We start from the raw sequence: 1034192 nt of genomic DNA on the forward strand, positions 1-1034192 counted from the left end.
TACTGCTAGGATGGTAAAGAAAAGTTAATCCCACGAATGGTCATCTAGACAGGAACATTCCTGACAACCACCCCCTGAGAAACCATGACCAGGTGTTCCTTGGCCAGATGTATAGGGGAAGGGTATGTGAGAAACCTGAGGGTACTCTCACTCCTATTCCCCCTGAATCTTCTTCTCAAGTGGCCAGGGGACGGCCATCACTGTTGGATCCAGAACCTGGGGGATTGGGAGTGAGGTATCTACGGGTGAGATGCAGTATCCCCCTTTTCCTACTGATTGCCAATCTACCCTTTCCCCTCCCCCGACCTCTTTAGGTTGCGGTAAAACATCTTCCCTCATTTCCCCAAAAGTAACATCTACGGGTACACAGTATTGCCCCCTTGCCAGTTATACATCATCACACTCTTCCATCAGCCTTTATTGGGTATTTTCATTCTCATCCCGTTCCCCCCTCTCCATTTCCAGTAAATACTGGGACAAGGAAGAGGCAACTGAGAGCAATGACGATTACCCATAGGAACAAAATGGAGAGGCAAAAGATGCCTACTACATACCACCATTAGGCTGTCGCATTAATAGAGTCAGGCAAGGTCAGGCACTTGACTACAACTGTGAACACCTGACTCTACTTGACTCTCCGTACAGATTAGCAGAAAAAGAGCAGGAAGGAAAAAGGTACCCTGCAGGTTTAAGAACTCATTTACTCAGGACTGAAGGACAGGCATTTCCTATTAATTGGAGTATCGGGCAAACCCAGCCCTGCAGCCCATTGTTGCAACACAGATGTATAAAAGGAGACAGCTGAGAGAGCAGAGGCAGCAGTAGTTGGGAGAGCATAGAGGAGGCTGTGTGACTGAGTCCAGCAGGGGATCCTTTTTCAGTCCCAGTCCAATTTTTGTCAGAAGCAGAGAGCGAGCTGGGGATGCTGTCTGGACCAGAGAAGCCAAGGAGCTGAAGGCTGGAGGAGAATGGTGTGGCCCTGGTGTATGTGAGGGGCTGCAGCATGGTGAGGGAGCCATGTCTCCAAGGAGCAAGAGTGAGGCTGCCTGCATCCTGCTGGCGGCGTTCAGTGGAATGCTCGTTCCCTTGGGACCTGTGCCAGCCCAAGGGTGTCTGAGGAGCAGGTGGTGAGACCCTGACCTCAACCTTGTTTATCCTGAAGGGACCGCCTGTTGACGTGACCCTGCCCGGTGAGTTTCTTGAAAGTCAATGAGAGAGAAACTTGGGAGCTTTTGTCTGATTGCAGCGGAGCAGGAGAAGGGCACAAACTGTAAAGCAGTACGGAATGAAAGCAAGTGACAGATTGCAAACAGACATGAAACAGAAAGCAAATGAAAAGAGTGTAAAGCGACATGAAACAGGAAATTTAAAGTCCATTATTGTTCATAGGAAGAGGGGCATTGTGGGACATGTAGTGAAGAACCAAGTTAGATGAAAAAGACATAGGGCCTCATTACAAATCAGGCAGTCCGTAAATAACGGTGGCGGTAAACCCGCTGCCACCGTTGTTTCCGGACTGCCTGATCCCGACTCCTGCAGGCGGGAGGTGATGTTCCCGCCAGGTTTGACCTGGCGGGTTTAACACCGCCCGCCTGCAGGTGGACGAGGAAACACCGGCAGCATTACGAGATGCTGCCGGTGTTTCCATGATCCCCATTCCCATTGAGTCCCATAGGACTCAATGGGAATGGGGATTAACACCATTCCGCCTCCGTGATTCCCGGAAAACCGGGGTTGTAATGCCCCGGTAATTCCGGGAATCACAGAGGCGGAATGGTAATACGAGTCCGGCGGTAACCAGGCCCATGAACTAAAGAAGAAGAAATACTTTAAACACAAGCATTGCTTCAGCCAAAATGAAGCCAGTAATGTTTCAATGAAAGGCAGAAGGGTGCAAGTGACCCCAAAATAAAGGAAAGGCGCAAGAGCGAAATAAGTGTACAAGAAACACGATAAGGAAAAGGACTGGTGCAAGGATGCACGAAAATAAAGTGAATCAAAGGAAGGTACCAGGGGCACAACAATGTGATAGGAGAGAAGAGAAAGACAAAAAAGGTGCCCGTGGGCACAGTGAAGTGAAGGATAACAAAGGGGTGCAGGAAGCGTGCGTATGAGGAGCAAAGGAACCTGGCATTTTCAAAAGTCTTTTGATTCTACCACATGAGAAGGTTATTGGAGAAAGGAACTGTATATAGAGGAAAAGGTAAATCCAAGTTGAATTTTGGGTTTGAAACTGAAGAGGCCTTAGCTTGGGGAAGGGAATCCTGAGAGGCCTAACCATTTTGATATTGAAGGATTTGAAGCTTGGGTAAGGAAACCCCAAGAAGGTGAAAGAGGAACTGTCTTATATTTGAACTTGGACACATTTAAGCTTGGGGAAGGGAATCCCAAGGAACCAAAGACATTGAAAGTATTTAAGAATATTGTAAGGGGCCTGTGGAGGACGTCTTACTAACTGCCCTTTTTGATCTCATTTTTGTGACATTGACCAAAATTACACCTGGTGAGAAGACCACCTGAAACCAACCTTGGTTTTCTATTTTCTGTTGAACCACTATAATTCCTTTTAAAGACTGCCGAACACATTTTTGTAATGAGTTAGGGCAAGCATAGGTTTAGACACCAACGGATTAGTGTTTTGGACTTTCAGACATCGATGGCCTTTAGAAACATCAGTTAAGGGAACCATCCCTTTAGAGTTAGGGCCAGTTAGGCATTACACCAATACACCAACACAGTAACCTTAGTAAATAAAGGTTTTGAAACTAACATCTTTGAGTCTATGTCTCTCTTGATACCATGCCTGTCTCACACCAGTTTCACGGTAACCGTGTCTGTTTGTGTGGTTTGTCCCACCTCGTTCATGGGGCTGCATTTGAGGGAGGGGTGTATGTATTAGCCTTTGTGTTTGTGTTTCTGGTGTGGGTGGGTGTTGGGGGAATTGTTTGGAGTTGGTTAAGCACAGTATGTTTGATGAGCCACAAAGTGTCTTTGCGTTGGACCCTCCTGATTGGTGCTGATGGTGTTAATCCTGGACCTGGGCATATGTGGGAGATGATGGAGGAGGTAACGATCCACGATGTATGGCGCACACACTGTCAGGTGAACAGATAACTGTAATGACATGTAATATCCAAGGATTCACCAATAATAAGAAAATATGGTTAAAAAAGAACCAGGCTAAGAGACGCCAGGTAAAGCTACTTTTTCTTCAGGGTACTCATTTTGAATTTCGTTGGGAAACTGCCTGGAGCTCAATGGTGGGGGGTCCACAGATAGGCCTCCTCCTTCTTGACACACTCTAGGGGAGTCGTTACGTATATACATAGGTCATTGGACTTTATATTTCACTAAAAGATTAGGGATGATGAAGGGTGCTTTTGTATCCTGGCAGGGGAATGCCTTGGGTTGCGACTCCTCTTGATCAATGTGTACACCCCGAACACTAACTTCGGGATTTTTTCAGCAATGTGTGAACTATATACACATATGTGCTACATACAAGGTGATCTGGGCGGATGATTTTAATATTTCATTGTCATCAGACCTGACTAGGTCGCTTACTGCACAGCACAAGTTGCCCAGGGCTGCTGTCACGTTGGGTGCAATTGCAGACTGTCATGGACTGGTGAATGTCTGACGGGTCAGGAACCCCAGGGCGAGGGAATATCCCTTTTACTCTGGGGTACATCACAGTGCATCTCGTATTGACTACGTAATGGTGACAATGGAATTAGCTTCACTGACTAAAGCACAGAACTCACCTGCATGTTATCTGATCACTCGCCAGTGGTCGTCTCATTCTCGACACCGGAGCAGGCACCCAGGCTACTGATGGCAATACAGGGGACGGCCATTAGAGGATGCCGTCTTTTGAGATGATATTGAGTGAGACCAATGTGGGGTCCGTTCCGGATTCTAGGACAGTAGGGGAAACATTCAAAGTCTATGTAAGGGGGATGCTGTATATCCAAGTAAGGAGGTGTTCTAAAGGCAATCTGTAGATCCCTGGCAAGGTTGGAGTGTGACATTAAAGCCTGCAACAACAACAGGTGTTACATGACAATCTCAGGTTAGGAGGGGCATAGCTACGCGACAAGAGGGGGTGTTTGCCTCTATAGCCGGCAGGGAGGAGAGGTTATTGGGTGACCCTATAGCTGCAGCAGCATATGGTGAGGGTGATGGACCGAGCCACACCCTGGCTTGAGCCATTAAGAAGGAAAAGCAACAACAGAGTATCTTGGAGGTTGTTGACTCAGCTGGGATACCCATTAGATACCTTCAGGGGATTAATTCAGTCCTTCGAGATTAATTACACTCACCTATATTCCCCTCAAACTCTCGGTGAGCATGGTGAGATCACACAGTACCTGGATAGAGTGGTTTGGCTCGACACAGCAGGCTGAAGTGTTAAAATGGTTATAATTCAAATGGTGGCCTAGCTCTACTGGTCTAAGAACTGGGATTCGAAACATAAACCGAGAAGAAAAGGTGTTCTGTTTACTTAGGTACGTTGTTCATAATATCAATACATGATATACATACATGAAATTGTTGAAATTGTTTTTCAATTCTATAAATGTTCTCCGATTTATAAATCTTGAGGCAAAGAACACAAAACAGTGCATTGTACATAGTGAAAAAGAATACATTGCTTATAACCTCTCATACAGAACCAGATCCATGTATTACTACACAGTAAGCCCAAATGCACTCCTTAGAGAACCAATGTCCCAATTACTAATTACTAATATGCATATACACTTTTCGCCAAGAGGGCGAGTATGTGAATTCTGAAGGTAACTTTACCTTTTGTGAAGTTGAATCAGTGTACAGTTAGATACGTAACATTCAAGGAATTGAATCCTACTTCAATGTAGAACATGTACATAAACCAGACTTGATTATAAAAATAAACCTTGAATTTTAATTATCAAAATAAAACACAATTACCAATGTAATTCATCTTCACAAACCGATCATTTTTTGTCAATGTTATGTGAAACAAAAAATATAAACAACGAAAATGCCTAAATGTCAGGCAATGTGTAAACAAACTTTGGTATTTACAGACATTCGTATCATCAGCCTATTGAATTAACATATGTCTCCAAGGAAGCCCCTTTTGGGTTTTAAAAGTAGCCAACGCGTTTCGGATCATAGATCCATCTTCAGGGTTAGGGCTTCAGTGTTCCTATTCAGGATTGCTTTCTTAATGTAGACCCTATAGGGTAATGAAAATGAACATCTATTTAGTGATTGCCGTAAATTAAATAAAGTCTGAATGGATAGGTGATTAGAAAGAGCTACTGACCTCTCCAAAATTGTAGAAGGGGTCCAGTGATAGACCTAACAATAATACAAGGAAATAATGAGTGTCAGAACCTTCAAATATATATTCATACAATCCAGTCGATATGGCAATAACAGAATTAGACCGATCTACTCACCCAGTCTTCTGGTGGAAATCCTAAGAGACTGGGCATCGGCAGAATGCGGTCGGGTAAAGCTCTAAAGGAGGCAAAATGACTCAATTGTAGTGCGTGTTAAAGCTACGCATCACTAATTTCACCCCTAAGTGGACTCATTACCTGAAATTATTTCGTTATTTAGTACTCACTGGGAGCAAAATAAACATAAACTGTCTAGAAATCGGGTCAACCACCCAAATACATTCATGTGACATAATGGATGGTCACGAGTAAAACTACTGCAGCAGGACAGTGGGAAAGTCCTGATTTAAATAGAGATGGTCTTTCGCGTACAAAGACGCCTTTCATTGAAGTGAGTATAACCCCTGGTTCGGCTATGGTACCTCTGATCAGTGAGTACTGCTAAAAGCAGTGCATTAAACTTACCAGGTTACGCGAGCTCTCCGCTCAATCTGACCGCAGCAAGACGCGCGGTGCGAATGAGCATAGCGTTATGCGTTGTCCTGACAACCCCGCGCGTGCAGCGTCAGTACGGTGGTCATGTTGGTGTGGGCACAGCGCAAAGCGTTGTTGTCAGGACAACCATGTAGGGGTCATGGGCAAAAAGATGTGCGCCGCCTGTGATAATCAACAGACAGCTAATGCGCATATACCAGTGAGTTAAATATCTTTGGTGCGGCATATGGATGGGTCACTTGGAATCATGAAAGCCAAAGATGGCTAGTGAACCTCCTGTGCTCTCACTATTGTTGACAAATAATTGCAGATGGAGTGAGTATAACTGGTCAGGTCAAAGCAATACGGCTGTGGAAAGACAGCCGCGGACGTGCATCGGGGCACTATCGCGGTTCATTCGAATCCGCGGTGTGCCCCCAAGACTCGTCTCATTTTCAGGATAAGTAGTCACAGGGGTGAATTAAAATAACACGTACAATCTCAATTGCCTTAATACGTTTTTTTTTTAAGTCATGTTGGAGATAACCCACAATTTAGTGTAGTGAATTACATTCTGGGTCACTAGACATTCTAATTGCTAATACCATAGATTGACAGGTACCACTCCGACTCCACAGCGGTACCAGTTTCAAAATCCACTGCTGAGTGGTAAATTTAAGCACTAATTAATGCCCCGCGGAGCATCACAAGATCTTCTGGGGTTTAAGTTGGATAAACTCTAGTGCATTAAACTCTAGTTTAATGCACTGCCTTTAGCAGTACTCACTGATCAGGGGTACCATAGCCGAATCAGAGGTTATACTCACTTCAATGAGAGGCGTCTTTGTACGTGAAAGACCATCTCTATTTAAATCAGGACTTGCCCACTGTCCTGCTGCAGCAGTTTTACTTGTGACTGTCCATTTTGTCACATGAATGTATTTGGGTGGTTGACCCGATTTCTAGACAGTTTTCAGGTAATGAGTTCACTTGGGGGTGAAATTAGGATGCATAGTTTTAACACGCACTACAATTGAGTCATTTCGCCTCCTTTAGAGCTTTACCCGACCGCATTCTGCCGATGACCAGTCTCTTAGGATTTAAACCAGAAGACTGGGTGAGTAGATCGGTCTAATTCTGTTATTGCCATATCAACTGGATTGTATGAATATATTTGAAGGTTCACTACGGAAACACTACGCGGCATGTAAACACAACCGCGTTGTGTTTCTGCCTGCTGTGGCTTTCACTTTGGGTCTCCGGTGCTCCCCACCGGAGACCCAAAGTGATAGCCACAGCAGGCAGAAACACAACGCGGTTGTGTTGGAAAACGCTGCGGTTTTTCTTTCCGGGTTTCTCAGGCTCCTCCGGCCCGGAGGAGCCTGAGAAACTTGGAAAGAAAAACCGCAGCGTTTTCCAACACAATGACGACGTATTTATGTTTGCGGTCGCTTTTGAAGCGACCGCAAACATAAATACAACGTTTTTAAAGCTGCGGTTTTATTTCTAAGTTTTCCGGGCTCCTCCAGCCCGGAAAACTTAGAAAAAAAAAACGCAGCTAGTGCTTATTTTAAAAAAAAAATAAATAGCACTTACCGAGATTCAGCTGCAGCTTTCCTGCTCTGGTCTCCTGTCCCCGTCCTCCGCGTACATCACTAATGAAGGGAAAGCCACCCAGCGGTAGCTTTTGTTTACTACAGCTGGCTGGCTTTTCCTTCGTTAGTGCCGCAAAAGCCAGCACAGGGGGCATCCATTTCACAAAATGGATGCGCCCATGTGCTTGCTTTTGCGAATTCTGAGCTTGAATAGCTCAAAATTTTACATAGGAAGTTTTAAAAAAGAGAATGCTAGTATTTTTTTTTATGTTGCCTATCTATTTTTTAAATAAAATGTTTTACTAGACCATGCCTTTAAATAACTATTACACACCCATTGAATCTACTAGGGATTTACGTCCAAAAGAAAAGAATTTGTATAAATTGTGAATGACCCATAAGACTGATCTGTGCACCCCTACACCCTACCTTTTATAACCTCTCATGCCATCCTTTGAACCAATTGGCATGGAACATTTCTGCTACTTTTAAAGTACTCAGATAGATGCACTTTTTTTATGCAGGGCCAACGCCCACCTTTAGCTTGTTTGGCTATTTAGCTGTGTTGAAAGGAGAATATGAACGTTTCAGTGAGGGTTTGAGTAAAAAATGCCTTTGTCAGTACCGGGGCATCACTGGTAGACTCTGTCCACAAAAATACAGGTAGTGTTTAAGTAAGGATGACTTAAAAAGAGCACTTGGTTTTCTATCGGGTATTGCATTTAAAAAAAAAAGAAATGTATTTATTGAAATGTACAATATAATACAATCAACAAGTCCAAACAAGTAAACAGTAGAACATCAAGAACAAAACATATTATCAACTGTAAACCATTACCTATATAGAGAGGGGGTGAGAGGAGAGAAAGAGAAAAGAAAAGAAAGGTTGGGGGGAGTGATACCTTAAGTGTAAAAATCATTAAAACATCCCAAATGTCAGAGTACTTATATGCCTTTTTCTTGACCTGGTAAGTTGCTCTCTCTCTCTCTACATGAAACAATCGACAAATCATGCAGCCAGTCTTCCACAGAGGGCCTAAGGTCACTCTTCCAGCATTTTAAAACTGTTCTGACCACCATTAGAGCTCTGTAGGTCGACTGACAGACGAAGCCCAATCGGAAACAACCCCAAAACACACAGCAAAGATTTACAGGGAAGAACAAGACCCAACACGAGGTGCACACTCTGGAAGACATCCTCACCCAAAAGACTTGATTTTAGAGCATGAATAAAACACATGTAACAAAGTCCCCACATCCGATTTACAATTCTAACAGGTGTCATCCTGAACAGGTTTATCCTGCTTCGTTTTCCAGCGGGACCAATAAATACAGTGCAACATTCGTTATTGAGTATACCTGTAAAGACTAGAAGGGGTTATCTAAACTTCTGCCCTATATATGGTAGGGTAAAGGCAAAGAACACCCCAGCCAGGGCTCTCAATTTGGTAGCAATGGACAAGCAACCAAGCTTAAGCTTTCAGGAGGTGATGCAGGCTGGTTCTTAAGTACAGTGAATCCCCAAAACCCCCACAAAGGAATGTCCACACACTATGTTAGATAATAGCTTCTGTATATAAAATAAGATTCCCGGAATGAGTATAGATATATATATATATATATTTAAATAATTACACTTTGTACTTGGAAATACTTATTCAAGGAATGGCAAATGTATACACTCTATGTGGTACACCACATTACTTGCATTCAGAAAGGAGACAGTTATAAATAGTCATGTGAATTCTTAAGTGAGGTGTATCGGCAAATAATAGGAAAGAAAGGCAGGTTAGTAGAATGCTTTCTTTAGACTAGACAGACAATTCTGTGTGAAGATGCCACCCCCATCCCTCACCTGGGCAACCTGTAATGGAAAAGTTACGGTGTAACTTATCATGTCTTTTAAAGCCCAGTCCAATAATGTTGAATAACCTTCTGCTTTCTTTTAAAAGGTTCTACTAGCCCAAATTACCTGAGAGGCCACAGGAGAGCAGGATCCATGACAAATCTGGGACCCCTGGACAGCTCCTGAGGCTAGAAGTCACAGTACCTTTGGTGCTGCGTCAGGCGAAGTGGCAGAGTTTCTCGGTTTCACTTGACGATTCCCTCCGAGGATGGACCCTCCTTGGAAGAAGGAGCCACTGGGATGCTGAGTCCACGAGAAAAATTGAACCAAAGTCTTTCTGAAGTGCAGCAGTTTTACTCTTCACGGTTCTCTCTTTTGGTCGACGATTTCTCTGACTGTAGAAGTCCTGTGAAGATGAAACTTGCTGTGGGCTCCTTAAAGGCTTGACAGATGAGAGTAAGACCCCTGGGATCCTTCAATGACTTCTGGCGGCTACAGTTGCATAGGTCACTTTTAGTGTCAGGTTTCGGAATATCGTGGTTTTTAGACTTTCGGTTCTTTGGTGCTGCAGCATGGACCTCTGGAAGGCTTCTGGTGACCTGGACTCGACGACTGGAGTGGACCATGGACCCTCACCAAGTCTAGACCCTTAGGATGTCTTCGTTAGCTTCTGGTGGTAGGAAACCCACCGACAGACCTTACTCTGCACTCAGCGACTCTGGACTCTCTGCCGGTGGGAAAACGTGATCAGTGATGAGAGCAAGGATGTCCCTTGAAATGTTCTTAGGCAGTTTGGAACTTTCGCTGCTCCGTGTGTCCAGCAGCACTATGCCAGGGTACCCATCTTCTGGGTGGTAGACTGCAACGGCTTCCAGCGGTCACAAAACACACCTCTGGACCCTGGGTGGCACGGTATCCAGTCATAATTTCGAATACAATATATTCGAAAGTAAAAATGTCGAAAATATTTAGTCGAAAAACAAAAATGTCGACTTTTTTTCGACTTTTTTCGATTTTATGTGTTAATAATAAATATTTTATTAAACTTTTTTTAAAAAATAAAGGTATTTCCATGGGGGGTGGGGGTGATGGGGAGGATGGGGGGGTTGGGGATAGGGGTTTGGGATGGTTTTTTAAATAATTAATTAATTATTTAATATTATATTAAAGATTTTTTTAAAATAATTAAAGGTATATCTATGGGGGGTGGGGGGGATGGGGAGGAGGGAGGGTTGGGGTAGGGGTTTGGGATGGGGGGGTTGGGGGGGACCCCCCCCCATAATAAATGTTACTATCTGGGTAAAAAAAAAAAAAGTGTTTTGGGTTTTCGATTTTTTTTTTCCGACATTTTTTTTTCGAAATTAAGACTTTTCCTATTATATGTATGTTTTTTCGACTTTTTTACATTCGACATTTTTTTTCGACATTTTTGCTATTCGACATTATGTTTTCGACTTTTTGACTATAAACCGGGTGACACCAATAAACTTCTTTGACTCGAGATGCAGGCACTCCTCTTCAGGTCTAATGAAGACCCCTTCTCCGGACGGCAGGCACACAGGACTGGCTTCCAGGATACTTCTTATGAAGAGTGGCAGTTTGTACGATGGTCCCTCGTAGGTCGGGGAGAGGTCTCCTTCGCAGGACCTCTCGGGATCAGTCATTGGAAGAACACTGCAGCTTCTGGATTACACAAAGAAATACAGCGACAGACTTCTCCTCCAACTGGGCTTCAAGGAACAGCTTCTTCTTGCTTCAGCTTTGACTACAACTTCTGAACAAATTAGTGAGAGGTCCCCAGATATACACATCGGTTCCCCATTACCTCTGGCTGAGCCAGGATCAGTCAGCCAATCACAGAGAAGGGAATTCATGCAGGCAGACAGCCATTCAGGCTCACAGGCATTGAGGCCATTCACTCCACCCAGACACCCATAACAAAGAATGTGGATTGGGGTAAGTGCCCAGCCTTTCAGCACACTACACAGCATTCATGTCAGTTTCAGTCAGGGCTGTCTCATTCATTGTGTCACACACACAGAAGCCAGACACCCACACCACATAATTTGAGTTGACTCCCACCTCCATTCACACAACTTCCACCCCTAGGGTGTACCCACAACACACTGCCCCTGGGAAGCCTCCAGTCAGTCTGACAGGAGGCAGCCCCAGAGCCATGTACGGGATTCATACATTCCCACTCAGTGTTGAGTGTGTCATTAGTTATTTCATAATACATTATATCAGCAATAAGGCTGGACTGTGGCTATGACAATAGAAACTCACCTTTTACGAGATCTAATATCATATTCCATTATTGCTGGTGTATTGTATTATGAAATAACTAACGGCACACTCACACTGAGTGCGCATGTATGAATCACCCCAGAGGGACATTTAAATACTTTCAAAAAACAAAAAATCCTTTGGTGAGCGCAGACAGTTGGTTTAACCAAACTGGACATCACCAGCAGATTGCTATGAAGACAATTGCCAAGAAGGTACGATTATCAAACCGTATAGCCACATTTTTCCACAGAGAAGACTCCAACTCAAAAATCCTGCAACGTTTTTTCCATTCCTTCTGAACAATTTTAACAAACGTCGGGTCTGATCAACAACCAACTTTTTATCCATGCTAAGTAGACAATCCAGGGGTGTTTTAACAAAAGGGCCGGCTGCCTTTACCTGTTCATTCCAGGTATTGATACTATATAATCATATAATTGAATAGGGCAACGCCAGATCTAAAATACACCCATTACACTCCTCTATTCGTAGCTTATAATCTATTTATTACATGCATATACTGGTAGAAGAGTATATTACATACATTACACTAGTGGAGAAAGCCATATTCATGTGTTCATAATGATAAAATCAACATAACAAAATAAAGATTGTAACACAGGTATGAAAAGTGGGGTACATGTTATGTGTGCTGATTATTGGTTAAAAAACAGAGTATCCAAATCTCTATCCTCTATCACTAAATCGAGACTAGCTCAAACATATGCCAGACTCACTAGGCTATTGATGTAGTGCATATCTGACACTAATGATATTGTTGGTTTGTCGTTGACACATCTGTGTTTCGGCCTCTGCGGCTGTTGGCAATTGCTCTAGTTGAGACGGAAAGTGATTGACTACCCTTGGAGAGGGTTCCTGTGTTCATTTTCTGTAGTCGTGCGGGTACTCTAGATCTAGTGCATGTCTGATTGTGCAGCAGCGCATCCGAGTCTGTGTTCCGTAGACTAATTTCTGTTATGGCTCCTGTTCCTGGGTGTTTCTTTTCACATATAGAAGTCTGCTTGTATAGACAAGCGGGCTATATCATGCATAATCGGGGCAAGCAGTGACCTGCCGGGCCCAACGGTCCCAGTAGGCAGACTTGTCATGGAAGCACCAACTCTGTTCGCAATGGTGCTGGTGCTTCCATCTCCCCACTCTAATGGAGTCCTATGGGACTCCACGGGATGGGGAACAACATTTTCCAGCGCCTGACTTCCCAATCTGCCGGGACTTGTAATGTCCCATTGGCACCGGGATATCGGGTGCCGGAAAAGTGTTATGAGCCCGGCAGCAACCCGCCAGACTCGTAACGAGGCACACATGTGTTACATTTCTCCTCAAAAGAATGAGAAAAATGAAAAACATATAATAAAACGCAAGCAGTAATGACCAAAAACAAACACAAACAAACCTTTGTAGTGATAGTGATACAAAAGGCGTAAAAAATATAAAGTTAAGAAGACTGACTCACCATGAATTTTTCTAAATGTAAAAAGAAATCACATAAAATTGGAAAAAGCTGGATATTGGAAAGCAAGTTGGCTGTTGAGCTTAATTGTTTGTGATGCCTAATAGCTTCTTCTCCAGTTCCTACACACGGGGTTCTGCAATAAGTATAGGGATATTAGGGCACTATTATTAATGAGCTGGTGACAAAAGAAGCCTATGTTTGGATGTTATGTGCTCACATCACCACAAGGTGAGGCATGATGAGAGTGACAGGTTAAAACTACCTCCCATGTGGCAGTATTTCGTGCCTCGGAATGATGGTGATATCGCTGTCCCTGCAAAGAGAACAGAGGTAAAAAAAAATAACAAAATCCTTGCCTGCTTTCACAGTGCTCCTTACTGTGCTGTACACAACACAGCAAAGAGCACTGCGATCACTGTGGTCCAGTGATGAAGGGCTAGCCCGTTCAGCCACAGAGCCTGGGATGGAGTCCCTGACAGACTTTTTTCTGGTGCTTCAAATAAAATGTGGGGCATCCAGAAAAAAGACAGGCTGGACATCGAATCCGGGTGCATGGTGGAAAGGGCTAACCCTTCACTACTGGATCACAGGAGTCTGTTTCCACGAGGAAGGCAAACATGCCCGGTTAAATAAACAGAACGTGTTTGCCACGTTCACAGAACAGGTAGTCCGTTGAATGGCATCCTAATACAGTAAAAGAAACCTTTTCAGATTTTGCCGAAAAGTCTTGTTTTAGGATTGGCATTCATAGGACTGCCTGTGTTTTAATTCTCTTCTGTGGCAGTAACAAGCTCAAGCTCTCAGTTGGGGGCTCCTGCTTGATTACTGCCACAAGATCATTGAATTAAAGACACTGATTATACTGTTTCTGCATACAAAATGGATGCCTCCAAGTCCTTTAAAAGCAGAGCTTGGAGGCAAATGTGCAGTTTATTTTTCATAGGATCTTTAAGCAAAAGTCAATAGTATATATTTTTAATTATGGCCAATATATTTAAATACTAACATTTTTGAGAGAACTTTCCATGTAAGATGGGTGTGAATGTGATTAAGTAACAACCCAAACAGCAATACTATAACAGTCCAAAATTAAAGGAATGTCCAATTCTATAAAAATATATGTACTTTAAACACACCATCTGCCAAAATAGCTAAATAGAAAAACTACACACCTTAGGAAAGAACTCGGTATAATCAAAGAAAGCAAGGTACAGCACTCTGGTGGAAGACAATCATAAACAATTATGTTCTTTAAAATGATATGTCCTGTTGTGCAAAAAGTTATTAAATGTGACCTAACCAGACTTTGTCTAACTAGTCTGTTTAGACTAACCAGAATAACTAACGACGTTGAACCCAGCTTCTTGGTGCTGTTCAACACAGAGTTCAGTCATATTGGTCTAGACAGGAATCAGTGTCAATCAGGGGTTCTACATGTGCTTGTGCATTTTGAAGAATGCTTGATGTGCAGATCGTGAGGGCCACCAGGGTTGGTTCAAAAGCAGACTGCAAAGTTTCTGGTGACTAGATGCTGTGAGACAGGCATGGTATCAAGAGATGACAGACAACAGGTTGTGACTTCAACATTAGAATCTTTATTTAGTATCAGGATGGGTGTAATGCCTAACTTGCCCTATAGCTATGGTGGGGATTTCCGTACCTAAAGAAACTAAGGAAAGTCTTGCGTTTATAAGTCCAAATCAAGAGACTGTCCTGTGTCAAAAAGTATGCTTGCCCTTACATCTATGTAGTGTAGGGTTATTCCATCTAAAATACTGTTCAAAATAAAGTCTGGAGCAGTCTCTAGTTCCCTTCCCCAAGTGCAGGATACAGTTCAAACATCTATACGTTTCAAATGTTCCTTAAGGACTTGGGTTTCTCTTTCGCAAGTTTGAAGAACACTTGGTTTCAGGATACAAAGTTCAGTTCAGGATACAAAGTTCAGAAGGAGCTCAGGGTTCTCTTCCCCAAGCTTCAAAAAACAACCTCACAAGTTCAGATTTGTGTCACGGTTGCTTTCACAATTCTCCTAGATTTGTTGGGGTTACCTGGTCTAGGCGCAGTGAACAGGCTGCACGGCCCACCCATTTCAGGTCACCCAACAAGTTACCCATGCCCCAGCTTTCAGCCAAATTAACTTAGATGGGTTTGGCAGTTCACAAAAACTAATAAGTTCATAGATCAACATTTTATCTTTCTTGGCACTTCATTGGCTCCCCTTTCCATATTAAACTTTGTTGGCTTTTATGTACAGCTTTGACATCTACTTATTCAGCTACGTTTTATTTGTTTGGTATTTTGCTCACACTTTACTGGCTCCCCTCGGCTGCTCATACACAGATTTTATTCTCTTCAGCATTCCTATTTTGTTTTACTTTCTCAGTTTAATCAGAGACTTTTGAACACGTACCGCTTCTTCAAACGTGACCACTCTGATTTTATTTTTATTAAGTAAATTTGGTTAATTAACCTTTCACACTGAATCTAAAAACATACATAGACACAGTAAAAGAGAATTCATCAAAAATGTCATACATATCAGGGCAATTGAAGTGTATAATATACAAGGTCATCTCGTATAAAACGACATCAGACTCACTCATGCCAGTCATCTAGTTTTCACAATATTCCAGATGTGGAGGATCCTTGAGGTTACAACAAGCGATTCCGCCCCATAGAGCAAACTCCAGAATTGGTCATGTTCAACCTTTCTGAACTTAGAATATCCCTTATCATACAAACAGAGAAGGCTAGGACATTGCATTAAAATATGCTGAGCTGTCTCTACTGCTTCCCCACACAACCTACAAAGTCCCATCTCCCGAGATATTCGTACCCAAACACCGGTATAAACCAATCCAGGGGTGCGTAGCTTAGTAAGATGATTCCGGGGTGTCTCCCCAAACTGACCTTGATGAGAATATTGTACATAACTGGGTCATTGATTTATTTTAAAACTTTTTTTATTGCCATTTCTTAAATGAAGTTACAGTGGATTACAATGTCATCATAGTGCAATTCAACAATGAAGAAGGAGAAAAGAAACAAACCAAACAAAAATTAACAGTAACTGTCTTCGTACATGATATAATGCACTGTTTCAGGATATGCGTAGTTAGGGGGGGTGGCAAATGAGCTGTGTCACATTTGGGGTTTGCCAGGTGTCCCATCTCATTGCGTATTATCAGCAACTCTTATTGTCCTCGGGACTGCTTATTCAAGGGGGTTTATCATATGATGGGTGAAAAATTTCCCATTCCAATGATTTCCATGCTTCAAACGTCACACTTGCCCCATTATTTGATCTACAGACACCATTTCCCCAGATTCTGATCTTCGCCTCCACCCAGCGCTCCAGCTCCCTCTACCAGGCTGCATATTGTGGGCCTTTTGCCTGTTTCCATGCCATTGCTATGGTTCTCTTGGTTAGCATACACGCTAAATCCCATACATTTCACAATATGTTTCACCTTAGTTATCATGGGGTAAGTGCCTAAGAGACATTCTTTGGGAGTCCAGTTATACCGTGTTATGCCAATCCTTCTACAGGATTGTTCCACCTTAGCCCAGAGACTCCGCACTTTAGAGCACTCCCAAAACACATGCATTAATCCTGCCTCCTCCGCTCCGCACCATGCACACTGGGGTCTCATTTGCTTGTTAAACATGGCTAACCTGTTCGGGGTCATGTACGTGCAATATAATACATTCAGTTGTATTAATCGAAATCTGGCGTTTCTAGACACTTCCCTAGGAAACGCTAATACTCTTGCCCATTCTTTTTCTGCAATATCCGACCCCAAATCCTTCTCCCACCTTGTTTTAAGCGTAGCGCTCCGGGGATTAGGTCTATCAATCAGCTGACTATATATTCTGGACACAGGTCTTCAGCCGTCACCCAAGTTATTCAATAATGTCACCAGGGGGTTCGTGGACGGTTCCTCTAGCCACACTTCCCACTTTGCTCTTGCCACGTGTCTAACCCTTTGGTACCACAGGAACTGTCCTCCTGACATTCCCTCTTTGGATTGGAGCGAGTCAAAATCTCTGAAAGCACCATCATCATATAGGTCCCCCCATGTGTACACTCCCGTCCTTTCCCAGAGTCTAACGTTTGATAGATCTGTACTGACTTTGCACACATCTGCAATCATTGGAATCTCTGGTGAGTAGGAGCGTTCTAGGTATAGGAGTATTCTAGTTCTGTGCCATATCTGTCTCTCCAGGGTCACTATCATGGGAGCAGTGTCTAACCAGTTCAAGGAGGCCATATGAGTTCTTTAAGGTGCAACAGGGCCTCTAGGTGCCTCATCAATTCGGTTTCTGACGTAATGTCATCTGACAGCCAACGTGCCACAAAGCTGAGGTGTGCCGCCAGGTAGTATTTTTCTAGGTCTGGGAGTTGTATACCCCCTTCCCTGTGGGGTAAGGTTAGTGTGGTTCATGCTAGCTTATGTCTTCCTGTTCCCCATAAGAATTACTGGATTATTGTTTCAAGTAGATGAAAAAAGGAGGCCTTGATATAGAAAAATACATTTTGGAAGTGGTATAGGAATCTCAGGAGGATAATCGTTTTAACAATTGAAGGCTTTCCCATCGCCGATATTGGTAACTTTGACCAAAACCTTATAGACGTGCGTAGCCCTTTGAGCACGGCTCCAGTGTTGTGTTCATGCATTAATTCTAGTGTATGCCTTATATTGACTCCCAAATACCTAAACGAGTGCATTTGGTTGCCATTGGATTCCCACATTCGGTAGGTCCTCAAAGTTCCTGTGCTTCATGCCTGCCAGTGGGAACAAACGGGACTTCTGTCTGCTGAAATGTACGCCTGAGACCCTTGCATAGCTTTCCAGCACCTCCAACATAGTTGGCACATTTAGGTGCGGATACTTCACATATAGGAGAACATCACCTGCGTAGAGCGAGATGATATGATCCGTCCCGCCTACTCGTATCCCTGCATCAAAGAATTGTTTCCTAAAGTAGATGGCAATCGGCTCAAGGCCCAGTATATACAGCATGGGGGATATCGGGCAACCTTGCCTAGTGGCTCTACCAATATCCCAGGCCGAGGACACTACCCTCCGCGACTTCACTCTCGCAATTGGTTTAGTGTATAGGATCATCACCCGTCTGATGAATCTATCTCCGAACCCAAACTCCTTCAGGACCGCTAACAGCCACTCACAGTATATGGAATCAAATGCTTTGATTACATCCAAGGATAGTAACTCTAAGGGTCCCTCCTTTAGCTCCATTTGGGCCATGTTGTCTTGAAGTCTGCACAGCTTTGCCGTTGTGCTGCAACCTGGCACAAAGCCGTTCTGGTCGCTGTGCACCAACCCACCTATCAAGCTAGAGAGCCTTTTAGCCAGTATAGTAGTCAATATCTTAACATCATAGTTAAGCATTGTGAGAGGGCGGTACGAATCGCACTCATCTGCCGGTTTCTTAGGTTTAAGGTTAGGAACCACTAGTGTTTCCCTCATGCGGTAATATTCCCAGGTCGTACGCTTCCTTAAACACCTCGTTGAGCATTGGCCCGAGGGATGGCTCATATGTTTTGTAGAATTCAGGGGGTAGCTGCCCAGAGATTTTATTGCCTTGCTAATGTCTTCAACGTGATGTCTGCATCTAGTGTATCGCGTTGTGAGGAGGTCAGTCTTGGTAGACCAATCTCTTCGAGAGTATTCTGAATATCCTCTTGGGCCACCAATGTATCATGTGCATATAGGTGGGTGTAAAATGACTTCAAAGTGTCATTTATCTCTCGTTGAGTCTGTTGGAGCGTACCCCCAGCATCCCTGAGTGCAGTCGTTAGATGCTTGGGATGTTCCATACCGCAAAGCCACGCCAATCGTCGGCTAGGTTTACCCCCTTCCCTGTGAGCCCTAATGGATCGTGTTGTATAATCAAACTTGGTGAGTCTCTCCCATGCTGCTTTGCATTTACTCCTACTTTGACTCAGTGTTTCTTCATCCTCCTTCGACCCCTGGGCAGCGGTCTCTATCGACTTAATTTCTTCCTCCCATTGTTCCAGTTCTGTCCGCAAGACTTTCCTAACACTACCCGCTTTGGCTACAACCTCCCCCCGTACCACTACTTTTATGGCTTCCCATTCCGTGCTCCAGTGTTCCACACTACCCCGTTCTCCTTTGTATTTCTCTAGGCAGTCTCGAAGATCTTCCCTAAAGGCCAGATCTGTTAATGCTTCAGTTGGCATTTGCCACATTGGGATAGGGGGTCTGGGACCTGCTATTCTCCATTCCATTACCAGGGGCAAGTGGTCCGAGATTGATCTGGCCAGATATTGTGTGGCATCTATTTACGGGAGTTGATCTCTGCCTATAAATATATAATCAATCCTAGTGTATAGGGCATGTGGAGAGGAGTAATAAGAGTATCCCCTCTCCTCCGGATGCAGCTCCCGCCAAACATCCACTAGATCCAATCGGTCCAGTGCTGAATTCAGTGCTGTGGAGGCTATTGCTTTTCGATTGAATGGCAGGGTGGATCTGTCCATGTCTAAGTCTCTCACACAGTTGAAATCCCCACCCCAGATGAAAAAGCTACCCCTATGTTGGGCTATATTGGTGCTTAGTGTGTCTAGGTGTGCTGGTATATTACAATCAGGAAAGTAAGAATTAACTATGCATGTCTCAGTCTGTTCAATATAGCCCCACAGTATCAAGTATCTGCCTCCCGTATCTGCCTCCGCTCTTGCCAATTTCAACGGTATCTGGGGGCTTATCCACATGAACACTTCCCTTGCATATTTAGAATACGTGGCTCCATACCCTTCCCCGCCCCAGCGCTCTTTCAACTTGGACATGGATTCGCCCGTCAGGTGGGCTTCCTGTAGTAGGGCTATGGAGACCCTTTTTCTATTTAAGTAAGATTTGACCCGGTTCCTGCAGAGATACGTGCCCATTCCCCTTACATTCCACATCAACACTTTAATTTGTGTAGCCATGATCTTTCGGTATCAATTCTCAGGACTCCCCCCCCCCCCCCTTTCTGCATCTGACCCTCCACATTGGTGGCCACGTCCCAGGGGTGTCCCCCTTCCCCGGACACCCAGCCATACCCAACCTGCTATCATTGTTTGCGACCTGCATCGTTGCCTCGCCTTCTCATCTGGAGACTTCACAACTAACTTTACAACAACCGTAATAAGCAAGTTAACAAATATTAACAAGTAACTGTAACCAGCTGCCTCCGCAGTGCTCAGGTGCCCCCACGCCTTCTAGGCCCTTCCAGGTCATGTGGCATGGGTATTGTGCTAGCAACAGGCCTGCACTAATCATTTTGTGGGGGGGCGGGTTTTAGTGCACAGTTCATGTGTCCCAGCAGTCTCTCCGTCCAAATGAACATACATAGCAACACTACAGCGGTCACATAAATCATGATTGCTTTACCACAGTTCTTGATGTAGTCCCTCAGTTAAAGTGCCCCCCCACTCCCCCCGTTCAGTACTACTCACGTGATCGGTTCTTCTACTCCAGCCAGGTTGTTGTGCTCTAGTCACATGTTGGCCACCGGAGGTGTTCCAGGAACACTGCTCTCCCCTTGTAGAGCACTTTCAGGCGGGACAGGTACAACAACATGTATTTCAGATTCAGTTGCCGGAGTCTCGCTTTTATCGGTATGAAGGAGTTCCTTGCTCGCTGTACTGCAGGTGTATTATCCGGGTACATGACAATCTTGGAGTCATCCCTTTTAATTTCACCACCTTCCCTTAAATATTTGAGTATTATTTCCCTATCCTGAAAGTTCAAGATTTTCGCGATCATCATGCGGGGGTATGAGCCCGGCGGTGGCCTCTTCTGTAAGGATCTGTGGGCCCACTCCACCGCAAAACCTTGGGATAGCCAGCCAGCGCCAATTTCTTGTTGTAGCAAAGTCCCCACGAACCCCGTTGGGTTCGAGCCCTCCATACCCTCCGGTATACCCAGAACGTGGATGTTATTGTGGCGGGCTCGCCCTTCCGCATCCTCCGATCTCGCCTCCAGTATTTCCACCTTTTTCTCAAGCTCCTGTACTCTTGTCTTAAGGTCAGCCATGGTCTCTACTGATTCTTGGAGTCCCACCTCCGCCGTAGTTACTCTTTCTGTCAGGTTGCGTGCGTCTTGTCGCATGAGCTGCATGTCTGACTTGACCTCGTCAATCTTCGTGTCTATAAATGTTCTGAGTGCAGCTACAGCCTGTAGCATCTGCCCATCTTTGGAATTGTCTTCTGAGGCCTGTGATTCCCTGTGTGCATTCGTGTCTAACTGCATCGGGGTTTTCAGTTTAGCCGCTGTAAAGGAGTCCATGATTGTTGACTTTGTTTTTCCCTTGCTAGGGGACATGGTTGTATGGTAGTGGCCAGAGTTAGTCGCTAGTGCTGTGTCCGTTTTCTGGTGCGTGACACGAGGATCCGCTCTATGCTGAGCCTATGTATTGGCCCCAACCGTTTAGTGAATGGTGGTATGGACGGTATGTGGTGAATCCACAGCAGTGGGGGAACCTACATCGATTGGTGGTAGGGTATTCTGTTGGGTACAGGCAGGTTCACTTGACTTAATGATCAGTGTATAGCTCCTGGGTTAGGTTCAGCGACCTTGTTGGATTCCCCGCCATCTGCGGTGCCCTCTCCCCTAGCTCACTCTCCAGCTCCCACTCTCACAGCCTCCAGATATTTCCCTGCAACCTGGTCCGTGGATCGCTGCAATTCTCTCTGGTCTAATGGCAGTGGCTTGGTGACTTGTCTGCACTGGTGTAGGTTGATGCAGGGACTCCTTTGTGCTACGTAGCTGTCCATAGCCAACGGGCCAGGTGTATGTTGGGCCGGTGGGCTGTTATCGCTGTCAGTTTTGGGGCCTAATTGATGCACAGGTGCTCTTCAGGTGAACCGATCAGAAGGTACAGGCCATTGGTCTGTGCAAAGTGGCTCTACGGTCACGGGTGATTAGACCACTATGCTATGCATTACTAGCTGGCTCTTCCGGGTTGAATCATTCCAGTGGCTGCAGTCCTTTCTCATCAGAGAAAGGACATTTTAGATCTCTGCAATGCTTGATGGAGTTTGTGTTTATAAGTCAGCGACTAGTGCGCAGTGGGGGTACTTACGCTTCCCTTTAGCAGCCTCAGTTTATTTGTTGTGTGGGGGCAGCCCCCCTGGTCTTCACCCCAAGGTTCCAACTTCAGTCTTGCGAGTGGGTGCATACGTCAGTGCTTTGGTCCGGGTCTCTGCTTCCACAGAAAATTGTTCGGTTGGTAGGACGTAATGTGGTTGGAGGGGCTAGGTGTTTCACCCCGCAGCTTGCAGCACCGTAGGAGTAGAAGTGCACTCAAGATGGACTTACAGTGTTTGCACACCCGGGGTTCAGCGTCTTGCAATGGCGCTTCGTTCACCAGCTGGCGCAGTTCCCAGGTGTTGCAGCGTCTATGACGGCATACAGTGATGTGGCTCAAACCCCTCTGGGCAGGCAGTGCCTACGTTCCGGGGTGGGTGTTCAAGTCGTTCCGATCTGGTCTATTTCCAGCCCAGAGCTGCAGTGGAACATAGATAACCCATAGCATGCCTTCTCCCCATGTCTCACCATGTTAAATGGCGTGCCGTCCTCAGATCTCGGGTGGAGCCATCGACCAGCACTGGCTTTGATGGTGTCTTGACTCGGGTCCCGGGCTGAACAGGCTTTATAAGTGAAACCTGGAACACCAGATGAATTTGGATGCTTGGTGGTAAGGCCAATTTGACGGCCACTGGATTAATCACTGATTTGATGGTGTAGGGTCCTAGATACCTTGGACGAAAGGTCAGGGTTCCTTTTATGGGCACATGTTTTGATGCTAACCAGACTTCGTCCACAACTTGGTAATCGGGAGCTTTCCTTCGATGTTGGTCAGAAGATGTCTTTTGGCTTTTTTTGGCTTGCTGTAATTGTTCGGTTGCCTTTCTGAAGGTCTGAGTTATACTTGTGTGCAAGGTCTTGACCGCTAGCATTTCCAAGGCCCTGGGGGAATCTAGTTCAGAAGTGCGTGGGTGTCTCCCGTATATTGTGTAGAAAGGGCTTTGTCCAGTGCTGGTATGTATGGAGTTGTTGTATGCATATTGCGCTATCCATAATAAGTTCTTCCAACTCTCTTCCACTTGATGCAGCATGCAACTTAAATATTGTTCTAATGTCTGGTTTGTTCTTTCAGTTTGTCCATCTGTTTTATGATGATGGCTAGTAGATAATCGAATGTCGATTTGTGCCATTGTACAACATTTCTTCCAGAAATTAGACACAAATTGACTTCCTCGATCTGAGATCAGGATTGATGGGAAACCAATTTTATAATCTGTTCAAGAAATACCTTAGCCAAACCCGTAGCGTTAGGAAGTCCTTTGAACGGAATGAAATGTGCCATTTTGCAGAACAGGTCTACCACCACTAGGATGGTGTCAAATCCTTGACTGGGAGGTAGATCTGTAATAAAATCAAGGGTGAGCGTATGCCAGGGAGCCGGTGGAATATCCAGTGGTTGTAGAAGGCCAGCTGATTTCTGCTTTTGAGATTTGTTCTGTGCACATACCCCACAAGATGGAATGAATTGAGCAATGTGAGATTTGTTCTGTGCACATACCCCACAAGATGGAATGAATTGAGCAATGTCTTTACGCCAGGTTGGCCACCAATAATTTCGCTAAATCTCGGCTAGAGTCTTAGCAATTCTGGGATGGCCCTCAATCAGGGAATCATGATAATCAGATATGACCAACTCTTGCAGTTCTTTATTTGGTAGATATAGTCGCCCTCTGAAGTAGGGTAATCCATCCAGCACTGTATGATGTTCACTTCAGGTGTTCCTTTTTTGTAAGGCCTCGGGGTTCATTAAAAGTTGAATCTTATCTTGAAGTTCGTTTAGAGTCAATGTGGTAGTAAGTCCCAATAATTTGTCACTTGGAATGATGGCAATAGGGTTTGAGGTAATGTTTGTTTTTTCTTCAACCCCCATGCGAGATGAGGCATCAGCCTTACCATTTCGAACTCCCGGTTGGTCTGTGATTACGTAATCATATTCTGCAAAGAATAAAGCCCATCATAGTTGTTGTGATGATTGAGCTTTTGCTGACTTTAGGTATTCAAGGTTCCATTGATCTGTGATTACCGTGATGGTGTCTCTGGCACCTAATAGATACTGCCGCCAAGCTTTGAAGGCTGATTTTATTGCTAACAGTTTGTCTGTGATGGCATAGTTAAGTTCTGGTGGTGAGAATTCACGTGACCAAAAGGCCACCGGGTGCAATTGGCCCGTTTCTGGATCTCTTTGAGAGAGAACGGCCCCCATAGCCACACTGGAGGCATCTGTTTCTACTACACAGGTGAGTTCTGGGCGAGGATGTCCTAATATCGGCACAGAGGTGAATCTTCTCTTGAGTTCCTGAAAGGCCTGTTCCGCTTCTTCGCTCCATTGGAATTTCTTGTTGTTTTTCATAGTAACGAAGTAATTGGGTGCACTATCTGTGAGAAACCTGGGATGAATCGGCGATAAAAATTTGCAAAGCCGAGCATGCTTTGGATTCCTTTGAGCGATGAAGGTGACGGCCAATTAAGGATGGCATCTACTTTGTGCATATCCATCCTGACTCCTTTTGGCTTGAGGACAAAACCGAGGAACTCAACCTCCGTGACATGGAAGGAACATTTTTTGAGTTTCGCATACAGTTTGTGCTGGTGAAGTTTTGCAAGGACTGAGCGAACATGTTTGATGTGATCTTGTTCAGAGGAAGAGTACACCAGATTTCGTCATTATAGACCAGGGCACAGACATCGATTAGTTCTCGTAATACGTCATTCATAAAATACTGAAATGCCACAGGAGCGTTGCAAAGCCTGAAAGGCATTACCTGATATTCATACAGGCCATACTTGGTGCGAAATGCGGTTTTCCATTCGTCCCCTTTTTTCACATCTTCGAGGTGATATGCTCTCCTAAGGTCTAATTTGGTGTAGATTTTGGCATCCTTGACTTGGTCCAGAAGTTCTGGGATAAGAGGCAGAGGATATTGTTTTTTTACCGTGATTTCATTCAGTGCGTGGTAGTTGATACACGTTCTCAAATCTCCTTCTTTCTTAAGTACGAAGAATAAGGGGGAGGCTGCGGGTGACTTAGACGGGCAGATAAACCCATTTGCCAGGTACTGGTCCAGATACGACTTCAAGTGAAGATTTTCGGTTTCAGTGAGTGCATAAATTCGACCACACAGAATTTGTGCGCAAGGTATAAGGTCGATCTGACAGTCATAGGGTTTATGTGGGGGTAAAGTGTTAGCCTGGTCCTTCTGAAAAACATCCTGAACATCTTGATATTCTCATGGTAAGGTACCGTTACTCCCACAACCACCAGCGCTATTCCTTGAACAGATACTTTTGGATTTGGCTGTGTTATAGGTTTTGGGTAGCAAGTGCTAGCACATTCATCAGAAAAGGTGCATTTCTTTTCACGCCAATCTATGTAAGGATTATGAGTTACTAACCACGGCATCCCTAAAATCAACTGGAATTGAGGTGCTTTAATGAGGTCAAACGCGATAGCTTCTTGATGTCCATCCTGACAGAGAAGGGTTAATTCTGTTGTGCATTGGGTTACTGGAGCAGAGGCTATTTCTGTACCATCAACAGTAGTTACCTTTTCGGTTGTTGATTTTGTGCATAGGGGAAGCCCCATTTCAACTGACAGATCTTGATCTATGTAATTTCCAACTGCTACGCTGTCTATATATGCTTCTATGGCATGCATCCGCGACGGCCGTTGATGATTAATCAAAATTACTGGTAGAGCAAAATGTGAGGTCTGTGACTCATCCTTCTCGCTCGACAAACGGACCTCTACGCTTGCCGGGCCTGGTAGTTTTCCGGCTCCTTCCCATCATCTTCTTTCTCTGTAGCGCCTACTACCCTCCTTGGAGGTTTCACTGGATATTCTTTGAGGAACTGACCTGATTTACCGCAATACAGGCATAACTGTAGCTGCCTTCTTATGTCTCTTTCAATCTTGGTTAAAGGGGATTGCACTCCCCTGATCTGCATGGGTTCGATCCTGCAATCTATGGTCCAACTGTACCACAAGATTAATAGACTGCACAGTCTTTAGGTGTGTCTACCACTTGAGCAAGGACATCCTTCAGGTCTCCTTGCAGACCCTGGTGAAACAATGTGGTTCTTCCCTCTTCAGGCCATCCTGCTTCAACGACGAGTCTATTAAAAGCGGCAAAATAAGTCAGCAAATCTTGATTTCCTTGACGGAGGGACAGGAGTTTGTTATCTAAAGCTTGCCCATGCAAGTGTCGAGCAAATAGTTTTTCCATCTCCTGTTGAAAACCCCTGAAGTCTTGCAGCAATGGGTCAGGACTGGCAGCACTGCCATTCAAATACGATCAAATGAAAGCCACCCTTGACTGCTCGTTTGGGAAGGCCCCTGGTCTACAAAGAAAATGAAGACGGCACTGGTTCATGAATGTTAAGTATTTTTTGGGGTCTCCATTAAATCTCTCCGGTGGTGCCAGAGGTACTGCTCCCGGCAACGTTATCTGTACTGGGTTGACTGATGATGGTGTTGCAACGGTTGGGGCAAATCCGGGCAATGGAGCCTGCCCAGCCTGTGATTGTAGTAATTGTTTGCTTAGCTCCTCAGTACAGTCTTTCGTGACTTTCAATTCCCTTCTCAACGCATTGGTTTCTTGCCAGGCTGAATGTACCTCGGCGTGTAATTGTCCCAAAAGCTGAGCTAACTGGTCGGTTTCAGATGTCTCCATGACGCCCAGATGGATAAGGTGTAAGGCTTTGCGTTCTGTTACGCTCACCTGATATCCCCGGGGGAGTCTGGAAGGCTCTGAGTTCTGGAACCCTGGATAAGTAGTTGCTCAACGTGGAAATAATGAATCTGCAATACAGGAGGGAGGATTTGTGACAGCTGTCTTTAGTGGGTGATCCTTCCACCGAGTCTTTCTCACCTTATTTTCGAGTATGGTGAGCTATCCGTCCTGCGTTTCTTGTGCAGGGATGCTTAGCGGTTGCTGACGCTCCGACCGAGTTACTTCACAGGTGTACTGCGTCTTCCTCCGGGTCCAGGCCTGCTTTGACCCCAAGTCTGCTGAAGACAGGTAGGTTTGATGTTTTATCAGTCTTTGTCTACTCTTATATGGTGGTTTGCAGAAGTTTCACTAATGTCTTTATTTCCTTCTTTACAGGTGTGAAAGTCTTTGGGTGCTGGCGTGCCGGGTGGAGATGCACGCTTTAGGTGAGAGAAAGCGCGAAGCGCTGCATTCTTTTATTGTCTATTTAAAGCTAACCTGTGTTGTTCTTCTCCTCACAGGCCACTGCAGAGGTACGAGTGGACGAGAGAACGGTGAAACCTGGGCCCAGGAGTCCGTTAAGGTAAGTAATGCATAGAGCACAGCGCTTTTGTTCAGTGTTGAAAGCAAACCTGAATATTTCTCCCTTTCCCTTGCAGGATGCTGCTGCGGTGTTCTGGATGGAAGCGCAACGTAGCGCAACGAATTCAGGTAAGAACAATGGAATTTTATATTCTGAAACCGCTTGCTTTTTAATATTATTCCCTTTCTTGTTATTTCAGGTTGCGATGTTCGAGCGGAGGCTGCGACAGCGGATTGCAGGAATTCCTCAAGCTCGTACTCACAGGTGAGTGATGTTGATACCTTCTTCTCTCTTTATTTCCACAGGTTGCGGTTTTCCAGCAAGGGATGAACACGGTGAGCGTCACGCTGCTAGATGCAGAATAAGGCGAAGCGTGTTCTGCTGTTGGGGTGTGGTTTAAATAGCCCAGGTAAAGTAGTTCCAGCCACACAAAGCACTAGACCGCATGGCTTGGTTCTAAAGAACTAAGCTATGCAGTGACCTCCATGTTGGATTGAAAGTTCCCATGTTTATAATTGAAAGCAAACCTGCTATATGTCTTCCTTACAGCATATGATCCTGGCTCCAGGAGCCCTTTTGCGGAAGTTTTAAGGCCCTTAGGGCTATTGTGGGTGCTTGCTTGTGGCACAACCTGTGGCCCTTAATAGTGGTCATGACAGTAAGGCCCCACGGCATACTGTAACAATGCGAGTAAAAGGAATCACTGATGACGATCATACGAGACCCATGCAATTTCTAAACCCCAACTCATACTCTCCGATTATGGACCCTCATATCAGAAATGTATGGAGATACATGATCAGTACAACCTGAAGTGTTGTGTGCAGCACACATCTCACCGTTGCCGGATTCAATCCAGTCCTTAATATGTAAACATACATTGTAACAAGTGTAAAGTGGTTATTCAATACACACCACACCAATGCCCACTCTGGGAGAGCCGAATCAATATGGGGCCGGCGTGCCTCACACATGCACGGTACCCAGGATAGAGCTCGAATACTAAGGACCGATTTCCTAAAGGTGACAGATTGGGCAGTAAGCTGCATTCATTTATAAGATTATATCTATATTCTAGAGGCAATATGGTATGATTGGTTATTTATAACACGCTTAATACCCAGAGGTTTCTAAGGGCGGACCCGGGGATCGAACCTGTGTTGCTCCGTGCCGTCTTGCTTCAAAGGCGAGCGTGTTGCCCCTGAGCTATCCTCCCGAGACACGATAGGCAAAAAGATAAGCACCTCTGGGGTTATGGGACCAAATACAGTAACACTGAAAGTGACATCTCCTATGTGGGAGGGGGCAACGGCTGCTCGACATTCATATACCATTTCAAGAAAAATTGCTCAGACTCAGAGGTGCATATACAGCACCTTCGTTAAGCCTCAATGACCGAGACAAAAGCCAATGTCAATTACATGGCTTAGATAAACATACCAATTTTTAAAAACATTCTTTGCTTCTCATAGGGCTAATCTAATGGGAACAAGGCCATACTATACATAACACAGAACATTAGAAGAACCAAAAGGTTAAAGGCACCAAGAAGGTAATCCATGTGAAAAACCCTATGCATAATATATACTAGACGCCACAGTAGTCTTGCTGACAACCAGTTCAACATATAACATTTACTTTTAGCACTCTAAGGCGGTTTACTAATTGGAAGAGAATCTGGACTATAAAGAAAAGATAGCACACATCAAACGAGTAAGAGTGTAAAATAGTGAATGTGCTATGTAGAGATAAGTATAGTAACGGATGGAACCCAGGGAGATAACCTTATCAATCCTATTCTTATTCTTAAGGGTCAGTTCATCAATCTTTGGTGACTTATATTTAAACTTCAATATGCTATCCGCATGAGACATGACAACGGGTCAATGCAGAGTCTAATAATCAGGTGGCCCCTTCACCTACACCAATGCTCTTCATGGAGCTCACAGTCTCTTGAATGTAAACAAGGGCACACATATGTGATTTTGACTACTACGAGCACTTAACAATCAGCATGGAGCCCCACACAACCCTTATACCAACATAGGAATGAATGAATGAAGTGAATTGTATCAATAAGACCAAATAAGAATGATATTTGTTCCTGTTTGTTTTTCCTCATGACACACCTTCCTGCCCACTTACTATTAATTGGGTATGCAATTTTGTTTTGGATTTTAAACAGCTTTTTCATTTTTTTCTCATTTTTTTGTAAATGTATGAATATGTATGATTTTGATATGTTTCATGTATAATTCATCAGCCTTGAAAACGACCTAGTGTTGAAACAAGTGTCGGCTGGGATATGAGAATACATTTGGAACAGAATGAATAATGAAGAATGAATTTAGAATTTTTTTACATTTACCAAATTGTGCTTTTTGTATAGATAATTACTGTCATATAACTCATTGATTAGCGTATACTACATATAGGCTCAGCGCGACTCCCACAACCACTTGGTGAAAATGGATGTGTTTGGTAATGGTCTACATATAGGTTGGAGAGGAGTGGGGACAGATTGGATCAGTGGTGAGTGTGAAAAACCTGAGGGTTTTTACCTTCCCACTCCCTGGGGATCCTCTAAACAGGTGGCCAGGGAAGGGCCATTACTTTTGGATCCCGACCCTGGGGGTGTACTAGCAAGGGAGAATCACCTGGGTAGAGGGTCCTATGGGATTGGGCAGGAATTACCCAAAGGTAAGACATGGTATCCCCCCTTTTCGAACACTCTCCTACCCTACATTCCCTCAACCTGTATGCCTTTATGTTCCCCAGACACCCACTTTCTCCATTCCTTTGATGAAAGGACTGAGATGGGGAAGAGAAGCATTTCACCAGTATACTCTTCCTTTCCAAAACACCACAGTGCCATTAAAATGAAGGAACTACACTCAGAGGCACTCTACTATTTTAATGAATGTCCCACTAACAAGGTCAGACGAAGTCAAGCACTGGGCGAAGATTGTATCCTCCTGAAGCATGTTAATTTATTTATTTATTTATTTATTCACATTTGTATAGCGCACTTGCAGCCCATGGACATCGAGGCGCTGTTACAAGTAAGTGTTGGATTCTTAATCCAGCGGATATGCATGAGACCAGAGGTTTTATGGATACACAAATACAGGCATAGTTGCAGGTGAAGCATGAAATTCGTCAAACAGTAACAGAATGCAGTCAGGTATGTTTCATACAAATAGCTTGGTTTTAACAGCTTTGCGGAAGGCTTGGCGGGATTCAATCATTCTTATGTGCGGTGGCAGTGCGTTCCAGTGGGTAGCGGCCCGTGTGGGAAAGCTGGCACCACCGGCGCGCACCTTGTGTGTTTTGGGCGTGACAATCGTGTTGGAGTAGCACATTCTTAATGGTCTGGTGGCACAGTGCTTGGTTATTCTTTGGGTCAGGTAGGGTGGAGCAAGTTCATGGAGGCATTTGTGGGTGAGGGCGAGTGTTTTGAAAACAATCCTCTCTTTCACCGGAAGCCAGTGTGCCTGTTTTCTGACTTCGGAGATGTGGTCTTTTCTCGCGGTACCTGTGGCCGCCCTCAGTGCATTATTTTGAACTATCTGAAGTTTGGCCAGGTTTTCATTGGAGGTCCCAACAAGTAAGGCATTACAGCAGTCTAGCCTAGATACAATTATTGCCCTAGCAATGGTGAGGCAATTCTGGCGTGACAGGAAAGATCTGGCAGTGTTGAGGATTTTAGAGTAGTAGGCTGAGGAGGAGGCGATGGTATTGACCTGTCTATCCACTGACTCCACAAGTGTATAAAAGGACAAGATGCAAGAAACAGAACGAGTTGGGGCCCGAGAAGGGAGCTGAGTCTGAGAACGAGCTGACAGGCAACTGGGAAAGCCTGAGCACGCCGAGATCTGCTGTCAGAGAATGGAGCGGCAAGACGCTGAAAGACTGTGGTTTGAGAAGGCTAGAGAAAGTGCGGCGAGGGAGCAGTGTTTCCAAGGAGCCAGAAGGGGATGGCGTGGTATGCTGATCTCCAAAGGGAAGTCCTTGAAGAAGGGCTCATTCCTCTTGCCCAGCGAGGCAGCCGAGAGTGTCTGAGCAGCAGACGAGGAGCCGATGAGTTCAAAGTGAAAGAAGTAAACCGTGAGAGATAATTTATTGCAAGTGAAGGACAAGCATAGGATGAAAGACGCGCTGAGTAGAAAGATTCAATTGTTCATTGTGTCTTATTGTGTACTGTAATGTGAAAGCGATAATTGTAAAAGCAAAGGAAACAAAGTAATGGAGTGGTTGTGTGTGCGTTTACACATTGTCGAAAGACTGGTTGAAATTGAATCACTCTCTGAAAGTGCAGGGGAGCCGTTCAAAGCTCGAAGTAGGAGTAAATTAGAAAGCATGAGAGGGGAGCTGCACGAGATAGGAAGAGCGAACCCAAACCCCAAAAGAAGCTAAAGAGTGCATGGGGCACAACCCTGTTTGTGAAAAAGTAAAGAAGCTAGAGTGCCTGGGGCATGACTTTGTTTGTGAAAAAGTAAAGAATCTGAAGAGTGCCTCAGGCACAAGCCCATTCATGAAAAAGTGAAAAAGCTGAAGAGTGCTTGGGGCACGACCCTGTTTGTGACCTGTGATAAAAGCGATAAGAGTGGCAGGGTACGATCCCATGAAGCAAAGGTATCAGAGTGGTCCCGCACAGGGCGGAGTAAAACTGTGTGCTCTCGAAAGTCTCTGATATGAAGAGTTGTTGAGAACTGTTGGGGAAGGGAACTCTGTTTTTGATGTGAAGGGAAATCATTGAACTGTCAAGTTGTTGGAGTTGTAGCGGAAGAAAACCTCTGATGAAACCAGAGCAAGAGAGTCTTGTGAAAGCAAAATATTGCGAAATGTGAAATTCCTGAGCGAAAGTGACGTGAAGGGCTTCTAAGTCTGTGGAGAAAGAAAGCCCTTAGTTCCCACAAAGTTCCTCCAGGTTTCTATTTGAACCCAAGAAGCTTTGTTGAATCCCAAGTAACTCAAGCTTGGAGAAGGGAGCTGTGGGACAGCGCCAGTGCCATTCTGATATTATTTTGACTCAATATTTCTTTGTGATCCAGTCCCGTACACATTGTTCTGGAAGAAAGTGAGGGCAAGCATAGGTTTGACACAGGCATCTTTATTATTTCAACTGACAGACATTTGACTACCTTTTGACTTAGTTTAATGGTTGAGACTACTCCCATTAAGAAATGGGGCCAGTTAGGAAATAGTTTTAATAACACCCTTAAAACCTGATGACGCAGGATTACCCTGCTGCTATACATCACAGTAATCACGCTTATACATTAAGGGCCTTGACATACACATTAGGCCTGGACATATAAATTAGGCATTGACATATATATTAGGCCATGCCAGATACATTAGGCCTTACTCTCTCCACTTTGTCTCAGCCTAAAGCCTCCTGCTGCACCGGCTCTTCTGCCTTGCCCACACCCCACCTTAGCCCTGCGAGGCTCACACTTGGTGTCACCTTGCAAGACAGATCAGTGATCATCCCCCAGAGCTTCTCTCTAGCTGTGCACAATATCAGCTTATAAGGAGTATATGCCAAAGCAGCTTACTGTTATTTCAACATAATGTACTCTGCATGGAACCGAAAGGCTTTAGTACAACAAGCTGCTTTCTGCTATTACAAAATGTCTACAAATGTCATGGAATCATTAGGAAACTGTAACAATATACTAGTGCTGATGCTTAGGCCATTTAATCACTACTTGACCAAGGTATTTTGTACTGCAACACCAACCCATGCAATACCCCCATACTCCGTCTGGCCAAAAAGGGGACAGACAAGTACCGTTTCACACATGACTTAAGAGCACTTAATAAGGCTGTTGTCCCTTCTCACCCAGATGTGCCAGATCCTATCACTATCCTCTCATGCCTCCCTCCCAATGCCACCTTCTTTAAGTGAATTGATCTGGCATCCGCATTCTTTTCTGTCCCAATCCACGAAGACTCAAAATACCTCTTTGCCTTCACATACAAACAGTGCCAGCTCACCTACAGATCCCTCCCCATGGGCTTTATTGACACCCCCTCCCTCTTCTCCTAAATATTGCAGGAAGACCTCCAAGATATCTCCTTCTCACAAGGCTCCACCATGCTATAATATGTAGATGATCTCCTGGTAGCGTCTCTCTCATTTGAGGCTTGCTGAACTGACTCTCACACTTTCCTCACTGCCTTGGCTGCCAAAGGGCACAAGGTTAATAAGTCCAAACTCCAGCTGTGCCTCCCCACTGTCCGTTACCTAGGGCATGACATCTCCCATGGCGCTAGGCGCCTTGTGCCCTCCCACGTTGCATGCATCCTGCAATGTCCCATCCCTGACACCAAGAGGCATCTGCTCTCTTTCTTAGGTATAAGCAATTCTTGCCGGCCCTGGATCCTTGATTATGCTCCCATTGTATCACCCATGGAGAAGATGCTATTGGATTCTGCACCTGATAAACTCACATGGTCTCCAGAGTCTACCACAGCCTTCACCAAAATTAAAACTGCCCTCTCTGTTGCACCTGCCCTCTCCCTCCCAGATAACATCAGAATCTTTACCCTGTTCTGTGATGAGTACTCGCACAGAAGCATGGGGACTTACAATGCCATATAGCCTATTTCCGTTCACAGTTAGACCCTGTATCCTCCGCCTTCCCCAAATATCTAAGGGCAGTGGTTGCCGCCACACTCTTGCTCTCCAAAGCTGACAACATTGTACTGGCATACCAAATAAACGTGGTGGTGCCACACTCTGTATTAGTATTAGTACTCAGCGGTAAAACACAACAACTATCAGCTGCACGCCTCACCAAGTATGAGAAGCTTCTCCTCTGCAGCACCAACATCAACCTCATCAGATGTGCTCCTCTAAATCCTGCCTCCCTTTTACCCACTCCTTAAGATAGTCAACCGCACAATTGCCTTGCCGCAGTTGACATAGTATCCTCTCCTCGACCTGACCTCAAAGATGTCCCCCTCCCCAATGCTGACGGGTCATGTCTTAGGGACTCCACAGGAAATGTTCAGGCAGGCTTTGCAGTTTGCATCACCTTTGAGGCATTAGAAGCCTTTCAGCTCCCATCAGTAAAATCTGCACATGTTGCAGTGCTGATAGCCCTCACCTGGTCCTGCATGATCGCCACACAATGCACAGCCACTATATACATGGATTCCCGCTATGTCTTTGGTATCTCTCATGACTATGGAATGCTCTGGAAACAGAGAGGTTATCTCACTGCACAAGGTACCCCATCCTCAATGCACCCTATGTTGAAGCACTGCTTAACGCTATTTCACTACGCACCGAGTTGGCCATTGTTAAATGTAAGGCCCATACCCATTGTTCAGACAGCATCTCCCAGGGAAATGCTTTGGCAGACCAATATGCCAAAAACGCAGCCCTCCATGGTCCTCAGGCTCCTGACTATGTGCCGCTGTTCCCCTTCTCGTATAAGGACCCCCTGGCATCACTTTCAGTTCTGGTGGACCTCCAAGAGGCGGCCCCTCAGGTCGAGAAAAAAAGCTGGGAAGGTAAAGGATGTACATGTTGCTCTGATGGCCTATGGTGCAACAGCATGGGCTGGTTAGTGCTCCCCACCCTCTCTGCTACCTTATTTACCACGTGTTGCTTACTTTGTGTCACCCTCCAGCAAAGGGAAGATGACAGCTGAGGTCCAAAGATACTGGTTCGCTCCCAAGTTCCCCTCCATTGCACAGAAGTACTGTGCTCACTGAAACGCATGCATGACATTCAATCCAGGGAAACCTGTCAAAACAACTCCCGGGGCACATGACCCGCCCCATGGGCCCTTCGTGAATGTACAAATTGATTTCATATCATTGCAGAAGTGTGCCTCATTTGAGTATGTCTTGGTCATTATTGAAAAATGTTCTGGATGGACTGAAGCCTACCCTTGTAAATATGCAGATTCAATCACTGTAGCAAAAAGACTATTAAGAGTGTATCCCTCGCTTTGGTGTTCCAGTTTCCATGAACTCTGACAGAGGCGAACATGTCATTGGCCAAATTGTACAGAACATTTGCAGGGCCTTAGGTATCCTTCAACACTTTCGCAGATCTTGTTGATTGTGGATGATGAGAGATGTGTAATGTCAGAAATTCGACCTGAACTCTCTGGTTCTGATGGAGATAAGAATTACTATGAATAGGACACATTGACTGTCGCCACATAAGATTCTAATGGGCAGACCCATGGGGATGCCTGTGGCTCCCCCACTGTCCTCAGAACTGTGTAACTTGCAAATGAATGATGATCTTGTGGTGTCCTAAACAAATGCTCGTTGTCAGTTCTCACTTCCAGCAGATCCAAGAAGCTCTTCCTCGACCACCTGAAGCACTGTGCCACAGCATCCTGACTGGGGATTGGGTGGTCTTGAAGGTCCATTAGTGGAAATCTTTGCTACACCCTAGTTGGAAGGGCCCCTACCAGATTCTTCTGACAACCGACACAACTGTTCGTTGCAGGGTACACAAGGCCTGGGTCCATGCTAAAAAGTGTGTTAAGACAGCAACACCGGCCGGCGAAGAGTCACAGCCAAAAGACAAGGATGATTCCACCTCACCACCAGCGACTCCGGAAACACCATCTCAGCTGCCACCTCCCGGGGTCTAGGACAAAGACACCCGCTGCAGCTGCCCACCGGGGCCACAGAGGCCATGCGCTTTGTATCACCCCATCCTGCACATCTAAACAACGACACTGCGATACCGGTACAGAGGTATAACTTGCAGAATTCTGCCACCAGCACCAACAGATAAAACACACTGGGCCTCATTACGAGAATGGAGGTAATGGAAAAATGAAGGCGGAATGGTAATAGCGGCATTGTTAACGGGTCCGGGGCATTCCGACCCGACAACCCGCCAATACCGGCACCGCCCATACCGTGTCCCCTCATACCAGCATGGGCACGTACACGCGCCCCTTAGGGGAGCAAATACCGGCATGCCGGTAACAGGAGGACATCACAACCCACGCGGACATGCAAATACTGGCATCCCGAAGGCGGTAATTAGGGGCTGCACGATGCCAGCTATACAGGCATCGTGGACCACCCACAAACAGCAATCAAGCCAACTGCCACAGGTGCACACAATCACCAGAGGTGGAGTCAATGGAGGCTGGGTCAGTATAAAATGAGTACACCCACACACCACACCCCTTCCTACACCAAAATGCTACCACTAGCCGTTGCAATCATGATATGATATGATATGGCATTTATAACGCGCCTATACACAAGTGTTTCGCTGGCAAAGGAGTACATGCCTATACTGTTACAACTACAGCAACAACAGCAACTCCAACAACAACTACAGCAGCAACAACAGGCAGCACAGAGGAGACGCAGGAGGAGAAGGAGGGTGAGACAGGGCCAGCAATTACCACCAGCACAGCCAGCAGTGCCTCGTGGGCAGCCATCAAAACCTCGCATCAGACCCAGGCCATTCAACCTAACCCCTGAGCATATCCACACCCTGTACCGGTTGGACCAGGACACCATCACCACCATAGTGGACATGATGCACAACGACATTGCCAGCCTCATAGAAATACACACTGCCATCCCCCCACTACTAAAGGTGGTGTCTGTGCTCCACTTCCTGGCCACAGGCACCTATCAACACACAGTGGGGCAGCTGCATGGCATTTCATAACCACTATTTTTCATGAATGCTGAACCAAGTGCTGGATGCCCTCCTGAAGCACGCAAGCACCCACATATCCCTACCACAGACTGCGCAGGAGATAGCCGACACCAAAGTAGGCTTCCATGCACTGGCAGGCATGCCCAATTGTGTTGGTGCCCTGGACTGCACCCATGTGGAATTGGTAGTCTCCCATGCCATAGAGGTGGTGTACCGCAATCGCAAGCAATACCATTCCATCAATGTGCAAATGATATGTGACTCCAGCAAGATCATCACACATTGCTTCGCCCGATTTCCTGGATCAACACATGATGCCATGGTGCTGCGTAACTCCACGCTACCCCGTCAAATGGGCGACATGCAGGACCATGTGCCTGGCTGCTTGGTGAGTTGCTGGGCCATGGCAGTGCTTTGGGCTACTGATGTGTAGGGATGCATACTCCACCTGGGTGGGAAAGGGGGGGGATGCATATTCCACCTGGGTGGGAAAGGGGGGATGCATACTCCACCTGGGTGGGAAAGGGGGGGTGCATACGCCACCTGGGTGGCAATTGACAGTGATTGGAGAATGCATGCAGAGCTAGACACTCCTGACCTGAATCTCCCAAACCCAAAATGACATCACTGGCAAACATTTCACCAATTATGCATATCGATCACAACAAGTAAGAGGCACAACTAGGCCACCATGGGTATGTCAAGCAATGCATGACTGAACAGGATTGTAACTGTGCCAATGTGGCTAGTGTGACCATGCACAGTGTATAATACACAGCATAAATGGGAGGCTAAACATTGTCGTACAACCACAGTACATCCGCCTCAGCATGCATCATTTCACCCTTCATCATCTATTGAACGCCATCCAGACTACCACACCTCATAGCAGTATAGTATGCATCTAGGTAACATTTTTGCATGCGTACAGGGACATGTGTATGTCCACACCAAATAGCTGCGGCCATGACTGCTTCCTGAAGGTGACAGCTCAGAGTGACACACACCTTTTTGTATTCACTTGCAGGTGATGGAGGATAGCCCTTGAGGCCGTGGCTACTTACCCCTGTGCGGAACCCGCAGAACAGCCATGAAGAGGAGTACAATCGTGTTCACACCCGTACCCGTGTTGTGATTGAGCAGACTTTGGCCCGTTGAAGGCATGTTTCCGCTGCCTAAGCAGGTCTGGTGGGGCACTCCTTTATAGGCCTGAGAAGGTGGCAAAGATCACCATGGCCTGTGTCATGCTGCACAACATGTGCGTCCGGAGAAATGTACCACTGCCACCTGACATTGACATGCATGCACCGGGTGAGGATGATGAGGATGGAGACGGAGGTGAAGTAGCCCCCCCTGCCAGTACGTGATGGCCATGCAGTACGCCAAGCACTGATTCACAAATACCTCTGAACCACAGGGACTATGATAGACATGTGTCAGTGACACACTGGGTCCATGTGGACATGCACACAGGGATTGTTGGGAGTTGGGCACTGAACATCGTCAGACATTAAATGGATACACACAAAATGAACAATGTCCAGCCATTGAATGTTTTTTCTTACAATGGGTGTATTAGTTCAAACAGCAAAAATGTGACCACTCACCCCCCCCAAAACCCTAGTGAACTCCCAAACCCACCGAACAGACTCCAAAAACCCCCAGTGAACTCCCAAACCCACCCGACAGACTCCAAAAACCCCCAGTGAACTCCCAAACCCACCCAACAAACTCCCAAACCCCCCCAATAAACTCCACAAAATGCTCCCCTTAACCCCCAACCATGTGTCCCACTCCCATTGTCCGCCCACACTACTTGCGGGACTTTTTGCTGTCCGGGGGCGGCATTTCCGTGTGCCTTGCACTCATTCGGGTCTGGCGCACAGGGCTGGTGGGGACTGAGGAAGCAGGTGTGGTGGCTGATGATGAGTCAGTGGCAGGTTCCACGCCTGCTGCAAGGCGTGGCCGCTGCATGTGGAGCAGGATTGAAGTAAGTACTTGTGTTACTGTCCCCAGACAGTCCCTCATCAGCACAGCCGACGCATTCACAGCGGCTGTGTTTGCTGCAATGGCCGCTGTGGTCCCCGCAATGGCTGTGGCGATTCCCCGCCTGGTGTCCTCTCCATCCGCAATGTATTGCCGCAGGAGCTCCAACATGGCCTCCTGTCGGGCCTCCACCCTCGACAGACGTGACTCGAGGGTGTTGGTGGGAGCTCGAGTGGTGGGTGGTGCACTGACAGGGCCTGCATTTTGGGTGCTGTCCTCCTTGAAGGGGCTCAGGTCTGAGTCATGGAGGCAGGGATCAGCACTGCTGTATCTGGGTGAGTGCTCGATATGGGGCGGGGGGTGGACACGGGCCTTGGGCTGGGTGGATATGTCACTTCTGTGACTCCCTCCTGGTCCACATTGCCATCCATGTCATCCTCAGTGGTGGCCGGTGCTTGTTGAGACTTCCCTTCAACTTGTGTGGGTATGGGCTGCTGGGTCTCAAGTGTGTCAGGCACACTGGCAGCAGGTGTTGTTGGCTGTGTCTTGGCTCGGTCAGGCACACTGGCTGTGGGTGTGGCCTGCTTGGCTGCCACGTAGGTGGTGGTGGCGGTAGCCCTTTTCTTTGGGTGGGACGTGGATGCCCTCGCTGTGTCTTGCCTGGCTTCTTCCTCATCGTTGCCTGGGGGGGGTAGAAGAGATGCAAGGCATCAGTGATGGTGTTACATGCCAGAAGCATACAATGGTGCTGTTCATTATTCATTTAATCATGCATTCATGTCTTACAGGTGTGTCACACAGGGTATTCTGAGGGGGCATTTTGGCATTCAATGCATGGCAGGTGGCATGCCGTTGATTTGGGGTTTGTGTGATGTGTTACATGGGCACGGTCCAAGTGTGTTGGCTGTGTGTTGGTTATGGGATTGGCACTCAGCATGCATTTCTGTTTGGCAGGGTTTGGGCCACCATCTGGACTTGGATATGTTAATGTGGGTGTTGGGACATGCATTGCCTTGCCTAGACTCTCTTCCACATCACTTGTGCTACGTCATGGTTTCCCCTACAGGGATCTGCCGGGTCACTCACCTCCTTCTGGGAATGATTCCGCACCCGTCTCCATCTCCCTAATCCCTCGATGGACTCTGGCTCTATGAAGCTGCTTGCAGTCTCCTCCCAGGGCATCATTTTGGCAGGAGAGTGGGGACCCCCGCCTGTGGCCATGGCCTGCCTCCTGTTGCTTGCCATGATGTTGCAGACCCTCAAGCGGAGGTCATTGTCACAACCTTGCCCAAAACCCCCTCTGGCCGACCCATTGGGCAGCTGGAGTGAGGACTCGGGCCTCTAGAGCCTGGCATCCTTTTCAAAAGCCCTCATGGGGCCAGTCCTGGTGCGTATGGCGCCAGGCTCATACACCATGAAAAACAATGTGCTTGGGAACTAGTTTATTTTATTGTCAGCCAACATGGAGGCATCCACATAGCTTGGTTCCTCTGAACCAAGCTATGCGGTCTAGTGTTTTGGGTGTTGTAGCCTAGGGACTACTTTACCTGGACTATTTTGTTGGGGCTATTTAAACCATACCCGAGCAAGACAACACACTTTGTGTTACTTTGCAGCTTGCAACGTGACGCTCACCGTATCCAGCTATTCCCTCGAACCTCGGAGAAGCAGAACCTGCAAGGAGACAAAAGGAACATCATTAGCAGCACCATCTTACCTGCAGTCTTCATCTTTAAACACTCGCAGCTACTGAGAACAGCTTCCTCGAATCTGCACACCTCCCGGACAGAACGACCTGAAAGAGGAAGATAGAGGCAACATTAAAGAAAGCAGTAGAGACATTTACAAATTACAAACTGCTCAAAAGGCTTACCTGGCTGGTCACTTCTCGGCTGGCACCACTCCGGACATTCCACTCGCGCTGAAGAACACTGCGACCTACAAGGAAGGAAAACATAGGTTAGCAAAGGCAAGACTTTGCAGCGCTGCGCATAGCGCTTACTTACCGCATCATAGCGCTCTTAATGTGGCATCATTTACCAGCGGGGCACAACCAAGCCAGTTCGCCGCACTGAAGCTCTGCATACCTAAGGGAGAAAAAAAGAGACATTTTAAACAAAGAAAGGCATGCAGGATAGCAACAAAACTAAAGAACAGCAATAAGACCTACCTGAACAATATCAAACGAGCCGGTGTCAGTGAAGTAACTGGACCGCACTCGCCCATGAAAGACAACGCGCCCCTGCAAAGAAGGCAGGACGGAGAGCACGCCTAATTCTACCACAAGGTGAGGAGAGGGCCCCAGAGGGACTGAAATCATACGGGGGTGGAGGGAGGATACTTACCCCAGTTGATCGGTCTTGAACACAGTCCTCCTGTATTTTCAGGCAGAACCGTCCCCGCAGACCACATCAGGGCAAAGCTGAGAAGCATACCAGCGAGTAACCCGGCTGGGTGGCGTCCCTGTGGATACCAGGTGAGCGTAACAGTCATCCCACCTCTTGCTGCAGTCCTTGACACTACGTGGTGTTCCTACAGCCGACACCTTGCGGGCTACCTCCTTCCAGATGTCCTCCTTCCTCTGCTGCACCACATGCTTCTTGTCATGGGATTTCATGAGGTCTGCATGTACAGCAAGGGTGTCCCCGAACATATTTAATTCAGCATCTGAGAAATGCTGTTTCCGCAGCCGGGGCGTGGTCTTCTGAGTAGCCCTAGACATTCTCAGAGTATTGGCACAGAGCTCTCCAGGAATCAACTGGTGGTTTGGGAGGATTGCAATGGATTGTGTTTTTAAAGATGGCCGCCTGGCTTTTTCCTGTTCTGACGCGATGACTTTATTTCCGGGTCCGGTTTTACGAGCCCGGTATTAGCATCTTGATATTACCGGGTCGGTGTTTAGGGGTTCCTCCTAGGTGGTGGCGGTATCGGCAGGTCCCGTGATGGCGCTATTGGGGGGGTTGGAGGGCCTTTTGCGGCATGCCGGTATGGCCATTACCGGCATGGGGGTTCGCGCGTGCTCGCGCACTCGTAATCACCCGCTATTAGCGGCGTCATGCGAGCACGCACCCGCTCGTTCCACCATGCCGGTAATGACCCCGTTTTTACCGCGCTACTCGTAATGAGGCCCACTGACTTTCTGCTACACCTGTTTTCTGCAGATAGCCCAACGCTCTCAAAACCTTTCCTGCTACACCGGCCTTCTGCGGGTGGCCCAACGCTCCCAAAACCTTTCCTGCTACACCGGCCTTCTGCGGGTGGCCCAACGCTCTCAAAAACTGTTTTTCTTCTTCATGCAGCCATAATAAAGATGCTCACCTGGAATACAGGCTCCCAGTGCCCACCAGTACAAGAGGTCTGGGGGGGCCAGCTGAGTGAGCCTAGCGCCCCAGCAATTGCCTTTGCTCCTTCGTTGTCTCCTGCATCACAGACCATCTCCACCGGATCCAAGTGATGTGCCAGGTTCGTTCCTTCGTAGCTGGTCTGTATACTTGCTATTTGCATTCTCTGCCTTATTTCTTGGGCAGGGACCGCCTGGTACAGCCACCTATGCCCCTGCAGAGCTGCCAGCCTGGAAACATTTTCAGAACGCCAACCCGTTATCTTCCTGTTCCACGCCTGACCAAGCACCTACCCTGCTGGCTTCCTAAACTTTGCCAACTGCTATCTCCAGCTTCCCAGGTCCAGGAATCACTGAAATTGCTTGGAACCTTTGGGCACAAGGCCCCAATCTGCTTAGGGCTGGACTGCTCAAGCTAGAAATACAACTGCCAGATATTTACAGGTGCTTGAATAATGACTGTCTGATTATATGCCTATCTTGCCTAAAATGTCCTACTAATGATGACTGTTCACTATACACAGTCGCGGGCTGCACAGGCAAACATCCCGTGGGCCAGATACTGCCCTGACTGATGGGCCAGGTTTCTTATTATAATAAGAGTGCTTGATCTGCTTACCACTGGTGCAGTGCCATTTATCTTAAAATCTTGTACCCTGTCCTTTCTCTCACTACTAACTTCTTTCCACGCCTGTATTTCTATATACATTGTTGTAATATATGCCCACCAAGCTGGGGAATTCCTGAACTAAGCTACCACAGGTACTGCCATTACGGCTCTCAATAAATAACAAACATGTTGCCAATCCTTGTTTTGGTAGTGGAACTGCTGCCTCTCACTTCAGCAATCCTACACCCACACACCAACACATTCCTCAATTTCTCATGGGCCTGTGCTGATTTAATGAATGCATCTGAATGTTACATCACAGTGGCGGAATTCCTTTTATTCCTTTCCCCTTTGAACTGGCTGAATGTTGTTACTACCTGAATTTGACTGACGTCCATTGTCCCACAATACAGTACTCACTGCCCCGGTACACGTCTACGCATCCTTCAGCAATACCATCCCAGCCAAAATTCCAACAGCTTATTTTCCTACTGCACTTATCTCTTTCACTGATAATGGAACTAAACCAATGGGATGCACTCCATATGGCTACTTATTCTCCCGTGGCGCAAGTATCTCCCTCCACCGCCGCTACAATATTACGCTCCCTCCCGGTCACACTAACACGTTTATGTCTGACAACGCCCATGGCGCACTCTATACATACAGAGGAACGTATTCCCTTTGTGGTTCTACCGCCTACCAGTAGCTGCCAGCTAAATGGTCTGGTACTTGCACTGTCCGGTACATACGTCCTGCAATGAGACATATACCTCATTTCCCCAAACATCAGCAGACACCACAATGTATCAAAAGAAATGCTTGGGAATGGTTCTAGGCCCTCTTAGGTTTCCTGGTTCCTAGCATAGGCACCACCATGAATAGAGCTGACCTACACGCCCTTTCTTTACTGATTGAACAAGTTGCAAATGACACTGCCAAAGGATTCACTATTATGAAAACCGAACAGGTAGCACTCAGAACGATGGTTCTCCAGAATAGAATGGCCCTAGATTACCTGCGAGCTGCTCGATGAGGGACATGCACCATTATTGGACAAGAATGCTGCACCTGGGTACCTGCTAACTCATACCAGGTAGATGAAGTGATGAAGCACCACCTTGCTCAAGATTAATGAAGGTTATGATGCATTCCTTTTCACTTGGTCCACTGGGATCATAGATTTTACATGAGGTATTAACAATTGTTGTCATAATTGTTGCCTTTGCTATGATTATTCTCATTATTCGCTGCCTGCTTTCATGCTGTGCCAAACAGACATCTCACCTACCTGCTGCAGCTTAGCTGCTACCGCTAGAGGTTGATACAACCCGGAAGCAAGGGGACAAAGTAAATAGGGAAATTATAGACGTTCCAAGTCATCTGTCTGATGCAGAGATAGATTAATTATTGTGGAAGGACCAGATGTGCCCATACTGCTCTCATCTGGGACCACATCCCTTCTTTGATTCCCCGCATAGATATCCACCAATGCCTCCCCATCCCAACCCACACCCATATGCTCCCAATGGCTATTAATAGGTTAAGGCAAACCTATTGAACATTATCGACCGTGGACAAGCAGCCCTGTTGATGCTTTTGGATCAGTCCTCTGTGTTCGATCTCGTGGATCATGCTTTACTAGAGGACAGACTCTGTACTGTTGTAGGTTGTTCCCCCCAGGCATCCCAAAGGGTTGCCTCTTTTCATGGCCCGCACAATGCCAGAGTGACCATTGGTGAGGAGTCCTCAAGGCTAACTCCTATCACTTGTGGTGTCCTGCAGGGATCTTGTCTTTCCCCTTCCCTGATCAACATTTACATTATTCCCTTTTTAAGACTCTTGGACGACCTGGGTGTCCAGTATACTAACTACGCGGAAGATACCCAGGTTGTCATGAAGCTCTCAGGTTCCTACTCTCAGGATCTGGCTACCTTAAATTCCATCTACTCTGCAATCCATGCCTGGATGGCTACTAACTCCTTGGCTTTAAACACCAAGAAGACCGAACTCCTGATTGTGGCTTCCAGCTCTAAACTCAAAATTTTACCACAGGAATATAAGAGCTTCTCTATCTCGGGCACCATCATTCCAGTGGCCAAAAAGGTAGAAACCCTAGGTGTTACCCTGGATGCTGAGTTAACTATGAACCAGCATGTTGCTCAGACTCGTTCATCATGTGGTCTGGTCATTCGTGACACATGAAAACGCGGCCATCTTTGCCACCGCTCTCGTCAACTCCCGCCTGGATTACTGCAATAGTCTCCTGAGTGCCTGTTCTCAGCGTAAATTGTCATCTCTCCAGATCTACTAGAATGGAGCAGTATGTGACATCTCAGGCCTTTCTAGACGGGCCCATATAATCACCTCCAGGTGGGATCTTCACTGGTTGCCTGTAAAACATAAAGTCACCCACAAACTCCTTACGCAGACTCACAAGTGTATACTCAAACTGGCTACGAAATTTCTTGTGGATCGCCTTTTGCAGTATGTCCCCTCGCATTCTCTCAGGTCTAAGAACCAACTCAGAATTGTACAGTCAAGGTTTAAACTGGCCAAAGCTGGCAGATGTAGCTTTGATGTCCAGAGTCTGATTGCCTGGAATACACTTCCACATAGCCTCAGAGCTACTCCTACTAACATGGAGTTCAAAATATGGTTGAAGACTTATCTCTTCAACCTACCTTCTAATTAATTTGAATTGTTTCTAATTCTTCTTTGCCCTTATTGTTCATTTGTTCTTTTTGTTTTGTGTGCGTGCCCCGAGGCCTCCGGGCATGTGGTGTGGTTTACAATTTTTTTAATACATAAATAATATTGCCGTCCCTGGTGCCAGAAGTGGAATGCACCTCATCCATCATTCCCTAACAATGTCCAATTGGAAATGAGCGTGATGTAATTCAAGAGGCCCCAAGAATAGATTCCATACAAGGCGATCTGTGGTATTACCCTGTTTCAGGGATGACCAAACGGGGGGGGGTTGATGTGGCAGGATTGCCTTGACGCTATACATCACATTAAACATACTTATACATTAAGGGCCTTGACATGCACATTAGGCCTGGGCATATAAATTAGGCCTTGCCAGATACATGAGGCCTTACTCGCCCCACTTTATCTCAGCCTAAAGCCTCCTGCTGCACCCGGCCCTTTGGCCTTGCCCACACCCCTCCTTAGCCCTGCGAGGCTCACACCCAGTGTCACCTTGCAAGAAAACATCAGTGATCATCCCTGCAGAGATTCTCTCTAGCTGTGTACAATATCACCTTATGAGGAGTATAAGAGCGATGATGCCAAAGCTGCTTACTGTTATTTCAACATAATGCACTTGCATGGAACCGCAAGGCTTTAGAGCAACAAGCTGCTTTCTGCTATTGCAAAATGTCTACAAACGTCATGGAATCTGTAGGAAACTGTAACAATATACTAGTGCTGATGCTTAGGCCACGCTATATAACATAGGCTCTAACCCATTGAGGGCAGATCGCTCCGTTTGGCAACTGATGTACGCACTTGTCATTCTCTCTCTCTATTGCCATTGCTGTACTGTACTTTCCAATAAGAAACCTTTGATTCATCTATCAGTCTCTGGAGTATTACTTCTTGCTGCGGGGTCCTGAGGGTGGACCTGCCCCCACTTGAGGGGCAAGCTGGACCAATTCTCCATCAGAATGGTGCCGTTGGGACTCTTCCTTGCTGTTTGCCACCAAATTCCTGCAGACCACCAGAGAGGTTGCCAAGCCAAGACACACCACAGTGGTCGTGCAACCAGAGCAAGAGAGTCTTGTGAAAGCAAAATATTGTGAAATTCCTGAGAGAAGGTGACAAGAAGGGCTTCTAAGTCTGTGGTGAAAGAAAGCAATTAGAAACCTGAAGGAACTTTGTGTGAACTATTTGAACCCAAGGAGCTTTGTTTAATCCCAAGTAACTCAAGCTTGGGGAAGGGAGCTGTGGGACAGCGCCAGTGCCATTCTGATATTATTTTGACTCACTATTTATTTTTGATCCAGTCCCGTACACATTATTGTTCTCTAAGAAAGTGAGGGCAAGCATAGGTTTGATATGATATGGCATTTATAACGCGCTTATACACACGTGTTTCAAGGCGCAGACGTCTTTATTATTTCAACTGACAGACATTTAACTACCTTTTGACTTAGTTTAATGGTTGAGACTACTCCCATTTAGAAATGGGGCCAGTTAGGAAGTATCCAACCCCTTTTCAAGATAATAAAGGTTTTACAAACTTGCTTCCTTGTGTCTGTGTCTACCTTCTGATACCATGCCTACCTCATATATGCATATATGGTGTCAGCAATGGGATGCAGCTCAACCGAAACAGGTTGGGGGACCCTGAAATATGAAAAATTGAGTAAGAGAGCCTCAAGTCCAACTGTGGCCACAAAAGGGTCCATTGGATTAGGCATATGTAGTAGTAGAAAAGTTACCATACCTGCAGGGGAAAGAGGTTTAATAATCAGGGCTTGCTTGAAAATGTGGACTCAGTGATCTGGCTGGGGTTATTGATCCAGACTTTAGAGGAGATATCAAAGTCCAATTACAGAATCCCATGGAGAGAACATATAATATTCGACGTGGAGACACAAGACAAAATAGCTCAAGGGATACTCGAAAGAGCAATGTTTCCCATCTTAAAGGAAGAGGCTGATAAAGGGAAGACATAAATAGGTGATTTAGGTTTTGGAGAAAGACCCAATCCACTTATACCTCCCAAGACTAGTGAAGAAACACCTGGCATCCTTCCTGACCTAGCCTTTGCACACAGGAACAATCCTTTACTAGCCAAGGCCTTTTGTCAAGTAATATCTGATCAAGAAGGGAATGAAAGAGGAAGTCCTTTCTTTTTTCTAAAACAAGGGCTATTGTACAGGAGAGAAATCACAGGAGAAGGGAAGATACAAACACAACTAGTACCCCAGAAGCCACAAGTCAATCGTTCTGGAAATTGCCCATTCCCACCTTACTGGAGGCCATCTAGGGCAAACCAAAACACAACCCCACGTAAGTAGTACATTCTACTGGCCAGGGCTCTACACAGATATTAAAGCCTTAGTATAAGCCTGTGATATTTGTCAACGAACTAGCACAGATAGACCAACACCAGCACCATTAAATCCATTGCCTATAATTGAGATCCTTTTTTCCAGGATTGGAATGGCTATTATTGGTCCGCTTGAAATTTCTAAACTAAACTAGGCAATAAGTATGTGTTAGTGATTGTGGACTACGCCACAAGATACCCCAAGGCCTTCCCTTTGAGAAATAACACAACACAGCACATATTAATAACACCTACTTCCTTTCTTCTCACGGGTAGGATTCCCCAGAGACATTTTGACCGACCAAGGCACCAATTTCATGAGTAAATGTATGGGAAAGGTAAAGACCTGCTGCATATTTCCACATTAAGGACCTCTGTGTACCACCCCCCAGACAGATGGTCTGGTGGAATGTTTTATTAAGACCCTTAAAACCATATTAAGAAAGCTGGTTGATGAGGACGGAAAAAACTGCAATCAAATTATCCCCTGGGCTCTTTTCACAGTCAGAAAAACCCCATCAAGCCTCCACTGGGTTTTCCCCTTTTGAGTTGTTATATGGGAGGGAACCCTGGGATGTCTTAGACATGCTCAGGGAGACCTGTGAGGAAAGAGGAGAGGCCCCAATACAATTATCTCAAAGTGAACTTAAACTTAAAGAACATATGGCAACTGTTAGAACTCTGGTACAGACTCACATGGAGAAAGCCCAACATCAACAGAAACTAGCTTATGATAAAAAGGTGTCCCTTAGAACATTCTTTAATCGGACAGAAAGTGTTGGTGCTTTTACCCACTTCAGATAAAAAACTAGTTTCAAAATGGTATGCACCTCACACAGTAGTAGAACAGATGGGTCCCTGTAATTATAAAATATCCCAACCGGACCGTCATCAAAAGAGACATATTTATCACATAAATATGTTGAAAGACTGGTGGGAAAATCTCTCAGAATCCAATGCCACTATTCTATCTTGTTTAGTACCAGAAGAAGCAGACAACCAACTATTAATTTCCCATGAACTCACAAATAATCGGAAACAAGATCTTGATGACCTTATAGATCAGTTCCCCGATGTATTCTGTGATAAACCTAGAAGAGTGAAGGTCACATACCATCATATTCGTACACCAGCTGGCAAAGTAGTACATCTAAGAGCATATCGCCTGCCTGAAAGCCTGTAAGACAATTGTCATCAAAGAGGTGGAGCAGATGCTGAAAGCTGACATCATTGAGCCCTCCTCTAGTCCCTGGTCCTCTCCCATCATATTAGTGGCCAAACCTCACCAAAGCTGGAGATTTTGTTTAGATTTTAGGAATGTGAATTCCATCTCAGCTTTTGACGCCAACCCAATGCCAAGTATTGATGATCTAATAGACAAATTGGGTAGTGCTGTCTATTTGTCAACTCTAGATCTTACAAAAGGATATTGGCAACCCCATTACATGGACCTGATAAGTATAAAACTGCTTTTTCTACCCCTAGAGGATTGTCCCACTTTAAGGTCTTGCCATTCGGTTTACGTGGTGCTCCTGCAACTTTCCAAAGATTAATGGACCGAATTGTACAGCCCTATTCGGAATTTTGCAGAGCATACATCAACGATATAGTAATACACAGCAAGACCTGGGAGGATCACCTATGTCATTTATATACCATCATGAGGGCCTGACGACAAGCTGGACTAAATGCCAATCCCAAAAAGTGCGAATGAGCACAATCGGCTGTAAAATATCTGTGGTTTTTCGTAGGAAATGGCAGCGTCCAACCCCAGCAGGAAGAAGTATGTGCAGTCCTTGAAACACCAAAACACAAGACAAAAAAAAGATTTGAGGGTGTTTATAGGGTTGATAGGCTACTATCGTCGCTTAATTCCCAACTTCTCAGGTAAGACTGCCAGACTAACAGATAACTTGAGGAATGCAGAACCACAAACATTCAAATGGAGCGATGAAGATTAATTTTGTTGTAACATTATAAAACAAGCCCTATGTCAAAGCATGATTTTAAAAGTGGCCGATTTCTCTAAAGGTTGTATTCATCAAATCAATGTCTCCCTGGCAGGACTAGGTGCCGTCTTGGCCAAGATGGGTTGCAACATCTCTTATTAAACGCCAGTCGTAAATTGTTCCCTAGGGAGAAGAATTATTCTGTCTTAGAATTCAAGGCATTAGCCATCCTCCACTTGAAGTACTATCTATTAGGCAGATGATTTAGATTAATCACAGATCATTCCAAAGAAAAGAGTCCAACCCAAGAGTCATGCAATGGTTTCTGGACTTACAACCCTAATGCTTCTCAGTCAAACATCGAAAAAGGGCCGGGAATAAGGTAATGTAGATTTCCTTTTGAGGTTCCTGTGTGAAACAGGCCCGTCCGGGTTTTTCCCTTCCCACTCCCAGAGGATCCTCTAAACAGATGGCCAGGGGAGGACCATCGCTTTTGGATTCTGGCCCTGGGGGCGGACTGGCGAAGGAGAATCACCTGGGTAGAGGGTCCTCTGGGATTGGGAAGGGATTATGCAAAGGTGAGACATGGTATCCCCCCTTTTCAAACACCTGCCTACACGACATTCCCTCAGCCTATATGGCTTATTGTTCCTCAGAGACCCACTTTCACCATTCCTTTGATGAAAGGACTGAGACAAGGAAGAGGAGCATTTCACCAGTACACTCTTCCTTTCCAAAACACCACAGTGGCATTAAAATGAAGAAACTACATTCAGAGGCACTCTTCCATTTTCATGAATGTCCCACTAACAAGGCCAGGCGAAGTCAGCCACTGGGCAAAGACTATATCCACCTGAAGCCTGTTAATACTCCACAGGTGTATAAAAGGAATAGCTGCAAGAAACAGAAAGAATCAGTTGGAGCCCGGGAAGGAACCTGAGTCAGAGTATGAGCTGACAGGCAACTGGGAAAGCCTGAGGACCCAGAGATCTGCTGTCAGAGAAGGGAGCACCGAGATGCTGAAAGCCAGTGGTTTGGGAAGGCTAGAGAAAGCGTGGTGAGGGAGATGTGTCGCCAAGGAGCCAGAAGGGGATTGTGTGGTATGCTGATCTCTGAAGGGAAGTCCTTCAAGAGGCGCTTGTTGCCCTGGGTCAGCGAGGCAGCCCAGGAGTGTCTGAGGGGCAGGCGAGGAGCTCCTGACCTCGACACGATATAACTGTAAAGGCTGTGCTGAAGTAATCACAACCGGTGAGTTCAAAGTCAGATGGGAGACCGGTTGGTGAAAGACGCGAAGGGCAAAAAATAATTTGTTGCAGGTGAAGGACAAGCGTAAGATGAAAGAAACACTTTATGAAACCAGAGCAAGAGAGTCTTGTGAAAGCAAAATATTGTGAACTGTGAAATTTCTGAGAGAAGGTGACGAGAAGGGCTTCTAAGTTTGTGGAGAACGAAAGCCGTTAGACACCTGAAGGAACTTTGTGTGAACTATTTGAACCCAAAGAACTTTGTTGAATCCCAAGTAAATCGAGCTGGGGAAGGGAGCTGTGGGACAGCTCCAGTGCCATCTTGATATTATTTGGACTCACTATTTTATTTTGATCCAATCCCGTACATATTATTGCTCTAGAAGAAAGTGAGGGCAAGCATAGGTTTGACAAAGACATCTTTATTATTTCGACTGACAGACATTTGACTACCTTTTCACTTAGTTTAATGGTTGAGAATACTCACATTTAGAAATAGGGCCAGTAAGGAAGTCTCCAACTCCTTTTCAAGTTAAAAAAAGGTTTATCAAACTTGCTCGCTTGTGTCTACCTTTTGATACCATGCCTACCTCACACAAATCAGAAATAGGACACAGACTCTGTGAGGACATGCTTCATGAATCTTTAACGCCTAACTTTTCCTATCTCTATGGGTGGTCCCTGTCTATATTTCGAATGGATGTACTCATCAGTCATTCATGCATGCACAAATAGGATATAGTCTGCCGTCCAAAAACGATCCTAACTGGCCCTACCACTTTAATAACTAACCGATATCCAGAGAATGACACCCTTTTCCTTGCGGGTATTGAATTCCAATCTGTAGACTTGTTTATTGATATGAAATTCTCAGATAGTCTCTTGTGACTCTTTTGTTAGTCTCTTCGATTACCTTCTGTATTTTTCCCTTCTCTGTGGGATCCCTTTTGGGCTTCTTTTCCAAGATATATTGTCATGATTCGCCGGCCTTGGAAGCTTTGGGCAAGATGGAGATAGGACTACACAGTTGAACAACGTGAGCGTTCTAGTCCGTTCTCCTTTAAATACCCGGAAGTCACAAACGCGCATGCATTGCAACTTCCAGTGCCTTGGAACAACTTACGCTTAGGAGTATCTTCTCTCCTGTAATATTGTTCTCTCCGCTCTCAGGCGGAGCCCTAACCGCTGCCGCGGTGTCTTTGCTCTCTCCGCTCTCAGGCAGAGCCCTAACCGCTGCTGCAGTGTCTTTTCTCTCTCTGCTCTCAGGCGGAGCCCTAACCGCTGCCGCAGTATCTTTTTCCCCTTGTCTCCTATTCCCTTCCCACGTACCTCATTGTTTCCCTTTCCTACGCTGCTGCTCCCTTTCAATTACTTCCATCCGTGTCCAATTGCGGCACAGAACCTTCCTTCCTGCAGCCTTCCCGTGTCCTTTCTTGGTGCCTACTCACGTGTGTTCAGCCCTTCGGTGTTCTACACGTAACACCCACGGAGATCATCACGTACTTGGTCTTGCTACGGCTGTTCACTCTTCAGCACAACCCGCCGGATCTGCAGCCTTCTACAATCTTCTCCACAACACTGCATGCTGGGAATTGCAGTCCACACACATCTAATCAATCTGTACTACGGCTACTGAAACCTACAGCTCTACAACCCAGACCACGAAGTTACCCATGGTTTTTCGGCAAGGCTTTTCCCTGGTGTGGGGTGGACTCCCCAGAGTCCCTGCTGCCAGGCAAATAGCCTTATAGGCAAAGTGGCCTCTGCAGGAGCCCGTTCTTATCTCTGCAAACCAAAAGAGAAGAAAACAAAGAAGAAGCCCAACAGCTCCTGGAGAGAAAGAAGGCCGGAGCTTTCATCAAACGAATCATCAGACGTCCAAACAGACTCAGGTGAGGAGGGGGCTAGTGATACGGGTACGGTTGATCAGAGTATTCTAACCGAATCTGAGAGGTTGCAATGCCAAAAGAATATGTCCAGCCTAGAACAGTACCAAGAAATGGTCAATGCCATACAGGCCTTAACAGTAGAAGTCCAGTCGTTGAGAGCAGATAACACTGCTTTAAGACAGCAGGTCCAACAAAGAGAAGACTACAGGGGAGAGTTACCACCCATTGCTCTGCCATGTGGAAAGCATGACAGAAGCCCAAGAAGATTGAAGGAGTTTCTAGACGCCTGCACGATACACTACACTTTCCGGTCCAAGGTGAGCTTCCTGGTATCTAATCTAACAGGAAACGCTCTTGCCTGGGCTACTCTGTTGGTAACTAATACTGACCCAGTTCTTACTGACTATACCACCTTCATTCGTAACTTCCGGGAAAGGTTTGAACGACCAGAAGTACTGTATTCCACCTTTGAAAACCTACTGGATATCCGACAAGGTTCTTCAGATGTACAAACATACATCACTGCATTTCAAAAGATTGCTACAGAAGCAGGATGGCCTGAGACAGCTCAACAACCTATATACCGACGAGGTCTTCACGAAGACATTAAGGACGAGTTGGCAAGAGTAGCAAGACCTGCTTCCTATCAGGAATTGGTATCGCTGGTTTTGCAGATTGAGTTCCGCATGTCTGAGAGGAGAGCCGAGAAGAAGAAACCCCGAACCTTCCTACCCAGTCCTAGCCTCCCCTCAGTAACTGAAAAGGGACTAGTGGATGAACCAATGCAGATAGGCACCACAAGGGGTCCACTTACAGCTATCGAATGCAAGAGACGTAAGGACTTAGGTCTTTGCATGTATTGTGGCTCGAATACACATTTGTTTGCGTAATTGCCCTGAAGTCCCTACCCGAAGGCAGGGAAACGACAAGCCCCAACCTTAAGCAAGGAGAAGGAGGGGGTGTGCACTGTAAATCCCTGTTGCATAAAACAGCCTTCAGTATTCCATAGCTGCAGTTTGATGGTGATCAAGATCCTGGTGGACAGGAGTCAAGAGAAACCTGTGGAATGTCTGGCTATGGTAGACTGGAGCAGCGGGCAATTTCGTGGACGACAAATGGGCTACCGAACAGCACATTCCCAGACGCCCTAAGATCCGTCCCATACCTGTGGAAGGGGTAGACAGAACCCCTTTGACTTCTGGTCCTATTAGTCACGAAACGCAGGAAGTGAGAATAAAGATGGCAGACCATCAGGAATACATCACGTTTGACCTTATACGAGAGGCCCATTTTCCGGTAATACTTGGGATACCATGGCTGAGATTGGAGTTTGAATACGGTGGATTTTCGATCCCAGTACTGTAGCCAACATTGCTTGGTGTCGGATACTTCACCCTGTATCCACGCAACCCATCCAGGGCAATCCTTCAGTGTCAACATGATTCCAGTTCATTATCAAGAATTCACTGATGTGTTCCTTGACACACAACCCAATTTGCCACCTCACCGAAAGGAGGACTGCAAGATTGAATTAATTCCCGATGCAGCAGTCCCCCCTTTGGAAGAATGTTTCCATTATCATTACCAGAAAAAGAAGCCTTAAGGGAGTATCTCACCATGAATCTCAAAAATGGTCTCATTAGGGAATCATCTTCATCAGCAGGTGCCTCTCTTTTCTTTATATCCAAGAAAGGAACAACGGAACTGAGACCTTGCATAGATTACCGGGGGCTTAATAGTTGAACAGTGCGTGACAGGTATCCTATGCCATTGATGAAGGATATCATTGAAGCCATTCAAGGCGCCCAAATATTCACCAAACTGGACCTTAGAGGGGCCTGTCATCTGCTAAGGATACACGAAGGGGATAAGTGGAAGACGACCTTTAGGACACCCTTGGGGCATTATGAATGCAGAGTAATGCCATTTGGCCTAGCCAATGCACCTGCACAGTTCCAAAGGTTCATGGATAAGGTATTTGCCGATATGCTGTTTTCATCAGTAGTCGTTTATTTGGACGATATCCTTATCTATTCCACTACCCTGTCTGAACACCGCACACATGTCAAGGAAGTACTACACCGCTTGAGACAGACCAGTCTTCTAGCCAAACCAGAAAAGTGTGTTTTTAAAGCCTCCACAGTTATGTATTTAGGTTTTATCCTCTCTGCGGACAAGATACAAATGGATCCAGCCAAGACCAATGCCATTACAAATTGGCCTACGCCTTCTTCAGTGAAAGACATTCAGAGATTCTTGGGACTCTCAAACTTCTATCGAAAATTCATCCCCAACTTTTCCAACATCATATTACCCATCACCAATCTCCTCAAGTTACGTCTGGGACGACAACACAGAACACCCTTCCAGAGACTGAAGAAGGCATTTGTAACCGCACCTGTCCTTAGAGAACCTGATCAATCTCAGCCCTTCATAGTTGAGACAGATGCCTCCAGTGGAGCTATTGAGCGGCCTTACTACAGAAACAGGAAGACAGACTTGAACATCCTGTATCTTATTATTCCCGAACACTGAGCCCAAGTGAACGAAATTACTCCGTACTAGAGAAAGAACTCTTGGCTATCCGACAAGCTTGCGAGGAGTGGAGACATCTTCTCCAAGGTACGGTTGTTCCTTTCCAGGTCTGTACTGACCATCAAAACCTAAAGGTACTGAAAAAGATGGAGTGTCGTAACTCGAGACATGCCCGATGGGCTTATTACTTTTCACAGTTTGACTTTGAAATCACATACTTACCAGGAAAGGATAAAGCATTGGCCGATGCCCTATCAGAAAGTTTAGGGGATAACTCGGGGGAATACCAAGAACAAGAAACCATATTGGCAGGCAAAAGGTTCATCAATGTCGTCAATACTTTCGTCCAACAAGTACAAACAGCTCAACAAAATAGAAAGAGTCACGAAACCGATCTAAGATTGAAGGGAGGCCTTCTTTTCAAGAATGAGACTTTGTTTCTACCTACCCGCACACTACAGGATCAAGCTATGTCCTGGTGCCACGATGTTCCTTTGGCTGGACATAAAGGGCAGAATGCCACTCTAGAATTAACTACATGCCATTTTTGGTGGCCTACTATGACAAAAGACGTAAAGGAATACGTTGCTACCTGTCCGGTTTGCGCATAAAGCAAATACACCTATCGCAAACCGTTAGGACTTCTACAACAGGAACCTCCTCCTGGAGGTCATGGCAGCACATATTCACTGATTTTATCGTGGATTTGCCGGTATCACAGGAACTCATGGCCATAATGGTAACAGTGGATTCTTTTAGCAAATTGGCTCATTTTTCTCCTCTGAAAGGACTTCCCACAGCCAGCGCTACTGCAGAAATCTTCTTCAGAGACGTGGTGAAGCTGCATGGACTTCCCATTACCATCGTCTCGGACAGAGGGACACAGTTTACGTCAAAATTCTGGACAGTCCTTTGTCAATCGCTGGGTATCAAGAGATCTTTGTCATCCAGTTTTCACCCAGAAAGCAACGGACAAACAGAACGACTGAACGCCACTTTGGAGCTGTACATACAATGCTTCTGCAATCAAGAGCAAGGCGACTGGTTTGATCTCCTACCCATGGCCGAGTTTTCGTATAACAATACAAGCCATACGTCCATAGGAAATCCTTTTAGGTGCACCTATGGGTATGCTCCAAGACACATCCCACTCTTGGGTACAACAATAACCAATACACCTTCTGTCGATCACCTGCTGGATACACTGAAAAAACTGCATCACGAAACAAGGATCAATCTCGAAAAAGCCTGACATGATTGTAAGAAATGGGCAGACCGAAAACGGAGACCTAATCCTCCATGGGAAGTAGGGACTCAGGTGTGGCTTTCCACAAAGTATTTACCCAGATGGGTACACCCTGGTAAATTTGCACCCCGGTTCATTGGGCCTTATCGTATCTCTGCCAAGGTGAATCTGGTTGCCTTCCGACTTAATCTCCCACCTAGTGTCACGCACTCCACTCCCTCTGGGGGTCCCATTCCTCATCCCCGTGCCCCGAACACCCCTCGCCCTCTTGCCCGGTTCCGGGACTCACAGGTTGTCTCTTCGCCCCAGTTGCCATGGCGCCGACTGCCACAAAGCTTCGGTCGGCATGCTCTTTGCACGTGGAGACGTCTACCTCCCTGGCGTCTTCCGTGGCGGCTGCTAAACCGACTTCTTCCGCGTCACATGACCGCCGCCTTCCGCTCACGTGTTTCTGGACTACACTCACGTGATGCGCTCGCGGGTCATGTGAACTGAGAGGAATTAGCAGCGCCAGTATTTAAACGGCTCTGTTGCGGGGCTTCGGTGCTTCACAGCTGTTTCTTCGGATTCCTGTATAGCGCTACATACCTCTTGTTTCACACCTTTTGGATCTTGACCTCGGATTTGTTTCACGGACTGGCAACGGATAACCCTTGGCTTTGGTACTTGCTTTTGGATCATTATTACGACCTTGGTCTGCTTCACGGACTCCTTCTACGTTCCGCCCTTCTTGTGCGGATTCTGGCATCAGGTGGGCCCGGCACTTGCAACCTTGCTGGGAAACTTACATTCTGGAAGAACAGCTTTGCTGGGTCTCGGAACCTCCCCATAGGTTAAACCGCCACTCCACAGACACCTTTTGTAAGAACGTTCCACTTACTTGTTGATTGGTTGTTGAAACTGTTTTGGCTTGGCACTTAACCGGTGTTTCCTTTTCAGTGGTTCGGGGTTCCACGAGTACCGCAGTTCTGGAAAGAACATCTCCCACCTGTGGCCTCAAAGGCGGCACAGAGAGTGACTTTGATTCTCTCTGTGCGGCACTTGTGGACAGAGGACTCTTCGGCTACACGACAGTCAAGACACAACAGACTGTGAAGCCATCCTGTCGTGTAGCTATGGAGGGAGCTGCGGATGACTCCTTGACCACTATGGTTCAGGCCATAACCGTGTTACGTGCGGACATGGCCGCAGCTAATACAGCCATTCACCAACGCTTGGATACCATCCAGAGTGCTAGACAGCCTCTACCCTCAGATGCTGAGTTTGGGGATACCCCATCAGGCCCCTCGCCCGTCCAACCTCCCGTTCCACCCCTTCCTAACCCCATCCCCATAGTACTGCCCTCTCCTTTTCCTTTGGCTGCCCCTGAGAGGTATCCTGGGGATCCCGGCAAGTTTGAACCTTTTTGAATCAATGCAAATTGCATTTTTTGTGTAGACCCATGGCTTTTCCAGACTCCACCTCTAAGGCAGCTTTTACTCTTTCTCATTTAGCAGGCACTGCTGCTGCCTGGGCCAATCCACTTCTGGAAAACAACAACCCAGCCCTTTACGACTTTGATTTGTTGGTCACTGAGATGTCACGAGTGTTCGATACGCGCCATAAAGTCCAGTCCCTAGACCTGGAACTCCTGGATCTGGGGCAGTGTAGGGGGTCTTTGATCGAATACATTACTAAGTTCAATCAGCTTGCAGCCGAGACTTCCTGGCCTGAATCCAAAAAAGCCGTTGTGTATTATCGCGGCTTAAACAACGCCATGAAGGATGCCCTTGCAGTTGTTCCCTCATTGCCGACCTCTTACCATGATCTAGTCGATTTAACTCTGCAATTGGACGCTAGACGTTCTGAACGCAGGGCTGAGGCCAGTCTCCTGCACACCACTGTCCCATCTCCTTCCACCTCGGCCCCCTCAAACACCAGTTCCGAAACCATGCAAATCGGGGGCATCAGGAGTCCGATCACACCCATAGAAAGGGAACGTAGGAGGGTGGACAATGCTTGCTATTATTGTGGTCTACCTGGCCATTACGTGAAGGAGTGTCCTCGTCGCCCCAAGCTAAAACCATTGGGTTTTCGGAGTGCTCGACCCTAGACTCGGGGACCGGGTTGAGCGCTCCCTCTCATACCCCGAACCCTGTGTTTGCTCTCGGCCGCATCAGACCCATATATGTGCAGGCCATTTTACAACCCACACCTGACATCTCACACCCAGTTACGATTATTATAGATTCTGGGGCTACAGGTAATTATATGGACATCACACTGGCCCAAACCCTGAACCTACCTCTGCTAGCCAAAACCCGGCCGGTACCAGTACAGGCAGTGGATGGGACTGCCCTGGTTTCCGGACCAATCAGACAGCAGACCGCCCCGATGCTCTTGATCATACAGGCTGTACACAGGGAGACCCTGAGTTTCGACCTCATCTCAATGCCCCAGTTCGGTGTAATTTTGGGAATACCTTGGCTACGGGAGCACAACCTCTTAATTGACTGGAAAGAGGGTGCGGTGCATTTCGAATCCGATCTCTGTCAACATTTATGTCTAACCGCAGCCACCACTATTGAGACACCCGCTCAAGCATTGGGGGTCATGGCTCAATTATCTCTAGAGGATTCCCTTGCCCCTCCCACAGAACACCACACGGTTGGACTGGTCTCCACACTCATTCCGGCCCAATATCATGACTTTCTTGAAGTGTTCGACCATGGTTCATCAGAGGTTTTACCGCCACATCGCCTGTACGACTGCCCAATAGATCTGGTTCCGGACAGCACTATCCCCACAGGTCGTATCTACTCCTTGTCTCCTACTGAAGATCTAGTCCTCAAAGAGTACATTCAAAAGTCCCTCCGTCTGGGCCAGATACGTCCTTCTACATCCCCGGCGGCGAGTCCCATTTTCTTTGTCCCCAAGAAGGAGGGTGACTTATGGCCTTGTGTGGACTACCGCAGACTCAATGCCATCACCAAGAAAGACCGCTACCCCATTCCACTAATCACGCCCCTATTGGACCATCTCACACATGCCACTGTCTTTACCAAATTAGACCTCTGCGGTGCCTACAATTTGGTCCGTGTACGTTCCGGGGATGAATGGAAGACCGCTTTTTGTACTCGCTATGGCTTGTATGAGTATACGGTCATGCCGTTCGGTTTGTGCAACGCTCCGGCCACGTTCCAGAGGTTCATGAACGATATCTTTTCTGACATCCTGGACGTTTTTGTGGTGGTCTACTTGGATGACATCCTGATATTCTCCCAGACCATGAAGGACCACGTACAGCACGTCAGGGAAGTATTGTCTCGCCTACGGACGCACTCCTTGTTTGCCAAACCTGAGAAGTGCCAGTTCCATGCCGATTCCGTAGAGTTTCTTGGTTTTCACATCTCGTCGGGAGGGCTAGCCATGAACAATTCCAAGGTTCGCGCAGTGCTGGATTGGCCAGTTCCCGATTCGTTGAAGGCACTCCAGTCTTTCCTTGGTTTCGCTAACTTTTACAGGTGATTTATCTCCGGGTTTTCTTCTTTGGTGGCTCCCCTCACTTCTCTGACTAGCCCTTGCACACCTTTTCTATGGACGGACACACATCAACAGGCCTTCGAGGCTTTAAAGACAGCATTCACTACTGCCCCCATTTTACAGCACCCAGACCCAGAACTGCCATTCATAGTGGAAGCTGATGCTTCATCCTTTGCCTTAGGTGCTGTATTGTCACAGACTTGCCCTATCTCAGGTCGCCTTCACCCTGTGGCCTTGCATTCCCGTAAATCCACAGATGCCGAATCCCACTATACCGTGACCGAAAAGTAACTACCTCTTGGGTGCTAAGCACCGTGTCACGGTTTATTCTGATCACCAGAATTTACAAGACCTGGCTTCTCTGAAGTGTATCAACAGCAGGCAGGTCAGGTGGCATCTCTTCTTTGCTACCTTCGACTTTGTGATCAAACATCGCCCGGGTAATACCCATGGTAAAGCCGATGCCTTATCGCGTTCCCCTGGAGGGGTGGCCTTGCCGACGTTTCCAGACACCCTTCTGGACGTCGGCAAAGTGGTTTGTTTGTGTACTCCAACTCTGCCCTTACTTGACGTGATACGGGGTTGGGTTACTTCACACCCAGGCCAGTTGTCCGATCGTCTATTCATGCCTACGGTAGACACCCGCAACATGGCCTTGGAATGGTCTCACGACGCCCCGGTTCATGGTCATCCTGGGCAGAAACGCACTTTGGCGTTGCTGAGAAGGTGGTGCTAGTGGCCGTCTATGAGAAAGGACGTTGAATCTTACGTCAACGCATGTGCAGTTTGCGCACAGTGTAAGCACCGTAGGGGTCGCCCTGTGGGTCTCTTGCTTCCTTTACCTGTTCCTCCCAAACCGTGGCACACCTTGACCATGGATTTCGTCACTGACCTACCCCGGATCCGGGGCTTCGATACCTTGTGGGTGGTCATTGATTCCTTTTCCAAGATGGCTCGTTTTATCCCTTGTAAAGGCATTCCCTCGGCGCCTACACTGGCCCGGTTGTTCTTTGAGAATGTCTTTTGTCTTTTCGGGCTTCCCTCGGTTCTCATCTCGGACAGGGGTTCACAATTCACTTCACGTTTCTGGCGGGCCCTGACTAGGTTGATCGGGATGGACGTTCGTTTCTCCTCAGCATATCACCCTGAGACGGACGGTCAGACCGAGTGACTGAACCAGACGCTGGAGCAGTACTTACGTTGTCTGACCCTACAGCTGCAGTCTTCCTGGTTGAGCGTACTGCATCTTGCGGAATTCGCGTACAACAATGCTGTCCATTCTTCCACTGGTTTCTCCCCGTTCTACGTACTTTATGGTCAGCACCCTCGTGTTTTGCCCTTCACGGATTTGCCTACTTCTGCCAATCCAGCTGCCCTTGCATGTGTTAGGGACCTGGCCTCCGTCCACGCTTGGGTGTCGACTCATCTTGTCGAAGCCCAGGCGTCAATGAAGGCGCAGGCGGACAGGAAACGGGTGATGGCCCTGTTGTATACTGTGGGATCCCGCGTTTGGTTATCCACCCGACATCTGCACTTGGTGGGTTGTCGCAAGCTTCTACCTCGCTTTGTGGGTCCCTATACGATTACTCGTGTTATCAACCCTGTGTCTTATCGACTTGCTCTCCCGGGTTCCTGGCGGCTTCACCCGGTTTTCCGTGTTTCTCTGCTCAAGCCCTGTCCCGCTCCCACACGGCTTCGCTCTCCTGGGGCCGCGGTGTCTCTATCCACTCCGGATGTTTTTGAGGTCTCTGCCATTCTGGGTTCCCGTATCTCTAGGGGGCGTCTCCAGTACCTTGTTGATTGGTCCGGGTATGGCCCCGAGGAGCGGTCCTGGGTCCCGGCTACTGATGTCCAGGCTCCCCGTTTGGTGGCGCGTTTTCATAAGGACCATCCCTCGTGCCCACGGGCCGTGGGTCTTTGGGGGGGGGCTCTGTCACACACTCCACTCCCTCTGGGGGTCCCATTCCTCGACCCCGTGCCCCGAACACCCCTCGCCCTCTTGCCCGGTTCCGGGACTCACAGGTTGTCTCTTCGCCCCAGTTGCCACGGCGCCGACTGCCACAAAGCTTGAGTCGGCATGCTCTTTGCACGTGGAGACATCTACCTCCCTGGCGTCTTCCGTGGCGGCTGCTAGAACGACTTCTTCCGCGTCACATGACTGCCGCCTTCCGCTCACGTGTTTCTGGACTACACTCACGTGATGCGCTCGCGGGTCATGTGAACTGAGAGGAATTAGCAGCGCCAGTATTTAAATGGCTCTTTTGCGGGGCTTCGGTGCTTCACAGCTGTTTCTTCGGATTCCTGTACGGCGCCACATACCTCTTGTTTCACACCTTTTGGATCTTGACATCGGATTTGTTTCACGGACTGGCAACGGATAACCCTTGGCTTTGGTACTTGCTTTTGGATCATTATTACGACCACGGACTGCTTCACGGACTCCTTCTACGTTCCGCCCTTCTTGTGCGGATTCTGGCATCAGGTGGGCCCGGCACTTGCAACCTTGCTGGGAAACTTACATTCTGGAAGAACAGCTTTGTTGGGTCTCGGAACCTCCCCATAGGTTAAACCACCACTCCACAGACACCTTTTGGTAAGACTGTTCCACTTACTTGTTGATTGGTTGTTGAAACTGTTTTGGCTTGGCACTTAACCGGTGTTTCCTTTTCAGTGGTTCGGGGTTCCACGAGTACCGCAGTTCCGGAAAGAACATCTCCCACCTGTGGCCTCAAAGGCGGCACAGAGAGTGACTTTGATTCTCTCTGTGCGGCACTTGTGGACAGAGGACTCTTCGGCTACACGACAGTCAAGACACAACACCTAGTCTGAAGAGGGTCCACCCAGTATTTCACGCTTCCTTACTGAAAACCTACATCCCAGATCCTCATTCCAGGAAAAGACGAAAACCACCATTAAGAACAACTGATACGTCGGAATAATTTGAAGTTTCCAAGATATTAGATTCACGGTACAAGAAGGGAGTCCTGCAATACTTGGTATTATGGAAGGGCTATCCAATCTCAGAGTGTACCTGGGAACCGGTCAGAAACATCAAAGAACCACGTTTGGTACAGAAATGTCATCGCCTACATCCCAGAAAACCAGGAGGAGGATCCCTGGGAAGGGGTCATACTGTCATGATTCGCCGGCCTTGGAAGCTTTGGACGAGATGGAGATAGGACTACACAGTTAAACGACGTGAGCGTTCTAGTCCGTTCTCCTTTAAATACCCGGAAGTCACAAACGCGCATGCGTTGCAACTTCCAGTGACTTGGAACGACTTACGCTTAGGCGTATTTTCTCTCCTGTAATATTGCTCTCTCAGGCGGAGCCCTAACCGCTGCCGCGGTATCTTTTTCCCCTTGTCTCCTATTCCCTTCCCACTTACCTCATTGTTTCCCTTTCCTACGCTGCTGCTCCCCTTCAGTTACTTCCGTCCGTGTCCAATTGCGGTACAGAACCTTCCTTCCTGCAGCCTTCCCGTGTCCTTTCTTGGTGCCTACTCACATGTGTTCAGCCCTTTGGTGTTCTACACGTAACACCCAAGGAGATCATCACGGACTTGGTCTTGCTACGGCTGTGCACTCTTCAGCACAACCCGCCGGATCTGCAGCCTTCTACAATCTTCTCCACAACACTGCATGCTGGGAATTGCAGTCCACACACATCCAATCAATCAGTACTACGGCTACTGGAACCTACAGCTCTACAACCTAGACCACGAAGTTACCCAGGGTATTTCGGCAATGCTTTTCCCTGGTGTTAGGTGGGCTCCCCGGAGTCCCCGCTGCCAGTCAAATAGCCATATAGGCTTAGTGGCCTTCGGAGGAGCCCGTCCTTATCTCTGCAAACCAAAGGAGAAGAAAACAAAGAAGAAGCCCAACAGCTCCTGGAGAGAAAGAAGGCCGGAGCTTTCATCAAACGAATCATCAGACGTCCACAGAGACTCAGGCGAGGAGGCTAGTGATACGGGTACGGTTGATCAGAGTATTCTAACTGAATCTGAGATATATATTCTTTGTTGCTACCTCCGGCATATCCTAGAAGGTTACTATTATTCAGTTGGCTTTTCTCTTTGGGTGAATTAGAACTCCACGTGCTTTGTCCTATTTGCTTACTTAGCTGTCTCTCTCATATTTTTTCTAATTCACAATGTCCATTCCTTTTGACATCCTCTTCTTCTGATATGAAATTTCTTACAGATTTTCCCTTCTCCCAGGTTAATGTTATTCCTTCTTTTAACACTTTAACATTTAGATTCTCAGTGTCTCTTTTTCTGTTTTCCTGATAAATTTAAGTTCAGGGATTTCCGAGTTGGTTTTGTCTCTTTCTCTCTTTTCCAATAATGTAGGTTTGGCTAGTTCAAGGATAAGTCTCTCTCACAATTTCTAATGCGACGAGTGATTTGCAAGATATGATCTCTCTTTGGCCTCCCGTTCTCCCTGCTACCTTCTCTTATGCAGGGGAAGGTCTTTGGGAGCCTTGTTCTTTGGTGACCATGTTCTCGGAACATGTTCTCGTTGCCTTCTCTCGCGTTACTGCGGTTGCATGTCAGATCTGGTGCCCCAGTTTCTTGTCTCGTGCTCCTGCCCTGTAGCTTTCTTGTGTCAGGGCTTCGCCGGGACTTTGGCATCTCAGCCTCTTGTATCAGGCTCCTGCCCTATTGTTCACTCGTGTCTGGGCTGTGCTATGACTTTGGCATCTCAGCCTCTCGTATCAGGCTTGTGCCCTGATGCTCTCTCGTGTCAGGAATGCGTCATGACTTTGGCATTTCAGCCTCTTGTAACACACTCCTGCCTGGTGGCTTTCTCAGGTCGAGGCTGTGCCGTGACTGTGGCTTCTCAGTCTCTCAAACAGGGCTCCTGCCCTGTCACACTCTAGTGCCGCAGTTGTGCCATAAATTTGGGATTTCAGCTTCTCGTCTGGAACGAGTTTCAAACTGGTGGTTCTCCTCTCTGGTGCGTACTCTGCCTCCTCCTAATCTTACGCAGCACAGAGCCCTCTCTAGACCACGTATGCGGTCCTCTCACTCCCCGCTCTCCATGCAGGGTCATGTGACGAATCTGGGGAATTTGTCCCTTATCTGCAAGGGGGAGCCCCTTCCTGTGAGGCTAGGTAGGTGAGCCCACAATATCAGTAGAGGCAAGTGGGACCTCACCGGGGAGAGACTCCCCCTAACGGGACAGGGCCTCCCTACCGGGACACAATACTTCTGCAGGGTGCCATCATCTCACAGACAGCTGTGTTGCTGCAGTGGTAAAAATGCCTAGACCTACCACTATCGCTCAAATGTGATTGTTCCAGGGCACGGCTGGCTATTGTCTAAAATTAATATTGGGTTATGCTGCTCTTGTTAAATCGCTACAGAATTGTACCTTTCTAGAATCTCCTGAACACTTGCCATGGTCTCCCTAAGCAGAATAGGCATTCACAGTCATTAAACATGCACTCTCCACCGTGTTTATGTTTGGCCACTCTTTTGTCATGAACAGGATGGATTTTCTCTAGCTATATTAATACAAAAACACAGGGATAAACAACCACCCCATTAAGTCTACTATCGTATTGCACTAGGTCCCATTGCCACTGGATTTCCCCCAGGTCTATAACAGCCACTGTCATTGAGAGTACGGTCAGAGTGTTTCATTTTAGGTTCCACACTTGCTGTTGCAGTATCTGATATGGTCACAGCCTTGCTGTTTAAACAAAAGCACAGCACCTCCCCATTTTCTGCCTTACAAAGTATGACCTGATTCTGTTCAATTATTTGCACATTACTCCAGAATTGCAGCTTTGTTCTTAATCCTTCTTGTTTATTGCCCAGCAGACAGAGAAGCATATTATTATAGTTCTGCCACATCCACCCTTACACATCCCAGGGACAGGTTTCTTGAGGTACCTTTACAAAACCCTGATTTTATTTACCACTATAACACGTATGTCTACCCGCAGGATAGATTTAAGCACACCAGAGTAACTCGTGGACACCCTGCTCTGCACCAGGAAGTTTAACCTCAAAACTCTACATTTTAGTTTTGGACAATACGAGTCTGATTACTGCAACATGGGCTCTTGAACATCGACTCGATCTAATCAAGAATCATCAAAACTTACCAATTTCTATCTTAGAATACACTAAATTAAGAAGGCAATGCTATCAAGCAGCCCTTAAAATCCATGTAATGTCATATGGTCTTCATTGTGCAACAATACAAAAGGTCCAAAACCTGTGTGGCATGTGTCTAATGATGGCTACTTGAGAAACCAAGCCACACAGTAAGGAAATGTCAACTCAGACATTATTGAGGTAGTGTGAAGAGCATACACATCACGTAAATTAAATTTACAAATAAACCTGGAACTTAGTTATGACAGAATGCCATCTCTGAGGCAGGGAGGAATAGACCGAGCTTTTTTGAATTGTTAATGTCAAATGATGTGGGTAGCTGGGTCTCTGAAAGGGAGGTCTGCTGACTCCCCTACCATCATGCACCAGGCTGAGAAGCAAAGTGCAAATCTGTAACTATGACTAGACTAGCTTGTCTAGTGACACTTCCCAGCTGCTGCAGGTTCAGCAGTGAGGTTCTGCCTTTAATAGTGATTACACCCAATTCTAATTTCTACAATTGTTTGCCCCCAGAGGCATTTTGATTTTGATGCATTTATAACGCGCAAACTTACCAGAATTAACCACATCTAGGCGCAGGTGGCATAGGATGAAAGAAGGAATGCTCGAATAGAACCGCACACAAACAGGCAACTTAGTAACACCATGTGAAAATCATTTAAAAAGAAAGGTTTTTAGTGCTTTAGGAACTGAATGAGAGAATATGTTATTTGTATCTCTAGAGGAAGACTGTTCAAGAGCTTGGGACTGTATACTGAGAACTGTCTAGGTGAAGGCAGAAACATTAGTGGGAGTTTGTCGGCATACTCTTTGCAGAGCTGAGCGGGTGTGAGCAGTCGTCACTAGCCCAGATTGCAGTTTGAGCCCAGCACGGTACCCGGGCCTCCAGTGAGTGATTGTGTGTTTTATTTAATTATATTGTCATACCCCGCGCTCTGTGCGCGTTGTTTCTCCCCCTCCCTCCTCCCCCTGCAGCCACTTCCTGGTCCTCCTCTCCCTCGCACCTACCTGCCCGCCCCCCCCCTCTGATTGGTGGCTCCTGGTGTCCCTCCTGGACTAGTCAGGGCTGCTCTCTCCGCTTGCTTCTTTGCAGAGCTGAGCGGGTGTGAGCAGTCGCTGCTAGCCCAGATTGCAGTTTGAGCCCAGCAAGGTACCCGGGCCTCCAGTGAGTGATTGTGTGTTTTATTTAATTATGTTTTCATACCCCGCGCTCTGTGCGCGTTGTTTCTCCCCCTCCCCCTTCCCCTGCAGCCACTTCCTGGTCCTCCTCTCCCTTGCGCTTACCTGCCCGTCCCCCCCCCCTCTGATTGGTGGCTCCTGGTGTCCCTCCTGGACTAGTCAGGGCTGCTCTCCCCGCTTGCTTCTTTGCAGAGCTGAGCGGGTGTGAGCAGTCGCCGCTAGCCCAGATTGCAGTTTGAGCCCAGCACGGTACCCGGACCTCCAGTGAGTGATTGTGTGTTTTATTTAATTATATTTTCATACCCCGCGCTCTGTGTGCGTTGTTTCTCCCCCTCCCCGCTCCCCCTGCAGCCACTTCCTGGTCCTCCTCTCCCTCCCGCCTGCCTGCCCGCCCCCCCACCCCTCTGATTGGTGGCTCCTGGTGTCCCTCCTGACTAGTCGACGGCTGCTCTCACCGCTCACTTCTTTGCAGAGCTGAGCGGGTGTGAGCAGTCGCCGCTAGCCCAGATTGCAGTTTCAGCCCAGCACGGTACCCAGGCCTCCAGTGAGTGATTGTGTGTTTTATTTAATTATATTTTCACACCCCGTGCTCTGTGCGTGCTGTTTTCCCCCCCTCCCCTGCAGCCACTTCCTGGTCCTCCTCTCCCTCCCGCCTACCTGCCCGCCCATCCCACCTCCCCATCATCCACGACCTCCCCTCCTATTGGGTGTTTTTTCTTGTTTAACTGACCCTCCTGGGCAGCCCCCCTGCCAGGTAGCCCCCTCGGCTAAGGGCCCCTAGGCAAAGGGCGGCCCCCTGACAGGCAGCTCCTGGTGGTGTCCGCAGGGGATGCCTGTTTCCAGTTGCCACCCTGTTCAATTGTCTGGGCCCCCTGTCCACTGTTGCCACCTCGTTTGACCCACTAACTCAGCTGTGATCACACTTGTTCAACTATGCACTGCCACCGTATTTAAAGTTGCTCTGTGAAACCTAGGCCTTTTCTCCCTCTTTAGGATTCTCAAATTTAGATTGGTCTTCTTTCCTGTCTTAGAATGTCCTGTGCCTTTCTTGCGCTCGCCTCCTAAGTGCCGTCGTCTTGTGCCACTCTCCTGCGCACTTGCCTCTCACTGTCTTGTCTGTCTACCCCTTGCACCCTCTCCTCTCCCACCTACTCTATGGTGCTCTCTGTCTCCCCTATCTTTTCAAACTGTTTCACTATTGACTATTCTGCTCTCCTCACTAAGTCTGGTAGGAAAAAGTTTAAAAAGGACATCCTGGTCTCCAACCCAGGCATACCTATTGCTGACACCTACATCAGTGCCTCCTCAAAGGAAACTCTCACCGACATCCTTTTTGTCGTTCCTTCTCCAGATCTATGGACCCCGCATATAGTCTCTGTTCTCTCTCCTTTCTCCTCTTCTCCCTGTAATGGTGGTACTCGTTGGGATGCCCTCCTGGCCTCCTTCCTATCCCCTAAAATCATCATTAATGTCTACTCTAATGGGACCGTCTTGGTCCAAGGCCCTCAAGCCAACCTTCATCTCTTTGATAGATGCTCTCCGCTCCTCATCAACTTCATTTCTTCTCCTGCTGTCCCTTCCCCCCTTTCCTTGGCTACCTTGCCTTCCCCTTCCCTCTCTGCCCCCTCTCGGGTGCTTTCTACACTTCCGCAGGGCGTACCTCTGATCTGTACCCCTCCCCGGAATTCTTTCAAGGAGGGCAACCTTCTCCACATTGCCACTCTTAACTCCCGCTCCGCTGTCAAACACACTTCTGATATCTGCCGCCTTCTTGAAGAACTTGACCTCGATGTCCTCGATCTCACTGAGACATGGTTTACGGCCAGCTCTGTCACCAGCTTTGACACGCTCTTACCTGATGGCTACAAGATCCTCTCCACGCCCAGGCCCAACCGATCTGGTGGGGGTGTAGCCCTTATCTTCCCTGAGTGGATTCCTGCCTCTGTCATTCCTACGCAGGCCTACTCCTCTTTTGAATGCCTTGTCTGCAGGCTCTCTCTCTCGCCTAGCCATTCCCTTACTGTGGCTACTATCTATCAGCCACCTGGTCAGGTTTCTTCCTTCCTCTCTGAGTGGGCGGACCTCTCCTCCTCACTCCTGGCCTTTACCACTCAACTCCTCCTTCATCATCCCCCTGGATGCCTTCTGTCCCCCCTCTGAACTCTTTCACGACCTCTGCGACTCTCTATCACTCATCATTCTCCCCTCTGGCCCGACTAACTCTGCAGGGCACACTCTCGATGTTCTGATCTCTTCAGACCTTCCCCTCTCTGTCCCTCTCTCCACTCCTCTCTCCTGGAGTGACCACTTTCTCCTATCCTCCCACCTCAGCCTCCCTACCCCGCAGGCCAAGCCACCTCCGTCACTGCCACCCACCCTCTCAGTCACCCGACCCATGAAGCACATGTCAGTTGAGGCTTTCGCCGCCACCTTCTCACCCCCTCCTCCTCCCCTGGCTAACTCTCACCCTGACACAGCCCTCTCCACGCTCAACTCTGCTATATCTGATACTCTTGATATCCTTGCCCCTGTCATGAGAATCCGCTGAAGCCCCTCCTGGTATGACTCAGACCTCGTCACCCTAAATCGCTCCTCTCTGTCCCAACTTTCAGTGCTATGCGGATGATACCCAACTCATTTTCAGGCTACCCTCGGCCTCCTCCTCCTCCTCTCCTTCGCTCATCTCTGACTGTCTGCCATCCAAGAATGGTGTGCCGCCAACAACCTCTGCCTTAATGCCAATAAGACTGAGATTCTACTCATCGGCACACCCACTCCCTCCTTCCCTGCAGCTCTATGGCCTGCCTCTCTTGGCTCTCCTCCCACTCCCACCTGCAAGGCAAAAAACCTCAGGGTCATCTTCGACTGCACTCTCCTTCTCCCCTCACATCTCTGACGTCTCTAAGAAGTCACACTACCAGCTGCACCTCCTTAGAGGTATTCTTCCTTTCCTCTCCTTCCCCCAGAAGCTCACTGTCTCCAGAGCCCTGGTCCTCTCCAAGCTGGACTACTATAACAGCCTCTATCTAAATCTCCCTGCCTCCACTCTCCGCCCTCTGCAACTTATCCAGAACAGAACTGCGAGACTTGTCCTTGGCCTCAAGCCCAGATGGTATCTCTCCAGGACTGAAATCTCTGCACTGGCTCCCAGTGGCTGCGAGGATTAAATTCAAAACCCTCTGCATTGTACACAAGGCCTTCTGGGGTCTGGGGTTGAAATACCTTCAACTCTCTCTTCCTAAATATCTTCCTTCTCGAGCTCTTCGCTCCTCTGCCTCCAACTCCCTCAGGGTCAGTCGCTTCTCCAAGCAACGAGATGGTGGCAGATCACTCTCTTCGGCAGGGGCCTCTCTCTGGAACAGCCATCCTGCCTCCCTGAAACTCGAGGAGAACCATCTACGGTTTCGGAAACACCTCAAAACCTCCCTCTTTGCTTCTGCTTTCTCTCCTCCCCTCCCTTGCTGAATTCCTAACTGAAATTGCACTGGTTACCTGGCCACCCTTTTCTGAACTCTGGCCCAGGCCCCGTCAACTGTCCACCTGCACTGCCTCCCTGGCAACCCCTGCACTTGGGGACCATTTATTCTGTATCCCTTCAGTCCCCCTTCCAGCACTTGTGTCTGCTCTTCCTTGCACTTGCCACCAGCTGGCTGTTTTATGTGCTTTATTTATCTTATTTATTCCACTTCCCATGTACTGCACTTTCCCCTCTCCCTTCCCACTGCACACTTTTCCTTTCCCCCCTTCCCATGCCCTTGCGCGATCTGAATGGCACCTGGCCTAGTAGGATCGTTGTCTGTCTTCCCCTTGTCCCCCCCCTTGCCTCGTCGCGCCTTGAAACACTGTTGTATAGGCGCGTTATAAATGCCATATCATATGCAAAGGCTGATAGCTCATCACTTTTTCAGCCAGACATGGAATTGCCAGATTGTTAAGACATTTATAAATCAAACACAGGATTTTTGAATTGATTCTGTCCTCAACCAGCAACCAAGGTAAAGATCGGCATAGGTCAGAATAATGGGCGACTTGGGTGCTTTATAGACAGCCTCGTACCCTGGCACCTGGGTTTACACAAGGCTGGTAATCAATGTTGGAAAGTGGGTTTGTTCTTCACTGTCAGCGTCCATGCCTCAAGCATGGACATTTACTCTGTGTGTTTTCCCTACATGAAGGCAGATTCATGCTGGGGCTTGGGAACTCGGTGTGCATTGTATGTCGAATCCCCCATCACACAACAGGAGCAGAGCAGGTTGTCGAAGCTCTCACTTGGATTGCTGACATGTTATACCATGCTTGGGGCTGATTTTCACATGGTTTCTTTCTTCATAGAAAAGTACTGACCCCTAAACTTATTGATGGAATCTCTCCTTCACGGATCATCACACACATTTCTCTTGAAATAATCAGAGGGGTTTTCTCTAACCTGGAAAATAGCTGTACTCTATGGCAGATAAGGTAGGACAGTGGGAGCACTGGAGGATCCACTATGTACCTCCTCTAGGGGAGGAATAACTTAGCTGCTGGGTTCGCCAGCCTCCTACTCCCATAATGTTCCCCAGTGGGGAATACAGATGGCTGTCACATCTTAAAACATTTGCAACTGGCCATATACTGCCCGAACACAGCACAAAGCCTATTCCTCCGCAACCTGCTTCCCATAATTTCAACCTTTACTGAAGGTCAGCTGCTCATAGGGGGCGACTTCAACCTGACCCCAGACCACTTTCTCCTATCCTCCCACCTCAGCCTCCCTACCCCGCAGGCCAAGCCACCTCCGTCACTGCCACCCACCCTCTCAGTCACTCAGTCTGTGTGTTTTCCCTACATGAAGGCAGATTCATGCTGGGGCTTGGGAACGCGGTGTGCATTGTATGTCGAATCCCCCATCACACAATAGGAGCAGAGCAGGTTGTCGAAGCTCTCACTTGGATTGCTGACATGTTATACCATGCTAACCTAACCTGGATAAAACACTCTCTCCATCAAGGAAGACTTCGGCAAAGCTCTCGCTATGGCAGAGTTCCTGAGGGAAACCGACTCCATAGATGTTTGGAGGTGGGCCAACAGGGGAACCAGGGATTACAAATTCTTCTCCCATGCCCATCTGGGACACTCCAGAATCGACCTCCTGCTTCTCTTAAGTTCTCTCATTCCCTGCGTGGAAACTATCCAAATAAGACCCAGAGCCCTTTCGGACCACGCTCCAGTCATAATGAAATTGAGGGTTCAGAGCTTTCCTGAACCGACCTAGCGTCAATGGAAACTGCAAGATCAGATCTTGACAGACATAGCGACCAGAACGGAAATAGCGGAAGCACTTAAGAACTACTTCAAGGAAAACACCATCAAAGACACAGCGATTTCCACGATCTGGTACGCCATGAAACCGGTGATCAGGGGTACGGCTAATGATTGCACGGCCAGGCTACGACGGCTACGCAAATTACAGCAGGACAAACTCGAAGCGGAGGTAGATGAGGCGGAACGCATTCTGAAATAAGGTCAGAACAGGAAAGCGAGTCGCGTCCTCCAGAAAGCAAAATGCTCCCTAGAAATGCACCTCGCAGACAAGGCGGCCAGGTCACTTACGTACACCAAGCAATTCTACTATGTGCACAGCAACAAAGCAAACCGCCTCCTGGTCCACAAATTGAAAAAGCTGCACTCGAGGAACTCCATCCAATGCCTCCAAGACGCACAAGGAACACCGCACTACGCCAACTCAGAGAAGATGAACATCATGACGGCACACTACAGAGCAATCATGTCGGGTTCCCCCACGGCAGCAGAGCACATTCAAGATATCTAGATGGGGTACAGTCGGGCGTCCCTCACCCACAAATGACAACCCTTGAAGCCCCGATCTCTTCAGAGGAAGTGAGTGAGGTTATAGCAAAATTGAAAAACTCAACGCCGGGTCCGGATGGGCTCACAGCCCCATTTTACAAGAAGTTATCATTCATACTCGCACCCCAACTGGCTCTCCTTTTCAACTCCTTCCTCTCGTCAGGGACGACCACCCCCTCGATGGAAGAGTCGCTAACGGTGCTGCTCTTAAAACCTGGCAGGGATCGGAGCCTTTGTGCCTCGTACAGACCCATTACACTCCTGAATTATGACGCTAAAATCTTTGCCAAAATTCTAGCTAACAGACTGGCTCCCCTACTCCCGGACATCATACACCCGGACCAAACGGGATTCATCCCCGGCCGCCGCACTCACGACAACATAAGAAGAACTATTAACGTTATTGAATCAGCCATCAGGAAGTGCCAGGAGTTGATGGTGCTCTCGCTAGACGCTCATAAAGCTTTTGACGTACTTGATTGGGGCTATATACAAAAATCATTAAAGCACTATGGATTTGGCCCTAACTTCATAAAATGGACACTAGCTAACTACCAGCATCCATCCACCAGACTGAGAATCAACAGAACCAAATCCGACACAATTCATATCGCAAGAGGCACAAGGCAAGGAAGTCCCCTCTCCCCGTTGATCTTCGCCCTCTCCATGGAGCCGTTCGCAAGCAGGGTTCGGCAAAACGAAGCAATCCAAGGCCTGACAATCAAATCCCAAATATACAAAGCCGCCTTATATGCCGATGATGTCCTCTTATCGCTAACCAATCCCAGGGAATCTATGAAAGCTCTGTGGACCGAACTGGAAGAATTCGGGGAAGCATCGGGGTTCAAGGTCAACAGGTCTAAGTCATCAGCGCTGGGCATCAACCTCCCCCGGCCTCTGACCACAGACCTGGAAAACGAATATCGCATACCCTGGGCGGAAAAGCACCTATCATGCCTAGGGGTCCAGCTGCCAAACACACCGCACAGACTATACAAAGCTAACTTCCCGCCGCTGTTTAAAGAACTCAAGAGCGATTTACTACGCTGGTAGAAACAGGAGATCTCCTGGTTCGGAAGAATCATGACTCTGAAAATGAACCTCATTCCAAGATTTCTATACCACTGCACAGCCCTACCAACTGCTATGCCGAAGCAGGCGACACAGAAACTACAAAGGAGCATCATGAGATACATCTGGGAAGGAAAACAGCCACGCATCCCAAGGAAACTCAGGCTGCGGGGCCGGGCGGTGGGGAGACTGGGAGCGCCGGACGTTAGCAGATATATCCTAGCTGCCCAGCTCTCGCATGCATTCGCGTGGCCTCCTGCCTTGCCTACGCCCCGTTGGCTGGAGCTGGAGGAGGCCTGGAGTCCAGGCGTGATAAGCGCACTACCTCACATGAAAGCATCCATGGCCCGGGCAGACAGGGGGCCGCTCTCGGCAACTGAAAGCACGGTGGCGAGCTGGAAGAAGGCAGCGCGGCTATGGAAAATCCGCAGCACAACAGGCCCGCTCACCCCGATCTGGGCGAACCCAGAATTTTCACCGGGTATCATCCCCAAGCACTTCTCAAAGTGGAGGGAGGGAGGACTGGAGAGAGTGCAGGACTTTTTCGAGGAGGGAAATCCCCTGGACTTCGAGGCCTGCAAGGCGAAATTCAAGGTTGCTGAAAGTGAGAGGTTCAGATATACCCAGCTTCGACACTGGCTCTCCAGCAGGAGCATGAAAATCCTCGGAAGCAGAGACCTGACAGCCCTGGAGCAAGCCCTCACATCGCCTCCCCCTAAAGGCAAGATTTCTACCCTCTACAAGATTCTAGATAGAACCGACCCGCAAGGAACCGTACATGCTCAAATGGGAGAGGGACATCGGGAGACCCTTCGAGCCAGAAGAATGGGACCAGATCTGGACAAGAGCAAATAGAAGCTCGAAATGTGTGTCCAACAAGGAGGGAGCATTCAGGATATGCTACAGGTGGTACCGAACCCCAGAATTGCTCAACAAATGCAACCTGGCGATCCCACCGTCGTGCTGGAGAGGGTGCCCAGACAAAGGCACACTATACCACCTGCTCTGGACATGCCCCAAGGCGACTCAATTTTGGAAAACTGTGCTAGCACAAATCAACATGATCACGGGCCTGTCAATCCCGTGGGACCCAGGTATCGTACTGTTGGGTGCAAGCGGTGAAGGCCAATTCCCTCACTCAGGCCATAGAGCAGAACTTTGCTCCCATTTGCTGACGGCCACCAAGATCTCAGTGGCAAGGCTCTGGAAAAACTCGGAGGGCCCATCGGTCCAAATGTGGTTGACTAAATGCTGGGACATAATTGCGGGCGAAAAAAATCACTGCACTTAGGTTCGGGAACAGAGACAAATTTTTTCTTACGTGGTTTCCTTTCCTGGACTACACACAGACATACCCAGGCCTGGCCCGACAACCCCCCCTCTCTGCGGTGGTTGGACAAATATGATTGAAAGAAAAGATGGAAGAGCTGTCGGGAAGACCCTCCTGGGGAGTTAAACTCCCGCAAACAAAAGCAGAGCCAAAACAGCAAAGCCCCGGAACCGGACGGGGCCCTCTCCCCTCACCCAACAGGATCTCGGAGCAGCATCATCTGCCAGGAGCCCTTAACCCGAAGAGAATCCTCGAGGAGGGCACGCCCACTGAACTAAGACCTCCCCACGCATTTACACCTTACCCACTGACCTACAGTTATTGTTTATGTTTCAGGTTTATTTTTTCTATTATGCATCTTCAAGCTAGACAGTGCTGACTGAAGCACCCACATTGCACATGCCATAATGTATAACATGCTTGTTGAAAAACCAATAAAAACATGTTTGGAAAAAAAAAAACATTTGCAACTGACAATAACTGAGCCCTGAGAAAGTGCAGTATGAAACGTGTCAGCAATCTGCGATTACAAATGGTAGCTGTGGACATATTTTTCCGAATAAATCAAATACTATACTCTCACAAGTACACCTTAGTGATACAGTGACCATCAATGCGAGAGCATGAAACACATACGGCAGATCGGACTCGCTTATGGAAGGGGTGAACTAACCAGTCCTTATAGGACACACGCTGTGCATTACTCTGGTATCTGAGAGGGGTGATCGACACAGCTACTTTGGTGGAACATACAGTGCAGGTCGCCGGTATTACTAACTAGTCAAGAAAGGCACAGCACAGCCCTCCTCTCCCCTCTGAAATTGCTGTGAAAGGAGGTTTGGACTTGATTCTCTGTTGCAATCGCCAATTGGGCCTTTTCTGGCCTGTGGAGCTGTGAGTGATTCTTTTTGGGGCCGGGTTCCTCTGTACTGCCCTGTATTGGACAGGTAGATTGAGTCTTATTGAACATTGGGTCACCCACAGAAGGATGCTCCCTTAGCCCAGCCTGGAAATGACGAGAACTCCAAGAAGAGGAAGATTTTTCAGTGCCTGTAGAGGTAATGGGTCGTTCCCCTAGGTTTCATTTATTTGTGAGCCAAGTGAGTGCTCTGATTCTAGGATCATTCCTTGGCTTTTGTCCACCACCGCTGCTGGTAAAGGGGAGGGGGGAAAAGGACAATTGTCAGGTCCTTGATTATGTTTGGGCCGCAGACAAGGATCTGTGTTTTGTTCCTTTGAAGGCAAGGGAAACTATGAGTCATCCACCCTTGGATATGGTGTTGCAAGCCAGTCATGTTGTGACGACCAGGTTTTGTCATTTCACAGGTAGATTGAAAATTGTGACTCATCCATGTACAGCACAATGAGATCTTGAAGTACTCCAGTATGTGCTTCTACAGCTCTCCTGTAGGTGTCAAATAGCCAAAGGGAAATGATGGAGCCATGGGAGAGCCTGTATGGTTAGAGTCGAGATTTTAAGATGTTTTGGGCCATCAGCACATGGACCCATTGGGTTATGGGGAATGAGGCCAGTCAAGACAAATCCATTCAGGAAATCCCCAAGCATTGTCGCAGCCACTGAATGGGGATTTGGTGGTCCAGTGTCGTAGGCCATTGAGATCTGCTGGACAGTTATGCTCTAGGGTTTTCAGGAGTTCTTCTCTGATGTAGAGGATGGTGGTTTCTGTGCCCCAGCCGGGTCTGAAACCGTACTGCTATTCAGGGAACAGAGAGGGGGCCTTGCTATAATTCTGTAATTGGTCAGCTACCACTTTTTCCAGAATGTTGGACTCAAAAGGACAGGGTGGGAGTCGGGCAGAAATTCAGAGGATCTTAGAGGTCCACATTGGGTTCCTTGAGGAGAGGATAGGAGAGGAGAGGGTGCTAGGGCTTTTTGGGTCTGCCCAGATACAATAGATGAATTGCATAGCGTGATCATTATAGAGGCCAGCCTCCCCAGATGTTTATTTGGGAAGGCTGCCTAACAAAGGTTGGTGCCCATGGAAGAAGCTTTAATCTTAGAAGGCAGTATCACCAGTGTTTCTTTGGTGAGAGGGGAGGAGGAGGTAAAAGTAGATGTTACCACTTGTAATGGGAATTTCCTGGTGGACTAGGATGGTCTTGCACCTTCTTGGTGAGAAAGCATGAAATATCCTGCACAAGTCTGGGGAGACCAGCATCAGTTGCCCTTTATGAGGGTTTGTGAGTGCATTGAAGATTTTTTAAAACCTCTGAAGGCTTGTTGTTGGCCTAAGTAATCTTGTTCTGTAGCTACTTCTTGTTTTTGCCCCAGATTGTTTTCAAGTATTGTTTGACGTGTATCCTGCATGCAGCTTTGTCACTGGTCTTCTTGGATAGGCAAAAGATATTTGTTTCCTGCTGTGTCCATTCAAGTCTGGCAACTCTTTATCAAACCACTTGTTCACTGCTTTTAAGGCAATCACCCAAGCCAAGGGCAAATCCTTTGAATCAAGAATCTCGGAAGCCCAATCTAGCACTAAAGAAATATTCGCCATTTTCAGAGAGCTCGAGACACCCACCCCCGCCCCCCAGAATTTCGCCAAAGACAAAGACTGGTGTGATGAAATACAAAACGCCATGCAATCCAAACTAAGTCTCCTCAAAATTAAAATACTAGCCACTAAACAAGCCCTACCAAACAAACACATCCCAGTCCCACCACCCGCCCCTGATCCCCCCCCCTACCCTTCTCCTTCAAACCCATTCAGGAAAAAGACATCATCAACATAATGAGGAACATCAAACCCCCTAACTGCAAAGGTGATGCATGCCCAGCCTCCATTATCAAAGACTGCACGGAAACGGTAGCTCCCTTCCTAACGGCCTTTGTAAATGCCTCCTTCACCAAAGGAAAAGTCCCTGCCTCCCTCAAGGAAGCTTAGGTCCGCCCTCTTCTAAAAAAGCCATCGCTCGATCCCACCTCCCCCAACAACTACAGACCCATCACCACTGTCCCCTTCCTCCTTAAAATACTGGACAAAGCAGCCTACCTGCAGGTCCAACACTTCATTGAAGAGAACAAACTCCTTGGACTCCGCCAATCTGGCTTCCGCCCCAGACACGGAGCCGAAACAGCCCTACTTGACTTGAAAAACCAGGTGGACGATGCGAGAGACTTGGGTAAACCAGCACTTCTCCTACTCCTTGACCTCTCAGCGGCCTTTGATCTCGTGGATCATGGCGTCCTATGCCACCACCTCTCCACCACCGCCAAATTCTCCCCAGAAGCCACAGCGTGGATCACCTCCTTCCTACAAGACAGAACCATGCAAGTATTCTCGGACCTATCCGCCGCCTCACCAACCATTATACTCTGTGGGGTGCCCCAAGGCTCCTGCCTCTGCCCCACGCTATACAACATCTTTACACGCCTCCTCTTCCTCATCCTTGATGCCATGGGCATCTCCTACACCAATTATGCCGACGACACACAGATCCTCCTCACTCTCACAGGCAACTACAACACTGACTCCCTGACCCTCAACAACCTCTACAACACCATCCAAGCCTGGATGGCAGACAACGGCCTATGCCTCAACTCTGACAAGGCGGAACTCCTCCTGGTAGGTTCTCCCGACACCCTAAAAAATCTAGATGCCTAATTCAGCCACTTCACCATTGACTCCATCAAAATTCCAGTTTCTGACTCTGTCAAAACTCTCGGAGTTTACCTAGATTCCGGCCTATCCATGGACAGACAAATCAATGCAATAGCCTCTGCAGCTGCATATCATGCCAAACTTATCAATGCAGTCAGACCCTTTCTCTCTAAAGAGAACTGCACCAACATAGCCAGAGCCATCACCGGCTCTAGGCTAGACTACTGTAACGTACTCTTTCAAGGAACCTCCAACAAAAACTTAGAGAGATTACAAGTAATACAGAACAATGCGCTCCGGGCAGCCCAAGGCATTGCAAAAAGAGAACACATCTCTGAGGCCAGAAAAATAGCTCACTGGCTCCCAATAAAATAAAGGATCTTATTCAAAGCCCTGTCACTGACCCACAAGTGCATTCACCTCACTGCTCCTGCATACCTCTCACAAAGGATACATCCCGTCTCTTCCACCAGGCCAACAAGATCACCGTACACCAACATGCTTTCGGTGCCACTAGTAAAAAAAAGCAAGAGCGGGCGGATCCAGCTTCCCTTACCTCGCGCCCTCTCACTGGAATGCCCTACCACCCACTATGCGTGGCGAGGCCTCCATCACCACCTTCCGCAAAACGCTGAAGACTGCCCTCTTCACATAAGACCTGACACACCAGCACGTTCACCTTCGTGTATACTGTACTATATGACCAAAAGCAATATCTGTAAAAACATTATGCTTCCCTGTAACATTCACAATATGTCAACAATCCTGCCTGTACCATGTAACTGTCATGATCTCTGCTTCCAAAAGGTCAGGGTTTTCCCAACTCCCTTGGAAGCAGATCCATAAGCCAGGTTCCGAGTGCCAACCAGTCCCAATTGGGACCTTTTGGACCCAGTCCTGGCGCCAGTGGCACCAGGCTCATAAATATGTCCAGTCCCAGCGCTGGAAGCGCCGGGCTCATAATGCTTGGGTGGACTTACCTGCAGCAGACCATGCTGCTTACTTGCCTGCCAGTTGAGCCTCTTCTGTTTGGAACTACTTTTCCTGTTGGGTGGGGCAGGAGCCACTCCCTAGGTTCAGAACACTGGAACTCTTCTGGAAAGCAGGAACTCTTTTCTCACCTAGGCGTGGCTGTGGAAGGAGACACCTAAGTACTACAGGAGGCTATTTAAACCACACCCGATGGATGAATCTTGCTTTGCGTTATTCTGCATCCTCTGCAGCAGAACGCTCACCGTGTCTTCTGCATCTGATCCTGGGCCTAAGGAAAAAGGCTTACCATCCTGAATCCAGTCTTCAGCAACACCTATAAAGACAAGAAAGAACAGGTTAGCATTACGGTCTTCAGTGACAGCGCTTCACTTACCTGGTCCATCGGCTGTCACCAACGCCTCGCGCTGCATTCCGGCATCTGAAAGACAAAGGCTTACCTGCTCTTTGCACGCTCCGGAGGCCATCGGCGCTGCATCCCGCATCTGAAAGACAAAACAAGGTGCGTTTAAAGACATTGGGGAACTTTAATACTCACATGCCATTACTCCATTCCACATCTAACCCAGTGGGTATTCCGGCACCCTGCAGCCGCTCCGAACTCGTACCTGCAAAATAAAAAGACAGTTAGAGCGCATCGTGAAGCAGGCAACAAGCGCTTACTTACGTGCTTCCAGGCGCTTCTATTCATCACACGGGCTCCATCTTCAACTCACTTCAGCCCGTCATCCGCCATCGCCGGAACCCTGCAAAACAAGAGACATCATTACTAAAGACTTTTAAAGACATTAGAATTACTTGAAACTTACCCTTCGTGCAGTAAACGACGGACAGCAGTCCTCTGAAGTCAAGAGGCCTGCTCCCCTATCCAGTGAAGAAACTGGTTACAGCACCCTGCCCCGAGGCAGATGGAGAGCACGGCGTTCACTTACCTAAGACATCTTACCCTTCGAGTCAGACATACAGTGCACAGAGGTCCAGCCCAAAGAGCCAGCCGTGTGTTACACATCACCTTTGAAGATACGGTATACGCCCAGTCAAGACCGGCGCCTCTACGGGAATCAGGGGAGCGTTACAGTAACTAAGTTTAGTGCAAGTAACAGCGCCTCAATGCCCCTGGGCTGCTTGCGCGCTATATAAATGTAAATAAATAAATGATTTGCTGATTTTTGCAGTCACGGGTGCCAAGGCATCCAAGGGCTTTTTGATCTCTTGGTGGATGTAGTTTAACCATTGAGCAGGATGAACAGGGCCAATGTTTTGGTTTCTAGGGTGAGGGTGAAATTTTCATTGGAGATTTGATCAAAATATGGTTGGAGCATCTATACATGACATTTGAGCTTCGCAAGCAGTGTCTTAAAGTTTCTTCTGCGATTAATGACGTCATCACCGACATTGCGACGTAGCCACACTTATACAAGAAGTACATATTCATCCGTTCCGTTACATCTGTTACATGAACATTGGCTGCCTGCCGGAGGCCAATGGGGCAAGCGGTAGGGCCGGCAGCTGATTGGCTGCCGGGCCTACCTCTTGCCCCATTGGCCGCCGGCAAGCGAATCCGGCCCCCTCCCTCCAAGGCCCACGAGAGGCAAGGCCAGAACCTGTTTTGTGCCTGTTCGGTGCCGTGACTGCCGTCTGCCAGACCCCCTGGCCCTTTTCATATAAGGTACTCTTGCATCCCTCGGCAGCCACCAAACTGCCACATTAGTCCAAATCTGCCTCAATGTACTTATGTGTGACCACGTTTTCTCCACATGAACTAATGGTCCTGCCTATGCCTATGCAGCCTGACCGCTATGACCATGCCCCTACACTGAACACGTGCACTGCCAGAACTGCATTTGGCCTATCTATGATTGCATTTAGCCTATCTATGATTGCATTGACTAGCCTAGAGGTGCCCTGCGCCCAGAATTGCATTTAGCCTATCTATGATTGCATTTAGCCTATTTATGATTGCATTGACTAGCCTAGAGGTGCCCTGCGCCCAGAATTGCATTTAGTCCATCTGTGGTGTACTACTACCCCTGTACTCATACCACTGCTCTCTCATACCCAGGTGCTTCATGATTGCATACTAACTGCCAACAACCACCTTAAAACTTTCCTATCCCTCCTACGCACACAATGTATCTCCATACGCTCTATACTGTGCTACTTAGATCACTTCTTTATCTTATGAATATCCAATACCCGACCATGATACCAAACTTACTCTCACACGAGTCCCTACCGAATTCTCACAAACCAACTGATATGATCTCTGTACCCTGCACTGTCCTCCAGAGTAACCTCAAACTATGTGCCAGGCTCCCAAGGCTTTATGACCCTTTAACCAAATCAGCCCATAGCAAGGCTACATCCAGCCCCTCCCAGCACCCTCTTCAACTAAACAGTAGACTCTATCGTGAACCGATCCACGCCCAGAAAGACACGCATAAACCCTCACTAACACTTCTAAAACCATTACAATCTGAGACCAAGGGAGCACTGATAAACGCCCGCTCCATGGTAGCCCACGCTACAGACATTGCCGACCTACTCCACAATGAAGACTTGGACTTCTTAGCCGTCACTGAATCCTGGCTACATCCAAAAGCAGGCCCCGCAATTATGTTAGCCTTACCAGATGACTACACGCTACTAAGACTAGATCGTACCACCTCTCGAGGCGGAGGTCTTGCCATTATAGCTAAAACTAAATTCCCTCTGACCATTGAGTCACCAGCCAACATAGGATCGTGTGAATCCTTAGCTGCAAAGCTATCCTTATCTAATACACAATCCATCTCCATTCACCTCATTTACTGACCACCTGACCCCTTAGAATCCTTTGAAGAAGACCTCACAAACATCCTATCAAATAAACTCAAGAACTCCTCACAAAGTATAGTATTAGGTGACTTTAACCTTGGTTTTAGCGACCCCACCGATGCTAACGCCACAATAATTAATAATACTTTAGAGGAACTAGGCTTTACCCAAAAGATCACAGAGCCCACTCATACCAAAGGTAGAACCCTGGACTGGCTAGCTGTGCACAATTGCCCAGTCTTGATCTCTTCTATACTCCCACAGCCCTGGACAGACCACTACTTGATCTCGTTCACCCTAGAGGCGACACCAGCGCAAATTGACAGCATAGCTCCAGCTGTCCAGACTAGAAATAAAAAGAACATCACCCCTGAAAATTTGATCCCATTAATGGCACCGACTTGTGCCTCAAGGACCAAAATTGGTGCACGGGTATACAAAATGCCTTAGCTAACAAAATCTCCTCTCTCAAGACTAAGATAAACATTAAAAAAGACTCCCTTCTCTCTTCTCTCTTCTACCAAACCCAGTATCCCCACCCCTAAAAAGAGACACCCTACTCAGACACACCCCCCTGTGCACATTCCCCACTTTAACTTCCACAGAGTATCTACTAAAGAGGTAGAAAAGGTCATCCTCACCCTCAAACCTTCGAATTGCCATGGGGACCTATGCCCCGCACAATTGATAAAGGATGCGGCTTGTGATCTCGCACCATTTATTTACCAAACTAATAAATGCATCATTCACATCAGGAAGCGTACCTAACAATCTCAAACAATCATGGGTCCTCCCCCTGCTTAAAAAAACGAATCTAGATCCCTCTACTCCCACTAATTACCGTCCCATCACTACAGTACCATTCCTTCTTAACATCCTCGACAAAATAGCATACCAACAAATCCAACATTACCTTGAGCACTTCCATCTCTTAGGAGTCAGACAATCGGGCTTCAGGCCTCAACACGGCACCGAAACCGCACTCATAGATCTCAAGGCACAGATAGATGAGCTGAGAGATCAGGGTAAAGTGGCAATACTGCTTCTTCTTGATCTCTCGGCTGCATTCGACCTGGTCGACCACGAGATCCTATGCGACCACCTTCAAAAAGCCGCCCACTTTTCTCAAGAGGCAACTGACTGGATCCAATCCTTTCTAAATAACCGCACAATGAGAGTCTTTTCCCTACTAGCAGCAGCTGACCCAACACCCATCACCTGTGGCGTACCTCAGGGATCTTGCGTCTCCCCGACCTTATACAACATCTTCATGAAGCCCCTTTTCGATGAAGCCCCTTTTCGATGATCTAGATGGTCTGGGTATCACCTACACTAATTATGCCGATGATACACAGATCCTCATCCCGTTGACGGGGGATTATGACAAGGATTTGGCCTTCGTCAATAAAGTGTACCTCATCATCCAGACTTGGATGGCCTCACACGGTCTATGCCTGAATGATGATAAAACAGAACTCCTCATTCTAGGGTCCTCACATAACCTGAACAAACTAGACCAAAACTACTACTCCTTCGTAATTGACAACAATAAGATCACGATAGCCAAGGAGGTCAAAACCCTTGGCTTCTACCTAGACTCCACTCTCACCTTTAAAAAACAAGTTAATGCTATGGCATCCGCCACATTTTACACATGCAAACTCATCAGAGCAGCCAAACCTTTTCTCTCCCCGTCTAACTGTCTCACCCTAGCCAGGGCTCTGATCTTGTCCAAGTTGGACTATTGCAACGCACTTTATGTAGGATGCAACAAATATATCACAAACAAAATTAAGATCCTTCAAAATAATGCCCTAAGAGTGGCCCTCAGTATCCCAAAGAAAACCCACATCTCTGATACTAGAAGGTCTGTTAACTGGCTTTCTACCAAAGACAAAATATTCCTCAAATCGGTTTCCCTGACCCACAAATGCCTCCACCAAGCAGCCCCTCAATACCTTATCTCTAGATTCACTAGACCCGCCTCCGCTCGCCCCTCTAGAATGACCAATTCCAATCTCCTCCTGGTGCCCAGGTTTAAGCGTTCTATGTCGGGTGGGAACAGCTTAAAGCAGCACAATATTGGAACTCCCTTCCACCTCCTTGCAGGGAGGACCTCCCCTACCACCTATTCAGAACTAAGACCATCCACTGGCTCAAGATTCATGACACTTAACAACCTCATGCTCTCTCGCTGCCCTGACGCTCCACCACTATGATTGTAAATATGTATATTTAGGTTGCCAACTGATCAGTGCAGTTACCTTGTCACTAGACAACCGATGTATTGTATATAGTATCGCCTATGTTGTATATTTCTGTAACCCATGCCTCTTCGGCGCGCATTGTTTCTTTTTGGCGTGTCCAGCATTGTAACCATGGCTGGACTTCATTACCCTGTATGTAACCAAGCTTTGCAATCCTCTTGTTGCCTCTGCACCTTGCTACCCCTTTGGGGTTAGGTGCGCAATATAAATAAATAAATACAAATACAAATACTAGTTTCATGCATATAGACACGAAGCACATGTGTCTTACCCACTTAAGCAGAGGACTGACACACATACATATTTCTATATACTGTGAGACAGGCATGGTATCAAGAGAGACACAGACATTATAGTTTCAAAACCTTTATTTACTACAATGTTGGGTTGGCGTAATACCTAAATGGCCCTAACTCTAAAGGGGTTGGTCCCTCAACCGACGTTTCTAAGCGTGTCGATGTTTGAAAGTCCAAAGCCAAAATCCGTCTGTGTCTAAACCTATGCTTGCCCTCACTCTGTTAAAATGTGTAGGAAATCTTCTCAAAGCAAAATAGTGGTTTAAATAAAAAGAAACAGAAATTTTACCAAGAGCTGGTTTCAGCTGGTCTTACCAATAGTTGCAGTTAGTTCTGCCAGTACAAAGTAGTTCAACCCCAACAAAAAGCTATCTCTGTGAACCTTCCACGTAGGGCTATTGTACCTAAATAATAAGGTTCATATTATCTCTAAGTCTCTTGGGGGTCCCTTCCCCAACCTTCAATCCTTTCAGTTCCAAACACAAAGACACAGTTCTTGTCAGGCCTCCAATTCCTCAAGATGAAGCCTCTCTTCATACAGTTCAACAATGTTTCTTGTAGGCCTCTCGGGGTTCTCTTCGCCAAGCGTAGGCTCGTCTTCTCCAAGTTCAAAAATGTCTTTTGTGAGCCTCTCAGGGTTCTTTTCTCCCCCCCCTCCCAAGCCTAGGTCCTTCTTCTCCAAGCTCAACAAACAAAGCTCCTCTTGCGAGCCTCTTAGGGTTCCCTTCCCCAAGCTTCACTTTTCAAAGTTTCAAACAAAAACAAAAGATATCACAATTCCTTTTTAGGCTTCTCAGGGTTCCCATCCCCAAGCTTATGCCTCTCTGTTCTCAGGGTTCCCATCCCCAAGCTTGTGCCTCTCTGTTTCCAAAATAAGTATTCCACTTTGTTAGGCCTCTCTGTGTTCCCTTCCCCAAGCTTAGACCCCTCTAGTTTCAGGCACAAGTTCAGCTCGTCGGGATGTACTTTTTCCATCAGCAGAATCAGAGGCTTTCGAAAACGCCAGGCTCTTTGCTCTTCATAAGCACTTCGACTCTGATTCTTTGCCCCTCTCTTTATTTCGTACACTTGCTTTCCTTTGTACTTTTGTGAGCCATCTGCTGAAAATCAGGCTAAAATCCTCATAATTACGAGCAAGACATCTTCATTTGGTGGTCTCCTCACACGTGATCCAGCCGAGTGGGACAGACGGAGAGGACTGTTTCCATCGAACCAGAGGAGAAAAGCTTCAAGTGTTGCCAACGAGCTGCCAACTGAATGCACTCTCCCAGGCTTAGGTGATCAGAAATGGCAACATTAGAGAACACTTTGCACCTCCATGTTCATTCCCATTGCCTTAAAAAGGTACACTCTCTGTCTGGTAACCGTCCAGGGTGCCAGGGATGGGAGGACACATTCTGCCCAATCCAGATTCACCTTTTACGTGGGACTATCATTTGGTGAAACGGCCAATTGTCTCTCTGCGACCCTGCAACATTGTGGATTGATACTAGTAGAGGTGGTTCTAGGGATATGGCTATACAATAGCAAAACTAACCCTTAAAGCTCCCATATGTAGCTTGTCCAAACTGATCAATGTAAATGTGTGATAGCTTTCGTGATTGGAACCTGAATTTGTGACGTCTCAACAGGATAAAACCGGGCAACACATGCTTAGAGGGCGAGAGCTCCGGAAGATATTTGTTTTTCTGGTATGATTCCTGTCATTTTTGTTTGCTAATAAAAGACAGTGGGCCTCACTACGACCCTGGCGGTACGGGGGTAAACGGCACCATAAAAGGTGCCGGCGCCGTTTACCCCGTACCGCCTCATTAGGAGGTCCCCTCGCGGGACCCAGGAAGCAAGGCCTGGTCAAACCAGTCGTGCTTACCGGGTCCGTCCTGTGAGGGGAAGAGGGAGCAAACAACGGGCCAACTCGTAATGGCCCGTTGTTTGCTCCCTGTCCCATTCCCATTCAGCCCTATAGGGGCTGAAATGGGAATGGGGAAGGACCGGGTCCGGGTCCTTTGAGGGAGGAATTACCGGGCCTTCCGAACTCAGAATGGCCCGGTTATTCCTCATTCTGAGGACCCGGACGCGATTTCGGCGGCAGCGTTGCTGCCAAAAGCGGCATGGCTACCGCCGAACTCGTAATGAGGGCCAGTATCTTTGCGCCATGGCCGAGGCTTCCTTTCTTGTGGTGGGGAGTCTCGACAGCCCAAGTGTTTTCTTTTGATAATTGGGGTGACTACTAGAGGGGACCAGACACCTCTATACAAAGTGGTAGCAGAGGATAGTCGCTAGGATTGGGGAACTCGGTGTGCATTGTATGTCAGAATCGCCTTGTCCCGCCGCATGCCTGAGGGGCTGTATGGCGACCTGTGGAAACCGGTACATAAAGATATGCATGTATGAATAAGAGGTTGACAGGAGCTGTCTTTGGAGGAAAATTCCTGCCTGCTTCCCGTGGGACGCCTATCAGACCAGACGTCAGAGTGGAAGGCTGCGGGAGAGTCGGTGTCCGAAAGACCTCAGCAGATCACAGAGTGTAAGTATAGACTCAGCTATATGGCAAATGGGGGGAAGGTTTGCTTGGTGTCTTCTGTTGAGGTTTTTGTTTGATGTAAGGATACCTGTTTGTTAGTAGGTCAGTTTGGGCAGTCAGCTTAGAAAGCCAGTTTAGCTTGCGGATGAAAACAAATTTACTTTGACAAAAAAATGTATTGGTATATTGGTTAGCGGAAGAAGCTACCTTATATCGCGGAAGGGGGTTTCTGTGCATTTCTATAAGCCGACGCTATAGAAAAGGGTCCACAAGATTTATTGGTTTTCCCTGTTAGGAGACAAGAAGTCGGCCGTATATATGTTATGCTGTGTTTGGCACAGTTTATAAGCAGACATATCTATGGAAAGATAAAATATTGAAATCTCTTCTTCTATAGTAGTGGTGACATCACCAGTGAGGTTGTTTAATAGGACTTGAGATGTACAAGAACGCGGTAGAATTTTTGGGTAGTTTGCCGATTGTGATTGAAAACCAGTGTTGTGCCATTTGGGCGGAGCTTGAGAAGCTTATGAGTGGAGTTGTGATTTCAGCCTTCAGGGCGGAGAGCCGCAGAGGGACGGTGCGACTGTGCGCAGAGCACACCTGTGTTTTGATTGTGAGCCGGAGAGGCTTAAAAAGATCTGTTATATTGTATTGATTAAAATTGGAAAGAATTTGGATAACACTACAAAAATAATTTCATTTTACAGCGCAACTCAATCTTGACAATCTAACTGTCGGATCACATGATTACTCTGATTTAACTAAAATGTCCTCGCCCAGGTTATTTCACCTACTTGTCTACATTGGTTTTCTTCTAATATCTTCTAACTGGAAATGTTTTGATCGCTTATCCTATGCTATTTGGTGAAATTATACATGCTACATTCACAGAATAGAAAAGGGTTGTGCCACTTCTCTAATTGACATACATAAACATAATCAAAATTGGAGTCAACCGATCGAATATCTTTATGCCTCCTCAGCAGATTCTTTTTAATTTGCTGCTTCAGTTTTAGTTTTGTTTGTTCTTCCTTCTCCTCTTGTGTCTTGTCTTGTATTGTCCTGTCTGTTTTGTTCTTCTTTTGTGCTCCTGTAGTCCTTTTGGGTTTCCATTTCTCATAGATTGCTTCCATGAATTTGATTTTAGAGTTTTGCAAGGAACTTTTAGTGAATGTCTGCATTCATTGTAACCTTGATACACTAGGTTGTGCCTTTTAATTGTTAACTCAACTTCCATTTTTATCTTGGATTATAGGTTAACAAGTCTTATAATGGTTAACTTTATTATATTCTGTATTTATCCATTGCAGAGCTTAATTAAAATTGCTTTACAATAATCACGATTTAAGGTCAAGTAAGTATTAATAAAGTGTTATATAAAGGTCATGAAATGAGGGCTACACCTCTACTACATTTGTGCAAGTCCCTCCCCCGGTATCAAGACAAAATACGCAAGTATAGCGCGGGATGGACTTGTGACACATGGGGCAAATTGGCAAAGCCATGGCCCAAAGACAGAAGTTTTTCCAAATGTGTGCAGCAAAAAATGACCACTCATTTGCAGACAGTTTATAAGGGTATAAACTAAGCAAATGATTGGCCATATTAGAATTATGGAAGATGTTTCCGGACGAGGAAGGGGACTTGGTTCGGCGGCATTGGATGCTGAGCCAACAGGATATGGGGGTGAACAGCCCTCAGCCCCCTTCCTCCTCCTCAAACAGCAGACTTAGACACAGCAACAGAAAGCAAGGGATTTTACCCAATGAAGGAAATCAAAGCTGCAGCAGGAGATCCCAATCCCACTTTCGCAGCTCCAGCATATAGTGGTGAAGGCGCAAATGATGGCACAAAACAAGCAAGTAAAGCAGTGTGAGACATCAGCAGCGAATGTAAGGAGCGCAGCGAGATGCAAGCAAAGCTAAAAGAGAATTACTTCTGGAAAACAGGGCTTAGTGAAGGCAATGAATTGCTAGAACTGAATGAATGAATGGATAGACGTATCGATATTTCTTAAGCTGGATGGGAAAAGAGCAAGTGAGACAGGGCACGTGGGGAAGGAATTTCTGAGTAGCAAAGATGCAGAGGAGCAAGCTAAAGAATATGCAGAGATAATGGAGGAAGTGCAGAGGAGAGAAAGTGAAGAAAAGGATGAAAGTTCAAGACTGCATAAAGAAAGGGAGCAAACAGAAGCACGAGACAGAGAGGAAAGAGAGAAAAGAAAACAAAGACAGCTAGAAGACATAGCCAGGAGGAAAGCAGAAGAAGAGCAGGAAAGGCAATTGCAAATAAAGAAAGGGGGAAAAAAGGTTAGTCGAGCAGCTTGCTGAAGCGCTGATGCAGGGAATGAGAGGAGCGCAGAAGCAAACGAGATAGAAACGAGAGCAGAGTAAGACGCTCTTTAAAAGCAGTAGGAATTAAGATGGAATTGCCACGTTTAAATGATGAGGATGGGGACGGTATACAGAGAAGGATAGGGGAACTCTATAGGAACAGGAGAATCAGCACGGCTGCCCCACGGGCAGATAGGAGTGTTGAACCCTCAGTGATGGGGGAACAGAGAGTTACAGACCAAACAAAGGAAAAGCAGTGGGAAGACACAACATTAAGGATACTTAGCTTTGATGAAGACAAAGAAGGGGACAGTGACAGTAGAATTGGGACCATGGGGTCAGATGAGGATTCACAGGGGAGTGAGGACTATGAGGATTGAAGACACTCTCGATGCTCCAGGGAAGCAAGCCCAGAAAGAGACACCATATGGGAAGGTGAAGACAATATGGCTAGAGGAGAGAAGGACATTGAAGGGCGACTACTGCATCCAGAGGGGGGGTCATGGAGAGCAGACATTATCACTGCATATGCGCAGAGGTTCAGGGCCCAGCCAGGTCAGAGAAGGACATAGATGACAAGGGCATTCACCACTACTACAGACATGGGGCGACAGGACAGAGGGATGACACTAACACAGTACCCGTTATTAGAGAAGGGTGTTGGGTGACCTCAATGTATTCCATGGCAGCAAATAGACAAAGATAATTTAAGATGTAAGCTGCCTTTGTTAACTGCTGGGGCTGGCAAGTGGATTTATGAGATCAACACTCTGACAGCAGGACGACATTAGCGGTAAGGGACATGAATAGTCGACTCCATTCTTGGGGAGGTATCTGACGATGTATGGAAGAGAGCAGGGTATCCAGGAGTGACAGCACAAAACACAGCACACAATGGCGTGCCATTCAATAACTGATGAGCGGCCGTATGGCAAGCTCTAAGGGTGCAATACCCAGACACTTCAGACATGAGCACAATCATGGCACGCAAAATGGGTGAGGACAAAGACCCACTTCAATATTTTCAACAAATCCAAGAGAAATGGCACCTCGAAATGAGAGAATTGTGGGACAACAGAGTGCCATTATTTTTCCATATATTATGTCAACGGTTACCCGAGCAAGTACAAAGGCAGCTTAAGAAGCCAGTGGGAATGGAGGCTAAGCCGTGGTCAGAAGTTCAGCTAACCATAGTACACTATTGCAGGCTAATGCTGTCATGATGCCTGCCCCCAAAAGACCAGACCAGGCCCAGCAGCCCCGGAAGCAGGCATCATGCCACTTGGAGCATGCCCAAAAGCCCCAGTTAGGGGCTGTTTGGGTACAGTCCTGGTGCCTATGGCGCCAGGCTCAAAGATAAAGTCAGTCCTGGCGCCATGGGCGCCAGGCTCATTATTGATAACTTACCTGAAGCAGACCATGCTGCATACTCACCTGAGGCAGACCATGCTGCATGAAGACTCAAGCCAAATGAGGCTTAGGAGGGACTATTTTACTGAAGGGACTATTTTGTTACTTAGATGGGGCTGTGGAAGAATACTTACCTGGATCTTCTTCCAAGGCTATTTAAACGACGCCCGGACAGCCACACGTGCTTCGCGTTATTCTGCTTGCTGCAGCGTAACGCTCACCATGTTTTCAGCAGCTCCAGTTTTCAGCCACGCCCGCTTCAGTCCTGGGACTCCTGAAACAAGAAGAAAAGAAGGATAAAGGTTAGAACAGGAGTTTTAACTTTAATCCTTACCTGAATCCTGATCCATTTCGCCACGGAACTGAAAGACAGAGGTTTTGAAGCATCACTTCGCATTCCTACGGTGCCGTGCTGAACTCACCTGCTTGGCGGTACTTCAGCATTCCATCACGCTCTCTCCATCTCGCCGCCGCCCTCCGACACCTAAGGAGACAAAGACAGCAAGGTGAGCAAGGGGACTCTCTCTAAGGCTATACAAGCTACCCCCAAGGACTTACCTGATTTACCACGGGGGTCTCACCTCATCTCGGGTCGGCGCAGTCAACTCTGCTTCATCGCCGTACCCCGGCCCCTAAGGGGAAAACCACAATAGACTTACCTGAATCTTACCGAGTGCCATTTGGAAATCTTCAAGTGGATTAATCGGCAACCTGCAAGGAATCGGACAGAGTGAAGAGCAGATATTTGAACTCTTATGAACAATTGGACTTTAAAGTCAATACTGGAACTCACCAATTCCTCTGCGCCAGTGAAGTAACTGGTCATCAACGCGCCCCTGCGGTCGACGCAGGATGGCGAGCTCATCCTTTCAGACCATCAGGTGAGACTAAGGAGGGGACATCAAGAGTGATCTGTGGGAAGACGACGGGAGTGGGGAAGGTGGGTTGACACTCAATTCCACGGGTGGTTAATTCCTCTTCTCCTTTGCAGAAGAATATTCTTGCGAGCCAGACAAACTAGGCTGAGCAGGCCAGTCCAGTCAGTCATCTCGGCGCTACACGTCACGCTGGTGGAAATAACAGAGGCCCAGTTCCGGTCGACGCCCCCATGGGAACCAGGTGAGCGTAACAAATGCAAGAGAATGCGAAAAAGTAGTGCGAGGAGAGGAAGCAAGAAGAAGCGAAGTTAGTGCAGAAGAAATGATCTAAGTATACAATGGAAGGGGCGATGTTAATGAGGGGAGAAGGAGTAGTTGCTCAGCTTTTGCAGAACCGACCACAGATGACAGGCGGAGGTTTCGCCGGATGAGGGGATATGAATCAGTGGCCAAAGGGACGAGGAGGGATTCCTCAGGGAAGAGGGTTCTAACACCCAATGCAGCAGAATGCAGGAGGGTTTCACGGGGTCAGCAGAGACTGATGGGGGTCCTGCACAATGTTGGGTGTGCAGACAAATTGGCCACATATCGCGAGTGTGCAGATACAGGGGCGGGATGCCTCAGAACTGGGGAACGCAGCACCAGACAAAGCAGACTGACTATTATGCTCAAGATCACACACAAGCGCAGATGTACGCACCACAGCAGGGGCATACCAGGGCATGCAAATGCAGCAGTAACAGCCCATGAGACATTCATTACAGATGCAGGGGCACATGCAGCCATCACAATCAGCACAGTAGGCACCGGACCAACAGAACATCGTAACCACGACACATGCAGGCTCCACGTTGCCGGCTCCCGTGAGAAAGCTGGGAGCGGTGACTGTTGTGGAGGGCAATCCATTCACCGGGATGGGAATGTCATTATATCCACAATAGGACAGCCCACAGACAGACCTAATGTGTTCAATCCTATCTGTAATACCCAATCCGGCTGAGGAACCACGTATAGGGATAACGATAGGTGACAAGACGTTTTCCTTTCTCGTGGATACAGAGGAGACTAGGTCCTGTATTAGGGATGGGAGATACCCAATGTCAGGCATTGCCATGAATGCGCAGGTATTCTCTGGTGCCATGGATTTGGTTCTTTTTACTGACAAATTACCACTTTCTGTGGGAGAACATGACTTGACCATGCCACTGTTATGTTCCTGACAGACACCAGTGAATATAATGGGTAGAGACATGATGAGCCGACTTAACATGACCATTTCATTCACAGACCGAAGGGATAGTGTTCCCAATGCCAGGGATTCATTGCATTAAGGTGAGGGAACTAATTCAAGCTTATTGTGGCCAGACGGTACAGAGGGGGGGTCAGTAGACATTGAACTGTTTTTATATGGGGTAGAAGTGTTATTCGCATGGCTTCCATGGATACGTGGTAGACTGTAACACATAACCAATGAGTTCCTATTTAGAGCAGAAATTCCCTCAGATGAGAAAAAAAGAAGTGATTCCCATAGAACTTGAGGCAGTTATAGTGAGATACGAGAGAATAGTATTGCATGGAACTGATACAGGCTGATCATGGAGGACTGTAGTTGCAGTGGGGGAAGGATACAGATTGACTGACGTGACAGATGAGGAGTTATTCCAAGACTATCGATCAGATATCGAGGTCGTGTTTGACATAAGGATCACACACTGGGTTGAAATACATTACAGGGAAGTACCACAGAGAATGGCTATGTTGCGAAAACCGCCACCACAATTTCTCGAGGAAGACTCGGGGCGGGTACCCAGTGTCTTATGGATCAATAGTCCCTATGACGTGGGTCTGTTAAAAGGGATAGGAGCGTTCAAGATAAAGCTTAAACCAGGGGCTATTTTACCAAGGGCAAGACAGCATATCCTATTGAGGGAAGCAGACAAGGGCATTTATGAGACGATTGCCGCACTAGTGAAGCAAGGCATTTGGGTACCCTCAGAATCACAGTGTAACACTGCAGTGTATCCGGTGAAAAAGGTGACATGGGGATCATGACGTTTCATTCAGGATTTGTACCCTTTGAACCAAATTGTTGAAGCAGAATTCCTGTTTGTTCCGAATCCAGCAACAATTCTGTGCAGAATCCCAACAGAAGCTACACACTTCACAGTAATAGACTTGAAGAACGCCTTCTTTTCTATACCACTTCATGAAGAGTCACAGGACATAACCCCGTTTCTATATTGAAACCGGAAGTGGCAACACACAAGACTCCCACAAGGTTAGTGTGAGTCACCTTCCATCTTCAATAGGGTCCTTCAGATGCAGAATTAGTGGCTCTCACAATGGCATTAAAAGCATGCAGGGACCAGGAAATTACAGTGTATTCAGATTTGACCTGTGTGACGTCTACAGTACACTCTGAACTGTCACAATGGCAGAGAAGGGGCTTCTGACGTGCTGACGGCACACCAGTGCAGCACACGCCCCTACTGGGTAGGCTCAGATGCGATTCAACTCGCAGCAGCAATAGCAGCCGTGAAATGGCAGGGCCGGACAAGGGGGAGGACGCAGTGTTCTGGGGCAATGAATCAGCAGCGGCAGAAGCAAAGCGCGCAGTATATTTTTCAGGAATAATAGACTTCAATACCCCATCAAACACGCGTATCCGTGTGTGCAATATGATTCTAAAGGAAGGCTATAATACGCTACCAGCCACACAGATAATGGAGTTTCGGGAAGGGCTCTGACAGAGGAGAAATAATTTTGGGTGCAAAGGTGATGTTCAATATCTCCTACGGATGCTTTGTGGCAACAGGAAAGCACAGGCACGCTAGTACTCCCAACAACATTATTGAAGATTGCACTCGTGCAACTGCATTATCCTACTCATATGGGTAAAGAGGTACTTGCTGCTCACATTGGGGAAGATTGGATATAGCCGCATTTATGGAGAACTGTTACCTGTAAAAGGTTCACTGCAGGACATACTGTACGTGTAGTGAGAGGAGCCATTCCCCGCCCAATCAGTGCTTTCCAACATCGCCACATCGACTGTGTCGCTATGATGCAGGTATGCCAGGGCTACCGCTACATGATAATGCTTGAATGTCCGTTCTGTCGATGGATGAAAGGTGGTCCCTGTTCACACCCCGACACCCTCAACGCAGCACAATTCCTCATTAGAGTGGTATTCCCACAATGGGGGGTGTGTGAAGTCCTGTGTGAAGTCCTACCATCAGACAAGGGGCCTCATTTCATGAATTAGACTTTTGAGCACATCACAACCCTACTGGGGATACAGCACAAATTATCCTGTGCCTATCACATACAAGCGAACAGGATATGTGAGCGCTGCAACGGCCTGCTCAATGAAAAGATAGCAAATGTAAAAGCCACTTTAAAAAAGGGATGGAATTACTGTTTCCCCTTAGAACTATTTGCATTGCGCAATCAGCCCGGGTCTGACCACCACTTAACGCCCCATGAGGTGGTAACAGGATGACACATGCGACTACCCCTGGCTTCTCCCGCTGCGGCACTGACAGATGCAAATGCAACCTCTGATGTCCTCGGAAATGAAATGTATGTATATGTGGCTTCTTTTATGGCTAGTTCATCTTTTATTTCTCGACAACTGCAGGCTCAAGAGTTCGAAGAACAGTGAGGAAGAAATCAACCCAGCCACAAGTGAAAGACTCCTCAAGCAACCATTACTTTATCCGGGGGACACTATCCTACTCTGGAGTTTTGCAAGGCCTTGGTTCAAACCAAGATTTGAGGGCCCCTAAACAGTGGAGCAAGCAGCGGACAATGCATTAAAATTGAATGGGAAGAAAGTATGGAATTACATTGGAGACATTAAGCCCTGTCAAGGTGAGGCCTCTTCCTGTCTAAAAGAAGACCATTTGATGCAAGAAGAAGATAAAGACAAAGAAAAACAACAGCAGCCACGGATAACACATTCCATAGCCAGAGAGTTAGGGAAGGACAATACGCACACCTAGACTAGGAACACTACTTTTTCCTTACAATAGGTATTCATCAAGAACGTAAAGACTGTCCAAGCTATTTGGTTTTCAATAGACATAACTCATTTCAGGAATGCTTTCTCTGCTTTGTGATACGGAAGGAGACTGAATGAACGATTCTTCCAAGAATATTTTTTCATGCCTTTCTGTTATGTTGCCCACATTTACCCACAATTAACCGGTGGAAATATGTTTATTATGTCTCTGCTTGGTGATTCGAGAATCCATATAATGTGGGAGTGATTGCTGTTTGCTCGCCCAATACTATAGGCGCAGAGCTTAATCTAACAAACACTAACACAATAATAACACATTTCTCATGCTTTTCAGGTGAGTTGCACAAACCTGTTGGACCAACACAGAAACATCCAAGGCTAAAAACATGGGAAATTTAATTCGTAATATTGTGATAATGTTTTGTGCCTTCTGCTCTCTCTACCTCTTCACATTTCTTGCTCTACGAAGATCGTTGTTTTCCCAAGCACAAGCTCTGACCCCTTCTAAAGTAACCCTGATCCTTGCTGTTAGGGAAGCCATATCTGGGCAGGCAATAAGCACTGCTAAAGAAGTAAAAAGAGTAAGGCGCAGTGCAGAGGTAGATTTTAACCAGGTAAATTCTTACAAACTTATCAAACTTATCTTACAAACTTATCAAATAACATGTTATATAGCCACATGGCCAAAGTGGGGAAACAAACAACAAAAGAGAGTTGTTATGACTGCTCTCTTATCCCCTATGCCATGAGTGCATCCAGAACATTTGTGGTTACTGAATTTCCAGCGGCAAGAGCACAATGCCTCATGCATTTATCGCTCTGCACCATAAGGGGACGATTTCAAGGGAAGCATGCCACACTAAGGTGGATGTCCAAGAAGACATTCCCATATGAAGATAACTACATTAAGACTCAGGAAATGTTGGACTATTATTGGAATACAGACAAAGGTATAGAGAATATCACAGAGGGGCCCCTTAAGGGGGAAGTGCAGACAGTGACACAGAAGGTGTTACAATGTCCCAAGACAGGACCCATAGAAATAGGAGGAATGGCAGGATGCTGGGAAATACCGCATATGCTGGTGTATGGACAAGTATACACAACAGACAGGGAAAGAAGGAGAGGTTGGGAGAAAAGCACATGCTCTTCTAATAGTTCCAGTGGAAGTAGTACAGCGAGAAAATGACAAGTGCCTCAAGGAATGGGAAGCAAGTGCCAAACTGCTCACATGGGCAGAAAACAAAGCAGGGCCCATGCCCATCGTATCGCTCAAGGGAGCAGCTTTATTTTTCAAGAATGATGGCGAAGTAGAGGTTGGGGAAAATCAAGGATGTAAGCAGATTATACAGATACCAGGTATGAAGGTCGGAACAGCAGTGCCCATGGACCACTGCTGGGCCTGTGGGTTGAAGGCATACTTGCAACTGCCACCCAACTAGGGAGGAATATCTTCACTTGTGCATCTGAAAACCCCAGCATTAGTAGTGCCTCGGAAGAACATACAAATAGAAGGGTTCCCTAAAATGTATACGAGCACAAGAAAGAGGAGATCTGTAGGGTTGACCAGAGTGAAAAGAGGGAACAGTGCCTTGTCAGATATGGAAAAGGCATTGGATACAATACCGCCAGAGCACAGGCTGTTAGCAGAACTGAGATGTTCTTTGCATCTATCTTTCTAGCAGTCCCAGCAAGTACAAATGCTTAATGGCTCCAGATTACACAATGGGAGCTGATGCAGACAATAAACGGAACCGTCAAGGGGATCAACAACTTCAAGGATGAGCTGACAGAAGTTAGGCTAATGGCCCTCCAAAATAGATACGTTCTAGATTTCCTCACAGTCATGGAGGGAGGGGTTTGCACCAAGATCGGGTCACTGGCACTCTGAACTACACACGAAGATGGAGTCAGAAACGGAAAAAACATAGGAAAAGACAAAGGTTTGTTTGTTTTATTTACTTATAATGCACACCAAACCCAAAAGTAGCTGGGCGCAGCAATGCAGAAAATGCGAGGATTAAGTTACAGGGTAGGGTCATAGGTTACATACAAAATAAAAAGTACAAAATACAGTATATTACAGTTAAAACAGCAATTGCAGTTTACAAACAGGCATAGTGAGTACAGAGTACAATGAGGACAGTATATGTACAGGCACTAAATGGACATTAGCTCATCGGCCAGATGGGCAGATTGAAAAAGTCCACAAGAGCAGAAATAGGCAGGTCAGTAATGTGTCTATACTGGGGTCTCATGAGGATGTGTAGGCGCTGGTAGGCTAATCATTGGCAGACCTCAGCAGATTAATATAGTTTGATCTGAATTTCGGAAAGGGCTGCTCCTCACACAAAGGGTGAGGCAGTGAGTTCCATAATTGAGCCACTCGAACCTGGAAGCTGCCTCCCCCCGACTTGGTTAGCCTAAATCTTGGTATGATGAGGCTATTGGCACTTGAGGTTCTAGCTGGGCGTGTATGGTTTCTTTTTGTGAATTTGTTTGTGAGATAGCTCGGTGCGGCATTGTTCAGGGCTTTGTGAACAAGGGAGGCCAATTTTAAGTGGATATTATTTTGGGTAGACAGCCAGTTGTTTTGGCGCCTGATCTTTGAAATATGCGATCTTTTGGACACACCAAGGGAAGCATGCAGAGCATTATTTTGTAAAATTTGAATTCGATGGGTGATGGATTTATTGTCTCCAATGTAGAGGGCATTACAATAGTCGAGCCTAGAGAGGATTAATGCTCTCGCTAAGATAAGGCAGTTGTTGTCAGAGAGGAAGTGTTTGCCTGCTCTAATGAGTTTACATGTGTAAGCGGTGGCCGAAGCCAGAGACTTCACCTGTTTGTCGAAAGAGAGGGTGGCATCCAGATAGAAGCCCAGTGTCTTCACCTCTTTAGACACCTCGATGATATTACCATCAATCTCAAATGATGCGTAGTCCTGGCTAAGTTTTTTGAGGTTCGAATGAGCCCCTAGGATGATGAGCTCTGTTTTATCATCATTCAGGCATAGACCGTGGGTTGACATCCATGCCTGGATGATGATATACACCCTATTTACCAAGGCCAAATCCTTATTATAATCCCCAGAAAGTGGGAGGAGAATCTGGGTATCATCTGCATAGTTAGTGTAGGTGATACCAAGAAGGTCCAGATCAGCAAAAAGGGGCTTAGTAAATATGGTGTATAGAGTAGGGGAGACACAAGAACCCTGAGGAACTCCACACAGGATGGGGATCAGGTCAGCTGCTGCCGATGGGGAGGACACCCTCATGGTCCTGTCGCTAAGGAAGGATTCAATCCTAGTTATGGCCTCTCTGGAGAAATGTGCGGCAGAGTCTAGATGGCTGCAAAGTACCCCATGGTCCACAAGGTCAAATGCCGCCGAGAGGTCCAACAGCAAGAGGAGAGCCATTTTTCCTTTATCTCTTAGATCATCTATTTGTGAGTTTGTGTTGTTCCAGAAAACTTTGGATTTGATTATAAGCATTCTTATCCAGGATTTTAAGCAGAAAAGGAACTGTCGTGATGGGACGGTAGTTTGTGGGTATAAGTGGGTCTAGCGTTTTCATTTTGAGCAGTGGGAACAAGATTGTTTTAGATTGGTGGGCACAGTGAATGAGGAGTTGACAAGTTTTGCAATGAATGGGGAGAGATCCCTTGCGGCAGGGCAGGTATCGCCCTGACAGTTTGAAGTCTTGAGGGAGAAGATGACTTTCTCCACCTCAAGGATAGATGTTTTAGAGAACATAAATCGTGCAGCTGCAGCCTGTTCCTTTGGGGCACGGTCTATAATTGGGTTGTAAGTCTTGGGTGGTTTTGTGAGGGAGGCTTTTTTTTGTCTATTTTCGTTTGAAGTAAGGAGATTTTATTTGATAGTGCTTGTTGAATATCAGAGCACCAAGTTTTATCTTTGGAGCATATATCCGGAGTGGGGGTGGGTGACTCTAGTTCCTTGAGGATGGTGAACAGTTCCCTCATACTTCAATTAGCATTGGATATATGCTTGTTGAAAGAGTTCTGCATGGCCAAGTGGATTTCTTTTTTATATTAGGAGGAGATTTCTGTTATGATATGATAATGATATGATATGGCATTTGTAACGCGCCTATACACAAGTGTTTCAAGGCGCGACGAGGCAGGGGGGGGAACAAGGGGAAGACAGACAACGATCCTACTAGGCCAGGTGTCATTCAGATCGCGCAAGTGCAGGGCTGGGGGGAAGGGAAAAGTGCAAGGGGAAGGGGAGGGGGGGAAGTGCAGTACAAGGTAAGTAGCGTAAAAAATAATAAATAAGGCCAGCTGGTGGCAAGTGCAAGGTAGATGCAGAACAAGTGCTGGGAAGGGGGGGCTGTAAGGATACAGTGACAGTCCCGCAGTGCAGGGGGGTGCCAGGGAGGCAGTGCAAGTGGAGAGTCGCTGGGCCCTGGACCGAGGTCACTGAGAGTGGCCCAGTTGCAGATTCAGAGCAGATTCAGTGAAGAATTAAAGCTGTTCAGCAGGTGAGAGGGAGAGAGAAAGCAGAAGCAAAGAGAAAGGTTTTGAGGGGCTTCCGGAACCGGAGGTGGTTCTCCTCAAGTTTCAATTATGATCTTCTGAGGGGATAAGCCTCCAAGCTGTTTCGCAACTCCTCTTAAGTAGCCTCAGATCCTTTAGTTCAGGGGTAAGCCATTTATTTAAGTGAGATTTAGGTTTACTTGGTCTAAGCTTCAGAGGGGCGATGTTGTCAAGGGTGGTTAACATTATTTTGTTATACTCGTTGACTGAAGTTTCTGGGTCTAAATGATCCTCTAGTTGGTTAAGGATGGGTAGAATCGACGGGATTACTTTGTCTCTGGTGATGCTCTTTTTATTTCTTGTTAGGCATGGCAGGGCCATGATGGATACTGGCGAAGGTGGTCTGGAGGTAGATAATTCAAATGACAAGAAGAAGTGGTCTGTCCAGGGTTGAGGGACAATGGGTTTGATATTGGCGGTGCAGTTGTAGTCTGCTATCCAATCAAGGATTCTCCCTTTATTGTGAGTGGGTTCTAGAGTTTTTTGCGTTATACCCAGGTTGGAAAGAGAGTTGGCAATTGTGGTGGCATTTTTATCTAGAGGGTCATTGAAACCCAGGTTGAAGTCCCCTAGGACAAGTAATTGGGAAGAAGTTTTAAGGTTGTTAGAAAGTAGGTTGTGGATGTCCTCCTCAAATGTCCCTATGGGTCGGGATGGTCTATAGATGAGATGGATAGTCAGTGTTTGGGAGCTAGCTAGAGGAAGTTTGATGGTGAGTGTTTCGCATGAATCGGATGCTATGGTAGCTGTAATTCTCATACCCAAGCTGGTCTTTGCGATGATAGCAATGCCGCCACCGCGCATATTGGTTCTGTCTTGCCTGAATATCGTATGATATGATATGATAGTTTATTTATATAGCGCCTATACACAATGTGTTTCAAAGCGCTTCAAGGCAAGGGAGGGAACAAGGGAAAATACAACAACATTCTTACAGGCCATGAACAGTAAGGATGTGAAATTAACTATCGTTCTCGGCCTGACGACATTTCAGATAGTGCAAGTGCTAAGACATAGATAAGGAAGGGAGCGGGAGAGTGGGAAGGAAATGGAAACAGACAGGTGACTACCGTACTAGGCCTGACGACATTTCTGGTAGAGCCGGAGGAAAAAAAAAGGTGAGGGAGAGGGGTGCAGAAAGGGAGGAGAGGAACAAAACAAGCAATTATCGTACTAGGCCTGACAACGTTTCAGATAGTGCTGGAGGGAGAGGGGGACAGTAAGGGGATGGGGGAGCGACAGACAAGGTTGCTATCATACTAGGTCCAGGGACAATTCTGATAGAGTAAGTGCATAGAAGAAAGTAAGGGGAGGAGGGGAGGAGATAGGAAAAGGGAGAGGGGGGGACAGAACAGAGAGTAAGCAGTCAAAAAAAGTGGAGAAGCAAGAGGGGAGAGCGAATACAATAGCAGAAGTCAGTAGTAACACATAATGTTGCAAGTCTGGATACAAGATGAAGATGGGAACAGCATGATTCAGGGTCACCCTGAGTACAAGATGCAAAGGAAGTCCAGCATGAGAGTTGAGAAAGGGCGACGCACTGTGAATCAATGAAGTCCATAAAAGTAAAATATAGCATTGGCCACAAGACAGTGATGGTGCAACCAGAATGTATCAGGACCGACTCCTGTGTGCAGGAAGGGGGGGCACAAGGGAACAACACGGGGGGACCAAGGAGGGTGGGGATGGCCTGTGGGGACAGAGGGTGTAAACACAGGTTGGTGCATGCTTACCTGCTGTCTTAGCAGGGGGTCGGACCGTGGATCCTCCTGCTCCAAACAGGACTTCACTTTGGACGCCCGGGCGTGAGACGCCCTTGATCTAAGAGTTAAGAGCAGGAAGGAAGAGGCAGTGCTAAGAAGGTGGGGGATGCTTAGGCCAGGTGACCTAGATCCACTTACACCTGCTCCCCAGCTGCAAAGGAAAAGAGGCTGGAGGGCTCCTTAAGTAGGGAAAAGAGCGGCAAGCAGGAAGGCACCAGCTGGGCGGGGCTTGCTAAGTGGTGAAAAAGAGCGGCAACCAGGAAGGCACCAGGTGGACGGGGCTTAGGCCAGGTGACCTAGATCCAATTATACCTGCTCCCCAGCTGCAAAGGAAAAGAGGCTGGAGGGCTCCTTAAGTAGGGAAAAGAGCGGCAAGCAGGAAGGCACCAGCTGGGCGGGGCTTGCTAAGTGGTGAAAAAGAGTGGCAACCAGGAAGGCACCAAGTGGCCGGGGCTTAGGCCAGGTGACCTAGATCCACTTACACCTGCTCCCCAGCTGCCTTCCGGGATTGCTATGGAGAGTAGGGGTCCTGCTGTGTCATGCAGCCATGACTCTGTGATAGCGAGGAAATCCAAGTTATTGAGCACTATCAAATCGCAGATGTCTATCGTGCGGTCAAGGATCTGGCATTTATTAGTCCTCCTTTGAGGGGGGAGGCATTCAAATGGGACGGTTCTGTTTTGCTGGGTGGAGAGAGGCCTCAGGCTGTTAAGGTGGGAGATATTTGCCTTCTGGATGTTAGATCTTTTGTTGATGGGAGGTAGGGTTCTAGTGAGGGGCTCATGAAGTCTCGTGAGTCTAGCTCGGAGCCTGGAATTTCTGAGGAGTAGCCTACATGGGTTACTTGGATACTCAATTGAAGGACTCAGATCTGGGTGTTCCATAGTGGCACCGGTAGCTAGGGAGGTCATGGAAGATTTGTTTAGGGCTCTGGTGAGCGGTGTGGGGGGAAGCTACAGTCCTCTCTCTGGTGGGTGATGATTAGGAGGAGTAAATATATTAGCAGGCTACAGGGTGTGCCACTCATGATGTGGAATCTAAGGAACTTTAAGCTGAAAAAGGCTACCTCAAATGGGCACAATGGGCAGAATTCAGAATAGGCACAGTAGGCTGCAATGACTAAGGTTGAAGTAGCATAGGCACAGTGGGCTACAATGACTAAGTTTCACACAGGCACAGTGGGCAAAGTTCGGCATAGGCACAGTGGGCTGAAATGGCTAAGGTTCAAGTAGCATAGGCACAGTGGGCTACAATGACTAAGTTTCACAAAGGCACAGTGGACAAAGTTCAGCATAGGCACAATGGGCTGCAATGACTAAGGTTCAAGTAGCATAGGCACAGTGGGCTATAATGGCTACATTTCAGATAACATAGGCACAGTGCAGGCAACAAAGGCAACAGCAAGGGCATAAGCATAAGCAGAAGAAATGCAGTTAGGCGTCTACAGGATCATAGGATCATAGGATATCAAACATATAAGATAACTAGTACTATTAGTGAATTTGACAGTGAATACATGGTGACATAGGATGTGCAAGGTGAAGCGTGTTGTTGGGCATAGTAGGTGTCGAAGTTCAGTTGTGAGGTTTGTAGGCAATGGGTAACTGAAATGCAGCAATCAAATAAGTGTTTTCAAATCACTGTGGTGTTTCCCTTTGTATATGCAGATCCCCGCTGGTATTATATGCCAGGACTGTGTTCTTTTTGTGCTTGTCCCACTGGTATGCTGTTTTCCCTAGCAGCTCTCTTTCTTTCTTGTTTGCCGTGTGGCTTTGTGCTGCCTGTTTTATTCTTGGGCACAGGGGGGTTTCCGTTACTTGCGCTCCTGTTCGGGCTCCCTCCTACCACTCGAAATATGGGGAATGGAAGGGTTTCTTTCACTGGGCTTTTTCAGGTGCCGTTTGTTCTCGTGTTGGAAATTTCTGTTGTTTCATTGGAATCAGGAGGGTGGTGATGGTGGTGACTGGGAGACACCGGTTCTGGAGAGGCATTCCCCAGCGATAGACCACTAAACCTGTCTAACACAGTCTGAGGCAACCTGACGCTCATGATGCCTGAAGAGCGCCCACCGATGTCAAATCCAGTTTAACAGTTGATGGTCTCAAATACTGCAGAAGAGAAAAAATACTTTGTGCAAATTCAGTTGGCTTTCAGGGTCAAATGAGGGCTCATGAACCTAGCAGCTGCAAGTTCATTCTCGTTTTGAGGGTCAACATGGTGCCTGCGTTCCGTCTTCCGTCATAAAACGTGAGTCAAAATGTTTAAAAATTGTTCCTCGTATTAAAAAAAAAACGCGGATGGTATTTCAAAGGTCGTCCCCCATATTAAAATAAAACGTAGGTCGTATTGGTCATTAGTCCTAAATATGTCTAACTGCTGAACTAAGCACAAGGCAAAATGTTATCTTCCCAGATTTGGTTTTTGATGGTGACGAAAGGCAAACTTAAAAGCAGACATTTCTAATCTGAGAAAAAGCTTAATGCCTATGCACACGTACTACTAGTGTGTATTTTTTATTCTCCACTGTTTAAGACTTCGGCTGATTTACAATGAATACATTAGAAAATAATACATATGTACAAACCCACACTATTTAACACAGACTTGTAGCTAAACGTTTTACTTACGCATTATCAGAATACAGCACCGAGTAGCAAAAGCAATTTTTAAAAGTCGAAACATAAAATACACAAGTTAGAGAAAACAACGACTTAAAACCCTGCACCATTTCCAAAACTCTCATAGGCTATCATAAGAAACTGTGAACGTGAGCAGATAATCTAACTTTTTCGTATTTGGCACGTTCGAATACATTTCGTCCTCAATGGAATCGCCTTTCCCTTATTTTATTTCTCTCTTCTCCTGTGCAGAGGAAAAACAACAGAAAGCCCCGGCCGCTACCGCCCAGTCTAGATCTGATATTTGTTTTAAATTGTATTTTTAAAGGGGTTGTATGCAACCCCTCCCCGCCACCCCTCCCCCTGTAACCTCTCCCAACTACCACTACCCCCAGAGATCCGAGAAGGCCTGCAAAATCCCCAGCCTTTCATAGTCCTGCCTGCCTGCCCTATAGCTCTCTCCCTGGCTCTCTCCCTCTCCCCCCGTTTAAACACACAACATGTAGCTTCTCATGGATACCAACATGGATGGCCAACAGACTGAAGGTACTGGCAGCAACTTTGATGTTAGTGTTGCTGACATTTTGTATCATCAGAATAATCATCACACAGTGTAGAAAGACAACTAAGAAGACTTTAGGGATGAAAGTACTGATAGACATAGGGCCTCATTATGAGTGTGTCGGTCCGGTAACAACGGTGCCGGTAAGCGTACCGGCACCCTTGTTACCGTACCAGCACACTCCGAGTTCTGTGGGCGGCTGCCGTCCCACCCGCCATGTGATACCTGGCGGGTGGGACGGCAGCCGCCCACAGACTTTGAGGGAAGCACCGGCACTATTGCACACGGGGCCAGTGCTTCCATCCTCCCCATTCCCATTGAGTCCTATGGGACTCAATGGGAATGGGGAGTAACTTTTTCCGGCGCCTGGCTTCACGGACCGCTGGGGCTGTAATCCCTCAGTGATTCCAAAAAGCCAGGCACCAGAAAAAAACACAACTCCGGCGGCAGCCTGCCGTTTTTACCAGCACAGCTACCGCCGGGGTTGTAATGAGGCCCATAGAGACTGAAGATGATGAGGAAAGAAAAACACAGAATGCACTGACACAATTGACGCAGTATCCGCTGTTCCTGACAGAAACAGTGTTCCAGTATCCATACAACACCTGTGATCAATGGGGAAAATGGGTTTGGTGTAACCCTGATGGGGACTGCAGATGAGCCTCACTCTTAGGCCCTTCACAGTGATCATAGATGTATCGCAGGTGTGTGAAGCTTTACTCGCTCAGACAGCCATTCAGACCATACCCAATCAATGGTTTGTACGACGTGGAAATGACATTGATCGAGCAAGTCGACTAACTGCAGAACCAGAGCTGACATCACGACGTAGCCACACTTATACATAAAGTACATATGTGCCAGAAAGCGTGAGCAAAGAAGGGTTACTTGGATGGGGGGAGCCACTTTATGAAGCAGATGTCATGTTTGCCCCCATTGTAGGTGTAATTGGTGCTGCACATGGAAAGGGGAGCCAGGGAAAGGCAAAAGCAGAAAGAGACTACACCTCCCAGCATGATCAGCCCCCAGGACTACAGCCCGGCAGCCCAGGAACCTGTGCTTCAAGAATCAGGCACACGGGACCTGCAAAGAGTGGAGCCAACGCCCAGGCTTACGCTCATGCGCGCAGGAACTTCTGCGCAGGCGCGAATGCCTCGAACTCATTTGCGCTCCTACTTTTCTCCAAGCGGACGCTTTTATGATGATCTCCGGTTTATACATCTTACGCAGGGCCAGACCTCGCCTGCACTCTCCAGTTGTGGCCCCGCGAGACAAAAGCTAAGTAATCCTACTCCTAGTCACAGCGATCGGAACCCGCAGTGAATTAATCAGTGTGGGAGGGACCCCGGTTACCCTGCATGACACTTGGGGAGATCAAAGGGAGTTCTCGCATGAGGGATACCCGGCGCCAAGGATACTAACCGCATGTGGCGCAGCACGCAAGGCATGCATTTGTACTAATGTGAACATCGTGTGCTTAAGAAGGTGCACGGTAAAAGGGCCATACTAATTGTTTCCTTCTTGGCAGGCACTAATGCTGCTTCTGGCACCCTGAGGCTGCAAGGCCCCGACCTCCGAACATTGCCACTAACCATATGGATATGGACATCCAGAGCTAAGTGCTACCTTTTGTTTATGTGTTTCAGGTTTTCTCTGAGAATCGTTTGAACAGTTTAACTCTGTGCGCAACGCTGTCATGCAGTCATGTTAATGCAGGTGGTTTAAACTATGGTATAGTTGGTGTGAATACTAGAAGGAGTCAAAATGGACGTACATAAGGTCCCAGCCATCCTGGATTGGCCAGCCCCCAGAAATATCAAAGAAGTACAAACTGTATTAGGATTCGCAAACTTCTATAGAAGATTTATTCAAGGATTTGCCCAAAAGGTGTTAGCCATAACACGACTCCTCAGAAAAGGAACGCCCTTCGTGTAGAGTGCGGAAGCTGAGAAAAGTTTCAGGCAGTTAAAGGAGGCCTTCACCTCAGCACCAGTCCACCTGCACCCGGACCCAACGCAACCATTCCTGGTGGAGACAGACGCTTCCAGATATGCACTGGGAGCTGTTCTCTCCCAACAAGATTGATCTGGTCAGTTACATCCTGTGGCATACTATTCCAGGAAACTAAATCCAGCAGAACAAAATTACACCATCTCAGATCGCGAGTTGTTAGCCATCAGGGCTGCCTTTGCCGAGTGCAGGCATTATCTCTTAGGAGCACAACATACGGTAACAGTACTAACTGATCACCGAAATCTGCAGTTTCTAAAGTCAGCACGCGCACTCACCCCGCGCCAGTTACGGTGGGCTATGTACTTTGCGGATTTTGATTTCGTGGTCACATACCGGCCAGGTCAAGAGAACAGGAAGGCCGATATACTATCCAGGTATCCAGATCCACCAGCCCTCGTCAACACAGAAAATACTCCTATTGTATCACCAGAACAAATCATAGGCAGTGTGACTAACAACCTGTTTGAACAAATCAGGAACGGCATGACATCTCAAGACTTGCTACATTGGGAGGATCCAAAAAAGGAGCGTCAGATACTTGATGGTTTGCCATACCAAGGAACTACAGTGTACATACCCACTCGCGACCTGCGTAATAAGGTACTCGAATGGTGTCATGATTCCCCATTGGCCAGGCATCCTGGAGTGAATAAAACTCAAGACTTGATCCAGCGACACTACTGGTGGCCAAATCTCCACAAGGAAGTCCAGGGGTATATTAGAAATTGTGAAGTGTGCTCCCGTAGCAAAATAGACCACCAAAAAAAAAATGGGGCCACTTAAACCTTTACCCACTCCAACACAACCCTGGCATACAATCTCATTGGATTTTGTTGTTGAGTTACCTCCAGATCAAGGATACACTACAATCCTAATAGTCATTGACTCTTTTTCCAAGTTAGCTAATTTCGTTCCAAGTAAAGGGATACCGACCGCTAGTGAGTTTGCGGACCTCTTTCTGTAACACATAGTCCCTCTGCATGGTATACCGCAGCACATTGTTTCTGACCGAGGCTCCCAATTTACATCCAGGTTTTGGCGTCTATTCTGTAAAAAGATAGGCATCGGTTTACAAATGTCCAGTAGCTATCATCCCGAAACTGACGGGCAAACGGAACGATTGAATCAAACTCTTGAACAGTACCTACGTTGTTTTACTCATATTACTGAAGGAACTTGGGTTGAGACTCTTTGGTTGGCAGAACTAGCATATAACAATTCTAAGCATGCCTCCACTGGCTACTCCCCGTTTTACATAACATACGGTTACAATCCACACATTCAGCCCACAGTCGCTCACATCCCTGATGTCTTACCATTCGTCCAAGCTAGAGTGGAACTGTTAGCGCAAACTTGAAAACAAGCACATCAGAATTTACGAACGGCAAAAGACTCCAGCAAAAGATACGCAGATAAGAAACGCAGACCCAGCCCAAACTATAAAACGGGTGATAAAGTGTGGCTGTCAACCCAACCCTTGCAAATACCGGCGTCACAGAAGCTAAAACCACGGTTCATAGGACCAATTCGTATTATACAAATTGTAAATCCTGTGGCAATGAAACTGCAGTTACCACCGCATATGAAAGTCCATCCAGTATTTCACGTAGCTCTTTTAAAACCAGCTGCTCCCCACACACGAATGGAAAGACCACCACCTGTTATAGTGAAGGGGTACCCTGAGTATGAAGTTCGGGCCATATTGAATTCACGAATAAGGGGGAGCCTGCTTCATTATTTGATTGATTGGGTGGGTTTTGGTCCGGAAGATCGATCTTGGGAACCTGCTAGCAATATACATGCTCCTCGGCTCTTGCACCAGTTCCACCAGAATTATCCCACTAAACCCGGCCCTTCAGGGAGGGGATGTACTGTCAGAAAACGTGGGCAAAGAAGGGTTACTGGAATGGTGGGAGCCACTTTATGCAGCAGATGTCATGTTTGCCCCCATTGTAGGTGTAATTGGTGCTGCACATGGAAATGGGAGCCAGGGAAAGGCAAAAGCAGGAAGAGACTACACTTCCCAGCATGCTCAGCCCCCAGGACTACAGCCCCGGCAGTCCAGGAACCTCTGCTTCAAGAATCAGGCACACAGGACCTTCAAAGACTGGAGCCAAACGCCCAGGCTTACGCGCATGCACGCAGGAACTTCTGCGCATGCGTGAACGCCTCAAACTCGTTCGTGCTCGTACTTTCCTCCAAGCGGACGCGTTTCTGATGATCTCTGGTTTATACATCTTACGCGGGGCCAGACCTCGCCTGCACTCTCCAGTTGCGGCCCTGCGAGACAAAAGATAAGTAATCCTACTCCTAGTCACAGCAATCGGAGTCTGCAGTGCATGAAGTGTGGGAGGGACCCCGGTTACCCCGCATGACACTTGGGGAGATCAAAGGGAGTTCTTGCATGTGGGATACCCCGCCAAGTATACTAACCACATGTGGCACAGCTTGCTCGGCATGCATTTTGTACTAATGTGAAAATTGTGTGCTTAAGAAGGTGCACAGTAAAAGGGCCATACTAATTGTTTCCTTCTTGGCAGGCACCAACGCCACTTCTGGCACCCTGAGGCTGCAAGGCCCCGACCTCTGAACATTGCCACTAACCATATGGACATGGACATCCAGAGCTAAGTGCTAGCTTTTGTTTATGTGTTTCAAGTTTTCTTTGAGAATCGTTTGGACAGTTTAACTCTGTGCGCAACGCTGTCATGCAGTCATGTTAATGCAGATGTTTTAAACTATGGTATAGTTGGTGTGAATACTAGTGTTACGTTTATATGTGCAAACTGTGAAGGGGCAACTCAGTGCTGATTTACAACTGGGTGCAGTGCCTCAGAGATATTACAGGTGTGAACATTGCATTAAGTATAAAGCCAATAATCAAGTGCCAAACTCAGTGCTGATGCCCAACTGAGTGCCGAGCCTCAACCAATTAAGAGTGGTATGTAACTGTAAGGGTGTGTAGAAAGGCTCTCAGGACAAGAGCCCTGGAGCATGTTTCCCTAAAATCCCCTTACCTGTCCCTCATCAATCCCCAAACCCTCTACCCGGTGATCCTCTCTCCCCAAAACCCATCCAATCCAAGGACCCTAACCCTCTTTCCCCTGGGGGGTCACCGTGGCCTGTGCTTTGTACAAACCAGGCGCCAAGACCGCCTTGGGGAGGTAGGTGTTCGTGCTGCTTCTGCGCTGAAGGCCAACAACAGAACCTGACAATATGCATCCATTCAAGAAGTTACACGAATATGCACTAGTTTATTGCATATAGGCACGAAGCACATGCTTGTGACCCATGTAGGTAGAGGACGGACACACATACATATTTCTATATACTTATATCCTTCACAAAAGCTGAAACCGCAAGATGCAAAGTATTAATATATTTAGCTTGCAGATTCTTGACTGCTACTAACATAGAGAAACCATAAGGAATGGTATGGAGGCTATAGGTCTCTGAAATGGAGGACAAAGGAAAGACAGGCTTTGGGTAGATGGCGAGGCTGACGTGATCGCTGCAACCAGAGGCGAGCAGAAACAAAGCACCCAGCCAAGGACAAGTGGAGACCGGAAAGTTCCAGTTACCAAGACAATGCAGAAAATCAGGCTAAAATCCTCATTACGAGCAAGACAGCTTCATTTTGTGGTCTCCACACACGTGACCCAGCCGAACGTGACAGACGGAGAGGACTGTTCCCATCGAAACAGGGGGAAAAGATAAAAGTGTTGCCCATGAGCTGCCAACTGAATGCACTCTCCCAGGCTTAGGTGATCAGAGATGGCAGCATTAGGGAACACTTTGCACCTCCATGTTCATTCCCATTGCCTTGAAAAGGTACACTCAGTCTGGTCACTGTCCAGGGTCCTGCAACATTGTAGATTGATACTAGTTGAGGTGGTCCTGGGAGGAGCCACTAGATATGGCTATTCAACAGCGAAACTAACCCTTATAGCTCCCATATGTAGCTTGTCCAGACTGACCAATGTAAATGTGTGATAGGTTTCTGGGATGGAACCTGAATTTGTGACATCACAATGGCATAAAACTGGGTGACACATGTTTAGAGGACGAGAGCTCCGGAGGATACTTGTTTTTCTGGTGTGATCCCTGTCATTTTTGTTTGCCAATAAAAGACTGTAACCTTGCCCTATGGCTGAGTCATCCGTTCTTGTGGCGGGGAGTCTGGATGGCCCAAGCGTTCTCTGCTGATAATTGGGGTGACATCTAGAGGGCCCAGCCACATCTATGCACTTATGCATGAGTAGGACTTTGGGAAAGTTACTCTTCGTACTGTTTTAGAGATCACGTTCAAATGATTGATCTTGTAGTCTGGTGGGATCCAGAAGAGGAAGAGTGTGTGTGTGTGTGTGGGGGGGGGGGGGGTTAGGACAGGGGGGTGCAGAGGATCAGAGGATGGAGGTGGGCAGTCATCCAACTATGCCTTGGTAATAGCCAGGATCACGGCATTTTTTACATCAATTATGTTCTTCAGATTTGAGGCTTTTTATTGGCTGTGTGAGCACTCATTAGAACAAAATTGCAGAACGTGTTACAGTGTGGGAAGGTAGCTTGAGACAGGAGATGTAGATGCTAGTGTATTTTGAGGGATCTTGGAATGGAATGAGACATTCGGGCATTGGGCGCAAGGTGCTGCTAATAGTTAGGGGAGCAGTCAGAAGGTTATTGGTGTCAAGTGAGGGTAGCAAGGCTGTTTTCTGTTTGACAACCCTCATGAACTGAATGTGGATGAGGTTAGTAGGTGTCGACTGTGGACACTTGTGACTTCTTTTTGTGGTTCAGGTGTTGTGATTGCTGACTTCCCAGAGTACATTTGGGGTCCCATCAACTATTACAGTGATGGGTTGGGGGGAGGTGAGGAGATGTCAAAGGACTTGATTGGTTAGTCTTTTGGGTGAGGAGAAAAGGAAGACCAAAGGTTGATAGCCTGTTGGTTGGCATGGTCGATGAATGTCCCATTCTTGATATTTAGAGTAACCTTACCTATACTGGACTGCCTCTGTGTAATAATATGGCGCTGCTCTGGATGGAGCAGAAGTAGGTGTCCCTGATAGTGATTTGAGGGGTAGGAGTCAACATTGAGGGTGGCGAGAGTAGATGAGAGGTCTGTCACTTTCTTCTGTGATTTGACGCAGAACTAGAAGTGCTGACTTCTTTCTACTATTTTCAAAAGTTAACTGTGGGGGAAGACAAGTTTATGTTCTGTATGCAGTTTCTAACAAAAATGAAGACATCTTAAATAACTAACTCAATCTGTTAGGATCATTGGAGAAGGCTAAATGAAATTACCATAATGGGAAGCTAGAGCTGTAGAGATCTTGTGTGGGGCTCCCCAAGGAATAAGGAAGCACCTCAAACAAGTGGAGTAGACACCAGGAGGAACAGGGAATGGTGGAAGGTGTGGCAGACACATGGTATACCAAAGGGAGGAGGAGGAAACTGGCCAATCATGGAGGGGATGATACTTAGCAGAGGCGGGAGTAGATGCAGATGGGATAATGGTAGGTAAAGTTGCTAAGGTGAAAATGGGGTAGCGGGCAGTGGATGCTATTGAGACTCCAGATGGGTGCGTGGACACAGAGGTAATTGAGAACAGAGGATAACATAGAGGAGGGAAATGACAAAGAGGGAAAATTAGCAGAACATGGGGAGTGCGTGCCAGGGGTAAAACAGAAGAGAAGCGGGGATAAGGATGGCAACAGGCGGTGAAGCAGACACAATGGACACCACAGGGATCTGGAGACAACAAAATGGGGTCAGCAGAGGCTGGAACATGTGGAGATTGGTTAAGAGAGTGGCGTGGATACCAGTGGTGAGGCAGAGGAGGATCAGGCAAAATGGGTACAGCAGAGAGAGGCACAAACTCAATAGAAACACTAGAAAGGGAGTGGAAACACAGGAACAACAAAGGCATGAATGGATGGAGATGGGATCACAATGGGGGAGTGGGCACCAGGGGGGAAATGAAATGGGCGCTAAAACAAAGGGGGTTGTGGAGGAGTCAGGGAGCACAAGAGGGAGTCAAAGGAGCAATCAACCACAAGAGAAACAACAGAGGAGGGAGTGGACAACAGAGGCCAAACGAGCACAGAAAGGATTGTTAGAGTAGATCGATTTTATCCAAATAGAAGAGAGATATTCACATTAGGCTCACCATATTAACATTAAGAATGGATGTAATATTGTTACAATGTTGCAGTTTTGCGTGCATCTAGGATAGTTAATTGAGGTTTTATAAAGGTTATTTTTAGTGTCATTTTTGTGTCTAGTGTGATACATTTTAGATTTGCATACATGTAGCAACATAAAATGTGTGAATATAATATGGGAGCATATTGTACAATTTAGCACCATGAGATTTAAAAACATAAAAGTTTGCATATGCAGTATACTTGAACACACGTACCTAAAAATAGACAAAGCACAGGATCTTGTTCAGAGAACTGGATGGCCCCAAGATTGGCAGGGTGACAGCTGAAATCAATGTGATAAACCAGAAGGCACTCTCACAACCACTCCCCACAGGTCTTCTGCTCAGGTGGCCAGGGAAGTGCCATCGCTTTTGGATACTGACCCTGGGGGCGGACAAGCGAGGGAGGATCCCCTGGGTGGAGGGTCCTTGGGGATTGGGAAGAGGGGGTCAGACGGCGAGACATGGTATCCCCCTTCCCTAACACTGACTTACCCTCCCTTCCCTCAGCCTTCATGGGCTACTTCCGCTCATGCCCTATTTTTCCCTGTCAAAGCCCACCAATTACTGAGAAGAGGAAGAAGCGATTAGGAGTAGTGCACACTTCCTATTACAAACACCACTCTAGGACTGGGATGAAGAAGAGGGGTCTGAAGGTATCCAGTACTGAAGGTCATGCATGTCTCATTAATTGGGTTAATTATGGTCAGGAAAGACAAGCCAACGACTCACACCTGAAGCCCATTAATAGGGCTCAGGTGCATAAAGGGAGACAACCCGAGCAAGAGAGAGGAGAACCACTGTGGTGGAACAAGACCAGAAGGTCCGAACGCTGACAATGATCCTGAAGGCTCTGCAGGACCCGAAGTGAGTGGGTTGCATGGTGGATGCAGGCTGGGAGCCTTCGAACTGGAAGGTGGGCAGCTGGAACTGCCAGACAGTGGAGGAGCAGAAAGGACGCCATCCGTGCCGACACAGAAGCCCAGGTGCAGCTGGAGCTGCTGAGAGAGCCAAGTACAGAGGGGATGCAGTCCGCGTCCAATGGAATGCAACAAGGAGACCAGCGCATACAGAGACGTGTCAGGCGAGTGAGCAGAGCATAGGCAGTCTGCTTCCCGCTTACGGAGAAGGTGAGCAAGAGCAGCTGGAACAGCTGTTGGAAATACACAACCATAACAGGATGAGTGGGCACTAGGGAGAAAGCAGGGGACGTGGATGCAATTTGGACAAAAGGGGTGAGAACAAGGCAGATGGGCCATTGGGGACTAGGAGCAGCAAATTATATGGGGGTAAAAATACAGGGGACTGGGAACATAGGTAGGAATGGGTAGAGAGGGGATCAAAGACAGGAGTGAGTACCAGAGGAAAGCTGGAACTGGAGATAACATTATGGGGAAAACAAATGTAGCAATAGTCACAAAGTAGATCATAGAGAGGAGAGTGGGCACAAGAGGAGACAACAAAGATGGATTCGATTGCATGAGACAGTACAGACAGACACTGGCGCAGAAGGGCTCAAAATGGGGGAGTAGCCACACAGAGAGAGCAGAGGAGGAGCGAACACAATGGAGACCAGCACAACATTAAAGCAATAGTTCACTCTAAAATGTTATTGTCCAAAAAGATGGGCAATAATCAAAAATATATGTAAAACATATTTTTAAAGAAAGTTCCTATGTAAAGTTTTGATCAAATGAGGCTCAACGTGTTTACATGGGGGCATCCATTTTGTGATTTCAAGCAGCCTCCTCTGTGCATGTTAAGCTCTGCTCTGGCGGCACTAACCAAGAAGCAAAAGCCCCTTACTGGGAGCTTTTGCCTACTGCAGCCAGAGCAGAGCTTAACATGGAGAGGAGGCTGCCTTCACTTTCATTTTACGTTTTCTGTGCTCCCCAAGCCCAGGGAAGCACAGAAAATGTAAAATGAAAGGCAGAGCAATTATAAATACTTTGTCAGCTGCCGGCTGAGTTTTCAGAATTGCTGCTACCTTCTTTTCTAGTTTCCCGTGTGCAAGAAACTAGAAAAGATTGTCGCAGCATTTATGAATACTCTGCCGGAGGCTGGTGAAGTATTCATAATTGCCTGGATTTGCCTACAAGAAAAGGCGTGGCAATTTTGAATACAATGTTGTTGTATGTATGATGGCTGTGGTTAGAAAACCACAGCAATCATAAATACAACTATGTTGTATTTATGATTGCGGTGGCTTCAGCTTTAAATGCTGGTACTTTGACTTTGAGTCTTTTGGGCTCCCCTGGCCCGGGGGAGCCCGGGAGACTCAAAGCGAAAGCCGCAGCAGTCATAAATAGAACGCGGTTGTATTTATAAATGCTGTGGTTTTCTTTTTCAGTTTCCCGGGCTCCTCTGTCCCGGAGGAGCCCGGGAAACTTAGAAAGAAAACCACGGCAATCATAAATACAACACAGTTGTATTTATAATTGCCATGAATATAAAAGGAAATAAAACAAATTAAAAAGCACTTACCGGCATTCTCTACTCTCCAGCACTAATGAAGCAAAAACCACCTACTGGTAGCTTTTGTTGATTACAGCTGGCTGGCTTTTGCTTGATTAGTGCCGCAAGGGCAGAGCTTAACACAAGCACAGGAGGCTCATCCATTTCACAAAATGGATGCCTCCTAGTGCTTGAAATGTTTGTGTCTGAGCCTCATTTGGTCAAAACTTTACATAGGAACTTTGTTTAAACATATCTTTTATGTATATTTTTGATTATGGGCCATCTTTTTAGCCAATAAAATTTTAGAGTAAACTATTCCTTTAAGGGAGTGTGCACATGGGAACAACAGAGGGAGAGATGTAAGGGATCACATAGGGGGGTAGAACAGCGTATTATTTATTATATCAACCCCAAGAACGATTATCTGTGAATAGTGGATGGGAAGCCAAGGGACACCAGGGAACGTGGCCCCGTCCCCAAAGGGAATGTGAAGGGTTGGGGGTCAGGAGTTCTGTATGCGTGGGGGCTTTAGCATTGCACAACACAAACATAATTTTCTCTATGTTATTAAGTAATTATAAGGTATATCCCCATTACTGGTTTTGGGCCCAGGCACCCAGGCTGAAATACTCTCAACCTCCAGGTTGCGAGGCCGGATGCTGACTGTTAACTCTTATTTCTTTTTAAAGTGCCAGGTGGCCATTCAGAGATGGCAACAAGCAAATGTCAATTGGCGGTGGTGATTCAACAGTCTCTTTACGCTTTCAATGGTGCACCTAGAGAGTTGGCATTGAGAAAACACATCGGACAAGGGTGGAAGAAGGGGCCAGTGAGGGTACGAGGAAGATGATACATGTAAGTGCAGGGATGGGTAAGGAACAGGAGGCACAAAGAATGGCTGCTAAGATCCAGACACCTAACAGGATTTACAGAATGTTGGGCAATACCTGCGATTACTGCATGTAAGCCGGGCTGCTGATTGGCTGTAGAAAACCGAAGGGTTCCATTCCAGGTGCCAATAGGTGTTTGTAGCCCACATTTAAATACTCACTTTATCAAGAATGGAGGGATGAATGGCTGCTTGACTCAGGATTCAAAACGTACAGGCACGCCTACGCCAATCTTACTACGATTTTACTACTTAAGATGTTAACTGCTTATTTGCTTCTGCCGACCAAGTGTATTATATGATTTGGATATGCTCATGTACTACTGTGTTTTTAAATGGGGTGATAATGTACTCACCTGCCTTAGGGCTGTTTTTGCAGGGTTGCCCTGCATACTACTATGTGAGTCACGCATATTATGGGATGGGTTGTGATGGCTCGGTCCATCATCGAATGCAGTGGTGTTAGGAACATCGATTCAAGTCTGGGGAACTTACAGTTTCTACTTGCTTGGGAGATTGATCCCAGTCCAGACCCGACAGTTTCAGCTAGCGCCACGGTCATCAACACCAGTCGAGATGCCCCCTCGTCTGTGTAAAGCCACACTGCAGCACCTGCCACCACCAGGTCCATTCACTGGTGTCCGGTTGCTGCTCGTCGCCGATCCTGGGTTTTGCTGCCTTATTGCTATCATGCAATGCTGAGACAGAGGGCTGCAGGTAAATCCACAATGACATTTATTCTTAAAAACCAGTGCAGCCTCCACAGACACCACACCTCCCCTCTCGCTAACACCAACCGTCACTCTAACAAACTTGAGCATAATTGCACCGAGCATTCCAGTTCCATTTTCCCAAAAATACACATGACTCTGCACTCATCCAGCAGTTACTCCACATCCACATACAAATCCGCCTCATATACCCACATACACTCCGACTCACAACCAGTTCGGCGCAATATTGTGTTGCCAATCCCTACATTCTCTAAGGATAGGACTTAAAGTTACACATTTATGTACATAGCTTTGATGTCCTGCCAGGGACTGTAGTGTGCATGGTCTGCGTGCGGATTACCCCACATGGCTCCCCAGCCCAACGTGGGCCTAACAGAGGAGCGGAGACACAGAGTGCAAAACACAAGGTCTTTATTGTACAACGTTACTCCCCAAACTTCCTTTCCCTTCATCCCCCACCCTTCCTGGTCGTCACTTCCCCAGAACACATGACTCAGCCGCGGCCAACAATGTCACAACCCCCCCCATAACAAGCGTTATTCTAGTATTGTAGTCCATCTCTTCTATGAGTCTCTGTGTTCGCAGTCGTGCCCTTTGAGTTCTTCTAGTCTCGCTCACCTGAGTGTGCCTTGGACTTCTGGGTGAAGGCGCCATCTCTTGGTCTTGCACTGGAATCCTCTCCCTCTCCTTCGTATGGGGCAACTCACTCCCTGAGATCAGAGTCCTCTTGTGCGTGTGTCATGATGACTCATGGCATCCTCTTGAAGTGTGATGAGTTGCAAACTATTTTCCTCCATCCGCCTTCTGCCGTGATGAGGGATCCCTTCACCTGGGTAACCATCAACGGCTCACTGTCGAAGGCGGATGTGTGTTTGTGAGTCTGGGGTTGTCGCACTATTAGCACATCCCCTACTTCTAAGTCATTTCCCCGGGCCTTCCTAGCATGGTCAGCTCGTTCCTTCATGTTTTCTTTGGCCTCCCGGTCATGCCTCCGTGCCTCAGAGTCCTTCTCGTATTCGTCCTCTGGGCCTGCGACATGAGGTATTCGTGTGCAAATGCTCCTCCCAAACAGCACTGACGGTGCCTTTCCAGTGGTGCTGTGAGGCGTATTTCTGTAATCTCGTAAGCGTTGGTGTAGTATCTTTTCCACCGGTTCCCCCGTCAGGCGTGCATCCTGAATGTTCCATTTAGTATTGCTCATAAATCTTTCTACAGTCCCATTGGCCTGAGGCTGGAGCAGGGTGATCCGTCAGTGGGTGAATCACATGTATTCTGTGAAGGCTTTGAAATCTTGCCCAGTGAATGGGGGCCCATATATCCTGTAAGCAGCAAACATTCGGTCAATTACTTGTATGGTGTGGTATGCGGCTGTGGACGGTACTAACTGCACATTCGGGAATCTGGAGTACTCATCCATTGCCACCAGGATGCATTCCCCCTCTTCAATAGGTCCGAAGAACACAATTTCTATCCCATGCCTTTTCAGGTAAGTCTGTCATGTGCAACAGTTCTGAACGTGTCCTGGGCCCAATGACTGCACATGTGGCACTTTGTTTGAGAAGCATTTCCACTTGTGTGTCCAGCTGAGGGAACCAGACCTTCTGCCTTAGCATCCCCTTTGTGGACACAATTCCCCAATGTCCTTCGTGTGCAAGTTCGAGCACCTTCCTTTATAGCGCCCTGGGCATGACGTGCTTGGTACTTTTGAGTAGAAGCCCGTCTTCTGATCGGGCCAGCTCCTCCCTTACTGCCATCAGGCTCCCGATGTCCTGTTGTGTGTCCATGCTCACGCTCTCCCCCATTTGTCTGGCTTGCTTCCATCAGCCCGATTCACTGCATCTAAGGATGGTCTTGATAGCCTGATCATTTTCAGTTTCTTGTACCATGCGGGTCATGTCTACTTCTGTTGGTGCTGCGGCTTGTATGACATAATGTATGTATTGGTCCTCTATCGCAGGTGGTGTGGTGGAGTTCTTGCGTGGGTGTCGAGATAAGAAGTCTGCAGGATTATCCTCCTTTCCTGCGCGGTGAATGATGTTAAAGCGGTAGTATGGAAGTCTTAGACCCCACCTTGCAATTCTGGGTGGCAATTTTGCCTGAGTACCACCATATAGGAACAGTAGGGCCTGAGGGTCTGTGACTACTGTGAATGGTTTCCCATAGAGAAATAAATGGAAGCGCTTGCACGCCCACACACCACTACGAGTCCCTCTTTTTGCGCTTGGGAGTAGGCTTGTTCTGTCCTTGGGAGGCTCATACCGGCATATGAGACAACGTGGTGCTTGCTGTCATCATTTGGGTCAATTATGAGTATTGCGCCCAGACCAATGGGGCTGGAATCCACGACCAACTCAATGTCTCTCGCCGTGTTGAAATAGGCCATGCTTTTGGTGTTAGCTATCCTTTAACAGATGATTTCAGATGCCTGTTGACACGTATCGGTCCATTCAAATGTTGCATGTTGCTTCGCAAGGGCTCTACAAGGTTCGTTCACTGATGCAAAGTCTTTTATATATCACACTCTTGTCAAGGTGTTATAATGGTGCTGCTGATCTTTCGCGAAACACCAGGATGTCATTGCTGTAGTTCAAGCAGTTGGAGATATGTTTAATGATGTTATGTATTTCAGACTGGAAAATTTCAGCAGCTGAGGAGACTCTGAAACTGAGTCGCTTGTAATGGTAAAGTTCTAGATGCGTGATGAATGTTGTTATATATCTGGACTCCTCACTCAGTTCCAACTGGTGGTAGCCTTTATTTAGGTTGAGTTTTGAAAATACGGTGGCACCATTTAGTAGGTGGACCATGGCTGTTATTCGCGGTTCGTGGTGGCGTTCTCTCAGAATGGCTTCATTTGGCTGTCACATTTCCACGCATAGTCTGATGTCTTGAGCATCTCTTTTGGGGATGGGGACGATTGGGTAGACCCATAGAGTGCGCTCCTTCGCCGGTTCGATTTCGTCTGCGGCCAACAATTTGTGCAGTTCTTCCTCCACTTGCTTCTGGATGTTGACTGGGATGCTCCGATAGTGTTGGGCTACGGAAGGTATCTGTGTGTCTATGTGTAGTTTGATTTGTCGATTTTTGAGTTTGAAGAGTCCTTTGAATAGGGTGGGGAACCATTGTTCAGTTTTGGCTGACGGGTCTATGTATTTGTGGGCCATGACCCGGTAAAGTATGTGTATTAGACCCATGTCTATTGCCGCCTTGAAGCTCATTAGGTATCTGCTGTCGGACGCGGCTTCCAGCACGTGCATGGGTATTCTTTTTTCCTGAGTTTTGTGTTTGCACTGTGCCATGAAATACCCTTTACACAGTAACAGAGTTTTCGATCTATAAGGGTAAATGTTCATTTCTGTGGGTCAGAGCCGTGCGGCCTGTGGGAGGCTGTTGTATACTTCCTCGCTGATGACGTTCACTGTGGCTCCTGTGTCCATTAGGAATTAATCGGCCTTGTCATTTACCTGGAGGAGCAGGAGTGGGCTTTGTTCAGTTGCGGTGAGGTTCCCCAGTGCATATAGGTATCCCTTACATTTGGATTCCTCCCAACAGGGTTCTCTCCTTCTCATGTTGTCTTCCGATGATGCACTGGGCTGGCTGTCTGTGATTGTTCTACCAGATAACGGACGTACCGTCTGGGTCGCCCTTTGGGCCTGGAGCTTGTCGTCTTGCTCGAGCGCCATTCTGCTGGGATTCTTTCTGGTGCTTGGCTTTCTTCCTCCCTCTGTGTCTCCTATGAGGTGGCTTGTAGTATTGGCTTGCAGCCCTCTGAGGACTTTATGGTGGTCTCTCTCTGCTTGGCGTCGGCTTGCCACTGCCCCCTTCGCCACGTGCTTGACTGCGGTACATGCAGCATACGGCATTGAATGGGTTTCCCCTCCACAGGCTGAGCATTGCTGGCCAATGGCAGGGCAGGTGCCTTCATGGGGAAATTTGTAATCACAGCGGTAGCAGTATGGCTCCCCATTGTCCTTGAGCGTTAGCATCGCATCCATTTTGTGGACAGTTTCTGATTTGCCTTGAGTGATTTTGATATCATTTAGGCCGTCCACTTGCAGTGCTAAAGCTGCACCTGATCTTTCCAGGTGAAGGATCTCTTCCAGTGATCGTGGTTTCTGGAGTCGTCGTCTTCTAACTCACATCCTGCGATGATCTGAGAGCACAAGGCTTCAATGTTAGAATAATTGTTGAAGTCACCGAGTTTTAACCTGATGCGCAGGCGCATCACATACGTGTCCATGGATTCGCCCTTGATCTGCTTTGTCGTGTGGAATATGTGGCGTTCATAATCCACATGTATGTGGGGCGTGAAGAAGTCTGTGAGCGCTATCTTTAGGTTGTTGTAGGTGTCGGTGGACACACTAGGCAGTTTGTCCACAATGTCTCTGACATTGGGGCAATGGAGAGGGCGAGCAGGCTGTGCTTTTTTTATTTTCCCAGGGGTCATATGGCCCTTATGGATACTTCAGAATCCCTCACACACCGGTCCACCTCGTGCTCAGGCTACTGGTTTCAGAGAGATAAAGTGCGTGGGCAGTTGGGTTACCAGGCTGTCCTGTAGCCTAGCCAGTAGAACTGCAGGTGGTGTGATGGGTACGGTGAGGTTTTCCTCATCTCCCAACATGTTGGGCTTGTACGATGTTCTTCACTGCAAATGTGGCACCTGCTGCCTGGGGATGTTCACCCACAAGGTCCTTGACAGCCTGGCAGTGTGGGCTCAGCGTGGTCTAGTACTGGATGTGTTTTAGGATCCTGAACTTTGTTTTCCACACGGTCCTGGACACGTGGTGGAGCTGCGAGCGCTGTGTCTTGAACAGAATGTGCGGGGAGGTATGGGCAGTGCACACACCCTCTGATTTCATCTCATGTGGAGCAGACCATTCTCCTGGTCTTGCGGCGTGTCCTCCCAGCCGACGCCGGTATTCTGAAATAAATGGCCTGCAGAACCGTGGGCTGCCCTTTTCACTGGGCAGTGATGCAGCGCCATGTGCCCCTGCCCGCCAGATACCTGAATCGGGATCGCGAACGAGCTTGTGAGGCCGCCCCGCATCGTCGCCAGTTTGATGTCCTGTCAGGGACTGAAGTGTGCGTGGTTTGCGTGCAGATTGCCACACATGGCTCCCCAGCCCGACACAGGTCTAACAGAGGAGCAGAGACACGGAGTGCAAAACACAAGGTCTTTATTGAACAACGTTACTCCCCAAACTGCCTTCCCCATTATACCCCACCCCTTACGCCCCCACCCTTCCTTGTCGTCACTTCACCAGAACACGGAACTCAGCCGAGGCCAACAATGTCACAATAGCCAAGGTCTTTCTTCCAGAGAACATTCCCTTTTTCTAGCTTTAACTATGCACTTAATTTCTGCTCAGGTTCCATCAAATAGCTCTGAAATTTGGAAATTAGAAGTTGCAACTCGATTAGCCAATAGATCATCATTGTGTATTGAACCTAAGAGCAGCCCTCCACATAAGGTGCGTACTGGCTCATTTTACGCAATTAAATCATGTACATACGCCACATTTATTTTTTTCTTTTTCGGATCATTTACGCAGGCAGCACACAGCAGTTTCTTGTGATGTTCCCAGTTTCACCCAGTAGGTGGGCCTGTGCCATTGCAGCTTAACAAGAATCAGTTGGAATCCTATGTGCAGACACGGATAGCACTGCACACAAGTTGACTGGTCTGGGGAGTAGGGGGTTGCAGAGAAGGTGGCAGTATGCGCACTGCAGCAGTGGTCAGTGTCAGGTATTGTCCCACGTTTGAGTCATTAAGCTGCAACATTTGGTGCGTGGGCTTAGAAAATCCAAGATGGCCAAAAAGCCCACATGTGCGCCAGAATCCAGAAGAACTGCGCAGTTTGTGCGCACACCAAAATGGTCGCCTAACCTTCCACCCACCAGTGTGAGCGTGATGGGCCAGGGGTGCCATGAGTGGAATGTGTGCCAAAGGAAAAACAGCAGTGCCTGTTAGCTTAAAAAGCCCTTTGAAATCACCTTGGTTTCTCTGAATGCAAGCTAAAAATGCCTATGTCAAAGATTGCAGGATATTCAAAATCTCACTGAACATCAGCAGACATTTGGCAGAATGAAGTTTTGTGTGCATACAAAATCTGGAAAGAAAAAGAGCCCAAAACAATGTTCATAACAAAACTGGCTGAGCTGTTGAGGTCAGCAGCTTAAGTTAAACTGAACTGAAAACCACTAAAATCGAAATGTTTAAATTAAATGAGGGACCTACTTTTGAGTATCAGATAGTTTGTAACTGTTGAAATGTCATAGTTTTGAACTTAGAATCAGCACTCTAGCTGCATGTGTAAAAATTGTCAGTTTGATTTGAATGTAGAAAACTGGGAACAAAAAGTGACATTTAGCTGAATCCTGTCTTAATGAAACTGGATTCTGCCTGACAACTACCCCCGACAGGAGTTGAAACTGGATCAACAGCTGTGTTCCCAGGCCTGGCTGCATTCTGATGCCCCCACAAAAAGGAGGTGACACCTCTCTGATTGAATTAGCTGGGGACTGCAGGAAATTGAACAATGGGCCTTCAATGGACTCAGGCAAATGTTATATTGCGGGGGGGGCGTAAAGTGGCTTCCTCTTGGGAAACTGGGAGGGGCAGTGCCTCTGCTAGCAGCTGAGCTTGGGGGAAGTGGATAAACCAGTTATTCCACCCTGTGATGTGGGAAGCCACACCCCTTTTTGACCAGAGCATAATTTAAAAAAGATAGATAACGCATAGTGCGGACTGGTCAAAATTATATAATTAATATCATTGTTCTTGTGATTTTTCTGTGCACGTTTTAAGAGGCGTTAGGACCCTGCGGTGTATTCTGGGGGGTTGCTAGCGGAAAATAGGGTCTCACCCCAAATGTATGCATGTTACAAATCTGACACTTTATCATCTGAAACCCATCTCCCTGGTGCACCTTTGTGTAAAATCGGAAAGGTTTAGAGGTCGTTATCTGGATGAAAAGGGGAGAATTCTGTCATCAGTGGACACGACATCGTACAAAGACAGGGATCAGATGGTTTGTTGCTACAGAAAATATGTAAACTGGACCTATAATATGAGAAAAATGGTACATAGATAAATATGTATTTGGATCAGAAATAGATTTGTGTGCAATTTGACAAGGGGAGGTTCCTTGGACCATAAAATCTACAGCATCACTCTGACACTCCATTTTTTGCCCCCAATCAAGGGAGAGAGGAATGCTTGGCCAATGATAAGTGAGAGGGGCAGGCTTAGCTAGGCCCAGGCACACACCCATTTTCAAAACACATAAAAAGAGACTGCTGGGACAGGTAGAGACATTCAATTCCATTTGCTGCGGAGCATGCTGACCGATGACTTCACATCCAGAGATCCAGACTTCAAATCCATCAATCTCCAGAACCTGTAGCAGAAATTAACTCCAGAATTTGTAGCAGAGAGGCCTGAATCCACCAGCTGAATCCTCTTCAGCAGGCCTCAAAACCAACCAAACTATTCAACAGCCGGGCGAGCTGTTTGAATTTTTGCCAAGAATTTTTGCAAGAACCTGTAGCAGTATCCAGAAAGCAGTGCTGTATCCGGAACCCGAGAGAACCACAAACCAGAGAAGATCCGGTGCTTGACAGACCCAGAGAGCAGAGCTGACCCAGATAGCCGGGACTTCAGAACCACCCGCCAGAAGTCCCGTCCAACCTGACCAGACCGCGACGAGGCCTATTTCAAATTGATATTGTGAGTACCTAGCAGAACTGTGCAGAACCAATCTCTTAGTTAAAATAATCTAATCCAAACTATTTTAACCTAAGTAGAACAGCCTCCTAGAAATCGTGTCATCTGTCATTTTTAAAGCTGCACAACTTTCACCTGTCAATTCTGCAGCTGCAAGCTGTCACCTGTCATTTTGAGTTTTACTTTAAATCCGAAAATCTACCTTTATTCAATCGTCCGTATCTCTAGAACCGTTTGGGCTAGGAACGTGGTTTAACTTTCATTTTAAAGCTGTGATTCTAGGCTTTCCAACTAACCTAGAACTGACTTCCTTATACTTTTTACGCAATCACGATTTACGCACTCGCAAAATTTACCGCGATTTGCGATTTTGGCTCAATTTCTCCACTTGTCGAAATAGCAGCTCCATTCTTTCTTTTGTTAAAATCCGTTTGTAACTTGGTAATAACTCATAGAGCATTGCTAAAGTGAGCCTGAACTAATACCAACACGCATCTCCCACTCACCCTGAGTCTCTAGAGGGAATTAAAATCAGTTGGCACATTTTCCCATCCATTGCCATTGAAGGCAAGCGTCCCCAACCAGCACGATCCTCCCCGCAATGAGAGACAATGAAGGACTCTCCCAGAATGGGAATAAGGCCAAGACAGAGTGCGGGTGAGCGTAAATGGGAGTTTATCAATCAGAATAGGGCATGCAAAGAACTCTGCAAACTCCGAGAGCGCTCTGTCTGACAATAGCAAAGACAGGCGTATATATTTACAAAACACGTCATCAGAACCTACATACTATAAGGGGCACAAGTTCAATGGGATTGGGTGGCGATGACTAGCTATAGGCGCTGCTGCGATGTGGTTGGCCTTGGCTGGAGGACGTCACTGGTCAGCCTTGTGGGTTGGGCTGGGCCTGGCAGGTCAGCTGAGTTCATCCGGGCGGTGTTGGTGTGCCATTGTGGCCAGTGTCAGAGATGAATGTCTTTTCCTGACTTATTTGCCCTAGGCCATGCACACCGCAGTCATTCAGTTATTGCAATATTATCTTCTTCAGTAAGTCTTTCAATAGGTTATTCTACAGGTTAATGCAACACAGGAGGAATGCACCTTGAGAGGGGTTTGATGGTGATTCATCAGTGCATGGTTACCAGTGTCCTGTTGACCGGTACCATAGGTCGAGGGGCTAGGTCTCAGGGCATGGGACAGGCGGTACATGTTTTTCTGTCTTGTTAGAAGTCGTTATGAATGAGCTGCTGTATGTTGCCACAGTATTGGGTGTCTTAATTGTACAGGGGCCAAAAGTCTAAGGTGATCCGGTGGGTTGTGGGGTTTAAGAGGGGGCGCCTTTGGACTTGTGTATTCAGGCGGAGGTTTATTGCTGTGCTGTAAATAATGCAGGTGGCAGGCCGTGGCCTTGGGTGCTGCAGAGGGGACTACAAATCTTTGAAGCAGCTCCAGCCTAGTTGGGGGAGGTGGAGCAGCGCGGCGCGGGCCTCTGCTCTCTTGTTTGGCAGTCTTCGCAGGGTGGGAGGGAGAATGGCCTTGCACATATTCACAAAGGTATCTTCCTCGTGTGTTGCCGACTTTAGGTGAAACATCACAAACATTTGAACACTCTATAATACTCAGTTGGATCACTCGAAAACATACATTTTAACTTTGCTAAATGTTTCTCAAATATAGCCAGTCTGAGCGCATTATTTGTACACTATGTTTTAACAACTGCAACATTTAGTTATATGCATATACATTTGCAGTAAGTGAGGTAGTAGTGAGGTTGGTGGAGCACATAGAAAATGACTCGCCACCGTACGTGACGGTAGTGGCACATAAGGGGCTTAGACAAACACGCATGACAGGTGCATTCTCGCGCGTCCTTCACATGAGCCCTCTGTATGGTTACATTCGTCTTCCCTTGCACTCTAGCAGCATTAATTCGGTTGTGGCGCGGGACCATGGGGTATACGTTTTTCAAGGATACACATAACGAATAGTCCCCTGGAGCGCTCTTTTATTGTTGGCACACAACTGCAGTGGTGTGGGTTCTTCATTGCTAATGTCATGTGAGCATGCATTCTACCATGTTTATACATTCTACAGGTTTCCTTAATAGAAGAAGTTTTGTGAAGACACGCACGCTTTGCAAGTAGTCTTGGCATTAATATTTAATAACTATTGCTTTTATCCGAGGACCGTTTTACAGTTCCCTTTTTCACCCAGGCCTCGCTAGTCGGGTCATGCTGGGAGCAGTGATACACTGCGGAAGGTGAAATGTTAGTGTTAGTATCTTACACTAGCTCATGTCCGTCTTGTTCGTGGGAACAGGCTCACAGCGGATCTGCCAGGGAGCTGCGGCCACAGGGATAATTGAAACTCTCCGAGGGTGGGGGCCGCGCTACAGTGCGCTGAGCTCACACCATCTTTATTAGACAAAATGGTTTCTGAGGCCTAGCTAAATTCAATACGTGTGGGCAATGTCTTGAGCAGGTGAGCCCTCCACCACCTGGGCCCTGGTGGTGTGAGGGGACGCCCGATGAGCCATGGCCCTCACCTGGGGAAGGGATGTAGGCAAGGGGGGTCTTTTGTACCAATCCTCCCCTACATTTCCCCCCTTTCGTTACTTAAGTAACGAATTCTTTAACTCAACCAATCTCCTACACTCTTCTTCGTCAATGATTGCGTCATCCCATGCTGGTGTGCCTTTTATGGGCATCCACGCTCTGCACACCCCCCTTAAGCTCTCACCCCTCCTAGCATATTCATCTGGGGTACAGGTCAGATATATATACATCCGCTCTCTCCTTCCAAGTCTACCCACACCTCCTGGTACCATTCTAGTATACAGGGCTCTCTGATGGTGGAATGCCACAATTTATCTACGATATCCTTGTCATGATACCTGGCACTAGCTGATACCTGGGTGTGTCATCAGTTCCTGTTTGTACCTGCACTTCCTGCATAGTTTGTATTGTACCATGGGTGTTGCCCATTGTCACCATCATCATTGCACCATTAGGTACTGCGTTAGCACAACATCGAAGACCCACCTGGCACAGGCAAAAAATAAAGAGGAGGAACACCACAGCTGGCATCAAAAATTTCACAGTCATCCCCAGCCATGAGGGAACCCAGGAGAAGATGTTGTCGAACCATGTGCTTTCTTCTGCTCCACCTTCCATTTTCATCCTTTCTCCTAGGTTGTGTACTGCTTCGATCACATGGGACAGGGAGCCGTTTTCTGCGTCTTCAGAAGGTACGAAAGTGCAGCAGGCACTTCCGATTTTTCGGCAAACACCTCCATCCATCGCCGTCAACAGGTCCAAGACATACCTGTTTTGCATGGTCATCAGGCGTAAAGCTCTTAGTTCCACTTTTATTACGTTGAACCCTTCTTCAGTGTCATTTGCCAGCTGAATCAGCTCCCAACGTGTTATCTGGAGCCATTTTGCGTTTGCTCTGGCCTGGATACTTGGGATGAGTGAGGCAAAGAATGTTTCTGCCGAGCTGAATAATCAATATCTATCTGGATCTGTGTCAGCAACTCCGACGATGCCTTTGATATGTAGTTTGATGCTCTTCTGTTTCGGGACAGCACCTCTTCCTTGTTCCCGGATGACAGGACATAGATTTGTGACTCTGCAGTCGGCTGGGCCGCACTCTGTTGGGTGTTTTCTCGTGTCCTTTTGCTCCCATCAATGTGGCTTTCTGGGATTACCATTAGGGCTGAGTGCAGAGTGGCCATTGAGCAGCTGCCACTCCATGATTGGGGGAGGTGCAGGTTGGCCTGGTTGCCGCATACCCAATCCGTGTCCATCAGGGCCGCTGTCCCTTTTCTCAGATCTGGGATGGTAAGGGTCTTGTTACAGTTCTTGTTTGTCCCCATGGACGTTTTCCCCTCTCCTTTAAAACATAGTTCATAGTCTATTTCGTTTTGCAGCTTGAAGGGTTTTTCAATGGCTGTTACCCAAGTTAGTTTTGAAATGTGTTCCTTCCATACTGGTGTGCACGTTTCTTCTATCCATTGCAATTTCTCTGGTGCCACACCTCTCAGCGCTTCAGCTTTACACATTACTTCTTCATCCTTCCACTTGTTGTCTGAAAAAAGTGTCCCTTGTATCACAAAAAATGGTTCTTCCAGACATACTACTCCTATCGTCTTTGGGTAGCAAGTCTTCTCGTTCTGCAGCATTCTAAAAGTAACTTCATGTGCCTGGGAGGTGTTCTTAATCCTGCATAACGTGAGATGAAGGAGACATTGGGCATCTACAATAGGCAACTCTTTGGGTAACAATACCTTGGGTGTGCCTGAAGCATGGGGAATGAGAGAGCAGACATAGCAGCTCTCATTTGTTGTTTGTTTAGCTGTAGCACTCATATCCGCATACCATTTATTCGTCTGGTGGGGGTGTCGTGGGTCTTCATTTTATCTAGTCCTAACCCATAATACTCATCATACTTCCTCCTCCCTGCTTCCCTTTTTCACCTGTTATTTTTGTTCCTCATGTACTTCCCAGCCTCATGGGCGATGGACAAAATGGGCCCCCCTTTCTCATTCCCGCCCCCCTTTGCCCAGTAATCATATAATATTTCGTGTGTTGCTCTCATCCTTTCCTTTTCTTCCTTGACGTTATCTGTCAGTGTGTTTTTTGCTATGGAGGCAGGCTGGCTGGTGGGGGTGTTATACAACCAGGATATAGCGGATGGGTTTCTGTCATTTAAACTGCGAGCATTGTAATTAGATATCTTTGGCGGGGACACTGTGTTATTTTGCATTTCACCCTGTAGCCCTTCATTTTGTGAGATGACAGCATTGGATGATGTGGTATAATAACCACATACAAGTTTAGTTCCATCCCATACCAAAATGTCACCCTCCTTAGTATTTACACTCGTGGTTGCATTGATCACAGTAGTGCTGTTAATCCCTCACCCCTCGTTCATCTCGATAGAGATGAACGCTATGAACCAATATGTAACCAGGCCAAACATTATTGTAAAAAACAATGTAATACACACAGATAATCCACACTCATACGAATATCTGCATCTCTCAGTTAACCACTCTCTAAGTCTAGTAAATCTATCCGTTGCAGGCTGCCCGTTAGATGCCATGGTAGCTCCTGTTTGAGATATAAAAGTGCATTAAGTGCATGAATGTAAACATTTTGTTGGCACTACCAGTGCCAGTATATATTGAAAGGGAATGGAAGCAGGTAGGGTTATAGGGATGGGGATGCACAGACAAGGGAGTAAACACTTCATAATTTTATCACACCATTAATTACATATAAGTTCATAAGAGAAAAAATGTTTTTTTTTTGTTTTTGTTTTTTGTGTAATATCCTTAAAATACAAGTATACTTGTCAGCCACTTTTTCATTCAGGTGCATTACTGTCACACACACAAGTTCATATTCAGACATTCTGCTCAGTTGCATTGTTTGCTGTTGTCTGTGCCTCCTCATCCACCTCTTCCTGCACATTATTATATGCTCTTCGTACGTCAGTCAAATGCACCCAATACTTCAGGCCCTTTACTTTAACTGCCGTGGGTGTGCAAAACACTACTTCGTATGGGCCATGGAACCGTGGTGCATTCCATCGACGCACAAAACTCCTGACATAAATGAATTCACCCGGCATCAGCTGTAGCTGTGGTTCAGGTTCCGTAACAGACCCTATTGTGTTTCCTTCCTCTCCCGTGAAAGGTGGAGAGAGCTGCTTTGCTATTGCGCGCGCTGCCCTTGTCAATTTCTTCAAATAGTCTGTGAACTCGTCTCCCAATATCGCAGCGCTTCTGTGTGCATCTGAGTGTTCGCACAGTGGGGAGTGTGCTGTGTGCATTCGTCTCCCAGTCACGATCTCGTGCGGGGACAAATGGTGGTCCTTGCTTGGCTGATTTCTCAGCTCAAACAGCGCAAGGGGCAAACAGTAAATCCAATTCTTTTTTAATGAAAAGCATAGTTTCGATAACCTTCCTTTTAACAGTCCGTTCATCTTTTCCACTACGCCATTACTTTGAGGATGATAAATCGAGCATAATTTATGCTTTATTCCCAACAATGTAGTTACTTCCTTCAAGAGCTCGTTTACAAAGTGAGTGCCGTTGTCCGAGCGAATCACGTCACAAATTCCCCAGCGCGGAAACACTTCCCTCACTAGGAATTTAGCTGCGCTTTTAGCATCAGGTCGTGCACATGGGCCTGCTTCTACCCACCTTGAAAATGGGCATACAACCACAATCATGTAGCGTGCCCCATTACACCTTTCTCCCATGTCCGCGTAGTCGATGTGTAGCTCTCTGAATGGCCCAATTGGTTTTGGTATTGTTCCCCGGAGCGTGCGTAATGTCATTCCTGAATTGTATATCTGACATGTTGTGCATTCCAGTGTTAATCGGGATAGGTGCTCCTGGAGACAGGGCACGAACCACTCTTCCTGTATCTCTGCTGCAATGTGTTGTTTCGTATTGTGTGCTGGGAAGTGTAGTTGTTGGAACGCAATTTCCAATAACTTTATTGGCATTACCACTTTTCCTGAGTTATTTTGTCACCACAGTAAGTCTGTCCGCGATTTGCTGCACCCTCGTTTCGCCCACATCAATTTTTCATCTGCACTTGCTCCTTCCTGTAATTCTAGTATTTGTGATATAGGCATCATATTGTAACCTTCTGGGAGCTCTTTGTTTATCTTGTGCTGCAGCATGTACTCACCTGCTTCATATTTCTGAAAGTAGGAAGCTTCCTTGGCGGCAGCGTCTGCTGCCGCGTTTCCCAAAGACACAACATCTGTGTTGGATGTATGTGCTTGGCACTTCACTATTGCTACCGCTGTGGGATCTTGTAGGGCCTCAATCAACTCCTTGAGCAATTGTGCATGCTGCACTGGAGTTCCATCTGCTCGTCGAAACCCCCTCCGCCCCCATCTTGCTAGGCCCCCATGTACTGTTGTCGTCATGTAAGCTGAGTCTGTGTATATTGTCACTGCACAACCTTTAGCTGCATGTAGTGCTTCTATCAGTGCAATCAGTTCTGCTGCTTGTGCGGAGTAATGTGATGGGAGGCGGTACTGCACTAGTGTCTCATACTCACCGTCTTCTAATCTCACCACTGCCATACCCACATGTTTCTCTCCCGTGTCCACGTCGATTGATGCTGACCCGTCTACAAAGTACACTTCCCCCTCGCTCAGAGCATTCTCACACACCACTGTGTCCTCCCCTCTTTCTCCTGTGTAAGTTGCACAATCGTGTTCCTGCATGTCCTCTAGTGTGCATGCTTCTGTAATGAATGTTGCTGGATTCACTGTCTTGCATCCCACCACATGGATGTTGGCGCTGGACAATATTATCTCATAGGCGGTTGCCCGTTGTGTTGTCAGTGTGCTTTTTGACCTCTCAAGTATTGCAAATAATGAATGTTCCACAAACAATGTCACAGGGCATCCCATTACTATAGTGGCACTTTTCTCAATTGCGAACGCGGCTGCAGCGAGTGATTGCTCGCACGCGAAATGTCCTTGCATCACAGCATCTAAAGTGCCACTATAGTAAGCCAAAGGTTTGTGTCCTAGGGACGTCTTCTGTGTCAGTACAGCAGTCATGAGTGTTCCCTTGCAGTGTGAGAACAGGTAAAACTCGCGTCCATAGTCAGGATTTGCGAGTACTGGAGCGCTTGAAATCAACTCTTTTAATGATTTAAAGGAGGCGCTCATTTTTTCTGACCATTCTATTTTTTTGTTCTCCTGTTGTGCCTCCTTGAGAGCTTGTAATAAGGGTCTGGTGTATGCTGCATAATCTAATATCCATGCTCGGCAATAGTTGCACATTCCTAGGAATTTCTGCATGTCTTTCACTGTTGTGGGTTCTCCTACTGATCTTATTGCTTCTACCCTGTCGGGTATTATTTTTTTTCCATCTTTTGATATTAGCTGTCCCAGGTATAGGACCTCTGTCAGACAGTACTGTAGCTTTCCCTTGTCTACTTTGTACCCCTTATTGGCCAATAGAGTCAGGAGTGTTATTGAATCTTTTCTGCATGTTTCTTCGTCTTGTGCACAGACGAGTAAATCGTCTACGTACTGAATTACTGTGCTCTCAACTGATAGGTTTCCTAAGTCTTCATGTAATATGCGGTTGAATATGCTCGGGCTCTCACAGTATCCCTGCGGTAATCTACAATGTTCATATCTCTTTCCCCCCAGTGTAAATGCTATCAGGTATCTACTCTCTTCAGCCAGGGGGATGGAGAAAAATGCGTTTTTCAAGTCGAACACCGTGAAATGTGATGCCGTTTTTGGGATGCTACATAATATTGATGCAGGGTTCGGGACCAAAGGGAACTCTTTCTGAATTACATCATTTAGGGGGCGTAAATCCTGTATCATCCTCCAAGACCCTCCCTTTGCTTTTTTGATTGGGTAAATGCATGTGTTACATGGGGAGTTTGAGGGCACTATTATCCCTTGTGCTAGTAGTGCATTTATTGTCTCTTTTATCCCTTCTTCAGCTTCACGGGACAATGGATACTGTTTCACTCGGGGTAGAATTGCTCCTTGTTTTAGTTTTATTATCACTGGTTGTACTCCATGCAATAACCCTACATCATGGGGGCCTGTTGTCCACAAATTATTTGGTACGAGCCTCATGTCATCATCGAAGAATGACGGTGGTGCTCCTACCACTGCCATCAGCTGAACGGGGATTTCCCTAGCTTGAATCAAAATGTCACAGGGCATCGCTATTTCCATTACTATTTCACCATCCCCCTCTGAATCTGAGAAGAGATCCTCATCAGTTAAGTCTCTTAGGGCGATATTGGCATTCGTACACAGTACTGTACGCCACTCACATCCTTCTATATCTATTCCAATCACAGAAATCCTTTTCGCAGATACCTGTACAGCGTGCAAATCTAACGATACCACTGATCCAGGTGCTGTGTCAGGGCACACTATTGGGCGGAAGAGGAACTCCGCAGGAATCCTCCAATCCATTCTTCTTAGCTCAGGAATTATTAGGGCCAGTGTCTTTAGTCCTTCAATAAACATTTCCTCGTTTACTGGCAAACCTCGTATTTCTTGTGTGGTTGTGTGAGCCTTTACTACCAACATTACACGTAATGGGCATATTCCGGGTGTTGAACACACTATACCTCTCTCAGTGAAGGATATCGTCATGTTTAGTTTGCTAAGAAGATCCCTCCCTAGTAAATTTATTGGCGAGTGTTCATAATACAGTAAGGGTGTTTTTACAGTTTTGCCCCCCACTGTTACATCCAATGCTTCTGTGTAAGGAACTTCAATTACAGCCCCAGAGAACTCCTCCGTCTCTAACTTCCTGTTAGATAACGGGAATCGGCCCTCCCTAATACATGATTTCTCCGCTCCCGAAACCACCATGAATATGAACTGCTTGTCTCCTATCTGCGCCCCTACCAATGGTTCCTCTGCTGCATCGTAGGTGGTAGATAGAACTGGACACGCAAGTGTTCTCTGTGGGCTGTCCTATGCGGGGTGTCTCATTGCCCCCCCTTGGTTGAACACGCTCCCTGAAACCACTGACACGCCACTATAGGGGGCTGGTGCGGGGGCTCCGTTTGCTGTTGTCGCAAAAGGGTTGCCTGGCGTGTAGTGCATAGTATCATTGTTTTGTGGGTGATTCTGTGTTCTGTACTGATGCCCCTGTTGTTGTTCATTGTACCCCTGGCCTGGGTTTCTTTGTTGTTGTCCCATTGGAAGACCATATGGGCTCCCCGGATGGGGATGGCCATAATGTTCTGCCTCTTGAAACCTGTTGTTGGGTCTGCTTCTGCACTCCCTAGAGTAATGTCCCCATCTTCCGCAGTTCCAACAACTCCCTTGCGCTCCTCTAGGACCTTGCCATCCATTTCCTCCCATTCCCCCGTACCCCGGTCCACCTCCTCTTCGGCCCCTGTACCCACCTCGTCCCCCTCGAGGGGCCCACTCTTGCCACTGCGGACCTCTGCCTTGCTCCTGCTCGTTCCACTGCCGCTGTCCTGCTCCCGCCCAATTAGTTGCCATCCTTCCTTGTATTGCTACCAGCCCCTCCTCTTCCTCATCTCCCTCCCTGCTGTGTGGGAGCGCGGCTACTGCTGCTGCGACCTTCACCAACTTTGTCTGCACTAGTTTCGCTTCATCTGCCAATCTTTTCTGCGCCACCTCCTTCTCCCTTTCTTTTATTCGCTTACAGTGGTGCACTATTATGCTCTGAATTTCAGGCCATCCTTTCGCTTCAATACCTGCTATCTTGTCGAGCGCCTTTTGCACCTCCTTTGGCAACCCCCTCTTTATAATGGAGTAAAATAAAGATGTCGATTGATACCAGGGCGTACCCGTTTCTGCTCTCCACATCTCTTGGACCCGAAAAATGTAATCCATAGCATCTTCCCCGTCATTCATTGTACACTGCATTACTGACTAAGTCTGGGGTGTCTGGAAACGTTTCCCGCAAAGCATCCCACACCCTTGCACGCACTGTGTTAAAGGAGGCCCCATCATGGCGGTCGCAGTCTAATGTCACTCCTGGGAAACCAGCCTTTACCCATACTCTATCAGCTTGATCCCCTACTGCTGATACAAGCAAGCTCTTCACATCACCTATTGCTAGGGGTACCCCGGCAGTGTGTTTCTCAAAGGCGTATATCCACTTGCTCGCCCCTCCCGATAACGGGGGCAATAACTTTAGTAAATTGGCCTTGTCCATCTGAGCCCAGGGTATATAATTCGGCCTCCCTCCTCCCCTATGTATTAGCGGGAGCTGCAACTTCCCTTTCATTGTGGCATCTATATCCGTCTTCACTCCGGATGTTCCCACTGATGCCATTTTCCCCACCCTGTTCCTTAATCGCCCCGTCCACTCATCATCCAGTGTTCTCATTGAACATGCACAATGCAACCCTTCACTTCCCCCTCCCATTGCCATGCTCAACCTGTCGCTTTCCTCCAAATCGTCTCTTATATCACATAGTAACTCCTCCCTGTCCCCTGTAGGCCTTTCTTCATTGTCAGTACATCCCTCTCTTGCCCCTAGTTCAATTATTCGCGTTGGTTCTTCTTGAATTCTGAACAGTATCTCGCCTTTCTTCCACCCTTCTTCAAGTGTTCTACTCTCGCTCTGCACTCTAGACGCGTGCTCTGATCTTGCTGCGTTAAGTGCTGTTCGTTCACATATACTTTTTATCCTCGAGAGCTCATCTTTGGCTATCGAGAGTCTTGATTCTAGATCGTCTGTTAGCTTTTCTATGTCCACCCTGGGCGTGCTCACCTGGGCTCGCTCCCTAGTACTCTCGTATGGCGGGGGTGCCGTTGGCCTTTGGGGTGTAGTAGTTGTCAGGGGAGGCACATAAGTGGGGTCACTGTACCCCTCTGCGGGCACAGGTTTGTTTAGTATCGGGTATAAACTTATTACCTCTATTGGTGGCTCTGCATCTGGCAATTCTTTAGCATCTTTCTGTATCATTAGTGGATTATCAGTGGTAGATGGTAGGTCAGGATTTAATTCTGGTGCTTTAGGCGGCGGTATCTCTTCAAACAACCTCCAGAGATCTAATATTTCTCTCCTATTATGCAACTGCTTCCCCTTGTATTTCAAACAAATGCATGTGGCTACCATATCTAGGACACTTTTGTCAAATGACCCCCCTTCGGGCCATATCTGGGGCAACCCCTCTCCCTTCAACTCTGTGATCCATTGGTCATGATATTTCTTGATTCGCTCCGCGTACCCCGGTAGGTTCTTACAAATATGTGATAAGGGTGTTTCTGCCCCCATACATTGTGCCTTCCTGGTACTTGTGTGTCTCTATGTATCTCAAAATTACAATCTAAACGTATCGCCGTGTGAGTCCTCGTATTCTATGTCTTATTCAATAGTGGGTGCCTTTGTGTTCCTCCCGCTGCCTGCACACCATAAGAATGGCTGTACACAGCCTCTATTCTATTCTCTTTGGGAGGCACGTACAAGAGCAAACCATCAGTAATCTCGACAATGTTAACCCAGAAATCAAGAAAGGTACACACTCACTTCACCTTATTACTTGTCTCTTTATAAAGCTTTGTCTGGCCACACTTACCATGACCACTCAATGGCTATACATTTATGACCATTTTTACACACCCATCACACCAAATTATCTCCTGACGCATACGATGTGCACACACCTCTCTGTAACACTCTATTCACAGTTCAATTTGCCCTCCCTTTCCTCCCTGGCCGGCTGTCCCTGTCCGTTTTATTCAGATATATGTATGCACACATATATATATATATATATATATATGTATGTATATATAGGTTTGATCTTCACTCTTACAGTAGAACTCTCTGTCTCTTACTTTACCTCTATGGATTTGTACTAATCTCACTTTTATTTTTCCCCCAACCCTAAAGAAAAGAATAGAAAGAATAGCAGTCACTAATATATTCTCCGTGTCCCCCTTTGCCAGACACTTTTATCTTATTATCCACTTCTTCATATATTCCCAGTACTAGTCAAGATAGCACTATGCGGCGCCGCCTTCCACCCCCTCTCGGAGCTAGGTTCCCGTCACTTTTATCTCTTATTCATCTCTTGATCCCAATGGCCATATGCAAAGAAAAAGCAAAGAAAGTTTAAGATGGTCCTTAGTAGACCTACGTGCCCCCTTTTCTACCCCTCCTCGTTCCCTGTCCTAAATTCCCTCCTCTACTCCCTTTATGGTCGCTCGCACTCAATACTCACGTGCCCGTCTTGAACCGATAGTCTCCGAAACTGGGTCCGTCCAGGCAGTGCTGTCGTCCGCTCAACAGTCAGCCCCGGCTCCGGCGAGCGGTACTCAAAGGGGATTTTTCAACCGGGATCCCGTACCCTCTCTCTGTTGAGTGCGCACTTCTGAGCGTACCGGTCGCCGTTGGCGGGCAGCCTCCCGGAGCCGGCGCACCGTGCGTATCCCTTTTTTCGACCAGAGATTTTCGTGCCAAAACGGGACGGTAGTGATAGGTTGGGAAAAAATAATAATAATAATCACGCTTTCGGGGTCACCACTGAAGGCAAGCGTCCCCAACCAGCACGATCCTCCCCGCAATGAGAGACAATGAAGGACTCTCCCAGAATGGGAATAAGGCCAAGACAGAGTGCGGGTGAGCGTAAATGGGAGTTTATCAATCAGAATAGGGCATGCAAAGAACTCTGCAAACTCTGAGAGCGCTCTGTCTGACAATAGCAAAGACAGGCATATATATTTACAAAGCACGTCATCAGAACCTACATATTATAAGGGGCACAAGTTCAATGGGATTGGGTGGCGATAACTAGCTATAGGCGCTGCTGCGATGTGGTTGGCCTTGGCTGGAGGACGTCACTGGTCAGCCTCGTGGGTTGGGCTGGGCCTGGCATGTCAGCTGAGTTCATCCGGGCGGTGTTGGTGTGCCATTGTGGCCAGTGTCAGAGATGAATGTCTTTTCCTGACTTATTTGCCCTAGGCCATGCACACCGCAGTCATTCAGTTATTGCAATATTATCTTCTTCAGTAAATCTTTCAATAGGTTATTCTACAGGTTAATGCAACACAGGAGGAATGCACCTTGAGAGGGGTTTGATGGTGATTCATCAGTGCATGGTTACCAGTGTCCTGTTGACCGGTACCATAGGTCGAGGGGCTAGGTCTCAGGGCATGGGACAGGCGGTACATGTTTTTCTGTCTTGTTAGAAGTCGTTATGAATGAGCTGCTGTATGTTGCCACAGTATTGGGTGTCTTAATTGTACAGGGGCCATAAGTCTAAGGTGATCCGGTGGGTTGTGGGGTTTAAGAGGGGGCGCCTTTGGACTTGTGTATTCAGTCGGAGGTTTATTGCTGTGCTGTAAATAATGCAGGTGGCAGGCCGTGGCCTTGGGTGCTGCAGAGGGGACTACAAATCCTTGAAGCGGCTCCAGCCTAGTTGAGGGAGGTGGAGCAGCGCGGCGCGGGCCTCTGCTCTCTTGTTTGGCAGTCTTCGCAGGGTGGGAGGGGGAATGGCCTTCCACATATTCACAAAGGTATCATCCTCGTGTGTTGCCGACTTTAGATGAAACATCACAAACATTTGAACACTCTATAATACTCAGTTGGATCACTCGAAAACATACATTTTAACTTTGCTAAATGTTTCTCGAATATAGCCAGTCTGAGCGCATTATTTGTACACTATGTTTTAACAACTGCAACATTTAGTTATATGCATATACATTTGCAGTAAGTGAGGTAGTAGTGAGGTTGGTGGAGCACATAGAAAATGACTCGCCACCGTACGTGACGGTAGTGGCACATAAGGGGCTTAGACATACACGCATGTCCGGTGTATTCTCGCGCGTCCTTCACATGAGCCCTCTCTCTAGTTACATTCGTCTTCCCTTGCACTCTAGCAGCATAAATTCGGTTATGGCGCGGGACCATGGGGTATATGTTTTTCAAGGATACACATAACGAATAGTCCCCTGGAGCGCTCTTTTATTGTTAGCACACAACTGCAGTGGTGTGGGTTCTTCATTGCTAATGTCATGTGAGCATGCATTCTACCATGTTTATACATTCTACAGGTTTCCTTAAAAGAAGAAGTTTTGTGGAGACACGCACGCTTTGCAAGTAGTCTTGGCATTAATATTTAGGAACTATTGCTTTTATCCGAGGACCGTTTTACAGTTCCCTTTTTCACCCAGGCCTCGCTAGCCGGGTCATGCTGGGAGCAGTGATACGCTGCAGAAGGTGAAATGTTACAGTGTTAGTATCTTACAGTAGCTCATGTCCGTCTTGTTCGTGGGAACGGGCTCGCAGCGGATCTGCCAGGGAGCTGCGGCCACAGGGATAATTGAAACTCTCCGAGGGTGGGGGCCGCGCTACAGTGCGCTAAGCTCACACCATCTTTATTAGACAAAATGGTTTCTGAGGCCTAGCTAAATTCAATACGTGTGGGCAATGTCTTTAGCAGGTGAGCCCTCCACCACCTGGGCCCTGGTGGTGTGAGGGGACGCCCGATGAGCCATGGCCCTCACATGGGGAAGGGATGTAGGCAAGGGGGGTCTTTTGGACCAATCCTCCCCTACACCATCACATTTAAAAAGCATTTTGGGCCTGTGTTTCAAACTCCTACCTGTTTCCTCTAAGCTTGCTGGGGGGGAACTGAATTTCGTATTGTATTTGATTGCATTCCTGAGAACTGTGTGCTCCTCTTTCCATCTCCTTCCATTTCTTACATTGCATAGGGGAGGGGTGTGAATTGCCAGAGAAAACGTGATTATCTTATCTTTTGCTAAAATCATATCAAGTATTTCAGTACTGCATTTTATTCCTCATTGCTTTTCCCTTGAAACCATAAAAGTATTTTTGCTACTTTATCCATCCTATACTAACTCCTCATTGATTGTAAAGAAGTGTGCTAGTGCCAGATTACCCATTGTTGATCAACATCATATGTCTAAGTGTACTATCAGATATTAATTTATTATAAAGTGTGATATATATATATATATTGTTTAAATTTTCAAATAAACCTTTTAATTTGCAAAACAAACCTACTTCTTGGCTCAGTGGGGTCAGGGGGATTCTAAGAGAGGGGTGTTATACAAGGGTTGTCATCCAGAGTACTGAACTGGACATAAAAATACATCAATAAGGGTTTTCCTCAGCATCCCAGACTAGGCATTGACTTAGCTGTAGTGTTGATTGAATATCGCTTACAAAAGGCTACAAAAGGTAAGCAGCTGCATCGAGTTCTTGTGCAGCTTTCTCTTTCCCAACCCCCTTCAGTTGCACCTAGCATTACACATATGTCTGATTGTAGCATGGTTTTGTTAGTGTCCCCCAGGCACATGAGCACCATTTTTCAATTGGCAGAAGAGGATGGCCGATGGAAAGGACAACAATTTTCTGCAGCTCCAGTTAACAGGAGAAGCTGTGCATGTGGTTTCAGGGTGAAAACGGTGGTGTTCAGAGTTGGGCAGAGAACACCTACATTTTCCCAGTTCAGCTGCAGGACCAATTCAAAGAGCTTTCCTTGAAAGGTCCCCTCATGCTGCAGGGACCATCAGGAAAAGCAGAGAAAACTTTGTATTTCTTGCAGTTGATACAAGAGCCATGACACCCTTCTTATTGTTCCCAAATGAACCCAGGGGCTGTCATTCCAGCGTGAGAAGACTTTATAGTCTACCCTTTGATGTTTCTTTTACTGCAGGGTCGTGGTGCGTTCCTGCAAGAAGCTGCTGCTCCGATAGGCTGAGACGCTGCTGCCAGACAAACTGAAGAATTGGTGCGTCAAAAGCCCACAGTGACCACGATTTCCATGAATGGGACCCACTTTTACTGTGAACCAGAAAATACTTAGTTGAACTACCCAAAGTGCTAAATCAACTGATGGTATAGACATTACACTTTCTTTGTCAACACTCTCCTGATCACCCATGTCTGTGACAAGAGTACAGACATGCTCAAAAGTGTGTGTGTGTGTGTGTGTGTGTGTGTGTGTGCGTGCGTGTGTGTGTGTGTAAGAGAGTGATTGGAATCACTGCCTTAATGTCCTGATCCAAGTGGAGGATTAGCTTAAGCAATTCCTTTGCTTAAACTAGTCCATTGTATTCCTGTTTTAAAAATCTAATCTAAGTGGGTGGGCTTTCATATCTTGCATCCATTTTGTACTGCACTGCATTGTATTCCTGTTTTAAAAATCGAATCTAGGTGGGTGGGTGTGGTGGCCCAATGAACACAGGACTCCAGGATAAAGGTAAGGTGGTTTATTAAGCACCTTGCATAATGCAGAGAATTAGCTGTTCTCACAGTTAAGTCATTGAAGGATCAGTGCGGTTGGATTCACTGCACTGAAGTATTAGTCTCTGCCTCAATGTCTTTACTATTTACACGAGCTCCCACGATGCTTCATCTGTCAGCCATGGAATTACGCTCTGCATAGTAGATGAGCAGCACCAGGGTGTCTGTTTTCTCAATAGAGGCTTCAGGCCTCACCTCAGGAGAAGCGCTGGGCCACGACTGTCGACCTCCGTGTCCGCTCTGCATCTGGCACTTTGCTTATCATTTGCGCGCTTCACGCGCATGTTCTTGTGAGATCTCGGAGACCCGAGACCTTGCGCGACAAATCTTTACAGTGCACTTTCACATCTTGCATCCATTTTGTGCTGCACTGCATTGTGTTCCTGTTTTAAAAATTGAATTTAGGTGGGTGTACGTTCAAATCTTGCATCCCTGTGTATGCTGCATTGTATTCCTTTTTTAAAAAAAAGAAATTTCTGCACCCCACCTATTGCTTTGCCTTTGTATTGTGCCCTCCTTAACTACTGGGCCGCTTGTGAGTTAGGGCCAGGACTGTGCATTGCAGCCCCCCCTTTCTTTTGCTTCCCTTCTCGCATCCATCCTCTGGCACTGAGATGGCACTCTCCATCTCTCCAATCTTTTCTAACTGCTACACCATCACCTATCCTCCCTCTCTCACAAAATCTGGATGTAAAAAGCACAGAAAATACACGCTGAGAGCAAAGTCTGGCATTCCCATTGCAGACACCTATGTCAGTGCATCCTCCAGAGACATCTTCACCGATATCCTCTTCTCTGTCCCCTCTCCAGACCTATGACCTTCTCATCTCATCTCTACTCTCTCACCTTTCTTATCATCTCCCATTAATGGTGGTACCAAGTGGCAAGTCCTCTTGGCAGGGTTCTTCTCATCACACTGCATCATTAATGTCTACCACACTGGCCCTATCCTGATTCAGGGTCCTCAGGCCAACCTCCTTCACTTTGACCGGATGCTGCCATCCCTCATTAAGTTTCTTCATTCTCCTGCCTCTCCCCATACATCCCACTCTGTCCCTCCACCTCTGACTGAAGTACCACGCACCTGTACATCACCTCAGAAAACCTTCAAAGGCAGAGATCGTCTCTACCTGGCGACTCTTAGCACCTGCTCAGCCAACAAACACTCTGCCGACATCTGCTTCCTTCTTGAAGACACTGACCTTGACATTCTTGCTCTTACTGAGACATGGTCCAATTCTAGCTCAGTCACCTCTTTTGACTCCTCCTACCTGACGGCTTTCATATCATTTCAGGGCCTTGACCTCACTTTTCTGGCGGTGGGGTTGCCTTAATCTGAGTGGGTTCCTTCTTCCATCTTACCCACTCCGCTCTACTCTTCCTTTGAGAGCCTGGTATGCAAATTGGTTATCTCTCCCTCCTCCACCCTGACCATTGCTACCATTTACCGGCCTGCAGGCACTACCTCCCTGCTCCTCTCTGAATGGGCTGATCTCTGTTCCTCCTTACTCACAATCACCTCCAACCTGCTGCTCCTGGGTGACTTTAACATCCAATTGGACTCCCCAGGCACAACAGCCACTCTTTTCATTGACCCATGCACCTCTCTAGCCCTCTCCATTCTCTTTTCTGGTCCATCCCACTCTGTTGCACACACTCTGGACGCCATCATCCACTCCGAACTCCCTCTCTCATCTCGCCTGGTCACCCCTCTTTCTTGGTCTGACCACTCTCTTCTCTCCTCCCACCTGGGTCCCTATGGCCTTGTGACCACTCCTCCAAAAGCACTGCCAACCTCGTTCACGAACATCTGTCCAATGAAACGAGTCTCAGCTGCTGCCTTCACTTCCACCTTTATCCCCCCTTGCCCTCCCAACTCAGAGTCTACCACGGACACTGCTCTCAGCAACTTCCACCTGTCCATCATTAACACTCTTGACATGCTTTCCCCAGTCATGAGGATCTACTTGAAACCCGCCTCTAAGCACAACACTTGGTACGACTCTTAACTCGCAGACCTGAAACGAAGGTGCAGGGCTGCAGAACGGAAGTGGAAACCTCAGGCTCATCCTCTGACAAACTGGCCTGCCGCCTGCTCCAAAGGCAATACAGACTCTCTATCTGTGCCAAGAAAAGGGCCCACATTCAGGCACGGGTATCTGGCGCATCCAACAACACGGCTGAACTGTTTAAAATCTGCAGGGAACTAGCCAACCATTCCACTGTATCCTCCTCCCCTATTCCTTCTTAGGCCCTCTCCTATGCACTCACCACTCACTTCACCACCAAAACTCAGGACATTCGGAACAGCCTTGTCACTCAATCTCCCAAGCCATCCCTCACCCCCTTGACCGCTCACCCTCCTCCTTCACCTTTGTCTCACCAGAAGAAGTCACCAGAGTTGTCTGCTCCATGAAGGTCTCTTCCAAACAGGTTTCCCCTTTCTCATCCAGAAACTTCAAAGACAACATTGGCTGTCTTGCCCCTGCACTCATTGATCTCTGTAACCACTCCTTTGCTACTGGTTCTTTCCTCTCCTCCCTCAAGCACTCCCTTGTGTCCCCCCTCCTTAGAAAACAGTCAGCAGACCCTACCTGTCCAGCCAACTACTGCCCTATCATCATCACCCCCCTTCCTGTGAAAATGGATGCAGAAATTGGCCCTGTCACAACTCAACTTTCACACTGAACTTGTTGGTGGTCTGCATGACCATCAATCTGGATTTCAAGCATCCAGAGGTACATAAACTGCTCTTCTGGACACCTGTGAAGAACTGCTTGCATCCCTGGAGTCTGACTCCCCTACTGTCCTCATCCTCTTGATCTCTCCTCTGCATTTGACACGGTCAACCACTCCATCCTCATACAAAGGCTCCTCGACACCCTTGGCATCTCAGAGCGGGCACTGGACTGGCTTACCTTCTTAACTGATCACTCCTCCCAGGTCATCTGGGCCCCTAGTCCATTCCGACTTCCTTCTCCACCTGTGGTGTCCCCCAGGACTCTATACTCTCCCTGTGGCTCTTTAACATATACCTTACTCAGCTGGCACTCCTCATCTCCTCCTTCTCCCCCAATTTCCAGTGTTATGCTGACAACACACAACTCTTCTTCAAACTTCCTGCTGACCCTCTTGCACCTTTCATCATCCCTGACTGCCTTTCTGCCATCCCAGCCTGGTGCACTTCCAGTGATCTCTGCCTCAATGCCAGCATCGGGACCCCTGCTCCTGCCTTCTTCCCCTCATTCTGACCTTCTTCCATGGGGTCTTCCCTGGCTCCCTCTTCTGATGCCAGAAACCTCTGAGTCATCTTTGACTCCTCTCTCTCCTTCCTCCCTCACACTCAGGACATTACCAAGAAGTCCCACTTGTAGCTCTTCCTTCTCAAAGGAATTCTACCTTTTTTAACCTCCCCCAGAAGCTCAATGTTACCCGAGCCTCGGTTCTCTCTAGGCTTGACCATTGCAACAACCTCCTCCTGAATCTACCTTCTATTCTGCGACCCCTCCAGCTAATTCAGAATAGGGCAGCAAGACTTATCCTGTCTTGTACTGACACATTTAACTCCACTTCGCCTTCCTTCAATGGCCTCAAGTCAAGCACCTGTTTCACTGTGTCTTTTGCCGAATCAAATGCTCTTTGCTGCTCCCCTCCCCACTGAAATTCATATTTCGGTTGTGTCACTTTATATGGGGCGGACAATATCTGCCCTAGATGGGGTGTGTGCTGTCTCCAGAACCCAAACAGTCCTATGAACTGCTGAGCTTGTTTTTTGTTCATCGGAGTGGTGAAGTATTTTCTGTCGGGCCTTCAGCACCATCCATCGATGCCCATTATGCCACTGAATTTCTAAGAATACCACTGTCTCAGCTGGCACTTGAATTAATCTCCCACCCTTCCTTCTTTAATCCTTCAATGATTACTTCTAACTGTGCGTTCACACTTTGCTCACTCTTTCCCCAAAATATCATCAATGTAATGAGACATTTGTATGTCAGGTTTGCATGGTATCTTGTCTAAGTGTTCTGCCACCAGCCGGTGACAGATGGTTGGGCTATATATGTACCCCATCGGTAATATCGTAAAGGGTGTACTGACGCCTGTTCCAGGAAAATGCTAACTGCTCTTAGCACTCCTCAGCAATTGGCACAGAGAAGAATGCATTGGATAAATCTACCACTGCATACCAGGTTCCCTAAAACCTTTGGACATTCTCAATCAAAGTAATGGCATCTGGTACAGCCGGCACTAAAGGAGGAGTGTGTTTATTCAATTCTCTATAATCCACAATCATCCTTCAGCCTCCATCCCCCTTTTTGAGAGGCCAAAGGGAAGCTGTAGTCACAGGGTGTAACACTCCTGCCTCTACATATCCTTTGATGGTGTCTGAAATGTCCTTATGCCCCTCCGGGAATGCGGTATTGCTTCATCGATACACGCTTGGTTGTCAAAGGCACATGCACTTGGGGCATTTTCAATTTGCCTGCTGTCACTGGTATGCAAGTCAATGTACTCACTCCAAACTGATAGGTTTTACCGCCAAGTCCAAGAGTCAACCCTTCCAAAATGTCAAATCCAATTGTATACTCGGGTATCGGGACAATCAACACTTGGTATTTCTGCCTTGTCAAATTGCCTATTTTCATCTCCACTCCTGTTTGTACTGCTGGGGTTAATTTACCCCCTAGTCCAGTAATGGTAAAGTGTCTACCTATAAATCCTGTCGGATTTCCATGAATCAAAGAGGCCTCTGCCCCAGTATCTATCAATGCTTGTGTACAGGAGGGCGGAGCGACCTCTGACGGGCCCATGGGATCAGAGTTCACCCTCAAGTTCTTTAAGACGAGATAGCTGCACCTTGAGGAGGATGGGGTGCAGGATCCTCTTACTCCAACACCAATCAATAAGGACAAGTCAATGGTTTGGCAAAGGGAAGTCCGTTTAATGACAAGTACAAAAAACGGGCCAACAAATAGAAATCAGCAGTGATGCGATCGCCCGTCTCGCTTCAACTCCCAAATTCTTCAATCAGACAGCAACAGTTATAGCAGTTTTTCATCATCGTTGACGTGTTACACTCATACGTTTGTCATGCAATTCTATTGGTTGGAAAAGGTAACTTAGGCATAGGTACTATATCTGTATATGGTAACAGAGTGTGGGGATTGGATAACTTTATCGGGTGGGCGTCTATGCCCATCCCTCCACATCACTTGTGATAGACGTCACTAAAAGTATGACGTCTCATTGGTTCTACTAGCTATGGGACCCTAGATTATTTGGTCCATTGTGATTGGGTGAGTTACTCCCCTAGGCATAAATCTCCACTTTAATTAGCAGCATGCAGAATGGTGGCCCAGGTGCAGGATGGCCCAAGATTCACCCTGCCTCCCTTCCATCAAATCAATAACCTTAGGCCTATATGTAAATTAGTTGGCTGAGAGTGGCCTCGAACTGTAGCTTCTTATCCGGAAAAGTTATGGCATCCTCTGGGTTTGGATGACATCAGATGTGGGTACCTGTCACGCTCACCTGATTCCCACGGGGGCGCTGGCCTGGTTTCGAGTGCTGATGCCTCTTCAATGGTGAAGCGCAGGGCTCTGAAGATGGATAGGACGGGCCCCTCTACTCTGGCTAAACTGGCTTGCAGGAATATCCTCCTTAGGGTCTGAAAGGACGAGCTCTCCATCCTGCTTCTGACGCAGGGGCGCGTTGAACCCAGTTACTTCACTGGATTGAGGTTGGATGGGAGTTCAGGTAAGCTTGATTATACTGGTAAGGCGCTGTAAAAGTTCTGTTGCAAGTTCAAAAGTTCAAGCTTTAAATAATAATGTTCATTGTCTTTTTCAGGTGATGAATGAAGATTCCTTTGGAGACTTCTTGCAACAAAGCGCTAATGTTGATGTCTTTTCCCCATAGGGGCCAGGGTTCGGAATGCCGGAGATATGGCGCCGACCCGAAGTGAAAAGTACAGTTCCAGTAAAGATCAGGTAAATCCTAGATGAGCGCTCAGGTAATGCTTTTGCATTTGCTCATCTAATGTCTTTGTCTTTTTTCCCCATAGGGGCCGGGGTCCGGAAAATGCCTGGAAGCAGCAAGACCCGAAATGAAATGGGAATGACCCAACAGGTAAGTCTTAGAAGGAAACTGAGCTTTTCCTATTCCCTTCCTTCTCTCACCTTGTGTTCTTGTCTTTTTCTCTCTAGGCTCTGGGAAGTGGCTGCGGATCCGGTTGATCACTGCTGAAGATGGAGGCGCCCAAGAAAGGTGAGTGAAATGCAGCGCTGCAGCGATCAGAGCGAAATGCTTTTAAAAATGATGTCTTCCTTTTCAGGATCGTCGGTGAAATGTCTCTGTGATGCAGGTTTAGCAGGTAAGGCCTTCTTCCTCTCGAATTCTCTTCTTATCACCCTTGCAGGTGTCCCAGGATGCTGACAGGCGTGGCTGAAGTCCAGAAGCAGGAGCAGACACGGTTCTCGTCCAGCTGCTAGGTGCAGAACAACGCGAAGCACGTGTGGCTGTTTGGGTGGGGTTTAAATAGCTTTGGAAGAAGTTCCAGGTATGTATCCTTCCACCGATCAGGTATGTATCCTTCCCCGACCACACCCAGGTGGAAAGTAGTCCCACAGGTAAAGTAGTCCCATTCAGACATCAAGAGGTCCTGGATGTATCAGCATGGTCTGCATCAGGTAAGTGCACATAAAAACACTTGAACACATGTCCAGCTTTATGAGCCTGGCGCCTAAGGCGCCAAGACTGGGGTCCAACATGAGCCTGGCGCCTAAGGCGCCAGGACTGCGTCCAAAGGGCCCCAGCTTGGGCCCGCTGGAACTTCCCTGGGGGGAATGATGCCTGCCTCTGGGGTTGCTGGGTCGGAACTGGCTCCTTGGAGGTAGGCATCATGACAGTACCCCCCCTCAAGGCCCCTCCCAAGGTTGTTCCCTCCGGGGGTTTTGGCTTGTTCGGAAATCTCCGGTGGAACCTTTGTATTAATCGAGGTGCGTGAACATGGTTACTAGGCTCCCACGATCTCTCCTGAGGTCCATATCCCTTCCAGTCAACAAGATAGAAGAGTTTCGACTTTAACACCTTGGAGTCTAAAATGTCTTTAACTTCGAATTCTAATTCCCCTTCAATTTGAACTGGGTCTGGAGGCTTGGACAGTCGGGTTCCTTGTTGTACTGGCTTCAAAAGTGATGCATGAAAAACTGGATGAATACGCATGTTGGACGGTAAATCCAGTTTAAAGGCCACTGGGTTGATTATAGCTTTGATGGGATAAGGTCCTATGAATCTGGGATTGAAGGTTCACGGGCCCTTGAGGGGTAAATTTTTAGTTGCTAGCCATACCTGGTCTCCTACTTGGTAAAGAGGAGTTTTACTTCGGTGCAAATCAGCGTTTTCTTTATACTTTTTCTTGGCTTGCTGTAAATGAGTTGCAGCGTCTTTGAAGGCTCGGGTTATTGTGGAATGCAGATGATTTACTGCGGGCATTTCCAGGGTCAGAGGTGGATCTAGGTCAGAGGTCCGAGGATGGTGACCATACAAAGTATAAAAAGGAGTTTGTCCGGTTCCAGAATGCACTGAATTGTTGTATGCATATTCTGCGATCCAAAGGATGTCTTTCCAATTCAACTCGGATTGGTGTAACATGCACCGAAGATATTGCTTGAGAGTCTGATTGGTTCTCTCGGTTTGTCCGTCAGTCTGGGGGTGGTGGCTGGTGGATAACCGCACATCTATTTGTTCTAGTTGACAACACTTCTTCCAAAAATGGGAGATAAATTGACTTCCACGATCCGAGACTAATATGCGAACTATATTCTCCAGAAATTCCTTGGCCAAGGTGGAAGCTGAAGGCAACCCTTTTAAAGGGATAAAGTGGGCCATTTTGGAGAATAGATCCACAATTACAAGGATAGTGTTGTAACCACCACAAGGAGGCAGGTCAGTTATAAAGTCCATTGACAAGGTGTGCCATGGTGCCGGTGGAATATCCAAGGGTTGATGTAGGCCGGCAGGCCTTTTCTTTTGACCCTTGTTTTGGGCGCAAATTCCGCAAGACAACACAAAAGACTTTGTCTTTTCTCCAAGAAGGCCACCAGAAGTGGCGTTTGATTTTTTCCTCCGTTTTAGCGATACCAGGGTGTCCTTCCATTAATGATTCATGATGGGCAATAACAAGTTCCTGCAATTCTTTACTTGGCAGAAACAACCGCTCCTGGAAGTAGGGTAAATCATCCTTAACGGTGTAATGAGGACCCTTTTGACTCCATTCCAGTAAGGATGAAGAGTCTAGAAGTTGTTTTACTTGCGTTTGGATATCCTCAATAGTTTGCAATGAAGTTAAGCCTAAGATTCTTTGTTCAGGTATGATTGGCACCGGTTCTAAACTCGAATTGGGTTCTTCCATGCCAATCCGGGATAAGGCGTCTGCTTTACCATTCTTGCAGCCAGGGCGATAGGTAATTACAAAATTAAATTCCGCAAAGAATAGAGCCCATCGGGGTTGTCGTGAAGATTGAGCTCTGGCCGTCTTTAAATACTGCAAATTTCTGTGGTCCGTAATTACGGTGATGGTGTGTCTTGCCCCGAGAAGGTAGTGACGCCAAGCCTTGAAAGCAGATTTAATAGCCAGTAACTCTTTGTCGGTAATTGCGTAGTTGATTTCAGGAGGGGAGAATTTTCTGGACCAAAAGGCCAAAGGGTGTAGTTGGTTAGTTTCTGGGTCTCTTTGCGACAGGACAGCGCCCATGGCCGAACTGGATGCGTCGGTTTCCACAATGTAAGAGAGATCTGGGTGCGGGTGCCTCAATACAGGTGCAGAGGTGAATTTGGTTTTCAGGTCCTGAAAGGCTTGTTCGGCCTCAAGAGTCCATTCGAAGCGTTTATTTTTCTTTAGGAGAGCTGTTATGGGTTGGACTGTTCGGGAAAATTCCGGGATGAATCTTCGATAGAAATTGGCAAAGCCAAGCATGCTCTGAACTCCCTTCACCGAGCTAGGAGATGGCCATTTGAGGATGGCGTCCACCTTTTGCGAGTCCATTCGGACTCCTTGAGGTGTCAGGATGAATCCGAGAAACTCAACTTCTGTGGTATGAAAAACGCATTTTTCGAGCTTGGCAAATAGTTTGTGCTGGCGCAATTTCTCAAGAACTGCCCTAACATGTTTTCTGTGATCGGCTTCAGAAGAAGAGTACACCAGGATGTCGTCAATATAAACGATGACACAGACATCAATAAGTTCCCGAAAAACATCATTCATAAAGTACTGAAAGGCGGCAGGTGCATTGCACAAACCGAAGGGCATCACCTGATATTCGAAGAGCCCAAATTTGGTGCGGAATGCAGTCTTCCATTCGTCGCCTTCTTTTATACGCACCAGGTGATAAGCTCCTCGGAGATCTAACTTGGTGTACACATTAGCGTCTTTCACCTGGTCGATAAGCTCAGGGATCAGGGGCAGAGGATAACGATTCTTAATCGTTATTTGGTTTAGGGCGCGATAGTCTATACATGTTCTAAGGTCGCCCTCTTTTTTCGGCACGAAAAACAAAGCTGAAGAGACAGGAGACTTGGACGGGCGAATAAAACCATTGGCTAGGTACTGATCTAAATACTGACGCAAATGCAGGTTCTCAGGTTCCGTAAGAGCATAAATCCTACTACAAGGTAGATGAGCATTGGGTACCAGATCGATTTGGCAATCATAAGATCGATGGGGAGGTAACGTGTTAGCCTGTTCTTTCTGAAAAACGTCTTGGAATTCTTGGTATTCTGACGGTAGCTTTATAGAGGTGGAAGTTGCTGAGGCTAACCCCATAGCTGGATTTCTTGGATAACAAGTTAGTTCACAATCAGGAAAACTTATCTTCTTTGCTCGCCAGTCTATTCTTGGATTATGTGTTTCTAACCAAGGAATTCCAAGAATTACTTCCAATTGTGGGGCCTTGATCACATCAAACACGATTGCTTCCCGATGTCCATCCTGACCCACCAGTGTCAATTCAACAGTGGAATGCGTTACAGGCCCTGAGGCTATTTCGGTTCCATCTACTGTAGTAATGACATCTTGGGTTACTTTCGGGTGGAGAGGGAGCTTAATCCTGGAAGCCAATTCACGGTCTACGTAATTTCCAATAGCTCCACTGTCGATGTATGCTTTTATAGCATGCAACTGCTGAGGCTGTTTTGGGTCCACGAGCACCATTGGCATGACAAAATGCAAGGTCAAAGAGTTTGTTTTTAAGCTCGGCAAGCGGACCCCTACGCTTGTCGGGCTAGGTCGTTTCCCGAATCAGGTGTCAATAAATCGTTATCAGTGGCTCCAACCACCTTCTTAGGTGGTTTAACCGGACAATTTCGAAGAAAGTGACCGGAAGCCCCGCAGTACAGACAAAGTTGCATTTGCCGCCTTCTCTCTCGTTCCTTCTGCGTTAATGGTCCTTTAACACCGCCGATTTGCATAGGTTCGGATACATCGGCGCTCTTGGAGTTTGCGTGGGTTCTGATCGGTACTCGAGTTTCGTACTTGAACCGATCTGCTTTTCTATTTTGAAGTCTGTGATCAAGTTGAACCACAAAGTCTATGTAATCTGCGCAGACCTGGGGTGGATTTACTATCTGAGCTAGAACGTCTTTAAGCTCTCCGCGCAGGCCTCGATGAAACAATGTGATCCTTTTATTTTCTGGCCATCCAGTTTCCACAACCAGTCTATTAAAGGTGGCAATGTAGGACAGGAGATCCTGATTACCTTGTCGTAAGGATAGCAGTTCGTTATCAAGGGCCTGTCCTTGAGAGTGTCGAGCAAACAATCTTTTCATGCTGGCCTGGAAGCTCTGAAAATCCTGGAGAATGGGATCATCCTGATTTACCAATGGAATAGACCAATGGGCAGCACTGCCACTGAGGTAAGATAGTATAAAGGCTACCTTCGTCTGGTCGTTAGGGAAGGCCCCGGGTCTGCATAGAAAGTGTAAACGACATTGGTTCATAAAGACGGCATATTTCTTGGGATCCCCCGCAAAACGTTCAGGCGGGGCCAAAGGCATGTGTCCAGGTAGATTGATTTGTACCGGGTTATTCAAACCCATTGATGTGGAAGTACCACCGGAATTCGGTAAAGGAGTGTGCCCTGCCTGGGCCTGCAATAACCTTTTGGCCAGGTCATCTGTTCTTTCCTTGGATAGGATCAGTTCTCTTTTGAGAGCGTTAGTCTCCTGCCGCCCGGGTGGGAAATTGTGGGTAGGCTTCGCGTTCCTTCACGCTCACCTGATTCCCACGGGGGCGCTGGCCTGGTTTCGAGTGCTGATGCCTCTTCAATGGTGAAGCGCAGGGCTCTGAAGATGGATAGGACGGGCCCCTCTACTCTGGCTAAATTGGCTCGCAGGAATATCCTCCTTAGGGTCTGAAAGGACGAGCTCTCCATCCTGCTTCTGACGCAGGGGCGCGTTGAACCCAGTTACTTCACTGGATTGAGGTTGGATGGGAGTTCAGGTAAGCTTGATTTATACTGGTAAGGCGCTGTAAAAGTTCTGTTGCAAGTTCAAAAGTTCAAGCTTTAAATAATAATTTCATTGTCTTTTTCAGGTGATGAATGAAGATTCCTTTGGAGACTTCTTGCAACAAAGCGCTAATGTTGATGTCTTTTCCCCATAGGGGCCGGGGTTCGGAATGCCGGAGATATGGCGCCGACCCGAAGTGAAAAGTGCAGTTCCAGTAAAGATCAGGTAAGTCCTAGATGAGCGCTCAGGTAATGTTTTTGCATTCGCTCATCTAATGTCTTTGTCTTTTTTCCCCATAGGGGCCGGGGTCCGGAAAATGCCTGGAAGCAGCAAGACCCGAAATGAAATGGGAATGACCCAACAGGTAAGTCTTAGAAGGAAACTGAGCTTTTCCTATTCCCTTCCTTCTCTCACCTTGTGTTCTTGTCTTTTTCTCTCTAGGCTCTGGGAAGTGGCTGCGGATCCGGTTGATCACTGCTGAAGATGGAGGCGCCCAAGAAAGGTGAGTGAAATGCAGCGCTGCAGCGATCAGAGCGAAATGCTTTTAAAAATGATGTCTTCCTTTTCAGGATCGTCGGTGAAATGTCTCTGTGATGCAGGTTTAGCAGGTAAGGCCTTCTTCCTCTCGAATTCTCTTCTTATCACCCTTGCAGGTGTCCCAGGATGCTGACAGGTGTGGCTGAAGTCCAGAAGCAAGAGCAGACACGGTGAGCGTCCAGCTGCTAGGTGCAGAACAACGCGAAGCACGTGTGGCTGTTCGGGTGGGGTTCAAATAGCTTTGAAAGAAGTTCCAGGTATGTATCCTTCCACCGATCAGGTATGTATCCTTCCCCGACCACACCCAGGTGGAACGTAGTCCCACAGGTAAAGTAGTCCCATTCAGACATCAAGAGGTCCTGGATGTAGCAGCATGGTCTGCATCAGGTAAGTGCACATAAAAACACTTGAACACATGTCCAGCTTTATGAGCCTGGCGCCTAAGGCGCCAGGACTGGGGTCCAACATGAGCCTGGCGCCTAAGGCGCCAGGACTGCGTCCAAAGGGCCCCAGCTTGGGCCCGCTGGAACTTCCCTGGGGGGAATGATGCCTGCCTCTGGGGTTGCTGGGTCAGAACTGGCTCCTTGGAGGTAGGCATCATGACAGTACCTCTCTGTGCCAGGCTGGTTTCGTGTCAGTACACCGTGAATCGGCTTAATTTTCCCTCTATTTGTGTATTTGATTCTTTGTTCGGCCTCGCCAACTGCCTGGGCCTCCTTATCTCGACCTTCACGAGGAAGGCTTCTATGCTCTTAAGTTTTGTTTCTTCGGAGTTCCTCCCTTTCTGGAGTTGATCTCTATTTCCCAGGCATGAGCTGCTTCTTACTGAGTTTCGATTCTGCTATTTCACCTGGCTTCGAGCTAGTATGTGAATCTTGGCCTGTTTGCCCTTCACCATCCAGGGCTAAATTCTGCTTTTATAAAATGGAGTTGCACTACTATAATGTGCTTCTTGAGGTAGATATATAGTTGGCGCTTCCCGCTCTATCCTCTACTAAGCCTTGCAAGCAGTACCGTTTCCTTAGCTTCTTGCGTTTCAAGCCTATTTACAGGCATTTAGGCAGTTACATATTTCCATCTTGCTTTCAATAGTTACGTTTCTTTATATTTCAATATCGTCTCTTCTTCGATGTCCATTGCATCCTTATTCATCTCATTTCATCGCAAAGTGTCATCTTTTGATCATCATTTCGTTCATCTGAACGTCTGTCCGGGCCAATGTGTCGTCACCAATCGCCTTTAATAAGGGCCCTTTGGGTCTCTTCAGGGACAGTTTGTAAGTAGCCTTCATTTTGCGTCAGCTGCTGATATGATTGTCTCAATGGGTACCGTGCATCCCATGGTTGTATGGTTATTGGCGCTTCATTAGGTATACACATCCTTCTGATGGGTACTGGACAGAGCCCCACTGTGGCTCTCTGTTGGTTTAATTGCTCCTTACATGTTACATATCTTAGGTGAGTATGCTTCTAGTATCTCAAAATGGGTGGCTGGAGTGCAGCCCATATTTGGGACCTCCTCTACACTCCCCCCTCTGGTCGGTTCATCGACCACTTCTGCTTTCTCCTTTGGATTAGTCTTCTGTATCCACTTCTTCGTGTTCTGGGTTTGTACATGATGTTGTGAACGTGTGTTTCTTTGGAGTCCATATTTTTACCACTCCTTTCAAACTTCCTGCTGTTTTCACATGTTCGTCTTTGTTCTAGGTCATAAGCTGACACTGTCCATTTGGGCTGCAATAGATCCATTTTCCTTCATATCTTCTCCGGTTCCTGGGGTACACAAACTTTGTTCCTTCTGGCTCAAATTTGCTGGCCTTCACAAAGTCTCTTATTTCTTGATCTGTCAGGTCGCTCGGCTTCCATCCTGGTTTGACATCAATCATGATCTTCATCCCAATGGCTTTCTTCGCTGTTTTCTGGCATTGTGTGATGATTATCTTGATAACACAAAACCCTAGTAGTATCATCAATAGTAGGGCTCCCAGAAACTTGAATATATCTGCCATCCATTGTGGGACCCATGAGAATACAGTTCCAAACCAGCTGTCATCATCTACTTCGTCAGTTTCATCTATCATCTTGTTCTGTAGGTTTGTCAGCATACTTATGGCTTCTGTTAAGGTTCCATTTTCTTCATCATGCAAAGGTATAAATGTGCAGCACGATTCTCCGATTTTTGCGCAAACACCTCCATCCATCGCTGTGATAATGTCAAGTACATATCTGTTCTGGAGAGTCATTAATCAAATTGCTCTTAGTTCTTCTTTAATCGTGTTGAATCCTTTTATGGTGGTTGATGGTCTGAAACAATTTCCATCTGGTTATCTGCAACCATTTAGTATTTGCTCCAACTTGGAATCTTGGCATGAAGATTGTTGTGAACACTGATGAGGTGAGGCTGAAAAGCCTGTGTTCGTACGGAATTGCATGGAATGCTTCTTCTGATTAGGCAGAAAAGTAATTTCTCATTCGGGATACCAGCTCCACAGATCTCCTCTTCCTCAGATGGGCATCTGCCTTCGGGAAGCAGTCGATGTTCAGGTCACTTTTCGGGCATTACTAGTGTTGGGACGTGGATGTTCACTATTGTGCATATGCCTCCCCAATTCCTTGGCAGTCTTATGTATGCCTTGTACCCACACGCCCAGTAATGGTCCATAATTACTGCAGTTCTGTGAGTCATTCCTGGAGCTTCGAAGATTTGCCCGCAGTTTTGATTCTTTCCCATCATCCTTGTGACATTGTTCCTGAAGCACAATTTTGGGCTTTCCAGTGGCACTATCTGCAAGGGTCCTCCTCTGTCTTCGACCCATGTTAGTAACTTTACCAACTTTGGCCATAGAGCTTTGCACAGTTTTTGTGAGTTTTCTACTGCTTCCTTGCAGGCTCCAAGGGCCATCCAGGCTCGGCATATCACTACTCCTTCTTCCCATCCGTCTGGTGAAAGCACTGTTCCCCAAATCTGCATTTGGCCTCTGTTCTTCCAAATTTGGGCTTCTTCTGGAGTTTTTCTTTGGACGTTCAGTCTCGGGTTAATTTCCCATCTTGTTCCTGCTCCTTTCAGTTCTGGCTTTTCATACCTGATCATGTGATTCCTAGTATGAGCTCTGTTTCTTGTCTTAATGTCCTGGACATAATCAACTTCATCGGGGTATGCTGTTTCAGTTGCCCATATCAGGGAGGCATCTTTTCCCATAAACTGTCCTCTGGTGTTGCACATTGCTACGTGTGACAAACAGTGTGCTGTCGGGACATCGATTTCAACAGCCACGAAGATCTTGGATTTTCCCATGCGGTACGGAAGGAGTGCGCACACAAAGCATTCTCCTTCTGAATTTCGTCTTCCAACTTCTTTCATGTGCTGGTACCAAATGTTGTTCCCCAGATGCGCTGTGCTGTCCAGGTAATCGTTCAGTTCATTGTTATCTTCATGTAGGCTTCTTTTGATTCTTAGTATCTTCCTGTAGTTCGCTATGACTACATCCCAAAAGGCATCTGTATGGCTTTTTCTTGCCAGAAGACTCTTAGGCATTTCAGTCCATGGTGCAGACTTTTTCATCTGTGCCATTCGAGTGGTCACGATTCTGTCTGCTCTTTCCTGGTCCTCATGCATCTTTTCTTTTCTGCGTGCAAGTGCCCATGCTATCCAGCCTGACACGACACTGATCCCGTATATGGCTGTATGATAGGTCTGGTGCTTGTCACTTGGGTTGGAACTTGTGTGTTTGTCACTTTAGTCTCTGTGGTTTTGGTTCTCAGCTCCTCATGTCGCTTCTTCGCTCTAGCTATGAACAGGAGTAAATGTTATATTATCATTTGTGTCTTTGCAATGAATTCTCCAGTAGCTGCTTCCGTTTTCTCGAGGGCTGTTGCTATGTCCACTTTAGTTGGCCTTTCACTCAATTTCTTTCGATCCTTCTCATTACTTACTGGGACTGATTGTCCGGTAGGCAGTCTTGTGCTCTCTGCTGCCTTTGCTTGAGGTTCTGCAGCCATTGACACTTGCCCAGGTTTGTGTGCATTTAGTGTGTGGGTGCGTGTAGTGGTCAGTGCTATGTTTTCATTTGTTCCGTGCTGACCCTGTCTCCAGCTTTTTTCTTCATTCGTTACCTCAGGTGTGTCTGTATTACTGCTAATTACATTCAATTTTAATTCGTTTACCATACCATCATAATTCCTTGGGACTGAAGTGACTATATAGGGTCTGGGTACCTTTGTAGGACTGATGTGTACATCATCAGGTGGATGCGCTGCAATTGGACCGTTTCGTGCACCAGTAGAGAATACAGTCCTGATTATTAATGACAGAAAGACAATGATAATCACTACGCATATATATATAATCATGCGGTACGACAGGTGGCAGCATTTTCTTCCAGGAAAGCGGGGGCGCTCCTCTGCTCGTGGGAGGACCAGGTAACTATTCTGGGCCCCCATTTCAATCATAACAAATGTTAATATTTTATTCTTTTCACTTACTCCATTATTGTTTCTCAGAAAGTCTGTACCATAAAGTGTCTGGTGCTTTGCAACAGTCCCCCCTCTTGCGGGTGACGCTTGTCCCTGGATACGGGATACAGTTCCCTTGCTAGACTATGGATCTTGGATGAAGTCTGTGACACTGGTGATTCTTCCTACAAGTGACGGATATGTCTCTAGTACTAATTGGAAATAGGTCAGCACATCCCTTGTGATATTTCTGCTGGGAGACACGATAATGCTGCAAAGCAACGTCTTGCTCTTCACCGAGTCAGGATGCTGTGTTAAGCTCCTTAGGCAAAAGTCTTTGTTCTCAATGTATTTGAGTCTTGTTCTCACCAACGCTTCAGTGTGATTGATTTACAAGTTCGTGTCAACAAACGTGTTGTGGCTTAGATGCGCAATTGTCTTCTTTACCCTACAACTGAGATACATAGAGTGTCTGTTATGTCCTCATCCCCTTTTTTTTGCTTAGAGGAACTGTCCAGTTTAAGCCACAACTTGTAAACGGGTTCTTTGTCTTGGCTTTGCTGCTCATGCGTCGTCCTTCCTCGTCATGGATCTCGTCTGCACGTGCTGAGGTTATTCCCCGTTGTCTGTAATTTCTTCTCGGTGGGGTACAGCTTGTGGACTTTCTCCGATATAGGGCTTAATGTCATTGAGAAAAATCCATGCTCTCCTGCCCTGCAATTTTACTGCTGATGGAGTGTAGTCTTCTACGATGAAAGGACCATTGAATCTTGGCTCGTCCCACCTTTTCCTCATGTGGTTTTTGATTAGGACTGCGTCTCCAGAGAAAACGAGTGGAACACAAAGACCTTGAGCTGGGTCTGTTGCAGAGTCTTCTGCAATGCTTTGTGTTGTGCTGCACCCTTTTCGTCACCGCTGCAGCTGGTCTGAAATTACAGTACGGCTGGATGTCATACAGTTCAGGTATTTTGACAATTCGGTTCCCAGGACCTCTCGGGTTGGGTGGGCATCACATCTAGCTCTATCTAGTGGTAAGGGGAGTATTCATTCTTCTTCCTGCGACTATCTCGTGTGGCATAAGATGATGGTCGGAGCCTGGTTGGTTCCCAAGAGCATACAATGCCAATGGAAGGCAGTGCAGCCATCCCCTCTTTAGAGTAAGCTTCAACTTGGCTAGCCTTTCCTTTAACAAGCAGTTGAGCCTCTCGCATATGCCATTACCCTCCGGATGATACGCCTACGAGAACGTGTGCTTTATACCAAGCAACAAGCTGATCTGCTTAAAGACTGAGTTAACAAAAGGAGCCCCGTTGTCTGACCTCATCACCTCACACACCCCCCATCTAGGGAACCCTTCCCTCACCAGGAATTTGGCCGCACAGGTTGAGTTTGGGTGTGTACAAGTACCTGCTTCTATCCATCTAGAGAATGGACACACCACTACAATTAAGTACCTGTACCTGTTACACACTTGGATCATGTCGACGTAGTCGATATATAAGTGCTGGAAAGGCCCATTTGGCCGGGGGATGATTCCTCTCACTACTTTTAATGTGTGCCCAGCGGTGAATTGCTGGCAGATTATGCAGTTCACCATAAAGAATGCAACATGCTCTGCTAAATTCAGTATAAACCAGTCTTCCGCAAACGTTGCCGCCAGATTCTCTTTTCACATATGTAATGGTTAATGCAATTGCTCCAATGCTATTCTTCGTAGGGCTACAGGCATGACTGGTTTACCAGTGCTGTCTAGCCGCCACAATCCGTCAGAGGGGTTTAAAGAACACCCTCGACGTTTCCAAAGGTTCTTTTCATCTTGAGGTGCCTCCCCTTGAAGCTCCATTAGTTGTGTCTACCCCATATTACTATAGGCTTCTTGTGTGGTTCATACTACCATCCTCCTTTCCTGAGTGCACGCCACTTCCACTTCCATGATCGTCTCACACTTGGATGCCATATGCTTGGCTTCCGTGTCTGCTGCATGATTTCCACGCGACAATATCTGTCCCATGAGTATGGGCAGCGCATTTCACGACCGCTATGCCCACTGGGAGCTGTAGTGCCTTAATCAGTCTGTCCAATAAGACTACGTGCTGCACTGGCGTGCCGTCCGCTCAGAGGTAGCCCCTCCTTTTCCAGCGTGCTAGGCCTGCCTGCACAGTGGATGTCACATAGGCGGAGTCACTGTACACCGTTACTTCCTGATCTGTGTGATTCTCAATGGCAAGTATCAACGCTGATAACTCTGCAGCCTGTGCTGAGTAATGAGATGGTATTCGCGCACTGACGAGTACTCGAAATTCTCCGTTTGCTATGTGTTTCATCACAGCAAAGACTGTGTATCTGTGTCCCATCTTCTTGGTTGATTCTCGAAGAACCATCAATGAAAACGATCTCTCCTCCTGCTAGGGCATTTTCTTTTACCCTGGGGATTTCATCATAGAATTCTTCGTAGTTTGTACAGTCATGTATCAGTTCTCCTTCATAGAGTGGCTCGGCTATGAACGTAGCTGGGTTTACTGTTTTACATCGAACTATTTTGATTGATGGATTAGATATGATCACCTCATGGGCAGAAGCTCTTTGAGATGTCAACGTACCCTTTGGTTTCTCTGAGATGGCAAATGATGAGTGCTCGACGTATAATGTCATAGAGCATCCCATTACACTGGTTGTCACTTTCTCTATGGCGAACGCTGCAGCAGCTAAGCTTTGTTCGCATGGGAACTGGCCTCTCATTACTGGGTCCAGATTCCCACTGAAGTACGCCAGGGGCTTGTACCCCAACGAGGTTCTTTGAGCGAGCACTGCGGTCATAACGCTGCCATTCGTGTGTGCGAACAGGTGGAATTCCTCAGCATAATTAGGAATTCCAAGAACTGGAGCCGTACAAATTGCTCTCTTGAGTTCTGTAAACCCCTTTTCCATTGTCTCAGTCCATTCAATCTTTTCCTTTGTCACCTGTGCCTTCTTTAGGGCCTGGAGCAAGGGCTTGGTATATGAGCTGTAATCAAAGACCCATGCTCTAACATAATTACACAGGCCTAAAACGCTCTGCATTTGCTTTACCGTGAGTGGCTTTGCCGTGTCATGATAGCTTCAGCCCTTTCTGGGGTTACCTTTTTCCCCTCATGCGAAATTAGCTGGCCTATGTACAGCACCTCTTGTTGACAATATTGCAGTTTTTCCTTGTCAAACTTATAGCCTTTCTCAGCCAGTATGGTCAGTAGCTGAACAGAATCGCGCCTGCATTGTTCTTCTGTTGTGCTACAGATCAGAATGTCATCCACATACTGCAAGACGACACTTTCCACTGCAATATTGCTCAGGTCCATCTGAAGGACTCTGTTAAAGATGGACGGGGAATCGCAGTACCCCTGTGGCAACCTCGTGCTTTTCAGACGCATTGTCTGAATGTGAACGACGTCAGATCTTGTGAATCACGGTGCAGTGGGATTGAGAAAAAGGCCTTTTTCAAGTCAATCACCGTGAAATATTTTGCTTCAACGGGTATGTTACATAGGATTGCAGATGGATTAGGGACTAGAGGGAACTCGGCTTCAAAAATATCGTTTAATGCTCTTAAATCTTGGATTAAACGCCAAGACCCTCCCTTTGATTTCTTGACAGGATAAATCACTGTATTACATGGAGACTTTCACGTCATTAAGGTGCCCTGGTCCATCATGGCGGAAATTGTCTTTGCGATTCCTTCATTCGCCTCCCTGGACATGGGATATTGTCGCGCTTTCTGTAACATTGCTCCTGGTTTCAGCTTAATTTGAACTTCTCCCACCCCCTTCAGGAGCCCTACGTCATATGGTCCTGTGGTCCATAATGAGACAGGCACCTTGGCCATGTTGTCATCAAAGTATTCCGGACGTATCGGTGCCAACATCATTCTCTGGGGCACTTCTCTTTTGATTATTTTTACCCAAAATATGAGACTCACTTCTACCCTCGTCTCTTCTGAGTCAGGCTGTTCTTTAAACAGATCGTCATCGGTTACGTCAGTCACTTGATACCCTTTGTCAATGGTGATAATCGCCCACCATTGTCTGCCTTCATCGTCGTATCCTTCGATCAATGCTACTTTCCCTCGTACTGCTGCAGCATGTATCAAGGGAAATACTTTTCCCTCCTCTTCATGCATAGGTATTTTTGGTCTGAATAGAAACTCATCAGGGTTTCTCATAGTTCTATATGCGAGGCCTTGCAATCCTGCCATAAAGCACACGCATGCCATATGCGAAGACCTCTGGCTCTAGAGGCGCGGCACTCATGGCTGTGTGTCCTGAGTATGCCCTGATTAATTCACGCACATTTGAATAATGCATTCCTGGAGTGGAGCATACTATGCCCTCCTCCGTAAACGAGATCGTCATGTTCAATTTTGTCATTAAATTACAACCCAAAATGTTTACTGGGGTCTGACGCGAATACAGCAAAGGTACATTAATTTTGCACTCTCCTACAGAGACTGGGAGTGCATCTATAAAGGGAACTCGACTGTGAGACTCTGAGTATCTTTGGCCTCACCAACTCTGAGTATCTTTAGCCTCACCGGACAAGGAAAACGTACCTTCTCGTATGCACGAGCGTGTTGCACCTGTGTCAACTAAGAAGGAATATTCTTTACCCCCTATGACGACATTCACCCTAGGTTGCCTATTGGGGTCTGGTGTCACTGATAGGATGGAGCACATCAGGGTTCCCAGTGAGCTGTCCTAGTTTATATATAAGTTTGGTCCACTGTACACTTGTGGGTTCTCTCCGTTCCCAGGGTTGCCTCCCCTTCCGGAGTTTGTGCCCTGAGAAGTTTGCGGTGGTGCCTGTTGGAATTACCCTTGCAGCAAGTTCCCCACATTAGGGGGTTGAACCCCTTGTTGCGCACCTTGCTGCATGCCTGGTTCTTGCTGCTGCACTGTGTGATTCTGTGCACCGCCTTGTTGGGAGATTGCAGCCGGATTCACTGTGCCTTCTCCCATTCCTTGGCCGTTTTGCCACGCGCATTGGCTTCTGCACGAGCGTGCCCAATGCCCTGTCAATCCACACAGCCAACACACTGGCGGTGGTCGAAGTATTTGTCTATTTGACATATCTGGACCTCCCATTTGCATGTTTTGAAAGCCTCCTTGATTACTTTGGAAACCTCCCTGATTACTCTGCCATCCTCTTCCTCTAAATCCCCTTCCCCTTGGGTATTGTCCTACGATACCCTGGTTATTCTGCTGTGGGATAGCAACATGTTGTGTGTTCTGTTCAGCTGGGCTAGTTAGCATGGCTCCTTCAAGAGCTTACTTGGATAACTTCTTCTGCACTAGCTTTGCTTTCTCACCTTTTCGAGTTGCCTCCTTTTTCCGATTCTCTTCTTGCAACAATCTACAGTAGTGTGCGATAGTTAGCTGTATTCTCAGCCCAAGGCTAAGCCTCAACTCCTACCAATTTCTTGAGTTGTTTCTGCACTGGTTCTGGCAACCCCTAGCATAAAATGTGGTAAAACCCAGGCATGGATTTTGTCCAAGATTCATGCGTTTCGAGCACCCATGCGTCTTGGAAATTCTGGATATAAATTAATGGATCTTCTGACTCCTTCATTTTGCGAGTCATTATAGCTCCCATATCGGAAGTGTCTGGGTAAACTCGTAGCGCTTTCCATACTGCTGCTCTGCAATTGTTGAATGGTGCTCCATCATGGACAGTGTTAATTATGGTAACACCAGGGTACCCAGCCTGTGCCCATAAATCGTCTGCTCTCTCACCGAGTATGGCAATCAGGAGACTTTTAATGTCCCCTATAGCTAACGTGACACCCCCTGTCATCTTTTCTAACTCGTGTATCCACTTCCCAGCTTCCGATGTCAGCATTGGAAGCTTGTTTTTCAAGTTCTCTCAATCCATGTGTGGCCATGGAATATATTGCGGTATTGCTCCCACCTTTTCTAGAAGCGGAAATTGGAATGCGCAGACTCCCTTCTGTTTCCCCATAGTTCTCCTGTCTACCGCTGGGATAATATTCCCACACCGCCGTCTACCTGCCAATGTCTTCAACCTGTCCACATAGTCGGGCGCTGGCACCCCCCCTCTGACCATCGGGTGTTCTTTTGTGTCGGTCAGACTATGATGTAGATTCTGATGCCCTTGGTGCGGACTCGCTAGCGTCTGACCATCTCACCCCTGTGTCCCTTGGGAGCCGGTTTTCGCACCGTCTCCCTTCTTCATTTGTCTCGCACTCTGTATCCTCTCCGGAGTCGGACATCGATCGTTCCCAATTCACGCAACGTCTTGCGTCATCATCAGTTTTACTGATTTCTAGTCTGTCCAAGGACAGTCTCCTGCTCCCACTGCTTTGGGTGACATCCTCCGCGTCATACAGTTGAGTGCTTTTCAATCACTCATCTTCCCCCTCTCCTTGAGATATTCGTTCTAACCCCATCTCATCATATATCTTATCGATCGTTTCTCCGATGCTTCTGGTGTCGAAGTCATCTTCAATATTTGCCTCATTCATGCCTGGTAATGAATCGTACGCAGGGAAGAATTCTTCAATGTCTTCCCATTCTACAACAGAATTGGGTTTTTGAACTCCCCGCTCCAGATATTCTAGATTGCATGCTCTCCGTCTATGCTTACGTTCAACATCATCAAATTCTTTGCACTTCCTCGCCTCTTCTCTGACCTTAACTTCTTCCCTTTTCCTTTCATTTCTATGTTCATTTGCCCTTTGAACTTCCTCATCTTCTTGTCTCTTTATCCTTTTTCACGTACTCTTTGCTTTTCTTCTAGTTTTTCCAGGTTCTGTCTCTACTGGTCATAGGCTGCGCTCTGTTTGCGACTGAGCTGCTTTCCTTGCTCTTCGCGATATAGCTGTTCTCGCCTTAGCCTATCTTTCCTTTTTATCCTTTCGTCCCTTATTTCCCTTTCCTTCTCCTTCTCCCTTCTCTATGTCTCATCAGACCTCTCCCTTGGTCTCACATCATCACTTCCTTTTCCATCGAGTTTCAACAATATCCGTCCTCCCATCCATTCGTCTTTCGCGAATGCTATCGCATCAGTTCTGTCTTCACTTCCTTTCCATTTCGTTCCCTCTCTCTCCTTATCGAGAGGTGCACTTGCCTGTGCCTGATCCTTTCTCTCGAGGCGTTTCTCAAATTTTTTGCCTGTATATGTGGCATGCAAATAAGTCATCATATGTTGTAAAATGGCTTTAGATAAGGACCCGTTCTGTGGCCACGGCATAAGCATCTTGTGGGCGGTACCCTTAACCCACTCTGTACTGTATTTCTTAAGCTTGGGTGCATGTTTAGGCAATTGTTTACATAAGTGTGCTAGCAGAGTAATATCTTCCATGCTTAAATCTGTTCTAGCAATATTTTCATGTAACTTCACTACTCCTTGTAACATGAGCGAGCACCAATACCGCAAGCTCCAATCCAATCTTTTCCTGCCAAAATTTTATATCTCCAATTTATTCAATAACATCAATTCATGCGCGATTCCCTCTTAACTATAGAACCGCATAAAATCCCTTAATCAATTTCAAATAACAAGGAGACAAATTTTTCTTACGTGTGACACATCAACAGAACATGTATGACAAACATTAAACAGACTAGAGAGACACCAGCTGGACACAGATATCTCTGCCTTCTAATCAATACCCCAAAATGGAGTTTAAACAAACTCCTTTTACGTCGTCTTTAATCATCGTAGTAGCCTAGTCTTTCCCTATTATGAGGGACTATGAGTTCACGTTTCTTCTGACTGCTATATTAAAGCGCAGGAACAAGGTGTATCCTCTCTTTCGGGTGTCTACCCCGGTATCCTTTCTCTTTATCTCAGGAGTCCTCCCCGTTATCCTCTCTCTTTTATCTCAGGTATCCACCCCGGTATTCACTTATTTATTCAGTTATTCTCGAGTCATTATCCCCCTATATATTTACAATCTTCTCTACTTCTGACTATTTTGTCTTCTCCACCTCCCTTCGTTACCTTTCCCCTTATTTGTTCTATTGCCTAAGGACATTTGCCAAAGCATCAATTTTCATTTCACTCACCGTTCGCATCGTTCCTCTCTGGACCCTCGGGATCACTGCCTCCGTTGCCGCCTTTTTTTGTCTTTCGTCTGATCCGCTGCTCGTAGGAATGGAAGGGTTTATGTTTGTAAAACGGGTGCCTTCAACCCACTGCAGTTTTTTGGGCAGTATTAATCTATCATTGTCCACAGGAAGCTTCACAGTCTACTCGGCCAAAATGGCAAAGGACTTGTGATATTGCCAAAGACCTAGAGTTACTTCGCGTCGATGGTCAATAGGTGTCTTATCAATAATCGAAATTCAATAGTTGATGGTCAAACCCATCCTCACCGCTAACAAGTGTACAGGAGGGCGGAGCGACCTCTAACGGGCCCATGGGATCAGAGCTCACCCTCAAGCACTTTAAGACGAGATACCTGCATCCTCCTTGAGGAGGATGGGGTGCAGTATCCTCTTAGTCCAACACCAATCAATAAGGACAAGTCAATGGTTTGGCAAAGGGAAGTCCGTTTAATGACGAGTACAAAAAACGGGGCAATAAATGGAAATCAGCAGTGATGCGATCGCCCGTCTCGCTTCAACTCCCAAATTCTTCAATAAGACAGCGACAGTTATAGCAGTTTTTCATCATTGTTGACGCGTTACACTCATAAGTTTGTCATGCAATTCTATTGGTCGGAAAAGGTAACTTAAGAATAGGTACTATATCTGTATATGGTAACAGAGTGTGGGGATTGGATAACTTTATTGGGTTGGCATCTATGCCCATCCCTCTACATCACTTGTGATAGACGTCACTAAAAGTATGACGTCTCATTGGTTCTACTAGCTATAGGACCCTAGATTATTTGGTCCATTGTGATTGGGTGGGTTACTCCCCTAGGCATAAATCTCCACTTTAATTAGCAGCATGCATAATGGTCGCCCAGGTGCGGGATGGCCCAAGATTCACCCTGCCTCCCTTCCATCAATCAATACCCTTAGGCCTATTTGTCAATTAGTTGGCTGAGAGTGGCCTCGAACTGTAGCTTCTTATCCGGAAGAGTTATGGCATCCTCTGGGTTTGGATGACATCAGATGTGGGTACCTCTCCATGCCAGGCTGGTTAGGTGTCAGTAAACCGTGAATTGGCTTCATTTTCCCTCTATTTGGGTATTTTATTCTTTGTTCGACCTCGCCACCTACCTGGGCCTCCTTATCTCGACCTTCACGGGGCAGGCTTCTATGCTCTTAAGTTTCGTTTCTTCAAAGTTGCTGCTCTCCTCCCTTCCTGGAGTTGACCTCGATTTCCCAGGCATGAGCTGCTTCTTACTGAGTTTCGATTCTGATTTTCGCCTGGCTTCGAGCTAGTATGTGAATCTTGGCCTGTTTGCCCTTCACCATCCAGGGCTAAATTCTGCTTTTATAAAATGGAGTCGCACTACTATAATGTGCTTCTTCAGGTAGATATATAGTTGGCGCTTGCCGCTCTATCCTTCCACTAAGCCTTGCAAGCAGTACCATTTCCTTAGCTTCTTGCGTTTCAAGCCTATTTACAGGCATTTAGGCAGTTACATATTTCCATCTTGCTTTTAATAGTTACGTTTCTTTATATTCAAATATTGTCTCTTCTTCTATGTCCATTGCATCCTTATTCATCTCATTTCATCGCAAAGTGTCATCTTTTGATCATCATTTCGTTCATCTGAACGTCTGTCCGGGCCAATGTGTCGTCACCATTCGCCTTCAATAAGCGCCCTTTGGGTCTCTTCAGGGACAGTTTGTAAGTAGTCTTCATTTTGCGGCAGCCGCTTGTATGGTTGTCTCAATGGATACTGTGCAGCCCATGGTTGTATGGTTATTGCCGCTTCAGTAGATATACACGTCCTTCTGATGGGTACTGGACAGTGCCCCACTGTGGCTCTCTGTTGGTTTATTTGCTCCTAACACGTCATATATCTTGGCGAGTATGCTTCTGGTATCTCAAAATGGGTGGCTGGAGTGCAGGCCATATTTGGGACCTCCTCTGCACTTGCACCTTTTGTTTATATCCAGGCCCCCAAAAAATCTTTACATTGACATGAGGTCGCCTATCAACTTTTATGCGAGCAGATGCTGCCGGAGCTTGGCCATAATCCTAGTCAAATTTCAAATGAGTATATGTTGACTCTAACATGGCACTCACCACCTTCCTTAAATCAGCATATGTTGGCTGGTATTGGGAAGGGATCGCCATAGAACTTTCGTCCTGTTCCTCCTCCTCCAGAGCTGAAGGTGAGGCGTCCCTTTGTGGCTTCATCACCACCTGTCTCTTAACCTTTTTATAGAGCTCTTTTCCTGCAAGCCCACTCTTTTTGTATAGCTCATACATTCTCCTCGTTTCAATCCCATCTGTTTCTTTTTGTGTCACCCCATCTTTCAGCAAGGCCAAAAACATGTCCTTTCTTGACACTTGAGAGTCTGTATTATCTTGCCTACTACCTTTGATTCTTCACTCACTACGCTGCTCTCTCTACCGTGGCTTCTCTTCACTTTTGTCCCATTCCCCCCAAGTCTGCCAGTTGCAGGGTGGCATCCACTACTTCATCAGTGGGTTTGCCCGTCATACCTAAAAGCAGAGTCATAATGACACTATTATTTGCGGGTGGGGCAGTTCTTATCACCGTATTTCTCGTTTAAACTGAAAGCGGCACTACACCCATGTGTCCTGGCTGACCTGTGTGAATTGCCTCCTTCATGGCTTGCTCTCTGATCTTTTGAATCGCTTCTTTCAAAGTATACAACCTCTTTTCCTCACTAGACCAGTCCGTGGTAATGGGATATTTGTGGTTATACCCTTGGGCTGCTAGGTGCAACAAAGACACCTGCAAAGCTTGACCATTAGCTTCAAGCGGCGGCCCTGTCCTTAATACCTCCTGTACATCGGTGTCACTAGACAAAGCCAGGAAGCATGAGGAATCAGTGGCATCTACCAATAAGTCTGCTGCCCCTCTGTCATACAGCCTCACCATCCATGCTAGCAAAGGTTCCCCTGACTTTTGCCTCAGACGAGTAACGATTTCCCCAACCTCCTGTTGAGTATAATCTTCCAGCATAGTTAAATCTACAACTCCTCCCCCCGGATTATGTGGATGGGGCCCAGCTCTGCATCTTGTAACAGGCTTGCCTGCCACTGTCTATTGATTAGGTTCTGACTTAGATTCTGCCTCCTCCTCTTCCGAGGTGCTTTTGGAGCCAGTGGAGTCAGAAATGTCTCCATTCCAAGTGTCAGGGTCCCAGTCTACACCTGCTGTGGCAGTTACAGTTGCTACTTTCCTTTGGTTTATGCCCCCTTGTTTCTTTCTATATTTATATCGGGCGACTCTTCACTGCTGCCCTCTCAGCTACGGTGTGATATTCGTCAGAATTTTCCTTTAAAAAGCTTCATTTACAATTGCTGCATTAACACAACCTGTCTCTCTGCACCTAACTCTTTTTCCAGCCATAAAATGTCCTCTTTCAACTCCACATTCCTCAGATGTATATTTCTATAAGCATGCAGCATGAGGACCCACCCCTGTCTGCCTAAAGCTGCACATTTCTTTCCCTTCTCGACTGAAACCTGCTGTAAACAAAACCCAACCTCTGCAGGACTGGCGTCCTCTAAACTCTCAACCCATTGCATGGCACTCAAGCCTGCACCGCATGCCCAGGCCTGTGCCAATTGATCATATGGACTCTTGGCCCACCCTGGGATCATGACTTCGGGACATTCTCCGACAGCGGAAGCCCCTTTTCTCTTAAACTATTCATAGTTACAATAATTTACAAGCCTCTTTTGACAGTAACTGTACTTCACTTGCGCAATGTGCACACAAAAAGCACTAATCAATGCAGCCTGACTCCCACTGCCAAATGCAAACAAACTTTGCTTAACAGCGTTCAAGAACAGATTCTTGGATTCCTGTAATTCTGCCTCACAAAGAACCATGCTCACATTGCCATTATGTCTTGCTTGCCAAAAAGTACATGGACAAACATATATCTTTTTAGCACCAGTACAATGAATGACAAACCTTTAACGCAGGCAAGCAAATTCACGCATACACCTCAGTTAGATGATAAATTAGCGCTTATACAGCTACATAAAAGGCATACATAAATGAATAAACCGCAACAGAAAACAAATCACAGAAAAGACAGTAATCTAAAGAGAATACATCACCGTTGGTGCAATTTTAGCAAAAACCCTCATCTTGCCAAAAGCGACTGGAAAGCCTCGAAACAGCCAGGCACAGAGCACAGCAACCAACAGGCCCGGAGCGCAGCATCCCCCTCTGACTGAGGCTTTGTGCCTGAATGTTCCAGAGTACCACATTTTAAGGCCTATGCAAAGGCAGGTGGTATTTTCTCGAACCTTCTGGCTTGAGTCTCTGTGCATTGGTGGTTTACTGCTTGCCCCCGGCCGGAGTGACCTACGGTAACCTCAAGGAGCAGAGCTCTTCCCTTTCTCAAAACAGCAAAGAAAACAACTCTGTAACTCATCCTCAACATTGACAGTGTCCATGGCAACCTTATCAGGTACCAGCCTGCACCTGAGAATCTCTGTCTTTGCGTGCACAATGTCCTTGGATGAGCAATTCCAACCAACATAAGCAACGAATAACGTTGAAAACATGTTTTCCAGCAAAATACTGCTAACCATGCTGAAAATCTGTGTACAGTTCACGGCAAATGCAGCTTTCACTGAGGCATGGAGCAAATGTCCATTATGGCTCCGAGCGCACCAGAATGCACTGCGCACCATTGCCATATTTTAGCTCAAAGCATTACACTTTACCAGGCTTAAATCTGGTTCTTTCTGAAAGTAGCAACCTACTGCCTTTATCCCTCCCTCCATGAAACAATTGTGGTTCATTTAAAACTATGGATCAGAAACATTTTGGTCTTGAATGCCCAACCGATTAACACATCCATGTCCTGTTTACATGACTTCCTAGATGTAGGTCCAAATTGGTGTGCTATACAAGATCGTCCCAGAACTTGTTGCCTATTCAACCCTCTGGCCAGTGTTTCTCACACGTATTTCCATCTTTTAAGCAAAATATATTTTTTTAAATATTGGACCAACGTATTCAGTGGACTGTAAACAGTTTACATTTTTAGTATGGACTATTAAGTGACGCAGAAAGTGCTACCTTTAAGCCGAAATTATTGTCATTAAAATAAGAGCTTTAAATATGCTACTACCCACTTTTTTCAGCTTCTTAGCCTTGCAGATTGCTGCCTTTCTTCACTAGTTTCCCTGAGTAGTATTAATACAAGCATTGGCAAAGCCAACAGTTATGGCTTGCGTATAAGGATTAGACATTTTCCAGGCATTGCTATTAGATGCCTGGGTACTTGCACTATTTTGCATCTACTTCCATGAATGGCCAGTTCATACTACTACATTAGTAGTGTTGTGCCTGGAAGCCCCAGGGCACCAGGGCCCAGACCCATCATTGCTTGGGGCACCCAGACGACAATCTTGGATGCAGGGATCCCCCTGCTAGACCGTGGGCACACGGGCATATCACAGCCTGGGGGCACCCAGGCAGACATGGCACAACACAGCCGGAGAGCAGGGGCTTCGAGATACAGCTGCGGAGTTGCCCGGCAGAGGCTCTGCTAATCTTTGTTCTGGAGGGACAGTGTTGCCTCACAGTGGCACTGTGCTGCGCCAGCACAGCGCTGGAAATAACGAGACATCAGGCTGGGGTCTGGTGGTGCTAACTGATTATTGTGAAGTTCTTGCTTGTGAATGAGAGACCCTGTGATGTCATGTAGAATGTTGATGTGTGAATGCTGTTTGAGTGTTCTACCCGAGGTCAGTTAAGCCTGGGTGATGGGACCCAGTGGTTATGCTTATATGTAGCTTAATGTAACATTATTACACTGATGAGTGGGAAACCACTCATCCATTTTTATTAACATAGTCACATGGTCACTGACATGTGACATGAGCACGAGGCTTGCTTGGCAGGGTCTCACAATATAGCACGTTTCCATTCCAATGCCAACACAAACCCAAACCGTTGGCATTGCCAATGCTTGTTAAAGAAGCTGTGATATCATGTTATCACGAGAACAGTGCAGATTGTAACAGTGAACACACACACACAGGATCTTCAGTGAGAACACCTTGCATAAACCTGAGAGGAGAATTTTACTCCGAGTTGTAAATGGCTCGCCTTCACACTTCTGACGCCCCTGATTTGTCTACAACTTGCCAAAATTAATCACTGCACCAGAGTAAACTAAGAAAATGTTGAGGGGTATTCCCATCTACTTAAACCCTGTCTGTTATATAATTCATGGATATAAGGTTGCCTCGCTGGGTTAGGTTTGTACCCGCGTTTAAATAGGCAGTTCTCGAAATAGGGTACGGCAAGTCAAGGGCGTTGGAGATGTACCACGGCATTCCCCTCTTGAAATGCAGACAAACAACTCTAGATAGGTGCCGACTGTTTGTATGGTTGTTTTCACTACGTCGCCGGCGTCACTATAGTTACATAGTGAGCGCAGATGACGGTGCATCAAAATGAACAGTATTCCAATTGCCGGATTTCGGCCTTCACGCACTGGAAGGTGTTCAACATTAACCCTTAATTGGGGGACAGTTCGTTAGAAAGTGAGATCAGCAGGACCAGCATATGAGACGGGGAAGAGGTGTACAGGGTTAAGGCGTGGCGTTCTGGGTGGCGCTAAGCCAGCACACGTACAAAAACAAATCTCAATAACACGAGAATCGAAACTCGTTCAATTGTGTGGAACTGGGGGTGTTCCGTGTGCAACATGTATAGCGTCACAACAGGAGGCGTGCCCGGGGACTCCTTGGGTACATAGTGCTGTGCTGCTACTGCCATTATCCTTAATGCGCTTTTGTACAGTGCAAGTGGACCCAGTCAACTCCTAGCGTCTCGGGAGCTTTTGAACACAAACACCCTGAGGCGGGTGGCGAGCTTCGGTCGCTGTATCGCGGGCTAGTATTGACTGATTCCGCGGAGCGACGTACACCCGCCGGATCCGAGAAAAGCCAGCCAAATGTCTATTTCCTCGGTAACCACCCGCGGTAGGGGTGGCCAGACGGTGAGGGGTCCGGGGGCTAGGACAGACCCAGAGTGTCCAGCCTCCGTTCCCCGCAATACAATTCACGACCAGCAGCAGACGCCCACTGCTCCCCAGCAACACCCGCCGTCCGAGGGGTAAGTACCAAGCTACACCTGGCAACGACTACCACCGTTTCAGGTGAACTTGTCCGTAAACTATGATGCATGTCTTTTTTGGTGTTCTTCGGTTGACTAGATAGTGTCCCTTCGTTCCAGCTATGCGGAATGCGCCCCGTGGCTTTAGGTTTCGTTTACTCCCTAGCTCTCCGCGTACACATAACTTCCGTTTCCTAAAGCTTTATTCCACATAAGCCTAAAACACAAACAAATACATTCTTAAAAAGTGCAAAATACCCACAATTAAAACACAAAACAAACATATCACAGATGTACCACAACAAGCATTTGATAAGAGAGAAAAGATATCTGCAATCCATTAAGTTAAAAATCAATATGTAATTAGTTAATCAATAGGTAACTTCATTAAATGCGCCATATTAACAATGCACATTTGGCACCTATAGCTTATATCTCCCTAGCTACCTGCAGCATGTTCTTTGCATCCTCTCATAGGACTCCAATTGAGTTCGATATTCCATTAGGGCACTGTAGCTGCATTGGTGTTAGGGGCTGAGTGGTGAACCTGCCGTCTTATTTTAAACCATGGTGAATGAACGTGGCCACGAAGTTTACAACGTTCAGATAAGTGGTAGTTGTACACAATATTGCGTCCTCTGCACTGCAGATATTTGCACTTCTAAAAAGTGGTAGAGGGTATATCACTTCCACTTCTTGTTTTGCAGGAATGCGTGCCTTTGTCAAGGTACAGGCTTCCCTTTTATTTGCAGACGCCGTGACGTAGCACGTCAATGGTCACCTTAAAGCCATAGACCCACCAGAGTCCTCCTTTTCCATTTTAAAAGAACAAACCTATAACTTCAAACTGGAACCACAAAACATGTGGGGACAACATTTTTCCAAAACTGTTCTTAAATTGACGGCATGTCCACTTCAAAATCCTGGAGTGAGTTGGGACGACGTCAGGAGTCTCACATGGGGTACCGTCATTCCACACTCTCCTCAGGAAGGGCCTCGCTCCAGCTGCTGCCTCCTCCTTGGTCAGCCGGATCATTTCCATCTTCCCGTGAGTTTTACTGGTCCAAGTCATCATCTTCGTTTCCTTCCCACAATGGTTGCGTTTCCACCCATCTTCCTGGTGAGCCTCCCACCTGACTTGGCGGTTCTATCAATTTTCATAAGAAACTGGAGTTCCTAGGGACCGTGTCTATTCCATGGGACACTGAAACAATCGACCCGTGCACATCCACAACGCTGAACGGGTGAGGCTCGTGTGGCAGAAACATTTTCCCTCTGGGTTGCGTGTAGCACAGTAGTACTGAATAGTCCTGTAATCCTCTTTGATCACTCTCTCATTCGCCCACCTCCCTCTCTGAACACCGCCTGGTCATCAATGACTCAGGGTTGCGAGGGGCGTACTCTGGGATCATCCCTCTTGGGATCCTTCGAAACAGCACTTCAGCTGGCGGTAGCCCGGTAGAGCAATGGGGGGGTTGTACGATGTTCGGATAGGAATTGGTACAGCGCCCTTCTTTCACATTCGCCTTGCCCATGTGGCATCCGAAATACCTTGTTGAGGGTGTGCATGAATCTCTCCACCTCCCTGTTCGCCTGTGGCCAGACGGGGGTCACTTTTCGATGACAAACTCCTTGTGTTTACAGAAACTCAGAGAAACCCCAGCTCTGGAACAGGGGCCCATTGTTTGTACATACTTCTATAGACAGTTCATGAGTAGCGACCAGGGACGAAAACTCTACCTCAGGATACCTTGACCACTGGTCCACTAACACCAGGAAATGTGTATCTCGACAAATAGAACCAAAGTCCAAATGCACAATGTCCCACAGCAGGCAGCTTCTGTCCATGGTCTCAATCGATTGGGGGGGGGGGGGCAGCTGCCTAGCACCAGATGCAACTCTTAATGAACGTGCCCACTTTATCTTCTAGCCCTGGGAACCAGACTTTCATGCAGAGATGCGCCTTGGTCTTGGCTGCTACCTGGTGGCCTTTGTGCTCTAGCTACATCACCCTTGGGAACAGCTTCTCCAGTATCACCATTTTGTACCCTCTCAAGACAAGCCCATTCGTGGTGTATGTGAGCTTGTTCTGTATCTGCCACAGATTTTCCAGCGCCTGGCGGGCCTCGCAAATGCGCTTGTACAGCTTTGCAAGTACCTTCTTCCACTCCCCGCTCCTCCAAGCCACCTGCATGATCTGGAAACGCTCATCTTCTAACAACGCTGCTTTTATGTCATCCAACAACATGGAATTAAGGGTCGCAGATGCCGCAAGCAACTGTATATACTCTTCAGTCTCTTCTTCATCACGACTGCCCCCGGCCTGATCTGACTGGAGGGGGTGTCCAGACAAATAATCCGGTGCATGGCACTCCCTGGACACACACTAGCTCCACATTGTACCCCCGGAGGGCGAGCATCCATTTCTCTATACGGGTCGGTGGTTTGGACGACAAACCGGCAATGCTCGGTATCAAAGGCTTATGGGCTGTGGTAACTTTGAGGCGCTTGCCAAAGATATACAGTTGAAAGTGTTTGCAGCCTAAGAGCACTGCCAGGGCCTCCCTTTCAATCTGGGAGTACCTCTCCTCAATCGCCAACAATAACTTGCTGGCAAACGCCACCTCCCCATTTGGGTCGGGCTGCACCAGCATCGCTCCCAGGCCAAACAGACTTTTGTCCACTATGATCTCTGCCTTCTTCCCTGGGTCGAAGAACGCCATTGTGTCGTTGGCCGTGAAGGTGCCATTTATGCTCTCAAACGCAGACTGCTCCAGGGATGTCCGTCTCCATGCACACTCGTTTTTCGTTATGTTCTAGGGGGTTTGACATTGTGGCCCGATCTTTGATTAACCTTCTGCAGTATGTCGGGGGGAAATTCTGCCGGGGTCGGCCGGGCCGTCCGCAGACCTCCGGGCAGGGAGGCCCCAACTCCTCCCGTATATCCCAGACGAGATTGAGTATGAGACACACACAAGGAGCAAGGTGACTCTGCTGTTTATTTAGACAAAACGGCAGGGATGGGTCAAGGAGCGTACGCGTTCGTCCTGACACACACACAATCGTGGGGCTCGCAGGCCCTTTTTACTGCATTATGACGCGCTACTTGCGTCACTTCAGAAAGTTAACAAAAAACCTATCGCCACTCTTAATTGGTTGCTCGAGTGGTAGGGTTAGTATAGTACACATATAGAGAATGATATTAGTGGACAAGGTGTAGTCAGGTGGTATATCTTGGTTGTCCCTACAATTAGATACATAAGAATTGTTACATGAAGACTCCTGAGGATTGGCTAGTATTACTGACGTCTGAGATAAGAGCCCCATGTTCTGATTGGTGCATCCGTGAGCTTCCCAGCCTGGGACCACCGTTGTTCCCAGCTCTCGGTGTACCTGTGTTTGCAACAATGTTTCAATATGGGTACGTGCAGACAATATGAGGATTTATTCATAGGTGGAAGGCTGACCGCTCCCACTGTAGCAGATGTCGATTGAGCCTTTCAAGTGTATCGGCCTGTGTCTCGTAGTGAGGGACCCAGACGCCTTTTCTCTCCTGGGTTTTGGCATCTCGTCAGGTTCGGCTTGGTCACGTGGGGAGGGACCGTGAAAGAGGCAGAATTCTGCACAATTAATATTGTTTTTTCTACTGCGCGTCTGGTTTAATTTGTCGGCGTGCCTTTATCGTTGAGGCGCGGTGCGAGGTTGCAACATCGTGCCTTTGATGATTTGTTCTTGGATGTGGGTTTGCAACATTGCGACCTTGGCTGGTTGCTCCACCGGGTTCTTTCTGCAGGATCAGCAACCTGACTCTTGCTTTGTTAATGTCCACGGGAGCTCTTGTTTGAGGCCTACTCGGGCCTGGTGCTTAAGTAGTCTGTTTGGTGCATAGGTGCTTTTAGGTTATAATAGCATATATTTCCATGACCAGTATCGTGTTTCCATTATACCTCTCATGGTGGTAACGGGTTTCAAGAGAAGCGTGAGCAAGCGTTATAGATGAGTTCATGATGCGTCTTGCGTTTCTGCGTTCTGAAAGCCTATGTAAAAATAATAAAGATGCACGTCCGTGAATATGCCTGTCGCCTACGTCAGAGCACTGAGTATGTTCTTCGTGTAGATTGGTGTGGAAATGTTAAGTGTGTATATTTGTACAGATGTGCTTCCCGTTGTCTAGGTCGTCATGGCATCTCTAACGACGTGTGGTTTTTAGTCTAGCTGATCCGAGCCGCAGGTGTCGGCATGGCCAGTGCGGGCTGCTGGGCAGGCAGGTGGACACATCCGTATGTTCCTGTACCAGGGTACCTGGTCGTCTGGTAAATGGACAAACTCTTCTCGCGGCGGGTGTCTGGGCCGTGACCCTCTAGGCCAAGCGCGAGAGGTGAAGGACGGGAGCCTGGTCTTCCATTCTCCCACTTCAGTCCCCCCTCTGGTCGACTTGTCGACCACAAACATATCCTTCTCGTTATCTCCTCTTACCCTCCATATCTTAGTTATCCCTCCGAGATGTCCATAATGGTTTACATGATCTTCAAATGACCAATACATGTATTCACATGTTCCTCCAGGAGTACAGTATACCCATCTTCCTATGTAGCTCCTGGGGTTCCTTGGGTTCTCGATCTTCACTGATGGTGGGTCTAGATGATTGGTGATGATTTGGGTGCGCAACTTCTCCCTTTCTTGTATTATCACACCTGTATGCTGGCCGTCATCTGCTGGCATTAAGGGGTGCATTCCCACCATTTCCAGCAACTCGTCTGTCGTGCGTGCCTTCCGGGCCTTCCAAAATCTAATTATGATCAGGGTAGCTCCAGCCAAAATAGTACACCCCACTATTATTTTCAGTCCATCTGACAGCCAAGATGGCATCCATGACCATAATAGTGAAAACCAGCTCTTATCCTTGTCTACACCGTTACTTTCGTCCATCATTTTGGAGTGCATCTGGGCCAATTGTGAAACTGCTTCTGTCAGTGTACCATTGTCAGCATCGTTGGCAGGTATGAACGTGCAGCAAGATTGTCCTATCTTTGCACAAACTCCTCCTTCCATTGCTGTGAGAAGGTCCAATACATATCTGTTCTGGAGTGCTACCATCCTTACAGCTCGCAGCTCCTCTTTAATTGCGTTGAACCCATTTACTGTTGAATTGATGGTCATCATTAGTTCCCATCTGGTTATTTGGAGCCATTTTGCGTTTGCGTATGCCTGCAGTCCCGGATGTATTATTGAGGAGAAGAACATTGCTGCTCTGCTGAATAGTCTGTGTTCTGGCGGTATTGATGTTAGTTCCGTTTCCGACCTTCCCCACAGGTAATTTCCTGTCAGTGGCTCTCCTTGTCTTTTTCTCCTATTTAGGACAGTATCATTGCTGTTGGTCCTGTTCTCTTGCTCCTTCTGAAGTGGTGCAGATCTCTTTCTTCTCCTATCCCCTTCATCCATTTTAGGAAATTTCGCCACATCGACATGCTTCTTAGGTACCACTAGTGATGGTACATTGACGTGTACCATTGTGCACACACCATTCCACAGGGGAGGCAGTGTATGATATGCCTTTTCTCCGCAGGCCCAATAATGGTCCATTATTACTGCTGTTCCCGCTCCCCCCTCAGGTAACTCCATCACGCTTGCACAATTGGTGTTATATCCTACGTCCACCTCTCCTTTATGCTGGTAGCATACTTTGGGCGCAGTCAATGGTAGTATAGTTATTGGGTCTTCATCTTCTTCTACCCACGTGAGCATTGGTACATACTTGATCCACGTCGTCCAACATCGATGATTGTGTGTCTCGATAGTTGAGATAGTTTCTTTTGTTACCATGTTGCTGCCAATCACTCCTATCTCCCAGCTGTTGCCCAGATACACCTTTCCTGTTATCGTCAGTAGCGGCCTCTCCCAGCATCCTTGTTTACCCGGAACTTCAGTGGCGTACCAATCACATGGTAGATACTGCAGTGTTACCTTCTTTGTTTCTCCTTTTGCAGGGCCACTTGTTATGTACCTGAATGCTTCAGCATGTAAACTGGTCTTGTGATAACTCAGATAGGTCTTGAGGAAGTTGTTTTCATATGGGTATGAGTCTCGTGTTTTCCATGTCATGTGCACTACTGTTCCTTGAAATCTTCCTTTCGTTTGGAACAGGGCCAAATATATTATGCACTGTGCTGTTTTTTCATCTATTTCTGTGGCAACAAATGTTCGTGAAGCGCTCATGGCGTATGGTATTAATGAGCAAACGTAACAGCTATCCTCGGTTGTCTGCTTACCAATGCGGGTCATGTGCTGGTACCATATGTTGTTTGCGACGTGTGCTGAATCTTGTACATAATTATCAATACCTTTATTGTCTGAGTATGTGCTGCGTTTAACTCTATTTTGCTTGGGTGCAAAATTACTATTACCACCTGACGTAACACCTGTTGCAGCAGGGAACGGGGGTATATTAGGTTTGGGTGCAGCAATAAAATCGATAGCATAGCTGTACTGCCAGACAGAGGCAGCCAAGAACCCGCTGATCATAAAAATCCCTATTATTTTTATTACATATGCTAATCTCACCGGCATTTTGCTCTTACCTTGCTGCAGTCCTGGCAGCGTATTCTTGCGACGTTAAAGTTGCCCGCCTAAAAATTCTCAAAAGTGCTCGTTATTAAATGTTAGTTTTGTTTCCTTTAAGCTCTCCCTATCAAGTAGTCATTCAGTGCCCAGGCGAAGAGCTGCTCCCACGCTACTCTAAGTGATCGGTCTCTTAGGACCGGCAAGTATGGGCGGAGGTGGGGCATGTAATATTCTATGGCCAGGAGGAAGGCTGTGTAGTAGACACGTACCCTTCTCCTTTTTAGGTATGTTGGCCTTTTTATTTCGTATACAAATTGGTGTGACAATTCTTCTGGGTAGTTATCGTCTGGCAGCACCATCTACGCCTGTACACTGAACTTGTTAATTAGCTTTTTCTTAACAATACAATATTACGCAGTTCCTGTATGTGCGAGAGAAAAAAGAGAACATTCACGTGTTTACATGTGTATTGGTGCAAGCAATGTCCTTCAGTTTTAGTTACAACTGTACTTAGCAGTCAATGGGGGGGGGGTTTGCGCTCAGATGGCGGAAGTATTTTTACTCTTTGAGCGTGTGACCATGGGGTGGGCAGTATGGGGATCACCCCCTTCTTCGTCAGTTATTGTCTCCGAGGGAACAATTGGGTCGTTGTCTGTGGTGGAACTTTCTTCCGCTGTCGGGGATGTTGTTGCTGTTCTTCCAATGGACCTGTAGTTGGCGCTGGGGCGGGTCTGCAGTTTGTAGATCTTTACGTCATGTAGGTGGTTCCAGGCACGCTTATCCTTTAGTTTTACTGCTCTTGTTGATACGTCCTCTACCAGATGGGGGCCAGTGAACCTCTTCTCGTTCCACTTTCTATTGAAATTGCGAAGTAGCACGTGGTCACCTTTGGCAAGTTTGCACAAGTTCTCCTTTCCCAATTCTGTACTTGCGCCTTTTTCTTGATTGCTGGTAGACCCGCCCCGTGTGCGCTCGAGCTGTTGAGACACAAACACGACACTAGTAATCAAAGAAGACACATATTGATACATTTCATCACCTAACACACTCGCTGAACTTTCGTGGTCGGTGAATACCCTTGACGTTGGGGTTAGGGGAAGGCGCATTTGACGTCCAGTAACCACTTCGTGAGGGGTGAGGTGGTGGTCGGACCCTGGCCTATTTCTAAGTTCAAATAAAGCTAACGGAAGGCAATACAACCAACTTTTCTTTGTTGTTTGTTGTATTTTTGCAATTGCCTCCTTCAATAAGCCATTCAGGCGTTCACATACGCCATTAGCCTGTGGGTGGTATGCACATGCAAATTTGTGTTTAATGTTCAGCAGGGATGTGATATGTTGGAACATTTCGTTTGCGAAATGTGGGCCGTTGTCTGATCTTAACACCTCGCACACTCCCCACCTGGGGAAGACCTCCCTTACTATGAATTTGGCTGCTCTAAACGCATCAGGGTGTGAACAGGGCCCTGCTTCAATCCACCTAGAAAATGGGCATACTACTACAATCCTATACCTATTACCTTGACATATGTTGATCATATCAACATAGTCAATGTGAAGGTGCCGAAAAGGTCCTTCTGGCCGGGGTATGGTACCTCTTATCACTTTTAGAGTATGACCGGCCGTAAACTGTTGACATGTGAGGCAATTGCTGATAAAATTTGACACATGAGAGTTTAACTCAGGACAAAACCAATCTTCTCTAATTCGTGCTGCGATTATTTCCTTGCCTGTATGGGCAGGGTGATGTAATTGGCTCAGGGCGGTATTTAACAGTGCCAACGGTATTACAACTTTCCCCGTGCCACCCTGGCGCCATAGTGCGTCGGTTGGGGACATTGTACATCCTCTTTTTACCCATACTTCTTTTTCGGCCATTGGTGCAGCCGCTTGTAGTTCCATAATCTGTGTGGCTGGGAGATGGGTGTACCCCTCTTTTATTAACATCTCCCTAGCTATTCCCCTCCCTCTCCCTCTCTGTGAGTCTGTGGGGTTCCATATCTCACCAAAGTATGCAGCATATTTCGCATGTGCGTCTGCTGCTGCATTCCCTTTTGATACGTAGTCTTCACCATTGGTGTGTGCGGTGCATTTGACTAGGGCTAGTTCTTGGGGGTCGTTTATTACTTCAATTAGTTCAGCCAACAAGAGGGCATGTTGTACTGGAGTGCCATCAGCTCTCCTAAACCCTCTTCTTCTCCATTTTGATAAGCCTGAGTGGACAGTGGATGTAACATATGCACTGTCGGAATATATGGTTACTCTTTTATTAAAACTTTCCTTTAATGCCAATATTAGTGCAACCAGTTCCGCGGCTTGAGCAGAGTAGTGCTGTGGTAATCGTACACACTTCATAGCCACACACACCGGAGCCTCCATCATTTTTACCACTGCTGCCCCAGTCCTTCGTATCCCATCTCCTTGATCAATAGTTGATGACCCATCAATAAACAAAAGCTCACCTCCCTCTAGTGCGTTTTCTTCAACTTTTCTAGTACATGAGTACATTTTAGTTATTTGGGTGCAGTCGTGGGCGTAATCTCCCTCTTCAATTACTTCTGCTAGGAACCTTGCAGGGTTAACAGTGCTACATCTAACAATCGCTAGTTCAGCCCTAGACAAAATGATCTCATATCCTGATGCCCTTTGTGTCGTTAGTGTGGACTTGGGTTTATTCAATATTGCAAATAATGCATGTTCCACAAACAGTGTAGTTGGACACCCCATAGTTATTGCTGATGCTTTTTCTACTGCAAAGGCAGCTGCAGCGAGACCTTGTTCACAAGGGAAGCACAAGGGAAGTGGCCTAACATCACAGGGTCTAAGTGTCCGCTGTAAAATGCTACTGGTTTATATCCCATGCTCGTTTTTTGTGCCAATACTGCCTTCATCACTGCTGAGTCGCAATGTGAAAATATAAAAAAGCGTCGCTCATAGTCTGGGGATGCCAGTACTGGAGCAGTTGATATCGCGTCTTTCAATTCGTCAAATGCCTCCCTCATTTCCATAGTCCATCCCAACTTTTTCTCCCCTTTATTTGCTTCCTTCAAACCCTCAAGCAGGGGTCCTATGTATGAGCTGTAATCAAATACCCATGCTCTACAGTAGTTGCACAGCCCCAGAAATTGCTGCAGTTCTCTCAGTCTGTGGCACGGGAGTGCTTGAGATGGCCTGTGCTCTTTGTGGTGCAATCCTTCTTCCATGTTGGGATATCAGTTGGCCAATGTAAAGTACCTGTTCCTGACAGTATTGTATCTTTTCCATGTCTACCTTGTACCCCTTTTCAGCCAATATTGTCAACATCTTTAAGGAGTCCTCTCTACATTTACTTTCGTTTGTACTGCAAATTATTATGTCATCCACATACTGTAACACTGTGCTTTCCACCTCAACGTTACCCAAATCCATCTGTATTACTCTATTGAAAATTGAGGGTGATTCACAATACCCCTGTGGTAATCTGGTATGTTTCCACTTTGTATTTCGGTAAGTGAAGCTTGTCAAATCTTGTGAGTCTGGGTGTAATGGTATTGAGAAAAAAGCATTTTTAAGGTCAATCACTGTAAATCGTGATGCTTCTGCTGGAATGCCACACAATATTGTGGCCGGGTTTGCTGTTACTGGATACTCTGCTTCTACTATGTTGTTCAAGGGTCTGAGGTCCTGTATGAAGCGCCAAGACCCCCCTTTAGCCTTGCGCACCGGGTACACAGCTGTGTTACATGGTGATTCTGAGGGGACCAATATGCCATTGTTTATAAGGGCCGTTATGGTTTCATATATGCCTTCATCTGCCTCTTTTGACAATGGGTACTGTTTCACTCTTGGTAGTATGGCACCTTTTTTCAATTTTATCCTTACACCCCCTATGCTTTTTATGCATCCTACGTCATAAGGGCTAATAGTCCATAATGATTTGGGCACTTTTGACATATCCTCCTTAAAAAATGGGACTGGGGTGCCTGCGGGTGCCTCAAGTGCCATTGCAATTTTCTGTGCTACTTGTTTGTGAGCCACTCTTAGCCATATTTCTACACTCATCATGAACACCATTTCATCTTCTTCCTTTTCTTCTGAGAACAGCTCTTCATCTGACACCTGGGTCAGCCTACATCCTTCTGCTAGTGCTATCACCGCCCTCCATGCTCTCCCTTCTTTATCTTGGGCGTGCACAGCAACATAATCAGCTGTTGCAATAATGCTCTCAATGTCCATTACAAACACCTTCCCTTCCAGTTCATTAACTGGTGTTTCTGGTCGGAACAGATAGGCTGCTGGCCTCCTCCATATTTTCCCTTCTATCCCTGGCATCCATGCAAATGCCATGTCTGTGCCATACTGGAATAGCTCGCCATCTACTGGCTCCGCCCTAATCGCTGTCTGTCCACAGTATGCTTGCAAAATCTGTCGTGCTGCGAGCATGTTAATCCCTGGAGTAGAGCAAATTATGCCATCCTCTGTAAAGGAGATCGTCATATTCAACCTGTTCATTATGTCTCTCCCCAGTATATTTACTGGTGAGGCACTATAATACAAAAGTGGGACTGACAGATCATAATCTCCAATAGATAATGGAACGTTATCAGTAAATGGAACCAACCCCTTAGCCCCAGAAAATCCTTGGGTGTTCATGGCTTCACCTGACATTTTAAATTTACCTTCCCTTATGCAAGACCGGGTTGCCCCGGTGTCAACAAGAAATGATAATTTTTTGTCACCTATCGTTACCTCTATGCGTGGTTCCTCCGCACTATTAGGTGTTACTGACAGGATGGGACACACCAAGGCCGTCTGTGGGCTGGCCTATTGGGGGTACAATGATTGGCCATTCCCTGTGTAAGGGTTGTGTCCCAACACCGTCACCCTACCCAATTGCGTTTGTTGAGTTTGGGGTGGTGGTTGTATTAACGCTACTTGTTGTTGTGGCGGTGGCAGTTGCTGTGTTATTTGTTGTTGTGGCAGTGAATAGGTTTGTGGCTGTTGTGTTGTTTGTTGTTGTGGGTCACTCCCTTTTTGTGACATCTGCTGTTGTTGTATGCCCTGCTGTTCTTGTGAGGTCCTAGGTTGTGCTTGTTCATTCCATGCTGGTGTTCCTGGCCTGACCCTACATGTACGTGACATGTGTCCTAATAGTCCGCAGCTCCAACACACGGGTGGTTCCCTGCTTTGCCATGGGAAGCTCCCTGTGTTGTCCTGGTATACGGGTTGCCCTGTGGGGTAGTAATTTCTAAGTCCCCCCGCCTGTTGTTGGGTATTATATCCGTATCCTCTCCCCCTCATAAACCCTCCTCTCCCTCGGTTATAACTATAATACCCAGTTCCTTGCATGGGGTACCCTCCTCCCATGTTTGGTGCGTGTAATTGCAGAGGCGGCACTTGCTGTATTACACCTTGTGGAGGCGCTATTTGGGCGGGATCTTGTGCAGCCACTACTTGCGTTGGGCTTTGGGCCATTGGTGTGGGCGTAGTTATTAGTGCCCCTTCCATTGTGTATTTAGTAAGTTTTTTCTGTACTAGTTTGGCCTCTTCTGTTTTCCTATCCTCTTCCTTTTGTTTCATTTTTCCTTGCCATGTCCTGCAGTGATGTACTATAGTCAGTTGTATTTCTGGCCATGGTTTTGCTTCCATCCCCACTACTTTCTTTAGTTGTTTCTGAACCCCTTCTGGGAGCCCTTGTACTAGTATATGATAAAATATGGCTGGTGTTTTGTCCCATTGTTCTCTAGTTTCCATGCGCCACTTCTCTTGAATATCCTGGATATAATCAACAGGGTCCTCATTTTCACCCATCTTACGGGAAGTGATGGCTCCTATGTCTGATGTGTCTGGGTACTGCACTCTCAGTGCCTGCCATAGCGCATGTCTACAGTTTGCAAATGGTGCCCCATCATGCGATGTGTTCGTTATTGTTACCCCATGGAATCCCGCTCTTTTCCAAATGTCATCCGCTCTATCCCCTAATATTGATATTAACAGGCCCTTCACATCTCCTACTGCTAGTTTCTGTCCTGCGGTGTGTTTTTCCATTTCATATATCCACTTACCCGCACCTCCGCTTAGTGATGGGAGCCTACATTTTATATTTTCTTTATCCGTATGTTTCCAAGGTACATACTGTGGTCTAACCCCTCCTCTCTCCAACAGTGGCATTAAATTCTGTCTTGTGTCACCCTTTACGCTCCATAATATTGAGTCTTCGCACCCCTCCTCTTCCCCCGTTTCCTTTACTACTTCAAATTCTTCCTTACTACCTCTGCTCCTACCTCCCTCTTCTTCCTTTCCCCTTTTTTCGTCATTTCCTGTGTTCAATATGGATATGTCTATTTGTCTGTATTGCCTGCGACTAGGGAGGTCCCTAAGCCGACATGCATAAGGTGTAAGTTCGTTCATGAAGGGCGCGAGCTTTATTCTGTGCAGTGAGCGTGCGGTGGTTGAACATGTATGGTGTGACGTGGGAGGGCGTGATGGAGATGTTGGTGGCGTGGTTTCATGGGTTTGTGTTTCCCCTATTCTTTTCACTCCCTCCTTACTTCTCTCCAGCTCCTCCCATCTTCTACTCATCCAGGGCGAATCTATGTTTGTTCTAGTGAGGTATAGCTTATCTAAGCTTTCCCTTTCACTCTTTCTTCCATCCTTCTCCACTCCTTCTTCCTCCTCACTGCAAAAGTCATTCATAAATGGCACCCCCCACTCTGCCTTTTTTCCTTTTATTGTTACTGTTTTTAAGTCTATTAAGTCTCTTTCTCCCCTTTCGTTGTTACCAACTGTTCCCCCTAGTACTGATGTTGTTGCTACCTCTCTACTTTTATATACATCTCCCCATCTTTCACTCTCCCTACTCCTCCCTTCTCTTCCCCCTTCACTTCTCTCCTCCATTTCCCTACTATTTTCCTCCCTTTTTCTTTTCAATTCCTCCATTACTTCGTTGCTCATCTGTTCCAATATTCTTTCATCCTCTTTCTTCCTTTCCCATTTCACCCTTTCTCTTTCTACTATACTCTCTATTACCTTCCCCTCTTCATATTTCTTAGCTGTCTCTGATAGTACCCTCCTCCTCCATATTTCCATTTCCTTTTCCTTTTCTTCTTCTTCCTTCTTCTTCTCCCTCAGCACTACTCTTGATACCCTGTCTGCTGCTGCTTTTACCCTTTCAGCTTCTCTCTTTTGCTCCTCATTTCGTTCCCTTAATTTTTCCAATTCGTTCTTACCTTCTTTCCTTTTCCTCACTCTCTCTCTTTCCTCCCTCTCGAGTTGTTTGATCAATTCATTCTGCTCGTCCCTTAGTTTTGCTAATTTTTCCTCCAAAATCTCTTCCTTCTGCCATAGTAGCTCCTCTCCCCTCATTTCACTCTCTCTGGCACTATCCTCGTCTGTTCTCCTTACCGCCTCCCTTTCTTCTCCAGTTAGTGAGCCTCGTAATTTCAATAATATCTGTGCAGCTACCCACTCATCGTTTCCTATCTCTACAGTCTGCTCTTCTCCAATCCTTTCTTCCCCCATTGGTATCTTCCTATGAGCCACATATGGTGGAGGGCTGTATGCCGGGTTCGAGTATCCTTCAGCCGCCCTGAACTGTCCTTCTATTTCTCCTAATTCTCTTAAAGGGTACAACCCTCCTCCCTCTGTTTTCACTCCCGGTGTTATGGGTGTCTCATTGTTCCGTTCCTTTTTTATGTCGTTTGATTTATCAATCTTTTCTCCTCCCTGTCCTCCGTTCCCCGTATTCTTTGTGCTTTCGCACCCCTTTTCCCCATCCGTTCCTTCTTTCTTAATCTCCTTTTCTTCCGGTGTTTCCCCCATAGTGAACATTCCATTTGGTCCTGGTCGGGACCCCTGGAACATCCTCCACAAGTTAAACACCTCCACATGGTTTGCCAACTTCTTCCCCTTGTATGTATTGTGCAGATGGTTTAGTAGTGAATGTTGGGCATATGGATCGAAACTACCATTAGGCGGCCATGGTGTTAACATTTTGTTATCCGTCCCCTGGGTCCACTCTATGCTGTACTTAATTTCTCCCTATGTGGTGGCAGTGTGGTGCATATGTGTTGTAATGGGGTAGTGAGGGTGTTCCCCCACCCTCCCGACCCTCTCCCGTATGACATAGTGGCCCTCCCCTTGTTACCCTTCTCTTTACCAGCAGTTTACAATATACAACCTCGTATTGCTTACCTTGCCCCGCAAGTGTGGGGACTTACGACAATCCCTTGACAGATTATGTAATAATAATAAATATGATGTTATATTATATTCCTTCCCCTACGGCCCCCTGCGGCCGAAGCGCACGCAGCCCCCTGCGGCTGCGTACCCCTTACGACGATCTTATACAGTCGTCCTGTTTCTCCGTTCTCCTCCCCCTTTTACACTTGCCGTGGCCGGCGTTCTCTGTGCGCAGCCACGCCCCTTTCCCCTTCTCCTCTTTCAATCCACTCGTTTATCGTTTATCTCCGTATCCGCTCCTTTATCATTTTTCTCTTCCCCACCACTCTCAACCCAAAGTTTCTTGCGCTCGCGATATCTTATTAAATCCCTACTGGTGACGTCACCGATTTCTTCGAGCTACTGGTATATTCTTGTTATGTTCTTTAAGTTCAAAATACACTTGCAATCTACCCCGCTAACCCTACAGCTGTCTTCCTGTCTCTCCTGGAACAATGTAATCTCATCAATAATATAACCGGACTGCGCACGCTGCGTCGCCTCGCGTGTGATACGCCCCTCAACAGGAGGGCTTAACCAGCCAATTATCTTCCGTTTTGGGCAACTATGTAACTAGCTACCGCCCACAGGGAAACGTCATCTACCTATCGAGTTTCTTGCTCGAACAATAGGAAACCTCATCTACTCATTGATCAATAAATGTCAAGTCGTAGGAAACCACACACACCCACCCTCACACGTAGTCGCAATTTAGGCCATCAGTGTCTTACGAGCGGCTGCACGTGATGTTTTCGTGCCCCGCCCCCCTCTTTCGCGTAACGTTAGCCGACTGTTCTCGCACTTGTTTCGCTACCATTCATTCCATTGGCAACACTCAGTTAAACCTTCGCCGCACATCTGTACAATACCTCCCTCCTCCCTTATTTACTTCCTCCCCCTCCCTCACAATTTCGCATTGCTTGTTGTGCGTGTCATGCTCACCAAGTTCTCTCGATGCAGGGCCGCTCGACTGCGTGCACCCCTCCAAGCGGCTCGCCACCTCCCCTCGTCTGGACCACGTCTGGACACTCGCCGACCGCGGGCGGGATACTTCTCAACCGGCTCCCGAGGGCCAATATCCGGATTGCGCTGTCCGGTCTTCTCGCAGCTCCGCGATGGTCCTGTAGTCCTCAGAAGGGGGCAACGGCAGAGGGGGCCGCGCCGCCGGGCCTCCTCGCAACGGGAGTGCCTGGAAAAACTAAAAATAAAAGTTGATCTTAAACAGATCTCAGCAGTGCCTCCAACTTGTCGGGGGGAAATTCTGCCGGGGTCGGCCGGGCCGTCCGCAGACCTCCGGGCAGGGAGGCCCCAACTCCTCCCGTATATCCCAGACGAGATTGAGTATGAGACACACACAAGGAGCAAGGTGACTCTGCTGTTTATTTAGACAAAACGGCAGGGATGGGTCAAGGAGCGTACGCGTTCGTCCTGACACACACACAATCGTGGGGCTCGCAGGCCCTTTTTACTGCATTATGACGCGCTACTTGCGTCACTTCAGAAAGTTAACAAAAAACCTATCGCCACTCTTAATTGGTTGCTCGAGTGGTAGGGTTAGTATAGTACACATATAGAGAATGATATTAGTGGACAAGGTGTAGTCAGGTGGTATATCTTTGTTGTCCCTACAATTAGATACATAAGAATTGTTACATGAAGACTCCTGAGGATTGGCTAGTATTACTGACGTCTGAGATAAGAGCCCCATGTTCTGATTGGTGCATCCGTGAGCTTCCCAGCCTGGGACCACCGTTGTTCCCAGCTCTCGGTGTACCTGTGTTTGCAACAATGTTTCAATATGGGTACGTGCAGACAATATGAGGATTTATTCATAGGTGGAAGGCTGACCGCTCCCACTGTAGCAGATGTCCATTGAGCCTTTCAAGTGTATCGGCCTGTGTCTCGTAGTGAGGGACCCAGACGCCTTTTCTCTCCTGGGTTTTGGCATCTCGTCAGGTTCGGCTTGGTCACGTGGGGAGGGACCGTGAAAGAGGCAGAATTCTGCACAATTAATATTGTTTTTTCTACTGCGCGTCTGGTTTAATTTGTCGGCGTGCCTTTATCGTTGAGGCGCGGAGTGCGAGGTTGCAACATCGTGCCTTTGATGATTTGTTCTTGGATGTGGGTTTGCAACATTGCGACCTTGGCTGGTTGCTCCACCGGGTTCTTTCTGCAGGATCAGCAACCTGACTCTTGCTTTGTTAATGTCCACGGGAGCTCTTGTTTGAGGCCTACTCGGGCCTGGTGCTTAAGTAGTCTGTTTGGTGCATAGGTGCTTTTAGGTTATAATAGCATATATTTCCATGACCAGTATCGTGTTTCCATTATACCTCTCATGGTGGTAACGGGTTTCAAGAGAAGCGTGAGCAAGCGTTATAGATGAGTTCATGATGCGTCTTGCGTTTCTGCGTTCTGAAAGCCTATGTAAAAATAATAAAGATGCACGTCCGTGAATATGCCTGTCGCCTACGTCAGAGCACTGAGTATGTTCTTCGTGTAGATTGGTGTGGAAATGTTAAGTGTGTATATTTGTACAGATGTGCTTCCCGTTGTCTAGGTCGTCATGGCATCTCTAACGACGTGTGGTTTTTAGTCTAGCTGATCCGAGCCGCAGGTGTCGGCATGGCCAGTGCGGGCTGCTGGGCAGGCAGGTGGACACATCCGTATGTTCCTGTACCAGGGTACCTGGTCGTCTGGTAAATGGACAAACTCTTCTCGCGGCGGGTGTCTGGGCCGTGACCCTCTAGGCCAAGCGCGAGAGGTGAAGGACGGGAGCCTGGTCTTCCATTCTCCCACTTCAAGTATGTGGGCATTCCCAGGAAGCTGCGCACCTCAGACGCGTTGCTAGGGGGCTTGCCTCCTGAATGCCTTGCACCTTTGCTCGGTCAGCCGATATGCCTCCCTCCTGGAACACAAATGTGAACAACTCAGTCTTTTTCTTCAAGAACTCGCATTTGTCCTTGTGCAGGGTCAACCCCAGTTGTTGTATCCTTTTGTGGACCATCTCTAGTCTATCTAGGTGTTCAGACTCAGACTTGGCGAACACCAAAATGTAATTACTAATGTCAATAGCGCCGCTGATGCCCACAAGAGCTCCTCTAATGGTGTTTTGAAATACTTCTGTGGCTGAAGAAATCCCGAAATGTAGCTGTATGCATCTGAATAGGCACTTGTGCGTGGTGAATGTTATATATCGGAATGCCCGATCAAGTGCCAACTGGTGGTACCCAGCTCTTAGATCAAATTTGGAAAAATACACCGTCCCTTGCATGTCTGCAACCCTGTCATCCAATGTCGGGGTAACATGCATCTCTCTCTTCAAAGTCCTGTTCGGGAGCTGCATGTCCACACATATGCGGACAGAGTCCGGTTGTTTAGGCTTCCTTGCTATCACAATGGGAGAGACCCATGGGGTTGCCCCCTCTACTTATTCAATGATGTCTAAGTTCACCAAGTTGTCCAGCTCCCGCTCGACATTTTCACGCATATGAAACGGGACTCATCTTGTTTCAGCGCCACAGGCTGCACAGTGGTGTCAATATGGAGACATATGGGATCACCCTTTAGCCTGCTGATCGAGAGAACACTTCCTGAAACCTATCTAGCAAGGACTGGATGTCCTCCAGGTACACACCAAATGTGAAGTTCATTATGCAGAGGGCCACCGCTCAGCCCAGCAGGGTCACATCACTCACTTTGGTGACAAAGAACCTAACTTGACTCTCACTTCCTCATGCCGGGGCAATGAACGCTCCTGTGTAGGGGAGATTTCCGCCCCCCAAAATGTGAATATGCAGACTTATGTGTCTTTCAGTTGCTGTGCTCCTTGCAACTGTTGGTAATGATCATCTGCCATCACACTCACTGATGCACAAGCGTCAATAAGCAAAGGGACTGTTGAATCACATATTTGGACCAAACACTTGGGCTGATGTTGTTTGGCCTGCATCAGTACGCGCATGCTAGAGATGAAGGAAACGTCTTCTTCATCCTCCTCCTCTTCAGTAGGTACCCCCCCCCCCCCAACTGCTGGTTGCTCCTTCTGTGACAGTCTCTGGAATTGCTGCTGAGGCGTGACCTTGCCCTTGAAGTAGTTTTGGAGGACCCCCTTGGCAGCCGCATACGTTTTGTCGACGGGCCGTAGGGTCTTCAAGATTTTGTGCACAGCGAGGCCAGCTGAGTACAGCAGGAAAGACTTTATCGAGTTGTCGCTAGTCTCCCCAACAGCATCAAGGAACATCTATAGACGTTCAATCCATGTGGGCCACTGTTGTCCCAAGGATGCAGGGTCCCCTGGTACATCAAACTCTTGGAACAAGGCAATCGGAAGGGAACTCTGATGTCACAGATCTCTACCGCCCACTGGCAAAGCTGCAGCATCATCCACCAGCTCTCCTTAGGCATCCAATGGCACCACACATGCTCACTGCCGCCACACTTGGCTGGAAGACCGTAGGGCGGTGGGGCTACGGGGCAGTAATCAGCCCTGGAATTGAGCAACCCTTAGCTGCAATTTCTCCTCCATTTCTGGGCCCCCCAAACCTTTTGCTTTTGTTTGGCTTACCTAACCTGACTTTTTCCTTTGGAGCACAGCCTACAGCTGCACTCCTGGGCTTTTGCTCATCTGTTATGGGGAAACTGACACATCCTTCAGGCTGTAAGTACTGGGAAACTATGTTTCCCTTAGTCTTTGACTATGTTGCCATTTCTTGGTAACTTTTTATCTATGTGCCAAGTACCTTACAGTACCGCGCATAGGGGTTCTTTGGTTTTAGGGCCCTAGCCACCCTCTAAGAATTTGTTAGTGATTGTACAAGTGTACCTAGGATGAACTGGTGGCAGCAGTTTACTTTTAAAGTATTTTTACTTCTTGGAGGGGGCGCTGTTGCGCGCAACTAAGATGGCCGCCTGATCGGAACGCTCCGATCCCACGAACATCCTATATATAAATAAATCCTTTTTGGAGCCGCGGAGAGAAGAAACTACTACACCGTCTGTTTCCCGTACTCCCGCTGCACATTGTGTGCACATCCTGTTCGAAACCGCAGAAGCGCGAGCGAGTTCGCAGCCCCCTTCAGATTAATGGCTTCTCCAGTGGACCGTGGTCCGCCCCAGCGCTCCGGAAGAATCCTACACCAGACCGAGGCGCCGTCATCGGCACAAGGCCGCGTGGGGGAGGAGCACCGATCACCACGGTTCAGCCCCATGGAACGAGCCTGGGGGCGGACCGTGTGGGCAGACATCAGGACCCTGGGTGGACACGAGGTGGTCTGTGGCTCCAGCCCACCTCCCGGATAACGACTGGGTCGGCACGCCATCTTTCATGCAGGGCCCTTGCCGACTCGTGCCTCGGGCCTGCCGCCGAGCGAGCCCTCGTCCGACGTTGCGAGAGCAGGAGATGTAGAAGCGTGCGGACCCAGAGGCAGTGGCTGTGTCACAAAGTTTTATAAAATCCTTTTTACACTGGCTGCCACCCAGAGACAGTGCTAAAGCGGGAGGTCGCAGAACAACCGAGGACCCGTGTGGCAACGTCATATACGTTACATAAGATTCGGTGCACTGGTACCCAACAGGTTGCACAATATAGGTATTGACGTTGTTCGGTACAGGCTATACTAATCCTGTGTAGACGGCTGGCCTGACCCTCGTCATCGACCCTTGCTCTGCACGGGTGACCCATGGGCCGCAACGAGAAAAAAAGCACGGCCGTGAAAAAAACTCGCCCAATGGACTCCTATGCCAGCTCCCAACCTCAGGGGACGGCGGGCGCCATAAACATGGGTGATGACAATCCTGCTGCGATTGAACATGACGACAGAGAAGACCGCCTAATGACCATGGTACAGAACGGCTTCCTGGCAGTGAACGTCAAGATGGACGATATTGTTTCAACTATCAGCTCCCTTAAGGCTAGCATGGACAAGGAGAGCACTCGCGTTACAGAAGCTGAGAACAGAATCAGCACAAATGAAGATTTGCTAATACAACATGGTCGAGACATAGCACAGCTGAAAGGGGAACTGCGTAAGACTCAAGCAAAATGCGATGACCTGGAATCTCGATCTAGAAGAAACAATATCCGTATTGTCGGCATTCCAGAATCCTCCTGTAAGGGTCCGATGGAGCGACAAGTTGAGGCCCTTTTGAAAACTCTTCTGGGCACGGAATCTTTTTCTAACCACTTTCTTGTCGAATCGCACCCTAGCGCCGACACCCAAACCTGGGGCGCCACCACGCACGATTATTGTGCGCCTCCTGAACTATAGCGACAGGGACGCGATCCTAAAACTTTCAAGGGAAAAAGGCTCCCTGCAATATGAGGGGAAACAAAGTCCACATTTATCCGGATTTTTCGACCAGTGTCCAAATGCAACGCAGATCCTATGAACAAGCCAAAAAGCTTCTGAGATTGCGTCATGTCCCATACACCCTCATCTTCCCGGCGAAACTACGGATTCAACATGGAGGCAGGTCGCATTTCTTTGAGATCCCTGCGGAAGCCATAGCGTACATTGAGGCGTCCATCCCCATTCCTTCCAAAGAACATCCACGAGATCGGAACAGGCCACCACGACCGGGAGACGAAGTCCCGGACTCAGCCGACTGAAATGGAGTTACGGAAACATACTTACTTAAACTGTGAAGACGTCTCTCCCAAGAGCAACGGCTCCAATTGATATTGTTTGAAGAGGGTGGGATCGTGAGCCTCTACTGATGGAAGCCCTGCGACTGCAACTAGCGATCCTCAGAAAAGTTCCACAGGTCATGGGGAAAGGGTTACATCATCGGGTTGGGGTTGATGGTGCGGGTGGGGGTGGGGTAGGGTGCAAAGTTTTGCCACGGTTGGCAAGAGTTCTAAAATGCAGAGACTGGTCACATCGGGTTCAGCTGTTAAGGTTGGTGGCATAAGCAAATCACTTCACACATTGATAGTAATAGAATACCATGATACTGGGTGACAGGGGGGTAACTGTTAAACTTCTTTCATGGAATATCCGGGGCCTAAACAACCCGATTAAGGCCAGGAAAATCGCAGCATACATAACCCCTCAGATCGTGTTACTGCAAGAAACTCGCGCACTGGGGCAGGTCTGTTCCAATTTTCTCCCTAGATGGGGCGCATTGCGATATTCTACTGAACATTCCTCCCAATCCAGAGGGGTTCTGACCCTAATACATCCGAATCTGGGTTTCCGTATCCAGGACGCAAAATCTGACACACAAGGGAGATATGTTGTAATTTGGGGCGAGGTGGCGGGACGGAAGATGGTTATAGTTAACACGTATGGCCCCAACATAGAAGACGCTGAATTCTACAATGCTGTATATAACTTGTTGGTTGAAGCTGAGGATGCGGCAGTGATCTGGGGAGGTGATTTTAATACGGTACTTGACACGACCCTCGACAGGTCTACAACTTCCCATAGAACCTTGACCAGAACCGCATTAGCTATACGACAAATAATGTAACAGATGGCCATGGTAGACATCTGGCTAGAACTACATCCCCCAAGAACAGCGCTTTACTTTTTATTCATTAGTGCATGATTCTGAATCTCGAATTGATTACTGGCTTATCAGCTCAACACTCACGAATATGGTCCAGCACTGCGATATGTACCCCCGTACCCTCTCAGATCACTCCCCTGTGTCAATTACTTTGTGTGTTGGCGAGGCTGCCCCGAGGGCCAGACGCTGGAAAATGCCCCCTGTGCTACTAAGAGACCCTAACGGTTGTGAATCACTGCGCACTGAAATAGAGGAATATTTTCTACTAAATGAAGGGTCAGTAGACCGGTGCGCTACACTGTGGGAAACATTTAAAGTATGGGTACAGGGCGCAATTATGGCCAAAACTACGGGTCTACTGAAGGCAGTTAGGCAAGAGTTGGACACAATGAAGGCCAAACTTGAGCTCCTGGAGTTCGCATACACCTGTAGACATAGTAAAGAGGCCCTACTGGATATTCACACCACACTGGCAGAATTTAATAAACTTGCTGCGAGGGAGGTACAATACATGGCTGCCCCGGTCCGAGCTCGTAGATACGGGGAAAGTAATAAAGCAGGGAGATTCCTAGCCCGGATGCTTAAGGCCAAACACGGCCACCCCCCTATAGCGACAAACAAGCCACCTAGTGGTGACATAGTCAATGGGGACCAAGAAATGAATTATATGTTTACCGCATTCTATAAATCACTATATTCCAATAGGGACACCAAAACTAAAGAAGAAATAGTGGAGTATCTGGACGTGATTGATCTCCCAACCCTGACTCCGGAGACACGCATGATATTAGACACCCCCATATCACTTGAGGAAATTACAGAGGCAATAAAAGCATTAACATCAGGTAAAGCCCCCGGCCCAGACGGTCTAGGTGCCGAATTATATAAAGAATTACATGACATACTAGCCCCTGTCCTACTGAGTATCGGAAGAGGCGATGGAGTGCGGCATACTGCTAGACACTATGCGAGAGGCAGTGATAACCCGCTCAGGACATGGGGTCATATAGACCCCTCTCACTCATTAATACCGATGCGAAGATTTTCGCAAAGGTTCTAGCTACCAGGCTCCTGCCCTAAATGCCTATATTGGTGCATCCCGACCAGGCTGGCTTTATACCAACAAGGTCCACAGCTCTTAATCTGCGCAGACTCTTTGGAGTGATGACACAGATAGACCCAGCGGCAGATGCAGTGGCGGTGTCCCTTGATGCCGAGAAAGCTTTTGACTCTGTCTCCTGGGTCTATCTGTTTCAGGTCCTTGAGAGATTTGGGTTGTGAAGATACTTCGTTAGCTGTGTCAGGTTACTGTATACTTGCCCGGGAGCGAAGGTACTAACAAATCAAACCATGTCATCCCTGTTTCGCCTGGGTAGAGGCACCAGACAGGGCTGCCCCTTCTCCCCAATCCTTGTCGCACTGTAGAGGTCTTCGTATGACAGGGAGACCACAAATCATTTCTTTATATGCGGATGACACCCTACTATATATTAGGAACCCGGAGGTAAATCTAGCGCCAATTATGGCTGAGGTTAAGAGGTCCTCTGAATACTCGGGGTACAGGGTTAATGTTTCTAAGTCAGAATTGTTTCCGCTTACACCTAAAACTAGAGATATGTCAGACACACAGGGATTCAAATGGTCACCAACACACATCCGCTACTTGGGTATCCAGAGACGGGAGTACATTGCTCGCAGAAAATCATGGTGAACTCCTACAATCCCTTACAAGTCTGGAACAAGCTCCCTCTATCCCTATATGGGCGTATATCGTTACTTAAGATGGTTGTGCTACCCAAACTCCTATACCTTTTTTGCAACATACCGATTTGGCCGGGCAGAAAATTCTTCACCAAACTCAATACGCTCGCCACTACATTTGTATGGGGAGGGAAAACGCCCAGGTTGAAGTGGTCCAAAATGACAGAACCCTTTGCAAAAGGTGGGATTGCAGCAGCAGACTTTGAACTTTATTACCTAACATCACAAGAACACTTCGCGAGACACTGGTTCGACCCAGAGGACACGGCACCACACATTACCCTGGAAAGATTTGCGGCATCCCCCTCAGACCAGCGAGTTGTTATGTTTGACTTCAATCGGAAGGACACGTGCAAATATGATCCTGTAAGGGCCACTGCGCGTGCATGGGCCAGGATATATGAGACTTGCCATTACAACCCCGTATGATCCGGAGGTAATATTGTGGAACTTCCCAGGCATAAGCCCCACATTTGATAAGGCACTCCAGGGTACCTGGGACCCACAGAAGCAATTTAGAATGCAAGACATGTTCCCGGAAGGGAGATATTGTGCATTAGACGATTTTGTCGGGGCAGTGGGTGGAGATCACCTTAAGCGATTTCAGTTTCACAGGATGAAATCTGCCTTCTCCGCCAAATGGCCCTCCTTCCCAGAAGAGCCACCCACACACGAATGTATTGCAGCCATGACAGAACCAGGGGGACACAGGAAAGGTCTGTCTGCACGATACAGCCTTGTTCAGATCCATTCCAAGCCATGCAATAACATTAAAGAGACCTGGGAACGAGATCTGGGTGTGGAGCTGTGTGAAACCACATGGTCGAGACATTACCAGTTGACTAATTGTGTATCCATGAACTCAGGGCTACGTCTTATTCAGTTTAAAGTTCTGAACCAGTTGCACTACACCCCAGCCAAGTTAGCTAAGTTTGTGCAGGGCCACACGGATCCAAAACACAGCAGCCAGACTACTCCTCAAACTATCCAGAAGAGACCACATCACCCCGGCCCTAAAAACACTACACTGGCTCCCAGTAAAACACAGTATCACCTTCAAAACAATGTGCATAACGCACAGGGCAATCTGCGAACAAGGAGCAGAATTCCTACAAAAGAAAATAACAATCTACAAGCCAACAAGACCGCTCAGGTCAACCAACGAAATCCGACTGGAACTAAAACCTTACATCAAGAAAAAACTCGGAGGCACCGCCTTCTACCACTTAGCCACGAAAACCTGGAACAACATCCCAAAAGTAATAAGGAACACCAAAGATAACCTTAAATTCAGAAAATTACTAAAAACCTGGCTCTTCAACACCAGAGACTAAAACCGAAACAACAGTAAGACAAATGACTCAACAGGAAAGGACATTTACAAGCCCCTGGAACCGACAGAAGTACTCTGAGCACCAGTAGGGCTGACGCTCGACACAGGGGTCCAACTGCGAGACCCAGGGAGACGGAGGCAACAACCCCAGCCAATCCTTACCATCCCCCACCACCCGTACAGCTACAACTAGGTACCACGGGGTTGTGGATCGGACGAGATACCACCAATCACCACACAATCTGAAGTATTGACACTAGCAGGTGCGCTGGTCATGTGGATGGGGGTGAGGAGCATGCAAAGTTATTGAGGGAGCGGACGGAGGGGGACAGCTAAATGCTCAAGGGGCCTCGAATGCAAAATGGGCACCTTCTGAGGCACAGGGTGCGCAAGCACCCCGTCGTGTATGATTACACGAGCCCAACTGGTCAATCCAGGGTAGAGATACCAACTAACCAATACCACTAACAATTTCCTTCTCTGCATACACCTCTCAAACTCCAAACCAAACACAACCACAAACCTCCAACACAACAAATCGCACAAACTTCACTACACTGCAACAACAAAACAAAAACAAACATAGACTAGCACATGAGCACACGATGACTACCGGCCGCTTGCACCCCAGGCCCAGCCGACGGAACCACCGGGCTGAGGCTGTCAACAGCACATCACTGCAGTCTTGCACTTTTCCAGCCTTCACCCACTAACCCACCTCTCCCTCCCTCTTTCAGAGCCGCCAGAGCGCCAGGGGACCACTCCGGTGGTGATCGTGCACGGTACAAATGTCCTTTAACATTTACACGGGAAAATGCCCTAAATGTGACGCCCCTGACGCAGACTCCTATCACATGTATTGGGCCTGCCCACCGATAACTAAATTCTGGGGGGAGGTGGCGGAGATTCTGGAAGACATTACGGCAATACCTGCTTCACCCTCCCCACGGAAATACCTTTTTGGGGATATTGGTAAGGCTGCAACTACCACTAGACGATTGTTCAATTTAGCATGTGTGGTTGTGAAACGAAATATATTGAAATGTTGGAAGTCCATAGATCCTCCCAGGCGACTGAACTTCTTGAAAGACCTGTCGATGGTTAATGAACTTGAAGAACAATTTGTTATTACATTGCCATCTAGATGCCTCACCAAAGACATATGGAATCTGTTCAGACTCTATCTATGTAATATGTTATCTGATGAAGAGGACAATCCATCGCCACCGCTCTAGTACTGTCAAACAAAGTGCAAATGTGTAGTGTATACTGTAAATGTTCATCTATGTTGTTATATCATGTTGTGATTCGTTAGCCACTGGCCAGTTTGGCCTTGTTGTACCTCTTTCTGAACAAAAATAAAAATGTTAAATAAAAAAAAGTATTTTTACTTCTTTTTAATGGACCAAAATGCGTTTACTGCGTTTGGCTCAAGACTGTGGCCAGTGTCGAAAATGACCATGCCACAAAGTATTTTGTTTTGTCCCTTGGCCATTCTGTCCCTTTGCCTTCCCCCAGGTCGTGTGACCCGGGTATTGCTACTTTGGGCATGCAGCCTCCCGCGAAAACCACATGTCACGTGTGCTAGGTCCCAGTAAGAGGGTTGGGACTGTCTGGTCCCAATCCACACTACTGGTGCCAGTATGTCAGGTATACCTGAATGACTGGAACCACTGTGGGCCATGATTGGCCCACGCATGGCGTGAATGCAAGAGAGCAGATCTTCGATTGGCTTTCCCCCGCATTTGTATATATGGTAAATAGTGAAAGGCGTGTATGGTTACTGTTTATTATTACTGTGGTTTATGCATGTTTAGTTATAAGGTCTAGTACAAATGTATTTTTGATATACACTTTCCTAAGAGTATTCTGTGGAGTTTTACTGTGTGTGCTCATTGTGGTCTTCCAATCACTCTCACCCCTACTGAGACTTAGGGCCTCATTATGACTCTGAATACTGGCACGGCTGCCACCTGAGTCATGAATTTTCCAGCACCCGGCAATGGGTAATTACTGGGGCATTACAGCCCCGGCGGACCTGGTAACTTCCCATTGCCGTGCGCCGGAAATAATTACTCCCCATTAGACTCAATGGGGAGGACGGATGCACCGCCACCATTCATGAATGGTGCCGGTGTATCCGTCGAGGTCTGCGAGCGGGTGTCATTTCCCCCGCCAGGTCAGACCTGGCGGGCTGAAAAGGCACACGCTTGCAGAGCTCGTGTTTGCCGGTCCGGAAACAACAGTACTGGCAAGCTTACCAGTACCGTTGTTTCCAGACTGGGAGAATTGTAATGAGGCCCTTCGTCTTGACCGCCTGCCAAGCTACAGTAGATTGGTCTGATTTGACCAGAAGTTTCCCCTGTTCCACTAAGCTAAGGTGGCCTCCTAAACCTCCGCCCACCAGTTCAGAGTTTAGAAATCCATCTTAACAATCGGTGGGGTAATGGTGCAGGCATCAGCCCTTTGAGATGAGTGGGAGAAGGCCAGTGCACAGCCTTAATTGGAATGGAAGAGGTGGGGAGGTGGGGTCATTGCCTCCTGGTGGCATATAGACCTTGGGAGGTGCTCATGCACTCCAAATAGGAGCCGCAACCTCCCAGGCACGTGTAGACGTACCTGCAGTTACCCCAAGGCCCTGAAGAGGGCTGGCCGTCCATGCCGCAGCTCCCCGCTCAAGTGGGAGAGTGCCGGCGAGCTATGAGCATCGGGCAACGGTCTGCGTGTGTGTGCAGACAGTGCGCCGCAGCAATGTCACCAGGAGACAAGGGGTCCGGTCGGTCGGCGGGTGAATCTGCCTGGCGACCGCCTCTTCGCCAATGTTGTGCAGAGGTGTGGCCTGTGTCAAGGTATACGCCGCCCTCCGCCGAATACAATAATACACTACACAGTGTTGCCGGTCTGGATCCCGCGCCGCAATAATGGCTTGCGGCACAGCCTTTCCTTTTATTTGTAGGTGTCATGACGTATCTCATCACGGTTACCTTAAAGCCTTATACACACACCAATCACACTCATCGACCGTAATTGGGAAGCAGTAGCTGCATGTTGCCACAATGACTTCGACTGTTGCTCTACTTCTATGCTTTTCACAGTTTCTACTGAATCCAATGAGGGGATATGACATTGAGAAGAGTGTCGCCGTACTATTCTCATCTCAATCTTTCTTTAGACCCAGAGAAAAGTAGTATACATGCTCTGTTCCATATGAGAAATGCTAATCCAGTCCTGGTTTTAACTTTGCATCCTGGGAATTTTAGTCATAGCACGAAAAACACTGACTACAAGTCCCAGGATTCAGAGTTAAAACCAGGACTGGACTAGCATCTTTTGACTGGAATGGGCCATGTTGGCATGTATGGGCGAGGCATTATCCAGTCATTGTCATAACGATAGTTCCAGGCCATAGAATGGCAAAAGCTGGCAATTATGTGGGGAGATGATGGTACTACCCCAAGAAATGCCTATTTAATGCATGCCAACATGCCCCATTCCATTTGGGAGATAGGCCAGCCCTGGTTTTAATTTGGTAATCCGGGTCTAGTGGTCGCAGGTTTCCCCATTATAAACCCAGGACTACGAGTCACAGAATGCAAAGTTAAAACTAGGACTGAATTAACATCTCCCGACTATCTATTAATTATACAGTGTTGTCTTTGTCAGTACTAGGTTTTTAGCAGGAATTTAGTGCAAATAACTGATGTGAGGTTCCACATATTGCTTGTAAATTAAGTGACTGAAGGCATATTGGTTATGGCATTTTGAGTACGCTTGAGCAAATTTGATAAAAAATGTTTTTTAATTGTGTATCTGCTTTCATATCAGCCTTTACGCAGTCAGCACTTTAGCACATTTACAGTTGTGGCTAAGCCATTAACTCTCATAAGACTGCTTAGAAATAGCAATGGAGATCCTGTGCATCAGACATTTTGATGTTGCTGCTTGATAGACCTACCTCAAAGAGATCCAAGGAGGGTGTGTTTTGGGCGGGTAGTGGGTGGGAATGACAGTCAATGGGTGGATAAAAATCCCAAACAATCACAATCTGGGTGTGCCTCATATACCGTCTCTCTCCTATGTCAATAGTTTCAGCTTATAGCTGGTGCTGAAGGGCTACTTAATAGCCAACTTAAAATGTTTATCTTTTTTTTTTTAACATGAAACGTATTGGTTTGAGGGGACCGTTTTTATATAGAAGACAGAAGAAGCCAACAGGCCAACAGTCTCTTTAAAGTTGGACTGTCCTAATGACAAGGTCATTCTGTAAAATCTGGTACATTTTAATCATTTTCAAAGATAAAGGTCATTTCTCAGCTACCTCCAACTCTCATTGGGTCAGACGCTCCTCCAAGCAGAGAGTGGGGGGTAGATCTCTCTCCTCTGCAGGTGCCTCCCTCTGGAATGGCCTCCCTGCCCCTCTCAAACTTGAGCCGGACCAACTGAAATTCCAGAAGCAGCGCGAGACCTTCCTTTTCTTTTTCTCAGCTTTCTCTCTCTCCCCTGCTGACCCTCCTGTCTGCTGCACTGACTGGTTGCCTGGCTACCCCCAGAGCCTCCCTGGGTACCAGGCTCCTCCATGACCAGTCTCACCTGCACTACCTCCGGGCCTACCATGCACTTAGGGGCTGTAACTGTAACCCTACAGTACCATGCCTCCTTGCACTTACCCAGAGCCACATTTGCCTGGCCGCTCGTCCTCAGAGCAATGCTGCCCTGCTGGCACGTCCCCCTTCCCTCTCCCTAGCACTTCTCCCTCCCCCTGCACTTTGCGTTGTTTGCACTTGCACGATCTATCTGAATGGCACAAGGCCCAGTAAGATTGTTTGTTTTTGTCCTCCCTCTGTCTCCCCCCCACCCCCCCAGATCCCCTTGTCTTGTCATACCTGGAAACACTTGTGTACAGGTGCATTATAAATTACTTATCCTATCATATATCTCTTCTTGTTCTCCAGTTGAGCATCGCTCTGGTTTTCATAAGCCTGCATACCAAACCGAAACAAAAGCGAGCACTTTCTCCTGTCATTGGCCTCTCCATTGATACTTTTAAGAGAAGGTCTCATGCAGACATAGTGCTGATGAATTCCACCACCAGGTAGCAGTAGATGCGAAGTGGACCAACTCTGTCTGCTGCTCCACTTTACAAATGCAAGTTTGCTTATATAGTTGCCTAAGAAATTAGTGGGGTGGGATTGGATGGACATCTTGGTGGCTTTGGATGGGGGGGGGGGGGGGAATGCTAAAAGAGGGATGTGAGTATGAGGACCAAATAATAATCGTATACACAAATTCCACTGAACAGCTTCCCCCCCCTTCACATCCAAAGGGTGTGGCAGGCCACACACAACACAGACAATGGGAGAATAGTCTTAACAAATTAACACCAAGCGACATAAATGATGAAAATACATATTTTAATCATTATCTTATACAAAACACCAGTTTTCTAAAAAACATGAAAAACACACAAAGTAATGCGTACCAACAATGAACAAAATTTCACAAATCATACTTCATCAAAACCTTTCATATTATTTCAAATGAGGGTGAGGTTAGTATGGGAAGGTGCGGGGAGATTGTAATAATCGACCCTTTAAACAATTCTTCCCAAACTTGGGATTTATTGCTTTGTGTCGACACTTAGTCGTGTTTCTGGGTTCACCAAAAAGACGTATCTGGATTAATCTCAATAACGTAGTTTAATGGACCCGTCCTCAGGACTTTTCTTGTTTGGGGGGGTGTCAATGTTCTATTGAATGGTAGGGCGTTGGTGGTTAGGGATTGGCAGTGGTGACAATTGTGCACTATTAGGGAGGAGGAATAAGAGGGTCGTCTGTAGTAAACCTTTCTATCTCGGCAATTACTTTTATTTGCCTAATTTCTACTTTTGGGTAAATAAACAATGGCGACTGGTCCATAATGGGCAACAAGGCACTAACCTGCTGCCCATTATGGAGGTGCCTCCACTGAGGCAGCGCAAATGGAGAAACGTGGTTTCCTTTTACAATTTGCAGTTCCTCAGCACAACTGCCCACTGGGCCATGGCACTTTTTTCCCAGGCTTGCATGGCCCATTTTTGTGTGTGTGCGCATGGGAGAATGTTTTGTTTGTGTGCGTTCCTGCATCTCAGAGGAACATGCCTGCATGTAAGGGGCGTGTGTAAGTGCAGTGTGAATGTTGTGTACGGATGAGAATGTGTGGACATGGGAATGAGAATGCAGTTTAAATGTTCTGCATCCGTGCGCATGTGAATGAACGAGAATGTGATTGTGTGCACATGCGGACCGGAGAACAAGGGGGCATTGGAGCAGCCAGGATGGCCGGTTCTTTACAGTGGCATGGCAGGTTTTACAGGCATTGTATGTTCAAAGCCATAAGAGTGATCTTATGCTCCTGTGCAGTGACTTGGCATCTATTTGATTTTTTTCATGGGCTATCCTACATAACCAACTGTAAAATGTGGCATTTTTCAGATTTATCAATTCACCATTTTAAGCCATAATTTAAATAATTGTCTCGAGGGGAGAACCCCTCCTTCCGAAGCCCTCACTACCTTTGGTAGCTCCTGCATATTCATGTGAAATGACTACGCTCCTCCAGTCTTCAAAAAATTCACCAGCTGCCACTGTACGTAAAGCTCCTCCAGTCTTCAAAAAATTCACCAGCTGCCACTGTATGTAAAGGTCAGACTTCCTGGAGAATATCTCTCTTATTCACCCCAAAGCTAGAATATGTCTCATGTGACCTTTGAGAAGTTCAGGTGCAGTCTAGCTCCTCCAGGGTACCGGTAGCCCCAGCATGGGTTTGGTCGACCATCTTCTTAATCTCAGCAGGGTTCAAAATTAAGTGTCAATCAGGAGGCGCTAAAACCAGCTGCTGGGTGTCGGCATCACCCTCTATGCAGTGCAAGAAACCTGAGCCGTTTCTCCCATTCTATTCCCGGGGAGCCCTGACTCGGGTGGCCTCGGGAGGGCCATTGCTCTTGTATCCCAACCATGGGGGTGCACAAGAGAGGGAGGATCATTTGCCAAGGAAACTTTGGGAGACTGTGGGAGGAACGCCCTCGGACGAGGTATTCCCCATTCCAGTACATCCCTATCCAACATCCCCTCAGTCGCTATAGGATATTATCACGCAAAACCCATTCACCAGCAACAATGCTTCTACCCCTTTCATCATGACAATAACTACAGCTCCCACAATCCCTACATCCATCGTGCAGAACCAAAGGCCAACAATGGGAGGAGCATCTCTGGTGATATGCAATGGTCCTATCCCATTGAGAAGACTAGGTAGGGTCAGGTTTCCAATCCCCAACATGCCCACTCCGCTTTTAGAAATTATGTACAGTGCAATTCCATGTCATACCCCCCGCCTTCTCTAACAATACCAAGAAGAAGAAGAAGCGGCAACCTAGAGGGATGAAGAGTACAAGCAAGAAACACACTAAGGCACAAGGGACAGACTCTCCCCTTCTGATAGCAGGCTGTCCTGTTAATGAGGACAAGCAAGGTCAGGCCGGCCCAACCCTTACCACACACCTGCAGCACATTAACATCTTTACAGGTGCTTACAAGGAGCCTGCAGGCGAAGGAAAGGAAGTTGCTCTTGGGAAATCAAGAGTGAGGCTGCAAGGCTGAGTCTGGCAGAGGAGCAGAGGATCCCTTCTGAAAGCCCAAGAATTCAGTGAGCAAGGTGGTGCACGAGAGGGAGCAAGACTTCCAGAGCAGTGGCGAAGCAGGCAGAAGAGGGCGAGTAATCAAGGGGCTGAGACAAAATGGCAAGCAACCCGAGGGCTCCCTATCGAAAGAACGATATCTTCAAGAGGCCGTAAGACTTGTACCAGAGAGCCTAGTAGGCGGAAGGAAAAATTACCCAAGTACAAGAAAGTCAGCCACCCTCCCGGGTAAATGACAGAGTTGGGGAGACACAGAGGTGGCAGTGGTAGCAGCCTTGACTTCAAACATCGAAGACGCGAGAGAACCAAGTATCTTAACACGATCAGTGAGTAATGAAAGCTGTGAAAGGCTGATTTGTCATGAAGTGAAATGCTTGCAACTGTATCCAAGGAATGAGGGTTACGCGTGTGCCGATAAAACGTGAGAAAGAAATGCATAGTAAAAACTGTGAACTCATGATGTAAAGTAACAGAATGGTCCGGCAGGAAGAGATTGCCCAATCGAAAGGCTCTGTAAGGTATCTTAAAGCTGTAGATGCAGCAGGAAGTAAAAGAAGCAAAAGTAACAAGATATTGAATGGAAGATTAGAACGGAAGAATGACAGTTGTGCAAACAAGTGAAAGAAACTGTTGCTCAAGAGACATTGGCATAACGCGAATGGAAGGAGGGTCGAAGTGGTCAGGACGAGGGATCAATCAAAACCCCTTGCCGTTTCGAAAGCCTTCGACAAGTAAAGGAGAGAAAGAGAGAGATGCTGGAGCCCGACGGAGGGAAGCCAAAATGTCACATGCATAAAAGCTTGGGGAAGGGAGCCCTAGCCAAGAAGAAAAGGTTTGAGCCCGACAAAGGGGTACTAGGACGGAAAGAAAATGAAAGTAAAAAGGAACTTTTTTGTTAGACAAGGAAATTGAAAGGTTTGAGCCTATATCCAGGAACCTTTTTTTTGAGAAACTAAAGAGGTACCAATTCGTTAAGGGTGACCTGGACTGGGGTTACGGGAACCATAGAAGTTGACCCAAAGAACTTGAAAATAAAAAGGTCAAGAAGGCCCTGGAAGGCCGAGCTTCTCGCCCAGCAGTGTACGTATGCCAAGGTGTGCCCAGTGATCGGAGTGTTGCACCCAAACCTGTGGTATACAACGTGGGACCAGGGTCATCCCTTGCACACATTGCCATTTTGACATTTATCTCGAATAGTGGTTTCATTTGCTTTATATTACATTTCCCTTTACCACGTTCTTCTATTATAGTAAGGGCAGACATTATGTTTATTAACTTAACTGTTATACTTTGGACAAAGACTGACTAGGAATGTTTTCTTATTATTTGATGTTCTAGATCGCTCCCATCTTAGTTATAGGGCCAGATAGGAGTTTTTTCAACCCCAATCAAGTTACAATACAGGTTTTGAAAACATGTATCTTTGTGTGTACTCTTACTTGTCGGTAACATGAGTTCTTCATGGCAGGAACAACTACAGGGGAACCAGGAACTATTACGAGTTGCTACTTTATTATCCATTGCCTTTAAACATGCATTAGATGTGTCCTCATTCTTCGTTATTAACATTTTAAAATACTCATTATGCATGTTTGCAAGGCACAGGTTGGCCTGAGGAGCCAAAAGTAGGTCCTGGTTTCAAGCTAACCAGGCTCTCCTAGATTAGAAGCAGGAGCTAAATATTCCAAGCTCCCACCAATTTCGAACCTTGCTCTGAACATCCATCTATTCATCTAGATCTTCCTTGGCATTATTTCCTATATCCACATAAAAGACTGTTTCTCACCTCCCATTCCTAGTTGATCTTTAATGCTTGGTTCCTGAGCTATTCGATAAGAACATAATGTATCTTACGTCTGCCATTGACAGCGGCACAGGGATCAAATTGAATTCTCATAAGCTTCATCTTTCTACTTTTGAAATGTGCGCTAAGATATCTATTCTTTAAAGTAGTCAAATATCACTTTTATAGTTTTTATCTTCATTGCATGAATCTATGATGTCCTGCGATTTCAACATCCTGTCATCGATTACCACATTTGTTTACCACTCATGCTCAGAGTTGGTAAACATCAGATTTTGTCTGCTAAAAGCCCATTACACTTAATTTTGTTCTTTTTTATTAATACATATTGTTGGTAATATTATTATTGGATCAGTTTACAATACATATGGCAGATCATATACCGGCTCCCAACCAGTGAAATAAGATGCCACTGTATTAAAGCAAACTAATTTCAAAACATTTGTATTAAGCATTTAATCAAACCTTTTGCCGTTCGTAAAAATGTACATAAAAAAATACATAAACATGTTAGAAAAATGTGCCCATGCAATAATACATCTGTATTTATAATAGTGAACATTTGTGGGTTTGTAGCTCGGTTTGGCTTAGGGAAGCGTTGTTCCTTATACAGGTCCACACTGTTTCACCAATCTGCATATAGTTACTGGTTAGGACATTACTGGCTAGATAGCATTTGGACACCCCACCCCTTCCCCTGGATTTCAGCACCTTCACAAATGAGACGGTTGCCTTAAATCAGCAAAACATCAATGTAATCGTAGAAGGACCGATCCTCAACCCTAGAATGCACGGTTTCTGGGACATTTGCACTGCAATGCACTGCATTGAACTGCACCACACCAGGGCGAGGCAACATGTGGGGAGAGAGCACAGTAGGCCCCAGTATGCAGCAGCACACCAACTCTTGCCCCCCAAACGTCTGCTCCAGAGTATGTCAGCCAGCGCCACATGCCCATTCTCAGTGCAGTTTACTTCAGATTGCAAAGCACATGCAACGATAAGCGAATCGGAACAGCGACCTACAGGATCATTGATTTTCAACAATTGAAGAGAGTGTCATGTCTGTCCAACCAACCTATCCGGAGAACTGGTACTTTTTGCTAGTCTATAAGTGAAAAAATGTTTGTGGCGGGATTTGTGGCGAAACTTTGTTCCTTATAAAATTCCACATCGTTTCACCATTTGCGCAACATTTTGCATAGTTGTCTGTTAGGACCTTGCAGACATTACTGGCTACATGACATTTGGACACCCCACCCTGTTCCCCGGATGTTAGCACAAGTCAAAATGTGTTTGCGGCTTTGTGCCTTGGCGAAGCATTTGTGTATGGGAGGCGAATGAACCTGAGAGGTAACCGTGAAGGCAGGTAGCATTCCAGAAGTTTCCAAATTGTTGCGGAATCAGGTGAAATTACTTTTTCAGAGGATTTTTGCGAGATGGTGCCATCGGTTACAGAACTGATACATCGACAAATTACAAAACTCAGGAGCGGCTGTGTGACTGAACCATCCTTGCTGCTAAAATGTATTCTGTCAATAAAATTAATAATCCGATTCAGGAAATGCTTCTGGGCACAGTCACTGAGTACAGCTCATTCGATACAGTGGTGGATGCTGACAAAGCTGAAAAACTATCCCAATAGAATACCTCAACTCACTCGACCCTCCGTCCCCATGAAATACCACCACATCGCCTTCAACTGAAAGTTGGGTCACCCATCATGCTGCTTCGCAATCTCAACCCACCTAGGCTGTTTAATGGCACAAGGCTATGAGTTACAAAATTGCTGCCCAACGTAATTGAAGCATCAGTGTTCACCGGGAAGGGAAACAAATGTTTTTATAAACAAGCCTTACAATTAACATGTACTTTAGTGATATTGAACTTTAGGTCCATATTTGTTGGCACCGTCTGCATCAAGTCCCCTCATCATGCTGCTCAGTACTCGCAATGTTAATCTCACGTACAGTTATACGTTTCAGAATTCGTTTTTAAGAAGAAAATTGTCTTGTGTAGTTTTTATAAGAAAACATTTCTAAAATAATAATTGAAAAATGTAGTGAATTTGTTTTCCCACCTTTCTTATGGAGCCTTTCCGAAAGTGCAAAGCTACATTAAGGTATTTTTAACAAATAGTATCTATAAGAAAATAAAATCCCGGGTATATCAACTAGTTATATATGAAAATCAAACAAATAATCAGCCTGTTGGCACAGACTATAGACTGTGTGGCCTCACCTATCGAGTAATTTGGTGAGCATTAGAGCCTTTATAAAATTAATAACTTGATCCCTACAGCTACAGGTATATTAACATATCACCCACTGTATAGAATAGACCACCATTGTTCCTGCGATAAAAGTCTACATTGACTAATACATTTACTAAAATACATGATACTGAGCTCTCTTAAGGTTACACAATCAAGCAGCAAATGTCTTAAGGTTTCGGATTCAGTTAAAATGTAACAATCCACACCGTTCTTATCAGATTTCGCTTGAAACCCATGTACTTCCTTTGTGGGTAATAAATTAAATCATATTCTTAGAAATATATTTCTAAAATGTCACACTTGGAAATTTCCCTAAATATTTAGGGAGGGCATTACAAGGGTTTGCTTCATCATTAACATTTCTAACATCTTATATTTCTTACACGAGGATTGCATTAAAAAACAATTGCTATAGTACTGTTTCTCCTTAACAGGATTGCTCAGTAATCGATATCAGCTTTCTCCATAATTCACAAACATTCATTCTCCCAGCCTGCGCAAGTACACCATCAGATCTAGATTCTAATGTCTTCTTATTCCGGTAAAGCAATGAGTTAGCACGTACCAGTGAACACTTCCTGAATAAGGTGAGTTTTTTTCCAATGCACCATACAGGGTCGGACTGGGACAAGAAATAGGCCCGGACACCCACAAAAATGTGGCTTACCCCTCGCCTCAAAAAAGTTGCTCACCCCTTGCCTCATGACCCTTGACCTCTGATGGCATCACCAGAAGTGTTGTCATTGGACCCCACCCAAAAGTGACATCCCGGGAAGCGATGAAACGCGACCTTTCACCCCTTGATAAAACAGGAAGTGGCATCAAATAGCATTGTTCCTAAGTACACTACGAAAAATATGGTTATGATTTCACTAATGTGATATACATTTCATACAAGAATGGATGGATCACAATATGTATCATTAATATCTGTGTGTATAGATCCATATTGTCAAATTACTGTGAGACCCACAATGCATACAAATCAAATGCACATTGGAAACTGAAATAAGGAAGAAAGAAACAACATCACCAGAAAAGGCCAATAACATTAAAGTTCATTTTATCCATAAAAATGAATTGTGTGTTTGAAGCTTGCTTATTTGTTTAGCAATTATTTAAATGAGCTACTAAGCAATCTGAATTGCCTGCTCCACTGGTAAGACACATTTGCGGAGACTTCCAAGCACACCTGTAGTACCCTAGATCCGCCATTAATCGATGGGTAGCTACTACATGATGCACTTGGCTACACAATGAAATATTTATTAGAGGTTCCCAGCAGAATGCTCCCTGCCTCTTGAGTCATGTCCGCTGCTATTTAGGGAAGTGGCACGCATTTCCTCCAGACCAAGAAGCTCTTTGTAGCAAGATACTCTAAATACAAAATCTTTTCATTGCACACTACAAGGCGTGATTGCTTTAGGTTCAGTCAGAACGCATGACTGTGCAGAGCTAGGATGTCGTCAATGATGAAAGTAAGTGACGGCTGAAACTTCGCTTTACTGAGGCTCCCTTTAAATCTTCCCATGGCGGGAGTGGTAGGAAAAGCAAGGACGTAGGATCAGGGCAGGGGCGATTTTATGGGCTGTACCATCATTAGCCCTTTTGACAAAGATGTCGAGTGAAGACCCTCTGATCAGGCTTGAAGGCTTGCATGCTTGCATGGAGACCAGAGCTGCCATGACTGGGGTCATTTAAAGCTTCATGGTGTGCTCTTAGTGTGAATGCAAGCAGATGTCCAAGGCCAAATGATATGTTATTGTATAGCACTTACTCTTAAGATCTTTTTTATAGAACAAATATGCATACAATATCACCCAACCTGTGTTGGTACTCATGTTTTGACCTCAGAAGGATGAAAGGCTGAGATGGCCTTGCTGGGATTCAAACCTGCAACCTGCAGATCACACACACATCTCAGCAGCGAGCGCTCAACCCACTGAGCTATCATATCGGTTATAGTTAAATTAGCAATTATTCTGTAGTGGATACCACTGGTAACTGAGATTTAACAGCAGACCAGTTAAGTTAATCTGCAGGTCTCGTGCAAAGTTGGCCGCATGTCAAGCCTGAGTGCATCTACTTTCAGGCTTCAGAGGATGGCAAAATAGGGAAAGCAGCACACTCACAGGACATCCCCTACTCTGAGCACTCGTTACCTCATACATGTAAACAAACATCCTGAACAACATGCCAGGGAGATGAGGAAAGATAACACACTACAACAAAGCATTAATTGTGGCACAGTGAAGTCAATGGCCACTTCATGTGCTATGGTCAAATATTTCTACACTGTATAGAAGCTTTTAGGCACAAGGATCTTGTCAAGTGACCGATGACACCGAGATGGAATGTCCCCCGTGGCTAGGCCTTCAAGAAATGTCTTGTCTATTCCCCATCCCCATCAGACAACCTATGCCCACAAATCACTTTCAGGCAACTGCTTCCCATTGCCCACCTAATTCGCCAAACACTCTGTGCACACCTTTGTCTTTAGACATTGCCTCTCCATTCCCCATCTCCTTCAGTCCGCAGGCATCCACGTATGGTTTTCAGGCACCTTCTCATCATTCTCCATCTCGTCCAGACACCCCAAGCCTGCTCCCTGTTCAGGCACCCGCATTCCGTTGCCCATCTCTTTCAGACACTCACCCCAATTGCAAACGTACTACTTTGAAACATGTCCCTCCTTTCAAAGACGGTTTGCTCCCCTGCTGGTGCCCCTCCCCATCAAGGCACGCAGACTTCCACTTCCAGCATTGCCCAACGCAGAACCCATGCGGCCCTGCTGATTTCCTTAAGTCACAACCTTATCCCTATCTCTTTCAGGCCCCTTTGCCTTGACTTTCCTCCCCCACGTGCACCAGAGACTCACTGCTCCTCAGTTTCCTATCTCTTAAGAAACTGCATGCTCCACTTTCGCTGACAAAGAGTACCCCCCACCTCCAGCCACTGTGTCTGCTTTATCCAGGCACCCCCCCCAATTTCCTCAGGTTCTGTGCCCTTTCAGATGTAACCCTCCCACTCAAATATCTCCTGAACCCCCCCTTTGAGGTCCTCCACTGCCCTTGTTTCTCCATTATTGGCCTTCCACAGAGGTCTCTTTTCCAACACCCTTGCCCTTATGAGCAACCACCACTCTTCCTATTAGCACTTAATGCCATTATAGAGATGGAGGGCTCAGGACCGGCAATGATGAGAGAGGGGTAGGACAGCCAGCAGCACTACTCTCTTATCCAGCTGCCCTTCAATAGTTGCAGGGGACTCTGGGTGATAATCCCAAAATGTCCACAACAGGTAGTCGATGTGGCTGCGGGGCAGCTTTTCCAGCCACGAAGGGATCCCAGTAGGAAGTCAGTACCTGTAGAGGTCGGTGGCCCGGCCATCTCCCTCCCACCACACCTTGCAAGTCGTAGTATGCTGTAGGGGCGAATGTACCAGACGTTTTCTCCCTAACGCCCTCCATTCTCCCAGTACTGGAAGTCCCTGCAGTGGTTTATAACCTTGTCCCATGCACCCCCAACCCCCTGCCCAACTACCACCGCAAGCAGCTTCACTGTAGGGGTAAATGGTCTAGACATTGCTGTCATTACATGCCCACCTCGCCTGCCCAGTTACCAGAAATCGCTGTAGGGGTGGATGATCCAGGCCCCCTCCCACCGCACCTGCTTCTTCGCCTTCTCACTCACGAAGCTCCCTTCGCCGTGTGTGTGTCTGTGCGTGAGCCACAGATCTGCAGCCCATGGCCAAAATCATGTCCCGGTAGCAGGGTCAGAGGCCCAAATAGCCTCAGTCAGTAACATGGTGTGACGTCACGTGAGTCATGGCGGCACAGAGTCTGTGTCCGCGGCTGCTGCCGCCGCATTTTCATTGGCCTGCCTGTTGTTCTGGCGGCCCCCAGGCACAACAACAAGTTGCTTTCAACTTTGCAAAGTGCAACAAATGTGTTGCTTCCTGCAAAGTTGAATGTGCGCGCTGACGCCACTGTGCCGTTGTCCCAGCCAGGCCCCGTTGTCCCAGCCAGGCCCAGCCCAGCCTTGCAGCCTCCAGGCTCTTGCTGCCACACGTGTTACTAATTATGCCGTTGTGCGCTGCAGGTGCTTTTTGCTTTTTTTTTCTCACCGGCCCAGGCGTGGGCAGAAACCGGCACCCATGAAACATGTTGTTGAAGAGAGGAGGGAGGCAGTATTATCTGCTTTCTCCGTGTAGAAGAGCCTGTTGAAAGAGAAGGAGGAATGTTGCGGAGACATTTGCAAAGCTCTTCTCAATTCTATTGGTAATAAAGGTGCATAAGTCCTGGAGTCTCATAGGGACAGGAACTTGAGAGGGTCGAAACCAAATCCTGTGTAATATTTTTGAGTGAACCTTGTCACTCTCATTTCTCGTCATTATATGAGGAAACCCAGAATTTTTGTGGAAGTAAGCTGCTCTAGTTTGGACACTAACATAGGAGATCCCCTTATTCTATACCGACCCAATAACATTGTTGGATGCGGGGGGTGGGGAGGGAGATATTTGCCAAGGCATTGTTGGTTCACCTGGTGGACTGGATGGAAGAAGAAAACATCTTGTACAGGCCGGCTTCCTGGAAAATACCAGCACAATTGACCAATGCCTTAGGTTGAGCCTTATATGTAACGTTAAAACAGATGAGACTATATATCACATTGGTGAACTTAAAAAACGCTTTTGATGATGTACCCAGGATGTTATGGTGGAATACTTTGAGAGTTATGGGGATCCCGCTAGCCCTTCTTTGGGCAATACAAAGCCTCCACAGAGGCAACAAGGCTCTGGTAAGATGGAGTGCTGATGGGAGGGTTACAAAATCAATCGCTATTCAAATGGGAGTGCGCCAAGGATGCGTACTAGCTCCCATATTTATTCTGCCTTTTCATCGATGGTATAATTCCAAAATGGATTGGCATTCCCTGTGACGCACCAACTTTGGCTGAGAAATTGTCTTTTTTTAACGTTTGCAGATCATGCTGTTTTATTATCCTTGACGCTAAGTTGCCTAGAAAATCAGCTAATGGCATTTGAAGAGTTCTGTGATTTCTACGGGCTCTCCATAAATGTGGAAAAAAACTAAAACGATGATTTTTAGGAAACATAGAACAAGTTACTTAACCGAATTAGTTTAAAATAGAAGGGGGAGCCTATTGAACAGGTAAAAGAGTATGATTACTTGGGTGTTTTTTTTACAGAAAAATGTAACAGGATTTCTCACGTTTCTACAGCAGACATTACACTTTTTTTGTTGTTAAATCTCTTTATTGATTTTTTTTCTGACAAACACATAACATTAACCCTCTCCCGATCCTCCCACCTACCTCGTAGCCCAGCCCAGCTCTGCCAATTGTCCTCTTGTTCGCTAAACAATCACCATAGGCACTCCATTCCAATCCTCCTCATCCTCCCCTCGCCCCACATTCCCATCCAGCTCATCCCCTGCCAGATGTCAGTTAAGTCTCTCCTGGCTCGTGCCCCTCCATTGTCTTCCCGATTGCCCCCCCTTGCCGGGTAGCGACTTGCACGGTTTGCCCTGTCCCTCCATAGTGTATTGATTCGACCGTGTTTCAAGGGGACAGATCGTCGGGCGAGGTGTGTAATTCATTCAGAAGCAAGTCCCTTGTCCTCACTCCCATCTCTCCTCCCCATGTCTTGAACTATCCGCTGCTCTGCATCTAACCATTGCTGCATGTCAGCCAGTCATTGTGCCAATATGGGCCACGCGCATTCTTCCAGGCTATTGTCGGCCTACGTTTCGCCAATGGCAGTAAAAAGGTTTTCATCTTTTTTTATGGGTTCCCTGTTCCCCGGATACCACCGCCAGTAGGCACATCTTGGTACATTCTTGCTGCTCTCCCGCTAGGGTGTTAATTCTCGCCACCACCTCCTTCCAATAGACCTGTATAACCGAGTATGCCCATACCATGTGCTAGTAGCTAGCTGAGTCTTGTTTGCATCTGGGACAATGGTGTGGGTGGTCTGGACAGATCTGCGTGAATTTTCCATAGTGGAAAAGTCAGCGACGGAAAAGTTTGCATGAGAAATGTACGAACCACAAAAGGTTCATACATTTCCCATGTGAACATACATTAAAAACCCCTACAAACCCACACCCACACCCGCAGCCCTACTTACCTTTGAAGATGCGCTGAGTCCCTGCAGCGCCAGTTCCCTTTCACTTCTGTGATCAGGAACCAGCGCCACAGGGTCCTTTTCTTTTTTCTTCTTATTTTTTTTCCGGGCAGCTGCAGGGGTTTCGTATAGCATAGTGAGCAGGGTATTGCGGGGGACACCCCCGCAGCCCACAGCTTTTTCTTTTCTTTTTTTTTCATTTGGCGAGGGGCTGGGGGTTTCAACTGGTCTGCAGAGGCAGAAGAAGCCTTCCAGATATTGAAACAAGCATTCACTACAGCGCCGATTCTGTGACACCCCGACCAGAACTACCATACGTGGTCAAAACCGATGCCTCCAACATAGCGATGGGAGCAGTTCTGTCACAACGGGATCCTGACACCGGGCAACTGCACCCTGTGGCATTCTGGTCACGCAAGTTCTCCGCCCTGAGTTAAACTACGCGATCAATGACAAAGAGTTACTAGCGATCAAGGCGGCATTCAAGGCCTGGAGGCATTACCTTTTAGGAGCAAGACACACAGTCGCCGTAATCACAGATCACCGCAATCTACAATACCTAAAAACTGCCAAGGTGCAGTCCTCATGCCAACTCCGCTGGGCTCTCTTTTTGCCAAATATGACTTCATTATCACCTACAGACACGGACTACGCAATGGGAAAGCAGACACCCTATCCCGAATGAGTGAGGATGAAAATGCGTTCACCGCACCAGACCCAGTGGCCATCATCCCAGAAGGACGGATCTTCGGTACAATTGCCGCAACCTCCACTCTAGACAACTTGAAGTCTGACCTGCAACACCTTATGGATCAATCGACACAACAAAAATGGGTGGCAAAAGGGACTAATAAATACACCATCGTGGACAATCTGCCATACTATCAAGGTCGACTGTACATCCCAGATAAGGAACAACAGAATCAGATCATTGCAAGCTATCACGAAACGTTAGTGGAAGGGCATCCGGGAATAGCCAAGACCTTGGCCAAAATAAAGAAAAACTACTGGTGGCCAACCTAGCGGAAGGATGTCGCCCAGTTTATCACAACCTGTGGTGTCTGCTCACAAAACAAATCCTGCTGGTCTTCTACGTCCTCTAGTGGTACCACCCACACCATGGCACACTCTGTCAATGGACTTTATCACATATCTTCCTTCCTGCGACGGGTACAACACCATCTTAGTTATCGTAGATCTATTCTCAAAAATGGCCCATTTCATTCCTCTGTAAGACCTTCCCACTGCATCCACTCTGGCTACTGTGTTTCTGGAACAGATCGTCCAGTTACACGGGTTCCCATCAGTGTTGATATCAGACCGAGGAACTCAGTTTTTCTCTGCATTTTGGAAGAGGTATTGTAAAATCGCTAAGATCGACTTTCATTTATCCACGAGCGATCATCCCCAGACCGATGGCCAGACGGAACAGACAAACCAGACACTGGAGCAATACGTGAGATGTATGCTACAACAAACTGAGGACGCCTGGAAGGACATACTTTGGATAGCGGAGTATGCATACAACAACTCAACTCACACCAGTACTGGTCAAAGCCTGTTCTATAATATGTACGGACGACAACCACAGGCATCCGATTTCAACCCACTCGTGTCATTGGAAATGCCTGCAGTAACAACATTACACAAGACCATCACCCGGGTCCTCAAAGAAGTGACAAAGAAGTCGGGGACAAGGTCTGGTTGGCATCCAAATACATTTCTCTGAAAGGGCCACAAGCATTCCGCCCCACATACTTGGGACCCTACACCATCAAGACTGTGATCAACCCCGTCGTCATGAAGCTAGAGTTACCACCCCACATGCGGGTCCACCCTGTATTCCATGTTTCTCTCCTAAAGCCAGTGCAACCAGGTACACAGATCAATACTCCACCAGATCCTGTAATAGTAGATGGAGAACCAGAATTCGAAGTCAAGAATATCTTAGACTCCAAAGTGGGTAGATCCAAGCTGTTCTATCTCATAGACTGGAAGGGTTACGGACCCAAAGATTGGACCTGGGAACCTAGTGAGTGTGTCCACGCCCCATGGCTAATCAGACGTTTTTATCTCAATAATTCAACCAAACCGGGTCCAGAGAGAGAACCACCCTTGAGGGGGGGCCTTGAGGGGAAGTGCTGTCACAACCACTGGCCGAAGGACACAGGAGCAACACCCCCAAGTAGTGGGTGCCATGAGTCACTGCCAAAGAATGACCCATTTAAGTCCCTTCGGGACACACAAACACAGGGGCCCGGCTGGACTCTGTCCTGGCGCCTCTGGCACCAGGCTCATGTGACAAATTAACATGGGACTACTTTTATTCTATTCAGGCCACTTTATTCCAGGCCTTTTTCACGTGCGTGCTGCTGGGTGTGACTTTCCAGGCCCAGTTTCACATGTAAGCTGGTGGTTGTGGCAGGCAGGCCAGGTAATGGGCGTGGCCCAGAAGCCCAGCTATATAAACTGCTTCGTCCTTGAGGCGAGTGCTTCACGTTACCTTGCACTCCGATGCAACGCAGATACTCACCTCCTGCTGGAATCCGACGATCCTGATCCTGACATCGCTCCACAGCATTCTTCCACGAACTCGCTCCCTGCAAACGAAGACAAAAAAAGACAAGGTTAGAACATTTCACCATCAGAGAACTGTGCCGCATTCCAGACACGCACGCATCCCTACGAGTCGGCCTACCTGTTACCGGCAGCCGCTGGTCCCGTTCCTCATCACTTCGGCTGCCACAATCGAACTCGGCAGCTACAGGGCCGTACCGCCACCTACACGGGAAGAGAACAAAAGAACAAGGTTAAGGAAGGAACGGACAATAACACGCAGAACGAACAACATACCGAGGAAACGAACGGTAAGAGGAAAATGAATAATACAGATTGCAAACAAGCAAGGGTTGAAAACGAACGCGCAAGAGCAGACAAACAAAAACACTACTTACCCAAAGGGAAGTGGTTAGTCGTATCTGGACTGGACTACCACCCACATTGGACCAGTGAAGAAACTCGGGCCTCTATAAACAAGTGCCCCTGCCAGAAGTAGCAGGACGGAGAGCCCACAGACATTAATGACCAGGTGAGCCCTCCAAGGCAGCGCATCTACGGAGAATCATGCCTCGGGAAGGGACGGGAAGTTGGGGCAAGGGCCATAGACTAGCATACTCATGGCCATTATATCCACACAGGAGCCGCCCTGAGAAGCACCTTCCCTCCTTTGCAGCCATCAGTACAGAAGGGGAACGCAGTTCCAGGACAAACCTCACCCCTGGGAGGGCTGCAACCGTGCACCAACGCCCCCACAGAGACCAGGTCAGCGTAACAGCAAGAGAACGTAGAAGGATTTCTATCGAGAGAAACTGGAGGAAGGCTAGATGACATAATAGACGAGCACAGACCGTTGTCTTTAAGGAGATTAGATTTTGATGACGCAGAAAAGGATACTAAAGCTGGGGCATAATAATGTCAGATGAAGAAAGGGAAGAAAATGAGAGAGCGTGAAGGGAGGCCACGTGCAGATTTTCATAAGAATTGTGTGTAGAAAAAGGGATGAAATTGTCAGATTTGAAAGGAACCCCAAAGAAAACAAAACACAGAATCGACACCATATACTGAGCGACCACAAGCACGAACACGCACTACAGGGGATGTATATTTCTGCCTTATGTAAGCAGATTGAGGACACTACCAGAACACGGGCGAGACCAGCCCCGCCTGGAGAACGAGAAATGTAGGCAGGTACAATTACAGAGCAGGATTTTCACAATTTCCATTATTAGAGAAAGGGGGAGGACAACCACAATATATTCCATGGCCACAAATGGATAAATACAATTTAAAATGTAAATGACAGAGTTAAACTTCCGGTGCGGGGAAATGAATTTCTGAATTAGAGGGAATGACATCAGGAATGACGTTCGCCATAGCTGACACAAGACTTGCTAGCAGCCATTATAGGAGAGAGAGCTGATGACATTGGGAAGCGAGCAGGATACGCAGGTGTGATGGCAAAGACACATGATGGGGCACCATTTAATAATTGTAGAACAGATCTACGGTGGGCGCTCAGAGTACAATATCCCAATAAATCAGATATGGGTGCGATTAGGAAAATGGGGGATGATGATGATGACCCTTTTGTCTATATTCAAGACATTCAAGACATTCACGAGAGAAAGCGCCTTGAGATGCGTGAACCGTGGGATAAAACAGTGGCATTCATTTACCACATTTTATGTCGGGGGCTACCCGAGCCAGTGCAATGGCAGATTAAGAAACAAGTGGCATTGTAAGTGAAACCATGTCCAGAACTACAATTGACGATCGTGCATCACTGCTGATTGATGCAGGCGAAACACAAGAAGAAAGCAAAGAGCAGGGAGCCGGAGAGAGCGAAGTTAGTCCAGAAAAGGTTGTCAAAAATAGCCATAGAGGGAGCAGTAGTGTGACACAGATGCAGTCAGTACAGTAAAACAACGTAGTGTATCCCACAGATCAGAGTGGGTACAATTTTGGCCATGGGGAAGAGGGAATGGGCCTAGAGGAGGAGGACGAGGTGGATTTCAAAACCCTCACGGATGAAGAGTTGAATGGTGGACAACCGAAATAATTGGAAAGCTCCAAGAAGGGGGATGGGATATGTTCCACAATATAATACAGAATCGCAGGAGTAGTATGCCCAAGATCACATGCAGGCTCAGACATATGTGCTGCAACCATAGCAAATGCAGCAAGTGCCATTACAAATGCAATCGCCACAAGGACAATCGCAGCAAGTACCCATGCAAACACACCAGGTACAAACTCAGCAAGCACAGATGCAACAGGCCATGGTACCATAATGGAATATGACTAAAGGAGTCCAGCAAGCACCCCCACTCAAATTGGGGAGTATGCACATTGTAGGAGAAAATCCTTTCACAGGTACAGGGAAGAATGTATATCTGAAATAGGACAGCCCACAGAGTGACCTGATTTGTTCAGTACTATCTGTGACACCAGACCCCCCAAGAGGAACCAAGGGCCAAGGTGACGATAGGAGGCAAGACATTTTCATTTCTTGTAGACACTGGAGCAACTCATTCCTGTGTCTGTGAGGGAACACATCCAATGTCGGGTATTTCCATGAATGAGCAGGGATTCTATGGGGCGATGAGTTAGTTCCTTTTACAGACAAATTCCCTATCTCTATAGGAGAACATGACATGTCAATTCCGTTATTATATTCTAGGCAGATGCCAGTCAACATATTAGGGCGTAACTTAATGATGAAAAACTTAACATGATGATATCTTTTACTGACAAATTAATGGTGTGTTCTACCCCAGGAATACATTCTATGAATGTGAGAGAGTTTATATTAGCCTTTACAGGCCAGAAGGCATTATGAGGAGTTCCCTTAGATACAAAAGTATTCTTGTATGCAGTGACTGTTTTATTATCGTGGTTGCCCCGATTGATAGTTAAACTATTAAGAATACCTGATAGGTTTTTGTTCAGGCCAGAAATCCCTATGGATGATGAAGAAGGGCAGATTATCCCCTTGGAGTTAGAAACAACAGTGGTCAGAAAGGAAAGGGAAGTTCTTCATGGGGCAGATGATGAGTAAAGAGGATGGAGAACAGTGATGGCCCTCAGTGAAGGACAGAGGCTGACAGGTTTGACAGACGAGGAGCTGTTTAAGAATGAGTACTCTGATGATTTAGTATTTTTCATAAGTCTCACTAATTGGATTAGAGTAGAGAATAGCGAAATACCACAGAGAATGGCGTTCATAAAAAGCAAAACATTATTTTTTCAGGAAGATTTAGAGAAAGTTCCAAATATTCTATGGACTAGAAGTCCATTTGACGTGCTTCTATTGAAAGGAGTAGGAGCAGTTAAAATCAAACTTAAACCAGAAGCCCTTTTGCCACGTGCAAAGCAATATCCCATGTCCAGAGAGGCAGATGAGGGTATATTTGAGATCATCTCTGCTTTAACGAAGCAAGGAATATTGGTACCATCCTATTCTCCATGTAACACAGCTGTGTACCCAGTGATAAAATCAATGGGGAGGGGGGCGGTTCGTAGAGATTCATAAAGGACCTTTGCCCCCTAAACAATATAGTCGAAGCAGAGTTTCCTTTAGTTCCAAATCCTGCTGCAATATTGTGCTACATCCCATCTAAGGACAAGTATTTCACAGTTATAGACTTAAAAAACATTTTCTTTTCAATTCCCCCTTCACGTAGGCTCACAGGATTGGACTTCCTTTTCATATAAAAATATTCGCTTGGAACATACTCTTTTGCCCCAGGGGTACTGTGAGTCCCCTTTAATCCTTTAACAGAGTCCTTCAGATGGACCTAGGCAATGTTCAGCTCGAAAGTGCAATAGTCCAATACGTGGATTTCATTTTGGTGTGTAGTGAGACGGAAGAAAGATACAGAGAAGATTTAGTTAAACTCATGATTATACTCTCAGAGAAAGGATATGAAGTGGACAAAGAAAAGCTCCAATACGGTCAGGAAGAATTCTTGTATATAGGAAAGTTGATTTCACACAAGGGGAGGAAAGTTACACCAGAGAGAGCAGAAGCAATTATGAAGACTTCAGAACCTAAAACAGTGGGAGAAATGCAACAATTTGTAGGCCTATGTAACTATTGTAGGGTCTGGGTTTTTGATTACACTACCTTTATTCAACCACTTTTAAAAGGGCTTAAAGAAGCACAGGTGGGAAAGAAGATAATATTATGGACAGCTGAGATGACTGAAGGAATTTTACTTATTTTTTCATTCAAATGGAGAAGTCATGACAGTAGTCCTTGCACAGAAAAACGACATTGGGGCATGGACACAAACCATTGGCTTACTATAGTTTGGTTTTAGATCCATTTACGAAAGGGCATTATCCCTGTTAGCAGTCTTTAGCTATATACATATATACATTCTTCCCTGTACCTGTGAAAGGATTTTCTCCTACAATGTGCATACTCCCCAATTTCACGAATGAAAAAACTTCAAGCATAACAAGGGAGTGTTCAGTAACAGTATGAGGGGCAACATCATCATAGATGACATCACATATAGGGTCTAAACCCACACAATTAATTGGGTGGACGGTATATATGATCCTGCTCCATATGGCATGCCAGGCTACAATTGGTTGGTTCTTTCGCCATCGGTCATGCTCCACGTGGGTCAGCTGGGCTCCTCTCGTGGTGTGGTGAAGGTCGGGTCGCTCATGAGATACAGTGTTTAATATAAGCTAGTATACTAAACCTACTACTACATCACTGTGGCTTGCACCTGGGCATCTCGGGATTCTGTGCCAGGGGGAAGGGAGGATGAAATACAGTCACACTGACCCACACATTCTGGTCCTTGTTGATGCAGCTCCTTCCGCACCCAAGGTCTCCACCCTGGCTTTGATCTATAATGTATCCTTCCCTGTTCCTCGTGTTACAAAGGATGTATTTTATTCTGAGGGGTGAAACAGTTGCACATGCTTAGATATTTTATGGTCACTTGATTTGTGCCATGACAGGGGGGTCGCTTGCTTATCGTGGAATGCAGGGATGTGGGGGTAGGGTCAGTGATATGGGCTTTGGCTCTGGGCTGGCTGGGTGGGGGTTAGAGGCCTGCTGGCAGCTTAGTTGTGATGAATGGGCACAGTGTGGAGCCTGGTGTTGTCTCACGCTCTTGAAGGGCGCATTCCTCTATAAGATACTAAATGTTTGCAACAGTGAAGGGACATGGGGGAAGTGAACTTCCGTGAGAACTGGAGGTGCAGATTCATTCTGCCTTAACGATGTTGGGCCTAGTCAAATCTTTCCATGGAGCTCGGTTGGTGCAGCGTGGTCATGCAAGCCTGTGCTTTTGTCCTAACTATAAAATGGCGTTTCTATGTGTCTCTTCATGCCATACATCTGCTGTTCGTGCTATATTACCTCTGCACTGAGTTTCATAGCGCGGTTCTCTCCCCCCTTATACACTACAGTATTTCATAGGGGATTGGATTCGCCTCACCTGAAAGAGTCTAGGGGGGTGGAATATACTAATTCCCATCCCAACAAAAAACCTTTTAAAACTTATTTATATTTGCATTTCTCAAAAGAACAAGACATAAAGTCCAATGAAACACCACATTACAATCAACAATCTTGTTCCCGCACCCAAAGTACATTGACTACACAAGAGCATCAGGATACTGGGTAATTGTATCAAATGCAGTGATTAAAATTGTACGATGCAAGATGGTGAACCCAGCATCATTCATAGTAGAACCAGTAGGAGAGGAGGATTATGTGTATGGTTGCACAACGTATACAGAACACTATGATGATATTACACAAGTTAGAGAGAGAGAGAGAGCTATCGGCAGTGGGGAAGTTCTCTTTATTGATGGTTCTTCAAAAATTGCCCGAACGACTGCCGAAAGGCATATTGGATCAGCGTTAGTGAAGCTGAACCGAGAGGGTGAATTAAAACTAGTGACAATCGTGAGATTGCCTTTGCATTACTCGGCACAGGCTGTAGAATTAGTGGCGCTTCTCGCCGCTCTTCAGAGATTCGGAGATTAGGAAGTGATGGTGTACTCTGACTCCGCCTATGTGATGTCAACCATACACACAGGTTTGTCACGCTGGAAAAGGAGGGGCTTCCTCCACACAGAGTGCACTCCAGTGAAACATGCAGCCCTACTGGATAAACCTGTTGAAGTACTAGCACTCCCATTGACTCTAGCAGTCGTGAAATGTGCAGCGCATACTGAAAGGCAAGACGTAATTTCCAGCAGAAACCAAGCAGCAGACTTAGAAGCCAAAAAGGCAGCCTATTTTTCCGAAGCATTTCTAATTTTGAAATTAACAGTGTTAAACAGATGACAGGATGATGCATGTTAGTAAAGTAGGGCTTTACCATGTTGCCTATTGTGTAGTTAATAGAGATACAAGGTCGAGGACGACAAGAAGAAAAGGATTTAACCATGATAATGAGTTTTGGCTAATTATGTATTTTCTTCTAAGGAGGAGTGCATTTCTAAATGGCGCCGAGTGGTCACACATACTTTAGCAGCTGTAGATTCCACTTTGCTTGATTTTATACAAAATCATTTGAGAGCTAATACAAAACTCTTTCAGTGGGGCTGGATAAGAACTATTGCCAAATGTCAGACCTATTGTGACTTTAATGAAAATCCATTTCAAGGTAAAAGATACAGCAATCCTGAGTCATACATATTGAAACATCCTTCAATCACACACAGAGTGGAATTCATGCAATTACGATTTAATTTATGGCCTACTAATGACGTTCTGGCAAAACGTAAAATAATTACTCAAATAGAGAACATCTGTCGATTTTGTAAGTTGTCGCCACAGAAAGAAACATTAAGACATTTATTAGTTGATTGTGCTGCCTTGACTGACATGTGAATAAGATATCTGAAGCACATTATGGAAGGATATCGAGAGGTGTCGCCTGAACCTTTATGGCAAATGATTCATTGTGGTTTTCTTATGCAAATGAAAATCCGAGCTATAGGGTTTCTTTCAAGCATTGAAGTTAAAAGAGACTTGAACGTACATCAGTAACTTATTTCAATTGAAGTCTGTTTTTTCTTTGCATTGTATAGTATACATAGATTATACTATGTTATTACGATGTTTAGGTTTGATTTCAGTACTAATTAGGTTTGTATTTTTATTTGTGAATTTTAATATTTTTTGTACGTCATGTTTTACTTTTGTTTTATCCAGTTTTTGTTGTTTTATTATGTAACATGTTTTAAGTTGTAAAATATTGTAAAGTTGATTTATGTCAGCTAAATCAATAAAAAAAGAGAAAGAAAAGGATTTATGGAAAAAGCGGGGGTGTTCTTTATCTCCCACTGAGGCAATTTGGCGACAGAATAGCACTGGAAAGCCAGTTATGCCTCTAGCATTATTGAGGGTAGTGCTGGAGCAGCTGAATAACCCCACGCACGTGACTCGCATTGAGTCTACCTGCTACAATTGCATAAAAGGGGTTCTTGACAAATCTGTTAGAGCATGTGGCACAGTTTATTGTAAATTGCATCGCATGCCAGAAAAGTACTACAGGGCACACTTTGCAAACAGTGAGATGAGCAATTCCTAGACCCAAATGGTGCATTTCAGCATCTGTATACAGAATATGTGGATATGCTGCAGACCTGCAACGGCTACAGATATATGCTGGTCGTGTTATGTCCTTTTTCTAGATGGATCGAGGCAGGTCCATGCACACACCCCAATGCCACGTACGCTGTTAAGTTCCTTGTGCCTGAGGTGTTTCCAAGATGGGGTGTTTGCGAGATTTTGCAGTCTGACAATGGATTTCATTTTGTAAATGAATTGTTCGAGCAAATGGTTCTCCTATTAGGCATGAAGCATACATTTTCCTCAGCTTTTCACCAACAGGAGAATGGCGTCTGTGAAAGATTAAATGGATTATTTAAGGAAATGATTGCAAAAATAAAGAATGACCCTAATGAAGGGAGGGCTACATTGCCTACCCCTTGCCTTATATGTAATAAGAAACCAGCCTGACTCAGATCACCATCTAACTCCTCATGAGTTGGTGACTGGATGCTGCATAAGAACCCCCCCCTTACTCCTCCAACTAGGTTAAAAACTGATGCCCATAGTGTAGCGAAGACCTAGGTGATGAGATGCACGATTACCTAACAACAATGACTGCAAGTGTTTTCTTTCATGTCTCAGGTCATGAAATGTAGGGAGGGGTCAAAGAGAAGCAACAAAGACGATCGATCCATTGAAGCAGAAGATTTGTTAAAACAACCCAGCCTATACCCAGGGGACCAGGTGCTGGTCCGAAAGCTTGTTCGCACTTGGAGTACGCCCCGCTTTGAAGCACCATATCAGGTGGAAGAAGTTACTCCTACAGCTGGCAAGTTAAAAGGAAGAAGAGCCTGGCTGCATTTGCACGACATCAAACCATATAAAGGAGAAACCGTGAGCCCCTCCTGCATCTACCAACGGTGAAGCAAGAGAAGAAGTTCAGCGCATGCAGACTCGTTCAATGGCCAAGAGCAAAGACAAGAAAAATGAAGAGCACAGCAGCACTTTGAATTAGAGACTAATATCTTTCAACATTTGTTAAGGAATAAATAGGCCTGCAGTTATACTGGAACTTTTTAGATGGGCTCAAGGAGCAATGTTTAAACATACTAGAGCTGAAAGAGGAGAAGCACAGTTCATCTTTGTTACCCATTGTAATAACGATACACACATTCTTGTATGCCGTTTTTACTTGCATATTACAGTCTTATCCTGCTTTAGTTAGAAGACACATGAATACAGTGAAGTTTTTTGGTAATCCAAAGAACAATCATATTATTTTCAGAATAATTATAGCAATCATTTTGCAATTCTTGATCTAAAAGTGTGACCCATAAAGAATGAGTGTGTATGTGTGTGTGTGTATATGTATATTTCTGAGGCTTGTGGAATCTGCTTAGATCACATGCTGTGCATAGGCCGACATCTAGTGGAAGCTGCAGAGTATTACAGTTTGTTTTTCGAAACTCGAAAATGGGCGCCGACCTAGGGCGTGCCAGTAATACTATCCCTAGTGTGACATCCACTGTACCCATGATCCCTCACACGTGTAGGACCCTCAGATTGTTTTTTTCCGCCATACTTGTCGGAAGCATAGTTGCAGAGTTCCCTGGCTTTCAGCGTTTTGTCATTAATTATTAACAAATTCCCCGTTCCTCTTATCCCACGTCGAGATTCCGAAGATCGACGCCAGTACTGAAGAACAACAGCTGTCGAGACTGCACGCTGGACTTTGGGCCTCGGAAGGACTCTGGCCTCGGCCCTGCAAGTAGGGAGATTGGGGGGTGGACATACTCACACTTGTTTATTTCCTACATACACTCGCCCGCTGCCATATAATAACATATGGAGAGTATTCCATTTAAATTCTGCCCCAAGTGCAACCGTAAGTTCCCTTGCATAGATAAGCATAACACCTGTAATCTCGGTTTGCCTAGGGACCACCCCGAAGCCAATTGTAGAGCGTGTAAGCTCTTTAAAGCTAAAACACTTAAGGACCGCTCCACCAAACGTTGGGCCCATTACGCCAGGCAACTCGAGGCCATGGATGCTGTGGGTTCCTTCATTGATCGCAGCAACCCCGCCGGTTCGGACAGCGAGGGCACTGGAGTGTCGTTAGACACCCAAGCGCGAGCCCCTGACCTCAGAGGACTGTCCGTTGGTGCAGTTATGGGGACCACACCCGGCGGCATGAGCGCTACCCATACATCTCCATCTAAACACACTAACCCCTCCCGAGACTCAACACGAATGTCGAGCGATCGGAAGAAAAAGGCACAAAGAGTGCGGTCCGCAGAATCTGTGTCCTCTGGGCGTTCCAGGTCTCGATCGCCTCATGATACACAGCAACCATCTACGATTGCTAAGGGTGCCACGCTTCCTAAAGTCCTGGAGGTATGGTCGTCAGAAGACTAATCCGACCTCCACCACCAAGCAGCACATTCTAAGTCGACTCCGGCAGTTCGTTCCACGTCTGCCTCGGAGTCTCGACGCCCCCCCCTCTAAATCTCTAGACCCTACGGAACCCACCTCCGAATCTTGACGCCAGGCGTCGAAAGATTCAGGGAAGACCAAGGAGTCAGGGAAACATGCCTCCACACATGGTAAAGGGGACAAACAACAGAAAAAACCATCTGAACACCAGGTTCAGAAGGACAAACATAGATCTTCTGAAAAGACCAAGAGCCTTGTCCCTGTCACTAGTCCTAAGGTTGTCCCTCCCACTCCAGAGGATATGGGAATGGAAGATGAACCTCAACAAGAGGTGGTCATTCCCAGTTCCTAGGAATGGCCCGCTGAAGACATTGACAGAGTGATGAGGCAAATGTCTTTTATGGCAAATTTTTACAAGAAAAATCCTGATTACTTTCTGAATGATCAAAATACCCCTGCTACCTCTACTCCTTCCGGATCCAAAGACCCTCCGCCTCCTAATAAGAGACCACGCACTGAGACTCCAGCTCAGGGCCTGATTTCAGACCCACTCTCTATTCAACCTTATCTTCGGTACAATGAAGATCCAGACATACAGATACTGGACGACCTGGCAGGGGTCGAATATTATGGGGACGATGAGGACCAGGATGAGGAGGAGGAAGACGAGGCAGAGGCCTATAGTCTCGACTCCCCTATTCCCAAGGACCCACCGGTGAATGACTCACCTGTGGATAATCTGCCATTATTGAATGAGGTCTTAGCTAAAGCTGCAGAGCACTATCCGATAAACACTCAAGGGGCTCAAGAAGAGAGGGACTTTGCAGAGCAAATTATGGGCGAGAGGAAATCCGTTGCCCAAGCCATACCAATTCTGAAATCCATTCATTGCTGAATTGACCCCTCCCTCCTCACCCCTAACCTTACCTGGGCAGTCAACCCAAGAATAGAGAAAATATTCCGGGCCGCCCCCTCCGACCCACTTTATATAAGGGGCCAGCTTAAACCCGACTCTTCGGTGGTCACAACCACCAGGAAGAGAGCAGGTACACCCCTAGGATCCTCTGAAGCTCCCCCAGACAAGGAGAGCAAAAAGATATATGGGCTAGGAAGGAAAGTGGCTTCTACCTCCGCTTACCAGGCAAGAATTGCTAATATCACCACTCTGCTGGCAAGTTACAATTGTCACCAATGGGAGAAGGTAGCTGACCTCATTGCCTCCGCACCTGAACCTCTAAAGGGCCTGTTGGCCCAGATTGCGTCAGAAGTGAGATCGGTGTCCGGATGCATTCTCAAAGCGACCTTTGACGCAGCAGACAATGCAGGCCGGCTCATCGCAGAGAGCACAGTCATCAAGAGACTCACTTGGCTAAGGCAGTCAGGGTTTAAACCTGAGACCAAGCCACTCTAATCGACATGCCGGTGGAACCAAATGTCTTGTTTGGAAAAGTGATGGAAGAGGCACTCCAAACAGCCAAAGACGAATATGAGACCCTTCAGTCCCTTGGACAACTAACCAATAAACCCACGAACCAACGAGGGAATGGTAATTTTCGTCGCTCTCGTGGCCAAAATTCCCAGAGAGGGTCCAATTACTCTCAAGGGCAAGGAACATTGTGAGGAGGTAACCAACAGGCTACCCAAAATTTTGTCAGAGGTCAGAAAAGGGGCCGCGGTAGAGGTAGAGGCAGCCAAAGACGAATATGAGACCCTTCAGTCCCTTGGACAACTAACCAATAAACCCATGAACCAACGAAGGAATAGTAATTTTCGTCGCTCTCGTGGCCAAAATTCCCAGAGAGGGTCCAATTACTCTCAAGGGCAAGGAACATTGTGAGGAGGTAACCAACAGGCTACCCAAAATTTTGTCAGAGGTCAGAAAAGGGGCCGCGGTAGAGGTAGAGGCAGCCCAGGTAGAGGCGGTACGCCTCCCAACAAACAGTGACGCTCCGCTCAAGGTCCCTTCCCATGCATCCCCAGTAGGGGGGCGCATTTCCAGCTTCACCCAGGCATGGGAAGTGATTACTTCGGACAGATGGGTGCTGTCCACGGTGTCCGCGGGATACTGTATTTAACTGTTGGAGCGCCCCCCCCCCCATCCTCCAAGACAGAAAATACACTCACTGGAGCACCAAAGAATCCTCCTCGAGGAGATCGTCATTCTTCTTGCAAAGGACACAATAGAATTCGTCCCGGGCAACCAGGTAAACAAGGGTATTTATTCAAGTTACTTCCTTGTGCCAAAAAAGTTCTAACAATGCACCCAGTATTAAACTTACGCCCTGCAAACAAATATGTCAAGCCACAAAAATGTTGCATGACTACACTCCAAGAAGTAATCCCCCTACTAAGAAAAGGAGATTACATGGCAACATTGGACATGAAAGATGCCTATTTTCATATTTCCATGTTCAGAAGATTCTTGCGCTTCAAGGTGGACAGTCAGCACTACCAGTTCAAGGTGCTGCCCTTCGTTATAGCCTCGGCTCCAAGGGTATTCACCAAGGTACTGGCGGTGGACGACTGGCTCATTATGGGGGAGACCCCAGTAATTTGCAGATCCACCATCCAAAGAACGATCAACCTCCATTGGGCTTCTCAATCAACGAGAAGAAATCAAGCCTGGTGTCAAGCACCTCCAAACAGTTCCTAAAAGCTGTCCTAAACACTCTAGAGGGATTGGCCTTTCCATCAGAGGAAAGAAATCAGAACCTACTAATGCAAATTCCTCAATATCAGTCCGGTTGTCAGATAAGGGTTCGCAAAGCAATGTGTTTTGCCTGGCATGATGGCGTCATGTATTTACCTGGTTCCCCACGCGTCCCTGCTCATGCGTCCCATGCAGGAATGGTTGGCAAAACAGTGGTCCCAGGCAAGTGGTCAGTGGGACGATCTAGTGGTCGTTTCACCAACACGAGTACAGAGTCTTCGCTGGTGGACAAGAGAGAATCTTTCAAAGGGGAAACCCTTTTAAGATCCAGAAATACAGGACGTAATCACTACAGACGCGTCCCTGTCAGGGTGGGGAGCACACCTCCTTCACCACACAGCTCAGGGCCTCTGGTCTCACACAGTGGCCCAGAATCACATCAACCTGCTAGAGCTTCTGGCAGTCTTCAGAGCGCTTCGAGCATTCGAACCCCACCTATCCAACCTGTCAGTGCAGATCCTAACGGACAGCACGACCACAATGTTTTACATTAACAAACAAGGGGGGCACTTGTTCACCAAATCTGTCCAAGCTTGCCCAGAAAATCTGGATATGGGCACTCAGACGGAACATTTACCTGTCATCTCAACATGTTCCAGGGGATCTCAATTCACTAGCAGACGCTTTGAGCAGAGACCCCCTCCCGGAAGAACATGAATGGTGTCTACATGAAGAAGTCGTTAGAGACCTCTTTTCACAGTGGGGTTTCCCCACTATAGACCTATTCGCCACAAGCGAAAACAGACAATGCCCAGGATTCGCATCCAGGTTTCCCCAGCCAGGCTCCATGGGGAACGCTCTATGGATGAACTGGTCGAGGATGTTTGCCTATGCTTTTCCACCAACCCCTCTGATGAGGAAGATGGTCAACAAGATGCACAGGGAATCGATGACGCTCATCCTAGTTGCTCCCATGTGGGCGAGACATCCGTGGTTCCCGCACCTGCGCAAACTGGCAGTGTGCGAACCAATCAGACTCCCGTGCTGGCACAACATACTATCCCAGCACCAAGGACAAACGGTGCATCCTCAACCCAGCTCCATGAACTTGGCAGCATGGCTCCTGAGGTCATAGAGTTTGGCCATCTCAATCTACCACAGAGATGCATGGATATCCTAAAAGAATCAAGGAAGCCAAACACAATACACTGTCACTTTGATAAGTGGAAAATATTTGTTATTTGGTGTCAGAATAAACAAATCAACCCAGTTGATTACACTCCTTCCAATATTGTTACCTACATGCTCCACTTGCTGGATGCCAGATTGGTATTTAATTCACTCAAAGTACACCTGGCTGCACTGTCAGCATACACAACCTCCCATAGCAAGGTGTCATGGTGGAAGGTGCCAGTTGTCAAAGCCTTTATGGAAGAGGTGAAGAGACTCCACCCTCTAATTTCCAACCCACCACCAGGGTGGGACATTAATGTGGTACTTGCTAAACTCGTGGGCCCCCCTTTTCAACCCATGCATAAATCTAGTCTCAAACACCTGACCTATAAAATTGCCTTCTTAGTAGCCATTACATCCATAAGAAGGGTCAGTGAAATTCAAGCTCTGTCAGTGCAGGATCCTTTCTTTACTGTTCATAAGGAAAAACTGGTTTACGAACTCACCCTAGGTTCTCACCTACGTTTATTTCAAAATTCCATGTTAACCAGTCCATTGAGCTACCGGCCTTCTTCCAAGAACCCAAAAGCTCTGCTGAGGTGAAACTACACACACTAGATGTGCGAAGAGCGGTCCTCTACTACGTAGACGAGACCAGACCGCTAAGAAAGACGGATCAACTGTTCGTCTCCGTAGCTACAGGCAGAGAAGGGGATCACGTCTCTAAAGTCTCCATCTCTAAATGGATAGTCAAATGTATCCAGCTGTGTTACTCCCTTTCAGAAAAAACTCTGCCTTTTACGCCAAGGGCCCACTCTACAAGAGGCACTGGGGCCACTCTGGCTTTCATTGCAAATGTACCCCTTGACGCCATTTGCAAAGCAGCTACATGGAGCTCTATTCACACCTTTACTCAGCACTACTGCATTGACACTCATTCCAAGACAGATACTCAAGTGGGACAAGCGATTCTAAGACATTTATTTGCTCATGACCCTTCTCACATCCCACCTCCTTCTTCTAACACTGCTCGCTAATCTATGCACAGAATGTGATCTAAGCAGATTCCACAAGCTTCAGAAGGGATACATTACTCACCATAATCGTATTTCTGATGCTTGTATCTGCTTAGAGTCACATGCGCCTGCCCTTCCTCCCCTCTGAGAGAAGGCGCATGGTTGCTTGTAGTCTTATCTTTATATCTGCTTGGATACTCTGTTCTCACGCTACTCCTCATGCTACCTCATGTCAGAAAAAATACAATCTGAGGATCCTACACGCGTGAGGGATCATGGGTACAGTGGACGTCACACTAGGAATAGTATTACTGGCATGCCCTAGGTTGACGCCCATTTTTGAGTTTCAATCCGGCCAACATGTTCCAGGGGTACTGAACACTCCAGCAGACTCTCTGAGCAGAGATCCCCTACCAGAGGAACACAAGTGGCAACTGAACCCAAGTGTCGTAGACCACATCTTCTCACAATGGGGTTACCCCACACTAGACTTGTTCGCTACAGGATAAAACAAGCAATGCCCAGACTTCACGTCCAGGTTCCCCCAACCAGACTCCAACAGGAACGCCCTATGGATGAACTGGTCAGAGAAATTTGCTTACGCTTTTCGCCCGACTCCCTTAATGGGCAGGATAGTGAACAAGATTAACAGAGAACAGATGACACTCATCCTAGTTGCTCCTATGTGGGCAAGACAGCCATGGTATCCACATGTGCGCAAACTGACGATGTGCCATCCCATAAAACATCTGTGTCAGACGAACCTTTTGAGCCAACACAGCGGAATAACAGTACATCTTCAACCACACTCAATGAACCTGGCAGCTTGGCTCCCGAGGTCATAGAGTTCGGCCACCCTAATCTGCCTCAACAGTGTATGGATATCTTCAAGGAGGCCTGTAAGCCAAACACCAGACACTGTTATTTTGACAAGTTGAGAAGATGTGTAATCTGGTGCCAATCTAAACAAATAAACCCCATGGAATGTACTCCATCCAACATTCTACATTATATGCTCCACTTGTTCGACTCGGGGTTAGTATTCAACTCCATAAAGGTCCACCTGGCGGCTTTATCAGCTTACACCACCTCTCAAAATAAAGAATTGTGGTAGAAAATCCCATTAGTTAAGGCATTCATGGAGGGGGTAAAGAGACTCCACCCACCAATTTCTAATCCACCGCCAGGATGGGCTCTCAATGTTTTACTAGATAAGCTCATGGGGCCCCCGGTTGAGCCTATGCATAAGTCAAGAATTAAACACCTGACATACAAGACTGCCTTCTTAGTGGCTACTACTTCCATAAGAAGAGTTAGTGAACTGCAAGCATTGTCAGTGTAGGACCCTTTCTTTATAATTCATGAAGATAAATTGGTTTTACGTACACATCCTAGGTTCTATCCTAAATTAATTTCCAAATTCCACGTGAACCAATCCATTGACTGCTTTCTTTCAGAATCCAACTAGCTCAGCTGAGGTAAAACTGCACACACTGGATGTGAGGAGGGCGGTCCTTTACTACGTAAATAATTCCAGACCGCTAAGGAAAACAGACCAGCTGTTTGTCTCCGTAGCACCAGACAGAGGGGGAGACCGCATTTCCAAGAGTGCCATCTCCAAATGGATAGTCAGATGCATACAACTATGCTATTCATTATCAAACAAGACACTGCCTTTCACACCAAGAGCTCACTCCACAAGGAGCACAGGAGCTACGTTGGCTTTTATCGCAAATGTCCCCATAGCATTTGCAAAGCAGCTACATGGAGCTCAGTACACACTTTCACTCAGCACTACTGCATTGGCATCCATTCCAAAGCAGATACACAGATGGGACAAGCGGTTCTAAAACATCTGTTTGCCGCATCTCCTGCTCACAACCCACCACCTTCTCCTAACACTGCTCGCTAATCTATGCATTGCATGTGATCTAAACAGATTCCACAAGCCTCAGAAGGGATACATTACTCACCGTAATCATATTTCTGATGCTTGTATCTGCTTAGATTCACACGTGCCCACCCTTCCTCCCCTGCGAGAAGGTGCCTAGATGTTTTATGAGCTTTTACTGAGATCTAACTGCTTGGATACACCTGTACTCACGCACACTTCATGCTACCTCATGTCAGAAACAAACAATCTGAGTGACCTCGAAGCGTGAAGCACCATGGGTACAGTGGACGTCACACTAGAGATAGTATTATTACTGGCACACCCTTTCGACATCCCTTTTCGAGTTTCGAAAACAACTGTAATATTCTGCAGCTTCCACTAGATGTCGGCCTATGCATAGCATGTGATTCTAAGCAGATACAAGCATCAGAAATACGATTACAGTGAGTAATATATCATATATTCAGAATTAAAACAAGATGAGGAGACTACAGAATATAAGAGGCTCATTGTAATCAAGAAAATCGATGAGCTTTCATAGAATAATAATTGTGATATCATTCTGTGTTACGATTTGAGTTTTCCTCCTGATTATTATGGCATTTCGACATGTTACAAGAAATGCTGCAGACATGATGAGGCAACAATGAAACATCTACCATTGTCCCCGATGAAAGCACAAACACTATTCTTTACAATCTTACAAGGCACCTATTTTGATTTAAAAGGTATGTTGGTGAAGACCATGAAGTTGTAAATACATATTTGGATAATTCGGCTCATTTAAAAAAATAATGTATGGTATCGGCACATGAATGAGGTGAGAGAGAGAGCGTCGGATGAAAGCTGCTATGTCTGTTCCTTAATACCATATGCCATGAACACAGAAAGGACATTTAGTGCCAAAGAGATGCCTGCACATGATGAAATATGTCTGTCATCTAGCAGCATGTACGACCAGAGGGCAATTCGAAGGAAAATTGGCAACTTTACAATGGCAATCAAAAGCAACATTTCCATATGAAGATACTTATGTAAAGACAAAAAGGATGGAAAGTGGAATGGGATGGACAAGCAAAAAACGTATGTATCCGTCCCAGATTGGAGAATGAATAAAAATTGTCGAGATGAAGAAGATGGATTCCTCAGATATGACTGAGAGATCAGGAGAGCCTGGATTCTGGGAGAGACCTCAGGTATTGGTATATGGGCGTGTTGCCACCAGTACCGGATAGGAAGAAGGACTATTATCTTGTCCTGCACACTTATTGAAGAAAGAACCAGTAGGCATAGTGCAAATAGTGAATGACAGATGCCTAGAATCATGGGCCAAGTATTCTAAGTTACTAACATGAGTCGACAATTAAGCAGGACCAATATCCATAATACCATTAAACAATGCAACAACATTGTTCAAGAATGGAGGTTCAGTTCTGGTTGGAGAGAACAAAGGATGTTTACAGACAGCCGAGGTCCCTGAGATGAACGGAGGAACTGCAGTACTGATGGACCGATATTGGGCCTGTGAATCCAGAGCTTACATGCAGTTGCCTAAAAATCGGGGAGGAGTATGTTCCATTGTATTAATGAATGTTCCAGCATTAGTGATTTCTCAAAGTGATCTCAAAATCGATGAATTTCCAAAAATGAACGAACCTCGCAGAAGAATGAGGTTGCTTATTCTTCGCCGGCTGAAAAGGGAGAACTACTTCTCGTCAAAATCAAGAAAGGCCAATGAAGACATTCCAGATGAACATAAACTACTCAGCAAGACTGCAATGATTATGATATCTATATTTATGCCAGAACTCCAGACTGTAGTGAACGTCAAGTGGCTGCAGATTACCAGATGGGAGCTGTTACATGCAATCAATGCAACAATGAAAGGATACAATGCAATCGATGAAGAATTGAGAGTCATCAGGCTGATGACTCTCCAGAACATGTATGTCCTGAACTTAATTACAGCAATGGAAGGGGGCCTGTGCGCCAAGGTCCGGCCTTGCTGTACATTCATACCATCCGGTGATGGAGAAAATGGAACCCTGAAAGAAGCAATAACTATGCTGACGACTATGCATAAAAAGATGGAAGATGAAGCTGATGAGACAGCAGGAGATTACTGGTTCTCATTTCTGTTATCGTGGATTCCAACCTGGCTGGCAAATGCTTTCAAAATAACTGGAGCAATAGACTATTGGGATGAATTTAATGATTGATATAGATGCTGGAGGTGGGTGAATGAATGCATAATAGGGAAACTACCCATGCGAATATAAAGCAAAGCACCCTTACACCTCCAGGAACGAAGTTCTACTATCCCAAGGATCATAAAGAATATGTAGGACGTTGGATACCATCAGAAGAATGCTGTCACATGACCTGGAGTGTTGATGAACATATAAAGAACGTTGGAGAATTGTGTGCCAAAACATAGAGGAGTCTGTGTTGGCTATTTCAAGGAATAAATGCAAAGCACAAAGGGAGGCAGATGGAGAAGCCATGGATGTGAGACACATTTCTCTTACATTAAAGAAGAAGAAAACATGTGCAAGAGCCAAGTATTGGACAATTAACAATAGATAAGGCTCCTACAAGATGGAGTGAGCAATTTTCTAGAGGCCAAGAGGAGCAATGACGCCCAGCATAACTGAATCAAATAGCAGTAAATAAGCGGTCGAAATGGACAAATTTGCAATCTCCCCTCACGTGATTCATAAGCCAAAAACAAGGGCTATTCATTAAGCTGTGGATGAAGATAGTAAATACACTCCCTTGAATGTCCGAGAACAGAGGGCAAACTACAAGGTCAACTACAAACGTAGTCCCCTTGTCCTGGTCTACCTTTGTGCTCCCATTTGCCCCTGTGCTCGGCGTCTCGTGGTGTCTATCTGTTTTGCCTGGATTTCCTCGTCAAAGGATGGCTCTCGCTCTGCTATTTTAAATTGCCATTGATCAATCAAGTGCCGTGATAGACTAGACTGTTAACTCCGGTTCAATGGAGTGATCCTCATATTCCTGGTCATCTTCTTCACAGTACTTGCATTGGAACAGTATGACACGCACATTGTGTTCTCTGGTGCTTTAGTCAGGTCTAACAACAAATTAGGTGTGCTGACTTTAAAGAAAAAGATATTGTCACTAGTTTGAAAAAGGTAAGGAGGATTTGGCTTTGGCAAAGAGGGAGGGTGTACTAAAGCAGAGGTATACCACATTCACAGGGGATGGTCGCACCTAATTCCATAAGGGGCTTCCTCTCCCATGTGATTTTCCCCCTGTGCACCACCCCCGAGGGGACTATTCTACTGTGGTTGCATTTTGCATTTCCCTGGCCCCATGGGAAAGGTCTCACCCTACGGGAGAATGGAGCGCCTCCACAGATTTGTCACAGACACCCTATTGAAGAGGAAAAACAGATGATGCTTGATCAGCCCAAAGGAACGTGTGATTTGAGATAAGAACAGAACCAATTCAAAACAGGATCCTTCAAGCCAAGAAGAGAAAGAGAGCAGAGCTACGGTGTCAAAAACTGATGACAAGTCAAGGAGAACCAGAAGGGAAGATTGCTTAGCCTAGTGGGCAAAAAAAAGCCACCAAGAGAAAGAAGAGCTGTTTCCATAAGGTGAATAGGTCGAAAGTCAGATCGATATAATAAAAGAAAAGAGGCAGTGTTGAGACGAGTGGAGACTTGGGAGTAAACCATACACTGCTTGAAAGCAGTTGCACGTTTTGTCGATTTACTGTCATTTTACCAAAGCCTTTTTTACAGAGGGACATTTTACCGAAATTATTTTTTCTTTTCTTTTCAATTGGGGAGGTTCTCCCCCAAGCCTCCAGTTTACTTAGGTTTTAAGCCCACCCCAAACCCTTCCCCACCACTTTTAGTCCCTTACCTCTCCCTATATATAAAACCTTTTTTTTGGTGAAGTGACTGGGTACTATTTTGTCATGCATTGTCAAGTAGACCTTGATGGCAGATGAGAAGAATCGCCAAACCCAGGTGGTCTGGCTATTTCCCCCCAGAACACTTTACTCCAACTTGCTCTTTATTGTTAATTTCTGTATGCTGCAACTATCTTTCAAAACAACCACTAAAAGGACACTTACTCTTAATACTGGTTGAATCGGTATTCTGCGTGCATTGTGTGAATCGCCATAAGTTGACCCATGAGCTTGGTGGGAACACAGTAGTAAAATGATTAGATCTTGGCAATAGCCACAGCCAATCTAATGAATCATCATGCACGCCTTTCTTAACTTTACATTGAATGGAGGAAGATAGCTCGAGATAAGTGATCGCCTCGCACACAGGCCAGGCTACTTTGCTCAACTTCGAGTCTGTGGCTCGGCCAACACAGCCTTTCACCCTTCAATGGTCGAAAGATTGCAAACCATTAAAAATAGGTAATAGCTCCTGCTATTAAAGCGCTTGTAAGCTGAATCAAGGAATGAAGCGCTATAGAAGAACAGACATTATTGCCATTAATATCATTAGGCAGTTCCAGAGGGATCACATTTAGAAATGAATGGATTTCATCCCAAAATGTTTGTATGGGGGCTGACCTTTATGGCAAATAATGATATATGGGGACCTCTTTGGGTGAATAGTTAGAAGGCTTTAGGCACAGAATTTATGGAGTCGCTGAATGTTTACCGGCAATCAACATAGGCCATGTTTTGGCTGAAGAAATTTGACCCCTTAGTCTGAGGCTTATGAAGACATGAGCCCTTTGCAGTTTGTGTGCTGTGTAGGGAAGGCATGGTATCACAGGAATGACACTGACACAATGGGTACAGTTTGTAAAACCTTTATTGAAAAAGTTGGGATCAGAGAAACTCCTAATTTGCCATGTAACTAAGATGGGAGTAGTCTCGAACATCATACGAAAAAACAGTCATAGTGATGTCAGTCAAATTAAAATGGCATATGCTAACAAAACCTAATGTCTGCCCTATCTCTTATACAAAACGTGTAAAAGGGGAAATGCATGCAAAAGGAAAAATCGGTGTTCAAAAGAATACAGGTAGTTGAACCAGCTCTCCCCCTCAAGTTACACCTCACGGAGTAAGGCTGTCCCTGTAGGCAGGATGAACCACTCTGGCTCGGTTTCTAACACTCTTAGCAGTTCCAAACCGTGGATTGACACACGCCCGGCCTTCCACCTTAGTCTTTTTCTCGCCTTTCCAAAATTGTATTTCCAACGTAAAGTTCACAAAGGTCCCCCTCCTCCGGGCACAGACCTTACAGCACACAGTTCACGAAGGTCGCCCTCTGCTGGGCTCAGACCTCTCACGTCACAGTTCAGCACAAACTTGCAATGGTCTCCCTTCCCCAAGTTTATTCTAATTCTGCTCTCCCTCAATTGGGCTCAGACCCCTGTCAAAAACATTTGAATGTGTGTGGTGCTTTCCAGACTACCGCAGGACCACTTCGACTCAAGGTTCACGGTTACTTTAATTTAATTTGCTTTATAACTTCAAACAATGTACCTTTCACAGAGACGTTCGAATGGGCTACTTCCTTTTGCCGGACCACTCCATTACTTAGTATCACTGATCTCACAGCTCCTTTTTACTTCAAAGTTCATTCACAGGTCTGCCTTTCTTCGCCTCTCATCAACGCACGTGCAGCCTTCACTGGCGATATAATGTTGCTACTTCATTCGGTTTAACACACACCGGTCTCTCAGGTTACTTGCCAACTCAACGGCTGTGTGCTCTTCTTTCTTGTTTTGATATTTTCAATTCACGGGTCAAGGTTAGTACCACAGGCTTTGCCTCGCCTCCCCAACTCTGCTGTTCAGCCGGGAGGGTCACTGGCGTCCTTGGAACACAATGGCATCTTCACTTATGAGATCTGACCTTCTCCACGTGTCTTTCGCAGTCTGTTGGAGGCAACGACCTCCAGTAGGGAAGCCTTGGGTTTTCGGACCGCTGTTCTCGTTCCCTTGATCTGTTGCTCTGCTCCAGTAGGTGTGCCTTCGTCCCAGAAGTTTTGCTCATACTCATGTTCCCCCTTGCTCAGAGTGAGTCTTTAGTTGTTGCCTTTTATTCATGTGAGGAGAGCTAACTGGTATCAGGTGTATGCACTTAGTGTAAAGTGCCTGACTTTGCCGGACCCGTTTAACGGGACATGTCCAGTACGATGTGAGAAAGTTGGTCTGTGGTTGTAGTCAGTCATCCTTTTCCTCGGCCCAGTGTTTGTGAAAAAAAAGGGAGCGGGGGGAGTTGGGACTTTGAAAAATCCCATAAAATAGGATTGGGTAGAAGAATTAAAAAGGGGGGAATACCGCGTATTACCATTTGCTATCCCATCCCCACTCTCCAAAGACCCCTCACCAAGGTGATCCTCCCGTGCTGGTGCACCCACAGGGTCTGGATCCAAAGGCAATAGCTGTTCCCTGGCCACCTGATAGAAAGATCCCAGGGACTAGCGGGTGAGACACCCTCTGGTGTCTCACTACTGGAAGCACTTTTTGGTCATCTTGAAATGGTCCAGGCAAGAAATTACAAATGCAAGGATTCAAACCAATTCAAGGCAGTGCCTCTTATTACCGTAGCCTGATTTTTTAATTTTATTGTTTGCTTTTTATGTGCTTATACAATATAAAATACTGTTTCAAAGCGCCCACAGGGCAGGGAGGGAGCAGGATTGGGAAATACATTAAAATACATTAAAAACTGTCAAAGATCTGAAGAGTAGAATCCTGCAGGAGTGAAGCTGGCCCACCTAGCCCGCAAAGCCTGCCTGCTCAACAATCCTATAACGTAAAACTATTGGCCAGGCAAAGCCAAGGGGAAAGGGGAATGGATAAACAAACAAACACAGGAACTCTTGCTTCTGGCACTTCAGTTTGTCTTCACAGGAATGTCTCTGGTATTAAGCAATTGAGAACCTAAAAATAAAAGGCAATCTTTTAAATACTATGCTAATCTCAATTTCTATTCTAAACAATTTATAACTCTGTTCTCATACCTGAAGCCTATGCTTATATAGCTGTTTTCTTCTGTCTTTTTCTCTTAAACAGGAGACTTCTGAAATTGTCTTTTCTTGACCAAACTTAAAATGTATTTTCAAGGAAGAACTTCTTATAACTTCGCTTCTTCACTGAATTCTTATTTCTTGCTTACTAATATTGTCCTGGAAATAATTCCCAAAATTATTACTAGCTTGTCTTTCCTGTTAACAATTCCTCATAAAGAAAATGTTTAATATAAAATACCTGGAGTGGGTTTTGCTGATGATTAATTTCACCATGAAGTCTTTAAGAATTTAATTAGTGGAAAATTCTTTCAATAAAAAAATTCTGTAAAGTCTACAATTCACGTGCGTGAAGCGTAACGAAGATTCACAAAGTTCAGCAATCCAAAAGATAACCGCGACACATGTACGAAGACAATCCCAAAATGGCCGCGACGTACGACGCACTTCCAAAATGGCCACGACGCTACGACGCACTTCCAAAATGTCCACGACGCACGAGCGACGCAATAGGGTCCTTTTCTCAAAGCGCGCGGTCAAAAAATAAACAATACGCGCGCAATAATTACAGTCTCGCGCTCGTAAGAAAAAGGTTAGTATTGTTACAATAAATGTTTACTAAAAACAAGCGAAAACGAAAACGCTCACATTAATTTAACAATCCACATTTTCACGAGTAAAAGAGTTAAGCTAGAATTTTAAAAATAAATATATATACTATAAACTGACCCAAATGTTCAAATATAGTTCTCATGACAAAAATAATAAGTTCTTTGGATTTTTAAGAAACAACTCTGAAAACTTAGCTTCGACTTGACTTGAAAAATCTGCCACTCAGCCAACCAAAGTTTCTTGCAATCTTCTTTCTTCTGTAGATCTTCACTCACTATAACTGGAACTACTACTTAAATCCTGATAGATATATTTATACTAAAAGATAAGTACTCTACTATAGTTTAGTGGAAACTATAACTTTAATCACTGGAGAGAACTAAAACATGACCTATTCTGGTGAAAACTTTAATGAAAGGCAGTTGGTAGTTATTGGAAACATTCTAAATGACATCACAATGCTGTCTTCTAATAAATACACCAATCACTGCTGGGAAAGTGTTCCACCATCTTGGCTTGGGGCATTTTCAACTTTCTAAATGAAAGTTAGTTAAGGGAAAAAAAAAATAACAATTAAATAGAACAACTAATTACAGAAATTGTTCTACTCTCTAAATAGAATCTATTTACTATTTAAACCACCTTCCCCTTCCAACTTTCCTGAAATAGTATTTGCAACACTCTATTCTCCTAGGAATTTTGGCAATGTGAGATACAGAATGTGAGAACCTGATTTTATTGTTTGCTTTTTATGTGCTTATACAATATAAAATACTGTTTCAAAGCGCCCACAGGGCAGGGAGGGAGCATGATTGGGAAATACATTAAAATACATTAAAAACACAAAATATATGAGCATTGGAGGAAGAGGAAAACAGGACAAACCTACTATGCCTTTTGCGTATTCAGAATGTGCAAGTGCAGCAAGGAAGAAGGACACCAATCGCAGCAACTGTGGGCATTAGCAGGGGAGAGAAGGGATTGAGGTGCTGCAAGAGGGTTTCATGATTTACAGTGTTGTAGGCGTTGGGATGCCAACAACATTTAAAAATACTGTTTGTGTAACTATACTGACTTCGCACAATCATGATCTGAATGCTCAGCACATAGCACATACCATAAACCTTTTTTTACCCACAACTAAACCTATTTGACTTTGTCGGTACATTATTTATCTTTCGTCTTCAGCCACTGTCCATGTTCTGTTTCTATCTTCAGATGCCTTTGTTGATTTCTAAAGTTCTCAAACATTGTCTCAAGTCATCCTTTTGTGATCTAGAAGCACAGTACAATCCCTAATCCACCTCCTCCATATAACTGTTGTCACTGCTGATAGTGTTTACCTGTTTTGATAGTGGTGGGGAATCCGCTTCAATACCCCCCTCAAAATTTATTTTCCCTCTGCTTCCGCTGCCAAAAGTGGATTTTTTAACAACACCCCAATTTGCATTTCTTTTGTTGTGAAGAACATCAGGCTATGAGAAGATAACCAAAACCACGTATTCAACCTTTGTTTCTGCTTTTTAGGTTGAGTGGTTGTCACATCATACCTCCCAATGAGGTCAGACGGAATAAATTGCTGTCAAGTAAGTACAATATTGAGGTTGTTTTGTTGGCTTTATTCCCAAAAATATGTTTTCTTCCTTTGATATTTGCAAATGACAGCAGATCTTGATGGGTCCTTTTTCATAAAAAGGAGAAGGCAACATGCAGGCATACCCAGTCATACTGCACCTAAAATGGTTTCTTGCATTGTTTATTTACTATTTGGAATCATGATTGTGCACTACTCTTATGATTTAGTATTTATAGGTGCAGTGTTTTGCATTCCGAAAGACATTCTTACTTACCAATTAGTCCCCAGACTGAAGTCACGATCAGCAGGTGGATCATGAATGAAGAGCACACGCCTTTTTTGCTTCAATACCTTTGAGCACAAATTTGGTGAACGTAGTAAGGTATGCATTGCAACCTTTTGCTTAGTAGATTATTAGCTTGCTGTCATAATTGTACTTCCTGTTTATAATGCCAAGATTTCTTTTTATTTTTGGCAATACCTTCATGTTCATCCTTTTACAATTCTGTATCCCATTTCCGGATCCTTGAAGCAGGTTAGGGTCAGGGGCACTGTGACGCTTCACCATCTGTGAGGGTTTGAAAGCCCCGACTTTTTTTATTTTTATGAAAATAAAATGATGCAGGTAATTCTGTTTCTGAAAGGGAGGCCTGCTAATCAGACCCTCTTTCAAAATGCTCCATGCCAAAATTCTAGTACACACTAGTGCTTTGCTATAACCGTTTTACTGGCGGCACTATCCCCGCTGTGGCACAAAGTAGGTTGAATGGTCACCTGTGCATCCCTGACAGCTGCTGGACCACCAGGTCACTGCAGGCAAAGGTAGCCATTATACATTCTGGACCTCTGATCTATAATAATTGTCTGCCTTAAAGAGTTTGTTGGCAAGTAAATCTCTAAAAATGAACTACCCTGTTGTAGCACTGTCAATGATAAGGGCACACAATTATGAAGCCACATTTATTTGACATCAACCAGCCAACTCTGTTCATAGTCATCTAGGCTGAGGATCTACACAGCTCCTTTGTGGATCAGTTGCCATAATTTGCCTTCTTTGAGTCCCAGGAAGAAAGGGCACCCCCGCCACAGGGCAGATACACTTCCTGCAGTAGGACCCCTAGGAATGGTGCTTCAGAGGCAGCACTGACATCCCAAAGCCAACAGGTGCTGATCACTGGAATGTCTTTGAAGCCAGCGTGCATGGGAAGAGGGCAGGGTTAGAGTAATAGTGCTAGTTTGGGGAAGGTGCCTTCTTTTGCCCCAGTGTCACTCTCTCTGCTTCCACACATGTTCTTACCTGACCCTTTTCTCCACTTGTCTCAACAGGTGTTCTCCTTTCACTGTACTGTTGTCCCTCTGATTTCTCTCTGCCTTTCCTCCTGCACCCTTTGATCTTACTACTCTTGCTCCTGTTCTTATTATCTATCTTAACTCAAACTACCCCCTACGTCTACTTCTGCTGTGATTGTCTCTCCCCTCCTTCCCTCCACTCTACTTCCTTGCTTCTTGTTATTCTCTCTGTCTCACTCTACTCTTACCACTAGCTACTCCTATTCTCCTACTATCTGTCATTCTTCCTACTTTCCCTCTACTACTGTTCTTACTATTATTATTATTATTATTATTACTGGGGTATTTATTGAGCATGGACCTAACGTCGGGAAGCAACAGGACACTTTACAATCATAGAATAAGTTAGGGAGCATAGAAGCAAGGGAGTGAGGATATAATAACAGGGGAGGACCAAAGTCAGCAATGCATCTAAAAAGAACCAGGGGAACAAACAGTTGAGATCAGATTACCCAGTCTCAGGTTAGGTGGGGAGTGTATGATGTATGGACCTAGGTATTCCTCCCTTTACTACTCTCCCTTGCTTCTATTAGTACTGTCAGTTTACTGATGCTTCTGGTCACTAACACTCACCATAGCCCCTGTGACCATCCCTCAGATGGCGTCACTTCTCCCCAGCGTGGAACCCCTTTCCATGCCGCTAGGGAGGTGAGGCCGCTAACCGATAGTCCACCCTACGGGTGGTAACATGCGGGAGTGTTAGGCAGAATCCTGTGCAGTTCCCTTGGGGAACACTGCAAAAAGATTAAGACTACAGGAGTAAGCAGTAAACCCAATTGGTAGCAGTCTGCACCACCCAGATTTACCTCGTAGCTGTGGCTGAGCAGTCAGACTTCTCTAGAGTAGGGCAGTATGCAGAGTATACACAATAGGGCCAAAACACAGTAGAGCAAACAAACACTGACCAGAGCTTTGTATAAAAAGTATATAATTATTTATTTAAAACACACTTTATTGCATATACTAGCACTCTCAATCAAAAGCAAGTTAAAACACAGTCAGGTAAAGTATACACACCTCCTTTAATAGTTTTCAGACCAGTCAGGGTTAAAACACTACTATTTGTTAGAACAGATGTGAGCGCTTAACCAAGATGGCACTCTGATAATGTAGTTAAAGGGAGAGAAAAAGGCAGAGCAGAAGAATAAAACAGTTCCCAACACTTTCAGAGCAAGGGGAGAAAGGCAGGTTATACTGTTGAGCCAAAGTTCATAGGCCAGGCCCACTTTAAATGGAGCAAAGCGAAATGTGCCCAGGATCACACGGTTTAAAGTGCACTGAAAGTCTTTGCAGAGTGTTCAAAAGAGGTTGGGGTGATTCAAAAGATATAGATGGAAGTCCTGAAGCCAACCCAGTTTAGAAGCCAAGGATTTAAGGGTCACCTTTAGCAATCTGTAGAAAGGGAGGCCAGGCAGGACAAAGTACCTTAAAGAGAAAGGAAGCTCCAGCGGGGGCAGTTGTTCCTGGCAGTGGTTGAAGTTTGTGGTTCCGACCAGGGGAAGAGAAGATCTCGTCGAGGAGGGGATGTGGAGTCGTTGCACTGCACAGGGATGAAACCAGCAGCGGAGTTCCCGATTAAAAGGTGCAGTCCTTTTATTCGTGGTCAATAGTGGTGAGCTTGGCTATCCGGCTGCCGGGTTGCTTGGCACGGGCGATTCGACCAAGAGACGTTTTTGGAAGGTGAAAAGGGCGAATTGGTTGATCCCACCAGCTCAGGGGAAGAAGACTCATCCAGCAGAAGATCTTCTCTTGTCGTCGGGAAAGTGGGGAGGTAGTTGCAGCAAGGCTTGGTGGTGTCGTCGTTGCAGATTGCTCAGCTTCTTCCCTCTTCGGATTCTTAGGTCCTGTGGCGACTTCTGACGTTCCAGTCCCAAAGGCCCTGCTTTTATGCAGAAAAACCCCCATTCATCAGCCTAGCTGTCAATCACACATGCTAAGTGGTGAGCCGGTCGGCTCACCACTGAGCCAATCAGAGTAGAGTGCGACTTGGGTTACTAAGGCAACGCAGTCCAGGGTGCCAATTCCCCCCTCCACCCTTCCTGTGGAACCCAGACAGAGTGGCACCATTTGGAGTGCTTCTATGGAAAATCCCGCCAAAATAGTAGAACAAAGGGCTCGACCTTGGTCAGAGTTACAGAGACGGACACAAACACCATTTTAGAATCGAGTTCTGGCAAAAAGACTCAACCGGTGATTTACTATTAAATAAATAAACCGGCGGTATCTTTAACATTGCACCAAAAAGTGGTGCATTTAAAATCAATGGGAAAATCCCATAGAGAATATTCTGGTGGAATATTTCATGTGGTAACCAATGCCACCAGCCAGAAACTCGACGAGGTTCCCCCTCGAAAACAGACCCAGGGGCAATCGAATTACCCCTTACCAGTACTTCCACAATAGGATGGTTTGTACTGGTTCTGTTCACAATTTTGGACTAGTAAAGCCAATGGTGACTTTACATGCCCTGGGAGACAGTAGTCAGTCCCAGGGTAGGGAGTCTATGTTTGGGGGTCACTGTGACACTCCTGTGGTACTGCACTGAGGGTGCTGTGTACCAAACATACAGAAAAACAGATGATACCCTATGGAGTGAAAAGAAACCCCATAGCCCATAAGCACATAACAAGTCAAAGACATACCTCAAATCATGTCTAAGAGTGGGAATAAGAGTCTCACTCTTAGCAGGAGAAAAAAACAAACACCAAAAATCCAGCAAAGCTGCTGGGGGACTCACTAAGTTTGGGAAATTAGCCTTCTAGGAGGTTTTCATGGGGAAGGACTTCCTCCCTGGGGACAAGGCAGTACAATCTGGGACACGGCCCCTTTGTCTCCCTACCCCACAAGGTAAAAACATCACTAAACCCTTCCTGTCCTATGGTAAAGTCTGAGATGATTTGTTATTCTAATGTGGCAGACAGCCTCACTATGATAGCTGGGGCGAAGAAGAACCAAAGAAAGTTGTTGTCCAGCAAGAAGAATGTTCGACCTGCTGTTGTCATTCAAACTGCCATTACGCTGGATCAGTCGCAGCTACTTAAGCTAAACAGTAAAGAAGGACGAGTAGAGCAACCTCCTAAATGTTCATGTCCTCCGTCCTTCACTCCTAAGCTAACCCTAGCACTGAGTGTAATATGTAACAGGAAATTGGTTCTTACTTGGAGGATGACACCCTCCTCCTAGTGAACAAAAAGGGTTGAAAAACAAGCTTGATTTCAAGAGTTCACGATTCACTCGTGAGCTGGAAAGTTCTTGAATTTTCCTTCATTCTCTTTCGGTTACTCTTCACATGTGGAGACGTTCACTGGGGTGTGGCTGGACTGTTCCCTTTTATAAGTCTTGCTTTGCCTCCTTCCAGTGTATTTCAATAGAGAAGCAAAGCCTAATCGGCTCCGACCCTCAGCTTGTCAGGGCTGCTGTTCAGCTACTAGGGGTTGCATAATGTTTACCAACATTTGGTGGACATTTGATGGACGGCACTCTATGTACTCTATGTAGGACCTTCAAGGTCGATGCATTAGTCAGTAAGTTGCTCGCTGGCTAAGCAGGACCCATACAAAGTTGCCAGCCGTTCTGTGTTCCTCTCACAAGCTTATCCCTTTGTTTAAGGATAGAATTGTAGAATTGGGAGGAGGATTCCCTCCTCCTAGCTTGAGCATGAAAAGTGTTCCACCATTCAGTGGTCTTATGACTGCCACTGACTAAAGGGGCACCCCCTCAAAAATGCAGTTTCCTCCTGGAGCTTTCTTGCTAGGAGGATGACTCCCTCCTCCCAGCTTGGGTATGTAACTGTTCCAGAACTCAGTGGTCGCATGGGGCTCCCCCTCCAAACAATACGTTTCTCCACCCAATGCTTCTCCGAGTTCCCTCCTTGCACTTGGTCTGAGGTCTACTGTTAGAATGCCCTTGGCTTTGGGCCTCACCTCCTACACCTTTGCCCAGATTGGACTGCTGTACTCCCCGTTCCCTCTAGGGACCCCCGTACTGCGGTGTCCTCGACTCCGTGGGTCGGTGTGGTTGGCATCCTGTTTCCTCTTCCTCTCTTCTCTTAGCTCTTAATCTTCCTGATGTGTCTGCGTCTCCAGGCTCCTTACAGTCTCAACACAGTTTTTGGGCTGAACGTCCACCCCCTTTCGAAGGTCACGCCTAAGGCTCCTTGCAGCACGGGTACAGGGCCATTCAGTCCACCTGCAGCTCAGAGGGAGTACCACTGCCTCGCCAAAGTTCAGATTCCTGGCTTCTTGCAGTATTGACACTGGACTGCTTGGCCCACCTCCAGCTTGAGGTTGTATCACTGCCTCACTGCCTCGCCAGAGTTCCTTTTCAAGGTTCCCTGCTGTCTGGGCACCGGGTCATTTGGCCAACCTCTGGCTCGAGGTTGTGTCACTGCCTCGCATTATGTTTTCTTGCCTCGACTCAGTAGATGCAGAGTCAACTCTACAGTCCTATTGATTGAGGTCAGGGTCGTCCACCCTCTGGTCATGTCATCCTTCCTTTTTCCAATCGGGACCTGCAGCTTGCCTGCTGCCTTCCAACTCCTGGCTCGGCCAGTTCGACAGCCATCTTAGTTTGCTTCATCTTTTGTAGGGCTCACTGTTTGAAAGTCAGACTCACAGTCTCTTGTCGGTTTCCAGGCTGAGATCTTCATACCTCCTTGGCTGTTACTTGTCTCAGTAACAGGGACAACCTTACAGTCACAGTATAGTATGTGTGAAGTCACGGGTATGTTGTGGATAGGGGAAATGGTGTGGGTAATGTTATAAGGGAGTGGGATGCTAGAAAGGGTGTTGTTATCCCCAAGGGAAATGTACATCCCTGCCAGATCCTTCTGCGTTTCATTGCCCCATGGAGAATATTGGGTAGCGGTCACACCGCCCTGGCCTGACAGGAGTGGTGTGCTCCCCGGGGAGAAGTGACACTTTTCGAAGAATCGTCACACCGTCAAAAGGCCTGTGAGTTGGAAGCAGGGAGTTTAAAGGTTGTGTCGAAGCAACAGCGTGCAGTATCCAGAGCAAACTGAAGGGGTTCCATGTAATAATGTCGCCACACAAAATCTCGCCATGCAAAAATATCGCCGAAAAATGGCCATTTTTGTGGCGACATTATTTGTTTTTGCCCCTGTCCCCATATATATGGTCACCCATATAATATCGCTGCAACCTTTTCCCGGCGATATTATTTACGGTGACCATATATATGGGGATAATATTACCTGATACCACTGAAGGATGCTAGGTATGTGCCTCGTCAGTCAGCTGGAAGCCAGCTACCCTGAAATCGAGAGTCAGTGTGGTGGTGGCATGACCTATAGTGGGTGGACTGTGCAGTCCAAGAACTACGCTGAAACCGCCAGCACTAGCCTACCATGGAGCTGCGGTACCAACAACTGTGGTGGTTGTGTGACCTGTAACGGGTGGATCGTTTGGTCTGAAACTTGCACCCAGATCACCAGCAGTAACGGACTGTGAAGTGTAGCAGGCTGAAGAAGAGTAGAAGATGAAAAACGGAGACTGATCCTGCGACCCCTGGCGAAACCAGTGAAGAGTTCCCGGAGAGAAGGTAATTGGAACGGCAATAAGTCCAGGAGGGGGCCGGGAAAACTTGAGAAGATGAAACAAGAAGACAAGAGATAAGTAGATCCCTTTGTGAGGCAACTCCCTGGTCAGTTCCATGTGGTATTGAAGAGTAACGAAGGACTCTGGAATTCTCTTACTCGTCCTAGTGGGGGCAGTTTGAAGAATATTAATAAAATCTCAAAGAGTCCAGCAGTGCTTGGGGAGTCTCTCCCCTGTCCCAGTGGGGGCAAGTTGAAGGAAAGTGGACAAGTTAAGATAACACTAAACCCGTGGAGAGAACTTAAAGAATTGATGAAGAATCTAAATTTAAAGTAACTCTGGGCAAACCTGTTGAAAACTGAGTGGAACACTGGGAGAAGGAAGCCATTCTCCTAGTCCAGTGAGTGTGGAAACACAAACTGTAAGCAACTTTTACCCAGGAGATGGGAGTCATTTTCCTGGGTTAGAAGATAAGAGCTCTCTTCCTAATTTTAGTAATTTGGGGATACAAGAATGAAAGAAACCTGATAAGTAGCTAACAGCATCCTTTGGAAATTGTCTCTGCCAGCACGGAGGCACCTCTTCGCCACACGGGAAAGGTTTTAAAAACACCAACGTTCCCACACTGGGAATTTCAGAACGTGGAAGATAACTCACGTTTATGGGTCGATATTGGTTTGTTCTTGTGGATCTTCCCCTTTGGCTGTTATTGTGTCAGCACCGGATCACCCCAAGAGTCATCTCTTCTTTCCCCCTCCCTTTTCAACAAAAGGGACGAAATCCTGAAAGCCTGTTAAGAAGGGACTTTGCACAAAGCCTTATCGGGAGAGAGAAAGCTGCAGAAGAAAACAGACTTTCAAGTTAAGGTCCCAGTTTACAAGCTAGGAGAAGAGAGGCATTCTCCTAGCCATAGACATTTCGACCCCTGAAAAGGGAGGCATTCTCCTGGGGTATGGGTTTTGTTGTTTATGACTTTTGTGTTTCAGTGGTAGGGATAGTTTAGAAGTTTGGACCCGGATCACAGATTTCCTGACTGGCCCACGTTGTAGTTTTGTTGAGGTAGCAAAACCACCTCTAGAAATAGGGAAAGATGGGTTTATAGAGAAACAAATAAAAGTTTATAACCAAAACTTTAAAAGCCTGGTCAGACTTCTCATTCAATGTCACCACACCCTCTACTACCAACTACCGCTCGACTGCCTATTTCACTTACTAGTTACTCTGCTTCTTCTTCCTCTAAGTATTGGCTCCCCCAACAACTACTATCACCTCCGCCACTACCACCACTACCACCATATTACTCCTTCTCTACATCTAATGCTCAAACTCTCCACGCTCACAAAAATTCCACAGAATCCCTCTTTATAATGGCCTCTGCACTCCTGTCGCCTCCTGTGGTCTCTTGGATGTCCTCCATCTATCTATCTTAGCCCAACTAACCCACACTGCACACTCACACACACCTCCTTAAATACCCCATCCTTTCCCAGGATTGGTTCGCTTACTTTACAGAATCACTTGCTGGCTTCATTGCCTCATTTCAGACAAAAGTGTGGTGGTTAAGAAATTCTTCTCACCTTCCCTGCTGAAACATTCTCCACTTCTTTCCAACGTGGTCCTCCTCAACTTGTGCCTTAACTACCACAACTACTTCTCGAGTGCAGAAATCAGCAAGGTGCCTCATATGTGGGCTAGAAACCCACACCCTCACATCTAAGGAGCACCGACAGGCTCCAAGTGAAGGTTAGAAGCACTCCAAGGTCTACAAATGCAAAGCTGCATACTGCCCCCTAAAGGTAATGCCATATGCAGAGGCCATAGTAGTTTTCGGTGATTTGTTTTCAACAATGGCACCGACTTTCCACGAGAAGTCCAATTGCTCATGCAGTTCCTGGCTCTGTTAAAAAGCCATCTTTTCTGGAGCCTGCTCTATCCTGGCTCTTCATTCAAGATTCAGGATTTCCTTCAAGGCTCCGGCATTGTGGAACATTGCCATGTTGTAGTGCACTCTGGAGTCGGTCCTCTCACCCAGCATGCACTAGTCTGTTTTTTAATGGGCCACATGTGCCCTAAATGCAGGAAATGCAGTCTGGTCGAAGCATTTCCCATGGAATTGTCCCACTGTTAGGAGTGAATGTGCTGGAAAAAGAGTGATATTGTCCGATCGTGAGATGCCACACATGCACTGTCCTCTCTTCTAATGCCAATAGGAAATATTTCATTCAGGAAAATGTGGCAAGAGTATCCAAAACACAACACGCATGCACCAGTAATGGCGTCATCCATAGGTGAATTGAAGAATTAGATGCGTATGTCCTCTTCAGTTGTACTCTGACTTAAAAAATAAAAACATGAATATTCAGGAGAGCGGACCCATGGGTAGTCCAGACTGATGAAACATGCAATGGACCCAAAGAAGGGGCCCTAGAATGCATGGTTACAGCCATCAAGGCCAGAGCCTTAGGAGCCAGGCCTGCAGTCTCTGCTTGGAGAACTAGGGCTGTGTAGCTGATCAACGAGCTCACAGGAAACATTTCCTCACTGGAGACTTAATGAATGTCTCAAATGTTTCATAAGGCCAGGTCCTCTTATTGTAATGGCACATTGGGGCTGGGTTTGAAACGTAGGCCAATAATGTGAAAGTCACATAAGGATTAAACACTAGTGTTTTCTCATCAGGTAGTCACTATGCAAACTCTGTCTCATATGGGTATGAAGGGTATTGCAGCTTTGAAATCTAACTTCCAGTTATGGGAGGCTGGGTGCAGAAGAAATTGGCATGGCCCATAAAACGTGATCCCTGGTTGCCTGATGCAACGTCATTAATGTTGCCCCTGATGATGCTTCGGGTATAGGACAGAGTGATACTGTGTCCTATTTCTGCTGTGCTTTTTATAACATGCTTCTAAGTAATAACTATGGGCCTGAGTTGGAGAGGGCGCTAGAGAGCCAGCCAAAATGGCCACAGGCCTGTGAGCTCCCAAGCAGCCTAGCAATCTGGACAGAATCCTGGCGGATTCTGACTTGCTGCATTTACAACGGACAACCAGCGTGCTACATGAATGGGTGGAGGACACCCATACAAAACTTGGGGGACAAATGTGCCTTGATAACAAAGAACGAAGCACAAAACATAGCGGCACAGTGAAGCTCCAATCCGGCCCACCACAGCTGGCGCAGGGAACATGCAGCGCACCATCGTAATGAGGAATGGAAGAGAAAGACCCACAACGCCTGTCAGAAGCCCAAAGGTGGAGTAAGGGACATAACCCCGAGGCGTACGGAGAGAGTCCTGACTCCCCTCCCCCTCCTGAAGCAGACTAAACACAGGGAGAGCAGGAGGCAAATCCTTGAAAGGCGGGTTGTGACATGGGTCACAATCTGTGAGTGGGGCCTGGACTAGAGACATGTTAGGGAGAATTCTAATTTCAGTGTTAATTCCCTTCAAATTTAGAGACCCCCAGCTCTTTTGCTGGACTCTTTAATATTTAATCCTGGAGAGAGTGAGCCCTTTTTCTCTCTCGTGTGTTTTTGATTTGAACTCTGTGTTTCTATGACTTTGGAGTCTGACAAGCTCCATAGGCATCACCTTTTTGTATTGTGACACAGCAACTTTAGAGCAGTGTCACAGAGAAGTCCTGTGGGTTTCTCTTACGGTTTAATACCTTCTCTTGGATAAACTACTATATCCAAGAGTATTAAAGTGAAATTGACTTTACTTACCTTCTTCTCTTTGTAGACCCAGCACACACCATCTTATGTAGAGTGCTGGAGGGGTTACTTAGTATCCCCTTTTGTCTACTTTCTCATGTAACATTTTTATGTTACCCTCACTACAGTTAATGGCTGGTGGCAGCGATTTAATTTTCCTACCATTGTGCATTTTTACTGCAGGCTGAATCCTCAGCTACAGCATTGCACCCATGGGTGTCCATTTTGTCAAAATGGCCCGGTCTTATTTTTTCACCATTTCTTGCTTGTTGGGGTCCTTCTTGAGTTTGGTCCCTTTGTTTGCTTTGTTTTTCGCGAGGTTCACTGCTGAAGCCTGCCTCTGGCTCCAGCGTGTCTGGCAGGGCAGGAAGTCAGGGAGGTTCCCGAAACTCCCTGTGCTTAGTCTCCAAGCTGTCCAAGAACCGCGGTGGTGCTATTGACAAGAAGCTTAAACCACAAAGTGCTGCTTATCTGAAGTAAGCACATTGCTGCTGCTGACCTTCGAACCGCAGTGCAGGAGTCCCCAGACGTCCTCCCTCTTGTCCCCGCAACTGAGGCCCAGGAATACCGGATCTGCAGGGCTGCAACAGGAACAGAAGCCAGCTCGATCCTTTTTCTTCAGACTTAAGGTGCTGTCTAACTAGGAGTACTTACCTCTAGTTGGTAGCTTGCTAGTTCTCAGTGGAGACCGGCAGTAGCTGCCTTTTGCAGAGTTGCATGCATCTTTGCTTTTCACAAGTCTTTCAGCTTGTGGCCCAACAGTGATTCTTTTCTACAAACTCTCTTTATAACACTGTGCAAGACTTTTGTGCCATCTTCCAGAAGTGCCTCAGCCTCCAGATACTTTGCTCAATTGACATTGGCTGTCCTAGCTCCCTGAAGAGTCTTCTGACCCTTTGACTTTGTGTTTATCTGTCCCTACAAAAAGCCATACATAAGTTACTTGTATTGCTGGGAAAGGTATATTTCATTGGGCGATTGTAAAAGTGCTTACCTGTTCAGAGAAACTTGTTAACCTTTGTTTCCTTCCCCAAACGTATCCTTTTTCCATAACTCCAGTATCAAAGTGATACATCAATGTCCACGGTGTCCTAACTATTGAAGTCACCTGAGGGTGTGTCTCTGTCATCCCGGAAGGGTATCAACTTACTTAACGGAAACTGAAGGAGTGTATTTTTTAAGTGTATTTTATTGTTGCATCTTGACCCTTTCTAAAGAAAGCTTACTTAAAAACTGACTGTTAAATTAATACATTACTTTTGAATAAACCGTGAGTATAAGTGTTATTTGAATACTTGTCACAGTGAATCTCTATGTTGCATCTCTACAGCTCACATTGACCCCTCTTGAGATAAGCCTGGCTGCTCAGTCACTCTACCAACTTGTGTAGTACAGGCCTATACCAAAGGTTGTTGTACATATACTCATTAAAGACAGACGCCAAAGTTTGTTTCACCATTTAATTATCCAATAGGTGTGCCCTTCTGATTACACATGTTTCGGCTAAGTGCCTTTTTCAAATCTGGGCATAATTGGTTCCCTTAATCAGTGGGAAAGTAAATCACCAATAAGCATATAATTAAGATATTGTGAAAACAAATCACCAAAAGTATACATTTAAAACATTTTGACAGAGATAACGGGTTGGGAAAGGGGAGGAAGTTAAGGGTTTCAAAGAAAAGAAATATAAAAGTACTGGTAAATACAATAAGCAAGAGCACCACGGCGCAGAGGAAACCACGATCACAGAGGTAACCCCCCCAATAATACATGAAACACTGGAAGTCGACGACTAACGGCAGAATGACTACTTGGCTGCAAGGCAGTCGTCGGTTAAATTGGGCTGTGAGGGGAACATATGCCCTGGTGTAGCCTCGTGCGGGTATCTTCATGCAGGAGCACAAGTTTGTTAATAGAGGGATGTGGGGGGAGGGGAACAGGCAGATTGGGGTTGCTGGCGGGTGTTGAGGGGGGGCTGTTAAAGGGGTTAATGTTCAAGACACACAGGGAAATCGAGAGTCACTCTCCTTAATTGGACATGGGAGTGTCATAACGCCACAAACTATGCTAAAGAAAAATATGTGGTTACAAGAAGGTTAAGGGTACAAAATGGCCTGGTCACTTAGGAGCATTACATGGAATGTAAGAGGCCTGAATTGCCTGGCCAAGTGCCGCAAGTTATTATTGTATATGCAGAGACATCATGTAGAAATGGCATTTTTACAAGAGATGCATCTAATGCTAGGTGGGAAATCTAGATTTTGGCGAAACTGGGGATGTCATGGTTACTTTTCTTCCTACTCCTCATGCTCCAGATATTCTAATGCACAACTCCGTCGGGTTTGCCTGACTACTATGGTTAAAGATCAAGAGGCAAGAGACCTGGTTGTGCAAGGAACCATACAGGACCGGTTGTATACATTGGTCAATTATTACGGCCCAAATCAAGATTCGGTAGAGACCCTGGAATGGATTGGCTGCCAACTAAAAGGATTACCACCTGTGGAAATAATCTGGGCTGGCGATTTCAATGCGGTCATGGAGCTCAACCGTGACTGCACTGGGGGGGGGGACTACACTGGGGGGGAAATACTGGGTGGGGGAAGGGGAGGTTCAAAATCTGGCACCAAAAGTGACACGTAAATTGAGAGACATGTGCTGGGCTTGGGAGGTCAATGTTGTTTGGAGATCACAGAATTTAGAGAAATCTGAATACACGTTTCACTCCTCTATCCAGAACAGAGCGTTGTTAGGCAGAGTTTGCATGCAGTACCCTCTGGGACGACTACACACAACTATGACTACAGGTGTAAGCAAAGCCAACCTTTGGTATAAGACTGTTCCACACAGTGTTTTGGTAGCGAGCTGAGCAGCCAGGCTTATCTCAAGAGGGAATGTTAGCTTGTAAGGGTGTTACACAAAGGTCTACAATGACAAGTATTCAGTTAGACACTTAGACTCAAGGTTTCTTATTAAAAACACTTCTTAATTTATTACACAATCATGTATAAAGCATTCACTAAATGAGGCAACCAATATCACACAAAAGTTATACTACAATACTGAATACTAAGCGTATGTCGGGTCACAAGCTGACTAGGCCTGCAAGTTGCCAAAGCTGTACGCACTTTTGCAGTGAGAGGTAAGTTCTCTCGGTCAGGTTTTCACTGTACCTTATATTGAAGAAAAAGATGCAGCTGAAGACTTCTGTTCCTGGCAGTTCCTGCAGATCTCGCTGTTCCTGAGCCTCAATCGTGGTGACAAGAGGGAGGACATCGGGGGACTCCTGCACTGCACGGGGACTGGTCACAAAGCTGGCAAATTGGCAATTCTTCGATTCTGGTTGCTGTTCCTTCAAGCACACAAGCTAGTGTCCTTCCCCCTGGTTAATACTAACCAGCTCTGAGAATGGTTTCCAGGTGGCTTACGAGTTGATTGGTCCCACCAACTCAAAGGAAGAAGTCGACCTTGAAGGGGCTTCTCTGTTGAGATGAACTTGGCGATTCAGACCTGCAGCACCGGGCAAACCAACGGTCCAGTGGTTGCACAGCCATCCTCTTCCAGCTCATCTTTGGTTCTTTCGTTCCAGTGGTCGACTCTGCCTTTCAGGCCAAGAGACTCACCCTTTAAACAGTTTTCTCCCAATCATTCCAGCCTAGCTGCTACTCATGCAGCAGGGTGGCTGTCCTTGCCGGACAGTCAGCCAGCCAGCCAATCACGCCAGAGTGCATTTGGGTCTCCTAGTAGACTAAGCACGGGGAGTTTTTGGCACCTCCCTCACTTCCTGCCCACCCCAGACACTCAAGCACCAGAGGCGATCTTCAGTCCTGAAGCCTGCCAAATGCGTAGGAACAAAGGGACGAAACCTGGTTTGGCACGCAGAGACAAACTCTAGAAGGACCTTTCCACAAAGAAACAGCAAAAAAAGAAGACCGGACCTGTTTAAACAAAGGGGCTTTAGGCGCCATCTTGAAAAATATGGCTCCCGCGATTTTTTGCTACTGGTGTTCGCAGTTGGGATAAATCATGGTAGTTTGTTGTAAAACCACTGCCACCAGCCATTCCGATAGGAAAGAGTAGCATTTGACTGCTACATGAGTTTCTAGACACAGGGGATAGGGGATACTAGGTAACCCCTCCAGCACTCTATAGGAAGATAGTGTGTACTGGGTCTAGGAATTTAAAAAGACTAGTAAAGTCAATTTAACCTTACATTCTCTGGGAAACAGTAGTTGATCCCAGAGAAGGTATTTAAACCTTAGGACAGCCTAAAAAACGTCCCTGTCTTACTGCACTGAGGGTGCTGTGTAACACACATGAAAAGATGATGCCTATGGGGTTATCTAAAACTCAATAATCAAAGAACATAAGAGTGAAACACACATCAAAATACATGAAAGAATGGGAAAAAAGGCTTACACTCTTTCCAGGTAAAAAAAATCAAGTCCTCAAAATCCAGCAAAGTTGCTGGGGGTCTCTAAGGTGAAGGGAATTAGCACATTTATGAGAATTCTCCCCAACACCCGTCCCCGCCAGACTAAGGATGAATCTCCTTACTCCAGTCAGTCATACATTATGACCTTTGTTCAATGGTAAAATCAAACCCCGGTAGGCTGATTGACCATCTTAACAATTTAGGATTTCCCCCTTTCATCTGCATTAACCATCTCAAGGGTTGGTGGTCTGTCTGAATCATAAACGTAGATCCATGCAAGTATGGTCTAAACTTCTTCAGAAACCACACAATGGCAAAACACTCACATTCTATGGTTGCCCACCTTGTCTCTGGTTCCTTCAGCTTCCTGCTGATGAAGCAGAATGGGTGTTCGATACCTTTCTCATCCAGCTGACTCAGAACTGCACCTATGCCTGTATTGGAAGCATCTGTTTGCACAATGAAGGTTTGGCTGCAGTCAGGAGCTCTTAAGACTGGATCTTGACAAAGGGCTTTCTTAAGTCCTTCAAATGCCTTAGTGCACTCCTCATTCTACCTGACGTTTTTAGGGAATTTGGGCGAGGAGACCACATTCAAGGTAGAAGCTATGGACCCATAGTTCTCTATGAAGTTCCTATAATAGCCAGTGAGACTTAAGGAGGCTCTCACTTGGGCTTGAGTAGTGGGGTGGCCCATTCTTGTACAACTTGTACTTTGCTAGGCATTGGCCTTATTTCAGCTCATCCTACCTCATGTTCAAGGTAGACTTTTTTGCTCTGACCAATTTGACTTTTACTTGCCTTTATGGTCAGATGTGCCTGCTCACGAGCCTGCAAAACATATCCTAAGTGGTCAACATGTTCTTTCTAAGTAGGGCTGGACACTGCAATGCCATCCATGTATGCCATGCAGAAGTCCTCCATCCCATTCAGAACTTGATTAACCATCCTTTGGAATGTTGCAGGTGCATTCTTTAATCCAAAAGGCACTACTTTAAACTGGTAGAGACCTGCTGGGGTTGAAAATGCAATTTTCTCCTTGGCATGGTCTGTCGGAGCTATTTGCCAATAGCCTGCCGTTAGGTCAAATGTACTGAGGTACTTGTCTGAACCAGGTTTGTCCACCAACTCATCTGTCCTAGTTAAAGGATGGGTATCAGTCTTAGTGACTGCATTTAGAGCTCTATAGTCCACACAGAATCTCAACTCCTTGGATCCTGCCTTTGGCCCTAGTACAACTGGACTAGACCATGGACTGGTAGAGGGTTCTATTACCCCAAGATCAAGCGTCTTGTTTACCTCTTCCTTTATGTGGGTTCTTACATTATCTGACATCATGTAACCTCTGCTTTTAACAGGTAAATAGTCACCAGTGAGAATATCATGCCAGCCCCAAGGGGTCAAGCCTGATGATAGTGAAAAAAGGGAGGCAAACTGATTTAACAGAAACTTCCACTCCTCCTGTTGTTCCAGTGTCTGATTAGAAGAGAGATTAACTCCTTCTATCTTCCCATCTAAAGGTTGCCCCCTGAGGAGATCAGGTAGAGATTCACTCTCCTCCTCCTCCTGAGCTGAAGCTAGAAGCAAAGCTCCCACTTCTGGTCTTGAGACATAGGCTGTTAGACAGTTGGTGTGAAAGACCCAGGCGGCCACCTTAGGATTGCCTAAGTCCACCAGATAATTGACCTCCAAGTTTTCCCACAATCTTGAAGGGTCCAATCCATTTGTCCTGTAAGGCCCCCTGCCTTGTAGGTTACATAACTAAAACTTGCTGGTCTTGAGTAAACTGAACCATGTTGGCCTTCTGGTCATGCCAATGCTTCACCAGAGCCTGACCTGCTTTGAAGTTATCAGATGCTTCTGTCATCATGTGTGTCATTCTCCTCTGGAGACTAAGCACATAGTCAGTGGCCCTCACTGGCTTGGGGGAAGGAGCACTCTCCAAACCCTCCTTAATTAGAGCCAAAGGGCCTCTAACTGGATGACCATAGAGGAGCTCAAAGGGACTAAATCCAACTCCCTCCTGAGGGACTTCTCTATAAGCAAATAGAAGGCATGGCAGTAGAAGGTCCCACTTTCTTCTAAGGGGTACCTCTAAAGTACCTATCATGCTCTTCATAGTTCTATAAAACCTCTCTGCCAACCCATTTGTCTGGGGATGGTAGGCAGTTGAGAACTTGTAAGTCACTCCAAAGTTTTTCCACATGGCCTGCATGTATTGGGACATATCATTTAATCCCCTGTCAGAGATTACTTCCTTAGGAAAACCTACACTGGTAAAAATACCAAGTAGGGCCTGAGCTGTAACAGTCCTCAAAGGTATGGCTTCAGGATACCTAGTAGCATGGTCTACTACAACCAATATAAATTGGTTGCCTGAAGAGGTTGGAAGGTCTAAGGGACCAAAAATGTCGATTCCTACCCTCTCAAAAGGGACACCCCACCATTGGGAGAGGCACCAAAGGTGCCACATTCTTGGCTCCACTCTGGCCAGATGTCTGACAGTGTGGCAGCTCCTACAGAACTTATCTACATCAGACCCCAACTTAGGCCAGTAGAAATATAGAGAAAGTCTTTCCTTGGTCTTCTTGAAACTCAAGTGACCAGCCAAAGGAATCTCGTGGACTAACTGTAGAAACTGTTGGCTGATCTCTAGAGGCACTACAAGTCTTCTGTAGTCCCTTGGTATAGACTCAGTTGGTTCACTGTAGAAGAGGCCATCTTCCCTCTACAGCCTGTGCTTCCCTGGCTCTTGCCCGTCCAGCTGGGAAGCTGCCTGTTGGCGAAGTCCTTCAAGAGTAGGACACTCTCTTTGACCTCTGCTGAAGTCTGCCCTAGAGGGGCCACCTTCTGCCAGTAAAGACTGCAGCTCAGTATGGTCTTTAGGATCCAGATCTCTAACAGGGTGAAGGTCTTCTTCCAGCTCTGAATCTTCAGCAGCTGATTTAACCTTTCCTGGTTGTTCCTCACACTCAGCCTCAGCTGGTGGAGCAGTCACAGGTGTGACTTTGAACGGTCCTCTCGGGGATGTCCTTATTGGAAGTACAGGGGTGTTTTCTGGCTTTTTCTTTGAGACCTTGGGTTTCCCTTTTGGCTCTTTCATCTTAGAAATAGCAGTTGTTAGTTTCTGTGGGCTGGGTGTTATAGATTCTTCTGTAACATCCACTGGAGAGTCAGTTAAGGTCCTCTCTCTGGCCTACCTTGTTTGTTCTGGTTACCTTTTTTTGCTGGGAGGGCTGGGGGTGCTTGATACATCTCCAAGAGTTTTTAAGTCTTTCCCCAACAGGACTCTCCCAGGCATCTCACTCTGCACACTAACAGGTATCTTGATAGTCATGTTGTTGCACTGGATGAGAGCTGGTAATCTTGGAAGCATTTGAACAGGGCCTCCAGCAAGTTTAGTAAGGTCTTTGGGTGCCTTAGCAACCGCCTCAGGTTTGAAAAAAGATTCATCCACCCCTGTAATGCTGGCCTCAGGGTCTCTAGTGGCAGGGGTCTCCTGACCATTTACAAGTACACCATCCTTGTAATATTCTTTTTTGTTATCTGGAATTGAACTATAGACATCTCAATTCTGCTGTTCACACAGACCCAGGGACACTAAAGAAAAACTGGCATAGACTCCAATGGGGTCTTCAGCCAGCAATTCAAAGTTTCCACTTGCAATTTGTACTTCTCCCTCTGGGGAAAAGGCTAAGGAGACCGTGTGGATCCCTGAAGGTTTACCCTTGCATCTGGGATCCCCTTTCACATGGTCGGTAGACCCACACGCATAACATTTTCCAAATGTTTTGACAAATGGGGGCTTCTGCTGACCTCCCTCTGGTTTAGCACCAGAGGTTTCACTAGCCTGATTCGGTTTCCCTTGTGGCTTACCCTTTTTCTGTTTGGGGCCCTCTTTTGGATTGGAGCCAATGGAGGGATCGTCTGGCCTCTGTCACATGGCTTCTTCTATTGAGCTTTTTTATGATCTGGACTGCGTTATTCTCCATTATCTGGCATTTGTTTATGCACTTCTTGGATGCTCCCAGGAGCAATGAGTTGCCGTAGTCAAGATGAGCCGGTATAATGGCCCTGGCATTTGTGGCCGTGTTTTCTTCTGTTAGTAAAGGGCGTATGGCTCTCGGTAGCCTGATATAATATGCGTTATTTTTATGGAGATAATTGGTTTGGGATTCAGATCCCAGGGACGCCTCCAGCATCATCCCAAGTGTTTTCACATGGGCGACCGCCTTGATACTTGAGTCTTTGATAGTGAATTCTTCAAACTCTTTACCAAGTTTTCCCCTTGCTTGACTGGACCCGAAAATCATAAGTTCGTTTTTTTTACTATTCAAACACATCCAGTTGTCTTCCATCCATCTGTCTATCAGGCTGTATATGGTTGTAATCTTTTCCTTGTCTATTTGATAGTCTCCTTCTGATTCTATCACCAGCTGTGTATCATCGGCGTAGTTGGTAAAGTGAACACTGATGGATTCTAACAATACACATAGATAGTTCATGAAAAGATTGAAGAGGAGAGGAGAGATGCTGGCTCCCTGCGGTACACCTGCACTTATAGGAGAGGAAGTGGAGAACTTCTCTTCCCAATGAATTCTGCCTACACGGTCTGAGAGAAAAGATGTAAGCCATGCCAAGGCTGCCTTAGAGCACCCCGCTGTTTTCTCCAAGACTTGCTGTAAAAGTGTGTGGTAGTCTCAAACTATGCAGATGACCTGGTACTCTTTGTCACCGACCCAAAACAAAATCTCGATCCAATTATGCGTGACATGCTGTAATTTGGGGACTTCTCCAGGGTTAGAATTGACGCCACGAAATATGTTCTTTTTCCATTAACAGACAGTGGCGAACATTATGTAGATAGATGGGTCTTCCAGTGACATGGGGTCTATACCCGGCATCTGGGGCTAATATTGCTCGAACCCCAAATGTCTTTATATAAGTGCAACTACCAAAGAGTAATGGAACAAGCAAAAACAGTGGTGGAAAGGTGAAAGGATTTACCTCTTAATCTATACGGGAGAATCCCCTTAGATAAAATGGTGCTTCTACCCTGCTTTCTGTATGTGTTCCTCAATGTTCCACTGGCACTACCCGGAGAATATTTTCGGGATATGAGGTCTATGATACTGAGATTCATTTGTCGAGGAAGCAGGCCAGAACATTGTGGGAAAAATCAATTGCACCATTGAATGAGGGGGCTCTGGCACTGCCTGATTTTGAAACCTACTATGACGTGGCTCAAGCAGGGTTCCTCCTCTATTGGTTTGGGGACAAGGTAGACAGAAGACATGCAGAGGTGGAGAGAGCACTGGCAATGCCATTACTTTTGCAGTCAATTATTCTGATGGCACCCGATAGGACCTCCAAGGCAAAAAATATGGTGGAATTGACCTGCAGAGTGTGGACCCGAATTGAGCACAAATCTAAAGGAGACTTCAACTATTCTCCAGACCTGCCGGTCATTTACATACTGGGAATCCCGCTAACCAGTAAAAAAAACGATGTTGCTTTTATGAAGAGAGTGAAAGTAACTTGCTTTCATGATTTCTTCCCGAATGGTCAATTCATAACTGTCAAGGAGTTTCCCCCTTCTCACCTGGGTCCGGTGCTTGCCGGTGTCTTCGAACGCTGCCTTCTTGCGAATGCTCCTGGTCTTAAACAGTGCTGCTCGAGTCTCGTCTGGTTCCAGGTTGCGTTTAGTTCCGGGAACGCGGAGTCTAGGAATCCGCGAGTCTTGGAAAAGGTAGTAATGCTCGGAATCAGGAAGGGGGAAGGGTCAGGAGCGGGTAATAGTACTGGGACAAAGGAAACAATACCGTGAGCTACGAACACACGTCTGAGGCTACTCTGCAATAGCATTGAGACGCGCGGAAGCGCGTAAGACGTTGTCTATAAATAGATCACGCTGCGTTCAGCGCATGGAGCGAGCAAGGGCTTCAGCTCTGGAAGGCCATATTGGAAGTAGTACGGAATGCAAGCCCCGTTGAGACAAGGACCAGGAGGTTCAAAAGGGGCGTGATCTGAAGTTCATGACAGCATGCCTCCTCCGAAGGCCTTTTCCTCCAGGTTTGCCCGGGTGTATTAGGTGAAATCTTCTGAGCAACCGAGGAGCCTTGATATTTGAAACAGGTTCCCAGGTCCTTTCGCTAGGAGGATATCCTTTCCACTCCACTAGGTATTGAAGATGGCCCCGCTTATACCTGGAGTCACAAATCCGGGACACCTCATATTCCAGTTGGTTGTCAACCAGTAGAGGAGGAGGTCTACTGGATTTTCGAGATGATTGGATGTAGGGCTTCAATAGGGATGTGTGAAAAACTGGATGAATTATTTTCCAGGAGTCGGGTAGCTTGATTCGATATGAGACAGGATTGATAATCTCCTTGATGGGAAATGGACCATAGTAGCGGGGAGCCAGCTTGTTTGGTCGCAAGTGTCGGGGAAGTAGTTTTGATGAAAACCACACTCGGTCACCGACCGTATAGAAAGGACCTGGTTTTCTCTTGGAGTCTGCATACCTCTTGGTCTGTAATCTGGCTTTTTCCAAGTGTTCTTTAGCCTCCCGGTGAATGTTGATAAGAGTTTCGATCCAGGAGTCAACAGTAGGTAATGTTGTAGGGTAAGGAAGAACCCAGGGTAAAACCGATGGATGGAACCCCTGACTACAATAAAAGGGGCTGGTCTGTAGCGCTGAGTGTTCGGAGTTGTTGTAAAGGAATTCCGCAACGGGTATCAGGAGAGACCAGTCATCCTGGACCTTGGTTTCAAAACATCGGAGATATTGTTCCAGGGTCTGGTTTGCACGTTCTGTGGCTCCGTTGGTTTGGGGGTGATATCCTGAAGAGAGGGCACGTTGGATTCCTAGAACTCGACAGAGGTGTTTCCAGAATTGTGAAATGTATTGGGGACCCCGGTCAGATATGATCTTGAAAGGACGCCCATGTAGTCGGAATATGTGTTCCAGAAATATTCCAGCTAGCTCTGAAGAGGAGGGTAGTTTCATCAGTGGCGTAAAATGGGCCATAAGGGTAAATAAATCTATGGTGGCCATGATGGTAGTATATCCTCGGGAAGGTGGTAACTCCACAATGAAGTCTGTAGCGATGATTTCCCATGGTTTAGAGGGTAGAGTGGGCTGCAGAAGAAGACCCGCCGGTCTTTTGTTATCATGTTTATTTTGGGCACAGGTCATACAAGCCTGGATGTATTGCTGTACGTCAGACTTCATTTTAGGCCACCAGAACTGTCTCTGTATAAGACGGAGGGTGTTGGTGATACCTGGGTGCCCGGAATGGAGTGTGTCATGACAAAGGTTTATTATTTTCTGCTGGAACTTCCGTGTAGGAATGAGTAGTACATTGTCCTTGAATAAGTAGACTTCCTTGGCTCTTAATTTCCAGTGGTTTCTTGTTGAGATGTCCTTTCACATTTCCGAGGATTGGGTTTGCGATCGGACTTCTTCCAGGAGATCAACTGCTTGGGCTACGAAGATCGTCGGAGAAAACATTTTAGGAAATGCCTTATCTTCAGTGGTCACGTAGTCAGGACGGCGAGACAAGGCGTCAGCGATCAGGTTCTGTGATCCAGGGACATGAGTAATGTGGAACTGATACTGGGCAAAAAAGTAGGCCCAATGTGCCTGACGACTGTCCCTGCAGTCCAGTGACTGTAGAATCTGAAGGTTTCGATGATCAGTACGGACTTGTACAGGATGTCTGGCTCCCAGAAGTAGGTGTCGCCATTCAGTGAAGGCTTGGCGAATGGCTAACAGTTCCTTTTCCAGGACGGGGTAGTGTATTTCACTCGGAGTTAAGGTTCTTGAAAGATAAGCAACGGGGTGTTCCAAATCGTCCTCCATTTTCTGCTTCAACACTGCTCCTATAGCGTAATTAGAGGCATCCGTTTCCACTAAAAAGGGTCGATTTGTATCGGGTTGAGCCAAAATGGGAGCTTGTGTAATCTCGGTCTTCAAACGCTGGAATGCAGTTTCTTGTAATGTTGACCAGACAAATGGGGTATCCTTCATTAGCAGAGCCACTATAGGTTGTACAATCTCGGAAAAGGTGGCTATGAACTTTCGGTAGAAATTGGCTAGTCCTAGGAATGATTGGATTTGTTTCACGGACGTGGGAGTAGGCCATACGAGAATGGCCTTTACTTTTGAAGGGTCCATGCCAATCCCCTCTGGACTAAGGATAAATCTCAGATAGTGCACAGAGGTAACGTGAAACAAACATTTTTCAGGCTTGGCTAAGAGGTGATGTTACCGGAGTCTTTGTAGAACTACCTTAACATGTCCTTCATGCTTCAGAGGGTCCTTGGAAAAAATCAATATGTCGTCCTGATAGACAATGACGAAGAGAAACAACATCTCAGAGAACACCCTATCCATAAAACGTTGGAATACTGCTGGGGCATTGGCTAGTCCAAAGGGCATGACCAGGTACTCGTAGTGTCCATGGGTGTTCTAAAGGCGGTCTTCCACTCATCTCCTTCCCGGATACGGATCAAATGGTAGGCACCCCTGAGATCCAATTTGGTGAATATTACTGCATCTCTCACTGCTTTCAGGATATCCGATATCAAGGGTAGTGGGTATCGGTCCTTAAGAGTGCATTGATTTAGGCCACAATAATCGAGGCAAGGTCTAAGTTCCTGGGTGTCTTTCTTAGGAACAAAGAACAATGATGCGCTTGCTGGTGACTTTGAAGGTCTTATGGTACCGTTTTCAAGGTTTGTATCCAGATATTCTTTGAGGGCCTTTTTCTCAGGTTCGAAAAGGATGAACATCCTACCGAAAGGGATCACTGCCGAGGTTTCCGTTTCAATTGCGCAGTCTTCGGGTCTGTGTGGAGGTAAAGCCTGGACTATGGCAGTGGAAAAGACATCGGCGAATCCTTGGTAGGCCTCCGGAACCTGTATTATATTGGAAACCATGAGTGGAGTTTCTTGCTCCTTAGGTGGTTCCTGAGGGGGTGTTAAAGGAAGTTCCAGGGATAGACAATGAGACATACAAAACTCTGAGCCTAGGAATAGTGATCCTGCTGTCCAGTTTATATACGGGTTGTGTTTTTGTAACCAGGGCATACCCAATACCATGGGGTAGTGTGCGGACTTAATGATATCGAATCTGATTAGCTCTTGATGGTGGTTTATTGAGAGCTGGATTTCCTTGGTCTGTAGGCTTATGGGCCCTGAACTGAGGGGTCTTCCATCGATGGCTTCCACAGGCTGCATGGTGCTTCGTGCCTTATATGGGATTTGATGACTGACAACCCATTCCTGATCTATGAAGGTTCCCATAGCTCCACAGTCAACCAAGGCCAGAATGGGGCAGATATTACTCTTCGAGGGTGAAAGAAATGCCTGGAGAACGACCAGTCTGCTTTGTCCAGGAGAGTTCAAAGATGGAATTGATGTGGAGCAAACATCTCTCTCCCGAATCTCTGCTCCATTTAAGATCGGGAGCTGGTGTTTCCCGAACGCCGAGGAGGTGCCAGAGGACATTCCCTGACCAAATGTTTGTCTGAAGCACAATACATACACAAACCCGTATGGATCCTTCTCAATCTTTCTTGAGGTGATATGGGTCCACGAAAGGCTCCAATTTGCATGGGTTCAGGTTCTGGAGCTGGGCTTGGGTTTGCGTCCATTCTGGCTGTGCTCTCAAAGGACGTCTTGGGTGGGTTTCCCTTGGATATCTTCTTTTCAGCCTTCCTTTCCTGGATGCGAAAGTCTATTTGCAAGGCCAGGTCCATTAGTGCTTGGAATGAATTTGGTCGAGCCACCGTGGCCAGTTCATCCTTGATCTCATCGTTCAGGCCTCTCCTGAACAGGGTAAAACTAGCCTCAGAGGACCAGTCTGCTTCCTTAACCAATTGTTTAAATCTGGTCACATAACTGAGCATATCTTGGGAGCCCTGTTGAAAGTTCAGCAAGCGTTCTTGGGCAGTATAGACCTGCTCTGGATGGTCAAACATGCCTTTAAGTGCCTGTATGAACCCATCGTAGTCATCTAGGAGAAATCCAAGTGATTTGACCGAATGTCAAATTATCGAAAATGAAATGACCGAAAACAAAGTGTTCGAATGACCAAAGGTTCGAACACTTTGTTTTCACACACACACACACACACACCCACCCAACATAGACAAACCCCACTTACCTTGTCTCCACGCTGGGTTCCTGCACCGCCAGTTTCCGTTCACTTCTGTGAAAGGGAATCAGCGCTGCAGGGTCCTTTTTTTTTTTTATTAACACGGAAGGCTGCGGGGGTGTCCCCCGCAGTCCCTGCTCACTATACCATACAGTATAGTGACCGGGGCAAAGCGGGGGACACCCCCGCAGATCCCGTTTCATTTTCTTTTTTTTTTTTTACCACGGACGGCTGCAGGGGTGTCACCCACAGCCCCCGCTCACTATACCATAAAGTATACTGAGCGGGGCAAAGCGGGGGACACCCCCGCAGATCCCGTTTCATTTTCTTTTTTTTTTTTACCACGGACGGCTGCAGGGGTGTCCCCCGCAGCCCCCGCTCACTATACTTTATGGTATATTTGACCATAATCGACCTAAACCATCTAGGAGGGCATCGCCGGAGTTAACAAGGGGTGTTGCCCAAGTTAAGGCGTTGCCGGAAAGGTGGGATATGATGAAACCCACCTTAGCCCTAGGAGTCGAGAAATAATAGGGCTTAAAGGTAAAGTGGACCAGGCATGAATCCAGGAATCCGCGAAGTGTTTTTGCCGAACCATCATACTTGTCAACAATACCGCCCAACAGGGCACTCTCCTTTGTAGCAGAATCCTGGGATAAGACCAATTGTTTGAGCGTGGCGTTTTCCGCCTTAAGATTTTAGACCTCGGTTGATAATTCTTGCATGTGTCGCATTAAGTCCTGCACGGCGGCTTCCATCTAGTTTTTAGGTTCGATCGGGTCGCGTCTCAAACTGTCAAGGAGTTCCCCCTTCTCACCTGGGTCCAGTGCTTGCCGGTGTCTTCGATCGCTGCCTTCTTGCGAACGCTCCTGGTCTTGAACAGTGCTGCTCGAGTCTCGTCTGGTTCCAGGAAGGCGGAGTCCAGGAATCCGGGAGTCTTGGAAAAGCTAGTAATGCTCGGAATCAGGAAGGGGGAAGGGTCAGGAGCGGGTAATAGCACTGGGACAAAGGAAACAATACCGCGAGCTACGAACAGACGTCTGAGGCTACTCTGCAATAGCATTGAGACGCGAGGAGCCGCAGAAGGCGTGGTCTATAAATAAATCACGCCGCGTTCAGTGCATGGAGCGAGCAAGGGCTTCAGCTCTGGACGGCCATGTTGGAAGTAGACCGGAATGTAAGCCCTGTTGAGACAAGGACCAGGAGGTCCAAAAGGGGCGTGATCTGAAGTTCATGACAATAACGCTAGGAGAAATGCAGAGTAAAGGGGAACTTGCATCCTTGGATATGTTTTTATACTTCAGGTTGAGGAACTCTGAGACAGATTTTTTTGACTTTCCCTGGAGAACCTGACATGGCTCCAATAGTTGACAAAATGCTTCATGGAGGCCACAATAACAGGGTGGTCTCCGTCATGCACGGTATGTGCCTTAAAACTAAATTGAAAGCAAGCAACTCCTCCTGAGAAAAATGGGAAACCTCACTTGGATGTGAAATACTGGAGGCGACAACGAGTTACTGTTGTGCAGAAACGAGGAAAGTGGCACTCCTTGCCAGATTTAAATTGATGCACTTTAAATACTTACACCAATTCTATTACACACCAGCCTTACTACACAGGTTCTTCCCAGAAACCCAGCAGAGTTGTGTAAAATGCAGCAGTACAACAGCTGATTCGTTGCACTCTGCATTGGGATACCCAGTGATTTTATTATTATTATAATTTTTTTTTCTCCTTCTGGGAGGGGGTCTTTGTGGCACTTAGTGAAATAGTAGGAGAAAGATTGGACCCGAACCCGATAACTGTGCTTTTGGGCTACACCAAACCTATCCCCAGAGGTATGAGGAAACTAATCGGGTTGCTTCTGGTCTTGGCCAAAAGGCGGGTTGCGATGGTGTGGGGTGGAACCCAATCTAGGAGAGTAGATCAGTGGCGTGCTGACGCCTTGTATTGCAATGACATGGAGATAGAATATGGACTACTATACAACCACACTAACCCTAGAGACATATGGGGACCATATATCCATTACACGATTGCCCAATCCCAAATGCTGCAGAAAGTCCCGACCTGCCACCCAGGGAGTCCAGAAGTTGATAGAAGTATGCAGCAAGGTGGCAACTGATGTGTAAGTGGCAATTAAAGGCAGGAATGACAATCTGATTCTCGGGCACTGTATTAATTTGAGATTAATCACAATGAGGTATCAAATATGACTGTGGTGCTCGAACAAACTGAACTTTTTTTCCCTCTTTCCTGTAATACTAGCACACAGGTGCCAGAGTTGAACTTGTTCCAATTTCCACACCACACACGTATAAGGCCCCCTTCCATAATTGATGAGGTCTTGATCCACTCACACTTGCCTATGTACGTGTTTTTCGTTTGTTTGTCATGCACATTTTGTGGTCATGATCCAAAAGAGGCACGATGTCACTTGTAAAGCACTCATTCAGACTCCCTTCCCTAACCTAACATCAGTTCAGAAGTCAATTGGCCAGTGGTTTGGTGTGACGAGGTCTGATAATCTCCCTGTATCTTACCTATGCCCCTGAACCTCATTGGGCTTTGTTATTTGTACTCTTTCTGTGCATGCCAAAGAAATGAGCAGCCTTCCTATTGCCGTGATACGTTGGCAAGACATTCTAATGGATAAATCTGATGTATCCTGTCAAATCAATTTCGGGGAATCGTGGACCCTTATCGGTTTTCAGTCTAGGTCCTCACCCATGTTATGAAAATATCTTTGAAGGTAGGGATGACAGTTTGAGCTTCCATCAGTGATGCACAAGCCCGTAATGAAAACAGTGAGTCATGAGTAATAGTGCAACCATTACAACCAAGAGGTCTCCCCAGTAGCCCAAATAATCCCTCTGACATGTAGTGTTATACCATGCTTAGCAGTTTGACATATGGCACATGCTTGTTGGCTCAGTTGTGCATTGGCATATGTATCTCAAGTGTGTGTTAATATATTTCATCGAAGTACTACTTCCTTCTAATTCAATAATTATAAAAACCTGACAGCTTCAACCATTCCTCCATCAACATTCAAATTTTACCCCTGCTTTTCATTAGCCAAATTATGAATCCTAAATCTAATGGGCCACAACTGTGTTGACAGTAGACCACTTTGATAAGTAATCTTCCCACTGGAAGCATTCCTCCATAATTGCTATTCTTAAATTACATGGCACCTGGCGTGTTGACTTATGGTCAACTAGGTAATTTGCATGAACATATTGCTATCCACATGGTAGCCTCAAGCTGGGTTATGCAGGGTAACATATAGCCACTTGAAGAGGGCATTCACCCTTTTTCATTCTTCCTAGATGAGTATTTGTAGTTTGCCTTCATCAGGAATAAATTAATAGGTGCCCTTTTGATTTGCAGTTAAAAAAATCACAGGTCCTAACTCCTTAATGGGATTGAGTTTATGGTCCATGCCTGCTCCCTTTGGGTTTTATTAGCATTAAGGCCTCTCAAATTACATATTTTTTATGCAGGGCACAGTTCATCTAATCCCCCATGAATATACTTCATTGTTCACTGCAAGTGTTTAGAAGTAAGCAACGAGGATCGGTCACTGAATGCGTTACCATGACTTTTGATCCTCCCTTGATCAGCCTACATGTTAAATTGTCGGCCCACTTGGAGGTTACTAGTGTATTTGTGCACCTTTCTACAACCCCCTTTTTTAATCTTTTGTTGGAAATCTGCCCCAATTGTTTCAAATAGAATAACACACAATCGTTTTAGGATAAATGTACTTTTATGGTGAGCTTTCCAGTACCCCCACCCCCACCAGTAGCTCTGCCTTCATCAGAAACATTTAACATACATTGGTGACAAAATGTGGGAACTAGTGAGGCTGAGCTATAATATAATCAAATAGGTATGTGTACACACATGTGTCTCAAGCATGATGAAAGCTTGTGGCAAGACAGAAAAGCAGTTTCCTGTCTGTTGATGCCAGGATATCCCAATGGTTTAGCTTAAGAAAGGTTGAATTGACACACCAGACACTCCATTCAATTAACTTTATCGAGTTTCTTCATGCTTTCCTGCAATAATGTTTACACATTTACATAATTGGCACTTCCTCTGTTACCTTACATGTTTAAGTCGTTCCCCCATTTATTACTCATTATGATTACTTTTAAATCCTCATCTTTCAACTACTTTCTGAGCTATTATTCAGTTCCTATTGAACATATTCCTTTCTTGTTGTTTTCAGTTGCCAGAAAAGAGTTGGAGGACCTTGAGCGATATAAGGAAACCCACAAACCAAGCCCCATTAAAATGGATCCAACAAAGCTGGGTAATTGCTAAATAAGATGTTTCTTTAATTTCAAAGTCATTTTAACGTAATTGTGTACTACCTTCAGACTGTTTAACCGTGATTCTAGTGCCTGTTAAGGTTTCTGAATGTATCATCTAGTGTGGGATTTCAGATGTGCCCAAGTCATACTGGCGGCTAGTTGATACTATCCTATATATTTAAATTGTGAAGTCAATGCTGGGCGTGCCATCAACATCAATACATAAGCTTTTAAATATGGACTTTGAAATATGGACTATGTCTGACATGACCCTGTCAAGAAGGAATGGAGAACCCTCAGTCTGGTGTGGGAGCCTACCAGAGCCAGTCCAACCCAGAAGGGGGAATGTAGCAGAGGGGAGTGCCTCAGACTTGGACTCACATAAACTGTAACTTTCATTGTAGTGCCCGTCCCCATTGGCGATCCGCAGTGGTCTGCATGAAAGAAAGGGGTGGGGCTTAGTCCCCCTTCTGTTCTTTGATGTCTGTAACACCTCCTGTGGGGAAGGCAAGGGATGATTGGCTCAGGAACCAAAATGGGAGAACCAATGGAAGCTGGAGGGGGAGGATATAAGGGACAGCAGGAAACAGGAAGGTGTAGGTCAGAGTATCAGGAGAGAACAGACCAAGAGACCCAAAGGGGGATGAATGGATGGTGTAAAGGTGCTTGGAGGCAGTTTATAGCAATGGGGAGGTATTGGCTCTGTGAGAGAAAGTGGTACTGTGTTGTGAGTGTACGTGTAAGGTGTGTGAGGAGAGTAGGGAGTGAATGAAAGAGGGGTAGTATCTGTGTGGAGAGGCAGAAGCAGTAGTAGTATGGGAAGAAGGAAAAATAGGCAATACATCAGAGGGTGGCGGAAGATCATATCGAGTGGAACAATGGCGGGATAGAGAGTAGGAGGTAGGCGAGAGAGGGAGAAAGGTATCAAGGGTCAGATAAAAGATAAGAGAGGGATGGTGGAAGAAGAGAGGGCAGAAAAGAAGGTAGGGGAGCATTGAAGCAGGATCAAGAGAATAGAACAGTGGGTAAAGGAGTTGAAGGACCTGGTAGATACAGTGAGTCCCCCAGAGTGTTTGGAAGGCACTATCTAAATGGGATCCTGGCTAGGGCTCACCTAGATTGTTCCCTGGGGAATTCTAGATCAATAAGTTTTATGCCTTTAGGTCACCCCTTTTAGCTGGATAGCTTTCAGGTAGTATGGGTTACTGATCACTAGTACCAGTCTGGGGTCAAAGGAAGCCTGGGTGAGAGACTGTCCATCCCTAGGTTAACGAGAGGAATAGCCTCTAGTCCCATTGACGTTCTTTTTTTAATCCTTGTACTTCATCTGTGAGTTGGTGTGTTTTTGAGGCCATCTCCGACTGGTTATATACAGAGTTACCAAAGTAGGCAAAACCATTCTTGAATTGAGAGAATGGAAGAATGTATTCACTATTACTCTGAGATTAATTTATTCTTCAGAGTTTTAAAAATATTGAAGTCGATTCAAAATGAGACCATATCTCTCCAGCTGCTTGAAAACGTATGAGCTTCTTGGCACCTGCCCATCATTGCTAGTCGGTGTTCAGTCGGTGTTCAACCATAAAAGTAACAAGGATGCTAATGGATCTCTGTTTCATTACAAGGATGGGATCTTTGTTTATTTGCAGAATGTCTTAAGTTGTTCTGTTGTTTTAGTTGACAGTGCACATTTCCATTGTCAGTTTTAATATGTCCTGTTTTGTATCAAAATTCAGGTGGCCCTACACAAACAGAAATCCTGAGGTTGTTTGATTCAATTGGTTGATCATTTTAAATTAAATGTTTGTGGTTCTTTCAGGGTATGTTAAATCTACAGAATTACATAGCAAATTGCTTAGCAACACTGCTTATTTTATGCCTTGTCAGTGCTTTCTATATGGGTGCATTTCTTCTACAGCATTTTATGGGAGCTAACAATCACGAAGGATGCCAACCCAATTGGTGGGCTTGCCATTTGTGCTTATGTTATGCACACCTTGCGCAATCAGCTCCCCCTGCACCACCGCTTTCATGGTGTCCCAGGTGTTCGCTGTGCAGGTTTCTTCATTTAAGTTTTCTTTGAAAAATTTCTGGATTGTTTTGGCGATTGCGTCTCCCAGTGGCATCTCATTGAGCTTGGGGTCATACAGATTCCATCAGCGTTGTGGATTTCGGACTGGGTCATGTGCCCGGAGGGCCAGAGTTATAGAAGCGTGGTCAGATAGGATTCTAGATCCGATGGATGCCTCATAGACATAGTCCAAGATCTGTAGAGGTGCCAGTAAGAGGTCGATCCTCTAGAAAGTCCTGTGTACATAGGAATAAAAAGAAAAATCTGTCTTGGTAGGGTGGAGCACCTGCCATGAGTCCACCACGTCTAAGGTTCTGAAGAGGTGGAGGAGGCTGATAGCGAGTTTGAAATCTTTGGGGGCGGGAGGGTGCGATGTATCTATAGCCGGGTCAGGAACCCTGTTAAAGTCCCCTCTGATGATGGTTTGGCCCTCCACAAAGGGCTGGGGGGGAGAGCATTGCCAGAGCCTCATAAAAGGTAGTTTGTCCTTCGTTGGGGGCGTACACCGAGATGAACAAGTACAATTGTCCCAGCAGCAGGCATTTAACCGCAATTTAGCGACCCTCGGGGCATTGTTTTGTTTCCAGGATTTGTAGGTTCAATCCCCTTGCAAAAATGATCGCTGTTCCCCCTTTTTTGGTGCTGCCACAGGCCAAGAATCGGAGCGGAAAGTGTCTGTTGTGAAGCTGTACGAAGTCCACTAGAAGAAGATGGGTCTCTTGCAGAAAAGACACTGCGGCTTCTTCGTCCTGCATTCTCTGCAAGATAGATTTGCGCTTGGCGGGGGAATTCAGCCCCCTGACATGAAGTGAGACAAACTTCAATATTCGATGAGTCGGGGTGGAATCCGAAGTCTCTGTGGGGTCTGGGTGGAGGGATTGAGATGGGTATGAGTCAGCCATCAGTCGGTGGTCTTATTAGCTTGGTGTCACCTTGTGATTGGGATTTTATCCTCGGCCTCCAATGGAAGGCCAAACCTTTAACCGTTTGGGGGGGCCGACATTTCTGGTCCGGCTTGTCCTCTGGCCAACTGGGACAAACTTGTACCCCCAGCCAACTGGGCTGGAATAGATCGCCAGATCTGAGTTCCACTCCAAGGAAACTTCGGTGGCATAAACCCTGGAGTTGGACCTGGGCCGTGGGAAGCCTGCAGCATGTACCTGCAGTTTCGTGTTTCAGTGCTAGCATGTGATCTTCTGAGGAGAGATGGGGGTGAGCACCTCAAGGTCGGGGTCAAGCCGCTTAAACGTTGGCAAGTTACCTTCGCTGCCTTGGGTTCCAGTGCCCCTCAGAGTCCGCCAACCCTGCAGCGGATCACCTCACGTTCCGGCTCCTTTGTACTTTCGACCAGGATGCCCTCCTTGGTTTCGGCAGGGGGTCGGCCGTCCCGCTTCCCGCATCTTCCGGAGACAGATTCTTTGGATCCCTGAGTGAGTCAGGGTGCAGGATCATTTCTGCATCTTCGAGGTGACTGATCCTTCGGCAGGTACCCTTGTAGGAGAATTAAAGGGCTGTTGGGAACAGCCATCGGTATCAGACTTGGTGTTCCTGGAGGAAGAGTGGAGGAAGAGTGTCAGCGGTCGGAGCGCTCTTCTCCTTTGCAGCGTTAGGAGGGAGAGGTCTTGAAATATTTGGAGGGGGAGCCTTGAAAGGTTAGTTTGTTTCGGGACCGGCCTATTGCTGAAATGACTTCTTTAGTGGTGTAGAAGTGCACCCTTGTTATCACGTCAAGGGGGGGGTCTTGTCGGGGGTGCAGCCTGTGGGTGCGGTCCAGCATCAGCTGTGGTTTGTCTAGTTGTGGTAGTAGTGACTGGAAGAAGTCACCCACATACTCCGCCAGGTCTTTGTCTGGAACTGAGGATGGAATTCCGCGTGTCCGCACGTTGTTGCGTTGGGCCCTATTTTCGAGATCTTCTTGCTTGAATTTGAGGACCTCCACTAGGGCCATAGAGTGTTCTTGATATCGGTCCTCCACTTCCCCCAGTCTCTGCTCAGCCTCCATTAACCCTCTGGTCAGTCTGTTCCAATTTTGAGGTGAGCTCTGACATGCACAAACTGAATTCTGCCTTAATGTCCAACATGAAGGCTTGGATATCCTCTTTGGTAGCTGAAGATCATCTGTCCCCAGAGACTTTTTGGGGCGTGAGTTTAGGAGGTTTGAGCTTTTACCCTTTGTCCTCCTAAAGCACCATGGTGGTGATGTCAGGATTCTTGGTGGGGTTTGACTGCCTAGACATTGCTTCCACAATTCGATGGAGGGGGGGGGGGGGCTTATGTATTCGGAAGCAGAGGGGCTCAGCTGGAGGAGAGAATTTAGTAATGTCCGCTGGTACGGTCGGTGCGAGGAGGATTGTCCAAAATGTATTCAATGCTGCTTGCAGTATCTTCTCAGTCAAGGCTTATGTTTGTGAGTTGAATGGGGGGCGGGGAGGGGGTGTACCAGTTAGGGTCCTGTGCGGGTGGCTGGGCCCTCCAACAGAGCTGCGGGCGAGCTACACCCCCTGCAAGTGCGGGAAATGAGTTGCAATGAGGGGGAGTGAGGGTTCTTAGGCCGCACCGGGGTGGCCCAAATGGAGGCTGATGCTGTAGATGGCGGCGTACAGCTTATGCTTCGTATTGCCCTGGAGGTCCTGTAGGACCAGACTTCTAGTTGCAGGTGTCCTTGCTAGAGGGAACAGGCCAGCCTGAGTTCTGCGAGGGTTCTTAGGCCGCACCGGGGTGGCCCAGGTGAAGGCCACTGCTGTAGATGGCGGCGATAGGTTTATGCTCCAACTTACCCTGTGGGTCCTCTGGGACAAGGAATTTAGTTGTAGGCGTCCTTGCCAGAGGGAGCAGGTCAGCCTAAATCTTGCACAGGCGGATGGTTGTACATATCGGGGTGGGGGGAGTGATTTTGATGTGGGCCGGGGAACTCCAGGAAGTGGATGCAGGCTTAAGCGTGGTCCGGAGTGGGGGGGAGGTGGAACAAGAAATCTGGGTCCACACTCACCAGGAAGCTCCCGCCACTTCAGGCAGTTCTTAGGAGTGCGGGCACCCCAGAGTTCTTTGTTGGATTAGTTTCATGGCCTGCTAATCGCTGTTCCCCTTGCGAAGCACCCAGGGCTCCAGAAGATTGACGTGCCCCGGATTAGTGATCGGCTGCTGAGGAGGACCTGCCACCAGGAGTTGGCCCCCCTCCTCCAAGCGGAGGGGGGGAGGCGAGGCAAACCGCTGCATCTCCCGGGGGGGCGGCCGGCACCCCCACTGCGGTGCCTCCTGTCAGGCTGGACCGCCAGGTCCCGCTGCGGAACTCTGGCGGGGATCAGCGAGATTCACTGTGTCTCCCAGGACCTTGCGAGGGCACGCCTCCCATCTTCGAGCCGAAGCAGCAGGAGCTTTACACATTCCGGGAGAGTAGCCGGGTAGATGACCCGAAGCACTCCTCAGGAGTCAGTTCAGGAGGGCTGGAAGGCGGCCAGGGGGTTAGGGCCCCTCATCTCTGTTGTTCGAAGCTGATGCCTCTCGCCACCAGTCCCCACCCGATGCTGTGGCTTCCTCTATCAGGTCCGTCTGCCATTTTGTGCCATTCTGGCGGTAGCCTCGCCAATTTATCTGGTCCCGTTATGGATTTTGGGCAGGCGGTGGTGGCTCTTTGTCTCCCCATATGCTGCCTGAGTATTCCGAATGCCGCGACAGGCATTCTTTCCTCGTCTGGTTCCCTGAAACATCTCCTTAAATCAATAAGGCTGCGGGCATCCCACAGAGGCCATCAGTGGAGCAGCCACATCGCTGGCGCTCCAGGCCACGCCCCCAACACACCCCTTCTTGTTTCCTGTCTCCCAGCTTCTTCCGTTGGTCTTCTTCCCCTAGCCAATCTTACCTTGTTTTACCCACTTGGGAGGGGTTGCAAGTGACAGAATACATAAAAAGGGACTAAGCCCCACCTCTTTTTTCCATGCAGATCGGCTGTGCCTGTAAGATGGTGGTCCACGTTGGAAGTGTTCCAGTCCATGTCAGCAGCCACAACATGGCTAAGTCCATGTTAAGTACTGAGGTGTCAGTACTCAGCGGGGTGTGGGGGAACGGCTGGCAGGTGGATTCCTCCAATCACACCATAAAAACCTGTACTCAAAAAGGTGCACACACCGGGCAAGAAGCTACACTGTTTATTACAGCTGGGTAAGCACAAATCAAATGCAAGAGTGGATCGATCTGATCGATGAGAGCGGACATCTGAATACACTGTGAACATTAGCTTTATACTATGGAATACAATAGTTGGAACTCATTATAACATTTGTAATTATGGCATGTTTGCATTCTCAATGTTTCCCAGACATCTTACTGGTTAGAATACCTCATAAACTTAGTGCTATATATAAGTTAGTAAAATTTGATTGGTGCAAACGGTTTAACATCATCCCGATGCATCATCTCCTGGGTGTTTCGAGTACTCTGATGATTGAGAATAATTCTTTGCTATTAGAAGCAGCATTGGTAATGTGTAGGTTCAGGGAGTTTGCTTTGTGGGGGATCACTGCGGGTTTGTACGTTTTGGTCATTAACTGGAGTTCTTTTTTAGATTCACTAAAGGGGGATTTTCTGGTTAAGTGTTCCAGAGCTCTTTTTTTTCTTCTTAGTTCAATAAGTTCGTCATTGAACCAGGGGTTGCTACGTTTGTAAGTTGAGACCTGCAAGGGGCTACTTCATCGATGGCAGTTTTCAGGCAAGTATGGTAGAGCAGCGAGATGTCGGGATTAGAATCAACTGTGGACTGTGCATTAAGTAATTTGTTCAGGATTGGGGTCAGGTTTTCTTGAGTGAGTTTGCATGTGTTTCTCACCAAAATGAGGACAGGGGTGTTGAGGGAGAGGGAGAGTCTTGGGCGTTAGTCATAGTTATATTAAATCGAATTAGAAAGTGATCAGTCCAAGCTATCTCTATGATGTCTTCTAGGGTGACTGTAGTATTCAATGTTAGGATCCAATCTAACATTCTGCCTTTTATATGGGTTGGAGCTTTGACAATTTGAGTGAATTGCATTTCTGGAAACGCATTATGGAACTCAGTGGCTTTGTGATCACATACATCATTGAAGCCCAGATTAATGTCTCCTAGGAGAATGAGTTTCGTTTTGGGTTTGAGGAGAGGGGTGATGAGTAATGGGATTTCTATGTCTGGGTTGTTGGAGGAGCTGGGTGGTCTGTATACTATTAGGAAATTGATGGTGGTTTTGTGGTCAGTGGTTAGTTTGAGGGCTAAGAGTTCATAGCCTGTTAAGGTCGCCATTTTACATTCTCTGAACTAGAAGGCGGTTTTAGCAATGATGGCAACACCTCCTCCGGTGGCATTGTGGCGGTCAGATCTGAAAATGGCGTATTCAGGTGGGATGGCAAGTGTGAGTAGTGGACCTGAGGCTGGGTGGAGCCAGGTTTCGGTCATTACTAGCAAGTCTAGTTGGAATTCTAGGATAAGGTCATGCACAGCAATGGCATGTGCACCTACAGATCTCACATTCAGTAGAGCGTCTTTTAGGGGTGATTTAGGTGTGGAGGTATGGGGAGTATGGGATGGAGGACACAGAGGGTGGACTGTAGTGTTGCGCTCTGCATGGGTGAGGTGAGTTGAGATTTGTAGGTGTTATTGTTTGATGTAGGTGGGAAGGCTGCTGTATTGGGAAGAAAAGGTGTGGGCCATGGGAGTGGGTGGTGTCTAGGGCAGTGTATGCGTGCTAGGCCTGTGCCTAGATAAATGAAGGCACCATTGGAGCATGATCTGCTACTATCCTGTTGAGTGGACATGGCTGACTGGAGGGGCTGAGTAGGTTTGGCGCTAGGGCTGGTGTGCAGGACTAAGAATTGGAGTGAGTATGTTAGGATGACAGAGGCTAGCATAGCAGTTGACGCTAGGCAGGATGATTTGATGACTCTGGTATACATTTTCTGTGGGCTACATATGATGGCAAGGACGGTAAATGGTAACGGTGAGGTGGCACCAACGTTAACAATCAAGTACATACGAGCAATGACTAATGCAGTCGTCTGCGTTGTCAGAGAAGGCTGATTTTGTGACTCCAGTCGATAGTTAGGACAATCGTGAATCAACAAAGTGCAGAGCAGTGGGAAGACTGCGTTGCAGTTATTGGTCTAGTAAGGATTATGTTTTTAAGCATTCTACTATGCAAGTATCCTAAGCCTTTAACATATCAATGTCGTAACAATCCTAATAGGCTATACATTCGCTAATTCAAGTAGTATTACAGTGTAAATATTACATGACAATCATAATGAACAGTACATTCAGTAGGTGCAAATGGTATTTCGATTTAAGGATGGCATATGGTCAAGCCGGGACACTATACAGACACTAGTAACGTTCTACAGGCATATCACTTAGGAAGACCCGCTAGTACCCTGCTGCGGGGGGAATAACAAGGGATAGTCACTAGCAAAGTTTTTGCGAGTATGGTTTGCGTGGCGAAGCTTACCGGTGAGGTGCGGGAATCAACTACAGTAATGCGCCACTGATTTGATAGATGGCACAGGAGTTCTTTTAGGGAGCAGGATTGGCAGTAGTAGTGCTATGGCAAGAGAGAGTGGGACAGCGTTGGGCAGGGATTCCTGGCATTGGCGTCTGGCGTCTCTGGACAGGCTCAGGACAGGTGCCTTATTTGGGTGCCTTTTTGTTGGGGGCCGGCTAACGCCTACAGATGCCCCATGATTTATTAAAAAAGGTATCTGTCCAATTGAATGGCAGAGAGCATTTACTGCTCCTGAGGTGCCGAATTCAAATGACGTCGGCCATCTTTGGAAGTGCAAACCTTGCGGTTTGCTTGTGCGCGGCTGCAATAAAAAATGCCCAACTTGTGGAGAACCGCCTCATTGTGCTAACTCGTAGTTATTTTCAAATAGCTGGTAGAATAGGAGAGTGGCGGGAAGGTGGAATGTAGCACGTAGCGACTCCGCTCCACCTGCTGCAGATTAAGGCCACAGGCTTACCTTGGAGGATTCGATGGACGGGTGGAGTGGGTGAGCTGCTCCTGCAGCCCACGGAGATCAGGAGCTCCTACACCGGCTTCCAACAGTGACATTCTGTCACCAAATAAGGTTGGTAGGAGACAGTGAGCACCCTCTCCTTATCCAAAGATAATTTTCCTCTTTTGGTAACTCTCCTTGTAGTTCTATTATCCTCTTTCTTCACCCCCACCCGTTTTTCTTTCTGCTGCCATAAGAGGTACTTTTTCGTCTTTCCCGGAATTTCTTTTGATGGCCCCTTCAGGTAAATATGCTGCTTCTTTTACGGCCCTATCAGCCATTTAATTCCCAAGTGAAATTCTGTCTTGTTTACCTGTGTGGGTGGCACATTTTATTGCCACTTCTGCTGGTACTTTTAGAGGTTCAATTAATTGCTTGAGCAGTTCTGCATGTTGCACAGGGGAGCCGTTGCTTCTTTTGAACCCTCTCCCATTGTGCCAACCCTGAATGTATGGTTGATGTAACATAGGCAGAATCGGAAATTATGTTAGCTGCATGTCCTTGCATCATATTCAATGCTCTTATCATTGCCGCTACCACTGCTGCCTGTGCTGAATAGTGTGGGGGTAGTTGCTTTTGGGATGCTATTACATATTATTTATGCAGCACACCACTGCCGCACCAGTATGTTTCGTTCCAGTCTCTGGGTCTATGCTTGACGATCCGTCAATATAGAGCATGTCCGCCCCTGCTATTTCTTCTTTTTACCTGTATGTCCCTGTCCATGTGTGCTGAACAATCGTGTATGTAGTCCCCTTCTTGTACAGGTTTTGCTAGGTAGGTAGCTGGATTTACCACTCAACATCTTACCATCTCAATGGCTGTGTTTGTTAGGATCACCTCATACCTTGATGCCCTCTGTGTTAATGTTCTTTTGGATTTTTCAAGGATATCAACCGGCAAGTGGTCAACGTACAGAACTATGGGACACCCCATGGTGATGTTGCTGCCTTTTCTATTGCAAACGCTGCAGCCGCAAGGGCTTGTTCACAAGTCAAGTGTCCCTGCATCACTGGTGTCCCTGTGGTTTCTTTTGAGTGAGGACCGCAGTCATCACTGAGCCATCTGAGTGTGAAAACGGATAGAATTTCTCTCTGTAGTTTGGAGTAGCCAGCCCTGGTGCATGGGCCAGTGCCTCTATGAAACTCTCCTTAATTTTGGATGTCCATTTGAGTTCCCTCTTTTCTTTTTGTGCTTCTTTAAGACCCTGCAATAGGAGTGTGGTGAATGTGGAGTAAACAAACACCCATGCCCTACAGTAATTACATAGTCCAAGAAATCTCGGCATATCCTTCACTGTACGTGGATGGGCTGTTGAGTGAATGACCTGCACCCTTTCTGGTGTTATCCTACTCCCACCTATGGATATTATTTGTCCCATGAACACAACTTCTTCCTGGCAATACTGCAATTTTACTTTGTCCACCCTGTATCCTTTTTCTTGTAGTAGTTTCAAGACGTGTACCGAATTTGCCCTACACTCATCTTCTGTTTCACTGCATATCAACAAGTCATCGACATATTAGATCACTGTGCTTGATGTTTGCACTTTGCACAAGCCCATCTGTATCACCCTGTTGAAAATGCTGGATGACTCACATTAACCTGTGGTTAACGAATGTGATCAAATCTGGTTCTGCGATACGCAAACGCGGTCAGATACCTTGAGTCTGGGTGCAAGGGTATGGAACATGCTTCAATTCAATTACTGTGAAGTATTTCACCTTCGTCTGGATTTTGCACAATATTGTGGCGGGGTTCCGCACTAGAGAAAATTCTGCCCCGGCCACATCATTTGGGGCGCACATCCTGGACAAAATGCCATGATCCATCCTTGGATTTCTTTATTGGGTATATTGCTGTGCTACATTGAGATATAGATGTCTTAATAATGCCATACTGCCATAATGTGTGTAAAGTGGAATGTATCCCTTCATCTGCTTCGCTGGACAAGGGGTATTGCTCTGCTTGGGGCAACAGTGCCCTCTCCTTCAGTTTTATTTTCACTGCCCCCACACCCCTTTCAGTTACCCCTATATCATGGTGCCCCTTGTTCCCGAATTTCTCTGGTACTTTTTTGAGATCCTCTTCTGTATGTCTGTTTTCTCTTTTCATTATCTGTTACAATTATGTCTGTTGTCTCTTTTCATGATCTATGTTAGAATTGACACCAGTTTCTCGATTATTTGAACTGGACAAGGGATCTGTATCTGAAAAACCATTTCTCCTTCCTCCTCATCAGAGAACACACTGTTCATCTGACACTCCTGTAAATTGTCAGTGTAGGAGCGATGCATAGCACCATACGCCACTCCATAGTCTCTCTGTCCGTCCCATACAAGATCACCATGTCTTTGCATTTCACTACGTCTTCCAAGTGTAACACTGCTGTGGTTCTCTTCTGGCATTGTGGCCTGAAGACTTCTGAAGCCAATCAGAACACCTTCCGCTGTATTTTCGGGGCCCAACTCAGCAGGACTTTGACCCCATACAGGAATATGCTTGGGTACGGATGTTGTGCTTGCAGGGTGCTTTGAGCATGTGCTGCCAAGAGGGCGGCTATACATGCCAGGCATTATGCACACCATTCCTTTCTCTCTGAATGATATCATGGCGTTCAGTTTGCTGAGCAAGTCTCTTCCTAGAATGATGATGGGAGTGTATTTTGAAAATAGTAATGGTGCTACTAGGTGTTGTTACTAAAACACCCTAGGATCATACCTCGAAGTAGTAGATGACTGTGCACACCTCTCTGGGATAGCCATCAGTAAAGCTAAGTCCTGCCTGTTCCCCCTAGCAGGCTGGGCTGGGAATACAGTGAAGCAACTTCCCTGCTTGGAACTGAAATGGAACACCCGCACTTTCCGCTACCTAGGTATAAACATACACCATTCCATAGAAGATACACACAAGGCTAATACAAAATCGAGCCAAGCACAACATTGACTCCTCTATCAAATTCTGGGAGAAGCTCCCCTTTTCGGTGATGGGCCAAATATCTCTAGTGAAGATGATTGTATTACCTAGGTTATTGTACTACTTCATTAATGTGCCCTACCTCATCCCAAAAAAGTTTTTCACAGACCTTAATACCACGCTGAGTAGCTTCATGTGGGGCAAAGGGAGGAAAAGAGTAGCCATGGAAACACTCTGCAAATGATATGCAGAGGGAGGACTGAGACTTCCACACTTCGAATTATATTATATGGCAGGGCAGCTGCAGCATGTAGCCAGCTGGCTTGCAGATAGGGAAACAGTAGAGCACACCCTCTTAAGCAAGGCAGGGTCCCCATATCTCCCAAAAGAAATATAATGGATAGAGGACACAAACCCCATGTTCTTGAGCTTAGGGAAGCAAATATGGAAGAGGACACAGAAGCTAATGAAACTCAAGGAGCCATACTCCCCCATATAGCACTCAATGGGACTACGAGAGAACAACTTCAACAGAGCAGAAACCACTGGGAACCCAGAGGAATTATCACAATCGAAGACCTAGTGCCAGAAGGGGAGAAAAAGGAATTTCAAGAACTAGTAGAGTCTCAAGGCCTGCATAAAGGCCAATATATAAACTATGTAAGGCTCGTTAACCAGCTAGACACCAGATGGCCGACCCATGCAGAGCCACAAACAGAAAATCCAATAGTGGGACTCCTTTACGATGTCACGGAAGGGGGACACATGGTATCCAGAATATATCAGATAATTGCGGAGGAGCTCCCCAAAGATAAAAACAAAGGGAGACAAGATTGGGGACAGATACTAGAGAGAGAAATAACAGACAACGAATGGGAAAAGGCAAAGCTCTACTCAAAAAACATCAAGGAATGCCAGATTAAAGCAACTGCAATTTTACATATTTCGGCGAGCATATCTCACCCCGGAGATGAGAAAATATCTCACTTCCCGGGTGCCACCACTCAAAGATGCCCAAAATGTGGAGAAGAAAACGCAAATCTAGGACACATGTTTTGGCACTGTCCAAAGATCCGATCATATTGGAGAAGAATCGAACAACGCCGAAGGGACAGGGGAATAAAAGGGAAGGCATGGACCATGGAAGCCTGTCTATTAGGCATTTATAATTTTCCAAATAAAAACAAAGCAATGGGCAGTTGGAGGCCACCAGGGGGCGCACAGGTGATGGCTGTCTGAGCGTCGTGCTCCCGCTGAGGCTGGGCCATTGACGGGGACTGAGCCCCCCCCCCCAGACCCCCCAGGCGGATTCACTCGCTCGACCTGAGCTGGCGAGCCCCCCGTGACGCCCCCGCCAAAAAGAACGCCACTCGAGCTCCCCCGAGAGCCTGAGAACGGCCCGTGTCGGAGGAGCGGCGAAGAGCACATCGGCGCCAGGGAAGGAGGTGCGGCCCGCGGTACAGCCTTTTGCCGGCGAGCCCGTCCCCCAGCACCCATCAGCCCTCCCACAAGATTTCGGGACAGCGGCCCCAGCGGGGGATTCGGGCTTTCACCGCCCCCACCCCCTCCCCCCGGGCTGCGACGAGCCCCCGGCGGGGCGGGCCCCAGCGAGCACATTGTGCAAGCCGTCTCGGACACAGCAACCAGGGCCTGATTTGGGAGGTTCCGGGCCCCGACCCCCCCCCCTCGGAGCGGGATAGCGGGGTCAGGGCGCGTGGGGGCCGCACAACACCACACCCCCCCAAATAATAAAAAAAAAAAAAAACTCACCCTCAGAGCACAATAACCACCGGAGCAGAAACGCAACCCCCCCCTCTCGAGGGGTCCCAGAATCGCTGCAGCCTGCTCTCGCATTGAGGACACGCAGAGGGGCCTAGCTCGCCCGCACCGGACTTCTACAGGTGGTGGCCCCTGGGCCCATTCGCAGGGCGTGTGCCTGCCTGACACCCCCCTGGAAGGGGAACGCGACCTCAGACGGCGACAGTGGAACGGCACGGACGGCCACCCCCCCGAAGAGGAACGCCAACATCTCGGAGGAACCCAGGTGTGAGGTCCCCATCCGGCGCTGGTGGGGCGTGTGCCTGCCTGGGAGCTGCCCCCCACACGGAAAGACACCAGCCTCCCGTGGGCTTCCCCGGGACAACACAGCCTGGGGACCTCAAGCTGGGTCCTCGAGGAGACTCCCTAAAGCCACCGGACCGCAGTGGTCCCCGCAGTGGGCACAGTGGAAGACCGCATGATCTGGCAGGTGGCACTGCAGGCATATCGCTTTAAGGGAACAGAGAGTGTGGTCAGCGGCCCCACTGACGCTGGGGACATGGCACAGCCAGAGGCCTCAATGCAGTCCACGACAGCGATGGAGAGGGGCTTCGCCTCTATCCTACAGGAAATCAGGGACATGCGTTCGGATATCGCCCAGAAATTCGAAAAGATCGACCAAAGGGTGGACAAGGTGGAGGACAGACTCCTGCAAGTGGAAACCAACCAGTCATCAACAGCAGCCCAGGAGGTGCAAACTGAGTTGAGGCTCGCAGCCCCGGAGAAGGACGAGGAAAGGGCTAGACAGATGGATGACTATGAAAACAGGGAAAGGAGAAATAACCTTAGATTTTTTGGGATCCCTGAAACGGAGGGCGAAACGGAGAGAGACTTGATCTGAGTATTGAGAGACATTATCACACTCTTGTTTTCAGAGGAGATGACCACAGAGCTCACGTTTGACCAAGTGCATAGGGCAGGGGGCAGGGCGGGGGGCCCCCGGTCGGTCCTGGCCCGGTTCCACTACTACTCGGCAAAGACTAAGGTGCTCGAGGAAGCAAGGAAGGCAGGGGTGGTGACCTATAACAGCGCTCAGATCACCATTTATCAGGACCTTTCCGCATGCACCCTGGCCAAGCGCAGGATGTGCCGTCCCCTAACGCAGTTACTAAAGGAAAAGGGGGTGCGATACAGGTGGGGGGTACCCCTTCTCCCTGGCCTTCGAATACATGGGCCAACGGACAATGCTGATTACAGAAGACGACATAAGGGGAGCCATCCGGGATTACATGGCACAGTCCACCCCCCGGAGGGGCCCTGTGGGTCTGGAGGCCCTTGGAAGCGGCGGCCCTAGCCAGCCCGGTGCCAGAAGAAAGAAAACCAGTTCGAGAAAATTCAAGAAATTGAACACCCTACCACCCGCATTGGAAAGCGAACACGTCGACTCGGAGGGCTGACGGTGGTGATGCCCCGACCCGCAGCGGGTCGGAAAAAGGAAGTTCCTGAGGTTTCTCAGAATACAGAGTCCCCTTGAAAAGCAAGTATAACGGGGTCAACTGAAGGGACGAAGCAGTGGGGGGGAAGGGGGCTCATAGACACGAGCACTGTACTGATTGCCTAGCCGAGGAGGGTAGGCTGGTGGTCCGGCCAAATTCCAGCAATGGCGGAACTATCTGGCTGGATGCCGGGGTGAGGGGAGGTGGAGTACGAACTAGTTGGGGTTTGTTTGTTGGGGGAAGGGTTTGGGGGGCAGTTGGGGGAACTTTCCAAAAGTGTCCAAAAGGTGAAACAAGGGGAGCAAGGAGGGAGTGATGATGCGATATCATTGGCTAATAGAGAGGAAAACATAGATCATGGCTGATGCCCGTCCGGCCCTGGGTGTGGATACCCTTAACGTGCGGGGGCTGAACACCCCCACAAAGAGGTCCCTGGTTCATAGGGAGTTTAGGAGGGCGAAACTGGACTTGCTCTTTCTGCAGGAGACACATTGGGCAAAGGGGAAAGAGCCTAGAATGCGAGGGGGAGGAATTGGGGAGGTCTTTCACGCCTCCCACAAGGCCAAAAAAAGAGGGGTGGCAAGGGACATGGACTTCGAGAAGGAGGCCATCCAGAGGGACCCCGAGGGTCGGTACCTGATGGTGCGGGGTTCCCTGCAGGCCTCCCCCTTGACTCTAGCAGTAGTGTATAGTCCTAACGAAGGTCAGGCCCAATTCTGGGAGGAGGTAGTGGACAAGCTGAAGTTGTTCGTGCAGGGCCCACTGGTTGTGGGGGGGATTTTAACATGGTCCTAGACCCAACTATAGACAGAAGACAGGTTGGCCCCCAGAACCTCAGACCCACGGATGAAGTCATGGCGCAGAACTTTCAGAAGGTTAATGGGGACCTGGGACTGTCGGATACGACCTCAACCCCCAGATCAGGGACCCCCTCCTTTACCTACTACTCAGCCATTCACAACTCGTTTTCGAGAATAGACCACATTTTGGTGGACGAGGTCCTCACTCCATATGTAGCGGGCTATAGGATAGACCCAGTCCCCTGGTCGGACCACGACATGGTCCGAGTCACCTTAACGATGGGTTGGTGTGAAGAACGTAGAGGGCGCTGGGAATGCAATGATGCCCTACTGAGAGATGAGGCACTCGCCCAGGAGATCCTGGACTCCATAGCGGAGTTCTTTGAGTTTAATGATAACGGAGAGGTGGCCATGCGCACACTTTGGGACGCCTTTAAGGCAACCCTACGAGGAGTCCTCATAAAAATAGGCCCCATTAAGAAGAGGGAGAGGGAGGCCCAGGAGAAAGCCCAGCGGGGTAAAATAGCCTGTCTCCAGCCGGGGGGATCCCCGGACCAGGCTTTAGAGCATGACCGTGTGGCTGCACTGGAGGACTACAGGCTCCAACTGAAAGATCTGCTCCTACATAAAACTGAGAGGAGCCTCCTAATGGTAAAACAAAAATACTATGAGAAGGGGGACAAAGCGGATAAGATCCTAGCCTGGAAGCTAAGGGAGGTCCAGAGAAGCAGAAGGGTGAAGGAGGTGAGGGATACCCAGGGGCATCTCGGCCGCGACTCCTCCCATATTGGAGAGGCCTTTCGCCAGTACTACAAAACCCCCTACTCCTCGGAGTATGACGGGGATGACACCCAGATAGAGGATTTCCTGATCTCCATACAGATCCCATCCCTTTCGCGTGAGATGGCTGAGGGTTTGAAGGGTCCGGTGACCGAGGATGAGATTGACAAGGTGATAGGTGGGATGAAGGTGGGAACCTCCCCCGGAGATGACGGCTTCTCTGTCTACTTCTATAAAAGATTCCGCTCCACCCTGGCCCCGTTCTTAGCGAGAGTCTTCAACGCTGTGCTGGAGGATGGCATCCTCCCAGAGTCCATGATGGGGGCCATAATAGCAGTTCTGCCCAAGGAAGGGAGGAACCCCGTGGAATGCTCCTCCTATCGTCCCATATCTCTGTTAAATATCGACGTCAAGATCCAGGCCAAGGTGGTGGGTAGGCGGATGGAGGGAATCATGCCAAAGCTAATCCATGGCGACCAAGTGGGCTTTATTACGGGAAGGCAAGGGTCGGACAATATGCGCAAAACAATAGACCTGCTCCACTTTGCCCAAACGTCGGGGTTAAACGCATGTGTCCTCTCCCTAGACTCGGAGAAGGCCTTCGACAAGGTCGAGTGGCGATACATGGGTCTCCTCCTCCAGAGGATGGGCTTCGGGCCTCACATCGTGAGCTGGGTGACTGCCCTCTACAGGGCCCCCACGGCAAGGGTTCAGGTGTACGGGAGGCTGTCCGAACCATTCCCCCTCTCCCGAGGGACAAGGCAGGGATGCCCTCTATCCCCCCTGATATACGTCCTCACGATGGAGGCATTGGCAATAGCGATTAGAGCTCACCCGGACATCAGGGGGATCAGAAGGGGTGATGTTGAATTCAAACTTTCCCTGTTTGCGGATGACATCTTGGCCTATCTGGTGGACCCTGTAGTATCACTTCCCCCCTTCCTGGCGCTGCTGGCCTCGTTCGGTCGCTTCTCAGGTCTGAAGATCAACGCGCAAAATCTGTTTTGCTCCCTATGAGGACATTAGACCTGGGGCTCGACCCTCTGGACTGGTTTCACAGGATTAAAGTGGAGAAGGCCGCTGTACGGTATCTGGGGGTACTCCTCACAAGAGATATATCGAAATTGAGCGTCGCTAACTATGACCCCATGATGGCAGAGATCAAATCAGATTTGAAGAAATGGGACAAGATGATCCTGTCGTGGTATGGCCGAATGACTGCAGTAAAAATGAATATACTACCACGGCTTCTCTACCTTTTCACGGCGCTCCCAACCAACATCACAGCGCAGACTTTTAGAGAGCTACAAAAGGGGTTCGAGAGTTTGTGTGGCAGGGTAAAACCCCGAGGATAGGAAGGACCACTTTGACTCTGCCTAGGGAGGAGGGGGGCCAGAATCTTCAAGATAGCATTTCACAGAAATTTGTTTACCTCGGACATGGAGCATAACTTTAAGGTGTTACAGGGGTGGCACAGGGATCCTTTTTTTTGGTTCCTTCACTGTGTTTGTTGTATCTAAAAATGCCAATAAAAACTAAAGTTTAAATAAAAAAAACAAAGCAATGGCAAAAATGATACGTTTGGCATGGACACTCGCCAAGCGGCGGATAGCAATGGAGTGGAAGGCTACAGAGGAATTGAGCATCGAGACATGGTGGAAAGATCTACAGAGATGGACCATCGCAGAGACCGCTGTCTGGCAGGAGGCATTAAGAACTGGAAGAAGGGAAAGTTCCATAGACATAACGACAAGACCTATTCACCTCTGCAGACGATAGACCCCCTTGAAGCCAGATTCCCCAATGAACACTTGAGAAGCACCAGATATGTGGAATCCTAGGAGAAAACAACACCAGACATGTCCATGTGCCCAGATGTATGCCCATTGACAGCGCTTGTCGTGCCTTTGTGGTCCGCTACTGTTTGTTTTCTTGTCACTCAATTTGCAGATTTACATTGTGCACACTCTACCTAACAACTGTTCTAGGAGCCTTTCATAACCAGCAACAGAGACGTACATCAGCGCGGTTCAAAGTTATAGTACTTGTATTGTTTTTGAGAGTTACACTCTTTTCTATTGGTTTTTAAAGTTGTGTAAATGATGTGAATCTCTGAACCAATGGAAATAAGTGTAACTCTCCACACCAATAGAAGAAAATAGGTAGATTTCTCTCTAGCTGCTTTTTGAGCACAAAGTCGGTAGGGGGCCATGATTTTTGGTAAATATAGCAAAAGAATTGACAAGGTGTCAAGACGGCTTAGAGTACATTTCGTTAGAGAGGGAAGACCCCAAGCTCTATGAGGGTTTGTCTCGGCTCCTGTTGCAAGTAACATAGCTAGGGACGGAGCCAGAATAGCGCATATGGGGCTAATGTGCTGTGTGCGGCTGCGCTCCCCACTTCCTACCGTAGCGTACAAAGCGCTTTCCTTTTGTTTGTGTTTTATCTTTTCAAAGGTGTTTTTCTTAAGGGCTATTTGGTGCTAATGCTGGTCGAATCCCGAGATGCGGCTACATATCTAGGGCCGGATCCAGCGAAAGGTGGTGCATTGCGTTGCACAGGGTATTGTTCGCAATGGGATGTAGAAGTATATGCAGAAAACAAGGAGACAAATATGAACGTTTGAGGTTGTAGTGCAGACAGATGTTATTATAAATTAACTGAGAACATTAGTGATGGAAAATCGTACCCCGTGACCACGGACAATGTTTACACACTGCCCAGTCCCCCGGAAATGGGACTTTATTAGTTTGTAGGATGAAATGTTATGTTCCATGGGGCAAAGCGGTTCACATATTAGTGCTATGTATACCGGTGGTGTTTGTGGAATGTAGATGATTTATAGTTGCAATGTGCTATAGCTAATAACAGAGAACAAGGCCAGTTTGTATGTTGTTTAATTAGTTATTATGCATAGAGCATTCTGCTCGTTTTTAATTCCAATAATAATATTATCTAAACGTCAACTTAAGTTTTGGGAAATTCCACTGTACCGTTCTGTCAATGAAGAAGCGTTCTAAACGAGCATCGCAGAAGTATAAGCTACGTTTTGAAATGTCCACTCTCAATATAGTAAACGTTATCATTTTGTGTGGCTATTCAACAAGTTGTGTCCTTTGAACTGTTGCTGGCTTGCACTGAAGGCCACATTACAAAGGGAACTTGTTCTCAGTCAAGATGGTAGATTTCATTTTCGTAAAAACATGTCAGTCAAAAAAGTACAATGGAAGTCTTCAATAACATTTCAAAATCGGTTACGTGCTGTGAACGTGTGACTATTCCAGATTGGTGTGTGTTGTTGCAACGGTCGAGGATATATCATCATTGCAAGAAAATTGCATAGAAAGCGCAGCTTACTCTGGTCTAGCACTGTTGAATGCACGAAGAGCAAATGGGGTTGGTTGTTGTGACTATGTTTATTGCACTGTTTAACCATTGCGGTATCTCACGAACATTGCTGGTGCGTTCCGTAGTGATGAAATAGTCGATTAGCATATTATCGTACTTTACACAATGTAATTTTTTAGAGTGACAGACTTAAAATCGAAAACCCCCAGAAATTCACCAGTTATGGTTAACTAAGCAACCATAACTCACACCACCACAGTGCACTGCTAAGACGAACACCCAGGACATCAAAGATGACATCACAAATGTCATTGATGGCATCACATATGACATTAATTGTGATGAAAAGTCCCTCCAAAGGGTTGTGTTTATGATGTTTGTAACAAGATGTCAGAGGTGATTGGCAGACCTGTCATGAACTACTAAATGTATTAAAGAATGTACTCATCTAAACAAAACATTATTTTGGAGTATTGGTGTTCATACAGGCACCTAATCATACATACACATAGGCAATGGCTGCAGCATGCACCATATAAGTACAATCATTTTAATCTGCTAATTTTGTATAGTAAAATGATAAATGCTACCTAATTACAGTTTTGAGGAATGTTAAACATGTAATAAATAGCTAACAATTCAAGACTTAAGGCACACTTGTGTTAGTACAAACAATTCATATGAAAACCCACAACACATACAAATCAGAGGCACATACAGGGAAACTAAAATAAGGAAGAAAGAAACAACATCACCAGAACATGTCAATAACATTAAAGTTCATCTTCATGTATACAAATGAATTGTGTGTTGAGGCCTGCTTATTGCCCAATGTATGTGCACCATGAGCTGAGATCAAACCCTAAGGAAAGTACTTCAAGAACATACCACAAGGTTTAAGTCTAGATAGCACCTTTTGAATTGTATTATTATGACTGTCAGTGAACAAAAACACCTGGCCTAGATATGTCGGTGAACAAACACAAGTGGCCTAGATATGTGATGTCATCAGTGATGTCATCAATGACATTTGTGATGTCATCTTTGACGTGTTGGCTGTTAGTCTTATCAGTGCACTGAGGTGGCGCGAGTTAGGTTGCTTAGCTTACCATAACAGGTGAATTTCTGGGGTTTTTCGATTTTACCTGTAACCATAACATCCTTTCAACACACTTTGTCCACTAGTATTGATAGGTTTGTATTAGTGTAAAGTAACCATAACGTCCCCTTAACAAAGTTTTTTCAATGAATCACATATTATATCACGTAAAGTATGTATACTTTGCTGTCCTTGCACACTCCTTCAAACCCTTGTTAGGTTGCTTGTTCAGTTAGCACTATGGCCGTCACCCAGTTGTAGGAGGTATTGTCCAGAGGTGGTATGTCCGCTCTTCGCCTAACACGCCTGTTGTGTTTTCTAGAAGTGTGGATACCTGTGAGATATATATCCAATATCTAGTTTCTATCCAATCGCCAATTGTTCATAGCACTCCCTTAAGGGTGACTGCAGGAGCATACCTTGGAAATGGTTGGCTTATGGCAATTATATGAATTTGTGTGGTGTTGTGTGAATTCCTAACTCTGTAGGGGCCTGTGCTGGTGCCTGACTGCCACATCAGGCATTAATTTGCCTGGGTCCCATAGTACAGGATTGCTTGATGCTTATATGATGGACATTTTTTTACATCCCTTTAGAATGCATAGAACATCCGCTCTCCTTAGCTTTTCATTCTGAAAATAGGGCACATCCCATGACCAAAGTTGGTTTTGAAGTGTGTGTAATTTATTAAATACATAAGGTGTGGAAAACTGCATGCCAGATCTAATGGGTGACCAACTTTAAGTTGCCATTTGTGTTTACCCCAAGTAGGTTTCGATGGGAATGATTCCTGCGTGGTATCTGCACTTATGGTTGCTAGAAACACTGTCATAGATGCATGAATGGGCCCAATGGAGAACGTGGAGGAATCTCTGGCTTTGGCAGAAGTGTATATTGATTTTCAAACCTATTGTCTCCCTTTTTGCATGGGACTAGTGAAATATAGCGAAATAAGGTCTGAAATTCAGGAGAGAAATGTGCAAATGTCACAGCACAAATCTCCCAATGCATGTGATTAATCCATTCATTGGGCATGAGTCGAGAAAATGAGAATGAATTAGCTCCTGTATCAAACTGCACATGCATCCCTTCATCACAAAGTTCTTCCATGTCATCAGACGGGTCAAAGAGTGTCTTTTGTGCAAATGGTAGGTGCCTTGCCCTCAACAATTTTGTGTTCTGCATATGGGAGTACTAGGTTTAAAAAGCAGGAACTTCTCTAATGCAGTAAGTGTGTGTGCACTTGAATTTGTGTAGCATGCCCACTATATGCTTTAAATCGTTTCCCCAGATATGACCCCGGTGTAGAGGATGTATGTGAATAAAGGCTGGAATACCCTCATCCCGTAATTTTTAAGGTGTGTTGCAAACTCTATGGCTTCAGAACATTGCCACTGCTGACTTGGAGTGCTGGAGATGGGGGTTAAAAAATATCCTAAATTCAAATGTTAAATTAAAATAATGTAACTTAAATATATATATATATATATGGTTCTCCCACTATGGTGTACATTATTTTCAATCTCTTGGTCCCAAGCAATTTCTTTGTGGTATTAAACACTGCTGTACCATCTTTTCTTCTAAAGGGATAAGGTCTCTGTGCTTTCCTGCTTGGTTTTATTCGACTCTTTGAGGCATAGTCTAAATCTTTATCGATAATTGACATCAACTGGCGGATTGCCAGTTCCTGCACACCGATTACTCAGTACTGTGACCACCTGCAAAGGGCCTGAAGTGATCCAATGACACCTGTCTTGTCTCCTCCTTTGGTGATAATCTGGGCAAGATGGCTGTTCTGGAATCCACTAGCCAGATTGGACTGCCGATCTGTAGAAAGAACCAAGTCTTCTCATCTTCTCCCCCACTCTGTCGCCTTCCCTCAAAGTTAGCTAATCATTCAGGTCTGCATTGTCCACCTGGGTCGAGACTATCAGCAGCATTGTTATCAGTAATTGACCCGGTCAGAAGAGGGAGTCTGGGAGTTACGGGGATGTGCAGGTTATGCAGGTTATGCATGTACATGGGCGTTCAGAAGAATAATTGAAATGACTATGCCCGTTGCAAATTGTCTGGCGTAAGTTATTCATATCAGGTGCGTGAGCAGTGGCATAACACAAAATTTGGGGGCCCCCCCTGCGAGCCATGCTGAGGGCCACCTCCAAACTCTGCAACAAATCACGGGTCGTGCCACACTCTGGCCCGGCCTAGATTAGCATGCTTGCACAATACGTACAAATGTGCTGCTGCAGGAGTACGCCCCAGAGAAAAATTGGCTAAATGGCCACAGCCTTTGAAACACCATTCCAAAAATCCAATACATGAAAGTCACCAACAGTGCACAGGAACATTAATGCTTTAATTTAATGCTTTGCTATTAAAATGACATGCCACAATGAAAACATGTACAAGTGGCTGCACAATGTAGACCAGTCTAGACACTTAATAACATATTACAGTAAAGCATGCCTGTTACATTTGGACATACCTAGACTGGTTGCCCCAAAATGCCAGTCGAAGCAATAATACTTATCATGGTTATTTTATCACAGATGCCCAGAAAAATATACAATGCTGCAGTAAGACCCGGCTAGACTGGCAGCACCAAAATGCCAGTCTAGCCAGGTAGTTAATATTAGCAGGACTGCTTTATCAAAGATGCCCAGTTAATGAAAAGTTCAGCCAAACTAAGAAATGCCTCTCTAGCCACTAATACCACATATCATGGCTGCTTAGCCTGTACATGGATGACCATTATGATTTATCGCACAATCCCCATCCCACCCCACACATTCCCCCCTCTCCCTCCCACCCCCTGCCCCAAATCCAAAAATCAGCTTCTCAGCCCAGAATTACCTCCACCCCTTTTCTTTGTCCCAGTTCCTGGGTATGAGGCTCCTTGTCTCATAGGTAAGTACTGGGATGAGGAAGAGTGGGACTAGGAGTAGTGAAGATTACAGGTAACTAAGCCAGGCAGTATCTCCATGTCCCTCTACCTCATCCCAGTACTTGTGTATGAGTCAAAGTGCCTGATACAAAAGTACTGGGACAAGGAAGAATATGGCTATGAGTAATGAAGATTACCAATAAGTAACCTAGGGATTAAACACAAGTAGTGGCGCAACATCAATGAGCTGACTGGGCTTCAGCCCTCCCTCTGACCCCCATGACATTTTGCACTATGTTGGCTCGACCTGGCTGACCTATAGAGCCGTTGCCAGACAGAACAGGACACATATGTTAAACGGCACCTGGGTTTCACTGTTAAGAAAGGCCCAGCAATTACTAACGTAAAGCATTTAACTTTTAGTACCTGCATTCAAATGCATAATTCTTTAGGCAATTGAAATCTTGATGTGGGTTAGGATTTGGATGTCCGGCAAGTGATTGAAAGGGTAGAAAGGGGACAGGAGACCCCTTATTCTCACAGCAGTCCATACGTGGGTGATTTCTGACTTAAAGGAGAGAGTTAACTGCTTGTAACATTGAAGCTGCACTCTCATTTGAATGCATAAAGAAGTTAGATGCCCCACACAAAATAAGTTTGCCCCTTCTCCACCGCCTGTGAAGTTAGCACCTCTCCCAACATTTGAAGGGTTAGCACCCCCCGTCCTGAAATGTAGGTTTCGTTTTGTTGCGCCCCTGAACACAAGCACACACACCATTCACCATACACACACATGCACACCCAGCCACCCAACATTTAAGTGTGTACCCTTTCACCATACAGGCACACACGCACACGTCATGGGGTTGTGGGGAGCCCTATTCAAAAAGAAATGGTTTCTTTTTTAAATCACTCCGACTTCATAAAGAAATTATTTCCGTTAAGGACCGAACCATAATGGAAATAATTTCTTTATGAAGGCAGAGTGACTTCAAAAAGAAACTATTTATTTTGGAAGTCATAGAGACTTCCATGCCATGGGGTGGGGGAGCCCTCGGTCTTCAAAACGAAATATTTTTTTGTAGTCACTCTGCCGGTATAACAAAATATTTCTGTTACGCTGTAACAGAAATCATTTCTTTATGAAGGCATACTGACTGTTACGCTGTAACAGAAATCATTTCTTTATGAAGGCATACTGACTGTTACGCTGTAACAGAAATCATTTATTTATGAAGGCATACTGACTGTTACGCTGTAACAGAAATAATTTCTTTATGAAGGCATACTGACTGTTATACTGTAACAGAACTCATTTCTTTATGAAGGCAGTGACAAAAAACTAAAATATATATTTTCTTTTGTCCAAAGGCCTCCCCACCCCCACCTAAGACATGTTGAGGCAGGCCACCCACGCGGGAGTGTAGTGGGTGCCACAGTGGGTGTGATTTCAACCCAGTTATCCCCATTGAAATGATGCATTGTTTTCAAGGTTCCATGTCATTTCATCGCGTGATGAAACAATGATGGGTTTTTCTCCATTGATACGCAAAAACTCATCGTTTTTATTTTTATTTTTTTGGGGGGGGTTCCCCCCAACCCCTTTAATTATTTAACTATCCCCGAACACCCACACCCCATCTATATATATTTTTTAACCCCCCCTACAAACAACAATGAGTTTTCGTGTTGAAATATCAACGGAGAAAAACCCATCGTTGTTTCATCCCACGATGAAAGGACGGTGTACTGCTTTCAAGCTTTGCTTTATAGTCCTGTTTGCCCTTTCAACTGAACCATTTAATTGAGGTTATAAGGGGTTTGAAAATAAATTGTAAAGTGTACCATCAGCTGGACATGGCCTGTCTCAGAGCTTCACCTGAAAATGTTGCCCCATTGTCCGTGTGGCAGTCATGGAAATTGGAGGCTGCAAAGCTTTTATCACAAATGTGCATCTGCTTTTTGTGCTGTGAACTAACACCAGGCAACACCTATGCATGCATCCTCTATATCAGAAAGCACTTAAATGAATTTTGCTTTGTAATTTGTAACTATGTAATTTCCATGTACTATATTTAAGGCAACCATGTAACCTTAAAATATCCTTGTCCTCGCGCTCTGATGTCTCTGGGTCTGGTGCGCATCACAAATAAACAAAGAAATGTACTATTGTCAGCTAGAGAGCATATGTGCTCTAAGACTGGCGTTGAAAAGATGCATTTGCCCTTGGTGGTGGAATTTCCCTTTTTTTTTTTTACAGTGCTCTACAGTGGTCTGAAGTCATACATCACATTTTGCAGAATAGAGCTTCACACAAGTAACTGAATAGTTTCAGTTACTTCAAAGCGAATAGATGCTAACAAAACATGTGCAGCAGCTATACATCTTTCCCCGCAGAGGGCAGCGTGGCAAAGGGAACCTAAGTTCCATCCCAGGAGAGACCCACGCACTGTGAAGGCTAGGGCAAGAAATAATTGGGATTCCACATATGTAAGTGGTCAACTTGTCTAATCATGAGTTGACCTATAAATAGGCTTGTAATTAGGACTGGATTTTGATCGATACATGAGAAATGTTAAACTAAAAGAATGTTGCTATGAATCCAAAAAAGGCCACTAGACATACACCACAGGATGGTAGAAACAATTTGATATCTGATCTACCAACCTTGTCCGATTTGGCACATCTATCAGATAATACCACTGACACGGATGAAATCAACTTGATGGATTTTGACATTGATCCTGAATTGCCAACCACAAGTAAATTAAAGTTTAAATCCTAAGTTTCATCTTTCCCTTTTAATTGGGGGCTGTCTGGAGGCCTTTCAAAATTTAGTGATAGCAGATTTGCAGAAGCTGAGGCTTAATTACCATGGTATACATCAAGATAATTTGTCCAAAACACAGTTACGTACCTTATCCGAATTACAACAGTTTTCTGAGTCTGTCATTAAACCTTTGGATAAATGCTGTAACATTGTCCTTCTGGAACTGTTTGTCTGAGGCAAACCATTGAGAGATCGCAGCTGTTATACTAAGCTCAGAGAGAATCAATTTTCAGTTCTTAAAGATGATCTTAACGCATTGCTAACTAAATGGTTAAATATCACGCTTTTGGATGATACCTGTACTTTTCTGTCACCTGCCTATCCTGTAATTCCCACCATCTATTTCTTGCCAAAGATCCACAAATCTATGCAAAGGTCTCCAAGCAGACCCATTGTGACTCTGTCGGGTTCTTTACTTGAAAATATGTCTAACTATATATACAAAGCTCTCATTTTGTTTGTCTCAACATTACTTTTGTATCTTAAAAATACTAAAGATTTTCTCAAACACATGAATGAGATTCCATGGGAGGAGGGTCTTTTGCTTGCAACCTTGGATGTTGTTCTTTATACACTTCCAGTGATTGAACAGTAGGCATAACCGGTTGTAAACATTTTTTAGATGCAAGGTCGTTGAATTCCCTGAAACACACATGATCATGGAAATAATAGCTCTCTGGATAGCAATGTGTTTCTTTTTAATTATGAATATTACAGAAAAGTTAGGTGGGCACAGCTATGGGTACCATGCTTTGCTATGTTAATCTCATCATGGGTTGGTGAAAGAATTCTATTGTTTGGTCAGGTGAGCATGTCTTCTACACTGAGCGAGTGGTGACGTGACTACGCTATATCAATGATTTGGTCATGAATCCTATTGCCTGAATTTTGTCAGTATTTTGAACAATAATCTCAATTTGAGAACTACAGAGACACACAAGTAAGGAAGAAATTGTGTTTCTGGATGGGCATGTTCGACTGGAAAATGACAGATTAGTTACTGGCCTATATATAACGCCACCAACTCCATTCTACCTTAACATGCCAATAGTAACCATCTGGTTAGCTGTAAATTCAGCATCCCATACGGAGCATTTCAGACTCTGTTGGAATTGCTCAGAGATTCAATCTTTTCATCATGCATGTTCAAATACATCTAAAAGTTTCCACAATCGTGGATATCCTGAACGAGTCATTGAAAAAGCATTCTTGCGAGCAAGGACCTTTTTAATATCATATCATTAATTGGGATCGGCTTCACTCAGAGACACTGATTCCAAATACAATGAGAAAATCAGATTGATTCCCACTTTTTTGTGTGGAATCATCTTCCATACATAAAACTGTACAAAAGCCTTGGCATGTAGTAAAAGCTGATAAGAATATATTATCAGTGTTGCCTATGTAAAACTGTACAAAAGCCTTGGCATGTAGTAAAAGCTGATAAGAATTTATTATCAGTGTTGCCTTGTCATCAATGCCTCACCTATCGCAAAGAACCATCTCTGAAAGACAAACTTGTTTCCAGTTTTTTTCCTTCTAGAAAAACAGCCTACGGCATTCACCTGGCTTACCAAGTTAGGACTTGGTTTTTTCAAAGTCCCGAAATGTGGTTTACATACTCTCTTGCCCATGCAAGGTGCGTATCTTCCAGTAATCTGCGCAATATAAAATGGTGATTACACATATCACATGGTAAAACATTTGTATGAACAGCATGGTAAACTTGAAGGTTTTAACTTTGGAATCATTCATATTTCGCACAGTCCTTGTGGCGAACACAGGACACTTAAATTACGCCAGTTGGAGACAAAAATTATCTTAGATTTCGAAACTAAATCTCCAAAGGGACATAACATTGATGAAGAACTCTACACATTTTTGGGCACTTGAATTTGTGAAAGTGGTGGATTTGATATTGTAGTCTGCATATATAGTTTTTTCTGTATTTGTATGTGCATGTGTTTGATGCACTGTTTACCATGTTCTTGTCTTACTTTTTGATAATTCCCTTTTTAGGTTTCATTTTTGTATTTATCAACTTAACACAGTGATTGGGTCTGGTTTGGAGTTTTATAGACATTTTTTATTTCCAAACTTGCTCACCTCTTTCAAAGGCAAGTGATGGGATATAGTGGAAAGCTGGTTCCTTAATGTCCTTTGTTCTATGGTGAATCTATCCTATTATAATGAAAAGGCCACATACTTGGGCAAGTTGCTATTGTGTATATTAATATCTGATTCGGTATTCCCCCTTTGAGGAGTTTATATGCACCTTCTTGGGCCATTGTTTTAAAACCATTCCACATTAATGATACTTCTAGTAATTTAGTTGAGGTTTTTGATATTTCATCTACCATGCTGGGACATCATCCTCAATATTCATGCAGTTTGCATATTTTATAGCGTGAAAATGTGTATGGATCCAACCACTCTTGGAAAATGTGTATGGGTCCGGCCTCTCTTGGCCCTCTTCCTGCTCCCACCTGCAAGGCTAAAAACCTCGGGGTCATCTTCGACTCCACACTCTCCTTCTCTCCTCACATCTCCGACGTCTCTAAGAAGTCACATTCCCAGCTGCACCGCCTCAGAGGTATTCTTCCTCTCCTCTCCTTCCCCCAGAAGCTCACCGTCTCCAGAGCCCTGGTTCTCTCTAAGCTGGAATACTGCAACAGCCTCTATCTAAATCTGCCTGCCTCTACTCTCCGCCCTCTGCAACTTATCCAAAACAGGACTGCGAGACTTGTCCTTGGCCTCAAGCCCAGGGATCGTATCTCTCCAGGACTGAAATCCCTGCACTGGCTCCCAGTGGCTGCAAGGATTAAGTTCAAAACCCTGTGCATTATCCACTTGGCCTTCTGGGGCCTGGGACCTCGCTACCTTCAACTCTCTCTTCCTAAATACCTTCCTTCCCGAGCTCTTCGCTCATCTGCCTCCAACTCCCTCAGGGTTAGCCGCTTCTCCTAGCAACGAGTTGGTGGTTGATCTCTCTCCTCGGCAGGGGCCTCCCTCTGGAACAGCCTTCCTGCCTCCCTGAAACTCGAGGAGAACCATCTCCGGTTCTGGAAACACCTCAAAACCTTCCTCTTTGCTTCCGCTTTTTCTGCCTCTCTCCCCTGCTGAAATTCCCTGCCGATTCTACACTGGTTACCTGGCCACCCTTTCTGATCCTGGGGCCAGGTCCCGCCTTTTGCTCACCTGCCCTGCCTCCTTGGCAATCCCCTGCACTTGGGGACTGGTTCTGAAATCCCGTCAGTCCCCTTACCTGCACTTATGTCTGCTCTTACCTTGCACTTGCCACCATCAGGCTGTTTTTATTTATTTGTATTTGTTCTTCCTACATGTATTGCACTGCACTTTCCCCTGTCCCTTCCCCTTGCACTCTTCCCTTTCTCCCTACCCTCGCACTTGCGCGATCTGAATGACACCTGGTCTAGTAGGATCGTTGTCTGTCTTCCACTGTTCTCCCCTCCCTTGCCTCTTCGTGCCTTGAAACACTTGTGTATAGGCGCTTTATAAATGCCATATCATATCACTTGAGAGTGTGCTATGTCCACTCAAAATCAGTGAAGCGGCAATTTGCGTAACCAATTCCACAAGGTCTGCCCATAAAGACATCAGACAAGTAAAACAAAGGGATAAGTTGACAAGTAAAACAAAGGGATATGTTTTGACAAATCTTCATCTGTCAATGATTTATTCCAAAAGATCAGGTCTACAATTCATTGGTCTGATGAAAGCGAAGAGGGGAAGGAGAGGCAGAGATGTTAAATCAAAACTGACGCAAATGGAATCTAAATGAATTTGTTATTTGCGATGTACAAGAGATGGTCTAAATACAGACCATGAAATGAATGTTTTTGAACCCACCGCTAGCAGTCCAATATGGTGTGATGAACGTCTGTGTGCTTAGTCCAATGTGCAAACTGATCTGTCTAATATGGTTTATTATACTGCCAATGATGATCACATATACTAGGACTGTCAATGCAAGACATCATGAATGTGCCGGTTTTTCTGGTTGCCAAGATATGCTGAATTGTTCAGGGCGTGCACAATCTCACTCTCCCTAATATATCTTCTTGTGCTATGAATATGTACTTAGTGATGGGGACTTATGCATCATCCTTCTTTGCATGGCCATATCACTTAGAGTTAATATCTATAGTGCATACCGTGATTGGGCACACATTGAACAACAAGATCACCACAATTCGGCACCAGCTATTATGCCCTCACTCTCTAATTATAACAGACTTGGTTTGGAATGAATTCCCATACCGAAGCAGTCAATTGTAAACTAATGCAATAGGCAAATAGAATTTTCTGGAACGGACACATAATGGCATATCCATATTGCCCAAATGGCTTTATTTCTTAGGGTTGTGACCATGCAATGCCAATGTAATAGACAAATTGAATTTTCAGGAATGAACACACAATGGCATATCCTCAATGCCCACAGGGTTATATTTCTTTAGGTCACCATGCAATGCCAATACTTGATCTACTATTAAAATCTATGCTGTTCTTTTTTTTTAGACTGGAATCTTCTAAAACAATAGCAGACCTGCTGTCAAGGGTGGCCGCGGTCATTGTGCATGTGGCGTCGTGTGCGTGGCGCATGTGATGTCACACGCATGGCCCCATACAAGTAAATACAAATATGGCGGCAGCGTGTAATGACACGCGTGCGGTACACAGGTACCAGGGCGATCCAGACGTGGACCCCTTGCTCACTGTCCTTAGAGAGGCGCAGCTTCACCTCACTGATGATGCCCAACAAGGGTGAAACACGTGTATGGGGTTGCTGTGGTACTCTTGTTCAGAGGAGAATTGCCTAGCATTTCGGTGCTGCACTGCCCCTGGGCAGGACAAAGACTGATATGCGGGGAAATTCCTTCTGTGTGAAAAAAACAGTGAGCTAAAGACTTGGTTGAGACTCTCCCAGGGGCCATACACCCAAGAACAAGTCAACGGGCTGTGTTCGTGCTGGTAGAGTTTCCCAGACCCCCCCTTGTTTTGCATGAATTAACTTTGGGTTAATTCATGCAAAACAAGGGGCCATACACCCAAGAACAAGTCAATGGGCTGTGTTCGTGCTGGTAGAGAGTTTCCCAGACCCCCCCCCCGTTTTGCATTATAACATTAACTCTGCAAAATCAGTATTTTAGAGGCAAAGCGCAAATCGCCAGTACCAATTCACGCTTTTGCATATTTTATAGTGTTGTGCAACTTGTTAGAATTCATACATTTTTCACTTTATTACATTCTTGTATATTTGCCTGGTTTGTGAGGCAGGATTGCGCTTCATGGTGATTTTACCTATATGCAGATCATGGCGACAAGCATTATGAACTATTGTAAATCTTTGGCGGAGCATTGTAAATTTAATATTGTTAAACTAATGGCAGCACCATTAGCAAAATGTTTACAAAATTGTATTGTTTACATGCACTTTTCACTTTATTAGTATTGTGACTTTTTGAGAACTGTTATGAGCTGAATATTGTTCATGTATCAGCAGAACTTTCAGCAAACTCTGAATTTGCACTTTAGTTATACTGTGTGGGTATTAAAACACATTTGGCCTCATTATAAGGTTGCCGGTCCGGGAACTATGGTACCCGTAAGCTTGCCGGTACCGTAGTTCCCGGACCGGCAAACTACGAGTTGTGCTTGCATGTGCCTTTCTGCCCGGCGGGCAGAAAGTCACCCGCGAGCACAGCATGTCAGATGCGCCGGCAGAGTTCATAATGGTGCTGGTGCATCCGACCTCCCCATTTCCATTGAGCTCTATGGGGCGCAAATGGGAATGGGGAGCATTCCATTCCGGCGCCCGCGAATGGCCAATATCGGGTCCGGCAGGGCCGTAATGACCCAGTAACTGCCCATTCGCAGGGGCCGGAAATATTTTTAAGTTTGGCATTAGTGAGAGAACATTAGATCACACTAATGGGACACGAAATATAGAAAAAATAACAAATTTATTCTGATAAAGAACTACTGACTTAAAAACAGAACAGACACATGAACCGTTGACACAGTCTGGTGTACATAGAGTTGCACATGAGGGCATGACATGAAAGCAATAAATGTAATTTTTGACGTTTCACAGTGCAGAATGCATTTTTAGGATATTACACAGGTCACGACTGAGTGCATGACTCGTAGCAAGACTTGTCTTTTTTCTATATATCGTGTCCCACTAGTGTGCTCTAATGTTCTCTCACTAGACTCTAGATAGATGGTAACATCCGCTTAGCGCTTGAAAGGAGAGGTAGCTCTGACTCATTTTCTCTATTCCAATATTCCAGCATGTGCTAGCACGTATGTTACACCTTTGACATGAGAAGGGGCGGGTGTAACGCACACTCTTCGAGTTGCTCAAACATACTTTGGGCTGGATGTTGATGCAGTCATTTCTTATACTGACTAAATGCTACATTTAGAACAATCCCTAATAATACAGATTTTGTTATGGAACTCTTTCATTGGAAAATAAACAGTTAAACGCATTTTAGAATACTGTTCATTGATTCAGTTGCTGCTATAGCACTTATCACCAATGCTTGAGTTCTCATACACTTAAATACGTGTATACTGTGTAAAGCGTCTCCTGTGTTTCAAGTGCACTGCAGTTGGGCCGCCGACAAACTCCTGTTGCCTACGATATCCGTGCTTTTCTCTGGAAGGAGCTTTCACCTTGAGCAGTGCCGATTGCTTTGCCCTTTGGATTTGGGCATTGACTGATTGCATCTGGGAGCCTCCGCTCATCGTCTCGCACCTGCTTACAGGTGAACTAATTGAAAGCCCATTTCAGCGCAAATGCGTCCGCGGCAAGTGCGTTTCAAATGCACTGCAGTTTGGGCAGTTTGGCCAGTAGGCCACAGTCTCTTGAAAGATTGGATAACTTTCCCGTACTCGTTGAGTAGCTTACTTATATTTCTTTGACCAACCATTTAAGAACTTGGATTGTTTTAAAATGCCTGGACGTCCACATATGCGCTGCGCACGTTATTGGAAACGAGGTAAGTAACAGCAGATACGGGGAAAGCACTTCAATGAACCCGCCTGCATCCGAGTGGATCTCGGCTTTACGAAAGAGGACTTGTTTTTATTTATTTATTTATAGAGCGCCGAAGCCCACAGCCATCAGGGCGCTAGAACATGAACACGAGGATACAAACTTAGTAACAAGACAGATGTGAGGTCTCGGAAATCAATTTAGCTGGGGGCAATTTTAGCAGAAGAGCAATGTTTTTAGTGTTTTCTTGAAACTGTTCCAGTCAGAGATCCCTGTGATGGATGAAGGTAGAGAGTTCCAGAACATTGGTGCTTTATTCCGAAAAGATATTCCTATTCCTCTAGTTCATTTAGATCTTATTCCTTATAACAGATTTAGATCGGATGAATGGAGGGCTCTCGCGGGAAGGTATTGTATAATAGTATTTCTAAATACTTAGGGGCTTTTCCGTATAGAGAACATTGTATTATGGAGCCTATTTTAAAATGGATACGTTGTTGTATTGGTAGCAAATGTAGGTCTTTCCTAATGTTCATGAGATCTCCTAGAGCTATTCATGGCGATGCAAACCACATCATTTTGAATAACTTGACATGTTTTTTTTTTTAACTTTATTTTTCTCGCACACAGGTAACATCAATGCTTACATATATTGCACATTGCTTCATTACATTTTACAAATTCAATTAGCTTCCGATCCTAAGTCATCTCGCTCTGCCTTATCAAACAGGTATTGTTTATATCTGTCCCATGTGTTCCTTGGTCTGGATTGGGGTAGCACCGAGTCTATGTAGAGTTCCTCTGTATCATTAGTCCACACCATGTCCTTGTCCCAATCAGCTTTAGTTGGGGGGTATGCGCTTTTCCATTTCATCAAAATTGCCCTTTTGGCTATTAGTAGGCTCAAATTCAACAGTCTACGCCAAGTCGGTTTCATTTTCCCCACTGCTCCCAGCAAACATATCCTGGGTGACCATTCCAATGGTTGGTCAGCCATCTCATCTAAGGCAGCACAGATTTCTTCCCAGTAGCCCCTTAGCTTTATACATGACCATAGCATATGATAAATATTTGCATCCTCTGTCTGACATCTAGGGCAGGTCCCCGACATGTTGGGATATAGTCGTTTAGGTTTTGCTGGGGTATAATGTGTTCCCTGCACTATTTTGTAGTGAATTACCTTATATCTGGAATTACACGATATTTGCTTGGTGAGCGAGCAAATCTGTGCCCATTCCTGGTCATCAAAGTGCTGTCCCAGGTCTTGTTCCCATTGACTCTTAGCTGCGGTATTCTTTACAGGGCGCGTTTGAAGTAGTAGCTTATACAATGCCGCCGCCGAGACTTTTTGTGTCCCCCATATGAATATGTAGCCCAGACCTATATTTATCGCTGGTTCGCTGGGGAATGTGGGGCATGCTTCTTGTATGGCCATTCGCACTTGGGTATACTGCTGTTTATGTCTATTCGTGTTTCCCACAACCTCTCTGATGTCTATCCACTGGACAAAGCTCTGGTCAGGGAAGAGTTGTCCCCACTGGGTGATCCCTTTGGATGTCCAATGCATCGCGATTTGACTATCTGCACTGAAGGGTGTTTGTGGGTCTCCCCAGAGTGGCATCCTCGGATGGTATAGCCTGTTGGTTTCGAACATATCGGCTATTTTGGTCCATGCGGTGGTCGTCACCTTCGCTGGTTCTATCCTGTTGTAGTGCTTGGGGGTTGATCTGCTCAATTTGTGGAGTGCCGTTATCGCTTCGCGCTCTTTATAACCGGGCATCGGGGTCACAGGGTTGAGGAATTGTGTAGCCCATTGGGAGGCGTAGTGTGCCTGTGCAGCCAGATAATACAACTCCAAGTCAGGTGCCATCATCCCTCCTCTAGAGTATGTATCAGTCAGCTTTTTCCAGCTCACTCTGGGATGCCCTCCCCACACAAATGAGGTGCACGCGCCAGTCAGTGTGGTAAATAAAGAGCGGCCCGGCCAGACAGGTATAGTGCTGAATAAATAAAAAAGCTTTGGTAATATGATCATTTTAATTAGTGCTATCCTGCCCATCAATGATATGGGGAGGGCGCCCCAGCGTTTTATTTTCACGCACAGGGCATCAGTGAGAACGCGATAGTTCAAGGTGCGGGAGAGCTGTGCTGTTCTGGCAATGTGTGCACCCAAATAAAGTATATGAGTAGGGCTCCAGACGAGACCAGCTAGGTCATGTGGTTGTGGTGTATTTTCTGTGATTAGGAATATCTCTGATTTGCTAGAATTAAGACGTAGACCCGAATGTTCTCCAAACCGTTTAACCTCAGCCAGTACCTTGCCCAAGGTTCGATCCGGATTTTTTAGATATAACAGAATGTCGTCTGCATATAAAGTTATAATGTGTAATTCACCGTCTAGCCTGAGTCCTGCTGAGCTGTACCGTGCCCTAAGGATGTCTGCTAAAGGTTCAATTATTAATGCAAATAATAATGGCGATAATGGGCATCCTTGTTGCGTTCCCCCCTTCAGTTCGTTTGTTTGTTAAAACCCCATTGATTCTTATTTTTGCATGTGGGCATGTGCACAGTATTTTTATCCATTTCAGAAAATTGGGGCCGAACCCATAGTTGCGCAGAACCCCGAAGAGAAAGGGCCACGAAACCGTGTCGAAGGCCTTATGCATATCTAAGGAAACAGCCACGGCCTGGACCTCAGGGGGTGTTGTGGCTAAAATTTTATGGCACCTTCTAACATTGGTTGCAGTGGACCTTACCTTAATGAACCCTGCCTGGTCTTCATGGACCATATACGGCATCAAAGGTGTTAGTCTAGTTGCCAGTATTTTTGCCAGGATCTTTGCATCGGTGTTTATTAATGACAATGGTCTATATGACCCACACTCCTCAGGGGGTTTCCCCGGCTTGGGTAACAGCGTAATCACTGCTTCCCTAGTGGTTTCGGGGAGTTCTCCTTTATGTGGGAACTCAGTCCATACTGCCATTAATCTGGGGACCAGTAGGGGACCAAACTCCTTATAAAACTCAGCCCCCAGACCGTCAGCGCCCGGTGCTTTCCCGTTGGGTAATGCCTTTATCGCCTCTAACATTTCCGCCTCTGTAATTGCCATCTATAACAATTCCCTAGTGTCATCGGCCAGCAATGTTGTCGGTATTTGTGACAGGTATCGATCAATTTCCTCGTCTGTGGAATCAGATTGCGGGGAATAGAGATTTTTATAGAATGTATGGAACGTTTCTTCAATCTTGTCTCGGTCAGTGGTAACCGAACCATCTGGGCTTTGCACGCACGGTATGATCGTTGGTCCCCTCTCTCCCTTCACTGTCCTGGCCAGTAACCTCCCGGGGCGCTCACCCTCCCCATATCGGCGTGCTGCAACTGGTTTATCAAAAAATCGGATTTCTTGATCTGCTGCCTCATTGTATTCATCTAGTTTGGCTTTCATTTCGGAACTGAGGTGAGCTGATGGGGTTTGTGCATATTGAGATTGCAGTGATGCTATTTGCGATTCCAATCTGTTCAGTCTACCCCTGATGTCTTTAAGAATTCCATTTTCTGTGGATATGGAGCTTCCCCTTATATAGGCCTTAAATGCTTGCCATACTATTGCTTGACTGGGCACCGAGTTTTCATTGATTTCGAAATATTCCTGTATTTGTTGTTCCATAGCGTTCCTGTAGACCAAGTCACGCAATGCTGCAGGTTTAAATCTCCACATTGGTCGCGTTACTACAGTGCCTGGAATTCGTAATGTTAACTGGATTGGGGAGTGATCTGAATATGTTCTGGGATAATGCTGTGCTGCTAGGACCCAGGAAAGGACTACATTAGCTACCAGCCACAAATCTATTCTGGAGTGCATATCATGCACCGTCGAGTAATATGTATATTCCCTCTTAGTAGGATTTAATGTTTTCCAGGCGTCTTTCAGACCTAGGTCTACCATATGTGTAGTTATAGTCTGCGCTGCTTTGGTCAGTGCCCTGGTCTGTGTCGATGTGCGGAAAAATTCTGGATCGTCCACATTTGGTCCATATATGTTTAGGAGAACTATCTCCTTATTGCAAAGTGTGCCATGGAGTAGGACAAACCTCCCTTCAGGATCACATTTCACTTCTATACATTTAAACTGGAGGGTTTTATGTACTAGAATCGCGGTCCCCTTTGCCCGTTTAGAGTATGTTGTGAAGTACTGGTGCGTTACCCAATTCGGAATTTGTTGTTCCCCCTGTTGAGGTCCCACATGAGTTTCCTGTAGAAAAATTATCTTAGTGCCCAGTCTATTGATATATGCCAGAATGTTCCTCTTCTTGACTCTGGACCCCAGGCCTCGGACATTTCAACTTAGTACTTTGATATTTTCATCGTTATTTCCAGCCATAACCTATGAAGCAGTTATCAATGTGTTCAAAGAAGCATGTTTCTATTAGGAGCTTGTTGGTCATCATGTTCATTACCTGTGTGCGTTTTATTTTACTACCATCCTTAACATAACCATAACCCAACATTCCCAACCTGTCCCCTCCCCCCACCCTCACAGTTCCCCCAACTTTAACTGTGCTCATAGCATCCCAACCCTCCCTTCCCATCACTGGTTGTGCACCTGCTGCAGGGGGGGGGACCTGCGGCGTGTTCCAGTGCCCATGCCATCTTGAGGCTAGTAAAAGGTAGACCGGTTCAACTTGGTTGCTCACACATATATCGAAACCTGTGGGGGCATCACAATTTAACAAATCCTGTGAATTCGGTCATATATACCCCCTATAAAGGCCGTCCCCGGGGGGGGGCGGCTATTGCTTCGGGAATTGTACATTACATAGCAGAAACATGCCCATTTTCACATAATCACAAATTTCGTTAACTTTCCCCTATCCTGGGATGATCAGTCAAAGCAGGAATATGTGTTCCCACAAAATTTGCAGCTTCCTCTGGGAACGTAAAGAAGTGGATCTTGTTCTGGAAATGGATTTTGAGTCTCGCTGGATACAACATAGCATACTGAATCTGTCTTTCCCGTAGCAGTTTTTTGACCCCTCTAAAGAGCTTCCTCTCCTGCTGCACCGCAAGGGTAAAGTCTGGAAAAATGCATATAGTATTTGCTTCCCAACGCAATTCTTTCTTTTCTCTTGCAGCCTTCAGAATTAAATCTCTATCCCTGTAGTTCATCACTCGGGCAATTATAGGCCTAGGGTAGGCTCCTGGCTTCGGCTTCGGGGCAAGGGATCTGTGGGCCCGCTCAGTAATGAACATCGGTGACCATCCCGGGTCACCCAGAAGGGCACGCAAGAGCTCCTCCACTGTCTTTTCCATGGGTGCTTTTATCGCTTCCTCTGGAACACCAATTATTCGAATATTATTGCGTCTTGATCTTCTAAATCCTCGCATTTGGTCTTCACAGTCCCCAGGTCGATTGCCATCTTCGAGACCGTGGTCTTCAGGGTTTCAAGTGTGTCTTACGTGGCCGAGATTCTCGTTTCGGCCTCGGTCATGCGTGAAGTAGTTTTGTCCAGTTGCGTTTTGATGGCCGCCACGTTCGCCGTTATCCCATCTAGTTTGTCATTGAGGGCCGAAAAGCCCTGTTGCATGGTGATGAAGACTGCTTGGGGTTCCATCATTGTTGCCGGGGGGGTCTGTTGTTCGTGTGGGAGCGTGCTCTCCGCCATCATCACACCAGGTTCTTTCTGCAGTGGTGTTGTGAACTTATCAATAGAACCCTTACTCTTCTTGGGGCCGAAGCCCTTTGGCATTGTTCCCTCGGGGCCAGTTAGTCTGTCATATGAACTGCAATGTGCCCTTTTCTACGCTTCGGTTCTGTGGCGTGATACACTGATTTACTTCTGGCGGAGCGCGCCGGGTGGAGGAGTGCCGCCCGCCCCCCTATAAAGTGATCCCATGGCCCCGCACCAACAAGGCCAGCCCACGCCTCGCCGTCGTGTTACGTGGTTATAGGGAGTTGTGTCTGTTATTTACAGTTGTCCACGGGAAGTCTGTGTTGGCCTGAATGTGATCCGTGCGTATCACAGAGGTATTATTGGAGGAGGGTAAGAGAGGAGGATCACCGGCGTTCTGGGGGTACGCATAAACCCACACAGGGGGTTATACTGCTCGCTGTGCCTCCCTCCCGTTATGGCCGCCCCACTTATCTGCTCGAGTTTGTCTGGTCTTCTGCAGTTCACTCCCCGGGGGCTCCGCAGTACGCACGGGACGGACACCACAGCTCCCGCGTGCGCTCCACGTGCGACACCCTCCCGGGCCGCAGCCGCAGGAGCCCGGTGATCGCCGAGTGTCTGCGGCAGAATGGGGTTGAGGGGGGGGCCACTCGCGGGCGCTCAACTAGGAGCGGAGCGCCCACGGCCTTCCAAGCTGATTGTTACGCCGTCCGTTGCCAGCGAGTATCCGCGTTGCCGCTCGCCAGGCCCCTCCTCTCGCTCCTCGGCTGTCCTCAGGCGCTGCTTCCCTCCGCACGTGGGATACGGATACAGGTTTTCCTCTGAGATTTTGCAATTGCCAGACACCAAACTTTCCCAGTTTGTTCCGCCGATGTTGCCGGACATTCTATACAGTTTCTGTCAGGAACCGGTCATCGCAAACGCATATGTCGGCATTACGGCCTTGGTCCACGCCAGAGCTCACACGAGAGCGACCATTTTCTCTTGCGCGCAACAGCGCCCCCGCATAACTTGACATGTTTGAATATTAGACTTGGTCGTACCACAAAGTAGGATATTACAATAGTCTAAGCGAGACAATATCATGGCCCTAGCAACAGTGTTATAGGAGCTTTTTTTTTGGTGCCTGTTATCAATTTTCTGTATGTTATTTCTGCTTTCTTCCATTCTTTTCGGGTAGTATTTGACGGGTTTTTATTCCAACTTTGTTTTAATTATCTTTTTCCTTTTTTCAACTTTTCTAGTTCTGGTTTAAAACCAGTCCGTCTGCCCAATTTTCTCCTGCACAGGCTTCCACTGGATGCAGTTTAGTGGTTAAAGCTTGGTTGGAGATTTGCGGGGCATAAAATTACTAATTACTTACCAAAATCTGGTACTAGTACAGCTCTATGGTCAGTAAAAGTATTATCAGCGACTGCCCTTGGATCTCTCAAACATTAATGATTTAAGAATGATTTAAACTGTAGACTTTCTAGCTAAAGATGCAATGGTGGCTAGGAAAATCTTTGACTTGATAGTGGCTCTGATGCCTCCAATTTCAAATGATTCCTGCCCAGGTACTGTGACAGCACTTACAGAGCTTATTTAATCAAATCCGTTGCAGGCTGAGGATGTTGATAAGCAATGTGGAAGGGTTCCTTTACATCATACATTGAGAGACATTGATAAGCGAATCCGGCTTCCTCACCAACCATATCGGCACTTAAAACAGAATTGAGCTCTTTCGTCGACTTATATGACAACATGCGTGATGAGGTAAGAGCTCATACTTTGATTGTGAGCAAAATCAGTATCACGTTAGAAACACCCACCTCATTTCCTCATTTGGAATGTTATTTCTTTCCACTGGCACAAGCCTCTGTTTCGACTCAAACAATGGCAACGCAAGGATCAGAAAAGACCTTGCGAGCGGTCCAATATGAAAGTCCTACAGTAAGGGTGTGCTTAATCATCTACTATGGCATCTAATGTAACCCAGTCTCATTCTCTTGGGTCCCAACATATTGATAGGAGGGCCATTGTGTGTGAGCCTGAGACCACAAGTAACCGGTATCCAGTTAACAATCCAGTACAGGTCCCAATTTTGGATGATATGGGGGAAGGGACCTCAGGTGTTCTAGTTCCTAGACAGCCTAATCCATTGGTAGTAAACAGCAGTACAAAATCTAAAAACATTAAGAAAGGTAAACCTAGAGGAAACGCATCTCGTAAATTCTTGAGAAATCTTACAATTATGGATTCTCTAAAATGGCAAATTGAGCCCGTCCAGGTCCCTGAAGCCATTGAGATGGAGAAAGAGCCTATGTTATCATCCAAGGCTTCGGTCATAATGGTGTTCAGCAAAAGATCCAGTATTTCTGTCCAAACTGACCTTACCCCCGCCTCCCAATCCTATTCCACCAGTGATAGAGGTTTTGGGGAGCAACATCTTTCAGCAACCGGCCAGCTCCTCCATGACTTTTTCCTCTGTACCCCAGCATCGTCAAGATTGCGGTCTGAATGGGCCTGGGAAACTGCATTCTCTGCCCGATGGAGGAATAATGTGCAGGACAATTGCAAGCTCAATTGGGAATGGAATGGCGAAGCTTCATTCGGGCCTGTTAGACAAATTGTACAGGCCCCAGACTGTCTATTGTCTTTTCGATGTGGGTTCTCTTGTTCGTCCCCAAATGAACTCGAGGCCCAGCGAACCTAGAGTCCCTATAAGGCATCCTCTGTTTGGTAATAACGGGAGATGCACCACTAATTTGAGTGCCCCATTTACTGGTACACAGAAGTAAATGTATAGTATCTTGAGGGGTGCTAGGTGTTCGGATCCAGACAATTACAGAGTAGGAGTGAAAATGGTAAATCCAGTATGTCTTTACAGGATTGTTATGCAACCTATAGGTTCTCTGTGGTCAGCTGCCTCAGTGCAGAATTCGAGCCATGTCTAAATAGATATAATATTCTATTGATTTTTTTCTGAAATACCAAGTTTGAGGGCTTTGTTTACTAAATATATTGGGCCTCATTACACGGATGGCGGTAAGGATTTACCGGTACCGGTAAAATACCGGTACCGGTAAATCCTTACCGCCTTACTAAGAGGTCCCTTTGCGGGTTGGGGGATTTAACGCCTGCTTTTTGCAGGCGTTAAAAACCAACCCGCAAAGGGACCTAGGGAGCTAATTACGGTACCACAATTTGCGGTACCGTAATTAGCGCCTTCCCCATTCCCATTAAGCCCTATGGGGCAAAAATGGGAATGGGGAAGGGCAATGGGGGAATTACCGCCCCGCCAACCTTGGAATGGGGCGGTAATTCCCCTTTCCGCCAAGGCGGTGCCGGTATTTTACCAGCATGAACCATGGCGCTAATAGCGCCATGGTTCTCCGCCATCCGTGTAATGAGGCCCATTGACTGTGTTGAATTTATTGATGGTAAGAACCGATAGGCTATTTCTTCATATTGCCTCGAATTGTAAGTGACTTGATGTTAAAAGAAAAATGTGCTCTTAGATATGGATTTTTGTGGTGACAGAGGTGATCAAGGGGTTAAGTGAGTTGGGATTGCCAATAATAAGGGTGTATGGAAATGTGGTGGTCTCATTTGAGTCTGAAGAGGGATTCAACTCTAGAACAATATAAATTAGCAATAACAGAGCTGTCTTAAATACTTTCCCTGACGATTGGCATTTTTATTGAAGCCAGACCACCCTCCTGACCAAACAGGCCCATTGCACTAAAAGTGTTGTCTTGGAACTCTAGAAGAAACGCACATCTTTTGTGAAATGATGGAGCGATGAGACAATTTAGGCTACATGGTATAGTTTTTATACACGAAACTTGGTTGATCACAAGTCCTATGTTTGGTGGTTACGTGATATTTGAGCAAAAAGCGCATCTTAGTAATGGTGGACGACATGCAGGAGGGTTGTTAACGGCAAATCGCTCCATTCAGGGTTGGATGGCTTCCATATTGTTTGATTTACCATATGAGATGTCTGGAGTTGACTTAAAGGTGGAAAATATTGTTGCACCCAATGCCATTTTGTTCGTGGCATGAGGGAGTAGGGGATTTATGGGCCTTTTTGGATACGCTCTCTGTCAATATTATGCAGCGGAAATGTGCTAATGAAAACGGTCTAGTTTACTTTGCAGGCTACCTTAACTCCCCCTTTATTATGGAGGAAGAATTTGATGAGGAATAGAATGTAGCCACCCACTTGGTGGTATTGCAGGAAGGGGCTCTAATGTTAGTAAATGGAAAATCTGCCTCCTTTCCGTGGGATTGATGTTCCAAATGGTTCAGTTCAGGGGGGCTGCCCTAGCAAACTTACATGGCAACGTGGGATTTCTGTTTCCACAATCCATTCTTATGTATGTCGATTATTTATTTATTTATTTATTTTTTCGATGCACTAGTTTAAGTATAGTTGAGAACAGTTGGAGTGATCACAGTATGCTATTGGCAGATTTTGACCTTGATCCTATTAAGATAGAATCTGGTGCCTCAACAAATGTTTATATAAACCAGGGTAAAAATAGAGTTACTTGGAGGGATTCAACCATAGTCACCCTCAATAAACATCTGGCGTGGGTACTAAGTAACACAATGGGCCTCATTACGAATCAGGCGTTAAGGGGTTAACGGCGCCGTAAACGGCGCCGACCCTTAACGCCTGATTACAAGGTCCCTTAGCGCCATGGTGATATTAACGCCTGCTTTTTGCAGGCGTTAAAATCCATGGCGCTAAGGGACCATGGTGCTAATTACGCCACCGTAATTTACGGTGGCGTAATTAGCGCCTTCCCCACTCCCATTATGCCCTATGGGGCAAAAATGGGAATGGGGAAGGGTAAAATGGGAAATGGGGATTTACCGCCCCACTCACCTTGGAATGGGGCGGTAAATCCTAAGTTTACACCATGGTGGTAAGGGTACGACCCAGGCGGTAACTTACCGCCTGGGTCGTAATGAGGCCAAATGTATTGTAGGGCAGACCACCAGACAAATAACAATCCTCTGAGGAAAAAGGGTTATTTTGTATACAAAAGAAATACGTGCCAGAGGGTAGTGTAGAACCCAACTGCCACAGAGATCTCTGGGTTAGTTCAAAGCAAACACAGCATTTTAAGAGACAATGGGCCTCATTACACGGACGGCGGTGGACCAAGGTGCTATGAGCACCTTGGTCCATGCCGGTAAAATACCGGCACCGCCTTGGAGGAAAGGGGAATTACCGCCCTATTCCAAGGTTGATGGGGCGGTAATTCCCCCTTCCCCCATTGCCCTTCCCCATTCCCATTTTTGCCCCATAGGGCATAATGGGAATGGGGAAGGTGCTAATTACGGCACCGTAAATTGCGGTACCGTAATTAGCTCCCTGGTCCCTTTGCGGGTTGGTTTTTAACGCCTGCAAAAAGCAGGCGTTAAAGTCTCCAACCCGCAAAGGGACCTCGTAGTAAGGCGGTAAGGGTTAATGTCACCGGTACCATTAACGGTGACCGTTAACCCTTACCGCCGTCCGTGTAATGAGGCCCAATGTCTTCACTTGTGACGCAAACAGTATACTGTGTTCCTTCCCCACCCTCATTGGTTATCCCCTATGTACATACTACCAGTCCCCTACAGTACCTCGATGAATTGGCCATGCCAGATCTATTCCCACCCCACATCACGTCGTCCATTGCCCTGCCACCTTGAGTTCGTTTCCGGGTACATGATTGGTGGGCATTTGAGAATGTTACCCTTCCCGTGGGCAGAACCATGTGATGTGCACCTGGTCGTTGACATGAGCTCAGTGGATACTTTTGAGGCCAAAGGAGGCCTCTGTAATTAAGAAGCACTTTTCTTGATCCCGGACACGACCGCCATGCCTCCCCGTCGCAGGGCCCCCCTTGGCAGCTGCCCCTCCCCAGGGCTTTACCTGGGCCACTCCAAGACCACACTAATCAGTCAAGTTATGAGGGATATAGGATCTCTGTTTGAAGGTATCTGGCAGTTCAAATAGGATGACCATTGTCATGGGGAGCGCAAATTTTGTATGGATTGTTTTGGCAGCTCAGGACCTCTGTCCCGACTCCCACAGGTTCGTCCTTCAGGGCGAATGCAGCCCTACCAGTTGCCTAGCCATTCACATTCCTTTCTGATTTTGCTGGCCTGCATTATGATCCAATGAATGGTTTATCAAACAGTGGCCGTGGTTTGCATTGTGGATCTTTGTTGTTTTTGGCACACTTTGCCTCGTCTCTGTCGCACTCCGTGGCCCTGGAACAAGCTGCAAACTGAACACAGTGCTAGGTGAGCTAAACACTGGGCATCTAGGGATGGCATTTCTTGGGGCACTAATATTTTGGGTGCTTGCAATACATGTGGGGATCAATGAGCAGAAATAGCAGCTCCCATTTGCCCTCTAATATTCGCTCGGCACATGTGGCTGTACCACACATTGCTAAATTCTGGACGTGCACATCAGGCATTGTATCCAATATAACCCCTTTATATTGGCTGTATCCGCTTAATTCATCCACCTCCCTTTTCCCTCTGTTTCCAAGGCCATGTAATTGTGTCATTTACCTGTGTCCATAGTACATCTACAAGGTTATCCAAAAGAACATCAGTTCTAACTGTACCATCCCCAAAATGATCAGTTTGTGTTTATACACCCCACACCCCATTATATGCCCCCATCACACCCCCCTTTTTTTAGGCCTCAACCATATAACCTGGCCAAGTGTGTAAATGCTGAACCCTAAAATAAAGCCAAAACATGAATACAAGAACATTATTAATTACTCGATTTAGATGAGAAGCCTGGTAAACCCTAGAAGCATTAGTCAACCTTGCATCTAAAAAAGTACTTATCGTTTTTACAAGTACAGCAATAATCGTATGCAGACATTCAGTAAACATTGAAGCATACGTAATCCAGAGATGCAAATTATATTGTTTTTACTGCTGGGTGAGATGAAGTAGCCGTGCTGTGTTGAGGTAATATGGTTGGCAGGAATACAATGTAAAAAGCAATATCCAATTGGATAAAAGTGTGTAACCACTCCAACAAAGGTAATCAAGGGGAACGCAGAAACATTTGTAACATTAATGGAATAGTTTGTTGTAGATGCATAGGAACAAAGGCATTCATGGCGTCAATCAATATTGTACTCAGGGTTTGAAATTGAGTGGAGCTGGGAGGTAATTAGCTCCTGCTTCTAGCATAGTAGAGCCTGGTTAGCTTGAAAGCAACAGCTACCAAAAGATCCCTTTGGCTCCTAGTGCCAACTGGTGCCTTCCAAACATGTAAATGTGACATTAACTTTGAATATTTGAGAATGTTAATAAAGAAGAATTAGAGCACATCTAAAATACATTTAACACAATGGTTCATACAAAATGGACAAAAAATTAAAGGAGCATCTCTGGTAACTCCTGCCCCCCCCGCGGTAGCTCCTGACTACAAGGTGATGCCCGACACCCTGGAGCTGGTTTTAGCTCTTGCTCATTGAATCTCAATTTCGAACCCTGTTGTACTGCAGATTCAGATGCAGGAAGTGTTGTATGGGGGACCGTTGGACATCCGACAGGTGCACCCAATACCGCAGCTCCTTCAATTTGACCGCAAATGGAGTGGCGTAGACAACAGTGAATGGGCCGTTGTACCTTGGTTCAGTCCACCTGTGGTTAAAAATTCCTAATATACACTGTTGCCGGGAGTCAGCTGAATGGGTGGCGAGCTTGCAGCTTCCGGTGTAATGCTCTTTTCTTGTTCTGATCACTGTGGTGCTGTCTTTCAAGAGATTTGTTTTGTTGACTTCATAGGCTCTGACAAATGCATTTTAAGTTCATACCCCATAATGGACAGAACACTGTGAGCATCAGAGGCGCTGCGCACGGGCAAACATGGTGTATGCATGCACCGCCCTGTCATTATTTTGTGAGGGGAGAGATGATGGTCCTCGCAGGGCTGTGTCCGCATACGGGAAATGGTCAGGGGCAAACATTTGACCCAATACTTTTTGAGGGTGACACAAACAACTTAGATAGCTTAGCCTCTAGGAGTCCATTGCTTCGCTCGACAACTCATTTGGCTTGAGGGTGATAAATGGGGTACAATTGGTGCCTGATGCCTAAGAGAGCTATTATCTCTTTAAATCGCTAATTAAAGAAGTGGGTGCCATTGTCGGACTTTAGTACTTTGCACACTCCCCAGCGGGGAAACACTTCTCTCACTAGACATTCGGATGCTGACTTGGCATCTGGGTGTGCACACGAACCAGCCTCAACCCAACGGGAGAAGGGGAAAACCACCACAATCGAATAACAAAAGGTGTGGCATCATTCTCCCATGTTGGCAAAATCAATGTGTAATTCACGGAACTGCCTGCTGGGTCGGGGCAATGTGCCTCGCAACGGCTGCAATGTTTGCCCTGTATTGGAAGTGTGACAGATCACACAATTAGAAATAAACCTATTCAATAGCTCTTGCAGATTGAGCACGTACCAATCCTCTTGTATGTCCGCAGCGATGTGCTGCTGTGACATGTGGGAGGGGTGGTGCAGCTGTTCAAACGCTAGCATCACCAATTCTTGGGACATCACCAACTTACCTGTGGTGAGCTGCCACCAGATGATATCTGTGGGAGATTGTACACATCCTATTTTCTGCCATAACAGTTTTTCAACCTGTGGTGCCTGACCCTGTAGTTCAATTATTTTAGTAACTGGTAGCGTGGCGTATGGAACTTGCAATCGTAACTGCATTTTCACTATCGCTGGGTAAACAGTAATGTCGGGAACTGAGAGATAAGCCGCTATCTTTGCTGCGTAGTCATTCCCAAGAGAAATTGTGTCAGTGTTGTTTGCATGAGCGGCGCATTTCACCACTGCTACTAGAGTGGGCCGCGATAAGGCATAGACCTGTCCGACAGGGCAGCATGCTGTACTGTGGACCTGTCTGCTCTTTTGAAGCCCCTACTCTTCAATCGGGACAACCCTGAGTGTATGGTTGTCGTGACGTAGGCCAAGTCGGATTAGATGGTCACTCTGCAGCCCTGGGACACCTCTAGTGCTTCGATCAAGGCAATAAGTTCAGCAGTTTGGGCCGAGTAGTGCATGAGTAGTCTCTTTGGCACTAGTACTTCATATTCCCCATCTAATAAGCGGACCACTGCTCCTCTGTGTGTCTTTTGCCCATCTCCTGTCACCAGTTGCTGACCCGTCAATGAAGAACACTTATCCATCATCAAGGGCGTAGTCTTGTGCTTTTGGGATGTCATTGTCAGTTCCTTCGTATGTGGCACAGTTGTGTACTTCATCAGTGTCATTGATTGTTTCCCTCAAAAAAGGGGCTGGGTTCATTGTTTTGCATTGTACCATGTGAATGTTAGCTTATACTCTCTGCATGGTCCAGATGGATTTGAACCTTTCTAAAATGGCAAATACTGCATGCTCTACATAAAGTGTTACTGAGCACACCATCATAATAGTGGCTGGCTTTTCTATGGCAGAAGCTGCTTTAGCTAGAGCTTGTTCACATGGGAATTGTCCCTGCATTACTGAGTCCAACATGCCGCTGTAGTACGCTAAAAGCTTGTTGCCTATTGTGCTTTCTTTGTCAGTACTGCCGAAATCATATTCCAGTCTGAGTGCGAAAAGAGATAGAAGTCTTGGGTATAATCCGGTGTCTCTAGGACAGGAGCCATGGCAATTACCTCTTTCAACTCCTGAAAACTAGTGAGCCTCTCTTCCATCCAATTGATTGTACTTTTTGTCTTTTAAGCAGCCTTAAGTGCCTACAGAAATGGTCATGTGTATGTTGTGTAGTCATAAAATCATGCCTTGCAAAAATTACACAACCCCAGGAACTTCTTAATGTCCTTCACTGTCACTGGTTGAGGTGTGCTATGTACTGCTGTGGCATGTCCTAGTGTTATTTTCTTACCATTGACAGAAATTAGTTGGTCAAGGTATCGCACTTTCTGTTGACAGTACTGCAGATTTTCCCTGTCCACCTTGTACCCCTTGTTGGCCAGTAATTGTAATAAGGTAATCAAATCATTCATGCACTGCTGTTCATTGGTACTGCACACTAACAATTCATCCACATACTAATGATAATGCTCGCCCAAGTGTATGTTCCACAGGTATGCATGACGCACTCTGTTAAAGATACTTCAGGATACACAGTACCCTTAGGGAAGCCTTGTGTTGGAATTGCCCCCCGCCATGTGTAAATGCTGTGAGGTATTGGGAGTCAGGATGCAATGGAACAGAGAAAAATGCGTTTTTCAAATCAATGACAGTAAAGTGGGTCAATGCGGTGGGTATATTGCATAGTATTGTCGCAGAGTTTGGCACAACAGGAAACTCAACTTGTACTATATCGCTTAGAGTTTTGCAAATCCTGAATCATCCTCTAACTAGATCCCTTTGACTTTTTTATATGGTATGTAGCCACGTTGGAGGGAGAGTTGGAGTGTACAATAATGCCTTGGTGTAGTAGTGATGCGATGGTGTCGTTTATTCCCTCTTCTGCTACTTTGGACAGGGGGTACTGCTTTACTCAGGCCAGTACTGCTCCTGGGTAAAGGGTAATCTGTATTGGTGTGATGCTCTGTAGGAGTCCTACATCATGGGGGTTTGTTGGCAACGTATCGGGTTCCTGTGCTAACGCTCCCTGGGCAAAGAATGGGATGCTTTCTGCCCCAAACATGGGACCTGCTATATTGTATAATTATCTTGCATGGAACACAGACTGCCAGGATAATCTCCCCCTCATCGTTCTCATCTCCAAACAAATCACTTGTCTGTCACTTCTTTTAAAGGCTGGGCTGGCTCTATGCACAACACCGTGCACCACTCTCCTCCATCTGAATCTGTCCCTATCAGCACCACCTTCTCCTTTGCCACTAGCCCCCCTTCCAAATCATACTCTTGGGGCTGCGCCGGTCTGAATAGGAAGTCGGATGGTATCTGCCAACACTTATTAGCCACTTGGGGCAATGGACTCAACAAGACTGTCACCCCATAGATAAACATATCGGGTATCCCTCTAGCTGCTGTCTTACTCCCCAGTGTGTGTGTAACCACCAGGGCCCTTATGTGGCAGATTCCTGGGGTTGACCATCCTGCTTCCCTCTCGTTGAACGAGATGGTCCTGTTCAGCTTGCTGAGCTTGTCTCAGCCTAACAGATTGACAGGGGATGTTGTTAAAAACAACAGGGCTGCTACCACCCTGCCCCCAACCTTGATGGACAATTATTCTGTGAATGGAACTGATTTTACTGCCCCAGAGAAGCCCTGCTTGTTTATTTGTTTGTTTATTTATTTGATGGGGCGCACCGAACCCGGAGGTAGCTGGGCGCAAAAGAAATGACAAGTATACTTAAGCTTAGTTACAGAGCAGTTAAGGTACATAGGTACAGGAAATATCCAACAAAATTACTGTCACGTTGAGGTTACATAGTGACTAGCGCATCTGGGTATGGCATGAATAGAGTTAGGTAATTCAATTGGTAGCATACACATTGAGAAAGGTAGGGTTTAGCTGACAATCAGTTACAGGTGTGGTCAAAGTACAGGTTCGAAGCAATTAGAGGTCATTGGTTCTTATCCAGGTCAGGGTTTTCTGTCTAAATCTAGAGTAGGGTTGGTCCGTTCTCAGGTCAAGGGGGAGTGCATTCCATAACCTCACCTGACAAAGGGAAATGACCTTCGCTGATATAAGATTTTGTTGCACCTGTGTCCACCATGGTTGTCTCCTATCTCCACACCCACCCAGGGTACCTCTTCTGGGTTGGCAGTGATTGACAGGCCTGGGCATGCTAAGTTTCACAGTGGGCTGTCGTAATCTGGGTATTTGTTTGCTCCTGGGAAGGTGAAAGGGTTTGCCCCTAGCCTACGGCAATGGCCCCTTGATAGTGGGTTACTCTGCTGTGAGGCACTGCATTGCTGTTAGGCACTTGCTGCTGCACGGGATGTACTGCATATGTTGGTGGGCCGTTGGGTACTGGTGCCTTCAACTGAGGAAACTGTGGCAGGGAGCAGGCAGGGCCGTGGGTGGTGGTGGTGTCCCATACAGGCCAAGTGGCGGGACGGGGGCATAAGGCTGCTGTGGGTATGGAGCTTGTCCTCCTTGTGCATATGGGGTCATTGGCAGTTATATGCATCCTCCCACATGTCCAACACTGCCCCATATACCCTCTCTTTTGGCCCATTGCTTCGATGCCTCCCCTTCCTCCTCGGGACCCTGCAAACCCACCTCTCCCCCGCGGATAACCTCCCTGGGGACATCCCTGATATTGCTGTTGAAATCCACCGTTCCACTTGTAGGCCCCTCCCCATGCAGGTGCCGTCCGCACCTCGGCCTGGACTGCCCAGTGTGAGTGTCCTGCAGCACCACCATTATCGCCCCTTCTACAGAAATCTTTTCTAACTTCTTTTGTACTTGTTTCGATTCCTCTCTTTGTGCTCTCTGTGCCTGTTCCTTTTCCTTTAGCCGTTTGCAAAGATATATAATTATGGACTGTATCTCCGCCCACCCTTTTGCTTCGATGCCCACTATCCTATCAATTGACTTCTGCACCTCCTTGGGGTGCCCTTTTTTGACCATGAATGAAAGAATTGGATCGCTCGACTTGCCTGTTTCTGCCCCCCACATCTCTTGCATCTGTAAAATATACTGGCCGGGATCCTCATCATCCAGCATTGTGCACTGCATTATTCACTGTAGGTCTGGCAAATCCAGGTAGGCGGGCTGCAGCGCTGCCCACACCTGAGCCCTGATGTCATTAAAGTGGGCCCTATCATGAATGTCGTCCCTCAACCCCACTCAGAGGTACCCTGCTTTCACCCAAATGTCATCTGCCTGGTATCCTAGTATTGCGACAAATAAACATTTCAAATCACCCACGGCCAGAGTGATGCCGGCCGTCTGTTTTTCAAATGCATAAATCCATTTCCCCACCCCCGCTGTAAGTGACGGCAGTGCCTTGATCAAATAGTTCTTGTCCATGTGTGGCCATGGTACATTTTGTGCCTTCCTTTTCTCTGTATGTTTACCTTTGGCTCCCACCATGCACCCATACCGGTTCCTCAACCTGGGCCCCCACAGGCTCTCCACCTTGGTGAGATGGCAGGTGGATTCTCTTCCACCTCATCCACTGTATCCGACTCCTCCTCCCCAGGTCCTCCTTCTCCCCCTTCCTCTGACCGCACTGTCCCATAGTCTAAACTTCCTGTCTGCTGTCTTCCCTGTTCCCTCTCCTCCTTTTCGTTATGCACATCTTTGATGGCAGTACTATTGAGTCAGAAACAATATATCCCCCGCCATCTCTTCGTCCATTGCAACAGGTGCCTTCTACCTGTCCCTCCTTTCTACCCTGAACTGTGCTAATTCTTCCTGTGTCCTCCTCAGTGCATCTTCCAACTCTTTTTGGGGTTTATGATCCAGGCCTCCCTGCTCTTGCTCGCGGCTGTAGATACTATGGGGTTCAGTAGATTCAGATACTGAGCCTGTGAGGACAGAGAGGGCAGAGCTGTGGTGGGCAAAGGGATGTAGGTTGGGTTTGTGCAGCTCAAAGCTGCATGCGTGTGGTAGCATCCTATGAGGGGCTGTTGTGGTTCCTGTGACTGCTGTACTGCTGGTGCCATTGCTGGTGGAGTAGGGGTCTGAATGGACCTGAATGGAGGGGGCGGTGGGCAGGGTCTGTGTCGGGGGGCACACGACAAAGGTGGACACAGCTCCTGTCGTCACACAGCCAGGTGGAAGATCTTCTAAATCCTTTACATCTTCCACAATGCCAACACTTTCTTTCTATTTTTCAACTTCTTCCCCTTGTACTTTGCTGCTAAAACAAGTACATGTGACCTATAACCTCTTTGTTATTCATCCCTTATTCTGGCCAGGGTTTGACCATTCCCCCTTCCTCCCCCCCACAACTCGTCTCAGCCACCCATTCACTGTGATACTTCATTATCTTCTCCTTGTACAATGGCAAAGCTGCACACATATACTCTAGCGGGGTTGCCGGCTGCATTTTAGCCGCCCATGCCACTACGTTAACTATATAATTCTTACTTGTTCAGGTTCCGATCCAGCGGTATCTTATCGTCCCGCTGCCCCACCCCTTCCCGTTCCGATACCCCCACGCGTTCCCCTTGTCACACAACACCACCCATTCCCCCCTTCACTCTGGTCTCCACACCAATAGGCCTCCTGCTCTCTCGCACACACTCTACTCCACGCCACTCTACTCCAAATATTCTGCACAACACATCCTGCACTCCTCCTTGTTCCATGCCAATACAATAACAAAATCAATAAAACACCAAAATACTATGTGTCATTCCCACACCACCTTTATAACAGATGGGGAGGTCCCAGGCCCACTCAATATACAGAGCCTCTACCCTTATTCCACTTTTCCTCTTAGTACTACAGTACTGTCTTCTTCGCCCAATCGGGAAGGATCTGGTTACTCTGTTATCCGCTTTACTACAAACAATAATGAAAACTAAATAATGGAAAAAATGCCACATGGTCTTTCCACTCAACACCCACACGTCAGATACTGAGTCACCACTTTCCTCCACATTCGCCAACAGTCCCGCAAAAGGTGCACTTACATTTACGTGCTCACGTCAATTTCTCTGTCACGGGGCCCCATCAACAGCCTGCACAACACAGGAGCAGCGCCCTGCTCCAAAGAACAGGCAGGAATTCTGGTAACATAGTTCCTGTAAACCTCTCCAGTTTGTGCACAAGGGGAATGGTTACTGCAGGTGGGTGCAGCGCCTCCGGTTGTGCGGCCAGGAATCCTCTGTCCATGTGGAGGGTCTGGGATCACGTCAGGGTCAAAAATCTTCTGAGCAAAAAGGCTTGGTGCACCTCTTGCAAGGATAACAAGGTTTATTTTGTACACAAAAGAAAAAGTGCCAGAGGGTAGTGTAGAACTCAACTGCCATGGAGATCTCTGTGTTAGTTCAAAGCAAACACAGCATTTTTAAGAGACCATTTTGTCACTTGTGACGCAAACAGTATACAGTGTTTGTTACCCACCCTCATCGGTTACCCCCCTGTACATACAACCAGTCCTGATAGTACTTCGAACAATTGGCCATGCCCGATCTAGCCCCCACCCCCCACAGCACATGGTCTGTTTCCCCGCCACCTTGAGTTCTGGTCTGAGTCCATGATTGGTAGGCATTTTAGAATGTTACCCTCCCTGTAGGCATAATCACGTGATGTGCACCTGGTCGTTGACATGAGCTTAGTGGATACTTTCAAGGTCAAAGTAGCCTTCTGGAATTAAGAATAGCTTTTCATGATCCAAGACACGCAGGCGCCCCCCTATGCCTCTCGTCGCAGTGCTGGATTTGTTGGCATCACCCCTTGCACTTTGTAGTACAAATCACAGGACATTGTGCTGTGTTCTCTCCCCCATACCCTCTTGGCAGCTATCCCTCCCCAGGACCTCACCTGGGCCACTCCAAGACCACACTAATCAGTCAAGTTGTGAGGGATTTAGGATCTCTCTTTGTGGGCATCTGGCAGTTCAAATAGGACAATCATTATCATGGTGGGCACTAGTGCCCTAAATCTGGGATGGGTTGTTTTGGCAGCTCAGAACCTCTGGCCCGACTCCCATGGGTTTGTCCTTCAGGAATAACATAGCCCTACCCGTTGCCTGGCCATTTGCATTCCATTTTGATTTAGCAGACCTACAACATGATACAATTAATGGTTTATCTCCTAGGCCTGAATGCTTCCTTGTCTAACCCTTTTGCTGGGAAAGGGCATGGGAAAGTGCTTTGGGACTCGGCGCCATGATGCATTGCTGCTTTTACCACAGCCATTGGCAAACTAGGCCTCACTCTTAATGTGGCAATGCTTTACTATTTCTTCCCACGGGACTGCGGGCTGACCGTTATGTGGGTCATTCTTGACACTTCATAACTATATTGTATTAACACACACCTACACACACCCTACATCTAGCCCTACTAAAATTCATAATCCACTACCCCTTTATGCCACACGTTACCCCTATTTTGTATGTTTGCGCCCTCACCCTACAGCTGCGCACCTTCATTCCTTCATCCACTTAATATATTTCCCACAACCTGAATCGCTTGGGGGGTGTGGGAAGGGAACAGGGGAGCTGGACCTGCATACCAACATTATGCTTGGAAATTGGATACATTTACCTGTATAATTTTGAGCATTCGATGGAGGTTTCAATTAAAGAGGCCCTCGCTGTGAATAAATTGAAGACTAACATAATGCAAACAAAGCCCCATCTCCATGCATTTGACCAAACAGTTGCAGAGACAAAGAGGTTATATCGTGCACATATAAGATCAATTAATAAGCAGTCAATAATATGGCATGAGAAATGTTGGTTTATTAGAAAAAGTTAAACAATGGTGCAAAAACCCATGTAAACAATATCTATCCACTTGTGCAGAATTGATGATAGAATTGTTGAGAAAAAGAAAGGTAGCAGCATTTTTGGAGGTAGTAAATTCCGGGCCAAATTGACCAATCCATGATTCAAGCCAATGCGTTCTTCATCACATGATTGGATTTGCTATTTTGAAGAAGTGTACTCATCGAACCACATTGAAGAGACTGGGCCCGTTCAATACTCCAAAGGCAACCTAAGCTAGTGGGAATTAGCTTTCAATGAGACCGATGTCTTAGGCCTTGTTATGCGTCGTAGTAATTCAAGGGCTCCAAGACCAAATTTGTTGTCTAACAAACTATTTAAAGCCGATCCAGGAACCTGGTCCTGTATCTTAACAATTCTGTTTAAAAACATTTGTTTCCCCCTCTCCTGGAGGATGTCATATGTGATATCGATATACAAAAGGGGCGCAAAGAATAATCATAAAAACGACCGCCCGTATCAATTAACAAGCTGCAGACAGGGTTTCGCAAGGCCCACAACACAAACCTCAATGGGTTCCAGGTCAGATTCTTGCAGGACTCTACTTGGAACAAGAAGGAGACCTCTGTATACAGGGCCTCAATAGACCTATCGGGCGCATTTGATAGTGTTCACTGTAGTGTTGACCGTTTGGAAAGAATAAGAAATTCTGTTTACACTCTTGCAATTTAGAGAATATGGCCCTAACTAGGTCGGAAAATATATTTTATTTGGATTTTCCGATCACTGGCACTCCCAATAAATCCTTTCTGTGCAATATACAGAAGGAAAAGATATTGCTATTGGTGAACCAAATGATTAAAATCGACAAAGTTTGGGCGATTTTCGCTTAAGCCAGTTATCCTTATTTATGAAGGGAAAGTGGTGCCAACTTCTATATGGTGCATAGTTATTGGCTTTATGGACCCCAGAGGTTTTAGAAAACATTGAGGCTTTCATATGGTGTAGTACTGGCAGTGCCAAATGTTATTCCAACCAGTGTTATCAGGTTTGAACTTGGATTTGTTTCCCTTCAAGCTAGGATGGGATGGAGACTTATCTTTTTATCGAAGTGTTTATTTTTCCAACAAAATACTTCATATGACACCATCAAAAACTGGTTGAGCTTAATGAGTGGGTACTGTGAGTCGTTGCTCTGTGATATAGGATATTATATGATAGGTTATTTATAGCGCGCTTCATACCCAGAGGTTTCTAAGCACAGACCCGGGGAAAAAACCTGTGTCACTCCGTGTAGTCTTGCTTCCAAGGCGAGCGCATTGCCCCTGTGCTATCCTCCCGAGACAATGCACAGTGCAAGACATGGGAGATCCGGGCAAGGTTAAGTCTGTGTTATTTGAGACTGACTGGTGTGCTACTACAGATTATTTTGATAAAAGCCTTCATTAAGTAATTTGTCTATAGAGCACAAGAAGCAGGGTCTAGCATCCCCTTTTCTGAAAATGTTTTTGAACCACCATTACCAGGAAATCCTACTCCGGTTCAAATGGAACCTTCTTCAAACGAGGGAAATTCATTTGAGACAGACAATTGTTGACTCTGACTGTTCATATTGTCGTTTCTGTGAAGTTCAAACCGCATTAGAAACGTTAAGACATCTATTAATAGAATGTCCTGCTTTACTGTACCTTCATGTTGCATATTTTGTTAAGTTTGTTTGTGATTTATTTAAAGTGAATGGGGAAATATTGCAGTTACGCTGCCTGCGGGTGTGGGGAGGGATCTCCAACTTCATTGGGCATTGCTGTATTTAGTTTCCTAAAAAATGTATAATTGGGACCAGAAAGATTAATGTTGTCGGAGGTTTTGAGTCAAGATTTCAGTTTTATGTGAAATATGTGTATTTGTTCATTTTTTTAAGATGCAAGTGATATTTAATTGATTATACTTAAGAGGGATTCCAATGATTATGCGCTTATGTGATTTTGGCAATTATGTTTATGTGGAATTTTACTGGTTATATACTTTGTTTTTTGTAAAGTTTTCTAGTAAACTGTAAACAATAAATAAAAAAACAAATAAAAAACAGGTCTTGGTTCTCAATGCAAAATCCATTCAGTATTTCCTTAGCGAGTAGCTTACTTTTTTCTCCGATTTCTACACTCCTTTGTGACTGCATATTCCAGCCTGGGCCAGGACTTATGTAACAGCTTTGTCATGAGAAAGCAGGAGGTTGTGACATACACTCTTCGAGTTGCCCAAAAATACTTTGGGCTGGATGTTAATGCAGTAATTTCTTAAATTGACTAAATGCTACATTTAGAGCAATCCCTAATAATACAGATTTACATTGGAAAAAGAAATACTCCCAACAACAACATGGGAAACAAACACATTACCTTGTGCCCCTGCTTTCACTCGCACACCTCCGTGGATTTGTTTGGACCAGCAGTGCACGTAGTAAAATAGAAAGAAATTGCCATTATTGCTGCCTGATCAGAAGAAGTAAACCTGTATTAATTTTATGTGTATGAATAATTATTACAAAAACAGATCAGTTTCCTAGTAAAAACATTTTTACTTGTTTATAAAATACTCCAATTGGGAATTGGATTTACATTTTTACTCCCAAAAAAATCATTTTACTCCCAACTTTAAAAAATAGGGAGTAAAACACTCCCTCTTCAAAATCTTATCTGGAGCACTGGAAACGGTTAAATGCTGTTGAGAATACTGTTAATTGATTCAGTTGCTGCTATAGCATTTGCCACCAATGCTTGAGTTCTCATACAGTTAAATACATTTATACCGTGCAAAGCTTCTCCTGTGTTACATGCGATGCGCACTGCATTAATTAATGTATTACGAGTACACTTGTTTGAGAATTCACATCTCCTTTTTTGAGGCTGTTTGTACATATCTTGTAGCCATTAATGTGAAAATAACCATAGCAAGTAATGAAACCTGAATGAACACCAAATACCGCTTACCAGAAATAGACTCCTGCATACAACATAGTATACTGTCAAAAATATTACTACACCACTCAAACATGTACAGCCAGACCATGGATATTGCATGCAGCATCAGTGAATGTTAAGTACAATTTATTGACAGCCTCTGTTCATAAACTAAATACATAGATTTTATTTTTTATAATCAGTTCAGTGTTAATGTGTAGTAGATTGCATAAAATGATCACTGGAGAAACAACCAAGTAAGCAGTCTTCATGCTGGCTGATTATGTTTTGCAGGTAGAAAGCAGTTCCATTGACATGGTGGTGGTGTACTATAGGGTTTACATGGTGACCAAACAGAGAGTTTTTGGTTTTATATGCCTTAGCTTTTACAGTAGTGAACCCTGGTGGTCCCAGTCACTTGGGGCAGAGGATGTATAGGGTGGACTGCTTAGATGCAATTTGGGATGATGCGATCTGTGGCTTTAGAAATTATGTAGATGGCTTAAGTGTCGGATGTGTTGTGAGTGTTGAATGATTGAGTGAATGAGTGATAGTTTTACGGACGATCAGAAAGATTAAGGACTATTGTGTGCTTCCAGCAGTATAGATGGTTGTCGACAATAGATCCCTAATGAAAACTTGTTCTATGTATAAATTGTTTAATAACTGATGTACTAGACAATAGATTGTGTATGGGACGATTCTGTCTGAGTTAAAAGATATTTTAGAATCTTGTTTAAAAATATGAAATGTGTATTTTATTGAGTGTTTTATACAATGAAAATAAATTGATATTTTTTGATAAAAATTGGAAATAGTATGTTATAATCTAATGGTTATTAACACAAACGACTGGGCTGACACAAGGTGATGTGGAAGCAAGGGATCCTGTAAACAAAGTTATTGTATCGTTGCTATTAAAAGAGGGCTGTTTCAAAGTGGTCCACATAAACATTTCTTCAAGCCTCTCTGAGGTTTGCGAGATGGCTTAAGTGAACATGAACACTGTCGCAGTAGCATATGTGACAGGTCAGAAATGTGAGGCGGACAACTTTGTAAAGAGTTTTTAACTTCTGCCATTTTATTAAGCAAAACAGTTTGAAGAAACGCCTCACTATCCCTACCCTAATGTGGATTTCCCTGTCTATAGTAAACTAAAAGGGAACACTCGAACCAAGGGATCTCTAACCCTCATACTAATACAACAATCAAACAAAAAGGTATAATATGGCAACTTAATCCTACAAATATATACAACATATAACCTGGTTCTCACTATTACCAATGTCTCTTGTCATGGACCGGCTGAACTCCTCTTCCCCAAATCCGAACAAGGGGTTTCTTCGAGGTTTAAAGGAAATCCAACTTTAACACAGAGTTCTGTTGTTTCAATTAAGTAACTTGTCAAAGTCCAAAAGCTCTCACTCCTCCTGGAATAAGAACTCTCCCAAGGTATCTTGATAGGAAAAGTCAAAAGCTCTCACACCTTCTGGAATGAGAACTGCTTCACATCTTTGGCAACAACAAATGGTTTTGGTCAGAATGGTCTGCTTCAAGAATGACTGTAGGAAGAATGGTAACTTTTCCTCCATCAGCTGTTCACAATCCCCCCCCAAAGACAATAACAGATATATTATTTTCCAAAAGTACCACTCTTCATCACTTGCTCCTTCTACTTCCTGTCGTAACCTTTCACCAGGTTTCTTTGGGACAATGACCTCTTGACCTACGGGTCTACTCGCCGGCATGTCTACAAAAACAGATAAGTGCTTCAATTCTAACTTTCAAAATAGAATAGCAGCAACTTCAATGGTATATCTTCGGCATACTTCAATGGCCTTCTTTATCCTAAACAGTTTAACAGCTCACAGGGAACAGAACAGTTATATTGATCCTTATCAGGACCTCTCTACAAACAATGCTCATCTCCCTCTGGGTAACCACCTCCAGAAGGGCAACCTGTTTGCCACCTTTCTTTCCCTTTTGCATCAATTCCGAAAATAGTCTTCAGGATCAAGTATTTCCATGCTACATATTTGACTATAGCAATGTGAATCTACATCAATCACAATAATGGGTATCCCAGAACCTGAATAGCAACCTTTACAACCTTGGGGCTTATCACTATTCCCCTCTTGTGTTTGGCAACCTTTATGGGACTGATATTGACAGTTTCTCAAGGTTTCTTGGCTTGGGTATTGGTGGTATATTTGGGTTTCTAATACGACCTCCCCACCAGATTGTTGGTATTGACCCAAACTCACACTTTAATTCCTGGACTTAGTTTGTTAGTTTGGTTTACTATCACCTGCTTTTGCAAATCTGTAACAGTTCAATATTTGTTAGATTTATTAGCTTGATTTGGTGTCGCTCTGAATCCTGAGAGTCTCTGGTGCAACCCTGCCACCGGAGACCTCTCGACTGCTCACGCTATGCCTGCTTCCTGCTGCGAGTGCTCTGTATGACATAGTCTTCCTGGGTAAGCGGTCCTTCCACATGCTTCCCGATGTGCGAGCGCTTCAGTTTAGGATGATGGAGGCACGGACCCCCTCAGAACTCGCAATGGTTCCGGGTCTTCCAGCTCCTCTAGTCCCATCTCCCGCAGCATATACGCCCCATGCTTCTTCTACTTCTCAGCATGCTTCTGTTTCTTCTCCTGCTTCTTCTTTACTCCGTGCACCTGAGGGGGCCTGTTATGCCTCAGTCTACCTCGGGGTAGGTTATTTTTGTTAATTAGCTGGCCACTTCCACATCTTTGTTTCTCTGTGTCCCTCTTTCTCGTCCAAGTACGGAGGGATTTTTGTTACTTGAAGTCATGAATGAAAGAGTTTGTTTTCTTTACTCTTTCTACATTGTGAATTGGATTTCCATTTGCTATATCCTGTAACAAAGTGATGTTAAAAGAGCCAGTCATAAGGCTAGTTTGAGAAGAGGAATATGGTTCCTTAATTTAAAGACTTCCATTATTATACAACTTCCTCTTATTAGGTTTTTGGGAACTAGGGGAAATCTATAACTGCATGCATGTCTTGGGTTATAACAGGATGTTTGTTGCGTTTACCACCACGAGGTTCATGGCCGATTTCGTTCCCTTTCAGAGGTCCACTTGGGGGACAATGGAATTATGATGGCAACAAGCCATTACATACTGTGGTATTTGTTGGATGTCCTCTTCGGATGTCCTCTGTAAAAGAGGTTAAATACTGTATCTCATCCCATGGGTACCTTTCACTGTCCTGACCCTTTTCTCCTTCTGGGCGATCCTCCCGCAGTACACCATCCCCAAGGTCAGGATCAGGAAGCATCTGCCTTTCCCTGTCCACCGAGGAGGATACTTTAGTTAAGTTTTCAGTGAAGGGTCTAAATGGATTCATCACACATACCACAGAATACATGCAACATGTGGAGATGTTTCCAAAGTTTTATTTTCAAATATCAGGTTGTAGGGTTGGAAGGAAGCCTATTGGGTGGGGAACCAAAACAAAAGTAGGGGGTTCTAAGATAACAATGAGGGGAATGAGAGCTAAAGGAGGTCTGTGATGGACTTACTCTAATGAGACCTATTATTGTAAAGTCCAATTGCCTAGATAAATCCTAGATACATCCCAAATTCCTGTGCTGGCTGCTCCAAGGGCATTTCCTTTCAAATGCCATTGACAGGCTTTTTCTTGCACTTTTCAGATGAATCCAGTGTTACTTCACCCACTGGGAAGTGATGCCTTTTAGACTGCTACTGGGGCAAGCCCTTTATCATACCCCTCTTTTCATAAGGGGTTTTCCATTGCATTACCGGGGAAAGAACTGCAGCAGGAGTAAATATCTCAAGTTGTAAGGTACTGGGTAGGTAGTAGAGCATTCCCTCTGCCGTGAATGCTAATTTTCCACACGCACACAGGGCCCTGTGGTAGTGATTCTGCAAAGGAGGTCAGTCTCAGAAGTCCAGTTTCTTTAACTAAAATCTTAGTGTCTCTACAGTTAGAGCAAACTTTGTTTGGACTTCTTTCTTGAGGCTACTAAAACAGCTGGTTCACCTAAAATGGCAGGAGAAGGTTCCTTATGAGTTGCAACACATTTCTCAAGAGTGGGAGATCACTAAGTCTCATTTAGGTTCATTGAAGAAGAACCTTTGCATTCATTGAGATTTCAAGTGCTCCTTGTTTTATTTAAGGATAAGAAGAGTTCAAGAGCATTGAGATGGTGGTCGTCATGTCTTTTTTTTTCTTTGTACCTCTTGATAGGTTGGTGAGGTCTATCAAGGACAACTTCACCTTGGTCTTTATATCCTCTTCATCTCTGGCCTACACTTAGGAGCTGCATCAGATGCGCCCATCAGTCGCAGTATTTTAGGATGTCTTATCCTGGCATTGCAATTCCATAGATGGCATTTCTGAATTTGCAGACTTGTCTCCTGAATGATTACTGATCAGAGAATTGCATCTTGCAGATTATTTGAGGTTTTCTTGCCAGAGCCCCTATTCTGTGAACATATTGCTGTACGGTTTTACAGTTCTTTATAAGGGACACCTATTTTAAATCAAAACGCTTGCATGGTTTAGGCAGTACAGTTTGTATTTGACAAGGTTAGGGCTTCCAACCACCACACAGACCTGCAGGACCTGCCCAGAGGCCCATTTTTCCACTGCAGACTGCTTGCACTTTGGCCATTAAAGTGAATCACAACTGCTGCATTGGGAATTGACGTCCGTAGAACACCTCCTTTGTTCTCCCTCTCTACCTGGGTAGCTCTACCATGTTCATCTGATAGAAGTGGCAGACACTGTCACCCAAGAAGTGGCAGACACTGTCACCCATCTCACATTCCTTCTCTTTCTGGTCCTGTCATTTCACATCTTGCTGATTTCAAGGGGAGAAGTCCTCCTCACTATCTCTGACTCCAGTTATCCCTTCCCTTCTAGTGGTTCCATTTCCTTTTGCTGATACCAGTTTTTTGTAGTAATATCCACCGAAGAAATTAATTCGAAGAACTCTACACTCCCCACCCATTTTAACTCCCCACCCCGATATATTTCAATTTGTTTTATCAAAGTAATTTCTTTAGAGAAAATCACTTGAAAAAAACGGAGTTGTCAAAAGAACGCAATACCCTTCTAGCATCTTATTCCATCCTATCATCAGCCCACAGCATCCGAAGTCTGCAAACATTTATTTGGGTGTCTGTAGTGAAAAACAGTTACCTATTAACTTCCTGAAGTCAGAGTTCTGTACAGCTATGAAAGTAGGCACTTCATATTCAAATACATTTCTGTTTAATCTCTTTAATTATTTGTCTCAATTGTTTCATTGTAGTTATTCCCTAACGAACATGGTTATTTTTCTTTCAGGTGGAAACGTTTCAGAGTATGAAGCGAGGAAGCAACAACAATTAAGTCTCCAACAATCTAAATATCAGCAACAGGTTAGTGTCTATTCTGAGATTGACTTAAATATGAAAATACGACTGGAGTAGAGCTACTATAGAAATGGCAAGATGTGCATTTTACAACCTAAGAAGAAAGGTATTATTTTATATTCCACATGGTTAAATGGGTATGGATTCCGATAGCTGGCCTTTTGATAACCAGGCAAACCGTTGGTATTGGCTGTCATTTCACACTTTTAAAAAAAATTATTTAGTATTTGTTTATTCATTTTCTGCATAGTCATAAACCTAGTGCATCTTTTCCCGAATACTGTTCTACAACTGTTCATCATTTTCATTTGCAGTGAAAATTGCATTCTAGAAAAGGAAGGTGACATTGATTGTTTTACTGAATAAAGTAAACAAAAGCGAATGACCTGACCCACAACCACTGTATAAACAAGAGAATGGCATATCTCTCATGACATTATGGGAAAGGCGGGCATTCTGATTTCACACAAAATATTTGAATTGTGCAAGATTTTTTCACTTTTATATACTTATATTTCTCCTATTTTTATTAACACTTTGCAAATGTATCTTTATTTTCAAATTCGTTATGTAGTTCTAGAATGTGCATTATTAATTGGTGGAACTATTTCCACTTCTTCAACATGTTCCACTATTTTACAGGCTATCATTCAAAGAATAGCACCAGCTAGACAATTACATGTTCTCACCTACCAAGCCTGCACTGTTAGCCCAGACCTCAGGTATAAAACCTACCAAATGCCTGCCTCCCCTTATGCTAGCCACTCTCATACCCACGCTACCACCACAATCAGAATATATAAGACCTACCTCATTCCTACTACCCCTAAACCTAGCCACCAACAGCCGCACATCACCTATAGGCCCTCCAGGCCTCTAACAGGCCCTGAACTTGACATTGGCTCCACATGTTCCTTATCCTCACTACAGTGGATCCAACTTTATGCGTCTCGGCCCACCCCGAGTCAACCATGCCTGACACACCCCAGAAAGCTCAGACTAGGAACAAGATTGTTAAAAATGATTCAACCACCAACCAATGTCAAAGTTAGTCAACCTAATACACCAACCCTACCTAAAAAGAGACAGACCCAAAAATTACACAATTATAGTCCTACCAACAAAATGGCTCCCCAAGCTATTACTAGCCCTCCCCTTACCCCCCTCCACACTGGCTCAGTTCACATTAAAGGTGCCCTTATAAATGCTAGATCTCTGGTAGCCCACCCAAAAGACATCGCAGATATTATCACGTCAAACCAACTTGATTTCTTAGCCATAACAGAAACTTGGTTGCACTTGTCTGCAGGACCGTCACTTTTATTAGCCATCCCTGAAAACTATAATCTACTAAAACGAGACTGAGAAATTGCCCGAGGAGGAGACATTGGCTTCATTGAGAAAGCTAACCTGGGACTAAGGGCCCTCCTCCACCTCACATCTGGAGAGTTGTTATCAATCAAATTGCCACTTAGACCATCTCAGACCATAACTATGCATTTGATCTATAGACCTCCTGGACCCGTCTTAACCTTTGAAGAGGATATTACCTCATTACTTACCTCAAATACCAAACCTACTGCCCAAATTATAGTGTTTGGTGACTTCAATATAGGCCTTCATGAATGCAAAGATGATAATGCTATCTCTCTAGCCAATACCATCGCTGAACTAGGCCTTACCCACTAAATCAACTTGCCTACACACTTGAAAGGCAGAATGCTAGACTGGCTAGCTGACCTAAATTGTGATATAAAGATCACGTCAAATGAGGCTTGTGCCTGGACTGATCACAACCTTATTTCTTCCTCCATACAAGATTGTCCCCAACATACTCAGGCCAACACCATAGCTCCTTCAGTTCCTACTAGAAATAAACTAAATAAAACTATTGAAAATCTTCTACCATTACTTTACCCCATCATTAACTGTACTAACATCAATTCAGACCCCACAGCTCTTGTAGACCTCTACAACGACACCATCAACTAAGCTATTGACAAAATAGCCACTCTAAAACTGTGCAAAAGTAAACCTCTTGCGCACCTAAACTCATGGTTCACCCCCAATCTGAAAACATTACGGAACCAAAAGAGAACCGCAACATCTTTCTGGAAAAATAACCCAAAACTTGAGAATAAGGAAAATCTCCCCAAAATATCCTCCAGATACAAAACGGAAATCATTCAAACTAAAAGAAACACATACAACAACATAACCCTTAATGCTAACTCTAATACAAAATAACTCTTTGTCATTCTAAGAGGATTAGAATTCCCCTGTCCCCTCCAGTAGACACCTGCAACAAAGACAAGTCCTGGTACACCAACATTACAAGCAGCCCTCTCCAATAAAATTGATATTTTACAAAAGGAAATCGAAAAAAAAAAAAGTAACCTCGCTGCGAACTCATCCATACTGAAATCACAAGTGACCTAGACAAAACCAGAGCATTGCTTCAAATTCACCCCACTCATCAGTCTTGAAGTGGAACACATAATAGCTTCCCTCAAACCTTCCAGTTGTCAGGGGGACACATGTCCCACACCCATAATCAAAGAAGCAGCTAGGGAGGTAGCCCCTTTTATCACCCCATTAATAAATTCCTCTTTCAACACCTGTACTGTCCCAACGAACCAAAAAGATGCCTCGGTCCTCCCTTTACTAAAAAAAAACAACCTCGACCCATCCACCCCAACGAACTACAGACATATTACAAATGTACCGTTTCTGTTGAAGATTCTTGACAAAGTGGTGTACCTACAAATTCAGGCATACCTCAAAGCTAACAACCTTCTAGGTTTACGTCAGTCAGGCTTTAGACCTAAACACGGAACAGAAACAGCACTTATAGACCTAAAAAATCGAATGGACGATATTAGGGACAAAGGAAAACTTGCCCTCCTCCTTCTTTTAGACCTCTCGCAGTATTTGACTTAGTAGACCACAAAGTCTTATGTAGACACTTAAAATCAGCAGCCTTGTTCTCTGATGAAGCTACTGCTTGGATCCAATCCTTCCTGGATAACCGTACAACAAGAGTCTTCTCCCCCACTGCATCTGCAGAACCCATACCAATCACTTTCAGAGTACCACAGGGGTCATGTGTCTCTCCCACGATGTACAACATATTTACTAAGCCGTTATTCGACGACCTTGACAATCTGGATGTCACACACACTAATTATGCTGATGACACCCAGATTCTCATCCCTATCACTGGTGACCACAAGATGGACACAATTATGCTCAATAAAATCTACCTCACCATCCAGGCCTGGATGGCCACTCATGGCCTTTGTCTCAATGATGAGAAGACGGAGCTTTTGCTCTTTGGCTCATCTCCACGGCTAAACTGAGTAACCTTTTCAAATCATTTAACATTGACTGCAATATCATTGCAGTTTTCAAGGAGGTAAAAACCTTAGGTTTTTATCTTGACTCAGCCCCCAACCTAAAAAGACAAGTTAACTCCATAGCCTCGGCTACCACCTACACCTGCAAACTTATTAATGCATCTAAGCCATTTCTATACACACTAAGTTGCATCACCTTAGCTAGGGCATTAATCCTCTGCAAAATTGATTATTGTAACGCTCTTTACTTCGGGTCCAGCAAACATAATATTAACAAATTGCAAACCTTGCAAAACAATGCTGTAAGAACTGTTCTAAACATTCTCAGAATGCAGCACATCTGTGAAGCTAGATGTAACATTAAATGGCTGGCGGTGAAAGACAGAATCAACCTTAAGACACTAACCCTCACTCATAAATGTCTCACAAACTCTGACCCGAAATATTTAGTGGACAAATTTGCTAAAAACATTTCGGCTCGACCAACCAGAACCTCACACTCTCATTGCCTCAAGATTCCCAGATACAAACTCAAGAGAACAGGTGGTACCAGTTTTCCTGTGCTAGCCACCAACCTATGGAACTCTGTGCCTTTTATATTTAAGAGCATAGCCGTCCTTCCACTGTTTCAGAAAAACTGCTAAAAACTGTCTTTCCTCTCTTGATGTTTAACTTGACACTTACTCCTGGGCAGTACACGACTTCTGCATTGTAACATATAGTTATAGTATCTGCATTGTAACATATAGTATGTGCTACCTATTTCAACGCATGTATTGTAAATAACTTAGTCTAAATTAAGTTCTGTAACCTACTTTCATTATCTTTTCTTTGGATGATTTGTATATAACATGCCTTACTATTTTCTGTACCACTTTCCTTTGTCTTATCCTGTAACCTTGTAACATTGCCCAGATACCAACGGGTCAGGCGCGCTATATAAATTAATAAGCAAACAGGTTTCTAGAGCTAGTAACAAAAGATATCCAAGCAAGCTTGAGCTGCAACAGTGTGTTAAAATTAAAGCAACATGAACAGATTCTATTCTATTATTATAATATAATATTTCCAGTCTTATGCATTGTTTGCAGTTTTGTCCATTTGGTTCCAAAGGTAGAATATATACCATTAACTTTTCCCTGTTTCCTTATACACCACTATGCGCCATTTCTCCAAACCACCTCTTGATTTGGTAAGTGTGTTGTGGTCACTTACATACGATAACAGATCATCTCCTGTCTTATCAGCTTTGATATTCAACATCAATGTTTATTCCATAAAACATACTGTGATGGATCCTGGCGAGTCTTCACTTATTCCCCCGACAATGACCTCCTCCTACATGGTCAGGAGACAGCATCTGCTACCTGATCCTGAACCTGGGGTTGGTAAAATGAGGGAGGATTATTTGGGAGGAGATGACTGTGGGAGGAGAATGTCAGGGGTTTTGGGGGGGCAGGTGGGTTGGTGACTCCACAGGAAGAGACACAGTATTCCTCCCCTTCTGCTGATGAAACCCCTATAACACCCAAACGTCTGATGGCATAGTGTCATGCTAGTCAAAATCCTAGTCATACCTCCAGCATACACAGCACTAACATAACATGCCTTGTTTCTGATATTTTTCTAAGTAAGTGTCAGGGTCCTGAGGGCAGAGTCAGGCAACAAAGGCATTGAACAGAAAGGGTCAGGGAGTAAAAGTAAGAGAAACACTTTAAGTTCCCACTCGATGTGTACACAGAATGGGGGTAGAGTTTCCCACAGGTTCTGGTGAAACTCTATCCTTCTGATCTGGTTACTGTTACAGAGCCACACCCTGAATGCTCATGGAAAGGAGCAGCAGGAGTGGGTGTATGTGTCTAGACCCTAAGGCACAAACAAGGACACCATACTCAAAAGACTGAAGCCTTTACAGGTCCAACAAGAACTGAACAATGACTGCCTCCTTAAGCAAGCACCAGAACACTGTTAACAATATAGCACAAGGTACAATACTGAAATGCGACAAAGGAAAAGGGCACACCTTGCCTGCTGGGAAACCCAGCTGCCAAACTCTGAACAAAGGAATACCACAAGCACAAGTGAGGACAAGAACAGTAACTATCCAGGGAAGAATAGGAAGTCAAAGTAAGCAAGGTTCAGGACAGGGAACTGGAAGAATGAGGAAAAGCAAGACAAGAATCTAAGGGCAATGGTACAGGCGCTTGGAACTGCAGACTAGAAGCTAAGGACCGGAATAAAGGAACAGCGGACTGAACTATAGACCAAGAGCAAGAAAACGCAGGACTGAAACTCTGGACTAGGGAAACAAGGACTGAACTGCAGACTGGTAACAAGGAATTCAAGGTACTGTAAATCTGTACTGGAAAAACAAGGGCAGGACTGCAGACCGATAACAAGGACACTCCGGACTGGACACTTGGAAGCTAACGCCAGGCAACCCGGACTATGGACACAGAGCAGGGAACTGCAGGCAGGGAACAAGATAATTGGGGTGGGAAAGCAAGGGGCTGCAGACCGGGAAGAGAAGACTGCAAGCAGTGCTGCAGTGCAGGAAGCACAGGACACTGGAACAGGAGCAGGATCTGGATGCAACAGGAAATAGCAGAAATCCAAGAATCAAAGCACAAAGGCCTGTGCGCGAACTCGATGCAAGAGCCCTGTGCTCCTGCAGGCATCTGCTCAAATACTGACCTGTGCTATGCTGAAGCATGCTCTTTAGCAGCACCTTGAGCAGCACACCTGAAGGTAATCTGCCTCCTCCCTCTCTGGTCCTGGGAAAGTGAAAGCAACCCTGATCTCCAAGGTTTATGGGGATTATAGTTCCAAGATTGCTGCACAGGACTAGCCAGGGAATGAGATCTGCCACAAGGTGCATTATGGGATATGTAGTTTGTGACATTGGGCCTCATTACACGGAATGCGGTAAGGGTTTACTGTTAAGGAACGGGCCCGCAAAGGTAACTTGGAGGCAATTACAGTACCGCAATTTGTGGTACCGTAATTGCCGCCTTCCCCATTCCCATTGAGCTCTATGGGGGCTCAAATGGGAATGGGGAAGTGCCATGGTGAATGGGGAATTACCGCCCCCACACACCTTGGAATGTGGCAGTAATTCCGCCATTCACCATGGCGGACTCGGTACGGTACCGGCGGCAACCATGGCGCTAATAGCGCCATGGTTACCGCCTACCGTGTAATGAGGCCCATTGAGTAAGGAAGTTCCAAAGTCTTAAAAACGGAAAGTAAAGACAAAAATATGACTAGGTATTGTCCGGGGAGGCTTATGGTAATGAATAAGTCCCAAATAGTCCAAAATGTGTGCCAATTGGTGCTCCACTGGCACAGTCATGACAGTAAGACTCTTAAACAACATTATTTTAAAAATCCCATCATCTTTATGGACTACAAATCCCATAAAGCCTCAAGTACTGAGACGAGGAAGAGAAACAAGGAGTTGATGCAGCTTGAAAGAAACGCAAAACTGAATGTGCAGACTAGTTGGTTGAATCGCAAATGTGCAGGATATTTAAAAATGGCATCCGCAGTCGAAATGAAAGCAGAACGGGAGAAGACTGTGCTGGAGGAAGTCAAGAGAACAGGCACGTCCGTGTAGCAGCTCGCAAACTCGAGTGTCGCATACCGGTGTGGCGAGAAGGAAGGAGAGGAGCATTGGCCACCTTTGGAGGACCGTCTGAGTAGAGGGAGCAGCAGAGGAGCACCGGGAGATACGCCTGTGCCGGAAAGCAGCATTCTCCAGTTCAGGCCACTGCGAGAAGCCAGAGGGTGAGCACAGAGCTGAAAGGAACGCTATAAGAAGCTCTGCAGTGCGCAGAAGGCCATCCCAGAGAGGAAGCTTCAACGCAGAAATACGCCATGGGTCGGGAACGCTGCAAAGTACTAATGTGTCTGCCCAGAGCCATTGGGGACCCTGGGGCATATGGACAGGCATGTAGACAAGTGGATGAATTAAGAACATTTGAATAATGACCAGATAAAGTACAAAGACAAAACTTGAACAAATCCCTATATCTGCGGTGTCAATGTGGGGAAAGTTGGAACAAGTATTAACTTAAGCAAGTAAATAGAAACACAGAAAAGTAATACAACTGTGCCATACTTGAAGGGCAGTGAAATTGTTAAGTCCTGGTGAAAAGAGTACACCAGGCAGTTGACTTTGGGGGAAGATACCTGGCAGAGAAGTACGCAAGGGTATCTATAGGACCCTAGAGAAGGATTCCTGGCAGGGGAGTATACCGGGGGATTTGAAGAACCCGCAAGAGGATTTCTGGCAGGAGATCGACCAAAGCTGTAAAAAGGAAGCCTATTGTGAAATGTATCATACACTTAAGAACTTGTATAAATCCATTATAGAGAAACCAAAGAGTAGAATGTTATGGAAGGCATTGTTTACACAAGAACTTTCTGAAGCTAACGACACAAGGAGATTGTTGTTTGAAAGAGACACTTTTGTCATTCTGCATACAAATCCAGGGGAAGGGGATCCCGCTCTGGATCCAAAGGTTTCTCTTTGGAAAATACTTTTCTGTTGGATTTACTTATGTACTTTTGATAATTAACACGTTTTGCCAACCATAAATTAGAGACATTTCCTTGCACCCTTAGTTGTTCATTTCTAGTATGAGGTGCAGATTGCATGTTTTGGACACAAGGACAGTTTATAGGTTTCATGATTTGACTCTGACTGCTCTTTAGTTTTAGTTTGCTAGGCAGGGAAACTCCCTTTAGAATAGTCATAGATTTTCCCAACCTATTTTTGTTTAATAAACAGGTCTTATAATGAGAAAAGTACAACTTTGTGTCAGCCTCTCATTCCTAACCCCTCACAATACACAGCAATAGTAAACAGTGACGCAGAGTGAATACACACAGTAAAATGCATAACATTTAATAGGTATTAGAATAGAACATTCTTGTCTAATAAACATGGCTTGAATTAGATACCTTACAAGCAAACGACAAGCCATAGGATCATGTGTCGCCATCAAATAGAAAAAAGCTGTCCGACATTGCTCGATATCCCATTTCCTTCTATTCACATACAGTGGTAGCTGTGAAAATCTCAGTTTTATAATAGAAATCCTAGCCTTAGAAGTCTCAGCATTCAGAAGAGCAACATTAGCAAGTGAAATGTAATATCCAAAAGACACCTTTTTCATACCTTACATAAATAAAATGCCTATTGTAAACTTCTAGAGCCTTTCGGAACATCATTCCTTTCGTATCGGCTTTTATCAAAGAAACATCCTTCAAGAACTCTTCAAAACCTAATTTCTTTGGCTGTGGAATTGTTCACCCCTAGCAGAGACTTCGAAAATGTAACTTCCATCATATCTATAGCTTTTAAGCATGCCGACCTCAGACACCAAGCGCATAGCGGACAGTGTCACCTAATTTTACTTTGAACACTTAGTGCTGGCACTATTGATCGACCACCGTTGTTTGATTGGAAAGTGCAGTGGTCTTACAACATGACTATTCCATCTACAACTATCTGGCTACCATGGCCAATTTGGTATTAACACTGAACAATCTATATTTAGAAGCCTTATTTCCGGAATAATGGCCATCTTAGATTTAGACTGGTTGATAAGCAGGCCACGTTCCTTCGTAAAACTACTATAGCCATCTATCGGGGATTAAATTGCAGGAGATGTTTCAACAACGAAAACAGTGTTGTCCGCCTACATCAAAACCTCCTTCATACATGGCCCATCAACTGTACGTAAATCTAGAACTTTATTAAGGCCATTGATGTACAGGTTAAGGAGTAAAGGTGCCATCACACACCCATATTTAACCCCTTTTGATATATTGAAGTGCTTGGTCTCTGCCCCCCACCACACGTATAAGGGCCAACTAATACGGTATTATCTGTGTCAAGTTGCTTCCATAGTTGGACTTAGTAGAGCTGGTTAAATACCAATAAATTAGGAGATAACAAAGTCGTGTGCGGCATACCCTGTTGAAGGCCATAGAAAGATCCCCTCAGTGACGCACACCACCTGTTCATTATCAGATCCATGGCCTTGGCCGCCTCCTTCTGATGAGATGTGCTAGTCACCTCCCTGCTTAATTTCCTTGTTCATAGACTTCTGTCATATAAACCAGATGTTCCTGTTGATTGTCAACGAAGAGCTCATTGACCCGTCACTTAATTTCCCCAATTGTCCATGTAGGTCTGTTGCTTTGTGTATGTTTTCTAGGTCCCTAAAATTCCAGAGATGGGTATCCTTTTATCGATTTAGACCAGTTTGTTGTACGTGGTGTGTGAGATAGTCGCCTAAGGACCACTTTTAGTGTGTTCTAAAAGAGAGCAGGTGGGGTGCTACCATCATTGTCTAGGATCAAGTTTTTGTAGTAATTTCCTATCAGTTGTAGGTAGTAGTTAACTCCCAAGAAGTTTCTCTTCATGTGGTGTCTTTAGTCGTCTGGCCCCAACTAAAGGAGGCCAACCCCAGTGCATATTCAGAAAGGGTATATGGTTATTATTATTATCATTGTATTTATTGAGTGCGGACCTAGCTACGAGAAGCAATGAAGTGCTTTACAGAGGTATACACCAATACAGATACATAAAGGAACACTTTACAGAGGTGTACAACATTACATATGCATAGCGGAGTGCTTTTCAGTGGTATCAATAGAACACATATACAGTAGGGGGTAGGATACACAGGGGGACAGGAGGGGTACAGCTGTACTGGGTGGCGGGGAGCAGAAGGGCAGGTGGCATTTAGCGAGTCAGGGGGCACAAGGGGCGATGTGATGGCCTAGGTGTTGAGGAGGAGAGACTCCTTGAAGAGGTGGGTCTTTAGTTCTTTTCTGAATTGTAGGAGCATGGGGGCAAGTCTGATGCTGACTGGGAGGAGTTTCCATAGTCTTTGGGCGTAGGCAAAGAAGGCTTGTTGTATTTTGTGTATATCGAGTGAATACCTGAAAATGTATGCTCTAGAAAAGTCTCACAAGTCTATAACCTAGAGTATCCAAGTGTTGTGTTCCACTCTAAGTGAAATGTAAAGAAAGGTATGGTGTCCAGTCATTATCTCGAAAACAAAATGTCGAATTACAATAATGTCGAAGCAATAATCTCGAAAACAAAAATGTCGAATTTTTTTTTTTTTAATTTACATGTTGTTTTGGGGTTCCGGTGGTAAAAAAAGGGGTAAAACATTAAAAAAAAATTAAAAAAGGGGGGTTGGGGGGGAACCCCCCCATTTCGAATAAAAATCAACAAAAAAAAAGAAATTCGACATTTTTGTTTTCGACTTTATTTTTTCGACATTATGACTTTCGACATATTTGTATTCGAGATTATGACTATAAACCGAAAGGTATGCTTTCAGAAAAGTTTCTCAAGCCAAACTATTGAGTATCAAAGAGTTGTTTTCTGTTTTTAATGAAAGTAATGAAAACGTATGAACATTTTTTAATTTTATTTTAATTTAAATGAATTTTAGATTTTTATACTTTATATAACTTGAACTAATATGACATTTTTGGAAAGGTTCTGTGATGAACTAAACACAATAAAATAAAAAAATAAAAATAAAAAAAGAAGGCTTGTTTTTTGGTCCTTTCCTTTTTGCAGTGGCAGATTTCAAGTCTGCACGTGTTCTGACTTCTGGTAGTGTGCTGTCTGGAGATGCAGAGTTTCTCCGTGAGGAAGCTGAGTGACTTGAGGGTGACTGCCTTCTAGATGATGCAGACTTGAAGGTGATTTGTGCATGCAGTGGGAGCCAGTGAAGGTCGGTGGGGGCCGGGGTGATTTGGTTGTATCTGCGTAGACCCTTGATGAGGCGTGTCGTCACGTGTAGAACACTTCTCAAGTGCACAAGGGAGGATGACGACAGTCCTTCGAGGAGTGCATTGACCCAATCCAAGTGGGATAGGACCAGTGCTAGAATGGCGGATCTAAAACTGTTCGGAGGGAGGAAGGGCTTGACCTTTCGCAGGAGGCAGAGCTGATGCCAGGCTGTCTTGTGTTTTCTTAGCTATGTGTGTCTGAAGGAGAGGTGTTTGTCAATGTGGAACCCAAGGGACTTGGTTCAGGAGATGAGCTCAGGTGTGAAGCCCTCAGAGTTCATGGTTAAAAGCCAGGTCTGTATGAGGAATAGGAATTTAGTCTTGGAGGGGTTGAGCTTCAAGTATACACTGAACATCCAAGACTGGATCAGCAAGGGCAGCTTTTGAGCCTGTAGATGTCCTTGATGGAGTCGATCTTGAGGTATAGCTGTGTATTGTCGGCGTATTGGAGGATGTGGATGTTGTGTGGGGCTGTAAAGACTGGTAGGGGGTGTCTGTACTTCCGCTCTCTATATGGTAGAGGAGAGGCACAGAGGACCCCAGCCAAGATTCTCTATTATTGGTACGTGGTCGAGCAATCGAGGCCTAGCTTCTCAGGAGGTGATGCAGGCTGGTTCTTAAGTACAGTGTAGTCCCCGAACCCGCACAAAGGAATGTCCATACACTGTATCACTGAAAACACAGTCTTTATATAATTAATATTCAAGGGTATGTACACGATCACAATAACGCACTTTGTACTCGGAAGTCAATAATGATAAATATATACAATTCTAGAGTGGTACCACCAATGTTATCAAATCTCATTAAAGTGCATCAACTGTACGGTTAAAATGTCACACAGATTAATAACTAGGAAACCAGCAATAGGGATAGGCAGGAACGTAAGATGGTTGAAACCATAGGCAGAATGCACAGTTCTGTGTGGAGATCCCCCCACCTGGGCAACCTGTAAATAAAAGATATATAGCACAAGCCCAGTCCATGTAATGTTCAGTAGTCTTATTTCCTCCTATTAAGGTTTTACCCCCCCAATGTACCTGGTGGAGTAGAGTTCTCCGATGATGTATCGACCAATCCTTCTTGAGTGACCCCCTTTCAGGCAGGAGCCACAGATCGTCGAGTGGTGTCGAGGACCTCGGCGTTCGGTGTCGGGGAATCGACGGCCCTTCTTGAGTGCCCTCCCTTTAAGGCAGGAGTCACGGGTCATCGAACGTCCGACGGGAAACAGGGTGAACTACGGCAGGGAAGTGACAGCTTCATTCTTAGCGGTGCTCGTCGACGACAGAGCGTTGGCGTCCTGCAAGGAAGAGGCGTGCGGGGCACCTCGGTGACGATAGTTCTGGACCGCAAAGAGATGATGAAGAACTGTGGCCCAGTAAGGGCGTCGAGTCGTCGGCGTCTCTGTGGTCTTTAGGTGGCGGGAAACCCACCGGTGGATGCTCCTCGGCGTGTCGACGGTCGGGCCTTCTCCAGCGGGAGACAAGCGGGTGACGATGCAGAAGAGAGCGTCCGATGATCAATGGAAGTTCTTAGGCAAACGGGAGCACGGCAGCTCCGGTCGGTGACGGCGGTCGTCGACAGTGGCGGACAACAGTCCGAGTGCTTCTCTTTGAGATTCCGCAGCAGTCCCCGTCTCGGGTCGGCAGCCTGTCGAAGGTCTGTCTACCAGGGAGCAAAGATCAGCTGTGCACGATGGTCCCCCATAGCTCGGGAAGAGGGCGCCTTACCAGGTCCTCTCTGGGTCAGTCCTTGGAAACACAGCAGCCTACAGATTGAGAAGGAGAGCAACAGCACTCCTTCTCGTCCAGCGGGGCTTCAAGGTCAAGCGTCAATTACTCCAGTTACTCGTCGTAGTGGACTTCAGCTTCTGAGCACCATTCCTAGCAGTGAGAGGTCCCCAGATATACTGTTGATCTCCCATTCATTCCGCTGGGTCACACTCAAGCATCCAATCACGACTACGAGCATTCATGCAGGGAGGCAGCCAATCAGGCACACGAGGTATTCAGGCCATTCACTTCTCTCCAGACACTCACAACAAGTTATGTGTATTGGGACAAGTACCGAGCCATTCAACACTCCAAGCTGCATTCATACCGGTTTCGGGCAGGGTTGTCTCAGTCATTGTCTCAACCACCAGATACTAGACACCCACAACACAGAATGCATATTCGTCACACACTCTATTCACCCAGGTCTCACCCACAGGAGGTACCCACAACATACATCACCGGGAAGGCACCAGCTAATCTGGCCGGGCCTTCACAACAACACCATATATGGCATTTCCACCCAACAGTCAGTCAGGGGGAAGGGACAGAGTCAGGGCTTCCCAGGACTTTGGGAAAACAAGGTAATAGGTAATAGAAAGCAAGAGGCCACAGGGGCCATCTTGTTTTCCATCCGGAATCAACTGATCCCAATGGCAGGGCCGGGGTATCCCAAAATGGAGGATACTCCGCGCACCTGTCAACTTCAGCATGGAGCTGCCACCAGCCCATACCCTGCTCTGCGGGCCACCCACAGGTGCCCAAAAACATACACTAGGGGCTCAGGGTTGTATCCCGACCCATGGGTGCCATAAGGGTATCCCACGGGTCCGTTCACCAAACCAAAAGAGAGAGAGCTGCACCGCCAGGAGTCTCACCTGAACTCCTGTGAGTAAAACACGACAGAACACACGATAAAAAGCAGTAAAGGACAAGGATACGGAGGCCCTGTCCCTCCGATGCATTTCCAGCATCACAGGGGCTAGGAGGGCTCCCAGCGTCTCCATGTATAGATTGAGATCACTGGGGAGAGGATAGAACCCTGCGAGACTCCACGGGTGACGGGTAGCATTGGCGATCTAGAGGAGTACATCTGAAAAAAGTGCTGGTGGTTGGCGGGGTAGAACTTGAACCAGCGTAGTACATGGTTGCTGGTCCCCATGCGCCGATATAGGGTGTCCGAGAGGTCGAGTAGAACCAGAAGTCAGGGGTGGCCATCGTCAAGGATGTTGAGGGTGTCCTCCGCCACCTGTTTGGTTGCTGTCTCGGTGCTGCATCTGGGTCTAAATCCGGATTGGTAGGTTCGGAGGAGATTGTTGGTGTCGATGTGTTGCTGCAGTTGTGTGGCTACCTCTTTCTCAATTATCTTCCGTAGGAAGAGAAGATGGGCGATGGGGCGATAGTTACCTAGGTTGTTGGGAACCATGGTGGGTTTCTTTAGCAGAAGGAAAATTTGCACTGTTTTTAGGGTCAATGGGAAGGTGCCTTGAGTTAGGGAGCTGTTGATGATCTCCAGGTAGGGAAGGAGAGCTTCTGCAGGGAGGGTCTTGAGGATGCATGCTGGGAGGATGTCCTCTGTATACGATGTGTCTTTGAGGGCAGTCAGGGCTTCAACCAGGGCCTATGTTGAGAGTATCTTGAATGTTGTTCAAGGTGTGGAGATTTTGCGAGGAGGGACGCGAGGTGGGTCTGTGGATGCAGCGCTTGCATCTATGTTCAGGCGAATCTTGCTGATTTTGTCGATAAAGAAGGTGTGGATGGTGGTGGATTTCCCGATGGAGTGTGGTATGGCAGGGTTGGGTAGTGGGTTGATGCACTGCTTGTCAGCTTTGAAGAGGGCTCTGCTTTTGTTGTCAGCTTCTGCTATGGTATTCTGATAGTAGGAGGCCTTGGCTGTGTTGATAAGTTATCAGCAGGTTGCTCTGAGTGAGCGCCAGGTCGGATGCAGTCCAGAAACGGTGCCAGGTTTTCCTCTTTTTTTTCTGATACTCTTTTGCAGAGGTTGAATTATTGTGTGTAATAGTCTGTTGACGGTTTCGGTTTGCTGGTGCGTTGTTACAGAGGCACGTGTTGGTTGATGGAGGCTGAGAGGGCGGCGTTGAGTGCTTCCAGTAGAGATTGTGGGGTGTTCGATCCATGTAATGTGTAAGTTGGCGAGATCTTCTGTGAGGGCTTCCACTAGGAAGTTATTGAAGGATCTGAAGGTTTATCTGCTGGTTTTCCGCTTGGAGTGCTTGACTGAGGTGGTGTGCAGGATGTTGAAAGGCACGGCTAGGTCGTCGGACCAGTTAAGCGGGAGAGGAGAGCTGTAGTGAAGGGAAGACTGTGCAGTGATGATTAGTTTGAGGATGTTGGCTTTCTCGTGTGTTGGGCCTTTCGTGTGTTGTGTGAGGCTGAGGGTGTCGAGAAGGCTGAGGAGAACTTTCTTAATCGGTTTGGTGGCCTTGTTGCATGGGAGGTTGAAGTCTCCTAGGAAGATGTTTGTGTGCGTGAGGGACTTGGTGGTGACCAGGTTGGTGAAGTCTCCTAAGAAGGTTGTGTTGGGTTTGGGTGGTCTAAGAGGATAGAGGTGGCAGATGAGAGGGAAGGTGACTGTGTCCGTCGGGTAGAGCAGGAAGTGGCAGGAGAGGACTTTGAAGGAGACAATGTTGTCGACGTCAAGTCTGTTGCAGGGCCACAAAGTCTTATGTATGACTGCAAGGCCTCTGCTTGTCTTGTTTGGCGGGTCTCTGTGTTGGATGCTGTAGCCGCATGAGACATGGATCTCTAGGATGTGGATGGAAGTGGGTGTCAGCCAGATCCCGGTGATGAAGATGGCATCAAGGTTGTGTGTAGTGATGAGGTCAGCGATGTCTGCTGCATGGGTGATAGCTGAGCGGACGTTGGCGAGCATCAACCTGCGTGTTGTGGACGGTGAAGGGGTGTTGATGGGCTTGAGGCTCATATGGGTGAAGTTGCTGCATTACAGAGTCCATGCCTTTATAGGAGGGGTGATGTCGTTAACTTTGTTGTTGCCTGGTGATGGTGGTGATGGCCTGTAGGGATGGAGGAAGAAAGTACATGTCGGCACATGATTACCTGTTGTCTGAGCAGGGGTTCGGGACCTTCACTTCAGACGACAGGGTGAGAGACACCCCTGATTTAAGAGTTAAGAGCAGAAAGGAAGAGGCAGCGCTAAGAAGATGCCTGGGGCTTGGGCCAGGTGACCTAGATCCATTTGCACCTGCTCACCAACGGTGTATGGTGTCACCGATGGCACAGAAAAACCTTTGAGTCTCAAGGAAAGTTCAAGGGTTTTTATTGTTTCATTTGTTGGGCCTGGGGCCGTTCCTCTCTCTCGTTTCCTCTCGGTTTCCTACCGTAGCCCAGGTGGCCGTAATTCCTGTTTAGTGTTAATGAACTGTAAGCCCTACTCTCATTATAAGTACATTTTTCTATAGGAATTGTCTGTACCAGCCACACCCAATCTCTCCTATGCCTTCTACTCTACCATTTTCCCTTAGCTCCTCCCACCGGTCTTCTTTCCCTCTGATGTTTCAATCCTCCGGTCTCCTACCTCCACCCTTTGATGTTACCTCTCTCCTTACTCCTTTTCCTTATGCTTTATAATATCACTACTCCAAATCTACCACTACTCTTCTCACTACTACTTCTCTCTTCCAACCACCACTACTCCCCTCCAACCCCTGCTTCTCCCCTCCAACTACTGCTCTCCACCACTACTCTCCTCCCTTCACTACTAATCATATAACCTCTGTTAACCAAGACCCAGTCTTCTCACAGTAACTCTTTGCTCTATTCTCGCTACACACTTGCCTCACACACACTCATGCTGCCGAAACACTAACAAACCTGAAATAACTTGTTACCTTTTCCAACGATCTCTTCCATGATCTGCCTCTCCTTCCCCCCTCCTGCTGGTCACTTGCTCTTCCTCCAATGTCACTGCTGATCTCACCCGGTGCACCCACAACTTCCAGCTTCCCGTCTTCCCTTAAATCTCTCTCCCCGTCTCTGGCTTGGTGTTCTGTCCCTATCCAATCTCTCTTTCCCTGTCCTAGGAAGTGTGTGTGCGTTAAAGCTGTCAAAAGGTGCTTAAGCCCTTCCTTTTGGCTCTGCAGCGGTTTGCTGCATAATTACGGAATACAGAATTCAGTGATATTGTTTGGATTTTCGGGATCCGTCTCTGTTATGGCATGTTAAGTGTTGTAATTGTCCCTCTTGGTTTAGAGGTTTGGTTTCCTCAAGCAGTCCTCAATTGGGGCTTCCCAGTGGAACTGCCTAGCTTTCGGGAATGCCGTGCATACCTGCGGGCAGTCCGGTCTGCTCTGACTCTCTTGTGCTAAGTGGCTCTTGTGAAACGGTCATGGTATCAAAAGATCACACAGACAACTGAATTCAAGTCTCAAAGAACTTTATTAAAATGCCAGGATGGCATAAGGCTTAACTTGCCCTATAACTAAGGTAGGTATTTTCCTTGCTTAAAGAATACTAAAAGAGGTCTGTGGTTATAAATCCAAATCAACGTTCTTTCTGTGTCCAAAAACCTGTGTCCAAAAACCTATGCTTCTCCTCACATTTAGAAATAAACAAATTGTGGGATTCTTTTAAACAAAATAGTGTTAAAAAATAGTCTTAGCTGCTTTCCCCAAGTTCAATATGATACAGTTCTTACAAGAAAGACGATCTTGAGGTTTCCCTTCACCATGATGAAGCTTATTAGTTCTTTCAGTTACAGGGTTCCCTTCCCCAAGATTACAATGGGGTACTTATTCTAAAGTCCATTGTTCAGTGTTCAATGTATGAAAACAGGTTAACTTGATCTGCCTTCTGGCTCGTCTTATCAAGTAGTTGACAGTTTTCAGCGGCTTACTTCCAATGTTCTTTTTTGGTCATCATTTAGGGTTCCTCCCTGGTCTAGGCGCAGTTATCACCATTACAGGTGTCACAACCAGGAACCCTATGCTTCTGCTTGGCTTGCTTCAGATGACTGTGCTCTTTAGAGAGCTCCCAGGTCTAGGTGCAGTTGTCAGACCGCACTGTCTACCCATTACAGGTCACGCAACCATGAGTCTCTCTGTCGATTTGTTTTGGCCCCTTATTGGCTAGTCTACCTTGGGCTTTGAGTTGTCCACACTTGTCTTTCTTTTTGGCTAGTGCAACCCTTTTCTGCGCCAGTCTTTACTTTGCCACAAGATCACAAATCTTCCTCACGTTTGTAATTCGAATACTTAGGTATTTGTTCAGTTTGCCACTTGCAGTTACTCTGTTCAAAAAGCTGTTGCTTCACATTTGTAGTTCGAATACTTAATTATTTGTTCACTTGTTGATAAACAATTTGATATTCACAGTTTGTCAATTTAACTTAGTTTGATACTCAATATCATTTGCTCTTAATCAAATAGGAGTTCTCATTTAGTTCGGTATTCAATGTGATGGGCTTTCATTAAAAAGCCATTTTCATTTAGTTCGGCATTCCAATAGCATTCCCTCCCACTTCTGCTTATCGACCGTTACTTGCCAGCAGACCCACGGGAGCACTCCGGTCTTCTGTGTCTTTTGACACTCACTGGCTCTTTGCGTTTCCCCTGCAGCGGTGCCAGCTGCTCCCGCTCATCTCTTCAGTAGTCTGGCAGCAGACCACATTAATTCTGCTTTCCCGCCGGGCACGTCCTTGCATATGCTTCTTGATTCTTCACAATGAATGCGGACGTGTTCTTTCTGCTTCGCTCTCCTTCTTGCAGCAGGTTAGTTATTTGACAGCTATGCCTGCCCGTCTTCGCTACTGGAGGCTCCCGGTCCTGCAAACTCCACACAACCCATCCTTCTCGGTTCCTGCATGTCTTCCAGAATTGTGGCTAGTCTTCAGGCTGTCTTATCACACGGCAACACTGCGGTTCTCCTTCTTCTCCTTCTCTTCTCACATATCTGCATCTCCTTCCTTTATTCACCTAAGCCCTATTAAGGGGTCTCAGGCATGTGTTGTTTATTGGAATTGCCTGGTTATAATGAGACCAATTAATGTGGCATGCCTGACCTTCAGTACTGCATAGTTTTGCACCTCTTCTTCGTCTCAGTGCTAGAGTGGTGTTGGTCATAAGAAGTGTGTATTGTTCTTAGTTGCCTCTTCCTCTTTTCAGTACTTGGTAGGCATTTTTAAGGAGAGATAGGGCATGAACGAGCATAGCCCATCAATGCTGAGGGAAGGGGGGGTGATTCTATATGAGGGAAGGGGGGGATAGCATGTCTCGCCATCCGGTAGTAATCCCCAAGGACCCTCCACCCAGGTAATCCTCCCTTGCTTGCCCACCCCCAGGGCCGGGATCCAAGAGTGATGGCCTTTCCCTGGCCACCTGCGCAGATGACTCACAGGGAATTGGAGGGAGCTTACCTCATCCCCTTAGACACCTGATGTTCAGATGTTGGAGGACTTTGTGTTTGGTGGTGAGGCGTTCTATTCTAATTACATAAAAACTTGGAGGACCAGTAAGCTTTAGAGCTGGTGGAAGGTTGTTATATGACATTCGTATAGAGCCTGGCCTCAAAGCGGTGTGGGGTGAATGCCCTTGAAAGGCCGATGTCCGAGTTGTGAGGAGAATTCTAGAATGCGTGTGTGCATTTTTAACTAGTACAAAGGTAGGTAGTGGTGGTTAAGTCCCTGATAGCGACCCATGGCAATGTGGATAGTGGCTGGGTGCTGTGATAGACTGTCAGGAGAGTAGGCGAGTCAAGGTGACTGATTATGTGCACAGCTGGACCACATATTTTTGTGGGTCTCAGCTGCATTCTATTGGCAGTGGAGATGTTTGTTTTGAAGTAGAGTTGTGAGTATTGTAGATGTATGTGGGTGGGTAGCTGTGCCACGCCACTGGAGGAATATAGCTATGTTCCATTGTGGTGGAGTACTATACGTAACAGTGAATCATGGCAGATGTCTATTTACCAGGAGGTTATGCAGATCGTATAATAAGATTTGGCTGGAATCCTCTCTGTGCGGCCAGGTACCACCTTGTTGTCTCCTCAGGTGACTCATTGGGTGTCCCCGCCTTCTTGTATGGGAATGCTAGTTCCCCCAGCAGGTCTACTAGGCCAGCCAGGCTGCAGAGGGGAAGAGCCAGGTCAGGAAAGTTTTTTGTGACTGGGTTGAGAAGGAGAGATGTACTGGATCTCAAGTGGGAGTTTGTAGGGTGTGAGTAGTTGTTGCAGATCTTCTGGTCCTGCATTGTATAATGCTCAGTGGGTGATGCTTATTGCCTTGAAGGTGGATCAGCGCCCGATGGGCAGCCAGTGAAGGACACAGGGTGATTCTATATTAGGAAAGGGGGGATATCATGTCTCGCCATCCGGTACTAATCCCCAAGGACCCTCCACCCAGGTATTCCTCCCTTGTTTGTCCACCCCCAGGGTCGGGATCCAAGAGCGATGGCCTTTCCTTGGCCACCTGCGCAAAGGACTCACAAGGAATTGGAGGGAGAATACCCTCAGATATCTCACTCTCCAATGACTCTTCTGTAGTCTGCAGTTGCTTGAGTGATGCATTTGCTGGTTCTTTGGGTCGCTATGACACAGGTCACACAGCGCGGCTCTTCTCTTCGGGTCTCTGTAATAAGAAAAGTAAGGAAGGCAGGTATCAAAAGTACGACAGAAACAATAAAGTATAGTTCAAGGTGTTTATTGAACTTTGCATGGGTTGGAAAAAACACCTAAGTCTAACGATGAGGGCACGCTACAACCATCAAACAAAAGAAAACGCTGTCCTAGTCAAGTCCAGTCAAATAAAAAATGGCCTATACTAAGAAACCTATTGCCAAACCCTACTAACGAACAAAAGGGGTGTGGGATGTTGCAATGTGTAAAAATAGTGTGTAATAAACAGAAAGGTCCAGTTAACGTTGTAACTCCCCTTTCCCCACATTTCAGCACAGGACACGGCAGAACAATATAGCACCTGGAGCACACTCTACTTCTCTAGCACAAGGAGGCAGTCTCTAAGGCACAACAGGATCTTTCAGCATAGCATCCTTTTTGTATCGTATCAAGTCTCTCTGTGTTGAAATGCCTTAGTTCATATACAACAATTTAAAGGAATGGTTTGGTAAAAATTTTGTATTGTCCCTACGGGTCGGCCATGTGTTTTTAAGCCTAAGTCGCACGATTTTAGAAAAATTTCCTATGGACCTTACCCGAGTTTTCATCCATTAAACGCACGCGAAAACAGGCACCAGGGCGCTGCCATTTTGTGATAATCCTATCACTTGCCCCATCGCCCTGGCTTACCTGCTTTTGCGGCACTAAATCATATCCCCAGCCCCTGAGCCTGTCATCAGCAGACACGTACCGCCCATTTCACAACGCCAAATCACGTCTCGTGTCAACAATCGCTGCGCTTCAGCTAATGACGTGTCGCCATGGAAACGGCAGGAAGCCTCTTTACTCAATAAGTATAAACAGACCGTTTCACAACACACAGCAGCAGATTTTCGATTCCATTCCTCTCTCTGTGTTACTTTGAGTATTCTGTGACGCGTTTCTGTGCTCTGGTCAGCTAACTTCGTTGCTTGTAGCCCGTGTGAACAGATACCAGTGCCACCGCTATAAATTATTTTCGTTTGTTTACCACACAATGGCTACAATAATGCCCTACATGTGCGAGCCCGAGTATACCGAGGAGGAACTGCTGAAAAGGGAAACATGCGAAAACGATGGGGCTTCGGACGGCAGTTGTCAGGACGAATCAAGGATGAAGGATGAAGGCACTGGACCTAGTCGCATGGACGGTGTTTCCACCTGGTGCACATGCAATCGGTGCAAGCTAATGCCAACCGACGACGAGAACTGCTGCTGCTGTGAATACTTTGGATGCGTGGCCTACATTTCGGAAGTCGAGCCACGGCCGCAATGCATCACCGAGCTGCCAGACTTCAGGGCAGCCTGCCTCACACGGTCCGTGTTGAGGATAATGATGGTGCTTATGCATGAACTTTGCGCAACTGTTCGTCCTCGTAATCCGAGTAACAAGTAAGTATACTCTGCTTGTGATGCCACTCCTATTTCATGGTCTTCTACTATATCCAAAATTACATATACATATCATGTTAACGCATGAAAGTCATTCAATAGTGTGCAGTCTCTAGATAGCATTTGTCCAAGCAGAATGCCATTAGTTACAAGAATTTTCATTGATAACAAACGTTTAATAAACTTATCTTGTTCATTTAAAAACAGTTTGTATCATTCTTTTTCACAGGTGGTACCGGCTGGTGGCCTATCGTTCCTTTACATGGTGGCTTCACGGGAGGCTTTGACACCGCATTCGAAGAGTAATACCCACCTGTGCCATTCGTGCCATAAGAGAAACTTTCCCGAGTGACAGCGGTCAGTACAGGGGATTTTCCCTCGCTGTGCTGCAACCTGACCTGTACAATGTGTAAAGTCTTGTATTTTTGTGCCATCAAAATAAGATGCAAAATAAAACACCACATATATTTCAACAACGGTTGTTTCGATTTTTTAAATGAATGAAGTGTGTCTCCATTCAAGGATGGACGTCAGACATCTGTGCTCCGAATGGGTGAAGGTCAGGTCGCTGTGAAGTGGGTGGTCACTATCTAAGATAACATAATACATTCTCAATAATGCATGCACTAAATAACACTTGTTCAAAGTCTTTCAGTAGGTTATGTCTCTATAAAAGCCACACATATATCTATACCATCCATTAACATTGGATTATACAGGCCTTAGGTTGAGGGTCTTGACCACTATAATACACTGGTTGAAGTGTGGGTCTGTGCTCACAAGAATCTCCGGTATGTGTCATTTGTTATTGATAGGCAATAATATATTGTGGTAGGGGTCTAATGTTAGTTGGGGATCTGCTAGGTGGGCATCATGGCGTGGTCAGTGGTCTGGCACATGAAGAGAATACCTTGCAGGGACACAGGGTCAGAATGGCAGTAAGTTTCCACTGGTGAGGGTGCGTGGGCAAGGACACGTTTGTGGAGATGAACGAGCTATGTGCTTAGTTCAGGCTGGTTCACATGCAGGACCGTGATCTCAGAGGAAGAGTGATGTGTTACATTTATTAGCTGTTGTAAATACCTCCGGAGTTTTCCAGTCAGAGTGGGAACGAGGGTGGGGGCCATGTGCTCTGCGTGCTGTACTATCGCAGTGAGGCCTGGTCACCAAGATGGAGTTGAAAGGGGGTACAAAATTGATGCCCCGTGTCCTGCTCAGTGGTCCCATCTGCACGAATATCAACCAAAGTTAACATCACATAAGGGCAAGGGGCGAACCCACTACTGGAGGCACTTGGTCCGAGTTTCTACTGAGAAGTAAAGAATGAGAGGCCTCACTCCCACACACTTGCCTGCACGCCCACCGGCCCCCCCCCCCCATCAAAGGCATTTCGCACCCGTGGATGAGCGCTGCCATGGTGTGCTGTCAGGGGCGATAACGGCCAAGTTGTACACTTCAAAAGGTATCCCACGCCCAGGGGCAATCGCTCACATGGCCTCCTCAGACCCCGTGTCTCCAGGCAGGCCTCCCCTGAGGCAGGCCACCACCCTGCAATCCACATAAGTGTGTCTCCATTGAGCAGTCTACCTGTGCCTTGTCTGCATGCCCACTGGCCCATCCATCCACCCCCCAGCCCCTATCAAAGGCATTTCGCACCCGTGGATGAGCGCTGCCATGGTGTGCTGTCAGGGGCGATAACGGCCAAGGTGCCAAACACCATGTACACTTCAAAAGGTATCCCACGCCCAGGGGCAATCGCTCACATGGCCTCCTCAGACCCTGTGTCTCCAGGCAGGCCTCCCCTGAGGCAGGCCGCCCCCCTGCAATCCACATAAGTGTGTCTCCAGTCAGCAGTCTTCCTGTGCCTTGTCTGCACGCCCACCGGCCCATCCATCCACCCCCCCCACCTATCAAAGGCATTTCGCACACGTGGATGAGCGCTGCCATGGTGTGCTGTCATGGGCGATAACGGCCAAGGTGCCAAACACCATGTACACTTCAAAAGGTATCCCACGCCCAGGGGCAATCGCTCACATGGCCTCCTCAGACCCTGTGTCTCCAGGCAGGCCTCCCCTGAGGCAGTCCGCCCCCCTGCAATCCACATAAGTGTGTCTCCATTCAGCAGTCTTCCTGTGCCTTGTCTGCACGCCCACCGGCCCATCCATCCACCCCCCCACCTATCAAAGGCATTTTGCACACGTGGATGAGCGCTGCCATGGTGTGCTGTCAGGGGCGATAACGGCCAAGTTGCCAAACACCATGTACACTTCAAAAGGTATCCCATGCTCAGGGGCAATCGCTCACATGGCCTCCTCAGACCCTGTGTCTCCTGGCAGGCCAAGCCTGACGCTGGCCTCCCCCCTGCAAACCACATAATACCACGACATACACACGTCATTCATTCACAAACACACCCCTGTTTCTAATACTTTATAAACCACTTGATATGTCTCATGAGAACATCTTTGTGCTTTGCAAGTCAACTCCTGAACGTTCTACCTGAGAAGCACTGAGATCTATGCTAATCTGCTCGTCGTCGTGCCATCTGTGACCACTTCGAGCAAACTCGTCAGTGTGCTACCTGTGGCCATCTACCTGTTCTCCTGCAACATACTGCTCGGCCTGCTGAATCCAACTGTTTGTTGGTCAAAGTAAGGCCATGTATCCTAGTCATATTTCGGTCATTTTTAAATTTCTATCTATTTGCGATTAGAGTACCCAATAGTGCTATGTTCATTTGGCTCATTGCTATTGACTTGAGTTTCAATTGTTATGCTATTGATGGATCTATTTATTTTCATCTGTGTCAATTGTCATCGAATTGCTTCCTTCGGGGGTCCAGTCTATAATGTAAGCATGTTTCCATCTTGTGCAAGACAGAACATCCAAGGGACGAGTCACATTTTCAGAGTTTAGTCACATCATTTACAAATTTCTGCAACTTATGCAAACACTAAGCCGCACATGATGAACTGGTATAGTTCCGGCGAGTAAAACAAACTTTGCATTGAACATTGTATGGTTCATTTACTTTTGTATCACATTTTTATTCATCAAGATTGTTTAATAATGTCGATATTTACTTTTCAGAATTTTCAACAATGCCTGCCCGTTCGATTAGCGGTTGCCCTTCGAAGACCCATGCTAAATCTGAAGGCACTACAATGCATGTATTCCCGAAAACTGTTGATCGAATAAGAGAATGGGTCAGACATTGCGGATATCCACTAGATGAGCTAGAAAGTAGAGTCCAATAAGTCTTACAGGACAAGAGGGGTGATCGATACCGCATCTGCAGCCGGCACTTTTCCTCGAACATGTTCGCCACATCTTGGGTAACAACGAAGAATAAACGGCGAACGACACGAAAATTGCTTGCAAACGCTATTCCCACTCTATTCATCCACATTCCGCCACTGGTGAGTCAAGTGTCCGTTTTTAGCTTTAGGCTTTGCGGTAGTGTGTAGGTAGCCGAATGGATTAATTGATATTTTAGGTGTTGTTTCCAATTTGTAATACTTTAGACATTGATATGAGTGTATAGCTTTTTGAATAATGACATTTATCAATATATTATTTTTAGATTTCATAACCCACAAACGAAATCTATATATGGGCACAGGGAACTGTGCTATATTGCGCATTTTCAATAACATTACTCAAGTATTCTGTCTCCTTACATGGCAATTTTAAATATTGGCATTTCATTATCAAACAATAATTTACCTTTACAACTGCTTGACTATCCCTTGAATCTGAAGCAAGAACATTCTACTTCCGTGACGTGCTCGCAGTTATCAACCACTTCTAGCACGTATCAGGTAATCTTACTTGGCTATTCCGCTACAGACTTGTTTTATGCATGTCAAGTAATAGTTTTTATGTATCGTGTGATTATTTTACCAATTGTTTGTTTAGTGCTTTTCAATTGATATACACCTTAGTTGTTTGTCCCCTGGTGTTTGTTTTCAGTTATAATTAGTGTTATCCATACTAATGCAAGTACTGTCTTTCAGGGAGATGCTGAAGCGTCCACCACATTGACAACAGCCATAGATGTTCTTCAGCAGCACTAGGTATGGATACTGACAGCTCCATCGACCGTGATCATCAGGACTGGAACACTTGTCGTTTGTTCTACACCATGTTTCATTCGTGGTTAGCCATTGATATGTACCTGTGCGGTCGACCCCAAGTGTGTGTTATGTTTTCAATATTGTAATCCTTACTAATGCAAATACTATGTTTCAGGCAGTTGTTGAAGCGTCAACCCCCGCACTTGATGCGGAGCCTGACATTCAAGTAATTCCAGGGGCAGTGGAAGAGGGACCATGCGGATACGAATTGGCGCAACAGCTTTCGGAAGTGCGCACTACATTTACAACATCCCTAGATATTCTTCAGCAGCACGAGTTATGGATACTGACAGCTCCATCGAGCGTGATCATATAACGTGATTCCATTTGCTATACTTTCTTCCCTATTAACGCAAGTACCGTGTTTCAGGGAGACGATGGAGCTTGCACTACAATCACAACATCCCATTTAGATGATGCAGATGTAAAGAAATCGGAGAAATAAGTCAATTAAATCTGATCATATTTAAATATTACTTGATTCTTTTAGACAAAGCATCATTTGTGGTTATCTCTTTATATGTACCTGTGCCGTCGACCCCAAGTGTGTGTATGTTTACAATATTGAAAACCATACTAACGCAAGTACTGTGTTTCAGGGAGTTGCTGATGCATCCTCTCCAATACAATCATTCATGGCAGTCCATGCAGAGCCAGAGGTATGGATACTGACAGTTCCATCGAACTAGGTCATCAGAGGTCGAATACTTGTCGTTTGATTGTTCTACACAATGTTTAAATCGTGTTTAGCTATTGAGATGTACCTGTGTGTTCGTCCTCACATGTGTTTTATGCTAACAATATTGTGATACATAGCAATGAAAGTACTGTGTTTCGGGGAGTCAATGGAGCCTCATTCCGTGCTATCTATGCGGATACAGAAAATATAGTCGTTGCAGCGCAACAGGAAGGGAAGAGATGCGGAAAATAATTGGCGCTACAGCGTGCAGATGTTGAAGGTCGAGTCAAAAAAGTTGCAAAGAAAAGAAACAAAAATAAGGTTAGTTACAAACAGTTCATAACTTTAGAAATTCTTTTGTGCTGGGGACTATTTTATGTTTTTTTCCAGTCAATTGTACTATACTTTATCTAGTGTTCAAACTGAACATCCCTTTTCCAATCTGTCCTCTAGTTGCCCGTGGGTGTACGAACTATACATACAGACAGTGAAGCGAATGAGAGATGTTGCTTGCCAGACCATTTACACTATGGAGGAACTATTAATTCAGACGCCGCGTGTTGAGACTAGAGATGCTCATGTCCAATGGCCAGAACATGAAATGAATGTGTCCGGAGAATCCAGTAAAGTTGTAATGGACCATTGCTACAGTGCGACTGCAACACCACAAGAAGATGATACTGAATGTATTGAAGATAGCTCTGAAGTAGTCGCAGATCAATTCACACAATCTACACCCGCCAAATAATTGCCACCAAAAAAGCTGTCGACATTGTTGTGTTCTCCCATCAATGTTGAAGTAACAAATGTTGAAATGACAGAGAATGAACCAGCAGCAGCATTCACCGACGCATCAGAACCTGATATCAGCGATATTTCTTTCAATTCTGCTGATATGTCCGCAACGATGCAGTCCGAAACAAGTGTGATGCCGGATGACAGTCTAATGAAAGAGGGCAAATACATAGTATTCAACAGTTGTTTGATGGATATTATAAGTATGCTGAAATGTGGGCATTCCGTCAGAGAGAAAGTATGTGGGAAGCCATTGATTCATGTGACTCGGCAAAAACAAGGGAGTAACGTCACACTACATGCCGCCTGTAGATTAAATCATAGGTTCTCATGGTCTGCACAACCTATGCTGGGGAAAGTGCCAGCAGGCAATCTACTGTGTGCAGCTGCATCACTTTTTAATGGCTCCAGTTTTATAAAGTTAGATCTTTCTTTCAGTTTGTGGGACTCCATTTCATTTCTAAAACGCAGTACTACAAATTCCAACATGATTATCTATTTCCGGCCATTAGTGATGCTTGGAAAATTGAACAATTGTCTCTAGCAAGTGCATTCGAAGGCAAACGATTCAGGCTAGCCGGCTATGGACAGTGCGACAGCCCTGGATTTTTTCCCAAGTACTGCACCTACCACTTTCAGGACATGGATAGTAAGAAAATTGTGAGTTCGGTGGTCGTGCAGGTGTCCCAATGTAAATCCTCAGTGGCCATGGAGAAACTAGGATTTATAAAATCAGTGGAATATCTACAATCGAGGGGAATGCACATCGACCTCATAGCCACGGACAGACACGTTTCAATTGCCAAGACAATGAGAGAGCAGTTCCCACATATTAAACATCAATTTGATGTATGGCATCTTGCTAAATCAATCAATAAGAAAATCTCGGCTGCAGGGAAAAAAAAGGTTTGGAAAGTATTTCACAGTGGTCCCAGTCAGCAACCATCTTTGGTGGAGCTCCAAAACTTGTGAAGGGTCAGTGGAAATCCTACTTGAAAAATGGCGGTCACTGATGCACCACTGTACCAACGTTCACCGCTGGACAGAAAACCTACATTTCCACCAATGTGAACATGGCCCTTTGTCCCCAGAGGAGGCACGGAAGAAGAAATGGTTGGTTCCATCTTAACCCACACACAAAGCCATTGAGAAGATTGTTTTCGATAAAACTCTATCAAGAGATTTGAGGGGGCTGACAGAATTCTGTCACACAGGAGGTTTGGAAGTGGTCCACAATATGTGCCTAAAGTACAGGCCAAAGCGCTTGCATTCAGCATGCAGGGCATGAAACATAGGACTCTACTTGCGGTCTTGGCCCATAACGAGAATGTGTGCCGTGAACAATCTAGAACTACAGGTAATGTAGGGCTGCTTTGCTACACTACAGCCTTTGCAAAAAGAAGTAAGCAATGGGTGATCAAACCAGTCTATGAGGAAATGGAGTTCGACTTTGTTAAAGGCCTTATTGTTGCTGTACTCGAGAAGAACAGATATGGAATTTTGAGCGTTTCTGTGCAGAGCACTGATGCATTGCCACCAAACATTGCCACTGTGCCATGTCCACCCAAAGAAGAACTCGTTGAGAAGTACAAATCCCGGTTTAAATCATTATAATCTGATTGTCTTTTTGTAAACAATTTTTATTGTACAGTGTACATACAAAGTATGCAAACCCTAACCCCTACCTTCACCATCCTGGGTGGCGAACAACCTGGGTGTCATCTTTGACTTCTCTCTCTATTCACCTCATATCGCTGACCTTGTCAATATGTGTATGTATATATTTTTGTTGATGTAACTAAATTTCTCAATCTCATGTAAATGCTGCGCACTGATAACCGAGGGGAGGCTTGCGTATTGCAAATAATAAAACAAACAAACAATAAATCTCACTTTCAAGTCAACTCCTCGGTTACTTTATACTTTCCCTGACCTTCCCCCAAAAAGTCAATATGCCCATAGTTATGGTTCTCTAGGGCTGCAAAGCTCGCGGTCAACGAGGACAAAATTGGGGGCCTTAGAACGCGCCAAGCAAGCCGTTGCAGATGGGAGAGAAGCCAGTTTGCATTTGCACATTGAGGCCCAGTACATAGATGGATTCGAAAATTCAAGTTCTCACAGATGGCTTTACTACGGGATGTTGCAAAGTAAGAATGTATGCTCATTTCGAGTGAAGGTCAGCGGATTTGATTTTCAGCTTGCGGCCTGAAGAGGCCCACAACTCGCACTGGCAGTATAAGGTTCTATTGTTTTTTGACCTTGAGAGACAGGGACCATGCCGAAAGGACTTCATTTGAAGGAGGGGTGCAATAACGTAAAAGACGATAAGGCAGAAAATTCGGAAACTAGACTGAGTTTCATGTTAGTTCAGTATACGAAAAATCATTGTCACGAGCATAGTGGGCTTTACGGACTGCATTACGCAGAGACACAATGGAAATTGCAAATATAATGTAAGTAACTCTTTAGAAGCTATTATACCGGAATGAAGAATTAATTAATGGATGAATGAATGAATGAAGAGCAAGTAAAACGTTTGTGGGATTGTCTTTGTACCGGGCAGATGGGCATGCAGGTCCACATTCCACACACATCTAGACAAACAGTCTTTTCTCGTTGTGTGTTAACCTTGATTTATTTTGTTAGTTTTCGCATTGATTTTAGAGCCGAACATACTCCATTTCACTATCCTTGCAAGCAAATAGTTTCTGATCGGCCGTAATAAATAAAATGAATAATAGTAATAAATATCGGCTGGCGAGACTATTTATAATTTATTGACAAGAAAATGTGTGGAGTCACAAACAGAATACTTGTGCGCTATTTATCACTACTATATTCAGAAAAGGCGTCTCTAGCAGCAATTCCGTACCCACCAACCCATCCACAAAGGCTGGCAACAATTAACAATAGTATAATGAAAACGGGGGTAGGAATGCGCTTGACACTGTTAAACTAAAGTAAATCAACAGTCTTGCTGAATACAATGTTTTTAATAATAAAGCTTTCTTTGAAGAACAGCCGACACGTGTTTCGACACTTAGGTCGTTTTCAAGGCTGGTTAACACACATCGTAAATAAGAATAATATAGATGTTCAAAAAGATAACAAAGAAATAATCATTGAATACATAGCAGTAGAAAGATAATCGTTAAAATAAAGTACACATCGATATTCCAAAACGATAACGGAAATGCAAAAATAAAATAAAATGAATAAACATACCAGGAAAACATGCAGAGGGCGAGGTACAGCAGTTGTGGATCAGTAAAAACACAGTGAAATCAAAGATAACAAGAAAAGAAACGATTTAGAAAAAGATATAGACAATGTTCAGATGAGAAATCATCCATACGTATTACAGTTGGTACTCAAATATCATCTTAAAACTAACTGTAGCCAGCACCCCGTGGCACAACCACATGCGAGCCCAGACACCAGGAAAAAAAAAAAAAAAACACAAAAAAACAAAGTGCTAATCACAGTCCAGAATAACCCAAAATTAAATGGAGGGATATTGTAAATACAGCATCAGCTAATATTACGTGATACTAAATAATTAAAAGATACCAATTATATAGAGTAGCATAAGGATAATGCAAAATTCCTTTCGATGATAATATGATACAGAAAAGTCACTTACCACACAAAACTAAAGATCATCAATTAGCTGGTTATATCCTATTCAGAGTAAAAATATATAAAACAAAAATAGAACTCAGTACAGGAGCTATGAAATCAATTGAACAAAATGATGAGGACTAAAATAAATCACTCACCGGATCAAAATATTGAAAAAGTTCCCATCACTTGGGAAATATGGCGAAATGCAAAAGAACAAGGTACTAGTTGCCGTATTGGCCGACTGAATTATATAGCCTGAAAGGAAACCGGATCTAATAAGAAAGCTGTCGATTTCAATCAGTTAAAGATTCAATATTCACCAAGAGGAAATTACTTACTCGATATATCGAGTGAGAAACATATATACCAGGATAAATTCAACCGTCAATGATCGAAAGCTTCCAAGATAAAGTGTGTCGCTAAAGACGTCACAGAAGTGACGGCGACGTAAGTGGAGGCGCGTTACGTCGCTCTGGTGACGTATTGTATCAACAAGGTGACGGTAGCCGTACGCAGTGCGCCCCGGTCGCAGGCTATGACGTCAGATATCAACATAGTTTCGAAAAGGTGACTTACAGTGCCCGATAATTGCCGGAAAATCCTCACAACCATTTAACGTGAACTCCATGAATATGGTATACAAACAGATTCCAAATTAGACTAAAGAGTAATATAAAAATTACTGGTGGTCGGACACGCATGAGAGGTGAGCCACGGTGATAACTGGCCCCAATCAGATAGATGTTCAAAACAGTGATGCACATGCATGAAAAAAACAACCTTTCTGCTCACAAAATTCAATATTGATAAGGTAAGCCTTATTTAGAGAAAAACATGCATCTCATGATCTGAGTTCAACCCACGTGTTGTGCATCTCAAAAGACAAATTAATTTGGCTTCCATCTGTCGCAGTTTAAGCTGGAGATTGCCGCCTCTTTTCCCTTTATGTGCTTTCTGCAGACCAATAAAGCGCAAATCAGTGATTGAGTCCAATTGATGCTCTACTTGCCAATGAATTGCTAATGGTGATTTGGGTTCACACATCCTGAGGCTGGCCAAGTGTTCCCTGATGCGTATTCGAAGCTGACGGATGGTACTGCCCACATAGAGTTTGCCACATACACATACAATGGCATATACCACATGGGTAGATCTGCAATTAATGTAGTCCTTAATGGACACTCTAGTTCCAAATTTATCAGTGAAAATTTCACACTTGGGAAACGCCCAGGCACATTGATTGCAATTTCCACATTTACGAAAGCCCGTCAGTTGTTGTAACCAGGAAGTTTCTGTGGTTTTGTTATCAAAGAATGATGGACTCACCCGTGATTTAATAGTTGGTGATCTTAAATAAGTAAATTTCGGTTTAGGAGTCAGGTATGGCTCTAGATCCTTGTCAAGTCTCAGGATGTGCCAATGTTTGGCAACCAATTTGTACATCATGGAAGAATCAGACGTAAATGGGGTAACCAAAGAAATATGGGGTAAAGAGTCTTTAGATTTGGCTGCCTTGTTCAAGAGGTCTGGTTGAGTGACACCAATGAATTTAGCATGTGCTTCATTGATTACAGAGGCTTTGTATCCTCTGTTCAAAAAACGTTGACTAATAATATTAGATTCTTTGTCAAAGTCGATAGGGCGTGTACAGTTCCGTCTGGCCCTGTGAAACTCACCCGTAGGGATATTATTAATAGTAGTTCGTCGATGGTTGCTCTGTGCTGCTAATACGGAATTCACCTCAGTAGGTTTCCTGTAAGTGCACGTGTAAATTTGTTGATTCTCGACAAATATATGTAAGTCCAAGAAGTCAATTTGTTTACAATCAGATTTGCCAGTGAAATTGATCCCAAAGGTATTAGTATTGGCATAAGTAAGGAAGTCATTGAAGGTATCCTCAGTGCCTTTCCAAATCAAAAAGATATCATCAATAAAACGTCGCCATGTAACAATGTTGGCATGATATTGATTTTGATTCAAAATATGGGTCTCCTCAAAGTATGCCATAAAGAGATTAGCCAGGGAGGGTGCAAACTTGGCTCCCATGGCTACTCCCTTCAGTTGAAGATAGAATTGGTCATTGAAAAGAAAAATATTATTGGCTAGAACAAATTTGAGAAATTGTTTAAGCATAGAGACATGTTCAATATAAGATGCCGAACAATCTTTAAAAACATAATCTAATGTAAGTGATGCCAGATGGTGATCAATATTGGTGTACAAAGCAACAACATCAATGGTAGCTAGCAAAAAGTCTGATTGCCAAGTAGTGGCAAAGAGGTCCTTAAGAATATGGGTACTATCTCTGATGTAAGAATTCATTCGTATTACATATGGTTTCAGCACTTCATCCAAATATTTAGACAAGCTCTCTGTAGCCCAATGAATACCGCTCATAATAGGTCTGACCTCAGGTAGAATCTCATAAGGTTTGTGAATTTTAGGTAAAAAATACATAGTTGGTATGGTAGGATCAGTAATTAACAAAAAATCTTTTTCATCATCAGTTAAGAATCCTTTAGAATGCCAATGAGAAATCAGATCAATTAAATTTGACACAACACGTTTAGTGGGATCAGATTTAAGAGTGAGATAGCAGCCAGGGGTTGAAAGATGTTTGAGACCCATGGAAATGTAATCAGAAGTATTCAGAATGACAATGTTGCCTCCCTTATCTGCCTCTTTAATTACAATACTACAATACTACTGTCATCGGCTAATTCTTGAAGAGCAGTTTTTTGATTTTTGGTAAGATTGGATTTAAAATGGGGTTTGGAGTGCTTGTCCATATATTGTGTATTTCATGATCAGAAGTTACGATTGGAAAGATTAGTAACTAAGTCAACATCAACTATTGTCCCAAACGTTTTCTGGAGCGAGTCATCCAATCGTAACTTGACTGATCATGAAATATCTGCCCTGAATAAAGGTCTATCATTTTCACCCAGTGTGTGTACCAATTTCATCAATTTTCAGATTGACCTTTACAAATTTCTGAGAAAACTTAAGCTCAAAAAATATTTTGCAACACAGGTTACTATGTACAAACCTAAACCCAAACCTGATCCCCCGAGTACTTTCAGCATTTCAGACCTTAAAACCATTGAAACTTTGGTTTCCTTGGATCAGGAAGCCGGTCGTGACACCTCTAATGTTATCCATGATTTGAATATCAATCCATTGCACTTGGATATCATGGAATTTAAACCGAAATCTAAGTTTACACCTCAATTTATTGGAGACAATGTCATTGAGACATTTAATCAAGCTTTGACTCGAGATATCCATCAATATATGGACAAGCACTCCAAACCCCATTTTAAATCCAATCTTACCAAAAATCAAAAAACTGCTCTTCAAGAATTAGCCGATGACAGTAGTATTGTAATTAAAGAGGCAGATAAGGGAGGCAACATTGTCATTCTGAATACTTCTGATTACATTTCCATGGGTCTCAAACATCTTTCAACCCCTGGCTGCTATCTCACTCTTAAATCTGATCCCACTAAACGTGTTGTGTCAAATTTAATTGATCTGATTTCTCATTGGCATTCTAAAGGATTCTTAACTGATGATGAAAAAGATTTTTTGTTAATTACTGATCCTACCATACCAACTATGTATTTTTTACCTAAAATTCACAAACCTTATGAGATTCTACCTGAGGTCAGACCTATTATGAGCGGTATTCATTGGGCTACAGAGAGCTTGTCTAAATATTTGGATGAAGTGCTGAAACCATATGTAATACGAATGAATTCTTACATCAGAGATAGTACCCATATTCTTAAGGACCTCTTTGCCACTACTTGGCAATCAGACTTTTTGCTAGCTACCATTGATGTTGTTGCTTTGTACACCAATATTGATCACCATCTGGCATCACTTACATTAGATTATGTTTTTAAAGATTGTTCGGCATCTTATATTGAACATGTCTCTATGCTTAAACAATTTCTCAAATTTGTTCTAGCCAATAATATTTTTCTTTTCAATGACCAATTCTATCTTCAACTGAAGGGAGTAGCCATGGGAGCCAAGTTTGCACCCTCCCTGGCTAATCTCTTTATGGCATACTTTGAGGAGACCCATATTTTGAATCAAAATCAATATCATGCCAACATTGTTACATGGCGACGTTTTATTGATGATATCTTTTTGATTTGGAAAGGCACTGAGGATACCTTCAATGACTTCCTTACTTATGCCAATACTAATACCTTTGGGATCAATTTCACTGGCAAATCTGATTGTAAACAAATTGACTTCTTGGACTTACATATATTTGTCGAGAATCAACAAATTTACACGTGCACTTACAGGAAACCTACTGAGGTGAATTCCGTATTAGCAGCACAGAGCAACCATCGACGAACTACTATTAATAATATCCCTACGGGTGAGTTTCACAGGGCCAGACGGAACTGTACACGCCCTATCGACTTTGACAAAGAATCTAATATTATTAGTCAACGTTTTTTGAACAGAGGATACAAAGCCTCTGTAATCAATGAAGCACATGCTAAATTCATTGGTGTCACTCAACCAGACCTCTTGAACAAGGCAGCCAAATCTAAAGACTCTTTACCCCATATTTCTTTGGTTACCCCATTTACGTCTGATTCTTCCATGATGTACAAATTGGTTGCCAAACATTGGCACATCCTGAGACTTGACAAGGATCTAGAGCCATACCTGACTCCTAAACCGAAATTTACTTATTTAAGATCACCAACTATTAAATCACGGGTGAGTCCATCATTCTTTGATAACAAAACCACAGAAACTTCCTGGTTACAACAACTGACGGGCTTTCGTAAATGTGGAAATTGCAATCAATGTGCCTGGGCGTTTCCCAAGTGTGAAATTTTCACTGATAAATTTGGAACTAGAGTGTCCATTAAGGACTACATTAATTGCAGATCTACCCATGTGGTATATGCCATTGTATGTGTATGTGGCAAACTCTATGTGGGCAGTACCATCCGTCAGCTTCGAATACGCATCAGGGAACACTTGGCCAGCCTCAGGATGTGTGAACCCAAATCACCATTAGCAATTCATTGGCAAGTAGAGCATCAATTGGACTCAATCACTGATTTGCGCTTTATTGGTCTGCAGAAAGCACATAAAGGGAAAAGAGGCGGCAATCTCCAGCTTAAACTGCGACAGATGGAAGCCAAATTAATTTGTCTTTTGAGATGCACAACACGTGGGTTGAACTCAGATCATGAGATGCATGTTTTTCTCTAAATAAGGCTTACCTTATCAATATTGAATTTTGTGAGCAGAAAGGTTGTTTTTTTCATGCATGTGCATCACTGTTTTGAACATCTATCTGATTGGGGCCAGTTATCACCGTGGCTCACCTCTCATGCGTGTCCGACCACCAGTAATTTTTATATTACTCTTTAGTCTAATTTGGAATCTGTTTGTATACCATATTCATGGAGTTCACGTTAAATGGTTGTGAGGATTTTCCGGCAATTATCGGGCACTGTAAGTCACCTTTTCGAAACTATGTTGATATCTGACGTCATAGCCTGCGACCGGGGCGCACTGCGTACGGCTACCGTCACCTTGTTGATACAATACGTCACCAGAGCGACGTAACGCGCCTCCACTTACGTCGCCGTCACTTCTGTGACGTCTTTAGCGACACACTTTATCTTGGAAGCTTTCGATCATTGACGGTTGAATTTATCCTGGTATATATGTTTCTCACTCGATATATCGAGTAAGTAATTTCCTCTTGGTGAATATTGAATCTTTAACTGATTGAAATCGACAGCTTTCTTATTAGATCCGGTTTCCTTTCAGGCTATATAATTCAGTCGGCCAATACGGCAACTAGTACCTTGTTCTTTTGCATTTCGCCATATTTCCCAAGTGATGGGAACTTTTTCAATATTTTGATCCGGTGAGTGATTTATTTTAGTCCTCATCATTTTGTTCAATTGATTTCATAGCTCCTGTACTGAGTTCTATTTTTGTTTTATATATTTTTACTCTGAATAGGATATAACCAGCTAATTGATGATCTTTAGTTTTGTGTGGTAAGTGACTTTTCTGTATCATATTATCATCGAAAGGAATTTTGCATTATCCTTATGCTACTCTATATAATTGGTATCTTTTAATTATTTAGTATCACGTAATATTAGCTGATGCTGTATTTACAATATCCCTCCATTTAATTTTGGGTTATTCTGGACTGTGATTAGCACTTTGTTTTTTTGTGTTTTTTTTTTTTTTTTTTTTTCCTGGTGTCTGGGCTCGCATGTGGTTGTGCCACGGGGTGCTGGCTACAGTTAGTTTTAAGATGATATTTGAGTACCAACTGTAATACGTATGGATGATTTCTCATCTGAACATTGTCTATATCTTTTTCTAAATCGTTTCTTTTCTTGTTATCTTTGATTTCACTGTGTTTTTACTGATCCACAACTGCTGTACCTCGCCCTCTGCATGTTTTCCTGGTATGTTTATTCATTTTATTTTATTTTTGCATTTCCGTTATCGTTTTGGAATATCGATGTGTACTTTATTTTAACGATTATCTTTCTACTGCTATGTATTCAATGATTATTTCTTTGTTATCTTTTTGAACATCTATATTATTCTTATTTACGATGTGTGTTAACCAGCCTTGAAAACGACCTAAGTGTCGAAACACGTGTCGGCTGTTCTTCAAAGAAAGCTTTATTATTAAAAACATTGTATTCAGCAAGACTGTTGATTTACTTTAGTTTAACAGTGTCAAGCGCATTCCTACCCCCGTTTTCATTATACTATTTATAATTTATGTTTTCAAAACAGGTATATCCTACCCTACTGCTACTGCCACCAGTTTCAGACCCTGGCAGATGGTTTTTTCAACCGCCAGCTGCAGCTTCTCGTAAACAACTGCACCACTTTGACGATCTTATGGGACGATCGCCAAATGCCCATATGCCCTTACGCAGTACCAGCGGCTAGAAGCAACATATCAACCTTTACGCTGGCCTAGTGCCTAGTTGATGGAACAGCCTTGCGGTTCACCGTGCGACCAAAGTGCTTCTTTTAACGAAAACCGACACCCTGTGTACCATAAAGGAACAGCGCGTGACTCACGATATAATGGAACAGCATTTGCGGATAGAGAGAAAAGAAAAAAAATCACATTCCGATTTAATATGCCAATTGCTGAATATTCTATAAACATTTAATGTCAAATAAATGTACTTTACCAAATGTACCGTGTTGCTGTTTGATTTTAAAGTACAGTTTCATATTCTGAATTGTGGCGCGCTGTGTTGTGAGTTGATCTGTGTTGGTTTCCGGGTTCTGTGTGAAGTCGCGTAGAAGACGACTGGGTGCGTTTGCCTACACAGCACAGTAACGTCATGGAGAGAGGCGGGGAATATGAATCTTTTGATAATGTCAGGCTCAGGGGCGGGGGAGATATGATTTAGTGCCGCAAAAGCAGGTCAGCCAGGGCGATGCGGCAAGTGATAGGATTATCACAAAATGGCAGCGCCCTGGTGCCTGTATTCGCATGTGTTTAATGGACGAAAACTCAGGTAAGGTCCATTGGAAATTTTTCTAAAATCGAGCGACTTAGGCTTAAAAACACATGGCCGACCCGTAGGGACAATAACATTTTTTGACCAAACCATTCCTTTAAATCATTTTACGTTCTCTTCTCTCGGTCTCCCTTAGCCAGGCTCAGACCTCTTTTTCTTCTAATGGAATCTCCCTCAGCTGTTCTCAGATTCCCCCTTTTCTCAGAATACACAATAGACCCCCCTCTGCTGGGCTCAGACCTTGTGTTTCAAAGAATTCTTCACACAATTTATTTTCTTTTAATAGGACAGGTTGCCCTCGATTGAGCGCAAGCCTGTGTTCATTCTTGCCAAGGTTATAAATGGTAAGACTTTCGATTGTGCACTAACCGGTGCAGGACCATTTCGACACTTTCACATCTCACTGCTTTAACATTTTTCCGAGATACTCCTTCCAGAGACCTTCGAATGGGCACAGACGGGTTCCGGTACCACTTTGCCACAATGTATCTCTTCAATTTTAGTTTGAAAGGATCACTTCCTTTCGCCTCAGGCTTTCATCTGCATTCTCTATTCATACACTTCTAGCACAGTGCAGTTTATCAGGTTTTCACTGCTCACAGCCTTTGTTAAAAATGCCAACTGGTATCGCAATGTTGACTCCAACTCACCGGCTGCACTGAGCTGCTTGGTCCCCATCTGTTTCTTTTGAGCCAAGGACTATACTTCAGCGGCCGCAGCTCCTCCCTGCTTCGTCTCACCACGCAGGACGGCCTTCACAAGTCTGCACATGTAGGACAGCAATTCTTTGCCACTCTAGCTATTAACTGACTGTTCAGCTTCGACTGATCGCAGGGGGACACAGTCAAGGGCTTCTCCCTGCTTGTTGCCCTGCCTTTATCTGTTCGTCTTCTGACTTTGTCCAGTTACAGTGTGACAATCCTGTTCCGTTATGCTTTTCGCCTCCCTCTCCTCGCTCATAGTGTGCTCTCATGCGTTACGGGTAATTGCCCGACTCTGCCTGACCCTGAGATTGGGACATGTTGCATGGAATTGTCGGGTGTGAGTCTGTCTTCCCCCAGAGCGCTCAGCCCGTGTAGTAGTGTTCGTTGTAGGAAAGGGGGCTGGGGGGTGTAAGGTTCCCAGTTAGCATATGGGATGGCGAGGGGTAATCCGAAAATAGGGAAGGGTTACCGCGTCTCTTCATTGGATGCCCCACTCCCCTGGGACCTCTAATCCAGGTGATCCTCCCACACTCGTCCACCCCGAGGTCTGCATCCAATAGCGATGGTCCCTGGCCACCTGGACGACAGATCCCAAGGGACTAGTCTGTGAGACACCCTCTGGTTTCTCACGGGCGGGAAATGCTGTTGGGCAGCTGATTCTAGAAGCATGGCAGAAGATGAGGTTCTGCACACTAGCATTCAGGCACAGGAAGGAGGAACGGAAATTGGTGCTCTCTCTGCTGCCACATCCTTATCTGGGGGAAGGACTGGCACTGCATGTCCCCCTGGTGGGTCTACCACCCCAGGTAGAGAATGGGTTCCAGTCCTCTTGTGACAAGGCAAGGGGACTAGCCTTGTCACAAAGGAGGTGGTTGTGGGTGAATTCTAATGTAATTTCTGTGTTAAGATCATATGGACCCTATGGCTCATGCTGTAGGATTAATGCTATCCCAAATAGAATGTCTAGTCTTTCTCCCTTTTGTCTCTGTCTCCAATGATCAACCTGGTCTAGTTCATCCAGCACCTGGTGTAACACACTGGAGGCCCTGTAACAAGCCTGGTCTGCTTCTATTTTGGGTGGCAGCACTGTGTTGAAATCTGCTAAGGCCCCAAATTAACCTGCCTTGGCGTTTTCAGTAATTTTTTGCTAGTCTGTGATGGAAGTCGGAACCCTGTCACACACTTACCTTGAGCTTATCTCAAAATATTGATGTGGCAAAGGGTGCAGCTGTGTTGGACTGTCCCTTGTGTGTTTGCCGTTCAGAGATTGACTCTGCCTTCCGACCAGCCCGGAAGAGGAGCAGGGTTAAAATTCTCACCACAGCGCCCTCGCTGCAAAACCACGATGGCAAGGGGCGCTGCTGTTTTAGGGTGTACTTTGTGTGTTTGCCGTTCATTGCTTGAATCTGCCCCTTGACCAGCCCGTAAGAGGTGCTGGATTAAAACCCTTGCCAGTGTGCCCCGTTTTGAGCTGTTGCAGGCTTTGGGGGCAAAGCAAAGCAGATTCACGTATTGTCTCATCCCCTTAAACACCTGATGTTGAGATGTTGGAGGACTTTGTATTTGGTGGTGAAGTGTTCTATTTTAATTACTTAAAAAACCTGGAGGACCGGTAAGCTATAGAGCTGTTGGAAGATTGTTCTATGACATATTTGTATAGAGCCTGGCCTCAAAGCGCTGTGGGGTGAAAGCCCTTGGAGTGCTGACATCTGAGTTGTGAGGAGAATTCTAGAATGCGTGTGTGCATTTTTAGCCAGCACAAAGGTAGGTAGGGGTAGTCCCTGATAGCGACCCATGGCGATGTGGATAGTGGCTGGGTGCTGTAATAGACTGCCAGGAGAGTAGGCAAGTAAAGGTGACTGATTATGTGCACAGCTGGACCACATATTTTTGTAGGACTCTGCTGCATTCTATTGGCAGTGGAGATGTTTGTTGTGAAGTAGAGTTGTGAGTATTGCAGATGTATGTGGGTGGGTAGTTGTGCCCCTGGAGGAATACAGCTATGTTCCATTGTGGTGGAGTACTATACGTAACAGTGAATCAAGACGCTGTCTATATACCAGGAGGTTATGCAGATCATATAATAAAATTCAGGGTGGGAGATAGGAGAGCAGGAAGAGAAGAGCGAGCCGGTTGAGGGTGGATCTGAAAACCCAGTCGTGGATTCTGCGGAGTGGGGTATGAGCAATGCTATTTTAGTGGCAATGGGAAGGTTTCTTTCAAGGGCTATGTTGTGGAAGTGCGCTTGTGGAGGTCCATGCAGGTGTTTTGGACATAGGTGATTCAGTTCCAGTAATAGGATTTCTTGGGACTCCGTATTTCTGCCCTGTAGGCTGAGCTGCTGGGCTTAGGCTATTCTATTCTGCAGCGACGGATCTGCCCACCATATGCATTCTAGGATGTGATCGTGGTGTTTGAGAGATGCAGTGAACCATCTGGGGCAGAGGCCCTGTCTGTTAGAGTAGGTTATGATTGGGGTGAGTTGGCTAAGAGCTTCCGAGAGCCATTGATCAAAGTGGAGAATGGAGATCTGACCCGACTTGAGTGGTAGGGAGGTCGGGGAGGCAAGTAGGGAGTATGTCGGTTCTGGGGGTACTTTGACTCTCTTCCATGGTGGTGAGTGGGTAGCAGGCCCAGGGCTATTCGGGAACGATGATGGGACTACAGTTGAGAGAGTGAAGAAGATCGCTGTATGGTCCGCCCAGACTAGTGGGCGAGGTCGAGGAGCGAAGAAGGTTGAGGAATTCAGGAGAGCTGAAGGTTTCGTCTAGGTTATGAACTGCAGAGTTGATAGCTCATGATACTAGTTGTAAGATGTAGAGTTTCCAGGTTGTCCAGAAGGGATTGTGTCATGGGGTTATGTGGGACGTCGAACCAGATGTCGGAAGTCCCCTAGCATTGTGGGGAAGGAGTGAGAGATCAAGATGGATAGTAGAGTCGCTAAGATTTTCTGAAAAGCATCCGTTAGCCTGGAGGGAATGCCTTGTGTGCAATGGGCCGGAGGTCCTGAGAGAGCCAGGTTTCGGTGATCAAGAGGATATCAGGACCTTCAGATGAAATTAGGTCATAAATGTGTCGTTTTTTTCCAACAAATCTTGCATTGATCAGGATGCACTTCACTCTGTTGCCAGGTTGAGAGTTTGATGCAAAGGGTTGAAGATTCAGGGGGGAGTTCGGAAGATGGGAGCGGGAACTACCACATGGAAGGCGAAAGGGTGGAATAGAAGTAAGGGTGGAAGAAGGCTGGTGCTGTTAGTTGCAGAGGAGGCGGCAGGGCACTGCTGGGTGAGGACCCCCATGAGACTGGGTTGTGATGTGTAGTAGGCTCTGCCGGACTGGGTGGGTATCGTGGCCGAGATTTGTAAGAAGTTGTGGAGTTTCTTGGAGGTGGGATGTCGGCCTCCGGTCTCTGTTCAGGGTAGAGGGGGGAGGTGTGTGTGTGTGTGTGTGTGTGTGTGTGTAGTTGAGATCCTATACTGAGGTGTGGGGGGGTGGATACTGAGGTGAGAGTGGGGTGCGGCGGTATGCAGGGCGGCGATTAAGGAATACTGTCTGGTTTCCTGTTGTGAAAGAGATGTCTGTAGACCATCTTCTTGAGTTGGTGAAGGACTCTGGGATCTGACTTCTAGAGGAGCAAGGGGGATGTTGTCTGTTGTCATTGCAAGGTGTGTTATCTAGCAGATTAAAGAGAGATTTCACTGGGTTGAGTGACTTTGGGGAGGCTGTGGAGGGGTATGTGGTGGAATGTCATGGGTCTGGAAGAGAGATTGGGTGCCGTGTGTATTATGGAGTGCACCTGAATAGTGTGGTGTCTATTTTTTAGGGGGATCCGGGGCAGAGAGTGTGTTTGAGGGTTGGAGGGGGGCTGAGTGGGGGTGGTTAGGGATGCAAAGCGCGGGTCATGGTTGCGTGGATGAGAGCATGGATTACGTGAGGGGGTGGTGGTAGAAAAGTCCAGAGTGGGATGGGTCTGGTTGAGGGATGGGGGATGGGAAGGTGGCCTGAGTAGGTCCGGTGGGAGGCATGAGTCAGTGATGCGCAAGGGTGAGTTCTGGGATGGCCGTGGGTGGGGTGGGGGTGGTGTTGTGTCCTCCCGAGGCGGCTAGGATGAAGAGGGCAAGGCGGCATGTAGGGGTGGGGGTCTGCATGTGGAAACAGAGGAGTTTCTGGTGTGCCAAAGTACACCTCTAACTTTGGAGCTGCTAGGCATGGTGGGGAAACTGCAACCTGGGCACTATGGGGGGGAGGGTGTAAGAATGCAGGAGCATTGCAGCAGCCACAGTCAAGTGTGAGGTCCACCCTTGTAGGAATGTAAGTGTACAGACCTCTTATAGGAATTACTGTGTAGACAAAATGCAGTGAGGTGGAATAGAGCAGGAATATGGTATGCAGCACCAACACATAAATCCCTTTGGAAAACAAACCCAGAGTGGTAGAATGGAGCGATACAAAAATACAAACCAAAACTAAGTTCCCTGTGGGAATAATGCAAGGTGGTGGCACAAAACAGCAACGGAATTCAGGTAGATGCAATCAGAAATCAGTGGTGAAGTAGTCTCCTACCTGAATTGTAGCAGCAGACCGAGGCAGGGCTTGGCTGGCTGGGGTGCCAGGGTGAACAGGTGAACATGTATGGAACATGCCCAAGAGAGGTGCCTTTAGCCAGCTGCCCGGGCAAGCTGCCCAAGAGCTTCTGCTAAAGGATTTGCTAAAGGATTTGCTTTCCGGGTCCCATGACCCGGTCACTTAGCTAATCAAAGGTCAGGAGGGAGTAGAGCAGGCTGGTGGGAGGGAGAAGGGAGAGCATGGAGAGCGCTTTAGAAGCACAGAATAGTTTTTTTTTTAAAGTAAAAATGGTGAATGGCGATTCTGCAGGAGCAGAGCCTTACTTCTTTTGCTAGTGGATTCAGTGTCTCTCAGATTAAGATTGAGGCCAGGAAGGGTGGACGAACCATGTTTGAGCAACACATTTAGGTCACGTTTGGGATCCTCGACTCTAATAAAGTCGAGCCCATGACACAGCAAGGAAGGTCAACCCATAGTAGCAACAAACACGACACCCATGTGCACGAACCACACCACAATGCAGAAGCACAAGCACTCACAAAGAAGGTGAGACGAAAACATAGGAAATAGGACAGCTCAGGATATCAGGAATGTACAGCCAGCAAGAAAGGGGCGCACAACAGAAAATTGCTTGAGGCTACCTAGGACATCCCAAAACAGCAGTAGCAGGCAGCTGTAAGCCACTCCATTTCCAGGTTAAGCGCCCCTGCCCTAGAAGTCATATGGGTAGCTAAGGGCAACACACCAAAAAAAAAAAGGCAGGATTGCAGTGGTAGGGATGGGCTTCAATACAAGTCCACCTGACTCCAAAAGAAAAGTTGAAAATAACCAAGGAAGCCAAAAGAAAAGTAGGAGACCCAGAATGTTAGGAGCAAGAACCTCAAAGATGAAATTCTGCCAGTCCAGCTGCAGTGTTTTGTAAGACCTGCAGCCGATAGAATAAATAAGAAGGCTGAGCTAGGTACAAGGCAGAGCCAGGTACAAGGCATTTCAATAGTCGAGAGAGCCTGCCACCATACCATGGCAGATACCACTATTGCATGAAGGTGCTCTGGGAGGAAAGGAAGAACTTTGCGTAAGGCCTTAAAATTAACAGACTGGCAAACCGCGCCAACCTGAGGCTCAAGTGACGGAGAAGAAGTTAATTTGATGCCTAGGTTCTTAACAACCTGCACATGTTGGACAGTGGGCCAAGAAAAGAAGGCCAGAAATCAGTGGTTCACAGAACAGAACTCGAAGGTGGCCCCACCACCAACTCCTCGGTCTTATTACCTTTGAAAAGGAGCCAGTTGTCGCACATCCAGGGGTTGATCGCAAGAAGACCAGCCACACAACCCTCATTTGATCAGGCCACCACTCTCAACATACAAGACTTGATAATGACAAACAACAAAGCTTGTCTAAGTGACAACCGGCAAGCCACCCAGAAAGCAGGGAAAAAGAGGAGTCATTGTTTGGGGAGAACTTTCTGAATGTGCAGGGTATATGAATTAGGAGTGAGGTGGGGGTAGTTCAGGTATGCATTCAGAAACGTAGAAAGGAGTGTTTAGGGCAGATGTCTGTGGCGCTAAACAAGAGCGGTTGGCAGGAAATAGTTTGTGTTTAATACACAATTTTCAAAGAAGGCAAGAAAAATACCAAGTAGCCGATGTTTTGAAAATTAGGTAGGTACCAAAAATAATATTTGAGGAGAAGGTACCAAAGAGCTACACACTCTAAAGTCAGTATGCTGCTCATTTAGGCTAACATGCTATTTGCAGGATCTGCCACATCACCTCTGTGCTTCCACTGGTCACCACACCAAAGCTCATCTGGTCTCCAAGAACTGCTTGGAGGAAGCTCAGCAGCCCCTTGTAGGTCTTGCAGGTTTCCTTGGTTGTTGGTTTGTAGGCGATTCCCACCATTTTGTCAATACCTTCTGACAAGAGGGTTAAGACTTTAATCTTGTTCATGTCATGCTGGTCTTTGTCTCTCCAACGCCTCTTGGCACGTCTTTCATCAGGTTGTTAGTAAGGGTGGGGGGGAAGACGATCGGATGCCTCTTTAGCCAATCGGGTGTGCCTTACTGGAACCCACATCATTCAAAGATGGACAAAATATGTTGCTGTTTTGATCAATATTAATTTGAATATCATTCATTGTATTGACTATTGTAAAATTGATTGATTTTTTTTGGTTTAATTAAGTCTTTTATTGGTATTTTATACATAGGTAAACAAATGCGTTACAAATGCTGTTTTTCCCAGTAATACAGTTCCACAATTGCTTATGATGAGCGCATTTCACTAATAACTTTTGAACAAAACAACAAACATAACTTGTCTTCACTCGGTGGGTATATTAGATTACATATCACCCATACAGGCAGTGCAGATGTTTAGAGATGCTTTTGGTAGGGCCCAGTTCCCTCCATGAGGGCGGTACATATGCCTCTGTGTCTGTGTCAAACAGCAATTAGCATAACATTAGCTTTTCACCATTCCGCATATAACATGTAAATGTTCACAGGGGTTTGTCATCCGAGGGGTGAAACATGTCCCAGACCCGTGTTTTCCAGGATTCATAAATGACACTGGCATTCCCCTCTGAGCTAGCTGTCGCACCATGCCACACTCTCATCTCCACTTCTGCCCAATGCTCAAGTTCCCTGTGCCTGCGTAAATATTATGGGCCCTTCGTCTTTTTCCACGCCATTGCGATACATCTTTTAGCCAGTATACACGCCATATCCATGAATTTCACCACATGTTTGAATTTACTATCTCTGGGATATGTTCCCAGTAAGCATTCCTGTGGTTTCCAGGCATACCGTGTTATTCCCGTATATGAACATATGTATTAGGTCTGCTTTCACATTCCCACAACAGGGGCATGTAGGTTGTGCACTACTTTTGAACTTAGCTACCATGTGTGGCGTCATATATGTGCGGTGTTGGACATTTAGCTGAATTAGTCTAAAGCGGGAGTTCCTGCACACTTCCCAGGGGTGTAGCCGCGCACGTTCCCATTCCTTATCACTTAAGGTGTCCCCAGACCCGCCTCCCAATGTTCTTTCAGGGACGCACTCTTGGGATTAGCTCTATCCACCAGCTGGCCATATATCCTGGATGTTGACCTGCAGCCATCTCCCAGAAAGTGCATCATGGCCAACAAGGGATTAACTACTGGTTCCTCTGCCCAATTCACCCTTTTCCCCTTTGCAACTCTCCTCACTCTCAGGTAGCACAAAATATTGCCCCTTGGGCAGCCCTTCCTGCTCAGTCAGAGATTCAAACTCCCTGAACACGCCTCCTGCATACAGGCCACCCCGGGTATAAACACTCCCTACTTTCCCAATGTCTCATCCTAACCAAATCCTCTCGATCTCTTCAGAGGTCCGCTGCTATCTGGGTCTCGGGCGAATATGGGCGCTCAAGTTTCAGCACCTTTAAAGTCCTATGCCATACTTGCCGACCTAGTGTCACAATAATGGATGTGCTACCTAAACAGCTTGGTGGTAACCATAAGATCTTTTTGAGATGTGCTGGGGCAATCAATTTCTGTAGCAACACTGGCTCCGAAGTAGGTTCATCCGAGAGCCACTTGGCTATGTGGTTGAGTTGTGCTCCCAAGTAGTACCTCTTTAAATCTGGTATCTGCGTCCCCCCTCCTTTGTGATGCAGGTACAAGGTTGCAAGCGCAAGTCTATGGTGGGCTTCTAATATCCGAAAGAGGTAATAATGGACATTATTGAAGAAATATAAAAATCTCGGCAATATTATCATTTTAGTTACAGCAATCCTGCCCATTAATAACGGTAGTTTGGGCCAAAAACTTTATGGATTTTCTTAAACCTTTTACCACGCTTGCCGTGTTACTCGTGTGCATGTCTTCAAGCCTGTGTTTAATGTTCACCCCCAGGTACCGGAAAGATTCTAATTGCCATGGGAGCCCGACGTATGGTAGGTCAACGATATCCAGCCCCTTTAGGCCCACTAGCGGGAATATGCAGGACTTTACCATAGTAAAGCAAATTCCAGACACCTTTGCATAGTTGTCCAGCACCTCCAGAATTACTGGTGCATTGTACTGCGGGTCCTTCAGGTATAATAGTGCATCATCCGCATAAAGCGAAATTAGATGCCCAACTCCCCCAACCCATATGCCCGTTTCGGGGAATTGCTTGTGGAGATAAATCGCTATTGGATCTAATGCCAACACATATGGGTGACAATAGGCATCCCTGCCTGGTGCCCCTCTGTATATCCCAGATTTCAACCTTGCCACCGGTGCAGCATATAGAATCCGTACCCATTTAATTTGATTGATTTATAGTCTGCATAACCGCCAAGGGTACTGGGCAATATGCACTGCATCTGGGCACAGATGATTATTAAAAAGTGTGCTATTGACCAGGAATAGAATTGAAAAAATGGAAAGGAGATAGAATTAAGAAAAGGGGAATGTTTCAGATTACGCCAAAATTCCATCAGCGATGTCATGGTGCAAATATTAATTCAAAGCTTATTCAAGAGGTGAGGTCCTATTACAGAAAAATGCTGGTCTCCTCTGGACATAAAGCGTGAAGAGAGAACGATTAGAGAGTGTGATTGTACTGATCTAAGAGAGCCTCAAGGTTGATATAGCTGAATTTTATACATAAGATATTGCGGTGATAGGCCATGTAAGCATCTGATTACTAAACAAAGTATCTTAAAAGGGATACACTAGGCAACAGGTAGCCAATGCAGAGAACGTGTGGTAATGGATAAATTTGCATGCTTAAGAAGGTAAAAATAAATTAAGCAAACCGCCGCATTTTGAGCTACTTGCAGGTAGAACAAGAGATGGTTAGGAATGCCCATATAAAGGACATTGGCATAGTCCAGACAAGAATTGACCAATACACCAACCACCGTAGTATGATCCGAATGAGTAGGATAAGAGCGAATGTTTCGTAGTAGTTAAAGACTGAAGAAGATGGGTTTTACTACCTTCTTTATTTGTAAGGTCAATCTTAATTTTGGGTTCCAAGCTCACTCAAAGATTTTTTATCTCGTTAAAAATGGAGGTTGAGAGATCAAACAGGGTAGGGGGCAGAGGAGGACACGTGGGGTCATTTAATAGATGCTTGGGACCCAAGTGTATAAGTGCTGCCTTAGTTTGATTTAATTGAAGATTAATATTATTGAGCCAAAGTTTGACTTCTGCCAGGCAGAGCTGATGTTTTTTAAGTGTGTTGTTGGGGCAGGATACCTGTCTGTAAGAAAATCTGGATATCGTCAGCATATGAATGATACTGAATGCCATAATCCTGATTAAGGGACATTGGAGGCAGGCTATAAATATTAAGCACAAGAGGTGACAAAGATGAATCCTGTGGAACCCGACAAGTAATTGAAGATTAGGAAGAGGTCTATCTTCACAGTTTGCGTTCTCCCTACCGATAAGCAATACCAAAGCTTTGTTGATAATTCAGTGATGAGCAAGATGAAGGTTTTCCTTCCGAGAGGCAATCCTCATTGAGAATAAAAACCAGTAAGGGATGTTAAAATCAGAGGTGACAATTGAAAATTATCCACATTCTAGGTACTAAAAAGGAGCTGGGTGTATTTGGTTAGTGGAGGAAGCACACATGCCAATACACACACACGTCCTTGTTACAAGGGTAGAGATGAAAGAATGCTGGTAGCCTAGCCGCCTACAGGGTGAACCTACAGGACTGGAAGCGGGCAGGAGTACCCAGAAAAGAATCATGAAGACCCACCTCTCAAACCCTTGGGGGGAACTGGTATGCTCAAGCCACAACTTTCCACCCACAGCCTCTAGGGCTAGTAAGTAAAGGAACCTGGCTGATAGCAGAGGAGTATTATAATATTGACTGCCTGAAAAATGACCCCAATAAGATGGAAACTAATAACTACTAATCCTTTTTAAATCAAGGTCTGGATGGGGCCTCCTGTTGTTCCCGAAAAAACAAATTTCCAGGCGCCATCTGTTCTGAACCGTAAGAAAGCCAAGGTCCAGGAGGCATCTGCAGGAATAACTTTGTGTGGGCCAAATCTTAATACATTGGTTTACAGTTTAAGGTAGCATGCAGGCTAAGGACTTCTACATACTAACAATAGAAACGTTGTGTTGGCCACTTTTTAGGATATTGGTTTGTAGAATCGAGGGTCTCGGGAAAGAGAAAAGGTCTTCCAAGAGTTGGTTTTCTTCTCCCCAACCTCTGGGGCAATTTTTTCCCCAGTAACCTGGATCGTTCCCTTCTGCTACTACAGCCTGCTATTTCTTCCTTAACACAGCCCTCCTGGGTCTCTCCTTGGCTTTCTGACTCTGAATTCAGTTTCTATAACCAACAAAGTGATGGACTGAAGGTTTTGAATAAATCTGAACCACTGGCACTGCTCTGGGCAACGTTCCACATCCGTTTTTTTTAAGCCTGTCTGCACCATTGCAGAAGGTGTCCAGCCATATGCAAATCAGTCTGGTACCACCAATGGGAGCAGCCCAACCCGAACTGCTAGGCCAGGTCCTCTCTGCACGGAAACAAAAGCAATCTGGATTCAGTTCCTTCGGTGGTGGTGGGGGGGATGAGGTGTCCGGAGCGAGAAGAAAGGGGAAGAGGGGGGGGTGGGAGAGGGATATTGCTTGGCCTATACAAAGCTATATCATCTCTGCCTGGCTCTGTAATGTCATACTACGCCATGTCATGTTTTAAACTCTTTTCCCAAAGGTAAAGGCACGTTAACTAGAATCTACCCGAGTGCTACTGTATTTACTCATTCACTCCTTTTCAGGAAGGGCTGGAGAATGTGAGTTTCCTTTTATGCTATCTGCTTAGGTCATGTTTTATTATGTTGGGGTTCCATTATAATGTTGTGCTTTAAATGCCTAATTTTCAAGCACTTTTGAAGCATCCATGGGACACCCGGTATCAACCCCCTACGCCAACAAAAAACCCTGAATGTAGACCTGAAAATGTAATCTGTTAACAAAACCATACACCCCTATTTTGGCATAACATATGCATGATGCCCTCTGTTAACAGCACACAGTACCTGCAGTCCAGGGTGCGAAGGCAAGTCGAAGGCTGGATTATGTGCATTTATTTATTTATTATTTATTTATTGGACATTTGGAATGCGCCTAGTGTTTCCAGGCACAGCAACACAGGAGGGGGGTGGGGGAGAGAACCGGCCTGAGAAAAAGTAGCGATCCTAATAGGCCTTGCGACATTCAGATCGTGCAAGTGCAGTAACGATAAGTGCTGGCCTAGGGGAGGTGGGGAAGGGCAGGAACTGGACGGAAGGTCCCGTGAGAAGTAGAGTGCCAGGGGAGGCCAGGTGGACAAGGCCCGAGGGAAGCAGAGAGTGAAGTGGGGTCCACACCTAAGTGCAAGGTAAGGGGCTGGAATGGCTCCAAGTCGTGCAGGCCAGCCAGACAAGTGCAGGCGGGGGTGGCCAGTGAGGGCAAGTGCAGGAAGGGGGTTGGGAGTGGGACATCTCGGGAGATCAGGGGAGAGCAAGTGCAGGGGTAGAATGGGTAAGGGGGCCTCGTGCCCTGTGTGACTCTGAAGGAACCAGGCCGCCAGTGTAAGGCAGAGGGGGACATTTGCAAGGCAGGGTGAGGGGGAAGGAAGAAGAGAAAAGGAATGTCTTGAAGAGCTTCCGGACTTAAGGATATATCCGGCCAAGGTCTGAGAGGGGAATGAAGGTCATTCCAGAGGGAGGCACCTGCGGAGGAGAGGGATCTACCCACCCCTCTCGACTTGGAAAAAAAAACTTAACTAAATTAACTCCCATAAGTGTCCAGCCTCAGCCTAAGAAGATTCCTGCCTCCTAAACCAATATAACCATTACCTTAAAGGCCCTACTAAGACCCATGAACCTTCAGGAAGGCCGGACTGGACATCTCCAAAGAAAACCATGGTCAAAATCCCACCCATCCTCTTGAACTGTGGTTCAATTGTGCCCATATTCTCCTTCCAGATTTCTCATACATATAATCTGGCCATTCGTGCCCTAGCTGAGTAGGTAAAGGGGATTTGCACACTGTACTTTCTTGGGCATGGTTTCTGCATGCCTTGGCTCACCATGATGCTGTTAAAGGATCAAAGTCAGGCTATAAGCACTTTGGGCACAAGCCTACGGTTTTGGTAACCATGACATAAATGAGGAAAACAAAAAATATGAGTTTGTTTGGCTTGTTTTTCATGGAGCTGTTGCAAACTTAGCAAATTCGAATTTCTGACATACAAACCCTCCCAAATGTTCTTGGGGGTGCCTAAGGAAGTAAGCATGAGGGCTTTGCCATATGTGTTTTCTTCTGCATGGCTTCAACATGCCCAGGCTCGCCATGCATTCATTTCCAAACATAGCCCCCTTTTGCAGAGAACACCTCCTCTACAACTATCTCTCCTCTTAGCGCTGCCCCCCATAGAATACAGTTGAGTCTCACGATAAATCTGGTCCAGTTGTACAAATAGCTCTCCTACCTTTTCCTTCTCCAACCTTCCTGTGCATGTTATCTATCCCTTGCTCTCATCCCAACTATCTACCCGACTTTGCTTCTCCCTACTAATACTGAATGTTCTATCATACTCCTACTTTCCTCTATGACCGGCAAAGTGCTTTGAAGCCATAAACTATGGCTGGAGGAGCTATACAAATACAAGATAACATAGATGTTTGGGTTATGAAGAAGTTTGCTCGTAGGGTCAGATCTTTCTCTACATCCGTGGCCAGGAGCTTCTAAGTTGGTAATGTGACAAGCCCCCTTGCCTCCAAAATGTGGTCTTGGGCAATCCATCTGCCTCAGCTACCCTACAATGCACCAATAATTTCAGGCAGTGCACTTTTCCACACTAGACAAGTGCCCCTCCCTACAATCGCCATTTTATCGAAAGCTTCGAAGTGCATTAGATGTTTTGTCTGTTTAGAACATGTCTGTGAAGCCACGCCTGTCTCGATCTAGTGCTTTGCTTGAAATACCCACCTCTCCTGGTTCTCCTCATGCAGGGGAGTTTAGGACAATACAGGAACCCATGATTTCTTTACTGCTCATACACACTACGCAAGTTCCCTTTTTGCCCCCCCACCGCTTAAACCTACCCCACAAAGTGAACCTGGACATTTATAATTGAGTGTATACAACATCTGCTGTTGTCACAATGCGTTCCCCTCATGCAATCGTATCGTATTTGGTTTCCCTATCATAAAAATTATCCAATGACAGAAAGAAAATTACCTACTGCACATTATTGAACCTATACACTACTGTCCAACATTTTGTAAGATGGAGAATTTTGAGCATTTGGCCTCTGAAGAGACCAAATTAAGAGGACGTTTCCTAACAAAGGGCAGTAAACGCTGACCTGCTGTACGTTATCCCTGTGTCACTTACAACCCAGAGCTTCATGTCACAGTACATTACTCTGTTTCTGACTTACCTCCTGGGAATTGAGGCCAGTGGTTATTTCAGCTGTGATACAGTGCTCTTCTTAAGACGTCCAGGAACTCCCAAAGGTGCCAGAAGGTGTACAGTAAAGCAGACAAAGTAAATGTAATTCAGAACCAAGACATTTGATTTCTCATATACATTGCTGTACACTCCCCATTGCTGTACTGTTCTAATCGTATACAAAGTGGCAGAGAAAACACCCATAGCTTGGCACTCATCTCAGAACTGCTTATGCTAGAAATTCTGCAGTGCCAGAATACATCTGGATTAAGTAGTTCACAAGTGGCAGTGCAAGAAGTGGTCTTCAAAGGGTCTTTTAATGGTACGTTTGGCCTGAGGCTTGTATGACAATGTGCTCTAAAGTCTGGAGTGTAAGAGCTTCCTTGAGCACAGTGTTGAGTACTGCAGTCAAAGCATGGTACCTTAATAGCTAAGGCTGCTTTACCATTGCCTCATAGGTAGACTGAAATTGCTTTCTGAAAAATGCAAATCTGCACCTTGAAAGAGACCAGAAGCCACACAATCTTGTTGCACTAGTGTGCCGTGTTTCAGGAGGTTAATACATGACTCGTTATCAGTTGGGTGCAGGCCAGTTAGAATTGCAGTAAGAAAAAGGCCTCACTGCAAGGTTACATGCCCCTGTGAAAAATTATGGAATCCGCTGATCCTTCACAACATGAGGCATGGCCTGCTGGAGTGGCTTGAACCCAGCTCCCAGGGATGCCCAATTTATTGTTTCCCTTTAATTGACTTCTTATTTTGCATACTTTGTTTTAATTGTATGGTGTTTCAGCTCATAAGTTTACATTAAAAAAATGTGCCTTTTAGCGCTTCCGTGCAATGGACCTCTCAATATACATCCGTAGTTATTTTTAGGTAATAGGCCAATGCCCTTTGGAAACCATAGCGCACATTTCATTCAAATAGTCTTTTTTAACTATACGTCCACAGACTTGCTAGAAAGTTTCCTATATTGGTTATAAAGTAAAACTAGTCATATTTTCTTTATGGCAGGCCACTTTAGGTTGCAACATTTTGCACACAAAAAATGATTGAACCCGATAAAAATCTTTTAAAAAGCAAAGCAAAGCAAAGGAACAATGGCAAGTTTTCAACCCAACTCTCAAAACCGTTTCCTTTATTCAAAGTTCATTATCCTGTCTTCTACACGACCAATGCTTTGAATGGGAAGCACATGCAAGCGCATGTAAGCATACGCATAGGACATCACTATTCCATGGTGGACCAACAGAAAATATGACACAGAATTTTTTTTTTTCAACCTTTATCTGGCCTGCAATACATGTTCTAGAGATTTCTCTACAGCTAAATCTACACAAATGGTGGTACTGGCATGTTCGCCTGCATGGTTCTGCTCCCTAAGCCCCTCCCCCCCTTTACTTTTCTTTTCTTGCCGGTGATGTTATGTCCTTTGTCACAGTCCCATTCTGAAGAGAACATTATAAAGAACAGAGTGGCCGTATTTGCCCTGTGGGATTTTCTCATCCTTTGTTCATTGTTTTTCTCCCATGTGCTTACTTGTATAGGAATGTGTCCCCTGTGCTGGAAATTCAATACATTTTTGTTAAATCAAGAAACACTCTACGTATGTGTACATACCACATTGCTTAAGTTGGCAATGCATCTTTCAGAATTCCATGCAACCATTGGAAGTTGTTTTCTCGAATCCACTACTCTGAACACGGGCATAAACCAGACATTGTCATTGCCCATGGTTCCTTCCTGTAGAAGGTTTACATGTAAAACACGGAAGTCTCCTAATTAGTTTTAGCTTTCTTATTTTATAATGCACTGATGTTAACATTGTTACCCCTTTGTCACCCAATAATACAAGCCCACCTGTCCAGTGGGCGAAGTGGGCGGGAGTGGTGCTACTCTACTTTTTAAAATTAAGTTTTACTGTTCCTATACTTTTATTTTAAACAGAAACCGTTCGGAATGGTTTTGTTTTCAAATAAATGTGTAGGAAGAAGTTGAAACTCACCTTAAACAGCACGAGCATGTGCTTAGGGTTTGTATGGTGCGTGGCGATGGGGTTTGTGGGGAGCGGGGGCAGGCCAGCAGGGAACATAGTTCCACTACTTCTTTTCGTACACTTCGACCGCTATACCTCTCTCCTCTGTTTGTCAAGAAATGTGACAAAAGCCCTTTTACCTGCCTTTGAAATCCAATCGGCAGGTGCTACAATACAACGCTGTTATCAGCATAGATAAGAACAGGTATTTGGGATGGTCTTCATTTTGGGAGGGATCATTTTATTTCTTGTTGTCTCTTGTGGGAAACCTGAGGGTGTCTCACCCACTAGTCCACGGGGATTTGTCATCCAGGTGACAAGAACATGGCCATCGCTTTTGGATCCAGTTCCTGGGGGTGGACCAGTGTGGGAGGATCACCTGGGGGAGGGGGTCTTCTGGGAGTGGGACACCGAATGGTGAGACGCGGTATCCCCTTCCATGTAACACCTTTACTGCATCTTACTAGATAGGATACTTAGGAACACAACCCCCCCTTCACAACACAGACACTTTCTCACAGACAGCTCGCTATGAGAGCAAACGGACTAAAACCCGAGCCGTATAACTGACATGTGCCAGTACAATGGTCAGGCAGGGTCCGGGAATTCCTGACCATCACACACACCTGACTTCCATTACACTTCCCCACACTGATAAAAAGCGGACCATGAGAGCACGCTTGGAGCGAGGCAAAGCACAGGAGGAAGCAGCAGTTCCAAGATGGGCGTTTAACAAGAGGCGAAAGACGGCAAAACAGAAGGGGATCGCAAGGAGGGAAGTGCCCTTGACCTTTTCGACGAGGAACCCTTACTTTCACAAAGCCTCGAGAATAGAAAGCGTAAGACCAGGAAACCAGGCTGAAGAACCCTGCATTGTGTGTCGGAGGTACCCGGGGCTCGCCCACGTCCATAATCAAGGCAGGGAGAATTGCATACTGCAGTGGTAATGTCCTTGGCTCCTACAACAAAGCAGCCCCAGTGAAATCAACACAGCCAGTGAGTTGGGGAGGCCGATACCAGACCGGTCTGTGCTGAAGCCAAGGTTTCTAGTGGCAACATTGTACGGCGAGCGCTGAAACAAACATTGTTTGAAACGCGTGTGATAACCAACGCGAGTGAAGTGAACGGCAGAGGAGTGATTGAACTTTGAAACCAAGATACAATACCTTAGACAGAGTGGTCCGGCACCGTGTGCGTGCTCATTCGAAGGTCTCTGTAAGGTACCCACCTGAGAGGTGGCAAAAGAAGAACAAAGGATTGTGAATCGAAGTTGTCCTGCAACAGGTCAAGCAAAATCCTGTGCACGATCGAAAGTCTTTGATGTTAACAGGGTAAAGGAAGTTGATGACAAAGTAGATAAAGTTGGTTCAACCCCGAATGATGGAGAACAGGTGAGAGCTATTGGTTAAAGCAAGTTTGTATTAAAGTAAATTAAAATTGGTCCGAGCCCGGCGGATGGAGACTAATTGAACATTGTGTAAAAACACATCTGAACCCGGCTGAGCGGGATCCGGGGTGAACTGTGAATCACCCAAGAAATTGGATACATGAAAATCCTACGAGCATTGTGTTAGAGGATCTGAACCCGGCTGAGGGGGATTGGAGGTGAATAGGGAATCACCTGAGAAATTGAGTGCGTGTGAAATCCTGAGAGGAAAATTATTTATTGTTTGTTGCATCAAGCCCTCTGAAAGAAGAAACTTAGAAACACAGAGACTTGGGCACGGAAGGCCCTGATGCTATTGTTTGAACTGCACCCTGGTGCCAGAGAAGCCAGAGACTGTGCTAAGCTTGAGTGCGTCACCTTGTCCCGTGCTGAAAACGTGGGGAAGGGAGGCCAACATCCTGAATATCCTGACATCTCATTTCTTGAACACTTTTCTTTTGTATAACATTGTTTCCCACACTATTTGTATTTAGAAGTAAGGATTGGCAATAGGTTTGTTAGCATAGGCCCTTTTATCTTGACAAGATACCCCTAGGACTGTTATTATTATTTGATGGTTATAGCTTGCTCCCATCTTTAGATTTAGGAATAGATGGCGTGTTTAAACCCTTTTTGAAATTCAATAAACGCCCTTCAACTGTGGTCACTTGTGTCTGTCTTACTGTTGATACCATACCTTCCTTACTCTCTGCTGAGAGGTTTCAAGGGAGAGTGGACAAGTGTCTGGCTGTGCTTATGAAGGCCTACATTACTGTGTACTCCCTGGGCTGATAGCGGACATTTGTGGATCTCTGAACAGAACCGTAAGGGAAATAACTAGCTAGAAAGTGACTAGAGGGCTTCCTATTTTGTGTGCAGTAATTGTGTGCCTCTAGTTTGTATCATTTATGATGATATACAATATGTCATGTTTTCTCCCATAGTTGAAAAGGGAAGAATACAAAAGAAGGCAAAAGGAGGAGGAAGAAGCTGAACTGCAAAAAATGAAAACAATCCAAAGAGAAAAGGTATGATTACATGTAGTGTTAAGTATCTTTTGTTATCCCTGGAATTCACAGCAATCTATTTTGGGTACAAAATGAACCTTGGTTTGTATTTTGGGATGGGAGCATTTGTTAACTTCTAAAGCTATAGGATAATGAACGGAGCACCCAGTTAGTACCGGAGTATGTGTTAGAGTAGATAAACATGGTTTCTAAAGTCTTATTTTTATAAAACAGCATATCTTCTTCGATGGACTCCATTGTCATTTTGTACTATGGAACAACGTACTATTTATGAAGGGAAACGTGTAAAGTTGCATGTTGTGGTATGTGAAGGGTGCCAAAAATGGTAAACTTGCTAGAAAAAGAATAGAAATTGGAGTAAATAAGCTTTGCTTTCAGCAGCGGGCAAATCGTACACCTATCTGCCCTGTTCACTTGAGACTTTGTGTGCGAAGTTGCACACCCTCTGCTTTTTGACTACTGCTGTTTTTATTGTATGTGACTTTGTTTACCCAGCTCACGGCTGCTTCCTGCATAAGAGATGCAAAATGTGTTTGGTTAGTTTTTTTTTTATCTGGTGAGCACTTTTATTAATGAAAAGCTACTTTCATGACAATAACCAACATATAAATGGGGTAATTCATAGAATTCAGCGCACAAGTGTCGCACGCGGCTGGCGCACAGGGTGCGCGTGCAACTTTCTGCGCCAGCCGCGTGCGCTAAAATCCATTTCCGCGCACAGCGTATTCATGGATTTTAACATCCAAAACCAGCCGTGGTGCAGAGTGGCGCATCGAACCTGCAGCAGCGCCAGTTACGCCCCGAACCCCACCCCGTGCGCCATGTACAGCGCAGAAATCCCGTACATGGCGCACAGGCTCACAACCTCAAACGCCTGTAAAACTCCCCGGGCACCCCTCCGAATACACGTACCCCGCTGCGTGGGTAGTCTCACACGCGATTGTCCCCGTGCGAGCGGGGTACGTGTATTACTGGGGTTCGTGGGAAGTTTCACACGCGATTGGCCCTGTGCGAGCGGGGTACGTGTATTACTGGGGTTGCGGGAAGTTTCACACATGATTGTCCCTGTGCGAGCGGGGTACGTGTATTACTGGGGTTCGCGGGAAGTTTCACACGCGATTGGCCCTGTGCGAGCGGGGTACATGTATTAATGGGGTTCGCGGGAAGTTTCACACGCGATTGTCCCTGTGCGAGCGGGGTACGTGTATTACTGGGGTTTGCGGGAAGTTTCACACGCGATTGTCCCTGTGCGAGCGGGGTACGTGTATTACTGAGGTTCGCGGGAAGTTTCACACGCGATTGGCCCTGTGCGAGCGGGGTATGTGTATTACTGGGGTTTGCGGGAAGTTTCAGACGCGATTGGCCCTGTGCGAGCAGGGTATGTGTATTACTGGGGTTCGTGGGAAGTTTCACACGCGATTGGCCCGGTGCAAGCGGGGTATGTGTATTACTGGGGTTCGTGGGAAGTTTCACACGCGATTGGCCCTGTGCGAGCGGGGTACGTGTATTACTGGGGTTCACGTGAATTTTCACATGCGTTTTTGCTGTCGGAGCGGGCTACGTGTATCCAGTGTGGTGCGCGGGGAGTCCTACACGTGAATTGGCAGTGTGGGTCCTCCCAGGTGTCCCTTCTACCCCCTCCACGGCCCCTGTAGGCAGCCCACACCACAGGGGACTACCCGGCATCCCTGGTCATGTCCCGCTGGCAGCCCATCCACCATGGGCATGCCCCCCAGCCAAGCCACATGTCACCTTGCAATATGATCACCAACTCTTGTCCCCCTGCACCCCCACCCCCAGCAGTGAGGGGCACCTGCCAGCAGGCCCCCACTCATGTCCCCCAGCACCCCCACGCCCTAGCAGTGAGGGGCACCTGCCAGCAGGCCCACACTCATGTCCTCAGCAACTCCACCCCCCAGCAGTGAGGGGCACCTGCCAGCAGGCCCCCACACATGTCCCCCTGCACCTCCACCCCCCAGCAGTGAGGGGCACCTGCCAGCAGGCCCCCACTCATGTCCCATTTATGTCCCCCAGCACCCCCACCCCCCAGCAGTGAAGGGCACCTGCCAGCAGGCCCCCACTCATGTCCCCCTGCACCCCCACCCCCCAGCAGTGAGGGGCACCTGCCTGCAGGCCCCCACTCATGTCCCCCTGCACCCCCACCCCCAGCAGTGAGGGGCACCTGCCAGCAGGCCCCCACTCATGTCCCCCTGCACCCCCACCCCCAGCAGTGAGGGGCACCTGCCAGCAGGCCCCCACTCATGTCCCCCAGCACCCCCAGCCTCCAGCAGTGAGGGGCACCTTCCAGCAGGCCCCCACTCATGTCCCCCCACCCACTCAGCCACCCAGCAGTGACATGCCCATCTCATGACACAAACCAAAAGTCAACTATGTACATCAACACATGTCCGTCTCACACACACACACACACACACACACACACACAGGTTGCCATTGATTGAGTAAACCCACATTTCAACATGCATGAACCCAATGAGTGAATCCCACACATTGAAGTAAAAGATCAAAATGTATTAACATGAAAACCAATTGAAAGTACTTAAAGCATAAAATAATGACAAACATGAAATGAAATGCATGTCCAAATAAAAAAATAAAATTCCTCAAAAAAACCCAATTAATCCAAAAGAAAAACGGCCAAAACTCTCTGTCCACCAAACCAAATCCAAATGAAACGCAAAAAGGTAAATCCATTGATCCATGGTGAAATGAAATAAAAATGTCCACATAAATCCCACGTCCAACTATGTACGATACAATTTTCAAGGGTCCATGAGCCCAACAAAACAAATGAAACCTATCTAATAACCTACCTAACAAAAAAACTATTTACAAAAGTGTGGGGCATAGTCCAAAAGCCCCAAAATAAAAAATAAAATGAAACCTAACACTATAACAATGGCGACAGGCAAGTCCTGTGGGTCACTCAGTGATGTTTTCGGCCAGGGCATCATCGAATTCCATGTCTATTTGCTGGAGGCGGGTCTCTGTCCTGGCCCTGAGGTCTTGCAGGGAGGCACTCATGGCCTGTTCCAACTCCCTTCGAGTCCCTCGAGGCACTCTGCCCGCCTCAACGCCTGACGCATGGAGAACTCCGCCCTGACCATGGTGAGCCGCGCCTCCTCCGCCCGCCGCCGCTCCGCACCTATACGCTGGCCCAAACGCAGCCACACGGAAGACACATCCATTCCAGGGTCCTCCTGCCCTCTGGCCAATGCCTGCCCCCCTGATGTCGATGGCCCCGAGCCATCATTGCTCCCACCTAGAGCCTGCTCCTGCTGCTGCTGCTGTCCATGTGGCCTGTCTGATGATGCCTGCACATCCTCCATCAGTTGGTCTCCAGTTGTGGTGTCCACCCCTGCTGGACCGCCGACTCCCGACTGTGGCAGGGATGGGATCTCCACCAAGCTGGCTGTGTTGGTCAGGCCAGGTCCACAGGGGGCCCTGGTAGAATCTGGGCCGGAAGACGGCAGGGAGAACGACTGGCGCATAGTCTCCACAGAGGAGGAGAGGTCCGCCAGAGTGCGCGTCACATGTAGGAACCCACCAACCAGGGCCCCTCCCAACAGTGCCACGTCACGACGCTGCTGTTTGTGATGGCGTGCGTTCTCCACCCAGGAAGAATGCACGTCATCACGAATGTCACGCGTGCGCAACGCGACACGTGACACCAATCAGGACGGAGCCCATACGTTCATGGGACCCCTCGTCCGCAGGTAGTGGAGAGGCAGATGACATGGCACTCTCCCCTACCTGCACAGGGTCAAGGACAGGGACATGCACAGGCCCCTCTGCGGTGACCTGTGCTGCCTCCTGACCCTGGCCCTGGACTGCACCACTTGCACCAGTGGTACTACCCCCACCAGGCCCCATGTGCGGCTCAGTAGCGGGCTCCTCCTCCTCTGTGGAGACCACCAACCTGGATGTCTCCGTACAGTCTTCCGCCATTGCACGCCCATGTGGGGGCACACCCGGCCCTTCCGCCACAGCCGTAGTGGCAGGCGCAGCACCAGCCCCCTCGCTTCCGGATGATGGCAAGACCTGGGAGGGTGATTGGGCCTTGCGTCGCCGCCCAGTGGAGGCATCCCCGCCGCTTCGCTCCACAGCGCCGTCTCCGCCCTCTTCTTCACTTGACGCTGCGTAGACGGAGACATAGAACACAAGCTTCAGGGTACAGTACAATATTCCCCTAGACAGGAAGCAATAACACATGAGTGGCAGTGGCTAACGTCACTTCCATCCTGTCCCTCCACAACACATGGGTGAATACACGCAACACACATGCATAAACAGGCATGGCGCCTCCAATCAAAATGTTGCCTTCAAACTCACATGCATCACGGCTCACACTGATCCCATGCACACACAACGGAGGGTCATGCATCATGCCTTGTACATCAGACACAGTGGATAGACACAGTGCATACAACGGTGACCGCAATGCATGAGTGAATGTACACATCATCACGGACATGTGTCATGAATCCATGGCGTATCGAAGTCACAGACACACTTCTCAGACACACACACACATGTGCACCATACATGTACATGACAGCAGCACCTCTCCCTCACACCCCCACCATGTGCAAGAACAGACACTGGCATGCTTTCATGTGTGCATTTGCCATACAGCTCCCCATGTTGCATTGGAACTCATGCACCAACCATGTGTTTCGAACATTACGGGTCTCACATGCATGACCATGATGTCCCTGCACACACACATCCATACATGGCCCATGTCACACATACAGGCAAGTATCAGACTACCAGCACACTGCAACATGCCCTGTCTCACACACCAATGCTTGGCCACTTACCGCTCAACTCCAGACGGGTCTTCCTCCGAAGGATCTGGGCGTGCAGCGCTGGGCATACGTGTTACAGGACCCTCATCTGGATGTCACTCATGCTGACCCGGCCCCCCTCCGCGAGGTGCCGGGCCTTGTGGAGGGTCCTCCCAGCGCTTCTTGATGTCGCAGGTTGCCACCCCCTCCACATTGATGGCAACCACTACGTCGTCCCAGATCCTCTCCCGTCCTTCCTTATTGGCACGTGATGTTCCGAAGAGGGCATCATAATGCCACCAGGACACCAACTTCCTTCACACTGAAGCTGGTGGACCTCTGCCTCTCTGGCTGGGGGTCGTCAGTGGTCTCAGATGGTGTTTGCCCCGACATGGCGACCCCCGAGGCAGGCGAGGGTGGGCAACTGGGTCCTGGGGCTGGGCTGTGGAGCGATGGTATCCCATTCGGGAGTCTTCTGTTCCAGCAGGGGTGGACACAGCAACTGGAACCCTGGCTGACATGCAGGCACCAAATAGCAGGGCACGTGGGCAGCAAGCAGGCAGGCAGCAGCAGATGGCAGGTGGGAGCGTGCTCAGGGCTCTGGGGGGCAGTAATTCGGCCTTCTGGGCAGGAGTGTGGTCTTCCGTGTGTTGTTGCGTGGCCAGCTTGATACGGAGTGATTTGGCACGTGAAAATCTTGCACGTCTGCGTGTAATTCGAGGAAAGGCCCTTAGCCCGTAAGCACGTCTGTGATGTTACGCGCGCGGAGGCGTTTCCCTCGTGACTTGGGCATAGTGGCTCATGGCACGTGAAAAAACTGCACTTCTGCGTGTGACTGCATGTAATCCGAGGAAAGGGCCTACGCGTATGTGACGTGACACGCGCGGGCGTTTCCCTCAACACGGGTGCATGTTCATCGTACATGTCCAAAAACTGCACGTCCGAGTGTCAGCTCGTGTAATTCGAGGAAAGGGCCTTAGCGCGTAGACGCTTAAGTGACGTTGTACGTGTGGGCCACTTTAAAAGGTACGTGTAGGACCCCATTTCCTTGTACGTGCTTTTCGTGGAGAGCGAGTGGGTGAATTCTGTACTTCTTGTCGGTTCAAACGCGATTACTTCACAGCGTTTCAAGTTCCTACTCCCTGTTATCTCTGACAGCGTTCATTTTTTTTTTTGGGCCTGTTTCCTCAAACAGTGTTCACTTCTTCTTTTGTCCTGTCTCCTCAGACAGCGTACAATTCTTCTTTTGGCGGGGGTGTTGCCAACGCGCACATGCGCGTCTTTTTCATGTTCTTTTTCCAGGCAGACGGTGAGTCGCGCACGTATTTACCAACTGTGTTTGCCCTGTGTGTCGCGTACTCCTTCAGAGGTCATTGTAGGCTGCGTGTAACACGCGTACGCTTATTTTTGTGTTCCTGGGTGCCACAGCGTAGTGCAGGTTCATTTTTCCACGCACGTGGTCTATGAGGGGTTGTGTGCACGTTATTTTTTGTTTTCAGGTTGCCTGTGCGTTGCGTGACCCATCATCTTCCCCCAGGGGTCACAGACAGCCTTGCTAGAGCACTAGGGTACAAATTCCATCTAGTACCCTACCCCTTTCACCCCAAATCCCCAGGACAATTGTTTACTGCTACTCCCATATGCACAACAACATCAGTGCCATGGCTGGGAGGCGACCAAGCGGTAAGGGAGGCAAAGGTGGCCGACCTCCAAAAGGTGGGCATGGTGGGCGCGGTCGGGGACGTGGCCAGGATTTGCAGGGTGCCCCTAGACCCCCATGTGTGGAGGACCAATCAGGGACACCCATGCCCCCCCCATGGTTGTGGGAAATGTAGCTGACACCATCCCAGCTCAGCCCTTGTTGGACCAGCCCATTGTGGCACCTGACCCGGCACAGGATGACTCCCAGGCTGACCTCCAAGTCTAAGCCACGTGTGGTGGTGCAAGTTGGTGTCACCAGGCCACGTGCATCTGGGGCAGCGATGTCATCGGCTGCCCCAAGTAGGCAGGGTGGGGAGGCTGCAGGGGCAGCTGCAGCTCTATCCACCCCAGCTCTGAGTCTCCCAGCCGGGACAGTGTCAGTACAGGTCCATCAAACCGACTTTTCCCCTGCCAACATCACAGTTGTGCACCAAGACCTATGGTGATTGTGCCTTCGCACACTCCGAGTACCCGTCCCCCGGCGCTTCTGCCCCTACTGACCAGAGTGGCGTAAGCCACTCAGGCTCCGCTCCACCTTTGAAAAAGAAGAAGGGTGCTCTGGCACTACAGGCTGAGACCCCAGACATGGCTACACACGCCGGCATGTCAAGGAAGCCTAGCTTTAATGACGCTGAACTTGATGCACTTGTGGCCTATGTGTCGGCACATAGTCGCAAAATGGTGGTGACTGCAGGGTGCAAGACCACACCTGGTCAACGTAGGGCACACTGGCAGACCATCGCGGACTGCATAAGTGCCCTTGGATTTGTGAGGCGCACAGCTGATGATTGCTACAAGCGGTGGAATGACCTGAAACGCAGAGCAAAGAACAAGCTGGCCTCAAATCATGCCGCTACTCTGGTGACTGGCGCTGGGTCTCCACCAGAGGACAATGAACTCACTGAACATGAGTCTGTTGCTGGGACCTTCGTCACAGAGGAACAGATCCAAGGCATGGGAGACCTACCTGATTACAATGCATTGTCCGGTGAGTGCCCATGCATGTGTGTGTAATTCATGTGTATGTTGTTTGGGTGACGGGTTCTGATTGAGTAGTGCCAGGTGAGGAGTGTTATGGGTCACCCATGTGCTTCCTCCAATACATTCACGTGCCTTTGATTTGGGTATGACAGTATCCCTTCTGCCCACAGTAGCCAATTAGCCACACATTACTGCTGTTGCCCTTGAACTATCATCTTGCAACAACATTGTTCTGATTTTTTCTATGTTCATTCAGGCTGATTGTTTAAATCATCCCATTTTTCATATGCTTTTTTCATCCCTAATGCCACATATGTGACATGCTTCTGTCATTGATTACACCCCACATTGTGCCACATTAGTTACCTGGTTATGTGAATGATTAGACCATTCAGGGTGAGAGAGTATTGGCCTGCTGAAATTTATTTTAGGGCCTGTTTGCATGTGGAACATGATAGTTGTTTCCTGTCATGTTGAAGTGACCAACCATTGATGTGTATATCTGCCTACAATCACTGTATTATTGTACACTGGATGTGTTGCAGTGTGTGGCACATGCATATTTTGCAACACTATTCTGCATTAATCTTCTCATCATGTCCATGTGACATGGATGTGTGACAGTGCTCATTCACTGACCTATCGCTGTAGTTGTCTAATTTACCATGGCTATGCTACATGACATCTGTGTGCTGGCATGTGTCATGTATGTGTATTGGACATGCCACTCACAGGCTGATGTGTGATGCCAGTACTACACAACATGCTGCGAATGTGTTGCTTTTCCATCTTGGTGTCCTCATTGTCTGCCTTTTTGACTCCCCTTCAAACTCATTGACAGTGCATGCATGCCAGGGTTATAGTCATGTGGGACATGTGTAAACCATGTACAGGATCTCTGTCTTGTCAGGCCTATGTGTGTTCTATGGTGCTCATGCCTGTTTCCATTTCTTGTATTTCATGTTTTTGCAGGTGACGACGCACTTGATGCTGGTGAGGTTCAGAAGATGGTGCAGACCCAGGAGGATTCTCAGCCACGACCAAGCACCAGTGGGGGACGTGGTGGGGTGGTGGGTGAAAACACTTTGGTACTGCAGACCATACTGTTGAGGGTTGTCTCTGGGTGCAGCTCCCAGACCTCTATTCAGGTGCTGAGTCGGATGATGAGACTTATGTGCTGTCGCAGGTCAGTGCTTCTGGTAGGGATTCTGTTCTGTCCAACCCATCTGCACCAGGGGTAGAACCCTCTATGGAGATGTCAGTGTTGGTAGGTCTGCCTTTGGCGGTTACGGATGCAGGGTCACACTCCACAGCATCTGATCCTGTTCCTGGGCCAGCAGATCAGAGGGGGAATGCAGTCCTGCAGCCTCAGGCAGTGCCAGCACAGCAAGGTGCAGATCGCCTTGCCCCAAACAGGTGTGGTGTCCGCCAACGCGGTGGCCATGCGCCACCAGGCAATACTGTATGGGAAAACTCCATGTACGGTATGGCAACCCAACAGGCAGCATCAGTAGAAATGATGGCTCAGGCAATGGAGAGGGTGGCCACTTCCATTATCCCCCCGGAAAGGCAGATGGAGCAACAACAGCAGGCAACATACTCCATTTGCCAATCACACGGGGAAGACATGTTGGCGTCCAACAGGGACCGACGGGCGGCACTGGAGACTCTGTGCGAATCCATATCAATAGAGTCACAGGGCCACAGGGAAGACCTGAGGGTAGAACTCCATAACCTCAGGCAGAGTCTGCTTGAACTTGAGGCTTCCTGAAATGTTAGGGCAGAACAGCAGTTGGAGCAGCTCACACATTTCCTCTCAGCTGAGCTGCAGGCAACACGTGAGGAGATCTGGGCATCACGCGAGGCCATGCATGCAGAAGTGCAGGCAACCCGTGAGGTGCTGCATGGGGATCTCCGCACTTTAATCCTCCAGAATCAGACCTTCCAGACCCGCATGCTTGCTGCCATGGAGGACCATACCAGGGCTTTGCGTGGGCTGCCTCCCATAGTGCCACCACCTCCTGATGCAGCAGCAGAGGGTGAAGAGAGCGACAGCAGTTCTCCCACAATGGCATAGCCGTGCAGGCCATGAGCCCATGGAGGTATTTGTTTTTGCAACATCCACGCAGGTGGGTGTTGGTGTGCACCCTGTCCTCGAACCTCCTGGGTGCCCCCCCCATGGCCCCAACATAGCCATTTTTGATATTTGTTTTTTTTTACAGTGTGTTGCCTTGTGTGGCTCCTGTGGGCATCCACTGTATTCTGGCTGGGCACATGCAGGCTTGTCCTGAGTTTGGGTTAGATGCTTGGGTTTGTGACACACACACACCCCTCCTGCTTCCCGTTTCCATGGGCTTGCAAAAGGTATGACCAAGTGACAGTGACTTACACAGTGACATTGGGCTCCCATGAGCTGTGTGGGCAGTCTGTAGTCAATACTGTGTGGACATACCTAGTGGGTATTGTTGTTGTATTGTACACTGCATGGTTTATTGATATGTGCTTGTGCATCCATGCCTTCCTCCTAATTTGCAGGTTCCTTCCTCATGTCTTCACAAGGCTGTCTCCTTTGCAGATGGAGTTCATGTTGTATGCAGTACACTGACACATTTGCGTGGCAGCAACACTCTACAGTTGGAAGGGGTCGATGTGCTGGCTTATTCAGGTTGTAAGACTACCACTAATTTGACTTAGTACTGTCATGTTTTTGCAATGTTTCATGGTGTGTTGCTGTATTGTGTTGGTGGTAAGTATTTGTTCACGTGTGCTGTTTGTTATTGATTACTGGGAGCATATTGTCTGTGGGCAGTTTCCATTTGGGACAGTGCACTTTGTGACACTTGTGTCAGGTCTTGTGCTTTGCTTTGTTTGCTTTCACATTGCATGACATGCCATGGTGTGTTGGGTGGCGGAGCTGGGGAGGGGTTGGGTGACATAGCGCTGTTTTCATGTTGTATTTTGCAAGGGGGTAATCAATTTAGCAGCATAGATGTATGTCTTAAAATGACACAGCATTGGTGGTGTTTCAGTAGGTAGGGATGCACACAATCTAACACTTCCAGGTGACCAATCTCAGGCTTGTATGGTTGTGACAGTTGACTGTCCCTTATGTCATCATCATTGATTGTCAGCTGGTATGCGCCAGGGCTGTGTGCACTCCACAGGGGTGTGATTTTAGGTGAAGTAATTATCCACCAGCTGCGTACGGGCTGCCTCACCACGTGCCCTTTCCCCTCCCATGCGCAGCGGCAGTGCATGTGGTTGGGGATGTGGGGGCACCACCATGTCCACCGGCAGGCCCCGGCGTGTTGCAACGTTGTGCAGGACACATGCTGCCACTATGATCCTGCACACTACTGGGGGTGCATATAGCAGCTGCCCACGAGAGCGGTCAAGGAAGCGAAAGCGTGACTTGAGCACTCCGAATGTGCGCTCCACTATGCCCCGGGCTGCAATATGGGCTGTGTTGTATCTTACCTCGGGTGGTGTGGTGGGCATCAGCATGTGAATTGGCATCAGCATGTGGGTGCTCAGAGGGTAGGCACTGACCCATGGGGAGGTGGTTATGGGTATCATTAGTGGGTTTGTGACATTACTCAGTATCTGACATGCATGCATGTGCAGTGGCATTTATACTCACCAAGCAGCCATGTATCACCATGCCGCCCAGCTTCTAGGACCCGGTTTAGGGTTGACATTCTGCAAATGAAACTGTCATGGGTGGACCCTGGATAGTTGGCATATACTGAGGTGATGATTCCCTTGGCATCACATACTACCTGCACATTAATGGAATGCCAGTGCTTGCGGTTTCTATAGTTGTGCTCCGTGGCCCTGGGGGGACGTAGAGCCACATGGGTGCAATCAATGGCACCTAGCACTTTGGGGAATTTTGCCACCCCGTAGAAATCCTGGACGGCAGCCTGCCTTTCTGCAGGTGTTCTGGGCAGGTATATGTGCCTGCGGACTGATGGGCGTGCAGTCATGATGGCCAACACCTGGTGTAGGCAGCGTGACTGCGTGGCCTGTGACACCCCCCCCCACTATAGCACTTGTCTGCTGAAATGATCCAGTGGCCAAGAAGTGCAGTACATTAAGCACCTTTTCCAGGGGGCTCAGTGCTTGGGAGCACAGGGTGGGTGATGTGAGGTCATCCTCCCACTCACTCACCAGGTCGAGTATTATGTGAGGTGGAAACCTGTACCTCCCATACACCTGGTCATCAGGCATCCCAAAAAGGTTGGTTCTAGGTGTAAAAATTCTGGGCCTGACTACCCTCCTCCTCCTCCTGCGGTATCCCACGACCACTGCTGCAAGGAACGGAATATTCACCTTAGCGTCTGAGCTTGTTTGTTGTTTGCGTGCACTTTTATGCTGCGCGGGTGCACGTATGCCTGCTTCCTGCTGGCGTACGTGTTTCCGGATTAGCGCATCTTTTTTGGCACACGCATTAGCCCCGTTCGATTCCATGAATACGTGTTGTAGGCGCGCGTGTGGGCATTCCGCGCATTTGCCTCCTGTACTTCCCCCGTGACACCCCCATTTTCACACGTTGTTCCCCATTCCGCGTGTTACGCCCCGAGTTACGCCTACTTTTGTTGTATGCACTGCGCTATGTGCGCTTTCGCTGTGCGCGTAGCGCATGCTGTTTGAAGACGTGTGCGCCAGCGTGCGCCACACAGGATTTTGGCGCACATCCATGGATTTACACGCGCACAGACTTCCATGAATCGCTGTGCACGGGCTTTGCTGCAAATTTCGCACTTGCACTGCGATTCGCCCGCTTTCGCACGCTTGCGCGGAAATTTTCAGCGCACATTAATTCCATGAATCGGCCTGAAAATGTGTTGTACTCGGTGGCATGGGGTGGGGGGGGGGGTGAAAGGTGCGGGGATGGAGATGCTCCCATCAGATGGTCTGTAAGTGAAATGGAACTATTTCTTTGGAAATGGTCTGGAAAAGACTGCTTGAGGGTTTGGTACCAGGAACTAGATAGGTGATGATTACCTTATTACTATAAGGAAAGAAACACTTTCATCATGTATAACATGTTCATCAGTGATGATCAGCAGAGAAAGCAAAACATGTGCCAATGGCAAGTTGGAAACAACCATGCCAAAGGTGAGGTTCTTGAATCATGAGTGGATCGGTTTCTAAAACCCTAAACCTCTAATCAGTGAATGTATCATACATTCTGTATTTCATAGTTATGATGTTTAACTGCTAAAAAATACATAGTTCAGTGGAATAACCTGTCATTTTCAAACATTAGAGACTGCACTATTCCTGTATGAAAAGTTCATCAAATATAATAATTCGCTTTATCATTGTTATTGTGTCATCACAGCTGATGGAAAACATCAAATGAGTACTTAAAACATAACCCTATCCTTAAGGTTGATCCTATTTAACCTAGACAGCATGTCATCATAGGGTATAGTTGCACCAAAAATGAAAGCATTAAAAGAAACACAATTAACAAAAAAAGCTTCCACTACTTCAGAGCCGAAAAAGATGGTATGATAGCGGACCTGAAGAAAAACGCACTGCCTGGATATTGGATGCTCGAAAAGCCCAAAGCAGCCTAGTATAGACTCAAACTATTTTGATCCCGATTTAGTAATTTCTTCACATTTGGAAGCTGAAAATGTTGACATCTAAAAGGGGAAACAATCCCTAATGTCTGTGAATAAAAGGATGAAGGCATGATTTATGGATACAGGGGCAAGGCCCATTATAAGTCAGTTATTGGACAAATAAGAGGGATTAGCGAAGTGGCCCCCAGAATGGAAGATATGGATTCTCTACCACTCGCGTGACCTGGCACCTCCACTCAAGACAAGTGGAAACTGAGGACTATTCGCCTGACTATGAGGAGCACATCTAAATTATCATTAATTATGTTGACCAAGGCTCATACAACAAAGTTATTAAGAGCTACATTCATATGAAATGTAAAGTTACCTGAGGAGATGGTAGATCATGACTAAGGCCCCCGGTTTTATCATTCTTTTTTTGACATTGCTGTATTCATTTGGTTGTTTTTAAACTATATTCTTTAAATTGTAACTAATACTTTCCCCTGCTTTTTCAAATGAAATGTTTGCACCAAGGGCTTCAAAGTTAACTTTATTATAGGAGCACTTTCATATTAAAACCTTAATTTGCATAGCACTTTAAACTAGATTCCTTCTGCTTCTTAGTACTAGCTTAGGTGCTACGATCACCAAATATGACTTGAAATGGCCAGTGTACCTCATTCAAAACCACTGGGTTGATGCTAACATGTGGGCACACAGAGCTGCCACACTTCTTTTTTAATGCCTGTATATCAAGTGGTTCGCTCATCCAGGGACCTCTAGGATAGACTACTAGTTTTTTTAAAGTCAAAGTAGGATATTGTTTAATGGAGTTTTGGGTTTGAGGGTAGAGAGTGGTCACGACCCTTTGCACAATACACTATCCCTGTTAACAGCAAGAGTTCTTGAAGCTGAGACTAGGGATGATATGCTGGTTGCTTCAAGTGGCCGTAGTGTGAAATGGTCAAAGTTTGATATGTCTGGTTTTACATCTGCCATGTATACTCGTTATGCAGCAATAAGTTTATTCTAGCTATTGAGGAAGCTCTGTGGCCTAAGGTTAACGCAATGACAAACATTTTCAAGGGTATGCACTATCTCCTCAATCCTCATCCCAACCCACACCATTGTGAGGGACCCTAGATGCCCTTGTGTTTTGAAAACGAATGTCTCAAGAAGAGAGAATGAAAAAAGAGTGAAGGGAAGTTTTCTATCTAGTAGCACATGTGATTTATAGACAGTGTGTGCTAAGAAATTACGTAGTAGTGACAGAGCCTGGTAGGCCTTGGCCCAAGCAAACCTTATAAAGGACAGTATGGATTTCTGAACTCTGAGACCATGGTGAAAGAAAGGCCTCGCCTCTCAACTTTCGGGTACTATCTCTGGAAAAGCACTTTCTCCCCCCTTATGGCCATAGGAGTGACTGGGACAGATGAGGGATTCAACCAGGAGGTGCTACCCCCAGATGGCACACCACTTCTAATGTTGTATTTCACATCCCCCTTTTCACTGTAGAGGAGCTCAGCGAGACGCTAAATTCTCATGCTTCAGGGAAGGTCCATGGCACAGATTGAGTTCCGGTGGATCTCTTTTAATCTGATACTGTAGCCTCATCCCCAACCTTTTGCTCCTGGGTAAATTCAGTTTTACTTACAAGAGCAATCTCGAACCCCTGGAAGCTATCTGAAATCGTTTCCATCTACAAAACAGGCGACTGGGGCTATTTTCTTTTCTGGATTCTTCAGAAAGGTTTTTCTCTAAAAGCTTTTTTCATATGGTCCAGGACTGGGAGAATGAGGGTAAAATCCTCAACCCACTACAAGGGGGAAAGGAGAGAGGGGGTTTGCCCAGGGGCTGGCACTATAGGGTCTTTGTTAAATGCTCCTAATTATTAAATATGTAAATTTACTGAAAAATGGATCTGAAATAAATCGGTTCTTCCGATCGGTACTCATCAGTAATTGAGGATTTACATCTTTCCTCTCACTATCTTGTCTTCCCACGTCCCTTACAGGACCCAGTATCAACAGGCCATCCAAATGGCAAAGATTGAAGTGTCCAAGACCACTTTTCCACACATTGCACACTCATGGCATACAAAGCGTATCTTCATAGTATAGGAAAACATATTTTAAAACCGATCCACCTCAGAAGGAAAGTCGCATTGTCAGGCCTCAAATATATACTTGCAGGTTGCATACATATCTCCACACATCTAGATCTGCACAGTGTTTACCTAATCCAGTGGGATACGTCCAATTGACTGCTATTAGTGTATGTAACTCTACTGCCACGCATAGTAATCCACATGTAAAGTAATTGCAGACTAAATAAAATGCTGATGCCCACTTAAGCTAATAATATTGACAAACATATACCCACTCACCTAACCCCACTTCTTCATTTTAAAACAAAGATATTCAGAAACAAAGATTTCAAGTGTAACTTGTGGCATTTTGAATGTCTGTTCAGTAAACCCCCCAGGCCCTATCATAAATTCAGGACTGTGGGTAGTAGAATGCAAAGGTATGAGCCTAAGAACCAGTGGTGGATACCTGACATAGAGCAAATGGACATCTCCGTAAGATCACTTTTGGATTTTAATTCTGCGCTCTCAAGACACAAATAAAGCACAATTAGTTGCATGATAAGTTCCATGTTTTAATTGTCTGATATAGCATGCAGTTTGTTGTTATGCATTTCCACGCTAACATAGCATATTTTCTATTGGTGTGCCAAACCCATCATGGAGATACGAGTGCTAAAAAGCTTACTTTGCGGTTGAACTTTTCTGCGGTCATGGAAGAAGGCACAGATTAGCCAGCTAAGGTATGTGGGCTGCTGGCTTCCAAATGTTAATATAGTGCTACCACTTCTAAACACCCAACCACTTACTGCCAGTGTAGAGGCCAATGGTCACCTCAGTGATCCATTCCCCGGTCGCTGCTGTGCCTTCTGATGGAGGGGCTGCACATTACAAATACACTGCAGGAAACCCAGATGAGTGAAGTGAAAGTAGTTTCAAGGCCATCAGGAGACCCTGCTGTAGTTGAAAGCTCTGCCTTCAAGGAAAAATCACCTGCTTTTAAATATAGTTTCCATGTTGTCACTCTGCATATCCTCGGTCAACATGGCATTACTGATAGCATGGGAATACATGCTTCTCCATTTAAACACAAATGTCTTTTCATCATAAAAGGAGCTCAGAAACAAATTCATTTCTGTGTGTATTCGTGTAGAAATTCATAAAAATGGCAAACCAGGAGCCTAATAATAATTTTATATTTGAATCACTACACCAACCACACAATCTAGATTTTGATCTTTCCAAAAAGTAAGCAAATAATGAGACTCAAAAAAACCATCAGCGATGCTTGTCAATCTAAGAATTGAAAAGCAATGTAAATCTACAGATGTTGTAAAAGAGTCACCCACTGTAATGCCATCTTGGGGGCAGCTGAAAAGCAATGTTTTAATCAGGGTGACCTAGAATATCTACCTTTTCAAGTTTACCTTTTGATAAGGAGCATGAAATATTGGAAGCTGTAGGTGAAAGGGTGGCTTCATAAGAATTTTATAATTTGAGGAGGGCAAATTAGACTGCAAGAATAGCTGGAAATGATAGAAGCCAATGGGCTGTATTTGGGAAAACAGTCAAACACCTTGTAGTCTAGCTTAGATGAAGCATAAGTGCACCATGACAGGGCTTGTCATTAAGAAACCCCCCAGACCCTATCATAAATTCAGGACTGTGGGTAGTAGAATGCAAAGGTATGAGCCTAAGAACCAGTGGTGGGTACCTGACATAGAGCAAATGGACATCTCCGTAAGATCACTTTTGGATTTTAATTCTGAGCTCTCAAGACACAAATAAAGCACAATTAGTTGCATGATAGGTTCCATGTTTTAATTGTCTGATATAGCATGCAGTTTGTTGTTATGCATTTCCACGCTAACATAGCACATTTTCTATTGGTGTGCCAAACCCATCATGGAGATACGAGTGCTAAAAAGCTTACTTTGCGGTTGAGCTTTTCTGTGGTCATGGAAGAAGGCACAGATTAGCCAGCTAAGGTATGTGGGCTGCTGGCTTCCAAATGCTAATATAGTGCTACCACTTCTAAACACCCAACCACTTACTGCCAGTGTAGAGGCCAATGGTCACCTCAGTGATCCATTCCCCGGTCGCTGCTGTGCCTTCTGATGGAGGGGCTGCACATTACAGATACACTGCAGGAAACCCAGATGAGTGAAGTGAAAGTAGTTTCAAGGCCATCAGGAGACCCTGCTGTAGTTGAAAACTCTGCCTTCAAGGAAAAATCACCTGCTTTTAAATATAGTTTCCATGTTGTCACTCTGCATATCCTCGGTCAACATGGCATTACTGATAGCATGGGAATACATGCTTCTCCATTTAAACACAAATGTCTTTTCATCATAAAAGGAGCTCAGAAACAAATTCATTTCTGTGTGTATTCGTGTAGAAATTCATAAAAATGGCAAACCAGGAGCCTAATAATAATTTTATATTTGAATCACTACACCAACTACACAATCTAGATTATGATCTTTCCAAGAAGTAAGCAAATAATGAGACTCAAAAAAACCATCAGCGAGGCTTGTCAATCTGAGAATTGAAAAGCAATGTAAATCTACAGATGTTGTAAAAGAGTCACCCACTGTAATGCCATCTTGGGGGCAGCTGAAAAGCAATGTTTTAATCAGGGTGACCTAGAATATCTACCTTTTCAAGTTTACCTTTTGATAAGGAGCATGAAATATTGGAAGCTGTAGGTGAAAGGGTGGCTTCATAAGAATTTTATAATTTGAGGAGGGCAAATTAGACCGCAAGAATAGCTGGAAATGATAGAAGCCAATGGGCTGTATTTGGGAAAACAGTCAAACACCTTGTAGTCTAGCTTAGATAAAGATAAGTGCACCATGACAGGGCTTGTCATTAAGAGGCATGGGTGGCTGCCCATATTCAGTTTCAGACAGAAGTCGTCAACATTCCATTTGATAGCAATACGCGTTTTGTTAAACGGGTTGATTAGGCTCTAGAAAGGTAATACAAGAAACTAAGTTGGGTGAGGCAATCAGCCGCTTGCAGACGGAATATCTTCTTGACAAAGCCTTTGATTTCAAGCATAGTCGTAATTTCAGTCACAAACCGAAGCGCTGCTGAACCAGACACAGGAAACAAACGGGATCTTACATGCCAGCCTGTTTCAGAGGTAGAGACAAAGAATGTCCGGTAAAGCACCACCCAACCAAAGACTCACTACCACACTCTACCTTCTGCGATCATGATAATTCAATTGAGGGCAGACACAGCGCATGTATTGCCAAATGACCAGAAGAGAATTCATGTCAGAACTGGGTGGTCAAGAAAGAACATCTACCTCATGTACTCAAGAAGAATACTGCACTAATAAAAATGGGGTTAGTATAAGAATTAATTGTAAATGATGGAGGGAAATGAATATATTCTGCCTGGGTTCTCATTCCATGGAAATATGGCTCTCTCTGTATACAAACATTTAAACTAACCACAGTACAAGCAGTTATCCCAATCTTAGGTGAAGTCTTAATGAGGGCCTGTCTTCGCAGCCAACAATGAGGGCCCTGATTCCCTAGTCCTCCAGAGATGTGAGGGGTATTGGTGCACCCCAGGCCCCCTAATAGAATTCCTGCACCCCAAGAACGGTCCGTGATGTGCTTACAAGCCTCCTGCAAATGGATCGGTGGTGCTGAAGCTGCCATTCAGAGTATACAAAGGCCTGGCAGAATGAACAGGTTATTTGAAGCATATTCTCAGTAGAGGGGCTCCCACACTCTTGTTGAATTCGTAAAACTTGGGGTTTCACCCCGAGTAACCCGGGGTAATCCAGACGTGTAGCCCTTACTCACGGTGCTTTGGAGAGGCTCAGCTTAACCAAATTGAGGAGGACCAACAAGGCCAAAACACGTGCTTGGGAATGCTGATTGCTTGTTCAGAGGAGAATTCTAGCATTTCGGTCGTGCACTGCCCTTGTGGGTGGGACCAGAGTGATATGCAAATGGATATTTCTGCCATTTGAAAGGTCAGTGAGCTAAAACGTGATTGTACACCCTCTTGAGTGGAAGAAATTCAATGAAATAGGTTAGTTGAACCATGTTCATTCTCATTAGAGGAGCTCGCACACTCTTGTTGAATTTGCCATTTTAGAGTAGCATGGATTGCAGATCTGTGCCTGCGCGGGGATCTCGAGCCTGGGTGCCCTGCAGCTGCAAGGATGTGGGCAGGAGAAGATTAACATCTGCATTGGCTGTAGAGTGCTGCTTGTGCACATACATACTGTACAAGGCTCGGTGTTCAGACTTCCTGAGCTGCTGGAGGTCCCTGTGCTCCTTGCTTTTTTGCGAGACAGCAATGGTTGGTGACTCCCTAAAAGAGAGGGCTGCTCCCCACGAGAACACAAGCTGGGCGCTGATATGTCTTCTCGGTGGCCATATCAACAAAGAGCAGCCCTCAATGAATTCCTGTGGGTTTTCCAGTGTGAAGCCAGCATGTTGGCAGCCATGATTGTATAGGGCATTGGGGTTCTGTCTCTTCACAGTGTAGGAGACCTTGACATATGAATAGTTTAAAGGCATGATAGTTTGTCTGTCCATCCCTAGTTAGAATGCCACCTGGGAGATACCAGTGGATAGCAGCGCATTCAAAACATATAGAACTGAACTCTGGTAGCAACCCTCTTTTTTTTCTCTTCAGTGCAGTCAACAACAATAATGATGACATTTGTTTGTGGAGGCATTGCATTGAGAAATGCATTCAGTAAAAAACATGTGCTGAGATGTGACATTTCCCAGACTTCTGAGTCTTCTTCATCTTCAGGCCCCCAGTCAGTAGTCCTAAAATAGTACAGAGAAATTTGGGACTTGCTTCACTTTTATTGTGTTTCTTCTTTTTACAACCGCTCATCATGTCCTAGTCATGCCTGAATCTTGTTCAGCATTGTCAATAGACTGATGCAGGCAATAGCACCCCACTCTTTGACCAGTCCATTCAATTGAAAACAATTATTCAAGAAATGAAGGCAATGAAACATGAACGAGATGCATCCGACCATGCAGGATGATATGCCCAAGATCAAAGACCTCAATGTCCACATGAGTCAGAAAAATAAGCACTTTGAAGACGGTGAGTGCCAAATAAACACTTCCAAAGACAATCATGAATGACTGGCTTCTGACTCCTGGACTGACATTTTGAAGGGAAGTAAATCCTTTTGCTTTACCTCCCTTGCTTTGTGCTCATTCCTATGGAGAGACTGATCAGTTCATGAGACTATCAGTGCCTTGAGACTGTCTCTCTTTAGGGATTTCTTGTATTTTTTACAACTGCACAAATCACCCTAAAGTGAAGTGCGGTTAGGATTCTTTGTATGCTAATTTTGGGTTACAAATACAGCATGTCCAGGGTGGGCTGGTGGAAGTGGATATTTTCCTACCTTGTTTTGAACTTTTTACTTGTGCACTTTTACAATTAACGGCTACTAAAGGTAACTAGCGCCCTAAGATGGCCTTGCCATCAGATGTTCACCTCCCCTTTGGCCATATTATTCTTTGGTCTTTTTTCCTGCCGTAATTGCCTTTTATGGAATGCCCTTTCCCGTTGAAAGCTGCTGCTTTCATAGGCTAAGGGCTGGTCTTGCATTGAGAAGTGCATTTAGTAAAAAGCGTTTGCACATATGTGACCACTACTTACCTGAAAGTTCCCTAACTTCTGAAACTCTGAGTCATGACCACTGGCATTGTCCAATCATACAGTAAACATACATGAAAAGTAGAACTTTGGAACTTGCGACTTTATAGCAGAAGGCCCCAAACCATCTTGGGTCTGGACTTACTAATTGCTAAGGAATTGTTTTATGGTTGCTCTAAAATGTTTCTACTTAACTTTATGCATCCGAGTACTTATCTGTGTTTCACTAGTTATTGAATCAAGTGCTTTCTATCTTCTCCTAAGAGTGATGGTATACACATGTTTTATAGTAAGTGTGTGACAATATTTGCCTCTAGGTTTCATTGCTTACTTTGTATTTTTGTACTTGTCTGTCTAACTGAATTTATTGGTGGTGTTCTGTGTGGATTAATTGTAGCCCAAGACCACTCTCACACCCCCTCCTAAGTCAAAGGGACTCATTAGGAGTTCCCAGGGTATCCCGCTGGTAATTCCGGCAGGATACTGGTGAAATACTGTACTTTCTCCAGCATGGGGTCTGGCATGGATTCACATGCTCATGAATATTCCCCGTCGTCAGACTGGGAATCCTCGGTAAAGAAAAAATCAGTATCAGTTTCGTTTCTGATCTGTCTTTCGTAGTAATAACCAATCACTGGTCTCTGCGTCATACTGACCACAGCCAATGACTGCCCTCTACCTAAGCACCGCCTCTGATAGCCATCTTCAGATTTTTACCGCACGTTCATGTGTTGGGATCCTCGTGCTATTGCTCTTGAGCGTTAGTGCTATTTTTTCACGTTTTTTCTCAAAAACTTTGTTTTTTCGGTCAAAAGAGCCTCAAGCTCCACCGACTCTCCATCCGATCAACGGGGACCCGTGTCGGATTCGTCTGCGCCCCTCAAGGGTGAAGATTTCGTCGAGCTACGCTTTTGGAGGACTCCAGAAGTTTCTCAGGCCCGGACATGGCCCAGGTGAAGGGAAGCTCGACGCCCGGAAAGCTGTTCAGGATCTGCCCTGGATGCCAGCTCCAGAACGTCTTTAAGGAGGACGAACACTCCTTTTGTCTCTACTGCTTACATGAGGACAAGACGCACGTGGAGAAGGACTGTGCGTTTTGCGGCAACATGTCGGAGCGGACCATGAAGGACCGCCATCAACGTCTCGCCAACTGGCTGGAAGGGAAGAGCCCGTCAGGCGAGAGGAAGAAATCCGAGCGGGCTTCTAAGACCTTTGAGGACGCCCCGGCGACGGGGGTCCAACACAAGGCCAAGCACCGCGAGTCCGCTGGCACCGGGAGCGCCGAACGGTCGGGCTCTACGGGCGCCAGGCAGGGCGCACCCTCCCCGGCACCTTCAGCCACCAGCCAACGCTCTGGGTCGGGTAAGAGGAAGGGCGAGCACCCGGCGAAGCTCCTGGAGAGGCCCCGGTCGAGCTCGAAGGCCCCATCGGAGGGGGAGCGAGGCAGTGTCCCCCCCCCTCAAGGATAAGGCGGTGAGCGCACCTAAGGTGGTGAAGGCCTTAATCCATCCGGCCAAGCCCTCTATCGATACTGTCGCGGCGGCCCTGGCTCAGCCTGTGGAGGCTACACCAGTGGTGGCGACCTCGGGGCTCCGAGTCTCCCTGCCACCTCGGAGGGAGTCCTCTTTTGTGCCCATCGATAGGACCCCCGTGAAATCCCCGGCGGGGAAGAAAAAGGGGGGGCAGGGCGTCGTCGTAGATTCGGCCTCAACCTCGGAGGAAGAGCTGATCGAGGTCTTAAGCCACGGCCTTGGCGTGGAAGAAGACCGGCCCGTCGGGATGGATCCCGACGCAGGTGACGACGACATCGTCGAGGGTGCCGACGGGGCCCCTGATCGCCCGTCGGATTCCCCTCTGCCAGCGCCGCAAGACAACTCGGCGGCCATTTTTGTTGGCTATACAGTCCTTATGCTCAGAGATAAGGACGAGACTACCGTTGCCGACGGAGGAACCTCTCCCGTCGGGGGATCCTGAACCGGGACCTTCTGGTGTTCCCCCACCCAAGAAAAGAAGGATTCACCCTCCACCTCCTTTTCAACCGTCACGCCCCGTCCAGCCCTCCTCCCCGTCCACCCGAGGGGATGATACGGGGACTGACACGGCAGCGACGGGTACGGACGACGAGGTATACGACGAGGATCTACCGTCGTCACCTCCCACCAGGGCTTCTCCGCCCGACGAGATTGGATCGTTCCACTCCATGATCGCCAGGGCATCCGAGCTTTTCCAACTCTGCCCTGAGGAGAAGAAAAAGGAAGGATTCCTTTATCAACGGCGCGAGGCCAAGAGGAAGACGGTCCTCGCGGTGCCTCTACTGGACGACATTTGGGATGAGGGCCTCGCCCTCCTCAAGAACCCTTCCACGACGCCAGCTAGAAGAGACCGGTACGAGAAGAAGTACCGGGTCCCGGACGCGGCCCCCCTGTGCCTCCGGGCGCAGCCTACCCCGGACTCCGTCGTCTCCGCGGCGGCCAGGAAGAAAGCGGGGGGGGGTGCGGCCTCCACATCGACTTCCCCACCGGACGGCGAGGGAAAGAAATTGGACGCTATGGGACGCAGGGTCATCTCGTCTGCAGCGACGACGATTAAAGCGGCCAACGCCTTGGCTATCGTGGCCCGCTACGACAGGGAGCTATGGTACAAACTGGCTCCCCTGCTGGACTTCCTACCGGACGACAAGAGGGCAGATGCCCTGGAGATCCTACAGGAAGGTGAGGTGGCGTCGGACCACGCCATCACTATTGCGACGGACATCGCCGACACTGGGTTCCGCCAGTTGGGCAACGGCGTGTGCCTTAGGCGGCGTGGATGGCTCAAGGCTACGGACTTCCGTCAAGACGTACAGACCAGAGTCCTGGACATGCCGTTCGATGGGAACAACCTGTTTGGGAAAACAGTGGACGATTCCCTTCAGGCCATTAAAGCGGACACTGAGACGGCCCGGGCCCTTGGGGTTCTGCAGCAACGACGGACGCCCTTTCGGAGCAGCGGAGGCAAGGGCGCCTCCAAAGGTTCCGGCGGCGGTTTCTCCACCTACCGTCAAGCGGCCCGCTCGTCGTCTCAGGAGGCCTACAGAGGACGAGGCAAGTCTGGCGGACCCCGCCGTCGTCGCCAAGGAGGTCAAGGCGGCAAAGCCTCGTCGAAACAGGATTGAACCGGCCGTGGGGTCGGGCCCCCACCGAAGCACCCCGGTGGGAGGCCGGCTGGCGAGCTTCGTCAGCGTGTGGGAGTCCATCTCCACCGACCGTTGGGTGCTGGACGCCTTAGCCCGGGGCCACGCGCTCGAGTTTCAAAGAAGGTGCCCGCGCGTCCCCCCCGTGGCCAGGAAAGAGCTTCACGTCCCTCAGCTTCTCCTGGAGGTAAAGGCGATGCTCAGGAAGGGCGCCATCGAACTCGTCCCAAAGAGGCTTCGGGGCTCCGGAGTTTACTCGAGATACTTCCTCGTGAAGAAGAAGACGGGAGGATTGCGCCCCATCCTAGACCTGCGACGTCTGAACAAGTTCATCAAGGCGCAGAAGTTCCGGATGGTCACCCTCCAGCACGTCCTGGGGCAGCTGGAGGAAGGAGACTTCCTGTCGTCGTTGGATTTGGAGGATGCCTACTTCCATATTCCCATCCTAAAGGGGCACCGAAAATCCTCAGGTTTGTGGTCCAAGGGCGTCACTACCAGTTCAAAGCCCTCCCCTTCGGACTACGGTCGGCACCCAGGGTATTCACCAAGTGCCTTGCACCGGTGGCGGCGCAGCTGCGCCGCGAGGGGATCCACGTCTACCCCTACCTGGACGACTGGCTCATCCGAGCCAAGACGAGGGAGCTCGCCGTGGAGCACACGGCAAGGACCGTCCAACTTCTCACGGACCTGGGATTCTCCGTGAACTACGCCAAGTCCCACCTGGTACCCGCGCAAAACGCACTGTTTCTGGGAGCGAAGCTCGACAGTGTGTCCCTTCTGGCCTCCCCGTCGGAGGAGAGGACCAGGTCCATCCTGGGCAAGGTACAGCGGATGTTGGTTTCCGACGCGGCCAAGGTGAGGTCCATCAAGTCCCTCCTCGGAATGATGTCTTCTTGCATCTACCTCATTCCCATGTGCAGGCTCCGGATGCGCCCGTTGCAGGAGTTCCTGGACGCGCGCTGGATCCAAACGACGGGCGGCTTCGAGGAGAGGATCACACTCGACGAGAGTTTCCGCCGAGCGGTCCGGTGGTGGGGCAACCGCGCGCATCTGACGGCGGGCATGGACTTCCAGACCCCAGACCACCAGGAGACAGTGACCACGTATGCCTCCCTGGAAGGGTGGGGAGCGCACACCGAAAACCTGCACGCGAGAGGCCTTTGGCTCCCGATGGAGAAGTCCCTCCATATCAACGTCCTGGAGCTCCGTGCAGTGTTCTGGGCCCTCAGGTCCTTCCTTCCGTCCCTCAAGGGCAAGGTGGTGAGGATCTTCACCGACAACACCACCACCATGTTTTACATCAGGAAACAGGGCGGAACCAGGTCCCCAGCGCTGTCCAAGGAGGCGCAGGACCTGTGGCATTGGGCCGTCGCCCAAAGGATGTTTCTGGTGCCGTTTCATCTGGCAGGGATAAAAAACACCATCGCCGACTCACTCAGCAGGGAGCTGCGCTCGTGCCACGAGTGGGAACTACGGCAGGATCTAGTGGATCGCCTCTTCCGACGGTGGGGCACACCCCAGATCGACCTGTTCGCGACGGCGACGAACTCCAAGTGCCGGAGGTTCGCCAGCAGGTTTCCCCGGGCGAGGAGCATGGACGATGCTTTCTCGTTCCCCTGGGAGGGCCTGTTCCTCTACGCGTTCCCTCCTTTGCCACTGCTAATCCGGCTCGTCAACCAGCTCAAGAGGTCACGGTGCAGGATGATCCTCGTCGCACCTGCGTGGCCGAGGCAGATATGGTTCCCGGACCTTCTGGACTTGTCAGCGTCCCCGCCAATCAAGCTGCCGGTGGACGCGGATCTACTCTCCAGGGAAGGAGGCGCCATCCTCCACCACGACCCGAAATCGCTGAACTTGCAGGCCTGGCTCCTGCAGCGCTAGAGTTTGGAGGATACGACATACCGGCCGACTGCAGAGAGGTTCTTGCAAAGGCCAGGGCGTCCTCGACTCTTAAATGCTACGGACACAAATGGAAGAGGTTCTCTGTCTGGTGCCACGCACAGAAGATTAACCCTCTACGGATTACGGCTCCCCAGGTACTGCCGTACCTGCTGACGCTGGCCAAAGCTGGACTGGCACACGCGTCCATCAAGATTCATCTTGCTGCGATCTCCCGATACACCAGAACCACGGGCCGGACGTCCTTGTGGTCTCATCGTCTGGTGAAAGAGTTCATGAAGGGACTGTTCAGATCGTTCCCGCCGGTGAAGGCTCCGGCCCCGGCGTGGGAGCTCAACGTGGTGCTGACCAAGCTCATGGGACCTTCGTTCGAGCCTCTGCACTCGGCCCCGTTGAAGTTTCTGTCGTGGAAAACAGCGTTTCTTGTGGCCATCACCTCCGCACGACGGGTGGGAGAGATCCACGGAAGACGTCACAACTCTTTGTGAACTTTGGACCTGTCAATCAGGGGAAGGCTCTCTCGAAGGCTTCCATTTCCAGATGGCTCTCCGGCTGTATCATGTACTGTCATCGGTTGGCAAGCGGACCACTGCCTGGCCGTCCGAGAGCCCATTCCACCAGAGCGATCGCAGCTACCACGGCGTTCCTTTCTGGTGTGCCCCTGCTGGACATATGCAGGGCTGCTACGTGGAGGTCGACGCACACCTTCACGAAATTCTACTGCGTCGACCGGGATTCCAGGGAGGAGTCCAGGGTCGGCCAAGCAGTGCTGCGCAACCTGTTCGCCTGAGGTGAGCCTGGTGAGGAGGTAAGATGCTTAATGTTGAGTTTGATGTACTGCTTAATGTTGAGCCTTTGCCACCTCCCGTGGTTGTGCATGTGTGTACTGCTATGTATTCTTTATTCATGAGCATGTGAATCCATGCCAGACCCCATGCTGGAGAAGGAACAAGTTACTTACCTGTAACTGTTGTTCTCCAGCATGGGTCTGGCATGGATTCACATGCGAACCCTCCCGCCTACCCCTCTGCGGCTCTTCACTTGGTCATACTGCCACTTCACGTGCTTCCAAATCTGAAGATGGCTGCCAGAGGCGGTGCTTAGGTAGAGGGCAGTCATTGGCTGTGGTCAGTATGACGCAGAGACCAGTGATTGGTTATTACTACGAAAGACAGATCAGAAACGAAACTGATACTGATTTTTTCTTTACCGAGGATTCCCAGCCTGACGACGGGGAATATTCATGAGCATGTGAATCCATGCCAGACCCATGCTGGAGAACAACAGTTACAGGTAAGTAACTTGTTCCGTCTCTGCCGCCCGATATCCTGGTATTACTGTGATATTACGGGCGGTGAAGACACCGGTAACTCCCCATTCCAGTTGTTACAATTCCCCTTCTTACCCCAGTGTGCAGTGCCAGAACGAGCCTCGGCTACCTTAAGGGCGTCTATGCATCTTCAGAAGTGGACTGATGAGTAGTCCAGAATGCCTAAATACAATTCAGTACTGTATTAGACACATGCGTGGGTGAGGGGCATTTGTTTTTAAACATTTCAATTCTATTTAAATGCAAAAGAACAGTCCTGCTATGCAGGCTGCAATTTCTGTAAAAACAGTGGCAGGGGAACTATCTCACGTCTGCTATACCTTTTGAGGTCCTAGGATCTCACCTTTGTTTGTCTCGTTCACTCGCCGGACGCAGGTTGGAATAATCTGCATGCGTCCTGGCGGCTGGTATAAACCCCTTCCGGGATTCTGGTGCGCATGCGTCCCGGTGACCTGGATGTCGCTCGGGTCGCCATCTTGGAGTGTCCATAATCGTTACACTTTGTGCCCGTATACTCCTGTTAATGGCACATACTACTGTTGTATGTGTTTCCTTATACTGTGCAAGGCTCGCTCGTGGTCCGGGTATGGTTGTTGCTCAATCTCTGAGCAAACACCTGAGATTGTCAACGATGGTTTGTATGTGTGTGTTATACTTCTCCATCTGGAGTATAGAGGCTGGTGCCCATCTACGCTGGCTGTGTGCATTCGCCAGTTTTTGTGTAATCTGGACCGACTTATCCTGTGTGGTCCACGTGATAGGAAACGCTGTCAGCGTTGTGGTTGCCATGGCGAAGCTGAACATGAACAGGCCGCTTCTAATTGTAGAGCAGTCCTGGGTCTACTGACACCATTCTCCTGGACCTGACAGGGGCCGGGGTAGAGGGTGGGAGGAAGGGAAGGGGAGAGAGGGAAAGAGGAGATAGGGGGTTGTTTTTAGTGTCAGCCTCTCCATAGATTGGAGGATGGGCACCCCTCTGGGTAAGGTGTCAGTGGTACTGATGTTCCCAGGTCCCCCAGGATCGTGTTTCATTAGGGATGCAGTGCCTCAGTCTGGGACTGCTAAATAGAGGAAAGCCTCCAATTGTTGTTACCTCTCAGCATGCATAATTCCATAGGAATTTCTACAGATGTGTTTACAAAGTTGCCAGGGTCTGCCAGCTAGTCTGTTCATTAAGACCAGTCCTATCCGTGCCAAGGTGGAAAATACATAGTTGCTCCCTTCTGAACAAAGCTGCATGTAGGTTGCCTCTTCTGCATGTTATTGGGGTCTTTTCCATGTTTGTCCAGGTAAAGTCGGACAGGCCGTGACCCTTGGCCAAAAAATGCTCAACCAATGGTGCAGTAGTTTTTTTGGTCCTGATACAGGATCAATGTTCTCCCAGGCGTATCTTCACTGGGCGAGTGGTCATACCAACATATCATAGGTTGCATGGACATGTGATGAATTAGATGACATTGCTGCTATTAAAATTGGTAAAAGTTTTGGTTCCATGGGTATCGCCAGCCTATATTTATGGCTGTACTCCTCTTATTAAGCGGACAGACAGTGCACTGTCCACATGTGGCGTGGCCTACTGGGCCAGGCTGGTTCCACAAGGTGTTAGGGACTTGTTCTATGGGATCCTTGTATATGTTAATTAAGGAATCCCAGAGGTTCTGTCTCTGTTTTATCGCAAATCTTGGGCGACCGATCCTAGATGTTACTACATTGAGCAATGGCCATAATCTGATGGTCTCCTTCTCGGTTCGTGTTGTTCGAGAGTCATTTCTCTCGGAATGTTTCTGGCTCGTTTTCTAGTGTGTTTTACTGTGCATTTAGGGTATCCCCAATTTATTAGTTTTGTTGCTAAATTGGATGACTATTTGTCATAGTCATTTAAGGTTGGGCAGTCCCTTCTGTATCTAAGGAATTGCCCAAAGGGTAGAGTCTGTTTTAGGGTCCTGCGATGGTAGCTCTGAAATAATAGGAGAGAGTTCCTGTCTGTGGGCTTGTGAAAAATGGTACTTTTGATTCTCCCGTCTTTGGCACTGAGAATTAAGTCCAAGAAATTCACTTCAGATCTGCTGCTGGTTTCTGTAAACTTGAGGAACATGTTTCTTGAATGTATCTATAAAATGAATTCTGCAAGGTCGATGTCAGTACCTTTTGAATATCATGAGGATATCGTCGATGTACCTGGGCCATAATTTGATAATGTCCACAAATGGGTTATTGGTGCTGTAGATGATCTTGGTGTTGAAATCTGCTACATATAGGTTCGCCAGACTAGGTGCAAATGTGGCATCCATTGCTGTCCCTGAGATTTGTTCGAAGAAGTCCTTTTCCTAAATGAAGAAGTTTTGGGTAAAAGCAATTTCTGCCATTTGCATTATGAAAGTAACTGGGATGTCGATTGGAGGTTCTCTCTCTCTCGAAGTTTCTCTCTGTCGAATGGATTGTGTCCTCCCACGTATTCCTCATCTTATGATAATTATCTCCCAGCTTCAGCTGCTTCAGATCTTTTTTTCGACGGAGGGCGCTGTTTGCAGTGTCGTCGAGTCGATGTCCCTCAAAGGCCTCCGTTCGACTGTCGACATCATCAGTATAAGTAGCAACGCAGCACTCATTGGCTTCAATGCCGTTTTTCTGAGTTAACGCTTTGAGTGAATTACGGCGCTTCAGTGAAATAGCGATTTTCATTGGAAAATGTCTTCTTCGTCCACTCCATCTAGGCCCAAGTCGGGCTTTAAGAAGTGTGGGTCCAAAATGTCGATCACTGACCCCGACCGCATATGTCTGCAGTGTCTGGGTTCCGGGGACCGTACCGCTGACTGTGGCTCCTGTCAGACGATGACCGAGAAGGCTCTCAGGGAGTGTAAAGGTAAATTAGCAGTGGGGAGGTTATCTTCGAAGTCCTCTTCGAAGAGGGAAAAAGACTGATGAGTCGAAGGATCCTTCCCGATGCAAAAAATCAAAAAGATCTCAATCGAGAAGTCGATCATGCCATTCTTCTTCTTCTAGGAAGGCCAAGAAGAGTCGTCATAGGTCACCTTCGACCTCCAGTGATTCCTCGACGGAAGTAATCAGGTGTCCTACGAAATCCGATTGCCCTGCTAAATGGGACGCACTTCATAGTGAGATGATGCACATCTTTGAGAATGCGGCCTGGTCCCTCTCGAATGAAAAGCAGAAGAGCCATGCCCCAGTCGCTCCGCATAAGGAAGACAAGGGGAAGTCGAAGACTAAATCGAAACCGAGCTTAAAGCCGGTGTTACATCGAGAAAGTTCTCGATCCGACAAATAATTGTCAAGGGCTTCGACGAGTCGGGAGCTTAGCCCATCTAGGGTTCTGTCGAAGAAGCACAAGGCGTCGAAAACTTCAACATTTTGGCCGACCCCATGGGCATCAGAGCCGTCGACACAGAAATCGACGTTGACGCTGACTAAATCGGCACCGATTTCGAAGCCCTCGTCGACGATGTCGACATCGTCGAAGCCATTAGTAGTCCAAGACAAGGTTTACAAGCCTATACCTAAAACAAAATACTATTTTAAGTCTGTCGGCTATATATGAAGAGCCTCCTTCTGATGACAATACACTGCCTGTTGGTCTACAGTTTGGCACCCCTAATGTGCCAGAGGAACTAATATCTGACGAGTCCAGGCTAAGAGATTTATATGATAATCTCCAGTCAGCCAGTGGGTTGGACACCTCGCCAGAGAGTTTGGCAGGCCAGACCTCTCTGAGCATGCTGACTCATCATACAAGAAACGTATGGGAAAGGTTATTGAATTTATAGGATGGAGTAGGCCTACCCCAGATTTTGAGCAAGATTATATGACAGACATCTTGGACCAGGGTCCTCAGAAAGACCCCATTTTACCTTTCCTCATGGCGCTACAGAAAAGAGTCTCTGCCAATTGGGAGACCCCTGGAAACCGCGGCTGCAGTAAATAAAAACTTGGCAAGGAAGTACAGACCATCCAGCAGTGACCTGGAATATCTCAGCAAGCATCCCACACCAGAACGCTTGGGGGTTCAAGCGTCTACCAGGCAGTCCGCTTACCCATCCATCCCTCCTGAGTGGATGCTTGGGCACGAAACGTTTTCACTGCGGGTAGTATGGCTTTGAAATCGACTGACTTACACATTATCTAGATTTACGTTTACCCCGTGGGACTGTGTTGCTATGACGGGTGAACACATCCCGAAAGGTGAAGAAATAGACGGCTTCCTGGCAATCATTAAGGATGGTAAGGAGGCTATGGGTGAATGTCTCCCATCAGGTTCGGATACTGCAGACAGCACCAGCAGATCCATGGTGGCTAGCACAGTGTTACGCAGATTTATTTATTTATTTGGATAATATACATATGGCTGTCAAGCCTTGAATATACAACATAAAACGTAAACAGTGTAAAAACGTTAAAAGATTTAAACAGTTACAAGATTAAAAGACATAAAATGTTAAAAGCGCATAATGCGTCAAGAACACATTATCATTATAGACAAAGATAAAACACCATATACATCACAGTTTATCTCCCCACAAAATACAGCCTAAAATTCAATTTGATAAAAATAATTATTGATAAAAATAATTATTGATAAAATGTTACAAAAGAGTACTTATATTATCCTTAAAATATCAATGAACTTCCAATAAAATGTGATCATGAAATTAATCAGATTTGCATCGTTCCCTTCCATGAATATTGGTCACAAATGTGAGAGATCAGTACAGTCCAGTTTGTTATTATACATTTTCATACAGTTGTTTCTCAATGGATTTAGGGCTTCACAAGATATCAGGATGTATTTTAAAGTTTCAGTTACATCAGTACCGCAAAAGCGACAATATCGGTTATCATGAGAGATAACCATTTGGCCACCCTTTGCTTCTAATGTCTCGCAGATATTGAATTTCAAGAGAAGACATCGGCGCAGAATACCACTGTTTGGATATGCAGTGATGTAATCTGGTCTATGTAGGCGAGAGTTGATGTAGTCGATAAAACAGCCTGTGTTTCTATTGGATGCTAGTCGTACAATTCGACTCTCATAGAAGAAGCTGTTCAGTTTCTGTTTTCGCAAAAATTTGGCGGATTGCACAGAAATTATGCTGGATGAGAAGTCGGTTTCAGGCAGCCATTGAATATAGTTAACTATACATGTACCAGAGCAGTTTCACCCAATTCATACAAATTCTTTGAATAACAGATGTTATTCCTGTGAGTTCAAAGTCAAGATATAGGAACTCGATTGATAATGCAGATGGCATGTGAAGAAGTTTGTGAAACAGTTTGGCCTCAAATTTAATGAGTTCTGCTCCAAAGGTATGGCCCCAGATGTCATTTCCTAAAAGGGGAACAATTTTAGCGGTGTATAACAGAAGAACAGTCTTAACAGGTATCCGAACATTTCTTCCGATAAATTTACTTCAAACATTGGCCATAATCATACATTTGGCTTTAGTTTCAAGCCAGTGTACATTCCATTTCAACAGAGAGTCAACTGTTAAACCAAGATACTTGTAACAGTTAACTCTTTCTAGAGGGGTGGCATCCAATTCCCATACAAAGTTGCATAAAAAGTTGCATTTCAGCTTCTTCTTAGGCGGAAAGATCATTGTCTTGCTCTTTGAGAGGTTCACACTTAGGCATTTTGGGTCTGCATAGAGTCCCAGTGCAGAAATCATAGCTTGAAGGCCTTTGGGTGCGAGATCAAGCAAGATCAAGTCATCTGCGTAGGCAAGCCAGCATATTAATTTGCTGCCCACTTTTATGGGTAATGTGTTACGCTCACCTGGTATCCACGGGGGCGCCACACGATACTGGATTGAGGCCTAAACGCTATCCTGGACCCCTCTCTGCTTGGTTATGTGCCAGATGTTGGATAGCGCCTATAACAGGAGAATGGAGGGTTAAGATACTGGTTCTGTGATGGGTGGACTCCCACCTCCCTCTGGTCCAAATCCATCCCTTGGGGTTATTGCTCACCTTAGGTTTTTGTGGGGATGGGTTCCTGCATGGAGGACTTACCGGGTCCTCCTATCTTGGAGTAACCTGGTAAGTCCCCATTGCAGGAACCCAGTAATGGAGCCCATAACGGAGGCAGCCATGGAGCTAATAGCTCCATGGCTACCTCCATTCTTGTAATGAGGCCCAATGTCTCTTTTTGTTTTCACAGGGATGGTTGCGATCTCAGAGTTGCCGCGCCGATGGCGAAGACCATGGTGAGTTATTGATGCGCGGAGCGCTGCGCTTTTTATTGGTGTTAATTGCTAACCTGTGTTCTCTTCCCTTCTTTGTACAGGTTGCGGTGATGTTTTGGAGTGATGAGCGATCGAAGCGCTGCTTGCCCAGGTAAGTGCTTTGTTAATGCTGACCTTGTTCCTTCTCCCTTGCAGGTTGCGGTGAAACCCGGAGATGGGCGAGGTAAGAGAAGCGCAGGGTGCTGCCAGGACTCGATGCTTGCCCAGGTAAGAATTCTTATTAATGCTGTCCTTGTTTCTTTACCTTTGCAGGTTGCGGCGAACTCCGGAGATGGGCAAGGGAAGTGAAGCGCAGGATGGATTCAAGACCGGTTACTTCACAGGTAAGTGTTCTTGCTCGCTAATGCTATTCTTGTTCTTCCAGGTTATTAATGGAATCCAGATCTAGGGCTTCAAGATCGGGCCGCCGGAGAAGCAGATGAGCAGGAGCTGGACACGGTGAGCGTTACGCTGCAGGAGTGCAGAATAACGCAAAGCGTGTTCTGCTGTTTGGGTGTGGTTTAAATAGCCCAGGTAAAGTAGTTCCAGGCCAAGTAGTTCCAGGCCCAGCCACACCCAAAACACTAAACTGCAAGGCTTGGTTCTAAAGAACTGAGTTGTGTAATAGGCCTCCATGTTGGATTAAGGTCCAAAACTGGTATTGCTTTATTCCTAATAATGAGCCTGGTGCCAAAGGCGCCAGGACTGACTCCATGTATGTTTCTGTCATGACCCTTGCCCCTGGCCCTCACTGGCAAGTCAGCCTTCCAGTTAGGGCCAGGTCAAAGGCCTTAAAACCTGATCCAAGACTCTCTTGGAGTCAGTCCTGGCACCTTTGGCGCCAGGCTCATAACCATCATGAAGACCAACATTAGAATGTGACTATTTACTTGGGACTATTTAACTTTGCGTCGGGGGGGGGTTCAGCCAACATGGAGGCACACACATAGCTCAGTTACAAGGAACTAAGCTATGCCGTCTAGTCTTTTGGGTGCGGCAGGCCTGGGACTACTTTACCTGGACTACTTTGGGTGTGGCAGGCCTGGGACTATTTTACCTGGACTACTTTACCTGAGACTATTTTAACCGCACCCAAACAGCAGAACATGCTTTGCGTTATTCTGCTGTGGGCAGTGTAACGCTCACCGTGTCCAGTTCTTTGATGCCAGCTTACCTGAAACGAAGGACCTGCAGAGAGAGAGAAAGAACACTACTAAACTTACCTGGAACAGTATCCTGTCTTCAATCCATCACTGACTTTAGTTCCACTCACCTGAAGGTACGAACTCCATCATCCGGCACCGCATGCATCCTGGAATACCATAACCTGAAAAGAGGAGAAAGAAAGACAGCATTAGTAGTGTTTACTCACGTTTCCTCCCGAATGAAGAAAGCCACACAATTCTTACCTGGCTAGGCATCTCCTGGTCAGTATCATTGCTGGAACTTTACGGCGCTCGGCGAGGAACATCGCAACCTGCAAGGAGAGAAAAGACACAGGTTAGCAATATAAAAGGCGAAACAGCGCGGCGCATCGCGCATTACTCACCGGACATCATCGCGCACACCGCGCTTTTGCCTACCGACCCATGCTCATCTTCAAACTGCATGACAACACCAAAATACCTTTCCATACCTAAAAGGAAAGAAGCAAGACATACTAAGAGGAACATAATAACTGCATATAAAGACTGTAAAGCAGCAAACCTACGGAGTCGCAGGAGGCCTGGATTCCCACAGGGGGGCTTGCACCAGTGAAGTAACTTGGTCGCTGCTCACCCCCCACATCTACACGTCCCTGCCACAATGAGCAGGACAGAGAATCCACCTTTTACAATATTAAGACCCATCTTTAACCAGAGGCCTTACCAAGGGAACGGGAGAGGGTTCGAGAGTGCAAATCATGCAACCAGGGCTGGGCGGCGTCCATGTGGATACCAGGTGAGCGTAACCGCTTCTGATGGAGTTTTAAGGCCCTTGGGCCAGTGTGAAGGGCTTTAGCCCCACTGCTGCCAGGGGGCTGTTCTACCTGAGGGGGCCAGGGGCATGGATCGTGACATAATGGGAAATATTCACAAATTCTTTATGCAGATCAGATAAATAGAGGTTAAACAAGGTCGCAGCAAGAATGCAGCCCTGTTTAATGCCTCTATTTGAGCTCATCAATCTGGATAGCTTGCCACGGCCATCTAGTCGGATCGTCACTGAAGTATCAATGTGAAGTAGCATTAGATTCCTTAAGAGACCAGCTGGTATCTTCAACTCGATTAATTTAGACCAGAGGCGATTTCCCAAAATCGAGTCAAAGGCAGCGCAGAAGTCAATGAATGCGCAGTATACTGCTGTGTCGCATTTGAGTTTGGAGTACTGAATGGCGGATATCAATGTTAGGATGTTATGACTGGTAGAAGATTTCATACGAAATACAGATTTCCTACTGTTTGGTAGGGGCTCAAAATGTTGTTGCTAGTAATCTAAGCATTAGGTTCTGCAAAGAGAACACACGCGAACACCTTGGCCGGCACATCAAGCACATCAAGCATTGCAAGCATGTGATAGTTGGCCGGGTTATTTCGGGGACCTTTCTTGTGAATTGTAACAATATGACTTTATCGCTAACTAGGTGATAAGTGGCCAGTTTTACCAATGGCTTTGAATAGAACATAAAGGGCATTCGCCAATAGCTCAGGGAAGGATTTTAGCAGGCCATTGGATATTCTGTCCGGTCCAGCGGCACATGATCCATTAAGACGCTTGATTAGCAGGGTTATGTCCAGGGGAGAAATATTGCTTTCCCACTCATCTAACGGAGTGGCGACTTGCTCCTCGTCAGGAGGTGCAGACCCCAGGGTAAATTTGATATGATCCATCCAGGCATCCTCATTGACCCAATTGACCGGTAAGGCACGTTTGGAGTTTAGGCGGAGGATTTTCCAGATGGCAACATTGTCTTTAGTTTTCATAAGTGCAGCGATCTTTAGCCAGCAAGCTTTTTCAGTATCGGCTTTGTACTGTTTAATCCAAATCTGATCTTTTTTTTGCATGTTTAATTGCTTTGCTAACATGCTCTGATCTGAAATATATGACTGGAACGTGAACCAACTTGTGGATCAAGGATCTAATATTTTTCTTTTTGCAGCAGAGATGGTGGGGTCGAAATCAATACGTCTTGAAATGTATTTGCTGCAACGCTCAACCGGAACTTTGTACTGTCTAGGCTTCTGTATGAGAAGACATATTGAATAAATGAGCTTAGAAAAGGCAAGTGTAATGGCCTCATTTTCACTTGAGGGATTAAAGTAGGTATGAATGAATTGAGGAAGAAGGTGTTTTGAGGCCTCTATTCCCTTACTTATGTCCACGGATAAGGTTGCGTCCCTCATTGATATATATGTCACCATTCAAATCATGCACTGTAGTAGCTGTGGAGGGTTCAGAAGAGCGAAGTACTGTACAAAGCGGGAGGTGATCGCTATCTTGTCTCGGGACCACAGCCATGTTTTCGACAACCAAGACAACCCAATATCATTAACAAATATAAAGTCAAGAGTGGACATGGCACTACCACAGATACGAGTAAAAGCTTGCAGATTTGTGTGGTTGAGGAAGTCGGGGTTTGCACCAGATGTGCAGGCAAGACTACTCAACATGCCCTTTGACAGCTCAAGGCTGTTTGCAGCAATGTGGATGAGAGTTTAGAAAAGCTGCAGACCTCAAAGGCAGCGGCTAAATCCCTTAGCGCCATCGTTGGACAGCCTCAACAACCCTATTCAGGCTCTTCTTCCTGGAGGGGTAAGTCCTTTCAATCCTACTCCTCAATTGGAAGAGGACAAGCCGGTCAAAGAGATCAGAGAAGATTCCCTCGTGGTCGATGAGGGAGAGGTGCTAAATCAGCCCAAGCAGCGGCAACTTTACCTTTAGCCGCTGCTTGAGCCGCCTCCAAACAACTCTGAGGCCTTGACTCACAAGACCCCAGTGGGAGGCAGACTTGCTCAGTATCTGAACGAATGGTGGGGCAATTATTACAAATGCTTAGGCATTGGAAACGGTGGCCCAAGGTTACCACCTTTCTTTTCAAAAGAGGCCTCAGGATCATCCACCGGGAAACAACTTTGTCAAAATTCCAGATCCGCTCCTTGTGCAGGAAATTTTGACCCTGCTAGAGAAAGGTGCAATAGAACATGTACCTGTAGCGGAGAGGAACAAGGGTTGGTACTCCCCGTATTTTCTAATCCCCAAAAAGGACGGAGGATTGAGACCCATCTTGGACTTAAGAAACTTGAACAAGTTCCTCAGGAAGGACAAGTTCGAGATAGTTACCTTTTCTCAGATCCTTCAGGCTCTGCAACTCCAAGACTGGTTGGTATCATTGGACCATCAGGATGCTTACTTTCATGTGCAAATCCATCTCAAGCACAGAAAGTACCTGAGGTTCGCAGTTGGCGGTTCTCTTTTTCAGTTTCGAGTTCTGCCACTCGGCCTGACTTCGGCCCGTGGGTCTTCATTAAGTTGAGGGTGGTGGTGGCAGCGAGTCTCAGGAAAGGGGGGATTCTCGTCTACCCCTACCTGGACGATTGGCTAATAAGAGCTCGCTCACCCGAGCAAGCCTGGGAACATCTCGGGGTTACCTGACACTCGCTCCACAGACTGGACTTCTCCCTCAATTACAAGAAGTCCCATATGATACCATCCCAAAGACTCCAATTTATTGGAGCAGTCCTGGATATTTTCTCAGGAAAAGCCTCGCCACCTGAGGTGAGAGCTCAGCACATTCTGCAGATGTTTACCAAATTCCAGAGTGCCCAGCATCTTCCGGCCTTCGATTTTCTGAGTTTGCTCGGTCTCATGGCATCCTGCATTTTCCTGGTGCCAGAGGCTCGCCTGAGGATGAGATCCCTCCAATGGGCTCTGAGGACTGAGTGGTCCCAGTTCTCAGGCAAAAAGTCAGGGCAAACCTTTTTTTCTGTCCCCTAACCTTAGATAAGCGGCACACCACTGCAACCTAGGTCCTAGTCACCACAGAGGGGCACAGCTAGTACGGTTGGAGGGCAACGTAGGTTGAAAATAAATACAATTCGGACCTGTTTTCTTGTTTGTGCGATAACGTTAGGGTATAGTTACAGGTCAATGACCCATCCCCAGTCCTCTAAATGTGTTGTTCAGTGTACTTTCCTACAACCCTCTCTCCCTCCTAAGATAAGCCTGGCTGATCTTTCTAGGCTACCATGTACTCGAGTGGTACAGCCTTATACTAAGAGTGGAGTCTTGTACTGTCTCAGTTGAATGGTTTTACTAAGCTCTTGTCCAACACTCGGTGTCCCATATTCTCTTGTCGTGGCTGTCCCCTTGGCCCTAGGGTGTGGTGAGAAGTAACTTCCGCTAAGGTTGGTGATGGGCTGGATAGCCAGGGGATCTTCAGTATAGGCTCTGCATCATGGAGCGGTTGATGGCACCCGGTTGCAATGGTTCCCTCAGCCCCATTACATATGGGACTTCATGACATCTCTCTTAACTATACCCCTACAATTAGCAACATTAAGGATGACCTCACTAGGCAGAATGTTCTGCATCTATCATTGGCAGAATAAATGCCATTAAATTAAAACCATACCAAAATGATTGTCTTGCACTGATGTTTCTACTAAAACCTCCCATAAACAAGTATCCTGCGACCAATGGAGGGCCCGATATAAAAAAAGCTCAGTTAGTTGAATTTGGTGATTCTAAAAACAACCAAACATTAGGGTGGTCTTGTGATGCCGGACTGATGGGTTTACTTGATGTGTTCTATTAGGCGAGGGCTGCTAAATGGAGACTAAACGCCCTGAAAACAATACATTTTGAAATTAATTTACTTGATGTATAAGCGCCTTACAAATACACAATAAATAAATAAATTAAAATGTTATAAACCCACTAAGGCCTGCAGAGGTCTTGGCACTTCTCCTTCAGTTGGCTTCTATCTGACAACCCTTTCTCCACTCTCTCCCATCAGGCTTTCCATTAAAACGTTGGTATACAATATTTAGAAGACAGCATAAACACTGTACCCTTATGGATTACACTTAGTGAAAGTTAAATACATCCATCTATGCAACAGATAAAATTGGACTTTCTTCTTATCAACTGGGAGAATATTTATTGTTGGGAACTCTTCAAACAGTGGAAGCCTATTGCCTTAGACTCGCTCTTTAACAAGATAGGTGCATGAAAAGGGGGATTGTTACATCATAAGGCAGTTGTATATGATTTCTGATGCTTGTTAATCTACTTAGAATCACGTCCGACATCCAGTGGTAATCGCGGAGTATTGCATCTTGTCTTTCGGGGACCGAAAGGGGACGTCGGCATAGGTGTGCCTGTAACACTATCCCTATCGTGACGTGTAGTGTACCCAAAATCCCTCACGTGCCGAGGTCCCTCAGATTGTTTTTTTCCATCCAGATAACTGGTCACCCTATAGCAGAGCTCTTACATAAGAGACATTGTTTATCTCATACCGACCTGTCTGTTATTCCCCGTTAAGTCACTTCGGTTACAAGAACATTTTCGACGAAGACTGCGGGGGATTCGTCTCGTGACGTGTAGTGTACCCAAAATCCCTCACGCGCCGAAGTCCCTCAGATTGTTTTTTTCCACCCAGATAACTGGTCACCCTATAGCGAAGCTCTTACATAAGAGGCATTGTTTATCTCATACCGACCTGTCTTTTATTGCCTGTTTTTCTGATCATCCTCCCCCGAAAAGTTCTTGTGGAGAGCCTAACCTTCAATCTACTCATTATCAGGAAGATCAGCCTTCTGTCCCCATCCAGCAGGAAGACATTGGGGGTCATTTGAGTTTGGAGGTAGCCATGGTGCAAATAGCACCATGGCTGCCTCCAAACCCGTGTCCGGGTCCGTGGTGTCGGAATGGGGACTTACCGGGACATTCCGACCTATGCGGACCCGGTAAGTCCCTATTTCGAATGCCATTCCCCATTCCCATTTGAGCTCCCATAGGGCTCAATGGGAATGGGGAAGGAGCTAATAACGGGCCTGCAAATAGCGGACACGTTATTAGCTCCATGGTCCCTTAATGGGTCCCGCTAAGGGCGGCTGGTAAAACCAGCCGGCCCTTGTAGGACCCGCTAAGGGACCTCAGAATGCGGCGGTAGGGGGTTAACGGCACCAGCATCCTTATCGGTGCCGTTAACCCTCTACTGCCATACTCGGAATGACCCCCATTGTCCACATGGACACCTATAGGGACATTTACAATGAAGAGGAAGAAACTTCCTTTCTACAGGATTATGAGGAGGAACAGGCGGATGCCAGAGACAATTGGGAAGAAACCCAGCACGATGGAACGGACCCATGGACACTTCCCCATCAAGATCAGGTCTCTGATGTATTGTGTTTGGATTCCCCTCCGTCCACTCTGGCTCGCCAGGCCTCGCCTGTAGATGACCAGATGGCCTTCAACTCTATGTTGAAGAAGGCAGCTGAACATTTTCAGATCTCTACTAAAGAGGCTGTGCCTGAGCAGGACTTTGTAGAGAATATTCTTAAGGAGACGCCTCCATCTAGCCAAGCCATTGCCCTCCTTAACTCCATCAAGAGAAGGTTGGCCCCCTCCTTGGTATCACCGGCTCAAACCCGGACAGTGAACCCAAGAGTGGAAAAATTGTTTCGCCCGTCTCCTTCCGACCCACAATACATTAAAGGGAACGCCATCCCCGATTCTCTGGTAGTGACTACCACCTGAAAAAGAGCAGGGGTACCCCTTGCCGCTGGGGAGGCACCCCCAGACAAGGAATCCAAGAGGCTGTATGCCTTAGGCAAACGAGTCACCTCGGCTGCCACATACACTACACGTATAGCAAATAATACCACTCTGTTGGCAAGTTATGCTGACGCTCAATTGAACCTACTCCAAGAGGGCCTCCAGGAGGTCCCAGAACCCGCCAGGTCCAAACTTCTCGCTATTGTAACCGAGGGAAGGCAGGTGAACTAGAATGTGATAAAGAACACTCTGGACACGGCTGAAACAGCAGGCAGGTCTCTGGCCCAAGGGACCCTACTCAAAAAACACGCGTGGCTGCGTACCTCAGGGTTTAAACCTGAAACTCAGGCCTCACTCATCAATAGGCCTATTGAAGAAAGTAACCTTCGGGAAAGCGGTTGATGAGGCATTGGAAATGGCCAAAAAAGAGCATGAGACTCTTAAGTCTCTGCAACAGATCACACAAAGACATTCTCCCCAGAGAGGTAATACCTCCTGGCGGTCCTTTCGAGGGCAGTCCCGTGCAGATCAAGGTAACTATGGCACGGGGAGTTTCAATACAGGACAAACTTCAGGAAGCCCCGCATATTACCTTTCAAGAGGGCAGCGACGCGGCAAAGGCAGAGGTAGAGGCCCCAGTCCTAGAGGAGCCGCAGCATCCGGTCAGAAATGACCATCAGATCCAGGTTCCCTCCCATGTTTCCCCGGTCGGGGGGCGATTAACATCTTTCCTCATGGCATGGGAGGGGATAACTTCAGACCAGTGGGTCATAAAGACGGTTGCCCACGGGTACTGCGTGGAATTCGCCCGACCTCCACAATTCAGACCACCACGCTCACAGCGCCTTTCACCGGACCATCTGGAAATCTTGAATCGAGAAGTGGAAGCGTTGCTGGGAAAGGACGCCATAGAAGCCGTCCCTATTCTGCAGGTAAACAAGAGTATTTATTCAGTGTACTTCCTTGTACCCAAAAAGGGCCTCACCATGCATCCTGTTCTAGACTTACGCCCAGCGAACAAGTTCATAAAACCGCAGAAGTTTTGCATGGTAATACTACAGGAGGTAATCCCACTGTTGAAACAAGGGGACTACATGGCAACATTGGACATGAAAGATGCATACTTTCATATTTCAATGTTGCCAGCGCACAGGAAATATCTAAAGTTCATGATAGAGGACAGGCATTACCAATTTAAGGTACTCCCCTTGGGCATCGCTTGGGCGCCAAGGGTGTTCACCAAGGTCCTGGCAGTGACTGCAGCACACCTGCACAGACTATCCGTCCCAGTTTACCCTTACCTCGACGACTGGCTCATCACAGGGGATTCGTACAACACATGTTTTTCGAACACCCAAAAAACAGTAGATCTTCTCTTCAGTCTGGGTTTCTCGATCAACGAGAAGAAATCCAGTCTAGTCTTCAGTCAAACAAAACAATTTCTGGGAGCTCTAATTCGGATGGAAGAGGGCCTCTTCTTCCCCTCCAACGAGAGGGTTCAGAACATGCTTTTCCAGATCCCTCAATATGTAGCCAGTTGGTAGGTGATGGTGCACAAAGCCATGCGCTTTCTAGGGATTATGGCGTTGTGCATATACTTTGTTCCCCACACGCAGCTGCGCATGCATCCCATGCAAGAGTGGCTCAACATCCAGTGGTGTCAGGCCAGCAGACAATGGGAAGATCTGGTAGTTGTCTCGCCAGCCCTCATTCTCTCTCTGCAGTGGTGGTCAAAAGAAAACCCCTTGAAGGGGAAGACCTTTACCACCCCTGCAGTTGAAGCCACTCTCACGACAGACGCATTTCTCCCGGGGTGGGGATCTCACCTGCTTCAGCAGACAGCACATGGAGTGTGGTCCCCTCAGGTAGCGTCCAACCATATAAATGTACTGGAGCTATTAGCAGTGTTCAAGGCATTGAAGGCCTTTCAGATGCAACTGCAAGGGAAGACAGTGCTGATTCTAACGGACAGCACTACAGCAATGTATTACCTGAACAAACAGGGGGGCACTTACTCTCCAGGGCCATCCAAGCTGTCCCAAAACATTTGGATATGGGCTCTCAGACACAAGATGTTTCTGTTGTCCCAACATGTTCCAGGGGAACTCAATCTTCTGGCAGACATGCTCAGCAGAGATTTTCCTCTGCCCGAAGAATATGAATGGCGTATGCACGAAGACATTGTTTCCAACATCTTCGCAGACTGGGGCTTCCCAGAGATCGACCTGTTCGCATCTCTGGAGAACGCACAAGGCCCAGATTACGCCTCCGGATACCCGTAGAACCACTCCAAGGGGAACGGTCTCTGGATAACATGGTCAGGGAAATTTGGCTATGCTTTTCCCCCGATTCCCCTTCTCAACAAGATAGTGCACAAGATGCACCAGGAACCAGTTACCATGATACTGGTGGCACCTATGTGAGCCTGCCAACCCTGGTTCGCTCAGCTGATGGAAATGTCCCTCTCCCCACCAGTGAAACTACCCTGCCCGTACAACATGTTGTCTCAGGACAGAGGGGAGACCCTACACCCATGCCCACAAACTCTGAACTTAGCAGCTTGACTCCTGAGGTCATACAGTTTGGACACCTACAGCTCCCTCAGAGGTGCATGGACATACTCAGGGAAGCTAGGAAACCGAACACGTTATTGCTATGCCAGCAAATGGAAACGTTTTGTCATCTGGTGTAATTCCAAGGGTGTCAATCCCATTGATTGCTCACCCACACACATTGTGCTGTACCTAACCCATCTGTTGGACACTGGTTTGGTTTTCAATTCCCTAAAGGTTCATCTGGCTGCACTGTCAGCCTACACCACATCACAACAAAAGGTGTTGTGGTGGAAGATACCGGTGATTAAGGCCTTTATGGAAGGGGTTAAGAGGATTTATACTCCCATTTCTCACCCAGCTCCTGGGTGGGACCTAAATGTGGTTTTGACCAGGCTCATGGAAGCTCCCTTTGAGTCTATGCATAAAGCAATTCTAAAAGACCTGACTTATAAAACGGCCTTCCTAGTGGCTATCACTTCTATCAGAAGGGTTAGCCAACTACAGGCACTTTCTGTTCTAGACCCCTTTGTTACAGTCCACAGGGATAAGGTAGTTCTGCGCACGCACCCCAGATTTGCGCCAAAATTAATCTCGAAATTCCATGTGAACCAAGCGATTGAACTACCTACCTTCTTCCAGAATCCCACTAGCATGGCTGAAAAAAGCCTACACACACTGGATGTGCGCAGGGCAGTCATGTTCTACCTGGAAAGAACTAAACCACTCAGGAAAACAAACCAATTTTCCATTTCAGTGGCAGCTGGTAGAGAAGGGGATCCTGTCTCTAAATCGGCTATCTCAAGGTGGATTGTTAAATGCATCACACTATGTTACACTCTTGCTAAGAGAGAACTGCCCTTCAAGCCTAGAGAACACTCTACTCGAGGCACTGGTGCTTCCATAGCTTTCATTGCAAATATTCCCCTTGAGTCCATTTGCAAAGCGGCAACCGGGAGTTCTGTACACACCTTTACAACACACTATTGTCTAGACACTCATTCTAGGTCTGATTCTCAGGTGGGACAAGCAGTATTAAGACATCTTTTCTCTACTGTTCCTTCTCACAACGCACCTCCAACTCCGGGTACTGCTCGCTAGTCTATGCACAGCACGTGATTCTCAGCAGATTAACAAGCATCAGAAGACATGCATTACTTACCGTAATAGCATTTCTGATGATTGTATCTGCTTAGATTCACATGCACCCTCCCTACTTCCCTGCTCGGGGTGGAAGGAACATAGAAATCTTACTACTTCTCTCTTCTTCATGTACTCACTCACAATAGCCTTGGGCTCCCTCATGGTGGAAAAAATACAATTGGAGGGACCTCGGCGCGTGAGGGATTTTGGGTACACTGCATGTCATCATAGGGATATTGTTACAGACATGCCTATGCCGACGTCCCCTTTCGGTCCCCGAAAGACAAGATGCAATACTCTGCGGTTACCACTGGATGTCGGACTATATGCACAGCATGTGAATCTAAGCAGATACCATCGTCAGAAATGCTATTACGGTAAGTAATGCATGTCATCCAACACTCTATGAATAGCCCGGCACATAATAGAAAGCAGATCATTTTACCCATGTCAAGCTAATATATTCAATGTTTCTATCCATCTAGTAGTGGCAAGTGTTAGGGAGAATTCTCAGAAATGTGCCAATTCCCTCCACCTTAGAGACCCCCAGCAACTTTGCTGGATTCTTAGGACTTTATTTTTTTAACCTGGAGAGACCCTTTTTCCCACTCTCTCATGTATTTTAATGTGATTTGGTACACTGTGTTTCTTTTTGGTTGTGGAGTCTGACAAACTCCATAGGCATCATCTTTTACATTGTGTCACACAGCACATTCATTGCAGTGACACAGGGAAGTCTCTCAGATTTCCCAAAGGTTTGCATACCTTCTCTTGGTTAAACTACAAGAGCAGTAAAGTGAAAATGACTTTACTTACATTTGTAACTTTCTAGACCAGCACACACTATCTTACAATAGGGTGCTGGAGGGGTTACCTAGTATCCTCTTTGTCTAGCTTCTCATGTAAACATTTTTAGGTTACCCTTTCCTCACTGAATGGCTGGTGGCAGTGGTTTCCTTTTAACTACCGTGGTGTGCATTTACCGCGGGCTGCGTTCGCAGCTGCAGTAAAGCACCCAAGGGTGCCATTTTTGTCAAAATGGCCCCAGTCTTCTTTTTTCGCCATTTATTTGTGAAAAGGTCCTTCTTGATATTTACTCTGCGCGCCAAACCAGGTTTGGTCCCATTGTTCGCTTTGCCGAGTGAAGCCCGCCTCTGGCTCCAGGGTGTCTGGGGTAGGCAGGAAGTGAGGGAGGTGCCCGAACCTCCCTGTGCTGACTCTCCTAGGAGACCCAAATGCACTCTGTGGTGATTGGCCGGCTGACTGTCCGGCAAGGACAGCCACTCTGCTGGGTGACTGACAGCCAGCTGGGCTGGAATGAATGGGAGAGAACCGAATAAAAGGCGATGCTTTTGGCTTGGAAGGCATAGTCGACCACTGGACGAAGGAACCGAAGAAGAACTTGAAGAGGACGCCTGCTGCAACTCCTGGACTGTTGGTTGGCCCGGTGAAGCCCTGCTGCTGTGCTGAAACTCCAAATTCGTATCGACGGAGAAGCCCCTTCCAGGACGACTTCTCCCTTTGAGTTGGTGGGACCAATCAACTCCAAAGTAAGCCACCTGGACATCCATCTCGGAGCTGGTTGAATTTCTACAGAGTTGCTGCTGGAAACAGTATAGCCAGGCAGAGGAACACCAGATTGTGTGCGTTGCTTTTAAGCTTGCCTTGAGCTCCAGGAAGATCTTCCGGACTCCCAGGAAGCAGGACTGACCGAGCCTGAGCCCCCTCAACCGAGTACGGGACCCCAGAAGCGAGGGAAGTCCATCTCAACAGCCAGGAACCGCGGTGTTGCTATTTGCAGTACACGCGAGGAGCTGACACACTGAACAGCCACTGAAAGTGAAGTGTGCCGGTTGCAAGTTTTGACCGTCCCAGTCAAGTGCAGGAGGCCCCCCAATGTCCTCCCTCTTGTGCCCACGACTGAGGCCCAAGAACAGTGAGATCTGCAGAGCTGCACAGGAACAGGAGTCAACTGTTGCATCTTTTCTTAATTTTTAAAGGTACTGTACAAAGTCTAAGAGAACTTATCTCTTGCTGTAGAGTTGCTTGCATCTTCTACTACTCACAAGTCTAATCACCATGTGGCCCTACATTTGATTCTTCTTTTCTTCAAAGACTTCTAACACATTGTGCAAAGACTTTTCCATTTACCTACCAGAAGTGCTTCATCCTATGTAAGACTTTTGCCCATTGACTTTGGCCTAGCCTATTGTACTGAATGACTCTTCTTGGGGGGGATCAAAAAGTATTTGCCTGCTTAAGAATATTTGTGGTCTCTTGTATGTTCTAAATAACCTTATCCTTTGACTTATTACTATATGATTCGAAATGCAACAGTGATATATGAAGGTCACCTGAGGGTGTAGGAAGTGTCTGTGGGCCATCCCAAAAGGGTATCTACTGATTTAGAGATATTAAGATTGTATATTTCATGAAGTGTATTTGAGTGTTACTATTATATTGCTCCCTTCTGAAGAAGGCTTATTCTTACTGATAAATAAATTAATAATTGTTTATTCAAGAAACCTTGAGTGTAAGAGTTTATTTGAATACTTGTAACTGTAAATCTGTGTAACTCCACTACAGCTCACATTGACCCCTCTGGATATAAGCCTGGCTGCTCAACACGCTACCAAAACTGTGTGGTACAATATTATACCAAAGGTTGGGTTTCCTATACCTGTAGTCCGAGTTGTTTTTAGTGTTCCCAGAGGGTACTGCATACAAACGTTGCCTAACAGCAAAAAATCTGCATTTACATCACAGTGGTCTGAAGACCTGGGAACTGCTTTGAAGGCTGCAGATTGTATGCCATTTTAGACCTTGCGAGTGATGTGTGCTTTAATGTTCAGAACAGTGAAATCCAATTTTAGTTACTGCAGTGATTTTGTCTTGACTCAGTATGATTGTTCTCTATGGGCCTCTGTCCCTCACCCAACTGCTGGAGAGTCTGTGGCAATAAAGGAACATTGTGCCACTTGTTTTGATCACGCTAGAAAGTGTAATGCTCCTGGCAACATATTCTCAGGTTGTCAGTTGGTGGTCACCTGTAATGCTCCTGCATATTGGTGTTTGGAGAGGGAATCATGCTCCTAGTGACGGGTGCTGGTGAAACAATATTGAACATTTTTGTATGTGTGCACACAATGATTGTGGAGGTGTGGAAAGCCACTGGGCTAGTTGAATACACTAGCTGGGAAATATTTCTCCCCTAGGTCTTTGTGTGGAAAGGGAAGGCTTCAGGAAGAGATATTTTACTAAGAAGTAAATCAGAGGTAGGAGGTGAAATAAGTATTGCACTCAAAACGAGAGTGAATTCTACGGAATATGCAAGAAGCACCACATTAGCATTTTAGGCTACAAGAGGATGAAATTGAAGTTTAAGGTCAGGGCAATCATCTTCAAACCAAATGTAGACAAAGGCTGCTAAGCAGAGGTAGGCTGGGACAAGCTGTCCTCAAGGTTGGTCGTCATCCTGGGGAAGCATGCCTATTCTCTGCATCACGCATGCAGTGCGGATGGGCTCAGTCATAGAAGACTGCACAGATGTCTTCAGAGACATCATAGGCATGCTTGCAGTTTTCAAACATTGGGTAGCATGAAATAGGAGAGCTCGACCACACCAGGTTAGACCAGTACCTCCAGGAGCGAGAGAGGAGCTCAAAAACGAACTGGAGAGCTTGTGCCATGTCGAAATTCTAGATCCAATCGAGTCATCTGAATCAAATGCACTCATTGTCATAGTGTGAAAAACAAAAAACAACTCATTCCAAATGAGTGTGGAACATTGCAATCGGAAATGTCAATTTTTGTGTCGTCCACCCCTGCCTACCTAACCTCAACCAGATTTAAACTGTGGAGCCTGCCTCAATGTTCACAGTTCTGAATCTCTCATTCACCTACCATCAAAACCTTTAGTGTGAAGAATCAGGACCCCTCACCTCCTTTTTTCAGTTTATCTTGCATTTTTATACCACCTCCTGCCATAGATTATGGCGTTTGCCTGTCAGAGAGGCAGAGTAGTGGAAGCGAGGCGCAAAGTCAGGTAGATAGTTGGAATAGTTGGGAAGAGCACAGAGGATAGATGAGATGCTCAGGAAGGCATGAGAAGGAAAAGGTGGAGGAGCGATGTGTGCAGTTGGACCGAATCTTTTGTGGGACTCAACTGTATTATTTTGGGGCCCAGCGCTGAATGGAGAATGTTATAATGCTATAATACCAATTTACATAAAGAAACCCGACAGTACATTTGGGTGGAGAAAGAAGATTTAAAAATTGGGCAGAATTATTATTAGCAACAAATGCATTTCTGAGATGCACCAGAGCATATAACGTTTCAAATGTGACCACTTTTAGACAGCTCTACCATTGACCGAGAACAAATCTTAATACATCTGACCCCACATCCTTTTTCAATTGTTTGTTTAAAGGTATGTTCTGTCCAAGATGGCCGCCGGAGCAGGAATACTCTGAAGAGGTGCTCTCTGACCCCACATGCATAGACAGCCATTCTAGAAGCCCGAAAACCCCCTCCCAAGGCGATAATTGGCACACAAACTGAGCCAAACCATGGCTCTGACCAGGCTGGACCGGTGGTCGACCCGGGAACGCAACGGTCGAGCGTGCAAGGAAACCCCGGCGGAGCACCATGGAAGGGAGTGAGGCCTCTGGACCAGGCAAGCAGCAAGCCATCAGCACGGTCAGAAGGCCGCCCACCTACATAGAATCGCAACTACAGCACTGAGGGGGTCGTCGCCCTCACACAGAATACAGGCGACAGCAGCAGTGCCTCAGATAATCGATCCGGGAACCCTGAGGTGGAGCAGACGACTACCCAGGGCCGGCGTAGCCGTGCGAGGAGCGGAATAAGCCAAAAGGAGCCGGGCCGGGAGGCAGGAGCCGGTTGCAAAAATTCGGTTGCGGCCTGCAGCGAGAATGGTAAGATTCTGCTCCGCCGCCTCTGGCCCCAACGCCCACGACAGAGGTCCCTGGGACAGAATCGAAAGAGTGGAAAGCGACCTAAGCCTCTGCCGAGGGACGCAGAGACCAACACCCCAAGTTACCGCCTCCAGTGCAGCTCTGCACACGGGAGACATGCGGGCTCCCGATCTTTTGGGGTTAACAAGCGACCAGGATTACAAGGTGTTAGGCAAGAATTGAAGTAGTAACACTGTGGGAGACTACACCACCCATGTCCTCTTGGTAATAGGTAACCCACCTCTTGGTATATGCCTTTACTACACACGTTGGTAGTGTGACTGAGCAGCCAGGCTTATCTCAAGAGGGGTAAATGTGAGCTGCAGAGCTGTAGCAATGACATCCACAAATACAAGTAGCCAAGTAACACTTCTACTCAAGGTTTTTGTTATAAATAATTATTTATTTAACAGTAGTTTTTAAATAACCATTCTTTAAAAAGAGGAATATGTATAACAACCAAATTTACTTTAAAATACTTTTCCAGAATCAACACAAAGCTAGTAGATACTCTTTAGAGATGCTTCTTACACACTTCCTACACCCTGAGGTGACTTCACTAACTAGGGCAGTAATGGCATTTATATATCAATAGGACACTTTGTAGATTCTGAGGTTTGTAAAAAGGAAAGGTTAAGGGAAGGAAAAAGGTTAAACAGGTTCTCCGAGCATGTGAGCACTTCAAATCTTCCAATGAAGTCTAGATAAAAACCTTTCCCAACAATACTAGTTACAAACCAAGTTATCACCTATGAGGGACAGTAAGTCAAATGGACTAGAAGAGTCTGCAGGGAGCCAGGCCAGCCAAAGTCAATTGGAGCACAGTCTATGGAGCTGAGGCACTTCTTAGATAGCAAAGTCTTGCACAAAGTTAGAGAGTTTGTTGAAGAAAAATCACTGTAGGGTCACAAGCTGTTACACTTGTGAAGAACATAGCTGAAATCAACTCTAGAAAAGCAGCTACTGCAAGTCTCGGCTTAGAAGAGCAAAGCTACAGACAATGCGGTAAGTACCCCAAGTCAGAACAGTACATTTGGTTAGAACAAGAGTGGTACAGCTGGCTTCTGTATGGTTGCAGTGATGCAGATCCTGGGTTCCCGGGCCTCAGTCTTGGGGACAAGAGGGAGGACGTCTGGAGGACTCCTGCACAGCAATTCGGAGGTGAGCGGCAGCTACAGGCTATTGTCGGATCAGCAGCACTTCGTAGTTTCAGCGCTCGGTAAACAACACCACCGCAGATCTTGAATACCGGTTGGGCTTCCTTCACTCCTTGAGTCTGGCACTCTGGCGAGGGGACTCGAGCTCTGGTCGTCCTGCTTTTGGAGGGTCCTTGGGAGACTTCTGGAGCTTCTGGCCGGATCACAGACATTGCACTCGACTACGGATTGCTCGAGCCCGGGCACTCTGTTCCTCCAGCAGCAAATAAGTACAGGCAGTCAGGGAATATGGTCCAATGGAGTTCATCTCGGGATTAGTTGGTCCCACTAAACCAAGGGAAGAAGTCGTCCCTTCTGGAGCTTCTTTTGTGTATTAGAAAAAGAGTTTCAGCACAGCAGCAGCGCTTCACCGGGCAGTTCAACAGTCCAGGAGGATGCAGCAAGCTTCGTTCAGTTTCTTTGTTGGGTTCTTCCCAGTGGTCGACTCTGTCTTCAGTCCCAAAGCCCTCGCTTTTAGGCAGGTTTCTCCCATTCATGCACAGCCTAGATTGTAATTTTAATTGGTTATTTATTTTAGATGTCACTCAAACAGCAGGCTGAAAGGACAGCCAGCCAGCCAATCAGGACTGGGTGCAGTCAGGCATTCCTAAAGACAAAGGACAGGGGAGTTTTGGGAACCTCCCTCGCTTCCAGCCCTTCCAGACACACTGGAGCCAGAGGCGGGTTTCAGTACTGAAGCCCGGCAAAGGCAAAACAAACAAGGGGCTCAAACCTGGCTTGGCATGCAGAGTAAAACCCAAGAAAGACCTCACAACTGGAAAATGACAAAAAAAGAAGACCTCGGCCCTTCTGACAAAATGGTCACCCAGGGGTGTTATACTGCAGCTGAGGCTTCAGCCTGCGGTAGAAAAGCACAGTGGTAGGAAAATTAAACCACTGCCACCAGGCATTTAAAGTAGTGAGCCTAACATAAAAAATGGCACATGAGTAGGTAGGAAAAGGGGCTACTAAGTAACACCCCAGTACTCCACATTTTCATTTCCTACCTACACTTCGAGTTGGGGCCCTTCACTCTGCCCTCCAGCACCCTCCATCTGCGCTGGATCTGAAAACGCACCGCGCTCTGCTGGCGGTAAGGACTTGAGACATTAACATTGACTTTTTCGTGGCTGATGCGAGTGACTCTGATTCTGGTCAGAACTTGCACAAATCGACCGTGCTATTAACATTTGGCTGGTTGTGTCCAGCATGATGCGCCCCTCGCTTATGCTGTTGCGTGCACTTTGTATTTTCATCTGTTGCCATGCTTTCTTCCACCATGCCAAGGCCCACTAAGATGGCCGTTCGTTCGTTTCTGGCATTTGAAATACTTGTTAAATGCTTCCTGCTTTGTGGACCAGCCCCCGCCTCCTCTCCCATTCGTTGCAATTGGCCCTTAAGCCAATGGCCGCAACCGGGTGGCGGGAGCTGGCTGCACCACCTAAGGCCCACAACGAAGGCCCTGTCTACCCCTGTCCACCACGGTATGCTGCGCGGCCGCTGCCCCCTTGGTCGCCCGTGTCATGTATGCCTACCCCCCTACCCTCTTGGTCGCCCGTGTCATGTATGCCTCCCCCCTGCCCTCTTGGTCGACCCATGCCATGTATGCCTCCCCCCCTGCCGCCTTGGTCGCCCGTGTCATGTATGCCTCCCTCAATGTCCCTTTGGTCGCCCGTGTCATGTATGCCTTCCCCCCACCCCCTTGGTCGCCCGTGTCATGTATGACTCCCTCCTGCCCCCTTGGTCGCCCGTGTCATGTATGCCTCCCCTCCAGCCCTTGGTCTGTGTATTATATGCTACTGCCGCCTGTAACTAGGGGCTGACACGCATATCTCACTACTTAAGTTTTCCTGTGCATTACCTGTTGTCGCCACTCTTTAAGTTGGGACTGGCGCTCATGTTTTATGACACCTATTTCGACCATCTGCATTACCTGTTGTCGCCACCCTTTAAGATGGGACTGGCGCTCATGTTCTATGCCACCTATTTCGACCATCTGCATTACCTGTTCTTGCCACCCTTTAAGATGGGGTTGGCGCCCATGTTTTATGCCACCAATTTTTGACCATATGCACTACTTTTTGCTGCCACCCTTTAAGATGGGGTTGACTCTCATGTTTTATGCCACCAATTTTGACCATATGTATTACCTGTTGTTGCCATCCTTTAAGATGGGATTGGCGCCCATGCTCTTATGCCACCTATTTTGACCATATGCATTACCTGTTGTTGCCACCCTTTAAGATGGGGTTGGCTACGATGTTTTATGCCACCAATTTTTGAACATATGCATTACCTGTTGCTGCCACCCTTTAAGATGGGATTGGCGCCCAGGCTCTTATGCCACCTATTTTGACCATATGCATTACCTGTTGTTGCCACCCTTTAAGATGGGGTTGGCTACGATGTTTTATGCCACCAATTTTTGACCATATGCATTACCTGTTGCTGCCACCCTTTAAGATGGGATTGGCGCCCAGGCTCTTATGCCACCTATTTTGACCATATGCATTACCTGTTGTTGCCACCCTTTAAGATGGGGTTGGCTACGATGTTTTATGCCACCAATTTTTGACCATATGCATTACCTGTTGCTGCCACCCTTTAAGATGGGATTGGCGCCCAGGCTCTTATGCCACCTATTTTGACCATATGCATTACCTGTTGTTGCCACCCTTTAAGATGGGGTTTGCGCGCATGTTTTATGTCACCAATTTTGACCATATGCATTACTTGTTGTCACCCTTCAGGATGGGATTGGCTCTCATGTATTAAGCTACCCACTCTGACCACATGCACTTATGTAACTAAGCAAGTATTCTTACCAGCGTCACGATGCCCGAGGGCAGTTGTGCGCTTTACAAATGCAAATAAATAAATAAAAATAAATAAGATGGTGTGTGCTGGACCTACAAAGAGAAAAGATAAGTAAAGTCAATTGCACTTTAGTATTCATGGAAAAACAAGAAAAGGTATTTAAACTTTATGAGAAATCTAAAGGATTTCTCTGTGGCACTGCACTGAAGGTGCTGTGTGTCACCATACATAAAGTAGATGCCTATGGAGTTTGTGAGACTCCAAAAACAAACGAAACACATAATCCAAATCCGGTCAAAACACCGGAGAGAGTGAGAAAAAGGGCTCACTCATTCCCAGGTTAAAAATTAAAGTCCTAAAGTCCAGCAAAAGAGCTGGGGTCTCTAAGGTGGGAGGAATTAAGCACTAAAATGAAAATTCTCCTTAACGCAAGGGAGGAGAAGAGCGGCCCCGAAGGGGAGTCCCCCGAAGATCTGGGGAGAAAAATAACCGGGTGCACTCCTGGGAAGCATCTAGACCGGGGCACAGGAGCAATCCCAAACCGATGTCGACACAGACAGCAGGGCACAGGACAAATTAAGAGGCCCTCCCAGAAGAAATAAAGGAACCATAAGGAGGTGATACATAAAATGTGGAGGAAGGAGGGGGGGGCACAGGCCGAACAAGAACCGGACATGGACGAAGGGGAGGCCCCTCAAGAGGAGATGCCAGAGGAGCGAATAGTCACCCAAAAGATCCTCGAACAATGCTTTCAGAACTTTGGAGATAGGATGGCAAACACTATCCAACCTCAACTGGATACAATGAGAGAAGACTTGGCGGGAGCATTGAAGGAAGTGAAAGGAGAACTACACATGCTCGAAGCGAGAGTGGTTTTAAATGAGAAAGCCCTGCAAGAGATGGCCGATGACTCTCACAAAGTGGAGGACCTGATGGAGCACCTAGCTAGGGCGACTCACAATCTGGAGATCCAAACAGAGGTCTATGAAAACAGATTGAGGAGGGCAAATATTGGAATCAAAGAAATACCTGAAACGGTGGGAGATGCGGAGCTACACCAGACAATAAGACAAGTCTTCGCAGACCTGGTGCACGCGGCAGTCCCGGCTAAGATCATGGTTGACCGGGTCCATAGAGTGGGGCCAAAAAGAAACAAACCTGGCTCAAGACTGAGAAACGTTCTGGTAGCCATGCATGAATACACCCAGAAAGAGAAGGTCCTGGCTGCCGCAATACGAGAGAAAGATCTCACTTTTAATGGCTCCACTAGTCAACTCTTTCAGGACCTCTCCCAGGGCACGTTTAATAAAAGGAGGTTGATGGGCTCAATTGTGCAGGAATTAATGAAAAGAGGAATCAAATATAGATGGACCTTCCCCTTCGGCCTCTTATGCGAGCTTGAAAGCAGGCAAAGGAGAATCACGTCGACAGAGGAAGGAGCAAACATCCTGGGAGTAGAGGTTGACTCAACCAGCAGTGATGCCCAGGACCCAACAAAAGACGAGTCCAAAAGGAAGGCATGGGAATGGACCACTTTGACTTTGAAAGAGTCAAAGAAGAAAGCGAGGAAGAAGAGGGGACTGAAGGGTCCAGGAGGTACGCCAGAGAAGGCCCTGCAGGGAGACAACCCCCCGGAGAGGGACTCCTCCAATTAAACGCAAGTCTGTAGGCAGAAGAATTGAGCGACAAGCACCCAGGGAGGAGGTACACAATATAATTTCGGTTTGGGTGGAAAGAGAGGGAGATTCTTGGAATTGAGATATGGATCGGGGGTGAGCTTCAAGGAGGAATGATGGAAGAGGAAGAGAGCTCAACCCCTGAAGAGGAGGGTCAGGAGGGGCTAGAGGCCGGTTGAGCCACCCCAGTGAGAGTGGGAAGGCGGAGGGTGGATGGGGGAAATGGGAGGGATCGAGGGGGAAAGGGGTGGGGGGAGTTCAGGCAAGAGCAAGAGATGAGCACATATGTAGAGACACACCAGGTAGAGGGAGTAGGGGACTGGAAAAGGGGGGGAATCGGGTCCAAGCCCAGTCAAGTAAGCTCGCAAAATAAGGCCCGCATTTAGAAAACCCTTAAATAATGACTGAGGAGAAAACACTAAAAGTCATATCACTAAATATTAAAAGTCTAAACTTGCCAGCGAAAAAAGGAAAAAACTTGAACATTTCCTGTTGCGAGAAAACCCAGACCTGATCACCCTACAAGAAACCCGCATTCAAGGTAAAGATAAACATCAGATAAGATTGCGAGGCTACAGCCAGATCCAGCAATCAAATGATTCAGTCAAAAAGAGGGGTTCCTAATAGCAGTGAAGAATAACTCAGACCTCAGGACAATGGATATAAATAGAGATACTAAAGGGAGGTAGCAGCCATACTTCTCCAGGGGAGTGGGGAGACTATCATGCTGGCCACCATCTATGAACCTAACACAGGACAAGACCGATTTATACAAAAGACACTACAAAATCTGGAGGGATTCACGAAGCCGAGAATAATACTCACTGGTGATTTCAATCTAACATGGGACCAAGAAAGGGATAGTAACAAAGGCTGTGCATATAGTGTGCCGGGGGGGTGCCAGAGAATTTCCTGCAACTGCACTGGGAGAATCAAGGCCCCAAGTAGGGTGTGCTCTGTTTTGATAATCCGCCATCCATTTGGCAAGAAAACTGTGGTGTGCAGCAAAATAGTTAAATTCTAGCCTGGGCAGTTGTACCCCACCATGTTCGAATGGAAGTGACAGTGTGTTAATGGGCAATCTATGCCTAAATAGCTGCCAATTATCGCAATCCTTCCCTACGCCTGCTAATTAACGGAGACCTGCCAGACCCTGTAGCAGCAACGAGAGGAACAAAACGGGTCTGCCCCCTGTCCCCACTCCTATACCCCATCCACCTGGAGCCATTGTTGAGCAAGATAAGAGACATGAAAGACATAGAGGGAGTTCCCTTTGTAGATATGGAACACAAGGTGGCAGCATTTTTTGACGACATGTTATTAACGATAACTAACCCGTGGAAATCCCTCTATGCAATAGATAAAGCTTCAGGCCAATTCGGAGAGGTCACAGGCCTAAAGATAAACAGAAACAAGTCTGAAATATTGAACCTATCTACACCACTGGAAAAGGAGCTAAAAGCCAGCTTCCCATACACATGGGCCCCCAATACTATAAAAAACTTGGGAATCCAAATCATTGAAATTATAGGCCAACTATTCACTGCTAATTATCCCCCTTTACTGGCATCCATTAGGAACATGTTAAATAGCTGGGGCCCATTAACCATTTCCTGGATGGGAAGAGTCAATGTTCTGAAAATGGTCTTTCTACCAAAATTACTATTTGTGTTTATAGTCCTCCCCATAAGAATTCCTATGTCATACTTTCGGGCTATTCGGAAACTCACAAAGGCCTTCATCTGGGAACTCAAGAAACCAAGAATCTCAAATAGAGTGATGTTGTTTCCTAGGAACAAGGGAGTATGGGGGAGCCAGACCTTAAAGCCTACTACGACATAGCACAGATCAAAGTCATCAGGGACTGCTCAAAGAACGATCGCAAGAAAAAGTGGAGAGATCTGGACAGGGCAATGGTGGGGGAGCACCTCGGGGAGGTCCTTTGGATACCTAGGGAATAGAGACGTCATAACATGTATTGCAGTGAAATCGAACCCCTGGTGGGGAATTCATGGGATGCAGTAGTAAAGCGGTCCAAGTTGACCACCATCCCGTCACCCTGATTTTCAGGAACCCACAATTCACACCGGGACTGTCCAGAACAGATTTGTTAAATGGCAGGACGGGGGGTGCCATAACATAGAGGACATGTTCGAGAGCGGGGAGATCAAAACCTTTGCCCAATGGGAGGGTCTAAGGGACCAACAATTTTGATTCCTACCCTCTCTAAAGGGACTCCCACCACTGGGAGAGGCACCAAAGGTGCCACGTTCTTGGCTCCACTCTTGCCAGATGGCTGACAAGTGTGACAGCTTCTACAGTGCTTATCTACATCAGACCCCATCTTAGGCCAGTGGAAATACAGAGAAATCCTTTCCTTGGTCTTCACCAGCTAAAGGAATCTCATTGGCTAACTGTAGAAACTGAGGTCTTACCTCCTGAAGCACTACAAGTCTTCTGTAGTCCCCTGGGGTAGACTCAATAGGTTCACTGTAGAGGAGGCCATCCTCCCAGTACAACCTGTGCTTCCCTGGCTCTTGCCTTTCCAGATGGGAAGCTGCCTGTTGGCGAAGTCCTTCAAGAGTAGGACACTCTCTTTGACCTCTGCTGAAGTCTGCCCTACAGGGGCCACCTTCTGCAAGCAAAGTCTGCTGCTCAGGGTGGTCTTTAGGATCCAGATCCCCAACAGGGGGGAGGTCTTCTGCCAGCTCTGTGTCATCAGTAGCTGATTCACCATCCTCTGGTTGACCCTCACACTTAGCCGGTGGAGGAGTCACAGGTGTGACTTGGGACTGTCCTCTCAGGGATGTCCTGGTTTTGTGCACAGGAGTGCTACTCTTCTTGTTTCCTGCGATCTTGGGTTCCCCATTTGTCTCTTCTTTCCTGAAAGTAGACGTTTGCCCTTCCTGTGGACTGGGTGTTATAGGTTCTTCTGTAACTGGACTTTGGAGTGGGAGAAGGGGAAAGATTCTACTACGCCCAATTGAGACACTGACTTCAGGACCCCAAAGTAAAAGAAGTGGCAACGAGAGACATAACCCCATTCGAGAAATGTATCACCTCCAACGCAGGTGATGGACACATAGAGTGGGGGCAATATATGCCCTAATTAAAGAAGGGGAAGAAGTAAGAGAAAGACGCTTTATGGCCAACTGGGAACGGGAAGCAGAACAAAAAAGACTATGAACAATGGATAGGGCTATGGCCAAATATCCCCAAAGTCATGCAGTCATTACAGATACCGGAGATCTGGATGAAGATGATGTACCAATGGCACCTTAGCCCTGCTAAACTGTCTACATTCTTTCGAAACAACCTCCAAGCTCTGTTGGAAGGAATGCAGCGGTGTGGGGAAGTGGAAGCACATCTGGTGACAGTGCCCGAAATTCCAACCATTTTGGTCAATGATCCAAGAAGCAGTGAAAGAAATATTAGGGGTGGAGGCAGGGGGGTAACCTCGGCTTGTTCATAACAGGCTTGGGTGAGGAGCTGGAGAGCCTGCCCATGAGAGCTCAACATAAAGTTTACGTGATACTGGTAATGGCTGGGGCCCTGATAGTAAACCACAAGTGGAAATCAAGGGACGCACCCACGGAGCACGAATGGGTGGGAAAGGTATGGTGCTTCGTTGCCATGGACTGGGTCTCATACTCTCTCCGGGAGGAACACCAGAGATTCCTTCCAGACTGGGATCTAGTGATGACATTTCTCATGAGGGACTCCAAAAACGCTTGGTGCCCAAGTAGGCTGAAACTAGTGGGAGGGATCTGAAGTCTGACCCCTATGTGGGAAACAGATCTGCCAACAAGACAACGGAGGGAGAGCATGGGAGAGGCTAACGGGGAGGGGCGATGGCGATCCACATGCTCACGAGAAGAGAAGTGGGGGCTCAATTGAGCACAACGGCAGAAAAGGGAAGGGGCGAAAACACTCAGCGGAACAAGACTGGAACAATTAAAACCTGGGAAGGGGAGGCGGGAGTTGGGGGTAGGGGGACTTTATGTTATGGTTTGATTTTCTTTTACAATTTGTTTGAACACAATGTCAATAAAAAAAACTGATATGTATGTCCTACTGCTTTCATTGTTGCAGGCGATCCAACTAGAGGAGAAAAAAAAGCAACAGGAAAAACAAAGAAGGCAGATGTTTGAGGAAGACCGGCATCAGTAAGTGCCTTTACAGTTACCTGTATATCTTTCATTGTGTCATGCTAGTTGCTGAGTAGGTGCCAGGACATCAGGATTTGTGACTGCTACGCCATGTACTAAATGTTTCCAATACAAAAGCTTACCGACCAATCCTCAATATCTTACTTTAAATGGATTGTTTCCTCCCACGTACTCCTCATCTTTGATATATTCAAGTTTGCTTGAAGCTTGCTTGAGATTCGTTTTCCCATAGAATTGGGCGCAGTGCGGTGTCGAGTCGTGGCCCTCGACGGCCTCCTTCCTATCTTTGGACGTGACGTTGATGCTGGTATAAGTAGCATGCGTGGCGATCGTTGCCTCAGTTCCGTTTTTTCTACATGCTAGCGTGTTTTGGAGCAACATCGCCTCAGAAAATGTTCAACTACATGCTTCATCTTATCATCAAGATTTCATCTTTTTGACAATGTCCTCGACACCCACAACCCGTTTTAAGCAGTGTGCTGATTGTGGGGCAAAAATGTCCATTACAGACACGCACCAAGTCTGTTTGTGATGTCTGGGGATAGGCCACAAAGACAATGACTGTGGATCTTGCCAAACTATGAGGGTCAAGGCCTTGCTGTAAAGGAAGGGGAAACTCGAAGCAGTTAAGCCCTGTCCTAAATCCCCCTGCATTACCCCATATCTTCTGATGACTTCAGGGACATGTCCCCTGAGAGAAGGCGCTCTAGACATTAGAAGCGGACAAGGTCCAGGTCTCAACGCTTTTTGTCCTCGCACAGGAAGAACAAGAAGAAACGCCACAGATCTTCGTCGTCTTCCTCCTCTCCTGACAGTGTCCTTTTCAAGTAAGTCATCAACACCCGCGGAATGGGAACATTTCCGTTTGATAATATTAGACATTTTTCAGAGCACACCTCCTCCGATTGCCTCTCTGAAGTTGAAGAAATCTGCCCATCTCTCCGTGTCTATGAAGACCAGCAGGGCATCTGATGCGTCTCAATCTCGCGTGCCTGAAAGCCTGGGAAGAGAGGTTTGTCGACACAAGTCGAAGGAGTCTTCATCGACGCATAGAGCCAAGTCACTGACCTCCAAAAATACCAATCAATTCAAAATCCTGTTGCTCCTTTCAGCACGTTATGTGAAATGAACCCAAAATAGAATCCTTATAACCATGTATTTTAACAAACATATAGCATCAGACTGGTTCTGTCAATAGGCTCCAATAGTGATTCGAGCTTGACACAATTTTCTTCTTCAGATCCAAGTACTGAAGTCAGCTCCTCTAGTAATTACACTTCAACACCAAAGTTTTCTTCCAATCCAAATACAAGCGTCAATTCCAACACGTGTTTCGCTTAGCATTCAACATCACCATCTGTGAATGCTATTGAGCTTCTTCATGGCTAACTCGTACAGCTCAATCTTGATAAATCTGAAAAATATTGTATTACCGACTTCTACTTATCTGCCTGATAGTTTGTAAAGACAAGTGAAATACTAAGTCATTTATTTTTTACAATTCAGCATACCTTCCATTTGGATATCAATGTATCCTTCAACATATTACATTAATTTCAATTATCCTGAATTATTATTGCTTATATCCCTCAATTACCTACATATCAATTGCTGCTCTACACCAAAATCATGTCCATTTCATAAATCATTGTCATATCATTTATTTTCTTATATTCTACAATTCACCTTGAGCATATGCAAGGATCTCCAAATTTAATTATCCTCCATCCCTTAGTTCTTTATTTACAATGCTTGCTAGTTTTTCACCTTAGTTTCCTGTGTGTTTTACTCTCTTAGTTGTTAAGAATTATTCCAGTTGAGCTTCCTAATACACATATAAACACAAACCATAGCACAACAAATGTGGATCCTGTTATATCCCATCATATCACTAATACTAAGCTTATATAAACAATTATCTGTACACCTCAACGTGCCTTTCTTTACAATGTATCTCGCTTCTAGATACCAAATTCAGTGTCACGTGATTTGTTTCTCCTCACAATGCAGGTGTTGATTTCTCCAACATGCACAAGGAAAAATGACTAGCTTAGTAAGTACTGGTATCCACACTAATGATCAAAGTTTCTTCTCCTCTGGTCCACACTCCCCACGTACCTGTCACTTGCTGAACAGCCTTTCGGCATGAATCAGTGTTTTCCTTAGCCATCTGCCATCTTGAGGTTCTGCTATTTATATGCAGAGTGCCTCTTTATTCTATGTGCTACTCCTGACCGCCATCTTGGACTGGTCTTAACTGCCTAGTAATGTCTTACCATTGCCTGCATTATAACTTTAAATATCACTTTTGAGTTCCTTCCTTGATTCCAATATATAAATAGTTTTACTCAAATGGTATATGGACTCTATTATTATTGTGCAGTTGTAATTCCAGTACCCAATATGTATGTCGTTTGAATTAACTTCGCATACTGGCATAGCGTTCAGCATCTTGAAGTGAATATTTAACCCATAGTGTTTGGCTACACTGGTGATTCAATTCCCATTAGACCAGAATTACATTCTGCTGCTGTTTTTACATAATTAAATCAAACCCTCTCTTTTTGACAATGCATGTTTCCATGTTAGTGAACCTTCCTGTGGTGTGGATCGAGTGTGCACATCCTTAAATAATTCAAGCTGCCTATATGCTCACGGTGCAGCAGATTCCTAATGGTTACCATACTTCTCCTCTGTGGCTCCCAAATAACATCGATGTAAGAACAGAAATTCATTTTCATGTCTATTAGTATCATATATTTGTCCAATATTAGCATACATGTTCTTGTATATATCATCATTGACTATATTAACTGAAAAAGTCTACATCCTTGTGTTACGCTGTGCTTACCCTAGAAAGGCATTCAGTTCATTGTGCGAATGAACACCAACAAAGGTAGCTTGGAATATAAATATAATTCTGGCTTCTTCTTGTCTCAAAATGTTTTCTAAGTCACCACCTCTTTCTTGCTGTACTAAGCGTTTCAATCCACAGAATCTGATATTTTCTATGTGCCAATCTTTATGTTCACAATTCCAATGTGCCACCAATGGATACTTTTCATCCTTTATTTTAATCGCACGGACGTGTTCATATATCCTGATTTTCAATTGGCGTTTGGTACTGCCAATATACACTTTTTTTGCATACACATATGATGGCATATATGACCAATGTGCTCTTGCAGTTAATACATTCTCTAATCACAAAGGTACTATTGTATTGATCTGAGAAAGTTTTTCAGCTGTCTGCAAATTTCAATAGGTACAGTCCCCTCATTTATAGAATCCTGTTGGTTTGGTTGTTAACCATTGCTTACCTCCTGGCTGTTTATTCTGTTTTAGAAACATTTTTGCCACTCGATTTCCAATCGTAAGTACTCTCCTTTACGCAACCCTGGGAGATGCATCGATGCATTGTTTAACATCTGTACCTGTCATAAGAATGTGCCAATGCTTTTTCACTAGATTGTGCACCAAATAGCTCTGCGCAGAGTAAGTAGTTACAAATGTACATTATTGTTTCTGCGTTGTTTGGGAATAAGCAAGTCACGCCTGGGTCTCTGTCTAGCTTTTAGTTATAACTTCTTTGTTTAAATCTTGTAGTGAGAATCTGTTTGTTTGCAGTAGGTCTCACTGGAGCTGCAATTTCTTTATCTTCGCTCTGATGAATTCCTCATAAAGGAGATTCCGTGTGATACGTCTAAGATGCCCAGCTCTCAAGGTGGTATTTCCTTCCATAGGTTTTCTATACATTTGAGTTTCAATTTTGTTAATTATCGACATTTCCAAATTAAGGAAAGAGATCAATGATCGCCTATGTCATAGTGAATTCCATCCTTTTGTTATGCTTGTATCAGAATGTTCTGTATTCTAATAGGTCCTGCTCTGTGCCTGCCCAGATTAACAACACAGCATCACTATATCGCCACCGTCTTATGATGTTCTCATTCTATTGTGCATGAATGTATTGTTCTTCCAAATATCCCATACATAGATTGGCAACTGATGGTGAACACTTATAGCAACACCAGATAGTTGTTGGTAAATTGTTTCATTGTACAAGAAGAAATAGTTTTGTAATACCAAATTGGTAAGATCTTTTAACATGTCCTTTAAGGATAAGGGCTCAGGCTCCTTGACTCCGGTTTCAAGGCTTTCACCTAAGCCGTTGAGGCATTCACATAAGCTGGCTAAGCTGCAGAGACATTCACCTTCGGCTCCTTCGAAGCCTTCGGCGCCCTCAACGCCATTGACGCATTCGGTACCCTCGAGGTCTTTGAAGCCTCCAGTTGAGCCTTCGAAGAGGTTTAAACCCTGCCAAGACCTGATTTCTTCAAATCCATGGGTTCAATCTTTGAGGATGAAGAGGAGGAAGAGGAGGTTCCCTTTGGGTATGAGACTCCAAATGTACCAGAGGAACTGATTTCAGAGGAGTCCAAGATAAAAAAACGTGTTGATACTCTGAAGCTTCTTCTGACACTGACTTTGGTAATCCAGAGGTGTCTGGCTACCCTGACCCATCATATAGGTCAGTAATGAGTAAGGGGTCAGAGTATCTTGGTTGGGCTAAGCCAGCTGCTATAGGAGACAGTGATGACCTTACAGACATTGAAAGTAAGGGTCATGGAAAATTGGCTTAAGCCGGATTCCATTCTGCCAGTGAACAAGACATTAACAAAGAAATATAGACCTGCTTCCATAGATCCATCTTTTCTAACAAAGCACCCAACGCCAGAATGCCTGGTGGTTTAGGCGGCGGCATTTTCATCTAGGTCTTCGGCATACCCTTCTGCTCCAGCAGACAAGGGTGATAGAAAAATGTAAGCCCTGGGAAAGAGAATGTTCAGTGCTGGCAGCAACTTAAATCTGCCAATGCCACCAGTGCCCTTGCCAAATACACATATACCCTATGGGGAGTTGAAGCTTTGGCAGCAGAACACATACAGGAAGGTGAGGAGAGGGACGGATTCCTGAACCTAATCCAGGATGGTAATCCAGGATGGAAAAGAGGCCATGAGGCAGTCATTGAAATCCAGCCGTGACACAGTTGACTCAGTGAGCAGGGCAATGGCAGCCAGCACAGTGTTAAGATGTTTGGCGAGCTCCGAAAATCGGGCTTTGTGCCGGATGGATGTCCAAGCACGGTTGTTGGACATGCCTTTTGTTGGTGCCCAGTTGTTCGGAGAGAAAGCTGCAAGCTTCTAGTGCAGCAACAGAATCTCTGGGGGCGTCAATAAGACAACCTTCACAATCTTCTAATCATGGATGGAGAGGACGCTCTTTTCTTTTCTATTCTTCGATCTCAAGGGGGAGAGAAACAGCCAGCTCCCCAGTAGGAAGTGGTTCCTTTCAGGCAAGGTGGAATACAAGGGGCTGCAGAGTTTTGGACTCATACCTCACTTCCTGCCTTCTCAGACAGTTTGGATCCTCAGCAGGGAATACAAAGGATTCCTGCCGAAGACAAACCTTCAACTAAGATCTTTACCACCTAGGATGGCAGAAACAAGTAAACGAGAAATGGCGAAAAAAGTAGCCCACCAATCTAGCAGCATGGTGACCCTCCTGTGCATTGACAGCCTGTAAGTAATAATGACTAACAGTCATAAAAGTAGTTTCAATGCCACAGCCATTCAAGTGAACTTGCAATTGTAACAACAATGGTGCCAGGTAAGTGAGAAAGGGGATACAGTGTACCTCCCCAGCACTCCACATAAGGGGAATGTTCTGGCTCACTATATAAAATGTAAAGCGGATGGGAATCCTGCTTTACTTCTTGGGAACAGTAGTTCACCCAAGAGGTAATAAGAGAAATTAAAAAGGGAAGCCAAATGGGGCAACCCAGTCTAAACCCAAAAGTTATGGGAAACTATAACTCCAATCACACGCTATGGAGAAACATAAAAAGGTCACCCATAAAAAGAGTAAAAGATTAGGTGAGAAGGGAAAAAGATTCCCACTCACCTAGGGACAAGGCAATCTAATTACCAAGTCCAAGCAAAAAGGTCTGGGGTTGAGGTCCGGAAGATTTATTATAAATTTGAAAATCTTACCTAACAACCATCAGCTGTAATTTTAAATGAAAGCATGCCTTTATGGTCCAAAATCTAGTCTGAAATAGTTAACATTAAACCGATCCATTGGTTGAATTAAATAATGCTTTAAGCAATTTAAGCAACAGACAAATACAAAATCCTAGACTTGATGCAGTACAATCGGGTAATTGTAAACAACATGGAGAGAGTCTGAAATTAATCGGTAGAAGATGAACTATACACTCAACAATACCAATCAGAATGAGCATTACTGACGGGTCTTCTGGTGTTCTTCCTAGGTTATCTATGTTGATGCTGGAAGGAGAAGGCTAGGTTGCAGGTCATTGGCAATGCAATGTTGATGAGGGAGGAACGGTAAGATATTTGTTGGTCCTCTTTGCTCTCTTAGCAGCGTTTGAATTTTTTTGGAGGATTGGCCTTCGAGTATTCCTCAAGCTATCTTTCTGACAATCTTTGTTCATGCAAGTTGTTCCCTTTTAGGTCAGATACTCTTACCATATCATGTGTTGTGCCCAAGGTTATATCCTTTTGCCCACAATCCTAACCTATCACGGTCCCTAATTGGAAGTTTGCTTTCAAGTTATCCAGGACCATCCCATGAAAATCAATGAACGAATCCTATGATTGATAATGGTGTGAACGTGGAGTGCCTGGTTATGCACACTATTCTTTGATGCTTTGTTTCTTATGATAATGTGGTGACTTACTCTGTGACATGTTGATAAATACCCCATTTATTTGCTTGTGAGCATGTCTTTCACTTTCTAAGAAGGAAATCTTTTTTCTGCTCCCTAGACAATGTTTTGTTTTTATTCAGTGGTATTTGACATATCCTGTGCTTTGAACCTGTGGCTAACCCTTGAGGGTTCACTGTTCTGTGTGAAACGTAATATTTAGGCCTAAAGCCACCTTAGGGTACTTAAACACCCTAACATTTTCAGTGGCAGTTCGATACTTAGGCACAGTGCATTATGCACTCTGGGCAGCAAAGAATTATAGTAAACAATGATAAACTTAAGACGTTGGTCTGGTATTGTTCACTTGTGTTTTTGTTCTTTTGTTTTTTATGTGGCTTGAATAAATATTGCTTTGCAGGCATTAACTAACTGGACCTGCATTGCCTTTGTAGTTGTATTCTTTCCATGAGAAGGCCTGTAAGGTGGCTGAAATTCTGCAAAATCGGCTTGCAAAAACAAAAAAATCCTTTTGTTTTTCTAGCGCATACAGTGTCAAACTATTTGCTCACATGGAGATTGATGGCCCCCAACTTCTTCTCTTCAGTTCCCAGTAGATCATCACTCACATTGGAAACATTGTCCTCGAGAATCCCAAGGAGGGATAGCATTATTATGTGGGTAGGTAGTGGGTGTTGGTCAATCAGTTAAAGGACCAGGCAGATATAATGGATGGGTTGGTGGAGTTTAAGGAAAGATATCTAGGAGACCTAGAACTAGAAGACAGGACCTAACTCATCCAGTTTCTCAACTTGCATGCAATTGGATGAACAAAGTTTCCAAACGCACCCGACTAATTCAGATACTAGCACTACACAAGACACAATCAGATCATTATTGTGAACATATATAATATACTGTATTGTATTGTTTATTTATAGAGCGCACCGGGCCGTTAGGCAACTGGGCGCTAGTGAGAAGGCTTAGGTTACAGTTACATAAATATCTTACAATTTCTTATGTTACAGTTACATGTTATTGTTACATGAATATCTTGCATTACTTATCTAACATTTCTTAAATTACGGTTATCTTATATTTCTTATATTACAGTTGCAGACATATCTTACAAATTACATACAGGGTGTTAACATATATATATATATATGTACAGAGGGGTCGTTCGTAGGAGAAGTGTGCATGCGTGGGCGTGGCTCTTCCTACCAGAACTACACCCATGATTCTCTAGGAATCATGGGACTCATTGTTTGTTTTCATGTAGCTGTGCTCCGTATGACGCCATATGATCGCCTGATGGCACTGGCTGTACATGAAAAGGATCACAGAAAAGGATGCTGTTTCCACCTTGCCACTGAAGTGACGGTTACATTCCTTCTCTGTTGTTACGTTACACATGAAGGCATGATTCCCTGCATTGCCTTTATGCTTTTGGTGCCACATAAGCCATCTGAGGTCGCCACTTTGAAGCCTTCTCTTGATGGTGCCATGACGGCTTGTGCCCGAGGGTCATACAAAGAAATAACACTTAAGACCTAGATTTAAAGTTCAGTTGCACTGTGAATAGCGTGTGTTCCACACTTGGAGTGAAGGGGCAGCACAAGACTACATTTTCTATGGTGCTGTGATGAATCATTAACAAAGATCCACCCATGTTAATTTTACTAAATTGAAAACAGACCAAAATATGCAAACTATTTCTTTTAGGTCCACGACAACCAATACACACAGCAGTGTCCAGTGAAAGGATCGGGTGAAAAGGATCGAATGACAAAAGGGTCGAGTCAAAAGGACTGAAAACCAAAGGGTCTATTTATTTATTTATTTATTTATTTATTTATTTATTTTCTTCTTTTTTTAAATGTATATTTTTTGGGGGGATTTCATATAGGTAAAACAAAATGTTTTTTACACCAAAAACGGGGGAGCAAGGAGGGTCTTTTGAGCAACGCAGAGGAAACAGGGAGTCCTATAGCAGTGACGACGAGAGCATGTGGAGCAAGCGTTTCAGAACCACAGAGATTACAAAGGAGTGGGAGAGCGAGCATAGAAGCGAGATGCTAGGAGGACTGGCAGAGAAACGAAGCCCACGGCCCAGTGCCATACCTGCTGTTTGCTCTGCTCCAAGTCTGAGTCCCCACAACTGTTCATGTTAGTGGAGAGGAAGCTCCAAGTCTGGCGTTCGTGTATCTTCCCAGCAGAGAAGAGACGTGACAATTGCATTTGTGTGGAATTTTGTAGTAGTGAGTGAACAATGACCTCCCAAGCCACGTTCCAAGTTCTAACACTGCCTGTTTATAACCGCAATTCATGCCAAAGTACCCTGACAGTAAGAGAAACTAGCCAATTGGGGAAACGCTACTGAGTGAGAGTTATGGTGTGCTCCATAGCTGCATTCAAAGGAGTAATACTGCATGCACTGGGGCCCGGTGTTAAGGCCCTGACGTGCCTCTGGCCTGCAACTTGGGCTCTGGGTCGTTACTTGCCAGTGACGCCCACCAAACGGGAAATTATTGCTATATAAGTCACATGGAACGCCATTGGAACTCCAGAGCCTATTTGAGTGAGAGATTTTGTTACTGCATACACTGATAGGTCTATAGCGTTATTACCACCAAACATTGTTAAAAGAAAAAGAACAAATGCATGTTTTGTGCACATTCAGCATGGTTAAAAGAATGAAGCCCATAATATCGAACAAGGGAAGCGGGGGTTGCGGAGGTGTCCTTCGGTACCCTAGTTCGGTATTATGGGCTGCGAGGGTTGCAGGGGTTTCCCCTGCATACATTTATTGTATAGCGGGGGACAAACAACCAAAATCCCAAAAGCTTGAGTTACATAATGCAATTAATTTTGTAATTCGAGCTTTTGGGTTTCGGTTTTGCAATGTAGATCCGTCTATAGCAAACCTATTCAAACTGAGGAGAGTGGAGCTGGCAGGAGCTATTCAATTTCTGACCAAACCATAAACTCTGGGCAGATGTTTAAACCAATCTGATTCAGCTATGCTACCTATTATGGCTTCATCAACTGGGTTATCCCCTGAGCCACAGGCTACCAGGCGCCAGAGGTCTCGAGTATATTGAGGTGCACAACAACATTGGGGTCTATCCTACATGATCATCAAGGCCTTGTGTTTATCTAGGCTATGTGCGCCATATCATTTTGCTCTGATTTGACTATGCATCTTAGAAAAGGAATTTACATTTTTCAAAATCCCTAAAAGGTCCACTTTTTCCTTACAAAAGCCTTAGTAGAACCAGGAAAATCTAGATCTATTGTAGGCAAGAGGTTTGTCAGTGTTACACAGTGGTTCCATGTGTTTTAATGATGAGATTTCACAGCTCTTTTTTTAACCCTGCCTGCCTACCAACCACCTTCAGCCCATCCAACATTGCCTCACAATAGCAGTAAAAAATATCTGTGATACAAATTCCTCTGTAAAAAGACTGGATACAAGACTGGATACTTTACACAGCTTCCCGCTGATGGCATTCAGGAATCAAAGGCTTTGACTATGACGGAGAGCAGCAAGATACTTGCTTGGGGAATCTGACCTGGTTGAATCACTTTTGTCAATTTCTAATCTACCTTCTTATTGTTCCACCTGATGCTATGATTCTTATTACTAGATCCAACAATACCTGGCAGAACCTCCGGGCTAGTAAGCGAGTGGTGTACTATATTCACTTAAAGTTCACCTTCCACCCACTTTAGGATCACAAGCCACAACTATGAATAATAAAATGGTTAATAGGGATAGATGTGCTTTGAGTAATTGTTTCCCTAGCGCACACACATCCAATGGCATACAAGCGTTCACTCCGCACAGATGGTGAGCGTCTAGTCAAATGTTCTCTTGCCTTGAATATTTATATAGGATGTTTGTAGTGACTTGGGTGGAATTTCCCAAGCTTCATGTTAGTTTGGTTCAATATATGATCAATTGTTCCCCAGACCAATACATGCATTGAAATACCCACCCATGGTAAGCAAAAATAGCCTAACGCCATCATGATTTCAGCTTCTATGTAATAATCACATACAATATGGAATTGTTCCAAGCCATTGGTCAGTGATTTAATTTCTTGTGGTGTTATATATTCACATTCACTGGAGGAACATTCTGTTGATCCTGGTTGTTACAGAGGTGGTGGACTTAATGAGGGACAAGTCTTGCCATTACCTGCCTTCTTAGTGGGTCGTCGTGGATAGGAGCGGATAAAATGCCCCGATGTCCTGCAATATAGGCAAAGGTTAGAGGCCCGGCAATATTCTTGTTCTTCATGTGTCAAGACACCTCAGATAGAACCGACCTGCCTGGGTTCAGGTGTACTTCTAGTCTCAGTGGAGCCCGATCACATGCTACCGGGGAAACAAAGGACTTGCTCCATTCTTCTCTGAGTTCAGGCTAAGCCAGTGTCGACCTGGAGGAAGTCGCTTTGTAGAGTTGTGACCACCGACATGGTGTCCTTGAGTTCTTTCAACAGGCCTTTATAAAACACAACTGTCTTGTTTTGTTCTGGGCAGCTGGTCTTTGTGCCTGGTTTATTGAATTGGGCTCATACTAGAATCCTTGTTTGCCTTGAGTTACGGTCCAGCAGTTCCAGGTCTCGGGCTTGGGTCTTGTGTCTAGTGTCAAAAACGCACCCCATAGCCACCTACAGTTAATCTACATCATGCCGAACTGCATTGTTTGATAGCCAGAGGGGATTGGCACAAGCTGCCAAGAGGCCCCCTAAATGCGATTACACAAACGCTGCTTTCATGACTGCGTCTCAGAAGGTTGAGGGCCTGCACAGAAAATGCAATTTGCATTGGTTCACGAAAGAACAATATTCAATGGCATCCCCAAAAAAGTTTGGCCAAGACAAATGGAACGGTATCAGGTAATATTATCCCCACCAATAATATCGCCATATATATGGTCATCGGAACAGCCATAGGCGATATTATTAGTGGGGTTCATTTTGGGGGTAAATGGGAGCGTGGGTTGAAGGGGTGTCCCCTGCTCCTTTTGAAATAATATAGGGGCTGCAGGAGTGTCCCCCGTGGGTTCAATGGGTTAATATCGCCACAATAATATGGCGACATTCTTGTATGGCGATACTTTTGCGGGGATATTAACACATGGAACCGTTGGAACGGCGTGGGTACCACCACTGGTACAGGGACATGAGGGCTAGGCATCGGATTAGATGCTGGTTGAAAATACAACACCCCTAGAGCGGCTGAGGGGTGTCTGCGCCCCTGACCCCAACTTCTCATCTGGAGGTAAGGGGTGTACCAAGCTTTTAAAGGCATAGAGCCTCTGGTTTATGGCGACATGTGCTGCTCATGACTGCCCTAAGTAGAGCTAAGACTTGAATTAGAGCAGGGACCGGGTCAGCAGCATCCTCCATAATGTCTACAGGCTTCCCAATCTCAAGCAATGGGGGTGAGGATGTAGATTACAGGAGTACTCTAGTATACAAGAGTACTTTTCTTTCAATACACCGGGGAAGAGAGGAAGAAACCCACTGCTCCTCTCAGCAAATCAGATGGAAAGGGGAATCTGAAAATCTCAGTGTATTCACCAGGTGAGGGAAAATCTGAGACAGGTTTCCAACATCCTATGCAGGTAAAATATATCACTCTTGATTAGAAGATTCTCAAAATAACACACTTGCATGCACCTTATCTGGTCTTCTCCTCCGCTGTCAACTGGTTTTCCCAAAAAGGAAACAGAGGAAAAGTCCATAGGCCGGGAACCTGCCCAACGTTCATTCCTCGGACGAGTCCCGAGCAACAAGTCCAAAGGTCTACCTGAGAGAGCACAAGGAGGACTCTAAGGAAAAAGGAGAGCCAAGGGGGTTGGGGGTGCTGGGGGAGCAGAGAGACCAGGAGCTGGGTAAGTGCCTCTTACGATCTGGGGAACAATTGGACACCAGTACCACTCAATCCACTAATAACCAGTAACTGGCAAAAAAAGGTAATTCATCCAAAGGGCTAGAGAGCTGATGTACCGAAGACATTATGCAATGAATCCAGAGAGAAGCAGAGGCTGCAATCCCATATTAACAAAAGCGGATGCACCAAGATGCTAGCAGGGTTAGAAATTGCTGGGAGCTATTTAGATCCTGGTGATAGCCCAGGGGAACCTGGCTTGCTTGACACCAACAGCTACCATGAGCTACATTTGGCAGAGATCGAGGTCCAGGCAGAGGTGAAAATCCAGCATCACCAAAGCTGACACACCAAGATGGTAGGCAGAGATCCAGGGACAGGCAGAGTTTGTAAGCCTGAATCTCTGAAACGAGAGGCACCAAGACGCTACCGGGAGTCCAGGGACAGGTCGCAGTCGAAATCCTTATGAGACCTCGAGCAAGGTAACAGAAAGGAGACATTAATTCTGACTGAAACACCACTCAATCAAGAACATTTAGAAGTAGAGTGCTGCTCAACCAGGCGGCTTTTGAGTTCCTACTGCCCAGGTGCAAAGCAGGACGTGATTGGTTGTGCAATGGTGACACGTGCCGCGAGGCCCTCTGGAAAGAATAGTTCCCACCATTATGTCTGCGCTGTATCTTCCTCGGCAAATGCCAATAGGCATATAGAAACAGAGCCTGCCCCAGCGGAATCACTGCTTTTCTACATATTATACGGTAGGATATTAGTTAAGTCCTCTATATTATAATTAAGGCCAGATTTATGCTATCTATTTTTCAATCATTTCTGCCTCAATGTATCCATATTTATTTTTTAACCATTTTTTCGTTATGTATTCACATTTATTGTTTGTTATATAAAATGATAAGTTTCTGAAAAGTCACTGTGTCACTGCGCCTAACCAATAGGTTCTTAAGAAAAATAATACTCTGACTGTGGTGTGTTTGCCATGAAACCATTACACAAATAAAACACAACATAAGCTTCAACTAAAAACCAATACTTGGGATTAGAAATCTCCCTACAAAATGTTATGTACAGGCCGACACGTGTTTCAACCAAAAGTCGCTTTCAAGGCTGCAGAATTTTCCTTAATTCAAATACGCTCACATACAACTGTTCCTTAGACACAAGATGGTGTACTAGCCAAATACTATTCAGTCCTATGCATGTGATTCTCTTCCTATTATACCATAAAAGTAATACATAGCAAGACATGGGAGAGCATAGGATAAACAGACAAAATACAAAAATAGAAAAGGGAACACATATATTTATATTGTTAAAGGCATTAAGGTAAAAATAATATAGAATTCCAAATAAACAATGAAGTAAAATGCAGTTTCTATGTTACTTCGGACAGTAAATGTATTAGCATGCTCTTTAAAATGTACATCCTGTTATATTTATGTGGTACTTCCAAGCTTCGTGACACCACCATCAATCTTATACCAATGGATTGTGTCCTCCAACGTATTCCTCATCTTTGACATGTTAATGTCCAGCTACAGAGAGATGCCCATAAATACGGGCATGACCGTACTTAACCTTGGTGGAGCGGAAGCTGTAATAGCATGGGAAATTCTACAGAGGGTTAGGATGGGAGGGCGATGAGGAATACGTTGGAGGAACATCCAGTCGAAAGAACGCTACCAGGGGTAAGTAACTTGTTCTTCGAATGGATTGTGTCCTCCAACGTATTCCTCATCTTTGACAGACTCCCAAAGCAGTAATAGAATTTGGAGGAGGGTGTAGAATTTATATATATTAAACATTTTCCAGGGCACAACAAAGTACTCCCTTGCCAAAAGCATGATCTTGAGAATGGGAAGAATCCAGAGCATAATGCTTTGTAAATGTGTGTATTGATGACCACGTTGCAGAATCACAGATATTTTTTATAGGAACTCCCCTTTGAAGGGGTGTAGATGTGGCCATGCCACGGGTGGAATGAGCCTGCAAACCTTCAGGAGGGTGTTTCCCTGCCAGACTGTAGCACTCAGAGATAGCCAAAATGATCTACCTAGATAAGGTTTGCTTGGTAACAGCTTGACCCAGTTTGTGTACTGTATACCCTATGAATAGTTGATCATCAAACCGGAATTTGGATGTTCTTGAAATGTAAAAGCTTGTAGGATCCAACCTATGAAGTCTTTCTTCCTCCTTACCAGGGTGAGGAGGAGGGTAGGGAAGGACAATTTTCTGGTGCAAATCAAAAACCAAAACGATTTTCGGTAAAAATTAAGGTTTGACCTTCAACACTACTTTGTCCTTGTAGAAGACTGTAAAGGGTGGCTTTACTGACCGTGCCTGCAACTCGCTCACTCCTGCCGCCAACTATGATGGATCCCAGATTGTGCAGAGAGGGGCATAGGTTATGGCAATACCTCTACTATTGAGGGATGCACACTGTAAATGGTCGCCTAGATGGCGACATCCCACGCAGGTCATCTTTCGCCTCTGCGTTAGGTTGTTCCACCATTGACTATTTTTGTGTCCCAGTTAAGTACTGGGGGGAATTGAGGGTGTTCAATAACATCTGCTGGCACCACTTCCCCATCAGGCTTGACAGTGGCCTGGGCCACAGAGATGCTTCACCAAGGCAGGTTTACTTGCCAGAGGTATCCTTGTCTGCACCGGAAGGTAGGTTGAAGTGGAATAATGATGGGGGGCAGGAACTATTGATAAAGGCGGTCCAATCAAGTCCACATGAACTGGAGGCCATACTGTCAGGGACTGGGGAGCATAATTCTATTTTAAAGGAGTTTGGGTCATTACTGTGTAATCTCATTGGTGTTTACCCAGGCAGCAGGTAAAAGGTCAGCACCAAGGACGGGTTGGTATGACCGGGAATGCACTAGAGCGAAGTCTCACTTATATTTAGTATTAAAAAAAAAAAACACTCTAGTATTTGTGCAAGGTCCCGGCCAGGAGAAAAAGGTCCATTGAAGATGAGGCATGAGACACATGGGTCAGAGCATCTCAGGACAATTATGTAAAACTTTCTGGGAAATTCCGAGATTATGGCCCATTTTACAAATTTAATCAGAAGGCCCCGTCCTCTTATGTATCTGACCTGGCTTGGATGGACCATTTCTCATCTCTATGCACTGTACAGCGAGGGGAAGTAAATTTCACCCCTGCAACCCTGGACTGTATAGCGAATTTGGAGGAGGGGGGAATTGCCGCAGGGATTATTTTCTCGATGGCGGAAATAATTAAAGCCATTGGTTGTCAGCGTTGCAATTGGGCAACAGGGCTCGAGAATGTTCTGACTGATTTGTTTGTTATGGCCCCAGAATTGTGGGTCCCGGTTTCGTCCCAGGTGTTCAATGCTATTTGTGTGGCGGGGTGGTACACCCTTCATGGTCCTGTGCAACTATCCACCAAATATGGCAGGATGCCCCTGCCTCATATAGGCCAATTTCACTGTTGGACTCTCTTTTTAAAGTATTTGTCCATGCACTCCTGGTAAGGCTAGAGGAATGGGTTGTGGACAGGTGGGTCCTCTCATTGGTGCAGCTGGTATTTCGGCCAGGCTGGGTACGGCTGAGCAGTCTCTCAATCTCTATGTGGTGATCTCTGATTCTATCTACATAGGGAAGGAGCCCATTTATTTGGCATTCATGGATATGAGTATGGCTTTTGACAAGGTCAACTGATCCGGGTTGTGGTCAGTGCTCGGATCAATGAATTGCCCGCCAGCGTTGGTGAGTCTTTTGGTATGACTGCATGAGTCAATGCAGGCTTGTGGAGTGGTGCCAGTGGGAGATGCACGTCTTCCTTTAAAGTGGAGTCAGGGGATTGCCAGGACAGTGTCCTGCCCCCCCGCTCTACTGTTTGTATATTAATGGTTTGCATGATCACTTATTGCGTTCCTCATGCGATGTCCCCAGGATGGGTGGCCGGCATTTGCCAGTTTTGGTGTACGTGGACGAGACAGTGTTATTGGCGCGTACCCCAATGGTTCTTCAGAGGCTTATCTCTGATTATGCTTGCTCTATGGGCAGCGTGGACTTGGTTATCAATGCTGTGAAGTCAGCAGTGATGGCCTGTCGTAGAGTGAGGCGTACTGTGAAATTCAAGGAATGTATCAATGCTGTGAAGTCAGCAGTGATTGCCTGTCATAGAGCGAGGCGTACTGTGAAATTCAAGGCATGTATTGTAGGGGTGCTCTGTGTTAGGGGGCTTTTCCTAAAGTCCTACAGGCAGTAAGACTTTAGCAAGCTATCCTAGTGGTTTGTAGATCCCCAAATCTTAGTATCAGTCTGTACTGGCTAAGGACCTTGGTAGTGTGGCAGAGCAGTCAGGCTTATTTTAAGAGGAAGATGTGAGCTGTAAGCAAGTACTCCGAATCTTAGTTAGACAGGCACAACACAGAAGCACTGACACATATATTTATATAAAAGACATATATTTATTATATTTACACCAGAATCACTTTAAACGCTTCAGACGTTTACGGTAGAACACTGGATAATACACTTAGGGCACTTTCACTTTTGTGTTTGTTCGCGGTTACATTTGTAGCAACGTTGGAAAGGGAAAAGGTTATCGTATTATCGGTAACTGCACACTCATGCGGTTTCCAAAAGGTCATACGGTAATGCATTTATTCTGCAAACACATGTAGAAAAGTCACTTACAGGGAGGAAAACAAATGGTTAGTGCAACATGAGCTTAGTTCAAGGTTCTAGAGATGATTTCTTCTTTTAAGTCCAAAGAAATAACCCTAGCTAAAGGCTGTTTGGAGAGGACATTTACACCAGAATCACTTTAAACGCTTCAGACGTTTACGGTAGAACACTGAATAATACACTTAGGGCACTTTCACTTTTGTGTTTTTTCGCGGTTACATTTGTAGCAACGTTGGAAAGGGAAAAGGTTATCGTATTATCGGTAACTGCACACTCATGCGGTTTCCAAAAGGTCATACAGTAATGCATTTACTCTGCAAACACATGTAGAAAAGTCACTTACAGGGAGGAAAACAAATGGTTAGTGCAACATGAGCTTAGTTCAAGGTTCTAGAGATGATTTCTTCTTTTAAGTCCAAAGAAATAACCCTAGCTAAAGGCTGTTTGGAGAGGACTTGAAGTTTGACAAACAACGAATAATGAAGAGTTCCTGTGATTTAGACTTCCAGGGTCTAAAGTTATTGAAGCAGAAAGTTAGCAACTTACAAAGGATACCTAAAAACAGACTCGAGAAGGGTACACAAGCAGCGGTTTGGGTCAGAGGTAAGAGGGGTTTGCCCTGGATACCTCTATGTGCACTCCAACGCTCTGGAGCGACTTCTTGGAATCGAGTAAGCAATACCTTTTTCCCCACAGTACTTTGGTTTGAAGAAAGTGTTCTTGTTGGCTCCTGCGTGATGTGGCAGTTCTGGACCTGATTGGTGGCATCGCTAAACGCCAAGGCCTCTGTCCCATGCTCCGAGCAGGGTCATGTCTCACCCAGGACCGGTTGGTCCGAGGAGCAGACTTCTAAGTCCTATGAGGGCACCTCATCCGTGAGGGCACAAGACAAGGCCAAGAACTGCAAGTCTGGGTCCACCGGGGTCACTGCGGAAGCGGGTCCCGCAGCAGACAGGATTCGATCAACATCACCTTCCGCCTCCATTGCCAGCTGGTTATCGAGCTCCTCCTCGAAGGGAAAATCATCCAATCCGGCTAACCTGCGGGAGAAGCCGGAGATGCTGTGGATGGAGGAGAAGGCCGAAGTGCCCAAGAAGGTCCAGGCGGCACAGGATAAGTGTTTGTCGACGATAGAGCTAGTGGTGGCTGTTCAATCAGGCTAATGTGTATGTTATGTTAATTTATTTTCTAAAGCGCACACTCGCTTGGTGCTGGCAAAAACCAAAGGAGAAAAAAGATCCGCAGAAAGGAAGAATAGATTTAGAACAGATCGTTTTTTAACAGTCGACAGAAAGACAGATGATTAACAGTGGATAATAATGAAGTGGGCAAAGAGTTCAACAACTTGAAAGAGGCCACCGAGAAAGAGCGGCCCCCAACTCGCTCAAACTGATAGCGAGGAACAGTGAGAAGACAGGAGCCCCTGCACGATAGTTCGCGAGAGGGCACATAAGGACAGAACTTTTCATGAAGATACTCTGCACCTGACCCATAGAAAGCCTGATGTACTATCACCAATTATTTAAATTGCACACACTGGCGAACTGACAACCAGTGCAATGATCTAAGGTCGGGGGGATGTGAGCCCCGTAAGGAGTGCCAGTACAGATACGTGCCGCATAGTTTTGAAGAAGTTGTAGCCGGTGCAGCAGGTACAAAGGTTTTGCCAACAACAGGGAGTTGCAGTAGTCTAGTCGACTTAAAACCAACTAGGCCGTGACTAAAGGCCTAAGTTGGGCAGGAAGAAACAGCAACACCATGCGGAGGACACAAAGTTGAAAAAAGCCAGCCTTACAAATGGCCCCGACCTGGGCATTCATCGACAATGAAACCGAGAGAATGACTCCTAGATTTTTTACCTCTGGGATCGGAGAGGGGCACATCCCCAGTTCAGTAGGCCAGAAGGCCAGAGACCAGGTCAAAACAAGCCCAGTGGTCGCCAGCTGGGTACCGCAAGGGGGGGTACATTACCAGGACCTCGGTCTTGTGCCCGTTTAATTTCAGCCAATTGCTGCCCATCCACTCACTCACAGCCAACAGGCAACTACTAGGCTGAGACGTGAGGTCCAGCTGGGAGGAATCCAGCTGGACGATGATCTGTGTGTCATCAGCATAGGAGTAACACCTGAAGCCAAAGGAGCGGATGAGCAAGACAAGAGGCTGAATGTAGATGTTAAAAAGCGCTGGGGATAAGGCCGATCCCTGGGGGACCCCACAGAGCAGCATCTCAGCGGCTGAAAAGGAGGTGGCAAGGGTCAGTATCTGGCTATGGTCAGCCAAAAAAGAGGCAAACCAACCCATACACCTGACCAGACAGACCGGCCGCGGCCAAACGATCCAATAGCACCTGATGGTCCACTGTATCGAACGCGGCTGATAAGTCTAATAAAATAATGGTGCCTGTTCCACCCTCATCGGCCAGCCGACACAGGTCATCATACACAGAGACCAGGACACTCTCTGTCCCGCGACCTGGGCGAATACCAGACTGTAACGGGTTAAGAAAGGAAGAGGACTCGAGAAAAGACATAAACAGAAGAGAGACAAGAGATTCCATAGGTTTCATACAGAATGGAAGTAAAGAAATAGGACGAAAATGTAGGATCTAATGAAGGCTTTTTCAGCAGCGGAATAACAACCGCCAGCTTAAGCTCAGGCGAAATTGACCCAGAATGGCAAAAATTGTTGACCGCTTCTGTCAGCCAAATTGAGATGTGGGGAGAAATATCTTTCAAAATCCTCAAGGGCATGGCATCCTAAGGAGATGCAGATTTTAGCTTGCTAACTGCAAGTTCCACCTCCTCAACAGAGGAGGTTGGAAATACCGACCAATTATGATCCATAGCCCCAGGCAGAGACTGCTGCTCAGGTGCCGGGAAAGCAGATGGACAAATCTTTTCCCGTATCAAATTAACTTTGTCAATAAAAAAGACCGCCAGATCATCGCAGAAAGCCTGGGAAGGGTCAGCCTGCAAAGCAGTATCCGGAGGAGAAGAAAGTGAATATACAACAGAAAATAGTTCGCGATGTTGATTAATGGCACTTTCAATTTTAACCATATAATAGGTGCTTTTAGCCACCTGAATAGCTAGATGATAAATGCTACATATAGATGAAAAAGCTGACTTGGTATATATGTTTATATATTGTTCTTCCATCATTATCATATATGTAAATATGTTGTCCCTCCATTACAACCCTGTATACTATAAGCCCATAGATTGTACAGCAAAATTCATTCCATTCTCGAATGGAACACTGTAACATTGCTGTTGGAGAGAGAGGTGACTTGAAAAAAACAAACAGAATGATGAGAAGGCAGGTTGGGGCTGTTTAGATTGTAACTTGATTGGCACTCAATGGGAGTAATAAAAGCCTTACCATTACTTCCCTGTGTGTGAAGCGTGCTTCTTATTAGTGGCTGCTCTGAAAGCTAAGGGGGCTGACCCTGAGAAGGTAGCCCCCATAGCACAGAAGGTATCCCTCCCTCTGAGGCGTGAAGCAGCAGTGACTTTGACAAGGTCTGCTGGCACGCCAGAGAAGGGGTCACTGTCTCAGAACCCGGTTTCAGCCCCTCAGGGTGGAAAAAAAGGGGGGCAAGGAGGTCCTGGATCAGTTACAGGTCGAGCCATGGAAATTGCGTCCACCAACAATGAGGACCTGGAGTCCTTACGCACGGTCTACAAGGTTGTGGAAGAGGAGGATGACGGCAATGATGACAGCATGGGGCCGAGTGTTCCGATCACGGCAGCTCTGCCGAGGGATGTGTCTCTGGAAATCCTATGAACCCGCTACACCTTGGTGTCGGAGAGCCAGAAGAGGATGCCACAAGGGCAAGTTCCAATGGTCCCCCGGGCCCCTGATCAGCTGCCAGAGAAGAAGAGGAAGCGTCATCCGACGCCCCCATTTCAGCCTCCACATCCGCGTCGGGCCCCCTTCGCCCCCAGCAGACCCAGGCACGGGGACGGATACGGTCACGACAACTATGATATTGCCGCAGCGGGTGGCGGTTCACACAGCCTACGGCGTCCCCACGAGGTGGGGTCGTATCATTCCATGATCGCCAGAGCCTCTGAGCTTTTCCAGCTTCTGCCTGAAGAACGAGGAAGGAGCGTTTCCTGAGGCGTGGGGTCAAGTGAAAGACAATCATGGCAGTGCCTCTCCTGGATGACGTGTGGGAGGAGGGCCTGGCCCTCTTGAAGAACCCTTGCATGGCTCCAGCCAAACGAGATAGGCTGGAGAAGAAGTAACAGGTGCCGGAATCTGCACCCAATTGCCTGAGGTTGCAACCATTGCTGGATTCGGTGGTTTTGGCAGCCGCAAGGAAATGGTCAGCTAACCCTTGCCTCGTCATCTTCAGTCCCTCCGGACAGCAAGTGTAAGAAGATGGACGCCATGGGAAGAAAGGTGATTTACACTGCGGCGTCCACCATCAAGGTGGCCAAAGCACTGTCGATCCTAGCCAGGTACGACAGGGAGCTGTGGTACAAGCTGGGTCCGATTTTGGAGTTCCTCCTGGACCTCAAGAGGATGGAGGCCATCGCGCTCTCCCAGCAAGGGTGAGGTAGCGTTGGATCGTGCCATCACAGTTGCACTGGACGTTGCCGACACCTGGTTCTGGCAGATGGGGAACAGTGTCTGCCTTTGTCGCCAAGGCTGGATGAAGGCCACGAAGTTCCGCCAGGAGGTCCAAGCGAAGGTACTGTACATGCCTTTCCACTGAGATTACCTTTTTCGGAAGGTCGTCGACGAGTCCCTATTGGCCATCAAGTCCGATACGAGACGCCCATTCCCTGGGCACCCTCCAGAAGCACTGCTCTTCTTTTCTCTCATCCAGATGAAATTTGTGCAGGTCTTCAAAAGGTTTCTCCTCATTGTATCGTCAGCCTTCCAGATCCACGACTCAGGAAGCCTACAGAGGTCGTTCCCAGGCCTACGGTGGTGGAGGAGAGCGTTGCCGTCGCCCATAGGGCAGGGCGCCGGTGCCAAAGCAAGCCTGAACCGACTGGAATGCCGGGCCCCCACTCTTGCTCCCCAGTGGGAGGCCGGCTGACAAGGTTCGTCAGCGAGTGGGAAAAGATCACCACCGACAGATGGGTGCTGGACGCTCTCGCCCAAGGACATACCCTGGAGTTTGAGCACAGGTGTCCGCGGATCCCTCCGGTGGCCCGTCTGGACCAGCACATCCCTCAGCTCTTAGAGGAGGTGTGAGCCATGCTACGAAAAGGAAAATCAAAAAAAGGTAGAACTGCTACTCTGAAAGGTCACACCAATTGTTGTCATTGAATGAAACAACACATATAAATTATATTGGGGAACCATTCACAATGATACTAATGGACTGAATCCCTAAGTAAATAGCCCATGAAAATACTCCAGAAAGGAAAAAGAAAATCACACACATCAGGGGCTGTGAATATACATTATTTGTATTAATAAAAAACAGAAAAACATTTATAGCAAAATTCAACATTATTAATAAAGACATATAGTGAAATCAAAAACTTAAAATGGTCTTCAGTGCATAATATTCTTCAAATGCATCACATAATTTGTGAGGGAAATATATGGAGATCATAAACTTCAATGACTCAGCGCTATTGTGGACCTGTAACAGTCTAAGTCCTACAACAAGTGTGCAGATTTGTAAAATATCTGTTATATCAAAAGCATCATGTGTTTCAAGTGCCTAAAGCAAGAGTTCAGATTTGTGAAGTATCTGGTGCCAACGTAGCAGGGGGTAAATCGGTTATGGTTTCAACCAACAGGGTTTTAAAAATTGTATTAACAATATATGACAACAAAACCCTCAAGAGATGGGTTTCATGCTTCCCCCTTGCATTTAGTATACGTTTCGGCGGCAATGTCATCCATCTTGAGAATACATTAGAGGGATGTGTGTTAATAAACGGTAGCCGCCTGCATCAGGGCGAATAAGCGGACCCTGTATCAAAGAAAACCAAGAGAAAAAGAACAGAGAGGAGAAAAAAAATGAGTATAGAATTCTTCTTGATGGGAACTTTTTCCTTTCTAGACTTTCTGGGCTAATTAGTACCAACAAACATATTGTTCAAATGATGAAAGTATTATCAAGGTGTCTGGATCAATTCGTAATAGAAAACGGCTGGAGAGGAGCAAGCTAAAATAATTGTTGCTGTTAATAATTTAGAGTGGTGGGGGTAGAAAATAACTCACTCACCACTTAGCAATTGTAATGAATCTCTCAATGGGGCATTAGAGCTGGCTCCCCGGTATGGCCTAGCCAGTAAAGCTGGACTGTAGTTGTGCTACGAAAAGGGGCATTAGAGCTGGTTCCCCAGTGACTCCTGGGCTCTGGAGTCTATGCTGATACTTTTTGATCAGAAATAAGACAGGGGGCTGGAGGCCCATTCTAGACCTACGATGTCTGAACAACTACCTCAAGTCTCAGAAATTCATGATGGTCACACAGCAACACCGAAGCTTCTACACTTCGTAGTGCAGAGACATCACTAACAGTGCAAGGCCCTACCCTTCGGCTTGAAGTTGGCCCCCAGAGTGTTCACGAAGTTCCTGGCACCGGTGGCGGCCCATCTACGTTCACGGGGATACACGTATACCCGTACCTTGACGGCTGGCTCATCTGGGCACGCTCACGAGAGTTGGCTGTCGGACACACGGAGGCGGCCATCAAGCTGCTGACGGATCTAGGTTTCTCAATTAATTATCCAAAGTCCTGCTTGGCACCATCACAGAACGCGCTGTTCCTGGTAGCCAGACTCAATACAGTGTCCTGCCTGGCATAACCCTCGGAGGAGAGGGTAGCTGCCATTCAGGTTAAGGTGCAGCGGCTATTGTCGATGAAGACGGCCATAGTGCGGACCATCAAGCCGTTGCTCGGCATGATGCCATTCTGCGCCTACCTCATCCGGCTCTGCAGGTTACGAAGCAACCTCTTCAGGAGTTTCTGGCAGCTCGCTGGATACAAGTGTCGGGAAACTTTGTGGAGATCACTCTGGATGACGAGTTCCGTCAGGTGATAAGGTGGTGGGGCGTCTGCTCCAACATCGCCTGGGGCACGGGGTTTCAGAACCCTCCATTCCAGGAAACGGTCACCACAGATGCTTCCGTGGAAAGCTGGGGAGCCCACACTGGTTGTCTGCACGCTAGAGGCCTGTGGCTGCCAGAGGAGAAGGATCTCCATATCAACATCCTGGAGCTACGGGCCGTGTGTTGGGCCCTTAAGTCATTCCTTCCATCTCTGAAGGGCAAGGTGGTGAGGATCTTCACAGACAACACCACCACGTTTTTCTACATAGGGAAACAGGGGGGCACTCGATCCCTGGCGATTTCCAGGGAAGCGCAGGACTTGTAGCGCTGGCCTGTCGGACAAGAAAAGTTCCTCACTCCTCTTCACCTAGCGGGAGTCAAGAACACTGTTGCAGACTCCCTCAGCAGGGAATTGCGCTCCTGCCACCAGTGGGAACTCCGGCAGGACCAGGTGGACCGCATCTTCGCCAAGTGGGGCGGGCCCCAGATCGATCTGTTTGCAACAGTGGTAAACTCCAAATGACAGAACTTTACCAGCAGATTCCACCAAACGAGGAGCCTGGGGGGTGTGTTCTCCTTCCTGTGGGAGGGTATGTTTCTGTCCGCATTTCCTCCATTGCCTCTCCTTCTACGTGTCATCCACACACTCAGACATTGTCAGTGCAGAGGATATCATCGTGGCCGAGGCAGATTTGGTATCCGGACCTTCTCAGCCTGTCCGCATCACCTCCGGTCAAGCTACCAGTGGTGCCGAATATCCTCGCCAGAGAAGGAGGCACAATCCTGCATCGAGACCCAGGATTGCTCAACTTGAGGGATTGCCTCCTGCAGCCCTAGAGTTTGTAGGATATGAGTTGCCTGCGCACTGCAGGGGTATCCTCGCCAAGGCTTGAAGTGCTATGGTCACAAGTAGAAGGGTTTGCCTATCTGGTGCCGGTCGCAGAAGATTACCCCTCTGAGGGTCACGGCCCCACAGATTCTTCCATACTTGCTATCCTTGGCCAAGGCTGGACTGGCGCACGCCTCAATCAAGGTACATCTGGCGGCTATCTCCCGCTACACCAGGTCTCCAGGAAGGTCTTCACTTTGGTCTCATCGACTCATCAAGGAGTTCTTCAAAGGACTTTTTCGATCTTTTGCACCGGTCAAGGCTCCTCATGGGGGGCCCCCTTTGAGCCCATGCGTCAGGCCCCTCTCAAGTTCTTCTTGTGGAAAACGGCTTTCCTTGTGGCCATCACCTCCGCCAGGACGGTGGGTGAGATACAGGCCCTGTGCTGCAAACAGCCATAAGGTTGAGGGTGGTGCTGCGGATGCACCCCTCTTTCATGCCGTAGGTTCTGTCGGAATTCCACCTCAACATACCTTTTTGATGTTACATGTTTTTTTCTTGCAACCTTTGTCCCCGGCTGAAAGGGCCTTGCACTCGCTGGACATTGCTCGTGCCCTCAAGTTCTATGTGGCACACACAAAGAGTTTTCAAAAAACTTCACAGCTGTTTGTGAACTTTGGTCCTGTGAACCATGGGAAGGCTTTGTCCAAGGCTTCAATCTCAAGGTGGCTCTCCGGCTGCATCATGCACTGTGATCGATTGGTGAACTGACCGCTGCCTGGCCGTCCGAGAGCCCACTCCACCAGAGTGATCGCTGCAACAACGGCGTTCCTGGCTGGTGTGCCCCTGCTGGACATCTGCAGGGCTGCTATGTGATGGTCCACGCACACCTGAACGAAGTTCTACTGCATCGGCAGGGATTCCAGGCAGGAGTCCAGAGTCAGCCAAACAGTGCTAGGCAACCTGTTTGCTTGAGGTGAGTCTGTTCCAAAGGTAAGAGGTGATTGCCTATGTTAATCCTTGCCACCTCCTGTGGTTGTGTAATGTTGTACTGCGCATGTGAATCCATGCCAGACCCCATGCTGGAGAAGGAACACGTTACTTACCTGTAACTATTGTTATCCAGCATAGGTCTGGCATGGATTCACATTTAAACCCTGCTTCTGTCCCCTCTCCGGATCTTCTTGGTCATACTGCCACTTTACGTGCTTACCAAATATGAAGATGGCTGCCAGAGGAGCGGCTTAGGGAGAGGACTGCCATTGGGCGGGGGTAGTATGACCCAGAGGATAGTGATTGGCTTAAAGGAGAAATACAGTGAAACTATTTTTCTTGTACCGAGGATTCCCAGCCTGACGATGGGGAATATTCATGAGCATGTGAATTCATACCAGACCCATGATATGATATGATATGAACGTTTATATAGCACCTATACACAATGTGTTTCAAAGCGCTTCAAGGCAAGGGAGGGAACAAGGGAAAAAACAATGACATTCTTACAGGCCATGAACAGTAAGGATGTGAAATTAACTATCGTACTCGGCCTGATGACATTTCAGATAGTGCAAGAGCTAAAACATAGATAAGGAAAGGAGGGGGAGAGTAGGAAGGAAATAGAAACAGACAGGCGACTACCGTACTAGGCCTGACGACATTTCTGGTAGAGCCGGAAAAAAAACAAGAGGTGAGGGAGAGGGGTGCAGAAAGGTAGGGGAGGAACAAAACAAGCGACTATCATATTAGGCCTGACGACATTTCAGATAGTGCTGGAGAGGGGTGGGGAGGAAAAAACCAGTAAGGGGAGGGAGGAGGAGACAGACGAGGTTGCTATCATACTAGGTCCAGGGACAATTCTGATAGACTAAGTGCATATGATATGATGATATGATATGGCATTTGTAACGCTCCTATACACAAGTGTTTCAAGGCGCGACGAGGCAGGGAGGGGGAACAAGGGGAAGACAGACAACGATCCTACTAGGCCAGGTGTCATTCAGATCGCGCAAGTGCAAGGGTAGAGGGAAGGGAAAAGTGCAAGGAGAAAGGGAGGGGGGAAAGTGCAGTACAGGGTAAGTAGAATAAAAAATAAATAATAGGGCCAGCTGGTGGCAAGTGCAAGGTAAGTGCAGACAAGTGCTGGGAAGGGGGGCTGTAGGGATACAGAGACAGTCCTGCACTGCAGGGGTTGCCAGGGAGGCAGTGCAAGTGGAGAGTGGCTGGGCCAAGGACCGAGATCGGTGAGAGTGGCCCAGTTGCAGATTCAGTGCAGTTTCAGTCAAGAATTTAGCAGGGGAGAGGGGGAGAGAAAGCAGAAGCAAAGAGGAAGGTTTTGAGGTGCTTCCGGAACCGGAGATGGTTCTATAGACGAAATAGATAGAAGAAAGTAAGGGTAGGAGATAGGAAAAGGGAGAAGGGAAAAGACCAGAGAGTTAGCAGTCAAAAGAGTGGAGAAGCAAGAGGGGAGAGTGAATACAATTGCAGAAGTCAGTAGTAACACATAATGTTGCAAGCCAGCATACAAGATGAAGATGGGAACATGCTGGAGAACAATAGTTACAGGTAAGTAACTTGTTCCTTTGTGCTCAAGTGTAAGATAAGTGAAACCTGTAATTTATGCTAGATACTTGTATACATGTCTGTAGTATAAGCTCAAGTTGAAAGGAACTGAGATAAGTCCTGTATGTTACATGCTGTGGACTCGAAGACTACAGAGAACTTCAAGTTATGTATCTTGCATGCTGGTAGAGGTTGCCAGACCAAGTCTTAAGAGAACTGAAGAAAGTATTTTGTATTGCATGCTCGTTGACAATCTTAAAATCAAAGAGAAATTAATGTGATGAGAAATTGATGCTGATAATCGTGGGTTGATACCTAATCCTTCGCTGAGATGGCACTATTACTAGAAAATCAATTTAGTGTCAATGGAATAGAAGTATTTATTATTTTTCTACAAAAACCTCGAATCGTAACATTTTGTATCCAAGATGAACTTGCCACACAATTTAACACCACCAACAGGATGCTTTTACGCCTCTGTACTGGCAGGAATGTACAACCATAACAATGTACTGGGTCATCCATTTGTGTCATCTATGAAGATCAAGCAGCCAGGAAAGGTTGTTAATTCTGGGATACTGCGAGAATAGCAGAGAACATGGCACCTAAATGATATGACCTTCCAACTCTACTTGAGTTGGACAGATAGCTTAAGCAGATGAATACAATAGGCTGGTGTGAGAAGGGGGACTGCAAATTGTGACTGGAAAGAACTGTGGAAAAAAGTATTTTAGAAAAGCATTTTGCTCTTCTACAGTCATGTATCACCATTAGACTTGTACCTGGCTTCAGTATGATAGACCTTCAAAATGGTATTGTTGTGGATGATCATATATAATCCAGGATGTGACCGCATGATGCTTTCAACCAAGATTCTGTAAGATGCCATGTATCTAGATCCTGTGGAGGGGGGAGCAGACCAGCATTTGCATCCACAAAGCAACTCTTGATCAAAGTGTGTTCAGATGCGGGAGGAGCAGTCAAAGAAAAAGGGATATTTAAAGGTTGAAAATAGTGTCTATGAGAAAATGTAGAGGGCCCAGTGAGACCAACATAGATCGGTTTTGTACAGCAAGCAAAACATTTTATGAAACATGGGCATTTAGTTTTAAAACGTGTTAATAATAACATGAAAGGTGTATTGTAGGCCATCCTGATGCAGACCCAATAGGCAGGGTCCTTTTAATCTAAACTCTTCATGCGGACAGCGGCAACGCAATGTCAAAGGAGAGGCCTTTTGGGCTGCCTTCTGGCCTGTGGAAGGACGACCACTTGCACAGCCCCAGCCTGTTTGTAAATCGGTCACGTATCTCTCCCAGGCAGGCAAGGTTAGAATATTAGAACACCGTTAACACCAGCCTGGGCTCGGTGATCATTTCTGCACGTATAGTAATCTATTTGCTGAAATGTTTTTGACGAATTTATTCCTTTCCCAATTGTTTTGCAAAGTATTATTATTTCAGGTTCTTTGCGACAAAAAAAACAAAAAAACTCACTGGCAGTGCAGGAGATTTCCGAGATCTTCACTTTGCTAATTCCTTTTGGGTTATTTGGAGGCTCTTTCATTATTTCGCTAACAGGCAGAAAACGAGGTCATAGTGAACACCCCAATGCTGAGCCCGAGTCTACTAATGGACGCCTGCGAGGTTCTTGTGTAATTACGCGTGCCAATCTGCCTGCACAAACCAGCTCAGAATAAACAGGCCTGCACGTACAGATGGAGAACACCAGGTGGCCTTTATGGAAATGTCTTTTTAATGAAATGTGCTGCACTGCAACCGGGCATGCCTTGAACAGTCGAGAAATTGCTGATGTGCTGCACAGCAATGAAACGCGGTGTGTTGAATAAGCTGCCGTGATCATTAGGCGGTGGTGTACATGAGGAAAAGCCATTTGCCTATGTTTACAAGCAAAGGCATTCGCTTTATCCCAAATAGCAGTTTATGGAAGATGGAAATGCGCAGATCATGACTGCGCCTGAATTGCTAATGTCCTTAGCAAGTGATAAAATGTTGCCATTACAAAATCAGCGGCTGTTCTTCAGAGTATTGGCATCTGCTCCAAAGGCCTCAAATATATCCTTCTAAAGGCATTAAATAGATGGTGGCGTGATGAATGGGTGAACCCACTGAGCCCTGCACCAGAGAAGCGCAGAACACAGGCTAGTTAGCGTGCCGCTTGTGGCAATTCTTTCTGCCAGGTGCATGGGACTTCTTCCTTCTGTCATGTGGTGGGAAAAGGAAGAAATGAGCATTGCCTTTTCCGTCATTGGGGAAGATTCATCTGCCCCTGTTTGAAAGGCGAGGCGATGAGAGCAGAAACATGGTGGTGGGTGAGTTATAGGGATACAAAGGAAGCATGAATGATTGCCATAGGTGTAGAAGCCCTAGCTTTTTTATTTTTATTACTAATAAAATGATGCAGGTAATGCCATCTCTGAAAGGGTGGTCTGCTCCCCAGACTACCCCTTTCCTCAAACTCGATTCCAGAAGCAGAGTGTACACCTGTGCCTTCCTGGTCTGCAGCACCTGCTCCCCAGAGGTACAGAGCAGATTCAAAGGTCATAGGTGCCCTCTTAATAGCTGGGTTGACTACAAAGTCACTTCAGCACAGAGGCTGCATTTAAAATCTGCACCTCTGTTCTTAACTATATATTTATGATTAACTGCCATCCTGGTGGCAGGTTTATCTTTAAACATACGCCATACCTGAGTTTGGGGTATGGTGGCTGGTAATTCATAGTTCTCCAGCATGGGGTCTGGCATGGATTCACATGCTCATGAATATTCCCCGTCGTCAGGCTGGGAATCCTCGGTAAAGAAAAAACCAGTATCAGTTTCGTTTCTGATCTGTCTTTCGTAGTAATAACCAATCACTGGTCTCTGCGTCATACTGACCACAGCCAATGACTGCCCTCTACCTAAGTACCGCCTCTGGCAGCCATCTTCAGATTTTTACCGCACGTTCATGTGTTGGGATCCTCGTGCTATTGCTCTCGAGCGTTAGTGCTATTTTTTCACAAAAACTCGATTCTTTCGGTCAAAAGAGCCTCAAGCTCCACCGATCCTACATCCGATCAACGGGGACCCGTGTCGGATTCGTCTGCGCCCCTCAAGGGTGAAGATTTCGTCGAGCTACACTTCGGAGGACTCCAGAAGCTTCTCAGGCCCGGTCTCGGAGATGGCCCAGGAGAAGGGAAGCTCGACGCCCGGAATGCTGTTCAGGGTCTGCCCTGGATGCCAGCTGCAGAACGTCTTTAAGGAGGACGAACACTCTTTCTGCCTTTACTGCCTTCATGAGGACAAGACGCACGTGGAGAAGGACTGTGCGTTTTGCGGCAACATGTCGGAACGGACCATGAAGGACCGCCATCAACGTCTCGCCAACTGGCTGGAGGGTAAGAGCCCGTCTGGCGAGAAGAAGAAGAAATCCGAGCGGTCTTCTAAGACCTTTGAGGGCGCCCCGGCGACGGGGGCCCAACATAAGGCTAAGCACCGCGAGTCCGCTGGCACCGGGAGCGCCGAACGGTCGGGCTCTACGGGCGCCAGGCAGGGCGCACCCTCCCCGGCACCATCAACCACGAGCCAACGCTCTGGGTCGGGTAAGAGGAAGGCCGAGCACCCGGCGAAACTCCTGGAGAGGCCCCGGTCGAGCTCTAAGGCAGAGGAGGAGCGTGGCAGTGCCCCCTCCCTCAAGGATAAGGCGGTGAGCGCACCTAAGGTGGTGAAGGCCTTGATCCATCCGACCAAGCCCTCTATCGAAACGGTCGCGGCGGCCCTGGCTCAGCCTGTGGAGGCTGCGCCAGTGGTGGCGACCTCGGGGCCCAGAATCTCCCTGCCTCCTCGGAGGGAGTCTTCTTTTGTGCCCATCGATAGGACCCCCGTGAAACCCTCCGTGGGGAAGAAGAAGGGGGGGCAGGGCGTCGTCGTAGATTCGGCCTCAACCTCAGAAGAGGAGCTGATCGAGGTCTTAAGCCACGGCCTAGGCGTGGAAGAAGGCCAGCCCGTCGGAATGGACCCCGACGCAGGTGACGACGACGACGACATCGTCGAGGATACCGACGGGGCCCCTGCTCGCCCGTCGGATTCCCCTCTGCCAGCGCCGCAAGACAACTCGGCGGCCATTTTGTTGGCCATACAGTCCTTATGCTCCGAGATAAGGACGAGACTACCGTTACCGACGGAGGAACCTCTCCCGTCGGGGGATCCAGAACCGGGACCTTCTGGTGTTCCCCCTACCAAGAAAAGAAGGATCCATCCACCACCTCCTTTTCAACCGTCGCGCCCCGTCCAGCCCTCCTCCCCGTCCACCCGAGGGGATGATACGGGGACTGACACGGCAGCGACGGGTACAGACGACGAGGCATACGACGAGGATATTCCGTCGTCGCCTCCCGCCAGGGCTTCTCCGCCCGACGAGATCGGATCTTTCCACTCCATGATCTCCAGGGCTTCCGAGCTTTTCCAACTCTGCCCTGAGGAGAAGAAAAAGGAAGGCTTCCTTTATCAGCGGCGCGAGGCCAAGAGGAAGACGGTCCTCGCAGTGCCTCTGTTGGACGACATTTGGGATGAGGGCCTTTCCCTCCTCAAGAACCCTTCCACGACGCCAGCTAGAAGAGACCGGTACGAGAAAAAGTACCGGGTCCCGGACACGGCCCCCCTGTGCCTCCGGGCGCAGCCTACCACGGATTCCGTCGTCTCCGCGGCAGCCAGGAAGAAAGCGGGGGGGGGTGCGGCCTCCACATCGACTTCCCCGCCGGACGGCGAGGGAAAGAAATTGGATGCTATGGGACGTAGAGTCATCTCGTCGGCAGCGACGACGATTAAAGCGGCCAACGCCTTGGCTATCGTGGCTCGCTACGACAGGGAGCTCTGGTACAAGATAGCTCCCCTGCTGGATTTTCTGCCGGACGACAAGAGGGCGGAGGCCCTGGAGATCCTGCAGGAAGGTGAGGTGGCCTCGGACCACGCCATCACCGTGGCGACGGACATCGCCGACACTGGGTTCCGCCAGCTGGGCAACGGCGTTTGCCTTCGACGTCGTGGATGGCTCAAAGCTACGGACTTCCGGCAGGACGTCCAGACCAGAGTCCTGGACATGCCCTTCGACGGGAACAACCTGTTTGGGAAGACAGTGGACGATTCCCTTCAGGCCATCAAGGCAGATACTGAGACGGCCCGGGCCCTCGGAGTTCTGCAGCAACGTCGGACGCCCTTTCGGAGCAGCGGAGGCAAGGGCGCCTCCAGAGGTTCCGGCGGCGGTTTCGCTTCCTACCGTCAAGCGGCCCGCTCGTCGTCGCAAGAGGCCTACAGAGGACGAGGCAAGTCTAGCGGACCCCGCCGTCGTCGCCCAGGAGGTCAAGGCGGCAAGGCCGCGTCCAAGCAGGATTGAACCGGCTGTGGGGTCGGGCCCCCACCGGAGCACCCCGGTGGGAGGCCGGCTGGCGGGCTTCGTCAGCGTGTGGGAGTCCATCTCCACCGACCGTTGGGTGCTGGACGCCCTGGCTCGGGGCCACGCGCTCGAGTTTCAAAGAAGGTGCCCGCGCGTCCCCCCCGTGGCCAGGAAAGAACTTCACGTCCCTCAACTTCTCCTGGAGGTAAAGGCGATGCTCAGGAAGGGCGCCATCGAAATCGTCCCAAAGAGGCTTCGGGACTTCGTTTACTCGAGATACTTCCTCGTGAAGAAGAAGACGGGAGGATGGCGCCCCATCCTAGACCTCCGACGTCTGAACAAGTTCATCAAGGCGCAGAAGTTCCGGATGGTCACCCTCCAGCACGTCCTGGGCCAGCTAGAGGAAGGGGATTTCCTATCGTCGTTGGATTTGGAGGATGCCTACTTCCACATTCCCATCCTAAAGGGGCACCGAAAATTCCTCAGGTTCGTGGTCCAAGGGCGTCATTACCAGTTCAGAGCCCTCCCCTTCGGACTACGGTCGGCACCCAGGGTATTCACCAAGTGCCTCGCACCGGTGGCGGCGCAGCTGCGCCGCAAGGGGATCCACGTCTACCCCTACCTGGACGACTGGCTCATCCGCGCCAAGACGAGGGAGCTCGCCGTGGTTCACACGGCAAGGACCGTCCAACTCCTCACGGACCTGGGATTCTTCGTGAACTACGCCAAATCCCACCTGGTGCCCGCGCAAGTCACACTGTTTCTGGGAGCAAGGCTCGACACAGTGTCCCTTCTGGCCTCCCCGTCGGAGGAGAGGACCAGGACCATCTTGGGCAAGGTGCAACGGATGTTGGTGGCCGACGCGGCCAAAGTGAGGTCCATCAAGTCCCTCCTCGGGATGATGTCTTCCTGCATCTACCTCATTCCCATGTGCAGGCTCCGGATGCGCCCGTTGCAAGAATTCCTGGATGCGCGCTGGATCCAGACGACGGGCAGCTTCGAGGAAAGGATCAAGCTCGACGAGAATTTCCGACGAGCGATACGGTGGTGGGGCACCCGCGCGCATCTGACGGCGGGCATGGACTTCCAGACCCCAGCCCACCAGGAGACTGTGACTACGGATGCCTCCCTGGAAGGGTGGGGAGCGCACACCGAAAATCTGCACGCAAAGGGACTCTGGCTCCCGACGGAGAAGTCCCTGCATATCAACGTCCTGGAGCTCCGTGCAGTGTTTTGGGCCCTCCGGTCTTTCCTTCCGTCCCTCAAGGGCAAGGTGGTGAGGATCTTCACCGACAACACCACCACCATGTTTTACATCAGGAAACAGGGCGGAACCAGGTCCCCAGCGCTGTCCAAGGAGGCGCAGGACCTGTGGCATTGGGCCGTCGCCCAAAGGATTTTTCTGGTGCCGTTTCATCTGGCAGGGATAAAAAACACCATCGCCGACTCACTCAGCAGGGAGCTGCGCTCGTGCCACGAGTGGGAACTACGGCAGGATCTGGTGGATCGCCTCTTCCGACGGTGGGGCACACCCCAGATCGACCTGTTCGCGACGGCGACGAACACCAAGTGCCGGAGGTTCGCCAGCAGGTTTCCCCAGACGAGGAGCATGGGCGATGCTTTCTCGTTCCCCTGGGAGGGCCTGTTCCTCTACGCGTTCCCTCCCTTGCCTCTGCTAATCCGGCTAGTCAACCTGCTCAAGAGGTCACGGTGCAGGATGATCCTCGTCGCACCTTCGTGGCCGAGGCAGATATGGTTCCCGGACCTTCTGGACTTGTCAGCGTCCCCGCCGATCAAGCTGCCGGCGGACGCGGATCTACTCTCCAGGGAAGGAGGCGCCATCCTCCACCACGACCCGAAGTCGCTGAACTTGCAGGCCTGGCTCCTGCAGCGCTAGAGTTTGGAGGATACGACATACCGGCCGACTGCAGAGAGGTTCTTGCAAAGGCCAGGGCGTCCTCGACTCTTAAATGCTACGGACACAAATGGAAGAGGTTCTCTGTCTGGTGCCACGCACAGAAGATTAACCCTCTACGGATTACGGCTCCCCAAGTACTGCCGTACCTGCTGACGCTGGCCAAAGCTGGCCTGGCACACGCGTCCATCAAGATTCATCTTGCTGCGATCTCCCGATACACCAGAACCACGGGGCGGACGTCCTTGTGGTCTCATCGCCTGGTGAAAGAGTTCATGAAGGGACTGTTCAGATCGTTCCCGCCGGTGAAGGCTCCGGCCCCGGCGTGGGAGCTCAACGTGGTGCTGACCAAGCTCATGGGACCTCCGTTCGAGCCTCTGCACTCGGCTCCGTTGAAGTTTCTATCGTGGAAAACTGCTTTTCTTGTGGCCATCACCTCCGCACGACGAGTGGGAGAGATCCAGGCCCTTTCCTGCAAGGCCCCGTACTTGACTTTCCACGACACGAGGGTAGTGCTCAGGACGCACCCCTCCTTCATGCCCAAGGTACCGTCGGACTTCCATCTCAACGAACCCTTGGTGTTGCCTGTATTCTTCCCGTCGCCTTCGTCGCCGGCTGAGAGGACTTTGCACTCGCTGGATGTAGCTAGAGCGCTGAAGTTCTACGTGGACCGCACGAAGTGTTTTCGGAAGACGTCACAACTCTTTGTGAACTTTGGACCTGTCAATCAGGGGAAGGCTCTCTCGAAGGCTTCCATTTCCAGATGGCTCTCCGGCTGTATCATGTACTGTCATCGGTTGGCAAACCGACCTTTGCCCGGCCGTCCGAGAGCCCATTCCACCAGAGCGATCGCAGCTACCACGGCGTTCCTTTCTGGTGTGCCCCTGCTGGACATATGCAGGGCTGCTACGTGGAGGTCGACGCACACCTTCACGAAGTTCTACTGCGTCGATCGGGATTCCAGGGAGGAGTCCAGGGTCGGCCAAGCAGTGCTGCGCAACCTGTTCGCCTGAGGTGAGCCTGGTGAGGAGGTAAGATGCTTAATGTTGAGTTTGATGCTATGCTTAATGTTGAGCCTTTGCCACCTCCCGTGGTTGTGCATGTGTATACTGCTCTGTATTCTTTATTCATGAGCATGTGAATCCATGCCAGACCCCATGCTGGAGAAGGAACAAGTTACTTACCTGTAACTGTTGTTCTCCAGCATGGGTCTGGCATGGATTCACATGCGAACCCTCCCGCCTACCCCTCTGCGGCTCTTCACTTGGTCATACTGCCACTTCACGTGCTTCCAAATCTGAAGATGGCTGCCAGAGGCGGTACTTAGGTAGAGGGCAGTCATTGGCTGTGGTCAGTATGACGCAGAGACCAGTGATTGGTTATTACTACGAAAGACAGATCAGAAACGAAACTGATACTGGTTTTTTCTTTACCGAGGATTCCCAGCCTGACGACGGGGAATATTCATGAGCATGTGAATCCATGCCAGACCCATGCTGGAGAACAACAGTTACAGGTAAGTAACTTGTTCCTTATTAAAGCCGCATTTGATTTGTTTCATACATGTGTCAACACTGTGAGCCCAGACTGACTGTCTCTGCTGCACACTACAGGACCATAGCCAGTGGGGGCTGCTTCTCTTTGATCCTTTGTGGGGTTGGGTAACACCTTCCAGCAGGGCATCCCCCCAGCATGAGCTATCCAGGGAAACAGTAATCAGCAGTCTAAAATAAGGACTAGCCTCACACCAGGGTGTTGCATACTAAAGGGGCTTTGATGCTATGGGCCTGGTAATGGGGTGGGGGTAAGTGCATTCAAAGGAAGCTCAGCCCAGTTTGGAAATGATTCCAATATCTTGTTTCTCTCAGTACCTCTCCTTTCCTGTTTCTTCCACGTCCTTTTAGCACAAAGCACTTTAGGTATGATGCAAGAAGTCAATGACCACTTGTCAAAAGGACAGGGTATGGACCCCTTAAAACAGGCTTGCTTTTGTCAAATCCCCTGTAGAACTTTGCCTATAAAAGAGGGAAGTCTCTTGCACCTTTTTTAATTTACTTTTGGACCATCCACAACATGACAAAGAATTAATTTGGATCTCTTTTGGGAGAGTTGATCTTTCCAAAGCCCCCAGCCATTGAGGTGAACGAGTGTGCTAATGCAGAGTCATGCTCTTCTTCCTACCCACTGCCAGAGCACATTGGGGTGACTCCTGCTTAGGCCCAAAACCTGCCATCATCTTGTAAAATGCCTTAATAGTTGGAGAGCAGAACCTAAAAGGACTGCCTCTGCCGAAGAGCCCTTGCTGTGGGTTTTGCAGCATCCTGAGGGCCAGAAACCCCAGGATCCTGGTCTTTACCACAGCAAACTGATTGTGCCACATTCAAGCAATGTTCGAAGCATTTGCACTAGAAGGATCCGCTTGTGCTGCCTTTGGCAATCACCCGCTTTTCAAACTGCCATGCTCACCTTATAGAACTGGCTCGACGCTGCATGGCCCCAGCAGAGCCCAGTCACATGTGTGGCTCAAGCACCAGTGCCATGTGCAGACTAATTTGAACTGCTGCATCGAACCAAGCATCGGACCTCCAGGACTTCGCATTGCAGCTCATCTCGAACCGCTGGACCATCACATCACTCATCGACCCAAACTAGCAGTACTCATGGTCTTGCACCAAGCTCGATCATCAAACAAGTCCTGTGGACCCATTTGACTTGCATCACTTAACACTGCCTTGAACCGCACAGAGTACCCACTCGAAAGCCTACTTGTCGCTTGGGATCAACACAACTTGCTACCTCCAAAATCCGGTTCGACCTGTAGGCACAATACCTCAAAGCCTGACTCAACACCGTCAAACCGCCTAAACTTAGAATATGGTGCATTGAACTGACCCAGGGGTCTTACATACTGGCTTACTTCCTTTTGCACCTTTTTCTACTAAGAACATGCCCTTTTTGAATTCCTTGTTTGCCTTCTTTGCCTGTTTTCCCTATCCCTGCTAACTACCTAGAGTTCTTCATCATTCTGCATTTTTCTGACTTTCCTTTACAGGGGTAGGTTTTCATACAGTTTGTCATAGTTGAGTGAACAATTGATTTGTGTAAAGTATGTATTTTTGTAGAACCTTGAATGGACTTTCTTTTATTTTGGAACTGTTGTGCCACTGCTGTTTGGGTTGCTACTGCCTCACATTCGTACCTCTTCTAAGAGTATATAGCCTTCCTACAGCCCCATTTCCACAAAAGGCAAAGGTGATAATCTTTTAGATGTGCCTCATCTACCTTTGTATTTGGGGTCACTGTTGCTTTGTAGAGGTGTGGGTGCTGAGTAGGCAGTTTAGCCACTACTCATCCGTCTACTCCTTCAGAGGAGCAGAAGTAATTTCGTCACAGTGATAGAGGGCGGGCAAAAGAATAGGATGCACAAAGAGATTGGGAGGGCAGTCAGTCATGGGGTGCAAGAAGACAAGATAGTGCTAAATAGATGGATCAAGAGAGTCATGAGAAGTGCGGTAAAGAGCCAGAGTGGGATGAAACAGTGAGCGAAAAGATGGTAGTAGCAAGGAGAGCCATGTCTAGATCCATATGAGTGTTGACATAATATGCCAGGGTATTCACATAAATTGCCATATAGTACCTGCATCATATGGCGGGTATTGTCATCCTATAGTAGCTGTTGCCATCAAAATCCCAAGTGCTTGCTTAATTTTCTTTTTTCTTTTTTATATTTGTGTTTTACTGGTTAGCAATTTCCAACCTTTAACACTATATGACAAAATAAGGCAATAATAAGTACACTAAGCATACAATTCATTACAATGGATTAAAACACACTTTTCCCACAATTATCCAATTTCGTAAAAACTTTACATTCATATTTTAAAGCATTTTATTTCCACTAATAATGTTTATTTAATGTGTTAGAATACCATCCAATTTAGCCTGTTTGAATTTTATCTATGCCCCGGGCTCCTGTGCCTTCATGATTTTAATGGACTCCTTCCGAAAATGCAATGCCGCCCTTCCGAATATGCAATGCAGCAATCGTGATGACTACTCACTCTGCTCCCTGGATGGTGCCCCAAAACTGGTTTGAGTCAAACTCCATGGTGCAGTGTGTGAATCTACTATAACTTTTTCTATAATTCTCCAGTAGTCGACAGCATTGAGTGAGGATATGTCTACTAGTTTCTATGGCCTCGTCACACAACCGGAAGAGTCGATCCTCTTTTTTTCAATATAGTCCAAAGTGGGAAGTATGTTGAAGTGCATGCAACTAATAAATAGTCTTTCCTCACACGTGCAGGGCTTGGTTAAGTAAGTATATGGTGCACCCGGCAGGAATCCCTGTGTGGAATATTCGTTCGATCTCGTCTTGGATTCCAATTTACTCAAATTAGAGGCCCGATCCCACACCAAAGTTTTCTTTCTTATTTCCTACAGAATAACGTGTAGGTACTATCGTCTGGGAAGGCCAAGTGTATGTAATCCAAGGTGGTCATAACCGAACCCTCCAAGTCCTGATATAGAAAGTCAAAAGTTTGCTGATTGGAGTTTCTAGTGACTATATGTAAAAGGTGAGGTGCAGTCATTTTCCGCCCCACTGAGCATGATGTAAAACTCGGCTCTTTGCATCATCCAACTAGCATATATGGATAGCAGGCCTAGCTCAAAGCGTAATGCTTCCACACGGACAGCAGAAGAGATCCCTATGATAGACCTTAATAATCTACCCTCGATTCTGTCCAGCCAAGACACCATGTTCTGTGGTAGGGATTCAATGCCATATAACACACACTGGACTATGCGATACTTATTAAGTTCAATATATCCCATGGTATTATGGCCTCCCTTTCTAACACTATAGTTTTTGATGACACCTCATCTTATCACTTTCTGGATAACATAGTTACCCACAGTGAAGGAATTAAATGTAGATGTTACAGGTATGCAGAGATAGATGTAACTCTTGATAACTTCAAGGTTCTCCTTCTCTTATGTCCATCTATATTTATTAGGCGGATGACTCTTACTAAAGACCCATGAACTTGTTTTTGGTGGTATTTATCTTCATATTGTTATTGGTAGCGTAGTTGGCAAGTGCTTCAATGGACCGTTGAAGACTTATATGTTAGATTCAATACAATAGTATCATCTACATATGCCAACCACAGTACCAATTCTTTACCTGCACAGGGGGGGTGGATGGGGAGGGCGGGGAGTTTGCGTGCTTTACTGAAAGATTTGTCAAGGTCAACTGTGTAAAAGTTAAATAGTAAAGGCGATAGGAAGCACCCTTGTTTTAGTCCTAAATTCACTTTGATGGGAATCGGGAGTGAACCATCAGAGTTTAATCTGACTGAGACCGTGTTGTCGCTGTATAACAATTTTATGAAATAAGGCAGGTCAAGTTCTATTCCCCCAAGACCTCAGTTTATTCCAAAGAATGACCATGGAGACCCTGTCAAATGCGCAAGAATAATCTATAAGGCACAGATGGTCTCCTACGTTGCTGTAGGTTTCACTGAATACAATTTCACCTATGGAGAAGTGACCAAATTTATTTGACCAAAATTGGTAGGCAACATGGTATATATATATATAGTGCATAATAGGTTGGGTGAGGGGTAAGGGTATATGTTAGTTTAGGGAGAGGTAAGGGGGGATGCATGGGGTCTCCCTGCGCATTTTAAAAAAAAAAAGAAAGTGAATTTCCTTTTTAGGTTAAATGCATTTGGTCACTTCTCCATTAGGTGAAATATTTTCGAAAAAATCACACATCCAGTCTCCTAACGGTGGCTCATGGTTTCTGTAATAATGTAATTTACCATCTATATGTTATGGGTGGCATTACAACCACGTCTAAATCCTGTTGGAAAACTGGTAGGAGATCAGACTTCATGACCCAAGCTTGTAATTTTTCCAAAATTAAATACGCAAAAATCTTGCAACAACAGTCTATCATTGCTAGAGGGCGATAAGCCACAGGATCTGTCCTGCATCCTTTTCTTGAATACCGAGATATTGATGGAATTTTTCCAGCTGCTGGGAATGTTTCCTATTTCCAAGATATTTGCAAATAACCCTTACAACAACTGAGCCCAATGTTCGGGGCTACTTTTGATAACTACATTTGCTGACCGGTCGGGGCCCGGCACCCAAGGTCCCTTCAGTTTATGGGTGCCTTTAAGGATATCAAGTTCATCAAATCCCTGGGGGGTGTGGCTTGGGCAGCCATGGAGTAGGACGTGCTTCCCGTGTTGCTCCGGAGGATCCGACAGATGATCCGTAAAAACTACCTTTGAAAGTGTGCCATTGGTTCCAGAATTGATCACACACGCATGGGAATGTATGCTTTGCTCATTGTATAAAGATCGAGAGAATCGTAAGCGGGAGTCTGGAGGAATTGTTCGACGAACGACGGCGGCTGTTCGGTCCATTGTCACACAAGATGGCCGACAAGAAAGGAAACAAAACTAGGGTACCTGAAGAGGACGAATAGAGGCGGCGGCCACGGGGAAAGAACGACAATGGCGAGGTGAAGACGGAACAAAACCCCTGGGGGCTGTGGGCCTTGGGTCGTGAAGGCTTGGGTGCTGGCCCGGACGGCAGGGGCCCGAGGGCAGCAGAGGTGTGAAAATGCAGGCCGTACCACGACCAGCACGAGAAGCGCTCGCTCGGCATTGAACTAGTAGCGGTGAGAGGAGGTGGAGGTTGCGACTGCCTGGAGACCACCGCGACAGTCGGTAAAGAGCGGAAATTACGGTTGGGGAGACACTCGGTCACTGAATCGTAGTAGGGAGACCCAACGAAAGCCGGAAAATGGCGGCGCGAGGGGCCGTGGGTAAGAATAAGAACAAGCAACCCATGATGGATATCTTTGCGAAAACACAACAGTCTCCTGCGGCCATCGCAACCAAAGGCCCGATGACACAGGCTGAGGGCGCCACAGCGGCTGATAATCGTCAGATTTTAGAAGCCAATACGGAGCTGAAGGAATCTAGGGAGGTTGCGATGTTGGACCTACGCACTTCCCTGGAGGCTAAAATTGAAGAAGTGGGCATCGAAGTCTCCCTGCTGAGACAAGATGTCAGGGGACTGGCGGAACGCACAAGCAGCCTGGAGGGCGCGGTGAAATCTAACACGGACACCAGCATCAACAATACAAAGGAGATCCATGTCCTTAAGCAACAGGTGGCCAACTTGGAGTCTCGAGCAGAAGAAGCAGAAGGGAGAGCGAGGAGAAACAATATTCGCGTGGTGGGTTTGCCGGAAGGTGAGGAGGGCCAGGACCCGACTGATTACATTGAGAACTTACTCGTACAAGGAATCGGGGCCGGTACACTCTCGCAGGGATTTGTGGTGGAGCGCGCACATAGAGCCCTCATGCGGAAGCCGAGACCAGGAGCCCCTCCACGAGCGATAATTGCCAAAATACTGAACTACAAAGACCGTGAAAAAATACTGGAGTACTTTCGGAAAGGCGGAACAATCGAGAGGGCCTCAAGCACTATCACGGCATAGCCGGATTACACTATGCTGGTCCAAAGGCAGCGGTACAGCTATGTAACTATCAAACGGAGGCTGCGGGCGGCTGGGATAAAATATATGCTGCTGTACCCTGCGAAATTGAAGGTCGTGCATAAGAGCAAAATGCATTTTTTTGACACTCCAGAAGAAGCAACAACATGGTTGGATCTGCAGGGCTGCCCGGATCAAGACACGGAAGAGACACAAAATGGATGTAAAAAGTGACTCAGACACGGTATGCATACTGCTATGGCGGCGAGCGAACATCCCAAGGGCGCCTAGGCGAAGGCTGAGAACGATGGACCTGGCTGTAGGAGGCTGATATTCGATAACATATTGCTGATTGTGAGAGACTTGATGGACTGGAATATAGTGGCGGTTACATATATTTAAACTGTATAGCAATGTGTAGTTCTTCGATGTGCTATTGGAGCGGCAGGGCGGAAGCACCCTACCCTCCGAATTGTAGTTGTAGTAGGTTGGCCCCTAGGGCGGCCTCACCCTGCAGAGCTTCGAGTACAGGCGAAAGCCGGAAAGAGCTAGATGCGGGGGAGCCTGAGATTCAGGATTGGAGCTGGGCAACAGTTGGGGGGGGGAGAGTGTTGGGGAAGGGATGGGAGGCGGGGGGGGGAGAGGGAGTGGGAAGTCTGGTGTGTTTTTGGTTAAAGGGGTTTTAGAAGGGGATGCGAGCCTATATAGATTGGAATGGAACTCAAAGTTACACTGCACCTGGGGGGGAGGGAATGGGATCATACCAGGCCATGGGGGACCTTAAAATACTCACATGGAATGTGCGGGGGTTTAATAGCTATTTAAAAAGGAACAAGGTTATGCTGTATCTGCGCAGGCAGAAAATAGATATTGCGTTGCAGCAGGAAACCCACGTTACACGTGAGAGGATGGACACAATTGCGGGAAAGTGGAAGGGGGTGTTGGTGGGCTCTTCGTACTCGGCCTACGCAAGAGGAGTACTTATATGGGTGGCGCCACATGTCCCGTTTCAGCGGTTGCAAGTGGTGTCTGAGACAGACGGGAGGAGGGTTATGCTGAGGGGATTGGTAGAGAACAGGGAGATAAGTATTGTTAACACGTACGCCCCGAACCAGAACACAGCGGCGTACATTAGGACACCGAGTGCGAACCTGAGCATGTGTGTGGAAAGCGCGGTGATCTGGGGAGGGGACTTCAACTGCGTATTGAACCCAAGGGTGGATAATCGGACGTGAAATTGGATAGACCGGCCCCTGCAGCCATGGCGCTACAGACACTGCTTGATGACTTTGGGTTGGAAGATGCATGGAGAGTGTGGCACCCTGGGGAAAGGCAATATTCGCATTATTCTGCTCCACAGCAGTTATCAACAAGGCTGGACTATGTCTTCGCATCACCTGAAATGATAGCGGAGATTGCACACATAGAGTACAGGGCCAGGGTCCTCTCGGACCACTCGCCCCTGATTCTTGCATGGCAATACTGCCCCCCGAGGGCGAGGATCCCGACATGGCGCCTATGAGCGGAGGCGTTGAGAGACCCCTTCTTTAGAGAGGATTTACGGGAGGGGATAGTAAACTATTTTGAAACCAACACTGGGAGCGTGGACTCGGCGGGGACAGTATGGGAGGCCTTTAAAGTTGTCATGAGGGGGGCAGCCATTGCGAAATCCAAGGGCCTACAGGGTGGGGTTTCGGCTGAACTGAGGGAGATGGAAGCAAAATTGGAAGATGCCTTAAAAGCCGGTGACGATACAGCGGAGAAACTAGACTTGATACTTAAGCTGCAGCAAAAATGTGTGGATTACTGGGAGAGGTTGTGTAACCTTAATTATAAAAGGTACATAGAGAGACAGTATGTGGGAGGAGATAAACCGGGGAGACTTTTGGCATGGTTATATAAGAGCGAGACCCCCAGAGCCACAATTAGAACTATAGAGAGGGAAGATGGTAGCGTAGAGGACACCCAGGAGGGAGTTAATCAAGCGTTTGTGGATTATTATAAAGTGTTATACGGGGAAGATGGGGAAAGTAGCCGTATAATGATAGAAGAAACGCTTGATGATATGGGGCTGCCCAAGATAAGCGAGGAAGAAAGAGAGGAATTGGACTCCCCGATTACCCTGGAAGAACTGGGGGAGGTGGTGAGGCAGTTGCCTACTAGTAAGACCCCGGGGACAGATGGGCTCCCAAGCGAATTTTACAAGGTATATATAGAAGAGGTCCTCCCCCCGCTGCTAGAAATGATAAACGAGGCATTTGAGACGGGCCGCTTACCAGAGTCACTGAGAGAGGCTGTCATAGTACCTCTCCCTAAACCAAATAAACTTGGGCGTAGCTGTGGTTCCTTCAGACCTGTGTCAATGTTGAACCAAGACAGCAAGATATTAACTGCAGTCTAGGCGAATAGACTGAAAAGGGTCATTGGTAAGCTAATACATCCGGATCAAACGGGCTATGTACCCCATAGAAACATCACCAATAATCATAGGTGACTCCAGAGGATCATTGAGTTTGGCAGTGGAAGTGAGGAGGAAATGGCAATCGTGTCCTTGGATGCGATCAAGGCCTTTGACTCCGTCAAGTGGCCGTGGTTGCTGGCGGCTCTGAAACACTATGGGTTAGGGCCTGGCTATGTGAGGTGGGTGAAGATTTTTTATAGTGAACCGCTGGCCAGAGTAAAGACAGGATCTGTGATATCAGAGAGGTGGCAGCTTAGTAAGGGTACTAGACAAGGATGACCGTGATCTCCTATGCTCTACATACTGGCCCTGGAGCCTCTCGCAATCTATCTGAGGCAACAATATGACACCATAGGCATCGAGGTGAACGGGGAGCGGCATTTGATCTCCCTATATGCGGACGACATGCTGCTGTATGTGCGGTTTCCAGAGGAGAACCTCCAGTACATTTTGGAAGTGCTTGGGAGATACGCTGTGCTATCAGGCATAGCGGTGAACCCCCAGAATTCTAGCCTGTTCCCGTTGAGGGGGGTATATAGGGGTTCCAGCGGAGAGGTTACCGGTTTTACAGGTACCGTGGGCGGTTAGTACTTTTCGGTACCTTGGGATAGATATATATCACACCGTGGGGGAGGAGCATAGGTGTAATACAGAGGTGGCAATCCAAACAATTGAGAAATGCATGCGGTTATGGGTGAAGCTGCCTTTGGCGATGATGGGGCGGGGAGCGATGCTAAAGACGGTGGTCCTGCCGAGGCTCCTACATTACTTCGGGAATATACCGTACCTGATTCCTAAAGGGTTCTTTACCAAACTGAATAGCATGTGTAGGGACTTTCTGTGGCATGGCACGTGAAACAGAGTGGCGTTATGGCAGCTTCAGAACTTCCATGACAAAGGGGGAATAAAGCTACCCAACTACGAGGCGTATTATGTGGCGAGCCAGTTCCAGTATGTTGCCAAATGGCTATCTGATGAAGAGACCTCTGAACTTAGGCTGTTTGGGCGTGATTGTGCACCTTTTTATTTGAAAGAAGTTATGTGGGCACCCAGGGCGGAAATGGTGGGGCGCCCTAAAATGATGCTACTAGGGTGGAAGGTGTGGCGCAGGGCATGCCAAATGATGGGGAACCCGTCCCCATGCTCGCCGCAGATGCCATTGGTTGTATTTACAGGGGCAGACGCTCAGCTGCGACTGATACTCCGGACCCACTGGGAGCCAGCTGGGGTAGCAACGATGGGGGATATTTGGCAGGGGGGCTCTTGTGTTACTTTTGAGGGGCTGCAGGAAGAAGCTGGGTTGCACGAAGGCCAGTACATTACGTATCACAGAATGGTACAGAGGATTAAGAGAACGTGGCCCGAAACTGTGCTGGAGGAAGAATTGGACGCCACCATAGACGTGATATATGATATAGCTGAAGGGGGCCATGAGGTTTCCAGGCTGTATGAGATGTTGATGTATAAAGTGGGGAAGAAGGTCACGCAGCTGAGAATGGACTGGGAAACGGAGGTCGGGGCCCAAATGGGAGATGGGATGTGGGAACGGGTGCAAAGGTATCATAAGAAGGTGTCTAGAAACGCGAGGCTGAAACAGATACAGCTGTACATAACACACAGGGCTTATATGACGCCTTGGAGGATATCGAGGTTCGAGAATGCAGGTCGGCAAGCATGCCCCAAGTGCGACGAAGAGAACACGGGCATGGTGCATATGTTTTGGGAATGCCCGATCATAGAGAGGTTCTGGAGGGGAGTAAAAGAGAAACTAGAAGGAAGATGGGTCAAGATAGTAGTGATACGTTGTGGGCTTGTCTGCTGGGGGTGTTCCCCAGACCACAGAAACTCAGGCATGTAAGCAAACTAAGGGACCTGGCTTATGTGCTTGCAAAAAGAAGGATTGCCATGGGATGGAAGTCATGCCATGTGCCGAGGATAGAGGTGTGGTGGAAAGACTTGCAAAAATGGGCAGAAGCCATGGCATGGCAAGAAGCGTGTAGCAACGGGGGGAGGAGGAGAATGAGTCCCTGATGGCCTGGAAATCACTGATAGCCGGACTGTTTGGTCATTAGATGACCCGACTGAGCCTGTAGAGCCTGTAGAGGAGGAGACCGAACCACAGGGTGTGGAAACTGAAGGTTCTGGCAATAGACTCGCAAGGGGGGTGGGGTAGAGGGAGTAGTGGTTAGGAATTTATAAAAAGTGTAATGAAACGGTTGGAACATGTACTGTTTGTTTGGTTTATTGTTTGTTTGTTTGTAAAATTTAATAAAAACTTTAAAAAAAAAAAGTTCATCAAATCCCTCATGACAGTGATAGTTATCCATACAATCTCTTTCTACACTGGATAGTTGGTGTCTGGTAATGTACTTTACCCAGATAGCCTCTGAGATCAGATATAATATCAGGGGGGGTTTCCCCAAACAGGAAAGTTGTATATTCATGGCAGGATTTACAACTGCCCTGAGTCTTTAATAATTTAAAGAAGAAGAATGTCGAGTTGACATTTCTTAAAGAGGTTTTATGGTGTCGCAACCAGTTCTTAAATTTGGTTCTCAGGTTGGTTAATTGTCGGGACTTTTCTAAGGGGGTGTTGCAGGTCTTTTAATAATGATCTTTATACTTCTTCAAAATTCCCTTTTCCTTAAGGCTATTTGCCTGTCATATAGACCTAGGCCCAATTCCCCTCTTCAGATTCCAGTTTTGCTGACTCAAATCCGACCAATGGTATAAACATAGTCTAAGTGGGAACTAACGCTGCCATTGGTCCATGTATAAATCTCAACACACCCCTTCCGGTTGGCCATTTCCAAACACCCCAAGCCTAACTCAGCCATGAATTCCACCCATTCTCTTTAGCTCTTGGAGGCCGGATGAGAGGCGATTTAATTTAATTTGGTGGCTCAAACTTGGGTGATTATATTACGGTCATTGAAGTCTCCCACAATGATAACACTCTTTTTGCTCCTAAGGCCATACCATTTATTTAATATGGCCTTGGATCTGCTGCATAAACACTCTCCCTGGTGGATCGTATATATTAATGATTAATATCTCCTTTAGAGCAGGAGGTAGCCCTTCTATCACTGCACTAATTACAAAGAGACTGTGGCCCTGCATCAACTTTTTTTAAGCCAAGATTAGTCAATGTCTCCCTTTGCCCTGAGTTGTTGCCCATTGGATAACCATCTATCGTGAAATCATGTATCGAGAATGTTTCCTGAAGAGCAAAAATGTGGTTGCTAGTTCATTTCCTCTGTTCCAATTTGGTGCGCAAGAAAGAGCGGAAGCCCCTGGAGTTCCATGAAAGTATTTTGCATTTGTTAGTGGCCACACTTCATCATGAATTCTCACCCAACTCTATACGGTGCAGTCCTGGCTTGGCAAGTGTGGGCTTCACCAAACATGAAAGGAGACTGAATCTTTTAGTTCCGTGACCAACATTGTTATCCGACACCATGACAATTTTTGGGGGAATCATTTCTGTGGATTTGGATTTGCGATGAATTATGAGGTTAAACCCCAAGCTGCATATCATTTCAAAATGTGCACTTAAAAGTTCTGCAACACAGTGGATACAAACTCCACCAAGGCCCAATTTTCCAGGCTATCTACTGCCGAAAATTCCACGTGTTCAATATCTGTCATGGAAATTGATTTTAAAGCAGGGATTTGTTTCAATAGTTTTAGTAGAAAGCTTCGGTTTATAAAACGGCTTTCCATCATGGGCTTGATTTCTATGTATTTTATCCATTTCCCAATGGGCTGTATTGCTGTGTTTGAGTCAAATTACTCTCTCTACTGTCTCTGTTCCCAAGTGATTCCTGCAGGTTTAAAGAAAAGGGCATTTTGGGATTCTATGTTCGTCCTTGTGAAATATAGAAGTCTCTGGAGATGGAGAACATGGTTCCTCCTCATATAATTCCTCAGGTGGATTGTATTCCTTAAAGTGCCCCTCACCGTGGGTGCCTCTAGCCATCTAGGGACTCCTTTGTTTCTACAAATTGTATTTTCTTTCTCAGGTCGAAGTTTAAGGGAGATCAAACTGACCAAATCAACCGGCGGGTGATTATTGGGTCAAAGCACCTTAGTACAACACTCTTTCCCAGTGGACTGTACTGTCGGGGAGAATTTTCATTTCTGTGCCAGTTCCCTTTAGAGATCCCCAGCTCGTTTGCTGAGCTCAGGGCTTTTTTAATTTTAACTCCTGGGTGGGACATTTTCTGACTAGGATTTATGTATTTCTTACTGTTTTATAGAGTCTGGTAAACTCCATAGGCATCTGCTTTTTGCATTGTGATACACAGAACCTTTAGTGCAGTGCCACTGAGCAGTCAGTTGAACTTCTCTTAATGTTTAACTACATTTTCTTGGGTGAACTACTATTCCCAAGAATAGTAAGTTGATCCATGTTTTACTTACCTTTTCCTTTGTGGGTCCAGCACAAACCACCCTATGTGGAGTGCTGGGGGGCTTACCTAGTAACTCCTTTTACCTCACTTGAATGGCTGGTGGCAGTGGTTTCTTTTTTACTACCTTGTGCCATGTATCTGCAGGCTGATACCTCAACTACAGTACAGCACCCATGGGTGATAATTTTCCCAAAATGGCCCCTGTCTTTTTTTTTTGTCATTTCTTGTCAGTTACGATCTTCTGGGCTTTTACTCTGTTGTTTGAATCAGGTTTGAGACCTTTGTGTGTTTTGCCTTTGGCGGGCTTCAGTGTGTCTGGAAAGGCAGGAAGTCGGGGAGCATCCCGAAACATCCCTGTCCTTTGTCTCTAGGTGTGCCCAAGTGAAACCAGTTCTGATTGGCCGGGTAGCCGTCCTGCAGAACAGCCACCCTCCTGGGTGATTGACAGCCTAGGGCTGTGAATGTATGGGAACTTGCATAAAAGGCAAGATTTTTGTGGCTAAAGGCAGAGTCGACCACTGAAGGACAACATCGATCAAGAAGTGAAGAGATGCTAGCAGCACCCTCCTTGACCGCAAAGTTCCTGGTGAAGCCCTGCAGCTGAGCTGACCCTATTTTTGTTTCAACTGGGAAGACTCGTATGAGACGACTTCCTCCCTTAGGCTGGTGGGACCAACTAGCCTCTAGACAAACTCTATTTTGGCACAACCCTCAACTTGCTCTGACTTTCTAAGGCTGCAGAATCCCAATTCCCGGGGACCTTTGACCATCTGTGAGTGCATTGTCTTCTGAAGTGCGACTCCAGCTAAAACTTTGTGGGCATCCAGAGGACACTACAGGAGTAGGACATCGTCATCCAGAGTCCCCTCGCTAGAGTCCAGGACCGAGGGATCGAGGAACTTCTAACCAGAGCTGTTTTTTTTTTTTTTTTTTTTTTTTTTATTTGTTTTGGCTTAAGCCTTTACAAAAGAGGAAGTTAATATAAAACATTTACGTTAAGTAAAAGAAAAGAGGTAAAAGTTTGTATTAAGATTTCTTACTATCCACCAACCCTGCCAAGTTTTTTCTGGTCCTATAAATTACCTATTTAGGTACCTCTATCCTCTGGATCGATGTGTTAGATTGTCAACCCACTTTTTATTAGCACCTGGATTGCTGCAAACGTAAGTGCAGCATTTTTCCCTGAGATTATTCTGTCCCAGAGGAAGTCTGTGACTATGTCTTCCTCCCTCCGTACCAGATCTCTGAAGAATCTTAATCGCTGAAGCCAGGTGCCTTCGCAGTCCATTAGGATATGTTTTAGCGTTTGTTTGGCAGGGTTTTCGCAAATTAAGCATAATTTTATTGCCTTGTGCCCTTGGTTACGTCTTGCCAGAACCGCCCCACAGTGGACGAGATTCAGTCTCATTCTGAGGAAGTCTGAGCGCAGTTTTCTGTTTGGAGATTTCAGTAGGTAACATGAGAGTGATCCAAGTTTCTTTTCTCCCTTCAAAAATATATTTTGGGTTGGGTCCTCTCGTATTTTCTCCACTGTTTCAATCCAGTCCCATTCTTCTAGTCGACATTTAACTTTATGAGGGTTTAGAGCCAAGGTCTCTTCGTTCAGATCCAGTTTTTCCAGTGTTTCCAAGGTTTTCCGTTCCAACGAGATGAGGATAGCGGATTTTTTCAATGATGCTTCATGCTTGAGGTCGCCATACAACGTCGAATCCTTACTAAGTGTTATTTCCCTATACAATGAAATGAGCTTCCAATCAGCCATACAATTTAAAGATTTTAGGCCTAGTTCGAATCTTATGCTTTTTAGAATGGCGCAGTTTGGGAGACCCAAAACTCTTTTCCAGAGGCGGCCTTCATGGTTGTCCCAATTTATGGACCAGAGCTCCGGCTTTGCCTCTAGACCGTATAACACGACTGGAACCACATTGGCGAGGTAAAACTTTACCAGAGGCAAAATAGAGAACTTGCAGAGTTTATAATTTAGCTTGATCATCTGTGATGTAAATTGTGTTATTTTAGCTGCCACTTCATTTTCTGCTTTATATGTCGCTGGATGTGCATAGATGTTATAACCCAGATATTTTATGGTTTCTACTATTTTGATCCGTTCTCCTCCCAAGGACCAATTTATGCTTTTTACTTTTGACAATGGATGTTTAAAAATCAAGATGTTTGATTTAGATGGGTTTACTGTTAACTTGTTTAATCCAACGTATTCGTTCAATTTGTTCAAAAGGTTTTGTAACCCGATTGGTGTTCTGTCGAGGAGAACTATGTCATCCGCGTATGCCAACCAGCAGATTTTCCTCCCGTTTAGTATTGGGCTTATCAGAGCAGCTGTTTCTAGAAAATGGCCCATGTCTGCCAGAAACAAGTTGAAAAACAGAGGTGCCCCCAGACACCCTTGTCGTACACCTCTGTTAACTTCCACTAGTCTGGACAGGTGCCCCATTGCGTCGAGCCGTATTCTTAGGTTGGTGTTTTTATGAAGTTCCACCAAAATTGACAGAAGAGATTCTGGAATTCCCCAGTTCCGGAGTTTATCCCACAGTAGGGTTCGTTCCACCTGATCAAAAGCTTTGGACAGATCTATCCAGGCTCCGTACAGCATTTGTTTTTTCCCCCCTCTCTCTTGCTCATTCAAGATGTTGAGGATCAGGCCGTTAATAGATGTTGAATGGCCTTTGCGAAAACCTGTTTGGAAACGTGATAGAATCTTAGAATTTTCGACCCATTTCGAGACATGAGTTAGTAGTAGTCTCATGAAGACTTTGCTTTCGATGTCCAATAATGCTATCGGTCTATAATTCATTGGTTTGCGACGATCCCCAGATTTGAAAAAGGGAATTATGAGGGCCGTTTTCCAAGATGCAGGAAAGGTTTGTTGCTTTAATATTTCTTTAAAGAGAGCGGATAATAGCTTTGACCACAATAATGGTTCGCTTTTCAGTGCCTGATAGGTCAGGCCGTTTAAACCCGAGGCTTTTGATGATGAGGAATTGGCTATAATTTCCTGTATATCTTCTTCGCAGAAGTTAAGATGCCAAGTAATATCTGATTTGGATCTGAATTCACGTGTTTCGTCGCTCTTAAATGTCTCTGTCAAGTAGCTCACCCAGCCATCTTCTGATACTAGGTTACATAATGGATGTGCATGATCCCCTTCAAGCTGGTTCATTACTTCCCAGAAATTTTTGCTATTTTTTGCTCTAAGTGTTTGGAGTATATGCTCACCATCATTTTGCATGCGTATTGCGTTATGCGAAATCAGCCATGATTTATAGTTGGCTTTTTGAATTCTTCTCTCAGTTATCATCTCCTCCACTGAAAGTCCTGCCTTTTTTATATCTCGTAACGCTTTCCTGTGCTCTCTTTTTCTTCTCTGTGTAGATTCATCAAAAGAGTGCAGATGTTTCTGTTTGACTTCTCCCGCTAGGTATTTAGGTGCTAAAGTTGCCCATAGGAAGTTGGTAAAACGGTGTGGATCGCATTGTGGTTTCCATATGTGATCGGGGATCGTTTTAAGTTTTCCGTTTAGGTTAGTCCCCCCGTCTTTATATTTTACGACTCTAAGTTTACCTTTCTTCCCCTCTAATATCTGTAATTCTCGTTCAGCTTCTGTGGTCATATAGTTTTCGAGTGACAGCTCCAGTCTGCTGTGATCACTTCCAGACTCCTGTATCATTTTGAATGTATAGGGCAAAGCGAGCAAGGTTTTTGAAACAAAGATATAATCTAAGGCTGAGGAAGATTTACCTCTTCTCCAGGTTATATATGGCTCCTTTACACCCTCCTGTGAGCCCACTATCATGTGAAGGTCCCATTGCTCCATAAAATCCTGCCATTGTTTTCCCAGATTGCTTTTCCTCTGGGTTGCTCGATCGCAATTTCCTTTTGGGGGATAAAGGCAGTTCGTATTGAAATCTCCAGCTACCACAATATTACTAATAACAAGAGTTGTTTTTAGTAGTTCGAATAGAAATGCTAAATTCTCTAAAAAGCAGTCTAATTTTGATGTTGCTGGATTCCAGTAAATATTTACAAAGACCCAAATTGTAGTGGTTCCTTGTGTAGATACTTCAGCTCTGCATGCCTGAATACCCTGGGGATTTTTCCATATCTCCTTTATATTTTTAAAGATTTGGCTTTTTAGTGCTATTAATAAGCCTCCTGAGGGCCGGCCCAGTGGTTTTTGTGTGGCTGACAGACAATGGACCATGTACCCTTCGATGTGTAACGGATTGACCAACCAAGTTTCTTGTAAGAGAATTGCGTCCCCTTGATTGAATAGGTATGACTTTGCTTCTTTGCCTCTAATGACACTAGAGCCTCTCGTGTTCCAGCTAAAGATATTAACATGATTCTTTCTAAAGTTGCTGTAAGCCCAGACCCAGCTTCTTCAGAACTTCTGACAATATGTCTGGTAAGAGCAAAAGGGTGTTTTCTTTTGTTTTGAAGTCGTTTTCTAAGCTTCCTTGCTCTGTGCTGATTGTCTCATTTTGATATATTGTTTCTTTGTATGGGCGTGGGGGAATGCAGTGTTTGGCCATGATGTTATTTCTCTTCTTACAGTATGAAACTTCCAGTCCATAGGATTCTAACTCTATTGAGTTTCGCAAGATGTCATTTTTTGCGGTCTCTGAGGTCATGATGAGTTCAACCAGAAATAGATCGCATGACAATGGGAATTTCACGCTTTCAATGTCATTAGATGTTATAGAGTGAAGGTCTCCTATTTTTTGTAATAATTTCAAAATCACTCCCCGGTTCAAGGATTTATAGTGGCCATAGTTTGAACGCAGTCGCAGCCAAATCCTTTCATCTCCATTTCCCATTACTGTGTGTTCAGATGGTTTATTGCATGTATCGGAGGGTGGGTGGGTGCCTTCAGTATTCCCCTCGTAATGCCTCTCAGTATCAAGTTTGACGAATTTCCCTTCACCATTTTTGGCTTGGTTAGCATTTATTTCAGGTAAATTTCCCCCTAGCCTATTTGCTGAAGCAGTTGCATCTGAAGGTGTTATACTTAAGTTCTTGAAAGGCAACGGCTTCTTTGTTAGAAAAATGGGGGCAATTTTCCTGCTTTCCTGTTGATTTATGGCAGTGCCACTCCCACACGATCTTTTTGCTACCTGCTGCCCTATTTTTTGTGTGAAAATTGGAGCCCATTTGACTGCTTTAGCTGTATTTCCTTTTTGAGGTTGAGCAGCAAGTTTTTTTTTACTTGGTGTCTCCTCCGGAAATTCCTCTTTTTCCCGATCCTTTTCAATCTCTATGCTTTTCTTTTTCGGATGGTTTTTTTTTTGTCCTGTCAGCTCCTCTGTTTGTAAACCAATACTTGCTTTTGTTATTGGAACTGTATCGTCCAGTTGTTTGTCTTTGATAGGTTTGGTTTTTTTAGGGATGTCGATTTTGGCTTTCTGGTTTCCCTTTCCTGTGTTTTTATTTTTTTTTGTGCCAATAGGAGGAGTTTTAGAGTCGCCCACAGTGGTGTCTTGCTCCTCACTATACATATCGGAGTGTATTTTTCCCTGGATCTTCTCTTTTTCTTTTACAGTTTTGCTTTGTTTCAGCCCTTTGTAACGTTTACTTTTATTTTTTGACTGTGAGGATTTGGAGCCCTTTCTCTTTAGTGGGCGGTTTCTCCTTTTTCTTCTACCTCTCGAAGTTTGTTCCCCTTGTTCTTGCCATTCCTGAGTTTTTTCTGCCCGTCTGGTTTTTTGATTACCAGAATTGATGTCTTCTGTGTTTTTTCCAATATCTGCCTCTTCTTCTAAAACTGTGGCTAGCCTTAGGAACTCTTCCAATATTGAGTCTGATAGTGGGGTATCCTCCAATGAATAGTCCTGAATTTCTTCCACAATTTCTTCTCTTTGAGCTGGGGGCAGTTGTCTTTTCAATATTGAGGAAATTTCTTTCAAAAGTGTGTTATTTTGGATTTCAGTTTGGTTTTTTTCCTTCAGCGATTGCTGGATGAAGGAGATGTCGAGTCCTTGTTTTGCAATCTCAGTGTTCAATGCCTGAATTGGGGTGCTCAGCTTTGTGTTCATGGCATTTGCTAGGCCCACTAGGGTAGAATCACATAGAGAAATTTCTTTAGTCATCTCTAGGAGTGTTCCATTTTGCGACTGGACCTCTCCTTTAAGCATCTCAAAGACTGAGACCAGTGAGTTAAGAACAAAGTTTAGTGCTTTTAATGTTTCTGAATTTGGATTTGTTGTTGCTTCTTCTTCATCTTTTTTTTCTAGGTCCCTTTGTTCCCGCGTTTGCTGTGCAACAGTCAATGAGGATTGTGTGGTTTGTAGTATTGGGGTGAATGCGCTATCTTCCATAGGTGAGGTGCAGCATTCTTTTTCCGGATGCACTGCCATAGTATGTATTTCTGTGCTAGAGGCTGGGGCTTGAGAGTGTCTTGGTTCTTCCCAAAGAATAAGGGATTCTCCTTCGATGTCACTGTGGCTTTTATGTCGCTTGTTGCCAAAATGATTTTCTATTTTACTTTGTATTTTCCTTGTTGAGATAGTGTATTCCAACCCTTTTTTCCAGTTGTTTATTATGGCAATATTTGGATTTTTCTCTATCCGACTTGGTGTTGGGGTACTATGTTGTCCGTCAGCATGTACCAAAACTTGGATTACTTGTTCCTTTGACAGATTGACATTCTCCTGGACCAGTTGGGCAGTTGGTGTGACCGTTTCGCAGCTTTGGTTTAAATATGAACCGTTCCCTGCCCCTTCCATATCTTTGGTGCTGCGAAGTTTCATCAAGTTGTGGTATAGTTGACACTCTATGAGGTGTTTACTGGTTGTTGATGACAAGTGGTAGACGATATGTCTTACAGCATTTAAAGTGTCTGGGGTAGATGGTCAGCTTGCGTCACGAATGCTTACTACCAAGGTGGAGAAAAAAAAAAAAAAAAAAAAAAAAGGCAAAATAAAAAGAGAGCGAAGATTACAAGACGACTTTTGTCGTACCTTAGTTGGACAGTACAGCGCGATCAGAGGATGTAGATTCCCGCAGTCTCACGCTGTCTGAGCTGTTGATGTTTACGGTGTAGGCCTTACCTCAGGTTCGCCTCGACTATCATTGGCGACTGTTGTTCTTCTACTGAACTCGTAGAGTTGTTTGCGCCAACTGCGCTCAACAGCCGCACAACAGTCTCTGGGCTTTACTCCAGCCGGGCTTAACGCCACGAGGGTGCCTCGCTGGTGTTTAAATGACACTGAAAAGTCACGTGGTCCTCCACGTGACTGCGGCAGACCACGCCTCCTCCAGGAAGCGTGGAGCGGCAAGAGCTGAGGCTCGCAGTGCCGTGCGGGTGTTTGAGAAAGATAACGCTCGGAGAGCAGCGTTCAACTCGGGTTGAGGTTCTGCAACAGGGTAAGGTTCGCGCCACCCGGGCGCCTCGCTGGTGTTTAAATGACACTGAAAAGTCACGTGGTCCTCCACGTGACTGCGGCAGACCACGCCTCCTCCGGGAAGCGTGGAGCGGCAAGAGCTGAGGCTCGCAGTGCCGTGCGGGTGTTTGAGAAAGATAACGCTCGGAGAGCAGCGTTCAACTCGGGTTGAGGTTCTGCAACAGGGTAAGGTTCGCGCCACCCGGGCGCCTCGCTGGTGTTTAAATGACACTGAAAAGTCACGTGGTCCTCCACGTGACTGCGGCAGACCACGCCTCCTCCAGGAAGAGCGTGGAGCGGCAAGAGCTGAGGCTCGCAGTGCCGTGCGGGTGTTTGAGAAAGATAACGCTCGGAGAGCAGCGTTCAACTCGGGTTGAGGTTCTGCAACAGGGTAAGGTTCGCGCCACCCGGGCGCCTCGCTGGTGTTTAAATGACACTGAAAAGTCACGTGGTCCTCCACGTGACTGCGGCAGACCACGCCTCCTCCAGGAAGCGTGGAGCGGCAAGAGCTGAGGCTCGCAGTGCCGTGCGGGTGTTTGAGAAAGATAACGCTCGGAGAGCAGCGTTCAACTCGGGTTGAGGTTCTGCAACAGGGTAAGGTTCGCGCCACCCGGGCGCCTCGCTGGTGTTTAAATGACACTGAAAAGTCACGTGGTCCTCCACGTGACTGCGGCAGACCACGCCTCCTCCAGGAAGCGTGGAGCGGCAAGAGCTGAGGCTCGCAGTGCCGTGCGGGTGTTTGAGAAAGATAACGCTCGGAGAGCAGCGTTCAACTCGGGTTGAGGTTCTGCAACAGGGTAAGGTTCGCGCCACCCGGGCGCCTCGCTGGTGTTTAAATGACACTGAAAAGTCACGTGGTCCTCCACGTGACTGCGGCAGACCACGCCTCCTCCAGGAAGCGTGGAGCGGCAAGAGCTGAGGCTCGCAGTGCCGTGCGGGTGTTTGAGAAAGATAACGCTCGGAGAGCAGCGTTCAACTCGGGTTGAGGTTCTGCAACAGGGTAAGGTTCGCGCCACCCGGGCGCCTCGCTGGTGTTTAAATGACACTGAAAAGTCACGTGGTCCTCCACGTGACTGCGGCAGACCACGCCTCCTCCAGGAAGCGTGGAGCGGCAAGAGCTGAGGCTCGCAGTGCCGTGCGGGTGTTTGAGAAAGATAACGCTCGGAGAGCAGCGTTCAACTCGGGTTGAGGTTCTGCAACAGGGTAAGGTTCGCCAGAGCTGTTTGTTCTTCTTTGGCGCTGAGAAAAAGGCGGCAAAACCACAAAGAGCCGCTGAATCCAGGTGAATCCATTGCTGCCGAGTCCCTCTCTTGAGTGCTGCTGCAGGAGCCCACCAGACGTCCTCCCTTTCGTCACCACGACCAAGGACTAGGAACAAGTGTCTGCTGCACTGCAACCAAAAGGCATCCAGCTGGAACATATTCTTCAGTTGACAGGTACTGTTGGGCTTGGGGTCCATCAACCTTTGGCCATTTGTGGTGCTTCCTACCTTGGGGAGTGCTACTTTACCCTTTACTGAGTTGACCTCAACTCACTTGCACTGGCCTTTCAGCTTGTGCTTCTTCAAGGTGACTCCTCTTGAGTTGCTGTGATTTTCTATTCGAACTACTGACTATTTAAGAATATTTTCTAAGAAGAGAGCATCAGAACATTTAACTGTCCCATTGACTTTGACTGTCCTGGCTCCTTAAAGGCCCCCTTCTGAACCTATTGGCTTTGACTTGACAGTGCGTGTTTCCTTACTGGTTTTAATTGTTGAACACTACTGTTGCTGGGATAAAATACGTCCTGCATCCCTTTGAGAGAATTGTAGAATACCATTATGTTCTGATCCAACCCTAACCTTTCACTCCCTTATAACTCAATACTGCAAAGGTGAGGCACAATTAGTGTTATTACTGACCTCAAATGACGTCACCCTTGGTGCTGGAAAATGTATAACATATGAAAGAATTACTCACCTTCTTTATTGTTCACTTTTTTAATTGAATCCTAACTTGGGATTAAAGTTACTATTAGTTGCTGCTTTTTACAGAATGCTTTAAATATCTTTGTCTATATATAAATACATATTTAGACTATACCTTTAAGTGTGTAAGTGTTTAATTGGATACCTGTATTTGCTGATTTCATTGTACTGCTCTACAGCTCACATTACCCCTCTTAAAATAAGCCTTGCTGCTCAGTCACAATACCACCTTGTGTAGTACAGACCTATATTAGAAGGTGGGTTACCTAATACCAAGAGTTAAGTCTTATGTAGTCCCACACCAGTTGGACTGCACTAATTCTTACCCAAGATGTACTGCACAGCTTTTAGGCTTGGGTTGCTTTTTCCACCTCCCCTTTCGCCTTTCTGCTGGAGCGTTCTCATCCCCCTCGACATGGTCCTCCTGGTCGGACGTCACCAACGAAATCTCTGTCTCAGTAATGAATACTTCCTAGTCCATTGCGCTTTTTTCTGGTGGTGGAGGGAAATTACTCCCCCTTTGCTTCTGTCTTCACTTGTTACGGTGCAATATGCATCTTCAGTGGTGCCCCACGTCGGACTTTGGTTAGATCGCGGAGTGGACGAACAGATCGAATAACCATCCCAGGACGTATTATTGGGACCATTTTCTCTGAGTCGATTCTGTTATCTAGAATAATGTCCACTGCTCTCGCAAGTACTATTTTAAGCTCTCTCTGTTCCTTAGCAGTAGTAGAACAAAGAGCAAACACTGCGTAGACCGTAGCAGCAACCACACTCAAATGTGTGGTGGTGACTCCTTCAATACTGTTCAGTAATTAGGATTGAGTAGTGATTTCCATTTCACTATCCGTAGTTACCATGGAGGTGGTGACTTCTCTCACCCTAGAGAAGTTAGGTCAAGCTGACCAGTTTGTGCCTATATTATCAAAGGGATGAGAGGATACACATGTCTTTGGGGCGAGGTTCGTGGCTCCGACCGAATCTCCTCGGAGATGAAGGCACTTGTTCAACAGCGAATTGTTTTGATCGATAAGTGGAGAACTGTGCATGTTTGGTGATAATTAATTATTATGCCCTGGTGATGGCATTTGCGGGGCTCCCACAATAGCTCTAGATAAAAGTATCTCTGAATTGGCAGAAAACCCCCCAGTTATTTCCTATTGTAAATCATGTACAGGTTCACTTGGCATCCCATTAGCTCGATTGACATTATTAACCAGTGGTGTGGAAACATGTGTGGTTTTCTTGCACAGAGCAGCACTCGTGTTTTATTTGTGCACTTGTTTCTTCTGAGAATGGTGTTGGTTTTATTAGTAGGTTTCATGTTCAGGTCAACAAGAATGTATAATTGCCACAAGAAGCGTTTTTAACGTACAGAGGGACAAATATGGTAGAACAAGCAGTATACCACTCACCCAGCCATCGCTACTGCAGGTAGACCAGTAATGCAATCCTCTTTCAGATTAAATCACAAGCCGGGTCAATTAGACAGTTAATAAACCATGGCAGCAGGCAGCGGGGCTTCAACTGCCTCAACTGCCACAACTGCCCGTCAAGCCCTTTGCAGTGCTTTGTGCCTGGATGTGGATTTTATGGGTAAGATAGCACATCAGCTCCCCACCGGCTCCACGTTGCTGCAGACACAAAAAAAAGACTTGCTGTATTTCTAGAAGCTGTGAGCTTGCTGAAATTGCACAAGTTCATGAAAATTAACCTACTCCAAAAATAAGCGTAGAGAATCACAGGGGCAGTCTCCCCTGCCACAACTACCCTTCAAGCCCTTTTCCTTGCTTCATTTTCAAGTTTTTTTTTTCCAAAAGGCCAGGTGCTCACAACATTCATAGGTTTTCCCTTCACAATCTCAGGCACTCACAGTATTGCCATCCGATGCGGATGTGCTCACAACATTGTCAGGGATATATCTAGTTAGCATAGTACGGATTTCATTGGTCCATGTTGACATAGAAGTACCCGATTCATGTATGCATAGTTAGCCAGTTGTGCCAGGTTGAATGAAGTATGCCCACTTAAAGGAGTAAGGCCTAATACAATTATGCCCAAAGTGTGAGTTCCATTGTGCCTAGTTAACACAGCAAAGCCACATTCCACTATGTCCATTCACTACAGTAAGGCCAGATTCAATTTTCCACAGTAAGCCCAGATTCCAGTAGGTCCAGTTAACATGGTAAGAGCAGTTTCCCTTATTCCCAATTAACACAGTAAGGCCAGATTGACTATGCACAGTTACCAAAATCATGCCAGATTACATTATGTCCATTTAGCACCATGCAGCAATATTCAATTATGTTCACTTTACTGCCAGATCCATTGGCTGATTGTAATATAGCAGGTTAGCATTGCAAGGCAGGATTCCATAGACCAGCCTTGCATAGTAAATGTTTGATTCCAGTATCAGTATGCTTAGTTACCACTGTAACCTCGGGTTCCATTATGCCCACATAGAAAAAAAAGTACAAGGGCGGGTTCAATATGTCCAGTCAGCATAGTAATAACAACGGAGCTGAACTTTAGAGAATCGATTGTAGCTTCCCAAAGGGAGTAGAGGGGTCGTGGTGTGTAGGGAAGCCGGGAAATGATGTCCCTCTGCTGCCATGGGCCGATACCTCTCCCACTTCCTTGCTGCCATTAACAGCAGGACTGGCGTTGGGAGTGAACCACCCCGGCTGAAAAACCTGCCCTCTGCAGAAGCCACAACATCATCCGACTACAAATATAAAAGATGTAATAAGGAAAGAACGAGAAAAGAGGCTGCCTTATGCTTTGCACACAGATTCTGAAATAACATACCATCACACATTAGATGGCCCCATCTCTCCTGCACTTAGGAAGGAACTGAAGTCCCTGCTCTTCCCAGAACACCTTGTTACCTGTTATCTCCCTTGCAGAACCCATTTCCTCTATTGTTCCTGTGCATTCCCGTCTCTTCCTGGTCTTCTCTCTCTGTATTATTTCCTTTTTCTGCAGAGCTCTGTTTGGCAACTCGATTACATCATACCTACCAGTACTAGCAAACATGAAAGCCCTCCCCTGCGCTTCTCATTCCCTGCAGGCTTCCCCAACGTGCTGCCTTTAACAGCAAGGCTTGGGAGGGTAGAGGGCAAATTGACCTTGTGTTCTTCTCCAGCTGTTTTCAGTGGGAGATACGTATAGCATCAATACAGAGACCTGTGCTGAATTCAATAAGTAACAATACTATGATTAAAGCCAGTGTGATTACTCTGTTTGTAAAGAACACACTGTTTAAAGAACTAAGGAATTTTTAGATTCACAACTAATTTAAGTAACAAACTTGGTAAGGTATTGTATTTCAAAAATATGTTTATTAGTGTTCAAGGTTTAATGTTTAATTCTAGGAATGTATCTTTATTTAATGCAATCCAAACATTATCAGCAAACCAGGTTAAATAGTGTTACATCAAAGACATTTTTTTTTAACATTTCTTTTTATTATTTTCAACAAGAAAAGCAGCACATGTACAGATTGTGATCACCATAAGGTGACTTAACAGCGAAAACATAAAACATGACATTACAGTTAATGGTAAGTCTGTCGGAGGAGGAGGAGGAGGGTAGATATGTTGTATCGTGTGACGGTGTGGGGCATCTCCAGGTTCTTCTCGGGATTTTATACTTATTCCTCCCATTTCCCCCATATCTTGAGGAACTTCCGGGGGCATCCCCTTGCCGTGTAGATGCGTCTTTCTAGGGAGGCACACCTGTCCATTTCATTGGTCCATCGGTCAATACCTATCCTATCCGCAGAGCCCCAGTTGCTTGCCGTTAGCCTTTTCCCCAGCCCTAGTGCCACACTTAGAAATGCCCTTTCGTATTTAGTGAGGTCCGTTTCTACCCCTATTCCCAGTAGGATGAGTTTGGGGTCGTGTGGGATTGGGACTCCCAGCACTCTGGAGAGGCGCGACAGGCACGCTGTCCAAAATTCCTGCAAAACCCCACATTCCCAGATCATGTGGTAAAAGCTGCCCTCTGCCCTCTTGCAGCGGAGGCAGGCTGTGTCGTCGTCTCCCCCCATCTGGATGTTTTTGTTCTGGCGTAGTACGATCTGTGCAGGATCCTGAGTTGTATCAGTCTGATTTTTGCGTCTATTCCAATCTCACGTGGGAACATCGGCACCTCCACCCATTCTTCTGTTTCCAATGCCCCCAGATCTTGCTCCCATTTCTCTCAGAGGCGTGTGAGTTCACCAGAGCCAAAAGAGTTGATCACCTGGTAGAGGCTGGATGTAACCTTGGAGGGGATTCGGTGCGGAAGAGTGTTTGTTTCTAGGGGGGAGCATGCGGGTATGTCGGTGAGGCTCTGGAATTGGGTGTGGATGGCATGTGTGAGTTGAAGATATCTGAAGTGGTCCATAGGCCTTAGTCCATATACTGCATTCAGCGTTTCAAAGTCTCTCAGCTGGCCCTCGTGGATTATGTCCGCAAGTGTAGATATCCCTTTCCTCTCCCAGGTTTCAAAGTGGCCCATTCACAGGATTTCGGGGAGGTGTGCATTGTGCCATAGGGGCTGGATAAGGGTTGGTTTGTCCTCCCAGCCAATATGTTTGTGTATCTCCTTCCAGATTCGGCGGATGTGCAATGTCCTCCTGGGGTCTCCCTTCAGATTTTCTTTGTTGTCGTATAATATTTGTAGAGGAGGCTGAAGGCCGGTGTCTATTGTCTCAATCCGGATGTGCCGGAGCGTTGGGTCCCCGTCTAGCCATTTGTTTGCCACCCCTGCTTGTGCAGCCCAATTGTAGTTGCGAATATCGGGCAGTCCTATACCTCCTTCCCACACCGACCGACGGAGTGTTTTGAGGGCGATGCAGGCTTGTTTCCCGTTCCATAACAGCGTGCGTAGAGGTCTGTCGATGTCTGTGAATGTGGCAGCCGGGATTGGGAGTGGGGCATTTTGGAGGACGTATAGAAATCTCAGGAGTGCCAGCATTTTGAATAGTGCGGCCTTGCCCAACAGAGAGAGAGGAAGGGTTTGCCAGTGAGAAACATCGTTTTCAAACCTATCCAGTATTGGGCGTAGGTTCAGCTTGAGGAAATCGTCTAGTGCGGTGGTTATCTGTATACCCAGGTAGGTGAAACCTAGTATCGAGACTGAGTATATGCAGGGGTCTGGGATCGCTTCATCTCCTCCTTGAACTGGGAAGTATACCGATTTCTGTGTGTTTACCCGCAGACCCATGAAGTGTTGGTATTCCTCCAGGGTCCTGGTTACCACCGGGCAGGAGGTTACTGGTTTGCTCAGGTAGATCAAGAGATCGTCCGCATATAGTGAGACATGCTCCTCGCCCCCGGTGGGCCAGGCGAACCCCGTCCATCGTGCGTCTGTGTGTAGTCTGGTTGCTAGGGGCTCGATGGTGAGAAGGAATACTAGTGGCGAGAAGGGGCAGCCTTGTCTGGTCCCGCAACCCAGAGGGAATGTTCTAGATGCTTTCCTGTTGACCCGCACAGATGCTACAGGGAGGGTGTATAGGAGTTTCGTCCACAACTTGTAGTTTTGCCTGAATTTCATCCGTTGCATTATACCCCATAGGGCCTCCCATCCCACCGAGTCAAAGGCCATTTCGAAGTCAACTGCAAGGAGGCCGAGCGGTTCTGGAATCTCTGCTGCTCTGTCTAAGGCCACCCGGACCCTGCATAGATTCATTCTTGTGGATTTGTCAGGCATAAAACCGCATTGGTCCGGGTGGACCAGGGAATCGATCACCCCGAGCATCCTGTTGGCCAGGACTCTTGCTAGTATTTTGGCTCCGCCATTAATTAATGACATCAGCCTGTACATCAAAGAAATTTGATTTAATTCCATATAATCCATACATTTGAATCTAGCCATTTTGAGTAGTCTGTTTTATCAAAGAAATTTGACTTGATTCCACATAATCAATACATTCTGATTGAGGCTATCATCCATGCATTTGAAATGAGCCGACAACTCAACTTATGGTATCATTAGTGGTCTGGAATAAATAAAACATAAGAATGTAGATAACCAAACATAGGGTACAAAACAGAGGTTCCATTGTATTAATCAGTGAAATCTGGCTCAATGTCTTGATATAGTGCCCAGGCGTGTTGTGTTTGGTATTAGTAATTCCTAGTATGTATATAAACATGAATGCATGTATTTATGACCTGTCTGGATAAAAATAAGTGAATCGAAAACATATTTTTTAACCTCACTAGTCCTTTGTGGTAGGGGTCATTCTTCACTTGCTAGTTTGAAGACTCTGGTATGGGTTCCCAGATGCATGTTGCTCTGAATTTCTATGGACATCTTTGCGCCACGATATAGTATGTTTTTATGGTAGAGTGGCAGCCATGCAGTGCAGGAAAATAGAAGTGAAAGACTGTGATTGGCCAAAAGAATTGGGCGCCAACTATTTCTGTGGTTTAGAGAAGTCCTGATAATATTGTTATTGGCCTCCAACACAAAGGAAAGCACTTTTTTTGGTTTCATCGATTCTTGCAGAATTGAATTTTAAATTTCAACCCACACAAATCCTTTGATGTTCGCTGTGCTGGTATCGCGCTCTTTTCCCAGTTGTGTATCTCAGAAGTTATGAAAAATGCCAGTTACCATATTTTCCATACTTCAGCAGAATCGGGCATCCCTCCAGGTGCCCACACACTTGGGCATTTCAACCTGTCTCTCTCTCTCTCTCTGGCTTCATCTCTCTTCTTTGTAAGCCCCATCACTGATTTTAAGCTTACTCTTGCAGTGTGCAATCCTTCCCTTTTTGGAGCTCACTCTGTGGTTGAAAGATTTAAAGTAAGCTCATTGCTCACAAGCTCCACTCTGATCCTAATCTTACCCACATCCGCGTGCATCTTTTTCTAAATGTGCAGCATCCCTTACCTCGTTTGGTTTAGAGTCAACCAGCTCCAACAGACATGAAAATGTCAGTCCTTCAGGCTTCCTGTTCTTATAGCAGGAGACTTCCTTCCATGTTGTATGCCCTGTCAGAAAGTCATGGTCCAATGCCTTCTGGTAGAAGTAGCAACAAAAATCTAGTTCTACCCAGAAAAAGACCACTTATTGACTCGAAGTGGCTGAAAGCCTCGGAGCAGGGGAGCTTGGCATCTCCTACCGGCTATGTCACAATAAATAACCAGTCAATTTTCACTTTACGAAGAAATTTAATTCACTATTCACTCCCATTCTTCGCGCTCCATTGGTAGCTCTTCACATATTGGTAAATTGATTCCTTGTGCCCTCACGGAATGTGCTGCTTAGATGTGAAAACATCTAGGGCAACAGAACTAAAAGCGTGCAACACTACTGTTACATTCCATCCGTTAAATACAGTAAGTTATATTACAAAAGAACGGATATTGGAGTACACATCTGTACTGTGGTTAGCTCAAGAAATTGTCATCAACAACACCTGAAAGACTGTTCCTAATGGGAAGAACACCCTGTCCCTGTGTGGGTGAGCTCTCCCTAGGGATACAGTGGTTTACCGCCTGTTTAGTAGGGATAGCAAGAGATCGTTCCCTCGTCTAAAGACTGTACTTGGGACCCAAGGGTTGTGTGTTGTCTCATGACCATGATGACATGTTATCCAGTTACTTAACACGCAAGCACAATTACTTGTCCTTAGTAGAGCCCACAGCCACTAGGGGTCCCATACTCAAGGGGCATTGATGTAATTTTGTATCTGATCCAGTGCATGTTTTGTTGTGAGGGAGGCTTCTCTTACATTGGTGAATAAAGATCAGAGTGAAATTCCTATAAGAAGCATCTTCCCATAAAACTATTGAAAAACACAAAAAAAGAGTTTTAACTGTTTTGCATCGATAGTACAGTCATTAGACGAGGGAAAGATATCTTGCTATCCCTATTAGACATGTGGTACAACATCGTATCCCCAGAGAGAGCTCACCCACACAGAGTCAGTCTGCTTAGATGTGTTCATTAGCAAGGAGGATTATCAAAACCCTGTTTTTATGCCATGGGTAACTTTCCTAAATCTAGGCAAAATGGGTTTCCATAAGCTTTCGTTGGCTCGCCATTAGTGGGGCTTCCCAATATCAGGACACACATTACATTAAATGAAGGAATGCCCACACAGAAGTCTTTTGATAATGTACTTTATATTTTGTTAAGCTAAATACAGTGATTAGTGTAGATTACAGGTCAGTAATTCAAGTTCAAAAAGACTCCAAGCGTGTTGGTTGCACACCATTCACAAAGATATTGTTCTTCTCAGTCTGCCATTGTAGATATAATGGTGACCCAAAAGATGCCCGCAACGGTGTTGGAGACTTGGACTTGGTAGTCTGCAGTGGCTGTGAGCTTTGCTTCCACAAGCAATGGGTGTTTCTGGATTGGAGGTGGTGACCGAGCCAGAGGCTCGTTTGTTGGTGCAGAGGTGCAAAATAGTCATTTCTGGTATGCAAGAGCATGGGCTCTGGCAACGGGTACAGTGCGGGCAGTCCAAATGGTGATACATAAGATGTGCATGGACTCTGCTGATATGGGCACAGGTCCTGGTTTCATTGTTAAATTTACCCTGGGTTAAGATTTCTTTGCACAGGCCCCATGCTAGGTGGCGACTAAATGCATATGCTCTCTCGTCTTCATTGTCTTAGTCATGTGACAATTCACCAGGTCTCGCCACATCTCTACCTAGGGGGAGCCCTTTCCTATGAGGCTTGAGAGGTGAGGCTGTTACCCAATAGTCCTCCTAGGGGTGGTAATATGCAGGAGGACCTCATAGGGAGGGACTCCCCTCCTGGGGATGAGGATGTACCCCTGGGGAAAAGCTCACCCTAAAATCCTATCACTTAACCCCCTACCGTCATGGTTACCCTTTTCTCCCACCCTTGATGGTGGAATTATGTGTTATTGTAAAGCCATGACTTTGACAAATGTAAAACATACTGGGATGAAGAAGAACGTGAGAAGCATTTGGAATAGTCACATTCAAAGCCAGCCAAGTACTGCAACAAGGTGGCTCACTGCAGGCATGAAGAGTGCCAAAGAGACTTTCCAAGATGGTGTTGATGTTACACGAGGGCGGAGTCAACAGTTTAAAAGAAAGAAATAGAGAGATGTCACAGCGGAAGCCAGTAGTACGCGAACAAGACCCAGGAAGTTCAAACTTGGAATGCTGCAGCTGAAGTAGTTGTCTCTCCGGGAGAGGAACAAGAAGAACAGGACGTTGCAGGAGTGTCCTGGTAGCCGGTAGGGAACCGACTCACTTGGTGGTGGCATGACTGCATAAAGGTGGACTGTCTGGTCTAGAAACGATGCTGAGACCACCAGCTTGCTGCCGAGCCACGCAGGAAGCGAGAAGGAGAGGCCCCTGCGGCCCCGTGAAGGACCAGAGCCTTGTCCCCAAGGTACCGCAGGTAACGGGTACTGGGGGAAGACTGGGTGGGTCTGGAAAGAGGCTCAGCTTAAACCGAGTACATCGGAGGTCATCTCCCTCGTTGCAGTGGTCCACCCAGTACCACTGCCCAGGAAGAGTGCATTGCGAGTAATCTCCATCGTTGCAGCGGTCCACTTAATACCACTGCCCAAGCAGAGTGCATCAGGAGTCGTCTCCATCATCCCAGTGGTCCAACCAATACCACTGCCTAAGCAGAAGGCATCAGGAGTCATCTCCCTAATCGCAGTGGTGAGCCCAATACCACTGAGCAAGCAGACTGTGTCGGGAGTCATCTCCCTCGTTGCAGTTGTCTACCTAATACTGCTGCCCAAGTAGAGTGGAATGGGAGCCATCTCTCTCATCAGAGTGATTCACTGAATGCCGATGTTAAAACAGAGGGCTTTGGGAGTCGTCTCCCTCATTGCTGTGGCCCAACAAACGTTATTGGAAAGCCTGAGAGCTTTGGGAAACAATCCCTGTATAATGATATAGAAACCAGTAGATACATATACAGGAAAGAAACAGAGACCCCTGGAGAAGATATCCATCATTTTGTAAAGAAAACAGCTAAAGAAAAGCGCCTCCCTCGACACGCCGCCATTAAGAACCATGAGGGTTCTATCCATTTCAAGATGGCCGCCGCCATCATTTGTCTTTGATTTATGCCTTTCTGCCTGCCAACAGCCCGCCCCACCAGCTGATTGGCCTCACCTCGGCTCAAGTAGCCTATCAGAAATTGCCAGAAGGCGAAGTCGTCCCAAAATCAAAGGCACGAAAACCAAGGCACATCACCTGTCCTAGCCTGTTTGACCTCATAAGCCCACCAGCAGAGCCGGAGTCCACACCGTGCTGCAGGAGCAGCACCACCTACACCCTGCCTTGCACAGCAGGTAAGGCCTGGGGTGCCTACCTACCATTATGCCCATTATTACGGGCATCCTCCGCGCATCAGAAAGAAATCCTGGAAATACCTGCACGTGCAGTGCAGAAGCTACGCTAGCCCTATATTTCGTAAAGAAAGCAGCTAACTAAATAAAAGCGCCTGCCTCGACACGCTGCCATTAAGAACCACAAGAGTTCTCTCCATTTCAAGATGGCCACCGCCATCATTTGTCTTTGATTTATGTCTTTCTGCCTGCCAGCAGCCCGCCCCACCTGCTGATTGGCCTCACCGCGGCTCAAGTAGCCTATCAGAAATCACCGGAAGGCGAAGCCGGCCCAACAACAAAGGTACGAAAACCAAGGTACATCACCTGTCCTAGCCTTTTTGTGCCGTTCCCTGCCGCCTGCCAGGAACGCTGCTCCTTTGCACAAAGGACCCACCATCTACCAGATGACCCCCCCGTTAAAGGTACTTTGCACGAGGAGCCCCCATCTCTGTTGTATGCAACACTAAGGTTGTCACTACACCTCCCCTCATTTGACTATTGTGCCTCACAAGTATTTAACCCAGTATGGGTGAACTGCACTCCACCCTTACCCACTCTGCCACCTCTTATCTTGGGTACCTCTGTATATCTGTGCATATTAACAAACACAGCAACTGTGATGCCCTAGTTTAGCATATACAGTCTGTGCTGTCCTTTACTTTGCCATACCTAGCCACTCTAGCATATTTGCCAGCCATACCTAGCCATCTGCTTATTCTCCAGCAACTGCTCTATCTGCATATCTGTCGCTACCTATCCAAGGCCTAACTAGCACTCCCCTAGCTCAAGCTCAATCTACCCATTGTGTATGCTCCTAACCTAAGGTGATTTTGCCCATTGTGCATGCGCCTAGCCTAAGTTGATTTTGCCCATTGTGCATGCTGCTAGCCTAAGTCGAATTTGCCCATTGTGTAGGCTCATAGCCTAAGTCGAAATTGCCCATTGTGTATGCTCCTAGCCTTAGTCGAATTTGCACATTGTGTACGCTCCTAGCCGAAGTTGATTTTGCCCATTGTGTATGCTCCTAGCCTAAGTTGATTTTCTCCATTGTGTATGCACCTAGCCTAAATTGCATTTTCCCATTTTAGGACATCAGCGCCCTATGCCCCTACCCCCAGGCCACATCCATTATACTAAACATGGCCTTCCACCACTCCACAGGTTTCCATGCTCTGACTCCATTCCTCCTCCTCCGTTCCTACCAGCCTTCATCACATATGAGCGCCACAACCACCTCCCCACAGCCACCCCACCCACCAACGCTGTCCCTAAGCCTAAATCCACAGCACACGTCAAAGCTCACAAACCCACACTGCAGTTGCTCCTCCCCAAACTACTACAATCACTCCTACCTCCAAACCCCAGCATCCCACCACCAAACACCACACCAACACCGCTAAACCTAGCACGCATGAACCCTCCCAAATCCAACTTGCTCTCATTAATGCCAGATCATTACAAGCCCATGCCACAGAAATACATGACCTAATCTCTGACCTCGAGCTAGACGCTCTAGCCGTTACAGAAACTTAGCTTCATGAAGCTTCTGGCCCAGCCATATGCCAGTCCCTTCCCCCCGGGTACATCATCCTCCGTCAAGATAGACCAACACACAAAGGCAGAGGTGTGGCCCTAATAGTCAAATAAACACTGAAGGCTAGACAAATTAAATCTATCACACCTGAGAACTTCGATGCCCTATCAGTAAAAATATCCTTTACACCTAACGACACTATGACAATGCACCTTATCTACCGGCCTCCTGGCCCACTCCTGAGCTTCCAAGCCGACATCCTACACCTCATAGGGAACAACCTCAAACCAAATACTAAAGCCATACTCCTAGGAGAAAGACAAACACAGCAAAACCCTTGCTAAAGCCCTTCTGGACTTACAATTCATCCATAGAGTTGACTCTGCCACTCACACTAAAGGCTGCATACGAGACTGGTTAGTAGACCACAACTGTAGGGTAGATTTCAGCTCAAACACCCCACAACCTTGGACCGATCATCACCTCATCCACTTCTACATCCCAACGAATGCAGCCATCACTCAAAACCTACCCATGCCAGCTGCCCTAGCCAGATCGAAAAAACTACTCACTAAAGAGAGAATTTGCCCACTCCTAGAAGTCTCAGCATTATCATCACCCATCTCTAATAACCCTGTAGAACTAGTCGAACTCTACAACACCACTATTAAAGAGGTCATCGACACAATTGCCCCATTAGAGACCAAAAAAGCTAAAAAACTCTTCCACGCCAACTCATGGTTCAACCGAGACCTAAAAACACTCAAAAGACAAGCTCTTAAAAAATGGCAATCCTGCCCCTCCGCCCTTCTGCGTGACTCATACCTAACTATTGCTAAACAATACAAAAACGCCAAAGCCAAAGCTGCTACATACAATACTAGAATTGACAATGCTCAATCACACTCAAAAGAACTATTCGCTATCTTCAATGAGCTAGTCATACCTCCCACGTCCAAACATCAAACGGTCAAATACGAGAAATGGTGTAATGACATTCAGAAGGTTATGCTTGACAAAATAGACCTACTCCAAAAGAAAATCAAAGCCAACCTTGACAATCTACCTAAGTCCCCCCACAAAACGCAGACCTCCCCTAACCCTAAGCACCCTATCCAACATGATAGCAAACCACCGCCGCCATTTACCTTTAGAAAGGTAACCACTCCTGAGGTTTTACTCATTATGAAACAAATAAAACCCTCACTCTGCGAAGGGGACATCTGTCCAGGAAACATGATCAAAGATTGCGCTGAGTCTCTAGCGCCGTTCATTGCAACCTGTATCAACGCATCATTTGCCACTGGCTCAGTACCCTCCTCTCTCAAGGAAGCCTGGGTTCGTCCACTGCTAAAAAAGCCCACCCTAGACCCAGACTCACCTAACAACTACAGGCCAATCACAACAGTGCCATTCTTGCTGAAAATCCTGGACAAGGCTGCTTATCTACAGATACAAGCCTACCTTGAATTGCACAACATTCTAGGCAAGAGACAGTCTGGTTTTCGTCCACGCCATGGCACAGAGTCAGCACTACTCGACCTAAAAAACCAGCTCCTAAGCAATATGGATAAAGGCAAATGTGCCATTCTCCTACTCCTTGACCTGTCGCTGCGTTCGACCTAGTCGTCCATAAATCCTAAAGACACATCTCACCAATACGGCTCACTTCTCTACTGAGGCTACAACTTGGATATCATCCTTCCTGGAGGGCAGAGCTATAAGGATCTACTCAGACCAGGCGTCAGCCACTCACTCCCCTATTAACTGCGGAGTATGACAAGGTTCCTGTACATCCCCCACACTATGCAACCTATTCACACTCCCTCTATTCAACGACCTAGAAGAATTTATGCCGACGATACACAAATTCTTCTCCCATTATCTGGTGATTACGAGCAAGACTTAAAAACCCTACAAAACACATATGCTATCATCCAGGCCTGGATGGCAGCCAATGGCTTCTGTCTCAATGGAGACAAGACAGAGATCCTACTGGTGGGACCAAAAGAATCCCTCAGTAAACTAGACAACAAATACAGTAACTTCTTAATTGAAAACTATGTAATCTCAGTCTCCCCTGCTGTAAAAACTCTGGGAGTATACCTAGACTCAACCCTGTCCATGGACAGACATGTTAGTTGCATCTCTTCCTCAGCAGCACTAATAACTAAAGTAATCAATGCATTAAAGCCTCACCTATCCACTGTAAACTGCCTCAACATCGCTAGGGCCACCATAGGTGCCAAATTGGATTATTGCAACGTCCTCCTACTAGACACATCGGCCAAAAACATTAATAGCCTTCAAATCACACAGAACAACGCCTTGAGAGCAGCCCTCAATATTCCTAGGAGGGAACACATCTCCCTAGCAAGATTAAATGTCCACTGGCTCCCAGTCAAAGAACGCATCCAGTTCAAGACTCTCACCATTACCCACCGATGCATATCCCAATCTGCCCCTAGCTACCTTACTGAACGTATACAACCAGTCCAGACACTTAGACCCCAAAGGGCCTGGACGCAAACCAACTCTCAATCCCCAACTTCAACAGAGCAAAAGCTGGCAGCTCGAGCTTCGAAGTTCTAGCTCCAAAATCTTGGAACTCTCTACCTCCCAAACTGAGAGCTGAAACATCCCTCATGGCCTTCAGAAAGGCACTGAAAACCACCTTATTTAAGTGAATCCTACTTAAAACACCACTGCAATGTGAATAATGGCTGTAATATACAACTGTACCTATGCTCACTGTTCCCATGTAACCTCTGGACTTTAGCTATGTCTGTAACCATGTTCCCATTGTCTTCGTTATATTCACCTATGCCAAGTAAACTTTCTGTAACAGCGCCACGATGCCTGAGGGCAGCTGTGTGCTTTAAAAATGCAAATAAATAAATAAATAAATCATGAGAGTGTTAAATGGAAGACAAATAGGGCTATGTGTTTTTCTACTTCCTTGAAGGAGTTAACACGGCTAATCCAAGTTTTCTTGCAGAGTGCTTAAAGACCACTGTGGAGAACTTTTATAGAAGGACCAGGAGAAGGGAGTCCTACCCCTGGTCCCTTCTGATGGGGCATTGAAGAAGTTACTTCTACTATAAGACTGAAGCATCCAGGAAAAGGGAATCATTCTCCTGGTGAAGGCAACACAAACTTTACTTTTTAAAAGTCTTATGTGTATAATGTTGCGGTTAGATTAGTGGTTTCTGATGGAGGACGGAGAACATTTATTTTGATTGACATTCTGATGACCGCTCACTAAAGATTTCCTAGGTTGAGGCAGAGCAGCCCCTTAGAAGTAGGTAGAGTTTTTGTTTTTTAGTAAGTGATCAAAGTTTATAGCCCACAAAGTGACCCCTCCTTGTCAGTCTCCGTCTACGCGCTGACAGTCAGCACAGGGACCTGGTCATGCAACGGTATTTGGAGTTGAGTTTTGTTGTGTTAACATAACGCTTTTGGCAAAAGCACTGTATAAAGTTAATTTGGTAAAAAAATCCATAAGTGACAATAATAACAAGAAGAGGAACTAGAGCAAGGCAGAAGAAAGAAGGCGTTTTTTCAATTGAGCAAAATACAACAAAAGTGGGGAAAGATCTAATCGAGAGAGTTAGTTAGTTTCAGTGTCTAGGACCTATAAGAGAAGATCAACAAAAGCGAGACAGGCCACATAGAGGTTTGGGAACTGTAGGGAGAAAGTGTGATTGAGGTCAAAGAGAGCGAGCATGCTTGTAAAGAGAAAAATGATGGATGTGGGGGAGAAAGACTGTGAATAAATGTAAAGATTATACAAAGGATGTTTAAAAGTAAACAAGTAGCAAATGGGTGCCAACCAACAGAAACAAGGTAGATATGAATTCCCTAAGAGAGAGACCCAAAATATTGTGAATGGCAGTTGTAAGTCGTATGAAGGGGAGACAGCTGATAGGCAGGGTGACCAATTAAAAGTGCAGAACAATAATTAAGATGAGAAAAGGTCAATGAGGACACCAGAAGCTCATTGTCATGAAACAATAGAAAAGGGTGAGCTTTTGTGAACATTATACAAGCTAAAATGAAAAGATTGAGTGGTGTTGGAAATATGTGAAGAACAAAGCGAAGGGCCACAAATAATTCCCAGGTTGCGAGCAGAGACAGAAAGAGAAGTTTGGGCTGGAGGAAATGACAAATAGGAAGGAGAGCCAGAAGGTGTAGCATAAGATAGAGCCTCAATTTTAGAAGAATTAACATGGAGTGAGTGAGCAGTCATCCAGGGACAGAGGGCAGGCAGAAAGAGTAGAATGAAAAGTCAGAAAATGAGAACATTTGTAAATCCTCTACATAAAAGTGATAGGAAAGATGAAATGGGGAAATCATAAAATAAAGAGGTTTAGTGTTAAGAGAAAAGGGAAGATAATCAACGGCAGAGCCTTGAGGCCTCATGCCATAAAGGAAAAGCAGAAGAAAACTGCCCCGACCATGAAACAGAGTAAATCTGATCAGAAACATGTGAGCAGTACCATAGCAGATCAGACCCAGAGACTCCCAAGGAAGAAAGAGTAGAAAAAGGTTAGTGAAAAAGGTTAGTGTGATCAACCGTGCTGAAAGCAGCGAAAGATCAAGTAGAACAAGAATTAAAGACAGTTTAGAGTGCAGAGAGTAAGCAGTTAGCAGCATAAGGCAAAGCAGTTTCAGCGGAATGTAAAGGACAAAAACCTTTGAGAGTGATGATTAAGGTAGTTGGAAACATGAGCATAAACTACATTGAAGACTTCTTAAGAGAAAAGGGAGAAGGGAAATGGGATGGAAATTAGGAGTGCAATAATGATGCCATGCCTAAAGTAGAGGAAGAGTTGCTGTCAATAAATAAATATAGTATTATAGTGTCAGGTAGCAAAGTCATGAAACATGGACCTTAGGGCTGAGAGATGAAGGATCAGAAGGAGAGGCTGGATGGGCACAAGCCAGATCAATAGCCATGTCAGAGTCAGACAGTAAAGACAAAGAAGCAATAATGGGGTTAAAATAAGCAGAACATTCAGATTAAGTCATGAAGTAGCGGAACGAGGAAGAGAAACTATGAAATAAAATGAAGCAAAGTCAGCAGAAACAAGGAAGAGAGAGGAAAAAGACAAGTAGATTAAACAGTTGGAATAACTGGATGAGGAGAAAGTAAGAAATAGAATAGCAAAGTACTATTTCTTAGCTAGAAATGGATACGTTTGATGAGAAGTATGAAGAGAGGACAGGAGCTCGTAATCAGATAAACTTCTGCAAAGGAGAGAACAAGCATCATGGGGCCCAGGAGAAGTCAAGGTTGTGTAGGCCTATGTGAAGCAATACAAGATTTAGATGGATGAGCATTGCGATTAGAATATAAATTAGGGGCAAGAGTAGCAGCTGCCAAATCAGTAAACAGGAAAAATAAGTGGAGCAAGAGAAGCAGTAACAAAATTAGATGCATTGAAGGATCATAAATATGTCATGGTCATGAAGTTAGGGGCACAGGCATGCAGGGGTCGCATGCACAGGAGACCTAGGTGGACACTGTCCTGGTGCCTTTGGCACCAGGCTCATGAACAAAAGTAAACAAGAACATCCATTTAACACCAAAAAGCTTTTATTATGGACATAGCACTTCAGATGCATTAACCTTGAACATTCCATCCATTAAGCAGGATGCATTAACCTTGAACATTCCATCCATTAAGCAGCCCCAAGTGTATTCTTGGGTGTGGCTGCTAATGGATTGCCTTTGCACATGCTCACTCTCTAGGAGTGGCAGGGTGTGGCTGGTAAACCGGCCCTAATGGGCGTGCCCACAATTTCAGCTATATAAGATGCCCAGATCCTCAAGACAGACGCTTCGCGTTATTCTGCACTTGCAAACAGCGTAACGCTCACCGTCGCCTGAGGTGAGACTTACCTTTGAAGATCCTGCTTCCTGGACATCCTGCTTCCTGCCAGCATACTTACCAACTGGGGGAAGCTGTTCTTACCTGTACATCTCTTCGGCGAACCAAGTATTCATCTTTACACTTTCCGGAATGCCGAAATCTTCATCTTGGCACCGCAGCACGACACGCTCCATCGTCGACAGCAGCGCCTGCAAGGAAAAACAGAAGACAAGGTTAGACATCGAAAAAACAGTCCATTTAAGGTTGCGCTTCGCCATACTTAAACCATTGCTTATCTGCTGTCGAACATTGCAATAGCATCCATCTTCCATGCGGCCGCGCCTCGCATCTCCCAGCTGCATTGAGGCCTCATTTCCATCTAAGGGAAGAAAACAGAATAGAGACATTATTGCGGGCATAAATAGGAGCAACATATAAAGACATTAAACAGAACAAACAGTATCACAAGAGATCAATAAAGATTTACCAATCATAAGGAGAAGCATAGTCGCAGCTGGACTGGACTAATCCTTATCAGGGATCAGTGAAGGAACTAGATCCCATTCGACGCGCCCCTGCCAGAAGTAGCGGGACGGAGAGCTTATCTTCCATAATTCACAGGAGCAATATCACCACGTACCACCGCTCACAGCTTTTCTACTGAGGCAGAGGCCTGAAGGGGGTGATTAAAGTTCAGAGAGGGTGCAACCGTGCCCCAACGCCTCCGCAGAGACCAGGTGAGCGTAACAAAATCTCAATGTTGGTGAGAAGTAGAAGAGGTAATAGGAATCAAAAATAGGGGTAAGAAAGAAAAGTGTGAAGCCGATCAGAAAAATTGATAAGAAGAATAGAAAGTGAAGACGAAGAATAAGAGGTGGAAAGAAGATTAAGAGCCAGACATAAGAGGGGAGGAGTAGAGTAGTAATTTGGTGCAAGTCTATTATACAAGGAAATGGAGAGGATGCATGTAATGTATAGAGTTGGAGATTGAGATTCCCAAAGAGAAAAGTAGGGAACATTTAACGGAAGAAAAAGAAAAAAAAAGCGAGACAAGTGTTAAAGTCCTCACAGAATGAGGAAAGGGGACCTGTCAGATGATAAATAATAACATGATTTTAAGGCTATGGCCTACAAATGGAAATAAGTGTGATTGAAAGGAAAGAAAAGGAGCTGGATTAGCAGGCGAAGTAGGAGACCAAGAATAGTTAAATAAACAGTATCTTCTCCTTTCCCAGAGTGTTCAGGAATATGGTTAAAGTTATTAGCAGTAGAAGAAAGAATTGCAGGGGCAGCTGTATTTAGATGATAAATCCAGGTCTCAGTAAGACAGAGAAAGTGCAAGTTCAAATGAAGAAAAAGATCAAGGATGAAGTGAGCTTTGTTACAAATTGAGCGCATATTTCTTAAACGCATAGTGGGGTATTTCAGATTAGCAATATCATAGGATTTTGTAGAATGGACAGGGGCATGCAATGAGTAGTGTACTGGTAGGTAAGCAATCGGAGGCCTAAGAGATCGCAAGAATAACGAAAATAAATATCTGGCAGTAGGACCAGCAAAAAGAGTGCCAAATAGTGACTAGTGCTGAAAGCCCATGAATTAGGAGTTCATAGGAAAGTCCACCCAAGGCAAAAAGCCATGAGATAGGATAATAATCACTGTTAGCACTGAGGGACATGATCCAGATGGTAAAATATTGAAAAAAGCCACAGGGAGACCAACCGATTGCTATAAGGTGAAAGTAATAGTCCACTACAGCCGACAGCAAGACAGCTCAGATATTGCAGAGCACATTTCGAGGGCTTTGTCCTGGAAAAAGGGTGAAATAGTCTTCCAACCCAGTTGGAGAAGATGTGGCTGGTGGGTGGGCTTTCCCGAGTAGGCAGGGGAGCCTGCTGAATACAACACAGCAGACCCCTCCAGATTATGCAATACTGTAGCTGACAACTCAGACTTTCCTGAGGACTTTGCTGAGGCTTCTTCCTGGAACAACGCTGAACATTTATTTTGGCCCATTTAGAAAAGTCATGGCTGCCAAGCTTGCTTGAAGTAGGCAGGTAGGGAGCTTACTCAATGCAACACTGCAGAAGGATGCCTTCAGACAGGGCAGGACTGCAGCAGACCGCTCATACTTTGCTGAGGGATTGGCCCCACAAGGAAGCTGAAATGGTTTTCTGAACCAGTTGAAAAAGTCATGGCACATACACCGACTCACTACAGCACTGCATAAGAAAATCTTCACCACATCCGTCTGCCCAAAACTGCAGCAGTAGACCGCACAGGCTTAACCAAGGACTTCACTGTTAGGGAAGTTTTCCCAAAGTCCTCTGGAAGGTAGGACTTCACAAAACTATCCCAATGGTTTGTAGATCCCCAACAAGTATCAGTCTGTACTAGTGGCTGAGCAGTCAGGCTTATAAGAGGAAGATGTGAGCTGTAGGTAAGTACACTGAACCTAATTAATAATGCACATCAAAGAAACACTAACACATAAATGTATATTAAAATATAGATTTATTATATTTACACAAGAATCACCTTTAAATACTTGGCACAATAAACTAAAACACTGAGGAATACTTTAGGATAATTTTCAAAGGCCACTGCTTAGGTTGTAGTTGCTTGCGGTTACATTTGTTGCAGATTTTGAGAGTAATGATAGTTCTATCTTATTATTGGTAATAAAGCGCACTCGCAAATCTTAGCAGAAATACTGTAAAGAGATTTACTCTGTATACACATATAAGATAGTGACTTTTGCGAAGGAAAAGAGTTGGTTAGTGTTACACTAACACGGCTCAAGGTTCTAGAGACCGTTTCTTCGCACAGCAAGTCTTTTAAGTTCCTAAACGCAACCCTAGTTTAAGGCAGTTCGGAGAGGGCTTAAAGTCTTGACAGGCAGCAGAATACGAAAAGTTCCTGTGGATACATTAGAGTCTCTAGTCTTTAAGATGTAGCAAGATTAAACCAACATTGGAGACCCTGTTAAGGACTCGCTAAAGGGCACACACAAGCAGCAGCTTGAGTCGGAGGTAGGTGAGGGGCATCCTGGACACCTCTATGTGCACTCCAATGCTCGGGAGCGACTTTACAGATCAAGGTAAGCAATACCTTTTTCCGCACAGTACCTTATGTTTGAAGAAAAGATCGTGGCTGGATTCTCCTCGATGTGGCGGCGCTGCACCCGACCTCTGGATTCCTTGGTCTGATGACGAAAGGCAGGACAATGGAGGGGATGTCTCAGCAGCAGTCTCTAGGGAGGGACTCTGACACAGCTTTCATCAACTTCTCTGATCAGTCTGCAGTTTTGGCACCTTTTCTGCAGCACCAACGAAGGACACGATTCGTCCTGCACAATCTTCTTCATTTCATGAAGTCCTGCACTCTGTTGATCGGGACTTGGATGGGTCGGATTTCATCTCTGGAGGTTCACCTGAAGCTCAGCAAAGACTTGGATGGATTCAGTCTTTCCACAACAATGCACTTCAATTGGGTCAGAGTTTTCCTGGAAGTGGGGTTGCACAGCTGTGGAGAGGCACAGCATCTCGGGAGATGGCTCAGATTAAAGTTTATCTTGCAACTGGTTGTTCCCACCTGTTAAAGTGAAGGAGGCATCCTCTTCGGAGTTCCTCTGTCGCACAGAAAATGAGGTCAGGATAGCAGTGGTCGTTTCACAGTGTTGCAAAGGGTCTGCAGACGTTTCTGGTTGTCTTCTTCAGTTACTTCAGTTTCCAGTGGTCGTCTTGCCTTTCACCTCGGCAGCCTCACCATTTCTACAGTTCCAACACACACTCCTCTGCATCTCAGCAATTTACAGAAAGGGGCGGATGGCTGTCCAATCAGGACAGCCAGCCCCCCCAATGGGCACTGGTTCCATTCGGACACTGTGGCAGACAAAGGGCAGGGGAGTGAAAAACTCCTCCCCCACTTACTGCCTGCCCAGGCACACTGGAGCCTAAGCGGGGACACCTAAGGGTCCCTGCCAAAGGCAAACACTTGCACAGGCCTCCCCTTCCGAGGACGGTAGAAGAAGGGCTGACAAAGAAAAACCACAGTAATGTAAAAAAAAAAGGATCCACCAAGGTAAGACTTGGGTGACCCTATTGTGCATAACTGGGGCTAGAAAATTCACACAATAGTTGGTAGAACATGTCCACTTCCACCAGCCATAACTAGGAGTTTGTCTATGTGATTACAAAATCACAGGAGTAGAGCGAAGGGGGATACTAAGTATCCTCTTGGGACTCCACATAAGGTAGGGTGTGCCAATCTTAGGAGAGAAACTAACTCCATCCTTAAGAAATGTAGTTACTCTAGGATGTGAAAAAAGAATCTCAAAGAAGGATCCTAAGTGTCCCCAGCAACACTGCCCATAAGGAGCAGTGTGCTGCAATAGTAAGATACATATGCCTTAAGAGATATGGAGGCAAGTAGACTACATGGGACAGTAAAGCACAAAGAACAGAGTTCCAAAAGACAGAACCCATAAGAATTAATGAGTGGAAAAAGGGTCCACTCATTCAGGATTAAAGAAAAAGGTCCAGAAGTCCAGCAAAAATGCAGTGGGTCTCACTAGGAGAGGGATTGAAGCATAAAAATGATAGAATCTCCCTAACAATCACCCCATTGGATGTTCTTGCTGTAATATCGGCGCTCTATCTTGGGACTGGGAAACCTAGTATTCAGGGATCAGAGTGTTCTTGAGAGCCTGTGACTCATCTGTACCACCTGGGTCAAGTTGCCTCTGGTTGTTAGAAGTATGGTATCCAAACCTACTAGCCAGCGCTTCACATTCCAAATAGTTGTTTAGTTTAGTTTAGTTTGTTTATTTATAAAGCGCGTCCGAACCCTCAGGTAGCTGGGCGCATAATCATGTGCACAGCAGAGTTACATATCGTTACACAAACACCTTAATAAACCAGTCAGAGCATACATTCGTCCAGGCTCTGAGTAGTTACATACAAGAATAAAGTATACAGAGAACAGTGTACAAGATAGTTACAGTGGAGAGTGAGGACCGGGTTACAGGGTGGTCCTGAATTGGATAAAGCCAGGGTGAACATTACTACATGGTGGCGAACGGCGGCTGGCCGAACGTGTCATTGAGAGATTGGATGTTTAGGCTAGTAACCATGTTTTCACCATGGCTCTGAATGGCCAGAATGCGGCTTTCGATCTAATTGCAAGAGGGAGGGTATTCTAACATTGTGCTGCGAGCACTGGGAAGCTTGAACCTCCTGCTATTTTTAGGTTATGGTTGGGGATCTTTAGTTGGTGCAGGTAAGGGGTTCTGGTGGGTCTAGTGGAGCAATGTCTAGCGAATTTGTCTGAGAGGTATCGAGGGGCGGTGCGTGACAGGCACTTATCGGTGATGACCAGGGTTCTTAGCTTGATTCTGTCGCGGATCGGGTGCCAGTGGACTTCTTTGCTGGCCGTGGATATGTGCGCCTTGCGCGGGAGGTCGAGGGCACATCTTAGTGCATTATTTTGCAGGATCTGGAGCCTGTTCAAGTTTTTTGTGGTAGTGCCTAGGTAGAGTGTGTTGCAATAGTCTAATTTAGACAATATCAACGCTCTAGATAAGGTGAGGCAACTAGAGGTGGAGAGAAAAGGCCTACAGGCATTGATCAATTTATTGGTGTAGGTGGTGGCTGAGATGGTGGAGTTTATTTGTTTTTTTAGTGACAAGGGGGAGTCGAGGTACACACCTAGTGTTTTGACCTCTTTGGAGACTTTTATGATGTTGCTGTCAATGGTAAAGGATTGATAACTTTGGTCTAGTTTGTTGAGGCGAGCCTGGGAGCCTACGATAAGCAGTTCTGTCTTATTGTCGTTGAGGCAAAGACTGTGTGTGGCCATCCAGGCTTGGATCACTAAGTAGATTTCATTAAGCTTTGCAGCATCCTCTTCATAGCTGCCAGTGAGAGTGATGAGGACCTGGGTGTCGTCTGCATAATTAGTGTAGCTGACACCCAGATCGTCAAGACGGTCAAAGAGGAGCTTTGTGAAGATATTGTAAAGTGTGGGGGAAATGCAGGAGCCTTGGGGCACTCCACATGTGAATGGGATAGGGTCTGCAGCCGCGGTGGGGGCGAAGACCCTAGTCGACCTGTCAGACAAAAATGACTGGATCCACTTAGTGGCATTCTGAGAGAATGCAGCAGCCGAGGAGAGGTGTTGAGTGCGGGTCTGGTCATCAACCAGATCGAAGGCAGCAGATAGATCCAACAAGAGCAAAATGGCCAGTTTGCCCTTATCTTTGGCATCATCCATTTGGATTTTTAGATCCAAGAGGGCAGTTTCAGTCCCGTACCTTGGTCTAAAGCCGGATTGTCGCAGGCCTAGGAGGTTGTTGTCTTCCAAATGTTGTTGTATTTGGAGGTAGGCTACCCTGTCTAAGATTTTGAGGAGAAATGGGACTGTGGTGATGGGCCTGTAATTTGTGGGGACGTTGGGGTCTAGGTTGGGTTTTTTGAGCAGGGGTAGGACCCACGCTTCTTTAAGGTTATTGGGGACCACTGAGTTTTTGAAGGAAGCGTTGATCAAGGAGGTGATGAGAGGGGCTAACTCATTAGCCCCGTCTTTGATGACGGAGGCGGGACAAATGTCACCTTTGCAGTTGGATGGTTTGAGACTGGCGATTATCTTGATTACTTCCTCTTCTGTGACTGGTGAGAAGTGGAAGGAAGGGCAATTGGGGGTGGGGTGGTTTATTATGCTGATGGGATTCTGTTTTGAGGCAAGGTTGGCTTTTTTTGCTTCTATCTTAGTTTGTAGGAGGGCAATTTTATTAGCGAGGGCCAGCTGGATATTATTGCACCAGGCCTTGTCTTTAATGCAGTCCTCTGAAGGAGGCAGTGGTGATTCGAGTTCCCTTAGTATAGAGAATAGTTCTTTAGTGCCAGATTTGGCGTTTTGTATTCTCATGTTATAGATCTCTTTTTTAGCATTTAAGATGGCAGATTTGTAGGTGGAGGCTGCTGAGGCAAACTTATCTTTAGTGGAAAGAGAAGGGGCTTTTCTCCAGCTAGTTTCTGCAGTTCTTTTGATATTGCGGAGAGCCTTTAATTCTGCTGAGAACCATTTGTTGGAGTGGGCAACGGGTTTGGCTTTTCGTTGTTTAAGAGGAGCTATCTGGTTGAGAGCTAGTTCTAGGGTATTGTTGTATAGGTGTACAATGGCTGATGGGTTGTCATTTTGCGTAGGTAGATTAGTTTTACTGATAGGCATGTGAAGAGGTCTAAGGTTCTCTATAGTGATGTTGCGGTTATATCTGGAGATTATTTGAGGTAACCTAGTGGGTAGTGTGGTAGATGGTATGGATCTGGGTAGAGAGAAGGCAATAAGGTGGTGGTCAGTCCAAGCACAAGGAGTGATGTCGGTCAGTGAGAGTTTCCAGTTGGCGTCTGCAAGCCAGTCCAAGGATCTTCCTTTTGTATGTGTAGGTTTATTAATGTGTTGGGTGAGGCCTAGATGAGTAAAGGTGTCATTAATGGAGGTGGCCTGATTGTCATTGGGGTCATTAAGTCCCAGGTTGAAGTCGCCCATAATGATGATTTGAGATTTAGGTTTCAGGTTGGTAGTGAGTAAGAGAGAGATCTCTTCTTCCAAGGTGGAGGGGGGTCCTGGAGGTCTGTATAAAATGTGGAGATGGATAGTTTGGGTGTCAGATAATGGGAGTTTGACGGATAGGAGTTCGGCTGAAGGTAGGGTTGTGCTAGTTACTTCTCTGATGTTTAGGGTGGATTTTGCAATAATTGCTATTCCTCCTCCTATTCCATTTTTTCTGTCAGCTCGGATGATGGTGTAGTTATCCGGGGTAGCTAGAGCTATTGTGGGACCGGCTGCTAGGTGGAGCCATGTCTCCGTGATAGCGATAAAGTCTAGGTGGTTGGTGGAGATAATGTCGGCGACATCAGTAGCGTGGGCTACCAATGAGCGTGCATTTATGAGAGCTCCCTTGATGGAGGTCAGTGGAAGGTTGACTTTCGTGAGTGGTGGTGGGTGAGGTGTTGCAGGCTTGTGACTCGGTGGAGGGTCAGTAAGTGAGGTGGGCTGCGTGAGATTCCTAGCCTGATTAGTGAGCATTCTGGTGAGTTTTACATCAGGATTAGTGCGATGGCTGAGTCTAGCGTTTCTAATCATGGTCGGTGGGGCTGCGTTCAAGAAGGTGGTAGAGGGTACAACAAGGCGAGAAGCTAATCTTGTATTTCTAAGAGGTGTGGGACAGGGTATTAAGGGTGTAGGTGGGCTGGCGAATCTGTTTATCCAGTCCGCTGGAGATAGTAAGTCTGGGTAAAGTGGTGTGGTTGTGTAGGCGCAGTTCTGAAGTGAGATATTCTGGAACAGAGGGAGGAGAGTAGCCATAGTTAGAGTGGCACCTCTAAGTGAGGCCAGCATGGGTAACTTGGCTGTGGAGATAGAGGCAGTGAGGTTCATAAATTATTAGCAAGAATAGTTTGTACGTTCAGCTAACGTGTGTGTGGACACTAGTTAGGCGTTTCAATGGCAATAACATGGGCATCAACTCAAATTGCAGTCAACTCAAATTGCAGTGTGCAGAGGGCAGTGTGGAATGCAATTCATGGCGCAAGGCACCTCTAGGCTAGTCAATGCAATTACAAATGGGCTAAATGCAATTCAAGGCGCAGGGTACCTCTAGGCTAGTCAATGCAATTTACAAATGGGCTAAATGCAATTCAGGGCGCAGGGCACCTCTAGGCTAGTCAATGCAATTACAAATGGGCTAAATACAATTCAAGGCGCAGGGTACCTCTAGGCTAGTCAATGCAATTTACAAATGGGCTAAATGCAATTCAGGGCGCAGGGCACCTCTAGGCTAGTCAATGCAATTACAAATGGGCTAAATGCAATTCAGGGCGCAGGGCACCTCTAGGCTAGACAATGCAATTACAAATGGGCTAAATGCAATTCAGGGCGCAGGGCACCTCTAGGCTAGACAATGCAATTACAAATGGGCTAAATACAATTCAGGGCGCAGGGCACCTCTAGGCTAGTTGATGCTAAATAAAGAGACATTTGGGTGCGATGCATCCATTGAGTGTCGTAGTACATCTTAGATAAAGTACATAGTGTAATAGTGCTGCTGAGCAGTAGGCGCTAAATGGCGCAGTAGGGCGGGAAGGCCAGGTATAACAAGACATGCAGGGACATCACCCACAAGACACATTTGGCAGTGGGAGTAGATGAGTAGGGAGGAGGATGACAATGCACGTGATTCAGGCTAGGGGCATGGTCATAGCAGTCAGGCTGTATAGGCATAGGCAGGACCATCAGTACATGCTGAAAGAGTGGTCACGCGTATGTGCACTGAGGCAGGTTTGGGCTACTGTGGCAGTGCAGTGTCTGAGGAGGGATGGAGGAGTACTAGCTAACAGTTAGCTAGCAACGAGCACAATGAGCCAACATGGCTAGTCTGAGTGGAGGCAGGGCGGTAGCACCGCAGGACGGAGTGACTACACAAAGTAATGACAGGCCATATCTGTACAGTTGGCAAATAAACCTTGGTAATGCCGCTTGCACAAATAGGCAGAGTACTTGCACACAGTGAGAGCTATTAAGCGAGGGGGTACATACGGACTAGGATGTGACCGAATATCAATCCGAGCATCCCAACTAAGTTCGTATGTCGGTAGGAATGAAGTGGAGTGCAGACAGTTCGAATGGGTTTACTATGTAAATTGTTTTACGGTTTGAGGCAGCGGTTCCTTGTCTTGCAGTCCTTTATCCATCACATGGAACTTGCTGTAGGCGGAGGGGTGGGCGGCAGAAAAACGGGCAGAGAGTATGGGCGAACGGCGAGGAAGGCTGGGACAGGCTTGGGACAGGAAGCCTTTGTGGTCCTGCCTTCGTGGAAATGCTCCCGCCTCCCGGTTTCTATTGGCCCTTACAAGCGGGGCAGCAGCCAATCAGTGGCCACATGGAGCTCAGCACAAGAAGCTATGGTGCTGTTTAACAGAAACTTCGGCGGGTGGCCATCTTGGAATGGTAGAACCGCATGGTCATCAATGGAGGTTCACTCAAAACGGTTGTAAAGGCAAGCGAGAGCTGATGGCCAAATATATTTCGCTCTTATATGCAATTAGGGCAATTGCGGCAGCAGAATTCGGCAGATATTCGGCATCAGTGGCAGTTGGTAATTTTCGTGCGGTTGTGCAGCACATTAAGCCTTAAGGCTTACCTTGTATCACAATTTGCCTGCACAGCTTCTCCATTGGCAGGGACTGCTCCAGCAGTGGGAGAAGGGGAGCTCTTGCTCCTTCAGGTGGATAGTGGAAGTCAGGCTGGGACAGGCTTAGGACAGGAAGCCTTTGTGGTCCTGCCTTCGTGCTAGGACAAGCAGATTTTCCTCACAATTCCTCTTTCAGTTGGCTTCAGTTTGGTGCGTCAGGAATCATTCCAGCGCTCAATCTGGTAGGGATGGAGACCTGTGGGTTAAATGGGGGAACTGGGGATACAGGGGTTAACTTCTCCTTGAAGAGGGATGAATTTGTTTCAAACTTTTACTGGTCACCCAATACATTGGATGAGAATGGAAACACAGAAATGAATGCAAGAGAGGGAAAGAAGGGAGTCTGCAGTAGTTCGTCATCGATATTGATTACCTAGGAGGGTGTGGTGTTGGGGTCAAGTTTCAGGTGTAGGGTCTTTGTATGCACTGTATGTTGCGAGTTTTGGGTGCAAACTATACCACAGGCTCTGAACCAATTGCGGGACTTGGGCGGATTGCTGTAGAGCATTTGGTGTCCGGTCCAGTGGGTGATTGCTGGTGAGGGGCATGGCTGGGTAGGTTGAAAAGCCAGGCATTTAGTATTTTCTTCAATATTAGGGTATCCTGGATTTCAAGGATTCCCTTTAGCTGGGAGTTCCAGAATTTTGCTGCAATGTTAAAGAAAACCTATCCTTTGTGTCGTTCTGTAGTACTCTGTGGATTTTGCGCGATTGCAGCATTGCTGCTTCTAAGCATTCTTACTGGCTAGTACAGGTTATCTTTCCTTGAATTAATTTGGCCCTGCAGAGCACTATGGTTGGCTCGGAGTGCTTTGAAATTTATTGACCTGTTTCGCCAGCAAAGGAATTTATAGTGCTGCTCTTATGAGTAATAGCCTTAATGCAGTGTCCTGGATGTTATGACCATTACCTGGCATGCTGAAACATATGCTTTTGGTGTAGTCGATCCTTGACAAATAAGTGTTCTAATAGCGAGTGTCCTGTGCTGAAAGATGAGGGAAAGCAGTATCAGCTTATTCGAGCGTAGGTCCAGGGGTCCAAAACATTTGGAGAGGCAACGGTTGCAGACCCCTGGATTACTATTTTCATCAGTCCTAGCCAGCACAGTAAATGTTGAGGGTTCATGGGATTTGTAGTCCAAAACATCTGGAGAGCCAAAGGTTGCAAAACCCTGGCCCAGTTGATAGAAACATTTCTTCACTACATTGTTAATTTTGGTTTTAGAGTCCATTGTCTATGTGAATCCCTGGGTCTCACTTTTGAAGTTTCTGAACAGGTACTCCTTTCTCTAGGCCAGGCTATTCTTGCCTGAGGTGTGACGTTGGGGAACGAGAACATGATTTCCATCTTGTCTGGTTTTAGTTTACGATTATTGCTAGTCATCCATGTGTTCACTAGAGCAAGAAAGTTGGTGAGCGTGGTAATTTTTCAAATTATTTGTATGCAATATGCATAATTGTAGAAATTGGGCCTCATTACGAAGTCAGCGGTAACCCGCCGTTGCTATCGGCGGGTTGCCGGCAACTTCAGAACATCGCATCTTCTGCATGAGTTTCCGGAGCCACTGAGATCTTACAAGTCCCGGCGGAGCAGAAAGTCAGGAGGGGGATTCGGTAAGTCCCCATTCCGGTGGAGTCCCATACGGAATGGGGACACAGAAGCACCGGCACCATTGCTAATAGTGCCAGTGCTTCCATGACAAGTCTGCCTGTAGGGGTTGTTGCGCCCGGCAGGGACCAACCTGCCGGCCGCAACGGTCCCTGTAGGCTGACTCGTAGTGTGGCGTGCCGGAATCAAGGGTTTCTGGTAAGCTTACCATCAGCCTTGTTTCCGGACCGCCACACTCAGAATGAGTCCGATTGTGCTGGTTGGTGAGTCTGAGTTGAGCCACGCATACATTGAAAAGGCAGGTGCTTTCTATTTCTCCCATGAGGATAGACCTCATCCATTTTAGAGCTTTTTTTTTCACAGTACTCCTTCTTTCGGCCTCTTCTTTTTAGTGATGCTTGATTAACAGTGTCAACAACTGCTGTGATATCTAGTAGTATGAGGCTTGAGGTGATGATCACACTCGGGTTGATCTTATGGTTGTCCAAAATGGATAGAAGTGCTGATTGTGTTCCCCTCGTAGGTCTTAATCCTACTTGTACATGGTCCAGGATGTTGTTTGTTTCAACATGTTCCAGGATTTGAGAATGAAGAAAGCTTTCCAGGACTTAAGCTTGGGTTAGTACAGTATTTGGGAGCAAGTTCTGAACTAATTGCTTTGATTTATTGCCGAAATTGGCCAAATCAGGCACAGATCCCAGCACCGATTTGCCCCTAACCCTTCTTTGAGCCATTTATCATTTCACTAATGGGTGGCTCCTTGCAATTCAATGAGGGTGGGGAGCATCTGCTCCTTCATGCACTGGCCCGAGCCACAGGTGTTTTTGAGTAGGGAGCGTGACATAAGCAGTGTTGAATGGCTATCTGCTGTACACACGATAGACTGGGGACCCTGGTCCAAACCTAGTGTGGGCCGCATTTGGGAAAATGCCTCCTTAACTGAGTGACCTCTCATTCAACTGGGTCACAGGATTCGATGTGCCCACTACTTGTAATAAGTTAATTAGTAGGTAAATTCGACATATGCAGTATTTATTGAATATGCATTGTATTTATGATTTCCTTTTTTGATGTTTCCCTTTTTTGTGCAGAAGAGTTGTCAATGTTAGGACTATATTGTTTAAATATACAATTGGCACCGGTGAAATTGTGTGTGGCGCAGTAAGATGTGTCAGTGATTGTGAGATTTTTGTGTGCATGTAATCAAGATTGTTGATGGTCGTGGTAGTTCCATGGCAACAGCATCCTCGTAAAGGCGGGGGGTACCTGTCCTACAGGTAAGAAGGGCCACTGCGCAATGCAATGCCTTCCTGAACTCGTATTAGACAGGACACAGAACAGATACTGCAGGACTAGACAGCTTCCGTCTTCTCTCTCTGCCCCCCTCAACCAAAGAAAGAAGCGTCTTGCTACACACGCTTTCCTCGCTTCAGCCCCCCTTCCCCTCACTTCCCACTTTCGACGTTGGGCTCTTGTGGGCACATGGCGCAAGACTGTCAGCAGCCTTACAAAGGACAGAATGGGCCTCATTACGAGGTGGGCAGTAAGGGATTACCGGCACTGGTAAGGGCACCGGTGCCGGTAATCCCTTACCGCCCTACTACGAGTTCCCTTTGCAGGTCCTCCCTTAACGCCTGGTTTTTCCAGGCATTAAGGACGAGACTCGCAAAGGGACTCTGGAGCTAATAACGGTACCGCAATTTGCAGTACCGTTATTAGCGCCTTCCCCATTCCCATTGAGCCCTATGGGGGAATGGGGAATGGCCCTGATGAATGGGGAATTACTGGTCCCGCCAACCTTGGAATGGACCGGTAATTGCTCCATTCACCAGGGCAGAGTCGGAACGAGTTTGGAGGAAGCCATGGCGCTAATAGCGCCATGGCTACCTCCAACCTCGTAATGAAGCCCAATGTGTTTAAAAGCTCGGGCAATATTTTAATAGGCAGTATTGCCATTCTTCTTCCCAGCACGCAAATATTCCCCAACCATAGAAGCAAAGAAGGTTTACTAGGCCTGTCCCGCCATACAAACTCCACGTTGATTGGCAGGAGCATGAAAGATCACTCCCGACTACAAAGCACAAGTGAAACTTTGGAGAATACGAGGGATAAGAGCAGGCATGGAAAGCCATCCGGAGACGATGGTATTCCTGTCAAATTTTGTAAGCGGTTTAGGGAGCTCGAGACCCAAGGTGTTAATTGTTTAAGTTTATAACAGAAAGCAAATGAACTCCAGAATTGTACGATGGTTCAATAATCTCTGCTTTTTGAAAGAGGGAAGAAATCTGTAAAGGCCAGTGTCACACCCCAATTTCTTTTATTAAATGTTGATTTAAACCTCTTATCCTATATCAGTGCTAAGAGGCCTGAGGCAGTAATGTTGTAATGGCCCGACCAGCACTTGCCCACCCCCAACCCTAGGGTTGCCCCACTCCTGCACTTCTCCCTCCACCCCTGCCCCTTGCACTTACCACCTTGTCATGCACTTGCACGGTAGGATTGTCACACGGCCAATATAACCGTTTATGTGTTCTATTTTGATTCCCATGTCCCCCCACACCTCATCTTGTCTTGTGGCGCCTAAAAACACCTGTGTATAGGCACCATACAAATGCCAAATAAAATCATATATTTTTTAAATAAACTAGTTCAAGGTTATCAACATGGATATTTATATGAGGGAGCGGGTTGCAGAAGCAGATGTAACCACTGGTGCTTCTTAGCGATATGGCTAGGAAAAGACATAGGGCCTCATTACAAGTGCTCCTGTCCGGAATTAACGCAGCCTGTATAACCATACCGGCACCGTTTCCGTGGCGCCTAATCATGACCTGCGAACCCGGAAATAGCACCACCTCCAACCGCCACCGCGGAGTTAAAGCTCCCATAAACTCCGCCTGCACGGAAACTCCTCCGTTGCCGGCAATACGAAACACCACGAGCATCACAACTAGCACGGACATGGAAACACCGACAACAAAATGGCGGTAAAACTGTGATCACGGTGGCGGTACCGCCGCCACAGCGAACATGACGTTAAACTGTGCCTGGTGTCCTGAATCAGGCCACAGGGGCACCAAATCAGCCCAGCTGGACCCAGCAGGCCACTGGGTGCGTACAAAAGGGCCACACCCAGCCCAAATCAAAACAGAACCATGCAGGCAGCAGCTCTAGTAGCATTGGGACTGGGCCCACTCAACCAACAGACAGCACTGCACATGATGGCAGTAATGTTGCAGAGGAGGAGGAGGAGGAGGCGGAGGCGTAGGTGGCGCAGGCGGCAACCAGCTAACCCTGTACCCATGGCAAACCCCATTGTCCAGCTGGCAGCACCCCGCAGGCAACCTGCAATAACACGCATCAGGGCCTCACTCTGGAACCTCACCCCAGGACAGAGCAACACATTATACCTGCTGGACCGTCCAACAATCCTGTACATCACTGGCCTGATAGAGGACGACATCAGCAGCCACATAGACACCCCCACCGCCACCCCTCCCCCCTCCTGAAGGTCGTGTCTGTACTGCACTTTCTTGGCACCGGTACCTATCAACACACAGTCGGTGAGCTGCACGGCCTATCACAACCCTGTTTCTCAATAATCCTGGTTCAGGTACTGGATGCCCTGTTGTGCCATGTGTCTGAACAGATTGCCCTACCCCGTACCATCCCCCAGGTGATTGCCACCAAGTTGGCCTTCCATGCCATAGCAGGCATGCCAAATTGCATAGGTGCAGTCGACTGCACCCACATTGAGCTGACAGTACCACGTGCAATTGAAATGGTGTTCCGCAATAGGAAACAGTACCACTCACTGAATGTACAGATGGTATGTGATGCGATGCAAGTGATTACACATTGCTGCGCACGTTTCCCGGGCTCAACCCATGACTCAATGGTACTGCAAAATTCAACGTTGCCACGGTACATGGAACGCTATGCTGGACAAAGCACATTGCTATTGGGTGAGTACAGCTGCCAATGCTCCGGACCTGTGTAAGTGGGGTGTGTGTGTGTGTGACCAGGGCAATGAGCTACGTGAGTGGGCTGCTGCGACTGCACATGCATCACCCCCCACCCATCCACTGAATAGACAGCAGAACTCAAACTTCACAAAGCAACACATGACAGGTAGCCACAGTGTGGCCGTACACACCCTGTCACCTGACACACACAGCCTGAACTCCCGCTGGCACACACACCTGGAGCCACAGCAAACCCCACCCCATAATATGCAACACAGCACTCACAATGCACATGATGGCTGTACATGAGACGTCCTGCATCTACTATATCATCACTGGGGAGTGACCCTGTCATGTGTGCACATTACTGCACATTACTGCACAATGCCATACTCACAAGCCACATGCACACCAATGCATTGGTCAATGTCCAGCTGCCAACCCCCACTATGATGGCCATAAAAGATTAACACCCATCAGTGAAATCACTGCATGACACATACGCATGAATGAACAATGACACAAGATTGCACTGCATCTGATGAAGACCTGATACTACCAACACTGACATGTCTCCCACATCTACATCCCATGTAGGAGATTCCGGATATGCACTCACGCCATGGCTGATGACGCCTGTACGGAGGCCAAGGAACAGGCATGAGGATGCGTACAAAAGGGCACATGTCCGCACACATGGCATGATTGAGAGGACATTTGGACTACTGAAGGCCCAGTTCCGCTCTTTAAGCAGATATGGTGGATCACTGCTGTACAGCCCAGTGAAGACGGGTAAAATTACGCTCGTTTGTGCCATGCTGCACAATCTGTGCCTGCACAGGAACATTCCAATGCCCCTAGATGGAGATGATGAAGATGGGGATGGTGACGGAGACGGAGATGGGGATGGGATGGCACAACCACCTCCTGGGGGTCCACTAGATGGACAACGAGCACGGGATGCACTGATTCGCATTTACTTTTGAGAGACAGCACATCCACAGCATTTCAGGGATATGGTGATGCCACTAAATGAATAAAGGGTATTTCCGTGACCAAATTGTAATTGTCCCTACGGGTCGGCCATGTGTTTTCAGGCATGGATCTGTCGATCGTAGAAAAGTTTCCTATGGACCTTCCTCGACTTTTCGTCCACTAAACAAACGATAAATCAGGCTGCTGTGTGCCGACATTAGGTGATAATCCTATCACTTGCCCCAACGCCCTGGCTGACCTGCTTTTGCAGCACTAAGTCATATCCTCCACCCCTGAGCCTGATATCAAAAAGCATTCATATTCCCCGCCTCTCTCCGTGACGTTACTGGGCTGCGTAGCCAAACCCGCCCAGTCGACTTCTACGCGACTTCACACAGAACCCGTAAAACAACACAGATCATCTCACAACACAGCGCGCCACAATTTGGAATATGAAACTGTGCTTTAAAAGCAAACAGCAAGATTGTACAATTGGTAAAGTACATTTATTTGACTTCAAATGTTTAGAGAATATTCAGCGATTCGCATTTGTCTTTGCTCTCGATCCGCAAAAGTTCATCTTGAGTTACGCGCTGTTCCTTTGCGGTACACAGGGTGTTGGTTTACGATAAAAGAAGCACTATGGTCGCACTGATAATCGCAAGGCTGTTCCAACAACGAGGCACTACACCACCGTAACGGTTGGTATGTTGCTTCTAGCTGCTAGTACAGCGTAAGGGCATATTGGTCCTTGCCGATCGTCCAATAAAATGATCAGGGTGGTGAAGTTGTTGACATGGAGCTGCACCTGGCAGGTGAAGAACCCGTCGGCCGGGGTCTGGAACTGATGGCATTGGCAGTATGGAAGGATGTACCTGTATTAAAAACATAAATGAGTCTCTCCAGTCGATCTTCATTAAAATTATTCATTTTATTTATTGGGCCTGAAACTATTTGCTAGCGAGGATAGTGCAACGGAGTATGTTACGTTATTCCCACTAACTCACCCCCTCTCCTCCACCTTTTTTAGAGCCGCCTGAGCGCCAGGGGACCACTTCGGCGTTGATAGTGCGCGGTACAAAATGCCACATTGAACGAACAAGTACAACTTAACCGGCCTTTAACGCTATACTATTGCTAATATATTCTGGTATAAAATCATCTAAAGGGTTACTTACATTAGATTTGCATTTTCCATTGTCTAGGCGTAATGCAGTCCCTAAATACCACTCCGTCTGTGCCAACGATCTTTCTTATAGTGAACAAACATGAAAATCGGTCTTGTTTCTGAAATTTCATCCTTATCATCTCTTACGTTATTGCACCCCTCCTTCAAAAGAAGTCTTTAGGCACGGTGCCTGTCTGTCAAGGTCAAAAAACAATAGAACCTTATACTGCGAGTCGTGGGCCACTCCGGCCCCCGAGCAATAAATCGAAGCAGCTGACCTTCAATGTGAACGTGCATACATTCTTACTTTGCAACATTCTGTGTAAAGCCATCCCTGAGAACTTGAATTTTACACTCCATCTTTGTATATTGTCCGCGTGCTTTGCAGCACTAGAGAACCATAAATATGGAGATAATTGTCTATTTATGTGAAAGTGAGATTTATCGTTTGTTTAGTGGACGAAAGGTCGGGTAAGGTCCATAGCAAATTTTACTACGATCGACCGATTAATGTTTAAAAACACATGGCCGACCCGTAGGGACAATAAAAATTTAGGACCGGAAATACCATTTAATTGTACTGCATATGAAATGACAGATGTCCACTCATTATGGTACTTTTCAAAGGTGTTGTATTTTCGATAAACCAGGTAAGAAAGTGCATTGGCTAGGTAAGCTGTACACCCGTGCCCACCCACCACCCAAACGTACACACCCCCAACCAAGCCCAAACAACTAACACCCTAATGGACCTCCCCCACCACCCAAACGTACCCACCCCCCTACACCCATGGTGTCCCCAAATGTCATGTTGACTGGCATCCCCACATGCCACTATTTGCGGGGGCGCTTATGCGGTGCCGTGTCCTTGCTGGCAGCTCCAGTCACCTGACTAGAACGCCTCCGTGTCCTGGCAGTGGCAGAGCTGGATGGGGTGGTGCTGGCTGAGGTGACTGTCGGTGTGACTGTGGGCAAGCGCCCTTGAAACGCCTGCTGGGCTACCAACATTGACTGAGCAATGCTGGATTGCACACTGTTCCCTTCCCTGACATGGTGTGCCAGGGTGACAATGGTGGCAGCAAATCGTCCAATCGACCTGGAGAGCCGCCGCACCGACGTAGCATTGCTCTCACACTGCAGCCTGGCCTCCTCCCGCTGATGCATGGCCTCCTCACGCTGCAGCCTGGCCTCCTCCAGCTGACTTTCCAACAGCTGCGTCAGGGTGGCCTGTTGTTGCTCAAAGTGCTGCAAGCGTGTACTGAGCTCAGCCATGGAGGGAGTTGGGGAGCGCATGGGGCTGTGCAGTTCTTGGGGGCTGAACTGTAGGCCATTAATGGGTGACACATCATCCATGTTGTCCCCCTCACCCTGTTGTACTGCTTCGGCCTGCATGGTCGGGGCACTTCCATCACTTGATGCAGCCTCCTCAGCTGTGCAGATGGGCTGCAAATCATCATCCGGGGCTAGGGTGGGTGCCTGCATGGGGATGGTGGCGTATGCTGGTGTGCCTGATGTAGCCGGTGTGCCTGATGTAGCCGGTGTGCCTGATGCAGACGGTGCTTGTGTGCTGGAGCAGCTAGCATCATCCTCCTGGGCAGAAGTGCTGAGTTGTGCAGGTGGCCGCTGAGTTGCCTCTTGGCCGTCGCTGTCACTTGTCTCGACTGTGGGGATACAGAGGGCATGCTGTTAGTTGTGTGATCTTACTAGATGTGTCCATCACATGCATCCAACATGATAATCCATGACCACTTGCATGTACACACTTGTGACTATTGATGCACTCAGGTGTGTGTGTGTGTCTGCTTCCAGTCAGGCACGCACTGTGTGCATTTCCAGGGTTCATGCTTTGGGGATGTGTTACTTGTCATCTGGCCAGTCAGTAGGTCCATTGGGTCACTCCTGCCATGTTGGGGGGGGGGCATTGTGAGTGGGTCCATTGGGTCACTCCTGCCCTGTTGGGGGGGGGCATTGTGAGTGGGTCCATTGGGTCGCTCCTGCCCTGTTGGGGGGGGCATTGTGAGTGGGTCCATTGGGTCACTCCTGCCCTGTTGGGGGGGGGCATTGTGAGTGGGTCCATTGGGTCACTCCTGCCCTGTTGGGGGGGGCATTGTGAGTGGGTCCATTGGGTCACTCCTGCCCTGTTGGGGGGGGGATTGTGAGTGGGTCCATTGGGTCACTCCCATTCACACTTATGGCTTTGTACTATGTGCACTTACCAGCATGTGCAGGTGGGCTCACTCCTGCCTCTGCCTCTCCTATGCCGTGGATGCCTTCGAAGTGCATGAAACTGCTGCAGCGCTCCTCCCACGGTTGCAACTTGAGAGGGGATGCAGGGCCTCCACCAGTGCCAGTGCTGTGTTGGCGGTGTGCAGTCATGAGGTTGTGCACCCGGAGCCTGAGGTCATCCCACCTCTTAAGGCAGTCCTTCACAGAGCATGTGGTCACACCGACCGCTGTGCACTTGCGTGCTGCCTCCGCCCACACCTCCTTGCGCCGTTGCTGAGTAGCGTGCCTCTGATCTGCACTAAAGAGCATTTCCGCATGCTCAACAATGTGGTCCACCAGAACTGTGAGCACAGCCTCACTAAAGCGCGGCTTTCTCTGTCTGCGTGCTGGTATCTTGGATGCCATTCGATGAGTTGTCAGTCTCGGGGAGGTAATCTGACCTGTGGTGTCTGAGAATGGCAGTGGATTGTGCTTTATATAATGGCCGCCTCTCTGTTTCTGTTTTTATCCCGCGGTCATGCTGTTTCCGCCTCCGGTGTTGGTGTTTCCGCTTCCGGTGTTTCCGTGTCGGCGGGGGCGGACACGGGTTTAGCATCGTTTTCTGTGGCGTAAAGTCCATGTGCGTGGTTGTTTACATGACGGCGGTGACTCCGTTTCCGCCTCGGTGTGTTGCGCGCGACCCAAGTGCCATAATCGGCCCTTCTTTCCGCAAACCTTGCGGTCGCGGAAGTGGAGTAACCGTCGTCACGGAATCACCGGATTCCGGCACGGCCGACTCGTAATGAGGCCCATAGACCCTTAACAGTGCTCTGTGTAGATGCCAAGAAGGCATTTGATAGACGTGGTTCAAATTTTTTGGGGCTGTATGAAGAAACTTTGGAATCCTGGGATTACTGTTCAGAAGCATAGACAGATGTAAGAGTACTGTTTAATACGAAATTAGTTGAAGATGGCATTGTTACACCAACATATTGCTAGGGGATATGTGTTAAAAGTCTAGGTAAGAGGTAGAGCGAATCATTCTGCGGTGGTTGACTTTAAAAAATGTTATGGCAGGAGATAATGAATTATATGTAATTAAATAAACCTGCTTTCAGCTCTTTGATGTAGGGGAGGGGATATACTTGGGGAATAATGAATTTCAAGGTAAGGCTCATATTTTACACCATCCATGATAAACCCAGGGAATCACCCATTGGAGTTTGAATTATGAAACTTCTCCACCACACAGCTGCCTCAGAACGAGGGGGTGGGGGTTCAGGGCCCTCAAACATAATTTTGAAAGGGGCCCCCATGCATCTTCCGCAGGCACTCAAGTCACCCATGAGAAAGGGGAGGGTACGGTGCAAATAGTCTATGTAAGCTACTTTACAAAGAGCATTCTGGGAATATATGCATTAGCACACACTTTTTATCTAACATACACAGGTTTGATTCAAGCCTGCAACCCTTCTGAGTGCATAATGTCGACTGGCCTGCCTTCTACGTTCATTTATGATAACACTATAACAATAAAATGGCTACAAACCGTAAGTCAAAGGCATGCATTTGGACAGCTTCACCCTTTAGGAGTCGGGTGCTGGCACCCCCCACACAGCTTCTCTGCACCTAATTCTATAACAGTGTGTTAATTACTTGATCAGTGTTTAAGGCAAGTCAGCCCCGGTTCACAGCCTCGTGATGTGCGCACATATAATATTGGGCCAAGCAGGCTCTTGACCTGAGATCAGATAAGATTGTGCTGGGTGCTTGCTCAGGGGGATTGAGGGGGACTGAGGAGAACCCTGGCAGAACACTGATTCAGGAAACACTGACTCAGGACGTTTTTAGAGACGGCCGGGGCTCGGTTGCGGCTCACTTGAAGCCCTGCTGTCAGCCATGTTGGGCCCTTAATTTCCGCTGCTCTGTGGGTAGTGTATTGTACTTTGTATGTATTTACTAGGCATTTCTATTGCGCTTATACACCAGAAAGTGTTTCCAGGTGCCACAAGACAAAAGGTGGGGGGCAGGGGAGGATGAAACAAAATGGTCCAACTAGGCCTTATGACATTCGGATCGTGCAAGTGCAGTAATTAAAGTGCAAGGGGGGAGAGGAGGTCCCAGGGTTGAGGCAGGGTAAGTGCTGGAAGAGCCCATGGAGGGCAGTGTGGAGGGAGGCAGGCAGGCGTAAGGGTAAAAGGTGCAAAGAGCAGGGGTGGCCCAGACTTGGTAGGCTAGTCAGGAAGAGGTGTCCGAAGACAATTGCTAGTGGTGACTGGTAGGGGCGATGGCCTGGCCCTAATAGGACTCAGAAGGGACAAGGCAGCCAGTCATTTCAGCATGGGGACATTAGCAGGGGAGGGGGAGACTGAAGGGGGAGGAGGAGAAGAGGAAGGTTTTGAGGAGTTTCTGGAACTGAAGGAGATCAGGCTCAAGTCTGAGAGGGTCACGATGCCCTTCCAAATGGAGGCTCCTGCCGAGGAAAGAGATCTAACCCCCACTCTCTGCTTGGAGAATTGTTTGACCTGCAGAGAGTTAAAACGAGAGGACCACATGTCTCTAGCAGGGAGGTATTTAGGGAGGGAAAGTTGGATGTAGCATGGTCGCAGGCCCCAGAAAGCATTGTGGATAATGCAGAAGGTCTTGTATTTGATCCTTGCAGCCACTGGGAGCCAGTGGAGAGATTTTAGGGCTGGGGAGATGCAGTCCCTGGGCTTGAGGCAAAGAATAAGTCTTGTAGTCCTATTCTGGATCAGTGGGAGAGGGCAGAGGGAAGAAAGAGGCAGATTGAGGAAAAGGATGTTGTAGTAGTCCTGCCTGGAAAGAACCAGGGCTCTTGAGACATTGAGTTTCTGGGGGAGGTGATGAAAGGGAAAATGCCTTTGAGGAGGTAGAGCTGAAAGTGGGCCTTCTTGGCAGGGACTGTTGTGTGAGGTGAGAAGAAGAGCGGGGAATCACAGATGACTCCCAGTTTTTTTGCCTCTCAGGCTGAGAGGAGAGGGCCCAAGGATGGCGGCCAGAGATTAGGAGGGAACGAAGGGGTAAGAGTTCCAATGAGAAGGGTATCCGTATTACTGGCATTAAGCCAAAGATCATTAGCAGCGCATCATGCCTGAATAGCGGTCAGGCAATCGGGAATGAGAGAAGGAGAGGAGATAGAGGAGGGCAGCTTAAAGGAAAGCTGTGTTATCGGCATAACACTGGTAATGAGGGGAGACAGTGATATGATATATTTTATTTATATCACACCCATACACAAGTGTTGCAGGTGGAGATCAGGTGGGCAAGAGGGGCAAGGTAAATGTTGAAAAGCCACAGGTAGAGAGTGAAGTAGAGGAGAGAAAGGGTCCTAGAGGCGATTTAAGAGGGTGACATGATTGACATTGTCGAAGGCAGAGAACAGATCCAGAAGTATGAGAACATAGGGAGAGCAGGAGTCAAGATTAGAGAGCAAGTCGTCACAGGTGTTCAGAGAAGCAGTTTCCTTGCCTCTGGCTGCTCTGAAGCCAGACTGGTGGTCATGTAGGCAACCAACAAATTCAGTGCGGTGGGTGAGTTGAGAGATGGCCAACTTCTCCAAAGGTTTTCACCAAGAAGGAGGGGGGGTGGAAATAGGGCAGTAGTTTGCCAGACTGGAATGGTCAGCAGATGGCTTTTTCAAGACGGGGTGCACAATGGATTGCTCAAGAGCTTGTGGGAAGAAGTCAGTGGCAAAATAGTGGTTGCAGAACACGGCCAAAGAAGGAGAGAGGGCGGCAATATTGTCCTTGATAGTGCTAGAGGAACAGGGAAGCAATTGTTTGGAGGAGACTTTCATAAAACAAACAGTCTTGGTAACCCCATGGGTGAGGAGGAGAGAAGGGGGGACAACATGTGGAGGAGGGGGTGAAGAGGAGAGTGAGGACAGGATGTCCTGAGTTTTGGTTGAGAAGTGGGAGGCCAAAGCCATGCAGAGGGTCTGGGAAGGAAGAGGGGCAGTATAGACTGCAGTAGGATTGACGAGTTCCTTTCAGATTTTCAGCCATGTTGTTGGTGGCCCCCAAGATGCAGGCTTGGGTATGGGCCAGCTTCTTGGACCAGACGGAGAGTCTGTAATTCATTTGGAGCACGTGGCAGGCCAGGTTTTCAGAGGCTCGCCATTTCTGTTCAGCAACTCTACACTTGCTTTTTAGCAAGGCTTCAAAAATCGTACCAACTGTTGCATTTGGAGGCAGGCGTCATGCGGATCCTTATGGCAGGGGCAAGGATGGAGATGGAAAGGTGAAGGTTGCAATGGCCGAGTCAGAATGAGAGTTGAGAGCAGTTATAGGGGGAGGGATACTGACACTCGCGTCATAGGTTGGATGATGGAGAAGGAGGCTGGCAGTGCAGGCAGAGGCTTAGCTGCGGAGCCAAGGAGTTCCAGTTGCAAAGCAAGGAGAGAATTATCAGACCAAGACAGAGGTGTGTAGAGAGGGTTAGATAGAGGGAGGTCAGCTAAGGTGAGCGCATCCAGGGTGTGCTCAGCTGTGTGGGATAGGCCAGAGGAAAGATTGGTGATATAGAACGAGTCGGTGGTTGCAGATGAGTAGAGAAGCTGCTTCATGAGAGTCAAGATGAATATTGAAGTCACCAAGGAGGAGAAGCTTCAAGGTAGAAAGGAGAGAAGAGGCGAGGTTGGCCCACTCCGACAGGAAGAGGGGGACCAACCCAGGGGGTCTGTAGATGGCAGCGAGAGTGATTGAGAGGGTGGGAGGGATACAAAGCTTGCAAATAAGACATTCAAAGGAGGAGTAGGATTGAATGGGTATGATAGAGGCAGGAACCCATTCATGGAAGATAAGGGCTACTCCTCCTCCAGACCGGTTAGACCTGAGCTTGGAGATGATCTTGTAGCCCTCAGGGAGAAAAAAGCAGTGACAGAGCTGGCATTGAACCACATCTCAGTGAGATCGAGGACGCTGAGGTCAAAGTCTTCAAGGAGGTGACCGATGTCAGAGGAGTTTTTGACAGCAGAGCGAGATTTGAGGGTAGCTAGGTGAAGCTGGGTACCACATTTGAAGTTTTTCTGAGGCGGGGTGCAGGGGTGAGGTACACCCGTCAGGGCAGTGGGGGGCAAAGAGACCAAAGGTTTAGCAGCCAAAGAAATGGTATGAGAAGGAAGGAAGTTAATGAAAGACGGAAGCCACCTGTCAAGGAGGAGGATATTGGGTTGAGAACCCTGAGCCATGATGGTGACATTTATGATGCACCTGGAGGATGGGGAAGTGTGCCAAGAGCACTTCCCATCTGGTTCCACCATTAATGTGAGAGGTAGAGAAAGGCGAGAGGACAGACTCCATAAGGGGAGTCCATAGGTCTGGAGAGGGAACGACAAAGAATGTCAGTGATAGTCTGCCTGGAAGTGGCGCTACATAGGTGTCGGCAATGGGTAGGCCTGGATTAGAGACCAGGAGACCCTTCTTAAGCTTTTTCCTTCCTAGCTTCGAAAGAGAGGGAGGCTAGGTAATAGAATAACAGTTAGAGTCGTTAAGGGAGATGGAGAGCACCATGGGTGGGAGAGGAAGCGTGGACCACAGGGGGAGAAGACGAGGAACTGCACTATGCACGAAAGAACTCACCAAGCGGCCTAGCAGCAGCCAGACAGTTATATATGAAAAAGAACCTCAAGGCAGAGTTTAAAACGGGGGTAGCAGATGAAAAAACACACCTAGAACTATCAAAATATGCAGGGTAAATATATAAACATTTCAGCAGGGTGGTATATGTAAAGCACACCTAGATATGAAGTTTAAAGATAGGAAGGTCACAAAAGTTAGGCAAGGGCAGAACAAGCCAGCATCAGGCTTTGGGCAACATACATTTGAAACCCGTTTGGGTAAACAAGCAGATTTAAAAATGCCTAGATTCGACTTTCCACAGGTATCAGAAAAAAAACAATTAAATAAAACAAGCAGATTTTAAAGTGCCATGATTCAACTTTCAGGAATAAAAGCAAAAATCCCGCCTTTGAGAGAACCGACAGAGTTTAAAATGCCAAGGTTTGTTATTTCACAAAATTCAAACAATAGCACACAATTGACTATGCAGGCAGACCTGTCTGACAGACCAGTTAAAGCATTTAGACGCTTTGCAGACTAGAGAATGATGAATTTACAGGCTCATGGATGGAACTAAGGGGAACACAGGGACACGAAAGCAGGCATAGGATGAAGGCAGAAGAGGAACATGTGGGGAGGAAGATTCTGATGAGTAAGATGCCGTGTAGATGTCACAGGGGGAGGTTAGGAGCAGGCTCGCAGTCTGGCTTCACAAGGAAAATATTGGATCCGGTGCTTGGGGCTGGAGCACCAGTGCCACAGGGAGGCGTAACAGCAAGGCGACATCAGGAGGCAGCCAGAAATAATGGCCAGAGTCAGGGAGTCTGATGCACCCAATGGCCAGACAGGTTAGATAGGGGCCTTTGTCGGGGGGCCAGCTCAACCTGCTGGCTCCCTGATTGGCCTTAAATCGACAAGGGCTGGCCAATCATGGCAAATGCTGGGCAGGCTGGCGAGGCACTCCTTTGTAGAAGATGGCGTCGGCCATGTTGTATATGTGTAGCCACACAAGATTAATACAAAAATGAGGCAGAGGCAAAATGAAGTTAGCCAACGAGCCCCACACAGCAATTTATACGTTGGCTGATGTAAAAATCAACAAGCATAAAGGAGCACAAATTATTTCAGCCAAAGCCCAGCTGGGCTTACCTGCGTTCCGGTGATCATCACAGGAGAAATGCCTCCTGGTCAGGAAGCGTAAATGCTGCAGGCTGAGATCGGTGGCGGTGAGAAGTGAAATGGGTTCTGTGTTTGGAGCCAATGCAGGGATTTTGTGGTTCCAGAACAGGTTTACATAGTTTCAACATCTCTCACAACTTGTTGTTTTCGGATTCTGCAGTTATTTGACATGTCTGCTAATTCTAGAATTGAATCAGAGTACAGCAGCATTTTAATGCTTTTTTATGTCAAAGTTCTAACTTGTATTGTGTTTTTTAACAGAAAAAACAGCGCATTACTCAACAAATTGGATGTGAGTCCAAGCTATGGCGGCTTTTGTCAAATTGGTAGTTTTGATGAAGAATCTGATTCCTGGGGCCAAGAGTCTAGCTGTTGGGGCCATGAATCTAAAACAGCCATGCAGGAACCTAATGCTTGGGTAAGTACATGATTATATTATTTATTTATTTTAGTTCAAATGAACTTTTACAAATCCAACAAACAACAACGATAAATGCATACATCTTCCTCTGCTAGTCAGTTGAGGAGAGTGAATTTAGGATAGTTTGGAGTAGTGTAGAGTCGCCAGAGTGCAGTGTAAGATGGAGAACTCCAGGTTTCAGTGATAGCAAGAAGGTCTAGGGGGTGAGCGCTCGATTGAAACTAGTCGGTGATAAAGGAATTTTGTTGCATACAGACTGAGCATTCCAGAGCGCAATGTTCAGTTGATGAGGTAAGGAAGAGTAGAGAAGTCGAGTCTCGGAGGAAGAGAGGGGAGGTGGATAGGTGTTAATGGTGTTATGGTTAGATTGTCGGCTTTGTTTGTTGGAAGGAGGTGGAACAGAGATGGAGTAGTGGGAGTTTTTAGTTACGTGTTTCATAGAATTGATGGGAAAGGAGGAAGTTGTAGCATGATTAGAGAAAGCGTAGGGAGTGGTGAGTAGGAGGAGCATAATTAGGAGCAGGAGTGAATGCATTATTGTGAGTAGCACAGTGTGGGGAGACAGTACAGTAATTTGAAAGCTTGGGGTAATCACAGGTGCAGCAGGGAGAAAGGCAAAAGCAAAGGCTCATAGGCCAAAAGGCAAAGAGGCTGGTCAATGGCTGGTCTTCACCCTTCACTATTCCTCCCTTAACTAGGATACCCCTGGCTAAACGCTTCTAGAGAGTTAAGGGATGACACACGCTCTTGTCACCTGCTTGCCTAGTCCATCAGTGGTTGGTCTCTGTGATATTGTCTCTGGTGTTGCTGGAATGAGGCAATTTCTTCCTGATTGGTGTTCCCAGAAGAGCCTCTTGTGGCCTTCGGCTGGAAATGGGGTTGACCAAGTTGGCCATAGGAAGTGATGTCATGGATCCAACATGGCAGCTGGTAGTGATGTCACTCACAGTCCAAAGTGAGCCACTCTTCAGCTAACACTGACTTTAATGTGTCTGCTTCTGTAAAGAGTCACTAGCTCATAGCTACCTTTGCGGCTGCACAGGTCCTCACTTTGCTAGGGGCCTTTCAGAACCCCGTCACGTCCAAGCCATGAGTAGGAGGCTGCTGGGCCCCTAATGGCACTCCCTCTCATCTGGCATTAGAGCCATGCAAATTCCTTCACTTTTCAGCACATTTGAAAAGGCAGTTCTTTATCAGCTGTGAATGGCAGCAAGTCCTCAATTAAACAACTGTTGGGTGATGGGGTGCTTTTGCTTCAGAAAGCCCCCACACATCTTCCACCCTTAATCTGCATCTTTGTCAGGATTCGCCCGTGGAAAGTATGGCATGCCTGGAGACACTAACTTCCTTCAGGGTAACGGTAACGCAGTGTTACTGTCTAGTCCTCATCCAACATGGCGGCTATAGATATAAATACTAGCCACACCCATGGCACGGCGCGTTGTATCTGTTTTCTTTCGCTACAGCACTAGTTAGTACTCCGCAGAGAGCTTTCCGCTTTGCATTCTACCCTTGAATTTTCTCCCCGGTTCCTGTCTTGGTTGCAACCCACCTCCCTTTCTCCTGTGATATTTTTCATCTTTCTAGCGATCTGTAGTTTAGTCTTTTTCGTCTTCTATCCTTCTATTCCGGTGCTTTGCCGGTTGTTTGTTTCCCTTTAGCACTTCCTGTTCTATCGGCACCTCCAGCCTTGTATTCATATCGCTACTCTCTGAAGTACCGATTCTTATTCGCGCTCTTCCGCATTTCTATCTCCTCTCCACTATTAATTTCTATACTTCCCCGGCTCACTCTTCTGAACGAAGCATCTAAAAGATTTATGGATAAGATCTTCTCAGACTTACTGTTTTTTCAGTGGTGGTCTATCTAGATGATATTTTGGTCTTTTCCCAGACCCATCAGGACCGCAGGCGTCTAGTCAAGGAAGTATTGCATCGTCTTTACACTCCCCTACTATTGGTCAAGCCCGAAAAATGCCAGTTTGAAGCAACTTCAGTATCGTATTTGGGGTTCATCCTCTCGAAAAAGGGCCTAGAGATGGATTCCAGTAAGATTCAAGCAATCTTGGACTGGAAGGAACCACAAAATGTCAAGGAAATCCAAAGGTTCCTTGGACTGGCGAACTTCTACAGACAATTCATTCCAAATTTTTACAAACTTGTACAACCAATAACAGCCTTATTCAAGAAAGGTGTTAAGTTTGACTTTAACCAAAGACAGAAGGAGGCTTTCCAACAACTCAAGGATCTGTTCACCTTAGCACCAATTCTGGTACAACCTAACCATAATAAACCATTAATTTTAGAGACTGATGCCTCTGTAGGTGCTGTGGGGGCGGTTCTGCTACAAAAGACCGAAGGTGGTATGGAACATCCTGTGGCATATTATTCCAAAACCCTGACTAGCAGTGAGCGTAATTATTCAGTTCTAGAGAAGGAACTGTTGGCTATTAAATTAGCCTGTCAGGAATGGCGTCATCTCGTGCAAGGAACTATACATAGTTTCTTAATCCGCACAGATCATACAAATCTCTGTGTCCTTCAACAGATGGAGTGCACAAACGCTCGTCATGCCCGATGGGCATATTTCTTCTTGCAGTTTGATTTCCAGATTATGTACATCCCAGGAACCGAAAATCAAGTTGCGGATGCCATATCACCCTGCTAAGGGGAAGAGTCTGGAACTTACCAAGGCCATGACCTTGTCCTACCAGGGCTAAGAACAGTCGCGGTGATTGCTCTGTTTTTACGAGAACTGTTGTTACAGTATCAGCAAAAACCGGACACCCCAGAAGCTGTCATCCGAAGTACGGAAGGTCTCTACTCTCATGGCAGAGCCTTAGATATTCCTTCAGAGAAACTCCAAAGACAGATCCTCTTGTGGTGCCACGATTCACAGTTATGCCGACACCCAGGTAGAAGGAAGACTCGGGAGTTGATTAGTCGCAGATTCTGGTGGCCCGCTTTAATCCAGGACGTCAACCGTATGTGTTATCCTGTCCGGTTTGTGCTTGTAATAAGACAACGGTTAAACCCATTGGGTTGTTACAACAATTCGTGTTACCGGGCCGCCCATGGGAACACACCTCTACTGATTTCCTTCTAGACCTACAAATTTCCAATGGTATGACGACTGTAATGGTACCCGTAGACTCGTACAGCAAGCTGGCTCACTTCTCAGCTATGTCTCATCTTCCATCAGCTCTTGAGGCAGCAGCCATCATTTTATGGGATATTGTTCGCCTTTATGGCTTGCCGAGGACGATTATATCAGACATAGGTTCGCAGTTTACCTCAAAATTCTGGTCTACATTATGCCAACAGTTGGGAATACACAGAGCTCTTTCATCGGGCTACCATCCACAAAGTAATGGCCAGAAGGAGAAACTTCATGACAGACTCGAACAATACCTCCAATGTTTTTGCAGTTCTAAACAAGAAGATTGGGCCACTTTTCTCCCTCAGGTCGAATTTGCCTAAAATAAATACACACTTCTATTCAGATGAGTCCGTTTTATTGTACTTACGGCTACCATCCTCAACAACTGCCATGGATAGGATTACCATCCGCAAGCACGCCCGCTATAGACAACCTTTTGACGGAACTCCGAGATGTCTATAACACTGCTAAGAAAGCATTAGTAGCCAGTAGACATACACACAAGAAGTGGGCCGACCGCAGTAGAAGAGCTAACCCTGACTGGAAGCCGGGCCAACTGGTTTGGCTATCTACCAACTTCCTACCAAGATGGGTCCATGCAGGCAAGTTTGCCCCTTGTTATATGGGACCCTTTCCAATTGTGGCCCAAGTGAACCCAGTGGCATTTAAGCTCTGTTTACCTAAGAGCCTACTGCGGGTACACCCAGAATTCCATACTTCCTAACTGAAGGAACACAAGGAAGATATGTATCAAAGGAGGACAAGAGGTACATCGCTTCACAGACCTCAGGTTCTGGAAGAATATGAAGTCTCTTATCTGGTGGATTCCCGTTATAGAAGAGGAAGAGTACAGTACTTGGTTCATTGGAAGGGTTATTCAATTGAAGAAAGGACATGGGAGCCGAAATGTCACATTCATGCATCCCGGCTTTTACAGTGATTTCATCACCTGTATCCGGGTAAACCGGGAGGCCCCCCAAGGGGAAGGGGGTATACTGTCAGGATTCGCCCATGGAATTTATGGCATGCCTGGAGACACTAACTTCCTTCAGGGTAACATGGTATTACTGTCTAGTCCTCATCCAACATGGCGGCTATAGATATAAATCCTAGCCACGCCTATGGCGCGGCGCGTTGTATCTGCTTTCTTTTGCTACAGCGCTGGTTAGTTCTCCGCCGAGTGTTTTCCACTTTGCATTCCACCCTTGAATTTTCTCCCCGGTTCTTGTCTTGGTTGGAACCCTCCTCCCTTTCCCTTGTGCTGTTTTTGCCTTTCTAGCAATCTGTAGTTTAGTCTTTTTCATCTTCTATCCTTCTATCCCAGTGCCTTGCCGGTTGTTTGTTTCCCTTTAACACTTCCTGTTCCATCGGCACCTCCAGCTTTGTATTCATATCGCTACTCTCTGAAGTACCGATTCTTATTCGCGGTCTTCCGCATTTCTATCTCCTCTCCACTATTAATTTCTATACTTGCCTGGCTCACTCTTCTGAACGGAGCTTCTCTTTGCGGGATCTTCCACGATTCCTCCTCATTTGTTCATACTTTGTTTATTCTTGTGTAGTCTGTATCCAACTTCTGTACTGGGCTTTCTTTCGTGGCACTACTGCAAGCCTTTCGTCTTCGCTTTCCTTAACTTGCTCTCAGAGCACTGCGATTCTGGTCTTCTTGTGGGTGTTCTGCAAGCCTGCTTAGAGTATTTCTTTTTTATGCCCTTATATAACGTGCCTTCGAGTGGGTCTTTTCTCTTCCTCTCTGTGCAGTCTTACCTCTAAGTGCACGCCTGTACGCTGCTATTTTTCTGGCCAATGTGTTCCCCCCTACCGCTACATTGCTTCAATCCTTATCTTTGAGGACTGCCTCCACCTTGAATCATCATCCAGCTTCTACTACCGCCCTTCCAGTGTTGAGACAAGACTTACTGAGGATTTATACATGCACTGGTCTCCGCCCAACTTTCCCAGTTCTGGACAATTTCCTACTATTCATCTTGAGGATTACCAGGGTTTTTTGTTGCCAACAGGCTTTTTCCCTTATCTTTGGGGCTTAGCTACTTGGGGTTCCTCTAGGGCAGGTACCACTCCCTGCCAAGGTGGCCTCTGAGGAAGCTAGACCCCACTTGCATGATAAAAAGAAGAAACTATCTAAGGAAAGACCGACGCAAGACAACCGGTTACGGAAGAAGACCATAACAGAAACCAAGGACAGTTCATCAGAAGGCCCAGGTGAGGAGGACGTTGGGGATGTTAAACAACTATCTGACAATCTTTTAACAGGAAATTTGGATGGAGTCACAAAATAACCACTTGTCCCATTTTAAACTGTTTTATTTCCATTATGTCATGGACAGAAAAGGGCTGTATTTTCCTTTTTTGGAACGTCACATTTTCTTTGCAGTGTGCATAATCACAAGCTGCAGGTGGTATTTCTTTGAGTCTTCAAATTAAATTGCAGAACCAAGAGGGGAACTATTGGTCTTAAATTACTTATCATTCCGTTACTTGTATACTTCCCTTATGAATGGGGGAATATAAAACTTCGGGAATAAGCCTTTTGCTTAATGTATTTTGTACAAGGATTTAAAAATGTGTCATATTTGTGTCCGTAACACTTGAGAGTTGAGGACGCCCTGGCCTTTGCAAGAACCTCTCTGCAGTCTGCCGGTATATCGTATCCCCCAAACTCTAGTGCTGCAGGAGCCAGGCCTGCAAGTTCAGCGACTTTGGGTCGTGATGAAGAATGGCACCTCCTTCTCTGGAGAGAAGATCCGCGTCCACAGGCAGTTTGACTGGTGGGGACGGGAACCAGAAGGTCCAGAAGGTCCGGGAACCAGATCTGTCTCGGCCAAGCCGATGAGACGAGGATCATCCAGCACCGGGACCTCTTGAGCTGGTTGACGAGCCGGAGTAGCAGTGGCAACGGCGGGAAGGCATAGAGGAACAGGTTGTCCCAGGGGAACGAGAAGGCATCGCCCATGCTCCTCGGTTGGGGGAACCTGCTGGCGAACCTCTGGCACTTGGAGTTCGTCGCGAAGAGATCGACCTGGGGTCTGCCCCACAGCCTGAGGAGTCGATCCACTTGATCCTGGCGTAGCTCCCACTCGTGGCACTAGCGCAGCTCCCTGCTGAGTGCGTCGGCGATGGTGTTTTTTATCCCTGCCAGGTGAAAAGGTACCAGAAACATCCGCTGGTCGACGGCCCAGTGCCACAGATCCTGGGATTCCTTGGACAGGGCTGGGGATCTGGTTCCACCCTGCTTCCACCCTGTGGTGGTGTTGTCGGTGAAGATCCTCACCACCTTGCCCTTGAGGGACGGAAGAAAGGCCCTGAGGGCCCAAAGCACTGCGCAGAGCTCCAAAATGTTGATATGAAGTTGATTTTCCTCCGGGAGCCAAAGGCCTCTCGCGTGGAGATTTCCGGTATGCGCTCCCCACCCATCCAGGGAGGCATCCGTCGTCACCGTTACCTGGTGAGCTGGGGTCTGAAAGTCTGCGCCCGCCGCCAGAGGAGCGCTGGTGCCCCACCACCGGATCGCTCGTCGGAAGGTCTCGTTGAGCGGTATCCTGTCCTCGAAGCTGCCCGTCGCTTGGATCCAGCGTGCGTCGAGGAACTCCTGCAGTGGACGCATCCAAAGTCTGCACAGGCGTACCAGATAGATGCAGGAGGACATCATCCCGAGAAGGGATTTGATGGATCTTACCCTGGCTACGTCCGTGGCTAGCAAGCGTTGCACCCTGCCCTGGATGGCTTTCGTCCTTTCGTCTGACAGCGAGGCCAGCCGTGCCACTGTTTCGAGCTTGGCTCCCAGAAACAGGGCGACTTGCGAAGGGACCAGGTGGGATTTGGGGAAGTTGATGGAGAACCCCAGGTCTTTGAGTAGCTGGACGATCCTCGCTGTGTGTTCTACGGTGAGCTCCCTTGTCCTTGCTCGGATGAGCCAGTCGTCCAGGTAGGGATAGACGTGGATCCCTTGCAGGCGTAGCCACGCCGCCACCGGTGCTAGGCACTTGGTGAATACCCTGGGTGCCGACTTTAATCCGAATGGGAGAGCCTTGAACTGGTAGTGCCGTTCTTGGACCACGAACCTGAGTAACTTCCGGTGTCCTTTTAGAATAGGGATGTGGAAGTAGGCATTCTCCAAGTCCAACGCTGACTGGAAATCGTCCTCCTCCAGCTGTCCCAGCACATGCTCGAGGGTGACCATCCGGAACTTCTGTGCCTTGATGTACTTGTTCAGTCGCCGCAGGTCCAGGATGGGACGCCAACCTCCTGTCTTCTTCTTTACAAGAAAGTATCTTGATTAGACCCCGGAGCCCCAAAGTCTCTTTGGGACGAGCTCAATGGCACCTTTCTTGAGCATCGCCCTTACCTCCAGCAGCAGCTGGGGTACGTGGTTTTCCTTCCTGGCCAGGGGTGGCACACGAGGGCACTTCTTTAGAAACTCAAGGGCGTGCCTCTGGGCCAGGGTATCCAGCACCCAACAGTCGGTAGAGATGGACTCCCACACGCTGACGGGGTGACCGACAGATTGTTGCTGGATGCTCTGGCCCACGGACATACCCTGGAGTTTCAGCAAAATTGTCAGCGGATCCATCTGGTGACCCAGCAGAAGCAGCTCATCCCTCAGCTCCTGCAGGAGGTACGGGCCATGTTAAAAAAAAGAGGGTGATAGAGCTAGTTCCAAGATGACTCCGGGGCTCCGCAGTCTACTCTAGATACTTCTTAGTCAAAAAGAAGACCGGGGGCTGGAGGCCCATTCTGCAGCATCTCAACAAGTACCTCAAGTCCCAAAAATTCAGGATGGTCACGTTGCAGTGGCAGCCCATCTACGTCTACGAGGGATACACGTGTACCCGTATCTCGACAACTGGCTCATGAGGGCCAGTTCGAGAGAGGTAGCCCTCAAACACACAGACGACCGTCTAGCTTACTACTACCTACTGTCGTTGGCCAAGGCTGGACTAGCTCTTGCCTCCATCAAGATACATATGGCTGCCATCTCCAGATACACTGGGACAACAGGACGGGTGTCCTTGTGGTCTCATCGCCTGGTGAAGGAATTTATGAAGGGACTATTCCGCTTGTTGCCGCCGGTGAAGGCCCCAGCCCTGGCGTGGGAGCTCAACGTGGTGCTGACTAGGCTCATGGGGACCCCGTTTGAGCCTATGCATACGGCACCGTTGAAGTTCATGTCGTGGAAAACAGCTTTTCTTGTGGCCATCACAGTGCCTTAAGTGGCACTACAAATCGAGCCGGGGCTCATCGAGGGGGCGTGGCCTAACAGCGGGGGTCTTGATGGCCCGTTAGGCCACGCCCCCTTAACGAGCCCGGGCTCAATGGGCTACTGCCACCCCTGCCAGGCAGCCTTTCGTAGAGATTAGCACCCTCTCCCCTATGGGGAGAGGGTGCTGATCTCTGCATTTATTTTGTGTAGGCTTGCCTGGCAGGGGACAGCGCCTACCTATTCAGCCTTAATGGTGCTGCTGCCCCTCGCCAGCTGGGGAGGGGCAGCACCACCATTAAGGCTGAAAGGGTGAGGCCACTGGAAGCAGAGGTCTTTTTCCTAAATACTGAAACTCTCGCGAATGCGCGGCAGCTCCAGTATTTAGAAAGCAAGGCCTCTGCTTTCAGCGGCCTCACGTTTTTTCCATAATGGTGGCGCCGGCCGACGGTAATCTCTGGATTAAAGGGATGCCTCGCAGGTGCGGCGCCACCATTATGGCTGAAAGGCATTTTTTTCTGTAGCCTGAAGCTCTCGCAAACGAGCGAGCGCTTCAGGCTGTAGAAAAAAATGCCTTTTCGTGTAGTGGCCGGGGCTGCCAGGGGAGAGTACTGGGCCCCGGCAGGGCCCCGCCTCAAAACGAAATTTCGGAGCCTGCCGGGGCCTAGCCCCGGCAGGCCCCGGCCCACTTAAAGCCCTGGGCCATCACCTCCGCACGGCGCGTGGGAGAGATTCAGGCCCTATCTTGCAAGCCTCCATACTTGACTTTTCACGACACGAGGGTGGTGCTCAGGACGCATCCCTCCTTCATGCCCAAGGTGCCGTCGGACTTCCACCTCAACGATCCCTTGGTGTTACCAGTGTTCTTCCCGTCGCCTTTGTCGCCGGTCGAGAGGACTTTGCACTCGCTGGATGTAGCTAGAGCGCTGAAGTTCTACGTGGACCGCACGAAGAGTTTTCGGAAGACCTCACAGCTTTGTGTGAACTTTGGACCATGTCAATCAAGGGAAGGCTCTCTCGAAGGCTTCCATTTCCAGATGGCTCTCCGGCTGTATCATACACTGTCACCGGTCGGCAAACCGACTGCGGCCTGGCCGTCCAAGAGCCCATTCGACCAGAGCGATCGCTGCTACCACGGCGTTCTTGTCTGGTGTGCCCCTGCTAGACATCTGCAGGGCTGCTACGTGGAGGTCGACGCACAACTTCACAAAATTGTACTGCGTCGATCGGGATTCCAGGGAGGAGTCCAGGGTCGGCCAAGCAGTGCTGCGCAACCTGTTCGCCTGAAGGGCCTGGTGAGGAGGTAAGAGTTGCTTAATGTAGAGTTTATGTATTGTTTAATGTTGAGCCTTTTGCATGTAATCTTATATTCATGAGCATGTGAATCCATGCCAGACACCATGCTGGAGAAGGAACAAGTTACTTACCTGTAACTTTTGTTCTCCAGCATGGGTCTGGCATGGATTCACATGCGAACCCTCCCGCCTACCCCTCTGCGGCTCTTCACTTGGTCATACTGCCACTTTACGTGCTACCAAATCTGAGGATGGCTGCCGGAGGCGGGGCTTAGGGAGAGGGCAGTCATTGGCTGTGGGCAGTATGACCCAGAGCTCAGTGATTGGTTACTACTAGGAAAGACAGATCAGGAACGAAACTGATACTGATTTTTTTCTGTACCGAGGTTTCCCAGCCTGACGACAGGGAATATTCATGAGCATGTGAATCCATGCCAGACCCATGCTGGAGAACAACAGTTACAGGTAAGTAACTTGTTCCTTATAAACGCAGTGACTTCAAAAAGAAAAGATTACATTTTTTTGTTTTTCTTTCTTCTTTTTTTTTTGAGGGGGCCTCCTCCCAGGACATGCACTTCCCGGGGCCCCCCGCTACACCAGTGTTACTTGGGTCAGGTAAACCCTCAGGCTCTCAAGGATCTTCTTTGTCCCAGTACATTTGGTTATGTCAACCTCACAGATGTTAGTAGATGGACCTACTCTCCCTATGGGAGTTTGTTGGAAGTGGGGTCTAAGGACTGAAGGGGGTGTACAGGGCATGGGTGGAGGGTGGGTATACCACGGTCTCCCGAGAGGTTCTCCCTCGTTCCCAGAGAGGAGGTCTCTTCCGATGAGGCCCTCCCGCTGAGTACCACCTCCCCATGGGGACTATCAGGTAGCAGCCTCACCACCCTGTCCTCATGGGAAGGGGCTTCCCCTTGGGGTGAAGTAACTACACCTCGGGATTCATAACAATAAGATATCCGATTTGATGAAAATTAGTGAGCTTCTTACAATGGGGTGAGTTTCAGTGACATTCTGATGACCTCAAGTCACCAGGGACAATACATTGGTGGATGTACATAGATTGAAGACAATCAACATTGGAAATGTTTAAGTGCAGGTAGGCGGTATGGCTAGCTAGGTAGGGATGTGACCATGATGGATGAAGTGCTAGAGTGGTGGCAGAGAAGGTGAGCGACAGGGGCAGGTTGGAGCCGAGGAAAAAATGTGGACTTGAAGGCAGATGACAGGTAAATTGAGAGTGGAGGTAGGAATTCAATTTGACTTTGAGCAAATCGGTGTGGACTGTTTCTCAGATGTCTGGGGGGAAGAGAATTTCATGCAAGTGGAGCAAAAGAGACAAGGAGCAGAAGCACATGCAGGGTGAGGTGCCACAAGGGTAATTGAGGAGGCAAAGCAGGGATTACGCGAAGGCTTGTAGAGTTGGATAGAGGAGGATAGAAATAGTGGTGCCTTATCGTGGATAGATTTGTGAACCATGAGAAGAAATTTAAATCTGGCCCGGTTTTGCAATGTCAGCTTCCAGCCTGGAGACAGTAAGAGGAAGTAGGTGAGGAAGTAGGTGTGAAGTGATGGAGTTCAGGAAGTGTCCTTGTAGCAATAATACAATTGTTTCATCTGTATAACTACAAGCGTGATCCTCAGTAGCTAGGGCTAATTATGTCTAGCTCTAGACAGGTTTTCCCCCCTTGTGCAGTCTGGTTTCTACTTCCCCCTTTTCATATACTTACCTTGATTTCCAGAACCAGACCCCCCCCCCCCCGTTAACAACCAAGAAAGCTTCCAGCCATCTTTTCTCTGCGTGGAGGATTTGCCTTCAGGAAAATCCTGGAGGTAAATCCTCCAACTCACTGCTGAAAAATCGGCAGAATTGGCAGAATCACTGCTGTAGTAATTCTGCAAAAAAGGCCTATTGAGTCCAATGGACTCATATTAAATGGGAAATTACACCGCCACCACCACTTGTAATCTGGCGGAAATTCCGCCGGACCAAGTGGCAGTAACAGAAATTCATTTGGGCGGTATTCCGGCAGATTTACCGCCGGGATACCGGACAACTTGTAATGAGGCCCAATGTCTCAGTGGTATTCCCATTCGTTAAATTTAAGCAAGTGGCAACAATAAAAGAGGGAAAAACATTGGCGCTCGCAACACGACTAGCTCATTCTTTTTAATTTAAGATCGGCTTGAAAACAGCAGTCTTAATCACAGAAGCATACATTGCCTACGATGCCTCCAAAATGTCTACTGCCATCCAATCTAAGGCTCTTTCAGGTTGTCTGGCACTGTCAGTCTGTTTCTTGGAGGCCACCTGGGGAACTGTGATAGGCTCCCAGATGATAATGTGACTGTATGGAGGTTTGTTTTAAATTTCTTTTCTTGGCCGCATCCAGTCAGAGGAACCCTGTGCACCATCTGAAGGTTTTGCCTTAGAAAACAAGTACTTGGGCCTACAACACCCAGGACTCTGCCTGCAAACGTAGAAGCCATTAGGAGAACTGTGGCTCCAGGGAGACATCTGACGCACTATCTCCATTATTCCGTCTCCCCTGGGTGTCCATCCCAGACATCTGCAGCCAAGGGCCAAAAGCAGCAAAGGCGAGTTCCCCGTTTGGGCCTGTTGGGACTGGAAAGGGCCTTTGCCAAGCTCATCCTTTACCTTACTTCTGTGTCCATGCATAGGGATTCTCCCACCCATAGACTATCCTTTCTCTGCAGTTTTCTGTTACCTCAAAGGACCAAGGAACATTGCTGTTTTGGGCATGTTTAACTGTCTTTTGGTTACCTATAACCCCATTCTAGCCAAACTCCGAATTTACACCTGCTACTTCTCAGCCAATCATCCACCCCTTCCATTTTTGCTCACCCACATACCCTCTATTGTTCTTGGGCTGCACTCTTTCTTTATTGCCTTCACTTGCCTATTTCTCCTACCCTTCATCATGCATCTTGACTTTGCTCCATTCCTAGTTCTACTCACTCTTCTCTTTGCCTTCTCTCATAGCCTTTAGCCTCAACTTGATGTTACTTCTTTTTTCATTTTTTAAAACTTTATTTTTGCTTGGCAGACATAATTGAACAGTTATCAAACAGCAATCTTTTTTAATAAAAAAACTTTAAACTTAGGCAGACATATCGCACTGAGCCACAAATAAGTACTTACATTCTGTAGTAACTGTCCGTTCACAATTATGTGGATCTTTGCACATGAGCATTGCCATGAACACTCCAAATCATTCATCACCTGTGATAATGTATCCCCTCAGTCTGCCATGGTTTGTGAAAGGTAGTCCTGGAATGGCCCCCAAATGTCCTTTGGTCTACATGCAGATACAACTATTGCTATCTAACCCTCCTCCTCTTCATTTGCAAATGCCAATTCCACGAGCCATTCTGTACATGTGGGTGTTGCTTTGGATTTCCAGTATTTCAGTATGCATTTCTTGGCAATGATACAGCTCGCATTAAACAATCTGCGAACATGCACGGATACCTTCCCTATGTACCCAGACAGTACCTAGGAGAGTGAGTACAGGGGCTATCTGTACCATATCCTGCAGGACATCCGCCACTTCCCGCCAAAAACCGGCTATCAGCGGCAGTCCCAAAACATGTGAATTGTGTCCGCTCCTGCTTTCCCTCATGACATTTGCAGTACATTGAGAAATGTGCTTTGGTGTATAATGCAATTGATTCAAAATCTTAAATTGTACCAGTTTGTACCTTGCATTAAGTGAAATATCCTGTGTCAATGAACACCATCTGCCCTGTTGTTCACCCTGCATTACAGTCACCAGATCCGCTCCCGTTTCTGCTGTGCCTTATTTACTAATGGCTCCTCAGCCTAACTCAGTCCAAATAACCTTGAAACCAATCTTCTGGCATCCCCACTCAACACTACCGCCTCAATGCATTCATCGGTGTCCGGCTCCCGTGGGAACGGTGGCCATCTGCGTCGTACTGCAGCCCTCATCCTGAAGTAGTGTAATGTCTTAATGTGGCTTTTGCCTGGCTTTTCCACAAATTCCTCGAGCATCACAAACCTCCACATAGGAAACAAATCCTGTAGCACCATCTGTTGCTCTGTATCATAAGACTTCTGAAGGTGGGGAATCACATGTGGGGTGGATGCCGAGGCAATTCCACAGGGGTACTGTTGCACTGTATGGTGTTGCTATGCCCAATCTCTTAAACAGCCAGGACCATGCATTTACCATTGTGCGAACCAAATCGTATCTGCAAGAATCTGCATGTCAGTGACTAAAGATAATAGATCTCAAATCTGTTGGCGCCGCACTCCAGCGCTGGGCATACCAGTTCCAGAGCTGGTGAGTACCAGTGACCCGCATATTGCGTTGGCACCACTAGACCCCCTTTCACATAGTGCTCAGCTGGGCCCTCCCAACTCATTTGGGCCACCCCAACTCCCCAAACAAATTCGATTGGTAAGGACTGAAGCTTGGTGAAAAATAATCATACAGGTCAGATTGGAACAGTACTAAAATAATAGTCATTTAGGCACCACCACCATCTTCAACAAGGAAATTCTCCCATATTGAGACGTGGGTAACCTAGCCCACAGCTGCAATTTGATGGCCAGGGAATGTAGATACACCGCGTGGTTATCCACGTATAGCTAACGGTGCGAGCGGGACACTAAAATGCCCAGATATTTTAATCCAGTTGGGACTCATCTAAACCCCTGCACGTCTGTAGGCTGTGCCGTATCGCCCGTAAGTGGAAGTAACTCATATTTTGTCACATTGACTTTGTAACCAGAGTAATACGTAAATGTATGGTCTTCCTCTATCACTGGGCACAGGTTCCACTTTGGGTCTCGAGCATACAATAGTTTAAAAGCATATAATGAAATTACTTGGGCGGGTGCGCTATTCTGATTCCTCTATGTCCATGCCTATTTCTTATCAACCGCGCTAATGGCTCTATCGTTAGGGGCAAACAGCAAGGAGGACAAAGGGCAACCGTGTCGTGTACCGCGCCCCAGCTGAAATTCCTGTGATAGCGTACCGTTGATGCAAAACCTGGCAACTGGGTTAGCATACTATAGCTGCACGCAACTAATAAAATAACCCCCAAACATAAAATGCTGCAATACTCCAAACAAGAATTTCCAAGACACTGACTCAAAGGCTTTTTCGGCGTCCAGGGAAGTCGCCACCTCCTTAGCCTTCAGATTTATTTGCGACATGACACAGAAAAGTAATCGTAAATTGAGCACAGTGGACCAGCCCGGAATAAATCTAGACCAATCTGGATGTACCAGCAATGACATGTTTGGCAACAGTCGAATAGCCAAAACCCTTGCAAACACCTTTGCGTCAGCATTGATCAATGACAGCAGCCTATACGAAGCCATTTCGTGTGGTGGCCTACCTGGTTTTAACAATACAGAGATTATAGCTTTGGAAAGTGTTGGTCGTAGTAGGCCAGACTCCACTTATTCCTCTCATAATATCAGAATACTCTGTGCCAGTATTGGCTTGAGCTCTTTATACAGTTCGATTACCGAACCTGTCGAATCCTGAGGCCTTTCCTGACACCAACAACGTTATTGCACAGCTATTTCCTCCACCGTAATAGGTTGATCAAGGGTCATCTGTGCTTCTTCTGTCAACCCTGGAAGGGCAATATCCTCTATGTACCGATCTACCTCCTTGTCGGCTCACATCAGCATTTGCGTATAGCACTGTATAATATTCACGGAACTCCCTATTTGTGTTTTCGGTAGAAGTTAACACATCACCAGCACGCCCCATGATACCGACTATGTGTTGTGACCCATTTTCGCCCTGCATGACACCTGCCAGGTAGTGTCCCGGCCTATTTGCCTCTCCATACTTACGCACTTGCTCAGGTCTTGCCATACACTGGACCACCTTATCTGCCAATTCCCGAAAACTTCAATAGGTTCCCTTTCATTAGCCCAAGCAATGCCCTATCATTGGATATGCCATAGTTATTCTCAAGTAATCTTAGCTGTGATTCCACCTCGCGCAACTCCTGGCAAACCTCTAGCAACACCCCAGTGGTTGTTGACATCATTCCCCCCCGTAACCACACCTTGAATGCCTCCCATATCGTAGCATATTGAAACACTGATCCGTCATTCTTTTCAAAAAACCCTTCAACTTTCTCCTGTAAAGATGATCGTAGCCCAGTATCTAACAATACCATAGGAGGCATCCTACATAAAGACAGAGAGGCAACAGGACAGTCCCATGCTACTGACAACGCCAAGGGCAAATGATCAGAGAGCGTCATCGGGTGAATCTTAATCCTTCACCCTCGACACCCAATCCGCTGACACCAACCAGTAATCAATCCTGGACTGCACGTAATGCACTGACGAGTAACATGTATATTCGGCTGCCCTTTGATTTCGATTTCTCCGGACATCTATTAGTGCCATCAGGGACATAAACTGTTGGATTGTGCATGCAGCTCCAGATAGTCCTCGATGCGTTATTCTCAACCAGTCCTGCTTGCAGTCCAGAACAGTGTTAAAATCCCTACCCCCTATAATCGGGACATGTACTTCCCTCATAATGATTTCAGATATTTCAACATAGAATTCGGGGTCATCTACATTTGGGCCATACGTATTAACCAATCTTACCCTTGTGCTGGACAGCTTCCCCCATACTATCACGTATCGCCCTTGCGGATCTATGCAGCTTCTATCTACTTGAAAACATAATGACCGATGCACCAATGTGAGCACTCCCCTCGCTTCTGATGAATACTCTGTGTAATATTGCTGCTGGCCCCACTTTGATGCAAACCCTTTAATCAGTGGCCTATGCGCATGAGTTTCCTGGAGCATCACAACCTTGGGTTGATGGCAATCTAAGAAGCCAGGACCTTTTGTGCCTTATCAGGGTCATTGAGACCATGGACATTCCAAGATATTGATGTTATAGCCTCACCCAATTAATTCTATTGGACATATAGATGAAGCACATCACCCCATACCGCCAAATGGTCTAGTGCATTGCCGTACTCGGCTGGTAACATGCCTGCCCCTTTTTCAAACATAACCCCGCCCCCAGTCCCGCCCCCATCATCCCAACCAAAATGTGTCGATCATCTGTCCGTCTCAACCCCCAACTGCCCCCTACTTCACCATCATCCTCAACCTGATGATGTAACCCCATTAACTTCTGCGGAAACCTCCTGGGGTGCGTTGCCAACAGCCACTGTAGTCATGAGACGACCAACTGGTCGCGTGCCCCGGCATTCCCAATTTAACAATTCTATGTGCTGTTGTGCTGATACATTGCAATCAGAATCTGTCGTTAGGATTTGCTGTTCAATCTCCCAAGTCATTCTGCGCGCCCCCCGTGCCAGGTTGGGGCTGCGATTGTTCCTTCTTTCCCGTGGTGGAAGTGGAATTGATGCCTCCATGTAAGCAATGGCATCAGCGGAGGTCTCGAATAAGTGTGCCCGATCCCCATTCTGTGTTCATAGCTTAGCAGGAAACATGAGGGCATATGGGACATGTCGAGTCCGCAGCAGTCTCTTCACCGGGCCATATGATCTCCTCAGCCTCTGGACCCTGGCAGCGAAGTCCGGGTAAATGTAAATGTTGGCTTCATAGCGGAGTGTACAGTGCTCTCTGGACAATTTCAGGAAGAGATCTCTGTCCCTGTAATTAAGCAGTTTTGCAATGATAGTGCAGCCCAGGCATAGGGGCAAGGGCACATTGGGTGCGTTCGACCAGAAACTTCACCGCCCCAAACAGGTTCCTCCACAAATGGTTCCCTAGGTCCCTTGCATGCTGCCTCAGGCACTCCCAACTATGTGCTCATTATTACTGCGCGAGAACGCCACACTTGACCTGGATCGTGGCCCAGTCTGATTTTCAAATCCGCTATAGTGCGGTCATGCTGACCCACCTTATCTTCTACTTCCCCGATCCTGGTCTCAGCCTCAGTGATGTGGCCACTTTCTTTTTCCAATTTGGGCTTCAATTAACTAATATTCGCTACAATGTCATCTAGTTTGACGTTAACAGACAGAAAGCCACTCTGCATGGCAGCCATCAGCCGGTCCTCACAGGTTCCACTTGCCAATGCCACTGGATCCTCATTCTGCTCCAGGACCTCCACTCCAGGGGCCCTCGCCTGTGTGCTGGTAAAGGAATCCATTGGGCCTCGCTTCTTCCCTGCACCCTTCGTCATGTTGCCCTTCTGGCTCTGTGTATCGTGCACCTCCTTTGCGCTGTTTCATCCTCGAGTCACAAGCTCTCCCTAGTCCCCAATAATCACTCTCAGCAAGCCTGGTACAGCTTCTGACCAATACCCCAATTGGAAGTGCCCCAAAGGATTTCCGGGCTACCAGTCAGCCTCCAGCTAATTATAATAATGGGCAGAGACTCACCACTCCAGATCCGGCACTGAAGGAATTACACCGGGATCCCAGCCCCTAAGCGCCGTCCTGCAGGGGTGAAGTCCAACAGCAGTAATGCACCGTCCAGCCTGCCACCGTTCACAGTCGCAGTTTCCACTCAGGGGCCCAGTATCATACCCCCAGCTCGCACCAGGGACAAAGGCCTTAGAGCGCCACGCAGTGTGCAGCACATATATTCAAACTAAACAGGATTGTCCTTACAGGATGAGGCCGGAGGGAAACGCAAGTCAAACGTACCCTCCTATGGTGAGCAGCCATTCATGCCGTAGTTTGCCTCCTCTCCAGAATGGGTTCTCTTCATAATTTGCTTCACTTTCGCTGGACGTCAACAGGGCTCAGGCCAATGCACCAGTCGCAGCCTCCTGCAGACCCTTCTTGGCAACACGTGCCAGGGTGAAATTACCAGGGGTCGTGCCTCCTTCTTTGGCCCCCTGGGTGTCACCCTTTGCTACCGGCTGCCCCCGCCACCTCTTCCCAGCCTGGGGGAGGTGTCCAGATAGTCCAGACCAGTGGGAAGGGTCTGTGTCCTCGCTGCCTCACCCGTTAGTGCAACAGATCTGGGGCTGGCCTCTGCAGGCCCAGCACTGCAGGGAAGCAGACAGCCGGCGGGAGCAGATCGATGTCGGTGGAGGAAGCTGCTGCTCTTCACTCCCGCAGGCAGCACTCCTCTACACCGTGCGTTAGTGGCTCACTCGGCTCGCTGTTTATCTTTCCACAGCAGGGCTCCCACTCCTTCAAGGCGTCGGCATAGCTCCCAATTGAGGCTCCTGGGATATACGGATCTTCTCGCCCCTCAGCCACAACACGCCACGCACCTTCCACCACCGCTCAACACTCATGGACTGTCGAAATGCAGAAGCTGAAAGGATTGTTTAGCAATTAGAATTTTGCTGGAGCTCCAATCTAAGCTGCCATCTCCGTTGCTGCTCAGAAGCGCCCCACCCAAACAGCAATCTTAACATTCTTTGTAACATACATCAGGAATCTGCTCTATACAGAGCATACAGTAATTTGAGCTTACAACAATCACATTGAGCAGCAGGCTTGGCCTAATATCTTACTCGGGCCGAAGCACCAGCACATTGACATCACAGTAATGGAATATTTTGGGTGGTTTAGAGTCGTGCTAGGTATACCTGATATTCGCACCAAATAACTTTCGTCTTGGATGTGCCAGGCAGGGTGCTTACTTAGAGGTCCTCACAATTCTCAGCCAAAGTTAAATCAGAAATCCAGTCCTTACCCAACGACTGACTGGCATTTTTCAACTTTTTCAATAGACTACGTTTAGCGATGAGGCACCCAAAATTGAGGTAGGATCTGACTGTGCGCTCCGGAACATTCCCCCACAACCCAAACCGATCGCTCACTCATGGGAAAGTATGGCAAAGTGTTATTGACAATATCTGATAGGGTGTCTATCACATGTTTCCAAAAGTCATGTTGCTTCTGGCAGCTCCACAGCATGTGTAGTTGATTAGTCCTCTCAACCTTGTATTGGTGGCACCTGCCATCTATATCTGGATAGGTTGTTTTAAGTCTATTGAGAGTATAATGTAATCTATAAAATCTTTTGTACTGAATCAATTTGAATCTAGAGTTTAGTGATACAGTTTTAGTCCGAGAACACTGCTTACACCACTGTTCATCAGAAATCTTCACCTCTAGTTCATCCGCCCATTTTTGCTTTGCAGAGGACATCTGCCTGCTTGATTTATCTACAACCATCCCATACAGAGTAGCTAGTATTCTGCGACACCCGGACGTGTTGGAAATATATGTCAAGAACTCGTTATCCGGATGTTCAATAGGGTAGGCCTCCCACCATTTGAACACTGCAGCCCGTTGCCTATAGTACGGCAGGATTTCCATCATTCTTCCTGTGTATCCCCGTTTCCAGGTCTGCGTAGTGAGAAACCTCCCCTCTGGGAATAAATCCTCTAGTGCACGGTACAATATTTTCTCCCATAATGCACAGAGCGAGCCATCCCAAGTTGGGTCCAGTTTGGAGATCCTGTATAGAGGCAACCTTTTGTACTAAGGGTAGGCCACTCCTATTCGTCAAAGTTTGGATCGCCATGCCCAGATGGTTGCGTGCACTGGCTCGAAGGGGCATTTATCTGTGTTCGTGGTGTCAGGGATAAGGTTCTGGTGTCGGTTTTGTCACCAGCCAAGCGCTTGAGTTGAACATGTGCAAGGGACCATTTAATGCCATTACTAGAATGATGCAAATTGTGCCTGAGCCGCTAGCCAATAATTCTCAAAGTTGGGTGCAGCAAACCCCCCCTATCATACGGTAGTGCTAAACCCTCCTACTTTTCCCAAACTGCACCCGTGTGCCATAGGAACTGCGACAGGAATCTGTGAAGCTTGACAAAGTAGTCCTTGCCCAACCATATAGGTACATTGGTGAACAGAGCTAGTAATTTAGGCAAAAGGATCATTTTCACTAATGCTAGGTTACCGGCCAGCAAGAGTGGAACATTCTGTCATCTCTGTAATTTGTCAGAGACATATAGCTTTTTAGCCGTACAGTTCAAAGACAGAAGAGACCCCTTGTCCCTATATATCCGGACTCCCAAATATTTAAAATTCTCAGGCGTCCACTTCAAAGGATATGTTCCTTGTGGCCTAGTCGTGCTATCCGTCAGTGGAAATATTGTGTCTTAGTGTAGTTAATCATGAATACACCAAACTCCATAATATCCTGCATTAATGGGTCTAGGTTTATATGTGGGTCTCTGACATACAATGAACAACAAAACCCTGTTGTTGCCAACTGTGAACCCTTGTTGCACTCCTATGGGACTACAGTCCATGTGAATTTTAAATAGTCAATCAAGTCAAAATTCAGTTTTTATTGAGTATTCCAAGTTTTAATGTTGGCAGAGAAAACCACCACCAGCATCAACAACTCCCAGTGATACTTGGTGTACAATTTAAATGTGGATATAAATAAATGTAAACAAATTATATTTTTAACATAAAAAATGTTCTACAAATCAAACGACGAAGTATAGTCAATTTAAATACGATTCCAAAAGAAAGAAAACAGTTAAGGCTTTTGTAACCATCAACATAAAGCTATGTGGGATGTTACAACATCTAGGTAAATCATTGAGTCTAAAAAGTGCATGTAATTTAGTCTTCCAACAAGCTCAAATGTTGTGTCAGCCACAACTATAGCCAGACGCCTCCAGCACTGAATTAGAAATGACACAGGAAACCATGACGCAAGCTGAACCAACAACCTCAGCTACAAGTGCAGAAACAGGAACAACCTTTTTTTTTTTTTCGAAAAAGATCAGAAGGGGAAAAAGAAAAAAACCCACAGAGGAAGAAAGTGGCAGGAAAGAAAACTTAGTGGTGAACATCTCATCATATAAACTCTCCAGTATGGAACAGACTGTATTACAAAACGGCTTTACATTTGTACTGCAACATGCCAGTACTCTCCTGAAAGAGAACATCGATTTCTTTAAATTAATGACGAAACTGAAATTGTAGGTCTTCTTTGACTCCTAGAATGAAATTGTATGGAAGGGGAGCCATCTGACTTTTTAGAGCTTACATCAAACAGCACTTTCAATCCTTCAGTGCAGAATCATATCCTCGCAGCTTTTGAAAATAAGGTACTAGGAGAATTCAGCAAACTTCATTTCCATCAGAAGAAGCATGGGAATTTCCCCATAACATAACACCAAAGTCTCAAGAATTTACTCAACAATCCTGACATCTTTAAACCAGCTGACAAGGGGGGGTGCCCTATTCCTAATTAATAAAATGGATTATCTTGAAGAAGTGGAAAGAGAACTGAGGGAAGAAGATTTCTTCCATAATGGCTGGGTCTGGCATGGTGGCATAAGCGTTTTCCACGTCTTTGAGCTGAGGCTCGCAAACCTCCAAGTCAATTTGGATGGTCTTGAGAACTCCAAACTCTTTCGAGATTCCTCTAATATATGCGCCTTCCACACCGTGCCATGTGCTGTGTTCTCCAGAGTGTTATGGGTGAAATAGGTCCAGATATTCTCTTCTATATCTTCCCGGAATGCCATGTCCTTTAATGCCCCAGATTTAAACCTCCACGATGCTAGGAGCTACCGTGACCATTCTTTCCTCATAGTAACGCGAGAGTGGTCTTAGAACGTACAAGGGAGAATATCCACCAGCTGTTCTTTTCTCACCAATTGTCGTAAGATCAAAAAAAGGTCAATACGGGAAGCCATGTCATGTACTGATGAGTAGAATGTGTACTGTTGGTCTTGTGGGTGCAAGACTGTCCATTTATCCTGCAGCTCAAGCGCCTCTATCTGACTTTGCAAACTACAAGCGCCTCTGGATGGCAGTCAAGGAGCCGTCCCAGTCCGCTCAACCCGCTGATCTAGCATGCAGTTCATGTCACCACCCAAGTGACTGGAGTTGATGGATATGAATCAGTAATATTCGCAATGTTCTCATAGAAGTCATGGGAATGTGTGTTTGGTCCATAAACAAGCACCACTTCAACCCCCTCAATAACACTGTACCCCCATACACCGTCCTTCCAGGTCAATTTGGGTACCTTTCAGTGAAAATTTGAAAGCATTTTGTGGACCAGAGTTAGGACCCCCCTGGATTGGGTGGAGTAGGATGTGAAGAACCTGTTAGCCCAAGATGCTGCCACATTTTTGTTAGCTGTCGCTGCAGTGTGCATTTCTTAAAGGAACAGGATATTAACCTTATGCCTATTGACAGAAGCCATTATCTGCCTGACTTTCGTATAGTTACCAAGTCCCCTAACATTCCAACCTAGTAGGTTAAGCACTATCATCCCACTCACATGTGAATTATCTGGCGCACATCATATCTGCCAAGTGTATACGTTCCCCATTTCCTTATACCAATGAACAATTTCATGAACACTTGCCCGCCAAGACAATTTTCATAACTTTTCACCCCAAAACAATCCCCTCCCTCAGCCCCTCTCAAGCAGGGTGATGTCAGCCCTCCCATCCCCAACATTACAGATCTGACTATGAACTTGGTAGACCCCAACCAAACTTAAATATACAAAAAAGCAACTGTGCATGGAGGAGCTGTTGCTGAACTTCTTTCCCACTCACGTTACCAATGCCCTCCACCAATTGCAAGGATAATTATACATAATCACACACCTCACTACCTTCTAGCAGGCTTAAAGAAAGTACACAGACCAGCCCAATCGGGCCCCTCCCCTTAAGCATGAACCATAGACAGTTCTGTGGCTACTTTTAAGGCTAGGATAGTCTTCAGTAGCTTCAGGCATTTGGGGCACTGGCACCCTTGTCTCCATTGTTTTGACAGGGGAGGGGTATGTTCACATAAATATACACTACTACCTCCTCGTTCATTGTGAAGAACAAGGTCTTCCCCCCACATGCTGGAATTGTTGTCATGCCAGGAAGAGCATTGTTTATTGCACTGACCTGTCCCTCAATAGCTTTTTTACTCCAGTGAATGATCTATGCTCCATCTGGACTGCAGTGGAAAACTTCAGATATATGTGCACAGTGGCTGATTCATAGCGAAGAGGGCGCTTCTCCCTGGCCAGGACAAGATCACGGTCACAGTAATTTAACAGGCGTACTATCACTGGCCTCGGTGGGGCTCCAGGTTTGGGTTTCATTGCCGTAGACCTGTGGGCTTGTTGTAGCACAAAAGAGGTCAAGAACGGTGGGTCTTGAAATAGTTCCCTGAGCAGAGCCTCTACTGCTGGCTCCATGGGGCCCTTACCGAACCCCTCTGGCAGGTCAACCACATGGATGTTGTTACACCTGGACCATGACTCTAAATCATTGCAACGTTGCAGGGTTCGCCTGAGATTCCTGGATATTGAGGATACTTGGGTTTTCAGCCCCACTATGTTATCTTCCGGCATCCCAATATAGGACTCCACCTCCATCCCTCTGGCGCTCTCCCGCTCCATTTTGGCATTCAGTGTGGAGATTGTAGTAGTGATGTCATCCAGTTTACCACTAACCGCAGCAAACCCAGTCTGCATACTGTCCATAATCTGCCATAAGTCCAGCATATTAGTCAGCAGCCCCCATGGCCTCCCCAGGCTCTTTCAATATAAGGACGGGGCTTGCTTGTCTGCCTAACGAAGGAATCAGTGTTGCTCTGTTTTTTTTATTCGCCCCACTCCCTTTCGTCAGAGAGCTTTATGAATCCAAGAGTAGTCCAAGCGCATTTGGCAGGAGGGGCGGCCCCGCACCTCACAGGCTTTCTCAATGGGGCAATGGGGCAGGGGGGCACCCTGAAGCTCCAGGCCCAGCTCCTGGCACCAGCTCACACTCCTCAATGTGCAGTGCCAACTGCCCAGGTGGGGCGCCGCTGGACTTAGTGCCAAAAGTGTACACTGATATCTAGCCCTGATGGTTGCAGCTCAGCTACGCCCGACCCCATTGCATGCAGCCGGCCCTCCAATGCCAGCCACCACGAGATCACGTGCCAACCAGGCTCCTTTCAGCATAATCAACTAAAATAAGTGGCAGACAAATAGCTCACAAAAGAAGGTGGGGTAGCCTGTGCTTCTCTTTTCTCTCGTTATACCCTCTTATCACAGTCTATGTGTAGCTGCCCTGCTGAATCTCGGGATATGCCACCCCCAACGTGCCCCCCCAGTGCAAGGACCCCCAGTCACACTGGAGGTGCTCCCAAGCCAATGGATGTGACTGTTTCGTAGTGGGAGGGCAGGTCCTTACTTCCACTGGTGCCTCCGTCGGCATGTATCAGCCCTCTGGTGTTGCTGGGAGGCGTCGGGGGGGGCAACGCCGCCCTCTGTCCTCATCTCCAGCACACAAGCACAGCATCAAATGCCCTTGCAGCGTATTTGCCGCAGGGCTGACAGGGAGGTCCCTTTGTGTCTCCCGGTGCACCAAAGGCCACTTTGCTGCCAGCAGCACCACCCCAGTCACAGGCTCTGCCACAAGCCCTTTCTGCCGTCAAGTCACAGGGATAGTCACTGGGCCTCCGCCAGCACCCACCAAGGCAGCGATCTCCTCTCAGCTCGCTCCTACAAGCTCAGCTGTGCTCCACAGCGTCTGGCACAATGACATATATTTTTTTAGGCCGGAGGGCCGAAATTATGGGTCTGCGGCAGCGCATGGGCGGTTGTGGGTCACAGAGCTCAGGAAGATGCATTTTGCAGGCTGCTCAACAGCCAACTTGGTGTAACTTATGCATCAATCTCTGGCCTCCCCATCATTCACCTTTCCCCTCCCCCTGCACCCCTCAAAAAAGACACTCCTATTCTCCCAGGATCTTCAACCTTCTACATCCCCCTCACCCACCTCAAAACACCTGCTCCTCTCCCCCATCTCCTATCACTCTTTCAATTGGCCTCTGAAATGCACAATCCCTCTGCACCAAGTCTTCCTTTATCACCAACCAATTTCTCTTATCACCCTGACCTTTCACTTTTTGCTATCACAGGACGCTACTACATTACCAGCTCTGCACAGTGTCTCTGCTACCTCCTCACACTCTCGTCGACCTATTGGGGAGGGTGATGGTGTGGGTGTCCTTATCAATAAGGCGCTCAACACTGCCCCCTTTCCCCAGTCTGGCATCAACTTTTCCTCTTCTAAATATGCAATTATTCAACTCCTCCCTACTCCTCTCACTGTTCTGGCTCTCTGTCAACCCCCCAATCCTCTGAAAGCCTTCCCTGATCTGACTCGCCTCCTTGAATCACTTCCTACCGACATCTCCATTGTCATGCTGTGGGACTTTCACCCCCAATCCCTCTGCAGCCAATTGCATTGAAGTTACCTCTATCCTATCTGACCACTCCCTCCGCAGCCAGATAACCCACTCTGGTGTGAACTCTCTTCACCCTGCCTTTCTCTAATTAATTCTCCTCCTCTGACTTCTCCATTGACCCGCTCACTTTCATCACTCCATTGTTCACTTTAACATTTTGGTCCCTCCACCTTCTACTCCTCAACTTCCCTCTTCAATGACCAAGAGAAAATTCAGGCAGGACTCTCCTGCTCCTTACCTTGATGATGTGGGGACCTACTTCTCCAGCAAGGGGTCTGGCATGGATTCACATGCTCATGAATATTCCCCATCGTCAGGCTGGGAATCCTCGGTAAAGAAAAAACCAGTATCAGTTTCGTTTCTGATCTGTCTTTCTTAGTAGTAACCAATCGCTGATCTCTGGGTCATACTGCCCCCAGCCAATGACTTCCCTCTCCCTAAGCCCCGCCTCTGGCAGCCATCCTCAGATTTTTACCGCACGCTCAAGTGTTGGGAGTCCTCGTGTTTAGCTCTTGAGTTTTTTTTGCTGCGTTTTCACGCTTTTCAGAAGATTTTTTTCATTTTTTCGGTTTATTCGAGCCTCAAGCTCCACCGTTTCTACTTCCGCCAACGGGTAGCCGTTTCGGAATACTTCTACGCCCCTCAAGGGTGAAGTTTTCGTCGAGGTTACACTTCTTGGAGGATTCCGGAAGATCTGCGGCCTACCTCAACGGACATGGTCCATGACAAGGGAAGCTCGACGCCCGGATCCAAGCTGTTCAGGTGCTGCCCTGGATGCGGATTGCAGAACGTTTTTAAGGAGGACGAACACTCGCGTTGTCTCTGTCTTCATGAGGACAAGATGCACGTGGAGAAGGACTGTACGTTCTGCAAGAACCTTTCGGAACGGACCAAGCAAGATCGTCGTTCCCGCCTCGTCGCCTGGCTGGAGAAGGGCACAGCAGGTGAGAAGGCGAAGAAAAAGCCTGAGCGGGCTTCTAAGTCCTATGAGGGCGCCCCGGTGACAGGGGCCCAACAGAAGGCCAAGCACCACGAGTCTGCGGGCACCAGGAGCGCCGAAAGGTCGGGCTCTTCGGCTGCCAGGCAGGGCGCTACTTCCCAGGCACGTTCGACCACGAGCCAGCGCTCTGTTTCGGGGAAGAGGAAGACCGAGAACTCGAGTAAGCCGCTGGAGCAGACCCGGTCTATCTCGAAGGGGGAGCGAGGTGCTGACCCTCCCCCCAAGGCGAAGGCCCAGGACCTCTGCCGAAGTGGTCGCTGCGACCCTGGCGAAGCCGGATGAGACTACGCCAGTGGAAACGGCCTCTGGGCCCAGAGTATCCCTGCCACCGCAGAGGGAATTCTCTTTCCAGCCCATCGTTAAGACCCCTGTGAAGCCCCCGGCGGAAAAAGAGGGGGGGGGCGGTGGCCATTACAGACTCGGAATCAGCCTCTGAGGAGGAGCTGGTAGAAACCGAGAAGGGCCTCAACGAGAGGTCCATAGGCCTCAACGAGAGCATAGGCCTCAAGGAGAAGTTCATAGGCCTCAACGAGAGGTTCGAGAGGGTTCGATCCCAGGGGGCGGCCCCTGGTGACGTGATCGAGGATAGCGCCAATGGCGACGTAGAGGGCCCAGTGGAACGGCCATCCCATCCGTCGCAGCCATTACCTGAGTCTCAGGATAGCTCGGCGGCCATTTTTTTGGCAATCCAATCCTTATGTACTGAGATAAGGACGAGGTTACCACGGAACCCGACGGAGGATTCAGAACCGGGCCTGTCAGGAAGCCCTCCGAAAAAGCAGAGGAGAGTCCACCCCGCTCCGCCCTTCATGCCTGTGAGACCTGTGGACCCCTCGTCCTCGCCGGACCCTAGAGAGGATACGGCGACAGACACAGCGACGGGGACTGACGATGACGGCGGTGATGACACAGCGGACATCCCGTCATCACCCCCCCCCCCCGCGGGCTTCCCCAGCCGACGAAATTGACTCTTTCCACGCCATGATAACCAGGGCATCCGAGCTCTTCCAGCTCTGCCCTGAAGAACAGAAAAAGGAAGGATTTCTGTACCAACGACGAGAGGCCAGGAGGAAGACGGTCCTCGTGGTGCCTCTGCTCGATGACATCTGGAACGAGGGGCTTGCTGTCCTCAAGAACTCAAGAATCCTTCCACGACACCCGCCAAGAGGGACAAGTACGAGAAGAAGTACCGAGTCCCCGATACCGCCGCCTTGTGCCTCAGGGCCCAGCCCACGCCGGACTCTGTCGTCTTGGCAGCGGCTAAGAAGAAGGCAGCGGGTGTGGCGGCTTCAACTTCCACTTCCCCGCCGGACAGCGAGGGCAGGAAGTTGGACTCCATGGGACGACGAGTCATCTCGTCGGCGGCAAAGACGATTAAGGCGGCCAATGCCTTAGCGATCGTGGCCCGCTACGACAGGGAGCTCTGGTTCAAAATAGCTCCCCTGCTAGACTTCCTGCCTGACGACAAGAGGGCGGAGGCCCTAGAAATTCTGCAGGAAGGCGAGGTGGCGTTGGATCACGCAATAACGGTGGCAACGGACATTGCCGATACCGGATTTCGCCAACTGGGCAACGGAGTTTGCCTCCGACGACGAGGGTGGCTCAAGGCGCCAAGACTTTTCGCCAGGACGTCCAGACCAGAGTGTTGGACATGCCGTTCAACGGCAACAACCTCTTTGGTAAGGCGGTGGACGAGTCTCTACAGGCCATCAAGACCGACTCGGAGACGGCCCGGGCCCTAGGGGTGCTTCAACAGCGGCAGCCCTTTCGGAGCTCCGGAGGCCGACAGGGTGCCTCCAGAGGTTCCAGCGGTGGCTCCTCCACTTACCGCCAAGCGGCACGCTCCTCTTCCCAGGAGGTCTACAGAGGTCGCGGCAAGCCAGCGGGATCCCGCCGTCGTCGCCAAGGAGGCCAAGGCGGCAAGGCCGCTTCCAAGCAAGACTGACCCGGCCATGTTGTCGGGCCCCCACCGAAGCACCCTGGTGGGAGGCCGCCTGACGAAGTTCGTCAGCATGTGGGAGTTCATCTCCACCGACCGTTGGGTGTTGGACACCCTAGCCAATGGGCACTCGCTGGAATTCCAAAAGAAGTGCCCTCGCATTCCTCCTGTGGCCAGGAAGTAAAACCACGTCCCTCAACTGCTGTTGGAGGTAAGGGCGATGCTCAAGAAAGGTGCCATCGAGCTCGTCCCCAGAGGACTCCGGGGCTCCGGAGGGTACTCAAGGTACTTCCTCATCAAGAAGAAGACAGGCGGTTGGCGCCCCATCCTGGACCTGCGTCGCTTAAACAAGTACATCAAGGCACAGAAATTCAGGATGGTCACCCTCCAGCACGTGCTGGGATAGCTGGAGGAAGGCAACTTCCTATCGTCTTTGGACCTGGAGGATGCTTACTTCCACATTCCTATTCTAAAAAGGCACAGGAAGTTCCTCAGGTTCGTGGTTCAAGGACGCCACTACCAATTCAGAGCCCTACCGTTCGGATTAAAGTCAGCACCCAGGGTTTTCACCAAGTGCCTGGCACCAGTGGCGGCGCGGCTGCGTCTGCAGGGGATCCACGTTTACCCCTATCTGGACGACTGGCTAATCTGGGCAAGGACAAGGGATCTTGCCGTCGAACACACGGCGAGGACCGTCCGGTTGCTCACGGACCTGGGGTTCGCCATCAACTACCCCAAATCCCACCTGGTTCCATCACAGATAGCACTGTTTCTGGGACCGAAGCTCGATTGTCATGACCACTGCTTTCAAGGAGTCAGGACCTACCCAACACCCTTGGAAACAGGCTCATAACATGCCTTATCGGCACCAGCAAGTCCCAATAGGGACCTTTTGGACTTTGTCCTGGCACCGGTGGTGCCAGGCTCATAGTAAGGACCCGTCCCGGCACAGGAAGCGCCGGGCTCATATCAAGTGTAAAAGTGCTTGGGTGAACCTACCTGAAGCAGACCATGCTGCTTACTTACCAGCCAGATGATGCTTTACTCCCTTCTAACAGGGACTACTTTTCTTTCTGGGTGGGGCAGGCACCACTCCCTGGATCACTGATGCTGGAACTCTTCTGGAAGCAGGAACTCTTTTACCTGGGTGCGGCTGCTGTGGAAGAAGACACCTAAGTACTCCTATGGGCTATTTAAACCACACCCGATTGGTACCACATGCTTCGCGTTATTCTGCATCTGCAGCTCACCGTGTCAGCTCCAGCGAATCTTCAGCTCCGGATCCTGTAGTTACGAAAATTACCTGCTGGGAACCAATCTTCAATCTTCAGCAGCTCCTGCAAAACAAAAGGCACAGGTTAGACAAAGGCAAAGTTAGCGCTTCAACTCACCCGAGCCATCGGCAGCATCCAAGTCGTTTTCTTTTCTGCATTCCGCGTCCGGCATCGGGCCTGCAAAGACAAAGAACATTGGTTAGTAACGTTCAGTTACAATACTGCTTACCTGTGTTGCGCTTGCTCCAACTTTGTTCGCGCTGCATTCCGGCACCTGTAAAAACAAAAGGGGACATTGAGGTGCATTCTACGGCCCTAAAGCAGTTTTCCTACTTACGTGCCTTCGAATTCACCATCTTCTTGTTACGCTCTCTGCCACGAATCTGGGAGAGCATCTTCTTTGGCATCGACAGCATCCTAAAAGCAAAAGACATAGACATAAGGAAAAAGACATTTAAAGACGGCGGCATCGCTCTCACCTTCCCTCTGCAATCAAGAGGCGGAACTCACATCCAGTGAAGTAACTGGACCCAGCGCCCCTGCACAAGACGCAGGATGGAGAGCTCAACATTCACTTACTTAAGGTGAGCACAACAATCATCTGAGTACCACGGGGAAAAAGGGAGAGAGGGGCTAGGAACTTCTCCCATCCTTCCAGCCACTAATACCTTGATTTTCCACTTGCAGACACCTCACTCTGCAGGTCAAGCTTTCGGTGAGCAAGGGGCCAAATCCGGGAGCCAAACGAACCCTACGCCTAACTTTGAAGACGTTTGCAGCGCCCAGCCCAAGACCAGCGCCTCCGAGGGAACCAGGTGAGCGTTACATCGATACAGTGGGGCAATCGGCCTCCCCTTCAGAGGAGAGGACCAAGACCATCCTGGGCAAGGTGCTGCGCCTGCTAGCCACGGACGTGGCCAGGGTGAGGTCCATCAAGTCCCTCCTCGGGATGATGTCCTCATGCATCTATCTCGTACCCCTTTGCAGACTTCGGATGCGTCCACTACAGGAGTTCCTCGACGCCCGCTGGTTTCAGGCGAGGGGCTGTTTCGAGGACAGGATCGCTCTTGACTAGGAGTTCCGTCGGGCGATCTTATGGTGGGGCATCCGTGCTCACCTCACGTCAGGCACGGAATTTCAAATCCCGGCGTTTCAGGAGACGGTGACGACGGGCGCTTCTCTGGAGGGTTGGGGGGCCCACACCATAGACCTCCACGCAAGAGGCCTTTGGCTCCCGGAGGAGAGGTCCCTCCACATCAACATTCTGGAGCTCCAAGCAGTGTTCTGGGCTCTCAAGTCTTTCCTACCGTCCCTCAAGGGCAAAGTGGTGAGGATCTTCACCGACAACACCACCACGATGTTCTATATACGGAAGCAAGGAGGCACCAGATCCCCAGCCCTATCCAAGGAGGCCCAGGATCTGTGGCACTGGGCCATCACCCAGGGGATGTTTATGGTTCCCTTCCACCTGGCAGGAATAAAAAACACCATTGCAGACTCACTCAGCAGGGAGCTGCGCTCGTGCCATGAGTGGGAACTGCGCCAGGACCAAGTGGATTGACTCTTCCAACGATGGGGCAAACCCCGGATCGACCTGTTCGCGACGGCGACGTACTCCAAGTGCCAGAGGTTCGCCAGCAGGTTCCCACAGCCGAGGAGCATGGGCGATGCTTTCTCGTTCCCTTGGGACGGCCTGTTTCTATACGCGTTCCCTCCATTGCCGTTGCTGCTCCGCCTCATCAACCAGCTCAAGAAGTCCAGGTGCAGGATGATCCTCGTCGCACTGGCGTGGCCGAGGCAGATCTGGTTCCCGGACCTTCTGGACTTGTCAACGTCCCCTCCAGTCAAGCTGCCGGCGGACGCGGATCTTCTCTTCAGAGAAGGAGGCGCCATCCTCCATCACGACCCACAGTCGCTGAACTTGCAGGCCTGGCTCCTGCAGCACTAGAGTTTGGAGGGTACGACATCCCGGCTGATTGCAGAGAGGTTCTTGCAAAGGCCAGGGCGTCCTCAACTCTCAAGTGTTAGGGTCATAAATGGAAGAGGTTCTCTGTCTGGTGCCGTGCACAGAAGATTGACCCTCTGCGGATTACGGCCCCTCAAGTGCTGCCGTACCTACTGTCGCTGGCCAAAGCTGGACTGGCTCACGCCTCCATCAAAATACATCTGGCTGCCATCTCCCGATATACCAGGACTACGGGACGGGCGTCCTTGTGGTCTCATCGCCTAGTGAAGGAATTTATGAAGGGTCTATTCCGATCATTCCTGCCGGTGAAGGCCCCTGCCCCGGCGTGGGGGCTTAATGTGGTGCTCACCAGGCTCATGGGAGCCCCATTCGAGCCTATGCATTCGGCGCCTTTGAAGTTCCTGTCATGGAAGACAGCGTTCCTCGTGGCCATCACCTCTGCACGACGAGTGGGAGAGATTCAGGCCCTAACTTGCAAGCCTCCATACTTGACTTTTCATGACACGAGGGTAGTGCTGAGGACGCACCCCTCCTTCATGCCCAAGGTGCCGTCGGACTTCCACCTCAACGAGCCCTTGGTGTTACCAGTTTTCTTCCCGTCGCCTTCGACGCCGGCCGAAAGGACTTTGCACTCGCTGGATGTAGCTAGAGCGCTGAAGTTCTACGTGGACCGCACGAAGAATTTTCGGAAGACGTCTCAACCGTTTGTGAATTTTGGACCTGTGAACCAAGGGAAGGCTCTCTCGAAGGCTTCCATTTCCAGATGGCTCTCCGGCTGCATCATGCATTGTCACCGGTTGGCAAACCGACTGCTGCCCGGCCGTCCGAGAGCCCATTCGACCAGAGCGATCGCTGCTACCACGGCGTTCCTGTCTGGTGTGCCCCTGCTGGAAATCTGCAGGGCTGCTACGTGGAGGTCGACGCACACCTTCACAAGATTCTACTGCGTCGATCGGGACTCCAGGGTCGGCCAAGCAGTGCTGCGCAACCTGTTCGCTTAAGGTGAGCCTGGTGAGGAGGTAAGAGTTGCTTAATGTTGAGTTGTTGTATTGCTTAATGTTGAGCCTGTTGCCACCTCCCGTGGTTGTGCATGTGTATACTGCTATGTATTCTTTTATTCATGAGCATGTGAATCCATGCCAGACCCCATGCTGGAGAAGGAACAAGTTACTTACCTGTAACTGTTGTTCTCCAGCATGGGTCTGGCATGGATTCACATGCGACCCTCCCACCTAACCCTCTGCAGCTCTTCACTTGGTCATACTGCCACTTGGCGTGCTACCAAATCTGAGGATGGCTGCCAGAGGCGGGGCTTAGGGAGAGGGCAGTCATTGGCTGGGGGGCAGTATGACCCAGAGATCAGTGATTGGTTACTACTAAGAAAGACAGATCAGAAACGAAACTGATACTGGTTTTTTCTTTACTGAGGATTTCCTGCCTCACGACGGGGAATATTCATGAGCATGTGAATCCATGCCAGACCCATGCTGGAGAACAACAGTTACAGGTAAGTAACTTGTTCCCTCTCTCCTGTCTCTTTCCCCAATTTGTGCCTCTTCAATTGACCATGCTTTCCTCTGACTTTCACTGACTCCATTTGGCCAACACTATCCTGCTCACACATTCACACCTTCCTGTACCTGTTCCTATCCTCCACTTTGGTTCACCTCTTATATTCAGACCCTCAAAATAAACATGCGCTATGACTTACGACGCTGGTGTAAATCACAAACACTTACCCTACTCCTAGACTACAGTAATTCACTAGCTGCCCTAACCTCTGCATTCGCCAAATCGTCATACTCCACAAACCTAATCTCCTCCCTTCGCAATCACCCCTGCAAACTTTCATCTACCCTCCAATCTTTGCTCACACCTCCCAAGCCAATATTCATCGCCTCATTCCTTTTTTGCTAATTACTTTCCACATTACTTTTCCTCAAAAATCTCTATAATTCATGACACTTACAGCCTCCTCTCTCTCCCTCTCTAACCCTTCTTCTGTTCACTACTTCTTGTACCGTTGACTACTTCTCCCCTAACTCTCCTATTTAATTAGCACTCTGCTTTTGCAGTGTCAACTCATCTTCCACTTCTATCAACCCTTTCGCTACCCAACTGGTCAAAGACTATGTCATAACCACTTGCCCCCATCTCCCTAAGCTCTTTACCACTGTTGGACTCTTATTTGGCTCCTTCATATCTGCAACTCGCTCATCTATATTTGAACCCACTGCTGACCCAAACATCCCAGTAAACTATCTTCCAGTTTCTCTCCTTCCCCATTATTCAAAATTTTTGAGTCGGTGGTCTTTGACCAGATCACAAAGTGCCTTGAGGATAATGCCTTGGAGACCCACTTCAATCTGGCTTCTATAGTAAACACTCCACTGAGACTGAATTAACGCATGTCTCCATCTTTCTTTGTAATGCTCACTACTGCAAGCTGTCTTCTACACTAATCCTTTCACACCTTTTTTCCACTTTAGACGTTGTCAAGCACTCCTCCCTATGCAGGACCTTGGTTTCACAAATCTGCTCTTGCCTAGATCGCTTTCTAGCTGGAAGAACAATCCTTTCAAAACGAGTGGAAACCTCTGATCTTAATCCTATTCCTGTTGGCGTGCCCCAAGGACCAGTCCATTGACCTCTGCTCTTTGCCCTCTATACCGCTCTTCTAGGAATGCATATCTCATCCTTTGCCTTTCACTATCACCTTTTTTCTGATGACACTCATATTTTTCTCCTTTCCATCCTTCGCCCCAGTCACCTCGAAACGGATTATGAATTGTCTCAATCCATTTAGTCATTTGATGGCTCTACGGTGCGTCATGCTGTACTCTTCAAAAAAACCGAAGTCATCTTTCTCCCAGCTTCCAATACCATCTCTACCCTCCCCTCTTCCATCTACTTTCCACCTGACCTCATTGGCCCCTCAACCAAGGCTCACAATCTTGGGGTCCTCTTTGATAGCGACTTTCGACTGCAACAGTTCATCAGTACCGCTGCCTTTACTGCTCATTTTACCATCCTCCACATTCCAAAAATGCATCCTTTTCTTACCGCTGTGCAAAATCTCTCCACTCTTATGCTTCACAAATTTGACTACTGCACAAGCCTACTCCTTTGCATTCCACTCTGCTCCTTCCTGCTCCTTTTTAAATTATTTTTATATTTACTTTTTATTGAGGATTTTGACATAATAAAAAGAAAGGTATCAGTGAAACGTATGTATTCATAGATATGCCATACTTCACTAGATTCTATACAGTGGAGCAGTCTTGGATATGTGAGCGAGTTCTCTACATCAACTTACATGTTACCGCACATTCTAATTTGAACAAAGGTGAACTTAAAAAAAAGAAACACAAACAGGCAAAATGGGAACTTGCAGGACCAATAGGTGTTGGAGTTCATGGATGATGTTCATGATGGTCTGTAATGTCTGCCTTGGCCGGGCGAGAGGAGTAGGAGTAGGTTTTAAACCCATTGTTCTCTTCGGCAACCTGTCTAGTGTCTAGGCCCTTTGTGCAGTTTATTTGTCCTTATTTTGGTTCATTTGTCCCAAAAATGTCTGTTTTTTGCATCATTGAGGTGGGAGATGAGTCTTTCATAATATGCTGTTTTGTGAATGACATTCCATCATCTGTGAATAGCTAGGGGATCCCTGTTGTCACTTGCAGCTTTTTAAGTTGCACCGCCAGGAGTCTTCTCGCCTTCTCCACTCGCTCATATTGCTTTTGCCACAGACGGAATAGGGCATTTTCGGCGTTTTTCGTGTAGTGCGAGCACACTCATACTTGGCCGTAATGAACTTCTTCAGTCGAGTCTGTGATGAGGAAGCGATGTATGAGGCAATTGGTTGAATATGGCTTGCCAGTCATTTTACTTCTGTGCTTCTCTCTTCTGTACAGATGAGGTCTTTATCATTAATCCTCAGATGTAGGCCTTCACTGAAGCCCATAACATTGCCATTGAGAATGCTGTGTTGTTGTTGAGTTTCAGGAACTCCTCCTCCTTATCTTTGAGAGACTTCATGTTTGCTGGGTTTATGTGTTGGCTGATGTTCATTCTCCATTTGAAGGTCATTTTAGAGGGGCAATGTCAGATTTAATGTTCATTAATGTCTGGTTGCTGGGGCTCGCAAATATTATCGAGCATTCGATCAATGCTTATGTTAACTTCTTCTAAATGATGAAGTTGATTCTTGCACATGTGCCATGGACACACAAGATGTGGGTGTACTCTTTAGGATGTTGTAGAGGCCAGGGTTTGATCAGACCATGGTCTAGCGGAATTTAATGCAAGATTCTCTCTTTGCTTCTAAGCCCCATTGTTTTGTTGTGAGGTTCTATCCGGAAGCTTGTCCATGACCATATTCCACTCACCTGCCAAAATTATGTGTGTTGATTCCACTTTTGTTAAGAGTCTACTTGGGTACGCGAGGAAGCCCAATTATGTTCGTTTGGTGCACATATGGACCCCAATATTATCTTCTGTGTGACCAGATCTATTTTTATGAGGATGACTCTTCCCCTCTACATCCTGCCATCTCTGTAGGAGTTTATATCTCATTGATTTGTGGAGCAGGATGGCTACCCCCACATCTTTTCACATGTTCCTCGCCGATGCAGCTGTAGAATAGCTGTCCTACCCAATGCCTCCCCTAGATGCAAGTGTCTCCTGGATGAACGCCACGTCTGTGTGGCTTTCAGATGTTGAAGGACTTTCTCCCTCTTTACTCAACTGTTTGGGCCGTTGATGTTCATAAAGAGGATGTTAAGGGAGGACATGTTTGGTTTGGGGTTTAGTGTGTGGGACAGTTAACCTTTCCTGCTCATGGTTCCTGCAAGGCATCTGAAAGGTCCGGTCGCCACACTTCTCCATTCGTAAGTGAAGGAACTTTGCATACCATGATGGGTCTTTCTCAGATTGGTTCCGATTCTGCTACCAAGAACAACCAACATTAAACTGTGTAACTTGTCTTTTTGAACATAAAATTCTTATGGTTTCCTGACTACATGTTCAGCTATGGTCTCTACTTTTGGGAAACCACATTCAACCCTACCTTCTGCTAGGTGTTGCGACTGCATTCCTTGAGGGTGTTTGGAGATCCTTCTCCCATGAGCTGTGGGGTATCATTGTCCGTATTGGGGTAGAGTCATTCTTGTTTCTTGAGTGATACACACTGGGTAACTGTTCAGGTCGACTCACTGGGAGAGAGAGGAGGGAAGGGGCGTGGGCACCTTCTTATCTCGGCCTCCTCATGTCTTCATGTGACAGGGTTGTCCATCGGGAGTCTTTTGTAGTTCTTCAGAAGGGGATCTTAACTTGTCTATGGTAGGGGTTGTCTGCTGAGTGGACGAGAGTAACAAGGCAAGTTTCTTGTCTTTGAGGCATAGCAATTTTTCACCCAAAACAGGCATTTGAATAAAAGAGATCTGAATATGTAGGATTTGCCCACAATCAAAAGGCTCTACTTGCTACATTGAGGAACAACCCCCCCCCCTTCTGACACCATCGGATTATAATGCCCGTAATACTATGCTTTAAATGCAATACCAAATAGCACTTTTTATTTTAATAATTAGTTGTGAAATTTGTGTAGCACTGTTCCCATGTCAGTGTTTTATATGTTTTTGACGTTTCGTGAATTGATTTACATGTCACTTTAACTTAACCAATGCCGTGTTCTCTGTTCTGCAGTTCCTTAGCTATAACATCAAAAGTAATTTACAATTGGCTTGAATAATGTTTTCTATGCACATAAGTGGTTGGTATCCTTCAAAGCCCTATTAGTTTATTTATTCATTTTTAAGTACTTTATTTTGGCTGTGTGCCATAACAGCCAGGTACACTAATATATACAATTCACTAAAAACATGAGAAAAGTTATAAAAATAATAAAACAGTGAAAAATAAATATATACCTAGAACTTCAATGTCCTGCATCGTATAAAGTGCAAGTGCATTATATAACCCAAATTAAAATTCCATTATTTTTTTGCAGTTCGACCGTAAGCTCCATGAATATAACAGAAGAAGACCACAATAAACACATTAAAATATCATCAAACCTGTTCAATCAAGGGATTATTCAGGGCAAAAGCTTCAAAAGTGCAACTCTTTTCAACCAAGATCTATAGATATATTTTGCTACTGCATACACATTTGGGGCATCATCAGCCCTTTTACACAATGACATTGCTTCACTTAATGAGCTAATGCCGGACTGGATGAATCTTGGCCTCAAGTACATCCTTCTACGGGCAAGGTACAAGGGGCACACTAAAGGGAAATGTAATGTAACCGCTGTCGACGGAACTCGGCTACTATCAGGCCCGGTTACCCGTTGTACTGCAAAGGTCATAATGCTCTGTCAAGACGGGCATAAGGAAGAAATCTCATTTGATCTGATTTAGGCTCCACAATTCCAGATGATCCTTGGCATACCTTGGCTTGAGAAACACAACCCGCTCATAGATTGGCGTAGTAGGTAGTTAAGCTTCGCCAGGGACTGCAGAGACTGTTACAAGTGAGGTTGGACGCCGGACCAACCGATATCTGCATCTCAGAAGCCACTCCCAGTGCTGGGGATGTTGGGAGTTTTACCCCCGGAATACCAGGACTTCCGAGACGTATTTGCCAAAAAACAAGCCAATGTTCTGCCCCCGCTTCGTTCTTACGACTGCCAGATAGACCTGGTACCGGCAGCAAAGGTCCTGTGTAGCCGCATATATGCCCTGACGGAAGGGGAAAACGCCCATCTAAAAGCCTACTTGGACCAATACTTCGCAAATGGTTTAATCCGCCCTTCCAAATCCCCCGCGGCTTCCCCCCTCTTCTTCGTCCCAAAGAAGGAGGGGGATCTAAGAACGTGGATCGATTATCGCGCGTTAAACCAGGTCACAGTGAAGAACCGGTACCAGTTACCTCTAATACCCATGTTGCTCGATCAAGTACGACAAGCGCAAGTGTTTACGAAACTGGATCTTCGAGGGGCCTATCACCTGGTGCATGTAAAGGAGGGTGATGAATGGAAGACCGTGTTCTGCACCAGGTACGGCCTCTACGGGTATCAGGTAATGCCGTTCGGGCTATGTAATGCCCCAGCGGCATTCCAACACTTCATGAATGATGTCCTGCGAGAACTGCTAGACGTATGTGCCGTAGTGTACATAGATGACATCCTTATTTACTCGGCTACTGTACAAAAACATGTATCGCATGTACGGGCAGTTTGCCACAAGTTATGCGAAAACCACCTCTATGCCAACCTGGAAAAGTGCTCCTTCCATGTACCCGAAGTTGAGTTTTTAGGATTCGTATTGTCACCACAAAGGATCCGAATGGACAACAGGAAAGTGGAGGCAATCCTCACTTGGCCATCACCCTCGTCTCTAAAGGGAGTGCAGAGCTTTCTGGGTTTTGCGAACTTCTACCGACGCTTCATACCAGGATTTTCGCACTTAGTGCATCCTATTACTACCCTCTTACGCAAGTACCGAAAATTCAAATGGACCCCCGCAGCTGAAGAGGCCTTTTGTGCTCTAAAGAGCAGGTTCACATCTGCCCCAGTATTACAACATCCACAACCAGACCTCCCTTATATGGGAGCGGTATTATCCCAATGAAATCCTGACACTGGCCTTCTACACCCCGTGGCTTTCTGGTCGAAGAAATTCTCACCAGCAAAACTGAATTATGCAGTTACGGATAAAGAACTGCTTGCAATTAAAAAGGCCCTCAAAGAAGGGAGGCATTATTTACTCGGAACCAAACATACTATTACCATAATAACCGACCATTGAAATCTTCAGTACCTACGTTCGGCTAAAGCACAATCATCTCGACAGCTTCGCTGGGCTCTGTTCCTATCAGAATATGATTTTGTGATCACTTACCGGCCTGGAAAAAAACGGAAAGGCAGATGCTTTATCGCGCATTGGTAAAGGGGAACAAGCTTACGGAACTCCTGATCCGGTGGACATCATCCCGGGAGACAAGTTCTTAGGTTTGTGTGGAGATGATTCTTCATGAGAGGCATTCAAGCAGAAGATAAAGGACAGCCTGTCCATAAAGGAATTGCGAACATGGGAAGAAAAAGGGGTCAACTTTTCCATCAAGAACGGCCTAGCATATTACCGAGATCGTCTCTACCTCCCAACATGAACTCTGCAGGAAAAAATACTCGCCAATTACCACAATTCACCAATTGAAGGTCACCCTGGGGTGGCAAAGACCACTGAAAAGATTGAAAGATCCTACTGGTGGCCAACTTGGCGACAAGATACCCATTTCATCGCCTTAAAAGGCATTCCGTCTGCTCAGGTATTTCTCAATAACATTGTGAAGTTACATTGGTTCCCATCCATATTAATCTCTGACAGAGGAAGCCCATTTGTGTCCCGATTCTAGAAGCATTGTTGCCTTCTGGCCGGAATAGAAATCCGGTTGTCCACCAGTCACCATCCACAAACAGACGGTCAAACAGAGCATACAAACCAAGCTCTGGAGCAATACCTCTGTTGTCTATTACATCAGACAGAACGCTCTTGGGTGGAGATCCTGTGGATGGCCGAATACGCAGACAATAATTCAATACACACCTCCACACGCATGATGCCATTTTACACTTTATGGCCGCAACCCAAGAACTTCAACATACGACCCACCAAAAGCCATCGAAATGCCAGCCATTGAGACCTTACACGAAAGAATCTCACAAGCAAACAAAGATGCAGTAGAACATCTTGAGACAGCCAAGGCTACACAAAAGAGGTATGCTGACCGTCACCGACAAGAGGCCCAAAACTACCAAGCAGGAGATTCGGTATGACTTGCATCTAAATATATAGCATTAAAAGGGGCCAGGAAATTCCAACCCAAGTTCTTAGGCCCGTTCACAATTGAAAGCGTAGTTACTCCTGTTGCCATGAGGTTGACTCTACCTCCACAAATACGCATACACCCGGTTTTTCATGTTTCCGTATTGAAACCTGTACACCCTGGGACTAGAACACTAGCTCCGCAGCCCCAATAGAAATCAAAGGGGAGGAACCAGAGTACGAGGTCAAGCAAATACTGGATTCCAAAATAGTTAGAAACACCCTGTATTACTTAGTGGATTGGAAGGGATATGGGCCCCAAAATAGGTCATGGGAGCCAAGCGAGAACATTCATGCCCCTCAGTTACTACTCAAATTCCATCGAAACAATCCCACCATGCCTGATCCAGGAAGCACACCTTTGAGAGGGACCTTGTGGGGGAGGACTGTCATGGGCACTGGCTTAGCTAGCACTACCAAGTCACCTTCATATTCAATTCATAATAGCAAGAAGGGAAAACAGGCAGGAGCACTGTGGGTGAGAGCATGGCGAGCAAGGATAGGGTTAATATCCATTTCATCTATTGGTACTCCCTTCTCCCATAGAATAACATGAGACTTCCTGTTTCTACTAGTATGGATCCTTTTTGTGCCAGCCCGGAACTAAGTTGAACACTCTAGTCTTTGGGCGTGGCTCTCTATAAAAGGCACGCCAATGAGCAATCCATGCTTCGTGTGCTTTCTGTAGCTTCGAGCACACGCTTACCTGGTTCCATTCTCGGCAGTCTTCCACGGCTTTCTACAGTTCCGGTGCCCGGCTGGGCATCATCTTCACTACAGACACTGCACCTGAAAAGAGAAGAACAGAGGCATTAGTAAAGCAGCAGTTTTTCTACTCACCGTCTAGCAGCGGTCCGGTGGTGTCTGCAACTTCATCTTCCACTTGCGGGCCTACAAGCCACTTCTGCTCGTCTTCTCGGCAAAGGTTTCTGGATGTTCTTCCGACGAGGTATTTTGGCAATCTGCAAAGAGAAAACACAAAGGAAAGACAGGTTAGAACTTAGACACTCAGTTTGCAAAAACCCCCCATAGACATTTCGAACCTGTACTTTCTTGTGCTAGAACCCAGTGAAGGAACTGGGATTCCAAGGACATATAGCACTTACCTTATCCAAGCAGCACGAAGGGTCCAGTGAAGTAGCTGCCCCTGGGACATTTTTCAGGAGCTTCAAGTAAGCGGTGGTGCTTTCTTCTCAGCAGCACCACCACAGCAACCAGCAAATTCAGCATCCAGTCAGTGTGACAGCCAACTGGTCCCACACCATAGCGCCCCTGCAGAGGCAGGACGGAGAGCCCCCCTTTCCAAACCAAGAGGTAGAACCCCAGGTGAAGGGTGAGAGAGCAGAACTCCAGGTGAGGGGAGAGCAAGGCAGAGGTCGAAGGAATCCATCGCTCCTGCGGAGATTCAGGTGAGCGTGACAGATATGAAAGATGCCTATTTTCATATTCTAATGTTTCCAGCGCACAGAAGGTTCTTGCGTTTCAAGATAGCAAACCAGCACTACCAATTCAAAGTGCTGCCCTTCAGAATAGCCTCTGCTCCAAGCGTATTCACAAATGTACTGGCGGTGGTGGCAGCGCACTTGTGCAGGGAGGCAATCCCAGTGTACCCTTCCTTGGACAATTGGCTCACTACAGGGGAATCCCCTCTAATTTGAAGACAAAACATTCAGAAAACAATCAACCTTCTCTTTCAATTGGGCTTCTCCATCAACAAGAAAAAGTCAAGCCTAGTGCCAAGCACTTCAAAACAGTTCCTAGGAGCTGTCTTAAACACAGAAGAGGGGTCGGTCTTTCCGTCAGAGGAAAGAGTACAAAATCTGTTACCTGGTTCCTTGCGCGCGCCTGCGCATGTGACCCATGCAGGAGTGGTTGGCGAAACAGTGGTCTCAGGCAAGTGGTCAGTGGGACGATGTAGTGGTCATTTCGCCAACACTTGTACTTGATCATGGGTACGTATAGTGGACGTCACACTAGGGATAGCATTAACGGCACGCCCTGTCGACGTCCCTTTTCGAGTTTCGAAAACAACACTGTAATACTCTGCAGCTTCCCCTAGATCCCGGCCTATGCACAGCGTGTGAATCTAAGCAGATACAAGCATCAGAAAAACGATTATGCTGAGTAATGTATCCCATATATTCACTGACAAAAAACGTTGTTAAGGGGACGTTATGGTTAAGATGCACTAATAAAAACCTATGCAATTCAATATACAAACATTGTTACAGGGACGCTATGGTTACAGGTAAAACCGAAAAACCCCAGAAATTCGCCTGTTATGGTAAGCTAAGCAACCATAACTCACGCTACTCCTGTGCACTGCAATGACTTACATCCATGACATCAAAGATGACATCACATGTCTGGCTCCCTTTGTTTTTTTGATCAGTGACATATGTACAACGAGTGCTTTTTTTCACTGGGAGTCAGGAACTAAAAATGGGTAAGGTACTATATTTTTTTGACCTTACCCTTCTCATATGTTCGTACACTACTTTCCTTAGGGTTGAGTAACATCATATGATACATATGCATAGGGGAAGAGGCAAGCCTGAAACACAGCAATCATTTCTGTGCATGAAGATAAGCAGTTAGGGTATGAAAACTTTCTGGTAGTACTGCTACTTTTTTGCTTATTTTACTTTCCCTGTGTATGCTCATGGGTGTATGAGTTGTGGTCTGTTTACGTTTTGTGTATATTAGTACAATGATGTAGTAAGAGAAGCATTCTTAGCTACTTATGACATGTTTCTCACTACAGAAAACTCTTAATTGAAAGCATTCATCATTTTACTATCCAACATCTGAAGATTTTCATTATTGCGCCTGTATGATGCATGCTGTAGACAATGGCAACGTTTCTACATGAGTGGGGTCATGTACTGGAAAGAACTGTGTAATGCAATGATGTTTATAGCAATGCATTCCTTAATGAACTATGTAGCTCATGATAGTTCTTCCAATGATATCTGATAGTTTTGTGCCGACATTACAATGACAATCCCTTGTGGAGGCTGTTTATGAAAACTATATACACATGTGATGTCATCAGTCATGTCATGAATGACATTTGTGATGCCATCTTTGATGTCATGGGTGTTTGTCCTTGCAGTGCACAATCGTAACGTGAGTTATGGTTGCTTAGCTTACCATAAGTGGCAAATTTCTGGGGGGTTTCGGTTTTACCTGAAACTATAACGTCCCTGTAACAACGTTTTTTTGTCAGTGAATTTCATTGGTTTTTAGCAGGATACCCTTAGTTTGTAAAGATGTATTGTGCAACATAGTGAAACTGCTGGCACCATGTTAATGCAGACAGCAGTCGCGGACTATGCGTCTGTTGCGGAGATCGGGTAGCATCCAACCTGCTTAGGAAGGCAAGTGCTCTCTTACATAGTGGTACAAATCGCCAAACTCAAAGAGCATATACAAACAGCACCATGTACAAGAATTGCAAGGGAAAATAGAGTATGTGTGCAAATTGTGTACTTATGAAGCAAACAGGACAAAGGCAGAAGGAGTACACCATAACGGAATGCATCAACAACAGATGCATCAACAACAGAAGTGACATCTGCCTTCAACATTCTTACTGCACTGCTACTGTATGTGGGAACAAAGAATGAACGGCCAGAGTAAGTAGTGGAAAGTACTAAAACCAGATACATCAATCTCTTCCTCACCTCACAACCAAGTTGTGCAAATCCCCATTTCCCCACAATATGTATCCACTTCTACTACCCCTTCCCTTTGCTAAAGGTGTGTATGAATGTGTACAAGTAAACGTTAATAATGAAAATATTTCTGAGTGTATGCGTGGCATCGTTTTTTTCCTGAAATGCCGTTCTGACTCAGCGGCACACAGTCCTCATTGCAATGACCACAATTAAGAAAAAGGTAGGTGTCCTACGGACAACGCAGCTGCCCAGCCTATTCACAATGACAATGGAGGCATCCGTACTACGCCAGCAGGCTCTGCATGTCTGCATGTTGTCCACCACCTATCAATGCGTGTGGGAGCGGAAGTTTGTTTGTTGTGCAAGTACACACATGTGTATGTGTTCTTCTGTGTCCTGGTAACATCGGCACTGTGTAGCTTATGCAAAGGAACGTTAATTAGGTCTAGGTGGCCACCCACGTCCTAGAGGTAGCTATACAAATAAACATCCCACCTGCTGTACCCTATAAATAACCAGCGTCTCCCAAAATGGTCGGTGCATGTGTGGCACACTATTAGCCAGTAGAGCAGTGGCAACTGTGTGCATAGGACACCCATTCACATGCGCACAACATATGCTGCCCAAAACGCGTCCAGCGGACAGCTGTCCCAAAGGAGAACAGTGGCGATGGCACCATGCGACCGCACCCACGCTTTGCGTGGGCCCTTATTGTGGGGACACGAGCCGGACACTCGAACAGCGGCAAAGTACAGGGTTGATCAATGTACAGAGTGTTTTTCGGAAAGTACACGCTTACAAGCACACCACAATGTGCCATTGCATATGTATGTATGTTTTTGAACAATGTGGGCCTGTTTTCTGGGTGAAAGTTCTCCACAGCAACCTTACAAAAGGGCACAACCCAGAGCTGCCCGGCAATCTGTTTGCAGCTTTTCAGAACAGAGTAGCAGGCCACATAGGTTTGCCCTGTAAGTGATGATGCTCCAAATCTGCTGTGCTACAGTGCGTTTGCAACTAATAGCAACCATGTGAGTCCGGCTGAGTACGCACAGTAATGGAGAAAATTAAGAACGGCCCTTGCTTTGTCCCACACCCGCAGGAGCGATAGTCCCCACTGTCCCAATCTCATGGGTAGCATGCTGAAAACGGGAGTATGCACCTGTGCGTTTCGCCAAGGACGGCGAGGGCCGTGTCCCAATGAAGCACAAACATTCCTTCTTCCCTTTCCACTTTCTTCTTTGCAGCATGCCGTCATTGAGTACTCTTAAAAAGTTGCACATGTTTCCACCAATGACATTGAAGAGCTCTCCATGTAACAGTATCAGTTCTGTACAACAGTTCTCTACGTACACACCATGCCCAGAAACGTTGTTGCGCAATCCCTCTGCCTCCATAGTCCCATTTCCATGGCTGTCATCCTGAAAATCCTTCGATGTGGCTTTCGTGCTGCATGCGGGCGTGGTGGAATAAATTGCAACCAAGGTAGCAGGATTTCTCTGTAAGGGACGGCTCTGAAAAGGTATTTATTTTTTAGATGCTTCCAGAAAAACACCTTTTTTCGGTTTTTAATTGCTTTTGTGTTTTCGTGTGCTCACATTATTACAGTAAACTCTTTACTGCTTCCTGTAGACGGGCAAATAAAACTGCATTACCAATGGGCGACAACAAAATACCATTTGCTTGGAAAAACTCTGCATTTCCACAACTAATGAGGTCATTGTTACAGAAGAACATCCCACAAGCGAACAAAAAACTATACATGCTTCTGTTGATGAGACCCCTTCCGACCTCTGGCTGTCGACAGCAATCATTGCAATAGGCCTATACTAATCTTGGTGGTATACTTCAGAAAAGCACCTTGGCAGTGGGAAAAATGCGCTGCACTACTTTCATCACCTTCTTCAGTTATGGAATAGACGGGAACAAGGCATGGAACCCAAATGCAATACTCCATAGTGCACGACCACACTATGTACAGTAGCTAAAGTGGCCACTCAACATACTGGAAGCACAGCGCCGAAACTAAACACATCGCCACAGCACCACAGCATACTGGAACAGATCTTCCACAAAGGCATCACCGACTATCAAGACGGTGAGTCTCTCCATCTCTGCCTGCTACCCTCAGTATACATAGTAATGGAAAAATATACTGACACCCTTTCCTATGACTCACAGCCTGAACACCTGATTGGACAATCTCCACAGTCCCATTTCCATTGGCCGGCATGTTGTGGCACATGCGCTAGCCCAAGTACTGCAAGGGCCGTGCCCCAGTGAAGCAGGATTACATTACATTACATTACATTTCATTTATAATGCGCACTATAGACCCGCAGGCATGAAGGCGCGGACACATGGGACAGAACATACATAAAGTGGACGACCAGATAGGAACATACAGAAATGGCTAGCCAGAGATCTCTATTTTGGTTGCTGAAATGGAATCCGAATTAGTTGTAATTTTTAGGAGAACAACAACGTTTTCAGGTCTTTTTTTAAAGACCTGAAGAGATTTATGGCTGCGCATGCGTTCTGGCAATTGGTTCCAGAGAATAGGAGCTTTCAAGTAGAACACTCCATTTTCTGCTATTGAGGTTTTGCATCTTGGTTGTATTGTCTGGTTTTGTTTACCGGACCACAAAGTTCTGGTGTTGGTTTTGCCCTTAATGCAGCACTCCAAATAGGGAGGCATAATTTGAAGCTTGCATTTGAAAGGTATTACAAGGACTCTAAATGTAATCCTTGATTCGATGGGAAGCCAGTGAAGCAAATGCCTGGCCTCTGATACATGGCTTTGCCTCGGTAGGCCTAGGACAACTCTAACAGCCCAGTTCTGTACCACTTGTAGCCTATGTAGTTCATGCTGACTAATGCCCAACAATAGACTACAACAATAATCCATTTTGCTCCAATTATTGCATGGGCGATAGTTTCCGCGCATTCCTGGGAAATCATGTGTCTCAAGTGCGATAGGAATTTAACGTAGACTGATCCTGAGACCACTGTTGTAACATGTGCCTTCACGTTTAGTGACTGGTTTAACGTCACTACTAGGATTTTTGTTTTAGATAGAGGTGATATAATATCATCTCCCAGTTTAAAGGAACTATAAGCTTGACTAAGTTTGCTCAGGGCATGCGGGCTGCCTACAATCATAAGCTCCGTCTTGCTCTGGTTTAGTGCGAGAAAGTTGTCCAACATCCATTTTTCAATTAATGTGAAGATTCTGTTCACTTCCAACTCGTCTTTCTTGTGTTGGCCAGTTAAGGGGATAACACATTGAGTGTCATCTGCCTAGTTTGAGAACACGACCCCCTCCCCTTCTAGCGTAAAGAAGAAGTGGGCCATGAAAAGATTGTATAGGCAGGGCGAGGAGCTTGCACCTTGTGGTACTCCATATAGTACAGGTAGTGGTGTGGTTTCTGCTGAATCAGAGCATACTCTGCTGCTTCTATGCTCGAGAAAGGAAGCAATCCAGCGTGCCGCAGTATTGGAGAGGTTGGGAGCCTCCCTCAGTCTGGGAATAAGGATAGTATGTTCGATTAAATCGAAGGCCGCTGATTGATCTAAGGAGATGACAAGAGATAACCCACTCATATCCATCTCAGCTAAGAGTTTGATTTTCAACTCCAAGAGTGAGGTCTCTGTACCATATGTTTTCCTAAAGCCTGACTGATGGGAGTGAAGAATGGGATGTGAATCTAGATGCTCCGCTATCTGACTATAAGCCACCCGATCAAGAATTTTAAGTAGGAAAGGAGAATTGGATATGGGCCGAAAATTCAATGCCAGCCCTGGTTTCTTGAGGATGGGTGTTACCATTGTTAGTTTTGGCTGATTGGATAAGATAGGGGGACTTTGTTGTTTTTTTTTTTTTTAGATGCTTTTAGAGAAACACCTTTTTTCGGTTTTTATTTGATTTTGTGTTTTCTTGTGCGCACATAATTACATAAACTCTTCACTGCATCCCGTAGACGGGCAAACAAAACTGCATTACCAGTGGGTGAGGACAAAATTCAATTTTCTTAGAAAAACCCAGCATTTCCACAACTAATGAGGTCATTGTTGCAGAAGAACATCACACAAGCGGACAAAAAAGTGTACATGATTCTGTTGATGAGACCCCTTCCTGCGTCTGGCTCAGAACTACATCCATGAGCATTGTCCCATACTCTTTGTGGCGTTATGGATGAGAAAAGAACCTTGTACCTGGGAAAAAGCCTCTTCACTTCATTCAGCAATCTCCTCAGTTGATGGGACAAATCTAAGCAAGCCACGTAACCCATATGCATGCCGCCGTAGTGGATGACGATAACATCGACAGTAGCAAAAGTGGCTGGTCTTTGCAAAGTGCATGCATTTCGCCAAAACTGCACTCATAGACAGCGTTACACAATGCGTCCACTCCTTCCAAACCGAAATTTGTATTTGTATTTATTAATCTTATATAGCGCTTTATACCAAAGCGCTGTACAGTTACAACAACAGGGTACATGTAACATAACAAAAATTGTAACAACAGAAGCAAATTACAAACATGAATCAGTCACCAAAAACAGAATGTAGAGCAATTATTCAGAGGGGCAAGTGGAGAGGAGGGGGAGGGCTAGGAAGAAGAGGGAGGGAAGGTAGGAGGAGGATGGAAGGAGTGGGTAGGGAGAGGGGGAAGGGTATGAGAGGGGAGTGAGAGGAGGGGGGTGTCATGGCGGGGAATGGAGAAGGAGAGATGTGAGGGAGGTGCTGTCAAAGTGTCTTTCCAGGGCATACTTGTGCAGATCTATGACAAAGGGATCAACTACAGTCAACACAATGCGTTTTGCCATGTCAGCCACCCTCACTACGCAGAGTATAATGTACAACAGTTGGACCGCCCCTTCCTGTAAACCACACCCACAGTACATGATTGGATAATCCCCCAGTGCCATGTCCATTGGGCAACATGGTGAGAAGCGCAGATTGTGGCATGAGCGTTTCCCAAAGTACCACAAGGGCCGTACCCCAGTAAAACAGGAACATCCCTTCTTCCCTTTCCACTACCTTTTGTCCACCACTACCTCATTGGGTACGGGTAAATAGGCACACACCGTTCCACCAATGCCATCCAAGACGTTAGCATCTAACACTGTCAGATCTGCACTGCACTTCGTAGGTAACGTTAGAAAAACACCATGCTAGTGTGCTGTCACTGGACATCACGTCCAGTAGAAAGTTCAGTAAAAGATTGCAAGATTTGTGCATCCACATTCATCCACATGAGCACCCATCACCAGAAAATGGGCGCACAAAAACTTTGTCTGCAGTATATTTAGAACTGTGTTATAAGTGCCTCTATGCACGGTATCTGCCACTGAGCAGCCATTACGTTCTTTACAAGCATAATGTTTTTTTTCCCATCCCCTACCATCAAGTGGCACTTCTGTGGTAAGTGCTTGCAACGTTTTTATTTACCCATATCATACATTTTCATATCGAAACAGGAACTCTCTGCTTTCCTTCCGACAATGCTACGAAATGTGTTGCCCACTAACCCACCTCCTACATACATCGCAAAAATATGCCACCAAAAGCAGCATTGCATGTATCGTACCAACCGAAAGCAACTGTCCAAAAGATAACTGTATGCACAGCTGTACTTCTTTCTAGGCTAATTTATTGCAACAGGTTTTTTGAAAATCTGCATGCTTCTACTCTCCGCCCTCTGGAACACATCCAGAAGAGGAGTGCGCGACTTGGGATGCTATCTCTCCTACACTGAAATGCCTCCAATAGCTCCCAGTGGCTGCGAGGAATGAAGTGAAAAAATTCTGCATTATGCAGAAGGCCTTCTGGGTCCTGGAACCTCAATACCTTTAGCTCAGACTTCCTATAAATCTCTTTGCACAAACTCTTCCCTCATCCGCCTCCAACTCCTTCAGGGTCAGTTGCTTCTGGAAGAAACCAGTTGGTGGTAGTTTTTTTTTCACCTGGGGCCTCCCTCTGCAACGACCACCCTGCCTTCCGGAAACTTGAGGAGAACCATCACCGATTCCGGAAGCACCTCAAAGCCTTTCTCTTAGCGTCTGCTGGTTCTGCTCCTCTCCCCAGCAGACTGCCTGGTGTAAACTGAATCTGCACTGGTTACCTGGCGACTCTGTGATGTCGGGCCCATGTCACCTCCCCCCGCCAGGCGAACCCCTGCCCTGCCTTTCTAGCAAACCCTTCACTTGAGGATTGCTGGGGATTGCTTTCTGTGTCCCTAACAGTTCCTCCACCACCTAATGTGGCAACATCTGCCCATAATTTTTACTTATTGTCAATTTTTCTTCTTTCCATGTACTGTGCCTTCCCCTTCCTCCATCCATCCATGCACTTGGGCGATCTGAGTCACACCTGGCCTAGTAGGGTAATTGTCTCTGTCTTCCCTCTGTACCGCCTCCGTTGCCTCGCTGCGCTTTGCTAAACGTGTGTATAGGCGCATTACGCATGCCATAGCATACAATTGCACATCATATGATAGCATACACACAATGTATTCATAACAGTAGGATGTCTGCCACTTACAGTGTACACTGCAAAGTTTTTTTTTGTGTTCCACAGTACCCCACTTACTTCACACTTTTCAAAAAATATGACTCAAAAGCAGCACTGCATGCATGCAGTTTACGAACTTCAAACAAATACATATAGGCCATGCATACACCCAGGATGCCTGCCCTTTACCTTGCACACTTCCACCATAGCCTTCTGCACTTCTTTGTACAGAAACCTTCTGCCATAGTGTTTGCGTACACACCAGAACCACAAACCTTATACAGCAGTGTCTTTCGCTCAACAGTTTTGTTTCCATGGCTCCCATCCTGAAAATGGCTTGTAATCGTGAAAGTACAGCGTAATCTGCTGAGTTGTCGTGCTCGGGAGAGAGGGGGAGGGGAATGTAAAACAGGGTAGGGGTTTGGGTCTGTAGTACTGTCTCAGAAAAGGTGGGGTTTTTTTGTACGTGCTTGCATACAATTCTTTTTATTTTTTTTATCTCTTTCGATGAGTTTCTGTTTGCTTCTCCTGCTGACATTTGTACGGACTGAACAGCAACACTGCTCTTACATTTCTACCGGATTCTCTGCAAAGCTTCGTGCAGAGTGACAAACAAAACAGCATTGCCAATGGAGGTAAAAAAAAAAGCCATTTCCTTGGAATCACTGCAAATCTTGCTTGTTAATGCTGTCATAGTCGGTGCAGAACATCCCAGCACTGCACATAGTCATACATGCTTCAGTTTATGAAACACCTCCTGACCTCTGGCTGTGGACAAATTACACCGGCATGGTCCCATGCACCTCTTGGTTTTATGTATGAGAAAATCACCTTGGCAGTGAGAAAAATCTGCATCAGTGCTGTCATCAACTTCTTGAGGTGACAGAGCAAACGGGCGCACGACATGTACCCCAAATGTAGTGCTCCATAATGCACGACCACAACATTCACGGTACCGACGACAGAGGCCACACATGTACAAAGGAGAACCAAGGCACCGAAACCCCACTCATACGCTGTGCCCCAAAAAGCCTCCACTCCTTCCAACTGAAAGTTGGTATCAAAGCCTCTTTCCACAGCTTACCTGTGCAGATCTTGCACAAAGCTATCACCCACGATCAGCACTCTGCGTCTGTGCATCTCTGCCAACCTCACTGCATCGAGGTTTGGGGAAATACATCACCACCCCTTCCTGTGAAGCACACCCTCGACACCTGATTGGATAATCCCCACAGTTCCATGTGCAAAGGCACCATGGTGAGAAGGACAGAATATACCACATGCGCCTTCCCAGCTACAGAGAGGGCCACAACCCAGTAAAGCACAGCCACTCCTTCTTCCGTTTCCACTATTCTATTTGCAACACTCCCGCATTAGGTAGTATTAAATAGTCACACATGCATGTAGCATTCATATCCAAGTCCTCCGCATCGAACACTATAATTTCTGTACAGAACTGCAGAAGTACCATTGCACACTCACACTACAGGTCTTGTGTCATGTGAAAGCACCTCCATGTAGCAGTTCTCCAGACCTGTCCACACTTTCAGCGTCCACATTCACCCAGAGCGGCAGCCAGAACCACGAACTGCAGGTAGCAATATTTATTTTCCTCCCAGCACTCCACCAACTCCAAAGATACAATACTTCAAAGTGCTGTCCAATAGTTAGTAATCTACGCAATGCACACTACCCAAGCACATACTCTATGCAGGTGAACCCTATGCACTGGTACACACACACTTTCTCACCACAGCACTCGGTGGACACACTACAGAACTGTTCACTCCATAAACTCCTGCCATGCACTGGAAAATGTTCTATGTGCTAACAACGAGCACACCCATGGAATCACCAATGTATGCACAACTCACAAACCACACACGGAACACAACCCTCTGAAGAGTAGTTGCAAGCAACCCAAATAGCTGTTCCTGTAAACCCTCTAGCCATGCATCCAAGATGCTAGGGCCTCACCACACACAGCACTCCCTCGTGCACCCCATGTTTAACTCCTCATGTCATGTGTAATGCACTCCCCATCTGCCATCTGCAATTGCGCCTGCCAGCTTTCACCCTGGCCACATCTTTACATGCATGTCTCTGTGACGTTGTGTTGCCTGTGCTAAGCGTTATGCGAGTGGCTGTGTAAATTGTCCATATTGCAACTTTCTGATGCTGATGACATCCTTTCATGGCGCAATATGTTAAAACACTTCCTCAAGCAAGGGTCTTGTAAAGGGCATACCATAGCAAATGGAAATGCTAACATATGGCTCCCTAATATGCAACACATGCAATGACCTACACCATGTGCTCGTGAACACATAGTACCTCACTTTGGTTGTTCCATTATTCAAAGGTTTCCATCCCCGGAGAGATGCAGAGGCAACTCTGCATGGCTGCATTATGGTGTGCTGCCTGTCATCAAGGGATAGGCTCTTGGGTGCATGGCCAACAGCTTACAGCCTTTGGCCATGTACCCAATAGTCTAGGCCTTACCCACACCCAGCACAACATAATGACCTCATGAAGGGGAACATTTGTCACATACCACAAACGTAACATACGATGGGTGGTGCAAAGGGCAACTCATGCCAAACGCAAATAGCGCAATTGTGTCTCCTTAATGTCCAAGGTGATGGCATAATGTACACCATATGGTACTGACTGGATGCATATCAGGTCACTTATAGTGTTCTACCACGTCTACAAGGTCCTGCAGAACAATTTTTTGGATGTCACCACCATCGGAGACGTGCATACTGAAACCTGGAGGTCTGCATTATGGTGGCGTGCTATGGTGCAGGCCTAGGCTCTTCGGTGCCTGGCCTACAGCCTTTTGCCATACACCCAACAGTGTAGGCCTTGGCCACACCCAGCCCACCATAACAGAGTCATGCAGGTGAACAAGTGGCCAGCTACACAGAGTTCAGCCCTAGCCCCTTCTAAGCATCCACTACTTCACCACTGCACCCACAGGACACACTAGAAGAGTCGTCACTCCGTCAGGTCCAGGCATGTACTATGTAAGAATTGCAACCAATCTCCACAACCATGAAATCAACATTTTATACAATTATCACAAACCGCACACCAAAGGCAACAATGTGAAACCTACTTCACTCCAGAGTACATATTTGGCGGTGCAAGGTGGCCACCCATTCATCGAAGGGGCTACAGGCTTAGCACACGCAGCACACCGTACTGCAGTGTACATTTCAAGTTTCATGTGGTCTCATTGTACTCCCCTTCTGACATTGCTCTACCATCACTGACCGCTAGGGCCTCACCACACACAGCACACCCTACTACAACCCATGTTTTACTCCTCATGTCATGTGTAATGCACTCCCCATCTACAATTGCGCCTGCCAACTTTCACCCTGGCCATATCTTTACATGCTTGGCTCCATGCCGTTGGGTTTCCTGTGCTGAACGGTATGTGAGTGGCTGTGTACATTGTCCATATTGCAACTTTCTGATGCTGATGACTTTCTTTCATGGCGCAATGTGTTCAAACACTTTCTCAAGCAAGGGTCTTATAAGGGCATAACCATAGCAAACGTAAATGGTGACATGTGGCTCCCTATTGTGCAACAGGGGCAATGATGAACACCATATGCTAATGTACGCATAGCAGCTCACTTCTGCTGTTCTACCAAGTGTACAATGTCCTCTGCAACCATTGTGTGCTACTCACTAACTTCAAATGCATGCAGAGTGACAACTGCATCGCTGCATTATGTTGTGGTGGATGTGATGAAGGCCTAGGCTGTTGGGTGCATTCCCTACAGCCTACGGTCTTCAGTCGTGCACCCAACAGTCTAGGCCTTGGCCACACTCACCACAACATAACAGAGCCATGCAGGTGACCATGTAGGCATGTGCCAGAAATCACAAAGGCAACATACACACCAGCACTTCCACCCAACTACCGCACCATAAAGTAGGGAGGCAAGGACACGTGTTTCAGTTACCGTAATGCAGAAACATATCCCTGTGTTTGGCATCGCTACCCACTTCCAATCACAAAGCATTATAAGCATGCCAACCAAACAAGACAATCTTCTCAACATTGGGCCTGCTCCCAACACTCTAGTACGTGCATAGAACCAATGGTGCGTAGTGCACTGGAACACTTACTAATCTGCGCAATGCACACTATGCAAGCACATATAAGAACCAGTTGCACCCTGCCTTCTTCCATATGTAAACTATTCCATTAGTGCACCCAGTGGACTCACTGCACGACTGGTCACTGCAGCATCTCCACCCATACACTGACAACTGCTGGTTGTTCTACCAATCACCACACTCATGCAACCAACATTGTGTGCACTGCAGCCAAACCACACACAAAAAGCAACAATGTGGCACCTGCTTACAACCAGTGGACATACCTTTTCAACCAGTGGACCTACTTTTCTGTGCTAGGGCTGCAGCCATGCATTAAAGGGGTTACAGACTTACCTCACACAGCCCACCATAGTACATGCTATGTGTAAATCCTGAAGTCTTGTGGAATGCACTCCCCTTCTGCAAATGTGCCTGCCACCACTCATCACAGAACGACATCGCCGCTGCAGCTGGCATGCCATAACGAAGGCTGCCTGCAATGACCACACAAGAATTTTGCCTGTTGAGGTATCCGCGCATTGGTGGAGCATGCACGGATAGCGCTGGCACAACACTGACGTCTTCTAATGAGATATACTACATGAAGCACTTCTCACTCCTGCACCCTTTCCATCCCTTCTTCCCACCACCAGATGCCATACACTGTTTTTCAGGCCTTTTCGGTGCTGCATACTCCTCCGATACAACCTGACGCCGTCATGGAACACTTTTGACACACATCCCATCACTGCACACTGCAGTGCAATCAAAGTTTTGACCGTGCAGCGAACATGGAAATGGGACGCCGGAGCGGAGCCAGATATGACTAAATTTTGGTGTGCTCACTGCTACGTAAAAGAGGCCCAGCCATGCACACAATGGCTTAGAGCCTTGCCACACACACCACAACACTATCCTCTGATACACTATGGTGGCGTTTCCCAAAAACTGTGCCACACAGCATGATTCCCTCCAGCCAACCACCAGCTGCGTCCAATGTACAACATAATGGCGTACTGCAGGGCAATGAAACTTCGGTCCGCGGAGTGAATAGGGAAATGGGTCCGCGCAGCAGACCCAGATATCACTAATTTTTTAGGACATACATTTCAGTTCTTTGCAACAAAAGTACTGGTCAGATTTCCACCACACACAGAAAAGCACGCTTTCTGACCCAAGCCCCCACTCCTCCCGCAAATTTGGGGAAGATCTGTCCAGCCGTTCGGCCTCTAGCTGTGTGCAAAGTTTTTCCCCATTCAGTCTATGAAAAAAAAAATGTTGGGACCCCCTTTATAACTTTGCCCCCCGCACGAAACCTCACCCAACTTGGCGTAAAAATCCAGAGCCGGCCATATATTTTTTGTGACGATTCCACCAGGGGGAGCGAAGTTTAACCTGAATGTACTCTTGCAACTACTCCCCAGGGATATTCTGCTCAGATGGCCAGGGAAAGGCCATCGGTTTTGGACACCGACCCTGCGGGTGGATGAGCGAGGGAGGATCACCTGGGTGGAGGGTCCTTGGGTATTTGGGAGAGGGTGCCTGAAGGCGAGACATGGTATCCCCCCTTCACTAATGCTGACCTACCTTGCCCTCTCTGTCTTTATGGGACATTGTCATTCTTATTCCATTTTTCCCTTTCGTTTCCACACCAAGTACTAGGAAGAGACAGCACAGAGTAGCGCACACTTCCTATGGCAAACACCACTCTAGTACTGGGACGTAGATGTGCCTGGAGGCATCCAGTAATGAAGTTCAGGCATGTCATACTAACAGACTTCTACAGGGTCAGGCAATTGAGTCTAACCCACTTCACATGCAGCCTGTTGATGATGGTAAAGAGTATAAAGCGTGGAGCCCAAAATCATACATGGAGTGCGAGAGGAGCGACAGAGGAAGTCAAGAAGCCAGCAACAATCCCGGGAGACCTGCAGGACCTGGAGCCCACATATTGGAAGGCCGGCAGCAGGCCCTGCCGTACAGCAAAACGACGAGAAAAGCCATCCGCGCCCAAGCCCTGGTGCAGCTGGAGCTGCGAAAGCCGCTGGAACCAGAGGGGACGTGTACCGTGTGGAGCAGCGCAGAGAAGCTGGTGTGTGTGTGTGGAGTCGTGCCCAGCGAACTGGCGGTCTGTTTTCCCGTTTGGGTAGATGACCAGCGGGAACATTGGAAGCTGCCGGGAGGAGCTGCGAAGAACCGATAAGTGACAGAGGACACTAGGGAGACCGCAGCGCTCCGCAGGGACCGCAAATAAGTAATGGTCCACGAGTATAAGTAAATGCTACATCTATTGAATACCGAACAGAAAGAAAGTTAATATTTGAGTTAACTACGATGTGCTGAATGGTGAATGAACACTCTAAGTAAAAATGTCAATTATAACTGCAAACGTGAGAAAAAGTCACAAGTATATGATACACCAGGAACTGGTATAAAATAGTGTTACAAGGAATACAAGTATGGAAAGTAAAAGCCCAAGGCAGAAGAGCCTATGAGGGGCCCAACAGCTTTGGGGATACTAATGGTTGCATTGCCTGTGATGGGTGGACCGTGCGGTCTGACAACTGCGCCTAGACCAAAATGTCTCCTACAGGAATCAAGCCAAAGCAAAGTATAGGGTTACTGGTTGTGTGACCTGTGATGGGTAGACGGTGTGGTCTGACAACTGCGCCTAGACCTGGAAACCCTGATGGTGAACAAGCTGTAAAGAACTGTGAAACAATTGGTGAAGCAAACCTGAACGTGGGTAAAACAGACACTGTTTTATTTTGAACAGATGAAACCGACGTGAGTGCTATGTCAAATGTTTTGGGTAAGGGAACCCTGAGAGTCAAACAACTGGAGAACACTATCTTGGGCAAGGGAGTCCCAGGACCTCCGTTTTGTGTGAACTGTGCTACATTTGAACTTGGGGGAAGGTAATTTCAGAACTTGAGAAAACACCATTAAAGAGAACCTCTATTGGAACTGTATTGAAGTTGAGCTCGGGAATTCATAAAGAACTGAAGCTGAAAGTAAATTAGCCTTTACTTTTGAACACTTATATTTTGCCTGAGAAGATTCCCGCACCATGTTTAGTTATAGTTGTGAGGGCAAGCATAGGTTTTGACACACCGGCTTTTATTTTGGACTTCCAGACACAGACTTTCCTTCGTTTCTTTAGATGGAGAAAATCCCACTATAGTATAGGACAAGTTAGGCGCTACACCATCATGATCATTAATAGTTTTGTTTGGAACTGCACATCTGTTGTCTGTGTCATCTCTCTTGATACCATGCCTGTCTCACAATGTATATATTCATCTGAACCTTATTTATCAAAATCTTGATGGTAGTAAAATACTGTGTTATCATCTAACATAGTGTGTGGACATTCCTTTGAGGGTGCTTGGGGATTCACTGTACTTAAGAACACACCTGCATCACCTCCTGAGAGCTTAAGCCTCGGTTGCTCGTCCACGAGACCAATTGAGAGCCTTGGCTGGGCTGCTCTGTGCCAACTATATAGAAGGCAGACATACAGATACCCCTTCCAGTCTTCACACCCATATTGAAGGGCGCTAGATAAAGATCTTGCTAAATGTTTCCGTCTGTCAACATGACTCTCACACTTGACCCTTAAGGATGATTTTACTCAGGAAAGCTATTTGTCTTTTATCATTAAACCTAATCGTGTTGGGACCCAGCATATTGGACTCATGTCCCTTATGATATGAGACCTTTTGAGTCTTTACAAAACATCCTCTTGATCTGCCCCACCTATGACCACATTGGACGAAAACATCTTAAACAATGCATGGTTAATTGTGGAGTGTGTTAGGGAGAGTTCTCATTTTTATGCTTCACCCTCTCTCTGAGTGAGACACCACACACGTTTTGCTGGACTTCTGGGCCTTTTTCTTTCAATCCTGAACGAGTGGAGCTTTTTTCCACTCATTCATTCTTGCGGGCTCTGTCTTTTGGAACTCTATTCTTTGTATTCTACCTGCTCTATGGAGTCTGTCTGCTCCATAGCTCTTAAAGGCATCTGTGTTTTTCCTACTGCAGCACACGGCTCCTTCTGGGCAGTGTTACTGGGGAGCCTCAGGGGTCCTCCTTTAAGATCATTTTTTTATATCCTCGAGTAACTACAGTTCTCAAGGATAGAGAGACACTTAGTATCTCTCCCAAAACTCTATAGTCTGAGAGTTTGGCACACACCACCTTCAGTGGAGTGCCAAAAGGATACCTAGTATATCCCCCTTCTATCTGCTCCTGTTATGTTATGTTATGTTACTTTGCATTTATATAGCGCCTTATGTACCATTGGTATGGTCTGAAGGCGCTGGTAGGTTGAACGCCCTTGGGCACCGGAGTTCAAGTCAGTAGAGAGAGTCAAAGGTGCGTTTGAGCACCGGATATGTGTGCAGCTGGTGTGGCATTCGTGTAATAAGTGCTTCTTAGTGGTAGGTGTGGTGGTTGAGAGATCAGGAGTATGTGTTCGTTCTGGCAGGATTTATCCAGACCGAAAGTGGCTGCGTTAGGCCTGAGGAGAACGCCTGGCTGTGGGGTGTGTAACCAGCAGTGTTTACTTAGAGTGATGGGGAGTATGCGGCAGATGTTGGTATGAGAACAGTTATACCGAATGGTGTCATAGTATCTCTATGTTCCAGTTGAATGGTGGTGTACAGAAGAGAGTAAGCGTGGTGATGTGTTATGATTGGTTACATGTTCTTTCAAACGTTCCATGCACTCCAAACCATTCCATGTAAGTCACGCAATTCTATGCGCTCCAATCCGTTCGATGCACTCCAGTCCGCTCCATGCAATCCAGTCCGCCCCACGCACTCCAGTCTGCCCCAAGCACTCCAGCCCGTCCCACGCGCTCCAGCCCGCCCTACGCACTGAAACCCGCCCCACACACTCCAGCCTGCCCCACTCACTCCAGCCCGCTCCACGCACTCGAGGCCGTTCCACGCACTCCAGGCCGTTCCACGCACTCCAATCCGTTCCACGCACTCCAATCCGTTCCTCAAACTCAAATCCGTTTCATGGATTCAAATCTGTTCTATTTACTCTGATCCGTTCCGTGTATTCTAAGTTGTGTTATGCACTTCATCTACATATTTCACCCGTACCATCCACATATTGCACATGTTTCATCCACATACGTCACCCGTTTCATCCACATACGTCGCCCATACCATCCACATGCGTCACCCGTTCCATCCACATACGTCGCCCGTTCCATCCACATACGTCATCCATCCACATACGTCACATGTTTCATCCACATACGTCACCCGTTCTATTCACATACTTCACCTGTTCCGTCCGCTCTAGGCATTCAGTGGCTCCACGCAACTCCTCCGCTCTACGCAATTCATCCGCTCTACGCAACTCGTCCGCTCTATGCAACTCGTCCGCTCTATGCAACTCGTCCGCTCTATGCAACTCATCCGCTCTAGGCACTCGTCCACTCTAGGCACTTGTTTGCTTTAGGCCCTCGCATGCTCTACGCATTCACCTGCTCTACTCACTCACTCATCCGCTCTACGTACTCACTCATCCGCTCTACGCACTCACTCGCTCTGCGCACTCACTCGCTCTTACACACCCCTCCTCTCTTATGCACTCATTCGCTCATACGCACTCGTCTGCTCCATACACTCGTCGGCTCTACCCACTGGTCTGTTCGACATAATCATCAACTCTATACACTCATCTGTTCTTACACACTCCTCCGCTCGGCGCACTCTTCCGCTCTGCTCACCCATCACGCTCTGCTCACCCATCACGCTCTGCTCACCCATCTGCTCTGCTCACCCATCTGCTCTGCTCACCCATCCGCTCTGCTTACCCATTCGCTCCTCGCACTCCTCCGCTCCGCTCCGCTCATTCATCCGCTCCACGCACTCGTCCGCTTCATGCACTCATTCGCTCCACACATTCATCCGCTCTACGCATTCATCCACTCCCCGCACTCATCTGCTCTATGCACTCGTTCTTTCCACGCATTCATCTGGTATATGCACTCATCAGCTCTACAAAGTCTTTCGCTCCTATGCAGTCATCCCCTCTATGCACTCATCTGCTCTATGCACTCATCTGCTCTATGCACTCATCTGCTCTATGCACTCATCCGCTCTATGCACTCACCCGCTCTATAAACTCATCCGCTCTATACACTCATCAGCTCTATACACTCATCAGGTCTGCACATTCATCGGCTCCAGCATTCTCCACACTCTTCCGCCCTGCCACACTCTTCCGCTCTACACCCTTGTCTGCTCTACACACTCCTCTGCTCTACACTCATCCGTTCTGCACATTCATTTGCTCTACGCACTCCTGCATTCTACACACTCCTCTGCACTTACGCACTCGTCCGCTCTACACACTCGTCCGCTCTACACACTCGTCCGCTCTACACACTCGTCCGCTCTACACACTCATCTGCTCTATACACTCATCTGCTCTATACACTCAACTGCTCTGCTCTATACACTCATCCGCTCTATACACTCATCCGCTCTATGCACTCATCCGGTCTACACATTCATCTGCTCCAGCGTTCTCCACACTCTTCCGCCCTTCCGCACTCATCCACTCTACACCCTCGTCCGCTCTACACACTCCTCTGCTCTACACTCATCCGTTCTGCACATTCATCTGCTCTACGCACTCCTGCATTCTACACACTCCTCTCCACTTATGCACTCATCCGCTCTACACACTCGTCTGCTCTACACACCCAACTGCTCTACAAACTCATCCGATCTACACACTCATTCGATCTGCACACTCATCTGCTGTATGCATTCATCCGCTGAGCGCATTTAATCCGTTCCACACGCTTCATCCATTCTAACGATTTCATCCACTCCATTCACTTTGTTCATTCAACATGCAATACATCCATTTCATTAATTTAAATCTCGTTACTGTTTTCGTACGATTTATTCTTATTATCCACTTCACTGCTTTGATCTACTTTACTTGTTCTATTCTTTGTCCTTTTAGTTTATATTATCGGTTATTAGACAATCTCCTAGTTATGACTGGTGGCAATCCATAGCCTCGCTAGTGCATAATAAAGGACATCCAAGTACCAACTTGGAGCCTCCCTTCTTTTTTCACCATTACTAGCGTGGTTGTTCTGTGTTATCCCTTCTTCTACCATTCTGGGAAGGGGAGGTCAGTGTGTGTGTTTTGCCTTTGGTGGGTACCCTTGGGTATCCCCGTCTAGGCTCCAGAGTGTTTGATTAGGCAGGAAGTGGGGGAGGAGTCTTACATCCCCCTGTCCTTTTTCTGCCAGAGGGCCGGAATAGGTCCAGCTTCTACAGGGGGTCTGGCTGTCCTGATTGGACAGCCAAACGCCCCTTTCTGTAAAATGCTGAGAGAGATTGCAGAGAAGTGTGTGCTGGAACTGTATAAGAGATGAGGCTTCCGGAGTGTAAAGCAAGTCGACCACAGGAAACAAAAGTTACTGAAGAAGACGACCAGAGATGCCTGCAGACTCTTTGCAAGACCGTGAAGCGACAACTGCTGTCCTGACACCGGTTTCTGTGCGACAGAGGAGCTCCAGAGAGGAAGACCCCTTTGGCTGGTGGGAACAACCAGTCCCAAGCCAAACCTTTAATTGAGCCATCCCCTGAGGTCCTAGGAGTTTCCAGAGATGCAGAACCCCAATACCAGGAGACCTGCTTCCCATTTCGAGTGCATCGTCGTGGAAAGGGCGAATCCGTCCAAATCTTTGCTGAACCCATAAGGACACTCCAGAGATCCGATCCAAATCGCCCAGACCCCCTCATCAGAGTATGGGACTGCAAAAAAGCGAAGAAGATTGACCAGGCGATCCGTGTCCTTTGTTTGTGCTGCTGAAAAGGCACCAAAAACGCAGAGTGAACCAAGAAGTTGCTGAAAGTCGTGCCAAAGGTCCTCCCTCGAGACTCCTGCTGAGAGACCCCATTGTCCTTTGTTTAGTCACCAGATCAAGTAATCCGGAGGTCTGGTCCAGAGGTGCAACATCGCAGAGCATCAAGCACAAACATTTTCTTCTAACCTAAGGCACTGTGGGGAAAAAGGTTTGCTTATCTGATTCCAAGAAGTCGCTTCAGAGCATCGGATTGCTCCTAGAGGTGTGCAGGTCCACCCCCTCTTACCTCTGACTCAAGCGGCTGCTTGTGTTCCTTCGAGCCCTTAACAGGTCTCCCTTGTTAGTTGTTAACTTGCTGCTTGTCTAACACTGAGATTGGAAGAAATCCACAGGAAATCTCAGTTTTCTACTGCTTAGCAAGACTTTGAGCCCTCTCCGAACTTCCTTTAGCTAGGGTTGCATTTTGGAACTTAAAAGGCTTATTGGGCGAAGGAACCCTCTCTAGAACCTTGAACCAAGCTAATGTTAAACTAACTAACCATTTTCCTCCCTTTAAGTAACTTTAGTGTGTTTGCAGAGTATATGTATTACCATATGAACTGTTAAAAACCACGTGTGCGCGTAATAACCAATAATACGATAACATTGCCTTTTCCCTTTCTAACGTTGCTACAAGTGTAACCGCGAACAAACACAAAAGTGAAAGTGCCCTTTGAAGTGTATTCTCAAGTATTCCGAAGTGTTCTAGTGTAAACGTAAAAAGTATTTAAAGTGATTCTGGTGTATATATAATTGTATATAAATTATAAGTGTAAGAGTTTCTTTAATGTGCATGTCTAGCTAAGGTTCAGTGTACTTGCCTACAGCACATCTTCCTCTTAAGAAAAGCATGACTGCTCTGCCACACTACCAAGTTCCTGAGTTACTACAGACTGATACTAAGAGTTGGAGATGTACATACCACTGGGATAGCTTACTAAAGTCTTGCTACCAGTACGACTTTAGGAAAACTCCCCTAACAGAGTCTGAACCCTGAAGTCAGCCGAAGACTATGCAAAAACTCATATTATCTAGATGCAGTAGTTTTTGCTGTATCAAGTAATATTGGGAAAGATTGGTCGTGGAGGAGTAGATCTTTACAATTATTGTGATACATGCACTTAATTCTATTTTTGATGTGTTACCTTGGTTTTAATCAACATGTAGTATTTTTGGTAAATCCTACATTGGTGAAATTGATTGTGTTTTTTGTTAGGATGTGTATAAAATTTGTATGTGCATGACTTTTATGAAGCTGAAATAAAAGTGAATTGAATTGATTTCGTTTTGTTTACATGTGAATTTTCCATTCTGGAGAGGGTTTTATGATATTCATGATAACTAATGTTTTTTAAAAGCAGGTCCATCTATAGAGCAATTTTAAGTACAACATGATCACGATATCTTGATAATGTATACTCTTCGTCTCACATTAGTTCAAGTATATTATTTATTTCTCTGATCATGTGATATGTATTAATATATGATATGATATGATATGGCATTTGTAGCGCGCCTATACACAAGTGTTTCAAGGCGCGACGAGGCAGGGAGGGGGGAACAAGGGGAGACAGACATCAATCCTACTAGGCTAGGTGTCATTCAGATCGCGCAAGTGCATGGGTAGGGGGGGCGGGAAAAGTGCGAGAGGGGAAAGTGCAGTACAGGGTTAGTAACGAACAAGATAAATAATAAGGGCCAGCTGGTGGCAAGTGCAAGATGAGTGCAGACAAGTGCTTGCAAGGGGAGCTGTAGGGATACAGAGACAGTCCCGCAGTGCAGGGGTTGCCAGGAAGGCAGTGCAGGGGAGAGTGGCTGGACCAAGGACCGAGATTGGTGAGTGGCCCAGTTGCTGATTCAGTACAGTTTCAGTGATTTAGCAGGGGAGAGGGGGAGAGAAAGCAGAAGCAAAGAGGAAGGTTTTGAGGTGCTTCCGGAACCGGAGATGGTTCTCCTCAAGTTTCAGGGAGGCAGGAAGGCTGTTCCAGAGGGAGGCCCCTGCTGCGGAGAGAGATCTCCCCCCAACTCGTTGCTTGGAGAAGCGGCTGACCCTGAGGGAGTTGGAGGCGGATGAGCGAAGTGCTCGAGAAGGAAGATATTTAGGAAGGGAGAGTTGAAGGTATTTTGGCCCCAGGCCCCAGAAGGCCTTGTGGACAATGCAGAGGGTTTTGAACTTAATCCTCGCAGCCAAAGGGAGCCAGTGTAGCGATTTCAGTCCTGGAGAGATACGGTCCCTGGGCTTGAGGCCAAGGACAAGTCTTGCAGTCCTGTTCTGGATGAGTTGCAGAGGGCGGAGAGTAGAGGCAGGAAGATTTAGATAGAGGCTGTTACACTAGTCCAGCTTCGAGAGAACCAGGGCTCTGGAGACAGTGAGCTTCTGGGGGAAGGAGAGGAAAGGAAGGATACCTCTGAGGAGGTGCAGCTGGTAGTGTGACTTCTTAGAAACGTCAGAAATGTGAGGAGAGAAGGAGAGTGTGGAGTCGAAGATGACCCCGAGGTTTTTTGCCTTGCAGGTAGGAGCAGGAAGAGGGCCAAGAGAGGCCGGCCAGAGAGCTGAATTAGTATGAATTAGTGTCATTCTTTTGTTGTTTTTGCTTCCTTCCAAGTGTTTGGTGTGTAAGAGGCTGTGTCCTTTTCTTAAGCAATAAATCCTTTATTTAAAATTTTACTTGACTTTTCATTTTTAAGGATGCACAAATTACATGGAAACATGCTGTGGCCTGTTTACATTTTATCTTATTTGGCGGCATCGTATGTCATCATTACGCTATGATGTCATCAAGAGCATTGCCATCTTGATGTCTCTAGTTTTTTTGGGACAATGACTGTTGCTATAACAGGAGTGATTCGCAGTCCTCATTTTCTTTTATGAAAATAAATCTGAATTGTTGGCTAAATAAGCTGGCCTCCGCCTAGTCAAATATGTTTTTAGTTGGGGATGCAAATTTTATTAGATAGGTCTAGGCAACCATGCTTGGCGATTTTTGTTGTGTTCCTTTTGATAGGACACTCTAAAGGACACACCTGCAAATAATGCATGTGTGGGGGTGGGCCTACAATCAAAAACAGGCCCACCACTTAAGCGAGAACACGGTTGTACATAAAGCAGGCTTATTGTACAAAGCTGTGGGGAGCGGTTAGATGGTGTTGATTGCAGGACCAAACTAACACAAGTCTCAACAATACATCATCAGCTGGAAGCTTATATACCTTTTGCAACACTTTAAAACACTCCCAGATACTTTATTAGAACCCACCACCATGTATGATTGGACAAAACCTCTTCAAAGAAATCCCATCTTTTCCCAATTCTTCCATTTTCATTGACCAGGCTTATCTTCATTATTATCTTCAGCTCATATTCAAACTAACCTCTTCTTGGGATTTGTCCATAGTAGTTCATGACGTTGGTGCATTGTTAAAAATAAGTATTGAAAACATAATACATTGCTAGCAATAACTGGCCTAAGGCCTTTAACTTGAAGTATTCTTGCACATGGTCCTGCTGATGTATTTTAGCAAATAGAGGAAGAAATATAGGTCTCTATAAACAGGATTTTCTTTGAACTACAGATTGCGATATCCATTCCACAGACTCCTGGCGCATTAGGAAAGACCTTCTAATTTATGCGGCTACATACAACCTCTGATGACCTGGAAAAACACTTAACCATCCGACCCTGACCTCAGGCCTCATATTTATTACCACCAAACAAATGACTAACCTCCTCTAAAGATTTTAATACAAAGGTCAGGATAACATCTGTTCCCTTGCAAGGACTGTAAACCATACCGTGTTTGTACGACCTTCTTACTTGGTAACTAATTCTCTTTTCTGTCAACAATGTCCTTGTTACTTAGAATGCATGTGTAACCGCTAACCGTGGAGAAAAGCACTCCATTGTGTGGATGTGTGTTTGTGTTGCATTTGCAGTTTTAATATTGTATCTTTCTACGTGCGTGAAAATCTAATATGAATACATTCTAAATAATTGTAACACTAGAAGTAACATATAATTAACTCCATTCGATTCATATGGATTTGCAACACTATCCTAGTTTGCTGCCATCAATATGGTGTGCACAATATGAATCCCTCGTAATAAAGGGGACCTCCCCCCCTTGACCACCCCGACATATGTTCATAGTCTTCTCAGATCATGCTGACAAGCTTCCAAGAATCCACTAACTTTATACATCAAATACAACATACAGTCTCTGCAGGTTTCTCCAACAAAATGTGCTCTCTTCATAAACATTTCTTTCAGTTCATTAATGTCATGTCAAGTCGCTTAGCTGTCTCAGCTGATTTTGGAGACAATTCAAGGATCTTAAATGTTGACATTTAATGAGAACATGTATTAATGTGAAAAAGTAAGTCCTCAAAAAGTAGTTTTAAAAAATGTAGTCATTCGATACAAGCAATGCAAAGTGTGAAAATGTTGCCAGTTATGAGGCCGCCTAAAAGCTATTACACAGAAGTGTACAAGGCTGTAACCCTACCAACGATGCAAATATCTACTAAACCCTCGACAACCACCTGAACTCCATTCCTAAATCTTACCCTACATCTAATTACAACCCTTATTGTACCCTGAACCCCTTACCTAACACTACACTTTGAGCATGCTTAAGAATGTTATTTGTATGTGACTCAATCCAAAACACCAAATGGACCATGACCAGTGAACCTACTTCTAGCCCAATCACCTGCTCGCCACAAATTCCATAGCCCTTGCCCTAAACCCAAAACCTTGCTCTAATCCTAACCCTATTCACCCTAATCTCAACTCTAAAGCTTACCCTGATACTTAACCTATCCGAACTACTAACCAAATCCCAATATCACCAGTCCTTCTACAACCACCTAAACCCTAAGTCTAATTATAACCCTAACCCCTATCCTAGCCCATAACCAGGCAATCACAATCCCACTAAACCCTCTGCAACCCTAAAATGAACCCTAGCAACACTGCATTTTGGCAACTTTAAAAAATAGTTATTGAGTCAAAAATAAAAAAAAACAGAATGGGGACGTGGCCTACTAGCAGACGATGAAGACGTGAGCCTTGGGAGCTCCGGCGAGCGCCGAAAACATCCTCCATAATATCCTGGCTTTTCGTGGCGAAAGAGAGATAAAAATGACACGATTTGACTCCTAAGTGCCTGCTGCCCCATCGAGCCGAGTCTGCGGCGTGTGCGCAGCTGAAATCCGGCAGAACCAACTCGCCGACTGAGTAGAGCGACGACAAAGCGGCGACCTGCACTGCTCCCACCGACCCGCATCCTAGAACTTGGCGGTGTCGGTGTGGTAACACCTGGTGAGGCTCCCGTGTGCCAGAGGCGGGTGCAGGCTGTGGAACGGCGCGACTCCCATCCGGTCCGGACCCCCCGGCTTACCTCGACAGCTGGAAGGAGGCAACGGCTAAGGCGATGCAGCGCTCTCCGGCCACACGCGACCGAGGTGCCACGCAGCGGAAGAGCGAGATCCTGAGAGGCCGGGAGATAGCGGGTGGAGCCGCTCTCTGGCCCGAACCTTCGTGCTGCCCGCGGAACGACACCCAGCGGGGCTGCGAACCGCGGTGAGACCCGTGATCCAACCCGGGATACTTGGTGGCTGCTGGAGCGGGACCGGGACTGTGTAGGGCTGGACGTAGCGGAGGGAGCCGTGACTCGACCCGACCAGCCCACAACCCCTGATTGCCTGTGGGCGCCCGTGCGCGCCAGAAAGGAAACTCCCTAGACAGCCGGACGGGAACTGGGGGACCAGCGACCATCGGACACCAAGTAAGTGCGGCCTGGGGAGCCCACATAAGCCCATACGGCCCGCATGACCATACCGCTAAGAACCGCGGCGCACTGTCCGCTCCTCCGCTTCCCCCCTTGCCTCAGCTCTGCAGGGCTGTTGGCGGGACTGTGACTCCGCTCTGGGGACGGAGTGGAAGCCCCGTGCCGGCGTACGTCAGCCCCCTCTCCCCCGGTGAATAACGCTGATTGTGCGGCCCACGCCCGATCCTGAGCTCGCGGTCCGACCCTGCAAGGAGTGCTGCATAAACCTTGCAATCCACGGGCTGAGCAGGGAGACAAAACGGAGCTGAATCCAGCACCGGCAGTGGATGGGGACATTTTAGGCGAGCAACAGGCTGCATACGGCCTCCTGAGACTTGGCAGCCTCCTGCGCGATTCGGTTTTCGGCCTAGTGCGGCCCTCACCTACCACAGGGACACTCCTGAAAGCGCCTAAAAAACAGTTCCTCAGCAGGCAGCAGGAAACAAGACGGGACAGACACAGAAGCGCACTAGAGGGCACGAAGATTCAAAATTCACCCCGCTCGATAGTGCTGTCAAATTGGGCGGTCGGTACCATTAGGCAGTGGTGGTCGAGCAGCACCTGGAACATTTTGGTTCGAGAATATCCTAGTGGACACTGTCTGAGGAGGACTCATGGGAAGACCCCTGTGAGGGCACGGAGGCACATGGCAGTTAACATAACAGCCCTAAGTTAAATTCGGCCCGTGAAGTCACTTAAGGTACTTAATAAGGCGGGATCCCTTATACCACTCCAACATCCCCCACATTACAGTATGGGGAAAGATAAACCACGGAAATCAAGCATACAAAGTAGAATGGACCAATATGCTTTTACCACCACATCCCAACCGACGGATCAAATGCCGCAGTCAGACCCCCCGGAAGAGGGAGATGTCCTCTCACTGAAGGATGTAATGGCGGCCATCGCGAGTTCCCGCACCTCCATGGAAACAAAGATGGACAGTATGGCGGCGGATGTGTCCTTCCTCTGTCATGACCCGCAAAAGCTCACGTCTCGAATGGGGGAAGCGGAACAGCGCATCTCGGGTACGGAGGACACCATTGGTAATATTAACCAACAACTGTTACAAACACTGCGCCGATTGAAGACCCTGGAGACTAGAGTGGAAGCGGGTGAGGGTAGGTCGTGCCGCAACAACGTACGTATCCTCGGAATCCTGGAAGGGACGGAAGGGCCGAGCATGGAACTGTTCCTGGAACAGTGGCTAGCGGACATCTACGATACACACTCCTTTTCAAAATTCTTTTCAGTAGAACGTGCCCAGTGGATACCCTCTGGCAAGCCTATTCCAGGAATGCCACCCAGAACTGTAATCGCTAAGCTCCTTAAATACCGCGACAGGGACACGTTGCTTCAGATGGCCCGTGCGAAGGGAACGGTCACTTATAATGGCTCCCGGATAGCCTTCTTCCCTGACTATACGAGAGAAGTGCAACGTGCGAGACAATCATTTGAACCACTGAAGCGGCAGCTGTCCCTTATGAAAGTTAAATTCGGACTGTTATTTCCAGCCCAACTTAAGATTTATCATAAAGGGACGACCACACACTTCACTGACCCTCAGGAGGCCTGGAAATGGGCAGAATCCCATATTGAGAGTGACTGGTCGGCGCGACCAAGGAGATAGGAAGGTAGACCCCTACCCCGCCCAGACCGGGCCCCCCGTGAGAGGCCTCCGGCGGCCATGGAACCAATGGCTCCGGAACAAGCAGAAGAGCCAGCCGAGCAATAGCCAGGATGTTGTGAACAAACATTATTATTAAAGAGGCTGAGAGCCACTACCTTCTGGAATGCAACCTGAACCAAAATAGTGAAAGTAAAACAAACACACCGTCCTGAAACAACCTTATCCTGCAACTCATACGCTGTGTTTATACAATACAACGGTTTCCAGTGAGCTTCTGAGTTGCTGCATGGCCGAAATGCAATCAGGACTCCGGCAACCCCACACCTCTCGTTCTTCTTTTCGAGCACCAACAGGTCCGGGACACAGAGAGTACGGTGATGACATTGCATGAGAGGCACTCTCATCCTGTGCCACATACAAGAACACCACGAAAACAACATGATGGCGGCCGCCCAAGGCCACCTCCCAAGAAGTGGGACTGTGACTACGAACAGTCAGGTGGAAACGGAACAACCAAGTAAGACAGTTAAAGACTGAGTAAAGCAGAAGCATAGAGATTAGGGTAATGGTTATTGTTTAGAGTGTTATCTGTCCGTTTGACAAGGTGTTTGGTTATTGGACTGGGCGACAGATGCTTCAAGTTGGGTGGAGTATAGGGTGGGGGTGGGGGATCCAAAGTTGTTATGTTAAAAATTGTACGAAGTTTAGAAGGCCCAGAACCAAAACTCCCTCTCATACGACCCGAATGGCACGAAAGAGCAAACGAGTCCTCACAAAGAACCACCAGACGCAAGATCTAGCTCAATCCCTCCCCGGATTGGTGGATCATGATACACCCATAGACACACATCATACTGACACCACACACGCACAAGTCACATGGCACAAAGCAACAACGTAGATAAAAACAGAACCATCCGAGTGATGACATGGAATGTTAACAGGCTTGGAAATAGTATTAAAAGACGCCTAGTCTTACAAGCATTGAATCGCCATTCACCGGATGTGGCCTTCTTAACAGAGACGCATCTGGCTGGCACAAAATCTACACTATTCAGGCGCTCAAACTACAGACAAGCCTTCCATGCTGGGTTCACCATGGGATCACGTGGGGTATTGATTCTGGTACATAAAAGACATCCCTATAGACCCACCGTGGTCACCCAGGACCAAGGAGGCAGATACGTACATACGAGGGGAACCCTGTGGGAACGCAATATCTCTATGATCGCTGTGTATGCACCGCCCAACCTACTAACCCCTCTGACTACCGACTTCACGCCTCTGATTGTTGGCAACACTGAAGGCCTTACGTTGATTGGGGGAGACTTTAATGAAGTCATGGACATATTAGACAGGACACACGTACGATCCAGAAATCCAGATATACGCACTAAACTCGCCACATTTACCGACGCACTGGGATTACATGATGCATGGAGGTCCCTCCACCCAGATACGAGAGAATATTCGTACCACTCTGGTGCACACGCGTCCCTATCCAGGATGGACTATTTCTTTTTACCAACACGTAACATACATGAGGCATGTGAGGCGCACTTACTCCCCAGAGGTATTTCGGATCATTCCCCACTTATGCTAACGATCAACACTAGCAGCCCACTCCCTCCACCCAGTTGGAGATTGAACAATTATTACCTGGGGTTCCACGAAATGATAGAACATATACAAAAGGTTACTGAAACATACTTTGAAATAAATACGGACTCTGTGGACAGCCCGACAACGTTATGGGAGGCACTAAGAGCAGTATTAAGAGGTGAAATCATAGCCTGGACCGCAGCCCACAGAAAAGAACGCCTTGAAGCGATACGCGCAGCCAAAACCAAGATACAGAACGCAGAATCTGCTCATCTGTCTCCGGACCTACCCGAGACACACTGAGCACTGCAGTTAGCGCAGAGTCAATTGCAACATATAGCTTTAGACAACGCAAAACAAGCGCATGTTACTATGCGAGCGAAAATATATGAAACTGGGGACAAGGCGGGGAAAATACTGGCATGGTTAGAGCGCAGGGACATAGGCCTTACCCAGGTTAGGACACTAACAACGGGAAATCCAGACCCACTGGTTACAGACAAAGATAGTGCACCACCCACACCACCACCGACCGATATATTAGATGAAATTACCCTTCCTACCCTGGACGAACAACAGACGGCCCTTCTAGAAGAAGAAATTACAGAGGAGGAAATAACCTGGGTGATGTCGGAACTCCAGTCAGGGAAGACCCCGGGTCCGAACGGTTTTCCTGTTGAAATATGGAAAAAAATAGGGGCAAACATAATCTCTCCACAACTACTGCACTTATTTCAGCACTCGCGCTCGCAGGGCTGCCTCCCCCCAGACCTTAGGAAAGCTACAATAATAGTTTTGCCAAAAGCAGACAAACCACCTGACAAGTGCAGCTCATATAGACCCATTTCCCTTATAAATTGTGAGGCCAAAATACATGCAAAAGTGTTAGCCAATCGGCTGCAACGAAGTATACACACGCTTGTACACCCAGATCAGTGTGGGTTTATGCCACAAAGATCCACCAGGCAAAACATATATAGACTACACACAGCATTAGAAAAAACTCCCAGACTACAAAACTCCCTAGCCCTACTATCCATAGACTTTGAAAAGGCATTCGACTCCGTGCACTGGGAGGAGGTTTGGGAAATTATGCGACGAATGGGCACAGGCCCTTACTTCATGAGTTGGGTTAAACTACTATACCATCTTCCAGTAGCGGTAGCAAAAGTGAATGGGTACACTTCTGAACCCTTCCAGCTAGGTAGGGGCACGAGGCAAGGCTGCCCCCTATCAGCGTTGATTTTTGCGTTAGCAATTGCACCCTTAGCGATCCTATTAAGATCCACACAAACGTGCAGCGGCTTCAAGTGGGAAGACAGAGTGTCCGTATATGCAGATGAGCTGTTAATTTATCTGGCGAACCCACGAGTTTCCTGTCCCATTGTATCGCTCTTATTAGAGAGATACGGTGCGTTCAGTGGACTTCGTGTCAACTGGTCAAAGTCCATACTATTCCTGGTGAAACATATAGATATGGCAAAACCAGATGTGTGCCCTTGCCGCATTGAAAAGGAACAATTCAGGTACCTCGGTATACAAATCACACATAAACTAACAGACTATGTGAGGGAAAACTTATATCCAGTGACGACCAAGTTCAAGGATGACATCTGCCACTGGATGTCCTAACCACTCACACTACTGGGACGCGCGGCGCTCTTTAAAATGATGGCCCTTCCCCGTTTTCTTTATGTCCTACAGAATGCACCACTGCCGATAGCACCCAGTGAGTTCCATAAGATAGATCAAACTCTTAGGAGGTTGTTATGGAGAGGGGGGCACCCGAGGATGGCACTTACCACTTTACAAAGATCCATATGGGAGGGTGGGATCGGGCTCCCTCGACTACAGACCTATTACTGGGCCAGTCAAATGGCAATAGTGAATGATAAATTGCATGGGGATGCCACTCTACTGCATAACATGTTACCAGACATTGCTACGCAGGAAAGACCCATCATGAACCTCCTGTACCGGAAAAAAGACCGATCTTCTACTCCATCCATGAGGCCGATTCATGGAATAATTAGCGCGGCGCAAGTGGGCAAAAACGTGCGATTCGCAGTGAAATAGCGAAAATCGCAGTGAACGTGCGAAAATCGCACGAAAAGCAGCGCACGTCGATTCATGGAAGGCCGTGCGCGAGAAAACCAGTGGATGTGCGAAAAAAAAGTGCGCGGCGCACGTTGGCGCACGTTGGCGCACAGGCCATCTAACAGCGTGCGCCAGGTCACAGCGAAAATCGCACAGGCCACAGCGAAATTCGCACATAGCGCGGCGCACGCAATAAAAGTAGGCGGAACACGGGCGTAACACTCGGAATGGGGAACAACTTGCCAAAACGTGGGCGTCACGGGGGAAGTACAGGGCACAAGTGCGCGGAACGCCCACACGCTCGCCTACAACACGTATTCATGGAATAGAATAGGGGAAAAAAGCGCACGCTCAAACCAGCGCACAGGCACAAACACGACCGCCACAAGAAAGGAGGCGGTAGCGTCTCTGCGGCTGTAAGAAATGTGCGCCAAAAGGTGCGCCAACAAATAGCACCTATATACTGCCATGATGAATGTCCCATACTGTGGCCCTCCAGGAAAAATGACGTGCAAAGGGGTACCCACAAACACGGACACCCGCTGACAAAAAATACGTGTGCATGTATACCGGGATGCGCGGGAAGTGTCACACGCGATTTGCAGGGTACGTGCATCACAGGGGTTCGCGTGAAGTTATTCACACGATCGGGCCTGGGGGAGCGGGCTACGTGTATTACAGGGGTTCGCGTGAAGTTCCTCACGCGATCGGGCCTGGGGGAGCGGGCTACGTGTATTACAGGGGTTCGCGTGAAGTTCCTCACGCGATCGGGCCTGGGGGAGCGGGCTACGTGTATTACAGGGGTTCGCGTGAAGTTCCTCACGCGATCGGGCCTGGGGGAGCGGGCTACGTGTATTACAGGGGTTCGCGTGAAGTTCCTCACGCGATCGGGCCTGGGGGAGCGGGCTACGTGTATTTCAGGGGTTCGCGTGAAGTTCCACACGCGATCGGGCCTGGGGGAGCGGGCTACGTGTATTACAGGGGTTCGCGTGAAGTTCCACACGCGATCGGGCCTGGGGGAGCGGGCTACGTGTATTTCAGGGGTTCGCGTGAAGTTCCACACGTGAATAGGCTGGGCGCGTGTATTTCAGGGGTGCGCGGGAAGTTCCACACGCGAATAGGCTGGGCGCGTGTATTTCAGGGGTTCGCGGGAAGTTCCACACGCGAATAGCCTGGGCGCGTGTATTTCAGGGGTGCGCGGGGAGTTCCACACGCGAATAGCCTGGGCCCGTGTATTTCAGGGGTGCGCGGGAAGTCCCACACGCGAATAGCCTGGGCGCGTGTATTTCAGGGGTGCGCGGGAAGTCCCACACGCGAATAGGCTGGGCGCGTGTATTTCAGGGGTTCGCGGGAAGTTCCACACGCGAATAGGCTGGGCGCGTGTATTTCAGGGGTTCGCGGGAAGTTCCACACGCGAATAGGCTGGGCGCGTGTATTTCAGGGGTTCGCGGGAAGTTCCACACGCGAATAGCCTGGGCGCGTGTATTTCAGGGGTGCGCGGGGAGTTCCACACGCGAATAGCCTGGGCCCGTGTATTTCAGGGGTGCGCGGGAAGTTTTACACGCGAATAGCCTGGGCGCGTGTATTTCAGGGGTGCGCGGGAAGTTTTACACGCGAATAGCCTGGGCGCGTGTATTTCAGGGGTGCGAGGGAAGTTTTACACGCGAATAGCCTGGGCGCGTGTATTTCAGGGGTGCGCGGGAAGTTTTACACGCGAATAGCCTGGGCGCGTGTATTTCAGGGGTGCGCGGGGAGTTCCACACGCGAATAGCCTGGGCCCGTGTATTTCAGGGGTGCGCGGGAAGTCCCACACGCGAATAGCCTGGGCGCGTGTATTTCAGGGGTGCGCGGGAAGTCCCACACGCGAATAGCCTGGGCGCGTGTATTTCAGGGGTGCGCGGGAAGTTTTACACGCGAATAGCCTGGGCGCGTGTATTCCAGGGGTGCGCGGGAAGTTTTACACGCGATTTCTGCACGGTACGTGTATTTCAGGGGTGCCGGGGAGTCCCACATGTGATTTGACAGTGTGGGTCCTCCCAGGTGTACCCTGTACACCCTCCACGGCCCCTGCAGGCAGCCCACACCACAGGGGACTACCCTGCATCCCTGGTCATGTCCCGCAGGCAGCCCACCCAACATGGGCATGCCCCCCAGCAAAGGCACATGTCTCCTTGAACTAATGAACACCAACACATGTCCCCTTGCACCCCCACCCCCCAGCACTGTGGGGCACATGCCAGCAGTCCCCCACCCATGTCCAACTCATGTCTCCCACCACCCCCACCCCCCAGCACTGTGGGGCACCTGCCAGCAGGCCCCCACCCATGTCCAACTCATGTCTCCCACCACCCCCACCCCCCAGCACTGTGGGGCACCTGCCAGCAGGCCCCCACCCATGTCCAACTCATGTCTCCCACCACCCCCACCCCCCAGCACTGTGGGGCACCTGCCAGCAGGCCCCCACCCATGTCCAACTCATGTCTCCCACCACCCCCACCCCCCAGCACTGTGGGGCACCTGCCAGCAGGCCCCCACCCATGTCCAACTCATGTCTCCCACCACCCCCACCCCCCAGCACTGTGGGGCACCTGCCAGCAGGCCCCCACCCATGTCCAACTCATGTCTCCCACCACCCCCACCCCCCAGCACTGTGGGGCACCTGCCAGCAGGCCCCCACCCATGTCCAACTCATGTCTCCCACCACCCCCACCCCCCAGCACTGTGGGGCACCTGCCAGCAGGCCCCCACCCATGTCCAACTCATGTCTCCCACCACCCCCACCCCCCAGCACTGTGGGGCACCTGCCAGCAGGCCCCCACCCATGTCCAACTCATGTCTCCCACCACCCCCACCCCCCAGCACTGTGGGGCACCTGCCAGCAGCCCCCCACCCATGTCCAACTCATGTCTCCCACCACCCCCACCCCCCAGCACTGTGGGGCACCTGCCAGCAGGCCCCCACCCATGTCCAACTCATGTCTCCCACCACCCCCACCCCCCAGCACTGTGGGGCACCTGCCAGCAGGCCCCCACCCATGTCCAACTCATGTCTCCCACCACCCCCACCCCCCAGCACTGTGGGGCACCTGCCAGCAGGCCCCCACCCATGTCCAACTCATGTCTCCCACCACCCCCACCCCCCAGCACTGTGGGGCACCTGCCAGCAGGCCCCCACCCATGTCCAACTCATGTCTCCCACCACCCCCACCCCCCAGCACTGTGGGGCACCTGCCAGCAGGCCCCCACCCATGTCCAACTCATGTCTCCCACCACCCCCAAACCCCAGCCACCAGGGTCACACTCCACCAGGGCCCCACTCATGTCTCCCACCACCCCCACCCCCCAGCACTGTGGGGCACCTGCCAGCAGGCCCCCACCCATGTCCAACTCATGTCACCCACCACCCCCAAACCCCAGCCACCAGGGTCACCCTCCACCAGGGCCCCACTCATGTCTCCCACCACCCCCACCCCCCAGCACTGTGGGGCACCTGCCAGCAGGCCCCCACCCATGTCCAACTCATGTCTCCCACCACCCCCACCCCCCAGCACTGTGGGGCACCTGCCAGCAGGCCCCCACCCATGTCCAACTCATGTCTCCCACCACCCCCACCCCCCAGCACTGTGGGGCACCTGCCAGCAGGCCCCCACCCATGTCCAATCCATGCCCCCCTGCACCTGGGTCCCAACATTCCCCAATCATGTCCGTAATGCCCATCCTCCCCTGCCAAAAGGCCCAACCAACTATCACACCCACCCACATATCAAAGGCAATTACATGTTACACCCCCAATGTAAATAATGCAATTTAACACATGTCTGTCACACACAATGGCTGCAAGTGAATGTCAAAACACCCAACATGACATGCCTGAAAGCAATGAGATGATACCACACATTGAAGATTAAAAAAATAATATGTATTGAACAGCAAATAAGAAAAAACACAAAGCAAATCAAACAAAACAAGATGAATGTCCATGAAAAAATTTTAAAAAAATAAAATAAGCCAATCAAGAAGATAATCCTGGGTCCATGAGCCCTACCAAATTAAACCTAACTGACTACTAACTAAAAAGGGAACTATATACAAAAAAGTGGTGCATTGTCCAATCGCAACCCAAAAAAAATTCAAAAAAACAAAGGAAACCTAACCCTAACTATACAACTATATACAAAGGCAGCGGGCTATTCGGACGGCTCACTGGTTGTTGTCATGGGCCAGGGCATCCTCGAACTCCTGCTCAATGGCTTGGAGGCGGGCATGTTCCCTGGCCCCGAGGTCCCGCAGGGATAACGCAGTGTCAAGCTCAAACTCCCTGCGAAGACCCTCGAGGCACTCAGCCCGCCTCAGCGCCCTCCGCATGGAGTCCTCCGCCCTGACCATCGTGAGCCGTTCCTCCTCTGCCCGCTGCCGCTCCGCACCTATCCGCTGGCACAACCTCTCCCACACGGAAGCCACTCCCATTCCAGGGTTCTCCTGCCCTCCGGCCGATGCCTGCACCCCTGATGTTGATGGCCCCGAGCCATGATGCCTCCCACGTTGAGCCTGCTGCTGCCTCCGACGCAACTGCCTGTGCCAGCACGACGGCATCCAGGCTGATGGAAACCACCGACGCCGTCGTGCACGTGCCCTGCCCGATGATGCCGTCACATCCTCCATCTGCTGGGGTCCAGTTGCTCTGGTGTCCACCCCTGCTGGATCTCTGACTCCCGACTGTGGCAGGGATGGGATCCCCACCGAGCTGGCTGCATTGGTCGGGGCAGGTCCACAGGGGGCCCTGGTGGCATCTGGGCTGGAAGACGGCAAAGAGAACGACTGGTGGATAGCCTGCACAGAGGAGGAGAGGGCCGCCACATTGGCCAACACATGCAGGAAACCCCCGAACATGGCCGATCCCAATTGGGCCACGTCGGCACGGTGCACTTCGTGATGACGTGCGTGCTCCTCCCGGGAAGCACGCACGGCATCACGAATCGCAGCCGTGCGCAACGCGACCCCAATCAGGACCTTCTCCGCACGGCCAGGGGTTCCCACGTCCGCAGGTGGAGGGGAGTCAGGTGACATGGACATCCCCTCTACCTGCGGACAGGCCTGGGACGGGGCATCCCTGCTGGTGCATGGTGGTGCACTCACAGGGTCAGGGACAGCGACATGCACAGGCCCCTCCACGGTGACCTGTGCTGCCTCCTGCCCCTGGCCCTGGACTGCACCACTTGCACCAGCAGGGATGCCCCCACCAGGCCCCATGTGTGCCCCAGTGGCGGCCTCCTCCTCCTCTGTGCAAACCACCAACCTGGATGGCTCCTCACCGTCTCCCACCGTAGCAGGCCCCTGTGGGGGCTCACCCACCCCTTCCGCTGCAGCCGTGGGGGCATCCCCGCCGCCTTGCTCCACAGCGCCGTCTCCGCCCTCTTCTTCACTAGCCGCTGCGTAGAGGGAGACAAAGAACACAAGCATCAGGGCACTGTACAATGGTCCCCTAGACAGGAAGTAATAGCAGATGAGCACCACTGTCAAAGTACACGTCCATCATGTCCCTCCACAACACATGGGCCAGTCCAGGCAAAACACACACAGTAACAGGCATGGTGCATGCCATGGACATTTCCATGCATGTCCAATGGACTCTTGAAACATTCAATGATATGTAACTCACATGCATCATGGCTCATGCCCATCACATGCACACACATCACCTCAGTCACATCCATCTGGCCCCAAACACACCAAACACAGCGGATACAAGGGTAATTTTGCTGCTTTACTGAATCTCTGCATTGTCACACACATGTGTCATGCATCCATGGCATGCACAAGTCACAGACACGCAGGTCAGGCACACAGACATGGCTACCATATATGTACCTGGCATCAGCACCCATCCCTCACCCCCACCCATGTTCAGGTACAGAGACTGGCATGCTCTCATGTTCATAATCTGATTAGGGCTCCCCATGCGGCATTTCAACACATGCAACAACCATGTGCATCACACATCACTGGTCGCACATGCATTACCATGATGTCCCTGCACACATACATGCATACATGGGCTATGGCACACATACAGGCAAGTATCATAGAACCAGCACACCGCAACATGCCCTGTCACACACAGTAATGCATGGACACTTACCGCTCAACTCCAGACGGGCCTCCCTCTCAAGGATCTGGGCGTGGAGCGCTGGGCGTACGCGTTCCAGGACCCTCATCTGGATGGTACTCATGCGGCCCCGGCCCCCCTCCACGAGGCGCCGGGCCTTCACAAGGGTCCTGGACCTCAAGTCCTCCCAGCGCTTCTTGATCTTCAGGACGTCGCGGGTTGCCACCCCCTCCGCGTTGATGGCAACCACACAGTCGGCCCAGATCCTCTGCCGTCCTTCCTTGCTGGCGCGGGACGATCCAAAGAGGGCATCATACTGCCCCAGGACATGCTCCACCAGGACACCAACTTCGGTGACAGTGAAGCTGGTGCCCCTCTGCCCCTCTGGCCTGGGGTTGCCACTGGTGCCAGATGTGGAAGTGCCCGACATGGCAACCCCAGAGGCAGGTGTGGGTGGGCAACTGGGTCCTGGGGCTGGGCTGTGGAGCGATGTAATACCAGTCGGGAGTCTTCAGTTCCAGCAGGGGTGGACACAGCAACTGGACCCCTGCAGATGGCTGATGTGCAGGCACCAAATGGCAGGGCACGGTGGCAGCAGGCAGGCAGGCAGCAGCAGATGGCACGTGGGAGGCTGCTCGGGGCACTGGGGGGCAGTAACTCGGCCTTCTGGGCAGGAGCGTGGGCTTCCGTGTGTTTTCGCGTGGCCAGCTTGATACGGAGTGATTTGGCACGTGAAAATCCTGCACGTCAGCGTGAAATCCGAGGAAAGGCCCTTAGCGCGTAAGCGCGTCAGCACGCATACGCGATTCTATTGGACCAGAGTCCCTCAGCGCGTAAGCGCGTCTGTGACGTGACCCGCACGGGTGTTCCCCACTCAGGACGTGATGACGGGGCACACGTGGAGATACTGCACGTCAGAGTGTCATCGCGTGTAATTGGACAAAAGTGCGCGTACACGCGATTGGCCTATGTACGTGTATTTAATGGGTGCGCGGCCACTTACACACGCAAGTACGTCAGCGAACCGGTATCCCGTGGTGCGTGTGAATTTCCACACGCTATTGGACTGGCAACAGGATTCCAGGGCTGCGCGGGTCACACGCTGTATCCCGTGGTGCGTGTGAATTTCCACACGCTATTGGACTGGCAACAGGATTCCAGGGCTGCGCGGGTCACACGCTGTATCCCGTGGTGCGTGTGAATTTCCACACGCTATTGGACTGGCAACAGGATTCCAGGGCTGCGCGGGTCACACGCTGTATCCCGTGGTGCGTGTGAATTTCCACACGCTATTGGACTGGCAACAGGATTCCAGGGCTGCGCGGGTCACACGCTCGCCTAGAACACGCGCTAAGCATAAATCGCGGACTTTAACAATAACAAGCTCAGACGCCAGGATGAACATACCGTTCCTAGCAGCAGTGGCAGTGGGCTACCAAAGGAGGAGGAGGATAGTCAGGGCCAGAATATTCACACCCAGAACCAGCCTTTTCGGGATGCCTGATGACCAGGTGTATGGGAGGTACAGGTTTCCACCACACATCATACTGGACCTGGTGACTGAGTGGGAGGATGACCTCACATCACCCACCCTGTGCTCCCAAGCACTCAGCCCCCTGGAGAAGGTCCTCAATGTACTGCACTTCTTAGCCACTGGATCATTTCAGCGGACAAGTGCCATAGTGGGTGGGGTGTCACAGGCCACCCAGTCACGCTGCCTACACCAGGTCTTGAACATCATGACTGCACGCCCATCAGTCCGCAGGCACATATACCTGCCCAGAACACCTGCAGAAAGGCATGCTGCCGCCCTGGATTTTTACGCAGTGGCACGATTCCCCAAAGTGCTAGGTGCCATCGACTGCACCCATGTGGCTCTACGTCCCCCCAGGGCATCTGAGCACATCTATAGGAACCGCAAGCACTGGCATTCCATCAACGTGCAGGTAGCATGTAATGCCAAGGGAATCATCACCTCAGTATATGCCAACTATCCCGGCTCCACCCACGACAGCTTCATTTACCGAATGTCCACCCTAAGCCGGGACCTAGAAGCTGGGCGGCATGGCGATACATGGCTGCTTGGTGAGTATGTATGCCACTGCACATGCATGCATGTTGGATACTGAGCAAGGTCACAACCTCACCAATGATACCAATCCCCACCTCCACAGGGGACAGTGCCTACCCTCTCAGCCCCCACATGATGACGCCAATTCGGAACCCCACCACGCCACCCCAGGTAAGATTTAACACAGCCCACATCACAACCAGGGGCATAGTGGAGCGCACATTCGGAGTGCTGAAGTCACGCTTTCGCTCCCTTGACCGTTCTGGCGGGCAGCTGTTATACGCTCCCCCAGTAGTGTGCAGGATCATAGTGGCAGCATGTGTCCTGCACAACGTTGCAACACGCCGGGGCCTGGCCGTGGACATGGTGGTGGCCCCACATCCCCAACCACATGCACAGCCGCTGCGCATGGGAGGGGAAAGGGCACGGGGGGAGGCAGCCCGTACACAGCTAGTGGCTAATTACTTCACATAGAAATCACACCCCTGTGGAGTGCACACTGCCCTGGCACATTCCATCTGACAATCAATGATGACTCAACCTGACACTGATCCTGAATGTGTGGAGAATGAACCGGGAATTCCATGTCAGCCTGAGATTGTTCACCTGGAAGTGTCACAATGTGTGCATCCCTACCCACACAGACACCACCAATGCAGTTTTGTGAAGTTACACATTGAAGCAGCTAAAATGAATACCCACTTGCAAAATGCAACAAGAGGACAGTGCCATGTCAGCCAACCCAACCCCAGCACTGCCACACGACACACCGTGCCATGAATGCTAATTGCAGGTAAACAAAGTAATCCACACAACATGACATCACTCTCACTATGTACAGTGGCACTATTAGAAACCTGCAACACCTGAAATGCTCACAGCAATGCCGGACCAACAACATACTTGAGCACGTAGTACCATTAACATGACATCAAAAATGTAACATATTAGTAGTCTCACCACCTGGAAATGCCTGCACTCCCACCACTACCAACTGTGCAGTGTTGGCGCCATGTAGAGTTGTAGGTGCACTGCTGCCAACATGGTCCCCATCGCCAGACTAGAGGTCCTTGTGTGGACTTGAGGAAGGGACCTGCAAATTGGGAGGTAGACACAGAAGAAGAGTTACACATCAATGCAACATGCAGTGTACAACACAACAGCAATATGCACTAGGAATGTATACACAGTATTGACTACAGACTGGCCACACAGTTAATGGGAGTCCAACGTCACTGTGTAATTCACTGTCACTTGGGCACACCCTTTGCAAGCCCATGGAAACGGGAAGCAGGAGGGGTGTGTGTGACTCAAACCCAAGCATCTGAACCAAATACATTACAAGCCTGCATGTGCCCAGCCACAATGCAGCGTATGCCCACAGGAACCACGGGAGCCAACAGATCGGAGCCAACAGATCGGAGCCAACAGATCGGAGCCAACAGATCGGAGCCAACAGATCGGAGCCAACAGATCGGAGCCAACAGATCGGAGCCAACAGATCGGAGCCAACAGATCGGAGCCAACAGATCCTCCCAAAAAAATTGGGAATAAAAGAAATCAAAATAAAAATGAAAATAAGAAAAAATCAAAAATGGCCATTGATGGGCCCGGGGGGGTTGGGGAGGCCACCCAGGAGGTCCGAGGACAGGATGCACACCAGAACCCACCTGCGTGGATCCTGGGAAAATAAAACACCTCCATGGGCTCATGGCCCACACGGCTACCCTATTGTGGGAGTGTCACTGCTGTCGCTATTATCACCCTGTGCAGCTGCATCCGGAGGTGGTTGCACTATGGGAGGCAGCCCACGCAAGGCCCTAGTCTGCTCCTCCATGGCTGCAAGCATGCGGGTGTGGTAGGTCTGGTTCTGGAGGATGAGTGTGCGGAGGTCCCCATGCAACAACTCACGGGATGCCCGGACCTCCGCCCTCGTTGCCTGCATCTCAGCTGAGAGCGTACGGGTGAGACGCTCCAGCTGCTGTTCTGTCCTTTGGTGTGTGGAAGCCTCAAGCTCAACAAGAGTCGTCCTGAGGTGTAGGAGCTCCTGCCTCAGGGCTTCCCTGTGGCCCTGGGACTCAATGGAGATGGCCTCCTGCAGAGTCGCCAGTGCCGCCCGCCTGTCCCTGTTGGACCCCAACATGTCCTCCCTGTGTGACTGGCAGATGGAGTCAGTTGCCTGCTCTAGTCGCTCCATCAGCCTTTCTGGGGGGACAATGGAAGTGGCCACCCTATCCATGGCCTGAGCCATCATCTCGGATGATGCAGCCTGTTGGGTAGCCATACCGTAAATGGATTGCTCCCATGCGGTATTGCCAGGTGGCGTACGGCCACCACGTCGGCGGGCACCACACCTGTCTGGGGCAAGGCGAACTGCGCCTTGCTGTGCCGGCACTGCCTGAGGCTGCAGGACTGCATTCCCCCTCTGATCTGCTGGCCCAGGAACAGGATCAGATGTCGCGGAGTGTGACCCTGCATCCGTAACCACCAAAGGCGTAGCTGCCAACACTGACATCCCCATGGAGGGTACTGACCCTGGTGCAGGTGGGTGAGACAGAACAGAATCCCTCCCTGGAACACTCACCAGCGACGGCACGTAGGTCTCATCCGAATCAACACCTGAGTACAGCTCGGGGGAGGTGCAGCCAGAGACACCCCTTGAGAGCACGACCTGCAGCACTTGTGGGTTCTCCCCCACCACCACACCACGTCCCTCACTGGTAGTTGGTCGGCCCTGGGACACCTCCTGGGTCTGCACCATCTCCACAACCCCAGCAGTATCAGGTGCGTCTTCCCCTGCAAAGACATGAAAACAAAGTAATGGAAACAGGCATTAGCACCATGGCACACATTGAGGGCTGAGAAGCAAGAGAACCAGTACTTGATTGACATGTCCCACATGACTAAAACCCTCCCATGCATGCACCCTCACTGCGTATGAAGTGCAGGCAAACGGCACACACTGATGACACCAAGATGGAAGATGAACAAATTTTCTGCATGCTGCCTGGCAGTGGCATCACACATTGGCCTGTGATTGGCAGGTGAAACACACATGCCATCACACAGATGGCATGTACCATTGCTATTGAGTGAAGATGGAGAGGAGGGCAGCACCTATTCATTCAGTCCAGTTCCCGCATGTAATAGCTTTTCTGATTCTGACAGGTCAGATTTTTCACCTGGAGCTGCCAGTCTGTAATGGTCAAATTGCACAGGGACATGTGTGTACAAATGATATCCAGGTAACAAAGTCACTCCCCTTTACCATACCCATGTCAGACATGTGACTAGTGGACAGCGACATGCCTAGTGAAAGTGGTGGAATGCAAACAAACTGACTGAATGAACAGTGAAAAATAAGCAAATCTGTTGTGTCAAGGTGACACTTCAAGGGCAACTGGCGTGCAGTTGTGCTAGATGTCTACTGTTGGCAGAAGGGATACTGCTATGGCCAAATGCAGCTGCGCAGGAAGTATTGCATGAAGCACATGGCTGACCCATACGACTGAGGCGCACACACTCTCTCCTGGCACCCAAACAGAAGCCCTCACACACACACCATGCACATGTATGACACACACATGCATGTGCACTCACCGGACAATGCCTCGTAATCAGCCAGATCTCCCACGCCTTGGATCTGTTCCTCCGTGACGTAGGTCCCAGCGACTGACTCATGTGGAGTGAGTTCCATGTCTACTACTGGAGACCCACCTCCAGTCACTAGAGTTGCGGCATGACTTGAGGCCAGCTTACTCTTTGCCCTGCGCTTTAGGTCATTCCAGCGCTTATAGCAATCATTGGCTGTGCGCCTCACGATTCCAAGGGCACTTACGATGTCCGCAACGGTCTGCCAGTGTGCCTGGCGTTGTGCAGGTGTGGTCTTGGATCCTGCAACAATGACCATCTCGTTGTCATGTCCGGACACATACTCGACAAGTGCATTCAGTTCGTCATCCGTGAAGCTGGGCTTCCTGGACGGGCCGGACTGTGTAGCCGTGTCTGGGGCATCAGCCTGTGCCGGACGAGCACTCTTCCTCTTCCGCTTGGAAGGTGGTGGTGATCCTGAGTGTCCTGCGCCGCTCTGGACACTAGGGGCAGGAGCCCTGGTGGACTCTGTATCAGGAGTGTGGGATTGCACACTCAGCATGGGAGTTGGTGCAGGCATTGGCTCGAGTGTGATGGTGTCAGGGGGAATGTCAGCAGCATGGACTAGGACCGACACTGTCCTGGCTGGGTGTGTGAGGGCTGGGGTGGATGGAGCCGCAGCTGCCCCTGCAGCCACTCCGCCCTGCCTCCTTGGTGCAGTAGATGACCTTGCAGCCCCAGATCCACGTGGCATGATGGCATCAACGTGCACCAGCGCACGTGTCGTAGCCCTGCTGACCTGGAAGTCAGCCATGGAGTCAGCCAGGTCTGGTGCCACAATGGGCTGGTCCAACAAGGGCTGAGCATGGATGGTGTCAGCCACTTCAGCCTCAACGGGAGGGGGGGAGGGGGGGGAGGGGGGGGGGATGATGGGTGCCCTTGACTGGTCCTCCACACATGGGGGGCCAGGCTCACCCTGCAAGTTACGACCACGTCCCCTACCGGATCCACCACGGCCACCACTTGTGGCTCTTCCACCTTTGCCACCCTTACGGAATCCTCGCCTCCCAGCCATGGCACTGATGTTAATGTGCGTATGGGAGTGGCTGTAGACAATTGTCCTGGGCAATTGGGGGTCAAAGGGGTTGGGTACCAGATGGTAATTGTACCCTAGTGCTCTAGCACGGCTGATTGTAACCCCTGGGGAAAGATGACGGGTCACGCAACGCACAGGAGGCCCAAAAAAGGGAGATGACGTGCACGCAACCCCTCCTAGACCACGTGTGCAGAAAGTAAAACCTGCACTACGCTGTGGCACCCAGTAACACAAGAATGAACGTATGCGTGTCACACGCAGCCTAGAATGACCTCTGAAGGGGTAGGCAACACACGGGGCAAGCACAGAAGTTGGATACGTGCGTGACTCACCGTCTGCCAGGTAAAAGAGCGTGAAGAATGAGCGCGTTTGGCTGGCTAAACCCCCGCCAAAAGAAGATGTGTGCGCTGTCTGAGAAGACAGGACAACAGTAGAAGGGGACACTGTTTGAGGGAACAGGCCCAGGTAAACCAGTAAAAGAGAAAAAAGAGAAAAAGCTGTCAGAGGTAACAGGGAATACGAACTGGAAACGCCGTGAAGTAAATCGCGTGTGAAACGACAAGAAGTACAGATTTCACCCACTCGCTCTCCACGAAAAGCACGTACAAGGAAATGGTGTTCTACATGTACCTTATATACAGGCCCACAAGTACAGCGTCACTTACGCGGCGTGTACGTTCACCAATCACACGCTTTGTCAGTCCTGCGTGTAGATCCATTTTCACCAATCACACGCTTTGTCACTTCTACGTGTACATCCATTTTCACCAATCACACGCTTTGACACTGGGACGTGTCACGCAACAATTTCCTGCACGTGCAGGTGACTATAGGCGCGCATATGCTGTTGACGGGTTTACGCGCTAAGGCCCTTTGCTGACGTGTGGGATTTCAATACCTATCAGGCTGTCCACGCGTTCACACACGAGAGACTACGCTCCTGGCCAGGAGGCGAAATTACTGCCCCCCAGAGCCCTGAGCACGCTCCCACCTGCCATCTGCTGCTGCCTGACTGCCTGCTGGCCACGTGCCCCACAGTGCTGGTGGGTGGGGGTGTTGGGAGACATGGGTGGGGGCCTGGTGGAGGGTGCCCCTGCACTGGTGGGGGTGGTGGGAGACATGGGTGGGGGCTTGGTGGAGAGTGCCCCTGGTGGCGGGGGGTGGTGGGAGACATGGGTGGGGGCCTGGTGGAGGCTGCCCCTGGTGGCGGGAGGGTGGGGGTGGTGGGAGACATGAGTGGGGGCCTGGTGGAGGCTGCCCCTGCACTGCTGGGGGGGTGGGGGTGCAGGGGGACATGAGCAGGTGTGCAGGGTAGTCCCCTGTTTTGTAGACTGCCTGCAGGGGCCGTGGAGGGTGTACAGGGAACACCTGTGAGGACCCACCCAGCCTAATCGCGTGTGATGATTCCCACGCACCCCTGTAATACACGTACCCTGGCTAATCGCGTGTATAACTTCCCGCGTACCCCTGTAATACACTTACCCTGGCCAATCGCGTGTTAAACTTCCCGCGTACCCCTGTAATACACGTACCCTGGCTAATTGCGTGTTGAACTTCCCGCGTACCCCTGTAATACACTTACCCTGGCTAATCGCGTGTTAAACTTCCCGCGTACCCCTGTAATACACTTACCCTGGCTAATCGCGTGTTGAACTTCCCGCGTACCCCTGTAATACACGTACCCTGGCCAATCGCGTGTTGAACTTCCCGCGTACCCCTGTAATACACGTACCCTGGCTAATCGCGTGTTGAACTTCCCGCGTACCCCTGTAATACACTTACCCTGGCCAATCGCGTGTTAAACTTCCCGCGTACCCCTGTAATACACGTACCCTGGCCAATCGCGTGTTGAACTTCCCGCGTACCCCTGTAATACACGTACCCTGGCTAATCGCGTGTTGAACTTCCCGCGTACCCCTGTAATACACTTACCCTGGTCAATCGCGTGTTAAACTTCCAGCGTACCCCTGTAATACACGTACCCTGGCTAATCGCGTGTTGAACTTCCCGCGTACCCCTGTAATACACTTACCCTGGCTAATCGCGTGTTGAACTTCCCGCGTACCCCTGTAATACACGTACCCTGGCCAATCGCGTGTTGAACTTCACGCGTACCCCTGTAATACACGTACCCTGGCTAATCGCGTGTTGAACTTCCCGCGTACCCCTGTAATACACGTACCCTGGCCAATCGCGTGTTGAACTTCCCGCGTACCCCTGTAATACACGGACCCTGGCTAATCGCGTGTTGAACTTCCCGCGTACCCCTGTAATACACTTACCCTGGCCAATCGCGTGTTAAACTTCCCGCGTACCCCTGTAATACACGTACCCTGGCCAATCGCGTGTTGAACTTCCCGCGTACCCCTGTAATACACGTACCCTGGCTAATCGCGTGTTGAACTTCCCGCGTACCCCTGTAATACACTTACCCTGGTCAATCGCGTGTTAAACTTCCAGCGTACCCCTGTAATACACGTACCCTGGCTAATCGCGTGTTGAACTTCCCGCGTACCCCTGTAATACACGTACCCTGGCTAATCGCGTGTATGACTTCACGTGTACCCCTGATATGCACGTTTCCCGCTTTGCGTTCCTTGTTTGGCAGCCCTGTAACTGGTCCAGGGTTAGCGCAGCCCTTTGCGATGATTTAGCGATTTTGATGGCTTTTCCTTGCGCAAGGGCGTTCTTGGGGGCGTTACTGGCGCTGCTGCAGGGTCGCTGCGATACTCTGCGCCACGGCTGGTTTGGGAGCATGAAATCCATGAATACGCTGTGCGCGGAAATCGGTTTTAGCGCACGTGCCTGGCGCAGTCAATCGCACGCGGACACTCTGCGCCAGCCGCTTGCGACACTTTTCAGCGAAATTCTATGAATTACCCTGCATGTCTTTGCATATAACCCTGGCATGGGCAGATACACATAAGTACCTAGGCTGGGATAAAAAATTAACTTTAGCACAACCACTATGGAATAATAGACATCTTCCAGAAGTGAATAAACTTCCCAAATGGCATTCATGGGCCCATCTAGGTATTACGAAAATTGGTGATGTGGTGAAAGAAAATGGGATAGTAGCATTTGCGGAGCTGGCTGCCACCTTCGAACTCTCACCTAACGAACATTACCATTACATCCAGCTTAAACACGCGTTGCAGGCGCACCTCCCCGAATTAAGCGACATACCTAAATATTCTCTGCTAGAGCGCAGCGTATTCCCAGAACTGGTTACACAGAAAGTCACATTGACTATGTATAGTGCTATTAACTCCTTTGCTACGAAAGAGATGTCGAGCCTGCAAGCCAAGTGGGAGAGGGAGGTGGGTGATATACTCCCAGAGGAATGGGTGACTGCGCTGATGTACCCCAGAGAAACGGCTATATCATCCAGGCTCAGATTAATCCAATTGAAGATACTACATAGGGTTTATTACCCAAGGGTGGCACTATTCAAATGGGGAAAAGCTACAAACCCATGCTGTCTGAGATGTAAGAGTGAGTAAGGCTCCGATTATCATATTCTATGGGAATGTGCCGTTATCCAACAATACTGGCAACAGTGTTGTGACAAGTTGTCAAAGGTAATGGGAAAGAGAATACTTGTCAATCCAAAACAATTACTCTGGGGATGGAGGGGGATATTGATCTCACGAGGTATGAGAAAGCGCTGTTATCTACCACCACAGCGATACTTAAAAGGAATATAGCGCAACTCTGGGGCTCCGAAAGGACACCGAGCTTTGAGCAATGGATCACGGATGTGGATATTTGCATAGCGATGGAAAAGAGAGTTTATACTGCCAGGGGGTGCCCAGAGAAAGCGCAGAAAATATGGCAAAGATGGGAAGCAGCGCATTAGAAGTAATTTATAACAATGAACCACTATGCTCGCCAGAGACTGGCAAAAGAATTGGTGGTTGTATTATGAAAATGACAAAATGTTGCGATAGGTATTGTAACTCGTTGTTAAGTGACCAGAGCAGGGAGTTGCTGGTGGGCGGGTATGGGAAGTTTGCTTTGCCCCACTGTATGGGGCTGTATGATTTGTGTTTTAAAAAAAAAACAATAAAATGTGATATTAAAAAAAAAAATACATAACTGCCAGCAATTACATTTATAAATTCAAATAAAGTATAGAATCAGTCACAAATAGTGTGTAAAGTATCCACATTTTGTATAATTTTGGCTAATTTTAGCTGCCTTTTTGACAGCTTTTTGTTTGGCGACTTTTTCCCTGAGGTATTTTCATCACGATTTTTTCATGTACTACAATTTTGTTGGCAGCATTTTCACTGGATACCGTTGAATTGAACTAAGTTATACTAAGACTCTTTCCTTTTTGATTGGTACTTTCAGACCTCTCCCTGAAGAAGCATCAGATGATCCAAAATGCATTGGCTAGCGGGTGTTTTAGTCTGTTTTTTGGGGAATTGTACTGATATCTACTTTAGTTTAAGTTTATTAAGTTTATTAAGGACTGTTATTTCCTACAATAATTATCATCAAGCATTTTCTCTGAAGAATAATTGAAAGTGTGATATATAGTACAGTCACCAGGACTCACCAAGCACCATAGGAGGTTCCTGTGGTATAAGTTTCACCCGTTATCTGTAAGGATGGCACTTCTACCGCCAAAGAGCTTGAAAGTGTTGGGGAGAATTTTCATTTCTGTGCTAATTCCCTACAACCTTAGAGACCCCAAGCTCTTTTGCTGGACTTAGGACTTTTTAATTTTAACCCGTGAGTGAGTGGGACCCTTTTCTCCCTCTCTCATGTGTTTTTTACCTGATTTGCATTTTGTGTTTTGGAGTCTGACGAACTCCATAGTCCTCTGTTTAGTGATACACAACACCTTCAGTGCAGTGTCACTGAGAAATACTTTAGATTTCTCTTAAGGTTTAATGACCTTTTCTTGGATGAACTACAGTTCCCAAGAAAAGTAAAGTGAATTTGACTTTACTTATTTTTCTATTTGTAGGTCCAGCACACACCGTCTTATTTGGAGTGCTTGGGGGTTACTTAGTAGTCCCTTATCCTACTTTCTCATGTAACATTTTTAATACAGCACCCATCGGTGACCAATTTGTCAAAATGGACACTGGGCCTCATTCCGAGGTTGGAGGTAAGGGTTAACGGTCACCGTTAATGGCAACGGTGACCGTTAACACTTACCACCATATTCCGAGTTCCCTTTTGCGGGTTGGCATTTAACGCCTGCTTTTAGCAGGCGTTAAAAATCCAACCCGCAAAGGGACCTTGGAGTAAATTACGGCACCGTAATTTACGGTGCCGTAATTTACTCCTTCCCCATTCCCATTGAGCCCTATGGGGGCAGGAATGGGGATGGGGAACCGGTACGGTGAATGGGGGATTACCGGTCCCTCCAACCTTGGAATGGACCGCTAATTACTCCATTCACCATGCCGGATTTCCATGGAGTAAATAGCTCCATGGTTGCTTACCATGGTGCTATTTACTCCATGGATAGCGCCAGCCTCGGAATGAGGCCCAATGTCTTCTTTTTTGCCGTTTTCTGTTTGTGAGGTCTTTCTTGGCTTTTACTCTGTGCGTTGAGATGGGTTTCAGCCCTTTGTCTTGCCTTTGGCGGGCTTCAGCCCTGAAGCCCACCCCTGGTTCCAGTGTGTCTGGAAGGACAGGATGTGAGGCAGGGTCCCGAAACTACCCTGTTCTTTGTCTCTAGGATTGCCTGAATGAAACTAGCCCTCATTGGCTGGCTGGCTGTCCTTTTAGGGCAGCCACCCTGCTGTGTGATTGACAGCTTAGGCTGTGCATGAATGGGAGAAACCTGCGTAAAAGGCAAGGGTTTTAGGACTACAGGCAGAGTGGACCACTGGAAGAACATCCGAAGACCAAACAGTGAACGAAGCTCGCGGCAACCTCCTTGACCTTCAATTGCCGGGTGAAGCCCTGCTGCTGTGTGACCTTGTTTTTCACCTTGCCAGAGAAGCTCCTCAGGAACGACTTCTTCCCTTGGGTTAGTGGGACCAACTAACCCCGAGACAAACTCCACTTGGCGCACTCCCCAACTTGCTGTGCTTCTCTGTTGCTACAGAAGCCCAATATTTGGGGTCGAGGGACCATAATCGAGTGCAATGTCTGCCGCGGAACGAATCCGGCTAAAAGCTCCAGGAGCCTCCTAAGGACCCTCCAGAAGCAGGACATCCTGATCCAGAGTCCCCTCACCAGAGTGCAGGACCGAGGGAGCACGGAAAGTCCAACCAGTGTTCAGCGATCTGCATCAGTGCTGTTTACTAAGCGTTGAAACCGCAAAGAACAGCTGAAACGAAAAGAGCCCGTAGCTGCCAAACGACCTAGACGTCCTCCCTCTTGTCCCCATGAGTGGGGCACAGGAACTAGGGTCTGCTTGGCTGTAGCAAGACAGAATCCAGCTGGACCACCTTTTCTTCTAACCAGAGGTACTGTTTGGGCTTGAGTCGTGTTGTCTCACTTGAGACTTGAACCTACTTACTTTCTGAGTTGATTCAACTCCCTTTTCACAGGCTTTACAGCTTGTGGCCCTACAAGTACAAGTGATTTTTCTGAACTCGCTAACTTTGTGCAATATTTTTTATCCAAGAAGTGCATCAGATCCATAGACTGTATCCAAATGACTTTGGCTGTCCTGGCTCCCTAAAGGCACTCTTCTTAATCCATTGACTTTGATATTGCTCCCCCCCCCCCATAGGTTGTGGTTTGTTAAACACTGTTACTGCTGGGAAAGCCTTATCTAGACTTCATTGGAGGGTTTAGTTGTCCTCACATATTCTGAGAATCTGTTCTAACAGTTTTGTTTTCCTTTCTGCAACTCTGAATCTGCGAAGTATGCTAGTGTAATATATAAATGCAAATACTATCCTTGTGCTTGAAGTCACCTCTTTGTGTAGGAGAAGTGTATGAAGCATAGCCAAAGATTATTCACTGTTTGTTTCATTCCGACAAGTAATTTCAAAGTTTATTCATATTGTTCCAATCTTTTATCTTCTTAAAGTATGCTTATTTAAACGGACGTTGAATAAATAAATAACTATAACTGAAACCTTAAGTGCAAGTGTTACTTGGCTACTTGTACTTACGGATTTCAATTGTAGATCTCTACAGCTCACATTTGCCCCTCTTGAGATAGGCCTGGCTGCTCAGTCACACTACCAACTTGTGTAGTACAGACCTATACCAAAAGGTGAGTTACCTAATACCAAGCAGATAAGTCTTGTGTAGTCTCACACAGTGTGACTGCACCAATTATTACCTAACAGAAAGCATTATCATTGGGCATCATCTTGGATGGCTATGTCTCCCCTTGCAGCTGAAGCTCTGTAAATCAAAGCTCAGTCATGGTAAAGCTTCTAATGGCCATGTTGCTCACAGTAAGCAAATATCTACTTGGCCTGAAGACTCTTTCCAGCCTTATTCCTTCCATGTGTCCACTCCTGCACCATTTCTAGATGGGATACTAAATAACACTCTTGTCAAACAAGCAGAGCACGATTGTTCCATAGGTTCTCTGCTTCATTCTAATACATCTAATTCCTTTGGTGCACTAGAATCAAGTGCATTGTTGGAAATGCTGTATCCAATGACCTGGCGTTGGAGAGGGGAATAAGGGACACCTCCAACAAGCAAATCAAGCAAAGTAGCTCACCACTTCCTTGCTCAATCATGGACCCCACCAGAGTAAAAAGGGCACAGGAAATACGCTCTACTCCATCCAGGGTGCATTGTAATATGGTCACTTCTTACAGGATCTGCAGCATTTGGGGGTATAAACAAGATAGAGATTAGCAACATTAGTGAGAGTGAGGGATCAGCAAAGACACGGGCCACCGTTACACCATATCACCCGATCAACAGATGGAGCAACAGGGTCACAACCAAAACCGCACGCAGAGAGTGCACAAGAAGATACGAGGATGATCCGGTATCAGAGGTTGAGTAGAAACAAGAAGTATTGCAACATAGCAGTTACTTACATTCCTTCGTTTGTCATTGATGGGCAGAAGATAACACTATATAGGGATTGCCTGATGAACGATTACACCAGCCGATTCACTTGTGGCTTTCTACTGAGCCAATTGTGCGGAGTGATCTAAATAAAGTCTTCAACAGGTTTAACGGTTCACTCTTACACAATTGTACCCAACATTTGTCTTCAAATCTCTATTTTTATCCATTTCTGCTGCACTAAATGGCAAAACTATTTTCAGGACTCTTTGCTAGTGACCAATCTTGTACAGTTTTATTGGTACTTCATATTCCGTTTATCACTTTGCTTTTTGCATCAATTATTTAGTGCAATTTAATTTGTTCCATCTTCTCACAAACATAGTTTCCTCTTTACAATAATTCTGATGTACCTTGCTTCTTGAACATCAGAGCTAGGTCCGAAATTACTTAGTTATACATCCTAACGTGACAATACTAAATATAAACAAAATTCCTAAATCCCCTTGTGATGTGAGCACCTTTGAAAGTCCAAATAACCACTTGATTTGCTTCCAGGTCTACATCTTGTGTTTCTCAATCTATACAAAATAATTTCTCATTTTTGGAGCAAGCTGACGTTTCGGTGGTTCCATAATTCAACCACCTTCCTCTTGGACATATACTACGTCGGGATCTTGGAAGACAACTAGAATTGTATATGATCTATAAGTGTTATGTTTAAAACGGTATAAATGCTAGAAAACCTTTTAGAACACAGGTCAATTAGCTAGAGACTCCATCACCACTGACTGATCACCACTGACTGACCTTGCACTGTACATCTGTCCTGTGTTCCCACTTATGGTATTTTAGGGAAACGCTTGTAGGTCTCCTGTTAAAAATGATAATAGATTAAAAGGTTTGTAGGTATGAAAAGAGTAAATGTTTGTGGCTAAATTTCTTACCTTGTGGTCAGGCTCTGTAATGTGTAACTTGGCAACAAGCTGCTTGCTAGTCCATACAAGGGTGTGAGACTTGGCTCTTTGTTCAAAGGCAAGGTTTAACGGTTCAGTCATCCTATTGTTGCCAGCATGAGACTTGGCTCTTTGTTCAAAGGCAAGGTTTAACGGTTCAGTCATCCTATTCTTGCCAGCATGATGATGACATCATTAGTTCTTGGAGCTTCACCCCATTAAGGTATGGGGCTGAGCCTCCAGCCTCTCCCACAGATGTAATCTTTACCTGATGATGGAATGCCTAGAATGTGAGGGCAAGGTGGGTCAGCATTGTTTTGCTGTCAGGGCACGTGACTTCTCGCGGTCCTATTCTATCATCATATAATGATATATAGCCAATACAATTTTCCCTTTAATTTTTCTGTCACTGACTATTCATTAAAGCTTGTCTTTTGCCTTGCAGGCTCGAAACCATTCTTATATTCAAGCTCAAAAGGAAGAAGAGAAAAGAAAATTGCAGCAGATGAAAGAGGAACAACATAGGAAGGTATAGTCACGCTATGTCCCTAACTCTGCTCTCATGTGCCACGTGCCATCCAACCACTGCGAATCCGAAACAGTCAAGTGACTTACCTTGATAAACCTGGGAAACCAATGTGCATTGAGTCTTACAGAGAGTGGGCAGAACAGGTTCCCAGTGCAGCATCAGGTTAAGGGGTCATTCTTTGCGCATTTGGTCCATTGCGTGTCAACCATCAAATCCAACTCAGGTGAAAGCTTGGTTGAAAACACGCTAAGCAAAGCTAGTAAATTTATACCCATGAATTTGCATGCATTACTTGAGAGAAGTATGGGTCAAAATCTTAAATTTAAATTCTGCGATGAAGAAACTGCTAAGAAAGGTGGATATGTTGCCTCTAAAGTGTAGGCCTCATTTAATATGCATACTGGCTAGGATGAACAAAAGCAGGCTGGGAACCTATTTAGAACTTGAATAGCTCTACTTGGCGCCTGGGGAAGGCTTGAAGGGAGCGAGGGGCCCTTGGTGCTCTTTGCTCCGAGCTTCGGGCTCTTGCGCCTGGCTCTTGATCTTACCCTCTGAACTGTGCGTGCCCACATCTGGCAGCGCACGGCAGCAGGCGACAGAGGGAACGTGTGGTGCCCAGGGAAGAGGCTAGGGTGAGGAGTGGGACGTGTTGCGCATCGGGTACTCGGGAAGCTACACAAACCTAAAAGTACAGTACTAGAGCCTCTGTTTTTGCATGATTTCCCCCGTTCGGTCTGATCCTGTACCCCTCCCGTTCCTCTCTGTTGCAGGAGGCTGCCACAAGAATTGTGTATAGTGGCAAACCAAAAATGGCATGTTTGTTCAACAGTTGTGGCTGTTGCTTCTCTGGCCAGATTCGAGCTGTGACACTGCCTGTGCCGCCTCCTCTGCGTCTCATGTTGGCTCTGTCTGCATGATGCTTCTTTAAACATTGGCTGAAGGAAAATTGCTTCATTCATTTTCGTGAAGCTCTCGAATTTTCTTTGACGTGGTGTAAACCACAGCGGGTGTCTTAACATTGAGTTCTGCTTTAATAGCTAGAAAAGCAGGTCTTTGAAGTGCTGTTGAAGAAGGTGAACAATGTGCCTCTGACATAAAATCCTCCTTTTTGCATGAATGATATATCCGCAGACATGCTTTCAGATGGCTAACTGACTTGTTGAAACTCAGAAATGCTTCTATTCTCCAAACCAGAACAACAAGTAATAAGATTATATAAAAATAGCAGAAGGTTTTTTGTCTGTCAGAAGTCTTTCTGCTAATTCAGTTAGTAATGTTATGGTGACCGATTGCTCCCTTAAACGCATTATTGAGCTTTCAAAACTAATAACTTACATTGTGAGGCCTATTTTAAGTAATCATGGCGAGTTCACAATCATGCTGAAGCTGGTGCTTGTATGCAATATCATTGCTAACAGACATAGTAAAATGAATTCTGTCCACTGTGGTAAGTCTTTTTACTATTTGTAATGCAATTATGTAAACCCGACTCGAACACGTTCTAAGCTTCTAAAAGTATTATCTAGATGTGTAGGGCTTGCCAACCAACTGCGTCCCGGATGGGCTTGATTGTTGTGGGTTGGCTTCACACATCACAGGCACCCATGACTTGGTTGAGCCCAAGAATGACAGGAGCCTAGGAACGGGTCAACCATCTTTATTCAGTTCTGCACGTAACTAACCCCTTCCCATTTTCCTCGTCCCTCCCCTTCCGCCCTCCTCCCGCCCTGGTGTGTCCTGTTCCGTAAAGGGGCCATGTCCTTTTCCAGGTCAACACCTCCCCCGTGCTTATCATGAAAGCGGGGCTTACATCTGCTCGTTAAGTCTTGCAGGTCTCTGCACTGCTCTGTGGGGCCTGCCTGGCAACTCTCTGGTTTCGCCCGTTGCTTCAACTGGAGGGCTCACCCTCCCTTCAGTCTCAGGGTCCTCGGTGCATTCACGGGTTCTTCCATGTCCTCCAAGTATAGTTTCTTGAAGAATTCAATGTTCCGTGTTATCTCGCCGGGTTCTCCTATTGCAGTTATCATGGGCCCTTTTACAGCTGTGATGACTCGAGGCTCTGGGCTGTAGCGTGTCTCTGTTTTCCTTAGCTGTCTTTGTCGGACTAGTACCGTCTGAGCCACATCGAGTTGCGACTCTTTGGCATATCTTTTCTTGTCGTCCCACTCTTTGGCCTTTGCTTTCTTTTCGGTGCCCCTCCTTCCTATGGCTGCGTCTTCCTCCGGCGTATAGTCTTCCCATTGGGGAATGCGGGTCCTGGGTTTGTATTTCACCATTAATTCTGCCGGTGTTCGCCCTGTCGCATCATGTGGTGTATTTCTATAACTTCTTAGCATGCTGCAAATCGCCTGCGGATGTGACACCTGATCTACCAGGGCTTTCTGCCGGGTTAGCTTTATGGTCGCCATGAAGCGTTCTACCATTCCGTTGGCTTGGGGCCACAGTGGAGTGATCTTCTTCTTGTAGGAAACCAAGATGGTCTGCCAGCTTGGGAAATTCTCGTCCCTGGAACGGGGGTCCGTTATCAGTTTTGACAATGTTGGGAATGCCCCATTCACTGAAGAGTTAATCTATGATGGGTGCTGTGTCATAGAAGGACGTGGATGGCATCTGTTTGATGAATGGGAACCTTGAGTACTCATCAATGGCCACAAGAAGGTATCCCCCTTCTTCTAGGGGTCCGTAGAAGTCCATTGCGACCCTTTGCCAGGGCCTTTCCGGAAGTGTTGTCGGTTGCATCGGGTTTGGGTCTGTCTTTTCCACCGCTAGCTGGCAGGGTCTGCAGTGAGCCAGTATGTCTTCTACTATGACGTCCATGTAGGGGAACCATGTGTGATTCCGTAGGATTATTTTCGTGTTCTCGATCCCTCTGTGACCTTCATGGGCTATTGCTACTAGGGTTTTCCGCAGGTCTTTCAGAGCCACTAGTCGGTTGCCTCGTAGTAGTATACCTTGGTCAGTGGCTACCAGCTCAGCGTGTATTTTGGCTAAGTGGTTTAGGTCCCTCTTGTCCGTCCCCTCCTCTCCGTTTGCTCTGTCGTGTACGTTTTTCCACGTGTTTGTGCGGATCAGGCATATGGCGGTTGCAATGGCGGGGTCGGCTTTGCTCCTGGCAGCAAAGACCGCTGTCGATATGGTGGGCGGCATGGCGTTGGATGACAGATACGCGATTTATTCTTCCGCTGCGCAGGCTAGGGAGTGGTCTATTCCAGTCATTGGGTGCCTTGACAAATAGTCTGCCGGGTTGGCTTCCCCTCCTGGTTTGTGGATAATGTCGTAGTCGTATTCTTGCAGTCTTATCCCCCGTCTTTCTATCCTGAGGGGCATCTTTGTTTTGGGATTTCCAAATAGGGATAGGAGTGCTTGATGGTCGGTGACCAGTGTGAATCTTCGTCCCACAACGAAGTGGTGGAATTTTTCACATGCCCCGACGGCTGCAAGGCTTTCTCGTTCTGCCTGGGAGTAGGCTTTTTCGATGTGGGACAGGGCTCGGCTGGCGTAGGCTACCACTGCATGTTGTGCTCTGTCTTTGGGGTTGGTTTGCGCTAGGATGGCCCCGAGGCCGACAGGGCTGGCGTCAACCGTGATGACGGTGTTCCACTCTGGGTGAACGTACGCTTGCTGGTGATGGTTGGCCAGATTGTCTTTAATTGTCAGGAAGGCCGCCTGGTATTGTGCGTCCCAGTCGAAAAGGCTGTCTCTCTTGAGGAGAGTTCTGAGGGGGTTGGTAATGATGGCGTAGTTCTTGAGGTATCTTGCACAATATCCTGCCATCCCTAGGAATAATCGTAGTTCCACAGTTGTCGAGGGGGGTTGAAGCTCGGTGATGGCTTTTATCTTGTCCGGATCTGCTGTCATGCCCATGTCGGAGAATATGTGACTGAAGAATTTGAGGCTGGTTTTGTTGATGTCACATATGGGGCCGTTAAGGGTCAGACCAGCGTCTTGCAGGGTTTTGCATACTGCTAGGAGCGCCCCGTCATGTTGCTCCTGGTTCTTCCCAAATATGAGGATGTCGTCACTATAGTTTAGGGGTTTGACCTCCGATGATATTAGCTTCCTGATTGTCTCTTGGAAAATCTCTGCGGCCGTGATATGCCAAAATTGAGACGTTTATATCTGAAGAGCCCCTCGTGCGTGGCAAAAGTGGTCATGGGTCTGGAGGCTGGGTCTATGACCAACTGGTGATAACCCTGGTTGAGATCCAATTTGGAAAAGTTCTTAGCTTGGTTTAGCCGGATGAGCATGTCCTCCAGGCTCGGGCCAGGGTGCCTTTCCCTTTGAATGGCGGTTTTTGGAATGCGCATGTCAACGCATATGCATAATCGTCCATTGTCTTTGGGGACAACTATGATGGGGGACACCCACGGTGTTGGTCCTTCGGCTTTTTCAATGATGCCGTTCTGTAGTAGCAGTTGTAATTATTTTGATGCCTGCAATTATTTTAATTATTTGGAGGTGGAAGCCCACTTTCCGAGGGTGTTGTGGTACTGGTGTCACTTTGGGGTCAGTGTGTAACTTGATGACAGAGTCTTTGAGCATTCCTACCCCTTTGAAAAGTTTGGGAAATTGTGTCTGCAGGGTCTCTTTGGTGAGGGGTCGGCAAGTTATGGTCATCACCTCTCCTCTATCAGATGGTTATCCTCTTATTACTTCAGACGGTTCATATTGTAGATCTATCAGTGCCAGGGCCCTGGCCGTCCTGTAGCTGAGGAGACATCTCCCTACTGAGGGACTCCGGATGACGTGTATTGCCGCAGAAGTCGTGAGGTCTCTGTGCGTCAGGTCTCATTGGAACTGCCCCTTGTTGTTAATGGAAGTGCTGCTCCCCACTGGAATATGTGTGTTTTCGACTGTTGTAGGGGGTAGAGGTGTGCTATGGCCTGGTATAGTTCTTCATTCATGACATTCACAGTCGCCCCGGTGTCGACAACAAAGTTGTTTGTAGTACCTCCCATTTGGATGGTGACCTTGGGGGCTGGCGTTTCTTCAGCATTGACACAGCAATCTGACGTATTGTCTGTCGTATCCATCTTGTAGGTATTGTGGTTGTGGCGTCACATCTTGGAGGGATCTCGGTGGGGTGTGGTCGTAGGGGTTGTAGCTTGTTGGGAGGGGGCTCATGTAGTTTTCTTGTTCATGGAGTGGTGTGTATTCCCTCGCATAGTTCCTCTCGCGGTTGGTCATTGGCATTTGGTCATAGTGGTGGAGGTCATAGAGTTCATGAGGCTTCCTGTCGGGCTCAATTTGTAGTCCTTCTAGCGCTCTCACAGTGTTGGGGGGTTGTTGAGGGTTTGTGGGGTATGTCAGTCCCCTCTCGGCAGGTCGTTGGTCCTGCTGTCCCCTTTGGGATTCCAAGGGGCGGTTGGTGTTCTGCGGGCGATGTGGTCCTGTATCTGGGAGTTGTTCCTTACACATGGCTTGAAAGTGGTTTTCTAGGCCACATCTCAAGCATCGTTGCCCAATCGCAGGGCATGGTCCCTTGAGGGGTTTTCAAACCCGCAGCGATAGCATTGCCGGTCAATCTGCGGCCGTTGTGTGGTGTTCCTGAGGGTTTGCCTGTTCGTTGAGTTCGGGTATCGGGTGTACGGGGTCATGGCCGCTATCATGTCTCCCTTTTTTGGATTTTCTATGGCAGCAGCTTGGACATCTAATCTCTCGTAAACTCTGGCCAGGTCCAGTATTTCTTTCAGAGACCGGGGCTTCTTCAAGAGGTGTTTCCTGAACATCGTCGAGATGCACCCTTCGGTTATTCGCAGTCTAATGGCCTCATCATCATTGAAGTTGGCGAAGTCGCACTTTATGATTTTCCTTTGGAGTCGGATGACAAATTCTCCTATGGATTTGTGAGCTCGTTGGACGCATTGATTGAAGGTATAGCGTTCATAGTCTCTGTTGGGTGTTATAACCAGCTTCTCATTGATTGCTTCTAGAAGAAGTGCATACGTGTTGTGGTTTTGAGCGGGGGTCATACGTATGATATTTTTGATCTCTCTTCCCGCTACGTTTGTGAAGATGCTGATCTTATTGGGGGGATCATGGGTGCCAATTGCTCCCACAAAGTCTTCAAGTTCTTCTACCCACTCTTCCCAGCGTTGACCCTGGTCATGGTAAGGGTTTAGGGTGAACGGGCTTGGTCTTCTCATAAGGCTGGCGTGGGAGTTGGGGTTGCCGTTCAGCGCCCCTGCATCAGTAGCTGCTTGTGCCTGCGCTTGATCAGTCATAATTGCTCAGTGGTTGGTATTAATGTGACTTGAGCACAGTTGGAGTTGTTGGCAGTATTCAAATTCGTGCTTGGCTAGTATGTGGTTTCAAGGACTGGTAGTGGTGGGTTGGGTCCAGTTCCAGTTATTTATTGGGTTTGGTCTTGTGGTTAGCAGCCTTTATTTATCTTCAATGGAAGGGCTTCCTTTTCCGTGGGTGGCCTATGCCGTTGACTTATGGTGTGGCTAGATGATGATGTTGCAGCGTGTTTAATACGTTCTCCTCATATGCTTGTTTTAGCCCTTTGTGGCGTGGGCACTTGGTACTCCGGCCCTTCTCGTACTCTGACAGAGTGTGGGAGGGGGTCTCCCTCGTGTTATTGTACTGTTCTGTGTCTTCGCGGGAGGCGCGGGTTTTGTACCTGTTCGAGTTGCACACTTGACTGTGTGGTAGTCCCGTGACGTTCTTCTGTCGTTTTTCCGTGCTGCCAGTCCCGCTGCTCTCCTGCTTGCGTCTGGCATTGGAGTGTTGCTCTCGCAGCGTCCCACTACTGCTGCTGGGCTACGGCTGGTGGCTCCTCTGCCTGCTGCTGGAGTCTGCTCCTACGGCGACCTCCTTCCGCTGCTGGGCTGCATCCGGCGGCTCTGCTGGGGTACGCCTGGCGGCTCCTCTGCCTGCTGCTGGGGGTCCGCTCCTACGGCGACCTCCTTCCGCTGTTGGGCTCCATCCGGTAGCTCTGCTGGGCTACGCCTGGCGGCTCCTTCTTCTGCTGCCGGGGTTGCTCCCACAACGTCTTCCTTCTGCTACAGTAGGGTCAATCGTACCCACTGCGTCTTCCTGCTCTTCTGGCTGTTGGGTTTTGGGCTACCACTAGGTCTGCTCCCGCAGCGACCTCCTACTGCTGGGCTACGTTCAGCAGCCCTTCCTTCTGCTGCCGGGGTTGCTCCTGCGACGCCTTCCTTCTGTTGCAGCAGGGTCAATTGTACGCCCTGCGTCTTCCCGCTCTTCCGGCCGTTGGGGTTTGAGCCACCTCTGATGCGGTCGAGTGACCGCTCTATGTCGCAGTCAACTGGTTCCTTTCACTGCTGGGCTAGGGGCCCTCCTGCAGCACGCCTGGGTCGGCGGCTTTGTCGCCAATTGTTGTGGGATGGCTTCACACATCACAGGCACCCATGACTCGGTTGAGCCCAAGAACGACAGGAGCCTAGGAACAGCTCAACCATCTTTATCGTCTCTACACGTAACTAACCCCTTCCCATTTTCCTCGTCCCTCCTCTTCTGCCCTCCTCCAGTCCTGGTGTGTCCTGTTCCTTAAAGGGGCCATGTCCTTTTCCAGGTCAACATTGCTGCGCAGTGCCAGCACTCCAAAGTGCAGCTAATTGGTATCCAAGAAAGTATGTTGTTGGTGTGTACTATGAGAGGACCGCGGAGTGAAGGCACATATGCCTTAGTTTTGCCATGGGCGTTTAAAGTGTTGACACATAGCCACACACTCGCAAACTGTGTCCCTCCTCACCTCCTATCCCCCACATATCCTCTATTGCCATGTCAATAGTTTGGGCTTTATAGATGGTGCTAAAGTGCAACTAACAGCCAAATCTAAAAATCACTAAATTGCACTGCTGCGTTATGTGAGTTATGTGAAAAATTATGTTATGTTATGTTACTTTGCATTTATATAGCGCCTTATATACCATTGGTATGGTCTGAAGGCGCTGGTAGGTTGAACGCCCTTGGGAACCGAAGTTCAGGTCAGTAGAGGGAGAAGAGAGAGTCAAAGGTGCATGTGAGCACCGGCTATGTGTGCAGCTGGTGCAATATTCGTGTAATAGGTGCTTCTTAGCGGGAGGTGTGGCGGTTGAGAGGTCAAGAGTATGTGTTCATTCGAGGGGATTGGGTCCTCCGACGTATTCCATATCTATGACAGGTAATGTCCACAGCTGTGCTGCTTCGGAAAATCTTTGGCGTCTGCGTCCTGCGTCGATGACGTCGATGCGCCGTCCCCAAGGACCTCCTCCGACGGCCGACGTCACCCGATGTGATAAGTAGGACGCACGACGCCCATAGCCTCAGTTCCGTTTTTTCCGCGAACATGTTCGCTTCGTGAATCTCGGTACGCCTCGAGTCGCTGGAGTTGCTGTTTTCTTTCTCGGTTCGTTGAACCTGTTCGGTTGGTGTGAAGACCTGTTTGTGGCGATGTCTTTCTCATCTTCGACCCCGCGTCCGGGCTTCAAGAACTGCGGGGACTGTGGGTCCAAGATGTCGGTCATGGACTCGCACGACGCCTGCCTCTGGTGCCTCGGGGAGGCCCACGATACGGAGGACTTTGTCGACAGCCAGTCTCTCACTGCGAAGGCCTTGCGAGAACGCAAGAAGAAACTGTAGATAGGTCGGGTGTCTAAGCCCCGGAAGTAGAGGTCTGCGGGGCTTTCGACCGATGACTCGAGGGGTGACTCGTCGTCGGAAGTCCGGTGGGTCTCCTTCCAGGAGTCGGTCTCGCCACTCCTCCTCCTCTTCTAGGCATTCCAGGAAGCGCCGGCATAGGTCGCCTTCCCCGTCCTCTTCCGAGGACTCCGCCCGTTGGCGGGTCGCTTATCCCTCCATGCAAGCGACACCGGAGGAATGGGCTTCCTTCGGGAAGCAGATGCAAGCGATTCTGAAATCGCAGGGCACCGGTCCGTCTGTGCCTCCGAGTGGGGTCGGTCGGCACCGGTCGAGAGACACCGCCGTACGCCTTCGGGCTCGGGTGGTCGGCACGGCTCGCGGGAGAGGTCCCGCTCGGACAAGGGTAGCCGTTCTCGCCATGCCCGTTCCAGGTCGGGTCCTCGACGTGCTCGAGACCGCGTGATCCTGTGCCGTCTTCGAAGAAGACGTCGATGCCTGTGGCGCCGAGGTCGTCGAAGATTTCTCTCGAGGTTCCGTCTTCGAGGGGGTCGTCGACGCCGTCGGCGCCCAGGTTGTTGAGAGATACGCTCGGAGCTCCGGCTTCGAGGACTGTGTCGACGCCGCAGATGCTGGAGGCGTTGCAGCTGACGTCGACGCCGATTCGCTCGACTCGGTCTGCGCCCTCAACGCCTTTTCTGTCGACGCCGACTCGCTCGGCGCCCTCGACGCCTTTTGAGGCGGTGGTGTCGGAGAGGCCCCGTGGCACGGGGTTTGCCCCTAAAAAGGCTATGGCTAAGGTCCAGCACTGCTTTGGTCCGCAGCGGTCTTCCTCTCCCCGCCTGGAGTACATTTCAGAGGGTGATGAAGGCTCTGATGGCGGCCTGGTTCCGGTTCCGTTTCGGTTCCGGATGACCTTATCTCGGGCCATAGTCAGTTTGATGACCTGAGGCAGTCACTGCATGATGTCAGTGAACTGGACACCTCTCCGGAGGTGGAGTTTTGTCGGCCGGAACCTGGCACTCATGCCGATTCGTCATATCGGCGCCTTATGTCTCGGGTTACTGAGTACTTGGGTTGGTCAGCTCCCCCAGGGGAGTTCGTTCAGGATGATATCACGGACATCCTTGATCTCGGTCCACCCACTGACCCGGTTTTGCCTTTTCATATGGCTTTGCAGAGAAGGGTGGCGGCGGCTTGGACTGCTCCGGAGAGTCTCCCGGCAGTGGGCAAGTCTTTGTCGCGAAAATACCGTCCAGCCAGTAGTGACCCCTGCTACTTGTCTAGGCACCCCACCCCGGAGAGTTTGGTGGTGCAGGCGGCTACGGCCCCCGCAAAGCAGGCGTTGTATCCTACCATCCATCTGGATAGGGACGACAAACGTTTTGACGGCTGGGCGTAGAAAGTGTTTTCTTCTGGGGGTATGGCGCTTCAGGCGGCCAACTCCATATGTGCCTTGTCTCGTTTCACACACACTCTGTGGAACTGTGTTGCATTAGCGGCTGATCATATTCCCGAAGGGGACGAACGGGATGGTTTCCTTGCTATGGTTCAGGATGGCAAGGATGCCATGTGTGAGGCCATTCAGTCGGGTTTGGACTTGGCGGATTGTGTCAGCCGGTCCATGGCGGCGAGCACCGTAATGCGCAGGTTTGCGTGGTTGAGGAAGTCTGGGTTCGCTCCTGATGTGCAGTCCCGGCTCCTCAACATGCCCTTTGACGGTGAACACCTTTTTGGCAGCAAGGCTGACGAGACCCTTGAGAGGTTGCAGACCTCCAAAGCTGCAGCAAAGTCGTTGGGCGCTGCAGTTCGCCAACCTCCGCCTTTTCGTCCTAGGGGACAGCAATGGAGGGGAGGTTCCTTTCGCTATTACTCGTCGTTCAGTAAAGCGAGAGGAGCTAGCAGTCAAAGAGGCCATCGTAAGAGGGCCAGAGGTGGAAACAAAGGTACTCTAGGTGCCAAGGCCACTCGGGCAGTTGCCTCTTTGCCCTCAGGCAATGCCGCAGCCGCTACCACTCAGTCATGAGGCCAGGTCCCATGGTTTGCCGGTTGGGGGAAGGCTGGCGCAGCATCTTGTAGAGTGGCAAGCCATTACTTCGGATGTGTGGGTTCTGGAGATCATAACCCACGGCTACTGTCTTCCTTTTCGGCAGAGGCTTCACGACAATCCACCAGGGAACCTCTATTTGAAGAGTCTGGATCCGCTCCTTGCGCAGGAAATTCAAGCCCTGCTGGAGAAAGGCGCCATAGAACTGGTGCCTGTAGCGGAGAGGAACAAGGGATGGTATTCCCCTTATTTTTTTATTTCAAAGAAAGACAGGGGATTGAGATCCATCATGGACTTGCGCGGTTTGAACAAACTCCTCAGGAAGGAGAAGTTCAAGATGGTGACTCTCTCAAGTCCTCCAGGCCAGTGTTCCCTCTAAGCTGTGCGCATGTGCGCTTGCCCAGCTTCCTTCTGAGTGCCGCGCAGAAGATTTTTAGCAGCGCACACAGACAATTCTCACCTAGTCAAAAAGATGTAAAAGGCACTAGCCACAGCAATTACTAGAAATCGTCTTTCACTTAAAATAAGCAACTTGTCTTGATATTCTGCTTATTTGCATTACACTACTATGCAATGGTGGCCGTAAACACCTAAAATCCCTAACAGCAGCAAAATACACACATAAGAGGTTAAAAACTAACATGAAAAACTGGCTCCATGAACAGAAGAATCTAGCCAAGATATGCCTGCACACATTAACCAAATAATGTTCCCTCCCCACCCATGACTTCTAAGATTGATTCTACCACACATTTACCTTCTGACTCGAACTTCTGCCCCAGAACACATTAAGATAGTATCGGACAACCTTGACTCTTCCTCTATTGGCTCTGCGAAAGGTTAGCAGACGTGTACCTAGATCCACTTGTTTTATGTTTGTTGTAATATGAATAATATGAATAACATGAATAACGTTCACATGCCAGAATTTCTGTTACTCATTGTGCCTTACCAAAAGAGTCACCCACACAATACACTCGAACTACCAGCTCAAATATCGGATACTGACTGTAAGTAAGCAGGCTACCTGGATATGTAATCTTTTCACATGCTTCCTCTTCTTTGTACATATGTCACACAAATGCTTTGAAGCGCCCCCCTTGCAAGTAAACGCATTATAAAACCAATATTAATTTGCCCTGTAAGGATTTTCAGAAGACCAATGTGATGCTCCGTGTCTCCTACTGTTGCTTTACTAACCTTACCCTATAAGTGGAGAGCAACATTGCAATATCATTTACTTTGCCAACAAGGGATAATGGGTATAGACTATGCCTGGGATTACTTGTCCATAGTATCAAGGCACTGGATATTCAGACAGGAGAATGCTTTTCACACAAACTGCCTCGTTTTCAAGTGTTCAGAGTTCCTTTGGGCATAGACCTCCACACATTATATGGTAACTCGCTGCTATACAAAAACGGTTTCACTGAGCACTGTGTAATCCTACACAATGATATACGGGTGGGGTATGTTGCAAACAATCTTGTATGCACTGCAAAAGAATTGCGTACATGCAGAGTCATGACATTCTTCAAATGCACATATGTTGAAGCATTAAATATGCCCTGCTTGCAAAGTATTGTGGATCTGCAAATATCCCAGTGAGTGTTTACTGCTACAATCCCTCACTTTTTACAGTGCTCTATCAACTAGTACTGGAGGCTAGCACAGGGGCCGGGGAAGGGTATGGGTGGAAGAGCATAGGTCATCACTCCTTGCGGGAGATTAACAAAGCATCAAATTTCAAAAATCAAGTCAGACATTTTGGCAATACACTGAAGAAAATGTGTTGCTTGTTTGCTAAAGGATAGGAAATTCTAGTACCCATCTAGACAACAGCACCTTCTTTTTCTTTCTATGCTCAGCTGCTGAAGTCTTTACAATATTACCATGTGTTCTGTGTGTATCGTCTCTAGCATCCCTCTGCCTCTTATTTAACAGATAACAAAGAAATACAGAAGAGGGATCCATAGTTACAGAAGAAGGCATTCAATCAGTTGTATCTCTGATGAATTGATGCTATTAAAAGACATATATATGTGATTTTCTTCAGCACAGCTCCATAATAAACCTCACTAAGGCACTTATTTAATTTTATCTAGGCTGCGGTGCGGAAGGGTGAGCAAAACTTTATACTTTATTATGTGACATGACATTTAACTTCCTATGTCAGGGGTATAAGCAGCGCTCTAATCAGATTTTGCTTCCTACTTTGAGTCAAATTCGTTTTTAGGGAGTAAAAAAGTAATTGGCTTTGCCAAAAGGGATACTTTCTGCTTATTAAAAGATGTTCTTCCCCTTAAAATTCCTGTTAAGATCGGGCATTAATATTATTAGAGCTCTACTTGTCACTAACAACATTTTCATTGTTTCTCGTTTTTGTTGGGGACATTTTCATTTTTTTAGGGAGTAAAAATGGATGGTGTATATGTCTCTTAGCTGTAAGGCTGGTTTTATCACTACCTACAGGACAACGTACTGTGGATAGTAAGAAGAGGCACATGAATTTTTGATGATCATATTCTGAGGTGCAGTTATTCTGATGCAATTAGCCTTACACAAATTATTAGAAGTATGGTATCCTGGCCCTTGAATTACTTCTGTAAAGTGGCACTTGAACTCCTATCAGCATGTTTTTTGACACATTGCTTTTAATTGCCATTAATCCATTGGCAAATGTTGAATTCTGTCTGAATTTCTTGACAGCCACATCAGTGTGTGACAAAAGATATTTGTGTTTTGTAGTACATATTAGTGATTTTCCAGTGGCATAAAATGTTTGAAAGGTACTGTGGCAGATGTTGAAGTCTTGGACTGGTTGATGAGTTTTCTGTTTAATCGCATATGACATTTTATTTTAGCTTATGTGTTTGGAAAAGGTGTTGTAGGATTTGTCAAGAACTGCAGTGGCTCGGAATAGGACATTCCTTTCCAAACTCTCTTCTGCAATGGTAGTTCACTAAATACGCATGCTCACAAAGTGGCTTACCTCATTAGTCAGTTGCGCACATGGAAAATAATGTGCGCACAACAGCAAACCAGTTCCGCACATGGAGAAAAATATTTAGAGGGAACATTGCTCCAGGCCCTTCAACTTCAGGACTGGTTGGTGTCTCTCGACCTCAAGGATGCTTACTTCCATGTGCCGATCCATCCCAAGCACAAGAAGTACCTGAGGTTCGCGGTTGGCGACTTGCACTTTCAGTTTCAGGTCCTGCCGTTTGGATTGACCTCCGCCCCGAGGGTTTTCACCAAGCTCATGGTGGTGGTGGCAGCGCATCTCAGGAAAGGGGGGATACACATCTACCCCTACCTGGACGATTGGTTGATCAGGGGGAGCTCTCCCGAGCAAGTCCTGGATCATCTGTCCGTCACCTGCCACTCCCTTCACAGGCTGGGCTTCTCCCTCAATTTAAAGAAGTCCCATTTGACACCAACGCAGCGGCTCCAGTACATCGGAGCAGGGCTCAACACATCCCTGGGGCAGTGTTTTCCTCCTCAGGTGAGGGCTCTTCACATTCAGCAGATGGTGCACAAGTTTCAGTTTGCTCAGACTCTCCCAGCATCCGAGTTCTTGAGACTGCTCGGCCTCATGGCATCCTGCATTCTTCTGGTGCCAGAGGCTCGTCTGCGGATGAGATCTTTGCAGTGGGCACTCAAGCTCCAGTGGTCTCAGTCCTCCGGCAGGCTGTCGGACCCTGTTCAGGTGCCGCCCTCGGTAGCCCGGGACCTTCTGTGGTGGGCCGTCGAGGGCAATCTGATAAAGGGTGCCCCATTTTGGCTGCCCTGGCCGGAAGTGATGATCGTGACGGACGCATCCCTCATGGTATGGGGAGCTCATGCCAACGAGCTGACAGTCAGCGGTCGTTGGTCTCCGTCGGAGTCCAGACTCCATATCAATCTGTTGGAGCTGAGGGCCGTGAGGCTTGCCCTGAAGGCTTTTCTGCCGACTGTGCGTGGGAAGAGTGTCCTGATTCTGACGGACAACACGGTGGCCATGCACTACCTCAACAAAAAGGGGGGGGCAGGGCCACTTCCGCTGTGCAGGGAGGCGATGCAGCTCGAGTTCTGGGCCATCAAGCAGGAAGTTTCGATCTCGGCAGTTCATCTGGCCGGAGACGACAACGAGACGGCGGACGCTCTGAGCAGGCAGAGCACGATCTCTTATGAGTGGGAGCTGGCTCAGGAGATTCTCCTGGAGATCTTCGCCCTTTGGGGGACCCCTCAAGTGGATCTCTTCGCCTCCAGTGTCAACCGGAAGTGCGAAAGGTTTTGCTCGTGGGAATTTCCTCCAAAAGGAGCCTTAGGAGATGCATTCGTGGTGGAGTGGTCATTCCCACTGCTGTACGCGTTTCCTCCAGTCCCCGTCATCCCGCAAGTGTTGCGGAGGTTACGGAGGTTCGGTTCCCGGATGATCCTCATTGCTCCGGCGTGGGCCCGGAGGACGTGGTACCCGGACGTTCTAGACTTGTCCATCTGCCCTCCACGTCGTCTTCCCTACCGAGACGATCTGCTCTCACGGGATGGGGGTCAGGTTCTCCATCCAGAGGTCAGACCCCTCAATCTTCACGCTTGGCTTCTGAAAGGTTGCGGTATAAGGATTGGGATCTCCCTGAAGACGTGATGGAGGTGTTGCTCTCGGCCAGGCGGCCGGCAACAAAGTCTCTGTACCGTTGCCGTTGGAGAAAGTTCTGCGACTGGTGCAGAGTTCTGAATGTGGATCCTTTTGAATGCGACATTCCCATGGTTTTGTCTTTTTTGCTTTCTTTGGCCCACAGGGGCTTGCAAGTGGGGACCATTAAAGGTTACCTGGCGGCGCTGTCCATATTTAAGCGCTCGTCTGAAGAGTGTTCATATTTTAAGATTCCTTTAATTTCGCAGTGTTTGAAAGGGCTCACTAATGTGTTCCCTCCGTCACCTTTTTTGGTGCCAGGTTGGGATTTGAACCTTGTTCTTAAGTTTCTTATGGGTGCTTCGTTTGAGCCTTTACATTCTTGCCCTTTGAGGCTGTCAACTCTGAAAACTGTGTTTTAGTTGCAGTTACTTCCGCTCGCAGAGTGAGTGAGTTACAGGCACTTTCAGTTAAGCCACCCTTCACTGTGTTTCACAAGGACAGGGTTGTCCTTAGAGTTCGTCCTTCTTTTCTTCCGAAGGTGGTTTCGGAATTTCATTTGAGCCAGAAGGTTGTTCTTCCGGTGTTCTATCCTCCTCCACATCCTGGTAAGGAAGAGGAGAGGCTACACAGGCTTGATCCTAGGAGAGCGTTGAGCTTTTATATCTCGCGCATGTCCCGGGTCAGAGTGGACGATCAACTTTTCATTGGTTATGCTGGAAAGCGTTTGGGACAAGCTGTGACGAAACAGACTTTGTCTCGTTGGATTATTTTAGCTATCTCTGAGTGTTACTGCTTGGCGGGTAAGGACCCTCCGGCTGGCTTGCGGGCCCATTCTACCAGAGGAGTGGCTGCGTCTACTGCCCTGCAGAGGGGGAGTTCCTATTCGTCACATCTGTGATGCAGCCACCTGGGCTTCAGTACATACTTTTGTACGTCACTATTCCCTCGATTCCATCAGAGGGCAAGATCTGGCCTTTGGCAAGGCAGTTCTCTATTCTGCAATTTGATTGGGCATGCTAAATTTGTATTCTAAATTCTTTCCCACCTCCTTGCTTGGTACTGCTTTGGGAGTCTGTCATAGATATGGAATACGTCGGAGGACCCAATCCCCTCGAAGAACAAGTTACTTTCTTACCTTGTAACGTTCTTTCGATGGGATGGTCCGACGACGTATTCCATATCGCTCCCTCCCTGCCTTCCCGGCTGCAGAATTTCTTTTGCGATTGCAGCTTGCGTTCCGCAAGGCCTTGTGTGTCTGGCTGGCAGAAAACTGGTGGCACACGTTCTGGGAAAAAACTATAACTGAGGCTATGGGCGTCGTGCGTCCTACTTATCACATCGGGTGACGTCGGCCGTCGGAGGAGGTCCTCGGGGACGGCGCATCGACGTCATCGACGCAGGACGCAGACGCCAAAGATTTTCCGAAGCAGCACAGCTGTGGACATTACCTGTCATAGATATGGAATACGTCGTCGGACCATCCCATCGAAAGAACGTTACTAGGTAAGAAAGTAACTTGTTCTTCTGGCAGGATTTATCCAGACCGATTGTGGCTGCATTAGGCCTGTGGAGAACGCCTGGCTGGGGGGTGCGTAAACAGCAGTGTTTAGTTAGAGTGATGGGGAGTATGAGGCAGGTGTTGGTATGAGAACAGTTATACCGAATGGTGTCATAGTATCTCTGTGTTCTAGTTGAGTGGTGGTGTAAAGAAGAGAGTAAGCATGGTGATGTGAGACGGTGGGTTACATGCTCATTGAACGTACCATGCATTCCAAACCATTCCATGTAAGTCACGCAATTCTATGCACTCCAGTTCGCTCCATGCCTTCAAGTCAGCTCCATGCACTCCTGTCCGGTCCACGCACTCCAGTCCGTTCCACGCACTCCAGTCCGCTTCATTCGCGTTGTTTTATGCACTTGTATTTTACCTGTACCTCGTATTTCACCTGTACCATCCACATACTTCCCGGTACCTTTCACATATTATACCAGTACCTTCCACATACTTAATTTGTTCTGTCCACATATTTCCCCTTCCATCCACGTATTTCACCTGTTTCACCCACATACGTCACTTGTTCCCTCCACATACGTCACCCGTTCTATCCACATACGTCACCCGTTCCATTAACATACATCGCTCGTTCTATCTACATACGTCACCCATTCCTTCCACAAACTTCATCCGTTCCGTCTGCTCTAGGCACTTAACGGCCCTAAGTAGTCATCCGCTCTATGCATTCATCCGCTCTACGCACTCATCAGCTCTAGGCACTCATTCGCTCTAGGTACTCATCCGCTCTGCAAGCATTACGCATTCATCTGCTCTGCGCACTCATCTGCTCTACGCACTTATCTATGCATTCACCCGCTCTACGCATTCACACGCTTTACGCACTCAGCCGCACTACGCACTCACCCGCTCTCATGCAGTCCTCAGCTTTCATGCCCCTTCCGCTCTCATGCCCCCCTCCGCTCTCACGCATTCATTCGCTCTTACGCACTCGTCTGTTCCATACATTCGTCTGCTTCATACATTCGTCTGCTCTACCCACTAATCTGTTCAACGCATTCATCCACTCTACGCACTCCTCCATTCTTACTTACTCCATCGTTCTACACACTCCTTTTCTCTGCATACTCCTCTGTTCCGCGCACTCTTCTGCTCTGCGCAGCTATCACTCTCTGCGCACCTATCACTCTCTGCACACCTATCATCTCTGTGCCCCTATTACTCTCTGTGCACCTATCACTCTCTGCGCACCTATCACGTTCTGTGCACACATCCGTTCTGCGCACCCATCCGCTCACGCACTCGTCCGTTCCTGGCACTCGTTCGCACTATGCACTCGTTCTTTCACGTTCATATCTGCTATATGCACTCATCAGCTCTACCAGGTTGTTCGCTCATAAGCTCTCAACGGCTCAAAACACTTTTATCTGCTCTCTACACTCATCTGCTCTATACACTCGTCTGCTCTATACGCTCGTCCGCTCTATACACTTGTCCGCTCTATACACTCGTCCGCTCTATGCACTCATCCGTTCAGTACACTCATCTGCTCTGCACATTCATCTGTTCTATGCACTCCTGCGTTCTTCACACTCATCCGCACTTACGCACTCATCCGCCCTACACACTTGTCCGCTCTACACATTCATCTGTTCTACACCCTATCCGCTCAACATACTCATCCGCACAACATACTCATGTGTTCTACACTCTCATCTGGTCAACACACTCATCTGCTCATCGGATTCATCTGCTCTCGCCTCGCACTCATCTCTTCCACGCGCTTCATTCGTTTAACAATTTCATCCGCTCCATTCACTTCGTTCATTCATCTGTGCATTATTGATTTCAGGCCATGTCACTCCCCATACACACTGGATCCGTTCTGTGCTCACTATATTATTCATGCACCACATTCATCTCATGTACTTGAATCGTCTATTCTGTATTTTCCATTTATGCCATGCATTCATACAGTCGGTATCATCTGTCTGTGTACTCATTAGTCTCTTGTATTCATCTTTCCATCCCCTTCTCTTTATTCGTTTCGTCCATTTTGTTCATTTTGCACTCATTACATCCATTTCATTAATTTAAACCTCATTACTCTTTCCGTATGATTTATTCTTTTTATCCACTTCGCTGCTTTGATCTATTTCACTTGTTCTATTCTGTTCGTCTTTTTTAGTTTTCATAAGCGGTTACTAGTTGTCGCATTCTCGCATGGATCTTGGTGTTGTATTGTTATTTGGTTTATTCTTGTTCAAGATCTAGTAGTTTGTTGGGTTGGTGTTGTTGAGATGCTGTTGTTCAGTTTGGGTTGGTTTGCGTACGGGTTGTTTTTAGGGGAAGAGCCAAGTTTTCAGTAGTTTGCGGAAAGACATTAGATCTTCAGTTAGGCAGATGTGGGGTGGGAATGCGTTCCACAGCGTCGGGGCTAAGGCTGAGAATGATGATCCACCTAGCCTGACTGAGTTTGTTTTAGGTATGACTAGGAGGCCGGCTGAGCTTGATCTAAGAGTACGTGGAGGGTGATAGGGTTTAAGGTTGTCTTGAAGATATTGAGGTCCTGTTTTATGCACTGTTCGATGAGAAATGCATAAGGTTTTGAAAGTCACCCTTCGGGCCACTGGAAGCCAGTGCAGAGTTTTAAGGGCTGGGGAGATGTGGTCTCTCGGGCCAAGCGCTAGTAGCAGTTTGGCTGCAGCGTTTTGTGCTCTTTGAAGTTTATTCAGTTGGTAAGCGTGGACTCCCAGGTAGAGGGGGTTACCGTAGTCCAGTCTTGATATAACAATTGATTGGACCGCGGAGAGTCTGTTGGGAAAGGAGAGATATGGAAAGATGCGCCTAAGAGATTTAAGGTGGTAGTGGCAGGACTTTGAGACGTTGTTGACTTGACCTGAGAGTGTTATGTCGGAGTCAAGGGTGCATCCAAGGTTTTTTACTGAGTTAGTGGGAGTCAGTGAGTTGCCCATGGCAGATGGCCACGGTAGTGAGTGTGGAAGAAGTTTGGAGTTGCCACACACCATGATTTCGGTTTTGGAGGGGTTTAACAAGAGGTGGCTTTGGGTCATCCAGAGCTCAATGTCGAGGAGGCAGGGGGTGAGGTCAGATCGGAGGTTGGGTTTTGAGTTCAGGAGTTTTAGAATCAGTTCAGTGTCATCAGCGTAGTTGTAACACAGGATGTTGTGTGAACGAATTATTGATGGGAGGGTGATCAAGTAGATATAACAGGAGGGCAGATAGGCATGTTCCTTGTGGAACTCCTATGTCGACTGGTCGTGCTTGGGAGGAATAGGTGGAGAGTATCGTTATTTGGTACCTATCTTTGAGGAATGAGGCTATCCATTTGAGAGCAGTTCCACGAATTCCTAGGGAGTGGAGGCGGTCAAGGAGGATTGAGTGATTGATTGTGTCGAAGGCGGCGGATAGGTTGAGAAGGATCAATGCGGCGCATCCCACGGAGTCTGCCATGATTTTAAGGTCATCCCAGATGGAGGTTAGGGTGGTTTCAGTTCCGTGCCGGGCTCTGAAACCTGATTGTGCAGGGTCAAGGAGATTGTTTGCTTCGACAAAGGCATTTAGTTGGGTGTAGGCGGTTCGGTCAATGAGTTTGGCAAGGAACCTGGTGTTTGAGATGGGGCGGTAGTTTTTGGGCTCTACAGGGTCGAGGGAAGGTTTTTTAATTAGAGGTTTGACATGAACCGTTTTGAGTGCATCAGGAAAAATACCAGAGGAAAGGGAGTCATTTATGATGGATCTTGCGTGTTCTCCTGCGCAGGTAGAAGCGAATATTTCTTTGAGGGTTGTGGCCGGGCAAGGGTCTAGCGGAGAGCCGGATAGTTTGCAGGCAAAGAGAAGCTTGAGAAATTAGTCGGTTGATATTGGACTAAAGGAGTCGAACGTTGTTTGCGCAGTGGTCGCAGGCGGTGGGTTGGCCGGTATGGGGGGAGGGTTGCCTGGTGGATGTACGAGAGCTAGTTTGGTGGTTAACGCATTTGTTCTTTCGAGAGCCGTGGCGTAAAAGTGGAGAGAGAGAGAGTTGCACAGTGATTGTGAGGGGGTTGGGACTGTGGTAGTGCATGACGGTTTGGTGAATTCGTTGTTGATTTTGTGGAGTTCTTTGCTGGGGTTTTTGCAGTTTAGGATTCGGGAGTTGTAGTGGGCTTTTTTGCTTTCCGTATTTCAGCCTTGTACTGATGAAGGTGTCGGGCTAAGGTGGCTCTGGCTCTGCTCTCTTGGGTTTAGTCTTTCTGCCATTTTCGTTCTAGGTATTTATATAGTTGTTTAGTGGTTTTCAATTCAGGTGTGAACCATCTAGGGAAGAGGCCACGGTGGGCTGATGGTTTGCAAGAGGGTGTGAGCCGCATTAGTGAGTTTTTGAGCCATGAGTCGAAGGCGTCGGGCGTTAGTTGTTTATTGGGTTGGCAGGTAGGTGGAGGAGACCTGGAGGAGTGCGTCAGCTAGGTCAGGAACGATTATTAGTTTTTTTCCAGCATTTGTGTAGATTTGGAGATTCTGGTTCCGGTAAGGGGAGCATGTTGGGTGAGCGAATGACGAAAGAGACAATGAAGTGATCGGACCAGATGATAGGGGTGGGGGGGGGGTTAGATGTATCTGGTTGTGACAGCTAAAGATGGCATCAAGAGTGTGTCCTTTATAGTGAGTCGGGCCGTTTATGTGGGGTTGAAGGTTAATTGCGTCTAGACCGTCAACCAGAGAGTGAGTCATGGGGTTGGTGGGGATGTCGAGCCATATGTTGAAGTCTCCAAGAAGGGTGAGGTTGGGATGGTTTAGTTGGAGGGTGGCAATAGAGTCCCAGTGGTTGTTTGAGAATTGTCTGTCGTAGCCAGGGGGTCTGTAGATTATTAGGAAACTGTGTGAGAACGACAGGGAGAGGGATAGTTTAACGAGGACTGATTCGCAGGAAGGAATGGCAGGTTGATTGTCGATGATTGAGGCGTGGAAGTGAGCCTTGAAGACGAATGCTATCCCCCCTGCTCTAGAGGGTCGGTTCAGTGGGATGAGGGAGTATTCAGGGGGGAAGCCTTCATTGGCGATTGGGGCGAAGTCGTCAGAGAGCCAGGTTTCGGTGATGAAAACCAGATCTGGTTTGTCAGAGGCGAGGAGATCAAAGATGCTGTGTCTGTTTTTTGCTACGGATCGGGCATTGAATAGGATTCAGGTCACTTCGGTAGGTGAGGTTGGTGTCGGAGTTGCAGTCAAGGTGGGTTGGGAGGGAGAGGGTGTAGACTGGAGCGGGAGAGGGGTGGGGTGGTTGATGATCGGTGGGAAAAGTGGCTGAGCAGCAGAGTTGGCAGGATTCAGGGGGGGGGCGGTTGGATGCGTGTGTTAGGCCCGGGGGACTTGAAGTTGGGGTGTGGGTGGTTAGGAGTTTCAGTTGCAGATGGTGAGAAGTCGAGGGAAAGGGGTTTCAGGAAGGGTGAAGCGGGGGGGGATGGTGGTGATTGAGGGCCGAGAGGTGGTGGGTCGGGATAGGGAAGGCGATGAATGCTGGGAGATTGAGGGAGACCAGTTACGTATCCTCTTTAGTGTCTTTGATGCGATTGGTGTGTGTGAGCGCGTCGGGGGATCAGCGGGGGAGAGGGATGTGGCTTCTGTTCTCGCTAGGTCAAGCCGCATGGTTTTTAGGGAGGGGAAGGGGTGTGGTCGGGAGGGGATGGTGGCGGGGATAGTGGGAGAGGAGGGAGATGCATGATTGCAGAGTCGGTCGTGTCCGGTATGATAGGGAGGGGAGCGGGCATAAACAGCGTAGGCTGGTCGTTGGCGGGGTTCAGGGGAGAAGCGGTCTTGGGGTGGTTGGCTCGCCATCTTGCCCCTCTGGCTTGGTGTTTGGGTAGGGGATGTGAATGAGGGTTGAATGATTTGGGAAGGGTGGAGCCGGAAGGCAAGGCGGACCGGAGAGTGGAGGCAGTTCATTGTGGACGTTTCCGGCCAATCCCGGTGGATTGGGTGCACTCATGGTTAGTATGTGCTATTAGGCGATGTTTCAGGTGCAACTTACACTTTATGTTGGTCTTTATAATTTGGGAATATCACTGGGTGAGATTAGTCTTGGTTTCAATTTGGGAATATCACTGGGTGAGATTAGTCTTGGTTTCTGGGATCTACTAAGCGGGTGATTTTAACTAGGACTTTCTAGTTGTAGTTCTAGGTTCAGTCAGGGCACGCTATTGTGCAAGCTTCTAGATTCAAGCTGGTGCATATTGGGCTATTAGGGATACTTCTGAATTCAACTAGGACACGTTATTAGGCGTACATCTAAATTAGGGTAAACTGCGTTATTATGTCTACTTCTAAGTTTAGCTTTGCCCAGAGAGGGAATTAGGGGCACTTCTAAATTCAAGTTTGGACAGCGGGGATATTTAAGCAAACTTCTAAATTCAGTTTTGCATAGACTGGATATTAGGCACACTTCTAAATTAAACTTTGCACAGAAGGGATGTTTGGCATGCTTGAGACTTTAAGGTTTTGCACAATGGGGGCTATTGGGTGTAGTATTAAATTCAACTTTACACAGAGCGGAAGTTAGGCCCTGCTCTAGATCCAACCAGGGTGGACTATTGGGCGCCCTTCTAGATTCACCAGGCCACACTATTAGGCATACTTCTAGTTCACCTTTGCACAGAGAGGCCTATAGGGAATATTATTTAGTTGAATTCGGCACACTATTAGGTAGAATTCTAAGTTCAACATGGACAGGCTATGGGGCACACTTCTAAATTCAACTTTGCATAGAGAGGCTTTTAGGGACACAAGTCAGTTCGTCCAGGGCACGCTATCTGGCAAAATTCTAAGTTCTATTTTACACAGAGAGGATATTAGGCACACTTCTAAATTCAACTTTACACAGGGAGGATATTGGGCATAATTCTAAATTCTTACTTTGCACAGCGAGGGAGTTGGACACACTTCTAAAATCAACTTTTTATAGAGAAGGGGTTGGACAAACTTCTAAAATCAACTTTGCATAGCGAGGGAGTTGGGCACACTTCTAAATTCAACTTTGTATAGAGAGGCTACTGGGCACACTTCTAAATTCAACTTTGCACAGCGAGAGAGTTGGACACACTTCTAAATTCAATTTTGCAATCTGATGAAATCCTGATGTAGGCACTCCCTTATAGAGCCTCATTGCAAACATTTTGCATCAGTGTAGTCTCTATTATTCACTGTATGAGCATTGCAGCAAAAATTTCCCTAGAGTTAAAAACATGTTTTTTGTATGTTTTGTTGAACGGGGCCGAGGGGGGTATTTGCACTATGCAAACATTGCAATGGTGCAAACATGTATTGAAGGAATACATATTTTCACTTTGGAGTAAGGGTCTGTGAACGTTTGGTCTCGAGATGTTTTGTACTACAACTGTCGGCCGCTGCCAGCATTTGGCGGGAAACATGGAAGTCACAGTACAAGTAATCTGGAGAGACTTATATTGCAGACCCCTGTACTATGGCAATCTGCCCTAGTGCTAATACCATGCAATATTCTGCTTGCACTGGTGGAGTTTCTGTACTGGGGCCATTGTGAGCAACCTGTAAAAAACTGTTTCGTTTTGCCTTTGTTTCAAGGATTTTCACGGCAATTGAAATGCCATTGAAAGGAATTGGCTTTAAGCAAGCTATATTATGGAGCGAATGGCACTAACACAGGGCTTAGGAAGGGTGAACTCTCCTATAACATCCATTTGGTATTTTGAGGTACAATGCAAAGGACTTTGCTACAGCCCTCTATCTTATAAGTAGGTCACATAGTGAAAATCCTATGGGGGCATCGAAATATGGAACAAGGGTTGGTGACTAGGGAGTGCCAATTTTGTCAGTGATGACACCCTTCTGGCACAAATAAAGCATGCATACTACATGGAACCTTTTCGCAGAGAGTAGGTGAGTGTGCTTTGTCTAGCAATGCACGAGGCCCCTTCTCGCCTGCATATTGCATTTCTTCACAGTGGGCTCTAATGTACATGGTGAAGATGATTGATTACCTTCCATTTAAGTGTGCACACCCACTATTGGGGCTGACTCATGTAGTTAAGACAAGTCGACTGTCTCGCTGGGGAAAACGCATGATGCTCTAGTAGTACCTAGAACCTCTGACTGTCACGTTAATTGCACCCAGAACGAAACCCAAGGCTACCGCACTTTCCTTGGCAGAATTGCAGTGCTGTAAAGTGGCACACACACTTGTCCCACAAAAAACGCATTTTAAGGAAGATACTGAAGTTGCCTCATTGTACATCATCAGTGAGGCCTCCTTTGCTAAGACCATAATGGAGGATGTACTGAGGCACAAGGTTTTGCCTCGCTTCCATTCATGAAAAAGTAATAGTAGAACCTTGGGCCAGAACATTGGTTTACAGGCATGTCCTTGGGTACGGAATGTACTAGAAGGCCTAGGCGGATCGGCCAGAAGAAAGTGAAACTCAAACGATTATCAATGGTGGGGGATGAAGTCCTGAGAGGCACTCTATCCCAATTGTTACACAATTAAAATAACTGTAAAAGTGAAGAACGTTCAAAATGAATGGGTAAAATAAGTTTTGCTGGACCTAACTAAGCAAAAAAAGAAAAAAGCATATAGACTCCAACTTCAATATTCGGCAAAATGCTTGAAAAAAGAAAAACGCCTCTGGTTGGGGGCAGTGTGGTTACGCACAGGTTAGGGTAGAGGATAGAGGATGGTTGGAAGAGTGCTTCGATGTACGGGGTGTGGCGTTTCCTGTTTTGGTAAAAGATTGGCTGGGTTCAGCTCGGAAAAGAGTGGCTTTCTTGGGATACTAACTAAAAACACTTATTTTTAAAAATACACATTGGCCCAGACAGGATTTCAATTTGTATTAAAAAAACAAGTAACATAATTGTTATTTTTAATTTCTTCATTTACTGCGCCCATTACCTTCAATATAAGCCTTAATTATTTTTACCCCTTCGTTATGAACACAATTTCCATGCTGTGGATCGCCTAACTGTGAAGATATATAGTTTCTCCAGCATGGGGTCTGGTATAATATGATAATTCATTTATAACGCGCTTGTACACAAGTGTTTCTAGGCATGGATTCACATGCTCATGAATATTCCACGTCGTAAGGCTGGGAATCCTCGGTAAAAGAAAAAAATTTCACTTTCACTTAAAATCTGTATTTCTCCTCTAAACCGTCTTCTGGGTCATACTGCCCCCTTCCAATGACAATAAGCCCCTCCTCTGGCAGCCATCTTCAGATTTTTACCACAGGCTTCAGTGTTGGGAGTCCTCGAGTTTGTTCTCAGAGATATTTGTACATTGTGTTTTTGACGTAAAAAGTTATATTTTTGTTTCAAAGAAGCAGGGATGTCATTTGGCTGTCGTCAGAGGTCACAAGTGCGACCTCTGAGGTCTTCCTTGCGACCTCTAAAAAAAAAAAAAAAACAATGCAAGCTCCTGGGCTGTGGCCAGCACCATGTGGCTCTTTAATTCTGGAGTGGCTAGTGCTTTCATGTTCAGGCCCCTTAGAACATGAGGGCCACAAGTCTAACACTTTCGGCACTGAACCTAAATAAGAAAGAATAGGAATGCCAAATATTGTGTCTTTCTGGAATTCAATACAATAATTGCTAGACTCATTAAAGGTTTATTTCAGGCATACTTCAGGGGGTGAGTCACTGATTTAGTCTGTTCTCAAACGCCTCAACTCAGCCTTTCATCCTTCTGAGGTTGATAAATGGGTACCAACACAGGTTGGGTGATATTGGGTGTATATTTCTTCTATGTAAAGCGCTTAAGCTTAAGTGCTATATAATGACACATCATTATCATTTGTTCATGGGCGTCTGCATGCAATCACAGTATTTTGGTAATATGGTCCTACACACACTGATTTTAACGATACATATGGCGATCCATTCAGGTTTGAAATGTACATCACATTCTCCAGCATGGGGTCTGGCATGGATTCACATGCTCATGAATATTCCCCGTCGTCAGGCTGGGAATCCTCGGTAAAGAAAAAACCAGTATCAGTTTCGTTTCTGATCTGTCTTTCGTAGTAACAACCAATCACTGGTCTCTGCGTCATACTGACCACAGCCAATGACTGCCCTCTACCTAAGCACCGCCTCTGGCAGCCATCTTCAGATTTTTACCGCACGTTCATGTGTTGGGATCCTCGTGCTATTGCTCTCGAGCGTTAGTGCTATTTTTTCGCGCTTTTTCACAAAAACTTCGATTCTTTCGGTCAAAAGAGCCTCAAGCTCCACCGATCCTACATCCGATCAACGGGGACCCGTGTCGGATTCATCTGTGCCCCTCAAGGGTGAAGATTTCGTCGAGCTACACTTCGGAGGACTCCAGAAGCTTCTCAGGCCCGGTCTCGGAGATGGCCCAGGAGAAGGGAAGCTCGACGCCCGGAAAGCTGTTCAGGGCCTGCCCTGGATGCCAGCTGCAGAACGTCTTCAAGGAGGACGAACACTCTTTCTGCCTTTACTGCCTTCATGGGGACAAGACGCACGTGGAGAAGGACTGTGCGTTTTGCGGCAACATGTCGGAACGGACCATGAAGGACCGCCATCAACGTCTCGCCAGCTGGCTGGAGGGTAAGAGCCCGTCTGGCGAGAAGAAGAAGAAATCTGAGCGGTCTTCTAAGACCTTTGAGGGCGCCCCGGCGACGGGGGCCCAACATAAGGCCAAGCACCGCAAGTCCGCTGGCACCGGGAGCGCCGAACGGTCGGGCTCTACGGGCGCCAGGCAGGGCGCACCCTCCCCGGCACCATCAACCACGAGCCAACGCTCTGGGTCGGGTAAGAGGAAGGCCGAGCACCCGGCGAAGCTCCTGGAGAGACCCCGGTCGAGCTCTAAGGCAGAGGAGGAGCGTGGCAGTGCCCCCTCCCTCAAGGATAAGGCGGTGAGCGCACCTAAGGTGGTGAAGGCCTTGATCCATTCGACCAAGCCCTCTATCGAAACGGTCGCGGCGGCCCTGGCCCAGCCTGTGGAGGCTGCACCAGTGGTGGCGGCCTCGGGGCCCAGAATCTCCCTGCCTCCTCGGAGGGAGTCTTCTTTCGTGCCCATCGATAGGACCCCCGTGAAACCCTCCGTGGGGAAGAAGGGGGGGCAGGGCGTCGTCGTAGATTCGGCCTCAACCTCAGAAGAGGAACTGATCGAGGTCTTAAGCCACGGCCTAGGCGTGGAACAAGACCAGCCCGTCGGAATGGGCCCCGACGCAGGTGACGACGACGACATCGTCGAGGATACCGACGGGGCCCCTGCTCGCCCGTCGGATTCCCCTCTGCCAGCGCCGCAAGACAACTCAGCGGCCATTTTGTTGGCTATACAGTCCTTATGCTCCGAGATAAGGACGAGACTACCGTTACCGACGGAGGAACCTCTCCCGTCGGGGGATCCAGAACCGGGACCTTCTGGTGTTCCCCCTACCAAGAAAAGAAGGATCCATCCACCGCCTCCTTTTCAACCGTCGCGCCCCGTCCAGCCCTCCTCCCCGTCCACCCGAGGGGATGATACGGGGACTGACACGGCAGCGACGGGTACGGACGACGAGGCATACGACGAGGATTTTCCGTCGTCGCCTCCCACCAGGGCTTCTCCGCCCGACGAGATTGGATCGTTCCACTCAATGATCGCCAGGGCATCCGAGCTTTTCCAACTCTGCCCTGAGGAGAAGAAAAAGGAAGGCTTCCTTTACCAACGGCGCGAGACCAAGAGGAAGACGGTCCTCGCAGTGCCTCTGTTGGACGACATTTGGGATGAGGGCCTTTCCCTCCTCAAGAACCCTTCCACGACGCCAGCGAAAAGAGACCGGTACGAGAAAAAGTACCCGGTCCCGGACTCGGCCCCCCTATGCCTCCGGGCGCAGCCTACCCCGGACTCCGTCGTCTCCGCGGCAGCCAGGAAGAAAGCGGGGGGGGGTGCGGCCTCCACGTCGACTTCCCCGCCGGACGGCGAGGGAAAGAAATTGGATGCCATGGGACGCAGAGTCATCTCGTCGGCGGCGACGACGATTAAAGCGGCCAACGCCTTGGCTATCGTGGCCCGCTACGACAGGGAACTCTGGTACAAGATAGCTCCCCTGCTGGATTTTCTGCCGGACGACAAGAGGGCGGAGGCCCTTGAGATCCTGCAGGAAGGTGAGGTGGCCTCGGACCACGCCATCACCGTGGCGACGGACATCGCCGACACTGGGTTCCGCCAGATGGGCAACGGCGTTTGCCTTCGACGTCGCGGATGGCTCAAGGCTACGGACTTTCGGCAGGACGTCCAGACCAGGGTCCTGGACATGCCCTTCGACGGGAACAACCTGTTTGGGAAGACAGTGGACGATTCCCTTCAGGCCATCAAGGCGGATACTGAGACGGCCCGGGCCCTTGGAGTACTGCAGCAACGGCGGACGCCCTTTCGGAGCGGCGGAGGCAAGGGCGCCTCCAAAGGTTCCGGCGGCGGTTTCGCTTCCTACCGTCAAGCGGCCCGCTCGTCGTCGCAAGAGGCCTACAGAGGACGAGGCAAGTCTGGCGGACCCCGCCGTCGTCGCCAAGGAGGCCAAGGCGGCAAGGCCGCGTCCAAGCAGGATTGAACCGGCCGTGGGGTCGGGCCCCCACCGAAGCACCCCGGTGGGAGGCCGGCTGGCGGGCTTCGTCAGCGTGTGGGAGTCCATCTCCACCGACCGTTGGGTGCTGGACGCCCTGGCCCGGGGCCACGCGCTCGAGTTTCAAAGAAGGTGCCCGCGCGTCCCCCCCGTGGCCAGGAAAGAACTTCACGTCCCTCAACTTCTCCTGGAGGTAAAGGCGATGCTCAGAAAGGGCGCCATCGAACTCGTCCCAAAGAGGCTTCGGGGCTCCGGAGTCTACTCGCGTTACTTCCTCGTGAAGAAGAAGACGGGAGGATGGCGCCCCATCCTGGACCTGCGACGCCTGAACAAGTTCATCAAGGCGCAGAAGTTCCGGATGGTCACCCTCCAGCACGTCCTGGGTCAGCTGGAGGAAGGAGACTTCCTATCGTCGTTGGATTTGGAGGATGCCTACTTCCACATTCCCATCCTAAAGGGGCACCGAAAATTCCTCAGATTCGTGGTCCAAGGGCGTCATTACCAGTTCAAAGCCCTTCCCTTCGGACTGCGGTCGGCACCCAGGGTTTTCACCAAGTGCCTCGCACCGGTGGCGGCGCAGCTGCGCCGCGAGGGGATTCACGTCTACCCCTACCTGGACGACTGGCTCATCCGCGCCAAGACGAGGGAGCTCGCCGTGGTCCACACGGCAAGGACCGTCCAACTCCTCACGGACCTGGGATTCTCCGTGAACTACGCCAAATCCCACCTGGTGCCCACGCAAGTCGCACTGTTTCTGGGAGCGAGGCTCGACACAGTGTCCCTTCTGGCCTCCCCGTCGGAGGAGAGGACCAGGACCATCTTGGGCAAGGTGCAACGGATGTTGGTGGCCGACGCGGCCAAGGTGAGGTCCATCAAGTCCCTCCTCGGGATGATGTCTTCCTGCATCTACCTCATTCCCATGTGCAGGCTCCGGATGCGCCCGTTGCAAGAGTTCCTGGATGCGCGCTGGATCCAGACGACGGGCAGCTTCGAGGAAAGGATCAAGCTCGACGAGAGTTTCCGACGAGCGATACGGTGGTGGGGCACCCGCGCGCATCTGACGGCGGGCATGGACTTCCAGACCCCAGCCCACCAGGTGACTGTGACCACGGATGCCTCCCTAGAAGGGTGGGGAGCGCACACCGAAAATCTGCACGCAAGGGGACTCTGGCTCCCGACGGAGAAGTCCCTGCATATCAACGTCCTGGAGCTCCGTGCAGTGTTTTGGGCCCTCAGGTCCTTCCTTCCGTCCCTCAAGGGCAAGGTGGTGAGGATCTTCACCGACAACACCACCACCATGTTTTACATCAGGAAACAGGGCGGAACCAGGTCCCCAGCGCTGTCCAAGGAGGCGCAGGACCTGTGGCATTGGGCCGTCGCCCAAGGGATTCTTCTGGTGCCGTTTCATCTGGCAGGGATAAAAAACACCATCGCCGACTCACTCAGCAGGGAGCTGCGCTCGTGCCACGAGTGGGAACTACGGCAGGATCTGGTGGATCGCCTCTTCCGACGGTGGGGCACACCCCAGATCGACCTGTTCGCGACGGCGACGAACACCAAGTGCCGGAGGTTCGCCAGCAGGTTTCCCCAGACGAGGAGCATGGGCGATGCTTTCTCGTCCCCCTGGGAGGGCCTGTTCCTCTACGCGTTCCCTCCCTTGCCTCTGCTAATCCGGCTCGTCAACCAGCTCAAGAGGTCACGGTGCAGGATGATCCTCGTCGCACCTGCGTGGCCGAGGCAGATATGGTTCCCGGACCTTCTGGACTTGTCGGCGTCCCCGCCAATCAAGCTGCCGGCGGACGCGGATCTACTCTCCAGGGAAGGAGGCGCCATCCTCCACCACGACCCGAAGTCGCTGAACTTGCAGGCCTGGCTCCTGCAGCGCTAGAGTTTGGAGGATACGACATACCGGCCGATTGCAGAGAGGTTCTCGCAAAGGCCAGGGCGTCCTCGACTCTTAAATGCTACGGACACAAATGGAAGAGGTTCTCTGTCTGGTGCCACGCACAGAAGATTAACCCTCTACGGATTACGGCTCCCCAAGTGCTGCCGTACCTGCTGACGCTGGCCAAAGCTGGTCTGGCACACGCGTCCATCAAGATTCATCTTGCTGCGATCTCCCGATACACCAGAACCACGGGCCGGACGTCCTTGTGGTCTCATCGTCTGGTGAAAGAGTTCATGAAGGGACTGTTCAGATCGTTCCCGCCGGTGAAGGCTCCGGCCCCGGCGTGGGAGCTCAACGTGGTGCTGACCAAACTCATGGGACCTCCGTTCGAGCCTCTGCACTCGGCCCCGTTGAAGTTTCTATCGTGGAAAACAGCTTTTCTCGTGGCCATCACCTCCGCACGACGAGTGGGAGAGATCCAGGCCCTTTCCTGCAAGGCCCCGTACTTGACTTTCCACGACACGAGGGTAGTGCTCAGGACGCACCCCTCCTTCATGCCCAAGGTACCGTCGGACTTTCATCTCAACGAACCCTTGGTGTTACCTGTGTTCTTCCCGTCGCCTTCGTCGCCGGCTGAGAGGACTTTGCACTCGCTGGATGTAGCTAGAGCGCTGAAGTTCTACGTGGACCGCACGAAAGGTTTTCGGAAGACGTCACAACTCTTTGTGAACTTTGGACCTGTCAATCAGGGGAAGGCACTCTCGAAGGCTTCCATCTCCAGATGGCTCTCCGGCTGTATCATGTACTGTCACCGGTTGGCAAACCGACCGCTGCCTGGCCGTCCGAGAGCCCATTCCACCAGAGCGATCGCAGCTACCACGGCGTTCCTATCTGGTGTGCCCCTGCTGGACATATGCAGGGCTGCTACGTGGAGGTCGACGCACACCTTCACGAAATTCTACTGCGTCGACCGGGATTCCAGGGAGGAGTCCAGGGTCGGCCAAGCAGTGCTGCGCAACCTGTTCGCCTGAGGTGAGCCTGGTGAGGAGGTAAGATGCTTAATGTTGAGTTGATGTGATGCTTAATGTTGAGCCTTTGCCACCTCCCGTGGTTGTGCATGTGTGTACTGCTATGTATTCTTTATTCATGAGCATGTGAATCCATGCCAGACCCCATGCTGGAGAAGGAACAAGTTACTTACCTGTAACTGTTGTTCTCCAGCATGGGTCTGGCATGGATTCACATGCGAACCCTCCCGCCTACCCCTCTGCGGCTCTTCACTTGGTCATACTGCCACTTCACGTGCTTCCAAATCTGAAGATGCCTGCCAGAGGCGGTGCTTAGGTAGAGGGCAGTCATTGGCTGTGGTCAGTATGACGCAGAGACCAGTGATTGGTTGTTACTACGAAAGACAGATCAGAAACGAAACTGATACTGGTTTTTTCTTTACCGAGGATTCCCAGCCTGACGACGGGGAATATTCATGAGCATGTGAATCCATGCCAGACCCATGCTGGAGAACAACAGTTACAGGTAAGTAACTTGTTCCTTATAGTGGTATCGTAACCATATTTTTCGTAGTGTACAATGCTATGTGATGCCACTTCCTGTTTTGTCAACGGGTGAAAGGTCGTGTTCCATCGCTTCCCGCGATATCACTTTGGGGTGGGGTCAAATGACATTACTTCCTGTGATGTCATCAGGGGGTCAAGGGTTGTGTGACGTCACTTCCGCTACCCCTGGCATTTTGGTGAAATGACATCCCTGCAAAGAAGCCTGTGTGCTCTTTTCTTCATCTGCTGACAGCGGGGATCCATTGTCTGTGAAGTTTCACGCCTGTCAAGGGAAAATATCGTCAAAGATTCTACAAGGCCTTTGTGCATACTTCGCACCCTCCGACCATGACGGAGGAGAAGGAGGGAAGGTCCCTCTTCAGGCCCTACACCAAATGCAGGCTGTGGAATGTGTTTGTGGAGGACAAGAACCTGCAATGCCTCTACTGCCTGCACCCGGACCACAAAGGGGTAGAGTGCGTGATATGCCTCGGTTTCTCCAAGAAGACCAGGAAGGACAGGCATAGTAGGCTGGCGGCATGGCTTAACGCCAAGGCCTCTCACCCCTGCTCCGAGCAGGGTCATGCCTCACCCAGGACTGGCAGTCCGAGGAGCGATCTTCTAGGTCCTTTGAGGGCGCCTCATCTGTCGGGGCCCAAGATAAGGGTAAGAGCCGCAAGTCCGAGCCCACTGGGTTTGCTACAGAAGCGGGTCCCAAAGTGGATGAGGCGCGATCAGCTGCACCCTCCGCCTCCATTGCCAGTCGACAATCAAGCTCCTCTTCAAAGAGGAAGTCATCTACCCCGGCTAAACTATGTGAGAAATCTGAGGAGCCGCGGACGGAGGAGAAGAAGGCCAAACAGCCAAAGCAGGCTCAACCAGCACAGGCTAAGACCTTGTTGGTGACTCCTTTGATGACCACTACTGCACCAACAGCTAAGGGCGCTGATCCTATGAAGGTAGCTCCCACGGCTCAGAAGGTGTCCCTGCCCCAAGGCGCAACACCGCCAGAGTGACTTTGGCAAAGTCGGCAGGCACGCCAGAAGGGATGAAACAGCGCAGGCTCTGGTTCAAGTCTCTCAGGGGAGAAAAGGGGGATCAGGAGGCCACGAAACAGCCCTCCCAGGCCATCGACCAAGCCATGGAGGCCTCGTCCACAGGCGATGAAGAGGACGATGGCGACGGGACTAGTTTTCCTGTTCTGCCATCTCAGCCAAGGGACATTTCCTTGTCGACTCTAGACACCTTGGTGTCAGAGATCCAGTTGAGGATGCCTCCGGCTCCGGTACCTGTGGTCCCCCTGGTCCCCAATCAGCCATCAGCGAAGAAGAGGAAGCATCATACAAAGCCCTCATTTCAACCTCCCCACCACATTGGGTACCTTCTCCCCCAGCAAACCCAGACACGGATACAGGGATGGATACAGACACGACGACAGATGATGACGAGGATATCGTCGCAGTGGACGGTGAATCTCTGCACTTGGATGCTCCACATAGGGTATTCGCACCGGATGAGGTGGGATTGTTCCACGCCATGATTCCAAGAGCCTCTGAGCTATTCCAGCTGGTGCATGAGGAAACCAAAAAGGAAGGCTTCTTGTACCAGAAGCGCAAGGCTAAGTGGAAGGTGATCATGGCGGTGCCCCTTCTCAATAATATTTGGGAGGAGGGCCTGAACCGCATGAAGAACCCTTGTATGGCTCCAGCCAAAAGAGATAGGCTGGAGAAGAAATATAGGGTACTGGACTCCGCACCAAAGTGCCTGAGGTCACAGCCATCGCCGTATTCAGTTGTATCGGCGGCCATGAGGAAGCGGTCATCCAACTCATCCTCATTGTCTTCGGTCCCTCTGGACAGCGAGAGGAAAAGGATGGATGCCATGGAAAAGAATTTGATTAAAGCCGCGTCGTCCACTATCAAGGTGGCCAACACACTGGCGATTCTGGCCAGGTACGACAGGGAGTTGTTGTACAAGCTGGGGCCGATTCTGAAGTTCCTTCCCGACGATGAGAAGATGAAGGCATTCGCTCCCTTCCAGGAAGGGGAAGTGGCGTCCGATCACGCCATCACAGTGGCATTGGATGTCACTGACACAGGGTTCTGACAAATGGGGAACTGTGTCTGCCTTCTTCATCAATGTTGAATGAAAGCCACCAATGTCTATCGGGAGGTCCAGGCGAAGGTGCTGGACATGCCCTTCGATAGAGAGAATCTGTTTGGGAAGGTCGTCGATGAGTCCCTCCAGGCTATCAAAGCGGATACAGAGGCTGCCCATTCTCTGGGCACTCTCAAGTAACACTTTACTGGTTTTCGCTCCTCCAGGGGAAAGTCGAGCAGGTCTTCCAAAGTTTTCTCAGCATTGTACCAGCAGCCTTCCAGATCCGCAACCCAGGTAGCCTACAGAGGCTGTTCCCAGGCCTATGGTAGCAGTGAACAGGTCCTCGTCACCCGCAGGGCAGGATGCCGGCGCCGAAGCAAGCCTGAACCGGCTGGGATGTCGGTCCCCCACTCGTGCACCACACTGGGAGGCCAGCTGACGGGGTTCGTCAGCGAGTGGAGAAAGATCACCACCAACAGATGTGTGCTGGATGCTCTCGCCCAAGGACACACCCTGGAGTTTCAACGTAGGGGTCTGCGGATCCCTCTGGTTTCCTGTCAGGAGCAGCAAATCCCTCAGCTCCTGCTGTGAAAAGGGGCAATAGAACTGGCTCCCCAATGGCTCCGGGGCTCCGGACTCTATTCCAAATACTTTCTGGTCAGAAAAAAGACAGGGGGCTGGAGGCCCATCCTAGACCTAGGGCATCTGAACAAATATCTAAAGTCCCAAAAATTCAGAAGGGTCACATTGCAACACGTGCTCGGCCACCTGGAAATAGGAGACTTCTTGGCGTCATTGGACCTGGAGGACGCCTACTTCCACGTCCCCATTCACAAGAGACATCAAAGGTTTCTCTGTTTCATGGTGCAGGGACAGCACTACCAGTTCAAGACCCTACCTTTGGCTTGAAGTCGGCCCCCAGAGTGTTCAAAAAATACCTGCCACCAATGGCGGCCCATCTACGTATACAGGGCATACACGTATACCTGTACCTGGACGACTGGCTGATTCGCGCCCGCCTTCGGGAGCTGGCCGACGGACTCACGGAGGTGACCGTTTGGCTACTAACAGGTCTGGGGTTCTCCATCAACTATCCAAAGTCCTGCTTCACACCATCACAGAACGTGCTGTTTGTAGACGCCGGACTCAATACCGTGTCTTGCCTGGTGTCGCCCTTAGAGGAGAGGAATGCAGCCATTCTATGAAAGGTGCAATAGCTGTCGTTGACAAAGACAACCACGGTGTGGGCCATCAAGTCGTTACTGGGCATGATGTTGTCGTGCATCTACCTCGTCCAGCTCTGCCGTTTGCAAATGCAACCCCTTCAGGAATTCCTTGATGCCCGCTGGATACAGGTGCTCGGATGCTTCACCGACAAGATCTCGCTCAACAACGAGTTCCGTTGGGCGATAGCATGGTAGGGCGTTCACTCCAACATTGCCCAAGGTGCAGGATTTCAAAGCCCGCCATACCAGGAGACAGTCACCACGGACGCCTTCCTAGAGGGATGGGGAGCGCACACCGGACGTCTGCATGCCAGAGGCCTGTGGCTGCCGAGGGAGAAAGATCTTCATATCAACATCCTGGAGCTATGGGCAGTGTTCTGGGCCCTGAAGTCATTCCTACCATCTCTGAAAGGCAAGGTGGTGAGGATCTTTAGGGACAACACCACCACCATGTTCTACATCGTAAGCAGGGAGGCACTCGATCCCCGGCGCTCTCCAAAGAAGCGCAGGATTTTGTAACGCTCACCTGATTCCCGTATAGGCGCCGGTCTTGACTGGGCATATACCGTATCTTCAAAGGTGATGTGTAACACACGGCTGGCTCTTTGGGCTGGACCTCTGTGCACTGTATGTTTGACTCGAAAGGTAAGATGTCTGCAGATAGAAAATATGGGATTAATGAACTGGGTTATTGAATGTCTCTCTCTTCTTCCCTTTCTCTTCTCCTGTAGAACACCGAAGGTTAACGCTCTCACCTTAGGTAAGTGAACGCCGTGCTCTCCATCTGCCTCGGGGCAGGGTGCTGTAACCAGTTTCTTCACTGGATAAGGGGAGCAGGCCTCTTGACTTCAGAGGACTGCTGTCCGTCGTTTACTGCACGAACGGTAAGTTTCGAGTAATTCTAATGTTTTTAAATTCTTTAGTAATGATGTCTCTTGTTTTGCAGGGTTCCGGCGATGGTGGATGACGGGCTGAAGTGAGTTGAAGATGGAGCCCGTGTGATGAATAGAAGCGCCTGGAAGCACGTAAGTAAGCGCTTGTTGCCTGCTTCACGATGCGCTCTAACTGTCTTTTTATTTTGCAGGTACAAGTTCGGAGCGGCTGCAGGATGCCGGAATACCCACTGGGTTAGATGTGGAAAGGAGTAATGGCACGTGAGTATTAAAGTTCCCCAATGTCTTTAAACGCACCTTGTTTTGTCTTTCAGATGCGGGATGCAGCGCCGAAGGCCTCCGGAGCGTGCGAAGAGTTGGTAAGCTTTTGTCTTTCAGATGCCGGAATGCAGTGTGAAGACCTCCGGAGCGCACGAAGAGTAGGTAAGCCTTTGTCTTTCAGAATGCAGCGCGAGGCGTTGGTGACAGCCGATGGCCCAGGTAAGTGAAGAGCTGTCACTGAAGACCGTAATGCTAACCTCTTCTTTCTTGTCTTTATAGGTGTTGCTGAAGACTGGATTCAGGATGGTAAGCCTTTTTCCTTAGGCCCAGGATCAGATGCAGAAGACACGATGAGCGTTCTGCTGCAGAGGATGCAGAATAATGCAAAGCAAGATTCATCCATCGGGTGTGGTTTAAATAGCCTCCTGTAGTGCTTAGGTGTCTCCTTCCACAGCCACGCCTAGGTAAGAAAAGAGTTCCTGCTTTCCAGAAGAGTTCCAGTGTTCTGAACCTAGGGAGTGGCTCCTGCCCCACCCAACAGGAAAAGTAGTTCCAAACAGAAGAGGATCAGAGGCTCAACTGGCAGGCAAGTAAGCAGCATGGTCTGCTGCAGGTAAGTCCACCCAAGCATTATGAGCCCGGCGCTTCCAGCGCTGGGACTGGGCATATTTATGAGCCTGGTGCCACTGGCACCAGGACTGGGTCCAAAAGGTCCCAATTGGGACTGGTTGGCACTCGGAACCTGGGTTATGAATCTGCTTCCAAGGTAGTTGGGGAAAACCCTGACCTTTTGGAAGCAGAGATCATGACAGTACCCCCCCTCAAGGCCCCTCCCAAACCGGGCTTCTCCGGGGGTTTTGGCTTGTCAGGAAATGTTAGGTGAAATCTTTTGATTAGGCGAGGAGCGTGGACATATTCAGCAGGTTCCCAGGATCTCTCTTGGGGGCCGTAGCCTTTCCAGTCAATTAGGTAAAATAGTTTAGATTTGGAGATCTTGGAGTCCAGAATGCTTTTGACTTCAAACTCGAGTTCCCCATCAACTAAGATAGGTTTTGGAGATTTAGTTAGTCGGGTTTGAGGTTGCACAGGTTTTAATAGAGAGACGTGGAAGACCGGATGTATCTTCATGTGCGGGGGCAAGTCCAACTTGACCGCTACTGGGTTTACTATCGTAGTGATGGAATAGGGACCAAGGTATCTTGGGTTGAATGTGCGTGGCCCTTTTAGAGGTAGATATTTGGTGGATAACCAGACTTGATCCCCTACTCGATATTGAGGGGCTTCCTTCCGATGTTGATCTGCTCCTTTCTTGTATTGTTCTTTAGCCCTTTGAAGGTGAGAAACAGCTTCCTTAAAGGCTTGGGTGATTGTAGAATGCAGGTAGTCTACTGCTGGTGTTTCAAGATCTTGGAGGGGATCCAACTCCGAGGTTCGAGGGTGACTGCCGTACAAAAGAAAAAACAGGGTTTTCCCAGTTCCCGAATGGACAGAGTTATTGTAGGCATATTCGGCTATCCAAAGGATGTCTTTCCAAGTTTTTTTCAGTTTGTTGCAGCATGCAGCGTAAATACTGTTCCAGAGTTTGATTGGTCCTCTCGGTTTGTCCGTCGGTCTGAGGGTGGTGACTGGTCGATAGTCTCACATCAATTTGAGCCGACCGACAGCAACTTCGCCAAAAATGAGAAATAAATTGACTACCTCGATCCGAAATTAGAACCGAAGGAAAACCGTGCAGTCGGACGATGTTTTCGAGAAATTCTCGGGCCAGAGTTGCTGCTGTTGGCAAGCCTTTGAGCGGAATGAAATGCGCCATCTTGGAGAATAAGTCCACGATTACTAGAATCGTATTGTATCCGGAGCATGGAGGTAGATCGGTGATGAAGTCCATAGAAAGCGTATGCCAAGGGCGAGGTGGGATGTCAATAGGGCGTAAGAGGCCTGCTGGTCTTTCCTTTTGACTCTTGTTTTGGGCGCATACTCCACAGGACATTATAAAGTCTCTGATATCTTTTTTCCAAGACGGCCACCAGAAGTAGCGCTTGATCTTTTCTGAGGTCTTGGCTATACCGGGATGTCCTTCCATTAAAGAATCGTGATAACAAGAGATTACTTCTTTCTGTAAATCTGTGCTGGGTAGGTATAATCGTTCTTGGAAATACAATAAGTTGTCCTTTACTGCAAAGTCCTTTACTTGCAGATGCCAATTCTGTATGTCTGCTGGAGTTACAAGTTGCCTGGCTTTATCCTTAACTTCCTCAATGGATTGTGTGGCGATTACACCCATAATTCTTTGTTCGGGAATGATTGGTACAGGTTTAGGGTTGATCAAGTGTTCTTCCACTCCCATCCGAGAAAGGGCATCAGCTTTACCATTCTTTGTACCAGGTCGATAGGTAATTATGAAGTCAAACTCGGCAAAGAATAATGCCCAACGGAGTTGTCTAGAGGATTGGGCTTTTGCGGTTTTCAAATATTGCAGGTTTCGGTGATCCGTAATCACAGTAACGGTGTGTCGGGCCCCCAGCAGATAATGCTGCCAAGCCTTAAAGGCAGACTTGATAGCCAGAAGTTCCTTGTCAGTAATCGTGTAATTGATTTCAGGAGGCGAGAATTTGCGGGACCAAAATGCCACGGGATGCAACTGATTGGTTACCGGGTCCTTTTGTGATAGAACTGCCCCCATGGCAAGGCTTGAAGCATCAGTTTCCACGATGTAGGGGAGTTCGGGGCGAGGGTGTTTTAAGATAGGTGCAGAGATAAATTTAGTCTTCAAATCCTGGAAAGCTTGTTCTGCCTCGGTAGACCATTCAAAACGTTTGTTTTTCTTTAACAAGGCAGTGATGGGCTGGACTATTCGAGAGAATTCGGGGATAAACCTGCGGTAAAAGTTAGCGAAGCCTAACATGCTTTGCACACCTTTTACGGAGGATGGTGATGGCCATTTGAGAACTGCATCGACCTTCTTTGAATCCATACGCACTCCGCCAGGTGATAATATGAATCCCAAGAATTCAACTTCAGTCACGTTGAAAACACATTTTTCCAACTTAGCGAAAAGTTTGTCTTGACGCAATCTTTCGAGGACCATTTTCACGTGTTTCCGATGTTCAGATTCCGATGAAGAATAAACGAGGATGTCGTCAATATAAACAACAACACACACATCTATGAGCTCTCTGAGGACATCGTTCATAAAATATTGAAAGGCGGCCGGGGCATTGCAAAGTCCGAAGGGCATGACCTGATATTCAAATAGCCCATACTTGGTGCGGAAGGCCGTCTTCCATTCATCGCCCTCTTTTACTCGTACCAAGTGGTAAGCTCCTCTAAGATCCAGCTTTGTATATATGCATGCTTTTCTGACTTGGTCCAGGAGTTCAGGGATCAAAGGTAACGGATATCTATTCTTAACGGTGATCTGGTTCAGGGAGCGATAATCTATACAAGTTCTAAGGTCTCCTTCCTTTTTTGGAACGAAGAACAAAGCTGAAGAAGCAGGGGACTTGGAAGGACGAATAAACCCATTTGCCAGGTATTGATCCAGGTATTGTCGAAGGTGAAGGTTCTCAGGCTCGGTGAGGGCATACATTCTACTACAAGGAGGAGTAGATCCAGGTATCAGGTCTATCTGGCAGTCATAAGACCTATGAGGAGGTAGAGAGTTAGCCTGATCCTTCCGGAAAACATCTTGGTATTCTAGGTATTCGGGAGGTAACTGGGGAGTCTCTGAAGAAATTGCTGCCAGTGCAACACCAGGTGGAGGGTGACAAGTAGAGACACATTCTGGAAACTGGACCGTTCTTGCTCGCCAATCGATCAGAGGATTGTGTTTCTCTAACCAAGGTATTCCTAGAATAATCTGAAACTGAGGGGCCTTGATCACATCGAACACGATCTTCTCATGGTGTCCATCTTGACTTATTAGCGTCACTTCTTGAGTGGTATGCGTTACTGGCCCGGAGGCTATCTCCGTACCATCCACCGTAGTAATGACGTCCTTTACAGCCTTGGGACAAAGAGTTAGATTCATCCTCAAAACCATTTCATGATCCACATAATTGCCGATGGCACCGCTGTCGACGTAAGCTTCAATTGCATGTAATCGATCTGGATTATCAGGGCTAATGAGGACCATAGGTATCACGAAATGCGAGGTCACGGAACTGGTTTTCACGCTCGGCAAGAGGACCTCTATTCTTGTCGGGCGAGGTCTTTTCCCTGCTCAGAGTTTGTAACTTTGGTAACTGCAGCTCCTACTGCCTTCTTAGCAGGTTTCACCGGACAGTCTCGAAGAAAGTGCCCTGAGTTTCCGCAATAGAGGCATAATTGCAACTGTTTTCTCCTTTCCCGCTCCTTTTGTGTTAGAGGACCTTTCAGACCCCCTATTTGCATGGGTTCCCCGGAGTCTACTCCATTGGAAGGAGTTGGCGGTTTGGAATATACTCGAGCATCAAACTTGGAACGATCGGCCTTCCTGTTCTGCAGTCTGTGATCTATTTGAACGACTAAGTCTATATAGTCCGAACAGTCTTGTGGGGGATTCACTACTTGGGCTAACACATCTTTGAGCTCTCCACGTAGACCTCTATAAAACAGCGTAATCCTTTTGTCCTCAGGCCATTGAGTTTCCACTATCAGTCTGTTGAAAGTTGCAATATAAGCCAAAAGGTCTTGATTACCTTGTCGCAACGAAAGAAGCTCATTGTCCAAGGCCTGCCCCTGTGAATGTCTTGCGAACAGTTTTTCCATACTGAGCTGAAAAGCTTGAAAATCATGAAGGACCGGATCATCTTGATTTACTAGAGGGATCGACCAGTCTGCCGCATTGCCACTAAGGTACGAAAGCACGAAAGCTACTTTAGCTTGATCAGTTGGAAAGGCTGCTGGCCGGCATAAGAAATGCAACCGGCACTGATTGATAAATACTGCAAACCTCTTTGGGTCACCAGAAAATCGTTCGGGCGGAGCCAGAGGTACATTCCCAGGTAGGTTGATCTGCACTGGATTCATAGAGGATGTAGAAGGAAGATTTCCCCCAGATGCGGGTAACGGGATCTGTCCGGCTTGTGACTGTAGCAATTGTCTAGCGAGATCATCTGTTCGCTCCTTGGAAATAATCAGTTCCCTTCTTAGAGCGTTCGTTTCCTGACGGGCTGCATGCACTTCTGCCCTTAGTTCCCCAAGTAACTGGGCTAGTTGGTTGGTATCCGAGGTTTCCATAGCGCCTGGACGGGAGTTTTGTGGTAGGCTTTGCATTCTGTAACGCTCACCTGATTCCCGTAGAGGCGCCGGTCTTGACTGGGCGTATACCGTATCTTCAAAGGTGATGTGTAACACACGGCTGGCTCTTTGGGCTGGACCTCTGTGCACTGTATGTTTGACTCGAAGGGTAAGATGTCTGCAGATAGAAAATATGGGATTAATGAACTGGGTTATTGAATGTCTCTCTCTTCTTCCCTTTCTCTTCTCCTGTAGAACCCCGAAGGTTAACGCTCTCACCTTAGGTAAGTGAACGCCGTGCTCTCCATCTGCCTCGGGGCAGGGTGCTGTAACCAGTTTCTTCACTGGATAAGGGGAGCAGGCCTCTTGACTTCAGAGGACTGCTGTCCGTCGTTTACTGCACGAACGGTAAGTTTCGAGTAAATCTAATGTCTTTAAAGTCTTTAGTAATGATGTCTCTTGTTTTGCAGGGTTCCGGCGATGGTGGATGACGGGCTGAAGTGAGTTGAAGATGGAGCCCGTGTGATGAATAGAAGCGCCTGGAAGCACGTAAGTAAGCGCTTGTTGCCTGCTTCACGATGCGCTCTAACTGTCTTTTTATTTTGCAGGTACAAGTTCGGAGCGGCTGCAGGGTGCCGGAATACCCACTGGGTTAGATGTGGAAAGGAGTAATGGCACGTGAGTATTAAAGTTCCCCAATGTCTTTAAACGCACCTTGTTTTGTCTTTCAGATGCGGGATGCAGCGCCGAAGGCCTCCGGAGCGTGCAAAGAGTTGGTAAGCTTTTGTCTTTCAGATGCCGGAATGCAGTGTGAAGACCTCCGGAGCGCACGAAGAGTAGGTAAGCCTTTGTCTTTCAGAATGCAGCGCGAGGCGTTGGTGACAGCCGATGGCCCAGGTAAGTGAAGAGCTGTCACTGAAGACCGTAATGCTAACCTGTTCTTTCTTGTCTTTATAGGTGTTGCTGAAGACTGGATTCAGGATGGTAAGCCTTTTTCCTTAGGCCCAGGATCAGATGCAGAAGACACGATGAGCGTTCTGCTGCAGAGGATGCAGAATAATGCAAAGCAAGATTCATCCATCGGGTGTGGTTTAAATAGCCTCCTGTAGTGCTTAGGTGTCTCCTTCCACAGCCACGCCTAGGTAAGAAAAGAGTTCCTGCTTTCCAGAAGAGTTCCAGTGTTCTGAACCTAGGGAGTGGCTCCTGCCCCACCCAACAGGAAAAGTAGTTCCAAACAGAAGAGGATCAGAGGCTCAACTGGCAGGCAAGTAAGCAGCATGGTCTGCTGCAGGTAAGTCCACCCAAGCATTCTGAGCCCGGCGCTTCCAGCGCTGGGACTGGGCATATTTATGAGCCTGGTGCCACTGGCGCCAGGACTGGGTCCAAAAGGTCCCAATTGGGACTGGTTGGCACTCGGAACCTGGGTTATGAATCTGCTTCCAAGGGAGTTGGGAAAACCCTGACCTTTTGGAAGCAGAGATCATGACAGATTTATGGCGCTGGGCCGTCAGAGGGGATGTTCCTCGTCCCCCCTCCAAATGGCTGCAGTCGTGAACACCATTGTAGACTCCCTCAGCAGTGAGCTGCGCTCCTGCCATGAGTGGGCGCTTCGTCAGGATCAGGTGGAACGCCTGTTTGTTTGTCAAGTGGGGCAGGCCCCAGATAGATCTTTTTGCGATGGTGGCGAACTCCAAGTTCCAGAAGTTTGCCAGAAGTTTGCCAGCAGGTTCCACCAGGCGAAGAGCCTGGGGGATGTGTTCTCCTTTCCGTGGGAAGGGATATTCCTGTACACGTTTCCCCCGTTCCCTCTTCTGCTAAGAATAATCAACACACTCAGTGTCCATGCAAGATGATACTCAACATCCCGGCGTGACCGCAGCAGATTTGGTATCCAAACCTTCTCAGCCTGTCTGCGTCGCCGCCGTTCAAGCTGGCGGTGGTTCCGGAATTTCTCACCAGAGAAGAAGGCGCAATCCTGCATCATGACCCAGGATCACTGAATGTGAGGGCTTGGCTCCTGTAGCCCTAGAGTTTGGAGGATATGAGTTTCCTGCGGACTGTAGGGAGGTCCTCGCCAAGGCCAGGGCGTCATCAACTTTGAAGTGCTACGGTCGCAAGTGGAAGCATTTCGTTACAATGTGCCGATCTTGGAAGCTTACCCCTCTCAGGGTCACGGCCCTGCAGGTCCTTCCCTACTTGCTATCCTTGGCCAAGGCCGGACTGGCGCACACCTCTATCAAGGTGCATCTGGCAGCTATCTCCTGCTGCACCAGATCCCTAGGAAGATCTTCAATTTGGTACGAGGCTCATGGGGCCCTCTTCGAGCCTATGCATCAGGCCCCTCAGGTTTCTCTCGTGGAAAACGGCCTTCCTTGTGGCCATCACCTCTGCCAGAAGGGTGGGTGAGATCCCGGCCCTATCCTGCAAGCAACCATACCTGACTTTCCATGAATCGAGGGTGGTGCTACGTACGCACTCCTCTTTTATGCCAAAGGTTCCGTTGGAATTCCACCGCGACGAACCTTTGGTGTTGCCTGTTTTTTTCCCAAAACCTTCATCACTGACGGAAAGGGCCTTGCACCCGCTGGACGTTACTCGTGCCCTGAAGTTCTACGTGGCACGCACAAAGAGTTTTCGGAAAACTTCACAGCTGTTTGTGAGCTTGGGTCCTGTGAACCATGTGAAGGCCCTGTCCAAGGCTTCCATTTCAAGGTGGCTCTCTGACTGCATCACACAGTGTCATCGGTTGGCAAACCGACCGCTGCCCGTCTGTCCGAGAGCCCACTCCAACAGAGCGATCGCTCCAGCAAGGGAATTCCTTTCCGGTGTGCCCTTGCTAGACATCTGCAGGGCTGCGACTTGGAGATCCATGCACACCTTCACGAGGTTCTATTTCGTCGACAGAGATTCCGGGGAGGAGTCCAAAGTCGGCCAATCATTGCTACGCAAACTGTTTGCTTGGGGTGAGACTGTTCCATAGGTAAGAATGAATTGCTTCTGTTGAGCCTTGCCATCTCCCATGGTTGTGTAATGTTGTTCTGCTATGTATTAGTTAATTCCTGAGCATGTGAATCAATGCTAGATCCCATAATGGAGAATGTTTAAGTTACTTAGCTGTAACTATTGTTCTCCAGCATGGGTCTGGCATGGATTCACATGCAAATTCTCCCTCCGTCCCCTCTGCGGCTCTTCTTGGTATACTGCCAATTAAAGTTCTTACCAATTCTGAAGATGGCTGCCAGAGGAGGGGCTTAGGGAGAGGACTGCCATTGGATGGGGCAGTATGACCCAGAGGACAGTGATTGGTTTAGAGGAGAAATCATTTTTTTAAGTGAAAGTGAAACCGTTTTTTCTTTCACCGAGGATTCCCAGCCTTATGACTGGAAATATTCATGAGCATGTGAATCCATGCCAGCCCCGTGCTGGAGAACAATTGTTACAGGTAAGTAACGTAATCCTTACTATTCTGTAATGGTTTGACCTGTTGCATTAAGGCAGCCTTTTGTGGATGATTTAAGAGCAGATATAAAAACCAGTCTGTTGAATTTTTTTTTTAGTTCATTGTATAAGAAGAAGAGGAGTAAAGTAATTACGTATTTTAAAAGGGGCTGTAGCAATCTTTGAGTGGCTCATTAGTTTTGGCTAAACGAGACAGCCATGCAATTCACATGTTTTTTTTTATTTTGGTGGCAAAAACCCTGCCCTCTGCAATTCTGTTTTCTACTTCTTTTTTTACACTGTGTACATCCTCTTTTGCCCTCAGCCAACGGTACTTGGAGGTAAAAGCTCCAGAATGACTGCCAACACCTAGTGAAGTCCATTGTAATGTTAAACATATATCAGTGGGGCACATGTGTCCTATAGAAAAACCTCAGCACTCGGCTTTTCTGATTAAATTTGGTTGGCAACAAGCTATCACATCTAGTCTTTATTGAAACCATCCAAATGTGTGCCATATGGATGAAAGAAAAGGGAGGTGGCGATGGAAGTGTATGAGGCTTTCTTGGTATAAAATGGATAGAAATTGGTAGAGTGGTAATGAGAAAGGGTTTTAGTGAAGAACAGCCAGTTCTAGATTTCTAGGAATAGTAGGGCCTAAGGGGAGAAGTGGGTGGTGGGTGAGGTAGTCCTGCACGAGAAGAAAGTAGAAAAGAGCTTGCTTATCGACCGGGAGAGGCAATTAAGAAAGGGGACTGGGAGGATAGCTCAGGAGTAACGCATTTGTCTTGGAAGGAAGACAACACAGAACAACACAGGTTCGAATCTCCGTCCCGTGCTTAGAGACTGGTCTCCGGTGTAAAGCACATAATAAAAGATTAATTAAGGCACACTGGAACTAAGGATGGTTGGTGATCTGATGTGCTCTTTTTAGTTGGAAGGTCAGTAGGACCCTTATTGAACTCCAGTTGAGAGAGCAAAAGTGGATAATAGTTTTTGAGGTGGTAGGAAAAGGGATTCTGTGGGTGAAGGTCCAGAACGGTGCGTGCAGAAAAAGCATTTTAGCTACTTGTGATTTGTAAGAAGACACCTTCGGAGTTACAGGAGGTGGAGTTTTGGGGAGTGATTGGAGATTAGTGTAATAAAGGTTGTTAGATAGGACTGTCCTTTCCCCTTTCAGAGTGTTCGTAATGCAATAGTTTCACCTGCCCGTCCTATTCTACTCTTTTTTGAGTTTGGGCTATTAGGTGCTGCTGAAAGCGCGGATTATAAACCCAAACCTTTGTCATGGGAAGTGACGATATAAGAGAGATGGCATATGAGGGGCACACAGCCTGTGGATGGTTGGGTATGCCTTTTCAACTCACTGCTTGACCCTCCCTAACCAACACACATCCCACTGGGCTCTCTTTGAGCTGCTTTATCAAGCAGAAACATCAGACTTTGTTCTGTGAAGGGCCTAGATGTATTATTTCACAGCAGTTTTTGTTTAAGAGTTAATGGCTTAATTGCAGCTGATAATGGGCACTGATGTAATAAAAATATCTCAGCAAAGTGTGCGTTTAGCCATCTGATTTATAAACTGTGTTTTTGTTGCTGATGAAGCCCTTTTAGGAACAAGCATCTGAAATTCTGTGTACACGTGCATATATATATCAAATCTAAAGACAGATAAACTTAATGGGTTCATTTTCTATTGGTACTAATTTGAAAAAAAAATGGAGAAACACCACAGCCTAGTGATAATACACCTTCTGCAAGAGCAGGCCTGGCAGCAATGATGGCTTTGGCATACTCTGAAATGACTTTTATTTATTTAGCATCAGTAAATACCATTGTATATTTTCGTATTGCCTTTGGTGCTAATTCATGTGTGTCTTCAAGTACCTTTTCGAATGCACAGCACCAACAAATGTGAACGAATAATCACAGGACTGGGAAAGGATGTTTAGAAACGACAAATAAGCGTTGAGAAATACTGCCAGCAATATCACAGCTGAGAAATACTGCCAGCAATATCACAGCTGAGAAATACTGCCAGCAATATCAAAGCTGAGAAATACTGCCAGTAATATCAGAAAAGATTTGCAGAAAGGCAACTGCGAATATCTCATAGGCGCTAAAACCTACCGATCTTTCCACAACACGCTGAGCCCGAGCCAGCAGACAAAAGAAGAAAGGCAAGGTCACTCCCCATGACTAGAGAACAATTATTGACTCCAAAATTGAAAAAAGAGAATACAGCCATTCTTCACATTTCTAAATACTCGAGACAATCATTTCATGTCAAACGCATCATTGAAAAACATTGGTCCATCTTACATTATGATACAACTCTACATGAGTTGTTCCCTGAACCACCCATGATGGTATACAGAAGAGGCATTAACATTCGAGATAGAGTGGTGAAGGCAGAACGTGTACCGAAGGACACTCAACCAACATTGGCCACAAAGAAAAAAGGTACATTTCCTTGTTTATCCTGCAGCCACGGTAATAATGTGGCGAAAGGTGAATTTATTACACCCCACATACAGGGAGAAAAATTAAATTGAGACACTTTGCGACTTGTCGATCAATAGGAGTTATTTACAGCATCAAGTGCCTGTGTGGTCTAATGCACATCGGTCAGACTGCCAGGTCTGCCTGAGAGAGGTGGACAGAACATAAATCAAACATGCGCTGCAATAACAATAAATCTCCAGTTTGGAGACATTTCACAGCGGCTCGTCACACTATAGCCCAGATTAGGTTTATCATTTTGGAGGTTGTTAAACGTCCAACCAGGGGAGGTGACTATATGAGAACCCTTGCTCAAAGGGAGATGTTTTGGATAGATTACCTTGATACCATTTCACCAAGCGGACTGAATGAGGAATTCTCTCTTAATTGCTTTGTTTGAATTTGATCCTTACTTGGCATCTTGAATCCCTTTCATTTTATTTCCATTTAACTACCCTTGACACCCCTTGGATTTGACTCCTTTATTTTGCGTTGTGCTGGCTTTCCAGCCTCACTTTGTATTTACCTACTCCGTCTATGGTGCTCAACTTATCTTCTTTCTTGTCATTTATTGTTTATACATTGATTACATTTGGGCCTCGTTTTTGCGGTGTATGGCCAGCATATTGTGCATTTGGCTTGTCAGTCATTTTTTGGTTATATTTATTTTCCTGGGTTGGTTTAGTTCATTCCTTATGCCTCTGCGCGGTCACTTTTTCCTATTTTTGATTATTTTACTTCCAGGCGTCTTATTGTTGTTCCTCCTCTCTTTTAGAATGCTATTTACGTGCACGTTAGTTTTCTTTTAATGCTCTCCATTGTGTTTGACTATTGCTTTCCATTTATCCACGTTTTATTATCAGTATACTTTGTTTCTTTGCATATTCCATATTTTATTTTCCTGTTTCACACGTTTTCACTATAGAATTGCTCTTCAGCTGTGTATTTTCCTGTTTAATTGCCGACGGTAGTTCCGCTTTTACTTACCTTGCCGGCACGTACTGTTACCTACGTTTCTAATCACGTGCTATTGTCACATGATCGCTAACTAGTTCTAAATAGAACTCTCCCGGTTGCAATGTTCAGAGCTGTTCGAGCCGTGACGTGCGTTGGTGACCGCTTCATATTTCGCGGTGAGTGTTTAGAGACAGAAGGGCTTCATTTATTTATCGTGGTGAACTTTAATCTCAGTTGTATATCTGCACTCAGGGGTTGTCTTTGGTAATAGGTCTTTTTCACTTATCTTTAATTTTGCTTCTTAAGTATTTGGTTCATCAATTCCCCGATTGAATGGCGTGCATGTTTTTTTAGTGTTTTTTACTCTTGGGAGTTTAGCCTTAGGTGTATTCTGCACTTGGAACTTCTCATGTTTATTTAGTCTCGTGTTTATTTTACTTGAATGACTTCTCCCTTGGCTATCGACTGGTTAGCCATTTAAATAGTTGGATTACATGATTATTTCAGTGGTTGCTTTCTTTCTCTTTTTCGATACATGTAGTGGTGTATTTGTCTTCACTCGTCCAACCTTGGCATTTCCCTGGTACCTCCTGTAGTTACATCTGAATCTCTTGAGATTTAATTTACATCTTCCTCTAGTACTTCATCACGGTTACAGTGACTTTGGGTCTAATTAGTGGTAAGCAGTTTCTCGTGAGTTTGTTTAATGTGTTTTTGATTTCTTTATCCATGAGGATCACCAAATACCTATCCTGCTACATACGTACTTTTATTCACTTTTCCACAATAGGACAATGACTTCAAATTAGTCCATATGTACTTTAGCAGCAATTGGATCATTTAACTCGTCAGATATTTCTATACAATTGCTGCTGTCAACCCAATATGTACGCCCTCTCTCCCCACAGGTATTTTGCATTCCATTTCATTTCTTTTTTATTGTTTACTATTTCGGTTTACCTTACTGCCCATTTGAGGCCCATCATTGTTCCACTTCTTTGGAGTCACACCCAGGGGTAGTCTGACTGTTATGTTTATATAATTATTTTTGGTTTGATTGCAACTACGTAAATGTGGATGCCTGTGTGCATTCTAAATTAGGCAACGTGTTATATTTCATGTTTTGGATTGCTCAAGTTTGGTGTACACTAACAATATTATATTGTATATATGATACTGATGTTTGTTTTCAATGTATATAATTTCAGATCACTTTGCTCCTGAAGAAGGGGGTGTTCCCCGAAACGCGTAGAGCACTTGAGCATCTGAGTTCATTACAAGAATATGACTTGGCTTTGCCCATTGTAATTTATATTACACATCATTGTTTCATTTGTCTTTTGTATACTTTTCTAGTTCTATTAATGGCCTTATTGAATTTATTGGATGTTTGTACTTTTCCATGCTAACCAGAAGTGTTTTGGTAACGACAGTGCTAAGAACTGCTTGTTTTGTTTAAGTCGTATTTTTTACCAGTAAAACTTTTTACTACTATTGACTGATTGTGTATACACTTTAAAAGCTTTAATGGTGTGCAGGGGACGGGAGTGTCTTTATATTTAGACACTTTTTTCTGTTCCCGAGCCAACAGACAACCAGCTTTACTCTGCTCTTTTTTGGGAAATCACGTTCACATATTACAACTGCGGCTTCGCTGGCCTCTCAACACCTTTTGTTATTGTGCCAATGCATTGGGTGCCAGCAAGTGTCAAACGCAATCAGTCTTCATCAAAGGGGCCATTCCATACTCATCCCACCACAAGCTATTGCAATCAGTTGCTTTCACTAGTTGGGCCTTTTAATACGCTTAGCTAACTACTCAACTAAATGCGTCATTTGCGAAGTGCAACAGTTAAGTCTGAATAGCACAAACTGTTTTTAATGAAACCGCATAAAATACAGTTCTTTAGTCACTAAATATTCACTTTTATTATCTTCCCCTTTCGTTTAAATGGGGCATGTATTTACATATCGATGTAGCCAACCTCTGTTTCATTTCCAATCAAGTGATTTATTTACTGCTCGTCGGGGCGCCCTTTTTAATTTTGGACATTTCAAGTAACCAGCACGCTGAGCCATTCATTTTGCCATTTATTTTGTCGTATGCCTCCCAAAAAAAAAGGTCAACTGTTCCACTTTGTCTTTCCCATGTCTCCACATGATTGTATCGAGGCACATTTCATCTGGTTATTCCTATTAATTCAGACACATTTCGACTAGTGTTTTGCTTTGACTTTTCACTGTGAAGCCCCCTTTTCGGCCATCTTCAGTTGATATCAGAAGTGTTCTATATTACACGCATGTTTGTTTAGTTTTTCCAGTTCACTTTTTCACATGCATAGAATTCTGAAATATCCATTCTCAAGCTCCTGAATGGGATTAGAAGCGAGTCCGCTCTTGCTTTTCCTAGTTTTGGCTATAAGGCGGTGCTGACACTTTCTTATAAGATGCAACTATTGTCATGGGAAAGGAAGCTAAGAGAGAGATGCAATGTCAGGAGGGGCTACCAGCCTGTGTGTGCTGCTTGGCTATTTGCCCATCTATTGACTGCTACAGGCCATGCTTGTCTTTGTGTCTATTACCAACCATTTCCTGACCCTTCCTTCCCAAACCACAGCCCACTGAGATCTCTTTCAGCTCACTATATTAAGCAGTAATGTCAGACTTTTTGGGCGAAAGGCCTTCAAGTGTTATGTGATGGTTGATGTATCCTTGAGAGCCGTCAGTCTTGGTTTGATAAAAGCTATAAAATAGCACTTTGCTATAGGACCATCACAATGTACTTGTATGAAACAAAAAGCAAGCTTTTCTGCTAATATGCATTCCCATAGTGCATTACTGTGTGGCTCTGATCTGAAGGTGAACTTTCAGTGATGAGTTATAGGCGATTTGTGAATGTGTTGCTTTTTAGCTGAAATGGCCCATTCTATTACCACATTGCAGCTAGAGGGGTTTGTTAATGTTGACCGGGAGTGTTATTTCAAAGCGGTCTTCTCTTAATCAATGGTATAATTGCAGCTCTAAATGTGCTACTAGTGCAATACAAATAGCTTAAACGGGTGTGCCTTTGGCCACTCGATTTACAAGCAGTATCTGTGTCCTCGCATCTGAAGTCCTATTAAAAAGTAGCATCTGTAGTCTTGTTAACAACACTCATTGGCAAAACCAGACGTGTTGGCTTGTTTGTAGGATTAGTCATGCACTGCCACCATATGCTGGGGTGCTGGCACCATTTTACAGCTGTTGCAGCCTAATGGCTAGGTAGTACCATTACCACAGTGACTGACAAATGCCTATTCCATACCTACACAAAAACCCAAACTATTGGCTTTGTTAATTCATGTTTCTGTATGTTTTTTAATCTAACTTCCTAAACCGGGGTAATCCCTATTCCTCCCCAACCCGTAGATTCCCTACATAACAATATTATTCATGGCTTCCCCTGCACTCTTCCCCACTTTATTTTCATCATCTTATTGCCAATTTTGAAATCCAATAATTTGAATTATCTGCATGTTGCATTGAACTTTTTTTTAGTGTAGGTAATACTAATGTGCAAACGTGTAAGATTTTCATGGGTATCATAATTACTGTTTTGTACTACCATAATTTGAATAAGAATGTGTAATGTGTTAATTTCACACCCTGGTAGCCATTAAGAAGAAATCAAACTACATTGACCCAGAAGACTCTCCTTTATCCCCTGTGTGAGTGACTTCATAGTTTTCCTGCTCACCTTAATGAAATGGAAACACTGCAATGCTAGGTAAAATGATCATCACTTCCCACATCTGATGAATTTCAAGGGTTTTGTTGTGTTAATTCTGAGCAATCGAGCAAAAATAAAATGACAGCCTTTAATTTTCTGAAAAGCCTCTCTTCTATAATGCACTGTGGGAGATATAGCTATTGTGGGAGAGGGGATCACCCTCTTCCCCGTCAAATATTTTAAAAACTACTAGATGGAATAACCCCAGACCTCTCTGGGAAATCGAGTCAAAGCTTTGTGCCCAAGTGATTTCTTATTTGGTCCAATTCTGTCTAGTAGTTTTTGCCCTGTGCAGACATTTTGACTTTTTCTCTATGGAAAAAGAAATGGGAGTAGGTCAAACCAGCATTTTGTTTTTGCTTTCTTAAGAACCTTTTCCTTTTTTAATGAATCTTTTTTAATGAATGTTTCCGACAATTTCCTGTCTTGGGGGCAGGGGAGGGCTTGACAAACTTTGTTGTTTGCAAAATATTTACCAAATCCTTCCTGCAAGTCCAAAGGTATTAGCAAATACATTTTTGGGGTTCTTATGGAACTAGCTACACACCTTAACTATAATGCGGTGACCACAGTACTATTATATAAATATATATATTTTTTAAAGGTTTTGGTGATTTATTGACATAGTCACATGTATTGCCTATACTGTTTCAGGAAGATTTGGAGGTTGATTTGTCTCATATTAGCAGTTTCGAGAGGGAAGCCGGGAGATCCTCACTGTCCTGAGTCTGGACCTTTTCAAGAATCCGTCACAACGGCAGCATGGAGGTGTACTGTAAAATGTAGGCTGATCAAGGAAGCTTAAAGCAGACTGGAGAATGTTGTTCCCTCCGGAGGGTGTTACCGGGGCAAGATCTTTGGAATTGAGGTCAACACAAAATAACATTGATGTCCCCACCACCCAAATAAGACTTATTTAGACAACCAGTGTACTATATTTGTTGGGAGACAAAAATATTTAACTACTAACAAATACAATTTTAAGAATGAGACTATTGCCCACCTCTGTGATTCATAGTATACTCTTCACTCATACTTTACGGTGACTCTGTCTACTGATGTCATTAAAAGATCAGGCGCCGGCCTATCAAATCTTCTCAAACATAGCCCAACAACAACACTGTAGTATTATGCTAAACTGGTTCAGTGGCCTAAAAACGATCCTAGACTCTGCAGGCATAAAGTGGGAAACACTTAAAGCAACCCCGCAAATCGTGAAACAAAAATTAAGAAAATGGAATTGGATCCAGATTTTAGAAAAAAGAAATCTTCTATCTTTGTCGATCGACTTAGGTCCTTTAACAAATTGTCTAGACTGCTTACCTAGATATCTCCAAACATTTCCTTCAAGAAAACATTGCAACCAATTTATGAGACTGCGCCTGAACGCATACACAACAAAGGAGATCCAATGGAGAAGAAGAGTCATCAACATTGAGAACAATCTCTGTAGGTTCTGTGAAAATTCAGTTGAATCGATAAAACATCTCATCACTGAGTGCCCTAAAATTACGCAACAACGAACACGCCATCTGGGTTCTTTTGCTCCAGTTGATGAGGATATGGACAAATGGTGGTATTGGATACTATCTGGAACAAACCTTTCGCTCACATGTGCAGTCTGTGAATTTCTGGAAAGCATTCTGAGCAAGGATTACCCTTAATTAATCAGAAAATTTGGACAGTACTGTGTGCTTTTTCTGTGGGTTTTCTGTGGGTGCTTTCTTGTTTATTTACATATTTTATGTGTAAGTTGGATTACTTTATTGTAATTGAAGTTTATTTATAAACTAATTGTTACAATTAAAATAAAAACAAATAAAAAAATAGTATACTCTTCACTCATACTTTACGGTGACTCTGTCTACTGACCTCCAGGGTTTCCATCTCTCTATTCACAGCCACAGACTGGCTGATGCATATTCAAGTGTGAGCATGCCTGGGCTTTTCCCTCTGTATGTTCTAACAGATACTGTAGCCTCCTCCCTTTTGAGAACCTCGAGCCAGTGTCTCAAAGGACAGGAATCACCTCTGTAATTCTCCCACCTGCTGTACATACAAAATTGAAATGACAATCCATTTAAATGCATCACACTGGGGTGCTCCTAGAGGTGTGTTCCTTTGGGTTTCATCCCTTCAAACCTAGCACCATGTAATTTTGTCAGGTGCCGCTCTGGCAAAACCTCTTGCATCAAAGTCTTGCACTTGTGGTGGGCAAAAGCAGTCCTTGTACTGCTGCAAACAGTCACAGCATTCTCTCCAGGTTCCTGTCACTCTGCGGCAAAGCAACATAGCTACCCTTACTCGATTTATCTCCCCAAACATCTCAAGAGTTTGTCCTGCAAGATGTATCCTTGTTCAGGCTCAGGACATAAACAAGCTGCAGGATTTCAAGATGATTCAGGCTTGCAGCGGGAGCCAGTGCGATTCGGTGAGTGTCGGGGTGATGTGGTCGAATTTTTGGAGTCCTTGGAGTTGTGCTACATCATGCAGGACACATCTAAGGGGAGCCAGTGTTGTCACCGGAAGATCTTCCAAAAGGGCATTACCACCATCCAGGTAGGAGAGTACCAAGGCATGGACAGCCGATCTGAAGCTGTTTTCTGGAATGAAGGGCTTGATTTTCTTAATTAGAGAAAGTTGGTACCAAGCCATTTGTGTGTCCTTCAAACAGCACATAGCAAAGAAGAGGTGTCTGTCGCTGTCAAACCCAAGGGACTTGATGCAGGTTGCCAGCTGGAGTGTGAAGCCCTTGACGTGCATAGCAGAGAGACAGATCTGGGTGTTCAGTGTTGTGGGTCAGCAGTAGGAATTCAGCCATGGAGGGGTTGAGCATCGGGTAATTACTAGACATCCACTACCGGATCAATGAGAGCCTGTGGATGTCTTTGATGGAGGATATCTTGAAATAGACCTGCGTGCCAACTGCGTATTGATGGGGGTTGTGTAGAGTGAGGATGGTTCCACATGGTTCCATGTAAAGATTGAAGATCACAGGGGAGAGGATGGATACTTGCAGCACTTGGGTAGAATTAGTGATCTGGAGGAAACCATTTGTACAAAATGGTGGCGAGTAGCAAGGTACGATTTGAACCAGCTGAGGACAATCTCACTGCGCCGATGTAGATCGTCGGTGAGTGTGTGGTGGTCTGCTGTGTGAAATGCTGCTGGCAGGTCAAGGAGGACCAGGAAGCAACGATGGCCATCAAGGATTTTAAGGACATCATTGTTCACCTTGATGGTAGCCATTTCTGTGCTGTCCATGCCTGGAGCTACACAAGTGCAAAATACATTCCCAATATGGATCATAACAACCACCCAGACGTGTGTAGCTCGAGACATGGCAGCAGATACAGATTATACCTGCAATAACCGCCGGACAGGACTGTATAGATAATTAATGCATGCACACCTAGCCAGACACACCACTGTCATGATTCCTGCCCCTCATGTCCCCAGCCCTCCAAGATGTCAGGTTGGAGCCAGGCCACGATCACCTACATGGTCCTCAAGGGCCTCTCCATCCCTCCAAAGACCCACTTGGAGTCAGACTTGGCGCTTGTGGCACCAGACTCACTCCCATAGGATAACATTGGGGATTGGACTTGTAGTGCATTGATGGAGAGAAGATGGATGCCCCCACAAATTTGGGTTCCCAGAACTGCATGTGCAGTCTAGTCTTTTAGGTGTGGTTCAACCCAGAGACACCTGGGATACCCAGAGACTATTTAAGCCACGCCCAGGCTGAGAAACATGCTTGGTGTTTTCTGCACCTGCAGCGTGACACTCACTGTGTTCGGATCGGTCTCCAGTAGGCCTGCATCTTTCTTCTGCGCTCAGCTCCTACAAGAACAAGAACACCGTTAGGAACAGCCTCACCTTGCGGCGCTTCTGCCCATCATTCATCGCTCCTTCTGTTCTGCGGGCATCTTCGGCGATGTCATTCCCATCCCGGCACGCCGCTTCCTAAGGAAAGGGGAAAAGAACAGAAAAAAGGCATTAGTAAGCATTCAGCAAATCTTCGCTTATTTTTAAAGACTGTACGAGCTTCAAACGCTTACCTGAATCCCAGCCGCTCTGGGGGAACTCTGTCTCCGGAACTTCTCACCCACCTGCAAGAGGGAAAAGACACTCCAGGTTAGCGTGGAAACATCTAGAGGCGCCGCATACCAAGCTTACTCACCGCATTAACCGGCATCCACGCTGAAAACGTTGTGGCACCTAAAAGACACCGAAAAAGAACTCAGTTAAATACAAATACGAAAGGGTCGCATCGCGCATCGCGCTTTCACTCACCTTCAGCGCTACTCATCTCAGCAGCACGTCGCCATCCCCGGATGCCGGCCATCATCTAAGGAAGGAAAGGAATGAAGTTAGAGAACAGTTCAAAAGACTCATTATACTTACCTGTCAAACTCTTGCCAGTGAAGTAACTAGGCAGCAATGAGCCTGCATCAATCAACGCGCCCCTGCACTGAAAGCAGGATGGAGAGCACACTTTCCAAGAAAACAAGGTGAGCTGTGGATCAAAGGGAAGGGTTGGACCCCGGGGAAGAAGGGGTTCAAGCACACAGAGACAATAGGGAGTTAAACTCTACCAAAGCTGTGTTTCAGGCCCATTCTCCAGTCGAGTAGACTCCAGGGAAGGGTTTGAGGTCGTAAGAGGTCAGAATAGGCTGAGTGACGTCCCCGTGGATACCAGGTGAGCGTTACAGAACACAAAGCCTCACATCAAAATCCACCTGGGAATCATGGAAACGTCAGAAACCGACCAGTTAGCCCACATGTTTGGGCAGCTATGTTCTGAATTACATGCAGCCAGGCAGGAGACCAACACCCTGAGGAGAGAGCTGATAGTAGCCAAAGAACGCACTGATGATTTAAACCGGCAACTTCTCCAGTCACAAGCAAGGCATGCACCATTGCTGGGAAGCGTGCCCTCGATGCCAGCACCATCAGCCAATCCCGTTCAGATATCCCTTCCTGGGGCGTTCCCTTGGCCCCCGCCCAAATGATTTACGGGGGATCCCAAGAGGTTTACAATGATCATGAACCAGTGCCGCCTGCAGTTCCTTTGTAGACCAGAGGCCTTTCCGAATGACCAATCACGGGTCGCTTTTGTGCTATCCTACCTGAGTGATAGCGCTGCAAACTGGTCTGTACCCTTTGTGGCCCAAGACGATCCTTTGCTGCATGACTTCAGGGGCTTTCAGCAGGAGATGGAAAAGCTGTTCGCCCGTCGTACTTATGGGCAGGCATTAGACAACGAACTTCTGTCCCTACGCCAAGGGAATCAAGACCTATTAACATACGTAGCCACGTTCAATAGACTCGTACTTGAAGCAGAATGGCCAGTGGAGAAGAGAGCCACGTTATTTCATCGGGTTTGCGGGGGCAGCTCAAGGATGTTCTTGCACAAGTAGTGAACTCCCTTAAAGACTGCTCAGAATTGATTGAACTTGTTGTTCAACTGGATCATAGGTTGCAGGACCGAAGAGCAGATCGAACCTGATCAGACCCTCACCCTATGTATGTGCGTTCAAAGGACAATATTGCCAGCACAACGCAAGGTTCAGGAGAACCAATGCAAATCGGGGGGGTCAGAGCCCCCTTGACTAAAGCGGAAAGGGATAAAAGTAGACAGCAGCAGTTATGTCTGTACTGTGGAAGGTCAGGTAATTTCCTTAAAGAGTGCCATGTGAAGCCACCGAGGAGGACGGTAGGGGACATGGACAAGGAAGATACCATCAAGGAATCGGAAAACTCCCCAGCCCGGCAAGTGTAGGGGTCCACTTGTCAAGCAAAGAAAGTGAACTACAGACCTCCCATTTTGCACTGTGGTCTTGATCAATCATCAACAACCATCTCGGATGCACGCAGTAAGAGCGTACATTGACAGTGGAGCCGTTGGGAATTACATCGAACAGGATCTTGCGGCAAAGATGGGGTTTCTGTTACGCCCTAAATCAACCACCGACACTGTTACCACTGTCGACAGCACGGAAATAACTTCTGGTCCAGTATCCCAATGCACTGCAGCTTTAACCCTTCTGTGCCAGGATGGACACCAAGAATGTATCGTTTTTGACCTCATTAAGGCACCCCAGTTCCGGTTGATTTTGGGAATGCCATGGTTGGTCGCTCACAATCCTCGAATCGATTGGCGAGCAAAAGAATTGGCCTTTCCTGAGACTTGCGCCCACACATGTTATCGCCAAGAGAAACAACCAATAGACACCAGAACCTCCACGCCCGCGACTGTGGCAATCGGCACCCTACCAAGTGAATACCAGGACTTTCAAGATGTCTTTCAGAAAGAACAGGCTAATACCCTGCCACCGCATAGACCATACGATTGCCACATCGACCTGATACCCGGCGCACAAATCCCTTGTGGGTGAATTTACGCACTCACAGAACCAGAAAACCAGCACCTGAAGGCCTATCTTGACCAATACCTGGCCAACGGGTTCATCCGTCCCTCGAAGTCTCCAGGAGCCAGTCCTCTATTCTTCGTACCGAAAAAGGAGGGGGACCTGAGAACGTGCATCGACTATCGCGCACTGAACCAGATTACCGTAAAAAAATGCTACCCCCTGCCACTGATCCGTGAATTGCTTGATCAAGTCAAAGATGCCCGAATCTACACAAAACTAGACATGAGGGGGGCATATCACCTTGTTCGCGTAAAACAGGGGGACGAATGGAAAACTGCTTTTCGCACCAAATACGGCTTATATGAATATCAAGTAATGCCCTTTGGCCTTTGCAACGCGCCTGCAGCATTTCAATACTTCATGAACGATGTCCTATGGGAATTGATTGATGTCTGTGCTCTAGTGTACATCGATGATATTCTAGTATATTCCGCATCAAAGCAGGACCACGTTAAACACGTCTGATCTGTATTGGAGAAACTCCGTCAACACCAGCTCTACGCCAAGCTCGAAAAGTGCTAATTCCACGTCTCTGAGGTGGAATTCCTGGCCTTTATTCTCAGCCCGAATGGAATCCGAATGGATGTACACAAGGTAGATGCTATCCTGAACTGGCCATCCCCAAATTCATTCAAAGGGGGTCAAAGTATGCTGGGTTTTGCAAACTTCTACCGCCGGTTCATCCCAGGATTTTCGCAAATCGCGCATCCCATCACGTCATTGCTAAGGAAAAGCAACAAAAAGTTCCAGTGGACAACAGAAGCCGAGGAAGCTTTCCAGGAACTCAAAGCAAGATTCACATCTGCCCCAATCTTACGCCACCCTCGCCCTGTTCTCCCATACCTGGTGGAAACGGACACCTCAAGCATGGCTATGGGAGCCGTCCTCTCACAAAAGGTCCCCGAAAACGGGACAGTTACACCCTGTTGCCTTCTGGTCGCATAAATTCACACCCCCTGAACTCAATTACGCTATCACAGACAAAGACCTCCTGACCATTAAGTCAGCCTTTAAGGCATGGCGGCACTACCTCTTGGGCGCCAGACACACAATCACGGTAATAACTGACCCCCGGAACCTCCAGTACCTAAAAACGGCAAAGGCCCAATCAACACGACAACTATGTTGGGCTCTTTTTTTGCTGAATATGGCTATGGGATTACATTTCGACCAGGGGTGAAAAAAGGGAAGGCCGATGCCCTTTCCCGTATGGGGGTGGAAGAGCAAGTGTATCAGACCCCTGACCCAATAGCAATCATCCCGAGTGACAAGCTCCTAGGAATCACAGCAACCATAACTCAGAAAGAATTACATGAAGAAATCCAAAACCTAATGAGTCCGGAGCAATTACATGCGTGGAGTGCAGAAGGAGAACATTACATGATAAAAGATCAGTTGCCCTACTTCAGGAATCGTTTATTCTTACCAAACCAAGAACTACGAGAACAAGTCATGTCCGGTTATCATGATTCCTTGATCCAGGGCCACCCCGGAATCGCTAAAACCCTAGCCAAGGTAAAACCAAATTATTGGTGACCCACGTAGCGTAAAGACATTATCCAATTCATCCTATCTTGTGGAGTGTGTGCTCAAAACAAGTCATCCAAGCAGAAACCGGCTGGGCTATTGCAACCATTGGAAATCCCACCAGCACCTTGGCACACTTTGTCCCTTGATTTTATTACTGACTTACCACCCAGTCAAGGGTTTAACACTATTCTTGTGGTCGTGGACCTATTTTCAAAAATGGCACATTTTATTCCTCTTAAGGGGCTCCCAAATGCTTCCACTCTGGCAAAGGTATTTCTTGAGGGCATCGTACGGCTCCATGGGTTTCCTTCAGTTTTGGTCTCAGACCGAGGTACTTAATTCGTATCTAACTTCTGGAGAAAATGCTGCTCTATGGCCCAGATCGACATCCGGCTATCCACCAGTCACCATCCCCAAACGGATGGTCAAACTAAGAGGACAAATCAGACGCTCGAGCAGTATCTGCGTTGCATGTTACACCAAGCTGACGGAAGCTGGTTCGACCTATTATGGATAGCTGAATATGCTTATAATAATTCCCTACACACCAGCACTGGGCAGACACCCTTTTATACCATGTATGGCAGGCACCCACGTACTTCTGAGTTGGACGTTCCTACAACCCCGGAAATGTGTAACGCTCACCTGATTCCCGTAGAGGCGCCGGTCTTGACTGGGCGTATACCGTATCTTCAAAGGTGATGTGTAACACACGGCTGGCTCTTTGGGCTGGACCTCTGTGCACTGTATGTCTGACTCGAAGGGTAAGATGTCTGCAGATAGAAAATATGGGATTAATGAACTGGGTTATTGAATGTCTCTCTCTTCTTCCCTTTCTCTTCTCCTGTAGAACCCCAAAGGTTAACGCTCTCACCTTAGGTAAGTGAACGCCGTGCTCTCCATCTGCCTCGGGGCAGGGTGCTGTAACCAGTTTCTTCACTGGATAAGGGGAGCAGGCCTCTTGACTTCAGAGGACTGCTGTCCGTCGTTTACTGCACGAACGGTAAGTTTCGAGTAATTCTAATGTCTTTAAAAGTCTTTAGTAATGATGTCTCTTGTTTTTGCAGGGTTCCGGCGATGGCGGATGACGGGCTGAAGTGAGTTGAAGATGGAACCTGTGTGATGAATGGAAGCGCCTGGAAGCACGTAAGTAAGCGCTTGTTGCCTGCTTCACAATGCGCTCTAATTGTCTTTTTATTTTGCAGGTACAAGTTCGGAGCGGCTGCAGGGTGCCGGAATACCCACTGGGTTAGATGTGGAAAGGAGTAATGGCACGTGAGTATTAAAGTTCTCCAATGTCTTTAAACGCACCTTTGTTTTGTCTTTCAGATGCGGGACCGTTCTTGCTCGCCAATCGATCAGAGGATTGTGTTTCTCTAACCAAGGTATTCCTAGAATAATCTGAAACTGAGGAGCCTTGATCACATCGAACACGATCTTCTCATGGTGTCCATCTTGACTTACTGGCGTCACTTCTTGAGTGGTATGCGTTACTGGTCCGGAGGCTATCTCCGTTCCATCCACCGTAGTAATGACGTCCTTTACAGCCTTGGGACAAAGAGTTAGATTCATCCTCAAAACCATTTCATGATCCACATAATTGCCGATGGCACCGCTGTCGACGTAAGCTTCAATTGCATGTAATCGATCCGGATTATCAGGGCTAATGAGGACCATAGGTATCACGAAATGCGAGGTCACGGAACTGGTTTTCACGCTCGGCAAGAGGACCTCTATTCTTGTCGGGCGAGGTCGTTTCCCTGCTCAGAGTTTGTAACTTTGGTAACTGCAGCTCCTACTGCCTTCTTGGCAGGTTTCACCGGACAGTCTCGAAGAAAGTGCCCTGAGTTTCCGCAATAGAGGCATAATTGCAACTGTTTTCTCCTTTCCCGCTCCTTTTGTGTTAGAGGACCTTTCAGGCCCCCTATTTGCATGGGTTCCCCGGAGTCTACTCCTTTGGAAGGAGTTGGCGGTTTGGAAAATACTCGAGCATCAAACTTGGAACGATCGGCCTTCCTGTTCTGCAGTCTGTGATCTATTTGAACGACTAAGTCTATATAGTCCGAACAATCTTGTGGGGGATTCACTACTTGGGCTAACACATCTTTGAGCTCTCCACGTGGACCTCTATAAAACAGCGTAATCCTTTTGTCCTCAGGCCATTGAGTTTCCACTATCAGTCTGTTGAAAGACGCAATATAAGCCAAAAGGTCTTGATTACCTTGTCGCAACGAAAGAAGCTCATTGTCCAAGGCCTGCCCTTGTGAATGTCTTGCGAACAGTTTTTCCATACTGAGCTGAAAAGCTTGAAAATCATGGAGGACCGGATCATCTTGATTTACTAGAGGGATCGACCAGTCTGCCGCATTGCCACTAAGGTACGAAAGCACGAAAGCTACTTTAGCTTGATCAGTTGGAAAGGCTGCTGGCCGGCATAAGAAATGCAACCGGCACTGATTGATAAATACTGCAAATCTCTTTGGGTCACCAGAAAATCGTTCGGGCGGAGCCAGAGGTACATTCCCAGGTAGGTTGATCTGCACTGGATTCATAGAGGATGTAGAAGGAAGATTTCCCCCAGATGCGGGTAACGGGGTCTGTCCGGCTTGTGACTGTAGCAATTGTCTAGCGAGATCATCTGTTCGCTCCTTGGAAATAATCAGTTCCCTTCTTAGAGCGTTTGTTTCCTGACGGGCTGCATGCACTTCTGCCCTTAGTTCCCCAAGTAACTGGGCTAGCTGGTCGGTATCCGAGGTTTCCATAGCGCCTGGACGGGAGTTTTGCGGTAGGCTTTGCGTTCTGTAACGCTCACCTGATTCCCGTAGAGGCGCCGGTCTTGACTGGGCGTATACCGTATCTTCAAAGGTGATGTGTAACACACGGCTGGCTCTTTGGGCTGGACCTCTGTGCACTGTATGTCTGACTCGAAGGGTAAGATGTCTGCAGATAGAAAATATGGGATTAATGAACTGGGTTATTGAATGTCTCTCTCTTCTTCCCTTTCTCTTCTCCTGTAGAACCCCAAAGGTTAACGCTCTCACCTTAGGTAAGTGAACGCCGTGCTCTCCATCTGCCTCGGGGCAGGGTGCTGTAACCAGTTTCTTCACTGGATAAGGGGAGCAGGCCTCTTGACTTCAGAGGACTGCTGTCCGTCGTTTACTGCACGAACGGTAAGTTTCGAGTAATTCTAATGTCTTTAAAAGTCTTTAGTAATGATGTCTCTTGTTTTTGCAGGGTTCCGGCGATGGCGGATGACGGGCTGAAGTGAGTTGAAGATGGAGCCCGTGTGATGAATGGAAGCGCCTGGAAGCACGTAAGTAAGCGCTTGTTGCCTGCTTCACGATGCGCTCTAACTGTCTTTTTATTTTGCAGGTACAAGTTCGGAGCGGCTGCAGGGTGCCGGAATACCCACTGGGTTAGATGTGGAAAGGAGTAATGGCACGTGAGTATTAAAGTTCTCCAATGTCTTTAAACGCACCTTTGTTTTGTCTTTCAGATACGGGATGCAGCGCCAAAGGCCTCCGGAGCGTGCGAAGAGCTGGTAAGCTTTTGTCTTTCAGATGCCGGAATGCAGTGCGAAGACCTCCGGAGCGCACGAAGAGTAGGTAAGCCTTTGTCTTTCAGATGCCGGAATGCAGCGCGAGGCGTTGGTGACAGCCGATGGACCAGGTAAGTGAAGCGCTGTCACTGAAGACCGTAATGCTAACCTGTTCTTTCTTGTCTTTAAGGTGTTGCTGAAGACTGGATTCAGGATGGTAAGCCTTTTTCCTTAGGCCCAGCATCAGATGCAGAAGACACGATGAGCGTTCTGCTGCAGAGGATGCAGAATAACGCAAAGCAAGATTCATCCATCGGGTGTGGTTTAAATAGCCTCCTGTAGTGCTTAGGTGTCTCCTTCCACAGCCACGCCTAGGTAAGAAAAGAGTTCCTGCTTTCCAGAAGAGTTCCAGTGTTCTGAACCTAGGGAGTGGCTCCTGCCCCACCCAACAGGAAAAGTAGTTCCAAACAGAAGAGGATCAGAGGCTCAACTGGCAGGCAAGTAAGCAGCATGGTCTGCTGCAGGTAAGTCCACCCAAGCATTATGAGCCCGGCCCTTCCAACGCTGGGACTGGGCATATTTATGAGCCTGGTGCCACTGGCGCCAGGACTGGGTCCAAAAGGTCCCAATTGGGACTGGTTGGCACTCGGAACCTGGGTTATGGATCTGCTTCCAAGGGAGTTGGGAAAACCCTGACCTTTTGGAAGCAGAGATCATGACAAAATGCCAGCAGTCAAAACCTTGCACACGACCATTTCTCAAACCTTTAAAAGGGCAGCTGAACACCTACTTCAAGCTAAGAATCGCCAAAAGAATTTTGCTGATCAACACCAAGCAAAGGCTCCCAACTACCAAGTGGGAGACAAAGTCTGGCTGGCATTAAACAGGTGTCCATTAAAGGAACCCGAACTTTCCGTCCAAGATACCTGGGTCCATTCACTGTCACCTCCGTGATAAATCCTGTGGCGGTCAGACTAGCTCTGCCGTCAAACATGCAGATTCATCCTGTGTTCCACGTGTCTCTCCTTAAACCTGTTCAACCTGGGACCCGGGTAGCAACGCCAACGCAGCCAGTAGTAGTCGCCGGGGAGCCAGAATTCGAAGTCAAGGAGATCCTGGATTCAAAGTACGTTAGATCCAAATTATACCACTTAGTAGACCAAAGGGGTATGGTCCACAAGACGGGACATGGGAGCCTTGTGAGTACATCCATGCACCTCGCTTGCTTAGATGATTTAATCAAAACCATCCAAACAAACCAGGACCAGACAGAAGAGCCACCTTGAGAGGGGCTTTGGGGGGGAGTGCTGTCATGATTCCTGCCCCTCATGTCCCCAGCCCACCAAGATGTCAGGCTGGAGACAGGCCAAAATCACCTACATGGCCCTCAAGGGCCTCTCCATCCCTCCAAAAACCCACTTGGAGTCAGACTTGGCGCTTGTGGCACCAGACTCACTCAATCCCATAGGATAACATTGGGGATTGGACTTGTAGTGCATTGATGGGGACAAGATGGATGCCCCCACATATTTCGGTTCCCAGAACTGCATGTGCAGTCTAGTCTTTTGGGTGTGGTTCAGCCCAGAGACACCTGGGATACCCAGAGACTATTTAAGCCACGCCCAGGCTGAGAAACATGCTTTGTGTTTTCTGCACCTGCAGGGTGACACTCACCGTGTTCGGATCAGTCTCCAGTATGCCTGCATCTTTCTTCTGCGCTCAGCTCCTGCAAGAACAAGAACACTGTTAGGAACAGCCTTACCTTGCGGCGCTTCTGCCCATCATAACTTCTCACCCATCTGCAAGAGGGAAAAGACACTCCGGGTTAGTGTGGAAACATCTAGAGGCGCCGCATACCACGCTTACTCATTGCATTTCTTCTTCATAACTGGCATCCATGCTGAAAACGTCACGGCACCTTAAAGACACAGAAAAAGAACACAAATACGAAAGGGTCACATCGCAAATCACGCTCTCACTCACCTTCAGCGCTACTCATCTCAGCAGCACGTCGCCATCCCCGGACGCCAGCCATCATCTAAGGAAGGAAAGGAACGAAGTTAGAGAACAGTTCAAAAGACTCATTATACTTACCTTTCGGACTCTTGCCAGTGAAGTAACTAGGCAGCAACGAGCCTGCATCAATCAACACGCCCCTGCGCTGAAAGCAGGACAGAGAGCACACTTTCCAAGAAAACAAGGTGAGCTGTGGATCAAAGGGAAGGGTTGGACCCCGGGGAAGAAGAGGTTCAAGCACACAGAGACAATAGGGAGTTAAACTCTACCAATCCTGTGTTTCGGGCCCAGTCTCCAGTCGAGTAGACTCCAGGGAAGGGGTCGAGGTCGTAGGAGGTCAGAACAGGCTGAGTGACGTCCCCATGGATACCAGGTGAGCGTTACAACCACACGTACATCACCCTTTATAAACCTTGCTCCCACTATGAAAATCTGTTTGCAAAGCACACACACTCAAACACCCCATTATACAGTCACACACTCCTTACTGGAAGACACATACTAAGCAACCTCATTAGGCAACCCACATACACTGAGAGAAATATACACACATTCAACAGTTCTATTCCCCTAACGAATCTAATGCTTCACTACACCTTCTTTAAGTATTAGTTCAGTAACATTACTATGGCTAAAGCAAACCTTGTCAAGTAGTGGTGTAATGTGAGCTAATGTGCAGGTTGTGGTGTGATAGAATTTCATTAGATTGAATGTTGATAGTGGCCATAGTTTTGGCATTCCCAATGTTTTACCTTTCTAGAAGTTCTAACGTTAACTCTTTAAAAAAAAGCAATATAAAGTGTATAGTGTAGGGTGACACTAGTCGCCCTATAGTTAAGGCGAAACTTATCCATAAGAAATGTGAAACCTCTGTGTCTAATAGAATGTGAGCCGTAGGACTGACCTGCATGAAATTTTACAAAAACAATGACCGAGACCCCCACAACTGGAAAAATGTCATGCAAATCCATGTCACGATTCAAAAGATAGAAACGTCATAAAAGGGTGTTTTTTGTCACTTTTCCATGCAAATGACCAATGTTTGCTGAAAAGCACAGACCCCATCTCTGGGCGAATTTGCACCAAATAAGAAACAATTTGGACACAAAGCGCCCAAATCCTTTGTTTGGCGTAAATCCTTCCAGTAGTATTTTTTTTTCTCAATTTTTTTATTTGGTCTAGAGTGGGGTGCCCCTGTACCCAAAAAGACAGTTTATCTCCCATGATGCATTGCAGGTGCCAAGGCTTTTCATTTCTGAAAACCACCATTGTACAATTTGAGATCTGGATTTGTCTTTGGAAACTGCCTTAAAATGATATAAGGGTATAAGTAGGGTAGATTGTAGACTAGGAAGCATGTGGGCAGGGTGAGAAAGAATGATATGTGAAGGTTTAGGGTTTGGGGATAGTGTATTTATTTTCTGAGTGTTTCTCCGAGATCTCGATTCATTTGGAATGGCAAAAAAAGAGTAAATATTTCAAAACTATAATGTATTGAGATGTGGCAATCAATGTGATTGCTAGTTAGGTGAAGAGGAGTATTTTAAGTAAATTTAGGAAGCAATCAGTGTTTTTCATATTAAAATAAAGAAAAAAACAAGGATTGCTTCCTAAATTAAATGAACATGCTTACAAGGGTAGTATTAGGGGCCATTAGTGTTTCAGGGTGTCAAATTTGCTTATAAAGCTTATATTTGTTTAATTACATTGAAATGTAAGTATGCAACATACGATTGAGTGAAGTCGATGCATGCTTTCTATATTGTATGTTTTTTATGGATAAGCATTTCACATGATTTAACAGTGAAGATCTCGATATTCTCCGGACGTCAGCAAGGAAGATCTCAACATCACTGCAAATCCCTCTTCTTTCCCACATTACCTAATAAGTAATCCTACCTGAACATCTATGTTCCTCTTCCTCGTCCGAGTACCCATTAATGATCTTACTTTTTCCCCACATCCCTCTTCCCCGTCAGTCCACCACTAACCCCACTTCACTCTTCCCCATCAGTCCCCCACTACCCCACCTCACTCCTCCTCATCACAGCCCCTCATTACTCTGACCTCACTCTTCCTTGTCACTGTCTGCCACTGCCCCACCTTTCTCTTCCTTGTCACAGTGCCCCACCGCCTCACCTCTCTTCCTCGCCACAATATCCTATTAACACCATTCCCCTCTTCCTCATCTGTCCCCCACAAACCCCACCCCACTCTTCCTTGTCACAGTCCCGCTACCCCACCTCCCTCTTCCCCATCAGTCCATCACTACCCACACCTCACTCTCCCTCATCACATTGCGCAACTGGCCTCACCTCAATCTTCCTCATCACAGTACCCCAATAGTCATCTCGAACATTGCTGCCACATTCCTCTTCCTTGTCCGATTATTGTGATGATCCTTTGGATGGTGTCACTTCTCCCCAGGAGGGAGTCCCTTTCCATGAGGCTAGGGTGGTGAGGCTGCTAACCAATAGCCCCTATAAGGGTGGTTACAAGGACCTCATGGGGAGGAACTTCCCTTCTAGGGATAAGGACGACTAGCTTGGGTGCAACCCGTTGTATAACATCACACCCCCACATGCCTTAGCCCTCCCCGTCTCAAACCACTATATTGAAAGTAAATTGATGTATTTCTATGGTACTAAGGGTACAACTAAGACAGAAAGTACTAGGGAGAAGAAGAGCACAGAAAACAACAGGATAACTGACTGTCCTAGTACTGAGACGAGGTGGCTCACAGGAAGCATGAGGAATGCCAAGGAGCCATTGACAACAGGTGTTGATGTTACGCTCGGGCGGAGTAAGCCCCATAAAATAGAGAGAGAAGGAGGACTTGAAGTATTTGCCTTCCCTCCACGTCGGAGAGCCCGGGAGTTTCGAGCACTCAACTCGAAGAGAGGGCACTGCAGAGGATGGCAGCGAGTAGCTGAGGGAATCCGTGATGGGTGCTGCGTCGGTAGGACCAAGCACAGCGGGGAAGCAGGTGTGGAGGTGGACAGCATGGTCCCCGAATAGTGCAGAGACTGCAAATAGCCACAACACTCTAAGCCACTGCAGAGAAGCAGTGAAGAAGCTGACGCCCGCAGGAAGTGGGAAGGGGATCAACCCCATTCCTTGGAGAGACCAGTGCCATGCGGGCAATTCCCAGGAGGTAACAGGAAGCACGGGTGGACCGGTAGAGACATGGGGGCGGGGGGAGTAAAGAGATCTCCACTTCATGCCGGGGCAAGCGTGAGGCGGGTCAGAGGGCCATCAAGGGTCTGGGACCCAACAGAAGGGAAGAGTGCATCCGAGGAAATATTCCTCATAACAGTGCAGAGATAAGCCCACTGACCACCAGAGAAGGGTCTGGCTGGGACCCGAACAGGAGAGAAGAGTGGATCTGAGGAAATCTTCCTCGTATCAGTGGTAAATATAAGCCCACTGACCAACACAGAAGGGTCTGGGACCCCAATATAAAACTTTGTTTATCCTGTGAAAGAATACCAATATAGAACCCAAGTTGTAAAAGAACTCTCAAACACCAGGAGAAGGGAGTTATTTTCCTGGTGAGAAAACTGAATCATTTCAAGTACTTTGACGAGACACCAGGGGAAGGGAGTCGTTCCCCCGGGCCTTTTTGTGAACTGTATTGAAAAGTGCAGACAAGTACCAGGAGAAGGGAGACTTTCTCCTGGTCCAGAAGGTTGACTGTGCAGAGTGCTGGAACTACCAGCCAGGGGAAGGGTGTCATTCTCCCTGGCATTTGTTTACAAGAGGACATTTTGGGAACACCACCCGTATACCAGGAGAAGGTAGTCATTCTCCTGGAGAAGGAACTTTCTGTTAGATTGCTACAAGCCAGGGGAAGGGAGTCGTTCCCCCTTGCACCTTGTTGCAAGATAACAGTTTGGGAATGTCAGCCATATACCAGGAAAGGGGAGTCATGCTCTTGGAGAAGGAACTTTCTGTTGGATTAAATTAGTCTTTAGTTGTAGTGTAAGGGATCGAAGTAGGTTGTGACACATGACAGCGAACGTTCATTTGGACAGACATTTTGACAGATCCTTAATTATTAGTTTGAGGCGGGGAAACCCCTCTTGGAGATGGTGATAGTTTACATCAATAAAGGTCTATAGCAACAAACATGCAACCCTAATGTCAGCTTCCTTCTTCGACAACCTTACAGTATCTAATTATTTATCCTACATTTACTGTAACCTCTCTCTTCCTCGTTCTAGTACCAAATAGCAATCCATGTCATTTCTGCCAGATCTCACTTCCTCATTCCTGTACTCAATGGTAATCTTATCTTTACCACAACATTCCTCTTCCCCATCCCACTACCCAATAGTAGTCTTACCTTTACCCCCACATCCCTCTTCCACGTCCCTCTTCCTTGTCCGAGTCCCCTAATCACCCCACCTCACTCTTCCTCGTCACAGTCCCCCACTACCTCACCTCACCCTTCCCTGTTAGTGTCCCAATAGTAATCTCTAGCATTACCCAGACAACCCTCTTCCTCATCCAAGTACACCATTAGTGATCATTCTTATCTAGTGGCAAAAAAGATGAAATACTTGATAAACCCGATGTTGCGTGGCTGAAGAAAAAGTTTGATGACATAACTGAGTCATATTATTTATCATTCAGTGAAATGCTTTAATTAAGGGACAGTTAGGGTGATTAAGTTCAGTGCAAACCCTCGAAAGTTTGAAAACCTGTGAAAAAACTTTAGTCGAAGTGACGTGCAGATTTAATGCGAAGTGACGTGCAGTTGCATACCCCACCCGAGGAGCAGGAGCTCCACTGAGTAGGTCCCCACCCTGCAGGAGCAGCGGGCCTACAAAGGAGAAGCTTACTTGAACCCCGAGCACATCCTGGTAAGCGCTGCCACATCGCGTTACTTTTGCAAATGTGCAATTTCAACTTTCCATTATTGCACACGGGCGCTCATGGAAGCCCTGCAATGAAAATCCAGTGACCAGTACAAAATCTGCCAAAAGGAGCACTTTTTGTGCCTTTTACCCCCATCCAGGTACACGAGGTACCAAACACCTCCAAAATGGCCGTTCGTTTTTGCCTGTAGCTTGCTTTGTCTAACCAGGCTCCTAGCAGTAGTCAGTGCCCTCTGCCGATTGGCTACTGAACCCTCTTCATTGCCATTGGCTGCCGGCAGGCGAAGCCGGCCGACGAGCTCCAAGGCCCAAGGAATCAAGGCTGGTGCCTGTTGTATGCCGTGATTGCTGTTAGCCAGACCCTCTGGATCACCTTCAAAGGTAACATTTCTAACCCTCCCCAGCTGCCGCACTGTACCGAGTGACCTCACCTTTGCAACGTGCTACGGGCCGACCCAACGTTGTGAAACTTGCATATCCGAACTATTAATCTGTGCACATATGTGCAACCCATTGCCACTAGAAATGATAGCCTACGCTACCTGATTGTTATCTGATTGCTCCTACCAAGTCTAAAGCCTCGAGACATGCGCTCCTCCACCCTTACTCAATACGTCCCATTCACTGCCAACTGTGCGTGCACAATCCCCCGCTACTATCTCATCTAGTGCTCCTCAAAACCTAAGCGTTCCGCTGATTTACTGCTCCCGATTTTCGACTCACTGTGCCTGCTATCTGTCACATTCTGTCAACGCTTACTCTGTGCCTCATATGGCACCTATTGCGTGATTTATATGAATGCCCAATGCTTCTTGTACTCCATCAGCAAAACTTAACAGGCCCACTTTTGCATTGCCCTAGCATAGTCGAATTTGCCCACTTGTGCTTTCTATCTGCAAAACTGAAGCTACCTATTGCTGTATTCTAGTAGCAAAGTTGATTAGTGGGGACCACTTTGTTGGCAATAGTGCACTGTATAAATGTCCTTTAACATATATACAATGTTATCTCTGCATCCCAACTATACTGCCTCACCCGAATCCTGTTGTTTCCAGGCATTCTTGCCAATCTGCCTCATTTGAATCTAGGTGTTGATACATGCATTCTTGCCAATCTGCCTCATTTGAATCTAGGTATTTATTGATGCATTTCTGCCTCTTCGCCTCAGTTGAATCTAGGTGTTGATATGCACATTCCTGCCAAACCGCCTAATCCTGATGCTAGGCATCTATCTTGCATCTATCTTGCACCTCTGCCAAACTACCTCTACTTAATTTACTTAATTTTAGGTGCACTCCTTCGCATCTCAGCCAAATTGCCTCATTCTGTCTCTAGTTGCTTACTCCTGCAACTCAGTTTAACCACATTAGCTTGCGGTTATTATCTAGTATGTGTCTATTCACCACCTACCTGCTGGCCCACATCCTGGTTAGCATTAATAGTGCACCACTTACTAAGATGGCTCCACAACTACTTAATTTGCCAGCCTTACCTACACTCAATAACCAAGTACCTCATTTAGCCTTAAATGACCCTCAGAGCCAGGCTAGCCAAAATCCATGAGCCCCTGGCCCGCTCACTGCCCAACACACAAAACTGTAGAACATAACCAGTCCGACCGAATCTCGCCACACAAATCGGTAACCTTTCACAAAAACTCCATTCTACACCCTCTCTTAATTCCTTCAACTTGGGCACTCCCGAACTCCCACAGGACAAGCGCCATACTACCACCTCAGAAAAGAGAAACTCCACTCCCAATAACACAGTCAGCCCTAAGATCAAGGGAGCTTTGATCAACGCCAGATCGTTGGTAGCTCATGCTTTAGAAATCGCAGACTTAATACTGACAGAAGAGCTTGACTTCCTCGCCATCACCGAAACTTGGCTACACCCAGCAGCAGGCCCTATGCTCATGCTGGCTATCCCTGACAATTACACCATCCAGAGACAAGACCGTCCCAACTTGAGAGGAGGTGCTGTCGCCATCATCCATAAGTGCAGTCTTACCTTGAGACTAGCCCCCACTATAGATACCCCCTCTTGTGAAACACTAGCAGTCAAAATACCTCTCACAAACACCCAAACTCTTAACATCTATTTGATCTACCGCCCACCAGGCTCCATTGGTTCCTTCGATGAAGACCTTAACTCTATTCTAGCTAGCAACCTTAAGAGCTCCACCCAAGCACTCACCCTAGGAGACTTCAACTTGAGCTACAATGACCCGGAAGACCTTCCTGCCAGCATTATAGCCAACACTCTCACTGAATTAGGCTTCGCGCAAAGATGCACTTTACCAACACATTCAAAAGGCAGAATACTCGACTAGGTGGCCGACCACAACTGCCTAGCGAATATCACAAATATCTCACCTCTAGCTTGGACTGACCACCATTTAATATCATTTATGCTCTCTACCGATAGACCACCACCTCAGCCCACTATCAAGGCCCCACCTACCCTCACCAGAAACAAGAAAAATATGACGGCAGAAATACGTATCCCTAATATACTCCCCACTCTCAATACATTGTCAGACGACCTAGACCCTGAGTCCCTGGTCGAAGAATATAACAAGATTATGGCCACTTCACTGGAACGTATCGCCCCCCCCCCTTAAACTCAGATCCAGTAAACCAAAAACGCACCTCAACAAATGGTATACTCCATTCCTCAAAAACCTAAGACAGCAAAAAGGAAGCTGTGAGGCCATTTGGAAAAAATACTCTTCAGACTCAAACAAACTCAAACTCTCCAAACTAACTACACTGTACAAAAAAGAAATTTACTTGGCCAAACATACTTCATTTGACTCTCGCATATCCCAAGCCAAATCTAATATGAAAGAACTTTTTTCAATCCTTAAAGAAATAGAAACCCCTACTTGCACTAAATATAAAAGTTGACGCTCAGCAATTCAAAATGCCCTAGCAAATAAGATTGTGACTCTTCAAAGTAAAATCTCCAACAAAAGAGTGTCCCTAAATAACACTCCCAACTTAAAAATCCATGATAAACCCATGCCCACTGACTTAGCCCGCTTCCAATTTGCCAAAGTCAATATTCTGGAAGTGGAAAAAATCATCCTATCTCTGAAACCGCCCAATTGCCAGGGAGACTTATGCCCTGCTCAGCTCATCAAAGATGCTGCCCGGGACCTCTCCCCTTTTATCACAAAATTGATCAATGCCTCCTTCGTCACTGGATCCGTCCCTACTAACTTAAAACAATCCTGGGTACTCCCATTATTGAAAAAACCCACTCTAGACCCTGCCATACCCACCAACTACCGACCCATAACAACCGTTCCTTTCCTACTAAAAATTCTGGACAAGGTTGTCTATGTACAAATACAGAAGCACTTGGAAGAACACAACCTCCTAGGATCTAGACAATCCGGTTTCCGGCCCCAACATGGGACCGAAACCGCTCTCATTGACTTGAAAGCCCAGATCGATTCGCTCAGAGACAATGGGCAAGCCGCCTTACTCCTTCTCCTTGACCTATCTGCAGCCTTCGATCTGGTCGATCACTCTGTCCTATGTTCACACCTCCACACTGCAGCCCACTTCTCAACGGAGGCCATCACGTGGATTACATCCTTCCTTAATGGTAGGACCATGAGGGTCTTTTCTCCCACAGCTGCAGCAGACCTCACACCTATCACCTGCGGTGGCCCTCAGGGCTCCTGTGTCTCCCCCACACTATACAACATATTTACCAAGCCCCGTTTCTATGATCTGGATCATCTCGGTATCACCTACACCAACTACGCAGATGATACTCAGATCCTCCTTCCGCTTTCTGGAGATTATGGAAAGGATTTGGCCTTGTTAAATAGGGTGTACATCATCATCAGGCATGGATGGTCAATAAGGGACTATGCCTGAATGATGATAAAACAGAACTCATCATCTTAGGCACTGCACTCAACATAAGAAAACTCGGCCTGGCCTACAATTCCTTTATGATTGAGGGTAACAACATCAAAGTCAGACAGGAGGTTAAAACCTTGGGATTCTATCTTGACTCCAATTTTTCCTTCAAAAGACAAGTGAGCTCCCTTGCATCTTCTACGGCTTATACTTGCAAATTAATCCGCGCAGCCAAACCCTTCCTGTCGGACTCCAGCTGCCTGACACTCGCCAGAGCCCTTATTCTGTCTCGCCTTGACTACTGCAACGCCCTATACCTGGGATCTACCAAGGCTACCACTAGTAAACTGCAAACCCTTCAGAACAATTTTCTCAGAGCAGCCTAGGGCATTTCTAGAAGGGAACACATCACAAATCTCAGTCAACAGAACAATTGGCTCTCAACCAAAGATTACATTCTTTTAAAAACGGCATCACTTACTCATAAGTCTCTGAACAATGCTGCCCCAACTTACCTGATCAACAGATTTCACCGGCAGGCCTCATCAAGACCCACCAGAACTGCTTACAAAAATTGTCTATCGGTTCCCCACTACAAGCGGGCCACTATAGGGGGCAACAGCTTCCCAGTAAAAGCTGCTTTGCTTTGGAATTCCTTGCCACCTAACCTTAGAATTGACATCCTCTACCAGAATTTCCGCTCACTGGTAGTCTCCTGGTTGAAACTTGAGACCCGCTAAGACTTTGTTGTGCCAGAGCCGCCAGCACAATCTGTAACCACGTGTGCCTCCTGATTACCTGCCTGCGTGCCTTCTTGTTTACCTGTATATAATGGTCTGCAAGCCTACCACTGACTTGTATATAACAATGGTGTATTTTATTCCTGCATTATGTATATTCTCTGTACTGTAACTAAGCTTCGAAAATTCTTGTAAAGGCTGCGCCCTGATACCCCCGGGTACGCTCGCGCATTATAAATAATAAAACAAACAAACAAACAAAACCCCTGAAATTCAGCAGGAGTTGGAAGCTACACCATCTTAACTATGAGGCCCCCATTGCGCAGCCTCAAAGCACATGGTCGACATGACATATGCCATCACTTTGAACATGTCAGATACCATCAGTGATGACATATAAGAAATCATTTAGGACACCACCTAAGACCTCCTCAATGACCTTCAAGGTAAATACCAGCCGGAGGGAAACCTTTGTGGCTATATTTGATATATAGAGTGCATGCCAGCACAGATGCGCAATATTCCATGTCTTTTATCAAGGTCCAAACGTTTAAGCATTGTAAATAATGGTAGGATAACTACAGAAAGCTGGTCTTGCTAATAGAAATCCAATAATATTTCAGATGCAATACAGCGGGTGTCTGCAAAGTTTGGTCGCCAGAGGGTTTACATTGCAACTTTCGCTAGCCCTACCCATCATAGGCAATGGTAAGAGATCATGGAAGTCATAGTCCAAAGCATGTAGCAAAATGCAGGCTTCAGACTCTTGCACTAAAACGATTACATTACAACTTTCTTCCATTCAGAACATTAGTTACTCTAGTCTTGATAACCCTGTTCCTTCGCAGCATAAACGTGTTTTTCAACATGGTTTACCTTTGCAGGCCACCAGTCCTAACCTTTACCATTTGACATGGGCAAGGCATATCTTTTGATTTGTTATACTGAAAGTAAGTAGTCTGATATATGAAGATGCGATTATTTTGGAAACTTTCTTCTCAAGTATATTGTAATTTTGGTGGTCTGGTGCAAAGAACTGTACTGGCCAAATAACGTTTCTTTTCATAAGAGACGGTTTTGAGAACAGTGTGATAAAGGTACTAGAGTATCTCATCATGATGAACAATCATTAAGTGCAGAGTAACTGTTCTGTGTAAGAATACCATGGTTGTAAATGGACTGTATTTTTAAATGCAAACTCCAATCAAGCTGGCAGGTGGGAAACAAAGCTATGTGATTTTTGCATGTTAGAGTTATCTAGAGATGTACGGTTTTGCTTAACGCTTTTGTTGGATAAAAAGCTAATAGACTTACGTTTTGTGCTACTTCCAGAGCGAATTGTTAGAATTCAAACGAAAACAAGACGAAAAAGACAAAATGAAAACTCGCCAAAGTGAACAAAGGAGGTAAACCATTTTGTTGAAATGTATTGGAAAATTGTAAACCATTTAACAACCTTGCATGGTTAGAATAGAATTTGAAGTAGCAGCTACCGAGAGTGACTCCAAATAACTCTGGGAGATAGTAGCAAAGATCCCATGGTACAATAGGGTCTTAACTGGATTGGAGGTTACGTTGTCTGATCAGGTTTTCACTGGCTCATTTCCAAAATATATATTGGAAGCCATCCACTGTTCAAGATTTTGAATGGGTGCTTCCATTGAGGAGCTCAAATCTTGCCCCACGTCTTGCACGGGGCTTTTTTTACCACACCCAGATATTTATTTTTTGTAGAGGAAGTGATGCAAGCAATTCAATCTCAAGCCACTCACCCGGCCCAGTTGGAATTCCTGCAGACTTGTTTCAGGATCTAATAGAGGTTTGGGGACCGTTATTAACAACTCTATTTAACGCATTCATTAGCACCCAAACTGTACCTACTACTTGGTGAAGGGCTACCTTTGTTGCGAGTTTCAAAAAGGGTGACTGATCTCTGCCAACATCATAAAGACCTATCTCCCTTTTGAACTGCAAATTTAAGATCTTTGGCAGAGGCCTGCTCTCTAAGTTGGAACAGTGGGTAGTTAAAATAATTATCCTCTCTATAACTCATCTGGGCTTCCGTCGACATTTGGAACAGCAGACCAGGCATTAAATCTCTATCTTCTGGTGGCTAATTCATTATATATTATGCACCTGAGCACCACCTTTGATATGTTTAACCGAGACAAACTCTGGCAGGTGCTCACATGCCTAAAATGCCCACACTATCTTTTGGAAATGCTAATGGTTCTGCATAGAAGCAGTTAAGCCTATGTAAGGAGTGGAGAAAATGGACAATGTACCTCATGGATCGCCATAAAATCCGGTGTGAGGCAGGGGTGCGTATTGTATTTTCTACTGTTTTCGATTTACATTAATAATCTTAATGATACAGGGATCGAAATTAAGTTTGGTTAAGCAGGAGCAAAAAGCAGCTCCTGGATATCCAGCATTAACCAGTGACCAGGAGCCACCACTGGGGAACAAGGAGCTAGTACATAGTGGTCTGCAAATCTAACTTCCACATACAATGCAAACATATTATTTTGGCCATTATTTATGACTCCTTATTCTTTAAATGTCATATGGATATGACCTAATGTTTATAGATTGTCCCAAATGCACAGTTAAATTCACATAGGTGCATTTCTTCAGCAGCAGTTGACCTGGGGAGCCAAAAGTAGCTACTGGTAGTTGTTGGTGATAGCTAACCAGGCTCATCTAGGCTACAAACAGAAGCTATATTGCTCCCAACTGCCCTCAGTTTCAAACCCTGATGATATTCTAATAGACTGCAAAACTGACTTACTAAGGATTGGTGGCATCCTCTTCCCTTCGCTCTCGTATGCAGATGATACTGGACTGATAGCTAGGACCAAGTCAGCACTGTTAGTCTGTTCAAGAGGCAGGCCCAAAGGGCTAAGATAGGTTATGACGAGTAGTGATCACCCTATACCAAAGATCTCATATTTTGACTAATTTGGTAGTCGCTTTTCATGTAGCCCAATGCCAAAGGCACATTGGAAAAGGCCATCAATAGGGATGAAGCAACCAATAGGAGGAATGCTCTTCACAAAAAAATATATGAAGCGTTCAGTCACTATAATAGAAAAGATTAATGTGATGAAAACTAAAGCTGCAGTGAAATAAAGAGCCTCCCTATGAGGGTTGTGAGGGGTCAGAACTGCGAGACAAACAACTTGGTAAAGGTTTTTCATGAGTAACCATTTTATTAAATTATATGGGTGAGATAAACACCTCACTTTCCGTAACCTAACAAGGGTTTCCCTGCCTAAAAAACTAAGACTAAAGGAAAACACTCTAACATCAAAAGGTATCTGTCCCTCACATGTACATATAACAAAATCATACAGGAATATATGTATGGCTGTTCAAGTTCAACGAAATAGCAATTAAATTCAAAGGCAAACGTTGTACCTATTCTTGTAACCAAGGTCGAATCCCCTTCCCCAGGTTCAATGCAGGATTTTCAAATAAAAGGCCCAATTAACAAATGTTCTTTTCAATGGTTAAATTCCAATCAAAGGATAACCCAAAGTTCCTTTCAACATCCAAGTTCTGTTTCACTTAATACTTGGATTATCTCTGGGTTAAACAAAGTTCATCAGTCTGCAAAATAAGTTTCCACAAGCTTCAGCTTTTCAAACAAAAAGACCTATTTCATTTTCCAATGTAGACTTCCATAGAACTTCTCTTTTAGGAAAGACAGGTGCTTCATAATGCTTCTTTATAAACGCAACAATGTTTTCATCAGGGTGATTTTTACGACAGGTCATCAAACAACTTTAGTGGCCTGGCCACTTTCCTTCCACTATAACCTTTCACCACAATGTAGTACTTCAATATCTTCTTCCTGTTTCACTAACGTGACAGGACTAACACTAACAAACCCTTTCCTAGTATACTCTCCTGCCAGGACAAAAACTCCTTCCACTATTACAAGTACTGCATGATTAAATTAATGAGGTTAACTTGAAACATTGACAAAGTCTCTGACCTTCAGCAACTTTGAGATTCACAACTTCTTCCATAAGGAACCAACAATCCTTGATATTGTTTATTCCACTTATTCAATTGCCAATTGTCCAACTGTTTCCCTTCTCTCTTTAATGGTTTAGTCAATGTGGATAGTTATTTGTCTTCACTATTGCCCCCTCTTGACTTAGGCAATGTTGGCTGTAGCTTGGTTTTAATCATTCACACTCTTGTTCTTTGACCATGATGGTTTAACATTACCCTCTCTTGGTTCTGGTAATCAGGTTTACAGTTTGACATTAATGTTGCCCTTTCTTGGCTTTGACAATGTGGGATACAGTTTGGTTTTAATCTTGCCTTTTCTTGGCTTTGGCAATGATAGTTATGAGCCTCTTTCTCTTGGTTCCTCTCTGCATATAAATAATAGCAAATATGCTTTCTTTCATTAGTTTGGCATTCAAAACCATTACATGCAGCCAGCAGTGTCTCACAGAGTGCTCCGGCATCACCTTTCATAGGCCAACTCACTGGCTACTCCTTGCGCGTCTGCTTTACTCGCTGCCGCTGCAACCTCTCCGGTCTATGCGGTCAAAGCCTTTGACAGCTCCGGTTAAGCTCCAGAGTCCTGCGTCTCTCACGTAATGTACCTGCTTCACTCCTGGTGTTTTCTGCTGCTCGCCAGCCACCGCAGGTGAGAACAGGGCAGGGGAAGCTTCTTTTTTCTACAGGGCAGCCTGTCGCTTCAATGCCTACCGCTGCGCAACCTCTGCAGTTTAAGCTTCTCAATTCTATAACCATCTCTGCATTATAACCTGCTTTACTAACAGCAGCAGTCCTGGATTTTAGTTAGGAATTGATGCAGTCACACTGCCAACTTGTGTAGTACAGACCTATACCAAAAGGTGGGTTACCTAATAACAAGCAGATAAGTGTTGTGTAGTCCCACACAGTGTGACTGTATCCGTTCTTACCTAACACTGGTGGCAGGCGGTGGGATTGGCGTAGAGTGGTTACATTGACAATTTGTTGTACTTGTGCACAACTAAACCAGCCACCAGGCTAATCTTCACCAAAAAGTAAGCAATTGTAACATGCCAAATATGGATAACTCTAATGAGTCAGCCCTGACTTGCTTGACAGTAGAACAACTGAAAGATATGTGTAAAAGTAGGGGTCTGACTATGAAAGGAAAAGAAATTGAATTGATTGTAAGGTTAAATCACCAAAGCTTGGTTAGTAGGGCTGTAACGCCTACTAACCAAAATAATGTGGAAGATAATGATGAGGATGCTAGTTTAGAATCAAACTCAAATCTGCCAGAGGAGACAGAGGAGAGAGAGGAGTCTCCAGAAGGTAGACACCCTCTTCCACAGCCTCCCCCTGTACCTCAGTCACTTCCCATTTTGACCCCACAAGTTACAAATCTAAGCCCAGAATATATTTCATTTAAGAGAATAAGATTAGAGTTAGAATTCAAGAAACTGGATGTGCAATCTGAAAACAAACATCAAGAGGTGAAACTAAGAGAAATAGAAATGCAGCATGAAATGGAAATGGGAAAAATGTCTCTTGATTCTGCTTCCCTTTCAGGGTCTTCTAGGTCTACTAATCCCAAGGGGCCTTGCCTGCCTAAAGAAGCAGTGAGTATGTATGAACCTAAACTTGATGTGTTGGATTGGCTGAGTATGTTTGAATACACCTAGAGTCTGCAAGGAAAATGTGGGAATGATTTGATTCCATGGATCATGTCTAGGCTCCCCCTGAATGGCTGTGATGCTGTTATGGAGTTGGGTGCCAGTGATAGAAAGGACTATGAGTCAGTTAAACTGGCATTAATAGCCAGATTTGGGAAGACTGCTTTCCAGTACCTGAAGACGTTTAGGACCCTCAAAAAGACGGATGGTACCCCTTGGGCTGCCTGGGTATGTGAATGTTTGAAAAACGTAAATGGTTGGGATAAGGGGTACAGAGTACACACCTTTGAAGGAATGAGAAATCTTTTTTTTTGCTTGAATCTATTTTTGATGCCTGCTGTCCTGAGCTGAGACATCACTTGGCTGACTCTAGGGAAATTGATCCTAAAAAGCTAGTACAAGCTGCTGACTAATGGGTGGCCAACAGGGCCACTCATAATGACTCTGGGGCAACTCACAAGAAGGAAGAGGGGAAGCAGCACAATAAAGAGGGTAAAGAGAATTCTAATTTCCACCATCCAAAAGAGGACCACAAACATAACAAGGGTAAATTCCATGGGAATCCTGGTAGGTCTAGTGAACCCTTTGCTGCCAAACCAGAGGGAGGTCAAAAGAAACCCCCATTCCAGAGAATATTTGGGAAATGTTTTGTATGTGGGTCTGTAGATCATGTGAAAGGGGATCCCAGATATAAGGGTAAAACCTCAGGGGTCCACACTGCTTCCTTAGCCTTCATCCCTGAGGGAGAAGCACAAATGGTAAGTGCACACTTTTCAATTACTGACTGAAGACACAATTGGGGTTAAAGCCAGTGTATTTTAAGTGTCCCATGGTCTGTGGGAACAACAGAATGTGGATGTGTATAACTCCATTCCAGATAACACCAAAGAATATTATAAGGACAGTGTTCTTGTAAATGGCCAGGAGACCCCTGCCATCAGAGATACTAGGGCAAGCATTACAGTGGTTGATGAACATTTATTTAAACCTGAGGATGTAGCTAAGGCACCCAAAGGTCCCACTAAATTAGCAGGAGGCCCAGTCCAGATGGTTCCTATTCTGCCAGCTCTCATCCAGTGCAATAACATGACTGTTAGGATCCCTGTTAGAATGAAGTGCCAGGAAGAGTCCTGTTGGGAAATTATTTGAAAACTCTTGGAGTAGTGTTTAGTACCCCCCAGGCCTCCCAGCAAAAAAACAGGAGCAAACAAAATTGGCCAGAGAGGCAACCTTAAGAGACTCTCACTTTAAGGTTAAGGAGATTTCAAATACCTCCAGTCTACAGGAGGGCCACCCTTCAACTTCCAAGAAAAGAGATAAAGGAGAAATCCCAAGATCTCTGGAATAAAGAAAGGTCTGAAACCTAAACCTGTACATAGGACAAGGGCATGCCCGAGAGGACTGTCTAAGGTCACCCCACTGACCTTTTCCGCAGCTGATGCTAAGTGGGAGGACCAACCAAATTCTGTGCAAACAGCTACTGGTGACACAGAGCTGGAAGAAAACCTTCTCTGCGTTGGAGATCTAAGCTGTAGCCTTTAGATGCAGAAGGTGGACTCTCTAGGGTAGACTTCAGCAGAGGTAAAAAGGAGTGCACCGCTCTAGAAGGTCTGCGTCAGCAGACAGCTTCCCAGCTGGATGGGCAAGAGCCAGGGAAGCATAGGCTTTACTGAGAGGATAGTCTCCTCTACAGTAAACCTACTGAGTCTACCCAAGGAGACTAAAGGAGATTTGTAGTGCCCCAGGAGGTGAGACAGAAGTTCCTACAGTTGGCATATGAGATTCCTCTGGCTGGCCACTTGTTTCAAGAGGACCAAAGAGAGGCTATTTCTGTATTTCTACTGGCCCAAGATGGGGGCTGATGTAGAATAGTTCTGTAAGAGCTGCCACACTTGTCAGACTTCTGGCAAGCATGGAGCCAAGAATGTGGCCCCTATAGTGCCCCTCGCTGTGGTGGGAGTCCCTTTTGAGAGGGTGGGGATTGACATTGTTGGTCCCCTAGACCCTCCAACTCCTTCAGGCAACCGATTTATATTGGTTGTGGTAGACCATGCTACCAGGTATCCTGAAGCCATACCTATGAGAACTCCTACTGCTCAGGCAGTGGCAAAGGCCCTCCTTTGTATCTTTACCAGGGTAGGTTTTCCTAAGGAGGTAATCTCTGACGGGTTACATTTTATGTCCCATTGCATGCAAACCATGTGGAAAAGCTGTGGAGTGACCTATAAGCTCTCAACAGCCTACCATCCCCAAACCAATGGGTTGGTGGAGAGGTTTAACAGAACTATGAAGAGCATGATAGGTGCTTTAGAGGAACCCCTTAGAAGGAAGTGGGACCTTTTACTGCCATGCCTTCTCTTTGCTTATAGGGAAGTCCCTCAAGCAGGGGTTGGGTACAGCCCCTTTGAACTTCTCTATGGTCATCCGGTCAGAGGTCCTTTGGCCCTGATCAAGGAGGGGTTGGAGAGTGCTCCTTCCCTACAGCCAGTGAGGGTCACTGACTATGTGCTAGGTCTCCAGAGGGGAATGGCACTCATGATGACAGAAGCTTCAGAAAACATGAAAGCAGGTCAGGCTCTGGTCAAACATTGGCATGACCAGAAGGCCAACATGGTGGAGTTTACTCCAGACCAGCTTGTTTTGGATATGGTACCTACAAGGCAGAGGGCCTTGCAGGACAAATGGATTGTATCCTTCAAGGTTGTGGGTAAACTTGGAGAGGTCAATTATTTAGTGGACTTGGGTAATCCCAAGGAGGCCCCCAGGGTCTATCACACTAACAGTCTGAAGGCTTATGTTTTCAGACCAGAACTAGGAGCTTTGCTTCTAGCCTCTGATCAAGAGGAGGAGGAGGCGAGTGAGCCTCGCCCTGATATCCTCAGGGGACAACCCTCAGATGAGACAATCGAAGGAATAAAACTCTCTTCGGCTCTGAATCTGCAACAACAGGAGGAGTGCAAGGCTCTGTTAAATCAGTTTGCCTCCCTATTTTCACTGACACTTGGGGCCAGCATGATATTCTCACTGGTGGCATTCTCCATGTCAAAAGCAGGGGTTACAGAATGTAAGACCATACAAGATCCCACATAAAGGAAGAGGTCAAGAAGATGCTTGATTGGGGTTATTGAGCCATGGGCTAGTCCAGTTGTACTAGTGCCAAAAGCAGGAACCAAGGAATTGAGATTCGGTGTGGACTAAAGTGCTCTTAATGCAGTCACATTGATTGATGCCCATCCTTTACCCAGGACAGATGAGCTGGTGCACAAACTTAGTTCAGCCAAGTTCCTCAGTACATTTGACCTGATTTCAGGCTATTGGCAAATGGCTCTAAAAGACCATGCCAAGGTGAAAACTGCATTTTCTACCCCAGTAGGCCCCTACCAGTTTTATGGTTGTGCCTTTTGGACTCAAAAATGCAACTGCTACATTGGTGAATCAAGTTCTGAATGGGGTTGAGGACTACTGCATGGCACACTTGGATGACATTGAAGTGTTCTGCGCCACTTGGCAGGAGGATTTACACCACCTAGGATATGTTTTGCAGGCTCTTGAACAAGGCCACCTGACCATAAAGGCTAGTAAATGTCAAATTGGTCAGAGTCAAGTGGTCTACCTTGGACATGAAGTAGGAGGAGGTGAAATAATGTCATTGCCTAGCAAAGTACAAGCTGTGCAAGACTGGGCCACCCCTGCTACTCAGACCAAAGTGAGAGCCTTTCTAGGTCTCACTGGGTACTACAGGAACTTCATAGAGAACAATGGGACCATAGCTTCTCCCTTGAATGTGATCTCCTCACCCAAATTCCCCAAGAAGGTCAGGTTGAATGAGGAGTGAACTAAGGCTTTTGAAGGTTTGAAGAAAGCCCTTTGTCAAGCTCCAGTCTTGAGAGCTCTTGACTACAACCAGTCCTTCATTGTACAGACAGATGCTTCTAACACAGGGATAGGTGCAGTTTTGAGTCAACTGGAAGAGCAAGGGAACAACCTATCTGCTTCATCAGTAGGAAACTGAAGGACCGTGAGACAAGGTGGGCAACTATTGAACATGAGTGTTTTGCCATTGCGTGGTCTCTGAAGAAGTTTAGACCATACTTGTATGGTTCTACTTTTGTCATTCAGACAGACCACCAACCCTTGAGATGGTTAATGCAGGTGGAGGGGAAGAATCCAAAATTGTTAAGGTGGTCAATCAGCCTCCAAGGGTTTGATTTCATCATAGAACACAAGTCGGAGTATAATCACCAAAATGCTGATGGTCTCTCCAGAAAGTATGACTGACTGGATTAGGAGATTCATCCAGGAGTGGATTAAATCCTCCTGCCCCTTAGTCTGGGGGGACGAGTGTTAGGGAGATTTCTCATTGCTGTGCTAATTCCCTTCAACCTTAGCTCTTTTGCTGGACTTTAGGACTTTTAATATTAACCCTAGAGAGAGTGAGCCCTTTTTCTCACTCTCTCATGCATTTTTATCTGATTTGGATTATGTGTTTCCTTCGTTTTTGGAGTTTGACAAACACCATAGGCATCTACTTTTTGTATGGTGACACACAGCAGTGCCAGTGTCGCAGAGAAATAGTTTAGATTTCTCCTAAGGTTTAAATACCTTTTCTAGAGCGAACTACAGTTCCCAAGAATAGTAAAGTTAAATTGACTTTACTTATCTTTTTCCTTTGTAGGTCCAGCCCACCCCATTTTATGTGGAGTGCTGGGGGGCTACTTAGTAGCCCCTTTTCCTACTTACTCATGTAACATTTTTTATGTTACCCTCACTACTTTAAATGGCTGGTGGCAGGGGTTTAATGTTCCTACCATTGTGCTTTTCTACCGCAGCCTGAATCCTCAGCTGTAGTATAGCACCTATGGGTGACCATTGTGTCAAAATCGCTCCGGTCTTCTTTTTTCACCATTTCTTGTTTGTGAGGTCTTTCTTGGGTTTTCTCTGTGCACCAAACCAGGTTTGAGCCCATTGTTCGTTTTGCCTTTGGCGGGCTACAGTACTGAAACCCGCCTCTGGCTCCAGTGTGTCTCGATGGGCAGGAAGGGAGGAAGGTGCCCGAAACTCCTGTCTCCTTGGTTACCTGATTGGCTGGCTGGTAGTCCTTGCTGGACAGCCTCCCTGCTGTGTGAGTGACAGCTAGGCTGTGCGTGAATGAGAGAAACCTGCTAGAAAAGGTGAGGCTTCTTGGACTGAAGACAGAGTCGACCACTGGGAAAAGCACTCCGACAAAGAAACTGTGATCAAAGCTAGCTGCATCCTCCTGGACCGTTGAACTTCGTGGTGAAGCCCTGCTGCTGTGCTGAAACTCCTCTTTGTGATCGACAAGAAAAGCTCCGGAAAGGACGACTTCTTCCCGTGGGTTAGTGGGACCAACTAACCCTGAGACTAACTTTGCTGGAAGACCTTCCCCAACTGGCTGTACTTCTTTGCTGCTGCTGGAACCGAATGCCAGGGTTGAGAAATCTGTAGTCGAGTGCAATGTGTGTAAGCCGGCCAAAAGCTCCAGGAGTCTCCTGTGGACCCTCCTGAAACAGGACGACCCAAGCTCGAGTCACCTCACTAGAGTGCTGGACTCAAGGAGAGAAGAAAGCCCAACCGGTGTCCAAGATCCGCGGTGGTGCTGTTTTCTGCACGCTGAAAATGCATAGTGCCGCTAAATAGAAAAGAGCCCATAGCTGCCGCCGACCTCCGCACTACTGTGCAGGAATCCTCCAGACATCCTCCCTCTTGTCCCCACGACTGAGGCCCAAGAACACAGGATCTGCAACCCTACAACCAAGACAGAAGCCAGCTGGATCCTCTTCTTCTAACCTAAGGTACTGTTCTGACTAAGGGGTAGCTACCTATCTGTCTATAGCCTGCTTTTCTCAGTTGAGACTTGCAGTAGCTGCTTTTCTAGAGTTGATTCCAGCGCTAACTTTCACAAGTTTAACAGCTTGAAGCCCAACATTGATTTTCTACAACAAACTCTCTAACTTTGTGCAAGATGTATTGCTATCAAAGAAGTCCCTCAGCTGCATAGACTTTGAATTGACTTTGGCTGTCCTGGCTCCCTGCAGACTCTTCTATTCCATTCACTTTGATTCTTACTGTCCCTCATAGGTGATGCATTGGTTTTTAACTGATATTGCTGGGGACGGTTTTTATCTAGACTTCATTGGGAGATTTAAAAGTGCTCACATGCTCTTAGAACCGGTTTAACCTTTTTTCCTTCCTTTAACCTTTCCTTTCTACCAACCTCAGAATTTACCAAGTCCAAAAGTGATATATAAAGGCCATTACTGTCCTAGTTAGTGAAGTCACCTCAGGGTGTAGGAACTGTGTATGAAGCATCTCTAAAGAGTATCTACTTGCTTGAGCTTGATTCTGAGAATGTATTTGAAGTGTATTTTTATTGTTGAACATTGCCCTTTATAAAGAATGCTTATTTAAATCTGACCGTTAAATAAATAATTATTTTACTAGAAAACCTTGAGTGTACGTGTTATTTGGATACTTGTATTGGTGAATTTCGATTCTACAGCTCAGATTTACCCCTTTTGAGAGAAGTCTGGCTGCTCAGTGACACTACCAACTTGTGTAGTACAAACCTATACCAATAGGTGGGTTACCTAATACCAAGAGAACAAGGGTTGGTAGTCTCCCGCAGGGTTACTACATCAATTCTTCCCTAACATGCACACCTCAACTCAAGAGCCACCTCCCACACTGCCATGAGATCTCATCAACCTCCCTCGCCAGTCGCCCATCGCAACTCGAAGGGCTCCACCCTTAACTTAACTGCTACTAGATGCGATTTGAACGACACCACACATGACTCGACCAATGCCACCAATGACCTGTACACACCCGCGCTGCGTCCCCCGAAACCCCATGCCAACACCACCTCTCTATTAAAAGCCATTACCCCAGCTCCAACCTCAGTCGAGCACATCGATCCCACCAGATCTGGCGCACCCACCTAGCATTGAGGTCAATCCAGTCCCCATAGACAAAGCCAACTTGGAAGGAACCATGCTTAAAGGTGCACTCATTAATGCAAGGTCACTCTTGGCAAATGCTCTAGATATTACAGAGCTTATCACTACAAACAATCTAGACTTTCTAGCCATCACTGATACATGGATCCAAGCAGCAGCCGGCACTCTCTCCCTTGCCATCCCTGAGAGCTACACTATCTACAGGACAGATAGACAGGTCTCCAAAGGAGGAGGAGTAGCATTCATTGCTAAGAACCAACTCCACATAAGGGAAATCACTAACAAATCATTACATTCTGGTTAACTGCTATCCATCAAAATGTCATTAACCTCTTCAGTCACCATGGCCCTCCACCTTATATATGGACCGCCCAGGACCAGTGCTTTCCTTCGATGAAGATGTTGCACAGCTTCTCTCAGTCAACACCAAGCCATCTTCACAAATAATAATGCTGGGTGATTTAAATCTGGGATTCAATGACCCTACAAATGACAATGCCCTTGTCCTCGCTAATACCATTGGAGCATTAGGCTTCTCACACCGTATTATTAACCCCACACATATCAAAGCTCGAACCCTTGACTGGCTGGCAGACCTTAACTGTAACACTAACATCCTCTCCAACATCCCTTGTCCTTGGTCTGACCATCACGTCATCTCCTTCACCATCCCGAAGAACTTCTCTGCAGATACCCTCCTCCCCAAGCACCGGCCGCCTTAGCTAGAAACATGTGCAACATCACAGCAAAGAAACTAATACCCCTGAGGCACCCTATTACTGATACCTTGATAACTCTGCCAATGACCCCTCCACTATGGCACAGGTATATAATCAAACTCTGCCATTGACAAAGTTGCACCACTGAGCATGCGCAAAGCTAAACCTCTAGCCTACCTAAATTCATGCTACACCCCTAACTTCAAATCTATGCGCAGTACTAAGAGAACTGCTGAGACGAACTGGAATAAATACCCTACTGAATCCAACAAAGAAATCTTCACAGTTCACTCTAAAAGCTACAAACGGGCTATCCTCCAAACCAAAAGTGCCACATATAACGAGAGAATTGCCAAAGCCAACTCTGGCACTAAGGAGCTCTTCACCATTCTACAAGAACTTGAATCTACAGTCCCACCGCAAGAATCGTGTGTTAAAGACACCGCCTGGTGCACAGATATACAAAAAGCTCTCCTTGACAAAATTGCCCTACCGAAAATTGAATTGAAAAAGAACAACATAACACCCTCCCTAACCCATCAGGTTCTTAAATATACACCCCATAACACCAATACACAATTTGCATTTGCCCCTGTCTCAACAACAGAAGTCTTCAAAATCATCACAAGCCTCAAGCCTTCCAGGTATCAAGGTGACAACTGCCTGGCCTCGTTCATCAAAGACTGCACGGCCGATCTTACCCCTTTCATCACAACACTAATCAATGCCTCTTTTGCAACTAGCACTGTCCCAACTAACCTCAAAGATGCGTAGGTCCTCTCTTTACTGAAGAAACCTACCCTAGACCCCAACAGCCTTACAAACTACCGCCGTATAACAGTACCTTTCCTCCTCAAAATACTGGACAGAGACTTATCTGTAAATAACAAACCATCTGGAATCCAACAACCTCCTAGGCCTCCGCCAATCGGGCTTCCGTCCAGGGCATGGCACTGAATCAGCCCTCCTACATCTAAAAATACAAATGGACAAGATCAAAGATAAAGGCAATTTAGCACTCCTCCTCCTACTAGACCTTTGACTTGGTCAACCACAACATACTCTGCAAACACTTCTCCTCGGTGGCCCACTTTTGAACCAAAGCCATACATTGGATACAGTCCGTCCTATCCAATAGAAATATGAGGGTCTTCTCACCTACTGCAGTAGCATTGCTTGTGGAGTTCCTCAAAGCTCATGCGTCTCCCCTACATTCTATAATATTTTCACCAAACCTCTATTCGACTTTCTCGATGACTTGGGCGTCACCTACACCAACTATGCCGACAAAACCCAAATCCTCATACTCATCACAGGCGCATAAGACTCAGACTCAAAATCACTAAATGAAATTTACCAAACCATCCAGGCCTGGATGGCCCGACATGGCCTCTGTTTAAACAATGAAAAAACAGAATTACTCCTCATAGGCTCACAAAACCGTCTAAACAAACTGCGACTCCTTCAAAACCTTTGCTATTGATGGCATCACCATCAATGTCTCCAATGAAGTGAAAACATTGGCCATTTACCTTGATTCAGTTCTCACCTTAACCAGACAAGTCAACGCCACGGCATCTGCGGCAGCTCACATTTCAAAGCTCATCAATGCCTGTAGACCTTTCCTGTTATCAGACGGCTGTATTACGCTGGCTAGAGCTCGTACTTTATCCAGATTAGACTACTGCAACGCCATCTAAGCAGGAACTAACAGCCTTAGGTGATTCAAAATAATGCTCTAAGAGCAGCCCTTAACATCCCAAGAAACAAACACATCACCATGCCGAGACTGAATGCCCACTGGTTGCCAGTCCATGATTGAATCCTATTCAAAACCCTTTCCTTGACACACAAGTGTCTGTCCTACTCAACCCCCAAGTACTTAACCAACAAATTCTCTAAAAACCAATCCAACAGACCCACGCGCTCGACCCATTCGCATTTGCTCTACATACCCAGATTCAAACCACAGAAAGCAGGGGGCAGTAGCTTCCCAGTGGTAGCTGCCAAATACTGAAATGCTCTACCATCTTCATTTAAGATCTGAATCTTCCTTTTTGTCCTTCCGTAAAAGCCTGAAAACCTGGCTTTTCACACAAGAGCGGCTAAAGTAATTTTCTACTACAATTCTGCCTAAACATGCACTCTCTCCAGCACCGCTTAACTACAGGTATGACTCCGAGCAGAATTGTTAACCTATACCTTACTACGCATGTATGTTGTACTTTTTTGCTTTACTTTAAAAAACCAGCACCTAAATGTCTGAACAGAAATGTTAACCTTTACCTTACCATGCATGTATGTATGTACTTTTTTTGCCTTATTTTAAAAAAAATAGTGCCTAGATGCCCTAGAGTTTGGTGCGCTTTACAAGTGTCAAAATAAATAAAGATAAAGCACTCCAGAATGTTTTCTCAAATGAACAGATGTAAAGGTGATTTGGCGATAAATCGGCTCATTAGTATGAAGTTTTCCAAACTTAATCATTGTTGCTCTTGCGGTGCAGCACTTGCCGATAATGGCAAAAATTGTGTCAGCATTCCCTTTCATGTAAAGAGGCCTATGCCCATTATATCCCACTGCTCTGACCCCAGAGACCGATGGATTAGACCATGCTGTAATGCTGATCTATTGTTAATGTGGTGATAAATGTGTATGCTGTGTCCAGCGAGTTAACCCAATTTTTGGTCCTCCCGGAGTAATGTAATTGCTGAACATCCCTTGGATCAATTGATCATCTGAGGAGACTTGCCTCACAAGCCTCATTTGGAGAGATTATGCTGATGTTGATCTTCATGGCTCCTGGATAGAGATGACCATGCCAACAAATATACAGGGAGAGCCAAGCCAGAGCCGAGCAGTAAGTCTGGCTTGACCCACAGTCGAGCTGTGAGCAACCCATTAAAACAATGCTTGCAGAATAGACGTTCTAATATTTTGTAAATAACAAAAGTGACATAATAAACATGTATTATCATGGGCATGATAAACAGTAAAAAAAACACCTTTTCGTTATCTACAAGCAAAACTGGTCTAGAATGTCTCTCAAGACTGATTAACTCAACATCTTTACCATTAACCACTGACCCTGAAAAAGCATTAATTCCTAGTAGAACGCTGTCTTCATGAAATCTGGCTCCCCTGCCCATCTATGCACCAGGCTTTTGGTTGGTCGCAATCCCAAGGATTGTGGTCACACTGCAGGTTTACATGGTCAGATGCATATTTCTCATGGTTATTTACACTATCTAAAAGTGCTCCTGAAAATGACTCAATTTCTGTTTTTGATGCAGCTTTGGAAATCTTGTTTGTGATTGTGGAAACTGAGTCTATTCTAATGCACTATAGCACTAATGCACTATAGATCTTGGGCGACAGCAGCAGTGAATAATACCCCCCTTCAATGAAACCAGAGTTCACTCATTAATGTCTATGAAATGACTTACCAACAAATCTCACAGTGAAGCAAAGCCAAAGCTTGTCTGCCACAAGTATTTGGCTGAAGGGATATTTTTGAACTGTCACGGCAAGAAAGGGGTGATTGAAAGGTAATTGAACTGAAATTGAATCCATAATCCTCATTGGACCCCCAAAATGAGGGTCACTTGGGGGCTATGATCCTTTTAACGTCTATGGGTTGACATATGTACATTTCTGAGGCTTGTGGATCTGCTTAGATCACATGCTCTGAATAGGCCGACATCTATTGGTAGTCACAGAGTATTACATGATTTGTTTTCGAAACTCGAAAAAAGGACGTTGACTGGGCATGTTAGTAATACTATCTCTAATGTGACATCTACTGTACCCATGGCCCTTTATGTGTCAAGGTCCTTCAGATTGTTTTTTTCTGCCATCATAGTCGGCCGATAGTTTGTGGAGTTCTTCTAGCCAACTGCTTTAATTAGAAAAAGTTGAATATTAGACTTTCTTACTATTTTTTCAACAACCGCCCATCGCCTGCCGCAGTAACAACTGCTTCATCAGCTTTCAAAGGACGGATCCATCGTCAACAACACTACAACCGCCTCCACGGACAGCAGCTGCGGCCTACACAGGCCTCACTCGGCCTTGTCCCATTACAGTAGGCAGAGTGGAGGGAGGTCATACACTTCTTTGTCTTTTCGAGAATACCTCATCTGACCCCTTCTCTTCCCTTTCATCGCTGTGCTGCCTTTTCCACTCACCATGGAAAACGCCATTTAAATTCTGCCCATCCTGTAACAGGAAATAACCTTCAAAGACACGCACAAAGTGTGTAATCACTGTCTGCCTAGGGATCACCCCAAAAATAACTGCAAGTCCTGCAGGCTTTTCCATCCTAAAACCTTGAAGGACCGTCGAACCAAGCGCTGATCCGCCCACGCCATGCAGGCCGAGGCCTCCGTAGACATGGGGGGGAATCCAGTGAAGGCAGTATCAATGTCCTAAGTGACTGCGATCGAGTTTCGAAAGAATCCAATATGCAAGCAGGCCAGCGGTCCTGTGATGGAGAAATCACCTGGTGACAAAGGCACACATACATCACGCCACACTAAACACATGCCCCACGGCCAAACGTTGAACACTTCGTCAGCCGTTCATGGCCATGCAGTGTCTGAGAGGTCCTCCAAGTCACTCTTGCCCTCTGGGCCATCGCGTTCACCGCACGACAGGTCTCCAGAACAGGCCCTGATCAGGCCCATTTCAGACACTATGCTTAAAAAGGCATTTTGATGCCCCCTTCAAACGTGTCCAAAATGAGGGAACTCATTAAAAAGCATTTCCCAGTGACGCTTTTAAGGTCCAAAATGTAAAAATTACCCAGATCTTCAACCGGCATGCCATCCCAGCCCTCTACCTCACAAGATAGCGGCTATACTCCCTCTAAAGACACCCTTTCAGGGACCCTGAATCACAAGGAGCCTACACTCTTGCAAGACGCTCCTAATGCCCTCTGTATTTCCTAGGTCAACTAAGCAGACCCCAGAAAGCTTTGATAAGGTTATGAGGAGGATATCTTGTTTAGTATACTTCATGGACCGCCACCCTGAAGAATTTAGAAACCCCCAGGTCTTAACACAAGGAGGAAAAGTTGCCAGGGATGAACCACCTGACAAGGTGCCACGCTTGGACACTTCACAGCCCAGCACCTCCACCCAAACTGGCGCTACCTCACAGTCCATGAGCCCTCACAGGATCTCTATATTGTAGACCCCTCAGGTTCTCAGGATCCAGGTTCCCAGGGAGACCAGGAGGACCAGTATAGTCAGGACCAGGACTGATATTACGACGACAAAGACATCTACGTCATCCAGACCCCAGACAATCAGCAACACCTTGTGGCTGACTCACCTATTGACGATCGGCTCCAGTACAACGAGCTGCTCCTCAGGGCCGCCCAACACTTCAAGATAGACACTCAGGTGGCCCTAACACGACAAGGATTTTGTAGAGGACATTCTGGGAGACAGAAAATCTGCTACACAATTTATTCCCCTCCTGCAGTCAGTCCAAAGGCGCATTCAGCCCTCCCTCCTTACACCAAACTTCACAAGAGTGGTCAACCCTGCATCAAGAAGGTATTTGGGCCGGCCCCTTCCAATCTGCTGTACATCAGAGGTCAACTAATACCCAATTCCCTGGTTGACATCACAACCAGGAAGAGAGCAGGCACACCTCTGGCCTCTGCAGAGGCCCCACCTGATAAGGAGAGCAAAAAGAGGTATACTTTTGGCAGAAAGGTGGCATCCTCAGCTGCCTACCAAACCAGACTAGCCAACAATACCTCTCTTCTGGCTAGCTAGGGTTACCATAAGTGGGGCGATCTGGAACAACAAATTGAGGCCGTCTGAGAGCCTCTAAAGTCTCAACTACTAAAAACAGTGCCAGGGGGCAAGCAAGTGGCTAACTGCATTTTAAAGAACAATTTGGATGCCGCTGACAAGGCAGGCCGCATCGTAGTCAAAGGCACGTTAATTAAGCGCCATGTCTGACTAAGGCAGTCAGGCTTTAAGCTAGAAATGCATTTGATTGCAGCATACGTGGCGAACGCACTGGCATCAGCCATGAAATCTCACAAACTCAACCATTGAATACTCTGCCACACAACCTAAAGACTCAACCTCCCTTCCAATATCCAAGATCGTTATTACCTTTAATTGCCTTGAGAAGGAACCTACGGGTTCGAAACACGCGTCGGCTGACCACTCTTTAGACCATGTGTCCACCATATGAATAATAAAAAACACAACTTCATACACTGCATCCAGCGTGTAAATCATTGTAGTCACAAGATTCTAGGAAAACTAGTTGCAGCAAGGTAACCAGGATTTCCTACTGTGTTACTTAACATTCCCATTGGGCCAAATGCCCTGTTCGGCAAGGCAGTTCAGGATGCTCTCAAGAGCGCCAAAGAGGAATATGACACCTAGTCACTTGGACATCTGTCCAATAAACCTTTTGTCTAAAGAGGGTCATTTAATACAAGAGGATTCTTGCGTGGGCAGAGCCCACAACGTTCCTCTAACTATAGTCAGGGTGGCCAATCAGCATCGTGGGCCACTTCACAGAAACAGTCCTCCTCCAATTTTTAAAGAGGCTACAAAAGGTTCAGAAGCAGAGGTAGGGCCTCCTCCACCAGAGGCTCCATTGTCCCCCAAGCAATGGCGCCCCGCTCCAGGTCCCCTCACATGCTTCTCCAGTAGAAGGATGCATCTCACAATTCACCCACGCATGGGAGGGGATCACTTTGGGCGAGTGGCTGTTATCCACCATTGCCGGCGTATATTGCATAGAGCTTCTACAGAAACCATCCAACCACCTGCCAAGACACCGAAAAATGACACCAGAGGAAAGGCGCACATTACTGAAAGAGGTGAAAGCCCTGCTGGAAAAAGACGCCATATAAATAGTCCCAGCAAACCAGGTAAAAAAGGGTATGTATTCAAAGTACTTCCTTGTGCCAATGAAAGACTTAACAATACGCCTTGTACTAGACCTGCGCCCAGCGAACACATAGGTTAAGCCACAGAAATTTTGCATGATGGCGTCACAGGTGGTAATTCCTCTCTTAAAACAGGGGGATTACATGGCAACATTGGATATGAAAGATGCATACTTTCATATTTCAATGTTCCAAAATATCTGCGCTTCCAGATATCGGCAGAACACTACCAATTCAAGGTGCTCCACTTTCGGCATAGCCTCAGTTCCAAGGGTATTCACAAAGGTTCTAACAGTGGTAGTGGCGCACCTACGCAGAGAGTCAATCCCAGTGTACCTTTAAATAGACGACTGGCTGATAACAGGTGAAACTCCTCAAATATGCAAATACAACACCCAAAGAACACTCAACCTAATGTTCCAATTGGGAGTCTGTCAACGAGAAACAATCAAGTCTCATACCCAGTCAAATAGAACAATTCTTGGGAGCGATCATGAAGACAAAAAAAGGACCTAGTCTTCCCGTCAAACGATAGAGTACAAATCATGCTGTTGCAAGTACCTCACTATCTAGCCGGTCGCCAGATGATCGTACTCAGGGCAATGCACCTGCTTGGGATGATGGCCTCATGTATTTAACTAGTTCCAAAAGCTTGGCTGCGCATGCACCGCCTACAAGAGTGGTTAACAAAACAATGGTCTCAGGCAAGCGGTCAGTGGGACGATCTAGTGGTTGTTTCGCTAACCCTAGTACAAGGTCTTCGCTGGTGGTCCAAGGACAACTTGATAAAAGGAAATTCCTTTCGCTATCCACCAGTTCTTTGCAAGACTAACTACAGACACCTCACTCTCCGGATGGGGAGCCCATTACCTTTACCACACAGCTCACGCCCAGTGGGGACACACCACAGCCCAAAACCGCATAAACCTTCTAGAACTTCTGGCAGTTCTCAAGTCTCTGCCAGCTTTTCAGCAGCATCTAGTAGGTCAAATAAATTCTCTGCCAGCTTTTCAGCAGCTTCTAGTAGGTCAAATAGTGCAAGTCCTCACAGACCGCACCACTGCCATGTTTTACCTAAACAAGCAGGAAGACACACCCACTCCAAGTCAATCCAGGCTATACCCCAATAATGTGGAAGTGGGCACTCAAACGGAACATGTTCCTGGTCTCTCCACATTCCAGGGGAACTAAATGCTGTAGCAGACACCCTGAGCAGAAATCCTCTACCTGAGGAGAACGAGTGGCAAATCAACAAGCATATTTAAGACAAAATCTTCTCCCTGTGGGGTCATCCTCCTATAGACTTGTTTGCCACAAGCCTAAAAGCACAATGGCCAGACTTTGCATTCAGGTTTCCCCAACCAGGATCCAAGGGGAACGCCCTGTGGATGAGCTGTTCGGGGAAATTTGCTTACGTTTTTCCACCAATACCACTCCTCAGCAGAATTGTGCACAAGATGCACCAGGAACGAGTCACTCAAATCCCGATCACTCCTATGTGGGCAAGACGACCATGGTTCCTACACCTACTGAAACTAGCAATGTGCAAACCAATCAAACTTCTGTGCCGCTGCACCAGGGGACAACATTCCATCCACATCCTCAGTTTATGAACTTGGCAGCTTGGCTCCTGAAGTCATAGAGTTTGGGCACTTAAACCTTCCTGGTGTATGGATATCATCAAGGAAGCACAGAATCCCAACACCAGACACTGTTACTTTAACAAGTGGAAACGGTTTGTAGTCTGGTGCAGATCATAATCCGTAAAGCCAATTGAATGTTCACCATTCAATATTCTGCCCTACATGCTTTACCTACTAGACTCTGGTTTAATATTTAATTCCATCAAGGTACACCTAGCGGCCCAGTCTGCGTACACCACTTCCCAAAACAAAGTGTCTTGGTGGAAGGTTCCTGTTATCAAAGCTTTCATGGAGGGAGTAAAGAGACTGTACTCTCCCATTTCTAACACTCTTCCAGGTTTGGACCTTAATCTTGTACTCTCAAAGCTCATTGGTCTGCCTTTTGAGCCAATGCAGCCTAAAACACTTAACTTACAAGACTGCCTTTTTAGTAGCTAACACCTCGATAAGACGAGTCAGTGAGCTACGGGCTTTATCCGTAAAAGCACCTTTCATCGTCATCCACAAAGACAAGGTGTTTCTTAGAACACATTCTTGGTTCTCACCTAAATTCATATCCGAATTCCATGTTAACCAGTCCTTTGAGCTACCTCTGAGAGAAGCCTGCATACTTTAGATGTCAGGAGGGCAGTCTTGTACTACATAAACAAAACTAAACCTCTAAGGAAAACAGACCAAGTCTTTGTTTCCATAGCACCTGGTAGGGAAGGAGATTACATTTCAAAAAGCGCAATCTCCAAATCGATAGTCAAGTGCATACAGCTGTGCTATTCACTATCAAAAGAGACTCTACCTTTTACATCAAGCGCTCACTCTACCAGAGGTATACGAGCTACTTTAGCATTTATTGCAAATGTCCCCAAAGACGCAATTGGAGTTCAATTTGTATGTTTACTCAGCATTACTGCATTGATACACGCTCTTAAGCAGATTCACAGGTGGGACAAGCTGTGCTAAAACATCTATTTTCCGCTCTACCTTGTTACAACCCACCTCCTGCTCCAGGTACTGCTCGCTAATCTATGCATAGCACATGATCTAAGCCGATCCACAAGCCTCAGAAGGCATACATTACTCACTGTAATTGTATTTCTGATGCTTGTATCTGCTTAGATTCACATGCGCCCACCCTTCCTCCCCTCCTGGAGCCGAAGGTGCATAGATGTTTCTTGCTCTATCTCTCTTTCTGCTTTATTACCTCTGTATTCGTGCTACACTTCATGCAACATCATGTCAGAAACGAAAGAATCTGAAGGACATCAACGTGTGAAGGACCATGGGTACAGTAGACGTCACACTATAGTATAGTATTACTAACACGCCCAGTCGACGTCCCTTTTCGAGTCTTAAAAGCAAATAATGTAATACTCTGTGACTACCACTAGATGTAGCCTATGCATAGCATGTGAATCTAAGCAGATACAAGCATCAGAAATACGATTACGGTGAATAATGTATGCTATATATATATTAAAACAAAGCAACAGCGCATATGCTCACGCTGGGGATTGCACTCAACAAGGCTCCACGCCTAGTGCCATTAAATAAAGCTTGCCAGTAGAAAGCAGTTCCAAATTCCAGTTAATTGGCATCTCAGGGGACAAAGTAAAATAGGATACAATGCATTTCGTAACCACCCGGTTACTTGTTCACTTACAATACGAACGGTGCTGGAATCAAATTTATATATATATATTCGGAAAATCCATTTGAGCCGAGTAGTCACACACTCCACAGCACCCCTAACAACCATCGCTGGAAGTTCACCTCGAGTTCTGAGCCACAACAGCAAGGCATTGTGGTTATGCAAATTAGCCCAAGCGCAAATCTTTTCTTCAGGAAATTCTTTGTCTAAGAGGGCAGTGCCATTTTATACATCACTTAATCAACCAAGGCTGTCAGGACAACTACATACCTGGATTCACCCTTAATATGGATCATCAGTGCAGTATAGTCCTGACTGCCTTGTGGTTGGAGCATTTGGCCATTTTTTCATAACACCAAGAAAGTTCTGGTGGGTTTAAAAAGGATAGAAAAAACCCTTTTTCACCTGAAATGTGAAAGTAGGAAGATCCATTTGAGCCGAGTCACACCCTCCATAGCACCTTTAGTAGCCATCGCTGGACCACAACAGCAAGGCATTGTGGGTATGCAAACTAGCCCAAATGCAAAGCTTTTTTTCCAGGAAATTGTCTTTGTCTATGAAAGCAGTGCTATTTTATACAGAGCTAATTTGGAATGATGATAGTTTGGTGCGGTTTCGTCAAGGAGCGGCAAAGTTATAGGGGAGGTCCCAAAATGTGTGGAAATCCTCATAGACTTAATGGAAATAAAATATTGCTTGTGTCTACAGCCCAAGCCGCTGGACGGATTTTCACCAAATTTGTGTCTGGCGCAGCGGCTTGGTCCTGAAAGCGTGCTTTTGTAAATTTGGTGTAAATCCATCCAGTATTGTATTTTTAAATGTTCAAAAAGTAGGTAAAAAAAATTTGCGATATCTGGGTCCTGATTCAGAGTGTGCAGACGCCTATGGACCAACCAGGATCCGGTGTGATGTCCGCGGACATCGTTCACACATGTTGATTGGATGGTGAAAATAATGGGGAAGTGGAATAAAGTTGACATGAAGCTGTTTTTATAGGTGTAAAAAGGGTTTGCAGGTGCCGCCAAGTCAGCGGACATATCTGCTGACTGCAGACCTTGCAGTGGGAAAAAATTGAAGGAAACCCATTTGGGGGAGTGGAAAAAGTTAAGATGGAGCCATTTTTGTTGGTAAAAAAAGTGGTGCATGTTGAATTCTATTGTGGTACTTGTGGCCATTATAGGTAGAAGGGCTCTGCATTGTGCTATTTTTTCCAGTTTCTGCATGTGCCATCCGGGTCTTTTAAGGATGCCTGGCATGGAAAAAGGACTGCAGTCACTGCAGTCAGTTGTGGATGCCTGCAGACATCTGGGGGGATTAGCTAATCAGGTTCTATGGTTGTGGTGTACAGGAAGAGAGGGCAGCAGGTGTTTTCTTTGTTGGGTGCAGTGAAGATGTCTGTAGCTATTGCTATGAAGAAGTATAGTGGGTGGATGGTTGGAGATTCTTGGATGCATTCATTGAAGGGTCACACTGAATCTTGTGGCATCTCTGCTACTATTGGATTGGAAGAAGTGGAAGTTTTGTGGTATGCAGTTTGTGGGTTAAACGTACAAATAAAACGTATTGCCATTCTGTATGGCTCACCTTAAACATTGAGATATTATTGTTGTGCATTGTGGCGGCAACAGTTTAGGCTATATAAGTCCAGTATCTTTGCAGCTTGCTGTGATGTGATCAATGACATTTGTGATGTCATTTTTGTCCTGTGTATTAGTGTTAGCAGTGCCCGGTGGTGCCGTGAGTTATGGTTGCTTAGCTTACCGTAACTGGTGAATTTTGGTTTTACCATAACATCCCTTTAAAAACGTTTTTTCACTGAATATATATATATATATATATATATATTTATATATATTTCTGAGGCTTGTGGAATCTGCTTAGATCACATGCTGTGCATAGCCCGCCATCTAGTGGAAGCTCCGGAGTATTACAGTTGTTGTTTTTGAGTCTCGAAAAGGGACGTCGACAGGGCGTGCCAGTAATACTATCCCTAGTGTGACGTCCACTGTACCCATGATACCTCACGCATCGAGGTCCCTCAGATTGTTTTTTTTCCGCCATGCTAGACGGACACGTATAGCAGAGTTCCTTTCGGCAAATTAGCCATTGACTTTGTTAATTAAGATAGTTTCCCTTTCTATCCTTTCTTCGACTTCGCAATACCACACCGAAGAATCTAAAAGAAGACTACCGTTGAAATCATCGCGATGGACCGAACGGCCTAGGAAGGCCGCCCGGGCCTCGGTGCCCAGACAGTAGGGAGAGCGGGGGGAGGCCATTGTTAGGAGGCCATTTGTACTATGCATATTCTTCCCTTCCTACACTTTGTTCGCCCAGCTGCCATCACCTTTACCCAGTATTATGGAGAACACCTCATTTAAGTTTTGCCCTAAGTGCAACCGTAAGTTCACCTGGGTAGACAAACATCTCGTGTGCAACTTGTGTCTCCCGATAGATCACGTCGAGACGTCTTGTCGAGCCTGTAGGCTCTTCCAGCCTAAGACGTTGAAAAACCGTTCCACTAAGCGCAGGGCCCACCACGCCAGGCAACTCGAGGCCATGGAGGTGGAGGGAGCCTTCAGCAATGGCAGCGATGCCGCACTTACGGACGGCGAGGGCACCGGAGTAGCGGTCGCTAGCCAGGCGCAATCCCCCGACCCCGTAGGACAGGCTGGCGGCTATGTTGTGGGGACTACACCCGGTGGCGGTACAGCGCCAACTACACACACCACAAAACACACAACCCTCAGTCGACACTCGTCAGATTAATCGAGTACTCGACATCGCTCGGCACCCCGTGAACGGTCGACTGAATCCCTGTCCTCTGGGCAATCTTGATCCAGATCGCCGCATGAAAAGTCAAAGGTGTCGAAAGATGGTAAAACGTCTAAAGACAGTAAGACGTCGAAAGACGGCAAGGGTGCCTCGCGAAAAACAACATCCGAAGGTCATTCATCCGCAGACGAAACCTCGGCCCCCACACACAAAATTCGATGTTCTTCAGCTAGTAAGAAGTCAGGCCCCAAGAAGTCAGTTTCACTCTCCTCTGGGACCCAGGGTGGGGACAAACACCATACAACACATAAAACCTCCCATACAGAAGACAAATCCAAGGGGAAACCTAAAGACCCTAGGCCTAAGACTATCCCACCCACTAATGAAGACATAGGCCTTCCCGTCTCCGAGCCCGAAATTGTCTTTCCAAGCTCGAAAGATTGGTCTGCCGAGGACATCGACAGTGTTATGCATAGGATGTCCTTCATTGTGAACTTCTTCGAAAAGCACCCTGAACAGCTTTTAAGCCTTCAGACCACCCCACCCACCTCAGCCCCTTCGAGCTCCCGACCCCCTGTGTCTCAATCCCCTTCTAAGAGGGTTTGTACTGATGTCCCAACTCAGGGCAGGGATTTAGATCTGTATGACCATGAAGTGCATCCAGAGGAAGACCAGGAGGATGTTTTGTTTATTGATACATCTGATCCTCAACTTATGGATGAGGACTTAGATGAATTCTATGAGGGGGACGATGAAGACCCAGACCAGGAGACCAACATTTACTCCTTGGATTCACCCATTAATCAGGATCCTCCAGTAGTAGACTCCCCTTTAGACAACCAACCACTACTCAACAAAGTTCTAACTAAGGCGGCAGAACACTTCCGCATAGATACTCAGGAGGTGGTAGAAGATAGAGACTTCGCTGAGCAATTGTTGGGAGATAAGAAAACAGTAGGCCAATTAATTCCAATATTAGTCTGTACAATGCAGAATCCAACCTTCTTTGGAGTCACCCAACCGCACATATAGGCCGTTAACCTGCGTGTTGAAAACATTTTCAGACCTGCACCTTCCGACCCTCTTTACATAAGAGGACAGTTAAAACCGGACTCCCTGGTGGTTACCACCACACTGAAAAGAGCAGGCACTCCCCTTGCTTCCTCCGAGGCCCCCTCCGGACAGGTAGAGCAAAAAGATTTACGCAATGGGCAGGCAAGTAGACTCTTCTGCAGCCTACCGGACTCGCATCGCAAATAATGCTACACTCCTGGCAAGTTTCAACTGCCACAAGAGGGATGAGGTTTCAGCATTACTTTCTTCTGCACTTGAGCCACTTAATTCCCAATTAGCACAGGTGGCAGCAAATGGTAGAGCAGTGTCTACTTGTCTACTAAAGTCAAACTTTGACGCAGCAGACAATGCGGGTAGAATCATCGCAGAGGGCACTATCATTAAAAGACACGCATGGCTTTGCCAATCAGGCTTCAGGCCAGAAACACAGGCCACCTTAATCAAATGATATGCAAATGGGTATTTCCCATCTGTGAAAGGTACAGTGAGCAAAAAGCAGATGGCTGTGAACTCTCAATGTGGTTAGCAACCACTGAACAGGTTATCATGCCTTGTTCCTCCGAGAGAGAGGCGCCTGCTACCTGCTACCTTTGTTGAATTCTTTGAAGGACCTTGGGGTTGGTTACCCTAGGTTACCTGGGGGCAACCAGACATGGACTCCCTGCTCACTGTGCTTAGAGAGGCTCAGCTTCACCTCACTGATGATGCCCAACAAGGCTGAAACACGTGTATGGGGTTGCTGTTGGTACTCTTGTTCAGAGAGGAATTGCCATAGCATTTCCGTGCTGGACTGCCCATGTGGGCGGGACAAAAAACTGATATGCAAACGGATATTTCTCATCTGTGAAAGGTACAGTGAGCAAAAAGCAGATGGCTGTGAACTCTCAATGTGGTAAACAACCACTGAACAGGTTATCATGCCTTGTTCCTCCGAGAGAGGGGCGCCTGCTACCTTTGTTGAACACCTTAATCAATATGCCCGTTGAGAAAGATGTGCTCCTCTCTGTGCAAGGCGGTAGAAGACGCACTAAAAACTGCTAACTGCAATTTTTGCCGCTTTTGGGGACAGAATTCCCAGAGGGGATCTGAATACAACCAGGGTTAGGGTTCCTATGGTACCAACCAAGGACAATCCTTTCAGGGCGACCCACGAGGACAACAAAGAGGTTGTGGTACTCGGGGCAGAGGCCAGGCTCGAGGTGGTACGCCACCTCAGAGCAAGTGACATTCTGCTCCAAGTACCCTCCCATGGAAATTCGTCCTCCTACTGGAGAACCAGTAGGAGGACGAATTTCCAACTTCACCCACGCATGGGAGGGTATTACCTCAGACAGATGGGTGCTGTCAACGGTTGTAGGGGGCTACTGTGTAGAACGTCTTCAAAATCCTTGCGATCATCCCCCGAGACAAAAATACACTCAGAAAAACATCAACAGATTCTTCTAGAGGAAATTACAGCTCTTCTATTAAAGGACGCCATAGAAGTGATCCCAGCCAACCAGGTAAACAGGGGTATATATTCAACTTACTTCCTTGTGCCCAAAAAAGATCTAACAATGCGCCCTGTATTAGATTTAAGGCCTGCAAACAAGTATGTCAAGCCACAAAAGTTCTGCATGACCACGCAACAAGAAGTAATCCTGCTTCTAAAAAAGGGGGTTTAAATGGCAACAGTGGATATGAAAGATGCCTATTTTCATATTCCAATGTTTTCAGCGCACAGAAGGTTCTTGCGTTTCAAAATAGCAAACCAGCACTACCAATTCAACGAGCTGGCCTTCGGAATAGCCTCTGCGTCAAGGGTATTCACCAAGGTACTGGCGGTGGTGGCAGCGCACCGGCGCATCGAGGCACTCTCAGTGTACCCTTACTTGGACGACTGGCTCATAACAGGGGTATCACCTCTGATTTGCAGACAAAACATTCAGACAACAATCAACCTCCTCTTCCAATTGGGCTTCTCATTCAAAGAGAAAAAATCAAGCCTGGCGCCCAGCACCTCCAAACAGTTCTTAGGAGCGATTCTAAACACAAGGTTAGAGGAAAGAGTAAACAACTTGTTACTGCAAATATCACACTATCAGGCCGGCCGCCAGATAAGGGTACGCAAAGCAATGCGCTTAATAGGCATGATGGCATCTTGCATTTACCTGGTTCCCCAAGCGCGTCTGCGCATGCGTCCCATACAAGAGTGGTTGGCGAAACAATGGTCTCAGGCAAGCGGTCAGTGGGATGATCTAGTGGTAGTTTTGCCAACACTAGTACAAAATCTTTGCTGGTGGACGAGAGAGAATCTGACCAAGGGGCAACCCTTCTACAATCCACAGATACAAGCAGTGGTCACAACAGATGCCTCACTAGTGGGGTGGGGAGCGCGCTACCTTCACCTCACAGCTCAGGGTCTGTGGTCTCACTCTATGGCTCAGAACCACATCAACGTACTGGAACTTCTAGCAGTGTTCAAAGCCCTCCAAGCATTCGGACCCCATTTAACAAGTCTGTCGGTGCAGATCCTAACAGACAGCACCACAGCAATGTTTTATATCAACAAACAAGGGGGGACACTTTCTCCAAATCTATCCAGACTTGCACAGAAAATCTGGAGATGGGCACTCAAACATGAGATGTTCCTGGTATCTCAACATCTTCCAGGGGAACTCAACGCTCTAGTAGACTCACTGAGCAGAGACCCCCTGCCAGAAGAACACGAGTGACGTCTACACAAAGAGGTCGTAGAACACCTCTTTTCCCTGTGGGGTTTTCCTTCCAACTATAGACCTATTCGCAACAAGCGAAAATCGGCAATGCCCAGACTTCGCGTCTAGGTTCCCCCAGCCGGGCTCAAAGGGGAACGCCCTATGGATGAATTGGTCAGGGATGTTTGCCTACGCTTTTCCACCAACCCCTCTGATGAGGAAGGTGGTGAACAAGATCCACAGGGAACCGATGACGCTCATCCAAGTTGCTGCTATGTGGGCGAGACAACCATTTTATCCACCCCTATGCAAACTGGCGGTGTGCGACCACATCACTCTCCCGTGCCAGTACAACCTACTCTCCCAGCACGAGGGGCTAACAGTGCATCCTCAGCCCAACTCAATGAACTTAGCAGCATGGCTCCTAAAGTCATAGAGTTCGGACATCTCGATTTACCCCAGAGATGTATGGAAATCTTGAAAGAATCAAGAAAACCTAACACAAGGCACTGTTACTATGACAAATGGAAACAATTCATTATTTGGTGCCAGAATAAGCAAATCAATCCAGTTGATTGTACTCCTTCTACTATTGTCACCTATATGCTCCACCTATTGGATGCAGGTTTAGTGTTTAACTCACTTAAAGTGCACCTGGCAGCTTTGTCAGCCTACACCACTTCCCATAGCAAAGTGTCATGGTACAAAGTGCCATTTGTCAAAGCATTTATGGAAGGGGTAAAGAGACTCCACCCTCCAATTTCTAATCCACCACCAGGTTGGGACCTTAATGTGCTACTTACTAAGCTCATGGGGCCTCCCTTTGAGCCCATGCACAAATCTGACTTATAAAACTGCCTTCTTAGTAGCCATCACTTCCATAAGAAGGGTCAGTGAAATCCAAGCTCTGTCAGTGCAGGATCCTTTCTTTACTATACATAAGGACAAACTGGTTTTTACGAACTCACCCTAGGTTTTCACCTAAGTTAATTTCTAAATTCCATGTTAACCAGCCTATTGAGCTACCGGCTTTCTTCCAAGAACCCAAAAGATCTGCTGAGGTAAAACTCAACACAAAAGATGTGAGGAGAGTGGTCCTCTACTATGTAGACAAGACCAGACCGCTAAGAAAAACAAATCAGCTATTTGTCTCCATAGCGCCAGAAAGAGAAGGAGATTGCGTCTCCAAAAACGCCATCTCAAGGTGGATAGTCAGATGTATCCAACTGTGCTATTCCCTTTCAACTCAGCGCTTTGGCGTTGGCGCTTTATAAATAAAATAAAATACAAAAATACAAATAAGACACTGCCTTTTAGGCCCAGGGCCCACTCCACAAGAGGCACTGGAGCCACGCTGGCTTTCATTGCAAATGTTCCTTTAGACAGTATTTGCAAAGCAGCTACATGGAGATCTATATATACTTTCACTCAGCACTACTGCATTGACACCCATTCCAAGACAGATACACAAGTGGGACAAGCGGTTCTAAGACACTTATTCGCTCATTAACCTTCTCACGTCCCTCCTCCTTCCACTGCTTGCTAATCTATGCACAGCATGTGATCTAAGCAGATCCCACAAGCCTCAGAAGGGATGCATTACTCACCGTAATCGTATTTCTGATGCTTGTATCTGCTTAGATTCACATGCGACCCACCCTTCCTCCCCTCGGAGAGAAGGTGCATGGATGCTTATGAACTTGTCTGATAAGTATCTGCTTGGATATAGCTGTACTCACGCTACACCTCATGCGACCTCATGTCAGAAAAAAAAAAAACAATCTGAGGGACCTCGATGTGTGAGGGATCATGAGTACAGTGGACGTCACACTAGTGATAGTATTACTGGCACGCCTGTCGACGTCCATTTTTGAGTTTTGAAAACAACAACTGTAATACTCTGCAGCTCCCACTAGATGGCAGGCTATGCACAGCATGTGAATCTAAGCAGATACAAGCATCAGAAATACGATTATGGTGAGTAATGTATCATATATATATATATATATATATATATATATATATATATATATATATATATATATATATATATATATATATATATATATAGGACTTGGAGACATCTTAACCATTGGAACAAAGGCATGTAAAGTAGGCTGTCTAGTATTTAGAAAATAACAAAGTGACATAATAAAACATGTTGTGGTTACCATTATCATTCATTATACTGTACAATAAAAAGCTATGTTTTTATTATCTAGAGAGTAAAATGAGTACTAATCTTTATCACAGCAGTCACGCAGACTGGAAGTGGTCTGGTTGACTGTGAGAATATTACCACTTTTTCGTTTAGCATTTCTTTCTTGTTTCATCCCACTTGTAAGCACTGTAATAATCAGTGTTTTATCACTCACCAATTTAATGGTATGCATTTTATCAACCTTTGAAGGATATATGCATGAGTAACCTATGGGTTGGAGATATTTGCAATAGGTGCTGTGACAGGTTCTGGGAATGAACCTTGTCAAAAAGGGGAGGAGGGAAACGCTACTCCCTGTGCCCCCTATGCGTGCTGTGAATGTGATTAACGGTACCACTTTCTATCACCCAGTGCCTTCCTGTGCTTTCAGAGTTATCTCTTGTCTTTTACAGGACCACAAGACCCAACATGCATTGCAACAGCGGCAAAACAACCAGACTAATGGAAAACCAAAAACCCTGCAAATAACAGACTATGAATCTTTCTACAACCATGCAGCGTCCAGCGTTGCAGAAAAACCATTAACTCACCACAGCGAAAGGTTAAGAAACATACAGACCCACAGCATGAACGCCAAACCACAGGGCTTTCAAAAGAGACTGTTACCAGATCCGTGTTAAGGAACAGGATGGAGCTTTGGAGTAGGTCCTAAAGTCTCTCACTTGTGTAAACCAGCCTCTGGGTAAAAGACACGTCAGGATTGGTCCGTAGAGTCAGGGGAGCACTGGAGCCAATGGAAGGGGCTTGGTGTAGTACAGATAAGAACCACAATATAGAATGGTAATGACAAAGGTAGAGTGTGGGTTGTAAGGGTGAGGTCAGGAAGAGAGATGGACTGAGAGACCAGGTGGAGGATGGACAGTGAAACGGAGTGCTGAGATGTTGTGCCAGCGACTGGTATGGATGGGCAGGCAGGTGAGGACTTGGCTGTGAGGGGGAGTGGTACCAGTTGTATGCAGCACTGTGTGAGGAGGGGTGTGTGTAAAAGGTGAGTGTGAAAGAAAGATGGAGAGGGGGAGTGAAAGTGTATGGGGATTTGAGAGACAGTGAACGTGAGAAGGAAATTGGAGCCGTGATGGTGGATTGAAGCAGCTGGGTTGTAGCTAGTGGTAAGCAATAGGCAGAGATTGTGGTAAGGTTAGGGCATAGAGGTGTAGACAGTGGATTGTGGCTAGGACAGTGATAAGGAGAGCAGATTACAGAGAGAAGAGTAAAGGTGAGAAGCAAGTAGACCAGAGGGAAGAAAAGAGAAGAAAGAAGAGGGGACCGGCGAAAAAGTGTGAATATCAGAGGAGTAGTAGAGAGACAAGATGACCAAACGGGGTAGGACAGGAGAGTGAGAGTAGAACAGAGGGAAGAGTAAGATCAAGGGAAAGGAAAGTATGGGAGTCGAGGGAGCCCATTGGAAGACTACAGAGGGAGGGAGGGACTGCCATTTAATGGACCCCCTTCAAAATCCTAATAACCCTTGAAGTTTCTGTGAAGACTTTGGGCCTCATCAGGAGTTGGGCGGTATCCTGGTGGAAATTCAACCAAGCTGAACTAGCGCTACCGCCGGGGCCTCGGTCGCAATTGGCGCCACATCACAACCTGGCATGAACACGCACACCACTTTGGCGATAACGCAAATTCCGTCTAGTGGAATTAGCACCGAAACAAAGCACTCTGCCAAAACCCTGGCGAAAATAGCACTACCGCTGGGCTTCCGTCGGCGCAATTAGCACCAGCGGAAATGGCGTCATCGCCAGAATGGGAAGCATGGCGGTGGCCATCTTTAAAAGCAAAATTTACTCTGAATCCCCCACTTCCTGCAGCCATCTGACCCTAAAAGGCACTGGGAACATGTCACAGGAGCGAACGCGAGGGAAGGTTCCATAAAACTGGCTCCAGAAGCCGACATTTAGTGAGGAGAAGTCAATAGTCCTCACAGATGAGGTGGTTGGACACTGCAAAGAGCTGTACAGGAGCAGCCAGAGGACGACCTCGGGCTAGCGTAAAACCACTATCTGGCTGGCAATAAGCCAGAAGGCAACAGCAGCTGGCATGGTCCCCCGGGACACAGAAAATGCTGCAAAAGATGGACTGACCTACGGGTCAGTTGCGAAGTACTCTACTCCCAACACCGGCAGGAGGCCCTGGCAACAGGAGGCAGAACCACTGGGCCCCTTGTGCTGACACCATGGGAGGAGAAGTGCAGCAGCATCCTGGACATGGAGGATGTTTGAGGGAGTCGGTGAAGCGGTGGCGGGTGCCAGCAGCCAGGAGGTGAGTCATCCCCCTCCCTTCAATTCACACAGCAAATAACCATCCATCAAATCAATGTTAGCCTTAGCATAAAATGCAGTAATGTACAGGGACACATGCCAACAGACCCAGCAGCTGGCCCGGGCAATCAGGGTGAACTGATGGGGTGCTACTTCAGCCCCCCTCCACAGCAGCCTGGGGGGAGGGCACCAAGTGCACCTTTAAACGGTTGTGGAGTGTGAAGGTGTGGCAAGTGGCCAATCCAAGGCAATCCATCCCACTCCCCTGCTGGTGCTCTCCGTGCCAGCAGGAGTGTGGCGTGTGAGTATCCACAACACCACACAGTTGTCACACAAACACGTTGTGGGTCCATTTGGCCAGTCCCATGCTGGCATGACAGACGAGCCCCATGGCAGTGTATGACTCCCTGCACCTACATGGGTGCGGCAAGCCAAACACAAAACAAGACAGTGCACCACTGCTGGCTGCACAGGAGCGTCCCATTCAGTCATGGCAGTGCCATAGATAAAGCCACTGAAACTACTCCCACAAGACGTGCATGGACGGGAGGGGCTGGGGGGGCATGAACACATACGACCGTCCCTTGTGCTGCAAAAACAGACTGTTCTTATATGCCAGCATATGGCCATGAGAGCATGCCGCTATATGCGTGACTCTGCAGGGCCCCATGCATGCATGGAATACCCAGTCAGCTGCCCTTGCATGGACAGGCTGCCTTGAACAGACACGGGCCAAAGGCCACCTTGCATGGGTCACAGACACATAGCTGCAAACATTCCCATATGGCCCCTGAACAACCATGCCCATCTGTCCACATGAGTGGGGTGTCCCTCTGATCAATAGCATGTGTGACTTGCATGCCAACCCACGTGAACGCACCATACCTGACAGAATGACATTTGTCCCCTACAGGCACTCGGGCAGCACAGGAAGAGGATGAGGAGGATGAGTTGGAAAGCCCATCAGCGACTGGTGCCTCCAGGGCTTCAGTGTCCACTACTACCCCTGAAGGCCGGACACGTGATGCCAAAGCACAAGTCTCAGCATGTCACACCTGGCCCCAGCAAGACCAAGCCTGCTGGTGGCAGCGCAGGCCCTGTGCCAACGCCACGTGCCACTGGGAGCACCACCTCACCAAGTGCACCCACACAGCCAGCTGCAGTAGTTGAGACCAAGTGCACACCTGCTGGCAAGAGTGCTGATGGCACCCAGGAGGGAACCAGCCAACAGCTGCAGGAAGCTCTAGGTCCACACAGCCTTGACAGCATACATCACTGACATGGGCACCCCCTCATATGGGTCTCTGTGCTACAGTCCTTACTCACTGCGGAGCCCCCAAGCCATTCCCCACCCAACACCGTGCCACCACATCCTTCAGAGGCTGGAACACATAGAGAGGTGGTAGCTTGAGATGGAGGCCATTGCTAACACTCAATCCCTCCACCTCCAGGCCGTGCGTAACTATGTGCTGGGAGCCACTCGCAGGATCGTCCAATACATCGTGCCTCCAATACATCGTGCTCAATTGGGCACAGACCGCTGCAACAACTGCTGCACTGGCGGTCTATGGCCAGTGTGTCAGAGAGCTGACTGAGGGCATCTCTGTCCATGTCGCATAGTATGGAACTGACTCTGCAGCACATCTGGGGGCCAGGGCCCACACCCTCAAGTTCTGCCACACCTACTGAGGGGTTCTTGGCGCCGGTCTAAGTGGAAAAAAAATGCATAAAAAAGCATTGAATGCATTTTTTTCAAAGGTAAAGGTTTTATTTGAATTATAATGGATTTTAAGGGCTAAAAAAACGGGGGTGGGGTGGACCCCCAATTAAAACAAAAAAATGGAAAAAAAATGCATTTGATGCTTTTTTTTTCCTATTGCTTTTTTTTTAGATGCTAAGGCATTCGATGCAATCACTATAAACCAAGGCCACACAAGTGACAGGGGGGATAATGAGTTGGGGTGCTGTTGGGGAGAGGGGAATAGTGTGTTAGGGTGGTGGTGGTGGTGGGTGAGGTAGGGGTCATAGTATGTTGGTGGTGTTGGGGGGGTTATGCAGAGGGGAGGATAGTTTGTGCACTACGGAAATAAAACATAGTTAAACTTCAACAATGCAAGGACATTCCTCATTGTTATTGTGTTTATTCATAAATGTGTGTGGGACACAGCGGTGCATGGTATGTGCCATGTGAATGTCTTAGAAAAAATTGTCCATCAGTTCCTGGCGAGCCACTCGTCCATCCCCAACGTCATCCCTGGCAATGCGCTGAGACGCCTCTGCCACAGGTACTGCGTCCTCATCCTCTGGGGGTGTCATGTCCATATCAGGGAGTAGAGGGACATTCCTCTGGAGGCAGATATTGTGCAGCGTGGCCCACACCAGCACGATTTTCCCACTTCTTCTAGTTTATACATTAGGGCACCTTCTGTAAGGCCCAGGCAACGGAAACAAGCCTTCAGGAGGCCAAAGGTATGCTCTATACCAGTGGTCTTCAAACTTTTTTGGCCTGGGCCCCCCCTGAGCAAAGTTTGGGCAGGCCGGGTCCCCCCAAAAGTGCCAGATGGACAGTATGTAGAAATCGCTATGAACTTTTGCGTGCCGTCACCGCACCCTACTCCCAGTACAGACCCTGGTCTCTCCCCACCCTACTACCACCACTATCCCAGTGCTGCCGCCCATCCTGCTACCACCACAGTGCCATAACACAAGCATACATATAGAGTCTATATAGACAGGAGTCCTGCTGTGAGCATGATTGTAGGCCAACTCCTGTGGTGTCTGTGGTTTCCGCACAGGTGTCATGAGCCAGGGCAGCTGCGGGTATCCGGAATCACCTGCAAGGGGAGTGGCAGAGCCATGAGTCATAGTGTATTGTGTGGGGGATGGCTTACCACGGCATCGGGGCAAAGAGCATCATGTGAATGCATATGGCGCTTCATTGCGTGGCATGTGTCTTATTCTATGCTTTCGCATGTTTTAAAACTCACCTCATGCATTGTATTTTCTCAACATGCACCCTGTCCCCTTGCAGATGATGTATCATCATGTGTCTGTCGTTGCCATGTCAAGCTGACATGGTGGCTGTCTTGTGCCAGCGTATTGCTCTTGTGCATGTGGCCTCAGAGCTAATGCCGCTGTGTTGGGACTTGTGATGAAGCAGTAATTGTGCCTGTTTGTATTGGCGCAGATTCCACCACCTGTAATAGCGCCAGCTGTTCTAAAGACAGCGGTATTTGCGCGGGTTCATGATCCGGTGGCACGGTATTTGCAGTGGAAAATCTGTTAAAGCCACTTTTAAGGCTTACCGCCAGGATCGTGATGAGGCCCTTGGTCTGTTATGAAGGCCATCTGTGGCAGTGCTTAACCCGTTGAGCTATCCTAACATCCTTACACATGCATAAATTCACTATGGAAAGTGTGTCCCCTCTAGATCCGCATTGCAGATTGTTTAGAGTTTCTTTTTCTGAGGGGAGGTGGGTGGTAGATGTTTTGCACTTTTTTTCAGATTCACAGCCTTGCACATGGCTACCTGCGATTTCAAGAAAAATCTACTCACACCACACCATGGTAACTCGATGTATATTCACCTCCTTCTCATCTTGTTTTTCAGCAACTGCCTGTCACCCTTAATGTCCTCATTTTCTTCTCAGTTTCTGCTCTTTTGCCTCATTTCTCTCTCCCTTATCTCTTCTCCCTCCAATGTTTTACTAATCTTGCTCTGCCCTCCCTAGCCCCTCCAACTCAACATTTTTTTCTTGGTCATCTACCTTTATGCTTCTTTTTTGCCTCCTACCAGCTTACATCTCTGGCAAGGACAGTACACTTAATGTCTGGCTCTGCTCTTGCTTAGCTCTTCACTTTCAGAGTGCCTAGAGCCGAGCCACAGTTTTGGCTCAGACCACACTCGAGTCCACATTCAACCCTCCATCCCCCTCAATACTCCCATTCCTGCAAATCCCTCCTCTGTCACATTTTTTAAGCATAGATTTCAGCCATCCCAACCTCCAATTGGTGCAGCCCTGGGAGCATGTGCTGCCCTGACTCCGCTCTCCGGCGCCACACCTCAGTGCCCTTTTTCGTGTCGACGGGACCAGGCCGAATTCACTAGCGCTCCTGGGTTTGGCTTCAGCCATGTAATTCCACGCACGGATACTTCTTCTCTTTGTCTTTTTTTGTAATTTTATCATTCATTTACTCGGTCCTCGGGCATCACGCTTCTCCCCGGCGCATGTCTACTTCTACAGGGTTCAGCAGGTGTCCATCTCTTCCCGACTAAAGAGCCCCACACCCTCTGCCTGCGGTGCCTTGGCCCTGACCACGGCTGGCAAGCTTGTTTCACGTGCAACGCGCTTTCCTCGAGGTCTTTCAACAACAGACTGGGCAGGTGGAGGGAGCTCTTCCACAGGATCGCCTCCAGAGGACCTAAAGACTTCATCTATCATTGATCCAAGCCCAAGGTAGGGCCGCTCTTTTCCAGTGCACCTTGCAAGGGAGACTCCTTCCCAAGGACTCGCCCATGCGGATGGGACCGCACAGGTCCTCGTACCAGCACAAGTACTGAGGCTGTATCAGCTACCGTCTGAGAGGCCGAGGGATATGCAGATCCTCCCGGTGAGGGTGCTGAGGGACCGGAAGGTTATTTTACCGGATCTTCACCCGAGGGACTACACCCTAGTACCGGCAGCATGTCAGAGGGAGTGCCTTTACGCAGTTCTACCGGCAGATCTGCTAAGGGCGTAACGCCTACCGGGCCTAGGCCTGAGGAACAGGGTAGGCCCCATGATCCACACTCAAGAGTCCTGGACGGGCGGGGCCAAGTGAGCCGAGCAACACGACGCAGGCACGTGGAAGCAGCTGGACAAGATGGCTGCCACGCCAGAAAATCCAGACATCCGGCCGACGCCCCTCCAGGGAAGGCAGGCAGAGGACCGTGTGTCGAGGTGGGACTGGTGTCAACCAGGTATGTGGCCTATAGCTTATCCTTCCTTTGCGCAAGGCAGGTTCCCAATGCATCCATATGGGCAGGGCACGCCACGGCTCCAGCAGCCGCCAGCTACTCCGTCAATATAGGCTACCACCAATCCAGCCTGTGAGGACAGGTTCTTTGAAAAGTTCCTCGGGCTAATGAAATCTCCACAGATGGGGGTCATCCTCAGGGACGCAATCAGGGACTTTCTCCCTCCAAATGTCCCGCCGGCACCTCAGACCCCAGCACAGGCTCCTCCGGTCCCTGTTCAGCCTCAGCAGTCCGCTCCGGCCCCCCAGCCGATCGCGCAGGTGGTTCCGCACCAGCCTCCGTCGCAGCCTCCATCTCTGGTCCCCGTACCACAGCCCCTAGCACTCCCACTCCGTTGCCAGACCCTCTGGATCCGCGGGTGGACACAGATGAGGAGAAGGACCCTGACACGCCGTCTTCAGCCAAGGCCTTCCACGAATGACTGGCAAGGATGGCACAGTACTTGGGCCTCCCTCAGCCCTAGGTCGAGCAATCAGTAGAGGGGGTCCTCACAGAATTCCTCACACTACCTCACGTAGTGATCCAGATGCAGAAGAACGTAGTGGCCTTGACCAATAAGGGTTGGCTCGAGCCCCACTCAGCCCAGCCGGTGAATAAACACCTGGAAGCATGCAGATGGAGGGGGTTACACTCTTTCTATTGGCACATCCTCAGCCACACTCCTCTGTGATCGCTGCGGCATCACTGTACTCCCAAGCCTCAGTCGTCCTCAACCTCCTCCTCTGCGGCGCTGCTAGGCAAGGAGGAGAAGATCTTGAAGGCGCACGGGAAGGAGCTGTATTCCAACTATGTGCTACAAAATTCAACCCAGATGTCCAGGGACGCATACTGGATCTTCCGTTCGAATGGGGTGACCTCTTCCACTCCACAACGGACGAGGAGCTGGATAAAAATAAAAACAGCTCTCAAATGGCCAAGTCTTTATCCACTTTTACAAAAACCACGCCCAAACCGTACACCCAGTCACAGCAACGCTCTGATAAGGGGCGTACATACAGAGGTTTCCACGGCTTCCAAGAGTGGAGGTCCAGGCAGCCTGACAGTTCACTGTCCCAGAATCGGCGCAAACAACAAAAACAGGGGCGGGGGGGAGTAAGGGCTGTTTCCAGTCCCCTTCCGCTGCAGTAGCCTCAGAGGGAAAGAAGGCATGACACGCCCCTCCGGGTCCACATGTCTCCAGTGGGGGGCAGGCTTGCTCTCCATGCTCATTTTTGGCACCAGAATTTTGCGGCCCCCTGGATCCACTCTGTAGTCTCCACAGGGTACCGCCTCCCTATCCCAGCCTCTCCTTCCTACTCCCCTCCACTACCACAGGTTCGGACAGCAATTCTTTAGGCGGAGAGCCGGTCGCTCGTCGAGAGCCAGGCAGTGGAGGAGTCCCAGCCTCCCAGAGAGGCTTGGGCTTTTACTCCAGCATTTTCGCCTTTCAGAAAAAGAACCAGGCACAGGCCTGAGAGTTGTGCTGGAACTTTCCACCCTCAACCTCTCCCTACCTCTACAAAAATTCAAGATGGTTACGCCATCTTTGATTGTAGAGACATTGTGCAAGGGAGACTGGATGTGCTCCCTGGATCTGAAGGATGTGTACCTACAGGTCCCGATATGGCAGCCTCATCATTCCTTTCTACGATTCAGGATCATGGGCTACCATTTCCAATACAAGGTGCTCCCTTTCGGCCTCAACTCAGCCCCTGTAACGCTCACCTGATTCCCGTAGAGGCGCCGGTCTTGACTGGGCGTATACCGTATCTTCAAAGGTGATGTGTAACACACGGCTGGCTCTTTGGGCTGGACCTCTGTGCACTGTATGTCTGACTCGAAGGGTAAGATGTCTGCAGATAGAAAATAGGGGATTAATGAACTGGGTTATTGAATGTCTCTCTCTTCTTCCCTTTCTCTTCTCCTGTAGAACCCCAAAGGTTAACGCTCTCACCTTAGGTAAGTGAACGCCGTGCTCTCCATCTGCCTCGGGGCAGGGTGCTGTAACCAGTTTCGTCACTGGATAAGGGGAGCAGGCCTCTTGACTTCAGAGGACTGCTGTCCGTCGTTTACTGCACGAACGGTAAGTTTCGAGTAATTCTAATGTCTTTAAAGTCTTTAGTAATGATGTTTCTTGTTTTGCAGGGTTCCGGTGATGGCGGATGACGGGCTGAAGTGAGTTGAAGATGGAGCCCGTGTGATGAATAGAAGCGCCTGGAAGCACGTAAGTAAGCGCTTGTTGCCTGCTTCACGATGCGCTCTAACTGTCTCTTTATTTTGCAGGTACAAGTTCGGGGCGGCTGCAGGGTGCCGGAATACCCACTGGGTTAGATGTGGAAAGGAGTAATGGCACGTGAGTATTAAAGTTCCCCAATGTCTTTAAACGCACCTTGTTTTGTCTTTCAGATGCGGGATGCAGCGCCGAAGGCCTCCGGAGCGTGCGAAGAGTTGGTAAGCTTTTGTCTTTCAGATGCCGGAATGCAGTGCGAAGACCTCCGGAGCGCACGAAGAGTAGGTAAGCCTTTGTCTTTCAGATGCCGGAATGCAGCGCGAGGCGTTGGTGACAGCCGATGGACCAGGTAAGTGAAGCGCTGTCACTGAAGACCGTAATGCTAACCTGTTCTTTCTTGTCTTTATAGGTGTTGCTGAAGACTGGATTGAGGATGGTAAGCCTTTTTCCTTAGGCCCAGGATCAGATGCAGAAGACACGATGAGCGTTCTGCTGCAGAGGATGCAGAATAACGCAAAGCAAGATTCATCCATCGGGTGTGGTTTAAATAGCCTCCTGTAGTGCTTAGGTGTCTCCTTCCACAGCCACGCCTAGGTAAGAAAAGAGTTCCTGCTTTCCAGAAGAGTTCCAGTGTTCTGAACCTAGGGAGTGGCTCCTGCCCCACCCAACAGGAAAAGTAGTTCCAAACAGAAGAGGATCAGAGGCTCAACTGGCAGGCAAGTAAGCAGCATGGTCTGCTGCAGGTAAGTCCACCCAAGCATTATGAGCCCGGCGCTTCCAGCGCTGGGACTGGGCATATTTATGAGCCTGGTGCCACTGGCGCCAGGACTGGGTCCAAAAGGTCCCAATTGGGACTGGTTGGCACTCGGAACCTGGGTTATGGATCTGCTTCCAAGGGAGTTGGGAAAACCCTGACCTTTTGGAAGCAGAGATCATGACAGCCCCGAGGGTCTTTACCAGGCTGCTGAACACAGTTGTGGCCCTCCTCAGGTCACAAGGCCATCACATTTACCCGTACCTGGATGACTGGCTCGTCAGGGCTACATCTCAGGAAGCAGTGCACCATACCTCCCATGCTCTTATGAACACACTGCACAAGCTGGTTTTTTTCGCTCAACCTCAAGAAGTCACTGCTGCAGCCCACGCAGACACTGACCTTCTTGGGCCTCATTTGGGACACATGCTCCGAGAAAGTTTTTCCCTCGGAGGACAGGATCACCTCACTCAAGAGAGCCATGGCGCACTTCCTCAGCAGAGAAGTGACCTCGTACTTGTGGTACCAACACCTACTGGGTCTCATGGCAGCAGTCCTCTTGGCCGTCCCCTACACGAGACTCAGCGTGAGGAGGATACAGCTGCACTTTGCAGCATCTTGGAACCAGGAACAGGGCCATCAGTCAGAGATGATCAACGTTCATCCTTTCCGGCAACCTACACCACAGGTCACCATCACCACGGACTCCTCTCTCTCGGGCTGGGGGGGCCACCCTGGACAACCACTGCGTCCATGGCACCTGGACCAGGCAGGTGCAGGAGTACCACATCAATTGGCTGGAACTGAAGGCCATCTGGCTGGCGCTCAGGGCCTTCCTTCTGGGTTATCGAGGGCAAGGTCATCCTCATTCAGACAGACAACTCGACCAGCATGTTCTATGTCAACAAGCAGGGAGGTACCAAATCCCCTCCATTGTACAGGATGGCAGTCAGCATGTGGGAGTGGGCCCTGGAGAACATCATCTACCTCACAGCGGTCCACCTGCCGGGGAATCCAACCTCGAAACAGACAGGCTCAGCAGACTGGGAGCAGACAACTACAAGTGGCAGTTGAACGACCTAGTGCTGCAGGAGATCTTTTGCAACTGGGTCACCCTCTGGTGGGAAGTGCCAACTGTTCACCTCCTGGCAGCGTCAGGGTCCGGGCTCCCTGGGCGATGCCTTTCAGATCAGGTGGGACGGAATGACAGCATATGCCTTTCCACCCACACCGCTGATTCACAGGGTGATATGCAAGATCAAGAAGTCTCTCCACGTCTGCATCATTCTGATAGCTCTGTGGTGGCCAGCCACGCCATGGTTTTCGGAGCTGCTCAGCCTCTCGGAGAGGCCTCCCATGCGCCTGTTGACAGGCCCAGCAGATCTGCTGGCACAGCAGGGGGCAGGGTAATCTACCCTGCACCAGAGAACTTAGCCCTCACAGCATACTTCCTGAACAGGTCACGCTAGGACATCTCAGGCTCTCTAAAGCTAATTTAGAGATCATACAGGGCACCAGGAGAAAATCCACCAGGGCCCCCCATAAGAGCAAGTGGACCAGGTTCTGCCACTGGGCAGACTCTAAGGGCATTATCCCTCTGGCATGTTCCCTTGACGACATGCTCTCCTTTTCAGAGCATCTCGCCCATTAAGGGGTGCAGCTGGACACTTGCCGCACTTAACTGGGGGCCATTGGGGCTTACAGAAACTCGGAGGAGGAGAGTTTTTCCTCCTCCAACCCTATTGTCAGGAAACATCTGACTGGTCTCGCCAGGCTCTACCCACCCATCAAGACGCCACACCCTGTGTAGGACCCAAACATAGTCTTGGTTGCCCTGGCGCACAAACCATTCGAACCAATGGCGTCCACAGACATCAGGCTGGTCACCATTAAGACGGCCTTGTTTAGTCGGCCTCATCTCGGCTCCCAGAATCAGCGAAATTCAGGCGCTGGTTGCTTGGGAGCCATACACTACGTTTCACAAGGACAAGGTAGTCCTTTGGAAGCACCCAACGTTACTTCCTAAGGTGCCTTCCGCATTCCATCTGAATGAGGAAATTGTGCTGCCCACATTTTTTTGCTGAGCCCAAAGACGAGGCACAGAGAGTTCTGCACTGCCTTGACATCAGGCGTGCACTGAAATTCTTCCTGGCCAGGACGAAGAGCTTCCGCAAGTCGGATGCTCTATTCATCACCTTTGGAGGCTCAAGTCCGGGGTATCGGGCATCCAAGGCCATCAGAGAAGCCTATGAGGGACGGCATAAGCCACCCCCAGCCAACATGCATGCCCACGCGGTCAGAGCCAAGGCAACTGCCATCGCCTTCCAGCGGCATGTCCCCTGGCAAGTCATAAGCAGGGCAGCCACATGGGCCACCCCTTCGGCTTTCTGCAAGCACTATTGTTTGGATGCCGGCTCTAGATCAGACGCGGCTTTCGGACAGGCGATTCTTAGGAACCTGTTTGCTTAAGGAGGGTCTCCTCTCCACCCTGGGGCTACATTCAGTTGTAATCACTCATGCAGTATGGAGGAAAGGGGATGGGACTTAAGAGCAATTATAAGTTATTCACCGTAGTGACTAACATACTCTTAGTCCTCTTTCCTCCATACGTCCCACCAACCTCCCCCTGATAAAACTGGTGTCATTAGGCAATGTTAAATCTATTGTTGGCGCGTCTATGGGGACTGAGGTGTGGCGCCGGAGGGCGGAGTCAGGGCAGCGCATGCTCCCAGAGCCGCACCCCTGCGCGCCTCTAAATTTAAAGGGGAAAACAGCAGGGGGCAGGGTAATCTACCCTGCACCAGAGAACTTAGCCCTCACAGCATACTTCCTGAACAGGTCACGCTAGGACATCTCAGGCTCTCTAAAGCTAATTTAGAGATCATACAGGGCACCAGGAGAAAATCCACCAGGGCCCCCCATAAGAGCAAGTGGACCAGGTTCTGCCACTGGGCAGACTCTAAGGGCATTATCCCTCTGGCATGTTCCCTGGACGACATGCTCTCCTTTTCAGAGCATCTCGCCCATTAAGGGGTGCAGCTGGACACTTGCCGCACTTAACTGGGGGCCATTGGGGCTTACAGAAACTCGGAGGAGGAGAGTTTTTCCTCCTCCAACCCGATTGTCAGGAAACATCTGACTGGTCTCGCCAGGCTCTACCCACCCATCAAGACGCCACACCCTGTGTGGGACCCAAACATAGTCTTGGTTGCCCTGGCGCACAAACCATTCGAACCAATGGCGTCCACAGACATCAGGCTGGTCACCATTAAGACGGCCTTGTTTAGTCGGCCTCATCTCGGCTCCCAGAATCAGCGAAAATCAGGCGCTGGTTGCTTGGGAGCCATACACTACGTTTCACAAGGACAAGGTAGTCCTTCGGAAGCACCCAACGTTACTTCCTAAGGTGCCTTCCGCATTCCATCTGAATGAGGAAATTGTGCTGCCCACATTTTTTTGCTGAGCCCAAAGACGAGGCACAGAGAGTTCTGCACTGCCTTGACATCAGGCGTGCACTGAAATTCTTCCTGGCCAGGACGAAGAGCTTCCGCAAGTCGGATGCTCTATTCATCACCTTTGGAGGCTCAAGTCCGGGGTATCGGGCATCCAAGGCCATCAGAGAAGCCTATGAGGGACGGCATAAGCCACCCCCAGCCAACATGCATGCCCACGCGGTCAGAGCCAAGGCAACTGCCATCGCCTTCCAGCGGCATGTCCCCTGGCAAGTCATAAGCAGGGCAGCCACATGGGCCACCCCTTCGGCTTTCTGCAAGCACTATTGTTTGGATGCCGGCTCTAGATCAGATGCGGCTTTCGGACAGGCGATTCTTAGGAACCTGTTTGCTTAAGGAGGGTCTCCTCTCCACCCTGGGGCTACATTCAGTTGTAATCACTCATGCAGTATGGAGGAAAGGGGATGGGACTTAAGAGCAATTATAAGTTATTCACCGTAGTGACTAACATACTCTTAGTCCTCTTTCCTCCATACGTCCCACCAACCTCCCCCTGATAAAACTGGTGTCATTAGGCAATGTTAAATCTATTGTTGGCGCGTCTATGGGGACTGAGGTGTGGCGCTGGAGGGCGGAGTCAGGGCAGCGCATGCTCCCAGAGCCGCACCCCTGCGCGCCTCTAAATTTAAAGGGGAAAACATTTTTTTTCTGGTGAAAAAGGGTCCGTCTCCTGTCCCTCGCGAGAGACGCCCATGCAGTATGGAGGAAAGGGGACTAAGGACTAAGAGTACTAAGAGCACTGCATAGCACCATTTTGTATTGATTCACTGCCCACTATAGCAGTGGATCTAGGACATGTCCATGTAACATCTGTGCCTCGTCATTGTTAAAATGCCCACGTTGTGTCAACACTGCTATGTAATGTTAGATTGAGTTTAAGATTACACAGACTAGTACTATATACTGAGTTATAGCATTGTACCCAATTATATTACCTGTACACTGTGACAACTATAGCACACAGCTCCCCCCAGCCACGGTGGTCCTAAATGTACTGACCACAACCCTACAGTATAATGATAGCACTATGTTTGCCTTCAGAGTCATAGAGCTCAAACTTTTATTTGTGATACTAACACTAAACTCTGATGCAAATGCACCTACCCCTAACAACAGTGACCACTTAATAGCAACTAGAATAAGAATAGATAGCTATACCCCGCTTACAACAACTCCAAATAAGCTGCACCCTCAGCTTATACCTGGCTTTCCTCACCTTACCTCCCAACTCTCTTATACCTTACCCTTGCTGTCCAATATCATAAAGTTAGATAAGTACACCAATATGGCTCCTAATCTTAGCCTCTTGACCCATCGCCTCACCTCTCTAACCAATCTCCTGTGCGCACCTACAGTCAGAAACTTGAGACTCCGAGCCAGATTATCCAAGCTCCACGAAATACCTACTAAGTCCACCCAAGCCAACTATACCCATACCAACAGTAACGTCACTATGAAAACTCCCATCTACAACAAAAACATCTACAACAAAAACAAAAAATCCTACCCATCCGCCACTCCCATACCCTCACACGAAACACGCCACGCCGCATAAACCACCATCCCCATTGCTACCACCCACATTAAAAGTTCTTCAAAGCTCCCACAGATGGCTACTAAGCGCCCTGAAATTAATCTATGCTAGATCCCTGGTAGCACACCCAACAGAAATAGCAGATCTTCTCAATGGCAAGGATTATGACTTCCTTACTATAACTGAATCTTGGCTCCATGCCACAGCTGGCCTTCCCTCCTCATAGCTATACCAGACAACGGTGGAATTGCTCTCATTGTCAAATCCGACCTAGCCATGAGAACTAAACCCTCCCCCACCACTAGCTCATGTGAATTACTTACTGCTAAATCTTATTTACAGACTGCCAGGACCCATTGGCTCATTTGAAGAGGACCTCTCCGCCTTACTCTCCGAGAACACCAAACTGACCTCCCAAATACTCCTGCTTGGGGATTATAATTTAGGATTTAACGATCCCAATGATCACCCAACCTTGGCCATTGCCAATGTACTAACAGAACAAGGGCTCACACAAAGAGTTACCCAAGCCACTCACGACAAAGGCAGAACCCTTGACTGGGTTGCTGACTACAACTGCATCACCACCATCACATCGATAACACCCCTAACGTGGATAGATGATTATCTGATATCATTTACTATGCCAGCCACCAGCCCTAAACCTAAGGTTATTCCTATTGCACCATCCCTCCCCACAAGGAACAAAAAGAACATCACTGCAGATGAGATCATTCCACTTATCCTGCCTACCCTTGACCTACTTCCTAACTTAACTATCCCAGTCATCCTAATACAGGTCTATAATGAGGCTATGACAAAAGCCCTTGATATTATTGCCCCACTCAATATACGGAAAAGCAAACCCAAAGCCCATTTGAATTCATGGTCTACGCCCCCCCTAAAAACTCTGAGAAAAGAAAAAAGGAAGCTTGAGTCCGTAAAGAAAGTCAGCCCTACTGATGAAAACAAATCCAACTTGATCAACCTAGCATCCCTCTCCAAAAAAGAAATCATACGTGCCAAACAAGAGACCTACAATGAGAGGATTAATAAAGCCAGCTCTAGTACTAGGGAATTATTTACCATTCTCAAGGACCTGGAGGCTCCCATCCCACAGAAAGATGATTGCCTTAAGGATAAACCCTGGTGCTCTAGCATGCAGAAAGCCTTACAGAACAAAATATTGCTACTCCAAAGCAAGATTGCTGATAAAAAAAGCCACTCTACCTAGTATAGGCAAACCCAGCATTACTAAAACAGCCACCAATAAACCCTCCAACCAGTTAAAATGTTCTCAAGTCTCAATCTTTGAGGTTGAAACAGTCATTCTATCTCTTAAACCGTCTAATTGCCAAGGAGACAGCTGCCCGGCCCAGATAATCAAAGATGCGGCCAGAGACCTCTCGCCCTTTTATAATTAAACTGATCAATTCCTCATTTACTTCTGGCATTGTCCCGGGCAACTTAAAATAATATTGGGTCCTACCCCTCCTGAAAAAACAGACCTGAGATCCCTCAATCCCAACAAACTAGAGGCCTATCACCACTGTGCCTTTTTTACTGAAGATCCTCGACAAAGTGGCCTATACTCAAAATCAAGAATACTTGAAGTCAAATCCCTTCCTCAGCATCCGACAATCGGGCTTCAGACCCCGACATGGTACCGAGATAGCGCTAATAGACTTAAAACACAGATTGACGAACTGAAGGACAAGGGAAAAACAGCCCTGCTGTTACTCCTTGACCTTTCGGCCGCATTTGACTTGGTGGACCACCAAGTTCTCTGTAACCATCTGTCTTCAGCAACGCACTTCTCACATAGTGCCGTTACCTGGATTAAATCCTTCCTTAATAACAGGACCATGCAAGTCTTCTCACCTCTTGCAGCTGCTGACCCCGTCCCTATAACCTGTGGGGTCCCACATGGTTCTTGTGTCTCCCCCACTTGGTAAAATATATTCACAAAGCCACTGTTCAGTGACCTAGATCATCTGGGTATCACCTACACTAAATATGCAGATGACCCCCAGATCCTCATGCACCTATCGGGCGAGAATGACAGGGGCCTGGCTTTGGTGAATAAAATATACCTCATCATTCAGGCATGGATGGCCACACAGGGCCTCTGCCTGAATGATGACAAGACCGAGTTGCTAATACTGCGCTCAACATCCAACCTCAACAAACTTGACCAGCAATCGTTGCTCGTTTTGCAGTATGTTAATTATATTTGGTCAGCCTCTAGTCAGACTGGACCGTGTAAGAGCCTTCTCAATTTGACCCTTCGTTTTCAGTTAAGAATTGAACTGTAACTAGTTTGCAGGTTTTTCTTTACAATATAATATGGGCACTTCACCATGACCCAAAGAAACTTATATTGTAGCCCATTGTGAATTTTATTTTCTTTCATTTACAGGGTTAACAATGCTTTTCTGGACAGACTGGAAAGTGCCACTCTCCCACAAGCCCTGCACCGAACTGATCGTTTCGAGAACACACACAGCGCTTTTGGGTACAGTTACAATCGGGTAAGTAAATGCTGTTTTTCTATATTTGTGCATATTTCCCGTACATTGTATGAAGATAGTAGTTTTTGCAGAATGCTACAGTAAGTGCTTGTGACGTATTTGAAAATGGAGTACTGGCACTCTGACGCCCTGGTAAGCGAGACAAAGTGCTATATGTCCCGTGGCACTGCGACTCTGTTGTCCGAGCCCCAGGTTTGGTTGCCCTCCCCGGCAAAAGGTTAATGTGCCCAGAATTTAAATGTGAAATACACTAAACATAAATGTGTTGGCAAATAAATGGAACGCCGAAACCCTGCAGCTCACCTGAAATAAGCTCTGCATACTCTGGATGTCAGTATTTTGTGAATTTTGTACTGTTGAATACTGTGGGGTTAATATTCACTGCGAAGTGGTGGGAAATCTATGGCTAAAATTTTACGCATGGATTTTCCTCTACTTCATGTTTTCGTTCATTTTTATGACAGAGAGTGGGCACAGAACGGAATATACGTTTCTACCCCCATCCTCTCTGCCATACACTTTGACAGCATCTACTCCAGCATGACATGTTCATGCTGGCGTAAATGTGTGTAGCTCATTTTTGAGTCTCCCATAATTTGTCTTTGGGGGCCTGTTACGTTTGCACACCGGCAGAGTGCAAATGGGGAGGGCAAAAATGTGGCATACACGCTTGTACGTTGCCCCTTTTCGCACCCTGCCGTGCAAATGAAGTAAACGCTGCATGTCCTGCATTTAAAATGAAGTCTGCCTACTTTTTGCTAGTGCAAAAAGAAGGCAGACTCCATAGTAATCCACGGCATTTGCACCGTCATGAAAATCTACGCTGGCGCAAATGCTGTATTATTTGTATGGCGCAGTGGAAGGGAGGGGGGAAACGTAAATCACATTCCAAGTAAAGAAACTGAGCCATGACGTGAATTAATGGCATAAAAGCCTTACGCAAGGCTTTTACACTATTCATTTACGTTTCGATCTCATAGAAAATGTGGATTCCTTTGGAATCGACTAGGTTTTTGCACCAGGAAATCCATAGGAATCCATTGTAAATGCTGCCTGCCACCCATAAATGGAAGGTGGCGTTAATACCATTTGCACAAAAAGAAAATAAAGGCGTATAGGTAATTATGACTGTATTTACAACTAAATGACAGATTGCATTGAGGGGACCTATAAGCACCCATGTACAAATGTAGCGAGCACCCTCCTTGCAATTGAAATGAGCCCCTAATTGTATACAAACTCCTTGAAGCAGGCAAACGGTAGCATGTTGGGACTTTATAAAACCTAAATAAATCAATGGGTCTCCTATGCAGCTTTTGTCCCCCATCACTTCAGCCGATCCTACTTTTAAGAGGTTTTTGCGCTGCATAGTCGTGATTACTGCTCTTCTTTTTTCCCCGACTGTCTTGCTTGTTCCAAGATCGCCTTCCTTCTAACTACTTTTACATACAACATTATGAGACTTCACTCTGTTCGTTCAGGCTGCTTACGGACAGTCACTCGGGCAAGTATTGAGAGGACCACTGAGTTGGGCTGTGGAAAGAACTGCACATCTGGTTGAAAACTGAAAATAAATAGATTTGCCATACAGTTAATTCTGGTAAATGTTCCAGCAGATTTAAAATTATGAATTGCCAATAGCTCTCTATTGTTTATTTTGATTCAACGTAAAGGTTTGGTTGATCCACATTTAATTCCTTCTTGGCAGAACTAGATTTCTTTTTTTAATTAAAACGTGATTTGTTTTTACCTCTATCCCAGTGTGCAGCAACACACCAGAGGCCAAACACGAATGTGATCTATTTAATGGGAGTGAACGACCGGCTTCTTTTATTTGCAAAGGTGTCAAGTAATTTCAGTGACAGACGATTGAGGAGGAAAATATGAGCCCAGGAAGAGGCAGATTAATAGGCAGAATGCGTTTTATAGGAAGTCAGGATGCTGCTGGCTCTGTCTCGGGACTGTTTGTGTGGTTACCTGCACTGGCAAGGTCTCTTCACTTTGACAACCAATGCCCTAGGTGACAGGCGTTTCCTCTGCATGTTGTTGTGGGTTGTAGGAAGGGGAAGAATACAGATGGACAATTTCTCACATGATCCCCTGAGTTGGACTGCCGGCACCTTTGTAATGCAGGGTTTCTATTTCCGCTTTGTTCCTTTTACCCAACTGTGTATCTAGGGGGAGGTGGATCCCTGGCTCCACTCTTCCTTATAGAACCCACTGTAAGGATGGCATCAAATAGTAAGACAGACACAAGTGATCACAGTTTAAGGGTGTTTATTGAACTTCAATGTGGTTTGCAAAACGCCTATATAAACCTAAATCTAAAGATGGGAGCAAGCTACGACTATCATCTAATAATTACACAGTCCTATGGGTGTCTTGTCAAAATAAAAGGGCGTATGTGAATAAGCCTATTGCCAATCCTTACTTCTAAATACAAACAGTGTGGTAAACAGTGTTATGCAAAGGAAATGTGTTCAAGAAAAGATGTGTCAGGATATTTAAGCCGTTGGCTTCCCTAATCCCTTCCCCACGATTTCAGCACGGGACAAAGCGGCACAATTGAGCTTAGCACAGTCTCTGGCTTCTATAGCACGAGGCTGCAGTTCACAACTTCAACATCATGGAATTCTGTGTCAAAGTCTCTTTGCCATTCAAAGTCTCTTAACCAGAGGGCCTGATGCAATATGACAAACACCAAAGTTCCTCTCTCCTTAGGGTTTTACACATATACATTCTAGGGTGAATTTCTGTTCACCCCAGGTCCCCCTCTGCTGGGCTCAGACCCACTTCAACACAAAACCTTCTTGGGGGGGATTTTCGTTTCACCTCAGATCCCCCTCCATCTGGCTCAGACCATCTTTAACACAAGGCTTTCAATTGATCTCCCTCTGCCGGGCTCGGACCAACTTTATCAACTTTGCCACAAATTGTTCTTTACTGTATCAACATCAAAGACTTTCGATTATGCACAGGGTTTTGCTTGACCCGTCGCAGGCTACTTTGATTCACAACTCTCTTCAACTCTTTCACTTTTCAACTGTATACATTACAGAGACCTTCGATTGAGCACCCATGTGATCCTGGACCACTCTTTCAAAGGAATCATATCTTTGTTTCAAAGTTCAATCACTCATCAGCAGTTCCTTCTTACTTGCGTCTTTTATCACACGTATTTCATATAATGTTCATTCCAGCGCTCGCCATACAATGTTGCCACTTGCAACCTTGGCTTCAACACAGACCGGTCTTGTATTGGTTTTCCCAACTCACCGGCTGTGTTGATTTCACTGACGCTGCTTTGTTCTTGGAGCCAAGGAATTTACCACAGTGGGTAAATCTCCCCGCCTTCATTCTTGACATGGAAGGACCCCGGGTATTTCATACACATAATGCAGGATTCTACGGCCTGTTTTCCTGGTCTTAAGCTTTCCAATCTCGAGGGCTAATGAAGTCGAAAAAAAGGTCAAGGGAACCTCCATCCTTTCAATCCCCTTATGTTTCGCTGTCTTTGTCCTCTTGTTAAACTGCCATCTTGGAACTGCTGTCTCCTCGTGTGATTTGCCTCGCTGAGAGTGTGCTCTCATGCTAAACTTTTTATCTGTGTGGGGAAGCTTAATGGGAGTCAGGTGCGTTTGATGGTCAGTAATTGCCTGACCTTGCCTGGCCATTGTATTGGGACACGTTAGGTATATGGTTCGAGTGTTAGTCCGTTTATCCAACATGGGGTCTGCCATGGATTCACATGGTCATGAATATTCCCTGTCGTCTGGCTGGGAATCCTCGGAAAAGAAAAAATCAGTTTCAGTTTCACTTCTGAACTTTCTTTCTCCTAACAACCAATCACTGGTCTCTGGGTCATACTGCCCCCAGCCAATGACTGCCCTCTACCTAAGCCCCTCCTATGGCAGGCATCTTCAAATATTTACCGCACGTTCAAGTGTTGGGAGTCCTCGTGCTATAACTCTCGAGCTTTTACTGCGTTTGCAATTTTTCTTAGAGTTAGCTCTAATTTTTTCGGTCAGTCGAGCCTCAAGCTCCATCGATCCATCATCCGACTAATGGGGACCTGTTTTTCTGAACTTTCTATGCCCCTAAAGGGCTATTTTTCATCAAGTTCCCTTCTTGGAGGATTCCAGAAGATTCTTGGAGGCCTACGCCGCGTGGACATGGCTGAAGATAGAGGAGACTCAACGCATCTATTCAGGATTTGCCATGGATGCGGCCTATGGAACATTTTCCTGGATGATGGGCACTCCCGGTGCCTCTACTGCCTGCATACCGACCAGACGCATGTGGAGGAAGCCTGTGCGTTCTGCAAGCATATGGTGCCCCGCACCATGAAGGACCGTCGCGAGCGGCTTAACAAGTGGCTGCAGTTGGGTGAGCCCCGGTCACCCAGCCGAAAGAAGAAATCCGAGCGGTCTTCTAAGACCTTTGAGGGAGCTCCAGCGACCCAACAGAAGGCAAAGCACTGCGAGTCCGCGTGCAATGGGAGTGCCGTTGGGGTGGGCTCCTTGGTGCCCAGGGCGGGCGCAGTATCTCTGGCACCTTCGAGCCAACAGTTCGCCTCGGTGAAGAAGAGGAAGTCAGAGCACCCGGGTAAACTACTGGAGAAGTCCCAGTCGGCTCCGATGGAGAAGGCCAAAGGGGAGCGTGGTGCTGACCCTCCCCCAACGGTGAAGGCCCCTGGCGTGACCAAGGTCGTGAAAGCCCAGGTTCAGCCGGCGAAAACTTCCATTGAAGGAGTGGTGGCGTCCCTACCGAAGGCCGTTGATGCGGGTTCACATGAAACGGACTCAAGAGCGAGAGTTTCCCTGCCGGCCAGGAGGGAATCATCTTTTCTGCCCTTAGAGAAGACACTGGTGAAAACGATGCCGGTCATCTCCCCGAAAATGTCCCCCCCGATCGAGAAGAAGGGGGGCACGGTAGTACTGCAAGGCAGGGACATCGCTTCTGAGAAGGAGCTTGCTGTTCTTAAGACCGTTTTGGATGAAAAGTTTGTTGAGGCCAGGTCCTACGCGAGGGACCCCGACAAGGCAGATGTGGAGAGTAGCGAAGACACTGACAAGGAGGAGCCGGGTGGTCAGGAGCCAGAGGGCGCTATGCCACTGCCGCGATCCCCTCCGCTGCAGTCACCGCAGCAGCCACCTCCGCCTTCGGTGGACATCCTTCAGGCTTTGCACACCTTGTGCTCAGAGATTCGGACAAGAATGCCCCTGTCGCCGGCACCTGGGCCATCAGGTGAACCCCCGCACAAGAAGAAGAGAGTTCACTCTCCACCTCTTTACCATCCATCGCCTCCCTCCCCTCCACCGAGGGAGGAGACGGAAACGGATACGGTGACGGCGGGCACAGGTACAGACGACGGTGGAGTAGATCTCCTGTCCCCGCTGCCCAGAGCCTCGCTGACCGACGAGATTGGCTCGTTTCATGCCATGATCTCGAGGGCCTCGGAGTTGTTCCAACTGGCTCCCGAGGAGAAGGAGGGCTTCCTGTTCCATCAAAGGGAAGCTAAGAGGAATACCGTGCTGTCTATCCCGCTGTTGGATGACACTTGGGACGAGGGACTGTCCCTCATGAAGAACCCTCTTCGGCCTTGGCAAAGAGGGACCGGTATGAGAAAAAGTACAGGGTGCCGGACTCTGCACCCACGTGCTTGAGATCACAGCCTTCCCCGGATTCTGTGGTCTCGGCGGCATCTAGGAAGAAGTCTGCAGGTTCGTCTGTGTCGATGTCCTCTGCCCCCCTGGACAGCGAGGGAAAGAAGCTGGACTCCATGGGACGAAGAGTCATCTCGTCGGCAGCGACGACCATATAGGCGGCCAACGCCCTCGCCACCATTGTGGCTCGTTACGACAGGGAGCTCTGGTTCAAGATCGCTCCCCTGCTGGACTTCCTCCCTGACGACAAGAGAGTGGAAGCGCTGGAGATTCTGCAGGAAGGCGAGATGGCATCGGACCATGCCATCACGGTGGCCACGGACATCGCTGACACAGGGTTCCGCCAGATGGGCAACAGCGTTTGCCTTTGTCGGCGGCGTTGGTTGGAGGCCACTAACTTCCGCCAGGATGTGCAGTCGAGGGTGTTGGACATGCCCTTCGACGGGGATAACTCGTTTGGCAAGACTGTGGACGAGTCTCTTTAGGCCGTCAAGGACCATACTGAGACGGCGCACGCTTTGGGCACGCTTCAGCAACAACAGCCGTCCTTTCGGACCTCCGGAGGAAAGTCCCAGGGTTCCTCCAAAGGCTTCGGTGGCTTTGCGTCATCTTACTGTCAACTGTCCCGCTCTTCGACCCAGGAGGCCTACAGGGGCCGCAGCAAGCCCGGAGGAGGTCGTTGTCGTCATCAAGGTCCCCAAGGTGGCTCTTCCACGGCGAAGCAGGACTGAACCGGGCGGGACGTCGGGCCGCCACCTGCGCACCCCGGTGGGAGGCCGGCTGGCAAACTTCATCGGCGTGTGGAATACTAAATCCACTGACTGTTGGGTGCTGAATGCGCTGGCCCATGGACACACTTTGGAATTCCAACAGAGGTGTCCTCGTATACCACCCGTGGCCAGACAGGAAAACCACATCCCTCCGCTTCTGCTGGAGATGCGGGCCATGCTGAGGAAGGGCGCGATAGAACTAGTCCCAAAGAGGCTCCAGGGCTCCGGAGTGTACTCTCTGTACTTCCTTGTCAAGAAGAAGATGGGCGGTTGGAGGCCCATCCTGGTCCTCCGCCGCTTGAACAAGTACATCAAATCTCAGAAGTTCCGGATGGTCACCCTTCAGCACGTGCTAGGACAGCTGGAAGAAGGGGATTTCCTGTCGTCGTTGGACTTGGAGGATGCTTACTTTCACTTGCAAATATAGGCTTGCTCATGGAAAAACCCAACTCTCTCTGAGATGCTCCCTGCTTGCTCCTACCGCTCCCTTGGAGCCCTCTCCGCGAAAGCACTGGAATGTCCTTATCAGCGTGTGGGCAAGGCCGTACCAGGCCTTCTCAGGGAAACAGGATTTGTTTACAAATCCCCATCCACAAGGGACACTGCAAGTTCCTGCGCTTCGTGGTTCAAGGGCAGCACTATCAGTTCAAGGCCCTTCCCTTTGGACTAAAGTCAGCGCCAAGGGTTTTCACCAAGTGCCTGGCGCCAGTGGTGGCGCAACTGCGTCTATGAGGGATCCATGTTTACCCCTACCTGGACGACTGGCTCGTCCAAGCGAAATCGAGGGAGATCGCCATTGCTCACACAGCAGAAACCGTCCAGCTGCTGATGGAGCTGGGGTTCTCGGTGAACTATGCAAAGTCTTGCTCAAGACGCACTGTTTCTGGGGTCTTGACTCAACACAGTGTCATGCCTAGAGTCTCCATCGAAGGAGCGGATTACGGCCATCCTGGGCAAGGTGCAATGCTGTTGACCCTGAAGATCGCAAGGGTGAGGTCCATCAAATCCCTTCTCTGCTTGATGTCATCCTGCACATACCTCGTTCGACTGTGCAGGCTGCGGATGCGGCCACTGCAAGAGTACCTCGATGCCCGTTGGATCCAGTTATCGGTAAGCTTCGAGGACAAGATCTCTCTCAACGTGATGTTTTGTCGAGCGATACGGTGGTGGGGTGTCCGTGCGCATCTGTCGGCAAGCACAGACTTCCAGACCCCACTTCATCAGGAGACTGTCTCGACGGACGCCTCCCTGGAAGGATGGTGCATGCACACCAGAGGTCTCCACGCAAGAGGCCTGTGGCTGCCTGAGGAGAAGTTGTTACATATCAACATTCTGGAGCTACGGGCTGTGTTTTGGACCCTCAAGTCTTTCCTTCTGTCCCTCAAGGGCAAGGTGGTATGGGTCTTCACAGACAACACCACCACGATGTTTTACATCGGAAGCAGGGGGGCACCAGATCCCCAGCACTCTCCAGAGAGGGACAGGACCTATGACACTGGGTCATGGCCCAGGGGATATCCCTCGTCCCGTTTCATCTGGCGGGAGTGAAGAACATCATCGCCGACTCCCTTAGCAGAGAGCTGCGCTCGTGCCGCGAGTAGGAGCTTCAGCAGGATCAAGTGGATCTTCTTTTCCGACGATGGGGCAATCCCCACATCGATCTCTTTGCAACGGCGACGAACACCAAGTGCTGGAGGTTTGCCTGCAGGTTTCCCCAGCCGCGGAGCATGGGAGATGCGTTCTCTTTCCCCTTGGACGGCCTGTTTCTCTGTGTTCCCTCCGTTGCTGTTGCTTCTGCGACTCATCAATCAACTCAGACGGTCCTGGTGCAGGATGATCCACGTCGCACCGGCGTGGCCGAGACAAATATGGTACCCGGACCTTCTGGACTTGTCAGGGTTCCCTCCAGTCAATCTTCTGGTGGTCGCAGATCTTCTCGCCAGATCCTGGCGGACTGCAAGGAGGTACTTGCAAAGGTCTAGGGCTTCGTCTACACTGAAATGCTATGGACATAAGTAGAAGAGGTTCACTGTCTGGTGCCGTGCACAGAAGATAAACCCTCTATGGATTACAGCCCCGCAGGTGCTGCCGTACTTGCTGTCGCTGGCCAAAGCAGGACTGGTGCACACTTCCATCAAGATTCATCTGGCGGCTATCTCCCGCTACACCAGAACTCCGGGCAGTCTTCGCTGTGGTCCCACCGCCTGGTCAAGGAGTTCATGAAAGGACTTTTCCGCTTGTTCCCTATGGTGAAGGCAGCGGCCCCAGCGTGGGAGCTCAATGTGGTGCTGACTAGGCTCATGGGTCCTCCGTTCGAGCCTATGCATTCGGCGCCACAAATTCTTATCGTGGAAGACAGCGTTTCTTGTAGCTATCACCTCCGCACGACGAGTGGGAGAGATCCAGGCCCTCTCCTGTAAACCTCCGTGCTTAACTTTTCACAAAATGAGGGTAGTGCTACAGACGCACCCCTCCTTCATGCCCAAGGTGCTGTCGGACTTTCATCTAAATGAGCCCTCTGTGTTACCTGTTTTCTTCCCGACGCCTTTGTCGCCGGCTTAGAGGACTTTGCACTTGCTGGATGTGGCAAGAGCGCTGAAGTTCTACGTGGACCGCACAAAGAGTTTTCGGAAGACGTCACAACTGTTCGTGAACTTTGGCCCTGTGAACCAAGGGAAGGCCCTCTCCAAGGCTTCCATTTCCAGGTGGCTCTCTGGCTGCATCACCCATTGTCACCGGTTGGCAAACCGACCTTTGCCTGACCGTCCGAGAGCCCATTCGACCAGAGAGATCGCTGCAACTGCGGCGTTCCTGTCTGGTGTGCCCCTGCTGGACATCTGCAGGGCTACTACGTGGAGGTCGACACACATCTTCATGAGATTCTACTGTGTCGACCGGGATTCCAGGGAGGAGTCCAGAGTCGGCCAAGCAGTGTTGGGCAACCTGTTCGCTTGAAGGTGAGCTGGTGAGGAGGTAAGAGATGCCTAATGTTGAGATGTTGAAATGCTTATTGTTGAGCCTTGCCACCTCCCGTGGTTATGCATGTGTGTACTGCTATGTATTCTTTATTCATGAGCATGTGAATCCATGCCAGACCCCATGCTGGAGAAGGAAGAAGTTACTTACCTGTAACTGTTGTTCTCCAGCATGGGTCTGGCATGGATTCACATGCAAACCCTCCCGCCTACCCCTCTACGGCTCTTCTCTTGATCCTACTGCCACTTTACGTGCTACCAAATCTGAAGATGGCTGCCAGAGGAGGGGCTTAGGTAGAGGGCAGTCATTGGCTGGGGGCAGTATGACCCAGAGACCAGTGATTGGTTGTTAGGAGAAAGACAGTTCAGAAGTGAAACTGATTTTTTCTTTACCGAGGATTCCCAGCCTGACGACACGGATTATTCATGAGCATGTGAATCCATGCCAGACCCATGCTGGAGAACAACAGTTATAGGTAAGTAACTTGTTCCTTTCACTCATAGCGGTCTGTCCGTGAGAAAATGTTTGTGTTGTAAATGAGGGGTCCGAGGGGGGTTTGGAGTTCCTAAATATCCTACTTGGTAGGATTGAGGTAAAGGTGTTATAAGGAAGGGGATACGGCGTCTCACCATCCGGTGTCCCACTCCCTGAAGACCCCCCCATCCAGGTGATCCTCCGCCATTGTTCCACCCCCAGGCCGGCTGTGGGAAACTCTTGCGAGGGTTTCGGTTTACCAATTGACTACCAGGGTACTAGGCTGAGGGAGAGGAGTAAGACATGTACCTCCCCTAAACTCCTTGATTATGCTCACCAGCAGGAAAAATGCCAGTAAAACTGGTAAAACGCCCTTGCCATTACTGAATTCATGTATCCAAAAGCGATGGCCGTGTCCTGGCCAGCTGGATGACAGATCCCCAGGGACTAGTGGCTGAGACACCTTTTTGTTGTATCTTTTTGGAGTGATGCTTTCCTCCAACTTTTAAGGCATGTTCATTCCAGCGTTCCTTCACGATGGTGGATTGCCTCGCTGAACACCTTGTTCCCCCTGGGTTGTGTCAGCGTTGCAGTTCCAATAACTGTTCTGGACTGCTGAGGTGCTTGTTGGTGCTCCGTTGTTGGCGTTCTCAAGCGGTACTTCGGCCGGCTGTGGGAAACTCTTGCGAGGATTTCGGTTTACCAACTAAGTAACTGGGTACTAGGCTGAGGGAGAGGAGTAAGACGTGAATCTGGAGCAGTCTTGCACGTTTTTGGTGTCCCTCCCCTAAACTCCTTGATTATGCTCACCAGCAAAAAAAATGCCAGTAAAACTGGTAAAACGCCCTTGCCATTATTGAATTCATGGATCCAAAAGCGATGGCCATGTCCTGGCCACCTGGATGACAGATCCCCAGGGACTAGTGGGTGAGACACCTTTTTGTTGTATCTTTTTGGAGTGATGCTTTCCTCCAACTTTTAATGCATGTTCAGTCAAGTCCAGTGCAGTCAATGAGGCTGATCACAATCCCTCTGTCATTGAATCACTGTTAGATCATTGCCCAGAAACATCAGCAGCATCCGGGAGACTGGTGCGGCGTGATGCTTTGTGCTGAGAAGTTGGTGAGAGGGTCCTTTCCTCTAGCTGTGCTGCGGAGCTGCTGGTGCCGTCGGCACCCATGGGCATCAGCAGCTGCTGGCTGTCCCGGGGTCTCACCTCCAGGGTTTGCGGGTCTGAGCCTGGGGATTTCTCCTTGTGCTCTGTGTGTCGGGTAAGTGTTCTCTGTAACACCTAATTTTCTCACCAGCGTTCCATCACGATGGTGGATTGCCTCGCTGAACACCTTGTTCCCCCTGGGTTGTGTCAGCGTTGCAGTTCCAATCACTGTTCTGGACTGCTGAGGTGCTTGTTGGTGCTCTGTTGTTGGCGTTCTCAAGCGGTACTTCGGCCGGCTGTGGGAAACTCTTGCGAGGGTTTCGGTTTACCAACTGAGTACCCGGGTACTAGGCTGAGGGAGAGGAGTAAGACGTGAATCTGAAGCAGTCTTGCGCGTTTTTGGTGTATCTCCCCTAAACTCCTTGATTATGCTCACCAGCAGGAAAAATGCCAGTAAAACTGGTAAAACGCCCTTGCCACTACTGAATTCATGTATGTCCTCTCGCCTAAAACTAACTGCATACTGGAAGTTATGACACTGAGCGCTCGAATAAAACACAGATTACAGGATATGAGTCTTTGTTCCCTCATGGATTATGATGAGGATGATTCCAGATCTCTGCAAGCTCCTTCACTAGGCCCTAGAAATGTTCCCATCAAGTTGACCACTGGTAGTGAAGAGTCTGGGTGTTCCTTTAATAAGGACTCTGTTTAATGTTGTACTCAAGGATCCGATATTGGGGTGCCATCTTTGACTGCTGCTGCTATGTCCTTAGACAAACCTGCTTCCGTTCATATTTTTCAGAACAAATTGAGTTACTCACCTTTGAACTCCCTGTACAATCTCACCCCGAACTGCTGGCCGAAAATTATGATAAAATGTGTCAATTTGATACAAGTAGTCTCACGCAATGGCTGCCAATTAAGGACAAACTAATGGGAGAGCTTAACGCTTGTAAAAACTTCAATGATTTCTGTTATGGGATTAATATAATGGATACAATTGCAGTGCAATTTCAGCCAGTGAAAATTGACAAATCTTGTTAATGGGACCAGATTATGGAGAGGAAAGATCAGAAATCCCAAACTGAATTAAAATGATATTCCCTTGCTGCTTGACCGTCACCGGGAACACCCAAGTTCCAGCGGATGGGAAGGGTGCAATGACTAGGGATACCAGGGATGGTTTTTGTCAGACAGCCACAGAACCGCAGCACCTTAAACAGCCTCAGGATAATTCAGTCGTTTTTCAGTCAGCAAGCACAACAGCCTCTGTCACTGATGGAAGAAAGAGAATGTTCAGGCTTCTGTATCATTTGTTCAACTCAACAGTATTGTCCCTAAATATCGCCTTGCTAGAAATCTATGGATCAGGAAAACTTTCATGCCCCCAGTCACTGATGATTCTATAAAGAAGACCATTATGGAGCACAAATGTTATCATCACTAATGTAGAGACCCCAGTGTGAACCAAGGGACGCTTGGTGCTGGCATGATTACGCCAAAAGACTGGGCAAGGAGTTTTCAGGATGTCTGACCTAAACATTGTTTGAAGGATCAAAATCGACCAGTGGTGCACCTAAAATGACAGGGGCTGTATTTTGGTGGGATGTGGTTTAACTAATCTGCCATCCTTTCTGTTCCTTTGTACTGACTTGTCGAGAAGGTCATCTGACTTGGAAGCTTGTTGTTGACTTTTCTGCTCTATAGTACTTCCACCCCCAGATATAGGCTTGAGTTCTAGCTTGGTCTATCTATATACATTTTGTATTATGTTGTTCTGTCTTGTTTTATGTTGCGCTTTGAGGCCTATGGGCGAGTAGCGCATTACAGGATTTAAAATAAATATATAAATCTTCAATTTATTTTGCAGCACACAGCACTTTCTCTGCATTGTTGCTGGGAGCTCCTGAGCGCCTTTTTTCTTTTCCTTGTGATAACAAACATTACCAAGGACCAGCAGGATACTTTTTTTATCCTACCTGACTTTAAATTTGTGGAATAAGCACACCACACCTTATGTGGAGTGCTCAGGGGACCAAATGTATCCCTTTTCCCACTTCTCCTGTAACTTTCTAGTTACAGTGACACGTTCATGTGAGTGGCTGGTGGCAGTGGATGATTTTTATGGCCTTTTTGCAAACTCATGCAGCTGTGTTAAGGGACACATGGGTCACCATTGACCGAAAATGGTGACTGTACTTTTTTTCTGCCAACTCATGGTGACTTGTTCTTTTGTGACCCTTCTTCTACCTACTTGGGTGGGGGAGGTCGTGCTAAGCCTTTTGTCATTGGCGGGCTTCCTTGCGAAAGCCTGCCTTGGCTCTCTGAGTGTGGAAGGACAGGAAGTGGGGGAGGTGACCGAACCTCCCTTGGTCTTTGTCCTGCAGTGTGTCTGCCTGGATCCAGTTCAAACTGGGAGTTTGGCAGTCCTTTTGGACAAGCCAGTCCCCAGATTTGCATGAAGGCTTGAATGGTGATTGGTTATGTTATGTTATGTTATTTTATTTGTAAGGCGCCAAAGCCTGAAGGCATCCAGGCGCCGCGAAGGGGAAAAAGAGATAGAGCCCTATCTAATAGAAACTGGTAGCTAGGTCCGAATTATGAAAACTGAAAGTTCTTTAACTGTTTCCGGAAGACTAAAAGATCGGCTGTATTATGTAAGGAAACAGGCAGGGCATTCCAGGCGTGTGCGGCCTGCACATGGAAAGCGCAACCATTTCCACAAGCTCTTTTGGCTCGTTCTACTTGTAGAGAGCAGGCCTTAGCTGATCGGAGGGGTCTACTATAATCTCAGCCTGTTCTTAAGGTATATAGGTGCATCACCATAGACACATTTGTGGCAGATGGTCAGTAGCTTGAACTGTACTCTAGCCGAGACTGGCAGCCAGTGGAGATTCCTCCTGGCTGCTGATGTGGGCTCTAGGCACTGGAAAACAATACGTACCGCAGCGTTTTACATTTTTTGAAGTCCTTGAAGGTCTTCCTTCTTGGCTCTTCCCAAGAGGGCATTGCAATAATCCACTCTTGGTAGTGTTACAGCTCGGACCAATTTCTTGCGATTTTCCTCTGAATCCAGCACTTTCAAGTGGTAATTGGTGCTTTTTACAATTGCATCAACATGGGCATTGTTATCTACGTTGGCCTTCAAGTAAGTACCCAGGGCCTTGACCTTATGTACCACTGGAATCTGGCATCCGTCAACCAGGAAGTTATTATACAGGGGGTCCAGCTTCTCTATGGCTTGTTTGGGGCCATATAATATTAGCTCCATCTTTGTGGCGTTAAGGCAGAGCCAGTTAGTCGTCATCCAGCCTTTCACCATCGAATAGACCCGGTCAAATGTTTGTTGGTCTTTATTGTGGTCTCCACCGACCTCCAGTGCCAACTGAAAATCGTCTGCATAATTAAAAAAAGAAAGAGGTCTGAATTATCAAGATCCCTACATAGTGGAATAATGTAGATATTAAAAAGTAGGGGAGAAAGAGAAGCCCCCTGAGGAAATCCGCAGATAGTAATCTCGGCATTAGCTGCACTGTCGCCCCAGTATACTCGGGAACTACGCCCCTCAAGAAACAATTTGAGCCAAGTTATTGCCTCCCCCGAAAGACCTCAATGGTAGACATCCGATCCAACAGAATCCCGTGATCTAGCAAGTCGAATCTAAATCTAGCAACATCAGCAACCCCAACTTGCCGGACGCCAACACAGAAAGCATATGTGTTTGTAAATCTAACAAGGCACTTTCAGTGCTATGGAAACTGCGAAACCCTGATTGTTTTTTTTATGAAAGATACCTCTTTCTGACACGTGTGCCTGTAGTTGTAGGGTAGCTACCTTATCCACAAGTTTTAGAAAAAAGAGAGTATTGGTGATTGTCCTAAGATTGGCGGCATCATTGGGATCCAGGCCGGATTTTTTTAACAGTGGGGTGACTGCTACATATTTCATAGAAGAAGGGATATGGCTAGTGCGGAAGGAAGAGTTTATAAATCAGCAGAGAAAAGGGGAAAACATGTTGTCTTGAAAAGGGGAAAATCTTCCTCGTGACCAGCCCTTGAGAGCAAAAATTACCCAATTCAGCCCAAAATACAGGTTCTGTCGTGCTGAGCAGTGAACTCATGCTAGTGAAAAATGACACCTTCAAAATGTTTAGCATTTATTAGACAAAAAAGCATAAACAGTGAATTTAGCAATACTTTGGAATTCAAGTATTAGCGAAGATTACAAAGCTCATTAGAGCAAACACAAAATATAGAGAAACATAGAACTTAGAGAAACATAGAGAAACACAGTCTTACGCCCCTTGAACCAGCGCTGGGAGACCCTGGCCCTCATAAGCTAGCTGTTGCCAGCCCCGCTCAGATGACAGCGCTGCAGGGTGCCGACAGAGCATCAGGTTCCGGACACTCGCTCTTGCTCGGACCAAGTCCACGGATCGATCTCCCACCTGATTCATGTGGGCATGCATTTTTTTAATCTTGTGCTGTCAGTCATCATGACGCACAGTTCCAGAACTTTCCCTGTGTAAAATATAAGCTTGCTCATGGAAAAACACAACTCCCTCTGAGACGCTCCCTGCCCGCTCTTACCCCTCCCTTGGAGCCTTCTCCGCGAAAGCACTGGAATGTCCTTATCAGCGTGTGGGCAAGGCCATACCAGGCCTTCTCAGGGAAACAGGATTTGTTTACAAAGCCATGCAGGGCTACAGTTAGAAAGGCAGAATATTCTAACAGAAGCCAAGATGAATTAACCCCATGTGAGCAAGCTATACCAGGCCTGCACTCATAGCTTAGTGCCCATAGCGCTTCAAAGATCTAAGCGCTATATAGGTGCTATAATGCTCCAAACCCTCCAATAATGTCTCAATTAGCTACAGAACTGGGGCCTCCGCCCTGCCTGTCTATGCACCATGCATAATGTGACCTGCCACCCCTACTAGGCCTGCATACTCCTTGTAGCTCACTAAAGAGTAATGATAGCGTACTTTCAGCATTTAGCATTACTTTCAGCATTTACTTTTAGCATTTCCTTCAGCATTTAGCACATACTTTGAATAAACTATTGGCTTTCAGCGGCTAATGCTGTCATCTAAAGCCCTAATTGGCAAATTGGCACTTTGTATATCACGACATTCCACCCCTTTTCAAAATGTGGGCGGCAATGCTGGCTAATACCCATCAACATAGTATGTAGTGCAGTGATAAATGAGGTAATAAAAAACCTTGGGGCTTTGCAAGAGGTTTAAGCAATCTATTTTCTAGCAGTTAGTCAGCGTGCCATGCAAGGTTAGTAAAAACACTACCTAAACAAAAATGTACACAAAGTGAACGTGGACATTTACTCTAGCCAAAACCTGGCCTACACAAAAATACCTAAACAATGATCATATAACTGATTGTCAGTTAAAGAGCAGCATGTGGTTAAAATATCAAGGCAATCTGGTGTAGTCTATTCTACAATGCACTATTGCATTTATATATGGTTACTAACTCTAAACCTGGCATCCTTCCACTCCAAGGGCCTACCCTCCCCCCTGATCCCAGGGCATTCAAATGTGACTATGGGCTATGTGATTAGACACTTTCCCATGTTAGTAGAACCCAACCAAAAACCATCTAATTTCATGAGCAAGGTGAACACATGGGCATCAGGTTATCTAAATAAAAACAATTCTACCAATTTGCATTAAAGCATGGCATGTGTTATTCATGCAATCAAAAGCAAGTGGTTTAATCCATATGTTTGCTGGTAGCTGTAGCTCTGTGTGCCAGTGGGTTGAGGATAGTCGCCCCCACTCGGAGCGAAAAGCCAACACCTGCTGATTTAATGCATCGTGTGTATTTAGCAGTCTTCTTGACCTGCCCTATGACAGAAAAAATGTCTTCATAGCTAAAGTGTTGCCATCTGCAGTGGTGGCCAATACTTGTAGCAGTGTTGCGCAGGGTAGGGCTTATCAATGGGCCCCACTAGGCCAGAGGTTTTGTAGCAGAGCTGGCATCAGAACCCATAGTGGCTAGCTTATTGCGCACAGTTTCTATGTCAAAATCGTCTAAAGCTCCTGTTACCACCCCGCTGCTCCCGCAATTAATGAATCTAGCTCCCTAGTTACGCGCACTTTGGTGATGGGCCATAGAAATTGACTCCATTTGTAGCAGCTTGGTTGTAATAATGGCACATTGCTTCGTGACAAATCTATATCTAAGTGTACTTCTGTAATGATATACGCGTGCATTACCTGTTTGTAATTTAAATGTTGTCTAACTACTGGAAAATCTAGCATGTTCACAGTTTCTACCTTGTGTGACTTGGAGAATATCCTTCTCCAAGTGGGATGCCTACCATACACAATATTAGTTTCAGATAAAAACACCATACTACCATCCGGCAGTGGCTGTTTCATTGTACAATTGTATGAAATGCATTTAGTCAAGTTATAGTCCACAAAATCTTGGCGAGAATACTCGCGGCAGTTCTTTGGTCAGAAAAAAAACCTCAAACATCAAATAAATCGTTGGATCCATTCACTGAGACGTTTGGGCCTAGGATTTCATAAGCACCAATCATATGAGTCAGTGACAAAAGATGCCCGACAATGTGCCAGGCCAGTACGCTAGCAGTTCCATGTGGATACTCAATTGTAGCGCTTTTCTAATGAATTACTCTAAATGTCTACAATCAAAATGTGACTCCTTGCATCAGTGTGCTGGAGATAGCCGTCCCCAAAAAAACATAAAACTTGTTGGTTTTTAACATAAACCGTGTGCACACACTGTGTCATAAAATCAAGTATCAAGTCAGTCATGGTTTCATTTACCCGCATTAAGGCTGGCTGTAAAAGTATCAAGTGTTTCAAAGGTTACCATCTCAAATTAGAGCTCATATCCTTGGCAGCATTCCTTCAAATTAAGAACCTTAACCTACGCACAGCTAACTTTGATGTGCGCACTAATTTTATCTCAAAATATATTACACTCCTGCTTGCATAATCCTGCTGCCCCAACAATTCATAAATCATTTTCCTGGCTATGCTTACTGTAGTAATTCTCAAAACAAAAACTCTGGTTAAAACAATTCAGTTGGAAGAGCAAAACATTTCGCTTTTTTCAGATTCATCTCAAAAGTGCATTTAAAAGGCATTTTTTTTTCAAGTGTTAGTAATCAAGTGCTATTTCCCACAGCGGTTTGTGGTGCATGATGTCACAGTCCACAACCCATTGTCCATAGTCCTTTAAACAAGAAAGGCAAAACATATCAAATGGGTTATTTCCAGCAACTGAATCATTTGAATGTGCAGCATCAAATGTTTGATAACTAGCCAAGTCTGCACCGTGCCAGTTCAGCAAAAGTTATTACTCTGTTGGACACTTCTCGCAGGTTGCAGAACATATGTCGTCACGCACGTTAGCAGCATTGAGGTCGGGTGCAGGACAGGTTCAAAGTTCACATAGCACCTCGCAGTGACCCGCTTTCTCTGAGAATGCGTCTGCTTGACTGATCAGTGTCACCCGGCAATTGCACACGTCTACCCCAATCATGGCACGCAACTGTCTTGGTTTATTTTGCCTAGGCAAAATACAAACAGAAATGTTAGGATTTCACAAAAGTACTATATCGTTGTTATCCACTTTAGGATGTCATCAAAACTACAATATCAGCGTTATCCACCCCTTCCCTTAATACTCCCCCACTTTCAGAAGTCTCATCAGGTAACTACACACTATATCATTGCTACTGCAATTATTTGTCACCCTTCTGTGTGTTACTGGGGGCTTATTTACACACAACCATATGGGGTGTAACTGCCTAATCACCAACTCATTTGTGCAATGCGATCATAGTTGGTCAATGGTACTTCAGACTGATCTGTGATTTTACAAAAGCATATAATAAGTACCCAGGTCGCACTTCTCAATGGATCAATGCTTTTCTTTGTCACCAAAGCGATCACGAATGGCAGGCGCCAACTTGCTTTCAGTGTTTCATGATCTTGATTTAGGTTGCCCTCCTGGCATCACTCCATTGTTCAAAGGTAAAGTCCTTCAGTCCAATACCGCCTGCAGTTGCACAAGCAGCTTTGTTTATTTTTCTCCATACAGCTAGTGTCTTTCAAGCCTCTGGTTTTCCACTTGTCAGTTTCCCAAAGGGTGTCCGCTGATTTCTTGGGCCACCCCTTTAGAGCGATAGTCTGAATCAGTTTCTTTTGTTGCTTCAACAAATCATTCATTCTTGCACTAAGCCGTGAAGCTTCTGGATCATGGCTATTGTGCAGTGTTCATGTTATACTCAGTTCTGCATGTTTCTTGCAAAACGGCTACCTTTGTCAGTTTTGCTTCCATCTGGAACGCCATAATATCTTTGTCAGTTACTCCAGCCCTGGCAATGAAGCTTGTATTTTGCTGGCTGTGTATTTTCACTTCTTAAAGCGCCTAGAGGTTTCTTCTCCAGTGCACAGCGCTTTACTTCAGTTCACATCACATGGGGCACTGGGATGCAGCTTGCATGGCAATGTCTCTTCACTTCACATCACATGGGCACGGGGATGCAGCTTGCACGGCAATGTCTCTTGAAATGGGCAGCTGTCTTTTCTTAGCCCATTCACAGGTGCAGAGTTTCCACAAATGTTCAGATGCGTGATGCGCCCAGCCTGCCATTTGCATGCAGCATTTCTTTTTCTTCCAGTGTTGATACTGGGCAAATTCCTTGCTTCTGATCAGCTCTGTTATTGCATGCCAGTGTCAGAAAGCATGCGTACATCAGCATGTGTAAGGTAGATTGCGCTCTTTTTTCATCTCCTCGCTCACAGCAATTATTGCCTTCAGTTCAGTTTCAGCATTCTGGCTTTACAGCCCCACCTCTTTCTTTGCTCACACTGACAGTGTCTCTCACAGGGGATGGAATGCAGGAATGTCGGCCATTGTTTATCATTCCTGTGCACATGGCAGCGCCATACTCACACGGCAAGCTTGTCTCTTTGCCTATAATTCATAATCTGGGGCGGCTTCAATGGAAGGCACTCGTTTCAGACAGTTCATCCAGATTAACTGTTTTCAGCGCTGCTTCAGCAACTCAAAAAGCTCCCATATCTGCCAGCTTCTGTAAACACCATTTCACTGAACAGGAGTGTGGCATTCTGCTTTCCTGCCTTCCTCCCACAGCCATTTCAGCAAGCCCATGACAGGAATGTCTTTGCAATTCATATCTTCAAGCCACAAGCTCTGCACAGCAACATCATTCATTGTACACAACAATTTCCAGTTCAAAAGGATCAGTTTTCATCATGGGGCCCGGTATGATGTAATTCTGCAAAGCGTCCTTAGCCTGCTGAAAGACAGACTGTTGCTCTAGGTCCCATGTAAAATCATGTTTCTTTCTGGTGACTTTGTAGGTTGGCTTCACAAACTCACTCCAATGCAATGTGCGATCTTTCAAAAGAACCCGCAACCCACTGAATCTTTGTGCTGTCTTATCACACACAGATTTTTCATTCTGTTGTACCATTGCCAAACTAAAACCAATTATTTCCTTTACAGCGCCAAACCATAGTGCATTTAGTGTCATTTTTAGTGCAGCTCCCTGCACTATTTCTGCATGAATAACCCACACTCTGTATTGCTTGTGGGCTGTTAATTTGTCAACAACTTTTTTCACCATGTATCACAGTGAACATGTCACTATAATTTCCAAAACATACATCACTTACTAGCAACAGTACTTTAATCCATGGCATAGCGTGGGAACAGTCACATACTCTAGGGGCAATTTAGGGGCAATTTAGAAAATATAAATTGTCTTTTTCCCCAAACCATTGCAAACTGATTCTGCAATTCCAAATCAATACACAAAAATCGAAAATCCAAATACCATTCACTCACTTTTGTTTTCAAGTGAGTCTCTCACCCATTGTAAGCATGGCACAGCTAAAATGCAATGTAGCCATTTTAGTGTGTTTCCTTAAACGGAATGCACCACCAGGACATGGAATTTACATTTACCAAAAAACAAACCCTTTAGGCTTTCAACACAGATGTTACTCTTTCTCCTAAACTCGGCTCATTCCCACGTTATCTTCAGGAATGTCAACACTTCAAAAAGCATAAATTTAAAAAGCAAACCTTCGCCTCCTTACATTACAGCCCCTCCACTCGCTAGCACACTGGGGCTGGATCTCAATGTTAAGTCACTATTCACAATTTGTATGTCAAATACTTGCAACTTTTTTCTTTTCTCTGCCCTCATGCCAGAATAGAGCAAGAACTTTCGTCTCACTTTGCAATCCAAATTACAACTTTGTCAAGGGAAACCGCATGAAAAAATTCTTTCCTAATTGAATATAAATCTTTCTTCACCATTCATCGGAGCGCTTTAAACATAGCCATTTCCCGCTTGTTCATTGCCTTCTGCTCCCTGGCTTCATTCCCAAGCAGTAAGTCAGCCACGACTGATTTACTGAAGGGGAAGTCTTAACCACACAAGCTATTGGCCGCGGCAAGCCGACACAAAAGTGCTGTCTATTGGGTGTCTCAGAGCTGCAGTGAGACGACCAAGGAAATGCGACAGCCTGCTCCTCAATCTGCACTGTGTTCTCTCACACAATTTGTCATTTCATAGCAAGGCACTGCTCTGCACGATCCCACCAAAGCTTGCCACCAAATGTCTTGAAAAGGGGAAAATCTTCCTCTGAACCAGCCCTTGAGAGCAAAAATTACCCAATTCAGCCCAAAATACATTGTGCTAAGCAGTGAACTCATGCTAGTGAAAAATGACACCTTCAAAATGTTTAGCATTTATTAGACAAAAAAGCATAAACAGTGAATTTAGCAACACTTTGGAATTCAAGTATTAGCGAAGATTACAAAGCTCATTAGAGCAAACACAAAATATAAAGAAACATAGAACTTGGAAAAACTAGAGAAACACAGTTTTACGCCCCTCCAATCAGCGCTGGGAGACCCTGGCCCTCATAAACTAGCTGTTGCCAGCCCCGCTCAGATGACAGCGCTGCAGGGTGCCGACAGAGCATCAGGTTCCGGACACTCGCTCTTGCTCGGACCAAGTCCACGGATCGATCTCCCACCTGATTCATGTGGGCATGCATTTTTGTAATCTTGTGCTGTCAGTCACCATGACGCACAGTTCCAGAGCTTTCCCTGTGCAAAATATAGGCTTGCTCATGGAAAAACCCAACTCTCTCTGAGATGCTCCCTGCTTGCTCCTACCGCTCCCTTGGAGCCCTCTCCGCGAAAGCACTGGAATGTCCTTATCAGCGTGTGGGCAAGGCCGTACCAGGCCTTCTCAGGGAAACAGGATTTGTTTACAAAGCCATGCAGGGCTACAGTTAGAAAGGCAGAATATTCTAACAGAAGCCAAGATTAATTAACCCCATTTGAGCAAGCTATACCAGGCCTGCCCTCATAGCTTAGTGCCCATAGCGCTTCAAAGATCTAAGCGCTATATAGGTGCTATAATGCTCCAAACCCTCCAATAATGTCTCTATTAGCTACAGAACTGGGGCCTCTGCCCTGCCTGTCTTTGCACCATGCATAATGTGACCTGCCACCCCTACTAGGCCTGCATATTCCTTGTAGCTCACTAAAGCGTAATGGAGGCGCTACTTTCAGCATTTAGCATTATTTTCAGCATTTACTTTTAGCATTTCTTTCAGCATTTAGCACATACTTTGAATAAACTATTGGCTTTCAGCGGCTAATGCTGTCATCTAAAGCCCTAATTGGCAAATTGGCACTTTGTATATCACGACACATGGCTTTATGTTCAAGTATAATTTTCAACGGTAAGAGTTGAATGTTAGGGAGAATTTTCATTTTTGTGCTAATTCCCTTCAAACTTAGAGACCCCCAGCTCTTTTGCTGCACTTAGGTCTTTTTAATTTTAACCTCCTGAGTGAGCGGGACCTTTTTCTCACTCATGTGTTTTTCCCTGATTTGGATTTGATGATTTCACTTTTTTTGGAGTCTGACAAACTCCATAGGCCTCTGGTTTTTGTATAGTGACACACAGCACCCTCATTGCAGTGTCACTGGGAAATCCTTTGGATTTCTCTTAAGGTTTAAATACCTTTTCTTTGGTGAACTACAGTTCCCAAGAATAGTAAGATGAAATGTGTCTTACTTTTTTTCTTTGTAGGTCTAGCACACACCATCTTATGTGGAGTGCTGGGGGGTTACTGAGTAGCCCCTAATCCTACTTTCTCATGTAATATTTCTTGTTACCCTCACTACTGGCTGATGGCAGTGGTTTACTTTTTCGTCCCATTGTGCTTTTCTACCACAGGCTGAACCCTCAGCTGCAGTACAGCACCCATACAACACAGGGGCCATTTTGTCAAAATGGCCCCTGTCGTCTTTTTTTCACCATTTTCTGTTTGTGAGGTCTTTCTTGTCTTTTACTCCGTGCGTTGTGACAGATTTGAGCCCTTTGTTTCTCTTGCCTTTGGTGGGTTTCAGCCCTGAAGCCCGCTTCTGGCTCCAGTGTGTCTGGAAGGACAGGATGTGAGGGAGGTTCCCGAAACTCCCCTGTCCTTTGCCTCTAGGAGTGCCTGAACGAAACCAGTCCTGATTGGCCGGCTGACTGTCCTGAAAGGACAGCCACCCTGCTGTGTGATTGACAGCCTAGGCTGTGCAAGAATGGGAAAACCTGCTTAAAACGCGAGGTTCTTGGGACTACAGGCAGAGTCGACCACTGGAATAAACATCCGAAGAAGAAATCATGAAGAGAAGCCTGCTGCAACCTCCTGGACCTCGTTTTGCCCGGTGAAGCCCTGCTGCTGTGCTGATCTCCTTTTTGGTATCTTCTGTATGTGTTGCTTTAGAGTCATGTCTTGCTTAGTCCTTTGGGCGTGTGCTGGACAGGGCCTCCTTCTCTATTCATGGACATACATACCTCTGGCAAGCTAAGCAGCATATGTTTTGCTCTTCTCAGGTTGTGGGTGCTTTCTAATCCTCTATGGATCCCTTGCTGTCTATCTGAAGGGTACCAACATGCTCAGAGTTCTCCAATGTCCCTTGAATGATGTGGGTACAGTGACTTTGTCACAAAGGATAAAAACTGTTGGAGTGTTTGGAATGTATTCTGCAGTGTTATGCACACGAGCATTGATAATAAAAATACTGCTGGATTTTATAATCTCACCAGAGTGATAGTTTAGTAGAAGCAATAAGTCTTACATAATAGCTCCTCAGAAGTTTTAGGATAATTAAATACCGGGTTGGTGATTGGTGAAATAGCTTGGAGATTGTATTTTCTACAAATGAGTAACTTTTCTTGGATTGTGTTTTCTTTTTTTTTCTTTCAGGCTAACAGATGATTGGTTATGATTACTTTTAGCCGGTGGTGCACATTCGTCAAGGTTGCCGATCTTGGCTTCATCTTCAGCATTCGCGATCTAGAGAAATGATGTTCACCCTCAGGATTCCTGCCAGCATTTATTTCATTGTGATTATGGAAATTGTTATTATTCCTTTTACATTTTTTTTTATCGTGGAAATAGAAGTGCAACTTCCAAACTTTGATATTGTGTAACGTTTTCACCATAGTACTTCAATACTGAATCTGAAGTGCAACCTTTTCAATTCTTCATAGTTCATGGAGAGCCTATCTGGTGACAAGTCTAAAAACAGCATTTCGATCCACTTTAGATGTGTAATCAATGCCTGGGTAAAGTCCGCCAAACCCACAAAAGGAAAACGAGTCACCTGAATATTTGCTATCATCTGATTCACAGTGTGAGAGAAATGTGAGTAATGTGCTCTTCTGTTGCCTTTTCTGAAGTGGGTACTGTTTGTAACTGGGCTCACAACAATGTCATCATCGCAGGCATGTAAGCGGCCACTGTATGGGTGGTCACTAGCAGCAGGCAAAGACATTGCTGGAGTCATTGACTTGCAGCAGTTTCCCTGGCTAGAGTAAAAGACTAGGAAGCAATAAAAAGTCATCTATACATATTTGAGCTGAAATAAGTCGACATTTACTGCTTCCACCAGCTGTTGCTTTACAATAGTTGTGCGAGTGTGGATCACACTCAATTGCTTGAGTATTATGAAACAGAAACTAGAGCGCGTCTTTCCTGTCAAGTTATGGACTCTTTTTGCACACCACATGCTTTTGGTCGCTAGAATCGTACATCTGGAAAGTTGTTTAGCAACAATTTTATGGATTTCGCATTTAACAAGTTTCATTTTCTGAGATTGCAAGCACGACGAGTGCACTTCCTTTTCATATGTCGTCTTTCTACAAATCACACGTTTGCACCCCATGATTGCAACATGCCTGAATATTGCACTTGGAGGTACCAGATCTGTAGGTCAGTCTTGCATGGCATCTTCGAACACTTTACTGCTCCTATCTCTCCTTTTATGGAATTGTGTGGAGCATACTTATGTATATGGAAAATTTCTAGTTTTACAAATGTATAATCCAAATGTATATATATGTACGTAGCTGTAAATCTGCTTTCAATCCATGCCATTAGATACCTATAGATGGCACTGTAGTCTGGAGTGGTTACTAGGGTAATGTGTACTAAAGAAAAGTCTTCTTTTCTCACACAGGCTCCCCATTTCAGGCATTTAGTGTGCATGCATTACTTAGATAGTAGAGCACTTTGAAGGACCATAGTAAAAAACAGACTAATGAAGGATCTTACTGCCTTTGACTCCCCAATTAACGGCAACACATATTAATGCCAATGCTGACGACACATTTAAATAAGTTTTAGGAAAAAACTATTCTAGCTTTTAACTAAATATGCATAAGTCGCTTGAATAATACAGTTTAAATCTGAACAAACCATAGCAATTCTATTTTTAAACTAATAAAGGTTTGAGCATGTTTAAACGCTTGCGTTTGAAAATACTATAAAGTAATACATTTGTTTTAAAGTGATTGTACTTGAATATCTATTTATCTAAGTGATGTTTCATGCTGCTAAATTTTATATTTTAAAGAACAGTAATTCTAGTTTTTTAAAAAGGTAAAATGCTGATCGTGTGTATATAGGTATATTTGAGTTCAAATAAAGTCTAAAATAATGTGTTGTGTATTTCTTTCATCTGTGAAATGTCTGTACTTGTAATGTAGAAGTGTAACTAGCACACATCGACTTCAGAGCACTGCTGTCCTTCAAAGGGGAGTGGATGGGCTGTCATTGTTTTCTGATCCAAGTAGCCAAATTGATCAGTCCAGTTGCTTTCGTCTTTTTTGTTTACCTCGACACTACATAGGCGACGCAGATTGCTTTTCATTAATTAAATTTAAAAAATCATCCAGCTGAATTCATAGAGATATGTTGAAGTTCTGTTTTTCTATTAAGCAAGTTTTCTAGCCGAAAGCTGCACTTGGTAATCGGATTGTGCAGTTCTTTGGCAAAAAGGATTGACTTCCTATTGATTTCACTGGGCTTCTCCCAAGCTTGTCATTATGTACCACAGATTGAATAGCAAAACTATAGCAAATATGTAGTGCTGAAGAACCTAAATGTCTAATTACTTCCCATTGTATTTATTAAAACAATACATTAAGAGATACAAAACTCTGAATTGCTATCGTGATCTAGGCAATTTTCATAGGGCCTAAAGAAGCGCCACAACATAACGTAATGAATCCTTTCTCCCAGTCTTTCGTGCTACCCCCTCACTTCTCCCAATCTGCAACTCGCTCCCTATTTCTGGACCACAACTCCCTCCCTCCTGTCTGGCCCACCGCTCCAACACTGCTTTCTTTGTCCATTACTCCCCCTCATGCACACGGCTGCCCCCGCGTTCTTGCTTTCTTACCCACCGCTCCCCCTCTGCTTCCTTGCCCATCACTCCCTTTCTGATTCTCCGATCCCCCTCTGCCCTGCTGCTGCTCCTCCTCTCTCTCCTTTTCCCTCCCTCATATTGCAAAAATGTAATTTTTTTTTTAAAAAAGCAGATTTTGAAAGCAGATTCAGAGTCGCCATAGCGCTCAGTACATATGCCACACATAGCCTATGGCACCGTTACAACCCTGCTAGCCCCTATTGTAATCCTTCATGCAACCAATATTCTACTGCGCCCCGTTTTAAACCTTCGGCGCATCGCAAACTAATCTGTGTCACCGCTGCCAACTGATACCTTAGAACTTCATAGTACTCCTCTCCCTACCCTTACTGATACTAGTGCCCCACTTTACTGAATCCTACCTGTGTGCGTGCACCACCTCGCTCTCTGGCTTAATGCTCAAGACTGAAGCTGAAATAACCTACCCTCATGTTTAATGGCATATTATAGTACTGTTGAACCAGCTTATCTATACTAGACACCCTTTTCAATGACCTATTGCTTAAACCTGAACTAGCCCACCTCTATGCACCCTGCCTATTGACCCACTGCATTTATGTTGTACTAGCCCATTTCTAACCACTGTGTGTATGCTGAACTAGCCTATCCCTATGCATTTATGTTAAACCAGCCTATTTCTAAGCACTGCATTTATGTTGAACTAGCATATTTCTATGCACTGAATTTATGCCTCCTAGATTGTCATAAATTGCATCAAATATTTCTGTCCACGAACCGCATTTACTGTATCAGTCACTACTGCTCCCACAGTCCATGCTTAGCATTGTGCCCTCTATTGCCGCCTTTTCCTGCTGCCAGTGCAAATATTAAGTATCACTGCGTGCTCTGCATATTTATACTGTCTATTCACAGCTTTTTATTGCACCCGACCTTACCACAATTAACTATATACTTTGTTCTGTGCCTGATTACATTGTCTATCCCCGGCGCTCACTGCACTGGACCTCTGCAATTATTACATGTACTGTCCTCGCTCCTAGCACTGTGTCCATCATTGCCTCATACCTTGCTGCCTTTGCAATTGCCCGCACTCTGACCCACACCACCATGCCATCCAGGGTCACACCCACTCCCCCCCCAACACCCGCCCTGTCCCTCCAAATGGGCTCACCCTCCTAATCTTGGCAACTGCGTTTCTCCATACCATCGCCACCCTCCTTGTAACTATCCCCCTAATTGCCCCTCCTGCACATGGTCATTACAATTTAATCACTCCACGGAGCCTTCCCCCACCAGCAATAATTCCACACATATGGCCACCCATGGGCCCCTCTACGCCACTACGGAGCCTGCCTCCTCATTGTCGCTACCACTTCACTTAGTCAGCAGATTCCATAGACTACCCTACCTTTGCAACTGACCTGCTTCCCCACTTCTATCAATTTCAGGAATCGCAGACTGTGCACCCGCTCAAACCTCCATCACCACTCACACCACACCCACCTCCATGTCCCTAAATCAGTGCCCTGCCCCCCACAGGACATCACTACTTCCGAACCCACACTCACCATGAGCACGTATTTCCCCACCTCTACTACAGCCCCTCCCTCTAGACCCCTATTAAAGACAAACCCACAAACACCACTCCTCAAATGTGCCCTACTCCATGTTTGCTCCCGTCCTGCACATGACCTAGAAATACATGATCTTCTAATCACTAACAACCTTGACCTACATGCCATCACCGAAACGTGGCTACACAAGGCTTCTGGCCCCGCCATTGCCCTAGCCCTTCCACCAGGCTATCCCTTCCTTAGACAAGACGGGCCATCACAAATAGGAGGTTGAGTAGCTCTTATCTCAAAGGAAAACTTATCCCTTAGGCTAAATAACTACCCTTGGGAAGGCAACTCAGACATTCTATCTGCCCAACTCTCCCTGTCACCTAACAGCACCATTAACATTCACATCCTGTACCGACCGCCAGGACTTCCCTTTCACTTCCAGTGACACCTCATTCACTTACTTAGTGACAATATTAAAAGCACCACCAAGACAATTACTTCTCAGTGACCTAAATGTAGGATTCAACGACCCCAAAGAAAAAGCTGCCGCTACACTCGCTAAAGATCTAAAAGACCAAGGCTTCTTTCAAAAAGTCACCAGTTCTACCCACTTAAAAGGCTGCACCCTTGGCTGGGTCGCCGACCACAACTGCTCCTCCACCGTCACTTCCAACACCACATACCCATGGACTGATAACAATTGTGTGTCCAATTCACAATACCCACAGCCACCTCCACCAAAACTCTCTCACATGCCCCACAGGCCCTAGTCAGAAGCTCAAAAAACTCAACAAGGACAATCTCTGCCCTTACCTGGAGGTCCCTGAACTATCACCCCCCTTTCCCAAAGACCCGAACATCCTAGCAGACATTTATAAGGACACCCTCACTAAAGCTATCAATTCCATAGCTCCACTTCAATGTAAAAAGGAAAAAAAAAACACTGCATATCAACTCCTGGTTCACAGAAGAACTTCAAGCCCTATGCACCAGCAAACGGAAAGCCCTCAAAATATGGCAGGCCAACCCTTGCAACAGGATCTAGGTCACCTGGCCTAAGCCCCGCCCACCAGGTACCTTCCTGCCTACTTGTCTTTTTCACCACTTAGCAAGCCCCGCCCTCCTGGTGCCTTCCTTCACCATCACTGTCTTGTGGCCAATGCTGGATTTGACTTTTATGGACTTCATTCATTCACGGTGCGTCACTCTTTCTCAACTCTCATGCTGTACTTCCTTTGCATCTTGTACTCATGGTGACCCTGAATCATGCTGTTCCCATCTTCATCTTGTATCCTGGCTTGCAACATTATGTGTTACTACTGACTTCTGCAATTGTATTCGCTCTCCACTCTTGCTTCTCCACTCTTTTTGACTGCTTACTCTCTTTTCTCTCCTCCTTTCCCTTCTCCCTTTTCCTATCTCCTCCCCTTACTTTCTTCTATGCACTTACTCTATCAGAATTGTCCCTGGACCTAATATGATAGCAACCTTGTCTGTTTCCTCCACCCTCCCATTACTGTCTTTTTCCTCCCCTCCAGCACTATCTGAAATGTCGTCAGGCCTAGTATGATAGTCGCTTGTTTTGTTCCTCCCCTCCCTTTCTGCACCCCTCTCCCTCACCTTTTGTTTTTCTCCAGCTCTACCAGAAGTCGCCAGTCTGTTTCCATTTCCTTCCCACTCTCCCCCTCCTTTCCTTATCTATGTCTTAGCTCTTGCACTATCTGAAATGTTGTCAGGCCAAGTACGATAGTTAATTTCACATCCTTACTGTTCATGGCCTGTAAGAATGTGGTTGTATTTTCCCTTGTTCCCTCCCTTGCCTTGAAGCGCTTTGAAACACGTTGTGTATAGGCGCTATATAAATTAAACGATCATATCATATCATATCAGTACCAAGGATAGGTTTATCGAGATCTCCCACCATTACAAAAATGCCATCTCTAAAGCTAAATCTAACTCCTTCAATGCCTGTAGTACCAATGCTAACTCCCAATCAAAGGAAATCTTCACCATCTTCAACAAACTCATCTCTCCACCCACCAGCCCGGATGAGATAATCAAAGATGAGGCCTGGTATGCAAGTATACAATCTGCCATGCTTAACAAAATTGACCTCTTACAAAAGAAAATCCAGGGTCACTACAATGCCTTGCCCCATCAACACTTGCCTCTGCAAACTGTCCTCACTCATTCTAGCCCACTCAACCTATTCTCATTCAGAGACATCATGGAAACAGAAGTCATCAACCTCCTTAAACACCTTAAACCATCCATGTGTAAAGGAGACATATGCCCACCTAAGATCATCAAGGACTTTGCCGATTCCTCCTCCCCTCTTCTGACGGCTTTCATTAACGCATCTTTTAAATCAGGCATCGTTCCTGCTAGCCTCAAAGAAGCCTGGGTACGCCCCCTCTTAAAAAAACGACTTTAGACCCCGCTCAACCCAATAACTACCAGCCCATAACCACTGTCCCTTTCCTCAAAATTATGGACAAAGCAGCCCAACTAAGAGGTGTATATACTATATATGTTTTCTTTCAGTTATGTTGTAAATTTGTCTTTCTTCTTTAACCACACTAGTTCTCAGACTAGAATAAGATTGATGCTGTTCCTCTGTCCAAAGACACCAATCTATGTTTTCCTTTACAGTTCAGCAATGTTTTTCACATGCAGGTGGTTTTTAAGGAAATTTCATTTTTTTTCCTAAATACAATTAAGCTTATTTTATGAAACAGCCCCCTCTATGTGTGTGTAGTTTTTCTTCCTTGACAATTGAATCGGCAACTAACCGTGGGATATATTCCTTGAGCTAAAGTTCGAAGGTTCCCCAATTTCACTAAAATGGCTTGCTCCCTCTGAGGAAGCAATTGGTTAGAGCCTATTAGTAGCAGTACTACCCCTTTTGTTTTATGTTTACTCTTTATGCCCGAGTCTGCTACTCCTCACCAAGGGCATTCCGAAAACATTATTTGATGTACAAAACAGCCCACAGCCAGATCCAACACTTTCTTGAAACCAACTGCATCCTAGGGAAAAGACAATCAAGCTTCTGCAAAGGGCATGGCACAGAAACTGTCCTGGTTGATCTCAATAACCAAATCACTCAAATCATGGACAACGGCAACCCAGCACCCCTTTTATTACTTGACCTCTCGGCTGCCTTTGATCTTGTAGATCATAAAACTCTCACTGCACACCTCACCCACTCAGCTAAATTCTCCAAAGAAGCAGCATCCTGGATCACTTCCTTCCTTGAAGGAAGAGCAATGAAAGTCTTCTCTGACATAGCCAATGCGGCCCCCGCCACTATCCACTTCGGAGTCCCCCAAGGATCTTGCACAGCCCCCACATTGTATAACTTATTTACAAAGCCTCTCTTCGACAAACTTGACGCACTAGGTATAGCGTATACCAACTATGCTGATGACACTCAAGTACTCCTACCACTATCCGGCTCTTACAACCAAGATGCCATCACATTACACCTAATCTACTCCACTATCCAAGTCTGGATGGCGGCTAATGGCCTTTGTCTCAATGGAGACAAGACTGAGATTATCATCCTAGGTAAAAAAGTCAACTAACACACCCCCACCCCTCTGTAACTCATCAATCATTACCATGTATGTATATATTTGTCATTGTAAATATGCTTTTGTATGATCTGTAACTAAGTTCCTTTCCTGTAACAAGCGCCACAATGCCTCGGGGCTGTTGCGCGCTATACAAAAACGAATAAATAAATAAGAGGTTTGGGCAAGCACCATCACATTACTGCAGCAAGAGGTATCTGCACTTGCTCCCAGTGAAGAATAAAATCCTCCACAAGACTTCGACTCTAACAAATAAATGTCTCGATGGCTCAGCGCCTAAATATCTTGCCTATCGGCTCATGGAGGCTCCAGTCAGAATAGTATCACGATCCAATGATGCTCAATTTCTAGCCCTACCACGATACAAACTGCAGACATTTTGAGCCGTCTGCTTTGAGTTTTGGGCCCTGCATTCTTGAAATTAACTTAAGGACCATCCCCTGCTTGGCATACTTTGAAAAAGCAGTAAAGACGCACCTCTTTGACAAAGGAGTAGAAGAGCTTCCTTCCTCCATGATCTGTCACTTTCTTTCTCCGTTGTCTGTTTGTACCTTGTTCCATGTGTGCCCTGAGGCATCCGGGCATGTGGCACAATATGAAAAATGAAGTAAGTAAACTAAGTAAGTTCTACTTTAGGAAATAAAATCTAAACTACTCTTGGATTCAATTGACCTCCACATTCTAAAGCCAGACATTTTTATACTGCTTCATTATGTCACACTGGCCAGAGTAATCTTCCTTTGTTCAGGCACACTCCACTTTTAGAAGATCTCACCTTTTATGTTTACTGTGACGGTTCAGAAATGCGGGTCGGACAGAAAAGTAAAGATTTCTCAATATTTGCCATTTATTAAAAGAAAAAAGGGTGAGATAAGCGCCTATCGTTCCGTAACGAGGATGTCCCTACCTGGCAAACTAAACTAAAGAAAGATGACCTAATCTTCAAAGGTATCTGACCCTCACACTGTCTTCAATTCAACACTGTAAGGTAACAGTTCAAACTTATAAAGTTTAGAAAGTACTCCTGGTGTCCAGGGTTGGATCCCCCTTCCCCTGGATCAATGCAGGAATGCTTCTGGAGAAGTGCTGATTCAACAAAGTTCTGTTCAGTCCAACATAAAAAGTATTATCCTTCAAATGTGCCCTTCCGCTTGTTAAAGAAAATGTCTCTTACATAAACACTTCTGAAATACTTCTTCCACAAATCAAAAGCAATTGGTGTCTTCCCAATATCCTTCTTGGTAAAGCCAATGTCTCGCTCGCAAAACACAAGTTCATAAATCAAAGCAATTGTTTTTCATGAGATGTAAAGCAATTATCAGCATATCACATTTCTTCTTCAAGTAGAATACTTTTGTCAGAATAGCACAGCAACTACTTCTGAAAATGTCACACTTATGTTTCAAGTGAAAAACTTGTGTCAGGATAGCACAGCAACTACTTATTTTAATGCCACGTTTCTTGCCATATTCCGACTGCTTCACAACATCTTCTTTCCTGGTACACTTGCCTGCTAGGACTAACTACCATTGGTCCCTCTCCTGCAGGGGTCAAGTTCTAAAAATTAAAGTGGGGGGACTCGTCAACAAACACAATCGGATGTGACATCGCCAGAAATTAGCATATCAAGGTGAAATATGCACATTTCATAAAATTGACTTTGCATAACCACCCAAAATTGTACAGAATTAATGGTATTTGTCTTTCATAAAAACAACACACACACAAAACCAAGAGGGGATATTTTCTTCTAATAGTGTTTTTGAAAACGTTAAAAGGTGTGCATGTTTTAAACTCCAAGAACCAATGCAAATGTTTTCCCTGGAACATGCAGTACCGAAATGAGATATTTCACCTTTAGTTATTTGTTATTTTTCATCTGGTTGTATAGTGCAGCGGTGAAGTGTCTTTCCTGCAAACCTGAGGACTGCGGTTCGATCCACGAGGTCGGCTTTAATTCATAAATTCAAAGAGGACATTCAATGTTTCTCATTTCAGCTGGGGGCTACTGAGTCCACCCTCTGAAAAAAGTGGGTGGACTCTGTCCCCCTGCGTGTACCCTCAACTTGAGCCCTGCTCTCCTGGTTTACTCACCTGCCAGGATGTAAAACATACAACTATAATTGTGCTTAGTGGCAATAGTTGTACCAATATTCTCCACACCAGTATCCTATGGGGGGAGGGTTGAACAATGGCTGTCTCTTTTCAAAGTCTCTTGACTCTTGGCAATATGGGTTACAGATCGCCCCCAATTGGTATCGCATATAAGGGGAGTTGCGCCCCTGCCATCTCTGTAGTACTCCTTTATAGCCTGTTGGCAATGTGGATTGCAGGTCTCCCCTAGTTGGTGTCCCATGTAAGGTGAATTGCGCCTTTGTTGTCTTTTGTATTACTCCTTCATAACGTTTTGGCTGTTGGCAATGCAGGTTACAAGTTTCCCCCAATTGGTGTCCCATGTAAGGGGAGTTGCAACCTTGCTGCCTTTTTATTACTCCTTAGCAGTTGGCTGTTGCATTGTGGGCTACAGGTTTCCCCCAATTGGTGTCCCATGTAAGGGGAATTGGGCTCTTGCCGCATTCGTACTGCTTATTTTTTCAGTATTCAAGATTAGTTAAACGTCCTTTTTGGAGTGCCCTGGGGTCACCTTTAGTGTTAGGCACACTCACCTGTCTTCCTCAGTGTCTTTGTTCCCTTCGCTGATGCTGCAGTGGGCCTTCTGCCTTCTGTTTCTCCCGCTGCTGGCTCCCGCGTATATCCAGCAGTCTGCCCTGCTGCTTCCTGGTGCTCTGACAGCTCTGTGATTCTCAGCACTCGCCTGCACAGCGAAACGCCACATGTCGGGATGGGAGCACGTCTCCCTCTTGGCTGGGCTTCTCTTCCCAGCACTGCTTCCCCCTGTGCTTACCCTGCAATGACGCAGGCCTCCCAAACCCACCTCGCCATCAGCTGGTGTTCTCCTTTCTGGTACTGCAGCAGACCCAGCACTCTGGTCTGCCTCGGCAACTCCTTCAGCATCTTCCCCTTGCTGCAACTCATTCCCGAGTTTAAATGTCCCGGGAGGATAGCTCAGCGGCAACGTGCTCGTCTTGGAAGCAAGACGACACAAAGCAACACAGGTTCAATCCCCGGGTCCGCGCAAAGAAACTTCTGGGTATTTAAGCGTGTTATAGATACGCAACTAAGACAAACAACTACGCAACTAATACAAACAATTCCTGTAACAGCACCTCGATGCCCGCGGGCTGTGTGAGCACTTTAAAAATGCAAATAAATAAATTAAATAAATAAATGTCTGCCTCTAGTGTTTCAGTCTGTAACAACTAGACTGCTCATTCTGCTCAATGGCATTGTTGCTCCTTACTAAGTCTGAGCTCCTCTTCCTAGTCCCAGTACCAAGGGCATTATGGATCCTGAAGTCCGTAGTGGTTTTGGCGTTTTGATATTTAAATAGTTTGGCTTGCTTTGTAAAATGTGAGTTGTTAGAGTTAGAAGGTGTTGTGTAAAAGGTTGGTGTTTTAACATTGGGGTTAGGATCTCTATTTAAGACATGATCATGACAATTGGAGGATTTTATATTTAATTCCTGCACCCGCAAAGTATTTTGGTTAGATGCCTTTTGATAGCATGTTTTTGGGTAGTTTTAGAGGAGGGACTTATACACTGACAGCATGCCATTAGGTGTTTGGGGATTATGGGAATCTCATCTTCAGAGGAAGATGAATACTGCGTCTCTGCCAGAGGAGTCACCACTTCCCCTGACAGCCATCTCATCCCATGTGATCCTCTGTGCTGATAAGGCCTCAAGGATCAAGTAGCGGCTGCCTTCCCCGGGCCACATGGGAGGAGACTTTCGGCTGGGGTTTAGTGATGAATCTGCAGGATTGAATGAAACAAGAGTCCCACAGTTTCAAATGGCCAAACATTTTGTTTGTGACAGACTGTTTGAATAGTACTCAACAGGGACTTTTTGATAAAATGTGATGCAAGTTGTGTAATTTAAAGCATGTTTATTCAGCGACAGTGGTCAAAATTACTAGCCACATAGGGAAGTAATACATCAAACTGGCCCACATTGGCCAAAAAAGTGGCCCACTTTGATAAAAAAAACTGGCCCATACTAGCATTTAGCGTTTTTGGTTCGGGCATTGCCCTTTTGCCCTACTGGCCAATCCGAGACTGCTCACAGGTAAAATGCTCTTTATGCCAGGTCCCAGAATATGGCTTTAGCTGTGGCAGGAGGGTCTTCAAAATGTCCATTGTACATCGGCCCAGGATTTCCTTGTCCACACAAGAAGCAGTCGTGGAAGAGAGTACATACTTAGCTGAGACATTTTGGTTGCTTTTGTGTCTTCATTCTCTTGCTTGATTTTGCAATACATTAGGACATTTCAAAATAAAATAATATATTTGTCATGCGTCTCTAGGGTGAAACTAATATTTCACCGAGTGGCGCATCCTTGACAGCTGCCTCACTTTCAGCCTTCACATTTCAGACTAAAATTGAATCCTTTTATGGTGACGGATTGCTTCCTTTTCTTGTATTTTACCCTTTGCAGCTTACATTTCATAACATCAGAAACACAAGCCATCAACCTTTCCCATTTGCTGCTTTGAAAGTGCGGGCGCCAGTAATGATAGCTATGGAAATTGTCTGTCAGTTCCATTGCCTGTTCTGCACCAGAATTAATTTCCTTGCTAATGAAAAATGATCTAGTGCTTCTGTTCCCGCAGAGACTTTTCACACTTGCCCAAGAAATATTTGAAAAATGAATCCCATTAATCTTGAGTAAACAGAAATTACTTGGACTCATAACGCCTTTTCCGTAAAATGTTTGATGGCTTTCAGAAAGCGCTACTCGGCAGTGCTGTGGATCGCATTAACAACAAAATAACTGCAATGGGCAAAATAAATTCTGCAGCTGTACACAGAAATGAGCCTGGGCTCCATAATAGCAGATTACATTGAGGACGTGAAGCGAGTTGCCCCCACCTTTGTTTTGCTCGTTCCCAGTCACAGCCTTTTATGCTCGTTTTTCATCATAGCCATTACCATGCTAAAGGTAAGATCGGCAGAAAAACGTGTTATTTTTCCATGGTTTATTCACTGATATTGTGCTGGCGCGGTATAACAGTACCTTTGTGGCTGGCACATTGTAACGGGCCTGCAACCTTATTGTTCTTATTATTTTTTTGTTAGCATATTTAGTTTAATGAAAAATCTTTTGGCAGCCCAAAGGAAAGAAATTACTCTGTCCAACACAAAACAGAGAAGAATAGACCTTGTGTGGGGTCGTCAAATTTGTTCACGGTCCAACTTAACTTTTAGACCAGGAGTTTCGTTAGTTGCTATAATACAGGTCCTTTCTGGTCTAAGCATTCTCTTAGGAAATTTACGGCGGTGATGAAAATTCCCACCTGGTCACCTTTCAGAACCATCGACCACCCTTCGTCTGCTGATAAAGATGCGGTTGTCTCCACAATCCGTGCAAAGAACTTTAATCTCAGTTCAGTTCAACCTGGACAGCATGTAAAAAGATGGTGTAAATTCTCCAATGTGTCTGTCATTCTACAAAACCTGCAAATAGATTGGACATGGTTCCCCTCCGATCTAGCCGATGGTATCCCCATTGTTGGAAAAAGGTTAAACCTGATCCTCATTAGCTGAGTTCTGTAGACGGGATCTGGAAATTCCGTCAAGTAGGATAAAGTTTGGCCATAGGATCTGGCTTCATTTCACAGCTGCCGGAAACATTTATGCTTATTAGCAGCTTTGCAGGTGGTTATCCAGTTTTCTTCCCAGAGCTTCTTTTTAATTCTGTCTGGGTTTGTCGGAAGCTCTTCATATGAAGCCCCTAGTTTCTTACAGGATTTGTCCCATGCTGAGCCTGCTGCATTCATTCCGTTTGCTATCTTGGTTTTAATAACATCAAAGATTCAATTAATTTCCTGAAGAATGTTAGTGACTTCCATTCCACAGAGGCCTTGGGTGAAATTAGGCCCAGTTCTCTTCTTATATTTTGAATGGGGATAGACTTAGGTAAGCCTAAAACTCGCATCCAGAATCAGCGTACAGAAGATATGTGATTTCTACCCCTCCGATTTTGGGGTGGAAAGTTCTGCAAGGTTCCATAAATGTAGAGATGTAAAGATTAAAGATATAGGGAGCAAGAGGACAACTATGTTTTACACCACTCACCGTTTTTATCTTAACGCTTAAGAAGCCCAATGTATTTAGCCAAACCATGAAGAAGGTATCCCTGTGCAGCGCTTTAATATGGGCAATCAAGTCGTTGGGACAGTTCCAACTCCTCTGTTTCTCCCAAAGCAGGTGTATGCAAATACTGTTGAATGCTTTAGAAAAGTCCACAAATGCAAGATAGAACATTTTGAGTTGTTTATCTCATTTTATTCTTCAGTAAGGAGAGCAGGAATAGGGGTGGAGAGATCCCAGGGCCCTTAGCAAAAACCAAACTGCAGCTGATCTTGTCTCCCGTTTTCCGATGCCCACTCTTTGAGTCCTTGTAGAAGACATGTTGCATAGATTTTCCCCAGGACGTCTATCTAGCAGGGCGATTGGTTGGTAATTGCCAGGTTCATCCCTGTGCCCGCTCTTGAAGATCGGTACTACAATCGCCCCTTTCCATGACGGGGGGATGGTCCTAGTTGCCATAATCATCTTCAAGATTGAGTCCAGCACCATCGCCCATTCCTCTGGATTTTCCTTCAACATCTTATTCGAAAGGCTGCCTGGATTTGGGGCTCTAGATGGTTTGGTTTGTTGGATCAGAAAAGTAATGTACCACGGTCGTAGTTCAGGAACCATGGAAGTTGGTTATCTGGCAGGGAATCGTTTGATCTGCAAATAGATCCTCAAAGAAGGTAAACTATTTCCCTTCTGGTAACCGAGTTTATCAACGGTAAATTCTGGTTTAGCCAAGTGGAGTTGATAAAGTTGTTGGAGTTGTATGGGTACGGGTAGTAAAGCTCTGTGGCAATGCGCTTGTCTTGGAAGCAAGTCGACGTAGTGCAACACAGTTCAAATCCCGGATCCACGTTTAGAAACCTTCTCTGTATTAAGCACATTATAAATAACTAATTGTAAAAAATTCTAATTATAATTGACCACATTACCAGTGTAGTCCTGCGACGGGTCAAGCAAAATCCTGCGCACAGTCGAAAGTCTTCAATTTTGATATAGTAAAGAAAGTTTGGAAAATGAGATGGATTTGGTCCGAGCCCAGGGAATGGAGACCAACTGAAGGTTTTGTGTTAAAGTGGGTCTGAGCCCGGCGCAAGGGGACCAGGGGAGAACAGTGAATCACCAGAGAAGTTGTGCATAGGAGAATTCTGAAGAGAAAGGACCTTTGAATGTTTGTTTGTCGCACCTGGCCCTCTGAAATAAGAGACTTTGAATGGCAAAGAGACTTTGGGACAGAAGGTCCTGATACTGAGATTTTGAACTGCATCCTCGTGATAGAAAGCCAGAGTATGTGCTGAGCTCGAATGTGTGCCACCTTGTCCCTTGCTGAAAACGTGGGGAAGGGAAGCTAACGGTTCAACTATCCTGCCATATCATTCCTTGAATAATTTTCTTTTGTATAATATTGCTATCCACACCATTTGTAATTAGAAGTAAGGATTGGCAAAAGGTTTATTAGTATAGGCTCTTTTATTTGACAAGTCACCACTAGGACTGAGTTATGATTTTTTGATGGTCGTAGCTTGCTCCCATCTTTAGATTTAGGATTAGAAGGGTGTTTTTCAAACCCAATTGAAGTTCAATAAACACCCTTGAACTGTGATCACTTGTGTATGTTGTCACTGTTGATACCATGCCTTCCTTAAAGCACACAAACATGCTCTTTAGTCAGCATGAATTCTTTATGGCCTATACCTCAGGGTCTGTAATGGAAGGTGCATTCAAGACAGACCAGGGAAGGATCCCTTCTTTGGCTTTGAATGCTCGTCCAGGATAGATTGTCCTGGAGGCGATGAGCTATTATGGTGAGGTGGACGAGTTCTCAATCCTCGACCGTATGGACAGTGACCACAAACCACTTATGAAATTAAAGTGTCAGGGCAAATTTGCAGCTGGAATGCTGACCTCGGTTAACTAGAAACAACAAAAGGGTTGTCAAATGGGATAACATTTTGACACAAGGACTTAAAACATTCCATCTTCCACTGTATTCTCCCCTCTATTGAACATCTATGCAATCTTAGTAGGGGGACAAATGAGGTATTGGCTGAGTTTGATCGCCTGATGCACGTTTCTCTAGTCCAGCATCCCTCTCCAAACAGAGAAAGGGACAGACACCTGTATGGTTTGATAACTCTTGCAGCCAGACTAAAAAGGACCTCAATACATACCTTGCAAGGAGTGGGAAGGTGAACAAGGAGACCCTGCAAACGAATCAGTAAGGGCAGTCCTCTTTCTCACTCATCAAGTGATGGCTGTTCCCTTCCTAGCCCAGACATCCATCAACCATAGGCTTGCTACTAGAGACTGATAGGCCCTACAGTCTAAATAATTGTCCAGCTGGTTGTGATGGCCTACAGGCTAACCTTCTCTATCTAAAACTCCCTCTGGGAACAATCTAGGTGATCCCTGACCTGAGCTCCCTAACGCAGTATGACATCAGACAGTCATGCCTAACTTTGTCTTTTCCTTCCGCTCCTTGGTATTCTCACTGTGCCCCTTTGTCATTCTTGCTTTTTTCCTCCTACTCTCTTCCCTTCTACTCCACGCACTGTCTGTCCTCTCTCTACCACACACATCCTCTTCTATCGCTCTGATGTTCCTCTCTATACTGCCTACCTCCACCCTCTGATCGTACTCCCTACTAATCTCTCTCTTCATCTTCCTCACCAATACTACTCTCCCTGTCTCCACACTATGGGCCTCATTACAACCCAGGCGTTAAGGGTTTAACGGCGCCGTCGGCGCCATTAACCCTTAACGCCTGATTACCATTTTAACGCCTGCTTTTAGCAGGCGTTAAAATGCAAGGCGCTAACCCGCCTTGGTGCTAATTACGGCACCGTAATGTACGGTGCCGTAATTAACGCCTTCCCCACTCCCATTATGCCCTAAGGGGCAAAAATGGGAATGGGGAAGGGTAAATGGGGAATGGGGATTTACCGCCCCACTCACCTTGGAATGGGGCGGTAAATCCGCCATCCACCATGGTGTAAACACAGTTTACACCATGGTGGTAAGGTAGGGAACTTACCGCCTGGGTTGTAATGAGGGCCTATGACTATTAGTCTCCCCTCTACACACTGCTACTAATCTCCCCAGCCCAAACACTATCCCCTCTCCACACGGCTATTGCCCTCCCCTGCTCACATCACTGCTACTCCCCCGCTCTATACTGCTACTTTCCATCTCGACGCTACTAATCTCACTCCACTCACACCTTCACCCTCCTTTCAATTCCCCAGTTATCTGCTCATTCACTCCCTACTCTCTCTTTAATAGTCGTACTCACTCCTCTTGCACACATACTCAAACCCACGTACCACTTTTCTCCCACCAGCCAATACCTCACCTTGCACACCTTTTCAGCAATTCTCCTCCACACTCCTTTGCTCTGTCCTTTCTCTGCCTGGTCTCTTGATCCTTCTTTTCCTCCAGTGACCTCACCCGAATAACCCACGCTTTCCTGCTTCGTGTGTCCCCTTTTATCCTCTCCTTTCATCCTCTATTGGCTCTCTCAGCTGTTTCGCTTGCCAGCCGTTCCCTGCCCTTTTCCAACAGGAGGTGTTACACACAAGAAAACATACAAAAGAGGTCTTATGCCACACCTCTTTCTTGTATGCTGGTCTGCTGGTTTCAAGCAGTGATGGCCAGTCCCATTCAATGTCCCGTTTTGGATTGTTTTGTGATCTGGCTTGAGGAGGGAACTACTTAGTGCCCCCTTGCAGGTGGGTGCAATGTCTCTGTGGGTTAGCATGTGAACATTGTTTGAGTGCTCCACGCACTTGCCAGCTCTGGATTTGTGCTGGTGTGGGTCACGTAATGGCTTGGCTTGATCAGACTGCTGCACCCTTTGCTCTAATTCCGCATCAGATTGTTGTTGTCTCTCTCTCTTTTTCTGCGTGGGGCTGTTCGTGGGCTCTTCCGCTGCTAGGGACGCTGGTACTTGAATTCCTATGGAACAGACTGCTAGAAACTGACCTGACCCGGGCAGTGCAGGGATTGGGTGATTGAAAGTGGTAATTAATTGAAACATGCAGGCATATGAAGAAGAGAAATGTACTGGGGCCCTCTCAACTCCCTCACCACACCTGTGGGGCAGGGATGGCTCTGGGAATCGCTGTGGTAGGCCTCCCACAACAGGCGGAGAGCAGTCCCCGTTCCTGCTTCAGCAGGTTCAGGTCTCTGGCCTTGCCACACTTTGCACGCTGCTCTGCCAAAATATCTTGGAATGCTGATTGCAGGCACTTTTTTGTACAGCCTATGCCAATGTATTTAATATAAAATTCAATAAATCCCTGATTATGTGCAGTTGTACTTATTTTAGGTAGAGTTGGTTCCTTTTTTCAACAAAAAAAGCAGCTACTGATTTATTAAGAATGTAAATTCTGTAAACATATATTAGAAAGTGATATGTATCATATATCTTGAGATTTAAAGTGCAAATGCACTCTGTTCTCATTCACAAAAGGTGCCTCATTACGACCCTGGCGGAAGACCATGGTGCTATTAGCACCATGGTCCATGCCGGTAAATTACCGACTCCGCCATGGAGAAAGGGGGAATTACCACCCTATTCCAAGGTTGGCGGGGCGGAAATTCCCCCTTCCTCCATGGCCCTTCCCCATTCCCATTTTTGCCCCATAGGGCTCAATGGGAATGGGGAAGGCGCTAAGTACAGTGCCGCAAATTGCGGCACCATAATTAGCACCAAGGTGCCTTTGCAGGTCCCTACTTTTAACGGCTGGTCTACACCAGCCGTTAAGGTCGGGTCCCGCAAAGGGACCTCGTAATTAGGCACTAATAGGTTAACGGCGCCGCAGCCTTTCACGGCGCCGTTAACCCATTAGCGCCTGGGTCGTAATGAGGCCCAATGTGTTTTTTACGTTTGTGCATGACCACAGGAATGTGATTGGGAAATTGAGGAGGATAATGATAGCTCGGTGCTTGATATTTGGACACCTGCCATCTTGATGAGGGACACTTCACAGCTGCAGGCAGTTTCTGTGCTGGAATGAATTGCTCATTGAGGCAAGCATTTCCAGTAAGAAAAAAAGGGAGATGTCCAAATGCCTCTCTCAAAAAAAATACAGCAAGGTGGTAATACATACAACCATCCCTGTCAACATCAAACTCATTCACGCCAACCAGGAAGGAGAAAGGGGAGGAGAAATTTCAGTTGTGCAAAAGAATCATTTCAACATGAGAAAATCGACACCAATGAGCATTCCCGACTGTGAATCCGCCCTGGATCACCTCAACCTCTAAGCAAATCTGTTCCTCCTACTAATATATAAACAGCCATGCCACAAGCCCACATTCATGGGTAAATTCACAAATACTGCCACCCAACTGTTGGTGGTGCACAAGCACCTAACTGCAACAAGATTTGTCAACATATAATCTCATAACAAGAGGAACAGAGACATCAACTGAATCACCTGGCTCCCAAATGATTAACAACGCCTCAAAGAAATGATATAAAGAGTAAACAATTCACTAGGGCAGACCCTGGATGTGATTTCCTTCCAGGAGGGCTTAACAACACCAACCACACCAAATCCATGTACTGTGGAGTGACAACCTCTTTTATGTACCTTTTATGATTGCCACCCCAGCTCACACCCTCCCAAAACATAAGAACCAAACACCTCACACCAGGAGACCTTGAAAGCCTCTCAACTTATTGAATCTTAACACATTCATGGAGCATTGCAACACACCAAACCGAACCTAGAAACCCTGCATCAGACTACCGGAGGAAGAAGGATGGATTAACTAAGCACTGGACCCACTGGCTCCCTTGAAACAATTCCCCCCTAAATGCAAAAAACAAGTAAGCAGATGATTTTTATCCGCACTATCCAGACTTCAAGAAACCAACTGGAAACTGGTACAGGCATGGATTAAAGCATCAAGAATACGAATATAGAAGTATACTAATACAAGATTGAACACTACAAAGCAACTATACTTAAAGCAAAAAGACTCATTTACATACAGTGCATTAGAACATAAACATACCTGCATAAAGAGATGGCCAGAATTATCGATGAAATAAAAGTAAAATAAAAAAGGGACACCTTATTTCAATTTTAAGAATGGCAACATCACTGGCCATTTCAAAACCCAATTAAAGACTATCCCACAAGCTGCAGATGCGTCTCAAACAGATGGAAACAAAGAACCACCTCCCCGCCAAGCCCACCCATCGTCAACCCCTTCAAACCCATCTCTGACCCATACTTCTCCAAATTAAGTCAAGCAACAAAGCAGACTCACCAATAAACACCTGTCCCATACAAATCTACAAGGACATCCTCAGCAAAACATGCTGGCCAACCTCTACTAGGAACATACAAATTCATCAATGAAATAAGAGTAGTACCATGCCACTTCAAGATGGCCTGCACATACATAACCTATGAAATACCACAAAGATCAAGTCTATTACACCAACTCATTAACATATACACAGCCCCACTTATAAGACTCATCAAGAGACACAGCTTTACCTGCTAGAACAATGCAGATGACTGACAAATCTCTTTTAAATACAAAGCCACTGACACATACACAGACCTAACAAGAAGCCTTACTCAAGCCTTACTCAAGCCTTACTCAAGTGAACTCATAGATGAAAGTTCGGATTTGCCCTGTTACCTGTACCTCAAACACCAGACTATTGGCCTACAGAGGTGAGTGTATACATAGAGACATACATCAAAAGTGATCTAGAACTTAGGATTTCTGAAAGAGAGCAGACCAGCACTGGAACTACCAATCAACACAGTGGTTAAAAACTCTTGCAAAAAAGAAAAAATGAAAGTGTTACAGAATTATGTATACTAAAAGAAGAAAATGTACAGCAAAACAATAAAATGCTTACCATGCTCACTATTAGTGTCTGACTATTTAGTCACCTAAGCTCCATTGAACACAGAATAAGTTGGATTGTGTCAAGCATGATCAAATAGAATTTTGTTTACAAAAACTAGAAAGTAAACGTCTAACTATAGGCGACAGGACGCCCCCTTGTGTTTCCACACCTCAGCCATTCTAAGACTGCACAGTAGACTTCCAAGTGCAGGCCAACTTCTAAGAACCTAAGGATTGTCCTCGTGCCACACTTCATCTCCGGACGACAGCTCAACCTTGGATTAACGGACTATGCTCGGCATGCAGTTTTTCCAACTGGACTGATCCTTAAGACACCACCCCCAGCACAGTCACAGATCCCAGACATAATGTGGAGATCCACTAGAACCTGCTTCAAGTGATCGATCAAGATGTAAGCACTCAACCGACTACAAGGGCCTACTGAGATACCTGCAGTGATAGGTGCAGTACACAGTGCCCCTTCTAAGAGACCTAACACACTGCGAGGTTCTAAATCGCAAGCTGTATGTTTTTTCCCCCACAGTTGTTTTTCAGTGGCATGTTTTCCCACTTTAATTCCCCTAAAGGTGGACATTGTGATTCACTGCCAAGTATACTCCCACTGTAATGTGCACCCACGTGTTCCCCCTGTCATTTGCTTCAGGATGCTTGCCACTGTAATTCTGTTCACAGGTCACCCCCTCCCCCCATGTCTTTTCTCCCTCCAGGTTGATCCACCACTATTTACTCCTAGTTGCTCTCCTAAGTGCTACTCCTCTGTGATGTTCTCCTGGGAAGTCCCCGCAGTGGCATTATTTCTAGGTGAATCCCTGTAGGCACCAACTGCTTTGATTTGCTCCTTTGTGTTCCCCACAATGGTCTACCCCAGGTTATTTCCTCAAGCTTAATATGCTCTTTGGGGTTCCTCATAGTGAACCTGCTACAAGGTGTACCCCAACTATGATATTTTGTAATGCTGCACTGGATAGTATATGCCAAAAGCCCAACTGGGTCTCGATTGCATGTTTTGTTCACTAATGCGCTGGCATTCTGTGTTGCACCTTATACGATGCACACCGACTAAGCCACACTTATGGCAATTGAACACCCCCTCTCAATACACACTACGACCATCAGAACTCTTGCGTTTTCCGCTGTCCCGAATAACCAACCCAATTTGCCTCTCTTGGAGATCTTCTAGAATCAAGAGACCATGCAAATGGCAGCAGACTGCAGAATATGACCAAATGCAATATCATAACATCTCTTCTGCTCTCCAATCTCTTCTTTTAAAGAGCCTTTTCTAAAACTATGCCTGTTCGTCTGTGCTGCTGAAAAAACGTCTTCCATCCTTCAACATCTAGGCAAAACCAGAAACACGCGGCTGAATCAAATCCATCCACAAAATAATTAAGGGGGTATTTTCAGGATCGGGTGGGTGTCTTGTTGTAGTTCTCTGTTCCCTGTGACTGATGGCAATTGCTGTGAACATGTCAAGTTAGAAAAAGCCATGCCTGTTTCATCAAAAGGACTCCAGTCGATCCGTATGATACGATCTGCAGACCCACATCACAACTAGAAAGCAGCCTGGATTCTCTGGTAAGTATAACACTCCATCTCAAAGGAACCTAGTCGTGTCCTTCCCGCGGCTCGGGCACTCACTTAGATCTGCAGTAATTCACTACCCGACATCATAACTGAAATCACCTCTCTGCCATCAGAAGTCAGCAAAGTCCCACAAAATAAATCCCGTCCTGCTTGACACATAATCAGTCTCCATGATGTGCCTACTCTGCTGGTAGTCTGTCACAGCACCCATTCACTAGTCAGGTCTGCATGGGTCGCTAGCAGGGACGCGCACCCACATTAAACAATCCTCCTTTCAATTCTTATGGCTCGGACGTAGGTCTTCCAAGGGCGTTCACCCACAGCGCTTTGAGACCATACCAATAGCACTAGGCGCTACACAAATGCCATACAACATAACATTTTAAAGATGACATCAAATTAAAATGCAGTGCGGTGGTGAAGAAAATCCCTGTTAACTTTTTAACGTAAATATTATACTTGGGAATGTTAAACATTGCTTAAGGAAATGTTTATTGGCCAATATTTTTTAATTGTTGCCACGATAATTGCAATTTCAGTCTTATAGAAGTCGATATAAAATAGTTCTGATTTGTGACATTGCAACTTTAGTTTCGATATTTTTGCTTGACACTGTCACGTGTCTTGTTGAGTAGTTGAGAAGAACTACTTTACAATGTGTGTTAGGCATATATTTGGACGCTGAAGCATCTTATTTGTATTTTTAAGGATCATCCGTCCGGCCTAGTGTAGTAAGCCATTGGAGAGAGGCGCCACCAGGCCCCTTGGCGCCCCACCTGTGAAATTCCGCAGTAGAACCACAGGCTGCAGCAGTTAGACGGGAGACCGGTTTCAGAGGAGGCCTAACAGTGGGCCAGAGAGATCATAGAGTCCTTGATGTGCAGGTGACATGATTATCTTAGTTGATGATCCATGGAATGCCGAAGGCCCATTAATGTCAGCTGCTCAGCATTTCCGGTTACAAAATACATTGGGGGAAATCTGAAGCGTTCCCACGCCCCAAGAGTTGATACAGTGGCCTTCTCCCAGGCTGGGGCTTGAAGAAGTCGGGGACGGTGCTTTCCTACCTGGAAGCAAACGTGAGGCACGAAGCGGAAAAATTGATTGTTTTGTAAGAAGTTATCAATTCTATTCGAAGGTATATTTTGGAAGAAGGTATTCGCTCTTCCGAGAAGCATTCTCGTTCAGTGTGTTGGTTGGGAATTAGGTTTGCTCAATTGGTATAATTGGATGAAGGCGGGCCCCTCGAAGGTATGTGATATCTGGAAGGGGAAAGGGTATGGTAGATTTTGAATATCTTAAAATTAAGCATAAGCGGCTAGTGTCGGATGCGCCGAAATACACCCAATTTCGATGGCTGTTTAAAGGTAGAAGAGATATGTCACACGTCAGAATCAGTGGGGTAACACCAATCCTTACCATCCTTCAGATCACGCCGGTTTTGGCACCCCACCTATTAACTCTGATGTTGAGGAAACAGAGCTGCAGCCATGGAAGCTCCTCTGCTAGTGTATGGGGAGTGCCACCCCCTTTCTTTGAGTGAGGGATGTACATCTTTAGGTTAACATTCTAATGGAAGTTTAGAATGTTCATCTTAATCTCTGACAGTCTAAAGGAAAGTGCCAGGCAGCACAGTCCACCCGGGGGCTTTATTTACACAGGGGACTGTGTTTTCTGTCTCTGAGCAGGAGTGCGTCCCCTCCTATGTATTTAAAAAAAAAAATGCAAAATACATAGGGCCTCCTTACGACCCTGGCGGTACGGAGTGAACAGCGCCGTAAAAGGTGCCGGCGCTGTTCACCCCGTACCGCTGCATTACATGTTCCCCTCGCGGGACACGGTAAGCACTCCTGGGAAAACCAGGCGTGCTTACCGGGTCCTGCGAGGGGAAGAGGGAGCAAACAATGGGCCATCTCGTAATGGCCCGTTGTTTGCTCCCTCTCCCATTCCCATTTCAGCCCTATGGGGGCTGAAATGGGAATGGGAAAGGATCGTGTCCGGGTCCTTGGAAGGAAGAATTACCGGGCCTTCCGAACTCGGAATGGCCCGGTAAGTCCTCATTCCTAGGACCCGGACCCCGACGCGATTTCGGCAGCGGCATGGTTACCGCCGAACTAGTAATGAGGGCCATAGAGTGGAATCATGCGAGGCTGGCATGTCATAGAAAGTCTAGCCCGATACCTCTCATTATTGCGCTAATAGCGTATGTGCTGGCTGACCGGTTAGTGTGCTTTGCGCAGAGGGGTGGACCATCCAGTCGTGTCTTGTATGTGGAGGTGGCTGTGTGCTGAGTGAGTAGGTAAGTGAAGTATTAATGTGAAGTTGTCATGTGTTTATGTAAGTTTAAAGAAAACATGATAAGTGTTATTACGCAGCTAGACTGCCCCCGATTGGGGCACCTAGTCAGGAAATATTTTATTTCTGTGGGATGGCATTTTTTACTCCACATCAAAGGTAAAGCAAACATGATAAGTGGTATTACATGGCTAGACTGGCCTACATTGATGCAGCAAGTCTGGACATTCTTACCGTGGAATGGCATTTGTTTACTGGCAAAGCCAACAGGAGTATGTTCTTAAATGGTACTACTGGCATATACTGGTGCAGCCTGCATGAAAATGTTAGTTTTTTTTTAATATTGCCATATATTGTTGCTGACTTGCATCTATTGAATTGTTCATGTGTTACCATGCAACACCGATTACAAACTGTGGCTTTTTACCTATTTTTTCACAAAAAGTGTGTTTTAAAACGCCCCATTAAAATAAAAATTCTTGGTGGGAGAACCCACCACCCGAAGCCATGTTGGTTGGGGCATCCTTCCTCCCTACGCTTGGTGGCTCCAGCATATTTGGGGCAAAGACGTACGCAGGTTGAGAGAGGGAGATGGGAAGGAAGAAGTGGATGGCGTGATAATTCACCAGCCTGCACTGAGGTGGAGAGGGAAAGCCAGAACCAGCCTGCACTGAGCTGGAGAGGGAAAGCCAGAACCAGCCAGCACTGAGGTGGAGAGGGAAAGCCAGAACCAGCCAGCACTGAGCTGGAGAGGGAAAGCCAGAACCAGCCAGCACTGAGCTGGAGAGGGAAAGCAAGAAATGAAATGAATGGTTGACTGATCAGGGTGTTACTTTGACAGTGTAAAACGATTTGTGTCTCTTCTGTTGAATTTACATCCAAAACAGAGCAACAACAAATAACTTGTCGAAGTTAGTAACCTCTGATCGGTTGCACCTTCTTGGACTTAGGATCGATGGGTTATGCCGGCATTGTAGGCGATTGGAGGGATCTATGCTTCGTGTGTTATAGATATGCCAGTGGCCTGAGCAGTTTCGGGTGGATGTTTTAGAGAGAATCAACTGAATACTCAGCACTGACCACCCGTGAGCACGAAATTGGCCCTGTCGCACTTGCTCTATGGACTAGGTAACATGAGTAAGACCGAGAGGCTGTGGCCTGTATCTGCTGTAATAGTTGCCAACCTCGGGGTACTAAAATGCTGTAAGTATGAGCGGTACTTTTGCTGCGGCCCTACAGCGGGGAAAGTAAAATACCACCCTTTGAATGATCTGGAGAAGAATTCGTCAGTTTGGGGGCCATTTAATGACTTGTACGGCTATGGAATTCAGGAAACTGGCAAGGGAGCGGTGAGTTTACCTTAGGGGAGGGCGAGGGCAGGCAATTTGGCAGCAAGGAATCTACAAGCAGCCAAGGGAGGAACCAGTGGGGAGCAGGTCACCCAGACTCGGGTAGGGTTGACGTAGGTGTTCCTTTCCATGCCACGCCTATGAAATGTTTCTTCTGTTCTCCCAGCAAAACAACAATCTCAGAAAGGCTGATGAGTTCAACTGGGTGTATGTGTAGCTCTTTTATTATGTTTTGAGAATTTCTGGAAGCACTTGACTGTGTAATTGCTTTTCTAACCTACCTTTCTGAGTACAATCTTTCATTACAAAGTACAAACAAAATGCATTACTCCATTCGCCAAAGCTACCCCCGATGAGTCTTGTGAATACAATCTACTTAATCACACTTGTATATTTCTACCGAGATTACTTCAGGCAGCAAAGCCAATCTTTGAAAGAAACATTATAATGTTTATCCAGCAGATGGCACTGCAGCATTTTATTTGGATTTGTTATTTTTTTTTAACTTCACAACACATGTGAAAATTAAGTCTATTTTAACCCCTTAAGTGCCAGGTTATTATTGAAGTCTATGTAAAAAGGACGAGTATACCCGTCCTTGGCACTTACTTGGCATAGTGTCAGAATTCCAAGCAATCGTATTGTTTCCTGTTCTTAAAACAGCACAAACGGAGGAAATGGTGTTTATCCTGACTTATATGTGCAACCAATAGTAGCCCAGTAGATGTAGTGAGAACAGATTTATCCGTATTTGTTTGTTTGTTTGTTTATTCATTTGTTAGGCGCACCAGAATCGTAAGTAAAAGGGCGCAACAGTATGGAGATGCAAAGCTTACAAAGGTTGTGAAATATGTGTTGTGTGGATACAGCATTTCATCAGTCTGGAGCTGAAAAAGTTAAGGAACAAAATGGAGTAAAAGACATGTTAATTATTGCAGCAAATCGTGTAAAAATGCACCAAAAGAAGACATTACTAACATTGGGAATTTTGAAATTAAATGTAACACAATGGCAATATAGGCTCTGCAGCCAGCGTTGGACTGGGAACCAAAAGAGGCCTGGAAATAATTTTCAAATTGCCCCCATATTACACATTTTGAGCAAGCCCAACTCTTATCCACTGAAAATCTGGAAATAAAGGTCCATGATGCAGAGGCCTACTGGGAAATCTCCAGAGTTCCCTCTAGGCCAGTCCACCCCTGTCTGCAGCTGAGGTCCCCCCACCCCGCTCGATTTTAAGAAGGTGAGGGAGAGGTCCCAGCCCTGAGAATAGATAGTCGCTCTTTTCCAACTCTTAAGTCAAACACACCGTGTATGTTGATAATCAAAATGAGCAATGTATACCCAAAAAGCGAGAATGCACCATCCATGACAGTGACTTTGATGCTCCTGATAATACCAAACCTGCATGTTTGGACACTATTATCCCCCCTTCTTCCTCCCCACCTCCCTCTCCTCCCCCCTCCTCTTCTATCGTCCTCTGAAGCATCTTGCTTGCATGAGGCACAATATACAATTCAAAATAAAGACATCACTAAATAAAATGGTGAAAATGGAGTCCACATAGGAGTAGCACTTTTTAAGATTCTAATAACCTTGACATCATTCTATGAAAGTGAATGAACATTTCCAAACCAAAATCTACATCATTTTGCTTGGAAAGTTTCATGAATTTCTAGCAAGTGATGCCAAATATACAGGGAGTGGGTTACCAAAGGTTGCATTTCTCATTCAAACTCTGGCAGGGAATGTTTGCTCTCACCTAGAGCAAAACCACTGGACGTAGTTACATGAAACGTGCACTTGGAGCTGGAGCCTGGGCTCTGACAAAGTCACAATGGACAGAGTAGTTGAGGAGGACCTGGAGATTATGGGGACACTGGGGAAGCCACCTGCTGTGTAAAAGAACCACGGAGGGCGGCATACGGGTGACCCCCCCCAGAGTTCCCTGACACTCCCGCCAGTCCAGGAAGAACGTAGGGGAGTCCTTGCCCCACAACTGCAGTACTAAAAAAAACCCAGTCCATTGCTTTCAATGGAACCCACACTTCTAGTTTCTGGAAAAAGGAAACATGGTTCTCCCCAACATCTAGAATAGGTTTATTCCCAGAGAGAATTTGACCAGGGCCCCATTAGACAGCAGCTATAGCCCCCTCCTTACAACTACGAAATTCAGCAGGGAAACATGCCATCACTTTAAATGGGACCATAGCCGTGCTCCCAGAGAGGAAAGGCGAGGTACACCAAGCAATGGCAGAGCCAGACTTTGATGCCGGGGGCGCAAAGTGCTCCTCCTGGGGCACCGGCACCACACCGGTCGGGTCACTACCATTTCCTTACTTTCTGCAGGTATAACTAGTAATTGGCGATAGGGAGGCATACTTGTTTGTGCATTACGTCTATATGTTGCAGCATTTAGTTGGTGTTCAATTATAAATTAAAACAATTACTATAATTTGTATGTTTCAGCATTATTTTGCTCCTTCACTGTCTGCATACTGCCAATTGGAATGCTTAATATTCAAGGCAAAACTGGCAGTGTTTTTTCTACCAGATATATATTTCATTTATAAAACCTTACACTTCTACAAGCCACATCTATTATCAGTTACACAACACACATTTGTTGTGGAGGGAACATCCAATTAAAATTTAATTTGAATTTGACAATGAAATCTAGAGATCTGAAACAGATCCATCAACAAGGCATAACAGAAAAATTCAACATTCCCAAGAAACCAATATACCATACCATCCTGGTGGTAACCAGGCCAAACTACAAAACCACATACTGCAATGGAATTTCTTTTAATATTTTCCCTAGATTTTCTGGCACTAATAAACCGTCGTTTATCCAGACATTTGAGTTTAAAATAAAATACCCTGATAATACAAAATACGTTATCATCGCAGCATCATTAGATAAATACATTCACAGAAACATAAAATATACAAAAATTCACAATGAGATTGTCCCTTTAAATAGAGGGTAGGATTTTGTCCAAAAATCCCTCCTACCACAGCCTGGGATACATTAGGAAAGAAACATACTAGTCGAGCTGTGCTGTGACAAATTGGGACCAAAAATAACCTTTTTTCCCATTAACAGACATATGGATCCTGAAACAAAACTAAACATTAGCAGCTTAAGTACAATTCTATACATCTTTCAATATAATTGTCATTATTCCCTGAGTGCATCAGTGCAATATAGTTTGTAAACATTTCTTAGTACCAAAAAACCAGCATGTGTCCAAACATGTGAGCTGAAAATAAATATCCCTGATATCAAATGCTTGTCGCATAACAATGGCTCAATAAATACACACAAACAATTAAGGTGAGATTGTGTCCCATGCGGCCACAGGCTACAGGCGACTAATTTGCTTGCAGATGTTTTGCTACGACTGATTGGGATGAAGAAGCCCTCTGCCACAGCAATAAACCTATGGATCATCTGTGCTACAAAGATTTTCTGTGGGGTTTCATTGAAGCAAATGTCAGAATTACTTTATCAAAGTCCACAGAGTCAGCCAGGCCTCTTTCGATATTTAGGAAGTGTGCGGGGTCAGAAATGTGAGGCGGATAACTTTGTGAAGATTTTTCAAAAATTCCATATCATTACATTGAAAAGGGTTTGATAAACGCCTCACTATCCCTACCCTGATGAGGATTTCCCTACCTATAAAATAAGCTAAAGGAAACACTGTAACAAAAGGATTCTGCCCCTCACGCTTGTACATACAATAAACTCAACAAGGTAATGCATATCAGCTTAAAGAAGACAAAATGAACAGTTATTTGCAAGACCTGATAATTGTTTTTATTTTTTTAATATAAACTTTATTTAACAAGCACAGAATTTCCACAGTACATTACTTACAATTGTGTTACTTGTTGTTCCAAGCATACAGATGTGTGCATAACAGGTGCTTATTACACATACATTATAACACTTCCTCTTGGCTTTCTTCACTATGCTTTTATCAATTAGGTATTGTCTGAATCCACCCCAGATGTCTTTCGGGTGGGATGTAATAGGTTAGAGTACACCTCTTCGTTATCATTTGCCCAAGTCATATCATTCACCTCCTCTTCCATCCCAGGAAGGGTCCCTGCTCTTCCAACGTAGTATTATCGCACACTTTGCTATGAGCAAGCCTAAGTTTAAAAGCCTGCGCTGGATTGGGTTAATTTTGCTCACAAAGGCCAACACACATGACCCTGGATTCCCAGCATCAACACTTTGCACATATCGGCCCAGTACTTAACAAGCATTCTGCAAGACCATAACATGTGGAATATACCTGCTTCCTCACTTGCACATCTGGGGCATTTCCCCATCATTGTAGCATACATGTTCTTGAGTCTTGTTGGGGTGAGATGCACTCTGTTCAATATTTTGTAATTAATTATTCGGTACCTGGAGTTACAATAAATGTCTTTCGTTAATATGCATAATTGTGTCCAGTGTGTATCTGTAAGAGTGATCCCTAGGTCCTTTTCCCACTCCCCTCTAATATCTGGCGCCAGTAACTTCCTGGCTGACAGCGTGATTTTGTACAGTACAGAGGCTGACTTCTTTACTGTGCTGGTTGAAAGTTAATAGCCCAAGCTTGTGTGCGGGGGTGGGAGGGTGGTGTTCCTCTGTGAAACCATCCCACAGGGTTGCCATTGCCAAGCACAATCCTAGATATTGTAGTTTCTGGAGCGGGTTGTCGCCTATAATTGTCTTTATATCATCCCTGCTGATGAATTGGCTCTCGCGGAATAGATCTCCGAAGTGATGTATGCCTCTGTTATGCCAGTGCGTGACCAGGTTCCCATCTTGTGTTGGGGGGAGGTATGGTGCATCCCATTCATTTTAAAATATTTTTATTGGCATTTGATTAGATAAAACCATGCATTTCATTGTCACTTTCCAGTCAAATCATACATGTATGCCAAAGTTTAATAATAACCTTTAAACAGTAAACAAATGGTTTCCTACAAGGGTTTTATGTGTGTTGCATTTTTCGCCAGGGTAGGCATCCTGGTGTCTGGGGTACAGTTCTTGCCCCCACTCTCCTGGTGTCACCAATGGCCATTGTCAGTTGGGCACGGGTGGATAGCTATATAGACGTGGGGCGGGTGTGTCTCACATTGTGCAGTTCGTTCAGGGGGGTTTATCATCAGATGGGTGAAACATGTCCTACACCAGTGCTTTCCATGCAACCCATTTGTCGTTGCCGTCCAGCTCCGATCTATTGACCCCTTCCATCCACACCTTGGTTTCAGCCTCTGCCCACCTCTCAAATTCGCAGTACCATTTTTTGTATTGTGGCCCCCCGGCCTTTTTCCAGGACATGGCGATGGTTCTCTTGGCCAAGATGCATGCCAGGTCCATGATTCTGAGCACATGCTTGTATTTGCTGACCCTGGGGTAAGCTCCGAGCAGGCACTCCTTCGGCGACCATTCAAACCTTACTACGCCAGCCGCTCTGCAGGCTTGTTCTATCCGTATCCAAAATCCCCTCACACGCCCACACCGCCAGAACATGTGTATCATGTCTGCTCCTTCACCTCTGCACCATGGGCATCTTCAACTAGCGATCTTATTGAATATGGCTACCCTGTGCGGGGTCATGTAAGTGCGCTATAGCACATTTAATTGTATCAATTTAAAGCAGTGGTTCCGTGATACTGCTTTGGGGTAGCCTAACATCTTCTCCCATTCATTTTCTGTTATTGTTGTGCCCAAATCAGTCTCCCATTGCTCTTTTCATGTTGTGCTCTTGGGGTTGGGTGCATCTATTAGCATGCTGTACAGCCTTGAGACTGGCTGCCAGCCGTCGCTCAGATTGAACATCAGCGTGAGTATTGGTTCCGCTTGCGGTTCTTCCGGCCAGCCCTCCCATCTATCTTTAGCCACCTTTCGGACTCAGAGGAAATGTCCGCTCGGGACACCTTCTCTTTCTTGTATTGAGTTGAACTCCCTGAATGTCCCCTCTTCATATACATCTCCCCATGCATATATCCCCTTCCCGTCCCACCTTCTCAACACTGCCATGTCTGTGCTGTCTCAGCATGTGTCCGCCGCTATTGGCACTTCTGGGGAGTAGCGGTATGCAAGTTTCAGTGGGGCTTGTGTCCTCTTCCATATTTTCCTTCCTAATGTTACCACCATTGGGGTGTGTTCTGCATCCCGTGTGTTACCCACATTATTTGTTTCAGCTTAATGGGAGCCACCAGGTGTTGCAGCAGGCCAGTTTCTCAGGTGGACTCATCCGCCAGCCATTTGACCGCATGGCTGAGTTGGGCTGCTAGGTAATATCTCTCCAAGTTTGGCAGTTTCACGCCACCCTTGTCGTACGGTAGGTGTAGTGTTGTCAGTGAGAGTCTGTGGCGATCAGTGCCCCACAGAAACTCCCGGATCAGTGTTTCCAGCGTTCGTAAAAAGACGCTTTGATGTAGTAGTGCACGTTGTTAAAGAAGTACACAAATCTCAGTAAAATGACCATTTTGGTGATGGCCACCCTGCCTAGTAATGACAGCGGTAACTTAGACCAGAACTTCATGGACTTCCCCAGGCCTTGCACCACCCTCGCCGTGTTATGTTCTTGCATCTGTTCTGGCGTGTGCTTTATGTTGACCCCTAGATATTTGAACGAGTCCACCTCCCAGTTGAGTCCCACTGCTGGTAGTGTGCTGGTGTCCCTCCCTCTTAGCCCCGCTATTGGGAATATACAGGATTTAGATCTGCTAAAACTGATTCCGGACACCTTGGCATAATTGTCTAGGATGACTGGGACGTTTAGATGTGGGTCCCTTATTTATAGCAGCACATCGTCCGCATAGTGACAGTAGGTGCCCCACTCCCCCAACCCAGACACCGGCATCTAGATACTGTTTCCTGAGGTATATCGCTAATGGCTCAAGGCCCAAGACGTATAGCATTGCGGACAGCGGGCAGCCTTGTCTGGCCCCCCTCTTTATAACCCAGATTGCCAATACCAGCCTCCCGGTTTTTACCCTGGCCTTCGGGTTCGTATATAGGATCCGAACCCAGCATATGAAGACCTCCCCGAATCCAAACTCCCTTAGTGCCGCCAGCAGCCACTCCCAGTAAATTGAGTCGAATGCTTTTATAGCGTCAAGGGAGAGAATGGCATATTCTCTTGGGGATCCCTCTGTCTGCGCCAGGATGTGTTGCAGACTGCATAGGTTTAACGCAGTACTGCACCGTGGTATGAAACCTGTCTGATCACTATGTATCAGGCCCCCTATTATTCTATTCAGGCATTTAGCTAGTATCGTGGTGAGGATTTTAACATCATAGTTCAGCATCACCAATGGGCGATAAGAATTGCATTCTTCCGTTGGTTTCCCAGGCTTGGGTATCAGGACAATTAGCGTTTCTCTCATGGACCCGAGCAGTTCCCCATTGGTGAATGCTTCTCGGTAGACCTCAAGCAACACCAGCATGATGACTGTCTCATACGTTTTGTAGAACTCCGGAGGGCGTCCAACGCTACCAGGTGTTTTGCTGGAGGCAAGGCACCTTATTGCCTCACCAATGTCATCCCCTGTTATTTCCGCATCTAGGGCCTCTGGTTGTGCTGATTCTATTTTGGGGAGACCTATTTCCTCCAATGTGTCCAGAATGTCTGATTGCGCCACTTGATGATCGTGGCTATAAGGTATGGTGCATCCCATATTGGCACACCAGGATTATACATCGCAGTATTTCTGGGGTTGCCAATTAATCTGGCACTTGCACAGTGTGTGACCAGAGCAGGGTCTATTTTATTATCGCTTTTTATCTTTCCTCCGGCTAGGTCAGATAAGAGACATGCTGGGGTTCTCCCTTGTGTTTCAAGTGACACATGAGACGCGGTGGGCCCCCCTTCTGCCCAGAATACAGCTTATTAAGCCTGCATCGACAGAAAATATAGTTGAAAGTCAGGGCCGCCGGTCCCCCTTGCTCACATGGCATTGTTAGCTGTTTCCAGCTAGCTCGAGCCTGTCCCTTCCATATAAACGTTAAGCATGCCCCTTGTATCCTCGTAAAGAGGGTTATCCCTGGCCACACTGGTATTATTGTAAATAGGTAAAATAGTTTAGGGAGTATAATCATTTTAATCAATGCCAGTCATCCCATGAGTGAGATTGGAAGGAGGTTCCAGTGGTTAAGTTTAGCGCAAGGTGTATCAACTAGTTCACTGTAGTTGAGGGAGCGTGCTAGTTGTGTCGTGTGCGCTATTTCTACCCCCAGATATTTCACCAGTTGGGGTGCCCATTTGAGTCTATGCAGCTCTGCAGGTTTGTCGGTCACATCTCTCAGCGGGACTATTTCGGATTTAGTAGTGTTCAATCTGAGGCCCGAGTAATCCCCAAATTCTTGTACAGTTTTTAAAACTTTTTGTAGGTGTCTCTCGGGGTCCCGCACATACAACATAATATCATCTGCATATAGGGTTATCAACACAACTCTCCCCGATAATATGATGGCTTGACTGTGCCGTGCCCTCAGAAGGTCAGCTAATGGCTCAATCACTGATGCAAATAATAGTAGGGATAGTGGGCAGCCTTGTCTCATACCACCTGCTAATTCTAGATTCAGCGATAGGATCCCATTAACACACACCCTTGCATATGGCTGCGTGTAGAGTACACAAACCCATTTTGATGAAGTTTGGACCGAACCCGTAGTTGCTCAGGACTCTAAATAAAAAGGGCCAATACACACTGTCAAAGACTTTTTGCATATCTAAGGCAGGTGCGCCCCTTCTGGAGTTTTTCAGGATCTTTGCTAATATTTTATAGCACCTCCATATGTTAGACGCTGTGGATCTGCCTTGCACAAATGCTGCTTGGTCCTCGTGCACCATTATAAATCAATAAAATATAAATATGCAGCATCAAGGGGTGCAGTCGTGTAGCTAGTATCTTCACAAATATCTTCGCGTCAGTATTTATAAGGGAAAACGGGCGATATGAGCCACAGTCCTCTGGTGGTTTCCCTGGCTTTAATAGCAGTGTTATGACCACCCGGCATGTTGTGTCTGGTAACCTTCCGGTTTTCAGTGCTTGGGTCCACAGTGAGTGCAGATTGGGGGGCCAACACCTCCATGAACTCCTTGTAGAATTTTGTGCTTAGCCCATCTGAGCCAGGAGCTTTCCAATCCAGGAGGGCCTTTATGGCTTCCTTTATCTTGTGCAACATCAAAGGAGTGTCTAGTGCATCTCGGGTTTTCTCCCAACAGGAGGGTGGTGGGTATCTTAGCTAGATAATTGTCAATTTCACTGTCTGTGGCTGCACTCTGGGGAAAGTATAACTTACCGTAGAAGTCGTAGAACAAATTGTTCCTACTTTTAATCTGGGTGAATTCCCCTTCCCCAGATTCAAATAAGATTTCAATCAACAGTTCAAAAGAGTAAGGAAATTGGTATTATAACAACATTCAAATACAGTTCCTCTTCTGCCAATAAGACTTCCACTTGGGATTAACCAACAGTTCACAATGTTTGGCAAGTCTTTTTCCTCTCCACTAGCTGTACGGAGTTCCACACAACTACAAAAAAGGTATACTTCCACAGTGCATCAAAGTTAACAAAATGAATTCTGTCCGGATGACTCTGCAACAGTGCACAATGCACTCTCATCAACAATTACTTGTTTAATTTAATTCAGTTTTTATAACGTGCCTAATACCATACCTGAGTTCGGTTTCTAAGCTCTGATCTGGGATTCAAACCTCTGTTGCTCTGCGTGGTTTTGCTTCCAAGACCAGCACGTTGCCCCTACACTATCCTCTGTTCACAACCAAAGGGTATACTACCACAGTGCATTTATGTCTACTTATGTCTGGATAATTCCACAATGATTAATCCTGAGCTTTGATAGTCTTACCACATCTTCTTCAACACTTTTTTTTAATAATACCACAGTACTTCAATGATTTCCAACTGAACAACTCACCTGCCAGGCCTATACTACATGATCACCTCTCCTAGAGTACTCTCCTGCCAGGACAATATGAAACTATTACTAGTAACACTTCTGCAAGTACTTCTGTGGTACATTCTGCTTCATACAACTTGTAAAATCTTTGACTTTCCATAACCTCAGTGTTGACTACTTATTGTAGGAGAACATGACACATTGGAGCAGTTTTTTTCCACACTTTGTATTGCCACATGCAATGCAGGTTATGCTTCTCTCCTCCTGAACACCTGTCAGATGGACAGCCTTCCTGTCATTTTTGTTCACCCACTGTGGTTTTAGCCAAGTGCTGATACTGGCTTTCTCCCACTCTTGCTCTTGTTTGGCTTGGGCAATGCTTATTCAGATCAGTTCTTTCTATTGCCTCTTGCCCCCTTTTACCATAGGGTTCATACACAGCTGGTTGCTTAACTGCCCATTTTTGAATTTGGCAATAGAGGTTCTCCTCAACTATATTCACTATTGCCCTCTTTTGGCTTTGGCAATAGTTGTTTGCATCAGTTTTTAGAAACAGTGCCATTGAGTGTTGTTGGCAATTATTCTGACTTTTAAATATTTAAATATTTAAATATACAATGTCTCTGCCACTTTCTTCCCTTCGTATCAGCGAGACATTCAGAATAATTATCTCTTAGCTTCACACCAGTTTGATACTTTTCTGACACTTCGCTTCTTTCTCATTCATTCGGTTTTCAAAATACCCATGCTCAGCTAGCGGGCTGTCACAGAGCACTCCGGTGTGACAGTATTCAAGTGAACTCACCAGGTTTGGCTTGTGTGTCCACTTGTTCCACTGCCGTTGGGTTCTCTGCTTCTTCTGCTGTGGGCAGACTGGAAAACTGCTTCGCTTGGTTTTCTTCATTCCACACTTTTCAGAATTGGAGTGTTTCTGGCTCTGCAGGGTTTCAGGTGCTCGCGTGCCACCTGGGCCTTTCTTGCATAGGGGAAAGTGTTCCCACTTCATGCTTCCCGCTGCACGATTTCTGCAAACATGATTCCCCAGGGGGAAATCTCTTACATAAAACGCTTCCCGATGCATAACCTCTGCAAACCGAGTCCTTGAAGAAAGAGATCCTCGCAGAACCGGCGTCGATATGGCAAATGTCGGTGGTTCCAGCGTCTTTGCTTTCCTTCAGCTGCAATCTTGATGTGGAGTCACAGCAAGCACTCTACCTTCCACTACTGCTGCTACTCTCTGCAGGACCTTTTTTTCCTCTCAGTCTCCCTCAGGTGTGGGTCATTAACCTTAATGGTCTGCAACCTATAGTTCAGAGCCTCTGCCTCCCTCTTCTTTGTCCCTGTATTTTTGGCATTGTGGGACTTGAAGTCCCCAATGTTCAATTCATTCCTTTAAAGGGTATAATTGTTACAGCATTTGTTTCTATCCTTAAGCCTCTTTTTAAAAGGAATGTTGTAAGGTTTTACTGAATGGTTTTGCTCTAGGGAAATTATGACTTTTAGAATCTAATATGATAATATTCAAAGATTCCTCTTTCATATTCTCCTGTTGGACGTGGGTGCTTTCACCTTTGCAATTATGTTTTTTTTTTTTTTTAAACTTTTATTTTTATTCAGCTTGGTAGAACAGATACAGGTGAGCAATAAGAGCATGTAGAATCAGACAACTCAATACAATTCAGTCTCATAAAACAGTTCAGGGGGGCTCGACTCGCCCACAACAGGGAATAGGAGGACAGTAACATACCCGGCAAGGGGCCATTCAGGGGAGGGCCAGTGATCAACAAGAGGAGGGCGCGGGGGATGTGGGACCTGAGTCAGTGTCGGGAGGGGACATAAATAATCGGAACTTCAACCAGATGTCTCTGGGCCTAGAACAGATGGGCTGCTGCACCGCCCAAGATTCTTCCGTGTCGGAAGCCCAAGTGACCGCCTTAAGCCAGTTTGCATGAGTCGGAGTAGTAGGCCGAAGCCAACTGAGTAGTATCGCCCGAACCGCCAGAAGCATACAGAGGCCAGCTAATCTCCTCGAATCCCGGTGGAGCTCGGGAAAGTCATGAAACAGGCATTTCAATGGGCTGGGGGAGATTGGGTGTTCGAGCACCGACGAGACAGTGGAGCAAACAGCATCCCAGAATTGGGTGAGGCGGGGGCATGACCATAACATGTGAAAGTAGCCAGCTCCATCAAAGCCACATCTAGGACATCTAGGGGAAGAGCTATTCGAAATGCGGTGTAGTCTGGCTGGGGTATAATGGTACCTGTGGAGTAACTTAAATTGAATTAGTTTAAATCGGGAGTTGAAGGAGACCCCCTGGATACGTGAGCACATATGGGACCAACGGTCTTCGGTAATTTCCACCCCGAGGTCAGACTCCCAAGCTAGCTTTAGTTTAGAGAAAGAAGGGGGGGATCTAGATTGTAGCAAGGTGTATAGTCTGGAAGTTTTTCCCCTCATTGGGCAGGGAGAGGTCAATTCAGTGATCGCCGGCTCATCAGGCGGCAGTGATGGGAAGCACGGGTACTTATGTTTGAGGACTCTACGGAGGGATGAGTATTGAAGCCATACCGAAGGGCGCTGTCTAAGGGGTGGAGGGAGGTCAGGCCATTCTATGAAGTTACCTTCTACAAATATGTCTCGGAGCAATTCAAATCCCGCCTCAGCCCATGTGCGAACTACCGAGGAGGGAACCCGTGGGATTCCAGGGAGAAAGTTCCAGATCGGGAAGTTACCATGAAAGGGATGGGCGGTGCCCAGTAATTGCCAAGTTTTGGATAAAGCTAATGATGTGCACCTCACCGGGTCTAATGAGCCTGATTCTATTGGGATAGGTGCGATCACCAGGGACCCAATATCACGGTCACCAGCCGACAACCCCTCTAGCCTGACATGGGGAGGGGGGTCGGACACATTGAACCAATGTGCAACGTGTTGAAGCTGGGCTGCTAGCCAGTACCAAAGAAAGTCAGGTGCACCAAAGCCACCAGACTCCATAGGAAGGGCCAGCGTCTTGTACTTAAGGCGGACCGCCCCGGAGTGCCAGAGGAAAGTGTTGAGGGTTCGTGTTAATGACTGAAAGAACTCACCTCCCGGCCATTGTGGGATATTGGCGAATCTGTACAATAGTTGAGGGAGTACCACCATCTTCAGTATTCCAACCCTCCCAGCCAATGAAATAGGAAGATTGTTCCAACCCTGAATTCTTTGCGTGAGATCTGAGAGGTATACTAGGTAGTTCCTCTCGAAAACCCGATCGAAGTGTCGCGACACCACCACACCCAAATATGTAATCTCGGATTGGGCCCATGTGAATCCAAGAGCGTCGGGAGGGGGGAGTGTGCCAGGGGTGAGTGGGAAAAGAGTTGATTTGGCGCAGTTAACCGTCAGGCCTGACATATTACCAAAGAGGACAACATCCTCCATAATTGGGGCAAGGTTGGCCTCAGGGGAGCGAATAAAGAGTAAAGCGTCGTCAGCATATAAGGAAACTATATCCGAGACCCCGGCGGTACGTAGACCTCTATGGGAATGGAAATGGCGGAGCATATCCGCGAACGGTTCCATCGCCACAGCGAAAATTAATGGAGAAAAAGGGCAGCCCTGTCTAGTACCCCTAGCTATCTGGAAAAGAGAAGAGCAGCGGCCCTCGGTGCGGACCCTGGCCACTGGATTTGAATATAGAAGCTTGACCCAGGACAGAAACGTGGAACCGAATTTGCATTTATCAAGTACTCGCCAGAGATAACTCCATGAAACAGAATCAAAGGCCTTTTGCATGTCGAGGGTGGCGGCCACGGCATGGACGTCCGGGCTCACCCTACTTATAACATTAAAAAGGCGCCTCAGATTTAGGGCGGTAGAGCGTCCCGGAATAAACCCCGCCTGGTCAGGATGAATGATATATGGCATGAAGGGGGCTAGGCGTAGAGCCAGTAATTTAGCATAAATCTTGACATCGCAATTGATTAATGAAAGTGGCCGATAAGAGCCGCATTGAGTGGGGGGTTTGCCCGGTTTTAAGAGGACGGTGATAGTGGCTTCGCGGAGCGTGGGTGGGAGCTGACCAGCCAACAACGACTCCTCCCAAAGCGTGACCAGTTGAGGGAGTAGTAAGGACTTAAATCGTTTATAGAACTCGATCGGTATTCCATCAGAACCCGGGGATTTGCCTGATGAGAGGGAATCTATGGCCTCCGAAAGATCCGAGGGAGTAAATGGGCTCTCAAGGGCCTCAATAGTATCGGGGGAAAGAACCGAGAGGGGGAGCCTGTCCAGGTAGGCATCAATTTCAGCTATGGTGGCTTTATCTGAGTTAGCATATAAGGATTGATAAAAGGAGAGGAATTCGGAGTTAACATCGCCGGGGGAAGTGGCTAGGGATCCATCAGGTCTCTCAATGCCAGGAATGGGTGGGGAACCGAACTCACGGCGGAGAAGCCTAGCCAGGAGACGAGACGGTCGTTCCCCCTCGCCGTATCTCCTTGCCAACCCAGGGTTATCAAGAAATCTCTGCTCGCGATCCGCAAGAGCCCGGAAGGTGTCTAGCTCCGTGCCGATCAGGGCAAGGGTCTCAGGGGTATGTTTTAATGAATATTGGGCCTCCAGCTTGGACAGTGTGGCCTCGCTCTCGGCGATCTCCCTACGGATGGTTTTAAGGATGCCATTTTCTTTAGAGAGGGCGATGCCCCTGACGTAGGCCTTAAAAGCCTCCCAGAGGGTAGCTTGTGACGAGACGGACCCGGAGTTGATCTCAAAGAACTCCTCAATTGCCGACTCCAATTCCGAACTGAAGACCGGATCGAGGAGGGAGAGTGGCTTCATCCTCCAGTGTCTAGTACGGTCGTGATCGACACCCCAGGATAGGGTAATAGTTATTGGCGAGTGGTCGGAGAGAGTCCTGGGGAGAATCGACATGTTTGAGATGCTTCCTATGAACACATCAGAGACTAGCCATCTGTCAATGCGGGAAAAGGAATCGTGCACCGAGGAATAGAAGGAGAAGGTGCGAGAATCGGGGTAGAGAAGCCTCCATGCATCATACAGGGCCAGACGGGGAAGTGAAGAAAGTGTAGCATACGCGGCCTTGGTAAGGTGACGAGGTCGAGAACCTGATCTATCGAGATCCACATCAAATATTGTATTAAAATCGCCCCCCCAGAGAATGGGCACCAATGGGAATCCATCCAGAAGGGACGCGAGATGAGTGAAAAATTCGGGATCATCGACATTGGGGCCGTAGATATTTAGCAGGATCACTTCCCTATGCTGTAACATGCCATGCAGCAAAACAAATCGGCCCAGGGGGTCTATTGTCGTGGTTATAGGGTTATAGCTGATACTCTTATGAATTAGGGTCATAACTCCCCGGCTTTGTGTAGAATAGGAGGTATAGTACCTCTGTGGTCCCCATACTTTGGCGAACTTCTCACAGTGCTCAGTTACCGCATGTGTCTCCTGAAGAAAGAGGATCCTAGTTCCATGTCGTTCAGCCTGAAGCTGTAGTAGCCTCATTTTCTTGAAGTTCCCCAGCCCCCGAACGTTCCAACTCAGGAATGTAATGGTTTCCTCACCCGACACCCCAGAAGTAGCCATGGAGAAACACAGGTGGATGGAACAGTGTCCCCCATAGATGGGCCTCATTGTTGCCAGGGCCGCAGTGACATAGATCACCTGGTGCTCTGAACTCTACCCTCTCCGCAAATACCAAGCCTTTTTTAACATTAACTCCCTTACCACCCACCCCCTCCCACATCCCTCCCCCAATCGGAGAGATGAAAACCCCATAGGTAACAAACCAAATACAAAACAATGGCATCAACGCCTGGGGGGCCTGTGGGTCGGCCTGACGGCGGAGTTCCGCACCTTGAGGCAATTTGAGGATAAACATACTGCCTGGGAACAAAGGAGGGAGACACGTGGGAATGTCTCCGCAGGTGAGGGGAGGCAGGCATGACCAACAATAGTGAACCAATTTAACGAGATTGTACGTGGGGGACACCCGAACAGCTTGTATGGAATGGTGTGTGTATTTAGACCCTATATAGGAAACAAGGGGTTACTATGGCGATTCGCAACCCACACCAGCAGTTGCATTACATAGAGAGAAACAGAACTAAGCATATTTTCAGACACAGTGTCCACAGGACGAAGTAGCTGGTATCTCCATGGCCCAAGGGACCCCATAGTAATGCATCCAGGATTGACGGCACGTTGTGGAACCAACCAAGTCCTGGGTTAGGGCTATGCGGTGTCGGATCCAAAAGATGAGCATGACGTGCCTGACCAAGGGTGCAGTGTGTGGGCCATCGATCCAAAACCCAAGCAAGGGGAGGGATTAATGAAAGTATGTATTAGCCGGGAAAACGTTCATCCATAAACTTAGAGGCCTCCTCTGGTAGCGTGAAAAAATAAACTCGGTTCGCATGTTCAATCCGGAGTTTGGCAGGGTATAACATAGCATACTTGACCTGGAGGTCGCGCAATCGTCTCTTCACCGCCATGAAGGATTTGCGCTCGCTCTGGACCGCCGTCGAGAAGTCCGGATATAAGTGGATCCTGGCCGCCCCCAGCAAGAGGTCCCCCTTGATTCTCGCCGCCCTGAGAAGGGCATCCCGGTCACGAAAATTTAAGACCCTGGCTATTATCGGGCGAGGGGGTGCGCCCGGCCTAGGCTTCGCCACAAGTGCACGGTGGGCTCTCTCGATTGCAAATTGTGAGGAGAGTTTTGGGGAATCGAGGAGTCGAAGGAGCATGCTCTCCACATAGTCTTCCATGGGCTCCTGTATGCCATCCTCCGGAACCCCAATTATACGGAGGTTGTTGCGCCTCGAGCGAGACTCAAGGTCCTCATTCTTCTTCTCTACCTCTTTCAAGCGTGTAGATAACGTGGAGACCTCCGCCCGGAGCGAGCCCAGACCATCTTCGGCGGTACTCATACGTGACTCAATCTCAGTCACACGCCCATCCGTCCTCTCCATGTGTGCCTTGATGGAGGATATAGTGCCATTCATGTCGTCAAGCTTACTATGTATTGTGGTGAACCCTTCACGAATGAACTCCATCATTTTCTGAGATTCGGAAGGTTCCGGTTCATGTGCGGTTGATGGTTCCTGTGATGGCGTCTCCGCACCAGATCCGCCCGAAGGCTTAGTAAACATATTGATAGAAGATTGCTTCTTTCCAGTCCTCGTTGACATGATGTCGGCAAGTATTGAAATCAAGTCCGCAGGTGAAGGGGAGGATGCAGGACACCAGGAGAAGGCACCAGAGATGTGTGAAGCTGTGGCCGGCTGGCGGTAGGAGATGCAGTGTTGCCGGGTCAAGGACAGGAGCGCCGTCCAGGCCGACCGTCGTACGTGGTGGCCCGTGAACCACGAGTGTGTCTCCGGGAACCCGAGGAGGCAGGGGCCAGGGGAGCCAGTAGGAAAACCAGGAGTAGCCTCTGGTAACTGTCGAGTCGCGGCAAGACCGCCAGGCCGGCAGCCCCCCGGTCGACCAGATGCAAGGTGGGTCAGTAGAGGAGAGTCAGGGGTCGGGGTGCCCCTCGGCACCGTGAAGTCGCCCGCAGTAGGTAGGGGCGGACACTTCCCGCCGCCCACCGGCCCGACTTTTGGTGTGGGTTAATGGACCCGAGGAACAGGGCAGCCGGGGAGGGCTAAAGGCCGCGGTCGGGATGCGGTGTCCGCACTAGGCTGTGCCAGGAGCCGTGCATGTGAGGGAGTCCAGCGGGAGCAACGCGTACCTCAGGGGCGGCTCCCCCCCGATGGAGGCAGCCCGCCCGTATGATGAAGTCCAAAGTAGGGAACCAGCACGCCGCTCGAAGCCCGTCCGAGTCGGAACGCCTCCCAGGACGGGGTGGCGGAGCGAGCGCTCACGGCTCCGATAAAGGTCCAGCTCCCGTCGGTTGCTCCCCCGAAGATCGTAGTGGGCGGGAGCGCCAGGCGGGAAGAACGCCCCTCCCCCCACGGAAGGCCACAAGCCGCGGGACTCGGCCGCGATTCCCTGGAGCCCCGCGGGGGATCGGAGGAGGCACCCGCTCCCGCTCAACACGCCGGGGCCAAGAGCTCAGCGGCCAAGGAAGTCCGGAGGACCGGATAAGAACAGGAGGGTCCCTGACACACCAGTCTTCCCCTCCGTGGTTTAGGTGGTCAGACGCCGAGGCAGACCGGATGAATTCAGCAAGAAGAAGCGCCTCGCGGAACGGAGCTGATTAGAGGGCGGCCATCTTCATCGAGCGCAACAGCGCCCCCCCTGCAATTATGTTTAACCTTGGTGAGATGATTCCTACTTCCAACACAGGATTGATCAGAGCAGTTTTTACCTCCATCAGTGTAATTGATTTTGGGAAAGAAAATATTCTTCTGGCAACAAGCCTTTATAGACTCTGGCATGATTGACTCTACTTCCTCAGAGGAAGATAAAAACCATTTTTCTCCCAATGGAGTCCTTCTCTTCCCTTGGGGACCTTATCCTCCCAGGTGATTCCCCGGCTAACACCACCCCCATGGTCGGGATCCGGTAGAGCCTGCCTTCCCCTCGCCATCTGGGAGGATACTTCAGGTAGGGCTTTTGTGAGGACTGCACAGGATTCATCACAGAAGGCTACATTTGAAAGTCTCTCTTCACCCATTGTTGACTGTAAGTAACTTTTGATCAACCTCAGCCTGCTCAAACTTCATTCTGCTGCAGCACTACTTACAGGCAAAGTGAGAAATAATATGTACAAATTAGCAAGGTATGGGTAAACAGGATGGATATTATTGGATCAAGAAAGGCAGCACATTGTTTATTAGTACCCGGCGACGGCACAATCAGAATGAAAGAGCCATTCTGATTGGCCCTCACCGAGGCATTACCCGGCCAAGAATCCTTTGATTCTCAGCCAGGATTCCAGCCCCTTTGTCCTCGCCAATGAGGAGGCTCGAAGCGGGGCCATCCCCGCTCCGAGCCTCCCCACGGCTGAGAGGCTGCCTTCGCCCCCCGCCGGGGACTCAGGTAAGGCTTTTTTTTCCCCTTTCCTCCCTTCTCCCACCTCCATACCCCACTTACCTTCTATCCCTTGGTCCCCGGTGGGGGACGATGGCAGCCTCCAGGCGTGTGGCGACTCGGAGTGGGGCCATACCTGATCCGAGCCTCCACACGGCTGGAGGCTTCCATCGTCCCCTGCCGGAGACCGCCGTATGTTTTCTTTTTTTCTTTTTTTTCCCCTCCCTTACGCCCTCCCAAACCCACCTACCTTCTTTTTTTTCAGGAGCGGACGTGTTGGGAACGCTTCTGTTTCCAGCACGTCCACTCCCGATGGCCGCCATGGAAAGAGAAAACGGCCTCCGTTTTCCCTTTCCCGGCTGCCATTTTCTTTGTCTTTTTTTTTTGTTTCTCCTGAAATGCTGCAGCGTTTCGGGACAAAAAATGCTTTTAGTGCCCCGGTCATGCAGTTCTTGCGGCCTGGTGTACTGATAGCTATATGCCCCTCCTGGCGGGGGCATTATCGACTCAGGTAATTCCCCGGGGCCTTCATTGAGGCCTATAACTATGGGCACCGGGTCATTACCTGAGTCGGTAATGCCCCCGCTGCTCGGGGCATATTGCTTTATTATTAACTGCTTGTTGTCGGAGAGTATTTCCCCACACAGTGCACAAAAAGAAGAAAACTCTTCCACAGTGTTGGGCACAGAGACATCACCTGTATAAAATGTACCTAACTCTTTCAATGCATCAGAATTATCTGAGCTAGTAAAGTGTTTAGGATCCACTGCGGAGAATGTATGCACAGTACTTCTAAAATCTTGAAACCTCACTGTCATCTGAGCAACTAAAGGTATCAACAAGAACATAGAAGGTTTCTACTTTGAATTCCTGTCTCCCACTCTCTAAATGATTATCATAAGCTCCTTTATCATGAAAGCTTTTCTTAGGCCTCTTCCTTTTTTCTTGAAAGTGTGTTGATGTCCCACACTCGCCAGCCATGTTTCTAGCATCTATTTCAAACCGATCAAATATATCATCTGACTGAAGCTTCTTTAGTTTCTTACAGCTTGTCACAACCATCAGTTCTGCAGTGACTAAGTTACTACTTTGCAAATATGTTGGCAGTGTATGCACAGTTTGCAGTACTTTGCGCCAAAAACATATCAAGAATTTGAACTCTAAAGTTTCAATTGTGTTCCATAGCCCCAGTTCATCCCAAAGTGCTTTTCCATTTGCATTTGGGATGCATCCAGTGGATATGCAGTGCAATGCTGTGCTAATTGCTCCAATGTTTGTTTCACAGAATCTACTACCCTTTTACCACTAGCCCATTTAGTGTCAGATAGCTTTTTTAATGTCAGGGCTATTTCTTGTAGGCCATGCTCCTGTTACTCTTCCTGCAGACCTTTCATGTGAGGCAGACTGCTTGTAAGGAAAGTGTACAGTGCCTCAAGTGTACCAACAGATAACTTTCCTTTTATAAATGAGTGTGCAGCATAAATCTGCACAAGGTTTAAATTGTGCACACAACAATATATGTAGCTCTGGGTGAGACTTCTTTCACAAGTGCTTGAAATCCAGCAATAGATCCGGACACAGTGCTTGCACCATGATATGATATGATTGGTTATTTATAACGCGCTTAATACCCAGAGGTTCCTAAGCGTGGACCCGGGGATCGAACCTGTGTTGCTCCGTGTCGTCTTGCTTCCAAGGCGAACACGTTGCCCCTGAGCTATCCTCCCAGGACCATCATACCTCTGCCCACGGATTAAGAAGACATCAAGTTTCAGGGAATCTAAAGTCGATGTCAATAGTTTATGAAAGCCTGTCGATCCTGCTCCAGGAAGTTCAGCAAATGTTACAAAATGTTCAGCTGCAAGACCAGATGGTATCACATATCTAAGAGATAAAGACAATTGATCAACTCTGCTGACATCTATTGTATAGAATTTGGCCATTTTAACTTCTTCAAGGATAACACGCATTGTCTCTTTCACTAGTGCACTAATGAAATCACTTTGAATATCATGGCTCAAAAAGGTTTAATTCCACTTAGCATGAGCAATATGCTTTGCTAAAACATTGTCATACATGGATATCATCTTCAGTAACTCCCAAAAAGGTCCTTCATTGGACATACTTCCCAATCTCACATGTTCTCTGTGTCAACAGAGAGGCATCCCTTGCTTGGCGAGATACAATATAGCATCAAGCAGTCACATCGGAATATCACTGTTTTTCTCTAACTGTTCCCTTTTAGCTTTTATTAGCTCAGAAACAATAGTTCTATCTTGGGTAATTCTAAATGTAGCTCTTTGTAGCTGTTTCTCAGCTTCACAGTGTATCTTGGAAAGACCATCAATTTTATTTATTTTCTGTTTCTTTTTTAAAATTAGAAAAAACATAGCTAGGACCAGACAAAACCTTAGCAAAGTGATCTTTTTTTAAAATTGACAATTAGCCAACATGCAAAGCAAAAAAAAACAGTCACTTCTAGGAGAATACACTAACCACTGCCTTAATACAGAGAATTCCACATGCTACCTTTTTTTTAATCTCAATCTGGTCTAAATATTCAAAGATTGGAGTCATATGGAAATGTTGTATAGCCATCTTTTAATACAGGCTGACATGGACCAGCGGCTGCAAGAAGTGCTCCAACTAACGGCGTAGACATTACCATTCTCTGAAAGAGGTATGGATCTGCTGTATAATCTTGCTGAATGTCAAGTGTGACCTGTATTGTTACATTCCGACTGCATTCCACAATTTCCTCAGTATCCATGTCTTCTACTACTTGTGTGCCAACATTGGTATCTTCAACAGTTTTAGTGCAATCAGCAGTTGTGTGACCAAACATAACTTCAGGCTGGGTAACAGTGTCTGTTGAGTGATCAGGACCCTCTGTAGATTCAGTAGAGCCGTGTGGATGCTTAGGAATGTCAGTGCATGATGGGTGATCTGTGGAATGTATCGTGATAGGAGGAGTAGTAGACAGATGTTCATCAGCAGAAGTACGAGGGACAGAATGAAGGAAGTTTTCCTGCTTAGTTCGGAAAGCAAGGATTGAAAGAAACTTGTAACTACAATAACTTCATTCAATGGTTAAAAACAGTGGCATTACTTGAATGGGCAATAACGTACCTTTGCTCCGGCTTGTCAGTGGAACTATTGGGATGGTCTTGAAAGTAGACAAAATATCTTGAGAGGATTTTACTGCTTTGGCAAGTTTCATCTTGCTGACCTGTTTTTGTCTTGGGGCACCAGACATTTTTTGTTTAGCTGATGACTCTGGATTCATGATGTTGCTCTATTCCCTACTTCTGCAGAATGAGAAGGAAATCAACACAGATTAGTGCATGTTTTAATTAGGTTTATACGGCTAACTTACCAATGATTCAAGTTGAACTGCATCAAGATTATCTCTCTCTAATAAAGTGATGAGCTAAACACAATGTTAAATTCATTATTGAGCAATTGCTCATGGGGAAAATGGAACATCTGTCACAAGCAGATGATGTTTCATGGTAATGCATTTTACAGAGTTCGATTCAATTTACATGGTAAATAAGGAAAAAAACAGACTCTAAGAAAAATCTTTTTTTTTTAAAAACACATTTTATTTGTTTTAACAAGTGCATAGAGCATACTGGTGATATAAACAATAGGCGGTTAACTCAATTATGCATACAGCCATGTTACAGTCGACTCTGTGTCGTGGGTGAGTGGAGGGTTACCTCGAGCAGCAGGGGTGGGGGAGAGTGGAGAGAGGAGAAAGAGAAGAAGAAAAAAGAAAGAAAAAAAAAGAAAAAGGGAGGAGGGAAAGGAGTGGGAGGGAATAGGTCTCACTGATTGTCCATCCATTTTCCTCAAACTTTTTGAAACTTGCGTGGCCAACCTCTTGCTGAGTAGATTCGCCTCTCCAAGGAAGCGCACCTGGTAACTACATTAGACCATCGAGTTAGGTTCATTGCAGCAGCGGACCCCCAATTCACAGCGATCATCCTTTTGCCTGCCCCCAGTGCTACTGCCATGAATAGTTTTTCATACTTGGTAAGGCCCAGTTCTCCCCATATCCCGGGCAGTATCAACTTTGGATCTAGCGGTACTTGGGATCCCACCATCCCAGAGATAATGCGCGTGCAGCCCTCCCAGAAAGTCTGTACCACAGTACACTCCCAAATGGTTCCCTTTTCATGCTTGCATCGAAGATAGGACTCCGCAGCCGCTCCACTCCATTTAGCCAGCATGGTGCGCGAGTAATAGGATCGATGCAGTATCTTGAGCTGGATCAGGCGTAATTTCGAAAATATAACTATTTTGCGAGGGAACATCAAAGCTTCCACCCATTCCTCCTGCACCAGCTTATATATGTCCCTTTCCCATTTCCATTTCAATATGGTAACTTCTTTAGTGCCAAAGGAGTTAAGCGCCTGATACAATGTGGAGGTAACCCTGGAGGGGATACGCTCCGCAAGGACATTGGTTTCTAGAGGGGAGCAAGGCGGGACCTCTCCCAAATCTGAAAACTGAGTGTTTATGGCATGTGCGAGTTGTATGTACCTGAGATGCTCCCCAGGCCTCAGGTCAAAGCGCTCCTTGAGGGTACTGAACTCAAACATGCGCCCCCCCCCCTGAATCACTTGTTCTAGTGTGTGTATCCCATGCCTCTCCCAGTTCCCAAAGGGCCCCATCTTTTGAATTTCGGGGAGGTATGCATTGTGCCTTATGGGTTGGGCCAGTGTAGGTCTATAGCCCCAGCCGATGTGTTTATGTGCTTCCTCCCATGTACGGCGGATATGAAGTGACATATGTGGGGTTTTAGCTGTTTCGTCCCGGGGAGCGTACAGGACCTGGAGGGGGGATCTTGGGTGCATAGCCGATAGTTCCCTACTAATGTGGGGGAGTTTGGTGTTCCCATGTAGCCAGTCGTTTGCCACCCGTGTCTGTGCCGCTAGGTAATATGTGCGAATGCACGGTAGTCCTATCCCTCCCTCCCCAATTGAACGTTACAGTGTCTTAAGAGCGATTCTGGGCTGTTTCCCCTTCCATAGGAGAGTCCTTATATGTCCGTCTATTGCTGTAAAGATCCCCGGGGAATAGGCAAAGGGGTGTTCTGTAGGACGTATAATCGTCTCGGGAGTGATAACATTTTGAATAATGTGGTCCTGTCCATTAGGGACAGTGGTAAAGATTGCCAGTGGGAAATGTCTGTGGCGAGCCTGTCCAAGACAGGCTGCAGATTCAGTTGGAGGAATTCCTCTGGCGAGGGACTGATTTGTATACCTAAATATTTGAAACCGCGGATGGAAACAGGGTATGGGCAGGGGTCGGGAATCACGTTTGCTCCCCCTTGAATTGGAAAGAACACTGTTTTTGTGTGTTCAGCCTGAGGCTGGAGTATTGTTGGTAGTCCCTAAGGATTTGAGACACCACTGGGCATGAGGACATCGGTTTACTGAGGTAAATGAGGAGATTGTCAGCATATAGGGAAACCCGGTCTCCCCTCCACCCCCTGCGCCAGACGAATCCTGACCAATCTTTATCCGCACGGAGCCTAATCGCGAATGGTTCTATAGCGAGGAGTAACAACAGGGGAGAGAAGGGACAGCCCTGTCTAGTCCCACGCCTCAATGGAAATTCTTTAGACTGTCTACCGTTCACCCTAACTTTCGCGACGGGGGATTCATATAGAAGCTTGGCCCATGAGATGAAACCCTGCCCGAAGTTCATTCGTTCTAAGATATCTCAAAGGGCTTCCCACCCCGCTGAGTTAAATGCTTTCTCAAAATTGACCGCCAGCAGTGCTAGCGGGTCCGGTATCTCATGGGCACTGTCCAGAGCGAGTCTGCGTAAATTCATGCGGGTGGACTTGTTAGGCATGACCCTGCACTGGTCAGGGTGGACCAGAGACTCTATCACTCCTAATAACCTGTTTGCTAGGGCCCGGACGAGGATTTTGGCCTCCCCGTTTATCATGTAGATGGGCCTATATGAGGCACACTGCTCCCGGGGGTCGAACCGGCTTGGGCAATACCACGATACAGGACACCCTAAGGTCTGTGTGAAGAGTGTCCAGGTCTCTGCTCCGGAGGAACATGCGGTGCTTGTGTGTAATTAGTGAACCGCCAATGCGCTTCCAGGTTTCCACCGGGAACCCGTTGGGTCCCGGAGTTTTCCCCGTTTGGAGCTGCGTAAGCGCTGATTGTACTTCGTCCTCCATTAGCTCAATGTCAAGAGCTTCCCTCTGTTGCGTGGTGAGGTGCGGGAGTACAATTGTGTCTAGGAAGTTCGAGTGACTGGTCTCAGGGCTCCCACCCAGGGGGGAGTAGAGGTGTTCATAGTAGCTGGCAAATGCATCCGCTATAACGGAGTCCTCCATCAACCGATCCCCATTCAGCATTCGGATCATTTGGACATATCCTTTCTGTTATTCCCGCCTCTCAGCCAAGCTAGTGTTTTCCCCGCCTTGTCCCCCCCATTCATAGATCTGGCTCCAAACCGACCTGTGGGCTATCCGAGCGCTGTCTAAGGCCAGATTTCTTAGGGTCTCTTGTGCTGTTTCCAGGGCTTCCTTTGAGGCCTCGTTGCCTAGTTCTAAGAAATGTGCCTCCCGTTTGGACACCTGTCCCTCCGCTTCTGTAAGCTCCCGAGCGTGGTTCTGCCGATGGGCGGTCACCAAGGAAGTAGCTTCTCCCCGTAAGATGGATTTATATGCCTCCCAGATCCTGATTGGACAATCCGCAGAGCCCTTATTGAGCTTGAAGTATTCGTTGGATTTATTCGTCAGCCCTACCGCTATTTCTGGGAACTCCAAGTAATATGTGTTCAAGCGCCAGGTGGTGTCCGGCTTCTGTTGTTAGCTCTTTAGGGTCACTAGTAGGGGAGAGTGGTTTGAGATACCCCTGTCCAGGAGGGTCGCAGATATAAGTCTGTGGGATGAGCTCTGAGGGCTAAAAATATAGTCGATTCTAGACATTGTTTTATGCGCGTGAGAATAGAACGTTCATGTGTAGGGTCCTCCAGGTATCCAATAGCCCTGTGGAGTCAGTGAATCTATGGAGTGCAATTTGGCCCAATCGGGTCGTGGCCCACTGTGTGACCGATCCATGGCAACCTCCATTACTTCATTGAAGTCCCCCCCAGGGCCCACACTTCCGCTTTCTCCTCCCATAATATTGACTGTAAGTCATGGAGAAGGACCCCTCTGAGTGTAGGGGGTGCGTAGGCCGCAATAAGACCCCACCGTTCTCCCCATAGGTCACCCAGCACGACTACATATCGACCGCCAGGGTCGACTCTGACCTTTTTTTACCTGGAAGGGGATGCGCTTGTGGAAAAGTATCATTGCGCCCCTGGCGCCCCTTGAGAATCCCGCCTGGTATGACTGCGGATAATTGGACCTCTTGAAAAACCCACATTCCGTTCCCACCAAATGGGTCTCCGTGAGGAAGGCCACGCCTGGGGAGTGTCTGTTAAGGTACTGCAATATTAACTTCTGTTTAATGCTTGAGCCCATGCCGTTCATATTCCAGGACAGCAAAGACAACTGACCGGTTTGCGGTCCGTTAAAGTGCTGAATGTAGTCAACCATTAAGGAGGATCATATGGACCTTGTGTCCCTCCCGACCCACCCCTCGAGGCGCCGCCACCGTACATCCCACCCCCACCAGAAGGTTGCACTTAATGAACTGAAACATTCTTTAGTATCCAAAACGTCGGATCTCTCAGCCCGGCGCAACTGGCGTCTTCAACACCCGCTGATTTAGCATCAGGCTTAGCGGTGTTTGCTGCCCAACATCCGTGAACTCCCCCCCACCCTGTACTTCCCCCCCCAACTGGAAGCACCTGTCACCCAAGCCGCAACCATGAACCATAAGAACTTGTTCGGGGAGCTCTCCAGGGGGTTAGATCGCTGCTCCAACTATCCGTCCTGGGCTGCCCATTTAAGTGTTTGTTTCACCTGAGTTAGGCGTTTCCTATTTAGGCTGGAAGAAAGAGCAAGGAGAACATTAAGCCCCCTCTCCCGGAACCGCTTGGCTCATTGAGGGTCCGCCTGTAGCCCGGTGATTCTCATGTCTTTCCATTTCCCCCGGATGAGTCTTCCGTGCTATCCATACTTGGGATGGGTGTTTACCCCCGGGTCGGGGTGGCAGAGCCGGTCTCCCCTCTTGGTGCACGGTCTTTAGATCTCGGAGAGGATAGGACCTGATTTTCGAGCTATTCCCACGCTTCCATCAGGTTTTGAAACACGTGGTCCATGTTGTTGTGGTACAACTTCAAAGTGGCCGGGAAGAAGAGCACATATTTAATGCTTAGTGCTGCAGTTTTCGCTTAATGGAATCGTAGGACTGAACGGCCTTTTGGACCTCCCGCGTATAGTCGGGGAAAAAGCCTATCCGGTACCCATTGTATGTAATTGGGCCCTTTGAGCGCGCCATGTGGAGGATTGTGTCACGGTCACGATAATTCATAAGTTTGGCTATTACCGTTCGTGGTGGCGCTCCGGTTACCGGTCTGCCCGTGGGGACTCTGTGCGCCCTCTCAATGGAGAAAACTTTTGAGAGCTTTTGGGGAGCCATTACATCTGCAAGCCATTCCTCCAGATAGAGTTCCATGGACGGGCCCTCCTCCCGTTCGGGTAGCCCAAGGATGTGGAGGTTGTTATGCCTGGAGCGGCCTTCACTATCTTCGGTCCTGACCTCGAGATTGGCGAGTTTTTTCTCCACCTGCGCCAGACGTTCCTCCACTCTCTGGGCCGTATCTTCAGCATCGGAGATCCTCCGTTCTGTTTCCCCCACGCGGGATGACAGGTTCCGAAGGTCCTGGCGGAGGAAGGAGACCTCTGAGGACAGCCCGTCTATTTTCGTTTCCATGGACGTCCTTGACTCCCCAATAGCGGTCATTATGTCTGTGAGGGACAGTTCCTGGCCCGTTTTGCTGGTTGGATTGCCTCTCCCACCGTGGTCGTTGGTGGTGGGGACCTTCGCTGGGATGTCCGTGGTCTACTTGTCCATTTTGTTCTGTGCTATAGTTTTGCGGAGCATCCATCGCCCCATTCAGGGGGTGTCTACGACCCACGGGTCCAGGAGGTAGGAACCGGAGTGTCGCGCTGGGGATTATCCCAGGTCCCGAGCTTCTACGGCCACTGTGATGATGTCAGGGGGGGAGGCCGGGTCACTATTGATGTCCTTGGTTACTTTAGGTCCCTGGGGGGGAGGCATCCCCAGGCCTGTATGCCTTCCGTGGGTTCCTTAATGCTGTTTGACTCTTCTTGTCCACACTGTGGCCCGCCGGGTCCTAGTCTTCCCCGGTCCAATCCTCCCCCAGCCCTGTTTATGCAGGCGATATGTCAAGGGCACCGCCCCTTCAGAGTCCCGGGTGTCCCCTTTACTTATGCTGCGGCACCAGTTCTCCCCGACTGCTTCGGTGTGCTTGTGTCCCAGTTGCCCACTGGTCACCCATAAGGTGTCCCACCACTCCTCCGTCCAGTGACCACACTGTGTTGTGCTGTGGCAGCCCTAAGGCTCCTATCTGCCAGTGCAAGGGCTTCCCAGTCTCAGCCCACGTGTTCCACCGGAGTGAAAGAGGGGGTCTGTCTGGGTCCTCACCTCTGTCCCAACACACTTCCTAGGAGGACCCCCAGCAGGGCCACGGGTGGATGGCGCCCGGGGGACCACATCGGTCCAGGTCAGCCACCCCAGGTTCCGGCATGGGCACTGTCCGGTCATACCTTTATTTTGCGCTTCTTCCCCCAGGAGCAGGCCGAACTGGAGAGGGTCGGCGGATCCGCCACTACAGGTGCCCCAGTAGGGTAGGGTGTCCCTGTGACCACCTGGATCCCCGTGCTCCATGCCTCTCGCTCCCGGAGGTCTCTGCCACTTGAATGCGCTTCTCCTGGTTCCGTTGGGGTCCGGGCTTCCCCGCGTCTTCTACCGGGGCAGGATGGAGTTGCCTATGGCGGCCCATGTCCCGGGCCCCAGGGAGTCTTGCTGGCAGTTCTGGGTCCGCCTGTTTCCTCGCTGCTACCGTTCCTCACTCCCTCTGAGGCAGTCTGGCAGGACCGCAGGGGGTTGGCGCCCGAGGGTCGCGAAGGTCTGGATGTGCGGCCCCCGGGCCCACCGCGGGCAGTCATGATACTGTTCGACTGTGCCCTGTCCCTCTTTGGTGCCGCGCTGCAGCCCCTTGAAGCGGGCCGGGCCAGAGAGGATTGGCGGGTCCGCCACTTCAGGCGCCTTCATTGGGGCAGGGTGCCTCAGTGTCCACACAGTCTCCTGCGATGTACGCTTGGCTACACTTGTTTGGCTCTGTGGGGGCTGCGGAGGGAGGGAACCTTCCTTTGTTCCCCACTGCCTGGTCACGGGAGGCGGCGTTGCCCTTCTGCGGCTGGCCTAGTTCATTTTGGTGCTGTCGTTCGGCTTCCCTCCCACGCAGAACCTTCATGGCCGTTAGTCCGAGTATCTGCCACAAGGTAGCACCGATTTTCCCCCCAATCTTCGTCAGGATGTTGTCAGTCCTCACTGCTTCTGAGGAATTATATTTTAAACGAGGTTCATTCAGGATAATACAGAATATTTGCAGGATTACGGGCAGCCCAGATGGAGCAGCATAGAACTACGTCTGCATCTGTTGGCTGCCAACAGCGCCCCCCAAGAAAAATCTTATGTTGCGTTATTGTGGGCCCACACTCACTGCCTTCCTAAAACCTGCTATGCTTTGCCTAATGCAGGACAGTAAAGCTCATTCAGGACACTTTAAACAGACTCCAGTAACTTTACTTTTGGAAGCCCATCCATCGCTGCTGCTAGAAAACTAGCACATGTGGTTTGCGCTGCTGTCTGCCTCATGATGGATTTTAAGGCTTACGTGTTTATTGACTCCAGCCCTATTACGTGAAAGGCTCATTGTCCCCTGTTACTCCAGCACCTGCAAAGCAGATTTGGCCCGGCTGACTCCTCCAACCAAAGGTCAGTGGTCCATTACTGAGGCTCATTTCCAATTTTGAAATGATCAGCAGTTGCTAATTTTGCTAGATGCATTACCAACACCGTAACATGCCACCAAGCCTGAACCCAGCAGGAGAGGAGAAAGAAACCCTGACCTAACCAGTGATTTGCTGAGCATGGCAAGGAGAGCAGGTGCATTTCACATTTGTTATTTATATAGCGCTTTCGCCAAGGCACTGTACATTGAACATATTTACATACAATCATCACCCAATAGGTCGGCCATTCTCTAAACACAATACAAGCCAATATAAGGGCAGGTTTTGCATCACATAATGCAGGTCTCTATAGCACAGTGGAGCAGAACATGCTTGCCTTGCCCTCGGCCTTGGCTATGAGCCTGAGATCAAATTATAAGGGGTACACAGATGGGCCCCACTCACCCCCAATATCCCAATACATCTTTCCCCAGCACAGCAGAAAAAGTACCCTGCTCATGCTGGAGCTCACTCAGGCCACTATGTCCTTCTCTGCCCCCTAAATTTGGATAATCCCTCATCCTTCACTGCTGATAGCTCCACTCTCCATGACCTTCCCCCGAATACCACCTCATCCAGCAGTGTTTCATCCTATACCCATCACCAATGTAACCTGTGCACTAAGCTGTATGACTTCCTGCTATCCTGCGCCCTGATACCCTCGGGTCTGGCGCGCACAATAAATACTAAACAAACAAACAAAAAAACAAAAACCTTATAGCCCCTTACCCAATTCCATTACATATGTACACCAGGTATCCTCTAAATCATCATACACTACACACCATGTACATCATGTACCATATAACACTGTATTCCATTTCCTATATCCTGACCTATATATTTCCTGTAACTAATATACCTTGTGCAACCTTTGGGTTACTGTACCGTATACCCTTTTTATACTTTCACCTGCCCCTCTGCTCCTAGACATAAAAACCCCATCCCTCTAGATCACATATCGCAGTATTCTATACCAGCCCTTACACACTAAACACATTCATTCTATAAACCTCACACCCAATAGGCTAGCCCATGCCGGCCCTGGATCCCACATACCCTGTCACTGGGGACCCTAGACCATATACCCGCATACCATATTTGCAGTTCACACTGTCCTCTAGCATCGCTCTTTTAGCCCACACACCCTATCTCACGGACCCTATCCCTATGCCCAACATGCCCATATGCCCTACAGCACCCCAAACCATCACCCCCATTTTGTATTCCCCTACACCCCAGCCCCCCACACTGTACCCCCTGCTCCCACAGCCTGCTGCCAAGTTGTTGCACCATGTGAACTAGTGTGACATCACCTTTAGCCAGTCTTAGTTTAGCATGCTGTATTCTAGGACTTGGGCCAATCTCAGTTAAACACTACTGCACCGACTGTACATGTTCACACCACCCCCTGTACATTACCGACGCCCCCAGGCCCCTGCTAGAAGTTGCATTCACCCCAACGTCTGACTGCACCCCCTACACTCATCCCCCACCCCTTAAAGGGCACAACGAAGTGGCGCACACACGCATGCTCCGCTCGGTCTGTCAAGGAGTGCTGACATTGCTGAAGTATGAAATAGCAGGTCATCATATAGAAGGTTCTCTAGGACTTTACTGGAAGACCTCTTGCTTACCAAGGTGGACCCTGGTGCTTAATGCCAACCAGCCACTGCAGTGCGGTGTGCCTTCCTGAAGAGCGCTGGTGCTTCCCCAGGACTGAAGTGCTCAGCGTGACAAAGGCTGCCCACTGGGTGCTCACTGTGCCCTTCAGTGCTAGGAGAGAGGGCGATGCGGTGGAGGACATAGAGAGGGTCAAACCGGTGTCTACACCTTTGCAGCTGATGTGGTAGGTGGAGGCATAATCTATGTTGCAGCTATAAGGAAGGCATGGTATCGAAGTAAGACAGACCCAAGTGACAACAGTTCAAGGGTATTAATTGAAATTTCAAAGGGTAGTGATAAACGCCTATCTAAACCTAAATCTAAGATGGGAGCAAGCTACAACCATCAACTAATAAAGGATGAAGTCCAAGTGGAATCTTGTCAAAATAAAAGGGCCTATACTAAAAAACCTATTGCCAATCCTCACCGTTAATTTACAAATAGTGTGGGGGAATGTTCATGAAAAAAAAGATGTGTTCACAAAATGACACGTCAGGATGTTCGGGTCGTTGGCCTCCCTTCACCACGTTTTCACCATGAGGCAAGGCGGTTCACTCCAGCCAAGCACACACTCTGGCTTCCATGACAAGAGGATACAGTTCCAATTCCAGCATCTGGGCCGAAGTCTCTTTTCCATCAAAGTCTCTTGACTCGGAGGGCCCGATGCACAAAACAAAAATAGAAAGTTATTTTCTTCTTATAATTATATGATTTGGGTGTTTCTCCCTGGATCCCCCTAAGCCAGGCTCAGAACCCTTTATTCCTTCTCGGGTGACTTATGGTTCACCCGGGATCCCCCTTTGCCAGGCTCAGATCCCTTTATTCCTTCTCAGGTGACTCACGGTTCACCCTGGATCCCCCCACAGTCGGACTCAGATGCCTTTATTCCTTCTCAGCTGACTCACGGTTCATCCTGGATCCACCTCTGCTGGGCTCAGATCCCTTTGTTCTTTCTCAGGTGACTCACGGTTCACCCCAGATCCCCCTCAGTCAGGCTTGGATCCCCTTTTTGTATCCAATTAGTCTCCCTCAGCCAGGCTCAGACCAATTGCAGTTCACTTTACACTTATCGAAGACTTTCAAATGTGCACAGGGTTTAGCTTGACCCATTGCAGGACCACTTTGAAAGTTCCTTTTTCCAATATAGTTACCATTCAGTTGGATACCTAACAGAGACCTTCGAATTAGTGCCCATGTGGTGCCAGACCACTCCATATAAGGTGTTTTATTTTGCCTTTCAAAGTACGTGCATGTGTCAGCTGAGGCTATCGCCGCCACCTTCTCACCCCCGCCACCCCCTTTGGCTGACTCTCAACCTGACACAGCCCTCTCCACGCTCCACTCTGCTATATCTGATACTCTTGATATCCTTTCCCCTGTCATGAGAATCCGCCTGAAGCCCAAAGCCAAGTGCAACTCCTGGTACGACTCAGACCTCGTCACCCTAAAACGCAAGTGCAGGGTGGCCGAGAGGAATTGGGTGCTTCATGTTCATCCTCTGACAAACTGGCCTGCCGCCTGCTCCAAAGGCAATACCTGCTCTCTATCCTAACCAAGAAGAGAGCTCATATCCAAGCCTGTCTCTGTGGCATCTAACAACTCGGCTGAACTCTTTAAAATCTGCAAGGAACTGGCCAATCCTGCAGCAGTCTCTACCTCTCATGTCCCTTCCCAGGCCCTCTGCACGGCTCTGGCTTCGGACTTCATCTCTAAAACTCAGGGCATCCTGTCCTCTCACTCTGCCTATCCCCTCCCTCCCCCTACTCTATTCTCTTCCTCTGGCCCTTCTGCAGCCACCTCTCCTCACTTCTTCTCTGCCTTTCCTCTGTTCTCCACTAATGAGGTTTCTAGACAAGTCCGATCTATGAAAGTCTTGTCAAAACAGGTTCACCCCTGTTCCTCTAAAAACATCAAGGACCACACCGACTCCCTGGCTCCTGCCCTGGCTGATTTCTGCAATCACTCCTTCTCCACTGGAATCTTCCCATCCCCCCTGAAGCACACCTTTGTGCACCCTCTTCTTAAGAAATCCTTTGCAGACCCCTCCTGCCCGGCTAACTATCACCCAATCTCCATTACTACCTTCCTGGGCAAGCTCCTGGAGAAACTGGCCATCTCCCAGCTTAATCTCCGCACTGAATCTGTTGGTTGTCTTCATGACCATCAGTCTGGCTTCAGAGCTACCAGAAGCACGGAAACTGCTTTCCTGAACATGAGTGAAGACCTGCTCTCCAACCTTGACTCTAACACCCCTTACGTCCTCATCTTGCTTGATCTCTCTTCTGCCTTTGACACTGTCAACCATGCCATCCTGCTCAACCGTCTTCGTGACAACCAGTGGAGTAACTTTGCTGAAAATGTTGGGGGGGACATGACATCTGAAGAAAAGGTGCCCCAGCCAAATGTATGGGGAGAAAATGGTGTGCCATGAAACTTGGGGGGGACAAACACCCCTGTCCCCCCCCCTAAATTTACGCCCAGGGTGACAACCTGGGTATCACTGGTCAGGCTCTGGTGTGGCTGACTTCTTTCCTCTCCGACCGACCCTCCCAGGTCCAACTTGGGTCCTTTCTCTCTTTTTCTCTACCTGTGGTGTCCCCAAGGGGTCTAACCTCTCTCCCTGGCTGTTCAACCAATACCTGCCACTCCTTGCCCACCGCATTGTCGCTCTATGCCCCAACTTTCAGTGTTATTCGGGTGACACCCAGCTCATTTTCAGGCTACCCTCGGCCTCCTCCTCTCCTTCGCTCATCTCCGACTGTCTGTCTGCTATCCAGGAGTGGTGCCCAGCCAATTACCTCTGCCTTAATGGCAGTAAGACTCAGATTCTCCTCATCGGCACACCCGCTCCCTCCTTCCCTGTAGCTCTCTGGCCGGCCTCTCTTGGCCCTCTTCCTGCTCCCACCTGCAAGGCTAAAAACCTCAGGGTCACCTTCGACTCCACACTCTTCTTCTCACCTCACATATCTGACATCTCTAAGAAGTCACACTACCAGCTGCATCTCCTCAGAGGTATTCTTCCTTTCCTCCCCTTCCCCCAGAAGCTCACTGTCTCCAAAGCTCTGGTTCTCTCCAGTCTGGACAATTGTAACAGCCTCTTTCTAAATCTGCCTGCGTCTACTCTCCGCCCTCTGCAACTTATCCAGAACAGGACTGCGAGACTTGTCCTTGGCCTCAAGCCCAGGGATTGTATCTCTCCAGGACTGAAATCGCTGCACTGGCTCCCAGTGGCTGCGAGGATTAAGTTCAAAGTTCAAAACCCCCTGCATTGTCCACAAGGCTTTCTGGGGCCTGGGGCCTCAATACATGCATCTCTCTCTTCCTAAATACCTTCCTTCTCGAGCTCTTCGCTCTTCTGCCTCAAACTCCCTCAGGTTCAGTCGCTTCTCCAAGCAACGAGTTGGTGATAGATCTCTTTCCTCGGCTGGGGCCTCCCTCTGGAACAGCCTCCCTGCCCCCCTGAAAGTTGAGGAGAATCATCTTTGGTTCCAGAAGCACCTCAAAACTTTTCTCTTTGCTTCTGCTTTTTCTCCTCCTCTCCCTTGCTGACTTCCTGGCTGACACTGAAACTGCACTGGTTACCTGGCCATCCTGTGATCTCAGGCCCTGGTCCCCTCGCCCCGACCAGTCTCACTCCTGCACTGCCTTCCTGGCAAAACCCGCACTTGGGGACTGTTTTCTGTATCCCTAGAGTCCCACTACCAGCACTCGACACCTAATGTATGCTCTTACCCTTGCACTTGCCACCTGCTGGCTGTACTTTTACTTATTGTTTATTTATTTTCTGATCCCATGTACTTCACTGTCCTCTCCCCCTTCTCCCCCGCACTTCTCTTCCCTCCCCGTCCCATGCACTTGCGCGATCTGAATGACACCTGGCCTAGTAGGATTGTTGTCTGTCTTCCCTCTGTTCCCCTTCCCTTGCCTCGTTGCGCCATGAAGCACTTGTGTATAGGCGCATTATAAATGCCATATCATATCATATCATGTTCCGTTTGTTCGTGCCTCTCATTGCATGTGCTTAAAACACTGTCCTTTGTGGATTTCTTAAAACAATGTTGCCGCTTGCAACCTTGCTTCAAACCCAAGCTGATTTCGTATTGGTTTCTCCGACTCACTGGCTGTGCTGCTTTTACTGGTGTGGCTTTCTTGCAGGAGCCAAGGAGAGTACCATGGCAGCAATTGCTCCTCCCTGCCTGGGTTATCAACATGGGAGCCCCCCAGATACCTTTGATGCAAAGTGTCAGATAGATCAGCATCAGTTCCTGGTCTGAGGCTTCTCACTTTCCAAGGCTCGTGAAAGTAACGGTTTCTCGAGGTCAGGGGCACTTCCCTCCTTGCAACTCTCTCTGGTCTGCCCACCTTTCTCCTTGTGTTAAATCACCATTTTGGAACTGCTGCTTCCTTGTGTGCTCTTCCTCGCTCAGAGTGTGCTTTCTTGCTCAGCCTTTTATCCATGTGGGGAAGTGTGATGGGAGTCAGGTGTGTTTAATGATTAGTAATTGCCTGACCTTGCCTGACCAGGGCGTTGGGACATGTCAGGTATACGGCTCTAATGTTAGTTCGTTGCCGGTCACAATTAATTGTCTTTGAGAAAGTGTTTGTGTCGGGTAAGGGGGTGGGGAGGTTGAGCTTCTAGGTATCCTACCTGAGAGGATGGGGCTAAGGTGTTACAGGAAAGGGGATGCTGCATCTCACCCTTCGGTGTCCTACTTTCACTCCCTGAAGACCCCTCACCAAGGTGATCCTCCCACACTGGTCCACTCCCTGGAACTGGATTCAATAGTGATGACCATGTCCTGAACACCTGGATGACAGATCCCCGGGGACTAGCGGGTGAGACACATTCAGGTTTCTCACACAGCTCAAAAGTGCCATAAAACTGGAGAGTGACTCTGCCTCTTAATAACCGCTAGCATTCTGAACACCTTGCCGCCAGATAGCAAATAAATGTTTGCTTCTTTTGTTGACAGCCACATACTGACCCTCTTCTTTTAGCTGCTCCAAACCTGAATATTAATTTGTTTTCTTTGCACTTGTCAATGCAGATTATCTTTCAAATGATACGTGGAAGCTTGTGTGTACACACACACACACACACACACACACACACACACACACACACACACCCCCCCCCCCCCCCCCCCCCCCTTGACCCTCCCAGCGTGGGACCCAGGGGTTTACTGGCAGGGTCATCCGCATTCTCTGCTCGCTGATTCGCTGAAGCTAATTCTAATGGTGAATTTGCCTACACTTTGGGACAAGCCTTCCTAATTATTAGAAAATATGGCTGTTTGTATGGATTAAGTTGACGATCGTTTCAACCTAATTAAAGATTTTGTATACAGTGGATGCAGAATACCGGAACATTTATTGTCTGCACACATTCAGGGGAAACAAAGTACAGCTTTCAGGGCTTATTGCTTGCAGCTGGTGCGACCACAACAATTCCCCTCGAATGGTGTTTTGCTTGTACTGAGTCCAGGGTCCCCCACCACTACTTTTTTCCTTTAACAGTAGCTTAACAAAACATTACTGTGTTATCTGTTTCTTTTGACCAATTCCCTTTTACAGCATAATGAGTGAATGCCAAGGGGGTTTCCAGCAAGACATGTTTGCAGTGTATGACCTCTCATTGTATGACCTCTCTGCAGCAGGAAGCAGGCAGCTGCACACTTCTAGCTGGTGTTGACTCTGAATCTCTGACTCTACCTCTCAAGTCAATTCCGAATTTCAGATGCTGTGGTGGGGCATTGGGGTTGGGCAGCAGGGCGCTAGGCGCAGGCAGGGCAGCGGGGCAGCCAGGCAGTGGGGCGGGCACAGGCCAGGCACAAGCCAGTATCAGTCACTCACAAGTCACACTCACGACGACACGGGCAGCCAAGAGCAGGGCAGGGGGTGGCAGGCCAGCAGCAGTCAGTCATTGACACACTGGGCCTCATTACTAGCCTGCCGGTCCGGAAACAATGGTGGCGGTAAAACTGCCACCACCGTTGTCTAAGGACCGGTAGACTATGAGTTCTGCAGGCGGGTAGTGTCACTCCCGCCTGGTCTGACCTGGTGGGAGTAACGCCACCCGCTTGCAGACGGAAATGGTAAGTAACACCAGCACTGTTATTTACGGTGCTGGTGTTTCCATTTTCCCCATCCCCATGGAGTCCTATGGGACTCCATGGGAATGGGGATTAACGGAATTGCGCCTCCGGACATACCGGCTCACCCGGGTTGTAATGCCTCGGTTATTTCGGCAATCACGGAGGCAGTAATTCATTCCGGGTCCGGTGATAGCCTGCCGGTCTTTCCGGCACAGCTACCACCAGACTCGTAATGAGGCCCACTGACTCTGACTGTACAACAGCAACGTCAGGCAGGCTGGAGCCCTGCTGGTGGACTGATTAGTGTGTGCGTGCCTGGCTGTGGGCTGGTCCCAAAGGCACGTGGCAGTTCAGTTGTTTCTGGCTTGGTATTTGCTACATTTACAACAAATGTGCCTGGGTTGCGTGTCGGTCACGGCTCCAGGTAGTCTGGCGGCTCTCTGGCCTGCCGGCGGGGCCTGGATCGGGCCGGCCTGGGATGGGGAAATGGAAACTGCTCAGGCAGCAGTGTGTCATATCGCACCATAGAGCGATGTTTATTCATTGCATGCCACATCAGGCTTGCTACAGGCAATGCCTCAGCACCTGTACCCATCCTCTCTACCGCCCCAGGCCCACACCAATGGGCCGTCACCCTAAGATCAAACTCTCTGTGCCTCTAGCCTGCATGATAATGATACTGTCCACAGAGGGGATCATCATCCCCAGGGCAGGCTGGCACAGGAAGGGGGTGGGGTTAGGTGGGTAATTGTGGAGCAACTTGGAAATTCATTCAGCGGCCCGCTGCTGTTACTGCGTGCTTGGTGTTCATGATTACAGAATACGCAGTCACTGTACTCCCCCACCACATCCTGCATTGTAACTTCACAATATTGAAATAAGCAGCTGCCAGTCACCAGTGAGTGCCCACACATTCTTCCATTGTTCACAGTTTATTGAAAAAGCACAGTGCAGTAGGCCCGCCGTGCTCCCGCTCCTCCTACTGTGCCCTGACTGTGTGCGAGGTGCGTGCGGTGCAGGCCACAGTGAAAAAATAATGGCACGCAAAGCGGGCTCAGCGGCAGCCACATGGGAGCGCACTGGGCACCAGGGTGAAGCTGGGGGGGTAGGGAGGGCGAGCACCCCCTTGTCCCCCCCAGCTCTGCCACTGATACCAAGCACCTCTGCCCACTCTTTGTGCAGACCAAATACCTTCCTTGGCTGATGTCAGGCTGAACCATGTGTGGCTAGCAAATAGCTTAGACAAAGGTGCTACACTGTGCAACCTTCGAAGTGGGCATATTCTAAACCCCCTGTAGCATATCCCGACCCTGGGGAGGGCGATGGAAAGCCCCAGGGGAGTGAAACAAGGCCTTTCAAAAACATACATAGTAAATTCTGGCCGCTGGGTGTGCAGACCTGGAGGTGTCTGTGTATTTGGGGGCCTGGCGGGGTGTGCAGGGAAATGTAAATTTCAGCAACTGCCAAACCAATTGATGTTGGACCAGAGGAATAGGAAACATTGTGAAGCTTTTAACTTATGCGACTGACGATGGACTTGCATGAAAATGTCCACCATATGAACAGCCTCTTTTCGGAATTCCTGGGAAGTCTTGTGAAGTTCTTTCGATGGATGCAAAGTCCCAAAAATACCTTTGACAATTCAACTTGAGCCCTCAGAAGTGGAACTACGTGAAACTTACCCGAAAACACAGCTCTGATTATTGTTAGAAAGTTTCGTAAAGATCCTTAAAGTGTGGGAAAAGGATGTTAAAATAATAGGGGATTCCCAAAATAAAATGTTTCCAACTCAATTTCTCAGAGCAAACCTTTGTAGGAGCGTTGGTAGAATGACCTGGTGGACAGATGTTTAGGAGGCCACCCTTATTAGATGAACAGGGGAACACTTCTGGATAGATAGCCAGACCAATTCACAGTAGCTTGGAGAGCAGTCAAGGCTAAGTCTTGGGATGGGTGGAAGTAATAGTAATGTGTTTTATGTATGCTTGCATGCAAAGGGGGTGGGTTTGCCTGAGTGCACGCGTATACATGTGTCTGCCAGTGAAAGTGTGTATGTTTGTTTTAATGTATGCATGCATGCAAGGAGTTGTCTGCTGTATAAATGTGATGGTGAATGAGAGTGTATGTTGTATATATCCATGTGACTGACAGCATGTGTTCTGTTTGAGTGTATGCCTGTATGTGTGAATGAGGACGGGCCTCTAATTTTAAGGAGGGGGGAGGCTACTGGCTGCATGGAATTTTTTACTGGGCTTCAAGGGTAAAGAAAACATGGTAAGTGTTATTACGTAGCTAGACTGCCCTAAATTGGGGCAGCTAGTCAGTATATATTATTTTTCTGTGGGATGGCATTTTTTACTGGACATCAAAGGTAAAGCAAACATGATAAGTGGTGTTATGTGGCTAGACTGGCCTACATTGGTGCAGCCTGTCTGGACGTTTCCTTACTGTGGAATGGCATGTATTTACTGGCAAAGCCATCAGGAGTACGTTCTTAAATGGTACTACTGGCATAAATTGTTGTAGCATGCATGAACATGTTTTTTATATTGGCATATATTGTTGGTGACTTGAATCTATTTCATTTTCCATGTGACCTCGATATTGGCCCTGTCACACTTGCACTGTGGACTAGATAACATGAGTAAGACAGAGAGGCTATGGCCTGTATGTGCTGAAGTAGTTGCCAAAATTGGGATACTAAAATGCTGAAAGTATGATTCCACAATGACAGCCAAGATGTGAACAGCGGCACTGTTGTTGCGGTGCTACATTGGAGAAAGTAAAATACCATCCTTTTAATGATCTGGAGAATAATTTGTTTGTTTGGGGGCCATTTAATGGCTTCTGCGGCTTTGGAATTCAGGAAACTGACAAGGGAGCGGGGAGCTAACAATGGGGAGGGTGAGCAATTTGGCAGGAAGGGATCTACAAGCAGCAAGGGAGGAAACAGTGGGGAACAGGCCACCCAGACTCGGGTAGGGTGGACATAGGTGTTCCTTTCCATGCCACGCCTATGAAATGTTTCTTCTGTTTTCCCAGCAAAACAACAATCTCAGAAAGGCTGATGAGTTCAACTGCGCGTATGTCTTTATTATGTCTTGAGCATTTCTGGAAGCACTTGATTGTCTAATTACCGCTATAAATGTATGCTACCTTTCTGAATACATTCTTTCATTACAAAAAACAAACAAAATGCATTACTCCATGCATCTAAGTCCCCCTGGGACCTCACCAACCCCCTTGCCCCGCTGAGTCTTACAATCTACTGTAGTATATTTCTTGCCATTAACGCTCTGATCTCTGCCTGCGTTCCACAAAACCTACCGGCTGCCTCCCCTGCCGCTGTCCGCTATCTTATCCGCCCGCCCCCTGTTTGTTTTCTTTTCATTTCCCAACTCCCCTCACCTGCCCCACTTACCTTATTGTTGCGGTGGCGGTTAGTGCTGCCGCCGCAGCAGCTTCCCTCCTCCCTTTTCCAACCACAATGGTAATAGGAGGGTGGCTCCTTACAGAGCCCTACCCACCTTCTACAACCATGTTGGCCATTTCGGATCAGTATTTTAAATCATTGAACGGGATGCACACAGTGTCCTGTTCATTGAATGAAAATAAAACAATTTCCACCCGGGTTTACTGCTTTGGTAACCAGGGGTTCTAATGGTGTTAACACCCCGTTCTAAGGGCTGGAACAGGGGACCCTGCTCGGAGCCCTCGTTGACTGCCCTTGCTTCACTAGGGACATTAACTTGGGCTGCCGGGCCGTTATCCCTCATTCCAGCCCTTTGAACGGGGTGTTAACGCCATAATATTGCTCGTTGTAATGTCTTTATCCAACGAGGGCTCTTACAAAGGTGGTATTGTACCGAGATTGCTTCAGGCTGCCAAGCCAATCTTTGACAGAAACATTATACAGTTTTCCAGCAGATGGCACTGCTGCATTTTATTTCGATTGGTTCTTTTTTACTTCACATTGATTCATGGAATTACTTGCGTGTAAAACTGGGATCATGCTGCCCGCAAATCCCTGTTTGAAGAATGGGAATTTGCGGGCAGAATGGCCCTCAAATCCCCGTTTTATATGCAAATAATTCCACGAATCAGGTATTTTTTTTAAAAAAAAGCTTTGCATAGTGTCAGCAATTCCAAGCAATCGTGTTGTTTCCTGTTCTTACACAAGCACAAACATAGGAAACAGTGTTTCTCCTGACTTCTATGCGCAACCAATAGCAGCCCGCTAGACGTAGTGAGAACAGATTTATCCGTGTTGTGTGGATACAGCATTGCATCAAAGTCTGGAGCTGAATGAAAAAGTTTAGGAACAAAATGGAGTAAAAGAAATGGTAATTAATGCAGTAAATCGTGTAAAAATGCACAGAAAAAATACATGAATAACATTGGGCTGTTGAAAATTAAAATTAACACAATGGAAATCTAGGCTCTGCCGCTGTGGTTTTTCCCGTTCGATTTAAAGAAGACGGGGGATGGGTCCCAGCCCAGAGAGTCGCTGTTTTCCAACTCAACACACCGTCTATGTCGATAATCAAAATGAGTAATTTATACCCAAGAAGCGAGAATGCACCATCCATGACAGTGACTTTGATGCTCCTGATAATACCAAACCTGCATGTTTGGACACTATTATCCCCCTTCTTCCTCCCCACCTCCCTCTCCTCCCCCCTCCTCTTCTATCGTCCTCTGAAGCATCTTGCTTGCATGAGGCACAATATACAATTCAAAATAAAGACATCACTAAATAAAATGGTGAAAAAGGAGTCCACATAGGACGAGCACTTTTTAAGATTCTAATAACTTTGACATCATTCTATGAAACTGAAGGAACATTTCCAAACCAAAATCTACATCATTTTGCTTGGAAAGTTTCATGAATTTCTAGCAAGTGATGCCAAATATACAGGGAGTGGGTTACCAAAGGTTGCATTTCTCCTGACAGGGAATGTTTGCTCTCACCTAGAGCGAAACCACTGGACGTAGTTACATGAAACGTGCACTTGGAGCTGGAGCCTGGGCTCTGACAAAGTCACAATGGACAGAGTAGTTGAGGAGGACCTGGAGATTATGGGGACACTGGGGGAAGCCAACTGCTGTGTCAAAGAACCACTGAGGGCGGCATACGGGTGACCCCCGTCCCAACCCCCCAGAGTACTCTGGCACTCCTGCCAGTCTAGGAAGAACGTAGGGAAGTCCTTCCCCCACAACCCCAGTACTCAAAGACCCAGTCCTTTGCTTTCAATGGAATTCACACTTCTAGTTTCTGGAAAAGGAAACACGGTACTCCCCAACATCTGGAGTAAGTGTATTCCCAGAGAGTACTTTCCCAAGGCCCCAATAGACAGCCTTTATAGAGCTCTCCTTACAACTACAAAATCCTACAAAATCCAGCAGGGGGCACGCCACACTTTTAATGGGACCGTAGGCCGGGCTCCTAGATAGGAAAGGTGAGGAACAACCAAGCACCAGATTGGGGCGGAGGGGGGGGGGACCTCTACCCCTGCCCACTCTTCATGCAGAAAAAAAAAATACCTTCCTTGGCTGATGTCAGGCTGAACCATGTGTGGCTAGCAACTAGCTTAGACCCAGGTGCTACACTGTGCAACCTTCAAAATGGGCATATTCTAAACCCCCTGTAGCATATCCTGACCCTGGGCAGGGCAGGGCAATGGAAAGCTCCAGGGGATTGAAACAAGGCCTTTCAAAAACACACATAGTAAATTCTGGCAGCTGGGTGTGCAGACCTGGAGATGTGTCTGTGTATTTGGGGGCCTGGCGGGGTGTGCAGGGAAATGTGCATTTCAGCATCATGTGCCAAACCTAGGTTGATGTTGGACCATAGGAATAGGAAACATTGTGAAGCTTTTAACTTATGCAACTGACGATGGACTTGCATACAAATGCCCACCATATAAACAGCCTCTTTCCGGAATTCCTGGGAAGTGTTGTGAAGTTCTTTCGACTGAGGTAAAGTCATAAGGGTTCCAAAAATACATTTGACAATTCAGCTTGGGCCCTCAGAGAAGGAACTACGTGAAACTTACCCGAAAACACAGCTCTAATTATTGTTAGAAAGTTTTGGAAAGATCCGTAAAGTGTGGGAAGAGGATGTTAAAGTAATAGGGGATTCCCACAATAAAAGGTTTCCAACTCAATTTTCCAGAGCAACATTTTGCAGGAACGTACCCCAAACACTTTGGATGAGACGTTGGTAGGCAGGGTCTCTGTGCTCAGTGCAAGGTCAAAGGTCTGCCCAACCAACCCCACCTGCCTCCTTTAAAGACCCTAAAGCACCAAAAACCAGGGACATGGCAGGAGGGTGCCATGTTATACCCATTAACACAATATGTTCCTTTCCATCTTTTATTCGGCAGGTTGGGTTTCTGCGCTGTACTCTCTTTAACTTTGTAAGGGCATTCCAGGGCAAGTGACGTGGCAGCATCTTGCCCTAGAATGAGACATTCTAGCTAAATTAGAGTGTGCGCTGCATGTGCAAAAAATAGATCTGCAGGATAAGAGACACACACCATGCCTCATTAGGACCCAGGCGGTAAGGGGTTTACGGCGGCGTAAACAGCGCCGACCCTTACCGCCTGATTCCGAGGTCCCTTAGCGCCATGGCGGATTTAACACCTGCTTTTAGCAGGTGTTAAAATCCATGGCGCTAAGGGACCATGTTGTTAATTACGCCACCATAATTTACGGTGGCGTAATTAACGCCTTCCCCACTCCCATTATGCCCTATGGGGCAAAAATGGGAATGGGGAAGGGTAAATGGGGATTGGGGACGACTTACCGCCCCGCCAACCTTGGAATGGGGCGGTAAGTCCGCCAACCACCATGGCGTAAACGTACGACCCAGGCGGTAACTTACCGCCTGGGAAGTATACATATGTCTTATTCAAAGTGTTACTGTGGGGAAACAAGTTCAAGAAGTGTGATAGGTATGGGACTGTGGGTATGCAAATTAGTGGAACCTTAGATTGGAATCTCAATGTTCAGCTCGGAGAAAAAGCAAATTCAATGTTTCTTCTTCCTGGCTCGGTGTCACTGACATCCCATGTGGTTAATGTGTCACAGCCCTTGTGTCTTCTATCTCGCTCTCTATTCAGCCGGGTTTATTTCTGTCATGATACTGATCAGACAACATGGCAGAGCGAAATGCCAACCCTGATGAGGGCCCCATAAGTCACCCGTTTCTAAGCACACTAGGATCCAACCTTTACAGCTGACGAGATACGCATGCATCTCTTGTCCAGGTTTTGGAGGGGAGGTTACTTTAAACCCTCTTTTAAAAGTAACCACAAAACGAATGTATTCAAAACCTTCAGCAGTCACTACCCAACTAGTTGCCCCTTCATACTTTCACTTGGTTTAGCGTAAATCTGTTCAGCAGTTCTATCCCACCTGAAGCCACCAAGGAAATGGCCTAGTTGAAATGAATGGGAAATCCATGTATTTTTTCTCTTGGGTAATGCACGGTTGAACACCTGCACTGCGTTGAACACATTATGCCACAATGCCCAACGGACATTTTTGAAAAGTTGTAGGTAGACCTATGCTCCTGGGACACATTGTAAGGAGTAGAGGGTTTACATTTCCAAATAATGCTCTGATCTAACCTTTTAGTATGGAGGGTGTAAAACATTTCCTTCGAAGTAAAGTTAAGGTTGCAGTGTAATGCAGAAAGCATCCTAGACATTCAACAGTGAAGGCAGCTACGCAATCTAAACTCCAGCCCCACTACTCACGACGTCTTTGAAGATGTGTCATATGCAAATCCCAAATCACATCTTTGAAGTCATCGCCTAGGACATCACACATTGCATCATCAGGGACAGCAAAGGAATAAGGCACATTAGAGAGAGCCCAATCGCAGGCTGGGAGCTCCCAAAATGGGCAAGATACAGTGGTGAGCACTTCTCTGCAGGCTGAATGGTACCACAAAGAGTGGGGGTCGGGGGGTGGGGGTAATAGAGCGCACTGACACAGGCCGAAGTAGCCTTATAACAGGTGAGGTGCATTTGATTGAGAACATCTCAAAAAGGGGAGAGGTGGATTCGAGAGTGACTGGCAGCGGGCAGATCCTCTGTATGTAGAGAGAGCTTGCCTGAATCAAGTTACTCTACGTCTGTATGAGCACAGACACTACTTTTTGACAAATCAGAATGCTTACAATGATGTACTACCTAGCAATAGGTGCCTGATTTCCATATCTTTGAATTCTCTGATGTATTAATGTTGCATCAGCTGTTCCAATCCAAATGTGACCCTGAAAGCTTCTGCTGGTAAGCACACCTCTAAGTACTCATCATGAGGTCAAGGAACATTACATTTCCTTACCACTTCCTTTTTAGTACATAATGCAGAGAGGCAGCTGTGGGATGAGGCTGTGCCGAGGAAAGGCCACTGGAATTATTTCAGTTCCCACCTAGCACTAAATTCTGATAGTTATGTGACATCAGTAGCGCTTGGAGCTCTTGGCCAAGTGCAAGAAAGGAGTGGGACCATAAATATTGAGTGTGTAGGGGGGGGCGCCGTTGATGAACAAGTCCCCCATTATCCACTGACCATCATCATCCACCTCCATGGACTGAATCAACAAGTAAACAGCGAGGTACGGTGCATGACCAATAATCGCACCCCCCTGCAGACGTTTCGAGAAACAACACCCAGGATTACCTTGGGGCCATTAGCATAGTATGATGCAGAATTCATCCTTCAGTCCAGGGGCGTTGCTAGGGGGAGGCTAAGGGGGCTATAGCCCCTGATCTTTTGGTTGTAGCCCCGGATAGAATCTCAGGAGCTACAGCCAAAAGACTAGCTAGCCCCCAGTCCCAACAGTTCTGACATCAGCTTAGCCCCGGGTCTTTTCCAGACCTAGCAACTCCCCTGCTTCAGTCCCATTCATTCCTCTTTGGGTTTCGGTGGGGAAGGGTTGTATCTGAGGCACTTACGGCTGAGGCAGCCACCTCATTTACCCTGGAGTTAAGGCCTCGGCTGAGGCACAGGGCCATCCCGCACTTTGGCCGTTTGACTCCTGGCAGGACCCACTCAAACCTTTCATCCTTCTGGGGTCTATGCATTGGGTATACCGTTGTTTCATCGTCGGGCATTTTTACTACTGCCTTTTTAACGTGAACGTAATTGCGAAATTTTGGGGGAGTGGTAAATGGCCGATAAGGGGTTGGGGGGTTCGGGAATGGTTAAAACTAGGTGGGGGAGAGAGGGCGTGGGGGCAGACCCCTAAAAAAATAATTTCAAGGACTTTTTTCATAACAGTGTCAACGTTAAAAAGGCAGTCGTAAAAATGCCTGTCAGCGAAATGACATGGAACCATACATTGAATACCATTAACTTGGGAAATACTACCAGCCAATATTACAGCGAAGGAATCTGCAAGAAAGCACTATATGAAAATGTAATATTATTATGTAATGCTAAATTAATATTCACCTACCAGTGGTGCCAGATTTACCAGCGAATTAACAAGTATATGTATGCGCTTAAACACCTTGATTACTCTACTCCTGCAGGTGATGTCTGTGTACATATGTTTTATGTTACCCTTGTGAGGAAATGAAAGCATTCAATATTGCACTAAGAGAAAGCACATTTCGAAACGATTGCCGGTACCATGAATTTTCCACTGCAATTGCACAATGATACGGGTTAATAGGTCTTCTAAGATATGGTCTGCGTTTGTCACCCAGAATACAAGCATGAGAAAGGAAACAAAACCAGGACGGCCATCTAGGTCATACACCTTAACCTGAGAAATGGGCGCCTCGTGGTTTTACAGTCACTGATTGCGCTGTTTGTACAGTGTTTCCTGAAAGATGTTTGCAGGATGTGCTAGTTACATCCCCCCCATGAACCTGTTTCATGTATTAGTTGCCTTTGCTTATGAACTGGTGAACATTCACAATAAGCACATGGTGTGGGGTCACAAAGAGGACATGGATCAAACATCAGCCAGCCCTCGCCTCACATGATTGGCCTTTTTCATTTTGTATTTTGCTACAAGTGGAGCTGGGCAACATTAGGAACTTGGTGCAGGAATCTAATGTGAAGGATTGTCACATTACTTAAATCCTCCTAACTTAAGAAGTTTCAAAGTAACAGGTTGAGGGTTTACCCAAGAATGGGCAGAACAAAAAATAACTTCATGGCTTCTCCTTGGGATAAAATGAGTAAAGCAAACAAATCATGTCTGGTATCATTTCTAACTTCAGTGTCTCCTCATAGTCCATTGCAGGGGCCACCTAACGTCAAAGCCACCATCTCAGCGACCAGTGGGATGAGGCTAGATGTCTCCATGCACAGTCCACAAGGCTTCCAATTAGTAACTGGCTGGGGCATCCGTGGGAGGAACTTTTATCCCTAGCCTTGGGGCGTTCTGGCTAATGCTCAGTCCCCCCTTCTTGCTCTTCCCCGAACCCCCCATCACGCTTTCATGCCTTGGAGCCTCCTTGTCTTCGCTAGTGGTTTTCTTCTTACTCTGAACTCCTATCACCTCCTCTCCACCTCCCCATTTGCTCGTACCGCCTCCTGCCTTCATTGGGGAGATGGTAGGTTGATGCTACCTTTATAAGGCACCTGTTTTATATATATATGTATGCATATATGAAGCAGGGTATATCTCTGTTTATTTGTAATAGGTGTATGCAGTGCATGAAAGTCCAGCCACGGGATTTCAGAAATGCGTTCTTTGGCGGATATGGAGAGAGTGTTGTATTGGAGGGAAAAGAAAACTGCGTTGTTTAACAAGATTTGGGGTACATTTCTGTCATTATATTAGACCAGTTTATTAATTGTTTTGCGACTCCTGCGGGGTGGGGGGTTTTCTGATGTATATAGTTCTGCTGATTTTGCTATATTTATTTCGTGCTGTTAGATTATGTACATATTATCTTGTTGTTGTATAATTCTTGGAAAATAAATTAAAAAAAAAAAAAAAAAAAGAAAGTCCAGCCACTGTGGCGATGAGTGGAGCCTCTACTTTGGCCCACAGAGATCTTTATCCGTATAAATGACCAATTCTGCCCCAGATTATTTCATATATATATATATATATATATATATATATATATATATATATATATTTTCAAAAACATTCAGGGTTTCTCTAAGGCACTCAGCCTACTTTATATGGGTTCTGTAAAGTGCGGTCAGAGACAAACTGCTAAAGACACAAACCCTCAGGAATTGGCAGGCAGGGCTTGTCATTTAAACACTGCCCTGAACCAATACCAAAAACACACCAGCACTCGATCTTAAAGTGCAAAAAGTTTACATTTATTCAGAAGAATCATTTAATCAAAATTCCAGGCATAATCAAGCATGGATTTACTGCTCAAATACAATGTTGCTCAGGTTGTAAGCATTCCGCCATGCGTTCCGTCTCCCATGCAGAGACTTCGTCAGGCAATCAACTTCTCAGAACTGTATAGCCTTCTTTTATTACCGTGGTCCCTATTGCAATTTACATCCGGTCTCAAGTAACTTGACCTCCATTTACATACTAGCTTTTGCTGTGCAAATCTGGAGGCCATTTTAACAGAGTGTACACTCTCATTGGGCCTCATTACGACCATGCCGGTCCGGTAACAACGGGGCCGGTAAGCCTACCGGCAACGTTGTTACCGGACCGGCATAGTACAACTCTGTGGGCGGGTGTTGTCCTGCCCACCAGGGTCAGATCTGGCGGAGGGAACTGCACCCGCCCGCAGCGTTTGATGGAAGCACCGGCACTGTTACTAACAGTGCCGGTGCTTCCATAGTCCCCATTCCCATTGAGTCCCATGGCACTCAAATGGGAATGGGGATTAACATTTGCTGATGTAACATTCCCCTGTTGTTTCCAGCAAGCCAGGCGCCAGTAAATATTGCAAGTCGGGCGGCAACCCGGCGGTAGCACCGGCAGGGTTACCGCCGGACTTGTCATGATGCCCATTAGCTTCTTACTTCTGTGTAAAATACGTTTGTTTTAAATTGTTTTTTCAATAATTATTCCATCGTAATGATAAAATGTTTAAAACCACCCATGAACCAATACTGTTAGACCAGTTTAAAATGGACTATTTCAAAATGGAGTATTTTAACAATCTGTTCATTCTCACCAATCCATTATTTCATGATTTGTCAGTGGCTACAGCCTGAGCCTTTGCACTAAGAACTCCAAACATGAATGCATTCTTACTCCCAAATCCTGTCCTTCTAAATTCATCTTTACTTTCAGCCTAGTGGGCTATCTTTTGGCAGCATCGAAAAATGCAACCTACAATTTCACCCCGATGGGCAATCTCTTAACAGCAAAACAGTTGCGGAACTCAATTCCGCCTTTATGGAACATAACAGCAGCTACCATTACAGTGCACATTATAGCCCCATCATGTTAACTCATTCAACTTTCTAATTGCAAGCTTTATTCCCGTTATATACAAAATTGTTATGTATGGAACAATTATGTCAATGGTTTCAATTTCATTCCAATAGTCTATATCATAGCAGAAACCTGATTGTGCAAAATAGCTCTCCAAATGTACAAAATGGCAATACCTACATTATAGTACTTCAACACCATTAAGTCAGCTCTTACAGACCCCAAAAGCAGCAGCATGTTTGTGCATGTTTACTATTACTCTGTGCAAAATATCCCCATTGGGCTATCTCTTAGCTGCAATCTGTTTGTACAAATTAGCTAGTACATTGTGCAAAATAGCAATACATTGTGCAAAAATAACAATGCCTCTAATGAAGTGCATACCTCAGGGCATTTTGTTAGCTATTGCAGCAACCAGTTTTCAGGAGCTATAACTCTTCTATGAAAGACAATTTAGTGAATATGGAACATTTAGCATTGTTCGCTGTAACAGTTTCTCTAAATACAGATATGTTTTGGCCCACAATTCTTCTATTTACTCATTGTATAGATGGATTGACAATTCCACATCTGAATTGTGGCCAAATGGTTTAATTGTGTTAAATGTTATAATCATCTTCGACTCAAGAATCCTTAGACGTCTTACACTATTTTCCTTTCTGTCTGTGTTCCGGTATATATGCCAAAGCTGTAAATGTAATAGGAGTAGCATCACTTTGATGAAATTCTGCAAAAAGCACATCCTTGTTTTTTATAGAAATAAATTGTATCTGCCCTATGCACCATGCACCTATTAGTCCATTTGTTCATCAAATCCAATATATATATAGATGTCCTTTTAATATCTGTTCATCAAGAAAGTATTGCCATATGTAAATATTCTTTTATTATCTGTTCACCAAGAAAATCTCGCCAACACATGTTTCGACCTCTCATTAACTGATCTTCATCAGGGCTTAAAACATCACAAGTCAATTGCACATATTGTATATAGAAAATAATCAAAACAATCACAAACAGACCAGTAAACAGGCCAGAGATGTGTCACACCACAGGGGTTTTGAATATTACATGAAGAAAATAAGAAATATTCCTAATATTAGCCTCTACATATACAGCCAGTTATACTGCAAATGAAATTCATAATCACCGAAACATGCCGTATCCTGGACTGGATGTTCTGTGATCCCTAGTTTTACAGCTCTAGATGTTTTACCAATATGAGTCTTATTATGGGGACATGTAATTGCATAGATGACATTATTACTATTCCATTTTGTATGAGTTCTTAAACTCTGTGTTTTGTGATTGACTACAATAGAGCTGCATGGAGATGTAGAACCACAATTACTACAACTCCCACATGGGGCATAGCCCATGACTGGTGCCATCCCCCAAAAGGATATTATGGTAGATGCTCTAGTTTTGGAACCTCTATCTGCACGAAATAACCATTCTTTTACATTCCTTCCTTTTTTTAAAAAGCAAACATAGGGCATTGTAAAGCTGGATGTTCATCTGTAGTAGGTGCCAATGTCTCGAGATGGCTTTCCTAATCTCGTTATGATGCGTATTATATGTCATGGCACATACTAGCCTGGAAATTCTGCCTATCTGTCCTTCCATTTTTATTCAAAAGATTGTCTCTTGATTGATTTCTTGCTCTCTTTTTGGATTGTCTTAATAATCTACTAGGGTAAAATCTTCTAACTTCTAACTATGTGCAATTCCGTCTAGCCCTGAGAAATTGGCCATACGGAATATGGTTTCAAAGAGCTTGTGAATGGAAACTATCAGACCTCAAGATAATATTCCTATTGGATTTCTTGCAGAAAAAGTCAACAATTAAATAACCACTATCTTCAATAATTACCAGGTCGAAAAATGCTATCTGTCTGGTATCAAAATGCATAGTGAACCGCAAATTCAAATTAACTGAATTAATACACTAGAGAACAAGATTATGATCTCCCTTTTCGCTGTCCCAAATGATAATAACGTCATCTATTTAAAGCTTATAAAACGTCAATGCTGGTTTAAAATTATTGGTATAAGCCAATATAAACAATTGTTCAAATTTCCACATATATAGGATGGCACAATTTGGGGTGAACGCTGCCCCAGAGTTGTTCCCTTTCTCTGCATATAACATGTGGTTTTGAAGCAAATTCTTTTGTTGTTAAGTCTTCTTCCAATAACTTAACCAGTTATTTACTGGGAGCCAACATTTGTCCTTCACATAATTCTAGAAAATCCTTAGTTATAGTTAGTGATTCTCTCTGTGCCATAGTGTAATAGAGAGATTCCACATCTAAGGTAATAGGAACATCCATATTGAAAACAAATGGGAGTCCCTCTATTTGATTTATCACATTTGTAGTATCGGACAAATAGGTCAAGGATTTGTCTGCCAACAGTTTCAAGAAAAAATCTAAAAACTGCCTGATCGTTTCCAAGATAGAACCACATAGTGATTCTATGGGTTTACCTGCAGGATTTAAAAGGTAATGGTGGACTTTGGCCAATATATAGAATAATGTGGGTCCTGACAGTATCTGGATTAAAAAAATCAGATACTTTTTTGGTCAGACATCCCACCTCTAACCCCCCTTTTGGAGATTTGAGAAATCTCATTTTATATTGCACTTATAGGATCTAAGTTTCAAATAAAAATCACTATTGTTTAATTGTCTTAATACTTCACAATCATATTTTTCCTCAACATCCCAGACAACAATCCCTCCACCCTTGTCTGCTTTTTTTTTAACAACAATGGCCTCATCATCACAAAGTTGTAAATGATGGTCCCAATCTGCCTCATTGAAATTAAAGCTTGAATTATGTTTACTATCCACATGATCATAGATCAAATTGAATTCCCTAAGGGCAGCCTTTTGAAACGTGGCTGTCTCTTTTGAAACCATGTGTATAGATGGTGTAAATACAGACTTGAGCCTAAAGGGAGTAGTTTTCTCAGTTAATGGAATCTCATTGGTTTCTGAGCCCAAGAAATCTTTAAACATATTTTCAGGAAGAATTGTCAGTGTTCTATTTCTGCATTCATTTTACTTGGGTTCTTCATCGGAATGAAGGAGAAGCCTTTCTCTAGTAGATTAAGATCTTTTTCTGTCAATATTTTCCCTGAGATGTTGAATATAGCTGTGGATCTATCTATCAGCTGTATGCCTTCCTCCGAGTTTCAAAAAATCTGGGGGAGGGAATGGACGATCCTGTGGTGGATACTTTTGAGGGGGTTACCCGGCAGAGGATAGTCCTGATGTTGAAAATGTTGCTGTTGGTAATTTTGCTGTGAATGATTGCCCCTTCTTCTTCCCCCTTGAGTTGCCTCTACCCCAGGGCCTATTATTCGGCTGATATCCTCCAGTCCATCTATGGTGACCCCCATCACCCTCCACAGAGGACTTATCAGAAATGGTCACTCTCTTTTTATATTGATTCTGACCTTGCTGAAACCTCATGAATGGTGCCATCCCCAACATGGATGTAATGGTGGATGCTACTGCGTTGGACCCTCTATATGCATGAGATAGTCATTATTTGATGATATGGCATATGACATCACGTATGGCATCATTAGTGACATCACTGGTACAGCAAGAATGAGAGATGCAACATTTAAAAAGCATGTTTCTGCATATGATGTTGAATTCAGCTTGGTTATTTCATCATAACATTTTTTAAAACATCCAAACTGGGGGTAGGTGGCTTTAACATTAAGCACCACTGCAACAGCCTAACCCTACTGGTAACCGTCTAAATGAAACAAGGGCCCCTTAATGCAGGCAGCGGTGCTGTTATCGGAATACTCAGTCTGTTGCCGCAGATTATGTAGGCATTAGCACCCATTTAGTTTCCTACGTAGGACCCTTACCTTGTGGAGCATGTTGGCGCTGTGACCTAGTTCCTGAAATCCATTTTCTCTGTTGATGACAGTGATGCCATCAACAGGGAAATGGACATCAGAAGGTACGGCACAGCGCCACACCGCAAGGTCATATATTTATTTTTTAAAGGAAACACCCTTAGTACCCGCATAGGAAACTACAAGCCCGCTAAGAGGTGAGGAGGGAGCGGGGCGGGGAAGGATGCACAGGGAAGGGGGGACTGTCCAACAGCATTCAGGCTGCTCGCAGCACAGTTTTATACTGGAGAGTATAGCCGGCATTCTGAACATCCGGATTGGCTAGCACCCCTTCAAGGGAGCTAATGAAAAAAAAGAAAAATGTACCTTTAGCTTATTGTCAACCACTGCTCAATCCCCCTGAGCTCTTTTTTGTATAAATATAAACATAACCATCAACTTCTAATATAAAACCATGCAATCTGAATTGAGAATCACAGTTCTCGAACCAATGCTCGTACATTGTTTATTTTCAATGTGCCATGTATAGTGGTCACGGCCAAAGGCTGTAGCCACCTGGTGGGTCAAAAGAAACATTTTGGAGGAACATGTTCAGTGGACATGGCCAAAGGTCATGGCCACTGGCCATTGTAGAGTTGTAAAATAGACAGTATGCACAGCCGAGGCTGTGCTCACTGGCCAGGGCTAAAGACATGTGAAGTGGTCACGCTGAAGGCTGTGGCCACCTAGTTGGTCCAAAAGAAGCAGATGCGGGGAATAAGTACAGTGGACACGGGCCAATGGCCATGGCCAAACGCCATGGCTACTGGTCCGTAAAAAACAATGGTATAGAAAACCCTTGAAATTCACTGAAAAAAAATGTTTTTGTAGGGACATTAAGGTGAGCAATACATTGTAAGAATACCTTTGAAATTCTGAGAAAAAAACTTTAGTTGCTGGGAGGTTAGGTGAAAATGTAAGGCAACAAAACCCCTGAAAAGTCTGCCAAAGCCACCTTAACTTTACACCACCTGTTCCGCAGCATATGACCACAATGATGACATAGGAGATTACATCACTGATGACATCGCTGGTGACATCACTAATTACATCATATATGACATCGCTGATTACTAACTAATGGCATCAGACATAAGATCACTCATTTTTATAGGGACCTTCCCTTGGTACATATGTGATTTCAGTACACTTAATAACAATGAGAACATTGTACAAAACATTAAACGGCTACTCATGTATGATATCAGTACTTGTGAAGCTTTCATTTGTAGTATTTGATAAAGGATGAAATTGAATATCTAATACTTCATAAATATTTTTACTTTCATTAAACAGCAATCAATTGCAATTGTATAATGCATACAATGTAACTGATAGTGGCACATATATGTAAGATGATATAATGTGTATATACCGTAGTACAAAAAAACGAATAGAAATAGAAACATGTCGAAACCTGATCATTTGGTATATGTTAAATGTGTAGATTTAAATGTTTCTTTGTGCTTATTATAAAAATTGTGTGAACATGTATTGTTCTCTAAATGAGATGGGAAGTGTTATAAAACACATACAAAACAAAGAACGTGTACATACTGGGATATATTATAAACATTTTAAGCATGGGTAATTTTTCATGTCCTGTGTGTTAGACTTAACAGTGCATGGTGGTGGCGCACGTTATGGTTGCTTAGCTTACCATAACTGGTGAATGTCGGTGGGGGGTTTCAGTTTTACTTGTAACCATAACGTCCCTTTAACAAAGTTCTTTCAGTGAATTTCATAGGTTTTTATTGCCATAACGTTCCTTTAACAAAGTATTTTTCAGTGAATTTCATGGGTTTTTATCAGTGCATGCTAATTTCCTATAATTTACTAATATCATACTTACCCGAATATAGTAACATTTTTGTCCAATTTAATTTCACCTTAAAACTTTGCCATTTCTCACCTTCTAGCATAATTTTTAACACTTCTATACACTTTTTGAAACTTTTACCACTGTTTTTGTGTTTGTTGATGTTCGGACAGTGTCACGTGACCTTGCACGCGTGACATGATGACGTGTCCGTGAACGCAGCCGTACTTGGCGAGCGTGTCGGAACTGCATTTTCTGCTGATCTAGGAACTTTCAAGCTAAAAATGTACCCCTGCACTGCTCCTACAACTATTTTTTACCATTATCCATTAACAATCTAGCACAGAGCACATACTTGTAACTGCTATTTATCTTAAAAATGGCATCAACCATCCCTCCTCCCCAAGAGCTACCACCTGGAGCTGGAGGACCTAAACAACAAAAAAAATGCACTACTTCCAGAGACAATGACGAGGCCCAGAAGATGAGCTAGACAACGTGCCTACCTCTAGCACACAGAGAGAATCATGGGTGTGGCAGTTCTTGAGCAAGTTAACCATAACTACAGGTCTGCTACCGACATCCGCGAACAGTCTGGATGTTAATTACAGTAGCGGCTCTGTAGTTATGGTTAAGTTGCTCAACCCATAAGAAGAGGACTTTTTGGGTGGCTTATAACTTCACCCCCCTCTGATGAATCCTCACAAAACTTTGCAGAAAAGGTATATGGCCCCATCAGATTGATTCAGCGAAGTCGGGTGAGGTTTAATGCATGGAGGGCAAAGTAATAGGGGGTGTCCAAAAATGTGTGGTTTTCCCCATAGACGCAATGGAAACTAACATTTTCTGATACCTATTGCCCAAATCACTGGATGGGTTTTCAGCAAATTTGCAGCAGGAGCAGCGCCTTGGTTCTGAAAGTGTGATTTTGTAAATTTGGTGTAAATCCGTCCAGCGTTTTTTTTTAAAATGCACAAAAAGTAGCTAAAATGAAATGAGTCATATTTGGGTTCGGTCCGCTGACTCATTTTCCTGTTTGCTCCGGGCCTCCGATTGGCCCAGTGGGCACTGTGATGTCTGCGAACATCAGACACACCCGCTGATTGGATGGTGAAAAGCGTGAGGTGCATCAGATTTTTAGAAACGCCCGCAATGTTGGATTTGCGGACACCTGCCTGTGTCCTTGAACATCGTGGTAAAAACATATTAAAAAACACAGCATTGCACTTATCAAACTAATGAAACAATTTCTGGGGAGCTGAGGGGTGATGAGGACGAGATGGGATATGGCCTTAAAAAACCCCAAAATGGGTGGCTTTTCAACTCCGATATTCGCAAACAGTTTGGATGTCCTGCGGAGTCTTGTGAAGTTCGCGAACATCTGAGATTTTCGGAGCATCTATGCATATTTCTGCATTACAGGGTTGGTGAAGAGCAGTATTTGGATGGCTTATAACTTTGGCGTCACTCAATGTAACAAACGTTTTCAGAAAGATTATAGACCCAACCTTGAATGTTTGTGCAAAGTCTGAATGGATTTTGTCAAGTGGGGGCTAAGTTTTATATGACTATTTTATGTACGTACATTTTTACACTTTAAAAATAAATGGGCGGATTTGCAAAAAACTCATGCAGGGAGCATTGCCAAGGACCTGAAAGCATATTTTTGCAAATTTGTCTGTGTAGGTACAAAAAAAGTGGCCAGATTGTCCTGGTCATGGTCTATGGCTGTCATGACCACTGTGAGGGGGCACACGTTGTGCCACAAGCAGGCTCCCACCAGAACCCTGAGGGCCTTAAAACCACTGCAAAAGGGCTCCTGGAGCCAGTCCTGGCACCTGTGGCACCAGGCTCATATGTAGGAAGGAGGGGCTGTTCAAACTATGTCCCATTTATGTACATGGGCCTTTAAATCCAACATGGAAGCACCCACACAGTCTAGTTGTAAGAACCAAGCCATGCGGTCTAGTGTTTTGGATGTGGCAGGCCTGGAACTACTTTCCCTGGTACTACTTTACCTGGGCTATATAAACCACACCCTGACTGCAGAACACGCTTCGATTTATTCTGCAACCCACAGCGTGACGCTCACCGTGTCCAGCTCCTGGTCTTGAGCATTTTCCTGTAATCCTGGAAGAACAAGAACAAGATTATTATGTCATCTGTTCGAACATTGCGACCTGCAATAACGAGAAAGGGAAAAACAATATTAGAACGCACGCTTCCAAAACATCGCATTCCATCAGTCTTACCTGAATTCCATCACGCTACGCCACACTTCCATCTGGATCTCAACAGCAACATCTGCAAAGGAAAAGAGACATATTCAGGTTCGCTTTCAATATTAAACAACCGCTTAACTTAACGGATTCCGGGGGCCTGTTTTTCATTGTGCTCTCATCCACTCGCAGCACCACAGCGGCCTGTGAGGAGAAGAAGAAGAAAACACAGGTTAGCTTTAAAAGACAATAAAGGCGCTGCGCTCTGCGCTTTCTCTTACCTAGAAAACGTGCCTCTCCATCTGGCACGCCAGCGTCAGGACCTTCGCACCTGAAAAGAAGGAGATAAAGACATTAACAAATTCCCACCATAAACAGAACAAAGACTTACAATTAACACACCTACCCTTTACCAGCAGATTCAGGGTCACAGCAGGCCTGGGCCCAAGGAAGGCGAACTGCACCAGTGAAGCAACTTGGGTAGCTCGCCAACAAACATCAAGCGCCCCTGCACAAGAAACGCAGGACAGATAGCTCACCCTACAAATAACTAAGATTTATTATTCAGCACTGGGCAACTGCGCATCTAGGGTTCCAGAGGTCAGAGCCTTCCAGACGCCCCCGGGGATATCAGGTGAGCGTAACAATGGCCATGACCAGAACAATCTGGCTACTGGCCATGCCCACGAGGGACCAACAATGATGTTAAAGTGGACATGTCCACCAGGGACCGGCTATGTTGTAATGTTTTTCGAAATCGGGATATGTTTGAATCAGAGAAAAAAAAATCTGTTTGTGGGTACAGGTTTAAGTGCTGGATGGGATTTTTTTTTAAACCTTTATTTAAAGAGTGTGTTTGACATTACAACAAAAGCAGTACAGCTTGCAACTGCGACAACAGACTGTGTATTCTTACTTAGAATTCCAGTGAACATTATACGGACGCGAAAAAACATTAATTATTGCATCTAAAACGGGGGGATCAAAAGTGGGAACATTTAGTATTAGGTGAACATCTTTAGAATCGTGTTGCGGCAGACAAGTCCTCATTGTCTTTTGTAATTGTCTGGGTGGACACGATGTAACTTCGATACGGCGGCCATATGTCCTTTGGTCAACAGTTCATTGGCTGTAGTGCAGACCAGCGTTCCTCCATGTCTGACACCCATGTGACTGCCTTTAGCCACTGGAGAACAATTAGGCAGACAAGGCGAAGCCAAATCAGTAAAATACAGAGGGCTGCTAGTAACATGCATAAACTTGTCAGTTTATGAAGATTCCCTTGTATATGTGAGCTTAGAGTTTAATATAGCTGACATAGTATCACAGACTCCGACCCAGTACTCTTCCAACTTCGGGCAGCTCCAAAGCATTTGTATATAATTTGCATCACTTATGTGACACCATGGGCATGAGGAGGGGCGAGTGTGTGAGAAGCGGTGTAGCCGGGAAGGGGTGTAGTGGAACCCATGTAATACTTTTAATTATATTAGCCGAAACCCTGAGTTAAAGGACATGTCACGGGTTTGTTGCCCATAATGGTATGTTGAGGAAGTAATAGAGCAGCTAAGGAAGCACCAGCACTTTCAGAAGCGAGACACGACCTGCAATGGTAATTGGGAGTTTTGCCCAGGTACATAGTTTAGCGTGTAACAGATAGGAATTCACCGAAGATTCGAGCATATAGGGAGGCAATCTGCTGCATAACAATTATTCCCAGGTATTTTATTTCTGACGGTGACCAAGTAAAACCCATTAGATCCAGCGGGGCTCTAGTTGCATCAGTTAATGGAAATAATTCCGACTTTGTGCACTTGACTCGTAATCTGGACATAATTCCAAATCTATGGACAGTTTGCAGTATCGGTGCCAGGTGCCTGGTAACGTCCCGTATGAATAACAATGTATTATTATTATTATTATTATTATCAGCATATAGTGAGATAGATAATTTCTCACGTGCAATTATTATTATTATTATTATTATTATTATTATTATTATTATCAGTATTCAGTGAGATAGATAATTTCTGGCCCCCCTCGTAACTCTGATACCCCTTTGCATGTTTTTACTCTGGATAGCATCTGCCAATGGCTCCATTACAGTGGCGAATAGCAGCGGTGACAGCGGGCAGCCCTGCCTAGTTCCGCTGCTTATATTTATCGGGGGTGAAAATGTACCATTAACATTTACTTTGGCTACCGGTCGTGCATACAATAGTTTTATCCACAAAATAAATTGCTGCCCAAAGTTGTATTTTGCTAGTACAGCCCACATGAACTGCCAAGACAGCAGATATCAAGGGCTGCGGCCACAGCCTGCACCCCCGGATATATTTGTGCCTGAGGTTTAGAGCTGTGGAGAGGCCTGGGACAAATCCTGATTGATCTGGATGGATAATGTGTTTCATGTAGGGGTCTAAGCGCAGGGCCAACACTGTGGCAAAGAATTGTTATGTCTCAATTAATGAGATAGAGGGGCCGATAGGAGCCACATTGCTCACGGGGTTTGCCGGGTTTAAGCTAGATCATAATCATTGCCTCTCGTAGGGTGGGGGGAGCACTCCTATTGAGCAGGCCTCTGACCATACCTCCATTAGCTCCGGAATAAGGCAGGACTTGAAATGTTTATAAAATTCCAACATCAGGCCGTCTGGACCGGGGGCTTTGTCGGCTCTTCGATGGCACAAGATCTCTCTCTTCTGGGGTAATGGGGCTATCTAGGGTTGCCCTGGTGCCCTCGGAGAGCGATGTCAATGGGAAGTCATCTAGGTATTCCTTTATTTCTAGAGCGGTCACTCTATCAGAGTTGGCATATAGCTCTGAATAGAAGGTTTGAAACTCGTGACTCACCCCCACCGTGGTGTGGATCAGCAACCCCAATGTATTTTGTATAGTTGGGACGTGCTGGCTGCCCCAAGTCTGTCGGACTACCCTGGCGAGCAGCCTGCAGGGTCGTTCATTCTCACCATATTTCCTTGCCAGGTTAGGGCCATCCAGGAATTTCAGTTCCCTGTCTGTATGCATCCGGAACTGATCCAGTTCTGCTTTAATATTCCCTAAGATTTGGCTACCAGGGCTTGTCTTCTGTGGCTGCTCTAGCCTGCGTAGGTGGGTCTCACTCAGTTGTATATCTCTTTGTATGCATTTAAGTATCCAAGTCTCGGTTGCTAGGGCTACCCCTCGTAAATATGCCTTAAAAGCTTCGCAGAGGATTGCCTGCATGTCCACTGTGCCCCTGTTTAGACTGAAGTACTCGTCTATACACTTTGTCATTTCTGCCTTGAAGATGGGATCTAACAGTGATTGTGGTTCACGCTTCCACCCCCTACTCACATTGGGTGCATCGCCTAGTGCTAGCTGTATTGTTACTGGAGAATGATCTGAGAATATTCTAGACAGTATTTCAGCACCATTCAGTAAATTAACCAGTGTGTCAGATATGTGCCACATGTCTATTCAGGAGTTTAAGTCAAGAACTGTGGAATCATATGAATATTGCTGTGATCCTGGATTCAGTATCTCCCAAGCATTTACCAAGCCCATCTCTTTAAGGCCAACTTGCAGCACCTGGGCAGCTTTGGTCTGTTGCCCGCGGTCCAGAGCTAGATCTATACATGTTGTTGTCCATTATGGTATTAAAGTCGCCCCCCAGAGGATGGGGATCAATGGATATTGTGCCAGCAAGTCAATCATCTCTATATAGAAATTGGGGTCATCAATGATGGGGCCGTATGTGTTTATCAATATAATCCCTTGGCTTCGTATCTTCCCGTGCATCAATACATACCATCTCACCTGGTCCAGTTGGGCTCTCATGTGTGTATAGTGAGTGGATTTGTGAATAAGGGTCATTACCCCAATGCATTGGGTCGAATATGCAGTGTAATAATGTTGCAAACCCCAGGTCTTGGCAAAGGCCTTGCAGCACTGTGCCAATGCATGCGTCTCCTGCAGGAAAAGGATCTGTATTTTATCACATTCTAAATATAACTGCATGCACTGCCTCTTTATCGGTAAATGCCATTGTGCTACAATTCAAGTATCTCTGCATTTCTTCCATATGGTTATTGCGGTTGCTAACGATCTACAAACATGTCAAACACATTTTGTATAACTTTACCCCAACTTATTCCCCTAAACCCCCTTCCCTCTCCCGAATGAGAGGGATAATTCCCTCATTGTGAGCACCCCAACTACATTTGCAACATTGCATGGGGGGGGACTGTGTGCCGACTGCTTCCGGCTTGGTGCAGCTGCCTTCGATGTTTTACAATTTCAAATATTGCTCTTCTGGTTGTATGGCAGCCTGGGTAGCAGATGAACTTCATGATGTATAGGGCAGGTGAAGCATTTTCACCCACGTCTCAGCACTTGTTCCAGTGTTCCAGTGTTTCTGTTAGAGGTTATGGCAGACCATGTTGGTCACCCTGGAAAGTGGTCATCCACAAAGCGCATTGCCTCCTCAGTTAATGTGAAAAATTACACCTTGCTGTTGTGTTCGATGTGCAGTTTGGCGGAATAGAGTATGGCGTACTTTACATTGTGCTCTCAGACCCTCTTTTTGGTCACTGTGAATGATTTGTGATATTGCTGCACTGACGCTGAGAAGACCGGGTACAGGTGGATTCTGTTGGAGCCTAGTAGTAGTTCACCCTTACCCCTTGCGGAATGAAGCAACATGTCTCTATCACAGTAATTTAGCACTTGGGCAATTATCAGCATGGAGGGGCACCAGGTTTGGGCTTCGGGTCGAATATGCGGTGAGCTTGTTCGATGGCGAATTACGGTGACATCTTCGGATTATGTAGTATCGTCATCAGTGTTTGTTCCGCGTATTCTTCCATTGGTCCCTCTGTTATCTTCAGGTATTCCAATAATTCTTAAATTATTGCAGGAAGACCTTGATTCCAGGTCCTCGTTCTTCTTGCCGAGGTTCTGCACTTGCTTTGAGAGCGTGGTGACATCTGCCCTGAGTGCAGTCACTTCATCTTCAGTCGTGCCCACCCTGTTCTCGACCTCAGTAATGTGGGTGTCAGTTTTGTCCATCCGAGCTTTGATGGAGCAGATTGTGCCGCTCATGTCATCTAACTTTGAGTGTAGTGTGGTGAACCCCTCCTGCATGTACTCCATCATGTGTTGAAGTTCTCTGGGTCCTTGGTGCTCAGCACCCCCACCGGGTGGTTCGCTCGTGCCCTCAGCTCCCTCCACCGTCTTAAGCATAGCCTTAGCAAACATGTTAATGGAGATTTGTTTTTTCCCGGCCCCCTTCGTCATTGCATTGTTTTGCTAGCAACTGTGACAAGTATCGGTAAAGGCTTGGAGAGGGACTTATGTAGCAAGTGTGTTGTATCCAGCCCATTGATGGCACATAGCATTATAGCAGGCAGAGGAAATTCCCATGCAGTGGTGTTAAATTGTGCTGCTGAGCTTTGTAGTCCCTCGTTACTCCTCTCGCCAGTGCAGTGCCAACCGTGCACTGGGGAAGTGCGTTGTCTCTTCTTTAATGTATAATCCTCTGCTTCCATTAATCGATGGGGTGGGGTCTTTCTGATATGCACCAGGCGCTGCTCGTCAAGATGTTGCTGCCACAGCCAGTTAGGATCTGATCAGTGCTACCCAATATTACAGCTTCATCAGACAGTGTGTTTCTAAGCTGAGGCCACAGATGCCAGGACACCCGGTGGGGACCTGTTGCAGCGCTAGTGCACCGACCAAGGGCTCCCTTATGTTGTCCTTCCTCTACAAAAGTATACAATGGCACAATTTTAATCCACGTATGCTGCCGGGGGTCAGTTCTTCAGGATTCCAGTCTTATGAGGGGAGTCCTTCTTAACAGGATCATGTGTCTGGCTAGTGCAACCCACTAGCACTGTGCCACCACAGTGTTCAATCTGGTGACTTAGGGGAGCCTAGGTATACTGTGCGTTTATTGGCAAATGTGGGCTTTCTGGCCACCAGTTACTTTCAATTGGCCTCTTCCATTGTGCAACCACAGTCTGCACAAGCCAAAATCAGGTGCCACCTCGAAGCAGTGGCACAGATGCTATCCTGTTACAGTGATTATGGGCCTGAAGGCTGTCTCCAGTTCAGCCTCCCAGTGTGTTACTGGCCAATCAGCATGAGTGGAGGCTCACCAGACCGTTATTTATGGGTGGGGAGAGATGAGCAGCGCACAGCACAACAATCGAGGGTCACAAAAAAGGCTGTCTGGCCTCGGGGAATGCAGGAGCTGTTTTTCCTTTGACCAAGGCCCATGCGGCTCAGATTAAACACTTCTACAATCGAGGGATACTGACCTTGCTCACGGCAAATGGCTCCGCTCAAGTCTGTTGGTGCGTCGAGGCAGGGAAGCCAGCAGGACTCTTCACCACCGCTCAGACTATAGTGGATACTGAGCTAGGATGCAGGGGAGATGCAGTGAATAATAGGAGTGGTTTGGTTGAGCGGGGGTCCTGGTTGAGCCTTATGCTGTAGGCAATTGAACGATGATTTGCATCCCGAGCATGCGCTGCTGATAACGACAGACATAAGTATTTGTTGGAAAAAATAGGTTTGTTAAAGGAGGTTTATAGTTCATTCATATATGTGAAAAGAGGAATTATTAATAACTTATATATATATAGTGATGTAACACCATGAAACATTTTCACTTACAAAAACCTATGAAATTGACAGAAAAAACATTGTTAATGGGATGTTACGGTTAAAATGCATCCCATCCTTGGGACTTCTCTGCTCCAGTAGTTCACTAGTGGCGTCCCACCTTGGCATTCCTTGGCATTTCCCTCCTGGGTTCTCATGAGCACATTTCCATCCATACTGACCCTTCTATTTATGCACTACTCTGACTGCACAATGCATATGTGCATTTATAGGAGCACTGTGTACAATATTTTTGTATAAATAATGGGAATGCAGGTGCAAAAGATTTCTAGAAGATTGTTAAGTGGCAGTTGGTGTGTGGAAGCTTAACATGGTCATAGGGTTATATGAACAGATTTTGGAAGTGATTGGTGGATGGATGTGTGACTGTTTGAAAGCAGGCATTGAGGGAGTGTTAAAATTAAAAAGGGTAGAAGGGCTACCCTGTGCGATGATGGGCACGTGGCATCCCGATCTTTTCATGATTTATGGCCTGGAAAGGGGACTGTGGAGACCGCGAATAGTTATAAATGTGCATTGATTATGGTCCTTATTGTATGCTAGAGTATTTGGGACAGAAAATTGTCCATTATTCCCATTAGTATAACACAAAATGCTAATGGAAAGGTTGGAGAATCTTATTGAGTCTATCTACTTTACTGAGAAATGTAAAGTAGAAGGAGTATATAAGAATATTTGTTTTTAGTTCTATTTTTTAACTGTGAATGATGGTTCGTAAAGGAACCATCGATTGGTGCGTCGTTGTTGTTGCAGGAGAGGTCAGAAAATAAGGTGGGGAGGGAAATGAAGGAAGAGGCACCAAAAACAAATATGGAGGGTCAGGTGGATAGAGGAAGATTGTGGGTGTGTGTTAAATCTAAGATAGTGGGCAGTGATTCTCATGCTCCTTGATAATATACCAAGAATCTGGCCACTGGCTACAACCACCACAATATAATTAAACCATATAATAAGTATGTGCAATGCACCTTCAAATAAGACAAATTCAGCCAGAACCCCCTGCCATCCAAATGATGTCTGCGGATACCAAGATTCACCACTGACTCGGCAGCATCTGCAAACTCTTTTTACACCTATAAAAACAGCTCCATATCATCTTTATTCCCCACCCTTTCCAAGCCCTCGTTCAGTCACTAAATAACTCCAAATGTATTTATCAGTCTTTTTCCCCACTGCGCTATCCACAGACACCAGCTGCTGTCCACTGATCCAACAATGCGACCGTTTAAAACAAATGACGCCCCTTCATGCTTTTGATTATCCAATCAGTGGGCATATGACATCTGCTGACATCACGCTGCCCCCTGATTGGCCCAGATGTGTCCTTGCACCCCAAATCGTGTAGTGAGTCCCCAGACCAGACCCAGATATCACTAATTCTTTTTTCTCTACTTTTTGGCCATTTTAAAAAAAATGACTGGACAGATTTATACCAAATTTACAAAAGCACGTTTACGGGACCTAGTCGCTGACCCTGGTGCAACTTCAGTGAAAATCCTTAGGCCCTGTAATATATATACATATATATTCTGTCAAAAAACATTGTTAAAGGGACATCATGGTTACAAGTAAAAACCCCCACAAATTCACCTGTTATGGTAAGCTAAGCAGCCATAACTCGAGCCACCACCATGCACTTCTAAGAGTAACACCCAGGACACCAAAGATGACATCACAAATGTCATTGATGGCATTACTGATGATATCACATATAAAATTGATGTTGATGAAAAGTTTTTACAAGGGCTTGTGTTTACAATGTTGGTAACTAGGTGTCAGGGGTGATTAGGAGACCTATCATGAAGTACTTGATGTATTAAAGAATGTACTCATCTAAACAAAATATTATATTGGAGTGTTGTTGTAAATACAGGAATGTAATTATGCATACACATATGCAATGGCTGCAGCATGCACCATAGAAGTACAATATTTTTAATCTGGTAATTTTCTACAGTAAAATTGTGTTAGTACAAATAATACACATGAAGACCCACAATGCATACAAATCCGAGGAATATACAGGGAAACTAAAGAAGAAAGAAAAAACTTCACCAGAAAATGTCAATAACATTAAAGTTCATCTTCATGTATGCACATGAATTGTGTGTATGAAGCCGGCGTATTGCCCCGTGTATGTGGACCACAAACTCATACTAAACATACGACAAGGCTGATGCCGAGATATATAGCACCTTTTGAATTTTAATATTCTGACTTTCAGTGAACAGAACACCTGGCCTAGATATATCATTGAACAAAAACAAGTGGCCTAGATATGTAATGTCATCAGTGATGTTATAAATGACATTTATGATGTCATCTTTGATGTCTTGTCTGTTAGTCTTAGCAGTGCACAGTGGTGGTGCTTAGCCTACCATAACTGGCGAAATACTGGGGGTTTCTGGGTTTACTTAGCCCATAGCGTCCCTTAAAGTTTTTCACAGAATTTTATAGGTTATTAGGGCAACTTAACCATAACTTCCCTTTAACAAAGTTTTTTCACTGAATTTCATAGGTTTTTATCAGTGCACCCTTAATTTACTACAAGTTCCTTATATAATACTCACCCCCAATGTAGCAGCTCTAGAGTCTGTGGATAGTGCGATAGTCCGCGGACAGAAGGTAGCATTCACAAAGCCCAGAAGCACAGGAAGAACAGAAAGTGTTCTATCCAGCAACCAGCAAACACATATGCATAAAACGCTGTCCGGTCATTTGGTGGACAGAAAATTGGTCGACAGACAAATGGTCGACGCAATTTGGTTGAAAGACAAATGGTCGAATTTTTTTTTATTTTTATATATATTTTTCAGGTTTTTGTTTAGGAAAAAAAGGGTTTTTAAGCAAAAAAGGGGGTTGGGGGGGACCCCCCCAAAAATAAAAAAAAAAATGTGAAAATACAAATTCGACCATTTGTCTTTCGACCAAATTGCGTCGACCATTTGTCCTGTCAACCTTTTCTTTCGACCAAATGACCGGTAACCGCATAAAACAGCATCACTCATATTTACTGTACCCAAATATACCTTTTTGTACAAATCATCACTTTAAATTGTACAAATTATGTTTTTATTTATCACATAATATAATGGAATGTACCAAGCGCAAACCAAAACTGTACACCTCATATTATCACTTCAGTACTACTCTTCATACAGACTCAGATACATCGGACACTCATTCCAAAACAATCTCTCACCAAATAGTAAGTACACTGTATTTATTTCTCTATTATTACCAGTCATTATGTAAACATTTCTTATAAGCAAATATCAATATATATATTTTTTTAACAGATATGGCAAACACACTTGAGTGGTGCAGGGACGTAGTCAGTCACAGAAAGCCTTGGCTATACTCCTGCGGGACCACCTCCATACGCCACCACACCAGATCCAACCACTACGGTCCTCTGAGAAAGGCTGTTCCTTTCTCATGAAGAAGCAGGTTGAGGACTGCTACCACACCTTTCTCAACCTCTCCTGCCACCACACAAAATACTTCTTTGGGGCAGAGGATCCTGGTGGTGGCCTCGCAGACCATTCAGAATGCTGTTGACCCTTACCTTTCGAGGGTCACAGTACTATGTTTGTACTGCAAAGCCAATCTGCAGGGGGAGCAATTCCAAAGTGCTTTCAAGGCTGCGGTCAAGGAGCACGAGAAACACTGCCACCTACCCTAAATTTAAGGCCAGCACAACATCTTCCTCTGTACACCTGCCCATCCGTCTCTGTGGTTGAGCCCCATTCCTCCCTTCCATCCCCCACCTTAACTTGACTCTCCTGAAACCCGCCCCCCCGAAAAAGCCCCAAAAAATACAAAATCACAAAACACAAAATAAAACAATTTGTTTAGGAGCCACCTTTCACAGTAAAAAAAAGTTGCAGGCACCTTTGCAGCCTACATAGTCCGTGGACAGAGCGGTAGTCTGCGGACACCTTGAAAATTCCAGGCATGAGTGGGGAAATGAAAATAATTTTTATTCTTTTTCATTCAAAAATGGTGGCTCTTAAAAGAAACATTTTTTTCCTATTTTTAACTTTTATATATTTTTTTGGTTTTATGTCCTAAACTAACAAATATTCTACAGAACCTAATTATTTTTTCTAACTTTAATGCTTCTATTTTTTTTCTCTTTTTCCTTTTTCTTTTTGTTTAATTAAACTTCTAAAGAATTCTTGAATCCATATTTTATGTGTTTGCAGAAACTGCTAAACTGCTTCAATGCATTTTGAATGTTTTCAAGAAAACTTTGATTGCCCACATCAGTTGGATGTACTCAATCTCTTTGAAAAATGTTGACAATATCAAATTCAAGGCAACATCCCGCCAAAAGGCACATACAACTTTGTTCACATTGCGTTCACATTGCGCCTTGCTTTCTCAATATGTGGACAAAATAAATTTGAACGCATCCACATTTGTCTCTGAGCTATCCGTGAAAAAAATATTTTCCAATGTCGAAACAGTTCCATCAACTTTCCAAAGCTATCCTTTATTGCGATCTGTAATGATATTCCGGTAACATAGCCCAAACTGTTGCCTCCACAGTGAATTACAATGATGTCCGAATGCTTCAAGTGAGCCATATTCTCACAAAATGGGAATCATTCCACCCACTTCATTCCTCAAGCTCAATACGATGAGACTTGAAATTGATTGAATCCAAGATTCTGAGATAATTCACAGTGCTCAGAATACACCTGCAGCCAGTGGATCCAAGAGTCTCCCAGAATCCATACACTGTGCTTCCTCAAAGACATATCCATTGCCATCTTCAGTGCACTCAACAAACCAAACTCCGGCTACCCTCTCTTCCTGTACACCAAACCCAGGAAACCTGATTAACTGATACCCCGATGTCTGCAGACATCCACGACTGTCTGCAGTCTCTGCTGTCCCCTTTCTATGCCAGTCATCCTTAAAAGACCCGGATGGTACGTGCAGTGGCTGTGGACAACCGCGGACACCGTCACACAGGGCAGCCTTTTTACGCTTTCTATTTTCATGTCTCAAACACTCCCTCATTGGCTGCTTTCAAACAGTCACACATCCATCCACCAATCACATCCAAAACCTCTACATGTAGCCCTGTCATCTCAGTTCAACACTTCAGACATACTCTTGAACTCTTTGAGTATATGTTTTCTGGTACTCACAGCCACCTGCATGAAAAAATACTGTACAACTCTCCAAGATTTCTATTTGCAGACTCAACAACATCTGCATCTAACAAGATGTGCTTATATTTTTTTAATTGTTTTTTTCAATTCTTTTACAAATGTATGTATACAGGGTTCCTGCCACTTACCCTGTAATAAGCTTCTCAATAAGCATATTCTCTTTTTTAAGCACTCTAGCAAATGCCATGCATTGCAGCATTCAGCACCTGCTCACATCAAGTGGCAGTTATTTACAATGCTGTGCGTTTAAAAATGTTTCTTTGTAACATCACTTTCATGAAATTTTAAAACTGCAAATGTGTATTTATAGCAGCACTGTATGTAACTTTTTTTTATAAAAGAAAAGAAAAGCAGATAGAAAAGATTTGTCAACCATTTTTAAGTTCTACTTGGTGTGTGGTAGTTTAATATGTTGGCAGTGCATGCATATTTGCCAACATGACCCATTCCAAACTATAGTTGCTTCTCAAGTCTTGGTTTCTTTCTTTGCATTCTGTGACTTGTAATACCACTTCTCCCATTACACAACTCGGACTACAAGACCCAGAATGCAAAAAAAAAACAGGACTTTACTGCAAGATTCAAAAGTGTCACATTTATATGAAATAAAAAATGGAAAATGCAAGTTTCTTTTATGGAGCATTTTCACTAAAGTTAAGAAATTCATATATACATTTACAGTAGTACTGTATGTAACTTCTTTGTAAAACAAAGAAAAAGCAGAAGCAAAATATTTGTACAACATTTTCAAGTGTCACTTACTGTGGGGAAGTTTAATATCTTGACAGTACATGCATACTTGCTAAAATGACCCTTTCCAATCCATAGATACTTATCCAGTCCTAGTTTCTTCTATGCATTCTGGGACTTGTAGTGCACATTTTATAATGGAAAAAGTGCAGCCACAACTCCCAGAATGCAAAGAAAAAAATCAAGACTTCACAAACACCTATATATTGCAATTGATCACGTTGGCAATTATGCATGTACTGCCAACATATTAAACTTCCACACAACAACTGCCACTTAAAAATGGGCTACAAATCTTTTCCATCTGCTTGTCTGTTCTTTTACAAATAAGTTATACACAGTGCTGCTATGAATGCACATCTGCCAATTTTAACATGAATGAAAATGCTTCTAAAAAGAACATTTTTTAAACTGTCAGCATTTTCCATTTTTCATTCCATACAAATGTCACACACACAATGTCAATCATTACATATCTTACACTGTCAGCATTCTCCACCTGCTCACACATAAGTGTATACCACCAACGTATGTATATATACAACACTTCCCCTTACATGTAAAGTACTCTCCTTTCCAAACCTCTACCATAAGATTCCAAACACTGCTGCAACAACAATCCGCCATTGTATTACCACTAGGCCACAGTTACATATTCTTTAAAAACACGGCAACCTATCACCAATACATTACACCACAAATGCAGCACTTCTTTTAATATAAACACCACAAAAGTAACCTAGATATGCACCTTTTCCTCGCACCCATGTTGGCCCCTTTTTCCTGCTAATGTGCCAAACAGCACCACTCATACTCCAATTGTTTTAACAACATAGTTAACACACTTTCTTACACCACCAATAACACAACTATATTAACTATTTTTCCCAACAACTCCTCCTACCTTCATAAATAGCAATCTCACTTACTAAAAGTACTACACCATTACCACATATACCCACTAAGTTTCTTTTACAATTACAGGAAAGAAGACGATTGCCAAAGACAGCTACCGAAAAAAGAACTCTTTTCACATTCTACAAAATAAGTACATCAATATAGTATGTATATTTTTCTAATTGTAACAATGCACTTTCACTATATATTAGTTAGTCTAGAGTATTCTTTTCGAATCAACATCAATTTCACTCTTACTCATTATATTGAAAAATTCACACTCTTTCTATTCCCATCTAAACACCACCATTATAACAGCCACTGTTTTCCTCAAACTATCACAATGTCCCTACTTATTCAATCACACCACCACTCCATTACTGACTAGCCCAAACACATCATGGGGGTAATTCATAGAATTCAGTGCACAAGTGGCGCACGCGGCTGGCGCACAGCGTGCGCGTGCGAATCTCTGTGCCAGCCGCATGCGCTAAAATCCATTTCCGCGCACAGCGTATTCATGGATTTTAGCTACCAAAACCAGCCGTGGCGCACAGTGGCGCAGCGACCCTGCAGCAGCGCCAGTTACACCCCCAAGAACGCTCCTCGCGCAAGGAAAAGCCATCAAAATCCCCAATCCAGCGCAAAGGACTGCGCTAACCCTGTACCAGTATACAGGGCTGCCACACAGCACACGGCAAGCAGGAAACGTGTATTACTGGGGTTTGCGGGAAGTTTCACACGCGATAGGCCCTGTGCGAGTGGGGTACGTGTATTCCTGGGGTGTGTGGGAGTTTCACACGCGATCGGAGCGGAGTACGTGTAAATCGGGGGTGCGCGGGAAGTCTCACACGCGATAGGCCCTGTGTGAGTGGGGTACGTGTATTCCTGGGGTGCGCGGGAGGTTTCACACGCGATCGGAGCGGGGTACATGTAAATCAGGGGTGCGCAGGAAGTTCCACACGCGATTGGCCCTGTACGAGTGGGGTACGTGTATTCCTGGGGTGCGCAGGAGGTTTGACATGCAATCGGAGCAGGGTACGTGTAAATCGGGGGTGCGTGGGAAGTTCCACATGCGATTGGCCCTGTGCGAGTGCGGTAGGTGTATTCCTGGGGTGCGCGGGAAGTTTCATACACGACAGGCCCTGTGCGAGTGGGGTACGTGTATTCTTGGGGTGCGCGGGAAGTTTCACACGCGATTGGCCCTGTGCGAGTGGGGTACGTGTATTCCTGGGGTTCGTGGGAAGTTTCACACATGATAGGCCTTGTGCGAGTGGGGTGTGTGTATTCCTGGGGTGCACGGGAAGTTTCACACGCGATCGGAGCAGGGTACGTGTAATTCGGGGGTGCGCGGAAAGTTTCACACGCGATAGGCCCTGTGCGAGTGGGGTGCGTGTATTCCTGGGGTGTGCGGGAAGTTTCACATGCGATCGTAGCGGGGTACGCGTAATTCGGGGGTGCGCGGGAAGTTTCACACGTGATTGGCCCTGTGCGAGTGGGGTGCGTGTATTCCTGGGGTGTGCGGGAAGTTTCACATGCGATCGTAGCGGGGTACGCGCAATTCGGGGGTGCGCGGGAAGTTTCACACGTGATTGGCCCTGTGCGAGTGGGATATGTGTATTCCTGGGGTGCGCCGGAGGTATCACATGCGATTGGCCCTGTGCGAGTGGGGTATGTGTATTCCTGGGGTGCGCAGGAAGTTTCACACGCGATAGGGCCTGTGCAAGTGGTGTACATGTATTGCTGGGGTGCGCGGGAGGTTTCACACGCGATCGGAGCGAGGTACGTGTAAATCGGGGGTGTGCGGGAAGTTCCACATGCGATTGGCCCTGTGCGAGTGGGGTACGTGTATTCCTGGGGTGCGCAGGAGGTTTCACACGCGATCGGAGCGGGGTACGTGTAAATCGGGGGGTGCGCGGGAAGTTCCACACTCGATTGTCCCTGTGCGAGTGGGGTATGTGTATTCCTGGGGTGCGCGGGAGGTTTCACACGCGATAGGCCCTGTGCAAGTGGGGTAAGTGTAATTCGGGGGTGCGCGGGAAGTTTCACACGCGATTGGCCCTGTTCGAGTGGGGTACGTGTATTTCGGGGGTGCGCGGGAAGTTTCACACGCGATTTTGGTGTCAGAGCTGGGTACATGAATTTCGGGGGTGCGCGGGGAGTCCTACCCATGAATTGGCAGTGTGGGTCCTCCCAGGTGTTCCCTCTACACCCTCCACAGCCCCTGCAGGCAGCCCACACCACAGGGGACTACCCTGCACCCCTGGTCATGTCCCCCAGCAGGCCCCCACTCATGTCACACACATGTCCCCCAGCATCCCACCCCCAGCAGTCAGGGTCACCTGCCAGAAGGCCCCCACTCATGTCCCACTCATGTCCCCCAGCACCCCTACCCCCCAGCAGTCAGGGTCACCTGCCAGCAGGCCCCCACTTATGTCCCACACATGTCCCCCAGCACGCCCACCCCCCAGCAGTCAGAGTCACCTGCCAGCAGGCCCCCACTCATGTCCCACTTATGTCCCCCAGCACCCCTACCCCCCAGCAGTCAGGGGCACCTGCCAGCAGGCCCCCACTCATGTCCCACTCATGTCCCCCAGCACACCCACCCCCCAGCAGTCAGGGTCACCTGCCAGCAGGCCCTCACTCATGTCCCACTCATGTCCCCCAGCACCCCAACCCCCCAGCAGTCTGGGTCACCTGCCAGCAGGCTCCCACACATGTCCCCTAGCACCCCCACCCCCCAGCAGTCGGGGCACCTGCCAGCAGGCCCCCACTCATGTCCCACACATGTCCCCCAGCACCCCCAGCAGTCAGGGCGCCTGCCAGCAGGCCCACACTCATGTCCCCCAGAACCACCATCCCCCAGCAGTCAGGGGCACCTTCCAGCAGGCCCCCACTCATGTCCCCCAACACCCCCACCCCCCAGCAGTCAGGGTCACCTGCCAGCAGGCCCGCACTCATGTCCCTCAGCACCCCCACCCCCCAGCAGTCAGGGTCACCTGTCAGCAGGCCCCCACTCATGTCCCCCAGCACCCCCACCCCCTAGCAGTCAGGGTCACCTGCCAGCAGGCCCCCACTCAAGTGCCACTCATATCCCCCTGCCCCCATGTCATGACGATCCTCAATCATGGGCCTAATGGCCAGCCACATCACACCCCATGCCACCCCAGCCCAAAGAACCAACCAAGTATTGCATCCACCCACATAGAAATGCCCATTACATGATACAACCCGAATGGCAAGTATGTAAATGAACACATGTCCGTCACACACACACAATGGGTGCAAGTGAATGTGAACACCCACATCATGACATGCATGAAATCAATGAGAGAATACCACACATCGAAGTATGAAACAAAAATGTATTGAATCCAAAATGAATGTAATGAAAAGAAAACACACAATAATGTGAAGAAGAAATAAAACGCAGCATGTCCAGAAAATAATCAAAAATATGAAATCAGAATCCAAAGAAATACAAATGAAAATGTGTCCAAAGTCTCAGTCCAACAAAGCAAATCCAAGGGAAAAAAATAAGTGAAATCCATTGCTCCATGGTGAAATGAAAAGAAAAAAAAGAAAATCCACTGTTCAACTATATACAAATCACCAATCCAGGGTCCATGAGCCCAACAAATGAAATGATGCCTACAAAAAAGACTACCTAATAAAGAACTATATACAAAAACGTGGTGCATTGTCCAATCGCCCCAAAATAAACAAAAACAGAAAGGAAACCTAACACTATCTAACTATTTACAATGGCAGCGGGCTAGTCCGACAGCTCACTTATTGATGTTCCGGGCCAGGGCATCATCGAACTCCCGCTCAATGTCCTAGAGGCGGTCCTCTTCCATGGCCCCGAGGGTTTGCAGGGACGACGACATGTTCACCTCCAACTCCCTGCGAATTGCCTTGAGGCACTCTGCCCGCCTCAGGGCCCTCCGCATGGAGTTTTCTGCCCTGACCATTGTGAGCCGTGCCTCTTCCGCCCGCTGCCGCTCCGCATCTATGGCGTGGCCCAACCGCTGCTGCACGGAAGACACTTGAAATCCGGGGTCCTCCTGCCCTATGGCCGATGCCTGCCCCTCCGATGTTGAAGGCCCCGAGCCATCATTGCTCCTACCGTGTTGCTGCTGCTGTGCCTGTGCCTGCGCCCTGGCTCTTGCTGCCTGCAGGTCCTCTTCCGGCTGGGGTGCAGTTGTCGTTGTGGCCACCCCTGCTGGACGTCCGACTCCTGACTGTGGCAGGGATGTGTCCTCCTCCAGCCTGGCCGCTGGGTCAGGGGCAGCTCCACAGGGTACCCAGGTGACACATGGGTGGGAAGATGGCATGGAGGACGACTGGCGCATAGGGGGTTCAGGTGAGGAGGGGGTCGCAAGAAGGTCCAGCACACCGAGGAATCCAGCACCGGTGACCCGTCCTAGTACGTCAACATGGTCAGAGAGGCATGCGAGACGTCGTGCAGTCTCTCCACGAAAAGACTGCAGGTCACCTCGCATGCCCCGTTGACGCAATGCTATCCCACTCAGGATAGGCTCAAAAGGTCCCGGATAGCCACATCTGCAGGGAGAGGAAGGCCAGTTGTTGTGCACTCATCCCCTCCCTGATAACGGGTCTGGACATAGGCATCCCTGCTAGTGCCAGATGATGCAGTGACAGGATCAGGGACAGGATTACACACAGGCACCTCCCGTATGCCTGTGCTGCCTCCTGTCACTGCCCCTGCACTGCACCACTAGCACCAGTGGAATCCCCACCTCCAGACCCTGTGTGTGTCCCTTGTGTGGCCTCCCCCTCCACCAAATCCCCCACCAACCTGGATGAGTCCGTGCCATCTTCCTCCGTTGGACCCTGTGGGGGTCTCAGCTGCCCCTTCTGCTGCCGAGGAGTCTACCTCCAACCTCTGCCTCTTGGACCTACCCTCGGCAGCTGCGGCCTGGGATGCGGCACCAGACTCCTCACTCCCCGACGAGATGACAATCTGGGAGGGGAGCCGGGCCTTGCGTCTCCGGCTGGTGGTGCGATCCCTGCCGCTGTGCTACACAGCAACCTCTCCGCCCTCTTCATCAGTTGACGCCGCAGACAGGGAGAGATAAAACACAGACATCAGGGCACTGTACAATGGACTGATACACACATGACAGTTGCACATAAGTGGCAGTGTCAAACTTCAGACATGGCATCACACTCCATGACACAAATGTCATTTCAACTCACACACATGAGCATTTCCACAGCAATATTGCACCAGGCAGCAACATCCATACACATACAACAGCATGAACAGCCGAAGGTGAGCCTGACATCACATGAAACACAGGGAGTGCACTAGACACGCACACACGCCACCACACTTACATGCATGTCTACATCTCCTCCAACTGTCGCAGTGATGCGATCGCCATACATGTCACATCTGGCATTCAGCCTTCTACATATCCGTGTCACATGCATCCATGTTGCATCACAGTTGCACACTTGTCAAATACACACACATGCACATGTACACAGTGCCGATTCATGCAGCAGGAACCACCATCCATGTGTGACACCACAACCATGTCAACGTACATACACAGAAATTCAAACATGTGTGCTACCACACCTGCATTTGCACAGCATGCTTACCAACACATACACCATCGATGTGTCTCACACCTAAGAGGACTCACATGTGGCAGCCTCACGCCCCTGTTCATACACATCCCTACATGGCCCTACGAAAACACATGTGCAACCTGCACACTACTGGCACACCACCACACGCACAGCATCCAATCAGTATGCATGTACACCAACCCCGTGACTCCAGGCGGGTCTGCCTCTCAAGGACCTGGACGTGGAGCGCTGGGCATATGTGTTCCAGGACCCTCATCTGGTGGTCGGACAGGTGGCCCCAATGCCCCTTGGCATCCACTGCCTTCAAGAGGCGCCGGGCCTTGTTGAGGGTCCTGGACCTGAAGTCCTCCCAGCACTTCTTGACATGGTGTAAGTCGCGGACTGCCAACCCCTCTGCGTTGATGGCAGTCACGATGTCCATCCAGATCCTGGTCTGTCCATTGTCGGCGCGCAAACTTCCAAAGAGGGCATCATACTGCCCCAGGACTTGCTCCACCAGGACACCAACTTCCCTGGCACTGAAGCTGGTGGCCCTCTGCCTCTCTGGCTGGGGGTTGCCAGTGGTGCCAGATGGTGTTGTGCCCGACATGGCAACCCCAGAGGCAGGAGTGGGTGGGCAACTGGGTCCTGGGGCTGGGCTGTGGAGCGATGGTATCCCAGTCGGGAGTCTTCGGTTCCAGCAGGGGTGGTCACAGCAACTGCACCCCTGGCTGATGTGCAGGCAGCAAATAGCAGGGCACGTGGGCAGCAGGCAGTCAGGCAGCAGCAGATGGCAGGTTGGAGCGTGCTCGGGGCTCTGGGGGGCAGTAGTTCGGCCTTCTAGGCAGGAGCGTGGTGTTCCATGTGTTGTTGCATGGCCAGCTTGATACGGAGTGATTTGGCACGTGAAAATCTTGCACATCAGCGTGTAATTCGAGGAAAGGCCCTTCGCGCGTAAGCACACGTATGCGGTTTCATTGGACCAAAGGCCCTTAGCGCGTAAGCGCTTCTGTGACGTGACTCGCGTGGGCGTTTCCCTCGTGACGTGGCAGCGCGCATGGAAAAACTTCATGTCCGCCTGTCGATGCGTGTAATCCGAGGAAAGGGCCTACGCGTAAGTGACGTGACACACGCAGACGTTTACATCAACACGAGTGCACGTTCATCGTACACATCCAAAAACTGCACGTCCGAGTGTCAGCTCGTGTAATTGGAGGAAAGGGCCTTAGCGCGTACACGCCTAAGTGACGCTGTACGTGTGGGCTGCTTTAAAAGGTACATGTAGGACCCCATTCCCTTGTACGTGCTTTTTGTGGAGAGCGAGTGGGTGAATTCTGTACTTCTTCACACGCGATTACTTCACAGCGTTTCAAGTTCGTACTCCATGTTACCTCTGACAGCGTTCTTTATTCTTTTTGGGCCTGTTTCCTCAAACAGCGTTCATGTCTTCTTTTGTCCTGTCTCCTCAGACAGCGTACAATTCTTCTTTTTGGTGGGGGTGTTGCCAACGCGCACACATGCGTCTTTTTCACGTTCTTTTTCCAGGCAGACGGTGAGTCGCGCACGTATTTACCAACTGTGCTTGCCCCGTGTGTCGCGTACCCCTTCAGAGGCCATTGTAGGCTGCGTGTATTACGCGTACGCTTATTTTTGTGTTTCTGGGTGCCACATCCTAGTGCGGGTTCATTTTTTAACGTACGTGGTCTACGAGGGGTTGCGTGCACGTTATTTTTTGATTTTGGGCTGTCTGTGCGTTGCGTGACTCGTCATCTTCCCCCAGGGTTCACAGACAGCCTTGTTAGAGCACTAACGTACGAATTCCATCTAGTACCCTACCCCTTTCACACCCAATTGCCCAGGACAATAGTTTACTGCTACTCCCATACGCACAACAACATCAGTGCCATGGTTGGGAGGCGACCAAGCGGTAAGGGAGGCAAAGGTGGCCGACCTTCAAAAGGTGGGCATGGTGGGCGTGGTAGGGGACGTGGCCGGGATTTGCAGGGTGCCTCTAGACCCCCATGTGTGGAGGACCAATCAGGGACACCCATGCCCCCACTCCCCATGGTTGAGGGAAACGTGGCTGACACCATCCCAGCTCAACCCTTGTTGGACCAGCCCATTGTGGCACCTGACCTGGCACAGGATGACTTCCAGGCTGACTTCCAGGTCAGCAAGTCTAGGCCATGTGTGGTGGCGCAAGTTGGTGTCACCAAGCCACGTGGATCTGGGGCAGCTATGTCATCTACTGCCCCAAGTAGGCAGGGTGGGGAGGCTGCAGGGGGAGCTGCAGCTCCATCCACCCATGCTCTGAGTCTCCCAGCCAGGACAGTGTCGGTCCAGGTCCATCAAACTGACGTTCCCCCTGCCAACACCACACTTCTGCCAATGCTTTTACCAAGGCCTATGGTCATTGTGCATTCGTACACTCCTATCACCCAGTCCACCGGTGTTTCTGCCCCTGCGGCGTAAGCCACTCAGGCTCCGTTCCACCTTTGAAAAAGAGGAAGAAGGGTGCTCTGGCACAACAGGCTGAGACCCCAGACACGGCTACACACTCCGGCACGTCAAGGAAGCCTAGCTTTAATGATCCGGAACTTGATGCACTTGTGACCTATGTGTCGGCACATAGCCACGAAATGTTGGTGACTGCAGGGTGCAAGACCACACCTGGTCAACGTAGAGTACACTGGCAGACCATCGCGGACCGCATAAGTGCCCTTGGATTTGTGAGGGGCACAGCTGATGATTGCTACAAGTGGTGGAATGACCTGAAACGCAGAGCAAAGAACAAGCTGGCCTCAAATCATGCCGCTACTCTGGTGACTGGCGGTGGGTCTCCACAAGAGGACAACAAACTCACTGAACAGGAGTCTGTTGCTGGGACCTTCGTTACAGAGGAACAGGTCCAAGGTGTGGTAGAACTACCTGATTACGAGGCATTGTCCGGTGAGTGCCTATGCGTGTGTGTGTAATCCATGTGTATGTTGTTTGGGTGACGGGTTCTGATTGAGTGCCAGGTGAGGGTGTGTACTCCTGAGTGTCACCCATTTGCTTCCTCCCATACATTCACGTGCCTTGGATTTGGGTATGACTGTATCCCTTCTGCCCACAGTTGCCAATTACGCCCAGATTAGTGCACTTTACCTTGAACTGTCATCTTGCAACTACATTGGTCAGATTTTTTAAGTGCTCATTCAGGCTGATTGTTTCCACTCTCCCATTTTTAGTACATATTATTCTGCCCTATAGCAACATATGTGATATGCTTCGGTCATTGTTTACAGCCCACACTGGGCCACTACTTTTACCTGGTTATGTTAATGATTACACCATTCAGGCCGATGGAGTATTGGGCTGCAGACATTTTTTATTGCGGCCTGTTTGCATGTGGAAGATGACAGGTGTTTCCTGTAATGTTAAAGTGACCAACCATTGATCAGCCCACAATGAATGTGTTATTAGACACTGGATGTGTTTCAGTGTGTGGCACATGCATATTTTGCAACACTATTCAGCATCAATCTTCGCATCATGTCGATGTGACATGGATGTGTGACAGTACTCATTCACTGACATATTGCTGTAGTTTTGTAATTTACCATGGCTATGCTACATGACATCTGTGTGGTGGCATGTGTCTTGTATGTGTAATGGACATGCCACTCACAGCCTGATGTGTGATGCCAGTGCTACCCAACATGCTGCAAATGTGTTGCATATCCATCTTGCTCTCCTCAGTGTCTGCCTTTTTGACTCCACTTCCAACTCTTTGACAGTGCATGCATGGCAGGGTTATAGTCATGTGGGACATGTGTAATTCATGTACTGGATCTCTGGCTTGTCACGGCCTATGTGTGTGCTATGGCGCTCATGCCTGTTTCCATTTGTTGTCTTTCATGTTTTTGCAGGTGATGACGCACTTGGTGCTGTTGAGGTTGAGGAGATGGTGCAGACCCAGGAGGAATCTCAGGCACGACCGGGCACCAGTGTGGGACGTGGTATGGTGGTGGGTGAAAACCCAATGTTACTGCAGACCATACTGTCCAGGGGTGCCTCTGAGGCACCTCCCCAGACCTCTATTCAGGTGCTGAATCAGATGATGAGACTTATGTGCAGTCGCAGGTAAGTGTTTCTGGCAGGGATTCTGTTCTGTCCAACCCACCTGGACCAGGGGTAGAACCCTCTATGGGTTTGTCAGTGTTGGCAGGTCCGCTTTTGGCGGTTACGGATGCAGGGTCACACTCCACAGCATCTGATCCTGTTCCTGGGCCAGCAGATCAGAGGGGGAATGCAGTCCTGCAGCCTCAGGCAGTGCCAGCACAGCAAGGTGCAGATCGCCTTGCCCCAAACAGGTGTGGTGCCCGTCCACGCAGTGGCTGTGCGCCACCAGGCAATACTGTATGGGAAAACTCCATATACAGTATGGCAACCCAACAGGCAGCATCAGTAGAAATGATGGCTCAGGCAATTGAGAGGGTGGCCACTTCCATTATCCCCCCTGAAGGCAGATGGAGCAACAACAGCAGGCAACAGACTCCATTTGCCAATCACACAGGGAAGACATGTTGGCGTCCAACAGGGACCGACGGGCGGCTCTGGAGACTCTGCGCGAATCCATATCAATAGAGTCCCAGGGCCACAGGGAAGCCCTGAGGTTAGAACTCCATAACCTCAGGCAGAGTCTGCTTGAACTTGAGGCTTCCCGAAATGTTAGGGCAGAACAGCAGCTGGAGCAGCTCACACGTTCGCTCTCAGCTGAGCTGCATACAACACGTGAGGAGATCCGGGCATCACGCGAGGCCATGCGTGCAGAAATGCAGGCAACCCATGATGTGCTGCATGGGGATCTCCGCACTTTAATCCTCCAGAATCAGACTTTCTAGACCCGCATGCTTGCTGCCATGGAAGACCATCCCAGGGCTTTGCGTGGGCTGCCTCCCATAGTGCCACCGCCTCCTGATGCAGCAGCAGAGGATGAGCAGAGCGACAGCAGTTCTCCCACAATGACATAGCCATGCAGGCCATGAGCCCAAGGGGGTATTTTTTTTTCTGCAACATCCACGCAGGTGGGTGTTGGTGTGCACCCTGTCCTTGAACCTACTGGGTGGCTTCCCCCTCACCCCCTGGCCCCACCTGGCCATTTTTGATTTCTTTTTTTTTTTACAGTGTGTTGCCTTGTGTGGCTCCCCTGGGCATCCACTGTATTCCGGCTAGGCACATGCAGGCTTGCCCTGAGTTTGGGTTAGATGCTTGGGTTCGTGAGACACACACCCCTCCTGCTTCCCGTTTCCATGGGCTTGCAAAGGGTGTGACCAAGTGACAGTGAATTACACAGTGACTTTGGGCTCCCATGAGCTGTGTGGGCAGTCTGTAGTCAATACTGTGTAGACATCCCTAGTGGATATTGTTGTTGTATTGTACACTGCATGGTGTATTAATATGTGCTTGTGCATCCATATCTTCCTCCTAATTTGCAGGTTCCTTCCTCATGTCTTCACAAGGCTGTGTACTTTGCAGATGCAGTTCATGTTGTATGCAGTACAGAGATATTTGCGTGGCAGCGACACTCTACAGTTGTAAGGGGTCGATGTGCTGGCGTATTCAGGTTGTAAGACTACCACTACTTAGTACTGTCATGTTTTTGCATTTTTCCATGGTGTGTTGCAGCATTGTGTTGGTGGTATTTGGTAATGTGTGCTGTTAGTGATACATTACTGGGAGCATATTGTGTGTGGGCAGTTTCCATTAGGGACAGTGTACTTTGTGAGACTTGTGTCAGGTCTTGTGCATTGCTTTGTTTGCTTTCACATTGCATGACATGCCATGGTGTGTTTGGTGGTGGAGCTGGGGAGGGGTTTGGTGTCAAATGGCGCTGTTCTCATGTTGTATTTAGCAAGGGGGTAATGAATTTTGCAGCATAGATGTATGTCTTTTGATGACACAGCATTGGTGGTGTTTGGGTAGGTAGGGATGCACACAATGTAACACTTCCGGTTGACCAATCTCAGGATGGTATGGTTGTGACAGTTGAGTGTCCCTTATGTCATCATCATTGATTGTCTGCTGGTATGTGCCAGGGCTGTGTGCACGCCACAGGGGTGTGATTTTAGGTGAAGTAATTAGCCACCAGCTACGTACGGGCTGCCTCACCACGTGCCCTTTCCCCTCCCATGCGCAGTGGGCGTGCATGTGGTTGGGGATGTGGGGCCACCAACATGTCCACCGGCAGGCCCCGGCGTGTTGCAACGTTGTGTAGGACACATGCTGACACTATGATCCTGCACACTGCTGGGGGAGTGTATAACAGCTTTCAACCAGAGTGGTCAAGGGAGCGAAAGCGTGTCTTGAGCACTCCGAATGTGCGCTCCACTATGCCTCAGGTTGCAATATGGGCTGTGTTGTATCTTACCTCGGGTGGCGTGGTGGGGTTCCGAATTGGCATCATCATGTGGGTGCTCAGAGGGTAGGCACTGTCCCTTGGGCAGGTGGTGTTGGGTATCATTAGTGAGGTTGTGACATTACTCAGTATCTGACATGCATGCATGTGCAGTGGCATTTATACTCACCGAGCAGCCATCTATCGCCATGACGCCCAGCTTCTAGGTCCCAGTTTAGGGTTGACATTCTGTAAATGAAACTGTCGTGGGTGGACTCTGGATAGTTGGCATATAGTTAGGTGATGATTCCCTTGACATCACATACTACCTGAACGTTGATGGAATGCCAGTGCTTGCAGTTTCTATAGATGTGCTCAGATGCCCTGGGGGGACGTAGAGCCACATGGGTGCAGTCAATGACACCTAGCACTTTGGGGAATTGTGTCACCCCATAGAAATCCTGGACGGCAGCCTGCCTTTCTCCAGGTGTTCTGGGAAGGTATATGTGCCTGCGCACTGATGGGCGTGCAGTCATGATGGCCAACACCTGGTGTAGGCAGCGTGACTGCGTGGCCTGTGACACCCCCCCACTATAGCACTTGTCCGCTGAAATGATCCAGTGGCCAAGAAGTGCAGTACATTGAGGACCTTCTCCAGGGGGCTGAGTGCTTGGGAGCACAGGGTGGGTGATGTGAGGTCATCTTCCCACTCACTCACCAGGTCGAGTATTATGTGAGGTGGAAACCTCTACCTCCAATACAATACACCTGGTCATCAGGCATCCCAACAAGGTTGCTTCTGGGTGTAAATATTCTGGGCCTGACTATCCTCCTTCTCCTCCTGTGGTCTCCCACGACCACTGCTGCTAGGAATGGTATATTCATCTTGGCGTCTGAGCTTGTTTGTTGTTTGCGCGCACTTTTATGCTGCACGGGTCCACGTACGCCTGCTTCCTGCTGGTGTACGTGTTTCCGGATTAGCGCGTCTTTTTGGCGCACGCATTAGCCCTGTACGATTCCATGAACACGTGTTGTAGACGCGCGTGTGTGTGCTCCGCGCATTTGCCTCCTGTACTTCCCCCGTGACGCCCACATTTTCACGCGTTGTTCCCCATTCCGCTTGTTACGCCCCCTGTTCCGCCTACTTTTGTTGTGTGCACTGCGCTATGTGCGCTTTTGCTGTGCGCTTAGCGCACGCTGTTTGGAGACGTGTGCCCCAGCGTGCGCCACGCAGAATTTTAGCGCACATCGAGGGATTTACACACACACGGACTTCCATGAATCGCTGTGTGGGTGTTTCACTGCGATTTTCGCACTTGCACTGCGATTTGCACGCTTTCACACGCTTGCGCCGAAAATTTCAGTGCACATTAATTCCATGAATCAGCCTGCATATCTGTACAGACTCTTACTCTTGCATCCTTCCCAACTACACCCATCATCCCACTACAAAATTACACAGCACTCTCTTCATCTCTACAATCACAGCCGTACCCCCATCCACAATACATGCACATACATTCCACAACTTTCAAACCCAAACATTCGTTTTTCCCAAAAGACAGAACAAAATGCCCACTAAAAAGCAACTCTGTAGAAAACAAAGATAAAATAGAGCAAATAAGAAAATCAAGTAATGTAGTCATTCACCTCTAAAACCATTTATAGAAAACATTCAAACAAAACAGCTAGAAACCTCACTCAACAAAACTAAACCATGCAACCACTAAAAAAAGTGTGGCCCCTTTTCCGAAAAATAAAATTAAAAAAAGATGTACAAACAAAAGCCCACCTGGTAATTAACCTAACACTATATCTTCCAATGTTAACATAGCCACGGTAAAGACTCCAAAAAATGTATTTTACAAAAAATGTTCCACCGTAGAGTTCTTCACAATCTTTAAAGATAGCTAAAAAGTCATGATCTACCCTTAAAAACTACTGCAGAAGACTAATCCTTCAAGCTCTAATTTATTGTTTTGTATGTATTTATTTACATTTGTAAAGCGCCTAAGCCCAAATGCATCAAGGCTCTGTTGTGAACCAGTTACACGGCACATATACTTGGGGGGAAATAACAAACAACAATCAAAAAGCAGATAAATGTGGAGCAAGTATGAGTCTCTTCACCCCAAATGTCTGAGGTCAGCCAAGGCAAAGATTAGGTGAAAAACACGATTTTAAGGGCTTTCCAGAATACAGAGTGAGAGTTTTAAGCTCTTGGTGTGGGCGGGAGGGAGTTACAATGAGATGCTGCTGCTACTGGGTAACTGGCACCTCCTCTGATACGTTTGAACTTCAGCAGTGCGATACAGTGGTTATGGGTAGACCTTACCGACCTAGTATGGTTGGCTCTGATAATTTTCTGGGCTAGATACTCAGGTGCTGTGTTCAGGAGGCCTTTGTGAGTGATGGTAAGGATTTTGAAGTGAATCCTTTCCTTGATTGGCAGCCAGTCTGCCTCCTTTCTTGCTGCGGAGCGAAGCTCTTTGTTTTGGATTACCTGCATTTTACAGATATTTTTGTTAGATGTGCCAGCAAAGCGGACATTGTAATAGTCAAGTCTTGCTCCAGTTATTGAATGTGCGATGGTGAGGCAACTAGTCGGTGTGAGGAATTGTCTGGCTGCATTAAGCAGTTTGGTCGTGTATGCTTCTGAGGAAGCGATTGCATTGACTTTTTTGTGAGGGAGAGGGTAGCATCTAAGTGGACTCCCAGGGTTTTCAAAGACGCTTAGACTGGGATTTTAATGCCATCAATCAAGAACAAAGAGTATTGGGGGGAGAGTTTCTTTAGCATAGCTGGTGACCCCACTACTAGGATCTCAGCCTTATTGTCGTTTAGACAAAGATGGTTCTCAGCCATCCAGGTTTACATGGTTGAGTAGATTTTGTTAATGGTCATAGTTCATCTTCATAGGATCTTAACAGGGGGAGGAGGATTTGGGTGTCATCGGCATTGTTGGTGTAGGCTATGCCGAGATCATCCAGGAGGTCAAAGAGGGGTTTGGTAAAAATATTAAAAAAGGAGACACAAGACCCTTGGGGGACACCAGAAAGTATCGGTACAGGGGAGGCATTAGCGGAATCAGAGAAGACTCCCATGGATCTCCCTTCAAGGAAAGAGGCAACCCAGGGCATGGCTTTTTGGGAGAAGTTGGCGGCAAAAGTGAGGTGATGGCACAAGGTTTTATGATCTACCATGTCAAAGGCAGCCGATAAGTCAAGGAGAAGGAGGAGGGCTGTCTTTCCTTCCTCTCTGTAACTGTCAATCTGATTTTTTAAGTCTAGCAGTGCTGACTCAGTTCCATGTCCAGGTCGGAAGACAGATTGGTACTTTCCTAGGATGTGGTTGGATTCCAGGAAAGGTTGAATTTGGTTGTAAGCTGCCCTGTCCAAACTTTTTAGTAGGAATGGAACAGTGGTAATCGGGTGGCAATTTCTGGGGGCTGATGGGTCTAAGCTAGGTTTTTTCAGGAGGAGGAGGACCCAATATTCTGTTAGACTAGTTGGCACCTGGGTTGAAGAGCAGGATGCGTTAATAAAACTAGCAATTAATTGGACTACGATGTCCGTGTAGTCCTTGATAATGGATGCTGGGCAGTTATCCCCTTTGCATCTGGAAGGTTTGAGTTTTCTAATAATATTTGCTGTCTCTTCTTCCAAAATGTCTCTGAAATGAAAACTGACCCCTCAATAGGTTGCACATACTGCAATACAAAGCTTGACAATAACCAAATGCGATCATGGGCTATCACTAACAACTAAGAAAATATTCGCACTTCCAACGGCTCTCCAACAACTTAATTTGTATGAGAGCATTATAACAATACAACCATTTAAAGATATAATACGCCTTCAACCGAAAACAGCCAAATTACCTCCATCTAAGTTACTAAAAGGCACCCATGGCAAAGTAGTATATTTGCCATTATCCCTTAAAGAAAATGTAGAATCTCTAGGAGTACAATGGCCAATAGATCAATCTTTGATTGTACTAGTTAATGGTGTACCATCAAAATACAACTGAATTTGGCAACAAGTAGTCGACTTAAACAGTTAGACAAGCCCTACAATACCTGAAAGAAAACCATGAATACTACAAATATATAAACATAGAGGAAAACTTAAGAGAAACCACCCAAATAATGCAAGATTCACCAGCAACTGGCCAATTTGAACTTGCAGATCCTGTTACTGCAGCCAACATTTTAGACCACATACAATTCACCCACTACACTCCAAAGACACCATTGAATAGGAACATATCAAATGCATCAAGCCAAAGGATCATCAATGAGCACATGGGAAAAAAGCTTGGAAGCATGTTCTTTTCCTCTCTTTACTAAAGGAAAAGGAGGATGATATGATGAAAGATCCACACAAATTAGTGCATCAGAATATCGGGTATTACCCAAATTGACCTTTTACAATTGACCTTTTGCACAATTGACCTAATTATAGTGGTCCTAATTGGCCTTCTGCACAATTGACCTTTATATTATTTTAGTTATTTTATATATGTATTGGGTTGGTTATGGATTTGAAATAATGTAAGGCGATTGGGTGGGAGTTGCAGGTTTTTTGGATTGGATGGGGTTTGCGGGGGGTTTCCCCCCTCATATATGTCCTAATTGACCTTCTAAATTAGGTCAATTCTTCCGATGTCAATTCTCCCGAGGTCAATTGTGAAAAGGTCAATTAGTATACAACCGAATATCGCTCTTTATGAATGTATTCTGAAGACCCCAGATTCAGACAAAATGTAGAATGCATTTTCCACCTCCTGTTCGAAAGTGAACTAGCAACTCTATGTTATGGAGTTGCACACACATTAAAAACAGGCTCTAGTTTTTTAAACATGTCTGCTACCCAACTGCTTCAAAGGGTAAAAGACAAAGTTGAAGTTTTACAGTCAAGTATCACAAATCGCTTGGCACACATGCGTGGTACAAAAGAATACTGACTCAGATGTCATGCTGATGTACGTCTACACTAAAGAACCTAAGCTCACCCACATGATTTGTTACTTTAAGTTGTGAACAGTATGCATGGGATGACTTGCACGACTTCTTACGCACTGCAAACCAAAATAAAGATGGAATAGATATAAGAACACCAGGAGAACTCTGTTCTCTTGACCCTGCCAATGTATCAAGGTACCTTCACCATCGCTTCATCACCATGCTGCACTTCATCTGCAATAAAACTACCCCTCCTCTCGAAGAAGTGCAACACTTCTTTTGGAGAAAAGAATATCAATCCAGAGGAGCACCACACATCCCCTTGCATTTGTGGATAAAATATGCTCTCAAATGTGGCCATGACAGTGTTGCCACTGTTTTACAGTTTATTGAAAAATACATTGCCTGCAACATCCCTTGAGAAACCACACATAGTGACCTACGTACACAAATCCTATGCTTCCAAAATCATAAGTGTGGAAAATTCTGCTGATGTATATATAAAAACAAAGCTAAACACTATGCCAAATGTTGCTTTGGCTTCCCTAGACCAGTTTGCAAGAAAGGACAATTAAATAGCTTGATCTATTCTGTTAGACACAGTGTAAAAGGCAAATCCCCCCAAAAAATCCATGTACATCAATGATTACAATGGAATCATTGCACTCTTGTTTAATGCAAACATAGACAAACAATACAATGCACACAATTCCACTGCAGTTGCAAGATATGCCACAGCCTTTCTCACCAAAGCTGTGAAAACAGAGCTAAAAGACCTCTGGGTTGACATATCATATGACAAAACACTGTCTCATAAATTGTACATCTATATTATTCAAATGCTCTCCCATAGAGAATGCGGGTGCTACGAAGCTGCAGACTGTTTAACAGGTACAACCTTATATGGAAATTGTGACCACATTGTCTGGCTAAACCTTGGTCCAGCTTAATCCTGAAAAAGAGTACTAAAATTCTACCAAGAGATAGAAACAATAGCCACAAATGATCTCAACAACCAGGACATTTTAAAAAACAATTTATTAGACACATACTACCCAAACAGAAGTACTGCTTTGGAAAACATGTGCCTGTATGACATGGCCCAAAGCTACTCCTACAAAACCAATGTCACACCAGATGACATAACTGGAAAATATTCAGTCTCAGCTTGTCAAGGAAGCCTCGGGAAACGTACGAAACCCAGCCTAATTAATCAAATTAAGTTATCATTTAAATCTCTTTATCACATGGCCCTACTGAAACTTCTTTAACCTTGGAGACAAGAAGAATAATTATTAGGTAACTATGACTCATTTGAAGCTGCATTCAAAGCAAATACAAGCAGAATAACAAATGTCAATTTCAAACAATACAAAGATATGTTGGACAATGAACGTCAACAAGAGGAAGACATTGAAGCTCGACTAGATAAAGACACTCATGAGGGAAGTCAGCCATCCCTTACAGGAAGTCAAGAACCGCTTAGAGAACCAGTCAGTCTAAATGAAGCAGAAATAGTCGTGACTGAGGTAGAAAATACCATTTATCAATCTAAATAATCAGAAGAAGACATGCCAGTGCTGAAATCACAGCTAAATGATGAACAACTCACCATTTATCTGGAGGTCACCGAAGAAATTGAACACGGTTTCAAACATGAAACTAAAACTTGCATTTGTAAAAATGATAAACCTATTCTCCTGTATGTAAGTGGTGAAACTGGCTCTGGAAAAACGTTCTTAATTAAAATAAAGAGCTAATTTCTACAAAACTTAACAAACAACAACCTTTCGGCTGTTGTAACAGCCAGACAGGTTTAGCTGCTTACATCATAGAAGGTGGAACTTTACAACGACTACTGTTCCTCCCAATAGAACACCAAAACAAACTGGAATGCTACAAATTATCAGCAGAAGCCGCTACTGATGTATGCACAATTCTGAAATAAATGAAACTGCTTCTGATAGATGAAGTAAGCATAGTTTCCAACCTCATGTTGGCTTTAATTCACCTCAGAATGCATGAAGTCATAAAAACCGACTATGGAGAACTGTTTGGAGGAAAACACATTATTGTTTTGGGAGACCTCTACAGTTAACATTAGTAAAAGGTCAAGCTATTTTCAAAACATTAGGACACAATGCTGTCACACACTTGGCAACATTGAAAATGTAAATCTCTTGCAACATTTTCACTACAGAGAACTAACTCAAAGCATGCATCAGTCTGCAGACCTCACGTATGCTAACATTTTAAAAAGCATTAGTACTGGTCTTCTCACTAAAGATGTAAAATCCATCTTAAATAGTAGACTAATCCATGAACTATATGGGCAAAACACAGCTGCTCCTGATGTCATGGAACAATTAACTGAACAAAATATAAAATGCATGTCCTTAATACGAACCCTTGCCAGCTGTAGTCAATTCAATGTGACAATGTTAAAAAAAAAAGAAATGCAACCCATACTGCAAATGAGCTCCACAGACAAACTAGAAGTGCACAGCATGACACTCCCTTTGTCTCAACAAGTGACAGCAAGACTAAATAGCTTGGAAAAATGTTTCACCGATACAGCTGGATTAGAGCACATATTAACTCTGTGTTTAAATTGCAGAGTAATTCTAAAACGTAACCTTGATGTAGAACAAGGTTTAGTCAATGGAGCAATTGGTATAGTTGTTAGCTTCCAAACATATCCACATGACAACAACATTCAGTTTGTCACCATCCACTTTGACAAACTTGCAGAAGTTAAAGAAATGGGTTGCACAATAGCACGTTTTCTTCTTTTCAAAGACATGTACGTAAGCAGATTACAATTCTCTCTATCTCTTGCATATGCTGTCACTATTCACAAATCACAAGGTCTAACCGTACATCATGTATTGATTGACACTGGCCGCACAGTCTTTAAGAAGGTATGAGTTACGTAGCACTTTCACATCTGCGTAGACTCAATGGTCTATTCCTAATAAACTTTGATGCAAACAAAGTCAACTCTGACATTCCTTGCATCCTAGAATACAAATTTAAAAAGAAAACTAATACAAACCAAACCTAAAATATATCTCCCAATAATACTGCTAAAGAAATAATGACCAACTGCTTCTCCATCCAATAATACAACCACAAATCTGTCTTGTACAAACTCAACTGCTCATCCAAAGGAACTGCAGGCCCATCAAAGGATGCAGAGGCACTACTCTCAGGTCCATTTAAATTAAGCAACACAACTGGAGTAAATTGCTATGCTAACAATCAATCTTCTCTTCCAATTGCCAGCAATTGTTCACAAAATGTACTTAAACGGCTCAGACCAGTTGTGTTTGCAAATGCTCATACTTCATAGAAATGGCACGAATAATCCTGGCAGCACTTAGGTATATGGCAAGAATTAGACTGCTGTGCAGGAATGGTAACATTTACCATAAACACACAGGAAGATCCACAAGAATTCCTAATGTACTGACTACAAGCACTGGAAAGCAAAAACATCACTATAAATGAAATCTTCCAGATTTCATACACGTGGAAACGTACATGCACTCTCTGCAACCATGGCCTGCATTATGAGGTTAGCAGTAACCCACCAGTGATACCGGCGGGTTGCCACCAACCCCGTAACAATGGGGCCAGTGCTTCAGTAAGAGAAATGCCGCTAGGAGCCTGATTTTCTGGCATTTCAGGCCTGCTGGGGTATCTGTGCCCCTACCAGCATTATCAGCGTAAGGTGGTCCGGAAAGGGTGCTGTTATGCTGCTACCGCAACCCTTGTTTCTGGATGGCCATACTCTTAATGAGGCCCGATGTTTCACAAAAGCACACACCTAATGAACGATCTGTATAAGTATCCATACCAAATTGTAAATCGATTCCATTTCACCAACTTCCACAGAATGTAAATCATGGCATATTATGCCCTTTTTGCAATTCAACAATCATTCCATGGTACAAATATACTCACCTAGCCAATATGTCATACTAATGCTTCTAAGGTACAATGCAGATGGTACCAAAAATAACTGTAAGCTCACTACCTTTGGCCAAGTATCTCTTGGCAAGAAAACCTTCACAACAGTAGGCATAATATACCACACTGGTCCTATAAACACTTCAGGCCACTATACTGCACATGCCAAAAAAAGAAGTGGTTGGTTTTAACAACACCCCGTTACTCCAAAACATAGGTTACCAGCAAATCTAACAAATGCCTACTTGATATTCCTTCAAACCAAAAGTGACTGCGGACTCAGCGGCATCTGGAAACCTTTTTTCACCTATAAATACAGCTCCATGTACACTTTTGTCCCACCCTTTTCAAACCCTCTTTCAGCCACCAAATAACTCCAAATGTGTTTTCCAAATCTCTTCTCCACTGTGCTAACCACAGACACTGGCCACTGTCCGTGGATACAACATGGCAACTATTTAATAAAGATGATCCACCTCATGCTTTTGAGTGGGTGCGTATGATGTCTGTGGACATCATGCAATCCCCTAATTGAGCCAGATGTGTCCATGGACCTCAAATCGGAAGTGAGTCCATGGACCGGATCCAGATATCACTCATTTGTTTACCTAATTTTTGGCCGTTTAAAAATAAACGACTGGATGGATTTACACCAAATTTACAAAAGCACTCTTTCGGGAACCAAGTTGCAGCTCCTTGCGCAAATTTGCTGAAAACCTGTCCAGTGATAATTTGTCCTGTAGGCGCGAGCAAAAAACATTGTTTCCATTGCATCTATGAGGTTTTTCCACACATTTTTGGACTCCCTTATAACTCTGCCCCCCTTAAGAAAACCGCACAAGACTTTGCAGAATCATTCCGAGGGAGCCATATACCTTTTTTTGCAAAGTTTTGTGGGTATTCGTCCAGGGGAGGCAAAGTTATAAGCCACCCAAAAAGTGCTGTTTGTATCAGTTGAGCAACTTATCCATAATGAAAGGCTGCTACCACAGGCCCTGTAAAATAAATATATATATATATATATATATATATATATATATATATATATATATATATATATATATACATATATATACACATATATTTATATATATATATATATATATATATATATATATATATATATATATATATATATATATATATGGGTGAGGGGCCCACTCTGTTTCCCAGCTTAGTGTACCTTCCACAGTCCAGTTGATCTTCTCCTCCAAGCGCTTTCATGCCTCTTGCAACCTTCAGGGAGGCAGTCTGTTCAGGTGTTGCTGGTTAATACCAATTGTGGCCTCAGGGAATTCTGGTTGCTGTGGTCAATACAAGTAGCCAGGAACCAACTCACCCTCCAATTACATAGAGTAAATCCCAGAGTGAGGTTCGGGGGGAAAACCAGCAATGTGGCTCTCCTAAGTAGGGGCATGTGTCACCCCGGTGCCGCCACCTCTGGAGCCCGGGACTCCCAAAACATGTTTTGAAAGAAAGGGGGTGAGGGGTGCACTCTGGTTCCCAGCTTAGTGTACCTTCCACAGTCCAGTTGATCTTCTCCTCCAAGCGCTTTCATGCCTCTTGCAATCTTCAGCGAGGCAGTCTGTTCAGGTGTTGCTGGTTAATACCAATTGTGGACTCAGGGAATTCTGGTTGCTGTAGTCAATGCAGGTAGCCAGGAACCAACTCACCCTCCAACTACATAGAGTAAATCCCAGAGTGGGGTGCGGGGGAAAACCAGCAATGTGGCTCTGCTAAGTAGGGGCATGTGTCACCCCGGTGCCGCCACCTCTGGAGCCCGGAACTCCCAAAACATATTTTGAAAGAAAGGGGGTGAGGGGTGCACTCTGGTTCCCAGCTTAGTGCACCTTCCACAGTCCAGTTGATCTTCTCCTCCAAGCGCTTTCATGCCTCTTGCAATCTTCAGCGAGGCAGTCTGTTCAGGTGTTGCTGGTTAATACCAATTGTGGACTCAGGGAATTCTGGTTGCTGTAGTCAATGCAGGTAGCCAGGAACCAACTCACCCTCCAATTACATAGAGTAAATCCCAGAGTGGGGTGCGGGGGAAAACCAGCAATGTGGCTCTGCTAAGTAGGGGCATGTGTCACCCCGGTGCCGCCACCTCTGGAGCCCGGAACTCCCAAAACATATTTTGAAAGAAAGGGGGTGAGGGGTGCACTCTGGTTCCCAGCTTAGTGCACCTTCCACAGTCCAGTTGATCTTCTCCTCCAAGTGCTTTCATGCCTCTTGCAATCTTCAGGGAGGCAGTCTGTTCAGGTGTTGCTGGTTAATACCAATTGTGGCCTCAGGGAATTCTGGTTGCTGTGGTCAATACAAGTAGCCAGGAACCAACTCACCCTCCAATTACATAGAGTAAATCCCAGAGTGAGGTTCGGGGGGAAAACCAGCAATGTGGCTCTCCTAAGTAGGGGCATGTGTCACCCCGGTGCCGCCACCTCTGGAGCCCGGGACTCCCAAAACATGTTTTGAAAGAAAGGGGGTGAGGGGTGCACTCTGGTTCCCAGCTTAGTGTACCTTCCACAGTCCAGTTGATCTTCTCCTCCAAGCGCTTTCATGCCTCTTGCAATCTTCAGCGAGGCAGTCTGTTCAGGTGTTGCTGGTTAATACCAATTGTGGACTCAGGGAATTCTGGTTGCTGTAGTCAATGCAGGTAGCCAGGAACCAACTCACCCTCCAACTACATAGAGTAAATCCCAGAGTGGGGTGCGGGGGAAAACCAGCAATGTGGCTCTGCTAAGTAGGGGCATGTGTCACCCCGGTGCCGCCACCTCTGGAGCCCGGAACTCCCAAAACATATTTTGAAAGAAAGTGGGTGAGGGGTGCACTCTGGTTCCCAGCTTAGTGCACCTTCCACAGTCCAGTTGATCTTCTCCTCCAAGCGCTTTCATGCCTCTTGCAATCTTCAGGGAGGCAGTCTGTTCAGGTGTTGCTGGTTAATACCAATTGTGGCCTCAGGGAATTCTGGTTGCTGTGGTCAATACAAGTAGCCAGGAACCAACTCACCCTCCAATTACATAGAGTAAATCCCAGAGTGAGGTTCGGGGGGAAAACCAGCAATGTGGCTCTCCTAAGTAGGGGCATGTGTCACCCCGGTGCCGCCACCTCTGGAGCCCGGGACTCCCAAAACATGTTTTGAAAGAAAGGGGGTGAGGGGTGCACTCTGGTTCCCAGCTTAGTGTACCTTCCACAGTCCAGTTGATCTTCTCCTCCAAGCGCTTTCATGCCTCTTGCAATCTTCAGCGAGGCAGTCTGTTCAGGAGTTGCTGGTTAATACAAATTGTGGACTCAGGGAATTCTGGTTGCTGTAGTCAATGCAGGTAGCCAGGAACCAACTCACCCTCCAACTACATAGAGTAAATCCCAGAGTGGGGTGCAGGGGAAAACCAGCAATGTGGCTCTGCTAAGTAGGGGCATGTGTCACCCCGGTGCCGCCACCTCTGGAGCCCGGAACTCCCAAAACATATTTTGAAAGAAAGGGGGTGAGGGGAGCACTCTGGTTCCCAGCTTAGTGCACCTTCCACAGTCCAGTTGATCTTCTCCTCCAAGCGCTTTCATGCCTCTTGCAATCTTCAGCGAGGCAGTCTGTTCAGGTGTTGCTGGTTAATACCAATTGTGGACTCAGGGAATTCTGGTTGCTGTAGTCAATGCAGGTAGCCAGGAACCAACTCACCCTCCAATTACATAGAGTAAATCCCAGAGTGGGGTGCGGGGGAAAACCAGCAATGTGGCTCTGCTAAGTAGGGGCATGTGTTACCCCGGTGCCGCCACCTCTGGAGCCCGGGACTCCCAAAATATGTTTTCAAAGAAAGGGGGTGAGGGGTGCACTCTGGTTCCCAGCTTAGTGTACCTTCCACAGTCCAGTTGATCTTCTCCTCCAAGCGCTTTCATGCCTCTTGCAATCTTCAGCGAGGCAGTCTGTTCAGGTGTTGCTGGTTAATACCAATTGTGGACTCAGGGAATTCTGGTTGCTGTAGTCAATGCAGGTAGCCAGGAACCAACTCACCCTCCAATTACATAGAGTAAATCCCAGAGTGGGGTGCGGGGGAAAACCAGCAATGTGGCTCTGCTAAGTAGGGGCATGTGTCACCCCGGTGCCGCCACCTCTGGAGCCCGGGACTCCCAAAATATGTTTTCAAAGAAAGGGGGTGAGGGGTGCACTCTGGTTCCCAGCTTAGTGTACCTTCCACAGTCCAGTTGATCTTCTCCTCCAAGCGCTTTCATGCCTCTTGCAATCTTCAGCAAGGCAGTCTGTTCAGGTGTTGCTGGTTAATACCAATTGTGGACTCAGGGAATTCTGGTTGCTGTAGTCAATGCAGGTAGCCAGGAACCAACTCACCCTCCAACTACATAGAGTAAATCCCAGAGTGGGGTGCGGGGGAAAACCAGCAATGTGGCTCTGCTAAGTAGGGGCATGTGTCACCCCGGTGCCGCCACCTCTGGAGCCCGGAACTCCCAAAACATATTTTGAAAGAAAGGGGGTGAGGGGTGCACTCTGGTTCCCAGCTTAGCGCACCTTCCACAGTCCAGTTGATCTTCTCCTCCAAGCGCTTTCATGCCTCTTGCAATCTTCAGCGAGGCAGTCTGTTCAGGTGTTGCTGGTTAATACCAATTGTGGACTCAGGGAATTCTGGTTGCTGTAGTCAATGCAGGTAGCCAGGAACCAACTCACCCTCCAATTACATAGAGTAAATCCCAGAGTGGGTGCGGGGGAAAACCAGCAATGTGGCTCTGCTAAGTAGGGGCATGTGTCACCCCGGTGCCGCCACCTCTGGAGCCCGGAACTCCCAAAACATATTTTGAAAGAAAGGGGGTGAGGGGTGCACTCTGGTTCCCAGCTTAGTGCACCTTCCACAGTCCAGTTGATCTTCTCCTCCAAGTGCTTTCATGCCTCTTGCAATCTTCAGGGAGGCAGTCTGTTCAGGTGTTGCTGGTTAATGCCAATTGTTGCCTCAGGAAATTTCGGTTGCTGTAGTCAATGCAGGTAGCCAGGAACCAACTCACCCTTCAATTACATAGTGTTATTCCCACAGTATGGGGAAGGGGGAAAACCAGCAATGTTGCTCTTCTAAGTAGAGGCATGTGTCACCCCGTTCCTGGCACCTCTGGAGCCCGGGACATATATACATATATATATATATGTGAATTTTTTTTATACCGCGCACTAAGGTTCCAGAGGCATACGTGCACTCTACTCAATAGGCAGATGATAAACACAACAGAACACACATAAAAAACAAATACCAGAAATTAGCCAGCAGGATATTTAGGAATAACATCAAATGCACTACCTAAACAGATAGGTTTTTTTAATTCTTAAACACTTCCCATGATTCAATGCCTCAGAGGTGTGTCGAGATTGCATTGCATGCCTTAGGTGCAGCTGCGAAAAAGGCACTTTTACTGACCGGGGTCCATTTAGACCTTTGCACCACCAGTAAATTGGTATCATTGGATCTCAAAGATCTCACCAAAGGGTTTCTTCTCAGGGTTTCCGCCAGATATTCAGGCCTTATCCCTGCCAGACACATGTGCGTCATAATCAACAAGTGGTAAGATATTCTGGCTTCAATTGGAAGCCAATGCAGATTTCTTCTAGCCTCAGAGATATCAGCTCTTCTATTCAGTCCTTCCACTGCTCACACTGCACAATTCTGGACTACCGGTATCGTAGCACAATCATCTTTGCTGATTCTAACCAAGAGGCTACTGCAGTAATCAATGTTTGTGCTAATAATGGCCCTGGCCACTGTAACCCAACTTTTCTTTGAAAGGTATGGTTGTATCTGGGACAGTAGTTTGATGTGATAAGCACACACAGATACCAAGCTATTCACCTGTGCTCGCATAGTCAAGGTTTGATCTAAATATACACCCAGTGTCTTCACCTTTTGTTGTGTGGGGATGCTACATCCCGCTAAAAGAAAGTTTTGATACTCTGGACCTAGCTGTGTATCCTGATCCCTGAGCCTACCACATCAACTCCATCTTCTCATTATTCAGTGCCATGGCATTTTTTATCATCCATATATATGTATATTATGCCTTTGCGCTAGCCCAAAACATGGTTAAGGTTATAATTAACTCTCTAGGGTGTTTCAGAAAATGACTTTTCTCAATACCTTACAAACACTTGTATTAATATTGAGTAATATTTCAAGGCAGCCACCTATGCATGCAAAATTTCAGATTTCAATATTCACAGCTTCATAGTTTAAAAAAATATTTACTTTGATCGCATTTTGGACAGCTTTTAACACTGGGTTTTCCATAGGGAAAAACATGTCAGCCCAAATATCTCAAAATTGGGTGCTTCAAGCACCTAGATTAACTTGTTTAAGAAAAGTTTTCCTCACCAATCCCCATCATAAGAAAAGAGATGCTTCACAGACTGGAAGATCTAATGTTGCCATAAAAGATGTGAATACATTGACTGATCTTTTGCATCTTGAAAATCAACTAGGGGTCGATGACTCTATGATACCGACCGATTGGGAAGAGATTGGCATAAGTACTGATTGGCATCAAAAGACCAACCTCAAGTGTAAGTCAACATTCAATCCTTACCTACCCTTGTGTTGGTACATTGAAGCACTTCAGGGTCTTGTCATCAATGACTTTAAGAAACTGAGGAAGTCCGCTGACATCAAGAAGAAGAAGAATTTAAACAGAAAAGTAGGCCAAGTATTGAATGAACTTCAAGACCTCCCAAATTGTATCATCCTTGAGATGAAGGCAGCAACATAGTTATTATACATAGCCAAGACTATGTTTGAGAGGCAACTAATTGCATCACATGCTACAATCCACTATCCGCTAATCACATAGTAGAAATGGAAAATGAATTAGAAAAATTCTTAGAACATTGGAAGATGTTGGGTCTACTTGATGAGGATTGTAGGTTTATGTTTACTAAACAGTCAGTTATGCCTACCATATTTTATGCAAACATGCAAAAGAACCTTAAAAGACCTCCTTGTAGACCCATTGTCCCACTTATTGGGGCATTGTATGAAAATGTTCCTAAGTATGTGGATGATGTTTTATTTCCTTTAGTTTCCTCACTTCCTTCATATGTCAGGGACACAAAAGATTCTCTATGCAAAATCGATCAGATCGGTGGGAAGATAACTACTTATTGGCCATCATGGATGTGGTCTCTTTATGTAGCTCTATTCAACATGACACACATCTATAAGCCTGTAAATACTATTTCAATACAAGATCATTGAATTTTCAGAAACATACGGAAACGATCATAGGCATGATAAAGCTCTGTCTTACTAACAATGTTTTCTTATTTGACTGCAAGTACTTTACGTAGTTGCCAGGTACTGCAATGAGCTCAACCTTCGCTCCATTCTATGCAAATGTAACCATGTGATGGTGGGATATGTTTATTGTCTAGTTAGTTGAAAACATACTTTATACTGACAAAATAATAGTGTGGCTATGTGATATAGACAACGTATTCACCAATTGGAAAGGGGCTGAGATTGATGGTTACAGTCTGTTAGACTTCTTAATGACAGCACTCTTAATTTCAAGTTTACTGAGTCCCTATGGCCGTCACAGTGTAATATTCCTAGTTGTCCTTGTCAAGCAAGATCATGGCAAAATTGGTACAGATCTTTACAAGAAACCAACAGGGTCAAACACTCCATTGCATGCTTCTAGCAGTCATCCCAAGTGCCTGATTTGGCGCTTTCCCTATGAGGAGTTCCTTAGATTAGGCAGAAACTGCTCTTCTTTACAATCTTTTGACAAAGTAAAATCACTGTGGTCAATTTTAGAGATCAAGCAAAACCAAAAAGTGTAATTACGAATAGAGAATTTCTTTTTCCGAAAGAAAATCACGTTCCAGAATCTAAACAAAATCTAATTCATCCACATTTATTATAACTTTTGATAATCAATCAAAAGATGTAAGACAGATTGTTGGTTATCACTGCCCTGTTTTGAATTTGGATACAAATGTGGTGACTGTTACGCTCACCTGGTATCCAGAGGGACGCCACCCAGCCGGGTTACTCGCTGGTATGCTAATCAGCTTTGCCCTGATGTGCTCTGCGGGGAAGGTTCTGCCTAAAAATACAGGCAGACTGTGTTCAAGACTGACCGACTGGGGTAAGTATCTCCACCCCGTATGATTTCAGTCCCTCTGGCGCCCTCTCCTCACCTTGTGATAGAATTAGGCGTGCTCTCCGTCCTGCCTTCTTTGCAGGGGCGCGTTGTCTTTCATGGGCGAGTGCGGTCCAGTTACTTCACTGACGCCGGCCCGTTTGATATTGTTCAGGTAGGTCTTATTGCTGTTCTTTAGTTTTGTTGCTATCTTGCATGCCTTTCTTTGTTTAAAATGTCTCTTTTTTCTCCCTTAGGTATGCAGAGCTTCAGCGCGGCGAACTGGCTATGGTTGAGCCCCGCTGGTAAATGATGGCGCATTAAGAGGTCTATGATGCGGTAAGTAAGCGCTATGTGCAGCGCTGCGAAGTCTTCCCTTAGCTAACCTGTGTTTTCCTTCCTTGTAGGCCACAGTGTTCTTCAGCGTGAGTGGAATGTCCAGAGTGGTGCCAGCCGAGAGGCGACCAGCCAGGTAAGCCTTTTGAGCAGTTCGTAATTTGTAAATGTCTCTACTGCTTTCTTTAATGTTGCCTCTATCTTCCTCTTTCAGGTCGTTCTGTCCGGGAGGCGTGCAGATTCGAGGAAGCTGTTCTCAGTAGCTGCGAGTGTTTAAAGATGAAGACTGCAGGTAAGATGCTGCTGCTAATGATGTTCCTTTTGTCTCCTTGCAGGTTCTGCTTCTCCGAGGTTCGAGGGAATAGCTGGACACGGTGAACGTCACGCTGCAAGCTGCAAAGTAACATGAAGCGTGTTGTCTTGCTCGGGTGTGGTTTAAATAGCCCCAACAAAATAGTCCAGGTAAAGTAGTCCCTAGCTACCACACCCAAAACACTAGACAGCATAGCTTGGTTCTTATGAACCAAGCTATGTGGATGCCTCCATGTTGGCTGACAATACAATAAAGAAGTTCCCAAGCACATTGTTTTTCATGGTGTATGAGCCTGGCGCCATAGGCGCTAGGACTGGCCCCATGAGGGCTTTTGAAGAGGATGCCAGGCCATAGAGGCCCAAGTCCTGACTCCACCTGGCCAATGGGTTTGCCAGAGGGGGTTTTGTGTGAGGGTCGTGACAGTGACGTTTTTAGCTGAACATCCAAGCATTACTTATCGTAGATCTACTTTGATGAAGGATATACTAGTTTCTAGCGTTATGCAGCAAGAAAGGAAAGATCTGGGCAGTGAGTGGATCATGGATTCTGGCTTGGGTTTTTATAGATGTATGAAATGCAAAGCCTGCAAATATGCCTTAATTGCACTACTTTTGAACATCCAGTGTCAAATCAGGTAGTTGAAATTAATAGGGAAATTACATGTAATACTGAGTTTGTTGTATATGTTTTGACATGCACATGTGCTAAGTGGTATGAGGGTAGTACGGTATGCAGATTAAAGATCTGTATGCTACAACATATTTGTGCTATTAAAAATAATGATCAAGCATATCCTACCGCAAAACATTTCAGGGAAGTACAAAGAGGAGTTTTGGAAGGTTTCTGATTCTTTGGAGTCCACACAATCATCCAATTGATTAGAGGAGGTAACTGAGAGTTACTCCTTAGACAACAGGAAACCAGACTACTTTTGGATTTGGAAATACAGTTTCCTCAGGGTCACCATATTGATGAGGTGCTGCATGCATTTTTATAATGTGTGTGAAGTTTGACTTTTGCGTAATGAATGGAGATTCTGACTGTAATCATCATTACTCTTATTAGTATGTTTCTTCAGAAATTAATTTTTTTCATTAGAGTAATCCTCTGGGATATTTTCGCAGTTTGGGTAAAGAAAATGAAAAAGAGATGACCTTGAAACATTTTGTTTTCATTCCACTATATTGTTTGTAGCAAGTTCATCATTGTTTGGTTTTGGTGGTTTTTTTTCTTATGTTACTGTTATTAGTTTTCTACCTGATTTGTTCTAATAGTTGTGTCCATTTTAGTTGATATAGCTTATTAGTTGTCAATTAGCACTAGGCACCTTATAAGCTTGGGTCATATCATAGTTTACAGCACTATGTACTGTATAATCTTGCCTCTAGTTTACATCTGTATTTGAATGTATAGTACTGAGTATATAAAATGGTGATTTCCATTTAAAATGTATCATTTTGTAATGTGCACAATTTATTGATGTATTGTGAGGCTAATTGTATTTTTTTTAAAAAGAAAAGAATGTTATATCTTTCTATTCAGTGTTTTTTAAACATTCATTTTTTTAAAAATATGCATTAATATGACTGTTATATGGGATGTATGCTGGAATATAAAGTCCAATAGTGGACACGTTTTGCCGTATACAATCAGGCAATTACCTTATGACACATATGACATAATGTACTAACCCCAGCAGTGTGCATTTGAAGAGTCTTTGACCAAAAATAGGTAACAGCACTATGCACTTTATCATTGAATCTTTAGTTGACATTTGTGGTTGAATTAATAGTATTTGACAGAGCGAAATCTAGTTATCTAGCAGGGTGGAACAAGAATGTTATAATTGCAACCACTCAAATCTGGAAGGTGGTAAACTTCTGTCTAAGGCAGTTTCAAGCAAATATGAAAATACTAGTGGATCTATAGGTTGGTTCTATATAAGCGTAGGTGCTTGATCTGAGCTATAAAGTTTCTCGGGGGGGGGGGGGGGGGCACTCCTGAAAAGAAAATCAATGAGTTCTAGCTACCTGTAGGAGAAATGTACATAAGTATATCAATTTAACAATCTAGTGCAAGTAAATATGAAAGTCCCTTAGCTTTAATTTTAATAATTGTACCTAGATCTCTGATAGATGTAAATGTAGATACTTTTATTTATTTTTATTCTTACTTTTTTTATTTTTGCTGTACGATACTGACTTTGTATGAAATGTTTAGATCTTCATTGTAATTTGTTATTTGTATGTTAATACTGTTATGTGAACAGTTCTTTAGAACTGAAACACAATAAAAAAAATAAAAAAAAATAAAAAAAGTTATTATCTAGACTTGCATTGTTGTGAAAACATGTAATGCATATTGTTGGAATTTAAAGCAGTAGGCACTTTAAATCGTATGCTTTCTGCATCTAGCGTCTATGAATATGGACATTTGAAAAGATTTGTCAAAATGGCCGCTCTCTTTGACATCAGTTGGGGTGTCTATGTGTTGTTGGGTCATAAACACTGAAAATGGAAAAGCATTTTGAAAAAGAACCATGGAACCATAGAGTGCTACATAATGAGGGCAGAATGTAGATGTTTTTGTATGTGAACAAGCAACATGTTAGTTGTGAAACACATTGTTCTGTTTCCCTGTCTTTCTTGTTTTTTACTGAGACTTAAATAAAACAACTCTGGATACTCTATTTTTGGCTGAACCTGTTTGTATTGGAATGGGTTTGTTTTAGCATGGTATTAGGATTGCCATTCGAGGTACTGGAGTACCGTTCAATTTTGCTACCTTTTGGAGTACCGTTATGCCTTGGGGCTTGAGCAAACCATAGTTAAGGTTATAAGAAAGTCTCTACAGTGTTTCAGAAAATGGCTTTCTCAATAACTTGCAAACGCTAGTATTAATATTGAGTAATATTTCGAGGCAGGTGCCGGTGCATGGAACATTTCAGATTTGTATCTTCACAGCTTCATAGTGTAAAAAATATTTCCTATGATCATGTTTTCAACAGATTGAAACATGGGGTTTTCCACAGGAAAAAAAACATTTCGGCCCAAATATCTCAAAATTGGCTGTTTCTTAACATCAGGTGGGGAAACTAACACCTACAGTTTATCTGGAATTGCACTGAAGAACATTTTTTAAAATCGACTGCCAATTTTGAGATGTTAACATTTGAATTGTATCTATATATGCTGCGTGCAGAGAATTAAGGCACTTTTTCTCATAAAAACTGTACATCGTATGGCATTAATGTACACTTTCAATACCAACTGTCCACAGAGCATATGAGTTTCAAAATAAGCACATTACACAATTAACAACTCCTAAAAACTCACATTAATGACAAATCTCAGCTGACTTTAATGTGGGTATTAAGGTGATGGTATAAATGTACACTTTCAATACAAACTGTCCACAGAGCGTATGAGTTTCACAAAATGTACATTAACATCTAAAAACTCACAATAAAGGTAAGTCTCAACTGACTTTACTTATTTCATGTTATGTTCCTTTAGCAAAGCGTTTTTCAATAGGATTGGGCCATTATAAAACGCTTTTTGTTTGGAGGCAAGGAAGACAGCTATAGTTTATGGCCTTTTTTTATTTGTTTAAAGGTCTTTAGAGCTATTTTGACAGACATTGTGGCATGGCAGTGTACAACACAGAAGGGTGAAATTAAAGCAAAAATAATGCGTGGCACGTTTGTGTACCGCGTGCGGTCAGCTGATGCACCTCTAGGTGTTTTGATTTCAGCTCTGGTGAGTTTCTTGGTCTCGAATGGTGTATTTTGGAACTGAACATTTTAGAAGAAGGCTATTCTTGAAGATCATTATTAGGACCTAAATAAACATTGTACAACTCATTTTAAAGTATACCACCCATCAATGGTGTGCGTGTCTTGCTACACAAGAATCTGTAAATATAAGTGGAACAAATTAGTGCTCGTGCACTCCTTTCACTTCTCATATCTGTAAATAACACCATCTGCCACTTGCAGTGCTTCGAAACTCGTATGTCTGTCGCAATAGGCAATATACAAATGCAATAGGACAAGTTTGGCCAACATTGAAATATGAAGCTGATTGTGTTACTGAAACGCCCCCCGCCAATGTGATATGTTTGGGAACGGCCCCACGTGCAGATGTCTCTTTCTTGGTCCAGGAACACACATGTTTGTCAAACGCGGAGTTGAGCAATTTAAAAAAGGGCCCCTGTTTCGAAAGGGTGAAAATGGGTCACTAGGCCACAATCCCCATCTAGCACCAAGTAATATTTCATCATCTCATTTATTGAGTCAGAACTGGGAGACTCTAGCCCTTTAAGACGAGGTAGCAATACCCTTGAGATGAATGGGGATGCAGAAGTTACTCAAACATCAATAATCAAAATGACTCAGGTAGTTGGGAAAATGATAATTGTTTTAATATTAATTATCTAAAACAGGGAGTACAACGGACATCAACAGACATCTCAACACATAGTTTCTCTAAATGCATCTTTAAAAAAGCATTCTTTTACAACACAAAATGGTCATTGATGATGTCAACCTGTGTGTTTACTAACATCATCCTACGTGGCAAAGTACAAAACCTAGTGGCTATTGTGATTGTTTCTAAGGGAACATCTAAGTATACATTCCATCCTAGTCTAAGAAAGTGATAGGCTTCTTAACATCAGGTGGGGAAACTAAGCCTTCCCCTCAAACAGGTCACTATGAACGTCATTAAATACACAACGTCCCATTGGTTACACAAACTATAGGACCCTTAATCACGCATCCCCCTACAATTGGTTAGCACCTTAACCTCCATCTGTACTTTTCCACCTATGTTAGCAGCACGTAGGCTGGTCTTCCAGGTCCTGGTGAGCTAGTCTTAACCATAGTTTCCCACCAATTAGCATATCATCTATCATCACCTTAGTGGTCTGCTGCCAATTAAGGCTTTGAACTCGGCCTTGGAAATGTTCCTTGCTCTGGAGAATTCAGGGCAGTGAAGGCACGTTCTGCCCTCATGCATAGGTGTGGTTGTCATGTTCGTCCAACTTTATCCTTCCACGTGACTGAAGACCACAAAATGGAGCTTCTGGTGTATATAAAATACTATTTTCTAATAGACCTCTGACGTCTTCCTGTTTATGTCCATGTCTTCTGAACAGGAGTTTCGTTCTTTCACACGATTTGTATCCAATGTCTGCTCACACCAGCCTGATAAGACCTTGGCTTCTTGAGCTCATCCAGCCTTGCCTTTCTGATTTTCACTTCTGTTAATCCAATTTCTTTTATAACTGCAACACGCTGGAAAGGCTTTCCTTTTTTAGTCCAGCTCTGCTATAATACGTAGTGGAACCATCCATTCATTAGTTGCTCCTATATATGTATACGTTGGCGCATGCCTCAATCTATTCACCATAAAGCTAGCCTCAAGAATACTTTGTCTGCTTGTGTTTCCTTGCATATGTACACATGTAAAATGATTTGATATCTTCATCAGTTCTGTAGCATACATTTCTTCATCTTGATCCCAAGATGTCACTTATCTTTGATACGTTCTTGATGCCTTATAGAATATCTTCATTCTCTTGTTTCTGCATCTCTTCTATGTACGTCAGCTTGCTTCATGTGGCGGTGACGTCACCATTCTTCTCTTCCATTCAGCTGTCCTGTTTCTTCTGGGATTTCATTCAAATGGCCATCATACTGTCTCGTATGCAAGTATGGTTTTCTCAATGGGAACCTTCCTTGCAAGATTCTCCTTGGTATCTGTATGTTCAATAGTTTTGCTTGTGTCTCACTCTCTGGTTCCCAACATATAGGCAATATGGGCAAAGTGGTTGAGGTGGGGGTACTTGGCTCCTTCTCTACACTGCCCCCTCTTGGCGATTCATCAACCATTCTCGCATCATTCTTCATATCTAGACAACCCTTTCTGAAGAAATGCTTCTTTGGGCCCCATATCTTTATGACTCCTTTCAAGCATCCAGTTGATTTCACATGCTCATCCTTATTCCAAGTCATGGGCATGCACTGTCCACTTGGGCTACAATAGATCCACTTTCCCACATACTTCTTATGATTCTTTGGATACAGGAACTTCGTTCCCTCGTGTGCATGGATGCTGGCCTTCACAAAATCTCTGATTTCTTCATCTATCAAGTCTCTGGCCTTCCATCATGAGTCAACATTGATCATGATTTTCATCACTATGGCTTTCTTTGCTTTCTTCTTGCATTGTGCGAGTATTATTCTAATCACACAAAATCCAAGCAAAATCAATACGATCAGGGCTCCAACGAACTTGAACCCAAGAAAAGAGCGATCCAAGCCAACTGTCATCAGCAATGTTTTCTACTTCGTCTATCATTTGGACGTGCAGTTTCGTCAGCATCTCTATGGCTTCTGTCAAGATGCCATTCTCGTCATCATGAGACGGTATGAATGTGCAACATGATTCCCTGATTTTTGCACAAACACCTACATCGATAGCTGTTATAATGTACAGGACGTATCTATTCTGAAGAGTCATTGGCCGTATGGCTCTCAGCTCTTCTCTGATAGCATTGAATCCCTTTATGGTAGCGTTGATTGCAGCAATTCCCATCTGGTAATCCGCAGCCATTTGGTATTTGCTTCAACCTGGATTCTCGGCATGAAGATCATTGTGAATACCGATGAAGTCTGGCTGAACAGTCTGTGTTCATGTGTTCATACGGGATGGAGTCAAAAGCTTCTATTGACTTGGCTGAGAAATAGTTCTCCCACTTAATTCGATTAATCAGCTCCACAGATCTATTCTTCCTCAGGTAAGCATCTGCTTTCGGGAAACTGTCAAGACTTAAGTCACTTTTAGGAATCACCAATGCTGGAGCATGGACATTCACTAGTGAGCATCGTCCTCCCCAATCCTTGGGTAACTTCATGTACACTTTGGATCCACAAGCCCAATAGTGATCCATTATCACTGCTGTCCCAATGTTTATTCCTTGTGCCTCAAAGATTTGATCACAGCTCTGGTGCTCTCCAACCTTTCTTGTGCCATTGTTTCCAAAGCCCAGCTCTGCATTCTCCAAAGGCACTATCTGCAAGGGACCTCCTCTATATTCGACCCAGGTCAGTAGTTTAGCAAGTTTCGACCATAAAGGTTTACACAGCATTTGTGCATTCTCAATAGTTGGATTGTAGTGACTCATTATTACCCAGTCTCTGCAGATCACCACACCTTCTTCCCAAACATCTGGTGATAACACTGATCCCCAAATCTGCATCTGGCCTCTGTTTTTCCATCTACAAATGTCTTCTGCAGATTTCCTTGGACTTTCCAGTCTTTTGTTTACTTCCCGTCTGATTCCAGCTCCTTTCACTCCAGGCTTTTCATATCTGATCACGTGATTCTTGGTGTGAGTTCTTAGCCTTGTCTCTATATCTTGGACATGGTTGTCTTCATCTGGATCTGTCCATTCAGTTGCCCATTTGAGATAGGCTGTTCGACCCATGAACTGGCCTCTTGTGCGACAGAATTCTAGGTGTGATATACAATGTGCAGTCAGTACATCTATTTCAATAGCTATGAAGACTTTAGACTTCCCCATGCTATAAGGCAGGAGTGCACATGCAAAGCATTCCTCCTTTGAGGTACTTCTTCCCACTTCTATCATATGCTGACATGTTATTCCCCAAGTGTGCTGTACTATCCAGGTAATCATTTAACTCATGATCATCTTCCCTAGCACTTCTCTTAGGTCTTGTTCTTTTCTAATGGGCTTCTATAATTGTCTCTTGCACTATGTCAGCATAGTTTCTTCTTATTGGACCAATCATAGAAACATTTGTCAGTGTGCTGGGTGTTTTAACATGTGCTACCTGTGTAGGGTCACTCCTAGACAATCACTTTCTTCATCTTTCCTTTCAAGCCTGTTTCTGGTGCTCAAGGACAATCTCAATAACACTCTTTTCTAAGAAAAGATGTCTGGTGATATTTGTCATAGCACCAGGCAATTTTACACCGCCTACTGGAATAGGTATGATTAGATAGGGTTGCGGTTGCTTAGTAGTTGCCACATCTGTACCCTCCTTCTGCATAGGAGGATATACAGGAATCCTTGCTCTATTTGGCTCCAAATACTATGCAGTGCATACTGTAAGTGAGAGCAGTATCACTATGACAAAATGCAAGTGTAAATCACATATAAGTAAGCCCATTTACCACAATAGCTTCTTACACATCGTGGACGTCTCTCATGATGATGTTGCTATTGATGCTGCCCATTCTTACGCTTTTTTAAGGAAAAACAGATTTTTAATTGGGCAACACCATGCAATACTCTGGAAGCTGTTGAATCTGCTTCACAAGTTCCTTGATCAGCTTCAGCTGGCTGACTATACAACGATGAAGAAAAGTTCCCAATGAAGATAACCAATTGTGCTTTTACCAGACGACATGAAGATTCTCCTCCAACATGAAACAAAGTCCTTTAACCAGTGGACTTTTGGATCTTTTTCCTCGAATGTCCCATTCAGTTCTCAGTGTTCTCTCAGAGTAAAGGTTCACCTGCGTTATTATGTCTCTCAACATTTCATTAAATGCTGCATTATTCCTTGGATCACTCAGAAACGTGCGGACATCAGTTTGTCTCCCAACAAGATGCGGGCACTCCTCAATCAGATAATAGAACACCAAGCCAACCAGTCTACGCGCATTATCAGCCGATAGGGGCATTTGTGTTTTCCCCACTGTACTCAGGAGGCTGAAGAACTTGCTCTATTATAGCTGCGTGCAATCATCTCATTATCAGACCAGACTTAGGATCTTGCAGGAACAGATGAACACTAGTAGTTCTCCCCACAAGCGCAGGGTATAAGTGCAAAATGAACAAAAAAACTGTAAGAACGATCCGTGAAACATTGTCATTAGGCACCACCATGGGCACCTCCGAAAAGAAATTCTGTGAGAAAGAAATCTGGGAACTGTTCCCTCTTCCAGTTGTCGAAAAGGAACTCCAAATCTGGCATGCTCTCCTTCTCGATCAAGACTTAAATGTGTCTCAGTCCAATGTCAACAAACTCCTGTGGCACAGAAACAAATAGCTTCCCTTAACTCCTTGATTAGTGACTGAAAAGAGTGTCCCGAAATAAGCCACAGTCCAATATACTCTTTGTCTGTTTATTCGACAGCTTCTGCATCCTTCTTCCTCATCATAGACCTAGTCTGCACATCCTGTGGTTCTTCCCTGATGCTTGCTTCCGATGGGGGTGGGAGTAAAGGGGGTTTTCCAGCATAGATTTCACATCTCTGAGAAATATCCAAGCGCGTCTGCCTTGTACTTTGACTGCAGACGGTGTCACGTCTTCCACTACAAATGGGCCTTTGAAATGCAGCTCGTGCCACTTTCTTGTAAAGTTCCTGATCAAGACCTGATCACTGGGGAAAAGTTTGGGAAGACATAGTTCATTAACTCCGGTTGCTGTAACATCTCCTGTGTTCTGAGTAGCCCCACACCCCTTTTGCTTGAGCTGATCTGAAATGACAGAGATACTTGTGGTTATGCATGTTAAGTAATCACGTAACTCCTTTCCTACAAATTCTGCTTTTGTCTGAGCATCACTTCTAGTACTATATGGAGGTGTGAGAGGTGTCCTCATTCGCCTCCCTGTCACTATTTCATGGGGGTAAGATGGTGGTCTGAACCTGGTTGATTTCTCAAAGCATTAATGCCATTGGTAGGCAATGCAGCCATCCTTTCATCATTGTAAGCTTCAATTTGGCTATTCTTCTTTAAGCAAGCAGTTGAGTCTCTCACAGATCCCGTTCGCTTGCAGGTGATAAGCCAATGAAAACCTGTGCTTTATACTAAGCAACAAGCTTATCTGTTCAAAGACTCCATGAACAAAATGAGGGCCATTATCTGATCTTAATACTTCACATATTCCCCATCTAGGAAACACTTCTCATACTAAAAACTTTGCTGCACAGGTGGAGTCTGGGTGTGTACATGAACCAGCCTCAATCCACCTCGAAAAGGGACATACCACTACAATCATATATCTATATCCATTGCATACTTGAAGCATGCCAAAATAGTCGATGTGTAAATGCTGAAAGGGACCATTAGATCTCGGAATAACTCCTCTAACTATGCTTATGTGTGCCCAGCAGTAAACCTTTTACATACAATACAGTTTACTACATTAAATGCAACGTGTTCTACCAAATTTGGAACAAACCATTCCTCTGCAATTGTTGTGGCAAGGCTCGCTCTAGGTACGTGCGCAGGGTAGTGTAGCTGCTCTAACGCCAACCTTAATAGGGCTACAGGCATCACCGGTTTACCAGTGCTGTCTTGTTGTCACAATGCTTCAGAAGGGTTCAAAGAACATTCCCTTTGTGTCCACAGGTCTTTCTCATCCTGAGGTGCTTCCCCTTCAATCTCTACTAGCTGATTCCGAGACAGATCATTATAACAATCAGACACACTCATCATCACCACCATGCTTTCATTCACATCGGGAATGTTAAACTCCATAATGTTTTCTGAACATGCAACTTGTTTTGCTTCCTCATCTGCCTTTTGATTTCCACCTGAAATAAAGTCTGTCATTTTAGTGTGTGCTGCGCACGTAACGACTGCAGTGGCTACTGGAAGTTGTAGTGCTTTAATAAGTCTGTCCAATAATGTTGTGTGCTGCACTGGAGTGCTGTCCGCTCGGAGGTAGCCCCTCCTTCTCCAACGTGCTAGCCCTGCGTGCACTGTTGATGCCACATAGGCAGAGTCACTGTACACTGTTACTTCCTGGTCTGCATGATTCTCGAGTGTGACAATCAGCGCCACTAATTCTGCAGCCTGTTCTGAAAACCGAGACGTAGTTGTGCACTTATCAATACTTCAAACTCTACATTGGCCATGTGCTTCACCACAGCGGCACCTGTATATCTTTTTCCATCATTTGGATCAATTCTAGAAGAACCGTCGATAAAGAGAATCTCCCCAGCTACCAACTCATTTTCCTTCACCCTCGGGAGTTCTTCATAGAATTCCTCATAGTTCGAGCAATCATGTGCATGCTTGTCCTCTGCCAGTGGTTCTGCTACAAACATGGCAGGATTCACTATTCTGCATCAAACTATTTTAATCGCCGGATTCAATATGACCACCTTGTAGGCAGAAGCCCTTTGAGAAGTCAACGTGCCTTTAGGTTTTTCCAAAATGGCAAACAAAGCATGTTGAACAAATAATGTCATAGAACACCCCATTACTATGCTGGCAGCCTTCTCAATGACGAACGCAGTGGCTGCCAAAGATTGTTTGCAAGGAAAATGACCTCTCATTACTGGGTCTAGAATCCCACTTTAATAGGCAAGGGGCTTGTACACCAATGTGGTTATCTGTGTGAGTACATCTGTCATAACAGTGCCATTTGTGTGTGAAAACAAAAAGAATTCCTGAGCATAATTGGGAATCACTAAAACTGGAGCTGTGCAAATTGCCTTTTTCAACTCATCAAACCCTTCTTTCATTTCCTCAGTCCAGACAATTTTTTCCTGATTTGCCTGTGCTTTTTTCAGAGCTTGCAACAAGGGCCTTATGAATGAACTATAATGAAAGACCCATGCTCTTACATAGTTACATAGTGCCAAAATTCTCTGCATGTGCTTTATCGTGAGTGGCTTTATTGTTTTCAAAATAGCCTCAGCCCTCTCAGGAGTAACCTTTTTTCCCTCATGCGAAATTAACTGGCCTATGTACGGTACTTCTTCTTGGCAATACTGCAATTTCTCCCTGTCTACTTTATATCTTTGTCTGCGAGAATAATCATTAGCTGAACTGAATCACATCTGCACTCTTCCTCTGAGGTGCTACAGACCAATATGTCACCCACGTACTGCAACACAACACTTTCCAAATCAATATTGCTTAAGTCCATCTGCAGGACTCAAGTTTGTCTAAACATAAATTACATCAGATCCTGTGAGTCCTTATGCAATGGGATTGAGAAAAACACATTTTGCAAGTCAATCACAGTGAAGTATCGTGCTTCAACAGGGATATTACATAAGATTGTCGCAGAATTAGGAACTAGAGTGAACCCAACCTCTACAATCTGGTTAATCTGCCTCATGTCTTGAATTAAACAACACTAACCCCTTTCCCTTTTTAATAAATCACGGTATTACATGATGACTCTGACATCACTAGGATACCCTGTTTCATCATAGCGATATCGTCTTAAAAATACCTTCATCTGCCTCTCAAGACATGGGATACTGTCGTGCTCAAGATAAAATTGCTCCTGGTTTCAATTTAATCTTCACTTCTCCAGCCCCCTTCAATAGGCCTACATCATAGGGGCCTGCTGTCCATAATGAAACTGGCACTTTTGCCATGTCTTCATCGAAATACTAGGGGCGTTTCTGTGCTAGCATCATTTTCTGAGGAACCTCACGTTTAATTGTTCTCACCCAATAACTAGTGCTCATCTTAAATACTACTTGGACGGATGGTCTCTAAACATATCGTCATCAGTGAAGTCAGTCAATCTGAAACCTTCCCCAATGGCAATCACTGTGCACCATCGTCTGCCATCATAATCATTCCCATCAAGCACTACGGCTGCTTGTAATTCTAAAGGAAAGACACACCCTTCCTCTTCATCCATAGGTATCTTTCGCCTAAATAAAAATTCATCAGATATTCTCATAGTTCTGCCCACTAAACCTGGTAGCCATGTCTACAAAATACGTACCCAATAGTGAAAACCGTCTGGTTCTAACGGTACTCCTTGTATGGCCATTTGTCCTGCAAACACCATAATAAATTCACTCACATTTAAATAATGCATTCCTGGTGTTGAACATACTATGCCTTTATCAGTGAACGAAATTGTCATGTTCAATTTGGTCATTAAATCTCGACCTAATATATTGACAGGTGCCTGCCTTGAATTTAACAATGGCACAGACATGTCACACTCTCCTATAGAGACTGGCTGGCAATACTTCAGTAAAAGGAACTCTACTTGTAGCTCCTGTGAAACCTTGAGTATTCATGGCATCGAAAATTTCCCCTCTCGTATACATGAGCGTGTTGCACCCATGTCTACTAAAAAAGAAAAATATTTGCTCCTATATTGACTTCAACCCTCGGTACCTCTTGAGGATTGGGCATCACTGACAGTATTGAACACATCGAGTCTCCCAGTGAGCTGTCTTATTGTGGATACATTTTCATTCCCATACCTGTGAAAGGATTCCCTCCATCAACAGTAACACCCCCTATTCTAGGAGTCATGAACTGACCGGTGCTTGTGCTTTGCTGTATCTGCATGAGTGACTGCTGTGACTGTCCTTGAGGCGGATTCATTGTTGCCTGTTGTGTTTGTAAATCTTGTTGCATTCTCTGTGCTTATGTTTGCTGCACTGTCTGATTTTGAGCAAACCCATCTCCATTCTGCTGCGAATATGCAGGCGGGTTTGTGGTCCCCACACTTGAGAATTGCCCATTCTGCACAAATCCTTGACTTCTACATGTGCGAGCAAAGTGCCCTGACACACCACATGTCCAACATATAGGAGCAGGTCTCCTAATATGCCCCTCCTGCATGCCTTGACTATCATTCTGCCTGTTTTGAAACCCACTTTGTTCTGGAAGCTTCCCTGATTATTCTGGAAGCCTCTACCTCGAAAGCGTCCCCTTCCCTGTGGTGCAAATCTATTATTACCTTGATCAAACTGCCTCTGGTTTTTCACCTGCAGCAGACTTGCTGTTTGATGTGATCCGAAACCGTCTCCACTACTTTGATAGTTTTTTCTGCACTAACTTAGCCTCTTCATCTTTTCTAACATCGTCTTTCTTTCGATTCTTCTCTTGCAAAAGCCTGCCATAATGCACAATGGTCAGATGAATCTCTGACCATGGCTTTGCTTCCATGCCCAGTAATTTCTTGAGCTGCTTTTGTACCGCTTCTGGCAGCCCTTGGCACAATACATGATAAAATACAGGTATTGATTTCCCCCAAGCCTCGCCTGTCTCCAAAGCCCACTGCTCTTGGAAATTCGGAATGTAAACAAGAGGATCATCCCCTTACTGCATCTTTTTTGCCGTTATAGTTCCCATATCTGACATGTCCAGATATAGTACTCTCAGCGCTTTCCAGACCTCTGCCCCACAGTTATTGAATGGTGCTCCATCATGAGCAGTGTTTACCTTAGTAACCCTACAATACCCTGCTCTTGACCAAAAGTCATCAGCCCTTTCCCTAATGATAGTGATCAGGAGACCTTTAATGTCTCTTATAGTTAACGTGTTTCCTCCTATTATTTTCTCTAACTCATGTAAACATTTCCCAGCACCAGAAGTTAAACTCGGGAGTTTACAACTTAAATTATCCTTATCTATCTGTGGTCAAGGTATATATTGTGGCCTGGCTCCTCCTTTCTCTAGGAAACTGTGAAACCCCAAACTCACACTCGTCCCCCATCGTCTGTCTGTCCATGACAAGGACAATGGCTCTGTACCGCCTTCTACCTGGCAGTGACCTTAACCTGCTCACATAAGGTGGTGAGTCCCCCCTCTCACCATGGGATTGCCCTCTAGGTGGATCTAGCCATGTCAATGATTCTGACATCTGAGACTTGGGTAGGTCTAGATCTGACCATCTTACTTCCTTGTGCATTGAAAAACACCATTCAGGGCCACATGCTTTGCCTTCTTCCTCCCCACGGAAGGTTTCCCTGTCATCGTCTATCCTGTCCCCAACTCATGTGACTACTCACTTCTTCATCTCTATTCAAAGTCAGTCTGTCTAAAGACAGCTCCTTTGTCTCAAAACTACATGAGGCTCCCTCTTTATCATACAACTGCGTAGTCGATTGTTTTTACTCTTCTCCTGCAATACTTTCCTAGTCCTCATATCATGATAGACTTTATCAATAGTGTCCCTGATACTTCTAGAGTCAAACTCATCCTCTAGATTTGCTCTAGATGGACCTGCTATTGGCTCATGTGCTGGGAAGAACGCTTCTATGTCTTCCCATGCCACTACTGTATTAGGATCCATTAACTCTTTTTGTACATGCTCAAGATCGCATGCTCTCTGCCTCCTCTTTTGTTCTAGTTCATCATCAAACTGTCTTTGTTTCCTTGCTTCCTTCCTTACCCTGTCTTCCTCTTTTATTTTCATATCTCTCCTCTCATTTGCCCTTCGTATCTTTTCGTGTTTTCTTCTTTGTATTCTTTTATCCCTTCATTTCTGTTCCTCCTCTTCCTCTCTCCTTGTTTCTAGCTTTTCTCATTCTTAGATTGCCGTCTGTCTATTGTCTTACCTTCTTTGCTCCTCTGGCCTTTCCTGCTTTTTCAGTTGCTCATCTTGATACACCTGTTCCCGTCTTTCTGTCTTTCCTTCCTTTTCGCCCCATCTTCTTTCAATCTTTTCTCTCTCTCTCTCTCTCTCTCTCTCTCTCTCTCTCTCTCTCTCTTTCTCTCGCTCTCTCTCTCGCTCTCTCTCTCTCTCTCTCTCTCTCTCTCTCTCTCTCTCTCGCTCGCTCTGTCCTTTTTGTCCTGTTGGTCCCGATCTTCCCTTTGCCTTACGTCCTTGATGCTCTTACCATCGAGTTTGAGCAAAATCTGTCCACCCATCCATTCATTCTGTATAATTCCTAACTCATCAGTGTTATCTTTTTCTCCTTTCCATCTCTTTATTTCCCATCCTAGATCCAAGGATATACTCAGTCGATTTCTTCATACCTTGTCATGTATCTCTTTGTCCCTAGGGACCTTAGCGATTACATCTCTCTCAGGAATTTTCTCTGGGCCCTCATCGCTGCTTTGTGCAGGCGATTCATATGCTGTGTTGCTGTACCCTGTCATTGCCTTAAGCTCCCTCAATGGGTACAACCCATCATCTTTCTTACTATCGCCATCTGCTTCAGGCAAGGCGGGGGGAGCAAAACCTCCTCACCCCCCTCTTTACATATATTCAATATCCAGTCTTCAGGAGGTGGCTCTTCTCTTTCCTACTGGTACATTTTCCAGAGCTCTAAGCTTGCTAATCGGTTATCTAACTTTTTGCCAGTGTATGTTGCATGCAAATATGACCTCATATGCTGCAAGACTGCCTTCAATAGTGATCCCCCTTGTGGCCATGGCATGAACATTTTATCTGCTATACCCTTAACCCATTCTGCACTGTACTGCTTAAGTTTGGGGGCGTGTTTCGGCAACTGTTTGCAGAGATGTACAAGTGGAGTAATAGCCTCCATTTTGACTTGTCACACTTGACTGTGAATACACAATACGTTTCAGAAAAACAAAACAATATGAGCGTGCACCAATCGTCGCAGGCTCCAAACCCTCTATGCCACGTTTTTTACTTTAATCTACTTTTTCACAAAACACCATCAATTCAATTCCAATAAATAAATAATTAATTCTTAAATCTCGTGTTTTCCTTTTCACGTCTATCAATTCCTCTATTGTTTTTTCACCATATACAGTCACACAAAACAAACAAACGGACATACTCGATCGGCCACATATACCTCAGTCTTCTCTTCAAGACCCCTACCCCTAAAAATTCCCCGATTGGGATGCGATCTGTTCTCTTTAAACTTGTCTTTAACCAAGTTCGTAGCCTAGGTCACCTGTAAATAGGGCTCTAGAAATGGTTCCTTCTGTTACGTCTTTACGATGCAGGAAAATTGGCATACTCTTTATCGTGCTACCTTTCATCACGATATCTCTTAATTGCTTGGCCTCTCCTAAAGTCAATTCCTTAATATTCAATGTTCATCATTCTCAAGTTACTTTACCCCAACCTCCCTCCATTACTTGTTTTCCCATATCACTTTCTCCACTCACTGGCCATTCACAATTTTCCTACCTAACTCTGCTTTTACTCACCATTCGCTTTTTCAACTTCCGACTCTCGGGATCGTCTGCCTCTTTATCAGCCTTTTCAATTTTCCATTCTTTCAGATTCCTGTAGACGCTGGGAGGGGATTTTGTCTGAAACCAAGGGACTTGTCTCACCAAGAGCTTGCAAGCTTGATAATAAAAAAAATGTTCCGCTATCTACAGGGAGCTTCACGTCCTTTCAGCCGAATTGCAGAGGTTGTGTGATAATTCCAGGACCGCAACGCATACTATCTCTTTGGGTTTTTAACCATCATCTCAGCTACCACGTGAACTGGGAGACTCCAGCCCTTTAAGACGAGGTAGCAATACCCTTGGGATGAATGGGGATGCAGAAGTTACTCAAACATCAATAATCTAAATGACTCAAGTAGTTGGCAAAAAGATAACTGTTTTAATATCAATTATCTAAAACAGGGAGTACAACAGACATCAATGGACGTCTCAGCGCATAGTTTCTCTCAATGCATCTAAAAAAAGCATTCTTTTATAACACAAAATGGTCATTGATGACGTCAACCTATGTGTTTACTAACGTCACCCTACGTGGAAAACTACAAAACCTAGTGGCTATTGTGATTGGTTCTAAGGGAACATCTAAGTATATGTTCCATACTAGTCTAAGAAAGTGATAGGCTTCTTAACATCCAGTGGGGCAACTAAGCCCTCCCCTCAAACAGGTCACTATGAATGTCACTAAATACACAACGTCTCATTGGTTACATAAACTATAGGACCCTTGAACACGTGGCCCCCTACAATTGGTTGGCACTCTAACCTCTGTCAGTACTTTTCCACCTACGTTAGCAGCACGCAGGCTGGACTTCCAGGTGCTGGTGATCTAGTCTTAACCATAGCTTCCCACCAATTAGCATATCATCTATCATCACCTCAGTGGTCTGCTGTCACTTAAGGCTTTGAACTCAGCCTTGGAAATGTTCCTTGCTCCGGAAAATTCAGGGGAGTGAAGGCAGGCTCTGCCCTCATGCGTAGGTGTGGTCATCATGTTGAAGACCATAAAATCGAGCTTCCGTTGCATTTGAAATACTATTTTCTAACAGACCTCTGATGTCTTCCTTGTTTTTGTCCATGTCTTCAGAACAGGAGTTTCGTTCTTTCACACGATTTGCATCCAATGTCTGCTCACTGCAGCCTGATAAGGCCTTGGCTTCTTGAGCTCATCCAGCCTCGCCTTTCTGAGTTTCACTCCTGTTAATCCAATTTCTTTTATAAGTGCGACACACTGGAAAGGCCTTCTTTTTTTAGTCCAGCTCTGCTATAATACATAGTGGAACTATCCATTCATTACTTGCTCCGATATATGTATACGTTGGCGCATGCCGCAATCTATTCACTATAAAGCTAGCCTCAAGATCCTTTGTCTGCTTGTGTTTCTTTGCATATGTACATGTGTAAAATGACTTGATATTTTCATCAGTTCTGTAGCATAAGTTTCTTCATCTTGATCCCAAGATGTCACTTATCTTTGATACTTTCTTGATGCCTTATAGAATATCTTCATTCTCTTGTCTCTGCATCTCTTCTATGTATGTCAGCTTGCTTCATGTGGCGGTGACGTCACCATTCTTCTCTTCCATTCAGCTGTCGTGTTTCTTATGAGATTTCATTCAAATGGACATCAAAGTGTCTCGTATGCAAGTATGGTTTTCTCAATGGGAACCTTGCTTCCAGGATTCTCCTTGGTATCTGTATGTTCAATGGTTTGGCTCGTCTCTCACCCTCTGGTTCCCAACATATAGGCAATATGGGCGAAGTGGTTGAGGTGGGGGTACTTGGCTCCTTCTCTACAGGTCTGTTGTCAGGCAGGGATTGCATATGCCTGAACTAATGCCTGGTAGGTAATTTTATATAGCTTAATTGAGAACCTCTTCTGGTCAATAGCTCAGTTGGTTACTGCAGTACCTGTAGGAAACTATGTCCAACCTGGAAGTTACAGGTGCGGGTCCCTGTGGAGCGCTCAGCCATTCATCCAGTTTAGGTTGGTAATATGGATAGATTCAGCAATACCAGATGTGAGCTCTGGCTGTTTTGACGTATATCTGCTAATACTAGCCATGCCAGAGTCCCTCCTATAAAACAGAGGAGAGAGCATGACGTGCCCCCACCTAAAAGGGGACTGGTCTTGTGATCGGTATCAACTGAAAGCACATCTGAAAATAGTGCTGGGGTACTGGGGCACTTGGAGGACAGGAAGTCCAAACCATAGCAAACTGTGATGGTTCTTCTATGCCGAACCTACTGGATAGTATGGCTCTCGGGCATTGGTAGCCGTAAACCGAGGAAGCAGAAGAATCGCTGAGCGTAATGTGTTGCATCCTCAACCAATGAAAAAAACAGTTTCAAACTTTCTGAATTTAGGGATTTTTTTCCCGGAACGTTGCCTCGCAATAAATAACGCCCTTTTTACCAGAATGGTAGAACGTATATGGATATATCGGATTATATCAAATGCCCGAACTATTGGCATTGCTTGTGTGGGTTTTCAGATTCCATAGGAATCTATTGCATTAATTTCAGCATGCAAATCCATGGTTGCATTTATTCACCCTCACCCTAATTCAACCAAAATGAGGCAGGTTGAAAAAAATGTTGGTAAACACATCTACCACCAGTTTTTTCGATCTATTTCAGTACGGACGTTAACCCAAATGTCTCTTGATATCGAGATGGACTTTCTCTCGAATGTAATAAGTAACAAATTAAAGTCCTTGTATGGAAAACTGCGCTCCCTCCATTGAGTGTGGATAAAATGGCAGCCTCAGTCCCTGGACAGTCAGACTGGATTGCATTGGGTTTACCAACACGCATGCACGGATAATGTCTCTGTTGAACTCGGGGCTCTCTCTGTGTGACGGGTCTTCAGTATGCATATTTTGGTGCACAGCTTACGCAGGTGGCCTGGCTGTTATTTCCACGTGACTGTATTGTCTTGTGTTTGCAGCGGCGTGTATGCGGGACGTTCATAAGCAGGGTGAACGGTAAATATCTCAGAGCGACCGTGGCGAAAGATCGACGGGAGCCCCTCGAGCGTGGCCCAGTGACACGCAATATTTGTTCTCCCTGCCAAGCACACCCGAACCAACGTGCAGAACAATGACTATGTCAATAAAGCCACGGACGACGTTTAAATGCAACGCAGTGGTAAAAACAACAGTACTTTCAAAACATATTTCAGTTATTGGTTTATTTAAAATATTTGTTTAACTCAAGGTGGAAAATATGCAGTTGCGATTGCAACCCCCATCTCATGTTTTAAAAAATAAATTAAACCCTTTCATATTTTTCATTTGTGTACAATATATGCATAATAAACATGGGGTTAGGTAAAGTCCCAAGACATACTGTATATTGCATTTGACAGAGCATGGAATGCATAGAAGGCTGTTTAAGAAGCCATTTTGTGTGTTCATATTCAAAGGAGTGTTTCATGTATTGCCAAGGTCAGACTATTCTGCTTATTGTATAACTAAGCAGACAAGGTAATGGAAAGGGGAACAAAGGTTGGCATTTCGACATTGATAATTATAAGACCTTGGGTCCAGGCGACAAAATGATGTGTTCATTAGTTCTAAGGTATATTTAGCAGGAGTTTTTTTGGGTGATATGTCTTTCCAGAGAAGTAATTGCAGTGTGGGTCTTTAGCACTCTGCACTTCCTTCGCTGAAAAGAACTGTGGCCCTGGAAGAGGAGAAGCAGGAGCGGGGAGGTTGTGTGTGTGGGGGAGTTAAGGGGGGCAGGCTTCTGGGAGTAGTGCCAGCGATGGAAGTGGAGCACAGGATGGGGCGAGGACAACGGAAGCCCCAAAACAGGTACTTGATATGGTGGTGGGGTGGGGGCGAGAGGGTGGCAGCATTTGCAGTGGCGTGGTGAAGAGGGGAGAACTCCCCTTGCAGGGATCATCCAGGAATAACAGTTGGGGAATGATAGAGAGCACACCTCCACCTTTCAAAAAACCTCAAAGCACACAGGTGGAACAGGGGACAACTGACATTAAAAAAGAAAGGGTGGAACCTGTCTCCCTGATTTCTACACCCATCAAGCCTAAATACTCTCGCCCATTAGTGAAAATAATACTCTCACCTATTAGTGAAACTAATAATTTCAAGTTCATACTGTAATGCTTACCTCTGGTGCCCTGCTGGAGAGCCTGGTCCGGACTGTTCTGACGTGTTGCCCCCTCACTCAGGTTTACTCTGCACTGAAGAATACCCCAGCCACTCTCTTCCCCAATGATCTGCTAGCAGATTAACCCCCAGAGGACCGTGAGGCTGGGAGGGACCTGGATGAACTTGGTTCCTCTGGAAAAGGGTGTTCAGGGGGTCTGGATAACCTAAAGGTAAGTGTATGTGTTAGTATTAGTTTATATTGCTTTCTCTCCCACCTCCCGTCTCTCCCCTTCCCTTAGTAGCTGGCTGGCTGGCGCGTCAGGGCTTTTGCTCACCGTAATGAACTGAGGACTGAAGACCAAGGTTAGCAGGTAGGTATCCTACTCAAGTTACTTCACTGAAGACTCGAGGTCCAGACCGGCTGCGACACACTGGATACGCGTGATGAACAGGTAAGTACTGGTGAAACGTTATTTCAGGTCCACTTCTCAATGTAAAGCGTAACTTGTATGTACAATGTTAATAGTCTCTTTATTTCTTCTCTCCTAGGCGAAACACAAGCACGCTGTCTGGACTAAGAGTGTAGCGAAGAAACAAGGTGTTCTTCTTACCTGACTCAATGTTCCTCACTTTACTGATGCTGCAAGACTTAGTGGTGGGATGAATCAGTTATAATTTGACCAGTGATCTTCTAGTTTAACATAAATCCCTTCAGTGGGTGCATTATCCCGCGGAGGTACCTTACCAAGATGACTACCATTTTGATTTGTCCACTTTGTCCAGTCAGCTTTATGATGACCTCAATCCTCTCAGTCATGACTTAACTCAAATTAGCGGTGGATCCCACTATTAAAATAAGGAAAAGACAATGGGCCTCATTCCGAGTTTCGGTCCATGTCCGGTCTGGGTGAATGGGGACTTACCAGGACATTCTGATCTGTGCGGACCTGGTAAGTCCCCATTCAACCAACCATTCCCCATTCCCATTTGAGCCCCCAAAGGGCTCAAGGGGAATGGGAAGGCACTAATTATGGGCCCGTAAATTACGGGCCTGTTATTAACGCCCTGGTCCCGCTAAGGGACCTCGGAATTGGGCGGTAAGGGTTTAACGGCACCGGTCTCCTTACCAGTGACATTAACCCTTAACGCCCAACTCGGAATGAGGCCCAATGACCTGGCACACTACAGTCGTACCGCCAGCCTCACCCTAAAACGTTGAAGAGGGATAAGCACACCAACTGCATATTTCAGTGAAATCAGTAGTGTTTTCCACGACTGTCAGTTGGATTTCAGGACCCTCAGAGGGTCATAACCTAACCTATTAAACCCTAGGTAATAGCTACTCAGAGAAATGGATGAGAACCAGCTACTGGCCCAAATATTGCTTGACCTTTCAGCAACATACAATACTGCAGAAAGTCATCCTTCAACTACTTGCAGAGGATTTTATAGGAGTTTTACGTACAGCCCTCACTTTTATTAAATCCTTCCTCTACAGCTACCCACAACATGAAAATACAGGCCCTCTGCCCGATGATTCTTGCATCTATGTCTATGGCGTCCCGCCACAAGGCCTTTCATTATAGCTATTTTATGTATAGATGCGTCTGGGAGCCACCGTGATTAGTCTGAGCAAGATTCCATTTCAGATATGATATGATATGGCATTTATAACGCACCTATACACAAGTGTTTCAAGGCGCGATGAGGCAAGGGAGGGGGAACAGAGGGGAGACAGAAACAACAATCCTACTAGGTCAGGTGTCATTCAGATCGTGATGTATGAAGACAGCACACAAATCATGATCCTCAGGGGTGCAGTCTCCGACCCCAGCATCTCAACCAGCTCGTGCCTGAATGGATCTAGGCTCTCATTACGAGTGTGCCGGTCCAGGAAAAATGCTGGGAAAACGGCAGGTAATATCGGATCAGAAATGTTTCCCAGAATGGCACACTCCGAGTTTGCCGGTAGGGGCAGTGAACTACCGGCAGGCCAGACCTGCCAGGAGTTCAGGCCCCTACCGGCAAGGTATTGCCCCTATCACCGGCACTGTTACTACCGGTGCTGGTGACAGGGGCAAACCCATTCCATGGAGTCCTATGGGACTCAAAGGAATGTGAACTTACCACTGTTGCTGGCACCCATAATATCCTGGTAACACTGAGATATCGGGTGCCAGTAACAGTAAGGCGAGTTTGCCGGTAGGGTTACCTGAAAACTCGAAATGAGGGCCTATGTGTTGTTTAACACACTTTTTGCTTCTATTTTTCCCACTACCAACCCCTCCTGACTACACAAACCCTGCCCCTTTCTTGTTCTTTGGGTCAATTTCGAACGAAAGAAGAAACATATTTTTGAAAACAGCAGAGAAAAAACTTTATAAAAAATATACTAACTTGCCTGAATTGAAACAAGCTCAAGATCTTGCAATTTAGCAGCCTTAATTCAAAGATTCTTCTGTTCAATTGACCACTGTCGCTGGGTCGACCCAGACAACTAGTAAACAAGGCAAGTATCAGAGGGATCCTGCGTGATTCCTCACTATCGTTCACCCTACAGGTTAATGTGGCTACTCAAACGGCACATCTCCAATTGCACCTGCTTGAGAAAGACTCACCCCTACTCGCTGCAGCCGCAGAATTGAATGAAGTCAAGCCTTAGTGATATCACGCTTTAGTTACTGATGTAGTCTGCTCATTTGGTTACCAAAGATAATCCTGAAACAACTGTAAATTGTAAACACATTATTCAGATACACTAGTCCATGGCCTAAAAACAACCAACCATATTACACCTGCTCTTCAGAGCAAGAGAGGTTTTTAGACCCACTACCGGTGAAGGGTTCTGTGAAGCCAACCTAAGTGGACCATACAGGTGCAAACACTAAGGGCCTGATTCTGAGTTGGGTGGTAGTGGCCAAGCCCTGACAGACTTACCATCCTCCCAGTTCTGGGTTCAGCAGAAAGTCCACCAATTTTTACCTCCACCTCATAGGTTCCAATTAGAAATTAGGCCCAATTTTTTAGGGCTTTTTTACTACATGGAAGGGACGCACAGGCACTTCCTGTCAATATAGTGAAGATGTTTGAGAGAGGGGCCATCGTAAGAGGGGAAAAAAGGGGGCATTCTCTCACCACCTTACCCTCTTGTCCATGTAACGCATAAAAGGGCCATAGTTTACCTCTTTCTGCATTAACCAAATGCACAGTAGTGGAAATGAATGATGTACTACTTTACATTATCCTCTTCCACTTTCACATTGAAGGTGGAAATGTCCCAAACAATATTTAAAAAAATATTTTACGATTACCACTGGTGGGGGTGGAAAACTGGAATACCCTACGACGTATAGGATAGGAGCTGAGGGTGTCTTTTCCTTCACCTCTATCAGGGGTTTGCTGTGCATCACCTTAGTTCTCTAGGGAGCATAGTGGGAGGTTCCATCTGAAGCAATGGCATATCTCCATGTTGGAAATGGTGGCTATGAGGAGGGGCCTCCTCCTGTTGCTTAATAGGATCGCAGGATGTTCTGTTTGGAAACGTCCTAACTATGGATGAAGCCTAGGCAGAGACGCTTGTCCAAACACTGAATAACCCGGGTTTCCATTGTATTCGAGATTTGTCAAACTTCTCAAACTTTTAAGAGATTTGGATAGTCAAATTCAGGCAGCCGGATTTTCCTGTCTGCATGAGGAGCTTGCATCTGGAGCTCTTGCACATTCACTGGGAATCAGTCCCGGGAGGCAGGTGGGTGATGTCTGTTACTTTTTGAGAGATGGAACATTTTACTTTAGGCAGGGCTTTTAGGCATTGATTTTAGTGTTGATGTTCGGAAGTGCCGCACAGAATATACCTTTATTTATCGATTGTTTTTTCAAACATCTTTAAAAGGAATGATCTCTATTTAATTGAGATGGTGGTTAGGCAATCAAACAGATATAACTTTGCCTGCACGACCAACTTGCTTGCATATTTTGTCCTGCTTTGAGGGAAAGAAGAAACTGTGTTTAGGGTGTGCTGGGAAGAACTGCTGATCACTATGGTGGTGTTTTTTGTAGCAGGGTGATTGGGTGTCCGACAACACACCACCTGCCTGGAAAGGTATGGAATTTGTGCTTGCTTGCGTGACTAGAAGCATGCTTATATACGACTTGGTATGGCCCAATAGCTGGCACAAGCACACATTTCTTCCACTATTGGCACACTTAGAGAGGAGTGGAACATTGTTTGGGGTGTGCTGGGAAAACATTGTTTGCAAAGTATTGCTGAACCCTCAGGCAGTGGCAGGGTGTTTGGGTGTGTGATTCAACACACCACCCATCAGAACAGGATTTTAGGTGGGTGTGCTTGATTGCGCGTGCATTCACAACCAAAATGACTTATCTTAATAGCTGGCAAGTGCAAATTAATTTCTTTTAAATTTAATAGCACACTTAAAGGCAAAGGCAACAGTTTTTTGGGGAATATTGGGAAAAACGTGTTTGAAGGGGGTCACTCAGGCAGTGGCGTTAGTGGCAGAGTGATTGGGTGTCCGACGCAACACAGCACCTGCCTGGAAAGGTAAGGAACTTGTGTTCTCATTTGGTTACCAAAAATAATCCTGAAACAACTGTAAATTGTTAAAAATGTATCAGATAGACTAGTCTATGGCCTAAAAACAACCAACCACATTACACCTGCTCTTAGGAGCAAGAGTTTGTTTTTAGAACCACTACCGGTGAAGGGTTCTGTGAAGCCCACCTTAGTGGACCATACAGGTGCAAACACTAAGGGCCTGATTCTGAGTTGGGTGGTAGTGGTCAATCCCTGACCGATTTACCATCCTCCCAGTTCTGAGTTCTGCACATACTGTCAGCAGAAAGTCCACCTATTTTTACCCCCACCCAAAAGGTGGAGATAAAAATGAGAAATTGGCTGCAATTTTAGCAGGGCGTTTTTACTGTACAGAAGGAAAGCACAGGCACTTCCCGTCAATACAGTAGACACGTTTGAGGGTGGGCCATGGTAAGGGGGAAAAGGGAAAGGGGGCATTCTCTAACCACTTTACTTTCTTGCCCATGTAATTTTATTTTTAAATGTATTATTATACAGCTTTTCATGTCATTTAAATACACCATTAGTTGCGAAATTATCAGCATATCACAATAAAACAGTAACTTCTTTAAACATAACAACATTAAGTGTCTCCTTATTTTGTCCATGTTAGCTAGTTCCATGCCTCTCAGCAGGGTGGGGTAATGGGGTGGCGGGGGGGGGGATCTGGGCAATCGGGGGCCTGTTTGGGTCTTAGCGGGTCCCGTCTGTAATGCCACTGCATTTTTGTAGTTCCCTGTTGTCTAGGCTATGTTTCTTCATGGGAGCTTATCATCTGAGGGGTGAAATATGTTTCTTGTGATTTCCTTCCATGCTTCCAGTGTCGTGCTTGAGTCATCAGTGGATCTGGTGACGCTATCCTCCCATGCCTTTGTTTCTGCGTTTACCCATCTCCCCAGTTCATTGTACCATGCGTTATACCGTGGCCCAGCAGGCTTTTTCCAAGACATTGCGATAGTTCTTTTGCCCAGTATGCACATTAAGTTCATTAGTTTCACCAAGTGTTTGTGTTTGGCTAGTTTGGGATATGTTCCCAGGAGGCACTCATCTGGGGACCATCTGTACCTGGAAGTGCCCGCTTTCTCGAATGTCTGCTCAGAACATGTGGATTAGGTCTGCCTTGTCTGCCCCACACCAGGGGCAATTGGGTTGTACTTGTTTGTTGAATTTTCCCATCTTGCATGGGGTTAGGTATGTGCGGTGTAGCATGTTCATTTGTATCAATCGGAACCTGTGATTTCTAGACACTACTTTGGGAAAAGTTAGTGCTCTGTCCCATTCCCGATCTATCATCTCTCGTCCTACATCTGCCTCCCACTTTCTTTTCATTTCCTCGCTTCGCGGGTTAGGGATGTCGCTGAGGTGGCTGTATATTTGGGACACCGTTTTACTTCCCTCACCCAAGTTGTATAGCAGTGTCGTGAAGGGGTCTGTTTCGGGTTCTTCGGGCCAAGTTTCCCATTTGTTTCGTGCTATTTTACATATCGTTTGGTACCATAGGAATTGGCCCATGTGGATATCATCCTCCTCTTGTAGTGATGCAAACTCCCTGAAGGTACCCCCATCATACAAGACTCCCCAAGTGTAGACCCCTTTCTTTTCCCAGAGCCTAATGTGTTTCAGGTCAGTGTCAGTTTTGTATAGGTCCCAGATCATTGGTATTTCTGGGAAGTATGGGTGCTTTAGGTGAGTAAGTGTCTTCGCTCTGTTCCATATTTTCGTTCCTATGGTGACTACAAAGGGTACATTTCTTAGTAGGTGTTGAGGTGCCCAAATAAGTTCCTTTAGTTGTATTGGAGAAGTCATGGATTGCAGTAGGGGGGTCTCAGATGTGGTTTCATCCGCTAGCCACTTGGACACAAAGCTAAATTGGGCAGCCAGGTAATATTTTTCAAGATTCGGGAGTTGAATTCCCCCTGCTTGTATGATAGGACAAGTGTGGCATGAGCTACTTTATGTCTGCCCTGCCCCCACAAGATTTCCCGAATTATTGTCTCAAGCAGGCGAAAGAAGGGATTGTTGATGTAGTAGTGTAAGTTTTTGAACCCATATAGAAACCTTAGGAGAACAATCATTTTGATTATTGAGGCTCTGCCCTTCATTGATAAGGGGAGTTTCGCCCGAAAGGTCATTGATCTGCGCAGTGCAGGGAGTGCTGCCTTTGTGTTGTGTTCGTGCATTAGTTCGGGGGTATGCATTATTTGGATTCCGAGGTATCGGAATGAGGTGGTCTGCCACTGTAACCCCACTGATGGAAGTTCCTCTATGCGTTTGTCTTTTAAGCCTGCCAGAGGGAATAAACAGGATTTTACCTTGCTACATTGTATGCCTGAGACCTTAGAGTAGTTATCAAGAACTTCTAGCATGGTTGGTACATTGAGGTGTGGGTCTCTGACGTATAGTAGAACATCTTCAGCATAGAGTGAGATAATGTGGTGTAATCCTCCCAGCCTTATCCCTGCATCAAAAAATTTCTTCCTAAAATAAATGGAAATGGGTTTTAGACCGAGTATGTAAAGCATGGGGGATAACGGGCATCCCTGCCTAGTGCCCCTGCATATGTCTCATGCCTCTGACACATATCTCCCGGTTTTCACCCGTGCTTTTGGCTTGGTGTAGAGTATGTTGATCCATCTAATGAACCCTGGGCCGAAGCTGGATCCCTTTAGGACAGCCACCAGCCATTCCCAATATATGGAATCAAATGCCTTAATGGCATCTAGCGATAGTAAAGCTTACGGTTAGGTGCTTGTGTCAGTTTGCGTTATGATGTGTTGAAGTCTGCGTAAATTCATGGTTGTGTTGTGGCCTGGCACAAACCTGCACTGGTCTGTGTGTACGATGTCTCCTATTAGTCTGGATAGCCTCTTTGCTAGGATTGTGGTTAGTATTTTCACGTCATACTTAATCATGGCAAGTGGGCGGTAAGAGTCGCACTTGTCAGTAGGCTTATTTGTCTTGAGGACTGGGATCACAAGGGTTTCCCTCATACTTTCGGGTAGGATTCCTCGTTCGTATGCTTCTTGGAAGACCTTGTGTCATAGGGGTGTCAGGGAGGAACCATATGTTTTGTAAAACTCAGAGGGTAGCCTGTCACTGCCAGGAGCCTTGCTTGTGGCCTGGGATTTGATTGCTTCGGCTATATCATCAGTTGTGATGTCTGCATCTAGAGTTTGGATTGTGTGGGGTAAAGTCTGGGCAATCCTATATCTTCTAGGGGGTCTATTATCTGATCTTGGGGTGTTAAAACTGATATAATATTGTTTCGTCCTCATTGTATATGTTGGCCTATGCCCAGTCTCTTTGCGAGGAAATGCGTATTACAAGGTCGTGACCTGAAGTGAATCAAGCCTCCATTTTAGGTTAGAGCCGCCATTTTAGTTTATTGTACAAAGTCACCCTGTAGTCTAAAATGGCCGTCTCGTGTGCTCTTGTTCTTGCATTAACCTCTTCAAACTCTGTAGGAGAGTTAATGTCCAACCTGCCCTCAGGCTACATGTTAGGGCCATGTAGACCTTGTCCTTTGTTGACCTCGGGATCAGGGGATTACTTGAATCAGCGATGTTAACCTACAAGTATACAAGAACAATAACGCTATCCGAATACGACATGCGAAACACTTGTTTGATTTGTATTAAAGCAATGTGTAAAGAGTGTAACGTTAAACTAGAGGATAATAATGTTTGTTAGTGAATGTATTAAAAAAGTAAACCGCATGCACAAGATATGTAAATTAGGAACGAACCCGGCATGACCCTAGCCCAGTACATGATTAACTTGAAAGAGGCTGGACATTGTTATAACGAAAATGTATAAATACGCCGATGTCCAGCTAGCAAATCCTGCTCACTGCTCACATTGAACCCTGCTGGTGGTCTCTGTGATGTATTGACGGCCAAATAGCTATTCGTGTACTTTGTTTTATAACTGTTCAGTTTTGTAATAAAGATTCTGGGAATCTTTACAAGCCTGTGTCGGTTTATTTTCCTTTGCATGGTGTAAAAGCCTTAATATTGTATTTTTCTGATTCCACAGGGGGACTCTGTCTTTGTGGGAGTACAATTGTGCATAAAAGTGTTTAAAAGTGTTGTTTATGCTTTGCTGGGTTTGGTGCATGTTGCCTTCTGTGTCTTGTAATGTAGTGATTGTGTGTCTGGGGTGATCTTTTTGCAGAGCCAGGCCAGTAGCCTACTTGGTATGCCTGCCTCCGTGTGTGCTCTGTTTGTTTTAGTGGCATAATCAAATCTGGCTAACCTATTCCACGCTTTTGTGCATTCTTCTCTGAGTGTTCTAAGTTTTTCTTCCCGCTGTTGGGTACCTGTGGGATTGGATACAAGCCTCTCAATCTCTCACTCCTCCTGGGCCAATTCTTCTTGCAGAAATTTCCTGATGCCTCCCGCCTTTGTTATGATTTCTCCCCGTTTTACTACTTTTAGGGTGTCCCACTTTGTGCTCATGTAATCTACTCTTCCTGTGTTTACTTCTATGAAGATATCAATTGAATCTTGTAGTTCATCTCTGAATGCCTGGTCCTTCAGAGCTTCCACTGGTTTTCACCACATGGGGATAGGGGGTCTAGGACTGGTTTGGTTCCAATCCACTATGAGAGGGAAGTGGTCTGAGATGGTTCTTCCCAGGTATTGTTCCCCTTCTATTTGAGGTAGGTGCTCCTTGCTTATGAAAACATAATCTAGCCTTGTGTACAGGCCATGAGGGGACTAGTAATATGAATAGACTCATGCTTGTGGGTGCAGTTCCCGCCATGTGTCAGCTAGGTCTAGTCTGTTTGTCATGGTAGTTAGAGCCGTCGTGGCCGCCAATGGGCCCTTTGGTTGAGGTAAGGACCTGTCAAGTTCTGGGTTGTGCACACAATGAAAGTCTCCCGCCAAGATGAAAAAGACATTTCTTATTGCGTAATTCTGGTGTACATTGAGTTCAGGTGAGCCTGGATATTATTATTGGTGAGGTAGGAGTTCACTATGCATACTTCCAGTTGTTCAATGTGTCCCCATATTATCATGAACCTGCCCTCAGGGTCTTTCTCAGTCTTAATTAGTTGGAATGGGAGTTGGGGATGAATCCAGGTGTATGCCCCCCTTGCATATCTGGAGTAAGTGGTTCCAAATCCCTGTCCTCCCCAATGTTCCCGAAGTTTAGCCATAGACTCCTCCGTACAGTGAGTTTCTTTTAGTAACGCTATTCCCACCCCTTTCCTGTGTAAGTAGGATTTGATTCTGTTCCTTCGGAGGTAAGTGCCCAAGCCCCTTAAGTTCCATGTCATTATCTTTATTCTTGTTGCCATGTCGATTCAGGGAGGGCGTTTCAGGCAACGTAGTCCCTCAGGGGGGTTCCCCGCGATTGCGTTCTGATGACTAGTGACTTCACTTATCAGCCACCTCTGTTCTAGTGCGTTCTTCACCCCCGCCACTCCTCCCACTTCCGCTGTAGTGTGATCTGGAGACTTACCAACTTTTGTAACCTTCATTCTAGTTAATGAATGAACAACATAGAACAACTGTGAACTGCCCCCAGCAGTTGCTTCCAACATTGAGCACTCAGGGGTTCCCGAGCCTTCTAGGCCACTCCGGGCCTTTTGGTGCGGGTGGTGTGTAGGCTTTCGGCCTGCACGCTTTCTGGAGGGGTGGGTCGCTGTCATGCTCGCTTGTGGTTCTTTGCGCTCCTGTCCGATGTTGCTATCTTTATGTTGTAGCTCCAGTTGCGGTCGAATTGTCTATTTTGTGCTTCAGTGCAGAGCCTTCCGTCATTTTCTGTGGTGTTAGACGTCTATTTATCTCATGTCCGCTTTTGTTGGTTTCTCCCTGTCATCTGCAAGATTGTTATGTTCAAGCCACATGTTTGCTGCGGCTGGGGTCTCTAAGAAGATTGCTTTTCCCTTATAGAGTACTTTGAGGCGAGATGGATAAAGCAACATGTACTTGAGGTTAAGTTTCCGTAATCTTGCTTTCACTGGTATGAAAGAGTTCCTTTGTGCGTTGCACTGCGGGGGTATAGTCTGGGTACATAACTATTGTAGAGTCCAGTCTTCTGATCTCTCCGCCTTCCCTTGAGTATCGCAGTATTCTCTCTCTGCCGCAAAAGTTCAGAATTATTGCTATTATTGGGCGTGGGTGTGAGCCTAGTGGGGGGCGTTTTTGCAGAGACCTGTGGTCCCGTTCTACAGAAAACCCCTGGAAGAGATTTCCTGCTCCTATCTCTTGTTGTAGCATTGTTTCTATGAATTCAGTTGGGTCCGGGCCCTCCATATCTTCTGGGACTCCTAAAATTCTAATATTATTCTGACGTGCCCGTCCTTCAGCATCTTCAGAGCGTGCTTCTAGCCTCGCCACTTTCAGCTCCAGGTCTTGGACTCTTGTTTTCAAGTCTAGGGTGTTCTCGACATTGTCTTGCAGAGACATTGTCTTGTCACTCTTTCTGTCAGATTACGGGCGTCTTGACGCATAAGATGCATGTCCGACTTTACCTCTTCTATCTTATTGTCGATGAAGGTGCGGAGCGCTGCTATGGCCTGAAGAACTTGCATGTCCTTAGGTTCCGCTTCCGGGATTGGTGGTTCTTCATTGGTCGTGGCTTCTTGTTGTGATAGCTGTTTGGGTTTGACCGTCGTGAAAGAGTCCATTGTTGCCAATTTCGGTTTGGTTTTGGGAGGGGACATCTCTTCTCTCAGGGCTCCCAGTCTGCTGTGGTAGGTCTGACGTGTTTCTCCTTCTGCCCAGTTAGTGGTTGTGTGACCCTTGCTGGGCGTTCTTTCCCTGAGTATGATGCCTTGGTTGAGCCTCTCGGCTATTAGGTATGTGGCTGCGCCAACTCAGGTAGGTGTCTCTTAGTTTCGCCTGTTTATATCCCCGCCCTCGTTCGTGTGAGCGTGGTCCTGTTTGTTATGTTCACTGTTCTCTATTGTGGTCTGCCACTATTGTGCCTGTAGTATGATGGTAGTTGCCCCAGTATGCAGGGTCGGCAGGCTTCCGGGTTAAGGAAGAGTAAGTTGGGGGTTTACTCATAGAGGTGGGGGTCCAAGAGTCCATGTATCGGTCAAGTGATCCTCGCACTGTTTGTCCCAGTTCTTATGTGCCCCTATCCTGGGGCGCTTATCCAGAATCTCTGTGCCTTAGCTTGCTTTCTCGGTTTGTTCTCTGGGGGGGTTGCAGTTGGAGCTTTTGGTGGTGGTTAGGTTTCTGTCAGGGTTTATGGCTCATTGGCGTGAGTTTGTTCAATTCCCGGCCTGTTTCAATGGTGCGTGTTGCTTTGGAATATTGTTTGGTGTAGCATGGTTGTCTTCAGCAATCTCTAGTATGTGTTGTTGTCGGTGTTTCGTCACGGGTGAGTTGCGGGATGGGTTGTGGCAGTTCACATCGGTGGTCCCGCCTGGCTGTTTGCTCTTTTCTGCTTTTCTTTTTTTGTTTGGGGGGGTGGGCTATTAGCTGGGCGCCGGCCCTGCGTGTCGTGGCAGTGCACGGTGCGCTTTTTGATGTGTCCGGGTGATAGGTGGGCATCGGATGCGACTTTGCACCGAGTGCCTTTCGCCTCTGCGTGTGCCCAGAGCTCTTTTCCCCCCTCTACTTGATACTGCGGCGCCGCCTTGCAATCTGTGTCGGTCTACTCGACCCTAGGCCTGGACCGCTGATCCGGCATTCTTATTTCCCCTCCCCTTACACTGACTGGCTGGCCGTGTGTGCTTCTGAGTCAGCCGCCCACTTATGCTCTGGGTGTTAGTGGGGGTGATGGGGTTCGGCTCTTGCCTTGTTTCAACTCCCTGTTCCTTGCCCCGACTGGGTTTTAGGACTCGTTCCCTCCTCTTTTAGTCTGGGCAGCCATCTCCTTTCTCTCGCCGTTTCAGGTCCCGTTGTGCGATTGGGGCTGCATCACTGGGTTTTCAGTCCTCCGTGGGCATCCGTAGTCAGTGCTTCTCCCTTTTGCTTTTTCCTGGCGCTGTGCAGAGTTCCCTGTGCGTCTGTCTTCAGGCGACGGATGGGGGCTCACATTTTCCTGATGTCTCCTCCCGGCTCCGGGGACTTCGCCTCCACGTCAGCTCAGGGCAGCTCCCAGCTTGTGGGTCTCGGTGCTGCGCGGCCTTGGGACACCGCTGTTGGCCTTTGTAGTATCAGGGCTGGATCGCTGTGCTGCATGTCGGAGGTGTTGTGTGCGGCAGCTCTTCCAAGCTGTTCCACGAACCTGCTTCTCACGAGTGTTGCTTCGTCTTGGCATTCGATTTTGCAGTGGGCACCGCCATTTTGAGAGCCGCAGGGGCGCTCTTTCTTCCGCTTTGTTTTCCTAGTTGTTAGCTCCGATTTCTTTCAGGAACAGGGTCAGACGTGGGGAAAAGGGTTCCTCTTCCCTTGCATGTAGTTTTTATTGCAGTCTACGTTGTTTTGACGGAGCAATGCAGCCCTTTGTAGGATCGCGGACAGGAGCTCTTTGGGTTTCTGTCTTCACGGCATGCACACTGGCCACGCTCCCCTACTTTCTTGCCCATGTACTGCATAAAAGGTCCGGAGTTTACCTTTTTCTGCATTAAACAAATGCACAGTAGTGGAAATGAATGATGTACTACTTAACATTATCCTCTTCCACTTTCACATTGAAGGTGGAAATGTCCCAAACAATATTTGAAAGAATATTTTACGATTACTACTGCTGGAGGTGGTACTTCTGGAATACCTGTTCCAGAGATACCACCTCCTTCAATAGCAAACTTATAATTGGATGGACTTACAGAAATACCACTAGTTGAAGTGGTAGCTTCCTCTGGAGGTATTTCATGAATGAAATCTGCCCAACTCGCAAGTTTAATGAACATCTCACTTTGTAGTGTGTCTGAGCAGTGATGTATAGACTCAAGGGAGGGGAGCGGGGGTCTTGGGAAATGTACAATTGGCAAATACAGAGACTGTCAAGCAATAGATTGCCTACATCGTAAGTGTTAAAAAAAGTATATGTATTTACACAAACACTTGCATTCGATTTTATGGGTATTTATAATGCACCTATACAGCAAAAAGGTGTTTGAAGGCGCATCAAGACAAGGGCGTTGAAGGTACAGGGAAGAAAACAAATACAATAATGGTCCTACTAGGCCTTGAGACATTCGTGCACGAGCAGTAACAGAATGAGGGGACAGGGGGAGAAGTGGAAGTGTGGGGGAGGAAACAGGGAAGGAGACAGCCAATAATGGTCCTTGTAGGTCTTGAGCCATTCAGATTGTACAAGTGCTGCAACAGAAATGGGGGGCCTAGTAGGTCTTGAGACATTCAGATCGTGCAAGTGCTGTAACAAAAATGGGGGGCCTAGTATTTCTTGAGACATTCAGATCGTGCAAGTGCCGTAACAGAAATGGAGGGCGAGGGGGAGGAGTGGAAGAGCAGGACTAGGAGGAAGGAGTAATGATGAGGGGGTAGGGAGGAGAAGGGAAGATTAAGTGCAAGTACAAGGTTCAATGCAGCACAAGGCTGGAATTAAGAAACGACACTGGAGTGGGTGCCCAATGGGAAAACCTCACCCTATGGTGAGGGGGCTACATCAACTATGCAAGGACAAAAAGGTAACATGCACAACTGCACTACCTCATGCATGGTGAGGGGGGCATTAAGGTAAGTACAACTAAAAACGTATGCAGAGGAACTATATAAACGTATGCACAATCACAGCCGGACAGCCATCAGATGTTACATTTCAAATACAGTTTGAAACAACACTTTTAGACTGCCAAAAATGTTCAAAAATTATGTTAGACAAATTTGCCATTCACCTTTTAATTGGAAGGTAGAAACAAAACTATACTTGAGTCCTAAAGACAGTGTCGAGCAATGTTCCAGGTAAGTACCTTGCTTAAAAGTACTTTGGCGGGGATTTAAGAATACTCAGAAATGTCACATAGAGTTAAACTGGGCTCAGTTCAATAGTCAAGGCATTAATGAAAATTCAAATCATGAAGAAATCAAATTTCTTGTAAAGAAAAAATTAAGCTACCAGTTACAGTTATGACTGGGGACCACCTTCAGGATTTCTACACCCTGGCTCCACTACCTGTGTCAAGACAAAGGTAGCTGCTAAAGTGGCTTTAAATCCAGTGGTTACTATCAGGAACATGGAGGGAGAGTTAACCTAGACACACACACCCTAATCAGAGGAAACAACAAACCCAGGTAAGTTAGAATCATTGGGGACAACTGCTCTCACTACTGGTTTTGTTGCATGAGATCCATGGACGGTGGGTGCGAGGCTGCTTCAGAAGAGATTTGAAAGCTGTGCCTGGCATTTCAGTGGTTCTGGTCTCCATCAGAGACTTCATGAATTTGGATCGGCACCGGGCTGGACTCTAGGCTGAAATGAAGAAGACTCTGCTTTGGACTGCCATGACGTTGCAGGACCTCAGGGATGCAACAAATGGTAGATGCAGTTGGAAAGTCCGAACATAGAGGCGTCAGCAGGCATGATATGATATGATAGTTTATTTATATAGCGCCTATACACAATGTGTTTCAAAGCGCTTATAGGCAAGGGAGGGAACAAGGGGAAATACAATGACATTCCTACAGGCCATGAAAAGTAAGGATGTGAAATTAACTATTGTACTCGGCCTGACGACATTTCAGATAGTGCAAGAGCTAAGACATAGATAAGGAATGGAGGGGGAGAGTGCGAAGGAAATGTAAACAGACAGGCGACTACCGTATTAGGCCTGCCGACATTTCTGGTAGAGCCGGAGAAAAACAAAAGGTGAGGAAGAGGGGTGCAGAAAGGGAGGGGAGGAACAAAACAAGTGGCTATCATACTAGGCCTGACAACATTTTAGATAGTGCTGGGGGATGGTGGGTGGGGAGGAAAAAACAGTAATGGGAGGGTGGAGGAAACAGACGAGGTTGCTCTCATATTAGGTCCAGGGACAATTCTGATAGAGTAAGTTTATAGAAGAAAGTAAGGGGAGGTGATAGGAAAAGGGAGAATGGAAAGGAGGAGAGAACTGAGAGTAAGCAGTCAAAAAGAGTGGAGAAGCAAGAGTGGAGAGCGAATACAATTGCAGAAGTCAGTAGTAACACATAATGTTGCAAGCCAGGCTACAAGATGAAGATGGGAACATCATCATTCAGGGCCATCATGAGTACAAGATGCAAAGGAAGTCCAGTATGAGAGTTGAGAAAGGGTGACGCACCGTGAATGAATGAAGTTCATAAAAGTAAAATCCAGCATTGGCCACAAGATGGTGATGGTGATACCAGAATGTATCAGGACAGACACCTGCAGAAGTAGGCTGGAGGAGGTTGAGGGGGAGCAGGGTAGAGGAATCAAGCAAAACACGCAAAACCTGCGTGAGAGAAGGGGGAGCACAAGGGAACATCACAGGGGGACTCGAGGGGGTGGGGATGGCCTGTGGGGACAGAGGGGTAACACATGTTGGTGCATGCTTACCAGCTGTCTGAGCAGGGGGCCGGGGCCTGGGTCCTCCTGCTCCAAACAGGTGCAAACAGGAATTGCCCTTTTCTTCGTATGCCCTTCACTGCAGACGCCCAGGCGAGAGCTGCCCTTGATCTAAGAGTTAAGAGCAGGAAGGAAGAGACAGGGCTAAGAAGGTGGGCGGGGCTTGGGCCAGGTGACCTAGATCCACTTGCACCTGCTCTCCATCTGCAAAGGAAAAGAGGCTGGAGGGCTCCTTAAGTAGGGAAAAAGAGTGGCAAGCAGGAATGCACCAGGTGGGCAGGGCTTGATAAGTGGTGAAAAAGAGCGGCAAGCAGGGATGCACCATGTGGGCGGGCCTTGCTAAGTGGTGAAAAAGAGCGGCAGGCATGAAGGCACCAGGTGGGCGGGGCTTGCTAAGTGGTGAAAAAGAGCAGCAAGCAGGAATGCACCAGGTGGGCGGGGCTTGCTAGGTGATGAAAAAGAGCGGCAGTCAGGATGGTACCAGGTGGGCAAGGCTTAGGCCAGGTGACCTAGATCCACTTGCACCTGCTCCCCATCTGCAAAGGAAAAGAGGCTGGAGGGCTCCTTAAGTAATGTTATGTTATGTTTCTTTGCATTTATATAGCGCCTTATGTACCGTTGGTATGGTCTGAAGGCGCTGGTAGGTTGAACGCCCTTATGAACCGGAGTTCAAGTCAGTAGAGAGAGTAGAGAGAGTCAAAGGTGCGTGTGAGCACCGGGTATGTATGCAGCTGGTGTGGCATTCGTGTAATAGCTGCATCGTAGCGGTATGTGTGGTGGTTGAGAGATCAGGAGTATGTGTTCGTTCTGGCAGGGTTTATACAGACCGAAAGTTAGGCCTGAGGAGAACGCCTGACTGGGGGGTGTGTAATCAGCAGTCTTTACTTAGAGTGATGGGGAGTATGCGGCAGATGTTGGTATGAGAACAGTTATACCGAATGGTGTCATAGTATCTCTGTGTTCTAGTTGAATGGTGGTGTAAAGAAGAGATTAAGCGTGGTGATGTGATATGATGGGTTACATGCTCTTTCAAATGTTCCATACACTCCAAACCATTCCATGTAAGTCACGCAATTCTATGCGCTCCAATCCATTCCATGCACTCCAGTCCGCTCCATGCACTCCAGACCGTTCCACGAGCTCCAGTCCCCTCCACACACTCCAGTCCGCTCCAAGCACTCCAGTCTGCCCCACGCACTCACGCACTCCAGTGCGCCCCATGCACTCCAGTCCGCCCCACGCACTCCATTCCGCTCCACGCACTCCAGTCCGCTCCACGCACTCCAATCTGCTCCATGCACTCCAATCCGTTCCACGCACTCCAATCCATTTCATGCATTCGAATCTGTTCTATTTACTCCAATCCGTTCCGTGTATTCTGTATGTACTTCATCCACATATTTCACCCGTACCATCTACATACTTCATCCGTTCCATCCACATATTTCACACGTTCCATCCACATATGTCACCCGTTTCATCCACATACGTCGCCCGTTCCATCCACATACGTTGCCCGTTCCATCCACATACGTCACCCGTTCCATCCACATAAGTCATCCATCCACATACGTCACACGTTCCATCCACATACGTCATCCGTTCTATTCACATACATCACTCGTTCTATCCAAGTAGGGAAAAAGAGCGGCAAGCAGGAAGGCACCAGGTGGGCAGAGCTTGCTAAGTGGTGAAAAAGAGCAGCAAGCAGCGAAGCTCCAGGTGGGCGGGGCTTGCTAAGTGGTGAAACAGAGCGGCAGGCAGGAAGGCACCAGGTGGGCGGTGCTTAGGCCAGGTGACCCAGATCCACTTGCACCTGCTCCCCATCGTCAAAGGAAAAGAGGCTGGAGGGATCCTTAAGTAGGGAAAAAGAGCGGCAAGCAGGAAGGCACCAGGTGGGGGAGGTTTGCTAAGTGGTGAAAAAGAGCGGCAAGCAGGAAGGCATCAGGTGGGCGTGGCTTGCTAAGTGGTGAAAAAGAGCGGTAGGCAGGAAGGTAACAGGTGGGCGGGGCTTAGGCCAGGTGACCTATGTCCACTTGCACCTGCTCCCCATCTGCAAAGGAGAAGAGGCTGGAGGGCTCCTTAAGTAGGGAAAAAGAGCGGCAAGCAGGAAGGCACCAGGTGGGCGTGGCTTGCTAAGTGGTGAAAAAGAGCAGCAGGCAACAAATACTCACCTAACATGGAAGCACTTACTAAACAAAGATAAATAGAAAGAACTCCTGTTAGGTGAACACCTGATGCTCAAATGCAATCCTTCCCTAAATATTATAAAATACACTTCCAGAGTTGTTGTTTATTTCACAGAACTTCAACCTCAAAAGGGAAGCACTTACAAATAGATAAAATGCAGATGTCAACCTTGAAGCTGTATTTCTGTGAGGTTCCAAGACATCTAAAATTCAAAACTGCAATGTTCAGCCAGTGGGTCTGCATCACTGCTCTCATCTGAGGCTGTTCCTGGTATCCTGATGCCGCAGAAAGGATGGACTCAGGCTCCAGACAGGCCTCTCTGCCTAGTGAAGAGCAGAAATAGGGAGACAAAATTCCAGGTCCATAATGAGGGCACTTAGGAAGATTACAGCTCCAGGGCTAGACGAGGTCCTTGAAATAGAGGAGTCCTCACTTCAGATGATAGCAGCTACATATCGGCCCAGTGACTCTTATGCGCTCCTGTTCTACCAGGTCAATAGAAAGGCAGAGCTATCTCTTCAGATGGCTGGCTTGGCCAATGGTGGTATCAGCAGAAGTCCTCCGATGTCCCTCTGTTGTCCCTCCAGCTTTGGATTTTCTACATGAGATAGCAAAGGGACAGAGACGTACCTTTAAGAAGCTGTGTACAACCCACCTAGAACCAAACGCCTAAGCACACTGTCACAACATTAAGCACCTAGACATGATTTCAGATCACAGCTGAAGTCAAGAGCGGTGTGACACAAGTGATTCAGAAGTGGCTTGACAGCAAGTCCTTAAGTCTTAGGAGCCGGAAGTGTGAGACAGACCCAACACTAAGGGCATCATCACGAGTTTGGCGGTAACCCTTAAATTCGGCGGTAGCGCTATTACTGCCGGATTTAAGGGTCTGCCAAATCAGGGCTTTGTCGTATTTCTCCCCAGCTCTGAGCTGGGGGGAAATCCGCTGAAAATCTACGCTCATACCGCCGACGAGAAATCAACCGGCGGTATGAGCGTGACATTTCCCCATTGAGCCAAATGGGGAATGGGGCATTCCCGAATGGGCTCAATGGGGAATGGGGATTTCCAAATCCGCCAAACCCATGATCCGGCGCTAATAGAGCCGGTGGGTTTGGCGGTAGGGCAGATAGCGCCAGCGCTATTAGCACCCGCGTTACCGCCCAACTTGTGATGAGGCCCTAAGACTTAAGTGGGATTACCTGAATTAGCGAAGGATTTAAAGACCGTTTTGTCATGTCTTCAAAGACTACATTTAGTTCATTCAATATTGACTACCTATCAGGTCAGGGACACTTGCGATTGATTATTGACTTTCTAGACTTCTTAACTAATCAGTTACAATATAAAACGTATAAATCAACTCTGTTTCTCTCTTGGAATGATGCTATTGTACAGATGTTAAAGTAACAGTATTCTCTCGACTCTTAGTTGCCCTACTCCCCCCTCTTCTGTAATCCATGATGCCATGAAGCAGCACCTCAAAACTTACTGTAAAATAAATTCAGGATGTCTCTGTCAAAAGTGTGACCTTTGAATGGTTGGGAAAAATTACATAGTTTTGGTCTGGGGCAAACTATGAGCTAATAATACAACAAAGGTAGCAGGCGCCCCTCTCTCGGAAGAACAAGGCATGATAACCTGTTCAGTGGTTGTTAACCACATTGAGAGTTCGCAGCCATCTGCTTTTTGCTCACTGTACCTTTCACAGATGGGAAATATCCATTTGCATATCAGTCTTTGTCCCGCCCACATGGGCAGTCCAGCACCGAAATGCAATGGCAATTCCCCTCTGAACGAGAGTACCACCAGCAACCCCATACACGTGTTTCAGCCTTGTTGGGCATCATCAGTGAGGTGAAGCTGAGCCTCTCTAAGCACAGTGAGCTAATAATACATATGAGCCTCTTAAATTTACATCCTTGGTATGTGCTATAATCGCAAAGATTGATACTGGAGCAAATCTATGGGATTGTATCTGAACTTCTCTGAGCCCTGTTTCAGCATTGCAGAGAATTATTTTGTTTCCAAGCGCCGCCCTCCGTGCACTCTCTCAATAATGGAGACATCCCTGCAACCTCGATTTCCTCACCCGCATCTCCCCAGCCATGTGCTATGTTCTGCTGGGAACCCCTCCACAACCCCGAACTCCTGGCCTGTCCACCATCCCCCACATACAACACACACACATATATACACCACACACAAACATGCATACACACACATAGACAGTTTTCCTCCTTGCCTCACCCTGTCGGCCCGGCCACTACTTCCTGGCCCGTTCACTGGGTATGTGCAGTAAGCAAATGCACCGTTCACTGACTGGCCGTCGCTCGGTGGAGGCAGCCTGTCTGGATTTCCTTTCAATATTAGTGGCCAATACCATCAGATTACATTTATCAATCTCCCAATTGCAGTGGCCCACACAACAATCATGCTTCAACCACACTTCCTACCAGTATTTCATCTTGATTTGTATAGGTTGGAGGGTGTATAGGAATGCTCCTTGAAACACCATTTGGCTGCATAGACGCATTAGACATACCCAATAAATAAATAAATAAAAAATATGTGGCATTCTTTTAGCCTCGAATCTGGCAGCACCTTCATTCCTCTCTGCGTGCAGGAGCCTTCTTCTTGTGTTCACTCACCATTCTAGGTCTTTGGGACCTGGATATGCACATGGAGGATGTGATATATGGAGTCGCTTAAATAAAGAACTACCCCTTCTTAAGAATGTTTGACAGCATCGTTTCACAACAACAGAAGCATTACACGGTTAATGGAAAAATTCCATGTGATCTTCAGCTCTATGAGGTGTCACAGAATCTTTCAAATTTAAGTAACAGCCAAGTAATTCAGATTAGTAATACATTGACACATTAGCTGTCCATGTAATTCCAGGCATATGTGCTGTATTGGCATTGTGAAGGAATCCACAGTGGTAAGGGAGGTTGACAGAAATAGTTAAAAGAAGCAGGTGCACTCAATGTGTACACCTTAAAGTAGGCTGAAAAGAAGACGATTGCTCAGGTTGAGAGAGTACACTATTTGCCTCTTTATGTATTCAACTCTAAAGGACTGAAGTCTATTTCCTGAGGGTCGTAAAAGAAGTCTGGTAAAAAAAAAAAAAGGCACCTGCATGCGATTGGACATATGCACTAGCATTTGAAACCTAGAAAGGAAATTGTATAATTTCAGTTCTCAGGACATCACTACAATCGTCAGTTTGGAAGGAATTATTTCCTGTGTTATGAAAAGTTTCTGAAGAACAGGGACGTCCTTTCACCAAAATGCCAGCGGTAGCGGGAGTGACATCACACAACCCTTGACCCCTGATGACATCACAGAAAGTGTTTTCATTTGACCCCCGCCCCCAAATAACATCACAGGACGTGATGGCAAACGACCTTCAGATTTTTCAGATGCGTCTAGCACCCGTGTTTGCAGGTGCTCTCATTTCAGCCAGATATAAGAACGAGGCAGACAGGGAGGCATGATTTGTCCAGGATTACACATTTGGGGAATGCCATTTTCCAGATTCCACGTGGGGTCTATATGTAAAACATACATAATGCAGTATTTCTAACCGGGTGACCGAAATCTGTAAGGCAGGCTACAGCTAGTGTAGGAAACATCTATAGATCAATGGACACAGAAGTATGTGTTATCTGTGGCGTTGCTGTGTTAAACAAGCCAGAAAAGCACTGACCTGGGGAGGCGTGCGCTGCGGTTTAACCAGGAGAAAAATGTGGCACGAGCAAGGCCCGAAAATTAAATCATTGACCAGGATACAATTCCCTGGTTATAAATGTATATATGATACAGCTACCACTACGATAGAAGAACCCTATTAGACTGGTCTGCGTGCACTGAGGGGAGTGCACCTGATATTGTTATCTTTGCTGGAGTGTAATACCTGGGAAAGGTTCTTTCAATATACCCAAGACCCGCCCAGACTGTTCTTTATCTAAGTGTAATATTGGGTGCCAGAGGACTATCATTGCTGCACACATAAATTCATAGCACCACACAGTTATTTAAAATTGAAAACACCCACAAGTTGCTTCTCACCCGGGGACTCACTGGCAGACTTCAAGGTGCGCACTGCACACTACCCCTTTGTCAGACCCAGTGGTGTGCAAAGGCGTAGCACAAAATTTGGCAGCTCCCCTGCGGGCCATGCTGTGGGGATCCCCCAAGCTCCTTAACAAAGCACAGGGCACCGCACACCCCGGGCTGGTCCTGACCACCACGTGTGCGGAATGTCCATGATGATTAAGCCGCTGCAGGGGCATGCACTACTGCAAGTGAAAGAATTAAATATCCTTTTCAATCAAAGCTTAAATCTTTAACGTAACATAGAGTGAAGGGGGTGGTGCCTGGTGCACAAATATACCAGCCACCAGGGGGTGTTGGTGATTTTTTATTTTTTTTGGAGGGTGTAAATATTTGCCACTTGATTGTGACTGAGCATAGCGAGGGGGCCCGAACTAATGAAAATGGGATTAGGGGTAGCCCGGGGGGATTCTTCTCCCTCCCCAGAGTAAATGTCTTGGATAATGGGTTAAAATGGTGCATTACAAAGCACACTTTCTGGGAAAATGTGGGTAAAAGACTAACAATGTGGTTAAAAGGCCAACTATCGGTTTTGTAGGGTTTAGCGTAAAAAATGAAAAAAAGTACAATAGATACAAGTCACCAGAAGTGCACAGAGCATTACCCAATGCATTATCATGCCGGTCCCTGGAATATGTGCCAGTATAAAAAAACATGTGTATGCTGGCTGTGCCCATACATTTCCATGCTGTCTCCACCAACATATGCTATTATTCCCATATAAAACCATACTTATGTTCGCTTTAAGACTTTTTCTAAAGTATCATTACTGGCACTGGGCACAAAACTGGCTCTGCCAATATATGCCAGTACTCCTATGTTAGTACGTAATACTGTTGGGTTGGCCATTAAAAATGACGTTACAATAGGAAAACCTGTCCAAACTGGTTCCAATGTAAGCCACTCCAGACCCATAAGAAAACTTATCTTGCTTGATTCATCATAGATGCTCAGTTAATAAAATGTCATGCTACAGTGAAGAATATACAGGCTGATATGCCAAAACATCAGTCTAGCGAGGTAACACTACTTATCATGCTTGGTTTTTTAAAGATGCAGAGTAATAAATGTCATGCCACTGTAAGCAATGACTAGACTGATTGTACCAAAATGCCTGTCTAGCGAGGGAATGGCACACATGAACTTGCCTTTGCCCAAAATACCAGTAAAACATACAAAGTCAATAAAGGATGTGGCAAAAATGCTCTAGTGATCCACAGTCTCCCACGGTCTTACACACATTTGCATCCCCTTTCCCCCACCGGTCACTCACCCATACATCTTCTCTCGCACTCACTCACATTGGATTCACCATACAAGCACACACTGAACCCCACCCTGAACATTCAAACATACACTACCACATGTATCCTCATTCACACACTGGCCACTCACTCACACCTTCTATTACATGCACTCATTGCATTCTCCACTCAGGCACACCTCCACCCACCCACCCAGAACATTCAAAAACACGCCATCACATTCATACTCATTCACCCACCAGTCACTCAATCATACACCTCTTCTTACCTCCACCCATTGCATTTTCTACACAGGCGCCGCACACACCCAGCCACCCAGAACATTCATAAACACCATCACATTCATACTCATTCACCCACCAGTCACTCACACACACCCTCTCTTACATCCACTCATTGCATTCTCTACAGAGGCACACACCCATCCGCTCATTGTATTCTCTACACAGGCACACACCCACCCACCCAGAACATTCAGAAATACACATCATATCACTTCTCATTCATCCACCAGTCACTCACACCTTCTAGTACATCCACTCATTGCATTCTCTACACAGACACAGATCCACCCACCCAGAACATTCAAAAACACACATCACATCACTTATCATTCACCCACCAGTCACTCACACCTTCTCTTGCATCCACTCATTGCATTCTCTACACATGCACACATCCACCCACCCAGAACATTCAAAAACACACATCACATCACATCACTTATCATTCACCCACCAGTCACTCACATCTTCTCTTACATCCACTCATTGCATTCTCTACACGAAGCAACGAGCTGGGGGTAGATCTCTCTCCGCGGCAGGGGCCTCCCTCTGGAACAGCCTTCCTGCCTCCCTGAAACTTGAGGAGAACCATCTCCAGTTCCGGAAGCACCTCAAAACCTTCCTCTTTGCTTCTGCTTTCTCTCTCCCTCTCCCCTGCTGAACAGCTAATTAATTCTTCACTGAAACTGCACTGATCCTGCAACTGGACCACTCTAAACGGCCTCGGTCCTGGGCCCAGCCACTCTCCACTTGCACTGATGCCCTGGAACCCCTTTGCACTGCGGGACTGTCTCTGTATCCCTACAGCCCCCCCCCCCTTCCCCAGCACTTGCTCTGCACTTACCTTGCACTTGCCACCAGCTGGCCCTATTTATTTATTTATTACTTTACGCCACTTACCTTGTACTGCACTTCCCCCCCTCCCCTTCCCCTTGCACTTTTCCCCTTCCCCCACCCCTGCACTTGCGCGATCTGAATGACACCTGGCCTAGTAGGATCGTTGTCTGTCTCCCCTTGTCCCTCCCCTCCCTGCCTCGTCGCGCCTTGAAACACCTGTGTATAGGCGCGTTACAAATATCATATCATATCATATCATATCAGGCACACACCCACCCAGAACATTCAAAAACACACATCACATCACTTTGCATTCATCCACCAGTCACTGACACCTTCTCTTAAATCCACTCATTGTATTCTCTATACAGGCACACACCCACCCCCCCAGAACACTCGGAAACACACATCAAATCACTTCTTATTCACCCACCAGTCACTCACACTTTCTCTTACATCCACTCATTACATTATCTACACAGGCACACACCCACCCAAACACCCACCCACCCAGAACATTCAAAAACACACATCACTTCTCATTCACCCACCATTCACATACATACATCTGACACGCACTTCACACATACAAAACACACATCACATTACAAAAGAAATCCTTCTTACCTTTTTCTTGCAGCTTCGGTCCATCCTTCCAGAACCCCTCGGCTCCTCTGTGCTACTCACAAAGAGGAACCAGGGAGCTGCGAGCGCTTCCTGGTTCCTGTATGTGAGCTGCAAGAAAGCAGAGGGAGAAGGGGTTGGATCTGAACGTGGCATGTGACATGTGCCTCCAACCCCTACTGAGTGCCTGCTGGCCCAGCCTTCACCCTGATGGATGAGGACTGAGCCAGGGACCCACCGAGCCAGGTGTGGGGGGTCCCCCCATGCCACCAGAGGGTCCGCTACACCAGGACCACCCCTTTCTTTTTTGCGGCAAAATTTATTATTTTTTTTAATTTAAAGTTGGGGTCGCATTGGGAGTCCAGGGGTTGCAACTGTGGCCCTCAGCGGTAACAGTTGTGACACCCGGCGACCCCCAAATGACATCCCTGCTGAAGAATGGAATTAAATCCTGTAGACGACACAGTAGCTGAGCGGGTTGGAAAAGGTGCACATGTGAGTCTGTTGAGTGAGGACAAACATGAGGTCAAAACAGCTATATTATTAACCTAATCTTTGATGTGTCAAATGCCATGACGGAGATTATTCAAGAAGCTACATACTATGAATGATAGGAGGTGGAGTAGGAGGAATAGCAATCATTAAAAACATGATGTGCTATATAAGAGCATCCCACAATTATGTGTTCGTCATAATTCTATTCAAGGTCCATTAAGCTGCGTACTGTCGCCTGGTTTCAAGATCACTTATACTTTGCATAACGGGATTTAAGTTGTTCTGATAAAGTGGAGACTGAGGCTACAAGTTTTATGATACAGAGTTATCAGCTAAAAGCCAGTAATGGATCCAGGCATTACCATCAGGCTTGATGGCAAACTGACCAGAAGTCAAATGCAATTTTATATAGTATCGTCCTTAAATTAAATGCTTGGAGGATAAACTAATGTTTGTGGCCTCATATGGGTGGCACTGTCCCTGTTAGGGCATCTGTGCTGGAGTTCGACTGTGGCAAGCCTCCATGTTAATAGCCTTGAAAACTAGAAAACAGCAAAAAGGTAAGGCTCGAGCCCTAATTTTGAAGACAGAGATGGGATTGGCAAAGGTCAGCACACTGGGAGTGCCATGGGACTGAAAAGGCAACGCAGTGTGACTGCTGCTGCGGGCATCAGAAGAATGGTGGGACCGGGTCAAACAGGAATGGCCTGCTACCTTGAGCCAGGAATAGGTACAACTAGGGAACTGCAATGTCCTGCTGCCGCTAAGTGTGAGTAGGGGGAACACCAGTTTCCAACCAGCAAAGACAACCGCTGCTCTGAGCGGCAATCCAAGGGAGAGGCAGAACTCCACACCAATTAGCACTAAAGAAATAATAGGAGAAGCCAGTGAGGGGGATCAGTTGGGATTGAGAGAATGCCTCATGACACAGTGCAGAATTTCTGGCTAGAGGAAATTCTGTCACCCTCTTTGAATGCTGCCTTGGCATTAAATCCCAAATTAACCAAGTTTGTCAAAGCTGCCGACTAAAGTGTTCAATGTTGGAATGAACTTTTTTGTGTCAACCTCTAAAAGAACGTGGTCTCCAAAATTCAGCAGCTAGAGCTATAGTTGAGAGAATAGGTCCACCAGTGCAATGGGAGTCTCGACGGTTGTGGATGTCTAAGAAATTGTGAAGACGGTTGAACTGAACCCTTTCGAGAACTTTAGTCCCGAAGGAGAGACACAGGGTGAACATTAGCGGTAGGTTCGGGTCAGCCCCTTGCTTTTTAGGGGAGGGATGACTGTGGCTGTTTTGAAAACAGAGGGAAAGCTATCAGAGTGAAAGGACAGGTTGAATAGTTCAGCAAGGTGAGAGGCTACTATAGAGGCAAAAGGCTTGACTAGCTGAGGAGCAGAAGGGTCTGATGGGGCACAAGAGAGGTTAGCCTTCATCAATAGAGATAGTACTTTGTCAGTATTAGAGTGACTAAAGTGGGATATGGAGGCAGAGGATGATGGTAGAGTAGGCAGAGTGTAAAAGGTGGGAGGAGGGAGTGTGAGGAAGTTCAGTAGAGAGTCTCTAATTTTGGTAATTGTATTCAGCTAGGTCATTAGCTTTGAGAGTGGAGTTGATAGTCATTGACATAGGAGGAGAGAGGAGTGAGTTCAGGGTACCCTGTAGCCAGCAAGGATGGTTGGAGTGAGAGTCAATGAGGGTTAGGTAGAATTCACGTTTAGCTCTATCGAGAGTGGACTTGAGAGAGTTCCGGGCAGAGAGGTAGAGTTGCAGGTCCTCATGCGAGTGGGTACACCTCAATTTGTGCAGCAGGCGATGCATGTCTGTGCGAAGAGAGCATATGAATGGGGTGACCCATGGTTGAGGATGCAGAGACTTAGGCGTGAAAGTTAGCAGTGGGAAGTGTGAAGGGAATGAGTCATATAGCAGCATTTGGAAGCTGGAGAAGGGAGTGTTGGTAGAAGAGGTATCGGGTGTGAAGGAGGAGAGTGAGAATTGTAGGTCAGGGAGAAAAGGGAAATGGCAGAAATGTTAAATGTAATTTTAGTATTAGGTGAAGTAAGTGGTCAGGAAAGGTCAGCTGGTGTAAAGGAGATGGCGATGGAAACAATTGAGCGATCAGATATGGATGGTGTAACAACATTATTAGTGGCTGAGAGCGAGCTAGAGATGAATAAGAGATCCAAAGAGTTACCCCCTGTCTGGGTAGGTAGGTTATGGACAGAGTGGAGAGCGTGGCCACCAAGAAATGACTGAATTTTGGATGTCTGAAAAGTGGTTGGAGAGGGGAGATTAAAGTCACCTAATATAATGAGTTGATGTTTAGTGGAAAGAGAATCAAGGAGTTGCCCCGTGGTGCCAAGAGGGCAATAGATGGAGATGATGTGAACTGAGTGAAGCAGAGCAATAGTAGAGATAGTGAATTCAAAAGAGGTAGGAGAGGGTATGGCATTGGAGATTTGTGAGACATTGAGGCAGCAAGAGAGTAGGTTTCCGACACCTCCACCTCTGCCAGTTAGTCGAGGAGAGTAAATGAAGGATAGTTTGGAGTAGTTTAGAGCCGCCAGAGTGGCAGTGTCAGATGCAGAGAGCAAGGTTTCAATGATAGCAAGAAGGTCTAGGGATGAGAGCTGGAGTGAAAATATTCAGTGATAAAGGACCTTTTGCTGCATACAGACTGAGCATTCCTCAGTGCAATGTTCAGTTGATGAGGTAAGGAAGAGTGGAAAAGTTGAGCGTCAGAGGAAGAGAGGTGAGGGGGATAGATGCTAGAGGAGGTATGGTTAGCGTGTTGGCTTTGTTGGAAGGAGGTGGAAGAGAAATGGAGTAGTGGGAGTTTCAAGTTGTGAGTTTTATAATAGGGATAGGAAAGGGGGCAGTTGTAGCGTGATTGGAGATAGTGTACAGAAAGGTGAGTTGAGCGAGGAGCAGCAGGAGGAGCAGGAGTGAATGCATGATAGGTTAGTAGCACAGTGTAGAGATAGCACAGTCATTTGGAAGCTTCGGGTATTCACAGGTGCAACAGGGAGAAACGCAAAAGTAATGGCTCATAGGCTAAGAGGCAAGGAGGCTGGTCAAGGGCTGGTCTTCACACTTCACTGTTCCGCCCTTAACTGGGACGCCCCTGGCTGGACACCCCTAGGAAGTTCAGAAGGAATGACACACACTCTTGTCACCTGACCACCTTGTCCATTAGTGGTTGGTTTCTCTGATATTGTCCCTGCTGTTGCTGGGATGATTAGGCAACATTTAGCACAAATAATAAATACCTTCAGAGTTTTAATATGAAGGGTATTAAAAATACTTCCTGCTTCCACTATTACCAGCATACTCACAATGATGGCCAATGAGGCCCTTTGATGTTAAACACGTAGCCAATCTGGTAATCAATTTCAAACCACCTTTGAATAACAGATACAATGCTTAAAATCAGAATAATCTTCCTCTCAGACTTCTATGCACAATCAAATTGATTAAACTATTCAATTTGCTAAGTGTTCATATTTATTAAGAGCTTTTCTTCAGTCAGGTACAAAAACCTATATAATTTTTGTTAAAGTGGAAAAAACCTAGGCAGGCTATCAAATGACTTCCAGCAACTAGAGTGGGGTAAGCACAGGCCTATTTTTGGTATTAATAATGGGAAGGTGCCGGTTCTCTTATTGAGGCCGGAATGATCTCCGACATCTTAGGATCTCAGAATGTTTAGAGGATTTTTTCACACCACTCTCTCTACAGGAAGAATTGTTCATCACATTAAACCTCCCTCAGTATTTGAAACGACTGAAGACCAATCACACTTAAATTCACACTTAGATCCATATTGTATTTCACAATCTTTTAAAATCCCTTTGATTACTCGCTAGATTCCTTTACAGCCCCTTTTTATGTTTTTCCATTTCAGAAGTCGTGTTCATACTTTATAAGTTAACAGCTTGCCATATAAGGTGCATGAGTTGATTTACATGTTCTTGGATAGGCACCCAATTTTACAGTCCTATGCAATACTGAGGATATAGACTACACACCCCAGATGACCTCCTTTCGAGTCTGTGGGCCCACTTTCCTGGAAGCCCACAAAATCTGCTGCACCTGAAACACAACCCACAGAAGCCACTATTGGGCGAGGAGAGTGCAAGAGAGGCGGGAAGGCCCAGTAGATGAGGGAACAGGTGGGGCAAGCAGGTAACTGGTTCACAGGTGTGCAAAGTGGATAAAGTAACATAGTGGTTCATGGTGAGTGGGTAAAGTAACTTGGAGAGTTCAAGCAGGGGTGAAGGGTCAAACGTATTACTGGGTGAGCCAAATGTCCGTAATCAACGACATGCTTCATGGTAATCGGGAATTACCACACATCAGAGCCGAAACACAGGGTCAACCGAATACCTTGCCCATAGCGTTGCTTTATCAACCCCTCACTAACCCCCCCACCCGCAAACGACAGCAGCACACATTGCCATGGTATGAAAGAGAGCACATAAACACATCGGCTGAGATCATTAGATGCAGCCTCTGTGGAATAACAGTAACCTAGCTCAGATGAACAAATTACGGATATGGCTGCGATGGGCCGAGGCCCAGAATACGGTGGTTGGTGATGTTCTCGCCGAAGGCGATCTCATCTCATTTGCGTCGCTCCGGCGGAAGTATGGACTCCCAGAGACAGAACATTGCCATTACACACAAACCACCCATGCTCTGCGCAGGAACGATGGAATGTGTGCTCGTCAAGGTCACGTCCACTCTGTACAATGACATAACAGCCTTTGCCACTCTGGAACTGGTCACCTTAAAACAGAAATGGGAAGTAGATGCAGGCACCACTGACCCAGAGGATTGGATCCTAGCTCTGATGCACCCAAGGGAAATACCAATCGCTTCTAGAATTCGCCTGGTACAGCTTAAGATATTGCATAGAGTGTACTATCCTATGGTGGCGTTGTACAGATGGGACCGGGCTTCCAGTCCAAATTGTCTGAGGTGCCGGTAGGGAGAGGGAACCTTCATACATATCCTATGGGAATGTCCTCAAATCCAAAGGTACTGGCAACAATGCTGCAATAAATTGGCAGACATACTGGTGCCAATGGACCCTAAGCTATTACTGCTGAGTATAACCGATGAACATGTCACTAACAAATGGGAAAAACTGTTTATTTTCACTGCAGCTGGACTGATTAAGCAAAACATTGCCCGTCTGTGTGGCTCACCGGAGAAGCGGTATTGGCCTTGAAGGGGCCCCTAGGGTACCCTCGCGTATGGAAACAAAGCACAATCACCACACACAAACTGATACGCCAGACACGAGGTTGTATTCCCAAAATCTAGGGTTTATTGCAAAGCAAATAGTCTCAGTTGGCCAACTGGGTCCCACGCCCCGCGACGTGTGTTTCCAGACCTCGGGGGACGCAAGAGAGTGAGAATCGCACAACAGTTACATATATACAAAGCAAGCATCTTACAATCAGTAGTTACATATTCAATACCACCCCTAATACATTCCCTTTGAATTGGGCACGATGATTGACAATGGTGACGAGTATGACACCTATCAGACATTCATTTAGGAACAGTTTGCTATTTTGCGAGCCTACAGACACAAGTCTTTGTTTTAAAGAACACAATGCTTCTGTTTTTGCAAGCAAGCTGCGTGCAGGGTAGAGACACATTCCAGGCCTTGCTATCTCCTAGTTTCTATTCGTGTCCTAGGGGTCAACTTGCTCTCCAGGGCTCTACAGGGCTCAGGAAAGGGGGGCCGCAAAGAAGAGCATAATTCAAGCCATTTAATGTTCGCTTCTAACATTTCTACTGTATTAACGAGACTAGCTGGCACCTGTGTACTGGTTAGAATGCCTCGCTGCTTACTTCCAAGGATTTGTGAGGGAGGAGACAAGGCATTTCGGTCTGGGTTGCTGCGTTATGTTTCAACAAGTCTCTCGCGACCTTGCACTTTACATGAACAATGATTTACTAGTGGAGCAGAATAAGTTTTCAGCAAAGCAGTTTTAACAGAAAGCAAAAGGCAAACATTAGAAAACAAATTGGCGATTTCAGTCACTTCAAAATGGCCGCACTTTAGTCAAGCTTATGGCTATATATTTCTAATACTAAACACATGAGGCGGTTGGTCTTCAGCCAACAAAGTACATTGCCTTATGATTGAGGGGTGTCTACTTTTTCTGGACTGACAAACCCTCCTTTTGGCCATATGCCAAATGCCTCATCCGTACATTGCATCCTCTTCTGACCAAGTATGTGATTCTGATTCTGATTCTTGCACACTACTGGTCTCCTCCTCATTGTCATCAATATTGATTGACATGAATTCTTTTACTGTCTTTAATTCATCATTACCGTGAGTACTTTTCAACTTTTTTTCTACACACTCCTCGCTTATTTCGGTACATATTATGGGTAAGCAGTGTATGCAACAACAACATGTCATGAATATTCCTAGCACTGCTACTAGGATCGCAAATAATTTCCATCCCCATGAGCGTAGTACTTCCCAAAACCAGGAGCTTATGTCTAATTCCCAGCTCCCTTCAGGGGGGTGAAGGTCAGAGCTTAAAACATGCAACTTTCTTATCGCTTCGAAAATCGTAGGGGAGGAGTCGCTTACAAGTACGCAACACGCTGATCCCATGATTTTGCAAACTCCACCACGATCAACCAAGATTACATCAAGAGCCATTCTATTTTGGAGTGTCATTAATCTAATTCCTTTTTCCTCTAGTGTCACATTGTATAATATATCTGTTGTCCCGTTTATCGTTTTCTCTAAAATCCTGGACAGTTGTCTTATATTATACGAGTTTATTGCTTGGCCCCAAAATGGTATGAATGATTTTGCTATGTCCTCTGCGATTAAACCTCCTTCCTCATTCCGCCGTGGTCTTGACCTGGCCAGTTTGGCTATATCTGCTGTTTTTGAAAGGAATATCCCAGGGAACAGCAATCCTAGGTAACAAGTACCTCCCCAGTATCTAGGTAACCAGGGATACGCTTTTTCTCCACATATAAAATAAACAGGATCTCCTACATATACTGGCTCTACCTCCTTGTCAAGGAATGCTATATTCATACATCTAGTGAATGTCCCCACCAAATAGGAACCCTTCTTTCTCAGGCAAAAGGGGACAGAGCGTGGAGTGTAATTTACTAGATAGGAGGGGGGCACTGTATCTTTATTTCCTTCTGGATTCATTTGAAACGTGATTACAGATGATTTATAGAGCACAAATAGTCTGTCTTGTCGCATCACTACTGGTGTGATCGGTCGTGCTTTGTGAAATATAGAACAACCTACAGGTTCTATAATGATCTCTTCAAATTCATTCATATTTGTTCTATCTAGTCGACCAGTTTCACTTTCGTTCCATTTCCCATAATATAATGCACTCAGTGATGCGTAACATGCAGAACTCAATGGCCGGGGCTGCACATACCAACCAATTCCTTTACCACCATTGCTGCGGCAAGTGGGCACATACCCAGCAATTATTCTTTCTCAATATTGAGGGAGTCATATTCATTATTAGGAGTAATGTGTTATTCCCATAACCTTCCCTGTGTCTTTCTTCCATTGGGGACAAAGTATAAGTAATCACATGGACCGGGCTTTCAGTAGTGGAGATGTTTTCAACTGGCAAGAGTATTTCTAAGGGGTGTATTTCTTCCAAATACCATAATACCAGTACAGTCATTATTGGGGCTAATATACTCATTATGCACATTACTATTGTTAAGATCAGCATACAATTTTTTCGGCAATTCTTTTTGTGTAACCTTCCAGTCTCTATGTTTAACTCATTATCAGCGGTGGTGCAGGAGGGGGCAAAAGCTGGTTCCGGCATTTCTCTCTCGCTTTCTTCTTCTTCTCTGACAATGTTCATCGTGAATATCTCTTGTTGTTGCACTCGTTCGAATGTCAATAAGTTTTGTAATTGTCAACAGTTTATTCTGCCAGTTCTTAGCAGCCTGGATTGCTATACGTTGGGGAAGATCTCTGTGCATGTGCACATTGCTCAAAGAACTCCAGAGCAGTTATCAATTGCCTTCGTACCATGTGAGCCCCTCTTGTCCGGGAGGGGTGATCTGCACATGGATTTTTTTTTAGCAACGAAGAGCCTCGCTCTTGGGCTGTCCGATTTGCACAACCCTCACGCCGCTCTCCTCTAGGCCTCTGGTTCCTATTTCATCCGTGATAGGAAACAGAGGCAACAAAAGATCAAAATAAATGAAGATTTGATCACTCCTTCTTCCGGTTCCGCAAATTTTATTGTCTTGCTCCTGGTACAGTGTGATCAATGAATAGTGCGGACGCACTTCCAGACTCAAGCTCGGAGTCGGCCTGTGGCACAATGGCAGATAATGGTGGGCACCAAAGTGGTGATGCAGATTTTGTTTCAGGCTGTGGCGCAATGTAAGAGGGTGGGCGCCAAAGTGGTACATGTTTTGTGTCAGCCAGCAGTGATGCAGGTTCTGCTGGACAATGTTGGGGCACTCTTTTCCCTTCCTCTTTTACAGCAATCTTTTCAGGCTTTGTTTCAGGATCAGGCAGATTTTGTGGCAAAGAACTGGCAACCGTTTCTTTCGTTTCTGGGACCGCTGTCTTTTTCTGGTCGTCTCGATCAGGCAGTTTTTCAGGCGGTGATGGGACCTTTTTGGCATGTGTTGCATGTATCCATGCTTTTCTTCCGTCCACGCGGATGGCAGTCTACATTGTTAAAAGTATCAAATAGGGTCCACGCCACCCTGGTGCAAGCAATGTTTTCCTCTCAAAGTTCTTGATCAGCACCGACTCGCCGGGTTCCAGTGCATGCCGTGGACCAGTGTACCTGATTGGTAATGCCTCCGGCACCTGTTGATGAATCAAATGCATTTTTGTATTAACAGATTACAATAAATGCTGAGCACAGGGTATTCAAACTTCCTTAGCCGCTTTGGCTGCGGGGTACAGCAAACATTTGCCGGTCTCCCCATCACTATTTCATATGGGAAGAGCACAGTTCTTGCTTGCACAGATGTTTGCATGCACAATAACGCTAATGGTAATGCGTCTACCCAGCTTAACTTGTTCCCTGCACAAATTTTACTTATTTTTGCTTTTAAAATGCTGTTGTGGCGTTCAATAAGACCCGCACTCATGGGGTGCCTAGAACAATGGAATCTTTTGTCAATCCGGAGACCTGCGCAAATCTGTAATATCACTGCGCCCACAAAATGCGGACCATTATCTGACCATATGACACGGGGCAGACCAAAACGGGAGAAGTACTCCTTCAACATTACTTTTGCCGTGCTCATGGCGGTACAGTCTTTTAATGGATATGCTTCTACCCATTGACTGAATGCACATATAACCACCAGGACATACTTCAAGTTTTGGCATCTCTCCATTTCTATGAAAGCAAAATGGATTACCTCAAATGGCATAGCGGGAGGGCCAAAACTGCCTGTTGGAGTCACCGTTCCCTTCCCCACATTGTGTTGTAGACACGTGATACAATTCTGGACCAGCCTCTCTGCATTTTTCCTTATGTGTGTGTTCTCCCATACTGTAGCTAGATTCTGAACTATCTTCTTGGCACAAATATGAGTAGGGCTGTGGGCCATCGTGACCATTGCAGTTACATGGGAGTTGGGCAGCATTCAATTTTTACTCTTCTTGTCCACCCAGCAACCTTCTAAATCTAATTCAGTAGAGCCCTCAGCCCACCCTCGTATTTCATCAGCAGTGGTTTATGCCTGCATCTCTTTGACAGTAGCAATTCCATTCTCTATCATGCAGGGCACTTCCTCAGACTGGACTCTCAACATTTTGGTATTCAAATGAGTGGCAGTTTGCTTCGCAATCCTGTCTGCAAATGCGTTTCCTTCTCCCACTTTGCATGTTACCTTTTTATGCACCTCACATTTCACTATTGCTAGGCGCTTCGGACACGTAAGTGCAGACAGCAATCGTACAATCTGTCGTGATAAGCTTCTAGGCGCATGCAGTAACCTGCACTTGCACTAACCTACTTAGCTATCTTGTGTGTATTAGAGTTTATTCGACGCGTGGAGAAAATGCTGAAATCAGCCAGGCCTCTCGAACTGGGTGAGCCCGCAGGCTTGTAAGGGGTTAACTGTGAAGGCCCTTCTTGAAGACATAAACATCTAGCTTTTGCAAGAGGCTCTACGCAGCCCTTGGGAGCCAGGCGCAGCTTTGCACAGCCTTGCTCGTCTTCGCTCTGCGAGTCAGGTGCATTGATAACACAGGAATGTCAGGCCTTCCCAAAACAACGTACACAAAGCCTGGGAGCCAAGACTGGCTGTTTCCAGTCTTGTAACTTTCCAGGTGAAAACATGTTTACTGCCCGGAAGGGTGAGCCTAGAAGCTTCTCGAAGAGCTGGTGCGTCATTACTTCCCATCTAGTAACGCTTGGAATTTATCCACTGGGAAACTGACATGCCACAAATCTGGGTACTAATGCATAGTGAATAAATATCCAAATACATTCAATTGGATAAAGTGATTGACGTTCAGCCCCTAATAAGAGAACTACACCTGGCCCAGTGAGGGAGAGACTCATCCTGGGCTGTTGGTGAAATCCGTGTACCAAGAGGAACAGCGCCTGGACGACCAGCCGTGCACTATCTGGGCCGAGACTCCTAGCATCACATCCCCACTCTGGTGTAGGACTGTGCTTGGCCAGTCCTCCCCTCCTCTCTCGAGGAGTGCCGGGCACCTGTAGCGGCGAGGGTCCCGGGTGTAATCTGATCATACCTTCATCTACATTATCTAGGAGCGTAAGACAAAATAATTGCATATTCATCTGTGACTGACAATTGGCATTATACAGCTTGCACTTTCATTCCCATATTATTGTAAAATGCTGCTTAGTTCTCATTAGGCACTGTAGTAAATAAATGCAAGCATCATATATTCTGTGTGATTGGCTTTCTTCTAGACTGAGTTCATCGTGCTTTTGCATAAACTTACTTGTGTGGGAAGGTGATTAGGAGTGATTTTATGCACTAAAGGCTGGTCCCAGGGGGGTGGGTTCTCCTTTTTCACTACATTTGGCGCTGTGAGCAGGGTTTTGCAAGCACGATGCCCTTCTGGAAGAAACAAGCAAAGGAAGAATGCAATGTGGGAGATAGTGCACTCTGTCACATTCCAGGATGGCCGGCACCAAATGCATGGTCGGGTGTGGCAGACATTTTGCATCGGTACTCAGCACCGAGGGCATGGGACATGCTTGAAAATTATGTTTTCCTGGCGGTAATTAGTGAGTGCTTGGAGAGTTTACTGCTTTGGAAATGCAGACGGGAGCTAAAAGCATCAGGAAACATAGGCTGGTTATTCCTGCAGGCGCTCAGGAAGTTGCATGAGAATGAATTGCTTAAAGATGCGCAGATTCGCAAATTGACTGATGAGATTTCCCTGCTCCAGGAGCAACAAATCATTATGAGAGAGACCCTTGAATCGTTCGTTAAGCGGGCCGATCGGATGGAGGACTGGTGTGCCTCCTTAGCTGTGCATGTAGCCACGCACAAGCGCAGACAGCGGCGGGGCAATCCGTCAAAGATAAGGATTCATGCACTAATTAGGAAAGATAACTGGGACCCAATTGTATGGTCGGGTGAAGTTAGTGACAGCGAAACTGAACAAACATTTCACTGGAATGAATCTGTTGAGGTCAGGCTTGCAGAGTTAGACTGCTCTGACGAAGAGGAGCTGGAATGTGCGCCAAAGAAATGTGTTTCTCCAGCGCGGCCGTTAATGACTAACAAGTGAAAAGGCCAAGCTGGCGGTGGAAACATTCAGAATACTAGGATTGTCCGCGATTATACATAGACAGAGCTTTTAGAGATTGCTAAGCTATTTAGACAGAGGGCAGGTGAACCTATTATGAAGTGGCTTTTAAGGGGCTGGGATACAGGTGCCGATGGGATCTTCTTAACCCCAGAAGAACTGTTAAAAATGGGTTCAATCACCACTAATGTAATGCTGGGACAGATGTTGCGTGGCCCGCTCAGGCAGAAAGGCTCGCATTCCTTGTTTAATTGGCTTCAGACTGCCCTAATAAATCTGTATGCGAGTCCGATGGACATGGAAGAGAATTGGGGTGGTTGGGGGTCACTAACGGAAGCAACAGATCAGTTTAGAGAGATGGGTTTACAGTGTCCACTGTACAGTGCAAATTTTGCATGGCCTGACATGGAGTTGTTTACAGCTGGGCTGCGCGCACGCTTGTTGAGAAACGCTCCGAGCCATATGAAGGGAGCATTGCTTTCATTGCTGGGTCCAGCGCAAGGCAAATCCATTGGTGAAGTGGCACTTCTGTTAGGGCAATTAGAAGGGCTGGATGTGCGCAAAGCGGCGCGCCTAGTGGCGGCGAATAATGATTCAGAGAAAAAGCGTGGCAAAAATGCAAAGTCTAAAGAGAAAACTGACACCATTGAGGTCATGCGCAGACAAATGTGGGTGGACCTGCTAAAAGTGGGAATTCCAAGGGAAGAGATAGACAGTAAACGCACACCTGTGCTGCTTGAGAAATGGAAGAAACTGAGAAAACAGGGATCAGGAAAAACTAAGCCCTCTGCACCCTCTGAAGAAGAGGTGTTGAAGCCCAAAGTGCGAGCAAAAGGTTACCCTGATTTGGCAAAGGACAAGTGGGAGGTCCCAGACCCCATTTTTGATTGAAGGGCTGGCTCTGTCTTTGAGGTACGGTTAATAAAGAGAACCAGTCCCAGACACAGACGCCCTTTTGTGCCACTTACATTGTATTTGGATGAGAAAGTAAAACACGTCTTGGCTCTATTAGACACGGGAGCTGAGGTAACCATTTTGAATGGCAATCCCAGTAAATTATCTGGTCCCAGAGTTCTAGTCAATGGTTATGGGGGTGCAGAAACTGTTGCAAAAGCCTTTAATGTAAAAATGTCAATTGGCGAGGGATTGCCTTTCACAGCAAATGCCTTCATTGCAGACATACCAGAGTATATTCTTGGCATGGATGTGTTGTTGGGCAAAAGTGTAACTACAGATTTAGGTGAATTTGTTTTTGGCAATCGGAAAATCCATGTGAGAGTTGTTAACCCTGTTGTGGTTGGGAATGCCAAATGGTCCCCCTTACATTTACCCCCTCCTGCTGAGCCAGTGTGCGTGAATCAGTACAGGTTGCCAGGAGGGCATAAAGAGATCGGTGAAACTATTGAGTCATTGGTAAAAGGTGGCAGAATGAGGCCGGCAGTCAGTCCATTCAACTCGCCTATCTGGCCTGTCCGCCGCCCAGATGGGGCGTGGCGTCTGACAATTGATTACCGCATTTTGAATAAGAAGGTGCCGCCCTTAGCTGTGGCAGTGCCAGACATCATTACTCTGATTGAGAACCTTACGAAAGAAGTGGGTGAATGCCATGTGGTCCTTGACCTGGCCAATGCATTTTTCTCCATTGATATTGACACAGAATCACAAGACCAATTTGCTATCACTTGGGGGAGACAGACAATTTACCTTTACTGAATTGCCCGAGGGGTATTTGTATTTGTATTTGTTTATTTGTAACGCGCACCATCAGGCCCGAAGGCATCAGGGCGCAACTTAGAAATGGTTACATGAGTGAACAGTTACATAAAATCAACAAATTTACAGTACATAGTGATCAGGGCATACAGGCAATATATACATATATACAGACGTAGTGTCGGGGGGAAATTCTGCCGGGGTCTGCTGGCCATCCGCGGACCCCCGGGCAGGGAGGCCCCAACTCCTCCCGCGTATCCCAAAAATGAGTATGAGGCACACGCAAGAAGCAAGGTGGTTCTGCTGTTTATTAAAAAACGGCAGGGATGGGTCAAGGATCGTACGCGTCCGTCCTGACTCCCTCTCCGTGGGGCTCGCAGGCCCTTTTTTACCTCGGTATGACGCGCTACTCGCGTCACCTGGGAAAGTTAGCAAAAAACCTATCGCCACTCTGGATTGGTTCCCCGAGTGGTAGGGTTAGTATAGCATATGTATAGAGAATGCTGTTAGTGGTTGAGGGTCAGTCAGGTGGTATACTTGGGTTGTCCCTTCAATTAGATACATGAAAATTGTTACATGAAGACCCCTGAGGATTGGCTAATGTTAATGGCGTCAGTGATAAGTGCCCCATGTTCTGATTGGTCCACTCGCGAGCCCCCCAGTCTGGGACCATCGTTGTTCCCAGTTCGCGGTGCACCTGTCATTTGCAACAATGTATAACTATGGGTATGTGCAGACAATGCGAGGATTTGTTCATATGCTGGAGGGAAGACTACTCCCACCGCCGCAGATGTCCATTGGGTCGCTTCATTGTTGCTGCCTGTGTCTCAAAAAGTGGGATCCAGACGCCTCCTTCCTCCTGGGTCTGGCACCCTGTCAGGTTCGGCTTGGTCACGTGAGGAGAGACCGTGGTTGAGGCAGAATTCTGCACATTTAATATTGCATTTTCCACTGTGTGTCTGGCCTAGTTTGCAGGTGTGACCTTGGCTTCGGCTTGTGGCATGCGAGTTTGCAACATTGTGCCCTTGACTGTCTGTTCTCGCCGGGCTCACTCTGCAGGGTCAGCAATTGTACTCTTGCTCGTTCAATGTTCATGGAGGCTCTTGCTTGCGGCCTACTTGGGCCTGGTGCATAGGTGGGGATGTTTGATGCACAGCGCTTTAAGTTACGGTGTCATGTTGCTTTATCCCCAGTATCATGTCTTCGTTATATTTCTCATTGCAATGTATGGGTTAGGAGAAGCGTCAGCAAGCATTTTAGATGAGTTCGTTGTGCGTCTTGCGTTTCTGCATTTTGAAAACCTATGTGAAAAATAATAACGATGCGCGTCAGTGGGCGTGTCCGTCACCTATGTCATAGCACTGAATATGTTCTTCGTGTGGATTGGTGTGGGAGTGACCAGTGTGCATGTTTGCACGGGTGTGCTGACCGTTGGCTAGGTCGTCATGGCATCTCTAACGATGTGTTTATTTACTGTTGAATGGTACAGTCGAGTTCATCCATGCCGCAGGTGTCGACATGGGCAGGGCAGGCTGGTGGGCAGGCGGGTGGCCACATCCGTATGTTCCTGTACCAGGGTATTTGGTCGTCTGGTAGATAGGCAAACTCCTCTCGTGGCGGGTGTCTGGGCCGCGATCCTCTAGGCCAGGGGCGTGAGGAGATTGGTGGGAGCCTTTAGTTCCATTCTCCCACTTCTTTAGCTTGTGGCAAGCGTTTGCCGAAGTGGGTCTGGGCATCAAGGCTGGTTAAAGAGCCAGGATTTAGTTTTAGATTTGAAGGCGTTAAAGCTTTCTTCAGCACGGATGGTGAGAGGGAGAGCATTCCAAAGCTTAGAGGCTAGGACGGGGAAGCTAGATCCACCCGCCTTTTGGAGTTTGAACCTGGAAATGGTTAGGCAGTGGGTCTGAGCCGTTCTTTGCGGGCTGGTAGGCGCGTGTCTGGAAAGCCAGCTGCAAAGATATGGTGGGGCTTGGTTAGCTAGACATTTGTGGGTGAGGCCTAAGACTTTCAGTAAATTTCTCTGTTTGACCGGTAGCCAGTGTAGGTTGGATCTGGATTCCGAGATGTGATGGTTTCTAGGGATGTTTAGGGCATCTCTAATAGCGTTATTTTGGGTAATTTGCAGTTTGTTCTCTTGGCTCGTTCCAAGGTAGAGGGCGCTCCCATAGTCAATTTTGGCCATGATGAGCGTTCTGGCTAGGGTGACAGTGTTGGGTGTAGTCAGAAATGGCCTGCAGGCTGTAATGAGTTTGCAGGTGTATGCTGAAGAGGATCTGACTGCGTTTGTTTGTCGGGTTAGTGATAGAGTGGCGTCAAGGTAGACGCCAAGAGTTTTGGTGTCCTTCAAAACATGGATGGTGTTGCCATCGAAGATAAATGATCGGTAGGATGGCTCAAGTTTGCTGAGACGTTGCGTGGTGCCTAAGATGAGGAGCTCGGTCTTGTCATCGTTGAGGCATAGCTGGTGTTGCGCCATCCAGGCTTGGATGACCAGGTAGACCTCATTCAGGGCCTTGGTGTCCGCCACGTAGTCACCGGTGATAGGAATGAGTATCTGGGTGTCGTCCGCGTAGTTAGTATAGGAGACACCCAGATGGTCAAGTACATCAAAGAGTGGTTTTGTAAATACGTTATAGAGCGTTGGCGACACACAAGAACCCTGGGGGACGCCGCAGTGAATCGGGAAGGATCTGCAGCTGCAGATTGAGAAAAGACCTGCATAGATCTATTGCTCAAGAAGGATTTGATCCAGGCCGTAGCTGATGGTGAGAAGTGGGCGGCTGAGTGAAGATGTTTGCATAGGATTTGGTGATGACCAGATTGAAGACCGCAGAGAGGTCAAGTAGAAGTAACATGGCAAGTTTGCCGTTGTCATTTAACACTTCGATCTGGGTTTTTAAGTCTAGTAGAGCTGTCTCAGTTCCGTGTCTGGGACGGAAGCCGGATTGTCTGAGGCCTAGGAGATTGTTGGCTTCCAGGTGCTCTTGGATTTGCAGGTATGCTGCACGGTCCAGGATTTTTAACAGGAACGGGACAGTGGTGTGGTGATGGGTCGGTAATTGGTAGGTATGCTGGGGTCGAGGGAGGGTTTTTTAAGCAGGGGGATCACCCAAGCATCCTTGAGGTTGTCAGGGACGGTACCCGTTTTAAAGGATGAGTTGATGAAGGCTGTAATGAAAGGGGCCAGATAGTGGGCGGATTCCTTGATAATTGAGGCAGGGTAGGGGTTGCCCTGGCAGTTGGATGGTTTGATCCTCAGGATAATGTTTTCTACCTCCAACTGGTGAGCAGTGAGAAGGTAAATTGATTGCAGTTTGGGACGTCAGGGGAGAAGGCCCCTGCGGCGGTTGGAGGGTGATTGTCCAATTTTAGGTTAATTTGTTTGCCTGTAATTTTGGATTGAAGCATGGTGATTTTATTTAGTAATGCTGCCTGGATATTGGCGCACCATTTGCTGTCTTTAATGCAGGTGTCAGGGGGGTAACAGGTTTTTCAAGCTCTTTTAGGATCTTAAATAGTTCCTTAGAGTTGGAGTCAGCCTGCAGAATGCGATTATTTAGGGATTCTTTTTTCGCTTCTATAATGGCTGCTTTGTATGTGAGCGAAGCCAGGAGGAAGCCGTCATTGTGCACGTCAGAAGGGTGGCTTTTCCAACGGTTTTCAGCAGTGCGTTTGGATTTACGGAGTGCTCTTAGCTGTGGGGTGAACCAGAAGTTCAAATGTGCACGTGGTTTGGCCTTCCTCAGTTTGATGGGGGCGATAGTATCTATAGCTGTCAGCATGCTACAGTTGTAGATGTCAGCTAAAACAGTTGGGTCATTACAGGCGTCAGTGGCCGCATTACGTGTAGGGAGTAGTAGAGGGAGGAGTTTCTCTTTGGTTATGTCCTTTTTGTTTCTGGTTGGGAGCGCAGGTGATATCATGGTCGGGATGCGTGGGGAGGCTTTAATATTAAAGGTGATAATGTGGTGGTCTGACCAAAGGCAAGGGGTAGTGGCTAGGACGTTGATGTTGCAATTAGAACTGGCTAACCAGTCAAGGGTCCTGCCTTTGGAGTGCGTGGGCCCTAGGATGTGCAGGGTGAAGTCGGAATTGGCAAGAGTGTTTTCCAAATCGAGTGCAGCAGGATCATTAGGGTCACCAAGTCCCAAGTTGAGGTCGCCAAGGATGATGATTTGTGAATTAGTTTTGGCGTTATCAAGGAGGAGGATGGATATGTCACCAACAAAGGTCAGTGCGGGGCCTGGGGCCGGTAGATTAAGTGGATGGTGGCTGTTTGGTTGGGTGTTAGTGTGAGTTTGACAGATAGTAGTTCAGCTGACTCAAGTTTGGTGTTGGTCATTACTCTTAGGTCCAGAGTGATTTTATGGATAATGGCAAGGCCACCCCCTCTCAAGAGGGAAGCAGAAGTACGGTCGCATCACATTATGCTGAAGCCGGGTGGTATGGCAAGGGATAGTGACGGACCAGAAGCGGCATGTAGCCCAGTTTCGGTTATGGCAATGAAGTCAAGATCTGACGATGTTATAAGGTCTGCTATGTCTAAGGCGTGGGCAGGGAGGGATCTGGCGTTGATAAGAGCGCCTTTGATGACAGGCAGTTTCACCTCTGAAGAGGGGGTTTTGTTAATGTTGGGTGCTACTGGTAGGCACAGGAGTGTGATGTCGTGATGAGTGGGTATTTGCATAGTCCCACTCTGTGTCATGGATTGATTGCCAGAGACTTAAAGATGGTGCAGTTGGATGATGTGTATGTTGCTCATTACATTGATGACATCCTGCTGACCAGTGCTGATAAAGAACATGTAGAAAAAGCTGCTGAAAAGTTGATCACACACATGCAAAACCGGGGGTGGGCCATAAATCCTAAAAAGGTACAGGGGCCTGCTCAAGAGGTGAAATTCTTAGGTGTGATCTGGTCTGGGTCAGTTAAGAAAATTCCCGACCCTGTAATTGACATGGTTCAGCAGATGGCTTCACCAGAAGATAAAAAAGAGGCACAAAGATTAATTGGGTTAATGGGTTTTTGGAGAAATCACATACCTCATTTAAGCCTGATACTGAAACCCATCTTCAAAGTCACCAGAAAGAAACATGATTTTACATGGGGCCTAGAGCAACAGTCTGTCTTTCAGCAGGCTAAGGACGCTTTGCAGAATTACATCACGCTGGGCCCCATGACAAAAACGGATCCTTTTGAACTGGAAATTCTTGTCTACAATGATGTTGCTGTATGGAGCTTGTGGCAAAAGCAAGGACAGAAAAGAGTGCAACAAGGTTTCTGGTCATGAAAGCTCACAGATCCTATGACAAGATACACTCCGCTTGAGAAACAAGTTGCTGCAGTGTACTGTGGGCTCTAGTCGAGACTGAGAGAAACACAGGCGAGCAACCAGTGACCATTTGTACAGAAATTCCGATCATGGGCTGGGTGCATGACACTGCTGCAAAGCGGAAAAAGTGGCAGAGCACAAGACGCCACTCATGTCAAATGGAAATGGTATTTACAGCAATGTGCGAAAGCTGGCCGCAGAGGGGTTTCCAGACTGCAAGAACAAATACTGGAAGCGATGCCTGAACCAAACACCCCTTTGGTGCTGCCAGAATCTCCCTTCAAAGTCGCACCCTCCTATGATACATTGACAGAGGAAGAACAAAAGTCTGCATGGTTCACAGACGGCACCGCAAAGTATGATAAAGGCCAAAGACACTGGCAAGCTGTTGCATTCCAGCCCCACCGAGAAACACTACTGATGAGCGAAGGTGTGGGAGGCTCCAGTCAATATGCTGAACTGCAGGCAGTGGCCTCTGGGATTGAACAGGTGAAAGAGACAGAGACTGCATACATATAAACGGACAGTTGGGCCACATATCAAGGCATGACGCATTGAGCACCGGCATGGAGAAGAGACGGCTGGCAGATCAAGAACACTCCGATCTGGGGAGGGCCGGACCTCTGGGAAGAGATGTGGTGCTAAGGTGAGAGTTGCAAAATCTGCATTGGGCATGTCGATGCACACATGCCCCCTGACACCTCACTGGCTGCCCTGTTCAACAACGAAGTGGATCAACGGGCAAAGACTCACCCAGTGACAACACCTGAAGAAGCTGAGGTATTGCAAGGAATGGCGGACTGGGTACACCAAACCTCAGGGCATCTAGGGCAAACAGGAACTTATCAATGGGCCAAAAGGAGACAATTGCCCATTACCATGGATCAAGCCAGACAAGCTGCCTCCCAATGTTCCGAGTGCTGCGAAGTGAAGCACTACCCTCTGGAGAGGAAGCCTCAAGGCCCTTTGAGAAGAGGTGAAAGAGCTGCTAGCGTATGGCAAGTTGACTACATTGGCCCTTTACCACCGGAGAATGGAAAGCATTATGTGTTGACCATGGTAGACACATACTCTGGACTGCTGTTAGCTTATCCAGTCGTCCATGCAGATCAACGGGCTACCTTGCAAGGAATGGAATACCTCATCAGGCACTATGGCATCCCGGATGAAATCCAATCAGACCAAGGCAGCCATTTTGCTGGACACAATGTGCAAGACTGGGCGTTAGAACAAGGCATCAAACGGACACTGCACATCAGTGGATACCCAGAATCCTCTGCTTTGGTGGAGCACAGCAATGGGCTGCTCAAGCAACAAATAAAGAAACTGACTAAGACTCACACTCTCAAGGGGTGGTCCAAACACCTGGCTCAAGCGCTGTTTGAACTGAACAATCGTCCACTGGGAAACCGCTAGACACCCTTTGTGAGACTGACAAGTGAGAAGGTGGAATCCACAAAGACTCTTGTTGTGTGGAAAACCGACAAAGAAGCAAAGCTGACTGGGCAAGCCACTGCAGGCAGCATTGGGCTTGATCTATCTATCTGTGAGGATGATGTTATACCGGCGGGGCAAACCAAATCCATCTTGCTGGGTATTGGCATCATATTGCTGGCTGGCACTTAAGGACGCATTGCTGCACGATCCAGCCTGGCGAAAAAAGGCATTGACATTTTGGGAGGTGTGATTGATCCTGAATATAGAGGGACTGTTTCGGTACTCTTACTCTGGTGCATCTGCAGTACCATTAACCAAATATGACCGAATCGTACAATTGATTTGTGAGCAAGCAGTTGTTCCCCTAGTGGTAGAAAGTAAGCAATCCCCAGACACTACACTGAGGGGGGAAGGAGGCTTTGGTAGCACGGGGAAAAAGGTGTGGGTTCACCATCCTAACAAAAAGCCTGAGGCTGGGGAAGTGTTAAGTCAAGATGTTGAAAGTACTTATGTTGTACTTTTGCAAAATTCTGACATGCCTGTTTATATTCCCGCTACTAGGCTCACACCACGAACGTAGAGCAGTATGAAGGGGATAGGACTTACCTTGCTGTGGGTGCTCCTGTCCTGCCAAGCAAACTCTTTCTCTGTAAAGAATGGGTTGATGCAAGACGCTACATGGACTCTGAGAATCGCATGCACTACACCTGATGCTCCAGTCCTGCGTGATAACTACAACCGCACCGTAACCTGTGAGAAAAGCGCTACAAATGAGTATCCACATGGAACTGCAAAAGTACAAGATTGGCATATTGTCGGACACCTTTTGTCACTGACTCATATGACTGGTGCTTATGAAATCTTAGGCCCAAACGTTTCAGTGAATGGATCCAATAATTTGTTTCATGTTTCATGTTTCATGTTTCTTCTGCCGCAAGAACTGCAGCAAGTGTACTCGCCAAGATTTTTTGGACTATAACTTGACTAAATGCATTTCATACAATTGTACGTTGAAACAGCCACTGACGGATGGTAGTATGGTGTTTGTATCTAAAACCAATATTGTATATGGCAGGCATCCCACTCGGAGAATGGTATTTTTCAAATCACACAAAGTAGAAACTTTGAACATGCTAAATTTTCCAGTAGTAAGACAACACTTAAATTGCAGACATGTGATGCACGCGTCTATCATTACAGGGGTACACTTAGACATAGATTTATCACGAGGCAATGTTTCCTTAGTACTACCAAGCTGCTACAAATGGAGTCAATTTCTCTGGCCCATTGCCAAATTACGCGTAGCTAGGGGGTTAGATTCATTGATTGCGGGAGCAGCGGGGGTGGGAACGGGAGCTTTAAACGCTTTTGACATAGAAACTGTGTGCAATAAGTTAGCCACTATGGGTTTTGATGAAAGCGCCGCTATAAAACTTCTGGATCAGTGGGGCCCATTGATGAGCCCTACCCTGCGCAACACTGCTACAAGTATTGGCAACCACTGGAGATGGCAGAATTTTAGCTATGAAGACATTTTTTCTGCCATAGGACAGGTCAACAAGACTGCTAAAGACACACGATGCATTTTATGGCAAACTTTGTTAAATCAGCAGGTGTTGGCTTTCCGCTCCGAATGGGGGTGACTATCCTCAACCCACTGGCACACAGAGCTACAATTACCAGCAAACATATGGATTAAGCCACTTGCTTTTGATTGCATGAATAGCACATGCCATGCTTTAATGCAAGTTAGTAGAACCGCTTATGTTTTAGAAATATGGTGTCCTTTTATAGTATTGCCTATGAAAATCAATAGTTCCTGGTGGGTTCCGCAGATACGAGGGGAATGGTTAGACAACCAAAACTACACCATCCACAGTCACACCTGCATGTCCTGGGATCAGGGGTGGGTGTGTCCCCAAACTGGAAGGATTCCGGACCCATGCATGCATCGCTTAGCAGGGGAGTGCACCTGGATGCAATACCACATTAATGGGACTGACATTTTCCAGATAGATCAGCATAAAGCTTGTGTAGTTTCTTATAATTCCTTGCTTATGAACAATTATAGGTTATTAGGGAATCCTCAAGTATTTTGCATAGATCAGGTTGTGACTATCTTAGACATTGTTACTCACACCTTATATTGATTAACCCAGTGGTCTCACACTACTTTGCATGCCGAGCTCACGTATTTGCTTAACTAGACTCTACCCTATGGGGTGATTACTGCCCGGCTTCAAGCTATTAGACAATTTGCCCAAACTGTTTGGAAGGATTTCCAGACGCTAGCTACCTCAGTTATCTCTGCAGAGTGCAAGGTGATGATAGACAGGAACCAATTAATCAAAACTGCTGACCATCTGCAATCGGTTACTACTCACCACTGGTGGGATGTATTCACTGGATGGTCTCCCTCCTCCACTAAGCTTCTTAATATAATGCTGCATCCATTGCTGTGGCTGCTGATTTCCCTAAAATTCATTCTTATCGTTTTCATTGGGCTCTAGCGCAGAATGTCTTTCCTTTATACTAGAATGACTGCGCTAGAAAAACGCTTAATCGGCCTACAGCACACCGTGCATGCTTCTAAATCATGGAACTGAGTCAGCATTTTCAGACCTCACTTCGAAAGGGGTGGAATGTCGTGATAAGCTTCTAGGTGCTTGCAGTAACCTGCACTTGCACTAACCTACTGAGCTATCCTGTGTGTATTAGAGCTTATTCGAAGCGTGGAGGAAAATGCTGAAATCAGCCAGGCCTCTCGAACTGGGTGAGCCCGCACGCTTGTAAGAGGTTAACTGCAAAGGCCCTTCTTGAAGACAAAAACATCTAGCTTTTGCAAGAGGCTCTACGCAGCCCATGGGAGCCAGGCACAGCTTTGCACAGCCTTGCTCATCTTTGCTCTGCGCGTCAGGTGCATTGATAACACAGGAATGTCAGGCCTTCCCAAAACAACGTGCACAAAGCCTGGGAGCCAAGACTGGCTGTTTCCAGTCTTGTAACTTTCCAGGCGAAAACATTTTTACTGCCCGGAAGGGTGATCCTAGAAGCTTCTCGAAGAGCTGGTGCGTGATAGTGATTAACGTGCAGCCCCTAATAAGAGAACTATACCTGGGCCAGTGAGGGAGGGACTCATCCTGGGCTGTTGGTGAAACGCGTGTATGAAGAGGAACAGCGCCTGGACGACCAGCCGTGCACTATCTGGACCTGAGACTCCTAGCATCACATCCCCGCTCTGGTGTAGGACTGTGGGGGGTTTTGCTAGTCCTTCCCTCCTCTCTCGAGGAGTGCCGGGCACCTGTAGCGGCGAGGGTCCCTGGTGTGATCTGATCGTACCTTCATCTACATTATCTAGGAGCGTAAGACAAAATAATTGCATATTCATCTGTGACTGACAATTGGCGTTATATAGCTTGCACTTTCATTCTCATATTATTGTAAAATGCTGCTTAGTTCTCATTAGACACTGTAGTAAATAAATGCAAGCATCATATATTCTGTGTGATTGGCTTTCTTCCAGACTGAGTTCATCATGCTTTTGCATAAACTTACTTGTGTGGGAAGGTGATTAGGAGTGATTTTATTGCACTAAGGGCTGGTCCCAGTGGGGTGTGGGTTCTCCTTTTTCACTACACAATCAAAGGGCCATGTTGAATTCTGGCTCCATGTGAAGTCAAGAAACCTCTCTCAGCCCAGAGTCGGCCAAAGTTATGAACCACGCCTAAGGCGTATTGGCTGTCAGTATATATGTTTACACACAGATTTTCAGAAATCTCACAGGCTCTGGTTAAAGCTATTATCTCCGCGGCTTGTGCAGAGTTGTAGGGGATTCTTTTGCTTTCTACAATACTCTTCAATGTGGTGATAGCATAGGCAGCAGTTGATGTGCCATCTGGTAGTTTAAAACAGGAGCCGTCACAAAACAACTCTCAATCTGGCTCTTTTTGTGGGGTATCTGCCAAATCAATTCTTCCTTTTGTTTCTTCCTCAGTAATCATTAAACAATCATGGGGTGGTGATTCATTTTCACCAAGGTCTTCCGTGGGCAGTGGCATTAATTCTGCAGGATTCAAAGCACTACACCTCATAATTTGGATGTGTGGCGCAAAAAGGACAATTTCGTATCTAGTCAATCTAGCAGACGTGAGGTTTGCGTCTGTGTTCTATTTAATAGAACGTCTATGGCATATGGCACCATCAAAATTAAGGTGTGTCCCAATACCATCCCTACCGTTTGTTTCACTGATGCAGCAGCCGCTGCAACAGCTCGCAAACAACGTGTTAGTGCGCGCGCTACAGGGTCTAGCGCGGAAGAAAAATAGCTGCATGGCCTATTTCTTCCACCTTGTGTTCCTGTGTCAAAACAGCCAGCGCACAGCCTTCATTCTCATTTACAAACAATCTGAAAATGTTCTCATAATTTGGTGTGCCCAAAACTGGAGCAGAACAAAATGCAGTTTTGAGCAGATCAAATGCTCTCTGACATTCTTCATTCCACTGCAAAGGCATCACAGCATCCTTTTTTGTCAATGCCACCATTGGCTTCCCAATCAATGCAAAGTTTACAATCCACTCCCGGCAATAGGAAGCCATGCCTATTATAGCTCTGACTCCTTTTTGTGTTTTTGGAATAGGCATACCAGAAATACTTTCTATCCTCTCTGGTGTCAGTCTTCTCCCTTCTCTCGAAAGTAGGTAGCCCAAATAAGCCACCTCCTTACGACAATATTGGAATTTCTTTAAGCTTGCTTTATGGCCATGTGCTGCTAAATGTGTTAACAGTAAAACCGTGCTCTTTTTACAAATCTCTTCTGTATCTGCAGCGATCAATAGGTCATCTATTTACTGTAGCAATACACAACCTGCCGGTAATTCTAGCATATCTAGCTGTTCTTTCAATGCTCTGCTGTAAATACTCGGACTCTCTGTGTAGCCCTGTGGAATGCGTGTGAATGTAAATGATCGTCCTCCTAACGTGAAGGTGAACTGATATCTACTTTCCTTATGTACTGGTATGCTGAAGAAAGCATTTTTCAAATCAATCACACTAAAGTACTCTGCGGAGGCAGGAATCATTGTCAAAATTGTGGTGACGTCTGGAACCAATGGGAATTGAGGATCTACTACTTTGTTTAATGAACGCAGATCAATTATGAAACGATATGGTACCTCATTACCTCCTTTCTTAAACACCGGAAGAATGGGACTGTTACATGTACTACCTGTAATCTCTTCAATCACCCCCAATTTTACAAAATCTGAAACAATGCTTTTCAATCCTTTCTCTCCCTCTGCTGAAATTTTGTACTATGGAATACGCGGTAACGTTACTCCTTCTTTTAGAACTATTTTTAGTGGCTCTATCTTCAAGCATCCCACATCATTGTCATTCATTGCCCATATACAAGATGGCACTTCACTCAATTCTCCTGGCAAAGGCTTGATTCAGATACCGGTACATTTTGTGGCGAAATTGTCACGAACACGCCATCTGGTGTACAGTGGATAACTGCACTCAGTTTTTTCAAAAGATTTAATCCCAAAAGATTTTCCCCACAATTTTCTGTTAAGAGAAATGGACAATATTCAGTGAATCGACCTAACGTCACTGCTACTGGTTGGGGCACCGGATTTATTACTGGGGTACCTGTGAACCCTACTGAAATATTTCTTTGCCCTGACAGTGGTATTTCTGGGACCAAGTGAGGATCTATCGAGCACTTTTGCGCCCCCGTATCTACGAGAAAGCTATGCTCTCTATTCCCGACTTTCATTTCTACGTAGGGTCCTTTTTGATTCACAGGAATGGGCACTGGTTCCGACCCCTGTGTTGGGCTGTCCTATTGAGGAAACAACACATCATCCGATGTGTAATTGCTGCTGTTATTATAGTACACATTTGATTGGGTGTCAAAAATGTTCCCGCCCCTTCCTCTATTTCCATTTTGCGTGTTCTGATGACTCTGATTCTGGGTAAAAGCACTTTGATTCTGAGCTTGTTTCTGATTTTGGGTACCATTCCCTTGGCTATTTTGGTGCTGCTGCATGTTATTTCTAGTTTGCCCATTTGTTCCTTGAAAGCCACCTATGCTGTCTTTTCTGGCCATACCCATTTCTATTTTGTAAATGTCGACATTGTGCTCACCAGTGACCTTCCTCTCTGCAGTATGCACACTGATTTAGTCCCAGAGGCCCTCCATGCATGTTCAAATTACCTCTGCTTTGTGCGTTTCCTCCTCCTCTATTGTGTCCCGCCACTTGCTGGAGTAGCACCCTTGTTTTTAAATTCGTCCTATCCTTCACCTCTTTCTCTTTCTCCGTGTTCACTCTGTTCTCATAATATTGGGCCATATGTAATACTTCGCTCAATGTTTTCGCTTGCCATGCAATTTCTGATGTCATTATTAGGTTTTGAATTGGAAGTATTAACCCTCTCACATACTTATCGACAAATAATCTTTTTCCTGCTTCTGTGCTCACATCTTGTCCACTAAAATCTGTAAATGCTTCCTCAAATCTATTAAAATAATCTGTAGCTAACTCATCCTTGCCCTGAACGCATGCAGTCAATTTGTCCCATTGAATTCTTTTTTCTGGAAAAATTTCTTTCAATCTTTGTATTATCCGTGCTGGTAACACTGCCATATTTGCCCCCGGTTTTCCTCCCGCTTCTTGCTCCTTATCCTCCACTACTAAATTCGCCCAAGTGGCGCCATAGGCTGTTTCGTCATCCACTTTTCTTATTTGCTTCCATATGTCTTCTGGCAGAACTACTGGGAATATTAAATATATATCATCCATAGTGAACATGGACGATCTCAAATAGGACTCTATTTCCTTATAGAATCCCTCCGGATTCTTTCTTATATCGGGAATCGTCTGTTTTATGTTATTTACTTCTTGTCTGGACAAGGGGACGTGCACATATTGTGCTGTATAATGTGCTTCCGTTACTCGCGCTGGTGTGGTACCTGTTGCAGTAATCTCTACCTTTGGTACAAAAGTAGGTGAGACTTCTCTCATGGGAAATACTGCACTCACTGTTCCTCCACCTTCTCTCATATGCAATAATATTCCCAAATCAAGTGATAAGGCGGTTTCTCCTGTTCCACGTTCTAATGCTCTCTTGTATACTGCCATCATTTCAGGGGGGCTGGCTTTCTTCTCATCTATATCTTTGTCTATCAAATATTCAACCATTATCTGCAGTGCTTTTCTTTTCATTGTCAAGGGGTATTCATCAAGTATTTCCATTGTGGGGATACTAGGATCTGAAATCCATTTTCACGACTCTCGTATACATACTTTTAGTTTATCACTTGCCTGTCTTGACAACAGCAAAAATCGCTGCTGTATATATGGCACCGCCGCTTCCTTCCTATCTCTCTTAATATCTTTACTCCTATACCCCGGTGTGGCAAACATTTCAGCATATTCATCATCAAGTTCATTCTTAAATTCAAAAGGTCGGTCCACATGCTCCCTTATTTCTTCATCTCTCTCTCTACAACATGCTAATGCATTCAAATCCAACAACTGTTGCGGCGGTAGCCTTCCAATTAACTGTTTCCATCTCGCCGTTAAATATTCCCCCATGCATTCCAACGATACCTGTCTTTCATTGCTCCTCCTGAAATCATACATCGAAGCTAGCGTTGACGTTTCATCATTCCTGTTTATATACATCTCTGCCTGTTCTTGCAGCTCTCGTTTTCTCTCCTTGCTGATCGCACTACGGGTCACTCTCGCGCATCCACTTTGTCCGGCCCCCCTCCCTCGTTTCAATGAGTTCAAGTTCAATTATAGGAGGGGCAGATGGGACAGAAACACTCTCTTGGGAAGAAGGTGCAGATGGGACAACGGGAACAGGAAGTTACTGTTGCGGCGCTGGCTGGCTAATGCGAGGCGCTGATTGTGTGGTCTATGGCTGTGCTGGGATTTGATCAGTAGGGAGGGGCTCAGCAACTGGAGGGGTCTGAGCAATAGTCACTGACGCAGTCTTTTTAGTCTCTCCCCTTGGGCCTCGCTTTGTATCAGTCAATATTTTATTTATCAATTCATCTGATGAATGCAACTCTCGTGGTGGGTATATTTTTTTCTATACTCAACTGATTGCGTCTATTTGACTTTCTCAAACTATCATTACACTCCTCGTCCTCCTTTTCTTTCACTCTCTCTGCTTTCGACTTATGCCTGCGCGCATGTTTCTCTCTACTTCTCCAACGAAGCATAGCTTCCCTCCTCCAGTCCCTAAGAATATCAAATGCTGCAGGGCGTGTTTTCTTTTTCATCAACACCTTCTCCAAGTTATCTATTCTCGGAATCTCAAAACTCCCATGATTCGGCCACTGAAGATCTTCCTCTTTTCTGGTTTGCCTATGCCAAGTCTCACAAAACATTATCGCCCCTACACCATATTTCACATACATCTCATACGCCAGCGACCCCATGGGTGGCGCGACCTGGCCAGTTTCCAAAGATTGTCTACCGCAGCGGAAAAATCCTGCTAAAGTGGTAAATACCCCAGGCATGTTTTAACCTTACCCTCGGCTAATCAACCTTATGCTGGGTGTTAGATTTTGCAAAATCAACTCTCAACCAATATCAGGATTACTTTGAATCGGGGCACGACTCACCTGATCAGTCAAATCGTCTCTCAAGACGCAATTCGTCCGTATACTGACGCAACCAATTACGTCGTGTCTGCGTATCTTGGCTCACTCTGCCTCGTTTCGGGACCCTCGCCTCCTTGTTCTCTGGCCGGGCACGCCGACCAGGGATCAGTTGTGTGCAGATCTGCAAAGGAGTCTCTCATCACTTTCACAGGGGTGCCCCAAACACCTCTTGATCCCGGCTCCATTGTCCCGTCCTCGCCGTTCTCTCCACCTTCCTTATTTTACAATGTACACGATGGAACAAGTAGGGGAGGGTCCCTATTTGGGCGCCATCTTGAAGGGGCCCCTAGGGGACCCTCGCATTTGGAAACAAGGCACAATCACCACACACGAACTGATACGCCAGACACAAGGTTGTATTCCCAAAAGCTAGGGTTTATTGCAAAGAAAATAGTCTCAGTTGGCCAACTGGGTCCCACGGCCCGCGACGTGTGTTTCCGGACCGCGGGGGACGCAAGAGAGTGAGAATCATACAACAGTTACATATATACAAAGCAAGCATCTTAAATCAGTACTGACATATTCAATACCGCCCCTAATACATTTCCTTTGAATTGGGCACGATGATTGACAATGGTAACGAGTATGACACCTATCAGACATTCATTTAGCAACAGTTTGCAATTTTGCGAGCCTACTGACACAAGTCTTTGTTTTAAAGAACACAATGCTTCTGTTTTTGCAAGCAAGCTGCGTGTAGGGGAGAGACACATTCCAGGCCTTGCTATGTCCTAGTTTCTATTAGTGTACTGGGGGTCAACTTGCTCTCCAGGGCTCTACAGGGCTCAGGAAAGGGGGGCCGCAAAGAAGAGCATAATTCAAGCCATTTAATGTTCGCTTCTAACATTTCTACTGTATTAACAAGACTAGCTGGCACCTGTGTACTGATTAGAATGCCTTGCTGTTTACTTCCAAGGATTTGTGAGGGAAAAGACCGGGCATTTCTGTCTGGGTTGCTGCGTTATGTTTCAACAAGTCTTTCGCGACCTTGCACTTTACATGAACAATGATGCACTAGTGGAGCAGAATAAGTTTTCAGCAAAGCAGTTTTAACAGAAAGCAAAAGGCAAACGTTAGAAAACAAAATGGCGATTTCAGTCACTTCAAAATGGCCGCACTTTGGTCAAACTTGTGGCTATATATTTCTAATACTAAACACATGAGGCGGTTGGTCTTCGGCCAACAAAGTACATTGCCTTATGATTGAGCGGTGTCTACTTTTTCTGGACTGACAGCCTAGTGCATGGTGGGTCTGGACATATGTGCTGCAGTGGAACATCGCATATACACAGCACGTGGCTGCCCAGTGAAGGCCACAAGAATACGGGGCAAATGGGGGGAAAGGGCACTAACAGAAGTTCTTGGGACTTTATAAAAGGAGGAAGACCCAATTGCCTGGACTGATTTGACAGTATTTAGCTACTATAATGTATTGCTGAACCCGCACTCCTGGCCACAAACTGTCAACTGTAAGGAAGTGCATGAATGTTTGTATGGTTTATCTATGTTTTCAAAATAATAAAACGATTTATTTAAAAAAAAAGCAGGGGTGGAGTGGAGCAGGTCACTTAACATGGTGGGCTCAGACTGGCCGGTTGGGGTACTGAGGTATGAGGAAGTCCAGGTATGGTGGGATCAGTGGGTCCTCGATAGGGCAATTTGGAGGGGGGTGAATCCCCCTGATGAAAGAAGTGTATGCCTATTTGTGAGCATTTTTGGAAGCAATTGTAAACCAGTGACCTAGACACCGCGAACCGATGATCTAGATGCCTTTGATAATAACATGGTGGGAGTTTTGGGAGGAGGTTTCTGTAATCACTTAAACATCCCTCAGTCTATTGTGCAAAGCTTTGCTAAAAGGTCATTTAAAACCTGAAAATGTCCAGACTTTGTATCAGCTATATTTAACTCCTGGCAAATTGTAAGTGTGGCAGGTAAGGGGTACTTTGTCATGCATTAAATGCCAATAGAAGGATGCTCAATTGATCCACATGTTGAGCTCTTGGCTAGCTCTGTGTAATTTTTGGCCGATGTCTCTAAGACCAATAACATGAGCAAGACAATTTGCAGAAATGGGATAGAAACAAACCAGCTGTGACAACATCGGACTTACATCCGACTGGCAGGGGCTCACCTAGGATTGGTGGCCATACAGCTATGCACATGCAGGCCTCAGCCGTTTCCAGCACCCGATGGAGAGGGAGCATCAGAACATGGATCTGAACCAGAAGACCCTACACCACCACATGTGAAGTGAGTGGGAGAAAGAAGATTGGGGCCTGTGGGCCAATAAATAGGCCAAGATGCGCAGGACAAAATGTCTGTGGTATGTGGAACAGTTGAGCTGGTTTTTCACATGAGCAACCTACCACTCTTATTGGTCTGAGCCGGGTATTTTCATGTATCATGCGAAAGATGTATACACAAGGCCACATGAGGATATATGGTGTTATTGTGGAGTAGATACTGTAAGCACAGATGTAAACACAACACTGGAAAATGTCATATATTGCCCCACTTCAAACAACAACAACAATGGACTGATAGTATAGAGGATGACAAGTCAAATTCATTTATCTTTTTACATATACCAATAAATGTCTCAATCCCAATTTATCTTTCTTTTTATTATTTCAATCATAAAAAAGATTAATCATATATTATGTAATACAATCCAGCAAAAGAACTCATCTCCTCCATGAAAAGAGGAATCCTGTTTGAATAACCAAAAGCCTGTTGCAGAGCTTGCATTTTTAGGGCCTCTTTACAAATTGTTATGCTAATGGTAATTCTGGCGAATTTGCAAGATGCTGGATGGACCGTCCCCCAGATTCAGGGTTTGGAGTGATACTTACGGAAAGTTCTCTGGCATATTTTTGGCTTAGTCTGCCTATTTTTACCGCCACCTAAAAGGTGGAGGAAAAAAGTTTTAAAAAATAACACAAAAAATGATTTTTGTACAGAAGAGACTTGCAAACACCCCTCTTCAATAAAACAAAGGAATGTATTTGGAGCATAGCAAGGGAGTGAAACGGCAGTAATCTCTTATGCCCCCTTCTCACCGCCGGACCCACGTGATGCATAAAAGGATCAGTACAGTAGTGGTCTGATCAATTACTGAGGCGAGATGCCTGAGGTGGCGGGCCGACCCTGTAGGTAACGGCCCACTACCCAAGTTAAGGGCCTGAGCACAGCAAGGGTCTCTTAACGAGGGTGGTGGGCCATTACTTACAGGGTGGGCCCACCTCCTCCGGGCATATCGCCATTAGCACCCATGTAGTTTGCTACACGGGTGCTGTTTTTTTTTTAATGGACAGTATTTTCTTTCTGTGAACGGGATGCTGCGAGGCGTCCCGCTCATGGAGAGAAAATACTATACCAACATGGCCACCATGGAATAGGAAGGCAGGGTTCCATATGGAGCCCCTCTTCCATTTCCATTGCGGCCAAAGGGAGTGGTGACAGGAACGGCAGAAGCTGTGGCAGTGGGACCCGCCACCGCAGCAATCAGGTAAGTGGGATTGGGGAGGGGGAGAAAACAGGGTCGGTGGAGAAGATGGTGGGCGGGGGAACAGGCCATCAGCCAGCTTGGAACACAGGCTAATATTAGCAGTGTTAGGCCATGTTCCATGCCCCCTGATTGGCTGGCACCCCCTCCCAGAGTGCTAAAATATATTAACAATTTCCACCTACACAATGAAGTTGGGAATGGGTAGAAAAACGTTTTAAAAATACCCTTTAAACTAAGCTTACTACTGACAGAGGTGGCATATCTGGAATACCTCTCGGAAAATCGCACTTACACGAGTGGTAAACTTTGAATAGGGTGGATTTTGCAGAAACGAGAACAGGAGCAGGCCTCATTACAAGTTGGGTCGAGGTCTTAGTGAGAGTACTGCTAGCAGTGAATACCTCCTCTGCCAGTCCCCCAAACTCTGTGGAGAAGTCCCCTCTCCATGGAGTTTGAGTGAGAAACAGAATTAGGGCAGCGCATGTGACTACCCTGTGAGTATTTCAGAACCAGAGGGTCTCTCTGCATGGTCACTTAAAGGTTTGAAATCAATAAGGGGATGATCATCCCCAACATCATTGATCCCTGTCAGCAAGGGAGGAGAGACTGGATGCATATCTCCAGGGGAACAATCCTAGAGCCACCAGTATTCTGGCTCCAGTGATCCTCCCAAAGGCCTGATGGTCTGGTGAGCAGATACAACAGCTCGGTCATTGATGGCCCCGGTGCAATAGGTCCTTGGTTTGTGAGGCTGTGGCCAAACACAAGTGTCCACTCTTTGTTTTGGTGTTTCCTCTTGGAAGGGGGCTTCTTCCCTATGGACCGTAACCCCACATCACCTGAATCCTGCCCTGGAATCGGTCTGATCTGGTTATTCTGTGCTAGAGCATTTGTCACAGTGTCATTTTCTGTTGTAGACATTTTGGCTTGCAAAGTCCTATAAGCAGCCTATTATAGCCGAGTACAATGGAGTAGACAGAAAACTCCTGCACAGCATCTTTCCCTGACTCTTATTTATGGTTTTCATCCTTTCTCTATGGTAGATCATAAGCAGTCTCTATTTCCCTCCCTTTTCACCTCTATTTTCTACCCACTCACTTGTGATGTCCCTCAGGGCTCCTCCATCTCTCAACTCATCCTTCATGTCAATGGTCGGCAATGTGATTTACTCTATTGCTTTATGTCCTCTAAGCTTGTTATTTCTAACTGGTTGAGTAACAACTATCTGGGACTTAACTTTGATAAACCAAAGGTTCTGATCGTTGGCAACAACACCTCTGTTTGGACTCCCAGTCTTTGGCTACCTTGTCTGACCTCTTGTCTGGCTGCCGGTCACTGTCCTTAAAAACCTGGGTGTATAATTTGATTCTTAACTCATGTTCCTCCCCCAGACTGACCAAGTTTCCTCCTCTTGTTTTTTTATAATGTCGTCCTCTCTGTCAACTACTCCCTTTTCTCTCTTTTTCAGGTTCAAATTCTACATTCACCGCTCTGGTCCAGTCTCATCAAGACTACGGCAACTCCTTCTATTTTGGACTTCGTTCCTACTGACTAGATCATCTTCAGCTCATTCCGAATGTTGCTGCATGTCTAATTTTTGGCCTTTGCAGACTGGAACACTTCTCTCTCTTCCTCCTGAAACTTTACTAGCTGGCAATTAAACAAAGAGTCCTCTATGAATCTCTTGCCATTATTTTTTATCATACAAAGCTCTATTTCTCATCAAACTGTTCTCTCACTATTCCCCTTCTCGTAATCTTCGGTCTTTTAACCATCGTTCAACATTTCATGTATCCATCTCGGCCGCTCTATCGCATTTCTTGTTGGTCCAGCTTGGAACAAGCTCCCGCTTTCTCTGCACTTTATCTCATGCCCCATCTCTTTTGTCCGTCATCTCAAAACCTGCCTCTTCTCCCAGCTTACATAACTACCCTCTCCACTTACGTGCCCTGCAGTCGCTTAATGCCAAGAAACCACAACAGCCTGTACAAATGCTCTACAGGTGACCCAAACATAACATTTAAGAGACTCAGGGGTCGATTCATGGAGCAAACGTGCGCCGAAAATCCCAGCGCAAGCAGGCGCAAGGTGGCGCAAGCGTGAGAAACCCAGCGCATGCGCACGCGTGCGATTCAAGGAAGACGCTGCGCGTGTTTCCCGCTGTACGTGCGCCAAATCCTGCCATGGCGCACTCGGGCACACACGGCGTGCACTACGTGCACAGCAAAAGCGCACATAGCGCGGCGCACACAACCAAAGTGTGCGGAACAGTGGGCGTAACACGCAGAATGGGGAATAACGCGTGAAAAAGAAGGCGTAACTGGGGAAGTACTGCAGGGAACTACACGGAACGCCCACACGCACGCGAACAACCCGTATTCATGGATTTGAATACGGGAAACCCACGCACGGCAAAAGACACACACAGGCGTCAACGTGTCCGCCACACGAAGGCAGGCGGAAGTGTCCCCGCGCACAGTATAAAAGTGCGCGCAAACAACAAACACGTATATACAGCTACGATGAATGCCCCATTTGTCGCAGCACTGATCGTGGGACACCGCAGGAGGAGGAGAATAGCCAGGGCATGCATTTTCGCACCACGGACAAGCCTTTTTGGGATGCCTGACGACCAGGTCTACGGCAGGTATAGGTTTCCATCCCATATCATCCTAGACCTGGTCAGGGAGTGGGAAGATGACCTTACATCCCCCACCCTTTGCTCCCAAGCATTGAGCCCCTTGGAGAAGGTGCTCAATGTCCTGCATTTTTTGGCCACTGGGTCATTTCATCGGACTACTGCCATAGTGGGGGGGGGGTCTCACAGGCCACGCAGTCACGCTGCCTACACCAGGTACTGGCAATCATGACAGCGCGCCCCTCAGTCCGCAGGCACATATACATGCCCAGAACACCCGCAGAAAGGCAGGCCGTTGTCCTGGATTTTTTCAGGGTGGCACACTTCCCCAAAGTGCTCGGTGCCATAGATTGCACCCATGTGGCCCTACGTCCACCTAGGGCCACTGAGCACATCTACCGAAACCGCAAGCACTGGCATTCCATCAATGAACAGGTGGTATGCGCTGCAAAGGGAATCATCACCTCTGTCTATGCAAACTACCCTGGCTCCACCCATGACAGTTTCATATACAGAATGTCCGCCCTGAGCCAGGCCCTGGAAGCTGGGCAGCATGGCGACACATGGCTCCTAGGTGAGTACAAATGCCCTTGCACATGCATGCATGTCACACACACACAACTACACAAACCCCAATAATCACAACCATTTACACCTCCCCAGGGGACAGTGCCTACCCTCTGAGCAACCACATGATGACGCCAATCCGGAACCCCACCACACCACCCCAGGTAAGATACAACGCCGCCCATATTGCAACCAGGGCCATAGTGGAGCGCACATTCGGAGTGCTCAAGTCACGTTTCCGCTCCCTTGACCGCTCTGGCGGGCAGCTACTCTATGCACCCCCAGTAGTGTGCAGGATCATTGTGGCAGCATGTGTCCTGCACAATGTTGCAACACGGCAGGGCGTACCGGTGGACATGGTGGTGCCCCCACATCCCCAACCACAGGCACAGGCGCTGCCCATGGGAGGGGACAGGGCACGTGGCGAGGAAACCCGGACCCAGCTTGTGGCCACATTTTTCACCTAAACTCCCACCCCTGCGGAGTGCACACAGGCCTGGCACATACCAGGTGACAATCGATGATGACAAAGAGACAGTCAACTGTCACAACCCTACCACCCTGAGATAGTTGCCATGGAAGTGCCACATTGTCTGCATCCATATTTACTTAAACACAAGCTATCCTGTGTGACCAAAAGGCACACATATGACATGACATGATATGGCATTTGTAACGTGCCTATACACAAGTATTTCAAGGTGCGATGAGGCAGGGAGGGGGGAACATGGGAAGGCAGACAACGATACTACTAGGCCAGATGTCATTTAGATTGTGCAAGTGCAAGGGTAGGGGGAAGGGAAAAGTGCAAGGGGAAGGGGAGGGGGGGAGTGCAGTACAGGGTAAGTAGACTAAAAAACAAATAAATAGGCCAGCTGGTGGCAACTGCAAAGGTAAGTGCAGACAAGTGCTGGGAAGGGGGGCTGTAGGTATAGAGAGACAGTCCCGCAGTGCAGGGGTTGCCAGGGACGCAGTGCAAGTGGAGAGTGGCTGGGCCAGGGACCGAGGTCGGTGAGAGTGGCCCAGTTGCAGATCCAGTGCAGTTCCAGTGAAGAATTTTGCAAGGGAGAGGCAGAGAGAAAGCAGAAGCAAAGAGAAAGCTCTTGAGGTGCTTCCGGAACCGGAGATGGTTCTCCTCAAGTTCCAGTGAGGCAGGAAGGCTGTTCCAGAGGGAGGCCCCTGCCGCGGAGAGAGATCTACCCCCAGCTAGTTGCTTTGAGAAGCGGATGACCCTGACATGCAAGGTGTGAATCACACACACCTGCAAAACAGGCCATGGCCATTACTGTTATGTCACTCAAACCCTCCCAAACCACAACATGACATGGCAAGCAATACCCATACACCAACACAGTACCAATAAGGTACACATTGCCATGTCAAAAATGTACAGTGGCATCAGACAATGATGCCTGACATGGAATCAGATGAAATGACTGACCAACAACCTCCCACCCAAAATAAGTAATTTCCAAATGCATTACAAGAGTTGTAGACGTAACATAACAATGAATGCCTGTCTACATGCACTTTGTGCATTGCAAAATCAACACTGCAGCTTCTGTGTGCTGTGTCCAACTCCTGCAACACACTGCTCAGCGCACAGCACAGTGAACAGCCATTGTGTGTGATGCACGCCCTGAGCATCATATCTAAGCGACAGACCACATCAAAAAGCAAATTAGGCATGTACAGGATCCATAATTGGTCACAGAACATGTGATGCAGGGACACAGTGGGCACCAGAAGGCAAACAGAGTGTACACGTGGATATGCAAGGGTGGTTGTACATGTAGTGCATCATAGTGCAAGTGTGTGGGTCAGTAAGGACATGCACTCAACATATGCATGTGCAATCAAGTGACCATCAGTGTCCTCTACACATCACATGTGAACATTCACCATGTGTACACCCCAGCACATCAAACCACAACTATCCCCTCCCACCTGAAAGGTAAACACAACACATGAACAGGCATTGATCAGCAGAACACAACATGTACATAGGATACCACCATTACAATGTCAGGGTTCCCATCACACTGCAGGGCAAGGCAACTATCAACAACAAACCCCCCCCTCACAAATGACCATGACCCACTGAACAACTGCACCTGGGTCATAGAGCCTTCAACCCTCAATTTCACCTGGCCACAGGATCACCCTTCCCCTTCATCACCATCTCCCACCTTGTGTGTAAAAAGGTGCCTGCACCCTCAGAGCCCACCCTCATTTGCAAAATCACAAAATCCAAGCCAGAAAAACAAACCAGAACACCCTCCAGTAGATGACTTGACGTAGCAGTACCTCACAAAGGCCAAGTACTACCACAATGATGTAACAACCAAGGTAGCACAGTAAAACAATGTCACAACAGGATGTGAACCATGTGTGGTACATAACATAGAATGATGCACCATGAACGGATGTGTACTGTCACAGGTCCCGTGTACAGACGCGGGAGTGTCACGAAACAACCACCCCCACCGTGTCCCGGGTGCCTGCAAGGTCAAACTCACACAGGCCTCTGAGACCCTGGTGGGGAAGGAGGGTCAGGGATATGCAGTCGGGACAGGTGTTGGCACACTGGATAACTGGAATGAGTGGCAGGGGAGGGGAGGAGGAATGACACATGAAAGTAGGGAATGCACGAAAATGTACTACCTGCATGAACACATACACAATCCGAACAAACTTGGACATCATTGCCATGGCCTTCTGTAGTCCAGGCTTAGGAGTGGCAGGAACCAACCATCCCCTCTAGGGTTTTGGCGCCTGCAAGTTTGGGGCTTACACAGGCATCCGCAACCCCAGCGGGGAAAGAGGGTTAGGGAACGTTGCTTGGATAGGTACGGGAAGCAGGAACACCGGGTAGAGGGTACAGGGTTTAAAATTGGATAGGACTCCGGGTGATTAGGGGAAAACAAACATACCAAATTGAATTACACATTCATCCATGCATTAGTGCACCCCCAGCAAGCCTATGCAGAGCAGTTTGAAAGAAAAACAACAAGACACTTAGCTCTGGTTTTGAGTGCTGGCCTCCTGCCTGCGCACTCTCAGGTCCGGTTACAGGAGCACTGCAATGCTGCAAAGAGAGCCACAGTTAATAATCTGTACGTGCCCATTACACAAAAACACACCACCAAACATGCCCCATAGCAACAAACTACTCTACAAACAGACAATCTGGTGTAGATGCTTCGTACCCATATATAACATTACCCCTGTGATGGGTCATGCACAGTCAATGCAGTAAGTCAGCCACCGGTGGGTGCGTGGCAAATGGAACACCAATGTGTCACAATTCACACAACATGCAATGTTCCCTGGGTAAGCAGACAGACCCATATAGCAAGGCATGACTTCAGAACAAGTCGTGTTCCACCATGACCGAAACAAAGTTGGCAGTGCATGTATCAAAATGTACATGGAAATGAAATGCACTGCACCCGAGTATGTCCCTTGCTGTATGTCCCTGTGAGCTGCCCCTTTCTATGTCTCGGAAGGCTACATGGTTGATACAAGTGCCTCAGTGGACCTTGGTGTACCGGAGGGTATGTGCCACTGCCCCTGCAGGTGTCCCAGACAACCTTACAATCAACAGCCATCAGTCCACCAACACATCTGAGCTGCATTGTGTGCTTCAACACCAATATTCGTCCAAGCTCACCCTCAGTGCTGTGACTAAGCCTGCATGTGCAACTCGCCTGGTGCAAGCTTTACTGTGTTGTGGCCCCCCTGTGCTGCTCACCTTGCCTGGAGTTCCTTGGAACATGTCAGCAGTTCTAGGATGTAGGTCTGCAATCCCTGTGCCTCTGCTTGTGCACACATGTGCATGTGGGCACCAACAAACGTGTCCAGAATTCAGACGTCCAATGGGCCATGTCTGCTGGCAAAGGTGCTCTGGAGGCTCATCCCCCTGCAGAAAGGGCATGAAACACATGATTAATGCTTTAAAGTCATCTGTGTGTGTCTCTTCAGGCATCTCATTACTGGACCATGTCAGAGACTTACATCAGAAATCACACCATCAGTCCGTCTTTCACATCCAAAGTGTGGAACACACTATCTACAGCATGAATTGCAACAAGCACGTGTACAGTAAAGATAAGAAACATACTACACAATGCATAGCAATGAATGTACACATTAATCATGAAACACCCCATCTAGCAAAAGCTGAACAGTGGACAATAACACCGAAATCATCCCCACTAGGGGTGTCAACACAAGTCACACAGCACCAGACATGCCACAGATATGACAGTCCAAAGCCCTTGTGTAATAGGTTGTCACACTGAACCATCCTTGCGAGCCCATGGATAAGGGAGGCAGGAGTGGCATATGTGAGTCAAGGACCCCAAGCAGCAAACACATACACAAGACAAGCCTGAAGGGCCCAGCTGGAACAGACAGTGGATGCCTTAAAAAGCCACAAAGCACCACACCGTCACATGAAAGCACAATAGACAAGCAATTTTAAACTATATTAACTAATTACACTAACTATGAAAAACCTACATTACCTAATTAAACTAACTATCAAACAGAAACTTAACTAACTAAACTAAAAGAAAAATCAAAAATGGCCACATACGACCCGGGGGGGAGGGGAGGCACCCAGGAGGGGGGAGGTACAGGGTGCTACTCAACACCCACATGCGATGATGCTGAGCCAAAAAAAAAACCTCCATGGGCTCAACGCCTGCACAGCCCGACCTATGTGGGAGATAGATGGTCATCCGAGTCTGGCTCATCCTGGAAAGGAGGACGTAGAACAGTAGCCTGGCCACGCCTAGCCGCAGCTTACCCCTCGTCGGCAGCAAGTCTGCCGGACGGGTGAGCCTGGTTCTTTGTGGCGATGTGACGTAGGTCAGCATGCAGAACCTCACGTGATACACGTGCTTCCTCTTGCAAGGTAGCACGTGTAACACGGAGTTCCTCCTGCAAGGCCTGGCTGGACAACCACTGCACCTCCCGGCAAGCCTGTAGCTCAGCCGAGATGGTACGCTCAAGCTGTGCAAACCTCTCCTTGCCCGCTGCCTCTGGGACATCATAAGGACACCCAGAGTGGATTTGAGGGAAGCATACTCCTCCCTCAGGGCATCCATGTGCGCCTCTGCGTGAGCAGCAATTGCTTGATGCAGAGACGACATTTCAGCCTGGCATGCCCTGTCTGAGGCCGCCATGCCCAGCCTGAGCGAGCAGGCCGTGGACCGTGCCGCCTGCTGCTGGAGAAGCACCTGCCTAGCAGGGGGGAGCACAGATCGGGCCACACGCTCCATGCTCTCAGCGATGTTCTCCATTGCTGCCCCCTGCCGTTCTGAATTGGCAGTCATGTCTTGCTCCCACTCAGTATACTGCGGTTGCGCGCGGCGACCGCGTTGCCGGGCTTGACCCCTGTGGGACCCAAGGACCGGGGGTCCTCGCTGTGTTGGCACCACCCGCGGCTGCACGACTACATGCCCCCGTCGACGTGATGTCCCAGGCACATCAGTGACTGGTGTGGAGGGTGACCCTGCGTCCCGATCCACCACGGGCGGAGGAACCAAGACTGTGTGATCCCTCAGTGCAGGTGTCGCAGACAGAGGAGTGTCCACATCAGAATCACTCACCCCTGACACATGGACTTGATGCTCATCCAACTCAACATGGACGTCAGAGTTGTCATCAAGGCTGGACTCATAGGCAGCCAGAGACAAGATGGACTGTAGCACTTGGGGGTTTTCGTGGCCTACCACCCCACAACCCCCACTTGTGCCGGGTTGATGTAGTGGTGACAACCCTGTGTCTGGCATGACAACACCATCCTCCGCCTCCATTGCGTCATCACCTGAAAAATATAGAGAAAAAAGGTCACTACACATGTCAGAAGCACACAACACACACACCGACAACAAACGCATCAGGCAGACATGTGACACACAACATATAACCTGGCATGCATGCTGGGTCAACTTTGAATTGCTTCTGTGATCAGACCTGTTGAAAGGTGGCAGTTTCCATGGAAGTGGGTCTATGCAGTGCAGAAAATGTGTACGCCACTCACTACCTACATGTACAAGGACTCCATGGTGTGTGCCAGGAAAAGTGAAGGCAGTGCTAGGTCAAATTCAGGCATCACGTGCATTGTGCATTCAATGTGTACCATATCTAGAAGCCAAGCACCCCTCCACCCCAGTACAAAAGCAGGGATGCCTAGCATGGTATCAAAAGGCTGACCATACACCTGTGTATTGACAGGCAGTGTTGACTGGCATCAACAGCTTAATGTGATTCAAGTGACAACACTGCAAATGATGATGGGACAGTAAGCAGGACACATGATGAAAACTCTGGAGGCCGCCAACGTGTGAAGAAGACACAACAACAGTTGGACAGAGTCATTGGCCATTGAACAGGCTGAGGCCTGTGAGCCACACAGATTGTCAGACCCTAAACATGTGTGCAACGCAGTACTGAGCCACAGTTGACATGGGAAGGCTGATGAGATGCCATGCAATTTATGTCACCCAGGAGTTGTATTACAGTGATCATCCAGTCAAGGACACATAGGGGCATGCGTGCAATGCACATGGAGCATGAATGGGCACTCATGTCCCTGCGGGACATCTGACCTATGCACAGTACAAGTGAGATACCCTGCATCAAGTACTAAGGCTGTACCACACGGCATATGTCTGGCAGATTGTACGCTGGAAGTTAGCATCTACACAGGACGCATGAACAGGAAAGTACACATTGGCAAGATTGAAGCAGACCAGTGCAAAGGTGGAACTGGGGTGCAGAGTGCCGGAGGAGGGGTTAGGGAGCATGCCTACATGGAGTCCCCGCATGCAGGCAGAGGAGACATGCACGCCAGTCATGCAATGACATTGTGCCTGGGCTGAGAGGAAGGTCACCCCACGCCACATGCAGAAGGGCCAGTGAGCTGGAACATGGACCGGAGGGGCATACTGGTAACCAGCATGTCAGTAGGGTGCAATAGTGGTGATGCAGACAGTCCCTGTCTGCTCCACATGTCCACCATCCAGCAGAGCAGACATGCATCACGGAAGCATTGATTTACTTGCACATCAGAACCATGTACACGTCACATGTAGTGGCAATCATGCACAACACATCCCACAAGTGAAACACACACGTCCTCAACAAACACGCATCAACATTCACTGGACTGGGCATCAAAGTCCAGCATCTCTCCCACTCCTTTGACCAATTCAGGTGGTATGAACTCTGCAACGAGTGCCTCATGCGGAGTGAGCTCTTCCTCCTCTGGTGCAGGCCCACAGCCAGTCACCAGAGTCAAGTTGTAATTAGAGGCACGCTTAGCCTTAGTACTGCGTTTGATGTCATTCCAACGCTTCTTTGCACTTTTGCGCCGTGCGCACCTCATGGCCGAATGAACTGACATGTTCCGCAACATGCTTCCAGTGGGTGTCACGTTGGGCAGCCGTAGTCTGACTATTGGCACCCACTAGCATGTCACGGCTGTGGCCCCGCACGTAGCCCACGAGGAAGTCCAGTTCCTCCTTGCAGAAAGGCTTCTTCCTCGACGTGCAGGAGGTTGTGGCTGTGTGTGGGGTCCCAGCCTGTGCTGCATGTGCAACCTTCCTCCTCTTGGACTGTGGCGCAGACCCTGGCTGGCTAATGCCACCCTGACCAGTATGGCCAGTGGGTTCGGTAGATTGAGACAAGGGAGTGGCAGGTGGAGGGACGACCAAAGGCCTGACTTGTGTCTGTGGCATCTGGGTGCCCTCTAATGGACCCTGCGCAGCAACATCAGCTGTGGCAGGGTCATTGACCGCAACGGTCCTGGTTGGCAGACTCACAACCGGGGTGTTGTTGGGTGCATCTGCCCCTGCACTTGCCAACACCCGGCTGTTCGGGGCAGCAGATGACATAACTGCCCCAGGGACACGTGTCTTGGTCTGAGTAGCCCGGCCTGCCCCTATGGTTTCCCTCCTGGCCTGTTGGAAATCTACCAAGGGCTCCTCAAGTGCCAACGCAGCCTGCGCTGGCAGACCCTGAGCCTGGGTGGCGGTGTCCACAGCTGCACCTGCAGCTACCACTACCCTTGAGCCCATGGCAGTCGATGGAACGGACTGCCGGGTCACACGGGCGCCAGTGCCAGATGCAGAAGCTGCATCCCCCGGAACCACAGGGGGTGGTGGCATGACTGCACCGACACATGGCACAACATTGTGCTCAAGTGGCGCACCCCTGCCTCTTCCCCCTCTGTGGCCGCCCTGGACACCCTGGAGTCCCCCAACTCCCTGGTCACCACGGCCACGTCCCCGACCACGCCCGCCACGAGGAGTACACGCAGCTGAGGCGCCCCTCACCTTTGGTGTCCTCCCAACCATGGCACAGATGTAGTAGTGCCGGCACAGATGGAGTAGTGCCAATGGGAGGTGTACACCACAATTGACCTGGGCAATTGGGGTGAAGGGGGTGGGAAGCAAGATGTTAACAGCCCCCCTGCACCTGCAAGGCTGTATGTGACCCCGGTGATGTAGTGACGGGTCACGCAGCGCTCAGGCACCCCAAAACGGCAGTAAAACCGTGCACGCAACCCTGCAGCCTACGTGCGTGGATTCAACCTCCCGCAGTACGCGGTGGCACCCAGTAATACGAATAACGCGTACACGCAGGCTACTATGACATCGAAAATGGGTGCGATACACAGGGGCACCCGCAGTGGGAAAAATAGCGTGTGCGACTCACCGACTGACTAGCGCGATGCAGAAAAACACGCATAGCCAATACCCCCGCCAAAAGAAGAGATACGTCCTTGATAGCTGTGAAGTTGTGATGGCGCACGAAACAACAGGAAGCAGCAACACACGTCGGTCTCCACGAAAGGCACGTACAGCGAACTGCTGGCCCCGCTCACCTTTAACCGGTGCTGAGGGAAACGCCTGCGCGCGTCATGTCACTTACGCGCATGGGCCCTTTCCTCGAATTACACGCGGACGTGCAGTTTTTCACGTAGCTGAAACGCCCATGCACACCTGCGCGCGTCACGTCACAGAGGCGCTTGCGCTTGAAGGGCCGTCTGTCCAATGAAATTGCGTATGCGTGCAGACGCGCTTACGCGCTAAGGGCCTTTCCTCAAATTACACGCTGACGTGCAGAATTTTCACGTGCCAAATCACTCCATATCAAGCTGGCCACGGATAAGCACACGGAAGACCACGCTCCTGCCCAGAAGGCCGAATTACTGCCCCCCAGAGCCCCGAGCAAGCTCCCACCTGCCATCTGCTGCTGCCTGACTGCCTGCTGCCCACGTGCCCTGCCATTTGCTGCCTGCACATCAGCCAAGGGTGCTGTTGCTGTGACCATCCCTGCTGGAACCGAAGACGCCCGACTGGGATTCCATCGCTCCACAGCCCAGCCCCAGGACCCAGTTGCCCACCCACTCCTGCCTCTGGGGTTGTCATGTCGGGCACTGCAACATCTGGCACCACTGACAACCCCCGGCCAGAGAGGCAGAGGGGCACCAGCTTCAGTGCCAGGGAAGTTAGTGTCCTGGTGGAGCAAGTCCTGGGGCAGTATGATGCCCTCTTCAGAAGTGTGTGCGCCGACAAGGAAGGACGGATTTGGATCTGGACGGACTTTGTGACTGCCATCAACACGGAGGGGGTGGCAGTCTGTGACTTCCAACATGTCAAGAAGCGCTGGGAGGACTTCAGGTCCAGGACCCTCAACAAGGCCCGGCGCCTCTTGAAGGCAGCGGATGCTAAGGGGCCACTTGTCGGAAGATGAAATGAGGGTCCTGGAATGCATATCCCCAGCGCTCCACGTCCAGGTCCTTGAGATGCAGACCCGTCTGGAGTCGAGCGGTAAGTGTACATGCATCATGATTGTAAGCTGTGCGTGTGGTGATGTGCCAGTAGTGTGCAGGTGGAACATGTGTTTGTATGGGGCCGAGTATGGGTGGGGGTGTACAGGGCCGTGAGGCTAACACATGCGAGGGCTGTCATGTGTGAGACATGGATGGTGCTTGTGTGTGTAGGCTTGCATGCCAAATGCAGTTGTGTGGGCACACATGTTTGGATGAATGTGTATGTAAGTAGGCATGTTCGTGATGTCACGCATGTATGTTGTTTTCAGCTGCATGTATCAGCACTGTGTACATGTGCATGTGTGTGTATTTGACAAGGGTGCAACAGTGATGCAACATGGATGCATGTGACAGCGGGATGTGGAAGCCTGATTGGCAGATGTGACATGGATGCCCATCTGAACACTGCGACAGTTGGCAGAGGTGTACACATACATGCAAGTGTGGTGGTGTGCGTGCATGTGTAGTGCACTCCCTGTGTTGCATGTGATGTCTGGCTCACCTTTACCTGCTCATGCTGTTGTATGTGTATGGATGCTGCTGGCAGTTGCGATATGGCTGTGGTATGGCTCATGTGTGCAAGTTGAAATGACATGTGTGTTGCCGATTGTGATGCCATTTCTGAGGTTTGCCAATGCCACTCATGTACAACTGTCATGTGTGTATGTGTCCATTGTACAGTGCCGTGATGCCTGTGTTTTATTTCTCCCTGTCTGCAGCGTCAACTGATGAAGAGGGCGGAGAAGGTGCTGTGGAGCACAGCGGCGGGGATCGCACCGCCAGCCGGAGACGCAAGGCCCGGCTCCCCTCCCAGGTTGTGATCTCGTCGGGGAGTGAGGAGTCCGGTGCCGCGTCCCAGGCCGCAGCTGCCAGGGGGAGGTCCAAGAGGCGGAGGTTGGAGTTGGACTCCTCGGCAGCAGAAGGGGCAGCTGGGACCCCACAGGGCCCAACGGGGGAAGATGGCACGGAGTCATCCAGGTTATTGGGGGGTTTGGTGGAGGAGGAGGCCGTGCAAGGAACAGAGACGGGGTCTGGAGGTGGGGATTCCACTGGTGCTAGTGGTGCAGTGCAGGACCAGGGACAGGAGGCAGCACAGGCCGCCGCGGAGGTGCATGTGTGCAATCCTGTCCCTGATCCTGTCACTGCATCATCTTGCACCAGCAGGGATGCCTACGTCCAGACCCGTTTTCAGGCAGGGGATGAACTCACGACAACTGGCCTTCCTCTGCCTGCGGATGTGGCTATCCGGGTCCGGGTTGAGCCTGTCCTGACTGGTGTGGCGTTGCGTCAACGGGCCATGCGAGGTGACCTGCAGTCTTTTCATGAGACTGCACGTCATCTCGAATGGCTCGTTGACCGCGTCGGCCTACTGGGACAGGTCACCCAGGCTGGATTCCTCTGTTTGATGGGGCTTGCTACGACCCCCTCCTCAACTGAACCCCCTATGCGCCAGTCGTCCTCCGTGCCATCTTCCCACCCATCAGTCACCTGGGTGCCCTGTGGAGCTGCCTCTGACGGTGCGGCCAGGCTGGTGGAGGAGGCATCCCTGCCACAGTCAGGAGTCGGATGTCCAGCACGGGTGGCCACATCAACGACTGCACCCCAGCCAGCGGAGGATGTGCAGGCAGCAGGAGGCAGTGCACGGGCAGAGGCACAGCAGCAGCAGCAACGTGGTGGGAGCCATGATGGCTCTGGGCCTTCGACATCAGAGGGGCAGGCATCGGCCGGAGGGCAGGAGGACCCAGGACGGGAAGTGTCTTCCGTGTGGCAGCGGTTGGGCCACGCCATAGATGCGCAGCGGCAGCGGGCGGAAGAGGCACGGCTCACGATGGTCAGGGCGGAGAACTCCATGCGGAGGGCCCTGAGGCGGGCCGAGTGCCTCGAGGCAATCCGCAGGGGGTTGGAGGTGGACACGTCGACGGCCCTGCGGACCCTCGGGGCCATGGAGGAGGACCGCCTCCGGGACATTGAGCAGGAGTTCGATGATGCCCTGGCCCGGGACATCCAAAAGTGAGTCGTCGGAATAGCCCGCTGCCCTTGTAAATAGTTCTGTAGTTAGTGTTAGGTTTCCTTTGGTTTTGCATTTTTTTTGGACCTTTTGGACAATGGGCCACATTTTTGTATATAGTTTTTTTTTATTAGGTAGTGTTATTAGATAGGTTTAATTTCTTCTGTTGGGATCATGGACCCTGGATTGTTTATCTGTATATAGTTGACTGTTGGATTTTCATTTTCTTTTATGATTTACCCATGGATCAATGGTTTTCGATTTTAATTTTCCATTGGATTTACTTTTGTGGACTGTGACTTTGGACACCTTTCCTTTGGATTATGATTTGTGGTTTTGCATTATTTCACGGACATGCTGGTTTTTATTTTTTTTAAATCCCATTTTTGTTTGTTTATTTTTGATTCAATTTATGTTGCTTTTAATACATATTTTTTGTTCAAACTTCAATGTGTAGTATCATCTCATTGTTTCATGCATATCATGATATGGGTTTTGAGATTCACTGACACCCATTGGGTGTATGCGAGGGACATGTGTTCATTTCCAAACTTTCAATTGGGGTTCTATCATGTTATTGCCATTTCTAAGTGGGTGGATGCAATACTCGGGTGGGTGTTTGGCATTTGAGTGGAGGCTGACCATAAGGGCCAGGGATCTAGATTGTGATGACATGTTGGCTGGGGGACATGTGTGGGGGCCTGGTGGAGGGTGCCCCACAGTGCTGGGGGGTGGGGGTGCAGGGGGACATGAGTTGGGGGCCTGGTGGAGGGTGCCCTGCACTGCTGGGGGGTGGGGGTGCAGGGGGACATGTGTGGGGGCCTGGTGGAGGGTGCACCACAGTGCTGGGGGTGGGAGTGCAGGGGGACATGAGTTGGACATGATTGGGGGCCTGCTGGCAGATGCCCCACAGTGCTAGGGGGGTGGGGGTGCAGGGGGACATGAGTTGGACATGAGTGGGGGCCTGCTGGCAGGTGCCCCACAGTGCTGGGGGGTGGAGGTGCAGGGGGACATGAGTTGGACATGAGTGGGGGCCTGCTGGCAGGTGCCCCACAGTGCTGGGGGGTGGGGGTGCAGGGGGACATGAGTTGGGGGCCTGGTGGAGGGTGCCCCACAGAGCTGGGGGGTGGGGGTGCAGGGGGACATGAGTTGGACATGAGTGGGGGCCTGCTGGCAGTTGCCCCACAGTGCTGGGGGGTGGGGGTACAGGGGGACATGAGTTGGGAGCCTGGTGGAGGGTGCCCCACAGTGCTGGGGGTTGGGGGTACAGGGGGACATGTGTGGGGGCCTGGTGGAGGGTGCCCCACAGTGCTGGGGGGTGGGGGTGCTGGGGGACATGAGTGGGGGTGCAGGGTAGTCCCCCGTGGTGTGGGCTGCCTGCAGGGGCCGTGGAGGTTGTGGAGCGAACACCTGGGAGGACCCACAGGGCCAATTCACGTGTAGTACTCCACGGAACCCCTGAAATACACGTACCCTGCTGATATCGCGTGTGAAACTTCCCGCACACCCCAAAATACACGTACCCAGGACATTTGCGTGTGGAACTTCCAGTGCACCCCTGGAATACACGTACCCTGCTGAAATCGCGTGTCAAACTTCCCGCGCACCCCTGATATACACGTACCCTGATGGAATCGCGTGTGAAACTTCCCGCACACCCCTGAAATACACGTACCCTGCTGAATTCGCGTGTGAAACTTCCCGCGCACCCCAGTAATACACGTACCACGCTCGCACAGGGCCAATCGCGTGTGAAACTTCCTGCGCACCCCAGTAATACACGTACCCTGCTGAATTCACGTGTGTAACTTCCCGCGCACCCCGAAGTACACGTACCCAGGACATTCGTGTGTGGAACTTCCAGCGCACCCCTGATATACACGTATCCTGAAGGAATCGCGTGTGGAACTTTCCGCGCACCCCTGAAATACACGTACCCTGCTGAATTCATCTGTGTAACTTCCCGCGCACCCCGAAATACACGTACCCAGGACATTCGCGTGTAGAACTTCCAGCGCACCCCTGATATACACGTACCCAGCTGAAATCGCGTGTGAAACTTCCCGCGCACCCCTGAAATACATGTACCCTGCTGAATTCACGTGTGTAACTTCCCGCGCACCCCGAAATACACGTACCCAGGACATTCGCGTGTGGAACTTCCAGCGCACCCCTGATATACACGTACCCTGATGGATTCGCGTGTGGAACTTTCCGCGCACCCCTGAAATACACGTACCCTGCTGAATTCACGTGTGTAACTTCCCGCGCACCCCGAAATACACGTACCCAGGACATTCGCGTGTGGAACTTCCAGCGCACCCCTGGAATACACGTACCCAGCTGAAATCGCGTGTGAAACTTCCCGCGCACCGCTGATGTACACGTACCCTGATGGAATCGCGTGTGGAACTTCCCGCGCACCCCTGAAATACACGTACCCAGCTGAAATCACGTGAGGAACTTCCCGCGCACCCCAGTGATACACGTAACCCGCTTGCCATGCTGGTACAGGGTTAGCGCAGCCCTTTGCGCTGGATTGGGGATTTTGATGGCTTTTCCCTGCGCAAGGGGCGTTCTTGGGGGCGTAACTGGCGCTGCTGCAGGGTCGCTGCGCCACTGTGCGCCACGGCTGGTTTTGGTGGATGGAATCCATGAATACGCTGTGCGCGGAAATGTATTTTAGCGCACGCGGCTGGCGCAGGG

General features: G+C 46.9%; 1 protein-coding gene across 1 annotated transcript; it reads left to right on the forward strand.

Annotated features, from left to right (window-relative positions):
- The first annotated feature begins 174940 nt into the window (after window positions 1-174940).
- EPSTI1 (epithelial stromal interaction 1) lies at window positions 174941-811656 on the forward strand. The gene is made up of 11 exons (XM_069639242.1): window positions 174941-175303; window positions 246947-247005; window positions 276446-276529; window positions 340898-340971; window positions 398854-398937; window positions 458611-458684; window positions 562420-562576; window positions 659127-659210; window positions 736729-736802; window positions 785453-785564; window positions 809922-811656. The coding sequence occupies exons 1-11, from the start codon at window positions 175143-175145 to the stop codon at window positions 809931-809933; spliced, it is 975 nt and encodes a 324-aa protein (XP_069495343.1). The 5' UTR covers window positions 174941-175142; the 3' UTR covers window positions 809934-811656.
- The last annotated feature ends 222536 nt before the right edge of the window (window positions 811657-1034192 follow it).

Source organism: Ambystoma mexicanum, chromosome 7q, assembly GCF_040938575.1.
Source record: "Ambystoma mexicanum isolate Mex_15411 chromosome 7q, UKY_AmexF1_1, whole genome shotgun sequence".
In the NCBI taxonomy this organism is placed as follows: domain Eukaryota; kingdom Metazoa; phylum Chordata; class Amphibia; order Caudata; family Ambystomatidae; genus Ambystoma; species Ambystoma mexicanum.

What these genes read in the sequence shown, in the direction of transcription:
- EPSTI1 (XM_069639242.1), top strand. Translation starts at nt 175,143, where the DNA reads ATGTCTATTTCCTCGGTAACCACCCGCGGTAGGGGTGGCCAGACGGTG. An exon ending in CAACACCCGCCGTCCGAGGG is followed by an intron (nt 175,304 to 246,946) that starts GTAAGTACCAAG and finishes TCTGCTTTTTAG; the next exon opens with GTTGAGTGGTTGTCACATCA. An exon ending in CGCCAAAGTGAACAAAGGAG is followed by an intron (nt 736,803 to 785,452) that starts GTAAACCATTTT and finishes TTTCATTTACAG; the next exon opens with GGTTAACAATGCTTTTCTGG.